General features: G+C 40.5%; 10 protein-coding genes across 21 annotated transcripts; 7 read left to right on the top strand and 3 right to left on the bottom strand.

Annotated features, from left to right (window-relative positions):
• The first annotated feature begins 29,093 nt into the window (after positions 1-29,093).
• On the top strand, positions 29,094-219,135 carry LOC143152444 (putative nuclear hormone receptor HR3). Of its 5 annotated transcripts, XR_012993574.1 has the most exons (9): positions 29,094-31,786; positions 186,385-186,612; positions 200,540-200,705; positions 203,468-203,694; positions 207,637-208,005; positions 209,682-209,954; positions 211,353-211,577; positions 214,673-215,011; positions 218,001-219,135. XR_012993574.1 is itself a non-coding variant. In XM_076322572.1 (8 exons), the coding sequence occupies exons 1-8, from the start codon at positions 31,615-31,617 to the stop codon at positions 214,930-214,932; spliced, it is 1,920 nt and encodes a 639-aa protein (XP_076178687.1). In that variant the 5' UTR covers positions 29,094-31,614; the 3' UTR covers positions 214,933-217,864. The 5 variants fall into 5 exon arrangements, 4 of the variants coding, with proteins under 4 accessions (XP_076178687.1, XP_076178690.1, XP_076178689.1 ...); XM_076322572.1 differs by lacking the exon at positions 218,001-219,135 and having other exon boundaries at positions 214,673-217,864; XM_076322574.1 differs by lacking the exons at positions 29,094-31,786; positions 218,001-219,135 and adding an exon at positions 101,793-102,839 and having other exon boundaries at positions 214,673-217,864.
• LOC143152303 (uncharacterized) lies at positions 176,389-183,992 on the top strand. The gene is made up of 3 exons (XM_076322272.1): positions 176,389-176,490; positions 176,775-177,422; positions 183,597-183,992. The coding sequence occupies exons 1-3, from the start codon at positions 176,389-176,391 to the stop codon at positions 183,990-183,992; spliced, it is 1,146 nt and encodes a 381-aa protein (XP_076178387.1).
• Positions 219,136-225,541: 6,406 nt separating the features above from the next.
• Dctn6-p27 (dynactin subunit 6) lies at positions 225,542-227,138 on the top strand. 2 transcript variants are annotated; one of them, XR_012993575.1, is made up of 6 exons: positions 225,542-225,592; positions 225,776-225,946; positions 226,027-226,154; positions 226,226-226,368; positions 226,449-226,682; positions 226,816-227,138. XR_012993575.1 is itself a non-coding variant. In XM_076322578.1 (5 exons), exons 1-5 carry the CDS (start codon positions 225,564-225,566, stop codon positions 226,548-226,550), a joined length of 573 nt encoding a protein of 190 aa, XP_076178693.1. In that variant the 5' UTR covers positions 225,542-225,563; the 3' UTR covers positions 226,551-226,793. The 2 variants fall into 2 exon arrangements, 1 of the variants encoding a protein (XP_076178693.1); XM_076322578.1 differs by lacking the exon at positions 226,816-227,138 and having other exon boundaries at positions 226,449-226,793.
• A 150-nt stretch (positions 227,139-227,288) lies between these two features.
• On the top strand, positions 227,289-276,835 carry Unpg (homeobox protein unplugged). Of its 2 annotated transcripts, XM_076322577.1 has the most exons (4): positions 227,289-227,428; positions 227,716-227,810; positions 256,858-257,169; positions 273,763-276,835. In XM_076322577.1, the coding sequence occupies exons 2-4, from the start codon at positions 227,780-227,782 to the stop codon at positions 274,518-274,520; spliced, it is 1,101 nt and encodes a 366-aa protein (XP_076178692.1). In that variant the 5' UTR covers positions 227,289-227,428; positions 227,716-227,779; the 3' UTR covers positions 274,521-276,835. The 2 variants fall into 2 exon arrangements, with proteins under 2 accessions (XP_076178692.1, XP_076178691.1); XM_076322576.1 differs by lacking the exons at positions 227,289-227,428; positions 227,716-227,810 and adding an exon at positions 248,943-250,862.
• Positions 276,836-322,166: 45,331 nt separating this feature from the next.
• Positions 322,167-455,281, bottom strand: LOC143152101 (cilia- and flagella-associated protein 298). Of its 2 annotated transcripts, none has more exons than XM_076321818.1 (6): positions 455,143-455,281; positions 452,466-452,615; positions 452,099-452,184; positions 451,796-451,966; positions 449,912-450,127; positions 322,167-323,373 (listed from the first exon to the last, which is right to left on the bottom strand). In XM_076321818.1, the coding sequence occupies exons 1-6, from the start codon at positions 455,279-455,281 to the stop codon at positions 323,263-323,265; spliced, it is 873 nt and encodes a 290-aa protein (XP_076177933.1). In that variant the 3' UTR covers positions 322,167-323,262. The 2 variants fall into 2 exon arrangements, with proteins under 2 accessions (XP_076177933.1, XP_076177932.1); XM_076321817.1 differs by lacking the exons at positions 449,912-450,127; positions 451,796-451,966; positions 452,099-452,184; positions 452,466-452,615; positions 455,143-455,281 and adding exons at positions 342,328-342,647; positions 348,149-348,342; positions 349,623-349,910; positions 361,067-361,393; positions 369,634-370,226.
• On the top strand, positions 405,043-407,691 carry Teh3 (tipE homolog 3 phospholipid transfer protein). 2 transcript variants are annotated; one of them, XR_012993516.1, is made up of 2 exons: positions 405,043-407,226; positions 407,561-407,691. XR_012993516.1 is itself a non-coding variant. In XM_076321960.1 (2 exons), exon 1 carries the CDS (start codon positions 405,749-405,751, stop codon positions 407,081-407,083), a length of 1,335 nt encoding a protein of 444 aa, XP_076178075.1. In that variant the 5' UTR covers positions 405,043-405,748; the 3' UTR covers positions 407,084-407,093; positions 407,561-407,685. The 2 variants fall into 2 exon arrangements, 1 of the variants encoding a protein (XP_076178075.1); XM_076321960.1 differs by having other exon boundaries at positions 405,043-407,093; positions 407,561-407,685.
• Positions 407,685-416,782, top strand: Teh2 (tipE homolog 2 phospholipid transfer protein). 2 transcript variants are annotated; one of them, XM_076321962.1, is made up of 5 exons: positions 407,685-408,339; positions 408,421-409,005; positions 409,799-410,057; positions 410,764-410,931; positions 411,579-416,782. In XM_076321962.1, exons 2-5 carry the CDS (start codon positions 408,720-408,722, stop codon positions 411,622-411,624), a joined length of 759 nt encoding a protein of 252 aa, XP_076178077.1. In that variant the 5' UTR covers positions 407,685-408,339; positions 408,421-408,719; the 3' UTR covers positions 411,625-416,782. The 2 variants fall into 2 exon arrangements, with proteins under 2 accessions (XP_076178077.1, XP_076178076.1); XM_076321961.1 differs by having other exon boundaries at positions 407,685-409,005.
• On the top strand, positions 419,269-440,790 carry Teh4 (tipE homolog 4 phospholipid transfer protein). 2 transcript variants are annotated; one of them, XM_076322225.1, is made up of 7 exons: positions 419,269-419,632; positions 419,898-420,232; positions 423,720-424,127; positions 424,891-425,101; positions 431,535-431,989; positions 436,060-436,357; positions 440,512-440,790. In XM_076322225.1, the coding sequence occupies exons 3-7, from the start codon at positions 423,985-423,987 to the stop codon at positions 440,788-440,790; spliced, it is 1,386 nt and encodes a 461-aa protein (XP_076178340.1). In that variant the 5' UTR covers positions 419,269-419,632; positions 419,898-420,232; positions 423,720-423,984. The 2 variants fall into 2 exon arrangements, with proteins under 2 accessions (XP_076178340.1, XP_076178339.1); XM_076322224.1 differs by having other exon boundaries at positions 419,269-419,682.
• Positions 455,282-458,431: 3,150 nt separating the features above from the next.
• Positions 458,432-1,024,037, bottom strand: Cv-c (RhoGTPase activating protein). Of its 2 annotated transcripts, none has more exons than XM_076322424.1 (16): positions 1,023,899-1,024,037; positions 979,234-979,473; positions 829,892-831,448; positions 828,776-828,950; positions 827,807-828,046; positions 824,509-824,748; positions 823,230-823,423; positions 807,953-807,995; positions 578,354-578,425; positions 514,429-514,589; positions 460,629-462,339; positions 460,150-460,487; positions 459,833-459,984; positions 459,436-459,717; positions 459,130-459,309; positions 458,432-458,683 (listed from the first exon to the last, which is right to left on the bottom strand). In XM_076322424.1, the coding sequence occupies exons 2-16, from the start codon at positions 979,429-979,431 to the stop codon at positions 458,569-458,571; spliced, it is 5,658 nt and encodes a 1,885-aa protein (XP_076178539.1). In that variant the 5' UTR covers positions 979,432-979,473; positions 1,023,899-1,024,037; the 3' UTR covers positions 458,432-458,568. The 2 variants fall into 2 exon arrangements, with proteins under 2 accessions (XP_076178539.1, XP_076178540.1); XM_076322425.1 differs by having other exon boundaries at positions 828,776-828,917.
• On the bottom strand, positions 641,676-795,035 carry LOC143152302 (uncharacterized). The gene is made up of 6 exons (XM_076322270.1): positions 794,791-795,035; positions 776,320-777,859; positions 741,082-741,146; positions 641,884-641,939; positions 641,787-641,819; positions 641,676-641,712 (listed from the first exon to the last, which is right to left on the bottom strand). The coding sequence occupies exons 2-6, from the start codon at positions 776,513-776,515 to the stop codon at positions 641,676-641,678; spliced, it is 387 nt and encodes a 128-aa protein (XP_076178385.1). The 5' UTR covers positions 776,516-777,859; positions 794,791-795,035.
• Positions 1,024,038-1,153,433: the final 129,396 nt, after the last annotated feature.

The raw sequence follows: 1,153,433 nt of genomic DNA, 5'->3' as shown, positions 1-1,153,433 counted from the left end.
ATGGACTACCAAGAACAATTCACATTTCCCCCATACTTTTCAGCGATTAACACCAATCCCCGACATGGACGAAACTCCCAAATTACGAATTAATAAATGGGAACGGTACCTTCTACCGTAATTTCCTCGTACTTCTACCGAAACTGCGAAAAAAAGAAAACGTGAAAACACTGTACCGAGTTGAATAATTTGTTAAAACACGTTACACGAGCACGGGGTCGTGCATAATGTAGTTTCGAAATTACAGAGAAATTAAAGGTGAATACACCTACGTGTATGCACACGTTCGTGCTCTATTCTTTTCTCGTTTTCAACTTGGTTGAATGGCGTATACGCGAATCACCCTGTGTACCGTTCGTGGACGATTACGTCGATGTAACGAAATCTTCGCGCCTTCTTTATCTCGATGATCGATTACGAAGCAAGTAAACAACCATTCGATACGAAGCGGTATACGGTGTTAACACGGACGTAGACGACCGTATTATACATTCAATCTCTAATTATACGAACGTTCCCGTTGCGAGTAATAAATTCCTGAAAAAATGGAAACACGTTATAACGAACGCCTAACGGTCTCCAGATATTTTAGGATTCCCATAGCCGAATAAAGTACGTTGTCGTGGGGCCATTCCACTGCGTTCGATTGATTTTTCGCTTACCCCCCTCCTGGATTCCTATTCGAAACTCAACGACACTTTTTTTCTTCTTTTTTTGCTTTTTCACGGAAAGAGGAGTCACGAAACGAGACGGGGGACACAGGTGGCGATTAATCACGCGACCTGTCGATTCCATCGGCACGCGATCCACGATTATCCAAAATTTGCTGAGCACCACGTTCTATAACTAAATACCTGTAGCTCCCACTTTACGAGAGCCAGGCTAGCCTTGGGTTCGGCGCCAAAGACCGGCCCGAGGTCAACGACCATCGGAATATTCACGTTCGGCCGGCAGGCAGTCAGGCTTGGCCTCAGCGATTCCTCGCTCTTCAGATTATTACAAATCTGCGGATTCGTTAAATGTCCGTACACGCGATCACCGATACTATTAAGTCAGTTTTAACAATGGAACGGGTCGCGTGGAGCTTCGACGGATCGACGTTAATGCCGTCTTCCGGGATATCGGAGCACGGCCGTCTCGTGGTCGTTTCGACGATCAAGATGTCTTCCCAGAGACGTCTCGATTAATTATGAGACTGAAACAAACGCCTGTTCTTTACAACGATCGGTTCCGGAATCGTTGTAACTGGAAAGATCGTTTTCAATTTTACGAGAGCCTGGTGTTTCGTTATTTTTCGAAAAGGTGGATGTTCTTGGATGGGTATTGGAAAAGGTGGGCTCAAGTATGTGTAGGTACGAAAGATATTCGGTAACGATATTTTTGAGACGAGGATTTTTTGAACTGGTAATTACTTTTTGCAATGCTTTTTTTAAGAAACCGAAAGATATCAAAAATTATGATTTTAATTTATACGTATTACTATGTAAGAGGGTCACAGGTATACAAGGTGTAGGATTTTTGCAATTTGAGAAATAGCAAAGTGCAATTTTGAACGCAGGTATCGATTTTCAGGTTCGCGATGCAAGCTGTAATTTATATCGTGTTTATTATTAATTATTATTGCTCGTAAGCGTACGGGTATAAAATGACGGACAAATATATTGTGTTTGATATTAAATTAATTATCCGTACGAGCATATTAATCCAAATAATATTCAGTTATGAAATCTCATTATTTTTCTCTCAATCTCTGGTGATTCTTTTGTTCTTTGAATTATTGGAAATTCAATTGAGACTTATCACTGATACAGCGAGAAAAGATTGTCGATTCCTTGGTGCTCGTTATAACCAAGTTTTACTGGATCAATTTGTACGATTTTTTCCAATGAAATGGTAATACAAATTTTCAGCTGTGTCCACTTCCTCGAAATCTTGGATAATCTGTATATTGAACGCAACGTGCTATTAAAATTACAATAAGAATAAAATTATATTATATATTAATACCAATGTGTTACATATATATATTATAATATTCCTATCAAATCTGTAAAAGTAATAAATGTAGAGAACCAAGCGAGTTACAATATGTTTTACAGTTCAAAGAATCGCCCAGTTCACGGCCACGCAAACTGAATCCCTAAAACCGTGGACAACGCCGTGAATACTCCCACGTATCGACGCCACGGCTCGAACTTGATAAACAAACGCGAATCGTTTTAAAAACAAAGTCACGAAGCTCCGCGTACCGGGATGAAACAATACGATAAAAGAAAAAAAGGAACAACGACTACGGTCTACATAATATCCAGCTAGCGCGGATTATTCGGATTAAAATCTGCGTGTCTCGTTCCATCTTTTTTCGCAGTGCATGATTTCGATACCGCTAAGATTCTTCACGCGGCTAATTGGCATTACGCGAACAATTCATTAGAGGAGCGATGCACGCTCGGAATTAGTCGGTAATCAACGTGGCCTTCTTTAGAATCGGATGGTCGTTTTGCAATAACTGTACTGTTGAGGCGTTGACTCGAAAAATTCATCGCTGTTGGGTGTTTGAATTTTAATTCCACCGCGGAATCATTAACTCCGCTCGAAGCTTAATTAACCGACCGCTGGAACTGATAGCCCGCGAAACGGAAGGAGTTACAAATTGAAAGCTCGTCGTAACTAACAAGTGACATCGTCCGAGACAACGTTGCGTTCGTTTCTCGATGAGTCCAGGTCTAACTGTACAGAAATACGTGAAAGAGGCAAACTTTCTGACGCTTAACGAAGAAGCTGGAATTCCTTATCGAGGCGATAAACTAACGAGCCTGTATATAAATAGGAATTAATCGCAATATCTAATGGCGTGCATTAAGGCACGATTTGTTCGAGCATCTTTATCGAGGTAACCGCCAACATCTCCGAACGAAATACGAAAAATTGTTGATACCACTGGTTCACTCTACGTGTAACGAAATTAATTGAAGTTTATATTAGAAAACATACGGTGATTATAACATCATTTCTAGAAGATTATTCTCTTCCAGTTGTCAACACAGAACGTAACATCTAACGAGAATAAGTACGAGTAAGAATAAGACAAGAGTTCTTAATAGGTCTGCTATTATTTTCTATTTTTTTATACACGACGTTGCAAAAATTGCGAATACACTTTTGACAGTGTACACAAACGATACTGTTTCATATCCAACTTCTCGAACGTTAAAGCAATCGCTTAGGTATGCACGTGTCCACCTAACAGCGGTACTGAAATATTTCGAAAATTGAAAATAAACGCAAAGCAGAAGCCATTTATTTTGAAATAACGGAGAATGGTGAATGCGATTCTGAACAATTAAAACGTCGATTGGAAACCAAAGGTGAAGTATTTTGGAACATGGATCGATAAAGGTCACTCGAAGGAATGGTAGCCTTATGATATTTAATACCGTTAATGGGTTATAAGTAGAACTCTACGATGAAAACAAAAAATACATCCACGTGAAATGCACTGCCCGTAAATACGATTAAACGCAGCAAAAACACAAATACGAAAAGTTCAAAGAACGCAATATAAGTATCTCAGAATAATACTGAACGCTGGCTACAGACATCCAATTGAAAAACTCCACTCCGATACAATCACGGAAGACGCTACCTAGGTAAAAAAGCAACTGGAAACGCTATACAATCACCAACATCAGAATCCACTGATTAAACAGGAAACTACCAATTACAGGACATACCAATGAGTGTACGCTTTAAAATCTCCAAAATAATTACGTAAAGTATAACGTTCCGTTATTTTTCAAACTTTTCTCTCGTTGGATGATTAAATTATAAAAATCTCGGGATGGAATAAACTTTATTAATAGAAGTACGAACCATTCGATTCAGTGCACCGTTGTCAATACGAAACTGGCCTATTTATTCGGAAAATCTAGAAATTAGGGTTTCTGGATTGGACGAACATTTTGAGCAAGGATTAAATTTTAGGGTATCAATAACTACATAAAGGGAAACCAGATCAATAAACGATATTCATATCGAATATCAACGGGACGATGACAATACTCGACGCAAGAGTAATCGAAACAATTGTATATTTTTAACCTGAATTTCTGGGTCATCTTTAGTAAGTCACATAAAATAGGACAAAATATCTTGGTAGTCATAAGTCGTACATTGTATAACCTCTCGCCACGTGTTCTTTATATGCAGGAAAGAACTTCCGGAGCTCACATGGGTATAGAATTCTTCAATAAAATATCGTTAAATATTTTTCGTTTTCATATGTTTTACCGTTAAACATTATCGTATCCTCTCATACTGTCAATTTTTTTAAATTCCGTATTCGATAAACAAAACTTTCTTCTTCTTCTCGTTCGACACTTTCTCGTTATATACTTCATACATTTTTCTCTTTAACCCATTAACGTATTATGGTTGCGCGTATATTTTTGTTGATTTTATAAACGAAAGTGATACGGTTGCATTCACGATCCACGGTGTAAACGCAGTATCTGCGAAAGAAAAAATTATTTATTTGCGAAGATCAATTATCGGAGTAGCGTATCAACGCAGTTGAGTTAACACCGGATGTACGATTTTCCAAGTAATCCCCAGCCATTTACGAACACGGTAATCTCAACACATTGTTGCGCGCGTTACAATGTTTTATTATGTTCTGTTAATGTTACGCTGGTTGGTACAGAACTATTCGACGACAATTGCTTTCGAGATTTCAGTCGGGATGTTCTATATTTCGTTCGTTAATTTCTATCCTGATAATATCGCGCAATATTAAAGAAAAGAAACAATTATTTCAAAAACGAAAAATTTGAATAATTCTTTTACAGTTACGAAGGTAGATCGCAACCTGTTGTTCCAAGAGTGGAAAAACGGCTCTTTGACAGGACCAACTCCGATTTTATTAAACGTTCTTCTCGAGATTTCAAAGAGATGCGATGTTTTATTTCTCGTTAGTTAATTTATATCCCAATAATATTGCGTCGTGGCCAAGGTAACGTCCGTCGTACGATTACAATATTAAAGAAAGGAGAAAATAATCTTAGAAAAACAAAATCGCATAATATAGATTATCCTGTATTCACAGTTTCGAAAATGAACGACAAAACTGTTTCAAAACGTGTAATATAAACGTGTAATATAAATGTCTCTTGAATATTTCAAAGAAATACGCTCTTTTATTGCTCGTTCGCTAATATATATATACGGTGGTAAAAAAAGTTTCATTCAAAAAAGAAAAATTTGTTCAACACAAACTAAACCCATACTCCTAGTTTCGAAGATGACCCACAAAGTATCGTTTCAAAATATCGACTAAAAGTCAATAAATAGCTCCTTAACAATATTTACATTCAATGTTACGAATGTACTACTCGAGATTTCAAAGAGACACTACATTCTAATACACATACGCTACTAAAAACGAAAAATTCCAAAAATAAAAAAGAAACAACCCAAATAATCCCGATACCCCCAGTTTCAAAGATAACCCACAAAGTATCGTTCCAAAACATCGATCGCAAAATTCGATAACAATATTCACATTCAATCTTGCGAAACGCCAATTCGAAATTTCAAAGAGACAGTACATTCTACACCCCTTTCGCTATTAATCAGGAGAAGATCATTCCAAAACCAAAAAAAATCTTACACCACAAATAGTCCCGATACCCCCAGTTTCGAAGATGACCCAGAAAGTATCGTTCCAAAACATGATCGACGAAAAGTCGATAAACGGCTCGTTGACGAGGCCACGTTCGATGTTATTAAACGTGTACGATCGTACGAATTATGTTCCGCGACCATTGTCATTACCCCCCCAAAGAAAGAAAGCAGTCGGTCGAGCGGCAGGGTTACCGCGCGAAGTCGCGTAGAAAACGGGGCGAGGAGGGATACAGGAGGACAGACGGAGAGGGGAGGTCGGAGGGGGGAGAGTCGATAGGAGGAGGAGGAGGAGGAGTTGGACGAGGGGGGGAAGCGATCGGGGGGGAAGAGGAGCTCGCAACGACGCGCGGGTAGAAGGGAGGAATGCGAAGAGGGTGCCGTACGAGGCGAATAACGGTGAACGGTGCATCCGAGTGACGAGACCCGACGCGGAAGAAAGCTGCGCGCGGCCTGGAGAAGAAACGGAGAGCCGGGCATCGGTGCCCGCGGGGATAAGTAAAAACCGGACAAAGGAGACACGAAGGAAGACGAGGCAAGAGGAAGAAGAAGAGGGCAGAAGAAGAACGGGGAGGTCGACGATGGAAGAAAAAACGGAGGCCGAAGAAGAGGAAAAAGAAGTGACCGAGAGAGGGGGGTACCGAGCGAAACGACGATACACAGACGACGACGACGACGACGACGATGGTGTCGTCGTCGTGGTCGTCGTGGTCGTCATCGTCGTTGCCGCGCGCGGAGAGGTTCCGTCGCGCGGGAACACGCGCGCGGGTAGTAGGGGTACGACGAGGAGAGAAGGTGGTGGAGGCGGAAGAGTAGTAGAGTTCGGTATGCTGGAGAGGGGAGGGGGTTGGTGGTAGTGGTAAGGGTACGTGAGGCACCGTGCGAGCACCTGTGGATCTCCGCGCCACGGTAGAGTCACTCACCGGCTACCACCACCGGACCACCGCCGAACTTTGGTTCACGGGTCTAGAGGACGAGGAGACACGGGAAAACACGGTACGAAGTAAGGTAAACTCGGAGGAGTCGGAACGCGAACCTTGATTACCGATTGCGTCACTCGAGCGGTGTGTCGTTGGCTTTATCTTCGACGACCACGACGACGACGAAGACAACGTTCACCAGACAACGCTGGAAGTCTCGTAACACCCGGGGGAAGAGGAACGGAGAGTCGAACCGCGTCGAAGTCGGGCGCACCCGAGCGGGTTCCGTTTGACGCACAGCAGCCGGGAGATCGAGTGGTATCGATAAAAGCGGTGTTCAGGATTTCCGCGTACCGTGGTTTGCCCGCTGGCTACACCGTCGAGCGGTAGTAGTATCCTCGGCCAGTTTTCCGCGCGTTGTTCCGCCCGATAACGGCAATTCGCGTGTCTCGATAAGCGGACCCGATTCGCCACGCATCGTTGACACCGCGAACCGAACGTGCATCGCTTCGCGCTCGGGTCACAGTTCCCCGGATCACGGCGAACGCGCCAAGAGGAACAGGAAGAGGAAAAGGAGGAGGAGGAAGAGGAGAAGGAAGAGGGTTTTTCGGTCGTCGTCGATGATAGACACCGTGACAGCAGCACCATCGAAGACCACCGGGACACGGAACACGTCGTTGGCCGATCGAGAACGCTCGAGGAGGATTCGATCGTTCGTTACTCGTTCCCATAGTCGGGGAGAAGGTGGTACCCGTTCGAGGATTCGTAATTACGTCGGTGGAAAGGACCGTTCGAATCCGCGCGGAAACAACTTGGAAATCGAGAAGCCTCTCCGTTGAAGTCTCTCGAGATCGGGACGCATGAACGAACGAAGAAACGCTCAGATTGGCGCCCGATGGACAGGAGTCGTTCGTTCGTGAGCGTGATCGACATTTAGGATCGCGGATGTGCGAGAACGCTGCCGTTTGGCGTCGTAATGCGTTTGGGAACGCGTCGCTCGACTCAAGGTAACCCCGTGTACGTGGACGCGACGCGGTGCGGGTGTCGGTGCGGTTGATTATTCAGTGTCGAAAACAGAGAGAAACACGGTTTCGATACGAGCCGAGTTCGGTCTTGTGAACCATCGGAGTGTAATATATAAGTGACGGAAGGGGCACGAGTTGTGAATCCCCCTTCGAACGTGATTTCTCGGGGATCTCTCTCTCGTTTTGGATATCAGGATATGTGATCGCGGACAAGATGCCTAGCACCATAAGAGGTGAGTCGATGGACGTAACGTTGCGTCGATGCTCGTTGGACGTTTTGCATGCTGCTGGATCTCGCTTTACTTCTTCTCTTTTTCTTTTCGCTTTGTTTCACGATTTTCGTAACGTCGGCTAACCGGAACCGGTGAAGACGTTTCTCGAACACTTGCTTCGTTACGCGGAGGCCATTCGGAGCGCACGATTCGAATCGTAGAACGAACGAGGTTTCGAAAAAAAAAAAAAAAAGAAAAAGAAGCGGGAGAATCGGGATCAACGTTCGTTTCGTACGGCTCGGATCGAAACGTTCATCGCGCGGCTCGAGCAATAAATACATTTGCACGGGGTAACAGTACGCAGTGTTGTGGCCACGATAGCAGGGTTACTCGAGGTCAGTAACACACTGACGGTTAGACGCGAATCCGATTCGTTTACCTGTCTTTGAAGAAAACGTGCTCGTCCGAGGTTCAATTTAGCGTTCGATTGGCACGTTCGCTGATTATTCGTACATTTAAACAAGACGCTTGGTCTCGTTTGTTTATAACTATCAAATTACTACAATTAGAATTCCTCCTTTGGAATATTTCTATATTCTCTTCTTATTTTTTCTACTTTATATTTCCAATTACGGAAGAAAAACGGGACTAAAATCTACCGGTTCGAGTGTACGAAAAGACGACACACGGTGGAGAAAGCAAGGTGAAAGTGCGAGGTTCAGCGGAGGAATCGCTGTTTAGCGAATAAAATAAAAGAAAGAGAAGAGAAAGAAACGAAAAGAAGAAAAAAAGAAATGATCTTTTTCGAAACTCCCGCAACGCGATACGAACGTCCCGATTTCGAAGAGCCGGTTAACACCGGACCGATGTGGGTGGAAGGTATCGACCTACGGAAGAAATAAATATATATTTGTGGAAGCTAACAATATGCGGAGTTACGGTCGCGATAGCAGGGTCACTCGAGGTCAGTAACACACTGACAACGAACGCGGGTCGGTCAACGGGGCTCACCTCTGGTTCCTAGTTCGCGTTGGTCCTACGCGCGTCTTTCATCGCCTCGTGTCACAGTGATGGTCCCAACCCCCTTTGGTCTCTATGTGATTCCCGTATCGCAAATCCCGCTATCGAGATCGTCCCGTGTTTCGATCCGCCGTCGATAACACCGCGAATGTCGTTTCCGCGACGACAATGGTGTCGCGCGAGTCGCGCACATCCGATCCTCGTGTTATAGCGCGTACGGAACGAGGCTATACGCTGGCCGAGCTATAGCGGGAAACCAAGGGAAATCGAAAGTTCCTAGAATTGACTAAAATCGATTAACGTAGAGCGCGAAATGGTAACCGGAGCTTGTCGCGGATCAAACGAACGCGGGTACGGCTACTGAAAAATTCAATGATCGCGTATCGACGGTCCTCCGTTTCCACGAATTATTCACTGACCTTCGCGATCGCGAGCAGAGAGATCATCGACCCTTACCGTCGATCGAAAAGTCGCTTGAAAACACGGAAACGTTTACGAAGAAGCGTTTGCGGGGTTCAAAGACGGATGTGTTTCGTTTTCGGGGAATTTCGGTCGGGAAAACGAGGAACCTTCTAAGGGGAGGGGGAGATATCGAGGAACGGTGGTAGGGGATAAAGAGCGAGAGAGAGAACGGGAGTGGTGGAGAAGAGAAAGAGAGGAACTGGCGAGTGGTACGGGAGAAGGGGGAAAAGCAGGTAGGAAAGCGAGATACTCTTCCTGTGACAGGTGGCAAAGACCTTGGTAAACGTAAGGGCGTTGCGATCGATTACCTAACCGGACGACCGAGTGGATTTTGGTTTCTGACGCGGCATCGGGGCCTCGAGGCCGGCGCCCGTTGCCGTTTTTCGAACTAAGCGTCGACGAGCTCGCCACTTGGGACACGAACAAAAGCTAAGGTCGACGAACCCGGCGTACACGTACGGCTTAACACTACGCCCGGTTCACGCACACCGGCCGCCCGCACGCTCGTACGTACACGCATTCGTCCGCTCTCTCACGGGCTACCAGGTACTTTCGTGGTACCCGCGATGGCACGGCCGGTCAAGTCCGGATTCCGGTGACTAAAGTGCCTTCGCCCGCCGCGTCATTTACATAAGTACGGACCTGACGAACCGCTGCTACCACGACGACGTTTACTCGTACCCTGGATACTTTTCCTACCGAAAGTCAATCTCCACGGTTTCGATCCTCCGATCCTAGCTGAGGATCCCCTTCTTGGACCGAGTCGTTCGAAGTACAGAAATACGTTCTTGTTTTTTTCGTGCCAAATGTTAAACTCGACGGTTTTGGTCCTTCGAAAGGGACGAAAGATACTTGATGATATGTTGGAACAAGTTATTGGAAATTCAAAGATAGGTTGTTTTTTTGGAGTTTTTTTCGTGCCAAATGTTAAACTCGACGATTTTGGTCCCTCGAAAGGGACGAAAGATACTTCATGATATGTTGGAACAAGTTATCGAAAATTTAAAGGTTCGTTGTTTTTTGGATTTTTCTAATAAGACTCGAACTTGAGGGTTTTAATCATCCAATCCTAGGTGAAATAAATTCGACGATCCACTTCTTGGATCGAGTTGTTGGAAATACAAAGATACGTTGTTGTTTGGATTTTAAATCGTGCCAAAAGTTAAACTTAACGGTTTTGGTCCCTCAAAAGGGAAAAAAGATATTTGATGATATGTTGGACCAAGTTATTGGAAATTCAAAGATAGGTTGTTTTTTTGGAGTTTTTTTCGTGCCAAAAGTTAAACTCGACGATTTTGGTCCCTCAAAAGGGGAAAAAAATACTTGATGATATATTGGAACAAGTTATTGGAAATGTAAAAATACGTGTTTTTGGGATTTTTTCTACTAAGAAATTTGAGGATTTTAATCGTCCAATACCAAAGGAGAACGATCTCCTTGGATCGAGTCGTTGGAAATACAAAGACACGCCCTCTGCATGGAGATCCTTTTTCTACCTAAAGTTGAACTTGACAATTCCGGTTTCTCAACAAAAGAAAAAAAAGATATTTAACGATCTGTTGGATCAAGTCGTTGGAAGTACAAAGACCTGCCTCTCTGCATCGTTTTGATATCAAAAATTGAACCACATGGTTTCTATCTTCCGACAAACAGGAAAAGAGATTTTATGACCCCCCTTGGACCAAGTCGTTGGAATTACAAACACGTTGGATATTTTTCTATTGAATGTTGAACTTGACGATCTCTCAACAGAAAGAGAAGAAATTTGACAACCTTTTCGACCAAGTCTTTGGAAACACAGAGATACGTTTTCGTCCTCTGAATCTTTTCCCTGCAAAAATTTGCACTCGATGGTTTCGATTTACCAACGTCGAAGAAAAAGATCGAGAATGTCTCTCTTGAAAGGAGGAAATCGTTGAAAACACAAAGACACGCGTTGATCCTTTGGATCGTTTTTCCATTAAACTCGACGTTTCGATGGTTTCGCGCGTGGAACGGGAGACTCGACCACTCTTTCGAACGGAGTCGTCGTTCGAAATAGAAAAATACACTTGCACGTGTTCCTTCTTGTTGTTATTCGTTTTACCGGGCCCTTGGTATTTTATGCTTCTCTTGGAATCTCTGTTACGTGGGACACGGGTTTATGAATCCTCGTAAGATGTTATGCAAGATACGTGTGCGAAGCTCTCGTGGCTCTTGACTTTGGTACCATCAATGGTATTCACGTACGCTCTGTACACATGTCGATAGGCAGGCGGTTACCTCGAACGTGAACGAACTCATTTACGTAGACGCGAGCTACATGACGGTGCGGCGTTTCGCGTGTAGGTAGGTCGCCTGGAATGCCAATCGCAATCTAAATTCTGTATCCCGTAAGGATACCGTCATGGCCACGTTGACAGTTCAATTGGCGCGCTGAATTATATCGATGAGGATAGTCGATACAGGCGAGAGTGATGCGCGAACGTTTCGTACCGATCGACCGATACTTCGCTGACGTAGTTCGTTACCGGTTTCTTTTTCCTTTTTTTTCTTCGCTCTTGTTTCAACGAAGTCCGATAACCACGGGCAGACTGCAAATTTCACGCATTTACAACGTATTCAAAACGAGCGAACCGAACGAAACATTAACACTTTGCACTCGTGGCTTCTTTGCTACCGGAAGCCTCGAGATAATTCTTCAACTCGTAAAATTAATCTGGAATGAAACATTTTTATACACTTCGCACACATGCGTTCACACTCTACAAGAACGTAATGTTTAAATTCCAAATTCGAATTCCAAACCTCGAAGTTCTCCCGGATCGAAAATATCGGGTTGTTCTGAAAGTCATTTTCCAAAATGGAGAATATATAATTTAATGAAATAGTTATACGCTCTAAAAAACCGTGTTTCATTTACACCAAATAAAACGAAATAACCTTCCGAACGATCTAATAGTACACTGAATTAGGTGTCGACCGAGGATCTCCTCTCGAGTCCAAAGTGTTAATACAGTTGCATTAATTCGTGAAATATATTTTCTACACGTTTCACGTTTTCCGTGAATTCGTGAATTGGTGGACGTCGAGACTCTCTCGAGGGAACGTGAAATGTGAAAAATCGGTGCTCCCCCCTCTTCCCTCGGTGTAAGATTTGAAATTCTTCTCGCTCGAACGGTTTTAATCCTTTCCAATCGACGACCTCGAGTCGTTTCGAAATTTCAGCGGGAGGCATTTCTATGGAAATTTCGGCTGTCGCCGGAGCAAATTCTAATGTCGCGCGACGAAAAAAAAAGGCTACGAAAGGAATCGATTGTACCGGACGAGATACAGGAAGGGGGATAGTAGACAACGAGCCGAGGTTGTGTAAGTCGTTGGGTGGCTCTACCCAAATTACGTTCCAATGTACCGTTACGGCAGGCCCATGATCGAAGCGACCGTTCGCAAATGTCTTTACGTCGAATTTTAACTGTCCCCACCCTTCGGTAATCGCGCATACAATAGTGTCACCGACATCAGTGACGGAACTGTCAGGGTATTTTAAATCGTCTTCTTTAAAGTCGTGCTCGGTCGAGAATACGAAAGACCCGGTGCTATGTAAAACTTGTTAGCTGGAGCTTGGCCGGTCCTCGATATCGTGGTAATCGAAAGATTACCCTTTGGAATCAATTAGAGAGCCATTACTTTGGTGCACACGTTGATCGAATCTTTGAACATTCTTGAAACGATTGTTCAAAGAGAGTTCACATTTCTTTATTAGTACAGAGTGTCTTTATCGTATCTCGTGTCGGTCGAATCTTGCAACATTCTCGTTGCAAAGGATTCTTTGCTGGATGGAGCTCGTTCGAAAGAGATTATCGTTCGAAAGTGTTCGGAAGATCACTTACTGGAATGATTATACCAAATATCTCTTTGTTAGTAATTAGTAATCTGGTGTCAGTCGACGCTTTAAAAATCGCTTCAAAACAATTACCACATCAGAGATCTCTCTATTTCTGTTCTCTCGTAAATCGTGTTAATCGAATCTTTCAACATTCCGAGGACAACCATTCGAAAAAGATCACCGTCCAAAATGACTCGGAGGGTCGCTCAACCCATACTAAACGTCCCTTTATTTTCAATCTCTGGTAATCCGTGTTAATCGAGTCTTTCGACGATCCGTAGACGCGTTCCTAACCCGCTGGAAAGATTACCAGCCGAAACTGGAGCGTACAAGACACCTTTATTCGTAATCTCTTCGTTTACTCCTCGATCCTGGGTTCTCGATCCCCCCTTGGTAACAAAACGCGACCGCCTCTCGCGAGCGTTGCATCCACTCCGTGGTTCGAAATGACAAGTAACAAAGTCGCGTTCGAGGAGACCAATCTCGGTATACAATCTCCGCGCGAAACAAAGACCGTGCTGGCTTCTCGGTGCGAAGGTATTCCACAATAAGAGACAAAGATCCGGAGAAAAAGACAGAGAGCGAGAGCTTGGTCTCTGTCGGTCGTCGAGTTGAAGGAAAACCGCGCGAACGCGACAGTGGTCCGCGCGGACAACGGTAATTCGGTTCCGTGTCAGCGTAAAACGATCCAAGCGGAGGCCAAGACGGGAAACCGTGAGTCACGCGGATTCCACTGTTCCGAAAGTCGAGAATTATGCGCGTGGACGAGCACGAGGCGACGGTGGCTGTGTTGCATAGGGATTCTCACACAACGTGACGCATCGTGACCACCGTTTTTAACACCCATACACCCGCATACACGCGATAATGGTGTGCGTCTACGCAGGCGAAACGTGTCTCTCCGCTTGCCTACCTATCTACCTACCTACCTACCTACCTACCTACCTAACTCGAAACCCGGCTTGCTCCTTCGTTCTCCAGTCATTGAACTCCAGGCTCGTTCAACCCACCAGCTGTTTCTTACTACTCCCCCTCTGTTTCCTCCCTACTCCCCCTACCAGGTATTCCCCACCGTTCTTCCTGGCCGTGGACCATGCCTCTTCCAACACCTCTAGGCCTTGGAGTCTACGGCTACTCTCGATACTCGGCTAGGCGGAGCGAGACTGGTAGGGCTTTTTTTTTCTTCTTTTTTCTTCTTTTTTCAAGGTTCTCCTTGAATATCGATTCGGCTAAGCGACAACGAAGGGAAGGTCGAGTATACAGGTTCAACGATCTAGCGGGCTCGATCGATGCCCGGCCCGTGGGGTTCCACGACCCAAGGATTTCTTTTCTAGTCGCAGGACTATTTTGAACACGATCCGGTCCATTTGGGTCATGTTTCCTCGAGCGGTACAGGGGTTGCCGGGAGATCGGGTTTTGATCGTCTACTAACGAAATGGTTCCACGATCGAATACGGAGCGAACGATTGTTAACACTCGCGGGTAATATTCTTACACCGGTGTCGTCATTTTCTACGATCACGAACAATCGTAGCGTTTGCACTTACAAATTGCGCAGTTTGCACTATTATTAGAGTTTGTGTTTCTTGTCGTACGTTTGGTTTCTTTTCAGCATATTTATAATCTTGATTGATTATATTGGATTGTTCGAAAAGTCACTTCATTTTTTTTTTTTTTGGTGAAAATGAAACACGATTTCTTTAGAGTGTGCAAACATTTTATTAAGTTATACATCCTCCGTTTTGGAAAACGAAACGACTCTCCGAACAATCCAATAAGAATCTTGCCCAATAATAACGAAAAAGGGTGTTTTCTTTTTTATCAAATTGGACTAAATGAACCCATTGGATTCAAATGATAAATTAGCAAGGAATTTAAGGATATACTTTGCGAAACTTTTACAAAGTCGTTATTTTGGCAGCGAATAAGCAAACGAGTAATCTGTAGAACAAGATGGTGGCTAGATATTTGAGCGAAAGTTCCATTAATCGTGTAATCGCGTGTACCGGTAATTGATACGTAACGAGTCATCGATTGTTTACATATTCCTTTTTAATACCCGGTGTTACGTATGTTGTGTAATCGTTGTACTTACGTGGTGATTCACCTGACGAAAATAATCCGCTTACCGGGAGATTAATTCGGGTTTCTGAACCCGAGCAAGGGGAAGGTCGAGCACAGGTTCAACGATCGAAACGAGCCACGGTCGTTGTAGTCGAAAGACCGAGTGAGATCCCCGTGTAGATCACCACGGGGTGAACGCCACACGGATCGTTGTTAAACAATGTGACGTAGTTGTCGCGACGAACGAATTCGTCGTACAGCGATTGTCCCGTGGGGTGGTTCCGGTAACAACGTCACCGGCCGTCTATAACTTATCCGGCTATTTTTTTTTTTACCACAAAATGAACCTTCCGTTCCCTTCGTAATCTACACTCCACAAATCTTTCATTCCAGCATCCTCGCTGCCTTTAAATCATCGCAACTTCAGCCACGCGAGAGGTCTCCGCTATGTGCATTTAATCTTGATCGTAGCTCACTTACGAAGGGTAGACACGTTCCAAGGTTTTCGTTAGATATTAATTCAGCTTCTCGAATCTCTCGAGGAGAGAAGGTCGAGCGGGGGTTCAATGAACCGAACCGCGTGCACGTACGTCGGCCAGGACGTTCGATCAAAGTTTCAAAGATTTATTCGCTGTCCTAGGGTAAACATACCTTAACAAAATTATTGCCAGCCTTTGCACGATGTTAGGGCCGGGATGACGTTTGGCGGTGGTGTAGGGGAGGGGGTGAGGAGTAGACGTAAATTTTCTCGAAGCGCAAACATGATTCGCAATCAGGATGTCGGAAGGCGAGATTGACAATTCCCCGAACGGTGGCAAAATCTTCGCCCCCGTAGGAACTTTCACGTAAATTTGAATTCGCGTCAGCGTGCCAACTGTTCGAAACTTCTCCGGTAAGCTTTCCAGTTCCGGTGAATTTCCGTTTAAGCCCTCCGTCCTCGTCGAACTTCCATTCGAGCATTGTACTTCGATCCCCGCGTGGTGTACTTGTAACATCGCCGGTACGTGGAAAGCGATGAAAATCGAAGATTCGCCACGAGGCCCGACGTCGGGACTCGGTTCTCCTCGGTATCACCGCATCAACGTTTTCTAAACCAGAACCGATGCAACCTAATTGCGCATTAACGAGGTAATGCTCGTAACCGGGGTCGAATCCGATTTCACCGAACACGCTTGCGCGTTAACGCGCGCCATCCCTCGGTGTTACTTCTAAACGATGCAAATATTCACGAATCGCGAGCATCCGATTTTGTTAGATTGCACGGGAAGTCGTTTCGTTTACCAAAATGGAGAATATGTAATTTAATGAAATGTTTGTACACTCTAAAGAAATCGTGTTTGAATCTTCACCGAAAAAAAAGGACGATTTCGCGAATTATACAATATTTCGCGTAAGATGCACGCGAAATATCCGCCTACACGTCGACGAGAAAATTAACAACGTAGTTGAGAAGTCACGTTCCTTAATTGCTTCGTCGGTTGTTTTTCTTTTCTCGTTCGCGTTAACCGGTAAGCCAGTTTCGTAGAATCTTACCCGGGAACCGATCCGAGCTCTCGTAATTTATGCACGTTCGTCGTGACTTCGTTTCGATCAATTTGTAACAAATGTTCGCACGGACCACATGTTCAAACGTCGATTGAACTTCTGTTTACCGTTGTACGGAAAATGGAATTCGTTTAAATTGAATTAATTTTTTCACGATACGAGTGCATCGGTTTGCAAAAAAATTCTATCGGTTAATTACATTCCAGAGGGTTCTACAACAATTTTTCTTTTTACAATAATTTTGCGGGAATGTGCAATTTGAGAAATAATAAATCGGATGAGTACAAGAAATAATCAGTCAAGTTTTATTCTATTCTCTTCTTTGTCGAATTCGTACGACAAAAGAAATTGCGATATAAAAACGATTTGAAAACGAGTACAATAAAATTTCCAAGAATTAATAATTCCATGTGTATCGAATCGTCGAAAACTTTCGAGCGATAATGTATGCGCGATGTGGAATCAATAATTTGAACACGATACCGAGTTCCAGAATTTTGTTCAATTTTCATAAATCGGCGACCGGTCGAGAGAAATCAAAATCATTTGTAACCTTCTTCCCGAAAAATTCGACTTATTATTTATCGAGAATATTTACACGAATTTCACGGTTTACCGTTTGGTAACGGTTCAGAGACGGGTAAAACAGTATCCTAAAATATTTATTCGTACGCAAACTGAAATGTGTATTCGTTCCTGGTGAAACGTTCCATTCGACTGAACTGAAATTTTTGTTAAATTTCAAAAATTTTCCGCTCGCGTAAAATTCTTTTTCTCGGAGTAAGAATTCTTATTCTCGGAGTAAGAATTTTCCTCTCGCAACGTAGGACAGCGATATTCCTTACGAAATGCGTATTCCGTTTGTACGTTTGAACGAGCGTGGATCCTCGAGGTCGAGGGTACAGTTCCACTTGGGTTTCGTTAATTTTTCTTTCCGCTCGGATCGAGGCACGTACGTGATTTCTCGGCCGGAGTTTTCGATGGCCCACCAAAAGAGCGAGGCGATCGCGAGCGAGCAAACGAGCGGATCGTCGTGTCGGCAGGTATTCGATAGCACCGCAAGGGTCGTCGACCGCAGGTGCTACACGCTCGTTCGCTCGCTCGTTCGGCTTGTTCGTCCTCGGCGCGGCCGAAACTTACGGCCCGCTGCCTTTTCTATCTCACGCTCGTAAAAAATTTACAGTCACGACGAGTTCTCTACGCGTCGTCGTTCCACTGTCCCCGGCTGCCGATAATGGTGGCCGTAATTGGTTAGAAATTCGACGTGTAACAATCGGAAACACCGCCACGAAAGCAAGAGTACCACTCGATAGAATTTCAAAGATCCAACGATTACCACGTCGAGCACTCTGCTCCGATTCGCGAACTTTCATTCAACATTGCGCGAATTTTACTTCTTTCGATAACGGAATTATTTCCTTAGGAAACTTGTATTTAAGCAAACGTTGCATTTAATTTAATTCATCGGGTCGTTGCGATCGTGTATGATTCACTTTAGAATATTAGAATAATATTAGAATAAAACGAAACGATTGTGCAAATGCAAGTTCAACCATCGGGTGAATCGTCGTTAAGAATGCTGAATATATATCGTTTAATAGAATAATACTCGGGATGAAATTTTGCACACCCACGGGAGTAAATTCGTTCGTTCCTCTCGTGACAAATCCTCGAGATTCTCCTTGAAGTTTGAAAAATGTTTAAACGAACTGTGTTCGCGCGATACGAGATTAACTCGTTTCGTGGTATCGACGGAGGCTTCTATTTCTCGAAGTGGTTCGTGCCCGTTCCGGGAAGCTAGAAATCAAATGTTGGTCGATGACGAATCGATAAGTACGAGATTAGTGTACGACGATATCGGTGTGCCAACATCCTCGTTGGCGACGTGGTCGTGCCCGCGGAATACCTACGCGCGGACTGTTCAAACCCGCGCCTGTACAACAAACGAAACGAGCCACGATTGTACAACGAAATACGGTCCACTTGGAAGGGGCAACGCGAACCGACAAAAGGCGACCGTCTAGCATTCAAAGACCGCCGAAACCGGCGGGAACTTTTAAACGGGTACCCGGTCCCTCGGAGCCGATTCACCTCGACAAAGCTCTCGGCCCCGCAGGACAATGACCCTCGAGCCACCACGTGGCGAGTGATGTCTCTTCCCCGTCAAACCACCTTACTTGCTTGATTTAAACCAACCACCCGGCCGTGAACCTTCCTCCAGCCTTCCTAGGGCCTCCACCTCCTCACCAGGTTCTCTCCGGTCCCCTACCCACCCCCTCTTTCCTCCTCGTCCTGTCAGTATTCGTATCTAACCGTGAGTAGACAGGGCTCGTCGACACGCTCGACTTGCCTTGCAACGAGACACGCGAGAATGGAATTGTCGCGTTTCGAACACGGGGGGAAAAAAGGTGTGAAAAGGGAGGACTGGGTTAAACGGGTGTCGAACGAAGGGCGAACACTATCGTGACTTTAACTAACCGGGATCCTACGTACGCCTAACGACGCAAGAAACGACCAGCCATAGGGGTTTTAACCGTAACGACTCGCTCGTGCGACGTCTCTTTAAGTAGCGAATCATCCTTTCGGTAGAATGGATTTGTTTTTTATTGTTACATTCGAATATAGTTACCGAAGAATTATTTTGAGGCTCTGTGTTACGACGAAGGGATACTGTAGGTTTCAGAAATTTTTTTCAAAGGTTAAAGTTTGATTTATAGACATCTAGGAATAAATGTCGGTCGATATATTTATTTGAACGAATGAATTTTTATTTAAATAAATTTAAATAATTTAGAGAAATAAATGAAGGAAATTAGCGAATATTTTACTATTTATAGTATACTATAAGAAAGATTACAGAAAGTTATAGTACACTTTGTCCAGATGGCATCTTGGTAGTTTAAAAATCATAGTCGAATAATTTTCGATACCTGTACGAAAATATTTCCATCCTCGATGTTAGGTTTGAAGTAACAGTAAGGTTTCAAGAACTTTTTAAAATCAGATTTATCGGCCAAATTCTACGAGTAATCCAAACTAGGGAAATGAAATAAATTATTACAAAAAAGGGTTACAAAACGTTATAACACACTTTATTCAGGTTTCATTTTCGTGCTCGAAAAGTCACATTCGAATAAATTTCAGTACCTGTAAGAAAACAATTTTTTCCCGATATTCTCTAAATGGGACACCGGTACACTTAACGAGTCAACGTGGATTCGAGACTCGAGTAACTCGTCGGTCGTTTATTTGTTCATTTCGACTATTAATCGCGCGTGAGTCGCAGCTCACCATTCGCGTTAGAGTGCTATGTAAATAATCATCTGCTACGAGTCACGTGGCTCGTAAATACGATCGAAAGAGTGTACGGGCCGCGTTTCCTTGATTCTCGAAACGCGCTGCTGACATCGATTTCAGCGTGACGTGGTCAGGTAATGGAAAATTGGATGCAATTTATTTCCAGAGAAGAGATCGGCTTTCCTTTTAAACGCGTTGCTTTAAAAAAAGAAGAAAAAAAAATCCAAGTTTAGCTCGACGGTCGCGTCTGCATTTTTCACTTCCGTATCGTCAACATTCCATTAACATGTGTCATCGACACGAACGACCGGCGACCATTTACATTGAAACGGTATCAAACTGGAGATAAACGATCTGCGCTCACGTGTGTCCTTTTGTCTTCAGTTTCATTGTCGCAACGGTTCGGTGTACTCGTTTCACGTGCGAGCATTTTCATCGTCGACGTTGATCTACGTGTACGATCTACCACGGTAAAAAATACAACTTACCTTGGCCGAACGTTATCGATACGCAGCGTGGAGAATAATCGAGCGATTCGGTAAGAAAAAAAAGAAAAAAGAAAAAAAAATGGTCGACAAATTCGATCGCCCTCGTATACCCGTTCCGTTCTTCGCATCGAACGTCACATTCGGAGCGTCGATTATCTCGAACGAGGGAACAGTACCTATTGCCTTCGAATTCGTGGGCAATTTACTCGGGACACCTTATTGCTCAATCGTGTATCGAACGTTTCGAGTGCCGCGACGCAACTGTACAAATTAGGTGTTCATAATTTTTTGGATCAAAGTGGTCGAGTGGCCCGATACGTTAATTGCTCCGTGGACTGATAAAGGGTTCGTTCAGTTGGACGGTAACACGAGTTACGAAATTTCGCGAGCGTATAAATGATTCGGAGCGATCCGCGTAATCGTACGACGCGATTAAACGAAGCAAACGCGCGCTCGGTGCCGGACAATTCGATTAACGATCCTGTTTGGAACTCGACGGGCCGTAAAAAAAAAAAAATACCTTATCAACGGTCTTCGGGCATCCACCGTTCGGTATCCACCGATGGCGCTGGTCATCGTTTTCTCTATCTCTACCGGCAAGGTCGACGATCCTTGGGAGAAAAGATTATTAAGCACGGTCGCGTTACGTGGACCTTCGGTAAATGGCCGCGGTTCGTGCAGCAAGGTGCACTGACCGCAGATAGAAACACGTGGACGCGGACCGTGTCTGTGACGGTGGTTCCGTGGAAGGGAAGGAAAAAGTGGGGTGGGGAGGTACGAAGGGCTGATGATTTCACGTGAAGTCACGGCGGTCATCGTACCTGACGAAAGAAACCTACACTTTTACGAAATGCTTACGAGGACCGTGTGACGCATCGTTCGCCAATTTCGTCGAAAGAAACGGGATTTCGATTCGACGGTCCTCGCGTCCAGATTTCGCCACGTATGTTTTCGCTTACGAGCGATCGGAAAATAATATTTACGACGGTGTCGGACACCGTACGCGTATTTGCTCAACTAATGAGATGTTACGCGCGGTAAATATTGAATTTCTAGATTTTTCTTTTTTCAGTGGTACAACGTATGATACTTTCTAGCAGGTAATACACGTACATTTGAAAGTAATAGCGCGTTAACGATGGTAACTTTTTCGTGAATCTAAGCGGAGAAGGTTAAACGTCGGAAAATTAGAATCGCACGTACGAGACGTTTAATGGACGGACCTGGAAAAGTAGTAGGAAATTGTCGAATCTGGCGCATGCTGATTCTATTTAAGTATACCGAGGAAAGTACCGAGCGTGCTATGTTCCTGGAAAAAAAACGAACGAACGTGTAATTATCATTCTACGCGTGTGTCTTTCAAATTTCAGACACGTACTATTTCATTTCGTTCTGTGCGCGGTTTTAATGGTATTTATTCGTATTAAAAATTGCCGAGGTGGTCGAACGATTTTCAGAAATCGAAGACGTGGAAATTTTGCACTGTTCACTTACCGATGAATTCTCAGGCGCGTCCTGTTCCATTTTGTTCCGTGTACAGTGCGCGAACAATTTAGTTTCAGTGGTTGTTCACTCGTACTGAAAATACTGGGAGAAATTGTTAAAATTTCCAGAAATCGAAGACGAAAATTTGGCGCTACTTACCGGAAAATAATCCACGGATCGTCTAAGATCGCTGAAACATAAATTTATCTTCGATGAATTATTTTAAAATCGATAATAAAATAATTTTCCACTCCGTTCCCGGTGTATAAACGTTAAGAACCACTATTACACCGTTAAAATTACTTGAACATGTAAGTGTAATTACAGGAGTGTAAAAGAATTGCGGAGCAATTAAGTTTTCCAGAATGAAGTATTATTTAAAAAATTCAGATAAACGAATGCCACGGAATTTGATGTTCTTTTCTTGCTCTGAAAATGTTACAAATCTCCATTCCACTAATTGTGAACATTTAAAGCTAGTCAGGTATCTAATTGTATTTAACGGACTGTAAAAGGATTGCGGAGCAATTAATTTTCCCAAAATGGGGAATTATTTTACAAAATTCAGAAAATCGAGGAGCATGGAATTTTACGTTCCTTTCCTGCTCCGAAGGTGTTTCGAATCTCTATTACGTTAATCGTGAGCGTTTAAAACGACTTAAACGTATAATTGCAATTACACAACTGTCGAAGGATCGCGGAAGTACGATATATCGCGAGCGAAAAAGTTTAGGAAAAAAATTCGAAAAATTGAGAGATCGGTGAATATTTCACGCTCGTGTTTTCGCTTCACGAATGTTAAAAACTCTATTCCGCAAAGGTGATCGTTTAAAATTACTTCTGCACGTAACTTCAATTGCAAAAGTATCGAAAAACATAGTATTAAAAATACCAACTTCTCTAAAATGAAAAATTATTCGAAAGATCGAAGATTTCTATTAGGTTGTCTCTTAAAAAAAAAAAGAAACGCTAAAAATAGCGCCCGATAAAAGTAACGGTTCGAAATCGCTCGAACGTCGAAACGTGAATCGTCGAGTTGGAATCCATTAGCGGGTTGTTACATTTTCAAAACCGAAAGCTGATCGGGAAGAAATGTGAAAAAAAAAAATGAAAAATAAAAACGAATTCCCGAGCACGAAGTAGCTCGTGTCGGCTACAACGAGTTTCCGCGAATCTGGAACGTAGACGCGCGTACCCGGAGGGCAGCACGGTTCCTGTTCTCTCCCTTCGCGTCTGGTATCCTTTTTCTCCTAATCGCGCAGCTCCTAGTGACGTAACAGCAAGGTCTTACGGTACATCCGGCAACGGGCCTACATTACGTGAGTATCCCTACACGCGACCCGCATGTACGTAGTTACGTACCTGCGTAGAAGATCCGCTACACGTTGTTTGACTCGAGCCGGCCGAGCCTCTCTCTGTCTCCCCCTTTTACTCGTCCTCTCCCTACCCACCACTCTTTGATCCCCGTTTCGCGCGATGAGGCTCATTGAAGCGGGATTCTAAAAACGATTAACGGTCCGTGCCGTCTCCCTTAATCTTCGATCGTGGTCGTTTCGATGTATACCCGATTGTTCCTTAATTGCGCGCTACGTTTGCAACTTCTTCGAACGCTGACTCCGCGGCACGACGACCGTAACCGTACCCCCTGGACCTGTTTCCAACGGGACGAATTTGTGTCGCTCCGATGCCAAGGAAATCCACGCAACGACGGTGCGGAGTTGCGAATATTTCGGTACTGTAATATTTTCCAGAGCGTGGTACTTTAACAGGTTGCGTGTGAAATTTTTCTAAACCAGGCCTCGGAAAATTCGATTCACCTTAACTGGAACGTACAGCGTATCGCGTAAGCAGCAACTTGGAAAACAGAATCCATTAAAAAAAATTGTCTAGATACGATCTACAACTTCGACACGGCAGACACGGTCGATTATCGAGGGAATTGTTCATTCGTCGAGTACCGAATTATCGGCACTTTGAAATTGATTTTAATTTTTTTTTTTTTTCTTTTACCTTTGAAAATAGTTTATCTACCAGGGTGGAATAATTGCTTATTAATGGGACGCTATCGCCCGGAAGTATGTATTTTACGCAACATTTTTGTTTAATGAAAAATCATAACGTTCTTTATCGTCCAGGAAAAGTAACTTCTCTCTCGAGTTACGCCGTGAGTTTATAAATAGGACATTGTTACTCGGAAGTGTTTTACGCAACCATTTTAGTTCAGTGGAAAATCACAATAACGTAAGATAACATTCTACGAGTATTACGGAATATAAAACTCGAGTTATTACCGAATACTTTTCTGTTTGTGGTGTATTACAAAGGTTACGAGAAAAGAAAAAAACCACAATACAATTTCGGGACTTTGACCTCGTACCTGAGAAACCTCGTGAGACACGAATAAATTCGAATACCGGTGCGAAAATATTTATTATCCACCCGTCCGTTAAATGGGACACCGATGTCTACTCGTGAGCACAAAATTCCAATACTTTTCTATTCGTAGTGTATCGCGAAGGTTACGAAAAAACCACAGTACACTTTCAGAGCCTTGACCTCGTACCTGAAAAACCTCGTGACACTCGAATAAATTCGAATACCGGTGCGAAAATATTTATTACCCGCGCGTCCGTTAAATAGGACACCGGTATCTACTCGAGAGTTTAAAATCCATATAGTTTTCTATTCGTAGTATATTGTAAAGGTTACGAGAAGACCACAGTACACTTTCAGGGCCTTGACCTCGTACCTGAAACACCTCGTGAGACTCGAATAAATTCGAATACCGGTGCAAAAATATTTCTTATTCGTGTATTCGTTAAATGGGACACTGATGTCTACTCGAGAGTTTAAAATCCATATAGTTTTCTATTCGTAGTATATTGTAAAGGTTACGAGAAGACCACAGTACACTTTCAGGGCCTTGACCTCGTACCTGAAACACCTCGTGAGACTCGAATAAATTCGAATACCGGTGCAAAAATATTTCTTATTCGTGTATTCGTTAAATGGGACACTGATGTCTACTCGAGAGTTTAAAATCCATATAGTTTTCTATTCGTAGTATATTGTAAAGGTTACGAGAAGACCACAGTACACTTTCAGAGCCTTGACCTCGTACCTGAAACACCTCGTGAGACTCGAATAAATTCGAATACCTGTACGAAAATGTTTCTCACCCGTGTATTCGTTAAATAGAACACTGATGTCTACTCGTGAACACAAAATTCCAATACTTTTCTATTCGTAGTACATTACAAAGATTAGGAAAAATCCACAGTACACTTTCAAAGCCTTGACCTCGTACCTGAAACACCTCGTGAGACGCGAATAAATTCGAATACCGGTGCAAAAATATTTCTTATTCGTGTATTCGTTAAATGGGACACTGATGTCTACTCGTGAATACAAAATTCCAATACTTTTCTATTCCTAGTGTATCATAAAGGTTAGGAAAAGACCACAGTACACTTTCAGAGCATTGACCTCGTACCTGAAACACCTCGTGAGACTCGAATAAATTCGAATACCGGTGCAAAAATATTTCTTATTCGTGTATTCGTTAAATGGGACACTGATGTCTACTCGTGAATACAAAATTCCAATACTTTTCTATTCCTAGTGTATCATGAAGGTTAGGAAAAGACCACAGTACACTTTCAGAGCCTTGACCTCGTACCTGAAACACCTCGTGAGACACGAATAAATTCGAATACCGGTGCAAAAATATTTCTTATTCGTGTATTCGTTAAATGGGACACTGATGTCTACTCGTGAATACAAAATTCCAATACTTTTCTATTCCTAGTGTATCATAAAGGTTAGGAAAAGACCACAGTACACTTTCAGAGCCTTGACCTCGTACCTGAAACACCTCGTGAGACACGAATAAATTCGAATACCGGTGCAAAAATATTTCTTATTCGTGTATTCGTTAAATGGGACACCGATGTCTACTCGCGAACACGGAATCCCAAGCTCGTCGATAACGTTTTCCCCGAAACGAGGTGCAACGTAACGCCGAGTGTCTCGTTCGTGAAAAACTGGTCACCGTTGCGTGTGAATTGGTGTATTACCGCGTTCCCTCGAATTCCATGGGAATTGATTCGTAATTCCGGTCATAGGGTTCGTCATCTGGTCCCGGGGGTCATCGACGCGGTCGTTTTCCCTTGTTTTCTGATCGGTATGCGCGGGTGCTTAGGCGCGATGCCGACAGGTGAGCAGAAACAGGCATATATACGCGTATGTATATACGTATGTAAGATACAGTTAGGAGTACCGTTCTGAAAATGCAGCGGCTCGTATCGAGCCGAAGAGAGCGAGGAGAGTGTTCGGTGTAGTCTTCGCTTGTACTCGGCTCGAAGCGGCGCTTTAACTCAAACGGACACGGACGGGAGGCGGGGATCCAGTCGAAAGGGGTATAACGGTAGCGATAAATTCAATGGCACGGAGAGAGACGATGAAACACGGAATACGAGCGCCGGCTCGCGCGTTACGTGCAAATAATTATAACCGATAAATGTATCTCGTTTTACGCCGACACTAATTTCAGTCACGGCCGAATCTGGTTCCACCGTGAGCGCGGACGAGTCCCGGAATTCCAACGGGAGTCCAGCAGCGAATTATACGACCGGTCGTGGTAAACTTTCAATCGACACGGTCGGTACAATGGAAAACGACGCGGAACCGACAACAGTTTACGCATACGTGCGCTCGTCGCGGGAAATGCGTCGAATATCCTCCACGAAGATGGAAATTACACGATCGACGCGTACGCATCGGTACAACGATCCGGGAAACGAGCACCGGACGAGTTTCGAACAATAAATAACAAGGTCGAGTTACCAACGGTGTACGATCGATAAAATTTCGGTGTACGAGAAATCTACGAATATATACATCGTGACGTTTGATATCCTTTATTTAGCGTTAACCCCTCGTGCCTTTCTGGCACGGTTCCAATAAGTTTGGTAATGGTGTTTGTATCTATTCCGGACCAAGCTTTCGATAATGCGAAACGTGCCACTCGTCGGATGACGTTTCACTCCACGTGATCCCATAAACGTTCAATCGTATCGAAACTACGATATTGTTATTAATATCGAGGATATTCTGTCGCAATGTTTCCCAACTTCCTAGCGACGAGACGATCGATAAGATTTGTCGTTCTCGGAAAAAAAAAATGTTTACATCTATCGTCCGTTAAAAATACGCACAATTCCATTCTATAGTCCACGAAATCTCTCGATTCCGATTCGTTGCGAGAAATCAACCGACGAAGCGACCTGTAGTATCGACACCGAAACAACCCGGTCCGTGGCCAAGCGTGAAAAAAAAAGAAAACACACACATACGCACACATGCACACACCCGCGCGCGCGCCGAGTCGGTTACAAATATATTATAGTAGATCGAACCTCACCTTAAAGGGAAACGGCCCTTCCCCGTCTCCGAGCGACAACCCGTTACGTTTTTCTCTCGTCCCTTATCGAGTGCACCGGGCTCACGTACTCCCACGATCACCGAAAGATGATTTTCGCATCGTTGGTGACGGTCGATCGAACTCGGCCAGGTTTCGTGGTCCCGGTGTACGGCTGAAAGGACAAGAGTAATAGCCAGCGAGATTGCAACCTTATCGCTACGAAGACGGAACAGTCTATCTGGCCAACGAATACAGGCTGGTAACGGATCGAACGGATAGTAGCCAGAGCGCGCAGAGGCGGCGCGTGCGCGCCTCGTCCCTGAATCGCGTCGAACCAATGAAACTCTCCCTGTTACGTTGCCCCACCGACGGGGGAGTGTAGAACATTCCAATATATTTCGGGTAATTTCCAGTCAGGGATGCGATCAGAGAAAAATTCGTCGCGAGAGAGGGTCTGAGCGTCGAGGACACGGTGCGAGAGATTGAGTTCGTTCTCGGTCCAAGTCGTACGCAACGGTACGAGACGCGGGACGCGATCGGTCACGGGGGTTAGAAGGGTAGAAGGGAGAGAAAAAAAAAAAAGAAGCGCCGTATGAATCGGTGTAATCCGGGCGGGGTGGTAGCAAACGGTGGCTCAACACGGGCTGCCATCTGGCGACGGTCGCTTTAAGCTCGAGCCACCACTGCTTCCCCCGTGAAGTACATAGCCGAAACGAGACGTTCGGCACCGAAACGACATCGGCGCGAGCCTTTTTCGAGGAATCGAGGCGATCCCGCACGCGTCACGAGACACGCGTTCCCGCTTCCGCGTGTTGGTGTTAACCCTGATCGTGTGCAGTTCGTTAGCGGTGTCGCGAGAGTGTGTTCCCGGCCGGAATCTCGCGCGAAAAGAAGAACGCGGTGAGAGAAGAGAGAAAAAAAAAGGAAGAGGAAGAAGAATCGAAGAGTACACGGTTCACGCGGAGGAGCGTCGAGGAACGAGGGACGACGACGAGAACGACGACGACGAGGAGGACGACGAGAACGACGACGAAAGAGTGACGCGCAGCAGGCCACGAGGCCGTACGGTGGATACGACTCGGTGACCCGAGGACCGCTCGAGGTTTCGCGACACGAACACGGGGTGATCCATGGCCGACATTCCGTCGTCGAGCGCGATCGAGCCCCGCACGGGCGTGTGATCGTACGCGAGTGGTTGCGGATATACCGTGATAGGACCGTAGGTGGATCCCTGTGCGGTTCGAGTCGGGTCCGTGGGAAAAAGAAACGAACGATGATCGATGCCGTGGGTGTACCGTTGGAGCGCGCGACGATACCTCGTAACAACGATACGATTCGCGATCGCCCGGAGCTCGGGAAAAGGTGTTTGGTCGATGACTGAACTTCGCCCGGATTTCGCGGCTAGTACTCGTTCCATCTTTCTCCGTCTAACGCGCGCGTACGTCGCGTTAACCAGCTCGGTATCGCGTCCGGTGCGTCCGGGTGCTGCATCGTCGACGAATGTCGGCCACCACCCGCGGGACGTAAGTTTCGCCGCGAGTGAACCGATCGTACGAGGAGGGGGGCTGGGGGGTGGTGGTGGTGGTGTTGGTAGTTAAAGGGTAAAAAAACGTCGCGTGGATAATGCGAAGGAAAACACCACCGTCGTGGTGGAAGACGCTCGTCCAGCCGGTGCATCGAATGTTACGTTGCGTTGGCACGACACCGTGTTGAACGACGAAGGGAATATCGACCGAAGGCCGCGGCGGCTACCGAATTAGTCGTGGCGAAGGTCGCGGATGAACGCGTGCATTTCGGCCCCGTTCGAGCCCGAACGATCTCACGCCTCGTGGATTATCGACGTTCGTTCCGTTCTCGAGTGGCCACGTCGAACCTGGCCCACCCCCTACGAAACGTTTCGCGAGTGTCGCGCCGGCCGGGAGGGAGGAGGGAGGCTAACCTCGAAAAGAGAACGGTGTACCGTGGGTCGAGCCGCGCGAGAAAACGACCCTACCACGTTTCGTCACGGACAGAGGACCGTCGACGTACGTGTACCACGGTCGTCAGCTCGCTCGTGAACATCGACGAAAGTCGCGACGCCCGGATCGACCGAGAGGAACGTTGAAACCGAGAGTGCGAACCGGACTCCCCCGGAGAAACAGTTCTCCGAACGAGACCCACTGACCTATCGACTCGACGCCACGGCTTCTGCACACCGCGCACCCCCTCGCGCGCGTCACTCCCTCTTCCCTTACGCGCTTACTTTTTTCCGACGCGAACACCTCGACGTTGAATCGTGCGAGCTAAATCGGTTCGTCGCGGAGGAGGACACCGACCGTTCGAGGAAGTGTGCGTTGCGCGCCGTTTGCGGGCAGGAGAGGGCGACGTGGCTGCGCGTACGAACGCCCCGCTGAATCGAAGAGAGTCGTTCTTTGAACGAGACCCACTGACCTATCGACTCGCCGCTCCGCACCAAACCCCTTCCCCCTCCCCGACACCTGCCGACCGTCTTTCTCGTTGCTCAACGCCACCCTCCTGCCCTCCTGCCTTTCTCCAACCCCCGTGTTTGCGTCCGGCGTGTCGCGTCCGGGGACGTTCGTGATTATTCCGTTTCGTGCGGCTCCCCTTCAAGGGGTAACGCACCAAGGGGGTCGATATCGAAACAACACGGAACGAACGAGTGCCCGAGTATCCGAATCGGCCGAGTCGTGCTATTTGTACACATACACCTTCCCCGAGATCCCTCCCTACCCCTCTCCTGCGTCGTCAATCTCGAGGATTTTCTACTTCCGTTTTTTTAAACGTTTTCATCACCGAATCGGTGTATCGGTGTTCAGGGTATCTCTCGTTCCCCGTCGACGTCACCGTTCGTGGAATCGCTTTACGGTGAGGATCGAGAACACAACGAGTGCCTAAAATTTCATGCCTTCTCGACGATACGCGCTCGGTGTCGTACCCGTTGCGAGTTTCTCGTTCGATTACACGGTGGACCGCGAGCCTACCCTCTTTCTCTTCCCTGTCGCTGCGAAGAGCCACGAAGAAGAAATCACGATCTCGCGTACGGAGCGAAGCGACGAAAGAACCAGTGCCTCGGATTTATCAGCGACGGAGAAACGAGATCGTCGCGAAAACGTTCCCTACGTTCGCGATTTTCTCGCCTGTTTGCCTCGTCGCGTGTCCTCTCGGTTGCGTCCGAGTTCGTCCGGGTTCCCTCTCTGTTTTTAAAGGGGACCGAGGATAGATCGAAAGGGACGCGTTCGCAAGGAGTTGACCGATCGTCATCTCGCGAAATCGTAAGATTCAGGGTAAACGGTGTCCTTTTTTTTTCCTTTCGGGAATCTCTGTCGAACGTTCTACGTGGTATACGCTTTACGGGGATACGAAAGTTCCGTGAACGATCGTGGACAACTGACGCGCGTCGAAACACGCGCGCCAAGGTCAGTTGCAATTGCACGTCGATGGTCCCCGATGCTCGACGCGCTCGTCGCATCGACGGAGCTTGATGCGATCGCGTGGACGCGGGAAGTCAACGTTTGCACACCGTCGCGTTGCCAACCGAATCGTCGAACCCTTAGGGGGTCGACAACGCGATCGATCGAACGTTAGCACAGCAGCCTGCATCGACGGTGCATCTTTAATTCTGCACGCCGGAAGAAATGGAATCCGGATCGCGATCCGAAACCGTCGTAATGCCCGTTGACGTCACAGTGGATCGCGTGGCGACCATCGAGGAATTCTCTCCTTGTAAAAGTGTGACGACGCGCCAGTCCAGGCCATTGACAACGATAACCCGATCGTAGAATACGCCGAAGAGGGTAGTCGTCGTCGTCGTCAGCGATCAGAGAAACGAACGATCGGAAATCGTGGCAAGAACGATCCGAGAATCTTCCAACGTGGAAACTTAAAGATAAAGAGAGAAGTCGATCGTTTGAGAACGTACGGTGTTTCGAGCAATCGAGTTGACGAGGGAAGACACGGCTAGTGCGGTCACGAGTTTACACGCGATTTCGTCACCGTCGTGGTGACGTCGAGTTCGAGTCGTTCGTCGTGTTCACGACGAATCGTCGAGTAAATCGCTCGAGTCGCGCGACGCTCGAGCGTAATGTCGTCGATATAAACTGAAACCGAGCGGTAAAACGTAAACGCGAACAATGGCGGAAAGCGCGGCAAGTCCGGGCTCGGTGCAGGTCGCTGCGAACAGTCCGCAGCAACAGCAACAATCACAACCACCGCAACAACCACAGCAACAACAAACGCAACAGACCCCACAACCGCCGGATATAAGCAGCTCGCAGCTAGCGTCTCCACCAATCACGGGCACAGGTACGAATAGGAAACGATCGAGATCTTCCGGTAGGGTTATATTTAACATCTATTGGTCGTTACAATTAGTTGTTTTTTTTGTACGATTAGCGAAACAGCGGCGTTGCCGGGCGACGGTTGTTTACACCGTAAATTGAGCGGATTTGTTTCTTTTACGTGTCGGGTTGGGATTATTCGAATATTTTTCAAGTACTCGAATCGCTCTGAACGAACCTCAAATAGTCGTCTATTCGAATATTCGTGTATTCGAATATTCGAGCAATTGTGCGGTACGAAGAAATTCGGAACATTTGAGTATTTGAATTCTGTGAATGTATTTCGAATTTTTGAGTATTAGAATGCTACGAGTTAACTTTGAATACTCGATTCTTCGAATCGTACGAGTAAATTTCGAATATTTGAGTATTCGAATGCCACGAGTAAACTTTGAATACTCGATTCTTCGAATCGTACGAGTAAATTTCGAATATTTGAGTATTCGAATGCCACGAGTAAACTTTGAATACTCGATTCTTCGAATCGTACGAGTAAATTTCGAATATTTGAGTATTCGAATGCTACGAGCGTTCGAGTATTCGAATATTGTAAATAAATTTTAAATATTATCGAACAACGTTACTGGAACAACGATAAGAAAGTATTCATACATTTTCACTGTGTGAATAATACGAATATTGGTAATGTATTTAAGTATTACACCTTGTCAGCAACCGATTATCGGATTACGCATACGAATAAACCGTTGCGGTGAGCGAAACCAACGATTCTTACAGGCTGATCCATAATCTTGATGGATACCAACGTATGTAATTACATTTACATGTAAATGTATACAAATACGGTGGTTCGTTTCCGTGATTTGTCTCACACGCGATTGAGCACGTTATCGCGTGCGATGGTTTGAAGCTACTTGCATCTAAAAAATATGGTTATGTGTATTCAAGGAACTTGTTTTATTATCTGTATCGCATTATTCGAATACTACTATTATCTAGATACTTTATTAGTGCACAAAATATTTATAATACCTAGGTACATTATCGGTGCACGAAGAATTCGAGTATTCAGATACTTTATCAATACACGAAGAATTCAAATATTCAGATACTTTATCAATTTACGAAAAATTCAAATGTCCAGATACTCAATCGGTGCACTAATCATTCAATTATCCGAGTAATATACGAATACTGAATCACTTGTTCGAACGGTATTCCAATACTAGTGTATTCATTCGAACAGATTCGAATACCAGAGTATTCATTCGAACAGATTCGAATTCTAGAGTATTCAATCGAACAGATTCGAATTCTAGAGTATTCATTCGAACAGATTCGAATACTGGAGTATTTGTTCGAACAGATTCAAATACTAGACTGTTTGTTCGAACAGATTCGAATACTAGAGTATTCATTCGAACAGATTCGAATACTAGAATATTCCTTCGAACAGATTCGAATACTAGAATATTCCTTCGAACAGATTCGAATTTTAGAGTATTCAGTCGAACAGATTCGAATACTAGAGTGTTCGTTCGAACAGATTCGAATACCAGAGTATTAATTCGAACAGATTCGAATACTGGAGTGTTTGTTTGAACAGATTCGAATACTAGAATATTCATTCGAACAGATTCGAATACTAGAATATTCCTTCGAACAGATTCGAATTTTAGAGTATTCAGTCGAACAGATTCGAATACTAGAGTGTTCGTTCGAACATATTCGAATACCAGAGTATTAATTCGAACAGATTCGAATACCAGAGTATCCATTCGAACAGATATTCGAATACTGGAGTACCAGTTCGAAAACTATCCGAATATTGGAGTACTAGTACAAAAAGTATTCGTATACTCACGAGTTCGAGTAGTATTCGAATTCTATTCGCCGATTATTCGAATCGCCGAGGTTTTCGAACGTTCGAGCGCAGAAAAATTCGTCGAGTGGTCTCAGCCCTGGCCTCCGGTGAATCGTTAGCGAGAATTCGGTGGAGGAGAAAGGCTCGGCGAACTTAGAAACTCCGACTGACTCGGTGAACGAAAGACGACGGTCGAGGTCGTCTTTTCTCTTTTCGCGTGTAAAACCAGCCCGCGTTTGTGTAACGAAGGGCCGTTACATCGCGCATCTCGCGCTAAAATGGATCAATGTCGGACGCGTTTTGTGTTCCCGGGGGTTGCTTCGGGATACCGCGTCACCTTTTAATTAACGAAATTAATTCCGGCTCGGTTGATTGGTCGCGGGGTAATTGATTTTGACGAACGGGGAGATACCGTTCGATGGAGCAGCTTCTGGATATTCCATCCTATGTAATATTTTATCACAGGCACACAGTTACGCAAATATTTAATTGTTTCGAATTGCCGCACACTGGTATCGAGTCGAGAGGGATATATAATTTTCTAGTTCACGTCTAGCTTGGAATAAAAATACTTTTGCAACAAAAATCGAGCTATTTCTATCAAATAAATTACCGGAGATTAAATCCTATTTCAATTTTCAACCGTATTTTTACGTACACATATCTTAATATTTCGTTACGTTGAAACTGGATACACGAGCCAGTTTACGTGAAAGTGATTTAAGTCCAGTTTTAAACGAAAACTAGTTTTGCACGCGAACCGATACGAACTATTTATTTTTAAATATTTGTATTTATAAGTTAAGATCGTTGAATATTGCTAAGAAATACCAGGCAGGGGTTTAAACGTTAAATTGATTTTACTTTGTCAGTCCATCATTGATGGACAAAATATTATTTTATTTCGATAATGCTTATAAAAATTCTTACGTACTAAATTCTAATTCTAAATCTTCAAGTTTACGGACAACCTAATGTAAATCTCTATTTACCAATCTTCTCGAATCGTTGGAGATTCAATCGTTTTGATATGTTCGATCTTGATCGGATAGTTCAAAGATCGAATTGTTGAAGAAAGAAAGAAAAAAACGGTTTGTACATCGGTATTAACATAATGCAAACAGTTTTACGTTATCCGGCAACGAACGAAGAGCCGTGTCGGTCTTTCACTCGCATAACCGATGCTGCTCACGCAACGGAGCCACTCCTCGCGGAATCAGGAACGTTCAGAATCCACTATTACCATATCGATCGCCACGGTCGGCGCCAAAACGTTCGACGAACGGTCCCCAGCACCTATGATTAGCGACAGGATTGATACGATTACATATTAACGATACTCAACCAAGTACTTAATACTGTATGTCGAAAGCTACTCGATATGAATTCTCGTCACCGATACTTTTCCATTGAATACGCACTCTTAGGTAGATCGAAGTCTTAGGTACGCGATACAATCACGGAGCATGCATAGATATTGTCGTAATTATACTACACATTGTTAAGTATTTTTACATTAATGTAAAATTTAATTTTTTGTATTTTACACCGAATCCAGAGATACTTAAACACACCATTGCGATGTCTACTCTTCGTCGTTTAACGAACCGTAGTATTTTTGTCATATTCTCTAACATTTTCACTATAAGAATCCATGAATAGGTAGGTGATAAATGAGTACCAGTAAATATATAAATTTCTGTGTAGACTGCAATTAATAATTATCACCGAGTTGTGCCAATTTTAGCTAGTAACGCGTTACAGAAATTTTGTTATATCGTTACAAGCTACTCGTAACAGTCTGTTCTCTTTCGTTGATATTATTTTTTTTTTAATGCGGGAAATCATTGTAACTCTTGAAATACTCATTTTTAATAGTTGTTTTTCGAGGAATATAACGTACAACGCGTAACGAGATCCCCTCTCTGTCATTAATCTTTAACGCGACGGCTCGTCCCGAAGCTAATGTCTCGTTATAAAAAATTATTACTGTTCTAATTGATAAATATTTGCACGTGTATCAATATGGTTCGACACTGCATCGTCCGGTACCGATATCACCGATACTGCATTGGTTCAATCGCTATCGTTCGTGCTACTAAATGCATTTCTGTCCTAATTGTTGCACTTCGATGCATTCGTGTATGCACCAAGACGGTGCAACGCAACATCGACGATTCGTGGCTCAATCTTTCCAGAGTCAATGTCTCATTGTTATAAAAAATTGCCACCCAATAGACTTCTGTTCCATTTTCGTATATTTCAATCTTCTCAGAGCTGATGTGTCATCGTTATTAAAAATCGGTACCAAGTACACCACTGTTCCAATTGCTACACATTCGCGTATGCAACGAGCAATTCAACGTAACGTCGACTCGTAGCTCAATCTTTCTAGATTTAATATTTCATCCTTAAACAAAGACTTAAATCCTTAAAATTACTAACAAATAAATTACCATTCGAATTGTTACACATTCGCGTATACATCACGACTATTTGTGGTTCAATCTTTCCAAAGTCAATGTCTCACTGTCGTAAAAAATTGCTACCGAATAAATTACCGTTCAAATTGCTACAAATTCGTACATGCGTCAAAACGGTTCCGTGCAACGTCGACGATTGATGACTCGATCTTTCCGGAGTTGATATTTCATTCTTACAAAAAGATCACTGTCAAATAAATTAGTTGTTCCAATTGCTACATATTCGCGTATGTGCTAAGCCAGTTCGACGCAATGCCGTCGACTCGATCTTTCCAAAGTCGATATTTCATTTCTACGAAAAAATCACTAAGAAAATAAATTACTCTGTTTCGACCGATCCACGCTCATCATCTCCCATCGCTACTTCCATCGCTACTGCACATCGATGCATTCTCGCTCAATCTTTCCAAAAATAATCTTATCCTTATAAAAAAATTACTATTCCAATTGTTACACATTCGTACATGCGTTAAAACTCAATGTTGGATAAAATGTCAACGATTCATGACTCGATCCTTCCAGAGTCGATATTTCATTCCAACGAAAAAATCACTAAGAAAATAAATTACTCTGTTTCGACCGATCCACGCTCATCATCTCCCATTGCTACTGCACATCGATGCATACCCGCTCAATCTTTCCAAAAATAGTCTCATCCTTATAAAAAAATTGCTACCAAATAAATTACTATTCCAATTGCTACACATTCGTCCATGTGTCAAAACTCAATGTTCGATACAACGCTGTCAATTCGTGACTCGATCTTTCCAGAGTCGATATTTCATTCAAACGAAAAAACCTCTAGAAAATAAATTTCTCCGTTTCAATCCCTCCACGCTACTCATCTCCCATCGCTACTTGCATCGCTACCCACGCTCTTGCGCGCTACCAAATGCACTCCCGTTCTAATTAGATATCGACGCTGGTATCCAGCTCCGGTACCGATAGCATCGATAGGTTAGTCCCGTGGCTGGTCGCGATCGTCCGCGCTCTCTCTTGTCCCGGGTCGAAAGCGTCGCTGGTCGGTCTCGTAGCGCGTCACGTCGGCCCCGAACGGGCCCCGAGACGGACAAGAAGACCGATCGGTACGCGAACGATCGTCTCCGTCCGGCACGAGCGTGGCCCCTACCGCGGTGGTAGGGGCCGTAAATCAAAGTTGAGTTAGCGACCGAGCGACGGTGCCGACCTCGACCGTCTCTCCCCGTAGCCGGTCGGCGGGTCGCTCGCATCGCGTAATGAAGGACCATTACTTACTCCTCGCGAGTTGTAACAGCGCGACGGAGCGGCCCGATACGCCGCCGCTTTTCGTGCACGCTTCTCATCCCACGGCGGAGAGAAAGGGGCAGAGAATGCGCGTCGTCGAGAAGAGGAGAAAGAAAGGAAGACAGATAGAGAGAGAAAAAGAGAAAGAGAGACAAAGAGAGTAAGAGAGACAGAGATAGAGAGAGAGTCGCGTTAGCGGATCTGTCGGTCGAGTAACGGAACGCTTTCGAGTACCGCTAGCACCGGCTCTGACGCGGTTACCGGACACCGTTACTTCGGTGATCCGCGAGTACCCACCACGTGCTGTCTCACCGTTCTCTTTGAAGCACGCGGCGCGGCGGCGGCGGCGGCGGCGGCAGCGGCGGCAGCGGCGGCAGCGGCGGCAGCGGCGGCGGCGGTGGCGGCAGCAGCGTTCGGTTGGAAGGATAACGCTTCGCCCACGGGGACGCGGAGCAGAGCGGAGCTGAGCGGCGCGGAGCGGCGCGAATTCGACGAACCGTGGAAAAATAGCGATCCCAGGTTTGCCCGCGAACGATTCATCGGCGTCACCTTCCCCGCGTCACACCGTCGAGTTCCGTTTACATTAACTCCGATCTTCCACGGCCCACCGATAACAACCTCCCGTGTTTCGTCCACGGTGCGCAGACGCAACGGTGAATCGTAAGCGGAATCGTAAACGGAATCGTACGCGGAATCGCGGGGTAAAGGTGTTTCCACGGTGGTCGGGATCCGTCGGAGATTTGAATGCTTGGATTCGAACCTGGAGCCCACGAGTTGCGAATCATGATTTCGACGATGCTTTTCGGCGATTGTCGATTATGGATTCGATTTGCAAAGATGGTTGATGGTTAGTTCGAGTGGAGTTAGTTAGTTACTCCTTGGGTTGAGTTTATTTGGGACAAGGAATGTTTATGGGAAAATTTTGATAATTGTACGTTTTGTTGTATTTTGACGATGCTTTTGGGCGTTTGTCGATTGCAGGTTCGATTGGCAAAGATGAATTATGGTTGATAGTTGGTTAGTTCGAGTGGAGGTACTCCTTGGGTTGAGTTTCTTTGAGACAAGGAATGTTTATGGAGAAATTTTGATAATTGTACGTTTTGTTGTATTTTGACGATGGTTTTGGCGATTGTCGATTATGGGTTCGATTGGCAAAGATGGATTATGCTTGATGGTTAGTTCGAGTAGAGGTACTCCTTGGGTTGAGTTTATTTGGGACAAGGAACGTTTGTAGAGAAATTTTGATAATTGTACGTTTTGTTAAATTTCGACGATGGTTTTGGGCAATTGTCGATTACGAGTTCGATTGGCAAAGATGGATTATGGTTGATGATTGGTTAGTTCGAGTGGAGGTACTCCTTGGGTTGAATTTATTTGGGACAATTTTGATAATTGTACGTTTTTGTAGTATTTTTAGAGTCGATGGTAGTTTTAGACTGAGTGGAGATACTCTTTAGGTCGGAGATAGTTTGTTTGAGATGGATAGTTGTTATTGATAGACGCTGAGAGATAATTGTAAGTTTTCATTGTAGATTTAGGTAATATTAAGAAAGTAGGAGTTTCTTCGACGATAGTTTTCTACTTCCAATGGAGACGTTTCGTATCTAATATAGTTTATTTACGTCTATCCGTGGAATATTCGATTTACGGACGATACGATTTACGGAAGGTTTGGAATAAAAATACTACCGCTATTTTTGGATGAAATTAGTAGGTCGAGAGACAAATATAATGTACGAATTCGTGATATTTAATTCGATGCTTCTAAAGAGGTCGCTTTAAGCGGTGGTTTTAAAATGGCACCGTATCGGGTATTCAAGACTTGAATTTATTCATTCTTTGTTAATCGATCGGAATTCAATGTTTGCTAATTTATATTTCTTATTTCGATCGAATATTCCGTTGTTTTTATCTTCCCGGGGGGAGATTGCTATTTACAGCGACCACGAAGCTGTTCGATCGTGGAGATGCACATTCTATTTGTTCTTTTAACGGTAACCGATAGCTTTTATAAGTCTGAGCATCTTTTCTATTATTTTCATAATTATACCTCTCGATGTCTGTGTTTCGTTTTATCGTTTTTGGACGTCAGAATTCTATACTCGTCTTCGAACTTTTTAACGGACGAATGCATTCACGAGGCTCCACGTTTAATTCCGTATTAAACTTTTTAATAGCGCGATTTACAAATACTCGGTCGATACATCCAGCATTTAATATGGTTACCTAACGATAAATAAAGCTTATGGGCAAATGCTGAGCGGTGATTAATTTTTGATTGTTGTATTTCTAAATTCTAATAATAAAGAAGGAATCTGAAATTTATCTTACATTTAAGAATAATAAAAATTCCCGATTACTGATGATAAAATCGTCGTAAGATTAATTAACGTTATGAATCAATATCAGCTTGAACTTTTGTATATTTCAATAAAAAATAATTTGTTCCTGAAAATGGCGAGGAGGTCTCGAACCTGTTGTCTATTTAAGATTATTACGATAAAATGCAATAGACCATTGTGGCACAAAAATTGTGGTTTACGAGTTACGAGTTTTTATAAATTTCCAACATAGAAAATATAATTTAGAATTGTCAAAGAACAGTAGAGCTTTCCAAATATTTTATAGGTATTCGAATGCTACGAATAAACTTTGAATATTCGAGTACCACTATTCAAATATTTGCGAATTCGTGAACCGTTACTCGAATATTAAATGAAAAGTATCAGAAATATTCGAATAGTATCGATAGTGATAACATTATTAGAAAAATTCGAACGCTACGAATAAACTTTGAATATTTGAGTATCACTATTCAAATATTTGCCAAGATTAAAGTATCAGAAATATTCGAATAGTATTGGTACCGATAACACTATTCGAAAAATTCGAAAGCTACGAATAAACTTTGAATATCTGAGTACCATTATTCGAATATTTGCCAAGATTAAAGTATCAGAAATATTCGAATAGTATCGGTACCGATAACACTATTAGAAACATTCAAAAGTTACGAACAAACTTCGAATATTCGAGCACCATTACAGATAAGCGTTATTCAAATATTAGCCAATTCGTATACAGTTACTCGAACATTAAATGAAAAATATTAAAAACACTCGAATAGTATCGGTACCGGTACCAACGTTCCAGAAACTCGACACTCGAACATTGTTCGCCAATTCCAGAAACTCGACACTCGAACATTGTTCGCCAATTCCAGAAACTCGACACTCGAACATTGTTCGCCAATTCCAGAAACTCGACACTCGAACATTGTTCGCCAATTCCAGAAACTCGACACTCGAACATTGTTCGCCAACAATTCGAATATCACCAACGAGTACGAATATCGTCGAAAAAATTCGACAAGTAACCCCCTCCCCCCCAACCCCAGCTACCAGGACGGGATAAAGAATTGTTCAATATTCACGAACAAGCGAATCCGCGAGCGTACCGGTAGCGCATAATAATTCGCTCGAGGAGCCAGGGAACGTCATCGGAATTATAAAACTAATCTCGGACGAGAAACGTGAAAGAGAACAACGGCGTGGATACGTGGTCGATTGATCCGCGGTCCGATGACGGAAAGCCTCGACGAAATTGCAACGAAAGGGATTTAAACTCGAACCGAGAAATTTCTAAAGCGTGGCTACGAACAGCGACCGCACGAATGTGCAAGATTAAAAATAGTTCACCGATGATTATCCACCCGGGGTCGATTCTCGACTACCGACACGAAATATTACTTAACAGTATTCCCGTGACGCGTCGACAGACCTCTTATCGTAATACGTTCGTCGGTTCGCGAATATATATATATATACATATATATTCGTAACCCCCGTCGGAGATAATGGGAACCGGTTACAGGTAACAGAAGGGGTGGGGCGGGAAGCAGGTGCTGGAATCACAGTTAACCGCGCGATTTTTCAGCCGCTTATTATTGGGACGTTACGACGTTCGCGATGTCGGCGAAGCTTTCGCGCGTTAAAAGCGCCGTTTTAATCGCTCCGTCCGGGACCGAGGTGCACCGCCAAGACCACGACCACGACGACGAAGACGACGACGACGACGATGGTGGTGGTGGCGTCGTCGTCGTGCGCGCGTATTACGCGTAACGGAAAAAGGAAGCCTTCGAATGGCTCACGCGAACCCATCCTCACGGGTACCATCTCCAACGGGTCTAGAGGTTAGGAGGCCAGGCACTTTGCCATTTCACCGTGAGCGTGTCCGGTGCTATGGGAACATTTACGAGGCAATATTTGAGCAATAGTGTTCCATCGACCACCCTTCGACGAATTAGACGGAAACGACCGCCTTTGGAAAATAATATTTACTCGACACCGAAAACCACGAGAACCTCTACGCGAGCTTCAGCGCGTGCGCGAACGCGAACGTCTTGTTAGCGAGCTGTACCGTTGTTTCAACGACCGTTCTCGCTCATTGATTTTTACGCGCTTGCATTCCGTGATTACGCGCGTTTCGACCCATGGATTTTAAGAATTCCCCCCCGTCTTGGTCTACGCGATAATTATTATTGTATTCGAAAGCGTGGCTGCTACGACAAAAGCGCGGGAGAATTTTCCATCGCTTTGGAGCTACACGGTTTGTTCGACCGGAGGGGAAAGAGAAAAATAATTTGTCGAGAATACTCTCGTATCCACGGAAACCCGAGGCAGTGGAATATTTTTTTTTTTTCTTTTACCCCCCTCCGTGGGAAAATTTCCTCGTTTTTATTTCCGGATGGAAATTTGTCGCGAAACGTTCAGCGAGTCTCGATTCAATTATTTCCAGATGAAAATCAACAAAGGTTACGAGGTCGACGATTTTCTCGTCTTATCGTTCGTGATCGCGATCGGTCGCCTCGATAACGCGCCATCCGGATATCGTTTGTACGAGCAATCGAGCATCGTTTGTTTCCAGCAGCAATTATATCGGTGTTCGTTGCTATCGCGCGATCGTTGTCACGGAAATTTGGAAGGACCTCTTTCAGAGAGGATACTCCTCTTTCGGGCGGTTTTGGGTTTATTGGGCGCGGTTATGCTCGTTCGACCACTCGTCGAGAGCAGAAGAGAAACGTACCGAAGAGTACCGTGATGTAAGAACACTTTTAGACTCCACCTGTGGACTGTGTTTCATTATTCCTGGCTCGGTACCGCCGCGGCCCGATAGATGACACTTTTTACAGGCGCTTACAATTAGTCGCGTTTAAGAGAACGGGTTATATTACGACCAATAGGATTTCCATTCGTTCCGGGACAATTCCTTTAGGTTGTCGATAATACGTGTATGGAATGTATTATCACATATCACGAACAAAGATGATGTTGTTCCAGAGTACAATATTAAAAGAATTTAGATACAAATTATCGCGATCGTGTTAAAATTCTTTTTGTTACAATTTTGTTGTAAACAGTACTCATTTTCATGAGTGAAAATATATGCAAACCGACTGACCCGTTGAACGTGCAAATAGAATTTTTTAAATTCATCAACGATTGATTTGATCAATTTTTATTTTATATTTACTGGCTATGTATTATGGTTATTTAAATGACTCGAAACACACCGGTCGAAAGGTTATTAAACTATTGAAAATTAATATAAAAATTGATATGGAAATTAAACTATTGAAAATTAATATAAAAATTAATATGAAAATTAAACTATTGAAAATTATTAAACTAAAATATTGAAAATAGTTTCTTTAAGATTAATTATTAGACGTTACGTATTTATTACATCGATAGTACTGTATATTATTTTTTGATTCCTTCGAATTTCGCATTAAACTCGAAATATACCGGTCAGCTATTTTCTTCAACCTTTGTGATTTGTTTTTCCCAAAATGAAAAATTGTTCATCTTTTCGAAACGGTGAATCACGTTTCTCGAAGATTCTAAACAGCGAAGAAAGAATATACCGACTTGTAGTGTCTCCGCGCTTAAAACCTCGCCGTTCCAAAGATTGAATTTAGCATCAATTTGTACCGTTTAGCGTAATTATCGCGCGGACGATAAACGTGTCCGCGAAACGGTTCCCGAAATGGGGATGAAAAAAAAATTTCAAAGATACGGGCCCTTGCAAATTTTCGTAATTCGTCGCGTACACGCGTTTTTATTGTTACGCGAAAATACAATGCGCGGAGCCGTACAAGGGCGCGAATAAACTAACGTAAAAATTAACACGACCACAAACTGGTCCTCGCTCTTCGCGAAATATTAAATTCCTTTTCGTTAACGAATATTACAACTGCCATGCATTCGCACGTGAACAGCTGCGATCGATATCGAAAGACAAATTTTTTAACTTACATACTATTTAAAATTCTACTTTTACATGCATAGTGTTTCGAAAAAAAACGAGAAATGTATTTTATAATTTTAAGAGCAACAATTTCCAACAATTGTAAAATTTGGTACTAGAACCAGGTACTTTCATTCCTGGATGAAAATATTTAAAGTTCATGGAGATATCTTACTTCTTCATATATTAAGAAATTGATTAAAAAGTAAATAGAACAGTACTGTTTTTAATGGATCTTTTACACAAATTTTGCAGCATCCTCATCGGAAGGTTTTCAACGCTGTGCAATGTTTCGAAAATTCTAGATGCACAACTATTTGGGTGATCGATCGACATTTTCGTTGTCGAAATTGAGTAGAGGGGTTCGAATTCAAAATTTCGCTGGGAGGTATCCATCGAAAAAAGAAATCTATCGGTACGATGTCCTTTCGGGCCAAAGTGTAAACAGGTCTGATACACGAAAGTGCACTCTGCTTCGATAGAATTCCCTCTCCCTTCGGCGGCTTCCATCTGTTTACGTCTACTTACTAAACTAGGCTTGAATTGCTCAACGAGCTCCTTACCCGGTCGTTTGATACGTCCCGGAGGGAATCGCGAGATGTTACGAACCGGCCCTCGAAATAAAGCGTAGTGGAAATGTTTGCTCATCGTCTGACGTCAGAGGGAAGTTTCGGCTCGAATTCGAGCCGTTCACGTTGAAAGCTTCGGTTCGGATTTTTCTTCTCTCCGCTCGTAAGATAACATTATCGTCGAGTTAACTTTATTCGATTTTACGGAATCTCCTTTCGCTAACTTCTTATCCACCCGATGAGAGAGTTAAGTAATTATGTAGCCTGCTGAAAGTATTCGGGGAATCTCGTGCCCGGAGAACCAAGCAAGAGCAAAACACAGAGTCCACTCTCATGGAACTTTTGTAAAACGTTCGTGTGTAAATCAACATTCGCGAAATTAAATCAACGTTCACTTTGGGCTGCTCTGGACACGAGATAAATAATCGGAACAATTTCTTTCGCATCGATACAGATCCGTTTATCACTATCTCGACGTTCAATATTTTTTTCACGCGGATCTTTTTCAAAGACGAATCCAATACCAACAGAACCAAACAATAGGTTACGAGCTCGTCGTACAGCTTTGGCTTTGGTTTTCGAAATGTTATTTGTCTCGTTTCAATACGCGATCCGAGTCACGAGTTCGTATTTCCACTCGTCTATTTTCAGAACGGAGCGTACACCTTCGGTACATTATTATAGATTCTGGTAACGAGTTTCTGAAATTATTTAAGGTATTCGTAATAGCTCGGTTACAACTCCGTGGAAAAGTGTATCGATCGTTACGAATCTCTTCGAAATTAATTGCAACGTCGAGCCGGCCGAAGAGGTCGGAATTCAAGCGTGCGTGTCTAAAAATTCACATCGTCGATGTGGCAGCGGTGAGACCGTGCAGCGTGTTAATTTTGTCGTGCGCTTTAGCACGATGTAATAGATGCCAGAGGCTGATAAACGAACAAACATCGACGGAATATATAACGTACAGTTGCTCGGTGTATCGGACACAAGCGGTTAATGGCAAAGTGCCTGACCTCGTAACCCTCAGACCCAGCAGATGTACTCGTATGATTAATGCCTGGACACGTTACTTTGGAATCCCCCTTTATTGTGGAAAAAAAAAAACGGTGCATAAGAAACAGGTGTGCGACGTAATCGTAGCGTAATCTCGCGACGCATTAATCAACGTGGAACAATTCTATTCTCCGTGCCAACATTGCTGTCCCGACAAAAAATAACAAACACTCGAATCGATGGAAATTAATTGGATCGCGATGTAATGTACGAAACGTTCTCCTTTCGAAATAAAAACATTACGGTCATTGACAAAGTGATTCGAGTGATCGGAATATTCACCGTTGGAGCACTTCGAGTCCGAGTTTGTCCTTCTACACTCTACCGAATCGAACAAAACCTCGAAAGATGGTTTTCTATATTGGTTCCTTCTTTGATAAAAATTCTCCAAATTGTAACAGAATGTATAATAGGTTATTCAATTGGTTATAAAAAGGATATTATTTCGAAAAATGTAATTTTGATTCAACGAACTTGTACGAGTGTAATTATAATAATTTTCTCGATTCGTGGGTATTGTATTTGAAGAAGATCGTCGTAAAAGATCTTGTCGTCGAGATGGTGATAAATAATTTCGAGAAAACATTGATTTAATTTCGTGAATTTTGATCCACTATGGGAACGTTTTACGAAAGAAAATGAATTACATTCTCCTCGAGAACTTCCAGACGGGTGGGTAAAAAAAATCATAAAAGTATATCGAGAATGTCCTGACACCTGTCCGTCAAGTTGGTTACATCTACCCGATCTCTTATTGTATCATTTTCGTTCGCCCTAAACGAAACGCGAGATACAAGGCGTGGATGGAGGGATTATCAAAGGAGCGTGGAACCCGCGACGATCGAATTCACGATCGCGTTTCCGCGCGAGATTCGTCCGGTTAACAGGTTCCGTGCAACCTATTTACAAACTTCATCCTAACGTACCTTTGTAACTGTAAACGAACATCTAACGTTCAAAATTAAATTTATCGCTTCGTCGTCTAACGCGTGGACTTAAACTCTACACTCTTTTCTAACACTCTTCCCTCTCTCGCGTCGATTCCGAGTTACTTGCTCTCAACGAATAAATACATTTATTTTTAATTCATTCTTGATCTACCGAGACAAAAGCGACTTAGAATGATCTATTGAGCGAGAAACGACGACTAGACAGTATCTCCTCGGTAAACGTGTCTCCTTTGCGCTAAGAGCTCGCCCCGGTTCCGAGTCACTTGCACTCAACGAATAAATACATTTATTTTCAATTTACTTTTGGTCTGCCGAGACAAAAGCGGCTTAGAATGATTTATTGAGTGAGAAACGACGACGAGACAGTATCTCCTCGATAAACGTGCCTCCTCTGCGCTAAGAGTTCGCCCCGGTTCCGAGTTACTTGCTCTCAATGAATAAATACATTTATTTTCAATTCACTCTTGATCTACCGAGACAAAAGCAGCTTAGAATGATCTATTGAGTGAGAAACGACGACGAGACAGTATCTCCTCGATAAACGTGTCTCCTCTGCGCTAAGAGCTCGTCTCAGTTCCGAGTTACTTGCACTCAACGAACAAATAGTCTGCTCCTCTGCGAAAAGAAAAGGAAACTCTATTTAATATGTCTTAACAGGTACATTTCACGTCGATTCCGAGTTTCCTGCTCTCAACGAATAAATACATTTATTTTCAATTCACTCTTGATCTACCAAGACAAATTCGGCTTAGAATGATCTATTGAGCGAGAAACGACGCAAGACAGTATCTCCTCGCTAAGAGCTCGGGCCGGTTCCGAGTTACCTGCTCTCAACGAACAGAAAAGGAGACTTTATTTAATATATGTTATCAGCTTGTTCGAAAAGTAACTTCGTTTTTTTTTTTTTTTGGTGAAAATGAAACACGACTTTTCAGAGCGTACAAACATTTTATTAAATTACACAATCTCCGGTAATGACACTCCGAACAATCCAATATATTTTTCACTATCGCAAATATCGTAACCCGTGCGATACACTGTCCGAAGTACAACTATCGATCACGATAGTGTAGGGCGTGTACTCCCTACGCGACCTGTACGTACCGATTTTCGGAGGACCGACGCGAAACGTGTTAACGAGCTTACAGAACGATGTAGGGTAAAAGTGCGTCCGACAGCGAAGCCCCTCTTCGATGTGCGACCGTGGCACGGTTTGGCCTCCCGTTGCGCGCTTAAAACCGACTGATACCTTGCATTCTAGCTATATGATGAAATTCCTCGTGACGACGTCATCGCTACCACCCCTTTCCGGCATACCGTGCCGTTTCCCCATTTATAGAACGAACAGCTCTCCGGCTGAAAGCTTTTTTATATGCGCCATAGAAATGCCGGGCCGCTGAATGACGTCGAATATTACGAACAACGAATGGGTGCACTAAAGGGCGCTCCGTGTTTCATACACGTATAGATAGATATATATATATAGTATACACAGGTGCATAGACACGCGCGTGCGCGAGCAAGCTTGTATGCCGGCACAGCGATACCTTCTCGTCGATTCATTCAGGCTTGCCAATTCTTACCACTCGAGTTCTCGTTGGTTCGTTTTCCCCGGTTTTCTTACAATTTCGAGGTTAGGATTCGCGTAATGGCGGCGGAAAGAGAGCGGCCGCGTTAAGCGGCTATCACCCCTTTCGCATACTCGGTAAAGTTGATCGCTATAACCCTCCGTTTTATTATTACATCGAGTACCCGCGTATGTGGGCTCGATACGACGCGGACGGAGGGGGAGTCGCTGTTTTATTTATTTATTTATCAAACAAGCGAAGACCTATTATTTTATCTAGGCCATACGGACTATGTAAATTGTGGTAATATGTGGGTGGGAGAGGTTATTGTTTTGTTTATTTATTTATTTGGTAAACGAGTAAATACTTGTTGTCTTATGTAAATTGTGTAGAAAATGTAAATTATGGAAATGTATAGGGGGATGGGATCACCATTTTACTTATTTATTTATTTATTTTTTAGCCAATAAAGACCTATTATTTTATGTAGGTCGTACCAACAATGTAAATTTTAAAAATACAATACATGAAACATGCAGGGGAAAGTCACTGTTTTATTTGTTTAGTTATTTATTTATTAAATGAGTAAAGACCTATTATTTTATGTAGGCCATGAGGATTATGTAAATTATAGAAATATGAATATCAAATAATAATGGGAATGATAAAAATTGCGATTCTATCGAGTTATTGATAGAAAAGAAAAAAGAGTAATCTAACAAAGAAATGAAAGTAATTAACGTCAAAGTTAAAGAGAGTACATTTGTTCGTCGTTGAAATTCGATTATAGAGCGACGAAAAACAATTTTTCGAACCTGTTCTTGATATTTTATTGTTCATCGTATTTCATTCGAAAAGCAAACTGGATTGAATCAATAGTACGCTAACTAAGGCAATATTTGCAATTCATTGTTAATAGTCCTTAGAGTTTGCATTCGAGGGGATGTCTCCACTTCGGTTTAAGTATACCGCAGTAATTTGGTCTTCGTCTCGTCCTAACAATAAGTATTGCATTCAATCGGAACAAGAATCGGTAATATTTTATTCTTTTTATTTAAACGATACGTTTTCGCAAATGTTTGCGTATAAATTGGGTTAGCCTTTATCCCGTAAATATTATAATTACCAACCACTTGCAACGAAATTTCATATCAAAGCCTTTGAAACGAAAGGTATTAACGTTCTTTGAGATCATCGGTCGAGGGACAACGAATAGAAACGATATTCGAATATTTTTGTCTACCGATCGACTATCGAGGTATTAATAGCGCGATGCGAGCTATTATTTAATACAATGTTGAACAATGCGTTAAAATTGTATTCGACGAATATTTAATTCGCTAAAGTGGTCGAAAATTCGACAAATAATATTTTCAACGATCGAGTAAACCTGTACAATTGAACGAAATACGAACCACGGGTGAAGGTTCGGTCGTTCGATTCGTTGATATCGATTCGCTCGGGCATCGTTGGAACGAAACGAATTCAGTCGGTCCGAAATACCGAATCTTTGGATACCTTCGATGATACGGCACTGGCCTCGGTCACCCCTCTTCCAGGTTTTCAGAGTTAGACCGCTCCCACCGGATCGCTCGTCCTTTTTCCCTCTCGCATGCCGGTTATCCTCGTTCTCGCGCATCGTACACACGTATTACGTGGCACGACAGTAGGCCAAGAGTTCGATGGCCTGCAGCCTTGCAAGGCCGGTCGCCGCGATGGTACCGAATACCACGTCAGATGACGCTGCTGACGCCGTGATCGTCGTGGACCAATCCTATGACGCCGACCGACACGTCCGTAGAAACGCTGGGAGACCGGCCGTATCGACCGATAACCAACGAGTTATCGCTGATGCCCGACTTTACCGACTCGGTTCGAGCGTCACGCGGTGGCCAGCGTGGCGCCATCGTCGTTCATCTCGTTTCGCTTTTTCATTGGAGAACACGGGAATCCCCGGCGCCAATTTCAATTTCGAAACTCGCGGTACTTTCGCGTTGAAAATGTTCACTAACGTTTCGTGAACTTTCACACGGAAATTAACATCCATGTAAAATCAATTATCAAAATAATTCAAAAACGAAAATACGAGAGGATATTATTCAATTTTGCTTTCTACATATTCAAATCATTTTTGGACGTTTCCTTCGGGAAACAATTCTCCTCTTTGTTATATCACAAACGAACTATTGCGTCCTTTTCCCCGGATCGTTTACTTCGAATCATAAAACGCCTTACACGCTCAAGGACTCCTGAATGTTTAACGATCCGAGACCTATTTTCCATTGGGTTGTAATTCAGGACAAAGTCCGATTAAACTCGCATCGGGCACGCCTATTTTGAGTTTAACGATTTTTATTGAAAGTGCAACGGGCTGTCCGCATTTAGCTCGTTTTCGTTTCCACCGATTATTCGACGATCCACTCGCTCCTGTCGCGAACGTAAAATACCAACAATGCCGGCTGTCATCGTCGTCCACGACAATTTACTTTTCCGGCTATGGCGGACTGCTTGAATGTGATCGCGAGTATCGACTGGTGGCAGTTGGAAACATTGGGTACTTCCGTGTACGGTATCAAGTTCTCGAACACTAGGGTTAGGGAAGAGGTATTCGACGACGACCTGGACAGCTCGATCGGTGGAACGAGTGATCGAAAATAGCGCGTCTAAATTCGAATTATCGGTACATCGATCCAATGTTGCCCGGTTCGTTTTATTCCAATCATTTTCCAAAGTGGAGTCCCTTCTAACATTTCGAAACTCGGAAATACGACGATCTTCCCGGTCGGTTGACCCGCAGGTGACAAGCAGTCTGGAATGTTGGATTCACACGTTAGATCTACACTTTAGATTTTGAATGTCGGATTTACAGTTAGACTCACGAAAAGAGTAAAGTACCGTTTGGTTGGATTCAAACCTTGACCTCTTGGGTTGTAGTCCGTGATGCTCGAAGCCTGGCTACTTGGCTGTTGAAAACCACTTAGATTCCAGGGGAGTTAAGGAGACATAAATGTTTATCGTTGCGTTGGACGTAGTCACTGTTTTCAATGGATCGTCCAAAAGCTCACTGTTTGGGTGAATCGTTAGCTAAAATTTCAAGTCCCCGAGCCAATGATCAATCTTGCTCGATGTCGGTAAATTGAAACACGAACACGAAACCATTAGTATCCAATATTCTAGGGTTTCATTATACTCGTTGACCTGCGCATCTTAAGCTAGATTCCAACTGTAATGGCTGGGTATACCGCTACGAGTACTTACACCGTGGATGTGATCTTGATCATCTATCGCACGAACTTGATTTTATCTTTCAAAAATTATGGAATTAAATTATTTCTCGGATTTTACGTGAATTAATTAGTAACGAAATTAATTTAGTTGTTAGATGTTTCGATAAAAATAAACTATGCAGGAATTATTCGTATTGGGTTCTCGATGATTTAGATGGTACAATGGAGGTTAAACTTTGTGCACTGTTCGAGTCAATTTGGTATTGAATAACTTTTTCTTTTTTTTTTTATAAATTCCCAAGTGTCTCTACAATTTGTTCAGCCAGAACATTCGGTAAATTGTGTTATCCAATGAGATTGATTAACACGTGGATGTTATCCCTATGGAGAACATCTGTATAGGTAAAGTGCCTTTAGGATAGTAAATCCTTACGTTTCGTATAACTTTTTTGCTAATTCGTTGGTGTGGTTGTCTATTCTTTTCTTGTAACTCTTGCAACGACTGTTGATTTCGTCGATAATTGTTTTCACTTGGAGGTCCTTCTGGATTTCGTCGTTTCGAACATACCAAAGGGCATTGGTTATTGTTCTAAGGATTATGAACTGTAGTGACTCAAGCTTAGAAATATGGCTTTTGGCGGCAATGGCCCACATCTCGATACCGTATGTCCAAATGGGCTTTATAATTGCTTTGTATATTAAAAGTTTATTGTCAAAACTTAGTTTAGATTTTCTGCGTGTAAGACAGTACATGTTTCTCCTTTTAATGCGAATTTCATCGGTTTTAGAGCGTATGTGATGTTTCCAGGTTAATTTTCAGTCCAAGTGAAGTCCCAAGTATTTAACTGATTTGGTTTGAGGAACAGGAGTATTATTAAGTTTTATTTCAGGAACAGTACCTTTCTTTAGAGTGAAGGTAATGTGTTTACACTTGTCCGTGTTCATTGTTATTTTCCACTGGTGCAGCCTGAATAACTTTTAGCGACTTTTATCAGCACTGTTCGATAAATATCATCCACATATCTTTGTTACTTTGGTACCAGAGATGGATCAAATATGTAGCGGTTTAATTCTATTAGAGTGGATCGAAAACTAAAAGTTATTAGATATTATAATTCTATGGAAGGTTCTATGGCTGTATGGGATCAATTGGTAGGATCGAATCACGTTGTCGTCGCACGAATCGTTGTCCAATAACTTTGTTTTATCATATTCCCGATGTGCAGGTATATATATATATATATGTATTCCAAATTGGAGTAATCCAAAATTATACAAACCTCGGTTATTTTCAATCGAATTGGGTCAGGATTTAATAAAACCTTACATTCGTAGTAGTACCGTGCTACTAAAATATCAATTCTTGTCGAATATAGTTCAAAATATACCGGAATGTAATGAATTATAAATGCCATCTACATCTGTATCGTTTGTAACTGCAAGATCAAAAATAAATAGTAAACGTTGCTCTGTGTGTTCCGTCACCGATAACAGGAAGTCAAGAATAGTTTGCTGGACACGGTGTATACGCAAACAATACTCGATAATTGTTTGCACGAAACGTATAAATAAATCTTACTTCATATTTATTACAATCTACTCCTAAATTACTAGTTTGATCCCGTTTAAGTTACTTGTGAACTCAATTATGATCTTTTGTATCGATAAAAGAATTATTTATACATTATACAAGCATGCTATGTAAATTATATGAATTCCATGTTCCATATTTGTAACGAATCACTCTACCATGAATGGAGAGATCGGATTTATTTAAATATTATAATATACTTCCGATGGGAGTCAATTCGGGCGGACGAGCTCCGTTGTAATAATTACTTCAATAGCGAACATGGTTTAAAGAAAATTTATCTTTAATTCGCAACGAGGCGATAACTCGAAATACAAAGGTTGTAGCGAAATGCGGGGATTGAACAATAGAATACCACCATGTTGATACGAAACGGAGTAGTAAAGATTCGTACGGTTGAAACGACGATATAGAAACGAATTGGCAGGGATTCAGTAGTTGAATGTCCATGAAGCATTGAACTGGTAAACATACAAAAATAGAACGATTCTTCTGTAGATTTTATTCGAGGTTTTAAGGGTTTTTTTTTGTCAATAGAAGCTCGAGGAGTCGGGGCAAGGTTCAGGAAGCTGTGTTTTCGAAACGTAATTCGAGTTCTTCGAGGTGGCTAATGCTGATTTCGAATGGTGGCAAAGTTTAAATGACACAGAATTTGGTTGACGTGTTAAAACTTCCACTTAAAACAGAAATACGCAGGACGTGTTCCTGCTTTAATATTAATATTAAACTTTAATATTAAACACCGTGGAGCTATTGGAGGGAAATCTCGTTTCAATGGAACAACTATTCGCTTCGTATCGTGTACGTACGTCTTACATTTGTTTCGCGATTTATAATTTAAATTCTGGCAAACGTAAATAAATTCTCTGCTTGGGATTCGATTTATCGTAACAATTTCATTTTCGATACCATCGATACAAATAATACCGAGTAACGTAGGCTGCTTTCCATTATGTATTTATTCGACGAAAACAAATTTGAGGTTGGGGTGATATTAATCGGCGTATGCAAAAATATTGGTCGGGTCGACTTGTCATAAAAGGCCACGTACTAATTCATATTCGGTGTTTTATCGTTTTATACGTAAAAACATGTTTTCCCGTATCTTTAGTCATTTTAACAAGGTCATTTATTTAGTTCGTTGCATTTTACCCCATTTCGCGCGGCAAGCAGCCTGATATACGAGGCAAGTTGTCATACGTGTTGTCATCTGTTGATAAATAAATTCGATCCTCGACCTGAATTAAAATCAAAATTAATACGGAAATACATAGGTAACGAACGAATGATTCGACTGTGGTAATTAACCATTGAGCTCTAGTGTAACAATATGTCTAGGTTAACAATATTATCAAATATCTACATTTTTATATTAAAGAAACTATCGAGTACAGACATAGAGAATTCCGTGAAATCTTTTATCTAATTTCTACACACATCTACGAATATAATTATTGCAAAATCAGTCGTGAAATTAAGCACAGGCTTCTTCTATGACCGATTCGGAATATTTTCGAAAGAATCTTTTTGAAAATAATTAACCATTGAGCTCTAGTGTACTCTGAGCACGGTTAACAATATTATCAAATATCTACATTTTCATATTAAAGAAGCTATCGGGTACATACATAGAGAATTCCATGAAATCTTTTATCTAATTTCTACACACATCTACGAATATAATTATTGCAAAATCAGTCGTGAAATTAAGCACAGGCTTCTTCTATGTCCTATTCGGAATATTTTCGAAAGAATCTTGTTCGAAATACTACCTTAAAAAAAAAAAAGAAAAGAAAAATGTAAATCGAGACACGCTCCGATCTCCCCAACTAGAAAGACCGTGACGCATCACGAATCTCGAATTCGTTTGTGTGACCTCCCATAGTCGTAAAGAACGAATCCATCGACAGTGCGATGGATTGGTTTATTTAAACATTTCACACATTAATAAGTACAATTACCACAAAAAATAAATTACGAAATGAAGCGCCTCTTTCAAGACCGATTCAGAATATTTTTCAAAGAATCTTCCGTGTTCGAAGTAATACCAAAAAAAAAAAACAAGAATGAAAAATCGAGACACGTTTGGATCACCCCAACCAGAAAGACCGACGTGACGCATCTCGAATCTCGAATTCGTTCATGTGACCTCCCATAGTCGACAGCGCGATGGATTGGTTTATTTCAACATTACATACATTAATAAGTATAATTACCACAAAAAATTTGTCAAAGAATCTTCCGTGTTCGAAGTAATACCAAAAAGAAAAACAAGAACGAAAAATCAAGACACGTTTCGATCACCCGAACCAAAAACACCGTGACGCGTCGTGAATCTCGAATTGGTTCGTGTGACCTCCCATCGTCGTGAAGAACGAGAGAATCCATCGACCTAGCGGGTGTGTCTCAATCGTTAGAGGCGTTATTCGGTATAAAATTCGATATCGGTCGGCTCTACTACGGTTGCTTTCTCATGATCGATAAATTTCTTCCTGTTCGCGCAACAGATCCCGAGAGACGTTCGCCGTTCTCGCGTTGGTCCGTCCAGTCGATTCCGGTGGATCGTTCGAGCGGGATTGTTGGCTCTCGCGGCGTACCGAAGCGAAACGGCCGAGCGACGGTTGCAAGACGAAACTTCCGATTGCGACAGCCCATTGCCGACAACAATCGCTCCTTACGTTAGGAGCGTGCACGGTCTCTCGGCCAGCCGAACAAACGCAAAGAAAACGAGAAGGCCTCGCGCGATGCACGTCGGATAGTCGCATGACGCTGCCTTTAAAAAACTTCGTTTCACATCAACCGAGACGGGAACGGGTACCGCTCGACGTTGCGCGCTGCCTTTTTCTTGTAAAAGACCGAGCTTCCGTTTTGTTCTTTGCCCCGCACGCTGCTGAGGGGGGTGGCGGAGAGGGGGCGGGGGTTGCAAATGAGCGCGTAATAATAGCTCGAAGCTGGATATTCGCGACGTGCGACCAAGTCTTTTCTTCGGACGAACGAGAACAAGAATGAAAGGAACGGGTCGCTCGGGACGATGAAATTCAATGGGATCGTTTCGATGCGTAAATGTGCCAATTTGTTTTGGATTTCTCGCTAGAGTCGTCGTAGGATTTTCATCGTGACGTCGATCAATCCGCACGATCGAGAAACGAAATCGTATTCGCCGAGACGATCCGTCGGGCGTTTTTGTAAACGCGAGTCGAGAACTTGCGTTGTTGGTTCGTTTTGGAGTTTTCGTCACGGATCGTAATAAACGCACAATTTTAGACTGGAATGTCGATTAGAGTTGTATAGATAGAACAGAGAGTTTAATTTTCACGTGGGAGCTCGTTTCATTATTTTTGACTCTCGATCTACCGAGACAAGAGCGACTTGGAATGATCCGAAGTGAGCGAGGAAAGGCACGAGACGGACGAAGAATCGATATTTTACTTGGAGTAATTTTTTCTCCATTTTGTATCATTTACTGTTCATTTTCAGTTTTCGACAAACTATTTTACATCTCGCTTTCGCGTTCGGTGAGAAGGAAGCGAGAACGTATCTCCTCTGCGTTAAGAGCTCGCCCCGGTTCCGAGTTATCTGCTCTCAACGAACAAATATTCTTCTCCTTTGCAAAAAGAAAAAGAAACTTTATTTAATATGTACTAGTATGTACATTTCACGCTGATCTCAAGTTTCTTGCTTTCAACGAATAAATACATTTATTTTTAATTCGTTTTTAATCTACCAAAACAAAAGCGACTTAGAATGATCTAATGAGCGAAAAACGGCACAAGACAGTATCTCTTCGGTAAACGTATCTCCTCTGCGTTAAGAGCTTGCTCCAGTTTCGAGTTACTTGCTCTCAACGAATAAATACATTTATTTTCAATTCACTCTTAATCTACCAAGACAAGAGCGACTTAGAATGATCTAATGAGCGAGAAACGGCAGAAGATAGTATCTCCTCGGTAAACGTATCTCCTCTGCGTTAAAAGCTTGCTCTAGTTCCGAGTTACTTGCTCTCAACGAACAAATACATTTTCAATTCACTCTTAATCTACCAAGACAAGAGCGACTTGGAATGATCTAATGAGCGAGAAATGACACAAGACAGTATCTCCTCGGTAAACGTATCTTCTCTGCGCTAAGAGCTCACGCCAGTTCCGAATTACCTGCTCTCAACGAACAGATATACTTCTCCTTTGCGAAAAGAAAAGGAATCTTTATTCAATATATTAGGTTTGTTCGGAAAGTGATCTCGTTCTTTCTTTTTGGTGAAAATGAAACACGATTTTTTTAAAGTGTATAAACATTCTATCAAATTATATATTTTCCATTTTGGAAAACGAAATGACTTTCCAAACAACCCAATAGTACGTACATTTCACGCTGATCCCGACTTTCTTGCTCTCAACGAATAAATACAGATCTCCATAACGTAAAGAGAAGGAAACTTTATTTATTATATAAATGCATATGTACATATCGTAAGAAGTTGAGGTGTTTGCCCCTGATGGATATGGAGATACGGTTAAGGATGGATTAGTGCGTATCTGATACATCGACCAATAGATGACACTTTCTCTAGACCTCGCTCAACCGAAGGCGTTACGAAGGCGTGCGTCAGAAGTTCTGATGAATCTTAGTTCGCCACGATACATACAAAATATGTACAAGGATAACGATTGTACCACCACGAATCTGCGTAACTCGTGGACGTGTAATTTATTTATCCCGACCCAAAATGCTCTACTACGCTTTCAATGCTTCACCTTCTACAATTTGTAAATAGAAATAGAATACGATTCTTTCCTGCCCTCGTTATTTCTACATTAATACAAACAAGGTGGTTCGTTAGAACGGGTCAGTTTTACGATCAATTGTTGATCAAGTACCGCGAAAAGTATATTCACAATTTTAAATACTCTAGTAAAAACATTTTCTCGTAAAAGAGAAAATCTATAATTCCGTCACTCGGATACATCTTGAAGCTCCGTTCTCTTGTGTCATCGACCCAACGGAGGGTATTAACCCTAAGCAATGCATACTTGCATCGACTCGATTTTCCAACGATGACTTCGTATCGTAAATATATCAAGTTACGCGCAAAATTAAAAAAAGAAAACAAAATTACACACACCATAGAGTTAACACGACCCGTTTCTACCGAACCACTCTCTTGCTCCATCTTCGATAAAGAAGAGTTCGGACGATCGAAACCATCGTCGTTGATTCGAACCATCGATCGATCCGAGCTCGACTTTATCGATGGACGTTAGAAACGAACCTGTCCTATTTCAAGTACGAATCGTCTAATCGTTGGTCTCGTCTGTTTTTCAGGTAAGTTTCACGTCCCTGATTCGGCTGTTTACACGTGCTCGCTAACACGATTTGGTGAGTACCTTCACGGAATCAACGAAATAGCACCGATACATCTCGTTAAGGTTTTTTTCCAAAGGACGCGCGTAGCGTCACCGCGGGTTTCGCCGCGCGAGTACTCGCGCTTCGTGAAAAATAATGTATAATTCAGCGGAGTGGATAAACGCGGCGTTACTTCTGACCGAAGCCGCTCGAGATTCCCATCACGAATTTGTTTCACAACCGCCCGTAACTTTCCTAACGCTCGGGCACGGTGGTGGCGGCGGAGCGGACACAAGGACCGCGTGGATCTCCACGATTTGTTTTCAATCTAAACATAAACAACGACCGGGCCCGTTTCGTTAATACCGGCCGTTACGACGACACGTTTGACCTTCTCGTCGCTCGTAAATAAAATACATTTTTCTCCGTTGCGAACAACCCGGTCGGTTCCCGCGACAGGAACTCGTGTGACGCAACGCGTGATTGCACTCACGAAAATTGGAATGAATAATTTATGAATACCACAGGTAAGTGAATCACGCAGAAATCGCGCATTTTATTATACGCGCCGGTGTGTCTGTTGATGAACGGGACGCGTTAACGTTTCTCGTTATTTTGGCTAATAGAAGTTGAAACGTTGAATGAAAGGAAAAAAAAACAAAAAAATATATATATATATGTAGAAGGCGTTAGTATTTTCGAATAGAAAGTTTCGCGTGTTTTCTCCTCGTGACAAAATTCGAGCACACGCCGCGAACAGTATCCGCGGTGTATTCGAAAATTAACAGTCCACGAGCGTTGAAACACTAGAGAGTGTTTGTTTATATCCGAGGCGACGCGTATTTATACGTTACACAAAGTGTGACTCACGCTCAAAGTCGTCCGCCGTCCTCGCCTTTCTGTTGTTGTTCGTCAAATGTCATATATTACCATTCAGAAAGTTACAAAGTTCAGGTAGATTAATCGGGAGATTAATACCTCGGGTGTTATTAATCTTGGAGCGGACGCGCTCGGTTGCTTTTATTCCGAAAATTACGAATCCAGTCGGTGGGAACGTAACATTCTTTATAACGAAACATTGTTGACCTTCGAATCTCTTCTGTGCCTACGCGGACGAACTATCGTCGTCGTGCTCCATTCGAAGCTATGGAATCGTATTATATGAAATTCGAATATATGAAAATCGTGTTCTTTTTAGCAACGTTTCTTGCTATTGTTTAAAACAACGAAGATACAACGTATACTCCGTTACACCTAGCGAGACCAACTCCGTGTGAAAAGAAACACGCGTAGCCGAAAATCACGGTGAAAATTACGATAAAAAGGAACCGGTACAATGTCTACAATATCTCGCGTGAATGGAAGAGAAACCGAAAGAAAAAAGGTACAAAGCTCGAAGTCGTGCATACGACAGGGAGCTGCGAGTCCTAAGTCCACAACACCTAGCACGAACGAGACAATACCCAAGGAACGAAAGAAAGGACTCGCATGCACAAACTGAACGTATCGCGAGTGTTACGGGACGCGTGTACGAGGGTCCCTCGATTAGTGTCGCCATCGATACGTATCGATACCGCTTTATAAGTTTCGATCCTTCACCGAATTGTGTCGAAGACGTGGCTATCGAGATGGATCGATACCTCTACGGTATGTGTACACGAAACTATCTCGATCGATACTTTCGATGGAGATATCGATCCTGATTTAATACTACCGTTAAAGTATTCATGTACGATTAAGACTGCACGAAAATGTCGATGTCGATACCACAGTAACGAAGTAGAAATCAATAGATGGTAATGTAATTTTTAACCGCTTTACAAATACCTGGAATAAATATCTAAATTTAAGTTTTGTGAATAGAAAAGGTCACAGAGTCACGGATGGTGCTTATTTTAGACTCACTTGTTTATTAACATCTGATATTATTACATCACGTGTATATTTAATCTTTTATACGTGTTGTAGAATATTGTCGCAGAATATGATTTTACTAAGTCAGTTATCCTTCTTTGGATTATTTCTTTATTTGGATATTAATTTTCTGGAATTACTGGAACCGAAGTTGCTATAGTATATTTTTAGGTAATATTTTCGTTAGCTATCAAACGTATACTGATACATTTGTAAAGTATCAAACGGATATCGTCAAATTTGCGATATCAACGAACAAATATTCTTCTCCTTTGCGAAAAGAAAAGGAATCTTTATTTAATATGTGTTACTAGGTTGTTCGGAAAGTGATTTCGTATTTTTTTTTTTTTTTTGTGAACATGAAACACGATTTTTTTAGAGTGTATAAACATTTTATTAAATAACATCTTTGATAACAAGTTATCAACAAGTTTCGATTCGATGCAGTACCTATTTGGAATGACTTTAAAAACAATCGAAAGTTGATATCGAGTACTTGAATATCGTCGATAATATCGATCACCAAGTTACGATACATTTCACGTGTAAAGAAGAAAGGAAGAATTCTAAGAATTCTATGAAATGTTACTAAACGAAAATTCAATATAATAACTAAACGTAATAATTCTCCGAGCGAAAGAGGCGGGAGATTACGCGATATTTAAGAGGAGCGAGCAGAACTTAAAATTTCAAATTGCACGTACCGCGTGCAAGGTGCACGCATGCAACCGATGCACCGGCGCAGTATACTCTCACTGTCCTCGGGGACGTTGCTCGAGGACGAAGATAAATTTTCCTCTTCGCACGGTATCAATGATTTCTCCACCTTGCGCGAACGTCGACAAGAAGCGGCGTTCTTTGCGCTTATAAACGCGACGGGTTTGCGTTCGCGAATCGTTAAACAATTACATAACGCTCCGTTCAATTGTTCGCCGTACCGCTGCTTTTTTTCGCCGTGATTGGCCACGCTTGTTTATTATGCACGAGCACAACCGTCCGAACGGAAAAGATCTTTTCTCATTTCGCTTCGTCGAACTCGCCTCTTCTATTTTTCCGCTCGAAACGTGCAATCCGGAAATTTTGCCGAAGTTTGCTTTTCGTTGATATTTAAATCGTTAGACGTACCGAAATGTCTTTATTCGACGCTTTTTAACTTCTTAGTTTAACTCGATACATTTCGAATCGTATAATATACTATAAAATATAGTCTGAATAATATAGATAATTAAATTAATAATTACATATTGGGTTTTATCTTTCTATATAATATTCCAACTTTAAATTTCGTTAGTTCTACCAAGTGTGTGACTTTCGTAAGACATCTACTTATGTAAGTAGAAATGCACTTATTTTTAATTTCAATTACTATCTTAGAACGATAGTACGTTACACATTTGTACGTTTGTTTCTAAGCCACATAGTTCTGCACGTTACACGATTCCGGAGACGACTCGAAGAAGTCGAAAGCGTCGAATAAAAAATCCTCTCTCCACGATTAACAATCTTAACACCGATTTCGATGCAGCAATCTTATTATAATAGATTTTTGCTCCCATTAGAGTGGCATACACATCGAGCATGATTATGAAATGAAACTTTCCAATGTTTCCGCATGCTATTCAATCAACTTGCTCTTACTATCACGACGACTCCAGAAATTCTACTCCAACGGAAATCTTACGTTTCGTTGAATGGGATTCCTTGTAGCGAATTTCTCAAACGAAATCAATAATCGAACGACGTTTCGATAAATTTCCAAATCGTTATTCTTCGTTTCGCCTCGGGCGTTCACGGTATCCATTCGAACGTTTGTCCTTGGTTCGATAGTCACGATTTAGCTCATTCATTGACTCGCTACAACAGGATACTCGTCGAACCAATTAGTCGCGAGGGTATAAATTTATGTAAATTTTTATCTCTCGAATTAGGAGAAAACAGAAACAGCACTGGTTATTCTAATGCACGGCTGCAAATCCGTGTTCCATGTATCGTGCACCGCTTCGATGTAACGCAAAGTGTACACAAATCGGAGACATTACGTTGCCAAGTGTAACTTATACTAAATTACTACCATTACGTTGACGGTGTGGACTGGAGGCATCGCCCGAGGGCACAAAAGCAATGCTCGGAGAAAGATCGGGGAACGATAAAGTGCAACCGCGCGTTGCCGTATTAAAGATTTGCGCAAGAATCGCAGATCATGCCATATAAGGTTCGCAAAAAGTCCCGTGGCTGCGTTAGAACCGAAAAAAGCGTAACGATCATCGATAAATTAAGAAGAATTTTTTCTTCCCTCGTGCAATTCATATCGCCGCTGTAAAGAAGAAAATCGCTCGTAGAAATTAATACAACTCCTAAACGAGAGTGAATCGTTTTCGTCCTGTGCATCGTGTATTTCTCGCGTAACTCGAAGAATTTGGTAACTCACACTGTGCTTGGAAATTATGTTCATTTGGAGTGAAAAATTTACTTCGAAACGTACGATAATCTTTCCAAGTATTCCTGGACGTTGTTCTTAGCGATTTAAAATCCGGAGTAACTATTTATAATTCGTAATTAAATTCTACGGCAGTGTAACGCGAGAATATCGCCCCGTAGCGAATAATTAATTCCTGGAAATGTTAATTGGCCCGTTTCGTGCGATCGGTTGCTCCAAAAATTGATATTCCCGTAGACGTTACTTCGTTCCATTTCCGTTCCATTTAAGGAGACTTTATTATGTATAATAACGAACGGCATCGAATTTCAAATGAATATACTACGAGCCGCTTGGTTCGTTAATTGTGTCGTTCTTCGTTACGTAATTGAGTTTGAAAAATAATCCACTCTGGCGACGCTCTTGTCAGGATGCATTATTTACAAATCGTCGGAATCGAGATCGTGTTTGCGTAAACAAATCCATGTGTTCGCGGCGTGGACGATCCGTGAACCGGATGTTCTCCATTTAATCCGGTCACGTGTCCGAAATTCTTCGATCACCGATTTTGAATCGTCCTGTAGACCGGGAACGTCGGTTCGGTCGATGCGTACTGGAGGCGTAGCCCGAGGTTGTCTCGGGTTTGTTTTTCGAGCGCAAAAAATCGTCGGAAAAAATCAGGTGTAATTGCGAGGTACAGCGGACTAAATATTTTACGCAACGAGGGCACGGATAGCTGCGATCGGCATAATTAGTTGGTCGGTTGTGCTCGTGCTCGTGAGCGCCGGTCGCCGATCGTCGCGTAAAAAGTCAATCCGAGAAAGGCGGCATTATCATAAATCGCTATCGGAAAACGCATTGTGAAACACGTAGTTACGGGTAGGGGGACCGATACGAGGGGAAGGGGGCACGGAGAAGGTGGGATCGTGAGGGGGGAGGGGGCTTTAGGTAGCAGGATCGCGAAGTCATTACACACGGCGTAGAAATGGAAGTAGCGATGGGGTACCTGGATAAAAAGGACCTCGCGTAGAAGCGCAGCGGAGCTGCTCGATCTGCATTTTCATCGGTACACGCTACGGTATCAAAGGAATATCGATTTATTTGAGTTTAACGGCAAACAACGTTCTAACGCTCGTATTTGGCAGCGAGGAACCATCGACGCGCTCGCAGCTCCGAAAGGAGGATCGATATACACTCGAATTCGGTAACAAACCCGATATGTTTGAATTCGATATTGAGCAGCAACGGTCGTTCAAATTCGAATGCAAACAAATTCGGCAGCGCAGCGAAGCCGGTGCACTTAAACCGCGCCGGAGAAAAAAAAGAATCGATACGCTCGAATTTCGGAGCAAACAAAATACTGCTACGGAGTCCGAGTCGCGAAACGAAACGAAATTATGTGTATGTATATGTATGTATATATGTGCGTGTACTTCGATGGTGGACAATGATCTGGAAACTTGCGCGGGAGTGATAACGAGCGTACGAACGTTTCGTTTCGTTCTAAATTGTTAAAAGACGCGTCGACAGAGATTAAAATTGATACTGGTGTGACAATATTTTATCGTAATCGAGTTCCAAGGACTTTGGTTGCAAATTGACGGGAAATGGAGGATAGATTCTTGAATTCGATGTATCGTTAACTTTTCAAAATTGTTATCAAGTGGTGTCATTTTTTGGAATAATATCTTCATTTTATTTCTATATGAACAAACGATGCATGAATTATAATTTGGTATCGTGCGTGTACGATACATTATTTAGAGTGTTCAGTTACCTTGTTTAAAACTTTTGGTTGAATATTCTTCGAGACACCACTTTGAATAAAATCATCGCAAACGGTGATCCGTGGCAAACAAATAACCAATTAAACGACGACGGTAGCAAACATATCATTGGGTTGTTCGGAAAGTCATTTCGTTTTCCAAAATGGAGGATATATAATCTAATAAAATGTTTATAAACTCTAAAAAAATCGTGTTTTATTTCCACCAAAAAAAACGAAATGACTTTCCGAACAACCCAATACATTTAACGAAACGATCGCTTTTGAGATTCACATTTACTGAATCTCAGTTCACGATGTTAAATCTTCGAAGAACATTAGAAATACTTACATAAGTGCAAACAAGCGCAATCTTAAACAAAATGGCAAACATATTGAGAAAAACAATCGCTCGTGTGATCCAAGTGCACTGGATCATTTTCACACAGTTAAAAACAAGTTTCACCGTAAACAAAATGGCAAATACATCTAAAAAAAACCAGTCACCTCGGTAATCCACGCGTATTGGTTCATTTCGTACCGCCAACATCGTGATATTCTTCACAAAGCGATTTACATAGCAAAATCAAGGTCCGCTTCAAATAAAATAACAAATACCTTCGAAGAAAGAAGAAGAAAAAGAAAAGAACAATCACCCCTGTGTATCCACGTGCACGTGTATCATTTCGCGAAGCGAACCGAGAATAGTTTTTTTTATAGGACGTTTTATATATAAAGAGGTATCGGTCGGTAAATTACAGTGTGCGGAATAAGAACGCTCGCGTTAGATCTGCATACGATACTCACCCGCGGGATCGCCGATGGCGTTCGAGAGCGGAGAAGGCTCGAGAACGCGAAGGGAGAAAACCATCTGTCAAGTTAGTCGTCACTTTCCCCGCCTGCGGCAGCCGAATCGTTTCCGGGCCCAGGCCCGGGCCCGATCGGGGACCCAGCGTCCCTCTTTTTCTCCTTTTTTTTCTCTCTCTCTCTCCGTCTCTCCCTCCGCGCGTCGTTCTTGTCGGTCTTTCTCCTCGTTTCGCGTCGCCCTCGCTTTGGCCACTTGCCGAACCTCGCAGCTACGTCGTGTCGCGTCGATGCGAGTCCATTGGTTGCGCAACTCGCGACAACCAGTGTCTCGCCCGCCCCACGTGCTCGTTCCGCACGGCTTTAATACTTTCGCGCCCGTGGACGCCATCGGGACTTCTCGTTTTGTTACACGGACGGGGAAAAAAGACGAATGCCCCATGGCGAGCCCGCGGCGAATAAAGACGCTGAATGGAAAGAATGGACGCGCGGAAACGCGCGAGTGGAAACCGCCTAAGATTCGCCGCGAGGAATCTTTCATTAAAGGGACGACTTCGCGTAAACGACGTCTTGAAACAAGGAGATCTTTGGGAATTTACGGGGGAAGAATTGTTCGCGCGATGGGACTCAAAATTGTCATGTGTATTTACTGACTTCTGAGGAATACGTGGAAATTTTCGTGAGGCAATTGCATCGATAGTTTTGGGGAAATTATTGTTAAAGGAGCGCGAGGAATTTTTGTTGAAGGCGTGCCTCTGATGTTTGAACGTCTTGAAAGAAGGAGGACTTTGGGAATTTTTGGAGGAAGAATTGTTCGCGCGATGGGACTCAAAATTGTCATGTGTATTTACAGATTTTAGAGGAATACGGGGAAATTTTTGTGTGGCCATTGCATCTATAGTTTTCGGGAAATAATTGTTGAAGGAGCGCGAGGAATTTTTGTTGAAGTCGTGCCTCTGATGTTTGAACGTCCTGAAACAAGGAGGACTTTGGGAATTTTTGGTGGAAGAATTGTTCGCGCGATGGGACTCAAAATTGTCATGTGTATTTACAGATTTTAGAGGAATACGGGGAAATTTTTGCGTGGTTATTGCATCTATAGTTTTCGGGAAATAATTGTTAAAGGAGCGCGAGGAATTTTTGTTGAAGGCGTGCCTCTGATGTTTGAACGTCCTGAAACAAGGAGTCTCTTTGGGAATTTTTGGAGGAAGAACTACTCGGTCGATGGAATTGAAATTTGTTATATGTATTCACCGAGTAGTAAAAAACATCTGGAAATTTTTATACGGCAATATCGTTCACAGTTTTCTAGAAAATGATTGTTAAATATACAGCGGGTAGTATTTCATTGAAAGACGTCCCGGAATGAGAGACATCTTTGGGAATTTTTGGAGGAAGAACTATTCGCTCGATGGGATTTAAAATCATTGCATGTATTTCCCGGTTAACGAGGAACATCTCTAAATTTTCGCATCGATTGTTTTTTCGAAAACAATTGTTGAAAAAATTCCACGGACGCCATCAACCGGAGACACAATAACGTTTTATCGGGTGCGAGTTCGTTGCGAGAATAAACGAGAAAAAAGAAAATAGAAAATTCGCGTAAAATGAAACCCATTTGAAGCGGAAAAAAAAAACCGGAAAGAAATATCGACTTTGCTTCTGATAAAAAATATTACACGAAATGTACAATTTGGTACCATGAACGATCGGGCACGTTCCCCGTCGCGACGTTACAATTACAAGTATAAAGCTTCGCTGGTTTTTCAGCTATTAGTTCCGTAAGCTCGAAAAACGTGGCTTCAAAGTCCCTGATTGCCGCCATGAACGGTTGGAAACGTTAAACAGAAACAAGAAACGGCTCGTTACGACTACATCGAGCGTTCACCCGATTTAATGAATTCCCCGCTTACCGTGTTTTGGAATTAACAGGTCGGTGTCGTACGGTTTCAATTGAGCCATCCACAGCGGGATTACCTTAACGAAGCGTTACATTTCTGAGAATCGTAAAGATTAAAAGGGGACGTCCCGCGGTTGGCTTTTTTAACGCAAACCGTAGCGCGCGCGTAGCCGTGGAACGGTGCGCGGCGTTACGCCACCGGTTTACGTAATAGTTAATATATTTTATTCGAGCCGACGGACGTACCGGGTAACCAATTATACGATAATAACACGCTGTTCAATTACACACCGACATGTGACTGCCTGGCAATTACAATATTTCGCTCCTGATTCCCGTAATACCCGGCCGCAACGACTTTCGACCACCTGCGTTCTACGTTCGGTCGCGTATCAACGTGAAATCGATTTCAAAAAGGACCCGACGGAGTTAATTATCCCACGGAGTCGATGAAAATTAAATCAAACGTTCCGTCTTCGTATAGTTGCCGCTGAATCCGATCGAGAACCGCTCCCGTCCGCGCGGATGGTAAACTTCCATCAGCGGCGAAACGCGAGTCTATCGTCGAGTATTCGAAAAAGGTTTTCACCCCTTCCAACGCACACTGGCTCTGTCCCGAATTCAAAGTCGTCCCTTGAACGGTACGTATCGCGTTCTTTCCGCTCGGTTCTGGCGAACGTTGCGGCGGTGATCCGCGTTTTAACGCGAATCGAAAGCACGAAACCGAGAAACTTGGACGGGAGAAGGGCAACAGTCGAATTCTCGACGGCACAGGTCGGCTGCATATATCGAGTGGACGACGTTTTAGCATTGGCGACGAGAGAGGAAAAAGGAGAAAAGGATAGAGAGAGGGTGGGAGGAAAAGGGAAAGAAAGAGAGAGACCCAGATTTCATTTTCGTTGATGAGCTTGGCATCGGTCCAACTCGACTAAATATATACTCCCTTTCTCTTCGTTCTCCCCCGGTCCCCCCACCCTACCCCTTTTCTTTCTCATTTTCGTCGGGCTCCCGCCTCGATGCAAGCAGGAACCCGAGGAGAGGCGGATCGACCGGCAAATCTGCCCGCGAATCGTGCGAAAATATCTTTGTTATTAATCTCATCGTACGACTCGAGGACGCATCGATGTCTTCGAGAACTTCGTCAACGAGATCTTTCGATTCGCGAGGTACCTTACCGACCGAACCAACCGGATACGAAATCCGCTGGTGAAATCGTGAAGCGTGGCTCGAGGATAAGAATAATTCGAAGCACGAATAGTTCGACCTTTTTTTTCGTAGTGCATTTTGGTTACAGATACTGTGAAAATCGAACTCACCGCGTTACGAATGATTTTGTATTTTCGAACGAGAGAAGACAACCATTGCTGTACGATGGGTGGAGGGTTCAATCAAGGTCTTAACGAAACAAGTTTTATCTATTCGACCACAGGTGACTGTTACACTCTCTTGCGTTCGCACCGAAAATAAGTAACACAGTTCTGGAAAATGACAATTTATCACGTGTATACAATTAATCGAAAACATCTCTGTCATTTTGGTAAATTCAACGTAAAATGATCCGTAACGAACCTACGTATCGATCCAAATAGAAACTGAGCACGTAAACAAAACTCTATCGTATTATTTACACCGATTCCCCGGTAAAAGACACCGGAAGCTCGGTCGAAATCCCCAGGCTACCCAAATCGCGTAACGGAGTTGACGCCAGGTCGGTGAAATCGGTAAGGGACGCGGCGAAGAAGAGAGAAGAACAGAATGGGGAACGAGAGGGAAGAAAAAGCTGCGTCGTTTGGAAAAAAATTAGCCGAGCGTAGACGTCGAGGGCCGGTTGACGATCGAGGATCGAGGTTGTACAATCGGAGGACAGTCCGGTCGCTCGGATCCGCATTGGTCGTGAGTTAATTTACGAGCGTGCTCCTTGTAAATTTCACCTCGCGCGTCGTAACGGTGCCGAAACGGCGCAACGAACCTGCCTACGGCCGCGTGAAAGCTACCTACGACAATGTCTCGATTCATTTCGCGGCGTGCAGGTATATGTATATATATATATATACCCGTCGTCTGCAAATGGCAATGAATTTTAGAGCGGCAGGTAGTGTCCCGGGCGTCGTGGACTTTCGTTTATGGTCGCCGTGCCCGGGGAAAATCTCGTCGATCGGTCGGCCTCGCCTGTCCCCCTCCGGCCTCGCACCCTTTTTAATTAAACGCTCGCAGAGAGGAGAACAGGTAAATCGGGTAAGTTGCGACTGGCTACCGCAGCTACCTGCACACCGCGAATGTTTATTTTCGAATGTCGTTGCACCGCGACAACCGAAGCGACCAACGATTGCGACAATCAGTGCCGGTGAAATTTCACGTATCCCAAAAATCCCCACGATGAAGTCACCGCTCGCTTTCACGAGCGCTACGGTTGCGCGATCGTCGCATCTCCCACGAAAAACAATCCACGCCTTTTGCACGGTGAAACGATGCGATCGAGATGGACGGGAAAAAAATTTTCCAATGCTAACTGAGCTGTCTTAGTCGGTGATACGAGTTTTTCGTCGTCGATGGTGCACGAGTGCAATTTTTTCTTTTTTTTTTTCTTTTGCTTTTTATTGCGTGGATTATTTGGGAACGAAGAGTTCCAGGTGACCAGGTTCTGTCTTTTGATAAGCTTTCTTTACTGTATGAGATTTCAAGGTCGTTTTCTAAGTAGCTAGTCAAGTTTCTTTAGTAACCGTGTTACTGTTGTAAGAATAAATGTAATTGTTTTACCGTGTAAAAATAATTGTAGGTTCTTCGTGTGGAGTCGTTTCGAAGGCAAAATTGTGGGGTCGTGTGCGAAGAAATTGAAGGTAACCTTGAAAACTTACTCGAATCAAGTACCACGATCTTGAGGGCCTTTCGAAATCGTATCGATCGCGATGAAACAATTTTAATTCCCAGCACTGGTTACGAAGAAAATATCGAGTCGAATTAGGCGATACCTGTACAAGAGGTCATCGTTGCGTTAAAATTAATTTTGCGTTAAAATTAATTTTGCGTTAAAATTAATTTTGCGTTAAAATTGTCAACCTGGTGACCAAGGAAGATGGATCAACTGGTCCGTGTATTCGATATTTTGACAATTATTTGCGCAAAGATCCCCGTATTTAAGTATATCGCGATACCGGAACTGGTACAAGTTGTGTCGTATTTGCATTTTCCGCAGGCCAATTTTCCGCTCGTCCGAGCGAAAAGTTAGGAAAAAAAGAATTCCGTTACGATCAGGAAACACCAGAAATTAGCAACATCGATGGAATCCATCTTCGATGTCTACCCGACAGCCGTGTCCAGTGTTTCGATACATATACTATTCATATAGTATTCAGACAAATATACTCGTAATAACAGAACGAATAGCTCCCAATGAATACCGGATGCATTTCAAAATCCATGGTAACGCGAACGGACACGCGCGCTCTAATTAACGATCTTTGAATAAAATTTAAATAGATATTGCTTCTTTCTGCATCTCCTCCATTCAGATACACGCATATTTCGAACGTACGAATAGTAAACTTACGATTACGTACCATCACCGCAATTCTACTGCTCGTTGAACCAAGTTTGTTCGATAAGTTTCATCGAACGACAAAACTTATGGAACAGTGCTACATTGAACAGTAGCTATTATATCGGGTTGTTCGGAATGTAATCACGAATATCTAACGTTCAAAATTAAATTTAACGCTTCGTCGTCCAATAGACTTGAACTCTACACTCTTTTCTTACTAATTATATTAGGTTTGTTTGGTATTTCGTTTTTTCGGTGAAAATGAACCACGATGCTTTTGGAACGTACAAACATTCGATTAAATTATACATTCTCCATTTTGGAAAATGACTTTCCGAACCACCCGATATTTTCGATCCGTAAAAACATCGTGGTTTGGAATTCAAATTTGAATTTAAACATTACGTTCTTGTAGAGTGTAAACACATGTGTGCAAAGTATATAAAAATGTTCAATTTCACATAATTTCCCCACTTAAAGAATTTTCTCAAGGCATCGGTTCTTACTAACAAAGAAGCCTCAAATGCAAAGGGTGTTAATTATTTGTTCCTTCCAAACAACCCAATATTATTCTTCGAAAACTCGTAACATCCCCAGTTCCCTAGTAAAAAATCTCCCTTGTTTTACTTTCGTCGTATCCCCCAATTTCGTTTACAACGTACATTACAATACACATTCTCCGATGCACTCCGAATCAAACTCGATACCAGAGTTTCGAGCGAATCTCGATTTCGTCGTTGTAAAGCGTTGGTGATTTCGATCTCGGAGCTACGTATTCGCGAAATACGTGTACGTTCGAGGCTACGTTCCTCCTAAAAATCGTATCACGAAAACGGGAATCGGCGTGCTGGAGACGCGAGGAATTTCACCGCGGAACGTTAACGACCGCGAAACACCCGTTCGGTGTTCGTTCGCGTCGATGGGACGAATTCGATCGTCGTCGAGCTGCTCGATCCCGTTTCGTTTCCGATGAAATCGGGCAGTGAAAATTTCGCGTGAAGTCGTCGATTCTGCGCCCTCGGTACGGGCCAGAACTGCGCAGAATCGGTCGCTCGAAGCTCCGAGCGGCAATTCCGCGCGCGGAGTTGCTCGTTTTCGGGTGACGACAGGAATTTCAATGGGCATAGTCGTATATCGGCGGGTGACGCGGCTAACGGTACATCCCTGCACGCTTTCAATGGTCTACCAACCTACCTACCTACCTACCTACGTACCTATATATCGCTCATTCTCATAGCGCCTAGGCCCGCATCGATCGCGCCTATATGCATAACGCGTACATACATACATACCTATCGATCGCTTCGTTTCGTCTCTCGCTCCACTCCACTGGCTCTCTTCGGCCTCTCTTCCGCTCTCGAGCGCGCACCACCGTCAGGCTTGTTCCCTCGAACGAGAAAAGACGGAAAGTGCGCTCTCCGGTTCTCTCTTCCTTTTTCACCACCCGGTCCCCGCTCCGAGCCACCTCGGGCCTTTGCCAACCGGGAGAGAGACTACGTCCTCCCTTTTCCAACCACCCTCGATCGTACCTTTCCCTCTTCGCGGCGTCCTTTTCTCTTAATTTTTCCTCCTCCGCTTTGACTGGTCTTGGACGGTTAACGAGCGAGCCGCCGAGATCACAGGAGCCTACTGTTTGCGGGGGAAATTCGGAGATATTTCTCCACGTTCCCTCGAAACAGTTCTAATTGTTCTCAGGGGGTTTTAGGGACGTATCTCGTCTCGATCGAAAGGTGCGTTGCTCTTTGCTCGGATCGTCCTCGTCCTCGTCGTCGTCCTCGTCGTCGTTGATATTTTTTTCATTCGTGACGCTTCGTTTCTCGCTTGACCATCGCCTCGTACTATGGTACACGGATACACATGATGTTCGCGGTATTCGAAAGATGCAACGGAATTGACACAGTTCCTTATTGAAATTTCTTCGGCGTCTATTTGCGTAATTGATCCACGAAGGCGGTGTAACTCCATTAGCCAACTGATTGCTTTTCTGTGGACGGCCGGGGCACGTCGATGCCGCGGGTCATTGACAGTGACCACGTGTGAATAACTGTAATCCGTCGTTTCACCGCGCGCACGGCAGAACCGGTAAACAGACACGCGTCAGGGTCTCCCCGGCCAAATTCGTTCGTGTATCTGTATACATGTATACGCGAGTTCGGCGAGAGCGCCTCGAACGAATTAAGCAAACTTCGCGAGAAGCGGGAACTTTCTAAACAACTTGTACGGACCGAACGTTGGGTCTTATCGTTCCCGATAATCGGAATTTTCTGTCACCCGTTTGTCAATGTATATTCGCGTATCTGTTTCTCCTGGCCGAATCGTTCCTTACGAAAGAAAGTAGTCTCTCTCGCGCGCAAGGTGTTTGGAATTTCTACCGAACGGTGGTAAAGACTGCTGGCTTCTCTTCGATGTTTCCAGGGCCCGGTGAGGCCATTTTGCGACACACGTGGGTCTGTACCGTTACCAGGTTACCCTTCGCGAGCCAAGGCCCTTCTCTTTTTAAGTGGAACGCTCGGTATCGGGTTTTATTTTTATTTTTTTTTTTCGCACCGTTTCGAAAGAAAGATTTTTCCACGGATTGTACAACGACGAGTTTTGCCGATCGTCGAAGTGGGAATGTTTCTTTTTGTGGAAATTATCGCTAAATACAAGGGATGCTTTAATGTTTTCGTACGGAATATAGGAATACATTGTTATGTTATTTTTATGGATCGTTTCGGGGTTTGAAGTACCTCCATTTTTATAGAGGGTACTTTCTTCTAGATATTCTGATCAGTTTTTTGAACGCTGTACCTAGTCGCACAGATGGATAATTTAAAAAAGATCTCTGAAGTGAAGACTCGATCATCCAGTTTCCTCTAACACCGAACGTCCTCGTGTACTTAATTTCCACAGTTTCGTAATCGTTTTTCGTAATTGTTTGCGTGTCAGTTTCTTAACTCGATCAGTTTTCGAAATATTTAGCGTCACGTTGCGAAACAATAGTTTGTCGAATTCTTCCTTACTTCGTACATTGTGTCTTCACAAACTTGAACTTGCGTTTCTGTTATCATTGCGAATAAAGTCGTCGAATGAAACAGCAAAGTAACCAAGTATTGAACGTTAAACTTGCTATTCTTTGGCATTACGACATCCAAACCTCGTCATTCTCCCAGAGACCTACTTATTTTAAATAGTATCACACTATGACACGCGACAACTACGCGATTCTGTCCTTCCACGCCCAATCTCATCCCCACCACTCGACCTGATAGACCACGCCCTCGGAGGTCTCATTTCCAACATACCGAACTATACAATTCCGTTGTACTTTTCGTTTCTTGAGAATTCATACGTATCTATCTCTCCCTTAAAGTTCCCCGAACAAAATCGAAGAATCGAACTTGAAAGAGCGATCGCCAGTCGCGTATAAACATTGCGCGTCACGTAGCTAAGGAAACCAGATTAACTCGTTGAACACGTACCGCGAATATACGTGTATACGTGTATACGCGTTAGTGACCGTTACTCTTTAAAAACGAACGTTTCCTCGATTCGATTTATCGCGGCAAATTAGCACCGAGATTACAATAACAGTGTACAACTCGAACGAGAAACAACTATCGACGGTTCGGTTGGTTCGATTCGTACCGTTTCAAAATATACGGATAAATAAGGCGGCTTGAAACTTGCGACCAGTCTGCTCCCCAAACGGGTGGACGATTCCGGAAAAGGAAACTTCACGATTCCATTACTACTGCGTCCACTGAATAAACGTATTTCTTCCTCGATCCCAACGGTACCGCTCTCCAATAGCGTGTACGCGGTAGACAAGCATTTTCAGAGCACAATAAATGCATCTCTCCTCTTCCGTTTTCCGCTGCGACGGAAACCTTTCGTGGTTATTGAAAATCGGACGAAAAGCGATACGTCGACCCACGCCCTCGCGACGTCTCGATACGGAATACGCTTTTTCTTTCATTTTTTTCTTTCTTCTCCCTTCCTCCTCTTTTGCTTCTTCCTCTTCTTTCTCTTCTTCCACCACCGCCACCACGTGTCTCTCATTCATTTGGCGAGCACCTACGAGCACGATCTCGATCGCTTAGGTAACCTTCTGTCGTGCATCGGCCCTCCTCGTCTCCGTTCGACGCCAATAATAGGAATCCTCTTCTCGTTCGGCTCGATCGCGTTCGATCGAGGCATCTTCCCACGTACCTGTACCGAAATCCCTGTATAATGCGCGAAACGACAATAAGATCCGAAGGAGCCCGGACGACCTAACGGTACGATATCGTGTGTCGGCTCCGTTTGTACGGGGTGATCGAAAAAATCGTACGATTTCGATTTCGATCGGCGAGGGTGCTTGCATATGTTCCTCTCGAACGGAGAGGAACCACGCGAAACGATTTCGTCGAGGTTTTACAACCTGGGAAGTAATCGATCCTCCCGCAAATTTACGAGTTTCTTTCCATTCGAAATCTCTTAATCACGTTCCATGAGAAATATGGTTTTAAATTAGACATACTTTCAATGATTTCTCACGTCGAGAAATAATTGTGTAACGAGATATATATATTTGTTTACGGATAAGTTTCAATAGAGACAATTTTCTGACTGGATTTTATAAACTTATGTCGGAGATATGTATTCTCTAAGCGATATTTATTGGTGACCAATTCTTGGAAACCAATTAACTCTACTTTTTATAATTTTTTCGATTTGAACCGAATTAAAAGGAAAGAGAGTATTTAACTTTATAAATTTTTTCTATTTTCTATCGCTGGAAGTTGATTAATTTCACTTCTGCGAAGTTCAAATAGTATAGAAATGCTGGTTTAATAGATAAAGATTTTAGGAACGATTTTGGTAATTGAATAAAAAGTCTGAAAAGAAATTGAACGAACGTATGTTACATTTTGTAAAATGTGCAGGGAAATTTAAACACTGTTTAGTGCTCACTGTAACGATCGTAGAAGCATCTGGTGCAGCACATGCCCTTCTTCCACTTTGAAAAGCAATTCAATAACGAGAATGTAATTTTGTTAACTACGAATACAAAATTGAACACAAAAGTCGTCGTTTATTCACACCGTTGCGTATCAAAGTTTAACGTATGCCTTTTCTCTGGGTCGTCGTTCGAATATAAAATTAACAAACCGAGCTCTGTGGGTGAAAATAGCAATAGGATGCTGACGAAATCTCTGTAACCGTTCACTTTTTGCTCGTATTTTTCTAAAACGTTTGGAATCTGAGGTAAAAATCAGCAAAGTTGAGAATATTCTTGAGAAACAAGAATGTGGTTGCATAACGGAGTCTCGTCACACGTCTTCCACTATTTAGCATTTAACGCGTTCAAATGGTCCATCGCGACGATAGCGTTGGAGGAACAATGAAGAATTTAATATCTACATGCTGCTACTGTCTCTGATACTTTCTATTATTATGAAGTTCCACGGAATGATAGGCGCTATGCAATATCTGCAGTCCCACGCCCTTGCGCGTTTTCCGCTACAGATGTCACGATACGGGACACAACGTCCGAAATAACACTGAATTTATACCGGTACTGTCTATCATTTTGAGTCGTTACTCTCGTGTTGTTTACCGAGCCATGGTACGTACACGTTCGTTCCCGAAACACGTCAGAAATCTAAAAACGCATACTTGGTAAAGTCGTGAGCGTGACGCCAAAATTGGACACAGAGCGTACGGAAATAATAAATCCTTAAAATAATTATACCGAGTACGTTTCGTTTCTTATCCACTTTATCGATAAAGACGGTATCTCGTTCTTGTAACGAAAATTTATATATCTATACCGTTCAATTCTCGATATACCGTCAGGATCGAATTCAAATATGCGGTAAAGTTGTTTTTCACCTCTGTGTCTACTTTTGTAGGTTATTCGTAAATTGAGATAAAAATATAAAAAATAAAAAGGGTCCATTGAAACCGAATGGAAAATGTACGGTATTGCTTTTGGTGTCCGAAACAAATATTATAAAGAACGTATTCCGAACAAGCATAGTCGGTTGTAAATAAATGATTCGGGTAACAAAAATAAATTTGATCCCTTCGAATTTGCGGAAATATGATAGTTTAAAATTTTGAATATACGAGTAATTAAATTGTGAATAATGAATAGATATGAATAAGTCGGTATTGAAATGAGTGTATTACGAAATACGAGCCAAAGAAGTATAGTTTATTTCAAATGAAGCTTTCGACGAGTAAAATGTAACTTGTCCCCTTGGTATTCAAACATGCGATTCGTACCTAAACAAATTTCAAATGATCAAATTGTGCGAGAACAACATTAAAAAAAAAAACAAATCGGTAGGAAAATCAACGTAATAAAACTACAACCCACAGAAGTATAGTTTATTTTAAATAAAGTTCTTGACAAGTAAAATTCAATTTAGTCCTCCTGATTAGACAGACGACACATAAACGTAATTCGTACCTGGACAAAATTCAAGTGATCAAATTACGCGAGAACAACATAAAAAAAAACACATCGGTAGGAAAATCAACGTAATAAAACTACAACCCACAGAAGTATAGTTTATTTTAAATAAAGTTCTTGACAAGTAAAATTCAATTTAGTCCTCCTGATTAGACAGACAACACATAAACGTAATTCGTACCTGGACAAAATTCGAGTGATCAAATTGCACGAGAACAACATTAAAAAGAAAAAAAAAAAAAAAACAAATCGGTAGGAAAATAAACGATCCAAAGAAGCATAGTCTATTTTAAATAAAGTTCTCGACAAGTAAAATTAAATTTAGTCCTCCTCGTTAAACAGTCGACACATAAACGTAATTCGCACCAGGACAAAATTCAAATAATCAAATTGTGCGAAAAGGGCATAAAGTGAATAAACTTTTACGAAAACCCATACACTCACCAAACGTGATCTTTACCTCGCTCGAATCGGAATGTAGAAAAACTGCACAGATCCCAGTCTCGTTCGTCCCGTGCGCGTCTCGCAGCCACACGAACGTTTCGATGGCGAACCGTTGAGGAAACGGGTACCGTTTCGCTCGTGGTTCACGTCTGTGAAAGAAACGAGCGGTTCAGGTCTCTTTTGCATTCCCGTCGACGAGGTTGCGCGCCGGTTCCGCGTCCGCGCGTTAATTCAGATCGTGAGGCCGCGCAACGGCCGAACTTGTTTGTATTCGTCGCAGCCTCTTGGACTTCTGATTAGCGTTAACGGTGGTGGCCGATCCGATAGCTGCACACCACGCTCCCGAGCACGGAACGCCTATAGGCGTCATCCAAGCCGATCGATCCTCTCCAAGATCGATCGTCGGGACGAGTGCGTGCGCCGCGCCACGAGGATCGATCCTCCTCACCGCGGATAAGTGGTTAACACCGTGTGAAAACACTCGAAAATTCAAATCGACGGTCCAGAGACCGAGGGAGACTTTCAGTTCCAGGGATTCCCCTCTTTTGTATTCCGAATCAACGTTTGTCGAACGGGGTGTGACCCTCCGCGAGCAAGCGTCAAGAGGAGGGTGGTTTCGCGTTGGTAAACGTCACGGTTGATTAACCCTGAGAAATTCCCTCGGATCTTGACCCCTTGCTTCACCGGATTGTTTGCTTCTTGCTTTACTTCAATTATTGAGACACGCTTCGTTTATCACTATCTGGGGATAATTGGTATTTTCTTTTACCGAGTCTTCTGATATTTTGTTTCTTTTTGCTTTTATGTGGATGTATTTAAGGTACTGAGAAATATTAGGGTAGATTTCGTTTAACGTGTACAATGGAATGATAAATAGAATAGATCTGTTTCTTAACTAATGTACGTAGAATACTTTCTAGTATAGATGGATGATTTAAATAAAGGAAGAAGAGTACAATGGAACGTGTAAATTAAAGTATGTCAAAGTTCATAATTTTTCGAAGATTATTTCAAGAGCAATGATTGAACATATTTTCTGTAGAGACGTATCTACAGGTTTGTTCCGTAAATGACGAGTAAGTGTATTACAGAATACGATCACCTTAAACGACGTTACATTGAAAATCGACGATCGTTAAGAAATTCAACGATAAACGATTTATTGCGCGAACGAAACGATTCGGTAGTTTCGTTGGGAAGATGTCGAGGGAACTTGAGCCGCTATAAAATTTTCGTCGGGATCGAGGCGCTGAAAGAATCAAATTTTTTTTTTCACCCAGCTTCGCGAATTACCGTCGACAATGCGAGAAGTTACTTTCTGGAGTTCCGTGAAAAAGAAAGGAAACTCCACTCCCCCCCGCCGGTTACGATGGACGAAATGCACGATAAATAGGAAAGTTCAGCTCGAATATTATACAAACTCGCTCTTCTAGAAAAAGGCAGATACGAGACGACGAAGGGAAGCGGAAGGAGCAAAAAGAGAATGAATAAAATTGCTTGGCGTGGCATGCAATGAGGACATACCTCGCCCATACTTTTCCAGAATTATAATTTAGCATGAAGTTAACTTCGGACGAATGTAAACGCTCGCGAGGTATTTTCTTTTTTTCTTCTTATCCTCCTCCTTCTTTTTCTTTTTTTCTTTTTGTGCACCTCCCCCTCCAGTTTCACGAAGACGCTGCCTCTTTAATGCGGAAGAGAGACCTGAAAAATGACGCTAGAAAGTGGAAGAGAACCAAGGGCTTTCAGCCGCGAATGCAAATGTCCTACGGCTCGCTGTAAATAGAACCTTTTTGCGCCATTGCTGACGCGAGAGTTACGTTTCCTTCGTTAATGGTAGACGCGTGACGTCGCCCGAACAGCGTCGTCTCTTCGAGTTTCAAATTTTCCTCAAATCGTTAGGGATCCCTTTGAAGCGGAACGACTCGAATTCGAACGAAAAATTTCGCGTTTCGAGTGAAGAAACTCGCGAGGAAGAATTATGTACTCTTAAGATTTCGTTACAAGGGGAAGATCGACAACAGAATTCAAATTTTTTCTCAAATCGTTCGAGATACCTTCGAAGCGTAACGAGATTCGAATTCGAAGAAAAAAAGGCGCGAAGGAGAAAGGAAATTGTATTTTTGATGTATCGTTCCCGAAAGAAATCGACGTAGCTGTCCAAAACAAAGACAATGGTTACTGTAGAGGTAGATTGTTCTCGAATCGTGGAAAGTATAGTCGATTTCTACGTTCGAAAGCGTACGAATGGTCTCGAGCGCGCGTTATCGGTTAATTCGGTTTAAGCCTCGAAATTGCGGCAGTTTGACGCGACACAAATGATGACAACCTCGAGAGGGTGAGTGACCTACCCGAACGTGACCCTGTTTATACAAAGACCCCTCCTTTTCTTTCCATACACCACATCGCGTTCCCTCGCGGGACGACTCCTCTCCATTCCGCTCCATTCCTCTCTCCCGGGTTTCTCTCTTTCCTCTTCGAGGTTTTATCGTTTCCACGACGCGGCGGATCGTTTTTTTTTTTTTTTTTTTTTTTTTGTTTTCGAATTTCGTAGGTCCTCTCTCGCGTCTCTTCAGCCCCTTCGAAACTTCGGTCCTACTCTTTTATTGATATCAATTTTTCATTCCACTCGAAACGGTACGTTTGCTTACAATGAATTCACGATTCGGTTTGAGAGTCGGTACCCCGAGCGAGAACCAAGGAATCAGATTTTCAGTTTCCACCGCCGCCGCGAGTGGTGTCCTTTCAGCAACATTCAACGACAGCGGCCCGATGGAACCGGAATACCTTCGAGTCGTATGAAATTATATGTATAAAAATGTAAATCTTCCGCCACTCGTACGGAACGAGACCCAGAAAACGACGGTGTAACAAATTTAATTGTTACACGCGAACGTTTAAGTGGTTTAAAGGGAAAGAACGAGGAACGCGGAAGGGAAGGGGGGAGGCGGGGTGGGAGGTGCGACCTGCACCGATGTGGGTCGATTTAGAATAATTCCTGTCTCCCTTTGTATCCCACGTCACGTTCTTAACTTATTCGAAAGTTCGTGCTTCCGTTTTGCTCCTCATTTTTCCACCCTTCGACGCGCACACACAACCACCCCTCTTTGTGCGAGGAGTTCCCCCTCCACCCCCTACCCCTCTTGTATTCCTTCCTGTGAGCTCGCCACGTCGCCCCACTTGTTTCCCTTTAAACGTCTTCCTTCTTCCGTAACTTCCCTCGTGTTGGCTTTATCTCGCGAAGGAATTTTTCTTTATGGACTGGGACGCAAAATTCGTTAACATCAAAGCTTCCTTCTTTCGTCGGTCTTAAAATGGAAAAGAAACGTTCCAACCCCTCGCCGTTCCACATCTCTTTCGCGTTCCTTTCTCGTCCGGGGGGTCCGAACGTTATAAATTAATTGCCTCGAACGTCGGGTAGATCTTTCGCGCGCAAAAAAAAAAGAAAATTTCGGATCCTCCGTACGGACAGACGGGGCTTCACTTTCGAGTCATCGTTAGAATCCAGCCTGAAAGAAACAGGATGGCCTACCTCAACCCGATTCTCTCCTTTGAGGGAACCTTTTCTCTCAGTCCGTGGCCGTACTTTGCATTTACCGGCTTAACGAAAATTATCTCGTCCCTCTATGGTCTCCGGTTCCCTCGTTTCACCCCTTTTCCACGATTCTTCTCCATTCCTCGGCATCCACGATTCCATTGTGCGCCGTTCTTCTTTTAGATTCTTGTTTTCACTTTCTCCACCACTCGACGAGAAGATCTTTGTAAACCTTCGAGTAGGCGCGTTCGTATCGCAAGATCTACGGAATGTCTACTAAATTCTCAATTTCTTAATTTTTTCACTCGAAAAAAAATATCATTTCTTCTATATTCCTTCCGAGAACGGTCCATTTAATTTTCGTAACTTCGATTAAAGAACAGTCGATCCGTAATCAACCGTACGATTCGTTCCAGCAGGGTGTACCGAACTTCTACTTAAGGGTTGAAATCGTTTCGTAGCTGCGAGTATAGCTCCAGCGAAATGCGTTTCGAACGACGCTGCAACAGATCTCCCAAGAGTAATCGGTATTCCGTTCGCGCCAAGAAATGGTGAAACTTCGGCGATCTCGGAGAGAGGGGTGGATAGGAGGGTGGAGCGGGACGACCTACGGCAACCCTTTCCTGTTTACAACGATTATTTCAGCCACCGGTGGTTCACGGTGGCCGTGACGCGTTTGAAATCACCCGGTTCTTCCACCTTCTTTGCCCCAACGTTTCGTTTCTCGCGTTTCTTGGGGTGTAACACCGGGACTGGGGCGTAAAATATCGATGGTTCTCTAAAAATCGATCGCGACGGAACTGTACGTTCGAAAAGTTGCCGATGGTGGTACGCGAATGCGCATTATTCGCAGGCGTGCGAAAATATTTGTTTTTTACGCGACGGTTGATTTTTTTCTACAAAATGGCGGTCTCGTTCAGAGCTCGTGCAAGTTTCTTTCGTAGAGGTCGAACTGAAACGAAAAAGAAACACAGATTACGATTCGCGAGTACGTGTTCGATCGAGTAGGATCTTCAAAAAATGTGCACGCGAAAAATGACGTTTAAATTTGTCCATGGTAATTTACTCCGCGTAAATACCTACTCCCGAACCCAGACGATACGAAGAAATGAAAAAGAAAGAAGAAAAAAATAAATAAATTAAACGAAACGTTCGCGCTCGCCGCAAAAATCCACCGGAACGAGCCACGGGTGTTTGACGTGCCCGGTCAACAATTACGACAGGCGCAAAATCGTAGGCGAAAAAAAAAAAAAAAAAAAAAAAAAAAATATTCTCGCAATATTCGAAGCGTTCGAACAAAGCGGCTCGTATGAGCCCGAATTCCGTTATCGATTTACGCAAGAGGGTGGTGGTTCGGTACGAGTGAAAAACCGGGCGTAGGGTAAAAAAAAAAAAAAAAAGGAAGAAGAAATTTCTTTGGATTTTTGGAAAGTTCGGAAAGCCGAGCTCCCTCCTCCCCTTAAGTTCGAAAGAGCAGCGCGCCAGCTCCCTCCTCCCCCGTCTAGGTCGGATCTCTTTCTTTCTCTCATCCTCCCCGTCCCTTTCGATTCCCTCCCTGCTCCCTCCGCGAGGAGAGTGTGTGTCTCTCCCTATCGCGTCCCGCCACCCCACTCCCGGTACCCTCCCGGTGTCGAGCCCTCCTCGCTGCTGCGCTCGACGGTTTCCCTCTCTCTTACTCTGTGTATGGCTCGCTCGCTCCCTTCGGTCGGACCGGAGGGAGAGAAACGGCAGGACCGAGAGCGAGAGGGCGATAGCGACACGGTGGGGCTGGCTCTCTCCGGTCTTGCGCGGCGCGCACCAGTCAACCCGGAGCCACGGTAGCGCAAGTACTGTGTTCGTCACGTTAAAGGGACAGTCGGCACCAGAACGGCTCTCCTTACCGGTCTCTAAATAAGCGCGACCGACGAGCAGCGTCGAGAGTGCGCGTAGACCCCGCGCCGCGAGCCGAATGTGACACGCGACCCCCCGGGATTCCCGATACCCACCGGGTTGGTGTGCAGTAACCGTACGCGTACGTAGCGCGACGCGTCGTGTTTCGCGGAACTTTTCCCGCGAGGTGTAGAAAGTACGATCCGGGGGGCCACCGTACGGGGGACCGTTGGGGGAATTCCCCCCCTCGTCTACCTACGAACGAGAATTACACGCGAGTGGTTCCTTCGAATCTCGTTGAAATTTCATTGAAACGTTCTCTCGGTTCCACTGGTGAAAATAATCGGGGATAGGCGAGAACGAGGACCGCGGTACGAAGAGTTACGAAGACCGTACCGCGATCATCGGTGGTACCACGGCCGTGTCGAACCGATGGCACGCGTGACGGACCCGTCCCCGTCGTCGACACGGTTCGATCGCGCCCTCGGCGATCCTCGCGCGTGGAGAGTCGCGGGGATGGGGTCGTGACTGTCCGCGCGAGTGTCAGTCGACGCCCCTGGTCGCACCACGACCGTCGACATCGTCGTCGTCATCAGCAGCAGCACCAGTAGCAGCAGCACCCGGTCGCGGTACGAAGAGGAAGATCGTTCGCGTAACCGTTGCGAACGGCCAGCCCCTGGTTATCGGGCACACTGGGACTCGCCGTGCGCCGGCAACGACGAGAGGGGGAAAAAAAAAGTATCGACGTTTCTCCGCCGCCGGAGAGTGCTCTCACCCCCTCGCGTGGCGAGGAGCGCGGTACGCGCGAGAATCGTCCAGGAACGAGCGTGTGTGCACGCCACGGGCCGGTTCGCCCAGTGAAAGTGAACGATGCGCCGCGACCGCCGGCACCGACGCGCACGGCTGCCACTGTGACAGGGTTTGGATTTCTGTGATAAGGGAGGATCGAGAGTCCGGTATATACATATACATACATATATATATATATATACCTCCTCCCCCTGGGCGACTCGATTCGGCCGTACGTTACCCGCAACTGGCCGCTGAAGGGCAACTTGTGCGCTTGGTGGGTTGTCACCGATTATCATGTGTCTCTCTCTCTCTGTTTTCGAGTTATCGTTTCGCTCGGTCGCATCGAACGCGTTAACGTTTCGCGTTAACCGAACGTGGAAGACCCGTTTCCCTGGACCTTGTTCGATCTCCGCGTGCTTTCACACGGATACTTATCCGAACATCGTCCACGCTCTTTAACACGCTACGGAAGATCTCGACGCTTTACAACACGCTACGAACGATCTCGACGCTTCACGACACACCGCGAAAGATCTCGAGGCTTTTGAACACGATACGTAAGATCGCGGAAAATTCCCGATCGCGGTTCAAACGACACGAGAAAACACACCGAGGGAAAGTTCTCGCGTCCTCCTTTTCCTTTTTCCTCTTTCTCCCGGTGATCTCGTTATTTATTTTCCTTTTAAGAGGCAACGGTCTCTTTTCACGCGGACGAACCATCTCCCCTGTTGTCTCTGTTCTCGTCTCTGTCGCTCGCCGGTCGTCTTACCCGCTCGGTGTCTTTCGCTCTTTCTCGCGCTCACCGCCTCTGTCTTTCGCCCACACTTCCATTTACCTCCCGGTTATGGATATTATTAAGTAATACCTACATTGCGCGCGCGGCGATACGGTCGCGACCGCTCGCCTGTGCGCGTGTACACGATACCGCTGGGCGCGCGCGCGCGAGCGTGCACGCGTGCGCTCCCCGTGTGCATGCGCGTCGGTAATGCACGCAGGCGAACGGGAAAGCGCGGGTTCTCATCTCGATTTTTGCTCGCGCGACACGCACCATCCGCGAACGTTTTATCCATTTTTTCCGCGATTCGGTGACAATTTCCACCGTTTCAAACTCGAAACGAATTTTTTCTCGATTCTTCTTAAACATTTTCATCGAACGGTCCAAGTTTAGCGATCTTTCGCTCCCGTACCGTGTAATTTCTCGATCGTGAACGCCTACGTGCGCGCGCTGAAAAATGAACACGTTTCGATGCATCTCGGAACGAGATTTAACCGAACGCGGATATCAAGATCGAGAGCTCGTTCGATTTGCTTCAGCGAGGTATCTTTCAAACTTTTCGATCGTTTCGCGACCTGCTAGTACGTTGTCGTTGTGGAGGAACAGTTTGTAAATCTTTCGTGGAGAACGGTTCGCGCGGTGTGACGCGTAGAACTCGTCGAATCGGGTCAGTGTGTACGAGAAGAGGTTGGAAACTGGGGATCTTTCGGTGAATAAACAAAAGAATCGAAATATTATCGGGAGCATAGACGCGAGGACGTTGATGCGACTCGAAAATGATTCATCGTCGGATTATGTAGCTATTGTATAGGTGGTGGGATAGATTATCAACAGAAAAGGTGTCGCAAATGTTGTTCGACGATTGTCCGCTAGATAGCACGTTTATAAATTGAGCAGAAAAATTGACGTTTAAAAATTTCGCGATAGCCCGTTATCGCGAGCAATCGAAACCACGGGTAACATTTAGAAGCAGTTTGCGTTTAGGAGCACGATTTTTGTTCGAATTTTCCATCGGCTTGGGAATTGTGACATTTTTTTTCTATTCGTTACAAAATTGATATTTCTTCGTTTAGGTTGTTTCTTTCGCAACAGTGACGACTGAACTGTCTCGTTCGTCGACTCGTATCTTTGGATCGAATTTTTGCGAATGAATCGTTGTCTACGAAACGTGCAGGCGAATGTTTAGATATGCTCGGTGGGAACGATCAAAGTGAAATTTGTAACGGAACAAACATCGAGGGAGAAAGAGATAATGCGAATCTAACACATTTCGATGGTAGAACTTACCGTCGTGTGCACGAGATATACACAGTGATACTAGAAACTGGAACGAGTTCTAGCTGTTTCCTGAAGAGAGATAAACTTGATCGAAATCTAGTATCAACAAACCACCTGCACGATGCAATTTCTTTTTTTTTTTCTTCTTTTAACGAATCGAACCCCGCGAATTTTTCTCACTTTGTCTTCTTATCGCGCCTCGTTTAAAAGTTTCAAGATAAAGGTAACGACGAGTGACTGTTTAACGAGATATTTCGGTATCGATACCGAACGTATCGTTCCTACACGTTCGAGTATTGTGTTCGACGATCGTCCCACTATGTTCTGGTGTTCGAATTCAGTCGCCAACTGAAATGTTCTCTCAATCGTGAAACGTAGCTTGTAAGAGCATGACGGTAAATTTGAAATACGGCGTAGTAAACACGATATCGTCAACTTTTATTGAATGTCCAATGCTCGGTGCAGTGATAAACATTCTGCTGTGGAATACGAAAGACGTCCTTATCTTTTAATACGAAGATACTTTCGTTTAGAAAAAAAGATAAAGTCGTTCGAATAAGCGACCCTTTATTCGCGTTCGATGGTAGTACTCGAAAGGCTGTGAATAAGGTTCGATGCGGCAAGTAAAATACAATTCGTTTATTTATTTATTTATTTAGTTAGTTATTTAAAGGACATTCGAGAGAACGTTTCTTCCTCGATATTCAAATTTCATCGAAACATTGCGATCTTTGTGTCACGAATTTCATATCGTATGAAGTACACGATCGTTCGTCCATTCGTAACATCGTTCTTTTTTTACGATAAGCAATAAACAAAATACATATTACATTCGACGCTAATTTACTCGATTCCACTCTGAAGTATTCCCAGATTCTATCTCGTATTATTACGCTACTTCGCTAGTGAAAAAATCATCGCAGCTGCTTAGAGCAGCATCGTTGTTTGTTGTTTTACACTGTACGCTGTACAAGTGTCCCGATATTATTAGAGCTTCTAGATGCCAGCGTTCTATTTATAGGACACGTTGCAACTGCAGGGAAACAAACATTTTTCTTCTTCAACGAAAAAATTACACACCTCGCGTACGAAGAGTGTTTTTTCTTCGAGTGTAACGGAAAGTAAATAAAATTACAATTCGGTATCGTATCGACTCGAGATGTTGCAGCGAGTTCGGTGATTAAACAGGATGAGGTAACGCGACGAGTATAGCGAGCCAGTGATTCGTATCGATCCGAGTTTCGATGGAGCATGGATAATCGTTTTCCCCGAACATTCGATAAATATTGATGACTCGTTTATTGGACGATCGGTGTCGTTGACTTCCGTACGAAAGTCTACAAGAACGCGGCACGTGCGACCAAGTAATTAAGAAGGTATAATTCTCGAGCGCGTTAAAGCCCGGGAATACTCGTAATTCTTATCTCGAACGATGTCCTCGTGATGCAACCGGAAATACCCACGTGCTGCTGCGTGAAACGGGAAATGTTGTCTCTAAACGAAGAATCGTGCAAACGGAGCCCAACCGGTGGAATATCTTTTCGATCGACGATCGAACCATGCACGTTGTCGCGGACGATCCACGCGATCGGAATTACACAGTCGCACGGACAATTAATACGGTTACATGGAACAATTATTAGTGTTCAATGAAGTTTATTGACACAGATCGTCCGTGCACGAATTAGCGGAGGAATTCATTAAAATCGCTCGCTCGTAACGAGAACGTCTCTAATCTGTTCTACGATCTACCGGATCGGGGTTCATAGAAATAAAACACTCGCAGCTGCATAATTTCGCGATCGTGGAACGCGATCGAACGCTTCCCTGTCAGCTGAAACGAAAAAGGAAAGAAGAGCTTTAACGAGATCGTGGAAGTGTGCACTATTCTCATCCGTTTCTTCCTAAATTGCTGGTTATTATCTTCTAATACGGACCGTTGAACTACTAAACATTCGGAACTAATATCGTTCCAACTGAACGTTCGGTGCGTAAAATCTGTATCGATCGCGATCGATGCATACTCTCGTCAATTACGCGTAATCGATAACTGAATTTAGAGGGAATAATATTGGGGAATTATCGTTGGTGAATGTTTGCACGATGGAAAGAGATTTCTTTTGGTAATTATAGAGTTTCGTTATCAAATTTTCCATTCTGTACAATCGTTTTATAGAATTTTTATGTAATGTTTCCTTCAATATTTAATAAGATCAAAATTTACTTAAGTAACGTGAATTTCACGAACGTGAACGTTCGAGATAGATTTGGAAAAAACGGAGAAACGGTTGTATCGTAGTTTAATATTGGTTTACGGGGAAACTTGGTTTGTTCGATTATTCGTTTCGATTATCAGTTTATCGCATTCTTCTTCTACAAACTTTCATTTCGCTTGAACTATTTACCCCGTTTACGCTACAGCTATTTGGACAGTCGAGAAAGTAGCGAACATTTTTTTTGTTTTTTTTTTAATCGTGTCGTTGCAGAAAAATGCACAATCCTTTCGAACGAATGGGATATAATTATTGAAAATATTCCCCGAACGATGAAGTTTTCGGTTCGACTCGGTGAAGCGCGATATTATTCGAGCGAGTATTTCGGTACTCGTGGTTCAGAATTTTGAACGTGACGGTATTCGATATTTTCAACGGAGTTTTCTTTCATCTCTGCGAGTTATTTGTCTCTTCTCGAGTTTCAAAAAACTTTAAACTCGTAGCTCAGTCGTTTCTCAACGTTTCTCCCCGATGACAAAGAATTTCATTTTTCCTTTTCCTGGATTTTCGGTAGTGTTTCGCGGCGCGTAAACTTTTGTTGCTCGATGTAGAAAACGATGGTTCCCTGAAACGAACACTGTGTTTGCGTTAGGGTTGTTCGATACAGCTAGACAGGAAAATGAAGAAATACCGTGTTATGTCAATAAACCGAGATTGCACTCTCGGGGACTTTTACCTTCGATATTGATATAATTAACCGTCGTTCTCTGAATTAGAAAATATTGTCGAAATGCAACAATTATTTTATCGTTTCTCTATGTGCAGTATTTTTATTTTTGTATAATTTTCTGGGTCTCGAAGAGACAGAGCTACGTTGCTTCGTCGCAAGGTATCAAAGGCGAGAAGAATGAGGTCGATATCTCGGCCAGTATCGATTCTGTAGAAAATTTCCATAGAGGAGAAACTTTACAAATTTATCTCTTAACAATTATTGTTACGCGTTATTTTTCCACAAAGGAAACAACAAATGCACCGATCGTATTTTCGCTCGCGCACGTCCGAAACTTTACATTTTCTCATCTCGAAGCTTAATTAGATTTCGGATAACGATGGTTATTCTCGGAATTACCTCTTGTACTCTTCCGGGTTTTCTTGTGTACCCGTTGTTCGTAGAAATTTCAAAAAAAAAACTGTTCAAGTAGGGAGAATTCTTACACGAGAAGAAACGAGACAAAATTAAACGAAATCTTCGCACACTATTGAACCACAGTTCCTTCTCCAAAAAGTAAAGTTAATTTCTGAGCACGCAGCAAAAGGTTCTCCACACCCTGCTTCAAGCCCGTGTACTCTCAAGCCCGCAAACTTTCGAACTCTCTTTCACCACCCCTTAACGGATCGTTTTCGTTCGCGATCACGTTGGAAAAGCAGTTGTCCTTGTTCTCTCTCACTTTTTTGGTTTTCCTGGTATATCTATCCGTAAAAATTTTGAAAAACATTCCAAATAAAAATAATTCGTACTCGAATTGAACGAAATCTTCCAATACTCTCGAACCAGATTTCCTTTCTCGAAAAGTTCTCCGTTAATTTCTGAGCACGTAGAAGGTTCTCCAGAACCTTGCCTCAAACCTGTATAATTTTGAATGCTTTTTTACTACGCTTGAACAGATAATTTTCGACGTTTCGTTCTCGATTGTTTCGAAGAAGCTCTCGTGGTGGTTCTCTGGTACTTTCCTAGTTTTTCTACAATATCAACGATCTTTAAAATTTCAAATAAACACAATTCTTAGACGAGAAGGAACAAGACAATAACCATACGAAATTCTCGTCAACACTAGAACAATATTTCCTTCTCGAAAAAGTATAATTAATTTCTGGGCTAGTAAAGGGATCTCTTGGATCCACTCTAGTCGTAAAGTTTCAAACTCTTCGTCATCGTTCTTGAACCAATCCTTTTCGTTCTCAATCGCGTCGAAAAAGCTCTCAGGAACGTTCTTTGATACTTTTCTAGTTTTCCTACAATATCAACGATCTTTAAAATTTCAAATAAACACAATTTTTACACGAGAAGGAACAAGACAATAACCATACGAAATTCTCGTCAACACTAGAACAATATTTCCTTCTCGAAAAAGTATAATTAATTTCTGGGCTAGTAAAGGGATCTCTTGGATCCACTCTAGTCTTAAAGTTTGAAACTCTTCGTCATCGTTCCCGAACCGATCGTTTTCGTTCGCGATCGCGTCGAAAAAGCCCCCGTCGTCGTTCGGTTTGCACGCGGGAAAATATGGGCGTAGGAGAACGCGTCGCAGCGCGCGGAGAAGCGAAGTCACCTGCGTCTCTGTCGGGTAGCAGTAGCGGCAGCGATGCTGTAATAACGCCGGCACGCTTGTGCCAGAACCAAAGTATACGCTCGGTGTACACGACCTAAATAAGATGCGATGCCCCCCGGGGCGAAAGTAATTCACAGACACACGCGTGCGACCGGGGGATACACGTACACACCGCGGAGCGGCCGGGCTCGGGCTATAGTTTACGAAGTGCCGCAGGAACGCGCGTCGACCGCTTTAGCGCCGGTTCGACCCGCGTTTTTCGCGTTGAGGTCGTCGGGCGCGCGCGGCCCATACGCCACCCGTAATTGCGGCCCGCTTAAGTGGAAAGCGTAAAATTAGCAGCCGTTAGACGCGTTCGGATTTCGCGACGCGTTGCACGCGGATATCGGCCCGCTCGTTTATTCTAACCACGGTAATAAAGCCGCCGCGAGTTTGCGCGCCGCTCGCTCGCCCCGATCCGCTAACCGCGCGATAATGAACGCGCGGACGGACTGGGAGATCGTTAAACGGAGCTCACGCTCGCCGAGACGCTCGAAACGGAGCTTACTTTGCGAATTTTTCATCGGGAGATCATCGATCCTGGGCTTCTAGAATTTTGCACGTTTGTTTGTTGATATTTCGGGGGTATGTGTATTTTTTTTTAGAGCGTTTGGTACGACAGATGATTGTGTGTAGGAAGGAATTAGAGATGGTGATTGTTCGATGTTAGGATCCGTGCTGTAGGTGAGAAGAGGCATCTTTGCGAATTTTTCATCGAGAAATCATCGATCGTGGGTTTTTCAAAATTTGCACGTTCGTTTGTGGACATTTCGGGGGTATGTGTATTTTTTTTTGAGAGCGTTTGGTACGACAGATGATTGAGTGTAGGAAGGAATTGAAGATGCCGATTGTTCGATGTTAGGATCCGTGCTGTAGGTGAGAAGAGGCATCTTTGCGAATTTTTCATCGGGAGATCATCGATCGTGGGCTTCTCGAAATTTGCACGTTTGTTTGTTGATATTTCGGGGGTATGTGTATTTTTTTTGAGAGCGTTTGGTACGACAGATGATTGAGTGTAGGAAGGAATTGGAGATGGTGATTGTTCGATGTTAGGATCCGTGCTGTAGGTGAGAAGAGGCATCTTTGCGAATTTTTCATCGGGAGATCATCGATCGTGGGCTTCTCGAATTTTGCACGTTTGTTTGTTGATATTTCAGGGGTATGTGTATTTTTTTTAAGAGCGTTTGGTACGACAGATGATTGTGTGTAGGAAGGAATTGAAGATGCCGATTGTTCGATGTTAGGATCCGTGCTGTAGGTGAGAAGACGCATCTTTGGGAATTTTTCATCGAGAAATCATCGATCCTGGGCTTCTCGAAAATTGCACGTTTGTTTATTGACATTTCGGGGGTATGTGTATTTTTTTTTAGAGCGTTTGGTACGACAGATGATTGAGTGTAGGAAGGAATTGAAGATGCCGATTGTTCGATGTTAGGATCCGTGCTGTAGGTGAGAAGACGCATCTTTGGGAATTTTTCATCGAGAAATCATCGATCCTGGGCTTCTCGAAATTTGCGCGTTTGTTTATTGACATTTCGGGGGTATGTGTATTTTTTTTAAGAGCGTTTGGTACGACAGATGATTGAGTGTAGGAAGGAATTGAAGATGCCGATTGTTCGATGTTAGGATCCGTGCTGTAGGTGAGAAGACGCATCTTTGGGAATTTTTCATCGAGAAATCATCGATCCTGGGCTTCTCGAAATTTGCGCGTTTGTTTATTGACATTTCGGGGGTATGTGTATTTTTTTTAATACCGTTTTGTATGGTAATGGCTGAATGTAGAAAGAAGTCAGATACAGTGACTCTTGGACGTTTCTACTTTGTTGCGTGGATCGTCTTCAGATATTTGTATTATTACGACAAAAAACAATGAATAACAATGTCGTTGAATGATCACTTTGTATGGAAGAATTAAAATGAACTCGGTGTTGAATATTGAATTAAGAATTCGATATTGGTGTTGGATGTGACGTAAGGTTTAAACAGAGAACAATGGGTTCGTTCATAACGATTCTTTCGCTAAATTCAAATATAAATTCCAAAAAATTAATTTTACTATTATTTATAATCTTGTAAAAATTTTCTCGTAGAAAATTTTCAAATCTTCATCAAATGTTTCAGAAACGTGTTTTTAATACAGCTTCGAGAAAGTACGATAAAAGTCCACTGTTGTAAACACTTAAAACATAATAGCCTCTTACACGCAGATGGCGGTCGAGGAACGATTCTCGCGATGATTGGCTCAGGGAATGTAGGTTTAACTTTTTCGGGTTGTCCCTATCCGGTGTTTGGAGTTGGAGTTTTTCGAATTAGGGATTAGGATAAATAGTGGATTTTAATCCTCTCGAGGGCGTCGAGTTGCATGCAAATGTTCATGGAACGAAAATCGTTGTACCGTCGGGAATACTTCCCGTTAGTACGGTAATGTCTGCTAATAGGAAGATTATACTACTCAAAATAGTTAGGGAGTCTCGCGCTTGGAGACGTATCAAAATCTGGAGAATGAGCCAAATATTCCGGGAATCTAAAGAAACGTTACATCGACCCTTTGCATCGCGATTTAATTCGTAACCGCGTGTGCCCTAGTCGAATAACGATTTTTTAAATTAATTATCTCGAAACTCACAAAATATTGACACGTCAAATGCAATTAATTTCTCCGCGACTGCGAATCGTTTTTGTCACGTTGGAATCATAATCTGTATCACGGTTACTACTTAGTTTATCGTGTTTGGCTCTTAGTCTTGGACCAAAAGTCACTCGCTATTGCGAGACAAGGAGTTAATTATTGCAGAAATTTCAAACGGCAAATTTCGCAATACGAATAATTTTCCAAGTTTCTCTAGTTACTCTAAATAATGTGTACCTTGCTACCAGAATGTGACATTTTTTCTTCTTGATCGAACGATGTCAGGGATAGTAAACAACTGTCAATAGTAGAAACGAAGTAAGCGTAATTCATTCGACAACAAAATCAACAGAAAGTCGAGATTTCGATCTCGCAAGTTTCTTGCAATTAATTTTTTAATTCATCCCATCTTTGCTCCACGATAAAGTTTCTCAATCTCGAAACCGTCGTTCGAACTTTTCGAAATATTCGCATCCGTTTCTCGTAATATCGATCTTTCATTTTGTAACGCGATTTCGATCTCGAGACGAAACGTTACACCATCTTGGTTCACACATTTCTCTTCGTGTACGATTTCTTTCCAAAAAGTACACCACGATAGATCGAAACTTTCAAACGATACTTCCCCGTCGAATAAATGATCTATGTGCAACAATTGCAACCCCCATGGTGTACACTACCCTCAATCCCGTTTCTCGTGCTATCGGTACTTCAATTTCTAAATGTGAAGAGTTAACGCGAATATCCACGCGAATAAACGAATAATGCATAACCTGTAATTAAATGGAAACTTCGTTAAACCGGCGAGAGATGCTCGGCGCCGAAAAACGAAAGTGAAAGGTGTCGATCCGTTATCAACCCGGTTTCATCGACAGCCAGCCACTCGTTAATTCGAAAGAAATCGTACGGAACCGTGGTCGAAAACAGTCGAACGGATTCCGTGTTTCGAGTTCGAGGAAAAATAGAGGACCGATCGAGCAAAGGTATTCGCAAAGAGCCACGAACTCGCGCGTACTGAGTCGCGCGAGGGGTTAACGGTTCATTATCACCCCGTTTCATCGATAGAAGCGCACCACAGTCCCGTGGAACGCGGAATGATCGACCGACACCGCTGGGAGAATGTACGGGGATAGAACCGTGTACAGGGTGTTTCACAGCGAGTGCAAAATATTTCGAACAATTGATTACGATTTCAACGTTCGTCCAACATTTTTACTCGTATTTAGGATACTGACAAGTACGGAAAATTTCATCCAATTGCGGTTACTTCGATGCAGATGCACTGTAGGATTTTAGTAAGTTCGAAGGTAAACCTTGGTAATGTACGCGAGAAAATTTGAATATGTTAGAGTTAATGTGTAAAACGGGATAATATGATTATTGCCACTGTTTCTACGTCGAATGTAACTCTGTTACGTTTCGATCGATTTTTAACGTACTTTGAAAATTTTTACTCGTTTTTAGACTTCTCTGAAGTACATTTCATTCGATTGTGGTTACTTCGATGGAGATGTACTGTAGGATTTTAGTAAGTTCGAAGGTAAACCTTGGTAATGTACGCGAGAAAATTTGAATATGTTAGAGTTAATGTGCGAAACGAGATAGTAGGATCATTGCTATAGTTTCTACGTCGAATGTAACTTTGTTTCGATTTTTATTTTGGCTTCTCTCTGGAATATTCATCGAAATGTAGAATTAATTTCGTAGAATCGCGTTGAAATTTATAGAAAGAGAAAAAGGAAACTAAGCACACGATGCACTTTGTATCGTTAATTTTATATTTCGTTGAATTGCCTAAAGAGTACCTAAAATAGACGACACGGTAAACAGTGTTATAGTCGACGTAGAAAACCACAAGATGAGACGTTACTCCCTCCTCGTTTAACGACACAAAGTGCAAAAGATACGTACGTATATGTATACAACGAGTGCTTTTCAGTAGTGTAAAGAGCGTAAAATATTTCGACAATCTATTTGGGAGGTAATTTAGCGAAAGATGTTTCGTTTAAACGTTTCGTTCCGAGTACTCGCGCAACCTCGATAAGTAGAAGTTTAATTGGCGTCGGAATAAAATCACGAGCCGAAAGTATCAGCCGACGATGACACTGACGTTGTAGCTCTTTTTCTACTCGAATGTATACTCGAGTGTCTGTTATAAACCCATAGGATTAAACGGATTACTCGTGTTATATCCGTTCGGATTAAAAATGGATCAAAATTTCTCGTACCTTTCGCACTGATATTTCTGTCGTAAATGGTCACGTTCTTCAAAGCTTAAAAGTAACATTTATTCTCTAAATTATCGATCTACCGAGAAATCAAAAGACCGATTTTTCCTACTCGAATTCATTCGGTTGTTCATGAAGTAATTTCGTTTTTCAAAATGAAGAATATATAAATTAATAAAATGTTCCTACACTCTAAGAAGATCGTGTTTCATTTCCACCAAAAAAAAAAACTATTGGGATGTTCGGAAAGTCATTTCGTTTTTTTTTTTTTTGGTGGAAATGAAACACGATCTTTTTAGAGTGTACGAACATTTTATTAAATTATATATTCTCCATTTTGGAAAACGAAATGACTTTCCGAACAACCCAATAGCTCAGTAAATGGCCGTACCGTAACATTGGTACACGTGATTATAAATATTTACAATATTACGAGTACAATCATTAATCAATATTTCTACAAACCATTAAAACGTAAAAGATCGCTCGCGTCGTAAATTAAAAATTGAAAATTTCTCGTGCTTTTCACAACGATTATTTCTCACCGTGAACGATCGCAAGGTTTAAGGGTTAAAATTGCGTTACGTGTGATCGTGTGATTTAGTCATCGACCGATTCGTGGTACCAAAGTTTCCACGTGGAGCGAGTAAAACTTATTCTCGTCCCCGTGGAAAGCTTCGATCCATCTCGCCGAGTCGTCGGTAGTCTCTTCGCTCTCGTTATGAGAGAGCCTGTACACCGGTATACAGCCGCGTAGGTACATATTCCACGGCGTGGTCGCGGCGAACGAGGAGGTCCGCTAGCCGCGCGGCATAGAGCGAGAAAAGAGGGAAGAAGAACGAGCGCAGGGGAGGGGGAAAGAAAGAGCGAGGAGCGCATCGAGTCACTGGGCTAGTGGGGCCGACAGAATGTAGCCCATACTACGGTACCGTCTCCCTCTTTCTCGCTCCCTCGTTCCTTCCGTTCTTCCTTCCTTCCTTCTTTCCCCACCGTGGACGCTCTCTCGCTCCCACTGCTCGCCTTCCGCGTCGTCTTGTCTCTGTCCGCGCTACCCCGTTTCTCCGCTCGTTGCGGCTCGTCTAGAGGGTGTAGCCGTAATTCGCGACGTAGTCGGCCTAAAGGAGGACGATCCAGACGCACGAGAATAAATCAACCACACGGAATAGAATTTATCCACAGATTTTGTCCATGATGCAAAACACATTTTGTATCATTCATTTCTCCCCGAGAAGAACGATCCAGTGCTCGAAGACGCGCGAGTATTGCCCGTTGGCGTTGCAACTCGAACGACGCAACGCGATATCAATGGCGTCACCTGTGTCGGTGGTCGTGCACCACGGCGGGAATTGCTTTCCGACCGGAACGCATGGTGTTTTTCATCGAATTTCGATTTTCCTCGAGCTCGCGGGAACGTTGTTCGATCGCGTGACTCTCGAATGCGAAAAGCGCGCGCGAAATCTTACACGGTTGGACGAGGGAATCGTAAAACGTTGGTATATTTGTGTACAGAAAAGCGGTAATCGGAAGTCTCTTTGACAATTCTGTATATAATTCAGTGAAAATTGTTTCAGACTAACGCAAGAATTGAGACACATTTTCGATTTCTAGAACCGGAAAATTCTTTTTTTTTCAATTTCTAGAACTGGAAAATTCTTTTTTCGCGAGAAATGAAGATGAAATTCGAACGATCGTCGAACGGTTCGAAAAGTAAAAGACTCTCGCGAACGATCCTCTATTAGTCGATATTGAACTCGTTGTCGACCAGTAGCAAACAATCGATAGAATTTGTAAAACTTGGACAAAGAAATTTGAAACTGGAACAAGGAAAATTTTACACTTTCGTCGGAAGAACGTTCGATCTTTACCTTCCCGAAAATACGCAACGAAAATCGGTCCTCGAATCGATTTCCTCGGAACCGTTTTTCTCGAAATCGTCCCGTTCGCGATACCATCGTAGGCGAATCGACGCTCGCCCTCATCATTGCCCGTATTTCGTCTCGTGGCCCGATTCCTCTTTCGTTGAGCGTGTTATCCGCGGGATCGGCGTGTTTGCTCGCGCACTAAATGCAGCAGCGATACGGTTCGTTAGCGCGTTCACCGTGCCCGGCCGATCCAACGGAGTCGCCCCGACGCGACGCAACGGGCGAGCAATTTTTTCGCGCGCACTTTCGTCGCGCTTGTTGCGTAACACGCGTGCACCGGCCGCCGCGCACGGCTCGCTAGGCGCGTCGCGCGTTCTCGCACACGCTGGCACCCACACGCGTGCACGTAGAGCATCGTACGCAAATTACAGTGACACAGTTCATTACACGGGTGCGCGCTTGTACGCAGACGTGCGCTCGCTCGCGTTCACGGCATACAAACAGTCTTGGATGTGCCCGAGCTGTTCACCCGGTTCGTACGTGTTCTTTGTGTGCAGGTAGTGCACAAAAAGCTTGTACGTACACACGTGGAAACGGTGTACACACGCGTATACGTGTGTGTGTATATACGCGCGCACACGTACCACAGAAGCGCTCGTTTATTCCCCGACGTCGTATGTACGACACGTGCACACGTACACGTGGAAATGTGAGTGTAGGCGCACCGCTGCGACGCTTCCTTCCACGGTGAATCCCACCCTGCCCCAGAGAGGCGCGGGCACTGTAAAGCGGCATGAAAGCACGGAATAGACTGCCGGTGGATGTGCTCTGGTCTTTCTCGGTGTTTGTCTGTCTGTGTGTGTACGTGTACGCGTGCACGTGTCTGTGCATACACACAGAGTCATACACACACACACGGGCGGGCGTGAGCGAGCGAGCGCGTACGGCGGTATATAGGCGGGTGGGTGGGTAGGCAAGGCAGGCAGGCTCGGCTGGTGGTCGCTCGGTTGCGAGCTTCGCTCGATAGCAAAGTGCGGTTCCCCTCGACACGAGCTCTCGTACTTGCAACGCGGCAGGATTAAAGGGGAACAGACCATGTACGGAAATGCACGATCGATGCGCACATGTCTGAATTTTCGTGTCAAGTCGTGACCGATCGGCCACGAGTCTGCGGTAACGTTGATCCGTTCCCCACTCCTAGACGAAGAGGGAATACTACGTTGCGTTTCGATTTTCGCCGGATACTTCCTCGTGGATCTCGAGAAACAGTTTTGTCTGTTCTTTTCGAATATCGCCAAGGATCGTCGCGGTATTTAGGGTGGTAGGTTGACGTACGATGGAGGAGGCTACTCGGATCGTGCCGTTATCGCTATCGCGGGGTGAAAGAGAAACGGGGCGCAGAACAAGGGGAACACGGCACCGGGTAACTGGAACGTGGACGCCGTCGAGTAATTTTTGAGCAACGCGAACCATCCGGAACGAATTATTCTTTTCAGGATCGATCGTTCTTTCTGTCCGTGAAACGACATTATGATTTACAGAGAGTATTCATTCATGGATGTGCAGATAGCCAGAAAATAATTAGAACGTGAACAGTGTCGAGTAATTTTTGAGCAATCGTATGATCCAGAACGAATTCCTTTCAGAATCGATCATTCTTTCTTTCTGTGAAACGACATTATGGTTTAGAGAGAGTATTAATTCATGGGCGTTAGATAGTCTGGAAATAATTTTCAGAGATTTAGTCGAAAGGCGACGAGTGCTCTGACGCGAATAACTAGAACTTGAACAGTGTTGAGTAATTTTTGAGCAAGTCGTATGATCCAGAACGAATTCCTTTCAGAATCGAACGTTCTTTCTTTCTGTGAAACGACATTATGGTTTCGAGAGAGTATCAATTCGTGGATGTGCAGCTAGCCAGAAAATAATTGGAACGTGAACAGTGTCGAGTAATTTTTGAGCAACGCGACCGATTCAAAATGAATACTTCTTTCCAGGATCGATCTTTCTGTCTATGAAGCAACTTTATGGTATAGCTGGAGTATTAATTCATGGACGCGTAGGTAGCCGAGAAACAATTATCAGAGATGTATTTACAATCGTTTCGAAAGGCGACGAACATGGTAGTGAGTCTCGCTACGATACGGATAGCACCGAATCACTTTCTATTATCATTTACGATCGTGAACGACTCGTAATTTTTTCCAAGATTTATCGCTTTTTATCGGTACGAGTTTACGGTTTAGTTTAATTTATGGAAGTAGCCAGGAAATAATTTCCAGAGATACGTATTCAAACGAAAGGTTGAAAACAGAGTGAACCGTTCGTAACGAGAGAAATTCTGTGGCACGAGTAACTAGAACTCGTTAAGGTTTGACCAACACCTGACCCTATACGAATCGTAATTACTTTCAGGATTGATCTTTCTTTCTTTTTACGACCCAACTTTATGGTTTAGCGAAATTATTAATTCGTGGATGAGTAGATAACCAGGAGATAATTTCCAGAGACGTGTATTCAAACGGAGGGTTTATAACCGAGCGAAGTGTTAGCAACGAGGGGAATGTGGATGAGCATGGAATACATTTTATAGTAACTGACGCGTCTGATCCAGTACGACTCGTAATTCCTTTTAAAACAGACCATTCTTTCTCTCTACTTATCGTCTATTTCAAACATCAATTTGTCTACACGAACGTGCAGACAATCAGAAAATAAATTTCCACAAATGCCTATACAATCGAAAGATTTGAAGTTCGATTAATTTCTACAATAACCAACGCAACTTGGTACGACTCGTAATTTCTTCCAAGATTATATTCTCTGCTCCCTACGACACAACCGTATCGTCCACTCCGAGCATTAATTCGCACACGTGTAGACAATCGGGAAATAATTTTCAGAGAAGCGTTTACAAACGATTCGACGCGTTTGAAACAGAGAGCAAGCTTGCAATGTGGTTCGATGAAACTTCGATGGATCTTTCGCGGGCACGAGGCAGCCAACGGATCGTCGAGACGTATTACATCGAGGAAGATGGCTACCCTTCGACACAAATATTTCTCTCGATATAAATACTACTCCGTTCACCGAGCAACACATCCCGCGAAGTCGCGTCCATCGTATGGCGAAGCGATCTACGATATTCCAATTCGGTTCGGTCGGTAATCGGCTTTGCAGTCGGAATGCAACTTTGTTGTTTTCCTTTTTGTCGTAATGGGATGCGACGTGTTAATTAGATTCGCGATTTAACGGTGTGGGGCGTTCGCGTGGCAAGTGCCACGAAGCGAACCCGAAGGCAGACGAACGTGTCAACCGAACAAACGTAACTGTCACCCGTAGACACGTGCGTGTGCCGCTTCTGGTTTTATCCTATCCTCTTACACCTCTTCTCGTCTCGCGTGATTCTCCTCTTACATCTCGTGCACGTGGCGCGTGTAATTGTTATCTTTCCCTCTCCCGTTTACGCTCAGCTACCAACCGTTCGGTTCTAATTTCACCGAATTCCTCGCCGATGTAACTCTCCATCCGAACGCGAGAGACGCGCGTGCATTTCAATGGTGTTTCGCGAACAGCCACGGTGCTCGAAAATATCCGAGCCAACGACGCGTGATTTCAAACGTTGGGTCGATAGTCGATAGAGATGTATTCATCGTTAAAGTTCCGAATGTTCGTTTTCGTTCGCGGATACAGTGATGCCTAGTTTACGGTTCGAAAGTTCCGAGTAACTTCGCGACGTGTGTCCCTTTCTCGACCTATCTAAGATAAACAAACGTATCCGAGTCGAGTATCATTATCTCGCTCGCACTCGATACTTCTCGCGAACTTTTTAACCATACTGAGACCAGCGAGAACACTTGGAACAAATCCCTCGATAAGTGTTTCGATGCAGCACCGATCCACGGACCGTAAACACGGGTGTGCTCGACGTGAAAGTTGCAGATCTTCCAAAAGTTCGATTTCATTTACGGAAAAACGAAAGATCGACGAAGTAGAACAAGAAATACTTTTTCCTCCGTTATATGTTCCCTTTTTCTGAGACCTCGAAACTCGAGGTTCGTAGATTAACTCTTCCCTGTTAATCTACGTCCAGAATCATGGTATCGATGTTTGTGTTTCATCGTCGAGATCTCGTTTGTAGAGCAGTGTTGTAACCTTCGTGGATTTCTTTACACGTATACAGATTTTTATCTCGTTTACGAATCTACGAATCTCAGAACGAAAACCACGGACTTCCAGTTTCGGTTCACGTTAAACGAATCGATTCCAAGTGCTCCGTTACAGGACGTCTGTACAAAATAACAATTCATACAGTTTCACACGTACGATAACGATCAGTGCTAAATCCGTGCAAATCTACAGATTTGTCTATTCTAAACACAACTCTAAATTTCTACTCGCAATTGTCCATACAAAATTATAAGAAATTCCTACCGATTCAATTCCAAAGCTTCGTAAATAAGCACACTACCCTCGTAGATTTCTTTTCTAAGTAACAATTACAAGATTAGAAGCATCTATTTGTACGTACGAAATCGTAGAAAATTGTCATCAACTTAATTCCGAAATCCTCTAACGGAGCTGTGTTTACGTATTTTCCACGAGGTATCCACGGAATCCCTAATCTCGCGAATCCATGACGACGACGAAGCTGTTACAGAGCGTTCTGTTCGTCAAGGATCATAATCACCCAACGACGTTAACGTTTCCCTTCCGCGGTTTCGATTCCTCGAGGATACGCGTCAGGAGCGAGCGAAACGATGACCACCAAGGGGGGTACGAAGACGCTGACGAAACTGTTTGCAGATCGAGGATCATCGAACGCGAGACGCCTCGGGCGCCATGTCACGCGAGGTGCACGCAACGAGGGCAACGAGGCAAGCCAGCCACACCACGATCGTAACGTCGTCGATCGCGACGAGTCGGCACGGCGTGCTTCGACTCCGCGGCGACTAAAGGCCGGTCGGTGGGACGTTCATTAGCCAAGGTGCCGACGATACTAATAACAGCGGAGAGGTGATACGCGGTAAACCGTGTCACGCTGTGGCGTAGGGCGAGTTGGGGTGGCGTGGAGGAGGCGGAAGAGGAGGTGGAGAAGGAAGCGGACGATGATGGACTCGGTGTTAACGTAATGCCGGCGAAAAGAGGGAGGTGTACATAGCTTTTTTTGTACAGTTCGAAATCGTTGACGATAATCGGAAGTGTGCTGCCCAGGGCGACTGTGCTCACCTAGGAGGAAGTCTCGAACGACCGCGCGGCGAAAATCGCAAACGTCGAACAAAACGAAACGTGGGTCTACCTTGTTTCGTTGTCTCTCGCAAGTGCCGGTCGTCGTCTCAGTGCCGTGAATAATCGAGCTTAGTATGAAATAAAAGAAAAAAATACGGGGAAAAAATTAATTAATTAAAGAAACGAGTAACCGTTAGGGGAAGAATATATATATATATATAGAGACGCCGCTTCGCGACGGTGGATGAACGGCGAGGTCGCGGTAATCTAAGCACACGCGTGTATAGAAGATTAAAGAAGAAGAAGAAAAAAAAAAAGAAGAGTTACGATAATTTTTGTACGCGGAAAAAAATAAATAATTAAATTCGACAATACCTGAAACGAAGCAATCGAGCCGATCGACGGTACACGCGGCACCGTGGTGATAGATCTCGACGCTGTATAAAGTAAGTGCGCGCGCGGGGGAAGTTTGTACGTGGTACGATCCGCGCGAACTACGTGTGGTGGTTGAACGATCGAGCTCGGTACGTAAACGGGATCGGTTCGGTGTGAAGCATCGAATAAAAGCTCGAGCTCGAGACCGACGAAGACGTCATTTCGGGTGGCGTCGCGGTGCCCCGCAGCGGATGTTACGGCGAGCTGGTAACGAGTGCCGGGCGATCTACGGGAGTGGCAGCCTGGAAGAGACGAAAGGCCACCACCACGGCGTTCAACATGTTCGAGATGTGGAGCGCGGTGAGTTCCAAGCTGGAACACTCCGCGACCTCCTCGGGCTCGCCGTTACCTCTGACCTCGCACGCACCGCAGACACCGCACACCTCGTCCGGGAGCATAAAAGGTAACGAAAGAAGCTCCGTTACGGGAGACCAGAGACCCGGGTTCCCACGCGGAGGCCTGAGCGCGTTCGACGACCATTTCCAACGGAAAAGAATCACGCGCGGGGCCTTACGTCCCGCGCCACACCGCGCCTCACCGCGCCACACCGGCAATTCTCTAATTCCGATCGTGTCGGAGAACCGTTCTACCAGGCCCCGTGTTTCCACAACGTCCGTTTCATAATAAGACGGTTCCGTACCCGATGATACTTACCGCCCGCGTCTACGACCCCGCGTGTAGTTGCTTTTTCTTTTTTTTTTTATTTACAAAGCGGAAACTGTTACTCGAATAACTCGAGAATTATTCCTTCTTTTCTTCGTAGACGTTCTCTTTCTTATCTGTCGGCTGATGACCCTTGTTGAGAGTAGTTTGTGTATCGTACGAGAGGTAATGTAGATTATGAAATGATGAGTTTAAATGATCTGTTTGACAACACGGAGGATATGGAAAGTAGTTTCGTACGGGACACGAGGTAGCGTATGTCCTCCAACGAAGAATTTTTATAGTTTGATTTAATTACTAGACGAAGGGTATACGAAAGTAGTTTTGTATCGTACGAGAGGTAGAATAAGTCACCAAAGGATGGATTCTATCTTTTCGTTTCCAACCGAGCGGCAAAATTACCTACAAATATTAAAATACTAAAATACGAAACTCCTCCGGGTGATGAAATATTTTTCAACATGTTTCCACCCTGAACATGTGTCCACCGTTCTCTTTAGAAGTTTGCAATACACATTTTTCTAATTTCCTTTCCTACGTTGGTGTTTCTACGAGATGTTTGATAAATTTCTAGGATATTTTATAAACATCTATACAATCTCGCGTGTTTACGAAATATCGACGATTAAAATAAGTTATTCAATTTTGGTTCTGGCTACGACACAACGGCAGAGAGAGAACCAGTTACTACGTGAAATCGTTGTTCCTGTTCGCCGAATTCGAGGCAAACGAGGATAAAATTGCGTAATAGATTTTGGCAACTTTTCTCCGGTAGCTACGTTTCTAGACTAGGAAATTTACGAATTAAATTCAACGAGTGAGATCGTCCGCGTTCGACGAACGCCGCGCGAAACAATGTCAAATGTTTCACGGATTTGACATTTTCCACGCTTCGTCTTAAGAAACGATTAAAAAAAAAAAAAAGCGCGATGATACTGCGGAACCCGAGTTCCCCAATGTCGATGAATTTGCATCCCCGTAAGTGGAACAGAATCGTTCGATTCGAGCGTGTACGACCGACCACTTACGCGCGGGTTCTACTTACAGTAGATTAGGTTCGTCGGTGTCAGACGCGGCCGTGTAAACGAAAGATCGTCACGAGAAACGTATCGTCGAGAGGCTGGAAAATTTGTACATTTTTACACACCTTCGTTCACCATTTCGTGGAACGATCTTTGTTCGAATTACGCGCCGAAACGTTCTCGTTGCATAATTGCGCGCGAAGAAACCGCGTTCCGCGAAACTGGAACGGGCTGTATCGTCGAATCGATACGAGATACGGAAAAAAAGGGTACAGGGAAAAATTGAACGGGCTTGCACGCTCTAAATTTCAGTGTCACTGTTACGCATTTAGGCGCACGCAGCTGCGAGGTACACTTGCACCTGTTTTTCCCCCTTAACGTTCGAATGCTACATGCACGTTTTATCGCGAGGACGTCCAGTAGGTATGCAGGTTCGGTCGTTTATTGTTCCCTCGGAGAATTAATTAATTCGTGTAAATAACCGTGGCGTAATTTTTCTTCTCTTTTTTTTCCGGGAAGAACGAAACGAAATTCGAGCAACGGAGGAACTTTTACAGGAACACGTATCGACGTAACCGCCATGTTTCAACTTTAATGTCCGATAAACGTGTCGAAATTGTCCCGTAACTCCGAGGGTTTGTCGCCATCGATTGTTCGATCTCGTTATCGTGCAAGATTGCCCGAATTGATCTCAAACATTGGCCAGGTGATCGATGTTACTTCCAAAATGATCGGACAACCGGATAACGACGATACGTGGACGTAAATATGTATCGATTTCCGCGGACGTGCGCGTGATGCGGACCGCTGCCGCAGAATTGCGGAGTGCAACGATTTTGGACAATTAATCCGGAACGATCGTAACGATCCGCGGGCACTCAAACTTTCGTCGAATATTTCGACCCATTTTCTTTTTTTCTCGCGCTCCTCTCCGATGCACCATTACGATTCGTTAATCCGCGAAAGAAGTACCGAGTAAATAAACGAAAATAATCTCCCGATATTATCGATCTTAGGTACGAAACGTTTGTTCTCTAATTACGTAGGTTAACGAACCGTGGTTGTATATCGAAACGTACCTCGAATAGGCTGGAAACGTTCGATAAATACCGAACCGTGCTTGTATCGTTGCAATCATTCTGGATTCATTTTCTATCGCGACCTTCCGTATTGTCGGAACAGTCGAGTAACACGAGAAATTATACCCGAACGCGTTGGAACAACGTTTACGGTGATTTAATTTTCGTTTCGGAAAAGAATGTTTATTCCAGCGCACGGGAACGTCGCTCCGATAAAGTAAACGCGCACGGTGAATTACATCGGGTCGTATGCCAGTTTCTAATATTAATATTATCGCGATGCTAGGAATTTTCTACGTTCAATTGTGCCGTCGAAAAAGTCTAAGAGAGAGTGTGTTCGTTTGGAAACCGACAACGGGAATACCTCGAGACGTTTCAAAACTGCTTTTACGATGTCGCGAATCGCGCACCGTCCCGAATACAAATACGCGCTGGAAGCACGGATTTCCCGAGCGTATTGTACGATACAATAGTTTCTTTTACAAAATCGTTCCTGGAAGCGGTTTTAAATTATCTTCCGTTTTCTCTTTTCTTTTTCTATTTTTCTCTTCTTTTTTTTTTCTATTCATTCTTCTTATTTCACTTTGAATTTCAACGATCCCGGTGCTTCTGTTTTTTTTTTAAATTTGATACCGTATATAAGCGTTCGATCGTTTAATCGGTGCCTTGTTCGCGATCGGTTTAGTATATTTACGTGTTTCTTTTATTTTTTTCATAGAAAATGTAATACGTGTTCTTAAGAAAACTTCCGTTCGGAATCGAGACATAAAATTTGATACAATCGTGTGCACCGTGGTGAAAAACGATTGCAAATGTATTTACTTATTTGGTGGTAAGCAGCTGCATTTAATATGAAGAAAGAAATGTGGGAAAACGGAACGGTACAAGTTCCATCTTGAATTTCTAAATACAGTTACGTTTCACGATTCGCATTTTCTAATGGGAATATTTTGCAAATGTTTAAACCGAGATGCAAATTGGCGCTAAATTACGTAACGTTAACAACATACCGATTTTACCACTTGAAATGCGAGATTATTCAACATCGACTTGCCGTAACGTCGTTGAACTTAAATAATCGAACGGTTCGCTGGCTCGAGAATCGATTACTCGTTTTACGTGAAAATCGCGATACAGGTGTCCCGTTTTGTTAATCGTTTCACGCGTACCGATTTTTCAAGTGCATCGAACGTTCCGATACAAAACCGATCAAAACCGTGAATAAATATTCAAATTCTCGAACAATACAACGAAACGATATCCCACGAAAATTTATAACGATCGTGGATCCGTATCGTTGCGAATTTTATTTCATTTCGATCGAAGTAATTCGAATTCAAGTATTTTTACACATCGCGCGATCACAAGAGAAACATCAACGAGTCGAAGTGTTTCCATCGGGATATAAATCTCGCTGGTGGAATTTTTCGTCGCGAAACCGGCAAATTGAACCGTGTCTCGAGTATTTGAAAACTATTAAAAAAATTATCAACCCGTTTCGTGTCCATCGTGGCACGGACATCGGTTCGATTTCAAATTCGATTGAACCGCGCTCTAAAATCTCGAGGAAAGAAAAGAAAAAAAAAGAAAGAAAGAAAGAAAAAAAAACAAAGAAAAGTGTTTCCGATCGGATATCGCGGTATTGTTCGGTAAAACAGAAACTCGATCAGAGTTCGAAACGTCGAGGCTCGTTGTTCGTGTTACGTCCGCGCGGAGCTTATCGAGCGAGGCCGCGGCGACGCGTCCCGAAACGTTCCTCGAACCTCAGAAAAATTCGTTTCCCGCGATGGCCCACCGTGGACGATCGCCACGGTATCGTTGGAAAAATCGTGGTGACCGGCTCTCGAGACGGGTTACGGTTTCAAAAGCAAGTTTACGATGTCGCGAGTCACAAGCCGTCCCGAATACGAATACGCGATCGAAACGCGGCGACTAAATTATGCAAAGCGAAAGTACCCACGTAAGTATGGGTTGCGCAAAAGCTTCGTAAGAAGAACGCCCGTAACGTCGCTCGGCGATGTCCTCCTGCCCTCGCGATGACGCGAAAACGAATTTCACGTCGACAGCTTCTGCTGCTTCTAGATTGACCGATTAAGTGCCCCCGAACGGATTTCTTCAGCCATGATCCCGTCCATCCGAATCGTACGCGAGTACGTCTTCGTGTTCGCTTCCCATTCGTGTGCTTCCCGTGTTGGAACGATCGCGACTGAAATTTTTGCGAAACTCGAACAACCTCCGGTTATTGGCCCAATATCCAGGAACTTGGAACAAATTCCGTACGATGGGGAATAATCGAATATTTCTAACACGGAATGTACGATCTCTACTTTTGTATCGAGAAGTACAAGTATAGTTTTATTTATTTAATTTCGAACTGAGCGAAAATTCGAAATTACGGTGGACTCGAGAAAGACGAAATTGTAATTTCGTGAAATTTACCTCGAAACGAGGAACCTCTTGGAACAAATTCCGTACGATGGGAAATAATCGAATATTTCTAACACGGAATGTACGATCTCTACTTTTGTATCGAGGAGTACAAGCATAGTTTTATTTATTTAATTTCGAACTGAGCGAAAATTCGAAATTATGGTGGACTCGAGAAAGACGAAATTGTAATTTCGTGAAATTTACCTCGAAACGAGGAACCTCGAATTATTCATTGGATATTTAGAAACTTCGAGCAACGTGGGTAGTAGGAAATATGTAAATATTTTCGATACGATTCTAATATATTACGCAAAATTTCTCTCCGAATTATTTAACATTGCGCGGAGTTTCTGGTTAATACGGTATTAAACGTAATTGTTAGGATCACGTGTATGGACAGTTGGTTAGAACGACTCGAATATCAGAGCGGGTGAAAATATTTTGTATTGAATATATTAATTTTCGGGGCTAATTAATAACACGAAGCGCATCGCGATAGCTTAAATAGCGTCTATTATACTCTGCCGTGTACGGTATTCTTATACAATAGTTTAAGATTACTGACACGTAATGTATAAACAGGAAGGAATTCTCTTACACGACAGTGTTTTATATTGAAATAAATCTGTTTCAATATTGTCTGATTTTTACGGATAATAAACATTAATTTACGATTTGATATATACGACATTGCAGGGGAACATCCTTCGTAAACAAAGTAATAGAATAACGTCTAAACCTATAATAAATTGTATTCTGGTAGTTTCGAAGCATGACCTTACCTTGCCGAGCAATAATAAATTCAAAAATTCACCACCGTGTTGATATATTAGATTTGTATTACTTTCTCCAGCCATAAAACTTGGTCCTCCGGTAAGAATTATTCAGGAACGAAGATTCTTTAATTATTTTCGAGGAATTTTGATCAAAGCCGACGTCGACTGAACTTAGGTGCAGTAGATACACATTTTCACGTGGATAAATTTTTAAGCCGTGGCAAACCGTAGTATTTTATCGAAAATAACGGTGACCCACATGCGGTCCTAATATATACATATATAAATATTTGCTGCGTTAATTATGCGGCCGTAAATTATTCACTGGCAGCAATTATCGGAAACACTTTGTACTCGTCATCGTGCTAAATATGCAAGATGGAGTAACGTAAGCAGCTTTCCGATATTACTAATTCGATTGTTATATTTTGAGCGCTCGTCGACCCGTCATCTTAACACTTTGACAGGGATGACGTGCCATTACGTTTTTTTCATTCCCAAAATCTCGTGTCTGACGTGCTGCTACATATCCCACGTATCTGCACAATTATTTAATTTCGATGCAAAACGAATGAAATATAAACTACTTTGATTTTTTTGCTCGGTAAAAATCAATACGACAATTGTAGGAACAGATGTTCGATTTCAGATAATTCTAAGACACACGATAAGTGTGTCCGAATAAATAATTAAATATAAAATAGTTAAACAGAAAATTCGTTGCTTTGATACGAATTATACAAGTTTCCTTTAGTTTTTAAGTCGGTGAAATTTCGTGGCCTTCTTCGATCTTACGTGAAGTGCACCTAACTTTAACACGATTATTAACAGTTTGGTAAAAGCATCGTGCTCTTTATTTTTAGCAAATCGTGTGCCATTAAATTACCGATAACATCAACACTGTAACGAAACACAATTCACCAGCCTTCGAAACAAAACGCGAATTCAACCTATAGGAAGTATCGAATAGCGAAGAAGCTAGAAACGATTCTAAAAACTGTAATCTTACAAACAAACGTTCGAAAATCATTAATTACACTTTTCTGTTACACCATCTGCCTCGAGTACTCGCACACAGCCCAAGAGCAACACGAACCGTAGATCGAATTGCCATAAAGCGTTTCTCGAAGAATCGAAATAAAAAAAAATAAAACGAACTCTGTTACTCTCGTCGAAAAATTGAACCAGAAACGAGGATCTCGTCCACGTCACGTGAAACGTGGCGGCGTCTCGCGACAAAATCCAAGGGAAAAAATAACATCGTGAATTTTCGATCGTTCGGGTTGACGAGCGTTGAAAAACGTCTCGATAATTCGGGACATTTACCTTGTTGGTTCGAAACACGACACTCAGGATCGAGCGCCGGCTAAAACAAGCGGGCATTAAACCGTCAACGTGACAAGTTGTCGATTTCTCGTTTTAACCTCGACGAAATTTCCGCGCGGTTCAACGCTCCCGGTCGCTGCATCCGCGTGGTTTTTGTCGTTTCGTACGGGACGACACTGTAGTATAGTCGTAGATCGAAACGTTCCACCATCGTGTAGAATTAACGCGCGTACGGTGTCGTAAATAAGGAGAAGATTCTCGTGACCGCGGGAACGGAATCGTAAGACTGCATTGTGCCACGAATCGATCGACGAACGCGCCGAAACGCTACGGACGCACAATTGTGCATCGATTTCGCAACGGGGTAACCTTTGACCCGAGCAATAATTTCATGGCATTAGTCACATCGACGACGGCTAATAAAATCAAATAATCGCGCGCTTTCTGCGTGTCACTCTATCCGAGAACCACCGCGATAACAATGAGGCGTCCGCGTCTGCCGGGTTTCTTGGTATCCTCTTGGCGAGGACGCGCGCCTAATAACGCCGTGTTATTAATGGTGCGACGCAACGTTTCGGGAACGATGTTCAGGAAATTAAGCAATCTCGGTTCGTTAAGGGAACGAATCACGCCGTTTCGCAAGTAAATGTGGATTTTGCGCTAACACTCGTCGCTGTTATCGAATTTAACGAACGTTGGACTCGCTGCGTGTATCGGAGACGATCGAGAAACGTAACGCAACCAGCGGTGAGATCTAGTTGGAAATAATGGAAACGATGGAAAGGAAAACAGTTCGAAAACTTCCAATGGAATTTTCACGGACGGTCGTCTAACTTCGCGAGAAAATTGATCGCGTTAGGGTACGATTTATAGAGGACCGGTAGATCGAAATTTCATTCGACGAATCCTCGCTGAAAACCAGGTCGTGTTCGCCTCGTTAATTTATAACGACAATTTATTTCGTCTTCGCGAGCTGGATATTTCGTTGGCTTTCGGGACCCTTAAATAATAGAATAATCGGTAAATATAATCGCGCGGTTGAAAAGTGGAGCGCAAACTCGATATTAATTTTCGAATCGAACGTAGGAAACGAATATCGAAAGGTGGAATAAATTCACCTCGATTTTACACTATTTCGCATAGTTACGCGACCCACGTTCCCGAGATTCTCACATTATTTACAGAGAATATCAACCGAATTCACGATGAATTTTTCCCGTTTCCCAAACTGTGAAATTATTCCAATTCGTGTTTCGTGTTTATTTATACACGAGCTACCTTTTCAAAAAAAAATTTCTCCTCCCCGTTGGATCCAAAATAACAAAAACCTCTAGAGAGATTCACGACGAAATTTTCAACTGAACGCGCGCAATTCGCGAGTCTTCGAACGCGATTTCCTTGAGAACGAAACCTCGGGGTAAGAACACGTTTTCGATTAATTTTCACCGATGAACTAACCCCGATGTTTCGTTGGACGAGACCCACGGGGGGAAAAGAAAAAGTTACGCGTATATTTCTCGGACGAAATTAAAGACGTTTGGAAACTCGGCTATTTTTCTCGCGATTGCGAAGCGGTCGAATATCCGGTCCGCTTTTGTCACCGGCGGGGTTTCTCGTATATTTTTTTTTTTCACGAGTGAAAGCCAAAGCAGCCACGCGAGTCTCCCGGTGAACGGCGTTCAACGAGGGCAATCCTTCGTCCTCCTCGACGCCGTGTTTTCAGAGCCGTCGAACGGGTTCGAAGGTTGTCGTTACGAAATCGAACCATGTCTGTCGTTACGACGCGATCGCTCTCCGATTCATACTTATCGCGCTATTAAGATCGCTTTGTTATTGTCGACGTTCAACCTTCTGCCGAATAAACGAACATCTTTTGCACAATCCTGGCGCACGTTTACTTCGCTGCGACTATCGGTGGGTTTTTTTTTTCTTTTTTTTTCTTTTTGAGAAGAAAATTATTACCTTGGTAACGAGTTCGATTTCGAACGTTTCGCGGAACGTTTTCGAAATCGCCACGAGCGATTTTTCGAGCGAAACTATGTCGAAAATGTCCGATTTGTATCGATGACGTTGTTAATTTTAATTCAATTTGGCATCGTTGGATCACCGATATTTAGGTTAGACTTTATTTTATATTCTTCGGTATTATTACCAATATAATTACTGTTTTCTGAAGAATATATTAATTTGTTTTTTATATGTACACGGTGCTTGTCACTATCCACGCGAACGGTAATTGGTTATGAATGATTCCGTAATATCAGGTACCTAGCGAAATGTCACTATAATAACTAAGGATTAAAATGTTCTTTCTTCTGACTGATCTTTGTTCGAAATATATGGAACTCGTGTTTTTGACTTTATAATACAATTAAAGGACCAAGGAAATACAGGAGCGTTTGGTGTATCAATTATAGTAGTTTTAATTATAGGAAATATATGTTGAAAAAGTTTTTTATCTTTATCATTAACTTATATTTTATTTATCAATAATAGGCGATCGGTCGAAAAAGAGCCAAATAATATACCATAGTTAAAATCACTCGAATCGTCCAACTTTCTGCCAAACGAGACCAAATAAATTGAATCGTATTTTTACACGATCGTGACGTACTGTTATTTTCAGTATCTCTTAGTATTTCTGAAAAAAAAACTATTATATCCTTTGTTCGACTCTGCAGGGTAAAATTGAATCGAAAATATAGAATCAAATTTCACGATACGGGACTCTGAGGGAAAATCGAGTTTGAAAAATTGATCGAGCTGTTGGTACGACCAAGGCGGAGCAGATGACTTTCAAGATCATCAAAGCTCACCGTCACTCTAGATTTTTATTCGTAGAGTCGCGTTAACGAAACGGTTTACGTTAGATGTAACGAGAATCCAAATTTTTAATACGAAGCGTCAAAGAATTTAAACGCGTTACCAACCGTGTACGCGTTTTTAATTAATCGGGGAAATGTCTGTCCGTGACATCGAGGTCACCATTTTTGACATTTTAATCATTATTAAATTAAACAAGTTGTGAAAACTTAGCGAATTTCGAATTATGATGAATCCACGATCGTGTTATTTGTCAACGCGTATAGAAAGAGGCGTGGCTGACCAGATTGGCCGAACTAAGCGGATCTCGTTTGAAAAACTTTTATTTTATATTTTCGACTTGGTTCTCGATCGCTCGTTTTCCAATTGTATCGCGATTTCGGATACATTCGGTACATCCGTTCGAAACATTTTTAATCCTCGATTTTCGTTTGCACGTCGATGCGAAATTTACGAGACCATTGTAACTTTTTGTTTCCAGTGAATTTATACCGAGCGTAATACATATTCGAACGCACCGACGAGATTAAACAATGGTTACATAATTATCAACGAACCGCAATTGTGATATTACTTTATATTATGGGTCGACTTGGAAGCCAATGTTTGCTTTCTGGCCTTAAATTACACCCGTAATTATTTGTTGCGAGCCACCAGCTCGTTCCGAAGTAATTGCCACATAATTATTCACGTAGTAAAAGAAGTATGATACGCGGTTCCCTTACGCCGGCGCACGTATGTTTCCCGTCATTCAAAGATCATCGACCTTATAGACGTCACGATACGATAAGATTATAGTAATAGGTATAACTGCCGTAACTAGGTAAACGTTTCAGTCTTTACACGATAGAGCGACAAGGTGTAGAGGCCTCTATCCTACGACCGTTTCGAAGGGAATTGAAAATATTACAAAAAGCGTATAATACGTACGCAAACGTACTCCGATCGTGTCAAACAAACCCAACGAAAGTTAGTAAAATAAATGAGAAAAATACTCTGGAGTGGAGATATTCCTGAATCTTGATTCAATCGAAAAAAATGCACACACAAAAGATATTAGAAAAGTGAAAAATTCATTCGCAAACGTTCACAAACCGCGTTAAACTAACGAACAAACCTAACAAATGGTAAAATAAATGAGAAAAATACTCTCGAGCGGAGATATTCCTGAATCTTGATTCAATGAAAAAAAATTCACGTACAAAAGATATTCGAAAAGTGAAAAATTCATTCGCAAACTGCGTCAAACTAGCGAATAAACCCAACGAACGGTCAAATAAACGAGAAAAATACCCTCGAACAAAGATATTTCTGAATCTTTATTCGATGGAAAAAAATGCACGCACGAAAGATATTAGAAGTGAAAAATTCATTCGAAAACGTTCACAAACCGCGTTAAACTAACGAACACACCCATCGAACGGTAAAATAAACGAGAAAAATACCCTCGAGCAAAGATATTCCCGAATCTTGATTCAATGAAAAAAGAATTCACGCACGAAAGATATTAGAAAAGTGAAAAATTAATTCGCAAACGTTCGCAAACCGCGTCAAACGTGGATAAAAATCCAACGATAAAAGAAGAAGAAAGAAACGAGTGAAATAATCTCTGAAACGTAGAAAGATATCCCCGAATCTCGGTTCGATGGTGGAAACATGCACACGTTATGCATAATTTCCGTTGAAAAATCTCATTATCGCGCCTCGAGTGATAAAAGTTCCAAACAATATTTTACGCGCAAAACCGCCGCCAGCACGTTATCCCGAATCACGTTATTACGTTCATTTGCACGTAACACGTTTCAAAAACGTGAATACACATTTGGGTCAATTTTGCGTGCAATAAAGTTTCGAAATAATTCCGCTCACGGGGTGTGCAGCGACGCTGTATATTATTCCTCCCTCGTTGCCGGGAGTCCCGTCGTAATTAAAATATAACACGGAGCGGGGCGAGGGGAGGGAAGCGGGCTGGCTGATGGGGATGGAGTACGACGCGGAGTGTTTAAATACAATACAAAGGGGGTAGTTGGGGAGGGATAGGGAGGGTTACGCTTGTATTTTATTCGAACTTGGGAGGGGGTGGCGATTTCATTCTTGCGCGCGACCATTATCCGCGGCGAGCAACCGCGAAATTTGTTCTCTTGCCGAAAGAAAACCGCCGGCACTTGCACGGGCAAACGGGTCGTGTAGAAAAAACGGGAGTCGTAGGGGGGAAAGGGGAGCGGGAGAGGAAACGAGAAAACGGGGACGACTGTCTCCGAGAAACGCGGCGGAAAAAACATACACAATACCGTGAAATTCGCGGAACTCGCGGGAACCGTTCCGCTCGGTCCGCGAGAGTCGGCTCGAAACCATCGTCGTCGTCGTGGTCGTCGTCTCCGAAGAAGAAGAAGGAAACGACGAAACAAACGCTGCACCGTGGGTCTAAGGATCCCCGTTGAACGTCGACGACGACGACGACGACGTAGACGACGACTACGACGACGCGCTGCTTAAAGAGATATTAATTATTCGACTTCTAAGCCCTTCATTATTCACATAACTGGAACTCGGAATGCGCCCGCGCGCCACCACCGACTCTAGGCGGTACACGTTTGAGGGAAGAAAGAATACCGTGGCCGCGCGAGCAAGAAAAACGATATGAAAAGGGGAACCAGGTGGGGCGACGTCGGTGCACGGGGATAGCTACGAGAACGAACGGGGTGGTGCACGGGGGATAGGGTGAGCCCGTTGAGTAGAAAGAGGAACACCTAGCCTTTAAAACACACGCGTTATAGGCGCTTTAGCGGAGTAGAAGACGGAGAAAGAATCGGAAGGCCTCTGCTCTAAGCGGCGAAACGGTGAGACGAACGGGGTAGGAAAGAAAGGCTCGGGGTACGGGACGGTGAAAGGGGTAAAGAAACCGAGAGCCAGGAGAAACAGGTACGTGTACGCGAACAGGGAGAAAGAGAGAGAAAGATACCGAAAGAGAGTCGGTCGGAAGATACAGAGGGTTACGGGGGTGGGGGTTGAAGTATCCAGCGTGGCGAGGGTTGGGTCCGCCGCTGCTGCTGCTGCTGCTGCTGCAGCTGCAGCTGCAACTGCAGTTGCAGAAGGGTGAGGCGCGGCAGAGGACAGGAGGAGAAACGGAAGCGTGGGTTCCCGAGATCGATAGCCGCGCGCCCGTGCAGCCGAAGCTCACCTCGCGTCGCCAACCACCACGACGACGACGACGACGACGACGACGACGACGGCGACGGTGTTGTCGTCGTCGTAGTCGGCGGCGTCGTCATCGTTGACGTATGCTACGCCGTTCCGCGGCGCAGACGTCGATACGCTCTCGCACGTGCAACGTTTTCTCATCGTCCGAAAGCACGAGCTTTATCGTGGAAAACCTGGGGACAATGGTCGAGCCTCTTTCTCCTCGTTTTGTGTCCCTTCGTTTCGTCGTCTTTTTTTTCCTTCCTCTTCTCTTTTTACTCTCTCTTTCTCTCTTTCTCGCGTGCGTTCTCTCTTCCCGTTCCACTCCTTTTCGCCTTTTAATGGACGCGCGTTGTTTTTCCAATGCGACGATTTAACGACTCGGAAAATTTCAGCGGAATTGGTGTTTCGCTGACACGACGAAGGGGTTGCGTACCGTCGAATAAAACACTCGGTAAACGGGCACAATGCTGGACGAACGGCGCGACTTCAATTTTTTCCGCGTTTATTTTCGTAATAATAATTCGTTTACGGTACACGAACCGTCGATCCTCGATGCGCTGCGGACGTACTAAACGGGAGCGAGGGCACCCTGACGATTCAAGTTCGGCTGGTGCTGCGTTCGTGCGGGATTGCCGCAGCGGAGTTTTTACAACACGGACCAACCTGGGAGAACTTCGCGGATAAATTAACGCGCGACTACCGCTGTGCCTATTTTGCGAACATTTTGTGTATTTTATAATTTTTTTTTTTATTTTTCTTTTTTTTTTTTTTTGGACACCGCTACGAAGAATCTCTCGTTTCGAATCGCTCGAAGAATTCGAATGGACTCCCGTGTATTCGTGTTTGTACAGTGTGCTTGAAAAAATTAGTGTCTTCTACAAAATTGTTTCTTCCCTTGTGGACAAGTTACGAAACGATACTTTCAACGCGACTCAAAAATCGAACGCTCGATGTTACACTATCTTGTAATTTCTATAAATGTTACAACGGTAGAAACTGGACAATTTTCAAATTGTAACGAAATAACGAATTTGAACCGTTTTTTTTTTCGAAAAAACATCACAAATACTTGAAAATCCCCAAAAGTTCGCGGTACGTTTGCTCTTCGAGGCCTATTGTCCGTAGAAATTCGTGGAGGGATTTTGAAAACGCTCAGCGGTCGTGTACAATTTTTAAAGGTCCGAGTGTTTACAGCTAGACGAAAGCGTCGTTTAATTCGAAGCACCGAATCGATTCGGACGTCGAGTAGCTGTCGCGATTATTGAGCGATAAATTGAAAGCCACGGGTGGCCACGATCGATCGCGTAGATTCGGTGTCTTTGGGAATAATGTAACCGACTTGGTTCGCGTCGTGCAAACGTTGTTTGTTTCGTAACAGATAAAAACGGATCGGGTGACGGGGCGTGTGCGAGCATCGGAGATAATTGAGCGATGAAACGAATGAGAATAGATGATTCGACAAATCAAGACACGAAGACGTAATAGGACGTTGATATCGTACAATGGATGTTTATAAATACCCGGGCTCGATATCGAACGCTCACCGCTTTGCCGGCTGTTTTGAAAAATATTCACGCGCAATGTTGTGGTTACATTCTATCGCGTTCAATCTATCGTAACGAATTATGTAACGTGTAGCGCGAACGCGACGAAATACACGCGATACCGTACGAAATGTTTCGCGATGCTCGATGCGTGTTGCAGAAATTTCCATCGAAACGAGTAACAACTCGCCGAACGCACCTCCTCGAGCTTGTTCACGCGCAATCGTTACTCCCGGTGATTAACCGGTGTCTAATTACTTTTCAAATTGTTCGAGCGTTAGTTACCCGACGATTTACCCGCACGAAACCACCGGACGTTTATATCGATTCGTTTATCGTTTATCGTTGCTCGGCTGTATATTCCTCGAAATATTCAACGCGTCGATTGCACGTATGTACGATACATACTCGGCTTAAAAGTTATAGAAGATTTGGTGAAACCATTTGGTACAAATATTGGAGAAAACAATGGAGATCCTTGAAGAGACAAGAAGATCCGGAAAAGAAGAGATTCTTTTAGGTTATCGGACGTTGCGTAGAAAGTTTGGAACTTCAATTCGTAAATTTCGCGATGTTTTAATTATCTTGACAGATCGACGCAATCTTCGAAGTCGAACTGTCATCGAATCAACGATGATTTCGTATCTCGTCCGAATCCACTGCGAATATTCGCGATCTCGACTGATTAAATATACCTGGAACTCTTCGAGTTGCAATCGCAACCACGAGAATCGGTTTTTAAACGAACGAAAAGCTTCTTACGTCGCCGATACCACGGGTGATTAATAATCGTAACTGTTTTCATTCTTTGTTAACAATGTCGGTGAGATTCTGTGCAAATAATCGTACGTATCTTTTACTCCACACGGAGCGGGAAACAATCTCCTCTTACACTTACTTTGCACTTTCTACGCACAATGTAAAATACAAGAAGAGTTCCTAACTTTCTACGCAACGTACGATAGCCTAAAAGAATCTCTTCTTTTCCATTGTAGACGCTTCAAGAATCTCCATTGTTTTCTCCAATATCTTTACCAAATGGTTTCACCAAATCTTCTATAACTTTTAAGCTGAATATATACATTATTATCAATTGAAATGAATGCAACAATGATCCTAAGAGTGTCACACGTCGATAGCGAATGGTCGATGTCAGTTTTAAGGACTGTCTCCATATTGGAGCGGAAGGGTTGTCAAAGGTTTGGCTATTTTTCATTAGTGATTTTTTCTATTCAATTTCCAAGTCGAGAGTCACGAAGACCACACGTCACTGTCGTCGTTCACGTCAAGGCATATTACTGTATAATTGTTTCTTCGGACTTTGTATTCTCGTATGTACAAAAACTATACTATTGGATACACCAGATCCCTGCATATAATATAAACTACATATTACAATAAACTACATATTATAATCTGAACGTTATACGCCAGATCCCTGCATATAATAATAAACTACATATTACAATAAACTACGTATTATAATCTGAACATTACATTATCTAATCGTCGAAGAAAAATAGAGAAAGATTCCTCTCGATACTTTTTCCCACGGAGATTCGTTCGCAATCGTTCTCGATTTTTTTCGATCGAAAAAAATTCTCGAATTTCGATTACGCGGTTTGTAGCATCGAATACAGAAATTTCGCCACGGAGGGGGAGCAGTGGGCGTGGATTAGGGGGGTGGGGCGTTGTTCGCGGATTCCATAAAGACGTTCCCCTGGATAGCATTCCGATCGAATGCCGCGGCAGACCCTGTACACGTATTCGGCTCGATACGCCATTAACGATAGGTCAAACGATATTGCCCGCGGAAATGTGAATTGGAGAAAAACAAGAGACGAGGGGGGGGGGGGGGTGGGGTGGGTAACGTCGTGCACGTAGTTCCACGCGGCGTGCCGACGACCAGCCGCCGGCTCCTTTCCTCGTGAAGGAAATTGCGAGGATACGTGCATGCGCCCTACAGACCGGGCTACCTCTGAAACTCCTTAAAGCGGGATATCTCGATATCGCGATACCATTGTCGGACCAGCACGCCGCGCTTCCACTCGCGATCACGTTCCTAACCTTTGCACTCGAGATCATCTTCGCGGCGATGATAGTACACGCGCGCGCGCTCGCGCGTACATCTTCGCGAGAAAAATTACCACAGGACCACGGAAAGAATACGTACAATCTTTGACCGTTCGATCGTCGAACCGTAACGATCACTCGCGATGAACTGTTAGAACAAAAATTCTAAAAGAGAAGAACCTTCTCGATCGCAGAATCTTCTTTTTATATCGAAGAAACGCGAGTTTCGAGAATTTTCCAAGTTTCGGAGCAGAACTCGCGTTTCGATTGATTTTCATTGATTATTACGCGTTGTTTCAATAATCTTTATCGTACGCTGTTGTGCGTGAATTTTTTGGAAGATTTGGAGACGTTAGGGTTTCTTGAGTAGGATTTAATATCGTTTGAAGAAGAAGTCTCGATAGATTTCGTGATGTTTGTATAAATTGTGTGCGATATTCTTCGTTGGGTACAATTGTATACAAATTTTGTAAAATTTAGAGAAATTTCGGGCTCGACAGTTACGATTCATTACAATTCGTTAAGAAGTTTCGAAGCGTAACTTGTGCCTGGCTAGATCTCGCGATGTTGTTACGCGTTGCATGCGATACCTTTAATCGTACGTGTTCGTACGTAAATTTCGCAATAATTTGGGGGAATTACGGTTCGTCGAGTACGATTTGACGCGCGTTGCAATTTTCGTCAAATCGATGACGCCTGTCGGGGAAGTCATTTTGATCCTGTGGATAGACACACGCGATGCATCGGCAATTATTGGTACACGGCGCGTGACATATGATAATTTGCAACGACGACAACGTTCCACCGAGTTTTCGTGTTTGTCGAGCGTGTGCGCTCCTCAACGAGATAAGATGGACCGATCGACCGACCCAGAATTCGTTTTCAAAACTATGCTCGAAAGACAACCGTCCATATCCACGATACTGTGAACAAATATTTCGAATATTATCGATTACGCTCAATCGCACCGAGTAACTTCACGAAAGAATATCGTCCTTTCTTCGCGAACGAACATCCTTGAACGTTAATTGATATTTTCTCGATTCTTTAACCACACAGCTGAGAAAACAATACTGGTCCTTTTCCATTCGCGAATTTTCTCAATTTCTCAATTATCTTCTCTCTAAGAATCTTTTCTATCTACGTTATCGCGCATACGTATCCATTATTTCTCGTTAATCGCGGCCATTTCGCGGAATTACTCTCGGTATTATTATTCCAATAACTCGACCGCAATAGATTGCAGCACTCTACCGTCACCTAATATTCACCCCGTTTCCCCTCGGAGGCTTTCGCTATCGCGATACAGCGGTTCCATTATCGATGTACAACAAAATTCAACCACGGCAGGTTCTCACGGCGTTAACAGGTGACTCGGAAAGAACCGGGACACCACGTGGTATCCGTTAGACGACCGCAGCGATCGAAACACGTAAACGCGGTACGCGTTATCACGGGGATTGCTCGATATTCAAGCGGAGCAGGAAGGCGCTGATAGGAAGAAAGATTATCGACCGGCGATTCCCGAGTCGGCCCATTGCCATGCTCGGTTTCGATGTAGGACAGCATCGCAAAAACGGTACTCTTGGCTCGTCACACTCGTTACCAATTTAGACGTGTCCATTCGAATGCATCTGTACGCGCCATTGTGTCGTTAGACTCATTAGCGAGCCGCTCGTAAATGAATCGAGCCGTGGACGATCGATTCGACCGGCTAATGGGATCAGAAACTATTTTTTAAATCGATTCTACGAATGCCCGTGGACAATGCGTCGTATCGACGCGTTCACGATCCTCGTGGAACATTCATTCTCGACGTCGAACTTTCGAAGACGTCGATCGTGTGTTTCAAACGAACTCGATGATTCCAATTCTGACGAATTCTTCGATTTTTAATATCCTCGTGATTCTTGTATAAGGTACTCCCGGTCTTTGAACGTTAAACTCCCGATAGTATCTAGAAATAATTTCGATGGAAGTTTTTCACGAATTTTCTGAGCATCCCGACCCTCGAATCCGAGACTTATTAACCGTTGACAAATAATACGATCGAATCGATCTGACCTTAATTCTTTACCAATTTTCTCCCTACGTTCCGTTTCTCTCGCGGTGGTATCGATCGGTAAAGTTCTCCGCGGAAAAGGGGCAACGAGTTCGTTCGATCGGCGAAGAAACGTTAAAGTTTCGAAGATATCGACTTGTTGTGTACTTCGGTGAAACTTATCATTTATCTTCCACTTCTTCCATTTCCTTCTCTCTGGTATCTTCGTAATTATAGAGTCTTGTATTTGTGAGCTACGAATCTTGCAATTTCACCGAACATCCCCCGATAGTATATATTTTATCAGTACGCGAATTCGAAACTTTCGCGAATTTCTCGAACCTCGTCGACGGTCGAATCCGATCCCGGATCTTGTTACAGTTGACGAACGTTGCGATAGTACCGCATTGTTCTTAATTTTTCTCAATTTTCTCTCCACGTTTCATTCCCTCTCGTGGAAAACACAAATCGACGAATTAACGAGTTCGTTCGTTGAATTTCGTTCGTTCGAAAACATCTACAGTCACAGGGTACATATTTTAGTGGAACTCGTTTTTTCATATTTTTCTCTACGGTATCTTCGTAATTATGTATTTTCCATCTTTGAATTTTCGAAATACGATGATATTCTCTGAGAATAAAATTTCATAGAATTAATAACGTCTCTCCTCGAGTTTCTCGTACCTTATCGATCCCAGGATATTATTAACGTTAACGAACACGGTGACAGAGTATTTCTTAAATTTTCCCAATTTTCTTTAAAGATTCCGTTCGTTTTCGCGGTAGGTATGAATCGATACGGGTATTTCGCGGGGAAAGACGGTCAATTCGATTAACAAACCGTTGCTGTCACCTGGTTCGCACGCAACGCGATCTCGGTCCCCAAAGGCCACGATTCTCGTCAACGAACGCGAAAAACTCACCGAACCACGTTCCATATTACGTTCACTGCGAATTACGAATTCGCGCTTGTTTCGAGCGATTAATTACCCGCGAATTCTTCGCGGATTGTTCGCTCGCTTTTTTTTTTCCAAACGGGCGTGCGTGACCCCGTGATTCCTTACGAACGTACGCAAGAAACCGAACGACACCCTCGGTAACAAAGTTTATTAAACCCGACAACACAGATGTCCACGGTGGATAATAAAATACGGTCGAACTTGATTATAACGAGCACCGAGGGACCGACAAAATTTTCTCGTTATAACCATTGCTCTCCGTATCGGTGAGATCTACTTTTTCCTTTTCTAATATTCAATAACTCTATAAAAAGGCGGAGATCTGAAAAAAAAAAAAACAAAAAACAAAAGAAACATTCAATTCGAAATATAATTGGGAGAACATTTTCGTTTGTTCTTTTCAGGTCGATGAATCAGCCGGGAGTAAAAAATTGTTTCGTTGGCTATAGAAGGCAATCTAATTTGTTTTATTGTTCTAACAAGAACAATGACTTTTCTGGCTCGTTTCGGATTATGCAAATCCGTTGCTACGAAACTCGAAAAAGATACGTAAGGCACGATAAGGAGGAGATAGAATGTGTAAAATATTACCATTAATGTGATTCTGTATATTACGATAGATTCGTACAAGCTGATTATTGTTTTTAATTACGCAGATAATTTCCGTTTAATATTGTTTTTTCGTAATCGAATGCTATGCTAATTAGTATTAAAGACGATTTCGATTAATCTCTTTGTTTGTGATTCTTGCTGACGTTACATTTTGCTCGTTAAATTTGTTATCTCGTTATATACATGCTCGTTGTAACCAAGTTCGACTGTATTTCGGTATTGAATTCAAACTTACACAAAGATTCGACCGACGTTAACACCGAGATAAAACCAAACGAGCCTCGACTGCTATATTGCATTGGGTTTCAAAGGTTTTGGCGTGGGAATGAGAGTAATAGCGCAAAGTTTAGGTTTCAGTAGGAGACACAGAGACCAAGATGATGTAAGGTTCGTAGGGTGCGGATGACACAGTCTGGGGAGCATAGACTCTAGTGGCAACATGGAGTTGCTCAAAAGATTCACGTAAATGAGAAATCGCGCATAGATCAGGCCAGGTACTGTATGAATCTATAAAGAATGCACTCGAACGATTTTTGTTTCTTTCTTTATTACTTTTAATAAAATACTTTTATCCTATTAATTAAATGTTCACAATGCGAGAAAAGTTTCTCTATTCGCCCATAAATTGTATTCCACGATATAAATTATACAACATTCAGCGAGAGCTCTTTATTAGTTTATGGGATACCAATGGTCTAAATAATCTTCCTCCAACATTCAAAGAATCTCAATTCCAACCGAGTGCATTCTTCTCGATTCTATACTATACATTACACAACGTAACGTCACAAACGAGAGACTTTCGGTAGTTGACACGATTCAGGATTGAAATAATCTTTTTCAAAAATTCTGAATCTCATCCAGGTGCGTTCTTTCCGAATCTACGCTGTACATAACGCAACATAGTATCTCAGTGCAAGTTTCTCGTCAGTTCGTACCATCGTGAGAGTGAAATAATCTCCTTCGAACGTTCGTAAGTTTTGTATTCCGTCCAAGTGTATTCTCTGGAGATTTACAGTGTACGTTGCCCGGTGTACGTGTCTCGACGGGAGGTTCCTGGCGAACGGAAACACGTGTTACGCGAATTGTAAACGGTGGGACAAGTTGAACGACGTTGAACAATGAGAATTTTCGAGGAATTGCGTTCCGCGGATTTACAGGGGAGAAACAATTTCGCGACACCGTTTCAAGAGCAGGTGTCTCATCGGATGGAAGAGGGGGCGAAGGTGGAGAGGTACGAGCGAGAATCGGGGGGTTACGCAACCGTCGGGACAGCACGCGTGACATTTTCGAGCACTCTTTCTCTGCCGCCTGCTCGCTTCTGACCGCTGGAAACGCACCAACGTCAGCCGCGAAAGACGCGCGAAAGTTTTTTTGCCATTGACGTTTCGCAACGCGTCACACCTGACCAACGTTTCGCTTGTCCTTTATGACTCGTTCTGCACGGACTTCTCGGCTGCTCGAAGCTTCATTTTTAATATAATTGTCCGATTCGAGTCTCCGTACTCGCGGCACCCTTTCGTCGAGCATTTCGTTTCGACGATCTGGAAACGGTGACAAGAGGTGTTGTTCAATGAAAAGAGAGTAGGTACGTAGTTTTGGTCGAAGTGGGGAAAAAAATATCGTTGAATGAATTGATTGTTGAATCAATTGATAATCTGATCGCAAAATAAAGATTAGTATCGGAGTCCCCAACGTGTTGGAATCAACTTCTTTGTCGAAGAATTGGCATTTCTTCTAAGAAGGGATGATGGACTTAAATGAAATGTTTCTAGCGATTTCTATACGTTGAAATACGTGTGAAATGGTTTTAGTTAATTGCTGACCAATGGTGTATTTAATCATCGAGAAGCAAAATTTGAATAAAATAGAATGAGATTTAAAATATGAAATAATTGAAAATATTGGAATAAAATGTTGCTCGTCGTATCGACAATAATCAATGGCAAACGCGACTTAAGGTACGACGTATTTAAAAGTTTCGATCAAGGATAGTTTACGTTTACATTGAACATATTTATGACCGACATTTGTATTGTAATTTATTCGAAGATCATTTTTATTTCGTAATTTTCACGTTTGTACCATTGACCTTCCACTTTTTCATTTTTCTAAGAGTAAACAATACTCCTTTTACGTGGATAACTTTCATCCTCGTACAACCGGTTTGAACGTACCAACGATAGTTAAAACGTAGGCGTTTGACGATCGTTGTCGTTATTCCGTCGATGTAATTAAATTTGACGTTTCTCTCGGTATCGGAGACGAAACCACACGTACAAGGTCGTCTCGTTTCTGTGGGATTTGATCGCTGAAAATGTCCGAATGTGGAAAGCCAGAAGAGAGGGCATTGTAGCTCGAGACGAACGATAAGATTGCGTAAGGCGACGACTATGACTGCGACTCGGCTCTTGCTATGACGTGATCACCATACAACGGTGATCATTAATGTCCGCAGCGTGCCGACACGAATTGTAAAGTTAGAATAATGTTTTATGGTGTAACGGTTTCTCGGTATTTTTAGCACGGATACCCTGAAAATGCGAGAAAACGTCGGGGAGAGAATTGAAATCTTTAGAAACGAACAGTCGACGAACACGTCACGCATGGTGTCCGCGAATCTTATGCATCTCGCGAACATCGGTGTCGTAAATTTGTCCAAACTGTTTAAGAAATCGTTGAGAAAATTCGTTTCAACGACAATTTGTGTTCCTCGAGACGCAAAATACTCGAGAGAATAATCCATCGATCTCTTAGTCGAGAACGAGTACTTTGTAATTTTCACATACTTTAAACGGTATTACTAATAAGTGCAATCGCAAACAAACCAAATTCTCGACCCCTAGATTCAAAGTTTTTCTCTCGAATAGAGAATCAGAGGTCACGATAGTCCTCTAAAGTTATTTTTCGAACAATGGAGGTCAAACTTCCCAACTTTCCCTACTCTGGATCTCTCGGCTGCGCCCAAATCGTAATAAACAACCTTGAAACGTTGCACGCGTCGATCTCCGCGTTTGCCACGATGCGAGACGACCAAGATGCCAATTGCAAATTCCCAATTCGATACGATACGTTTCTGCGCGAGACGCATCATGCGAAGGACTCTTTTCTCGTGAGCCGAGTTCTCGCAGTTAACACTTTCACGGGCTTCCTAGTGCAAACCGTGTCTTTTGGAAGCCTGCGCCAGCGTTTCGTCAACAGTGAAGTTAGCTTTTTCATTTAGCACCGGTATCGTTGTACGTTCTACAGTTATCACCTATCCAAAGGTATCCGTACGACGGATCATAGATCACCGAGCTATCGATCGATCAGCTGATCGCTGCTAGCCTGCATTTCGATACTATTGAAATATATCAAGGTTTCCTCGATACTCTCCAAAGTACCCCAAACCCTTTAAACGCAAACATACAAACTCCCATTGCTCCACCACTGTACTCCTACGGACCGCTTCGTCTCATCATTATCATCATCATCGTCGTTGTCGTCGTCGTCGTGGTCGTTATTACCGTTGTTGTATTTATTTCTTCTTTCCACTGGGCACGGGCCACCGCGCTTTCTGCCACGGTAATACAGGGTCTATTGTCGAGTATCACGTTCTCGACAAAGTCTATTGTGCCAAGAAAACCTCTTGTTACGTGCCGCGCGTATCCGATATATAATAAATCTCCGTGCCTCTTCGCTCGGTTAAGTACAGTGCGCGTGCGGACCGCTCCGATTTCGTTTAACCCTTTCGCCTACAATACCGTGTGAGACTCGTGGCAAGGAAATCGAACCAAAGGTGAGAACCACGGGTGAGTCTTGCTCGAATGTATCGTCTTGAAAATATTAGAAACAAATGTTTTCGAGAGCAAACATTTGGCAAGGTTAGTGAGAGTCGTGAACGATCTTGCTATTAATTATGACACGAGTTATCGAAATTTAAATCGTTGAGCAAGGGGTTAACGAAAGGTGGTATCTAACTACACTTCGTTTCACGTTGAGAAATTAATTTTGAGTTAATATCAAAATAAATCGGTCAAGTTTAAATATGATTAACTTTAGTATAAGTTAGTATAAACGTTCGAAACAACTGAGGTTTTATCGATACGAAATTGACAGCGATATTGGTAGTTGTTGGCCGAGTCTTGGTCGTTTTTTCAAAGACACTTTATACAATATTCTGGTGATCAAATCGTACAGATCAGAGATTAGTGTTTTTCAAAAATAATATGTCTTCGAAAAGAAAATGTACCGTTCACGTGGACAGAGTTACGCCCAATTTTGTGGTTGATTACACGTATTACGAAAATTGAAATCGTATCGAAAAGTATCAACCGTGATTGTTCGCGAGCGTTGTCGATCGTCGTATCGATCCCCGTGTACGCGCTCGATCTCGCGGACCGCCGCGATCCACGATGCTGCACGCACGTGAAACCGAGAAACTCTTGGTCGCGTCGCGTCGCGTTGGGCAGCTTGCGGGGTAGCGTGGACAGAAGTTGGGTTGGGCAAGGTAGGGCAGGGCAGGGCAGGGCAGGGTGGAGAGAAATCGATCGTCGTGTTTACCCGCCGGCCGCGTCGCGACGCTGCGGGTTTCGTCGCCGCGCGCGATTTCGCGCTCGAGTACGCGAACTTCGCGCTTTCCAGCTCGCGCGCACGCCGCGCCGCCTCGACGACTCTGTTCGCCGGGTAGGGGCGGGGCGGTGAGGGAACGACGACTGACGACGGAGCCCGAGTGGTGGGGACCGAGCGAGAGCGCTCGGGGTGGGGGAACGAGGGGAAGGCTCGTGGCGGTGTGGTGGGGAGGTAGGGGGAGAAAAGAGAGAGGGTCGCTTTACGTAATCGCATCCTGCGTGAACACGATAGCCCGATCTCGTGGCGGCGCTTATTTATACGAGCCGACTGGAAAACTTGCCCCGAGGAAACGCGGTTCCCGCGATTTTCCGCGATTCTGCGCGAAAATCAATCCGTGCCACGCTGCACCGGTAACGCGTGGACGTATAACGGGGTCCGCGCCACCACGGCCGAGCTGTTTTCGGGGAAACGAATCTCGCGTAAACGATGCACGGGATTACGCAATCGTTGGAAAAATCGTAGGAATGTCCGTGTATCGTTGCGTTCAATGCTTTCTGCGGTGGAAAAAGTGTGAGGACAAGATACATCTTTGATACTTTGACGGGAATTCTGGCATTGAAGAATCTTTTGATTTCTTTTATCGGAGATGTACTCGCCAGCTTTTGTCGCAATCATTTTGTCGATTGTTGAATCAATCTTTTTAATATGTTCGCGATACCCTATTTGGAGTACAATTGATGGAAGTTTTAAGAGCTCGAGAATTTTAAAAAGTTTATTATTCTTTTGCGACGGTCATTAAGCTTGCGCTTGTATTTGTATTAGGTAATAAAAGGATTTGGGTTTTGAAGAGGTAAGACGTCTCTCGAGACTTTCGAGAAGCGGTTGTATTGTAGGGGGAAGAAAAGATTAGTTCTGGAGGGAATTAGTGTTTTAGTCAGCCTTCGTGAAGCCTGCGACTGACCAAAAATTACTCGACACTGGGCACATTCTACTTACTCGTGGCAGCGCGTTTTCCTTAGACTAGGACTGGTCGTTTTTGCCGTGTATAATTCATTCAGAAAATTCATTTCTCAGTTTTACTAAACTATAAGTTTGTAATTACGTACTCGAAGATTTCAGGATAAATTTACATCCATAATACGCCGGACTTATCAAACTTTTATTGACGCGGTTTTAAAAAATTTAACGACGGTCGTAAAACATTTACAGTGATTATAAACTGTAGAGAGATCTCGCTAGTCCTTTAACCGTAGTTTATTGTTACATCATTAGGTCGACGATCGACGAAATCTATTAATTTTGCAATTGTTTTTTACGATCTTCGTAAAGCTCGATGCTGTGTTCGTCCACGTTATTGGATTTTCATCAAATTTCGTTAATATAACCAGCCGCATTATTTACTTTCATTTAACATCCTACTGTAGCTGCAACGAAGCTGCCATAATGCAGTTTATTGTAGTTATTGTAGCGTAGTTATTTGAAACTGCATAGAACAGAATTCACTCAAGTTACTGTTTGCTTCGCGAGTTTCTGTACTACGATAAGTTTAGAAATTGTAAAGCACCTTCTATTTACAAGTTGAATTTTTGTATTATATTTATCGGAATGCAGAACTCTTGCTTCCTCGATAATAAGCGTTAAAAATTGATTCGGTGTCGTGCGACTTGCGTCAACTTGATTTCGTAATTACTTCTTAAATAGAAGAAAGTAATCGTTGGAAAGAAATTCCACCGATTTCTCGATCGTACGCATTCCAATTACTCGTATAAAATCGCACGAGTCGTTAAATTCATTTGGAGAATACTTCTCTCGCGTCCTAAATAGTCCAATATGAATTCTGTACCTTTTACTGCAATTTCTTTTGTAACGACTATATATTTAATTATTCACAATCTATTCGTAACGTAAATCGTGTTAATTTCACTTCGTAAATACCTTTAATTAAGAACCAATCCGTACTAATTCTCAAAGAAAGAAAAATCCATCGAGCTCTGAAAAGACAGAGTAACGAATGATTTTCATTCGATTTCGAACTGGATTCCACCGAAATCTTATCTGTACGATTGGATCGACGCTACTATGGTTCCAGTATCGTTCCAACGAGCGTAAACAAAGCGAAATTAAATATAGAAGCTGTATTCGATTCCTTCGGGACCGAAAATTTCGAAAGCGGACGTACCAAGTGATTTATCGTGAATTGTTTTCCTTTACCTTCGACATTGTCTTCGCGCGGCTTGGCTAATATTTTTAATACGTCAATAAAATCGAGGAAACGATAAAACAACGGTCAGAGGAATGGAGGATCTCCTCCGGATAAAATCTGCAACTCAATGAGTTACGTGCGCATCAATTACCGAGGGACATGCGCGTCTTTAAGCTTTAATCAAAGAAACGGACGGCCGATCGCTCTTAAAAGAATGCGTTTCTCGAATAACTCATCGCGACTTACGATTCGAGTCACTCGTTTTCACATTTGGCCCTCGTGACCCTCGAACGATCGTACATTCTCCGAATTCGATGAGTTGTTCATCCTTCTTCTCTTTCGCGAGTAACACGTACACGGTACCACGTATCGTTATAAATAGTACCTGTCGTAGACATGGAATAATCGAAAACTAACGAAAATAGTTCATCGTTTGTTTCACCGGGTCGTCGATCCGTTTCATATTTTCGTCAAATTTCCCCAACGATTTTCTCGGTCCATCTGTTCCAAAACCGAAACGATTCCATTACACCAATTTGCACGGTACACGTAATTGCGATCGTTTCATGAAAAAACGGTTAAGAATTCCAAACGACCGACAGAGTTGTCACACATTTTCCCCCGCTCGTTACAAAAATAGAAAAGTATTGATAATTCAGACGTACGGTAGAATTTTTCTACAACCTGCCTTTTCAACACGTTGGCCGCCACGTCATGCATATATGTATGACACTAATGTTCGGTTACCACGGCGTCATTTTCTATGGCGTTCGACTACGAATAGCACCGTCTATGAATCCAACGGGTGTTCGAAAGTTGCGGCAACTTTCGCGTGGAAATTCATCGAAACGAATCGAATAAAAAGCAAAGAAAAAAAAAAGAAAAAAAGGAACCTATCTTCCGAGAAAGTTGGACGAAATTGGTGACCGTGTTGAGAAGAATTTGGTGGTTTCGGCCTAGATTTCATCGTGCAATTACGCTCGCGCGCGTACATGGACACACATTTGTTTACAATGGAGGAAGTTATCGTCGAACGAGCGGCTTCGTTTAACGCTACCGAACAATAACGTCGGCCGTGTCGTCGATCTTCGATACCGTGACGGCTGAGCAATAAAAAGAGCGTGCCTCACTGATAACGCGGGACGTGACGCGATGTTTCCCGCTGCGTTCACGTTGTTCCGTCTCCTTAAAGAGGCGCGCGTTGTTTGCGCGAGCCTCGTTAAATCGCGTGTCCCTTGAGCTCGCGGTCTCACGTCCGCGGCACGCCGTGCGAAACAACGTTCTTCGTAGCCAGAAAAAAAGGCTCGCCGTTTAACGGTGCAACGTGACCCACCGTATCTGCGTGTGACTCCACGTCCGTGTAACCCATTACGGTAAGCACGGTGTCATCGGTGCATGGTGTCGCTACGTTTCAACGTGACGGTGAAACTGTCACACCGTACGACTGTTGCACAGTCGTTCACCGTGATGTGACAATATCATGACCCACCGTATCTGCGTGTGACTCCACGTCCGTGTAACCCATTACGGTAAGCACGGTGTCATCGGTGCATGGTGTCGCTACGTTTCAACGTGACGGTGAAACTGTCACACCGTACGACTGTTGCACAGTCGTTCACCGTGATGTGACAATATCATGACCCACCGTATCTGCGTGTGACTCCACGTCCGTGTAACCCATTACGGTAAGCACGGTGTCATCGGTGCATGGTGTCGCTACGTTTCAACGTGACGGTGAAACTGTCACACCGTACGACTGTTGCACAGTCGTTCACCGTGATGTGACAATATCATGACCCACCGTATCTGCGTGTGACTCCACGTCCGTGTAACCCATTACGGTAAGCACGGTGTCATCGGTGCATGGTGTCGCTACGTTTCAACGTGACGGTGAGACTGGCACACCGTACGACTGTTACACAGTCGTTCGCCATGATGCGACAATACGACAGCGGTTCTTTTGCTCCAATGAGACGATCCTGTTTACAGAACGCGATTTTCATTCAGAGTGAAAGTTTCGATTTCTGGTAACGAACTTTATCGTTTTGCGAATGATACGAACAGATGGTAAACTTTGTTTGTTGAGAGGTATTTTATAACGAATATTGCGTAACATACTACTGTATGCAAATAGTTGAAATATCGTTTGGTGAAAACACACTTTGACTCGTTCTTTGCGAGATTTTTTAGAGCTTTTTCGTTGTATTTTGAAAATCGACTCGAAATGTATTGTTTTCTCTTCGCGTCGATATTTAATTTCTGCGTTAGCATCGAATCGTTCGCGCATCGATCGAGGTTAGGTTAATAACAGCATTCACAGCTTTAACTCGTCTTTGAACCTCATAACGTACACTTATTTCTATGTCTGTATATTAATTTTCATACTTTTTTCCTTTTTTCATTCGATGCACGGTTTCTTTTTCTCTTATGCCATCTTGCCGCAATAAGAACGTGTTATTATATTTAACAGCTTTGGTAGCGCTGGTAGTGGATACACGATCGTTGTGTACCAACGATTCGTTTCTGTATCGATATCGACATTTGAAGTATCGACGTGTTGATAATGGATAATAGATCATCGTGAATAAAATCCTCGTAAACGGTCGAAAATAACGAATAATAAAAATAATAAAAATACAAACAATTGAAACGGTTGTCACTCAATAGAAACTATCGAACATTCGTTTCTATATTCTGTTAAATGATTGCAAATAAAATTCATTTCAAACGATGCGATGGATCTCTAAAGCGCCGATAGAGAGGCGAAAAAATTGAAACTGGTACCTTCGTGTTCTAATATTATTATTATTATTATTAAGCCTGCGAGGGGGATGAAGCGAATATAAAGAGAAATGAAACGAGAGGTAAAAATACACGCGTAAGGGGGCGAGATGAAGCTACAACGCTGTTGTTACAACCTAACCTCGATATAAAGTTTTCGCAACGACCGAAACAGTCGTAGCTTCTCATCAACAGAGAAGCCTGTAAAACGAATTTACGCAAAGCCACCCGAGCTCGAATAAAAGAGTCGACGATGTTACATTGTAAACAAAATGTTGCGCAGTTCCGTGCGGATCTCTGTGCGGGGTGCGAAGGTTAACGGTGTTCTGCGTTGCGCGTCACGAATGTGGGACCGTGGCTGTAAACGTGGCGAACTCCGAACGCGATTGATCGAGCTCCACGGTTTCGATCTCTCGCATCGCGAGCTCCGAAACAATCATCTCCCGGTTTCATATTTGAAAAATCAAGCCTTTCAGCGAACAGAATACCCGCGCGAGGGGTTACCAACCTTATCCTTTTCAAATCGGAGTACACTTTTCGAAACGACGAAATAATAAAATGGAAAGACTATCCGTACCGACGTCGTTCGTTATTTCGCGTATACAATCGACTTTTCGTTAATTATCGATCACGATCGTGTACGTTCACCTACGAAGCAACTTGAGACCGTTTACGCGGTTTCCCGATTTACGATTTAATTCGATTTTCCTTATATCGATTAAAGGTTCTCTACAGCCTACCGTGTCCCGAAAGTTTCTTTACTCGAGAGAGTATCGTTACCTCGACCATGGCGCGAGATTCTCGTATGTTCGCAACAAGGAACAAAATCAAATTCAATGTTCAATTCAATGTTCAACGACACAAGGTATAAAATATACGTTCGAAGGCAACTAGAGCCTCAACTCGTGCCTCAACTCAAGGATGTTCGTAACAAGGAACAATGTTCAATTCAATGTTCAACGACACAAGGAACAATGTTCACAATAAGGAACAATGTTCAATTCAATGTTCAATGACACAAGGAATAAAATATCCGTTCGAAGGCAACTCGTGCCTCAACTCAAGGATGTTCAGAACAAGGAACAAAATATTCAATGTTCAATTCAATGTTCAACGACACAAGGAACATGTTCGCAACAAGGAATAATGTTCAATTAAATGTTCAACGACACAAGGAATAAAATATCTGTTCGAAGGCAACTCGTGCCTCAATTCGTGCCTCAACTCAAGGATGTTCGCAACAAGGAACAATGTTCAATTCAATGTCCAACGACACAAGGAACAATGTTCGCAACAAGGAACAATGTTCAATTGAATGTTCAACGACACAAGGAATAAAATGTCCGTTCGAAGGCAACTCGTGCCTCAACTCGTGCCTCGACTCAAGGATGTTCAGAACAAGGAACAAAATATTCAATGTTCGATTAAATGTTCAACGACACAAGGAATAAAATATCCGTTCGAAGGCAACACGAAACGACTGACTCATTATTCGTCGACAACGAACGACTGTCCATCTCCATTTATCGACCTTACCCGGTGAAACATTGGTACGTTATAAATCGTCGTAACGTACACTCGTAACAATATCTCGGTTACGTTTAGTAATTATACACCAGGTCCCAGTGACACCCCCCTCGGGATCCCGATCTTTCGAAAAGAGTCTTGTTTACTCTTTTCGCGCGATCCGGGGCCAGGGAATCCCACCTGTGCGCGAAGTCCCGGCGAGTGTCGTTGGACGAGAAAGAAGAAGAGAAAGAGAGAGAAAAAAAGAGAAGAAAACATTAGAACAGAGCCGAGCGAACGATACGATGATACAAAGAGCGTGCCAGCAGGGGAATCGAATAGAGCAACAGCGTGGAGGCGACGCGACAAAGTAATCGCGCAAACCGCGGCGATAGCGCGCCGCCGTCTTCTCGTAGACGATCGCGAGCGTCGCTAGGCGAGGAAAAAAGGAAAACGTAGGGGAGGCAGGCACACAGGCCAGTAACGTTCGCGGCATCGTGTTTCCTCAATTAACTCGCGACCGAGAGGAGAGGAGAGAGAAAAAGAGAGGAGAGGAAGAGAAAAAAAACAGAAAAAAAAAAGGAAAAAAGGAAAAACAGAGAAAAGGAAAAAGGAAAAGAAGAAGCGGGGACTCGCGGCCCGCGGAGGATCGTATCGATCGATGCCTCCGGTTACACCGAAACATGGTCTCGGTCTCGTAACCGGTTATTTTTACCGTAACGCGGCAGAACCAGCGAATTTTAAATCGCGAACGCGCCCGAGCGCGTCGCGTCGCGTCTCGCGCGTCCTGTCCGCGCGTTTGCGTAAATCCGGGTGGGCGCGGGGTTACGAAACGAGAAAGAGAGAGAGAGAGGGAGGAACGTATAAACAAACAAACAAAAATAAAGGGACCGGCGTGGACGGACGAGTAACGACGAGTTACAAGCGCGTACGATTTTCGCGGAATCGATCGCGGCGTGCGCGAGAGAACGAGGAATCGCGGATCGGGAAACAGCCGAGAGAATCGCGGCGGCGAAATCGCGACGAAAGCCGCGAGTGAGAACCGCTGCGCGAGCAGCCTTGGCTGAAGTTGTCGAACCCGCGACCCAGTTACACGCTCGCGCCAACACAACCGCGCTTCTCACCCACACCTCTCGGAGGTGCATGCACTGTGCAGTGCACGCCGATGCGCGCACAACTGCCCCACTCCCCCTACCTCTCCCCTTCCCGCTACACCGCTCACGCCCCCTCCCTGCCTCTCCGCGCCTGTCTTTTTCTCGACCCTCTTTTTCCCTCGGTCGGTCTTGGTGCCTCCGTCCCTCTTTCTGCACACACGTTTCCCCGTCTTCCTCTCTGCATTCCCCCCTACCGCCCCTCTCTCGACGTTCTCCTCTCCTCGCGAGCGTTGTGTGTCTTTCTCTCTCTCTCTTTCTCGTTCCCCTTCTCTTTCTCACTGCTGGCTTCTCCGTTTTCTCCGCCTCTTTCTTCCTCCCGTTCGTATCTCCGACCGCGAGTCGCTCTGTGCCCCTCTCTCTCTCTATATATATCTGTCTCTGTCTCTCTCTTGGTCTTCCCCTCGCTGCACTCACCCCCCACCATAGTCGTCCGTCGAGTATCGCGCCGCAGCGCGGGTACACGCACGTATCGTCATCGTCGTGCACTTTCCTCGACTTTCGTCGTCGCCGTCTTCGCCTTCGATGGACGGTTACGACGCGCCGCGGAGTTACGCGGTCTCGCGTGTTTCGACGCGAGTTTTCAACCCCCTCCCAACCCCCTCCACTTCGCGACCGGAGGGATGAATCGGTGACCACCAACCGATTTCTTTCCGAACGACGCGTCTCGCGGTTTCGTCTCTCTTTGTCCGGAGCGCCGTGGAATCTCTCCTCGATAAAAGTCGCGAAATCGGATCCCCTCGGAGACTTATAACGAGTGTACGAGTAAAACGAGCAAAATTTCATACATTTTTCATCGCTCGCTCGTCTCAGAGACGACGTCTCGCCGACGAGTATCAGCCCGAACACTGCCTCCTTTCCATTTAGTTTTATTACGCGTTAATTGAAAAACTTTCAATTAAGTGCAATTAAAAATAGTTGGAACAGGGTCGTGTTTAGACTCGTTTTCATCGGGGAAACATTGGCTAACCGTTTTAATGATCTTTTTTAACGATTGAACGACGAATACACAAATCTTTATTTTCGTTGATGGATCATTGATCTCGTTTTGAATTGTCGGTCACTCGAGGTGGGGACAGTTTCAAAATTTTGTAAATTAATTTCACATCGATTTCTTCGACTCGTACTCGATTGTCTGTCCCAGAAAATAATAAACCTTTCGGCGCGGATTGATTTTCTTGAATAAATATTGTCTTTTACGTTCAAGTGGATGGAAGATAAATGTATTGTACAAAGTTGCGCGTTCGGTTATTACCAGAATGTTAGTCGATCATCGACGCGTTTATGCGCGACTTATTTGTTCCTTCGATGATTAACAGGTCGAATCCCGATTGCACGAAACGCTTATAGCCGCGTGAAACGAACCGCGGCTGGAGTATGGGTACATAGTAGATTATGCATATTATTAGTTTATCATTGACATTTCGAATCTAGCAGCGAAAAATGCTCCGAGTGGCGGCAATCAAATTTTCAAGAGCCAGAAAAGGAGGATCCTGACAGTCTCTTTAAATAATTACACGCGGCAGAACCTAAAATAAGCTTTTCTGCCACAGTCTGCAATTACAAAACGATTCCGCTCGTCGCAACGGATCCCCGTCCACGCGTTTAAATAATTACCGCCGGTAGAAAGCAAAATAAACTTGCCTACCGCGTTCAACAACGGCTGAGCTGCTTGTCTCGGCAATGCAAACGAATTCTGGAGGTTTCGAATGAAATCAGCAGACCCGGAGGGCATGAGAAAAAGTCACTTCTCTTAACTTTCAACGTTTCCGCTCCTCGATTCTCACGGAAGATGCGTAGCGCTTGTTTGCATTAGGTCGAGTTACAAATTCTGATTTCAAAGATGCGCGCGTTTCTCGCTGCGTTACGTCGTAACGTTTTTACTCGTTTCTGATTCGTAATATATAGATAGATATACTTTACTCGCTTGACGATACCTTATCTTCCCGAAAATCGACCAAATTTACGAGCACTGAGATCGTGTCGTTAAGAAACACACTCGTACAAAGTGGTTCGAGAAGTTCGAGAGATGTGATCGCAGTTAGCACCGTGGATAGCAGTATATTTACGTTAATTGAAAATAATTCGCGACAGTTGATACCGGATACTGCCAGGATTCTCAAAGTTCCGGTGTAATCGGTGTCACGATGTTTGGAGAAGTTTGAAACGAGAAACACGTACGACGTTCGGATTTCATTTCGATTATCGTAACTTCTGATTCCTCGGTAAAACGACGCTAAACCGATCCTTTTCCGAGGAGGTAACTATTATAGCAGCAGGGGATCGGAATCGGATTATTTTCAGAGGAAGAACATCGACGCAAAGTAGGGCAGTGATCATTAAGCATTTTAAACGCTAATTCGTACTCCGACAAACTACTGCCGTCTATGCGCTGGGAACTAAATTTAGACGATTGTTTTCTTGTATTTTTCGTTTGTTGAACACCAGTTTGGCTGATTTTCCTTGCATTGTGTAGAAACGTATTTTAAACGTTTTAGCTAAGTGGAGGACCGAGAGAAGACCAAAGTACGATTCGAAGAACGGAATTATTGATTTTTCATCGCGACGAAGGAAAATTTTAACGCAAAATAGCAAAACGTGGATTGGAGCAAACGAGATGGAAAATATATGACGCGAACCACGAATCAGAATTTAGTTGCGTCATAAACAAAGAACGATAGAGAAAAGTCTTACTTACGTATTATAACATTTTAAAACTATTTATGTTTGTCATAATATTCTTCCAAAAGTATGATCAATGAATTGGCGAAGTTCTCCCGATGAAAATGAGTACAAACACGACATCGTTCGGACTAAATTTAATAATTCAGTACAAAAACCTAACCTAACTATGCACAATTAAAACCAGTCCGAACAAGATCGTGTTTGTACTCATTCTCCTCGCGAAGACCCCGCCAATTCATCCATGATACCGTAAACTGTAATTTTAATTATCCTAAATGGAAATTGTTTCAATCATCGAGGACACATCCGTAAAATATAATTCAAGGTGTACGACTTTCGACGCAAGCGCCTCCACATCGTGTAAACATCGAATCCAATTGAAATGTTACACGATACTGAAAACCACGAATGTACGAATCATCGTTAGCTTTCTCTATTTCGTAAATTTCCCACCAGATGTCTCGTCGATGATCTTCGGTTCGCCATCGAAGCTCTCTGAACGTACACGAAAGCCAAGAACGCACGAAACTCGCGTCTGGATAATTATTTTTCAATTTTGAAAAACATGGTCCTTTCCCTTCGTTACTTCGTCCAACACCGAGATTTCGAAACACGAAACAGACGCGCGTTCTCTCCTAACGAGAGTTTCGCTGTCGCGATCGTGTTACCGACAAATGCACCCCGTTTTTAAATTTCTGCTCGGCTAAAAAAGAGGTGGCCCGGTGGCACCGTGACGCTTATACGCAGCAGCTAGCTGCTAGGTCGCGTTATGCCATCGTAATCGCTACTCGCTCGTAACACGATCACACGGATGATCCTCGGCGTCGTCATCCACGTTCCGCGTGGACCGTTACCTCCCGCGCGGTAAATACCTGAGCGGCGTAAATTATGTAGAGCGATACACGGATTATAACGCGCGTCCGACGCGTCTCGTCCCATTGTGGCCATTTATCGGTTCGCTACATTGTGACTCCGTCATAATGCCGGTTCTTCGCGAACAACGCGCGCGCACCGCCCGCGGTCGCCATTGTTCGCTTTTCGCGACTCTCCTCGTCGTGGCTCGCGTCTCGAAACTGTTACTACGTTACGTCCGATACACGTACACGTACACGTCCCGACACGGTATCAAAAGAACGAACAATGATCGCGTTCGCGTCACTTTTCCGCCCCGATCTCTAAATACGAAAATGACGCGATCGTTTCTTTTTTCAACGAACGATCGTTTTTCCCGCGTAAAACTTCCGGATAAACGAGACCACGTATCGGAGCGCTCCCGCGCGGAAAAAAGACGCGTATCGCGCAAAAAACGAACCGACCGGTTCGTTATTGTCGCATTATTCCGCAATGATGGGGGACGGTCACAATGGAGGGGAGCGGGGTTCTCCATTGTTCGCGGTTCGACTTTTTCTATTTTCATTTTTGGCGATCTTTCTCTCTCGGTACCAAATGGAAAATAACGCGCCCGGTGCATCGCGAATCTCGATTAATTTTATTTGATTTTATCGCTCGATTCCCGCGAAACACGGTCGAGGATCTCTAGTTTCGAAACGATCGCGAGTATTCTGCTTTTGGGAATTGTTTTCTTCGTTGATAGTTTTCGAACGTCGACTCGAGAAAATGGGCGCAGGGAAATTTGAACGATAAAGTAGAAAACGTGAATTATTGAGAAAATTAAACGTTTCGATGCGTTTCGATGCGTTTTTCACGCTGAGCAGATATTTGTACACGTGTGACTGAAAATTGTGTTTATTCCAATTAGCATGAGTTGGAAATCTCCTGAAAGTACTTTCGGTGTACCGTTGCTGAAAATCTTGAGAGAATTATTATTTATATATCTGTTGTTCGTAATTCAGCCAGGAAAATGAAGCAAATCGATAATTCTACGCACAAGATTCTAGAATTTCTTAGAAAATTATATCGTTAAGGTAAACTTGTTCGCGAAATGTTCGTTCCACCGTAAAAAAGAATAAAGAAAATTTAAGAAAATTTAAGAAAATTTAAGAAATATTTTTCACGCGTAGCAGATATTTGTACACGTGTGACTGAAAATAGTGTTTATTCGAATTAACATCGGTTGGAAATCTCTCGAACATACTTTCGAGAATTATTCTTTATATATCTGTTATTCGTGATTCAGCCAGGAAAATAAAAGCAAATCGATAATTCTACGCAGAAGATTCTAGAATTTCTTAGAAAATGATATCGTTAAGGTAAACTTGGTCGCGAAATGTACGTTCCACCGTAGAAAAAGAATAATAGATAAATTTCGGTACGAAGGGACAATGGAAAATTCATCCTGTCGTGGATGAAAGGACGTACCGTCGGAAACGGATGAATAGTTTATAGCCCGACGGATTAGAGCAAGTCTCGTGACACGTGCGCCAAATTTAACCGCAGTGGTTCCTTCGCGAATTGACAAACGACTATCTCCGCGTATTAAATCTCGGATGTGTACAGACGTCTCGTATTTGTTAAAACGTGAACGTACCGCGCGGTGGATACTTGTCGAAAAATTGCCGACCTATCCGACGAAACGAAAATTAATTTATTCGGACACTGTGCGGAAGAAATATTCGCTATGAAAATGGAAACGGAAAAGTATTGAAAACCGGGAAGGTAATATCCGCTCGATAGTGAAACATGGAGGAGGACGCGTCATGTTACGGGACTGGAAAGAATGGGCAAATATTTCACCTACTTTTGCAAAAAAATTAATCGAACACTGCGACATTCGGGAGTTGTCACTCGAAGACCGTGGAATCCAGCATCCGAATTTCATTCAATTGAATATTATAATTGCGTTGTTAACACACTGACCACCATACCAGTTTCACGTGCATAAGAATGTTCACAATATTTATATATAACGTGGTGTAAAAGGTGAAGATATTCGATAATTTGTCGATGTACTTGTGAAGTAACACTTTTATATTAATTTCTTCGGAAAGTAATTTCGTTTCATTTGGGAGAAAATTACACACGATTTTTTTTAGAGTGTATAAACATTTTACTAGCTTCTATTACTAGATACTATTCTCCATTTTGGAAAATGACTTTTTGAACAAGCCAATAGTATTGTTAGGAACTGTAACGCTACTTAAAAATTTCCCTTAGAGTTCGTGGCTCCTAAACATTGAATCGTTTTAACATTGAAGCATCGATCATCGGTAACCAGCTTCTCGATCGCATTATTGTCCATCTGGACACCAGTGACGAATCACTCGCGTGTCTTTCGTTTCCTCGGGCCGGAGTAATTACTTAAACTATCCGAATTTCATAAATACGGTACACGTACTCGCTGTAAATTGTCTCGGTGGTTATTTCCCGGACGATTTTCGTTTCCCGGCGCGCAAGTGCGCGCTCAATTTCCCGAGTAACCGTAACGCGTGTTTAAAACACGAAAGCACTTTTGGTGGCGCGTTCCCTCTTTGCTTTTCGCTTCCCGCGCGCATTCACGGAATATGGCGTAGACGGACGTACACGTATGCACCGGCGCCCATTGAACGGGATGCGGGTCAGTCGGTCAGAAGTAAAATTTTCAGGATAAACAGTGGCGGTGATTGCATTTTTGAAAATTCATATCTCAATCCGTTTTCGCCGCGTAAACGTCGACGTGTCGTAAAGCTTTCACGAGCCGAGCTGTTTGAAAAGCCCCACCTCGCCTTGCCGAACTCTCCCCCCACCTCCCCTTCACGCATTTGCTTTTTGACATTTTTAACAGCCGCCGGTTCCCGGGGTAACGAATTATTTACAAGTAGTCGAACAAACCGGTCGCGATTTTTAATATTTATACGCGCTCGCGTTTCCCACAGTCTCCCTCTCTCTCTTTATCGCTCTCTCTCTCTCTGTCGCGAACTTCTTTCTACGTACGTCTACTTGTACGACTTCCACGTGTCGTTCCTCTCGAACCAGGGCGCGTCTACGCTGGTTCGTGTCCGTTTGGAAAAAAAAAGGAAAAAAAAGTTGTTCTAGGTCTATACGTGTGCAACGGCCACCTCGCCGCGTTAACGTATCACGGTGGAATAAAAAAAGACAGAGAAAAAACGAAACTAGACGCGGAAAACACGCGAGCGCGTTGAAAGCGCGGCGCAGACACACCGCGCGCGCAAGAAGCGCGCCCGTTCAGCAATCCTTTCATGAAAAGTGCACGACCGGCGGGTGCATCGGAACGCTTTTCACCGGGAGATTCTAAAAATAGCGTTTCATACGTTTTAATGAGTTTTACGACTTTTTACATGGCTCTGCGCTCCTCTTGTCCGCGGTATCGTGCGTCTGCTTCGAAAATGGCACGCAACCGACACGCAAAATTGCGTCTGCTCGAAAAAATTACATAACGGCGGCAGCGATGTTTGCGTAAAAATCTGGAAGAGATACCGATACGAGAACGAGACCTTTCTCTCTTATCAATTTTCGGGTGGTGATCGAGATCTATCGTTTTCGAACGGGATTCACCGTTTTGATAATCGATTGAAAAATAACGACCGATTTACAAATCAATATCGTCGTCGCTGCTCGCGTATAAGTGTAGAAGGAAATGTGTCGATACGCGAATGAGAGAAAAAATAGATTTCGATTTATTACGTTCGAAACAGGTTCTAGATTTTATAACACTATGTTCGTTTCGAAAATGCTAACCGACGTAAAATAACACCTGGTTTGCAAATTATATACCAGTTTGCGTAATAATCGAGAAGGAAATATTTTTGATTTATCGTTTTGATTTTACGTTTCATTCCAAAATCGTGATCGACACGAAACGACGCTTTACAAATTGTATAATATTAGCATTATACACATCATCGTTTGTACAAAAATCGGGAGTGAAAGGTGTTGATCCGCGAACGATAAAAAAAAAAAAGAAGAAAATTGTGATTTATCAGTTTTGAATGGGATTTACCATTTTATGATTCTACTCTACCGAGACAAAAGGACGTCTACTTTAGAAATTACATAATACGAATATCATTGTGTACATAATGGAGGAGGGACTAATGTTGGTGAATCGATAAGAGAGAGATACGAGAGAAAATAATTGCGGTTTATCGTTCTTCGAGGGGATTTGCAATTTCACGATTCTACGTTCCTATTGTTCCGCGTGTATTGTGTCTACTTGCTTCGAATGTGACACGCAATCGATACGATGCGATACTTCGTATAGAAATTGTATCGTCCACTCTTGCTTATGTAAATATCCAGAATATGAAAAATGTGTGGCGTATCAAAGGTTATAAATATATCGATACGCGAGAAAATTCTACGATGTTGTTGTGGTTGCGCGTACCCCGTGTGGGCTTCGAAAATAACATGCAACGAATACAAAATGATTTCTGCTTGTAGGAATTATGCAATACAAACATTACTATTTATGCAAAACTGGAGAAGAGGGAATCGTGTGTATTTATATAATAGATGTGTACATGTGAAATGTGTACACGTGTACACGCACACATACATATTTACATCGATATACATTTTTATATATATATAAATTTATATCGATACACGAGCAGTGAGAAAGGATAAAGTTGCTGTTTCACGATTCAACGAATTCCACCATTTTGTCATTCTACGTTGTTCTTGCTCGCATATCTCGCGTGGGTTATGAAAATGACATGCAACGGATACAAAATGATATCTGCTCTATGAATTATGTAATACCGATACATCGATGTACGAGTAATTACGGCGGTGAAGATTGTGATTCTTGAATTCGTAATAAATTCTACAGATTCCCCTATCGAGGAACATACTCGTGAGAAACGTAAAAATTAGATTTATGATTACCTTCCGACCCTTCGCTCCGTCTCCTCGTCATTCGTTTATTATATAATAATAATAGTCCTCGTTGCGCACAGATACAAATTGCGTAACAAAAGAAGAGGTAAAGAAAATAACGAAGAGTAGAGGAAATCAACGTTAATTGCCGTTTCGAACACGAGATTTCATTAACTCTAACTCGTATCTATTTACTCCACGAACTATTATTAAATAAGTATAAAAAAAAGGGTGAGGTTATAAAAAAAAAGGTACGTGAGAATTTACACTAACCCTTTTTGCATTCGTTGAATTCACATTTCCAATTATTCGTACCTTCTTTATACCTCGTAGACTAAATACGCAGTGAATCAACGAAACGTGAGAACGCAAGAATAAATTTAATTATCGATTACTCGCGTCTACGATATTCGACTTCCCAAATTGTATCGTTTTACGTTTCAACCTACCTCTAATTCGTTGCGTGCCAAATATAAATTCTGCAATCTTAACGTGCACGAGAAATCGCGAAAGAGAAACAATCTCGATATTTCCGTGGTAGCAGAAAGTTCCTCAAAATGTAGAATGCATAAACGATCGTTTCATAAAGCGCGAGTCGAAGAATACGTGGGAATCGTAACCGAATAACGAACACCCCTTTGGAGACGGCATGTGCAACCTGCATAATATCAGACTGACACGATTTTCCGACGTGGACAGCGCAGCGAGACTTCCGGATATGAAAACTACATAGCCGGTATGAGATTGACCCGTTGTCGTTCCTCCGGCATGATTACTAAGTCCGTGCGAGTTATTTTGAGATAATCGATAGAAGCACCTTTGTTCTCACCCCGTGGAAGTCGGACATTTACCCGACTCGTTCGAGTTATATTTCTTGTTTGCGAAATACCTCGATCGGAGCGCTACACCGCGTGAATTTTTCTTCCCCGTGTCTTTACGCGCTTGAAATTCTCCGAGTCGAGTCAACTTGCGCAATAAGTGCCCTTTCAATTACATCGAATTCGCGCGATCGTTACGCTATCGTGAAAAAGAACAGTGAATCGAGAGAACGTGCACGTATTATTCGCGCGAAACGAAAGGAAAAAAAAAGAAATTGGAAAATCGTGATTAATTACCAAAAACGATCCGATATGGTATTCGGATAATTTAATTCCCGAGAACGATTCGGTGTACGGAAGACACATCGAATCGCGTTATTTATCGCATAATTACCTCGATGGACCGTAACCCCGAAGCATCGGGGGTTTTCAGTGAATACGGACATCCATGCACAGCCACGCGTGGATCAATATCTAACGTTAGATCGATAACTTCTCATCCGCGAACGAACGACAGCTTTTGCGCCTTGAGAATAATGTATTTTCCGTGATACTTATTTTTATATCTACGTTATCATTTCGAGAGGAGAGGGCAAAGTAATCGGTGTGCGACGGTTTCGAACGAAATAATTAAACACCGCTGGGTTTCTTTCTTTTTTTTTTCTTTCTTTTTTTTTTTTTCTTTCTTTCATTACGGTACTCCGTGCTCAAAATATCGCGTTCAAATGGCCGTTACGCGACAGAGGGGTAGCACGTGTTATTTTACATTCTCATTTTTTATTGAACTTTTTTCCGCGCGTCTCTTCGCGAGAAAATTGAATCTCTTCGTTCGAAAATCCGTTTCAACGTAATAGACGCTATAAATATTCTACAAGTACTCTCTTTCTCTCTTTCTCTCTATCCATCCATCCATCTATCTCTCTCTCTCTTCGAAATAATTTCAATCGTCCGCTCGGACCGTTAAACGGAACTCCTCGGGCCGGTGGAGATTTGAATTAAAAATCGGATTTTAAATTCATTACGTAAGCGCGATACGACCGAATTTGCTTCTTCGCGCTCGAGTGGAATCCGAACGAACGGGAACGAATTGAAAAGAAAACGCGACACACGTCTGTGTATCTGTGCGTCTATGTCGCGTCGGGGTGAATGGAAAGAACTTTCCGCGCGAGAAACAATAAACGCACGGTAGATACACCTTGCGAGTGGCTCGTAAGAGCGGATCGTAAGCGCCTCGACGTTACGCAATTCAATATCGGTATCGTTCGCGTATCGAACTCGCAACCACACGAGCAACGCTCGAGCTTCCCAAGGAAAAACACCGTATCGCGGCGACAAATCGAAAAAAAGAAGAAAAAAACACGTTAATACAGATCCCGTGCGTTTCTTGGGTATTTTTTTCCAATTTTTTTCTCTCTCCCTCTCTCTCTCTCAATTTTTTTTATTCGTCGTTCGAGCAACACAACAATTCGCACGAAACAAAGCGTGAGAGCCCGACGTAGCGAAGCGTGGGCGGATTAGGTATGTAGATATGTGAGAATCGACTGGTCGTAGGCGAACGGTCGCCGGCGCAACGTTGATTGCGATTTTACATCGGAGCCATCGTAATGTTGGCGTTCGTCGGTACGTTCCTTCGGATAATCCCGGCAATGATATGTACCTGAATGACGTTGTCGTGCCTCGCAAGTAGAACACGTCATTTTATGAATTAAACGGCAATAATCGCGGTCGTAGCACTTTTCCGTTTTCCATTCGTTCGCGCGGGAACGAAAACATTAACGCTGCTGGTCGTTTTCGATCCGAAGGGTCATCGAATACATTTCGTGAAAAGAATACATATGCGTTGGTTTAATATCGAACAAAAATCGCGAATGTTCCATCTGCGATTAGAACGATACAAAATACGAAAGTGGTCGTACGATTGCAATTATTATCGGTGTATAAATGTTTCGTTTGTTGTATTAAATGGAAAATAAATACCAGACGATGACCACTTAAAAGTCGAGAACGTTTAATACGTTAATGTTCTGCGCGTACGACAACGATTGAGAGGAAAGAGGAATCTTTGGTGATCGTTGAAAAATATTTTTTCAAAAGGTACACGAGTCGAGTTTACGAGAATGAAATGAATTTTTTGTTGGAATTGCTCGAAGAAGAATGACATCTGTGTACTGCGAGGAATTGCAATGTATACGTCTGAGCGACTGTGTGTGAGAATTTAGTCTGTTCTTTCATAAATCTCGTTTTCAAGACGGTAATGATATTAGTCGTGAAATCCAGATCGTTAGCGAAATAAACTTCCTTAAGAATTTTGATCATTAAATCTGAATTCCGACTCGATGTCATTTTCTCCACCGTCATGGCTCTTTACAATTTTTAAGTATCAATCCTGGGAAAAATCGTAGACAATCCGAATAAGGAACAATATTTCGAAAAACGGTCTGATTTGTTTTATACACGGGGATCGTTACAGTTATTGGCTGTATTTTAAATAACACCTTATCTTGTTTCGCGAATATTTTATTTTCGAAATATATTACGTGTTCTTGGTATACTCTATGGATAAAAATACGAAATTATCGTGCGTTACGTTAAAAATTATCTCTCTGTTCGCAAATTACGGATAAACGTTTAGGTAGACGAATAAATACTTATTCGTACTGTGAACGATAACATTGTCGTTTCAAAATTTGTACCAAAAAGCCTGTTACTTCGAATAAATCGATATTTCGGTTACGTTTAAATTACGTTGCGAGAAATAAAAGATTGGAACGTTATATCGTATAATTGTTTCTAATTTTCAAAATGAAATTTATCCAAGTCTCGTTACTCGGATACGAGCAAATTATTAATCTTGACGGATTGTTTTTACGTTTCCGTTGGTTCTCGGCAATGTTACCTGTAGATTTTTTGTTAAAGGTACCATACTCGTTTTATTAATTCGTAATTCGTGGGTTTCGCAACGTCAGAAATTAGTATTCACCGCGAGAAAGCGTAGGGGAAATGTTTTTTTCCGCTGAATTGTTTTACCAGTTAATTATCATCAAGCGTTATCTCGGGCATTCGAAGTGTTTACTCACAGCTTTCTCTGTTTCTATTGTGTCTTTTGTTATCGCGAATTTAGGCAATATTTACCGTACCGTGACACACGTTTAAATCTCAACGAATAGTTCCGTTTCTGTTTCAACGAAAGAAATCTTCGCAGCTATCGATTACGTTTCATTGTACAAAATACGTGTAAAATAATCGCGATAAAATGTCTTCTCGACGAAGGAACTCGTGTACGAACTTGGACGCGAACGATTTCTAATGTTTCCCCGGACGATAAGAAATTATTTCGTCGGTAATGCACGAGCTATTAATTTGTTCGTTAAACTCTTTGTTTACTTATGCAAGTAATATCTTGCATAAGGTGTAGCCTCGTAATTCTTTTCCCTATATACCAACGTGTACTTTATTGAAGAAAGTGGAATAAAGTGGTACGTTTAATAGACACATTGCGTGCGTTGCTTTTCCGCTCGGTATTGCGTGCAACAGTGGGTTTACCATTATAGTTATGTGTTATGATATTTGAAGCCCAACTTCGATGGTCGGTTCAAAGTTTCACCCGCGATATGGTCATTAGACTTGCATTACGGGGACCACGGTTCTCTGTCTTCGAGTTTCGGTGTTACCGAAATTAACGAAGGAAACGTTTACTCGATTTTTAGATCTTCGTATTTCATTTGATTAATTACGACGATAAATTACCTCGCACATTGATTGCGCCGCGTCAACCTCGATTACGATCGTAATTGTCTAATAGTGTGTACAGCGATATCAAAGTTCCATTGTCGCGAAACAGCCACTATTTAATAACCAATTATTTACATTGAAATATTTCCAATACTCGCGCGCGAACATTCACCAGAACTCGGTAACATAATTAGCGTACCAATCGACTGCCCCCTGGTTCGCAAGTTTAACAACTATTCGGTGTGCTCGACTTTCGTTTACTTCCCAGACCGTTAGGAACATTACCTCTGTCTTTCGCCGCGATGTTTTGTCCCAGTTACGGAAATAGAACTTCGATTAATCACACCAGTTGGGATCATTAGTTAATCAGTTTTACAAATTCCACGTTGGAAAATACATTATATACTTGCTATTTCGAGATGTTGGTGCCCGTTGGGTCTGCTTCGATCGTTCTCTCGAATATTTAATCGTCGCGATACCTTAGGAACTGGACTCGGAATTCGTGCGAAACGCTTCACTCTTGCGCGCCAATATTTTGAAATTGAAAACAAACAGTTTTTCACCGTTGGAAAGAACCTCGACGAAAAGTAAAAAATAACAAAAATACTCCTTGGAAAAGAATCAACATTCCGGTGTATCGAATCGAAACTATTTCCTTCAAAATTCAGGCATACAAAGTATCTATTTTATGTCGACGCGGTGAAATATTTCACGAGAAACCGAAGGTGTCAAGAATATCTTCTAAAAATTATCTGCTTTCAATTCGAGGATGTCGTACGGTATAAACAATTTTTCCATCCTCTTTATACCAGACAAGATCCCAAGAAAATTTATCCAGTACCATATGTTGCATTCCAGTTCCATTATATGCGTTCAAAATTTTATTCGATGCTCTGTGCTTCAATTTCTAAACGCGATCCAGGGAATAACGAACGAAATGTTGTTTACTTTCTTACGCGGAACTTGTATCTAGATAATGTTAATCCCGTAAATGGAGTGTCCAACCGGGTGAACATTTACTCCGATAAGTGTTGGTTCCCCCCCCCCCCCCCCCCCAGTGACGAGTGCAAGCGTAAACCGTACGAATGCTTTGGGCGTATTCAAACAGGTCGGGCGAGTGAAATTCTACAAAAGTGACACGGTGTCTTTGCGTTACCCTCGACGTTGGAAAAATATTCGCGGCAAGTGTACGGGCGCGTTTCTGTTTACGGTTTTCATTCGGTTCGTTCGAATCAACGCAATAACAACAATAACAACAACAACAACAACGACGAGAACAAGAACAACAGAACGCCGTCACGGCGACACGGTTCGTCGCGGGGAATTCCAAACAGTTCGACAATTCGCTCGAGTTGGCCGGCTTTCGCGACGTGCTCGTGGGATCTATCGCCAGGAAAAGTCTTCGTGGAAACTCGGCCCGCTATAAATATATGCGCGTTCGATGAATCGGCCTCGCGTATGCCGCGCTCGCTCGCTCGCTCGCTCGCTCGTACCAGCTCCGCGCGTCGTTATTAAAATCCCGGAAATCGTCGAAATCGCCAAGAACCTCAGCTGCATGCGAAATCGCCGCTGCGGAGAACCGTGTCGCAACGCGGCTCGCAACGGGTGTACCGTGACTTTCGTGGCGAAGCAACGCGCGAGTCGAACCGAAATCAAGTGACCGTTCAAGGTCACCCAGCCACTGATTACACTATACGGTTCGATTATCGTCGTCACGACTCTTGTGGAATCGCGTCAACTCTTTGGGCCCATAATTCATCGAACGAGAATCAACTAACAGCTCAAGGTCACAAATACGTTCAACTATCTCGTACATATTATTTAATTATCGTCTCGTGACTGTTGTGGAATTGCGTTGACTCTTTGGAACATTCTCAGGTATTTTGTAACGGTTGTACCGTGGACTTTACAGTGAAATAACGCGCGAGTCAATCCGGAATTAAGTGACCGTTCAAGGTCACAAATGCATTCAACTACCTTGACCATATTGTTTAATTATCGTCTCATGACTTTTATGGAATTGCGTTGACTCTTTGGAACATTCTCAGGTATTTTTTAACTGTTGTATCGTGGATTTTATAGTGAAATAACGAACGAGTCAAACCGAAATCGAGTGACCGTTCAAGGTCACCGAGGCATTCGATTATTATCACCGTAACCTTCGACTAAAGTCTCGTGTTCCGTCTCTGGTATAGTTGTGTTAACTCTTTGGAGCATAGTAAGATATTTTCTAACGAGTGTACCGTAGTTTACAAGTTGAACCGAAATAAATTGGCTGCTCAAGGTCACCAAAGAATTCGACTACCTCTACCATGCGACTTTCATCTCACACTTCATAATCATATTTCTGATGGAGTTACGTTAACAAAATGGTGCACAGTGAATTAAAAAAACGTCTCGTGTCTCATCTTTTTAATACCGTAGTATAGACAGTGGAATATTCAAAACATAAGAAATGAAAATAACGCACTGTTTCCATTTCGTAGAATTTTAAATCATTCTACGTATTTAGCAAGCATGCCTCGGAGTTACGCTCCAGCGAGAAAAATGACCCAGAAATAAACATCAGCTGTTCGAAACTGGAGCCAAGGGCCCTCGTACCTATCCTCGATGAACCGAATACGACGAGAGGTTATTTCGAGTCAATTTTCTCTTGGTAGTGGTGACTACTAGAGACTAGATACTTTGACAATTTATGATTCGATCAACGAAGTTATCGGTACGAGCCTCGGTGGCCATGAGCGCTACGACGTGGAACACTCGATGTCTTTCGAACAGAGAGCTGAAGCTACCCTAAAGCGAAAGTAGAGGTCTGGCGCGATTCGGTGTCAGCTCGGTGGCCTTGAACGAGCCATTTTGATCCGACTATAGCGCCGGAGCGTTGATTCGGAATTTGATGGTCCGATGTCACGGTACACGGTAGTTGCATCAACAGTTTAACAGATTTACACGGAAGGGACGATCATGGATATAAATACAACAACACGGGCTGCGTGAGACCGACATCACGGTATCTCTTCTCGGTTAACCGAACGAATTACTCCAAAACGGTGCTCGGTCTGGCTCGGATTGTCTTTGAACTCGAATTCGATATTAAATATTCATGAAAGTATTACCGATAGATCGGTGATGTTTACCCGATGAAAATGAGTCCAAACACGACCACATTCGAACTATTTTTAGATACACGTGTTTGGCGCACGGTGCTCGCGTACTCTGCCACGAAGTATGCGAATAAGACCGAACGAGGTCGTGTTTGGATTCATTTTCATCGGGAAACGCCCACCGATGCATCGACGACACTCTCGCGAAAATTCATTTTCGTTCGTCGAACGTTTCGTTCCGCGAAAGACAAGTTCGATTTAGTCAATAGGTTGTAAACTTCCACGAGATGCAAAGTATGCAACTGTCCAGTGACATTTGAAATGTCTCCTCAAAGTGGACTCTTCAGGATAAATTTTAAAGATTTTCCGTTCGTTCTGATCCAACGGAATAATAATACCTTACCACCCAGTATCTTGGAACGTTACTGATAACTTGTGCATAATTAACAGAAATTACTTCAAAAAATTCACCTAATATCTTCGTAACTGTATCATCGAACGTAGACAGTTTCGTTTCTAAAAGTTGCTTAATTTCGAAGAAAAAACTCCGCAAGATTTTTTCCATCCAAGGGGGATCACTCTCAATCGAGAGATAGGGTAACTACTGTACGAGATGCTGTCTGATTTACTACCTAATCTACTCTCTGCGAAAGCCTAATAGTGTTCTGCCCATTAACGTGGTCCTATCGGTGGTTCCCTACCAGGCAGATATGGATGCGTCCGGTAGATTCACGGTTTCGTGTGAACACGGTTCGTATGTACCGAACCTCGGGCGTGTGGTTCCTCGGATCGAAGATTTCCGATCTCCCTATTGTTCCAGATTGCTTGGAAATAAATTCCCTAGCTTGTTGCGGCTCCATGCTCGGACCTTGGCGCGTGACCTGTCCAAGAATCCTGGTTTACGATGTTTTGCGAGTAATAAAGCGACGTTTTAACTGGCCCCCATAAAACGCGACGATTTCGTCGCGACGCGATTAAAAGGGGAGGAAACACCATAGTCGAGCGTTACCAATGTGAAAAGCGTCGGGCAGGGATGTCGTCTCGTTGTGTCGTGGCGTGTGTCCCTCGATGGAAATGGACTCGCACTTTCCTAGATGAACCGAACAGAAGACCATCTCCCCGAGCGGCGGTACCAGAAGCTGTGCTCGCTTCTTTGTCGCGGTGCACGCCATTTTGGAACGCGCGAACGAACAACCGCTCGATCGACGATTCGCGGAGACACGGACACTCGAGCACGGTGCCAGAAAATGGGGAATTTTTTTTAGTTGTCGAGTTTCGATGCTAGTTTCAATCGACGTTGGGGAAGAGTTGGGACCAATGTGGACAGAGATATGAGTCGAGTCCTTATGTGTAAGGAGTGGGGGAAGTATAGGTGTTTCTGTTATATGAACAGAGTGGGAGAAGTAATGGGTGTACTTATTGTATAGGTATATTGAGTGTAAGATATAAAGGTATACTTAAATCGTTTGTGTAAGGAGCAAGGAAAATCAGAATAGGTGGAGAGGGAAAAGTAACGGGTGTACCTATTGTATCGGTATACTGAGTGTAAGGTATAACGGTATACTTAAATCTCATGTGTAAGGAGAAGGGGAAGAAAAACTAGGTGGAGAGGGAAAAGTAGTGGATGTTTCTATTATATTGTAGTAAACACCCGATACTTCTCCCACTCCGTCAATGTTGCCTCGATATAGTCAGTCGTATTACAACTTACGATATCGCTATTTGTATCGGTACAACTATTTTCCAATATACCCAAAAATCCGAATATCGAATCGATTCACACGATTACATCTTTATAATATGAATTTTATAGTTCCATATGTATAATATATTTACGATCATGGATAAATTTACAATCTTGCCCCATTCCAAATTTTTTTTCATTATAGAGAATCAAGAAAAGGGAATTGACGAAGTTCTCCCGATGAAAATGAGTACAAACGCGACACAGTTCGGACTAAATTTAATAATTTAGTCGCAAACCTAACCTAACTATGCACAATTAAAACCAGTCCGAACAAGATCGTGTTTGTACTCATTTTTCTCGGGAAGACCTCGCCAATCTATCCACGATACCGAAAAATACAGGAAAGGGAAAAATTATCTGGATATTTGTAAAATATTATTTGGATATATTCCGGATTACTTCGTACTTTGGATAATCGATGAGTTGATTTCCACGACGTGGCAGCGAGACGAAGCGACATTTGGACGGACAACCGTGGAATTTTGGACCCGAAACGATTTCTCGCGCGTTCTTGAATAATCGATCACCGAGCACGGAGACGCGTGAAACTCCGTCAAAGTGAGGCGGGAGTTTTCGATCGACGAATTCTCGATTCGATGAGTTGAATTATTAGCGGAAGTTTGGAGTTAATTTTTCAGAGACGAAATTCGATTAACGACGTCTGGCACTTTTATCGATTTACGACGCGATGGACAACGATCGATGAACTTTCGATTACTCGAGCGTATTTCCAACATCGATGGAACACGAAAACGTTGGATTGATAGTTTTTAACGTTACTTTATCAACGTTATTCTTCGTTTCCCCCAGGGTGTGTTTCAATCGCGGTTGGTCAAACACTGTGTTCGAGTTTATCGTTCCGGTTCATCCGTCAGGAGACCAAAGCGACTTTTAGAAAGCTGTTTTGGAAATTTTCACGGGAACGATAGATAAGGGGAAGTTTCGACGAAGTCGAAAGGTCTCTTACGTTAAAAGTTTCGGTATCTCTGGAAAGACTGGTTCGGCGGTAAAGTTTAAGCGGAGATTTAGAAAAATTTATAGTCGGAGTTTCGAATACGAACGCGAACGATACATTTTCGTCCGCGAGTACAAACTTATTGCCCGGCTATGCAGACCGAGTGAATTTTTGGAGTCACGTTCCCTTTAAATAATCGCTGTCGCTCGATTCTTTCGAATCGCTTTAAAATCACCGTCTCGAGTCTCTTCGCGATGGAAACCACCGTATCATTCCTGGCGAACGTAATTTGCGTTTATTTTTTCAAAGAAAAATATTACTACGCGGTAGCATTGTTCCGACGATTCGTGTTTAATCTCCCTGGTGCGTTATAATTGCTCGTGTTTACCGCTATTCCGTTCCGAACGCGTCGTTGAATTTACACAATGTGCAACAAAATTTTGCAAAAGTGGGAACGTTGCGGTTCTCGTCGTTATTCGGATTCTTTATCGTTTCCAGCCAGAAAATCTTGTTCAAGGAGACAAATAACGTCGGAGTTTTGAGATGTACGATTTTTAAATTAGGTCATGTTATGACGTATTACGAGCACAATTCCACGACCGTGTTGGGGCACATCATTTGAAACGAACGCCGAAAGAACGATGAATTATGGCCAGTTTGACGCAACGGAGAATTTTAAATCCCGAGCAACTAAAAAACGAACTTTGGTACACTCCTGGAATAACTTCTTCTTTACCGGAATACGTAATTCGACAAACAACTCTTATCAACGGGTACACTTTCGTGCAACGCGTTACTTTCTACAAACGAAGGAACTCGTTGCTGCGAGCAAATCATTGTCAATTACTTAACCGAATTTGTACCGTATATTATTACAAAGGAAGCACAGCAAGTCTCTCGATCGTACGATCCCCAGATTATCCGACTAACCGAATGTAAAACAAAAAGTTAAATCACTACAATAGCGATACGAGTTAAAAAGACACAACTTGTGAATTTGAACCATTTATCAACTACCTCTACGCTCGTAAACCGAGAGTCGTAGCCTTTTAAATTATTTCATTATAACAGTACACGCTGTGTCCTAAAACGTTAATAAATCGTATCGTTGTTATTTTCCTGTTTACGTTTATACGCAAAATATAACTCGACGAGTATTCGCGAGATTTGTTATTTAAATGTATAATTAAATAAGGCGTGTATTGTACCCTAAAATATGTTATAAATTTATACACGGCTACCAGTTGCTTCAAGGACATACATCCCCCGATTTTCCAACACCCTCGATTATCCAAACAATACTTTACCTCGTACGATCGAATAAACGAACTGAACATTCGTACTGTAATTATAAATTACAATACGAGAACACCGGTTACCTACCTCGTTTTATCAAATACCCGTGCACCGATTATACCTTTACAACGTAAATTGCCTTTCTTTGTTAATATCAATTTAACAACGCATTTACATCGCGAGCCCGATAATCCGAAACCGCGGGAATATTTAACCCGAAACTATGTATCTCTGAAAAAGACCGCAACCACGGCTGGAATGGATTACGCGTTATTAATTAAACAATCTCCCGTCCTGGAAAAAGAACATTCTTCCCGACGCACGAATAATTACGTTTTCGGTAGCGCTCCGGTCCACGGAAAAGCGAAATAAATCCCCCTCCAACTCCTCTCTCCCACGGTGGTCGAAACACCGTTTCATTCGCGTCGCGTTGCGTCGGGACGACCCTTCTTTCTCTTTTGTTTACCATTTAAATGAAAACCGTGGTCGTAAATATGCAACGTTCCGCGACACGTGTCAGACGCGTGGCCACAAATCGCCGATCGAGCGACGACGCGACATCGGCCGGCCGGCACAGCGAAAGAAACGAAAATACGAAACGGTCTCGTTTAAATGGAAAACGGAAATTGATTCCTCCTTTCGTCGATTTGCATTTTTCGGTTTTCGGTTGTACACGACTCGACTCGAATCCACGCTTCGATCTGCGCTAGATTCTCTCCGGGACGTGCACGCGAAACGCTGCGCGGATTGTCCGGGTTAGGTCGAAAAATGATTCCTCCCTTTGTCAATTTACTTTTTTCGATTTTCAGCGTACGTGACTCGACTCGACTCGACTAGATTCAATTCAACTCGACTCGACTCGACTAGATTCAACTCGACTCGACTCGACTCGACTAGATTCAACTCAACTCGACTCGACTCGACTCGACTAGATTCAACTCGACTCGACTCGACTCGACTAGACTCAACTCAACTCGACTCGACTCGACTAGATTCAATTCAACTCGACTCGACTCGACTAGATTCAACTCAACTCGACTCGACTCGACTAGATTCAACTCAACTCGACTCGACTCGACTCGACTCGACTAGATTCAACTCGACTCGACTCGACTCGACTAGACTCAACTCAACTCGACTCGACTCGACTAGACTCAACTCAACTCGACTCGACTCGACTAAATTCAACTCAACTCGACTCGACTCGACTCGACTAGATTCAACTCGACTCGACTCGACTCGACTAGATTCGACTCGACGCGACTCGAATCCACGATGGATCCTCTCCAGGGCGTGCACGTGAAACGCTGCGTACATCGTCTGGGTTAGGTTGGAAATTGATTCCTCCTTTCGTCGATTTACTTTTTTCGATTTTCGGCGTACGCGACTCGACTCGACTAGACTGTACTTGACTCGACTCGACTAGACTATACTATACTCGACTCGACTCGACTCGAATCCACGCTTCGATCCGCGCTGGATCCGCTCCGGGGCGTGCACGCGAAACGCCGCGCGCATCGTCTGTAGGGAGGGGGAGTCAGAGGAGACAATCTGTCGTACGGTCGTTGCCGTCGCGATAAGATCGTTAACATCCGCGCGCATTAACGATCGAGTGAGGAGCAATTAAGTTAAGCGACAAGACGCGCCGCGGAATCTCGGATCGGTTCCGCTGTTCCAAGAGCGTTTCAGATACCTGAAACAACGTCCGATGCTTAACCGATCAATCGACCGCATCGACTCGGCCAATTAACGTACGACCGTCCCGAGGACCGAGACTACTAATCAACTTTGTTCGCCGATTATCGGGCCCAGCCGTGTTTTCCGGTAATTAAGCGGGAAATAAGACCCCGCGTGACCGGGACCCTTCGCCGGCGAGTCGACCGTTTACACACGATACCCCCGTGCTCCGAGGGAGGGGAACCCGAACACCGGAAACGAGACTTTTTGGAATTTTTCCGAGACGAAGACTGATTTCTTATTCAAGCGTAATAAATATGTGTATTTGGAATAGGATAATTTTGTTAAGAAATTTTCGGTGTAGGCATATTTCGTTTCTATCGTAGAAAATGTAGTGTTGCGCGTTGTTTAAATTGCGAATCGACCATTTATATGCTCCGAAAGAGAGAGCTCCAAATACTGGAAACGAGACATTTTGGAATTTTTCTGAGACGAAGACTGATTTCTTATTCAAGCGTAATAAATACGTGTATTTGGAATATAATAATTTTTTTTTTTTACGATAGAAAATATTAGTATTTCACACTGCTCGAGGTACAAATTTTCTTGGAATAAGGGAGGTCATAGTTTCAAAAGATATAAAATAGAAATTATGGTTAAACATATTTTTTCCATGAAGAGCTTCAGAGAGAGATTTTTGAGAGATGGGGAACAATTCTGGCGCGCTACGACTGGAGAATATTTTGTCCACAAGATCTTAATATTTTTATTGTTCTTTTCTTTTCAATCTTTTACAATTTTCTTTCGAGTATACCACTGACGTGTCTATATACAGAACGATCCCTAATTTATGGTATAGACGAAAAGAATATGTTCAAAAATCGATCGATTTTGGGCTGTACTCTTAGCCAATTGATTCTCAAATTTTTCCCAAAAACCATATCTACGACTCAACTATTCCCTTCGTCCCTCTTCGTTAAAGAGCGTCCCGTTCATACGTCGGTATGTGAATCCTGACTCAACCTCGTGAATTTACCATCGAACGGCCAGTTTGGAGAAAACCAGAAAGATAAATTTTTGTTCTCGGAAAAAACGAGGGAACCTCCTTAACCGTGGTCGAAAGTCGATGGACTACCGGGGTAAGTGGATTAAACGAAAGTGCCGAATAACCGCGGTGAATAATGAATTTTTGATGATCGCCTCGATTGGATCGATCGTTGGTTAATGGATTGCCGCGATCAATCTGCATGAGCGAGCGTTTCGGGCGCGACAGCAAGTGTTTACGCGAGACAGTTGCTAGGCGTTCGTGAACGGGCACACGGAACGCGACTCGTCTTCCTAGCTCGTTGTTAGACGAGCGTGGCGATAGTCATCGTGAAAAAATGAACGAAGGAAAGAACGAGAAGTCTAGGGAATCCCCGAAATAACACCATTGTCGCGTATCGGCCACGTATCGAACGATCGTACCATGCATATTCAACGTGCGACGCGCGATCGTGCAGATGCGGGCGTGCTTTCTAAATTTCGCTGGGCCGAGTATTCCGGAAAACGAGCGACGCGTGCCGGGCTCTTTCGTCAAATCGAATAAAGGCTATTGTACCGATGGACCTCACGCCGACTAAAAATAAACAGAACCGAACGACGAGCGCGTTCGAAGCGTCGACGTTGCGAGCGATTCGCGTTTCGATCGCGAGACGCGAGTTTCGGGAGACTTTGCGCTCCGATGGGATCGGTATCGATAGTGTCGACCGATATTCGATCGATTCGATACGATTCAAAGTCTATAGGAGGAGAATGAATCGAAATTTCGACGTGTTTCGATTCTATCGACCGATATTTGATCGATTCGATACCAAACTCAATGAAAGAAGTATATATCGAAATTTCGATGTATTTCGATTCTATCGATCGAAATTTCGATGTGTTTCGATTCTATCGATCGATATTTCATCGATTCGATACGGTTCAAAGTCTATAGGAGGAGAATGTATCGAAATTTCGATGTGTTTCGATTCTATCGACCGATATTCGATTAAATCGGTACCAAACTCAGTGAAAGAAGTATATATCGAAATTTCGATGTATTTCGATTCTATCGATCGAAATTTCGATGTGTTTCGATTCTATCGATCGATATTTCATCGATTCGATACGGTTCAAAGTCTATAGGAGGAGAATGTATCGAAATTTCGATGTGTTTCGATTCTATCGACCGATATTCGATCGATTCGATACCAAACTCAATGAAAGAAGAATATATCGAAATTTCGATGTGTTTCGACCCTATCGATCGATATTCCATCGATTCGATATGATTCATACTCTATAGGAGGAGAATGTATCGAAATTTCGATGTGTTTCTGTTCAAACGATCGATATTTAATTTAATCGATTCGATACCAGGTTCGGTAAGAAGAGTACGATAGAAATTTCGAATACTTGGTGTCATTTTTCGATAAAGAACCTTTTCTTCTCGTATCTATTCGGTAAAAAAGATTTACTTAACACTCTTATTAACAATACTTGTTAACATTCTTTAGATCCGTATTCAGGCCATTATTAACACCGTACAGCGTAGTATGGGCTTCCTCTAACACAAGAATTTGACGTCGAATATTTGCAAGAGACGTTAAGCATTAATCGTATTCAATTATTTGTTGCGCTTCTTTCGGAAACGTTCCATATACACATCGCTCTTTCTGTATACATTCGTTATAGTACCACTTACCCCATCGATAAATGGGGTATAAGTAAAAAATACACATCGATTAACTGGAAGCTAGAGTTTCGCAGATAAATGATATCCCACTACGAAAAGAAACGTAAAAAAAGTTGTTCCACCGGAACAACTTAATCGAATACAACCCTTGAATAGAATCGATAGAATCATTTCGATTAAAATCGAAGAAAATCCGAAAACACACCAAACTGGGAGAATAATATAAATCGTCTCAAAATACAATACATGTTTATTCGTAGTGCATTACGAAAACAAGTTACAAAACCATTCTCGATCCTCGTTAACTAAAATTCCCGACCGTCGTTAAAATTAACGAAGCACGTTTCCTTGCGGTCTCAGCTTTGTCGCTTAAAAGTCTCCACGATGAAATTTCAATTCCAGTTAAAAACCGATTTTATCAAATCGTTTGTATATGAAATCGTTTGTACATCAAATCGTTTGTATACCAAATCGTTTGTATACCAAATCGTTTGTATACCAAATCGTTTGTACATCAAATCGTTTATATATCAAATCGTTTGTATATTAAATGGTTTGTATATCAAATCGTTTGTATATGAAATCGTTTGTATACCAAATCGTTTGTATATGAAATCGTTTGTACATCAAATCGTTTGTACACCAAATCGTTTGTATATCGAATCGTTTGTACACCAAATCGTTTGTATATTAAATCATTGTATCGACTCGACGAATTGCTCGCGAATTCCATCGAATTATCGAAATGAAAATGCACCGAAAAGTGCAATCACTCACGTACGGACGTAACGAGTCGTTTCTCACGCTCGGCGTGGAACCACGGCGCTCCTCGAGTCGTCGGTGTCGTGGTCGTTCCATCGGCATCTAGCCGTTTATCAATCGCTTCTTTTTCCACGACGGAAGTTCGATACACTTTACTCGTTAGTTCGCCGCTAAAACGTAGGAAGGAAAGGGTCGAGCGGTAAGAAGAAGGATGGCCGCCACTTCGGGGCCACTTGAAACCTGAAGTCCCCTCCGTGCCGTTTCCTTGGGGACAAAATGAACTTCATTATGGATATTCTTCAAACGGGATCGCCAGAAAAAGAAACTACGGAGCCTGAATGGAATTAATTCCTCCGGTCGCATCCGGCGAGCGGTACGAGAGGAGGGGGAGGGGTAGGGGGGCACGGTTCTCGTTTGGAGAACGCGAATGCCGCATTAAAATCGATATGCCGTAACTTTAAATGACGGGCATCGACCGCCAAGTGAAAAGCGTGTACGCCTAGACGCGGCGGTTCGAGAAAGGGGAAGGAAGGAAGGAAAAAAAATATAAAGTAAGGTGGAAAACAACGACCGATCCGCTACAGAGGAGCGGAGTGGGGGGTAGAGATACGATCGAACGCGAAACGTAATCGAAGCTAACGATTAATAACGTCGGTCCGTCGGGTTAACCGGCGATCATCGGGACGCGGTCGTTAATATTGTTAACCACGCACGATAGTCGAACCGGCGATGGTGTTCAAGGTGCCGCGATTCCTTTCAACATTCTTACGCTTCGAGAAGCGAACAGCGTGCAAATCGCCACGGTATTGGAAGAAATACCACGGCGTGCGTGAGCCTTTCCTCCTACGAATGTTCGTAACTCGCCGGCACAGATATAACACCCAGATAATAAGAAACGACGGAGAAAACGAGTCTCCGATTAATTATACCTTCTAATTCTTTTCAGCGATAATGCGCCGTCCGTGTGGATAGCGTGGCTGTTTCATAAGCCTGACAGCGTTGCAATGAAATATCGAGTGCTGGTGTTACACCAGTGGGGCGAAAAATCGAGACATTCTTGTCGCGCGTGTCCCGTTGAACGGGCCGGGCCACAAACCCGTTGACAACAGTCGAATTATTTTCACTAGGCGAGGGAAACGTGGCTACCGATAAGTAACGGACGGTATCGTAGACGTGTGTGTACAAGCCCCTGCGAAAACATCGCGCCGATTCGTTTGATAATAAAACGGGAGGTACGCCTAGCAAAAAGGTAGCGAGGTACGGACGAGTGGCAGTCACGAGCGAGAAACGCTTCGGTGACTCGGTTTCGAGCACAGGCGCACACCGTACGTGCCTTTTCATATTTCAGAGATCCTCTCGGACCCTCCAATTTCTCTCGAATCACGAGTGGCGACGGGCTCCGAATTTTTAAATTATCACCGCACACGTCCTTTTCGCACCTCTCTATCTCGCGCGCATGCGCCCGCGCGGGCGTCGTCTCTCTCTCTCTATCTATCTTTCTCTCTGTATCTGTACATCTATGTACGTATATTTATCTACGTACCTATCTATACATCTATACATTTATCTGTACACGTATCTATTTATCTGTCCACCTATATTTCTCTCTCTCGCGCACGGTTTTTCTAAGCGCCGAATACATCAAAATATTTTTATTTCAATTACCTACACACACCGTTCGCGTATTACCCCGATTTCCCGACGTGCGATCCCAACGATCGTCCCTTTGAGCGATCCGCGCACGTTACTTTAATTGCATTATCCCGCGACCGGATGTACAATTAAATAATTAGCGAATTCGCGTACGAATCGCGTCGTCGAATCGCGTAATCGTGGACAACATCAAACGGTGAAAATTTTGCGCGTACGCGCCGTGCCAACACCGAGTATGTATCTCTCCCAGCCGCTAACTTGTACAAAGAGTACATTTTCTAATTAGCAGTCGTCGCGGACTACTCACCTTCCGTCGAATTGCAGGCGACATCAGTCAGCCAGACGGTTCAACCTATCGATGTTCCGCGCGGCCTCCTCGAGCGCTCGCAGACCTCCCCGGTTACCAAACTGCAAAGAACGCATTTTCTAATTAACGATCCCTCTCCCGCTCGCTCAATCTCCATCAAATTAACACCCGTCGTCATCGTCTAACCCTATCCAATTCTCGCGGGATACTCAAAAGAGAATCATCGAGAGAGTCGGTGCTGCAAAGGAGAAGCGCATCGTGCTCGGAGGTGCGGGAGAAAGAGAGCGAGAGAGAGAGCGAGAGAGAGAGGGAGAGAGAGAGAGAGAGAGAAACAGAGAGAGAGCGAATGGCGCGAACAGCGCGCGAGCGGTGGCGAGTGCCGCGAGTAGCAGCGATGTGGGTCAACCGCGAGGCGACCGCGAGAGGCCCCGAGGGTCGCCGAGAATCGGCGAGAACGGCCGAACGGCAATCACGTTGCGCGCATCTGGGTCACCGGCGTACTGGCGCATGCGCAGTTCCCTCCCTCGGTCGTTCACCGTTGACCAAGTTACTAACCTTCCGACACCCGGTCGCCAGTTAGATTCCCGTATTGACCGCTGGAAAAACGTTGACTTTCCTCGCACGAGAAACCGTCGGGAGCTTTTCGTTGGCTGGCTAGAGCCTCGAGGAAACCGACCGTAAGCGCGGCCAGAGGGCTAGAGCGTTCGTCGTGTCGCGTTCGATCGCGCACGGTGTTAACGCTAACCCGCGCGGCGGTAATAGACGTTAACTCGCGATCGAATCGACGCCGGGAGATATAGCGCTGCTATTAGCCGCCGCTTATAGAATAAGAGTCGTACGTATACATGCACGGTAACGTTTGTAAAATCGAAGAGGCTCGTTCGCGCTAACGTCTAGAGCGGTGCTTCTTATCCCCCTCGCGCTCGGGAAATACACGACGAACGCAAATTATTCGACTTAGCACGGTTCTTTTTCTTTTTTTTCCTTTCCCAATGACGACGACGCGAACTCGCCAGAGGTATTTTCGAGCGGGAAACAGAAACGCGTCGGGACACGTCCGATAGTATCTTTCGCGAGTTTGAAATATATTTCCGAAAATTTAACGAGATAATGTACACCCCAATGCCTCGGGGAGTTACAAATTACGAATCCCGACTCGTCGGAGGGTCGTTGGAAATTTTAAAGAACGCGAAACGTGTTTCCTATTGCTACGAAGTATCGGAATATTTTATCCGTGCATAGAAAGTATACTTTTGCGGCCATTGTTATCGTAAATTGGTTTAGTCTTACCGTCAAGAATGACGCGTTGGTTTCTAGAATTGTCGTCGCGTTGCGTACGATGGTTGACTTTACAGTATCTATGAATTTTACAAAATCAGCTGTCGTTGATAATTCCGTTTTACGAAAAGCGGGTCGCGGATGAAAAAAGTTTAAGTTGCGCGGCATTTCAAAAGGGAGGGGAAATGAATACTGTCCAGAGAAACACGCCGAATTCTTCGCCTCTTTTTCGGGCCGTTCGCGTTTTCGAATAGTAGATGTCGCTGCGCACCGTCTCGCCGCGCGTACCAACCGTCTCCGTGGCAGGAAGTGTATCCACACCGCGATCGATTCATAACCGAAACTAGGAATCAGTCTCTTTCGGAGATCGAAAAAGGTCCATGATTGTTACCTTTTCAAACTCCCCGATATATTTAAAAAACTATTCTTTCTTGCACGGTAATATTTTTGGTAGAAACAAAAATTTCTTAACAATCTTTCGTGTAAAAATTCAAGACCTCTTCAAGTGTGAGTTCATTCTGTAATAAAACCTAGTGGTTTTCTTAATTTTGGAAATTTTACTTTCTTCGGAAAAATAAACAAATCTAGTTCAATAATCTTCTGTGTCATTGGCGTAAACTTTTTTCCCTTGCAAGGTTTCGTATTAAGAAAAATAACAAAACATTCTTTCGTAAACGTAACGTAGATTGAATTACATTGTACAAGGTGTGCACCTACTAATTTTCAACCTGGTACAATTGTTCTTACTCGAGCGGGGAAAAAGAAACAGTGACAGAGAAGCCTCGATTTTCGGGGCAAAATGGCCCCCTTAAATCGAGCGTCTCCCCGAACGAAAGGTGTATCGGGACAACGACAGAGGCTCCGTGAGACGGGACTCGCCGGTGCAGCCCGCCGACAACGAGATGCAAATCAGCCTCGTATCCGCGACCGGTGCACGGTGTGGCTGACGCGATAAATCCGCGCGTAACGGGCTACAATTTATCCGCGATGTACGCGTCCGCAGCAGACCGCGTGCGACGAAAATACATAATGAATGACCGCGAGAAACGGAAGACAATGTTTAACCGGTTGAATCGGCCGATGCGTTTCCGAGCTATTCGCGTCCGGCGCGGCCCAAATTCAAAAATCTTTTCGAGCGATCTTGGCACCGCTCGGTCGTCGATCGACCGCCGCGCCGCGCCGCTGGTACGCGTTACCCTCTGTCCATGCCGGCTTCAGCAATGTCGCAAGCGTTGCTACATCTGAATTCGCTTAAGGAAACTGTAACGGTCATTCTTGTCTGCGGCCGAGCGGGACTCCTTCGCAGTTGCGCACTGCGCGGCCTCAAGGGCCGTTTGCATCTCCCGTTCCCGCGACGAACGCGTTACGTAATCCACGAGATCGGTCATCCTCGCGAATCGCACCGGTCGCCTCCTATCGCGTTCTGCAGTAACGCCTCGGATATTGATAAAATTCATTGCTTGGATTCGCCATCTAGAGCTTTCACTCATCAATGTGGTTCTCAGACTCGTGCAATCGTGGTTTTCGAGAATATAAATACCCTAGAAAATAATTTTCCTAAATTTTCACACGAGTGTTTAAAATAATTGAGTACTTAAATATAACTAACTGGACTAATAAAAGAACCAAATGTTTATAAAATTCGATGCTTGGACTCGCAATCGAGAGCTTTCCACAGATACTGTTTCTTACACTCGTGCAATAATTGTTTTCGAGAATATAAATACTCGGAAAAATTATTTTCCTAAATTTTACCATGAACGTTCGACAATTAGATAATTAAAAATAGAAAGTTGACAAGAAAACGAATCCAAGTACGGTAATGACTTATCGACATGGATTCGTTGCTTGGATTTGCGACGAGAGATGACACTATTCCCACCACTGTTTCATTTCTTCAAAGCGACCATTCCACGAATATATACCTACGAAAACAAAATCCAACCGATCCAAATTTTTCCCCATTGTACCCTGTTCGCTGTACTCTTCGAACATAGTCGTCGAAAAAATTCTCCATTCGTGTTTCGCGCGTTGTTAATACACAGTCTCGATTTTCGAACATTACGCGAGGCAATGCTGTATTTCGTCCCGTGTGTCTCCAACCGGAGACGCATAGGCGTAGTCCGTGGATCGGTAGGCGGGAGTTCGATGTCTCTCGTTGATAAAATCTGCCCTGCAACTACGCTGCGTAGTATCCTTATTTCCGCACCCGTATTTCGTCTCCCGTATCTTGGACCAGGAGCGTGCATCCGTGGGCGTTGAGAAGATCGATAACTCGGAAGATCCACGCGTTCGATGTTCCCCGTACGATGAAATCTGCATCGCGTTCGGCTACCTCCACTGTGTAATCAGTTCCTTATTTCCGGAGATCGGCGCGCTATATTTCATCTCGCGTATCTTTAGCCGGAGATGCATAGGCGTAGGCGTTGGGGAGTCGGTTCGCATCGATGCCTTCGATGCCTCTTACCGATGGGGGATCTGTATCGTATTCGTCGCGATCAATTTCTAGGGTTTGGTGGTCGTACGAGAGTACGGTAAATCTTCGATTTACGCGGTTAGATCATTCCAGAGTAAGACGAATTGTACAAATAGGATTGCAGATAGAAGGGAAGATCAGTACCGCGTTAACCCTGAAATCACAGAGCTTCGAGTTGTGCTAAAGACCAATAGAGAACTCTGGTTCGTGTAGTTTATTCATAATTGTTTCTGAAATCGAATTTTTTACGGGTAATGGTAGTTTATTATGTTAGGAAGAAAATAATAGGAACAAAAATACAGATAGTCATTTCTTTTAGCAAATTTTACTTTGACTGAATTACTTTTAGAATACGATGTAATGTTGGAGAGAGTGGAGTATAAATTGAATAGTAAAATTATTTGGACGTTATTTGATCCATATGTATCGTAGATAATATGCGAGAAATAATTTTTGTCAGAGTTTCCAGAACATTCGGTGTAATTCGTGCGTTGACGTTTCGATCTCAGCTTTAGGTCCTCATCGGGAAGTTATAACGAGATTACGTTAAAAAAATCCATCCACGTAATTTTTCAAATGCAATTTCTGACGGGTATCTGAAACTGAAGTCGAAACATGCACGTACGAATTGCACCGGATATTCTAAAAAGTCTAACAAAAATGATGGGTATAAATTTCCAGCATTTGCATCGTTTAAAATACATAACGTCACGTTCTATTTAAAACGTGGCTTCCAATATGAAATATACTTAACACGACAACATTGGCGGATCGCGAAGTAATAATAGATGCAATGATCTTCCTTTTCAAGATCCTTAATGAACAGATCGGATGTTCACCCTTATTAAGCCTCGTTAACTTTCATGCGCCTCCTAGACACTTGAAGAGAAATCCAATTTTCCAACCGTCTCGATTATAAAACTAAGTATGGATCTCGTGATCCAATTAATCGTATTGTTTTCTCCACGATTATACGAATAATTTGGATTTCTCCTCCTGCTACTGTATAATCGTTCAAGAGTACACAAACTATATACCGAGGTATTTAATCGTAAACGTTTCTCTCGTTTCATGCTATTAAGTTCTTCCGGTGTTACCGGCAAATCGTGCACGGAACTTCGTCCGGTTAATTATCGAAATAAACAAAGTAAGGAACGCATAGGCGTACCTCGAGCACCGAAGAAATTTTCGGAAAATTGAAAACGCGCAATGACGTCTCGTAGAGCTCGTCTCGCGTTTAACGCGGGCTTTTGCACAATTTTTCTCTTTCCTCTTTTCTTCTTTTTTTTTTCTTTTTTCTTTCGCTCACGGTTGCATCAACGCACTTCAAACAACTCGTTGTCTCCGTGCAAGATAACGCAAAACGATAGGCATCATTTTATCGGTAACCTCGATAGAATCCGCGCGATGCAGCCTGGAGACGCGATCGTTCGCCAATCGTGGACGCCGACGTGCCCCCACCGCTGTCCCTGCCCCCTCCCCTGTCTACCTCACCCGCCCCCCACCCTCCCTCCCCGTGATGGAAAGAATTCGCCAGTTCCTCGACGGTTCCGCGGATACGCGACGCGTCGAGGAAGAGTCGAAGAAAGAAGCGAAATATTAAAAGCGCGCGGAACGCTTGCGCTCGTTCATAAGAACCTACCTCCATACTGATTATTCTATAGCCTGACCTACATTCATCCCGAGATTCGCGCCGACTCGCGACTCACGGACGACAAACGGCGGGCTCGCCGTTCAGCGGCTGCACGCAACTCTGTCCGCGCGCCACGAAACGGAGAAGCGGAGGAGAGAGAAAGCGATAAAAAGATATTCGGATAAACGGGGGCGCAGCCGAGCTCCCGTTTCGCGGGGAACGCAGATACGCGATAAGCCGTGGAAGCACGAGTGAAAAGATCGCCCGCGCGCGCCCGCGCCTGCCCGCGCCCTCGTGAGCGCGTGAGCGCGGGCACGGGCACGGGCACGCGGTTACCTACGTGAACGTTCGCAACAGCCCGTACCGGAACGCAGGTGTCGCGACGATTCCGCGGCTACGAAACAATTCTAATTGCGGTGCGTGGATGACGAAAGTTTTCACCGCGTCGCCCTTTGAACGACGCCCGGGATTAAATCGTGGCTTACCCAACCTTGTTACCGTCTGCGAGTCTTTGCTCTACGAAACATCGATTCTCCAGTCTGGAAATGTTCTCCGGGTGATTCGTAACGATCGGACCGCGAATCGATTCGAGTACGCTGCGAATTGAATTGTATCGTTGGTTTTTCCGTTTAGGGAACCACGATTTACGATACGGAGGGCACACGGAGGGAAATTGTTAAACCGAATTGTCCGAGTTTTTTTATTCATGGTTTTAGTATCGGTTCAATAATTGTAGGAGTATACATATTTTTGTCGCATCGATTCGAATACAACACTCGTTTCGTTTAATGGCGTTTTTCAATTGTGCGGATACGTTGATAATAGTAAACGTAAGTGATTTATCGGTGCAAGAGTTTTTCGAGCATTCGTTGTAGCTGGAGCTGATCGATCAAAATAAAGACGACACAAATTGGTTTTTCTCGATAAATCTCGAACGTGGAAATTTCTTTCTTTATCCCAGGGAACGATTTTGAAACGTTCGAAAATCGTTTTTCTATACGGTAGCTCTTGAAAGAACTTAACGAACATACTATTTGAATTGTAATTTATTATTGCGCCCTTGGATACTCAAAATCTTAGAGAAATGTTCCACCATCCGAAAATTCCACAATCCTTTCAGATCGTCGTATTTAAAAAGTTTCTAATTTCTACGAACCTCTTGCGAATCATCGAGATTCCATATCACCTTTCCATTTCTATTGTCGATATTTATGTCATTATATCGATCTCAGAAAAAATGTTCCACCATCCAAAAATTCCACGATCCTCTCAGATCGTCGTATTTAAAAAGTTTCTAATTTCTACGAACCGCTCGCGAATCATCGAGATTCCACAATATAACCTTTCAGTTTCTATCGTCGATATTTATGTCGTTGTATAGATATCGGCGAAACGTTCCACTCTCCGAAACTATCTTCCTCCGGAGCAATCTCTCTATCAGTAGAGACAGCGAAGATTCTCTACCGTACTTCTTCAAAGCGCGATCAATGTTCAACAAGCGATCAATCCGTCCGGAAGATATTGAATAAAATTTTGGAATTTCAACGAACCGAATGCAAATCGTCGTGAATCTCGAGGCTGACCGCGCGTCTCGTTAGACCGAGGGGCGACGATTGGTTCTCCGCTGAAGCGTATCGCAGAAGACGGCGCGAATTAACGCTGTCACTCGCTCGTTTCCTCGCTACGATGTCTGACATCATTTAGCTGGGCCGCGAGGGGACAACAAACTTCGCAGCGAGTTCCTAAGTGTCATGGAAATAAACATCAACTTCGGGCCGAGCAATTTGTGCCAAGTCTTCGAGCTTAACGGAGTTACGACCGATCGAAGCGGTTTCGACATGCTTGTACTTCGCGGCGTCGTCGTCGTCGTCGTCGTCGTCGTCGTCGTCCGCAACGTAAAACACGAACGACCGTTCCGTTCTCACCGGGACCCGATTCTGATTCACCCGGTGTAAATTTACACGGGAGCAGCTGATCGGGCCGCGTGCTCGCGATTGGCTCGCCGGCTCATCCTTCGCGATACCCGAGTTCACTCGCGGATCGGCCGATTTTTAACCATTTACGGTTCACAGCCTTCGACCGCTACATAAACGGGCATCGAGCGACACGCTAACAGCCATAACGCTCCTCTCCTCTCTCGAGCGAGGTACCGCCGAATTACCCGCGCACCGCGAGCCCACACGCCGACGAACGAACGAAACTGAAACAGGTTTGCATTGTAAAGAGGCCTTAAAGGTTCCTCTTGCGTAACCCGGACCCACTCGACCGGAACCTTTTCGGAATCAAAGGGTTTCCCGACGATTTTCATCCGCCCACGCGGTACTCGTTAAGCGCTGCTCCAAACAACGTTAACCTGTTTAGGAGGGTTAATGCATCGGCTCGTTAAATTCTTCCGAATATATTTTTCAAACTCGTGGTTATGGTTACGAATAATACTGGATGTCTCCAGACGTGTGTGTTTTTCTTTTATTTATCCGTTGCGTGTTTTGACAAATTTGTTATTCGTGAACTGAGGGTTTCGCGTTTGGTATTTCTGGTACACGTTTCAAGGGGGTTGAATATAATTATATTTGTTTGCGTCTATTGGGAAGAATGTAAGATCAGGTCACTGTAATCTTGCTCTTTTGTTTTTTCTCTGCTACAGTAACGAACGAACGGTTTGTAATCGAATAATTTTGGTATTCGTATTTTGGTTTGTAATTTAAAGAATCGATGTTTTTCTTCGAATTCGTGGGAACGAAACAACGGTTCGATAAGTCACACTGTAGGTAATTGTACGGTGCTGTACATGTCGTGTTTTCATGTAACTGAACTTGTATTTTTTGTTCTCGTACGGTGACTAACGTCGTTAACCTCTTCAAGGATATTGACACGTACTTGTGCGTTTAGTTCTTCGGTTGCTGGAAATACTATAACGCGAAGTTTACCGCTACAATTGCGAATATATGTGTTTAATATTGTACGATACTTTGCGCAAATTTCTCTCCGATAAAATTGTGCAAGAAATAAAATACAAATAATCGCCATTAATTTGAAAAATCATCCGCTACGGATCGCGCCGCATTTGCAATCGTTTTATTTAATGCAGTGCACGCCGTTCACTGGACATAAATAAAACGCATCGAACGAACCAAATAATCCGAATAATTTGTGTCACCCCGTTGCGACACTGGTCGTATTTCATTTCTTTGAACCGACATAAAATCAAAAATCATTGCTGTCACACACACGTGACGTTGGTCCCCTGTGACGATCGACGCTTCGCGTTCTATAGTTACCGAACAAATGTATTCCGGGAAAACAGTTTTAAACGGAAGCCATTTGTCACTCACTTTCTCGTCTATAATAAAAAAATCTCCATTTTTGCCAAAATTTATTAAACGTGCCAGAGCAATTTGTATATTATTCTCTTTTCTATGCATCGCTTTATCGATTTAACGAGAGCCAAGCAATTGTTCAAAATATCACAATATAACCATTAGTCGAGTATTGTATACAACGCGTGTTTATAACTTGTAAATAGTTCCTATTACTTGGGAATCGATATTTTTGTCCAAATTTATTAGATTTACAACGACAACTTTTAGTTCCAGTATTTTCTCTTCTACAGATAATTTTATCGATTCAATTACAACCATAGAACCGTTAAAAATATCCCGATACAATCATTCGTCGGGTACGATATTATAGCGTGTAGAACTTGAAATTCGTACCTACGACAATTTTCTTTATATTCTTCCCTCTTCTATATATACATAATTTCATTGAGTCAATCACCAGCATAGAACCGTTAAAAGTATCCCAATACAATCATTCGTCGGGTACGATATTATAGCGTGTAGAACTTGAAATTCGTACCTACGACAATTTTCTTTATATTCTTCCCTCTTCTATATATACATAATTTCATTGAGTCAATCACCAGCATAGAACCGTTAAAAGTATCCCAATACAAGCATTCGTCAGATACGATATTATAGCGTGTAGAACTTGAAACTCGTACCTGTCCGAAATTAATTCAATCACCTACGACAATTTTCTTATATTATTCTCTCTTCTATATGTATGTACGTATGCATAATTTTATCGAATCGATCACCAGCATAGAACCGTTAAAAATATCCCGATACAACCATTCGTCGGGTACGATATTATAGCGTGTAGAACTTGAAATTCGTACCTACGACAATTTTCTTTATATTCTTCCCTCTTCTATATATACATAATTTCATTGAGTCAATCACCAGCATAGAACCGTTAAAAGTGTCCCAATACAAGCATTCGTCAGATACGATATTATAGCGTGTAGAACTTGAAACTCGTACCTGTCTGAAATTAATTCAATCACCTACGACAATTTTCTTATATTATTCTCTCTTCTATATAGTATGTATGTACGTATGCATAATTTTATCGAATCGATCACCAGCATAGAACCGTTAAAAATATCCCGATACAACCATTCGTCGTGAACGATATTATAGCGTGTAGAACTTGAAACTCGTACCTACGACAATTTTCTTTATATTCTTCCTTCTTCTACGTATACACAATTTTATCGATTCGATCATCAGCATAGAACCGTTAAAAGTATCCAAGCAATGCAAACATTCTTCGAATACCGTATACAAGTATTTACTAACCGACGTGTTAATAGGCTCTCATCGAGAGTCGAGTTCCTATCCGTCCGGAAGGAGTCGCGAAAAGGAAACGCCGGTTCGAATCACCGAATTACGTAACGCCGGGGCAAATCGATCAGCATTACCGTCGTCTCTTACAAAACACCGCGGACAGAGTGGGCGAAGTCGAGTGCGAGGTCTCGCGCCGTGGCGAGCGCGTCGTGATCATCGTCGTCGTCGTACGTCGTCGTCGTCGTCTTCGTCTTCGTCTTCGTCTTCGTCTTCGTCGCAGTTTTACGTATTTACTTTGCACACGAAACCGGCGGCGGCGGCCCGACGTCGTCGTATGCGTGCACACGCGTCTTCACCTCGCTCTGTCTTTCGTTGCGTTCCACGCTCGCGGTATACGTGCACTTCTCTGAACGCGCACGACCGCTTATCGACGGGGCCGCTTATCGGTTCCAGTTATCGGGCCATTTCATCGTGTAAATTCCAGCGCGGCGTCGACGTCGTCGTCGTCGTCGTCGTTGTCGTCGTCGTTCGTCGTTCGTCGTTCGTCGTCGTCGTCGCGGTCGCAGCAACGACGCGCTGGAACCGCCGCGAGGAGACATATCGCCGGGGCGATTATTTATTTGCGAAACGTATTTATAGAGTATTACGCGGCGCAGGTTGGCAACCTCGTGCACGGTTATGCAATAAACGAGAGAAGGAGCGAAAGGGACATGGAAGAGGGGGAGGACGACCGAGGGAACGGCTTGAAGTGAGAGGAGGCGATGTTCGAGGGGAGTGGGGGGGGGTGGTGTAGTGGGCCGCGGGGGCAGAGACAATAATACGGCGGGGCGAGGGGACCGGAAAGAGAGAAAGAAGAACGTTCGAGCGAAGCTGCGAAGGCGTCGGAGGGGGTGACGGGAGCTGGTGTGGTGGGGAGAGGCGTGCGCGTGTCCGAGAGAAAGAACGAACCGCCGAAGGAGTTATTCGGACATAGTGGCGTGGGAGGGGAAGCACAGGGTGAGAAAGAAGTATAATACGCGGAGAAGGGTAAACGGAGACGCACGATCTGGCACGAAAGGGGGGGAAGACGTACTCGGAGAGAGGCAATAGCTTCAAAATTCATGCTCGGAGAGAGGGCCAAATGGAGTGTCGTGACGGAGGGTGAGGTTACTGGAGAACGTGTGCGTATGTGCTGCGTGGCCCGCGCGCACGCGCGCGCGCGCTCGTCTGTGTTAGGTGAAGGAGAGAGGACGAGGAAGGACGACGACGCTGCGTGATGATAATGCCGATGCGAGAACTAAGGACGAATAAAAAAAATTGCGCGTCTTTTTCGACGTTCGATGGACTTCGAACGTTTGAAAATCGAAAGGTGTTTATACGTATGCGCGTGTATGTATGTTGGTCTTCTAGATTGGTAAACAAAGTCGGTGTTTGCGGTTGGAAGCATTGATCGCAACATCGGACACGACCGACGATGAAAAATGCAATAGGGCATGAAAAAGTACCGAGCACTGAATCAAAATACTTTCAATGAACGGCGGCGCGTGTTGCATTAAGTGCATTATGCACGGGACAAAAATGAAAGTGACCTTGGCACAAATGCCTAAAGCGTACACCGATCGTAGAATCGCATTAACACTGAATATAAATTAAAACCGATTGTTACGCGCCGTGTAGCAATCCCGCGCCGGCCAAGATGCAATACACCGATTGAAAACGAAATTGTGAAATACGAGAAGTTACAGTTCCTCGAGTGGGTCTTGCGTCCCGTCTGTGCAACTCTACTACTCGAAAACGTCTTTAACCCTCGGACGGTGTCGTCACGTTTTACGTGCACAGATGGCGCTAAAGATATGCAAAGTAATTAATAGTAAGGAGAAGAGTATTACGGAAGAGAACAATCCCTCGATACCGCAGTCGTAAACCAGACACAACCTGCAAATATCGAATAATGGAACATACGCGTACATGTAAATAGTTTTTTTTAGAATTAAGGATAGTTTACACATTTCTTTTAAGAAGATATTATACATACATATACACGTTTTTCTGTTAGCTTTTAATTTATCGACGCCACGTAAACTCGTTCTCGTCCCTATCTCATTGTGGTAAAAATCTTCTGCAAAGGTAGCGTTGTAGGGTTAGAAATGACATCGATGGTAAATGTATTAGAAACATTGATCTATTTTAATTTAGAAAGATAAAACATGACTGACATTTCAAATCCTCTAATCGGCATGTGTAACGAACATCTAAATATACATACGAGTATCGACTAGACTCGATGAAAAACTATTGTTTCGGAAGTAACAAGGACAGGGATCAACTACATCGAAAATAGGAGGAAGTTGATATCGTAGGACCCTGGAACTCCATTTGGGAGTTTAAGAACTGTAAAATTCATTTCCGTTTGTATCGATGTAAACTGTAATTTATTTCGTAAGAATTGAACATGCGATTACTTTTATCCTCTGTTAGAAATCGATATCGATAACGATAACGCAATTCAAATAAAGTTTCCTCACTCTTAAAAACCGAAAACGTTTCACAATCGATCGTCGTTCATTTTTATTTTATAACTGAACAGTGTCGTAACACGTGTTCCGTATTGAAAAACAATCTTTCCTCTTTACGAGCTATTCTTATTCGAGGATGTGCCACCCCGAAACCGTTAAATCCGAGGAACGAATTAACGCGGGGCGTTTCCAACGTTTTCGCCGTCCAAAAAAAATCATATTTCACCGAAAAAGACACTCGCAATATTTCACGGAGATACCCATCGGGCTTACCGTAATTGAATAGAGGTATGTCCATAAAAAGTAACGTATCTTTGTCTCTATCAAATTATACCGAGCGATAAAACGCTATGGCGTATTCCTCGGTTGAAAAACCGCTCGTAAAAATCCGGCCGTATCGAGTGGAATCTCGAAACACCATTATATCCGCGTCCCGAAATCCAGCGCCGCGGCGCGCACGGTCTGTGCGTCGTCGCGGCGCGGTTACTCGATCAAAGTTGAAGTCGTAAACGGCGGGAGTAAACGGAAAACCATCGTGGTTCTTTAATTAGTCTCGGCGACGGCGGCGGTGGCGGCGGCGACGGGCGTCCCCAAAGACAAACTTTCCGGGACCGTGGTTTCCGAACATCGTCGAGGGAAACACGATACGCACGTGTATTTAGGAGCCCCGGGTGCCCTTAACGAGCCGCACTAATAAAGTTAACGCGCCGGCACGGGACGAGATCGGAAAGCGCGCCTCGCGCGTTCGTGATCTCGCTCGTGGGTTTCCGTGACCGCTCGGAGTTGCGCAGTCGGACGAACGCCGCGCAGTTTCGTCGCTCGGCGGGGCTCGGGCCCGTTCGGCGCCGCTCGTCTCTCGCGAGGGTGGTGGGGGTGCCGGTGGAGCGGCGGGGTGGGGAGAGCGAAGGGTGAGGCACTCGGCCATCATCGGCGGAGGCGCGCACAGTTCAGTGACCCAACGCAGCGTCATTCGATGGTGGGGGGCGCGGGGAGTTCTGACATATTGTGAGATGCCAACCCGCTAACGCCGGTCCCCGAAAAACACCTCTCTCTTTCTCTCTCCCGACCAACATTCCATCTCTCGCCTCTCTCTCTCCCACTATCTCTCTCTATTTCTCTCTCTCTCTCTTCCCCCGTCCCCCTTTTTTCTGTTTCCGTCTTTTTTTATCTCCCTCTGTCCCTCCGTCTATCTGGCTTCGCCGCTCGGGCGTCTTTTTTTTTCCTCGGTGGTACTCCCCCTCTCTTTTTTCCCCAGTTCGTGTCGTTATATCTCTCTCCCCCCTCTTTCCTTTGTTTCTCGCCCTCCTCTTCCTCCTCTAGGTCGTTTTTCCGTCTTCGTTCGACTTCCATAACTCTCTCTCGCTCTCCCTATTTCTCTCCTCTCTCTCTCATTTTCTCTCTCTCTCTGTCTCCCCTTTGTCAGTCTCCTCTCTTTCACGAGTAACTCGCGTTCCGCCGGGAGGTTCATCAAACCCCCGAAATATTCATGCGGCAGTCGCGCGGAGTTTCCGCGAGTTTTCCCGAGCGGGCCCGAGCAGGAAGCGTGATCGCGCGACCTCGCCGGAGTAGGAACGCGTACCGCGTGTCGGTTTGCCGCGGATCGGGCGCTCCGATCGGCTCCGAGCGCCGCGCTCGCGTGCTCGGGTGCCGCACGAGTGTCTGTGTACGCGAGCGGGCGCGCTCGTTGGTGTGTGGGTGCGTGCTGTGCCGTGGCGTGGCGTGGCGTGGCGTGGCATGGCGTGGCGTGGCGCGGCACGGCGCGGCGTGCGTGCGTGCGTGCCTGCGTGCGCGCGCGGGCCCGGTCGCGGGCGCGGGCGCGGGCGCGAGCGCGCGTTGGGTGCGCGGAGACTCCCGAAATTGCCGCGGAGGAAGGAAACGTGGTGGCATCGTGGCTACGTGTGCGCGCGCTCCGTAACGCGCTCGCGTGTGTGCGCGACCGCGTACGCGCGTGCATGGGTGCGTGCGTGCGTGCGCGCCAGTGGTCCCGCTCGGCCGTGGAGTACGTTCGCCTCCGTCGTTTCTCCGGCGCCCGTGCACCGGGCATTTTCCTCGATTGGCCCTCTTCGTTTCTTTCTCCGTGACTGTCCATTCTCCTTTCTCCCCTTTCTCCGTCACCCGTGGCCGTTGTTCCAGCACTCGACTCGTCACCTCACCGCGAGCGCAACAGTGGCCGGTTCGAGAATCGCGGCTCGCGCCTCGGAATTACGTTTCGAGGCATCGCGAAACTGCTACTCGGGTGTTTGTTCGTTATCGTCGTCGTCGTCGTCGTCGTCGTTGTCGTCTTCTCCGCGTTACCTTTTTTTTCTTTCCGTTACGCGTCCGCCGCGCGACTGGAACGGTGCCCGGCCGCGAAAGAAGAGGAACGTTAGTGCCGTCGACGCGTTACCAAACGGACGTGCCGCTCGCAACGCCGTTCGACGTCGCATTCCGTGTGCGCGCGTGTTAAGTGCAGCCAACAAAGTGATCATCGTCGCTGGAAAGACTCCAGGTGGAAAACGCGCGACCTCCTGCCGGCGGTCTGTGTGTATCGTTCGTGTGGTTACGCGCGTGCGTCGGTGCCTGCCTGCCCGCCTGCCTGGCTGCTTGCGCGCGTCCGTCATTCCGTGTGCACGCCTGTACGTGTACATTTTGTTTTACATGCGGCGCTTGCGCGCCCGCTACGCGACGACGATTCGCGCGCGCGCCTACTCGTGGTGTAGGAGTTTCTGTCGCGGTGAAAACGATCGGCTATTTGTGAACGTTCGCGCTCCCGGTGCACGAAATGATCGAGCAACGTCTTCCGGTTGCGGTGTGGCACCTCGTGCGGCAACGCGCGACGACACCGCTCGACGACCCCCAACGACGACGATAAACGGTGCCGTGAGCCGGCGAGTAACACGTACCGCAACGAGCTACGCGAACGCGAAGATCGTGCTTCGAGTCCGAGTTTGGACATCGGCCGAACTATATCGCGGCGTTCGAACGGTAGATGCCGCGAGATCACCGAGAATCGCCGATTACGCGCGCCACGCGAGCCGACAATTGGGTATTACTCGCGTAATGTTTGCTCGTGTCGACACGTTGCGAGACGCGTTCCTTGTTTCGCTCCGTAACACCCGTAAGTTTCTCTCGATTGGTATTCCGTGCCATTCCATCGACATCCGAAGCCACTTGCGTTCCCAATTTTTCTCTCTTATGCACCGACCGTGCGAGATCCCGTCCGCCGGTAACGGCCAAGCCTCTGACCACTTTCTATCGAATTCTACGCAAAATAGAGCCGCGAAATTCCTCCCGTCGTCCGATGTGGGACACGACTCCCTAGCCACCGGTCCGGTAGTCCACTCGATACTCCGTATGCCGTAAATATCGAGCACCTAAAATTACTTTTGATACTTTGGACCCGTAGCCGGTGTTTACACGCACGCGGTGTTAATTCTAATCGAGCGCGTATGTAAGCGTTCTATCGACGTAGAAAATCGATTCCGTTTCTTGGATAACAACAAGACGTTTGATACTTATCGGACACCGAGTTGTCCAAAGTTTCCCGCGAGCATCGAAACGTACGATGGCGGTATTACCTATACGGTGGCTTCGTAAAAATCGTACACGAATCTCGTACACAAATGCGTCGGTGTTGTCCAATGGGTTTGCGCGTCCAACCGCATTCAACCGATCGGAAGTCGAAGCACGCCTGCACGTTTACGGTGGACGAGCTTTTTTTCGTACAAGTGTCCAACGAAGAACCGGAGGGAATTTGTCTACGGATGGAACGCAGCCTTGAGAATCTTTCGGAAAAACTATTATTTCAGGATCTAGTTTCGCGCGAGGCGTCGCTATAACGAGAGGACGGATCTCTGTGTTTTCCGGTTCAGGTATTTTCCACGATCGTCCACGGCCGCGTTGACTTAATTTCGTGGGCCAACTATTTTCATCGGCCTTCGAAAGTTACCGAGTCTCGAGTTTCATCGAAAGCAACCAACACACCGGGCCATCCGAAATTAGAAACTTTTTAGGGCTTGCACGTTGATTGGTATATATATAATGGCTCCTTCGAACGTCTCGTTTCACTTATTTCGATCTTCCCCGTTTTCTTCCGCCATAAAATCTCACCACGCGTGTCCCGTCTCGTTCGCTCTCCGTTCGCTTTCAGGTCCTCGTCGCTCGGCCCGAGTTATCGCGGCTAGAAGCGGTCCGGGACGAGCGGTACAAGGAAGCGGTAGTTCGAATTTCGTTATTTCCGGATATATATATATATATATATATATGTATATATATGTACGTGTTACGGCTCGCGCGGCGAGACTCGCGTCTTAACATTTTCAACCGACTACTTCAAAGAAGCTGCGCGACGATGCGGCTTCAGTTTCGAGAGTTCCGGGTACACCGTCGGGTCTTTGCGCCGTTTGCCTCTTTCTATTTACACGCGCTGTCTCCGTCTAGAAAACCTTAAGGCAGCCACTCGAGAGAACTTACGGAGCTGCGTGATTAACTGGTTTCGACTTCGCCGGCTTCGTAGGTAGTGGTATCTTTTCGCTGTCCGGCTCGATTTATTTATCACTCCGCGTGGAATCTTTTTCGAGCGTCGAACTTGAACGAAGACAGTCGATCGGAGACAATGGTGCCTAAATGTCCCCGAAAGAGACCCAAGCCCGGAAAATCTCCACGGTCGATCGTCCCTTTCGTAATTGGAATTTTTATAGCGATCGTGGATCTTTATCTTCATCAATGGCAACGTTTTTCGCGATGTTTCCCGAGCGTTTATTCATTTCGGAGCATCCGATGTCGCGTTTCCGAAACTCGTGGATCGAATCGTTTCGATAACTGTTAATCTTCTCGACATCTGTTTCTCTGGCGCGGAGGAACCGCGATTTCGAAACGATAGCGTCATTCAATTCGGTGGATAGGACGGGGAGAATTCTCGTTCGTGGATTCGTTTTCAAAAATTTCGATCCGAGAACGATAGTATCTTCCAATCTCGTCGATACCACGGGAGCGAAAGATTCTATTTTGTGGATTCGTTTGCGAAAATTTTGATCCACCGTTCGAGAACCGTGGGGTTCTCTAACTTTATCGATACAACAGAGGCAAAAAATCCTCGTCGGTGAACCCGCTGGCGAAATTTTTGTTTACTATCCGAGAATCATAGCGTTCTGCAACTTCGTCGATATCTCTGGTCGAAAATCTTCCTTTGTGGACCCGTTCGCGAATAGTTCTATCCACGATTCGGTAACCAGCGTCCAATTTCGTCGATATCTCGCGTAAAAAATCCCCTTTGTGAATTCATTCGTCAAAATTTCAATCCACAATTCGAGAAGCATAGCTTTCTCCAGCTTTATTTAAACGACAGGAGGAAAATCTTTCTTGTGAATTCTTTTCGCGGAAATTTCTATCCATGACCCAAGAACCATAGTATTATCCAACTTCGTCGATATCTCGTGTAATAAATCCTCTTTTGTGAATCCATTTGTCAAAATTTCAATCCACAATTCGAGAAGCATAACTTTCTCCAACATCATCTATACAAGAGGGACAGAATCTCTTTCTTGCGAATTCTTTTCGTAGAAATTTCTATCCACGATCCAACAATCATAGTGTTATCCAACTTGGTCGATACCTCGTGCAAAGAATCCTCCATTGCGTATCTATTCGCGAAAACGTGGAGCTGTTGGAGGATTTTCGGTGGAGAGAATTCGCGGAATCGAGACGCGTCGCGGTCGAGCTCTGTTTCCGCAATTTAGCGAGCGGTCGCCGGCCGAGCGTTCGCGCTCGCGCCTGCGTGTGCTTGTATTCTTCGCGCGGGTGGAGGTCGCGTGCACGCACGCACGCACGCACGCATACACGCACGCACGTATACACGCACGAACGCACGAACGAACGAACGCGCGACGATGCGCGCGCGCGCGTTCGAACAAAGCGTAACCACGGCACAAAGTGGCTTCGATTTCGGGAGTTCCGGGTATAGTAGCCGGCGCTCTGCACTCTCCTCGAGGCAGCGGCATGACGCACGTCAAAGATGCGAGCGTGCCGGGTGACTGTACTCTGGGTTCATCGTTCTCGGTTATGTAATGTTCGACCGTATGGTGCAAGCGCCTCGACGCTACTCGTGGCGCTAGAGTTGTCGGACGAGAGAAGCACGCTATACAGACACGGGCCGCACCGAATCCTCGCTCCGATACAGTAGCACGACGGTGCTGTGCGCGCGGCCACGTACACAACACGTACACGGGCACGCGTGCGCGCGCGGGCAGAGGGGTGCGCGCGGGCGCGGGCACGGGCGCGGGCGCGGGCGCGGGCGCGGGCGCGGACCATCGTTCCTCTCTCGCTCCGGCGAGCCTCGTTCCTCTCGTTCCCTCGTGCTCTCGCACACCCTCTTTCTTCTCTCTCGCTTTAGCGCCCTCGCAGCGTGCGCGATATAGACGCTGCATTACCGAGCTGAGAACGAAAATAGAGGGCAACGGGAGAGCCACTGCAGCAGCCGCGTTTCTTCTCTCTCGTTCGCTCTATTTCTCTCTCTCTCTCTGTTTCTCTTACTTTCTCTCTCACTCGCGTGTTCTCCCCCTCCTTTGTCTTTTACTCGTGTTTGTTTTTCTTTCCACTCCCGTTTTCCGTTGCTCCGTTCGGTTTCCACGCGTTTTCCGTCGTTTTCGCAGGGGCGCTCCTCCCTCGCCGACGGGGGTGGATTATTTTGATTGCTAACCGCGCGCCGAATCGGCCATAGAGAGAGAGAGAGAGAGAGAGAGGCACGGTGATCGATGAGCGACGGGGGTTTTAGCTCGAGACGGAATCTGTCGCGTGCTTTCCACCGATGATACCCGTGCGTCGCGCGGGCCATAAGCTCGGATTGATTTAGGGTAGCTTCGTAGGGATTGGGGTGTATTCTTGGTCGAAATCCAGGTTACAGGGTGTATAAATAGGCCCGTCTGGAAATCACTTCGAAGAAAATTGAAGTTAAGATGTTTGCTACTGACTAGCGGGTCTTTTGTTTCGTCGCGTTAACCCTTTGGTTCTCTTGGTTAGCGCAACGGGGTACTTGGGTCGATTCCGACCCGGTGGGTCCATGCTCGGGGAAGTACAGCGAGTTCTCGTGTTAGGAGGCTACACGTGCTCGTATATCGAGCAAAGTTTTCTTTTCCCGGAGAAGTACGGGCGTACCTGTTCAACTTCGATCGAGCTTTTGAAACTAAGATCGCGCGTTTAATGTATCGTAGGGAGAACGAAAGATCGGACCCGGAGGGAATTGCATGGATCGAACGTTTCCATGAACATTTGCCAGGTTTTGTAACCGAGCAGAGATTACTCTGTTACTCTGTCCATGTTCCATTTAACCGTGTCGTGTTCTTTTCGACCCGAGACCGATCCCTCTCCCGGTAATAAAACGTGTTTATACAATTCGACTTACACGAAATGTTTCGGAACGAATTAACCGCGCGAGTCGAGAACTCGTACCGTATTTCAGACCGAGTTCCTATCGTTTGGAATGCCTACTTTTCTTTATCTCTAAGGTTACTTCTGTCAGTGACATAATTGCACAATACCACATATAAAAAGATAACATTTGTTTCACCTCTTCGCTGTATATACAAAAAATGTTATTTTTACAACTCGTGTACACGTTACACATGTACACCGAAGTGCGCAGCTATCGCATTCATTACTAAACATTACCAACGATAACTCTTTGTCATACTTATTCTCTCTCTACTACTTTCTTTCTTTCGACGCAATCGTTATTTTATATATATATATTTTTCTTTTCTCTTGTTTTTTTTTTTTTCTTTACCGTGCTTTCGTATTTCTCTTCTCTGTTTCTTATTCCGTATTATTTCATCTTTTATGATATTGCTTTTCCACGTTAATAACAACGCGTAGCCGTACCTCGACTTTTTCTACCGTTACGTATACCTGTTTCAACTTGCATACATAATCTTCCTGTTTTATTTTTTTTTCCTTTCTTTCTTTTTTTTTTTATTGTACCTGTTTCCGAGAAATGACATTTTGTTCCATATTCGTTATCATCGCCGATACATATCTTACGCTTCGAACGTTTCCCTTGTACTTTCGAACACGACTTGTCGCTTTCTTAATCTTTTAATCCAGGAACAGAGTCATCGAACGACGATGTGTCCTAGGAAGAAATAGAGGTCGATTCTAAAAGGAACTCGCAGTTATATTCGATCTCGTTTTAATCAACTTTCGAAATTCTGCGTCAGAACAAAAATTATTTCCCGCGATCTACTTATTTATAGTACCACATTTCCCTTATTATCCAAAATCAATGTTTCTTTCTCCCAGGAACGTATCCTTCGTCCAACGAAGCTTTATTCTTACGATCACTATTGTTGTTCATCGAATTTTCAAAACGCCTCGTTTTCGATCGATGGTTCTTTCTTTTCTCTATCGATACTCAAAATTTCCACCCGGAAAATCGAAAACTTTCTTTATCGTTAGTGTAAAAAAATTCCCAAAAATCACGCAGCAACCAGAATGATACGCCCTACGTGAAAATACGTACAAAGTACGTTCTAGTCTCCGCCGTCGGTTTAAATTGCAAAAAAAAAAAAGAAAGAATAAACATTGTTAACTCTACCGCTCCGAACGCACCGTTAAAGCGCATAATTCGTAACGCATCGATAACATTCCCATCGAGGGGGGACGTGATCGATGCGATTCGATTACGACAGAAATAGATCCGAGGATAATTTCTTCTTTTCGCAGCGTTCCGAGGAAACCGTCTCTAGTTGTGAAATATTTGAGAAAGCAGACTCTAAGAAATTGCGCTCATGCAGCGCCGAGGAACGAGCGAGAATCGGTTACGTGTCGACACTAATTTCCTTCGACGAACGATTCTCTTTAGACCGCGGAAGAGAAACTTCCCGGTTCTCCAGGGGACATCCTATCTCGTCTCTTTTACGGGACATAGTGCGCAACGTGTACGAAATCCGGTATCCACGGGGTGCTATTCGACCCACGATCTCGCGAACGATCGGACTACGTCTTAAATACGTTCGAAGACACCATTCGCCGGTGGCGAACTTGTGGGAACTGTTCTCGTGCGAAACGATTTTCGAAATTCCCCCGTCGACGGTTAACGAAACCGGAAGTGTGATGTGAATCGTGGCGGGCGATCGACGAACGATCGAGACCGACCGCGAGACCGAGAGGATCACCGCGATGTGTTCGAGAATATGTTGCGAGTGAATCTTAAATGAAACACGCGAGCGTGGAACGTAAATGGAGGGAAGTCTCTCAACATTCGGTGGGGCAAGTTGGGGGGCGGACAGCACGAGCCCTCAGCCACCGGAAACGTCGAGAACCAGGGTGCCGGTGCAAACTCCGAGTCCAGAGAACAACACCCTCTTGGACGATCGTAGACTGCAAGCGAATTCCATACGAGGTACACGATCGTGCAACGAATACCGCGGAACGTTGCATTCATTTTAATAACATTCAAGTCTCTCCTTGAATTTACCCCGAAAAGTAACGTTGAGAAATGAATCTGGAAAGATTGGAGACAATGTTGAACGAAAAGTCTTGGTTCTTTCTGTAACGAAAATAGCGTTGATTAACGCTAAGATTAGTAATAGGGTCACTTGAACCGTTTTGAATTTCTTGTTAATGTTACTATTGTACAATTGTCGACGACGCTTTTTCCTGGAAAATATTCGGTGAGGATTATTGAAATGGAAGATTAATTGTATTCGTAAATTAATTATTTTCCTCTTTTTCTATTTTTGAAGATACATACCAGGTTGTTCGATAAGTTTTGTGGTTTTCTCCATTGCAAAAATATACTATGACGACTTTGAACAACTGTAAGTATACGAACGAGTCGACAGATCTACGTGAAACTTTACACATGTTCATCGAACTGTAGTACCATCTTTAGAAAAATAAAACGACGAACCTAGTAGCTAGATTTTCTTATCGTACGACAAAATTTATCGAGCAACCTATTACAAAGTCTGGTAGAAATAGAAATACGTTCATCGTTGGCAGTTTCATTGTCAACACATTGCAAAATTATTTTTGCTCAAAAATGATTAAACGAGGAACATTCGTTTCCCGAGTGTCCCATGAAAAGAACACTTGTGCGTAATGGGTGAAGGGATATGGTAAATGTCAATTGTCAAATTCTTGAGACACGTATACGAGCATGAAGGGCAATAGTAAATATCGCGTCGTGCTATTCGAGAAAAAGAAGACTTTTCGTTCGATACGATAACAATTTTGGTATTCAAACTTTGATGTGCAATTATGACGTGACAAATTTTTTCACCAACGAGCGCTAAAGTAAATTTTAACGAACTTTATTCGCTCGAAATTCCCGTTTCGACGTTTCGTTCGATTCTTTCGTAATAAACGAAGAGCATAGTTTTACGAAAGAAATTTAAATTAAATTTCACCCGTCTGGAGGAGAACAGGGATCCACGTAAGGTACCATTTCGTCGCCTCGAATTACGCGCGATTAAACTGTCTCGAAAGTCCGTACGCATGAAAGACGTCTTTCTATTCGTATACGTATTTACGGTATAAAGTGGCTCGCTTCTTTTTCGCGTTGATTTTCCAGTAGAAACGGCAACGAATTTATCGCCCCGTTATCGCGGCACATTACAGCGATACGAAATCTCTGAGCGAGGCTCTAGCGGGCCGCTTCATGATGCATTTAAACGCAACGCACGGTTGCATCGCAATAGAGGCCAGCCTCGCCGTCTAGTATTGTCTTCCGATCGAAAGGTTATCCATAAATATACTATGCGAGAACGAGCAACGAATGCGATGAACTTTGACGAACCGGGAATAAGGTGGCCGAAACATCGGGCAATCCACCCTTCCATTCCGTCTGCTATCGCGAAATGATGAAACAGTCAACAAACGTACGTCTTCGTTAAAACGAACGGACGATCCGATCTAAAAATAACCGCGACTGATATTTCGCGTTACGTTAACGCGCTACGAAAATAGCAAATATCGATACCGAGCGAAACTTTTTCACCTCGCGTTCAACGCCGTAGGAACTTTTATACAACGGTATCCGAAAACCCGGTCGCGAATTATTATTCGTTAACCGCGAGCTGAACGCGTAACCGGATTATAATCGGGGTTTAAAATTATTCCGAGCGAGGTACTTAGGGATCGTAAATACTGTAACCGAAATTGGTAAGCCTCCCTTACCAACAGCTGACGAGCGTGCCAAAACATATCTCACTCGTTATCGTCGATCTTATGCGAAGAAATTACTATGTAGCGGTTCGAAATCATTATCGTTCGATGTATCGCCGATAAAGGACGCGAATGCAACGTACAATTTGCAGCGATACCGCGCGGTACACCTTCGGTTACCGAACGAAAACAATCTCGAATCGCTTCCGATTAATTTCTGTCCGCCGTACGAGGATCGTGGATACAGAGATTCCCCGATGGGATGGATCTCGTTGTCACCCGACGATTATCGTCGTATCTGTTCGATCGTGCTCACCACGAATTTGCTTCTTTGTGCTTACAGCCCAGATCGAAATAATCCCGTGCAAGGTGTGCGGCGACAAGAGCAGCGGCGTCCATTATGGCGTGATCACCTGCGAGGGCTGCAAAGGCTTCTTCAGGCGGTCCCAGTCGTCGGTCGTCAACTATCAATGTCCGCGGAGCAAGAATTGCGTGGTCGACCGTGTAAACAGAAACCGGTGCCAGTACTGTCGGTTGCAAAAGTGCCTACGCCTCGGCATGTCCAGAGATGGTGAGTGCATATCACGTTGATTTCCAGCTACCGTTTTCTTCTTCGTAGCGGGCTCCCCAAGGTTGTCGGAGGACTCGCATTATTTAACGTCTAGTGGGCAAACGGTAATCGAACAACGGTTGGGAAACAACCATTCGTCGATGTTTCGTTGATCGCGATGATTCCACGCATATCGACGAATTTATCGTTCGCGTTGTTGTCGATGCGCAACCGTCGTTGTAACGACTCGTGGATGTTTCGTTTATCGCGCTGATGTCATGGACGTCGATGAATTTTTCGTTTATGTTGTTGTCGATGTGCAACGACGGTTGCAACGACTCGTAGATGTTTCGTTCATCGCGCTGATGTCATGGACGTCGACAAATTTATCGTTGACGTTGTTATCGATACGCAGCGACTCGTGGATGTTTCGTTGATCGCGTTGATGCCACGAACGTTGACGAATTTTTCGTTTATGTTGTTGTCGATGTGCAACGACGATTGCAACGACTTATGGATGTTTCGTTGATCGCGCTGATAGCATGGACGTCGACAAATTTATCGTTGACGTTGTTGTCGCTGCGCAACGACCGTTGCAATGACTTGTGGATGTTTCGTTGATCGCGCTGATACTACGGATGTCGATGAATTTATCGGTTACATTGTTGTTAGTGCCCAACAACGGTTGCAACTACTCGTGTAGTTCATCGCGTTGATGTCACGGACGTCGACGAATTTATCGTTTACGTTGTTGTCGATGCGCAACGACGATTGCAACGACGGTTGCAACGACTCGTGGATATTTTGTTCGTCGCGTTGATGTCACGGACGTTGACGAATTTATCGTTTACGTTGTTGTCGATGCGCAACGACGGTTGCAACGACTCGTCGCGCGTTGTTTCTCGCGGTTTCGGACGCGTACGCGTTACACCTCGACAGCGAGAAGAAAAATAATTCGACCACGCTTCTGTCTCGAGAAACGAGACATCGTACGGTGAATCTTTCCAGCTGGCCGCCGAACACGCGTTTCAAAATTTATATCGTTTGTCAAAGCTGCGGTCCAGGTGCACCGTGCGACGTAACAGCTCTCTACGATGAGACGTGCAATCTTGCAGACTTTGTAATTACAATTCGAACAGGCGCATCAAGAACGGTTGTGTAACTTATCGCGCGATAAATCGTTATGTCGGTGGGCCTTGGTAGACGTGCCCTGTCACAGGGGCAATTCGGCCAGGTTTGTTCGAGCACGAGGTAATCGGTATAGATTCGATGGGACATTTTTGTACTCTTGCGTTTCGTTCACGATTCAGTAATGGTGATACTTTTGGTATCGAGGATAGTATTAGATCGTTTGGAAAGTCGTTTCGTTTTCCAAAAGGGAGAGTATATAATTTAATAAAATGTTTATACGCTCTAAAAGAATCGTGTTTCATTTTCACCGAAAAGAACGAAATCACTTTTCGAACAACCCAATATTTGCTTTGTTTCGTTTTGGAATTGCTGGTTGGACTCGTCGTTAACGTTTAGGTGACGTTTGGTTCACGTGTCACTATTAATCGTTTCCACGGCTCAAAAAATAATAGGTTGTTCGTTTTATCGAACGACAAAGCTTATTGAACAATCTAGTATTCGCTAAGATATGTGTACACTCTTGCATTTAGTTCACGATTTAGTAATACTGATAGTTTTGGTACTAGGAGCAATATCACTCTGTTGCGTTTTAGATTTGTTGGTCGAACTCATCGTTCACGGTTGATTCCGTGTTAGACTTATCATTATTAATCGTTTGAACAGCTCAAGAAAGATTCGTCAAGAATTGTGTATGCTCTTGCATTGGGTTCACACTAAGATCAATTGTACTCCATTTCATAGTGAATCTGTTGGTCTAGTCTTCAAAACGTATCCAGCAGATCCTGTTTTAGACACATCGTTATTAATCGTTTCGAATTAGCCGAGAAATGTGCATACTTTTGCATTTGGTTCAAGATTCAGTAATAGTTCGATATTAAGATCAGTGTTTCTTTGTTTCATATTTGATCTGTCAGTTGGATTCTTCGTTAAGGCTTATTTAGCAGATCTCACCTTAGACACGTCGTTATCAATCGTTCGAACACCTCGAAATAAGATACGCCAAGTTTGTGTGTTCTTGCATTTGGTTCACGATTCGGTAATAATTTGATATTAAATCGCTATTACTCTGCCTCGTACTGGATCTGTTGGTCTCATTGGTAAGGCATATCTAGTAGATCCTGCCTAGGACGTGACGCTATTAATCGTTTGAACAGACTGTTCAAACTAATTATGTGCTAATAACCCAGGGAGTAATTGGAGACTGTTCAAACGATTAATAGCGTCACGTCTAATAGGAGCCATAGACGTAACGATTTATTGTACGATAGTTGCGATGATAGCTGTACAGAAACACCGTACTGTCGTCGAACAGAGCCGCGTTGTACCGTAACGTTTGCATCGGACCCCACGCGGATCACAGTTAACGAAATCGTAGATCCAAGGAAAATTGTTTTTCTCTTCGATCAGACGTGGAAGAAATCCATATCCAAGATGCGTATCGTACTCGATCGTACGAGCATTGGCCGAATTATCGTTCGAATCGATCGTATCGTTGTACGAAAAAAAAAAGTTACGTTCGTCACCTTTGTAAAGATCTGTTCCATAAACCTTACAGATGAATCCAATTAGTAGATCCGAGACGACGATGTAGAAAATTTATTACTTATCGCGCGGAACAGAGATTTTTGTAATATACCGTCGGCGGTCCCTCTTTCTCTATCTCTGAGAGGTCCTAATCGTATGATATACGATTAATTACCTAATTGCCAGTGCGTGATTCACGTTCGATAAAGTCGGAGATTTCGACCGCACGACGGTCGCGTATTTTTAGATCGTTTCCGCGGAAACTTTAGCGAGTCGCGGAGAAGCTCACGGTGTCTTTGTTCTCGATAGTTGGTCAGAAGATTCACGGGAAAGGATGAGTAAAACTCGGACCCGATTATCGGCACCGAGTGTCACGCTGGTAGACCCCACCGACGACACCACTCACGAGCGCTCCGATACGAAAAAGGAATTTCTTTGTTTCGAGCATTATCGCGCGTTTCGGTTACCCGAGCCGCGCGTTGCGCGTGTATACTCGTTTCTCGAACAGATCGACCCTGAACGAAATCCACGTTCAACGATCAACATTTTCAGAAAAGAAACTCTACCGCTTTTAATCACCGCTTCGTATCTCGTCAACAAACTGTGCAACTCTCTACGTACCATGGCGTTTAAGAAACGTTCAAAAACCGAACAATAGTTTTCGAAAAATATTTTTCGTCATTCCCAGCGTGAAAAGTCTGCTTTTGGAGCGAAAATTCTTCCGCGCAGTTCACCCGACCCAGACCCAACTCTCTTCGAACCGTGATGTTGGAAAGATATTCAAAGTTCCAACAATGGTTTTCGAAAAATATTTTTCGTTATCGTTGGCGCGCAAAAGTTGTTCTCGGAGCGAAAATTCTCCCATACGGTTCACCCAATCCGTACCCGACTCTTTTTGTACCGTGATGTTTGGAAAATATTCAAAGTTCCAACAATGGTTTTCGAAAAAAATATTTTTCGCTCGCGCGAGAACGGGATTTTTCTAGGTGAAATTCTCCCGCGTAGTTCGGGCGCGTTCCTTCGATTCCGATTTTAGATACGTCTAATCTCGTGTACCGAGCGCGGGGATATTCGCGAAATTGAACGATCGCGGCAATTCGCGGGAAAAGTGAAATTCCAGCCGATTCTCCGGTCGAACGACGCAGTCTATCGATCGTCGATGCCGCGTTGCGCGGAACGCGATCCTTTGACGCGTTCCGTTTCGATCGATCAATTTCGCACGATTTACGCTCGACGCATTGCCGCGACTACGTCACTCGTAAACATTCGATTCGCAGGCGGCGGAGTGTGCTCGTCCGCGGTTCGGCGCAGCGAATCAGATACACGGGGGATAGAGGCGGCGGGCACGCGTGCCGCTCGGGGTGCACGACCCTTTATCGGAGGCTGGCCAGCCCTCCTCTCGACCCGAGACCCCCCTCCCCGTCCCGACACCCCCGCACGACTCCTTCCCTCTCTCTTCACTCGATGCAGCTAGACCTCTTACCGCGTCGCTACACCTTATCGGGCCGAGCCACGGCCTGTCTTAAACACGTTAACGACATTCACGCGCGAGCAACCAGGCCCGCTTTTCGAACCACGCGTTACCCAGGTAGCTTTTAATCGACGTGCTTGAAAATTCACACCAACGATGGAGAAGACGTCTCCAAGACGATAATAGAACAACGATTCGCGTCTCGATCTGAATTTTGTTTTTCTTTATGATTTTCGAACGCAATTTTGGATACTTTTTAACATATATCCACGTGGAGTTAGCTAGGTAGCTTTGAAAATTTATGCCAACGATGTAAAACACAATGTCGGAAATGATAATAAAGTAAGAATTCGCGTCTCGATGAGAATTTGTATTTTTTTTTACCATTTTCGATTGCAATTTCGTATACTTTTTAACCCATATCCACGTGGAGTTAGCCAGGTAGCTTTGAATCGACGTGGTTTGAAATTTATGCCAATGATGCAAAAGATAATATCAGAAATGATAATAGAGTAACGATTCGCGTCTCGACGAGAATTTGGTTTTTCTTTATGACTTACAATCGCAATTTTGCATACTTTTTAACATATATCCACGTGGAATTAGTCAGGTAGCTTTGAATCGACGTGGTTGAAAATTTATGCCAACGATGCAAAAGACAATCACGAAAATAACAATAGAGTAACGATTCGCGTCTCGATCAGAATTTGGTTTTTCTTTACAATTTTCCATCGCAATTTCGGATACTTTTTAACGCATATCCACGTGGAGTTAGTTAGGTAGCTTTGAATCGATGTGATTCGAAATTTATGCCAACGATGCAAAAGATAATATCAGAAATGATAATAAAATAACAATTCGCATTTCGATGAGAATTTGTTATTTTCTTTTACGATTTTCGATTGCAATTTCGGATATTTTTCAATGCATGTCCACGTGGAGTATATGGTCGAATTTTGCGTATAGGTCAAGGTTTTTGAAATCGATAGAAAACACAAAAGACTGGTGAAATATACTAGGAGCTTTACATTTGATTATCGGAACAGCTGAAAATATTTTAGGAACTTTGTCTTATTTGACATTTCGTATGGCGAAGAACATACAAAGTTGCAGATTGTAAAGCATTGAAATGCTAACAGAGGAAGTAATAAACATTCGAGGACAGTCTCTGCTAATTTTGGCAACTTGTGGTTATATCTTTTTATAGCACGTCTCATAATTTTCGGTAGATCGAAGAAACTGAGTATCAGAACTTTTCTAGGGTCAAGTTTGCGAATTAAAATAATTAAATCATTGGAATAATCGTTCTCGTTCCAAGGAACTGACATGTAACACGCGATTACAATTATCAGGTAACGAAAATAGTTGAAAATTACTAAACCTCGCCACACACCAGAGTTTTAGAATTTCCATAGAATTTTATTTTCTATAGAAACGTAAACTATCGACTCTCGATCCGAGTTTTCCTCTAGGAAACTCTTTCTTCCAAGACTCTTTCTTCCCGCGAAAGATTTTGAACAAACAATTGGAAATCGCATCAATTTAACAGTTTCACCAGTAACGATGCACAGAAACTATTGAAAAGAAGTTACGTAACTGCGTTCTTTGTTGCGCAGTATTAGGTCGTTTTGGAGCAAACTCGATATTAGTATACAAAAGTCACAAGTTTTCGAATCTCTGGTTACAAATAAAATACGTATACACCATTTGGAGATTGCCCTCGTGAAAAAGTAATTAAAAAGGAAATAATTCGCCAATTGCAAACCCGATTACGAAATCTCGAGCTGAAGAGCTCGATGATTTGCATAATTTTCGCGAACGTTCCACGAACGTATCGAACAATTTACCTAGCCCGATCCCTGGAACGAGACACCGGGTCAGAAGATCGAAGCTCGTCTCTCGAAATTGGAAAGGATTTGCTCGACGAGCTCGCGACAGAGATCGTACCGTTAAACGTATCCTCGTTAAGTTTTCCTTTGTGTCGCGTAGCTGTTTCGATTTGAATAACTTTCGTCGAAGTATTTCATCCGTGGCGGTTGCGGCTGACAGGGGAATTGTCTTTGAAGTGTCTACGCTGTGTTCGGTGATATGTGTACGTATGTAGGTTCGAGCGTAACCGTACCGTCGGTTCGTACTCGCGAGTGCTTGTAAACTTTTTTAATGAACACTCGCCCCGGGTTTTCAGGTTTTCTGGCGTCAGATAAAAAGCCACGTTCGATAAGCAGCAGCCGAAAAGCAGGACGTTGCGGTCGGGGCCCGAATGGAACCGCGACTGTTTACGATACGCGAAAACGAATTTCGCTGACGGTGCCACGACCGCATGGGTTTTCGGTAATTTAACCAGCGAAGAATATTGAATCTCTTTCCGGGGAATTGGGTCGGTCGGTTACGGTGAAAACTTGGCGCAACTAGTTCCCGAATAGTTTCGTGTAACAGAAACTGTAACGCTCGAGGTAAGAGCGTTATATGCTCGAAACGACGATAAGAGTCCGAAACGTCAGGTAGGGAATAGATTCGTTCGTTCGTTCGTTCGTTCGTTCGACTGAACGAGGGTTTCGAAATACCCTAATCGCGCAGGTTGGTTCTTCGATAATCCACCGTCTCGCTACCCATCGTTTGCAAGTACCCGATAAGGATCCAGTCCTCTCCTCGTCTGCATCCGATGCTGCTTATCCGGCCGCTTCCTCCACCGATCGACAGTTTAAAATAACGTTTATCGCTCGAAGCGATCTAAGATCGGTTGCTTGTCCCTGGCGTTAAAAAACACCGTAACGCCGATGGAATATTCTTACCAACCATCGAAATATTCCCGTTATCGAGCTTCCACGATGCTGTATAACGCGATCGATCGGTTTTCGATCGGTTCGCTCGTGACCGCACCGAATCACGATCCTCTTTCGAACGGAGCGCGGCGTGTCGCAACGGGTAACGCAATCCGCCTTCTTTCTGGGATCATTGACACTGAATCATTTCACGAGTGCGTGAGAAGCGAACGATATCGGCTATCGATTCATCCGCAATACGCGCTCCGACTCTCGACCAAAGGGTGGCTACGTTACATTTTTCAATACGAATTGTATTTTAGGCGAACGAGCAGAATTATAGTATCTCCCGGGTTTATACGTAGACACGCAAACGCGAGCGAACAATTCGTTTCCTTTTGTCGAATTCACTGGACTCTTTGTCTCTTTTCGTCGGTGACTCTCTCCCGTAACGGATCTCGACTTTGGAACTCATCGAGTAACAAATTATTGTTTCTTCGATACCGATGTTTAGTCTCACGATCGAACGAGGGAAAAGATTTTCCACGAAGTGGATTTCTTTTTATGTTACCACGCGTTCTGTATGTTAGACACTGGGTGGTTAGAAGCATCGATACTGTCGAAACCAAAGTGTAAAACAATGAATGGATATTGTACAAATTGGATTGAGCGAAAAATTACAAAGAGGTAGTATAAAATAAGTTTTGTCGACCAAGTTTTGAGACTATTTTGGAATAGGAAGATCGAGTAGATTGTTGTCGAAGATATATACATCGTTTGCAATATATTGCGCAAAAGATTACAAAAAATGTACAGTGTTCTTTATTCGTACCTGAACGTCGTATCTTAAAAATTATACGATGTTCGAGTGGATTTTAATACCAAAAAGAACGTTACTCCGAACTTCTTTGAAATAGAATTTTGGTACTTAACGAGATAAACGCCATGTGTCGAACCTTAACAAAATTCGACGATCAGCTAACTTCGATCTCTCTTCCCTGTTAAAATCGAAAAGCATCGAGATCCGATAATAAATGGCGAAAAAAGCCACGCGGCAAGTAAAAGGCAACCAAAGAGCCAGAATTATGCTCTTCCGTGCCCAGCCATTTATGAAACCGTAATTATGTTTACAAGATCCTGTTCCGGGCTCGGCGAGTATAAATACGTCTCCGGAGCCTTTTGTCGTTTCGTCCCTCGTTATTTGGACTCATCAGTAAGGCTTTTGTCTAACAGCTTCTACCCTAACGCAAGCTCCCGTGAAAGACGACAATTCTTTCCCCTTAATTCCCCCTTACCGATCGTCGTCCATTTACAACACGACTCGTGGTATTTTCACGAAATGTATAAATTTTCGAGAATAGGTACCAGGAACGACCCAACCGTCCCGATGGCCCCACGAATCGGAGTCAAGTTCCCTGATCTCGAAGTGACGATTCCCACGCGGCTTCCCTAACCACCCTCCCCCTCCCTACGCGCGCGTCACCGAATATAAAAATACGCTCTAAAAATCCGAGTGTTTAACAGCTCGCGGTGGAGGCTTCGCTCCGGAGAGGTCATTGACTGACGCCCTGGGTTTCGGTTCGATCCCGACGTCGACGTAGGGACAGGCCCGCGCGGTGTGACACCCGAATTCTTGGAAAAAACGATCGTCGGAAAGGAGAGCATCCCGAGTCGCGTCGCTTTCGGCCGAGTCGCGTCGCTTCGGGTTCGAGTCGAGCCGAGTCGCGTCGCTTTGACTCGAGTCGCGTCGGTTTCGCTACCGAGCGAAATCCTCCCCGCGCAGATCTCCTCGCGCGATAATCGCGTCGCTTCTCACGACCCGGCGTCCGGCAGTATTTGCGCCCGTTGATAAGGAGCCAGTCCGTCGTCTCGGCGCAGCGTGCGCTTCTCGCTCGCACACGCTCGCCAGAAAGTGCATCGTGTGCTACCGGTGGCGCGCGCATACTCTTCCTGTTGTCGTCTCGCTCTCCCTCCCTCTCTTTCTCGCTGCACGCCTCCCTCCCATTGTGTCGTCCCTCTCTCTCCGTCGGTTTCTCAAGATCCTCTGCCCTCTCTGTCGCTCGCCCGCCACGCTGGGTCGATCACCCTCCGCTTCTGCCCTCTTCGTTCGGCTCGAGCTTCTCTCTCTCTCTCACTCTCTCACTCTCTCTCTGTCTCTCTTTCTCTCTGTTGCTCTTTGGCTCTCTCGTTTCCCTCCGCGCTGTAAGCGCGCGATCCCGATAGCGGTTCAGCTGGCAGCTGACGTCGCCGCGTGTCTCTCCCTTTTTCCCGCTTCTCGATTCGCTTGCTCGCCCGCTCGCGCTCTGTCTCCGTGTCTCTATCTCGCGACGCTCAACACACCCCTCCTGGCACCGGGACACCGACTCGCCCAGCGTGTGTGCGCTACGTCGACGCTCGTGTTCGCGCCGATATGTGCACAGCGGCCCGCCGATCGAGATTCGTTCGCCCGGACCGAATTGAAACGCGTCGCGATCGCGAGCGGAAGCGCGACCACGGTGCCCTTCCTTTTTTGGGGGTGCGTAGCTCGACTCAACCGTCCTTGGATCGATGGCCCGCTGGAGGGAATAGAACGTCTTTCGAGAATTAGAAGATTATCGGAGCTTTGTAACTTTTTTTTTTATTCTCGACCGATGGACCACGATTCGTGTATCGTGGGTGACACGGTTCGGAAGATCCATTTTACATCTGTGATTCTATGGTTCTGCATTAATGCTTCGGTCTAGCGTTTAGAGGAAGTAGAAACCCATTTTGGTGCGAGATTCGAACTTGAAGCTTCGAAACATAGAATCGAGTATATTGTATTGTTATATTTTTCCTGGCGAACCGATCAAAATTTGTGTACCACAGGTGACGTGGTTTAGAAGACCTACTTTACGCTTATGATTCTATGATTCTACAATAGTACATTTGTGAGGCACCGATTTCGATTTGAGATTCAAACTCGAAACTTTGAAATACAAGACGAACGAACCACATTCTACTGTTTCTTTTTTTTTTAGTCAGTCGATCAGAGTTTGTATAGAACGGATGACGTCGTAGTTTGTAAAGTGTTGGTAAATTTTGTTTCCACAAGGCCTTTATTTTGTTATCCACAAGCCTACAATGGAATCTTTGACTATCGTGCAGCGGATGCGTTGGTAGACTTCGTTGAAACTGTCCAGGCAAAGGGTCGTCTGTGAAGTAGATACCGATTTCGGTCTGAGATTCGTACTTTGCACTTTGAAACACAGGATGGACCACATGCATCGTCCACCTCTACCATTGTTCCTAGTGGACTCGTAGCCAGAAGGCCTATCGTATCATTGGATTTTGTATGCACTTTTGTGTCCGTAATTTCACAAAGTAATCTCTAATCTTCTCCATCTACAATATGACTTCTATCTATCATTTATCAGGTGTAACTATATATTCGCCTCGAATACGACGAATAAAACCAAAACGCAACGATTCATTCACCCCGTTTATTCGATTGGACAGCTAACTTTTTATTTGTTCATCGCGATATATTTCGCTCTATAATTCAAATTCTAATTTTTATTCAACGAGTAACGGACAAAAAGTTGTTCATCTTTTATTCATTGTTCGAAACTTTTATCCGGATAAAAAATTTTGCCCATCTCTGGGATCGACTCTGTTGAAACTACCCTTTGATATAACTGGAGCTTTGATATACAGGGTGAATCACATCGCTTCCCCTACCATTTTCGTTCCTACTGGACCGATCAGAATTTGTATATCATGGATGATATGGTTCGAAAGGCCCTTCGTTACATTGAATTATGTTTGCGCCTTTGTTTTTGCTATTTTAATATCCCTTGCTTTTAACTTATCGATCCAGAACGCTACGGATAGTCCTCTAAACGAAACGAAAGAGCTACAAGAACACGATTCGGAGTACAAAAATATAAACAGACGCTCCATTGACACGAATTTTCCAACCAGAGGTCCTTTGAAGATCATTTTGTTACACTTCGATCGTTTCGTCTCAATAGTCCCCAGAAAGTGGCCAGAAAAACCACAGTGTTATTCGTGGCGAAAAAAAAAAGAAATCGAAGACGACCTTGAGGATTCCCTGAGAACAGAGATACGTACAATGTTGCAACAAACTATTACATTATCGTTACACACCGTTCTCCGAATTTCAACGCTCTCGAGTGGACACGAGCATTAATATTCGACAAATGGCTGGTGCCTACATATTAATTCGACAGGGAGTTCAACGATGTAGGACGGATCCGCGCATAGATTATTTCGGTAGAGTTCATCAATGGGATTGCTGATCCGGGATTCGAAGCCAGGTGCTGGAACTGGCCGTATCGTTGACGGATTTATTTCTTCAAAACCGAGGCTGGAGCTGAAATTTGACAAATGGCTGTCGTCTGTATACTGGTTCGATAGCGAGGTCATTGGTCCCGGACTGAGCCATCTACAGTTTTGATCTTTGAGTATTCGAAACAGAAAAGATTCTAGGGTAACTGCTGTGACGTTTCTCACAGTTGTCTCAGCGTAGAACTTGCTTTCGTTTCGTGGTTAAATCCTTTCGAGAGAAAGTCTCTATCCTTCAGCGATAGGACGCATTTGGACTTTTTGTAAACAGTTATATTCAACTAACCGTTGCCTAACACCCAATCACGAAGATACACGGTTCGTGTCGAGGACCTATTCGATCATTAATCACGAATCTTACGAAAGACTCTGTCAATAAGATCACTGGACCAAGATTCGAATCCAGATCTTGGAGTTGAGCAGGCAAACAACAGATTAATTCTTCGTAACTCGACTCTAAGCTCTTGGGAAGTGTCCATCGTCTACACATTAGTTCGATTGGGAGTGGAACGATCGAAGGTGAAACTGTGCAGAGGTTGCTTTAACACTGTTGGCCATGGGGATTACCTTGGACCGGGATTTGAACCTAGATCCTTGAGCTACACAGGTCGTTGATTCCTTTTCTCTAAGCCTTGTACTCCAAAAAAGGGTTGTCGACTAGATAGGTATTTGAAATTCAGTGACCTTTGATCTTAGTTGGTACATGTTTCCATCAACGTGGAATCTGGTTTCTTGTGAAATAAAATTCGAGACGTTAGGATTACGCTGTCAACATCTATCATTCTTTCCGTTAGGAATACATGCTCAAAACGTTTCGACAGTTTCTTCGTTATTGGACCTTGTTAGGGGATCGGGGCACGTTCGTCCAGATTATGTCATCTCATTTCCTTCGGATCCAAGAGTTTCATTATTTCTTAACGTTCGAGAGTAGCGACTATTCTTAACGTTCAAAAATCTCTCCGTCGCGAATAATAAAACCATATTTCACCGCTGGTCAACCGATACGATGGACTCTAGACCCTGTTCTTCCACTACGTCCTATTCGGTCCGTTATACTAATCGTTCACTCGAACTCGTGCTCACCATTTTTTCATACATTCGCAATACTCCGCTCGAACCAATAATTACCGCTAACTTTTCACACGCGAGTACAATACCAACCGAAAGTCTACCTATTTTCAATTCTCGATCGCCTATCGAATTGTATCTATCCCCACTACTACTATTTTTGCTACTTCCGTACCAAAAATTCCCTCCGATGAACGAGTCCGGCAGACGCGATATAAAAGCTCTCCAAGATTGGTCCGCGACTAATGAACCAATCTCGCTCGTCTCAATTAACGTGTCAAGTGGTTTCTTCGAATTCGCTCGACACGGGACGGAGGAATTATTCGCGATCCACGTGGAATCGAAACTTTCCCCCGAAAATAATTTCTTTCCCAACCGAGGGGTGGAGGGGGTTGGAGGAGGAGGCTAGAGATTGGACAGAGAGACGATACGAAGTTTCGTCGACAATAGCTCGTCGCGGTAGACGCGTCGCGTCTGAACTCGAGAATGAACTTGAGAAACTGGAGAACACGGTTAGAGAAAAAGGAAGACGAACGATTCAGGTTCTAGCGGTTGTTGAACGCTCCTCTCGCGTGACGTAGGGCGTCGCGCGGGCGCATGCGCGGTGGTGTGCGTTTGCCATCGCGCTCAGTGTACGCGGCGGCGGGCGCGGTGACGTCACCGTGGATGGGTGGGTGCATCCGAGCCGTGGCGATAACGACGACGAGGCCCGAGATGCAAAGAACTTCCGCGTTCTTCGAATCAGAACATTTCTTTGGCGCGTCGACGAGCCACTTAAAACGAGAGACGAGGACGCTCGTGCTTCGATCTTCATTAGACTCGCTCTTCCCGAAGTTTATCAGATCGATACCCGTAATCCCCCGCTACACCCTCGCACCGCGCGTGTCGTTTGACCCGGATACAAGCCATCGGTTCATCCGACGATGGTGTGTATAAGGCGATCTTTCAGACGACCAACGAGAATATTCGGAAACGAGTTCGCGTACGACGCGAAACGGACGAAAGGTACGATTAATCTCGCCGGGGCAACAATATTGTACCAATAAACGTGTAATATTGTTTCACAAAGACCGGTAAATATTATCGAAACGATAACTCCAATTTCTTTTGTCACTATCCTCGCGCGAACAAGTACGTACATGTACGTACGTACACGCGCAATGCGTTCACGCTGACATTGCGTAATACACGGTTCTCGTTGCATACACAGTGTTTAAATAATACCGAACGCTTCGCGATCGTTTCGATACGTATCGAGCCGGTCCACGATAAATATTATTGTCTCGATACGTTGCATCGATTCCCGATAATATTATTGTTGCAAGATCCCGGGTATTGGCGATAATATTGACCGTGCGCGGGATACCACGCCGGGCGTGTAATATTTCGTCTGGTCTGTCCGCGAGGATCGATCCGTTGAATTACCGATTCCAGATTAGAGAAATTACCATCGTAGATAATTAATTAGGGGCAGGGTTCGAGTGTTCTAATTGAACGAACGGCACTCGACGACGGTGTGTTAACGATGAATTTGCCGGTTGTTTGTCGTGTAACGCGGTTACTTCGTCGCGATAAGATTACGGCCGATTTTTCGAGCGGCACGTGCATACGATGACGAGGAAATTTACGGAACGTGTGTCATTGAGCGCGGCGATTTATTTTCCAGCCGTTAAATTCGGACGTATGTCGAAGAAGCAGCGAGAGAAGGTCGAGGACGAAGTTAGGTTCCACAGGGCACAAATGAGAGCGGCCTCCGAGACGGCGCCCGATAGCAGTGTATTTGAACATCAGACACCGAGCAGTTCGGATCAACACCATCCCTACAACGGCGGGTAAGTGATTGGAACGACGACCACCCTCACGGTAATTCGGAGATTCGCAAACGTTAACACGTTCGACGAGGGCTTACCCTAAGTAAGTCAAATAAGCGGACTCTCGACGTCTTACTGCTCACTTCCGCCTTACATCCGCGAAACGTTGGGACGAACACTAGTCACGAATTGGCACTGATAAACAATACACTTGCGTTCGCCCTCTTTCCGAGTTCGTTTCACAATTGTAATTCAATAACGCCGATAAGAGAAGTCGTGGACCGTTTGTTTACGGAACGTGTATTTATTAAGGTTTTCGCTCTATAATTTCGTACTCTCTTTGGTACGGAACAACGGTGTATCGTAGTAATTCAAAACTAGCGGGGAATTAATTTGTAAGAGAAATTTGAAACGAGTGAATCTATACGATAATCAGAGAGTAACGCGATCTCGGTTTCTACGATGCCGATGAATTTGAAACCGATGAAATGAAAAATAGTCCAAGCAATAAATTGGCTTATAGATGGAACAAAACGAAGCGTTAAGATTAATTTGAACGCGCGAGATTAATTTGAAAGTGGTTAATGGATATGATTATTAGAAAGTTACACGGTCTTTGTTTGCTGTCGGTGAGTTTTAAATTGATGGAATTAAAATCGGTGAATGTAAAAGAGGTGGGCTAAGAAACGATCCGGTAAATAAAATAAAATGATCAAGTATTCGGGATTTCTTGTCTGTTAAGTATTGTAAACTGTAGAGCCGAAACGTGTACAAATACGCGTTTTGTATCGTAAATTATGCTCGTCTACGACCACGTTTGTCACTTTATTGAATTTTAACGCTACGCTTTTACAAGTATACCTAATAAAGTGTTTTACTCGGGACAATTACGAAATTACCTTCTTGGAGAATTTTCGAGCGTACACCAAATATCGGAGATTACAAAAACAGAAGAATATTTAAATTGTAGCGGATGCTAGAGCTTTAAAAATATTTAGTATCTTGTTTTGTAACAGAGCCACTCGAGTCGGTTGCCTCTTATATATTTTGATTTTGAGCAGTGTAATGGGACGATAAGTTTCGTCGATAATTCGTTACTCGTAAGAAGAATCGTTGTTAAAAGTGTAGGAAACTTTGTAGAAAATTATCTGGTATTGTTGACTATTCCATTCTTTTTAAAATGTATCTTCCAAAATACACGTATGTTGATTCATGTATCAGTCGATATGTTAGTCATACTGATAATATTGAACTGTTAACGGTACATTCTGTCGCATAACAAAGGTGCGTCTATCTACTGGGTGATCGAGAAGAATTGAACACTTTCGACAATTCGTTACTTAACGTATAAATTTATCGTGAAACGTAGTAGATTAAAAGAACGACAAATTTTCAAAATTATAGCGACTATACCCACAATGGACTCTGTGAAAGTTCAATTATTTTTATATCGTTCTGTACGTGTTACGGTAAAGTTATCAATTGCGGTGAATTTACACATATTAATTAATTAATAATTAATAAAAAGACATTGTAACGTCATGGTAGTTTATAAATTTCGTAAGAAGTACGTGTATCTTCGTAAGAAAGCGTTGGTTTCCTTAATTCGTTCGAGCTGTACACGAAACCTAATGCAGCCCAGAAATCATTCACTTTATCTTTGTTCTGGTCATGTCAGATGACACGATAACGTTATTTGGTTTACAATCGGAACATCTCAAACTACTATGCGTTCCAAGAATTTCAGCTTTTAACGTACTCCTCTACCGAACGTGAATAGTAAATGTATCATTAATTACTATTGTTATTGTTACAACGTCTTTATTACGCCATCCACGTACGAGACGATAGTAATAGTGTACATATTACAACAGAGAACGCATACAGTCAGTGGCAAAAGTCTACGCGGAATGTTATAAAAAATACGAAACTTTCACTACTTCTATAGACGTTAAATTGTTCGTCGGTCAAAGTGTTAAATATTAATACTTACGGAACAAGTTCGCAAGAAACAATGTCGCAAAAGTTGACGTGCAAGTTTGGAAAAATTGTTCCTAACGTTATGTTAATACTTTGTCGGTCTTTTGCCATAAACTTAAAGAGTCTTGTTACGGAGTAAATTCGCAGTTTGCTTCTTATACCGTACTAAATGTGTAGACGCAGACTCGCGAGACAGACCGTGCATTAGTATAGAAAAACGAGTTACAGTCAAAGGCTACATTTAAACCTAATCTTAATCCAGCGTGTGTATACTTTTACCAGAAAAATTAACGCCATTGAGTGTATACATAAAGTTCTAACTTTTACCGTAACATACATATTTTAGTAACTTTCCAATTGAAATTGTAAATGCCTTCGTTTGCTCTTTCAGTCGGTTAAACGTTGAAAGTTTCATTTGTTGGTACTGAGAGCAAAAGGTGGGCGATAAACAAAATTTATCTATATTAGGTTGTTCCTCAAGTAATTTCGTTTCCCAAAACGGAGACTATATAATTTAGTAAAATGTTTATGCACTGTAAAAAAAATCGTGTTTCATTTTCACCAAAAGAAACGAAATGACTTTCCGAACAACCCAATATATCTTGAAAATTACGTTTCTTCATCCAAAATGGACGTACGCGTGCGATCAAATATTTTTCAAACGTTAAAGAGATCGCACTTTTTTTCCTGCGATCAGTACCAACGATCGTACCACGATTTTCAAAACGGTGATTCAATTTTAAATTCAGACGTAACACCTCGATTGTGTACTCCTCTAACCTCGTTTCGGTTTCTTCGCTCAGATACACATATGGCGGTAGTGAATACGCTTCTCCCGGTCCCGGAACTGGCGGATCGGGTTATTACAATCATCAGGCGATGACGAACTACGAGCTTAGCGCCGATTACGTCGACAGCACGACGACCTATGACCCGCGACCGACGCAGACGCAGGTCGCGGACACTGTCGCCCCTGATACGCCCTCCGCTGTCACCGCGACTGGGGTACTTCCCAGCGTGGTCACCACCGGTGAGTACTCCCAACGAAGAACGTTTTACGTTAAATATTAAACAAGAAACATCGAAAAAGAAAAGAAAAAATCAAGCACCAGGGTGGCTTTCGGTTTTCTCCTCTTATCTCTCGGTGAAAGGACACATGTACAATTTCAAGGGATGTAGATTTGTTTTTTGTTTCTTTTTTTTTTTTTTTGAAGGGGCTGGGGATGATTTAACATCGGTCGATTTGGGTTTAGCGTATCTACGAGGGATCGAAGCGTTCTGTGACGCAAGGTATAGAAATAAATACCGTTTGTCAGGAACATTGAGAAATCGAGGAAGAATTGCGAGCGAATCGAACCTGAAGAGGGTACCAAAGACAATACAGGTTCCAGAATTGGAAGACCACTCGACGCTACGATCCCTCGTGTCATTATCGATTTAACATTCACGTGCCTTTTGCTCCTCTCGATGAGGACTCTCTTCTGCTTTGACAGTTTCCAACGGTGTAACGGAAACGAACGTTCTCTTATCGTGTGTAATTTCATCCCTTTCCAAAGACACGGACGCACTAACAATTCGTTACTACTCTCCGACGAATGTACACATGGTAACCGTTAACCGAGACTCAACGACGGATTTTCGTCCACGCGATTAATCAATTGCATTAACGGACAATAGATTTCTTCGTCGCATTAACACGTTCCGTGACGGATCGATTTTTTCGTATTCCACACTATTGTGATTAACAGTTTTTACTAAATATTGTACGGCAATATTTACAACGGTGAGAAAAATACAATCGGTAATAAATGGGTGTGGAATTTAAGACAAATTAGAACATCGTTGGGCAACAAATTTTATTCTTAGTATTACGTATTTGTTTACAGTCACAAAGGTATATTACGGTGAACTTTGTATATGGCTTGAACGGAATGTGTTAATGGGAAAAGTAAACACGTGTATTTGATTGTTCGATGTTTCGTAGACATTGCGTCGAAACGGAGGTCGTGTATAGCTGCGTTCAAAATATTTTGATTCCCAGGACGATCGCGCGGGCGCACAATCGGTATCGTCCCTAAATTTCTTATCGCGAGTATTTTCAATTTTGATCGAACGTGAATATGAAATTACATGGCCGCCAGGGCGAAACCGAGGCTGCACCAACTCGAGAGTTTATAGTTCCATTAAAGTTTATTGTTAGCGAAGGAGCGGTAACAAGATGTCAATCGATGAACAACCAGCGCCAAGTAGTACTGGTCCCTTTCAGTGCCACGCGGCTGATACAATTACTGTGTTTATCACTGCCAGTTGACTGCACGGTGCATTCGGTGAATGATATTGATACTGTAGCTTGAAGTAACATTAACAGTCATAAAGATACGATTGAATTGCCGTTTGAGAAGCGAGCTGGTGTTGCGACAAACGTATCCTTAAATGAAGAACATTACGTAAATGTTTCGATAAAATATCGTTTCTTATTGGTGCGTACGCTACGCTACTTTGCTAACGAACTATTGCACCCTCGAATCGGTGCAACTCGAAACGGAGACAAATTGCAATAGAAATTGTTGAGACATTGGTTCCAAGTGACCTCCATTTACTCGCAACCTAAGTAACATCGATAATCGAAAATAAAGTTATACGAACGAATTTCGACCAGTGTCGAACCGAATTTTCTCTGTTCTTCTACATTTAATCTATCCAAGGATAATCACACAGACACGCTAACCTATTGCACCACCGACAAGACGGTCCTCTAATTTTCCATAACTCCTTTGTATCGACTATTGCTTCATCATCCGCTAAGCGTTTTCCACTAGGGATGGGATCAAGTTCAATGTGTATTCACGAATCGGTATCCAAGTTTCGCTTCACAGGTTTCGAATGCTATTCGTATGAGAAATAATCTTTCGTTCGTTGAATTTGAAACGTACTTGATTCGCACGAGCTGGTTTCGAATCTTTGAACGAGAAGCTGCAAAACTTAAAACTGTACTTACAAGTACCTCGATGGTAGAAAGAATTGAATTCTTACAAATAGTACTCGAAGAGAGAATCTTGTATAATTATCACCGTGTAATTCTTGTAGCTTTCTTTAATCGTTGCATCTGTGTCTATAAATAATATTTGATATACAATTCTAGTTTTTACTTTATTTCTAAATAGAAGAGAATAATACTACTTAACGAGATACCCTTACAAAGTTACTTTATATTTTTGTAATTTTAATTATTGATTCGTAATTAAATTACGCGCAAGAATTACCATAGTCGATTTATATACACGTAAACTTTCTGTTAAAATACCGATAAAAGTTTAGAAGCTACTCGATCAGAGTTCGATTCTATTTAAAACTACTGATTTCATTTACCGAAGTACTTATTTAGACTTCGAACACACGGTGGAAACGATACCGAATCAATACTTTATCGACACCAATTCATAAATTATAATTTATTATCGAGCAGTATCAAAAGTGTTAGAGAGAATCGATACCCATTTGATCCAAAGTATGAAAATATATATTTATATATATATATATGATGCTTCTAAAAAAGAATCGATACATATTTGATGCTTTGCGAAAGTATTGCTAAATTCATATTCGTGTACCTTTGAGAATCGTTTAGTTATATATTTCAAAGATTTCTCTACACGGTGCAGCTTACAGATTCGATTCTATTTCTTATCTTCGATGCACTTGCAATAGTATCGATGCATACTCGGTTCCCACGAAACTGGTGTCGATCGAGTATACGTTACAAACGTATCTGTATCGAAATCAACCTAAAATTTCTATATCCTTCGATACTTTCTATTAAGTACTTCGATATTAAACAAGTACCGTTAATGCTTGAATCATTTTACTTCGAATCTTTCATTTACTTGAAACTACTTCCACCACTCACATATAATAGGTTGTTCGATAAGTTTTATCGAACCATGAAACTTATATATTGTAGTACTGTTCACTAAGTTTTATCGAACCACAAAACTTATATATTGTAGTACTGTACAATAAGTTTTATCGAACAATAAAACTTATCGAGCAACCTGATACTATACTGTTCAATAAGTTTGATCGAACGACAAAACTTATATATTGCAGTACTGTTCAATGTAGTTCAAATGTAGTTTTATCGAACGGCAAAACTTATATATTCTAGTACTGTTCAATGTAGTACTGTTCACTAAGTTTTATCGAACGACAAAACTTGTATATTGTAGTACTGTTCAATGTAGTACTGTTCAATAAATTTTGTCATTCGATCAAACTTATCGAGCAACGTACTACTGTTCGATAAGTTTTATCGAACGAGAAAACTGATATATTGTGGTACTGTTCAATACTGTTTTATCGAACGACGAAACTTACATATTGTAGTACTGTTCAATATAGTACTGTTCAATAAGTTTTATCGAACGACAAAACTAATATATTGTAGTACTGTTCAATGTAGTACTGTTCAATACATTTTTTCGTTCGATAAAACTTATCGAGCAACCTAGTACTGTTCAATACTACTACATTGAACAGTACTACAAAATATAAGTTTTGTCGTTCGATAAAACTTATCGAACAGTATAGAACCAAGTAACTTTTGTCGTTCGATAAAACTTACCGAACAACCTAGTATACACAAGACTATTGAACAGTACTAGGTTGCTCGATAAGTTTTATCGAACGAAAAAATGTATCGAACAGTACTACATTGAACAGTACTACAATATATAAATTTCGTCGTTCGATAAAACTTATCGAACAGTACAGTACCAAGTAACTTTTGTGGTTCGATAAAACTTACCGAACAACCTAGTATACACACGACTGGAATCTAACCGATGAAACTTTCAACCTTCTCGCGAGGTGCTTGATCCCATCGCTAAAAACAAAAAAAAAAGAAAGAAAAAGAAAAAGAAGAAACCAAAAGAAAGAACTGGACCTCAGTGAACTCTGACTTTTCGCGTACCAGGAAAGTCGCTGTCTTCATCGACGACCGGAAGCAGCACGGGGGGTAGTGGTGGAGGTAGTAGCGGAGGCGGTGGTGGCGGTGGTAACGGTGGTGGATCCGGTGGTGGTGGCTCGGGTGGTGGAGGGAGCGGTTCTGGCACCGCCGGTGGTGCGGCCGCCACCGGCGGCGGCGGCGGCGGTGCCGGTTCTCTGAGCGGGGGTGGAATCGTTGCTGTGAAGCAAGAGACCACCGTCGAACTCGCCAGCCTGGGCCACGGCTCGTACACGATGGTCGACTCGACGACCTTTCTGAGCAGTCAGCAACAGAGGGTCAGCAATCCATCCGAGGACGACGAAGTGCCGAGTCTGCCCAGTATGTCCCATGCGAGATGTGAGGTTACGTTTGTGTCCCTTTGCATGGGCATGCAGCGCGCTTTTTCTCTCTCATTAAATTCTATTTTTTTTTTATTATCGACGTTCACCCTCCTGCGACGTGTATGGAGTGTTCAGTGTTGTCGAGGTTTTGTTTTCGTTTTTGTTTGTTTTTTTTTTTTCTTTTGTTTTTTCTCTTTCTCTTCATCGACGGGTGAGAGAACACGTTTTCCCATGCGATCGAAGACCGGGGGTGTGGACCTTCGGGCCCTCGATGAGAAAATGAGCGATTCGACGATCGCGAGATCGTTCGAAAATTGTTCATCTTGATAATCGAGTATAAAAGAAAATTCGGTAACTGTCGTACAAAATCGCTTCGTAGTTTGAGAAACTGTTGGAATTGAACAATTTCTTTCCAATTGTTCTAAATATATTCGACCGTTCAATTTGGTTTTAGAGCTTGCGCGATAAACAAGACCGCGAATCGATCGATTCAAAAAGGAGGATAATTGTTTTACACTCTCTTGTGCTTTCGCTTCGGAAAAAGAAAGTTAACTGTTTTATTCTCTCTTATAATTAGAATATAGTATATTAGTATATTTTCTCTTATAAAATAGTAACTTCGAAGACAGGAATAAACTCTTGGCAATCCAGTACGAAGTAGAAATCCGGCATTATGAAATAATAATAATAATTTAACGTACACTTAATTTAACATTGTAGCTGCAATTCGACGTAGAAAATCACTGAACCCGTTTTGAGTGAACAACGCGTACGTACCGAGTTATATTTAAAAAATATCCAAACGTGTAGATTGACCGATAAATATTTCCTTCCGTAGAAATTCGGCTCTCAAGATCGCGTATATTCGCCTAAAATCTATTACTGGCTTCACGGTGGTATTGCGTGCCTCTAAATTCTCCAACACTCACTCCTCTAACACTTTACCTAATTTCGTTAGGTAAATTGAAGTCTCTACTTAAACGCGCGAAGCTTCGCGTACGCGATTCAACGTCGAAGCGAATTCCGTACGGTAGAGCTTCGAAGTCGTGCATAACCGGCCGAAATGTGCAAGAAGGAACGAATCAAAGGGTTCGAAATTCCAACCGCGTCGATTTCTCGCGTCGAAGCAAAGGTCGTTTAAAGTTCACCGACTCGAAAGTCGAAGGATCGAAGTAACGGTTGCGATAATGCAGTTTCGAGCCGGCATAATTACAGAAATTTACAACTGGTGCTCGACACCGAGGTCTCGGTGGTCCACATCGTAAAGCTCCCCTGTCTCGAAGCCTGTCACGAATAGAGAGGGAGGGAGGGAGGGAGGGATGGAGGAAGGGGAACGTGTTCTCGCATTTCTGAATCGTTGCATTCTAACGCAAGCAAAAATGACGCGCATACATCGCAATGCCAAGAGTGGTATCCGCTGCAGTGTTTCTTTCTGTTAACGATCTGTCGCTTACGTGTTTACGCTCCGTTCTAAACAATCGTTATACCAGAATGTGTTTAAAGAGCTGTCGATTTTCTCTGTGTTATATTCGTTGACGACGATACACGTAGCCCGTTTCAATGAGTAGAGAAACTAGTTGTACGTATTGTTTGGTATATACATATACATTTATATATACACATATATAAATATAATCTATGCGAACACCGCGGGGCAAAATTTCAACCGGACGTCTCGATTGGCTTTCGTAGATCCTGCACAGATCAGCGAGCTGCTCTCAAAAACGATAGCGGATGCACACGCAAGAACGTGTCTGCTGTCGACGGAGGAGATCCAGGAGTCTTTCCGGAAGCCGCACGACCTCTCCAGATTGATCTACTACAAGAACATGGCGCACGAGCAGCTGTGGCTCGAGTGCGCCCAAAAACTAACCACCGTTATCCAGCAGATCATCGAGTTCGCCAAGATGGTTCCTGGATTCATGAAGCTCTCCCAGGACGACCAGATTGTTCTATTAAAGGCTGGTAGGTAATCCGAGTCCGTATTCGCGAGACCAGCGAATGAAAATTGGAAATTAGAGCAACCAGTAACAAAGTTACGGGGCCAATTATACGTTATTTATCGGTGTGTTGTTCGAAAGAGAGCGTGAATTTTGTTCGTTAATTTCACCGCTTAACAACCGGGCTCTCCGATCTTTCGTTTATCTTTCTTCCGTGAAATCGATATCTCGATTTTCGTTCCCACCGCGTCGATCCCGCGCAGCGAAACTCGAAATTCTTTCTCGTATTATTCTTCCTCTCTGCTTTGTTTTTCTTTCTTTATTTTTCGTTCTTTTTTTTTCGCATAGGTTCTACGTTAGTCGGATTCGAATCTCACGGGCGTACGCGCGAAATTATGTTATCAGGGAAATAAAAGGATCTCGTTCTGTATAAACCGACGAACGCGTTTGCGATAACGACGCAGTTTCGTAAACAGGCATTATGCAAAAGTAAATTTTAATTGCGCGCGCGTGAAAGGGTGTAAATAGCACTCGAGCTGAACAAATACGCGGCCGCGTGTCTTATCTGAGGAAAAAATTGTGACAGACAAGCAGATAAAATTGTAATTCCACGTACATGTCCATTGAGAACTCCCGTTAGAAGTTTCGGTTTCTAACATCGTTCGTGTAAATAAACGTGTGTAGATCGGTGCGCAAAGCCACCGATGAAACGAAACGTGAATTTAAAGACGCGAAACATGCGTGCGACCATCGCGATAGACATACGTAAATACCCTCGATGCAACATAATTTTCCTACTCGTCGATTAATTTTATCCTCGGTACGGTAGAAATGTTCGTCGTTGAAATATCTCCAAAATCGAGGCATTAATCGAAAACATTTTCTGTTAGCATTTTCGGAGTTATTTGAATGGTATTGCGTCACCTTGTACATACATCGCGACAAATTAATTCGAATTGTTACGAAATTATCTCCGTATACGGTGCTCACTTTTACCGAAATCAATAACACACGATGTACTCGTAATAAGTTATTTGTTATTTCTGTTCGACGTTCTCGAGCGAATCGAAACGATTTAAATTGAAGTGAGAAAAATATAAGTTACACAACGTGGTATTACCGCACGATTGGATATTTTCTTAAACAACAAATACACCCGACGGGTTGAATAATACGATGGAATTTGAGAATGCAATATACGAAAAGCAAAGCCCAGACGTACCAACGGGAAATATTTTTAATTTCCTGTATAAAGTTGTCACAACAACGTCCATCGTTACGAATTTCGATACGAGCTTCCTTTTCAGTATAGATTTATCGTTGAAATATTTCATAAAGATTTTTTATCGTCGTCCTCGATGAAACAAATACAATCTTGCCCTTTACTCGTGAAACAATTAAGAATTTCTCGCGATGTTTTCAGGTTCCTTCGAGTTGGCTGTGCTACGTATGAGCAGGTACCTTGATCTTCAGCAGAATTGTGTCCTCTACGGTGACACTATGTTGCCACAGGACGCGTTTTATACGACGGACAGGGCGGAAATGAAGCTCGTTTCTTGCGTGTTCGAATTGGCCAGGAGTATTGCCGAATTGAAGCTCACGGAAACGGAGCTGGCGCTGTACAGCGCAGCGGTTCTGTTTAGTCCCGGTTGGTAAAATTTTTAAGGCTCCATTCATTTTTCCCTAGACCATTCAAATTCTCCTTTATGCGGAATAAACTGAAAAAGAGGGACTCAGAATTCATAGTGGTATATTATGCTCCGGGAAAAATAGAGGAAAAAATGCCACGCTACGGAACTCTACAAACATCCTGCAGATATATTTGAAATAATACGTAAAATCGATATCCTATGAGTATTAAAATTGTTCGTCTGTTTGGTATCATAGTGAAATAACAAACTTGTTTAAAATGCAACACCAATGAATACGAAATGCAATGCCACGAAAATGAGCAGTTAAATATCATTGGGTGATATTAAAATTAACAGAAATTGCTCCTATGGTTATATTAACGTTGTATCGTTAATATAATACTCACTTCCTCTTTATTTTATTAATGAATATAAATGAAAGCTACGAAAGAATTTATTAAACTTTGGACTTACCGTCATTATATATTAACTGGTTAATATTTCTTAACTGGTCGTTGTTTATTTACTGGATGAAATACTCTTTCAAATTTCTTCGTATCTAGAAATTTGTATATTCTTCTTGCGCTACCTTGTGTTAACAATTTGTTATAAAAAATCTTTTGTATTCGTATCGGTAGAACTATTACATTATCGAGTCAAACCAAAGAATAGGGTACCAACATGTGATTAATTTTGCTTGCGATTATTAATTTCGCATCGTTGTTTTTAATATTAATATTTTATTCGTGCTTAGTTCAAAACGTAAACAGTTCTACAAAAGCGTAAATATATGCTTTATTTTATTTTTCCATACCAAGTTAGACGAGAGTGCACAGACTTGTGTAACTGACTGTAATTCCACAAATTACTATTATAATATTGTAGTACTGTAATTTCTATACCAAGAGCGCAAGTGACGTTTATTTTCTTATATGTGTTCTAGTTTTGCGAGTATTATACGCCCCTTAAACTTTGTACCTCTTGTTTAGAGCATCCTGTATAAATATGTAAATCTTCGTACAATTTGAGAATATTGCAAAGAAGAGCTTCTCTTCGCGCAGCAAAGAGGCAACCAATTTGGTTCAACCACTTAGGGGTATCGTTATAGATATGTTTTCAGTAGTCAATGGAAAGCATCGTAGAGTACCTTCAAGTAAAAGGGAAACAGCGGTATCCGATTACGCAAAACAAATACAATTATGACCTGTTGAACTTTTCTCATCCTCGTAGTTAAAAGAAATCCTCTCGTCTGTGGTTGATTGCCTTTGACGACAATCAAAATGAAGTGAATTCAGTAGGAGTAAAGAGAAATTATTAAAATTACCGAAGCTACTGCTACCTACTAAATCTTACAAAGAGAGAACGTATATTAGATAAATAGTAGGGGATGAAAAGAGAATTAATACAGTTGCCAACGATCGCTTGAAATTGACATTTTTGACTGTGATCGGATAATAACCTCGGGAATAAAAAGTTTGTCATTTATTTAATTTATTCAACCGAATATCTATTTTATTGCATTGCTTCAAATAATTTGCGAATCGTGTGCCGATACTCCAGTATATTATACAGGGTGTTCTCGACTGTATGGTACAAGTTTTGTATAATTATAATATTGATTGAAACGAATTTGAGAATTAAAAGTATTAGTGAACTCAGTTTGGAAACTCAACGTTACCTGTGTTATGTTTAGAACTACGTATAATCAAAAGGATGTTGTATTTAAAAATGGTTTGTCGACCCATTCTTGTTACAAATCTTTTCTCAGTTTTAATATGTAAACGCAATTACTCGACGTTACATTGACTCACTTCGAATGTACGACTACTGATAAAATAATAATTATGTTCGATTGAATCTGAATTTAAACAATTGCATATTAAAACTTTTCAAATCTAATTTGAATCGATAAGAACGTTAATTTAAAGAAAAGGAATAGCGCAAGAAGAAAGAGTTGTTTAGAAATATGCGTTAACTGAATATAGGAAATAATGTTAGGGAAAAAGTAAAAATTATAAAATAGAGATTGATTTTACAATTGGTTATTGTTTATTACCTTATGGATATTCAATATGCAAGGAATCGTTGTATGAACAATTTAGAATATATGAGGTCTCGAATCGATGTGAATATTATTCGAAATTAAATCTTTTTGAAAGTTTTGAATGAATTGAATATTTGAATAATCTTGTGTGTCTTATATGCTTTATATGTGTTGTATTTGCTGTATGTGCTGTATGTGCCGTATGTGCTGTATGTGTTGTATGCGTTACATGTGTTATGTGTATTGTATGAGCTGTATGTGCTGTATGTGCTGTATGTGTTCTATTTACTGTACGTGCTGTATGTGCTGTATGTGCTGTATGTGTTGTATGCCTTGTATGCCTTGTATGTTTCAAAAGTTTTGAAACATTAGAATCACTTATATTTTAGGGTCTAGAAAATCTTGAATGTGTTGAATGTGTTGAATGTGTTGAATGTCTTGAGTATCTTAAATATTTTGAATGTCTTGAATGTCTTGAGTATCTTAAATATTTTGAATGTCTTGAATATCTTGAGTATCTTAAATATTTTGAATGTCTTGAATGTCTTGGGTATCTTAAATATTTTGAATGTCTCGAATGTCTTGAGTATCTTAAATATTTTGAATGTCTCGAATGTTCCAAATGTCTCAAATACCTACAATGTTTCGAATGTTTCGAATATATCGAATGTATGGAATACGTGAAATGTCTAAAAAGTCTAGAAAGTCTTGAAAGTCTCAAAAGTGTTGCAAATACAAAAGGGTCCGGACGTTTCACGTACGGTAGAACACTCGCTTCGTAAATCGCTGTACTCGTATAACATTCAGTACCGTGCAAGTGTACCCTATCTACACTGCTTCGTTAGAATGGAAGCTGCGCGCCTGGAGACTGTCGAGACACTTGAGACTTTCGCGACATTCTAGTCTTCGAATAATATTCCCAACGATTGTAATTCTCGTGGTTGAAAAACTCTTCCCAAGTGTCCAATCCCAGAAACACGAACTCGAACGACTACTCCCATGCAATCGTTCCCCGTCCGTTTGTTAAGGAACTGAAACTAAAAGACAAACCGGTGTAAAATATTTCAGATCGGCCGGGACTGAAAGGGCTCGCGGAAATCACGAGACTGTCACAGGCGGTAATCAGGGCGCTCAGGTCGGAGCTCGACCGTAACCACGTGTCGCCTATAAAGGGCGACGTGACGGTGTGCGACGCGATCCTGGCGAAGATTCCCCAGCTACGGGAGATCTCTCTGCTGCACATGGACGCCCTCGCCAAGCTGAAACGGTCGCAGCCGCACCTCGACTTTCCGGCCCTCCACAAAGAGCTTTTCAGCGTCGACAGCTGAACGATCGACGCGGCGCAGGGCGTCCCGACGCTGACGAACAAAGCGGTACGCGAGTAGCGCCGGGCCTTGCTCTGTCAAGGTGAGTTCCACCGTCCGGAAAGGAAACGACGGAGAAGGCGATGCGCGTTCGACGACGGTGATGATCGCGTCGGCGCTACCTAGGAAGTGTCGCGTAGGCGTGCTTAGGGCCGATCGAAGCTCGAAGGGTGCGGAGAACGTGGTGTGCCTGCAACGAGAGAGAGAGAGAGCTGCTCGCTGGTTTCATTTACGTTTTCGTCGCGTTCGTCGGTGGAAATTTTACAAACGGATTACAACTGGAACGTCGTTCATTTTAATCGTACTATATTACGCTTTATGTACTTTCGTCGTAATTTTAGCTTTAACCGGTCGGAAGGTTTCACGAGCGGCGCACGAACGCGTCTAACAGGAAACGACGATGGGAGGAGCTCCTCTTCGAACGTTTGTTATTTATGAACGAGTCGCGGTTTCGTTGTCACAATCGTTTCCAAGGGGCGTGCAATTGAAACGGAGACCACGTTTTAATTTTTTAAGTACAAAGAGAGATGTCTAACTTTCGCGCGAGACGAGGCGGGAATACATCTTGCGAGCGTTGTATGGAGATTCTGTTTTTTTTTTCGCTCGTCGCTTGCACGATCTTCCTTCGAGCCCTTCGATTCGGCACGATGCTTACGATCCTCGAACCGTTTGCCGATCGAACGCGAGCAAATCGAACACCTCGACGTAAAGCCGGTTGTTGTTAGGTCACGCAGCATTGTACATATATTCCGTTCGTCGTGTCGTCGTCGTCTATATATATTTACGAAAATGTATGACGATGGAGCAGCAGAGCTATTTCGTAACCGAGATAATGAAATCTTACTCTTATCTGTAAGACCTGCGCAACCCGATTTCACGATTGCCCAGACAACTGACTTTGCCGGAGCTCGATATTTCGGATCTAAAAATCACACGCGTTGCGAGAAACGGCTCGAAACGAGCCGCCTATTCGAGCGGGAAACAAGTAACTGTCACTTCAATTTCAATTCTTTTATCAGCCGCAATTCGTTGCGAGTCTCGTCGTACGCTATTTAATATTTTTCTTCGTTTTCGTTCGTTCGTACGGAAAGCACGTAACTTGTATCTTTTCGGTCAGAAACTGCGTTACTAGTACTATTATTATTAATATTAATATTATTATTACTATTACTGTTATTATTATAATTCTTATTATTATTACGATTATTATAATCTATTTTATTTTTCCTTTTATTTTTACTTTTTTTTTTCTTTTTTTTTTTCTTTTGGTTTCTTTTCTTTTTTTTTTTGTTTCGTTTTTGAAAGCTTTTCCGTTCTCTTCTCTCTTTCACGTGTACAAAATGCGATAGGATATAATTCGTGTTAAGTTTTTATTTCTTTCGTTCTTTCTGCAATTGTTTATTAGTCCGTACTCGTTAAGTGAAAGTTACCTTTGGGAGTTTCTGAGAGAAAAATACAGGGTTCTCGCTCGAGGAGATCGGAGTTTTCGAGCGGCGAAACGAGAAAACAACGTCGGGGGAGAGAACAGTCTACCGGGTTTTTATTGCGTTCGGTTTATGTATTTGGGTTCTTATCGTGGATACCACGAGACGTTAACTTATTCGCAACTTGATACTTTTTTTTCTTATCGACGGAGACCATAAACGTTACCGTTAGGTTCTTACACACGTTGGATCGAATTTATTATTGTGTAAAGTAAAAGGAAAACGTACGAATCGAATTATAGATTAAACGTCCCCTTCGGACGACCCTTTTGTAAGAAATAATAAAGTATTATAAGCGACATTAATCGTTACTACATGATTTGCATTTCAACCTACGAAAGTCTGCAATTATCGAGCAAACGTAAGGATCGTTATTGTACGCGCGGATCGTTACCAGTGTAATAAAATTGCCCTCGGTCTCGATCGTACCGGTTCCGTAATTACATTTCATCGCTCCGCAAATCTTTTCACTCGCCAAATCGGCGACGCGCGTAATCGTAACGATTGCGTTCGACGCGCGAGCATTTGTACATACCGTGTAAAACGAAACGATTGAATAAGAGCGATCGTTGCTACGACTTGTTCGTTTCACGGTCGTTCGATCGGGTCCTTTTCCATGGGTTTACTCGAGAACCCGGTAGGCTTTTCTTGCGATCGGTTTGCGCCAAGTCGATCCCGACGCGTCGAGTTACATGTTTTCTGAGCGTCGAAAGTTACTTGTTTCTGATCCAGAGCGATTCCTTCCTAGGGAGCGTCGAGCGGAGCGTGTGCGAAAAAAAAAGAAAAAAAAAACACTGTGCAGGATCGTAGGAGGAAAAATGCGACAAAAAGCGTAAGGGAAAGGACGTGTCGAGGCAATCAGAACGGTAATGGATGATCGCGGGAGCGTTTGCAATAATTTCTTCCTCTTCTTCTTCTTCTACTTCTTCTTTTTTTTTTTTTCTTTTTTTGCGGGACTAATCGCGGATCGAACACGAGAAAAACGAAAATAAAAAGTACAAAAACACTTTGAGTAATAAAAAGAAAAAAAAAGAAAAGAAATCATCATTTGTACACCGATGGAGATTAATGGCAAAATTCTCAGCAAAATTACCAATCTTCTCAATCCCTGCGAAATGAGATTCGATTCAACGGAGCGGAGAAATCGTCATTCGTGTTGACGAACGGACATGTGAAATAGTAGGAAAATTAATCGTTAAATCGATAATACGGGGATCGTCGCCTCACGTTCGAGAATGGTGTCGATCGATCGGTTCCGATATCGAGGTTACAGCGACGAACAATATCCTGTAAAGTCCTCGGGAAGATTCACACGCGTTCCAACTTGGTCTGACCATGCCGGGACCCATCTACTTGCGTTCTTTTAGCCTCGATCGATGAGACGTCGCGTCCGCGGGTGACGCCGCAGCGGAGGGAAGAAAAAAAAAACAAATTGAAAAGCAAACACGACTCGTCATTGACTGAATAGTTCTATAGTCGCGGTGCTTACGACAGGGAGCAAAAGAGGTACAAGCGTTTAACCGTATATTCGTCTCCTTTCTGTTGCAGATTATTTCCTTCGTAATGAACGTATTGGGCCTTAAATAAACATAACATTGTTATATATATATAAAGTATACATAAAAAAAAGCAACATAAAGTATATATGAAAGATATATAGAAGTATATATATATACATACATATATATATACACACAGATATAAAATATATTATATATATATATATAGAGAGCGAGAGCGAGCGAGCGATCGGGAGAGAGAGAGAGAGAGCGAGAGAGAGAGAGAGAGAAAAAGAGAGAGGGAGAGAGAGAGAGAAAGGGAGAAAAAGGGAGTGTGCGAGTGTGCGCGTACGAGCGAAAAAATTAAATCCGAGCGCACGAGAGCGTGAGAAAGAGAACGTATGCGGGTGTGCTAGAGGTAAGAAACGATAATCGCGTGAAAGAGAGACGAGACGACAGGAAAATAAATGAAATAAGCGAGCCAAGAGCGAAAGGATAGTTGCGTGTGACTAGTAGTGAAATATACGAGACGAAGGAGCGTATAGAGTGAGAGAAAGTGTGTATGTGTGCGTGTGAGAGAGAAAGAAAGAGAGAGATCGAGAAAAATAGCGAAAAAGAGAGAAAGAGCGAGTGAATGAGTGAGTGAGAGAGATATAGCGAGAAAGAAAGAGAGAAATAGCGAAAAAGAGAGAAAGAGAGGGAGAGAGTTATAGCGAGAATGAGAGAACGAGCGAGAGAACTGAGAATATCGGTTGTTACGATGCATACATAAAAAAAAAGTATATATTGTATTAATTAAAGTAAAGCAAAAAAAATGTGGTTAAAGGGCCCCGCCAGAACGGTCCACGGACGACGTATATATACACACATATATAGTATATATCTATACCACGGGGGACTGGCGTGTATGGATGAATTTTGGTCGGACCGTTGCTCGCGACATAGAAACCGAATACATTTAAACCGGCAAACGGTGCAAAAGAGAATAACCCGATGAAATAGCGTCGACGAAGCGACGGACGCGTCACGGTCGTGCGAAGCCGGATCTCGCGTCGAAATCTCGCGCCCTTTGTCACCGCGCGTGCGCGCGTGCGCGCGGCGAAACGTTCGACGCGCGCGGGGAGACGCGCTCGATGAAAACGCGTAACAAACGACGAAAACGAGTGAAGAAGCAAAAAAAAAAAAAGAAAAAAAAGAGAAACTCCAAGCGAAAGAAAACGTCGACACGATTTCCGGCGATCGTTCCCACCCTGAGATGTCCAACTTCGCGGTAGTGGTTTGCATAGTTCCCTCTGAGCTACTTTAGACTGTATATGTATAAACACACACGCGTATATTATTATATATACATATTAAAAGGGCGAAAAACGAGTACGTTACGACGGGACGGCCAAGATTCGACGGTCCCCGCGTGCGCGCTTAAAAATGGAATCTAAGAAAGAAAACGAACACGGAGAAGCAAAAAAACACACAAAAAGAACAAAAAAAAAAAAAAACCAAAAAACAAACGAAACGAAAAGAAAACGGCGAAGCACGGCGTGAAAAGAGAAAAGAAAAGTATACACGGAACAAGAGAATCATTTTAGAGAAACGTATGCGCGGACGTACGAACGAAACAAATGAAAACGAAAAAATAACCGAATTTTGTCCCTGGACCGGTCTGGCCGGCTCACGGACGCAACACGTGAAAATGAACACTGGCACACGGATACACACACATGATATACACACACCTGCAGCGAGACTAAACGACTAACGAATACTTTTACATACACGAGCCTGCGCGAGCGCGTAGATAGAGGTTTAATCGAGGTAACATTATGTGCGCATTATAAACGTTTTGGTACTGTACGGCACTGTATGACGCGTCTCTTTATACGTAAACCACGTACTTCTTAACTAAATAATAATATCCATCGCCGCGGTGAGAAGCCTCTCGAAGCGTTTTTTACGCACCGTTACCGGCTTTCCTCGCTTTCGTCGGCCGGATACGATGATGGGCTGGTAATCTATACGCGCACGACGACGATGCGTACACCAAACCGATTTCCGACGATTACAAGGCTCGAACGATTCTTTTGTTAACGCGAACCGTTTCAACCCTTTGATCCTCGATGCGTTTGACGACCCGCGGAATCGAAGACGGTGCACGTCGCGATTCGATCCGAGTGAACGGTGAACACGACTTGCGAAATTTTAGCGATTAGTCGTCGGATCGTGTTTATTCGTTTCGATGTGCACGACTTCGTTCACAAATCTCTGTGCTACAATTTCTTCAAGCATTTTACAAAATGTCACTCGACTCGGTGCTTTTACAGAGAGGTGACAAATGGTTGCAAACGAGAAGGTATTAGCGATTAGTGAATGGAATAAAAGGCTGTGCGAGTTATCTTCGTGGAATATCGCTCCAACGAGTACTTTTTGTTTAAACGTAGCGCTAGTGATGGGACCGAGACGCGTTTCGATACCATTGATACGTTTACGCGTGGAATTGGTATTATCGATGGAAAACATTCGACGGGAATACGTTATTGTAGGTATATATCTTATTATCGGAATTAACAAAATGTTAAACGATTTTTAAATTAATTTCTGTTGAAGAACTCGAGGATTCTGAATCTGTCGTGTTTAAAGAGAGGGAACGAATGTAATGAGTATAAATATAACGATTCGCAGACAAAAATAATTTAATATTTTGCAAATTAGTCATTATTGTACATTTTCGTTTGTTCGTGATTCAACTTTATAGATATTTATCAAACAAATTTCTACCGTTTCAATCACCAAGATAATCTTTAAGTTGACTTCGTTTTTTATCAATATTTAGCGGTTGTAATCGAGCCGAAGAATTGGTTCAAAATTAGGGAATTCGTTCTTGCAAACATACCGCGTGAAACATAACACAAAATTGTCTAGACAAAGATTTATCCAATGTTACTCGAATAATCGGCAAGTAGTTAAATCGTCTCGTCGAGACCTCGATGATACTCGATGTTTGAATTATATCGATACTGCAAGAGGTGTCAACAAGTATACCTTGTTAATCCATAGCTTATTTCGATATCTGTTCGATACCTCGACAACGTATCAATGAATGCATCAACGAACCGGTCCTATCGCTACAAAGTACGCAACAAATGTTCAATCGCTTGATCGTTAGTCACTTCAATAATTACATTGGCAAGAAAACGATGAAAAAGAACGATGGAAAATCGATCAAAATATTCTAAAACCTGTCGCGACGAATTTGAACAATGTACTCGTTGTTTATTAAATTCGATCGACGCGTTTCGCGATTAATTTAAAATACACCGCATGAATGTTCGTTCGGTTAAACGCGCGCGGGAAACGTTCGAATCTAGCGTTATCATCGAAAGGGTCCATTCAGTCGACGCATCAAATCGACCATCGAACACCCACGATGGGTACTTCTTGGTCACCGTATTCGCAGTGGTCGGATTTAATGATTTGCGCCACCGTTCCGTAACCCGCTCCATTTCCCTCTACAACTAAGGAGTTCTTAGCAACGTAACGATTAATCTAGGAAATACCGTACTCGCTTAGTACCAAGTGTCGTCTAAGCCCTGTCTATAAATACATCGCGCGCAAGCTTGATAAAAGGCACACGAAAGAAATTAGAAATTTCACCGATAACTACTAAACGGAGCGCAAACGATTAAATCCGCGTGCTCGCGGAATCGTTCGACGAGAGTATCGATTCACGGTGATTCGTGAGAGTCGTCGAGCAAAGGGTGAAACGGATCGTTTCTGAATCACGATCCGACCCTTTCGTCGTCACGTAACAGCGAAGATCGTTCGAAAAGCCCCCCGTCGAGTCACCAATGGAAACCGAACGGCGAAAGGGTTGCGCCGGAAGTCGCGGTTGGTACCGAGGATCCAGATCACTATTCGGTGGATTCCGATAAACGTCACGAATCGATCAACGACCAAATAGTTTTTTTCCCTAACGAGAGACGTCGTTCGTCGCGGCCGCGTGTTTCACTTCGCTGTTAAGTCCGTTTTTTGTACGCGATCAACGATTCCACGGTTAATGAAAAAATAAGAGGTAAAACGAAAAAAAAAAAATAAACCACAAACACGTTAGTTAGTTGCGTAGGGGCACGCCGGTTCCGGGCGTCGAAACGAACCGGTGTCCCGATCCGATATTGTTGGCGATTATCGTTAGACAGCTTAGAGTACGAAAGTGATCGGGCGGCGCGTTGTTTTCACAGGGGACGTTGAACTCCCCGGCGTCTTTTTTTTCGACTTTCTATATGGATTACGAGTTCTAGCTCCGTTTGCGTAAAGATCGCTCTCCCGAGAACACGGACGGGGATCGGTGACAGGGCGTGGGAGTACGTCGTTTCGTTTCGAGGCACTCCTACCCCCTCTCCTCCGTCCCGCCGTGGTGTTGGTTGCGTCCGCGACGTTCCTCGCGACTCGATCGATCCGCGTCCGTCGAATCCCGATCTGTGCGAAACTCTCGCGATCGATCGGGTCCGCAGAATGTCCGTATAGTTGAATAAATCTCGTCCGAACGATTCTCGGGAAGATAAATTACGAATTTGAACATTGCAAATCCGTGTCGGGACGAACGGAAGCTTTCCAAAGAGAAAAATGAAACATACTCGACGATTCGCGACGAACGTTTGCCGCGCTGCGTCGGGACTTGCGCGCCAATGCGCGCGCATCGCTCTGTTATTCAACTGTAACGTACCTTCTGCGCGTGCGCTCGAACGCACAGCTCTCGAGAACGTCGATCAGAGCCGTGTTTTAACGCTAAGTTTCGAGGTTTTTTGTACAGCACACCGCGAGCTTGGCCGATACTTTACGGTAAAGTGTCCCACCCATTCCCTCCCCCTCGCCCACGACCATCGTCCTCCTCTTTTCCCACCACATCAATTTTTAGCGCAACTTAGCGGATAGCGTAGCGTGACCGTAGCGGATAGAACGTACAACGTTTTTTTTAGATACGTTTCACCGTGAAGTATCGGCCGCGAGCTCGAGCGAGAAACAGAACTCTTATTCTTCTCTCTTCTCGTATTGTAATTTAGCGTGACGCTTCGATCCCCGAAGCGGCAGCCGTGGACGGTCCATGGACAACACAGAACTCTGATTCCATCGTAAAATCGAAGTTTTTCCCTTATTTTTTTTTTTACCGCGTCTTTTTATCGTCTTCGCGCAATTTCACGGGTTTCGTAGCCATTTGCAATGTTTTTCGCGCAGTTCGCGCGTTATCGTCGAGAAACGAGTTTCTTGGCGCCGCTTCGGGGATTCCAGTTTGCAATCATCACTTCGAATCCATCGAAGGAGTCGAGCGACGTATCGAGAAGAAAAGAAGGGGGGGGGGGGGGGAGCAGGTGAGAGAGAAAATCGGGGTAAAATTTGGACGCGATCGACAGTCGTGTAGAGTGTATTTCGCGAGAGGGGGGCAGTGGGGGCACGTCGTGGTCCGAGAAATTAGCGACAACAGGGCGAGAGACAACGTGGGAGGGATAAGAGCGAGTGACCGTACGACAGGGTGATAAACGACGAGAGAGAGCGTGAGGAAATCGCAGAGGGTGGATTTAGGGTTAGAGAGGGGCGAGAATGTGGGGATAGAAGGGGGCTCGACGAGAGCGATGGCGAATCCGTCACGGTGCGCCGACTGACACGTTTTCGGACGGTTTAAATAATACTTATAGCGAAATTAAGAAATGCATATTATTCTGCCGATTAACGAGTAAGTGCGTAGAATTCGTTTAACTGTAGATAAAACACGTACACAGTCACGTACGCGCGAGTGCAAGATACATTACCACCTGTAATCGTTCACCCACAAACCACCCACCCATGTGTACACTGCGTACAAACATACATACACGGACACACGTATACATATGTACACGTACACGTACACGCACAAACATACGGAACACGCACACACAGGAACACGTGAAGACACTTACATAAATTTACACGTCGGAGATAACCGAAAGACGGTTAAGCAGAAACAAGAAAAAAATATATATAAAGAAAAAAAAAAAAAAAAAAAAAATAATAAAAAACGAAACGAATGGAGGAGAGAAAGTGATGGGAGAGAAAGCGAGAGAGTTAAAGAAATAAAAATGCAAAACAGACACACACACAAAGGCGCAACACGTACACGCGCACGCACGTTGCAATTAGACGTTATTATCGCAATTTGGAGTTAAATTTTATAATATATAATATATAAAAATATATATATAATAAATAAAAGTTGACGGATAATATAGAGTTATATTAAATATCGATTAAAAAAAGAAGTAATAATAAAAGTGTGGGAGCGTATCTTTTTTAGGGTGGCGCGGTTTACGCGCTATCGACTCCACCCCTATCCTCGATCCTTCGATTTTCTCGATCCCTTTTTAGCCTCCCTTACGCGGTTCCCTTCGAGACAACGTTCTTGCGTGCGACCCGTTTCTCTCGCAAATTTTACTTTCATTTTCGGTCTACCGTCCCCCGTTTAATGAAATTTTCTCCTTTCACGAGAAAAACGATGTAATCGTGGAAAACGAAAGTTTGTTCAATTTTTGTAAATTCACGTGTACGATCTGTAATACACAAGCAGCAGGGTTGCGAATACTGTCACACGTGCGATCTATCGTTACCCTGTTGGAACGAATTTTGCATAAATTACTATATCTCGAAAACACACGACGATGTTCAATTGAAACTTTAACCACATATTTTGTACGAATTATTTTGTGTTTGTAAGACTGTAGAACCTAGGAGTAACGAAGCATAAAGTATTTATTGGACACGAAACTCAGGTTTTAATTCAATTTTCATAATAATTACGTGGAATCGTATAACTGTCCGACTAGTGTGAAATATTCGAGCCTAAATCAAAATTTGTAATTCATTCTGACTAAGTTCGTTTTCATTTCATTAAAGTATCTCGAAAATTAATTCCTTGGTTGATCATTGAATTAGCAATTTTCACAAGCGCAATCTAAAATAGCCTGAGCGTAAGCGGGTTAATCGGAATTAAGATCGTTATTTTAAAATTGTTTATTTAATTTTAGTACTCGTTGAAATTTTATTGCTATTTATAATTACGTTTAATTCATGCTGTACAAATATATAAAAGTAATGCGAATAATTATTCAAACTGTGTCACATTGTATTTGTAGATGATAATTAATGGAAGATAGGAATAAGTTTATTATTTTACAGAGAACAGCATTTCCCAAGAATTTTATTGGTAACAAATAGTAAGAAACGATATTAAATTTAATAAGTGCAAATTGAGAAATTGAAGATATCGAAGGTATGTTATATTTTTTTCTCTCTTAATTGCATTCTACGTTTTCATTACGATTTCGATAAGTTTATTTAACGAAGAAAAGAAGATTTCAAACATTTCACATCAGCTCAAATGGTGGTAAAATGTGAGTCTTGATTAATATTATAGATAAATTTGTACGTTTTTCGAACATTTGGTAATTCGTGTACCATTTAGTCTATTTTTTAAAATATGTAGATATGGTTGAAAATATATTCCACAATTATAAAAAAAAATCCATGACCTAATTCGATAGAAATCACTAAAGAGGGCGCCTTCAAGCGCATTGTGTCAGCCGTGAACATGAGTTTATCTGTCGGTCGTCGTACAAAGTGAGAAAATCTACAAATTTTATTAAAATTATTTTTATTTAGCTGATTTGTTATTAAGCGTGTGTTCACAAGTATTCAAAAGCGTTTAAATATATATTACAAATTACAATGTTAAAGCTTTCTCAAATTATGTACTTTTTTGAGGTTATGAAAAGAAGGCATCAATTTTATTTTTTTACGCAGCTTGAAGATATCGGTAGGAGCTGTAGTATGCGAGGAATGTTTTTTAAAGGGGGACATTACCATTGGTCCAAAAACTGTAATACATCCACGAGCCAATATTATTGCAGAGGCTGGCCCTATTATAATAGGTGAAGGGAATATTATCGAGGAAATGGCAACAATAACAAACAGGTAATGTTAGGTAACTAAGATAATATTGCTTTACTTTACTTTTCTCTTTTTATTGATATAGAACGTATATTATATTATAGATTACCACCAAATTCACCTGAATTGACAACGATTCCGGTACAAATAGTGGGCAGTTATAATGTATTTGAGACAGATAGTACCTGCGAAGCTTTCAAACTCGGGGATAATAATATTTTAGAAAGCAAAGGTTGTAGTATTAAACCATATATTAGAAACATATTTTCTTTGTTTATTTTATTAAAATTAATTTATTTTCAGCATTTGTTGGGCGTGAAGTTGAAATAACTAATGGCTGTGTCATAGGAGCATCGTGCATATTGACAGAACCAGAAACAATACCTGAAAACACTATAATATATGGTAGTCAACGTCAACGTAGAGAAATGTATGATAAACCTTATGTAAGTGTATGCCAAACTTGTTAATATTTATTAATCATGTGTTAATCAGATTTCTCAATGTTAAACTTTTTCTATTTCAGCCTCAGATAGGTCAACTGGAATATTTAATTAAGATTCTACCTAACTATCACCATCTTCGAAAACCTAATATATCCCCCATAAAGAACGACAGTGGAATGTAACAATATCACTGAATCTTAGAATGTTTCAGTCATATACTTACAATATGCTTTAATATTATGAAAAATAATTTAATTATTCTTTATCCGGAAATATTCGGTTAACTATGCGGAAATTATATAAGTTGAATAATGGTTAGTAAGCAATGATTAAAAAGTATTATATTTATTTATATTTCTTTATTTGCTTTATGCATTTTACACTGTAAATGTACATATTATTATTTAATAAATTTAATACTAACATTTTTTAAAAATGTTACTATAGATAGTAATTTTGGAATTTCTTCCATCGAAGAAAGCCACTACATCTTAAAGACAATTCGTTTTTAAAATACAAGCAATTATATAATAATTTATGTGAGCTCGTAATACATGCTATAGCGCACATTACGTATAAGATAGACTACTGGATCGAGATCATAAGGTAAATGGAAACGTAAATAATTATGCCAAAAAGAAGAAAAATTTCGAGTTATCATTTTTTTAATTTAAATTCTACAAATCGTACAGAAGGTAATACAATAAAAATACATCGAGATCAGATTCTTAGAATATATGGAAAGACGGGTGCAAAAGATAGACAACACTAGAAAAGTATAATGGTAATAAATAATTATGAAATTAAGTATCCTGATATCTGCGTTTTTCTTTCGCAACTTTCTTACCTGAGGGACTCGCGACCACCCCGGGTATCGGCAATGTTATTCAAAATATAATATCAATGACGGTTGAACGCTCTGTAAGGTATACAACTTTCAATGTCAGGTAGGATCTTTCCCCACTCACTCAAGTAGAAATTCGACGACTTACGACAAAGGGTCATTTGCTCCGTGAAAGTCGAAGGAATAACACGTATTGAGCTCTCCGCGTCCAACGAGGTGAGTGTGCTTTATCTATTGACATTCAATCGCTTCCAATCGTTATTACTACTCTCGTTTACTTTCTACCGGTACTTTATTTGTTATTAATAAACATTTGATCATAAAATTAACCCATATTGCGAATAAAATTGTATCATTTTCGTGTTTTGTTTCTATTAATCACCAATCTGTACTTCTGCCTTAATTTACAATCGTGTGTAGAATATTTCGAGTCTGCTTATTGCTTCATATAGCTGTGTTTATTCTCATAAATATGCTTTAAATTTTGTTGTTTTCTGTTACAGATAACCGATCGAAATTCGAGTTAGTATTACACCATTGGTGCCATGACACTTTGCACCAATTTAAATGGAGTACCAGGGACTATTGATAAGATGTTGTAAGTAGTAATGCTAACAGGTGACATTTATTTATTTTAATTATACATTTATAACATGTATATGTATATTTTATTTCCAACGACTTTGATTTAATTGTCATTCGTTCCGAGTATACGTATATCTCTAGTGGATATATGAAATCCATAATCGATCCTGTGTAGATCAAGCCGAGTTTTTAAAGACGCAACTATGGGTATATTTAGTTTTAATTCTTACCGTTTATAGCGTTGCGATCTTATTACATTCTGACTCGATAACGTTGGACATGATACCAAAATCGTAAGGGGATTTTAATTAAAGCATTTCGAGTCGTGAAACAGAAAATTCCATTAAATTCAATCTATCCTATACTTCGTTTGCGATTATAACCACATAGCGACTACATTTGCAACTAAACAAATGCTACGGTTAAAGTAACCTCTCATGGTATGCAACCCGGTGAGCTCGCTTGTCGTGCGCATCATTAACCACTTCTTTCATCCTTTTCAAACCCTCTTCTCTTCTCGTAAATAAGTTACATTGTGTATTCGTACAATCAGTACGAAGCATTATTTCGAAAACATTCGTATCATTTTCTTCGCAAGGTGTTTCGTATATCCGCGTATCTATAAGAGTATTTGTAGTTCAGCCATGTCGCCGTTAGATGGACATACTAATTATCGGTCCGCGGTGCGAGACTGAAAGAAGAAAAACGAATTTGCGTTTCGTTTCGAGAGTCTGTCAGTGAATATTATCGGTACGATATTTCTAGGAGTCTTTGCCTTGAACGTTTTCAATGTCTCGCAGATACAATTGATCGATAACTAGCTGAAAATCGTTGCAACAAATCGATACCGATAAAAGCATCGTTCGATCGTGATTCACGATCTGCACGTTCCGCCATCTGAGATTTAAACAGCGGCGGAACTTAACTTAAATTTTTCGTTGTAAGCGTCTCGAGAAACGGAACCTCGACTCGCGAAACGTCAAGGGACTTTTACGATTTCGTTCGCGTATCCATTTACATATTTCGGTTGGTCCCGTCATTTTGAGACGGCCTGTATTTCTCTGAAAGCTGAAAGGCCGAGGGAAACCGCCGCGCGATCGGCAAATCTGTGTGCGTGGCCGATGCGACAAGTTAATGTAACTTGATGTTTCTCCTTCTCGTCGTTCTTCGCCGAGCAAACTCTCCGGAGAATTCAGCGGCACAATGCTAAACGCTACACCTATGAATATGAATTAGCGTCTCGTCGAGGGGGTTGGATGCGAACCATTTACCGTTTCCGTCAGCTTAACCGCGTACCGCAGTGGCTCTCAATGCATCCACTGCTTAAACGGCAAATGTGCAAATCGTGTTACCGCGTAATTCGTCCGAATTCATTTACCGTCGACGCATCAACGATATTTTTAGTTTATCATTCCGAAACGAGCAACGTTCCGCGATACTGTCTCCACCTCGTAACAAGAAACGAGGTTAATTTCGTGACGTTCAGGACGGTGTAAATTGCAAGATCGAAAGGTTTGTTAATCGCTGGTATTATATTTTTGATAAGTCGATACGCGAGAGATCTGTACATTGATTTTTTCGAACTCTATTTTAAGGTTAGAATTCGATAATATCGGTATAATTCGTAATTTCTCGTTTAATTATTTTGCTACCTCTATTTTGAGGTTAGAAATTGATAATGTCGATCGATCGGGGCAAATGTTACGAACGTTCAACGGTGCGTTGAAAATTTTACCTCGAAATTTCGTTAACTTGAAGACTCCTTTTAAATGAACCGCGTAAAGAAGACGAGAAGAATGTCAAGTATCTTCGAAACTGTTGAACGGAAACGGTGGTAAAAATGGAATTGGTGTTACAATTTATTCCAAGCTCTCTTACACGTTCTCCGATATTTATTTCAATATTTTATTCCAATCGATTCAGTAGAAATTTGTGCGAATTCACAGCGAATAAAATGGCGGGAAAGAAAGCTTCTCTGTTGCCTCTACTTTTCGTACTTGGTTCGAGAAACCGGTTAAAATTTGTTTCGAAACGATCGCAAAAACGAGACCATGGTTGAAAGCGACGGTCGCGAGCGCCGCTTTATTTTAATGATCGCTCGTCGCAACCCCCTTCAGCGTAACTCTTGTCGCGGAAAGTGGTGACCCGAGAGAGCTGTCATATTTTGACGTCCGCGACGGGCGTTCTGGTCCAGAAGGGGGAGACTGAGAAGAAAGGAGATTATTTTTCGTCGCGCTGGGAGCAGCAGAAATCGGTACGAAAGCGAGCAACGCGAGGGTTGGGAGGAGAAATCCCTAATGGCTCGACAACTACGAATTCGCGGGAGTTTTTCTAGTCCCTGTTGGAGCGAGTTCGTCGTCTCTGATTTTTTTTTGGGAAGGGGGTGCAATCGCGTGTCGAATTCGACTCGTTAAAAGCCGTATCGTCGCGTCTACGGTCGATCTCCCTTTTAAATTTTGAAATATTTACGAGTCGAGACGAAAAATGCTAATTTACGTTGTCCTCTGTGCATACGGTGAGTCACAAATGTTTTGTACTATTGAATTGTATTTTGAACTATTGTACGAATTAACTAGAAATTGGAAAATCGATATCTCCTGTTGGATTAATGCTAGAAAATATGTATATTCACGAAAGGTGAAATTATCGAAGACTTTGTATTTCGAAAGAGAAAGATTATTCACGCTTTCACAAATTGAACAATACTACAACCGAAAGGTAAGTAGCCGTAGCTGCAAGTCTTTGGGTACAATTAGGCTCTGAAATTTTTTATGTCAAATCGCAAGACGATTCGTAATCAGAATAATCGTACTAATTATCGTGACGTTGATAACATTTTACAAATCGAGCCATGTAGGGAACCTAAACCTTCGCCAGCATTTTTCTCAAATGTGTAGTGTACATTATATCTTGCAGCAAAGGATCGATTTGAAATTCAAACAAAAGTACCTAGTCTCTGAATACACATAGTTCCTACAATTCCCACATACAGTTATTCCCATAATATCAATATTAAATCCCAAGATAACTTACAATAATAAGTATTTCCTGCGACATAATAACAATAATAATTATTACTTTATTTCCAAGCTAATCCTTTCTAAAAATACAATCACACAATAATTTTTCTAGATAAATATTGACTTTCTGAAAGTCATTTTATTTTTTTTTTTTGGTGAAAATGAAACACGATTATTTTAAAGTGTATAAACACATTTTATTAAATGATATATTCTCCATCTTGGAAAACCTAATGACTTTTCGACCAACCCAATATTTTCCTATTCCCAAATGATCAGAATCATTGAAAAAATTGCATAAACCTATGCACGTTGGAAGATCGTTTAACCTTCCCGGACCTAACCTCCAGCAACATTTTCCTCAGTTACTAAATATACCCTGATTCGAGCGAAGAATCGCTATAAAATTCAAAAATACCCACTCTTCGAATGCAACATAACCTAAAATTCGAACCATGGCCGATCTCCGGTACGGTTATCCCGGTGAATCCCCCGTATTAAATCCCAAGACGATTCTCGCGATCACTCGACGAACGTCGCGCCATCGCTCGAGTGGAATTTCGTTCCCCCAGGCAGACGAGGCGGGAAATGGCCATCGCGTCGGGAACTCGAGATCGAATTAAGGCGGATTTCAAACGGTTGCATTAGCGTGCACGTCAAAAGTCTCGCGGAACTGTTGGTCGGTTGCTCGTTGAAGCCTCGATGGACAGTCGGCCCCTGTGGAATACTTGCTCGATGATCGTTTCGTCCGTCACCGCGCACCGATCATCAACGTGGGGTGTATCAACGCTACTCACCCTCGGTTCTTCGTCGTCTCTGTGCTTGAAATTGACATTCGCGGACACGGGTGCCGCTTGTCGAGCCCGACGAACGAAAGTGACGAGCGTTGCGAATCCTCGCGACTCGCTTAACGTTTCCATTGTGATTCGCGAACGAATCCCCGGGCTGGGGAAGAAAACGATGAGGGGGGGTGAAGCGCGAGAAAACCTCGTGTACGTCGAGCGGATCGAGTTTGGAATTAATTCGACATCGGCGCGTCCGTCAAACGGATTCTGTTAATTGTCGAAGGAATATCGATTCGCGGCTGATTGGCCTATCCCAGCGCGCAATGAGTTGGTCCTTGATCGGAGGACGAATTAACGCCGCGAACGAATGTAATTGAATGTTCGCGAGTTGCTCGAACCAGCCTCGCGGATTTTAATTCGATAGGGGTGTTTTTCGTGAATTGAATCGAGAAACGTGGTGATCGCGTTACCTGTCGCGTCGCGGACTTTGGAAGGGCGGGGAATTTATTTCGTTGAACAAGTTACTATACTCACTTCGAGTGGGGATTCTTTTTTGAGTATTGGGGGTTGGTTTTTGGAGATTTCGGAGCAGGTGGAGTATTTATTTCGTTTTAGAGAAAGGTGTTTTGGAGCTTGATTTTCAGGAATTTTAGGACAGAATACGATGGAACGTTTGAGTATTTACCTTTTCTTGGAGGCGAATTTTGGATATATGTAAAAGTTTCATTGACGTGAGCAAAAAATTAAGTTTCTCTCTAACTTTTCTGTTTCTCTCATCGTCATATCCCCTCCCCTCTTATGTATCGATTACAATTTGGGTGAAGTTTAGTATTCTTGTTGTTCATTTTTATATTTTCTGTACTATTAGTAAATTTTCAATGGAGAATTGAAGGGAATCCCCCTGCAATTAACACGTTTGACCTTCACGTCAGCTTTCATACTTAACGATGTCCTAGACATCCATTCGAACAGTAACTCAAAGAGTAAAAACGTTCAATATTTTATCGGTACAATATTAACGCTTCGTAGCATGGCCAATAACACAAACGTCATCCCAAACCTCACAAATATCAAAATTCATTCCTTGCAAACGCTTCAATAAAACATTGTATATATAAACCAGAAGTCCCGGATAACCAAAATCGCGTTCAACGTATCTTGAAAATTGTTTAAAAACAACCTTTACAAACCACTGAGATAGTCCCGCGTTTTCGTCGTGCACGCCTATACAGCCAACCCTAATCCACCCCAACAACACCGAGGCTTTGAATAGTTGAACGTTCTCCTCTAAACACGATCTTATCTTCGTAATCGATGCCGCACGAAACCTGCCCACGTAGTATCTCCGTGCTCACGGTGTGACCGTAGTTTACAGGTCGGAGTCGTGCATCGTCCCACGAATCGAATCGACGATTCGATCGTCGTGATCGGGAAGACGCTTGTCGGGTCCCTGTGCGTACAACGTCGCTGAAAAACGATATCTCGCCGGGCAGCCACGAGAGCCAGCAACGAGATAAACGATTCAATCGCGACAATGAATAATACTCGAGCGACGGTTAAACGCAGGAGCGGATCGGATCGGGTCCGCCCACGAGGCTGTCCGAAGGGAAACCACCCGTAAAATCCAAAAGGGGTGCAGTGGAGCGGGAGCGGCAGGGGGCGCCAGGCGACTCTGTGACGCGATTATGCTAACGAAGTTATTCCATTGTAACGCTGTTTACAACGGCGCGCATTAAGGCTACACCGGAACAATAGCGCCCCTCCCCCTCCCATTCGCCCGGCCACCCCCTCTACCGAGCGTGCACCAAAACCGGGGAATCCTCGAGAATCGTGCCAGGCATTGTACGCCCCGTTTCCAAAGGAAACAACGACGATGATGGCGACTCGGGAAGAAATTGTAAACGTAAATTTTTTTTTTTTAGTGACGAAGGGTCGCTGTTTCCCGGCCGTGAACTTCGCGAGCGTTTTTAAATATTTTTAATGGAAGAGCAAACTGTACTTTAGGATTGTTTAGTTCTTAAACATTGCTGCAGAATTGCAGTATATTCAGTTTTTGATCGCGTGGATGTTACTAGGTACCAACGATGTGTTTTTGGTTATTGTATCTTTGGATGATATTGTTGGCTATTTTTATTTACTTATCGGTGAGTAGCTACTTACGTGTATCACATGGAGTTAATTCAATTTTATTTATTTTATTTACAATTTTTTATATGATAGGATGTAAGAGATTGTTTTTCTTTGTTATCGACGATGGTTTACTATTTATAGGAAGTTTCTTTCGAGTTTCCAGTGGGGTTTATTGTGCAATAGTGTTCGGACAGTTATTGTGTTTAATCGATGTCTAATGTTTGGTGTAAATTTGGAAGTGTTGCGTAAACTTTTAACTTAGAATGTATACGCTAAGGGTTCGTCTTTTAGGGCAGTCCAGAGTTTGTTCTTAACTAATTTTGTGGACGATTACCGACAACGAATCGAAAAAAGTGGTTTTTTTAATTTTAAGTCAGGAAAGGTCCAACGAGTAGTTTACGTATATGGATCGAAAGAGAACCAAAGACGCGTCGCAGAGAAATATTCTTGAGTATGATATATTACAGAAGGCAACGAAAGATTGCCAAAAGCGTCGAAACACAATGAATACAACGGAAGGAAGGGGCCCCGACTACTTCGCGTCTGGTTACACTCTGCCAGGGCGCCACTTGACTCGTATTTAACTTTCAAATATATTTTATGCCCTTTGCATCTTAATACTTTCATGGATTCACTGTTCCATCCTCCCTTCCCTGCGCTCGCCTAATGTGCATGTATTTTCGTTCCACCGAAATGCGTGTGACTTTGTATTACGAAATAATAGTACTTCCCTTAGGAAAATCGATACCACTTGACACACACGATAGTGGTATAATATTTTATTTCAATTTAATATTACATCAAACTGGGTCACATCTTGTACCGATCTGTCTCTAAATTGACACATTTCTCGACACAAGGAACGTTACATCTTTTATTTCTATTTTAATATTTACAGAAGAAAAACGGTACACTTTTATTTTTACACTTTTATTTTTACACTTTTATACGGATTTTATACATTTATAACCGTTTCGTAGAATCGTCTAATATTTCATCGAAATTTGAAGAAAGTCACTTTGTTAAATCGATAATTTATTAATAATCATCGGTACTTTTTACGTTCGAATTCTCTACTGACCCAGTTCGTCGTAAATTGTACTGAAAATTTTCGTTACTGTAGAAATTACAATACTTTAAATGAATATTTTCATTTTCTGAATCAATATTTTAAACTACAATATTTTTATTATTATTATTTCGCGTATCTTCGTTTCTATGTTCCAATCGGACCGAAAATGTAAAAATCTTTCGAACGTTTGCCCTTTAATGGTTTCGTCGCCACGTCCCCTGTCAAATTTCTTTCTGATAACAGTGAAACACGCAGATCGGCGTGGCCGATTCGAGACACAAGTAACTCATGCTCGAACGAGCCCGGCATTTATGTGTCCATCGAAGCGTGGTGACGCTTCGACGGGATTATTTGTAGGATTCGGTCGTATACTCGACGTTTCCGCCGAATCCTTTGTACCATTTGCCCGTTACGCCATAGAATATTTTCGAGACGTATTTAGGCTTGTTTCGGACAGCCGGATATTCATCGTACTATTTTTACTCGAGTCCGTGTTCTTCACTTCTCCCTTCTTGCTACGTACCCGGTGCTCGACACTTATCCTCTGGTTTGTAAATATTGGGAGAAATATTTGGACTAATCTGTGTTCGAGATCTTATCTTTTTTTATTCGACGTCTTTTCTTTTATTTTTATACGACAATTTTATTTTTTAATTCTTATATATTGGAAGAAATATTTAGATTGATCTTTCTTCGAGATTGTGACTTGTTTATTCGGTGTTCTTATTTCGTTGCACGATGCTCGTCTTATTAAATGTTCAAAAATATGTACTTTGACCTAAACGCAAACTTAAAGACGAATGCTCTTCCGATATAAAAAACTATGTATTAAAGAAAAAAAACTCGACCTCCAAATACTGGCTGCGCACTCACCAAAAACACAATTCTTATTGCATTAATTTATTTCTCCCTCGAAATCATACTCTACTTAAAACAGTGTTTTAATATAATAAACAGTTTCGAAGATAAATAAGAACGATTTACACCCTGCACACCATGTCATAAAACTACTAGAAATTGATTAAACTGGTCAGTTACGTTTCACACAAAACAAGCAGATATCTTAGAATATTTAGAGAGTTCATTATTGAATGAACTGTATTGAAAGTTTCACAAGTCGCAGAAGAGGACGAGGAAAAGTCAGTGTTACTATCGGTTAATATACTCGCGATGGGGTCACACGAGCCACGGACGGAGGTGCGAGAAAATCATCGACGTTCCGTGAAAATTCCTTGAAAATTCCACGAAGAATTGAAAATTGGAACCACGTATACGCGAGAGCATCTATTCCCGTTGGTTGATTCGTCAGTTCAGAAGGGAGCAGATCGAGACTACGACGACGAGACGGATTATCTCGCGCAAAGTCCGTCTCCGCGACTTCTCAGCGACGTCGAGCTATTCGGCTTGCCTCTTGCATCCGAATGCGACTGCCGATCGCTTTGAAGTGCACCGACCACGCACCGTGCGCGCATATACATTCCTCGCTGACACTGTGATAGCTTCTGATGAGAAAAAATTAATTAGTCGGCTCGGACCAGCTGTGGCTCCGTTCGAGTAAACGCGGGAATTAGCGGTGGGTGTTCTCGCACTTCCGCTTCGTCGTTGATTTATTCGTCGAGCAACAAGACCTATTCGAGATCGACGTTTCTTGTTTTGGAAGAACCTATACTTTTTGGGTAGGTGATTTTACTCTTTGCTTCGTTGTTACAATTCTTTTCCTACATTTATTATCATCGAACGTGCTTTTACTATGTGTAAGTATACTTTTGAGTAGGTGATTTTACCCTTTGCTTCGTTGCTACAATTCTTTTCCTACATTTATTATCATCGAACGTGCCTTTACTATGTGCAAGTATACTTTTGAGTAGGTGATTTTACTCTTTGCTTCGTTGCTACAATTTTTTTCGTAGATTTAGTATCATCGAACGTGCCTTTACTACGTGGAAGTATACCTACGAATATATTACATAAATAAAATATTGGGTTGTACGGAAAGTCATTTGGATTTTTTGTTGGTGAAAATGAAACACGATTTTTGCAGAGTGTATAAACATTTTATTAAATTATATATTCTCCATTTTGGAAAACGAAATGACTTTCCGAACAACCCGATATATCTGAATTTTTTTGTATATTTTTATTATCGTGAAACGTGCCTTTGATACATGGAAGTATACGCATTAATATATTACGTAAATGAAATACGTCTAAACTTTTCTGTATATTTTTATTATCGTGATACGTACTTTTATTACATGGAAGTATACGCATTAATATACGCATAAAATATACATCGATTTTTTTGTATATTATAATTATCGTTAAACGTGTCTTTATTTCGTGGAAATATACTCATGAATATATTACATAAATAATATATAATTAGACAGTAAGAGACGAGCAGTAGCTAAATATTATAAAACTAAGTGTGTACGATACGCTGTGTTGCAATAGCAGGAATACATATTTCTATATATGGTTACAATCGTCTTTGAATGCAAAATGGAAATGATATTTATTACATTTTAATAGAATAAGGTAGAAATACTGAAATAAAGATCTAGGTTGATTTCAATACTTCGCTTGCCTGTATTGTATCATCTTGAGTCTATTTTTTTCGAAACGATAAATAGAAATAGTTTTTGTTAAATTTGGGTACAGTGAGGTAGAATTATTGATTATATATTCAGGTCAATTTCAGTAGTTCCACTTGTCTGTATTGTACAATTTTCGATTGTTTTTCTTTAAACGAAGAATGGAAATAATTATTATTAAACCCGAATAGAATAAAATAAAAATATGCAACGAAGATTCAGGTCGATTTCGGTATTCCACTTGTACAAATTATTAAAATTTTGCGTCCAACAATTCAAAACCAATCCCTCGAGTAACACGTACCGAACATTATAAATTACCGTACACTTTGCCTTACCGTTATTTATTTATTCCAGTCACTCCGTTCGCTACAAAACAGTATTTTCTTCCACAACGCGTTACGTTTCTGTCAATATTAATTTCATTCACGAATTCCTTGCAGCGAGAAAGAAGCCAGGAATCTTAAGAAACGTGAAAATACCTTTTGAATAAAATCATTCCTGGTGAAACGTGTCACAGGGGGCACAGAAACGCCTACATACGTGACAGAGACGTCACCGTGCACGCACACACGTCGAATCAGATAATCTTTCCGCCTCGTCCACGAACAGAAGCGCATATGCGTATGTGGTTTGACGAGGGGGAGCTGAACAAGGAACGTAGATGGCATTCCTCTAATTTGTCGGCTCGACTTTGTCGGCTAATCAATCGAGTTCGTGATTACCATGCGTCTCGAACGTTAACCACAACGAGCCTTCCTTAGTTTTCACGGTGTCTCTATCCACGCATCGTCTCCTAGCTGGAAAGTATACGTGTGTTCGGTCCACACTCGTGCACGCAAAGGGACACCACCATCGATTGTCCGTGAGTAATTTAACGGTTGATAATTATTGACATAAATTAATAAAAATAAATTCACCGGCTCGTTACGACCGTAATTGTCGTATTTCAACCTGGTGAAGAATAACTAGAATATTGTTCGAAGGGACCAGTCGAATTCATTTCACGATCGTGAGGAATGATTTATAATAAACGTAATATTTTAGAAATTATACGTGAAATCGTAACGATGATAAAATACAAAAGTTGCAATTGCCACAAATTGTCAAAAATATAGTAGATTTAATGAATTTGTTACAATTTTCACGAGTGGATTAAACACTCCCTTCGGTGTGTTCGTCGAATTAAATTTTGCTCCGAAAATCAACACAGCTGTTACGTAATCTATACAGTAGCATCGATCGTCCATGAGTAATTTAACAGTTGCTGCTGATTATTTTTGTATTTAAACCCGGAATAAATACGTAGTCTTCCTGTTCAATGGGATCGATCGAGTTCGATTTTCGAAGGTATTGTATTTGAAGCGTAATAAGGACAATAAAATATATAAACGAGGCAATTGTTTAGAATCGTCGAGCCACGATCCACTGGGTACATCTGTCACGATTCTTTCTCGCGGATTGTGTTTACGTTTTGCAGGTTTGGATTTATTTTCGCTCGGAAAATCGTGCTGTATAAATCGCCGCGGATTCCGTGCGCAATTAAGAACCGATTACGTTCGTTTCGACGATTACTCAAAGTCAGCCGGACGTTTCGAGCTTTCTACGAACACAGCTACACGCGTGGTGCTCCGTACACGCGTTCACGCGGCCTGTTGGCGCACGCATCGCCGCCTTCATTTCACGCATAATTGAAAGCATGTCCCATTTAGCGTCGAGGACGCTCGCCACTTCTCGACCTCGGTCTTCCTCCCAAGATAGCACCCGTTTAGTCGTATCCCGTACGATTAACGTGATTTAAGCATCGGGACCCCCGTTTAACGTACTCGCGAACAAAGTCACTCATAATTCAAAGCGGCAGCTTTTTTTCGCGGGCTCCCGCGCTCCACCGGTTGCGCGCGCACTCCGTTCTCGGGGCTTTGATCGCGAGAGGGAAGTTTTATGAACGTGAACCTCGGCTATGTATCGTAACATCTGCATTTCACCGTAAAAAGTGTGTAACGAAACAGATATTTCAAAATTTAAGAGATTCACTTGTAAGTCGTTTTTAAAATGGACAGTATTCAAATTCTATTTTATACATTCGCGTGTACAGGGGTTGCGAGAAATGAACGTAAGTTCATTTATGAAAATGTGAAGAAGCGTGGTATTTGGTACATTGAACTTCATAAAGGATGTGGATCGTTATTGGGTAGTTTGGCGAGGATAGGGGATGTTGTAGTCTGTTCTGAGTACACGGTTTTATTGTTTATAACGACGCGTATAAGGTACGTGAATTTCAGAACTATTTTAAAAGAAAAAATTATGGATCTTCGAGATTGAATACTTCAAAACGAAAATGGTACTAAGCGGAGATTATTTTGCTCTTGTCGGTACATATTCAAGACGATTGAAAGCATGGTTGAGTTTCGTGTACTAACATTGATTACCATGGATTAAGTAGAGAGTACCAAGAATGGAGTTCCAAATACCTAGTATTAAATATCCAGTACCAAATACCGAGTACAAAATAGCAAGTATCAATTGTCCAACACCAAATACCAAATACCAAATGTCAAGTACCGAATAACGAGTATCGAATATCGAATATTGAATTTCGAATATCGAGTACCGGGCAACGTAGATACTGCTTATCAATTATTGAGTAGTGAATTGAGGACTGACCTATCAATTATCGAATACTGAATACTCAGTACCAAATACTGAGTATCGAATACCGAGTACTGAATATCAAGTACAGAATATAGACTATTGAATATCGAAGACTGAATACTGAGTATTGAATATCAAGTACCGAACATAGACTATTGAATATCGAATACCGAACACCGAGTACTGAATATCAATTACCGAATATAGACTATTGAGTATCGAATACCGAATACCGAGTACCAAGTATTAAGCACCGTTCATCGAACCCTGAGTAAAAAGTATCATACAATAGATACCGAGTATCAAGTACAGTACATCGAATACCATCCATACGACACTGTTCCATGCGGGTCCTTACACCCCTCGCAGACGATGCATCGCCAAGTGAAACGTTCAACTCTCCACCTTTTTCGCGTGTAATCAAAACCATTCGTTGCCACGCGCCGGGTACAACACCACGGTTCCCGACACCACGGAACAACAACACCAACGGGATCGTTCACTTTCACAAAACAATAATCCCATCCCCGCGAACGCGAGAACCGAAATTTCTCGACTCCGCCCGTCCGTCCGAAACTTTCCACCCGTGGCAAACTTTTCCGTGGCCGGTCGGTTCGCGCGAACGCGCGGACAAGTTCGTTCACCGTTCGCGGTAATGTCCCGTGTCGTGACACACGGCCACGGAAACCCCAACGATTACAGGGGGGGCCCGACGTTCACCGCGTGTGCACAATTCCTAATGCCCTGGCTCGCGTTTGCGTCGCGACACGAAGGTGGATTAGGTTTCGCGACAGGTATGGCGCCTAACCTATTCGCCGTGTGCAATTTGTTCCACCGTGGGGCCAAGCAGGGGGCGCCGGGTTAATCCATTACCAGCCAGGGGGGGTTGAGCGGGGGTGTAGAGAGGGGAACGACGAGAGCGCCGTCTCGGTTTTCACGACGCCCACCAATTTGCTAACCATCGATTTCTGGCGTTCACCCCCTCGCGCACGCACCCCTTCACGCCGCCGCGGTTCTACGCGAGTAACGCCGCGCCGCCAATCGCGAATTCTAGACCCTCCTTTCCATCCGCGTACTGCCTCCCCTCCTCCTCCGTCTCCTCCACCACCTCCAGACCTCTCCTGCCCCCCTTGTTCGGAGGTGCTATCTTTAGAAACGCAGGCGCAGCACCGTGTCCCTCTTGACGGAACGTGGAGCCGAGTTTCTCGTCAGGCGTTACGTTCCTCTCCTCCGTTGATGGATTCGAGTGTCTTGCGCTCGCTGAAGCCGAAGCGGACTCGTGTTCTTCGCGGAACTCCGGGTTCCGGACGGGTTATGAATATGAGAATCGTTTTGGGTCGGTTGGTAGAGAGAGAGAGGGAGAGAGAGTAGGAGAAAGATTTGGAGTGGGAGGCGAGGTCGCTATGATCAGTTGGTCGGATTGAGTTCAGGAATGTGAGGATGCTCGAACCGAAGCAACGAAGAGTAGATTCTTAAGCGAGGAAGGATGTGCTTCTGCTTAGTGGAGGGGTAGTTGGGTACTGTGCGCGGATGAGAAGTTGACATCTAGACGAAATTGAGAATCGTCTTGGGTTAGACGTTGTAGTCGGCTCTCGAAGGCCTAGCGACTAATCAAACATTACTTAACGTTGCTCACATTCTCCTTACACATGGTACTACTGTGTAAAGATGAAAAATTGACCTCTGGAAGAAACTGCGAATCGTGTTAGGGTTAGGTTTGCGATTGAAGGTTTGCAATCGAACAGAAATTTCTCGATATTGTTCAGATTCCACTTACACATACTACTGTACGCAGATGAGAAGTTGACATCTAGACGAAATTGAGAATCGTTTTGGGTTGGACGTTGTAGTTGGTTCTCGAAGGCCTAGCAACTAATCAAACATTGCTTAACGTTGCTCACATTCTCCTTACACATAGTACTACTGTACGGAGATGAAAAATTGACCTCTGGAAGAAACTGCGAATCGTGTTGCGGTTAGATTTGAAATTGAAGGCTTGCAATTGAACAGAAATTGCTCGATATTGTTCACGTTCCATTTACATATACTACTGTGCGGAGATGGAAAGTTGACCTCTGGGAGGAATTGAGAATCATGTTGGGTGAGACGTTTTAATCGGCCTTCGTAAGTGTACGATTGATAGTAATTTAAGAAAGAGAAGAAAAGACAGTTTCCCGTTTTTGTACGAGATTGGCGTAGAAGAAGATCATAAAAAATGGAAAATTGAAAATCCGTTGTTTCTCGACAGCTTCACTTTTGTCTAAACGTTTGAAGCACCGTTTTGTTGTAAATCACCGCCAGTCACGAACATGTGTGAAAGCCCATAAAACGCAAGATAGAAGAAAAAGAAGCGCTTGAAAGCGGAGAGGCGGAAGAGGAGCACGAAGAGGACAAATTATCCGAGAGAGGTGAAAGGAAGCAAGAGCAGGAAAGAAAATTCGTCGAACATATGCGGTGGCGTCCATAAATATTTTATTACTTATTCGGGTAATCCGTTACAATTTCTGAAAATGACGCTGGCTACGGCACGGTTTTAACATTTTACGATCTTAAGTATTTATGCGAAGGAAAAATTCGTTTACGTCGTTTTAATTAAATTTCACATTTGCACGAGGAGGTGGTTCGTAGTTCGTGATGCAAACAAGGTCAGAGAGATTTCGTGGCTGGTAATGAGATGAAACCGAGAAAGAACGTAATGTATTTTATGTATGTAACTAAATTAAACGTAGAAAACGACAAAGGTAATAGTCGTCAAACTCAATTTTCGTTATAATTTGTAATATCTCGAGAGGAATTTAAGGAATACGTAAAAATATGATGATAATAGAGCAATTGATGCTCCAGCAAGACCAAATAATTTATTATACTTCCAACAAAACTCAGGTACTTTTAGATTCACTTTTTTCAACAAACCTCAAGTATTTCAGATTCACTTTTTTCAACAAACCTCAAGTATTTCAGATTCACTTTTTTCAACAAATCTCAAGTACTTTAGGTTCATTTTTTTCAACGCGTCTCATACTCAACTCAAAACGGAAAGATTATATACTTACATCGGATAAGAAAGGTTCACTGTACAGTGGAAAAAGAAATGTCACTACACGTACAAGAGTCGACTTATCGTCACGAAACACGTCGTTCGTAGATTAAGATACACAGCTTGCGTACGCAACCCGGTGGTTGTATACGCCGACGAACATGTCCCCCGGTACAATACGTTCTTTGTTTTCCAGTGCACGTAGAGCTCGAACGATTATGAACGGTACTGTACACCGTTTTTCCCCGGTCCACGAAACGACAGGCAATTAAAAGTCGTCCCGGCGGTGAGCGTCGCGGCGCGCTTAAGAACCGAAGCGTTTAAGAGTCGACGTTTCCGTTCACACGTGCGTAACGAAGGCTCCCAGGTCGCGCAACGACGCCTTCGCGGGGCAAAATAAAGAGAAGCCCAGCAGCTCGCTTCGCGGGACAAGATTTAGGACCGTCTGAGTATTCGTGTCTGAATCTCCTTGCGCTTATTCCACTTGCGTTGTACTTACCGGAGAAACGAGATTTCGCACGAGGAAATCTACATAGACATTTTCCTCCAACGAGAGAATTTTTTCAGCGATTTTCTTTGTACTTATTGAATTTCTCTACGAGTGGCTCCAAAAAAGGAATTAGTATTTAAATAGGAGTGAGACGTGTGTCGAAACCATCGATGTATTTAAAATTGAAGTTGATAATTCTGTGTTCAACTATTTCAAACTCCAAATGATACGTCAATGTGATATTTTGAAACGAAGAATTTTAAAGGGGTAGATTTATTAATTGTGTCAGGTTCGATATCCATTTAATTGGATAATAAATTTTTTAAATTTAAGGGGGCAAAAACAAGCGAAAGGAAATAAAATGAAAATAATAATAATTTGATACTTGTACTGAAAATTATTTATTACTGTACCAAGTATGTATACGAAATTAGGGGGCAAAGGTAAGAATAATTTGCAACTCTGAGTAGCTACTTATGACGTAGTTGGGTTGAGACCTCGACGATACTCGATATTTAGAATCGTATCGATGAGCAATATTATTATAATAAATATATCTTATCAATATCAACGGCAGCTTATTTCCACGCCTCTTTAATATCTCAAAATAATTCTAAAAAATAACGAATACGTCACTGGTATGTACTATAAAAAGTGTGTCCGCACGAAGCTCCATTTTCAATAGAAATTTTCGTGATGTTCACGAAATCAGTCAAACACACAATAGCTGTCGCGACATGATAACACTAGAATTTCTTTCACATTACTTCTTCCACCATATATTCCCTATACGTGCTTGTTTAGTTCTAAAATAAAGTCGTGTGTATAAAAATACAAATCTTACATTTCATTAAAAGCAAACGAGTCTCGAAGGATGCAAGCCATTCGAAGAATTTCAAAAAAGAAATTTTTCGTACAAACCTTGCGTCTTAATTACGTCTTTCTGCGAGCGAAAACTGGCGTGTCTTCATTTTTTATTCCCGGACACTTTCATCTCGCTTTACAACCCGTTAAGCGCTACTTTGTCAAGCTTCGTGTCCGCTCGCGGATCCGGTCGATACTCGTTTCCGTTTCTCGTCGTTACTGGAATGACTTTCGTCGAGGCTATTTCCTCGCACGATAAACTTTCACTGACAAATACGTCGTAAAGCACCGTATCCGTGATGTTTGAAGACTACCGGAACATCTGTGAATAAAACACTGTGTTCTCGCGCGGTTCAAGTTGTTCGATAATAAATTGGGCTCTCGTTAGCGATGGGATCGATACGATGCACGAAGGTACACGAGGAATTGGATACCAAAGCACGTACTGGGTTGTATCGAAGGGTATCGAGATACTAGACAGATACTTGTACAGAAACACAAAGTACCGATACTCTGTGTATCGGATCACTGCTACACAGATCTTCTGTCACATAAAGGGGGAACTACTCAACTTGACCGTCTCAAGTTTTTTCACACCAACGAACGAATCACATTTCTTTTTTATTAAATACGATACGATCTCGTTCGATTTTCTATGTAATAGGAAATCATTCTCGTCTCTATTTTCGTGTCAATTTTCAAGTCCTACGTAATCTGTGCCTTGTCTATACTTTTCTCTGGATCAACACGATTCGATACAAAATTGTACTTTTTTTTACAATATAGATTATTAAGGAGAGAGAATCGAGTGTAACGTTCAGATAGAAGTGATTCTCGACAATCTTTTTATAACGTGAAGTCTCTATCTATGGAAATTTGAGAGAAATTCCAGAACCGTGTATTACCATTACTTTTATATTTTTTTAAACAAGATTTAGGTTCACACTATGCGTAATTATATTACGAAAAAAAGGAAAGGTGTACATCTTGAAACGTTAAAATAAAAATAATTTTCAGCAATCTTTCTATTATACAACGGAAAATTTCCATAAAAGTTTTTATCGTTTTCTACATATACAGAATACGCTTCTGGATAACTCTACATACGCTTCTACATATATTCTATGCCAATAAATTGTAACAAAGAAGAAAGGTATATTCTGTATACATAGAAAGCGATGAAAACTTTTATCGAAATTTTCCGTTGTAAAAAGATCGCTCGCGGATAACTTTACATACGCTTCTATATACATTCTATGTCGATAAATTGTAACAAAGAAGAAAAGTATATTCTGTGTACATAGAAAGCGATGAAAACTTTTATCGAAATTTTCCGTTGTAAAAAGATCGCCGAGAATTATTTTTATTTCTACCAGAGTAACCCTCCATGAAGTGAGTATCGATTCGAGAAACAATGGGATCGAACACGCTGTCGTGGCGCGCGTGTTTTCGAAAGTTCGGCAAGATGCGCCGCCGTCGCAACGAGCACGAAGATGCATGGCCGTGCGCTTTGTATAACGACCAGCCGTTTAACTTTAGATTCTGTAAGGCTCAATTAGAGCCGCGTCGCGTTAACGAGTGCCGAAATAGCGTCGCTATTAGCGTGATGTACCGATTAGCCCGGGCTGGGTAACGCCTACAAACAGGACAAACGATGCATGGGTGTAACCTGCCACGGGGTGCTTTATGACGAACGAGAAAAATTATGTGCGTGTAGGTGGCTGAGATCCTCTCTCGTCCATCTTTTTTTTGTTACTTAATCCGTGACGAAACAACGAGGCAGCGCGCTTCTCCTTTGACTCCGTGGCCCCTTTTACAAATACTAACTCCCGTCGTTCAAATTTATTAATAAATGCGCGTTTCTTAAAAGACATTTATTATTTCCGTTAACGGTAGCCACTGTTAGGAGTTTTTCCACTGGACAAATTTTGATCGATGTAAGGATCGAAATTCTGTCCGTTACAATTGTTACGATTATTAATATGTTTGTTTAATTTATTTCTGAGTAGATATTTTTAAATACAAATTTCTATTAACGTTGCGTTAACTTGGCAATTCAGTTAGAGTGGAGTGAAATTTCGTAATCGATGATTAATGAGTGAATCATGTTCGATTATTGATAAGTGAATCATGTTCGATTATTGATAAGTGAATCATGCTCGATGATTAACAAGTGAATCATGTTCGATGATTGCATACGGGTCGACCGTTTCTGTTATCCATGTCAATTAATCATCCAGTTCTTAAAATTATCATAACGATCGGTGATTATTCAACAATCGTAATTATCGGACTTTTCTTATCCGATAAACTGTTCTGGGTTTCGCTGTGACAAGTCTTAATCGAACGATTACATAAACGATTATTTAAACGAAAAAGGAACGTTACTCTAGAGAATAATAAAAAAAAAATCAGAAAAGAATCACACTCTCTTATATGTCTTCAATACTTCTCATCGAGACGCATTCGATAAAACAAACGAATGTCGAAACAAAGAAATACGATAACTCAATATTAACAAATTAGCGCGCAATCTTCAAAAGAAAGATCTCGACAGTCCAAATATCTCTTCCAATAATAATCGTTGTCCTCCGTACGATGATATTCCGTTCCAAAATCGATTTTTAATCGTTAAATTGACTCTCGTTGAAAATTCCATCGAACGAGTTATTTCGAGCGGGTCTCTTGTACGCAATCGGTCCGTTATCAGACGCATGTGCGGGTAGTCGTGTGGGTGTATTTACGTCATAATGAGTATGCAAAGCGATCAGCGTTAACGAGCTAGCTCGCTTTCAGCGCGATACGCGTTACCATAAGCCCACCGGCCGCGTCCCTTGTATTTTTATCGTACGCTCGCGAATGCCCGCGTGGAACGTGTTTCCCATTAGGTTACTCCGTGCGCCACCCCCGCACGACCGGCCCTTAACGAGCGCGTTTATCCGACCGATCTTGGCGCGAGCCAATCCACTCGCGGGATAATGATGAACCCATCTCGGTGTCAATCCGCTCGACGTCATCGCGATCGTCCCCGAGCATCCGCCATTCGGGTTCTCGTATCTTTCCACGATTTCTTGTTACACGATCGTCGTTCGAAATGGACGTGCGAAGGGTCAGTAATGCACATCACCGTGTGTTTACATAAGAGCAAAGTCGACATACTTTGGAAAAAAAAGTTTAATAAAGTTACGCGTTTATTCGAGATATTTGGAATCGTTTGGTGTTAGGGGAAGGTATGTATCGATTATTGTTTTTGTAACTTGAGCTTGAATTAGGAAAATAGAACTTTTGAAAGAGTAATCTGTAGAGTGAAGGGGACTTAATGAAAGGAGAAACATTGATAATTCGCAAAAATGAAAATGTTATATATTATAAATATGGACTTATTATTTTGTTAATAGATTTGTAGGTATTAAGTGGATAATAATGATAGTGTATATTAGTGAAAGATATTTATACGTTAATATAGAATAGTATTGTTTAAAATTTATTTAAAACTTATTTACTTTCTCTTGATCCCTGAAACCTTTCATATTCTTTCTAGGACAGATCTCTTCAGCTTCCAATACTACTTTTCTCTTTAAACATTTCAATGTACGAACACCATTCTTTGAGAACCAGCTCTTTTCAATTGTACTGTCACCAAAACTTTACAAAAGCCAAAGATCATTCCAAGTACCTAAAAATAATTAGTATCTAGAGCAAGTATCTAAAAGTAATTAGTATCTAAAAAGAAAAAAGAATAAGATGTACCAAGTACGGGGCATATTGAACCGCAAAATTTCACCAATGAGATCCTTCTCTGTACCCATTACAATACAGAAAGCCCCATATCGAAGAAAGCAGACCAAAATCGAATCTCACTCTATACAACGTAACCTAATTAACCTTTATTAGTACACTAGTCCACATCTCTATTCAGTACAAGTTTCAACACGATTATAACCGTAAACGTACCACCTCGTCTATCCTCGCACGTACCAATTAGTCACACTGGACTTCCCCGTATGCAACACCGCGGCAACGCACCGGTGAAAACTCGATTGAAATATCTAAAAAGGAAAATAATATCCGACAAAGCAGAATTCCCCCGAATAGAAAAAGCAACGGGGGTTATATTGGTCTTTCGCGGCACCCGGCAATTAACCCGATCGAAACTCCACAGTGGTAGGACTCTCGCGTTCGAGAGTAAAATTTCCCAGATCCTTGGTCCGAGAGGGATCCCGCTCGCGGATCGCGAGTTCGCGAGCCCGTAAGGACAAAAGCGACCCGAGCAGCAAGATGGCGGTCCACGGATCGGTAGGCGCGTCCGTGAGCTGCAGTTGGCTCGGGTCGTGACCAATCCCCGTCGTCCGTTAACCGAGACCCTGCGGTTACGCGGCCACGCCAGCTGCCACGCCGCCGCGAGTCGGCGCAACGCGACCGCGACCCGGCGATTGAAATGCGTCCCGCCGCTGGCCGCCAGTTGCCCGTCGACTCGTGCCCGATCCAGTCGTCGTTGCACGTGGTTTTTCTCTCCCTCCTCCGCTCTCTCTCTCTGTCTCTCTTTCTCCCCCCCTTTCTCTCTCTCTCTGTCTCTCTCTCTCTGGTTTCGATTACGTATGCGCTCGGTCGACATGGCAACGATCGCGGATCAGCGATTCGGTATGGAGATCGCGAGCCCCGCGATTCGACACATTGCAGTTTGATCGGGTCGCGCCAAGGATCGAGGTGCGTTCCCGGGGGAACTTGGATTCGAAGAATTTTTGTGCAATTCGGTGATTGGTCGCATGTTTGTGGTGCAAGTGGATGGACGTACACGTGTCGAGGTTGAAATCGATCTACACGAACGTGGACTCGGTATATGTACACATTTAACGTACGTTCTTCGGTATCTGCTCTTCGTTGAACGCCACTCGAGTCGAGGAAATAGGATCGTGCGAATCCACCGACCGGTTATTCGTTTCGAAAGAAGATTCTGGTGGGTTGGAGAAGATCGAGAAGGTCGTTCGCGGCGCAAGTATCGTGGACGTTCCATACGAAGATCGAGGTGCAGCTCGATCGTTTGGGTACTTGGAAAATTGGAGTAATTTACTTATCTTGGTGTCGGAGTGACTCTGGTTCGAGAGAGGAGAGCTCCGTGGACGTTGGATTCTGGTATTCATCTATTTGTGATTTTGCATTTGAGGAGGGATTGTGATTTTTTACAGTAGACGTGGACACTGTGGGATCGGTATTTAGCAAATGTATACGTGACTCTGGAGAACGAGTGACTTCCTGGCGTGAAAGTTGACGAGCCAGTTTCGCGTATTGCCGGCGCTTATTGCCATTTTGCATCGGAGTTAGAGCATACCATATTGAACGAACTAACTTTCGGAGGATCGTAGAACCTTCGAGTACTCGCGTGTTGCAAAAATTCGGTGTTACAGTAATCCTAATGGAATTTCATAAAGGAAACGACCCAAATCTGCTTCGAAAATCGTAATTCCGTATTGCAAAGGAAGAAGAAAAAAAAGAAGAAAACGAACTTCGCGACACGAGCACGGAAAATCACCGTCACGATTTTCAAAGCGGTATGCTTAAATGTGACGTTTGACTGAAAGTATTCTACGAATATACCGGTAATTGCTAAAGTAAGCACGTACTGGCAGAGCCTCTATACAAGTACCTGTAACCAGTACGTTCAACGAGCCAAACGATATGCATTTCAATGGATTCTGAGAGCAGTATCTTGTAATAAAGCTGTCACATTTTATAGTGCAAGACGTAGCTTCGATGTAAGTAGCATTTGGAATTATGAACAATTATCGACGACCCCCGATCGATACGTATAAAAGTGCCGATACATAAAACTGTACACGAGTATATACAACTAACAGATCTCATCGAGCTAAGAACTGAACAATTTTTGCAATTGCGACGCGATATTATCGTAACTCCGTGAACTCTGTTGCAAAAAGTCACATCGAGTTACGATAATCACGGAATCGGTTTCGTGTAAAATCATCGGTTCGATATTTGCCACGGTTGGTTAAAAATCAGCCGAGAATCCAAGAAATTTTGAAAATCGCGCGGAATTCGAGGGGACGAACTCTTGGGACCGGGACACGGAACCATGAAACAATAAATCTCGGGTGATCGTTCGAAGATACGAATCGTGGTAACAAAATGGATACCAATATCGAGGAAACGGAACTCGACGTCGGATCCGCGAGCGACGAGCTCGAATCCTCGATCGCAGAATCGAAGCTGGCGCGACGACCGACCCCGAAACCGTTCACGATCGAGAGCTTGATCGGCAATTGCGGCCCACAGAAGGGAAACTGCGATCCAGCCACTCAGGAAGAGCGAACCAACGAGAACGAAGAGGACTCTGACCGAGACAGAGAGTATCTTTATCAGAGACATTACCTGGCGACTGCGGCGGCGAGCGCTCTACCTCCTGGTTGGTTTGTTTCTTGTGCTCAAAAACGCATGGATATCATTTCTCAAACAGATTCTTTTACACACGTCACGCTTCTGCAAAGATATTTTCGCTCAGATCGCAAGCTCAGATATTCTGAGTTACGCGTTTATTATTTAAACGTAAAGGAACGTTACTCTAGAGACTAATAAAAAAAAAAGAAATAAGAAAAGAATCTCACTCTCGCTTATATGCCTTCGATACTTCTAATAACGCAAAATGAAGTCATCGTTAACGGTGCAAAATACTGACGGTAGTAGTTGCAACAGTTGCGATAATATTAACCTTTAATTGAATACGATTGCAGAACTGTTTATTTTTCGTTTATACAGATGTTAGGTACCAAGGACGTTTTTCTTATTTATTGTTGCCTTTACGTGACATATTTTTGTACATTTTAATTCATCTATCGGTCAGAATGTACTTGCGAAGGGTAAAATAATTTTTTCAATTTTATTTGTTATTTTCGGAAAGGAGTGTGTATTTAAGGGTTGAGTGTACTTAGATTTGGAGTGTACTTAAGATTTGGTAGATTTGATGTCTGTAATAAGCTCCATAGGTTTGACTAGTTTAGTTTCGATCAGTTTGGTAGCTCTGAGATCTTTAACAGCTTCATTGGTTCTGCTTGTTACGAAAGCTCCTTGAAAATTCTTAAGGGAGTATAAACAACGAAAGTACAGATTGTTCTCGAAGCAGTACATTTCTGGTAACTTTGTATTTAACGGTGATATATTAAATTAGACGTTACAATATCGTGTTAGGTGTGTATACGTTGAGAATAAGTTTTAATTAGTTAAAAACAGCTTATAACTTTCCAGCTGTATGGAAACTGTTCGTTTTGTTTCGCTGTTGAACGAATACAGTGTATATCGGTAACAATATATAGTAGGTAGTACCGAAAATTGTGTAAATTCTAATGGTTCTGATAGCTGGAATGTAGACGGTCTCGACGATTATCGCGGTAGTTTTTGTAACACATAGTTACGTTAGACATGAACGTTGATTTAGCGTGGTAGATACGGTATTATAAGCCATGTTATGATAGCGTATAATTATCACGACCTATGACAGCTTGTGACATAGTATCATAATGTACGATGATGTATCGTGGGTCGCAATGTACAACTGATTAACTTCGCTTGTAGCGTCACTATTAAACGTCTCTCATTATTCTAATCTCTAGATTAATTTATTTTCGACTGCAGTTGACTAATCCTCGCGTCGGTTCGTTCGTTTTATCGATAATTGTGATTTATTTCCCGGTGTTATTTAGAAGAACGTTCGAGTTTTATTTAAATGTTTAATATCTGGATTAATTTATGTTCGATTGCAGTTGACTAATCCTTCGTCCGTTCGTTCGTTTTATCAATGGTCGTAATTTATTTCTTGTTGTACTATTTCGAACGATACTCGAGTTTACTTTAAAAGTTTAATATCTTAAATTGAATTCGATATGAACGATTTTTGGGAAACTATTTACATACTTACGTGTCACGTGTTATGTAAACATTATTGAATAGCGTTACGGTAAAATAATTTCGAAGAAAACTAGACGATCAATTTCTGTCTTTTAAATTGAGATCTATGCGACACCAGTCGCACAACAAATCGCGTCAATTATACGGTAAAATAATTTCAAAGAGAAGCGTACCATTAATTTCTATCTTTTAAATTGATATCAATGTGACATCGACTGCACAACGAACAGTATTATTTTCCAGTTACAAACGGAACCAAATGGAAATTCCAAATTATTTTACAGTAACAAATTTATGGGAACAAACATATCCGTGAAACAACAATTTCGTTAACGCCAGGAAATGATGGATTCCGCTTTTCCAATGATCAATTGCAGTTACATATATATTATATATATATATATATATATATATATATATAAATAACCATTGAGAGATGGAAAGATATCGCAGCTACCGGATGTAGTATGCATAATTATATCCGCGCGCGCCCTACTTTCGGTTCAAAATGAAATCCGCTTCAATCAAACTTCACTAAATGTCATCTTCGATGTTAAGTCACCTAAAAGATCGTGACAGAATCTAAACCCACACCGAATCATTCACGACGAGGTCATATGTATATTTCATTTAACGGATACATTGATCGCTTCGGATTTACTGAATGTGCATTAAACGCTTTTCGTTCGTTACAATCACCGTGCACGTATTATAAAAACATTTCGATTAAAAGTTAGGAACACGTCGGATAATTCTGTATTAAAATATTGGCTCGATGAGTACGTTTTATGTTTCATAAAAATTAACAAACTTTGCTTCCTGAAACGTTACGAAGACGTCGGATAATTCTGTATTAAAATATTGGCTCGATAAGTACGTTTTATGTTTCATAAAAATGAACAAACTTTGCTTCCTGAAACGAAAATTTATATCGAGCATTAAAAAGTTTATTTTAACATTGTCTAGACGAGTCCTGTCCTAGTGTAATTGAGAAAGAGGAAGCAATTTGCAACGATGAAATAAAAATAGTTTCCACGTTAAACCTTAGGTCTGGGGTCGCAACCCCGTTAGGTTACTTTAGGGGGATACAGATAATGCAAAATGAGCAGCTGAGCTTAATAAATACATCTCTTCGAAAATAAAATAATAAAAGAAATACAAAGGACGATGGTACACAATGGCTATCTGGAAATTCATCGTTATCAAAGGTACAAGAACGTCTTTATCATCTTTTGAATAACGATGGGAAAATTATTACAAATGGATGAAAACATGTGAGTGTGATTGAGATCGAACTCACCTGAATGTTATGCTTCACTTTCGTTTTTATTGAATATTGAACCATTTTCGAAGTAATTAATGAGAAAATCAAACGAAGGTTAAAATTGAGCTAAATTAAGGTACCATGAAATAGTTTTTACGTGGGAACAACAATCGACTTTTCATCTATATGTATGTGAAAGAATTCTTTTTAATTTTGTTTTACTTTTATCTATTGGTAATATTCAAAATATTTGAAACTATTCGAGTGTCGGAAATATAATTTCGTTTTAAGTAAAATGCTATTTTTGAGTTTCGTTGATATTATTGGTAATCGATACGATATGGTGACGTAGCTATTTGAAATTCGAAGTCTCCGCTTTCATTGATATCATCAGCGTAATATCCTGGTGCTTGTTTAATTTTGTAGGTGCTCCATGGGGACAAACAAATACCTTCGTTATTCATTCTTGGAAAAAGCTCAAATTCTATTTGTAATACGGTCATAAAAGCTGGATGGAGACACAGGTTTGAATGTTGCACTCAAGATGCCACGAGCTATTTTAAAATCGTCAAATAAACTAAGCAATGTGGAGTGTTTCGAATATTTCTGTTGAAGTACTCGAAACGAGTTTTTACGCGACCATTAATTATTTCGACCGTATAACGATTTTTGGTAATTAATCGTAATTGATTTCCTTGCTCTGTTAATAGTTCTCGAGATGTGTCTGAAAATGACAGCATTTTGGCAATAAAGTTTCTCCTTGTTATTTAATTCACGGAATCGCGACGTCCACGATTTACAAGAAATAAATCATCTGGTTCAAATTAATGTCGGATATAAGATTATGAAAGTAATTCGTTTAAAAATGGAGCATTATTTTTCAAACGTTTGCAACATAATTCGAAGAAACTGTCATCGTAAATTTAATTAAGTTACGATGTTTATGTTCAGAATAAGATTGACGTTAGAAAAGTTTACATTCTTTTGTATGAAAAATAGTTGCGACGTAATATCAATATCATTTGATTACATGTTGGTGCATGCAGTCACTGTGATGATTAATTAATCAAAGTCTATTATTAAACGATGAATAGCGCAAATCTTTTTAAAAGTTGCTACACTTTTGGAAAAATGGTACTTTCTACTTCGAATATAGCTGTATTTAGCAACTTGAAATAATCACTGTTACTTTTTAATTTTAACTCTGTATTAACACTCACATTGTCTAAAACTATGATTCGAATTAATGCAGTGCTACCATTTCTTCGTTAGACAGTATTCGGATAGGAAGAAACTCTTATCGTTAACTGTAACATAACACACCAAGGAAACACTTCTCCATTCGCACGAGATAGACGAATCTTATGATAACAAATCTCAGAGTCATGGTACAGACAACTCGGTAAAAAAGAATTCTCGAAAGATTAAAAGAATCTAGTAATTGTTCCGATTACAATGAGAGAAACGAGATCTCTTTCTGTAGTACATTCTCCGTATCTTATGACTGCTTAATTGTTCTTATTTAGAAAAGAGCTTTTGATACAATTATATATATTCAATTTCGATCTTCGAAATCCGATTCACTTGCTGGTTTCTTCGTTAATTACTTCGAAGATCGTTTAATATCCGAAGAAGATGAAAGTGAAGCATAACATTCAGGTGAGTTCGTTCTCTATCGTAACCATATGTTTGCATCCATTTTTGTCAATTTTTTCACCGTTTATCGAGAAAGTAACGAGGACGTTTTTGTTCCTTGGATAACATTTTTACCGACCCTTATACACAAAATACAATTTCTAAAACTGACCTATTATCCATAAAATAATTATACTTAGGGTTAAAGAAACTTCAAAATGATGACCTAGGTTTGTGTCGATTCTACGCTTATATTGCTGTCTCCAATTTCTTTTCTTTGGCTTGGAAATTGATAAACAATTGCCTTACACTGAGATCCCTTCACGGAATTTAAAAAACTCAATTGAAATCGTCCTTGAGCTAACATAATAATTGTGACAGCACTTTCCAGCAATTCTTGTGCCTACACAATGTAATCCAATTATTAATCTCTAACTAATATCAAGTGTTTCAGCGTCTAAGACAAGGTTCATTAAATAGCCTGACCGATGGGCTCGCTGTAGATCAGACTCAGGATCAAGTGTCCATCTTTCCGTTCTTCTCTCGTTTCGTTCTTATATTTCTATCCAGTCTGCATATAGTAACGTTCTTCCCGAATATCACCATAGATCGAGCCAGTGAATGTTTCGTTGTCAAAAAATCTCTTTTGAATTAGATTCGATACTAATATTAGAAAATTATTATGAAACGATAAATACGACACTGTAACTGAACGTAATTAAAATTTGAATAGAATAGGTGGATGTGTATAAATGGAAACTCGACCGAGCACGACTGAATTGTAGAATAATATCGATGGTACTTTTATTTTGCTTTATATTGTCCATTCTCAACCGAGAGAAATTACAGTGGCGCAAAATAACGTTAGTTGACGTAATATTTTAATTCGTCACAGTGTGTAACTCTAAGAGCAAGTTAGAGCTTTTAAAATACCAGGTGCTTTGCAATCGAATAAGGTCACTTGGCTAGATTATCTTCCATTGGTTTGAAATAACAAAATTTCTACGAGAAATGAATTAATCTTGAGAAAACTAATATTGCAGGGGACTTTTTTTTATATCGGATTTAACGTTTCGTAATAATTACTGTCACCTTATACGCTAAGAAAGGAGTTCTTCACTAAGGAACTTTCATTTCCTTCAACCTACGCTACCGCTCAAACGACATCGTGAAACCATTGTGGCACAAATTTATTTTTATTTATTAAAAGAATGTTGTCGTATCTTTGAATATGTAATAAATAAAGAAATAAAGAAATAACATGGAAACAGTAAAATTTTACATATTACTAACTTTCAGTAATAATCAAACTTTACATTGTTATCAAAAACATAAACGATTACTTTCAAGCGATAACGTGTATTATATTCTTAAACATATTTATAATTTCATTCCAATATTTCCTTTTATAGTTACAGTAAGACGATACACGTAAATGATCAACTCCTTGAAAAATAATAATCGAAAGTTACTCTTTTGTCATATACGTATACGAGGAGCGTTCGTATATTTTTAAGCGATAGTGTACGTTACTTTCCGAGAAACAGAGACGAAAAGTAACGTAATCGAGCGTACGTTTTAATTAATTCCTGTTCCTTAGGTTTCGGCGTCCCGCTAGGTTTGTACGGTGCATGGCTACCGATGCGGATGTACGGCAGCGGCGGGACTTCCGGTGTCCCGATGTTGCCCGCGCATACCTCGGCCAGTTATCCGTCACACCAGGATCTTTATCAGAGTCGGTTGTCCCAGCATCTGGGCCCGGGACCGAATCATCTGCAAGGCGCAGCTTATCCAACCGGTTGCCAGCGCACCTCGAATCATCGTGGCTCGACCAGCTTCACGGACAGTGAGGACGATGGTAGCATCGACTCACCGGTTTCACCGGCTCACGATCTCTCCAAATCGCGGCACGGTAAGTATCCCGAACGAAATAGTCGACCATGTTTCAATCGAGTTTCAATTGATAATTATCGACCACTTTTGCTCCGCAATTATTCCTAGCTCCGAATGGAATCCTCGAGACTTTTACGGTACATACACGATTCTATGTCTCGTTAGCGATAATGATCTATGTTGTCACTAGCGAAGCTCAGAGACAATGTTCGTACAGTGATGTTTACTGTGAATGGTGTTTTAATGGATGGTGACACTTACCTCCTATTTTTGTTCCGTGATTAAATAAATTTAGTCTGTAAGTAATTTCCTTCTTCGAATCGAGTTCTCGTGGTTTTTCAGGATTCTGATTAAAATTTCTGGTTCTTGATGATCTATGACGCGAGTAGAAGTAATTGATGTTAATCTAAAGAAAGAATTACTCTATCGTTGAATGGTGCACGCATGTTGTATCATTTGATGTAGACTACGCATTCTAATAAATAATTCTCTTGCTTTCGAGAGAATTATTACTCTCGCTTTCGAGAGAATTATTACAGACTGTATCGATAGTAGTATTCTCTCGATACTTTTGTACGATTTCAATTAGAAGACAGCCGGAAATTGTGGATCTCGCCGTGGTGAAACTCGGAAAAGTACTTCCTTTCTTCGAATGGAATTCTCGATGCTTTCACGGTACAGGATTCCGAACTGTCTTTCAGGATGGAACAATTAAAATTTTCGTTTAACGTTTAACGATCCACGATACGCGAAAAAACAGTGAATATTCATAGAAGACAGCTGGAAATTGTGAATCTTAATCAGGGCAGGTCGTTAAACTCCAGGTGAAGCTAACCCAGACCATTAGGTTACATCGGGAAACCTAGAAAATTATTCGATTTCCATGTTCGGTTTACGTTCAATTTCGAAACATTGTCGTAACTGGGCGTTTAGTTTCGTTTTATTCCTATCGAGTCAACATTACTCGTAAGAGGCACAATAATCACATTTTTTGTATGTCTACTTCGATAATTTTAAATGTATTTGAAAATTTGTCTCTAAGATCGGCAAAAATTTCTCTCGATCGTCGTTTGTAGTATTTTACAACACTCAGAGACAATACGAGAAAGATTTTCGATTCCCAAGACTCTCCAAGTTCGTCCCGATACACGATTCGCTAACATTTCGTTATTTGTGGAGCACATCGATACTCGGGGAGTGAACACGATTTTTAATACCGGGGGTTCATTAACGACAGTGCACTGTCACGCGAATGGGATCGTGAAATACCATTTTATTTATATTCCGCTATTAACTTACGGCCATCGGTAATTCCGTATTCGACGCACGCGCGAGCTCTGCGCTATAGCTTGACGTCTGACGGCTGTTAGCGTTAACAGGATGCGGGAGCGATCGTTTTAATTATTTCTAGCACTGACGAAACGCTACCGCGGTGGCAGTCGATAATTAAAGCGAATGTCGATCGTCGAGATATTCTTATTAGGGCACCGGCAACAGATTCAAGACGCCGATACTATTTTAACGAGTGCTTCGAATTTAACATTTGGACGCGGTTAGACGACGGTATTGAATATTTAACGACAAACTAAATGTATCGCTTTGGTGCTTACAGAAGTAGAACGCTCGGTACACAGACAAATTTAAGGCGAGCATCGATTTGACATTTCGTCCGACGATTATTAATATTCTTTAACGTCGAATGAAAAATCGTAAGGTTGCGAATTTGATAGTTCTCTCGAACTCAGACGGTGGGAATCAGGAAGTAGAATTTCAAACGAAATCTGTAACATTTACGAGCGATGTCTAATATCGATTAAGACTTATTTTCGTTATCAAACACCTCACTAAACGTTAAAATTATCTTAGTATGTAATCCTGTGCATAATTACTTTAACGTTTGATTCAATCCTGACCAGGATGTTAAGCGATTCAGGATTTATTATCGAACGAATAATTGATATCGAATTTCAAATTTTCTGTGAAATGAATATTTAAATATCGGTATGAACGGAGAACCGCGTTCCATTTATCGAGAAGTGTTGATTCTATGTATTTTTGACGAATGCTAGGAAATAGTCTCTGAAACAATTGTCAAAGATCGATTAGAAATAAAAGCGATGATCTATGTGTGAGAAAAATATGGAATTAAATTTGACGAGTCCTCTTAATTTATTCGCGATTCGAGGTTTTAGTGTATTTGTTCCTCCTTTCGATAAAGGTTTTCAATTAACGAATCGTCGCTTTCCGATCCTTGTTATTTCCGGTGTTCCTCTTCGAACTGCCATCGGTCGTCATCCTGAAATAATACAGTTGAAGGACGTATCGTGAACTCATTCACATTTCCAATATCTCTCCCGGATTCGAATAGAATCTCTTTAATTTCAATAAAGTCGCGAAGAGGAGCGAAATATTCCAGAGAAGAAAAACGATAAACAAGTATATATCATAAATAGAGAAGATTGTCAGTCATTCGGGTAAAATAATTCCAGTGACGTTTCAATTGTACAACATTAAAAATTCTCTCTCACATCAATGACAGTACTCTCGTGCTCGATTGACCATCGCTCCGAAAATCGATCTAGTTAAATCGTTCGAAATCTTCTCGCGTGTTTTTTCTAGAATCGATCCAATTGTATTCCAAATCTTTCCGTCGATCTTTTCCAGAAGCGACCCCGGGGGGAGAAACGAACACTCGTGTCATCCGAGAAACAATGATCGAAAAAATCGCGCGATGCACGCTTATGGATTCCAGAAGCGTGTTCACGGCTACGGTCGCAGTCGCCACGCTCGAAGCCGGCAAAGGGCTCGAGATACACGGTAGCGTGCATAAATTACACCTGGCCCGAAACTCGAATCTCGCACGCTCGCACACACGCTCGTACACTCGCGAGCATTCTGTGCGCTCCTCAAATACGTGATACGGTACTCGGCGAAAATCCTGGCCGAATTTCAAACGCTCGACGACCCTTCGACGAAGAGCCCTTGTTCCTCGAACGTAAGGGCGACGCACGAAACTCGCTTCGATCGCGGTGGCGATAATTTGTCGAATACATTTTCTCCCGAGGCGCTCGTAAGACGCGCGGGAATTTTTCGAACGCGCGTTGGCCAAACGATTCCGCTGCAACGAATTCGACTGGCACAGGAACGACTGGAGTTCTTTTATTATTGGTCGATCGTCTGTTTCAATACGCAATTAACGCTAGAACTATCGACGTTGAACGTATTCCTATTTGTATCAAACTATATACGTATCTTCGAAGTTAGATGGGGAAAGGGGTAATTAATTTACTAGTACCGTTAGTTGTCCACTTCGATAACTGGCCATGAATATTGTAGGCGAAGACAAGGTTAATAATTTAGTAATTTTACAAAGAAGTTCGAGACAGGTCAAATTGACACCTTTGGTAATGTTATCGTTGAGGTCTGGTTACGTCGCGCGAAATAATTAGGGAATTACCTACTACAATGATTTTATTCCATGCGAGGGGATGCGAATGGGATTTGAAAAATTTGAATAGGATTTTGAAAAATCAGATCCGATTTCTATCGTTCCGTGATTCTTGAGCATTGTAGAGGCAATCAGAATTTTAATCAGGGGGTGTTAATTCGATTCGAAACTGAGAGATACGATTAAAGTTTGAGAATATTGTTATCGAGATATTTGTGTTACAGATTGAGAGGGAATTGTATGAAATGGAAGGGACTGTTTCGAAGTACAATTTGTGAAAATTGTAGACGCTGTACATAAATTTTCTGTTTATTTTTCGTAATCTTTCTCAGCTCGAGAATATTACCATTAAGATGTTTATGTTCCAAATCAGTGTGGAATTGTGTAAAATCAAAGGGACCGTGTTAAATTATAATTTGCGAAAATTTTAGATTGTACAAGTTCTCTGTGTGTTTTTAATAGTCTTTGTCGCTTTATCGCGCTTTCTCCCGAAGAAGGTGTAGGTATTGAGTTAAATGACGAATTAAATTTTCGATTACGTAAATATGCAACTTCTCCCGTTAATATCGAGAGATATACGCATTCAAAATTACTCAACTTAATGCACTCTGTTCGAACGTAAATAGACTGGTCGCATAATTAATGGATTGTCGCCCTGAAATAACTCTCTTTCTCTTGACCATCCACTTGATACCTATTACTTAAATTATTAAATAACTTTTTGAAAGCATTGTACACGAATAATCGTCTTCTATTGAAATTAATAACAATCGATCACTTAGCAATGCAGTGGATTATTAGAAAAGTATAAATGCTCCACATTGTGCGACTAAACTTAATTATTTCTATTTCTATACAAAGAATTCAGTATTTTCTTTTCCATCAAAATTTGTTTGCGAATCATTAAGCGGGTTATCTTTTAACTTTATCGAGGATTCTCACTAATTAGAAGTATTCAATACTCGCCTCTATCGTACATAAAAGTTTGAAAATCCCACAATTGCAATTTTAGGACATCCACGTTCTTTTAATTTCTTTAGGAGCGACGCCAATTGAAAATATTCAACACTTGTTTATATCGATTGAGAAACTTTTAAGAACCCTGTACACATCGAAGAGTTACTCGAATCGAGTAGTGTCAAGAATCAACACAAGTGTCAGGGATGACTATAAACAGACATCCACGTTCCAGTACTCGTCTGTACATCAAATTCATTTGCACGTAACATAGATTTATTACTCTCTTCAAGGATACTAATACAGACGAGTACGTTCAGTTTTTAAATTATTTTAACACGTTGAATGTCGTGTCGACCACCGATTTTCCATTCAGACCGCGTTGGTCATTGGTGACCGACACTTCGAGTTTACAATACATCCTTAAAACGTTTATCCGTAATTAAAAGCCAGTAGTTGTAAACATTTCAATAAAATTGATACCATTATGAATACTACAAAGTATAATACTTCCTTAAAATTCTTACCACGATTAAACCTTAATACTTGTAAACGTTTCAATAAAATTAATACCATCATGAATACTGCAACACGCGATGCTTCGTTAAAACGTTTACCACAATTAAACCTCGATACTTGTAAACTTTTCATAAATGTAATATCATTACGAATATTACAAAGTAGAATGCTTTCTTAAAATTCTCACCACAATTAAACCCTAATAATTGCAAGCATCTCGATAAAATTAATACCAGCAGAAACATAATTACAAATACAGGTTTATATTTACAAATTGCAAATACAAGTTTGTATTTACAAATTGCAAACACAAGTGAAAATCTCAGCGTAACGCGAGATGCGGAGACGGAAAGCTCGTTCTCCACATAACCTACAAAATACTCTAAATCGCTTACAGGAAATCGCTAAAATGGCGATTGAACAATTGCAATTGATCGAGATTCTTTATTAGTCTTCTTATTAATAGTAGATTCTTCTTATTATTCTTTATGATTATCGATATCAATTTTCGTTGGTTCGTGAACGGAACGATTCGTCCGCGAAGAGGTTAGGGCAGCTCGCGCACCGAAGAAATTCGTGCGGCCTGAAGTTCTGTCGATCGTTCTGAATTATCGAGGGGACGCGACCACCTGTAAATAGAAATAGAATACAGGATCGCGATGGAAGCTTGGATGGGAGAGGGGGGGCGCGAGGTGGTCATCGAAGATGGAAAGTCGAAAACTCGCCGATCACGTATTTCCGAGGGCGGCGGGGCGAACGGACGGATCGACGAAGTCGCGCGCATTTATTCGTGGCCGATCACTTTTTATTGATGTACCGCCGACCGAGGCGATTTCGTATGCGCAACGAAATGGCTTCGAGGAATCTGTCATCGGTCATTTATGACGCACCGTGCCGAACCGGTGTGCCGATCGTTACGACGAACACGCCGATCGAGACGTCTGCCCTCTCTCTATTCTTGGCCCCCCCCGACGATCGGAAACGTTCCACCGAATGGTCGCTCGCTTGGCGACCAGAAGCATGCTTCTTTTTTATTGGTGTTTATTTATCTATTCAACATTGAAGATAGATCGCAATTCGATCGAATTTTCGAGACTTATTCGCGAAGTGTAGTTAATCTTCTCAAGGATGTCGATGTGTGGATAAGTCATTTTAAGTATAAAGATATTGAAGTATACTTATTTGCACAGGTACTCCAAATGTATCACCTTCTTTTTTATTGGTATTTATTTATCTACGCAACATTGAAGATAGATCGCAATTCGATCGAATTTTCGAAACTTATTCGCGAAATGCAGTTCACCTTCTCAAAGATATCGATGCGTGGATAAGTTATTTTAAGTATAAGGATATAGTCTTTTATATTTTCAAAGTTTCAGTATCGTAAATGTAATCAATCAGAAGTTAACTTCTACTTATGGTATAAAATTTACCAATTGTAAAATGTAACCCCTTTGGGTCCAAAGATAAGAAATGTACAACATTCTTTGTTCACTCTTCAAGACTTAATAGCCGTATTACGACTTTTAGTTATTGAAGAAAGACGAATCAATTCTTTCGATGCCCTAAAATACAGGTCGAATATACTTTTCTATTTAAAAATAAATTCCAGCGCCGCAAGATCAATCTGCTTGGAAAACAGTTTCAGTCGTAACGATCGATTATTATTCGTTAACATACATCTGCTCCAATTTCGTATTCACATTAAGAATTCTAAAATTGTAGAGTTGATTCTCTTCACGCACTGACACATTTTCCGACGCGTAATTAGCGTTTCTTTCCCTTGCATTAATTTCCTCGGTGCAAGAAAATTGTTGTCTATCATCCAAATGCCCACAACTTCTCCCTAATACCATCGATTGCATTTCTTATTAATATATTTTAAATCGTTTCGATTCAATTCTGTCTGCGATGATGAATGAATTCCCTAGTTTCACACGTTCGACGCCCGTATATTTTTTTCCAATATTAGCACACTCGTTCGATAAAAATTCCGTTTAGAAGATGATCCGTCGTTCTACACGTGCAAATCTATTTGCGTGGCGTTTGAATCGGTTCGTACGGGAAATGATGAATTATAAAATGATTTCAGTCGCGCTAATGAAATTCTTAATCGTGGCATACATCAACGGTGGATATACGAGGAACCGGGACATCGAACTAATAATTGAACCGTCATATCCGGAGCGTTCGTAATAATAATTTCTATGAAACAGAAACGAATGATTTTATTACCGTACGTGAAAACACGGGTCACGAACCGGGAGTTAAAATTCGAATATCGTTTCGTATTATACGCGAGAGAGTCGATAAGGGGAATGTAACATAAATTACTATCGAAGTGAATCGAGTGAGAAGATTTCAATAAATTAATGGAAATCTAATTGAATTTTCCCTTCGTGACACTTTTAATAATGGCTCAGCTGACGCGCGAGCGAAACCTTCTCGAAGAAGATGGAAACGAACGGTGGATCGATCGCGAATTAAATGAAATTACTTAATGAAACGGGTCTCCTAAGAGCGTGAATGAAACTCGGAACTGTGCCATCGACGTCGTTCTTGGGTTCTCTAAAAAATTATAGCTCCGTGAAGAACTCATTAAGCGGAGACGTGCACGGAGGAAACGACATAATGGCAATTCTCCATAGTTTAGTACAATGAATTAATTATTATCGCACCAGATGGAGATGGAAGGTAGGATCGGATACTCGATTGATTTAATTTCCAATGTGCTCCACACGTGTTAATTTAATTCCACGCTTCTTCGAAATCCAAGATTCTATTCAGCGGTGTGCAAACTATTCCTGATTCAGCATATCAAACTATTTCTGCAAAGAGATATAGTTTTACAATGTTGTTAACCGTTTTTGCGATTTATTTGAGATCGAAATTGATGATTGTGTACCGTGTCAATGGTAGTGTATTTCATTCTCGACTATCGTTGACTCGGATTGAAAATAGATCTCTGTGCGCTGTGTTGAAAGTATTCTATTTAGTTTTCGACTGTCGTTCGTGAAGTTCTATTTTTATTTTTGCTTCCTTTCGAAAAGCTAGAAGAGGATAGAATTGATATAACAATTGGGTTATCCTACACCCGATATAGACTACTTGAACGATTGGAGTTTGAAATGGATCTCTGTATGGCGTGCGGGAAATATTCAATTTTATTTCCGAGTATTATTTGTGAAATGAAATTTAAAATTGTTTCTCGATCTTAGATTAACCTAGATATAATGCAGATTTAACCTATCTTAACCCAACTCGTACCCCATTCAATGTTTAATTTAGATTTGCTATTGATCTTTGTGCGCTACGTTATAAATATTGCACTTAGTTTCTCAATATTGTCTACGAAGTTCCATTTGTATTTCTTCATTGCAAGCTCAGAAATAGAGGTCGATATTGTTAATAAAATTTAAAATTACCTTTTATACATAGGTTACTCTGAATCTATCACAGATCTGATCTATTGTAACCCAAATCAGAAAATTTCAAGAAAATTTGTATACATTTTAATCCGAAGATTAGAATCAGCTATTGTCACAAGGTAAAATTTGTAATTGCTTCTTCCATATTTTATCGAACAATCGATTTCAGCAAAACCTTAACCTACTGCTACTCGAACAACGTTAGAAACATTGCTAGTTCCCAGTGTTTCTAACCAGTGAAAAGTGACGACAGAAAGAAACAGATACTTCTATTTAATAATAAATAAATTGTTCCCATCGTAATGTCCGGTAGATTTCAAAATTTTTCTATAAAATTTCGGTAAACGATGGCAACGATTCGATCCAGTTCATACTGTGTCTGCTCGTTAAACAATACGGTTCATTTATCGGCAAAGTGATTAAATAACAGCTAGCTGTATCGATCGAAGGCTCACGTGACGTCAGTCCCGAGATCGGCTGGAAAGACAATTAATAACAGCGATTGAAATTTTATACGATACGTCCAGAAATAGGTAACACCCATCGACTCGCGACGTCGAACGAGAAAAAAGCTTCGTGTTCTTCGACGGTTGCTGTCGTTGTTACTTTTAATTGTGTTATGCTCTATGCAAAATGTCGAGCTTCGATATGTCACGCGACCGAAGACTTCGAAATAGGAGCGACGATGAGACAATTTTATCCACACGCCCGCTAATCGATACTTAAAATATGACACTCGATACGTAGAAGAGAATTTTTTCAAACTAACGGTGCGTTCAATTATTCACACCGGTTCGCGATAGAACCTCGTTTTCATATCTACGATCTTAAACAACGGGGTACGCGTAACAAAGAGCATAAGTTCAATGCAATCGACACACTGACAGAACGAATTCAACGTTTCGTGTAACTTCAATAATTAACGAGGCACGGAAACCCGTGCAACTTGTAAATATTTTAATTTCTTATTCTATCCGACTCGCTATCACCGGTCGCTGGAACAATATCTCTAAATTTGTTATTAGGCGAAAATAGAGGAATTTCATTAAACAGGAAAAATATTGGATTATCGTTTCCTAGTAATTGAACTTCTTTATTAATCCGATTCTTATAAATATTTCTCACCGCTGTGCGATGAATACAGCATTCGCGTTATATTTCCTGTAAATATTTCTTATTACTGTGCGATAAATGTAGCATTCGCGCTTCAGTTTACTTCCGACAACGATTTATTTTCTAGAACATTGTATACGAGAACGGTAAAAACATTATGTTTTTATATCGAAACGTTTCGAGTTGCAACTCGAGGAAAAAGAAACAAATTGCTGACCCGTGTAAGCAAATGTTATGCAACGAGCTCTATTTTCTTTTTTTTTGCTCTCGACGTTTGCCCTCTTACAAGAAGCAATTCGTCTTTATAGGATTTTCGCTTTTCCCGGCAGATTCGTCGGTTCTCGATTTTTTCTTATTCATTGCCCCATGGCGAACCCCGTGGTGGTCGACACGACAAGGGAGGATCTCTTTGCGTCGCTTTTCGCAAGGAGAACCCAAAATTAAGCGAAAAAAACCGAGTGTCCCCTTGCTGCGGCACGGTTAGAATTGGACCCTTCGATTAATCGATATGGTTAATAGACCGACCAAGTGAGGGATTCCCCCGATTCGAGCGAAGCAAGTATTTGTTGCAACGTAACAGAGATCTTACGACTCGCGAATGAACCATAGAAGATGAACTTAAATCATGAACTCGCAAAGATATGTTTAAGATCGAGAAATATTGTTAATTTACGATTTAATGGTAAGAAGAAAAATTTCTTTCGCACGAAACTCAATATTACTCCGTTTCGTTCCAAATCTGTCGATTAGATTCGTCAACGTGATACGATTAATCGAACAGCTTCTAATATTGGAAGAATTAAAATTAAACTTATTCATAGTGAATAAATGAGGCTCGTCGTTATCCATAATGATAGTACATTTTACGATTGAGTCCAACCAACAGATCTGGGACAAAACGTTGTAATATTGCTCTTTGTATCAAAACTTTTACTGATTACTGTAGTTAAAGACTGTAGGGGTTGGTATAACTGCTCGATGAAAACCTTTAAAAAGGTTTTAAATGCTACGTTCTCTAACAATACATTGTACATACGATAAGAAAATAATGTCCATTGAAATTTAAGTGTCTACGGGGTGTTAATAAATTATAGCTAGAAACTTTAGGGGTTGATAGAAGTCCTTGAAAGTGAACGAAAAGGTCTTAGTAAACGGGTTAAATCGTAAAATAGTACAAAACTCTTCTGGAAACTATTATATATTCGATGAGTAGTTATTAGTGACAAATGGCGGTGGTGTATTATTCTTTAGAGTGAAATTTTATGTGTAATGGACAGTGCTCGAGTTAATTAATTATTAATTACTCGAGTAACGTCGACGATGATTTTCAAATCGGGCAAGAAACGATTTTAAATGTCTCAGAACGAAGCTGTTACTAGTGAACATATTGATCTTTCGCTCGTTTAATTTTGATCGGGGATTGGCTTTAATATGGCACGTAAAATTACTTCGATATTGGTAGTAGAATAAATAGAATAGTCTCCATTAAATATGACCGCGTCCATATAACCTATATACGTTTTTTTGTGTGAAAATTATCGATGTATTTATAACACTGCGGTATTGGCAGAACGTGAAATGCAGTTTCCTGGCGACACGTTGATTAAACGATGCTCTTTTCGATCGATGCTGACGTTGCGGTAGTAATCGAGAAACTTTAAGTATCGCGAAGCCTCGTTCTTTGTCTTAAATTATATAAAAATTAATTTGCAACGCATCTGCTCCCACAGATGTAACAATCGAGGTCACAAAGTTATTAATTTCCCGACGTGTCTGCCCCTTATTCCCCAGATTATTTTCGAATAAGAAAATAATGTAAAATAAATGAGTAGCAATCTTGTCGCGCTGAATAACAACTGAACGAAGAAAACAATCGAAATCCAATCTCCAGAAAATTATTCAAACACCTTTGATTTCTTAATAAGCTTCTAAAAATTTATCGACCGATTATTCGCTGACCCATTACGCGATACTAATGAAGCACCTGTAATGCGAAGCTTGAGATCTTTAATAGTGAAAATTGTTTTTATTCAGCTTCATCGATCGTTACAACAAATCGATGCATAGATACATTCGATGTCTCATTGGTTAAACCATTTGCATTAAGAAGCGGAATTATTTATCAATGCGTCGGCTTGCCAAAATAATCAATTTAGAAATTATTTGTGAAAGTTGGTAACAGTATATATCGTTACTATTGGGTTGTTCGGAAAGTCGTTTCGTCTTTTTTAGTAAAAATGAAACACGATTTTTTTAGAGTGTATAAACATTTTATTAAATTACATAAAAGTCACTCATGGAGTCGCACTCTTAATAATAACTTTCAATAATAATTTCATATCGTTGTTCGTATCTCGTTCAAACCTATATTTTTATATCCATCGTTTATTCCGTAATATTATTACAATAATTTGCATTAGCAATCCAAACGTGCCTCGAATTCTCAAATCGACATTGAGTTAACAACCGGCTGGTACACTTGAGAATATCAAATTGTCCAAACTCTCTCGATATTCCGCTGTTAGATACGAATAGGGTAACGTCGGTAATGGGATTATTCCTCTAGGTAAAGTATGACAAAGTGTTTCCAAATTCGATCGTAAGAAGATCTACTCGCCATGGGAATACATCTGTTTCCATTTTTCACGGTGTCCGTTGGACGAGAATATATCACGAAGATGTATAGGTTTGAATGCACCGCGCCATTCCGACGGGTGCAGAAACCGGATCGAACTCTGATTTGGCGAATCGCCAATCTTTCATCCAACAGTGAACAGACTCGAAAGAGCGTCCACGATGCAGATTTCCCAATAATCGTAACGGTGATAGGAATCGAACGATTTTCGAATCGAAGAGAGCCACGAGCATCGTCGAAACTTCGCTTCATCGACTCCTGCTTCTTCAAGAACGAACGATTACACTCGAACTCTTCAAACTCTGGGTCAGAAGGATTCACAACTGTCCCCCAACTTCTGCAAGTTCGAAAACACGCGTTCGTTTCGTCACTTTGCACCCATGGAAATTTACATCAACGCCTTATTTGAGAACGTACAGCGAATGTATGTTCGTGTTGGCGATAAAAATTGCAACAACGTCCTTTACTTGCGTTCAACTCGCTCGCGAGGATCTAGCGTGCGGTTCAAGTCGCTGTGAAAATTTCTCCAGAGGAGCTCGAAGAACCAACAAAGTGTCGATTAACGTAGAAATTTTCTCGTCTATGTTATTTCTAAATTGTTGACAGTGAAACGATCAAAAGGAAGTAATTAAATTTCGCGCAATGGAATTTTCTAAGGGTTGTACACTGTCGATCGAATATTTTTCCGATTATTTGTCTTTTTTTATATTACACGATTCGGATGTCAGAATATTTCATTCGTCAAGAGTAGAATTTTTAGATTCTACTTTACTTCTTTCTCTAATCTTCTCTATCTTCAGTATAAAACAAAATGGTAGTGTCGTCGACGTTCCTAGGACGATATTATCAACAAGAAAATTACAAAATTTTCACTAATGGGATGTGAAATCTGTACAGAAAATTACGATCTCGAGTTCACCGAGTATTCGTTAAGTGCACGAGCGCGTACGATTTTTGAAACGCGTGCAGATCATATTTGCTAGGTAAGTTCTTCGCTGGACGTTTACAAATTGCTGTTAGCATAATGGGCGCTCGAAGACTGTTGGACGACGACGTATACGCGTCTTCCAGTTGATAGATTAAGGGCTAAAAATATCTGTAATAATTCGTAGACTCCGGGGACAGATGTTCGGGCTGTCGTGCGATTGCTCTATTCGACCACGTCCTTAATGGCGGGGAAAGGGAAATAGAGATGTAATAATATTGTTTCCAGCGGATCGATCAACTCGGTTCCTGTGCAAAGTGTAAAGACTACGAGGGGACAACGCCCGAACGTTTGTTCTCGAGAATGTCGCGGAGTTCTTCTCGATCGCGGAAGCGTATGGCCCATTGAATCGAAACTCTTTGAATTAATAAAGACGCGAGTTCACCTAAGAACTGTACGTGCCGCTTAGTCAAAGACCAGGAAGAGTCGTAAACACGAAAATGAATAAAAGAGAGGGAGGCTATAAACTCGCGGGAAGTCACGGGTAGCTGTAACGTGAGCGTCACGGTACCAATTTACAGTTGCGATAACAGTGAATTAAACAGTGGATTACTCTCTACGTTACGTGTAGTCCACGAGCAACATCTGGCTAATTCGTCGTTCGATCGTCATTGTGAAATTCACGAGAATGGTGTAGTTTCTCCGAAGAAAAGATTTCAAACCAATGAATAAATTACAAGGAACGGTTCACTCGGTGGCATTGGATTGGAAATATGTGTTTAACAGCGACGATGTATCGTCGATGGTGAAATTTGTTTCTTGGGTTGTTCGGAAAGTCGTTTTCCAAAATTGAGATTATATAATTTAATCAAATGTTTGTACACTCTAAAAATATCGTGTTTCATTTACACCAAAGAAAAACGAAACGACTTTTCGAACAACTTGATACGATACATATCGTGAGAGTAGTTTCGAAGCTCACGTATCGTAGGAGTTTTTAATGGTTTCAATGGTCGAGAGAAGAGACGTTGAATCGAGTCGCTTTTCGACCGGAGCTCGAACTTAAAATACACCGACAATGTTATTTTTATAGAATTGTATAATAAATGAAGCAATCGGAGAATATCTGCTCGGCGATATCGAATCAGAAATATCTTCTTAACAGTGGTATTATTTGTCCCTTTATCGCGATTTATCGCGAGTGGTTCAAAGTCCATTATAGGAGTTTTTAATAATGTTAATATTCGAGAGAAGAGACACCGAATCGAGTCACGTTTTCGACCGGAGCTCGAATTTAAAGTACATCGGCAATGTTATTTCTATTGAATTGTATAATAAATGAAGCAATCGGAGAATATCTGCTCGGCGATATCGAATCGGAAATATCTTCTTAATAGTGGTATTATTTGTCCCTTTATCGCGATTTATCGCGAGAGGTCCAAAGTTCACCATAGGAGCTCTTAATAATTTCAATGGTCGAGAAAAGACACATTGGATCGAGGTACTCTTTTACCATTCGAATTAAAAATGCATAGAAAAAATTTTATTTTCCCGCAATTTTGTACGAGAACATCTGACGATATCGAATCGAGAATGTGTCTTCCGACAAATTGTTCACGATCTATCGCGAGAGTAGCTTCGAACTTTTCGATACGTTCAACAAAAGTAGCCAAACATGGGACTCGTGGTGTATCGATAACGTGAAGGTAATACCGCGAACGCGGTGTACGTAATCTGTTAGAAAATTCGAGCAAAAAGAGCGACGTCGATACAGATTTGAAAAAATTATAATTGCGGACCACGGACAGAGTCCTTGTAGACAGCTGGGTAGTCGATTCCGCTAGAAAGTGAGGTACACGTGTTGACGCGTTCGAGGATTATGGTCGATCATGGGTGTTGGTGCGTGTCACAGTTACACGAACGACAGATTCGAATCGCAGTCTGGTCCGCGTCTAATCGAATAGTCCACTTTCGATATTACGATCACCGTGCCGCCATGTTTCTTCAACGATTCCGGAATAAGCGTTTGTCGTCGAGTCCCGGGCTTATCGACTCGGCATCTCACCTTCCACGCGGACGCGACCGAGGCACGTCAGTCAATATCGTTATTTTTTTTCTTTTTTTTTTCGTTATAAATAGTTTCGTCGACAATCTCGGGGACGCATTAAGTTGCAGTTTCATCGATTCGAGCGACACGACACCGCTAGCTTTCTCGTCGATGCCTTTCGCGCAAGTTTTTCCAGTTTGTTACCAACCACCGTTTCACGAAAGTCTCTCCTGCCACCTCACGTGTCCCGTTAATATTTTATCCAGACGATGGCTGAAATGTAGAGTTAAAGTTGTAATATAATGTTACTTTATTCAGCATCGTCTAAAGCAAGCGACGTTCACCTGGCACGTCGAGAAAGGAAGGGAAAGGAAAGGCACACGTGGAAAATAATAGAGGCACAAAGCGAAACTTCGATCCAGAAGCATTACCGCTCCGGGTCGAAACGGCTCGCATGTCCAGCATATTAAATCTTTTTCTTCTCTAACTATACCGATGTTAATCGGTTTCCATCGAGCCGCGGTGCAACCGTTCAGTGACTTAATGACGCGGCAGTTAACGTATTCATGAGTAACGGATGAGTCGAAAGTGTGCTTCATAAAAGGCAAAGAGCCTATGGCCACTTGAAACGGAATGGCTAAGCGGCGATCGTGTCCCGAGCGTCTCAGTGCTAGATTTATGAAATTAAAAGTTTATAACGACCTGCTGTAGCTCGGAGTGCAACACACCGGCTATCGTAGAAAATATCGAACCGGAAAAGATTTGCGAGCAGCTGCAACGCGTGTACAAATATTCTTGGTAGCTCTTGCTAATTGTTCGGTTGGTTGCGTTAAATCTTGCTCGTTTGTTTTGTTTTTCCGTGGGTTTATTCCAAGATATTACAATTTTATTTCATTTTAATATCGTAAAATAAACCCACCATTCTTTACGCACCGTATGCTAACGAGAACATTTTCAGATGTTTCAACATTTGTTTACATCCATAATACTCCAATGCAAGTCGTACGGTTTCAATCTATATAGTTACTCGTGATTATTTCGTTCAGCCAATGAGCATCTTCTGCTACTATATTAGATTCGAATCGATGGTCATCGGGACCGAAAAAGTATACAAATCGAGAATCGATCGTACATAGTCATCGTTCTCGTGTACGTATACGTTGAAGTAACATTAAAAGTTCTTCGTTACTTCAAAACGGTAGATTTCTTTGCAAATGAAACGGTACATTATATAAAATATATTACTTATTACGTTAGTCGCTTTAAAGTTCATTCTCTCTTAAAAAGAGCCGGTTTCTCGTAGATTTCTTTGCAAATGAAACGGTACACGATGTAAAATATATTACTTATCGCGTCAGTAGCTTCAGAGTTCATTCTCTCTTAAAAAGAGCCGGTTTCTCGTAATTCTCGTCGCGGTTCCGAACTCTTGGAACGCTGGGCGTCGGTGAGCGTCCCACGCGACGCAGAAGCGACAAATTCAATCATCGTAAGCCGTAGCGTAATCGTCGTTCCAATCCAGAATTCACGTTCTCATTTGCAGGGTCCGAGAACGGTCGGGCGTCGGCGGAGAGCGAGGACGAGAGCGGCGGGTTGAGCGTCGCTGGCGACGGCCACGACGCGACCGACGCGATGTCCAGCAACGCCTCCAGCAACGTGAGCCCCGGTGGGTCGTTGGAGAACGGTCAGAGCAGCTCAGCGACAGGGTCCAGTAACAACAAAGCGAGACGCAGACGTACGGCCTTTACTTCGGAGCAGTTGCTGGAGCTGGAGCGCGAGTTCCACGCGAAGAAGTACCTCAGTCTCACGGAGAGGTCTCACATCGCTCACGCTCTGAAGCTGTCGGAGGTCCAGGTGAAGATCTGGTTCCAGAATCGTCGCGCCAAGTGGAAGAGGGTGAAGGCTGGCTTGAGCGGCGGTGGTGTCGGTTCCGGTGCTACCAGCATGGCGACTGGAGTCTCCAGTAGGCACAACGGATCCGCCGGACCCCATTCCGGGAACGGTACCAGAATCGTGGTCCCGATCCCGGTGCACGTCAGTCGATTGGCGGTGAGGTCTCATCATCATCACATGGAGAAGTGCGCCAGACCACCGAGAGTCAGGCCTGCCAACGAAAATCCAGGGTCTGGTGCGTCCTCCTCGGTTCTGGGCGATGCTCTAGGATTGGTCAACTCGTCCATCAATCTGAGCGGACAGGTGCAGGGACCTTTGAGCAGCGGTGTCGGGATCGGGGTCGGTGTCGGTCTGAGAGCGTTCACCGTGCCCTCTCATCGAGGTGGACTCAGCTCATCCGGCAGGTAGTGAACGCTGCCGATATCGAACTATGGTCTCGAGAGAGTGTAGAGAACGTAGCGATCATCCGCGACATAGAACGATAATGGTGTTCGTCGTCGAGCGAGACTCCGAGGACAAGGACTCTGCGCCGGGGATTGTAATGCCCGGTTTATGATTCGAGGTTAGTGCAACCAGTTCTAACCAGGAACCAAATTCACGCGTGGTGTAGACAACCGTGCAACTCGGAACAGGGATTTGTGGATTTGTTGCGTATGTTTTCGACAGATCCTGCGACGCGTAGGTGTACGTAAGATTGTGCGGATGTTGGAGACAATTGGAGGATAATTTAGTCATTTGCGACTAAGGTATCGTTTGATAGAGACAAGGACGAAGATGGATTTTTTGGATCGATTTTAGTCATTTGCGACGAAAGTATCGTTTAATAGAGACAAGGACGAAGATGGATTTTCCGAATTGATCATTTTAGAACCGAGTATAGTTTGCCTTTTTTTTATAATTAAACGAGTGTCTTTGTTTTAAAAGAATTTACTCGCGCGCTATTAGATAATATTCTATTAATTCTGTACATTCCTTCGTACGTTTGTTTTTGTAATTATAGTATCGTCCGAATCTGTATTTAAACTTTGAACGATCGTTTCGCTGGCGTTTGCGTTGCTTTTGCAATGTCTGCAACAGATTGCAACGGGTATAACAGGACAAAGACGTAAACGAATTTCAGGATTTAATATACGTAACCACGTGTCATTGTGAAAGGATAACTTGGTTGGATTATAGTCAATCTATAGTCAATCTGGTTCGAGTTGCGATTACAATCCCTGCTTCGGAGCGATCAGAGTCTTTGTTAAAGTCTAAGAAGTGTGATAGAGTCGCCAAACAGTACTCTGAAAACATTACCGGAATAGTTGTTCATGGTCACGATGCACCTGTCGGTTTCTTAAAGTTTCATCACCGTTTGGAGAACATTGAGAGTCCAGCCTGAGTGAGTTTGCAGCGAAGACGAGAGAAAATTGTTGCGTGTACGATGAAATTAAACAATGGTTAGAAATTTCCTCGAAAGGTACGGACTTTTCGAGAAAGAATCGAGGAAGACAACCGAAGACTCGCGAGTGATACGAAATTAATCTTGAAAGATGTAAACATTCAGTAGGAAGTTTATTTGATTCGTTCTTTCGACTCTTTCATTTTGAATTTTGAATTTCTCCGAAGGAATCTTCTGGTACTTGTAACAAGAAACATTCAAGACACGCTGTTCATCATTCTTGACTCTGACGAGACTTTGCAGGTATCTAGAGTATCGAAAATAAGGTATGCATATTTTTTAACTACGACAACTCAAGTTTAAGGAGTGAACTGCTTAAATTTAAAGACGACGCTATACGGTGAAAAAAAAAAGTAATAAGAAAGTCGAACAACCTTAAACATTATTTTACGTAAATATTTCTCCAATTCTCTAATTACGTAGTCTGTTCGATATCAGCACGATATTTGCACAATATTTTGCCACACAATTCTATTCATCAAAGTGTGTAACGTGTTATTTTCCATCAAACACCCTAAAGAATTCTTTGAAATAGTTTCCTCTTATCTCCCATAGCTTTCAAGGTACCATTAGAGGGTGAATCTTCAAAGGGTAGTGTCACCCCTTTGACTCGAGTTGTCGCTGAAGAAATACACGTTTCTTATCCACGACCTCTCTGCAAACCTGTACAGTTTCAAAATTACATCGTCGAGAATTTCTTCGCGAACGTTCCTTCTAAATAACATTATCAACAAACCTTGACAAATCGAATCGTTAAAAAAAAAAAAAAAAAACACGTTCCACGAAGTTGAAATTTCGAAACTCGAGTCTTCGGTTCTTCGAGAACCGAGAATCGATTCTCGCTCGACAGAAACCCTTCGAGATCCATTAAAATTCTTTTGCTCGAGATTGGTCACCGATCGGTCGCGCCTCTCGAGCTCTCCCCTCACCCCTGAAAACCGGGGAAAAATTTTCTACGGCACCCGCGAGGGGTTTGTAAATAAAAACGTACCCGTAGCGAACCCTGTAAATAGCGATGGCACAGCGTACCGCGTAGACTTGTATTCGGTGTACGAGCGTAGGTCGTACTTGTAGATAATTTACATTAAGCGAGGCTCCGCTCCATCGAGGAACACCACGGGTTACGACGACGTTTCGTATCGATCGGCCGTGCGATTACCGCAGCTGCATCACGGCCGCGATACGCCCGCGACGGAGCGGAAAGCGAGCCGAGTGTCCGCGCAGAGCCGCAAGCGCGTACCTTGTGTATATCGAGAAGGCAATAAAAACGTGCGAATATCATATGGAACATCGTTCGTTTCTGAATACACACCAGGCCAACCAATCAACTATCGTTTCTCCCCAGCCCTATTTCGCGTCGAAGCGACTCGTCGTGAAGGGAACCAGTTCCGCGACTCGAGTGTCACGGATCAAACGGTTGGTAGTCCTTCTTTCGGCCCTTCATTATTCATCCGACGGTTATGGCGAATTAGACGCTCACGGTGTACTTACCGAGGACGGTTTCGGTCATTCGACATCGGTCCGAGCACGGAGTTTCGACCGATCGCGACAGTGTGTTCGAATTCCCATCGGCACGGAGGTAAGCGTGGTCGTATTTCAGAACGTCGTTTAAACGGTTGTCACTTACGGTAAGATGTTGGAAAATTCTCGATAAAATGCTATTATTCTGTTTATGATCGCTCGAGGCGATCGGTGATGGAAAGAACTATTACGTAACAGTGCTCGATTCTCTAGATACGAGAATTCGGGTGTTTTTCGAGAGTTTTAATTTGATTTTGAATTTTATATTAGTTTATCGTGATCTATAGTATCGAGGGTTGTATTAATTTTTATATCGAAGGTAGAGACACGCGGGATAAAGTTTGTGTTCTTTTTTATGCACGGTTTGGTGTCGATAAAATGCTATTACTTTGTTTATGATCGCTCGAGGCGATCGGTGATGGAAAGAGTTATTACGTAACAGTGCTCGATTCTCTAGATTCGAGAATTCGGGTGTTTTCAGAGAGTTTTAATTTGATTTTGAATTTTGTATTAGTTTATCGTGATTTATAATGTCAAGGGTTGTATTAACTTTTATATCGAAGGTAGAGACACGCGGGATAAAGTTTGTGCCATTTTTGATGCACGGTTTAGTGTCGATAAAATGCTATTACTCAGTTTATGGTCGGTGATGGTAGGAGCCATTACTTTGGATAAGCGTGGAAATAGTATTCTAGATCCAAGAATTTGAGTGTGTTTGAGGAAAGTTTCAATTTTATTTTGAATTGTATAATCATTTAATTTATCATGTCGTGGATCGTATTAATTTGTAGATCGAGGGTACAGAAACGTGGGTTAGATTTTGTGTTATTTTTGGTATTATTTTTGGTTTCTTATTAAATACATTGGATATACACAACCGAGCTGGCTTTACGAGGACGTTTGTGTCGCTCGATCGATCAAGATCGATTTCAATCTCCTTGGTGGTATACGGAACGAGTCACCCAATTGGGCCAGTATTTCTACGGTCGAAGAAACGTAAGTTGAGAATGTTGTAACAAGCTTTCTCATGGTCTTACTCTTCTTGTAAGTTTAATAATACGTTACGTGGAATTGGACTTATTCGAAAGAGTATTGCGTATTTTACTTTTAAGTATATCGAAACTTCTGGGTATTCAACGTGTTAAGGTATAAGAATAAAATTCACTAGCCGGCGTGAAACTTTATACATGTAAGGTTCACTTAAGATACATCTTCTGGAAAATGAAACATCTATCGTTCTTCGTAAATTCGAAAGAATAAAGATAAGAAATATTTCTTGTACAACTTTTGATTGATACTTCTTCAAGTTTTTATCGTGTCTCAATTATTCACATTCAACGCTATAAAATATTCTCTATTATTTCAATTGTTCAAGTTTGACGCGATAAAATATCCTTCTTCGAGTTTTCATTAATCGTCAATCGTTCAAATTCAACGCTATAAAATATCCTTCATCGAGTCTCTATTATTTTTCAATTAATTCGAGGTTTGAAATCTCTCTCGCGCGAACGTTTCCTTGCCAAGACGCGAGCCGCGAAACGAAAATCCGATTTGTGGGGCGCTGCATCTGCAGTCTCCTTGAAAGAAATTCCTCCGGGAAAATTTCATTGAAAATTCCCTCACGCGCGTCGTTTCGCGGCATTCGGACGGCCACTCGGACAAATTAGCCGTACAATGCGCCGTCGATGCATACCTACGAGCGGTTAGGTCGCATGGCCGAAAGTGGCATATGGGGTCACGCCTACGAGGCGTTCACGGGAGCCGAGCGTGGGGCCCAGCTTTTGCCGCGGGACCCCTCGAAAGACCGGGGGCCAGCACGCGCCGCAGCCTGTGAAAATACGCGCGGCGAAACCCGCCTGCGGCGCGCAGGGTGCAATTTTCCGCGTCGAGGTGATCCCATGGGAGACACTGATCTCGTTCAGGGGGGTTCGACGTGGCTCGGGGACCCCACCCCTTCGTGAAACTCGACTCGACGGAATTGTCAAAACAACTCGGGGATCGATTAGCGGAGTGATTTGAAAAGAAAAAAAAAGAAATTGTAACAGGGCAGACACCGATTCGCGCGAGCACGTATCGAGACAAGACGCGATTTCTCTGGGACGAAGGACCCCTTTTGATTAAATTTATCGGAGGCGTGACTCGTGTAATCGAGTTTGTACCCCGTTGGGCGATTGCTCGGCTCATCGTGGGAGCATTGTTTGGTCGAATCGTTGATCAGTTTTGGGTGCTCGAAAGGGTGTCGATGTTACGCGTATCGTTCATCGACACATCTATCCGAGGTACCTTTTCGTTCGAGTTTCTGAAACTGGGGGGATTCGTTCGATAGAGAGAATTCGTCGTAACTTGTATTGGATTAAGACACTGAAAATATTGCTCGGAGTTTTTTTTCTTTTTGAGGAATATCTGGGCATCAGTAGCGATCGTGTTTGGAATTTTTGAACGTCTGAATTAATTCCTGAGTAATTCTCTAAATAATTTCGGAATTGATACGAGTATCTGAGAATCGTCGAGATTCGATATCAAATTTCCATCGAATTAAAATTATTTCGAACGTTGAGAATTCTAAAACGTATGAATTCATTCGTAATGTTATTAGATTATAAGGGATTTTTGTTATCGAAAACCACATTCGATGGAGTGGATGTGGTTTATAAATATCGTAATAAAGTAGAAAGTAAAATAGGATCAAAATTCATTAAATTAAAATCCGAGAACACTGAATATAATACTACTCTGTAGATACGTTAATTGGCTTTCGTAATCGAGGATATTTAGATATTCGTATCGACCTCCTGTAATAACGAATCTGGTAGATAGATCATATCCAGCTACAGATGCAATTCTTAGATATTTAATTACAACAATTAGACCTCGAATCTTCCGAAAATATTGTTTCGCGATTTTCGAGAATTTTCAAACTGGATATCTGAATCTTTAAAGATCCAAAGGAACGAAACATGACAATTTTTGAAAAATAAAGTACATCGGGTAAACCCGATAAATGTTACAGAAATGAACTACTTCGATGGAGCTGTTGCATAGAGCGAGTATCGTTAATAGTGTACACTGTTTTTTTTATACCTAGATTCTTGCATAGAATTCGAAACATCATCCATCGAACTTAACACTCTCGATGTCCCCTTTGTTGGACGTAAACGAGGTATACGTCGCTCCTAATCGATCAAAATTTACGACTACACGAATGTCAATAAGTTCATGCATCTCACGCGCATTAAAGAAGGAAGTGGATCGGATGAAATCGTGCAGTGACTTGAGGTCGGGGTATCGCGACAGGGGAAAGAAATTACGGGACACAATAGAGGGGGGTTCACCGGGGTACAAAGTGCACGAAACACAGACCCGGTGCACCAAGGTTAGGGTATCGTCGTTGTAATTTCGTGGCTGTACCCTAGTATTTGCACGGTAACAATTTTAATTCGATAATTGGACGACGATGTTATTTTCGCGTAGCCCTGCGAGTGCAAAACTAAATTATTGACCGTATCGTAAATAAATTACGAGACCGGGCCAACGGGCACGACGTTATAATTATTTAAATTCGTGGATTTCACATTTGAAACGACACGTGTACGTAAAATTGTAACGATTGGCGTCATTTCTTTACCCCGAGTTGCGAACAATAATACTCCGGTGTACGAAAAATGTTACTTCTCTTACTTCGTAAACCGTTCGAGCGATACGAACGTATATTTACGTCGTATCGTACATGTAAATTTTAAATTTCTTCTCACGGTAGCGCCATTAATTTACGTTTGATTTTGACATTTTCGAGAATTATGTCATTGACAATCTTGTTTCAAAAGACGTGAGAATTTGAAAGAAAAGTTGTTATTCCCATTCCCGTGGGATTTTTCACGCAGCCATTAATCGGTAAAAATTAGAAACGAGGGTATCGATCATCTTCGACATTGATTCGATGAAATACATTCTAATCCTCCCTCGAGATATGGAACTACATAATCGATGATACAAGATAACAGAATAATCGACTGCAAGAGCAAAAATTGTAAAAATAAATAAATCTAAAAGCAAAATTTGTTATTCCCATTACCATAGTATTTGCAACATATTAGAATCACGGACTTTAGAAAACTACAATCGTGAGTTTTACTATCGCGTACATTGGTCCGATGGAATACATTCGAACGATTTCTAATCCTCCCTCGAGATTCGCTGTTGTACAATTAGGACAAGCAAAAACTCATTAGCCACGAATAAGTTCCCGAGTGGTAGCGACACGGAGACTTCGTCCGAAATTAGACGTTGAAAATAAGACGATACCGGAGGGATTGGGCGGAAAGTCGAGGTCGAAAAGTTAGGTCAACGCGACATGAGAAGCGGCCCGACCAGACAGACAGAGAGAAAGAAAGAGTAACAGACGAGGGGCTGCAAGCTCGAGCAGGGTGGTTGGGTATAGTTATATACAGCGGGCACAATGGCAACGGCAGAGTGCATTACGGTTAATACACGAAGGACCGCGGTCGTTTAGCCGAGGATCTCGGCAGTTACCGCTTCGCGGAGGATAAATCATCTCCCGATTTCAACCACGCCTACCGGAGGACAGAGAAGCGGCTCCCCTAGAGCGTAACGTACGGCCTAGACGTACTGTTACCGCTGTTACGCCGCTCGATGAAAACGCCGGAGCCGCTCTGAAAGCGGAAAACTAATAATCCCTCGCCGCGGATATCCGTTCTGGAATGGCCAGTGGCACGGAACGGAATACATCGATAGACCGATTGCGGATGTTCCGTGGCCGTCTGGAAACTTGCCTGGAAACCGCGATGCACTTCGTCGAGCGATTCTAGGGACTCGAGGAGATGGGGGACGAGCGACCAGGGAGAAAATATACGAAATCCCGTGGGAAACAATAACGACGACACTACTCTTCTATGAATATCGGTGAATCGTCACGAGGAATTAGCGGTGATTGATTCTTACGAGGTTAGAATGCTGTATCAATGTCTCTGTAATTTGTAATTTTCTTTCGTCGGTTTTAAAGGATATTTGATTTGTAAGTAAACCGAAACTCGCAGTATTGATTCTGGAGATTAGAGTACGAGATTATTCGGTTCGTTGAGCGATGTCACGTGACTGTCAGTAATTACACGATTGCAAGTTAAGTGCCATCGCCTAACACCCGCTTAGAGCGCTTATGTCCAGGCCATATGCAACCTATGACCTAGCTATAAACGTACGGAAAACGAAGTAACGTCGGGCTATCGGCCTTCGAAACCTCAAGAAATTGCGTGGCGGACAACACGTGCGAATCTATTATTGAACCAGGCATTCGCTATTCACATTTGCAAAATTTATATATTATATAGTAATAAACAATAGGAATTCAGCATATTTCAAGTGTTGCTTTAATTAAAATCGTCTTTTTCTTTCCCAATACATCTATTCCTCAGAACATACAATTTGTAAATGTAGAACGAGTAAATAAAGATTAGAATTTCACACGAATTTTATGCCAATTGCACGAAAATTTAAAACCATGGAACTTTGGTATCAGGGGAACATGATTTGAAAGGGGGTATTCTTATTCTCCGGATTCATCGAAATGACGTCAAATTTCTAGAATTTCCGCGAATTGAAATTTTGCGTGATCTTCGAACGAATTTCTAATCTTTTGCTAGAATATTTTGTCGATTTTGGGATTTGGTAACAGGAGAACATGATACTCGAGGAGGTATTTTTATTCCGTGGATTTTTGAAAATGACGTATAATTGCAAGAAGTTTCACGAATTGAGATTTTGCGAGATTTTCGAATGAATATCCGAATTTTGGCTAAATTTTTCGACGATTTTGGAACTTTATTAATTTAACAATGTGATAGGATCATCCGGTTAAGGAATTGGATACACATTATGGCTAAAAAGAAGCTTTTGTTGTTACTAAAAATGAATTTATTGAAAGACATCAATACATCGGTGATACAATCTCATTCTTTCGTTTCGTTAACATACTCAAACATTCATACACACTATAAAAATGTTGCTTTTCAAGGTATTCAACTTTTTCTTATCTTAAATAACTATTCTAAATTCGCAGCCAATTAGCTCGGCATTGCTCGCAGCGAATAATACTTCGCCGCGAGTTATACCGATTACCAGGTCTCACCACGAGGAGGTTGCTGCGAGCGGAGACCCGGAGAGAGATAGATGGAATCAAAGTTCCATCGATCTCTCTCGACGCGCAATACAAACGAAATTACTAAACCGAGAAGATGGAAGGAATCAAAGTTCCTTCGATCTTCCGGTTTAGTTCTGCCGAGCAATCACATTGTGGAAAAAATTAGGCAAAGTTAGGAAAGACGCGACGCGAACCGTATAGTTGGTCCTACTAGGTCTATCCCGTTTCCCCTCGGTGGGCCCGATTCGAGAGGAAACGAACGACGCCATCCACTCCCCTAGAGGAGTGCCCCGTTTCTCCATCTTTACGACGAGAGGGTCTTATTTTGGGGGCTTTCGCAGGGACCGGCAAAAATGCCTGCTCCTGTGCTCGCAACATGCCCCCTCTGGAAGCGGACACACCGGAGGAGACGGCGATAGACCGTTCGAACCACCAACACGGAGGAACGAGGAAGCGAGCAAAATTAAGCTAAAGATTGGATAATTGCTTGGCAGAGCACACCGTTAAAACTAACTTATCCTAACTGCAGAGATAGAAGGAATCAATTTTCCTTCGATCTCCTCGTTTAATTCTGCCGAGCAATTACATAATGGAAAAATGAGGCAAAATTGGGGAATACGCGACGCGAACCGTGGAGTTGCTCCTACTAGCTCGGTCCCGTTTCCCCTCAGTGGGCCCGATTCTCAAGGAAATGCGCGACGCCGTCCACTCCGTGGAGTGCCCCGTTTCTCCCAACTCCGCGTCAGGAGCCACGCAGAGCGTGGGCCTGACTTACGGAGGATGACGAAGAGAGGGTCTTGTGGCACAAGGGCTTCCGCAGGGACCGGTGCGAACACCTGCCCCTGTGTTCGCAGCATGTTCTCTCTCAAAGCGGACGCACCAGAAGAGACGGCGATCGAGGGTTCGGTCCACCTCCACGGCCGGTCACTTGCTTATGCAACAAGCAGAGGTGGCCGGACTGAGGAACGAGCAAGCGAGCAAAAGTAAGCTAAAGATTGGATAATTGCTCGGCAGATCACAAATGTTCGAACATGGTGGCCTTAAAACTAATTTATTCTAAGTTAAGTAAGGATCCCACGGTGAATGCGACGAGAAAGTCCTCTTGTGCCTACCTAAGAGTAACGTAAAGTCAAGGCATGATAGTAAATGGAAATGAAAAAAATAATCATGGAAAAACAAGTACGAATTAAAATCGGAGAACAAATGAAGTAAATTGAAGAAAGAAAAAAATGAAAAAAATAAAAAGGATTAAGTGAGTGGTCGCCAGCACTGACCACCCCCTACCAGGGGTCAGTACCGGTTACCAAGAGTGGGGGCCCCCCTTCCAGATACCTAAAATCGGAAAATCGAGAGATCCGTCCACCTCGGAGGCTCCACCTGAAATGAAATTTTCGTTAACCGGCGGCTCCTTATATACCCTCATGAAGGTCACTTCCCTCACTCCGATCGTCTTTGTTCTATGTAACCGAATATTTCAACAAATTTATGGCTCTTAAGCCATTATTTATACCAGGACATTGTTAATAATTGTTTAAACTATGGTCCTACGACGGTTGTTAATAATTGTGATAAATAAACATTAAGATATTGCGAAGTCTACGAAGGCGAACGGTTTCGGTGAATGTTTGTTCATTTCCGCGATTGTTATTAACATTTACGCATGTTCCCAATATTAATCGAATATTCTGCATCTTATTTGTGCACTACAAATGATTATTTAACTTATAGAAATTGATTTTAATCGAGATTCGAAGTAAAAACGTGTTTTGTAAAGTTTTAAAGCATGGAAACTAATAATTGTCTATTCGGTACATTAGTTTAACATTTGTTTAATTCTTATAATTTACACAATACGTGTAGAAGTTGTATTTTTTACTTAAAAGCGTCGGAATTCAATTAATCGCTTTTTGAAATAGAATAATTGTTCTGATGGGCACTCGTGAATCGATAAACAATGTGTGTAGCCTTGACAATGTCGGTTGGACCTCAATCAAAAATTTCATCGCGAACAAAGAATACTGTGACGAAATGATATTTTAAGCCATTATTTATACTAGAACATTGTTAATAATTATTTCATCAACGGTCCTACGACGGTTCTTAATTATTACGATAAATAAACGTCAAGATATTGCAAAATCTGCGAATGTGAACGGTTTCGGTGAATGTTTGTTCATTTCCGCGATTGTTATTAACATTTACGCATGTTCCCAATATTAATCGAACATTATGCATCTTATTTATGTACTACAAATGATTATAAAGCTTATAGAAATTGATTTTGATCGAGATTCGAAGTAAAAACGTGTTTCGTATAGTTTTAAAGACTGGAAACTAATAATTGTCTATTCGGTACATTAGTTTAACATTTGTTTAATTCTTATAATTTACACAATACGTGTAGAAGTTGTATTTTTTACTTAAAAGCGTCGGAATTCAATTAATCGCTTTTTGAAATAGAATAATTGTTCTGATGGGCACTCGTGAATCGATAAACAATGTGTGTAGCTTTGACAATGTCGGTTGGACCTCAATCAAAAATTTCATCGCGAACAAAGAATACTGTGACGAAATGATATTTTAAGCCATTATTTATACTAGAACATTGTTAATAATTATTTCATCAACGGTCCTACGACGGTTCTTAATTATTACGATAAATAAACGTCAAGATATTGCAAAATCTGCGAATGTGAACGGTTTCGGTGAATGTTTGTTCATTTCCGCGATTGTTATTAACATTTACGCATGTTCCCAATATTAATCGAACATTATGCATCTTATTTATGTACTACAAATGATTATAAAGCTTATAGAAATTGATTTTGATCGAGATTCGAAGTAAAAACGTGTTTCGTATAGTTTTAAAGACTGGAAACTAATAATTGTCTATTCGGTACATTAGTTTAACATTTGTTTAATTCTTATAATTTACACAATATGTGTAGAAGTTGTATTTTTTACTTAAAAGCGTCGGAATTCAATTAATCGCTTTTTTAAATAGAATAATTGTCCTGATGGGCACTCGTAAATCGATAAACAATGTGTGTAGCCTTGACAATGTCGGTTGGATCTCAATCAAAAATTTCATCGCGAACAAAGAATACTTCGACGAAATGATATTTTAAGCCATTATTTATACTAGAACATTGTTATTAATTGTTTAAACTATGGTCCTGTAACAGTTGTTAATAATTGTGATAAATAAACATCAAGATATTGCCTAATTCGTAGAGGTGTACAGTTTCAGTGAATATTCATTCCTAAACGCGATTGCTATTAACATTTACGTACGTTCCCAATATTAATCGAACATTGTGCATCTTATTTATGCACTACAAATGATTATATAACTTATAGAAATTGATTTTGATCGAGATTCGATGTAAAAACGTGTTTCGTAAAGTTTTAAAGCATGGAAACTAATAATTGTCTATTCGGTACATTAGTTTAACAATTGTTTAATTCTTATAATTTATACAATACGTGTAGAAGTTGTATTTTTTACTTAAAAGCGTCGGAATTCAATTAATCGCTTTTTGAAATAGAATAATTGTTCTGATGGGCACTCGTGAATCGATAAACAATGTGTGTAGCTTTGACAATGTCGGTTGGACCTCAATCAAAAATTTCATCGCGAACAAAGAATACTGTGACGAAATGATATTTTAAGCCATTATTTATACTAGAACATTGTTAATAATTATTTCATCAACGGTCCTACGACGGTTCTTAATTATTACGATAAATAAACGTCAAGATATTGCAAAATCTGCGAATGTGAACGGTTTCGGTGAATGTTTGTTCATTTCCGCGATTGTTATTAACATTTACGCATGTTCCCAATATTAATCGAACATTTTGCATCTTATTTATGTACTACAAATGATTATAAAGCTTATAGAAATTGATTTTGATCGAGATTCGAAGTAAAAACGTGTTTCGTATAGTTTTAAAGACTGGAAACTAATAATTGTCTATTCGGTATATTAGTTTAACATTTGTTTAATTCTTATAATTTACACAATATGTGTAGAAGTTGTATTTTTTACTTAAAAGCGTCGGAATTCAATTAATCGCTTTTTTAAATAGAATAATTGTCCTGATGGGCACTCGTAAATCGATAAACAATGTGTGTAGCCTTGACAATGTCGGTTGGATCTCAATCAAAAATTTCATCGCGAACAAAGAATACTTCGACGAAATGATATTTTAAGCCATTATTTATACTAGAACATTGTTATTAATTGTTTAAACTATGGTCCTGTAACAGTTGTTAATAATTGTGATAAATAAACATCAAGATATTGCCTAATTCGTAGAGGTGTACAGTTTCAGTGAATATTCATTCCTAAACGCGATTACTATTAACATTTACGTACGTTCCCAATATTAATCGAACATTGTGCATCTTATTTATGCACTACAAATGATTATATAACTTATAGAAATTGATTTTGATCGAGATTCGATGTAAAAACGTGTTTCGTAAAGTTTTAAAGCATGGAAACTAATAATTGTCTATTCGGTACATTAGTTTAACAATTGTTTAATTCTTATAATTTATACAATACGTGTAGAAGTTGTATTTTTTACTTAAAAGCGTCGGAATTCAATTAATCGCTTTTTGAAATAGAATAATTGTCCTGATGGGCACTCGTAAATCGATAAACAATGTGTGTAGCCTTGACAATGTCGGTTGGATCTCAATCAAAAATTTCATCGCGAACAAAGAATACTTCGACGAAATGATATTTTAAGCCATTATTTATACTAGAACATTGTTATTAATTGTTTAAACTATGGTCCTGTAACAGTTGTTAATAATTGTGATAAATAAACATCAAGATATTGCCTAATTCGTAGAGGTGTACAGTTTCAGTGAATATTCATTCCTAAACGCGATTGTTATTAGCATTTACGCACGTTCCGAACATTTATGTTGGAGAATGCATCTTAGTTGTACATTGTAAATGATTGATTTGCCTATAGAAATTAAATGTGATCGAAAATAAAAGTAAAACTTGGTATTCATATGTTTTTCGATTTTGGATCGAAATTAATACTTGTAAAGTAATTAATTATTTATAATATACAAGAAGATGCACATTGTTCGATTAATATTGGGAACATGCGTAAATGTTAATAACAATCGCGGAAATGAACAAACATTCACCGAAACCGTTCACATTCGCAGATTTTGCAATATCTTGACGTTTATTTATCGTAATAATTAAGAACCGTCGTAGGACCGTTGATGAAATAATTATTAACAATGTTCTAGTATAAATAATGGCTTAAAATATCATTTCGTCACAGTATTCTTTGTTCGCGATGAAATTTTTGATTGAGGTCCAACCGACATTGTCAAGGCTACACACATTATTTATCGATTCACGAGTGCCCATCAGAACAATTATTCTATTTCAAAAAGCGATTAATTGAATTCCGACGCTTTTAAGTAAAAAATACAACTTCTACACGTATTGTATAAATTATAAGAATTAAACAATTGTTAAACTAATGTACCGAATAGACAATTATTAGTTTCCATGCTTTAAAACTTTACGAAACACGTTTTTACATCGAATCTCGATCAAAATCAATTTCTATAAGTTATATAATCGTTTGTAGTGCATAAATAAGATGCACAATGTTCGATTAATATTGGGAACGTACGTAAATGTTAATAGCAATCGCGTTTAGGAATGAATATTCACTGAAACTGTACACCTCTACGAATTAGGCAATATCTTGATGTTTATTTATCACAATTATTAACAACTGTTACAGGACCATAGTTTAAACAATTAATAACAATGTTCTAGTATAAATAATGGCTTAAAATATCATTTCGTCGAAGTATTCTTTGTTCGCGATGAAATTTTTGATTGAGATCCAACCGACATTGTCAAGGCTACACACATTGTTTATCGATTTACGAGTGCCCATCAGGACAATTATTCTATTTAAAAAAGCGATTAATTGAATTCCGACGCTTTTAAGTAAAAAATACAACTTCTACACATATTGTGTAAATTATAAGAATTAAACAAATGTTAAACTAATGTACCGAATAGACAATTATTATTTTCCAGTCTTTAAAACTATACGAAACACGTTTTTACTTCGAATCTCGATCAAAATCAATTTCTATAAGCTTTATAATCATTTGTAGTACATAAATAAGATGCAAAATGTTCGATTAATATTGGGAACATGCGTAAATGTTAATAACAATCGCGGAAATGAACAAACCTTCACCGAAACCGTTCACATTCGCAGATTTTGCAATATCTTGACGTTTATTTATCGTAATAATTAAGAACCGTCGTAGGACCGTTGATGAAATAATTATTAACAATGTTCTAGTATAAATAATGGCTTAAAATATCATTTCGTCACAGTATTCTTTGTTCGCGATGAAATTTTTGATTGAGGTCCAACCGACATTGTCAAAGCTACACACATTGTTTATCGATTCACGAGTGCCCATCAGAACAATTATTCTATTTCAAAAAGCGATTAATTGAATTCCGACGCTTTTAAGTAAAAAATACAACTTCTACATGTATTGTATAAATTATAAGAATTAAACAATTGTTAAACTAATGTACCGAATAGACAATTATTAGTTTCCATGCTTTAAAACTTTACGAAACACGTTTTTACATCGAATCTCGATCAAAATCAATTTCTATAAGTTATATAATCATTTGTAGTGCATAAATAAGATGCACAATGTTCGATTAATATTGGGAACGTACGTAAATGTTAATAGCAATCGCGTTTAGGAATGAATATTCACTGAAACTGTACACCTCTACGAATTAGGCAATATCTTGATGTTTATTTATCACAATTATTAACAACTGTTACAGGACCATAGTTTAAACAATTAATAACAATGTTCTAGTATAAATAATGGCTTAAAATATCATTTCGTCGAAGTATTCTTTGTTCGCGATGAAATTTTTGATTGAGATCCAACCGACATTGTCAAGGCTACACACATTGTTTATCGATTTACGAGTGCCCATCAGGACAATTATTCTATTTAAAAAAGCGATTAATTGAATTCCGACGCTTTTAAGTAAAAAATACAACTTCTACACGTATTGTGTAAATTATAAGAATTAAACAAATGTTAAACTAATGTACCGAATAGACAATTATTAGTTTCCATGCTTTAAAACTTTACAAAACACGTTTTTACTTCGAATCTCGATTAAAATCAATTTCTATAAGTTAAATAATCATTTGTAGTGCACAAATAAGATGCAGAATATTCGATTAATATTGGGAACATGCGTAAATGTTAATAACAATCGCGGAAATGAACAAACATTCACCGAAACCGTTCGCCTTCGTAGACTTCGCAATATCTTAATGTTTATTTATCACAATTATTAACAACCGTCGTAGGACCATAGTTTAAACAATTATTAACAATGTCCTGGTATAAATAATGGCTTAAGAGCCATAAATTTGTTGAAATATTCGGTTACATAGAACAAAGACGATCGGAGTGAGGGAAGTGACCTTCATGAGGGTATATAAGGAGCCGCCGGTTAACGAAAATTTCATTTCAGGTGGAGCCTCCGAGGTGGACGGATCTCTCGATTTTCCGATTTTAGGTATCTGGAAGGGGGGCCCCCACTCTTGGTAACCGGTACTGACCCCTGGTAGGGGGTGGTCAGTGCTGGCGACCACTCACTTAATCCTTTTTATTTTTTTCATTTTTTTCATTCTTCAATTTACTTCATTTGTTCTCCGATTTTAATTCGTACTTGTTTTTCCATGTTTATTTTTTTCATTTCTATTTACTATCATGCCTCGACTTTAGGTTAGTCTTAGGTAGGCACAAGAGGACTTTCTCGTCGCATCCACCCTGGGATCTTTAGTTAACTTAAAATAAATTAGTTTTAAGGCCACCATGTACGATCATTTGTGATCTGCCGAGCAATTATCCAATCTTTAGCTTACTTTTGCTCGCTTGCTCGTTCCTCAGTCCGGCCACCTCTGCTTGTTGCATAAGCAAGTGACCGGCCGTGGAGGTGGACCGAACCCTCGATCGCCGTCTCTTCTGGTGCGTCCGCTTTGAGAGAGAACATGCTGCGGACACAGGGGCAGGTGTTCGCACCGGTCCCTGCGGAAGCCCTTGTGCCACAAGACCCTCTCTTCGTCATCCTCCGTAAGTCAGGCCCACGCTCTGCGTGGCTCCTGACGCGGAGTTGGGAGAAACGGGGCACTCCACGGAGTGGACGGCGTCGCGCATTTCCTTGAGAATCGGGCCCACTGAGGGGAAACGGGACCGAGCTAGTAGGAGCAACTCCACGGTTCGCGTCGCGTATTCCCCAATTTTGCCTCATTTTTCCATTATGTAATTGCTCGGCAGAATAAAACGAGGAGATCGAAGGAAAATTGATTCCTTCTATCTCTGCAGTTAGGATAAGTTAGTTTTAACGGTGTGCTCTGCCAAGCAATTATCCAATCTTTAGCTTAATTTTGCTCGCTTCCTCGTTCCTCCGTGTTGGTGGTTCGAACGGTCTATCGCCGTCTCCTCCGGTGTGTCCGCTTCCAGAGGGGGCATGTTGCGAGCACAGGAGCAGGCATTTTTGCCGGTCCCTGCGAAAGCCCCCAAAATAAGACCCTCTCGTCGTAAAGATGGAGAAACGGGGCACTCCTCTAGGGGAGTGGATGGCGTCGTTCGTTTCCTCTCGAATCGGGCCCACCGAGGGGAAACGGGATAGACCTAGTAGGACCAACTATACGGTTCGCGTCGCGTCTTTCCTAACTTTGCCTAATTTTTTCCACAATGTGATTGCTCGGCAGAACTAAACCGGAAGATCGAAGGAACTTTGATTCCTTCCATCTTCTCGGTTTAGTAATTTCGTTTGTATTGCGCGTCGAGAGAGATCGATGGAACTTTGATTCCATCTATCTCTCTCCGGGTCTCCGCTCGCAGCAACCTCCTCGTGGTGAGACCTGGTAATCGGTATAACTCGCGGCGAAGTATTATTCGCTGCGAGCAATGCCGAGCTAATTGGCTGCTAATTTAGAATAGTTAGTATATAAGAAACAATTGAATAACTGCTCTAACGCAACTGAGAACATTGCTCTAACGCAAGTAAAAGACTGAATATTTTGATTAAATGTAGCAATGTGAATGTAACTCAAATGGATCTCAATAAATTTATTAAATAAACCACGAGTAGCTTTTACCCTTTTCCTACTATGCTTCCACTCCCTCTATGTGATCCTGAATTATATGTCAGAGGAAGAGATTTTAAAGTTTACATTCCCCAAATTTGTTAGAAATTAAATCATTGCCAACAAACCGCGAAAAATGAATACCTCTTCAACGATCGTGTTATCCAGATAGCAAATTCTTCAAATCCAGCAATAACATTAGAATTTTGGTATCAGGAGTACATGATAAGCGAGGAAGTGGCACGATTTCACGGATTCTTAGAAATGACGTCAAATTCCAAGAATTTCCTTAAACTGAAATTTTGCGGGAATTTTGAACGAATTTCTGAACTTTTGCCGAAGTTTTCGTCGTTTTCGGGACTTTGGTATCAGGAGAGCATTGTCTCTAATGGACTATTGGACAACTAACCAATGGACTAATGGACAATTTTTACTTTCCACGTTTTGAAACTTTAAGAAACTTTATCTCTTTACCTCGAAGCTCGATCAAAATTAATTGCTATAGACGAATCAATCACTCGTAATGCCTAAATAAGATGCATTTGGTAACATAAATATTCGGAACATGTGTAAATGTTAATAATAATCGCGTAAAGGAACAAACAATCACTGGAGTCATTCGCCTTTACAGATTTCGGAATAACTTGATGTTTATTCATCACGATAAATAGCAACTGTCATCGGACAATACTTTAAACAATTATTAATAATCTGCTGGTATAAATAATGACTTAAAATATCATTTCCTTGAAATATTCTTTGTTCGCGATGAAATTTTTCAATTTCATCCAACCGACATTGTCAAGGCTACACGTATCGATTATCGATTCAGAAGTGTTCATCACGATGGTTATTCTATCTAGACAAGCGATTAATTGAATTTCGTCGGGTTCAAGTAAAAAATGCAACCTCTACGCGTCTTGTGTAAATTATAAGAATTAAATAAATGTTAAATTAATGTACCAAATAGACAATTATTACTTTCCATGCTTTAAAACTTTACGAAACAATTTTCACTTCGAATTTCGATCAAAATCAATTTCTATAAGTTATTCAATCATTTGTAATGCATAAACAAGATGCACATTGTTCGATTAATATTGGGAACATGCGTAAATGTTAATAACAATCGCGGAAATGAAGAAACATTCACTGAAAGCGTTCTCCCTCACAGAATTCGCAATATTTTGATGTTTATTCGTTATAATAATTAACAAACGCCGTAGGACATAGTTTAAATAATTATTAACAATGTCCTAGTATAAATAATAGCTTAAAAGCCATCAATTTCTTGAAATATACGCTTAAATCGTACAAAAAACGGTAGTAATCGTAGTAAATCGTAGTAACGGTAGTAAATCGAAGTAACGGTAGGTCACCTTCTCGAGGGTATAAATAGAACCGCCGACTGCCGAAAATTTCATTCGCCCGGGAGCCTCCGCGGCGGACGGAGCTCCTGCTCTGGGGGATCTCCACCCTCAGGGCCAGGGTGGCCCGACGCGGAGAGGGGGCGGAAACGCCGCGGACCCGCGGCGGACCGAGCCCCTCAGGGCAAGGGTGGTCCCACGCGGCGAAGGGCGGAAACGCCGCGGACCTGCGGCGGGATCGCGGAGGACCCGAGGCGGACGGAGCTCCTCCGTGTTGGGTCCCCCTTGACCTTAGGGACGGAGTCCCTCAGAGGAGGCAGTCGGTCCGCCGCGGGTCAGGGCGTTTCCGCCCTCCTACGCGTCGGGCCTCCCTGCCGCTGAGGGTGCTTTTGCTAAAATTTTTCCGAAAATTCTGAGAAATGACGTCATTTCCGCGAAATTCCGAAAATTCTCAGAAATGACGTCATTTCCAAGAAGTGGCACGATAGGAATACCTCCTCGCACTTCATGTTCTCCTGATACCAAAGTCTCGAAACTCGTTTAAAATTCGCGCCTCGAGGGAATTCTTGGAAATGACGTCATTTCCAAGAAGTGACACGATAGGAATACCTCCTTTCACATCATGTTCTCCTGATACCAAAGTCTCGAAAACCGTGAAAAATTTTAGCAAAAGTTCAGAAATTTTCGAAAATTGTTGGCCGAAATTCTGACTTTGGTATCAGGAGAACATGAAGTGCGAGGAGGTATAACTATCGTGCCACTTCTTGGAAATGACGTCATTTCCAAGAATTTCCTCTGGGCGCGAATTTTAAACGAGTTTCTGTATTTTAACTAGAATTTTTCACGGTTTTCGAGACTTTGGTATCAGGAGAACATGATGTGCGAGGAGGTATATCTATCGTGCCACTTCTTGGAAATGACGTCACTTCCAAGAATTTCCTCGAGGCGCGAATTTTAAACGACTTTCTGTACTTAAACTAGAATTTTTCACGGTTTTCGAGACTTTGGTATCAGGAGAACATGATGTGCGAGGAGGTATACCTATCGTGCCACTTCTTGGAAATGACGTCACTTCCAAGAATTTCCTCGAGGCGCGAATTTTAAACGACTTTCTGTACTTAAACTAGAATTTTTCACGGTTTTCGAGACTTTGGTATCAGGAGAACATGATGTGCAAGGAGGTATTCCTATCGTGCCACTTCTTGGAAATCACGTCATTTCCAAGAATTCCCTCGAGGCGCGAATTTTAAACGAGTTTCGAGACTTTGGTATCAGGAGAACATGAAGTGCGAGGAGGTATTCCTATCGTGCCACTTCTTGGAAATGACGTCATTTCTGAGAATTTTCGGAATTTCGCGGAAATGACGTCATTTCTCAGAATTTTCGGAAAAATTTTAGCAAAAGCACCCTCAGCGGCAGGGAGGCCCGACGCGTAGGAGGGCGGAAACACCCTGACCCGCGGCGGACCGAGCGCCTCCTCTGAGGGACTCCGTCCCTAAGGTCAAGGGGGACCCAACACGGAGGAGCTCCGTCCGCCTCGGGTCCTCCGCGATCCCGCCGCAGGTCCGCGGCGTTTCCGCCCTTCGCCGCGTGGGACCACCCTTGCCCTGAGGGGCTCGGTCCGCCGCGGGTCCGCGGCGTTTCCGCCCCCTCTCCGCGTCGGGCCACCCTGGCCCTGAGGGTGGAGATCCCCCAGAGCAGGAGCTCCGTCCGCCGCGGAGGCTCCCGGGCGAATGAAATTTTCGGCAGTCGGCGGTTCTATTTATACCCTCGAGAAGGTGACCTACCGTTACTTCGATTTACTACCGTTACTACGATTTACTACGATTACTACCGTTTTTTGTACGATTTAAGCGTATATTTCAAGAAATTGATGGCTTTTAAGCTATTATTTATACTAGGACATTGTTAATAATTATTTAAACTATGTCCTACGGCGTTTGTTAATTATTATAACGAATAAACATCAAAATATTGCGAATTCTGTGAGGGAGAACGCTTTCAGTGAATGTTTCTTCATTTCCGCGATTGTTATTAACATTTACGCATGTTCCCAATATTAATCGAACAATGTGCATCTTGTTTATGCATTACAAATGATTGAATAACTTATAGAAATTGATTTTGATCGAAATTCGAAGTGAAAATTGTTTCGTAAAGTTTTAAAGCATGGAAAGTAATAATTGTCTATTTGGTACATTAATTTAACATTTATTTAATTCTTATAATTTACACAAGACGCGTAGAGGTTGCATTTTTTACTTGAACCCGACGAAATTCAATTAATCGCTTGTCTAGATAGAATAACCATCGTGATGAACACTTCTGAATCGATAATCGATACGTGTAGCCTTGACAATGTCGGTTGGATGAAATTGAAAAATTTCATCGCGAACAAAGAATATTTCAAGGAAATGATATTTTAAGTCATTATTTATACCAGCAGATTATTAATAATTGTTTAAAGTATTGTCCGATGACAGTTGCTATTTATCGTGATGAATAAACATCAAGTTATTCCGAAATCTGTAAAGGCGAATGACTCCAGTGATTGTTTGTTCCTTTACGCGATTATTATTAACATTTACACATGTTCCGAATATTTATGTTACCAAATGCATCTTATTTAGGCATTACGAGTGATTGATTCGTCTATAGCAATTAATTTTGATCGAGCTTCGAGGTAAAGAGATAAAGTTTCTTAAAGTTTCAAAACGTGGAAAGTAAAAATTGTCCATTAGTCCATTGGTTAGTTGTCCAATAGTCCATTAGAGACAATGCTCTCCTGATACCAAAGTCCCGAAAACGACGAAAACTTCGGCAAAAGTTCAGAAATTCGTTCAAAATTCCCGCAAAATTTCAGTTTAAGGAAATTCTTGGAATATGACGTCATTTCTAAGAATCCGTGAAATCGTGCCACTTCCTCGCTTATCATGTACTCCTGATACCAAAATTCTAATGTTATTGCTGGATTTGAAGAATTTGCTATCTGGATAACACGATCGTTGAAGAGGTATTCATTTTTCGCGGTTTGTTGGCAATGATTTAATTTCTAACAAATTTGGGGAATGTAAACTTTAAAATCTCTTCCTCTGACATATAATTCAGGATCACATAGAGGGAGTGGAAGCATAGTAGGAAAAGGGTAAAAGCTACTCGTGGTTTATTTAATAAATTTATTGAGATCCATTTGAGTTACATTCATATTGCTACATTTAATCAAAATATTCAGTCTTTTACTTGCGTTAGAGCAATGTTTTGTATTAAGTTATTCAATTGTTTCTTATATACTAACTATTCTAAATTAGCAGCCAATTAGCTCGGCATTGCTCGCAGCGAATAATACTTCGCCGCGAGTTATACCGATTACCAGGTCTCACCACGAGGAGGTTGCTGCGAGCGGAGACCCGGAGAGAGATAGATGGAATCAAAGTTCCATCGATCTCTCTCGACGCGCAATACAAACGAAATTACTAAACCGAGAAGATGGAAGGAATCAAAGTTCCTTCGATCTTCCGGTTTAGTTCTGCCGAGCAATCACATTGTGGAAAAAATTAGGCAAAGTTAGGAAAGACGCGACGCGAACCGTATAGTTGGTCCTACTAGGTCTATCCCGTTTCCCCTCGGTGGGCCCGATTCGAGAGGAAACGAACGACGCCATCCACTCCCCTAGAGGAGTGCCCCGTTTCTCCATCTTTACGACGAGAGGGTCTTATTTTGGGGGCTTTCGCAGGGACCGGCAAAAATGCCTGCTCCTGTGCTCGCAACATGCCCCCTCTGGAAGCGGACACACCGGAGGAGACGGCGATAGACCGTTCGAACCACCAACACGGAGGAACGAGGAAGCGAGCAAAATTAAGCTAAAGATTGGATAATTGCTTGGCAGAGCACACCGTTAAAACTAACTTATCCTAACTGCAGAGATAGAAGGAATCAATTTTCCTTCGATCTCCTCGTTTTATTCTGCCGAGCAATTACATAATGGAAAAATGAGGCAAAATTGGGGAATACGCGACGCGAACCGTGGAGTTGCTCCTACTAGCTCGGTCCCGTTTCCCCTCAGTGGGCCCGATTCTCAAGGAAATGCGCGACGCCGTCCACTCCGTGGAGTGCCCCGTTTCTCCCAACTCCGCGTCAGGAGCCACGCAGAGCGTGGGCCTGACTTACGGAGGATGACGAAGAGAGGGTCTTGTGGCACAAGGGCTTCCGCAGGGACCGGTGCGAACACCTGCCCCTGTGTCCGCAGCATGTTCTCTCTCAAAGCGGACGCACCAGAAGAGACGGCGATCGAGGGTTCGGTCCACCTCCACGGCCGGTCACTTGCTTATGCAACAAGCAGAGGTGGCCGGACTGAGGAACGAGCAAGCGAGCAAAAGTAAGCTAAAGATTGGATAATTGCTCGGCAGATCACAAATGTTTGAACATGGTGGCCTTAAAACTAATTTATTCTAAGTTAAGTAAGGATCCCACGGTGAATGCGACGAGAAAGTCCTCTTGTGCCTACCTAAGAGTAACGTAAAGACAAGGCATGATAGTAAATGGAAATGAAAAAAATAATCATGGAAAAACAAGTACGAATTAAAATCGGAGAACAAATGAAGTAAATTGAAGAAAGAAAAAAATGAAAAAAATAAAAAGGATTAAGTGAGTGGTCGCCAGCACTGACCACCCCCTACCAGGGGTCAGTACCGGTTACCAAGAGTGGGGGCCCCCCTTCCAGATACCTAAAATCGGAAAATCGAGAGATCCGTCCACCTCGGAGGCTCCACCTGAAATGAAATTTTCGTTAACCGGCGGCTCCTTATATACCCTCATGAAGGTCACTTCCCTCACTCCGATCGTCTTTGTTCTATGTAACCGAATATTTCAACAAATTTATGGCTCTTAAGCCATTATTTATACCAGGACATTATTAATAATTGTTTAAACTATGGTCCTACGACGGTTGTTAATAATTGTGATAAATAAACATTAAGATATTGCGAAGTCTACGAAGGCGAACGGTTTCGGTGAATGTTTGTTCATTTCCGCGATTGTTATTAACATTTACGCATGTTCCCAATATTAATCGAACATTTTGCATCTTATTTGTGCACTACAAATAATTATTTAACTTATAGAAATTGATTTTGATCGAGATTCGAAGTAAAAACGTGTTTTGTAAAGTTTTAAAGCATGGAAACTAATAATTGTCTATTCGGTACATTAGTTTAACATTTGTTTAATTCTTATAATTTACACAATACGTGTAGAAGTTGTATTTTTTACTTAAAAGCGTCGGAATTCAATTAATTGCTTTTTTAAATAGAAAAATCGTCCTGATGGGCACTCGTGAATCGATAAACAATGTGTGTAGCCTTGACAATGTCGGTTGGACCTGAATCAAAAATTTCATCGCGAACAAAGAATACTTCGACGAAATGATATTTTAAGCCATTATTTATACTACAACATTGTTAATAATTGTTTAAACACGTTAAATGTTTTTTCAAACACGTTTCTTACAGTTTTACAACAAGGAAGGTAATAATTGTTTATTAGATGCATTAATTTAATATTTGTTAATTCGTACGTTTTACACAATAGTCGTAAAAATTGCATTTTTACTTAAAAGGTCAAAAATTTTATCAATTACTCTTCTAGATATTTGAAGAGTATAAATATAAGGTTAATACTGCACGTACTGTACAAACTCCGTATTTAGTAAATAAATGAGTCCATAAAATACAAAATGTTTGAATCCTACCTGATATTTCATGAATATTCCAAAAATATTTGGAAACACGAACTTAGGGAATTAGCCATAGAATAAACCGGAAAATAATACAATTTTAAAACAAAGAGAATGTTAATGGAAACGTAAAACTGTTATATCTGGCATTTGCTTTAAGACGTTTAACGATAATATCGAATATACGAGAATGTCGTTTCGATGAATCAGCGATATCGACTCTTGATTTCGGCGAGTTAAAGGTATCTCGAGACGAGTAAACAAGTTTAGTATCTTTCGACGCTTCTGTCTTAAAATAATATAACTAATATAGGGGCCTGGAAGTCTTTGTTAATACTAATAATAATAATAGATTCTATTTCTAAAACGAGATTATCAAATAACAAAAACACATTGTACACTATGCAATAATGATAAAATATTACGTTATTTCATTAATCAAATGACAATATCACCAATTAATTCTTAATTATTCGAGTTAGATACTAGGTAGAGAACTTAACTACAGATGCTTTGTAGCATGCAAAAAATTTCGGTATAATAAAAAAACAGAAGGAATATCCTCGTTAAATACTTTCTAGAGTATTACCTTCAGCTAACTGATCCAATTTGTTCCTCGGTAACTGAACCGGTGTCGTCCCTATCGCTGATACACTACCTCTTTTTATGCGAGGCCTCAATTTGAGATTAAAAAAATATTGATTCCAGTTACAGAATCCATTTCTGAAGTTTCGCGTCTATTTTTCAAACACCCTACTTATCAGCCACAGTGATAATAAATTTCATGGGCGAAATTAGGAGATATTGCGCAGAAGTCGGACGAGCTCCTACGGACACATGGGAAGCAAAGGCCAAATATCATCTAAACTGAACTAACGCGGTCTATTTCCCACACTCGGCACTGCAGTCGAGTGTCGGGAGATTTTCCCATTTACCCCAAAAGGGCCGTGAAATTGGGCAGACAAATCGCAGCTCGAGAGAGCGCGACGAATTTCACCAGGACGTGCCCTCTGCTACTGTAACCAACGTCTGTCACCTCCTATTCGCAGCTCTCCGTTCCCTTTGTTTTTCACTGTTAATGTAACACATTAATTCCTTCGATTTATCCACTCGAAAATTATTTTCTTCTCCCTTCATAAATCGATTAAGGATACTCTCAATAATTGTTGCTTTATTCCTCGATAAAACGACGCGACAAACGGATCGCGTCTGAATTTGCTATTATCGTACATTCGACGGTGTATCTAACGTAATTATACATTAATTTGATCGATATTTTATTATTTGTCTTCGTTGCATTTATTTTTGCCCGAGGAATCGATAGCCGAATTAAGTGAATACTTTATGAAACGGTTTCTGTGTTAAAAACACGACCCAATGAAAGTCTGAATGCAATCCTTGTTCGATCTTATTGAGTTCAATATTGTGAAAGTAAGGAATGGAAGCGTTCAAGGGGAATCGAGGATTGCGTTTCAAGAATCACAATTTCGAGCTCGTTCGACGAAAATCAAAAGATCATTTCTCTGTCGTTCGACCTCAACTGCGTGAATACCTTGATGCAATCAGCGTTTTCAGCATGTTAGAAAAATGCAAGCGAGCTAATTCCGTTCTAAATAATTCTGCATTTTGTCAGCGTCGCTGTTCACGCACTGTCACGCACGTTGCCACACTTGGCGACGCAGGCGAATTTCAATTCATAATTTTACACGGTCTACCGTTTATTCCGTTGAGCGATATCTCATCCACGAAAAACGAATAAACGATATCTTCGTTTTTTGTTCCACTTTACTTGTGCATCGAGGTGCAATTCTGAAGCTCCCAGGAATTGTTTCCATTTCAAATAAATTGTTTTCGAAGAAAATTAAATTCATTTTTCGTTATCGTGTATAATTGCACGACAGTTTGTCAAGCTTTCAAAATTTGGTTACTTACTTCTGTAAACTACCCGTCTCAAAATATATAATTATTCGAGAGGAATCTTATTACGTATTAAATATAAATGATTAGATATTGAAATGAAAATTGTCATTAATTGAATTGGAATATTCATAAGAGAACGTAACTATTATAATTGAGTACGAGCAAGCCACTCATTGAGAGCAGTAGGGTGGGAAATAAATATTTATCAGGGCATTAATTTAATGACTCTGGAAGGGGGGTTTCGTAATAGGAACTGAAATGGCTAACAGAAGTTTCTTGGTACACGACATCTCTCGGGTAATACCCGTATTCTAGTTCATCCTCCTTATAGCATATGCGAAATCACGGCATGCCATTCAGTACCTAAGTACAGACGTGATTCTCTAACTGTCGCGGTCTTAAGACCGAATCGAGACAATTAGAGAGGAAAATAAGTGGTCCTGTAATTGAGCGTTGTTATTTATTATCAAGAGATATAGTTAACGATTCATTGCAGTGGTTGCTTTTATGGATTACAATATTTAATATCACGAGTCAGTTACACTTGTTACATTTTCATATCTGAGAGTACTGGACAAATAGAAACATGAATTTTTTAGTTAGATGTCGAAAATTTTAATAAAAATACCTTAAGAATCGAAACTCCAATATTTTTCATTCGTGTATTAAATAAGAGAGAATTTATCTTAATAATTAATAGAATCTATCTCTGTAACGTCCCTATTTAATTAAATATGTATATTGTCGTGGCTACGTAATTATGCAGTTCCAGGATCGTATAATGAAAAGATTAGAAACTGTTATAAAAACATTACGGTTGTACGACATAACCTAGTTGAAAGTTAATTTAAGAATTCTGTTCGACATTTTTTTCAAGTATCTGTTGTATAATTTAATAATTTCAAATTGAGGTCGGAATTATTCTGAATTTGAACAAATTTAGAATAAAACGATTGCTTAAGTCGACTAGAATATATATTAACTTTTTCATTCCATGAGCAATAATTGATTTTAATACCTTTTTTTTTGGATAGTTAAGACTCACTATCGTAGACGTCTGCTGGACGTCTGCTGGACGACCAAGAATTGCTGATCTCCAGTAATGTATTCTTCAGGAATGTTATTGTTACACAATATTCACAATAATTGTATAAAAATTCATTGCAATAAATATTTTCATATTTCACTCTCAATAGGAGTTAAACTTTTTCCTTTAAGAACCTTTCTTGTCAGATTTTTAAGGGCTCAACACTTTGAGCACAACGCGACAAAAACGTGGAAAACAATCTAATCGCTAAAAAATATTATGTGACATCACTAGTGGGGAACAATAACGATACTCTGCTTCTTTAAATTATTGAATTGCCACAAAGATTTATTTTAAAGCGTTATTTTCCTTTCACGAGATTAGAATACTAAATTAATACTTACATAATTTATACAAGCTTAGAATATTAAATAAATACTTCAATAATTTGTATTTTTTTAGGTTGTAAGAGAAATTTCATTTGTAATTATTATAATAACTGGCAGTGACTCTGGAAACTATGGTCAATCCATGGGGAAGTAACGATAATTCTTTTGTTTAGAAAAAGCAAAAAAACGATAAAAGAGTTTACTCATTGTAAACAATAACGATACATCTCTCCGTAAAATTTACTAGACCTAAACCTGGTCGTGGCAGCGTTGAAAAGAGAACCGTCGCGGGACCCAAAACAACGCGATGGAAACGTTGTTCGTACCGAGAACACCGTGGAACACAGAGTCCATTCCGCTAATCGTCCTTAATAATTAACTAACAAAACAAAATCAATAACTAAACTAACTAAACAAAACCTTACTAACTAACCAATCCTACTCGTGATAAACAATAACGATACATCTCTCCACAAAGCTTACTAGATTTAATCCAATAAAAAAGAAGAAAACTCACCAAACCAGTTCGCGGCAGCGTTGAAAATAGAACCGTCGCGGGACCCGAAACAACGCGACAGAAGCGTCGTTCGCGGCGAGAACACCGTGAAACACAGAGTTCCTCTCCGTTAATCGTTCTCATTACCGCGCCTACTCGTAAACCACCGTCCATCGAAGTGGTTTCGGTGAGGGGAGCCGAAAAAGAGGGTGAAAAAGGCGAACGCCCGAGGATCGTTTCACGGCGGAGTCTCGCTCGAAGTAGCGTGCTGGTCGTCCGCCCCAGGGAGTACGAGGATGGAGGACGAAGAGGGCTGTAGAGAGGAGGGGGGCTAGAGGCACAAGAGGAGGAAATCAACGTCGCTCGAGCGAGCGAGCGAACGAGCGCGAGGAAATGAAACGGGACGTGGACCCGAGGGGGGAGAGCGAGCTCACCGGGCAACGAGCAGGGGACGACGATCCAGGGGAGGGAAACGGAGTTTAATGTTCCCCTCCAGTGGGTGACTCGAGGGTGTAATTGCCGTAGTGGGCGGAACGGAGCGAGTATAGCGGCGATGGGCGTGGTTCGCTGATTACACCGCGTTGATACTGATATCTCGGCTACCCACCGCAGTTACCCCTCCCCACTCCCCGACTCCCTCCCTATACTGGCTGGACGCTCGCCGACGGTTCCACGGCTTTTCCAACCGCGCTCGGTCCACGGATATTCTCCAGTCCCTGGAAACCCGGGTATAGTCGAATCGACGCTGAATCTCCTTCGACTTCGAAATCGACCACGATCCCTCTATCCTGAAGGGATCCCGCGTTCTCGCTTCCGGTACCTATCTCCCTTCATACGGGTGATACGATTCGTGCAATCCGGTCTTACGAGTCCGAAATGGAAGCCACCTCGGGACGTCCCGGACTTGATTAGACGGACCGCTACGGTTGGTTAATTTCAGAGACGAACCGGAGGCGGGTCGCTGGCAACCCTGATGCTCGCAGTATACGTTGCGCTGGAGAATCGCGGACGTCTGGACCGGGGCGGGGAGGATGAATTCAAGGGGTCGATGTGGTCGCGGTATTTGGAAACGTTGCCAGTGTCGCTCGTGGTTTTAGATGACGATTTCTTTTCGAGAAAGGTGCCATTTTTGGGAGGGAGATTTTTCGGGGAGATTTTCAAACGCGGAGGAATTGGGAACGAAGTGAGAATTTTATGTATTGGACTTCTGCAGAGCGAGTAGAGAAATGTTATAACAAGGAGAAAAGATACAGAACTTTTTAAAGATCTGAAAGTTGTTATCGAGATTATTGATGGTATTTTTTATTCGAGGAATTGTTGGATCAGGAGCATCGGATTATTGAAATGCCAGGATTTGAGGAAGTATTATTTTGATAGTAAATAGGTAAACTTTTAATTAAATTCCATTAAGTTAAATTAACTTCGGTTCTTCTACTCAGATAATCTAAAATATTCATTTGTTCGCGATAGAGGGATATTAAAGAATTTGCTAGCATCATTTACGTCGACTCTCTAATACTCGTATATTTTCTACACATTAACTATTAAACCGATAATCGAACATTTTGAAACTGAAAATGTTTCTACATTGTTAATTTAAAAGGAAGGTGAAAGGGCTGTATCGATCATTTGTAAATAACTAAATGAATTGGTAGTTTTAGAATGGATCGATATATTGAATCAGCACTCCTGCAGCAACGAAGTATTGATATTTAGTAACTATCGAGCAACGCTGATTAAATAAATTACCGATTCGTAAGTAATTGATGAGTAATAATTCGTAGTATATCTTCTCTATAGATTGTCATTGAATATTCAAATATTTGAAAGAGTGATAGATTTCCCTGCAATTCGACACGATCGGTGCATAAAATTTTATCGGGTTACAATAACTCATCAAACGTTTTAACCGGGTTAACTCGTAACTTTGACAAATCTTGCACTTTCGGTGTATAAAAAGGGACACGAGTTAATCGCGCGCAAAGTCAATTTTCACATATATATTACCGATGCACCGAGTCGTGAAGATTTGTCGATTTCGAGCGAATATTTCATCATTTTCTTGGCTTTCCACCGTTTCGAAATATTCCAAGTGCCTCCCCCGGCTTTGGGTATGGATTTACGATAGCGACGGCGAGAAGAAGTGGAGGAACCGAAACGAAGATCGCCAGGGATCCTCCTCTTTCCGATATCCTGTGAACAACTGCCAGGAGTGCAGAATTTTGGAATTCATCGTCCTCGTTTGATAGGAAACCTTATTTAAAACTGCAGCTTACGTAATCAAACTCTCCTACGAACCATCTTCTTCTCCTCCAATTACCTATCTCCTTTTACGACTCGATACTTTCTCGAGAATATTATTGAAATTGTATCATTTTCTCGTACGAAGATATACACACGAGAACTCTACTCAATTTTAGTAAATCGTGGATCTAGAATTCCTACATGCACGTTGCACGACGAAATTCTAATCTGTATAAAAATTTCAAACGAGAAACCGTTCTACCAATTAAATAAAAATAAAACCTTGAATTATGTAATAAAAATGACTTGGAATCCCTTCTGCAAGAAAAATTCTTCGTGTAAATGAATCTATATTCTCCGATAGAGATTCTTTCTAAGAAACCGTACCAACCGCAACTGTGGATGATCATTAGCGACGATCGTTACTCCAAAGCGGGGTAAAGTAGCTCGTAACGTCTCTCCCCTTATCTTTATTTCGGAATCTATAATATAAACCAAATAAAAATGTTCATCTTTGCTTCGAAAGTCGACACATTGGTTCAAGGAGACCGGTTTCCCCGTGTCGTCGAGCGTCGAGTTTTCGTATTTTAAAAATCGCATAAAATCGGGGACACGGTGTCCACCCCGGTTTCCAGTACGGGAGCAGGGGGCCCACGTATTACGTTTACAAACGGGCTGCGCTGACTCCGGCCGTTTACTCTTTGTCTCCACCCACTTTGTCCCAGGTTACAGCTGCGAGCGGACTGGACTTTGTTTTCCAGATCCCCCCTCCCCATACCACGCGGCCCCCTTTTCCCTGTCGCCGCTTCCTTTTCCCGTCCATGTGTTTTTCCCGGGAAAAGACGGTGGTGAATCGTCCTCAGGCTCGGGTCGATCTTTCGGGCGCGGTGGTAATAAAAAACAGTCCAGTCAGCGGGGCGTGGATCGCCGATGGCACACACCACCGGTATCCGCAGCTTTCGTTCATTTTGCTGGCAATCACTTTGCGCGGCCCCCTCCACTCCCCCCCTCTCGCGGTTCGACTTTAATCGGGACGCCGAACACGCTCGCGATCACGAAAGATCGAATTCCGTGCGCGAGCTGAAAGTCGATCATCGATGACGATCACGGTGAGAGATCGCTTGGCCAATTGTATCGGGTCATTCGGTAAATACGGTACAGCGGTGGCTTTAATTAAGTAACGGTGTTAATTGGGGGACGGGGGCTCTCCAGTGGAACGACAATGCGTTTTTATAGCTTTCATTGTTTCCTGTCACAAGTTCAATTCTAAGTAAGGTTACTAAGGTAACTAAGGTAATCGCGATCGATTGTTACGAAAACAAATTGGATGTTGTATGTTGTGTTTTTGAAAGATTTTTACAGGCCTAGTTCTGGGAAGAAGAGAGGATTTCTAAGTTTTGAAATTGATTTGCGAGAAAATACGCTTCGAAATTGGTTTACGTACAAGAAAATTAGCGAAATATTGGGTTGTACGGAAAGTCATTTTGTTTCTTTTGGTGAAAATAAAACACGATTTTTTTAGAGTGTGTAAACATTTGATTAAATTATATATTCTCCATTTTGGAAAACGAAATGACTTGAGGAACGATCCGATAGGTTTAAGTACAAGAGAATACCCGAAATAGGTTTAGATACAAGAAAACACCTGAAGTAGGTGAAGATCAAGAAACTATACTTATAGATTGTGGAAAGAGATACTTAAGATATCGATATTTTTCTAAATGAAAAATTTTCTTTCGTGACTCCTTCCTTCCTAGATTGTAAAACGAGAAAGTACACTTGTACAATTATTGGAAGAGACTCGTTTATCGAAAGAGATTCAAGTTACCACCATTTTCTTAAGTTACAAATCTTCTTACGTGCCCGCCATTTTGAAAAGTACTTGCTCCGGAACAGTACGCGAGAAGATAATCGCATCTCTGATATCTGTAGAATTCCTCTTTCGAAAAAATTCCTCTCTTTCAAATTTGAGGTTAGGTTCAAATTCAGATGCAATCTTCTTAACACACTTTATCACACATATGTCTTTGTCGTCCACTTCGTTTTGGTTTTGTATTAATTGATTATCCTTGACGCGATTTCAACACATCTATAACGTTACTTTGAATCTAATTGAGGATTTTGTAAACAAATTAGTGCTTCAAGGAGAAATCGAGTGGAAAGTAACACCTCCTACACAGTCATATAGTACATACACATATCAGAATTATCGACGAAATTGTTTTCAAAAGACACGAAATAATTCCCTTGATATCCAGAAGAGTTGAATTTGACATAACACGTATTGGAATGAGTTGCTTCAAAATCTCCAACCCCTATTTGCTATTGAAGAACTCGACTCCATTGTGCAACGAATGCAACGCACCGTTTGCAACCGATCATCCAATCCTCGTATACCCGATGCATGACGTGTTTCATAGAAAATTTACGCTCGAATCTCTCCTCGAAGACAATAGCTAGCTGTACACCGGCATTCTTTCCGCGAAGAAAACATGTCATCTTTCTCGTTGGTATTTTCCTTCGGTAAAGTCATCTGGAATTATAATTACATTGTCATTGGAAACATTCTTTGATTTTGCATCATTTTCTTCGACCATTACTCTCGATGTATAGAATCTTGGATTTTTTCCAACAAACTACAAGGACTAAATCTATGGGCAAAAGTATTGGAAGAAAGTTAAACAAAATTTGGTAAATTCTGGATTACAAAGGTATGACAAAATATTGATCACACGAAATCACTATCGATAGTTGGAAAATATTCTTGGCACTTTTTGCCAGTTTACTCGATAATCGAGTACCAGCTGTCAGTAAGAGTATTGGATTAAGGATAGAGAATGATGGAAAATAGCACGCAGGTCAGTTCAACCTTCTGTAGGTTGTATGGAGAATTGTTATATATTTTATAGGTAAAGTACTTGTCAATAACTCTGTTATGAAGTAGTTAGAAATTAATTCCATTACTCATGAACTCATTACCAAACAGTGTATTTCTTTTCTTACTTTCATCTGTACATCGAATCCTCTCAAATTATCCGTAAAAATTCGAAACACCCTGCACGAAAAAAAAAAAAGAAAAGAAATTCCAAAGGACACTTCTGACGTCGAAGGACAACGCTCAACGTCTTCCATTTAACGGTTCCTCCGTTTCGCGTGACCTCTCGTGCGGTTTTTAACAATGTTCCTCCCATGCGGAGGAACGAGAGCCACGAGAGCAGAAACGAATCGACGGTTGCGCAACAGAAAGAAAGTCATCGACGACACCCTGTCGAAAGAACTCGAGGCCCGCCGCGAGTGCTGCGGCTGCACATTCGTCCGCGTGGCCCGCGCCGCGCTCTTTCTTACGATATCACTCCTCTATGCAAGAAACCACGGGCACCGAGGCGGACTCGTTCTCGATTTCCGCCAGGTCATCGAGTCTCATTTACAGACGGGGCCCCGATCCTCGTTAAACAACGAAACCCGAGATCTTCGACTGGCTGACCCCACGGTACGGTACGCCCACTCGATACCACGATCTGATCCACACGAACGAATATCCCCGCGCGGATCGATCTGATTCGTTGTTTTCTCGCTAGCGGTACCCGGTCGCCGCGCGCGCGAAACGAATACGCGATTTCACGCCAACGCTCGCGGCGTTGAATACTTCATCGACGGTGATTTTTTTTCGTGGATTCCAGGCGGTTTGCCGCGAATTTTGAGGACTCCGCGAGCCGCGGCAGTTTCTATGGGAGTTGCTTTATCCCGGGGGGAATTTCTTTTTTTTCTTTTTTGGCGCGAGAGGAATATAAGCACTTTGCGGGTATTTTCATTCCCGAGTCATTGTCGTGGTTGATATTCGAGAGATTTCGTTTCTTTGGGAATTATATTACGGAGAAGTATTTCATTTTTCGTTGTTGTAAAGTTGTGTTACGCAGCTTTTTCGAGAGATTTGATTTCTTTGGAAATTATTTTACGGGAGGAATTTCTTTTTTTCGCGAAAAAGCGCAAGAATTATTTGGGTAATTATTTATGAGAATAGTGGACAATCTCAGTTTGGACTGTAGATGTAATGTTAATTTTCTAAAGGAAACATTTGTGTGTTTTAACAAACTGGGACTTACCAATTATTTTTAAAATAGCTATAGATACGTGGCAACAACTTGTCAATATTGGTTTCTATTGCAAACGGTACATTTACATGTATGTAATTAGTAAATCAATCTACCTGATTTGAGACCACGTTGGACATCGCATATATAAAGTATTCGTTGCCGCAACTGACCTTTAATGACCTTGAACGACCTTTGGTTGAATATCATTGTATTCGTCCGAAACGATGCTATAAAAAGGTAATCGCAATAAAATATAGAAATATTGCATTCAGGACAAATACAAAGCGTTCGGTTTGAAAATCTAGAGATGATCTTCGCGTCTCGAAAACAACTTCAAAATAACTTTGCTTACACGTGCAATTTTCTCGATGGAGCAACATTTTCCATCTTCGATTAAACATTACCCACAAGATTTACCCAAATTGCTCCAATCCTAAGATACTCTCCAAAGTATACCACTTCCCTTAAACATACAATTTTCTGGATAGAACAACATTTTCCACCTTCGACTAAACTTCGTCCACAAAATTTCTCCAAATTACTACCACCTTAATACACACTCCAAACCAGAACACTTTCCTTACAAGTGTAATTTTCCCAATAGATCAACGTTTTCCACCTTCAAGAAAGCTTAGTCCACAAGATTCCTTCAAATTGCTTCCATGCTAACGTACATCCCACAATAAACCAGTTCCCTCATAATTTCCTCGACAGACAAACATTTTCCACCTTCACCTTCCACCTTAAATTTTCGTCCACAAGATCTCTCCAAAGTACCCACCATCTTAATACACACTCCAAAGCAGAACACTCTCCCTACCAGTGTAATTTCCTCGATGCACAAAAATTTCCCACCTTCGATGAAACTTCGCCCACAAAAGAATTCTCCAAATTGCTTCCGTTTCGGCGCACACTCGAAGCTGGACTTACGTCGCTCGAAGCGTTCCCCGATACGCGCGGGAACGTTCGTATTCTCCCCGTGGTAGCAGTCAAAGGGCACCGCTTCCTTTCCGGTCCGCGGGTATCACGAACGGTTGAAATTTTATCGAGCCGAATGCGCCTGGCTACTGGTATTCCGCTATCCGATCCCGTATTTCGAGAATCGTTTCGTAACCGAGGCCCGATGGGTCTTTTGCTCGGCAGTGCCGCCGCGACGCACGCCGTCTGCATATCAAGACGCCCCCGTAGCGCCGTGCCTTCTCCCTTCCCGCGGGCACGTACGTCGCTCATTGTCAGTCTGTTACCTTTTTGTACTTATTTAATACCGTCCTCTGGCATTTCCACGTAACGTGAATGCGTAAAAATGCGCGGACGTTGGAACAAGGGAGTACAGAGGGGTGGACGGGGATGGACGTGGAAGGGGGGAGGGTGGCCGACGAGGGACGCCTGGATCGTGCAAAATCGAAGAAGTCAATCGCGACGCGCCGCTTAATTGTGTTCGCAGCACTTTCTTCCAAGAAGATGCCACGATCCGTATCTTCGATCAACGAGCGACGTTGAATTCTGACCAAAGATTCCTCGAACCATCTCTCAGATTTTTAGCACCATCCTCCTTCACTTCGTACACGGTTAAAACCCCCGGTTCCAGGGTACTTGAAACGGTGGCGCGTGAACCCTTAACGATGATACGTTGAGATGTTCTAGACGAGATGCGTAATTGTGCAAGTGTTTACGAAAACGGTGTAAGTCGAGAAAGAAGAGAGGTAAGTAGGGTACATATTTTTCGTGACATAAATCAATTTGACTTAAAATAGAGTGTGATCTCCCCGAGGGGTGATTTCTTCTTTTTTGATATTGCGAAAGAATGTAGAAATTTTATGAATATTTTAATTTCTAAGTCAGCCTTGTGGAGTTTTTCGAGAGGTTTGAATCCTTTGGAAATTTTCCTCCTTTTTTCGTGTAAGAGTAATTCTTTTTATTTTTAATTCGTGTTTGTACGATCATAAAGCTTCGTATTCTTCTCCCAATCGATCATAACGTTCAGAAAGTATTTCAAAATTTACCCTCCTACTCGAATAATTATTCCGAATCTCCACACGAATTTCTATATTGACAATTTTCCATTTTCAACCTACTATCCCTTTCTCTTCTACAGAACGATACGAATAATTGCACGAGAATCTCGGTAAGAACCATTTCCTTTCTCCTCCTTCTCGAAAGCCAGAATTGAAATTAATTTCGCGAAAACTTCCCTCGAAAATGTCGGTTGCCGTCGCTACGAATCGCGCGACACAACATTATCATCATCGGGAATTACGATTCGGACACGTCCGTTGAAATTACACCGAAATTGTCCCTGTGAACCAACTTCGGGGAAAAAAGTTCACCTTGAAAAATTCATCGACAATTTAGGAACGCGAATTAACCCGGAAAATAACGCGATAAATTATCGGTCTTGCGACACGCGCCGCTGAAGATTTCGATTGCGGCGGTGGTCGCGAGGCACGCCGATCCGGTTAAGAATCGAACACAGGGGTGTCGCGGTCTCGCATTACCGGCTCTTTTATTATTCATACGCGACAAAGACACAGGGAGAAAGAAGAAAGGAAAAGAGAGAGAGAGAGTGAGGAAGAAGAGGGAGGGGGAGAAGAGCGTGTAATGCTCGCAATGTCCGCGCACGAGACATTTAATTTCGGCGCGTGCACGCGCGCCGAAGGGAAATCGTCGCTCACGCTGCCAACCCCCTCCTTGACAAGAGGGTGGCTCGAGACCACGCGCGCGTTTCGCGTGCAATTGCGCGAGCTGTTGATACACGATATTATATCTGTTTATTTACTCGAACGATGTACGTGAAAGTCGTTGGCGACTCGAGTTGGAATTTCTTTTCGTGGCTAGTTCGTAAAAAATGATCGACGTCTTGAAACCAACAAAGTAATGTTTATTTTCTCGTATTGAGCGATGTGCGTGAAAATGGCGAAGATTGTTTTAAATCTGACTATTTTTATTCGAGGTAAGCTTGCAAAGTAATGTCTTGGGACAATCTTGTAAGGAGTGACCTATGTAAGTATTAAAATTTGTTTTACATTTGAACATTTCTTTTTGTAGTAAGTTCGCAAAGTGTGTAGATAGTGTCTTGGAACAATCTCGTAAGGAGTGATTTAGATAACTACTAAAAGTTATACCGAATAATTCCTCTTTATACTAATTGTAGAAGGTAAACTAATGCCTTAAGATGAAAGGGGGTTGTTTAAATCTAATATGTATATGGTAATTGATCATAGGTTGGTAAATAAACGAACAATGTATATTTTCTCAGTGACACGATCGTTTTTTACTCAAATTTTCCAAACTTACTAATCGTACTTTGTTAATTCCTTACACAGAATACACTTATTCTTAGATATATCGTCTAAGTTAACTGGAATAAAATTATACCACGTCAATGCATCTATAAAAATTAAACCCACGTTTAAATCTGTATCCTATACATCACAGTTCAGGTATTTCATAATGGTCTAAAATTGCCCAACCTCGTCTACGATCGTTCAGCAAAGAACTGTTTCCCGAGGAATCGTCGTAAACTTCTAAAAGTATTTACCAGAATGTCCCGTATAAAGGATCGACGGACGTTTGCTATTTATACCGAGACCTTGCGAGCAAGTACTCGATGCTTAATCATGCCAGATGTAAGAAGGAAGAGAATTTTCTTTCGTGCGAGATCTCTCACCTCGAAAAATTCCTTGGTGCCCGCCGCGCTAAGATGGGTGTGACCGCAGTCCGCGATGGTATCGGGCGGGTTTGTTTAAATAATCGGACGTTTCGGGACCGTGGCGCGTATCTTCGTGTCGGCATCTGGCCAGCCAATATGTATGATAATTTCGACATGCCTACACCTCATAATGGATCCTGAGTATGTACCAGTGTAGCAGGAGAACCCAAGGGCATGTACATCGGACCCCATGAATGCTGGAAACGTCTTTCTTTATTAACTCATCGGAAAGTTAAATGCGCCTCTTACCGCGTCATTTCTGTTTCGCAGCGTAATTTGTAATGTTAAGCAAGACCTTCGAACGAAGCTTGTGCCTGCGATTCAATGAGGGGTTTTTACGCGGTGGCTAGGAATACACGTCGCGTGATATTGTTCGCGACTTGCACGCGCGATAAATGAAAAACGAGCGATGTACACGGTGATTCGTAATCTTACTCGTTACTTCTCGTTTTTACCTTAATCTTGGCTTCAGAGGAATGTAAATCGTTTTCGTTCGCTTGGTTATGAAATGAGAGATATTATTTGGCGTATCGGTATTGTACAGGAGCGAAGATGTAGTAAAATTACTAGTAAAGTGTTCTAGGGCGAAAATTCATTTGTGGGTAAGGTAGGAACTGATCATTACGGACGTAGGTATTACCACGTGTTGGTATTCGACGAGATACTTAACCTACGGTAGTTCACGATCGTAATACGTGGATTTGTGAGTACATTTTGGTCGGTAAGTAAACCTACCGTCGATCAAATAGAATTCAGTGGTTTTTGCATCACGGATATGTCGATATGTTATCCGAAATACAATGACACTTTATTTCTTTCTTTTTATGTTCCTTCTGATCATAAAATTATAGAGGAGATAGCAATTAATGCTAATTTTTTATATTCCATGGGAAATATATTGTATAATTATTAAATATTCTATTGGATAATGGAAAATTACTTTGTGTGATTCTAAACAATGAATCCAGGAAACAAATATTAAAATTCCAAGTGTTTGGTCATTTCTCTCTTAGAGGGTAAGATGAACTTGGAAAATTTTAGTAAGCGTTAGGGTAATTGTGAACGTTCTTAGTTTCATATTGTTAAAATGTTTCAAGTTTCAATTGTAACAATTAATAGAATTTATCGTTAAAATATTTTCCGAGATCGATAGATTTGATAGAACCACAAATGATATATAGGGACAATTTTAAACTTACTATCTTTACCGACTTCCGTGTTTCGATTGACAACAGTTTCTTGAATCACCGTTCATTAACAAAGAGGTCTCTTTTCAACTATTTTACGAGGTGGATATTCCTATTTTTTAACGTTTATTCTACATTCCATCTTTGATTTTTTGTTTCTAAAAAAAATTAGGTTTCGTAGTTTTCTTTCATACCGATGTTTAATAACGCAGAAATTTTATTCCAGTCCGAATCGATAACGTTTGAATTTGACACGTAATTAATAAAGAGTCCATTATACATCTTATCTATGAATGTAGTTTCCATAATGTTCTTACACGAAGAGGGCAATCTAAAATCATCGATTGTCATTAGATTGGCATTTCCGATCGTGTAATTACTACATTACTCTACGTTTGTTTCGCCTAGATAGATTTCTACATATCCAACTAACAATAAAGTGGATTCTTGTCAATTTTGTTTACCTGTCAATATTTTCTTACCTCAAGTAGTTCTTTCTAGAGTTTATGCAGTCTCTAAACCCAAGTTTTGCGAATCTCACGATTCTTGATTCAAAAGCACCTCTAATACGAAAAATTCGTCTAACGAAACTATAATTATAATAATTAAATACATTTGACTCGAGAATTACTCACGGAGTGGCTATAAATTCAAACACTTTTATTTCTCAAGAGTATCAAGATATAAAAACATACCAAAAGAAGCTTAATAAAATATTCCATCGAAGGGAACACGTTGCAGTATGGGAAGGACAACAATCAATAGATAAATTAAACGTTTGAGTGAAATATGTATGTATATATATCTCGTGAAAAAGCTTTGACAACATTTTATTGTTAACCGCAGAAAAAGCCATATACACTTTCACACGAAATCGATCATAGTTTGTAATAATATCGAAAATTTATAATAATTGAATGTTGTACATAAATATAAAGACGACGATGTTGCACGTTCTCGTGTGTGCCAAAACTGTACAAAAATTATCTCGAACATCTTTCGCAACGCTCGTTGAACAACTTATTACTCGGTGATTGTGGCATTTTTTTTTTTATATCCTCTTTTCGTTCGTCTCCTCGTCGTTCCTGCATCTTCTTCGCCTTCTCCTTTTGCATTATTAAAATGACGTACTACTTGCATTCTGAGGTGCGCTTACGAGTTCACAGAGCTTTTCTTGACTTCACATGAGATGCGATATATTTAAAATCGATAATCAAATACACGGCCGGAGCGGGTGGAAGGAACGATTTTTGGTGTTTTTTTGCGTTTCTATAAATCTATCTATCCTATATACTTTTAGCCGCGACGGTCAAGTGCCATATATATATATATATGTATTTATATATATATATATTTTTTTTATTTATTTGTTTATTCATATAATTTTTTTTTTTGCATTTTATTCGGTACTTCGAACGCAGCACGCACATTGGATTTTTCTTCCTTTATATCGCGAATTATTATTGATTAACAACAGCGATTACATATTTAGACGTTGCGTGCTCCATTGTAAATCTCTATTTATTATTTAATGTTTATATATATATATATATATATGTATTTATTTAATATACCTCTTCTCTAGAATTCCTTTGCAGTGACGTCGTTAATGCGATTAATCGTTTCCGTTTTATCCATCCGTTTCATTTTCTAATCGTATTGCTCTATCCTTATCGCGAGAATCTCCGATATACATATATATATGACCGTATCTTTCGACACCCATAATCTTCGTTTCCGTAATTCCCTCTTTCCAGTTATATTTTTATCTTCTTTTTCATTTTTTTGTTATTTATTATTATCCCCTAAATCGATTCGTTCGACATTATCGACATGTCAGTTTATGCATTTACCATGTTAATACTTATTAAATATTCTTTTAATTATTGTAGATCACAGACAACTTGTTCTTAATCCATAAAAACAATTCAATTATTATTTCCTTCCATGGGTTATCAGTGTGTATCTGTTCCGCGTATAGTGCACGCGCACTATGTGTGTTGTGTCCCGTTGTGTGCACGTTTCTCTCGGTGTGAAGGCGCGTGTAATAAACCGTGTCTCTGTATACGTGTATACGTGTTCGTGTTCGGGTTTTTGTACGTAATAGTAGATCGCAAAATTGCAAAACGATGGGAGCTCGCGACGAATGAGATCTTCCTCCTTCTCCTTCCTCTCCTTCTCCTCCTCCTTCTCCTCCGCTCAAGTATTTCGATGCTACGTGGAACGTTAAAATTATCCTCCCTATGCAGATATCGTAAATCGTCTTCGGGCCAAGCACCAAGGTAATTGCTTCGCTTTCTGAGCGAAAAGGAAGAAGGTCTGAATGAGCCAGAGACGCTTTTCGAAACCGACTGTCTCCGTTCGCGTTTCAACGTTCTTCCTCCTCCTCCTCCTCCTCCTCTTCTTCCTCCTCCCCTTTGTCCCCGGGAAGATCGCCTCGAAAATCGTTCAATTTCTCCGCCCCACCCGGAACCATTTCCATCGAACGTTGCAAATCAATTTTCGAGCGGCACGCGGCTGGTGTCCACGGTTGCGAGTGTTTGATCGATATACATCCAGCTTGATAATGACGCTGCGCGAAAAAATTGTGCCGCGAGTATAATCGTCGGGTGGGAATAACCTTCGTAGAGGAATCGTGTGCAAAACGATCCGGTGCCCCTTTAATCGGTCGCCACGTTTTGGAATCGATCGTCGCGCAACGACCATTCTCGAGTACTCACAGAGATCCTCGAACGAACGAAAATCATGGATGGAAGCTACGTCTGTGCGACAGCTCTTCTTTGGAACACTTTGTATTTATCGTAGAAAAAAGAAGGGGATGTGAAAAATCGTTTCGAAAGAAAGATCATCGCGTAGGAGGTACATCGTCGTCGTTAACCTTCTCGGTACGACCTTTTCTGTATTATTTCCAAGGACTCGAATCGTGGTTTCGACCATTGGGAAAAGAATTTCGTTTTCTCTCCTACATCGTAGAGGTAACGTAACCTCCTCTTAATGTTCCAACGGGTTCGCGCGCGGGATATTAAACAATACTTCTCTTGAGATATCAAACGGGAGAATATTCTTTCCTCGATGAGTTTATAACAGTTTTGGATTCGCGTTCTAATACCGGGGGTTGTATAGGCGAGCTGAGCGTTCGGAGTAACGAGTCGTGGGGCGGTGGATGATCGATTAGGTCGAATATTAACCGTGCCCCTTTTGGGTCGAGGAATCTGGACGCTCGACGGACAAGTTACTCGAGGGTGAGTTCTCGATACGTAACATCGAGGAGCCACCGATTTCCTCGAGCATCAATTTTTTCCCATTGATCTTGGTAGTGAAGGTTCACCCGTCCTGCGCCACTCGTATCGATTCACGCGCAGCAACGAGGCCGCGAAAAACTACTGTTACTTGTTTTACCCGCTGCGCAAGTGGCACCCCTATTCCTTTACGTAATCGCAGGGGAGGGGGTGAGGCGAGTTTTCGACCCGCTACCCGTTACCGCGGTGCTCCAATTCTGTGCATTAAATTCCGCTATAGTAAATTGTCTTTGGCGTCTTGCGATGTTCACCCACCTCTCGATCGATCGGGGGAAACAACGCGAGGCAAACGTAGTAAAGTCTTCTCGCGTGTACTTTGTTCCTTTTATTTCTTTTTTTTTTTTTCTTCATTCGCTTCTCCGAGGGAAACTCAACGACCCACTCGAAAATGGCGTCTTCGACGCGAGATTGTGTTCGAAACGGGGGCCGATTCGCGTCACGCGTCGAACTTTCAGTAATTGACACGATTGTGGAACACTGTACAAACTGCATTGGCGTAGGATGCTTCCGAATCGACGTTTCGGTATGCACCAATTGGGTACACGGTGTGGTTGTCAAGAAGAGGTTAACGAATTCAGGATTAGGTCTACCCGAACGTTCGACGAGAGTGGACACCGAGACCCTTGGATGTGTAGTTTAAATTGGTAGGTAATTGAACATTTAGACAAGTACCTGATTGAACACTTGAATGGGCACCTAATTGGGCAGGTAAGTAATCGATGAACACAAGCGCTTGATCGGGTATTTTTAACGGGTACCCGAGTTTTTAGAACAGGTATTTGAAGAGGTACCCGATCAACGCTCGAATAATAGTCAGAATAAGTATTTAGTTACGTACTCGAAATTGCTCGAATAAGTGGTTAAACGGATGTACGAGTACCTAAATAAGAATATAAATAGGTACGTGGATAATTATCGTGAAAAATGGGTACTTTGTTAGGTATTTGAACAAGTATCTCAGTGGTTACTTAATTAGGTATTTAAATATGTATCTCAGTAGAGACTTAACTGGACACTTAAATAAGTATTCCAGCGAGTACTCGATTAAAAACTTAAATCAGTGTCTTGGTGGATACTTAATTAAGTATTTAAATTAGTATCTCTGTGAGTAGTTAGTTAGGTACCTGAATAAGTATCTCAGTGGGTACTCCAGTGTTTGAACAAGTTCACAAAGGACGTGAAAACAATTGTAGACATGGAAAAATAACGTACGATGAACTTGTTCAACAAAATTGTGTTTTCGCCCGGTAGTACATTTGACGAACAAATACAAATACAACATCGTCTCGTTAACTGATCCTCTCCTATTCAATTACGGAGGGAAGATAACGCCTTTTTCCTACAAAAATTGACTCTGGTCTCGATACCAAACAAACGAAGTAGAAGAACAATTGCAGAGAGAAGTCTTGTTCAGTTATCGAGGGAAAAATACGATCGTTTATCGAGGCGTGTCGCACAATCGACCTAAACGAAAAATCAGCTACTCCCTGGCAAGATCGACTTGCAAACCTACGTCACGCGACATTGTTTATCAATTTCTGCGAGCGTGGTGCGTCACTAAATTCTCCTACCCCTTACCCGAATCGAGAATAGACGAATTCAAGAATCGAAAGGTCCGTGCAACGATCGACAAGCGCGTCTATTGGTTACGTAATTCAAAGGAAAAGAATCGATACAGAGGTGCAACTCTGACCCAAGAGAGGAAAGATGATCAAAGACTAAGGGTTGTTGGACACACGGTTACGAATCGGCCCCTGCTTCGAAAACGTATCGACCGTTCTTCGAATCGCCCGATCACGTTGTTCCTTCCACGAATGTATTCTTCAACGATCTCTGTTCCACTCCCTCGCACCCGTATCGAAATAAACGTGAAAACCGTGAGAGGGATGGCGCATTCCTCAAAGCGCGGCATTCGATCCAGCGGGCACGCGAGCAACCCCGAGAGTATACCCGATCAGAAAAGCGTGTTGTCGCGGTACGGTGAAACGAATGTGTACGTGTGTGTGTGTATATATATTATATATATATATATATATATGTGCAGGTGTGTGTATTCATGTATGTGTGTATCTCGGTGTCTGATGCGGTGTTCGACTCGTCTACGATGCAACGTGGAGAGTGGCGTATCTCAGATGCGTCATGATCACACAGCAAGCGGATTAACTTAGTAATACTTGTTAATTGGTAACGGTACTCTTAAATTAGCGAATTTACTCAAGCTATTTTAGTCCACGCGGGTCCGCGCGACTGGATTTTATTTTATTTATTTTATTTTATTTTATTTTATTTATTTATCTCTTTATCTCTTTATTTCTTTCTTTCTTTCTTTTTTTCCCCATCATTTCGTCGCGAGAGACTTCAATTTCCCTCTCATCTTTTCTCTCCTCGGGGGCTAACGACCTCGATCTTCGTTCATCCGCTTCGACGAGTGAACCAGAGTCGGCACTGTTGTGCGTCGTCGTCGGAAAGAAAGGATCGGTGTTCCCGCGGCGTGTGTTGTGTGTCTGTGTGTGTGTCGGGAAATCGGCAGGAATGGTTTCGCACGACTTCTATCACGATGGGGAGGAGCGGACCGCGGAAAATGGCTCGCGAACGTGTGCGCGTTCCTCTCGGCGATCGTATCGGAGCCACGAGGCTCGATACGCGTACAGCCGCGTAGACAGCTCGAGCTCTCTCTGTCGCGCGGATTGGCGGCGGAGTTGGATGAGAACGGTTGCAGAAATCACGCGGAGGAGACGCTGTGAGCGACGGTGACCGGGTATCGACACCGTACGGGGCGTTTCCGAAATGCATCAGGAATATCACGGCGACTGCTTCGCGAGGCGACCGAGCGACTTGAACATCGATCGTTGTGGAGATTCGAGCCGCGATTAGTTTCAACACTCGGCTCGTATTTTCGACGCATCGGGCGATTTATCTCCGCTGGACCACCCGTGAATTGTCACGTTCGACACTTGTCCCTTGGAATCCTAATCTGAGCGCTCGTGGCGTTGGCTGTGTACAATTCGGAGTCTCGATTCGCTGGCTTCTTCTCCATGGATGCATACACAGATCGATCTCCATTGGACCACCCAAGAATTATCACGTTCGACACCTGTCCTTTGGAATCCTAATCTGACCGCTCGTAGCGCTCGGTATGTACAATTTCGAGTCTCCGTGGGCATCTCTCTACGGATGCATCGAGCGATTAATCTTCGTTGGATCGATTAAAAATTGTCACGATGTTGATACTTATACTTTGGAATTTGAATGCTCGCGATATTGAGTTTATCTAGAATTCGAAGTCTGGATTCGTTGGGTCTTCTCTGTGGATGCATCGAGCGATTAATCTCTGTTACATCGTCTAAGAACTGTTACAATGTTAGACACCTGTCCTTTGGAATCCCAATCTGATTACTTCGCATAGTGTTCGCTATCTAGAGTCTCGTGTTTCAACTTGCTAGTTCTTCCCTTTTCGGTTCTTCTATTGGATGCATCGACGGATTAATTTTCATTGAATCGTCCAGGAACCGTTGCGATGTTAGACACCTGTCCTTCATGTAGTATCGACTGATTCACGTATCTGTATATATTTGAAGCCTCGTCTATTGTACGCCACGAGTGATTAATCATTCTTCGATCACTTATCAGTTTCCATTGCTTTAATTTACACATTCGAACCTTGTTATTAATGTTTCTTTGAAACCTAAATCAGTACCCAAATAACAATCGTAATTCAAAAGGAATTGTACCGTACACGTCTGCTTCGTGTAGCGACCGAACGAATTGAACATTGACGAATTATAAATTCAAGTCCTAAATACCTAGATCTTCCTCAAATTCGTCCATTGGACGCCTTGAGCTATCGATCGTTTCTCGATCAGTTTCCATTGTTTCAAATTACACATTCGAACTTCCTTACGAACCTCCTTTGGAGACCCAATTCAACACTCGGATAGCACTTACAATTCAGAAGGAAAACGTTTTACAGTGTTTCATTTAGCAACCAAGCGACTGAACGATCGACTTCTATAGAAACCCATGTCTCGATTCGCTTTCTTCTCTCTTCGGTACCTCTTTGCTTCTTGGATCATTAACCATCTTCGACCCATTTCGAATCAATATTTTCAAACATCGTTACAAATTCCTTCAGCGACACAATCTACCACTCAGTTAACGCTCATCGTTCGGAAGAGAAACGCTATAACGTGCGTGAATCAAGCGACTCGAACATTGACTACCTATAGATCTGACACAAGCATCAGCTCGTAAACTCTTCTCTCTTCGATTCATACATCTGCACCTCGCGATCGATCTCTCTCGAATCGTTTGTCAGTTTCGATTCCTTCTACGCAGAACGTACTCGAACCGTGTTGTTAACGTCCTTTCTGAACCAAACTCAACATCCAGCGTTCGTATTTCAGAAAGCTTACGCTGTACCATACCAAACTACCTCTACATTTAAACCTCACCTCTTCCCTTTCACTCGGTTCGTCCTTCTGGTCGTCGCGAGCGTTCAATCGGTTCCTCCATCGGTTAATCGTTCCTCGATCGTCCAACCGTGAGTACCTCAACCGGCTCCTATTCTCGCGTCTCACCGTGAACGTTTCTCGGCAACCAAATCCAACGAAATACTCGTTACAGCACCCAGCTGGCAGTCGTAATTGATAAGGAAAAAACTCTCCACGATGCTGGCTGCTCGCGTCGCGGTGTCGAGTGTCATAGAATATTTGTCCTCGGAAATTCCTCTTGGATGATTCGGAAGTACCCTTCGGGTAAACGACGAGACCCTGGCGCCGGAGTATCGGCAACGAATCCAAATATAATATTTCCTCGCTGGACCCACGCCAAAACGGGCCAATCGCTCGGTCCTCTGCCGCACGACGATCGGCCCAGGAAGGACGAGCCCTCGACGGATTGATCGACGGGCGGTCCGTTTGTTGGGCCGCCCTTAGAGACGGTCGCGACACGGGCGGTTATCGAGTAGAAAAAAGTCTGTCACAAAATATCGTTTGTCTCTATGGATAATAATTGGCGCGTACGGGGACAGTAATGCGATAGCGTGCTGGCTTACTAAAACACTACTCGTTGAACGACACTCTGGATCACTTCTCTTGTTCGTTCGAGGCTAGAACGCGTATGAACACGGACGCTGGTCGACGCCCGTTCGTCGAGCGTCAACGGGAGCGTCTACCTCTGGTTCACTCGGTGAACGTTCTCACGAAGCTGGTACTCCCCGGCTCGCGTTCAATGGTATTGGTTTTCTTGTTAGTCGGTGAGAGGATATCGGCTGTCCGCGGTAACGTCGGTAACGTTTAATAAGCTACTGTAGAATCTCTCGCCCTCTCCGCTTGTCCCTCGTCCCCGTTCTTGGGTCACTTAGCGCGGCTTCCAGGAGATGTTGTTCAGACCTTGAAAGTGCCGCTTCAGACTGCCGCCGTCGGCCCAGGGGGAGTCGAGATACTCGTCGTCATCGTCTTGCTCAAGTTTCTGAAACAAGCGTATCGATGTTGGTCAATCGAGCGTGGCAATTTTTGCGCGGTCTCTACGTCGCGGAGGAAAAAGAAACTCCCCGCACGGGGTGTGCTTGTTTATCGAGATCTTTCCAAGGGTTTCACCGCGACGGTATCGACCACCGGGCGAGACTACTGTTGCGATTAAAAATTGAAAAGACGAGGGCCACGGCTGCGGAACGATCGTGTAATTTCGGTTCTCGGATTGGGGGAATCGAAGGTAAAGGTTGGAGAAATAAAGCAAGGCGAACGATTGATGTTCCAATCCTGGGGCCCGAACTATGCGATCGCTCGTACGCGGACCTTCGTCTTCGTCTCGTGAAGTTTTAATTCACGAGGAGCAAGTTTCGCCAAGTTCGTTAACGATTTAATAAAACATCACCGATGAAAATATTCCTGTACAACCCTGGAATACGTTTCGAATACGTCTACTGGTCGTACGTTGGTTCTCAGTTTCTCGTGCACACGTTTCACCCTCTTTACGGACATCCTAGCCCGCGTGTCTTCTCACTCAACCCCCTATTGTACACGGACACGTGCAAGAATTCCCATGAAACGGTAAGGATTTAAGCGCTACAGTCCGATCATATTTTATTGGCCAAAGATGGCTATTCCTTGATCAGTGTTCGGTACGACGAAATATTGTATCGATTGAGAACTTTTAACTCGATCATTTTCTTTTTGTCTGGAAAAAAAAAGAAAATCCAGGTGCTCGGTCTGCTTTCGAAACGATTGCTTCGTTTGCGTAATAACGCTTAAAATCTAAATTACCCGTTCACACGACCGGAATTACACTTCAAAATTAAATTCTTCTCTGAAAGATCCCTAGAGGCTTTTAGCGTCCCTCTAGGATGCTCACTGCCGACGTCGATCAAGAGATAATCCAAGTTTGCCGATGGCCTTCAACGGTTAAGCAAATGAACGCTCTAATCTGACCTCAAAAACCATCGAATGAACTTCCTTCGGTTCGCGAAGTGGGATGTAAAATTCATTTTCGAGACGATACCGAACGATTAAATTTCCTTCGATGTATTTCGTGCGAAACCTAATTGCCCTTTATCCTTCAAACAGTACGTGGTTTAAGAATGCTAAATACACAATTTAATGTTTTCTCTACTAGAGAAGATACAGAAAATCATTGTTCAAAAATGTTTACACAGAATTCTCTTTAAAATTCGAAAAAATAATCCTCATTCTTAATTTTGCTCAAAGTTAAACCATGTCTTCTTCTTTAGTATTAAATTCAAAATTTAAAAATAAACTTTCATCAAAACCGTATCAACAGACATATCTACGTATGTCCTACGTATCTTTTTTAGTAACTTTTTTATTTTCCCGGTCGATCGGTACATTGACTCTACAGCTGTTTAAATGGTAATTTAAAACGTAATTACCGAGAGGGTGTATCGCTTATATTAAGAAGAGTGTATTTAAAAGGAGTTCTTTATGGAGACATAAACGCGTGAAACGTGTACGAATTTAATTTGATAAAGTCATCTCGGGGCAAGAAATAAGTTTCGCTCGACTTTGGTCATCAAACGTTGGAAGAAGAAATTAAGTTAAGCCACGTATCCACTTGCGAGGTAGCCCCGATATGTAAACCAAAAGAGTAACATCAAAGCACACCGTGGAACGAAATTTCGGCCACTACTTGTCCCGTATAACGTCCTTTCGTTCTTGACCGTGTTACACAAAGGGATTCCATTACAGAATTTTATCACAAGTGCGAACCGGGCTTTAAGTATCAGGCGCCTAGGCTCTGCTAGGCATCTGTTCCAATTTGTGTGCTCTTTCACCGTGACCTAGCTCTTCCATTACCTTCGTTAGGTTAACTTGTTCGTTCCGGGGTTTCTTTAAATGTTTATTTCTTCGCGATAGGATTCGGTATAGCGTTACTGGAAAAAGATAATAATTGATTCAAAACGGTATAGATTACGGTATTTTAAACCTCATTTTTCTTCGCTTCGAAAATTGGTAAATTCTGTATTTCTGTATTGAGAATTCACTGTACCCTTTATTGAACACAAAATTCTATCCCCAACGTTTTTTACTAAATTACCGAATGTTTTTAATGTACTCAGAAACGAGGTAGTTATGAAACAGCAATATTACATTCTTACATTCTTTCCTTGATCTTGAACTTCTATTTCATTTCGTTAGAGCATAAATAAATATTTTCTTACTTTAACCTTTAACCATGTTATAGAGAATAAAAGAACTATAAAAGAAACAAAGATATGATATGCATGTTTATAATATATTTTACTGTTTAATAAAAGAGAAATAAAATAATCACACGGTGACATATATATGACCTTATTCGGGGACCAAAGGTTAATTAACAGACAGGACGCTGTAATACTCTTCGACGAAAAAGTCATGGTTTAAGAATGCCAAATATACAATATAATGTTTTCCCTACTAGAGAAGATACAAAAAATCTTTGTTCAAAAATTTTTACAGAGAATTCTCTTTAAAATTCGAACAAATAACCCTCACCTTTAATTTTTCTCAAAATTAAACCATGTCTTGAAACGAGAATACAAAATTCAACAATAAACTTTCACTAAAATCGTATCAACAGACATATCTACATATGTCGTACGTATACATACATACACTCAAGAGAAATGTTTCTTCCTGAGTAATCGAAACTTAATTAAAGGGTTTCTCTGTAAGAGAAAACAATTGTCAACATTTTTTCTCGATCGCAATATCCTTTCCTGATGGTCGAAAAAATGAAAATATTTCTTTCGAACCTAACAAATCGGTAAGGGGCTCCCAAGTTCCAGTTCACGTTAGATAGAGATCCAAGCAATTCCGTTCTCCCAAAGGAAATTATAACCGCTACTTCTCGAAAACGAAATCAATAGAGCGAACGCTGACGTAGTAGAGATCGAAACGGTCGCGCGAGCACAAACCGATTAGCAATTTCGAACGAAGGAGCGACAACAGATCCCTTAATGTTTATCAGGCGCATGCTCTACTTGGTGCTCGAAACCAGTCCAACGCGAAACAGCGGCGGTATTATTGATCAAAGTGTACACGTTCGTTCGGTGTCGAAAATCTTCGAAATTGCAGACAACATCGATTATCGACTCGTTCGCCGACACACGATTTTCCGACACGACTCTGAACCAACAACGTTCCGGGTGTTGTATCGCGAACCGATACAACCCTGTCGACAGGGTGGACGCTAACGTGGCAAAATGTACACGGATAAGTTTTAAGTAGAAAAAGCCCGATGTAAAGTGGCGTATAAACGAGTTGCCAGAACCGAGGCCACTCTAACGCCCAACGAGGACAGTGTTATCGATCGCGTGACACTAACGAGCAATTTCGTGTATTAAAGTCCATATTTTATTGATTACGGATATCGGAAATTCGTGTGGCCAGCGATATAATGGCTGATGGACATCGCTCGCGGTAGTGTTTAATTTTTTAAGACGACTTTGCATCGAGGTACTCGATACTTTGTACCGTAAGACCGTTCGCGAAACGAAACTACTACGAAATGCTTCAACGAATCGAGATTTTTATCTCGATCGAGCATCTTCGGATCCGATCTTGAAAGGGTTTCAGTTATGAACGATTGAATAATATTGGATCGGTCGCAGTATACGAAACGTAGTGTTTTTTTTTCTTCGAAATGAACACATTTTTACTCGAGTGTTTTCAATATTAACGTATTGAATTTTCTCTGGGAGTTCGCGAGGAATTTTATCGAGTTTTTTATCGATATTCTACGAGTGTTTTAATTAAAGATTTCAATTTTTTTTAACGTTTATTTGTAAGATATCGTTTAAGATAGTTTGGGAAGTTTATCAGTGTTTTGCTCTCCGAAAACTAGGTTAATGTCGCGTACAACCGTAAAATCGTTGAGTTTAAATTTGTAGAAAAAAATTACGACGATAACACGTAATCAATTCTGTCCGCAGGGAAATCCAGGTAATATCGTACTACGGTTAATTCTGTTATAATTGGAATGAAGTTTATTCACTGCATACTACCGATGTATTTTCAAAAACAATCTTCCGGTAATTGATCAATGGAAGAATCAGTTTTTACTCTGATTTAATTGTGCCACGTAGAATATTTACACACCTGTTTCGCTGGTTAGTTGGTTTTCGTGGAACTGTGAACGTGTAAGCAAAAGATAAATAGAATTGTATTTTTTTTTTTTTGTACGAAGCATTGTTGTTTCAATACGAATAAACAATGAAGATTTAGATATGATATTTTAACGCTTGTTAATCTCAGTACATGTATCATATTTTAACATTTTTGTGTTAAGTTTAGTACACGTGCCATATTTTAACATTTTTCTGTTGAAATATTTACTGGAATTTGCGCGAAAGTTTCAGGAATTTCAGTGTCTTTCTTAACGCAGATATATTATCGCAAAATTTACCGGGTAATTTATTCAAATAATCGTGACACGAAGCAGAAAATTGTAAGGACCTAAATGATGATTTACTGGGTGTCCCTTGCGTTGCTCACATTTAACTAAGTTTACCTATACATACATATTTTAATTTGTCAAAAGAAAAAACAAAAAAGAATTCCATCGTACCACGATATTATCCAAGTTTTCCCTAGCTGTATTGCAACTCTTACTATCGGGTAATACCGTAGACGAACGATACCTTAATCCATTTATTATGAAAGTATCTGTCAGTGGAATTCTCATAGAGCTGGAGCAATTCAAGTAATTTGATGTTCGAATAATTGATAGGTATTCGAATATTTTATAGATATTTGAATATTTCACAGACATTGAATATTTTATAGAAATTCAAATATTTTATAGGTATTTGAATATTTCACAGACGTTTGAATACCTTATAGGTATTCAAATAATTTAACATTCACATATGTCACGAGTATTCGACAGCTACGAATAAACATCGTGTATTCCGATATTAAATAGCTACGAACAAACTTTGAATATTTCGGTATTCGAATATCGTCGTTCGACTATTATTATTTAAAAAACCGCGACAAACGTAAAGAAATTGCATAACTCGAGTATCTCAACGATATTCGAGCATTCGAACATTCGATAGGTATTCGAATTATATTCGTCGAATATTTGAGTCACCGTAGAAGGCTTAGAATACAGAAAAATTCAATGATTAGTCTCAGCCTTAATCCCGTACACTAGAATCTTGTACACTAACGATTCCTAAATGATTTTAACGGTATCTGAGAAGATGACCACAAATATTCAACGCGCTCGAGGAAAGAAAGCTGCAGGTCACATAGTCGGTCGGACCGGGAAGGGATAAGAGCTGGTTGAAAGTGGAAACGGGGTGAGTTGTTGGAGTTAGGCTCGAGACTGGGGCGGAGGTGGTTAGGTCAGAATCGATGCCTGCGTCCTTGCTTGGCCTTACTCACGCATCCCATATAAAGGTCGATTCACATCCAAACGGAATGATTTCCATCGTCGATCGGATATCACTTCTCGATTCCACCGAGAAGATCCGATCGAGTGGAACGCGAAGTCTCAGCATTCGCCGATTCGAAATCGCGAAACGAAGAATGTCGAGGTTCAAACGACAGAAACGAAGAATATCGAGGTTCAAACGACAGAAACGAAGAATATCGAGGTTCAAACGACAGAAACGAAGAATATCGAGGTTCAAACGACAGAAACGAAGAATATCGAGGTCTAAACGACAGAAACGAAGAATATCGAGGTTCAAACGACAGAAACGAAGAATATCGAGGTTCAAACGACAGAAACGAAGAATATCGAGGTTCAAACGACAGAAACGAAGAATATCGAGGTTCAAACGACAGAAACGAAGAATATCGAGGTTCAAACGACAGAAACGAAGAATATCGAGGTTCAAACGACAGAAACGAAGAATATCGAGGTTCAAACGACAGAAACGAAGAATATCGAGGTTCAAACGACAGAAACGAAGAATATCGAGGTTCAAACGACAGAAACGAAGAATATCGAGGTTTAAACGACAGAAACGAAGAATATCGAGGTTCAAACGACAGAAACGAAGAATATCGAGGTTCAACCGACAATGTTAAAAATCTCTGCCCACCAGGAACATTTTATACCTGTTGACCGGCCGTTTTCCGATTTTATCATCGAAAAAGTAGAACCGAAACGACGCACAGACCCATTTCTAATGATTTAACACTGCTATCGTAGTTCCATTTGAAATGGAACAGTGTACCGCAGCCAATGCATCACGCTGGTGCGCTATAGCGTGGATTCCAACTGTCTTAAACAAACATGCGGATGTGCATCTAGGAACTGACATGGGAGCAACGCTTGGTGTCACCATTAGAGAACTCTGCTGCATTGTACACCAGCGAGGACAAACGTATTCGTGTAATTTCAGACGACCCGCGTGTTGTCGCAGCAAGTTTTAAAGATACGATACTGGGAATCACTTGACAGGAAGAAAAAGATACCGCGAGAAGGGTTGCGACCCTTCCAATGGATCGTGAAATTGAAAATTCCCTCTATAATTAGCCGAGGGCCAATCTGTCATATATACTTGTAAGCGATAATAATACGGTGGTTTGTAATTTTATAACATTTATTATCCAAGGGAGATCACAGTGATTTTCATTAATTCAATCTAGCGCGAATCTCTGTCGATCAAAGTAAGTCTGTACTAAATAAAATATATGGATGTGTAATGCAGAGGGTTGGAAATTTTCTAATACGTTCTGTCAAAATGAACGAACAAGATGTAATAAACACGTGTATGTAAACTAGCAATGGTGGTAATACCAATTGGTATCGATAGTATTGATTTCGGACGATGATATAATCATTTTGCACAGGGCGATCCATGTAAAGTGTCGCAAACTATTTTCTCAGAAACTGATAAAATCTTGACTTAATTTTCTTTTTTCTTTTTAATTAAATGGTTCAGAGTTGATCTTTTAGTATATAAAATTTTGATCAGTTTCCGAGAAAACAGTTCGTAACACTTTGTACGAGTCATCGTGTATGAGATCCATCGTAACAGAAAACCATTTGTTCTTGAAATACAGCCACTTTAAATAATGATATATCAGACTTCAAAATTGATACAGAAAGCAGAATGGATATTAGAGAATTTTGTCGACAACTTTATCCAATCTTCTCTCTCATTACATAAGTACATATACGTTCCTATGTTTATTCGAACAGTTTTGTTACTTTTGAGCTGTATAATACATTTAGAAGTTTCACGACAGGCTTCGTTACCGATATTTCATATACTATATTTGTTTTCTTAATACTTGCGATACCATTCACTTTCATGATTTTTTCTCGATAAAATAATCTCGTATATGATCCGCGAGCAGGGTTTTCGACGATTAATTCAAGCATCGTAGATACGGCCAATTGCGTGCCGCGTTTCGAATTCTGATGCACTGATTCTAAGAGAAATTGATTACATCGTGCCAGATAGATTAATCGTTCCGGGACACCTGGGAGCCGATGAGAATTCCCGACCAAAGCAATTCGAAATTTTAACGAGTCGGTCGTTGCCCATTGGCTTCCCTGTGTGATTTATACGAAGAGAGTCAGGCAACGTTGCATGTCCGCCAAAATCGTTAGTGCATCACGAATATTGCTCCATTAAACGGTATGCAAATATTGACGTAATTCTGACGTGAATTCGGACAAAGGATAGCCTTAAGCTCGAAATTTGACAGATTATACGCAAGACGAGATATCCATGAGTCGAGATACGAGGAAACATCTTGTAATTTAAATAATTGAAAAATACACGAGGAAAATACTTGGTATAGTTCGAGAAATGTATTTAAAGTATCTCGTCGAATTTTAAAGTCACGAATTGTTTTAAATTCAAGAATCGTATTAAATTTAAAATTCCAGAAGTTATGAGAATACGCGAAGAGTAATTCATAAATTGCGACACGAGAAACCGTATCCTTCATTTTAAATACTTAATTTGGAAGTACGCGAAGTGTGCACTTTGTACAGTCGAGATTAAAAAAATTGGCGGAGATACAAGAATTGTTAGGATTTCATTAAACTCGAAATTATGAAAGTTAGCAGAATCTACGTAGAATAATTCGTAAGACGGAAAGATGAGAAACTATCTTGTATTTTAAGTACTTTAAAAATACATCGAGAATATACTTCGTACTGTTCGGAGAATATTTCAGATACACCTACCGAATTTAAAAGTGCTAAACGCACAAAAATTGTTGGGATTGCGTTAAATTCGAAATTTTAAAAACGATCGGAATACACACGGAACGATTCGTTCTTCGTCGCGACACGAAGAACCACTCTGCATTTAAATAATTTGAAAGTATTCCGATGTACCGTTCGAAAGGTTCGCCCCGGGAACATAAAATACTCGAGGATCGTTTGGTTGAATGAAAATTGACGTGTGATGATCAAGTGTAATCAACCGATAACAAAAATGAGGGCCGCGAGTGCGCAAACGAGTGTACGAGTTAATTATTCGTTGACAGAAGTCATAAGGATTGTGAGAACGGAGAAGGAGAGATATGTCAGACGGTTAGAATTTTATTATTCACACTGTTTGCACGACGAGTCGTTTAACTGTGAAACCCCCTCAAGGAAGTGCCCCTTTGAAAGCTTCAGTAGCAGTTTTTGGCAAGCCGACAGCGCTATTATCTTTTCCAGCTTTGTTCGATGGGGGCTCCACTCCTTTCGTCGCGATTCCACTTTCTCAATAAAATGGAACGGCCGACAATAAAGCCGAAAGAAAGATTCTCTCTACAGTGTGTCGCGCGTAGAAGCGCAACCTCGACAATAAACCCCGACACAATATAGTTTATTAAAATATTCGCTCCACGTGTACACGAACGTCGATATAATGACTAGCAGCTTTGCTCGAACGAACTGCAACATTTACGAAGCGTCCCCGAAGCGATTGCGAAAAATTCGAACGAACCGAAGTGACAATCGAATCGCATGCTTGTTAAATTAAATATCGATTGTTCATTTCGGTCACGGATCTTGTTCGATCCACCGTGAATCTTACATCAATGGAACGAAATTTGCGAATTATTCCCCGATACTTCGAGATTTTTGCTCTCGTTTATCGATATCGAGTTAAGTAAACCAATTGGGTACTGAAGTGAAGAGTTACGAACGATAACAATTTACGATTTATTAATTAGGCATTTTATGATTCGTTAAATCTCTGTCAACCAATATTGTAAATAACAGACGCAGACAAATTATTTAATGCAAATTTCAAAAGAAGGATAAATTGAAGATTCAAAATGCGTTTCACTATTCTGTATTTACTCGTTAAATATTTTACGTTGATAGAGGTCTATCATTTTTAAAAGTTCTTATTTTTCCACGAATTACTGACTGTTTAAGAAATGTCCAATTACATTAAATTCTTCTTCAGTTTGTTAAAAAAAAGAAACGTTAATATCGATGCTGCGAACTGTAATTTTACGATTGCGATATTTTATATATGATATTTTCGTTTGCTTTTCCCGTTTTAATATTTCCTCGTTTGTTCATTCATACATTCTCCGAATACGTGACACGGTGGCACGGGGTCGGCTCCATACTACGTCATGAAAGTACAAGATGTTACAAAATGGGCGATGCAATTCAAAAGGAACCTATTCCAATGGAAAAAATAGAGTAAAAATGTAGGTTACAATTATTTCTTGGTACGAGTCACTGAGCTTAAGCAGATTCATTCTCCGAGCAAGTCTTGTATGCACCTACTCGACCGAAACTCGGTTCAACGAGATCCATTTTGAATAGTCAGTATATTTTTACGCACTCTGCAGAATAATTTATAATGGAAAATGTTAAAGACCTTTTCATAACCGAGGTAAAGAATTCTTCGACTGTTTAAAAAAGCTAGAAATTCAAATTGGGTCAGCAAGAGCGCTCGATAAATTAACAAAGCGAAGTTAAACCATTAATTTGTATTTGATAGAACGATACCGTAGGTTTGCGCAGTTTGTAGTTAAACGCGTGGAGATTTCCTATGGTATAAAGTTTTCAAGAATCAAGGCGTGCTTTCAAAATCGATTCTTTAGAAAACGAAAATTCGTACAAGAAAATTTTATTACCCATTTTCTATGAATTTTTTCGAGATGGATCCTCTTTCGTCGAGTTCAAGCACGTATTTTGGAACATCCTATAGAAACTCGCTGGTTTCAACGCAGACTGCCAGTCGCCGTTTCACTCTTCCTCTATTTAAGCGTGTTTCTGTATGCAGACGGCAAGCTTCCTGTTAAGACTGTTGTTAATAACATTCCCGAGACAACCTCCAAGTTTTCGTACACTGTGTTCATCGTGATAAATTTTATTTCATTTCATTGTGAGTGAAAAGATACTCTGATTTGCATGCCGCGTGGTATTTACACGAGTTAAAATTATAAAATGAATTTCATTCTGCGAGAAAGTCTTGCGATATATTTGATCACGCATACCCGGAGAAATGATTAAATCATTTCCATTATAAATAATAATATAAGTATGTATTGCCTGTCGTTATTAAATACAAATATTACAATAAATATTATCCGAGGAAGAATATTTATTTTATACAAACATATCAATCCATAATTTGGTCCCTTTTTGATGTATAAAATTTGATTATTAATATCTCTTGAAATATATACGTAGTACAAGAAGAACGTATCGTAAATTGCTTAATACATTTCTAGGTATTAACAATGAATTTCTGTATACCAAAAGAATCCAAATTGATGTTTGAGAGTTTTATATAAAATGAAATATACCTGTTCAAAGTATATTTAGTATATTATTCGTCTTATGTTATACTCTTACGTATGGAATTAGGTTCTGTCGTTGTCCATATATTTAACAACATATAGGAAGGTCAGCATAAATTTATTTTCTGCAGGGTAAAGCTGCACCATCGATCCTGAGTTTCGTTTAATTCGAATAACATCGTTTCTCGATTAATTCAGAACGAATAAGTTCCGCAGTATTTTCATTACGAGTTTTCTACAAGTTCTCGATAGTTGACCGGCAAAAACTACATAAATCGTAATTTCCGTTCTTCGCGGGGCTTTTCGTATAATTCTATCCCGGAGTCAAAGGAGTTTTCCATTTATCCAGCTGAGGAAAAACTTCGGCGACCCGTAGTCTGGCAAATAAAGTTTCCTATCTCTGTCTACTGAAACTTCTGGTATTTACGCGATCAGTGTAATCTCATACTTCCATAATTTCTCGACCAACGCCGAAAATCGAACGGGCATTTTATGCTCCTCGCAAAAATACAATCGACACGAAAGAAATTCTCGTAGGTACTCGGTATACAGTTTCCAAACGACAAACAGTTGGTTCCATTTCCAAAACAGATTTACGAGCCACGTTACAAATAGGAGTTTATCCTCTTAATAAGAAAATGGAGATTGCTGTTTTGTCAATAGTCAATATTCTTGAATCGATGTTTTTATTATTATAATTCAATATAATGCGAAATATAATCTCTTTAATACAATTAAATAATTATATTATATTCATAAATTATTACGTAATATTATATTCTGTTATTCACTGTATTCTCTTTCCATGTTTGCTCTCTTTCAAAGATAGTCTTTTCCCAATTGTTGGTACATTTCTAGTTTACAATTATTTTTAGATACTCTTGTACTTCTCATTGAAGATATTCAAAAGAATATCGAAAATATTCTAAAATGGAAAAATTTAGAATAGATCGCTCTAATATTACTTTGATCAAATAACGTTAGAAAATGTAAGTCTATTCTCTCAGTAAAGTAATATTTACCGAATTTTCACGTGATACTGTCATCGCGATTAATATCAACGAATTTTTATCCTCTGAATTTCCATTGGTTACGTTTCGTAATGTTCCAACAGCCGCGAGCTGAAAATGCCAGTACCTCGAAAAGTTCTGAAGTAAAAGAAGTAACGATAGGTAAATACAAATTTATCGTAACGCGAAAAGTCATGGCGGGAAAGAATTTCGACGGAGGGATGCCGATCTTTGTCGTAACTCGACCCTGGTATCCACTTAATCGTCGTTCGCGGGGGGTATTTGGAATTCTTGAAGTTCTCGCTTAACGTTTGAAAACGCGAACTTCTGTCGTTCCCTTCGGTAATAAAAGCGGCGCAGTTAGAAGCGAAATGTTCGGTAAATGTTTCCCCACGCATCGTTTCGAAACATCGACTCCGTGATGAAAACCGACAGGGGATAATGTGCACGAAGTAGTTCCGCACTTGTCGCGCGAATGGAAACTTGCCGCGCGATAGGTTGGATATGGGTCGAATTGATCAGCGATAGACTGCGAGTCGCCCGTTCGCATCCATTCCCATTCCGTCCCGTTGTGATCGCGTATTGAATTTCCCGTAACGTTGTGACGTTATGACGTTACGACCGTCATTTCGATGTCGGGGCAACGCTTTCTATCCCCGTGAAACGACGAACGCTGAAACCACTCGCGTACCGTGTAGTATCGACACGAACTGCGGCCAGAAATAATCGGAACGAAAGGGTCGATAAACCCGCGCAGTTGTTTTGCCAGGACGGAAAAATGTCTGATTTAGTGCTTATACTTCAGAAAATGCTTTTAGTGCCGCGATATGCGTCGTAATAACCAGAATCGGGGATTCGTTTTCTTATTTACGCAGCACCGCGAGCATATCGTAAACATTCAATGCGAGTTTCTCATGTTCGATCGAATACGGTCTTTATTGAATATGAATTTAGCGAAACGATTAAGGTCGAGTTCTTTCGGCCCGCTGCTTACTCGAGATCGGGTAATCGAAACGTAAAAATTTCCTCGATTACATCGAGTAACGAGTACGTTAGGTTAATTGTTTATTGAGTATGAGCTTACGATTAAGGAAATTAAAGTAACATTTCTGATTGTTAGAGCGCGTGTATGTAATAGTAGCTTTAAGGGAAAATATTTGGAATTTCTACAGTTGATGATATTTTATTGTTATTTGTATTTCTTCAGTTTAGACAGAGTGAGTGTAAGTAGACGTACTTGATCGTACTGTACCATATTTTTGTACAAAGTTGCAAGCTAGTGACTCGTGTATTATAAAACGAATACTTTGTAAGACGAACTATCGAGAACATTTGTACTTTGATGATTAAAAATTGAATTTGAAAATATTACGTAAATTCTCTATTCGTCAACCTATGTCTTCTTTTCATAATATATTCATAATGCCATGAGATTCCAATGAGTGTCTACTATCGATCTGTTATTACAGTAGATAACAGCAGTGCCGAAGAAATAAAAACTTATAGCGAATATTGAGTGAATGTTACGCAATCCTTTCGTGGGTGAGTTTCGAGCGTTGAAGATACAAGTTCTCCTGTTCATTTTTCTACAATTTCTCTAATTGTTTCTACAACTTCTAAGGTATTTGTCTTACTAAAAACACGCCCTTTCGCGAAACAACCGAACGAATCGCAGGCAGCAACGCGCAAAATTGCGGAGGGAATTTTCCAATTAACCGTGCAAAACAATTTCGCGGAAACACATTAAATAATGAGCGAACGCCACTAGAGCGGAGCGTTGTAAAGTTTTCGAACTAACGTAATTACCGTGCCTTTGAATCGCTGAAAGCAACTGCATTTGAACGCGTCTCGTGCAGTCCGGCTGCGTCACATTTACATCATCTGTATATTTTATCGTTCGATCTTCTCGACTGTTCTTTGCGCCATTTTGCCAATACACTGTCTATATCGCGCGTTGCAAATAGATAATTGACTTTAAGTAAACTATTTACATACAGTCAAATCGAAAGTTGACTTTACGTAAACTATTTACTTACTGTTAAATCGAAAGTTGACTTTAAGTAAACTATTTACTTATTATTGAATCGAAAGATGACTTTAAGTAAACTATTTACTTATTGTTAAATCGAAAGTTGACTTCAAGCGAAGTTCAACTTCCTTCTGACATCGTGACCAAAGTACAGAATCGCGTGATCTCCATTAAAAACCCTATAACACCCAGCTGGGCTGTAATTCATAATTAAACCGAGAGGATTGCGACGCTTCGTGTAAAAACGAACAAAAAATGTAGAGTGGAATATTTTCGTACGGGTTACCAGTTTTGAGAAAATCGAATTTGAAACTTCGCTGGGCGTGCCAACGTGCCTACGCTATCAAGTAGAATCAGCGAGCACTGGTCAGACACGCCAGACGAGCATTCTACTTCGCGCGTAACCCAGATTTATCGAAAGTCGATTTCCTCGAAAACAAAGCCCCGTAGGAAAAAACAGTATTTCACACTTTCCATCAATTTTTGCGTACAGAATCACCTCCAATTCGGTCCCACCGCGAATTCACCCTCCTTTCTCCTATACATTCAAAAAACTACCCGTTTCTCGATCGTTACCTCGAAACTCATCTCGCAACCTGATCCTAAGCACGTCCGATTGTATTTCGAGATTGTTGTAAAACTATTTCCAACACGAGTGAACCACTCGGTCGATCACACTGACCCTCTATCCACGCCGAAAATGCCCTGACGCGCTTAGGGGAATTACCCGCGTTAATTCAGCGACTATCGTCGCTCGTGATCGAAAGATTTCCATAGAAAGGGTTAAATCGTGTCCAAGGTGAACCGGACAGGATTCCCGTCCGGAAATCTCGAAGCCATAGATCCGATTCGATAGGACCGTAGGGCTAATCGAGTCCTGAGCGCAGGCCGCAGTGTTTGCGCAGTCGGGTCATCGGATATCTTCGGTTTGTCGCGGGCCACCGGTGAAATTGACCGCGTAATCATCCGATATCGACGCTTTGTCGAGCGTATTGTAGGCCGTGCCCCACGATATTTATATACAATCTGCGACACACGCCGGTCCGTTCATCGAGCGCATTTTATGCCCGTTCCCGCGCACAAAGGCCGCTCGATAGGCGTTTCCATGCCGCGGACTCGTTCTTCCCATTCGATGCCTCGGATGCACTCGAATCGGGTTTTGTTGCCGTGAAAGAATCCCGCCCGCGGTTTTACAGCGATTGGATCGATATACCCGCGAAGATACATTGCAAATGGATTTCTCTTTTTATACAGTGCGCGCGAAAATGCACCGCCAGAGGGAAATGGAAAGACACGTAGGAAGATGACGTAGTTCGATACGAGCACGTATTTAAATATGTTTATTTATATCTTGAACGTTTTGACCTCGTGTTTAGGGTCTCTTCGATAATGGCCCTTTCTATTTAATGGGAGGAACGTAATATCGTTTGACAAAGGAAAAAAGGGAGAAAAGAAAATATGTATAGTACGCGTGTGAGAAGATTGCGTTTGGAGTATAACGGGTGTTATTCTTTCGGGGGATCGATAGGCTCGCGAGGATACATTGCAAATGGATTTTTCTTTTTATGCAGCGGCATGAAAGTGCATTGACAGAGAGAAGGGGAAAGACACGTAGGAAGACTGACATAGTCTGATACGAGCATGTATTTAAATATGTTTATTTATATTTTGAACGTTTTGACCTCGTGTTTAGGATCTCTTCGATAATGGCCCTTTCTATTTAATGGGAGGAACGTAATATCGTTTGACAACGGAAAAAAGGTAGAAAAGAAAATATGTATAGTACGTGTGAGAGAAGATTACGTATGGAGTATAAGGGGTCTCATTCGTTCAGGGACTCGAGAAGAAGGCTTCTAAACAAATTGTTTCCGTCATAATTCTAGATGCAACCTTCTCACGTGTGTATTGTAATGTCATGGACGAGAAGAGAGAAAAAAAATATTTTGTCGAAAATGAACGGATGAAAAAAGAAAAATTAGAACGTTACATTGGGCATTGGTCATATTTAAGTGAAAGTTGTTTACTATGTCCGAATTCGAAGAATTGGAAAAGATTATTTATTCGATATAAGAGTTGCAAGAACGTCCTGGAAAATCGGAATGAGCAAGTGAATTTTAATATTTTGTTTTCTGTATTTTCAACCGACGATTGACAGAATATTAAAAGAATGGGGTTTAAATAATACACTGTTAAAATTATTTAAGATTACTAGTGAAACGTTACGTGGATCGTCGTCTGTCTCATATTTTCGTATTGCGAATTTGTTGGAATCGTTTTCAAAAAGATGAAAGCTACACTCGTTTCACACCGAAAGCCAATACACTACGCAATAACCCGCCCATGTTTTTTAATTTTCCGTAGAGAAATGTATTCACTACGCACGAGCTTTGAAATTTTTGTTCACGACCCGGGCAAGGAAGAACAGATCGCCCGAGGACACACTTAGGCTTCTTCTTCAAGCCCTACGCAAAAGACTCTTAGAGGCTGTTTAACTTCAGTTCCTGACCATTTTTCAATCTTCCAAGAAGGTTGAATGAAAACCAATGTCACGACGGTCGTGAGATCGTAGTTGAAGAATACTTTTAATAAATAAAAACGGAAGATAATTGTTGAAACGATGTCTTTTGTTATCCGCGCCATCGTTTCTCACCCAAGTACCATTTCCCGACAACTTTCGTCAAAGATGAAACAAGTTTCTTGAAACTGTCGCGAAAGAACTCCAACCTTTGTCTCTTCGAGAAGACACGGATAGTCCTCGTTTACTTCCTCGTTATAGTCAAACGTGTATCTACGAAAGTATTCCTTTATATCCGAGGAAAGGTAGAAGCCGTGTAACGTCGAGTAAAGTCACACGAGATGTAATTCCGTGACTCCTTTCTCGATGGTACGCGAGCTACGAGTTGAAGTTCTCACGTTGGGACAAAATTCCTTTCCAGAGATTCTGAGCTCTCGTTAATTATTGCTTCACAATGAAGATGTAGAAAAGAAGAGTCGAGCTCTCGTTGAAGAGATAACGCATACAGTTCTTACTTGACGTCTTCACGATATGCGTCGGAGTAAGTATCTACAAACTGACACCACTACAAGAGATACTACTATGTACAGACAGGTATGAACTTGATTTCAATGCCTCGTTCATCTACATTATTTTTAAACGGACGCAAACGACAAAGAGAATTTAAACGATAAACAATTTTCTCGACTCGTTTCTAACGAAGTGTCTCCGTTCGAACGAAAAGTTGAAGCGTGGATGTTACATTACATTCGAGTCTCGTATTGAAGTTCTCCTAGATACTCGAACGTCTTGAAAAGTTTACGACGAGCTTTCGATCGTTGGTTTCGAACTTTGTTCTCGCTAATCCGGAACGGGTCTATCGTTGTAAAAATTAGCCGGCCGCGATGGTGTCCCGTGGCTGAATCGATTACCACGTAGGAATTAACGATTCTTTTAAATTCGTGTCACTCGGTTGGGCAGATTAATCGGAAGCCCCGCGGCGAAACAACGCGGTTTCCTAGATGCCAAGGTGAAACACTCAAAGCCACCCAAGTGTCCCATTAACCACGCTTATTTTCGCTCGACTGAGCTCCAGATTGCCATCAGCCCCCGTGCTAACGTTGTTACTTATAACGAGGGGAGCACCCGGTTTTCGATATCCAATATGCAAAATGCAGTTCGCACCTATAATGCGCACTAGAATAAATTCCCCGCTGCAATATAAATTGGTTTTCAGTATCCGATATGGGAAATGGCGGCGCGTACCGTGAGTCAAGTGTAATAAATTTCTCGAACGTTTCCGTTACACGTGCACCGATCTGGACCGTGAATCGGAAAATGGAAAATATTTCTCCGTATATTCTGAGAATCTTTCTGGTGGTTGCACGCGACTGTCAAAATTTAATCGCGAAAATTGAAACTCTCTCGTTAATTTCGCCCATTGAGATCACCGATCGAAAGACTCGAGAAACAAAGGAACGAATAAGTTCGTCCTCCCGACGACGTAAATGTTTAATAATTTGAGACAGGCACGAGTAAAATACGAAGGAAGAGCACACTTTACTACTCGAATATACATGGTTCGATAAATTCAAGGTTCGCAAACACGAACAACTTTAACAACTCGCCGGTGACTTGATTGAAGGATGTTTACATTGGAGAATTTATTATTGACGCTAGAGTCGAATCTGAATTGATGATACTCTATCGACGATTGACGAAAGTTGTAGAAAAATGATAAACTCGTATTTAACGCGATTTTATATAATGTGTTTTCAATGTTACCAGGTACGGGATCCTGTGAATTTCTTAAATTTAGAAAACAGTGTTTATCGGAACGATTTTTACCACTCTTCATTTCGTGCAATTCAGCTTCTACCCAAACGTACGTTTTGCTAAATTTATTAACAGACTCCGGACAGAAGTCACGATTGCTCAATGTATACACAGATTTCAATTTCTGTTTGTCTTTGGATATTCTGGTTTTACTCTGTTTACGCAAAGTTTCCTCTAAAGGAAGGTTTCCTCCAAATGAAATTCATATTTAACACCGGCAACTATACGTACTAAAGATAATACACAATATAAATTCATACTTCGTGGCAAAATGTATCCTTGCAATTTCGCGCGAACACTCGATAAATGTCCAATAACATTTCCCTACAACTGACATTTTTAATTTACTTACTAGTCACTCGAGACACTCATAGTAACTATTTAGAAAAACGACAATATATAATTCTCTGTGTCTCTCCGAATTTTCTACTTACTCGAGACACTCATAGTAGCTATTTAGAAAAACGACAATATATAATTCTCTGTGTCTCTCCGAATTTTCATAAAACTCTTCCAGCTAGTTTTCTTTCAGTATTGTTCACTATCATATAAGAAACAAAGCTCATTCGATGGTCGTTTAATTTCTAAAAACTTTCTAATCAAGAATCGTTCAACGATCACGAGTGCCACGATAAATGTACGCCTCTACGTTCGTTCCTCGATCACCGATTACTCGCGACACGTGCTTTGAGAACCGCTGGATCGAGGTATCCTAGGACGCATGCGTACGACATCGTATACACAGTTCTACGGTAGCTTGTTCTCCATAAAAGTCGAAGAAACGAAAAGGAAGTGTGAAAAACCTACAGAGTTGACGCTTACCCCTGAATGGAGTACGAGTTGGGTATCCCGTCCAGGCTTTCTCTGCTGATGTCGTCGGCCATGGCGACTTTCAGCTGATGCCCGAAGCTTGCTAGGTCTTCCCTGAAAGCCTCGCTACCGGGCGTAAGGGCGCCGCTCGTCAGTGGTAGGGGTGTCGCGTTACTTCCTTCTCCCTCCCCGCCGTCCTCGCCCTCCTCGCCGCCCACGAGGACCACTTCCTCTTCGTTGTAGATCTTGAAGTAGGCGATGGTGAGGTATATCACCGAGATTATGAAAGACGGTATCGGAATCGCCATCGCGTACACCAGATTCATGTACACCTGGGGGAAGGAACACGTCGCACGGATCGTCACGGGCACTGATCGCCGATCAACGTATTTACGGGACACACCGGTGCGATGACGTGACTTACGTCACGTGTGAGCGATGCATGGTTTGGGGTACATCGAGGAGAACATTTTTACCGATGGAAATGTACAACGAATCTACAGATGGAATTAATTGTATCTAAATCGTGGAACTCGAGCTCGAGATCGTGCACCAGGATCGCTTCGGTACGATTTTTGATACAATTTGAATCGTACCTTTTCTTTTTTTTTTTATGTTTTGACGAAGGAATTTATTCAGGTTGAATTCTTTCGATGGCGGTAGAAATGAGACTTTCGAGATATAGACGACAGCAACAGCAATAGATGTTGAGCAGAAAATATACAGGATGGGATACACGAAGTGTTACAAGTTGCTTTCTTGGGAACTATTAAGGATAACGATGTTCCGTACGGTGTATCGATTTTTATGAAAATGTCTTTCATGCTCCGTTAAAAATTCTCCTGGCGAGGGAGGAGAATATCCATTCTACGTCGTATTACCTCGACTATTAAGTTACAACAGTTCCTCCAATCTTGAGGTTAGATGTTATAGCAGCGTTCTGACTACATTTTATCGTTATATATACTCGCGTATGTTTTAACACGTGCTCGATAAAAACGTTTGGTAATAACTGCGTATACTTAATTATTTCCATGGCTTTATAATTTACTTATTACGTTACTTGCTTCGTATTATACGATTCAGCGTATTACCGTCGTACCAAAACTGAACAATTGTTTTACACAAACGTCAAGTGCTCTTGAAAAACTCCCATAAAGACGAATAAAATTTCTACATAAAAAACAAATACATACATATCGTCGTCACTCTTAACAGTTCCCCGTAAACAGAATTCACAACATTTCACGTCCACCGTACCGTGTATATTACGGAATACCTTCTGCCCAATATTATTTCATTATTTCACTTTTCACTTGATCGCATTAAGCGCAGTAAATTTTCTCAAGGACGAGATCAAGCTGGAAGTTTAATTTAAACTTCAATTGAAACTTTCCCTCGTATAATGAGGACTTTGGAACTTGAAAGGTAGAATTACAGGAGATGATATTCTCTACGAAACTGAACGAAATCTATACAGAAAGGGAGTAACTTCCTCTCGAATCTCGATTTCACTTACACCTTCGAATCTCCCGAAATATTTTCGTTTCTCGACAAAATCTAACGATTTACGTGATTCGTTACCTGGAGTCACTCGTCGAAAGAAAGAAAACCTCGCGACTGACTTTCCCCCTAAAGAAAAAATAAAAAAAAAAAATAAAAAATAAAAATACACGTATCACTGTTCAAGACCTATATTTCGAACGTCGTGATGCAATATCGAGTTGCGTCTCGTTAATTTCGGAAATTCTTACACACGTGGAGTACCGAGCGGCAAGCATTTCCGGCGAGGTTTGCGATGTTATCGTCGTTTTGCAACGGCTCGTCGGGCAACGGGCTCGGGATTCAATTCCGGTAAGGGGAAGCGCGGGTAGTGAGAAATTTTCTTTTCTTCCGTAGAGAGGCACCGAGTTTCATCGGGCACGATGGTTTCCGTCTTTGTCATCGGGGCGCCATACAACCCACTTGAAATGCATTGTTCGTCATCGTGCAGGCGGCCACGTTTCCGTAAGCGTAACGGAATTCCAGTGTGGCTTGCGCCCACGCCGCCGGAAAATCGTTTTCCACGCCCAGACGCTACCGGATCGCTGTTTCCATTTACGCCGCGTTTCTTTTCGCCTCGTTCTTTTCAATATACATCGCCGCCATGGCGTACAATTCGCGCGATTAATTTCATCGCGCCGTTACGATCCGTTTCGAGCGTCTGGACCAACGTTCGCGACGGAATGAACGAAACCGCGAATTTATCAGCATTTTGCACGCCTTTTCGCGCGGTTTTCCGCTTTCCTCGATTTTATTTCAACGACCGATTCGCGTCGGTGTCGCGAGTCGGATTTTATCCAACAAACAGTTCCTCGAAAAATGAAAAATGTCAAGCGGTAAGTTCGCTGAGATGTTTCGAACCGTATTACACTTTTAGATGAATCATTTTTAACGAACAATGTGTCCATGGTATTGATTTTATTACTTTTTTTCTTTTACCACCCTTCGAGCACCGTGTGCGTTTCATCGGCTCGATAGCTTGCGTTTGTGTTGCATCGCGAGACCTAGACACGCAGTTTACATCGTCTATAATGTTGATTGATTTTTCATCGAGCGTAGTAAGAATACAGTAGGAATTGGCGAATACGGGCTGGGTTTAATACGTATGAATTGCGAGAAATTTTTCCCGCGTCGATAGAAAAATAGGACAGTTAGATGTCGTAGTAAAATGTTCGTTTCAAGCATCACTCTTCTGTGTTGGTTTTTCGTGTTTTCAGTGGTTACTTATACTGGTCCATTTGATATATTTTTCACAAGTGCAGACAGTCGTTTGGTATACTTAATTATCGTTGCTTCGATTGCGTTGGAGTCTCTTCCTTTGCGAACGATTCAATTTTTTATTCCGCGTAACTTGCTCCAAAGAGGGAACAATTTTGTTTCACTTTGACAAGAAAGTAACAAGCTGTAATTCTCTTCGAAAAATTTTCATCGATTAATTCGCGCGGTGTTCAAATGTAATTGTTTCCCATTCCGAGCTTTTTGCGAAGCGTTGAGTAGTACTTTAACTACTCGGTGCTTTGCACAGAATGGATTATTTTCAACTGCCGCCGTTCAATTTGTCATCGTTAATCTCGATTCAACCGACGCTCTTCATCTTCCATCCTCAATTTTGGAATAATGCGTCCGTAAATTACGCTGTCATCGAGCAAATTAGAAACTTTTTGATTGCTTTTGTCACATTGTTCCTCTCTGGAAACTAAATATATATATACTACCCACGATAAAGCTGAACATTACACTCCTTTGTATCGTTGATGCGTGTCAAGACCTGAACTCGGGTGAATGCACCTAATTTTGACTCTAACCCACTAACCGACACTTTTTATTTCTAACAAACTATTTATATATTTAAAATTGAATGATTATTGAGAACACTGTAACCATTATCTTAGGCTCGAAAAAGCAATAAAATAGCAAATAAATAACGGTGAAAATAAAAGTGAATAGTTTTAATTTTACAAATACATATTGAAAAGGTAGTCATTAGATTGTTCCTTACACTGATCTACACAGATGTAACATTAATATAACAATCATTGGAATACCTATAATTTAGACATTAGTAACCTTTTCTCAACAATTTAAATATAAAACTACTATCGTTACAATAATAAAAAAAAAAAAAAAAATAAAAGATGTTGTTTGCAACTACAAAATTCTCCATAAAATCATCCATAGTCAAAACGTAAAACGCGGAATTTTCTATCGCTGTTCGAAACGATTATCGTGAAAGAATGTCTCGATAATTGTGACACAAGTGCACCGTAACTGTTAATCGAATCAACTACCTCTTCCTCGGTGTATTCAATTTTCAAGGAAATCTCCATGGCTACCATATTCGCCAAATTTCTTGTTTACCGTCTTGCATTTCAATTTCTGTCCTCGCTTGCCGTAACAACTTCGTGGAACTTGAAAAGGCTCGCAATTGTCTTCCTGCATCGTCGTTCTTTCCCGCCCATTCAAGCGGTGCAACGCAATCTCCGTCAATTACTCCAACTCGCAACTGGCAGTCTTTGTGTCCCAATTAAAGCAGATACGGATCTCCGTTAATAATGAGCACTGTTACGTACTTAACCATTTACGGACGGGGGTTGGGGGGGACGCTTTTGGCTGCATAATGCACTCTGCCCTCAATAGGCACCTGCAGTATCGATTCACGGTCCGACGTTCCCGCTCGACAGTAAACTTCCCACAGAAGTCACACACGCGGAGACCACTTTCGCGTGACTTGTACGTGGAAACGCTGGGTGTAAATTGACGAGCGTCTAGAACGCGGTAACCCGGTTACACTCCAAAGCAAAGGACACGTCAGTGCGGTGAGATTCGATTCTTATCCCTCTCGATTACCGTAACGACCGATTGTTCGTTCCCGTTTGTTTACCGTTGTTATCTCCCCGCCGGTGCAACAGCGTTCAAACTTCATCGATATACACCGCCGCTTGAAACAGACCGGGGACACCTGCCCGTTTCCAACCAACCCTTAATACTCGTCGCAGTCTATGAATTTTTAACTACTTTTGTTCACGAATAAATATAAATACACGTTTTCGTACTATACCGAACGAGAACGATCGATTCAACGATTTATTTACGTTATTGGCGAAAGGTGTATTCTAAATCTTAATGGTGAGTTACGTTAAAATACGAACAGACACTCGTAGTCTTCAATTTGTTAAAATTGTGAAAAGTCGAGCGATGGAACGATATTAGAGTGGATACTACGAAAAGAATTAAACGTTGGAACAATTGGAGAGTACGATTATCCACTATACTGGACATTAAATATCTGTTGTTCTTTGGTAAGAATTCTAAACCCGATGGAATCGGTAATTGCACGCTTCGAACGATTCAAGAGGGGTGTCGATCGTTCTTTCGTAGGTTTACGAGAAAATTTACAAAAATTGTCCCGAGACTTTTCAGCGGCGGTGTACGTATTTGCGGAGCAGAACAAACGGATACGGACACCGTAATTTTAGACCATCGATTTATGACCACATTGACTGGAAGAACTTATGCTTCGTCAATGTCCACGTTTCACCAGCCAAGGCCACCGAATCAATATTACGCTGCAATTTACATCGAGACTTCTAGGTCCGAGTCGCGCCTTTTCGAGCAACTGACCAATTAGAACCTGCGAGCGGTAGTCAACGGCGCAACGACGGTCACAGTTTTCGTGTATACTTAAAAAATGATCAAACGATCATCCAGTCTTCCAGTCCTCGGTGAACGATGTACGTGCATCGAAATTTTCCATCGATGATCGAAATTTGAAACTTTCCATTTGCATTCTTCCAGTCTTCCAGTCCTCGATGAACGATGTACGCGCACCGAAATTTTCCATCGATAATCGAAATTTGAAACTTTCCACTTGCATCGTTAAATGAAATCGAGATTCGAGAAGATTTCACGAAACGAATATCGCTCGTTCCTCGCGACAAATCGGCTACTCCGAGCATCAATTTTTCTCACGGCTTCCTTCGACCGTTCGCAAAACAAACACACGTAAACAGTATGCAACAAGCACCAACGACGTTTGCTTCCGTCTCATTTCACCGGTTGATCGAATTAAATGGAAGAAAAAAAAAAAAGGGACGGGACTCCCGTGGCGCCTTCGGGGAATGATACGGAGAGCAAACGCGAAAAGCGGAATAAAGCCAACTGAATTATACACGCGAGCACCTCGTGTGGCCACGGTGCACGGACGAGTGCGAGCTTCCGGGCCAACGAGCGCTTCACGCACAGCACAGAATGCAAAGTAGACACAGAGAGAAAAATAGAAAATCGCTGAGACCTGCCACATGTCGAGGTCGCTGATGACTATCCCGGGGTCCACTTTCGAGTAGTAACAGCTAAAGTTCTGCCCTATGTTGGCGTACTGCCGGTAGAAAATACTGCAATTCAGCATTGGAGGGTATCCACAGCCTTTTACGTTGGGGAACAGCTTCGCCCCGGTGAAGTACCACTCGGAGTCGTTGCCCATGAGACCTGCGAACTTCGCCTCGTTATCGTCCAGCCGCGGCACACGCCCGCGAACAGATTTCCATACGAGAGAAAGTGGACATTGTGTTAGAGCGTCTCGTGCAGGAGTGCGCTCCGCGAGGGTTTGTTTGAGTTTGGTAGTTCAAACGATGATGAATTTTGCTCTTTCGTTAGCGGAACGTGTAACGCGTTTCGGGACCGGTGTGTGTTCGTTGCGGTTACTCGGTCGTGGTTTTGTCTTTCAATCTGTCGCGACATATGTTTCCGAGAGGATCTTGTTTTTTTGATACAGTAGTGCCCGACCGTGCGCGAAAGTATTGCGTTGTTTATACTTCTTCGACCGATAACGATGCAGAGAAGAGGGTTAAGATACTTATCGGTGGTGCAAATTTTACGTTATATCTTTGCGAGTATGTAATCAACGGATCGGTGAGATTCTCCCGTTGAAAATGAGTCCAAACACGACCATATTCGGACAACTTTTAATTGTACGCGATTCAAAAATTTTCAAAAACGACTCGTAGAACGTGAAAGCGAAAGTGGTCCGAATACGGTCGTGTTTGGTCTCGTTTTTATCGGGAGAATCTCACCAATCCGTTGATCGTACTTTCATAAGGATATAATGCGTAGTATTAAAGTATTCAGTTTGCATCAACTGCCGATAGCTTTAAAGCTCCGCGACCGAGGGTCTGTAATACGAGATTCGCTCACTGTTGCGCTCGTTCTTTGTGTATCTTGTTTGCTCTCCTCTTTGGAGAGTTTCTCGATCAACCCCGACTATAAGGCAAACGTCGAATGCTACTGTACTTGGAAACTGTTTACAAGAAATGTCTTAATTTTAGAAAAAATCCGTTTTTCAAATTACTCTAGTATTTTTAAACAAAACACAAAAATATCGATTCTAAGAGTGAATTCTCGAGCAATCCCCGCTACACGACGAATAGTCGAACACTACTGTACAACTATTTATAATACACGTGATAATTTTAGAAAAAAATATTTTTTCGCAAGAAAATTAGTCTTATTGTAAAAGTATCTTTGAACGAAATAAAAAAGGAAAATTGAAACCGTAATAATTTCGTATTTCTGTCCAACAAAAAGGGCCTCATGGTTTAGGAAACGTTTCGATGTGTTCCGGTTACTTCCATGCAATTTGAAATATCTCGTTCCTACAACGGTCATTATAGATTTAATAACGAGAGTAAGTTCTGCTCTCAGGTCTACCGTGAGCCGTTCGTCGCGTGACAACGAGTGCAGACACGAAACCGTAGGACGTTGTCCTATACCTGTAGGGAAGGGTTTCGGCAGTCCAGCATCGTCGTCCTCGCCGAAGTCCTCGTCGAGATCTTCGTCGTAATCGTACTCCCTTAGGGAGCGCTCGTAACGCGGTTTGCCCATCGTCGTGCTGTCTTCGTCATCCTCGACACCTCCTACCGCCCCGCCTCCCTCGCCCTGTCCATCGCTATCCTCGGACATGTTAGTCGGTAGCTTGTAGTTGACGCGTATTTGCGTGCAATCGTACAGCTCCTTGGTGCAACCCTCTCTACAGGATGTCCATGAACAGTTGCTCGTACCTGGACTCAACGGATCGTTCATGGACTTCGTGCTTGAAGAAATTCGTTAACGACGAGATTTACGGGGACGACAAACGAAAATTCCGGGTGACTATCACGACTGGAGTATTTGGTGCACGCCGAAAAACTGATGCGACGAGTGGTCCATCGATCGAGCGGTATGCTCGTGTCCAAGATCAGAAGATCGTTTGGTGCGAAGACGATAACAATTCTGTGTATCGTTACAGAGGAGCGAGACGTGATTCGAGACGTTGAAAGCTTGAAACACGTGGACCATTGACATGTGCTGTTGTTTAATGGACTTGTAATTAAAATTTTAGCGATCATTTTTAACGATTATAATCGAAAGGATACATTTCTGATACGTAAGATTATTGGAAATTGTATTGCTGAAAATTTGATGGTCAAAGATCACTGGTTAAATTCGTAACGATTCTAAAGAATCGCTAATCGTGTAGAATTTTAATTTCTTTTCAGCTTTTTTATCAAATTTATGGAGATACTAAAATGTATTGTGAATGTATTGTAAATGTATTGAAATATTCGATAATTATAAATCTATACACTGATACAAACCAGCAGACAGAGTCTGTTGTTTTATATCATATTAAAACTACATTTGAAATTGTTCCAAAATAATGTAACATAGAATAATCATTGTTTACCATTAAAAAATTGTAATAGCATATTCGTAGTTAAATTTATCAATAATACAATACGACATGGTCCACTCGCTTTGAATTTTTAATTATTTCAAATTGAATTATTCGTCCTTGAAGAGGTTAAGTACAACCAAGGTGTACGAAAATTCGTAACTGCAATAGGTCCTGAAGAAAACATTTATTGTCCGGAATGGTATAGTCAACGAGATGTTATTACGCGAATGCAGCCCAAAACAACAGCATTACTGGCCCGAGACGCCAAGAATCTCGATCGAACGAAATTGTTTGTCGAGCGACGAAAGGTAAGTGATTTTTCGACGTGCATCATGTATCGGAGAAGAACAGAGAGGGATGCAGTTAAAAGAAACGCATAGAACAAGTATCACGACATCGAGAATTGAACGTATAAATTGTCTAGAGGAGGACACAGGATACGTTGACGAAGTTGACGAGGAAAGAAGAATGCGCGGCTGACTTCCTCGAGATTCTCGAAAACAAGAAAATTGTAGCGAAGTTCTCGACGTGGTCCCTGAGGCAGGTTACGAAATCCTTGCCCTGACCTCGTCTTCCTCCTCGAAACTTTCACGAAGGAAAGCTCCAACAGTGATGTAGTTGACATACCGGGTCACACTTTTGGATAACGTCCAATCTCCCGAGACTCCATTTTAGAATGCAAATTGTTAGGATCCGTCCACTAATTACTCTCGCAGTAACTAATGGTTCGGATGACGTATAGAGCAATTTATAAAACGTGACCGTAACTTCGGAGCCGGCTCCGCGAAAATAATGAAAAAAGTTCCATACAAACCTTTGACCTATTCAGACTTGTGTCGCAGTCTTTGCGCTCTATCAATTGTTCAGTCGTCTTCAGAAAAAGGCAACGTTGAACATTTTAAACACGGCTGTTATAAATAGTCTGCAACACTTTGTACCGAAAGTTGCCGCGGCTCGAAACTAAAGTCACGTAGGACAACCGTTTGTGCGAACTTTTTTTTTCATTATTCGTGGCTTTTTCTTTTCCCATTCTCCGTTGAAGTTACGCTCGCGTTTTACGGAATCGTTCTGTACACGGTAACTTGATTACTTTTGTCAACGTATCGATCTGTTGGAAATTATTTTGATCACTTCGTAAATTTTCTTGAAAAATAATTTTTCTCTTGTGGAGAAACTTTTTAAAAGATAATTTAAATAGTCCTCAAGAGTGAAGGTATCGAACGTAATCTTTTTTCTCTCGAATTCATTTTTTTATCATTCGGATTGTATATCGTGACGTAACCTCGAACTTTGAAATTTTAAATCAGGTAGTAAAAATTTCGTGCCACGTGTAAATATTAATTAATAGATTACGGCTTTACTGGATCGTCGATAATAATTGAAATTGTTAATTAAGCTTGGATTCCTGACACCTTCAACGTGTCAGCGTTTACAATAGACCTTTATGCATCTTCTTCCCTTCGCACTTTATCCTCGAGATCCTGTTCACGTTGAAATCCTACCACGAAACGTCAAACCAGAAGTAATCATTATACTTGCAACTACCATTCCTTCTTCGACGGCGGTCGAAGTGAAACTTATTCACATTGGACTACTCCACGAAGTAATATACATCGTAGGGATTAAACCTTTGAAATAGCAGTTAGTAAAATGGTACAATTAAAGTTGGAAAAATTGATGTCATAGAACATATTGCATTTTAAACGGTGCGATCACTGAATTATTTTTCCATGCATACGCAAAGCTTGAATTAATTTTTTCAAATACTTTAGCAATTCAATTATTCGTTCTGTTACTTCCTTTGTGGTACACTTAATTAATGAAACAAGGAGAAATTGTAAATCCCCTTCTTCATTTATACTTAATATACATCATGCATACAGTTGTATTGGGGCAACCGACGAGGCAACTGCGTATTCCAAAGGCTTAATGTATGTGCATAGGTACGTGTAAAGTTGTACAAAACTTATACAAGTGTCAACGCGAAAATTGCGTGCTACACAACGTAATCAAATTCGAACCGCACGAATGCGAACAGTAGAAATCTAATAGAAGATAGAAAGTGTACAGGGTAGGTCTAAACAGAGGAGTGGCAACCGTGACAATTAATAGAATATGAACTACCAACAGTAATCAACAGGGAACAATTCGTAGAATCACAACGCAACATTTACGCACACGTTTCAAGGTATGGATTATAGATTCAGTGTAAATACTGTAGGACTATGTGCAACCAATGCTAGATTCCACGATTCAATTTATACTGCAAGTATAATTGTGAAGATTGAAATAAAATTACTAATGTGAATGCTAGGTATTAAAATAAACTCACCAAAGGGTAGAGAAACGGGAAACGTTCAATAATAAACGAACGATGCAAACTTTATCTAATTTAACCGGAGTATGCAATCACGTGTTTTTCAAAGATCTATTCTCTATCTAATCAACTATCTAATTTCTTTCCGAGGCTAGGAGTATGTACAATGGAAGTCTATCCAGTCACTAAGATCGTTAAACTTACAATCAGTTCACATTTCTTACGATTTTTAAACGTTTCCACGACCACATGCAAAAGAAAAACACGTGATTATTTTCTTGACTGGATCTAAGTACCATATGGAAATTCGAATAGTAGATTTCACTTCACGTTGCGCATTTCGATCACGTCGCTCAGGGGACGAGACAAAAATACACGAAAATCTGGGTAAAAATTTGTGAAACGACGGAAAGAACGGAAACTTGAATCGAATTTGACTTTTTAAAGTACATACAAAACCTGAACGCGTAAATAAGCTTCGTACGACTTTACGTAGCAGTAAAACTACGGATTGCACTCTTTGCGCATGATGCACCAAAAAATTCATGCCCCGAATCATCAACAATTGCGCAGTATTCGATAATAATTTACAAAATATAATAGCAGCTGGAAAATTGTTTCTCGAACATCGTTAGGTTCCGGTGAAATGCAATTACTATACTTGGAACCATTATCCGTTAACGAGATGTAAAATTTCGTTATTAAAATTATTTTCGAGTTAGTTTTTCCCGAACGACGCTCGTCACGTTTCGATTTCAATACTTATAATTCATATTATGTGCCACGGCGAGATAAACGTTCGAAGCGGTAAAATAATTTAAGACGGTAACCTCGAACGAGTACCGGACACGAGTTCCGGGATCATTTGTAACGCAAATCGACACGCGTACCCAATTAAGCATCCCTGAATAAATTCTGCATTCGTTACCCCCTTTCTTGCATCCCCGTTGGTGCGAGAGAACGTCGGAGAACACGTTTGTCCTATTAAAACGAAGTTATTAAATCGAGGGAAATAATTATACGATTACAGTGAAAATGGAACACACTATCGTTCGGATAATTGCGAGGGTTCCCGCGTGTATCGTCGTACGCGTGAACACACATATACCGAGAAGTAGATGTCTGAGTACTCTATCGCGGAGAATACCTGCACCCTACAGCCGCTGGCGTTCAACAGAGGACCTGAAGTGTAAGCACGATGGTGACGAAAGAGCGGAGGGGTTGCACAGAGGGGATAGGGGTAGGAATACGTTCGGATCGCTCGAGACCAGCTCGAATACCGTGAATACAAAGACACCAGTTGCGTCGATCTTAGCCCGTCTCCGTCTAGTGGCTCTTTAGTGGCTCTATTACATCGATATATCGATAACGTCGTCGTTTACCGAGCTACCAGACGACACGTCCAATTTGCGGCATCGTTTCTTATCGCGATGATTCATATCGATCCCTCGGTGAAACCGAGTACATTCGACGACGACCCATCGATAATCGTTAAAAAGATCTACGCGCGCGCGTCGAAGATGGTAAATTCTTTCGAAGAATACTTTTTTTTCAATTTTTCGTTCGTCGTTCATTCTCCTATCGATAATCGTTAAAAAGATCTACGCGCGCGCGTCGAAGATGGTAAATTCTTTCGAAGAATATTTTTTTTTGAATTTTTCGTTCGTCGTTCATTCTCGTTCGAAATACTACGCTTTGGGATGAAGTAACTTCGTAAGTGTTGGTCGAGGTAATAACGAGGATTGTAATAGTGGAGGTGGAAGTGATTTGTTATCAGTGATGAGTTGTGTAGGAATTGCAACGAATGGAACGGATCAATGAAAGAAATAAATAGAAGTGTTCTATTTATTTTATTTGTCACGGTAGAAGGATACTAGTATCGTTTTGCGTACAAATGTCGCAATCTACGCATCGAATGGCAAATTAATCTCGTGTGAGTAGCGGATGAAATATTTGAAGGTGCTATACCGCGATGAGATTAACCGACGACGTATAAGGTACGAGATTACGTAATTGATAGCGATGGGATCGATCCAATATTCATAAGCATCGATACCTAATAATCCCTGTGAAATGTGTTCAGGTACTATATAGCTATCGAAATAAGTTGTCATTGAGTTTGGTGAGACGTTCTTGACGATTCTTTTAGCATCGATGACAATACATAAACATTTTTAATTATTTTTTGTGTATTATATGCGCACGATTTTTCAACTTTGAGAATCATTTAAATCTGGCTACTCTCGTTGAAAGAAATGAAATCTACCTGGTAACGAAACAATGGTAAACATTTCTTCGAATAATTAGCCTGAAGTTAAAGACGAAACGAAATACATAAAAAAATGTAATCAATTTTCAAAATATCAAATTCTCTTTATACGTGAATGGTTATTTCGGTGCAATTATTGTCGTCGTCGTTACGTTTGTTGTGCCTGTTGTTTCTCCTTAAATTTGAATGATTCGTAAAGTATGAAAAATTGATGAGATTCTAATTTTAAAAAGGTTACCAATTACGTTCTACGTTCAGATTAATTATCGAATGTTTAAAAGTACCAAACACGACGAGGTACTATACACGACCGTTATTTCTTTCATTTCTCTTCGAGTTGCAAGTGCAATTAAACGTGTAACAGAATTGATGTAATTGATAGGTATAGGTAACGATACGATATCTACGTGTCTCGATGAGTCTCAAATCGTTTAAACACATACCTTGGAACGGTTCGATACGAGAGTATCAATTTCAAACGTGAATGTATCCATGGTATCGCGTCTCGCTCCCATCGCTAGTAATTTCTGTCCGCACGAGGTGTTTGTGTAGCGAGCATCGGACGAAGACTGTTTTGAGTTTCGAACGTTGGTATCGAACGTGTGTACATATAGTAGTGACAAGGTTAACCCGAATCCGAGATATCCTACAGGACGGTTCCAAGAAGGGGAAGGCAACACGGGGAAGTAGGTTGTTTCTTACGGATGTGATTCTATAGAAATACTGAAATGTGTCAGAGTAATTAAGGAAAACTCGTTGCTGTGAGTTATAAAATTTTGGATAACAGCACGAGACGACCGGTACGACGAGTTAATGAGGGTTCGCCTTCTTAATCTCGTAACGAGATTCTCTCGGAATCTGTATTTACCGGGCAGGTAATAAAATTCCGCGCGGAACAACAAGTATGCTTTGGGCGTCTACAATATTTGACTGTTTATCTTTGTTAATTCGCGTTGTGTCATTTTTGTAGGCACTGATCCTCCAAACGAACCGATTTCGTTCTACGCGGTGTGTTTTTTTATGTTTTTTCGTATTGCGTTCATCGACGATTATGAGATACGAAACTTTATAAAACATTTGCAGTGATATCGTAGCAACGTGGTGATAATCGATCGCGTGTTTTATAGTTATTAAATATTTAAACGTCCTGTGTATTTGAACGTTACTGATACTGATCGATAACTTCGTTTGTAAATGATGAATGATTATTTAGGAAAAGAACGAATATTTCTATATTGTTGATATACAAGGGTTCGTAAATATACGAAAATGTGAACAAAGTGTTCACTTGCAACTAGTTTGGGATATTTAATAGAATTGTTAATCAAGTCCAAGTGCTTGTGTTTGGTTGAAACATATTTTGTTTAGATTCTAAAATTGTTACCTTATGGGTAAAAACAATAAAACTTACGCAGTGTGTAGTGCGAGTATCTGGATAATAATTGTGTTAAATTGGAATAAGATGCAAGTGAAATAATGCTACACTGTTTCCTGATTTTTAAACGCTAAGTTTGTTAATGGTACACAAAATAGAAAAAGAATATAAATATCCAATAAGAATGTTCATGAAGATGATTCGACGAATAATTTGAACGAGCAGAATTTTATATTTAATAAAAAAAAATGACAAGTTTTACCAATGGTTTTCGAAATATTTACTATAATATCGCACGTTTATGAATAAATATTGTACCGTTTGCCTGACGAATTAAACTAAAATCTGTCACTGTGTATGACAAAAGTATCTTTTTCCTCTTACTAATTAATACCAAAGATAAAATTTCATTATTACCGATAAATGAATCGAATCAATGTTTCGTCTAAGGGACAAAAATCTTACACTACAAATTGTCTTACCGAGAAACCTACTACAGAAACATGTGTTGCGGTTTTCGAAAACAAATATATTTCAAGTTACTAACAAGTTGTGCTTCTATTTACCGAGAAACTTTCCCGTGTATGCACCTTCGCGATTCCCGTGAATTTGATTGTCGAATATCGAATAGCACGCGATCAGCTACGATTGGTAAACGCAATTTGCGGGTGAATGTGATTTCGACGATGGGGGACAGAGATATTTGGCGCCAAATATTATGACTGACAGACGATCTTTCGACGTATTCGAAAAATTGATTGACATTCTGGATGTACATCCGGTTCGGTCTGTCACGAGCGGTTTAAACGAATCCCAGACGAGAAAACTTCTCCGCCCTATCGATCGTTCTTTTGCTATTTAAATCCTGTTTCAATTAAAATCAACGCCGCGTAGTTCCGCTAAAGAATCCCGGAAATCGAAATCGAAGCGGGCTGACATAAATGGATCGTGAAACCGATGTGTTTTCGGCTAAAACAACATTAATTCACCTCGTTACTTTTCCCTCGGTTACGCAACACGCAATCGTAATTTTCGCCATGGAACGTTCCGTTACCGTTCCATATTTTATTTGCATAAAATCGATGTTACACACACGTTGCTACGACTTTGTACACGCCTCGCCTTTTTCCTCTTTTCCTTTTTTTTTTTTTTAATCGCACAGGTGTTGCAACAATATAATCGATAAAGTATAATGGGATACGGAGAGTCTATTGTCTATGTACGTGAATGTGATTGGTATTTTATCGTATGTAAAACGACGACGAAATTAATATTGAATCGAAGTAATATTAAAACTCATAAATTGAACGTATGAAGCAGTTATCATCGAAACGTACAATGGTAATGAAAATGTAGAATTTCGAGGTGCATAAACAGCGTTTCGACAGTCGTTTATTAAAGTTGTCGCATGGAAGTGGTATTTCACGTTTGTACGAGCATGCATTGTTGCAAAATAAAGAATGGTTTACGCGTAAAGCTTGGGGAGATTCTACTACGTAGTGATTGATTAAAAACTATTGGCGATTGGAGAATTTAAAATATCGTTTCCCCGTTGCATTGTGTCTCTGTGTCTCGTGTACATGCGAATCGATTTTTTTTGCAAAACTAGAGTCGTGTGTTGTTCAACTGTTCGTGCACTTTTCATTTTGCAGATGTGCAAATAACGCGACAAACCGCTTGGAGGATATTGTACTTTCTCGAGAAAAAAAAACAGAATACGAAACTTGATTTGTTACATGTATCTAGATGAAAAAATCAGCGACGAGAACTGACAGTTTCGCGATATAAATTAGCTTCTACGGAAGAAATGTAAAAATAACTTATAAAAGAAGTTGTTGTCAAGATAAGTTGTTGTATAATAAAAAATACCGCCTTATGCTTTGACTTTTTCTCTACCACTGTGTGTACTTTTCGAATCGATACATCGACAGACCACGTCTAAAAAAAAAAAAATTACTATGCATTAGACTTGTAATCTTCGGATATAAATGATAGAACGCACGTTTTATTTATTTTTTCTCTGAGACGTTTCGCTCGCTGTATCCTTTCGAAGTGCATGTATTATGGAGGAAGGTTCGAGGAACTAGGGGTTATTTTTTACCAGAAGCTAATGTATTTCTCTGGTTTCGCGTGACGAGGTTAAATGTACAGGACGTATGCGCGATATCCACGGATCGAAATTGATGAAACGAACCGCGTCCGACCGACGGAATAAATTTAATTCGTACGTCACCGATGCCGTTTAGGAAAATGTCACATCTCGCGAGCTGATATGTATTCCTGCCCTTTTTAAATAATCAACGGAGGACACTAGTCTTCCGACCGCGAACCCCAGCTTCGGCCGGTAAATATTCAATTGAATGTCATTGCCTTCCTGCCCAATGGCAGATATAGAATATGAAATTCGTTGCGCGAATCGCCGAACGGTTGTCCATCAGGGCACAGCCTTCGTTACATCCACTCGATAACTGGAAATAGTTTTCTCAATCATTCATGCAAATCGTATATTCTGGCGGTGACCCTATTTCGTAAATTGGAACGAATCGATGTATGTACTTCGTCATTCCTTCCACGTATATCCCGCCTCCCGTGGAATGCTAACGAAATATATACATATATACACTACCCCTTAAAGGTATTCGATCATGCGTTCGGTAAAATAAAAATTTATTTTTATTCACCGAACGAACCTGGCCGCGTCCTTGACTTTGTACGTATTTTTACTACGTACATTTCCTACGACTAAGAACAAAATTATACATATTAGTGACCCTTTAAGAACAATAATTAAATTCTTTCTCATTGGTGAGACACACATGTGAGGAGTGATGGAATATTTTGTAAGAGGTAGTGTGTTTATACGAATGCGAAAGAATTCGTGATGAAAAGAAACACGACGAGATTCTTTGTGTAAAAGTATGTGAAAAATGTGGAATAACATATTTTCGTAAGAGACTTCGTTTTCGAGAAGATTCATTTTGAAAGTTCTTGGGGCACGTTTGCGATTTAACGTAACTTGCTTAATGCGTTTGATGGCGGTGTGTAGTATTATCTGTTTTAACTAGTTTTGCCTAGTTGGAAGATAGTAACGTAGACGGAAACAGATACTATCGTGAGTGTTTCCAAACACCAATACAAGTAGAGAGAGGAAGTAATAGTGGGATATTGCAGTTGAATCGTAGTCTATCGCAGTCGTTCCCCAGATAATTTTAAAATCGATTTTCTCGGGAACGAAGCATCGTACGAGAAAGTTTCGTTCCACATTTTCTACTCACTTTTACACGAAGAATCGTTCCCTTACCGGTTTTACCAAGAATTTTACCGCATCTTGTAAATACAAAGTATTATTTTACCCTATACGTGAAACGTCGTTTTTTTTCGAAGCTTAATTTCCACCACTTGTACCTTGACTAGAATAATAATTGGTTTTCGATTATTATATTTCAAGTTTCGTTTCGTTCCGTCGAATCATTTCCTTTGATAAACGATCACGAGTAAATATATCTGTACGAAATGTGAAACGTGAAATGCAAAGCTCTGTAAAATGTCAATTTTTCATATCATTCTCTGAAACGAGATCGTGCATTCCTGTTGCAAGGAAGATCTTAATATTGATTTCTCGACGAACATCAAACACACAGGTACATAGCCACACACGAAGATTATATTACGGAATACATACACGAGAACTATCGAGGAAGTGCAAACAGATAAAAAGAGTAACAAGTACAGAGAGAAGAACACGATTCATACCATTAGAGACGTTCCTCTGGGAAGATTAAAAGGTTCGGGGTGGCAAGGAGCATATCAAGTAGATGAAGAAGAAATTATTTACTCGAACCGTGGAGATACGCCTACGATGGAAGAGTCGATGGACGTTTCATTATTTTAATGGAATATTTGAGCAACCGTCGAAAATTTATCGGAGAATTTGAACGAACAAAAGTGAATAAAAATTACCGTGTACTTTTTCAAAACATAAAACTCGATACGATTTTAGACGAATGAACGAACCAATCGAACCACTACGCTAAAATGTCAAGGATTCGTTTGAAATTTATACAGAAAGGATGATAAATTTCTCACCGGAACGAGCGTAACTTTTAAAAATAAATTTTCAACAAGAATTTAACTCCAATTCTTTTCCAACGTGAGACATAATCCAAAAATTCTACAAAACTAATGAAAAGTACACCGTTCGCTTACAAACGAAATAACTCAAATAATCTCCAGGTATCTATAAACGTTAATCACTCGTTCGACAAACTATCGAGAGCTGCGATCTGTGCAAGAAGAAATTCTTCGATACACACCGACTCGACGAATCGTAGACGAGATCCAATAGGACGAAACGGTTTGCAACGCATCCAAATTGCATTCTCGTATCGCTCGATCTAGGCTATCTAATCACCCGGAAGAAGGAGAGATAAGTAAGTGGCCTCTAAGAGAGGTGGGTTTGTGGGGTCGCATGCAACGACACAACGAAAGCGACACCGATCGGACGAAACATGGTTGAGGAAGATGGGACCGATTGTTCACCTCTCCTGGACTCAACGTCGATGGTGACACACTCGGCTGGCCGAGTGTCGAACTGCATGAAGATGGTGGTGAAGGCGGGGTCGATGACGAAGGGGACCAAGAAGAGGAAGGCAAAGAGGCTGAAGGTGCTGAGGAGGATGAAGAACGCGGTCGTGTAGAACAGCAGCTTCTGCAGGAATGTCTGCTTCTCCTTTTCGTCCGCCATCTCGGAGAACAAACGGCAGTGCTCGTTTCAATGATGCACCCAATTGACGTCGTCTTCGTCGTCGTCGTCCTCGGCGTGCTCGCTGCCCGTCGTCACGTTGGACGTCGATGAGACGAAACGATCTACGGATTTGTCTCCAGTTTCACCACGCAATTTTTCCATCGTGCGGCCTCCAATGAAGATCGAGCTTTCTCTCGCGTACGGTCCCTCGAGCTTCGATATGCAATACCTGCGCGATCCACGTCGCGAGAAAGTAGGTTTACGCGCGTCGGGAACCCGGACCCGGGTTTAAATAACTCACGGTAGTAAAAAAAAAAAAAGTATAGCGGATTAAATATTTCCTTCTGGTAACTCGCCTACTCTCCGGCGAAAATAAGGCTAGCTGTTGACCTCGATGCGAAGCCTTACCTTCGTCTCATGGAATATGAACGAAGCCCAATTTGATTACGAAAATGGAGCTGAATACCTTGTATCTGTTTGCTAGAGAGAAATACTGTCTCTTGATTTGTCGTCGTGTGACGCTCGTCGTGGCTTAAAGAAACGCAGTGTTTCGCAGTAGTTGCCTGCAGAATATAAATTGTCTAAAACAACGAACGTGTAGTAGGAGCAAAGAGTGATAGAAGCTCGCGAGCAATGTCTCGAAAATGACAATTGAGTGACAGACGTATTCGACACGGAAGGTCATTGATTTGATAGCGAAAATGGAGCTGAATACACATATCTGTTTGCTAGAGGGAAATACTGTCTCTTGATTTGTCGTTGAGTGACGTTCGTCGTTAAAGAAATACAGCCTTTTGCATTAGTCGCTCGTATGAATATAAATTGTCTAAAACAACGAGTAGTGGGCGCAGAGATTGGTAAAAGCTCGTAAGCAATGTCTCGAAAATGACAATCGAGTGGCAGATATTTTCAACACGGAAGGTTATTCTTCTTGCCTCGTGTCTTCGTAGATCTATGACCCATTCGATCGACGTTAGACCTTGGATCAGGTTCGAATAGGGTAAAAAGAGTTTCGAAATTTCGTGTGCCTCGTAGAGCTTAGACACTAGCCCGATCGAACGTTTCGTTGTCTCATGAATCTGGAAGCCATTCCATTAAGTGAGTTATGCATTGAGTCAGGTCAAGACTGTATCAGAAAAGTCTCCCGGTGTGCCTGGAAACGCTTTAGCAAGATGTGACTTATGGGATTGAACATTTCGTCGCCCCGTGGACCTAGAAGCTATTCGATCGAACGAGTTAGGGCTTGAGTTAGGTCAAGACAATGCAGGGAAAATCCTTACACTCCGATAGACCAGGAAGGATTTAGTCGGGAGCTGACTCGACCGATTGAATACTCTGCTGCCTCGCGAATCTAGAAGCTATTCGATCGAATAAGCTTCGTTCTGAGTTAGTTCGAAACAGTGTAAACAAAGACTATGCACCTATCGAAGTTTGAATTGGAACTTGTTTGGCCTGCTAATGGAAATAGAGTAATTTCTCGTGTTATGATAGGACGTTAGCTTCTTTTGAAATTGCTTTCGTTCGAACTTTATCGAGGTTTTCAAGTTCCTGATAATAAATAGACAGAAGTTGTTTCGATCGTGATTTTCGGGCTGGCCGTGTCACAGAGTAATGGTAAATGTGTTTTCTTTCTTGAAATCTTGAAAGTTTACCGATTTCGTATTTGAGTTGGAGCATCTCATGGGATACTGGGAAGATCCCAGGGTAATTTGTGCCACGATACTGTGCTCCGTCAGTGTTCAAGTATTTTCCTATATTTATCGCATCGATGTCGGCGTTGTTTCAGGAAAACGGAGCTTTCTGTACCGAGATTCAATAAATCTCTACGGAAGCCGCGCGATTCTCGAGGCAATATCGATTACACTTCTTCCAGGATCTTGTGATGCGCTTTAATGTTTCGCGAGCACACTTTAGTGGAAAACTTCTTCGTTGGTTATAATAGCAAAGAAAAGAATCTTTCGTAGAAAATATTGTTACAAAATTACTGCCCATAAGACATATAATTTTCTTCCCTACTTTATTAAGTTCCAATTTTTGTATTACTGTTCCTTTTTTTTTTGAATCGATGGAATAGAAGAACAATTTTTAACAACAGCTAAATTTTTTCACAGATTACATGGGATTTTGAAAATTTCTTCTCAAATAGGTCTGCAAATATTTTTTTATAGAATTGAAATCAACGAGAATTCAATATTTTGTAGTGCATACACAATACCCTATGCATACACATTACAGTATGTTTTCGCGTCGATATTTATTTTTATTTTGCCAATAATATATAAATACTACCACCGAGGAATTACTTTCGTAAAATATGTTTCGATAAATTAATTTAATAATACAATCTGAGATCTCTAAACGACAGAAAACGGAACGTACAGTTGCATAAGTAAAATACAGACGAGCCCAATTATTACAAAAGATGATTTTAGGAAAATTTATTCTTCCCTCCTCTTATTCGCCTCGTGAAACCAGCACAACCTTTTTACCAGCTATTCTTCTCATTTTCAATAGCAAGGAAGATAATATCATACTCCTCTGGTAGCACTCTGTACGCTCGGGAAATATTTTGCAAACATTTGGTTTACAATTTCGAAAATGGTCGACGCGGATGGTAAAGCGTAAATAAACATAAACGTATGCCGAGACGCGTACCATCGAGCTTTCCAATATTCCCGATCGTTTCTACTATCGATTTGGAACACGGCAGGGCAATATCTTTCTCTTTATTATCCAGTAAAGAAGACGAACCCCAGCTATTCGCATCTCGGATTACCTCTCGCGGGGCCATCTTGCCATTCATTGAACTGGCACGCGGCAATTTCGTAGTATTAGACGTAAGAAATTACCATGACAATGAACCAACAACGTGATACGCGAGTTACGAGCTTTTCCATTCACGTCTACGTATAATACCGCCGACAGATAATTCTATTTGGAACGCCATTGCGTTTGAAACTTTTACAGACCTCCAGACTAGCAAACGTTGCTTCACACCCGTGGACATATTCGATTCCACGCCGCGAGTGTTCCATCGAGTTGGAGGAATTCTTCGACGAAGGGTACACGTGTTTTCGCTCGGCTCGTTTTCAACAAGAAAAATATTTTCCACCGCGGAAAAAAAAATTCTCCGCGCGCCGCTGCTCGCGTTTCTCTGTCTGCGCTGTAACGTTCTGCGACGAACGACAATTTGCGCAAAGAAAAACGTTCCACTTTTCTTTTTTTTCTTTTTTTTGGAGCACGAAGCAGAGAACAAAAGATCAGCCTGTAACGAGGAATTAATATTCCTTTTGCGATTAAATACCGGAGAATCGAGATGCGTTAAAAGACACAGACACGTGGAAATTTGTGATACTATCTTCTACATGGTTATGGAGGGTCATGAGTAATTTTGTAGTTTTGACCGAATTTATGTACTAGAAATTGAGTTGACTCGTTGTCAATGATAGATATATACTTGTGTTTCGTACATCTCGTGCAACTAAAATGGAGATTTCTCATCTAGAATTAAGCCGAAAATTTACAAGAACATTTGCTCGAAATGTGGCTCCGCTTTCGAGAAACTTAATTACGAAGAACTTCGAGAGTCGTTTAATTTTAGACTGATTTCGTTGGAGAAAATATTGGATATTGATGTATTATAGGAAACCAATGAAAATATTCTGCGATGCCAAGAAACAATATTGCTCTTCGAACTGTTCGTCTCCGTGATTTTTGAATGAATACAAGTAAATGTAAAAATTTTGAGATAAATGTATTAATATTCCATAACGATAATCTTAATCTTCCATAACAACTGCTCTCCTTCCTATCTACAATTAAAATCAATTTTTCCCAAAAATAAAGCATCGTCGTTTTCATTTACTATCGCGGGAAAAATCGTCCCTTTTTTCAGCAGAAAGAGTCAAATACAAATAAATACACGCGATTACGAAATCGAGCGACATCGAAGGACACAATTGCTACTTCGATTTGGAAAATCGATATAATTCTCTTACGAATCCCGCACGAAAGTCTCCCTTCGACCGACGAGAACATCATACGGTCGAAAGTGTACGTGTAGAGATCCATGAATGAAAAATCAACCGAAATAACGGTCGGTTCGGTAATATCGAACGAAAGAGCTCGAATCCTCGAATCACCATTTGGACGTTGCTCGCACATTTAGCAGTTTTTCTGTCCAACGGAACCAGATAGACTCTCTTCTTTCTTCGAAACTTTCAACTCGGCTTGGAAACGACCCGCGTTTTGAGCTTTGCATATTCCCGGTATCACGAAATACTGGCTCCCTTTATTGGATCCCGAGCGACTCGCGTATCACGAGCCTCCTGGCGGGCGCAGCCCGCCCTTAAAGCTTTCAATAACGCGTCGCGCAAGCTCCTTTTAATACATCCAACGAGGAAACGCGAACGGCCACCGAACGCTGTCCTCGACCGCCCTCTTTTCTCCTCCTACCCCATTTACGAACGGAACTTTAACTACACTCGACGCTTCCGTGCACTTTAGGCCGCAAACTGCGGATTTGTTTTATTGGATTGCCCTGATTTACGGGTAGCGCAAGCTTTATGGAGATGAAACTTAGTCCCGAGCCCTGCATACCCGAGTATACTTCCCGACAACGAGTTTCCACGCGTTCTCACCCTCCCTACGTCCGGTTCTACGCAAGAGGGGGGATCACAAACTGGAGAATCACAAAAGATCTCGCTTCGTGTCTTTTACGATGATAATTATACACGCGACACCCGCGCGTGTAATTCAAGCTGTTACCTTGAAAAAAATAAAAAGAAGAGAAGTATTCGAGAGTTTACGCAGAATTGCGTAATCGTACTCGATCCAAACGACGGTTAATCGATTGAGGGATACGCGACGAGTAAATTTTCTTGCTGGAAATTAAGTAACAACGTCGAACCAATTCGTCGGCGTCGATTCCCTTTAAAGCTCAACGCTTCGAAGCTGACCAAGGTGTTCTCCGGTTCGGTGAGTACGAGCAGCGGTTTGATCACGTTTGACGGACGAGTAAAGCTCGCGAGCGCACCGCGACGAAGAAGTTCGTGAAATTCGACGTCTTTCCAGAGGCTCGAGGAAATTTGTTTCGAGTTACGGGGTCTCTTTGAGACCGTGGAAGATCATTCTCCATGTTACAAGAGGGGGAGGCAGATATGCATGGTACGTGCACGCGCAAAGTGCATTCCGGTTCTGTTTGACCTGCATTTTCCGCTTTAATGCAAAGAAACTGGATTTCGTGACCACAAAGTGCTATTCTCCTTTATTGACTCGGCGTGCTTCGTGCCGGCGAGTTACGTCAGAACAAGCCGATGCTGCTCCACACAGAGAAGCTCAAAGGAGCGTTTTGTGCGAGATCATCCTCGCCACGGTGTCCTTTGTCATTTTGTATTTTTCGTTCGCTTTGTGCGTTTACTGTATCGCGGCGAAGAAGTTCCAGTTATACATAGACGCCTCGTATCGTCTACCTTTTGATCCGACACTGGGCGAAAAAGACGTCTTCGCGTCATTAGGTCCTCGACAATGAAAGTACGACTTTCAAGAAACCGTTAAGTATCAGCGATTTACACAGAGGATTTTTGAACAAATGTTTTTTACTCAAATTCGTGTATATTTGACTGTCGCGATATTTTAGAGGATTAAGTCGAACTTGAAGTATCACTGTATTTTTTTGGTAACACTTTTTGTAATTTATGGTGAATAAATTACAATAAATTTTAGAATGTTCTAATCATGATTTGTTACTGAAAGAAATATTTGCAGAAGCCTACGGTACTGTTTTTTGAGAAACGAGAAACAAGAATTTTGTCTCGAAGAAAGACAAACAGTCTACAGTATTTTTTAATACAACGGATAAGAAATAATTATCGATTTCAAAAGAAGAAATAATAATTTGGTTCCGAATGAGTTATATTTAAGAGCTTTTTTTATTTATGCATGGCTGAAGAATTTAAGATATTCCTATTTTTAGATAACAAAGTAAAGTTTTTACAAAGAAAAATTCTTTCTGTAATTAATTATATCGAATTTGTTTTTCAATGGTTTAAACTTCTGAAATTACTATTACATTGGGCAATAAAGAATCTATAGATTTTGAAAATGCATAAATTTATATAGTACTAATGTTATTCTCAAATGTTGCTTATGAAAGTTGATATCTACTAAATGATCAAATGATATTTCTTGTTTAGTATGTTACTGTACTTTCTTTAGAATTAGTCGATCCTGATTTAAATTTCAGAAAGTCGAATTCTCGTCAAAATGCGAGCAATTGGAACGTATATTTCCTTGGAGAGAAAATATGACGCATAGTTCCAATATCGTTTCAAAAATTTCGAAGCAATTTCAGTTTGGAACGCGACGAACGAAGCGGAACGTAAATCGCAATTAATCGAAAACTATCCACGTGGAACTTGACACAATTAAACGTATTAAACACTCGTCAGAAGTTAGTTGTCTTACGTTTGAAAAAATTTTAAACGCCGAACGATCACGACCCTTAAAATCGGCACTAATTAACCGAAACTAATTCGTTAATCAAAATTCCAGCTCGTGATTCTTTGTTAAACGGCCCCTATGGTAATTCTGTTTTGAAGTAACTACCAACAGGGGTTATAAAATGGATTACTTATGAAGAAGAAGATATTGATCTAAACGAGGGTAGCGACCATTAAGCACTTGAAACGTTGGTTAAAAAGAAAGTAGCACTATCTCTACGATGAGAGATTCTTTCTTATGAATTCTTACAGTACAATCGCACAATTAATAAAAAAAAAAAATAATAATAATACTAATCAGACCACCTGAGAACACAATAAAAGAAACACACCCAGTATCCTCGACCCAAAAAATATTCCACTATAAAGACATCAATACCCACAATTTTTTCACTATACGACAAAACCTAACGCGATGTAATCTGGACCTATTCGATTCACCAAATTGGCGTTTAAAATCATCCGAAACACGCCAAACGAAAAATTACATTTATCGAATTTTCCAAAAGTCGTAACGTAACAATTTCGCCTTTGTAAATCCTTTCGATACCAAGATCTACCATCCTAGACGGAAATCGAACATATCCTCCGAACGCAGATAGGCGTTCACCGCACGCAGTGTACCGATCGAGTACTCGTAAACGTTCGCGGTAACGAGAAAATGAAAAATATTATTCCCGTAAACAAAGAACGAATCGATGCCCTGTTGAAAAGTCCTGACGAGCTGATCGTTCGACGCAATCTATCACCACCACCCCCGTCTCCCAAGACATCCTACCCCGAATCGAATTTCAATTTACGCGGGTGCCGTTACAACTCGAACCGTCTGAACTGAATCGCGTTGTGCCAGTTGCAAAGTTCTCGTTTAATCGATTCCGAACGAGCCCTTTCGACCATCTCCGCGGTGGTCCGTACAAAAAAAAATCCTCGATCCCTCGTAACGCTTCTCATTCCGCTCGTTCGTTTCTCCATGGTCCCGAGAAAATCGTTCCTCTTCGAATTCGTTCGTCTGGAAGATTCTACGCGATCTCTTCTCGCGTTTCGTTCGTGTTGGTATCGCGGGAGGAAAGCTCGTTCCAGGCCCCCTCGGAAAGATCAAATTGTCCCGCAGCGATCCCTCCTCCCTCCCACCCTCCCTCCCTCCCTTCCACGGCCCTCCGCGAACCGCTTTGCATTCGCGGAGCCCACTCGACGTAAATCAACACGCCTCGCGTTAAGTGTCCGCGTTGATTACGCCGGCCACGTCCGCGGCTGAACCGAGTATATCCAATCTACGGAAGGAGAGCTGCGTCAGAGCTCGCGAATGGGAGCAGCCCCGCGGTACGCCTCGTTAATCAGCAATTAGTATATGCACGGTCGTGCTTTTCAATTCGCGACCACCACCACCACCACCACCGCAACGTAGCCCCCGTGTCACCGTGGCTAACCGTAGGAACACTCTCGGTTCAAATCTTTTCGAAGACACCTCGATCGAAACACCCGAACGAAACCTTCCGAAGCGATTCGATTAAAAAATCGCCCAGTGCTTCGAGAATGAACCGTGACTAGATCGTGGAAATTCGGGGCTGTCCACTGTGCCCACTCTCCGTGGGGGAAAAAAAGACCTATCCAACCAGCCAGGGTTACTTGGACCGTCCGAAACTGGGCCAACGAAAAACTCTCCCCATGGTCTCGCGCGAGAGGCAACCACGGTGGATAGATCGCTCCTCGGATAAAGTCAAAGATCCGAACGGGGATACGGTGAGACCCGCAAGGGAGACCTCCCCCTGTAAAGGCGTTAGGCGCGTCCTAGACCGTCAGGAATCGTTCGTACGAGAGAAAGCTCGACTCCGCGGCGTTTTTTTCTAAATACGAAACGGTACCCCCTATGAAGAAGAAGAGAAATCGTCGGGGCTCTGCGCCCTCTTCCTGTGCCCCCGCATCCTGTCCCACCTCCTCTCTCCTCTTCCCGCGTTCTCCTCGCCGACTGGCCCCTTTTCCTCCTACCACGTTTTCGTTTCGTCTCCTTACTTCGCCGCACTATGTCACACTATCCACCGTGCACATTTGTCTCGCGATCTCGCCAGCTCCTCCGCCGTGTACACCCGTACGTTAACGAGACCTCTTCTCCCTCTCTCTCTCTCTATCTCTCTTTCTGGAATCTCTCTCAGTTGGACCGTAAAGGTGGCCACATCCTCGACGATGATATTATTCTCTCTCTTTCTCTCTCTGTCTCTCCCCACCCTGGTGACTCCTTTTCTATTTATTTTCCTCGAGTAGTCTAGCTAGCGCGCGCGATTTCTCCCGTTTCTTCTTTTCACCGTTCAGTGTTTCCCCTCCGCGGGTACGCAGCACGGTGTCGGTTCGATGTCCGTCGTCGCGGTCAGCCTCGAGGTTGCCATTCAAGACTCCTCCATCGGGCGAGACGGTTATTCGCACGGTGAGATGTGCCGCGGGAAATTTTCGTCCTGGCCGCGGCGCCGACGGATGCCGGGCTACTGCAGTCGGCGGAGCTTTTGGGCGAGCTTATTTTCGAGCGACGGCAGCGCCACAGTGGCATCTGGTGGCATCGACCGCCGCCAACGACGCTCACGTCGACATCGTCGACACCACCGTCCAGGGCGTCCCCTGTTGTAGGCCTCCGGTGTTCACCCGCCGCTCGGCCCGCTTTACCTCGACGTTTACCCGACCCAGCGGTTTCCTTGCCCTTTGTCACCGTCCCTTCCTTCCTTCCTCCCCCCTTAACCCCCACTCCTGTAACGTGTACGCGTTTTTCTTTCTCCTGGTCGACCGATACGACGCGTTCACGGATCCACGCCACTTCCGTATCTCGTGTACGATTTTCTCGCGGACGTGGACAAGACGGATACGCGTTCGCCTACTCGGCGTTCATTCACCACACGGTCCACCCTCTTGGAACAGGGCCGATCATCGATCCGAGAATACGACCGAATCGACTGATGGAACTGACCACGCGGTACCATTGACAGTTGCAGTCGGACTATAATTAGCGATCGTGTCTCTTGGGGATTTCTCGGTTTCTTTGAGATTCTGAGAATTTCTCGAGTGATATTTCGCGTCGGGGGAGATTTGAATTACGATGGATGGTTCCAATAGTCGTGGTTTTTATATTGGGTTGTTTGGAGAGTCATTTCGTTTTCCAAAATGGAGAATGTATCATTTAGTAAGGTGTTTGTATAGGCTAAAAAAATCGTGTTTCATTTTCACCAATAAAAGATGAAATGGCTTTCCGAACAACTCAATATTTTAGCTATGAGGGATGGTCGTATGTTTTCTTTTCTCGAGGAAGTAGTTGAAAGCAGACTCTTGATATTTGTATTCGAGTTTGTAGAGGATGTGGGGATATTTGCATATTTTTATGTCTAATGTAACTGTAATAGAAATTACGGTTTTCTGTTTTAGAAGAGAGGGAATCTATGAATTATACGTGTGTTTTTCTTTTTAAGCAAGTAGTTCCTTACATTTCTTGAAATTTTTATTTCCGTTTGTGCACAGTATTGAAATTGTATATGATATTTTTGTATTTAATGACCAGCCACCATAATGCAAATTACGGGTTTCCATTTTAGAAATGTACGAATTATACAGGTTTTTTTCTAGGCATGTAAGTAGTTGCTTTTATCTTCTTGAAATTTTTCATTCCCATTTGTGCACAGTGTGGACTATTTGCATATTTTTGTTCAACCATCGGTAACTGTGTTTTCTCGTAAGTATTTTTGTTCACTGTATTCCATTCCAGAATTTTGGATACGTATCATCTGTATGTTAATTCTGCTTCGTGTTGTGCATTTCGAAATTGAAAACAAGAACTTCTTCTCTGTATTTTATTTTGAAATCAATTGTTGCTCGTTGTCGAAGTATTTAATATAAAGAGAAATACTTGGAATGACGTCTGTGTTGCATTACTTTGCTTACACTCAGCAACGATTTAAATTATTATCTTTATTTAATATTTCGCTCTATTGGTATCTTATTTATGCACAACGAGAAACAATTACATTCTCGTTCGATGTGTAGTACGAAGAGGTAAGAAGAAGAACAATTATTTTTTTTCTAATTCAAATACCAAGAAACAAACGATAAAAAGAAGCGAATAATTCTATTTTCAGAAGTATAAATTAAGAATATTTGTTCATGACATTTGTTCGCGATATTGACGGCAGTATAATACAGAAATGTGTTAGCGATCTTCTGTCGTGCAATTTTAAAAGGCAATAACTCGGAAAGGAAGCATTTATGAACCTAGACTTTCAACTCATACTACTTTCTCATCAGCATGATAAGTAAAATACGGCGATGAAATTATATTAAACGGTTTAAAAACGCTCTACATAAACAGCGATGAAATTCCCCGATAAAATTCGATACATATTCATTCCACCGATTACAATCAATTGAAATAAAAATAATCAATAAAGTTAATTTTATATTGTCGTTAAAAATAACTGTTTGCGTAAAATTTGTACCTTCGGTTATTTTTGGCAAACATGGAAAACAATTTTACTTGGAACTAATTTTTTATCGACGTTATTGAAGTTAACCCCGATAGGTCTAATTAACCTTACAGTGCCCAATAATGTATATTTCCATCGATTTAATCTTACGAGGATAACCTTAGATTACAAACGCGTACGTGTAATCTACTATGAAAATGTTCAACGACGCGTCAATTTTTATTTATTCGAAGTAAAAATTATATAAAAATCATAAATGATTTTTTTCTTCATTTTACTATTTTTCCCGTGTCTCTAACACGATTTTCCTTCGGTTGATCAGAGAGATTTACAATTTTAAGAAAATCCTGTTAAAGCGTGGAAGAGGAAGATTGAGAAAGGCTCGATTGGATCGATCGAAGGGAAGTATTCCTCGAGGAGGGCCGTAATGAAATACAAGTAAAGTTAAGAACGTGTTTTTGCAACTGATCGGAAATTCTTCGCGAAACTGGTCTTAGAAATTTCCCCAAATTTCACGAAACTGTGCTCAATGATTTAGTACCAACCGCGACTCCGATCGCAGATATTCCAAATGATTCATCCTTCGACGTCGCTGTCTGACTTCATAACGAATTCTTGTTACTCGTTTCCAAGGAAATGTGGAAGGTCGCGGAGCTATATTACACCGTGGCACCCCGGTGCTGTTACTATTTATATTGAATATCATTTTACACGTAGGAGGTTTACCCCGTGCGCTGGAAATTAGCCAGAAGGTTTTAATCGATGTCCCGTGTTTAAAGCCAAATTACAACGTATTTATCGACGCCTGCACGTGGAGTTCCATCAAACTGCATAATACCACTGCATAGAATTGATCGATGCTGTAACACCTTATTACGAGGTAGAAGGTGAAAAACTCGAGTTCAATCCTCGAAGTACAATGAAAGGGTACAAGTAAATTTCCTCGACGAGAGCACCGCGATGATTAATGAAAAAAAAGTGAGATAGGTAACCAAAGAACGATCGGTAGATTTAAATGCAGAAATCGAGAAATTGGCAACGGATGTTGGAACAAAGGGCAGAATGAAAGTTGTAGATTGAGCGATGAAACATGAAACTATTAAACAATGGAAGTTTTGAGAAAAAACAGCAAGAAAATAAGCACACAGTACTTTACAAGATTTAAATAAAATAAATATGATTAATAGAACTATAATAGAAGATATAATTAGTAGAAGATAACAGATTAATGTTTCTTTTGGCGAAGACGATTTTTACATTTAATAATTACCAATATGTTTTTCTATTTTAATTGTATTTATCTATTTTAAAGTAAGAAAAAAATATGGTAACAATTGAATGTTTGAAATAGCCCCAATTATGAAAAAGTTACGTGTTGAATAAAATAGGATTTGTTGTATATTTATTAATGCAACTATGTTTCAATTTCGAGAGGCAAGAATCGAATAAAAATATTACTAATTCTGCATTTCTCTGCCAATCTGGATAAAACTAATATTAAATAAATTTCAATGTACCCGGAAGAATGTCATTGAAGAGTGAAATTCATTTTGTTGAATTTGTAGATCGACGTTAATTAGCGATGAGCGAACCAAAGAGTATCCAAATAATAAGTAGGACAATTGAGTCTCTGCAATGTCTTTCAACTATATTTTGATAATTAAGCGGTTTTTATTGAGAATTAAGATGCGTCTCAAGAAGCTGGGACGAGAGAAGTTCTCCAGGGCGTGCATGCACCCTCAAGGGTTTCCTTAATGACTCAGTGCTGATGCAGCTCTAGAGCTGCGGGGCAGAAACCAATAAGAACCGGTCTAGCTTGAGTTTGAAACAGTTGTAAATCGTTAGAACGAGGTAAGGCGGTGCAACGGTGTTCGAGACGAGCTTGAGAAATTAGGTGAGTTTGTCCAGCACCGTTAATCGATCCTCGCAGAAGGACCATTCCTCTAATGGAACCTGAGACCGCAAGAATTTTCCTATTAATTTGATTCTCTGTCGAAATTAAAACTATGGGGGAGTTAGAAAACCGCGACATGATTCAACAACTCGACTACACGTGGCGTAAAAAGTCCACATTCTTTTCCAAAACTATATTCTAATGCATGGCTCTATGCCATTTGTCGATTTACAATCGCAATTATCAAAGTATTTCGTAAGTATTTGCATGTTTTTGTTCAAGTATTCGGGAAATACGTCCTACACGACGTACAAAGTATTAATCATTTACACATTGGTATCTTGTACGAATTTCTCCAATCGCTTAATGTATCGATTGCTCCTTATAACCAATGGAAACGTATTTTCTGTTCACTCTCAGCAAACAAAAATATTCTCTCAATTTTGTTAAATATTCTGAATCAATTTTACGACTCTTCTTTCTCTTCTTTCATCGTCCAGTGTTAATCTCAATGTAACTAAGTCGTTGAAATGTTTGATTTTCGAAAAATTGTCTCAACTTTGAAACAAACGTTACCCATAACAGGAGAACAAAGTACTCCTAGAGAAATATCAAATATCTCGTTTGAACTCACTTCAACGACTGAACGTAAAGCAATAACGGACGTCGTATACTTCAAACCGTTGACACTCCGTTTATCTATGCTTATATTCCGTCAAAAGTGTACATAGTTAAACACTTATGGAACGACCCGATATCTTCAACGCGGTAACGAACTTTCGCGGAAGCTGGAGCATAATTTTTCCCCAAGTACGAGAACGCGACGTGAAACGAATTTCAGATGGTTATTTCAGATTTTCCGTGTAACCGAGCTCGAAAATTATCTCGCGAGGTTAACACTAAAATTACCGATAGATTCCGGTATACGAAGATGCTCCTCGTACGTACCTCAGGAAAATCGATGATCGAAGAAAACAAGAGAAACTTACGATATTGAGTTATCGAATGTATCGTAGTATTGGAGCAATCATAGTTTGTGAGCGAGTATGTAGGAATTAACATTGAGACATGGAATAGAAAAAAAATCATAACGTCGTTTGAAAATATGCTATAGAATTTAAAGTAAATTTCTTTGTAAAAACTGTTGAAACCAGTCAGAATGACTGGTTGGTAAATCTAGTATTAAACGAATCTACCACCCAGTAACATGGAAATCATAACTAATCAACAAAATGCGTTTCGGCGTTTATTTATATTCTCTGATGAACAGATTTCCTGTTCCAACTGTTGTCAGTCACGACCGTTTAAATAGTGTAAATGCTATTAAGCAAGACAATTCTGTCCCCATGTTGCCACAACTGTCATGGTTGCCTTCTATTATTCATATATTTTGCAACGCTTTCGAATACGAGACGAGACGAGTCGAATGAAAGACGAGACTGTTGTCCTCTGCAATTATCAATGTCATCGGGATTTCACGTTACACGGTGAACTTACCGGTACGTTCTCGTCCTACGTTAGCATAATTCATACGACCGAGTGTCACGAAACTGAACCCATCATCGCAAAGTACCGTTCCCTATTCGTCGTACGATAATATTAGCCGGTTGTAATTAAATGTACTTCTACTCTGCTTCTGGTTATACAGGAAAATTCATTTTAATGAATGCACACGTGAACATTGTGAAATTAATTTCAGTTGCGATACGTGCTTGATAATCATAGCGAACGAAATTAAAACGATGACCCGACGTTTCAAACACTAGTTTTGAGTCCACGTCGGAAAATTAGTTTCATTAACTGTACAAATTGGTCAAACTACATCTACAGAGATACGAATGTATTGTAGTATTGGAGCAATCATAGTTTGTGAACGAGTACGTAGAAATTAACATTTAATGTTTGCGCGTCTTTAATTATATTTAACAAACTATATTCTTTTTCTCTGTGGAAGACACTGAAACAAGTATATTAAAGAGGAAATAAATACGAGTTTGTGTATCTATTATTAATATTAATCAAGCCTTTAAAACTGACACTTTCAGAAGGAAGTGAACACGGATTTGTATATAAATTGTACTAGAAATTATAGGCAAGAAAAGTAGCAACGACCGTTACACCAAATCATGTAAAAATATTTGCGAAGTACAATCAAAATTACTAACGATATTAAAAAGCGTCTTAACCAAAAATTGAAGAGTTTTGAAGAAGAACAATGAATACTGTGAACAAGACTTGAAAGAACCAAATACAAAGTTTGAGAATTCTTTGCACCTTGAAATCTATCAGACTTTACAATCTATCGAACTCATCGAACAGCATTATCAGATTCAAAATCACTCGAACGTACACTCGAGTGTCGAAATTTTCACTTTCGATCAATTTCGAGAAAATCCCTTACGAACCTTTCGGTAGCAATCGCTTGCCAAAAAATTTCGGCACACTTCGTCCGAAAACCATCGATCTGTTAAACAAATTCCAAGGATGCAGGGACCTGGTCGATTACGAGAACATGGAGTCGCTGTATTTTCGTTGATTTTGTTTCGCGTTGCTGTTTGACATTACCGATTTTAATAAGAGCATCGTGCTCGTCGTTCGTTAGCACTCGAGTATCGAGTGGCTGGGCGTTTAGCCCCTAACAACGGGCCATAGAGAGATCGATCAAAACAAGCCTACAGGACGTTGCACTTTGAACAATGCAGTAACGAACCATCTCTCTCTCTCTCTTACGGTGAGCTGCTTGGCGTCGTTGTATTGAAAGTGAAGTGCGCTCGAAGTGCACTCGAGCCAGCCAGGTTTGTTTCTTTCTTGAGGCAGACGACACGACGGATATTCTTCCCCTTGTTATTCGAAATATCGTTACCGTGCAACACACTTTGCATTCCTCCTTTAACAACGTATGAAACACTCGGCGCTGCACTTGCATTAATCCTTCCCATTAAACGACGCGGAGAGTTCCAGGGGCGACGCGCGTATCGACGCGATTGTTATTTATTCGCTCGTCAGCCGAACCATCGGGAATGAAATTCCCGTGACGGCGGTCTTCGAAGAAATATTAAAGTGCGCCCTCGTAAATTTGCATCTCCCCGTTTCCACTTCTCATTTGAAATACGGTACCCGGCGGGTTCGCAACGAAAGAGTCCTGCGGGGTCTTTAGACGCACGCGACGGTTGGATTTAAAATAATGAGAAATGCGTTAGGAGATTGCGACTACTGGGACGATGAGTGCTCGACGAAGGGATATGGAAAACACGGGGTGCAGTAATTGAATACAGTGAACCACCTTCTTGGAAACATTCGTTGAATCGATTTCTACGTGGAATTTAAAATTAAAAGAAAATCGAAGTGCAATTATTGCTGCACCTGATTAATACGTATACTAGAATCACATTGTGCCTATTTTATTATTGTTCATATAATCCCCCACCCACGCGTTAGTTCGTATTTAATTTTGTTTGGTATTATTGTATTGTTGATTTGGTCTTATTATTCTTGTTCCCCCTCGTTTCTCTCTGTTTACAATCATGACGATGACGTTTCATTAATGGGTTTATAATTTACGATTATTTCAATGATTTGTCTAGCACAAATAGCTTGTTCGAGACTGAAAATTGCCGTTTATTTATCACATCGACGAGTATACTTTTTACGGTTGAAGAGTTTCTCCGCTGCTGTAGTTACAAATACCAAAGTAAGAAAAATAGAAAAATAGAAAAAGTTGAAATAATTCACATCAGTTCGTATCTTTTCTGTACTATCACTTTATTTTCTAATTTCTTTGTCAATTCGATACTATTACCTTTGGTCCCACCCTCTATGGTTATAGTTATACTCTTAATTTCATATTCACAGATTTATACTTTACGATTTTAAATGAAAATACCTTACCAAAAGTAAGAAGACAAGTGAAAACGTACGAGTCGAAACGTTAAATAAAAATACCTTACTAAAACTACCCAGGCCCGGCAATTAGTAACAGTTTACTTATTATATCAACAAGTATACCTTTCGCTAGAGTTTTTCTGTCCACCCTCGTCACAGATATCGATAATACGAAACGAGGAAAAATAGAACGTTGAATAAGTTACTTCCTTCGACGAGTAGCCCAGTCTGTTTTCAAATAAACCAGCCTAATAAGATGTACTTCTGCTGCCGACTGTTGGTTCTTCACTTCAGAGCTCGAGTATAATATTTGGAGAACCCAAGATCAACGTGCTCTGCTTTCCCTCGTGTTCTATTAAACAGTTACCGCGAGTTTCGTTCGTAACGCAGAGGAGGATCGTGTTTGCTCACGTGCCTGACGATGCTTTCGAAGAATTTACCAGGTTAAGTAGAGTAGAGAATAACTCGCTTCTCAGACCGTGTTTCGGCGCTCGTTCCTTGATCAATCGTTGCGTTCGAACGATACGAGTAAACAACGATGTTAGTTCATTCTTCCGCGATCTGCTTCGTGTCCTCTCAAACGCACATCTCAACGAAAGAAAAGTTTATTACGAGACCGTTGTATCGTTCCACGAGCATCCGGTTGGTTGTTCGTGTGACGCTTTATGGCTCTCGTAATTTCGCCGTGTATTTTGCGACGGTTATTTCTCGATCCACGTTCGAGCCATTTATGACTGATCAATACGGCCTCGTGCTACTGAATCTGCCTCCTTATGGTCGATTACTACTGTCAATTTCGATTGCAATAGTACGCGTACGTCACGATTGAAAGGAAGACGGGTAAGTAGAATATGTTGATACGAATCGTACGTAGGAATATTCCTTACACAAATTCCTGGACCGATTGATTCGCTTTGAGATTGAACACAACGTATCCAAATAGGTATTTCTATCTTTATAACGTACTTCGTTAGTTATACGACTACCTTTGTGAATAATCAATACGGTTTCGTATTTTTATAATCGCCGTATTACGATTAATTACTTCGGTTAGTTCTGATTTCAGTAGTACAAGAGTACAATAAAAGAAACTTACAAGTGGGATATAAATTATTCAATTTTTGCGTTCTTATTAATTGATAAACGATTCGTGCTTGTATATAAGAATGAAGATCGAATAATATCAACTTTTTATCGTTTATTGTTACCTATATTATTTCATTATTGTATTGTGTATTTATTATTCTTCTCAGGCAAATAGTTCACTTCACGATTGGATATAATTGAGTTCATTAATTCGAAGTTTTTTAATATTTATGATTACCTACTTTTGAGAACGTTCCAACAATACAACCTTGTGTGCCATTGAGTCTGATTCGTGCGGTCAGTTACTACTGCAGCTTCTACCAGAAGTAGTATGAGAACACAGTAGTCAGCCAAGACGCTTCTAAGTAGAATGCATCCGTGCAAATCAGCCGGACGAATAATCAATTTTCTACAGTTAATTAACTTTATTGAATACAATTTATTTTATCGCGTATCATTCGGTAGAAATTTTTTTAATTTTTTAGAATTTCCTTCTTTACTTAATATTTTCGAAATTTTCATTTCGTTTCATCGTCACGAGAGATTGCAAAGAAATTTGTATCGACTTCGTGTAACTTTAATCAACTGTTGGATGTTATAATCATTTTTATTTCTAACATTTTTAAACTGACTTACAGTTTCGTATCGTATCAAATTGATTTAAACATCAGGACTAAATTAATAAGAAGTCATTATTTTACAGATCGTACTTTAATTTTTTTATCGATACGCAGTTCCTCGGCGAAGGAAGTTTCATAATTACGAAATTCGTCGTCCACGGTACATTAAACAAATTGAGAATCGAGAGAGGAGTGTCTGTTGTCATGGTTTCATTCTTCTCGTCATTCTAAGTATTTAAAATTCATCTTGTAGGCACCGATTATTGTATTGTACAAAGCGCGAGTGCGATTGTTATTGTGGAGCATTGTGTTGCCCCTTAGGCGTCTCGGCGTACAATGAGTTCTCCACCGTTCTTCGTCTGTTCTGAACCGATGCATTCAATAAATTTTTCTTACGAGAAGAGAGCTATTCCGATGCTTTCCCCTCACCGATGGTAATTTTTAACGCGTGTAATGTTTCGAGAGAAAATACTCCCCGAGATTGTAAAAGTTTTCGGTTAAAAATAGCAGTCACTAAATCCACAATACGCTCGCTATGACAATGCGGTAAAACTTTGTACATCAATAATGTAAACTGCGATAGAAATGAAATAATGTACCGTAAACACGCACGAACCACGGTATTAAAATTTTAACCGATTTGAGTATTTCTTAATTGTACGTATAGTATTACAATCAACTCTTCCTAATTTTGGTGCTACAAGGCTGTCGATTTTTAGAATTCGTTAAATTTAGAGAGGTATGACACGAAAATGTCAAGCTTCCCATAGAGTGAAAGGGAATATTACATGTCTCTTCGACAGGTAAAATATCAAGTTTCTCCTTAAAAGTAAAAGTGTCTTTGTTTAAAAGTAAACAAGAACAGAATCAGAGTAAGCAAATTCTCTCCTCGAAGGTCCCAATTTTAGAGAGGTAAGAGTCAAAGAGTGTCGACTGTATTATCCATTTTACAGAACCAGTAGTTGTGTGTCTTAAAAGAATGTACACGTAACTCGAAGAAATATTTCCTGATGGACGAATAAAGGAAATACGATTGTTCTTGCTTGAATGGGTTCAAACGAACAGGAAGCACTTTCGATTCTTTCATCATGTTGCCGGTATTGTATGAGGAAAATGAGTCGACGTCGCGAGACACGGTTTCATCAACCAGAGAAGAAAAACAAAAGATACAAAGCTACGAACGTTCCAACATCCTGGCACAGTATCGAACCTGTGAAACGAGTGTTCGTGAACACGGCAACGGTGCTGTAAGCTTTACCCGGTATGCACGAAGAAGGCGACGAATCGTACCTATTAGTCCTGCCAGGTCGAGATTGGCCCGCATTCCGTTCCTGTATCATGAATCAAAGTTTTCCTTTCTCTCTTCTTACTCCGCCTCTGGCGGACGAAATGTTTCCAGCGATTTCTGGCACGTAACGAATAGGGACGCAGAAATGGGAATCATTAAAAAGTCACTCGGCCAGGAGTTTCGTTACACGAGTCGATTCTCAAGGAGAAAGTTTAAGGGGCAACTGTTCGCTGAATTATTTCGCAAAAGAGCTAGCAGCTGTCCACGAGGAATTAATAGCTTTTAACTGCCCGTTAAACTCTTAAGCTGGTCAGCGAACCTCGTCGAGCTTCGTAGGTATAAGGCTGTATTTCAGAACGCTAGCACGAGAACAGTAAAAATAACTTATGACTATTACGATACGGTGTGCTTCGTTGTGTTTTCGTCCGGATGCAATTTTCTACGTGCTGCTGCATATGAGATAAGTAATCTCGGGGTCTGCTGTAGAAGAATTACAGAAATGTACGTATATCCCTTAGAATATCCCTTGAGGTAATCGTCTTTTGGGTATCCAGTTTCAGACATTTTCTATGCATAGACACTTGCTACGTAAACCTTACAAAATCTATGTCCGGATTAATTAATTATTTTACGAAAAGAAATTTCGATTAGAAATTTTCATTAGGAGTATACATATTCAATAACTAAGTGTATATACCTGGTGTAGTGTGTTACGTTTAATTATGCTAGAAAGAAAATAGTACGAACGAAAAGAGTGCACACTGAGGGATGAAAAATGTAACACTACAGATTATCATTACCCGAGGTATCACGCTTATGGGCAATGTATAAATTGCACTATCGTAATAAATAAACAAAAGGACTATGATTGCAAATATAACAAAAAGAAAGAAATAATTCGTACGAGTTTATGGAACTTCAAAGCGACTGTCCATCTGCGAGTCGATTGCAATGGAGTCTCCTTCAAGGTGTCCATGTTTCCATAATTCGAAGCGACTGTCGCGACACCGATCGAATTGATCGAATCCTTCGTGGAAGCTCTAATGATCGGCGGACAAGAGATCGGGAGGCAGAAAATCGGACAGCTGCTTAGAACGCAATAATATAATACTGACCGAAATTCCGGGCGCGGTTCGCGACGAATCACGTACGCGGAAGTCAACAAGGCTTGTCGGCAAGGATGCCAGGAATTTTGGTAATAATCCGCCCATGAATTTCGAGTATTCGTCCCTCCGCGCCTACTGCGCGCTACTCCTCTCCAGATGTGACGAACGACTATAGCGATCGCGGATCGATACTTGAGGAGAGGGAACGAACGACTATAGAGATCGTGGAACGATACTTGATGAGAGGGAAAGAACGATTATAGCGATCGTAGAATGATACTTGACGAGAGGGAATGAGAAATTATAGCGATACTCGACGAGAGAGAACGAACGATTATAGAGATCACGGATTGATACTTGACGAGAGGGAACGAACTATTATAGCGATCGTAGAATGATACTTGATTAGAGGAAACGAACGACTAATAGAGATCGTAGAACAATACTTGACGAGAAGAAAAGAACAATTATAGCGATCGTAGAATGATACTTGACGAGAAGGAAAGAACAATTTACAGTGATTGTAGAATGATACTTGACGAGAGGGAACGAACGATTATAGCGATCGTAGAATGATACTTGACGAGAAGGAATGAGCAATTATAGCGATACTTGACGAGAGGGAACGTACGATTATAGCGATCACGGATCGATACTCGACGAGAGGGAACAAACGACTATAGCGATCTCGGATTGACAAGAGGGAATGAACAACTATAGCGATCGCGGATTGATACTTGACGAGAGGGAACAAACGACTACAGCGATCGCGGATCGTTACTCGACGGTAGGAAAAGAACGATCGAAGTGGTTCGCCTGTCCGTATGAAAAGAATTACTCGAGAACACCGTCGAATAAACGTCTCTTTGACTCCACCGATCAACAATTCCACCCTTTCGCTTTGCGCGCTCGGTGAACGCCGCACGAATAAGAGAGAGAGAGAGGCGGGGAACAGTAGGGGGTAGAAATTCAAAGACTGCTCGCCATTGTGGGGTCGCACTTTGTCGCGGCTGCCTACGGAAGTCACAATGCCAGAGGAAAGATTGACCTTAGCAATCTAACCGGTGTCGTTCCAACCAGGGGGATTTGTTCTTAGCGCGACGTCTCTTCGGTAAAAGCTGGCCGCCAGCCAATGAACCGAAATGTGGGCCAAATGTCTTTCTCGCATCCGTGCACGCTGCTCCGCGGATTCGCTGATAATTCCAGGCCCATTCCCCTCCGGAATATCCGATGCAAATGACGCCGGTATATCTTCGACGTTAATTGTACTTTTTCTCCGCCCCGTACCGATTCCCCCGAGTTTTTTTCCCTCCATTTTTTTCTTTTTCTTCTCGTTCCCTCGCCTCCGTTCCTCGCGCGAGTGGCCTCCTTATCGCGGGAACTTTTAATTCCGCGACGATGGAACTTTTAATAGAATTTGTTTCGGCGTTCCAAAGGTTACGCGCAACAAGAACACGGAGGAAACGTAACGTTCGCGCGAAGAGAACTTGCTAGGAATATCGTAACCGGTACCACAGAGGATTGCACAAAGGAACATGGAATGGTGTTCTTCAATGGTGTAGTGGATCACCGCGAGGGAAATAAATTCTCAAAGTGTTGAATCGACGAGAGAAATTTGTCTACGATGGATTGTAGCTTGGACATTTACAGCGAAGAATGATTTTAAGAAATTAAGTTATTTTAGATCGTAGAAGAGTCCCTCGTTTGAAAGATTGTCACTGTTTGTAACGTTAGGGTCACGTGACTTCACGTGGATGAGAAATGGTACGTGTTGCTTTGCAGACAGTCGAGTATTCAGAATTTGTTTATGTTTTCCAGGACTTGGATACGGTTGGAACAAAATTGGACGATTTTCTCGGAGAAAGTCCAGTCACTCTCAAAGTCACTTCAAGCATCGTGGACTGGCACGTAGCGAAAAGACTTATAGTAATTGTTACAGGATGATTTCTACAAAGGGTTTTCTGTTCAATGTCCAGTAGGCGTTACAAAATGTGGAAACTGCTTTAATTTGAATTAATATTTACGTGTTTCTACCTAAATACATGTTCGATCATCGATGATTTGGGGGTTGAAGTTGGTTTGGTTGAACCGAGTTTGATGGAGGAAAATTAAAATACTCTGAAAATTCAAGTATGGCACAGTTGAGTACTCTAAGAGTTGAAATGTGGTACGTTTGAATATTTTCAAAGATCAACTATGACGCATTTAAATAGCCCGAGAGTTCAACCAATTTTGTAATTTGAACTAAGCTTTTAAATGATATTAGACCATCGAACACTTTTATTGTTTACACCGCACACAAGATGTTGTATCGGTCGTAATACATTCCTAATTGCTTCATATTTCCTTGTTATTGTTAAATAAATAACGTTTGTTTGCCAATGAAGTTCTATTCACCGAATGGCCGGCTTCGTGTGTAAACTCTGTGGAAACCAACACGTACACTGCCGCACGAAAGTTTGAAACACGCATCGATGTTTACAGAAATAGAACCCTTTTTTTTACCTGTTTCCTTGAAATTTTCACCACTTCGTTGTTATAATTATATTTCGCACAAAATAAAAATTGCACATTGCAAATATTCGTACAAAAAATACGAAAAGTTCACCAGTCGCTCTTTCTCGTAGAAATGGAAAGTACGTATCAATGTTGATTATCTGTTAAATAAATCTCTTCCACCGATTATTTGCAACAATTGTTCCTACTCCATTACCATTTCGTCGACAAGTGACGTCCGTTATTAAATAACAATTTATACAAAGAAATTTCCTTCCCAAAAATTGATCGACTCCAAATAGACTTCTAATTTTCATCTCGAATTATATTTAAATAATGCCGAGCAATACGTAACGATATTTTCGTTTATTTTAAAGATAAGGTTGTCCCAAATTTTCATAGTGTACATTTTCACCGAGGAACGATTTCCCGAAATTAAGTTTGTCATTTTGCATTAAGATCGTAGAAGAAGTTTCGTTTTCAGAAGTAGGCCGAACAATACGCCGGATACGCGTAATTACGAAGCTGGTAGCACTTGAAATCGGGACAGTAAAAATGGGGTCACCGGGCATTTCTCAACAAAGCCTTTCAACGGTTCTAAACAACACGCGGATATCGATGGAAGGACAAGACTTTCTGACACAGCTAACAAGTTCATCGGTTTCTTGTCTCGCGGTCCTTACCTCCCAATCAATGAGAAGACAATACTCGTGGAAATTTTTGACAAACCGTAACGAGCTTATTGTTCGAAGCTTCTGCGTCGAGCGTGACACAAACGAGCCACGTCGTATCTCCGCGAGGAGGATGTCTATTGAATTTATTGATAATCCCATTGCTGACTGACAATGTGTCAGATGCAAATGGCGCTGGTGGGTCTTCGACGCAGCTGGTCTTCCGTTTGGTCGCAGCTGATAACTTCTCAGTGTCGTTCTCTTTGTTCCCGACACTCGAAACTTTTTACATTCGAAGTTCTGTCGTCGATTCGTTCTCAACGGAGACAAGTTGCAATCCTCCGTTACGATCTTTCGGAGTATTATTTACCGACGATTGTTCTTTTTTTTTTCTTTCTTTCTTTCCTCTTTTTTTTCTTTTTTTCGAAACTTCGAAGCAACGTAATTTCACGCTTCGTTTATTTACGCACGTTTCGTACGATGTTTCGAAAACACGACAGCGTCGCGCGGATTCTTTCGTATGTGAAACAGATACGAGATTACTATCGTTGCTGGAAACGAGATCCACGGATTGTTTCGCGCGGGATATATTCCCAAACGCGGTTGCAAGCGTACAAACGTACCGTGTAACTGATTTCACGGAAAATCTGCATACATTACGCGATGCGTCGAATGCAAATGACGCCGATAAATCTACAGCGCTAAGCATGGTGCAGCTGCAATTAGGGGAACGCGAGGAAGGACGGAGTTTGTCCAAGTGGCTCGAAGAAACGTAACGAGAACGACGATTAAAAAGTTCATACTGATCGTTTGAAATTGCGAGGAACATTCGCGAAATTTTGAGAACCCGATTCACCCGACAAACGAGATCGAAATTCAACCGACCGAAGCAACTTTTATCATATTTTCTTGTTCTGGATTATGTGACTTTTTCGTGTTTAGAAACACAGAAGGAATAAAAATAATAATCGACATTCAGGTTTATTTAAGCGAAAAAACTATTTTGAATGAAACTTCGGCTGTAAATAAATTCCATGTGCAAGGAATTAATCTATATCTTTGGACGAGGAGTGACGCTTCTTTAATTGTATTACCGATTATAAAACACTCTGTGTATTTGTTTACGTGATGTTAATTCTTAAACAGGTTTATTGAGGAAGACAGTCGGAAATTGTTCGCTAATTAGAAATTGCTTTCGAGTCTGTTGAAACCAAAGTATAATGTGTACATAGAAACAAGATAGTTGACAACAGAGGGTTAAAAATCATTTTTTCCAAAAACGAAACTTCGTAGAAAAGTTTTACACATCGATCTCGATTTATTTCTGGACGAAGAACAACGCTTTTTCTAATTGTATCGCCAATTAAGAAACACCTGCATATTCGTCTCGAGCTATTAAGTTTATATTTATGAAACATGTCAACTCTCAAAGATGTTTATCGGGAAAGAGTGAAAAATTGTCCGTCAATTAGAAGTAGATTTTAGATACGTAGGAACTAGATTATTCGTGTCTATGGTCTGTATATTCCTATAAAAATAATGATAAATGACAACGGAAAGTCTCATCGTTCCACGTCTTGTCCCAATACATGGTCATTAATTTCTCGACGAAAGCGGAAGTAGTAGCTACAAGTGATCAATTATTTACTAATTACCATCTTTTAATTCCTCCTTTAACGTACAACGAACATTCCAGTCATTAGAGGAATGAATTCGACTTAACAAGAGGACAAGAACTTTTTCGAAGAACAGGAACGATCTTTTAATTCTACGGTTGGAATAATATTTAAGAAAGTAGAGATTTCATGATAAATTGCTTCCCTTGCTAGCCTGGACGAGTGAAACTACGGCGGTAAGCCTTCAACGTTAATCACCGTCAAAGTCGAGTAGAATTAACCCGATTTTTCGCAAGAAACATGATTAATATCGCGAGATCGCGAAGAATGGTGGCCACCGTGGATTCTTTTATTTGCACGCGGCTTATTTCACCTGTAAGGATGTACATTCCAGCGAACACTTTTCGTTTCGTTATTGATTTACATTCGCGACCAACGGATACCCAGCCGAAGGAATTATTCGACGATATCGGGGACGAGATAATTCATGCCGAAAACAATTTGTTTGGCGACGATGAATTGTTTCATTAATCACGAATGAAACACCATTGCATCTCTTCCGTAACGCGAACGAACGATTCAGCAACAATAATTGCTGTCTACCTGTCACAAAGTCTCGTTATTTTTCCGAATTTTCCACCTCGAATACCGTGAAAACGCGTGCATTTACTCGATCGAATTCGCCACCGAAATAAACGAGGAAAATAAATCCGTGTATTCGTATTGCTTGGAAATGCAAACAACGGGAGTGAATTTTTCCTATCCGTAAGAAGATTAAAGAGGAAAATTTGAAAATTCGTTACTCGAATTGTCGATAATATACACATGTATTTATGAAACCGTTGTTAATTGAAATTAGCTACAGTTACCCGATAATTTACTGAACGAAATTTTGAAAATAATTCTAAAGTTGCAATTATAGTGCAATTCACGATTAATTGCGTACAGTTTTGCACAATTCAATGAAACGATTGCAGTAAGACGTTTCCATCAGTCTCGTGGGTAACAAATATTGTTCCATTAACTTGTCAGTAATAATACCAAATTGATATCGATGATACTGTTACGTCTAATGTGCCGATAATTATGGACGAATCGCACATGCTCATTTGCGGGAACCAAATGACTGACACTCCCCCCAGTCTATATGTATATGTATATATATGTACTGTATATTGATTTAATTTTGACGTGTAGGCAGACAGGCGTAAGAAGTCGTTGCAATTATATAACTTCGGTGAATTTCTGCGTACAAGGTGTCCCAGATAGATATATATACATTTCAAAAGACCAAATCATGCAACATTTGTTCTTCTTCAATTAAGAATTGTCATTAGATATTTGAAATTACAGATTTACGTTTGGGCAATGTAAATTTGTACTAACATTACAAATACAAATCTGCACACTAAGATGTACTTTAATACTCTGTGTGTACTTCAGTATAGTTCAAAAGGTCAATTATAACGCAAATTTTTAAATATGAAACATTTCCAAACAGATGAAATGTACGAAGTGTTAAAATACAGGGTATCTTCATCACAAAATCTACAATAATTCTTAAAGTGACAGCAAACAATCGCAGAGAATTGCCACAATATTGCAATGGATACGTAAATCGATATTTACAGATCAAGTTTTCCAAGAAGATATTAAACACTCGACACATAATAACTCTACATCGAATATCTTTTCTAACGTTTACTCCACAATGTGCAATGATTCCATTAAAATTAAATTAATATGCGAAGACTTTCTATATTCGACAGGATAAAACGTATCCAACGCTACATCCACACATATGTACGTTTAGTACGATTCGATTTCTCACAACTTTTGCAATAACACGATCGTTGTGCGTTCGAATGATTAATTCGAAAACGGTGAACAGCGTGAAGAGTAAAGATGCGGATGATTTCGAAACGTGTCACCTGTGTAAAGATACACACTTGGAACGTAAGAGAAACTTTAACTCGAAAACGGGGTGGTACGTGCAATATTAAGAGACACACTTCGTATTCGTAGGCGGTAGCGGAAGAAGAGTCTCCGGTGCTTTTTCACGTGTCAACTTCGAGGTAACGGAAATGCGGAAAGTCGATGCAGAAACTCCGGGACAGGTGCTTATTTTTGGATTGACGTGGGCACGTTCCACTTGGTTGCGTTTTTTCGTAACGTTGAAAGTATTACGGACGGTATATCGGTTACCTTTTCGATACACCTGTATGTTTGCGTCGGTATGCGCGCGCGTGCACGTTTATACACGAGTCCACGGAAGTATCAATTCCCAGGAGGTTTCAGAACTACACGCCAATTTCTTTGGCACGTAAGCCAACCACTCGTTCTAATTTACTCACTGCAGGCGCGACTCGCCTTGCCAGCCAGTTATTATTCGTCGTACGAAAACTGGGCGGAAAAAACGAATACTGGCTGGCCGTTTGTAATTTATATTTTCCTAGCTGGTTTTAATCCGTGGAGTTCCATCGTGATTTCGGAATCTATCGAACGATAGCTAGAAATTATGTCCTCGTAAGAACGGCATACAGAGGATTCAAGTGAATACCAATGAATATAATAGGTTGCTCGATAAGTTTCGTCGCTCGATAAGAAATGGGGCTATTAAGTCCGTCGTTTTATTTTTCTAGAGATGTTACTACTGTTTGATAAACACGTGTGAAGTTTCATGTTGATCTGTCGACTCGTTCGTGTGTTGACAGTTGTTCAAAGTCGAAGGGTCGTAGTATTTTTTTACAACGTGAAGAAACGACCAAACTTATCGAACAACCTAGTATATACGAAGTGTTTCTGATCAAGTGGAAGGAAATTCTTAAAGATTTGTTAAAGTATAAAAAGTGAAGAGGCCCTCGATGAAACCATAAAGTCCGCGCGAATTAAAGAAATGTAAAACAGCGAACAACTGCGAAAGAAACAAGATTAAAACAGAAAGAAAGAAAAGGAATATTTAAAAGTAACTCCAATATACAGCTTTCGTTCGTTGTTCGAAGAAGCTATAATTCTTCCTCGACAACATATACTATTAGGTTAGTAGCTGGCAACACGAACACAGTAATTCCAGCTCTGAAGCGACAATTCGTTTACCCCGGATTCAAGAAACTGAGTAAAATTTTAATCGATAATGAAGATTAGAATTTTTATAATTCCACGGCGGAATTGTTACTGGATTTAAAAGATATTTGTGAAGTATCGGCTCAAACACGAACGTGTTTGAATTATTTTTATTTGCAGAAACGTGCAACCGCTCGTGAATTCTGATGTTCTATATATACATATATATTGTACTATAAAACTCGACGAGAAACGAGTCAGGGACGAAAAACTTTCAATATTTTAATTCTTGGTATAGAACATAATTTTTCAGTCGAAGGAAACAGAGTTCTCCGCTATTAAAATTGATATTAAAGTTCGAGGAACATTCAAGAACGACGAACAATAACACGCGAGCGAGCCGTCGCGAAATTGTCACCAGAACTTGTTAGTATCGTGGCGTGTTAGCAGTAACTGGGTCTCTCCCGTATATTTACAACGATGAGGGGGGAGAGAAAAAACAAACGATGGAATTGTGTTGATTAATAGCCGGCAACCTGGTTTTTCACCTCTTTTATTCGTCCGCGTTTCGCGAAGGAAACGTCGCAGAAAGAAAGGTAATCATAATAAAGCTTTCCTCGTACCTTCATTCGTAACTAGTTCCCGTCTGCTCGGAACTGAACGAACAAACAAATTATCGAGGATGAATTCTTTTCTATCCTCCTCCCGCTGAAAACATCCAACGAAAGAAAAAGACTCGAGAGGGCTGGAGAAACGCAAGATTAGGGGAGGGATGTTCTTACGAAAGAATTTTCTATCAATAATCCCCGTCGTCTATTTTGAGTTCTCCATAAGAAGATAACGACATATTAAGAACTCTCTGACAATCGATAAGTATAAATACTTCGCGCAAGAGACGAAGAAATCCGGTGTTTACCGCTTCGAAGAGTTATCTTCGAATAACAAATCACCATTTTGAATCGACGATCCTCTTCGTAAATAGAAAGTTAAAAGGATAATTGTTAAGTATGTAAGAAATTTTACGGTACGTTCTATTTAGAATAACTACGTGCATTGATGTAATTAGTCGTGTGAACAGTGTACGAATATAAAATTTGAAGACATTCATGTCATATTAGACGATAACAGATTTGACATTTCAATAGTTATTTCGAAAATGTTATAGAAATCACAAAGAAGATTTTTTCTTTCTCACAATGCTTCGATACTGACAATTTAAACTTTAATCGCTTTTTTATGGATAGTATTACACCGAAATTCGACGAGCTTCTCTATTATTTACGTCCCCACCCCCCATGTCGTTTGTACTCGTTAAAACACAAATCACACCCTGGAGACTAGCGGATTCAACAATGATTTCACGAGCTCGCTATTTCAATTTCTCAAACATACCAAGGCTGACACGTCGTCTATCCTATCACTGCCATTACAAAACCGTTCTCCAGCTCGTGAGATGCAAAAATGTTCGCAAAAGATACGAACACGAAACATTCTACGACTAATAACGCACAGGGTGGGTTTAGAAGCTTCTGCTGCAAGTGGTAATTAAAACATGATAATACGTTACAATTTGTTCCTAGACAGCAACGAGAATGAGATTTCCAACAGTGCTGGTAAAGTAATAAACCAATATGAAAGTAACAAACTTCAAATTCGATTTTCTCGAAAACGTAGCGTCGGATGAAAAACAGTACACCACATTTTCTCCTTACATTTTCACGTAAAGTTACTTCCCTGACTGGTTGTGCTACAATTTTCCAACCTCCTTGTCTAATAAAAAAGTTTCCAATATGAGCGATGGAGCATCGAATCGAAATAAAATAAAAACTACGAAAGGCAACCCGGTACTCGTTGTTCTATTTCGATGCGCATACGATGACGTTGTACGCAAAGTGCAATACCGTTTAAATATCCATCAGGATTGCATTTGGGGGGGAGTGAACGCGATAGGGAAGGAATGCCCAATTCTCGACAGCGTCGTGGAATCGATAAATTTGGATTCTCAGCGACAGTAGAAATATTCTCTTCTCGTCGTACGTTCGCTTAGTCGATACATATTGAACGTACTTGATCGATATCGAACCGATTGCTTCGAATTTTTCCACCGAACGACGAATCGCAAGTTCTATCGGTCGATCGTGTGCACGAAATTTCGTTCGAACGAACAAGTATTTCGGTAATAAATTTTCACAACTTAAACGAGCCGAGCAACCGTGTATCGATCCACGACGATCCAGAAATCACTACCGTGTACAAATATCACGCAACTGTGACAATTCGATACCGAACGTGGCTGCTATTCAAGGTACCATCGCTCATATTGGGAAAGCCTCTTTAGTCTCGCGTTCGGACAATTTCCTCGTTACATCGAATATCTGTATTCATACTCACGCTCCGGTACCCAAATCGCGTAATCGATACGCAACAAGACGAAGAAATGGTGTTTCGAATCCCGAGCGCACGGCCAATTAAACCAATCGCCGTCCGCGAGCGGGGTTAATTAATTAGAAAAGCCAACGTTCGGAGTCGACGTGCGTTGACTTTCGTTATTGTTCCACGACGAGGTAATTACCCCCTGTGAATCGATCACGGCTGGGTCGGGAGGAAAAGAAGAAAAAAAACCGTGAAACCGGATTCGTGGATCGATGCGACCGATCCGGCATCAACCGATAAAACTCCGCCAACGACGGGGCTAATCTCCGCCATTGTTGCGGAAAGTTTAATCAAGCCGGTTCCCGGTTCGCGAAAGTCGAAATCAAACGAGGCACCACCACCGGAGAACGTGGATCGATGGGTCGATAGTCGCGCTCTTCGCGCTCACCGGAGAGAGTTATCCCCTCGATAAAAGGAGCCGGTGTTTCGCCGCAGGGTTGGCTGGGGGTGGACGAAAACGGCTGGAAACAGAGGCAGAGAAACAGTGGTAAACCGAGGTGACAATAGAGGAACGGTGGTCGATGCTGAGACTCCGTTAACACGTTAACTCTTTGAAGTATAGCGGGTTAAAAAATGTCTCACCTTTTCAATATCAGAGCTACCGACAGATTTTGGAGTATTAGGATATATCTCGTGTGTGTGTATGATATATCGCAAATATATCTCGTTTGTATGTAAGATATACGTCAAATATATCTCGTATGTATGTAAGATATACGTCAAATTTATCTTATATGTATGTAATATGTATCTCAGATGTATCTCATATGTAGGTAAGATATATCTTAGATATATCTCATGTATCTCAAAAAGAAAGACAATCGACGAGAAAAAAGAGGAATTTATAAAATTGATAAAATAGAAAAGTCGTAACTTCTTTAGAAAACATGCTATGGAATTTAAAGTAAATTTCATTATGAAAGCAGTTGGAAACAGTCGTTTTGACTGGTTGGTACATCTAGTGTTAATACCCTGATATGAATGGTGGGATATTTTTCAACCCACCGTGAAAAATTAAAATATCTCCTTACAAATTGCACCTTAAGACTGTTAATATTCCATCTTACAATTAAATATCTAAGTAATTTATTTTTCAGTTCTAATGATTTTCTATTATTTCACACGTTTAGCAACTGTGGTTCAAAAAGTTAAACGCCACGCCAGTTTTCTATACTCAAGAATGTCCCTGATATTCGTTCGAACCGTAGTGTGAAAAGTCGAAATATTTCATAATTTGTCATATTATTTTATAGCATTACTAACGAGAATAATGTTACTTAAAAGTTTACAAGTGTATAATATCGTAATTTTAATATAGCGTAGGTTTAGGAAAACGTAGCTTTAAGAGAACATAGCTTTAAAAACCGTGCCCGGAAGTATGCAATAAAAGAGAAAGCAGAAGTCGACAAGGATCGGAGTTAGGTCCAACGAAAAGATGGTTGGCAACGGGTTGCTCGTTGATGCATTGGCAAAGTTTGGCGAGCGACGAGTGAAGGTGCAGAAGAGTATGTGGTGGGAGTTAGAGAAAGCTGGTAAGGGCCTTATTTTTTACGGGAGGAAAGACAATATCGAGATAAGAGTCGTAAAACGTTGTATAGAGTTGTGTCATAGTTACGTTACATACTTATAACGTTATATACTTCAAGGTTATGCAGTTATTATCCAAGTATTTATTAATTATTTCAATTAATTCCACGCAAGTATTAGAGTTCGTATCTTGTAAGCCCTTTGAAGAATCGTTAGAATGTCCCCGATATTTGTTCGAACCGTAGTGAAAAAGTCGAAATATTGCATAAATTGTCGATCTAGTAATTATTTTACAGTATCACCGACGAGAGTAATGCTATTTAAAAGTTTACAAATATCAGAGTTCGTATCTTGTAAGCGCTTTAGAGAATGGTTGTAACTTTGTATCGGTGGTCCCCAGGGATCAGGTTTAACGGGATCAGGAAATCTGATTTTCCGATTCCCATCATCCGAGCCACTTTTTCCCCGGTGTTGGAACAGACAGAGAAACGACTAGACACTGGTTCTCAGCCGTGGGTGGTCCTCGTGTTCTATAGATAATTTTCTCCCACCTCGATCTCCAGCGCTCGTCGCTTCGGTGTTCCTGAAAATATCAGTGCCCGGTGGACGCGAGCGCGTTTCGAGAAAAAAAGGCTTTCCCGGTATTGGTGGCAACAGGAGTATTGATTTTCTGGTACGATACGGCAACAACGAGGTGGAGCCATCGCAGCTCCAGTGGTAGCGCCGCCATATTTGTTTCCCCCAGGAGGACCAGGGAGAGACTGCGGAAAGTGGATTTTCCAGGGGCTTCTTCCAGTCGCCGATCCATCGTCGATTATCGTAAGTAGAAACCAGTCGGGTGGCGTACGTTGAACCGCGTGTTTTTTTTCCCAAACCGCTGCGAATGATCCGCGAGCGTTCTCGCGCGGTGCGTGTTTATCGGCGCGCGGGACACACGTACTGCGGTGGCGGAGGATATCGCCGATCGCTGCGGGCCTGGCTACGACGAGGCTCGTGTAAACAACGTGCAACGAGACGTTTGACAGGTGGTTGTTGTTTCGAGTTTAAGTGTATCGGGTGAAGATCGGTGGTGCGTCGAGAGACGGTGAAAAACGCGTTGCGTTACGCTCCGCGCGTCGATCGAAACCGCGGGATTTACCCGGGCGACGAACAACCCTTTCGTTTCGTTTCGCGCGTTACCGTGGCCCCGTTTTCGCGCGACGTCCACTTTGATAACACTTTGAGAACGTTATCAACAACGTCACGGAGGGAACGCGGCGTGCTCGCCTGACCGTACCACGGGATATTTAACAGAAGAAAACCGGGCTAACGATCGTTCGTCGATTGATCGGCTCCCCGGTCTATTCTTAGACGTAGCACGTGGCCACGGGACATCGTGGACTCGTGGCTCGCGACGCTCGTTTCTTCCTTTCGAGATCGAGTCTCGGTATCGAGATCCATTCGTGCAGCTACGACGATCGAATCGGTACGAGTGTGTTTTATATTTATTCACGTTCGAGTGAATACCGACAGTACGGTGTGAGAAACTGTTTTCGAAGATCGTCGTGGAACGTGATTTTTATTTAACACTCCTGGTCGTTTTTATCGGTTTCGAACCCGTTTCTCTACGATTTAAGTTTGACAGTAATCAACAACAAGGTCGTTCACGATTGTTACTACCCTCGTGAACACTAAGTTTTCTTTTCGAAGATATTATGTAAGGATTTCTTTTCAATATTTTGAAGAAAATATATTCGAACTTACGAATGTGGACAGGACTCCTTATGGGTTTTATATTTGGCCCGATTTACTTACGACATATCTCGCACGATATTGTACTATAGGCGAAGGGGTTAAGCGAACCATGTACCCAGTCAACGTTCGCTGGGATATTTATTTTATTAAATAAATATGAATTTCTACGGGATTGGTATTTATTACGCGAACCGCGGCCAAACCTACGATTGGTAACGTTTTATGTAACACCGTGGACCTTCGACAACCACGTAGACTCTACACGCGCAAAGTCCAGCAGATCGGATCAACTGTAGTGTAAATTGAATCGGTACAAGTGTGTTTTATACTTATTTAGGTTCGAGTCGACAGTGAAGAACGACAGTACGGTGTGAGAAACTGCTATCGAAGTTTGTCGCGGAATGTGATTTTTATTTAACCATCCCGGTAGGTTTTACCGGTCTCAGCGAACCGTACACCGAGTCAACGTTCGCTGGGACATTTATTTTATTAAATTTCTACGCGGTTGGTATTTATTTTCTCTATTTACCACGCGGGCGAATTGCCGTAATTACAGATAAGACCGAATAAATCTTGTTTCGTGCAGCTGTATGCTCTGCATAAATATTATACGAGATCAGTGGCAATAGTTGTGTACACGTTTGTTCTTTAACGTTTAAAAATTCATCGTCTGGGTTTAAGTTACTCCACGCGCGTTGAGAAATTTTTCTCGCAACTCATACATATTTATTTCGTCTCTAATATTTATTTGGTGTTCGCGAATACTGACTCTAGCGGTTTTCAGGTCCTTTTCGGTGGTAAATAATACATTAATAGAGGAAAGTGTAGTGTAATTATATTTGGAAAACAGTCAAATTGGTTAAAGTATATTTATATATTACTTTCGAGGGGAATGAAAAACGAAAGTCGAAAAATTTTAATCATGCTCGCGTGGATGTTAAACATTAAATATTCAATTATTCTAGGGAACGATTACACTCGTTGAACCATTTGCAACAATCTGGCCAAAGAAAATTTCAAATCTTCGAGTCGCGTGACCGTCTCTGATTCGTCGAGCTCAATTTCGTACGCGTCAGCGATAGTAGTTTGGCAATTTATTAAGTGGACAAAATAAACAAGTAATCTTTGAAATAGAAAGTCTTTAGCTATATTATTTAATCGAACATTTTTATTCTTTTCTTTGGTTTCTCTTTAATGAAAACACGCAACGGAGCAATTTCGTAATTTCCATTTTTTGCACGTGTAAGTACACGTGTATTTTATCAGCTCACCGTTTCGCTTTGCAATAATTATTCATCGTTCTCGTTTCTCACCGCAGAGAGCCTTAAACAACGTGTTAAAATCGTAGAATAATGTAACACGAGGAAACTTTCCATTTACAAGATTATTTTTATCTCACGAGTTCTCTGAACCTCTCTCAAAGTAAATAAGTTACTATCGCTCTACAATGTTTTCCATTATAATTTAATATCCGACTTCATCGAACATGAAAAACCAGTTAGGCCACCCGGTCGAGTACGTATCCGTACAGAGTCGATTATAATTAACTATATACCTCCCGTACCCTTTCTTAAGGCAAGAAATCGATTCCTTATCAACGATACGATAAATTACACCATACCAGATACAGCGCACGTATCCATACTGCATTTGCAGATATTTAAAGCCCCTGTGGATTCCATCGTGCACAAAAGTAGGCACTAGATCAATGGTCTCTATGACGGCGCACGATAATCGATATAACACGCTGTTTCACACGGGACGATCGCGAGAATTTTCTCAAGCGTGTTTCACTTCGTCGAGTAATAACTCCCAAAGTTTTTCCACCGATGGAAAACATCGCGATAACGATTTCGTTCTGCCGGTGAAACGTTCAACTTCGAACGAAGCTCGCGCGAAGTAAACGTACCAGTGCGCTTGACAAACAGTGCTGGTACACGAACACCGAGCTCTCGAGTGCTTTTTTTTTCCCGCGCGTATTTACGACTTGTAGTAAATCCGAAGAAGACGAAATTGCTCCAAAATATTTATGTACCTGTGCGCGCGGAGAATGCGAAAGTGTCGTGCTCGTTTAACGAGCAACGCGCAACGACGAAAGGGAACGTTGGAAACGAAGAAACGAAACAAAAGCAAAACGAGACAAAGCGTGCTTGCTTAACTGGAAGCACGGCGGACAAAGGAGACGCAGGATACGAAAAGGTATCGAGCGAAATTAACAGCGGGATTAGAGCCAGCTGGAAGATACCTCGAGATAGCGTTTCGGGTCGTACGACGAACAAGTGAGTTTTCCATCGAACTAGTTTGTTTCGAATTATCGAAATTATGCAGGTTTGAAAATCGTGGAAGTTGAAACGAAGTAAACGGAGCCAATTCTGTAATTAATTTTCGATCGAGTTAGATTGTTTCGAATTATCGAAATTATGTAGGTTTGAAAATCGTGGAAGTTGAAACAGAGTAAATGGAGCCAATTCTGTAATTAATTTTCGATCGAGTTAGATTGTTTCGAATTATCGAAATTATGTAGGTTTGAAGATCGTGGAAGTTGAAACAGAGTAAATGGAGCCAATTCTGTAATTAATTTTCGATCGAGTTAGATTGTTTCGAATTATCGAAATTATGTAGGTTTGAAAATCGTGGAAGTTGAAACAGAGTAAACGAAGCCAATTCTGTAATTAATTTTCGATCGAGTTAGATTGTTTCGAATTATCGAAATTATGTAGGTTTGAAGATCGTGGAAGTTGAAACAGAGTAAATGGAGCCAATTCTGTAATTAATTTTCGATCGAGTTAGATTGTTTCGAATTATCGAAATTATGTAGGTTTGAAAATCGTGGAAGTTGAAACAGAGTAAACGAAGCCAATTCTGTAATTAATTTTCGATCGAGTTAGATTGTTTCGAATTATCGAAATTACGTGGGTTTTAAAGTCTTGAAAATTGAAAGGAAGTAAGTAAGTGGAAGTCTGGAAATTTTTAAAGCTAGTAGTTGATTAAAGTCTGGTGAAAAATTGCTTCGAGTTAATAATTGAAGTCATTTTATCGTGAATTTTCGATCGAGTTATATTGTTCCTGTTCTGTCGAGTCACGAAGTTATGTAGGTGTGGAAGTCTTGAAAATTGATGTAAAAAAAGTAAATGGAGCACTGAAAGTGTTCAAAAGGAATGATTGGTTAGAGTCAGTTGAGAAATATTGCAAGCTAGCGATTGGAGTCATTCCACTGTGAGTTATCGATCGAGCCACGTTGTTTCACTTAACGAAATTATGTTGTTTTCAATGTTTTAAGAAAGGAGTTGAAAGGAAATAAATGGGGTTTTGAAAGTGCCCTAAAGCCTTGATCGATTAGCAATTGTTCAGAACCTTGACAATTGTAGATATATCGAGTAGTATCGATGTAGCAAATACGGGATGTTCGTGCCATTATCCAACAAAATTGTTTAAGAATTCTGTATGATGAATACGGAATTGTAAACATCAAAGTATAACCTTCATCTTTTGAACAGAAACGACAGCATTATTTTTGGATATCAACCATGTATGAAACAATTCAAGATTGCTCGAAAACAACAAAAAATGTGTATAAGTTTTTTCTTACATCTCTTGCTGTCAAAATAATGTGGTATTAAATATAATTAACTCGTATATGGTTCAATTTATCTTGTCGATGACACAAGTTCATTGTAAAAGAAGAATGATAGCCTTTTGGTTAAAAAAATTCAGGTCACCTTTATAAATTAAAATATACTGCATACGTTTAAAATTTACTTAACTTGTCGTATCCTTTATATAAAATAATTATATTTTTTTCTCTTCTATTTTCTTTTTACGTTATTAATCGATAAAAGATTACTGACCGATAACAACGCGAACACCCTGTATATGTAACACCAAGGTATACTACTACACGGTATAGATGTACACACGATCTAAAGTGTAGTGTATGTATCGAGTTGAAACTATGATATACGATTCCAAATGGTACGTAATTACGGCTAAACTGTCAGTTACGGTACTGTTTGCCTCGACGTACCTATTTATGTATAATTTGCAGTATTAAATTTATCTCGAAAACGGAACTTTTATGTAACCTTTGGAACGATATTTTTTCCACGAATTGACTTAAATTACTTTTAAATGTTATATGAAACCCTTACTCGCGTAAATATCAGAGTTTCGATTAGTTACTAAAATATTAAGACATTCAAGATCGTGCACAGCAGTTAAAACTGTATACTTTTAAGTAATATCGGTACACGAATCCGAATGTTTGGTTATACGGAGAGTTAAAGGAGGTAGAAATTTGCAAACTCGTGATACACGCTAAACGTATTACAAAATACTTGCTGAACATATGTTTATAAATCGACCCTTTCAAAGTGATCAGTGATTTTCTATTTCGATACTGTTGATTGTCCACCCCTGTCTATCCATCGCTAGCAATATCAACACAAAGGATTATTGCGGATTACACAGAATTATAGTAATCGCTCATAAGCTACATTCTGTACGTCGTCCTTTCATTTTCAGTACACTCTGAACACCATCGAATAGCTTACTTTTACGAAAATCCATACATACTTCAACGATCGTTTTCGAATCAATTCCAAAATATATATAAAATCAATTCCAATTGAAATATTCCAATTATATTTCAAACATATATTTTTTACTACTAAATATGTATATTATATTTTATATAAATATATTTTACCCTGTAGATTCGCCAAAAAAATACTAGGACACTGTATGCGAACAACTAACTCAGATTACCGCCTCGAGTCAGAAAATCGTTCTTTACACCGAAAGAGTTAACAGACCCGTATCGATTAATACTTCTCGCCCATTTTACAGTGATAATAATACTAATACGTATTTATCGCACCCAAAATTATCTACACAAAACGAAACATTCGGTACAAAAGAAAAGAAGATTAATGCAAGTGAAATAAGTATACGGTGAAAAGACGTGCTACGAACTATAATACACCGACACGAACCCAACGTCACCCGCAGTCGAATTTACAATGTCACGATCTCGCAAATTATCGAATTCTCTCGGTGTTCAACGTACCGAGGATCGTGTACAAGAAAAGAAACGAAGCGTTCGTTCTAAAGGAAAATAAATTAATACAACTAAAAATAAGATGGAAATACGTGCTACGAACCTAACATTACCTGCTGTCGCATTTACAGTGTCGCGAGCTCGCAAATTATCAAATCCTCTCGGTGTTCAACGTACCGAGGATCGTGTACAAGAAAAGAAACGGAGCGTTCGTTCCGAAAAGAAAATAAATTAATACAACTAGAAATAAGATGGAAATACGTGCTACGAACTTAACATCACCTGCTGTCGGATTTACAGTATCGCGAGCTCGCAAATTATCGAATCCTCTCGGTGTTCAACGTACCGAGGATCGTGTACAAGAAAAGAAACGGAGCGTTCGTTCCGAAAAGAAAATAAATTAATACAACTAGAAATAAGATGGAAATACGTGGTAGGAACCTAACGTCGCTCGCGGTCGGATTTACAGCGCGACGAGCTCGCAAATTTTCGAATCCCCCTTTTGTCAGTGTCCCGTGTACATACATATATCGTGTTAATTCGCGTCGTCTCGATGCCCATCGCTGCTTCCAGGTACGGTGGAACGGGGCTCGAGCTCGAGCGAACGCAAATTGCCGCGAAGCCGAAAAGAATTTCTATTCGCGGAGGGCGAGCAATTTCTCGTCTGCGCGCAGTGGAATTGCAAGTGGCAGGCGAGACACGCGTGGCGGAGGAGGTCGCGAAGAACGACGCGTAAAGCTACAGGCGCCACACCGTCTGCGGCTGACGCTCGATAAACTACATTACGTGCTAACGCGTCGAGCCTTCTATTTCTTCTTGCTCTTCTATTTCTCTCTCTTCTCTCTCTCTCTCACACACACACTCACATACACACACACACACACTCTTTCTTCTCTCTCCCTCCTCGTGCCCGCGTTTCACCATCCACCGCCCCCTCTCGTTCTTGTTCGCCCGCACAGCGGAACTGTGTCAACTCCGAAGGTCCTACCGCGACCGGAAACTGTGTCGCAACCTCAAGGCGCGCGAGCGTCGATTTCTCAGGAATTAAAAAAAACTGGAGCGCACATGTTATGGAAAATGCTCGCTGATAATTAAGTGGTACCGGCGAGAACGCGTTATCGCGATCCTAGTTGCTTTCGTTTCGCGATGGAGGGAAAAAAAAAAAAAAAAAGAAAAAAGAAAAAAACACACCCGCGCATACACGCGCGCACACGCGGCGTAACGTTTGTCGATGTCACCTTCCATCCACCGGTTTCTCTGTCGTTCGCGCGCACGATTTGCATTGTGCAGTGCTGCTTTCCAAGCGCTCTATAAAACTTTCCCTCCTTTCCGCTCGTAGGAAGTGCCACGACCTCGTGAGAGGCAACGGGCTCGCGTAATTACGGGTAATTATGGATTCGAGATGCTCGAGCGGCCACTCCGAAATTTGAAGAAAATTAAGGGATGTTACCCGCGCCCAGAACCTTCTCCGATCGGGAATGGATTCTCCTCGGGACACGAGTTCGAGGGGGCAAAGTCGTTTCGACGCGTTAAAAATTAATTCGTGTCAAAAGTCAACGTCAAAGCGAATGTAAACATTTGATCTAAATTTTTATCATTTAATTCACGATAGCACGAAGTACAAAAAGCAGAGACGAGTTTTGAAAAAACGATCCCTGTTTGCCTTTATGACGTCGTTGCTTTCAACGATTGTATTTCGACATGACCTATTGAAATGCAACAAAAATTATAAAAGTGCTGAAAATCGTGATATATTCTCTAGGGATTCACGTTCGGAAAATTTGATTTTTATGAAAATTGTCCAAATGGTAGCTATTTGTATTTGAGAAGTCGAGTTTGGACGAAAAATTTATACGTTTTTTGTTAATATTTTCCGGATTAATTAAAATTTAGAAAAAATACTACGTCGTTACCTAACAAATGTTATAGTAAAGATATCTACGAAATTTCGAAATAATCAATTATCGAGATATCTTGGACACCGTTTCTGAAAATGTAGTTTCGATAAAAGTGAGTTTAAAGTTCCTAAAGTACATATTATGTGTGGGCCAAAATGTTACAGTACGCACCTTCGTACCTACAATAATAGATTTTTTTAAAAATTGAGACCTTTTACATCTTATTCTTAAGACTTGAAACTACTATTTAAGTCGAAAGAAAAAATCGATTGTTTCCAAATTTCAAATTACCCTCTCCTCTTAACCATGGGGTTAGTCGACTGGTTAGAGGCACGATACGAAACCGTTTCGAAGAAGAATTAGGAAGATCGGGAAGACCGGTGGTTTCTATACCGACGCAATTAATTAAGCGTTAGTGCTTTAAGCTTTAGACTTTTTGTGTTCGCTACTTTCGTTGCTTGCTCTTCAAACTGTGTCACACGTTCTGAAAGCCCTATGGCGGAGGAAACTGTGTCACAGTTACACCGGTGGTTCGTGTCGGGCGCTGATGGTCTCGTAAAAAAAATTAACGCGATCTCTGACAAGCATCGCGAGAGTAAGCGCACGGTAATCGAACCGACTTGTTGGACTATTTTCGTACAGACACTGTTCATATTTCTCGTTAACATCCACTCGGTACACGTTTAATCGGATTTGCGAATTTACAAGAGGAGGGGACAAATTTAAAGACCATCAAGGCTTATAAAAATCACGAATCAATGGATTGGATTTCACGACCAATCGTTCGTTACTCTGACCCCGATTGTTAATAAACTTATGGGAAAGAGGAACTGTATAAATGGTAATCTTGGTTCGAATATAGTTCGAGTACAGCTCTTGTGCAATAATTGACTCTTTCGTGTATGTAGAACACGATTCTAACCGTAACTTTTCCTACTTTTATACTACCAACTTACTTTATTATTCGACCATCGCTACGAATAACTTCTTTATTACTTTCTCGCATTAATGTTAATTTTAGCTTCCTCGGCTCCTTTCTAAAGAAATCTATTTGTTGGTCTACGTCTTGCTTCGTATTGGATTTTGTTCCGTCGAAAACATTCAACGTGAATCAAGTATTTAATATTTTTAAATAGATTCATCGTCGTTAGATCGAAAAGGAACAAACATCATTTGTCCTGCAATTTGAACAATTCTAATCGACTTTACCACCGAACGAGACGAGATTCGTCGTTGTAAGAAAACTTTCGTAAATTAAGTACGGGGTAACGTTTTAATAAATTCCACTGAAAGCGCAGACATCGAGTCATTACCGTTTCCAAAAATAACGACGAACGAAATGACAATACTAAACTAGAACGATTTCCATAAAAGTGGATATTGCAACGGATATATCCGACGTAAAGTTTCACGTTTCGGGGGAAGTGGAAAATAAATTCACGCTCTTGCTCGATTTAAACCGTCGGCAAAAATTACCTCCGGGGCTTGGAATACTTTTTACACGTATTTGCAGTTTAATTAGAAAAATACTCGCTTTTCACGCTTTTCGTTCAGCTTGCCTGAAAAAGAATCGTTTCGATTAAATCCTGTAAAAACGATCAAACATTCGCTATTTAAAACACACAAATCGAAATTTCAACGCGAACGATATTCAACGCTAATTAGTATCGTTAAAAATAGTTCTCCCTCGAGAGATTTGCATACACCCCAGGCATATATACATGTGTGTATAAATATATATAAAATTTCGTTCCGAATTATACATCCATTCGGTGTTTCTGAAATCGTTTAATAACGGCACTCGGGCTAAATCCGATCCGCTTTTATTAAAACACCGTGCTCCGCTTGGAACGATTAAAGGACCTTTGGCTCGGCTGATCTCCGATCCAGTTCCACGCGATATACATTCGAGTATGTTTATTCCGAGAGGCGTTGCATTTACATGCGGCGTTACGACATCGATATTCGCGAAGAATATACGGGGAACATCTGTTTGCAAATTGACCCGTTCTAACTACCAGATACGCTTCCACCGCGTGAATAAAAAGCGACACGGTACTGGGATCGATACGCTTCGAAATTCGTTTCCGAATGCTCGGGAACTCGAGGTTAGCGAATCACGAATGGACGAACATCCGAGAATTCAAGGTCCGTGTTAAATCCTGTCCCCCGGCGATCAGCGTAATCTCGGTGTCGTCCTACGAGCGAACATTTCATCTCGTAAGATTCGATTCCGTGTCGCCGGATTCGTCGGATCCCGCCATCTCTGGACGATCGTCCTGCAACAGAGATCCTCTCCGGATGTCACGAGCGTTGTGTATACCGATGACGTCAAATGCCTGCAGTGCACGGCGTTGTTGCAGTTGGTCGTTGCGCACGCGCGTCACATCGATCGATGCGCGTCGCCGCTCGAGTCTTTCACCCGCGCAGCTCACACGAGGCGCAAAGCGACCGAAAGCAGAACACGCGCGCGGCCAGCCTCGTCCTGCGGCAAAAAGAACACCGTGACGAACGAACTCGCGAGAATCTCTGACCGTGGATGTTCGCGGTTGTTCGCGATGCGAAACCTCGTACGGCCTTGAGCGTCACGATACCCACGGAATCGTCGTCGCAACGATCTATCTGTGCACGGAGCTTGCCCGACAACAACGACGCGAGACAACCAACGGGCTCGAAATATCGAACAAAGGGAACGTAACGATCCTTGGCGACGATTACGAGAAACGACCGTGGACGTTCGACAGCTGTTACCACGATAAGTTTATCGTTATCGTTGGCGGTTACCGGCCAACGGAGAGGCTGAATCGACCCGGTGAACGTAAAAGGGACGCCCGTTTCCATGGAACGTATCGTTCGCGGTACGTACAGTCCGCGAAATCCGTGACTCGAGATATCGATAAAGCGCCGATGCCCTCAAACGCAAGGTCCGTAGTTACAGTTTGACTATACACATCGAGGTGAGACGCGTCGGGTGGCGGAGCAGTGCTCGTCGAACACCGCAACGACGATGTAGACCACGCACAGAGTGTGCCCAGAACGCGAGCAGAGATCTCGTCTAGGATGTAACAGGCATCCTCCATCGTCTGCCTCCCCCTCCGACGTCCACGACATCAGGATACACCGGAACGGTGACAGATATCGCGACGGGGCACAATGCCGAAGCAAGTGCCGGTGAAGAATTTGGTGATACCGCCGCAGGACGGTCGGATCTGCGGGACGATTTGCATATGTCAGATGACCGCCGTTCTGTCATCTGTCGCGCTGGTATACCTGACCGTTGCGATCTACATGCCGAGCACACGAGCCTTCAAGTCAGGGATCAGCGAGGTGCCGGTGATGTGCACGACGATACGAGCGGTGAACGCCGACAACTGCGACTGGGGCAGTTGTGGCGAGTGGTGTCTCTCGAAAACATCCGGACCCTGTGTTCAGATACACGTGAACCTGCGGAGAAACGGGTCGTCGATATTGTTGGCGAACTGTACGAACACCACCAACAAGACCTGCTACGGTATCGATCAGGAGAACGCGAAGAAATCGAAATGCATCGCGGACGAGTGCCGTAACCTCACCGGTACGTTTAACTGCTCGTCCGGTGTCTGCATAAATATCACCGACGCTTTCGAGTGTATATTTCACGACACCGATCCACCGTTGAAGTGTTCCGGTAGACGGGGCAAGATCACTTGCATAGACATCGAGGGTCTGTTCAATTGTAACCGCGGCACCTGCGAGCGGATCCGAACACCGTACAACTGCGATCGCAGATGCGTGGACATACCCACCAGGAACAAGAACATGATACTGTTGAGCGGCGACAAGGTCTACCTGAGCCAATGCGAGAGAGCGATAGACGTGGAGAGTAATCGCGAGATCTGGCACGAGGATCGCGGGGACGTCATGATGGCGTCGTGTTACGGTATATTCAATTCCACGTTGGGTGTGGAGGCGGTGGATTGTATCAACGGTTCCGTTCTCGAGAAGGATCTGTTGTCCGATTTGACAAACTTCACGTATCTCTCCTATTTGAATATATTCGCGACGAAACCGTTGGACGAGACCAAAATGGTCGCGCCACCGGAACAGGAGCTGATCATCGCCAACGAGAGCCGTTTGCTGATCAATCTCGAGGGTTGCGTGAACACCCTACGGGAGGAGTGCAAGGAATTCCTCCACGAGTACGGGAAAGACGGATCCGATCATAACGCACGCGCCAGGTTCCCGTGTTACTACGCGAAGGGGAACACCGGTGTGGTCGTGTCCCGTTTCAACTTGGACAACACGTACAAGGAGTTCCTGATCGCGTTACTGTTGCCGAGCATTCTGTTCGTTGTCAGTTGCCTGACGTTGATCTTTTGTCAAAGGACCGTGGTGGTCGGGGATGACGCGAAGATGCGATTCAAGGGCACGGTCGGTTCGTCGATAGAGAAGAGTGCTTCGGGTAACCTAGGGGATGCTGGCGGAGGAAACTCTGCTATGGCGCTCTGAGATCCGTCACGTAAGAATCGTTCAGCAGCCTCGGGAATGGAAATCACGGCGATTGTCACTTGTGGGATATATACGTATTTTAGACGACGGTTTCGACCGAACCCAACGACCGTGTTTAAACATCTCCTGAGAAGCGTATATATGTACAATCAAATTTGGAATAACCTTTCTTTAAACACACACGTCCAGATTATTTATCTAGTCTCCGCTAACGTTCTACTATATTCGGCATCGATGCACTCTATCCTCTCTCTTTCTCTCTTTCTCTCTTTCTCTCTTTCTCTCTTTCTCTCTCTTATCTGTGTTTTCCTTTTTTCTTGCGTATCGTTAGGCTCTCCGAACGTAGCGCAACGATGGGTGACCTGAAATTTGATTTCTAACGACTCCCCTAGATAACGATTGTATAGATTAACATGTTAACGGTATAAGACCAATCGGCCCTACACATCTTACATGAGATTTTCTTTCTGTTGACAGGCATTCCCCTCCTGGAGGAGAGTCCGGCTCGTCAGTCGATATTCTCCCTGCGCGGGCATTATTAAGGTGTGGGGAGGGGGGGAACGCGTGGTTAAAATTCTCATCTTGCAAAAAAAAGAAAACAAAAGAAAACAAAAGAAACACAAATATTTCTGCAAAGCCATCGAGAAAACGAAGCGAAAAAGTGAGAGCAAGCGGTCAGGAACAGAAAAACTAACGGAGCAAAGATTTTTTCCTACTTGCACTGCCTTGCACACCAAATACTTTCGAGGGAGCGCACGTGCTTCTTTTGACCGTGTCGCGCAACGCGAACGGACCGCTTTTACGAACGTGTTTGTACAAAACGGATGCGCGACGCAGCTCTCGGCCATTTCTCTCCCGCTGACAGGGAGATCCTGAATTTGGGCTCAAAGATTCTTTCGGATACAGACGGTAAACGTAACGTGGATATATAGGAAAGTAAACGAAAAGTAACGACAAAACGAAAAAGGAACAAGACAATTCGGCGTCTTTTACACGTGACATTCGTCGGTAGCTTTTAAGTGTCCCCCTTCTGATTGATTCGCCGTGACCGTAGATAAGGAACGTTATCACACGATAGCTCTGCGTAACGAGACTATGCAAATATTATAAATTACACGTAAACCAGCCACACACGTACAGACACACACACACATACACACGCACATTGGGAGTTGAAGGACGTGCCTTGCTGGTATATGATCGATCGGGAACGAATTCTGCACCAACTGCGGACAACAACACCGGGCCTATCTGAGGTCTTTGAAGATTTCTCGCTTTGCTTCGTAACTCTTCTGAAAGTATTTCGACCCTAAGCTAACTCTACGATTAAATCCAAGGAAGAAGACGAACGTGTCCGAACATCGGAGCTCTGGCCTACGGTGACACCGGAATAAAGCTTTCTTGTCCGAGGAATTCTCGTTCGATTGCTTCGTTCGTATGGACTCTGAACAGGATATGTAACAACATTGGATAATTCAACGGAACAAACGTTTCACGAGCATCGAAGACGAAAGGAGGATAGTTGACCAATCTCTGCGATCGTACAGCGGAGAAAGTTTTTTTTCCTGATCGAAAGTAGGGTCACAGCGACCCACCAAACGCAGCAACCATTGAGTCCGACGAGTCAACGGTGATCATGGATGCCCAGGAAGAGGACACCAAGTCAAGCACCATGGGTGGCGTGCTACCTGTGGTGGAGGTACAATCCTTGGTGGAGAAGGCTAAATTCTACACGTCACTCTGCCTGGGCATCACAGCCATTCTCGCCGTTTTTGCCTTCCTATTTCTAATCCCTTTCGTCGTCGAGCCAGCGATTTCGACAATCCTGTCAGACTTCTCTCCTCATGCCGTGGCCTGCGTTGTCACCGATCACGTTTACGCCGAGGGATTGAAAAACTGCTCTTGGGCCAGCTGTAGAGAAGGTAACGTTACCGAATAATTCTTCCTCGACGTTACATATTGCCGCTTACTGTCGAACGATCTCTTTCGCCCATTGACATCTTGATCCGTTCTATCTTTTATAAAATCCGATTTTATTCGTCGGTGAAGCTGTATTAACGCCCAGACCGATAGAGTGAGATTCAGTGTCCATGAAACGACACGTACAGGTCGTATAAGAATATTTACACGTTACGAGGGCACGTAGAACTAACAAAATCGAATGAAAAATGCTTCTTCAGAGACAAACAAAGTTTGTTCGAAATTAACATGTAGCGTGATTGTTTGCAATCTATAGCGTGTATCAATCTTGGGTGTAGTTGTGAGAGATTTAATTGTGACTATTTAATCGCAGTTTAAGAATTGTTTTCCATGTTACAATACTTAATATAGAAACTAAGTGTATATATACATGCCAGTTTCATTCAAGAGTTAACTCGAAAAATCAATTGTTTATATAGCTTTAATATAAATCTACTAAGCATTTTTTATTCGGTTCAGCGAGTATGCGCCAAAATTTGTAAACATTCTTCTTCACACCTTGTAACAGATAGTGTTATTCTTTAATCGCGAGACGAAAATAATCACGAAACAATAACGATGTCTCGACCTTTCGAGAGATGATTGTTAAAAGAAAGAATCAAATCACTCCCATCGTCTCCCGGATGGTTGTCGATGACAATGGGTAGTTAAAAAATGATAAAAACAAACAAACTTGGCAAACGCGTCCGCTTAAAGCCGATTTGCCAAACATTCAGAGACAGTTTACGATTGCAGGTTGCACCAGTGCTGCGCTCCGTTGCCATCAGATCAGAGTCAACTACACGAGGTTGACGTTCGAGGAATTTATGGCGAAACCACTCGGTTCCATTCCCTGGGACGTCTCGGATACGAAATTCTTCGTGAACACGGAAGGCTGCGGTTACCCGCCCAGAGTAAACTGTTCCAGCTTTGCGAAGAAATATGGATACGCGAACATGGGGAAAATATTCCCCTGCTATTACAGCAGAACACACCCCGAGACTGTCGTCGCGAGGTATAATTACACTTCTACGATATTCCTGGAAAACAACGCGAAACGGAATCACGAAACGTGTCACGTCCGATGCGGATTGCGTATATCAAAGAACGTGTCGTGACGAATCTCTAGAGATTGGAATCTTTCCGTGTCACCGTTATTTTATTTTTCTTTTTTTTTTTCAACCGTATCGGCCATTATACCGCAATCTATCGACGTAGCGTCACAGTGACACGTTTCGTTCGTTAGATGTATCGCTCGTTGTTTTTCTTCGCACGGTATAATAATTATTTCATGCATCGATCCACAGATCGAATAGAACGTATAAATAGGTGAACAGTTTCACACGCGATTCTCGACGATTATTATTCGTCCGGGCGTTCGTGTTGTTCGAAAAACGTCTGTAATTGCCAACCATCGCTATGTAGGCCATTGTCGCTTAATAAAAGATTTTGAAATGGTTCTTAACGACGAGTCCTTGAAACACGTGCCAATGAAAAATAGAAAATCGATCCACGTTCGTAGGCGGAACCTCCACTTGGGAGAGACTTCTCGTAGATAATCGATAGTCTCTTTGTGTTACCGTACAATGCTTGTTCGTGTCGTTTACTTTCACTCGTAAAATTGCTAACGACGTCAAAGTGGTGGTTTTCAGTGGACCATCTTGTGAATTACTTCGTAACACGTTGAAATAATATTTGGATACGATTTTACGTATTTCCAGATATTCCTGGGATGAGAATTTAAGGCATCTGGTGCTGGCCTTGGTGGTGCCTATAGTTCTTTTCGCAGTGTCTCTCTGCGTGTTGTGCTACTGGTATTGTCCACCAATGGGCAAGACTTGTGGAGGACCAGGCCGCAACCTCATTGACAAGTACGCCAGAAAGGAAGAGTAAGTAACGTGTATGTATGCAGTGCCCAGTGTGGCTAGAAGAACTTAAACCTTCTCGAAAGTCTGGAGTTGCTTCGAGGAATTAAAATACGTTTCTTAGAAAATCGATAATTGTGTACAATGTTCGATATCTCGTATACCATTACTTTTACAGAAAAGATACACGTATTAAGAACGATTGTAAATTAAATTCGGAAGCTTTCTCGTCGTACAGAAATTTTCAATAGGATCAACAATAACAGAGATATCAGCCTAGCCCTTTCTGTCTTTAATATTCTACGAGGATGAGTAGCAATTGAGTTTATTTATCTCGTGAGAATCGAAACAGACAAAACATTGTATATCAGGAAGAATGAAAATAATATTTGCATTCGAGCAATATTTCTTATACTGGACAATCTGCGCAGTATTCTGTAGATGGAACATCTGCTAAAGTATACATTAGTATGGAAAGTTGTTATTCTCAAAAAATTGATCGAAACAATGAAGTAATATTCCTACAAATCTACAGAAGTTCGTTTCGCGAAATTTGTTCACTCGAAAACCCAGCAACGAGAACAATTCATTGAAGTAATGCTTTGCGGCGCAGTTCGATTTGGAAACCTTTCAGTATTTTCTATCACAAGTTTTCTGTTGCGTTTCTACAGTATCCTGGGAGAGGATGAGTTCGAGGAGGACGAGGAAGAATACTGACTGCTACCGAGGGCTCACCCCCCTGCGCGGGAGTGACGCCGAAGGAATTACTGAAAGTCTCCAGCGTACTTTACGTTCTAAATTTAAGCGATCGGTCAGAAGCAATAGCAACATTAAGGGAATCTCGGCAACGAAGGCGTACGCAATTCGTTCGTAACTTCAAAACGCGACTGATTTATTTCGAAGCACGCTACCTTCTATCGATAATATCGAATCGATGGTGATCACCGCGATTGTTCAATTGATCGCTTTCTCCGACAGAAATTGATTAACGCACTGTCTACGCTCTTTCAAAGAAACACGTTCTTATCTAACTCGAATTTCTACCTAATTTTTACCTAAACGTTTCTATCTAAAATTTGCGATAAAACGAGAACGATATCGCGTTCTTACAGTCTACAAACGCTTGCCCGAACATCACTGGTGAATAACGTTACAATACTGCGATTAAAATCCTTCGATAACGCTTGAGCAGTCCGCAGATCGCGAGATCGTGCAATCGAGAACTTCTCTGTCCGTATTTCCAAAAAGTATATGTCCGTGAAAACGAGACCCAAATGTCTGCGATATTTTTACACCGCACCACCATGGAACCAAAACACAAGGAATCTCGTCAAACAATTTGGAAGCCGCGTGAACACGCGACGATGATTTTTAAATAACGAGTGCGCGCCCAATTTTCGCGGGATTTTTATACGGACGCGATAAACGTTAAATGATCGTGGAATTTACAAGGTAAAGTAGGCCGGGCGTGTATGCGGAGAGCTCAGTCTCGATCATCTACCAGTATTCCGAAACGTGGTTCAGGAGTACGATAACAAGGTGCGCCTTCCTAAAACGTGATAAAATGTAAGCGTAAGGAACAATTAATCGTCAAGTGGCACGTTTTACCGCGGTACTCGTTTGTAATAGAATAAGTGATGTGCTAGTGTTACGTATTTGTAAATCGTGTTTACTCGGAACCGGGTAAGACGACACTTCAAGCTGGTAAATAAGAAGCAATTTAAACAAAAATCTCACCATTCCGATTGATCTTCGTTCCGACGGAATGTTGTTCGATGCACCGTCGCGTTAACCAATTGCGTTAACATAGCGATCACACGGGACGCTGCGTCGAATTGTATTTCACGACGATTGAATGGAACGAATTTTTTCGAAGCATTTATTATTTAATTGAATCGTTTCGCCGGGATCCGAGCGCACGCTCTCTGTCTATCCGCGACGTGTCGATGATAACGTGATACGTCGAGGAAGCAGGGTGCGAGCTTGCACTTTGTGAAAACGACGATCGATTCGTCGAGCATTCCAAAAGTAACAAACGAATAATCAAAATCCTGCGAGGGCTCGTGTCGCGCGAACGCCAAGCCATTTGTTCGTCCGTTCTCGCGTTTCTGTTTCACTCGCGGGAAAGTCTGAGGTCGAAGTCGAACAAGTGTCGAAACAACCAATGTTCGTACGTCCGTCTTTTTCTTTTCATTTGGAAAAAGAAAGAATAATTTTTGTTTCTTTTCGTATGGAAAAAGAAGAAGAATTTCCTTTCCGTTCATTTGGAAGAAGAAGAATCATTTCTTTTGTGTTCACTTGGAGGGAGAGGAATAATTTTGTTTTTTTTTTCTTCATATGAATAAAGAAGAATAATTTCTTTTTTGTTCATTTGGAAAAAGAGAAGAATAATTTCTTTTCCGTTCGTTTGGAAAGAGAGGAATAAGTTTGTTTCTCTTCAGTTGGAAAAAGAAAGAATTTTTTTTCTCTTCATTCAGAAAGAGAAGAATAATTATTTTTTTTTTCTTTTGGTAAAAAAGAAAGGAGTACGTGCCGTTACTTCGATGCTCGTCCGTAAATGGTAAATCGCGCGGGAAAACGAAACGGAAGAAGCGCAACCGTACTAGAAGCGAAAATCGTAGGACCTTCGACGCGATTGCAAAAATAGATCAAAACGAGTAGACCTAAAACCTATTTTTGCGACGATTTTTAGAACGAACGGGCATGCGGTTAACAATTTCGAATTCACGCGAACGAAACGCGGGAAACAATGGACATGTGACGCGATCGCCCCCAGGATCTGTCTTCGCACCAATAAGTGAAAACTTATAGGTTAAGTTTAGAACGTAAGTTAAATCTGTGAATATTAATCGATCGATCGAGAAATCAATCGATTCGTATCGATATAAAGATTATTACAAATTTTTTACGCGGGCGCCAGTCGCGTCGTGGTTCTAGTTAGAATATATTTGAGTAATGCGCAGGTGCACAGATGCACGCGTCGTGCGTAGTAGTATTTACAGCTGTAGATATCGATTTTTCAGTTCAGTTTTCAAAGGGACGAGCGATCTGCATTCCATAAGCTGCGAAACAACGCGAACCGTCTAGAATCTTTAGCGAATTAATTAAGAATAATTCCCTTCTTGCACCTCGGTTTCACGAATCTAAATATATCGTTGAATGCACAATCTCTTTCGTGTACAGGATGCTTCGTAAAATATGAATGCAACGTCAGAGGTGAATTAAGCACACGAAAATAATATTAAAAGGTTGTATAAATTAATGTTGTTGATATCCAGGTAAATTTGGGGATTAAGAAAATCAAGAATTCTAATTATAGTGTTACTGGAGTATTAAAATTCTTTGGAACGATATAATTATTCTTATGTATTTTTTTAAATTAATTTTGCTTAGACATCTTTACTTTCATGTGTAATATTGGAAGTTTAAGAAGAAGAATATTTCCGATTACTGAAAATGTAAGTTTAGAGCTGAAGTTATTGGAACACTTGGACACATTTTGTGTCATTTTATTAATAATAAGAAAGTTTGTTCTTTTGCTCTTGTATGTATGCAAGATATAAATGATAAACGAGTCAAACCTTGATTGGTTGGTTGCTCGATCAAACCAACTAGGACACAACTCATTCATCTGCTAAAATATTTACTCTATTAAGACGGAGATATTCTTTTTTAATATTAAAATTGTACCATGGAAGTGCAAAAATATCCGATCAATTATTATCAGCTTTTCGTCGATAATTTTGGATAAGATGAATTTAAAGTGAAATGGAATTATTAATTTCATTTTTATACAGTACTTGGTTACTTTTTCTGAATGGACGTCATTGATGCGAATATTCTATGTTTTCGAATTACAACCGTTTTAAAATTATTACATTCAGTATCGGTACAAGACATTATTACAGAAACATTGTTATCATAAAAGTGTCTCGAACCAAATGATCCCATACAAAATATGGTTTCGTTGCACATTGACGAGTAAAATCAGTAGCACTAACCCAATTTGAAACCACAATGTCCCATACGAACTTGACTACAAACACTTACAAACCACTGTTATTTTTGCGTGCTTAAACCAACCCAAAATTACGTGTACATATTATACAACACTCCATGTACCGAACAAATTTTCGTCTTTAAAATTACTCCAGAACACAAAACTGGACTGTCGTCGATTCAAATACCAATATGTTCGAAAGAGTGAACCGATACCTCGATTGTGTAACATTTATTATTCTTCGAGTTGTTTTAATCGTTACACCGTTATCTTGCTTCAACTAAATTGTCGAGTCTCGTTGACACAAAGTTGAACGAATCGCGAGACTCACGCTGTTGTTTCAAAGCGTACGGAAACTACGTCGCGACCCCGTACATCTAGAATGGTTGTGAATCCTTACTCGGCCTTGCTGTAGGCGTCCAGCAAGTTGGCATAATCACTCTCGCGCGCGAGAAGCGAAACGTCAACGGAGCCTGCGTTCTGGCACTCATTCCCCACCCGAAGCTTGCTAATCGATTTCCGTTAACCGCTCGCCAAACGATCGATCGATCGATCGAATGAAACGTCGAGACAACGCGAGCGAACTCTTCTCTTGCACCTCCTGTCGCGTGAAACTTTTGCTCAAGATGCTCGACCCACCGAACGATGAGATACGAATCGAATATAATCGTCGCGGGACAGAACGAAGAGACACGTATATCGAACGGGAAATTCGTGACACCATTTAGCCGCTAAACGTAATTTAAGCCGAACTTCGGTTAATAATCGATCTCAAAATTACAACGTTGATCGGTGGAACGGAGTGTCCCTCGACACCGGTTAGATTCGTCGAATAACGAAACGGGCGGACGTAACGAGAAACTAGTTTTCTAGATCGAAGTGGTTCTCTCTAGATCGTCGGGCACTTCGATGTAAATTGTATTTAGACACCGTCGTTGCGCTTTTGGTCAATGTATGCACGAGTATCGAGGGATCGCTCGTAAGCACGCGGTACCGTCACACGTTGACAATCTTGTTTGAAAAATCCATGGGAGCTCGTCTGCATGCAAGCACTTCCATATCTCTCATATCAGATCGGTTTAGTGCCAATTCGTTAGTCGATTAGAGCCTCGCGAGCGATCACGGTGCGTTGAATTGTATTTTAGGAACCGTCGGTCGCGGGTGAAGACGTCGATGCAATTTAGATAGACGATATTGAAAATTCTAGGGAAACGAAACTCACGTACACGCGAGACGCGACAATCGAACGAGTCGTTTCACAACGCGGATGAAAATCGACGTGTCCCGGAAACGCGACGATACCGTGTCGGTGAACGAACACGACGAAGAGTAGAAACGAAGAATCGCGCACGGTTACAGATTAGAAAGCGGCGATGAAACGTAAAGTCTATTTCTATCGATACTTATGTATAATACGCTCTATCGCATGTTACTTGATTATTCTAACGGTACCTGCACCTACTTATAGTTAAGCTACTCCCCTTTCCATTTCTTTTCCGTATTTTCCTCTTTCCCTCCCGCGTCTCGAGCAACTATCCTCCGGTTGCTTCTTCTATCTTACGCCTTATCATTCTCTCTCTCTCTCTCTCTCTCTCTCCTATGAATACTCCAAAAAAAAAAAGAAAAAAATAATTGAAAAGTCACTCTACGAGAAAGCTTCCTCCCAATTCTTTATCTTCGAATTTTAAACTCCACCAACGGGAACGTTTGTCCATCGCTTCGGGCGTATCATTAAGTCTTGAATATTGTACATAATGATATATTATTATATTAACGTACTCGTTCTGCGATACTAACGGACAATTGTAAATAAAAAAAAAAAGATTATACGGTTTCGTTTGAAATATATAGAAACACGTTTTCTGTTAAACACGATCGGTCATTTCCCCTGTCGTTTTTCTTACCGATTCCTTTTCTATTCAAACGCAAAGTTTTCTCATTTAGTCGTTTTAAGTACTTAAAAGCAGTTATGAAAATATATTTAGTCGTTTCTACGGTGAGCTTTGTAATCCTCGTTTTATTTTAATTTTCATTACTTTAGTCGCATTATTATTATTCGAGCATGATTGTTCTCGTTTATGCGACGATCGTGTAGTAGCTTGAGTACAAAAGTCAAGTGATCGATATCGAGGGAAAAAGTTTTCGATTAATTTCTATTACACGAGAGTGGACAATACGCGGAAGTAATATAAATTTTCATACACGAATGAAAAAGGGAAAAAACGTTTCCACGAACGCGGAACACTTTATTTCAATTTACCATTGTAATAAAGCCGTGCATCACGTGCTGCGTGTTCCTGTCTCGTGTATTTGTTTCGTAAATTTCGCTCGTGCAACGCAATAGCAATCACTGAAAAAGCTTTCAAGCCCTGCCAGCGCGCAACAGTCAACCTTTAACAAGTTTTCGGAAATTCCTGCACCATGGTAATGCAGTTTCGAATAAACGAGAAATTCCTCGGTTGTAACAGCCTCGCTTCAGAGAGCAGTTAAACAATTTCGGTGATACCTATATCGAATTTCAAAGGATACATCGAATTTCTCGTTAAAATGAAACCCATGAGCGTTACTTTATTTTCGAGAACTTTTCGTTTCACTTTACGAAAAGAAGCCTTCTTCGAATATCTCGTAACGAATATTTAATTCTTCGAAAAAGAAATACCTTCCAATGTCTTCGATAAACGTTTTCGCATTAAAATTGTACCTCGAGCAAATTTCCCGATGATTTGAAGCTCCATGATTGCGTCAGAAACTGGAAACCAATGTCAAGAGAATACTATAGCGCAGCGTGCACAGAATGATGAAACGCTCTGGTCGAAACTGTGCCGAAGCTGTACACATTATTACTGACTACTGCAGAACTCTTGTGCACGATGTATGCGTTCCATAATGGCTGTATGTAATGTACAGAGACGTGCAAAAGTTCATAGCCAGGTATCTTGTTAGTCATGACCCGGTGGATAAGTCGTTATAAATAAAGAGAATATTTCATGGAAACTCTCCTCGATTTACTTTAATTATGTAAAATCCACATTCTCCGTTTCCAGCGTAAAGGAATGCTAATAGCAATCTGTCCAGAAACTCAAGAGTCAATATAGACAGTTCAATGAATACTAATAAGGTAATATGGAACGGAGGAAATGTAATCTGACATATTCGATTGAAAATACGTAACGTAACGAAAAGGATGGATCGTTTTAGAAGATTTTAAACCTCAAACGGCTGAACGAGACTCGTTAATCAGTCCATGGGGTTAACTCCCATAGATCGATCGTAGAGTGAATTTTCTAGAGTTTGTCTTCTGGGGTGAAACTTTCGTAGACCTAAATTTCATCTTAAATTATGCAGCACTTGTGCAACACCCAGAAAGAATTTTTCTATTCCACGCGGAAGATTCATCGGTTGTTGATAAAAATAAACAAGTGCCGTGGAGAAAAAAAAATAGAGAAGAATATTGCAAGTCGTACTGGGTCAAACGTTTTGGTCAGCCTTCACGAATTACTCAACACTGCCCTCGTTCCCCTTACTCGAGATACACATTCTCCTTAACCTGAAACTGATCTCTTTTACCGATCAATGATCTCTCAAAAATCGTCCTAGGGTTGAGTTAATAATTCTCAACAAATGTTAAGTAAAAAACTCCAAACAACTCGAAGTGTCTTAAAATAAAATACGTTCTTCGTTATTAAATCGTCCACAAGTCGTCTACAGAAACGACTGGCTAATATTACACTTAAAACGTATACAAAATGTAAACGTCTGATATCACAAACATTAAAAAAAAAAAAATAAAAAAACATACTTCAAATGATCAAAACGATTCAATCGTATACGTCACGTGATCGAAAACGTTCGAACGTGATTGAAACAGATACTCTATCGAATGTAATTGAAACAGATACTCTATCGAATGTAATTGAAACAGATACTCTATCGAATGTAATTGAAACAGATACTCTATCGAATGTAATTGAAACAAACCCTATATATATATTTTTTTTTCTGTATAAAAATGAAAACTTCATAACGAATTCGGTATGCAAATTACCCAAATTTCGAGTACCCGATCCCACGATCAAGACCTTGTTCCAGCCTCGACAATAACTCTCTAAAAGGAAGCGGTACAAATTCCACGAACAATGCTTCCTTCCTCTGTGCCGTGCGGTAACAATTCCATGGAATCACAGCAAATGTAACTTCGCCGGGAAAAAGCAAAGTTCGTCGGTGACGTTCACCGCGATTAATCAGCTTTTCTACGCCAAGTCGTATTTCGCTGACGACCGAGACCAGTAGCGGATGGATCGCGCGTAACGCGTGTAGTTAGGTCAGGTGGTTTCAACATAGGAACACCGACTCGGTCGGCGGCTCCCCATAAACGCGTGCCCAGGGCGCAAGCTCGGCATGGGGGAGAGCTTGCGAGCCATACACTCGACGGCCAGCCCTGTTTTCAAACAGTCGTCGGGATTGCGTGGGTGCTTCGCGGTCGTTCGACACCGTGAAACCGGGGAGAGTTTCTTCCTTCTCCTCGATGTCGGACTACGGGAAGATATGACACGGAGAAACATGGATGGAAATGAACACGGGAACACGGTGCACCGCTCGTTGTTACGTTGAACACTTTGGCACGGAACTGGAGACACTGGAGGATCTATCGATAATCGCGAGCGTGCGATCCTGGCCCGAGCTCGAGCGAAGAATCTCGAAGATCGATCGAACACAGTGATCGCGGTAGACTTCGTGAAAAATGAGTCCAGTGGTACTCGAGTTGAACGTTTCTGGTGAACACCGAACAAACGACGAGATCTCGCGTCGACGACGTTCGAAAAATTCTCGTTTTTGAAATCTAAAGATATATAACACAGAACGGTGACGATCGTTTCACAATTGCTTTCTATTTTCGAATCGTTGACCGGTTCTCGAGATACGAACATCGCGATGCGAGATACGTATTCGAGATACCGCGAACTTTAACCGAGTTTATGAAATAAAAAAGGTGGCGTTTAAACGACGACTGTCCTCGATCGAAGATACCGGAGACGTTCAACGGAACTGGCTGCGGAGTCCTGAAGGTAAAAGACGTCGATCGTATCGCGATCGTTTCGCGTTCCTCGCAAGTGTTTGCCCAGCATTCAACGAAACGAGGTGTCGCTGTACACAAGAGAACTTTCCAAGGACCAAGATCGACTGAATTGAAAGTTACCACTCTTCCGGAACACCTACGCAACTTTGCCCGGTTCACTCGTCGACCACGAGTACCACCGTTCTCAATTTATGAATCGATCTATCGACGGTCGTCGGTTGTTTATCGGATGGCAGCGAATTAAACAGGTAACTCTCGCGCGATGAAATTTCTTGTAATAGACAACCGTGGATGAGAAATATTTTTAAAAATTGATCGTTGGTATTTTTACTCCGTTTTCTTCTATTTTATTTGCCTCCTAAAAATGAAATTCTACTCCACGTTCTGCGCAATTCTACGAAGAATTTTTATCGTTCTTTTAGTTCTTCATTTATCGACCCTGTAAGGAAATACTTCGATTGAATTGCTCCAGACGAATCGTACTTTATACTCTCTGGAGTGGGTTTAACTTCGAATTAAATCGGTTCAGGGATCATGATTACTTCTGCTGGTACTCTGATTTTTCTGATATGTATTCTTTTTATTTGAAAAAATGATGAAAAGTGATTTGAGTAAATCTTACGGAGAATTAAATTCTAAGAAAAAGGGTTAAGTAAATATTTTGGATTATCTTTTCTAATGAAAAGGAGTTAAGTGAAATTCTTATTAATTGCATAGTTACGTCGCATCTTTTTCATCAGAAAGTATTATGATGTAATTGTCTCTGTTAGTTTCTATATTTATACTGGAATGATAGATACTTTCGCATGAAACTTTTACTTTTAAATCTCAGGACACTGAGTAGCTTCTTTATACATACATTCAGAAAAATAATCGTTGAATTTGGTATTGAGTATGGTACTATGTTAATTTTTGTATTTATACTCGAATGTTAGATACTTTCGCATGAAACTTTTACTTTTAAATCTCAGGAAACTGAGTAACTTCTTTAGACATACATTCGGAGTAATCGTTGAATTTGGTATCGAGTATGCAACCATGATTAATGTATCTACCATGATAAAGAGATCGTAGTTTGTTGAAGTGTACTACGATATTCTCGTGTCAATTCACTCTACGACTTCTTTACAAATCTAAAGTAAATACCTACGCATCGTGCACATCGTGAATACGCTTAAGAAACCTCTTAAGGTTTAGTAGAGCGTGAAAGTTTCCTCAAATCGATAGGTATTATTCTCGAATGGCCGTTAAGCGATTGTCCCTTACGCGGTAATGGGATTACGAGTATCTAATTGCACGTCATCCGATGGAGTATGCCTGTTTACACTGGCACTGCACCTAATGAAGTTAAAACCCGGTAATTGCCGTAAGTGCATTAAGGGTGACACGTGGATAGCTCGGAGAGGAAAAAGTCGATGGGGCAAACGTAGGAAAGTTGCCAGCTAAAACAGACCGAAACCGACGAGACGGAAAAGAGAATGGAGCTATCGTTAGTTATCGATAATCAAAAGTGAGAGATTAAACGAACCATTTGCACAGATTGTCCCACAGAAATTACAAACGATTTCAAAAATACGTTTCGAATGAAATTTCCAGATTTCAAGTATCAAATAGACGGTTCAAATTCGATGCGAACAATTCCATTAACACGCTCTCGAGAATATTACTTTTTCGAATCTCAAAATAAAGCTTTGGAAATATATTCTTAAATTAGCTCCACTTTCGAAAAGTGTAGAACGTTTCAATTTTTCGACTCGGTGCATCGAATCGCGTAACACGCACTTTAAAATATTCTATAACTTCGTTATTTCTTTGAATTTCAAAATGAACTTTTGGAGATATATTCTTAAATGGTTGTATATTTTTAAAAATGTAGAATTTCGATTTTTCGACCCGTTGCGCCCGAATCATTTAACGTGCTCTCAAAAATATTCTACAACTTTGTTAATTTTTCAAATTTCAAAATACAAATACACCTCAGTACAATTACACGTTTCTCAACATTACAAGAATAACGTTCTCGATTCTTTCGCTCCTGCATCGTAAGCCACCCTCTTAAAACTCGACGACACTTTCTTTCCAAATGGGATGTTCGAAATGGCACGCATTATAAAGTCGCACTTCTCGTGACATTTATTCACCAACGTGACACGTTGGTGCCTCCCATTCCGTGGAAATGAATCGATAATTTCCAAGATTGTCTGGCCTTTGCCGAGCTCAAGATTCATTGGACCGATGACTCAGATCTTTTGAAAAGTCGGGGGTCACACGATATGATTTTCAGGCTAAGGACTGTACGTAAGCCGAGCTCGTTGATGTCTACTAGAGAGAGAGAGGATCGTTTCTAACGAAGTCACCTAAATCGATACAAACTTTCCGACGTTTCTACTTGTGCAAGGAGTCACTCGACGTCGCGAACTTTCCCTATTCGACGTTGTATTTCGAGCGAAAGTTTCGCACGAGACGGATCCTCGATTAAAATCATTAAAAACGATCGAAATCAGAATTTTATCTCGTGGCAAGCTTTTCAATCCGCGCGTAAAATCAGAGTCTTGCATAACTGGAAAATCGATCTACCACGTGACCTTTCGTAGTCGAGGCGCTATCAACATTATCAGGGGCAAACATTCTTTCCTCGAACAAACACCGCGTGAATTTGAAATATCGGATCGATCGGCTCACCCAAGAGGTTTTTTTCTTTAATGGAATGTAAATCATTTTCCGTGCGTACGCCCTCGACGGGGTTAGATGGAATTTTTTTTAGTAGAACCTTCGAGAATCGATGAAACGCAAAGGTTCGTTCGTGAGAAATATATTTCTCGGTTAAGCGACCGAGACACCTGTTGTCAAGCGTACTGGAGAGCTTGCAAAATTCAGCAACGAAACAATTGTCTTGACAAAGATTCCAAAGAACAGTGTACATACAACGAGTCTGCGAATCAAATTACATCTTCGGAAGCCTTGCATCTTCCACGCGGAGAAAAGGAATCGCTTAGCAGGAGCAACAAGTTTCGCTTAATTTAAAAATGAATGCAACAGGCTCGTATCGACGATTTCCTTGATGGGTACGGACTAGTTGGTAAATTGCGTTTTCTCACACGGGTAAATAAATTTGTAATCACGAGTAGATCTCTGGTTACGATCGTATCGTATAATTGTACGTATAGCACATCTTGCTGTTCGTATTTTTCTAATATATTTTTTACTTATATTTAAAAATCTCTTTGTCTTATTTCATTTCTCTCTGTCCATCGTTAAATGAAAAACAAGCATATGTGAATTTCACATTTTATTTTAATGCTTGGAATTAACGTATATTTTAATTTCTATTCAGATTTTACATTCTATGAAGATATTACACTTGACCATTCGATATTAATTTCTTTTCAATTGTACCCTCAGGTTCATATTAATTTACATACGTTACATTCTTCTCGTACTATTTAATTACCATAATTCTAGGCGCGAACTTTTTCTATATCAAAAAGAACCTAAATTAGAATTCTAAATTTAATAACGAATAGATCGTATAATTCTTCTCAGACTCAAATGATTCAACTCCAACGAGTAACTATTTAAAAAAATAATCCCAATCTGCACTTTTCCATAATTATTACCCACATTGTTTATGATCCTGCCAATTATTAAACGATCTATAGAAAATTGTTTCGTTTTCGTCAGAGTTCGTTTACAAATTTACCCTCCCCGAGTAATTTCTTTTGTACTTTCTTCCAGAGATAATTGAATTTCACTTTGCAAGTGAAACGAGCCATTCTGGCGCGGCTGTTGCGCAGGCTACCAACTCCGAAAAAGAAGAACGCAATCGTGATAACTGGAGTTTTTCCCGCGTGGAGACAATTCGAACCACCTGGTTCAAAATGTCGTCGAGCTCCAAGTGAATCCATACTTGATGAAAACCCACTTGGATTAATCCGTTCGGAGATTACCGCTGAAGGACACTTCGGGGCTGAAAGAAGGGCAACAAGATTGGATACTCGCGATGGGCCGGAAGCACAAGCGTCGCCTGATACCGGAACAGGATCGCAGGATATGCGGCAGTATCTGTTTCTGTCAGTTCACTATTGTCATCAGCTGCGTAGCGCTGGTTTATCTAAGCGTGGCAATCTATATGCCGTCCCACAGGTAAACGACAAGGCTGCATCGATTAATTGACCAAGGCCGATCGTAATGAAGTTACGACTCGACCGGCCTTAATTTCCTCGAAGATCTATAACTCGTTGCCCGACCCTGGCTCTACCCAATTCAAATTGCTTTTTTCAATTGTGGGCAAACGTGCGAGTCTCTCGTGACGAAATTCGACGTAGTTTGTAACAAAGATGCCTATCAATAACCTTTCGTAACCTTAATTGATGTATACGTTGCTTGTTCGATGTCCATCGACGATTTTAAAAACGAAGAATATCTTGGAATTTTAAATTTAATCTTTCGGACAGATATTCACGAATTGTGGGTATCATTACTGATGTACATTGTAGAGACTTTTCTTTTAAACTTGATAATTATTGTAAATTACAAGTGTACGTGTAATTTATTTTTTGGTACCTTGAATTGAATTTGAATAAGAAGAAAGAGTAGTGTGTATGTATTTGGTGTCGATTGAAAATGATCTATTTACTTTGATCTTGTAATTTCTGATGTTTTCTTATTAATTTTTCGTTAAATTTAAAGTTTATTACACATTAAGATTATATGTATTTTACTGTTTCGTATTTATATTTCTTACGTTCGAAAAATGTAACTAATTTAATTAACGTTACGAAGCAAGAAATATTAATAAAGTATCGAAAAATTCGCTCCGCTGAGAGAGCGGAATATCGTGTTCCGCCATGCGATACCGAAAGTGCCTTGGGGGAAATATTAATGAAGTCGATGCAATTAATTCCAGAGCCTTTCACGCGGGGATCGATCCGAATCCAGTCATGTGCCAAACCATTGATACCACCTTAGCTAATAATTGTGGCTGGGCGAGTTGCGGGGAGTGGTGTTTAACAAGAACCACCGGGTTTTGCCCTCAGATTCACGCAACCGTGAGGAGGAATGGCACGGACATCGTTTTCGAGAATTGTACAAAATTCAACAGTATAGCTTGTCCACAGGTACGTATCCATACCGAAGTTTGAAAGTAAGATTAAGCTAGTTTCCGTATCAATTTATATCTGTCACGTTTTTTGCATCGCGTAACACTAAAAGTACTTAGCAAAGTGAATCGATACCAAAACTCTATAGTAACTACGTTGCAAAATATTTTTACCAATGAACTTATCGTAAGTTTCATTTTTATTTTTATCGAACGATGGAATTATTTATACAGTATTGAAAAGAGTATTTTGATCACTGTCTAGAGAAAAAAAAGAAAAGAGGTAAAGATAAAAAGAAGACAATTTTTTATAAATTTCTACAATTTCTCGAAGCTTTTAGTAACCTTAGGAACATTCACTGGAAATGTTATAAAAATAAAAATATGCAAAGCAAGACATGATTGACCCTTATGATTAATGGTCTATCGCGACGCGAGTGTAAGGGGAAAAAGACAACTCATTGTCCGTAGTCAGACACGCTTCGCGTCCAATATTATACGAATTATGCATTCGTTAATTTGAAATGCATGCACAATTTCGAAACTCGTTTTTATCTTCTCAGAAGATACATACGATTCTCTTCGCTCTACAAATTACACATCGCATTAATTTACACTTAAATTCAACATCGCATTGAACAATAGGAAACATTTTATCCTTTAACGCGTTAAGATAATACAGAAGGAATTTATAATACAAGTAAACATTAAAATTCTAATAACAAGAGTTCAACCTCTATATATCCGTATAATTTCGATTCAATTTACTCTCTGAAATACATCCCCTCATAAATTACGATAAAATGTCCAGTATGCAGCACGCGGGACCTCTTCGCGCAGCGAAGCTCAGAAAAATTATTCCAATATCGTAAATATATTGAGATAATCTCTTTCCACGCCTCGTTTCTCTAAAAATGTAAGGAGCGTGCGATGTAAATCTTCTCCAATACATTATCGAGCGATTTTTAAATTTTCCATACCGGCGATATCGATTTCCTCCTCGTGGTACCGAATAAACGATATTTCTCGAACTCCTGTCGGAACCGTAACGCCCTAGGCAAGCAAATAGGTAAATGGAAGAACGTGTGCTGTTTACTCCCGACGGGGATGCAACGTTGAATAAATTGATCGGAATAACTTTAAAACTATGCGCTCTTCGCTCTTCGCGCGAAACGTGCGGAAAAATGGACTTTACGGATCGTCGAGCGCTTGTTAAGTTATAAACGCAATGGATCTCGTCCAGGGCAACAATTTTCCATTACTCTCCCTGAAATCGATGCCTCGGGGCTCGCATTCATTAAACGAAACATCTGATCCGATCGCGAAATAACGAAACCTTGTTTCAACGTATAGTTTACGTAATTACGAACGACTTTACACGCAACACATCCTCGAATATCGGGTTTCGCTTCCTTGTTCTGTTTTCAATTATGAAATCGCAACGTCACCGCTAAATCTCTTTGTACACGCTTCGAGATAATCGATAATCGCGAGAATTTCCGCGTACTCGTACGTATTCCTCCAAGTTGAAAAGTTAACTTTCCTGGCGAATTTGTTCGCAGTGTGTAAATTCGAGAATAAGAAAATACATTCTGTTGGTTTTAAAGGAATGTACTACTAGTATTTCGAGATCATCGTCAGATTTTTTAAAAGAAATTGGAAGAATAGAAAGTTATAGTATTGCAAGATAATGTGAGTAAGGGAAGAACAATGATAATAACAGATACGATACAAAATCAAGACGAAGCAGTAAAAAATATAAAAATTGAACTAAGTGAAATAGACGCGCTATGATTTAAATATAAGTTAACTTTTTGGTGAATTTGTTCGCAGTGTGTAAATTCGAAAATAATAAAATACATTCTGTTGGTTTTAAAGGAGTGTACAGAATAATAATGGGATAGAATATAAAGCAAGTAAGAAAATATTTTCCAAGCACAAATATTTTCTAAATAACCTACATAAATAAAAAAAAAGAACAATTATACCGAACTCCGATTTCTAAATATTCCCAGAAAACCGATACTTTTTCTTCGTAAGTGGAAACGCTGTTACATTCGCCCTTCAATCATCCTACTTCTAATTCGCGAGGTATTAAAAGTCACAATCGTTTCTAGAACGTTAGATATTAATTCCTCCCCACCGTATATCGCTATCTCTCGCATAAAAATCGATCCGCCATTTATTTTCCGCTCTTTGGCGAGAATGTACGGTACCCGTTGCGATCGAATTACTCGCGACAAGGGCTTGAATGTCAACTATTACAAATGTCCACATACGAGTCGCCATTATCGTAGCATCGCCACTCGGGGTTCTACTCTCACGTGTGAAACGCAAAGTGCATCCTTCTCCGTCATCGATCACTTCTCACCCTTATTGTTCGCACCGGCCAGGCGTGTCGCATCTTTCGTGGGAAAGTAATTCACAGGGCTGCGTCAACGGTCGCGCTAAAACACTGCTCTTCCGAGTTCTCATATTTCTCGGGTTAAAGGAGTCAATCAACCGTTCGAGGAGAGTGTGTTTTTTAATTAGCCGTGGTACAAGTGGTCCGACGAACGTTGCTTTAACAGTGTTAACCGAGGATAATCCGATTACAGAGGGAGAGAATGTGGGGTGAAAAGAGCATACGGCGGTTCGTTCTAACCCTTTCGCTCGGATTAAATTTAACGTATTGAATTTCATATGTATCAAAATAGAACGAAGAGATACGATGCATCGGTAGGGAAATTTTTTAAATCTTCGAAAATAGTCACCGTATGAATATATTAAAAAATTTTTTTTTTTGCTGCGATAAAAGCTCCACTTTGATTGTAGGAATTATCCGTATCGAGTTTTCCGAGTATCGTGTGAAACTTTACACCTGGAAGTGAGTGGATGTATTTCGTACACTGTGAATATGATAACAACTATCCTTTCTTCCGCGATAAAAGCTTCACTTTGATTGTAGGAATTGACGGGTATCGAGTTTACCGAGTATCGTGTGAAACTTCTTACCTCAAAGTGAGTGCATACATCTCGCATATCGCGATTGTGTCAATAACAACAGTGATTAATATTATTTTACTCGAAATCCAAGTTACGAGATCGTATTATACTTTTTCCTTTCGTTTGTTCTTAGAAATCTGTAGAAACTTAATTAGAATAGAAGATATTTCTTTGAGACATCTGTTCAATATTACAATTTTTTGTTTCCTCTTTGAGCGTTGAAATATTGAGCAAAAACAAGAAAATACTCGTCTTCGTCGTTGCAGTTACAAACTACGAAGAAAATTGAGCAAATACCAGCTCTGAACAGACCTGTGTCAAAAGAAAGGCTCGATTGCACCATTTCCTTTCTAGAAGTCCAGAGAAGTCCCATCGATGCAAATAAGCAGATTGTAAAAGCAAATCACAAGTTTCTTACATAAAACGTTAAGGATATTCATCCTTACTTAGAAGAGAATTGTTATCTTACCCAGGAAGACTTAAAATGTTTCAAAAATTTCTATACAGCGACCTTGTACGTATAATACAAGGTTGTATAATACAACACAACTTGTAACAAGAAAACGGGCCACCATAGAAGCTCAAACTCAGCCTCGAAGAATTGAAAACAATTCAACGTACAAGTGCACGAAGAATTTTTACCTAAGAAAATGAAAAATCACCAGCGAGAAATGGTAGATTCTTACATTTTGTAAACAAAGTTTCGATTCCTCTGTACCATAAATCATAACGTTACTTGCAACTACGCTTCGTGTTTTCCAATAAATGTCTCGAAACGATCACACGTTATTTCTACGAAAAGATTAATATCTTTCAAAATCAATATCTATACAACAATCTTCCCAATCGTTAGCTAGCAACACACATAAGAAAAATTGGAAGTGATTCAACGTACAAGTGCGCGATGAATGAAATTTTTATCTCAGAAAATGAAAAATCACGAGCGAGGAAAGGATTCTTGCACTTTGCAAACGAAGCTTTGTAGTCGAGCGAAAGAGGGCTCGGTGAAAAAATTACTGCGCGGATCGAGTACCTTCGCTTGCAAAGTGCTTTCTGAAAAGGTTAACTTGACGTGTGGGGGAGGAGGCTTAAAAAAAAAAGATAAATAAATAAGAGCGGACCGTTTCGACAGGGTAACGCAACCAAGAGACGGCGTTGATCAGCGTGCTGCCTCGAAACGCAATTACTTAGTGCTCTCGATTAGTTACGCGTCCGACGTGTCGTGCAAGGGACCCGACGAAAGTTTCTTCAACAAAAACCAAGTCCCCGTGCATGTCAAGCGTAAGTGATATTACCGAGTTTTGCTAATGTAATGAACATACCCAGCCGCCGGTTACTTTGATGCGGTAACCTCGTTAGCGGCCACGTAACGCTCGCGATCTAGTTCAGTGTCTTGAATTACTTTCTAATGGCTCGTGTCCTATTCATCCGCCGCACCTTTTATCGATCAACTTAGGCGCCACGCATCGTGATTTAGGATCGCGATGAACAAACTGTTTCGAACGGTGCCGGTATAAACTTCGTGCACGAGTTCTAAAACTTGCGATGTCCGGAAAACTTGGAGACTTCTGACACTCTGGACTCTGTCACTCGGAACAGAGAATTCCATTGTTCGTGGAACGTTTGTGAAAAAAAATATCGTGACCAGTCTACATATTTAGATCATTATGTAGACAATTTCTGAGTATAGTAAGAATAGAGACAATTTCTTGCATTTGTTTTTTAGATAATGATGAAGGCGATTTTAGAGTACAGTAAGAGTAGTTTTATGGTTCATTTGTGGAGGAACCAGATTTTGAAAGAAAATGTCGATGTTTGGGAATTTTTTTCGGTTATTTGGAATTTATAATATAGATGTTTAATGGATGTATTAGGAGTACATGCTTGGAAGAATATTTCTGGAAATTTTCATAAGATGTTAATTTAAATAGAAAATATAAGCATCCTTGTGCTAACAAACTTGTGCTGCACGTTCCAGGGAAAACGTTATATCTTCCTTAGTGTATTAACTTCGTATTCAAATAAACGTTCAGTTTTATAAAATGCAAAAAGTTTCGATTTCTTGCAATTGAAACAGTGGTATTCCCCCTTAAATTTCTAATTCTGTCTAACAGTGATGAAACTCAGTTCTGTTTTGTGTTTGATTTTGGTTTCATTAATTGGATTCGACAGTTGATATTCGCTTACATGGTACAGTCATGGGTTCACAAACGTTGTGACAATATTCACTGTTTATCGACGATGAAAACATTTCAGTTTCAAAGCACGAGAATGTTTGGATTTTCTTTAGGATTTTCCACGCAGCAGAAACTGTTTCATTTATTGGAAAATTTGTTGCCAGGGTGATGCGTACGTGGCAGAAAGCAATGAAACCAATCTAAAAATAACCATCAATCGTGCTGAATTTCTATCCCCGGAAAGGATAAGCGTGTCAGGTAGCAGAATACAGATTACACGTTGGGGAGTGCCCCCAAAAAATGAAAGCGACGTGTTGCGTGACTGTTATTCCGTTGGGGTTAATATCTAACTAAACCTCCCCAATTTTTTCGAACGACACGAATCTACACTGCATATGAGTTAAAAGCTCCACCTTTGTGCATTTCGTACGCACAAACTTTTGCAAAGATGAGAAATATAACAAAACACTTACCTAAAATAATTTTAACAACTTCCATGTACATGAATCTCAATGCAATAATTAAAGAATTGTAATTTTGTCAATTTGCATGCATGCTCTTTGAGAATGCAGTTTCTATAATTCTCAATAAACTGACAGTCTGATATTTCCACTCCACGTCTGACATATGCTTGACATTCTTCACTTAAAAGGGTAAAATTCATTCCCAAACCTTATTTTATTGTATGTCGTGCAAAGAATTTCGAATGAAAAATTTATTCTGATGCAATGTACACTGCAGAAATCGATAGAAAAATGTAAAATTACCATCTATCCGGTATTCTCGGTCCTTTACTCGATTTACCGAAGGTTCGTTGGCGAAAGTATTTGATAAATAGACCTCGTCACTTCCTCTCAAGCGCAATATTTCATAAAATATTTAACTACCTTGATTTATGTATCTGGTGGTAAGGGCTCGAGTTTCGAATTAAGAACTTGCTCAACAGCACCACCAATCAATGCCAAATATTAACCCGATGAAACCTGAGTAATCAAAGTAAAAGTTACCTAAATTCAAATTCAATCGATCAATTCAGTCGACTCGGTGAACTCGCGAATCGAATCTTAGTTTCTGTAATTAAATTATTCCTGAATACTAGAAACCCCGAGAAATTTGATAATTCTATTTTCGATCCGGTATAGTGATCTTTGTCATTGATTTGTCGATGAAAGCTCAATTAATACCACCCAAAATCGTTAAAGAAAAATACCTTCAAACGAGAGAAACGTCGACTATCGATGTTTCCTCCTATTCTATGTCTAGCAAATCAAAATCGAACTCGTCTTTCAGGTGAACATAGCTTCCTCGAAAAAATACAATTGCAACAACGGCAGCGAGTGCAGCGTGCTCTCTGGTGTATTCAACTGCACTCTCGGCCACTGTGCGAACATAAGCGAGCTGATGTTGTGCCATCACAAGGCTGACGGCATCGTCGTCGACAGCGAGAAAGACAACATGAAGCTGAATGGCTATTTCAGCTGCCAGAGCTCCAGGTGCACGAAGATCAAACCCCCGTTCAGGTGTGATCGCTATTGTCCAAAGATCAGCACGTCAGACGTGAACGTGTTCCTCATGCAGGACGACAATATCATCACCGCGAAATGTGAAAGCGGCGTGGCTCTCAACACGGCTAACGGAAACTTGCCTGGAACCAGGCTGGACACACCGGAAAAAATCTGGGACGATCGAAACGGTAGCATCTTCGCCAGCTGCATAGCTGTCACCAAGGACAGGGACATAGTGAGGTAAAAATTGAAATTACTCGTCAATTAGATCGGTACGGTTGAATCGAACTCGATTGACCGTTCAAAGGCATCTTTTGCATCGCGTCGTTTACTGAATGTTCATAAAAATATGGAATCTACTTTCGAGATCAGTTCCTCGCGACGATACGAATCAAAAGGTCCTTTTTCACTTTGCAATCCGAGGTTCCGTTATTGAGATACGATCGGTTGAAACTTTTGCACGTGAGAGGGTCGTGAACACGTGTGCAAGTGCATGTCGATCAACTGACCGGAATAAGAACGGTGCGTGCCAGGTCAATTGCTACTTGCACTTTAACTGCTTGTATCTCGGTAACGAAGCGTTGGATTGGAAAATGATAAAAAAAACTTTTCGATTTCTCTTGACACGAGAAACTCATTCTCTCGGTTCTGAATAATATTCCTCTTTTCGCAAGCACCTTTTGTAATATCTACTTGCTTCTGATTGAGAGATCCACGCTTGCGCAAAAAAAAAAAAGAAAGGAATAGAAGGATATTGAATCGCTATGGTGGGAGTAACAATAGCCCAGAACGATCAGCTTATTTTGATCCGAGTAGAAGACTTATTCACGTGATTCAGGACAGCAATTAAATGTAGGATTCCCCGCGTAATGTGTGTTTTATGAGGTCGAGATATACCATTGTTTTTCTATCGTATTCTAGAAATATTTACTTCCACGATTCGATAAAAAGACAGTCGTTAATCGATCGTAGCACGAGGTTACAAGTTCATGAAGTATCGTCTCTGTGTAAGGGTACAATATAGAACTGTACACTCCGTTTTCAAATTCCAATGAAATACACCCCGGGACGATTTCGAGATTAATTCGATCCATTACGCGAGTTTCAAATTAATTCAAAACAATATCGAAATCTACAATTCCCTTTCAAATATCAATGAAGTACGTATCTAGAAAGCTTGAACATTAACGAGATCCATCGTGGAAATTTCAAATTGATTCGAAACGATATAAAAATCATTTCGCTTTCAAATTGCAACGAAGTTCATTTCTGAAAGACTTCGATATTAACGCTACGCGTTACTAGGATATTTCGAATTAATTCTCGAAGAATCAAGAAACAATATAGAAATCTACACCTCGTTTTGAAATTCCATCGAGGTACATTTCTGGAAGACGTCGACATTAAAGTGCTCCCATTGCGCGAATTTTAAATTAATTCCAAACAAGTAGATTGCATCACAATGACGAGGAAACCTGATCGAACACGGAGTTCAGATAATGGACGAAACTGTTGCATAATTCCCCGTCCCGATGGTTCAGTCGATACCGGCTAACGACTGCTTCGATCCTTCCTGACAGCTGAAATCGCGAATGCAAATCCGTCCGAGAGGGTGGCCGTACGTTCGAGTGGACTCGATGTCTGGTCGCGTAATTAAGATGTCAGGGAACAAACAGCTCTACGATTATCCGTATTATCGGGACTGAATGGGTTCAGTGTCAGCCACGGGTACGATTGGGGCCGACCACGAGAGGAGAAACACGAGTTCGACGCACTTGGTCGCGTCAGGGGTCAACGTCTCCGTGGCTAAAGGGGCCGAGAGTCACTCCGTTCCACCCTCATATTTTCATCCTTTCGATCCCGACAAATCGTAGTTTTCGCGAAACGAGAAATCGAGAAAACGAGAAATCGAGAAAACGAGAAATCGAGAAAACGAGAAATTGAGAAAAAGAAATAGAAAACGAGAGAAAAGAAAAACCAACGGAGCCTCGTAAGAACCGACTACAACAATGGACTCGCCAGGAGTACCGCCAAGTAACCGTGCCCAACGTCGATCGTGCAATCAAGCTCACGAGGCATTCGTCATTCACGAAATTGACTCTGGATCCCTTAAAACCGAATCGTCTCGAAATCTTCGAAATTGAAATAACTAAACAGTTACGTCGTAATCGCGTCTACGAGGATTTAGTACGCTCGTAATCGTGTTCACGCATCAATTTCCATCAAGGAGGACCCCTCTTTGAGCTGGTCGCTTCCGCGAAGCGTATCCGCGCGGCTCGACGAGCGTGAAATTCACCGAATCAATTCGCGACGCGATAAAAACGAGGGAGATCCGTCCGCGGGGTGTCCTTCGAACTAAACTGAATTCCCGCGACGCGATCTGAATTTCTAATTGCATCCTTACACGTTGTACGCGGCATCAATTACACGTTATCGGGGACGCGTGACGTTTCCGCATATACTCGTTTCACGGAGTGTGGAAGACATCGATAAGGGTATTTCCATGGCAACCATTGATCCTGGGTTTCCTGTGGCTCTGCCCGATTCAATGGCCCCCAAGGCCACGTTTTCTTCTTTTTCTTTTTTTTTTTTTTGCTGGCTCGTGTTGCCCTCCCCGAGCGTTTCTCTTACCCCCACCCTCGGACCTTTCGTGTTCTACTTTTGCACTTTCGCGAACGCGTCTCGTAACGTGATCACAAACGGAGCGAGGCGAGGAATCCCCCTTTCGGATCAATCGAACGAATGGCTGGTTCCTTTAGGCCGTGTGTGCGAACGCTATGCGAGAACAGAGGGATCGTTCCGCTGGAAATGTGTTTGCGAAAGGAAAGAGTCGTAAGAAATATGGGAGTTATCGGGGATACTGTCCGTAGGTACTCAATTACTATTTCTTTCGGAAAACAAGAGACGTAACTGGAAAGGGTGGATAGCACACAGTACCTACTTACGCGGAAAGTGATATTTATTTAACTTTATATTGTATTTTTAGCTCCGTTGGGTATTTTCGTGAAACGAAAGTAGTTTGTTGATACCTATTTTTTGTTCAATTGTGGTAGTGTATTAAGAACAAAATATAGGTATGGTAAATGATAATCGTTGCAGTGTGAGTGTACTGTTGCTTAGAAATATATATTGGAACGAGAAACATAGAATTCGATGTTCCAAATGATAAATTTATTATATTCCAAGACGACATTAAAGATTCGAGTCTTCGTGTTAGGTATTTATAAATCGTTTAATTTGTTCTATATTCTACCAATTTTAGTACAGATTCATATTTCTTCATTTAATTATGAATTTCGTTCTTCTTATTAATTTTAATAAGATATATCCGCGATGAATTTCAAATATTAAATGAGACAGTTTGAGGAATACGTAGCCCGTTGGTCGATTTAATTAAAATCGATCTGCTCTCTTGACATTTAATAAATTTGCCCAATTTTATATTCAGCATACGACGTATGATAATAAGTTGAATAATGAATTAAATAGTGAATCGAATGTATTTAATCTTAATTTTCAATCCGTCTTTCTGTATAAATTTATTTGCCTGCCATTGTTAATGGAAAATGAAACTAATAACCAACGAGAAAACGAAGTCGCTAATGGATTTATTTACCTTACTGAAAAAGTTTGTTAAATATTCATTTTACAGATTAAAATACACTGCAATGAACTTAATGAACACAACTTCCGTCGTCGTGATAAACGGAGTTTTTATGAAAAATTCATGGAATAATGAATTTCTTACACATACAAGAAGCATTTTCGTTTAAAAATATCTACAATGAAGCAATTTAATTCTGATTAGTCGAGAATCTACTAGATCGATCTTTATAATTTCTCTAGTAGAATATCCTCAACAATTATGGAACGCAAAGCAAATCAAATTTCATTTCATTAAAATTTTTCTCGTGCAAATAAACTTTGTTCGTCAATGACTCTTTGTATACGATCAAAATTAAAAAACATTCACTAAACTTCACGTTGATAATTATATTTTCTAGATTCTGTAATATTTCTACGAAAAAAATTCTTCGTTGTGACTAGCAATCTATTTTAACCTCTCCAAAAGAAAAAAAAGAGGTAAAAATTTAAATGTTTGCTACTTTCCAAATGTACACGTGGATATAATCTACAGTACACGTATCGAGACAATGTGTTGGACTTATCTTGGGAATCTTTTATTCGCGAACTGATCGCTGTGAAATTGTTTGCCTCGTAATAGTGAATGCAACGAGACAATGTCTGAACATTCGCAGCGATATTCCAATGGCTGTTTCATAAATCGTGTCCCGACATCTGTTCCACAGGACAGAGGACTGCGTGAACGGCACCCTGTTAGGAGAAATCCCGGTGCCTCAGCCGTATATCAACTTTACGAGCTTTCTGACTATATACGAGAAGAGCTTGCAGTATCCTGTGGATCCAACGAACGTCTACATACCAGCCCAGCGATCACTCACGATTTACAATAGTTCACGTCTCTACATCAACCTAGAAGGTTGCGTCAACACGCTCAAGGGGGAATGTAAAGATTTTCTTGTCAGTCACGGTCGAGATGGCGACAATCAGACGGCGCAGAGTAGATACCCCTGTTATTACAACAAGGTACCTCATTTTTCGTAACCTAATCATCTTTCACTGTTTCCGAAATATTCACCCGTTTGTACAAGCTTCTCGTTTATCAGCTTACACGTTCGAGCAACGTACCACGAAATGCTTTCATCGTGTAATTTCTAATTATCAATCGAGAACTGCTTTCGCACTGTAAACAGAATTTTCAATACCACATATTTCCGTTTCTGCACCAATTATTACGAATTTAACGTGGGTCTGTTTCCGTGTACATAAATCACATCTGCTTCGAATTCCTTTTCAATTTTCTCTCGTTATTTGAAAATGCTTCCGCTCTGTACAAAACGTTCGGTACGATACACTTTTATCTCTGCAGTAGTTTTTATGAATTTAACGCAAGTCTATCTCGAATACATAAATTACGTCTGCTTCGAACCCCTTCGCAATTTTCTCTCGTTATTTGAAAATGCTTTCAATTTGCATGGAATGTTCGATATATTTTTATCCCTAAACAGTTCGTATCGATTCAAGATACAGAGAAATATTACTACTTTGGAAATATAAGTTACTGTAGCTCCGGAACCCTTTGCAATTTCCACTCCATTGCTTGAGAATGCGTTATCGAAGAATTTGCAATTTTATAAATTTTCACGTTTGCAACATGAATTTTCTAGCTTCAAATTGAACGATATTACTTCACGAATATTAGTTCATATTTTTTGAAACCTCTTCAAATCGAGTTCGTAGAATTCTTTTTTAAATAAGCTTCCACGGTTACTATTGCTTTAAAATTTTTTTCTTATATAGTTGCTGTTCATTAATGTAATAAATACGAGTTAGTTTATAATTTATGGTATATTAATCGATGTATAACTACATAAATGTTACACACTCCAGTTCCCTAATTCGATTATATATCGATGCAGCTTTTATCGTTCCAAGCGTGCAAAAAATTGAGATCACGAAGCTCGAATTTAGAGAAGAGTTTCTCACGCAAAAGAATATTTTTATGACATTTGAATCCCAAGAACAACACGCTCGCGTTTTCAATGTACTCGAATTTTCGATAACAAAACGAAAAGCGAATTCCCTTCTCCTTTTTCCCTTTCACGAATTAAATCTATTTGCCACAAAGTACGAAACCCCGCGATAGAAACGAAACAAGCTCTCCAGTCGCGACGAAATAATTCCATTACGAAAATTGCACACCCCGCTTTCATTTCATCCCGATCAACTTTTTAACTCGATTTAACCGATTCGCGTAACGACGTTTCATTTCCTCTAGCAGTACCTACAAACTTTAAACCAATTAAGTCGAATTTGAACGCTAATTCTTTCCAAGTGAAACTCCCCGAAAATAAAATTCCACACTCGTGGGCATTGCAAGCGACAACTGACGTTTCATTCCACTGTTCCTTTCAAATTACCAGTAGCGGAGAACAATTATTCTGTATTTCATTACGCCCGCCAACAACGTACAGACATACAGATAAAGGAGTTGCGTAATTGCTGGTCCATTTTATTCAGAGCATGGTTTAATGAGTAATTCGAGTGAATTTCATCTTACTCGAACAATGTGTTTCCCGTCTCGTAACAGGAGGGACTGTCTCGCGTACCGTTGTTCGTTTCCATTAATTGGATTCTTAATGAAATTATTTTACACCAACGCGTTAAAGAAACTCCTAACGATCGGTTCACGTCTCCTGTTTTCGCAACGTGACTACACCGTCTTGAATTACTTACTTTCTTTCTTTCTTTTAACCTCGCGCTGAGCGGATTCGGATGAGCTCGGAATTACACAACGGAATTTTCTATAGAACCGCGTCGCGTGCATGGTTGTAGAATTTTCAATGGGACGCCGTGAAATTGGATGTCAAGCGTATATTCTATTCATCGTGTTTCGCGTTTCGTGTTTCGCGTACGATCCTGTCACGAGAAGAATACGAGTTAGCGTGTGCAAACATTTTCCACGGATATCGACTATACAGCGATTACTAACGCAGTGAGTAACAAATGGTGAATAAATTGAAACAATACGCTTAAATTCCGTATATCTTCATAGTAACGCAATATGGTTTGTGTGTAACTAGAGACAGATTAGAAGATTTTTCTTTTAATTAGGTATCCAGGTTTCAAGTTAATCATTATGTTACTAACTGAGGAAATTCTGAATCAATATTTAAATAATTACGGGTACGTTCAAGGATTATTACTTTAAATACGTATTCAGGATCTAGGTTAATTATTATTTAATTACTAACTGAAGAGAGTTTGAATCAGTGTATAAATAATTACAGGTACGTTCAAGGATTTTTATTCTAACTACGTATTTAGGTTCTAGGTTAATTATTATTTAGTTACTAGCTAAGAAAAGTTTGAATCAGTGTTTGAATAATTAGGGGTGATTAAAGTTCGAAGACTTTTATTCTAAACATGTATTTGGAATCTATTTTAATAATTACAGGTTACTCTAATTGAGAAGATGTTTTTTCACATTTAAACATTAGGTGTCTACGTTTTTCCGAGAAAACCTAGAAACTTGGAAAAGTTGAGAGAAAATATCTCATATGAAACGATGTTTTTCGAATCGCCGCTTCACCTCCAACTAAAACATTTTCCCGATGTTTCTCAGCAAGCATATTTTTTCTTCCGGGTATTGTGTACATAACAAATATTGTTCTACATTATGCAACGTACTCTGGCCTCCAGGGATGTTTCCCTACGCCTTACGAAATCGAAAACAGGTTCAATGATTCCCTGTGGGAAAGCTACGAACTCGTGGCACGTTAAATTTAATTTGCAATTGGATTCGCATCAAAATGCTTCTCGGAGTAGATTTTTCATTAATTTTTTTAAACAGATACTCCTGTTAGTTAAAATCTCTTTACGGATAAAAAGGTATGGAGATACTTGAGCAAAGAATGATCGTTTCTCAGGTTTCATCGAAAAGATACCGGTAGGTAATTTAAATCTTGGAACTAAAAGTAAGCTTTGAAGTTAAATTTTAAATTGAAGTCGATTGATATCATTTTGCGTGATATTTACTTTCACGAGTCTTTTTATCGCGTTTAACTTTCCTTTCGCAACTAAGTGTTTTCAATACTTGTAACATTTCCAGGTAAAATGTTACTGCGCGAATAAAATACACCGCGAATTACATGGAATAAAAATGGAATAAAAATATTATTACGGGACCTGTATCTACGAGAAATAAATAAATGAACACGCAGCTACCTTTCACACATCGATGTTTATGTTTACTCTAGAAACACTACCTAATTAATCATGGGATAGATCGACATTTAGATCCATATAGTATTGACATTGGTTCGAAACTACAGTCCTTGTATTTGTTTTCAGTTTCATAGAAGACTATACTAATATTAGAAATTTGATTAAAGAATAGAATTATTAAAAGAAAAACAAAAATATCTTCATTTCACACATAGAAATCGTTCTCTTGTAAATTCGATCTACCTTCGCATTTCTTTCTCTTTCCTCTTCTTTTTTCTTTCTTTCTTCCCTATAATTATACTTTTCCTAATCTTAACGCAACTCCAGTACCATATACTTATAATAATTTCTGTAATTTGGTATTTAACTTGAAACTCGATCTTTCTTTCCTTAAAGGAACTTCTAATTACCTATGGAGTTAAAATACCAAACTATATTCCTGTAAATGTTCACAACGTTAGCTCCAAAAAATCATCCTACATTTTTGGGATGATGTAGGGTGATAATAATTGGTGTAACCACCAATTATTAAATTTCTCCCATTTTTCAATACTTCTGACCACGCATTCGATTTCCAAATTTTGATACTTAACTAAAAAATCGATGCGTTACTTCCTAAAGAGAACATCTAATTACGGAGTCCGAACATTAAACTATATTTGGACTCAAAAATTTCGATATTTAACTAAACTCTATTCCTCTTCACAAGTTTAACTCCCAAAAATCATCCCACGTTTCACAGTATACTTCATAAGATACTTCATAAAGACGACTTCTAATCACAAAATCCAAACAATAATCTATATTCGTACTCCAAAATTTCGATATTCAACTAAACTCTATCCCTCCAAATGCTCACAAGTCTACCTCCAAAGAATCATCCCACGTTTCCCATTACCGATTAATTGTTCAACACGTCGTCTGACCACGCGTTACGAACCCCCATGTTCCAGAACAACTCGTTCTCCGTAGTGGCGCGTTTCGACCTGAACAAAACGCGAACGGAGTTGCTGATCGCTATAATCGTGCCGTCGGGTCTGTTCGTAATCAGCCTGACGACGCTGGTCATCATAACGCGCTCGGTGCAAGTAGGCGACGACGCCAAGATGCGGTGCAGATACTGCGTCGACAAACAGGAGGTCGAGGGCGAGGACGAAGGGCTGGTCGAGGCGACACCCTCCTCGTCTCAGGGTCAGATGAACGAGAACGAGATCAAAAGTATGGCGCTTTAGCAGTTTAAGCCGCCAGGGACGAGCACCGCGCTACACTACGAGAGGGTGCCATTGATCGACACCGACGAGGCTGAGGACTCGTTTTAACGGGGACGTCGAGCGTCGTTCTGTCTCGATTAAAATTACAGTGGATCCGATCGATGCCCGAACCGTTCCCCGTGAACTTTAACGCGTTGTTCTCGCCATTCGTGCACGAATCGATGGTTCGCGAAAGTGTCAAGTGTAAATACTGTCGGAAACGCAGTGGTCTGGGGATTCAATCGAGTTCACACGAAAGAAAGTCTTTGTGATTGTGGAAACGGTACGAGCCTTGTGTTCCAGCCGATGGATACCACACTGAACGACTTTAACGAATCACAGATACGAATCGAAACGTCGATCCGCACTTGAGCTCGTATTGTCGTGTTTACATACGATTGTCGAGACACGAGTCGATCGTTGCATTCTCACGATTCGGTACATCTGGATGGGAGAAGATCGTTGCGATTGAAAATTGTCACGCGTTGGACGTGATTTATTCGAAGGATAAATTGAATCGATCCTCTTTGATTGTCAAATTTTGTTCAAGTATCTGTAGATCGTAATATTGAATTGAAATACAGACGTTGACGAATGTAACCGAAACGTGTACGATGTTATTTTAATGCACTATCTGGAACAGCGCACAAGAAATGTGTTCGATTTTCATATTTTATCGTTTTCAATGTTGTTCAGGATTTGCAGAACTCTGTTGCATAAATGGATACGGTATAGAGTTCTCAGTATATATTCTTTCGACAGATGGTAAGTGTCGAGTCGAAGAGATGGAGCAACGACAGATCTTAGGTCTTCTTCCCAATGTAACGTACGAGGAAAGTGAAACAGTTACCCGTACAAGGGGCCAAAGTAATTGTAGATAATTACACGATTATCTAACCGAGCGTCTGTACACATTGTGTACACGTTGCACTATCACCGATGCCTTTGACATTTTCTGACTAGGTCTTCGTACGATCGACAAAATAACGTGTAATATGTACACTAAATCCGATTGAATTACTCTTATTTTATACGGGTCTCTATTTGTAAACAGTCTTTTCACTTTGTCGCGAGAGGAGAATATTTTAAATCTAAGAGCAACCACAAAGACTTACTTTTAACGATCAGCTTGGAACGCGATGCACATTGAAAATTGAAATGGAAAACAGTTCGAATTAAATTGTTTGGAACACCGTTTCATGGACTCGCGATACGTACAATTTCCTAATATTACGAGTTGACACCACACTTCTAAATACGCGCTCTCATCCTGACTCTCGAAGTAAAAAAAAAAAAGAAAAAGAATGGTACAAAAATGGCACCCCGACTCGCGCGACATCAACGTGCATTTACTCGTTAATCGTAAATAATTAATTGTCTCTCAGTGTGCGCAATTGTCCGTGACACGAACAAAATTGCCGTGATGCTTTCGATGTACAAAGTAGATTAGAAAATTCATAGGAGTTGTTAGAAACATAGGTTACCACGGAAACCGATCTCCCTTCGGTTGACATCGAGTTTCGACCGCCAACGAACGATACATTTGTCGTGTTTCACATTTACTGTGTTGTAACGCGAATGAAAATATATATAAACGAGTAGAGGTTAAATATTAAGTACCGTTATTAATATTGTTCCATCTCGAGCGCTATAACTGCCTATGCGTAAAATTATTTACGGTATCGCAATGGTGACGCAACTCGAAGTTTTTCAAGTTTCACATTTTGAGTAACAATACAATCCGAAATTCGTCGATTTTTATTAGAAATAAGTGTAACGCGTTCGTGACTTTATTATTCATTTACAATCCGTATTCACGAATCGATGAAGAAACTATTTTTTAACGAGGAATTTCAGAAAGAATTTTTACTTTTTCATTCATAGTGACTCCTAGCAGAATTTGTGGAATTTTTAATTTTGAACGGTTTAAAGAGTTGTTTAGCTCGTAACGATACATCGTCGTATCATTCAGGATTGAATATACGAGAATTGAAGCAAGTTGCTATAATCGAATACAGTATCGTAGGTTGATGTAAAAATTTCGTAGCGAGAACTTTTTGGATTGCGTACAAAAGAAAATCCAAAAACTGTATCATATGCATTTTCTAATTATCTGTACGTTTGAAACAATATCACGTTATCTATGATGGTTGCGAAGCAGAAAAAATGCGTTTAAACTTTCGATTAACGAACAATTTTAATTGATGCGCTAAAAAGATCGATGGATATTTAATTGATATATGTATTTTGAAAATCTTGTGGAGCATCGTAATTAAAAAATCTTCCGAAAATTTCAGAAACAATGGAATTCCAAAAGATTACAAAGCGGACAAATAGGAGAATATCGTTGTATAAATATTGCGAAATGAGAGTTTTCATTTACAATTACGAACAAAGTCAAATCAACAGGTCAAATCGTACCTTTAGACATTACACTGTATACGAATGAAAAAATTGTATACATTACATTGTATACATTGAAAAAACATTTGGTAATTAAGCGACAAGGAATTCTACTCCCGATATACATATTATTGTACATTTTTTATTTAGAGAATAAACTTTGTTCCGACTCTCTTGCCCGTAAATAAGCTAGATAGACCGATGTATTATACACGAAAAAAAAAGAAGTGTCTTTTCAACGCGTGTAAAATAACCTCGAACCACCAGAGTTATACATTCTCAACCTTATCATGCTCTATGTGCCTTCTTCCGTTTACGCTAAAAGTCGAAAAAAATATAATCACTCGTGTCTTCGAATAGCGTAACTCTTTCGCTATAGAATAATGAAAATGAAAAATATTCTTACAGTGAATCTTGATATTCCGAACTTAAGTGGAAGTGTAACACGAGAGTTTTAATTAACAATAAATTAGGCTTTCACTGTATTAGTATAAACCATGACATAATGGGCCAAATGAAAAACGATGCAAATTTACAAATATTACGAAGCAAATGAAACTAATTTTTGAAAGTATTCGATTTAAACAGCGAAAGGGTTAAGTAAAGTATGTCAGAGTTTAAACAAACCCAAGTTAAATAAATCTGTATTTATATGAATAAGTGTATATTTATGTTGTACTCGTTTATCGTCCAAATATATTTGTAACAATATATGAAATAACGCAACTTATATGTGTCCTTTATAATAAAATAATTGTTTACCAAGGTGTTGCCTTTTAATTCCATTTCTTTTTTTATTTACTCGATTATATCGTAAATTAAGTAACTGCTTTAAACGAAACCAAATTTCAGCGTACTCTAACAAAGAGACAATTTCTAAATAACTTTATTGATACTTCAATCATGTTGCAAACAAAATATATAAAAATGTATAGAATGATATGCAAAAGGATCATATACAAAAATTTATTAAAATCCTAGTCTCTTCTCTAATCATGATAGAAATATACTGTCACATTTGCATTAAAAAGAAATGACACAGACAAATATAGACAAATTATTTATAAATTCAACTGGGTATCTTTTTATCATTAGAAAAATGACCCACTTAAGGAGTAAATTGCTTTTGTAGGAATATACACACGCGATTTGAATAATTTCGTTTGATACACGCAGCCATCGAAAAAGTAATGAATCGGTTAATTTGCATATTGGACAAGAATTTACATTTACAATTATAAATGTGTTGAAGGGTGTATTTCAACGCTGTCCAGATTTAATCGTATTCCTTCATAGCTACAGGCACGGAAAAATTCATTTTCACGAATATATTTGTACGTAACATTTTTCGTTTCCAGATTTAAATAACAATAACTTCTATAAATTCGAGCACATCCCCCGATTGGAATTTATTAACGAACGTTAATGAACATTCGCTACTAAATTATAATACATTACATGGCTGAAATCGAAGCCTGCGTGTAAATACAAATTGTTTTCAGTCCCTCCACTTATACAATTTAATATAACAGTTACGCGAGAATTTAAATAAAATATTTATTTTAATTCACTTGAAAAGTCGACGATTGGTCTTTATTATGAATTTTCCCGCTCGTTATACAATGAAACGTATTATGGAGCTTCTGTGTAAATAGTACTTCCTATTATAATCTTTTGATGCAACAATCGTTACATTTCAACTCGTTTAAACATTTTTCAAAGACGTAAGTAGCATAACCATGGACATCGTGGTATCAGAGTAGAATAATAATGGCGTGGGTTGCGTGTCTCGCTGCACTTTGTGTCGAGGACACGACTTAAAGAAGCTACGATACGCAAAATAGAGTAGGACGATTGCAAATTATAATGTATTCTGAGTCAGATATTTATTTGGATATCATAATTTACTGCATCCTCGTGGCATGTAATCGTCGCGAAACTTTTAGCGATAGTTCATCTCGAACGATAAACTCGCGATAATATTTGCCGATAAACAGCGAAATTCTAACTAATCGAAACCAGTTGTTATATATTCTCGTGTGATCGTCAATTCAGATACTCTGTCCATCAGTAAATAGCAATTGGACAAATATAAAATCTGATAAAAATAATTAAACATTTTCGAACCATCACGACAGAAATTAAGATAAAGTTCATTTATACTTCACTCTTCAACAATCGAAAACATATGGTACATTTAAAATTAGTAATCGTTAAATTACATAAAATGAAAATCAAATTTAAAAGTAAAAGTCTTTAATACTATATACTTTTATAATAATTTTGTGATATTTTATCCAAAAACAATTTCGATCACCGAAAATTTGTTTCAAAGATTCTTCATTTGTCCCCTGATACCTCTTATATCGCGTTTCTAATTAAAAACCGTTTTGAAATTTTACATGTGATGCACTAGATACAGTTCGCTACAAGAAAAATTTATATCGAAACAATAAATATTTTGATAACGAACAGAAAGTACTAATTTTGAAAAACAAAACTATATTTCGACTTTTAATTATCTATCGTGACAGAGATTACGATAAATTACGTCAAAAAGATACCGTACACTAGGGACTTAAAATTGATGAAAAATGTTCCGTATATCGATATTTGTTTCGACAATTGATGCACAAATGACAAAAAAAAAAGGATAAAACTATACTTCGAGTCTTAAATATCGACCTTTTTAAATGAAAAACACTCATAACACGAACCACGTTAATTGATCCAACTCGACGTTAATTACACTCCCTACCATTCTGATGAAGATGGAAACAAAGTCGAATCCTATCGACAATAATCTACCTCGAAAGTAGGTCGAGACCGAGTACATACTCATTCATGCGTATCGAATCGATACACCGACAATTAGAACATTTTTAATCGGTTCGTTTCACGAACTGAACGATCTTAAACGTTTCTTACTCGTTTTGTCGATAAACAAATATAAAAATGCCTGGCACGTGCTTGGTGAGATATCAAGAGGGAAGAAACCCTTACTCTGGATAAAGTACAAACCGTCGTTAACCTTACAGAAAGGGTTGGAAGCATCAGATCGATACACTAATGTAATCAGACCTTGATACAATCTACACACATAGCTACGCCCTGACGATTACTTGAAAAAGAATTGCTTGTTTCCACTTTGACGCAACAAAATGCAATTTGAAACTTCGTTACGTATTGTTGAGAGCGTGTCGAAATTTATAAAATAATTTTCCAGCACGTCTGCGCTGAGAGGGTCGAAATTGCACAATCAAAGCGTAGATCGATAGCTTTCATCGTACGATGCGTCACGAATCGTGAGCGTGGATTTACATCCGTTAATAATGACACGTGCACGACAAGACGAGTAATGAAATCATCGAAGTAAACGACCGTGTAATATTTCAAGCAGCGTATTACCGCGTACGCATATATTCATAACAGAAGTTGTTCGTTCTTGCGCGAAGAATTTTTCAAAAGTTTTGTAAATCAATAACGGCGCTAATGGGTGAAAGAAGCGTTCCTTTCGATCTTCTTTGAAGGTGATTACGTGCCTGACATAATTTCCCGTCCCTGTCTCTCTCACTCTTTCTACTCCATTCCATCCACAATTCTTTCATCCACCATAGTCAAGGATTCTTTGCTTTACCGAGATACGAGGGATGGTTTTCCAGGGCAATTTTTAATAACGCTCTACTATTACCTCGTATATCTCGTGGTTACTGTACACGTACAATAACGAGGATTTTTTAACGATGAAAGATCCCTCTTGGTAAACGCAGTTTAACAAGTATTTACGCGACATTCGATCAAACATCACGAAGTTAAATATTCAACAGCCCAAGCTCCCCGTTACATGCAAGATCACGTAGCACAGCTTGGAAAGCTCATTTTGAAAAACAGAATTTTACATGCGGGGACGAGGTAAATTATTGAAAAGGAAGTAAAGAAAAATTTGACATAAAAGGGTAAAATAACTAAAATGAAGATAAAATAACTCTCGGGATCGTAACGAAAATAAATAAAAGTAACTAATAGAGTTCAATTGGGGTTATTCATGTTACTTACAAGTAACGTAAGAGTGTGTAGAATTATTTCATGAGTGGAAATATTCAATTATAAATATTCAATGATTAATTACCGATTAATTACTCGCGAAATATTTTAGAGAATTTCTATGGAAGTAACGAAAGAAAATAGTAACTGGTTCCATTTTTTGTAATATTTCTGTAGTTCATAGTAGTGCAAAATAAACTTTCGAAAACAGTTTATTCAATACCATCGATGCTTTTTGGTGCGTTAAAAATCTGTGATCGATCGAAAGCGTTTTCGTGATATTTGTGGAAAAAGTAAATGTAAACATAATACCACTTTTCAAAATGAACAAACTGAAACAGGAATCCATTACGATGCAATGCCGATAACGCAGCAATTAAAATTGAGAGAAACACGGGAAACGGATGAACGAATGCACGATTCGTTCGAATACGAAGAATTTTCTTCGAATATCGTGAACTTGAATGGAATGAAATTCATGAGGCACAACAGGAACGAACCGCCAGAGACAAATTGTATTATTGATGGGCTACGGTTGAATGCACCCGGTAACGTAAATGGAAATCACGCAATTATGGCCCTTTGATCGATAATGGAAACGGAAGAATCGTTTCCACGAGTCTGTTCAACCGACAGAAATGAATTCTGTAATCGTCCAATTTACGTGACCACGTTTAAATTTCCCGATTTCCAAGAAATTTCTTCACACAATTAATCATACTCCGATCGTTGAGTCCGATCACGCCTCGAATTTTCGAGAAATTTTATTCGTCGAAAGAAACCAGCATGTGTTTCAATTGTCAGAATTCAAAATTAATCGATCGTATTTATTAATAACCGTGCAATGTTATCGGTAAATTGAACAAGCTGATTTCGAATCAAATATTTTGTACAATGAATTTTCCGTTCTTCTCAGTTGCACACTTTCTTAAATATCGATTTAAAACAAACGACAGACGTCGAAAGTGTGACCACGTTGAGCTAGTTTCAAGGTTACTACGTAAATATTCCTGTACTTCGCCAATTACCGAATAAGCAGCTTATTTTTGCTTACTTCCCTCGCACTTGAGTCACCTCTATTCGTTACATAAGCAAGTGACCGGCTGTGTAGCTGATTCGAACGGTCAGTTGTCGTTTTTTGGTGGGTCAGCTACTAGACGGATGTTTTTTCACACAGGAGGTTGCGTGGAAATGCGCACCTGTCTATGGAAGCCACTGAGTCAGAAGGACCCTCTTTGTTATCAGATGTCCTAAATTGTCTCCACGCTTGCGTAGTTCGCAGCGAGGAGAAATGAAACACCTGTTTCGGTGGCGTCAATCATCTTCCCCTTCGATCGAGTTCGCGGAATTGACTGATTGAAGCTCCAGGCCTTGTTCTCGATGAAATTATATTAAACACCAGCAGCAAAAATGAGTCGAGAATAAATTTGTTTGAAATTGCTACAGACTGAAATAAGAATCCTCCGTGTTCGATCTTAATGATTCGAATAAGGGAGGACTCAGAATGACTACTAGCAATGGATAATTCTCTTTGTGATCTCCAAATTAATAGAGTGATAAGCAAAAGTTTCCAAACCTTATAAATACTGGGCTTAGATCATGACACAGACTGATACACAACAATGACCAATTAGAGTCAATTACAGTTAATCTTTTGTAAATTTGTCTCACTTTGTTTGACAAAGTAATTGCTTGGAAGAACTAAATGATTCGAGAGATAGAAAAAATTTTAACTCCATCTATTTTCCTTCGAGTCTTTAATCTTAGTAAACGCCTTGTATAGGAATAAATATAGCATTTTAACATAAAAGAATTTTGTAATGCCTAAAAGCGAAAGTTTAAATATTTTAACGAAACGTAAGAATATGAATTTAATTCTGACGATTCTCGATAAATCGATTCTTTTATTAAAATTCTAAGTTTGCTCGTCCCTCCCTTAAAACATATATTAAGGTATTATAAAATAGAGTGTGAAAATAGGTGAAACTTGGAAAATTTTAATAAGCTGTTAAATATGGCTATAACATTGAAAATTCAATGCTTTAACTTTAAACTTATCGTTGAAATATTTTCTGTGAACGATAGGTCTCATACAACCACAATATCCTAGAATTAGTTTTCTTTGTTTACTACCTTTACCGACTCCAGTAATTCCGGTTGAATATAGTTCTCAGAATCACCGTTATTAAACGGAAAGGTCGCTCCAAACCACGGATATTTTACGAGGTCGATATTTCAGATAGCGTGACCTCAACTTCCGTAAGATGAACCATCCATTATGTATCTTGTTTGTGTAACACGAACTGGATAGTTATAGCGTTACGAAAAGTAATCAACTCGCAATAACAGTGTGAATATTTTACATTACACAAGGTCAGTTACCAAAAAATCGCATCAACGTAAATTGATACTTCTTTCCATACGCAATAAACAACGTTTGCGTATCGATTTACAAGTGACCATAAGAATACGTACAAATGATACGCATATTCAAAAACATTGATAGAAAATTTGATATTACGTTTTGAAGTTGGTGTTCATGTTAATTGAAAACTTTAATTCGTAGAATATTCATTCGATTCGCAGCATCGAATACATTCCTTGTATTTTTCAAGGAAGAGGACTACTTTATCGGCAGACGAAAATTTCTACTTACCTTGAGTTGTTCTTGGCGATTGTAAGCGTGCAGCATTAATCGTTTTCGTTCTTCCTCCGACATCAGTGGTTCACGTGCTGGTTTTCCGCCACCTCTTTTCTGTAGTTTAACAATAATTTTCGTTTTCTCGTTCGGTCCTAAATAATCCTTCAGTTTCTTTCCCGGTAACATTTCTTTACCCGAGAACCAAAGTTGCGCCAATTGCACATCGATAACCTGTAACCAAGAAAATGCCACCTTCAATTTCCATACGATCGAAATGCGCAGTATATTTAACCACGAATAATAAAGCTCCTTACACGTCGTAATTCCCATCAAACTGTACATTTTCCTCGTATTTCCGGAGCAACACTTTCGAATTGAATGCGATCGCGATAATTGATTTGAAGGTTATATTGAATTTGAAACACGAAGAGGCGCCAACGGTGGATAGTTTAATTGTCACGAGATTAATCAAATTTAACGAAGACTAATGTCTTTGGCACGGCAGGAACGAGAGTTGTGAACTCGAGCAACAAATTGGTAATAAAATTTAACACTTTAAGCACGATCGCGAGAAAATACTATTTGGAAAATCACGAGCGTCGTACTTGTGTACTTACTCCGGCGAGCTTCGGCTCGCGAATAACAGCCTACGCTATATTCACACCTATGGAAACTGTTTTGACTGCGGACCTTCTCGGGTCACAAGTTTCGAGTACTGTGTTTATAACTTGCGATTCGAAAGACTTTCTGTGTCGATAGAAGTGTTTACGTGAACAGCTAACAACGTAATGTTTTTGGTCTCGATATTTCATCGACGAAATACGTCTTTTACAAATATTAATATTTCTTTCGATCACTTTCTGGAAAATTCAAATTGGAAATCATTCGAACGTCACTGTAACGTTTGATTAACGTAATGCGAATTGTAGAAAAATATGAAGTAGCGTTTAGTATTTTTGAATAACTTGCAAAATATTTGGTTGCTCGGAAAGTTATTTCGTTTTCCAAAATGAAGAATATATAATTTAATAAAATACAGTATAAACAAATCGTGTTTCATTTTCACCAAAAAAACGAAATGACTTTCCGGACAATCTAATAATTGGACGATGAATGAATTTCAACGACAAACTTCGTTTTTTAAATCATACTATCGACACGTAGTCGTGTATCTCAAAAAAAAACCAAGATTAGGTGATAAATTATAGTTAAACGAGATGTAGAAATTGCGAGAAGATTTCGCAAATATTCATTTCGAATTTGAACACAACATTGAAATTTCTTTGAAAACAAGTAAAGGTAAATTGTAACTACTAAAAACCCCTGTCGATTCTCTACCAACCGTCGGTAACGATCTACCAACAAGCAGCTGAATATAAATTTTGTAAACCTGGATAACATTGCTCGTAATTTTTTACAGTCTATCGGTATTCAAAGCCTGCAACATTCTAACTAAAGCATCGTTGCTAATTATCCGTTGTTAAATCATACTACAGAATGAAAAATCCTAGCAATACCATAAAAAGTGCACAGTCCTTGCACTTTATCTCTACCCAATTTGTACTTGAGAGAAGGTCGAAGTATTTTTTCATTAATGCAAATAACGCAACATTAACTTCCCGTTACGTTTACATTTAATCGTAGGCAGTCGTTTACAAAACTATACCATCATCGTTCGAAAACTGTTCCATCCAAATATTTAAATTTCATAATCGACAAGCTCTTCGTGATCTCTGACTCGTTTATACCATGATTACCCATTTCGATTGTGAACATTCACGCGCACCAAACGCACCAAATGCACCAAATGCACCAAATACAGCAAATGCAGCAAATGCAGCAAATGCAGCAAATGCAGCAAATGCACAAAATGCACCAAACGCACCAAACATACGTTACCTCGAGAGACGCCTGCGTTCCACTGAGATCCTCCGTGTTCTCAAATTCTTGACGAATCACGTCGTGGGGTGGTAGACCCATCGGATAAACGATAGTCACCGCGCCCCTCAGGATGTCCAATGCTTCTTGCACAAGTTTCTGCGTTACCACTTTATCCTGCTGTACCAACTTCTGCAACCAGACGGGGAAAAAGCCCAGAGATAGGAGGAACATTAGCGTAGCCGGCACTCTAGAAGCGGAGAGGTCTATCCCCTGACAGAAAAAACGAGAAAGAGAGAGAGAGAGAAACGTAGGAGAAATTACCTTCGAAACCATAGCTCGTGCCTGCCCGATCGTGGTATCCAAGACCTCCCGCATCTTCGCATTAGGCTGTCTGCTGTTCCTGCGGCCTGAAACATGGAAAACCTCGTGGACATTCCGGTCCGTACCGTGGAGCAATTAATGCAACCATTACGGGGCCAGTTCCGTGCAAGAAAAATCACGGTGAGCCAATTTCTCGACGACATCGCCGGGGACTCTATTCCCGTGGGCAACGTGGACATTTGCATCCAGTGGACTGTGTAAACCCGCGCGAAACAAACTGCATCGTTACATCGGACTCCCACCACCGCTGGCCCCGGTTTGTCATTGGTCGTTTACCAGCCACTGTCCTTAATACGGTTCCACGTACCGATAACGTCCTTGTTAAAAGACCATCCGCCGCTAGGTACGCACTTCTCGCCCCACTCGTCCTTGAGTTTCAGCTCCTCTACCTGCTCGTCGGTGAGGCCCATCATGTTGGGGGGCAGCATGGTGCCGTGCTTTGCCAGCTCCTCGATTTCTATTTTGCAGAAACAGCGCCACGGAGGCCGCCGGTTAAGCGTAAACTCCGCGTAATTATTATACCCCGTGGGACGTATGACTAATATCACACGGCGGCACGGGATGGATAGGTTCGTAAACCTGGCCCTCGACTTCTTATTACGCGCCGTCATTACCAGACCGCGATTCGAGTTACACCGAGATAATCGTTAATGGATTTCTCGCGTTAATATTCCGGCTAGGAACCCCCCCTCGATCGTTTCAGGGGCACGGGATGCGAAACTTCGCGAACAGAGGAAACTAGCTATCCACTATGGGGTTGTTCAGCGTTAGAGGGAGAGGAGAGGGGGATAATTCATTGCTTCGGAGACGCGTGTAATTGCCCTTTCACCGGGGACGGTGCATTTTTCCTCCATTACCGGGATATGTTAATCGATCGTAAATTGTTGCACTTCTGCGATCGTGAACGTGTGCCCCGCGAGTAGTAAGACTGTTTAACGACGATCGCGGTACTTTGTTAGGCGTAATCGCGGTGCGGGATTTGAATTAACTCCGGTGTACTTGTGACTCTTTTGTGACCAGTTTCCTCGACTTTCCGGCGTTCTTTCGATTGTACGTTTGACATTTTTTGGTCGAGAACTTTTCGAGTGTATGAAACGTTTTTGGGTTTATAATCTAACCAGATGATTCACGAAGTACCGAAGCGTGGAATTACGATGGTTATTATCGTAGAAAATAAATTTTGAAATTTTTAAGTCGAGAACGTTTCGAGTGTACGAAACGTTTTTGGGTTTGTGATGTAACGAGATGATTCACGAAGTACGAAGGCGTAGAATTACAATTGTTATTATTGTAGAAAGTAATGTACAAGGTGAGTATTTTATCTCGAATATCTCATGGGATATCTCGAGATCACGCTAATGGTATTGAAAGAACGTTTCGATGAATGTTGTCCGGTACGAAGATGGAAAGGAAAATATTTGTGTCGTATAATATAATTTTTTTAAGAACATAGTTTTAATACCTGCGATTATTCTACCGTATCGAGATAAAGTAGATACTCTGTGTTATAAGGACAAGACGTAATGTGAAACATGTTATTAGTTTTATCTGATAAACTGGTGGATCAAACGACAACTGGGTTATTGTTATTCCGTAAGATTACTGGTTACTCGTTTTGTAATACTGTAACGACGATATTTTTACACTAGAATTTCCAGAAATATTTGTAATTTGGGATCGGTGACGAGCACTTCGAGAAGCACAGTAATGCACGAAACCGACAATTATCAGTACGCGAAGCACGGATAGCGAATTTTTGTTTCGCAACTGATCGAACGGACAATGAATGGTATACAATGTCGAGTTTTGTTTTCAGAAGTACATATTCCTAGAAACAACGGTCGTTCCAGTTGAAGAAACTCAAGCAATAGTGACTCCCGATCGCGAATCAGAGCAATGAATTTTATCAATACTCGAGCTACTACTATACGTGTACAAAATATACTGCAGTGAATTATTAGATATGTTCTACCAGTGAATACAAAATAAACGATCGGTTACTTTTTGTTATAAAAATACAGAATTGTAAAAATTAAATTTTAATTTCCTTCTGCTTTACCAAAATTTGTATTTTGGATTTGTAACTCCCCCCACTTATTAAGAAATTAATTTTTCCTGCGTATTGTTACTGTTTTATACATTGCTCGAACAATCGTAAAATATCTGTATAATTGTTCAGTATCGACACCCCTATGATTTGGTCAAACTATCATAAGGTTCCTGTAAAATTGAAGAAATCGAACCGTACATTGAAAACGAAACTGCCCAATCATTTGATATAACAAAATACTTAACTCTTCAACGTTTGCAGCATACTCGAGCAACGAGTAACCCTCACTTCTCAACAATCGCAACTGTTCATCGTACCTACATTAAATCTGCGTGGCCCCGTGGAAATAAAAGACCAACGAGAGAGAAAGGAATTTCTTCTAGCCTGTTCAGCCTTGACGGTGACAAAAAGTCGAACCCGGTCGAGACAGAAATCTCATTATCGCGAAAAAAGAAAGGAAAGAACAAAGTGAAAAAAAAAAAAACAGAAAAAAAAATAATGTGCAAACGAAGGAGAAAATGGATATAAATAAAATCCTCCTAGATTACTTTGGATCCGTGCGGTATTAAAACGCGCGATCGGATTAATGGGACAATTCGCGAATAAATGAAGGGATACGTAACTTGCTATCGTCGATAAAATCATTGGCATTCAAAGAGCCTGCAGGTAGTGCTCGATAAAATCGTACACGTTCGGTTCGCATCGGGCCGTTATATACGGTGAAATAAAAACGAACAGAAAACGGTAATAATGCGTTGCGCGCCGTTACCTTGAGACAACTCATGCCACTTAACTTACGATCACGCGGGCCGACTGTGCGTAAATAAAGTGCAACTTTCCAGACAAGCTGGCGTTTCTTTGCACGCTATTAGATGTCAACTTTCCGAAGCACTTTCTCAGCCGCGGGACGGAGAGCAGGGCGGGGGATCATTACCATAACATATTCTGGAAATCTTCAACCGGCCGTTGTAAATAATAGTAATGTCATATATAACGTCTTCAACTCGTGCCTCCACGTGTGTATCGTACAGAAACTGGCTCTCCTCGCCTTTCTTCACGTGCATTCGGACCATTTTCTCGGAACCTTTGAACAAAGCGACGTCGTAAAACGATCGGTGCTTTCATTAGAGCGCGTTGCTCCGTTCCGCTTCGGAGCTTTCGCGAATTAATCGAAGCTTTTCACGCGGCAAAGCGCCATCTGCGTTTCGAATCGAAATTCGACGAACTTTTGCGCAAAGTTCACCCCCTTGCTGTCTAACGATAACGCCACTGCACGAGAGATAAAACGTGTAACAGTGTTCTTTAAATTGATGTCTATTTTTTCTCATCTTCGATATTAGTTACCAAAGAAACGGGGAGAAGATTCGTAATGGTAACTTTGGGAAATAATCTTCGAGAGACTCGTGTAAATAAGTTTCTTCTGAACTATAGTTACAAGCTTTTGGATTTCGTAGTGTTATCCAAGGAACCAGAATTTGAATCATATACGAAAACGTTGATTGTCAATGAAAATTCGATGAACGTCGAAGCAATGACGATAATTTAGAAAATAGGGTTATACTTAGCTACGATTGAATGTAACGAAGAAATCGGACAGCGATTTATTGCAGACAGCAAGGGTTCGAATTGTCAATTGTAACGCGTGTTTAACGATACAATTGCGCAAATATGATCATGGAAGGATTACCCGTTGATACACGTTTCAAGATCGAGAATTTATTGTCGCTAGTTGACGGAACAAATTGCTTGGACGATTCGCGAGCTTCGAATTGGAGAACTCTTGCGTGGATTACGGTTTCAGGTGTGAAAAATGGATTCACTCGACAATGGAGATCGAGAGAGCACTTGACACGTGCTACAAGCACAATGGATACACTCGTGATCGAAACGGCGACGTATTTACGACAAACTGATCGACGAATGACAAGATCGCCGCGAAGCTGACAGAAAACTCCAGACCCACTAACTCCTAGCAACACTGGGCTATCGATTAAATAACTCGAAACGCGCCGAGCCGTTTCTATCGCGTCACACCTTGCATAATTTTCACCACGTGGGTGGAACAATCTCGCTACTTCCGTTAACGAATCTACGCAGGGTGAAATTAGACGTCGTAAATAAAACGATTTCGTTTAATGAGTATATAATTGTGTTTCATTATTGTATAATATACATATTTACATTCTAGTGAAACACGGATTACAAGAATAAAGACGATCATATGTCGTTACAAATAACGGTGAAACATTCAAACGCGTTCTCTTTCTCTCTCACGCACTCACACATTCTCGTGTTCCTACTGGCGTTTTTTGGACACAAAAATATCATATATTTTCCATAGAGTTTACTGTATATCTATGATAATAATAATATTATTAATAATAATAATAATAATAATAATAATAATGATAATTAAATATTCTCGAAATAATGTTTTGTAGAATAAAAATCTATACACTTATATCGTATTTCCATAATTTCAGCTAACTGTAAGTGACTAGTATTATGTTAAAATACATTTATAATTCGATTCGATGAGGTGTATTTATTTCTCCAGGTCGTTTCTTGTTTACGTGGGGGGGTGGTGGGGTCCGAACGAAGGTGGTCCCTATGCGCGATGTCTCGTTTCACATGCGCGAACAAAAATTATCCTGAACGAACACTGGTGTCGTTCTAAATGCTCGACTGGCCGAGAACCGGTTAAAAAATAGTCCCGCGAAACCACCGGGCTCGACGGACATTTACAATTCTGTGTTTTTTTTTTATCTTTTTCCTTTTTTTTTTTCTTTTTATTTTCATTTCACCGACAAGACGATTAACAATAGACTCTATGACAGCTTCAACGCTTCGACATCGATACGAGTGACAACGAGGAATTGCTTAATTAACGAGTTTACAACACGCGGCCGGACGCGCGGCTCGAGAACTTACACGTTTACTCAAAATCCTTTCGCATTGCTCGATTAATCGGGTTAATCGTGTGATCAGGGGGGAGAGATTGGGGATACGGGGTGCCTCCAATTACTACGATTAGAACATGCATACGAGGTCGGCACCGATTCGCTGTAAATGCGTTCTCGGTCGACCGCGGTGTTATTTTCTTTATAAATAGATACACGTACATACAATATACTACTTTACACGGTCGCTCGTCTAAATCGTGACATTTACAAAATAATCGGTCGGGAATAACCATCTCTCGGCACGATATCAACGGCGATGATATGGTACAATAGAAAAATTGGCATTTGGTCCGAAAGAAACATACAAAATACGGGCTCCTTAAGTGCTAAGCGGTGCGAAGTTACTTAATATTGTGCGCGGCTTCTCCTCCACTCGTTTCGTTCTTTTGGTGAGATTAAATTATCGTGCGACGCGGGATACACAGACTGCAACGTATCATTCAGCGACTACGATCGAAATATATTTCTACTCGACGCACGATCATCGAAGCGCTACCGTCGGTTAGCTCTTGGCTACTGTACGCCCTCGAGAAGATTGCATTTGGCGTCACAACGGTTCCCGTTTGGTCACAGACCACGTCTCTGGGTGCGTGTTGGACACACACGCGTACTTCGCGCCTGACACGATTTCTCCCGAACCAATAGGACACCATAGAACCCCCCGTGACACCAGATGCAATCTCTTCGCGCGTCTACCGTAGATGTCACATCGACGAAACGCTGCGAGAACAGTGCTCCGTGTTTGTCGTCGCGAACGACGATGATCGCTTCTGGAACTGCGGATAACAATAACATCGGACTACGGATATTGCAGAAACAATGCAGCATCCTACGTACACGGAAAACACGTATCGTCGTTTTTTTGTTTTTTTTTTTTTTAAATTTTTTCTTTTTTTAAACCGGTGTCCTGCCTTTAACGACTTTCGCGATCACTGGACGGCAAGATCCTTGGACAATGAAGCATCACACAGAGAATTTTTCGTCTATAATTACGATAACGATAAACTGTTTCGTTTGTTACGGTTGACAACAACTCTTGACGTCTACGCTAAACATCTCAGGCTTCAACAGAAATTGCTTCACATCGATTAAAGCGCGTGCACGGTACTGATAATTTGTTCACGTTCGTGAGCGTCATCTTCGACTCGAGAAACGTACGACAGGGTTCATCTTCGAGGGAGAGTCGCGTAACCCCATCATGATTTCTTACGGGATACTCTGATCGCAGTAACGACGAAACAGACGCTGCCAAGTTTTATCATCGTTTATTCCTCGTCGATGGTAGGCTCAACGTGTCGCAGTTCTTTGAGGATCCTAAGCTCCTGGTGTTGGTCGTCCTGCTCCTGCAGAGTTGTGTAAGGACCGTGCAACGGGGATCGTTGCACGGTAGCCTCCTCTCAGACTTTGCTTTCAGGACCATCGGTTGTGTGCTTGAAGGAGTTGCGAATTTTGCTAAGATGAAGGGCGGCGAGGTGGCCGTAGCTTTTGTTGTACCATTCTGGAGTGCGTCCCCTGCAACAATGGAAAGGTAAAGAAATCAATAAGTAATACACGTATTGTAATAATACGATATAATCAAATAATGTATATTAATCGAAGTCGTTCGGTTGAGAATAAACTGGGCAACTTTTCGACTGTATGACAACCTTAATCGCATCGTTAGAATGTATTTTTTACTTTCTGTGGTAATATAGCAAATTGTGATACTGTCATCTGCATAATCGTTAACTACGATATTCTTGACATCGCAATAACATTCTATATTGATTGTTTTCCATGTTTATTATTCCAGAATCAAACTCGTGATTCGACTTTTGCGCATTACGCATATTCTTCCTTATTGTTAAATTCTACTCGATCTGTGTTCGAATTTATTCTATTTTAACGAGTAATTAAAATTCTTTTTCGTTTCGCAAACTTTGTGCGAACGACTTCGTAAATTTTATTAGGGTACTCACTTTGTATCCACTCTGGAAAGATGCATGATCCGTGATTTGCCACTGCCGCAAGGTTCGATAAGATAGCGCGAGGCCAAAACAATACCACGTGTTCCGCCAAGCATAACAGGAGCATCCGGATGTTCCACGGACGTTTCTACGATGACGCAGGCCCCTTTGGGGAGATCATTACGCCAGGATCTACACAACCGGAGAACACATGATTTATTATTTCCTCTATATAGTTCGTGTTATTTGTTGCATCGATGTCTTCGATGCGATGCAATATCGCGTACATCGACCGGTGCAAGTAAATCGAGGGCTCACCTAAGCACACAATAATCCCTGGCAGGCAGGGGACTCATATTCCCGGTGGCGTATTGAAAGACCTCCACATTGGAGTCGAGCTTGGCGACCAATCTATACTTCAAAAGCTGAGGATCCCAAATGTGCCTCTCCCTCAGAACACGATGGAGGAGCTCGTTCGGTGGAGCCTCCACCTCGGTTGACACTCGCCAGAGTCGAAGCGGATGACCGTCACCGACCTTCTTGTAAGCCATTTCTACCGTGCTGTCGGCAGGATTGTTGACAGTGACCCATCCTCGACTTCTGCGAAGCAAAAATCAAGATCACGGTCAGAGCGAAATACCAACGATAATTTCCTCGAACCCAACTTCGAAACGCGTACTGGTCGAGAAGCTAGCTTCCAAAGTTGCAAACTCACTTTTCACGTGCCTCCTTCATCAGAGCCGTGGTGCAAGCGTAAAGGTATCCCCTCCAGTCTTGCTTCAGCTCCGAACCCAACTCCTCCAAGGCGACCGGTACGCTTTCTTCCATGTAATTGAAATGACACTGCGTCAACATATCCGAGGAGACCTGATACAGCGAACAGAAACGAATACGATTACCCGTGTTCCCTCCTTCCGATTCGTGAGAACGTGTTCGAATATATCGGATTCGTACGCGATCACAATCGGCGGTTCGAGACGTCGGATGACGCTCCTCTCGAACGACCTGGACGTTCGGCATCGAGGCACTCACCATGAATAATTCACGATGCATCTTGACCAGATACAGAAGACAGTCGTGAGCGGCTTTGTTTTCCGACAGTTCCCTCTGATCGGGAATGCCCACGGTCTTTCTCCTACGTGGCGATACGCTGCTCGACCTGTTGGTCACGTTCGTGTTGCTGTGGTTGAAGTGGAACAGGCTCGGTGCCAGGCACACGGCCAGGTTCGAGGCTGTCATTTGGTTGTAGAGAGCGTTGCTCGCTACGTGGTTCAAGAAATCGAGCAGAGTTTCCAACGCCTCCCGATGCTCGTCCGGCAGAAGCAAGAGAACGCACTGCACGGCGTCTGGTCGCAACTCAACAGGTACATCTGTAACAATCGGGGATACTCGCGTCTAACTTCCGAACCAGTCGAGGAATCGACGATTCTACGAACGATTACCCTCGAAATCCTTCGAGACGCAAAGAATGTCGGTGAAACTTCCGCGAAAAGCAAAGCAAGTATACTCACGTTGGAAGATAGCGATGAAGGTCTCGGACAGTTTGTTCGTTAACAAAGCCTCCGGCAACTCCCTGAAGTACTGCTTCACGAGATCCGCCACATCGAATGCCTGTTGACCGTCGAAATTGATGTTGTCCCCCTGTGTCTCCGTCATCATCTTCAGTTTCTGTATCCTCGATCTGACCCCGCTCTTCCTGAATATCCCGACCTGATCGAGAGCGTTGGCCCTCAACCACCTCAGAGCGATTTGAATACACTTTGGTAATGCCTGTCCTGTTCGCTGCAAGGACAGCAGCAACGGTACCCCGAACACCGTCTTGTCCTTGTAGTCGGGAGTCTTTATCTTCCTGATGAACTTGGGCAGCTCCCAGTTCCAGCCGGTACGATGGGTCGGGCAGTACCGTTCCATGCAGGCGGTCAACTTCAGTAGAGCCAATTTCCTCAGCACCAGGAGTTGACCGCAGGACATCGAGGCCATGGCTCGTGGACAAAGTGGATCCAGAGGATCGGGATACAACGAGCCTCTCTGAAAGCTGTGCCACCTGACCACGGTGCCCTTGTGCCTCGGTGAATCCTCCTCCTGATCCGAATCCCGGCTTGCCACCGTGGAGCTGCTCTCTTGGCTACCCGCGAGCTCCGAACTCCTGGACCTGGATTTCTCCCGGTAGACGGTGACCTCTTTCGACAAAGGTTTACCCTCCCGGTACGAGTCGTCGCGATGCCTGAAGCTCTTGTGCATCTTGTCCTCCCTCTTCAAAGCGGCCACCTTGTCCTCCTTGTACCTGTCCTGACTCTGCGACAACTTGTCCCTGTACCTCTGCGACTCCTTGCCAAGATTCAGGCTACCGCCACGTGTATTTATCGGAGCGGTTTTCGTCGGAGAGTCCTTCGGGCTTTGGGGATGGGCGGTGACGTACTCCAACACCTTCGCGTGATTGCTGTTCGCGTCTCTGAAGTACCTGTGACGCCAACTGGTCGGCTGGCACTCGGAGTCGCTGAGCGCGCCTTGATCCTCGCGGCCGCGGTGCAGGAACCTACTCGCGCGATTCATCTTCGTGCGGGTCGGCGTAGGCGTTGGACCACCTCCTTGGGAACCGTCCGAGCAATAACTCGATGAATCGTCGCCGAACGGGCTGGGCGCGTTGGTCAACGGCGAGGGTGGAAGGTGATAAGGTGACGCCGGTAACGTGACCGGTGATCCCGGTACGTGAAGAGGCGATCCCGGTAGATCGCTGAAAGACATTGGCGCTGGCCCGGTCGGCGATACGTCCACGCAGTTCAGTTCCTTCATTTTCTGCTGCATCGACATCACGTCGAGTATCTGGGGACCGCTGATGACGATCCCCTCGCGGTTCTGACGTTTTCGTCGTCGCGATTTCAACGACTCCACGCGCCTGAGGAAGGCCTTTGCTCCGTCCCTCAGCCTCTCGGAGCCGGTTCGTCGAAATCTGGGACCGATCTCGTCCGGTAGCGATCCAGGCGGCAGACTGTTGTATCTGAGAGTGTCCAGCATCGTGTCCTCGGCCTCCTCTGCCTCCAAACGATCCTCCAACGAGTCCTCCTCGGATTGCACGTTCTGCCCGGCGATCGCCTGCAACCTCTCGACGTTCGCTTGCGTCACGTCGCACACGCGCGACCAACGTCTGGTCTTCTTCTCGAATGTCCAGTTCTCGCTCAGGGCGCACTGAGTGTCCTCGTCCGAATCGTCACCACCGCCACCCTGCGAAACGATCGTCGAACGTTTAAAGTATGGCACACGGGGGCCTGGAGCACCAGTGAATTTCAACGTGCCCTTAATTAAATGGAAAGTTACGAGCCGACCTTAATCGCGCGGCTCGTTTGCATAAGTAACAAGCCGGCACGGTCATAAGTAAACGTACGAGAGCCAACGAGAACGTTCCCGCGCGGTCAATAACAAAAACGACGGGCGGTTTATTTAAAACTGATTAAAAGTGTGCCGGGCCCGCTGAGTCTAGACCGATAAATTTCGGATTACACGCGTAATCCGCGGGCCCATCGTACGATTACTTTTACACGGTTACGGAACGTGCCAGCCATCCACTCCCACCCGTCTCCCCTACGGTAGATTACAACGAGCTAATGACGCGATTCAAGGGACGTGACTCATGGATGCACCGGCGGCGGCCCGTACTCGCTCGAGAGCGCGGAGAAACGTTTCGCGAGATTAACGACTCGTAGCGAATGTTTAGCGGCAGCCGGTGGCATCGGTTGATAATCAATTTGCGTTTGATGTAGCGACAAATTAAGGACCACCATCGGGGACGCTATCGTACGTTGTAATTAATTGTAGAAAGTGTATTTCGTGCTGGCTGCTTTTACCCAAGGACTACCGCGATCGGCAGCGACACATACGTAAGCTTATAAGCTTGGCTAGGTATATTCTCTTCCGGCATTCGTGAGAGGGAAAAAGCCACGACCGCGCGCTACCAGCGCGCCTACGACGAAAATTGACTTTTTTAACGATGATGGATTCCCGCGGTTGAACGCGGATATATACAGGGTGTATCGAAACGCGTGATCTTGGCTCTCGAACTGAATTTCGAATGTCGAGCTACTCGATGGAAGTTACGAAGGTAACGAAGAGATCGGACTAATTTTGGTGAAGCAAAGTAACAAATAGAATTCCTATTGTTTCGAAAAGGATCGATAATTAGAATTGATTCTTCGAAAATTATTTAGATGTAAAGAATACGTTTGTTCGGTTACGTGAGAAGTGGTTAGAGAACTGTGTAGAGAAGACGGTGAACAGTGTTTACGATTGTATAGATGGTGAATCTATTTGAGAATATCGATGTTCTCTAATGTACTGCCCTCGAACGAAAATTATTTAGACTATATTTAACAGTAACGAAGAAAGATCGTGCTAATTCGGAGAATCAAAGTAACGAGGAAAGATCGAACGAACGTTTGTCCTATTTTCATAAATTATGGAAATTTTTCCAGTTCGTTCGTTTTCCTTGCTGACTGAGTTAACGGAGAATACTTTAATCGTCTCGGTGATCTTTCGAGAATTGTCGAATCTAATTTTGTAAGAGACGTAACTTTAGGTTACTTAAAAGATTCTGACACAAGGAGCCCTTTTACCTTTCCGCCAGGACCGATGACTGTCTTTTGTTTAAATTTTAGACCGAAATGCGCGTTGAGGATCAGTCCTCGTTGAACACACATCGAGAGAACAGTTTTACGTATTTGTGCGATTAATAGTCACCCTGACCGATATAATTTAAATTACGCAATCTGTCCATCCGTTCCTAACGTCTCGCAATACGTCGACCATCTTCTTAAACGGTGACGAGCATTATGAAAATTCAATACACCGTTGATAAATAACATCGAGTGCGGTAAATTGTGATTAGCAACACAAATCCTCGGTAGCCCTGCGGGGAAGGTCGCTCGTGGAAGAATGTCACCGCGAGCAAGTCCTTGCACCTTTTATATACGGTGAGGACAACTGTTAATCGTGCAGTACACTCCAAACAATTGCGTCTCTCGTGTTCTCCGTTCTTGCAATCGTTCGAGTCCTACTTGGCAGATGCGATCGAGGCCCTCCAAGGCTATCTAGCAGCTCTAGGTCCGCCACTGCTACGTTTTCGAAACGAGCATCGAACGTTTGTACCACTGTTTCGAACTGTGTTCTCCTGTGCTCAATGGCGAGCTTCTAGTAGGGAAACGTACAGGTGTCGTGCCAAAATAGCGTTGCAATTAGCGAGACCGTACAGCGAATAACTTATGTTTCTACGTTCGCGTGGATCCACTATTATCGCATCGATTAGAAACGATCGCAGAACTGTATTAGGAATGTCGTAGACGTAATACACTAATCCGTAAAATAGATCGAAGTGATTCATGGAACACCGTGAAAGTGTTTACAAACGGTCAATAAGGTCGCGCGCTAGGTAAACCGTGGTTTCAGAGTCAGGATAGTAAACAGTCGAGTGAAATCAGTTACGCTAAGGTCTTGAACAAATACCTACGCGCGTCTGTACACCCTGTATGCCGTACCTCCACTTTCTATCTCAACCGGACGTTCTTTTAGATCTCTCGGAATCCTCCAACTTGTATTTCCCATCCACGGTATTAATACGAATAATCCAAGGATCGAACGATTCCATTGCCAAGCCGTCCCAACCCGACGAACTCCTCGACGACTGTAATTACTCGGCCATTACGAAATCGACTCGAAACCGGCACTTCCTTTCGTTAAATTAACTCGAATCTCGTATTCCAGGCATTCGTTCGCATTCATCCTTACCGGGTACGATTACGTGGCTCGTTAATAACGGAGAAACGGTCCGCCGTAGCCCGATCGGATCCGATGTTTCAAAGAACGGATCGGGGAACGTTACAGATGATTAAACCGAGGCGATTTTCCTTTGACGATCGTGGCCAAGCCAGCTCGTTCTCCAACAATAAGGCCGACGCTGTCGCTCGTTACGAAACTTGACGCCTTTGTTGTTTCCACGTAGGGCACCACCAGGGCTGCCAGCGAGTCAGGAGAGTGTGTGACCTTACGTGATCCTCGGCACATGACAATGGACCGGGTTTCACCTCGTGTCGCTTCGCACGGTTTCCATCGGTGACACCGCGCGGAACTCTTCGCGCTTGCCGTCCAGGAAGCGAGCATCACGACCTAACCGTCTCGTTCCCGACATTTTTCGCCGTTCCGTTTCGCGGTGAGGCATGAGGACATAATGGAAGCTGTCCCGCTACGTCGTGGCACGCGAACGAATTCGCGACTCGATCGCGGAGCGTGTCGTGCACACCTTTTTCCAAGGAATCTTAACGAACCTCGATTATTCCCTGTAATTTACACCGGGTCCGATATACCTGAAGAGGGAAGACGACCTGGGAGAAAACTTACTCGTAACTGCCGGAGACTGGAGTCTTCCGTACCCATCTCTTGGCGACTCGTATAACGATCAGAGGATTGGTTATTTCGAGTTGAACCTTTGCTAGTGGTGCGCCGGGAAACGAGGTTTAATACACTTGAGAAGCGAAGATGACCCGAGAGAACGTTTCCTCGTAACTGTTGAAGGCCAGAGTCTTCCGTACCCGTCTCTTGACGAGTCGGATAACGATGAGAAAACTAGTTATTTAAAATCAAAGCTTTGGTAGTGGTAGAGGAGGTCAAGTACACTTGAGAAGCCAAAATGACCAGAGAGAAAACTTCCTGGAAAAGGGTCGAAGACTGAGAAATTTTCAAAAGCTTGATAGAGTTTTCGTGTCTTTTTTTTTAATCCATGTATAGAGGTTATAGGTGTCGAGATTTTTGGCTATAACCCCATTGATAAGATATCACGAATTATAGAAGTATCTACCTCTTCTTACTCGGAATAACCAGTCCTGAGTCATATTCAAATCATCGAAGATAAGTACAGAGGACAGCTACCAGCAGTATCTAACAGTTGGAAACAGTCTTGAGTCATTTTTGCTAAAGTTTAACAAAGAATTTCATTAGGAATATGGTTCTTAGGTTTCTCGTATCTCTCCTTCAGCGACTTGGATAACAACGAGAGGGTTAGATATTTCGAGTGCAGTATCTTTTTGGTAGTGGAACGTTGGATCGTTGGATGAAAGTACTGATGAGTGCTAGGTTACGGAATTCGCACTCAATGCCTGCAGTACAGTCTGTCGCACAAGGTGGATAACTACTATGAAATGCAAATGAGATCGAGGGAATTGTTACGACTTCATCGTTTAATTGTGCCGTACCGAGTCCTTCGTTGGTGCCACGTGCTTTGAATCAGGTGTATTACGTTTGCATCCGAAATAACCAGGTATGTCTACTGCTGCGTCTAAGTAAGTCTCTATTAGAAAGTATGTAATACAATTTAAGGAAACAGATACCGTTAATGTTCTGCCAGGTTCAGGTTAATTTAAAGCGAAAGAAAAGGAGGACGATTGATTGTTCATCTGTTTACGTACAGGACAGTCATTTCTACAGTTGAATAATTTTTTTGAACTTGTCATACAAAATTCTTTGCCTCCTTGCAAAAATCTTTTGCCTCCTTGCAAAAATGCAGCGATCCAACGAATCGTTTAAATATTCACCGACAACTTATTATTAGGGATCTTTCAATTCTCACGGATTCGGTAGTTGGTGAGCGTTCATCAACTGTTGCAAAGGCGCCATGAATAATTAAATTATACGAAAGGGGTCTGTTGCCCTCCATAGACAAGTGGTTCGGCCGTGAACGTACAGCTCGAATACGTCAAGAAGAATGGCCATCTCGGCCACCTGATGCCAATCCAATAGAAAATGTATGAGTCTCTACGAAGTAAGAGCTTCGAGGAAAACGTGTTTTTACGATACAACAATTAATGCGTCGAATCCACCGGATACGGCAGTCAGTTGCCCACGCCTGACAAAACGATGCCAAGCTGCAATCAATAACAAGCGTAGATTGTACAGCGTTTCGGATACTCGCGTAACAGTGTCTTCTACGCAGTTTCTAACTACAAATTAATGTTTTTACTCCAATCCTCCGAAGGATATCCGCCGTTGCTTCTGCAATGGGCTGTAATCATCCCCGCGTGTCCTTCCTCTGCGAAACATCCTCGATCGACTTCATCTCGCGAAGATCCGCGCCCAATTTAGGAACCCCTGGACGTCGGAACTTTGAACCCTCGGTACGTCTCGCGCCGGGTTAATTGGACAGGCGTGGAACGTTTACGGAATCGACCTCCACGTTAAGAGCACCGGGTTGTATAATCCTTTAGACTTTTTCCTTTCTTTCGGCGTGCCGTTATCGCAGCGATAAATTTTAATCGTAAAACGGCGCACGAACGCGCCGCCGATCGTTAAACGGAGTCGCCGGAATGTTCGAGGGAAAGGAAACGCGCGAAATGACATGCAAAGCGGTCTCGGGGACCTTCGTGGCGCACGGGGAACGATCGCGATGTCGAGGAACGAAGGAAGGGGGAGGAGGAGGAGGAGGAGGATTCCTTTTTTTTCTCTCTCTCTCTCCCGAGAGAGGCGTCGAGCGTCACAAGGTGGCGAGGGCCATCCTCGATTATGCGACGAAACGATCATCGTTCGTCCGATGTGGGCCACGGTTAAAAATACACGGCATTGCAGAAATGGGATATCCGTCGAGAATAAACCGTGTCCGGACCAGAATAGACGTTTCAGATTTTTACGCGGTCCGCGACGTCCACCCCGAAGGTGTGTTCGATCGAACATAGGTGCGCGCGAGAGTGTTTCGTCGATCGGTCTGCATCCGAGAGGGAGATCGCGACACTTGTACAGGGAAGGGATCACGAATGTAAAACAGAACCGATGTCGCACCTCTGTTCCCTACCGCGCGATAACACTTCCAGTGTTCATCGAGGTACGAAGACGACGCGGTGAAATACTCGAAAGAAGTACGCGAAAATCGCGAATAAAATTCACCGCTAATTTATAGGTGTTCGCGAGACGTCCCTTTCGCTTGAGCGGCTCTATTCCAGTAACTGCTAGTTCCACAGGGCGTTTAAAAATACTTGCAAATTCCACGAAGTAAATTATTGAAAAGCTCGACGGGCAGTTCTTATGTGTCGGTGACGTACGTGCCTGGAATACACCACCCTGGTGTCCCGACGCGATCCGTAGGGAACCTTATCCCCAAGGACACCGGAGTCCCATGCGCCGTATAGTCAGGGGAACTGCGCGTTTCGCGCGCGATTATCGACGATCCGCCACTTATACTCGTCGTACGTATCTGCATTTCCGTTCCGGCGTGTTACTACGGGACGTGACGATTCTCGTACGTGAGTTATTTCCGCGCGGGCTCCGGCCGGTTCAACGAGCCGTGTCGCCCCACGTTGCCGCGACGTCACTTCCGTCTAGGCAGGTTGAACAAACCCTGATGTTTTATGCGTGACAATGGCTTAGAAATGGACTCGTAAAGCGAACAGTGTTTCGCGCGAGTTTTACGGGCTCCCGCTATTTATTCCGCCCGGTCTTAAAGCGTGTGTTAGTTTATTCTTCTTTTTTAACTGCTAGTTACACGCCTCCGGCGAAACGATATCTCTGGGCGGGTTAAAGTTTTCTTTTCTTTCTTTCATTTCTGCTCTTTTTTTTTTCTTTTCTTTTCTTTTACTCGATGATTTAAAGTCGACGAACGCCCTCGGGTGCGATTATTTATTTCCCCCGATATCCAACAGTACCCAGAAGGAGGGCGGAGATATCCCCCCCGAGCGATCTCGCGCGATGAAATTATGTTTGTTTTGAATTTCGTATCTCGCGAAAATTTCACGGTTTTCAATGTTTTCGCGCGTCGAGGAAAACATCTCGTCTCGAAATCTTGTGTTTTGCGTTCGATTCTTGTTTTTTCAATATTTTATTACGGTCCTTTGCTCCGCGTTATTTCACCGCGTTATATAGCTTTTAGATTGATAGTCGGGACACCGAAGAGGTCTAGAAAGTGGAGTCGAGGAACGTTTCATAAATATTCTCGAGTCACGCGTGTTTTGACCACTATTGTCGTACTATCGATTTCAGAATTCCCTTTATTTTTGTGGAAAGAGAGGAACGTGTCTCCGGGTGGCTTTGGCGAGGTAAATAAAATTTATTTATTAATTCTCTTTCGACGATGGATATCGTTTTCTTCGAGATGAACGAAAAATTCGAATTGACACTCGATCCGTGATATTTATCAATTTTTTGTCTACGTTTTTCTATCGTACCATTGGCAAATTTAATGCTAAACATTTGTTTACAGATTTATCGCTTATGTATTACAATATTGAAAATAACTCCGAATAAAGAGTAAATAGAACTTTGAGCTAATATTGAATCCGTGATATGGATCAACCTTTGGCAAATTTAATCATAAACATTTGTTCCCAATTTTATCGCCTACTTGCGTATTACAATATTGAAAATCGACCAACTAAATATTCCAAGTGAGAATACAATTCTATAGGTTGGCTGGAACCTTTCCACGTGCAATGTTCAATGTTTCGGTAATCCACGTACAGTGGAATATCTCCTACGCGTTGATTGTGAATGGACATTCTGCTCGTTAACTATCACAATACAAGCAGACAGTCCTACGAAAAAGTCTAAAACACCAAAGCAAGCGAAGATCCAAAGAGAAAGGTTCCCCACCTTGTGCAAACAACTTTCTTGCATCTTCATATAACGCGTGCATTTCCAAAGCGACACAACTCGAAAAACGTGACTTCTGCGTTACGTCAAACACTCCTCTACTAAATCACCAACAGTGTGCCAACTCGAGAATCTTGCAACATTTCGAATAAAATCGTACCACCTTACATAAAAATGACACATTGTCTATGAAAAGTGAGACAACTCGAATAATGTAATCTCTGCTTCACTGACACAAAGTCAAACGCTTTTTTACTAATCATATACGTTCTCATATATAAATAAATACAGTAAATATACTAATTTCTTTTCCACTCCCGGTGGAATTCTTAAACTAATCCTTCTTCTTTCTTTCTTTGTATCCTAAAGAATTCATCCCATAAAAGAAATAAATAAATCACCGACAATAGCTACCTCGAGAATCTTTCACTTACTAAGACCAACATTTCGAACAAAATCGTATCTCTTTACACAAAAGTGACACGTTGCAATCTGTCATCGACAAAAATCATACTCGATCGTTCTTTCGAGTCTATCCCTTCTTCCAGTATCGTGCGCGCAGCAAATAATCATCTGCTGGTAAATAGTTTCTCGACTTGCCGAAAAACTTACTTTCTCGAGTGTCGTTTCTCGGACTACTCCGAGCGAGTTTCTCGATAAACAGCGCGGTGGTGCTTTCACCTCACCGTGGATGCAAAAGACGAACGTAACGTTTTTACGCTCGTCTGTTCCTCGATGACGGTTTCTTCGTCGATCGAGGGGTCTGTCGTGAGATTGCGAAATCTCGAGCCGCAAGCTCACGTGCGCGTTCGTTGCACTCCGAATTTAGAGTGCGACGACGTTACGATGACCCAGATCCCCGTGCTGGTTCGTTAAAAGAACCCGCGGCAAATTAGCCGGTACGGAAGCCCTCCCGCGTCAAGTTTCAATTAAACGTCGCCTCTCGCCTTCGTTCTCGATCCCGTGGCTCCCTGTAATTGGTACACCGGACCAACGGATCGCTCCCTTTGAACCGTGGATATATTTTTGGCCGGTGGGTAACCCACGAGACCGGTGTGTGTCTCTCTTCGCGCGTCGCGTCTCCACGGTTCTAGCTCGCGCGTAGCATAGGTCGATCTCGGTGTTCTTGGCGCGAGGCCGAAGAGGACACGGGTCACGAGCGGACGAATTCTTCGAGGATTCGATTATTCGGGGAATATTGCCACTTTTGCAATCACAACAATAATTATTCGTCGCGGGCAGTACCGAGCTAATTGGCTGCGAATTTAGAATAGTAAGTATACAAGAAACAATTGAATAACTTAATACAAAACACTGCTCTAACGCAAATAAAAGACTGAATATTTTGATTAAATGTAGCAATATGAATGTAACTCAAATGGATCTCAATAAATTTATTAAATAAAACACGAGTAGCTTTTTTCCTTTTCCTACTATGCTTCCACTCCCTCTATGTGATCCCGAATTATATGTCAGAAGAGATTTGAAAGTTTACATTCCCGAAATTTGTTAGAAATTAAATTATTTGCCAACAAACCGCGAAAAATGAATACCTCTTCAACGATCGTGTTATCCAGATAGCAAGTTCTTCAAATCCAGCAAAAACATTAGAATTTTGATATCAGGAGTACATGATAAGCGAGGAAGTGGCACGATTTCACGGATTCTTAGAAATGACGTCAAATTCCAAGAATTTCCACGAACTGGAATTTTGCGGGAATTTTGAACGAATTTCTGAACCTATGCCGAAGTTTTCGTCGTTTTCGGGACTTTGGTATCAGGAGAGCATTGTCTCTAATGGAGTATTGGACAACTAACCAATGGACTAATGGACAATTTTTGCTTTCCACGTTTTGAAACTTCAAGAAACTTCATCTCTTTATCTCGAAGCGCGATCAAAATTAATTGCTATAGGCGAATCAATCACTTTTAATGCCTAAATAAGATGCATTTGATAACATAAATATTCGAAACATGTGTAAATGTTAATAATAATCGCGTAAAGGAACAAACAATCACTGGAATCACTCGCCTTTACAGATTTCGGAATAACTTGATGTTTATTCATCACGATAAATAACAACTGTCATCGGACCATACTTTAAACAATTATTAATAATCTTCTGGTATAAATAATGACTTATAATATCATTTCCTTGAAATATTCATTGTTCGCCATGAAATGTTTCAATTTGGTCCAACAGAAATTGTCAAGGCTACACGTATCGATTATCGATTCAGAAGTGTTCATCACGATGATTTTTCTATCTAGACAAGCGATTAATTGAATTTCGTCGGGTTCAAGTAAGAAATGCAACTTCTACGCGTATTGTGTAAATTATAAGAATTAAATAAATGTTAAATTAATGTACCAAATAGACAATTATTACTTTCCATGCTTTAAAACTTTACGAAACAATTTTTACTTCGAATTTCGATCAAAATGTATTTCTATAAGTTATTTAATCATTTGTGATGCATAAACAAGATGCACATTGTTCGATTAATATTGGGAACATGCGTAAATGTTAATAACAATCGCGGAAATGAAGAAACATTCACTGAAAGCGTTCTCCCTCACAGAATTCGCAATATCTTGATGTTTATACGTTATAATAATTAACAAACGTCGTAGGACCATAGTTTAAATAATTATTAACAATGTCCTAGTATAAATAATAGCTTAAAAGCCATCAATTTCTTGAAATATACGCTTAAATCGTACAAAAAACGGTAGTAATCGTAGTAAATCGTAGTAACGGTAGTAAATCGAAGTAACGATAAGTCACCTTCTCGAGGGTATAAATAGAACCGCCGGCTGCCGAAAATTTCATTCGCCCGGGAGCCTCCGCGGCGGACGGAGCTCCCCCTCTGGGGGATCTCCACCCTCAGGGCCAGGGTGGCCCGACGCGGAGAAGGGCGGAAACGCTCCGGACCCGCGGCGGGTGGAGCTCCTTCTCGGGGGGGGATGTCCACCCTCAGGGCCAGGGTTACCCGACGCGGAGAAGGGCGGAAACGCTGCGGACCCGCGGCGGGCTTGCGCAGGACCCTCGGTGGACGGAGCTCCTCCTATGGGGGACCTCGACCCTCAGGGCCAGGGTGGCCCAACCCGGAGAAGGGCGACATCGCAGTCTACTCGCGGCGGATCTGCGCCGAGCAGCGCGAAGGGAAGTCTGTAGGAAGGTAAATCGATGTAACTCCAATACATATCAATAAATTCATTAAGTAAAAAATAATTAGCATATTTTCTTTTCCCACTTTATTTCCACTCCCTCTACTCCAAAAATTTCTAACTTTTGCTAAAATTTTTCCGAAAAATTCTCAGAAAGTCATTTTCGCGAAACTCCGACAATTCTAAGAAATGACGTCATTTTCGCGAAACTCCGACAATTCTAAAAAATGACGTCATTTTCGCGAAATTCCGAAAATTCTGAGAAATGACGTCATTTCCAAGAAGTGGCATGGTAGGAATACCTCCTCGCACATCATGTTCTCCTGATACCAAAGTCTCGAAAACCGTGAAAAATTCCAGTTAAAGTACAGAAATTCGTTTAAAATTCCCGCCCAGAGGAAATTCTTGGAAATGACGTCATTTCCAAGAAGTGGCACGATAGGAATACCTCCTCGCACTTCATGTTCTCCTGATACCAAAGTCTCGAAAACCGTGAAAAATTCCAGTTAAAGTACAGAAATTCGTTTAAAATTCCCGCCCAGAGGAAATTCTTGGAAATGACGTCATTTCCAAGAAGTGGCACGATAGGAATACCTCCTCGCACTTCATGTTCTCCTGATACCAAAGTCTCGAAAACCGTGAAAAATTCGCGTCTAGAGGAAATTCTTGGAAATGACGTCATTTCCAAGAAGTGGCACGATAGGAATACCTCCTCGCACCTCATGTTCTCCTGATACCAAAGTCTGAATTTCGGACAAATTTTAGAAAATTTCTGAACTTTGGCTAAAATTTTTCGCCGATTTCGGGACTTTGGTATCAGGAGAACATGAAGTGCGAGGAGGTATTCCTATCGTGCCACTTCTTGGAAATGACGTCATTTCTAAGAATTTCCTCGACGCGGGAATTTTAAACGAATTTCTGTACTTTAACTGGAATTTTTCACGGTTTTCGAGACTTTGGTATCAGGAGAACATGAAGTGCGAGGAGGTATTCCTGTCGTGCCACTTCTTGGAAATGACGTCATTTCTGAGAATTTTTGGAATTTCGCGAAAATGACGTCATTTCTGAGAATTTTCGAAAAATTTTTTGCAAAAGTTAGAAATTCTTGGAGTGGGAGAAGTGGAAATAAAGTAGGAAAAGAAAAAATGCTAATTATTTTTTAATTAATGCATTTATTTAAATTTATTGGAGTTACATCGATGTACCTTCCCACAGACTTCCTTTGCGCTGATCGGCGCAGATCGGCCCCTCTCCGCGTCGGGCCACCTTCGCCCGGAGGGTCGAGGTCCCCCAGAGGATAAGCTCCGTCCGCCACGGGGCCTGCGCGGATACGCGGCGGTTCCGCCCTTCTCCTCGTTGGGCCACCCTGACCCGGAGGGTCCTGGTCCCCCAGAGGAGGAGCTCCGTCCGCCACGGTTCCTCCGCGAGCCCGCCGCGGGTTCGAGGCGTTTCCGCCCTTCTCCGCGTCGGGCCACCCTCGCCCTGAGGGTCCAGATCCCCCAGGGCAGGAGCTCCGTCCGCCGCGGAGGCTCCCGGGCGAATGAAATTTTCGGCAGCTGGCGGTTCTATTTATACCCTCGAGAAGGTGACTTACCATTTACTTCGATTTTATTTGTACGATTTAAGCGGGTATTTCAAGGAATTGGTGGCTTTTAAGCTATTATTTATACTAGGACATTGTTAATAGTTGTTTAAACTATGGTCCTACGATGATTGTTATTAATTATGGTAAATAAACATCGAGATATTGAGAAATCTGTAAAGGCGAACGATTTTCTGTGAGTGTTTGTTCATTTCCGAGATTGTTACTAACATTTATGCATGTTCTTAATATTAATCGAAGAATGTGCATCTTGTTTATGCATTACAAATGATTAAATAACTTATATAAATTGATTTTGATCGAGATTCGACGTAAAAACGTGTTTTGTAAAGTTTATAGAGTGGAAAGTAACAATTGTTTATTAGATACATTAATTTAACATTTGTTTAATTCTTATAATTTACACAATACGCGTAGAAGTTGCATTTTTTACTTGAAAGCGCCGAAATTCAATTAATCGCTTTTTTAGATAGAAAAATCTTCGTGATAAACACTTGTGAATCGATACGTGTAGCCTTGACAATGTGGGTTGTAGATCAATGAAAAATTCCATCGCGAACAGAGAATATTTCAAGGAATTGATTATTTTTTTGAATTGAGATTACGCCGCGTTTGGGAAGACAGTTCCGCGGAGAAGCTGGATTAACCTCAATTGACAGTTCAAGGCCAGTAACTGTGGACGTTCCGTTCGCGAGAATCGTGCTTGTAAGTTGCGCGACAGACGAGAGACAGAACCGACCAACTAGCTGAACGTTAACCTCTCTTTTGCCTCGGGTTTTATTTTAAACCGGACACGTGCTTATGGAGACCGTCTCATGGTAATTCTGACGCGTGCAATTGTTACGGTGCAAACTGAACAATATTTCGGCTTGTGAGAATATTTGAATTCCTTTCTATGAAAATGGAACTAGTTGTTTAGGGTAGAGTTAGAAACTGAAAAGTATTTCGGTTTGTGAGAATATTTGAATTCCTTTCTATGAAAATGGAACCAGTTGTTTAGGGTAGAGTTAGAAGGTAATGATAACGAATGGAAAAAGAAAATGAAAATTGTACTCGTGGAATGACAGTATTGTAGCGTGACTCGTAAAAGTATGAGTTCGGTGTAGAGAACTCGTGCAGGCGTGTCATTACCATTCGAGTGATCGAGTACCCAGAAGTAATCGATTGAATCGCGCAAACGAGCGAAGAATTTTGTAGAAATGTTCGAATCGATACCTTTTAAGAGTAACGGTATGATTATAGATTCTCGAGCTATAGAAAACATAGGGTACGTAATCTTTCTGGTTACCCATGGACAATTTCGAAAGCTCATTTACTTCTACGTACGCTTTTTACATATATTTGTAAGTATAATTATTAAATAATAAATCACGAGATTAATTCAGCAAAGAGGCTTTCCCTACAGTCGATTAATTCAGCAGTGGAAAGGTTAATCGGTTATATAATCTCCATTGTTATCCGAGACAGTGTGCCATCATTTTGACGAAGCTCGAATGCATTTTTCATGAAACCGTGGCGGCTGTTGGATACTAATCTAGCTGACCGTAACAAATACATAATAACCCATGGGTGTAGCTACCGGTGATTAAGTAATGTATCATATTGCCTAACAATAATGTACAGGGTGTCTCACGAAACTAGGACGTGATACGATTCAGCATATTTCTACAGGATTTTCTCCCCTCTTCAGGTCTCTGTCTACGATATAGCTTCGATATTTCCACCCCTATCAATTTGCAAAGCATCATCGATCCTAATGCCTTCATTTTTTCAAACATCGTGTCCTCGATACATTGTTATCCTATAAAATTATTACTACAAATACAACAGTCCTCCAATTCCATTAGAAAGTTACAAACACGAGTGTCGTACATTGGGGATACTTTTGACTCAAAAACTTCGAAAGTAGCTATACTAAAAGGAAAGAATGCTCAATAATTTCGATGCAGTATACTCTTAACGATTGCATCACGCACCTGTGAAATTACCGTTTATTGTATGTCTCAACTCTGAATACTATACCTTACAACTTTACATAAACTCAATTCCATCGCGTTCTAATTATCAGACGCGTGTACAATAAAACGAAAGAACGCTGAATAATTTCGATGCTGCATACCTTTAACGATTATATCGCGTACCAACGAAATACACTACTGTGCACGCCGCAGTGTTAACTACTATACCGTACACTACCCACAAACATGTCCAAAGTGCTCAATTCGGTGATCGTGTAAACGAGTCCGCATTGAATACCGATTAGACGCGCGAGGGTCGTAAAAAATCGAGGATCGGAAAAAATAAATACTCGAGGAGAGCCACATCCACCGTTATTCGTCTTCCACTATCCTCTCGGTCCAGGTAGAATCGTGCACGGATCGGTTGCATTCGATGGAAGAGCCCTCCGGAATCGATTCGGTCGATCCGGCCGAAGAATACACGGACCGGGGTGGTTGAAGATATCGGAATTTAAAATCGCGCGCTCGACGAATGCATCGTTCGGGACGCATGGCGGGGGGAGGGGAGGGGAGGGGGTTTGGGCAGTAAATTCGTGGCATGTCGAACGATCGACGCGGGAGAAACAAGAGCGAGCCGAACGAATTGTGAGAACAAAAACGGCGTACGTTTCTCACGAGCCACGTCGATTCTGCCCGGTTGAAATTCTCGATTCGAAAGTATGGTATCGTTTGTGCGAGAGATACGGCGAGCAGTTGGACCAAAGAAGCGGCGGAGATCGACATTCCATGGATTTCCATCGGGCGTGCTGCTGCTCCGGTCCGCGGATTTCTTCATTGACAATCGTGATTCAGTAACGAGCCTCCGGGAATCGTACGGTTCGGAGAGTCTCCTCTTTCCCTTTTTCCGTCGTCGTTGCCCCGATACCGATTTACGGGGTACGGAGCCGATCGCGTACCGCAATTAACGACGCGCGGACCAGATCTGGTTCCATGGATTTCCAGCCGCCGTTCGACCTCTTTTTGCCGATGGATACGAGAGCCGGCCGTGAGGAGCTTTTCGTTGGTTCGCGACGACATCGGCCGGCGCGAGTATCGATAACCGTTTCCGCTCCATTTTGCAACAGGTACGACGACAAGATGGCTGGTGACCATTACACGATCTTTGTACCGCGCGGTTTCGACACACACGCCCTTCGAATCGCGCGAGCTTACTCGTCGCTGCACAATACTCGTCGTCGTCTCGTTTCGCAACGTTTCCTTCGTAACTTTCGACGTGAAACAGTTTCGGTGTTCACGGTCCCTTCGTTGCTGAGAACAGAGGTAGATTCTCTTGCGCGACGATAATCGATTTTTCGAGAGAGCGTTTTCAACGTTATTTTCATCGCTCTTCTTATTGTGTACTGAAGTCGAGGATGTTGGTGAGCTCGTAAAGTACGCCTAATTTTAACACTCATTCGGTATAGTATACAGTTTAATGGAACGGGATGAATTTTGTAGGTGATTTTTAGCGTAGAGGTTTCTTATGCGAGCGTAGTTATCGGTGAATTTTTTCGGGATAAAATCTTCTCTTTTTTTGGTTTAAATTATCAAATTAGAATCGTTTTCTGATGTACTTTACCGAGATGTATTCTTTCTTAAGCGTGTTTTATCGAATTGGAATCTTTTCCCTGGTAACACCTGGTCCAAAACTGTAAATGTTTCGAGTAACTTTTAATATTTATACGAGACACTTTTCTTTCCTCTCGAAGCAAAGAGGTGTACTTTATCGAGACTTTTCTCGATAAAAGTGTCCCATTGGAAAGTTTCTCGTGGATATCGAAGAACTAATAAACAAAGTAGGTGGAATCGAACGAATAAAAAACTTCATTGGACATTACGAAAGCGTGGAAGTAGTGCACGGTATGTTACGTCATAAAGTGGAACGGAAGTTCCATAGAATCGGATGTAATAAAACGTACGAAAATCGCGAGGGGAACTTGAGACGAAAAAGAATAGCAAAGAGAATTCTTCGGAAGAAAAAGATGTTGGAACGGAAGTTTTTACATCGCGATAGGTGGACTTTAGAAGTCAGTTAATCCGATGTCGTTAATTGTCCCCGCAGTATACTTGTCCTCGCCTACTTCTCGCACATCCGGTACCATTCCCGCACAACGAGCGGTTGTTGCGTCAATCCGAGAATACTTTTACAAGACGTGAATTCCACTCTAGCTGAAGGATATCATTCATTATACAAACTGTCTGTAACGTTGTTTCCATTCGGGCCAATGAATCCGACACGACTCGCCTACGTTCGCGTTAATAAAAGAAAACAGAACGCCCAGCGTTCGAAGAATCAAAATTCCAGCAATTCGGCAGTATTTGAGGAAAAAATAGTTCTCTGAAAAATAACGAACACATCCTGATATTTTATTTGATACGTCGAAAAGAACTACACTATTTATTTGGAAAGTACTCGTGAAGAATGTAACGTTATGTACTTCAAGGTCGTCGTAGAAGCGCCATTTTTTTACAAATTTGAAAAAAAATTCTCGTGACAACAGCGATTTCAATTTTTATCTTCGCAATACAAATACGAACACCGATAATGCACACTCGATGATTGCACGAATGCACGACAGTGAAACTAGCGGTAAAATTTTTCGCTAAAAAATACGAACAATAAAATTTTGTTATTCCGACGTTCGTTGTACACGATGCCAACCGTAAAATAAATCTTCGTTAATACACATCGTTGATTTTTATTTCTATACCCGTTTGTGCACCGTTCATACACGAAACAACTTTCTTTCCGGAAATTGCCTCCACATGTCGGTATACCCACCGAAACAGTTGATCGAGTGCAAAGGGTTAATAATCATTTATCTTCGTGATCACTGACGATCGACACCATTTTCGCGTCTAACGAGAACTCGCTGCGTCGATCATGAAACTTTTATGAGTGATAAATCTAGCTGCCAAGAACCAGGCCCTGATTGGCCGATTAACGGCACTCAATCGGACGGCTTTAGCGACGTTTAGCCAGTTATTAAGCTGCCTTAATCGATCCTCGTAATCGCGGATAGATATTCAAATTTTCCTAGAACCATTACTATGGTAATCTATCCTTTCGGAGCTCCTTCTAGATCGATCAACGAGTCAACACACAATATTCAAACGCTATCGCGTGTATCACTTCCGATCCCGTGTCCTGAATTTCGCTCTTCTGTTCATTAGGCGAACACACGCGTATCGCTTGGCTCGTTCCTCGAAATTCAAATACGCTCGGTACGCGTGATTATTGGACGTCCAACGAGATATTTCCTGAAATTATACCACGCCACGACGCTCTCGGCAATTTATTAACCCGGCGCTCGAATTCTTTTTCTAAATTTATTAATATCGTAATTCATCTCTTCGACACTTTCTAAGAATCGATCGACACATTAACGCGTAACATCCAGACCCAATCAACGGCTATAATTTCTGATCCGTTGCACGGTTGAATTACCGTTTCGTTTCTCCTCTTGTACTTCGAAATTCAATTACTTCTGTGTTCGTGTCGCCATTGAAAGCACGACGGGATAATTCTCTAAAAGATAATACGGTTCGACGTTCTCTGTAATTTATCGGCCCACTATATCAGCAAGTCCACGATCCAAGAGTTCTGGTTACTCACACACGGTTTAATTCGACGATGAAATATTCCAATTTCTCTGGATCCGTTAACGGCGACGATCCACCACTCTCTTCGTAGCTTCTTGAGCATTCGTCGACACATTGACACGTAATTTCCAACCCCCATCGCGACTACAATTTCCGATCCCGTGACCCGAATATCCATCTATTCTCTCCTCTCGTCTCTCGAAATTCAATCGTTTCTGGTCCGCGTCATCGTTACGAAACTCATGGAATATTCAACCGTGGGTATTAAGGTTCCTCTGCAATTTATTAAATCGCTCTCGCGACAAGTGATCGCTTCGGGAGCCTTCCTTACTTATTCACGATTGAATTTCGCGATGGAGTATTCAAATTTTTGCCGGACTGTTACCGCAATAACTCTTCGCGTCGAAGATTATCCGGAATCACAATTTCGTGAGTAGAATTCCTGGATACGGTGATTCCAATGTCGCTGTTAACTGTAAAAAATTACCAGTTCTTTTTTCGTTGCTTAAGAAAGCTACAAAGTTTTAGGCAAAATTAAATGCTTCCTTTTAGATTTAAATACTGTAAGATTTTCAATTTCTGTGTTTCTTTTTTATTTATTTTAATTCTGACGATCACGTATACGCACAATAAGAATCTTCTTTCATTTTTGTTTCAGATTACTAGAACGAAAGTTAACGCGTAAAATATAAACGTAAATATTTTTGTATACCTACGCAACGGTATATTACTTCAACAAAAATGATTATTTCCACTTAAAAAAATTCCTATATCTCGGCGAAACAGAACTAAATACACACAAAACCTATTCAACTAACACGTTGAATAGTTTCCTCAAAAAAAAAAACACACAAACCCCACTCAAACTTCATTACACTACTTCGACAAAACCAATCGTCTACTCTTAAGAAAATCCTTACAACTGGACAAAACAAACTCGAGTATACCTGCAATAGAAACTCACACGTCCAATAGTTTCCACCCTCCCAAAAAAAATCTCAAACCTCCACCCACATATTACAATTCCAAAATTAGACAAAGTCCTCGTTAAGCGTGCGAAGAATTTTAAGTCGTGCGCGAACACGGCGAAATATTTATTACCACGATCTCTTTTTCCGTCCAGGAGCGTACGAACTTGAAATACTTTCCGTAAGATAGCACGTCCCCGCGTGTGCAATTTATTAATCCGTTCGCTCGACAAGCGGTTGGCTCGAGAGCTTTCGTTGTTTGCCCGCCGGTTTAATGAGCGGCTGGTCGCGTCGATCTCCGGCCGCCTTCGCGGCAAGTAAATCCTCATTTACAAGATCTAGATCGCTGGTTTGATCGACGGATCGGCCATTCTCGTTTGGCTCCTCTTCTACGTCGTGACCGGCAACGATTCCCATCCGTAGCTACGGCGGCTGGTTCGCTCCTCGTAAACACCAGACGCTTTTACGTTAATCGTCCGCACGGCCATAAGCGAATCGAACAACCTCCGAGGCCGGGCGCACCTTAGAGCTCGGTCCCGCGTACATCGGGATATCGGGATGCAAATTTCCCGATATCGGCGAATGAGTTTGCTAATTTGGGCGGTTATCCGCTAATGCAAAATTCCGTCCACTCCGGTTCTGGCCTGTTTTATTCGTCGAAAATAGAAACCGGGCTCGCGTATCTCCGTTACCGGTCGGCTCGCGTTAACCAACCGATACCTTCCCCGAGATTAGAAACTGTTTTGTCGTCGGAACATTTAAATTCGATTAGAGCCGTCGGAGGTGCGAATAAATTTTCGCGAATCGTCTTTTTGCTATCGCGTGCGAGCTCGAATCGACGATTGGGAGGGAATAGTTAAATTGATTTCGTTGTTTGTTTGGTTCCGACGTACGGGTGTTATTGTTTGGAGAGTAAATCGCGAAAACGTTTTCACTGTTATTTTATGAATCCATGGAGATGTTTTTATGAACGGGTACAGCTCGGTGAATTTATTTCGATTACGATTGATCGGTCAAAGGAGATTAATTATTTTTACGTATGCTTCGTTCCGGATTTGAATTCCGTATTTACAGAAAGAATCGCCGACAATGTTTTCAATCAATATTGAACATCGACGAGGATTTTCCGATGTATATTTACAGAATTTTGTAACAGTTTCATGGGTTTTGCGATCAACTGCCTATGGGTGCTCGATGTATTTTTTCACGAGTCACCATTGGTTTCTCGTTGATCGCTCCATTAGTAGCTCGAATGGAACGTCGGATTAAACAAATAAACGACGTTATCCGAAATGCATGTATAATCGTTTACGAAGGTATTGTTACTGACAAGACGAGATAAAAGTATATCGATGAAATGATATATTTCGAATAATATAAATAATTTGGAATATTTTTAATAATATATTATAAACCGTTGAGACGCGTTTGTACATCTTGATATGAAAACACAAAGGAAATTCAAATGTGCGATTAAATTACTTTTATGGTAATAAATTCAAAGCAAAATGTACGGTTGCGAAGACCAAGCTCATTTCCACAATTGCTTCGATAATTTTCATGAAATATATTCGTATAATTTAATTTAACAGTGCACGAGGAAGTAAAGAGTATTGCAATTTACCAAACGTAAAGCAATTCTTCGTTAACTGCAAAAAGTACGTACACTTAGGTATTGTGGGCGTCTGTAACGTAATAATTATGCAATAAAAAAATCAAAAGCTCGCACAAGTAAAAGAACTCGTTATAAATAAAATATGTCTCTTCGAAAAATTTTGCACAATATATTTTTCTAAACACAAACACCCTTGAGAAGTTTTGTACAATTTTCACCATAACTCTTGACTCTTTCCAGAGTTAATGTGTCGCTCAAAAACAAATGATTGGACACTTAAAATATTAAAAACTCACTAGGATTAGAAGAATCCACTATAAAAAGTATTCCTTTCGTAGTCAAATTTTCCAAAAGATACTTCCAAACGTAGACGTCCTAGAGAAGTCGTACAATTTTCACCATAGCTCTCGACTCTTTCCAGAGTTAATGTGTCACTGATTATGATATTTTCTAAACTATGATGAATTAATCATAAATAAAATATGAAAAACTCAGTAGGATTAGAAAAATCTTCTCTAAAAAGTATTCTTTTTCTAGTCAAATTTTCCAAAAGATACTTCCAAACATAGACTTCCTCGAGAAGTCGTACAATCTTCACCATAGCTCTCGACTCTTTCTAGAGTTAATGTGTCACTGATTAGACACTTAAAATATGAAAAACTCACTAAGATTAGAAGAATCCACTGTAAAAAGTATTCCTTTTGTAACCAAATTTTCCAAAAGATATTTCCAAACATAGACGTCCTCGAGAAGTCGTTGTTGAATCTTAACCGTAGCTCGTGTCTGTTTCTAGGGTTAATGGGTCAATCGTGTTCCACGGCTCGCGGTACCCAAGTGGTAGCGCGAGCTGATACGATTCCCGCATCAAATTTAGAACGACGTCGGTCGTTTCGATCGGTAAGTTTTCGATGGAAGGAACGTTGTTCCTTCCCAAGTCTACCGTTTCGAATTCTTCGCCGTGGTCGGCGCGTGATGGCAATTCGAGTCCCGGTACCACGGTCACGGCGTGCTCCGAACCCGCGTGTACACGCGAGAAACGTCGCCGCGGAGCCAAGGCTCGGCTCGGACGCCACGCTGTCTGGCGGACACGTTTCTCGGGGCCTCGAGAGCTCTCTCACGACTCTCTCACGGTGAAATCATTTCGCGGTGCTCGTCGTTCCGCCCGAGGCGGTGCGTGACACTTGTTTACCACGCATGAAGCGCCCCGACAGCCAAAACGGAAGACACGAGAGAGAAAGAGAGAGAAACAGAGAGAGAGAGGGAGACGAACACAAGAGAGACTCGCCTCGTCCCGCCGCGGAATTCGCGCGAGGGAAAGCGGAATCGGAGGCTCTTTCCACGGATCTCCCGCTGCAATTTAAATCAACTCCGAGTCAGTCTGCACGCCGACGGGGATTAACGTTTGATGTGCCCGTTGAAAATGTTCGTTCCGTTTTGGAGAGAAACTTCTGACATCCTTGTTCGGCTTCGATTGTACGCGTCCACGAATGCTCGATGATGAAATATTTAAACGGTAGCTCCGCTCGTAAGGAGGAACGCGATCTCATACGTCGAATTGAACAGGAAGAAATTTTAACCCTTGCTAATTTATAGAAATAACAAATATATATTTGTTTCGCGCGCTATGCACTGTTGCGATGCAACGTTTCATCGACACCTCTTTTTTTTATCTATTTTGTAAATTAATCGAGGTGTCGTTGGTAGGTGAAACGCAAACATTAAGGAGTGTAAAGATGTGATCTTAAAAAGAAGTACGAAACGAAGGATCGAATTAACCTCGGTGGTAGTTTTAGTGTTAATTGTCTATGGAGAATTGTCTCTGGCGTCTCGGATGAGGGATGCTCGATCTTAACGAGTACATCGGCAAGCTTGGAGGAAGTACCTTTTCCGTAATACTCTTCTCGAAGTAGACCATTTTGACCAATTAAAATTTGATTGGTAATTTTAATTTTTAATTACTTTCCGTTCCGTATCCCCGGTAGTGAATGCATAAAGACGTGGACTTTCGACGTTCACTTTCAAAGCGCAGATTCGATCTATAAAAGTCGCGGATGGTAGGGACAGAGGCCATGGCAAATGTACATGCTTAATGAGATTGCTATCCCCGTTCAGATGTGCAACTACGCAGAGACAATTTTATGCGCATTAACAAACATAGATCGGGGCTTAGGAATTCTTCTAACGCGGACTTTAATTAACCCTACGCATTCTTCCCCCTCGAGTGAACATAAACCACCGTGGCGTAGCTGCTTCGTCTCGCTACTGAAAGAGCGCGAAAATTCCATTCGTAAATTTCTCAATCCGCGTAGCGATCTGTCGAATTCCAATTAAATGCCAGAGAGATCAAAATTCTCGACGAGGAACAACGTTCGAACCGCACGATTTTTGATTCTCGTTGGAATAGAGAATTTTTTTACGTAACGTGGATCGACACATCCGGAGAAATCAGGAAGCAGGTCAATTAATGCATTTTTCATCCGTATCTTCTTCCGTGGTAGGAGAAACCGCGTTGCAGAGCTAGTAGAAATTGCGGGGACACGTTATTTGCCACGAGAACGTATAATATTCTTTCTTGTAAATGCAACTGTGGTGATACGACGAAGACTGCGAGAACGCATAAATTAGAATCGAAGCGATTACACAATTGAAAAATGCACGTTGTTGCACCGACAATGAGAAATACCTCTGTCGCTTTACAGAACGTGATTCACCGGATTGTACAACGAATTCATATTGCACTTGTAATTTACTCCGAGTGTGTAAGTTTCTAGTTAGAGGTAAACTTAAACACATACGCGTGTATGTAACAATTATTACATTTTGGAGCAGTACTTACAGTAGTTGTTTCAATCATGGCAACGATTTTATCGTTTCGACATACCCTCGTTATTCTGAATAATTATCTCGATACAATTCGAGGATGAAACACATTGATGGTAGTATTGAACGAATCCCATCGTGTGCTATTATACGTCGATTGAATACCTATTGTTTACGTAATGAGTCCTCAGGAGTTTTTTAACCCATTGCATCCTTATAATATATTGTTTCTCTATGATTAAATTATAGATTCGACTTGATGCTTCTATATTTTCTTAGTCAGATACGCAAAGATTTCTCGTAGAATAATTTGCACAACTACCCTCGACGTAACTGTTTCAAGAATAATGGTAAATTGTTGCATAATGTCCAAAGCCAGTGTCAGGGACGCAGATCGACTCATCACAGATCGAATTATTACATATTTAACCTCTCTAAGACACACGTTACATAGAAAGATTTCTTTCAGCAAAAAATACCAAAAATGGTACTCTCATGCGCATACTTGACCGTGTGCGTTCCGCTCAAGCACGTTTTAAGGTTACAATAATCGTCGACGTTACTTCGACTTTTCAACAATAGTGAAAAACAACGCGTCAAGTTTTCTTTCCATGAAATTTACCAAAAATGGCTCTTTTCGAGCATTGTTCTCTCTCCTGCGCATACTTTGACCGCTTGCGTTCCGCTCAAGCACATTTTAAGGTTACAACGATCATCGACGTTACTTCGACTTTTCAAAAATTGTAAAAAAACAACACATCGCGGAAAATACTAAAAATGGCTCTCTTCAAACATTATTCCCTCCCCCGCGTGTACCTCGACCGTGGAAATTCCGCTGAAGCACGTTTTAAGGTCACAATGATCGTCGACGTTACTTCGACTTTTCAAAAATTGTAAAAAAACAACACATCGCGGAAAAATACTAAAAATGGCTCTTTTCGAGCATTGTCCTCTCCCCCCGCGCGCGTGCCTCGAGAGCGCGCGCGTTCCGCTCAAACAAGCCCGAAGACGTAATAAACGAGCAGGGTGAGCTGTAACCGCTAGGAAACGGGTAACCTCGATTAAACGAAAATCGTTGCGGAACGCGGAGTTACTTAATCGCGGCGGCGGTTGCGGCCCGTTTCGCCGCCGGCTCGATAAAATCCTTCCTCGATGAAACGAACCTCCCCTCACCTTTCTCGTTCTCTCTCGCCCAACTGTTATCGCAACACACCGCGCAACACGGGGATCACGATAGCGAGAAAGATACCGGCGTTGAAGTAGCACCTGCGTGAAACCGCGGCGGCCAAGACCGATAAACGAGAGGTCACCCGTGCCGAGCGATAAAACCTCGATCGATTACGTCCCGTTGAAACGCCAATAAGTCGACGACTTTATTCGGTCGCCCGTTATCGGGGCCAAATGCGAGAGAACTGCTACCACCAGCAGCCCCGCGCGTTCATGTTCAATCGGTATCGTGGTACACCGTGACCAGAGAAGATGGAACAGAGAAACTGAAAGGATAAAGGTACGTTTGTACTGTCTATGAGACAAGATGCACCGAGGAAACACTAGTCAATGGTGTATTGTCGTTTTCGATTGTTTGCTAGCGGTGGTGTGCAGAGATCGTCAGTTGGTAATAGATTGGTACCAGATTGAGTTATATCCATTTTTGGTTTAAATAATCGTATGTGGGAGTTCATCACGTGACGAAGTCGCAAAGGTTTGTATGTAAAAGTCGTATAAAGGGTGTATTTATAATGCCGATGACCTGATATCGTTGAAACGTCAGATGATAGTGTTTTATCATTTCCAATCGTTCGCTAGCGGTAGTGTGTAGAGATCTCAGTTGTCAACAAATTGGAACCATCTCGAGTTATACCCATTTTTGGTTAAAATTATGGTATGTACGAGTCTACCAAAGTAGCGTAAGTGAAGCATTTAGATTATTGACAAACAGAGATGCATCATCGAAACACGAGACGATAGTGTTTTGTTATTCTCGATTATTAGCTAGAAGTACTGTGATCGTCAATTGTCAACGAATCGATCCCATTTAGAGTTACATAAATTTTTGGTCAAGGTGATCGTATATACGAATCTAACGCGTTGAAATCACGATAAACAGACATCGAATTAGAGAGAAACGAGGCGATAACGAGCAGGGACTGAAGTGCTTTGACGAAAATTTAGATCCGGAATATTAATTATCAGTGACACAAGAACCTTCATACCTTTCGTTATATAATCCCGATAAATTCTACGTAATAACAATTATCGTCGAGAACTAGTATTACCATTAATGAGCAATTAAAATTTTCTCCTTTGTTCATTTTAGACATCCGCTTTCCGTTTCATCCACATTTTCGATAACTTCCTCATTGTATACGAGGTGTACAATAACCGTGGATTTACAATTCTTTGGAACTCTTAAAACAACTTTCTCAACATTTTTTAGGTGCCGTGGCTATTCAAAATTTGGTGGAGTATGCTATACTTTTGTTCAGATCAGTACCAAAGATGGCTTTCATTGTACAATTATCCACAAGGAATTTTATTACGCAATGAGATCCCCGTATCTGCGGTTTTGTGTGTTTCCCGCTGATACGGAGATTCCACTCACGCAATGTGACCGTTTAGCACCTAAATCTAGGGATTAGGCGAAGCAAAGGCCTAGTCCACTTGCCCTTCTGTCTTCCAGCAGATACTAGGCAACCTACGATCTCTACCCAGTACGCGTGAAACCTCTACCCGTACTCTGGCCAGGTTCGTTGAAAAATCGTAGTTAATCTCGAACAAATCACCCATAGGGCTCATTGGAGCGTCATTCGCAGTGGTTCGATAGTTCCTTTTCAATCGACCGTGCATTTCGATCTTTAAATTTCGCCCATCCCGATGAATAATCGGAAATAACGAGAAAAAGCTATCGAGCGGTGTTCGGACGGTGGGGTCGTTCCCAGCTCGGCTCGTCGTTAGTATAAAATGGACCTTAAAGCGTGATGGCGTCGGCGGAGGTGGACGAGAAAGAGGATAGAGGAGGAGAAGGAGGGAGATCGGCGCGATCGCGAGTCAAGCCGCGGAGAAATATCGAAGTCGTGCGTGTACGTGTCAAACGGTTGAGCGATATAACAGGTTTAACTTAATTTCGTTAAAATATCGCGGCGGCTTATCTGAGTGTGCCAGCGGCATTCTTTAAGCCGGGAGCACCCGATTGCACGGCATTAAAACGGTGGGCGAGCAAACGGTTCTCCGCGGTCGGGTTGATTTAAGTAAAACCGCGTATCGCGGTCTTCATCTCGGTGTGACTTACGCTAATTGGCTTCTGAACGGTCCGATGGAAATTTATGGTAATACGCCGGCTCGCCCGCGAGCACGCTAACGATACCACTTCTCTTTGCACGCTCGCACGCCAAGCTTCGACGTCGGTTCCGACTGCGTGGCCGAGCGTCGTCCCTGATAACTGAACCGCGGCTAAATAAAGCAGCGAGATATGACGGGCCGCGGCGGTAAGTGGCCGCGAGAACCCGCCCCGGCGTTCGCGTGCACGCGGCCGCGAGCGAGCGAGCGAGCGAGCGAGCGAACGAGTCATTGAGCGAGCGAGCCACCGAGCGAGCTGGCGAACCAGCGAGCGCGAACCGATCCGCCACCGGCGGTTTTCGCGATCCTGTAGATCCGCGGCAGCGATCGGGACCGATCCTCGTCCCTCGCCAGCCTCCAAGAGTCTGGGAGCTGTTGAATAAAGGTGATAATTCTAGGTGAGCACCTCGCCGTGTATAATCGGCGTTACAGGCGTTGGGCGATGAACGACGGATGAGAACGACGATGACAAATTAGGGTGAGAGGACTGGAATTATTTGGGAATGAAATGAAATGATTGTTTAGTGACGAGGCTACTGGAAAAGAGTTCGTCTGTTTGAAGAGAAAGAAAAGAGGAATCTCTAGGTAAAGAAGGAAAGAATCGGTGTTATAGGCGTTAGGTGATGAACAAAGGATGAGGATGATAATGACAAATTAGGGTGAGAGGACTGGAATTATTTGGAAATGAAATGAAATTATTGCTTAGTGACGAGGCTACTGGAAAAGTGTTCGTCTGTTTGAACAGAAAGAAAATAGGAATCTCTATTTGAATGAAAGAGGAATAGGAATCTCTATTTGAATGAAAGAGGAATAGGAATCTCTAGTTAAAGAGAAAAAGAATCGGTATTATAGGCGTTAGATGATGAACAAAGAATGAGAATGACGATTACAAATTGGGACGAGAGAAATTATATACAAGTGAAAGATTGCTCAACGACAAGGTTACTGGAAAAGAGTTCGTCTATTTGAAGAAAAAAGAATAGAAACACCTAGAAGCACAGAACTGTCTCTACTAGCACCAGAATTAGGTACTTTGGGGTATCACTGGCTTTTGGATATTGTCGTACCGAAATTTGATAAATACTTCGTGTTTGTTATATAAGAGAACTGTTTCATTTTGTCGTCAGTTTTCACTATAATCGTCTGGGACGCGACTGTCGCTTAACTCTGACACTGACAATTCGTTACAGAGAGTGTGACAGGACGGTGCAACATGCCGTACAGCTAGTACGACCATGTGAATTTCGAAGGACACGTTTCCAAACAATGTCCAAATCCGGCGATATCGATTGGCCATCTCGTTCGCCCGATTTGATCGTACCAGATTTCTTTCTTCGGGGCTACTCAATGAAAAAAGTCTACTCTAACAAGCCGGCGACAAATCAAAGGCTCGAGTGGACCACTCGCGACGAAAGTGAACAAATTACCCCTGAAACGCGGTCAGAAATGGTCGTTTGATCGATATTCCATAAATTATGTCATCAGCCGAGTGAACGATACCTAAAAGAAAGATAAATTTGAAGAGTTTTATTTAAAACTTACTACAAAATAAATTAGTGCTCTTACACAGTAAAAACCCAAAATATACTTCATAGCTCTCGTTCTTATGTAATCATCGATACGATTTACGTATTTGTTTTTCATTATTTTCATGACAGAAAAAGGCGACTTGTATGTATATAACAGCTGGAGAGAATGCTCAAAATTCTTGAGAGAGGTTATTTCACCGTTGATTAAGATTTCATAACGTGTAAACAAACGACTAATAGTATCGTTATCACGAAAATGCACTTTATGGACGAAAAGGTGGAATTCTCTCCGAGGAATTCTTCGTAACTGTTTGCAATAGGTAGAACGGATGAATACCTTCGCGCATGGTACAACACAAACCAGAAGCGGATATTTATTTTCAGGAGAGGAAGCCAAATGTTGCTTTCGGAAGATGTAGTACCAGCAACAATACCTCTATGCGTAAAATTACCTGCTACTCCATTTCGGAGCACGGATCATCATTTCCAAAGAGTTCGATACAGCTGGATGCAGTTTCGATATTAACACTAGAACTACTGGTGGTGAACGTGTTCCTATTTATACCACACCATACACGTATCTTCGAAGTTGAATGGAAAAAGGACAAATTAATTTACGAGTACCTTGCTTTCGGAAGATGTAGTACCAGCAACAATACCTCTATGCGTAAAATTACCTACTACTCCATTTCGGAGCACGGATCACCATTTCGAAAGAGTGCGATGCAGCTAGATGCATTTTCGATATTAACCCTAGAACTACTGGTGGTGAACGTGTTCCTATTTATACCACACCACACACGTATCTTCGAAGTTGAATGGGGAAAGAACAAATCAATTTACGACTACCATTAGTTGTTTATTTCAATAATTATCCACGAATATTGTAGACAGAGACACAGTTAATAATTAAGTAATTTTAAAAGGAAGTTCCAAACAGGTCAAATTGACCCCTTTGGTATTTCTAGTGTTAAAGTCCACGAAAGAGAACAAAAGACGATTCAATAGATTGTGACAACGTATTCAAGGATTTTACGAGCAGAATCTTCACAGTCGCTACTGTTCGAAGCTCCTGGCTATAAGCTGTATCCATTTGAAAGCGTGTTCCTACGTTTTGCCAATGTTCAGCTACCTTCATTGGAGTGTGATGACATACCGATACTAAATAACGCACGCCTTGTGGTTAGTATCTATTTATCGATCTCTCGATTGATCGACTCACCAATTACCTGTGTACGGTTGGTGACCAATAATCAGTGACACGAGTTTAGAGACAAATAGATCATAACCACAAGACTCGCATTAGTATCGGGAGCGATCATTAGATACCTAATGGAACTGACTGCGATGCGTTTAGCTCTAACGGTCGACAGTTAAAAAACAAACAGAAGTCTATTGCTGTATGTAATCTAATTCCCGTTAGCAGCGATCGTGATTAATTATTGTTTACCGAGAAACATTTTTAAGGTCGAAGACCAAGGGTATGGAGAATATTGGTAACAATATTGAGCGTTTAGGGACGATAATCTGCATGGATGCAATGTACTGTGACGATCAATGTTTGATAATACTGAAACTCTATCGATATATTGAGATGTGTGTAGATGGTATTGCACAATCAACAATATATCGTGTGAAGAAGAAAATTGGAAACATCATTTTGCTAATATCAAAATACTAAATTGTCAAAATTACCATTATTGGCGCAATATTATTATTCTTTTGATAATATTGATCGTGTTTGAGTATCTTCAGAGCTATTATCGAATCTGTCAACTTTCATCGGTGAAATAATAGGAAGTGGAATAAACATGTCCTGTTTGTCCTTGTTCGTGAGACAACAAATTTTGTTCTATCTGATTACTTTTACAAAAGATGTTCAAAATTACCATCTTCCATTTCTAGACGAGTCTGCATCCATGTCATTTATTCAGTGACCCTCTAAATAGTTAAAATGGTAATGATGTCACTATATGAAAGAAGTCAAGTATTATTTACACACAGAGCGATTTCTTGCTCAAGAGATATAGAGGTTTATTGCAATTGATGGAAGGAGAGTTTACAAAATTCCTTATATCTCGTAAACAAAAACGAATAGGATCTACATTTACACGAACTATCTTCGTTCCTTTCGATTGCACGATTAATTCTCGAATCCACGAATTACGAGATACCATGCGTAACAATATAAATTTCTCAGAGATCTGGTGACAGATAAGACCTGTGTTTACACGAACTTTCTTCGTTATTTTAGGTTACACAATCAATTCTCGAACTGGAACCCACTAATTACGGTACACCTTGTATACCCGTATAATTTCCTCGAAAGTTTGACACAAGTGCATGAACATCGATCATCGATTAAGAATATCCTCATCGAGATCCCAACTGCACCCCCCGAGTCCCACGTTTCAGAGCGGCCATTATCTCAGCCCGATCGAAAGTTCCGACAGTGTTCACCCGCTGCATAGAAGCGTACCAATCGGCCATCCCTCCCAATATGCAGCTAAAATGAAACAGGAAGCGATCACAAAGTAGGCGAGGGAACTTTCTATAGACGAGCGGAATAACTTCGTTGTGAAAATCGGCGCGAGGAAGCGTCGCGTCGGGGTTTCGCGAAAAGCCTGTCTAACCGTAAACGATGAAATTATGCAAGACACGATAACACCGGCGCGTTTAAATTTCCTCGTAGCGTTCGCACGCTCGAGGCGTGAAGTCGCGTGATCGCGAGCACAGGTGCGAACGCGGCGTACTACTAAAAACTAGATCCAACGACCTGCGTCGCGCAGATCGTTATAACGGTGCGGCATAGAAATGCGTGTGCACGCGCGCGTGGTTAGGGGACGTTCATACCGCGTTAATGACCGTTTCTCGCGCGAAGGAAACCAACAACGTCACCTTGCGAGCTAGCGCCGCGGCGCCCCGAATTTCACGAGAGATCCCGAGCTCGAAAATCGTGCGCTTTCCACCACGGTGAAACGTACGCCGCGTACGTCGTCTTCGGCCAGGAAATGGCACGCTTTCGACGACACGCGTAAAATCCTCGCCCGATTGGCCACGTTCGCCTCCAACGTGTGATATAATCGACCTGTGCCATTTCGGATGCGGCTAAGAAAGTTTAAACGCGATAAGCGTACGCGCTCGGTTACGATAATTAGGGGAAGAAAGTATAATTACGGTGAACCAGTCGCCGATCGCTTAATCCGTTAAGTATCGGTGTCCTATTTAGGGGACATTCGGGGAAACGTTTCTTTTTTTTTTCACCGGTATTGAAAGTCATTCGAACGTCGTGCGACTTTTCAGACGCGAAGTTAACGGACGGATTATGTATTTTGGAAGTTTTTGCAATATATTTTGAGTGAACAAGATATACAATTTATTTGAGTTTTCCTGGTTAGAATATTCGGAGACTTTTTGTAACAAATTGTTTTTTTTTCACAGGTACTATAAATTGTAAGAACGGTAGTCGACTTTTAAACCGCGAAGTTAAAAATCGAATGAAGTATTCTGAACGTTTTTTGTCATTTGTTTTCAGTAAACCAAGTATACGACTTGATCGACTTTTCCAGGTTAGTATATTTAGAGACTTTTTCTAACAATGTTTTATTATCGGTATTAACAGTCATTCAAATCTCACGCAACTTTTAAAATGCGGAGTTAAGAGCTGGACAAAGTGCGAGGGAATTTTAATGTAATATATTTCGAGTAAAAAGAATATATTTAGCAACGCTTTAATTGAATATTTCTGTGTAGAATACTCACAGATTTTTCAGTAAAAGAAATGTTTGCAAAGGTTTCTAATAGTATCGTTTATGGGTTACACTGTACGGGTTTTGATGTTGTAACGTGGATACTTTAACATACCAATTCTTTATTTGTGAGACGCGTAACTTTAGAAAGAAAACGATCCTTTCCGTTTATTAAGTACGTTTGAACGCAGCACGAAGAATAAACATTAATTTCGGTACTTAATCGATTAACGAGCGAACCGGGAATGTCTTTTACGTCAATTTCAAGTGTTTTTGCGCAGTCGAAGCAAAGATTCGCCACTAATTGCATCGATTACGAGTAAAAATTCTCACCGCGGGAAGGAAATGAATCCTATGATTAGAAGGAGTTATTTTGTCGCGTCGGGAATGCTAATTTCGTGATCAACTGCGGTTGATACTCGGTCATGATTTATCGATGATTATACAGTCGCCTTTAGCGAGCTTCCTTCTAATGGCCATCAATTTATTAACTTCTTTTGCCACTGCCATCCGTGCAACGAAGCTAACTTTGATACGCGTCTCGTGCTTCGCTTTTTTCAATAATTTTTTTCAACTTCACTGCCTCGAGTGTCTACCCGTTACCGAACTTTTAGTTGTTTCTTTGCAACGTTCTACGGACTTTCACAACTGCAAATTGACCCGTCAAATGCAGAACGAAGTATAAAAACCTCAATTATTCGTGAACCGTTGCTCGGAAGTTAATACTTAATAACATCTTCATTGGTTGTTGGAACACGTTTTTCCATATTGACCTTGAACAAGCGAGTCGTTCAAACGGTATATGTAATTAATTTTATTATGTTCGATCAACAGCTGGTCACGATTGGAATTCTGCGAAACATTATAATAGGTGAAAGTATCGTAAGTGTAAACGTTTAATATTTATTTTATACAAATTCGAAAGGCAAAAATAAAATATAAGAAAACTGCATGTATTTTATTTTCATCTTTCCGATTAACAAATAAATACTACCATACACTTTTTTACGTTCTCTCTCCTTTATTAAATTTGAAAAGCAAAATTTACCCAGTACGAAGTTTCCTTTGCGTTTATTTTTAACTGGAAAATGACAATTAGGTTGTTCGGAAAGTCATTTTATCATGATATCTTTACGCTCCTCATTTCTTAGAGTTCAAAACGTTGAAAATAATTTCTAGAAAGTTATTGCATCCTTTCTCTAAAATTACTGGATCAACCAGAATACACTGCTCAGTATCGTACTTACATTACTAAATACCAATCGTTACACCTCAACAAACCTATCTAAAATACTGAAAGAATATCTAAATTCTCTAGAAGTAATCGCAACTCGAATTCAAAAACCTCTCTTCTAGCACGTCTACCTAACCCAGAACTAATCCACACATTACTCAACATCAATTGTTACACCAATCATAACAAACCTATCCAAACCACTGACAAAATATTCTCAAATCCTCTTCAAACTAATTACAGCTCATCCAGAACCCTTGTCAGCCACTTTACTCGGAGATAGTAAACTATTCTAACCCACACATTACTCAACATCAATTGTTACACCAATCATAACAAACCTATCCAAACCACTGACGAAATATCCTCAAATCCTCTTCAAACTAATCACAGCTCATCAAGAACTCTCGTCAGCCACTTTACTCGGAGATAGTAAATTATCCTAACCCAGACATTGCTCAACACCAATCGTTACACCAACCATGACAAACCTATCCAAACCACTGACGAAACATCCTCGAATCCTCTTAAAACTAATCACAGCTCACCCAAAACCCTCGCTTACCCTTATATTGGGGTAGTCGATCACTCGGGTTACAGTTCGCCAGTGAAATTCTATTCTCGCGGAAGATGAAACTCCACTTAACCGGACGTCGAGGATTAATCGCGGGGTAGGCCGCGATCTATAATTCCACGTCGATCCGGCAAACGCGCCGCCGATTGTCGAGGACGAAACCGAGGAGGCGAAGGAACGAGGCGGTTGTGCTCGGTGCCACAGCAGGTTGACAGGCGCGACGGCAGCCGACATTCCTTCGTCAATCGGATAAACTGGTTGCCATAAATTCGCGCGAACGAACTGCGGCTGCCCCGTGGCCCGTTTCCAGCGTTCCCTGCCCCCCGGTACCAGTATCCGCTCGCTGGAGCACTTTTTCTCCTAGTACGGCGGGAACGCCGGTTTCTCGGTCCCGCGACGCGTGAACGCCGATCGCCGGAATAAATCGCGCGCGGTCGTGGCAAAAACCGCATTATTTTGCAACGAGTTACCGGAGGGCTGCGCCGATTGCGCTCACGGAGTAACGTTTTTCGACGGTGCGCGGCGGACGTCGTCGATAAGTTCGCGGTTTTTAATGGGCCTTTATTGGGCCGCGCGTGGCGAAACGTTCGGGCCTTGTTGCGTCAGACGTTCGGGAGTTACCTACGGTACGCGGTGGAACGTCGATCGTTGGAAATAATTTGGACGGCGAAACATTTCCAACGAATGAAGTTCCGTGCGATCGATCGAGCGCGGAGAGAGATAAAAAGATCGAATGTTCGCGAACGGGTGTATAATTTGCGTTACGCGCAGTTAACGATATCTTGCTAATAATCTATCGTCTGGAAGATATTAATTTTCCAGTATTTTTAACGCATTAACCACCGCTCTCAAGGGCGAACTGCCTCGGTTACTGCACATTATTCGTGAATGCTTTGGAAATGGTATCATAAATATTTTAACATAAAATATTACACATTTTATAAAAAGTTATAGAATTTTTCATTGAAATATTATAATGTTCGAGGCTCGGTCGGAACTCGAAATTTGGATCGAAGGAGTGGGAGGAGCTAGGCGGCTCCGCCTTCACTGCTTGTAGCGTGGAGGAGTGGGGGAACGCGATGGGTGTTACCATCTGACGCGTCCGCGTCGTGTCCCTGCCCAACGAGTATAATACAATAGGTACACCCGTTAGGTTCTTCGTGGCGCAGCAGCGAAGGTCGATCCGCTTAGCTGTCTTCCCCTACTCCTTTGGCTTGGGATTTAGCTTATGTGTCCGGCTACCATGGTCTGAATCTATCCGGACCCTTAATCGACGTTAGACTGTGCATCGATCTTGAAACAAGGACCTTTGAGTAACGCCTAGTTCGTCGGGTTTGTTTTGGAACGGAAGTAGGTACCATTTTCGATATTTATATGCAAGAGGTTTACGCGTTTCCATTAATCCACGTCGCCGTTGAAGCGTCGGTACTTAATTTCCACGGAAGGTTTAAAATGACTAACTGGGCACATCTGCCTGCCCTAATAAATATTCATCGATAATCTATCATTGCGGCGAAGAAAAATCTTCTAGCCGAAGGTCAGTTTATATTTTCGACTCGTGTCGGATTATTCGGTCCAGTGCTCGTTGCGTATTGTTTCCGGTCTAGTTCATACAAACAAAGCCTAGTTATACAACCTTCCGTTACAATGTTTACCGTCTGCTGGCGTACTGTGAAAATTTGCGCAAACAAATGCAACGCTGGCAATAATTTCGTATTTTTTCTACTCCGGCCGGTACAAATAAAGCTGATGCGTATAGCTTTCGTTAGAATTACACCGTTAGTTTGTTTTGTTTGCGTCGAACGAGTGCGTCGAATACTTTGAAACGTAAAATCAACATTATTTTTACGATGGGTCGCGTTGAATGATTTTAAAAATTTCACCTATCGTTGCAATGGTACTTATTATTACAATAGATTTTACTAATCGAAAGTTGTAACGAGTCACACGGTACAGGAAATTTAACAAATAAATATTGGAAACGAATTCGAATAACTTTGGCTCAATATCGTATAAACAAATCTTATCAAGTTCGTCTTCCAGTATCACTATGACTAAATTCTACATCACCCATCAATAATTGCAACTTCCATTGATTCGAGATATCAAGGAATCCGTTCTTCGCTATAAATATCCCCAAAATAAATATTCCTCCCGCGAAAAGCCTCGAAATCGTATAAACAAACCTTTATCAACTTCGTCTTCCAGTACCACTATGATTAAGCCATCACCCATCAATAATTGAAACTTCCATTAATTGACGATATCATTCTTCGCTAAAAATATCCCCAAAATAAATATTCCTCCTACAAAAAGCCTCGAAATCGTATAAACAAACCTTTATTAACTTCGTCTTCTAGTACCACTATCGCTAAGCTTTACATCGCCCATCAATAATTGCAACTTCCATTGATTCGAGATATCATTCTTCGCTAAAAATTTCCCCAAAAAAATATCCCTGTCGCGAGAAGTCTCGAAAAAGTTAGAAACTCGCGGTTTCATCGCCTCGAAATCGGGGGTCGAACGAAACGCGAGTCGCGAGCAGATTTCATCGTACTCCAGTATGCAGGAGGCGTGCGTTTGCGCAATCGAATGCGGCCGGGTACAGGTGCAACTGGCGGCCGTGCCGCGCAGTCTGCCAGCCACGACTTTCGAGCAGGGACTCGCGTGTACCGAACCAGTTTCCAGCTTTTACGCATCGACGACGACAACGGCAATCGCGTTCCTGCGTAGTCGTCGTCGTCGTCGTAGCCATCGTCCTCCTCCTCGTCGTCGTCGTCCTCTTCGTCGTTGTCGTCGTCGTCGTCGTTGCTGCTGGATGCAACACGCGGGGGCACGCGTGTAATTACGCCCCCTCCTAACCCCCGTATAAACGTTGCTTGAACGTGAGAGCGAGCAATAAACCGGACGAAAGAGAAACGCCAGGGAAACGAGAAAGACGACAGCTGGATAGAACGCCTTTTATAACGAGCCACTCGGTTGCTACTCGGTAATTAACTGTTTGCCAATTAATGAGCTGTGCCCGCGAAATTTTTCACTCGGTCTCTCTCCTTCTCTCTCTCTCTCTTTCTCTTTCTCGGTTTCTGTGTTTCTCTTTCCCTCTCCGTCTTTCTCTTTTTCACAGGTAGTCGCGCGCAGAGGGTATGACGTTTGCGAGTGTGCGAAATCGCGCGATCATACAAGCGAGTACTCGTCCCGCGGTAAAAGCGGCGCAAAGCTGGCTACCGCAGGCAAATAATTACTCGGCTCGCTCGGTCGTTATATCCGCGCGTCCGTGTGATACTTGCGCGTCGTGTTTTCTCGCCGCGCGTGCACGAGGCCCCCTCGAGAGGAACGACGCTGTAATTCAGCGCGGAATCTCGTGCCCCGGACGGAGTAACGCGCTTGTTCGATGACGGATTCAGGCAGTTGTAAATTCTGGAGCGTATTATATTGTGTTTCGTAATCGCCGCCGCTGCCACCACCGCCGCGTATCTCGGAATTTCGTTAATTGGATAGGGCGCGTTGATTTGAACGGAATGCCGGGGAAACGATTAGAATTGCTCCCGTTATTTGCGACCGAAACCGAACGGTTCCGTGGGTCCTTGGAAAGTGAAATTAAATTCTTAGGAATAACGTTCGGGGATCAACTATCGATTCTTTTACGAATAGAGTATTTTATCGTTGGCTTGCACTGCTGCGAACAGATTATACCGCGTTGAAGTTCGTTGGTAGGAATTGTAGGCTGTAAGGTACATTCTAGGTGTAAAAATGAGTACAAAATGTGGAATAGTATTTTTTCGTAGGTATTTTTTCTCGAGAAAATTGAATCTAAATATACGTACGTCAAGCTAGACTTCAGACGTAGGTTTTAAATTTTTGAGCACCCTTGTCGCATTTTTAAATTAATTATGTAGAAATATAGTATTCGGTGTTGCCGAGTGCGGAATATCATTCGTACACGTTTGGTAAAAAGTTAATGCACGTTTTTAGAGAGTTTTTGATCTTTAAATTTAGATTCAAATTGATACTTTTAAATTAAATTTACCATTAAAAGTTAGAGTACGTGGCCCGAATAGTTCCGGATTTAATTTTCACGGCAAGAAAGGTACTAGACGATTTTCGATTTACTTTCACGTATATTATCATTACTACTTATCGTTCCACATTTTATACTTTCTCATTGTAATTTTCCAAGAAATATTATATTCGAAACGTAACTTTATCGTCTCACTGCCAACAAATGCAATCTACCTTAATTCCGTTCAAATAATACTTTCATTTGAATCTCAGTTGAGATTTACGAATAATTCCAGACTAAATTTCCTCGAAAAGCAAGCTTCGAACAAAAAACTATTTTCTACATTTTACAACTTATTGAACAACCTACTACAATCACCATTATTTCCTTCGTACCGTTCATTGCGAAATTATACTTTATACTTTCTCATTCCACAATCAATCTCACTGAATAATTTTCCCAAAAAATAAACATTATCACCCCTCTCAACAATCGATTCTACTCAATAATACCGAATCTTTATTCTCTTATACATTCACACACGATCGACTCTTGTCCTCACGAGGTTGAAACTCAAATTCGCGCGCAATCGCGAATCGCGCGAAAATTCGTGCACGGTTGCATTTTTCATACATTTTATAGTACGCAACACCTGTTACCCGTGAAAAGGTCACGCGGTTCGTACGATCGCCGGTAATCGTTCGTAATTCACCGAATTTCTGGAAACGAGGCGAACGAAAGCGCGCGTACGGGGTCAAAGGTCCCGCGGGTCTGGGTTTTCAGATGTCTGTCGGCCGGTCGAATCACTTTCGAGGCACAGTTCGAAGTGGGACACGAGACGCGCCGTGACGATAACGCGGCCGTAAATCGAGCCCTAATTTCTCGCTCGGTTGCCAGAAATTACAGCTGCCGATTCGATCGAAACGACACGCATATCGTGTCGCGGCTACGCACGCCACCAACGAATGAAAAGTCCGCGGCGGACAATTACAGGGCGGAAGCGCTCTTGCGAAAGAAGAAAGGTGTACTTTCTGACAGCGAAAGTCTCTCGGGTGACTTCTATCTACCTGCGCACGTGTGTCGTGCGCACACCAGCGTTCAAACGACGTTCGTTGCAACGGACGTCACCACTTCCGCTGTGGAAATATATCGTCGCGCGTTAACGCTGCAACTATGGTTAGATCTCGATGGTCGTAGGTGATCCACGCACGTGTCCCAGGAAAATCGATAATCGATGAAAAATTGGACTTACGACGTTTGTATCTATAGAGTAGAGAATTGTGTAGAAAACTGTAGTCTTTTGAAAGTATGCTGTGGAATTTGAGGTACATTTCTTTTTAGAAATCTGATTGGTAAATTTAGTGTACAGTTCACACGTTGCATGCTTAAGAAGGAAAGAACGTATGTTGTTTTTAATGTACGAGACAAGGTGTATTAATTTTTTCATCGATGTATTTATATTAGAACGCACACTGGGATACGTCGACGCATGTTTTCCACTGTTTACCGATAAATGCAGCCGTCAGTGATTGTTGCGTGGTAATCGTGGTGAACAATAGACATTTATTGTGAATTTATACCACAATAATCCAGAATTCATAGCATGCAGCCAGTATAATAGGTTGGTCGATAAGTTTTGTCGTTCTATAGAACTTTTTGAGTAATCTAGTACTATACTGTTCAATAAGTTTTGTTCGTTTTCCAAAATGGAGAATATATAATTTAATAAAATGTTTAGACACTCTAAGAAAATCATGTTTCATTTTCACCAAAAAAAAACGTAATAACTTTCCAAACAATCCAATATTATAATAAGCAAAAAAATGTCGCTTAATATTGATACAGAATTACCAATTACGTAATACAAAAAAGAAAAGCACTATGAGACACAGTTCTCTGCAAATTGTGTAGTAGTAACCATACCGAATCGTATTCCCCGTTTATGGAATGCACCCATAATTTTCTTGCGTGCCTTTCAAATATGAATACGTCCCTCACGAAAACATTACTATGTGCGTACCTATTTTCTTGGCCAACTGACGCAAAAGTAGCAACGCTGCTTCGAAATTGAAGCCATCGGTCGCAATGCACGTTGTTTCAAGGCTCGTGCGCCTCCAGCCTTAAAGAGGTACACGAGACCGACCCAGACGAGCCGGGTTCCCGGAAAGTAGACGGCCGATTGTCCGACGAAACATGAAAGGGAACGATTTTTACGGTTACATACGACGCGACGCGATGCCGAGAATCGCGCTGATTTATCCGACCGCTTCCACGGAATTAAATCCCTTTCATGCTCGCGAATAAATAGCGTTTGATGTTACCGTGATTCACGTCGCGCGGTTACGTTTCGTGATTCACGCTTCATTCGGACAATCCTCGCCAGCTTTCTCTCGATTTTTCCACGTCACTTGATTTTGGCGAGTCCTTTCGCGTCGATTTCATTTTCGACTTTCCTATTTCCGTATCGCGGATATCCGGGACCGATGATAGGATATTCGAACGGACAGCTCGCGTACAGGGGAATACTACAATTTTTAATTTAGCGTTTAATCGTCGAGAAAATGTTTTTAGTTAGTTTTAATTCAATTGTGGTGAGTTTTTTGCAGTGCGTAGCTTTCGTGCTGATATTTTATCGCGGATATCCGAGACCGATGATAGGATATTCGAATGGACAGCTCGCGTACAGGGGAATACTACAATTTTTAATTTAGCGTTTAATCGTCGAGAAAATGTTTTTAGTTAGTTTTAATTCAATTGCGGAGAGTTTTTTCAGTATGTAGCTTTCGTGCTGATATTTTCGACTTTTCTATTTCCGTATAGTGGATATCCGGGACCGATAATAGGATATTCGAATGGACAGCTCGCGTACAGGGGAATACTAAATTTTTAATTTAGCGTTTAGTCGTCGAGAAAACATTTTTAGTTAGTTTTAATTCAATTGTGGAGAGTTTTGTATAGTGTGTATCTTTCGTGCTGATATTTTCGACTTTTCTATTTCCGTATCGTGGATACCCGGAACCGATGACATATATTCTAATGGACAGATTGCGTGCAGAGGAATATTAAAATTTTGATTTTAATGTTTAATCGCTGAGAAAACATTATTAGTCATTTTTAGTTCCCATCGAAAGGGAAAGCTTCGAAGCTTTTCGATATTTTTAACTTTACTATTTCCATACTACAGATATCCGGAACCGATGATACGATATTTCGATGGGCAGTTCGGAGATCGTTGAAGTAATTATAAACTTAGCGAAAGACTTAGTATTATCGAATTCCTTTGTTGCACAAACTGACATTAATTGTCGATATCTCTTTGCAACGTTTAGAAATTATTTTGCAATCTATTTACTCACGCGTTATTTACTCAAAAAAACATTGCAATCTGCACATACATCCATATAAAAATTCCACCCACTCTACAACCATCTTGAGACTAAAATAGTATCTAAAAGATTGAAATACTTAACTTCGATACTTCGATAATTATCAATATTGAAAATATCTTAAATATTTTCACAGATCTTGAATATTTCGTGTCGAATATCTCGACGTTTTAGAAGTGTTGAATTTCTCGATGGTGTCGTTCGCGGTAGGCTTCACTTTCGACCATGACGCGACGGAAGGTCTCTTCAAACGGTTCACGGCTCGGTATACAGTTCCTTCGATTCGAACACGGACAATGTTACGTGTCACGATTGACCGGTATCGACTAATCAACCGTTTCGTAAGGCGCGCTCGTTCCGCGGAACGTTACACGGGAACCGTCAACGCCGGAGGCCCTGGTTCGCCTTTTGCTTTCGCAATGGCTACGATTCGGTGGAGGATCGTTACGTTTCACGTGTGCACGCCTCATCACGGGCTGCTTTCACCCGATGGATGCTCGTTTCGGGTGCTTTCCTCGGCCAGAGTGCAAGGTCGAGGCACGCTTTTCGATTCTCGAAATTAATAGGCGCGATCGGAAGTACTCCCTAACGGAGAAAGTTCGTGACGAGGGTTCTCGATCATTTCTCAGAATCACTCGGATGATTTCTCAGAATCACTCGCTACGAAAAAAAAATAAAAAAGGAGAGAGAAGACCTAATTCAAGACGCTCGAAATTCGTTGATCGGACTATGACGCGTTCGAAAGATTGCAAAATTCGGAAGTAAATTTATAAAGAATATATTATACCTCGGCTATCGGCATTGGAAGACTTGAAAAATACACTGTAAATTTATCCTCGTGCGAAAGTAAATTGTAAACGTGGAATGAAATTCTTGTCTAGGAGATCTTTCTTTTCTTTATTATTTTTGAGAATTACTTGGATCGATGGTGATCATTAAAGAGAGAAAGAAGACTTAATTTTCGTATTGGTGTTGTTACAGTGGATCGGGATGTTTGAATTTCGTTGAACGATCTTCGACGTGTTCGAAAAATTGTAAAATAAAGCGAATTTATTAAGAATGAATTTCACCTTGGCTGCGTTGAACGACTTGGAAAATACAATGGTAAATTTATCCTCGTACGAAAATAAATCGGAAACATGAAATGGAATTTTTTCTAGTAGGCACGAGATATCCGATTTTAAAAATACACGAGGGCTCGATTGCTTCTGAGAATCGGTTGGATCGTCGATGATCGTAAAATAGGAAAAAGAAGATCTAATTTTCATATTACGATCGTTACGGTGAATCAGGAATGAAATTCATTGAATCACCTTTGACGCGTACGAAAGATTGGAAAAACCAATGTGAATTTACAGAGAATAAATTTTACCTCGTTCAAAAGCTTGGAAAATACGAAAGGAATTGAACCTCGTACAAAACTAAATCGAAAACATAGAATGGAATTCTTTTCTAGGCGGCTTCCTTTTCGAGATAATCAATTTTAAAGATATACGGGGCACGTAGCAATTTATATAAAATTTTGTTCAATGGACCTCATTACAAATGCTTATCGCGTTCAACCGCGACATATGCAAGAATTTATACGCAAAAACTTGTTCCCTCTACCGAAACACCGAAAACACGTTGCACGTAAAAGAATTTCAAGGCTGCCCCGAACATTTTCAAAATCAATTATCTCCGAAACGGAGCCCTGTATGCAAAAATTTCATACCATACTTTCGACTTATTTTTAGAAATACTTTGTATTCCAGCCGTGTTCAATGATCGAAATAATTCCGAATACATTCACCGAAGATACACCCGTGCCATGGAATTCCAAACTTTCGTTCGATTCAACAGCTTCAGAAATTCAAAGCGAACTCCACGAAGCTACATTTTACCCGCGACGAGACAAGCTGACGTGCCTCCTCTCGGCGACTATATCGATAACAGTAACGATTCAACGAGCAACGTATGCCTCGGAATTCAAAATTTAAAATAACGGTTTCGCGGTTTGACGCGAAAAAAGCTTCGATTGGCGTTTCAGGAGTGGTTTCGGAGCGACAATTGAAGCCAAACGGCGGCCGAACAGGTGAACAATGAATTTTGATCAATCATCGAAACGTAATGGAGCGAAACGTTAGCCATCGTTATTGGTCGGTACCGGATGGCGCGATTCATCGCGGAATTTGTGTTTCGCTCGGCCTTGGACGTCGCGTTTAATCAATGCCTCGCTTGCGAAATTAATTCTAACGTACCGGGATACGTGCGGCGTAAACCCATTTTTATCCATTCTATATCCAACGTCTGTTTGCGGATACTTTCGACGAGCCAGTTCAGTCGAGCCGAAGTTTATTTTTCGATGAAAATTACGACCGAGCGAATTTCGCGCGGTAATCACGGAAAGCGGTTTCAATTGTGGCCGATCCTTAGGTACCTCGAAGATCAATAGACCTCGTTCTAAAACGCGCTCCACGCGACGATAAAACGCGAAATAAAATGCAATAACCGCGAGCAACCGGGATTAAATGTTTTACGAAACAATATTGACACACGGTGACTCACGGATTTGCTCGTACGCGTTCAAGTACAGGGATTTACCTGTTATTTGTTCTGTAATCTTTATAACCGGAGATCTACCTTCCAAATCACTTGCTATTCAATACGAGTCCACTCTCGAGTTATTAAAATGAATCGACGAACCGTTTGGTCCATTCGAGGAATTTATTTTCAAACTTTCGAATGTACTTTTCTTTAATCATCTTTGATCGAGCCTTATTGTATGCAAATTTTGTTCTTATTCTTGAACTGTTGTTAATCGTTTCTAGAAACGAACTAGAAATTGTCATTTGTAAAAGTTTCTTATCTGATTTCTGGTTCATTTTTATCTAGTATTTTATACTGTGTTTTAAGTTTCTAATGAATGATATTGTGATGAAAAAGGAGTTAACAAGTAGAATCAGAAACGTTTTATTCGACTAATTTGTTCGAATAGACTGTACTTTCTTAATTTATTCTTGGACTTTAAGTTTGATCTAAATTCATCTTATCTTGGAGTCAAATTGAACGATTAATCGTGCTTAAAGTAGGATCTACTAGGTATTCCTCACTGAAGATTTCGACTAACAAATTCAAGATGAAACGCAGTAGTATCGTTGTTTGTAACAAAACTACTATTTATTATAATTAAATTGGAAATTATAGTTGCCCGATAAAATATTCAGAACTTGTTCACCGCTTTGAGTAGTAATACTATCGTAACATTTAAGTGGATAGGTAATAGTTATATAATTAATATTAACCTATAAAACCCACGGTGAATATACCTACGATTCCGTACGATTTACAGCTGAACAAATTTAATGGATAAAGTTCTGGATATTATCACCTGCAATGTATCACAGCTTGTTACATCACAATTCCTAAAGCAACATCATAAAATCAATGTCATTATTTAGGTCAGTAGACAGGGATTAAATACTCCAATTTATAGATTCTATGGACAAAAATAAATGAGAAAATCTGGAATAATATTTTTATTCGGAACGCCTTAACGTGTCATATATTCATCATAGTCTTACGCGGTTACCGAGCACTAAATAATTACCAGTCTAAATTCACGCTGGATATTTCTAGCGCGTCAATAACAGTAAATCTTACGCGCGTAATTTTACACTCAATTACTGCGTCTCAATTTCTACCTATTCCTGGTCTTACTTTCAGTTATGAATTTTAGTACATTCTATTAATGTTGAGTTTGAAAACACGGCTAGCATTCCCAGTCTTACTTTCAGTTACGAATTTTAGTATCCTCTTTTACAGTTGGATTTAAATTATCATTACTTTTAAACGCGTTTACACACATTGTCGTTTAAATTGTATTCTTCTTTACGGATTGCGCAATGAAGAGGTTGTTATTATTATTATTATTATTTCTCTTGCATTTTCTCGTCAATCTTCCACGGTCTATTGTCAAGTATCGTACAGTGCTTCCTACACGGACTATTGCGCCAAGAAACGTCTTGTTATGTAACGTGCATCCAATATAACAGATTTGTTCGGTTAAGAATAGTATGGCTAACACCATTAATTGTTCAACTGTCGTTTGTGAAATAATACCAGATGCGAAGATTACAATCGATCTAATAAACATCTTCCGGTTTCCGCGTTTCCTCGGTTGCGTTTGCTAAATTTAGATATCTGTTGATTTTTGTTTCACAAATGCACTATGGGTTGTAATTTAACGATAGTGTCCAATTTAGTTTCCTTTTAATTATTATTATTAATCAGAAACTAAATCAATCCGACAGTTATTTATTCCACGATAATACAACACCGAGCACTAATGCATTTCTAATTAATAAATTAAAATTATTATTATTATTACCAACCGCAAATTTAATCGATTCACCGACTCGTTATTCCACGAGAGTAATGCAACATTAAAGACCAGTGAACTTTTAATGCATAAATAAAAAATTAAAGGTAACAGTCTTCAAGAGAGTTTTTCCTGGTGACACTTTCTATGCTTCCAGAATTTCAACTACCGAACTCCAGTAGCACAATCATGCCTCCAATAAATTACGTAATTCGTTCCGGGTTTACGACTTTATATAAAAGAATTTTAAAAAATAAATCACCGCTTATATAATTTATCACCGCGATAAACGCCGACCGAGACAATTTCTTTTCTCCTCAATATTTTCAATTTATTATCATTATTCTCAGTTACTAATATTACCGTCGGTACTGTTACTGCCGTTATTATCGTTATTATTATTATTATTATTATTATTATTATTACGTCCGTCACTTTACACGCTATACCTATCGCCTAATTAAACGCGTCCCCTCGCCGACACCATTCCCGCCCTATTAACTCGAAACGCGTCGCGTCACGTAATTAATTTTATTATTCGCCGGTTATTAAAGTATTCTCGATTCGTCCGCGTTCTTGGAGCGAGTTTGTGCAAAATCGCCCGGCCGTTAAACATTTCTGCAATTATTCCGGTCCGACGCGAGCTGGAACGCGCGGAGTTCCGCCAATTCGCGATCGCGCGCTGCTTTTTCACGAACCCGTCGCGTCAGGTTCCCCTCGAGGGGTTCAAGGATCACTCGTGATCTCGCGAAGTGCCCCCCTTTCGCGCGAGAACGTTTACTCGCGCACCGAAAGAGAAAAAGAAAGAAAAAGAAAAAGAAAAGAGAAGTAAAATAAAATCGTAGACTTCCTTAATTTTTCCAAATCGTAACGTACATTTGATCTTCGTCGAGCGTAGAATGAAAAATGAACAACTCCACCCACAATATCGAATCATTTCGTACACCGTCGCGGTTAATACCATAAACGCGGGAACGTGCTTTCTCTCCATCTAGGGAGGCGCGCGCACGTTCGAAAAACGTTCCCGCGCGCAGGTTTTGTTTTTTTTTTTCTCTCTCCTTGTTTTCCTCTCCGTCGTCGTCGTGGTCGTCGCGCGCGCTTTACACAACCCCGCGACATTTTCTATTTATTAAATACACGGGCACGCATAACGTCGCGTCTATTCGCTTCCGGTGAGAGCCGCGACACTTGTTGCAGCTGCGCGCGCGTCTACGCACGTGTGAGCGCGCGCTAATAGCGGGTAGAACCGCGCACGCGCACGCGCGCGCGCGCTACGTGGACCGTTTATGGGCATGAAAGTCCCCGATCTCCGCGAAACACGATGATCTATCGATCCGTCGAGACCGGGTGGACCTCGCGCGCCGCCGATCGAGGAAGAAAACTTTATTACCAGTTTCGAGTGGTTCTCGTCAAACGCGGGACAAGTACCGTGACAAGATCCATAATATATTATAGCGTTTACTTAAAAGGAGAGGACCAGAAGCGGAAACCAGACTTTTTAATGGGAATCGGATTGCCGATACCGACTTCGAGTTCGAGGCCGTTCTTCTGGTGTCGAGGGAAATTAAAAGTTAGAAGCATTGATCCTTTGTATCGATAAGAGAATTTTGATATTGATTTATGGATTTGGATAGTAAAAAATAAAATGTTTTTTTATAGAATATTGTAGAACAAATGTTGCCATTGTATCGAAAATGTGGATCTCTCGAGAGTCAATAGGGGAAGAGCTTTTAAATAATGTTGTATTCAACCGTTTGGCGAAATTGACAATCTAAATATTTTTTATATTTTTTACTAGTATCTTTGTATTTGTACACTTCTACTTTGCAATTTTTATGTACAATGTATATTAATATTCTAAGTTTTATCTTTTCTCGCAATGAATGACTCGTTAGGTAGATAACTTATATTTTTAAATACCTGGTTTTTCTTACTCTGTCCTTTTCTGTATTTAGATTCTGTTTGAAATATTTTTAAGCCAACAATTTCATCGAAGGAGATTCAAATTGAGGTTGAAATGTATCAACTTATCTCCGATATAAATTCCACAATGTTTTACTCCTGACAGCTTACCGAGAAGTAACATTTGAGTATGACTTGTCAAAAAAATACGTTTCCATTTCTGGCCCTCTGTTAGTCGAGGTACAGCGTTTCTCAGATTCGTTCGCAGGCTTTAAAATAACAACCAGTTGTAGGAATTGTTGTGTTATCTTTAGGTTTCTCCGAATTTCAGACAATACCCACTGGATCTAAGAAATAAAAATTTATATATCGCCTGCCTGTATTATACATACATATTGAACACATTTTACACTGAACGATAAGTATTGAACGTGCTTCGAAGCAATTATCTAACCCGGGTTTAAATTCCATAAAACATCCTTATTATTCGTTAAAAAAATCATTAACTCGTCTTAAAGTATGAAAACGTATCTTCACACAGGTACACCGGAAAATAAGAAAAATATTCGCAAGAAACTTGAAAAAAAAAGAAAAAATTCGTACATAATAACAACACTGCACAAAAAAAAAATGCAAACATCGCCGAAATTGTAAAAACTATCGAAAAATTGACTCAACCGCAACATTTGTTCCCAAAAACAAAATATATTCGTTCACAATTCGTGAAACTTGTTACGAATATAGTTACTCATTGCTCGAAGCGTAACAAAAATGATGTAAGCGGATGTTACCAAGATCGTTAGGAGGATTACCATTCGTGGCGTTTGAATCGAAAACGTGTCGTCACGCGTCAAGGAAACGATCGCGCGATCGAAACAATTTACCGAGATCGTAACGAGGAATGGATCCGATCGACCCATTACTTTGCAAAGTCATGCGGATCAAGATTACGCGGATCGATACGTACGCGATCCTCCTCCGGACGAATAATTGAAAAAAAAAGAAGGACAAAATTAAAGGGGGGAAAAAAAGAAAAAAGAAAAAAGAAAAAGAAACGACAATCACGATCAATCGCGATGGATTCAATCGTATCGAGCGTTCCTCTCCTTTGTGCGATTGTTGCGAGTGGCGCGTGAATGGATCCGAGTAATTCCTCGTTCGAGATCGCACGAATTGATCTCCGTGATCTTAATCGACGGGGACCGGAGGGCACGGGGAGGAAACGTATAATTGATTTAAAAGCTCGCGAACGAAACGCTTTTAACCGTGATTTGCGAGGCTGTTGGGTCGCGCGCGGGCTTCGTTCTGCAAATTTGGTAATACTTCCTGTTCTCGTGCATCCTCGAATATAATGAGCCACGAACAATTCTCGCAGATTGATCTTTACGAGTTTCGTGACACCGAAGCGCGCGGCTTCTGTCTCCGCTCGGTTCTTAACGACGCACGCACGCCACGCGTTGAAATCCTCGATCGAACAATGGGAATTAAAAAAAGAAAGAAAGGGAGAAAACCAACGGGTGTTCGAAGATAAAAATGATCACGTTCGGTTATTCAATTTCCTCGTCGTTCCTTCCGTGTCAATCTTCGCGTTTCTTTTCGTTTTATTTCTTTTTTCAATGAAAGTTTACGAACACGGTCAATTGAACGTAATCGAGAAATTAAATGAAGTAATTTCGTTAGACGCTGGCGACGTCTCGTGCAACGAAGAACGAGAAGAACTTTCGACCGTAGTCACCGTGACTTCAATTGACGAACGAGACGCCTCGTTTTACAAGTAACAAAGCACAACGGTGGATGGTGATCGATGCGTAACACGGATGAACAAAGGTTCTTTTAATTATGAATCGAGCTAAAAGTAACACGTGGAATCGTTGCGATTACGAAACTAGGAGTAACGTTGCGTAACTTCGGCCAAGTCGGATGTTAACTCGCTCGACAGTTCTCGAACCAGAAGAAGTCAATAGGATAATGCATCGTTGGATATAGTATGTACACGTTATTTTAAATAAATTCGTACTCCGTTCAATTGGAATATATCGTTTCGCACTTCACTCGATACTTCGGCCTCCGGATAATATTACTTTACCTCGATTCACCAGCGAAGAAGTGCATCACTGATGCAACAGCTGTGATGTCGCGAACAAACTTTTACATCGATTACAAACTCTCCAGGTTATTCAATTCTACACTTCAGTTCAATTGCACTAAGATTTCTGCTAACTTTCCAAAATATTTATTCTCCTACTTTGGTGAAATACACTTTTGCTGAACACTTCTCCAAAATGATCCCAGATATAACTATTTGGCAAACTATGCAATCAGAAATGATACAGTATACCAGTAACTAAGACATGCCAAAAATAAATATATACACACCGAACTGGAACTCTTCGAGTTACTCGGTTGTACTTTTACGCTCAATTGTGCCAAGATTTTTAATAACATTCCCAATCTCTCTTACTTTGCTTAATCGAACGTCTCTTCAAAGATGTCTCTTCAAGACGTCTCTTCATCCAATAGTCTTCAACAGAGCTACGTAATATCTAGCCCAGTCTCCCTGGCAAATTACGCAAGCACAAAAACGGATCCAGGATTAAACGTCAGGGCTCGATAAATTTGTACAGGTGTCTGGAGTGGCGTTGTTCGTGAAATATCCGACGAAAGTGAAGCTAGATACGCGCAGTTGTCCAAAGTCAGCCGGAGGCAAGACAGGGACAGCGTTCGACCGCGCCTAGCAGCGCTCTCCACGATAATTAACTTCGGCGTTATCCCGGTCACGTGACAGTCGTTAGTTGTTATTCCATTCGTTTATTCGTCCCCAGGCAGATCGTAAGAATAGCACAAGGCAGGTGAAGCTCGCGCATAACAATGACCATACACGCTGGAAACGTGTCATAACTCGTTGAATTCCGACAGCGCGAGCCTGCAATTAGTCGCCGGAGAAAGATTCGAGATAACGAACTCCACGATGGCTTCGGCGTTTGACAGAATATGGAGAAAGGAATAGCAAAACACCGTTGGAATTTCACCCGGCGCGTTGGAAAATGCTAAAACGGTTGGTCGAAGATCGTCGAACAACGCAGAGACTGGAGAAAAGTTTGCATTTTACCACTCGATCGTGGAAATTCAATTTCTGACAGAAGCTTGAGTCGAAAGCTTTCTTTCTTCGTAAAATCTAGACACGAATACTTGTAGATTCTGGAAACTCTACATTCTAAGTGTAGATTGATTCGTTGTGAGAGATCAAATTTATTTATGTGTTCGTAGAGAACACTTCTACGCGCATCGTCAGTTCCGATTTCTACTGCTTTGTAGAATAAAAAAAAAAGTCCATTACTCGTGCGTGTTCGAAGTTGATAAAGAGAAACTGAACTACGCTGGTCAAGAGAGGGAAGTAATATCGCAGTTCGGAGCACAATTGAGAACTTCGTGACACACTGACCCAAATCACTAATGACAGAAGGATTCGATGTACCAAAACCCTGACCTCTTCAAGGATTGCGGTAAAATTCCGTATAAATATTCGTAATTAAATTTCTCGATGATGTAACTGCCCCGCGTCGATGACAGTTTATCCGAAACGAAATAATTCGTTTCCGAGGAGGTTAACGACGAATACCGTGAGTGGTTCTCAACAATTTATCCGATCTCCAACTGTACACGGTTCGAACCCTTGGTCGAGTGAATTTTTGGAATGAACGTTAAATATTTGGGATTCTCTTTGATATTCGAAATCGAGCGAACGAACTAGGTCGCGATGCGACGATGAATTCTTTCGAGAGCAACGATGGTCTTTTTTGAAAAAATTTTGAAGAGGTCGAGAGACAGATAATCTGAGCGAACCGCGGAAGTTCTCCGAGGAACGTGATCCTTGAAAAGGCCGGGCACGAAAATCGTGGGTTTCGGAGAAGTGTTTAGGTAAAGAGAACCCTTGTCGCGGCGAGCCCATACCTGACGTCACCCTGATTTCTGATCTAGACTGGTATTTCCGCCTCGAGATCCGCCATCGGATCTCCGGCCGGCGTCACGTCCCTTGCATAGCTTGAAAAGGGTCCGCTCGCAAACGAGCACCGAGCGTACGTTCCAGAGAACGTCTGGAATCTAAAAACGACTGCACCGAGAACGAAACGCAACACGGGGAACGTGTTTTTAAATAAACAAACTCGAGTAAACTCCGCTTTTGAATCCGTTCCGATATTAAACGCGCGCCGCGAAATGAGTCGCGGCTTTCCACGCGAATTCCTTCTTTTCGCGGTCCAAATAAGGGCTAATTGCAACGATGAAACATTGGAAGGGAAGTCTCGATGGAAATGCATCCGTAATTTCTGACGTAACGCTTATTCACGTTTACCGAGAATGGTCGCTAATAAGAAAACACGATCGAAGAAGACGCTACATTAGCGATTAATTGTTCGAATAAATTCAATTTTCCTGCACGGACTTTTTCTGTCATCTTATATTACTCGTATTCTCGATTCTACAACTTGGAAAAATTATTCGAACGAATTAAATTTTCCTGTACAGACTTTCTTCGCGATCTTGTATTATACTCTCAACTATACAACTTGGAAAAATTGATCGAATAAATGAAACTTTCCTATGAAGACTTTCTTTGCAATTTTATACAATATATCTACATTATATTTTCGATTCCGTAACCAGGAAAAATTGAACAGCTTGAAACTCAACATCACGGTGTGAAGATTAGAAAATTCAAATTATTCGTATTCTTGGCACAATTTCTCAACGTCTTCGGGACGAAATACGTTTCGACGAAGGAACGAATTCGTACTTCCCGGTCACCGTATAGAAGAACAGATTCTTTTTAAACAAAGTAACGTCTACTCACGCTTTTGCTGTGGCTGGTGCTGTGCGTGTGATGCGTGTCGATCTTCATGTTGGCGCACCGATTGAGAGCGTGCAATCGTCGAAATAGACTCTGCAGAGAATCAGCCTCGAGGAAGGGATGGTCCTTGGCTACGCCAGAAACGTCTATCGGGAACTGATAATCTGCAACACGAGAGGAAACGCGCGTTACGTCGCCATTTAATTCTCATTTAACGTAAACGGGAATTAAATCCTCGATGATCGTGGCAACGGGTGTTCAATTACGGAATAATTCACTGTAATCATCGAACGAACAGTAACGACTTTCATCGTTGATTCTCTAACGGGAAACTCGGTTACATCCGATCTATGTAGCCGTCAGCGGACAGAAATGAAATAACGTCTAGGAAAATCAATTAAAATCGTGAACGCGTCCCGATCGTTCTCCGTCTTTAATTGAATTTGAACGGTTGCTACCGTCTGAAAAATAGACGCGCAACGCGAAGACCTCCTGACAATGACCGCCACGGCTAGCATTTTATGGGCCCCATCGAGTTTACGAGGAGATTAATGTCCGCGGGCTAAGTGGACACCGTACCGGGGCCCATTCAAGATCTTCGTTTGTGCGCGTCGATGCGTTTACTCGCTCGAAAATCAAGTGTCCCTACGTCCTGGCCGGGATACAAACGATCACGGGGCGCGATACACGCGTCCCGATTATTTGATTAACGAGCCCCGTAAATCATGCCCGGGGGCCATGTCGAAACTTCGATCCTGTTTAGAACGTAATTCGCCCCCTAATGACGCGATTCTGTCGATCGAGTATCTTCGCGATCGTATATCGAAACATTCGTAAGGAACTGCTTTGGAATATTTTTGCGCCAATTAGAAGAGAACATTTTTCAAAACGTACGTTGCGTCGATGTTTCTCAATTTTGGTTCTACGGTACGAGTCTGTCGCGAGAACGGTACAAATGTGTCGTTTAATGTCGTTTATGTGTAATTTATTTTCGTTGTATAAATAACTTTTTTAAAAATTGTATTTAGCTGTGTTATATTTGATATAATTATGTTTTTTTTGTAAAGAATGGAAACATATATGAAAGTGTTATTATAATTGTGGCAATTTTAAACGTTTTTAGTTTAAATTTTATTGGGTGTCGGTAGGAATCTTGTGAAATTGAAAGGGTGTCGTTGGATCAGAATTGTTGAGAAACACTGGTCAAGACGTAAAAAATTTAAGTAAATTTTTGTACTATGATTTGCATATATGAATTCTCTAACAAACGATTATTCACGTAGTATTTTTATCACAAAGATACATGATTCTTAAATATTTGAACAAACTGTCAATTCTCTTTATTTCTATTTGAATTATTAAAGTTTAATGTCGGAAGAACGATTATTCTCTTACCCGATCACCTCATACGTCTCTCTATTGTATTTTATTTATTTTTGCTCCATTGTTAAGGAATTACAAAATACAGTATATGTCAGTTCATAGGTAATAAATCATCCTATTTGAGTCTACGTGTTAATACAACTCATTCGTGTGGAAAAAAATGTTAACTTTACAGTAAAGATAAGAAAAAAATATTAAGGTGTTGGTGGCCTGAGAGTTCGTGGTTAGCAGCAACTTTTTATACTCATCCTGGATTTCAAGCAGTATGTTAGTATGTCTTTGATGCGTATATCGCTCCATGTTTTTTTTTCCGCGATATTGAGGTTAGGTGCGCTTATCGCCCTCTGTCAGTCATACTTTTGGTATTCTTTTAAGACAGGATGCCCTTGTAATACGTGGAACCTACTTCAGGGACGGATTTAGCACTCCGTAACGATAAAATAAGTTCGTGTAAACATGTGTCACGCATGTCTCAGATATGATATACGTGTATATAGATGGCTAGAACACAAAACTCACTGTAATTCGGAAACAAGGTCAAATGGGATATGTACTTACACAAACTAATTTTATTGCTTTTCAGTATCAATTTCACCATGGAAATGGATTACATATATTGTGTAATTTAACAAAAAATGATTAGAAGATAATGGTTTCGTGAACACTTTATGTGTATATATATATTCTATAATGAGTTCTAAGTTCAGATGTTCCACAACGAGGTTCACATTAGTGAACCATTACCTTCCAATAATATTTTCTTAAATTACCCAATGCATATAAAATTTACACAACTCGAAGCATATACACCCCGTGTACGTTGTTAAAAATCATTGAATTTTACATCAGTCGAATATTCGATAAAAATCTAAGACCACTCTCCAATGAAATTCACCCAAAGAGTTAAACGCAGACTCGTTTGACCTACTATTACAATGTTCCACACCATCTTAACAAAATGGCCATTCGAATCGGCCCGTTATCAACGTCTCGAAAACCGATCGTTCGACACAAATCTATTCTTCGACGAACGAAAAAACCCAAGATCGACGCGGCGAGTTCGCGCTACGTAGCACGGCGCGGCGATTCCGAGAATATCTCAAGCCTATAAGCTGTTATGGCAGCGTGTAAACGAGACAATTGTGGAACCTGACGTAGGTAAGAATTCGAAGAAACGGAAGATGTATGGGCGTTCAAGGTAGGGAGATCGCCGCGAAGAAGTCTCAGGGGGGGCACGAAGAGAGACAGAGAGAGAGAGAGAGAGAGAGAGGAAAGGGGGGCACAAAGGAGGAGTCTGTGGGAGCGTTTCTTTGAAGTCGGGGCCTCGAGTGGCCAAAAATTTCGATACGTTTTCTCCGTGGTCCCGGTCTGTGTTATCCTTATCGGCTTTCACCCGAAATCTCGCGCGGTTTCGTGCCAAAGGTGACATTACTCTTCGTTCTTCCGCGACCCCGATGGCCATCCGTCTTTGTCCCCTTTTGTTCCATCGGCGAGCAACGCGCGTTGAAGCTGCGGATGGCCTCCGTCACGACTTGCGCAACGTCGACCTAGATCTTCTGAACCAGATCTCGGATCTATGATCTCAGCTCTGGGCCCCGGATTGATCGAGGCGATTCGTCGACGTCCCCGGTCACGTTTATCTTCTTTTTCTTTTTTCTTTTTTTTTCGCTCGACGATTCCACATCGATTCTATTGTCTTCGTAAGAATTCAACGACCGGGACAATGTTTCGGGGGTAAATTACATTTTAATGGAAATGAAATTCCTGTGGTTCGTAGATTGCGTTAACGGAGAGAGAAAACTGCCGGGATTGTCGGTTAGGAACCGGACGTTACGAAACTGAAATATCCATGGCAGCCCACAGGCTTGAAAAACATACGGTGGATAATGATGTTATAACGGGACGAGGAACCTTTCCAAGGTCGGTTGTAATTAGTAATCTACGTCGATGGAAACGCGTGAAATATTACACGGACCTTTGGCAATCTTTTCGATCGTACGGGGTTGATTTTTATATAATTCTTGATCCTTGGTTGAACTTCACGAGCGCTTTTCACCGACACGAGGAGAAATGCGATTGTTTGTTACTTTCTCGCGTTAATTTAGTTTCGTGCGGCGATGTTTAAACGGGGTCCTTACTTTCTGTTAAAAAATGTTAATTGCGCGCACGTCCGTGTGACAAGCGCTGGGAAGACACCTCGGGTGTTGTTGAAAATCAACAATGTTCAACAACTACCGCGCGGTCGTGTAAAAAGGAAGAAAGTTTTAACTGCTGTTAAATCGACATCTGGGTCCGAGTTAATTGAGTCGAGGACGATAATCGGAATAGTAATCTCGTTGTTTGGATTTTAACGAAGTTCAGTACCTCGTCGCGTCTCCGTGACATTAGTCATTGAGTTTTATTATAATTGTGACGCGGTCAGGTGTAACGGTACTTTCTCTATAAAAGTCCAGGGTTACTAATAGTGGCAAGAGTTTCGTGTGTCGTGACTACTTTCGTAACACGAGCTCCCATGGATGATCACGAAATTACAATACGACGCGATCAATGGATTATTTGAATTGCGTCAGCGACGTGACGTAAATTATTGTACGTGGGTACCGGAATCACTTTCGACGTACTCGTTCGCGCGACGGGCACTTCTTTCGAATGAAAAATTAAGATACTTCAACGATACGAAACATTTTGATCGATTAGATACTTGAACTACACCACTCGATCGTATTTCGTGATTCGAGGTTGGGTTAGACTTTGAACGATGCCAGTGTTTGTGTATACAAATGGGGTCGGTGGATAAAAAATGGTAGGGTAATAAAAATGACTAGAAACATTACTCTATTCTGATAGAAAAAAAAATGAAATGTAATCTGCAACCGTAAAAATATTCAAATGTCAAAGTTGAGTAAAGAAGACACTAAATGTTATTTTTATTTGAGTTCAACTCATACTGTACACAATTCTAGTACAGAGAAGATGTGTATTATTATTATTATTATTATTATTATTATTCTTGCAAAGTGTATGCTCTAAAATTAATTTTAGAGAATACAATTAAAATTATTTACGTATTACTATTCTTATATTAACAAGTTTTATTCTAGGGAAGAAATTAATAAATACCATAACGATATTTCCTCGATGTCCTCAAATTACAAGCAACGATACTTTGTATAAATTACTCGTATACATTACTACACATTAGCAAAGAAATCTCAATTATATTTAGATTCTCTTTTGAACTTTTTCTCGAGTGTTTGATCACCAATGCAGTCCTATCGCTATTATCATATTCGTAAATTATATTTTCCGGAAGAAATTAATAAACGTTGTAATATCTGCTCGATGTTCTCGAATTACAAGCAACCATTCTCTCCATATATTACTCAGTTTCATTCCATCAAAGAAGTTTCATCGATGTTACGGTTTCCGTTTAAAATTCTCAACTTTCGCGCTCGAAGTTTCCGGCGACCGGAAATAGACGTTTGCTGAAACATTCGCGGCGATTATTTGAAATTGTTAACTTCAATTATCCGAGCCGTCCAGTTAATGTTTATTGATTACACTAATAACCCCGGCGAGTGAGTGAAACCCAGTCTCGAATGCTAATTGATACGTCAGGTGAACGGTGCGCGGCCACGAGCTACGAGGTTTACTCGCGGTACGTTAGTAATTAGTACATCCAGGAAGCGAGCGTAATCGCCAATCGTTAACGTTAATCTATCGATCGCGGTGCAAGAGTTATCGGGCAGCGATTTCGTTATGATCACGGCACCGTGATGCGCTTCGTTTGTCCCGGTTTAATGGAATCGTGTCCGTGCACGTGGAAAAACTGGACACGCGAAACGGATAATGAGCCGACGTGTTCATTAAATATAACGTCGAGGTTCGCCAGTTTTTTTTTTTTTTTTTTTATACGCGAGCAAAGACTTATCGAGAATTGTTGTGTATCGTTCGACGACTACGGTAATTGATTTATTCGTTAGAAAGTGGCCTGTGCATTTTTCTGTACACGTATAGGGGTTGAGACGTACCACGACCCCGTGTATTTATCGCGAGATTCATTCGATACGATTTATTCTTGAAAGTGCAAATAAATAGAAGAGTTCGCATTAAACGACGAGGTTTAAGATGGAAATAAAAGTAAATTGAAATAAGGTTTAACGGTTAATGAAATAGAAATAAATGACAGTAAACGATAGGACTGAATTGTTAGTGAAATTAAAATAAACGGCAGGGCGAAACTATTAACTAAGTGAAACTGAATAAAAATGAACGATAGAGTTTAACAGTTAGCGAAATAGAAATAAATTAAAATAAACGGCGGGTCGTGTAATTATTAATGAAGTAGAATTAAGTAAAAATCAATGGTAGAGATTAACGGTTAACGAAATAGAAATAAATTGCAACGAATAGATGGGGTTTAACTGTAAGATAAAAATAAATGAAAATTGTACAACTATCCCAAGTTTTGGCAAAAGATTCCTTCGTTAGGAGAGAAAATCAACCGAGTGCGTGTATCACGCTCCGTGGATGTTTTGGAAATCTTTCACAATCGATAAATTATAAGACGAAGATCGAAATACGACCATCGCGTTAATAACACCTTTTCGAAGACCGGTGCGAAATTTGCCTGGAGAAACCGCCGTGCTTACGAAATCGCAATTTTTTCATTGCGAAACGTTCGACCGAAAGAACAAAATAAAAGAAAAAGGTAGAACAATTTAAACGAAGGTCTCTTTGATCACGGGTTTGAATCCGTTGGACGGTGCCCGGAGCGAAGATCGCACTTTTAATGAAATAAATACCATTACGCGGAACGGCAGCGGGGAAACGTTTCCTCTTAATGGAGTTTAAATGTAATGCACGGTTGTTCTTGAGTCGAATCGAAGGTGTCTGAAAGCTGAGCGTTGGATTCGCTAGGTGTGACAAACGTATCGAGTGTCTGGAAAGCCGATACCTCGAAAACACGCATCATCGTGATTTCTCATCGCTTTACGCAACGAGAATTTTTTTTCCCCCGGTGTTTTTTCTCTGTTTCTTTTTTTCTCTTTTTTCATCGAACAGACGAGCATCAATCACCTCGCAATACCCGTGTGTACGCAGAGCAACAGTGGACGCACGAGCGTCGCTTCGCAACGTTGAAAAATCTTTCTCTCGCGAAAAAAAAAAGAAACAAAAATAACCCACGTCGAAATCGATTTTCGTCCAGGTTTCGATTTACACTCGGTGCGATCGCGATCCGGAATCGATGAAACGCGATGAATCGCGAACGCTCGACGTCGATATATCGTTCACGCGATATTTTTCGCCTCGTTTGGATCGTGAGTCATCGATCGGTCGCTAAACCGACGGTATTGAGAGGTTGTAACGATAGTAACTTAATTAACTATCGATCCTCTTAGCGCACACGTGTGACCAAGAAAGTGGGTCATCGAGATTGCACCGCGGGGATGATCAATATAAATCTTCGGTAACGCGAGTTGGATTTATCACGAGAACTGTGCAGCCTCTATAGCGTCGGACCGTGTGTGTCCCTCGATCTTTAGATCTCGTGATCTCTTGATCCTTCCACCCAGCCATTTATCGGTTCGAACAGGCCGAGTGATCTATGGATAGATTCACGCGATCCACGGGGACGCGAGGGTAGGTACGCGTTGTTTCACCGCGTGCGGAACAGTTTCGAAGATCGATACTTTTCGGTCGATTACGGTACTGATACGGAAATTATACAGGGAAGTTTTATTTTTAATTTGGAAACATACATTCCGTTTACGTAACCGTATTATTTTCTTACGGGCGGAGCGTCGTTTGAATTGTAATCGTCGAATTTTTAATTCGAATTAAAAAATTGTGGACCATTGGTTTCCATCAAAGTTTTCGTTTTCGTTCGGTAAGCTTTTTATTTTTTCAGAAGTCGACGAAATAAGAAAATTTCATTTTCGTTAATTATTGCAACGTATCTTTGAATATAAAAAGTTAATGTTCGTTAATCGAGTATGAGAGGCATTGCAAATATATTCAGCACCGCGTACGAATATGCTAAATATAATAGTAGAGTACTTCAGCCTCTAGGGAGGTTAAAAAGTAGTACAGCTAAAGATAGAAGTATGGTCGATAAAAACTGTCTGTTATACACGCAATACTCGTTTTCTATTTCTGTATGGTAAGCTCCGGTTAACTGCACAGGGTTTCGAATTTCACGACGTTTAATTTTTGTAAAAATAACTCGAAATGAATCGAGGAAATCAATTTGGCAAGAAAATACTAGTGGGGTTGTTTTAAATAAAGAATACCTTGATAAATACGTTGGTGGTAAATGGTGCGGTTTGTTAAGTAAATTTGCAATATTGGTGATTGATGTCTACTGGTGAATAAATGTTTTATTCCTTTCGACGATTGTATTGACGTTACAATGTTAATAAACACAGCTGCAATTTACTGCAAACATGACACCTTTGTCCACTAGAATTTAAGTTTCATGGCTTGGTTATTTCTATCGGTATCGTTTTAATAGTTACGTAAATATGGCATATGTCATTATTAATAAAATGTATTATACCACTCGTTTCAACAATTGGACAAAATCGAAATTCTCGTTCAAATGTAATCCAGTTTGTTCGCCAATTTGCAAACTTCGTAGTATTCCCTTCGTATAATTCCCTTGGTGGTCGTTCTTCCGCGATATTACATCCATCCAATTGGTTATACGAACGTAAAAGTATTAAAAATGCATACTATGCAGCAAATGTAATCAACTTCCATATAGATGGAGGCCTTTCAGCCATTCGAACACCATTTTTTTAAAAATGCAATCATGTTCATTCTTTAAGTGGCAATGTAACTTCATAATAGTAAAAAGATGCTTGTATTAGTCAAGGTCGTTCAAGGTTATTTTACCAATTAATACACTACGTACAGAGGTTACTTTACCAATTAATACACTCTATACAGATTAGGTTATTTTTTTTATACCAATGCCCAACTTGTCCTTCAGGCTGTATATAAGGGTTCGCTCAAATTCAGAGGCTGGTTCAAAGATGGTATATTAATTGGCAAAATATCCTTGCATGCTCTAGATTAACACAGATCATTGCATTTGTCTTCCTGAAAGCCATGATTCCATGGAAATAAAATTATCTACATAATAACCACCTAAGAAATACTTCCAAACGTTCATAACATTTTTAATTAAAGAGTCAAACGTCTACGATATTATACAGTCGCTAGAATTAAATTCATCAAATCGATAATCCTGTATCCAAGACACCAATCGATCCACTTCTATCTCTCTTAAAGCCACAATACCATAAAAAAGGTTATATCTGCATAATACCACCTAAGAAGAACATCCAAACGTTCTCCAGTCCCTTCATCGATCTATCTTACTTAAAGTCACAATTGGTAAAAAAAGGGGTACCTATAAAATACTATCTAAGAACATCCAACCATTCACAATCGAGGAGTTAAACGTCTATGATATTATACAGTCGCTAGAATTAAATTGATCAAATTGATAACCTTGTATCCAAGACACCAATCGATCCACTTCTATCTCTCTTAAAGCCACAATACCATAAAAAAAGTTATACCTCCATAATACCACCTAAAAAGAACATCCAAACGTTCCCCAGTCCTTTCATCGATCCATGAAGGGACTATCGTGCCTACTCTCTATCGTGCTCACTTAAAGCCACAATTGGTAAAGAAAAGATACCTATAAAACACTATCTAAGAGCAGCCAACCGTTCGCAACACCTTCAATCGTGGAGTCGTACGTCTACCGTGTTACACGGCCGGTAGAATAGAAACCATCGAATTGACGATCCCGCTCAGGGATCATCTCCAGTCCATCCATCAATCCTGTTCGTGACCGGCTCCATCGGAGCGTCCTTCCGCGCAGAAAACGGAAACCGCGCGGAACGTGCACGTAGCGCGCCGAGACCCATCGGACTTGGTATATATCGGACGGTTGTATCGGTATCGTATTTATATCGTGGCTTGCGCCGACCGACTCGGGTTCAACTGGGTCAATTAGCTACTATTCATAGTGCTCTTCGATCGCGAGAACCCGACTGTGAGTTATGATCTGGCTGTGCCGTGCACGTATACGCGAACTTCGCCGCCGTTCCGAGACGGAGAAGGAACGCGTGCGTCCTCGGCAACGTTTGTTTTACCGCGTACCAGAGAACCGGTGCAACGAGCGTGCAACCCGGTACCTACGTCAGAGAGCGTGCATCGGTGCATCGATGCAGCGGCGGCGGCGGTGGCGGCGGCGGCGGAACGGCCGGATTTTCTCACGCGATCGCTTCTAACCGACGATCCTGGATCATCGATTGGTTTCGTCTGTTGATTCGAGCGAGCCGCAGACTCGTTCTTTGAATTATCATGTTTCGAGCGGATATCGCGACAACGCGGGAGAACCACGGCTTGGATTGCACCGAGCAAAACGGTTCAGCCGTTTCGACGCCTTGATCTATCGTCGAACGGTAGTAGCTGGCTCTCAGTCGTTCACCCTGGAATTGTACGCTACCTATGAGCCGGTGAAGCGTAGTCTAGACCGCAGTTACTTGCGTTTTAAATGTTTTCAAATTTTTTTCTCTTTTTTTAGCGGTACTAGGAGTTTTCCCGAAGAATACACACAGCGAGTATACGAGGACAGTTTCGGATTTTAAATTCTTAATTACTTTCTACGGTAGCATTGTATATCTAGAGAATCACTGTACAGTTGATGAGAATATTTTTAGTATTGAAGAAGCTTCAAGGATCGATACGTCTGCTACAATCTCGATTAGATTTCCAATTGATAAATTAAGATAAAAACTTGGTAGAAATCTTTCCAATCTATTCGATATACAAAATTACAACACGCTGTGTTCCATCACCGGGAAATTTATTTATGAATATTTATTCCTAATTTCAACGGTTATTTCCATGTTAAAATATTTAAAGCGACTTGAAAATTAAACATGCTCATTCATACGTGCAGGTATCCCCGAAGGGATTAATTAATTCTACTCGATCCGTGCGATTAATTATACAGGTACTTGGTATTCGAAATATATTTTTTGATGCGTTATTAATCATCCAAAAAGAACAACCAACTGTATCGTACACTTCGATCGTCGAAATATATAAACATTTTCACCAGTCACCGTGTTCAATTATCGATCGATTATCCATGCTCTGGAATGCACCGATTTTTATCCAGAAATCGATTCGTTGGTTCTAATTACCTTTTGTTTAATTACTCGCGTTCCAAGTTCGTCGAATCGTACCGTTCGTTCAACGAACGTAATGTGTCCGTGGAATGAATATTTCAAGAGGCCCTTGATAAGGAAGCCGGATAAACGATCGTTGCGAGGGCGAGGAGCTCGTTCCTGAAATCGTAACGTTCCTGAAACGCGCGCTACCGATCGTCTAAAAATAGTAGCCGCGTTTCGTAACTTTTTACCACGCTCCAAAGGTGTGCAAAACATTCCTGCGGTTAAGGTACAGCCTTTTATTTAGAAACTTGCGCCATTCTTTCCTCTGCATTTGGCATCTGGGTTGTTGCAACACACGCTGCACCGTGTCTTGTCCAGCTGCGCCGCGGCGTGCATGTTTCTCGGTAGCAACAGCAGCGGCAGCCCGACTGCCCGTTTATTTACATATTGATTACTCTTGAAAATAAAGCGCCCCGAGGATTCTCGAAGAACCAGCGGCGAAAACGCGTCGACGAGCAAAGAATTCGATAATCCGCCGAACCCTGGGAATTCAAAGGAATTCCGATTTCGAAATGCACGAACCCGAGTCGTTCGATCCTAGAATGTTTAACCCTTTGCCGTGTGACGTGTTCAATTTAATACTTTGAATTCGACGTGGAGAGTACTTTCTGTTAAATTTCGTACGTTGAATATTCAATATGTAGAGTAACTTGTGTTAAATTTAATACGTTGAATTCGACGTGGAGAGTAATTTATGTTAAATTCAGTACGTTGAATTCGGAGCGGAGAGTGATTTCAAACGTTAATTAGCGTTTTCTTACATTTTATGCGTGTATATTAATTACGTAAATTGTGTCTTACCTTCTGATAGAGAGATCGAAAGCAAACTAGGAGCTTACGTTGCTTTGATGAAAGTAATCAAGTAATACTACCGTTGGGGTATGTAAAATCTGTTTTAACGAAAAGCTCTCTTTCATACTGCCGAATGGTCCCTTTTATTATTGTGCAACATTTCTTACCTCGTAGTCAGTGCATAAATTTAGTACATTGTTAGACAGTGGTGAAAACTAGTATGGTTAATCACGAGTGTACTTTTCTCGCACAATTTTTCTTATTCGTTTCCGAAAAGTACAAAAAGAAACACGAGGATTTCAAAAGCTGCATTTCTACCTCGAAAAAAGAAAACAAATACTCGGTTGCAACGTATCCTGCAACAGAGACGAGTTTCTCGATCACGTTTTTTCTCAATATACAGACCCATTATTCCAATGGATAAAAATTTCTAGATAGTACGACCAAGAGCGAAATTTTTCGCGCCCTGAATGCAAAACCGCAACCGTTTGAACAAAAATCGTTCCCGGGCGTGTCATAAATTACCAGCAACTGTTTCCCAGCTGTTTATCATTTCAATGGAGACACGAACGCGTTTCGAACATATCTACCCGGTGGTTTCTCGATCATCTGCTCTCGATCATCTGCTCCCGATCATTAACTCGCGATATTTTCAAACGTGTCGCGAGTGCTACCGAACGGGCCAACATTCGTAAAAATTGTTGCGATGATTCAAGCGGTTCGCGTGTCCGGGCTCGATTTTGCGTCACGTGACGCGAAAAGATCGCGAGAACGAGAAGAGGTTAACGAACAGCGACGAAAAAGAAGCAGACGGTCGCCGACGCGGTTGAACACCGCGGAAGCGATTACACGGCCTCGTCCAAAGTGCCATTTATAAATATTAATATCGGCAACTGCTCGTTCCGTGAGGCATCGCGAAACGAAAGGGCTGCGCCGCTCTGCGGTTAGGGTAGAACCTGTTATTTAGTAACTTGCGCCATACCTTCTCCCGCTTTTGGCATCTGGGTCGCTGCAATGCACCGCGGTGTCGCCTGTCCAGCTGCATTGCAAAGGACATGTTTATGTGCGCCTCGACCCGAGCAACGGTCAGCTCTACTGACTCACCGTGCGAAACTAATGTCGCACGGGCGTGTTTCTAACAACTCAAGCCCCGACGACGTCCCCATGGACGTCCGGTAAAATCGAGTTGGGTACTTCTGTGCCGTGGTTCTGGGCTCCGCTTGGCGTTCCCGGTCTCGCGGTTATACCACGGGGGAGATTTTTGCACGGCGCGACGTTAACCTTGGAAGATTGCATCACGCCACGAGGACGTTTGTTACCTGCCGCGAGGAATGAATGGTGCGAGGGAACGAATGCGTGCATGTAATCGAGCGTGAAACGGTTTAGAAAATTCCCATCTCGATGGTGATGGTGGTGGTAGTAGTAGTAGTTTGGACTAATTTCGATGTATCGAGAGGAGCATCCCCCGGAATTGGGACGCGAAATTCGTCGGAGGAGCTGTGACGTGTTGGGAACAGTGAGGAATGTTTTCTAGAGTGTTGAGTATGGTTTGGGAGGAATTATCAACGATTGGAAGAAGTGAGAGTTGTCAGTGAGTTGTAGAATTTTTCGTGATTGGTACTTAAGAAAGAAATATTGTTTATATCGTTTTGTTAAGTTTTAGTCGTGATTGAGATATTGGTAACGGAAACACTCGTAGTTGGGACGTATGTTGGGAACAGTGGAGTACTAGAGTACACTTTGAGAGGAATGATAAAAGACCTGTTGGTGAATTGTAGAATGTTTCGTGACAGGTACCTAAGAGAGTGAAAGAAACACTATTTGTATTATTCTGTGAAATTTTAGTTATATTTGGAACGGTTTAGAAACCGGTAAGTCATCAGCTGTTCATCAGTCGCTCTAAATATTAAGATTCTCGGCGTTCGACGAACATGTGTGGCTAGTTTCCTGTAAGTTGACTTCGCGTGTTTCGTTTCAGAGAAATAACGTGTTATCTGTAAATATATATGCGGCGATCGGTGCGTCAAATTCGCGCGAACGCTGATACGCTAGACGTAGGCAAGGTAAATAAATATTGACAGTGGTCTCTTAAAATTAGTTCCAGCGTCAACTACGTAAAGCGTTTATATTCGTCTCTAGAATATCTTGCACAACCTACGTTAATATTCTTCGTAAACACCGAGACTGATTAAAATGTGTCCAAGTAAACGACACATTTATCTTTCATTAGAACAATGAAACTCGTGTTTTTAATTAACTTTGTAACACAACGAGAGAGCTAAGGAAGCACGAGAACATTCGGTTGCATCTGCTACAACAGCTTCAATCTTAAAGCGTTCTTTTACTTAACTATACAATCGAAACACTTGGATCAAATATGTTCCAAAATTGTGGAACTCATATTTTTGACATTACGATACAATGACGTTACAAGGAATCCAATTGTACCTACTGTAATGTCATTAATTATAGAAACGTAATGCGGAGAACCTAACGGGTCGAAAAAGACCCAAGGAACGCGTCACGTTTAACCGTAGTAAAATAATTTATTGCGAGGATCTGACGGGTCGTACAAGACCCGAGGAGACCGATCGATTTCTTCCATAAGCAGGTGTAATTCTTCAAGCACGAGTGTAATAGCTAATTCATCAACTCGCGTAAAACTCGACCGCCTTCGAGGCGGATTTCAGCTCCAGATCCGATCGGTGGCGACCAACGTCTAATCGTTCGCTCGGGGCGTTCATTAATCATCGATCATGATCCCCGGACGCGATAGATCGTCAATTCGTCAAACGTAACGTTGCAATCGAGCTCGTGCAGATCCATCGCGATTATTCGCGGCGCGCGACAAATTACCCGTATCGGTGTCAGCCGCGAAGATCGACCCTTGACATTGGCACGAACGTGTCGCGCGACCTTTAAACCGACCACGGTCGAACGTGCAAACGAACGAACCAGGGGACTCTTGTCCACCGGCCGCGCCAATGAGTTATCCGATAATTTCACAGTATTACGCAAATCGATGATAAATCTGTTTTAGCGCCTCGTACAGTTTATTAGCGTTCGTGCAAACCCGACTCCGCGTACCGATCGGTGCATATATTTACACGATGCAATCTACAAATAACAACTTTGCCCACATTACGTCACTGAAATCGAAACACGCGAAGTATATCTGCGGTGTAATTGACAATCAACGATCGTCGAATCTTGAGAGTATTTGGGGCAACGAGTGACGAATAATTAATGGTAAAAAATAAATTTAAAAGAAAAGAATGCTTCCTTTTTGAATGAATACTTGCTAAGTACGAGTAAAATTCTCTAGGACAGTGCAAGTGGTGTTTCTTTTACTGTGTTTAGTATCTGTTAGAAATTCTAACACTCGTGATAAATTATCCGATAATTACGCAAGCCGATGATAAATCTAATTCAGCGATCCGTATACTTTATTAGCGTTCGTGGAAACCTGACTCGACATACCGATCGCTGCATATATTTACAGATTAGACATTGTATCTCCAGTGAGAAACACGCGAAGTTCATTTATGTGTAACAAGCAATTAATAGACGTCGAACGTTGAGAAGCTTAACATTTGGAGCAACGATTCACAGACAGCTAATGCTGGGACTTTCTCGTCTCTGAATCAATATTTCCGAAATATAATTGAAAATTTACCGAAAAATGTAAACAGTTACTGTATTAGGTACCAATAATTAACAATCATCAAACATTGCGAATCTTAGTATTCAAAGTAACAACTAACGAACAGCTGATATTTGGACTCTCTCGTTTCTAAAGATTGATTCTAACTATACAATACATAGTATATGTATATACATACTAAGTATAATTGTTTCGCTTGTTCTGTTAGGTATTACCAATAATTAACAGTCGTCGAACATTGCGAATCTTAATATTCGTAGCAACAACTGACGAACCGCTACTTCCTCGTCATTGGATCGATACGTTCTAGGTACGACTCAAATTTGACAGAACAATGCAATCGATGTTTCCGTTACTCTGCCCCGTGACGCAGCGAGGCCGCCAAGAGTAAACAATCGGTTGCATGCGTCGTTGCAGGTTACGCCAGTCGGTGCTCGATATGCGTAAATCGATCCCGAAATTCCTGCCGCATCGATTGCTTAGGTGTTTCGGTTCGATCGGTGGCACGAATATTCCAGCGCTGATTCAGAAAACCGAAATTTGCGGCCTTGTTCCACTCCACTTTAGGTCGGCGTGCGTGGTCGTAGTCACGTTTCCAACGCGAACGCGACGTTATTCAACGAATCAAATTTTTCGATCGCGTGCACTTTGCCACGTTACCTTTCACGTGTGATCGTACCTTTTTCAAAGCGTAACATCGAGCGAGTAATAGTTGCGTCGATCGATGCAGCTAAACTTTCATCGATTCTAGTAAATAAAAATCTTGGAAGAACTTATTATTAACCCTTTCGACTCGAGAGGAGATCCTCGGTCGTCGTCTAATTCAGTGTACCATTTTCGATCCGGAGAAACTTCGTGGTTTGGAATTCAAATTGGAATTTAAATATCACGTTCTTGTAGAGTGCGAACGCACGTATGCGAAATGTATAAAAATGTTCAGTTCCAGATTAATTTTACGACTTAGAGGATTTTATGGAGGAGTCGGTTTCTGGTAGCAAAGAAACCTCGAGTGCAAAGGGTTAAATAAGAATCTATCCACGATTAGTCAGAATCTTGGAGCTACTCCAAGTACCAACTACTCTTGGTACTTGGAGTACCAACTATTAAAAAACGTTTGACCCGATACAATTCATTGTTCCTTTCAAATGACGTCTCTCCAGTTCCCTATAGTACTATATTCGGTCCAACGAGATGAGTCAGTGAAGAAAAACAATACGATGCAAGAAGACAGACGATGCATCTGGTCTTTTCGCGGGCATACGTCGATCACATGTATTTGTTTACGTCAGTTGACTCCTCTCATTGTATCGAGTATAGTCGCTTCGCCCAAGTTTGCGAAACGATCACTCTCTTGCCCCTGTACCGTCTCACTCGTCACATTTTCCGCTCCGAATAGTACACATTTCCTAAATTACACATTCCCTAAATTACACATTCCCTAAATTACAAATTCCCTAAATTACACATTCCCTAAATTATACATTCCCTAAATTACACTCCCCACATTACATTCCCTCCTAACTTCCATCGCGAGCAACACTTGCTACATTCGAGGACAAGTCTCGCGCGGGTTCCTCCCGTCGAAGTCACCGTGACCGCCAGTATGGCATTGAAATTACCGCAGCAATTCGAGGCCCAAATATTCAGCACTTAGCGCCGGGACGAGACGCTCGTAAATCTCGCGAATCGCGCAACCCGCCCGCTGCCATTCATAATGGTCGTAAATCGAGGCTCCCGGGGGGGGCTTCCCCGGAATCGTTGCTGGCTCGTGCGCGCGTGCGCATGCGCGCCTTTTCTCACGGCCGCGTGTCGGCGTGTACAACTAAATCCGCGCGAACGTAACGTGAATTTCGATCCGAGTTTACGTAACAGAGCGATCGAGAACATCGAGTCGACACCTGCGCGTATCGCTATACGGAAGGACAACAATATATCGGAGCCATCGATCGCTGGTACGTGGGCTTGGAAAACGTGAACACCGAGCGAAGGTCGCGTGGTTGTGTTTTCTTTGTATTCTTCTCTCTTTTTTTCTCTCACTCTATCTCTCTGTTCTTTTTTTTTTCTTCCTCAGTTTCCCATCCGGAGTACTGTTACACCCACACGTTGGCGCAACGCCGGTCTTTAGTCGGCGATGATTTCATTCGTTGATCATTACGCAGCATGGACGATCTAATTAATCGTGATTTTTCAGCGACGTCGATCGCAACATCGAGAATCGCACCGGAGAACCTCGTGGTGGATCAAATGGCGTGGAAGTATATACCATGAAAGCAGTATCTTGTCAGTGACATCTCCGAGCGTTCTTCAATATTTTCGATAAGTTTCATATAAATATATATATATATATATATATAATATATGATAAATATATGGTATATGATCACCTAAATATCTTCTTTATTTGTTGTGGTACGAAAAAAATTCGCAGGATAAAATTACACTATTTCAAGGGGCACATATAACAGTAAAATACATTTCTTCTCAAGATCATTTTTTAATCAATATTTTTTAATCAAATTTATATAAAATTTATATATATCTCGTAGTTTCATTTGTAAGTTAACAGTGTACAATTGTGTCACTTCTTAACGTGTTTCTTTTTAAAGAAAATAATTTCGTTCGTGTCTCGAATTAACGCGTTCCCATAGAGATGGATACACAAGGAATTGTATTAAATCTAGGCGTCGACTGTGATTTTTCAACGACGTCCCCATCGATCGCGACATCCAGGATCTCACCGGAGACCCCCCGCCCACGCTCCCTCGACCTCGAGAGACGTTCCTTCGGAACGGACGAGACGCACTTTCTTATCTCGCAAAAATCCCGATAACGCGGTGCATACAACGCGCGAGGGGTGCAGGGGTACGGTAGGGGGGTGGAATCCGCTGCATGGCCCGCGTCACGTGCGCTGTGCGACGACGTGTGTTGCTCCGGGGCGACTTTTATCGAGCTCAATATCGGCGTGTCGTTCATCTCCGGCGCGATAAAAATGCGATACGCGGTGCGCTATCGTAAATCGATTTGCATGTAGAACGACACGTGTACGCCGCCGAGTCGGGTGTGAATTACAACGAGTAACGACACGCACGATCGTGAACGGAGTTGGAAAAAGACGCGGAACATCGACGAAAGTACCGTGTTTGTGTTTGTGTATGTGTGTGTGTATTCTTTTCTTTTTTTTTTTTTCTTTTTGTCGCGCAGTTTTCTTTCTCTTATCGGGAGGAACGTCCGATTGTAAAAGAGACAGATTGTAAAAGACGCGCGCTGTAAGACGATATTCGCGGTCGTTTGACGCGTCAACGGGCTTTGAAGAATTGAGGATAAGAGGATGTTGGAACGAATCGACGTGAATTTTAAGTGTTTGGAGCGACGTGTGTAATGGTTGCCCCGAATCGAATGGATTTTCGAAGGAGATTCGACGCGCGAAAAGAGATCGAGAATCTGGGTTGACAATTTTTCGTCAGGGACTTCGTTTTCGAGAAAATTGAATTTCAAAGTGCGCGGGAAACGCACCTTATTCATTGACCTATAAATCTCGATTTTAGGAACTTTTACTGTATTATGTACGATGCGTGCAATATTCATTGTGCAGGTATTTCGGATTGTAAATTATCACTCGTGTAGACATCCCTATTGTATAGGGATAAATTATGCTATTCGGACTATGTATGTTACAATATTTGTTTCCAACATGACGAGTAACGTATACAAGGTGTCTTAGCTAAATGAGATCACCTAATTATTTATTGCAGAGATCTTCTTTATTTATTGCAGTACGAAAAAAATTCGCAGGATAAAATTACATCATTTCAAGGGGCACGTATAAGAATAAAATAAATTTCTTCTCAAGGTCATTCTTTAATCAATATCCTTATAAAGCATGGCAAAAATAAAAATAACCTTAATAATAGTATCGTTCGTATTATTTAAGCTCGGAATATTGGCATCTGAAAATAATACAAATTTCCTAAAATTTCACTCGACATGTCGATTTATACATTCGTTTCCAAACGTGAATATCAGTTGTTCTATTCAAAATGTCAAAACTATCAGAATGCGTTACACACTGGAGGAAAGAATTGACATTGTCTTCAATGTTTACAAAGAACAGTATGTTTATACACAAAAAGATATCCAAATCTCTATCCACGGTTTCGAAAATTATAAAACAATTTCGATGAAGCAATAAAGCAGACGTCAAGAAACTCGATAAAGTGAAAACTGTTGAAAACGATCAAAATAGTTACGCTGTATCAGCTAGTTTCTCCGGATCTCGCGTGAGTGGCCGGAAACTAGAACGCATAACTGGTATAAGTAGAGTTAGTGTTTTCCGTATGTTTAAAGTGTTAATTCCATCCGTATAGCTAAAGTTTACAGAAAACACTGCACGGGACCGAATGTGTACGTTTAGAAACGAATATACGAATCGATATACCGCGTGAATGTTTAGAAAATTTTCATTCTCTTCAAAACACAAATATTTCGGGATTAAATTATCGGAATGATTATTAAACTTGTATTAATTCTTTCAAACTTTACAAAAATACAAAAGAACAAAAACAAGTATAATTTCCGTTAAAAAAGAATTACACAGAAACCTCGTTAAGAAAACCTTAAGAAAAAACTCACTTCATTATTACATCCGTTCTTTGAAATACTGTAACATTGTCCTGAAAAGTTCTTTTGTACAATAATAAATAAAACAAACACAAATGTGTGTTTTGTTTATCGGAAACACTATATATTTATTCGTATGTAAAGAATAATCGACACATTGACCTACGAAATCTATACTACGTACGAAATCGTACACACTGCATCTGCGTTCAACCTGAAAGATTGTTCTCCGCAATTCCCGACAGAGCTCGAAAAAACAGTGGTACGGAAATTCGAGACACCCGTACTCTCTAAGAAAGGAATAACACAAGAGTCACACCGGTTGATGTACAATTAGTTGGAAACATCGGCAACATCGGCTCCGATGCACGACCGCTTTCACGTTCCAGCTGTTTGCGATGCAAATACAGACTTCAATTACGAAAAAGCGGGCGAAGATAAGGCACGCGGTACGCGCCACCGAACAAGCGCCGGAAACGCTGGCCCGCCAGTTTATCAGACTTGCCAAACACGCTCGTTTCGAGCCAATATCGAGCGCCACGTCGAGCGACGTTAATCCCTGCTCGATATTCACGGATCTATTCCCACGGAGCTCCGAGCCGGGATATCGCTTCTCTCGATGCAGTAAAACATCAACGACGAGAAACACAGCTCGATAAATTAAATAACGTCGCTCTTTCGCCGGTTCGCTTTTCAAAAATAGTACGACGCTCGGTAGATAGACTGAGTTGTACTCTAATCGCCCGGTATCATCCTCGTCGCTCTTCTTTCCACGCCGAGACCACCGTGTCAAGCGTTCTATTAAACTCGTCGAGCTGTAGAGATAGGTCGTGCAAACAAATCGACGGAAAAACATCGTCGACCAGAAGCACGATGGTTCGACAAATTGAATAACGTCGGCCTTTCACAGTCCTTGTCTAGCTCACAGATTCGCTTCATTTAAACAGTGCAACGTTCGGTAAATAGACTTAGGTCTAGGTTATAGTCTAATCGCTCGGTTTCATCCTCGCCACTCCTTCCTCTACGCCTTGGACTGAGTCAAGGATTCTATAGACTCGAGCTATGGATAGGTCGCGCGAACGAATCAATGGAAAGACATTGATGGTTAGTGGTACTTCAGTTCGATGAATTTGAACAGGTCCCTAGACAGAATTCGAGGTGAATCGTTGTAAGAATGTTGCGGTCTCGTTTGTTTTTAAAATGATATCGAACGACATTCGCTAGATGTAGGCCTAGGTTATAGTCTAATCACCTAGGTCACATCCTCTGCGCACGGACCGCTAACTCAAGGATCTTGTTAAACTTGTTGAAGTATAAATAGGTCGCGCGAATGAATCCGTGGAAAAAACATCGAGAAACATAGCTCGACGTATCGAACAAGATCCCTAGACTCGATTCGACATGGATTCTCGTCATCCTTTCGTGATCTCGGTTCTTTTAAATAGTATCGGATGACATTCGCTGGATGTAGGCCTAGGCTACGGTCTAATCACCTGGTTTCACCCTCGCCACTCGTTCCTATACGCTCGGACCGCTAACTCAAGGACCTTATTAAACTTGTCGGGCTATAGATATTCTTCTCGTAGTTTCGTGGTTCTCTTTTTAAATAACATCCGATGACATTCGTTGGATGGAACGTAGGCTTTGATCTCGTCCTCGGTACACGTTTCTACAAGTTCAGACCCCTAACTCAAGGACCTTATCAAACTCGTCGAGCTATAGATACGCTTGTCACCTTTTCACATAGTTCGTTTAAATACCATCGGATGACATTCGTCAGTTACTGCCTTGGTTTCTTCACGAGTACCTTATTAAATTGGTCGAGCTACGGATATTCTCGTCAGTTTTTCGTAGTTCTTTTTCTAAATGTTACCGGATGACATTCTTTAAATGGACTATGAGTCTTCGTCTCAGACTCGAGAACCTTATCAAACTTGTCGAGCTATAGATACTTTCCTCATTCTATCACGGTTCTACTCTTAAGAACTATCAGTTGACATTCGTTAAACGCACTACACGACTCGACAGTTCGTGCTACCGACTCAACGACATTATTAAACTTAAACAAGTTTAAAACAACACTTTTTACATATATTCATAGTTCTTTAAAATTCTATCAGATGACATTCTTCGAACACGCTACAAGTCTCCAAGTTCGTACTCCGAACTCGCAAACCTTATCAAACACCTCGAGCTATAGTAATTTTCACATCCTTTCATAGTTCTTTCGAATACTATCGATTGACATTCGTTAAACAAACTCCAGTTGAAACTCTCGCTACTCCTTCGAATCCAGATCCTCGACTCGAGGACCTTATTAAACTCGTCTACAGCTAGGTAGTTCGCGGGACTAAATCCGTGGCAAAAAAGACCAAACGAGATGCGACTATTTACATACCTTTCATGTTTCCTGCCTGACAGTGTCGGCACATTCGTGTCAGTGTGTGTACGCGTCCGATACTCGTTCCCAGGCGGTTCTTCCGCCACTGAACCTCCGCCGAACCTTTAGCGCTGCACGAACGTGAAAAATCCCACACTACTCATGGCTACCACACCGTTCTCGAGCGTACGATCGTCCGTGGACACGGCCACCGTTCGTCGCGCTTCGGTTTTATCGATCGGCCGATGAAGCGCGGAGAAAATTCGTGAAGAAAGGCCGCGGGCGTCACGATCGATCGCACTTGCCGAAAGCGTTTGCCAGCACCGACCACGTCGGTATAAACAGCGTCTCTTTTCCTCCTGTCCATGGAAAGACACCTAAAGCTGAATACGAGACAACGTCCGTGGATTCTCTTGAATTATTTCAATCGTTCCTCTTCGATGTTCTCAAACAGAGTAGAAACGTCCGTTCGATGAACCAACGCACAGATATCGCTCCCGTTCGGGGAATGTCCGAGGGATCGGAGCAGAGAATCTACGTAAAGATATTCTGCGTAGAGAATCGGTGTAGCTCGTTCCCCTGAAAAACGTTTGCCCGCAATGCGTAATATGCGACGTACGCACCGCACCGTGGTATCGTATCAAAAGCGATACGACGTGTCACGAAGGTACTCGCCGAGCGTTGAGCTGGCCCACGATATCGACGCGAGCGACCGCGCCTGTTCGAATAATAGCACTTCTGTTCGTTACTTTTCGAACGTGGAGATAGACGACGCGAGCAATACAAAGTGCACGGAACGGCCGGCCGGCCCCGGGAGGAATTACTATCGGTCGGACTGGCGGCCGTGGTAATTGACGCGGCTCCTCTTCCGGTTGTCGGTCGACTCGGCGATCGACCGGTAGTACGTGATCCGAAACCGACACAAACCTAAGAAACGAGGTCTTAACGCGCACTCGTACACCGGCCGTGGTCTGTTTACGAATTATTCGTCGGGTTAACGTTCCGGGAACTCGCGTACGAAAATCGACGACAAGTACACCTTGGCTTTGCGTCGCTTCGCGAAAGTGAAACGGTGTATCAACAAAGCACTGTCAGATCGCCGTAACACACGAGCGTTTCCGTAATCGGTCCCTCAATGTCCGTGTCTCCGATCACCTCGAAGCACAATTTTCATCGCGACGAGTCATTGAACTTGGGTGTCTACACCACCCGTGTGTATCGAGGTAGCTGCGCGAAGCTTATTCGTCCAGTGCGAGGAGAACAACACTGACACGCGCGATATCACAAGACTCCGATGAGATCGACGGTGGAACTCGTAACACGGTAACGTCTCGAACCGATGGTCAACCACGATTCGATCTATCGGCGAGCTTTTCGAAGAAACTCGAACCCACGTAGGAGAGTTTCGTACTCGGCGTGTTGGCGAATCGGTGCGGGCGCAACAGCTCCTCCACCGGTTGCCTGTCGACTAGCGGTCGTCGGCGCGTAGCAGCGGTATAGAAGTGAAGCCCGCAGCACGAAGAAACTACAGCACGAAACGTAGCGTGATGCGAAAAGGTGGGGGCACTCGTACCCGTGGGGCAGCTGTCTTGAAAGAGGGACGCGCGGAGGACGTGCACGGCCTGCCGCGTATAAATGTGTACGGATGTGTGTTTGTCAAGCCCGTGGTGGGGCACGGTGTATCCTGTGGAGGGCACACGGAACGACCGTCCGCGATGGAGGGGAGATGCAACCGATGCATTTCACGGGTGCATGCCCTGTGCTCGACTTCGCTCCGGAGTGCACCGCGACCAGGAGAATGCGACGGATCGTCCAGTTGCTTCTCGAAAGGGTGTCGTTGCAATTTTACATTGGGTACGATACATAGTTTTGCGATAGTTTCAGAAACAATTGTTGATAATCACACTGGTCAGATTTATCGGTGAACGATCGAGACAAGGTTGAGATGTAGAGTAATGTAGAAAGAAAAAGTGTGTGAGAGTCAATCGTTTCTAGAGAAGAGGTCGTTAGGGTTTTGACTAGGTACGGTATTATAGTTCTTCATAGTTCCAGAAACATTCGTTTGCAATTACACTGCAAGAATTAAGTCAGATTAAATTATGAACGATCGATGTGACGATTTACAAGATTGAGATGTAGAGTAATGTAGAAAGAAAAAGTGTGTAAGGGTCAATCGTTTCTAGAGAAGAGGTCATTGGAGTTTTTACTTGGTACGGTACTATAGTTCTTCGTAGTTCCAGAAACATTTGTTTGCAATTACACTGCAAGAATGAAGTCAGATTAAATTATGAACGATCGATGCGACGATTTACAAGATTGAGACGTAGAGTAATGTAGAAAGAAAAAGTGTGTGAGAGTCAATCGTTTCTAGAGAAGAAGTCGTTGGGGTTTTGAATAGATGAAATATATAGTTTTGTGTAGTTCCAGAAACACTCGTTGACTATCACACTGGTCAGATTTATCAGTGAACAATGGAGACAAGGTTGAGATGTAGAGTAATGTAATTACTGTAGTAGATTATATGTATGTAGAGTAATGTAACTTTTGACTAGGTAGGGTGCTATAGTTCTTCGTAGTTCCAGAAACACTCGTTTGCAATTACATTGGTCCGATTTAACTATGAACGATCGAGACGTTATGATAATTTACACAGTTGAGATGTAGAGCAATGTGAAAAGAAGAAGGGCGTAAGAGCCAGTCGCTTCTAGAGAAGAAGTGATCGAGGTTCTTTTTTCTTTTATAGTTACAGCACCTAGTTTTACGTAATTTCTAAGACGGGAGCACCTAATGTTGACAATCACCCTGGTCTGATTTATTGCGTTTACAAGGTTGAGAAGTGTGCGAAAAGATCACTCGTTTCTCGGGAGGATGTAGTTAAGTTTTTTCTATAGTTACGATATCTATATTTGCGTAATTCCTGAAGCAGTAGCCGCGAATGTTGACAATCACCCTAGGTTTGATTTATGATGTTCGCAAGGTTGAGATGTAGATTAATATAGAAAAAGAGAGCGCTGTAAAAAACATTGATCGTTTCTCGGGAAGATGTCGTTAGGTTTTCCAATAGATTCCCAGTTTTGCATTATTTCAAACGCAGTCGTAGTCGACTGGTCTGATTTATCGGTGATCCAAGGAGGAATTGTTGAGGAGGAGATTACAATGTTTCCAGGGTTGAAATATTAAGTAAAATAGAAACGAACTAGTGTCTCTTTTTGCTCAAAGATTGTTACAGAATGATACGAATGTACTCTAGTTCAATACCTATCAAGAACATTTCCTCTAGTTTAATTCGATGCCTGTCAAGGACACTACATTATAGAGACAGTGTCCGATATTCCAAAGAGTTCAATGTTAACTCTCTATACGCGTCTAACACCGTTGTGCAAAGAGATTCCGCAATCTTTGTTCCCCTCTACGAGATCGATGTACGTTTGCATCACTTTTTACAACCGATGGTGGCACACGATTACGCGAGAAATTTCCATAGAATCGCTACAAGAAGAATGCAATGGGAGGGCTAGCGAGAAAGGGCCAATTGGTTCTCGAAAGGCTGTCGTTGGTGGAATTCTACAAATTCTAGCAAATGACAGCTACTTTTGGACAGTCACTGTACCCAGTTTCGCATAATTCCAGAGAGATTTGTAGCAAACGTCGACAATCGCACTTGTCAGGTTTATCGATGACTCGTGGAGAAGGAACGACACACTTCGATGCTTATAGAGTACCGGTATAGAAACAAACACGATTACGAAGGACGTAAGATATCTTAGAAATTGTATCCGACAGGCTGTCTACAGAGTTCAACGTCAACCTTGTTACGAACATCTAACTCTATTGTGGAAAGAGTATTCCGAAATCTTTTCCTTCGCTCGAGAACGATCTCTATCTTCGCAACACTTCTTGCGTTCGACGATGCGACACCACCGCGCCAGAAACTTCCAAGCGGTCGCTGCAAAAAGAATGCAACGAATAACGAGCAAGAAAGGGTTCGCAGTTTCTGGAAAGCGTGATGCAATCTTATGTTATTGCACGGCACTTTTGAGATTGGGGTTATAGTTTCTACAGAGTTACAGCATTCTGGTAACCGCTGAGATTGGCCAATTGTACAGAAATAGACCGAGAGTGGACTATGAACTTGAAATTTTAGAAGGTGCTAATAACGTGGGATATTCGTGTATTGGAGTTATGCCAGTACCGGCAAATTTGGAAGTCGATACGAAACGTTGAACTCTCTTTTTTTTCTTCGATCGTTCTAATCATAGAATTCCAAACGCTCGAGGAGACTTGTGGAAAGTCTTCTAGAATTTCTTGCGACACGTCGAACGGAAACGATTGCATAATGTTTCGCGAATATTCCGAAACGTTCCGAATAAAGAAATATTAAAACTAGAAAATACGAAAAATTGTAATCTTTCACGACTCGTGGTGAGATGAGTAAATAGTTCGTTTGGAGAACGGTTGGTGTGCATTGTGCGACGATATCGTACGCTCGAAACCGGAAACGTGAACCGAGGAACTAGAATTAATTCAACCGCCAATCGGGTGCAGCTGCGGTCTCCCGAAACTCATCGTTAGTATTCACGGCCAAAGAGAGCAGAGCGGCTGCCAGGTTCGATTCAGAAGCGAATTCCGTGTCCACGAAGGTTGCTCGCGAGATGGAGATCGGTGGTCGGGTACCGATATGTATGCACCGGTATGCGTCGCTGGTCACAGAGGATCCATCAGGTCATCCTCCCGTAGATCGAACGATAGCGGGATCCATTGTTAGTCCGTGCAACGTCCCGGCGATCGATAGCCCTTAAAGATCCACCTTGTGCTTGTACCTTAGATCGTTCCGAGACACGCGAGGTGTCGATTAAACGATTTACAGCAAACGATCCGGGATTTCGTGGTAAATACACATGAGAAGTCCCCCTCGTCGATCGATACGATCGATAAGTGACCGGCTCGGCTCGCGGCTTGCAATTCGAACGATGAATCCTTGGCGAGCACGCGGCTTGCCAACACTCTATCCCTTCGACGTGAATATCGACGCCCGTTCGAATGCGTTTCCACTGGAACGCCGAGCGGAAAATTAAGTTATTCGAACGAGCAGTTTCCCCGCTTCTATCCCTGCTAAGTGTCCACGCTATAAATAACCCGTACGGTAACTTCGATTCTTCAAAGTTTCACTTCTCACTGGTATATTTCGCTGACGTGAGATTTTATATTCCTCGAACGACTACGAAATTGTGCGTTCCGCGTGTTCCTCGAAATAATCGAATCACCGGAATCGGTGGAATTGGATACACCTTCGCGGTTGACGTTTCCTGCGAATTCGTCTAGAAAAAATATTTCAACGTAAGAGAAAATAGAGTTCCGCGAGGTATTCGGGTCGAACGGTGATCAAGAATCGTGAAAAATTTCGAGAATCGAATTGTGAGAATAATCTCGAGTGAGATAGTGAGAGAGAGGAACGACTACGCCTCGCGTGTCCGCGTGGCGGGCAAACGGCGAAGGGAAGCCCGGCGAGATACACGGCGGATCAACGCGAACGCGATTCGATATATCAGCTCTAATGATCATCGCGATATCAACGGCGTACGAGGACTGCTCGGCGAATCGGGACAGATCCGATCGACCTCCGAGAAGCGGTTGCCTCTTCACCTCGGGAGACGCCTCGGCAGCCGCTGAGCACGTCCGCGCGAATTTCTCGCTCCATCAGCAGTCGGACGGCTACGTACGAGCAGTCAGAAGCGGCCGACGCTCCCCGAGGAAGACTGATATTCCGTGCCGGGAAGCGCAATATCCGTGCATCCGTTTCCATCCCGACGGGGATCCATCCGCGGACGTTTCGCGGCCCACCTACGACGATCGCGAGGGGAACGACGCGTTCGCGGAATCGTGCTTTTCAAACTATGTCTTTCCTCTCGTTAATTACGCTCCATTTCCACGGTACTTGGAATACCGCGTATTCCCGAGACGCGGATTCCGATCGCGAGTCGTTGCACCCTGTTGGCTCTAACGCTGGAAGTTATCGACGATCTCGATCGGGAGGTTACATCGCTTTGAGGTCCGCTGTCGTGCGTGCGCGAGTTCCACCGCGAACGGTTATTGGCCGTTGTCACGTGCACGTGACTATATTCTTTCGCTCGTTGCATCGCTATTCGCTTGAATTTGACAGTTTGAATCTTGCGCGTCGTTCGGAATTACTATATTTACGGTTCTGTTGCGATAATGTAATTAATATTCAATTGTGTGTAAATGTAATTTCAATTTCAGCCTGAAATCTTCGACTCGAGAGTCGTTCCACCCTCTTGGCTCGAAAAAATTTGAATTAATTCAAAACTATTCTAAAAGATACTTAATTTCAACGTGAAATGCTCGTCCTCTTCGCTCGAAAGAATCTAAAATAATTCCAAACTATTTTAAAACACGCTTAATTCCAACGTGAAATTTTCGGCTCAAAAATCTATTAATTCGTACGATACAACTCGAATTAATTCGGTGCTATTTTAAAACATGCTTAATTTTAACCTGAAATCTTCGACTCGAGACTCATCGTTCTCTCCATTGCCCTCGAAAGAATCTAAATAATTCAGAACTATTTTAAAAGATACTCAATTTGAACGTGAAATGATATCGTTCCTCCCTCTTCGCTCAAGAAAGCCAAAAATAATCTAGAACCATCGGAAAAGATACGTTTAATCCCAAAGCGATATCACCGACTGGAAAGTCCATTAATTCGTGCAAAATAGAAACGCGAATTAATTCCCAACTATTTTCAAAGCTACTTAATTACAACCTGGAAGCTTCCGCTCGATAATCTATCGTTCTCCTCGCTAGCCTCGAAAGGATCTAAATAATTCAGAACCGTTTTAAAAGATACTTAATTCAAACGCGAAGACCACGATTCGCGAGTCTATCGTTCCGTTACTCTAGAAAGGACTTAAATCAATTCGAGACCATTTCGGTAGATTCAACAATTTTAACCTCCGTTCAGGATGTACCTCGTGAGCGTAGCCCTACCAGATGATATCGCGCGAGATTAATAGCACGTTCGGTTCGAAATAGAAGCTAATTTTCCCAAAGGTGGCACGACGATTTCCCCGAACCGGGACCTCGCTCGTAAATTTCTGCAACGATACAGCGAGGAATTTTAATAATCCGGGAATTAATAAGCCGGCGTTAATTTCACCGATTCGCGCGCCGCGACGGCGACCGGGGCAAGGTATTAAGATAACAAATCTCGAATGACTGCCGATGATTTCCGCGTTTCTGGCAAACGTTTCCACCGTAGGATTTATGTACGTTTCGGGGGCCATTGATTACGCGGCATGACACGCGATTTTCATCGCGGGGAAGATTCAAAGGAGACTATTCGGGGCCCACCTACCAACGGAAGGTATTTTCGTGGAAGCGAGCCTCCTCCATCCAGGCGAGATTAAGACGGGCTGTCCGTTCCTGTCGTTTACGCGGCGCTCTTCGCGGATTTCATTCAAAGGCCAGTTTCCCAGACGGACGTAATAATATCTTTCTCGACAACAATAATTTCTGTCGTCACTTTCGCTGAACTTTCAACGCGGCGTTCGGCCCGACCGAACGAAAAACACTATGCACGAACGAAAACGGACATCGCTGACAAGAATAATGATATAAAATTAGTAACGTAAAAAGGACGATACCGTTGCTGCGAACACGGTTCGATTCTATCGATGAGATTACCATTCACGGTGTGACATTCGAGGAGCACGGGGAATCCCGTCGAAGGATCCTCGGTTGCGCAATTAATGGCGCGTTTAGTATCGGTAGGCTTCGCTTCGAAAGCTGACTTTGGTTTTACAATCGATCGGGAATTTCCAAGGGGGAGGGCTCGCTTTAATAAATGATACAATGGAAGTGATTAATCTCGAGGAAGATTATACCGTAATGATATTTATGGGGAAAAGAATGTTTTACAATATTGACTCGGAACGTCTTAAACTCGTTATTAGAGTTTCTTTTCTGGTGATTTCGCATCTGAAAGTTAGTTATTGTTTATTGTACACTGGAAAGAACAATACAGAGAGGAATTGAGTAATCTCGAGAAAGGTTAGATCGCAATGATATTTGTAAGACGAGAATGTTTTGAACTCGTGTTCAAAGTTTGATTTCTGGTGATTTCACACGACTGAAAGTTAGTTATTATTCATCGTACACCAGAAAGAACAATACAGGAGTGGAACTGACTAATCTCGAGGAAGAATAGATTGCAAATTTGTGGACGAAATAGTTTTAGAATATTGACTTTGGTGGTTTAGAATCTGAAAGGTTAGTTATTACGAATAGTACACCAATGAGCCGGCAATGTAAAACCACATGGAGACCGAAAGGTTGAAACAGATAAACAAAAGCGGTGTAAATTATGCACACACGTCACTTTCTATAATTTTCTAAATTATTCACCGCAATTTTTCACGGAGCCCGGTTCGAGTGATCCCGGATCGACTCACGAAACACCGAATCGAAGAGTCCAGCACGTGACAGTAAAGTTCGCAAGCGTTGCGTAGAATGAATCGCGATAAGCAGAGGGATGGTTTTCTAAACTGGTACCGTGACCAGAGTACCGGAATATTTATAGCAGACTGTAGTTGCATTACGATATTTATAGTAGAATGTAACGGGAGTACAAACACGCAGTAAATCAGGAGAGCGATAAATAGCCCCGCGGCTCTACGAATTAGCATCCAGCGGTATTAGCGAACGCGAGTGGAATACGCATCGACGGAACCCGTGGTACAGGAAATTGCCAAAATATTCCGGAGTCAAAGGTCGACCAACCCGGTGCCACGTTCTAATTAATGGCCAGCCGAATTCTTCTTGGGATTCGAATATCTCGCGGTGCTCGCTAGGTCAGACGTATACCCGAAGTCCCCTCGTGCGCGGCGCTTTAATTTGGTCAGCAATTTCCACGAAACGGCCATCTAAGGCTTTGGTCGTGTGCCAGGAGCGGTTTGCGGGGTGCATGCGTAGGTCTCGACGTTGCAAAAGGGTGCGTCTTTGTCGATGCGTCTTTGACACATCTGTTGGGGGTGAGCCAAGTCCGAAAACGTGGCCAGTACTCCAACCGCACCTGGATAAACCGTTCGCAACCCTCCTCCTACTCCACCAACGCACAAAGCGCACGTTCGTCGGCTCGTGAGTCGCGTTCGGAAATTACTGTTGCCAAATGGAATCAACGACTGCGGTCGGTAGCCGGCGTTCTCTAATGCGTTTCGATGGAACCACGATCTTCCACGAACGCGCCTTTCTCGCGTTCTCGGTAGGTGGTCGACGAGTTACGCGTAGTTCCAGAAACGTTGTCGTTGTCGATGTTGACAATCACACTGGTGAGTAGTAAACGGTCGATGGGTAAACAATTACGATCTTTGAGAGATTCAAGGGTAGAGTAATCTAGAAGAAAGGGACAGTTGCTTCTCGAATGGTTGTTGTTGAGTTTTTGGATAGTTAGGATATCTAGTTTTGCATAGATTCGGAGACAGTTAATGTTGATAATCACACTGATCAATAGTAAGTAATAGACTGGTAATAAATGACGATCTTTTCGAGATTCAAATGTAGAGTAATATAGAAAGAAGAAGAGAAGGATTTTCGTTAGGTCTTTGAATAAGTACATCTAGTTTTGCATAGTTACAAAGTCTAGTCGTAGCAAATGTCGACACTGCTTACGATCTTTACAAGGTACGTATGTAAAGTAACGTAGAAAGAACTTGGATTTCGATTAATTACGATATCCAGTTTTTGCGTAGTTTCAGAAGCAATCGCAGCGAATATTGACAATCATCTCGGTTCAATCCTGTTCCCTAATACGTTTCAATCTTCCACGAACGCACCTTTCTCGAATTCTCCGTAAACAGTCGACGAGTCTCGAGTGAATTTTCGTCTCCCAATTGCGTATTCTTAATCGAATCGATTACCGCGTGAATACAACCGAGGGAAGTTTAAACCTTTTGGGAATTCAAGAGACTTTCGTTGTAGGAGATCTATTGCGTTGGGAACGAGGACGCGAAATGGCTCGTGAGACGAGTGGAATATTATTGACAGTTCGACGCTGTAGATGGATCGAAACATCGACCGAAGAATGTAGCGAGGTCGAGAAAGTCAGAGTACGAAAGAAATTGTACGAGTCATTTACCACAACGTTTAATTCTCTGTGCGTCACAGTTGACTAGTCCTCTCCGTGCTGTACAATACTTCAGTATTAATTTTATATTTCCTTTGCTTCTTTACAAAAAGTATCGCGTTTGAAATAGCAAGATAAATGCTTAGAAATTTGAAGAAATAGAGTACCTCGTACGAGAAAACCATTCAAAAAAGAATTAGTTCGAATTTTTCGCTCGAAGTATTAATAATTTTGTTCCGCAGAACGTGCTGTCTTCCTCCCAATCTACTTAATTTTCGTTATTCGTAGAACAAGTAAAAAAGAAACCTAAAAAGATACACCTCATCGCGAACGAGGTTGTATAAATATTATTTTACGATGTAACATATCATCCATGTGCAAATGACAACTATATTTAAAATTCTAAACGTTCGAAAACTCCGAATTATATAAATTTTTATCTAGAAAAATGGTTCACTTTTGCAAAGCAGAAAATTGAAGAAGAAAAGCCAAAAATGGCTCCGAACTATCCAACCATTTGCGATAATTAAATGGGTGTCTAGAAGAAGGGTGTATGTGACATTTTGTACAATATCCAAAAAATATTTTTAAACAATTTATTCTTCACTGCAACGATTAATACTAGAATAACCAATGGTGAACGTATTCCTATTTCTATCGGACCACATACCTATCTGCGAAGTTAAACAGGGAAAAATTAATTTACGAATACCAATAGTTGTCTATTTTGATAATTGTCCACGAATATTGTAGGCAGAGACACAGTTAATAATTAAGTAATTTTAGAAAGAATTATTTTGATAATTGTCCACGAATATTGCAGGCAAAGACACCGTTGATAATTGAGTAATTTTAAAAAAATGTGTTCGAAACGAGTAGAATTGACTCCTTTGGTAGTTTCGGTGTTAATTACGATCGAGTGAAATACTCGAGACGCGGTATCGCGGAGGCTGAAGCTGTGAAACCGCTATAGGGCGCCGCAAAAATATCCATTTAATATGTGCACGAGAAGGGACACCACGTGCACCGGTGAACCGAGCACGATTCTCGGTAAAGCCGCGTCGAAGACCTTTTGGATTTTCGCTCGCGAAGCGAGACCGCGGCGCGACCACTTTGGCGCTCGTCCAACCTCGTAGAGGCGCTCGAACCTAGGAAATCGCGACGGTCCGGAATTCCGAGGGCGTGTCAGATGGGGAGGGAGGGAGGGGGTACGTTTAATCCGGCCCCGAACATAAGTTCGGTGCAGGAGGAACCTGAAAACGGACATCTGGATCGCGACACGTATTGGAAACGATGTAACTACGGTAATTTCCCCGCTTTCGAGTCAATATTTTTACACTGGATTCGAGTAACAGAATCGTTCGCACACTGCGTGGGTGAATATGTTAATACGAGAGACTCCTTGACTCTCGCGTTGGATCGAATCGTATCCAGTAATCGAGAATTGAAATTTTTATTTCTTCCATTATATTTTCTTGCGAGTGTCGTCGACGTATCGGTGAAAGTTTTCCGTTTGAAACGAGTCCAAGCACGACCATGTTTGGATTATTTTTAATCGGTTGTTTATTAACGATTTGACGATAGTTTTGATACGGTAAGAGATAATATATGGTAAAGGAATGAAAGAAACGATAGAGAAGCGCATATAGATAGAAAATATATATAGTAAAAGTGTGTAAGAAGTATAATATAAATAAATGGAATAAGAGGTTTAAAAGTTAGAATGTTGCTATGTATCGATTTAATATAATTAGAGAGAATGATTATACGTGAAACGAATCATTTCTGTTCGTTTCCATCGAGACAGTCTCAACAATTCGTGTATAATATTATACTTCTATAGAGGTACAACGAGTATAACAATTTTTATTCCACGTGAAAGCTCGACATACCGTTACACGTGTGGTGTGACGCTTTAAAATTCCAGCCATCAAGGACATGTAATGCGAGACTCGCTCGTTGTCGTACTCTCTCGCTCACTCTCGGCGCATCCCTTTCACTTTCCACGTCAGACTCGAGAATAAAAATCGCTATCTTCCGTTTTTCTCCAATTTCTTGTCTCTTGAAAGCAGGTATTTCGAATCCTAAAGGCACTTCGAAGTTTGAAATCCTTTCGAACCAAATATTTCATAAATATAATTAATAAAAATATTGTTCCTCCTATTCGAACCCCATGAAATGAAACTCTGGTGTTGAAACTGACTCGGATTCATGACTTCCCACGTCAGAGTGGACACGGAAGAGACTTAGTACGAGAATAAAAATCGCTATCTATTTTTCTCCAATTTCTTGTCTCTTGAAAGCGGGCATTTCGAATCTTAAAGATATTTTAAAGTTTGAAATACTTTCGAACCAAATATTTCACAAATATAATTAATAAAAATATTGTTCCTCCTATTCGAATCCCATGAAATGAAACTCTGGTGTTAAAACTGACTCGGATTCATGACTTCCGACGTCAGAGTGGACACGGAAGAGACTTGACACGAGAATAAAAATCGCTCATTTATTTTTCTCCAATATCTTGTCTCTTGAATATACTTGTCCCGAGTATTTCGAATCTTAGAGATATTTTAAAGTTTGAAAGTTACCTTTCGAGTCAAATGTTTCGCAGATGTAATTAATAAAAACGTTGTTCCTCCTAAACGGTATTCGAACCCCATGAAGTGAAACTCCAGTGTTGGTACTGATTCGGATTCGTGACTACGTATCGAACTCGATCTCGTTCTTATCCATTGATCGCCGGCGGGAATCAGGCTTAAACGTGCATCTCCTTCCTTCGATCGGATCAGTGGCCTCCCGGTCGGTAGATCGGTCGATTTTATCGGGAAGGATATAATTTACCGCACGTATTTCGGGATGCACGGATCGAAAACACTCTTTGCTCGCTATACGAAGCCTGTCGCGATGGATCCCGGGGACGAGGAAGCTGCTCATCATCAGGACACACGATACCCCTGGTGCACACCGCGTTTTACGTAATCGATCGCGAACTGTGTCGTAATTCCCTTCCTTGACACGAAAATTACCCCCTTCGTGGATTACGCGCAACAGTCGACGAAGCCCCGTTGCTGCCGAAATTCAGCGCCGATTACAACGAAATCGAGGAAAATTCTAGAAATTTCTTACCGGTTTCTCGCTACCGATCCAGTTTGCCTCGAAAGTTGTCACTTCAGTGGTCGAATATTACTAACCTTTTCTTTCTGCAAGACGACTTTTATCTTGCTGGCATATGCATACAGGTATTACAGTTTAAATGTATTTAAAAAAAAAAAAATGAATTTTAATCTATCGGAAGAACGTGGTCATATCTTTCAATTCGTGTATGTTTCAGTTACAATGTTTCCTTTCGCGAAAGCGGTAAAATTTCATGAATTATTAAAAGTGATAGTCTCTTTACACGACCTTCCAATATGTAAAATAAGCGATCAGATTAGTAGTTGTATACAGGGTATTTTGTTCAAATATGAATATTTTTGAAATTGTGGTCGATACTTGCAAATATTTCAATGGATATAATTTGAAAATAATTTGAAAGTGGGCACAATTTGACGCAAAGGCCTGTAACTTATGTTGAAATAAAAAAGTTGTGGCAAACGTCGCGTAACGCGGTGGATTTTCATTTGAAAAAAATGTTACTCAAGAAACGAAAGATTAAAATGATCAAAGAGGTATTTTACGAGCTTCCGTAATGCGCAATATATCTCTCGCGTTACATAGACTTCTATTATCATGAAAATTAGAATTTTCCCAGACTGGATGGTGATTTATTTGTATTTAACGAGTGACTGTTCATTAGAGCGAAGTACGTTGCTGTCCGACATAATTTATGTTATGAATTATTAAGAGCACGCTGGTGTTTAATTATTAAATAATCGATCCGTGACGGTTTTTATGCAAATAACGAATACGCGATACGAATTGACACGCATGAGGAATATTACAGGGTACGTATAACTCGAGCAACAAGTAATGCAAACATCGAGCGAACTTTTACGATAAAATAAAATATTTTTGACACTTCACTCTCCGATCGTTGAATATTAATGCATCGAGCTAATGCAATGTTAAAAATAAACGTTACGTAAGACATTTATTAATTCACGTTTGGCTTTACAATGAATTATACATAATATTGCAAGAAAATTTTCATTCCCGTGGAATAAAATGGAATAAAATTATAAACACATTTTTGGAGAAGTACCAATATCGTATCTAGTAAATATAAATACGACAAAAATATCTACATTATTTTCTTAGTCACACCTATGGACATAAACTTTCTGAACTGTACAAATAATTGATTAATTTGCTTCGATTACGTGCATACATACCGAAAATATTTTAAACTTTATACATTACTTTTCTACGGACAGAATACCATATCAAGGTATTCGACTATATAAAATTGCAAAATTATAAACATGCTTATAATTTTACATTCTTTCAATATTGCGTGCAATTTGATCTACCTTATATTTTTCAAAGAGGATCTGCAACTATGACCAAGACGTTGAGTGAAAATTTGACTCGAGTAACATACCGGATGAAAATGAATTGGATCGAGGGCCAACTTCCTGCGAAAAAACGTTCTACAAAGCCGACGAAATTTCACCCTTTGTGCGCAGTCAACGACTCGTGCGTAGCGGTTTGCATTAATTCGGCGTGTAAAGTAATTCGTTACGACGAATATAGAAGTAGGGCTTCTCGTTACGACGCACCTCGGGTGTCGTAGAGCCGTCCTCCTGGTTTTCGCTTTTTCATTTTTCGTCAGAGCTCAATGTCATCGCCCGAAATAACCCCCTGTTGTTTCTGCTCGAGGAAGACGCACCACGTCGCAGAAACCGTCCGTGCGCGATGCTCCCCGTGGCAGTTAATTAATTAATATTCGCGAAACACCATCGTAATTTCGGCGTGACGGTCAAGAATAGCAGAAACGCATTCGAAACGTCTCTTGCGTATCGCCTTTATCCGCCACGCTTTAAGACCTTGCACGTGCTCGACAGTTCCTTTAAAAAGTATTTCGAACGAATTTTAGAACGAATACACGAGATCCTATAATCGCCACGGGGATTTGAAAAGAATAATACAATGGGAAAAAAGAAATTTTCAACGACGTTTTACACTGATACGATTTCGATTGAAATTTAACTTGAATTTATTTAGGAGAACGGAGTTTAAAGAAATCAGAATATGAGGTAAAGACGATACGTTTGATTTTCAATGGTAAGAGTAATAGAATATATTTAATTTGTTTTAGAATAATTGAGGAATCAGAAATTATTTTATTACAGGTTGAATAGAATGTTTTTCTTCGACTTGTGAGACTGGTCCAATTGGAAATAAGTTTCTTCTAGATAAATTGTATCTACCCTTGGGGTACGATTAAATAATAAATTGGTTATTAAGAATGCGTTTTAATACCTGAAAATTTTCGTACACATGCACACATACGGTTCTTTAATATTGGCTGACAATACTGAAGATTATTTTAGTATTCTACTCGGTCACTTACCTCAAAGAATTTTCGACAGTTGAAAGATGAGATAATATTTAAATGACCAATTATCTTAAACAGTTATCAACCCGTGAAATAAGTTTAACTCCCAACAGGAAGTCCCTCCTTATTCGAAGAAGCATTCTTTCTAAGGGCACAATTTCTAATCACAGAAACGCGATCTAAATTCTCTCGAACCCTTTAACCGTCTTCGTCTTCTTTTTTCTCTAATTAACAATACAAAAGTATCGTTCACTATATTTAAAAATTTGTCGTTCGAAAGTCTCCTATCGTAAACGATTTGAAATATTCAAAGGTCGAAGCAAACAATCCAAAATCAACTGTCAAGTAAGATGAATCGATCAGGACGAGGAGCTCAAGATTAACACAATATGGAATACATTCTCAAGCGAGACGCCTGATATTAGAAACAAGCAAAATTATTACCAAGATTCAAATTTCGAATAACGAATAAAAGTAACCAAATTTTGATCCGTTATTTGTTCGATGAAAATTTCAATCGGAATTATAAAATAAAACTACTCACGTTGCACGAATAAAAACTCCAAATATTCGATGCAATAAACGACTGACAACACTCGAGATAATATTTAAACACTATCTCGTGTTCCATTAACTGTGAAAAATTCTCCAAAGTAACCCTATAGAATCCTAAACCAATCTTCATCGTCGTCAGGTAACGTTAACGAACCACGTACCAAGTATTATCTCATCTGCATTTAACCATAAAAAATTCTTCTTCGACAACCGGGCAGAATACCAAACAATCCTCTCCGGAATGAAAAAAGGAACCACTGACCGTTTCGTTTACGTTGTTTTCATCCGTCGTTCGTTCGACTAAACCGTTCCCGGTCTTTGTCTAAAATTCCTTCGTGCGACGTTCATCGCCAAAAATTGGCCATCGGGAGTCAAACGCTGGACAAACAAGCGAAAAAAAAAAAGAAGAAAACGTCGAAGTGGAAACTGTTCAAGGTCCCCGGCCGGAACAATGTTCGAAAGCGGTATTAATACATCCGAACGCGAAAGAAGAATCCTCGAAAAGAGGTATCTTATCCATCGTGGATAAGGAGGACGATTCCGTCCACTCGAGGCTGAAGAGCATCATAGGTGGGTTCCAGTGTGCTTCGTCTTCTATCCTGATCGCGCGTGACGTCAGACACCGCTAAAGCCAGAACCGAGGCCGTGTATTTTCAAGCCTAGTGTCCGTTTCCAAGTAGCCTTAAAGGCTGACGGTGTCTAGAGTGTCACGTGACTTTCGAGACTTTCAAGGGTGCGTTACTCATACGGCTTGGAAAGAAGTGGTGCACCAACCGGGACCACCTATCTCTCTCCTATCGCTTTTTCTCTCGCTCGTTGGGACGGTTTCTTGCCCGAGGAGTCGGTGACGCCGGATTACCGGATCGCGTACGAGGGAATCGCGTAAGGTGATCGAGCTTGCATCGACGTCATTTTGATGAACGAGCCGAGGTGACGCGTTCGCTCGGCGTCGTTTTTGGCGTCGGATTCTTTCGAGGCGCGGGCAAAAGTCGTCGTATCACGGCCGCGGTCTCGCTAGCGGAACATCTGCTAATAAGGAAACATGACGTTTGAGGTTCTTTGATATCTTTTTTTTCTTCGTCTTTCTCTCTCTCTCTCTCTCTCTCTCTCTCTCTCTCTCTCTCTTTCCTTTGAATCCCGATTCCTTTCTGCGAGGCTCCCTCGGCCACACGGACCACGACTCTTTTGTGCGTCTTTTAATAAAAAGTTTGTTTCGTGATTGGGAGGTGTCTACTCTGCTATTTGGCAATTGTTATTATTTCAAGTCGTTCGGTTTTCGTTCTGTAATTTTATGGTACTCGGGTCTTTTCCGAATCATCGCTTCGTTATAATGTATTGTTTTTTTTTTGTTATTAAGGGTGTTTAAGTACAGTGGATCGAAAAAGTATTTGTACACTGTATAATGAGGGAATTACCCTCATTACCCATAATCTATGAGTCTGATTTTAATGAAAGTTTGTGTGTTGTGTTTGTGAAAAAATGTTCTCGAGAGGATAAAATTAAGATTCAAGAAAAGATGCGTTAAAAAATAAAAAGAAACATTGAAACCTGCGAGACTTGATTTCACCTTCTTAAAGAATTTTCCTGTGGATAAAAATATTTCTCTATATATGCACTATTATGTTCTGCGTGCGCACAAACTTTCATTAATATCAGTTTTACAGGTAAGAAAAATTTCCTTATAATACAGCCTGCAAATACGTTTTGGAGCCACTGTAGATTTACTTTACTTAGTCTTTTAACTATGTTATGTGGGAAGTTAAAAATATGTATGTGGGAAATTTTTCAAGCAGTAACTTTATGTGTACAATCGAGCAGAAGAATTCTTGAAGGTTAAGAAGAGAAGATGGGAGTAGATTCATTGGGTAGAAAGTAAATGAACGAGATATTTTTAAGAGATCTAGGTGGAAAGATTATTGACAAATTTCTAGATTGAAATTTTTATTAGTGGAAAGATGTGCCTGTAAGACGATTACGATAAATATTGTATATTAATTTCTGTGAAAGGAACTTATTCACAAGACTATTCAGTATGTCTAGAGGAATATGAAATTTTATTTATTACTCGATTTATACGAGTGTCTACAATTACCAACAAAGTTAAATCATTAACGAATAGTTGTAAAAAATAAACACTGAAATATTTTGTACTTCTAAAGAATTGTTACTGGATAAATAGCACGTCCCACTGATACACATCACATTCTCCAAACGACCTGATATCTTCGGTGTCAAATGTAAAAAACACCAAGTATAAACATAAAAAAGACTAATAACTGATGCACCAACATCGTTTTAAATTTTAGATTTAAAAATCGCCATTGCTAACGCCATTACTTTCTCAATATTACAGTAATTTTTGCAAACTTCATTACCGTCTTTACAGAAAGCAATTCACAATCGCGGTTAAATTAGAATCCGTAGCCACAGCTACGCTCGGGACAGAAAGTATCAGCCTCTCGAGGTCACTTCCCCAATTATGAATCATGTGGGATCAAGTTGTCTCTCTGTTTAAGAAAGAGCGTAAACCTGCTTGTTTGCGTTTTCCGTTTCTTAATCGTAACAGGTGGAGCGAACACGGAGCGAGGTGAAACGTGCTAAACAGTATGGTGGGGGTAGCCGCTCGGTGATCATCAGCGAGCAATATTTCATGCTCCTTTAATATAAATCAGAATTGACCCAATTATCGCTGTCAGCGTACATCTTTCGACGATTCAAGGTCCTGGTTGGCGAGAGCGGAGAGACTTCCAACATGCAAGGTGCTTGTTCAAAGGAATACATACTTTCGATAATCATGGATAAATACTTGGAGATTCGGGTGTGCACGTATCATCTGTCATCCGAATTAAAAAACAACGTGGTCTCGACACTAGAATCCTTGACATTGTTCAGAGAATTTTGTAAAACAATTCCCACTGAACCCTGTTCCAAGTTTTTATCCGCAATATTGTGTCAAGTAGAGCCTCATCTGTTTTTATTAATGAGGAGATATGTAAAACGTTCGAATAAATACAACAATATCACCCCTCTGATATTTACTTATTAAAATAGAAATGAAGATAACATTTTAACCGATGCACCAACATTGTTTGTTCAAATATTTAAGGTTCTCCTCGCGAGAGTTATATTACGTAAACAATTCTATGTTAAAGTATTCGGGTATGGAAGGTTCTACTATATTAACACTCTACCTTTATTTCGATCGTTCTGTCCCGAGATCTCGACACAGATCACGCTTTGTAACACTCATTGGACTCTAACTCAGAGTTACTCGTATTTAAACGTCGTGGCTTTAAACCCGAGGCAACAGCAACCGAGACACTGGCCGACGAGTTAAGACACACGAGTTAAGACACCACCAACGAGGCAAGACAATCTCTGGAACTGAAAATCATTCGCGGGATGAAACCACGTTCCTTGTCTCGCGGCAAAATTAACCGATGACGAGTTTCTTTGGAACCCTCGTACAATTCCCAATCCAAGTCCCCGAAACGTCCGAATTAACTCTTCCCTGTAACCATTAACGAATCTACCGTAACAACAACGACCAACGCGTTTTCAAATCACCAACGAGCAACAGCCAAGGTTCACGTCTCCTTTTCCACTCCCCCATTTCAGTCGTTGACCAACTCGGTGGCCAATTGTCAGGGTTAAGGCGCCTCTGGGTGACCTTAATCTCCACGAATCCCAAGTTTCGAACCAAAACTCTTTGGTGTCATTGTCCTACAAGTTAAAAAGTCACAGGGGAAAGGAAAACAAAAAAAAAAGAATAGACATAAATTGCACTAATTTCCCATTCGTATCTTTGTTTGCCTGTGATGGAATTTGTTAGGTGGAGTTCGACCATTCAGCAATGTATTTAAGTGCTGATTGAAGGTTTCACGTAACCTAAGTTCAGTCGTCAGAATTCTAGATGTCACATTCTGAGCAACGAGATTTGAGTTTATAGTCTCGTAAGATGTAACCAGTTGGGTCACCGTTCTCGTTGAGATCATTTTGATAGTTATGGTCGATACTGTATCAATCGACCAAAACTTTCGCAAAAATGGTCACACGGAACGTGATTAAGCTTCCATGAATAACCTTAGCCTTCTCGAGTCCCAAGATTCGGAACAAAACTCGTCGCTGCTCGCGATTGTGTTCGAGGATAGCGGAGAACAGACATCTGAAGGTGTCGGTGACGCGAAAACGTAACCGCGTGAATTATCTGTCGGGCAGTCGTCAAGGTTAAGGTGATTCTGGGCGATCTTAGCCTTCACGAGTCCCAAGTTTCGAGCCAAAACTCGTCGGTGTTCGGGACCGTGTCCGAGGTCCGGGTTATATCCCTGATGGAGTGGTATTACACTTCAGCGGTAAAAATGACCCAAGAGCAAACATCCTTGCGCAATTACTGGAGACCAGAGTGGTATTACACTCCAGCAGCAAAAATGATCCAAGAGCAAACATTCACGTGTAATTGCTGGAAACTAGAGTCTAGGATCTCGCGTGCCCTTCATGGTTCGAATACGATGAAAAGACTAATTATTCTGGGTCAAACCTTTTAGCAGAGGTGGCTGTCAGAGAGTAGATGATTATTATTCATTATTATTGTTTGTTATCAATGATGCGATAAGTGAAAGTTTCTAGACGAAGCGAGTGCCACTGCAGATGCACAATGTCTGCGAAAATGCAACCACGTGAATTATTTGGCGGTCATCAGGGTTAAGGTGGCTCTAGGCGACCTTGGCCTTCACGAGGCTCAAGTTTCGAGCCAAAACACACTGTGCTCGCGACCGTGGACAGTACTGACCGGATGTCTGACGATGACAGTGACGCAGAGTATCGTGAAAACGTAGTACGTAAATTATTTAGCGGCCGATTAATAATCTTGACGATTGCGTCTCTACGATGGAATGTTGGATCATGAAGTGAGATAGTAACGGTCACATTGGTACGTGTAACTGATGTCGAGTTCTTTTAATTTTTCACGATAGGTGGAAAATTATCAGGACACTGAGAAAATGGGACATTTTTCCACCCATCATAAACCAAAGAGTTAACCCTGACGATTGTGTCTTAACTCTTTGAATCACCATGGTTAAACATGTAAAATAACACGAATTGAACCCAAAAGCTAAAAAATCGATTAAATAGTAGTTCAATGTGTTCAATTATGAGCAAAGATAGTTCCATCGTGTAACTGACATTGAGTTATTTCAACTCTTTGGGTCATAGTGCATTAAAAAATGTCCCACCGTGTAACTGACATTGAGTTATTTCAACTCTTTGAGACATAGTGCATTAAAAAATGTCCCACCTTAACACCCTGATAATTTCCCACCTACCGTGAAAAATTAAGCACAAGTTACACGTAGATACTGTTGATACGTTACCTCGTAATTGAACATCATCCCATCGATTTATTTTTCAATCCTGTTCAATTTCGTACCGTTCCAAGCGTTCAACAACCGTGACCCGAAGACTTAAGGCGGCTTAGCCCTTGGCGGCCTTAGTCTCCACGAGTCCGAAGTTTCGGTCCTCGCTGGCCGGTGCTCGCGACCGTGTCCGAGGGCAGCGGAGACGTCGAGTCTGAGGGCGTCGGTGACGCGGAATACCGCGAAAACGCAGCTGCATAAATTAGCGGGGCCGGTGGTGGCGCGCGTGCACGCTCGCGCGTATTCGCGAAAGAGATTGGCCACTTAAGTGCCAGTAAAGTATCCGGCGGACCGCGTATAAATTGCCGCCCTCGCCCACCGGGACGAATTTGCATTTTCGCCGCGCGTCGAATAATTTATCTCGGCGAGATTACTTTGTCGCGGCGCGAGAACCACGCGTGGGACCAAAAAGAAACACGGCCCCTGCCGTAGGGTGACGGTCCGCAACGGGTGGGGAAATTATTCGCGAGCGATCGGACACGGATGGAAGTCCTCCGCCTCGAGGACGGCTTAATCAGCTTAAGAGACGGAACGAGCCGCTCGACCAGGAACCAGCTTTTTCCACGTTTCCGAGTCGTCTGCACCGTGAACGCACCCCGTGCACCTCCCAACCCCCTCTTTATCCACGCTAGGAACAATTACAGCGAAGAGGTTCGCGCCAACTGCGAGTGTATCGTTTTTACTTTTGCCCTTTGGCGACTGTCGGTCGAGTTTGAGGTTACGAAGTCGCGAAGCGAGTAATTTTTATCGCGCGCTAATGGAAGGTTCGCGGGATCGGTTCCGAATAGAGAGGTCAGGGTTGGAGAATTGAACGTGGAATTGTGGTTTAGGGACTCGTGTTGATTAATGGGAGTGGAGAGGTTTTTTTTGGAAAGGTATTTCTAATTTGAATAAGTCGCTAATGGATGCCTCGTGCGGTCAGGGTGAATGGAAAGGTCAGGGTTGGAGAACCGAACCGTGGAACCGAGTTTTAGGGAATTATGTCGATTAATGGGAATCAATGACGGTGAAGTTTCTTTTTTTTAGGAGATATTTATAATTTGAGTATGTTAGAATTGAAAGAAGATGAAATAGTTAAAAAATACAAAAGTAGAATGCAGAAGATACATTTTTTGAATGATTTCCTTTGAAGATGAAACGACAAATATTCTTTTGCGAAAGGGGATGAAACATTGTTCTATTTGTTACAATAGTTGTGTAGGAGAGATTATAAAATTATGCGTTATAAGTAACTTTGTTTTTTTGTGCATTAATGAACGAATATGGTAGGAATATTAGGAAAGTGATAAATATATCGAGAGGCCTACTAAGAAATTTTCATCGGCAGATTTACCAACGAAAGATTTCCTCTATGGTACACAGTCTTCGAACAAACGATTGCGTTCATTGAATCGATCGGCTACGAAGAGCGCGTGTGTCTCTCCTCCGAACCGATCGGAACCGAAAACACAGACAGACATCGTCTCGCCAAAAATAAAGATTCTTTTAAACAATTTACAATCGAAACATTGCGGCAACAGAAACGGTAGAATTATTCGCGAAGAAGGGAAGACGTAACCCAAATGAGATAATCGGGGGTAACAAAAATACAAAACGGAGGCAACAAATCACGCCGAGCGTTGAGAGACAAGATTCCGTCTCTCTTTCATCTACTGTTTACAGCGAGTGAGAACTTTAAGAAAGAAGCTATCCGCGTACTTCGACGAAGACTTTAGATTAACAAAGATCAAAGTTTCCAATGAAAGAGAACAGCCGCGAGGGTTCCCTAACCGAAATCTTACGGAGAAGAAACAGGAGCGTACCTGATTCGCACGTGCGTTTCCCCGAAACGACCCACTTTTCCCTTAAAAAAGAAAAAAAAAAGAAAGAAAAAAGAAATAAAAAATCGTCTTATAATCGTCTTTCGAGAGTTTCGTTTGCCAGGGTGTTCGATCATCGTGCAACGAGGAACGTCCGTCTTTCGCGCGATTTCTCGTGACTTCGTGTGCACGCAAAATCGAACAGAAATATAACGCGAGCGTTCGCTGCTTCTATTTCGGGGCGCGGGAGCATCTGTTCCTCGTTTCTTCGGCATCGTCGTCGCGGAACGGAACCCCGAGGTGTGCGTAAATGTTCCGCGGTTTCTTTCTCGAACACACCCGGAAGATGGAAAATACGGACGGGCTTGTCCGCGAAGACCGATGACGATTCGCGGATTTAATCTTTAGAAAACTGGGTTACCCACGATTCCACGAACCACCGCGATTATTTAACCTCGCTCCCCCTAATATCGTTTCTCTCCCCGTTTTCACGCGAACCGGTCGCTAAAGAGTGGAAATTTATTAACCCGCTCGTTACAGGAGCAGATAATTTCGCGATTTATAACGTTCACTTTCAACGTTTCGAACGCGTGTTTCTATGGTGTTTCTTTCTTTTTTTTAATTTGATCTATCTATGGAACGAAAGATAAATGTATTCAATTCTTCTAATATCGAAGATAACTAATTTAATTTAGTAACAGGTAATCTTGTAATTTGTAGTGCTAATTTTAATTGCGTTTCTATGATACTTTGCAGGGGAAATTTTAAACAATCTACGGTGCAAAAGATAGATAAAACTTTTCCCGGGAGGACCGTAAAATATGTGCTCGAAATGTTTAAGGGAATGAATCACACATCGTTGATCGATCGATTCTTTTAACGTTGTTACGCATTAAGAGGGGAAACAATCAGAAGAAAGAAAGGAATTTACATCGAGGAGAATTTATAGTCGTATGTCACTTGATTACATTAGAGTTGAATCATTGTGTAACATGTTTCGTGAATTGTCTCTTGACCTGCCAACTATAAAGCTGAGCATCAAGATCCGAATCGTATCATTCGGTAGTGGCCAGAATATAAAGATCGTAAATTCAAAACTGACGTTGACTCATGACGTCTATAAATCCTGGGACAAAATTGCCGTGCTTTATTACCGTAAAATTTAATTGTGCATATATACTTGTGAATTTAGTGGACGTTACTATGTCACAATATTTGAAATAATTTAAACGGATAACTATCGAAGCGTAGGAAAACAAATTCCTGGGCCATTAGCCAGAGTAAATGAATCTGGAGCATCCGGTGCAACGAAACGTATCTGTATATTTTAGAAACACATTTATCAAATTTTCACTTTTAGAAACACGAATAAACTTTGCCATATCTCCTTCAATCATTCCTAAATCTCTATACGAACGTAATACTTTGCGTAAATCGTGCCTTAAAATTAATTTTCTCCGAAAGGAAACCTCGAACCTCAAAAAAAGGAATTTTGCAAGTTCTATTTATTTTTGCACACAAAATTATCCATATCCCAATGAAAACTATAGACACTGTATGAACACAATACTCGTACTTGTACGCGAATCATATCTTGAAATAAATTTTCTCCGAAAAGAAAGCTCGAAAAAACAATCTATTCCATATATTTCGTTTATTTTTCACACAAAATTACCAATGCCTCGATCGTAACTATAAACGCTATACGAGCATAATATTATTCTACTAACTATATCTTGAAATTAATTTTCTCCGAAAAGAAAGCTCGAACGAAACATAAATTTTCAATTACGCTTAGTACAAAAACATTGTACTCGTATAGTGCCTACACTTTAGACCGTTACATAATTTCCTCTAAAAAGTAAATAAAACACACGAAATAGATATTTCCTCCGAAAAGAAAGCTCGAGAAGAAAATAATCTATTCGTTCTATTTATTCTCCTAACAGAATGATCCGTTCTCGTAACACGAATCACGAATTTGTTCACACCCCAAAAACGAAAATCACCGAAATCCTTCGCTAGCCCGATTCAAAACCGATCAACGCCAAGCTTACCAAAAATCTCCACCACAATACCTGATCAATCGTGAGCTTCGTAGCGTTGCGATGATTTAGCCGAAGCGCGATCCGCGACTTCGTAGCGTGCTTAAATAAAAGTACAAGTATTTTTAACACGGCACGGAGATGGGTAAATGGAGAAAAGACTTGCATACAATTCGCCCTGACAGTGACACGGACATCGGTGCTCGCGAAGAGAACGAAAACGTTACGGGAACGAAACTCGTGATTCTTGGCCATCCGGTTCCCCGTGGCCGTACAATAGTACCTTATGCCCCGTGTAATCAGATAGATGTAACGACATCGTTTGTCATTACGAACCAGTTGTAACGGCTGAAAATTGATCGGTACACGGTATCCACGATGTACGAGTATCGGAGTACCCGGGTATCGCCGCTTTGTTTAACCGATACAAACAGAATCGGTCGATGACGAGGCCGTCCTTCTATCGCCGCGACTTTTATCGTTTTACGATTTTCAAATATTTACGTCTGAAATCCCCGCTGCAAAACACACCGTTGCCCCCTCCACGCCGCGGACAACGCGCTTTTTACCGTCGATATCCGCGAACAATACACACGGCCCACGTATCTGGGACAAGTTGTATCTTTAAAACGGTCGGTGACGATCTGGAAATCATTTTACGCGTTTTCCAAGTCCTCGAACGCGTAAATAACCATTCCAACTATTTCAATAATTTCGTCTTGCGTTTAGATTTACTTCAAACCTTTTCGAGGCTTGTCTCAATTGCAAGGGACACCGTGTATATTAATTCGTATTTCCGGACGAATTAATTGCCTTTTATTGAGATACTTTTAATATCGAAGAGGAAAATTTGAAATGTTTTGAGAAATGTATGTAGAGCGTATGTAGAATTGAATCAGAGGAAAATGAAAATAATTAACGTGTTAAAATCGATCGTTTCAAGGAATGTAAATTTATTTACAGATCGTGACTGTGCAATGCTTAATTTTATATAAAATTCATCTCGAAGTACCAAAGTTGGGTCGAGTATCAAAAATTGTCATTTTCTGTTCTTTAGTCGAGTACAAAAATTGTTCCACTTTAATTTAGAGCGTAAACGATCGTTTTAACAACAACGTAGTTGTCCCCTCTTTCTTCATTTCGTACAATTTATATTCACACGATAACGAATGGAAAAGAATCTTTCTGCAATTCTCTTAGCACGGTATCCGATAAAAAGCTATTATTCAACCGGTTAACGAACGTTTGCATTCTAGTTTTATTTGAAACCGATCCGACGATTACTAAAAATAATCAATCACGACGCACGAAATGTTCGAGGAATTAGTATGGGTCGGAAGAGACATAGGACATTTAACATCAGCTCCGAACTGACTAATTCCGTACACACCGAGTGTCGTACGTGTTCAGCAGCGCTGGGTTAGGTCTGGTATCGAGTCTATCTTGTATTATCATCTGTACGACGTTCGAGAATGACAAAAGCCTCGGCGGCTCAATGATATCGCCGAGAAGTCTCGAAGATCGAGCGGAAAGCTCGAAGGCCAGTCACGTAGTTGCACCGTCACAATTTCTTATGGAGTAGCCAGCTCCTCGCGAAACAGGAGGTTGATAAAATGGAGTAAAATACGCAACGCTAGCCGTTAAGTTACCGCGTAACTTTGTTTTATAACTGGAGGCAAAAGCTTACAAAATATTCAAAGCAACTGAATATAGACGTTTATTTCTGTCTCTGGTGTTATCTAACGTTTCAGTTCGAGCGGCGAATAACCACGTTTTGAAGCTCGTATCATACACCTGTCGGCCTAAAATCTTTACGACAACGGCCGTGAGCCACAAGTTTTTAATAAAGGTTGTCTTAACGAGCCGATTACAGCCAGTTTTACGATATGACCTCTGGATTTCGGTCTTCCTCGCGAGCTTGAATTTATCGACCGTACGAATCGTGTAAAATAATATTAATAACCGAGTAACGGTTGTAATTCCTTTCGATGATATATTTATCGGGATACGTATAATATCTCGATCATAAATGTGTGATACAAAAGCAGTGATAAAAAAATCATAACGAACGAATTATAACGAAAATTATAACGATTTGAAAGAATATAGAAATTATTTATAGGTTACCCGAAATAAATGTGTACAGTGGAAATAATACGAAAATGTTTTTCTTCCCTAGGAAAAATATTCAGAGGATAACGAAGGAAAATTATTTACCATGTTCGTAATTACTTCGCTCTTAGAAATAATTTCTAAGATTCTTATATAGATATATAAGTAAAAAATTCTATTTAATTTTATAATACAGAAAGAAACGATATTATGAGGTAAAAATAGATTCAAATTAAGAGGAACCGAATTCGAATAACTCTTTTCGAAGCACGGATACAAATGTTTCTGCCGATTTGAATTATTTTGTATTTACAAAATCAAAAGAAAAAAATTGGAAACTTGAACGAAGCATCGAGTAACGTTGTAGTCGACGATACGCTATCGGTTGCGCGTACTTCGATGCCTCGCTCGACTTTACAATCGGACCTTCGAGATCTAAATTTAATGACGTCCTCTTCACAGGGTCGGCTATTTGTAAAACGAACGCGACAGGAGTCCTCGGGGCCCCTCTATCGTTACGCGTAACGAAAAAAGTCATCAAGTTCGGTGTCGTTTATCAGTGTCAATATCGGTTAGCTGATCGGAGCGTGGCCAGCGGTTAGGCGAGTCGTGCGGAGAGAATTCGGAATTTTAAAAAGAACTTTACCGCGAAACCTTGGGAGGGGGATTTGACAGCGACACTGGAAATAGTGACTCGTGAAACGAACGACTGTTTATCGGGAATCGTCGATGGTGTCCGAAAGTGGGCCGAAGGTTGCTTAGATTACAATCTGCCAAAGGAACCGAAGGACGCGAACTTTTGCCGGAAATAAAGCCGAGGTAAACACATCCCTAGCTACGATAATAATCTCACGCGTGTGCACCGTGGGGAACGTGCGTGTAAAAATTCGCCGTTCCGTGGAAGCTGTCGAAGAAACCTTCACCCACTTTCTCTGCGTACGTCTTTGCTGGAAAATCACTGCTGGAACTTCGTTCGGGAGCTTTGAACGTATTACGGGGAAATTTCGTGAAAACGTATTCCAACAGGTATGCTTTGGGACAGGAGCAATATATAGAGTTATAGGAGATGTCTCACTCACTGTACTTCGTTCTTATTCTCGATATATCTAAAGTCGAGATAAAGTCCTTCAAATTGTCACAAGTTGTGTCTCTCAGACTGTCAGAAATATTATCACCGTTGATAATCATATCTCACTCTCTCCCTTTCGGTATGCTTCACTTGTTCTCTATGTATATAGGGTCGAGATAGAAAGATCTCTCAAGTTGCTACGATTTGTGTCTCTCAGATTGTCACAAAGATATCCTCGCCGTTGATAATTATATCGCATTCTTCCTTGCACCTCACTCTTGGGCTGAAAGAACAGAGTGTCTGTTTTATCTCCATACGATGGAATATCTCACGAAGACCCGATGGTGTTACAAATTGTTTGGTACAAACGAAGATAGTATATGGTATACATAATTTATCCCGCTACCCTCTTCATACCAAACAACATTCGTAAGAACATTTTCCTGATACTATCGGTTACTCGTGAGATATTCCACCGTGTCGAGATAAAACAGACACCCTGCGCGTACAGTCGAGATAGAGAGACCTTCAGGTTGCACGATTTGTCTCTCTTAGGTTGTCACAGATATATCCTCATCACTGTTAATTATATCTCGCTTGTTCCTTCTACACCTCACTGTCACCCTCGATGTACGCAAAGTCGAGCAACTCGAGGAAACTTCTCGAATTGTCATAGTTCGGTCCCGATTTCTAATTTGAGACAGTATACTGTACTTTATCGAATACTTCCAGTAACGATATTAAAAAAAAATCCTCTCCGTTTTAAATATTCTTTCCAACATTTAACAAGGTTATAGTCTCCCAGTGATCCCCCAAAGAGCCCAACTTCCGATGAAATTTCTATTCCGGAGCTCCATCGGATACTCGCGCGGCCTGGTAAACTCTCAATTTTTTATCCTCGAACGATTCACCGGTGCTCGTAACAAACTTTACAGAGAACCAACAATGGATCTCGGAATTCTAAAGAGAACCTCAACGCGTAACCTCGTAACAATGGGGTACCTGTCGTCGGTAGGGATCTAACTCGTCCAAACATAGCCTCGTGGATTGATTATCCCCGTCACGTGGAACTTTTTCAAGTTGCCCCAATTAACGCAGCTCGAACACAAATTGAACGATCCCGACGACCCCGTTAATGGTTTCTGAGTAGTTACGAGCGCAATGATCCGGACGGTGGCGATCCAAGCGTAACGAGCCGCCCCGTCGCAGAATAATAATCGTCCTCGGTCCGGTTCTTAATCATCGCCAAATATTCTCGTCGCGCAAATACCCCAGAAACCTAATGAACCTTGGTACGAGCGAGAAACAACGAAACAGAGAGTAGTACCGACATTCGTTTCTACACGCGCGCGCGGCCAACGAGAACGGCCGATTTGATTCCGTGAAACGTTCTATTCGCGTTGTACGAGCAGCTAATTAAGCAAATTTCGTCCACGGAAATCGGCGTGTCGGCGTGGCTACCGTGGCCGCGACGACGGTTCCGGGTAAGAGACGAACTGTCTGGCCGCCAGAAGCAGGACGATTATGCTCGCGATCGCGAGAAACGAGCGTGGTTGGGGTGGTGCGCGGCGAAAGGGGACACGGCAAATGGAAACGAAAACGGAAACAGAAGAAAATAAAGCGCGCTCGATGGTACTGGCGGTGTTCCAAGCCGCCCGAAACAGCGGAGAGAGCAGCACGTGCTTCCGACACCCCGGCATTTCGTGAATCGTGACTTCGGTCGCGACGTGCACGTGTAATTTTAGTCCCGGCCCGATCGAAATTATTTTCACGCCGCGCGGAGGAGTGGGGAGAGGAGCGGCCCGCGCACACCCGTAACTTCGGGTCGGGAAAACGACACGACGACCACCTGACGCCACACCGACGATGTGACACGATCGCGAGACAACCCAGCGGGCACGTGACACCTTCGTGACGCTCGATGGCGACCCGGCCCGGAGAAATTGGGAGGGTCGTGTCGCGTTGCTACGTCACGCATGCCCGCGGTGTCTCAGGGATAACGATAAGCGGCTTAATTCTTCTCTATGCGAGTGGAAACGGTTAACCACGATGGGAATCGACGAGCTACGAGTTGCAACTACCACGGAGGACTTTCGTGAGTGGAAGTATCAATGGAGTGTTTCTCAAGTTATTATTTTCTTATTCAGTGTTGCTTGAATTAAAATTCGAATTGTGGGAAGATGGTTTGGTTTACGTCGAACGTGAGATAGTTTAAGCGATTGGATTTCTTATGAATCAAATTTTGATCCTTTGTAGTGAAAATACGGTGAACCGTTTGGATAGTATTTCTGTGCTGAAATATACTTTTATAAAATTAATTGAGTGTTGAATGTTGTGTAAAAAAAATATGGCGGAGGGTTTGGATGGTACTTTTGTGTTGAGATACTTTTACGAAATTAGCAATAAGTGCGTGAAAGTTAAAAAGTTGGATTCAGAATGTTTTTTAAACGTTGTGTGCAAAACAACACGTGGTAAAGTGTTTGGATGGTATTTCTATGCTGAGATACATTTACAAAATTAACGACAAACGCGTGAAATTTATGGCAAAATTTAGAAAGGAAAGGTCGAACAAGGTTGATGGATAGACGAAAAGAATGTAAAAATTTAAGTGGTTCGATCGAAACAAATTTGGGGACGTTTCGGTTGTATCGCAACCTTGGTCACGCCTTTATAACGCGGCTAAAATAAAATTTCTTTTCATCGAAGGACAAATTTATTTATTTCGGATTGCGTGACTGGGCAACGAGAAAAACAAAACATCGGTTTGAAATAAATTTTTAAGTTTATCACGGCCGAGAAAATTAAATTGGAACTATAACCTGTATAAACGGAATCTTGACAACGCGAATATTCGAATTTAACGAGTCAACATTGGCAGAAATGAGCAATTCTAACGGTATTTAGAGTGGATCGCGTTAAGATAACAAATAGTTACGCGTTGATAGAATATTGAAACTATGCAAGACGATGGATATTAAATGTAAACTTAATAGTACAGAAGGAGCGTTAAATACTTTAAAAATACTAATTCACAGCGTGAAATTTAAAGCATTTAAACTAACAATCTCTAGTGGTCGATGCGACTATAAACAACAATAATGAGACAAAAATCGAGACGTTCGAATGAACACGGCCAGTAAATTCTGTTTTCATCAGAACAATATTATTAGATGGAGCCATTTTACGAGAATTTACGAGATAGTAATGAAATAACATTTTCTTAAAATTCAGATCGTTATATCTGAATTCTATTCAAGAGAATTCTTCTCAGCTCTTCTCGTTAATAATCTTTTTTGCGGTTCCAAGATCCAAATAAAATTTCGAACAAAAGTTGAATGGTTCCAGAGAATGAATGAGAGAGGAATGTAATTTAGTTCTCTTAATCGAAGTCGTCGACTGAGATTATTCAAAAATGAATTTAATAATCCGTCAACATACATACTAATTCGTACGTAATCTATTATATTTGGATGCTAAACGAGTTGGTTGTATCGTATCTGAAAACTCAGTTTCATACACTCTTCCTTATGAAACGTAAATAGATATACTTTTCATGACTTTATCGTTTGCATCTCTCCGACAAGTCGTTCGGATGTCCCAACAAATCCAGCAAGAAAATAGTATTCTTGGAAGTGTTTCTTATTCCAAGAAAATACATAAACACATAAAAGTGCACGAAGTCGCTCTATGCTTAATTTCAATTTTCGAAGAAGAAGAAACAACGAATTTGTTCTTGCTGCGTTTCACGAACGGATACTATAAACATTGCTTTTAAAAACGAAGTTTAAGCAAAGAACAATGGAACGAGTCGTGCAAGGAAACGAGCTTTATTTGTTGCATCTATTTTTAAGAAATTCTCTTCGTAAATACATTCGTACCGTTCCATTATAACCAATTCCTTGAAATTGTTAATTTCTAGGTCAATCCTCGAGAATCGTTAAGTTGTCACGTAACGACATATTAATTAATTTCAAATTCTTATAAATGTGTTTAGGTTCGAAAGAAAAATTTTTTCTATTTTTATACACGCAACAGTGACGTCTACTGATAAAATCATTTGGAAGACAACTGACTCATTTGGGTCTATGCCAACGGGGACAACATTATTGGGTTGCTCATTAATTCGGGTCGAAACGTGTGGCTTCGAACATCGAAGCAATGGGACGAAACATGTTCGGGTATTACGAAAACTACGAGCTCGATTCTTAAAAAGCGTTTCCGCTTGCCATCCTCTTGGACCCGACTAATTTCATTCAATAATTCACCTTTTCCGTAATTATTTCCAACGCGACTATTTTTTATTTAAAAAGTGTTTACACAGAATGGACTTTTATCAACTTATGCTACTTTATATATCGAGAAGTAGTAAATAGTTATAACGAAAACTTTAATCCGTTATATACTTAAAAAGAAAAATAAATTCCTATACATGATCCTCTCTCGAAGGCTAGATATACCTTCTTAACAAGCTTTATTTTATACAGCAAGAAATGGTAAATATTCTTATGGTACAATGGTAAATGTTATAAACACATAAATCCGTTTCTTAGTTTCCTCTCAAAAGAAATCCCCACACGTGTAAACCTTTCTTCCAATCTATAAGGTAAAATGGACTCTCAAAATATCCATACCTCTTTAGTTTCCTCAAAAAAAAAAACATTCCCATATAAATTTTGTCACCGACCCATAAAGCAAAACAAACCCTCAAAATGTCCATACCTCTTTAGTTTCCTCAAAAAAAAAAAACATTCCCATATAAATTTTGTCACCGACCCATAAAGTAAAACAAACCCTCAAAATGTCCATATCTCTTTAGTTTCCTCAAAAAAAAAAACATTCCCATACAAATTTTTTCCCTAACCCATAAAGTAAAACAAACCCTCAAAATGTCCACCTAGCTACTCACCCAAAGAATATTCAACACCGAAGTGGAACGAGGCGCGTAAACTGCTCGCGTCGTTCGCAGCGACGAAGGAAACCGAACACGCGGGAACCTGAAATCACCGTCACCAAATCCGATTGCAATTACCGATCCGATCATTAGCCCAATTCTTCGTCGAGAAATCGAGTAGGCGCCTCGTTCACGCGCGACACGAAGCCAGCCAAAGCACGAATACGAAAAATCTAGGCGGTATGTATCCGTAAAATTTTCCCGCTGGATTTCACACGACGTCGGGCACGCCGCGCGTACCACCACACGCTTTAGCGCCGCGGCGAAATACGTCCGGCAAGTCCGCTCGCGTTTAGTCAGCGTTGTTAAACAACAACCGGAGCCGTGGCTCCCCTCCCTCACCCTATATTCGTGCCCCCCGTCACCCCTCATCCCTCGTACCTCGGCACGTTTGATTAATATAATGGAAACAGGAGAGGCGTGACTCGATACTTTCCGTAGTCTCGGCTGCAGTTACACGCGATCCACGGTTAATCCACGTGTGTACTAATTAGCGTCGGACGGATACCGTCCGACAGACCGCTTTTCATCGCACGGCTGAACGCTCGACCGCGCCTCGCGTGAACGCTATTTCGAGGGAAAGGAACAGTGTCGTCGGTTGTTCGCCAACTTTGTAAACGCGCATCGTTCTACGCGTCACTTTTTTACGAATTAAATAATGTGCTTTTCCTTCTGGACAGGTTTTTCCGGGCAAGAAAAATCAATCGTTGGAAAGGGATAAATAGAGAGTAATTTGTTGAGAACGAATCTGACTGGACGCTTCAATTGTGGTTTTGTTTAATTTTCCATGCAAGTATAATTTTCCAATCATTACAGTGATTTTTCTTTACGAAAATAGCCCTGTTTAAGGTCAATTACGTTTTGAAAATATTATGAATTAGATATTTTGCACGCGAGTAATTTTTTCTCTTATGGAAGTTCTGCTTTTCTTTCTGGAGAAGTTTTTCCAGAGAAGAAAAATCAGTCGTTGGAAGAGATAAATAGAGAGTAATTTATTGAGAATGTATCTGACTGGTCGCTTCAATTGTGGTTTTGTTTAATTTGAAATATTATGAATTAGATATTTTGTGCGCGAGTAACTTTTTCTCTTATGAAAGTTCTGCTTTTCCTTCTGGAGAGGTTTTTCCGGGCAAGAAAAATCAGTCGTTGGAAGGGATACATAGAGAGTTCTGTTTAATTTGAAATATTTTGAAATAAATATTTTGTACGCGAGTAACAATGTAATTTTCTCTCTTCTGAGTATAAACAGCTTTGTTTTGAGAATAAAGAGTGAAGAATTATTAATTTTTCGTAGAGGTAGCTAGTAGTTACTGTTTCCACGCTACGACACTTAGGTGCGGTGAGTCCTTAAGTTACGCGGTTTCAAGTTACGCGGATTCGTAGATACGCGATTGTGTCTCCACTTATGTTGTAATAGATAGTTTGAATATATATGTGTATATACGTATTTACATATAAAATAAACTTCTCAGTGATTTTTCTTTACGAAAATAGCCCTGTTTAAGGTCGATTACCTTTTGAAATTTTAAGAGTGTCTACCAAAAAATATTTTGTTTATCCAATTCAAGTTGCGCGAAAAGCTTTGGAATATAATATTTTCCCTTGTAGCATAAAATAATGTTGAAACGATTGCAATAAAATTCACTGCCCAGTATATTTCAACTCTTTGACAATTTCGCAAATTTATCTTCGCGCTCGTATAACTATTTCGAGTCTCCATACGTTAGTCTAATTTCGTAATATTTATCCGGTTAGTTTCCAAACTTATTTTCGTCCCTCCTACATATAACGTTATGTTTCGTATATTCGATTTTTCAACACTCTATACTTCTCTGCGAACGTAAAATTCTATTTGCATCGATCATTTTACTCGTATCGTTTCTTAGATCAAATAATGACTGTCCAATAAGAAAAATAAATGCGCTGTTAAATAAGAAAAAAATAAGTATCCTCACAATTCGATGATTAAGATAATTTTATTTCTCGATGCTATGAAAAATCTTCGTAAAAAACCACCTCCAATGTATCTTCATTGCACGTTGAAATTTTCGATCAATGCAAAATGCTTTTCGATGTTCCTGCATCATCTCTCGATAGTTATACCCTGGTGTTGTAAATGTTTCATAACAACATTAACTATAATAGTTTGAAAAATTGACGTACATGAAGTTAAAATTTTTTTACACAACCTGGATGTCTTCCACTATAGTATACAATACAATATTCTATTATATAATAAAGAAGCTCTTTATTTTGAATTCTGGGCTACGATTTATACGAAATAAAACTCCAAATATTTGATATCGGTACTCATCACCTCGAGACGTTATTTATTCGTCCGACTACCGGCAGGAAAAATGTCTAACGGATCTTCTATTATTTTCAAATAAATCTCCTTTCTCTTGTTCCATCCTACTCGAGTTTTTGATCTATTAGACACGCACGCATTTGTCACACGGGAAATTATACGTGGAAACGTTAGACGAGTCCATGAAAGACGCTTGAACTTTTGCCAGCCGGCCAGGTTCATCGATAAACATTGCTAGTTTGCAAATACGGCGTCTCGTCTACTATTTTAAAGTTCGAAGAAATTATTATCGAAGAAAGTTATTGAGCGACGTTATACATACCTCATCGGGCATACCTTTGAGTTTCAGCTTGGTTGCCTCGCCGCGAGAGAATCTAAATAAAACCGTACAAATTTATGAACATTCGGAAACGCGTTTAATAACCAGCGCACAACTTGCAACTATTGTAAATAGCCATTTAGCTGAACGGTCACTGGCGGTATTTTCACCGTAAGTGAATAGTTACTCACGGCCCCCACTGAATTAAAATTACTTCCTCTCTTTAGAAACTGCTTTCTTAATTAACAATTCATTCCGAGTGAAACGCTTCGAAAACATCCGGACGCGATATCGTCCAAGAGTCGAGGGAAAATTCTTCAACTATTTCGAAATAAGAAATTTTAAACCGTTCGTTAAGTCTCGTCCTATTTAACATATCTCATCGGATCAAATTATAAAACGTTCATAGATATTTTGTATTGCACCAATCTCGTTGGAGCGTTTATGTAAGACGAATGGTCTGTTTTTAATTAGAAATAAATATAAGGAAAATTCATACTTGACCGTGGATCTTGCATTTCCGTAGAAACAACCGGATCGTAGGTGCTAACAAAATTTATGACAGCGTGTACATAGAAATTGAGACTTCTTGAAGATCGTATTCTTCAACGATTCGAAGTGAGTTTCTGACGAATAAAGTTATGGATAGAAAAATTCAAGAAGACACTTGGACAGAAATGATAAATTGCTAATTGAAAATTCCAATAGAAGTGATAAATTAGTCGGTTGCAAGCAATGTTTAAACTGTACGTTTTGAACATTTCGATCCGAAAGTTTCGAGTGGAAACGTAATTTTTATTCTCGTACTTTACCTAAATTACGTTCGAATTTTTCGCATTAAAATGTTTACGTTTAAAGAGAGACCAAAAATGTCAATAATTGTCTACGAATATCGTAGACGGAAGATACCGTTGGTAATTAAATAATTTTACAAAGAAATTCGAAACCGGTCAAATTAATCCTTTGGTAATGTAAAAACCGGGCAAAGATATATCGTATAAAATAATCCAACAGTTTCGCTAATTTATCGAAACGAGATACGAGGTCTATCGAAAAGAATGCGATCGGAGTAATTTCCTTTCCGTGCAATAGATTATCGAAGAGAGCTTTCAGCTTTCAGGGTAAAGAATATTCCAACTGAAAATAACACGTTTTCGAGTATAATCGCCGCTCGTTCTACTTACGCGGCTAAATGGTAGCCTCGGTCGCTACGGGGCCGCTAGATCCAATCTTTCGAATCGACTGAAATTGATTTAAACAAACGCGTTAACGAGACAGCGGAAAATTTACGCCGACAAGACGGCCGCGGTCGTATAATTCGTCGGCGAAAATCTCGGTTCGCTTCCGCATAAATCTCGCTCAACATTGTATTATTTAGCCGGCAGCGGGCACGGGAGAGTCTATCCGGACGTAAATTGGCGGCGCTGGTGCCACGCGTGAAAAATCGCCGGCGTCGTTAATCATCGCGCCGCGACGTCCGGCTGATTATTATTCCCGCATTAGCTCTTGAAATTGAAGAAAGACCTGGAATTACTCGCCTGGTCCCAAGGACGTTAATGACCGCGGAACACGAGTTATTAGCCCTTTCCCCGTGGTACACCTGGCTCAATGTTGCCACGCGACACGTTCTCTTGGCAGGTTGCGAGCAACTTCGTTTACCTCGAACATGATACCGTCTCCGGTATCCGTGATACGCATCCGGAGGATACGAAAGACCACGGAGCGAGAAACGAGCGCCAACCGAATCTATAACGAGGCCCGGATCGTAAGTTCGCGCCTTTCTCGTGAAACTTTTATCCAAGAAAATACACCGAGCGCGACATTGACAATCGAGTACCACGAATGCCCGAATTACGGGCCCTAAGAGTCGAGTACCCGCGCACGGTGTCGCGAGAGAGCTTTCCCTCGCTTATTGATCGTCGATCGGGTCACTGCCTCGCGAGGTTATCGGAGGGAAGGTGTAGGCAGTTCTTTTTTCTTCTTTGCATCGAAATCGACCTTCTCCGGATCGGAACAGAGATTTTCCTGCATCGACCAAGCGAGAAGAAAAGGAAAATACACCGAGAGTGTATTGGTATTTGCGTGTGTTTTTTTTTTATCGTAGTTTCGAGAGTGTATCGATTCGCGAGACTTTTTCGGTGGAAATTTTTTGTACGAACGGGACCTCGTTAACGAAAAGTCAAATTTGTATATTTTTTATTCTAGTTTCGTAAGCGTGTCGTTGTTCGATTCGCGATTCAAGTTTCGAATTTCGAATACGTGTACTCCAAGTGCATAGAATTGAAAGTGTACACGAGTTTTTGCATCAGGGATTGACAACATAGGTTAAGCATTTCCGTAACTTTTCGAAGAAAGAAATCGAATCGATACGAGAAAACGACGATCACTCGTAACTCGATCCGATGTATCAACAATGTCCGTGACGATATAATTTCGAAAGTTCAGAAACGACACTTTACGGAAACGCATCGGTCCGGGAGCCGGTGCTAGATGAAAATCCCGCGAAAGAAGGGCTATTAACGAGTGACACGTGGGCAGAGCGGATCGAATCGTAACGCGAGGCGAGAGTGACTTATTAGAGAGCAGCTTGATGCGTCCGGACATGTTAATACTTATCATAATGGGCCCTTTGTCGCGGCGCCTACCAACAATGCGTTCGTTATTGCACTCTCGCTCGGTCGTGCATTCTTGCACTCGCATTTGCACTGTTAGGAGCCGGTCGGTACGGTTCTTACCAATGCCATTAGCGAGCCATTGTTTCATTTCTCTGTTTATTTGCTCACCCTCTATTTCGCCACTGTGCTCCGAAAGTATATTTTCGAACAGTTTATAGCGGGTGGCGCGAAAGCGATCTATCGTTTTCATTCGAATGTTCTCAGTTCTTTCTTTCGCGAAAATAAAATTTGCCAGTCGATTCGTTTGGTAGTAAAATCGAGCAAATCTGTGAATCGAATAATTTTGTACGAATTCTTTTCGCGCAATTTTAAGAAGTACACGTTGAAATAAAATACGTAATAGAGGATGTTAGTCTTGGACTATACATCATACAAGACGAGTGTAAAATTTGAAGAAACGTAATTAAATATGTTGAATATTAATTATGATCGTGTTAAATTTGTTTTACGACGTGTAAAATCTTTTGAGTAAAGTCAAGAATGTCTACGAAGAGGTTACAAGACAAGAGGTTTTAAAACCGTGGTAATAACTGAAATTTTTATTTTTGCAATCGTTATTAGAATCATGAAACCGGTTCATTATGTTTCTTTACCTGTCCCGGATCGACGAATTGCAAACGAAACGGTTCGTTCAAGGCTATCGAACAATAAGACCTTCAGATTTATACTCTAATATTATGGAGGTACGTAGCCGATAAAAAGAAAACGAAACAGGGAGACCTTTGTTTCCGAGGCCGAGTATATTAGTAAAAATCTCACGTACACCAGACAGCCGTCGAAAACATTCTCATTCGTCCGCTTTTGGTGGTCCACGGACCACCCTCTCTCAAACTGACGATTCTTCTCGTTTAAAAGGATATTGTAAGCCTACACTTCGACTGTTTTTTTTTTTCCTTTCCGTTCGAAGCGAGCTCGCGTTGCTCATATGACTGCTTAGCGGGTGTGCTTCACCACACGTGATTTTTCTTTGGAATCGAATCGATCTGTGTGAAACTGGGCACGATAATATTTATCTATTCCGTGTAATTCTTAAAAATCTACACAGTTCGAGAATAACTTCTTTCCCAATCGATAGTTTTTCATGTTAGATTTTCATCTTATTTGGATCACAATCGATTTTCCCAATCGATAGTTTTTCATGTTAGATTTTCATCTTATTTGGATCACAATCGATTTTCCCAATCGATAGTTTTTCATGTTAGATTTTCATCTTATTTGGATCACAATCGACTTTCCCAATCGATAGTTTTTCATGTTAGATTTTCATCTTATTTGGATCACAATAGAATCTATACATTAAGCAAAACTTTTAACATAATTCAGAAGGTACAAAATTAAAATTTCATTCTACTGTTCCTCTAGAATCTATTCGATTTTAATACATTTCTTTTTAATATTCCTCGAACATTATTTCGAATGGATATGATGGTCGTACAGTCAACTTTCTATTCGTACAATTTGCAATAAAATTTTACAATTCAAGTAAATCAAAATAAAAATTATTTATCGTTTCGAACAGTCGTGAAAAATATGCCAGCCTGAAGATTCGAATAAGAATTAATAAGTAAATTTTGCAAGTGGCGAGTGGATAGAAATGAGAGGATAAACTCGAGCAGAATGGCAGAATTGTAAAAAGACACGACACTTTTACAATAAATTGTAAAGCTATCCACTAGGAAAAATCAAAATTCTTTCCAACTGCTGATCCTCGAGTTATTCGAAGCATTCCAGGATAATCCTAATCCTTCTCGAGCTAATGATCCTGTTTGCCTCGAGTCCCGAAAGCTGACACTCTCTCGAGAGGGTGTACCCTTTTTCGAGCGGACAACAGCACTGCCATGGCACACTTTTCGCCATACGTGACCGATCGTGAACGAAAAATGGCGGGGCCCCCGGTGAAAAGAACCACATGGCTCCAGAGACGAGAAGAACGAGGAAGAACAAGGGGGCGCGCTCGAATTTCGTCAAAGTTCTCTCAAGGGCTAATCTCGCCACCCCGATCTGGACGATGTCTGACATTTTTCAACGACTTCGCGCTCGGACCGTGAATATTTTCAAATATATAGGCGTTAAGCAGAACTTCACGGGAGCTCGAGCCGATTATCGTTCGGTAAATTGGAACTGTTGAAAATAACGAGGACTCAACCTGGCTGGAGATCGTTCTTCGTTCTGATCGTTTAAAAATCGTTTCGATTCATCCGGAATATTTTAAAGCGTTGAATGTGACAGTGGTTACTGGTGACAGGCGAATTTACAATTTCTTTACCTCATTTTCAAGATCTTTAAACACGGAAAATATCGACGAGTCAACGTGTTAAAAGATACAAAAACTTGGAGAGTTTAAAAAGTAATTCGACAGATGTTCGAACGATTTCAAGATTTTATCTAGAGATAGGATTTCATTCCATGCTTTCAGATTATTACGAGTACGTTTGACGCATTTAATTGGATCGCGAAGGATTCGTGTCCGTTTTATTATACATGTCTTCTTCCTTTGGCAAAGTATGTAAAACTGGAAGTGAAGCTCCTTCGTCGAGTAAAATTATTTTCAGAATTACAAGGTGGAAACTGGGAGAACTCAAAGTAACGAAAGAGAATAACAAAAGACTAACAAGCGAGGTTGAAAAGGTTATAAAAAGAGAATACACCAGTGGTCCGAGTTTTAGTAAAAGGGATCTGTATTTAAATTTCAACTTCACGTTTCTCGGGTACGGTATTATTAATTTCTACTCGACGGCTACTTAGGTGTTGAATAACGAAGAGAAAATTTTTAATTTTTCGAATAATCTGTTTACTTCTATCGGTTAATTCACGTGGCAATGTAATCATACTGAAAGGAAATCGTTACATTTGGGTAGCTTGTTGTTAAATTGATCGTGGTGATCAAGGTGATACTGTACAAACATTCTGAATTATAACACCGTAAAGAAAAAAATCGACTCACCCTCGTACATCTGCGCGTACTGCGGAAAGCCAGCTGCCCTCAGCCATTTGCAAGCCTCTTGCGCTTCGATCTCTGCAACGAAAGGAGAAGACAATCAGAATACATAATATCCGAACTTGTCGTTCTTACTCCATCTTACTATCTCGTTATAATCAGAACAGAATCTGTCGACTGTTCAAGGTTGCTAATAGATTATCTCCATTATTTTACCGCGTTATTTTTGTAGACGTCGCACCAGTTGTCGTTCAAATTGATGGAAGTGACTCTAATCCTTTGTCGTGGAATGACAACCGTAAATTCTTTGCGGTAACCCGTGCGATGACGAGCTGTTTAAAAATTAGAAAATTTGTTCCACTCTTATCTTCCCTCGTGAACTCCCTTCGCGGAGTGTGACAAGTTTCGAAACTTGTTTGCAATTTCAACACTTTGACGACCACATCGGTTTCCATAATTGAGAATATCCTCGACATTTATTGAAACAGTAACGACAGTTTACTTCAAAGTTTACAAGTATTGTGTTCCTTAGAAACGATTTAAAGAAACCTTGTAAATACGGATTCATTGGTCAAACTAAAAGATATTGCAATGTAAGGTTTCTCCTTCATCCAGAGAAAAATAAGATACCGTTTGTCCTTAGAATACTATCTCAAGCATCTCACGTTCGGTTAAAAAACACAGTCTACTCGAAACTCTTATCCAACCAGAAGACACTGTAGAATACAACTACAACACTGTAGAATTAATGTAGTTAAGTATAAAGTTAAGTAACACTTAACTTTCCACCGTACATCCAGAATCGAGTTATCGATCGTTTAATCATGCCCACCAATACCGTGGTTAATTTGGCCGATTTCCAACGGAGAAGAAACATAATCGTACCGCGCAAACCACGTCCAACGTTCGGTACTTCGACGGAGCCACTGTATTTAAGACTCTTCCATATGCATGAGTAATTAGCAGCGGCAATCGTCTCCGAAATAAATCTACGGGGTGTTTAAATACGCAAATATTGATCGGCAAATATAGAACAAACGCACTTACGAGCACAACGTCTCGGGAACGACTCGTCGGGACAAGAGGCAGTGTTCCTCGCTGATTCACCTCGTTAATGGCTAACGGGCAGCGAAATCGCTATCGACGACGATATATGTATCCAGTATTCGCTCAGCGCTCGTGATAAACTCGTTTCCAGCACTGCTGACGAAAAAAAGAGCGGGAGATCCGCATTTACATGAACAAACATTCCGATCATTAGTGGGCAAGGAGATGGGGGAATTTCGCTGGCAGCTCCGCGGGACGACTCCTTTGGTGAATGAAGGTCTGGGTTAGGTCTGGGCTAGGTCAGAAAAAGCGGTTGCCGCGACGAAACGTCGCCCTTCATTATACGAACGAGATACCACGGCCAACTGCAACCAACGGGGGGACGCGAAAAAGTTGCAAGTGCAACCGTGGCACCGCGCAAGGAATGCGTCGCGAGCTAACCGGGGCTAGACGGAGGGCTGAAGGCGTCGCAGGAACTTACTAAAAGGAGGGTGGACATTTATTCGCGACGCGGAGGATTTAATGCGACACGATCGATCGTCGAGCTGGAATTTCGAGCAGAATATTCGCCACGGCTCGAGGCTGTCATTTTTATCGAGCTGGAGTATCGGTAGCTCGGAAAATGTTCGTTGGGAAAGAAATTTTCAAACTTCGATGAATTGGAGCGATGTCGACAACGTGACTACTTGCTTCGAACGCGAAAGGGCGATTCTAAGGGCGAGGAATCGAAGAATCATTTTTATCGGATCGTTTCGGAAAGTATTTATCAGTAATGTAAAATTTGGTCATTGCAGAACATGGAGAAATTTTAACTTTGAGTAATCAAAGTTTAGGCGATGTTAACGTGACTATTTTTTGTTTCAAAAGTGGATGTTAACACCGGTTCGAAGAATCATTTTTATCGAAGCTTCTCGGATAATGTTTGACAACAATTAGAAGTTCAGCAACCGAAAAATTTGAATGTTGTAAACTTTGTAGAAGTGTAATCTGATCGGTATTGACAACATAACTGTTCGTTGTTTTAGAAATGGAACGAGGTGAAAACACTTCCATGAAGAAAAATCGCGTTTTCGTGTTACACGGATCTCTTAGAAACGATGAAATATAGATTTCATCGGAAGCTTTATGATTATTAATATCGTAAAATACGGTAGGAAAGAATTTTTGGAAAGAATTAATGTGTTTCCATGTTTCCGAGAGCACCGAAATTTCGATTTTTTCGCAACTGATTTTAAAAATAAACGAAACAAGATGTATTACAGTATCGTGAGTTAGCACGAAAAAGCTTTCCGACAATGTATTAATAGACACTTTATTCTGGTAATTTTAAAACGTATCGGAGAGCCTCTTAACCGTTTACCAAAAGTACATTATTTTCCGTGGTTTCGTGGATCGGTAACGCGATAAACAATTATATAAGTAACGATTCCTTTCACGGAAGTCGTTTCTCCGCGTGAATCGATCGCAGATATCGTCGAAAATGTGTCGCGTTTATCTCGTGTAAACAACAACGCGTGAATGGAAAGGACAGAATGGGAATTCTCTTCCGAGAAGCGCGTTGAACAATGGAACATTTTTACGATAAGACGTAAATGCTACCGAACTATGCTCATTCATAACCTATTTGGCATCGCTTCGTCTAATGTCGAAGATTAGATACGCTGCTCGTCCAGATGAATTTTCTGACTGGAACGGGTAACGAAAGAGCAACGTATTTTATCAGTTTCTACCATTTAACGAAAGGAAGTTGCATCGTAACACGTGTCACGTACATCAAAATCCTCACTATCCGGAAGTTTCCACTTTATCGATTCGTTCGTTCTCCGGATATTCGGACTTCTTCAATTTTCTTTATTCTGCTCTCAAATTCTCGGCAATTTCACAATTTTCTTCCTCGAGTTACGGTTTGAAAGCTTCACTTTCTGCATCTTGTATTCCTTGGAATAATTTCGTTCTGTAAATATTGACAATGCTCGAGGAGAAATTATAAAAGCAGTTACTTCCACGTTTGAAAATTGTTTTGGGAATACGAGTATTCTGAAGAGGGTCCGATAAGAAACAGACAGAAACGTTTGGAACAACATTGCTCCGATACTGCTCCGAAAAAGGGAAACGAAACGATTCTAACACAATTTATCGTGTGACACTTATCGCGTTAAGTGTCCAGTCTGTTTACCTCTTTGTTTACGTCGCGCGATATCGTCGACTCGAGCCACTCGAACATTTCATCACAGGTTGCAGAAAAAATTGAAGAGTGTCCGAAGTTGGAGAATAATAAAAACTTTACGAAGACGATGCAAAGTGGTTTGGAAGATATGGCGTTAGAAATTGTATTACGAAAGTTAACATTTAGCGGTAGTTGTGGTAGAAGATCTCGTCTCTGTTTTATACGTTTTCACAAATTCCATTAATGCGATTAAATTACCGTGTTTATTAATATTAATAGAAACATTCGACTACATTGTTTATTTTTCGTAATCTTAAGATTTTTATGCTTAGTATCAGACTATTATGTTTTACAGATGTACAACATGGCGCTTGACACGTTAACGGAGCAAAGAAGACCCACGTCTTAATTAACACATAACTAATATAACAAGAGACGTCGATTGACATATTTTGTTTTTGAAGCGTTAGTAGCAGGAGACTGCAATTTACGTCTTTTAAAGTACTTTGTTAAATCTGCTAATAAATTTTTATAAAGTGTCACGTTAATAACTTTTTAACACTATTCTGAAATATAGCCAAACACTAATTCGTGTATTGTTCGATAATCTGGAGAAACTTAGAATATTTAGAATCGTGTTACTATATCCGAACGAAGTATCCGGAATCTTGAAACAATTGTTAAGTAATTACACTTAACGTAGACAGAGGTTGTAGAATAAATGTTTGCCCATCCCTACGGTGAAATCTACAAACACTGAGTAGGTTATCTCACGAACCACGAAGCTAAATATTTGATTCGAAAATTAAATTCCAGGTCGTCCACCGATCGACGTTTATTCTTTATTCCTTGATCAGGCCACAAAGTAATAACGTGGCGCCAGAGGACATTTCGCGAAATGCCCGCACCGCGGTCAGCGTGTTAATTTCGGAGCGTCCGTGTGTATTCTCAACCCCTAACCCCGGGACCCGGCGAAATTTACATACCAGCAACGAGCAGAAAGCCCCGTCTTCCGCATAGTGTCCGCAGACCAGGCGTGTAAAAGGGCCGCGGAATCGTCGTGCATTTCCACGCTGCCAACGCCGCCGAGGCGGCTTTCGAGTACTTCTTTCTGCGGCGCGGTTAATTGGCCGCAGCGCAAAAATTCCCACGGGGGATTTGTCCGGTCGGAAAAAGGAACGGGTCTCGACGCGAGCGAATTTGCAGAAAGATGGCCGTTGGAGAAGTAAGTACGGGTTGCTTAATGCGCACTGGTCATCTAAATCGGACCTCTTTAATTTTTTTGCGATCACTCGATGCGAACACCATTTACCGGGGAACACACGAAATAAGGGTAATGGATAGTAAGAGGTAAAAAATTGAGAGATTTCGTTTTTGTGCGTACACTGTACAAATTTGAAATATTTGGGTAAAATTAATATAATTTTTTATCATATTTATTAGTTTAATACCATTTTTTGTCATTTTTCTTAGCTCAATATCATTTCCTGCTGTGTTTATTAGCTCAGTATAATTGTTTACCACATTTACTAGCTTAATATCATTCTTTGTCATTTTTCTTAGCTCAATATCATTCTTTACCATATCTATTAGCTCGATACAATTGTTTACCATATTCATTAACTCAGTATAATTTTCTATCATATTAATTAATCACACAGAAGTACTACAACCCTTTATCATACTTATGTAGCTTAAAAAAACCTAAAGATGCACGATGAACTAAAACTATAGACACGACTCGTTACACCGGTGTGTACCAAGGACTAATTAAAGGAAAAAGAAAATTACACGAAAATCATCACTGGAAAACTTTCCGAGTTAACGGTTGACAATGTAATTACAATTCCTTTGACTGTACCAAATAAAAGTACCCACCCAGAAAAAATATCAGTGGACGTATATTCTCGAAAATGGCGTTCAAATGAAAGAAACGCGGGAAGCAAGAGGAACGAGTCAACGAACAACGAAGCAACAAATTCGTCCAATTCCCGTAGACAATTCTCGTACGAGACGAATTATTGCAAAACGTTAGGATTTTTTCAACTCCCCCACCCACAACCAGAGAATAGGTGCAAGAGAGAAACAAGGAAACAACATCGAGCGCGGTTTCACGGTTTCAGGGATGCGGCGTCGACCACCCGCCGCGACGACGAAAAGGAGAATTTCATAGCGGTCGTATCGACGTGATCGCGAATCGCACGCGGCGATAAAACGTTGGTAGCTATCACTATCGATATCGCGACGGTGAATTTATCGATTTCCCGAGCAGCGGGATGCCTCTGTTCGCAGGTTTACACAGGTCCGCGTTAGCCGGAGGCTGCCGGTAGACAGAGAGGTTAACGTCTTTATTTTCCAGACGTCGTCGAGGCTCGCGTCCGTGGCGCGCGACAGTATGCGGTAGTCGCCATCGATTGCAACCTTTAAAGGTTCCCCGTAGATTAATTATCGTGACTACGAACGCGAGGTTTTCGAAGATCGCGCGGAATGCGCGGCCGTGGATTCAACTCGCGCCGCGAAATTCAATGGAGACGAGCGTGGACACAGGTGAGAAACGGAGACAGACACTTCACCATTGGAGCCTAATCGAGCCTTTCACCCTCGAGGTGTCGATAGGAAGTTTATTAATTGGCGGAACGGTGCCACACTCGAGTCCTCTTTCATTAGGTTGATTGGATGGCCCAATTGAGGAAACTTGGACCACAATTTTGCACTGCTCGTATTCGAAAACGACTCTAAGTTTGGCTTTGTTCGTTGTACGAGTACAGAGGTAGACCTCGGTGACGATCGCAATTCGAGATTTCTTTTCACGGCTCCTTGGGTTATTTGTAGTACAGTTCGCGAATATAAACCGAAAAATATGGCAAGAGTGATGCACAACGTATTGTATAATTTCTCTACGAAGTTGGTGGGTGATATTTTTGTTTCTCGTCAAGAGTATATCGGGAAAGAATAATTTTCCAAATTTTGTGATGTCTCGCTTGAATTTGAAAACAATTTAAGGGGTAGTGCTGTTTATTATGGGAGCACGGATATCGACTCGAGCGACGATGGCAACGTTCGAGATTTCTTTTCACTGCCCCTTGGGTTATTTGCAGTATGGTTCGTGAATTCGAACAAAAAATATGGCAAGGAAAGAATACAATTGATTTAGTCCGTATTGTGCGAAGTTGGCGGGCAATATTTTCTTCCAGTCGGTATATTCGGAAAAATAATTTCTAAATTTTCCCGTGCCGTGTTTGTATTTGAAAACAACTCGGATAAATGCCTCTGTTTATTGCCAGAAGACGACTATTGACTTAACTGGCAATCCCAACGTTAAAGATTTCTTTTTACGGCTACTCGGGTTGTTTGCGGTCTATTATAGTTTGTTAGTACAATTTATTTATTTAGTCTGTACTTTACGAAGCACGTGGCCGATATTTTGTTTCACGTCGGTATATTTGGAGAAATACTTTGTTAAATTCTTTTATCTGACCTCTCGCGGCCCACTGATTGCGCTATTCTATACGCGCAAAGTAAATATTCGTTTATAGCGAAAGACGAGATGCGAGAGAATGGACCGCGCGAAGAGACGAGGTGCGGCCGAAGCTTTGTTTCGAAACCTAACCTCAAATATGCGTTGATTGGTATAATTACTAAACGGTAGGAGACACGAGAAAAACCTAATCATATTTCCTCGTCCCTTGAAACGAGTGTTTTTCATACCTTTCATCGTTTGTACAAATAGTTTTCATCTCGAAATCACGTTTCCAAGTTCAACGAATGTTTAATCATTCCCCTCGGTTTTACGTTTGCGATAAATCTTTCATGCGATCGTTCGGCCACCGCAATATTCACGAGATATTTCTCCAAGTCGTACTGCGAGATCAATTCCAAGCAAGGTAGAGAGCTTTTTATGGAACATCAAAGCGATCCTTTTATTTCCAAGTTCGTCTTATTTTAACGTTCGCCGCGGGACCACCTGGAAAATAAAAGGATCTCTCGACTGCTCTATAAAAAGTTTTCGGTCTCCCGAATTTTCTGTTCAATGAAGCGCGATTCGAACTTCTCTGTCCACCACTATCCTTCGGCTCCCCTCCCGAGCATCGAAGGAAGGGTTTTCTTTGAAGTTCAATTAAAATTCAATTTATTCCAAGTTCTTTCTAACGAATGCGTGGCAGGACATTCCGTGAGCTTCTTTGTAACCGGATTCGACGATTTGTGTGGGCGTGCACGAATGAAAAGGACGCATTTTATTTAAAACATCGGTTCCACCTCCTTTCCACCAACTTACAGTCCTCCGGAGAAAAAAATGCAATTAGATTCGACAACGTTATCGACTTTCGGAATTTAATTAAAGTTTAATCGACCGCCAGGATCCTTTCAAAGAGTAGATGGAAAGATTTTTCTGCTGGTTTGTAAGGATTCGATAAACTGTGTGTGGACGAACTCGAATGAAAAGCATCGTGTCCTTTCAGAGTGTACTGTAAACCGTCGACGTGATAACGAGCGTAAAATTAACTATGAATGTAATTGGTTAGGTCCGTCAACGTTATCGGTCGTGAAGTTCAATCGATCGCAGGTTCTTTCCATAAAAACGGGTGAATCTATGCAAGGTTGTAACAGAATTTTGTAATCACCATTGATACCTGTCGAGATACTTTGTTCGTTTAAATGATCAACTTTATCAAATACGGTAGACTCGTATTCTCGAATCTAAATTTTATAAATCTACAACGAGGAAAAAGTAATTTAATAGCGTAGCTATTGCAAGGAGTTCCTTTTTCATTTATTATATATGCAACGCTGACGAAATAACGAAAGACTTTTCTAAAAAAAATTTTTTGTTTTATATATTCGTCATAGGATGTCCTGTCGATAAAATAATTGTTACGTAAGTACTGTTTGGAGCTGGAAAGAAGATGAGACTAAGGATTGTGGATCCCATTGGTTGCAGTGGCTTCCCCCTCTTCTGACACGCAATTTCAATTGCAGTGTACTATTGACCAAAGCGGTCACGTCTATTGGCATTGTGCATTACTGGAAAGCTAATAAGCGGAAGAAATGCGGGTACGATTGATCGTATTGGATTAGCCACACCTGCGCGAACACGTGTGTATTATTGGTCGAAATGGTTATATCACTAACCGCGTCACCTGACAAAGAGAGGAACTAGTACGCGTTGAAACAGAGCGAAATATGCATACTCGATATAACGAGACGAGTCAGCAGGTATGAACAAATGCGTGTGATCGACGTATGGACAAAACAAGACCAAGCTCACAGCCAGTTTTCTTCTATCGCATGAATTCCACACGAACGTTTGTTTTTCTACGGTGACTCGCCTCGTTGGATCGAGTATGGTGCGATAGCGGAGGCTACGAGAGAGTTAAAGGTAGAGGTTAGGTGGACTCGGCGAAATAACCCTCTGCCTTTGTGTCGTCTCGCTAATCATCTTCCAGCAATGTATTTTTTTCCGACTCTAAATAATACTCTGAAGCCAGTCGTTTAGAATGTAATTGCGTTTGAAGCAAAGTTCGCTGAGTTAGCAGAACCTACTTGTTTATTGGTAAAACCTCGATCAATTAATGTACAGGAGGCAAGAATTCTTGAGGAGTTTGCCAATTTATCAAGGTTGCAATTTATACACAGTTTGTAATTAGAAGTTTCGAGTAAAATCGGCTGGAAAAACTCGACCCCAGGAAGCTGAAAATATATCGCTCGAGATTAGGCGCGTTGCGTTCTTAAATGAAAAACACCGTATGCGCAGTGGGACCTCGATAAACGTAACCTCGGTAATTGCACGCGAACCTTCGTGTACCGAGTTCGTTGCACTCTGTTGATAAATGGAAGGGTCGCTTGGCAACGCGAGAAATCAAACAATGCGGTATTTTACTACGTGTTTCTATTTTTACGGAGGTAGGTATTTCGTGGAATGTTTTATATTTATTTTACTTTACACTTGTTCTAAATATTAAATTCTAGCACCATAAAGTTTCTTAAATAGATCTGACCACGTTGATCGTACACGTATTGTGGATTCATAAAGGTTGCAGAAGTGTACAAAAAAAATTTATTCCTGTCCAACACGACTTTTGAAGATTTAAAATATACCATTCGAAATTCGTCTCATTATGTACTTAGACAACGAACGCGGTGTGCCCAGTGAAATCTCAAAACGTAACCTCGTTAGGTGCACCATGTCGATAAATGCTCGCTAACTAACGAGCTAATCTAAAGGAAGTAACTAATAATACCAACTTACTCCAGAATTCCTTTTTTCCGGATCGAATACCTCGACAATTACACGAATCTCGATATTCGTTCGATTTCCTACAATTATCGAGGTACCATTGTATCTCAATAATTGTACCACGAACGATTTTGCATTACGTCACTCAAGATTCGTTGCATTCAATTCTCAAGGAAAAACGTGTCCCCTGAAGGACCTCGTTAAAAGTAACCTCGTTCGTTGCACCGTATCTATAACTCCTCGTTCACCAACGAGCCAACCTAAAGGAAGTAACTAATAATACCAACCTCCTCCAGAATTCCTTTTTTCCGGATCGAATACCTCGACAATTACACGAATCTCGATATTTATTCGATTTCCTACAATTATCGAGGTACCATTGTATCTCAATAATTGTACCACAAACGATTTTACATTACGTCACTCAAGATTTCACTTTACGTCACTGAGATTGCATTCAATTCTCAAGGAAAAACGTGTCCCCTGAAGAACCTCGTTAAAAGTAACCTCGTTCGTTGCACCGTATCTATAACTCCTCGTTCACCAACGAGCTAACCTAAAGGAAGTAACTAATAATACCAACCTCCTCCAGAATTCCTTTTTTCCGGATCGAATACCTCGACGATTACACGAATCTCGATACTCGTGCGGATGTTCGTTCAATTTCCTGCAATTATCGAGGTACCATTGTATCCCGATAATTGTACCACGAACGAGCCCGCTCTCTATTTCCGTAAATTCGTGACTCGCGAACGCGTAGTCCCCGTAATAGCGCCGGGTCAGGTAACACGCGAGGAATGCAATCAGATGCGTCGACGCCGATCGAGTTTCGCGCGACACGCGACGAGAATTTCGCGCGCTCGGAGGGGCGTATATTCGATGATTCATCGTTCGGCGTTTGTCGTGAACCGCAACGGCGTACCCCGCGCCGAAAGACGGATGGCACGGAAATCCACGACGTCGGAATAATACGGCTTTGCGGTAGGTCGCCGAGCGGTAGAGACTTCCAGCTACGTTCTGAATAAAGCGGGCACGTAGGTGTGTCACTTCGTGCGGAATAAAAGGCTGCAGGAGTACCGGGCACCGCAGCCCGTGTAACACCGCGCGGGCCTTTCGTAAGGAGATTTGCTTTTACGCAATTGAGGCGACGGCGGCCAGACGCGCCAATCCAGAAACCGGCAAAGCGGCTGCACTTTCCGACCGAATTGCCAGCGCGATGCGAACAACCGGATCGGTTATCGGGATCGAAAAACATTTTTAGACCGTTTCTACGATGTTCTTCGGAATTTACCGGGATACCCTTATCCAGGTTGGTACCTAGAAATTACTCGAGGACATTCGTCTTGCTCGAGGCCTCCATTGAGATTAAACCTTCCCCTGCTTTCGAAAGATTGCGATCGAGGATATTGCTCGACGAGCAGTCGTCGAGATATTCGACGATACTATCGAAAGGGACAGCGACGTGTACAATTGGAGCAATGTGTAGCGATTTGCCTCCATTTAGAAGGTTAATTTTGTATTTGTTCGTTGCGAAATATTTCTAAGTGTCAAATTGGAATTATCGAAGGAGTTACGAATGCAAGGTGTTTAATTTTGTATATTGAAATTTTTTTTGGAGGAATCAGGGGTACGAGGTGTTTATTTTTTTTTAAATTTTGCTCAGCTTTGACTATTACTGTGACTCGATACTTTGCTTGATCGTAGAGTGATTTACAGGTTTAAGTTTCCGATAGCTGAGGATATATCGGTGACATCGATGATGGATAAAATCCAAGAATTGAAATTCCTCTTTTAACATTAACTCGTTTCTCCTTTCCTCCTTGGGGAGATTACGATCGAGAAAGGTGTTTTTTAAACCAGTGGTCGCGTGATATTTGACGATACATTAGCAGAGGTGAGTAAAGTTTTATAAAGAATGAAAAATAAGTTTATAAAAAAACCTATTAAAATAAAGGATGTAGTTCAAGTACACAAGAAATTGTATATTAATGATTTAGTTGCGTGGGTGATATCCATAAATATATTTATTTTCTTACATTTCTTAATGAAATCAAAAAAGGAGAATCCAATAATTTATTTATTGGAAATAAACTCGAATGCATATTGAATCAAAGAAATTATGTTTTCGGTCATCTAGAAGAATAATATTTGGTATTGCACTAGGCTCTCTTTCTCTGTTGTTTTTTTATAGATAGATTCAGAAATTATACGAATAACACACAATAATGATTTCTGAAAATTTAACACGTTTGTAAAAACCTTAACAATGATCCCATCGATTATCTAGAACGAAATATCACTTTTGTGGAACGAAATGTTTTCACTTCATGGACGGCTGAAAGCAGCCCAAACTATTAATAACACTTGGCTATTATTAAAGTATTACACGATCGTTAATTCGGGCCAACGGAGAATTTGTTTTACGAATATTTTCATTTTGGTAATTATACAAATTATTGCACCGCTTCTGAAGAAACCGCCACTCGTTTCGACAAGTTTTACATTTTTGGTCAAAGTTACGTCGACTCTGCACATCCCGTTTATTCTAAATTTATTAATTTCTACGTAAATAGCTCGAAATGTAAACATTCGTGTACTGTCCTGTTTCAATTTTCTATTCGCGGTTAATTACAGTAATTCCCGACTGCAACGTGCAACTGCCCCGTACAATTTATTTAATACCTTAACGAGTCAATTTACTAATTAAAGAAAGTAAAATCACTTTCGTGGAAGTCTCCGACAGGGTGAAGAATTTCTTCCTTTCACTGGGAAAAACTTTCAGCTCACGGTAACGATGTATCCAGAGATTGAACGTTAATAATCCCCAAGATTAGAATTTATAAATTACAAACTTAATGGACTTAATTGAATCCAGGAAGCATCGTACGACGAACCGATCAATCGACCGAACGAGAGTACTTGAATTTAATTAATTAAAGAACGGCGGAGTAAAAAAATTCGTTCCAAGCTTTTTATCTTATCTCTCGGTGAGCAATAAAACGTTCCCGGGGGATCCGGTATCGTTCTCCTTTCAATCGACGTCTACCATCCAGCGGAACATTCTGTTCCCCGTTCCAAAGAACGTCTCGCAACTTCCTACGAAAGTAATATCACCGTAAAAATACACGAGAGCAACTCCAGCTTGTATCCAGCATCCCTGTGCTCTGTTTCATTTTATTTTCCCTTCCAACGTGGAGACACGGTGCCTCGAGAAGGTTCTCATCGAAGAGAACGTCCTTCACCTGACAAATAGGTGATACGAAGACGAAATACGGTCACAAGTCGAGCGAAAGCGGTTCTATGAGATTTCAAAATTCTTTCGAGCTCAAAGAGACACGATTTCGAGAACAACACGTCGAGATTACGTTCGCTTTGTTTTTCCTCGAACAGTTAAGACCGTTTCTGGTCGTTTCAACGATGCACGTTCCAGGACATTTAAATTCTTCCGCGAGATCTCGAATAGTTGGTCGAAAAAATGTTCACACAGAACTCGTCGACGATCGATTTCGATGGTACAATGAAAAGATCGTTGTTTGAGCTATCTTCTGTTCACGAAATGTCTTGAACTATATTTGACACGTCCTAATCTTAAATGGTACTTTTACCTTCGTTAAATATTTTGCTAATATTTCTTATAAGTATTTCTTGCAAATATTTCTTACTTTGTATAATTTTAAAATCTCCTCACTGGGTCATCTATTTTAATTTTTTGGGACACAATTACTTAAAAAAAAGACACAAATTAAAAATACACTAACTACAATAGAAAAAAAGCTTGCTAATAAATATGGTTAACACAAAAATCTCGTAATGGCACCTTTATCGAACCCTTTGAAAATATTTCTTATCTCCGAACGTAAAAGCTTCCAAATTAGGCGTCCTCTTTACTTCTTTTATAAAATGACTACTCGCAAAAAAAGAAATTCAAAATCTATCAACGAAACAGAAGCAATAAATAACGACTAGCTTAAGAATCTCGTAGAGAACTTCTCCTTCGTCTCGATAAGAGTTTCAGACTTGTTTCGTCGAGTTGAAGCACGAGATCGCTGTTACGTCGAGAAACGAACAAGAAACAACGCAGAAGGACGCCAAAAAGATATTTGTTGGACAGTTTCGCGCAAGAATCTGCGCAACAATCGGCCGCGATCGCGAAATTGTGGGACACGGACGCGAGAACAGCCTCTTCCACCTCTTCGCCCTTCGAGTCTCGGTCTGTCGCATATAAACCGCGGGACGTTCCCTCGCCCGTGACTCTTCCATCGAGCGTGCCGCAGCTTTTAATGCTCGACCTACTTCGATTCTGACGTCAAAAGTCGCCCATAAACTCCTGTTTAACCCCTGTTGCATAAAACGTAGACACGGCCGTTCCAAATATTTTCCTACGCAAGCGCCCGTTTCCTTTCCACGCCGGAGACTATAAATTTATTCGTCGCTTTACGGCCGCGTGGTTTTCGACAGCGGCGCGCTGCATCGCGGGGGCCAGAGATCGATAAGGCGTCGTTAAAATTTCAATCCAACGAACCGTCCGTTCCCTCGAAACCGTTTCAGAAACGTTTTTAACCGTACAAATATTTGCTCCCGCAAGGAGCAAGTCTCCGTTGTTTTAACAAATTGACAGATTGACGGCAAGTCAACGTTCTTTCATTTTTAATTATTAAATTATATATATATATGAGAGTAATGAACGAGATGAATTTTTATTTATACGAGAATAACGTCTTGTGGTTACAATTTCTGTAAATTTGGCGTTAAGGATCATTTTGTGAGTCCGTTCGAAATGAAAGAATGACAATGTATGGGTATAGAAGATACATGGTGGATTGACTAATTTGACCAAATTAAGTTTTGTTCTAATTACTAGTGGACGAATCAAAATTTTGTTATCTTAGGTGATACGATTACGAAGGATATTTGAGTAGTGATATTTGAGTCTTTGTATAGGTTTCTTTGAGGCAAGTTCTCAAGGTTATCTTTCATTTTTCTATTTATAAATCTATACATTTTTTGGTACTTTTTCTTATTAAAAATACTTCTGTTTTAGCTCGTTGGATTCGTCTCCGTACATGCTGTTAATAGGCCATAAATTATAGACTTATGCGTGAAAAAGTTGAAGGTGGGCTTGAAAACTTATATGAAAAGAGATATACAAAAAGCAAATGATATCACTTTGAAGGTTTTTCGAAATCGGTTACGAATAGATAGCATTGACATTTTCAATGTCAAAGAACACAATTCCATACTCTTTGTTCCAACTCTCAAACATTTTCAACCCCAAAGAACACAATTCTATACTCTTTGTTCCAACTCTCAAATATTTTCAACGTCAAAGAACACAATTCCATACTCTTTGTCTCAACTCTCAAACATTTTCAACGTCAAAGAACACAATTCTCACATACTCTTAGTTCCAACTCTCTTCAATACCACGAAAATACCAAGATGTTGAATAAACTTTCATCCGAACGTGGAAGTCGAAGATTGAGGAAAACGAGGAGTTTCGATGGGGCCTGGCCCTCGTTATAAATCGGTGTTGCGCGATCGAGCCACGTGAACTTTTCTCTAATTCGCTAACAAAGTACAAACGAAGGCACGGCGGGTCGTTGTTGGAGAAACGGAACGAACAGAGCCGGTGGTAGTTCGGAATCGAGCAACGCCGTCTTCGCGTTCACACTTCCGCATTAATCAGCCGGGATGCGTGGCCAGCGCTTCGAATGCAAAAAGCCTGCTGGACCACGCTCGATAACGAGCGACCGCTGTCGATCGCGTTGTCCCATCGGCTCTCGGGTCATTTAATTAACGTCTGTCCCGAGAATCAGTGAAAAGCCACGCGCTCGAGGAATCATACGATACAGTCGACTGAAACAAGATCAACGTCGACCCGCCCCGACTAGGTATTTGCATACGTCGCCAGGACGCTGCTTCTGCGTCCTTGCATTCGAGGACTCGCCTTCCGAACAGAGCCAAGTAGGTATTGTCGATGGGGCCCCATTATCGGTATGCAACTCTCTCGCGTCAACGCGTATAGTGTCTTTTTGGAGAGTTGGACAGCTCGAACTGACAATTCGAGTGAACTCAATTAATATTGATATAGGTTAATCTTTAAGTGCATGGTATTTTTAAATGAAATTGAAAAAATTATTTCACTCGTTCTAATGGTGGATATTGGCTGGGATTAAGGCTGAGAAATACTCGTTGTAGAAGTTGAGAACGACACTGTTAGAGGGTATGTAGGTATTAGGGGTTTGTTTTTTATTTTATAATGGATAGATTAGAGCAATGACTCTAGAGGTTAACAAAATCTGTGAAACGCATGTGATAATACGCTTTACACCAAAAGATTAGTAAAATTATGTACGTACAATTTAAACGATTCGTCTCTAATTTGGTTTCACTTTAGTGAAAATGTTAATTTGAAAAATACAAAATATAGAAGTAGTGCAGGAAAAACCAGTTATTTAACTTATTCGTCTACGAGAATTATTTACTCAACTATTGGTATTGTGGTACAATTTCTTTTTTTTTTTTATCAAGCTCTATCATATTATGTAGAAAAATGATAAAACAATTCCGTGAAATTTTACATGGCTTCAACAACTTTTAAAATATCTTTAACGAATATTTCAGTCGTGAAAAATGTTCTTATTCTTCATACTTGAATCTTAAGTATCGATCGAAGTATTGTTCTTCGTGATTTCATTCGTCAGTTCAATAGCAATTGATGTTCGTTCGAAAGAAAAATAAACCGATCTTCCACGATGAAGTTTTCTGCGTTTCGGTTTATTGTACTCTCGATGAGTTTTTCAACGTTCTTTTCTAAAAGATCGTATGACGCACCGTAATCATCTCGCCACGGATATTTCTTCATCGTTTACCACGACGAATCAGAGAGAAGACGATACAAGAAAAACACGCGTCGGTGCACCGTGTTGTTGTCTCGGATTCACGTATGTAGATGCACGTCTGCGACTTATAGAGATGCAAATGAAGTGTCTCGGTTCTAAGTGCCCTCCAATTGCCTTCAAATCCCCGAGAGTAACATAAAGGAAGACGTACAACCGCTCCCTCTCTTCTTCTCTTCTTCACGGCGAGAGGGTTCTTCCGAGAGACAGCAACTTTCAACTGTTGGATATTTTAGAACCGTAATAAAGAACCGTGAAACCGATGAACCTTCCACCGAGCGTGAAAATTATTTTTGTTCGTGAACAATTCATAAACAACTTACGAATACGCAACCTTCTACTTTTTCTTACGGAGAAAGCTCGCGGAAGAAATGCTTCTGAACGGGCATACGTAAGAATATTTATCGTTGATTAAAATTCTTTATCACCGGATCGAAGCATCGTTAAAAAAACTGTCCGATGATATAACACGAGCCGTTCGATTCGATACACGGTATTAATGTACCTCGAAGTGAATTTTAACGACGATAAAGGGTAGAAAATATTGAAAACTGTACGATTTAAAAGCCACTTACGCGAAAGAGGAATGAAAAACGAAGGAAGAAAAACGACCGGGGGAATAAACCGAAGCGATTGAGCCGTTAATATTTATTCTTGGCGATTGTTAAGGTAGAAGGTGAAAGTTCTGAAAAACAATGCTTGTTTGTCCTACTTTCGTCCCGGTGGAATTTAGTCGAAAAATTGTGACCAGCTCTCGTGAACGATCAGCGATTGAATTCTAGTACAATGAATTAGAATTCTCTGAGAATTCTAGAATTCTCTGGTACAATGAAACTTCAGAGTCTACCAGAACTGGTAGAACCGCGAGAAGGAGGATACCGAAGAAGAAGAAGAAGAAGAAGAAGAAGAAGAGGCGAAGAAGAACAACGAGGAAAAGAGGCTATCGGCTTTACCTCGGTACAGATCGTTACAGCAACTAACGCGGTCGTTGCTAGCGTGGGCGAATTATAATGGGATTAAATATCCGTGCAAACTTTCAAAAATTACCTGTGGTTCTCTCGATAATGCACGAGATTGGTATTCTTTCGTGCAAAAAAAAAAAAACAAAAAGAAAAGAATCACTTCGCGCGAAAGAATGCGGTTGAAAATTACCCCGTGGTAATTCGGGGTCCCCTGTCATTTTAGAAAGAACCCTTGGCCCCCCCCCTCGATTAGCGATCGTTTCATTAAAATTTCAACAACCCTTAATTATCATAAGCGAATTACGTGAGTTCCGAGAAATCTTTTTTAACCGAGCTCACCGAGACACGGTTCCTCAACCTTGCTCAATTTTCACGTCGCGTCTGTGTCTTTCTTTCGCCAATAATCAATAAAGACAAGCCAGTTCTAGCGTCTCGAGAATTATCGAGCCGATTGGGAGTTTTATTAGAATGTTATTCACGGAAAACAAAGGAACGCGACGAGCGTAAGGCGAGGCTATCGGAAAGAGGTAAAGCAACGTCGTAGCGTTTCTGTTCTGGATATTTAGTTATCATTTTTATTGGTTTATTACCGCTTCTAGAATGCGAGATTATCTACCCGCGCCCATTACTGAAAGTTCTTTTGCAATTCGTCCCCGTTCCTCGACAACTCAACCTTTGTTCCGTGATATATGGCAACGTTGTACGCTGTTTACGACCTTCCATTGCATAAACGTTACTCTAATGAGTTCCTGTAGTTTCCGTATGATCGCACCGCGTTCTGGAAACGATTCTCGTTTCGAATTCGGCGTCACGAGCGCCAAACGATCGTCTCGCGTTTCGTTTTCAACTGCGTCGTCGATCTCGATCGTTGAGAGGTACTTTACGTTCGTAAAAAATTGAAAAAAACGCGTCAATTTTACAACGCGAAACATTTTTTGAATATCAGCTTCCATGAGTGAATTTCCCGTCTCGTTCGGAACTCTCGAGTGGATTTTCGTCGAGAGAGGATCGAATTTGTTCAATTCTCACCGATATCGTTTCTTCTTCGTCGATACGATGTTTGAAAGTTTGACTGTAAAGAGGAATCGGCTACCAACGCGCGGTGCAATGGAAATTTTAAAGCAACGTTAAAATACGACGCGAAACAATACGGTTTCGTTGCGATTCAGGGACTTAAATGGACCGGAAATTCATGGGCTGTCGGTGAACGTGCGTTTCCTCTTCGGTCGTGGTTGCCACACCCTCTCGCGTGCGCCAAGGTTCTGACGTGCCCTCGATCACCAGGAACGCTTCGTTTATTTTCAGCGAAGAAATATTATTCTAAAACGCCAATTCTCAGTCCACTTTGTTCAACCTAATTTTGAATCACTTTTTGCATCTCTGTTCGTTTATTACTTTTAGTTCCATTTAACTAGTGCTTGTAGAATTTTTGGAGACTCCGTGTGAAAAATATTCCAAACTTTGGCTATTCTCGAAAGATGATTTATAGATTTATTATCATTTGTACACGACTTATTATTTTTACATAGAATTTTATTTGCAGTGTGTTTTTAAATCTACTTTGACCAACCAGTTGACACAAATACAGCCAAGCTGTAATCGTAACAAAAAAGTACCATTTATTTTGCCAAAATTATTCTAATTTTACATGTTGGCACCTGTTTAGAACAACTATCCAGAAACTCTTTGAGTATTTGATTTAGAGAGAAAATACCCATCGATGATCTAGGTAATCTAATTAATTGTATCATAAAGCACACTAAATGATATACAGACAGACACGTTGATCAAAAGTTGATCAAAACGATAACAATTAGTACGGATAGATTATCTTTCCTTAATTTTTCATTTAAATGACTTCACAAACCTAATCGAGACTTGTCAGAATTTTATTCCATCCTTTAGACCAGCCTTCGCAATTCGTATCGTTAATTACACCCTACCTCGTACACGTCACTGTATCATTTTAATCTTGCAGATACGTGAGAGTGTTATTAGCTAATTTTTGTTCGCAAAAGTCTTTCCATTCCTGGAAACTTGGATTTTAAGGAGAGTCGTGTCGATTTTCGAAGTACATTCGATAGCAGCTTGCGTGGAATGATTACACCCCCCGACTACAACGCTACCCCATTCCCGAACGCCAACCACTTGGCGCGAGAGCTATCATTTGTGAAACCGGAATTATGCGTTCGCAGGCGACGAAATCCATTACCGGCGTGGGTGTGGCGGGCAATGATTTATGCCTCGCGAGGGATGAATTAATACGCTTGTACGTAAACTTTCGCTCACCCTGAGATTATAAAAACTCACAAACGCGTGACGCTGCCCCTCGGCTGTTTTGGGCCAAGGATGAGCCATACTTCATTTTTGTGGATCCACTTGTGGGTAAATCGAGCAAATATAGGTGGGACGAGAGACCGAAACGAAATTTTCGACTTTCTTCGTACGATCATTAATTTCAAAATATTGAATTTCTTCTCGAGGGAAAGGGCGAATAATTATCGTATATAAAAAGATAAACCAAATTTCAATATCGTGGATTAATTGCATTGGAATTTCTTTTTTTTAAATTGATTCGAAAGAGTTAGAAAACAATTTGTTCGAACTATTATTGTTATCGGTTTCTATAATGTGAGAAAAAAGGAACCGTTAATACTGAAATACGATACTTTATTAAAGTAAATCACACGCATGGTTTGTAAATACTGGATGATCCAAAGGTGCATGTTCCTGTCGATGGTTGTTGCGAAATATGAAAGGGATCAGTCGGTTCTTAACTTCTATAAGGCGATTACGACGTTGAAGGAACACGAGAACCCAACTTTACTCGCGAAAAAAGAAACATCGCGATTCCTGTCACGCTAAAAATGAGGAAATTTCCAAAGAAGCAGCAATGTCTGAAATCAACTTTCACTTTTAATTCGTGTGTTTAATCGACTTGCTGTCAGTCCCTCGAAGAGTGAGAATTATTAACCAAATACCTACTTATTTACACTTCGTAGAATGATACAAAATTCATTTTTTTTTTTTCTTTGAAATTTGCGATCGTATTGCTCAAATTTTATATTTTAAAGAAAGTTCAAATTGCATAGCTGTAATTGTTCGGAGCAATGCATCTTGAGTAAGTAAACTTCATAGTAATAAAACCAGAAGTAAAATTCGTTAATGATTGTAATTTACTCAACGAGGCTCAACAATGTTGGCTCAATTTCGAATCAAGAGATTAGAAAAAAATCGGCGAGATAAGAAGAAATGTCAAAAAGATATCGATACACGTTTATCAGATACTGTCACATTATCACCGTTCGAATATCACTGTACACAACTGAATACCCCACGATGTGAAACGGTACTCTTCGATTAATAATTTCGAGCGCAATTCCGTAATTTCGGTGCATCGAAAAATTCCTTTGAATTTCATTCCACGATCGTTCCGAAAGTAGCACAATCGACACATCCAGCGAGCGTACACCGCAAGTACCATTCTACGAACGTTTCAAATTTCGTGTTACCGCGAGCCAAATAAGGTATCCCCGTCCGCTCAACTAATTTTCACAAAAAAAACCGTGGATACCCGGTTCTCCGTGGCGGACCCTTCACTGTCTCAGTCCGAGCTTTGTTTCCGCTCCACCTACCAATAAAGTGTCCCTCCAAGTGTCCCTTTCATTTCACTCCACCTTATCAACCATCATCAAGGACAAGTAAAATGTCCGCCAGCTTGACCGTAGCCCCACAATCCCCCACCACTGCCAATTTAAACTTCATCACGTATCTCGGGGAACCGAGAACGATGACTTCGGCGTAACGAAATGCTCGAAACCCGCCCCTCGGTGGAGTAAAAAAAAGGAAAGAGGAAGGGAAAGAAAGGAAGAAAAAAAAAGAAAAAAAGAGAAAAAAAATCCCGCGGGCCCCGATAGCTTACGGGAGCGTAGTTTGCGTTTTAAAAGAACAAGCGTATCGACGAAGCCGCGCCGAGCCGCGCGTACACGGCTCGAGGGACCCGGGGAGGCCCCGCGATCTTTTTCTTTTTCTTGGATCTTCCTGGTGAAAGATCGGTGGACGTACCAGGACAAAGGCGTGGCTCTTCCTTTTCTCCTCATACCCCCCCTCCCCCCGTCCGAGTTCTCTCCGTCCACCCCTCGGTCGCTCCTCTTTTTATCCTTCTTCTGGGCTCATCCTTGCTGCCATCGGCCGGCACAGATTTATCTCCTCGGCTACACGGAATACGAATTCCGCTGGTATTTTGCCGGGGGCCCGAGCCGACGGTGGCCCCCGTGAGCACAGTGACGGACGACTCAAAACTGATCAGCGGGGCGCAACCAGGGACATTATGCCGTTTCGCTTGTTGGCGTGGCGTGGAGTGGCGCGACGCGTCGCGTCGCGTTTCGGCTGCGTCGATAATGGGCCCCCAAAGACACGATAAATGTCTTTTACCGGGCGTACGGGTTCTTGCGCGACCCCTGCTAGCCCCCTCCTGTGAAGACCGCCGCGTAATTTCGGTTTTGTAGACCCCCACTCTGATCGATTTTCGAGCGATCGTGGGACGATTACGCGGAGAAAATCGAACCGAGAGTGTGTGCCCCATGATTATTCGATCACCGATTGCGTAATACGTTGAGTTTTTAGGTTATGTCGAGAGAGAACTCGTTGGATGAATCGATATTTATCGAACGTTTAGTCGTGTTGCTGCTTAACCTTTGGACGCGTGTTCTTGTCGAAAATTGGGAATAAGATTAAAGATGTTTATTTCGTTCGTTACAGTAGGATACCGAGGAATAAATTAAACTTAATGAAAATATGTTGTAAAGATAGAATACAAGGTGCAAAATACGTCTATAGTATATAATAATATTTGTATATTATTATATACTATATACTATATTTGTATATTATATGTATATTGATAAAAAGTAGTAATAATAATGGTATATGTGTATTTGATATTGGAATGTTATTAAATCATTGGAATATTAAGAACAATTTTAATGTGGATGTTCCTATGTAGTATCTGTTGGGAGAACGTGTAATTTATTTTGATCTAAGTTTTATTATCTTTTACGTAATACGGTGGACAAAAATAAATGAGTAATGAACTACAATAGATACACTTTACGAAATTCGAATTACATTTGGGAGTTTCAAAGTGGTTGCACGAGTGTAAGAATAAATTTGCGGAACAGTCAAACAATGTGAGAAAAATGGGAGAGAAACGTAGGTATAAATGTGTATATTGTTACGTCTAGCATATATTAAGTAAATGGACGAGAAATGTAGATACACACGCGACGATGTATACCTCCATATGTCTGTATGTACATTTATTTTATGACTTTTGGTGGTTGTCCAAATTTACTTTCATATTAATGTAACTACTCGGACTTTCCATCCGCGAGTCCGGTTTTCTAGCATTAGTCTACTTCATTTCTGATTTATTTTTGTCCCCTCCGTAACATAAAGTTCACTTACTTTGATTTCTGAAAATGTATTTTAGTAATAAATTCCGACGAGGATCCAAAAACGAGGATGCGGACGTATCGTGTTGCTCCCATAGATTCCCCTCGCTTATTTATCAAGGTAAGGGACCATTAATAGAAATGGCGATGAAGTAATAGCAAGAGTTAATAAATATTGTACAAAATACAACAACCAAGCGAAATAGAAGTGTCGTTTCAACATACGCCCGTAATCAATTTTAAGAATTTGGAAACTAACAATTCAGAGGGAAGTTATACAATTTTTATCCACTCAGCAGCTTTATTTTATAGTAATGTAAAATTGTAGTTACGCTGATCTAACATTCTATAATACGTTATCGTTATATAAGTGCGTACAAAATCGTTCAAACATTAGTTACACTTTATTAACACGCGTATAACAAGTCTGACGTGCCTAATTTCAATACCTATTAAGAAGAGAGTAATCAAATATACTTATCGTATTATCTGATATTCATTAACAGAAAAGAATAATAAGCTAGAATAATCAAAATAGATTTCGATCGAATGTAGCTGGAAATAACGTCAAATATTTTCCAATAAAATAAAGTTCCTACGATATCCGTCCTATTTGAAGTTTTGAAGGGACAAGAACACTAAGGACGCCCACTTTTTGGTTTCCACGATTCCTTCGGGAGATAACTGCGCATTATGCTAGGCAAAGGTGCCGACTGGCTCGGAAACGAATGGTGGAGACCAAATATGCGGATCAGCAGGGTGTAAAAGACACTACCGCTCGCTGTGCTAAGATAACGCAACGCGAGGTGTGCCATCACGGTGACAAGGATGAGAGAAGGAACGAGAGGGAAAAAAAAATGGAAACTCGGTTCTGCCCTATGGAGATTTGGGACCCACTGAACCGGTTTGGTTCTTTGCATAGTTCACAGGGCCTTTTTTCGATGATTTTTGCGCTGCACTTCTACGCTGAACGCGTTCCAAGAAGATGAACATATTTAATACTTCATTAGTATAATGGAACGATACTTGGGAAATTAATGGACTTCCTAAGAGGACAGGATCGAACATCGAAACGAATCTATTCTGTTGTGCTTCGAAGGATAAAAATAGTAATCGACAATAGTGGATCGAATGATATTCTTGGTATTTTATATTACGAGATAAGAAAACGTTAGGAATACTAGATTATCATAAAATATAAATGTGTCGCTAGGTATAAATTTAAAATTCTTGAATCGTTGAACAAGGAACCTGATCTTTCATCTTTGGAAGTTAATTCTGAATTATTTACCTAAGAATATTACTCCAAAATTAAACGTATAGAACACACTTGTTTTATGAGCAGTACTTGCAAGTTGTACAACTGTTTCTTTAGAAGGAGTTCCTTGTTATTTAACCTCTTTGATTCTTTAATTCAAGAAATCAGTACGTAAATTTCATATCCGGTTAAACCTCAAAAGCGATCGCGCATAAAAGATAGTAATGACTGTCGGGTATCGCGCAAATAGTCACGTTCATAGTTTCAGTAGCAGAAACCGCATCTACACATGTACGTATTGTACCGACAATCACTATCACTTGTGAGTAGCATAATGAGTTTTATTCAAACGATTCAGACTTCAGTCTATGAGCAGCTGACCCTGTAGCCTATTCATTCCAACGTTGAAGTCGCCGACAAACACAGCAACATGATCTACAATATCTTTGAAAATTTATTCTTTACGTTCGAAAATGGCATTCAGTTCCGTACATGGTACAGCATAACGAACGCAGTTGTCTCTTCCAAAACAGGCGCACATAATTTTTACATCTTCGGTATCATACATCAGTATGAGATACGCGCATAATATACAGGGTGAAACCTTTATTTTAACACGAGCATTAATTCCTATCGTACGAATGCACGAGTTAGTAATTTAAAAACAAAAGTTTTCGAGCTGTGAATTTTTCTATCAACCTTCAATAAACGAAGTATTTAAATATCATTAATATTTAACGATATTAAAGACGACGAAATTGTGGTCGAAAATCTTTCATTTACTATTCGAAATATTTCGTGTATTCGAAGATAATGCGAATACTAAACAAAATATTTAATTTAAAGTACACGATGTACTTTCACTGCTCTGAAGATTACCAAGTTGTAATCGAAAATATATTTCATCTTTCGTCCATCCAAAGACGATTTTCAAATACAATATTATTAATATTTAACGAAATATTTAACGTTCTTCGAAAGACAAAGGACATAGTATATTTGTCCACTTCAAAGATCACCAAAACGATGATAGAAAACGTTCAATTCATCGTTTAAACATTTCGATTATTCAAAAATATGAAAATGTACGACTCGAGTATTGAACGATGGCTTTTATCGTTCGTTTTCCCTTGGAAACATTTGTACGTGTACGAAATGAATTATTTAAAAAAACGAGTTCGGAGCGGTGGTCCAATTGGCTCGGCGACGAAACACCGAGTTATATGACCAGCATTTTTCTCGATAAGCGTGCATTCCGAAGGGCGAACGTACACGTAACCGTCCCTGAAGCAAAGGCCGTTTCGCATTGGCGATTCGTATCGGGTGTACCGGCTCGCCTTCCTTTTCTTCCCGGGCAACAATGAGACAGAAGGGGGACGCGTGTGCGTATACGCACGGGAGCCCACAATGGCGCGCAAGTGTTCTCTTTTCACGACGGGTCTTCGTCGCGCCGAGTGTCCCGTTCACTATTCACAGTCCTCTACGACGATCGGAGCCAGTTGCGCCGGTACCATTTGCGGTCGCGGGTAAAATTAGCACCCCTGCGGTCATAGGGGTTTCCTCCGCGCTTAACCGAGATTTTAGACCAGCCGACAGACGCCACGACGAATTTCTACCAGTTCGGTTACTTGCTGCGCAATCGTTATGCATTTTCGATGCAGCGAAGGAACCTTCCAACGATCTCTGGAAAGATTAAGTAGGGAAGAGTAGAACCATTGACTATTTCTAGTCAAGGTGTAACACAGTTGCTGCAAAGCAGATGGCTAATTTGAAATTTTTCAACTTTCTGTTTTCAGCTTACGTTGAAATTGTATTTATTGTTCCTGACGAATTTCTACCAGTTCGGTTACTTGCTGTGCAATCGTTATGCATTTTCGATGCAGCGAAAGAACCTTCCAAAGATCTCTTGAACGATTACATAGGGAAGAGTAGAAATAGTCAATGGTTTTATCAAGGTGTAACACAGTTGTTGCAAAGCAGATCGCTAATTTGAAATTTTTCAACTTTCTATTTTCAGTTTACGTTGAAATTGTTGGAATCGAGAAATTGTACCTATTGTTTCTGCTGCGAAGAATTAAAGTAATGTAAAAAATAGAGAATATAAAAACCGAAATCTTTTGGTGATCTCTAAGACGATTACACAGGGATAATGACGCATGTGTTCGTTATTCGATGGGGCCCCATAAATATTGGAACCCTGATTGCGTAACACACTGGGGTTTTTAGATTATGATGCGTGAGAAGCCATGGGAGGATGAATTTAAATTCATTGAGCACCTACTTATACCATAGTTTAGTATTTATTATTATCACTTTACAGTAAGAATCTTCTGACGATGGGGAAAGAAATAACACGTGAGTTTATTATTCGGTGGGGCTCCTTGATTATTGGAATACCAATTGCACAACACACTGGATTTTTTTGTTATGACGAGAGAGAAATCGTCAGAGGACGAATAAAAATTCATCCATCACTTTGTCGTGCTGTATTTTAATATTTATTATGTCACTTTACTGAAAAATGATCGATTGTCGTGGTGGTCATTTGTGACTGTTGTTTTGAAGTTAAGTTTTTTTGAAATGTTTAGAATGATTTGCAATATTCGTAAACTCTTAAGTAACGTTAGGAACGATATGACTATCTTTTTAAATTCAATGTTGCAAGTTCCTTTGTGGCTAATCGCACGATTCGAAGTAAAATAATAAAGAAATATATATATAAAATAGAAATCTATCCGTTAAAATAATTTATCACCCATTACGTTGTTAGGACGTACTTCCTACTCACCAAATTTCGAAACGTGAATATTTTTGGCACGTTAAATAATGGAGAAACTTGGTAATACTCGTCCAATAGAGAGACCATAAAATATAATCGTGGTTCTTCGAGATCATACTGGTGTTTCCTTGTGAAATGATTCCACGACTTCTAGGTCACTTTAAATTTCTTCTAGGAAGTAGCTGCCTATTAAAAGTCTTCATCGAATAAAAACATCAGAATAAGAAAACGCGAGAGGTTAAAGAATGCGATAGAGATTCTAGAAGATTTAAAAACTTAAAACCAATTATATGGTTTTAAGTTTTAATCCATTGGCTTGCTATCTATCTTTTTTGCGTAACACATAATCCACCAAATAATTTACACAATATTTTATTTCTCATCTAGGCTGTACAATTGTAATAACGACAACCTTGAGAAGAACCAGGATTAAAACGTTAGAAAAAGCCCAAGTCTATTTAGAAGTTACCTATCCTCACCTAACTTGCCTCAAATTTTCCTATACTAGATTTCTTCAGCAAAGATGGAAAATAATGTACTTCCAATGATCGTTATCCGTTTATTTGTCAATATTTACAAATATCAAAACGATAATTCTAGCATCATCTCAGAATTCCTGATAGAACCTTTATTGTACCAATGTCTCGAGTATCGATAACATTTATTGCTTTGATTCACAGTTCGATTCATCGTCCTCTTGCAGCATCTCTACAAAGTTCAACCAGTTGGCTCGAACATCATACGAGACACTGCTCTAATTCTAAACAATGTGCATCAGTATGTAACAAAGTCGCGAATTGTCCCATCAAAGCCTTTCGATTGTATCCCCGATGAAATTCTATTAGACTCCAGCAGGAAAAATGGCCCCATAGAGAACATTCTCGCAGTTACCGAAAACTGGAATCCAAAAGTCTTCCATATCCCCATTAGTATCCGACTTGTACACCGAGATGATTAATCACTCGCAGTCTATTCTTCACTATAGTTACAGGGATGTTCCGCATATACTTCACGATCTTTGGCTCGACAGAAGACCCTCTCGTATCTCAGAATTGCTCTCCATTTCCCATGAACACCATCGTTCACAAAGTCCACGGTTTCGAACGCCGCTGCGACAAGTGAAATGACACCACCATCTCTCTCTCTCTCTTCCAAAGCGCGAACGAATCCTTTCACGCGTACTTTCTCGGCCATTAAGGAGCCTCTTTTCTCGTCACCTCTTCAAAACACCGAACGAATTCGCCGAGGATTCCCCGCGCTTCGTTCAGCCTCAAAAAACCGGGTCTCTCGAAAACTTTCCAAACTGTTCACCGCGCTCGGTACTTTCTACTCGGTGAACGAATCATCGTCACCGTTGATTCGAGCTACCCGTTCGAAATTTTCGATACGGTTCGATCCAGTGTCCGTCGCTAACGAGTGTCCGGACGATACAGGAAGAAAGTTGCTCCGGACAGGTAACGATAAAGAGGGAATAAGCCAGATAGACGGATAGAGAGAAAGAAAGTGTCGGAGTGAATGCAACAATGATCTTAAGGGTGCCAGATGCCGATGTCAATTTTAAGAACTGTCTCCGTATTGGCGGGGAAGGGTCGTCCGCCACGCAATCAATGGTTTGGGCGTTTTCTATTTTAGGCTTTTCTTTTTAGTCGAGTTCCAAGTCCAGAGTCAGAAAGACCACACGACACTGTCGTCGTTCACATCAAGACGTATCACTGTATACGCATTTCTTCGAACTTTATATTCTTATATATACGATAACTGTACTACTGGATACGCGAGATCCCTGCATATTATAATAAACTAGATATTATAATCTGAACTTGCAACAGAAAGAAAAGAAGAAAGAGATCGAGATCGAGAGAGAGAAAGAGAGAGAGAGAGGGGCTATACGAGCCGTGGAGTCATTAACTGGTAATAGCTCGGGACACGTAGCGCGGACCTAACCTACCTCAACCGAGGAGGCTAGGCCTCGAACGGAGAACGGAACCGTAGGTGGTGAACGTGCCCCACCGATATTATTTCGTTTTAACGAGGCACCGTGCGCGAGGTGTATTTACGTTGGGCGATCTGTCATGAGCTCGTTCCCCTCGATTCGTTATCATTGCCTCCCAGTGCCCCTCACCACCACCACCACCACCACCACTGGGACAACGACGGAACGGTTACGCGATCCGTTGCTATCGCGAGCCGGAAGTGCCGCAGGCGTCGATGTCTCCGTTGATCGAGGGCTGGTTATGCAACGGAGGATCCAACGACGATGAAAACACTATGCGGGAAATTCGACCGCGCGTGAATGGAATTACAAATCACGGTGAACAGAGGGTGATGATGGTCCGGTAGGTTGATTTCGCGCGGTAGTTGCGTTAATTGGTGCCAGTGGGACGGTCTATCGTACAGAATGTGCGGTATTCCACTTGGTAAATTAACTATGCGCCGAGAACAATGTATCACGTGCACATCGATCGAGCAGTCTCGCCTGGCCGGAACTTTCGACGCGAGAACGGATTTGCGATTGAAACGATCTTCCGGCGGAGACTAATTTTTCTCCGACTAATCGGAGATTAATTCGATAGCTTAAGGTGCTAGCAATAGGTAAAGGTGCTATAGGTGAGTTAACGGTAATGTTACTTGATAGAATCGTGGATTGTATTGGGATTTAGTGTTTGAATTTTAGAGAAAAGTAGATTTTGCCAGGATTAGAGACTTGAGATTAGAATGATCTTCTGGAGGAATTTAAATTGTTTCGGTGGTTAAAGAGTCATGTGTCTTTATTAGGTTCAGTGGTGGAGGTGCTGGAACCACAGTTAAGTAAAAGGTAATGTTATTTAATTGGATCGTGGATCCTACAGTAATAGAATGCTTGATTTTTAGAGAAAAGTAGATTTTGTTACCATTACCGATTATACGAACGAATTAGAATCGAATACTCGATACGACGAACGATGACGACGAGCGTGAACTTGTTTACGATGCAACGTGGTAATGTTTACGCGCATAAATTACGCAAATGATACTGAAAACACTCCTTTATCGTGATCGATATCTTTAATTTTCTACTCAGTATACGTAACACCAATCTATACACGCGAGTAGAAAAGTCTTTGCAACATCATTTGAGACGATGCACCTCGAAATCATTGACTATCGAGCAGGAATATTTGCATTCTTGTATTTGAGACAATTAACTCATCGAGAAGAATCAGAACGTTTTCTGTATTCGAGCCACGACTGCTCGTAGATTCAGCTACCGTGCAGTTCGTTAAAATGGCCTCTCAAGGTCATCGATACGCTACTCCCGCTATACCGTACAATTTCCCCTTCCGTTATCTCGTCCCTTCGCGCAAACTCTCTTCTGAAAATTGACGTGAACCTCGACACCTGATTTACACTACCGAATGTTAAAACTAACGGAATTCGACCACGTACGATTTCACGAACGTTTACCAACCGAGTGGTTCTCGTTTCGAAGGTCAATAATCCCGGTGAAAATTGCGAGCTTATCGCAAACAGTAAGAACGCGAACGAGAATAAAAAAATCTCACCGAAGAAGGGAGGTACGGGACGGTGCAATTAACGTCGCTCGTTGATTAAAATCTCGGAGCGGCGACAAAAGCTCCCCGATTGAAATTTCAACGCGACTCGGACAATTTCCAAATTCGATTAAAACTCCGATTACACGTGGTGAGCTTTCGCAGCGCTGGGAATTACCAACGTGGGCGGTGTAATTGTTCCTGTTTCGTTACGTCGAAAAAGCGCAGCGCCACGTCGTCGGCAGACGTGTAATTTTCCGCTCTTGGAAAGCCGCCCAGGCCTTATCCGGCCCGTATGAATGGCGAACGGGAAAAATTGGCCAACACCTGCGATTACAAAACGTTCACCGCGCGTGTGCGCGCAGCAGTCATGCTCAGCTGCGTTCGATACTTTTTCTTTCGAGTACTCCCTGTACGATAGGTATACGGAGCTTTCCCGACGACGAGAGAAAAATCGAAAAGAAAAACGCACTTAATGGCGGGTATTTCGGAATACGAAATTTGGCACCGTTTGTACGCGTCACGTAGCGAGAGCAAGTTCGCTATTGTTCGTGTAAAGGGTTACGAGAGAGAGCTCGGATGGCGTATCGTTTCTCGCTCACCGTGTACGGTAAGAGAACACCTTCGTTCCCGATCCACGGCTTTTTATACCCACGCGCGTATCCCTCCGTAGGGCTCGCATTTGACCTTTAATTCGAGGTATCGATTTTTCCTTCGTCCTTTCCTTCCACTTGCTTCGACGCGCTATTAATAAGGTTAATATTAATAGCGACGATAACGGTCGTATGAATGAGAGTCGCTATTACAAAGTGCTGAAATAGCGGCAAGCTACGGTGGACAAACTCGATATTGGAGTTGTTTACAGTGCGTGGAAAAATATTTTTGTTACGATCGATCTACTGGAGTGGTGAGAACTCTACGAAAGTACAATGAATAGTTTTGGAGTGATAGTTGTTCTCGAACACTGGTACAGGGTTCGAACTTGATGTTGTATTATAGTTGGTTGTCGTGTGAGGAAAAATATTTCTCTTCTGGTAAATCTGCAGGAACGTTGAGTATTCTACGAGGCTGTCCAGTGAATAGTTGTACGAGAATAGTGTTTAAACATTGGTGTGCTGTACAGACTCGATGTTACAATTGTTTACAGTGTGTGGATGAATATTTGTATTTTAGTCAATCTGCAGGAGTGTTGAGAGTTCTACGAGGCTGTAAACATTGGTACAATGTTCAAACTTGATATTATTCTACATTCGGAGTATATAAAAAGATATTTATGTTCAAATAAATCTAACAGTTCTGTGTTAAGAATTCTTCTACGAAGTTGTACAGTGCTGAATAGCTTCGTAACAATAATTCTTATTATTAGACACTGGTTCGGTGTTTGAATTCAGTATTACGATTGTTCGTGGTATGTAAATATATATGCACGTTCGTGTAAATTTACAGGAGTTGCACGCTGAGAATTCTTCTGCGAAATTGTACCAGCAATTAGAAAAATTTATCTTACGGATTATGTTAGCGTAAATTTCAATCTATCGCCGTGGCTGACATTGTACACAGAGTTAAGTTGGGTCTCAGTTTGAAGAAAATTGATTAGGAATTAAAGAATCGGAAATTGTCGGCAAGAAGCCGAGAGAACTGTTCGTTTGCGGACAAATGTAACATTAATCTGGACAGGTGTTGCAATGCTTCGAGTTTCGCGGATGATAAAATGCAAATAATAATAATAAGGCGATGCGGAGATTAACGATAATGAACCCACCGAAATAAACTCGGCACTTCGGTTGTTCGTTCTCTTAATGCACATCTCATGTAAATCTCGACGCGACGACATAATCGAATAAGGAACTTGTTAGGGGGCCGAATGCTAATTACTCGTTCGGACCGTCACAATTTATCTGGAAATGTTTGGCACGGTTCCAAAAATGAAAATACTCAAACGGCTGTGTTCGTACAAGCTTCATCGTGCACTCGACCAGTACGAAACTGTACACGTCAGTTAGCACTTCTCAGAAACATTAACAATATACAATATGGGATCGATCATTTTTTTACACTCGTTATTTCGTTCGTTACTCTTCGGGGAAGTTTTTAATTCCGGCTGGATCACGTTCGCGGAAAACAGAATTTTTAACAGAAGAGTCTCTTCGTTGACGCACGTTAACCGAAATTTTCGGTTTCCTAGCGCGAGATAAGAATTATCAGTAAAATTCCTCGAGCAAACGAAAAGAGATAAAATTGATACTTTGAAATACTTTGTCGTCCTTTCGAACGAAATTTCGTATTTCTGAATATTGTACTTTTGGCATTTTTATATAGATATCGTATTTAGATATATGCGGAATAAGTAGATACAGACCATTCGATAATAGTAATTTTACGGAAGATTAATTTCGTATTTATAAAACAGATTTAATTTTCCTATTGGCAGGAGTAATAAAGATATCTGGATGATCGATACCGGCTCGGTAAAAAATGTAATCGTTTCATTTAGCATTCCATCGTAAGATACAAGAATCAGTCATGTTTTTCAAGCTTGTATTCTCACAGTTACGGATGAAAAATTAGAGGTTCTGAGAAATAAGCACAGACTTGTTACGCAGTTTTATGTTGTTTGATTAATTCGCCTATTACGAGCTCTGAACATTAATGGTAGCTCGAAGGCGGAAGTGATTATTGCGCACTCTTGGAAATACGTTTAGGCGCTAATCAACCGAACGTATGGCGAACACGAGGAGCTACTTAGCACGAGCAATTAGAAAATATGTTCACGTACAGTCTCGGGCTATATTTTCAGGCGAGCGGATTTAATTAAGAATGTACCCCGGGTCCTCGAAATATTAATGAATTACGTAATAATCGTAAAGGTGACGAATGGAGTTACGATAGCGTGAGATCGGTGCTGAAACGAAGCAATTAATTATTAATGGAACGAATGTACGACTTTATAACCGTTAACTAAGATTCATGAATCGTTAATTTTTTTTTTTGTGTATAATGCCCACTATTACGGGAAGCATTTAATTTTCATCGCGATTGACGTAATAATTAATGCACGATTTGCGAACAAGTGAGTTTAAAGCTTGCCTTTAAAATTTAAAACTATTCTTTTTATACACAATGGGAAACTGTCGTTAATACGGTTGCATTGGTTATTTAAAGTCGGACTGAAATAATCCAATTATTTTTCTTTACATTTTCAATGTATATTAAAAGCGAAATTTATTTTAATAGACAAATTATAAATATTACAATACTAGATATGTGTCTTTTATGTGTGGAGAAATTCCATTCCTAAACAAATCAATTTTTAATTCAGTATCCGAATAATCTCAAAATATTTTTACGAAAGATTAAGTATTATGTTACGATGTAGATATTTAGAAAACATCGATCAATATGACCAAACAATAACGATAATTGTTACGTCGCTTGATTATGATTGCCTCTATTACGAATGATTTCATAAAATGATAATAATCTCTCGATATACGTTCAAGCTCGTCTCATTTATTAATAATGCAATCGTCGAGTACTAATACGTGTGCAAGTCTACCACGATCACAATATGAAGCGATAATTGTGCATTTATCAAAGCGTTGCCTCACTCGAATCGATAATAGGAACGTGAAACTAATTGATCAATTAATCGACTAGATTTAAAAACGTTTGTATGCACAGTATCTCGTTAGCAAGTAATTGCTATACAAAATATTCTATACGCGAATGTTTCCTTCAGCGAATAATTCCACCTCTTGAGAATAAATTAATACACACCGTATCAATATCAATACCACTCACTATACGTTTATAATAGTCGTGTGTCGAGATACGTCGTATAGTCTCGCTGTTTCGGGTCATTTCACAAATCTTCGTGTATTCTTCTCATAAAAAAATTGTTAACGCAGATACTCCACAAAATATTAATCATTCACAAAGCAGTCGTCTTTATGTATTCCCTATCGCTAAATTAATTAATCGATTTTCATAGAAAAATCTATGAAAGATTCTTTCATTTTCAGACAGTTGAAACTTCAAAACAATTGCTATAATAAATTTTTTCGATACTCGTAACAATCCGTCGTGTTCTTCTTTATCAAATTCGAAAAGCAAAATACTAATTTGATATATTTCTCGCATTTATTTGCAACCGAAAAGTACTAACCATCTCGCGACTGGTATTTATAAAGCATGGATAATCGTTCTATGGTTCGATCTCGTTGGAATGTGTTTATGTACGTTTACATCGAGCGAAAATTTCTCCCAGTTGAATACATGGAGACTTATGAAACAAAGCAAAAATTTTCCAAATATTGAAGTTCGTGTTGTTGCTTTGAAATACAAGGAGGGCGCGAAGTCTTTTATGCCCCACCTGTCGTGAACGCGCGCGCAGAAGTGCACGCAGAACTGCACGCAGAACTGCACGCAGAAGTGCACGCAGAACTGCACGCAGAAGTGCACGGTACGACACATCTAAGCAAAATCAGAGAACCAATACGCCACGATTCAGCGTGGGTGTGCTGGTATTTCCACGCTTGAGTTATCGGAATATCGTGTTCGATGAGACGTACGGAAATTTTTATCGCACCGTTCACCGATATTCCTGCTGCCAGAAGTCACGTGGTTGATAAACGAGTGGCTTAAAGAATCGCGTTTCCGGGCCATCGAACGGAACTTACGTAACTCGACTTGGCGTTAACAATTTTATACTGAAAAACATATCGATCCCCGCGTTGTCTCTCTTATCTCGCTCTTGCATTGCTTCACACTTACATGGTTTCCATCGAGATTAACCACGTCGAGTATTTATTTTGACTTTGAGCCTCGAATGGTACCGTTGATCGGGAATTGTCCACTCTGTTTCGTCACAGTTTGCTGCAAAGAGATGGTCAATTGTTTTATTTTTATTTTGTTTATTTTCAATTTACGTCCGGATCGATACAAAATTAAAATAACGCTGAAAATGGAGAATATAGGAACGTATTCGGATAACAAGTGTATTTGTTTTTTTTTTTTTAACATTTACACCATTATACTAGTTATGTAGTATGTAGCTGTTAGTACTTTTACTTCGTAGAAGAAAGTTCTTTGAGAATCACATCTGAATATTTTCTATAATAATCGAGAGTTACGAACAGAAATCTATTTTATTTTTCCATTCACTTAGAACGTGGCACAATTCGTGATGGAATGAAAAGAAGGTCATTCTTTGCGACAGTTTAATTTGCTAGTTAAAAAAGTGTGCCATTAGCATGTCAGAATGCGTTAAGTGTGGTCTGCGTGGACTACTTCGAAAACGCCATTGTCGTACGTGCGCATACCTAATAGACTTTCAAATTCTCTCGAAACAGAAGCATCGTACATAATTTATCCTACAACTTTTCTCAGTTTGAAATGGAAATTCCTTATTCTCGATTGTACTCCAATTGCAACCCTGTATAACTAGCACTTTCACTGCTAATTAAAACTAATGTACGAACCTCTAATAATTGAACTATCGATAGTAACCCAGTTAATTTTTATTTCGTACATAATTAATCTTGCAACTTTTCTTTGTTTGAAATGGAAATTCCTTATTCTCGATTGTACTCCAATTGCACCCAATATAACTACCACTTTCACTGCTAATTAAAACTAATGTACGAACCGTTAATAATTGAACTATCGATAGTAACCCAATTAATTTTTATTTCATACATAATTAATCCTACAACTTTTCTTAGTTTGAAATGGAAATTCCTCATTCTCGATTATACTCCAATTGCACTCTACATAACCAGCACTTTCACTACGAATTAAAACTAACATAGAAACCTCTAATAAGATCTACTCCGGTCAAAGTTATATATTTGTTTAGAGTATTACAGAACTGAACCAACGATAGTGATCTCTCGTTAATTTTCATTATGTAGGTAATTTATTCTACAATACTTCTCAATTTTATACGAACAATCCTCAATCTCGATTGTACTCCAACAGTGCCTTACATAACTAATATTTCCCTCTACAAAACTCTAATAAAATCTACTCCAGTTACAATTTTCATATTTTATTTCCATATTATAAAATTAAACCAACGTAACCTCGTTAATTTTCATTTCGTACGTAATTCATTCTACAATTGTTGTACAATTTTGTAACGTATTCTACAATATCAGTAGATAAAATTATTATTGATAAGTATCCTCAATATATTTGCTCCAACTACGTCCAATGTAACCAATATTTTCCCCTGCGAGTTAAGAGTATCGTACAAAGCTCTAATAAGATCCACTCCGCTCAAAGATGTATATTTTCTTTAAATATTACAGAAACGAACCAGTGACAGTAATCTCGTTAAATTTTATTTGGCGATCGAAGGCAGTGATCGATCCACCGTTAAACGGGAAGCCGTCATTAATCAAAGTTTTCACGATCGGGGGAACCCCATAAAGTTTTCCAGACGGATGCGCGTCGAGCGGCATTTCTATGAACACGATAATTACCGCGAAAGCAACACGCGTTTCCTCATCGTCGTAGATCGCTCAACGACAATATGTGGGTGTTTGTCACGGAGATATTGCGATTATAGGCAGCTGCCAAGGCTTTCTCCATTGTCCTGAATAATTATTCACGGTGACAGTCGCGCTACGTTCCGCTAACCGTATGCAGTCTCATTTACTTAAAGGCATCGCCGGTCGCGATACAAGCGCCTACTTAAAAACTTCATTTAAATGGAGACTCGCCGGTGAGGCCTGCAAATACTTTTCGAGCTAATGGACACCTTCGTGTAGAGCCTCAATCCGATCCGTCAAAATCTCGATATTCGCTATCCGATCTATAATCTCCCGTAATATAAACATGGTTTCTCTTAACCTGCTTAACGTCAATCCACGTTGGGTCGTGCCGGTAATAGCAAGTCAAAACTGTTAGCTAGTCAAACATAGACCCCGAGTGAGATATTCATCGATAATTGAATTTCAAGACATTTTTTCGAAACCCCAAGTAGCTTACTCGAAACAGATTGGAGATTCTAATTTAACTTTCACAGAGGTATTCCATTATTTTATAACGGTTACAATTTCATTGTAAGGCTCGTCAAATTTGTATCGTTGTTTCATTGATATTCAAGTCTAATTTGTGCTTAATTATTTTCGGGTGCTACGGTTATTGATTTGCGAAATAATTAATTGAAAGCATACGGTTCAAGTTTGGAGCAAATGTCACGATGGATTTCTACGATATAATTACGTTGATTGGTTCGAATTGAGTAATAACAGCTCGACAGGTACATTTGAAATGAAGAGAACCGGTGAAAATTACTTTCAGAGATAATACGTATCGAATTAATGAAATTGGTAGAAATTGTGTTAAAAAATCAGGTCAATCTTTTAGGCGTACATTGGAACGTGTTTCTTCTTCCTCGACTCCTTTTTCCTTGGCTTCGTATGTATAATACTTGTCTCGGAATGATATTCTCGCACGAAAGTTTACTAAGAGTTTAAATATTCTTCGATGCTCATGAGCGAATCGAATCTCTTACGCAAGCATTATAGTTTCCCAGACGTTGCGTCGAGAATTATTTACAAACGAATTGAGGATTGAACATTGCTGGATTTAGAAAGGAATTGGTATCAAGTTACTCTGACTTTCTTCCTCGTATTTTTAATGTTTAATAAGAGGCGCCGTTACGAACGCGAAATAGGATGTTCGAAGTATCCTGTTCAGTACGTCGACGAGTATACTAAATGTTCGTTCCTTCCTCGCGAATATAAATGTACGCCTCGTGTTAAAAAAAAAAAAAAATCTCTGACCGTGAAACTGTAGGTATTAAAAAGTAATGAAAAAAAAGGTACTAAAATTGGATTCAGCGGATATTCATTTTCGTTTCAACGAGCATTACAAGACGTATCTCATTCTCAGACAGTTCCGCTAATTACACCTGTGGTTCTGTAGAATGAAGCGCGTCATGCATTAAACCATGGACGGTTTGTTGAGTTGGGTGATAAGGAATGATAAATAATCTTTTCGACATCGAAGACAATCCGCCTGAAAATATTCCCGTGGAAAAGAAAAAAAATTTACACTATTTTGTCTCGTAAAAAATTTACACTATTCGGTCTCGTACAAAATTTACACTATTCTGTCTCGTAAAAAATTTACACTATTCTGTCTCGTAAAAAATTTACACTATTCGGAGCACCAGCAGTTTTCGCGGGTACCTATAGTTTTGGAGAAGGTTCCCAAAAAAAATCTAGCGACTCACAACGCGAGAAGATACGTCTGTTTTTTTTCTTTTTTTTTTTTTTGAGAAACCCGATCTACCTGTGTCTTATAAAGGTCAGAGAAGTATGCGGCGCGAGACTTTGAACCCACAACCGTGCCTGTCAAAACTATTAACTTCAATGTGCCAACGTGGGAATGCCGTGACTCCCGATGGACCGCTACAATGACTTACCCAGAAACCGTAACTACTTAGCGTACAATGGTAACTACGAAACAATCCATGCGACCCGGTGAAAACGTTCTCCCACCACGTGAACTTAATTCCGTTTAATCGCCAGGACCATGGCGTACTGTTTGTTTTTTTGCCACTTTGCACCGACGAAACGGTCTCAACGCGTTAACTACCGAGCAGATTTCTTAATGTTTCCTTCAGCCTCGTTCGAAATTTCTTTGCAGTTTATACTCGCAACACTGAACCTTGATTTGGACTAATTTGACCAGAAGTTTCTGTAGGGACGACAATCGTAGACACTCGTTGAATATTTACATAGTGTGCTTTGTATTCAAATGTCGCGCTTTAAAAACTGAGGCTACGGTAAAATTAGTGTCATGTATGCATAATGTGGAATTAATTCGAAATTACAATAGATTGAAATTGTATTTAGATTTTCATGTATGATGATTGTTGCCTTTTAACTTTGTATTGTACCTGAAAATGTTTGGAAGAGAATGAAGGACTTGTTGGTGCAGAAGCGATAAATAAATTGTTTCTTTATTGCCGTTTTGGAGAATGTTTCTATGGCCCTGTCTAGTAGAAAATTTACATAATTTAGTAAGGTCGATTATCCTTTGTAATGTTACAGTGAATTTTACCGCTATTGTTTAAAAATTGTTTTCTCATTCGGATTATATTTAAAATTAAAGTTTGCTTCAAAGAGGGTCAAACAAACACTGCCCGAAGCGTCGATAAAAAGCGATTTATGTATAGCTCTCGTATTAACTATGCGAAAATCCTTTCGACATTAAACACAACTCTTCAAGGACATTGACACGTACGTGTACTTTCAGGTTTTAAATTATTTTACTGTTGTGACACGGAAGTCACCACTAAAATTATGAATAAATATGCATAATTAAATTTCTCAACGGTAAAAAACAGCTGTATTATCGCAACATTGATAAATGTCATTGATTGATGTCAATTCGAATTTTTATTTATCGCAAATAAAGTAATTTATTCCCGATGAAGATAAGAATAAAAAATATACAAGGTTATACGATTATTTTGCAGCAAGGATGCAATCATTCAAATACTTTAATATTTAAGTATTTTATAGGAATCAAAATAATTGGAATAAACATTAAATATTTGAGTATTCAAATATTCTTTGACGATTAAATAAAAATTTAAGTTTCAAAAAGAACGATCAATTTAAAGAATTAGATTCACAGTTTGCAAACGAATATCTAGATACTTGCACAGTACAGAAAATATTCGAATGGTTTTCGAATTATATTCGCCACAAATGTATTTAAGTCATTTGAGCGTTTGAATTACATTCGCCGAATATTTGAATCCTTCGAGTATTGAAATTAGATTCAACGAATATTTAAGTCCCCCATGCTTTCAAATTACAGTCGTGGCATATTTGAATCACTCAAAAATACAAATTACATCCATCCAATATTTTAGTCACTCGAGTATTCGAATTATATTCGTCGAATATTTAAATCACTCGAGTATTCGAATTGTATTCGTCGAATACTTGAATCACTCGAGTATTCGAATGATATTCGTCAAATACTTGAATCACTCGAGTATTTGAATCACATTTGTCGAATATTTGAATCACTCGACTATTCGAATTATATTCGTCGAATATTTGAATCACATTTGTCGAATATTTGAGTCACTCGAGTATTCGAATGATATTCGTCAAATGCTTGAATCACTCAAGTATTTGAATCACATTTGTCGAATATTTGAATCACTCGAGTACTCGAGCCATGTTCGTCGAATAATTGAATCACCGGAGCATCCGAATACCCGAATACAGAGAAATTCGAGCAGGCCCAGTCCCTTTATCGCAGATAACACGCGTTTACGAATCGCGGAAGCGCGACTGCGTTTTAAAATGAAGAATCCGCGGTACGGCGTTCCGCATACCGGAACCCAGAGAACTCATTCGCCGAGGGACGAAAGAAACGAGTGGCGTTTCTCGTGCTCCAGTTCTAGAGTTCAAGAAAGACTTTCTGGCGGAAGTATAAGACGAAACGTCGGGGCTCGCTGGAACGACGAGCTCTGAATCGTAACTAACGATTCCGGGAATTACTTTCTCAACCGCATTTACCGACGCGGGGATTTAGACTGTAAAACGCATCGAACGTTTCCGCAACCTCCGCCGCAATTATTGAGAAGTCGCGTCCGTGAACCGTCGTTCCTAGATGGGATTCTGGCGCACAATGTTTTACGCCGGGCGAAAAAACCAACGCCTCAGTTACGTCTTCGTTGAAATTTAATACACTTGACTTTAATACATCTTTGGGATAATAATGTTCCGGCCAGGAATTCGATCTAAAAACTGCTCTACTTCGAGGTTTCAGTGTCCGTAGCCAAGCGTCGAGAGACTTTGGAGAATATACAGTACCGTGCAAATCTCTTGAACCACGTTACTACTGCTTGTAACGACAGTTGAATATGTATTAATTTTTCAAAGCATTTTCGTCGATATACGAGAATAGATTTTCGACTATTGATTAGTTTCAAATCGTGTAAAATTTTTACCGCTGTCTAGTATATATATATTTAGAAAATTCTATCATTTTGTAAGTAGTAACTTCTCCTGTATCGAGTATCTACATTCCACTTGTGTATTAAATAAAAATACACATTTCTTATTTTCGGTGTTGATCGAATTCCAACGATGTTAATACTTAAAATGGGATGGAGAATATCAAACTGTTATATTAACATATTTTTTAATTTGACAGTGTCAGAAGGACATACGAAATGTTGAGTTTTAAAAATTTGTTAACGGCTTTTCGAAGTAATTATAAAATACAGGACTAAATATTGTCTAGTGCTTTTAATTTCAACTCTCCATTAATAATATACGGCGATACCTCTCTAATTATCGCGTTTCCTGCCTCGTTAACTGTCGCGTTATCGCCAACTTCACTCAATCGTTCTCAATTCTTCGTTTTTCGAATTCTTAGCACTTTTACTCTATCTTTTAATACGTGATCTAATTGTTTTTTGTATCTATAAAAATGTACAACACGAACCCTTTGAGTAACAATGATCGAGTCTCACTCGTTTGAATTCTGCGCGCCAAAATGTTAGAGTCTGTGCTCGCTACAATATTTAAAATGTTCAATCGCCACATTTGAATTCAGTAAATCCAAATTGGATTCGTTACTTCAAAAATCTTCCGTATCAAGAACAAAATAGTTTTCAAACTCTCGTAAATAAATCGAATACAAACTGAGACACTTCAGGACAATCGTGATCAGATTGAACAGTCGCAACAGGGGACACACGTTTCAAAACAAATCACAAATCACGAAATTAAAATCGTTAAAAATTGAAATCCTTCCGAACTCGCATCGATAGTATAAATGTCAATTTCGACTTAAGAAGCTCGAAATACTCGCGCAAAAATTGCCCGTGGGTTCCTCGATCGAAGAAACAAGTTCGACGTGACCAAAGAACCAAGCTCGCTCGATTTTCGCGAAACGACCCTCGAAAAGAAGCATCTCCTGTCATCGCTGCGTGACCGCTTCACGTATCCAGACCCCCCGAAACAGTTCCCTCGGATCGGGTCCTGTCGATGCTCTCCGCGGATTATTTTGAATCCGAGACACGAAGCGAAAGGCCGCGAGCGAAAGGAGGGAACGGAAGGGAGACTCGGGCCACCGAGGCGGAGCGCCGGGGAGAAGGACGGAGAGCTTTGAGAGAGAAAAAAAGAAAGAAAAAGAAAAAAAAAAAAAAAAAGAAAAAGGGATCGGGGGCAAAGAGGCAGAAAGAACACGCACGTTACGAATTTCTTCGGGGGCTCGGGCGGAACACGAGCGAGACGGTGGAACCGTGGGGCCCGGGAGGCGCGCGCGAGCAGCCATTCTTCGTTATTATGTTTCTCTTCCCACGGCGTTCATAAAACGAGCGTAAGCAGACGTAGCAGCCTGGTGTACCGACACGAACGCGGCACACGCTCGTACCGGACGAGCTGGATTGACAATAAAGCGCGATAATGCGGCCTCCCGAGAACGTTTAGCCGTAGCTGGCTACGATCCCGACCTGGACGATGAACCCCCGCGCGCTTACGTCATTTTTCAACGGAGGATTCAATCGACCAAGATAAACACATCTTAGCGGTATCGCTGTATCATTATTGTAACATCGGCCACGGAGAAGCTCCATTATTCCAGAGAAGTCGAGACGATTTCCCCCCGTTGCATAGGCCCGAGTGCCACAACCACCGCGTCGCGGAAGACCTGGATCCTCGCCGATGTTGTTCCCCGGCGTAAACCGAGATTGGCCTAACCGTCGGCCGTTAACCGTGAACGTCGAGGTTTCAGGTTTAGGTGGGTCCCGAACGGCACACGGTAGTTCTTAGGTGGTCACCTATCCGAGCTACGATCGTGCCCGGAATGTACGTTGGTGCTGCTGTTTCTTGAAGTGGATCATGATCGACTACCGGGGGCCGTTAACCCTTTGCGCTGGAATCGCGTCTCCTCGATGGTGCGATTTTTCCCAGTGGGAAACGTCGAGCAATAGAGCTATGTCTTGGAAAGTAGTTGTTTTTAACGTACACGTCTGACGGAGCAATTTTTAATGTGGCAGTGGTAGGCTTTGATGATGATACAGCTGCGTTTGGTGATATTGTATTTTTGAAGAGTAAAGATGGGTAGCATCAGGGTAGCGTTTTGGGAAATAGTTGGTTTTGATATTTGCGTCTGACAGAGTAACAATTCTTAAGGGGACGATAGTGGTATTAACTTGATAATAATAGACAATAATAATAGATAATATTATTAACTAGATGGTATTAACTAGGTAATGATAATAGTAGACAGAGTTTATTAACGGTGTAGGTGTGTTTGGTGATGGTGTATTTTTACGAAACAAAGATGTTGGATGCCAGAATAGTGTTCTGTAAATATTATTTTTATTACGTACGTTTGACAAACTAATCTTGTAATACGATAATAATAGCCTCTGTTCGTTACACTTGTGCAATGACGACAAATGAAAGCCTTATTGAATCTGAATATTTCCAAGAAGATCTAGATCAAGTGGTTCGCATAAAGAAACAGTAACAACGACGACGATTCAGGGCATGAATTCTCAGCCAGAAGACACCTGCAGCTATGGTTTGGCTAAATGGCGAGTAAAGGCTAACGAAACCAAATTAGGGCACGTCGATTTCACGATGAAGAACACTACTTACCCACCAATCCTTTACAGCAACGAACCTATATCGAGATACGATAAGGTCAAATACCTTGGATTGAACACAGATGGAAGACTAATCTGGAAACATCACCTTCGGTAAAAGGGACAGTAGATGAAAATAAAGTTTAGAAAAATGAATTAACTTTTTAGAATGTAACTGTAACCTTAATGTTCGAATCTTACAGATGATCGTGTCCAAAAATACGAAGAAATTTCCTCGTACTAAGTGTACAGTAATTCAATACCTGGTTTACAGGAGGTAAAAGAAATCATCTTGAATCTCATAATCAATCCAATCGATGTCTGTAGACAGCCATGTCACGTCCAGATGTTACTCTATTTTACTGAAAATATTATTCAGTTTTCTGAGATAGTATTTCAATATTATTAATAGACAACCTACGGATAGTAGATTTCAAATTATTAGATAATTGCAGAAAACTCAACAAGGTTACTCATAAGTAAGATATCCATCGTTACTTATAAACAGTGAGATAATATCAATTATACCAACACTGTCTAAACTGCTGCCTTTACGCAAATACTATAACTAGTAAACGAGGCCAAAAAGGACGTACGTGTAGAGGAGCTTATTTTATCATCTCCAAAGGTCTGATTCTCGAGTAATCCATCCTCGAAGATCCTATATTACAGTACACCCTATAGGGAACAATTATATAAACCTGGACACTCCTACACGAAACTGCATCGGAACTCAAAGCAAATTAATTCACGGTATCGTCCCTTCTCCCGATCCTAACCCTTTACTACGAATCTCGAGTGTGTCTATATCGAATTTAGGGTCCTCGAACGTCAATAACAATAGTCAACAACACCATAGGTAAGATATTCACCTCTGCTTAAATTACTCAAATAAAATCAGTTACACCGGCTCTGTCCGAACAATCTCTCCAACGTAAAATACTTTAATCAAGAAACAAAGTTAAACGTACGTCCACGAGAGCATCTATTATCGTTTCCAAGTGCCTCGCTCTCGAGTAAACTATTCCTAAAGTGGATTCTGTATTACAGGGCGTCCTGTGCAAGACAATTCTATATACCTGGACCCGGCTCCAGGAAGCTGTATCGGAACTCAAAGCTAATTAATTCACAGTATCATCCCTTCTACTTAGCCGACCCCTTTGCCTTCGGTCTCGAGTGTATCCACAGGAAATCTAGGGTCCTCGGTCGTCAGGACACTCCTCTTTGGTAAACATCGAATATTCCACGGTGAAAGATCTCGAGTCGGTTGTGCTGCGCGGTGAATGCCGAAATACCGATAAATAAAGATCCAAAAGGCAGAGGGGGGAGGGTTGAAAACTTTTTTCCCGAAATTCCGTAGCGCATAAATCATCGGGCTCGGTTGTCGTTTCGTCGTCGCCTTTCCTGGCAAAATGGACCCCGCGGCCGACCCCAGTTCGCAATTTAGTGCGTGCCAGCGTGATTTACGGGCGGTGCGCAATGATATTTCGACTTGGTAAAGGTTTCTTCGGCTAAAGGCGCGTTTAGACGGCGCGATCTAATGAGCGAGGGTCGCGCGCGGGAGTGAAGCGTTCTTCGATCTACGTACGCGCGCGCATGCGCACGCGCACGAGCGTTCAGCGTAACCACCGCGCGAACGAAGATTTATGCCTTTTAATGCCGTTTGGTCGAGAGTCAAAAGACTAAGAATTCATACAGTTTAATTGAATGCAAACGTCCACCGGCCGGCGCGATAAATCAAGCCGCGGAAACGCGCGTAGGAAACGTTTAACTAGTTTCGCGCCACGGAAAGCGCCTCGTTTCTGAAACGGACCGTGTGTGTTACTTTACACGTTGCGTTATCACGCGTTGACGTCACTTTCCGCGCATTCATTAATACGCGGTTCCGTTCCGATAGCCGAACAAAAAGAACGGATGTTAGTTGGGAATAGTGGTCGATAAATCAAGATCGAATTTATTTTATTCCATTTAACGTATTTATTGCGCGAAATGCCCGGGTTACCGATACTCGTGATACGAACGCAAATCGAATAAGCTGTGTACATGTATGTATATATATATAGATAGATAGATAACCACGTGAGTGGCGAGGTGCAGCCAAAGTGCTGTTATTAAACCTAACCTCGATACCCCCGATCTATTTAAACCATTGCCTCGACGAATGATCTAATCATCGATACGAGTGTTAAGTGGAATCTGGTAACATTAGGGAAGTATACGATGATTCGAGAAAGCGTTTCCAAGAATTTTCCCGTGTTCGTACGCCGATATGTAATTTACGAACATTAACATCCCGATGAGAGGTTATGGGACTCTTGCGCGGAGTTAATTTAGCGAAGACTGGCGTTCGAGCGCGATTAAATTACGCTAGATTCGTTCACTGTCGGTAGATAAATAGATTCGGTACCGTTTGCCTGCGTTCAATTCCAATTGGATTTATTCATCGCAGATAGAGTACGCGGCACGTTCTAAACGCGCCTTAAGCCGCCAGACTTTCGTCCGTAATACGCGGCAACCGTATTTCATCGTCGAAACAGGCAGGCCGAAATTACAAGGAGGACGGTGTGCATCGATTCCACGGTATTTTTTTTCTCCTCCTCCTCCTCCTCGTTGAACGTTCAAAAATATTGCGGCAATCGTAACGAGGCAACGACAAGACGATGATTTACGTGTCGATTAATGCGCGGTTACCGTGACAGCGGGAAAATAAAAACGCCAGATAAATATCTCCAATGGCGTCGAACCTACGATCGCGTAAGAAAAGAGAACGAAACGAATCGCCGAACTATCGCGAGCAACCGCGAGGACGAACGCGAATAAACGTATTCGAATCGAGATCGAACGAACACTTGGCACGCGTACGCGTGTTTACGATACGTTTGTAAAATATTTACGAAAAGGAGAAACAAATCTGAAAAGTTGACGAGAATACATCTCAGGAGTATTTTTATATCGTAACATTTGTTAATGGTGAACCTGTCGCGTACATAATTATACAGAGGGGATACACCTTTCAGTGAATAATGAATCTCCTAATGAGAAAATTGCGTGTGTCAAACTAAGAAAAAGATGTAATAAATTACTCGCCGTTATACATTACTCGGTTATATAAATATACTCGCTTCTTTAAGTCGAGCGCAACGGTTTAATAGGGTAATCAATAATAGATATTATTATTAATAATAAATATTGCGGTGTGCGCGATACACACCGTTCGAGCGTACACGCTCGATCATTTCTCCGATTATCGAAAAAACGCGACAGTTCGGAGCAGTGGATTAATTTGAAAGAGGAATTGAATATTGGCGAAAATTTAAGTTTTCAAACTTAATTTAGTCAATCATTTTAATTGACTAGCTTTACTCGCATTCTTCTTATATATACTTTCCCAACCTTTCGCGAAGCATGCCACGATTGTCAGGCGATAAATGTTGTAATACTACACTTCGAGTTAACTTAAATTGTGATAATGGTTTTCTGGGTGTAATAATTTTAGTAAGAGTTTATCTATAGAGTCCAAAGAGATTAAACCTACCAGCAATAATGTTCACAGTTGCGCATAATGTGTCGTAGATAACGGACCGGAGGTGTCTGTTATGCAATTCACGGAATTAGCCTCGAAATGCATAACAAGACAGACGTGAAAAATATATGTATATAGCTGCGATAACAAGAGTAAAATTCAGTTCGACGTTTCTATTATACAAAGGTCCATTTGATTGCGAATAAATTACTCCCAAGAGAGAACATTTATTCTACGTAAGATACAGAATTTTGGTAAAAATTGTTTACCCATTGTGAAACCTTCTATCCTGGAGAACACGATAGTCGAGAAAGTGACACTATTCGAAAAATTCCTAAAACTGTGACGTCGTTTCCAGGAAATTCGGTGAATTAAAATTTTTGCACAAATTTCGAATATAATCTCAATTTCTTATTTTTGCTTACTCGATTAATGATTTGTATTCAAGGAAGCGATGGAAAAGAAAGTTTACTTAAAAAAACACTCTGAGCACTCTGAATTTGTATGATATATTAACGTAAATATGTATTTTACATATATTAATAATAAATGCCTTTGTACAAATATTTGTGCATAAATAGATACACGGATTAGCATCGCGCCCTTTGTAAAGGTTTCGAAGACAGATAGTTCCATGCTATTTTGTTTTCTGAAGGTTCATGGCTGAGTCGAGGGCTGTTCAAGACCTTGACATAAGCCATGCAACCTCATTGGTGGGCGCTGAACGATGACTGGCGAGTTGCACCGTGTAGTTGCTGTGCATCGGACGATATAGTTTAACGATTTCGGTGTTCGAATTGAATATGGTTTCCAGAGTCAGCGTTCTCGAACGTAAGATCTACAAAAACACTTGTTTTCCACGAGGGTGTTACTTCAATTCGTGTGACACCAAGTCTCGTGAACTGAAATGTCTATTGTACACCTCGTCTTCGCTTCAACCGAACCGAACTATCGCGACAAATTGAACGCAGAACTATACAGTAGAATGCAGCTATCTTCTAGTATAAACACACTGTAAATACACGGCGCATGTATAAATTAGTGAACACGAAATAGAACATCGTACCCCTTTGAAATCTCGAGAGTAACTGCCGTCAAACAACTCGTCAGTTGTCGACAAGACAACTAACAACTGCCTATCTCCATTTATCGATGTACTCGGTGTAACATTCGTAGAACATAGAAACACATTATAACATTCACGTTTGAAAAAAGATGCAGCAATTTTGCTCTATACACGTATCACACGTTCGTGAGTATCACAAACATATAGAGCTCTCTACGAATAAAATTAAACAATTTATACGTATCAATACTTACAAATCTTCAAGATGAAATTATACACATTCCTCCACATCGAAAGAATTCACTCGAAAAAAATACACCATCTACCTGTCGATCATAAGGCAAAAATTAATTTCCATCGACGAAATTTCTATTCGCAATTTAAGAGTGTGAATTCTGAGTCCGAGGAAGAGCCCCGCGCGTCAACGTGTACTACAAATACTAGCTTGCCTACTTAACGGGGGGAGGGTCAAGGAACACCGAATCCCTCTCACGAAGTCGGTGAACAACTAACGAGGCAGCATTGGGTGTCTGGAACAATGGCGCGCGAAATAAGGCGCGCGGGAGCGTAGGAACGATATCCCCGTGAAAACGTGGCGCTAATGAGTCACAGTTAGGTACGACTTGTAAAGAAGTTTTCTGCGGCCGCGGTGGACGGGAACGGCGCTACGTTACGTGACAGCGCGCGGTCAGTTGATTTATGAGAAACTAGACCGATAATTAGAGGCTTAACGGTACTTGTCGCCGTGGATTTTTCCCGAGCGGCGGGTCTGTCGCGGGACACCCGTGACACGGATTCGAGAGCGCGTCGATTTCACGATTGAAGTCGTTCGCCGCGCGATTCGTAACGACGTAGCAGTTTCGTACTTCCGGCAAACGATGCATGAAAGCTTACCACGAATTTGTCCGGCGACCAGATCGACGAACAATTCGACAAGTCGACGTCGCCGCGCTGACAATGATTAATTCACTGCAGATCTTGGCAGTCGATAGACGTCACTGGAGAAACAGAGATACACACATACGGATATATACAGAGAGAGAGAGAGAGTGAGAGAGAGAGAGAGAGAGGGGCTCCGTTACAACCACGGAACCGTAAAATTGGTCTCGGTTCCCGAACTCCTGTCAAAATTACTCGGTTCTAGAAAAGAACGTTTTACCTCAACCGCCGCCATTGGGGACATCGGGGAAAAGTTCGGAGGAATTTACGAGGAGGAATTTTCACAAGGGTGCTTCCACTTGTGATTGGACTTGGAGATGACTTCAGTGTTTTTGCGGTTATATAAAGAAGGTTTTGCAAAGCTTATCTGTACGTATATGGATTGTTATTTAGAGGGTGTTACGAGGATAAGTTGAGTGTAGAAAATTATGAAAACAAATGTTACGTATAGGTAAGAACCTACCTGTTATTAAGTCTTAAACCTGATCTGCAATAGTGCGTTCTATGAGTCTATTGCCTATTTTATTTACTTAGAAACATCTCTATTCTTTACCAACACAAACTATAGAGTAAATGTAATTTTCGATGTTTTATCTTTGTCAAAAATCATAATGAATATATTTTAGAAATCGATTTACATCTACGATAGTTTTCAAGGTACTATTACAACGATAAAACTTTAGGAGACAGTGACGTTGGACATTTCGTGCATGCTCGTTATTATTACTAACAAAATGAACAAATTTAGAGCGAACGTAGATTCTCTGATGTACATGTATCATTGTTTGTCGTCCTTTATCTTTCCTAAATAACACTCCCTTTCGTCCCAACTACCGTACATTGTCATTACTCTTTTTAACACACATTAAATTCCCCAAAAATGAGTATTATCTTTGCAACGTAATCATCCCTTTTGTTTCAATTAACCCAGATTACCGTTATTATTTTTAAGTAGAATGAAATTCTTCAAAAACAAGCACAAAATTAAATAATTTCTTCCATTTCTGCATCGTAATTCTCCCTTTCACCCCTACTATTAAAGTCTGTCTTAGTTATCTTTAACAAAAATAAAATTCTCTGCAAAAATTAAATCATAAAATAGAACAACTTTCTCACCCCTTTCTTTCGCCACGGTTCGCGAACAGTCCCAGTTTATCGTCGATTTCAAGGGATTCCACGGGAGTTCGACTACCGTGTTACGCGAGGATTACCCGTAATCTGCGAACGTAGAACGTCCTCGTTGAAAAAAAGAAAGAAAGAAAAAAAAAAAGAATAGAACGAAACACGTTGCAAAACAATGCCCGAGGCGTTCCTGAATTCCAGATAGTCGCATGCCCCGATCGGAAAAAATCGGGATCCCCGGCGTACGGTCGGGGGTCCCAGTACCCTTGCGTGCTATTTTAAACGGTACGTTACGTGAGACACGCCGCGTGTATATACACATGCACGTGTACATCTCATTTGAATATGCGTACACGCAACGCGGCTCCGTCCTGGTCCGGACACCGACGCTCCGCGACACGCCGACTCCGTTTACTAATGAACTGTATTATTCGCGATATATACCAGCACGGATTTGCATTAACACGGCTTTTATTGCATTTCATTAAATCGCCTTTTAGGCGGGCAACAAGCACCGACCGACGCTGCCCGCGAGTTCGTCGATCTTGCGGCGGCCCGCCGCGTACGAGATTCGCTTTAATCCTTACTAATTGCGACGCCCCGATAACCGAAGGCCTGGTGCGTACCACCGAGTTATTCACCGGTGTAATTTCGGTTCATCGAGAATGGCCGTAGGACAGTTACCGAAAGCCGAAACACAATTGCGAAGCGAACATCCCTTATGAACGAGGATTCCTTTTTTTCACGGGGGTTCAATCTATCCTTGACTAATTTTTACTATTATTTGTTCCCATTGAGAAAAAATTTAGTGGTGATGAATATTGATATTTTTGAATGTTTGAGTAGTTATCTATGCTTGGGTAATTTTCACTATTATTTCTTCCCTTTGGGAAAAAATTTAGTCTCGATAAATATTGTTATTTGTGAATTTTTAAGTAATCATCTATCTTTGGATAATGTTCACTATTATTTGCTCCCTATCGGTAATAAATATTATTTTTAGATCTTTAAGTAGTCAAAAGTATATCAAAAGCGTGGATAGGTTTAGTAATAACCTCCTATACGAGGATTCCTCTTCTTCGCGGGGATGGATCGACCTTTGGCGAGGCGATTAATTTTCACTATTTGGTTTTTTCTTCGAGAAAAAATTTAGTGATAATAAATATTGTTATTTTTAGATCCTCAAGTAGTCAAAAGTACATCAAAAGCGAGAAAAGGTTTCAGTAATAGCCTCCTATCTGAGGAATCTACCCTTGGCGAGGTGATTAATTTTAGTGGTGATAAATATTGTCGATGATTCGTAGCTTCTTAAGTTATCGACATTTTCAAAGAGAGGGGGACTAAGAATAGTATGATCGAACATCAAAATTGAAAGTAAGTTTTAGTAACAAAGTGTGTTACAATAACTTTTACTTTACTCCCTTCCCATCAAAGTTCATTCGCAAACCTATCCAGACAATCTCTGTCAATTTTTGTAACTATTATATACCCCTAAATTCTCCAACCTCTTTCTCAGATCACCCTGTCAAAATGCACACCGCCAAAAATATTCAAAACCGACAAGACTTTGATCACCAATCGTATGGTATAATAGTTTGCTCGATAAGTTTTCTCATTTCATAAAAAAATGGCGCTATCAGGTTCGTCGTTCTATTTTTCCAAAGATGGTACTACCGTTTGATAAACACATGTAAAATTTCACGTAGATCTGTCGACTGGTTCGTATATTTACAGTTGTTCAAAGTTCAGTCGTCACAGTTATTTCTTTGCAATGGAAAAAAAACGAGGAAACTTATCGTACAGGCCAGTACACGTTACTTTTCTCGCAATTCTCTCTAACGAACGAGGGTAGAAGGTAATACCGCATCTAACTCTATCGTCAACCTTTCAGAAGATATTGCTCCTCCCGATGCCCGCGAACCCGATCAATTTATAGTGAATAATCCTGTTACCAATTCCGGACCGCTTTAATTGAACTTCACCCTTTCCGTGCCCTCCCTTTAACAGGCTCGGTCGCTCGTATTGAATTTATGGAATGTAATTTTTGCAATGAATCACGGCCGCTCGGAATGAAATAACAAACCTCTCGTGGTCGTTTTGTTAATCGTCCATTAACACAGTTCGCGTTATCATTTAACGCGACTCGTTCGGTACCTATTGACTCGTTGGAACATGTACGGCGAACCAAGGGGTTCGTTACGAACGTGCTGGGCACCGGGACCGTTTCGCGCTAGATTAATGGCACGCTTTCGATTTAAATAAATCAAGGGGGTTGGCCGTGTGCTATCGTGTTCTTCCCGCGCGAGTATACGCGCTGCGAGGGCCCTTGCTATCCGGGGCCCCGCGTCTACTCACGAAGTCATCCGCACGCAACCACCGTTCCTGCCACGGAGCGAACCCGCCGATCGCAGCCGCATTCCCCGTCCAGCAAACAGAATTAGAGACAGTACTATTACGGGGCATAAATTAAGCCCGATATTTTCGACGCCTGAAACCAGAGGGAGAACGAGTCCTGGGAGCGGACGCTGAGCGGTATCCCGCTATCGAACTCGCGATCGAACTCCTCCCTTTTTTCGCGCGGTTAATCCTTCGAAAACCGGATTTTCTTATAACTCGTGATTATTCAACGTAATGAAGTTCGTAGTTCTGGATCGAAAGCGGTGCACTGTACACGGTCGACGACGATTGTTTTCTTCGTGTCGTTCGGACGAGGATGTGCCGTATCGATGGTTTCGATAAAAGGAACGTGTGAACTCGTGTGAACTCGATAAAAAATGGAGCTTTTGAAATTCGAATCGTCGACAGGATCTCCAGTCGTGTCGCACCCGTCTATTTTTGAATGTAAAATGAATTTGATGTATTGTTTCGTTCAACGTTCCTAGGAAATTTTTAAGTGCTTTTGTTTCTACGTGATTGATTCGAGGCGATTTTTTCCGACCGGAGTGTAGCTCATTTTTGTGCTGCGAGGCGTTTTAAAAATATCAAATTTAGGCCAAACTTTGAGCGAAGAAGATTGAAGAAGGTTGCTACGGTGTTGATTTTTAATTTTCTAGGGCCAATTTTCACGCTGTGCGTGAGTGATTGTTCGTTATTTATATTACGAGTTTATTCTAGTCTGATAATTGAAGTATTATTAATGTTAACACTGTAAAGAAACTACGAGGCTTGAACTGTCGTTTGATCGATATATTAGTTAATTCATGAACGTATACCTAACCGAGAAATAATTTCTGTTTTGAGAGATTAAATAAAATTTACCCATAGAAGTCAATACACTTCTAGTGAATTCGAGTAAATTTTAAGTATGCTGGCAAGCATACTAGTCACATTAGAAAATTCTTTATTTTTCAGTTATATTGTTTTCCATTTTCAAGGAGGTACTCAATAATTTTTCAAATTGGAACGTAGAAATGTTTAGTAGTGCATCGGTGTACTTGTTATTTTGCAGTATCGCTGAGGATAGTAACGTCGTTTAAAAGTTTACAAGTATTAGGCTTCGTTTCTTTTGAAAGGTTTGTAAAAGTTCGGTCACCATGGGATTCAACGTGTTAAAATACATCAAAGGTATTCGAAATAGTCTACGCAATGTCTTACGTTCAAACATTTCTAACGTATTTCGAATCCTGTGACACGCCATTCTCTGTGATAAATAGTTTATTTCAAATATCTCCGAACAAAGGAATTTAAAGAAGTTCTCTTCTACCGATTAAACAACCGAGGAGACTTCGGTATTAGAATGCTATGTCGAGTGCTGCTCGAGTAATGTCAAATTCACATCCCTAACACCTTATTCCAATCTCGAACTCGTTTCACTAACGTACAACTTGCATCGTAACTTGGAAGGTGCATACTTTCGTATTTATTGAACATCAGTCGCGAGAATGGAAAAAACATAAATTCGAGTTCACGAAAACGTAGTATATCCCGGAAGAAGCAAGGTGAAAGGCTGTTTCGCAACCTAGCCCTAGCCGGGTACCACACGAGGACCTACGTTTTACGATATTTTATTAACATTCCGATGTGGAACGAAAGGAATCAGATTGCTGAACCGGGATTCTAGCCCCGATCTTTCACTCGCTCGACTGTTTCAATCGTCTAACATATCTTCGACGAATTCTCTCGCAAAGTCACCTATCGCATCGAACAAAAATAAAACACTTCGTATATTTATAAACAAAAAACTGTACACTTTGTGCGTGCATATTAAGAACTAGTGTACGAAATCGAAGTTAACAAATTATTAAAGACGATGTTAACGCAAACTAACTTTCGTTGGGAAGAATTACAAGGTAATGATAAAAAAAATAGCATTTCTTTTACAAAAATATTCGATGGAACGTTGGTGCAAGTATCAAATAAGAATACTCCAAAAATGAAGAAAAGAACATTTAAACCACTAGTATCTATAATCTACAAAATACAAGAAACAAAAGTCAGACATATTCTGTGCAATATGTTGTATTCTTTCTTTCTTTATTTTTCATATTCTTCCTTTCTTTATTTTTCATACTCTTCCTTTCTTTATTTTTCATGTTCTTCCTTTTTTTTTCATTCTTTATGTTCTATCTTTCATACTCTTCCTTTCTTTATTTTTTGTACTCTTCCTTTCTTTATTTTTCATACTCTTCTTTATTTATTTTTCATACTCTTCCTTCCTTTATTTTCCATATTTTTCTTTTCTTTATTTTTCATGTTCTTCCTTTCTCTATTTTTCATGTTCTTCCTTTCTCTATTTTTCCTACTCTTCCTTCCTTTATTTTTCATACTCTTCCTTCCTTTATTTTTCATACTCTTCCATCCTTTATTTTTGATGTCCTCCCTTTTCTCTATTTTTCACATTTTTCTTTTCTTTATTCTTCATGTTCTTCCTTTCTTTATTTTTCACACTCTCCTTTCCTTTATTTTTCACATTTCATAATCTTCCGTCTCCATCATCAACGTTACAGACCTCCACGCGAAACAATCCCAGCCCCCTAACACCAGAACCACCACCGCGCAAACCGCTCGAAATCACACCGAGCCGCGTTTCGCGAGCACCGTGTACACCGTGTACTTCCCCACCGAAGAATTTCCCCGTTCAAAGAGACTAAATTTTTCCTCGTCTAATCCCTCGCGAGCCAATAATCCTCTCGTTTCCAACACACCCGTTTCCCTCCCGTGTGTTCCGCCCGGAGCAACCGAGCCGCGTGTCCACAACGCGCGAAGCAAGAGCTAAACAACAGCCGGAGCAACGGTAAAACGTCAACGTCCCGAGCGATTCTTAATTACCGCAATGCGAGATACGCTCCAGGGCCGAAGCCGAGCGGGCGCGCAAATCGAGCGTATCGTATCGCTCGCCCCGCTTTGTGGATATTTATTTTTGCCCCTCTCTCCCGGTTGTCACCGGGCAGGGTTACAACGGGGGGAGAAGAACGGAACGAAAACGGCCGGTTCGCGGGGCCCCCTAATTGAAGATCAACGGTAAAATGCCACCATATTCGACGGGGCGGTAATTGCCGGCCAATAAAGTGCGCTTATCTGATCACTCGCCGCACTATGGTTTCTAATTCAACGGTATCGCTCGGCGTGGCTCGCCTCGTTAGCCGTGGCCGACGATAAAGAGGCGAAAGAACGGGGGCCCCTGGTCGCTGAGTGTTGATCGGCCGCCGGCAAATTAAGCGCGACAAATGTTACGTTTCCGCGTACGGACACGATTGTGCGACACGGGACTTAATTTAGATACAAGTTCGCTACCATCGGGGGCACCGTGCCCCGAACCCGGGACTATTGGGGGGAGAGATGGCTCGAAAGATCGCGCGATACACGAAAGCGTTCGGGGCACGAGAACAAACCAGAGAAAGAGAGAGAGAGAGCGTGAAGGAATTAGAACTCTGGTGTTTCCGTTTTCCTTTTTCCACCTGGGGTGAAAACGGAGCGAGTGGGCTGGGGAAGAGAATTTAACCCATTTGCATCATCGGTCTGTTTAGTCTGCCGCGTTCAAACATCAGCGACGTTCAACCGACGACTGACCCGTATCACCGCGAACGGTTGATCGTATGTGCAGTAACGAGCATCAAAATTATTTATGGAGTTTATTAACCATATACCGTTTAAAACTATTAATACACAATATTATGTAGCAAAATATTTTTTTATAGGCTTTTTTGCGTGCTATAGGATTTTTGCGTCCCGCGACACTCATAGTGGCAGTTTGAAAGATTTTCACAGAAGAGTAAAACTTATTTAGAATACACTGATGTATATTACACCAATGGAACCAAAATGTTCTTAGATATGGTTAAACGTACCAGTTGCAACGCTTTGATGCAAATAGGTTAAACACGTGCGAGAATAGCGGGTAAGGTTTTGTCCATTTTATCGGGGACAAGAGCTAAGGTTTTTAGAGTGTTCGGTCGGCACATGGTAACGATTGATACGGAACACTCGTTCGTTGTCAACTGTGACGTGTTTCGGTGTATTTCGCTACGTCTTCAGGGAACTGAACTCGAGTTCGGAGACGTTTTGGGAAATCGTTGGGATCTTGCGTATTGAAAATTCTTTCGGTGTTTTACGGAGTTTGAACGCTTCGAGTGTCTTGGATGCCTCGAATATCTTGAGCTGAAGAGCTTGGTGAAACGATAATCGAAGAGAGGGAAGATTTAAAAGGAATTGTGAGACGATTGTTTTTATAGCGATCTGTTGATACAGTTGTGGGAAAATTCTACTGTTTCGTGTGGATAAATCTGGAGTAGTCTCGAGATTGTCGAAATGGGTCCAAAACTGTGAAAACTTTTCAAACTTCTAAAGCTTGCAAAATATTATCAAAGATTGCCAGTGATTATCAAAGCGTTTGAGACTGGAAAAATGTTCAAGACTTTCGAACCTGTTTCAACCTCAAAATTAACATTCTCGACTCGCTTGAAAATTTACAAGCCCTATATAAAAATTCCAATCGCTAATTATGTCTCTTTGGTGTAATGAAATTATAAAATTTCCCTTGAAATTAGCTAGGTTTCTTCCGCATTTCTATTCGTCTTTAAGTTCCTTTGCAGTATCACCTTGTTAACTGTCGCATTATCCCTGTGATTTCTCAGAACTGCACACCTGGTCTTGATGTTCGGTTACACGAGGAAGTTGTTAATTTTTTTCCCCAGGAATCGACTGTTTTTATCACGTGTTAAAGACGAGTCTCGCGTGTACTCGTATATTCGCGGATAAAATCGTAGCTGTTCAGTTATCGGGAACGAAATACACTCAGTTATCCGGGAGGCAGTCCTCGAGAGAGAAGTATCAACTTCCTGCGTTCTTGGCAACCAGTTATTCCCACGTGCAAAAAATCTTCGAGAATCGTAGCTGCGTCGAAGATCTCTGCATAAATTATCCTGTCACGATACAGACACGATGAAAAACTATTGCTGACCAGTATTTGTTAATTTCGGTTGCCGTGGGTCGCGAATTCCCGAAGAAAGAAGGACCAGAAACCCTCGGTGCTTCTGGCGACTAGTTACTCCCACGTAAAAAATCCTCGAGAATTAATACATTGCGAAACTCCGTACGTGCACGAACGTACACGGTCTTTATGCGCTCGCTCGCTCGCTCGCTCGCTCGCGGATTCGAGCGTTCTCGGGTGGTCCGAATTTTACCGGCGCCACGTTACGTGTCGGGCATCCACGGGAGTTGCTCTCGGCCGATACGTGTTATGCTAATTGTTCCGAATACACTGTCATAAATATTTTTTATTACGCTCGAGCCGCGGACAAAGAAAAAGTATCGCGTGCGCGTCGCGACGAAACGAAAAGGCACTCGGTTGCCATTATTACTGCACCCTCCTTGCGAAAAAGTATTGCGTTACATTATTCATTCGAAACGGCTTAAAAGATTATCGTTACACAATCGTATCCCGATACAAATTATTACGTAACCCTTCGTTCGTTCGTTCGTTCGTTCGATTTCCTTACATATTTTTCAAACTGAATTAATTAGGGGACGGTTCGGTAGAGTCGAACTCGGTCGTAACGAGCACCAGGGGACCGAGAAAATTTCCTCATTGTAAATATTGTAAATATTGATCCCTGTATCGGTAACGAATCAAATCTAATTTTCGTATTTCTTTTATTTTTAATAGCGTGGTTGAGAACTTTCTTAAGATAGATTTAAAAAAGAAATATTAGACAAAAATATATTTACATACCTACACACTATTTATATTATTATATTTCTACGTATTGTAATACGCTCTATAAAATAGAATTTATTTATTTGTAATAAGATTTTACTTATTTTAAGACATTTAATATTGAACGTAATTTATTTGTCTGAAATTTAAATACGAATACGTTTAATACTGAACGTAATTCATTTTCTCCACAAGCGAGAACAATACGAAGTAATAATAAATATGATTTCGATCGACCCTTAAACTTTATTTAAGAATCTTAATGTTAACGTTCCTTTCAGATTTCAATATATCTCGAATTTCCAAAACGTTGCATCCGTGTAGTGTGCTCGTTATAAAAGTGAGAAATTATACGGGAACACGCGTAAATTAAAATCATTATGGCTTTTCGCTCGTTACAGCCGTGAACTCGCTACATCCGTGCTCGTTATAACCAAGTTCGACTGGATTACAAGTGATTTGATATTGAAAGTTGTCATCGACACTAGTGACCTGAATCGCGCACAAAGCGACGTGGAAATCGCTCTTTAACGGAACAATATTATTCCCTTGAAATGCGAGTTTGCGTTTAAATTATACGTTGTATTTTGTTCACGAATTCGTGCCACGAAAATGAAGTAGCGTCGTTCCACGAGCCGAGGTGCAACAGGCCTGGAATGAAATAAAAATGCGAGCCCTCTCCACCGGCAATATCTCTGCTATTCCGTTTTCATTCTTTCTATTCTTCGTTTCGCCGTAATAGAACCCCCTGTCCTTCAAAGAATATTAAACTAGCGGTCTCAATTCGCCGCCAGCAGAAACGCTGCAAGTGTCAGAGTTCAAACGTTCCCGGAGAAATATGTGGGACATTTTTTCATCTCCATATTTGCGTAACGTCTCTTTTGTCTCGGAACATCATTTACACAGAGACAAAGAATGGCGCGCCTACAGGGTGTTCGTGAAAGCAGACCATTTTAGAATGCAGGAATGTTTACAATGCGGTTGAAGAATTAGAACTGTTACGTTTTAACCGGGCGTCGTAACAGTTACGGCGCTATTTTAATGGGTTCTATTAAAAAAAATTTCAAGGTCCTTTGAAATGTCTCGCGCACGTGTTCCCATTAAAACGGTTGAATAAAAGTTGCGGATGGAATTCGCGAAAAATTGGATTAAACATTCTTGGGGAACAAGAAGAAATACTTTGTTTCTCGTAATGAAAAGAAGGCTGTAGATACTAGGTATTTAGTCACTTGTTACGTCTCTGAACGTGAATACAATATTTATAATCTTATTCATGTATTATAACATACAGAAACATATGTACTGTTTTCACAAAACTATTAATTTTTAAACTTTGAAATATCCATGTTTCTCCGTAGAAAAGAGTCCGTAGACTTTTATATTGTAATGCTCGATACTAGGTATTTAGCAACTTGTTAAGTCTCTGAATGTAAACGCAACATTTACAATATTATTTATGTATTACAAAATATGTACCGTTTTCACAGAACTATTAATTTGTAAACTCTGGAATATCAATATTTCTCCACAGAAAGAAAAGTCCTAATGATAAATTTGCCCTGTAAAAGTACCATAAAAATTTATTTCAAACAAAATGTATAATTACTAAACTGTTAAAATCGACTATTTACCGATTCATTTTAACGATACAAACATTGACTCTTACCGTTATTAAATACTGAACCGCTTCTTCCTTAACAATCAATATCCAACTCTCGTCATCCTCCCCACTTCTTTAAAACAGTAACCAATGACGTTACGCGCTCGTTCCCACCACTTACCCGATAACGCTCGGACCACTCCCCCGAGGATCTTTTTCAAGTCGCCGAGCTGTACACTGAACACTCTCCGGAACGCTTGCGTGCCCCCGGTTCCAGAAAAGGAAGTCGAATAATAAAATTCCAAGTACGACGTTGAGCGCGAAAAAGATGAAACGAAAGCGAACTTCTACCGTGCAAAAGCATCCCCGTTTTTTCGCAACACCCTGTATAGAGACTCTCGCCGCACAATCTCCGCGTTACATAATGCTCGTCTAAGCGTCGCGCCATTTCCGTTCCGCGGTTCCGCGTGGCGAGCAATTCGCGTCGCCGTTTCCGCATACAACCTCATCCTGTATCCGTCGTCGACCACCCCGATGCTCTCTCTAATCCCGAAGACAATGCTCCGCGCTCTCGTTTTCACTCGCGCCGCGAAAAGAACCGTCTCACCTCAGCGAAGTGGGACGACCGTGTCCCGTATCGGCTTTCCCTGGAAATTCGTAGGTGGCGAATGACGGACGCGAGTCCGCGCGATCGGGCATAAATTTCGAAACGACGCCGGTGAGCAGCCGTGGTATCGATTTTCACGTGGGCATTAATTCCGCGGCCTGAAACGGACCGAAGACTCGCTCGTTTTTTTTTTCTTCTTCTTTGTTTTTTTTTTTTTTTGTTAGTTTCTTCGTCTTTTGTCACCCTCTCCATCGGCGAGAGTCACGAATCGCGTGTGTAGCTTCGCGCGACTCTAGACTGAGGCAGAATTAAAATAACTTTACTTCGGGGTATTTTGTAAGTGTACGAAAGCTATGAATGGTTTTTGAGTACTCGAATATTCGAGATGGAATACACGAGTATCGAGATATGTTATCATTCGAATACACGAGTATCGAGATATGTTATCATTCGAATACACGAGTATCGAGATATGTTATCATTCGAATACACGAGTATCGATATATGTTATCATTCGAATACACGAGTATCGAGATATGTTATCATTCGAATACACGAGTATCGATATATGTTATCATTCGAATACACGAGTATCGAGATATTTTATCATTCGAGTATTTGAGTATCGAGATATTTTATCATTCGAGTATTTGAGTATCGAGATATTTTATCATTCGAGTATTTGAGTATCGAGATATTTTATCATTCGAGTATTTGAGTATTGGAATATTATCGTTGGAATATTTGAATGCTGGAATGGTATTATTCAAATATTTGAGTATTGTGATGTCATTGGTCGAAGAGTATCGTTCGAATAAAAAAGTATTCGTTTGTATCTACTTGTATAGTAAAGCTGACTACTCGACGAATTACAGTATTCGAATACTACGAATGTACAGATATTTTATGAATGCACAAAATATTCGAATACTCGAGTACTCGAGTGATATGTGATTAGTACTCTAATATACTCAAGTATTCGAGTAATATTTGACCAGTATTGAAATAATCAAATATTCCACAAATATTTGAATAGTATTTCAGATAGTTGTGAATTCAAGTAGTATTTGCACAGTATTCAAATAGTCAAGTGTTCAACTAGTATTTGAATAGTGTTCAAGTAGTCCAATATTCGAGTAGTATTTGTACAGTGTTCAAACAGTTGTGAATTTCAATAGGAAAGTATTTTCACTGGTCGAGTTTCTGGTTAGTTATATTTTCGAATAATTCAGTACTCTTATAGTCTAGTTTCCAGTATAAAATACTCAAGTAGTCGCGAACAACTTTTTCCCTAAACGTTAACCGAGTTAAAGTCGCTTTCCAATTTCCAACGAATAACTCTGAAAATAATGTTGACACGAACAGAGTCTCGAGACAGATGTTGCAAAGGCGTAAGTAGGCTGACAAAAGATCATTTCAGCGAGATGTGTCAGAAACAGAAAGTCAAGATTGTATTTTTACAGACATTGTACCGTTAGAGAAAAGTTTAAGAATTCCTCTCGGTTAATTATTTCCAACAAGAGTGTGCCGTCCTCTGCCGCGGCAGTTCTCCTTACTTCATCAACTTTCCAATCCAATTTGTATTTCATCAATCTTTCACGCAACAATTACCTGTCTCGATTACACGAAAAATTAAATTCTATTAAAATTATCAATTTTCCTATCTTCTTAACACGATTTACTATCGAACATACGTAGCAACAAGTGCGGAACAAGCTGGATTAATTTCCTTCCCTGATAGATCAAAGAACTGGGCTACGCGAGATTAATACGAGAAATTAAAATTATCTCTTACGCGGAACGAAATAATCAGCTTTTCTACGCTTACTCGCGGAGTCTCGTGTACGGTCTCAAACAGCGCGTGTCTCGTTTAAATTATTACGGAAAATTGTGAAATTATTTCTTACGTAGAATGAAATAACCAGCGTTTCTTTGCTCACGAAGTCTCGTCGGTGCTCTCAAACAGAGCGAGTCGCGTCCCGATTATTACGAAAAATTGTTAAATTATTTCTTACATAGAACGAAATAACGAGTTTTTCTTTATTGCTGACAACGTCTCGCGTGTGCTCTCAAACAGCGTTATGATTATTACAAGAAATTGTTGGACTGTTTCTTAAATAGAACGAAAGCAGCTTTTCTTTATTAACGAAGTCTCGTTTATGCTCTCAAATAGAGCGAATCTTGTTCCAATTATTACGAAAAATTATTCAATTATTTTTTACACAGAACGAAATAATATTCTTTCCTTATAAAATCTCATCTATGCTCTCAAACGGAGTCTTGTTCAAATTATTACCAAGAATTGTTAAATGATTTTTATTCAGAACGAAATAACCAATACTCTTTACTTATAAAATCTCATCTGTACTCTCAAACAGAGTCTTGTTTAAATTATTACCAAGAATTATTAAATTCTTTCTACTCAGAACGAAATAACTAGCATTTCTTTACCTACAAAATCCAGTCTATGCTCTCAAACGAAGTAAATCTTCAAATTATTACGCAAAATTATGAAATAATTCCATACGTGAAACAAAATTTGTATTTCTTACTTATAAAGTCTCGCGTGCGGTCTCAAACAGCGCGAGCCCCGTTCCGATTTACATACCTGCAACAAAGGAAAAACCGAGTGTTAACAGCGTCATAATTGCACGGGAGACCGAGCCGGGCACGCGGTAAATTCGCAACATTATGATCGACCGGGCAACAGCCTAATTGTCTATCGAGGTCCGTGCAGTATCTAATTAACCAACCGAACCGCTTCGTTATCACGATCCGTTCGGGTTCGAGCGTATCGTGTAATTCGGTCCGGAACACGAGATGCGGCCGACGGTAGCAGATGACGCAACCATGCGCACGCTCCCACATCGGGTAATTGCTATAATCGCCGCTATATGTTTCGTGCTTTGTTTCCATTCGAAATGATAGCGTTCGTAGCGGTCCGTGCCTCGTGGATTTGTGGAGCAACGTCTCCGTGATTCCGTGCACCCGCGACAAATTGCGCAACCCGGCACAATCGCGGAATCGTAAACGCAGGATTCTTATTTCGCGGAATGGAGTGCTCAGCTTCTTCGGCGCCGCAATGTTCTACCCTCGCTCGTGGTGTTTCCACGTAATCAATTTAAATGTTCCCATTACGTAATTTACTCTCGGTGTGGGCGTGTGTGCAACGAAAGGAATGAATCTTTTGATGTGGCCGACGGAGGAGAATCCTTTGGCAGCGTACCCTTTGTTCCAAAGACGAGACGATACACACACGATAAAGAGATCTCTACCTTGTGAATCGAGCTCGTTTCTTGTTCCACGGTTTTCCACTCGCCCATGGTCATTTTTCGCGAACACCGCGTGATGTTTGCGCCCGATATCCGCGAAATTGTTTTCGTGTTTCCGATTACGATACTTTATGCGACACGGAGAGGGATGTTCGCCCGTTTCGAAAGTATATTGTTTTACACGGCCGCGATTCGCAGTACAACCGAAAAGGAGATGATTCCTCGTACGAAAATAAAACGAAACCGGACGGTACGGGCTTCTTTCGTACGGTAACTCGGTTTTGAGAAAAATCACCTTGAGAACCAGTTGGCGAGCGCGTCGAGACGATTCCGAGCGCGAGCCACCATTATTGGCCGCTCGAGGCCACCGATGGACCACTCTCCCTCTATCTTTCGGTTTATCGCGCGAACACGGTGCTACACTGCCGCTCAAAAGTGTCGCGCGTACACTGCGACGAGAATTAAGTTTTATCTAACGAGAGAACCTGGTCTCTTTACGGATACTTTTGTCGCTAATATTTACTTCCGAGGAAACTGAAGACTCGAATACTGAGAGTTCCAAAATACGTGGACGTAACTTCGGAGGAGAATTTAGAGAAATAATTCGTACGAGAACTCGATGTGACTTTGTTTACCGGTTGCAGCGATTGTTTTCTTGCAATGCTTCATACGATAATCCGAGTTGTTCCATGAGCTCTTTCTACGTTGAAAATCCTGACTATAAATTGAAGTTACCATTGAATTTGCATAATACCTAGTATTTTAAAATAGATAAGTAGGTTTAGTATAAAATTTTTAGAAGCTTGCAATTTCTGTGAAAACAGTCGAACAAAACAGCTGTAATTCAAAAACTGTTACATCGAACACATATTTATACGAATATTTTTCCTTATTTCACTATGTTAAATTCGTCCCTGAAATTATTCCTACATAAATCACTCTGTACATTATTAACACCTTGAAAATAATGATTAAATTTCTATTCTATCGAACGTACCAAGTGATAAAATACTTTCTGGCGATATGAAACGTGTTTTCTGCTTCACAAGCTAGAGAAGTACGTTTTCTTATACCATATAATTAAAGCGTGATACGATTCGTGTTTAGAAAGGTGACCTTGAACGGCCAATTAAACAGGATACACATCTGTCTGTGAAATACATTCTTCTTGCTCTCGCCTCGTCGAAATATTTCGCTCGTTTCCCTCCAAAACAATTTTACCCGGTTACGTTGCCATAAAGCATCGATTGCTTGTGTCTAGGACCACCCAGTATGCCGTACTCTGCATATCCTGATCATCCAACGTTCGAAACCACACACAGTTCTCGATACAATTGTACCGTCGATATTCAACAGTGAAAACGAACAGCGTTAACAGCGAAATGATTCGAAACGGGCAATTCCAGCAAACAATACAGCACGAGGCCTAATATCGTCGATGCCCGAGAACACTTCCTGCAATTCAGACGTAGCTATCCGTGCGCGAACATCCAACGAGGTTCCATTCTACGCCAGATGAGGCACAATCATCGAAGTAGGATGAGAATCACGGGATTCTCACGACGATCCAGGATTTGAGACGATAATGGGATCGTTATTGCTATACGCGCGAGAAGCGTGCTTCTAAGTGAGAAAATACAAAGTGAAATGTTGACGGTGGAGTTAAAGGTAACCCCGCAGGTTTCTCTCCGTGCGCGGTGTTTGTTTTCGGTACGGTACCGGTTTAAACAAATTCAGAGAAACGGAAGACACTGCCAGTGGCGGAACGAGTTAAAATTCGAAAGAAAATCCGGCACGAATCGCGTCGATCGACTACGAAGAAACGTTCGCGTGTAAGATTGACGAAAGAACCCGGTGAGAATTTTCAAATCGATCCAATTGAAGATCATCGTGCTGGGGAACCTTCGCTGGGCTACGATACGAATTCATCTTGTTGCTTTAACGCCGGCTACGGTCCCGTTTCACTCGGTAAAATTCTTTCAAGTGTGCCAGACAATAAATCAGACACTCTTCTTCGCGTAGACTTCGACCTAGTAGCAACACCGTATCCTGGACGGGACGAGCTACAATCGAGTGATCGAAAGTAAGAGCCATGAGAAGTCTCCCGACTGAAAGAACCCAGAACGATTACTCGGCTTATTACCGTTCCAGCGGTTGATAGACATATGCACAACCGCTTTTCACGTTTTCGCGGTTTCTCGTGAAAGGAACGCAGCCATCATTATCGCCACGTGTGTGGGCCGCACCCTTCGGGGTGGTGCAACCCGCTAAAAGGTATCTCGCACTCTCGCCTTCTAATAGTTTTCAAATCCTCGTTTTCCAACTCTCTTAATTTCGCGCGAGAGTTGTTCAACGATCCATTAATTGTAGTTCCTTCAGTTACGATGAAATTTCCAGGTAGAATTGTCGATCGTGTTGGGAAAATTTGACAACTATGGTACTTATTATGCTATCGATAGACTGATTTACTCATGATCGTGGTTCTATAGAATTATAGGTTATTGTATGACAGGAATTTTCAACCTCCTGCATCGACCAATGATTCAAAAGATCGAGTTCTACTTTAAGTGTCTGCGGTCTAATTTTGCACTATACTACTGACACACTGCTTTAATTCATCCTGATGGATTTATGAAATTAAAGGTGATTGTACAAGGAGTACTCTCAACCTCTCGCATCGACAAGGAAGCTAATGATTCAAAAGATTGAGTTTTATTTCAGGTGCCTATAGTCTATCATTGTACTGTGCTATTGACTCCTTAACTCAATTCACCATTGTGGCTTCATAATACCTAATCACAAGTGATTGTACGACAGGTCTTCCGAACCTCTTGCATTGACCAACGTGGCTAATGATTCTGAAAGATTAAATTTCATTTAGGTACCTATTCGGAGCCTAACTACTCATTTCTTTGGGACAATATTGTAGAATTGCGTTTGCAATGTCTGTTACGTAACATTTCATTAACTTTATAACGCGGCTATAAATGTCATTATATTTTGCTTTTCGTAAACTAAACAGTCACATCGAATAAATATAATTAAACTAAAATTAACCCTCAAACTCCATAAACTAGTCAAGTCGATCCACAATGGGGTTTTGAAGTGTCATCGTACAATTTTTATTTGAATTTTTCATATATCGCCATATCTGTGAAAGAACCAAGATCGATTTTGTTATTCCCCAACTAATCAAATCCCTCGACAACACATTCAAACGTTTCCAAACACAATTTCCCCCTTAACTTTTCATATTTCGCCATACCTGTACTCGATTCTTAAATCAAGACCAATTTTTCTATCCCCCGACTGAGCAAATCCCTCAATAACACATTCAAACGTTTCCAAACACGCGTCACAAACATCGTCATCTCGCGATAAATTCATTCGCAACCTGGATACCCCGTTTTCGCGATCGGTACGTCCAGCCAACCACTTGTGCAACAAATATTCTGCTCCGTCCATCGAGGCTTACCTTCAACATCCAACATTATCAAACGCGCAGCACAAACATCGCTGTCGACGTTAATCCGCGATAAATCCCTCGCTAACTTGAACGAGCATCGCGAGTCCATCGACGTGAACCTTTCGTTTTATCGCGTCGACATAAGCGATTGTCATTTTACGGATGAATCCTCGTCAAGCGTTCGTCGACCTAAACCCGAACCCGAATCCAATCCACGTTTGACGCAACGCGTGGTGAATTTATACACGGTCCCAACGACGCGACGCGACACGACGCGACGCATCGGCGTTTAATTTTCAGCTGGACTCGCGCGCGCTTGCCTTCGGATTCAATCATTCTCGATATTGCAAAGAGCCTCCCCCGATTTCCTGACACCACGGGCTGAGGCGTGCGTTGCTTAAGACCGTTTATCTTAAGCCGGTAACGGCGCATTCATTCATGCAGGATATTGTGCGCCGTTCACTCACCACCCACGTGCATAACATTTCGCGCGATCGGCGTGTGGTGTAACAGCGAAGCCAATGTCATCCGGAGAAGTTCGCAATTTCCGCGGCAATCCGAGCCACCTTTCGCGATTACAACGCCTTTACGGCCGCAGTAAAAACGCTGCGCCGCTTCGAGGTGTATTCGCGCCGATGGAAATCCTAACTCCTCGCACAGCGTGTTCTCCCTGGATCCTCTCGAAGCTTTCATTAATCGCTAACGACCTGGAAGAACGAAAGAGTCGATCGAACGCGATTCGAGCCCTGGTTCTTTTTCATTCGGTACGATCGTAGCCCGAGAGTAGAAGTGTCTCTTGGATTCGATGCAACGGATAAGGTAATTGGTAATCGACACATTGCGTATGGTCGCTCGTCCAACTTGCTTCTAGCCGCCCGCATATTGTCGAGAGCGTTGAGAAATATAATCTAATTCAGGTAACATCGCCACTCCGGGAATTTCGCAAATTTTGTTTTCACTCTGAACGTCATTTGGTGTATCCGACAATACGAAAGTTCATCTTGACTGACCTTTTTATCTCTACGAGGAATTTTGTTGCTTTTTTCAAAATTACGGTCTGTTTCGTGAACCGACGTAGAAATTATTCCTTCGAACAATGGTGATTGTACAATAATGAGACGAGTGAAGTACTTTGCTTCGTGTACACTGTTTTGTCTTTCGGCACTCGGACGTGCATTTATTTCGGGATTCTTTCGTGATAAGTTAATACCGGGTTATCTTGATAATATAACGAATCGAATTATTTTTGTTGTAAAGTTCAGATTATAATATCTAGTTTATTATAATATGCAGTGATCTCGCGTAACTAGTAGTATAGTAATTGTATATATAAGAATATAAAGTTCCAACAAATGCGTATACTGTGATATGTCTTGATGTGAACGACGACAGTGTCGTGTGATCTTCTTGACTCTGGACTTGGAACTCGACTAAAAAGAAAAACCAAAAGGAAAACGACCCTTCCGCGCCAATACGGAGACAGTTCTTAAAACTGATATCGACATCTGGCACCCTTAAGATCGTTGTTGCATTTACGTAAAAACGATGTACCTCGTAATTCGGATTCGTGGTTCGATTTGTTATGTATATACCAAATATCTCGTAACCCGGATGCAGTGTGTTGGCTGTATATTAAGAAACAAACCGATAAAGAGGATAGTCGTTCCAGATCCAACGTGTCCTAATTATCCGGAGTTTGTATTAGCGAATAGACAGCTGCCTGCAGGTCGAGTCCGACAGACGTGTCCTTGTTCGTGTGTGAAACTGAACAGTAGAGATGAAATAGCCGTTGAAGATTAGGGTTGGCTTGTGAAACAGTAATTTGACGAACCTCGACGTTTCACCTTCTTTCCTCCGCAGTACTGGTTAAACAGCAAAGGTGAGGAATCTTCTTTTGATTAAAATTGGGTAACCACGTTCCACGAAGAATGGAACAGCGTAATTGTTAGACATTCATCGGTTATGAAAAACATATGGAAAATGTATGCGGAATATATTATATAAATTGGTATAATAATATTCGTATTTTATCTTGCGCAAGCGCATATCTCCTGCGTATGCAGATATGTGTAAAATCCACGGTCGAGTGATTATAAAGACACCGAGTGCGGTAAGAAAATGGAAGACAAGAATGTCGAGCTTACAAGGGATTGAGGAATGTTCCGAGGACTGGATGGAATACGAGGTGAAACAAAGGGATTTTCCTTCAATAGGAAAACCGTACGGAATATGGTATCCTCTTTGAGACTGTTATTCGAAAATACCTGTTATCTACCATCAAGTTGCTCCAGAAACATTCGTACTCCAGTTTTCTTATTCGCAGTTGTAAGGTTTGGTCGCTTCTGAAAGGATACACGTGGAGAGTCTCGAGGTGCGAAATCGGCGAGAGTAAACAACGATGACGACGAAGAAGGGTAACAGACAGCAGGAAGGAAAGAAGAAAGGGAAGAGGTGGAAGACAAGGATAAAGAAACAGGAGGAGGCGTCAACCGAGCCAATATTCTAATGTAATGGGCTGGGCGTTCGTTGAACCTCACCGGATAACACTGTTCTTCCTCGTGTATTTTCTCAATGAATTCTCTTACGTTGAAAATTCCACGATATCGAACTGACAATAGGGGAACTTACCGAATGGACGAAATTTAGATCGAATCCCTTGTCCATGGGGATATGCTCCCCTTGGAAACTTCGAGAACACAGTTTCTTTTGTATCGTGTCTCTCATTCTTACGAAAAGATTGTTCTCTTAAAATTTCACCGAGTAGTTTATCATACAATTTCCGAAACGTTGGAAATTGGGAACAATTTGTCGAATAAAATTCGCAAAGTACAGAAAGAATCCCAAAGGATTTATTTTTGAAATATTTTCCACAAACATTTCGAAAATATTTTGGTAATTAATTTTTGTACAATACAAACGTTGCAAATTGGAAAAAATTTGTCGAATAAAATTCGCAAAGTACAGAAAGAATCTCAAAGGATTTATTTTTGAAATATTTTCCACAAATATTTGGAAAATATTTTGGTAATTAATTTTCTTACAATATAAGTTGTGTTAATTTTTAATCCGTTGCACACTTGGCTATCATAGGTCAACATGAACTAGAGTAGATGTCTTAATAATTACCAGTGTCTCTATAACTATTGTTTAAATTATTTTATTCTATGGCGGAATAATGTACGATGAACCGCGAATGAAACAACAATTTCAATACTAAACTTGGACTTTGTTTTTACGCAACAATGCATGGACATTGCATGTTTGTTTATACTTGATATTTAAAGATAAATATTAAGAGGTGAATGTGCTGTTTGAGCATAATAAACGCAACTAATGTAAGTAGAAGGTATGAGAATTTTCATAATGTAGCAAAAGCAATAATTTTATTATTCGTACAAACTGGATTGCTGATACGTGAGAATCATTTTCATACGAATGACAAGTTTTCAAGTGGCACTAGTAGGCTAGACTTCGTTGTGCATATACGATTAATTGGCAATCGACTTATCGCGTTCAATGTGTAAAAGTGGTAGTAATTGGGACATCTACCCTATTCTGTCGCAACTTCGAGCGTAAAGGGTTAATAAATTGTTAATCTCGATAAATTGCACGCATTCGTGACGTCTGTGTGCAACGGCGGTATGAATAAAATATAGACAGGTCGAGGGCAAGTAAATGAAACTCTAGTAACGCTGCTCTATCAAGGAGTACCATGAGACATTTTGAAATTAACGCGTAATAATATATAAGGTACGCTAACCATTCTCGTCTTAATACAGTGGCCTCTGTGAAGTTGTCACGAGTTACGACACACGACAGAGTGCTAGGTGAAACTCGATCCCAGTTATCTCGCTACTTTGCTCGTTTTTCTATACATCGGAGACGGGAGTAAAATACAGTTAATAGAAATAACTTTGCGTCAATCTATCGTGCCAATCTGACAGACACTAATTTCCGTAACGTTGCAAATTGGAAAAAATTTGTCGAATAAAATTCCCAAAGTACAGAAAGAATCCCAAAGGATTTATTTTTGAAGTATTTTCCAAAACGTTTCGAATATATTTTGGTAATTAATTTTTTTACAATACAAACGTTGGAAATTGAAAAAAATTTGTCGAATAAAATTCCCAAAGTACAGAAAGAATCCCAAGGATTCATTTTTGAAGTATTTTCCAAAACGTTTCGAAAATACTTTGGCAATTAATTTTTTTACAATACAAGTTGCGTTAATTTTCAATTTCTAACATTTTCCTCGAACTGCTCCAAACAACCACCGATTTTATTTCAAAACGTATTTTTGTACGCGATTCGACGCATTAAGGACAGCAAGGTTGCATTTGCAATCTGGTTTCGATTAAAAGCAATGCGGTATGGAGAGTAAATTGCAGCGTCGATGATGCAGCGATGCATTTCTCGGTTGAACGTTTGTCAGCGACCTGATCGCCAAGCTTGCGGTATCATGCTGTCAGCGTGTTTGCTCGTCTATGCCAACAATAAGCCTAACCGAGAAGTGTCAAATCCCTGTGTGAGCACATTGCGGCTGTCAGCGCCTGCAACAAGGTTGCTGGGAAGCCTTGCCGCAAACCGGCCGCGGCGGTGCATACGAATGCACCTCGATGCGTCTCGTTTAATTTCTTTAATCCATTTAAACTGCGGATAGTACGAAGTTTCGACGTTTCATTAGAGTAGTTCTCGTTTTGGAACGGTGCCAAACTAAGACGACGAACACGAAACGCGAGAATCGATAAGTTAACGCAAACATAACAGAAATATCGTACTTAAAAAGTTCTTATCGAGGAGGACGGAGTAAGGATGAAACGTTTACGTACAACATTATCTTTCGAATGAAACTTAAGTCGACCTTCGTCAAGTTCCTATTAATATTCATTGCGACGAACAACGTTCACGTAAACAAACGTGGAAATTTGATCTATCTCGAACTCGAAGCACCGAATCATATTTTTGGAATCGTTTGGAAGATAATAAAGTTGGAAATTGTGGCTCGTAAATATTAGAGAGAAATTTAAGTAAAACTCAAAGATATGTAACGTTTTAAAAGATACGAATTTAACGACTCGGGAAATATTTTACAATTAATAATTATATTAGCAAAAATTCTCGACCCTTTGACCTTGGCACTATCTAATTCTATCACGAATTGTTTTCATTTCTATGAGACTTGTAACTTTACAGACACTCACTGTCTTAAATTTTAAAAGAAGTGTCCTACTTGGAAGTCAATAATTATCATTCGTGTACTCGTTACAGGTTCCGTGAATAACAATCAGAGCTAAATAAATAATATATATCCGAAGCAATAACTCCAAAATAGGATTGTTAATCGTTCGATACACCCTATCCGAGCAAAAGTCGACCAAAGTACCAGTCACGGTTCGTAAAACGTGTAATTTAAAAGCGAAACACCCTCCGTGATTCGTCGTCGCTAATAGGACGTAAAAAAGTTTATTCGTTAGCCCCGTGGTCACGAAAATGAAATGTTCCCTGTGAATGGGTTAACGTCGCTTTAGCCAAGAACTTCGTCCTAAAATCTTGTTGCCACGTAACCGTAAGAAAGCGTTCTTTAAAAGATACGAAAACGAGAGGGTCTGGCCACTAACGAGCAACATTTAATTGCTGATATAATTAACCGACAGCTCGTTCATAATTTCACGGGACAAAATTAACGTCGTAATTTTCAGGCAAGTTTGGGTGGGACGGGGCTTTAGTCACGGTTTTTTTTCCCTGCCATGTGTGAAACCGCCGGTTCGGGCGGCACTCTAAATAAAGGGTGCGGATCGAAACCGAATTAAAATAGAACCTGCGGTACGAGAGGTGTATTTGTAAAGCTTGAAGTACCTCTCCCCGACATGCACTTGGCACATAGAGACCGAACGACGCCTGAATCATTGATCACCAGCTTGTTTACACGTTGCTAACTTTAGAAAAAGAACGGAAAGGGTTGTTCAGTTCCCGATGACATTATACCATCACCGCGGAACGTATTGGGTATCCATGTTTGCGTGCCTGTTGACGAAACTGTAATAAATTGTAACACCAAATCGCTTTGATGTTCCATTTGTGAAAATATTCCGTACATTTCGCGGATAAATCTTCAAGCATCGTACAATTATGTAACTTCTTTAAATTGCAATGAAACTTTCGTTCCATTATTTAAAGAGACTGTACTTTCATAGGTAATTTCTTCTTTCATTGAAACAGTTTTTATCGCGGATGATTTTCATCGTTCTATAAAACTTGGATTTGTGTGCGTTCACGCGTTAATAATAGGGTTACGGATGAAAATTAAGGTATGAAACAGTTCAGAAGTTATAAGGTGCTGGGAGAATTGTGAAATTAAAACGAAAGTATTTAATTGGAATCATGGTAGCGTTAATAAAGAGCTTATGTATGCATGTAACTCGAAGTACGAATGAAATGCAATTTCAAAGAGTCAATTATTTGGAAATATTCAATAGTATTAATTTTTAAGAAATTCGTATTGGAGTTAAATATTTATGTGAATTTCTTTGTATTACTTGTATATTTCTTTCGTTGATGTTTACGTTACTTTTCTGAAATATACAATAATTGACGTAATAATTTGTTTTCCAGTTTTCCACGGATTCCGAACTCTTTGACGAAATTAATTCTGCAGACCACTATTCGAACCTGATTGTTTTTCATAGTGGCTGAAATATTTCTTTCGCGATTACACTGCAACTTGGGCGACTAATATCGCGAGGTGGTTTTAAAATAAATAGTCGCTTCAAAGGAAAAAATGCTTTAAAACGAACAGGTCGCGTAACTTCTTTTCTTCTGCAATGAAAATTGCAGCTTGAAGACAAAACGAAAAAGCAGGAGAAAAATACAGCTTTGAACGAGACACGTTCAAACGAGAGAATTTATTTGTCCTTCGGTTGTACATTTTTAAAAATACAATAAATCAACGCGAGCTGGCGAAATGTTATTAAAAGGTCAGACGTATTTTTTTACAATTGATTCCGCGTACGAAAGCAATAAAAAAGACTGCAAAAGCTTCTGTTCACAAATATTTTGTTTCTCGAACCTTTACTCGGTCTTGGCATATAGGTGTTTGCGTAAACTTCGAGTTCTTTTGCATGCGTTATGATTCTCGACATTCGTCACCATTTTCTGTGCAAATAAAACGCAATTCTGTCAATTACGACTAAACTTGGTACAGTATTTATACGATGACAAAGATATGCTCGTTTGATTGCACAATGCATATGCATATAACGACAGTTGTTGGAAATTAAATTTAGAAATGTTTCTGTTCTGTACAAATCTTCGATAGAATCGATAGTAACCGAACTATTTATTTGCATTCCCAAAAATGAAACGAAAAATAATTGTTACGTTAAAACAATACTTTTCATCTTCATATCTCGAAAAACGAAAAATCAGTTACATTTCTATTGGTATATCATTTAAGAACCAAGCACTCGAATATTCAACTAAATTATTCCAACTGTTTAAAACTTCACTTCTATCGATCGTATTCTAATTTAATAATATAAAAGCATCATTATTAATTCCTTGCTACTTTCAGCCGTCCGTAGAATTCAGGATTTAATTTCATAATTTTGTAAATATTTTATTTCTCTAGAAAAGTGTTCACAAATCCTGCCATATCTTTTGAGCACAATCGTTTAATATCAGACTCGAGTATTAATTTACTAAATATTCAAAATCGACGCATTCATCTAGTTTACTAAATTTAATATAACCCTAGTATATTCTTCTGATTTTTTTCGATTCATCCTCGCAATGTATTACTCTTCTACAATCAAAACTCTCACAATAGACTCAATCGAGTACTCTTCTACTCCTTCAATCCTCTCATCGTATTACAAAACATTACAAAAATGAGCTCCACATATTCGGGGCCATTTCTGACCCGAAAACTTCCACTGTCAATCGCAAAAACCCTTTAACACTAGATTTACCAGATCAAAATAACTGACCTCAACTTCTTTTACAAAGAAATTCACTTAAAATTCCATAACGTATTTCCCAAAGACGGTTATGACTTTTCCAATTCTATAAATACAATCAATTTCATAAATTCCTCTTTTTCCTCAATAATCTATTTTCCAGTGACACGTACGAGAAACGCTTTAAAACACAAAAATCTATGAGTAGTTCTAGCGTTAAGGTTAATCCGTTTATTAAAGCGAACACTGTTGGTACGCCTCGCTCAACATAGTCGCACAATATCGCGACAACGCGTTCCGGGAAGAAGCGAAAGCCTGTTTCCAGTATGCAACCGCGTAAATCCCGTCGGTGGACGGTTGTTGTCGTCTAACGTACGACGAGGCGAGTACACGGTCGCGCGATTAACCGTTAAAAAATGACGCGCGAATCATTACCATTTCGCTCGAAAACGAGCGTACCGCGTCGTTTTCCACCCCGCTTACACGTTCAGGTTTATTCACTCCCGCGCCCGGGGAATCTTTAATTTAAAGTAATTTCACGCGCGCGTTCCCTCGCGGCCGTATTCCTCCTCACGTCGTAAAGCGTTCCTTCCACAAACAAGCCGGTTCCTCGAAATCGTCGGCCGCGCGGAATCCCCAGGTGAATAAATTACTCGGGACGCGGTTATTCTCGTATCGAGTACGCCCCGCGGGAAGAACGCTCCGACCGCCGACACAACAGTGACGTCTATTAAAACACGGCCGGGCTTCGTCGTAAAACCCGTTGATGGATTTTTCAGCCGCTAATTAAAGGAACCGCTCGGCGAACCACTTCATTCGCCAGACGTTGCACTTTGTTTCGTAGGCGGTAGCCATTCTCGTGCGTTAGAACGAGGGAGATGGTGAACCCGGTTAGAGGACACGGATAACTCAATTCACGGAGATGGAAACTGGTACGAAGAACACCGGTGGTCGCGGGTATCGTCAACGATCGGAGATTACACCGTGGAATGGAGATACGAGTGGTAAAGCGTTGTCATCGTTCGCGGCATCGGTTTCGTTCACGGACTACCGATGAGGCTATAGTTGGATCGTATTCGATCGGGCTGCTCAAGGTCACTTCCTTGACTGTGAATCTCATGCCAAACGCGACTCCGAGTCGCGCGATGCGCTATCCTGCTCACGTTTGAGAGATATAGCGTGTATGTGCGACTCTAGGTTTGCGCGGAGAATCGAGAGATGGGAAGCCAGACAGTATGGTGAGGATGGATAGTGTGGTTCTTCGGTGGTCGATTAATTTCGACGAGAATGGGAACGGAAATTGTGCGGATATTGGGTAATCGTTCTTTTTTTAGAAGAATTTCATTTAGGAGAAGAATCTTGAACGAGGTTGTTTTTTTGGAGGGCTTGCTTTGTAAACAATGTATTGGTAATAATAGGACGCGTGGGTGTGGATTGTTGAGTGAGGGGAGGGGAGAGTTTATTTGTAAGGAAAAAATTTAATTCTGTATAGTTTGATTGTTATTAATTGTGATTATTTGTAAGGAAGAAATTTAATTCTATATAGTTTGATTGTTATTAATTATGATTATTAAGAATTCTTAGCGGATCGAGTATAAAATAATTATTAATAATATTTATCGTGTGGATAATGGTTTAAAATATGGTTTTCATAATACATTAATTTTCGTGAAGTAAGTTTTCGATTAAATCGAACTAATTGCAAATCTGTGACGTCACCGACACCTGGAAGTATAATATATATAGACGTATGTGGGAGATTTTGGATTCATGAATATCTTTGATTGCCCTTCTTTTTTGGATACTTCCTAGCTATAGCTCATCAATGAGTGAGTACTTTACAATTTTTAAACGCATTGGTTTTCCTTTAATTTATTTATTTAGTCTGGATTGAATTTTATATAATTGGTTTTTTTTTGTATCTTATAAATGTTTTCTTATTCCTCGATTAGATATTGTATCGAGGTTCTATAACGAGATATTATATTCAACCATTTGCTATATTCATTTTCTTATTTTGTAAACTTGTATTAGTTTTCAACTACGTGTTACATCGAAAGAAGAGGAAACGTAATCAAACATTCTTTTCGATCGATGGTTATTTTTATTTTCGCATCAGTTCGTGAATTTTGATGACTTACTAGGTGTTACATCAGAAGAAGAGGATGTACGATAAAGTATACTTTTTAACCCTCCGTTTATTTTCGTATTCCATCATAAATTTTTATAAGATTTTAACTAAGTATTACGTCGAAGGAAGATAATTTATATGGAGTAATACTCTTTTCAATCGTCAACCACTTTTTATTTCCGTATCGTGAATGTTTACGATTTCCGGTATGCGTAACACTGAAAGAAGAGGATGTATAAAAATATTTTGTCTAATCGTTAACTATTTTTAGTTTCTATTTATTTCCGGAATTCATGGAGCTCTACACTTAAATGTATCATCGAAAGAAAATGTGGAACGAAGAGGATGTGAAATAAGTTTCATTTTCAGTTCGTATCTCTGCCTTTCCTGATAATCTAATAAATTGTATTTCTCCATTCGTTAGGTATTACATCAAGTAGATCAGGAAGGGAGCCTAGAAAGCTAGTAGGATGGTATATGAGTCCAAACAGTTGTAGTTTTCAGTTTAGTTCGAGCTAGTTTTATGATAATCGTGTAGGAGTCACTAAGTATCGAATATATAGCTTTTCATTTTCACTTCGGTCGCCACTGCTTGTTGCGTAAACAAGTGACCGGCTGTGCAACTGGTTCGAACGGTCAGTTGTCGTCCTCTGGTACGTTTGCTTCTCGAGAAAGATGTTTCGACCGTAGAGAGGTACGTGTAAGTATAGTCATCCTCGATAATTCGAATACGACGAAAGGACTGTTATTCCGACTCGAAGCCACTTGATAGAGGTGGCTACTAGACAGTAGATATGTTTAGTTCGTGATCCTCGATCGATGGGGTTAGAGGCTAAATAGCCTAGGTATTCATGAGCGCTATGCACGGAACTCTTCGTTCAATCATAGGTCTAGAGGCAGTTTCACGATTCGCGTCGCGTCTTTTCCAATTTTACCCCATTTTATTCACATTATAATTCTGTAGAACTAAACGAGAAGATCAAAGAAACTTTGATTTCTTCTATTTCCTCAGTTTGATAATCTCGTTTGTAATGCATGTAGAGATGCATATGGATTTTTATTTCACTTATTTTCCTTCGGGTTTTGAGACCTGATCGTCAGTATTATTCACAAGAAACAATCTTTCGAACTAATCGGTTGTAAACTTGGAGCAGCTTCTATGTAAATAAAAATAAATGTAATATTTTAATCAACAGCTTTCTTTTCTGCCTTGTTTGCCTTTATTCCCTTTACGTCGTCCTAGATTACAAGGCAAAGAAAGCGATATTAAATTTCCTCGTGTCGTGGGATCATTCCCTCGTTAAAATAAAAGACAGCAAAGTAGGGTCTGAGAATAGATGGGCCTTGGAAAACTTGAGTAAGCTGACAGTGTAACGAAAATACTCTTAGTCCAATGCAATTACTCCAGCTTCTTTCTAGGATATTCCATACAAGTCCTGGTTATTCTCACACAACGTCTCTTGTATTTCAACACGAAAATATTACCACTGAAGAAACTCAATGTTAAATGATTTACTGACATTAATAGACCAGATAGAACGTGTACTATTTTTCCAAAACTGTTTCGATTCTTGCCGCCAATAGCGCTGTAATCCTATTCCATTTTAAATCGATATCATTGAATTCAACGCCTAAATGGAAAGAGGGCTCTACTCTTTCGAGTTGTGCGGTATTTCGACCAGATGCCACGTATCTGTGGCACGATTACCCGTCGACTCGAAACATAACAATTGTTACAACCTGTCGGGCAGTATCGCGTATAAACGTCGAGTTCTCTCCATCGATTTCACCTAGATTTGCCTAATTTTCTTTCGTGCCGCGCGATCGAAATTCGATAACTCAATTATTTTACAGGGGTCGAGTCAAATTTACCAGCCATCCAAATGTACAGGTATTCTGTTTCTATCGGACACGAGACCCGCGGTCGTTCGACCGCGTCGAGTTTGAAAGCATTTTACCGCACACTCGGTGCTGAGGTAACGCGAAGAATTTTACATTTACGATCGTTTTAATTTACGACATGTGTAACCTTCCGCTCGCTTTCCTGCACGCACGCGTGTTCTGTTTACTCGGCGAGTTTGCTTCGAATTATCGAGGCGAGTGTCGGGGCGAACCAAAATTTGCCGACAAAAGCTCGATGTAGGCTGATCCATCGTGCGATCACTGTAACACTGTTGGCCGGTTCACGACTGACCTATTGAAAATCAATGTCCCGGACCTTCGACAAAGCCTCCATGTGCCTTTTCCTATCGTGACACGGATGATCGCACTTCATTCTCCTGTAAACATCGCGCAGGCCCTCGGGAATACGAGGGCGTCAGGAAGGGTTTCATCGATTTACACGCGACGTAGAGGCATTCGGTTAAGTTGTACCTTTTCGCGTTACAACAACAATTGTAACCCTCGAATATAAATTTTAAAGAACATTGCTGAATTCTGACACGATTGTTTTAAAGATTTTGCGAGCTCGGGTGCAAATTTATTCTACGCCCTTCTATTCTAATGTTTTCAATTTCGAAGGGAATATATTTTCAAATTTATTCAACGGATAAATTTCCATCGACTAATTTTCACGGGCATTGATATTCAAAATAAACGAATTAAATTTCTTTACGACCGAAATTAACTTTCACTCGATTGTTCGCAAATTTGGATTAATAAAGCTTCCCAAAAGAGGGTTGAAGCTTAAAACAAAAATCAGAAACATAACTAAATAGTATTATTACTGACTACTGATGTCACTAAGAGGGTTTGTGGTGTCCCTAAAGAGGGTTGAATTTTTCTAAACGAAATCGGAAACACAACTAAATATATTATTATTACTCGCTATTGCTAATTACAGTACGTGTTATTGGATTTTGAACAAAAAATAAAATTCGGATCGCTTCAAAATTGTATTTTATCATCGTTGTTCCGTGTGTTCCAGCAAAATATTTCAGAATCGATTCATCTCTTATCGGATGTACCGACGACTAATACGCTATCGAGCCGAGACTCGTAGCCGAGAAACATTCAGAAACGTAACTCGAGTGTAAGGTGAGTTGTATCGGCGTTTAACCCCATCCATACAACGGGACGAGAAAATTGAATCTGGCACAAAAGAGTTGCGGTACACTCCATTTGCCACGTTTCGCTCCACAATCCGTTCCCCAAAGTATCGGTTAATCGATTTACCTGAGCGGCTTCATAAATTACCGTGCTCGTCGAGGTTGAAAGAACCTTGACCCAAATGCCTAAACGTCCGTCCAGGAAACTTTTCGACAAAGCCTCGGAGCACACGAGCTGCTGCATCCGAACGTGTTTACGCACGTGCGCGCACGACACGCAAAATCGCGCACGAAAACTGTACGATCGTCTAAATTTGTCCGAATCGCCTACCAAACCGTGTATCGTACCTCTGTCTTCAGGTTGGGGCGAAAATAAACTCTCTTATGGACGGCCATGGGCGATAAATTTCACCAATATTTTTCCGGACCATAGAGCTATTTTACCGAAACGAGATCTCGACTTGCTCGACCCTACGTTCCTTGGATCTTTTTCGATACATTGGCTTGCGATTCCCGATGTTCGTGATCGTTTTTTGTGCAAATAAAGCAAATCTGTCAGTTGTGAGTAAAATTGTTGCGTATTTTTAGAATAATTAATATATCTTGTTTCTTTTTTTATCGTAGAAGGAAATGTATCTAACAAAAGTTGCTGAAACTTAAATTTAGAAATATTTTTGTTCTGTACGAATGTTTGATAGAATCGATAGTAACCGAGATATATGTAAAAAGTTTCTATTTTTGATGCAGGAATATAAATACATTTATGCTGTAAAAAATTCAAAGGAAAAATAATTTTTGCATTCGAACAACAGTTTTTTGTCTCTGACAAGGTTGGATAATTGAATTAGTTCTTTAATAGGGACATGTGTTTTGCAAAACAAAAAGCTGGTTACATATTATTGGTAAACCAATTAAAAGCACTTGAATTTTCAGTCAAATTATTCCAAGGGTTTCAAACTTTACCTTTATCGATCATATTCTATTTTAATAATATAAAAGCGTCATTACTAATTTTCTGCTAGATTCAACCGCTTATAAAATTCAGGGTTTTATAATTTTATAAAAATTTCATTTCTTTCCAAAAATGTCGACTTCTGCAACATACTCCATATTGTGTTTCAAATAGTATCAGTTAATAGCAGAGGAGCAAATATCAATTTACCAAATATTTAAAATCAAAGAATTTGTTGAGCTTGCTAGAATTAATATAATCGTAGTGTATTTTCTCGACCTATTGGGTCCTCGTAATATATATTGTATTTCCATAATTAAAGCTATTATAATATTTTAGATGCGAGTGAATGATGCAGTATCCCTTTAGTCCTGTCTTTGTGTTATAAAGTTAAAAACGTGAGTTCCATTCGTTCGGAATATATTTGACCCAAAAACTTCGATTGTAGAGTCACACAGAAGAACCTTTTAAGGTTAACGTTGCAAAGAACGAAGAAAATCTTGAAAGACCTTCCTGAGAACCGAGAGAATAAATACTGATAAAATAGAACGATAAAATACTTCATAAATAGATTTCAAGATCTTTCTTTGGCAACTAGAGAGAATATTCTTCAGATTTTTCATATGGTCGAAGAAAAGAACACAGGAAAAATGTAAAAGAATAAAAATTTCTAAATAAAATAAAAATATAACTTCAATTTTGCTTGGGAAAATAAATTTTATTATTATTTCACCAAGCACGAAACCTCTACCTCGCTTTTTCTTTGCAAATACCAACGAACTTGGATATATTGTTCATAAGGCTGAAAGAAACAGCTATGAATAAAGAAAATTAGGGTAAAAATTACGCTTTTATAATTTACTTAAAAAAGTCCAGAGAACAGCTCTCGTATTAGCTCGTACCTTCGTAAGTTTTTCACTTTATTATTTTCATAAACGGAGACTTTGCAACAATATGAGTTAGGATGAAAAGTATTCGCGCGATATCTGCGGCAACAACTAGTTTCATCGTTACCACCCGACATGGCAAGGTTCAACGAACAATAGAGATTCGACTCCTTCTGTCTACTGCGCTCCAAAAATTTCGAAAGGCCTTTCACGACGCTGAAAGGGGGAACAATGAACGAGCGAAAAATGTAAATCGCGTACACGTGGACTTCGGTTGGCAGCTAGCCCCAATTTACGTTTAATGTCGTGGTCATTAGTGGGCCACGCTAATCGCGGAGCGTTAAAAAACACGTTACACGCGGGGGCCAACCTTCAATGGGAAACCTCTCTCGTTATAGGTGCGCTAAAGCCTGGTTGTGCGTCATCGTACCACGGTACAGCAACCACAGCAGCGTATACCAACAATGTATATAGCACATGCTTTTTGAAGAGAAACGTTTAGAGCAAATGCATTTAGCGTTGGACAGAATCGATAGTCGTCTTTGAGAATAATGGCTGATAATTTGAAAAGGATTCGTGGTTATAGTGCACAGCTTCCCTATTGAACAAGTTGAGCATTATATTTGATTTTATGCTCTTGAAAATGAAGAAGCTTCCATAGATTCTATTAATCGTTTCGATTGGTACGAATACAAAGAAATTAATATTAATTAAACGCAGTTGATGTCGTACGAGATTCCTTTCGATCTTGAAACAAGAACACTTCTTATCGTACTTTTAATTTTATTTACTTTTGTTTCATGGAGCATACCTTTCCGGTCAAATATTTTCGCGAGAAATGCTCAACTCGATAAGAAAATTTACACAGGAATATCCTTTCTGTTTCTTAATGACTAGTAGAAGGAACTAAAGCAGATTGTAACAGTAATGGTGCAAAAGAAATATTACGACAGTTCCGTTACAAGACTACACTATCTTTTCTATCGACTTCGTTTCACTGGAACTCGAATCCTTATCCAGAGCTATTTTTGCCCTGTTCTTCGACCATTAAGTTCATGTCGGAGATTCGACAATCGTTTATGATTGTGTACTTATTTGCAAAGACGACGCGTTAAATGTTCTCGTTAGAGTGTCGCTCGACGAAAAGAAAAAATTGTGATAAAGCAAAGGGATCCGTGACCCGATTCGCAAACACGGATCCTGTGCAAACACTAGTCGGTTGATCGGCTTTCTTTCTAAATAAATACGAGCATCGAGGATACGGAGAAAGTCTCCGTGGAAAAAGACTCGGTCGAACGATACACAAGCTTTTCCTCCACGTCGCGAATTTTTCAAAGCAAAAGTCCCGACACCCGTGTGAATGCACCAAGGGCCTAAATAAACACCGTCTAAGTGGCTCCATTAACGGAAAACTTTTCGTAAGAACGTGAAACTAAGAAGAAGTGGCTAATTAAACTCGAACGTTTCACGATTTCGTGGCACGGTTCATTGGAAATTTCGTCTCGAATTGAAACACTCGATCCGAAGCTTATTTCCCGTGAAAGAGATTTTCGTAAATTTTTCAAACGAACTTGGCAAAATGAAAAGATATGGAATGTTTATAAAGCACGTTGTTTAAGAATCTTTATGCAGGATTAAAAGAAGGAATTCTACAGTCTGTATAATACGACACAAAATTTGAATTCAAATCTTCAAACATTCTTTTCGCGCGCGTGTGTATTTATGCGAGTCAAACAATGTTATTATTCTAAAATTTCCTTTTTGAAGAATCGTGCTTACAGTCACACTTTGCAGATTTTTTTTCTACGTTTCAATTCTCTACAATCACGTTTATACACTAATTGTATCTATATGTTTTTATACAATAAATATTCTCTCGGTTCTTTTTAGATACGTGTGATTAATAATCTTAACTATATTATTAAGTGATTATGTACGTATATACAAGCACGAATCGCTTATAAATTTTTGATTTTAGTATTTTAATATTTTCCATAGAGTATTTTTTCTCTTTTGCATGGTCAGTGAAAAATCTTCTTAATATTTCCAATGCTATCAGTATCTTTCAGTAGTCGATTTTATTTCAATAACGATCTCTTGGAACAAAAAGGGAAATTTTCTTGTGACCATGAGTAAACGATTCAACGTATTTTATATAACACGGAGAAAATATGTGTAACGCCTGAAAAATTATCCCGCGCGCAACATCCACTATAGCCTAAGTCGGTCGTCTATAACGCGCCCTTTGCGCTCGAATTCTCCGCAGCGAAAGGGTTAACACTAATTACAAAGCTTCTTGTCTTGGTATTAATAATACGTCTGCTCGTCGATCTGGAAATATTTCAAGTCTTAACTTCGAAAAATAAAACACTCGTTATAATACGTATGACGTCTCGAAGCTTCTACCTAACAGAAAAGTATAGAAACCTGTTATGTAGAAATGAACAAATCGAAAGATTTCGTGAATTTTATCGAACGTATACTTGCTGTTGAATATCGAGACGCAGAAAAACTACATTAAAAACTAACACGTATTAAATCGTATATACTACGAAAATTAACACAAAAAGATCAACAAGGTACAGAGTATAAATAGCCTATTGGTGTGGAGACAATAAGTTGTCAAACCATAAAATATAAAAACATGACGTATCTTCGATTTTAGATTATCTTCTTAAATTTTCTTAACGTGATTTCACTCAGTTCTATAATGGTGCTTTTATTTAATATTTCGGACCAAACTATTAATAATACCGTCTGCAACGTGCATTTATTATTTCTCAGACGTTCAGCTACGTTTCTGTCCAAATGAACCTATAAACGTTGAATTGGAACAAGGACCATTAAGTATCCAATTAATAATTGGACAATCGAGTTTTACGTACTTTCTGCGGTGAGTGTACGTATATAGACGATGGATCGGTGCAGTTTTCCACTGCTCCAGTGCTCCACTTCTCCAAAACCGTTTCGTTCGGACCTAACAATCATACCAGGGGGTGAAAGTCATATTAGCATAAGCAATCTTCTCCCCATTCTAAGAAACCAAAGATTACATTCCATAGCCATACGAGTCAATACTTTCAAAAACTTCACTTGCCATTCCTATGCAGATATCACCCGCATTAAAAAGTGATCCACTTCTCCATCTCCGAATTTCACACGAACCAACAATTATACAAGAGGTTAAAAATTGTCACAAGTAATCTCTCATTCGTTATAAGAAACAAAAAATCATATCCCCTTTGTCTTGTCCCAAGTACTCGAAACCGAAAGAAGACTCCTATAAGTTGATATTTTCAAAAACTTGTCTCACCACCATGTGGCTATCATACGTACTTGAAAAGTATCCTACTTCTCCATCTCCGAGTTTCACATGGACCAACAATCGTACAAAAGTGTAAAAGTTAGTCACGAGTAATCTCTTACCCGTTTCAAGAAACAAGAAATCACATCCCTCTAACCTAATAAATTCCCCAGCCACATTTCCCTGTTTCACGCGTATTAAAATTAAGTACAAGGTCTTGTCGCAGCTACTCGAAACCGAAAGAAGCCTCCTTGGAGTCGAACACACTTTCGAAAACTCGAGGCACCATCGCGACACGACTTTCACCCGTATTCAAAAAGTGCCCCATCCGCGAAGGGTTAAGTGGCCAAGAGATACGCGGAGAGCTGTAAACTCAGCGAAGAGCTCGTTATAAACTGCACAAGGCGCCCCGTCCCTCGCCTCCACCCATCCAACGGTCTGTCTCTCTCGTTCTCACAATTCTCCCCGGTTCTTCTTTATTTTATGTACTAACAACGGCTCCGAAATATTCTCTACGGTACGGCTGTTCTAATAATACGCGGAACAAAGGGTACCACTTGGCTCTCTCACGGCGATGCCGTTGACCACCGTGTCGGATCCTTCGTCGGTCGGCCCTGAGGATCGCGGGGCAATAAAATAATCAGGAGCTTAAGGGATGACGCCCTGCGAATGGACGAGCAACCTAAACAAACAGGCGCGCGTCGACGGTGAACGTTGAACAGGGAGGGGGTACGGTGAGGTTGTAGTGGGTGGGTGCGTGCGCCAATGACGTCATCGCATCTTTCAGGGTATATTTTCTCAACAATGCATCAAGAGCAGCATTTATAAACGGCGTTTGTTTCTGTTAAACGGCCACCTCCCGACCACGTTCCCTACCCCTCCCCACTCGCGCTTCGTCGATCTCTACCCCACCCCACCCCTCCCAACCCCCTATTTCGGGGTGGGCTATTTCGAGAATGCCGAAAGCTCTCCGACGTGATCGTAAATCAGTCGGTTCGGGAATGATTCGCGCATCAGGAAGTACGCCCCGAGGAAGCATCGCGGCGCCAGACCTTCGATCTGGGACCGCGACGCTCTCGATCCACTGGCTGCTGGGAACACGTGGATACGTTTATGCTAAACGTTCACCGTTGGCGCGCGCCGACGCTTGTTTCGCTTTTACCTACGTCAATCGTTTTTATTCTCCGCGAAGGAAGCGCGAGCGCGGATACCACGTGATTATGTACCCGGGGAAACTCGTTTATTGATTGAATCGGCCGCGCGCGTCTTTCGCGGAGAGTTCGAAGGATGTTCTTTTACGCGCCAGAGGGGGGTAGGGGGGCCGCGTCGAATTAAACGATCGAAGAGGATCGTTTAACAATATTCGTGCGCATTTAGTGCGAGGTTAAGTATGAAAATAACGATTCTCGGGGTTTTTCAATCTTGCTTCCACCTGCGCACTGTTGCTGTAAGTAAATATTGTCGAATGTAGGTATTGAGTAAATAGTAAAGAGTTAATTTTTGGGAATATTATTGAATGAATAATAAAGATAGTAAAATGCTTTGGTTATTTTTTTTTATGGTTTAACAATATTCGTGCGTATTTAACTCGAGGTTAGGTATGAACGAATAATAAAGAAAGTGAAACGTTTTTGGTTATTTTTTCTTTGTGAAAATATTTATCGTATTCGGAGACTAGTACTACGAATTTTTTGGAATATAGATATGAAATGAAAATCGAGCAAGTGGAATGTTTTCGCTTATTTTTTTGACATGAAGATTCAAAGACTGGGATAAAGATTGCGAACTACACTTACGACTACATATAGTTATGAAGCGCTACCTATCCTGCTTTCTGGGTAAAGAGTTATTAACGTATACAAATTGTAGTATTCACAATCCCGATTTTGTTACTCGAAAGCAAAAATTACTATAGAAGTTTCGTTAAAATATAAAGATTGATAACTTGTTGTATAAGTTTACTCGTTGAGCGAGCTATGAACCTAATTTTAAGGAAACTTACGCACTAATTGTCGTTTTCGTTATGTTCCGTTACTTATGATCTAGCATAAAAATTGTCACTTTAAAGTAAAAAATGATTGTACAGCGTTTTAGAAAGTTCTGTCGTATCTAAACGATCTTGAGAAAGGTCCCTGTTAGCAATTACCAAAGTTCTTAACTTTTTCCTTTTCCCCTAGCAATCTTATTTTTTTTTCATCGTCAATTTTTCTACCGAGTACAAACAATGCTCCATGTCGTCGTCTAATGACGACGTTTCTCTCGAACGAATACAATTTGCTTTGCGCGAAAATGCATCAAGTGTTGAAAGTAAATCTCGCGTCTTGGATCAGAGGAGCCCAGAAATTGCACCAAACAAAGGAAACACTTCGATGAAAACAATGCAGTGTTCTCCATCGTTGGAGTAACGTTACTATGGCCAATTTCAGCTCAAGAAATCGAAACAATACATTTGTTTTCTGTTAAACGCGATACCATCAATCATTTCGACAACGAAGGGGACACGGTTCAAGTATGACGATTACCAGGATTCGCCAGCCGTGAAACGACAGACGGTATTTCGCATCGCTGAACTTCGGCACGATCTTTTGCAATACTCTTAGAAGAATATCCTGGCACTGACACGCTTTCCTAATCCTATAAGACTTTTTATAGATGCGTGTATTAGTCCACGCCGACAATCGATGAGACCGAACAGATAAAACTTCTACTTCGTAGAATTTACGGTGATCCTCCGACGATTAACGCAAACGATGTCAAGGCGATATTAGATTATCAACTATGAACCTTTCCTTAAATATCCAGTTATTATTTCTGAAATTTTTTAATTATCCACGGATCGGTATTTTATAGAAATAAAATCGTAAAACATCTACTTCGGCATTGATAAGGTAATTATTATTTCAAAATGAGTAGTACAGTATAGGAATTATTTAGATTTAAATTTAATGCATAATTTTTTATAAAGAACTGTAAATAGAAATAATTTTAGAAGAATTAACTATTATAATGAACTACTATTAACTATAAAATTTAAAAAAAGGAAAAACAAAAGTTTACATTTTCTTTTCAAATAAAGTAACTCTAATTTAAATCTTCCACTCTTTTTAACTGAAATGTAATTCCATTTCTATAAAAATAATTATTCCTTTCGCAATGAATGATTTCACGAAACGAAAAATCGTACAATTTTGTACATCTTCCGTTTATTTATTCGAGCGAATTCAAAGCCGAGTAACTTCAATTTATGCGCAACGTTGGTCGAGGAAGATTGTTCCAATTCAGTTTCTTGTTCCAGGGAAATAAATTTGTAGTAAAAAATATCGTTTAACCTTTCCCCGTTACATTGTATTTTGCGAACGTAAAAATCTTGCTCTCCCTTTGACAATTGCCTTGCACAAATATTGAATTTATAGCTCGAGGCGGATTAAAGTTGGTTACACGTTTCTTTGCGCAATAAATCATCGTTTTGCGGACAAGCTACACGCGCGTACTCAGAATTGATAGAAATTATCTGAATCTGCGCACATGTGCAATAATTTGCGTCAACGAACGGTCCGTGATGTCATCGAACACGATGAAGAATGACGCGCGTCACGTTACGATCTCCAAAAACGAGTCTAACCTCGATGGATTTCCTTTTTGGGAAGCTTGTCCCCGAATAGTTTGAAATCCTTTCCGAACATGCGTCACGATAAGCAATAAAGACAAGAAACCGGAATACGTTTGAAAAATATGTCAAATTCTTTGGCGAACTTTGGTTAATTTAATACGAATCTTTCCAATTTCGAGGAATAATCATGGAAATTATCGCGTATCACAATCAGAAAATTGTTATTACTAATTTTTGTCTATTTTATTTCCGTAGTATTCGTAGTATTCTATCAACTCGCGACGAGTGAAGAAGTATAGTTTTTATTCTAGTTTAATATTAAATTATTAAAGCTTCTTATAATTTAATTTATAGACCTATTTAATTACGTTATTTCAAATATGATTTATAATAAAAACTCCTAAACGCGTTTACTGGTACGCGTCGAGTACGCGTGATGATTCGATTTTCGTAAATGACCATCGTCACGAATGTGTAATAACGACGATTTTACATTTTTTGCCCGTAAAAGCAAATAGAGTACGAACCATAGGCTAACGTCACCCATGTACAATGGATTATTCAGCATGTTTACTTCACCTACTTTATATCTTTATGTATGTACAGATAAAATATATTAACCACATTAACCCACATAATGTGCCGGTGATTCTTTACGTACATAAACGGCGGGATTAAAAATGGCACCGGGATAAAAAAAAACTTAACCGTTGCTGATCTAAAAACACAAACCGTGACTAATATCTTAAATCCTGTAATCAGCACCTTGAAATGAACATTAAAATACATAGTCGAGGAGAAAAGACTCTAGAATGGTTATTTTAAGGCCAAACAAGATAACTATGGACGACGATAGCCAGCATGAAGGTAAAATTACCAGTTTATGGCCTCCCTGGTCAAATTTCAAGGTTACAAGGCTACGAGTTAAATAAAATGCTTAGGTAGATCTTGATCTAAACTCATACCACATGCTGCTCGCGCGAATGAGGCCGTTCAAGGCCGTCTACGGATTCTTTCTCCCTAAATTTGAAATTCGAAAATACTTGTCCGCTCATAACGTGAAATCGTGCCATAACAATTTGCGTTTGTAAAATAAATGTTCGTGTTCGCAGACGTTCGAAGGAAACGCACGCAAGGTGCTCGATAGGTCTCACGATCAGACACCTCAGCGTACTGGAAAAACAACTTGGCGGCCACTTGTTTCGTTTACGCCAAAACGGTACGTTTCACCGGGAAATATTTGTTCTTCGCGGCTTGACGTCGCGTTTTCAATACCACAAACACGATTTTACTCCTTTATATTCGCGAAGCACACGAAACTTCGTTTTCGGTCTATAGTGAAGTCTGTCGAAGTGTCACGATTTCTGTCTGTCGTAATGTTACAAGTCCCCAACGTCTATAATTGCTTCTCTTGCAAGTAAACTGATACCAAACATGATTCTATTTGAACGACTTTGAGTAATAAACAAATTGAATTTTTTTTTGTGAGAAGCAAAAGAACTTTTTATCCACTTTTAGATGCGATCAATAACGGTAAAACTGTAAGATTTTATTTATCCTACCAGTGTAGAATATATATATTTGTTTGGTCAACATTTGAAAGACTTACAGTAGTAAAAACCAAGTTAAACATGTATTATTAATAACAAAAGAATTATTCTTTCCTCTATTAATGACAAAATCAAAAGATTTTATTGGGTTCTCCATTAAATGGATAGTTTATTTCTTTTAAACTTCAACGTTTCCAAAACCCACATTTGTTGCGAGTTAATAGAATAAATTTAAAAGTATAATGCTATTATAAATTATGACGGTAAGAAAATACACGTTGTTATGTTACAAAATTTTAAATATAGTAAAAACTGAAAATTGATCGACTTTCATTGTTTCTCGATCGCTCGTTCCTTTCTTACTTTTCTGTTCAGTGTATATAGAAATGAACGAGATACAAGGAGGGATAAGAAGAATCAAATTTCGTACGGTCCTCTCTCACGGTGTCACAGGCTGGTCTCGAGCCAGTGACACTTGGACGGAATTCACTCTACCGCGAAACGAACTCGCAGAACGATCCACGAGCATCCACAGCGTGGATAGTTGGCGGCTAGCGATCGCGAACGAAGGTACCGTTTTACCGTTACATTCGCCAATTCTCGTGCTTAAATCTCGCTTCTTACGGTACTGCTCGTTTACACGCATTTAGCAATCGGTCGGATGACTATATTCCGCCGATAAACTTCGCTGATTTCGGTGGGAATCGCGCTCAAGTCTTGCTCCATGAAGTCCTATTATTCGAACGTTGAATAGTATTAACCTGTCAACGATAGTACACGCACAAATTGATAAAGTACAGTTCCTTATTAACTTGCAAATTAAACTCTTCTTTTCCTTGTAATCGTGGAATCCTCGAACAGAAACATCGTTTAACCTCTGATGCTTATAGAAAATATTGGATCTGTATTCTTATTTCATGGATATTTATTTCGAGAATGGTAATTACCTTCGCAGTTGTGGATCAAATATTTAGTTAGACATCTTAAGAATTAATGTTTCGTTCGAACAAAAATTTCAGAAAGTCATAGGTGGCGTTATTGTTTCCCCCATCATTCTAATGATCAAATTTTAAACGAAATACTAAAGATTAATTTAGTAAAGATCCACTTTCGTACTGTAGATCGGAGCAACCAACCCTCCAAATACCAATACTTTAGTAGGTATTACTTTATATAGGTAACCACAGAAGAGACCACACCTGGATCCAAACGGACCCATAATTTGTCTTTGCACAAATATTTCGAATCAAAATTCTATCATTCTGTATCCACGTCTTTCTAAATCTTTAAGCAACCTAGTACTAACGGTACAATTAAACGATGCAAAAATCTCTCTAAGTGTAAAATGACTCACGTCTACGTTCAAACGTATATCTCGCAACAAAAACTTTAATCGACTGCAAATAGCCAAACAGTAGCGGTAAAAAATCAAGAAAAACAATTCTCGAGAGTCCCTCTTTACAATGTACTTGTACAAATTATTCGTATCTAAAAACAAACTTTCCAGTACTGTTTCTGTTAATGGACAAAGTTTACGAGGCACGTCGAGAGAGAGAGACATACCCACACACACACACACGCGTACACACAGGAAATATGAGGGCAATTTTTAGAAACACCGAGTTTGAGTAATTTCGAACGACCGGACGGAGTTGCATTCGTTTCAGCGTTGCTTTCCAAGTAATTACCATGCAACGGCCGACAATAATGTGCAGACGGAAAGGAAAACAAGGCGGGAAACTTTTCCGATCGAATAAAACCCGCGTGGCTGACATCCGTGGCGACGGCACGCTGTCGCGGCGAAACGAATCGGCACAATTCGAGGCCCCAATTGCGTCATCGAATTATTATTACTTCCACGAACGTTCTATATACGTTCCATCGCATAAAAAGGCGTCGGCGTCGGTGAAAACGTTCCGCGTGGGACAGGCCCCGGTGAAACTTTTATTTCGGCGCGTCGCTCGTTTCGCATGCACGAACGTCGTGTCGCCTCGCGCGAACTTTTTCCACGAATCGGATCGCCCCGGCTAAATTTGAAACCCGCGAGTCGACAGCCAGGCTCGAGATTGACGAACCGCGGCCCGTGCTTTATCGCGCGCAAAAGGATACCAATCGAAGGTATAGAAGACAATATTTTGCTACCAGAGCGTACATTTTTGGGGATTTTGAATGTCTCTAAAGAGTATGATTGTATTGTAAAAAGAAGGTGCGCGACAGAGAACTTCGCTGTCGTCACCGGTGCGATAAAGAACGATAAAAGAGGGTCGAACTTTAGCCACGATAACGCGGTCCTTTCGATACGAGAACTCGACGCAGGTGCAGTTGCGACCCCATTTTGCACGGAATTATGGTAATCTATGAGGTAACTTCGTCTCTCGCGATCGATAGACGAAATGAATTTTTGAATTTTTCTTGGGGAGGGATTGTTGCGTTCGAGATAAAGAAAAATTGAAATTGATATCGAACAGGATGTCTGCGATTTTTTACCATGTCGCGATCGAAAATATTTTGTAGAATTGGAGTAGTATGTACGGTAACTGAATCTTTTGGGAATGGTGGATGAAATATATAATACTATTCAGAGGGGGATTGTTCCGTTCGAAAGGAATAAACATTAAATATTTAACGAAAGTGTAATCGATAAGTTGGAAACGTGTAACCGATGAAACCGATTTGGTAAATGGTAAATAAGTTATCAAGAAGAGCTCTAAAAATGAAAACTCGGTTGTAGATTTCTCGTTTAATTGCTGGTATATATGTGGAAGTCCTTTCTTTCCGAAACATTTTTGTAGATTGTAAGTGGAACGATTCCCTGCTCCTCCTCGTCTACTCTTGACTAACATTAGCACACGCAATCTTAATGCGTCCTCTTCTGTCGTCAAGCGTTGTTAAAATACCATCGTGAACATCTGCTTGTGTCGAAATTGATGGAAAATAAGTTTTCTTCCATTAATCGTAATTATTTCATTAATTACACCTATTCTTACATATTTCAGGATTTTTCGTATCTTCGGTTGGTCATGATCTCGATAATTGTACCACAGTGATAAAAATATCTAGTAAAAGAAATTATCTTCCACACCTTCGATTAATCTCTTTCCTTCTCTCTACTCTACACCCATACGAATCATACACCCTTTAAAATCATTCAAAATCCCTAAAAATCAACGCTCCAGAACCAAAAAAATTGCCTCCAACGTCTTCGATTCGTCTTCTTCCAACACCATCGCTTTCCTTCTCTCTACAATACACGCACACCCCCCCTAAAACATTCAAAACTGCCCAAAACCGACACCCAGAACCAAAAATGATCTCCCACGTGTTCGATTGATTGTCCCTCGGCCCGTGAAACGATGGTATCCTCTCCCGTTCAACGACCGACTCGATCCGTGTAAAACAGGAACCAAACTCCGTCGGAACAACCGATCCACGACCCCGGTGGAATTCACGTCGATCATGAAGCTTCATCGCGGCAACGCTCCCACCGAAGCTCTCTTCTCACGGTTCAAGTTTACAATCCCTCCGTACCGAAACTCGACTGCCAGTCTAAACAACCTCCGGTCCACCTTTCGCTGCATCTAAATCCGTCGAGAACGCGGGGTTTTTTCTCTAATTCCACGGGTGGGTCCCTTCCCCTTGCCCTCTTGCCCCCCTTATCCCTGGCCGCGGATTCTTTTCGGTGCCGGGGTGGGGCGCGGAGGAGCGCGCGATTAACGCCGGGATTTCGCTAGGCGAGATTCCCGCCGTGAGAGCGCGATTCTCGTGTAAGTGGCCGGGGATTATAGCCGCCCGTTGAAAATAACGCTGGATGCGCCTCTTCGGGTTCGTCGACCGAGGCTGAAGCATTGACGTCGCTCTGACGCAGGATGCGCCCCAGCATCGGCCCGGTCTATCCGGTCGTGGACCAACGCCTCCCGCGATAAGCGATTGACGGACCTATTTCCGTGCTTTTTATGTAATCCTTTATAGACCCATACCGGCCGTAGCAACGAGCAATGGTCAAAATGGACGCACGTTGCTTTGATCGGTACCGCTTGGAACCGCGCGCTCTACACGGCTCTTGAAGCGCTCGCGAGCTGCCTGGCCGCTCTTCACTCGCGAGATGAAACGACGGCTGACGTTCGCGCATTATCCGCGGAATAGTTCTGGCTGCTATCGTACCGCCACTCGAGAAAAAAAACCGAGGCCAGTTTCGCGCGAATCATCGACCGGCAACGTGTGCCTCGATCTTTAAGTTGCTGGCCGAGGATCGAGACTCGGTGAAATTGAAACGATTTTTTCGTAATGTAGGATCATCGAGGAGATTTTTCGTCGTTTTACGTATAGCAGGTTGTTCGATAAGGTTTGACGTTCGATAAGAAATGGAATTGTTAGGTTTATTTTATTCTTCTAAGGACGGTACTACTGGTTGACGTACGTGTGCGAAGTTTTTTGTAAATTTGTCGATTTATTTGTATATTTATTGTTGTTCGAAGCTGAAGTGTCGTAGTATTTTTTGGAAAATTTATTGTATTTAGAATGGAAAGAATGACAAAAGTTCTAGTAAACGATCTAGTATGTATATTATTGAATATTTTGAAATATACTTTTTTGGCGTTACTATTTATCTAGGCTTTTGAGAATTAGTAAATGTTACTCTTCGCGGATTTTGGAGACTATGTGCAGTCTACCACTTTTATGTTGATCTGTAATAAAAAAAGTAGAGTTTTTCTTGTAACAGAATTACGCATCGTGTGACGCTAATCTCTGCTTGAAAGATACAAAATTAATGATAAGAAGTTTTGGAATTTCTCTGGAAATTTGAGGGATATTCAGAACCGCGTATTGAACATTAATTATACATTTTTTAAACAGAATTTAGGTTCATAAAATTTCCAGAGAAATTTCAGAACCACTTATTAACCACTTATGTATGTATAATATTGGTGAAAAGTATAAGGTATCTCAAAAAGAGAAATATATTTTCTAGTGGAATAGTGCAAATGATTCATAAATACTGCTGCTACTTATGATTTATTTTTCTAAATCAAAATTATTCGAAGGTCTTTCGAGTATATTTTACTCTATACGTGAAAACACTTTAAAAAGTACATTTCATTTTGGTGCCATTTTAAAGCTCGAGAATCGTTTTCAACTCCGACAAAGTTAATTTTTCCATGTGCGCGCGTTAAGCAATTTTTACTCGATTTACCGAGTATTACACGCACTTTGAATCACGAATCTCTTGTTTTAACATCCTCTACACACGAAACGTCCAACGATTAAACGTTAATTCACCAACTCGGTGGCAGAGTGAGCTTTGAACTCGAGCAACAGAGCGTAGGTGAACGGGCGGAATAATTGAGTTTAATGATCGCGTCTGATTCGTGAGCTGCGTTCGGGAATATAGTTTCAATGATACATATGACGAGATTATATCACAAGATGGTTTAACCTGCGGTATGTTAAGATATATCGTCGTTCGTACGTTATGTAATTGCGTTAATTACGAACAGAATTGAAATTATAATGCTTTATAGAATATAGATATACCTGAAATATATATTCTACTTTATAGAAGGCAATATACCTGAAATATATATTGCCTTTTTCAGACGATTAATTTTAAGATTGTCCATACCTCTCGACTTGCAAAAATTAATTCGGACACGAATGTATCGACTCTATTTTTGCAATACTGTGATTTTATACATATACGTAAATTTATATTTGAAATTATTGATAAATTAACCGCAAAGTATTACTATACGGTATTCCTTACTTCACAAAATTTGTACATATTCTTTCTTAATCTGATTGTAAATATTTTCATAATTATGTACCTATGAATTAATTCCTACGTCCTCCAAATTAGAGCCGTGAAAACAAGTTCGGTTACCTAAATAATATCGCACCTGCGCATTAAATTTGTTCCCTAATGATCCTTTTGCAACTAATTAAATAAGTCGTTCAAAAGCAACTATCGATGTAGAAAACAGGACTTCCGTTTTATTTCTCGTTTTCCGAAAATTCGCCATCAAATTGAAAGATTTTACAAATAACTCGTTCAGTTAGAAACAGTCATTTGTAAAGCAGATTTTATATCTCTACCGAGCAACTTAAACGCTCGAAAAAAGATACATGACCGTATCTACGTTCTTTGCAATGAAAGAGCCGTTAAATTACCATTCCATGTAAATGACTGGACTCGAAAGATATCGCAAATTACCCAGTGAAAGTTCCGCGCGCGGTTTAAACGATTGGTTAAACTTGTTAATTACAGAAAGCTTGTAATTTGTGATACCTGCGTAGGCGTGCAATTACGAACAAAACCACGATTTAATTATCTTGTCTTTGTTCGTTTTGCGTGACAGATTTTAATTTACAAAATCGACCGGGAAACTCGCGCTAACGTGTGCATTTCGGTAACAACGGACAATTTCAACGTCAACATCGGACGACAGTTGATAATACGTAACTATTCGAAAAAATTAACAAGACGAACCGAAGCGAAAAATTAACAATCGACTTCAAACACCCTGTGTACTAAATTTTACCATCTGATTTCAATCTTTCTGATCCATCATTTTCATCCAGAGTCCTAGGAAACAAATTTCATCGATCGAAAGAACATTTCTCTCGAAAGAAATTTCATCTGAAAGAAATTAACGATCGATTTCTACAACCCAGTATACTAATTTCTAACATCCGACTCGCTCACATTTCGATCGTTCACGATCCACGGAACAAATTTCTCGCGAAACGAAATTTCGTCCGAAGAAAATTAACAATCGATTCCAAGTACCCGGTGTAACGATTTACGATATATAAATCACCCGCGTTACGATCGTTCCGAATAAATTATTTTCACCCAAAGTTCTAGGATACATATTTCATCGGCTGGAAACACATTTCTCGCGAAAAGAAATTCAATTTGAGGCTTGAGCAATGACACACGTGCGCATCGCGAAAGCCAGAAGGAAGCATTATCGTTCCAAAGCTCCTCCAATGCAAACGTCATCAATTTTCCCTAGAATCGGTTCCTCGAATGGGACAAAAACAAAAGTATTACGACGTTCATTCTGCTCGTTGCGGTGAATTGGACACGGTCGAGCGACGCTCTCGCGAGCAATCGCTGAGCTAAACTTCGGGAGAAAATAGCCAGCCATACAGTAGCATTTTTTTCCACGAGAAGAAGCTTGTCATCCTTCCTGTAATTATTTTCATTAATTAAACTCGAAAGGATTATAATCGCGTAGTCACTCTCTAACTCAGGAATTTTCCCACTGATTTGCGTACCATTTTTTTTCCTTCCATTGTATCCGTACAATGGACGAATAGTTATGCATTAAAGAATGGCGTGTATTCGTAGCCATGCATTTCGATAGATACGAAAGAACGAATCAAAAGGAACTGTCTAAACGTGAGTGCGTAACAACCGAATAATGCAATGAAAAATAAAAGAAATGCGTCAGCAAGTGTTTAAAATACAATAATGAAATATTTGAGTGTATGTTGTAAATGTTAAAGAAAAATTAAATATCTTGATACTCTTTTGTTCGATACGACACGAGGAATTAACTTGTGTAAAAAAAATTCACAGATTCTTATTTAGAAAAAACGAATGCATTCGTAAAATGCATCCATGCACTTCTGATAAAAATCCCGTTACATCATGATACAGTCTATTAAACGATACGAAATTCTCTCCTAGAATTTTTATCGATCTTAAGTAGAATTAAAGTTACGATCGAAGTTATTGCGTACACTCTCTCATAAGAGGAACATAATTTCTTCGTTGCCCGCTAACGGAGAATTCCGATGTTACAACGATAAAAATCCTCTCGTTCTGCGTTGACTGGTGTTCGTTTCACAAAGAAGCCAAAAAGGAACTCTCTCGTTTGAAAATCGTCAGATTGAAGATTCATGACAAGATAATGATCGCGAGTAAGACGATCGTGAGTTAAAACCACGCATTAGAGTTTATCTGTGGCGACCTTTCGGGACGAACGCGGAGGATCCGCGCGGCGTGTGAACGACGAGTAGGTCTTCGCTTTGGAGATGTGGTGAGCACTGCCCACGCGATTATCGGTGTCCGATGACGATTGTTCCTTTCCAACCGCGCTCTGACGTCAAGCTACGTGGCATTTTAGTGCACGATAACGATTGGACCAGTTAGGGAGACGATTGACCCGTGCGCGTGTCACATGCGTTCCATCGACGTTCAACGAAGTTGAGACGTAGAAAACGAGACAGGTTGGAACGTCTGGCCACGAAGAGGATTCCTGAACGAAAGTCGGACCCTAAGTGGATTTCTTCGACCAATCGCCGAAGATCGAATAGATAAAATTTCATCTATATACTACCGCGCGTGGGAGCTTCTGTCCCAGTGGCTCTCAGCTCGGAGACTTCGACGCTTTTTCGCGCGATGTCCTTTCAAAGGACTTTGTCGACTTATGTCGAGGGAAGTTTAGGGTGTTTCACGAAATATGGAAATTAGGATAAAATTTAGTACATATAACGAAAATTCTAGCCTGAGTAAATTCCAGGGTAAAAAATTCTATTGGAAGAAAATTGTATTCTAGAAGAATCTCAAGGTGGAAAAATTCTAGCGTAAAGAGATTCGTGGATCAAGGTAAATGGATTGTTGGTTTATTTACGAGAAGCTTTTGAATTAAAGTTTTATATATTACTAACTACTTCATTTCAATTAATTAAAATATGCTCCGTTTGAGAATGTATAATTTACAACGTACAACGATGTATAATTGATCAAATATGCGAAAGTATTGCAGGTGTTTCGTTCCTTTAGTCGGTATAAGAATATTTATTAACCTTCTGTAACCACGTTTACATTTCGTTTTTAAAGGAAATTATACAATAGGACATTGTTAAGTATTCGTGGAATACGAATCGAACGTGGGATACGTTCGTGGGAGACTTGCAAATTGAACGTCGTTGCATCGAACTTACGTTTCATCGAGTTTTGCGAAAGGAAACGATCGATGTACCGATATTTCCAATCAACACGAATATCCTTAAGTTGGAATTATGGAGGATAAGGATTCGATCTCATTGCTCGTTTGCGAAATAATAACACCGTTGGAAAAATTGATTTCCCGGATAATAATTTGCACTGTAATTTCGGGATGCAATAGATTAATTTAATTGGAGACATTCGAGACGACACGCGGCGAAAGCGAGCCTCTGGAACGCAAGCGGTCTCAGACTCTTTCTAATTCATTATTGCTAATTACAAGCGAGCACGAGGAAAGTCCGCTCTTGTCGCTCGGTATGAAACACAATTACGATATTAATTAATTGGACGGAACCCTACGAACGCCGGTGTACAGAGCTCGAACTACGTTTGTTTGTTTACTTTAAAAATTTCAAGAACTATACAAGTGGGGAATTTTTTCACATCGCAACTTTTAATTACCTCCTCTCGATCATGTTCCTCGAGGGACGTAAGCAACGTCTGTTGGAAAGCCATTGATACAGTAGTTACGTGTATATAATGACAGCAAAACGTAGAGAAAGTTTTGCCATCGTTTGTAAAGAATGTAAAGACTCAATTAAATATCGATTTCCTGTTACATTGTAACACTGAACGATTAAATCGGCTAATATTAATTGAATTTTCAAAATTTACGGTAAATTGCAACCGATGGTCTTGATCTTTCTTATTGAGAAGCTGTAAAGTTCTAGGCTTAACATAACGCTGTTAAAGGTCGCAGGTGGTAATAAATAAATGACAGTGACGAGGATCTGATATAATATTGGAAATAGGGTTGAGCAAAGATTAAAATACTTTGTTGCGGAGAAAGTTATAGTTGTCCATTAGAAACACTTACGGTTATGTGTAAACGGTTACACGATTCCAATCTTGTGTTATTTGTAAAAGAAATAGTAAACTCCTTTTCTTATATTATTCACTTGCAAATTGTAGGTACTGATAACACATACCCTCTATATATTGTTGTTTCGAAAACTTCTGGATACAAGAAAAGTGAAGAAAACTAGGTATGCTATCATATCTTGAAATAAATAATCCAAGCCCGAGAAAGAAAAAGAAAGTATAATTTCAAAATTTGCTATTTACTTATTAATAATTGAGAGAAACATTAACTCCTTGGCTATGTTCCTTGTCTCCAAAAACTGATAAATGTTATCGTTACAAATACTATACCATTTTAAAGATATTTACGTTTATAGTAGTTAGTGTAGTTCGACACCAGGAACGAAATCAACACAGCGAAGAAAGAACAAAGAAAATCGTATGCAAATCAATGAATCGAGTTAATTATTCAGAACCCAAGAAAAGTTCATTTTACCCAGATAAGTTATCAGAATTCTGAATAGAGGGGGGCAGTAACGAGTACGAATGAAATTTATTGAAACGCAAGAACGAATCGAGAATTTATAACTTGCGTACACGGTTTGACCACGTTTCGTAACGCATCGAGGAACTGCTTTGACATGATCGATCGAAACGAACTCTCTCGTTGCAGAACAAACAATACTAAACGGTCATCGAAGTCGTAGAACACGTGTTATTCCGTTCGCGGCGGAAGGCCCTTGTTTTCCCTCGTGATTTACAAGCGATCGTCCCCTTAAATCTACCTTTATTAGACGAGTGGTAGTGGAAAGTTCGCGAGAAACTCGTTTACTACGAAGAATGAAGTAACTCTCGCCCGCGAGAGCGTTAAACGAAGTCGAGAAGTTACGACTTTTCCTACGAATTATTCGCGGGAGCTTTCCACGAAATTCTCCGCCGTGGTTCTGGCGACCTCGAGGGAACACATTCTGCATTTCTTAATCCCTAATGCATTATAGAAAGGAACTACGGGCTTTCCACTCCCCGGACACACGGGTAACTGATGTTTAACGCATATTCAAATGAGTGGAAAGCAACCGTAATATATTGTTTAATTAGCTATGCGTGTTCCAATTCTCGAAACGAGCTGTCGTCGATAGAGGCAGAGCGAAAAAAAAAGAAAGATAAAAGAAAGAAAAACAGAAAAGAAACTCTACAATTTTGCATAAACGTACGAACCGACTTTAACGACTTCGGTTTACCGGACTAATTACACACGAACTATCTATAAATTCGTCTCGAGTTTCTATTTCCGACAAATTCACTCTATTCGCGATCGACTGTATTATAGTCATGCGATACTTCGGCGCATTGTTCGCGGGACTCGGATGATAAACGACACGACGAGTAGCATTGCAAAATGATGTATCGCGTCGCGAGTAGAACGAACGAATATAGCGTAATAACGGTGAAACAAATTACTTCGACGCGGACAAAGAGGATTCCATTACGCTTTATTACCTATTAATATTAGTTCAATGTCGATTAATTTCAACGTCGCCTTTAAAAAATGACCTTCGATTACGAACGTATACGTGTCCCGTGTTGATACATCGAGTTTTACTTTCAATGATCTCCCGAACGGAATAAAATTTGCATTCAAAATTTCACACGTCTAGATTACCAATGTGCTTTTAAATTGCTTGGAAAATTATCGCGGTGTAACCGATCAGAACTCATTTTTTTTTTTAATTTTTATATTACGTTCAAATTGTCAAGTGGGCGTAACGAGAATGCAATAAGTGGGTAATATGAATCTCGACGTTAGAAAATTGGTGTTTGCAAACGTAGAAGTAACCAAGTGTGGAATACGAACGTACGAATGTTTAATTTAAGGGCCAACTCGCTCGATGTTGGTCCTGACTCACCGGAGAAACGAAGGCTCGACTAACTTTTGGTTATCGTTTGAAAATGTGCTCCTGAACTTTACGATCGTAAACGATCGACCGAATCGACCTTATCGACTTCTCTGTAAAGTAACGTTAAGAAGTCAGATGTAACGCGATACAATACGGTGTACATCGTAAATCAAAAAAAAGGTGACATCGGAATTTTCTGGCCCTAGCAACTTCCATTTATTATAACTTTAATTCCTCGTACTTAATACCGACATTGGAATTACTACCGAAAATCAGAGGACCGAGAAATTTAAGAAGGCTGGGAAAAGAAAAACCCAAGCTATTAAATTTCAATTTCATCATCGTATTCGTGTCGTTGACCTAGCTCGTTAATGTGTACGGATATTTAAAATTCGAGTCGAGTAAACTTTGGTTCGTCGAACCAAGAGAGTTAAGTACTTCATCGTTCGATCAACTTAAGTGCGTTTAAAATTTTATACGAGAATATGATACTGCTTTTGTAATACAATTCTTATATTTTTATAAACAGACTTCTAAAAATGAGTAATACGAATATAAACCTAAAGAAGTACACGTACGAAACGAAAGTCGGAAGGTAATAAAAGAAAAGTAAAACGAAGAAAAACAACCAAAAGGAATTGCGAGTACATCCAACAATTAAATTAAAAGAAAAAGAAACAGTATCAAGCATACCAAAACAAAAGAGATATAAAAATTACTCGATCGAAGATTAGATGTTCAGAGTCGCGTTTCACTCTACAAAACACCGAAATGAACAGAAAAATGAATTTCAATTAATTTTCTCCAAGAGATAAACCACTAGAAACACACAATCCGAAATTAAGGATAACGCAACTATAAAATCCTACATATTTCACTCGCGGTGTTAAAAACATGTGGACAAACGATAAACGAAAACCATTTCAAGACAATAATAAAAACAAAATTAATCAGGGAGTAAGTTCGTTCTGCGCACCACACGCGATCGATAACTATCTTCGGAGAGGGGACTGGGTCTTTATGTTCCCTTTTTCTCTTTTTAATTCGCGAAGATCACCTCGAAAATGACCGTCTAGAGCAGAATATTCCCCACTTTAATGCCACCCCCCACCCTCTCCCCCCCAAATTCCCAATAACGCAGCGGACCGATACCAGGCCGATCGACCGGGCCCCTGTCACGCCGCGAACATTATCTCATCCGCATTAGCCAAATTGCGGGCCACTGGGATGCGTTTAAAACCGGTGTGTAAAACAAGTCCGCTCTCGAACGGTCCCTTTCTTTCTTTTCCCGCGAGAAAACCTCGTGAGGCCCCCCCGGAACTCGACTATGATACTTCGGTGGGAATTTAAGAAGGGGCCCCGTGCATAAAATTCGACGGTATACGCGTGCGCGCGTCCGAGGCCCGCGGGGATCTCGAGGGGTCCACCGGGCCCACCGCGGGTTCTCTTTTTACGGATCGTCGAACTCCCCGGGCCAGGGGGATAGAGGTCCCACGATGGAATTCGGATGTTCCTCCCGTGGCTGTTATTCTACCTGCGTGCCGTGCAAGGTCGTTTCGCCGGGACGAATAAAAATTCGAGGACTCTAGGGCCCCGCCGTGGACGGGTGTATGGGACTCAAAGGGCCGACGGTTTTCATAATGCGACACCTCGTTCGGTGATCCACGTACAACCTAGTCGCGACTGCTCCGCCGGGGACGCATCTTGATGCACTCGGATGCACTCACGTTTCTTTTTGGACGCGCGTGACTCGTTTCTTTCTGGTCGTAACGAGCGCACGAGAACCGAGAGGTTTTGTATTCCAAGGACAAGCTCCGTGGTACGATTTGTTTGAATATTTGACGGTAGGTTGCTCGAAGGGTGGAATTTCGGTGGAGTACGTCAATGGAATCTGGAGTTTGAAGTTTCATGGAAACGATCGAAATTTTTGGGCGAGTGATTCGGGCCAGTAGATGTACAATGACAGATGATGCGAGTAATAGAAATTGCGATCAGAGTAAAGGTGTTCGCGATTTGTGGACTTGTTTTGTAGTTTAGAACGACGACGAGGATTGGACGCGCGATAGATCGACGTGGACGAATTGTAATAAAATTGAAAGTATTTTTATCTAAGCAGTTTGTGCAAGTATGACGATACCTCGAACGATTCTGTCTGCACGGATGGTGAGATGGTTCTAAACACGTCTGGATTCGCGATTGGTAAAATCAGATCGAAGATGCACCAACAGTGAGAGGTTCGAATGCAACAACTGTGGCAATATCCATTGCAGTAAGTGTATAATAAGAGATTTTAGTGATTAACTTTTTCTTCCAAAAGAAGAAATTATTAACAACCTCTAGTTTTATCAAATCTACAAACATTATAAATTCAACCATCGTCTGCAGCCTAAGGACAATTTTACGAGCTAATACATTCTTCTCGACAGGTAACTAATCCGATGAATAATAATTTCATTAATGAAAATGGGGTTACAATTTTGAATGCTTCTTAACGTCTAACCATAAGTACATGTATGTATAATACAAACAATTATAAAAGTTATGATTATAATATCTCTATTGGTATCAATAATAAAAAAACAGTGCTACAGAACCTTTTCGTCAAAGAATGAACTTATACATAGTTTGAATTGAAATAGAAATTCTATCGACTAATTTTGTTACTGTTGTTTGAGGTAACATTCCTCAAAGTTCTTGTTTGGGATTCCCGTATGGTACAAACAGGTATCAAAACAAGGGGAAATTTTATAAGTCAAATTATTATAACTTTCAGCTGTGTTAAAGTGTACTGCTCGAAAAAAAGGAAGGTGGTTGGATACTTTCCAAGTCTAGGTTCGGATATTAGAGCATGTTAAAAAAAAAGGGAAGTACCTTTATTATGGGCAGACGAAGAAAAACTTATTCCATATTTTTCAAAATTTTCTACGAGCCCAAAGAATTTTAACACGCCTCAAGAAACTATGGATTAGAGGAGGGTATCGAGTTTCGGATGGTAGGGTAGGTTCAAAGGGAGGGAGTACCTTTGTTATGGGTATCCGAGTGATTCCTGGAACTGACCCCTAGCACGCGGCAGGAAGTATCCTTGGCTTAATTGCCCAAGGTATAGTGAGTGCAACGAATACAAGGTGATAAAAGCTGTAGAGAGCCAAGACGGTAGTGCTCTCTAGTGTAGGACATCATCGGTTCAGAGACGAGTCCCGAACGATCCTTCTTAAGTCCCTCGGCACTTTAACACGAGCCACGGATATAACGAATTATAGCACGATAAGTCGAACAACATGGTCGATACGGTTGTACGAACGGTAATTATAAAGCGAGGTTATTGTACAACCCGTCGTAAACACAGTTGCGTCGTGTGACGGTATAGCCATAAAGTTTGTCCTACTGCAGGTTTGATGAACGACATGTTAGAACCTGTACAGCCGTTCACTTGACCAGTCGGAAAGATTCGCCGTACGGTTTCAGCTTCGAATCAGAAGTGTTGAAGCGTAAGTGGGTATTTCTTCTTACGATCGAGTGTACTACTTTTCCGAAAGATTTGTTGAACGACGGGTCGTTACAGGCAATGGTAAAAAAGACGTAGGAGCCGATGCAACTATCATTGCACATCGTTTTATTGACTCATCGTACGATAAATCGTCACGTCCGCGGCCTCTATTAGAATCTGTGTAGCCTATATCGGTGTTCTCGTCTTGATACCCGGCGATATCATCCTATAATCTTACCATATAATTTTACGAATGAAAATTCTACTAGCAATGTATGGAAAAATGAAGAACCATACGGAATTATCATTGAGTACCGTTTTATCGACTCAACGTAGGATAAATCGTCACATCTGTGGCTTCTATTGGAGTCCGGGTATGCTACATTGGTAACCTCGTTTTGATACCTGGCAGTGTCGTTCCACAATCTTATCCTGTAATTTTTGCGAGCAAAAATGCCACTTTGAAAGTTATGAAAAAAATTAAGAACTGTTATTGCCACATCGTACGGTACATCGTCACGTTTGTAGCCTCTAATACGATCTGGGTACCGTACATTGATGTTTACAACTTGATACCAAAGAACATCGTTCTACGATTCTATAATTTTTGAAAGTGAAAATTCTGTCTAGAAAGTATGAAAGAATAGAGGACCGTGTCGAGAAGTAAAAGTGAACCCGACCAAGGTGCATTAAGAATGGTCCAATAGTCGATAGACAGCTTCTCGGTAGGGAAGACCACATTTGACAGCTTATACCCAATGAGGGTATCGCTTAACAGACCGCACAAAGGGGCCTCGAGGACATCGCTGCATTCGTTTCACCCGGTATACCGCTATTGTGTCTAAAAATCTCAAACGTTTGCGGCATCTTCACCGTATCTGGCGTGCAAGACCTGTAAACTAATTTGCGCGTCGGGTTTGAAAGCGCGGTCAAGCTGAGGCCGGCGAGTACAAGGTTTATGATTATTCGCGTCGACCTAGCTTCAAGTCCGCGAACCGTAGCAACTAACTTGTATAACTAAGTAGCTGTAAATTACGGTGATATAACTGCATTAAAATTGATAAAACTAAGCGTTCAACCGCTGCTTCGAAAGAGACTGTTTATCTTCGCGAAAAGTTCCAAGAAATCGTCTTACATCGCGACACTGAAGTTATAAAGTCACAAGATATATCGTCGGATCAGAATCAACCTATTAGGCCTTTTTAAAAACGGGTACTACACCGGGAGACGCGTGCAGTATTTTACAACGTAACGAGCGAAATGCAATTAAAATCCTTTCGGAGTCGATTAGCATGATTTTTCTATTACGATCGTAAATACTCTGGAATTCTCTCGACCCGATTACACTTACGTCGAGTGTACGAAAATTATTGCTGCGTTTGTATCAATCGATTCCGATTTAAGCGACTACCATTTGAAACGTACATTAAGGGGGGAGACTTCGATAAAACGTTGAAATAAAAATGATTCTCGGTAATTGTTTTATAACGTAAAACCTCGATAAAATTTTTCGCAATTTTCCATATATATTATGCAACATTCCAAAGTATAAATTTATTTTGCTACAATTTATCGACTTTTTACCAAGTAATAAATATTATTCTCTGTGGACCTCCCTGTCGACGACGCGCTGTCGAACACTCTTCTATATGAATTTAAAATAAAAAATAAAACCTTTCCTTCGTAATGGAATTTCGTACGAACCTAAATCCTGAGTAAAAAATATAAAATTAACGATAACACCCACGGTTCTGGAACTTTTCTCAAATTTCCAGGGAAAAGTTTCGTCGAAGTTTCACGTTATAAAAAAGTTCTGGAAAATTACTCTTATTTTAATGTTTCACTCGAGTCTCCCCCCGAGTCTCTTGAGTCAAAAATCGACTCGGTGTAGGCTCGCGTAGCTGGAACGTCGTTCCACCGAAACCGTGCGCTCGACAACGGTGCACCGTCGTCACCGAGTCGTGACTCCGTGTCGCGTGAAACCGGGCCTTCGTGAAACGACCCGCCGCGTCACGGTGATATCCCCCGGAGAGCGCGCGCGCGCGGAAAGAATGTTTTCGTCGGGTGCTCCCATTCCGCGCGACCCGCCAGACAGTGGAAATAGGCAAGTAGAGGGCCACGGACAATGCTTAATGAAACGGCTTTTGTCGAATGTAGGGCAGAAGGCGCGTGCTTCGCTGATGGATGTAACCTTAATCGATCGAAAGTCCGGAGTGTAAGCTGTCTGCTCGGTAAACTAATATCCGAATGATCCGGCGAGCGTCCCACGATACCCACCGGCTTTGTTACCGGCATACGTATATATGGGTCACGTTCTCGTCGCCGTATCTCATCGTTTCTATTCGCTGGGGCGAGAATCTAGATGCAAACTCGTCCTGATATTCCCGGCGTAACGCGATCCCCCCGTCACGGCGATTTCTAAATCGCACCTGGTTACCCTTTCCTCGCGGTCGTTTCGTCTTCATCTTTTTTTCCCCCAATCCTCTCTTTTCTCTTTTATTTCACTTTTTTTCTTTTTTCTTCTCTTCGTTCCACGGTGTTTCTCTTCTTACCACCACCGTCACCGCCACCACTTCAACCGACGACGACGACCACGACGACAACGACGACGATCACAACGACGACCACGACCACAATGACGACGACCACGACCACGACGACGACGACAACGACGAAACGAAGACGACGACGACGAAACGAAGACGATGACGACAACGTGGACCCAAGAACAACAAGAGGCGAACCGGGCGCGACTCGACTTGCGATTTCCGAGAATTCAGATGATATTAATTCCGAACGACAGTGGCGCGCCGATGCGTGTCGGTTGAAATTATTCACCGGCCACTTCTGACGCGATTCCCGTGAATAATGAGCCGTGTCCTGCTGTTTATCGTTTAATGTTCCATCATTCCGGGGCGGTTTCGTGCCCGCGAGCGCCACTGGTACGATTTTAGCCGCGGCCAACTCACGTGAATACCCTCTCGCGGGTACGAGGAGCGAGACTCGTCTGTTTTTGCGCACGTGTCGCGCGCGCGGTTTTCGGACGTACTTTGGGGGGTTTTCATGAGACCTCCACCTTCTAAATATAGACGGGACGAATTTACGCGAGGCGAGGGGCGAAGAAGGATGTTTCATTAAATATGCCACGAGACTCGTTATTACGCGGGAAACGCTTCAACGGGTCGGTGATTTCGAACAGTTTGGTATACAATATCGTCCCGGTGATTCGATATTACCGTAAATTCGCAACCAGTTGTAAATTCGAACGGCGGTTCACCTGTTCCGGAATAACTAATCGCGGACGGTTAATCCGGGCCTCGTTGAAATTTTAGCGGCGTTCTTGTTCGTCCGGCTGCGTTGTCTGCGATCATATTTGCGTAACGAATTCACGGGGGTTGTTCAGCAAAACGTTGAATTTCCATCGAAGGATTGGGGAAAGAACAACCAAACGAATGGTCGATTTGGTAAAATAGGGTGAGTCGTTTAAATCGATTTCACGAGTATCTTTGAGATAATTTATTGGGAGAAAAAATATTTGAAATGAAAGTTGAGAAAGTAGAGAAGCTTGGAAGGTGATTTCTTTTTTACGAATACATATGTTGTTTATATACTAGTAGATTTGTAAATTCCTGTATTTTTTAATGTTCGAGAGAACGTCCATTGACCCAAATATCAAAATTTATTCCAGAGTTTAAATAATCTACTCGCTGTTCGACAAATGGTTTCTCGGGATAAATTATTTAATACTTTTTTCATAGGAAATAACGAACCGAATCGATATAGGTGTGTATGAAAAAAATATATGTATCGATTTATTTAAAAAAAAACTGATCTTTCAATACTTTCTACACGTTTATAGAAAAACTTCTTATTACGATTAAAAATTATAATTATTTCCTCCTTTTGAAACCATACGATTATTGTTTAAAACATTCTTTTATGCGTCTAATATAAGACATTTGAGAAGATCGATTTAAATGATTCTACATTTAAATTTATCGAAACAATGGCATGAAAATTATTGGCAAATATATTCATTTAATTTGAATACCAAATTAGAAACATACATCACTTTAAAAAAAGAATACAAAAGAAGCGATATTTACTAGAAATAATTAGTTTCCTTAAAAAAATCTAACAGAGTATGTTCATAGAATTATATTAAATTTTCATTTATTAAAATATATGTATATAGTTACGTACAAGAAAATATTGATAACCTCGATTATTCTGAATAAAAATTAATTTGGGAAACAACTTCTAACTAAGCAGATAATATTGATGATAATTAATTACGCTATAATTGCAATTGCAATGTATAATATTCGACACAAGTGAAAGAAAAAATACTTCTAACCCAATGCAATAAGACATAATCTCGTTTCGACTATCGAGAACTTGCGATTGTAAATTGTTTAAAATAATCGTACTTATAGAAAGTATCATACACAAGGAAGTACCTTCGAGTAGTTGCGATACAAATAATCTCGAATCGACAAGGAAACAGATTAAAGTTGCGAGTATACATTAACAAACATTGCGTTTATAATCGTTCAAGACAAAAATATTATTAAGTACTTCGAATCTACATTGAAGTAACAGTTCCACACGACATTTAAAAATCAATTGCAATAGGATTCTACAGGAAATTGTTACAGAAGCTAGAATTTATGCAACCCTGACCAGTTTCATAACCACAAATTATTTCAAATTCCTGCATCCACACTTTTCTGCATTGCATTCTACCGTGCACATTTGCATTGCATTCGAATCAGTATGCAAACTGTTCTTCGTAGACACAATTTCCATTTAATCCAGAACGTGTCCTGTTGTACTTCGCTGAGAGTTACGAATTCCAAGCTGAATGAATTTTTCAGCCCCGTAACGAAACGTTGCGCGAACAGTTCGCGATCCACGTGGCAGCCGAATCGAACGGTTGCAGAAAAGATATTTTACTTTCGACCGATATCGGTGTCACGGATCGCGTATGTATTTCATTCAGCGACAACTAACAAAGTGTCGCTGGCACGTTTATTCCACATTTTCTAAGATTAATGCACTCGAAGCGTTTGTCGCCGTGCTAGCAACGCGTGGCAATGAGAATACTCGGGTTGCGGGCGCTCGTAATCCCTCCTCCTTCGGGCGCTGTCCCATGAACTTTCTATATTATGAGATTTTCTGAAATATTCATGTAAGCGATAACTGTACTTCCTTTACATTTGTACGTACATGAAGTCCCGTTACACGAGGTGCAAGTATAGCAAATAACGAGCCGCGGGTCGTAAGTAACCCCGGCAAAACAGACCAAAGCGAACCGCCGCCGCGACTACTTGAGTTTCCGCTGAAAATCCATCAGCTGATAACGGCCATTTATTCCGCGGCTGCGAAACAACTGCGTACTTCCAGGAGACATTAAATATTCGCGGATTCCCCGTGTTTACAGATATCCGCCGAGAAACATGCTCCTTAATGGACAGCCATTTCTATACGCGCATTTTATTTCTTTACCGAAAACAACTACCGTCAAATAGGTTCGAGGGGGTTTTTTTTTTAAATTCGACTGGTCTTAGGGGTTTTGCGTTTTCAGTTCGTTCCTGATACGATTGTAATTGCGACGACCTAGGATCGAGGGAAGGAAGTATGTATGATTGGTATTTTTTTGTTCAAATTAACCAACGATCGAGTTCAGTGTTACTATAATTTGTAGAAATTTATTTTAATCGAGAAGCTTACCCAAGTTCGAACAGAAATTAGTTTCCTACGTTTAGAACAGTTCGAAGGTTTTTTATCTGGAGTATGGAACGACTGATGCAAATGCAAAGAAAGGTGATTAGGTTTATGTCTAGGGTGTGCATCTCGAGAAAACGCAAAAGAAAATTGGAGACTTGCCTTTTCTACAGTAGATACAAACCTGATATCGTGTTATAATTATTGTAAACAACAGGATATTCCCGTTTAATTGAATAATATATTGTCTACGTTTTCATATTTTCCATTGGTGAATTATTTTAGTTTTGTTCTATTAAACGGTTCAACGCTTCTCGTTTCCCCCTTACTTGCTGCAGATTGCAAGTCCTACTTTGCCGAGATTAAATACATAAATTATAACGTCTTAATTACTGCTTCCTACTAATGTTAATTCTCAGACACGATATTCTCGTTCCTCGATCCTTCACAGGAATTCGTTACTTAAAATTTTAACGCTGTGCACCGATTAACGATGTTAGGTATAAAATAAACAGTAACGCGTATTATTTTTGTACAAGTATCGTAGCTCTTCAAACAGACGACAGTGATTCGAAAAAGAAACTAGATCATTTTCCGAATTCTGTTCTCTAGAATACAATTTCTCGAAACGAAACATCAGGATTAAAGTAACGTGTGGTAGTTTTAATCAAATATCGTAGTTCTTCAAACAGTGATGCGAAAAAGAAACTAGATTATTTTCAAAATTCTGTTTTCTAGAATACAATTTCTCGAAACGAAACATCAGGATTAAAGTAACGTGTGGTAGTTTTAATCAAATATCGTAGCTCTTCAAACAGACAACAGCGATCCGAAAAAGAAACTAGATTATTTTCAGAATTCTGTTCTCTAGAATACAATTTCTCGAAACGAAACAGCAGGATTAAAGTAACGTGTGTTAGTTTTAATCAAATATCGTAGCTCTTCGAACAGACGACAGCGATCCGAAAAAGAAATTAGATTCGTTTCAGTGTCCTGTACTGGAGAATACAATTTCTCGCTATTACACCACTTTCGTTCTCAAGTGCTGGAGCGACGCGGAATCGTTTCTTGTCCCCGGGTACTACAAATAAGACACGAGTGTACCGTTACTCCGCGATACAAAGATCATCGAAAAAGTATCGAGAAACGCGGCAGTCCGGCGTTCGAGCGAGCCCGCTGAAAGAGGTGAGAAACCGAGAGAAAAACAGGGGACAAAGAGGGAACGTCCCGGGCAGTTGTGTTCCACGTGGAAACCCGTCAAGAAACCGCGACAAGTGGTCACAGTGGGACCCGTTAAGTTCCCCATATCTTCGGGTAAATATGCGCAAAGGGACGTAACTTATGCGACGCGAAAAGACTTGTCTCGCATAAGAAACGTGTATTCCGCATCCTCGAGGCCGCGAGTTGCACCGCGACCGTGCCAGGTAGCCATCGATATTGTCTTCCATCGTGTGTGTATTTACGAGATCTGGTCGTTGAGGTGTATACGAACAGTCACGGTGCAACCAGCCTGTTACAGATGTTTTTCGGAGAATGATGTCACGGTAGCGTTTAACCCTCTCCGATCTTGTCCCATTCTTCGAAACTCGGTTGGCTCGTTCTTTGCAACTGTTTTACGCGCGACTCCTGTCGTAAGTTTACAAGGTGGTTTCAACGACAGCGCTCGTCTCACCCCCGCACTTTTGAATTTTTAAAACGGTCGTGCTACAGCTCTGCTCCGAAAGGATACGTTCCATCGACGGTTTATACAGTGGCAACCGACCGAGGAGAAGACGAGCACGATTCCGCGAATGAATAACTTCACGATCTTCGAATCGATGTCACGGGCATTCGAAAATCGAAGACACTTCCTATGTGCATGTAAACTCCGTGGAATGTGCGAGACAGGGAAGCTTGCGAATCTTGGAAACGTTCGAGGTGTTGCAATGGAAATGACGAGGAATATGCGCGACACGGTATACGATGAATTTTTACAAGGTGAGTGGGAAACAAAATATCGCACGTGTGAATTGTACTGGATCCTTCGCGAATATATTTTCGTCGTTCTCGATCGTTATCGACGAGTTTTCGAAAAACGATTCCATCGAGGGAAGAGCAGAGTTCGAAGAAAATCTAATTTTGGGGGAACATGGAATGAGATCGAATAAAACACGTTTTATGAATGCGTGTGGAAATTGTAACGTGGGTCATCTTTGACCCCGAGATTCGCTGCAATAAAATCTACGCGCAAAGCGACGATACTAATGTTGTTTCACGTGTTTCGAGAAAATTTTAATGGCTGCGTAAATATTCGAGTGTTCTTAAATATTCATTCCGATTATTCATGTTCATCGTACACAGGTACCACGATTTCATGAATTTTCACGCTCCACTCCCCCAATTTCTGCTCGATGACATTCGAATAACTTCATATTTATGACTATGCAAAGTTATCTGTAGCTGCGGAATTTTCGAACTCCTGTCCGAGACACTCGAGCGTTCAAATACTCGCGTTTATGTACATATTTTAATCACACATTCGCAAATGCTTTCTCGCAAGGTTTTTTGAAATAATAAACAACACTGATAATAATTTCCGGGACACTTGGTCGAAAGAGTTTTCAGCTAATTTATTTTACGACGTAGTGATGTCAAGCGGCTGCTCTCGAGTAAACGAACAAGTGTTATTCACACAGTGTGAACGTGATCATAAAGATCACAAAATAACTATTATTGTCTATTACTATCAGGGCGCTACTTAGAGAATATTTCTTTTAGTGATCACTAAACTCCCTCCATTATTTTCTCTAGAAATTTAACCAACTGTCGTAATTTCTCTTTAATTACGTTCTGGAGGATTTCTCTTCTCAAATACTTTTTTCGTTCGTTTTTATTTTAATCTTTCCCATTTAGATACTACAAAAACATATTATTCGGAGTCACGAAACGAACATGCTACAATGTGAATTCGATAAACAGGATTTGCTGATTTTGAGTGACGGTTTCTTACAAAAATCTGTCTCGACGATTTATACGCTCATCACTTTTTTTTTTTACACAATCATAACACCGAGCAACTTGTTCACCAAGGAATTGCCCGACTATTAATTTCCACCGAGAACCGAGAAGTCAACAACGTTTAACCTCGTGCTGTCTTCTTGTCAACTTTGCTAAACGATTGCGACAAGCACGACAATAATTTCACGCGGCAATGCATCACGATTCCAATTATCAGCCCGCGTCGACGAACAGTGGGGGTAATGGTGGGGAGAAATATTCTCTAAATCCCGCGCGCGAAAAGAAACCGAGAAATACATCAGTTTAGAAATCAATTCGGACAGGCGGAAAACGAGTCGCTCGTAGCTGTTCAAGATATACTGCTGTGAATGAATCCAGCGTGTGTGGGTTCTTCGTGAATGAAATTATACACTCCCTGCAAGCTTTACATCGCAATTTGCGGTAATTGCAATTTACGAGGAGATCCGGAGCGAGTGGTTTATGCGCCGCGGTGAAATCTGGAGCAGCGAATCCGTAGAATAAAAAGCGACACGTTCGATGTTTCTATTGGTAACAAAAGTCGTGAAAGTTCCTTTATTTCCCAGGTATATCGCTTTTTCGAGAACTCGATGCGCGATCGTTGCGTTACTCTTTCGATACATTGGTAATCTTGCGTAGATATTTCGTTACGTATTATTGGTATTAAGGAAGAATTATAAATTCGAATATAGTACCAAGAAAAATTATATTTGGAAATTATAACGAAAGTTGTTGAATAAAATTCTTAAGCAAAAGCAAATGCTTGAATTAAAATCATTAATGCTTACGTAGGAAAAGGAAGAAAGGATCGTTTGCATTTGGGGACGTCGATTAGTGGGGCTGCATTTTGAGTGCAACGATTGAAGTTACTGCATTCCGCGAGAGTTTCTGTTCGCCAGCTAATCCGAGCTTAACGAGACACCGCGGGCTCACCACAGCTTCGTAATGCGACTACATGGATCAGTTAACCGAAGTGCATTATATGGTTCACTTCGAGAAAAGTCTGTGCCAAAAATTACCATCGATGGTAATCTCGAGTCCAAGTATTGCGAGCATCGGATCCGTGCGATTGAGATTTAAATGCAAACTCGTGACTCGATGTACGTGTAAATAGGTTGACTCAAACTTTTACAAAAGGTTTCTTATTGTTTAATAAACGACTTCTTATTGTTATGTTTTATAAATTCTATTTGAACCAGAGCTTTTATATTCATTTATTTGCCTAGTGTCATTGAAACTTATAACGGGAGAACTTTTTCGTAAAATGTTCCATTCGAATTGTTTGAAGAGAACTAATTAAAAAATTTCCACAACTGTTTCGATTTCTGGTAAAGAATTACTATCGCTATTTCTAAATTAGTTACTATTTCTTTTATCGTAAAGAAATTAAAATGTTGTTGGAATGGATGAATAAAAAATTGAATATTGGTTAAGTAAGAATTAATAACAATTTCCTGTCCTGGCAAGTAATTTCTTATTAATGTTACTTTAATGATTGCTCACAAAATTGAGCGTACATTTAGACACGTATGTTAATAATGAAGATTGAAGGGAAAATGAAGACAAATTTCGAAATTCAAAAATAAAAGCGCAATACATATTTTATGTATTGCGCTTATTATACATATTACGTATAGGTACAATAATTAATACTGCTATTTACAACTTTCAAGTTGCTTGCAAACTATTCGCGAGCCAGTTTTTATCAAACGCAAACAAATAGCTCTTTTTATTAAAAAAAAAATCGTTACGTATTATCTACTAAAATACGCAAATAAAATATATATATATTGCGTTTTACTTTCTGATACATACATGATCATTTCCTCTCTGATTTTCATTATCTACATAGGCGTATGTACATTCAATTTTGTGAGTACAGTACTTCGTTGTTACTTCGATCATATTCTTCTCCTTTGTCACGATGTAACAAATGTTGAAATTTTCCAATATACAGGCGACCACAATGCGAAGAATTTCTGAACCAACACAAAGAACCTTTTCCCAGCGTTCGACGCGGAATAGAGAACGAAAAATACATGGCCGCGAAAGTGAATCGCAGTGAACGATATTGCGGCTGAAAGGCGAGCGGAGCTTTAAAGCTCGGTTTCAAATTGCGAGGTCGGTGTTCATTTGTGCGTGCGACGCACGTGCGCCCGAGAAATTAAATTTCGGTCAGTGAATTCGTTGCTGTCCAAATTTTCCCTTCGGAATGTTTGTAAGAAGAACCGATAAATATTCACGCGTGTACCACTGCAGCGAACCAAGTATCGCTTGTTATCGAATTTCGAATGAACTTCGAGCACCCAATGGAACAAAACTGTGAAAAATAAAAAAAACTAAACCCGAAAAACTGGAATACCTCTTTGGTAATAACTGAACCGAACCATATTTTTGTAAATAGAGAAGCGAGACTGTGAAACGTGAGTGTTCGTAAATAATACATCCGAATATTAATTTCTTCGTGGTAAATAAATCGATGATTGCAGAAAAATATTATTAAATATCCCCCTGTTACCATTCGTTTTGCTAAATTTCGTTAATGGTAATTTTGTTGTGAAATCGCGTTTCAAGAAACTTTCAAAATTATTTTTGAAAGTTTTACAAACGATTGCAACACCATATTTTACACGGTACGTGTATACTGTACGTATTATTTACATATTTTGTTTCCATTTGGTTATACGCTTTTCGTACGAAATACGAATTTCTGTATGAAATATTTCACGCGTATAAATGTTCACAGTCTGGTAGGAAAGATTCGACGCTAACTATGTATCAATTTTCCCTCCTGTGAGCCGCGATAACGATAATTAGCAAGAGCTTCCTTGCTCGCGACCGGAACAAAAGGAAGTGCAACGACACGCTACTTGGAAACGCGACGAAACACTTGAAAGGATTCTTCTCGCGGTGTTTACGGTGCCGCTAGCTGGCCCGAAACAATAGAATTACCAGTGACACGACCTCTGAATTAATGTCCCGTCGTCAGACACGTGGCTGCAACTTGGAAACCTCCCCGTTCCACGAGACAGGGATCAGAAATAGCGGAAATTCAATTACCCGGTGTACCGTGGATCGAGCATCGCGCTCGTCGAGCTCCTCTAACGACCAGCACGCGGTGTGCCTGATTATCCATTGATTACTTGGCAAGTTCGTACGTGTGAAAACACCGGGACACTCCTGCCAATACCGACGAGAGGCCTAAAGCATCTGGACCGGTGTGCAAGGATGCAGATGAGCAACACGTGGCACGTGCTTCCTAAATCGGTTTCAAGACACTGCTATCGACGAGGTTGACGATACTGGACAATTGGTAAAATTGAACAAATCATCCACAGGTGATGGAAAACTGTCTATTTTCAGTTTCGATGATTGACTGTGGTTTTTGAATTATTTTCTGTGTTCACTCGTCACAGTTGTAGATGCCCACCAGGTATACGATATTCCGTAAGTATAAATCGAAGGAAACTTCGAAGATTAATATTCTAACGCTTGTTGACACACCAAAGGTCCCTCTGACTCTAGTCTGAAGCTATTTTTAAGTATTTTTAAAATAGTCGTTGCTAAGAATTGGAGTGGTAATTTGAAGTGTTTACTATTGACACACAGAACCATGATGGGATCAAGAATAGACTACAGGTTGTGATCTATATCGAGGCAGTGACTAACGCAGTCTGAAGAAATAGATGCACTTTAAAATTCTGGATTAAGAATTGCAATTGGTGCTCTTAGATTCGTCTCGTAAAATCAAGAATAGATTACAGGTTGTCAACTATATTTTACAATATTGGATTACAAACGGCAGTTGATGTTTTTAGTAGCCAAGTAGCCATTAAAATCACTTTCACTACTTGGTAGAATCTTTCTAAAAATCTTCTAAAATACAAATATGAGTAAAATCCTCTAACATATGCTTTTGTGTGGTAGAAAGCATAAGTTTAATTTGTCTTTTTAATGCTTCATCGATGATAGACTATCTCTAGGATACTATAATGATTTATATATCTCAAAACAATCTGTATCATCGGAGGGATTCATCTCGAAACTATACTATTTTTACTTACAAAATCGTTTCGAGTCGAAACATTGTATTATCGGTATCTCGAGGTAATTACCTATAAATAGTAACGAATCGATAAGTTACCAGTAAACTGACATAACAAGGACACAGATTCTTGAATTTAAAAAGATCTATTTTACGACTTGCTATAGACAGCGACTAGGCCATATACACCGGTTTTTTCCAAGACTTCGTTGTGTACAACTTTCCATAATTATCACAAAACAGTCTACTTGTAGAACCAAATTGCACAATAACGATTTAATTGTGAACATTTTCATGGATGATAAACTACCTTCAGTTTACTATATCCATTTGTATATTTCAAAATAATATATCGAAATATCATCGGGAGGATTCATCCCAAAACTGTGCTATTTTTACTCGTAAAATTAACGAGCTCGTCGTTCTGAGCTGAAACATCGTACTATTGGTGTCTCGACGGAATAACCGATAAATCGTAACGGATCGATAAGTTATCGGTAAACGTTGGCAGTATCTTTGGTTCGGCCGCGGCCAGGTTGGCCACGTCGCGCGGACGTATGGCCGATATTTATGCATGAGGACGCATACACACGAAGTGCATCGTGATGCATAGAATATTACTATTTATTATAGTGGCCCGGCGTCAGTCGCGGGGACGAAATGCCGTTAGACGACATAGACACCAGTGACACACATTTCCATGCTCGTCCTATTCGCCTCGGTTGCCCGCTTCTGCATCACGAATCGCTCATGCATACGAAGGGGAGTGTACCCGCATGCATGCCGGTATCGCTCGCTGTTTTCGGCTTTGAGGATCCTGGGGTTGACGAGGTTCAACAGCGATAAAGTGTCGTAGAGACGGTGCTGGAGCACTCCTTCGCGCGTGCGAACATTGAATGCAACTCGAGGATTCGTTGGAGTCGAGCCTTCGTACCTATTGAGACACGACAATAACCCTTGCCGGATTAGACTATTGCGACACGTTTGCCTTTTGTCGAAACGCTAGGATGTGTCATAACAAGACTCGGAATCTTTTACCATAAAGAATTTAATTAAGAGTTCTTAGATTAAATCCTCGTAACAATTGCAAATACAATGTCTCGATGTTTATTTATCACAATTATTAACAATTCTCGCAGCACAATAGTTTAAACAATTCTTAATAATATCGTAGTATAAATAATGCCAGAAAAGCCAGAAAATTTTGAAATATTCGGTTAGATCGAAGAAAGGCAATCGAAGTAATGATAAGTCACCTTGCTCGGGGTATATATAGCCCCTCCTGGTTGCCAAAAATTTCATTCCAGCAGGAGCCTCCGAGGTGGATGGAAGACTTCATTTTAGGTATCTGGACCCTCCGCGGAGAGCAATGGATACCGGTTACCCTCTTGGTAACCGGCACTGACCACCGATGGGCGGTGGTCAGTAATGACGAGCATCTAATTTTTTTTTCTTTTCTGTTTTGTACAACTTTACTTCTTTCTTTTGCACTAACTCGCTAATTTTAATACATACTTGTTTTTCCATGCTTATTTTTGTCACTGCTTCCTTTATTTTCTTGTTACTGCATATGTGTTACTGAATGGCATGTATTTAACTATTCCCAATTTTCAATTTCTTTCTCTCAGCTAGGCACATCAACAAACGAAGAAAGAAGAAAGAAGAAAGAAGAAAGAAGAAAGAAGAAAGAAGAAAGAAGAAAGAAGAAAGAAGAAAGAAGAAAGATGAAAGAAGAAAGAAGAGTACACTCTCATCGTAGCCGCCTCTTTACCCTTAAGCTTAGACTAAGTTAGTTTTAAGGCCGCCATGTACGAATATCTGTGCTCTGCCGAGGAATTATCCAATCTTTAGCTTATTTTTGCTCGCTTCCTCGTTCCACAGTCCGGCCACCTCTGCTTGTTGCATAAGCAAGTGACCGGCCGTGCAGCTGGTCCGAACGGTCTATCGCCGTCTCCTCCGGTGTGTCCGCTTCCAGAGGGAGCATGTTGCGAGCACAGGAGCAGGCATTTTTGCCGGTCCCTGCGAAAGCCTCCAAAATAAGACCCTCTCGTCGTGAAGATGGAGAAACGGGGCACTCCTCTAGGGGAGTGGATGGCGTCGCTCGTTTTCTCTCGAATCGGACCCACCGAGGGGAAACGGGATAGACCTAGTAGGACCAACTATACGGTTCGTGTCGCGTCTTTCCTAATTTTGTCTAATTTTTTCCACAATGTGATTGCTCGGCAGAACTAAACCGGAAGATCGAAGGAACTTTGATTCCTTCCATCTTCTCTGTTTAGTAATTTCGTTTGTATTGCGCGTCGAGGGAGATCGATGGAACTTTGATTCCATCTATCTCTCTCCGGGTCTCCGCTCGCAGCAACCTCCTCGTGGTGAGACCTGGTAATCGGTATTACTCGCGACGAACAATAATTATTCGTCACGGGCAGTACCAAGCTAATTGGCTGCGAATTTAGAATAGTTAGTATATAAGAAACAATTGAATAACTTTATACAAAACACTGCTCTAACGCAAATAAAAGACTGAATATTTTGATTAAATGTAGCAATATGAATGTAACTCGAATGGATTTCAATAAATTCATTAAATAAAACACGAGTAGCTTTTTTCCTTTTCCTACTATGCTTCCACTCCCTGTATGTGATCCTGAATTATAAGCCAAAGGAAGAGATTTGTAAGTTTACATTCCCGAAACTTTTTAGAAATTACATCATTGCCAACAAACCGTGAAAAATGAATACCTCCTCAACGATCGTGTTATCCAGATAACAAATTCTTCAAATCCAGCAAAAACATAAGAAATGTTCGATTTGAGAATTTTGGTATCAGGAGTACATGATAAGCGAGGAAGTGGCACGATTTCGCGGATTCTTAGAAATGACGTCAAATGCCAAGAATTTCCGCGAACTGAAATTTTGTGGGAATTTCGAACGAATTTCTGAAATTTTGCCGAAGTTATCGTCGATTTCAAAACTTCGGTATCAGGAGAGCATTGTCTCAAATGGACTATTGGACAACTAACTAATGAAATAATGGACAATTATTACTTTCCACGTTTTGAAACTTTAAGATACATCTCTTTACCTCGAAGCTCGATCAAAATTAATTGCTATAGGCGAATCAATTACTTGTAATGCCTAAATAATATGCATATTGTAACATAAATATTCGGAACATGTGTAAATGTTAATAATAATCGCGTAAAGGAACAAACAATCACTGGAATCATTCGCCTTTACAGATTTCGGAATAACTTGATGTTTATTCATCACGATAAATAACAACTGTCATAGGAACATACTTTAAACAATTATTAATAATCATTTGGTATAAATAATGGTTTAAAATATCATTTCCTTGAAATATTCTCTGTTCGCGATGGAATTTTTCATTGATCTACAACCGACATTGTCAAGGCTACACGTATCGATTCACAAGTGTTTATCACGAAGATTTTTCTATCTAAAAAAGCGATTAATTGAATTTCGGCACTTTCAAGTAAAAAATGCAACTTCTACACGTATTGTGTAAATTAGAAGAATAAAATAAATGTTAAATTAATGTACCAAATAGATAATTATTACTTTCCATGCTTTAAAACTTTACGAAACACTTTTTACGTCGAATCTCGATCAAAATCAATTTATATAAGTTATTTAATCATTTGTAATGAATAAACAAGATGCACATTCTTCGATTAATATTAAGAACATGCATAAATGTTAGTAACAATCTCGGAAATGAACAAACACTCACAGAAAACCGTTCGCCTTTACAGATTTCTCAATATCTCGATGTTTATTTATCATAATTAATAACAATCATCGTAGGACCATAGTTTAAACAACTATTAACAATGTCCTAGTATAAATAATAGCTTAAAAGCCAACAATTCCTTGAAATACCCGCTTAAATCGTACAAATAAAATCGAAGTAAATGGTAAGTCACCTTCTCGAGGGTATAAATAGAACCGCCAGCTGCCGAAAATTTCATTCGCCCGGGAGCCTCCGCGGCGGACGGAGCTCCTCCCCTGGGGGATCTGGACCCTCAGGGCGAGGGTGGCCCGACGCGGAGAAGGGCGGAAACGCCGCGGACCCGCGGCGGGCTCGCGGAGGACCCGTGGCGGACGGAGCTCCTCCTCTGGGGGACCTGGACCCTTCGGGTCAGGGTGGCCCAACGAGGAGAAGGGCGGAACCGCCGCGTATCCGCGCAGGACCCGCGGCGGACGGAGCTTCTCCTCTGGGGGAACTCGACCCCCAGGGCGAGGGTGGCCCGACGCGGAGAGGGGCCGATCTGCGCCAACCAACGCGAAGGAAGTCTGTGGGAAGATACATCGATGTAACTCCAATAAATTTAAATAAATCCATTAATTAAAAAATAATTAGCATTTTTTCTTTTCCTACTTTATTTCCACTTCTCCCACTCCAAGAATTTCTAACTTTTGCAAAAAATTTTTCGAAAATTCTCAGAAATGACGTCATTTTCACGAAATTCCAAAAATTCTCAGAAATGACGTCATTTTCACGAAATTCCAAAAATTCTCAGAAATGACGTCATTTCCAAGAAGTGGCACGATAGGAATACCTCCTCGCACTTCATGTTCTCCTGATACCAAAGTCCCGAAATCGGCGAAAAATTTTAGCCAAAGTTAAATTTTCTAAAATTTGTCCGAAATTCAGACTTTGGTATCAGGAGAACATGAAGTGCGAGGAGGTATTCCTATCGTGCCACTTCTTGGAAATGACGTCATTTCTGAGAATTTCCTCTGGGCGCGAATTTTAAACAAGTTTCTGTATTTTAACTAGAATTTTTCACGGTTTTCGAGACTTTGGTATCAGGAGAACATGAAGTGCGAGGAGGTATTCCTATCGTGCCACTTCTTGGAAATGACGTCATTTCTGAGAATTTCCTCTGGGCGCGAATTTTAAACAAGTTTCTGTATTTTAACTAGAATTTTTCACGGTTTTCGAGACTTTGGTATCAGGAGAACATGATGTGCGAGGAGGTATTCCTATCGTGCCACTTCTTGGAAATGACGTCATTTCCAAGAATTTCCTCGAGGCGCGAATTTTAAACGAGTTTCGAGACTTTGGTATCAGGAGAACATGAAGTGCGAGGAGGTATTCCCATCGCGCCACTTCTTGGAAATGACGTCATTTCTGAGAATTTTCGGAATTTTGCGGAAATGACGTCATTTCTCAGAATTTTCGGAAAAATTTTAGCAAAAGCACCATCAGGGGCAGGGTGGCCCGACGCGTAGGGGGGGCGGAAACGCCCGGACCCGCGGCGGACCGAGCGCCTCCTCTCAGGGACTACGTCCCTAAGGTCAAGAGTGACCCGACGCGGAGGAGCTCCGTCCACCTCGGGTCCTCCGCGATCCCGCCGCAGGTCCGCGGCGTTTCCGCCCTTCTCCGCGTCGGGCCACCCTTGCCCTGAGGGTCGCGGTCCCTCAGAGGAGGGGCTCGGTCCGCCGCGGGTCCGCGGCGTATCCGCCCCCTCTCCGCGTCGGGCCACCCTGGCCCTGAGGGTGGAGATCCCCCAGAGCAGGAGCTCCGTCCGCCGCGGAGGCTCCCGGGCGAATGAAATTTTCGGCAGCCGGCGGTTCTATTTATACCCTCGAGAAGGTGACCTACCGTTACTTCGATTTACTACCGTTACTACGATTTACTACGACTACTACCGTTTTTTGTACGATTTAAGCGGATATTTCAAGAAATTGATGGCTTTTAAGCTATTATTTATACTAGGACATTGTTAATAATTATTTAAACTATGGTCCTACGACGGTTTTTAATAATTGTGATAAATAAACATCAAGATATTGCAAAATCTGCGAAGGCGAACGGTTTTGGTGAATGTTTGTTGATTTCCGGGAGGGTTATTAACATTTACGTAGGTTCCCGATATTAATCGAACAATGTGCATCTTCTTGTATATTATAAATCATTAATCACTTTACAAGTATTAATTTCGATCCAAAATCGAAAAACATATGAATACCACGTTTTATAATACTTTAATTATCGATCACATTTAATTTTTATAGGCAAATCAATCATTTACGATGTATAAATAAGATGCATTCTCCAACATAAATGTTCGGAACGTGCGTAAATGTTAATAACAATCGCGTTTAGGAATGAATATTCACTGAGACTGTACGCCTCTATGAATTAGACAATATCTTGACGTTTATTTATCACAATTATTAACAACTGTTACAGGACCATAGTTTAAACAATTATTAACAATGTTCTAGTATAAATAATGGCTTAAAATATCATTTCGTTGAAGTATTCTTTGTTCGCGATGAATATTTTGATTGAGCTCCAACCGACATTTTCAAGGCTGGAAATGTTTAACGATTCAGGAGTGCCCATCAGGACGATTTTTCTATTTAAAAAAGCGATTAATTGAAATTCGACGCTTTTAAGTAAAAAATACAACTTCTACACGTATTGTATAAATTATAAGAATTAAACAAATGTTAAACTAATGTACCGAATAAACATTAATTAGTTTCCATGCTTTAAAACTTTACGAAATACGTTTTTACATCAAATCTCGATCAAAATCAATTTCTATAAGTTATATAATCATTTGCAGTGCATATATAAGATGCACAATGCTCGATTAATATTGGGAACGTGCGTAAATGTTAATAACAATCGCGTCTAGGAATGAATATTCACTGAAACTGTACGCCTCTATTAATTAGGCAATATCTTGATGTTTATTTATCACAATTATTAACAACTGTTACAGGACCATAGTTTAAACAATTATCAACAATGTTCTAGTATGAATAATGACTTAAAATATCATTTCGTCGAAGTATTCTTTGTTCGCGATGAAATTTTTGATGGACGTCTAACCGACATTGTCAATGCTACACACATTGTTTATCGATTTACGAGGGCCCATCAGAGCGATTTTTCTATTTAAAAAAGCGATTAATTGAATTCCGACGCTTTTAAGTAAAATATACAACTTCTACACGTAATGTGTAAATTATAAGAATTAAACAAATGTTAAACTAATGTACCAAATTGACAATTATTAGTCTCCATGCTTTAAAACTTTACGAAACACGTTTTTACTTCGAATCTCGATCAAAATCAATTTCTATAAGTTATATAATCATTTGTAGTGCATATATAAGATGCACAATGTTCGATTAATATTAGGAACATGCGTAAATGTTAATAACAATCGCGGAAATGAACAAATATTCACCGAAACCGTTCGCCTTTGCAGATTTTGCAATATCTTGATGTTTATTTATCACAATTATTAACAACCGTCGTAGCACCATGGTTTAAACAATTATTAACAATGTCCTGGTATAAATAATGGCTGAAAAGCCATAAATTTGTTGAAATATTCGGTTACATGGAACAAAGACCATCGGAGTGAGGGAAGTGACCTTGATGAGGGTATATAAGGAACCGCCGGTTAACGACAATTTCATTTCAGATGGAGCCTCCGAGGTGGACGGATCTCTCGATTTTTCGATTTTAGGTATCTGGAAGGGGGCCCCCACTCTTGGTAACCGGTACTGACCCCTGGTAGGGGGTGGTCAGTACTGGCGACCACTCACTTAATCCTTTTTATTTTTTTCATTTTTTTCTTTCTTCAATTTACTTTATTTGTTCTCCGATTTTAATTTGTACTTGTTTTTCCATGGTTATTTTTTTCATTTCTATTTACTATCATGCCTTGACTTTACGTTACTCTTAGGTAGGCACAAGAGGACTTTCTCGTCGCATCCACCGTGGGATCTTTAGTTAACTTAGAATAAATTAGTTTTAAGGCCACCATGTACGAACATTTGTGATCTGCCGAGCAATTATCCAATCTTTAGCTTACTTTTGCTCGCTTGCTCGTTCCTCAGTCCAGCCACCTCTGCTTGTTGCATAAGCAAGTGACCGGCCGTGGAGGTGGACCGAACACTCGATCGCCGTCTCTTCTGGTGCGTCCGCTTTGAGAGAGAATATGCAGCGAACACAGGGGCAGGTGTTCGCACCGGTCCCTGCGGAAGCCCTAGTGCCACAAGACCCTCTCTTCGTCATCCTCCGTGAGACAGGTCCACGCTCTGCGTGGCTCCTGGCTGCGGAGTTGGGAGAAACGGGGCACTCCAAGGAGTGGACGGCGTCGCGCATTTCCTTGAGAATCGGGCCCACTGAGGGGAAACGGGACCGAGCTAGTAGGACCAACTCCACGGTTCGCGTCGCGTATTCCCCAATTTTGCCTCATTTTTCCATTATGTAATTGCTCGGCAGAATTAAACGAGGAGATCGAAGGAACATTGATTCCTTCTATCTCTGCAGTTAGAATAAGTTAGTTTTAAGGGTGTGTTCTGCCAAGTAATTATCCAATCTTTAGCTTAATTTTGCTCGCTTCCTCGTTCCTCCGTGTAGGTGGTCCGAACGGTCTATCGCCGTCTCCTCCGGTGTGTCCGCTTCCAGAGGGGGCATGTTGCGAGCACAGGAGTAGGCATTTTTGCCGGTCCCTGCGAAAGCCTCCAAAATAAGACCCTCTCGTCGTAAAGATGGAGAAACGGGGCACTCCTCTAGGGGAGTGGATGGCGTCGTTCGTTTCCTCTCGAATCGGGCCCACCGAGGAGGAACGGGATAGACCTAGTAGGACCAACTATACGATTCGCGTCGCGTCTTTCCTAATTTTGCCTAATTTTTTCCACAATGTGATTGCTCGGCAGAACTAAACCGGAAGATCGAAGGAACTTTGATTCCTTCCATCTTCTCGGTTTAGTAATTTCGTTTGTATTGCGCGTCGAGAGAGATCGATGGAACTTTGATTCCATCTATCTCTCTCCGGGTCTCCGCTCGCAGCAACCTCCTCGTGGTGAGACCTGGTAATCGGTATTACTCGCGACGAACAATAATTATTCGTCGCGGGCAGTACCGAGCTAATTGGCTGCGAATTTAGAATAGTTAGTATATAACAAACAATTGAATAACTTAATACAAAACACTGCTCTAACGCAAATAAAAGACTGAATATTTTGATTAAATGTAGCAATATGAATGTAACTCAAATGGATTTCAATAAATTTATTAAATAAGACACGAGTAGCTTTTTTCCTTTTCCTAGTATGCTTCCACTCCCTCTATGTGATCCTGAATTATATGCCAGGGGAAGAGATTTGAAAGTTTACATTCCCGAAGTTTGTTAGAAATTAAATCATTGCCAACAAACCGCGAAAAATGAACACCTCTTCAACGATCGTGTTATCCAGATGGCAAATTCTTCAAATCCAGTAAAAACGTTAGAATTTTGGTATCAGGAGTACATGATAAGTGAGGAAGTGGCACGATCTCGCGGATTCTTAGAAATGACGTCAAATTCCAAGAATTTCCACCAAATGAAATTTTGTGGAAAAACCATTTCATGTTTTTGAACACCCGTTCTTCTTCTTTTTCTCGAACAAATCCTTTTTCAAGTTTGGACACATCAAGTTTGGATGATGATTCTGCTGTAGTTCATATCCTTGCCAAATTAAACGCAGTCCAGACAAAATTGCACGATGTTCTAATATATCCTTATAATGTTCCGTCTTCGATGTACCATCTATACGAACACGGTCACTTGTTCCTTTAGGTGAGGAATATCTCCATACTTAAATTGAAAGCTCGAAGATGATATATATGAACATAAATAGATCCCCTATTAATTTGAATACTGTCTTGCTGTAAATCCAAATTGATTGCTTGGATTTTTCAACGGTTTGTAATAAATCGAAGATCACTTAAATCAGACCCGTAAATTGGAAACAACGTATTCGTTCGATAATTACGTTTAGTAATCGTTAAGAAAATTTCTACTTTCGATCTCTTTCGATCAATTTCGTGGTTCGGTATGATTTGAACTGCGCGCTTTCAAAAAAGTGAGAAATTGATACCACGGGTTGGGAACGTTTCGCAAAAATTCCGTTTTCGCGCGTATTTGAGGAACTTTCCATACGTGCATTTTAAGAAGCCCCGTGTTTTCTACGCGCCGCGAGACGACTTTCGAACTGGTTCGCGTCGCGGCCGAATGATATACGATTTCCTTTGATTTATCGTTTCGAAAGGGTATATGTAGGTATATCGTACCCACGCACGATCGTCAGACAATTTTATCCTTGAGATCTCTCCTTCTCCCGCGAAGCACGAAGCTGCACCAAGGACTCTCTCTGTCTCGGGAGCCGGGTAAACGCAATAAGTAGAAATCAAGTATCACTTAGTGTTATAAGAAGCCGGCTGCGCGATGGAATTCGCGTACGTACTCGAAACAGTATACCCATAATTACACTGTTAGGGAGACGAAAAACCGTGTAATTGGAATTCGTAAAAAAGACACGTCCGACTTAATTGGCATGCGGACGGAGCTACTTACCGACGAGAGTAGCTTGCGTGTTCTTAAACAGCAATTAAAAGACGCGTAAATATTTTATTGCTAACGCTCTCCCGTGCCCTTCGATCTTCTAATCCCTTCGTGTCCAACGTGGCCGTCCAACGCGTCGAAACGCTTACCTCGAGCGTGTTCTCGACTTTGATCGGCGATGAACAACGAAACGGAATTCATCTGAACGCGTGCAACGATTCGCGATTCCATCTCCACGATTTAAACGCGTGAGAAAGACACGAGCCGCTGACGCAGCTCACTGCGAGGCATCTCGAACGTTACACTAAAGAGGAGGATCTAAGTATCATGCGAACGTTCGACGAGATCCGCGTGTCGTATTTACTCGACTGTTGCGATGAAACGAATTCTTCGGCGTGTGATTCGAGACATGCGCGAATAAAGCTCTCGCTATGGTGGATCATCCAGCGAGGTTGACTGAGAAAAATTACGCGAGGAGCTTTTATCCTTTTCAAGTTTATAACCGTGTTTAGGATTTGGGAGTGTTCTTTCGCGTTTACAACCTGTGGTGCATTTTCGTGCATTTTTTGATCTCGAAACGTAGCGTGAAACACTTGAAAACGGGAGAAAAGTTATAATTTTTGTAGAATTCGTAAAACGTACGACTCTTGTATTTTTTTTAAACGTGAATCCTCGCAATGTAAAGTCTGAAAATAATTTGATACTTCGAAGAATCGATACAAAATCTTAATTGTCAGTGGAATTCTTCGAGGCCTGCATTCTCATTTTTTGTAATATTATTGTTAGATAATTAATATTATCTAAGATAAATTCATGAATAGGTGAAAATAGATCATTTTGAATACTACATCGAAATAAATAAAGTCATTAATGCGGAGGTTGCTTAAAATGCCTTCCACAGCATTTACACACTCCTTTTTTTTCTCTTCTTTCGCGGAGTGCAACTCGAATTCATCTTGTTTTTCAGAATCTAAACATACACATGCAATGTACACTATTGGAAGCTATCCACTATTCCATTAGATCCAACGCCAGCATCGCTCTTCCAACATTGGCCAAACAATTCCGCATCCTCTGATTCACGAATCAGAGGCTATCCTAAAAGCTTCCAGCACTCATTGGGATCCCTCTTCTGCTTGAAATTCTCTGCCTTTCACGTTGCACGCTACTATGAAAAATCAACCTTGCTGCATAGTTTAAAGGGGTTGCCAGGTGATTTCAAATAAAAGAATCGAATTTTCGTTCTCTGTCTTTTCTGAAAAGACTGCAATGAAATTTGAAAAAGTGTCGTTGTCGGAGAACCTTGAACTGAACTTTCTATACGCTCTAACACGGTACCAGGAAACTTTAAAAACAGTTTTCCTCAAAAGTACATTTTCCAACATGTTCTACACACGATATCTCGAAAGTTATTCAACCGATCGAATCGAAAGGTGAATATATTACAGAAAAAAATGTATCCAAAGAGTGAATCGCAATATTAAATATTTCCATTTCGTACACGTTGAATATTTCCATTTTTTAATCGACTTATGAAAAAAAGGGATCGAAAATCCGAATTTCGAATATTTCAAAATGACATTATCTTCTTAATTTTTGAAATTTATATTTCACAACTCGATAAATTGACTAATCTAAATCAACGACACTCTTGATTTTTCTCTATATTCTCTATCTATCTAATATATTCAAAATCGTATACATTATCGAATTAACCTCTTTCCTTCACCTTACATGACCTAAGAGAAACAACGAAAAATTGCTGTTAAAAAATAATACACATCTCATCAATCTACATCACACGAGCTATATATTCCCTAATTTCCATCTCGATTGAAACACTCCTTCCTATTAGAAAAAATATAAAGCAAAGAACCTTCGGTCGAGAACAGAGCAACTCGCCCCCTTAATCCGCGGGGCTCTCGGTTTCCAAAATTTATGCGAGCTGGTGCTTATCAGCGCTGTGTAACTCGGTATCACGCGAGGCATAACCGTGCCGGTTACGTCCCAATTGCACGCGCTCCGCACCGGTAATTGCGCAATTTTATTTGAATAATTTCCACGAGTCAATGGCACATCGCCGAGGTTGGAATGCAGCCGCCGCCGGCTGCCGATTGCAATGTAATCCCGCGCCGTCTATCAGTCTACTCATCAAAGACACGTCTGTGCAACCGAGGCGCGTGTGCATTTAAATGCACTTCCACGTATGCGTGTGCGTACGTGTGTGCGCGCGCTCGCGTATGCGTGTTCCCTAGCACGCGGGTACATCGTCGGTCGTGCGCGGCACTTGCATCACTTCCTCTCGTACAGTCTTCACATTGTTGGGTGCCAGTTATTGACAGACCGTAGGTTAGAAGCTAACACCGACACCCGGTGAGTTATTTGCACGGCAAACGGAGCGAGAAGCGTAAGAATTTATGTACGCAGCGCGGCGACTTTCTGGCAAGGGGAGGGAGGGTTGGAGGGATGGGAGCAATCTCGACCGTTCGAACATTACACTTTTGCACACACCTATGGTACTTCCTCGCCCTTGCTTCGGAATTTTTTCCCTTTCGTGGGAAATAACGCGACGATAACCTCAAAGGTGGACGAGTTGAGCGACGTGAGATTCGAGCGAATGGGAGAACAATTTTTTCTTATTATTAGGTTGTTCGGAAAGTTATTTCGTTTTCCAAAATGGAGAATATATTATTTAATAAACTGTTTGTACACTGTAAAAATATCGTGTTTCATTTTCAACAAAAAAAGAAACGAAATAACTTTTTGAACAACCCAACAGTACAATTTTTTTTCGTCGTTTTCCATTTTATTGGGAACTCCATGAATATAAATATCGATGTCTCTATGAATATACAAAAGAACTATTGCGAGAATATTTTTTTCATTCTTTCTTACGGGGATGAAGCTTCTACCCTCTTGTGGTTGCATTAGTGTACTTGTATATTTTTCTCAAACGTAAAACAGAGTTCATATTCAACTCATGTTCTTATTTATTCAATGTATGATATAAAATTATTGTATTCTTCAGTTTAGGCTCTGTCTATTGATGAGATGGATATATAATACTTTTTAGATTGTATACTAGCTATGTACTATGTACTTGAAACAGATTAAAAATGTAGTTGTTATTTCATTCAGAGTTTTGTTTAGTTATCGTAAGTAAGTGAACGTAAAGAGAATATTCGTATCGAGGATGCGTTAAGAAACACAGAATATGACCTAAGAGGTCCAATGAATAAATAATACGACCTAAGAGGGTCAATAAATACATAATATGGTCCAAATGGGTCAATAATGCATAATACAGCCTAAGAGCACCATATACCCTTGAGCCATCCTGTGTCCTGTGATATCGTACTATTTCTAATTTTGCAAAGTCAAAATATACTCCTCTTTGTTTTTAATCGTCAAAGTGAACTCTACTTGTATTTTAAAGAATTTCGACATTCCGTATCCTGTTCCTACATTCCTTTTTCTTCTTGTATATCAAAGTGAGCAATTGTACTTCCAAGGACTTCGATATCCCGTACCTTAGCTTCGAATACAGCGGATAATAGGGCAAGGTCAATAATTTCATCCCAATCTTTACAGTATGAACAAATTTTTCTCAGTTGTAACTCTTTCATGCCGTTCGAACATCGAGATTCTCGTGGAATTATTTTTTTTAGCTAACGCGAGAGTTCGTGCGATCGCGCTCGTGGTTTATTATTGCTAGCAGCGATTCGCGATTCGACGAGGTAATTGCAATTACGTTGTAAATCGGCGCGGTGTTAATAGTCGGCTTTAAACCTAGCACGAAGCTCGTTATAAATAGAAGCTACCGGTGTAACGCGTTAGGGCACGAAGTGTAACGTTGAGTCGCGTTTGATGTGCAAAGCGAAGATGTGTACACGGCATCGTTTCAGTTTGGGTTGTTCGATGCGTTTAGACGGGTCAGCGATGAGTGACATTGTATGAATATAAAGTGAAGATAAACGAACGCGATAACACTATTTGCGTATGGTTATTTAAAACGTCCGCATGCATTTATATTCATGTTCAATTATTATTCGCCACATGTATCGCGAGTAATTATATTCCCCGATATGTTTATAATTCTATACGCGCAACGAATTCATAATCCTCTCCGGCGGCAACGGGTTTCATTTTGTTGCAGTTAAAGGTAATGAAAAGTAATCAATTTTCCAAAATTTTTCATTTCTAATTAGAGTACAGTAACTAATTACAGTAACGCAAACTTTCTGATATGGTAAAGAAGAGAATCGAATAAATCCCGAAAACATCCCCGCAAATTCTCCGTTTGTTTCCCCGTTAGTTTCTTCATAAAAATTTAAATATAAATATAAAATACACCAATTTATTTTTTATAAATGTATCGTCTCAGAAAACAATTCTAAAATACATTAAAAAAACGATAATAAAACTCCGACTCTAAATCATCGAAGATCGAAATCGTCACTCGTTGACACTAAACCTACCAAAGGTAGTTCGTTTGTCCCGTTTGGAATTTCTGTTTAAAGTTACTCAATCATTAACCTCGTTTTTCCTGCAACGATTCAGTGACAATTATTGAGATAGAGAATTAATTGTATGTAGAGAATTAATTTCGAAGATACTCCTACGTGCAAAGTCTGGTAGAAACAAAAAGACGTTCACCTAGTCGATAGTTCCCAGTATCAAAGTTCCGTCACTCACGGAGGATTCGTTCACCCGCCCATTCGCTCTATCCTGGAACCCTCTCGTTCATCCTTCGGAAGCATCCTTCAGCTCGATTCCACCCGAGCGACACCGAGATCTCGAAAACGTCGTCCTGGACGAAACGCGAGGATCTACAGGTAACTCTCGATAACCGCTCGTATTCCCGGGTATCGGTGCTTCGGAGCAAGCCCGGTCGGGGTTTATTTAATTATGCCATAAACCCGTGGCCCCCTCCCCTGTCCCTGGTAACCATGTCGGAAGGTATCGGCAACATTCCGTCCGGTCGATGACTTTTTCCATGCCGCGGCACCGATCAAATTAATGCGGGAAGCGTGGCCAATCGAGGGCGGGTGGTTTCGCGTATACGCGCGCGAGTACTAACGTGCAATTAGCTTAAATATATAATCCACGTGATTATGGTAATCGCCGTGGCAAGGCAAAGAGCTACGGGCGACAAAGGGGACACCTGGGGGGAGAAGGAGGAGGGAGAGACGGCGAAAGAAGGTGAGATCGGCGAAGATCCCTACGTGGTTCCGCGGGCGCACGCTAATGGGTGCCCCGAACAGAGGTACCCACCTGTCGGGACACGGGTGTTTCGAGCGGCTTCTTGCCGCGTGGTTGGCTCGCCTCGTTGCTGATTAAGAACGAGCCACGGCGGGAGATAATCGTCCACCGACCCAAATACGAAATTACATTGTCGTGCGGGAACTATCCCGACGGCGACCGCCAACGGGGAACATTGCCTTCGTTTCGAGGTGGGAGAACCGAACGGGATTTGACGTTTTCTGGGACGAACGGTATCTCGTCTAGTTCGATAGGTCAGCCCCCCTCTGATGCACCGGGAAGACGCGACCGGCGATAAATCGCGCGAGGAGAGCACGATGTTTCGGACAAGGTTAAGAGTTCTCTTTCGGAACCGGTGTTCTCAATCTGTAGGCCAGTTGCTTCGTGGATCGCGTGTTGGACTTTGGGTAGGTCCTTTAACCCATTTGCATCTGAGGTCTGTTTAGTCTGCCGCATTCAAACATCAGCGACGTTCAACCGACGACTGATCCGTATCACCGCGAGCGGTTCATCGTATGTATAGTAACGAGCTTCAAAATTATTTATGGAGTTTATTAACGATATACCGTTTGAAACGATCAATACACTATATTATATAGCAAAATATTTTTTTGTAGGCTTTTTTGCATGCCGCGCGGATTTTTACGTGCCGCGACATTCATAGTGGCAGTTTGAAAGATTTTCGCAGAAGAGTAAAACTTATTTAGAATACACTGATGTATATTCAACTAATGGAACCGAAATGTTCTGATATGGTTAAACGTACCAGTTGCAACTGGTAAAATGGGAAGAAACTTTCGGAGGGAACTCTGTGTGGCACGTCTATTCGAAATCTGTCATTCGAGGTGATTTGGGTTTCCTTTCGTTGTGGTAGTTTTTTGCAATTATGTTGGGAAGAATCTTTTTGATTATAAAGTACGTCGATATGAAACTGTCTTATATACTGTTTCGGGTCCTTTGACGTAAGTCGACGGAATTATTGTTGTGGAAGGTTTCGACAGGAGCTTTGTGTCGTAAAGTAGGGTATTTTTAGTGGATATTTTTGTCATTTGAATTGTGGTAGGTTTTGTTTCAATTATAGAAGGTTCCTATAATTATATCAGGAGTGTCAATTGTTTGAACTGTAGGATATCGACATAAGTCAATATAGAATTATTAGTCTATTCGGTTCAAATTAAATTCTTTCTCATTACAAAATGTTTCTACAGAAGTGTTGTATCATCTTTCGGACTAAGATATACCTAATTGAAGTCTCTGTTATTATATTTGAGACGATTCGAGACTCTTTTCATTATGACAGTTTTCTGCAATTAAATCAGAAAGAATGAATCTTTTAAGCTGGAGTAAGAACCATTTATATGGAATCGTTATTTTAATCTCTGTTAAAACCATTTTCATTCAGGTAGGTTTCTACAGAAGGATTGGAAAAGTTACACCATCTTTCAAGCCAGAGTATTTATATCCGCAATCTTTGTTATTCGAGATGATTGGAACCTCTTGCGTAGAGTGATGCTAGGAACAGCTGTATCATTAGGGCTTAAGTTGGGGTATATCTATGCACATACAATCTTCACTTTACCCTCTGTTATTGTTCTTTGATGTGATTCAGAGAATCCCCTTTCCTGCACGGTAGGTTACTCTAATGGTATCGGAAAGAACGAACAATATTTTAGGTTAGGGTAGATCTGTATCGAACCATTGTTTCATTCTTTGCTATTAATCCACATGGTTCGGCGAAATCTCATCGATATAGCGATTCCACATACCCATTAGTGTTACTGATGAGTATCTACGAACAATTGTTACTTTATTCTCTATACCTTACCACGAGTCGGTCAAGTTAGGTACCCCGTGTCCTTTGCAAATGTCAAGTAACAACTCTCATCGTTCACCCAGTTGATCCTGTCCTTGATATTAAATTCAAAGCAACGAACACGAACACATATCGTCACATAACAGACATGTCGTCTGTATTTGTAAATGCACAATTGGACGTGACGCGGTACATCCACCCTATCGGGTCTCCGATGAGTTAACATTCGACTCCGGTGCCACGGATCCTTCACACGCGTCGATAATCTTAATACATCGGGACAATTAGAAGTCGTGCGCGACAAGGGGGCACCGATTCACCCTTCAGGAGGCCCGTAGACTTCGAAAGGGAGCGAAAATCCCTTTCACGAGACGGAGGGAGCAGTCAGCCCCGAGTAGACGGGAACAAAAGGCGGATCCGGCTCCTTTCCATCAAAGTCCAATTACCACGATGGAGCGGAAAGGTCCGTTAAATCTCGTTCTTCGACCGGCGAAGGTCCCTCCCCTCTCTTCCAGAGCCATTGGGTCGCGGGGCGTGTAAGTCAGCGGTCTTGGAGCGATCTCGGCAGGGAGGTTTCTTCTCGACACCCCACCCTTCGGAATAAGTGAGCTGTCAGACCGTGGAACGTTTACGCGTGTCGACTTCCCGATTTTTCTGATATTCTATTAACCTCCGGGAGAGAGGCGAACGTCCCGAGCAAGGTTGAAACTTCTCCCCTTAACGCGCGCCGATGACGGATCAGTTATTACGGAGGTAAACGAGTCTCGAGACGATTGTTGCATTAAGTAGCGCTCCGCGAGCGCCGGAATGAAATTGATTTCTTACCCGATCGGTTTTCGACGTGACGAGATCCGCGAGCCGAGCGAGACCGTGACTGGACGAGTTCATTGTTAACTGGTCTGGCTTATTCGCGAGATAGGTGAATGTTTGGGTTAGGTATCTCGGCTGAGATAAACGCTGGTAAATCTTCCATGGAAATAGAGAGAACTTGTATTTGAAAAATGTTTTATGGAATTTGGAGACACGATATGAATTCGAGTGGGGAGGAGAATGATGGAGAGGATTCGGGTATCACTGAACGTTGGCAAAGTAAATTTGGGAAATTTTTTTACTATCGATAACTTGTCTTTGATTAGACTCCAGGGAAAGTACGAGGGGGAAGAGTATTATTGAGAATAATAAAAGTTACGTAGTATTTTGTGATTATTGATAACATATCTTTGACTAGACTCAAGGGAAAATACGAGAGGAATGAATAAAAGAAAGAATATTATTCAAAACGATAAAAAATTAAAGCATTACATGGTATTTTGCAACTATTGTAAATAATTCATTGAAAATGCTATCCAATTGCGGTATTACTTTTCGTATTATAGTGAAATCTTGGGTATTGATAAAACTTGCTCGGATTCGCGATCACTGTGTTTCATCGACTCGAACTACTTCATTTCTAAGAATGTACAGGTTATTCCAAAACACGTGGGCATAATTTTATAGGGGAATTCAGTACACTTAAATGAAAGAAAAAGTTCGTATATACGTGTATGTACGATACGACCTTGTTCCTCCAGTTATAGTTGTTTTTGTGTTTCAGTAATTTCTACGATAAACCGAGTTCTTTCTTCGATCGTTTATAACTAATGGTTCTTATCTCGTATACGACCTTGCTGTCTGTAATATCGCGAGGAACCAATTAATTGGTCACCTTGATCACTGGATTTAAATTTTCTGGATTTCTATTTACAAGGCACTTAAAGGTTCTGGTTTACAAAATATAAGATAACGTTGAGGTACTCCGACTACATATTCAAGAAAATTATTAGCGAATTCAAACTCAATACTTCTGAATGGATGAGTATGTCTATGGTAAAACATTTAGAAGCCTACATTCGAGACCAAGGTGCGTTTCGAATAATTTATGAAAATAATCGAACAACTAATATAATACAAAAACAATTTAACAAAGTCATATCGAACCTACGTTTGCACGAATTTTCTTTCTCCTTTTAATGCGCTAAATTCGTCACTGAAGTTATGCCTACATATTTTGGAACATCCTGTATACCGTAGGCAACAAAACCAGTTTAACCAGTTCCGACAAAAAATACTCTACCCATGCTTCGCATATTGATAATTGACGGTCCTGATTTTCGATCATGTGAAGCGCTACTGTATCGAAAGATGACTCGTTCGTTTTGCATCATAGTGGTCAAATTTGGAACACGTACAGACACATGTCCCGTAGCAATTTTTATTTTTCCACAAATTCCAAAAGCAATCATTGCTCACCGTTGTCCGATGCTTTCTCTCGTATAACTATACCTATTCCAGTCTCTCCACAAGTTTTAAAATCGATCATTTTTCAATGCTATCTCTCGACGAACTGTAATCGACGAAGTACAAAAATCTCTCGATCGTAAATTTTCATCTAGGTCGCAGAATTATTATCATAATATTGAACTCTAGTATCAATGCGCTAATAGAAATCACTCTTCTCGAAGCTAAATATCGGTGGTTATCGCGAAAGAAAAAAAAAGAAATGCGTGGTACTTCCAATGGAAATATACTAAACTATAAACTAGTCGTGCGAGGCATCGTAAACGACAAAGCTATAAAATATGAAAAGGAAACCTCTGTTCACGGGGTATAGATCTAGCTTCAATTAGCCTACATAAGACGAGAATCTCAGCCATTCGCTTCGAACGTAAACAGAATTACGGTTAACACGTGTTTACACTTTTACTCGTCCCTTCGGTCACTGCTTTCGTTCTCTCGTTGCGATTAAGCGGAACCGCTTCTTATTGTTCAAGACGTTTCTAGTTGGGATCTAGCCAGAAAACGTAAACGGCATTTTGTAACTCGTAGAAGCCTCGAACGGTTTGCCAGTTTCAACGAAAACGGTGAACAGAATTAAACCGAGCGAATCGCGATATTAAATAACAAGACGCAATATTACGTTTCGAGCGGCGATATTAAATATCAAAAATAATATTTCAACGGAGAGTATTTTTTATTCAAACAATTCGCTCTGTGTTTTATCATTTATCAATGAAATAGAAAAAAAAGGATTTGTTTTCCCAACGAAAAAGCGTTAAAAAAGTTCGTAAATCCAACACTGTTTGCGCCTGGGTAACGCCATTGTTTGAAAGCCTCTTAAGGGAATGTATTCTGGCAACTCGACTTCGAAAAATCGATTTCTTTCCTTTTGATATTTTCCCACAGTACCTTCGAAAGTATCCATACGAAAGATTTTCTCAAGTTCGTGAAATTAACGATGTTATAAACGTACAGGACCCTGGATTTAAAAATTCTATGTTTCTTTTTTCTATTTTTTTTCTATACTAAAAACGAAAAGGTACGAAAAAGTAAATTTCAAATTTCAATGGTCTCCTTTTTTTCAATTTTCGAAATTTTCTTCACCGTGGTTCCTACCATAATCACTTCCATGTTACTCAATATACTGTTCGGTTTTTTCGTTTCACAGAACGAGAGGAATCACGTAAAACCTTTGAACTAATTTTTCAAAACAAGCTTCACCAATTATTGTACAACTCCTACAATTTGTATTATTTTCATTTGCGAAAAATCATGAATCTAGCTAGAGTATGAATAACTACATGCGCGAAAACTCCATACCGAGAAGTGTTACGGTTTCTTTGGAAAAAAAATTAGAAAAGAGTTGATGTTTTTTCCCCTGAATCGTCAGAGTGACCCCTTAACGAAACCTTTTTGCGAACGAAGCGTGTACCCTCGTTTTCGCGTGGCACGGTGAATCGATTACAACGAATCAATTAGTTTCCTTGTTATTGTTCTGTGTAATGTAAACGACCCGCGGTTCTGGAACGTGTTATCTAATTTATGACGCTGAATTATTGCATCGTTCGCGTTCCGTACGAGTGACTCACGGCGTGCTCGCAAGTGGCCGCTCTTGTCAGCATTTTTGGCCGACGACGAATAAAAACAAAAGATTTTTATTCGACTCATTGCTCGAGCCGCTCGGTATGTTAACGACCATGCGTACTGTATTTTCGTCGGTGTTATCTACTCTAAGCCAGTTACACGCGTCAGACTTTGCCCGTTAACGCGGAAACAATCAATATCCAACTGTTCCTTTCCCCACCCAATTCCGTGAAATTGGTTCTCCGGTTTGCACCTACGCGACAACATAATTAAAAACGTAACGAGCCGGCTCCGACCGATCGGGGTTCGGAGCTCGAGACGGATGCATAATTTATAAGGTGACGGCTTAATAAGAGTTTCCAGTCCAATGTATCGCGAATACATAACGCAATCATTACGTTGATATTCAGTTTTACAGTAAACACTGGAAACAACTTTGTTTCGATACAGTAGCTTTCGAATTTTACTTGGAAAATTTTACTTGAAAACTTGTAAAAATTTGGTGATAATAATGGCACGTTTTCGGAGCAGAGAGTTTGGCTGACTCTTAAATACTCTAGAAATATTAATCGTCAAAATGATGTGAAAAGAGTAAAGTATTTATTTTAATTTTATTTGAAATTAAAAAATATTAAATTCCTTTCGCTGATAAGAAAAATGTAAATATCATCAAGGAAGAATGAATGTATGTATAGTGTAGTAGTATCATAACTAGTATCATAACTAATGAATAATTTTTATAGCTCATTTAACTCTGATTCTTAAATACTCCCAATTGAATCGTAAAAAGAGTGAAGAATTCACTTCCTTTTTATTACGAATAAATAAATACTAAATCCCTATCGTTGATAATGAAATACGTAAATACCAACCGGAAGAAATGAAAAATTGTTACGCGTATAGTTTACTGTTTAAATAAATAAATACTAAATCCCTTCCATTGATAATGAAATACGTAAATGCCAACCGGAAGAAATGAAAAATTGTTACGCGTATAGTTCACCGTGGGTAAATATCGTAATTAACGAATAGTTTACCGAGCAGTGAATAACACGAACTGTTCGCTACAGAGGGCAAATTAATAATTTGCGTTGATTTTCACGGTATCTATCGAATTTCGAACCGTTACGAAGTTCTGGAAAACATCGCGCCACGGTATGTTTGTAGCAAGTACGAAATCAGGTTTATGCACGAGAGGATTGCATAAATAACTCGCAGATGGTATCAGCGACTGTATGAAATTTCTACTGAAATCGTTGCAGAGAGCTATGAATGCGTTTTAACGAACCACGAATATCGCGACTCTTATTTTCGTCGGTCGTTTTATACGCTTCGCATAATCGATCTCCGGCCGCGTTCGTTCCTCGCGATTTATATTCGGGAGTTTTCTTGTTTATCGACGTTTTATATAAATCGCTTTCGCCAGTACTGTATCGAATGGTTGAAATCCTCGACGATCGAAGAATACGTCGAACGAACGATAAAAATTGTCATCGAGAAATAGGATTCTTTTATTTATCGACGCTTCTTTATTTTGTACGTCGCGACGCTGTTGTCGGCGCGGAATAAATAATTCTCAACGCGCAAAGTTCCGGGTAAAATTGTTCATTGAAAATAATCGTTGCGAGGATTTGAATATATTCGCGATTTTAATCTACCGAGATTATACAAGAGTCTTTACGACGACAGATCAATCCACTTAAGTACTTCCTCGTTAGAATTAATTTGGGACACGCTTTACCAATTAAGGCAGCTGTCTGGTATTTTGGGACGGAAAAATGAGGGTTGTTTATAAATTTTTTATTTCCTACGAAGGAATAATTGGAGTAGAATGAAAACTTGTAGACACATACCTGGTATACTATAGTGTATGAAATATATAGTACATAGATATAATGTGTAAAAAAATATTCCAAAAAAAATGAAGAAAGTTGATACAAATGTATGTCGTATTTGATATTGTTTTCAGATACTAAATCAATCCTATATCGTACTTTTTATTGTTTTCTTTACTCGAAGTGTAACAAGATAACAAGTAATTTCAGAGACTAACAAAATGACATCACTTCGATCACAAGTATTCAATTTCTCGTCTCTTCGTCTCCTTCTTAAGTCGATTAACAATTAACATTTTGAACCGATTGAACTTTACTCCTCGAATACAGTTATCCCAGTTCACAGTCGTTCTCCCAAATAACATTCAAGATACCACAAAATTCAAACTCTTAAAGTTTAGTGTTGGAAAATTGGCAAAAACTTCGATCCAAGGCCTTGTAAAGTTATCATTTTTTCAAATTCCGCTACAATCTCTCCGACGCAATACTTTCAAATTCCGCTACAATCTTTCCAACGCAATGCTTTCAAATTCCATTACAATCTTTCCAGCGTAACGCTTTCGAGACACGTCTATCCAACGTAACGATAACTCTTCGAAAAAAGAATCCAAAAGATCGATTCTTCGATCCAAAATTACCTGGTCCCTCGAAACGTTGAGAAACGATTCACTCGTTAAATTATGTCCACGAAATTCAATTGACCAATTCGAAACCGGACTTCGCGACGAAAATCACCCAACACGGACATCACGTGACTTAACTCTTCCACGAAATAATCCAAAAGATCGATTCTTCGATCCAAAATTACCTGGTCCCTCGAAACGTTGAGGAACGATTCACTCGTTAAATTATATCCACGAAATTCCACCGACCAATTCCGAACCGGACTTCGCGACGAAAATCACGCGACACGGACATCACGTCGATGGCCAATGGAGTATTTATCTAGGATGTCTCGCGTCCGGCTCGGGCTAATTCCGCGCGAGCTAGGCCTCATGAATCTTGAATCGCGTTTTCGTCACGCGTCAGTGTCGTTCGTGGCCGCTATTAGCATTTTTATTTGCAACACGTCGAACGTGTCCCGTCGACGACCGATACAAGCGCGGAATAACGAAATGCCCCCGAAGTGCGCATCGGCGTGTGCTCGCACATCGAATGGCTATGGTGGTTTCCGCGGGTGTATTAGAAGGGCACGGTGGTATCGGTGGCTTCATTTATCATAACGTCGGTATGTCCGGGTGAAACGACGTCTGGAGGAAGGATCGTCGGGGCCGTACGCTCATGGAACACCGGAGGGGAGCGTTAAAAATCGGCATTCCGAATCGCCACCCTTTATCCACGGAGCCTTCAATCTCCGAGAGTGGCAAAGAAGTCTCCCAGCTGAGACGGGGAGCGCACAATGAGCGCGTTGTTCCGTCTACGCGCGCTCACGCATCCGCGCACTCGCTCGTACGCGTCGTGGAACATGAGAGCATCACGGGAGAAGCATTCGCACCACCGTGTCTGAGCACAGAAGTTATGTAAGTGCGATACGCTTTGCGGGGTCGTCGCTGCGCCGCGCAGGCCACATCGTCAAGAGTGTTTTTCTTTTTCTTTCATGGCGAAATTCTTGCCCATCGCCGGATTTCTCGAGTGTCCTGAGAGAATGTGGGGGAAAAGAAGAGGATATTTTATTCCTGAGGGATTCTCGAGTAGGGAGGAAGATGATATTTTGACGAGTACTTCGAGAAAAATGCGTCACGTGGGTCACTTCGTTAAGAGTGCTTTTCTTTCTCTTTGATAGTAAAATTGTTGCAATCGCCGGATTTCTCGAGTGTCCCGACAAAGTGGGGGGAACGGAAGAGTATATTTTATTCCTGAGGGATTCTTAAGTTTTCTTAATTTCGTACTCGGTACGATAAACCTGTTATTGAAATCTAGAGTCACTACTTACGGAGTCTAGAAGTGTACGGTTTAGGCTCGGTACTGTATCTGCTTATCCTTCAGCATAATACCATTGTACACAGTATGCATAGTTTCGACATTTTTATGGAGTAGTCATAGAAAATTCGAACGTTAGAATTTTGATTCCATTCATGAGTAATGCTACTATTCCAACATTTACAAATATTTCCTTCCTTCTATACGCTTAAGGAAAAGTTCTAAGTTCACAACGCCATTGACCATCACTCAACCCGACCATCACACCCTCGAACAAATATATTTCACAACGAAGAACCTCGTTCGCAATAATAACATCGCCCACGTAATATCCACTAATCGTTTCAATTCTTTATTAACGACCCACAAATTTTTCCGTTCAATCGTTGCACCGTATTTCGTGGGATATTTCGAACAATCGTCAATGATGAACCATCGCGCGAATAGCCTCTTCGCGGAGGATCGTATCTATCGCATTAAATCGTTGATGCGCAAGAATGCGCCGCGCAGGAAAGAAAGGTTGGAGCTTTTACTTGGAACGGTTCCCCGGCAATCCATAACGTGTCACTGTACGATAATCGGTTCCTGGCACGCCCTGACCGTCAAACTCGATTAAACCAACGTTCGCGCGATCTCTTTACATGCAGCCACACGCGCAATCACGTATGAAATACACGGGAATTATTCGCGCACACGCGCCGCTCGCTCGCGCGCCTGTCTCTAATTCGCTGGCGAAATATTAACATACGAACCCGCAAGCGCGCGCCAACTCCCGCCGCATACAGAGTGAATGCAGTTCGCATAACAAATGCATCGAGGACCGCGGCGTGCGTTACGCCACACGGACGAAACACGCGGTCGAAGTCATATTGCGGTGTAACGATGACGATGAGAAAAACTGTCATCGAACAGGACTCGCGCGAAACTTCCAACACTGACAACGCGGGAAAGCTACAGCAACGCTCCTTGCGATGTTGTCGTTGCGATCTCACCGTTGTCAGGTTGTCGCAGAATCAGCGACACCGTTTCTTGGAATTGTTCGTGTTAACCTTTAAGCGCGTACGACTGCACAATACAATGCATTCGTTTTTCGTTTATGCAGACGTTATTGGACACCAACTTAGGTGTTTTTTACTTTGTGATACAGTTTCGAAATATATATTTGTCAATTTTAAGAAGTCCTGACTTCGACAGTCGAGATGTATCTCGATTGTGTCTTCTTTGAAATTATACTAAACATTTCCTGCTCATGAATCTTTATCACGTCTATCGTTTACAACGGCGCGACAGTTGTAACTAATGAAATTGCAACCCTCTTTTAATGGATTAATTCTTGCTCGGAGGTGGAATTTTTTCTACGTGCAGATGGAAATCAATGTTCATCGAGATCTTGAACAACTTCTGCAATTTTCGAGTGCACCTCTCGAATCACGAACAATTCGAAGTCATTATTCCGTAGTTTAAATACGTTCTCGTAGTTTGTCGAGAACTTCGTTAATTTCAAGGGAAGAAGTGAAATTGGAACTGTTCGTATTTTCGTTGTCTTGGACGAAGATTAAAGTAATATTTCTTCGAATTGTTTCTATACGAACGATGTTTATAATATCTTAGCAATTTAGTTGCATCATTGATGTAACTTCGAGTAATCGGAAATTTATCAGTGATTCAAGTGACTGCGAAGAATCGAAGAGTACCATCAGCCTAGTTGATGGTTTTAAAGGCGTAGAACGCACTTCAAATATGATAAGTGTAGCGTAGACGATCCAACAGAGTAAGTATTGAGAAAAAGATATCTCAACGAAGAAAGTACGAAGTATTGCTTCTTCTACATATGGTAGCAGATATTGGTGATTAGTGGATAACTAAAATAATTATTCTGAAATTCTCAAAGTCTTGTAAAAATCCCTTACAGAATCATCGAATTTCTAATTTATAGACAATCTAGTAGAACAGTTATTAGTAAGAACATTAGTAAGTAATTGATAAATAAAAGAATTACTCTCCCAAAATCATACACAAAGTTCTCATAGAATCATTGAACTTCTAAAGTTGTTAACGACTAGCAAAATAATTATTTTATTTTATGTTTGAATAAAGAAAATATAAAGAAATTAATTGTATACTTGGAAGCAAATATTCATGCTTAATAGATGAATAAAAGAATTACTCTCAGTTCTTCAGAATCTTGTAGAGAGTTGTCATAAAAGCTTTCAAGTTGTTGTCGATCCAGTAGAACAATCATTGTAAAAACATAAGTATCTCAACAAAGAAAACACGAAAAAGTCACTCATAGACACGAGTGCAAGTACTGATGACCGACGAATAAATAAAATAATATCTCAGACTCCTAGAATCCTGTGAAGGACCGTCGTGAAGTCGTCGAGTTTCTAAAGTACCGTAAGTACCATTTCCCCAGTGAAGTGTGACATCCTCCGATCATATCGGAATAAAAAATAATTTAATCGCAGAATCGGCGAACAGTTCGCTCGACATTTCTAATATTCGATCGTAAGAAAGCTTCCCCAACATCGTTTCTAACAGAACGTAAAATAACTTTTAATACCGCCATTAAGATAATTCGTGTCTTTAGCGGAAATTATGGAGTGAACTAATGGAGGATCCGTGAACGAACGGATAGTATACATCTCGAATTATACGCCTAATAAATATTTAGACAAAGATCGTAATAAACGCGATCGGACGCGTTTAAGTAAATTCAGCGGGCATAATCTTTTCTGGATATTAATAAACGCGAGGGGATTATTTACAGCAATGTCGTATCGTATCGTGGTAAAAATGCGGGAACCTTGTAAATTATTGCAGCTTAAATTGCCATCGAGCATAATCACCGTTCCACATAGCTTACTTGAGCATTAATTAATGAACGTGCACGTGATACTAAGCACCGCCGATACTTTACGACTTCTATCGTTTATGACTTTGTAGAATCGTGGCGCGCGATTCGCTGGAAACGGTACACAGCTGTTCCGCGCTCGATTTCTTCGATTTATCGTCGCCGCGTTCCGTTTTAACGTTTCGATCGCTTATAATTACGCTCGTTCCGATGCGGCTGCTTTACAACCGTGTAATCCGAGCGACGTTATTGCCGATGTTCGCTACGATTTACCTGGTTACGATATCGTTGCCACCAGCTTTCGTTACCACGCACGGTTCGATGGCTGCTTGATGAAAACGATTCCGCGGATTCGATTCGCGTATCGTTCCAACGGGAACAACACCTTTCCGCTGTCGAGAAATTTCGATATTACAAAATTACTCTTCTAAAATATTCAGATCAAATTTGAAGTACCGATGTTGATGTAACGTTTTACGTGGAATATTAATCAGCATAGGTTAGTTTTTATCTTTATGTTAAAACAGATTATGATACTGTTTCGAAAAAATTAATATTCTTTTCCGCGATAGTTTATTAAGGGAGATTACACCAACTATTTAAAAATCAAATTTTATGCATCTTCTGAAAATTGTATTTTAAAAATATTGTCTTACGATATTAACGCGAAATTCCGAAGTATTAACAAAGATATAACATTTTATAGCTATTCGGCGCTAAAGGAAAAAACATGTTTTTTTAAACTGAATGGGCAACGGTTCTGAGAAACTATTAATTCGATTGACTCGAAGCTATATATATGCAATAACATTCTCTATTGTTGCACGTACAAATTTCTTTTTTCTCTGATACTCTTTATGGAAACAATAAAAACTACTGACTTTTTTTTTGCAAAATCTACATTTTTTTCTTGAAATTGTTTAATTTTCGCATCCTGTCTTGCTGAGCGATAAATAATCTCGAATAATCTGTAATAAGTAAAACTAGAGGGAACAAAATGTAACTCTAGGGTGTTCTCCACAGGTACTGAAACTTCAGCACCATAACTTTTTCTTCCTTCTAAAGCTACTGTAATTGCTGTATATTGAATGATAATTATGTTTCCATTCTCGAGTTGCGCAAGGTAAAAGTGGTAAAATATTAAGTGATTTATTTCGTAGAGATACCATCTTATCGTGTATCTAAGAAAGGTGCGGTTGCAAAAATCTGCAAATGGGATGTTACGGGTGCACGCAGCAGCGAACTGTGTAAATGTTAAAACATACGATGCAGAGATTGCGCAACGCGAATGTGAAGATGCGAGAAAGGTTCTTCTAGAAGTTAATGGAAAACTGACTATTTGTCTAGGCTTTGAATTTGTTTAGATAACGTTTAGAAGAATGTACAGTTATGTGAACGTATAGAAAGTACCCGAGTCTCGATGATTGTAGTCAGAGCAAAATCAATCGACTTCTCAAGGACTTATCCCACCAAACTATTTAGTTATCCCTACCCATTCTATCTTTCGTCTCATTGCGCAAATACAGAGGTCTCGAGAAGAAAAAATAGGAGTCGTATCTAATACGATTTTTTTTTAACCATAAAACTGTTTTTTACAATCAGTAAAATATAACTGTAATAAGTAAATTCGATGGCGAGTTGTGTCTCGAAAAAGAGAAGTGCAGCTATCAAACTTGACGTTACTTAAATGTTGGAAATGAATGTATAAGCAATTTTTGATTGTTTTGTTAGACAAAAAGTGGTCGGTTCTAATATTATGGCAGCTAATACATTGTTGGCAAATCCTTGAATTTTTGAATGACACAAATTTTTATATAAAGTTTACGTTGAGAGATTCAACAAATCCCTAGAGTTGTGATCCATAGGTGTATATAGGTTTTAGAATGATTTTATTCGGAAGTAATGTCTTAATTAAAAGGTTCTCCGAATCATCATCCGTTATCTTTCTTGACGAAGATGATGCATCCAAGTTAGTCTTATCGCTATTTAAGCCAAGGTATTTAATCTTACCACATCTTGATATAAGTTCGTTCTCTAAACCGACTGCTGTATAAATCTTCTTCATCCTAAAATCGACACCTGGTGATACGGTTTCCTTAGCCTGTGTTCCCTATCTGAAACCATACCCACACACAAGCCAAGTAGTTGCGAAGATATTCGGATGCTATTACAGGCTCCTGATTAGCTTCCATTAGTCAGAGAAGTCGCGTTAAATAGCCCGTTAATTTTGATCCGTCTACAGTAGATCACCGTGCAATCAAAGTATACTTAACAAAACCCCAATCCACACTCGAGGCGCATTTAGAGCTCACAATTTCTAAGATTAATACTCCGCTAATCGACTCTGGCCAAGGAGGAAATAGCGTGCAAATTAGGACGCATATAATGCAATTACCTAAGTTTAACATCTCTCTTCGATCATTGATGATCACTGTGAAATTTAGCAAACCAGCAACATCGATACTCCTTTAACGAATCTCTTTTTGGATACTGATCGAGAGACGTTTCATCCGCGCGGATTCCACGATTGAAACGTTTTCTGGACGACGTGGACGAATAAGGTCGAAATAACAGGCCGGAACGAGACGTACGGGTCTGCTTAAATGGCGCCATTATCGCGGTGCGTATAGATTGGCAAAGGCCGCGTGTAAATGGGATTACGGTATCTCCGGATGCGGCCGACGGTTGCGCGGATAATGGACGATCATATATTACGGAACGCAAATAAACGAACCGGCTGGAAAGGTGCTTTACACTTCACCGTTCTGTTCGACGATCTCGGGGGGAGAGAGAGGGAACGCTTTCGCTTTTTGACGACAATAATTTCAACGGTTTGGCCGACTGCCCTGTTGAAAAACAATACCCCGAGTCCTTCGAGCCGGTAGTGCTCCACGCACTTCAGCGCATACGGTTCGTCTATCTTCTGGTAAACATTGCTATAGTGGACAGACTAAACATTTCGACCACGTAGAGCCACTTTCCCTGTTATGAATCACGTTGGTGTGTCGAACTCCGTTGTTAGGGTCTCACCGTGTGTCGCGGTTCTTATCGCGTGTATATCGCGAATGTCCGATCGGGTACCTTCTGATTGGTAAAAGATCCTTGGTGTACACGCGATCGTAGAATTTCTCTCGGTTGATGTTTTTATTTTTTGCTCTTGCGTGGAGAGAGACGGGAAGCGAAACGGTGAGACAAATGGAGTGGTGGAGATAGTAGTGATGGAAAGGGATCGACGCGATGGTGGACGTGGTAGTGGGGATAGGTTGACGTAGCGGTGGGGATAGGTAGACGTAGTGGTGGGGATGCAAGTGCAGCGGCACGCAGCAGTCAAACACTTTGGGCCTTTTGTGTGATTTTCGGTACAGCACGATTTAATGGACCTATGTCTATAACGCGCTGCTTGAAACACATTTAACCGCTTGTACAATAAATTTTGTAAGTGAAATTAGATCAAACTTCTTTAATCGTTCTTCATAGCGTAATAAATTTCGAAACAATACGGTCTTAGATTCCTAGGTAGCTTTACTTTCTCCCTGATGTATCGAACACACTTTCAACCTCTGAGATTTTTAATTTTCTTAGTGTAGGTGGAATGTGTCGCAAATTATACTTCAACCGATGGAAATCGAATCCCTTGAATATCCTTTTCACTGCTGAATTAATTAGTACTAGGAATAGCCTCTGCGCTGAATCGATTTCATAATTTATTTTCCAGCAGTTGTACTTACAAATATATGCAATAATTAAATACAGAAATAAACAAACCTGTTCGTAAAAGCCGAGAGGTTGATACATTTCGATATATATCTTGTATTTTTGTTAACACGAGGGTCTGGAATAATACAATCAAATGGAGCAATTGAAAGGTTGAATACACATCTATAATTATGTTACAGTTGATCGTGTATAAATCGAATTATTTAACCATAGCTGGCACACTGAACGATTATAGATCGTTTTCATTTTTGGCATATACGAATAACGACGAACGTGGTATGTTGCTCCAATTGAAACGGTCAAAGCACTTGAAAAATATTGCTTCTAAAGGGCAGCGCTCACCGAAGAGATTTCTCGAGCGCCGCACGTTGTACACGTGGGAACACGGCTTAAGGAACAATGCTATCCGCGCCCTAGATGCGTTAATACTTCATCACTAATTGCATCGCTATCATTATTAATGACAATGGGTAATTAATGAGAACGAGTACCGTAAGACAGCCGGGAAATTGATTCACCTCGATATTCCTGCCTCTTATATTGAATACCGCATTTTAACCATTAATTTCGCGAAATGAGGTTACATTCACTTACCACTCTTATTCTCACGGGTTCATTAATAACGCTACTAACGATACAATTAATAATAAAGTGCTAACGTATCTAGCACGAAGCTCTTAGGGCAGGAATCGTGATACCCTGGAGTTACAACGTACAATTGACCGACGCTGGAAACGCTGCTAACAGTCCAAGCTCGATTTCTCGAAGATAACTTCGATAACTTGAAAATTTCGATCGCTGGGAATCTTTCGAGAGCGATTTCGAAAAATTTCTAAAGCCAATTACAACTTTATCTTCCCTTTGAAAGAATATTGCAACGAGCATCTGACAGCGATAAAAGTTTTAATCGCTTGGCCATTAATTGGCGAAGAGAAGCTGCTGCAGTCTTGGCTGCACCAGCTGCTTGAAAATCTTCACCTGTCCAGATGTATTTTAAATCGCTGAGTCAACGCGTGTGCGTAACTACAATTTCATTTTTCATGTTACTCTGCTTAATCGAGGTCTTGGCAGTAATTAAGTGTCGTATAAACAAGGTGAGTTATTAAGTACATAGTGGAGAAATCTCAACAACTCTATCACTTGCGCTTTCATTTTTCCGTTCTTGCTGCAACATCGCCACGGCAAGGAGCAAGATTCGCTAATAAGAAGATTAATTAATTGGATTAATTGAGGAAAGGCGAAATTCTTGTTGCGAGTCTTTACGATCGAGTTTCACCTACTGATTTATAATAGTTCTTTCAGAAAAGAGAGATCCTCGGTATCGCTTAATTTGTCATGGCGAAGCGCGAGGAACGAGCATTGAATTACAAATTTGTGCGGTTGTTCGGATCGTTTAATTAGTTATTAAATTGTATTCTTTAGTGCCGCGGGCGGTGCTTTCGCGAATGAAAAAAGAAAAAAAAAAATATGAGTCGATAGGCGAGTCCTGAATTAGAAATTCGACGTTAACGTCGGTTGTAAAACGATCGCGGGAAACGAGCAAAATTTTCCATTCAACTTGCTCGAAGGATGGACTTTCTAGATACTTAAACGAAGAAGGTGCGAAGTTTTCGCATTTATAGCCTCATCAATATAACTTTCGACTTTATGACTTTTTTTCTTCACTATTGCCGATACAGAATCATAGCTGCCATCAAAGCGTAGTTAATAATGGATTTCCGTCTTTCACCGGAAAGTGTAGAAAAGTACTTTCTGTTTAAAAAATATTCAGAAAAGTAGGACTCGAATCCTGAAAGAAGTTGCTGCGTCTAGTACTACGGGCGATGAAATTTGTTAAAAGAAGACATACTTGACCAATGTACAGGATACCTTACGTTGAAGTGGCAAATTTTACTTTTAAAACGCGCATAGATAGAAAGAAATTACCATAAGGCAAAGATAAAAGCTTTAGTATCGAGCATATTCCGATAAGAATCTATTAAGAAACTTATGCCTTAATATTTCTAGTTTAGAAATTATTGCAATTTAAAGTTTCCTATACAAAACAATGTTCCTAGTTGAACCTCCAGGTACAGTTCACGAATAATCATTGTATCCGTATAAAATGACGATTTGGTGCAGAATGTTTCATATCCAAAAGTGACGACATCTATTGGCCCTCCATTTTCTTCTTTGACGTTTCTCAACCCTAATACGTTTCTCGGGTCTTTGTTGATCCGTCATTTTCTGCAATATATTCTCCTTCTATAATTAAAGCTATTGTACACTGAATATGTATCTTCCCATCGTACAATAAAGTGAAAAATACAAGTTCTATATATTTGAAACATTATTAACCTAACGATCTCGAGTGTCTAATCGAAAGGAAGAACGCTTTAAGGTTAAAGAGCAAGGTCTACGCTAATAAACCCGGAACTCTGGAGCAATTAAAAGAGAATATACGCTAGGAAATTAGAAACATTTCCCCGGAGACCTTCACAAATGTCATGCAAATGTACACCGAAGTGTGTGATTTATACTGCGAGTACAAATGGTCGCCTGACCCATATCGTTCTCCATGAGCTTCGATGAATAATACACCCATATAAATCGGCAATCTTATTTCTTTTGGAAGTTATTCAAAAACAAAGTATGGAACTAATTTTTAGAACACTTTGTAAAAAGGTAGAGCTTAATTTCTTTCAATTTATCGTTTTCCATGTTTAATTTCCAAGCTTCGATGAATAATACACCGATATAAATCGGCAATCTTATTTCTTTTGGAAGTTATTCAAGAACAAAGTATGGAATTAATTTTTAGAACACTTTGTAGAAAGGTAGAGCTTAATTTCTTTCAATTTATCGTTTTCCATGTTTAATTTCCAAGCTTCGATGAATGATGTACGAATACAAATCGGTAGTTTCTTTTTTGTAAAACAAACTATCGGACTAATTTTTAGAATATTTTGTAGAAAGGCATCGTCAATTTCTCTCCATTTATAATTCTCCTCGTTTGGATTCTCGAGCTTCGATAAATCAGAACACTCCGTAGGAGGAATAATTTACAAATCGACAGCTTTTTTTATTCCCTTCGGAAGCCGTTCAAAAATAAAATACGGTAATAATTCTCGAGACACCCCGTATAAGGGGCGAGCCCCGTCAGTTTCTCTCAATTCAAACCAAGATCCCGTTCTTCGAGTTAATCAATTTCATTCGCATCTAATTCCTCGTGAAGGCAAATCATTCAAACCGCTCGCGTACGAAGAAAAAAAAAAGAAAAAAAAAGGAAAAAAAAGAAGAAAGAAATCCAAACGCTTCGATTTCCTGTCTCTCCTCGGATAAAAAGAACACTTGCTCGCGATTATTGGTTAGCATTTATACGAATAATTACTTGGGCCAAGGCGGGACTTTAATTGCTGTCATAGAAAGGTCCCGGTTTCTTGCACCGTCATAAAAGAATGACATTTCCGTTCCAGAGCGCAGCGCACTCGGAACGAGCTTGCATTCACAGTTCGCGCGGCGCGGTTGCCGCGAGAAACAGCGTCGATACGGCAAATCACACGCACGTACACAGATCAGTATTTGCATAATATATTTCGATCGTAAAACAGGTACGCGCGTCCTGTTTAAACGCGAGCAACACTCTCGGGATCTCTAACGAAGCTTGGAAATTATGGGCCCATAATAATCCCAAGGTGGTTACAGGCGATGCAGCGGCCGTCATTGTTCAACACTTCCTACCCTCGGCTCTCGTCGTCGTCGTCGTCGTCGTTGTCTTTTATGCGCGATGAAACTCTCGAAAAAAAATCACCCGTTTGCTACGGAGGTGAATAATTTTTCATTTTTTTTCATATTTCGTCTAGCTTTTACGACCCGGACGCACCGTACCACTGAAGGATTTACTATTAAACTGGGTGGTGTTTATTACTCGTCTCGAGTCGCCAAGCACCGTGGACATTTTGACGAATTTCTTCCGTGCACAGTTGAAAGGTCAACGAAAAAGTATTTTAATACTCTTGTCGAGATTAAACATTATATCCTGGGCTTTCGAGCGAACGTTGATAAGTATAAGTTTGCTACACGAGGTGAAATTCTATTTTTAAAAATTAAGCATGCAGTATGACCGTTTATATTTATTGCTTTAGGATTGTTAAATATCAGTGTACTTTGATGTGGAATTATTGTTACAATAGTCGTACGGAATACTACGTTACACATGTGATTTGAAAATTATTATTAGTAGAATATTTGAAATTTAAATCAAACATTTATTCCTTACGGAATCTTGAATCGTGCATCTTCGATTTATATTGCATTTCTGTAATATACAATCAAGACTCTGAAAACTCGTTAACAATTTTAGAAGATATTTAAGATTCTATCGTTTCCTCTCTCTATGTAAATAAATCAATTCACATTTGCATTTCGTCCAAACCATAATCGAAATCAGTAATGTATCCTCGGTTAAATCTACGCATACTCAACAGATTTTCTCTCATTACTACATATTAAGTTACAATCTTCTTCAGTTAACGATTTAGTTTCAAATCGAAATCTAAAGGATTCCAACGAATATTTCCTAAAATCTTTATCAAATTTCATTCTCCCGATATGAAAGCTTCGAAACTTCTCAAACAATGAGAAATAAACTCAAATAAATTCTTCTTAAATAAATTCTTCTCAAATAAATTCTCCTCAAATAAATTCTTCTCAAATAAATTCTTCTCAAATAAATTCTCCATCGCAATGTCCAAACCTCCACCGATCGAATTTCAAAACAGTCGATGAATCTTCCAGTAATATCATCCCAAATTGCACATTATAAAAAGAACAGAAATTACAAAATTCCATCTCAAACTCCACGAAACCCTTCCAGCTCAAATCTGCCAAAAATCGATCGATCTTCCACTAATAATTCCACCGTGCCAAATTCCACGTTACAGATAAAGGAAGAGAACCCGCGACCACAGCCCTTATATACGGAAAATATGATACTTTAAATATCCCTTAAACGCCAGGGACTTTCTCGACTATTCCTGGCGCTGCTCTCAACGACCATCCGTGGAACCGAAATGGCCGGTGTCGAAATATTTACTATTCGGAGACATTAACGCGCGGTCAGCACCAGCGACGATGCGTGTACCGCGAGACCGGGTATTAAAATCATTGTTATGGCGGCCGTAAACCGTAAAGGGACGATATTCCGCGTTTGCGCCGCGATGCCACCTTTTAAACGGGGGATTCCACCTTTTGCATTCACCGTGGCGCGTTTCTTTCCCTCGGTCGAGCGAAATGACGAAAACGAGCGGTGGAACGAACAGCGACAAAGAGGAACGAAGAAAAGGGAGAAGGAGGCTAGAGAACGGTCGCACGCGCGATCAGTCCACCTCAGCCGGCTTATTGCGCCATTAGTGCCCGTCTACGGGGTTTATAGGGTTGCCGGGCCCTCGCGTGGCTATGTACGGGGGGTTTCGGAGCGCATGCACTTGCGTGGCGAGCATAACGTTCGCCCCGAGTAATCTCGTTCATTACGCCCGAGGATGTACCGTGGCCCCAACGACAGCCCGTTATCCTTAATTTCTAATCTTTCCGCGTGTCCTCGTTGGCTTTTATCATTCGCGTCGGGATCGTCCCGTACGCGACGCGAGATTGACGGTGATCGTGAAAGTGTTTATTCGGTGCGTTCGTTATCGGGACTTTTTTTACTGCCGACGGACAAACGAGAGAGTTCACGGTTATATGGGAGTTCATTTAACGAGGCACGCTTCGAGATTGCGAACGAAGGTCGACGCGCGATGGGGCGCAGGGGTCGCGATGATTTTCAGAAATATGGGCTGGAGCGTACCTCGAATGGGTTTTAACTGTAAAATCGATGTCGGATTTTAGCACATTAAACTCTCAGCGTATCTAGCACGGGTCTGTGCAATAGATCGCGTATGGCGCTTCTTTGTTTATGTAAACGGCGATTTTATAGGAGGAAATATTTGGATACAAAGATAGTATGTAATATATATATATAGAATAATGGATAAAATATTTTGTTAAAATTATTCAGAATTTGTGCAGCAGTATCTGTCAGTTTCATTATTAAAACAGGAATATTTATAAGTCAAGTGTAATTTAGAATTAGTTTAATAGAAGAAATATTACTCGAGTTTTGAAATGAAAATACCAGGCTGAGAACAGCGATACACATCGATATTACACCTTGTTTAACAAAATGACATTTCCTTCGAAGAATTACACCGAAGAGAAAAATCAAATCCGCGAGAAAAAACGAAAAAGGACTCGAGACACTGCTGTGAAAACTGTGGTACGATACCTGTGTATAGATGACTGTTTTCAAATCGCACAGTCAATCTGTCGCAGGTATTTTCTTAGTCCTCTAGTTGTATCGTACATTAAAGAAAAAAACACGAGTTTTAAACATTCGGGACATTTGTGACCCAAAGACTTGTGACCCGTACAACGAAAGATCGTTTTAAGGTTAATCTACCAAGAACATCGATCGTTAAGTCGGATCGAAGTCAACCGGTCGACCGAGACTACTTGGAGGTTACCTCGACAACATACTTTGGATACTTCGTTCCTCTCGTTGATCCGTGCCAACTCGAACGACTGTTATTTCTCCGATAAACATAAGAGTTAACGCGTAATCCGCATCGTGACCTTGAACGTCCAATTGAATTCGATCGGACCTTGGTATATCGGTTGATACCCGATCGTCGCGAACCGATGTAACCTCGGATCGCTGATAAACCGGGAACAACCTTCCACGAAGATACCACTTACGGTATTAACCTCGAGAAACTCTCATTCATCTTCTCGATCCTTGAAAACAACGTGGATCGGCGCGCAGTCGCGAAGAAGAAAAGCTTCGTACTTATCTTCCGCTTACGATAAATAAATACCCCGATCGGCGTTCCGGCAACAATCTCGTGCCATCTCGTTCCTAATAATATTCTATCAACATCCACGACCGATGGTTGGTTTCTTCAAACAAAACCCGTGTACCCATCCCGTTCATTAATTCCCCCGGTAATTCCACGATACCATTTCCAGCGTGCACACGCACGTCCACCACCCGGACATCTTTCAATTTCCGAACGCCTCTAATCGAGCACGGAATGCGGTCAGAATTTTTCTCCTTGCCCCCCTCTATCCCACCCTCTGTTCCACCATACAGTACCGTAGAAACGCGAACGATCCGGTGGGCTCGCCGGACCAATTATCCGCGCTGGTGGAACCCTCGACGCGCGGACTCCGGCAAAACGAAACCACGAGTCACTAATAACATCGCTAATTATGATTACACAGCCTTCCCCGTGGAGGACGTGGCCGTCGGAAGGGAAAAGCGTCCGCTGTTGGTACAAGACCGGAGGAAACGATGGAAGGGATGAGGGAAGAGGGATGGACAGAGGGGGGCCATCGAGAAAGCCCCGGATGAATAATTGTACGTACGTGGCCGTGATTACGGATAAAGATATCCGCCGGGTCCATTGGGTGCATTCCGCGGCAGCTACAGGGTGCTTGGATCATCCTACAAAATTGATGCGCCGCTATCAGCAAGCCGGCTTTACGTCTGGGAATTGCAACGCGGCGCGCGATACGTGCACCGGTGATGCACCGGTGATGCACTCGCGAGAGAGCGCACGCTGAAACTGCAGGTGTTTCGGTTCCCTGTACGGCGACCACGGCCCGTATCAATTTCCGCTGATGGATTTCCGTTACGGACTGTGCGTTCCGTTTTAACACTTGAACGCAAGGCTCTTTTCGGAGGGTAGTGAATAAAATTGAGAAAAATTTTCAAACCGAGAGGATACAGGTTGAGATGTAAATTGAAATTTAGGGAAATCGGAGAGATGCGATTGCAGGTGAGAAACACACTGCTGGAATGTAATGAAATATGTAAAGTATGGATGAAAAGTTTCTTTCGGATGTTGCGTGTGTAGAATTGAACGAAATTATTTTAATCGTTACAGGAAGTAGATACTGGTTGAGAAATGAATTAAAATTTATAAAAAATTGTAGAAATACAATAGTAGGTGAAAAACGCGTTTGTACCTAATAACATCTATATAAACGAAGAACAAATACTGTGTTAGGAGTATGCAGGAGTATGTACAGTTGTATGCATTTAAAATTTAATCAATATTAATGTGTCGTAGGATCTGTTACAGGGACTTTTATTGTTCCTTGGACATTTCTTGGGTCTTTTTCATCTCATATTCATGATATATTATGAATTAATATATTATTCCGTTTTCTATAGTTCCCTCATTTTATTAGAAACTTAAAGTTAAGTGTCTTATCCGTTCGGGATGTTTTTTATCCAAATATCTAAAGTGCATGCTAAACGTAACATTGCCCGAAAATTTTATAAAATCGAAGGGTTTTATTAACCACGATCTCGAATGAATCGTGACCCTTTCATCGGTCGAAAATCCGATCACAGATCCGCGAATTTGAAAACTGCGATTCGTTTTGGTGTCCCTTCGTTGCCACCTATTCTTTTATTTATCATCGCAAACATGCACGATGTCTTCGAGACACGTCGTTACTCTTTCCGCGTGTGAACGCTACGGTAGTCGTGGATCTTAATGATCCTCAACGAAATGAATAATTCCAGCCTTCTGTGTAAGATTATACGTACATACGAGTATCCGTTTCTTAACAGGGAATCGTGGGAGTCGCGAGGATTATCCTAAAATTAATGAGTCGCTATCAGCGCCATTCGGAGTCCCACTGCGTGTGGTTGGTTGGTTACCGAATACACTCATCCAGCAAGGTGAAGGTGGTCGCAAGCAACAGTGGTCTCGGATTGGTCTTGGAGTGAAGTTTTAACCCTAGTACGTTCCTCGAGTCTTTTTCAACCGATAGCAACCTCGTAGTATATTGTTTTTCCATAATTAAAACTATTATAATAGACACAAGTGACGAGAGAAATTTCAGTACCGATCCTCAATGAACAATGAAATTTGACAGATTTATAGGTCTACGTGTACAACAATCGTGACTGAAATTATAGGTGTAGTTACGAATAAATACTTGTAAAATTTAAAATATTGTCTATTCAAGTATATTCGAATAGTAGAGCTTCTCAACCAATGGTAACTGTGGCATTGCAGTAAGAAAAGAAATTAGGGTGAAATTCGTCGTAGAAACGATACAGACATAATATTACCAATCTTCTACACTTGTAACTATGACACAATTATTGTTGCTTGAAACTTTACCTTATTTTTGTCACAATTATTTGCATCTATGTCTATAATTCCAATTCTGATTATTATATACACGTGGACCAACCAGCACGTTGAATTTCATTGAAATCGGTGAGGATCGGTAGGAACCCTTTTGAGTGTTGCTGCATTCTCTTAGTCCTCTCGTTGTGGTATAAAATTAGAAACACCGGTTCCATACATTCGGACCACGAGTGTACAGTCGAATGGAAGAACACGTTAAGGTTAAAGGAAATCTCGTATTCTTTCGCGATGCTCGACGTTTTTCCGCGAAACGAAGGGAAACGTCGAAGAGCGCCGGCAACTGCATTCTTCGATCGAAAGACGCTCGTAGGTTTTATTTCTCGAACGAAACACGAACCTACAAACCGAGTTACTTTTATAGAAGGCAAGGACTTCTTGTCTGAACGCGCAGACTACAATTGCATAGCACAGTTCCGAGAGTGCATCGCGACAGATAACGAAAGAATGCGCTTTTTATTGCGGACTCGATCTCCCTCGTCGAGGGAAGGTCGACCTGGTTGTAAAACGTATCTGGTGTACTCGTAACCTCCTGCGCAACGAGAAATTTTAATGCTTGTTTGGATTGCGCAGCGCACACGAACGATAACGTGGAAATGGGATCACCGGGCGCCAAATTTAGAAATAAAAATCAGTGAAATTCCATTCTTATCGGCGGCACGCATACATTAGGATCTTTTGAATCAACTACACTTTGCTCGTGATCGTTTTTGCGAATTAAGTCGGACGTCCTGCAACTAAACGAGCAATTACAAGTATTGTACTAGTTTAATACACTATTTCCATATTTGGTAAGCTTTTTTCTTTCAATCGAACAAAATCTAAGGTAAAATTTATCCAAAGTCGCGTCGAAATCTTTGATCGAATAATCGATCAATTACGTGCTCTACGAATATGTTGAATAAAGAATCATTTTAGAATAAAATTTCTAAAAGTCCCTTTTCGATGATAATTTTACTAATATCTTGCTTCCATCTTTCAATTAGATACTTTACCATATCTCTAAATAAAATTGAATCGAATCGAGAACAGAAACGTTCACGAAAAGAATGTTCAAACGTTGGATCATTTATAAATCTCATACCGCGTTAAATTCGATATAAATTTACCATACATTTCTCAAGAAAAAATTGCCCTTTAGTTACAATTGTACATAAATTGAAACAAATGGAGAACAAACAGGTTAACGAAAATTGCATTTAAACTCTGGACCTGGAACTCTTAAACAACTCTGTTGTTTAAATCGCGCTGCACAACATTCAATATACTGTAAATTCTTCAGAAAAGAATCTCTTTCGATAAAATTCCATAGAAATCTCTATGCAAGTGTTCCAGTCAATCGCTCGTATTTTAATCGTTACTTTTTTCTCCGTTTGAAAAAACAAAATCACGATCCAATCACGATGCAACCGAATTTGAAACGCGCGGTAGATCGCGGGAGTTGCGAAGGTGGCCACTCGGAAGCCCCGCGGAAGCTCGCGGTGCAGCATTAATCACGAGGGATTAAGTGAAATTATTAATTTCTTCCTTGTAACGGATGAACGGGTCGCTCGGGAGGCGATCCTTATACCGTAATCATCGCGTCCTGAAATTGACCAACTAATTCTGACACGACCGTGAGATCGCGTGTACGTGATCATCGAACGTGACGCAAAATGGTTCCCGCGATGATATACGTGCCCGGTACCGCGAGATCCATCGGGAGTACTCGACCTTCGACTTCTCACCCGTACGTATCTACTTTCACCCGTATACAGAAAAAAAAAGAAAAAAAAGAGGAAAATAAATTTCACGAATTTCGTAAATGTAAAATTCGAAGCGAAGTGAATTTTGAATCGTGCCTCGCGACATTACAGGAAACGATTATAGAATCACGTTCGCGAAGATATCGAGAGATCCTCCTCTACTTTCTTGATCTCGCGAACATCGCCCCGATAAGCTAACCCTCGCCAGGCGCTATCCAATTGTATCTTATCGAATTCGAGGTCCTATCTAGGATCTCCGACGCTTTCCTCGATATGTCGACTTTCATTTTTCGTGAAAAGGCAATTGAAAAAAAAAAGGAAAATAAATTTCACGAATTTCGTAAATGTAAAATTCGAAGCGAAGTGAATTTTGAATCGTGCATCGCGACATTGCAGGAAACGATTATAGAATCACGTTCGCGAAGATATCGAGAGATCCTCCTCTACTTTCTTGATCTCGCGAACATCGCCCCGATAAGCTAACCCTCGCCAGGCGCGATCCAATTGTATCTTATCGAATTCGAGGTCCTATCTAGGATCTCCGACGCTTTCTTCGATATGTCGACTTTCGTTTTTCGTGGAAAGGCGATTGAAAAAAAAACGAAAAAAAGGCGAGCAACGCGTTTCGATACGGTGCGCAAACGCTCGCCACGGCGCGTCGAGCCACGAGATAAAACGCACCTGCGTGTGCATGCGCTGCATTTTTCGTCAGCGAGAGTCCAGGTCGAAATGCAGTCCACCTTGAAGGTGGATAACCCGCGTGTACGTACATACGTACGTACGTACGTACGCCCATGAAAATGCAAATTGTATATCGTCGGCCCCCTCCCCTCTCCCTCCCCCTTAACGACGCGCCCTTGGACACTATTTTATGGTGATTGGATGAGCCTTAAAACGTAGAACGTACTTACGACGCGATTTAGTGTTTCACTTCCTACCACGGTACGAAGGTGTTCCGTAATCGGCCGGTGCTTACCTGAAACATAAAGAAACGGAGCTTGAGTAGCTGTATAGCGAAAGTATCGTCGAAAAGTTACATTTACGAGTTGTACGCGGTGTTCGTTTGGATAATATTTTACGCAGAGCGACGAAAAGTGAAATGGAACAACCACGAAGACGATTTCGGCGTTCAGTGCGCGTTTAGGGTGTTTTTTGGCTCTAGGGATAGGAGTTTGGTGGTTATGATGGCTCTAGGGATAGGAGGTTGGTGGTTATGATCGCGAGAGACGTTTGAAGTAACGTGAAGTACTTCGATCAATTTTTTGTCGACTATTCGATGCAATTAGCGTCGAGAGTGACACCGTTTTGAGACATCTCGAGTCGAGGAGCGAAATTCGAGACGTCTCTAGAGAGACGTTCCGTAAAGCTGCGATCGAAAGTCTCGAAGTTGTTCAAGATTTTAAAGGATCTCATCAAACATTAATTCACGCTTGTAAATGATCGAAAGTAACCGAATAATTGTGGTCGTACAAGCAGTTTGTATTTTTATTCATCGACATCCCAACGAAGACGTTCTCTTGCAAGGTTTTTACGATCTTGAAAGCTCGTCTTGAGACGATCTTTTATTTTAATAATTACTTTTGATATAAAAGTTTCAGTTACTTATTAAAAGTACGTTACGTGTACGAAAGGTGTACTGGTAAAATTTACCAGGATCTTTGGCTATTTCGAGGTAGTTGTGAAAATAATTATTAATGAAATTGTCCGGAGATCGGAAACGTTTAAAGAATAAACATGTTTCGTTAATATGTCAACGAATACATAATTGCTCGTATGCCCAGAGTTGTTTGAGAGAAATGAAAAAAATCTTTAGAATATTTCCCTACGTCGATACATATTTTCATACAAAAATCTAAAAATTCTTCGTGCAACATTTTCATACGATTCGAATCAATTGTATAATAAAAGCAAAAATTAAAACAAAAGTTTCAACATTATCACACAAAAAAATTCACAAAAGATTCTCATCCTTTTCATATTCCACCCTTAGAAAACTGCCTCGACTCATCAACTCACAATTCCCTTTCGAAAGTTGCGAATAAAATTGCAAAAAATTACATCACTCGTCCTAATAAGTAGACATTGACTTAGAAGATAAACCAAACCGAACGAAATACACCTTGGAAATGCAACGGTGAATGTACACAACGAGTAATAATATCACCGTAAAAGAGAAACAAGTAGGTTCCAGTTCTGCGATCGTACACGCCTAAAGATTAAATCACTTCTCGGTTTATCAATGGAAAGTGTATAAATACAATCGTAGGTGTACGAGACCGGTGATAACGTCTCTGTAAAAGACAACTAACTGAGAGTTCAACGATCGTGGGCGTTCGAAGTTTGAAGCTCGGTTCATCAATGGAATTGGTAGATGGTAATCGCGGGAGGTAACCAAACGAAAAATCGTAAATATCTCGGTGAAAGAAGTCGGTCGGCGCTTCCCCTTGGTGAAAAAGTATTTGGGGCACGTGTCGCGAAAGAACGTCTGTCTTCTCCTTAAGAAGCACCGCGACGGTGTTTTCTCGTAATTAACGCCGAGCGAATACCGGGCGGACAGCGTGGTGTGCCAATAAAGGATGATAAACGCGCGAGCAGAGGGACAATATTTAACGAGCAGCGGTAACGGTGGCTTTTTATGCGACCCATAAACCGCGCATCTGCGTGTCTACCGCGAGAACCCGTGGCATCTGCATCCCTTTCGTTCGTTTCGGAGTCCGCGGCGCGTACCGGAAGCGGAGGACCGTGTGAGCGCGAAAACGCGAAACCGGTCCCAGGAAACGAAACGCTTCGATCGAAACGCTTCCGTGAGCGGGTTATGAATGAAAGTCGCGGCGTATACCGCGAATGGAAAAAAAGAAAAGGGAAAGAAAAAAAGGAATTGCCTACCGGTGCACGTACGGGGCCACATAATCGATTAGGGAAGCGATTAGAAGCTGGTTCGGTCTAATGATAGTGGCGGGAACAACGTCGATTCCGTTGCATTTGCGAAACCGTTTGGAAAGTTCATTGAATGGCCGCGGCTTGCTTGTTGCTAAGTGAATGCTGTAAGAGGTTCGGTTGTTTAACGAGCTCCCAATTGATTACGTGATTGCGGAGATATTGGGATTGAGTGAGTGATATACACGGTGATCCGAGAAGGAAGAGTTTCGGGGGTGCAAGGTAGTTTGGGGTGAGGGATTGTATTTTATTTTTTGGAATTAATCTTTAAGGTAATTTGAATGGGAAAGTCTTTGGGGATTTATAGTACTTGGGAAGAGAGACAAAATGTGGTCGATCTAGGGTTTCGAAATAAAGAGGGAGGTGTTGGAAGTTTATTTTATTTGTGACAATTAACTTTGAAGGTAATTTGAATTACGCAAGTCTTTGGGTATGTACAATACTTGAGAAGAGAGACAAAAAGTAATCGACCTAGGGTTTCGAGATGTCGAGGGAGGTGTTTTATTTGTGAAAATTAACCTTAAAGGTAATTTGAATTACGCAAACCTTCGAGGGTGTATAATACTTGGGAAGGGAGACAAAAGAGTAATCGACTTTGGGTTTCGAGGTGTCGAGGGAGGTATTTTATTTGTGAAAATTAACCTTAAAGGTAATTTGAATTACACAAACCTTCGAGGGTGTATAATACTTGGGAAGAATGACAAAAAGTAATCGACTTAGGGTTTCGAGATATCGAGGGAGATGTTGGAAGTTTATTTTATTTGTGAAAATTAATCTCAAAGCATTCTTTTTCATTTGACTATGCACTATCTATGAGGTAAAAATGTCTCGAATGTATGGAATTCGTGCTTTCTAAATTTATAATAAAATGAGAGAGTTGAAGAGATACAGGAGCATCTACTCATTTTATTATAATAGCTTCGATTTGGGAAAAAAAATAATATGGACCAAAAAAGACACTAGAATTAATAAAGATATTCAAAGTACAATACATATTCCAATGGGTAGAAGTCTAATTGTATATTACAAAGGTCTTCCTTTTGCATTTATTGCTTTTGTATGAAAGGTAGTCGTTGAAAGCAGAAACTAAGTTCTAATTTTTCACTCGAGATTATCATTCTGTATTTTTCTTTTACCTTATTCAAGTCGATTCGTAGACCTACGTTAACTGAATTCATTTTTGTCTGTTTTTGTAAGTCCTGTATGTGTCTGAGTTCTTTGACCTGCCATGGATGATGGACATATTACAAGAAAACTGAATGTACTGTTACGTGTAGCATGACGCTAACATCCCGGCAGATTATCGATGTACGAACTGAATTATAATTCTGACACGCTAACAGAATATTTTACGGGAATTTAATACTTTTTAATCGAATTTTCTTCTAACCCAATTCTGAAAACTGGCTTAAATTCCTCTGCCAAGTGATTCAGTTGTGATAAATATTCGAATATTTTCGCAGATCGAACCACAGATTTCACGATGATATCACAGGAGTCTCTTTTCGTACAAAAACTATTCTAATTTTTATTTTTATTTATACATTCTGTGAAGATTTCCGCAGAGATCTAATTATTACCAATCTTAAATAATTAAATACAGTATTAAAATCTTTATACCTACATACGCGAAGTCCTTACTTTATCTTTTGAATATTTTATCGTGACTAAAGAATCCCAAGCCAATTTGCTACTAAATAAATAAATAAACTCAATACCTGGAACGGCATAGAAATCAGCATAATTTTTTTACTATTATCGTAATTATAAACATAGATCGAAAGACACTCGATGTAGCAATAATTAGAACAAATCAATCGTATTAATACGAGTTAGACTAGTTCGAGAAACAAAATCTTGAAACGACTATGAATACAGCGATACGAAATAGTTGTGATAGAACGCGAAGAATATGCAATTCTCACGATAAAGAATTGCTAAGAACGCAATAATTCCCTTACTGATTTCAACGTTGCACTCTTTACGTACGCTCGGAAGCTCCTGGCCATAAGCTCTTCAAAGTGTCTCTATGTACGCGCAATGATAGGATTTAAATGCAATTTGCTTGGAAACGAGCAAGCGATTCGTGGAAGGAGACTCGATAAATCCGAATTCCGTGACGAAGGACTGTGCTACGTCTTGTTCGATTTGACGTAAGATGGATTTATGTTTCACTCGCAATCTCGTGAGATTTTCATGTCTGCTTCGGAGAAAATTGAACTTTATAGAGTGACGCAGTTCCCGATACCCGAACCGCAAAGGAGGAAACTCACGTGAAATCTTCAAAATATTTAGTTCACGTATCGTCCGGCAATAAATGTTAACGTTTCGACGCACTAGCCGGACTATCTGTTCGATGAAAAATTGGTATCGCGGTAATTGAACCGTTCGCGGAATTTGAAATTCGTGGAACATCATTTTTAGCGGAATATTCGCTTCGACGGTGTTCCACTAGGTGGCAATCTAATGCGGTGCAAACTTTATCTGTATATGTACCAGAACTCTTCGCGCCGAACCGAGCATACTAGACCGTATCGCGTGTTGCCTGCTATTAGGGGCAGAGACTGAATTTCTAATCTTTATCCAAAAGAGTTGCTCTCTTTTGTTTAAAATATTTGGCTAATTTCTAGTGTAAGTATTCACTCTAATTTTTATAGTAAATACTTCAATTTTTACAGTAAGTACTCACTCTAATTTTTATAGTAAATACTTACTTCAATTTTCACAGTAAGTATTCACTCTAATTTTTATAGTAAATACTTACTTCAATTTTTACAGTAAGTGTTCCCTCTAATTTTTATAGTAAATACTTATTTCAATTTTTGCAGTAAGTACTTACACTAATTTTTAGAGCAAATATTGTCTCCAATTTGTACAGTAAATATTCATTCTGATTTTAGAGCAGATATTTCTTCTAATTATTGCAACAGATAATTATACTAATTTTTATAGTAGATATTTGTTCTAATTTTCATAGTAAACTTCTTCCCTAATTTTTCTAGTATTTATCCAAATTCGTGTAGAGCAAAAATGACTTGCTCCAATTCTTCGAGTATATATCTTCTACGATTCGAAACCAATTGCCAACGAATTTCATCCAAAATGAACGATAAAACTATGAAACGATACACGTTACAACCGAACGAACGTACGTAACGAGTTACAATTGCCGCTATCGGTTACAACCGACTGCGTCTTTTAATTAGCTTCGTTTAATTTTATCAATCTTATCTACCGTAGTTTCTCCAACAACGCGAAAGAATGTTGCAAATACGGTCGAAGAAAATTGCGGATATACCGTGTTCAGCGGCACGATTCCCATCTCTCTGAAACTGCTCCTAATTTCCGGCGCACTTTTTGCTTCGATTCTTATCCGTAGGACGTATCTCCGTCTTATCTGACGTACCACTAATCGACCTCGATGCGCTTCCAAGGAAAAAAAAAAAATGCTTTTCTAGGCTGAACTCCGTCCTTCCTCCCACATTTTCGCTGAAAATGACAGTTCTCGGAACGATAATGATAAACCGCGCGGAAGGAAAATGACCGAGATAACATCACGTCGGCGGACGCAACCTAATAATAATAATAAATACCACGACTGGCCAGCTTCGACCAACAGTCGTTTAACAATACTCGTTTCCAGATTGTTACCACTCGCGTGGCAACGTTGAAACAGCACAATCCAGTAGGAAGCTGAATTGTACTGTTTAAGCGAGGAGTGTACATTGCGTTAAACATTGAACGAGTAACTGACTCGTGGTTGGAACTTTAATGGTAGAAGTAACATAATTCTGCAATCGTTGACAAATTTTGCGTACCTCTGTTCAACTACAAAATTCCTCCCTGTTTAAATTTACGATACGAATTTGTACTGGATATCAGGGAATGTTTTACGAGGCTTCTTAAATATACCAAATTTGAAATTAATGGAGAGTTTTGTAACAAAATTCCTGCCTGTTTAAATTTACGATGAGAATTTGTATTGAATATCAGGGAATGTTTTACGAGATACCTTAAATATACCAAATTTGAAATTAATGGATAGTTTTGTAACAAATTTTTGTCTCCAATTGGAAATAATTAGTTTAGAAAGATAAAATAAAAAATGCAGTTGAATAGAAATTTTCAGTACGTCGATAAGTTAATGTTGACGGAAGTAGTCGAAGACATTGAAATTCTGGAAATAAAAGATACGAAAAGTATATAATTTGGTTTTTATATATACAGACATATTTATTCAAGACAACTCGATGTTTCAGGATGGAAAAACGTTTAAATTATACAATTTAAACATTGCTTACTAATTTATCCCCTTTATTGGAATTTTTAACAAACAACGTATAATAAACCTACTTATCCCATACAGTACAAAATAAAAGCACGTGTTCGATAAAAATTGCACGAGTTACCAATGAAGCCATTTACTTCTTTCCAAAAATAAAAAAAACAATTAAAACATACAGGTACCAGGTATTCCCTTCGTTGAAATCGTCAACGATCACTTTACGATCTACTTATCGTATTCGGTAGAGAACAAAAGCGAATGTTCGATAAATGCCTCGGTAGTTGTCCACGGGGCCATTTACCATTTTCCAAAAACCGCGAGAGTCGAGCATTCGGGGAGCACGGCCGGGTAGAAATCGAGAAATCGATGTCGTAATCGCGGCTGGTTGTTTCGTAACGTTAACAGCAAACTCGAGGGCCCCCATAATTTCTCCGGATCGGAGCGGGCCGGCCACGGTATCCTTCGAGGACAACAATGGCGTGAAATTCAAAAGTCGAAGGAGCCAGCCGGAGAAAGGGCAACCAGAGACGGAAGAAGCGCAATCAACGGGGTGTATCCGCCCGCGAAACGCGGAGTCCTCTCATATGCATACTCGTCCCGCGTCATAATAAATCCGACGATTTGCACGTGAGTCCGTATAATACGCCGCGGAGAGCGTAGAAAGCGAACGTTACGATTTTCAGGCGAATTATAAATCCCGCGCCGGCTTCGTACAATTACGACCAGCCGCGATAAACATTTGCGTGTCGAGAGCCGCCGGGTAATTTTAATTTCGATCCCACGTCACCCTTTTTTTCCCAACGTGTCAAACTCACCGACGCGGGGATATCGTATACGTGGGAGAACGCCACGTTCATTTTCTTTGCGGAATTTTCTCGGAGAGCGTCGAAAAACTTTCAACGTGGGATTCAACGACGATTATTCCCTCATCCACGAGACCAATTTCTCTCATCCGTGAAATTACCGACAAAAAATTTACCCAGACGGATTCAATCCCATTTACGCACTTGGAATTCCGTTGGAGAAGTTTAATAGAGTACGGGATTTTGTCTTGAGAGTGGTGAGCTTCTAAACAGGGTGACTGGTAGAAAAATTGAAACGTGTTTGAAAATTTAATCGTCTTTCGAAGAGCAAACGGTGACGAGGTGGGAATACATTGGTGTGTGTTTTCTTCGTTTCAATTTGAAATGAAACGCAAAATTTTACATTCGATAAGGTTGAAGGTATAATTGTCTTGTAACCGAGTATTTTTTTTTGTTTCATCGGTGTACATTCGAATAGAAGAAATACCGATCTAACGTGTTTTATATGTACGTAATGTTAATGTTAGTTATTTCGAGTCGAGTCGACAGCAAAGTTTCGACGACTTTGTACAAAATTTTAATAAGGATAATGTATTTGTAAAAATAGATTTCTATTATAGTTATACGAGATATGCCATACGAATGTTTCCAAAGAAATTCAATATACTCTTTCCATTCTTTGGTAATTTCATAATTGTCGGAGTGGGTCCGTAATTTTTCGTTGTACCAGGTGTAAGGGTGATAAAAGTATATTCGATCGAAACCAATGAACCGATATTAATACTCTCGAGTTGATAAGTGAAAATAAGAAAAGTTTCTGCACCCGATGTAATCCGCAATTAGTATTTGCCTTCTTTTTTGTAAGACGCTTCGATCGTAAAAACTTTTGCTACAGTTATCGGCTCGCGTGAGTTTAACAATCCACTTTACGGAGTTTGAAGTTCTTCAAATTCTGCGAAGACGTTGAAATTTTAATTTTAAATCCGAGATCTCACTCGTTACGTTTTTTGTGAAATAAGTTCGTTAAAGAAGAGACATAATCGAACGGTCTGGTCCGTAATATCTTCACTAAATTCTTTAAGTGAAAATACCGTCTTTCAAAATAAAAAGAACACTGATATTATTTGGATATTTTACTGGCGATATGAAATATGTAATATAAATATTTCGTATATATATAAGTACTAGATACGTTCAACAATATTTCTGAACATTTTTAGAAGAGAATGTTGACTGTTCTTTAGTCCTAATGGATAGAATAGACTACGATTAGAATTTTATGAATTTCAAATATAATGAAATTAGAATTTTATGAATTTAAAATATAATGAAATTAGAATTTTACGAATTTAAAATATAATGAAATTAGAATTTTACGAATTTAAAATATAATGAAATTAGAATTTGATGAATTTAAAATATAATGAAATTAGAACTTTACGAATTTAAAATATATTGAAATTAGAATTTTAGGAATTTAAAATATAATGAAATTAGAATTTTATGAATTTAAAATATAATGAAAATAGAATTTTATTAATTCAAAATAAAATGAAATTGAAATCAGCGCTGGAAAACGCTCCACGGAAAACGTTATATCATTGTTAATATTCCAAACTTCGCTATAATATTTTATACATAAGAATACAAAATTTCAATATGTATGTAAGCCTGTGTTGAACGGAGCAACCGTAGACACTGAAATTTTCATGAATTTTTATTGCGCTGTCTCGGAATGAAAACATGAATGAAAACATGACACGTCTCAGATTGTTTCGATTATAATTTATAAAATTATATTTATATTACACTTAAATTATCTTAGTTCGACGAGTATCGAATCGATAATTGAAAAAAAGTGACATTTCTAAGGTTATTTTAATAGCAATTTCTAAAACTTCTAAAAGATAGTTTCACAAATCAATGACTTGTAAATATCGAACATAATATTTCGACAAGGATTGACTTTGGAGATACAAATTACACCATCCTAACCTCTAAATATCCAAAATTTCTTCCACAGGTGATTAAAAGTAATTTCAACGAAAGAAAAATTGTCCAACTTGAGCTCACGTGGAAAAAACTAATCTCTATCATTTAACCGTAACTATTTCTACTATCCCCACCACTATCGTTATATATAATTACAAATTCTTCCATAGTACCCAGAAAATACAACCAGCGGGCCCTACCCGGTTCTCGATCCATTGCTGCTATTAGCAACCTAATGCTCGAGCAAAATGATTTACTTTGAGACCGCGAACGTGTTTCTCCCGATTAAAAAAAAAAGAAAATAAAAAAGAAAGAAAAGTCGCGTAATACGGTCGAGTGAACCTCGTTCGAGGCTCCGGGAGTCACCGCGGGTCATGTCCATCGGAGTTTCCACGGTTCCAGCGGGCAGTTTGTCATCGAATGCGGCGCGAACTCTCGCGGAAGGCTAAAAATGAAAAAAAAAAAAAAAAAAAAAAACGAACTGGAATTACCAGTTAGGAGCTAAAGAGAGGCCCGTAGTAATTCAAATTCCGTCAGCGGACCGCAAGGTTACGGTAATCCGCGGCGAGTATTCGCCACCGTGCGAATTACAGGTCGCGTTGCTACGAACTCCCCTACTCCGCGGGTAGTCGAGCGAAAACTCGGGAACGTAGTCGCTGGTTCGTTATCGAGTATAGGAATTTTTCGTCACGGTGATTTTCGCGGTTTCCGGAACGATCTCGCCGGTTTGGTGGCTCGCGACGATCGACCACGCAGCTGCATTCCCACGAGCACGCGAGCTCGAAACGCGCTCCGCTTCTCCATTGTCCTTCGTCGGAAGGCCAGAACATTCTCAGGTGCAAAACGCGCCTCTCTCGGCCCGCGAAGGTACGCAGTCAAATGTTGAACTTTCTAAACCGCAATTTGTCCCGTCGTGTAACGCTCTCGTTTGTAACGAGCCGCGTGCCTCGCCTTTGTGTCATCGGCGACTAATTAACGCTTTTGTCACCGATGACGTAGCGCGCGCTACGCGTACTCTCTCTCGGAGAAGGATTGGGGTTGTCGGTTGACGTAGGATCTACTCGTGACGCAGCTCTCGAACGCCTTAGGCGTGATATCACGTCGTTTTGTTACTCATTTTGTCCTTGGGTAAAAATTTCGTGCGTAGAGGGACCGAGTGTTGGATCGCGGATATCCTTGCCAGATGTTGAGACTGTGTGTAGGTTAGCAAGAGCTTTCTGTGCTGGTTGAACGAAAAGAACTGTATTAACACTTGTGTGTTAGTTCTGATCGAAATTTAGTACGTAGATAGTTGCAACGAGTATTGGATCACGGATATCCTTGCCAGATGTAGTATTAAAGACTACAGATAAGTTAGCAAGAGCTAACCAGTCTAACTCATTGAATGAAGGGAACTGTACTAACCTTTATACATTATTCAAAGAATGTACCAGGTAAGGAAAAATACACTTAGCATTATTTTCTACGAGATATCCATATTCCAGTGTAACAATTTTTTCAACAGTGTACAAGGTTTAATGCAATATCAAAGTCTCTGACGTGATATCGTTTCTCCTTTTTATTACGGGTTTGATCTTAAATTTGGTACGTAGATAGCTGCAATACGTTGAGTGTTAACACTAGAATCACATACGGTGAACGTATTCCTGTTTGTCTCAGATCACATAAGTGTCTTCGAAGTTAGATGGAGAAAGTGCAAATTAGTTTACGAAAACCATTAGTGGACTATTTCAGTAATTGTCCATGAATATTGTAGGCAAACACGCCGTTGATAATTAAGTAATTTTTAAAAGAAGTTCGAAACAGAACCTCAACAATTAACCTCTTCAATTAACCTCTTTGGTAGTTCTAATGTTAAAATTCGGATATCTTTACTGGACACAGTTCATGTCCACTGGGTGGAGTATTATATCCGATTATATAATAATCGAAACGTTAAATCTGGCTCGAATGAACAAAATGTTAATTATGGAGAGAATGGACGAGCTATCCACGTCACTGCGTTACGTCAGAATAATACAATAAAGGCCACCTTTATTATTGCTACAGTAATGAGATTATGTGTTGTGAATTGAGGACGAAGTGGATAACATATCGCTTATTATATTTAATAATGCATTTGTAACGTTTAAATTAAATATGTTGAGTGGTTCGTGATGTTTAAATGTAATCTATTGTGAGATTTGTGACGTTTCCATGTGTTCGACAAAAATTGTAATTTCTGCTATTGTATTACGATGGTGAAAATGGTTATCGACAATTGAATTTAGTTTTTCACGAGTCCGCTTATTTCTTAAGGATTTGAACGTCAACAGACCGCAAACAAGTAAAGAAGAGTTTTATGTACTTATCAAATGAAAAGAACTCCATTAACTCAGTGCTTGAGTACCTTTGACGCAGTATCGTGTCTTCTTTTATTACAGCCCTAACCATAAACTTGTTACATGGATAGTTGCAATGTCCTAAGTCTGAGAGCACGGATATCCTTGCTGAATATAGTCCATATTAAAGACCGTAAACAAGTTAACAAGAGTTTTATATACTTAACGAATGAAAAGAACTTCATTAACGCTATGCTTGAGCGTCTTCGGCGTAATATCTTCTTTTTATTAAGGTCCTAACCATAATCTTGACACATAGATACTTGACGCGAGTATTAAAACTCCTTTTCTTCTATCTTCCTATAGATGGTGTTTAAACTGTTTCTAAAGATTAAGTAATGGCTTGTAAACGGTGATACTCTCAATTTATCCACAATTCGATCAACTTTTACCATACTTTTCAGAGTCAACATTGTAATCTCTTTAATTTTACTGGGTTGTACATTCAGTGCTGTATTTTTTATATGGTAAAGCTTATCATTTTTTATTCAGTATCGATAATTGTATTGTTACGTTGTGTTGTTGCTGTGCATCCAAAATTCAATATTTTTTAGTTTACGTGTTTCTGAATTTTTTAATTTTTGAATTCCAATTTCTGTACAAGTAGTTAGTCTTATTCTTATTGAACAGAGTCCACGTTAAAGACTGTGTGGAGGTTAACAAGAGTTTTACTCGTCGAATGAAAAGAAACTCCATTAAATGGAAAATACAAGAAACTTTATCTATTGGTGTTTGAGAATAAATTTTCAATCCAGGGTACCTAATTTAATGGATTAAAACTTTCTTGATCGATGACACAGCGATATATATTTCAGTCCTTAGAAGTTCGAAATTGTTGATGTAGTATTTCATCATTCTGTAGACTGAAGCTGGCAACTTTTAACGTAGTACCACTCGACAGCAAAAAATGTTTAACACAAGATTGCTCTTGCTTACGCGACAATCGATTCTGCTTTTTAAAAAATGCTGAGTATTTTTCTCTGAATAATTTTTCGTATTAAACGCGAAATTATATATTGTGTTAATAAATTCAAACAAATAATCGAAAAAGATCTTGATTCTTGGATTCTGTACCTTGATTCTCGTAAAAATTTGTTGCAAGTTCTAACTTGCTTAATCTTTCTATTACCACACTTTGCAAAATAGTCTTTCGTTTATGTATCTAATCTTACGTTATAATGTATAATTTTAAGCTCATCGTTAAATTGACTTTAGTATTATATTGTATATCTCGACAAAAATTGTTGCGATAATTTACATAGGAATAAGTTTTTTCTATTTTGAGCTATGATCGATTGGTACACATTTAACGAGACGTAATTTCTCGAATACAAAGAGAAAAACAGAACGTACGTCATCAGTGATATATTGTCTCACATGTGTTAATATACTCGTTAAGAACTTGAAATATTTCCTTTCACAGCTAGTACGTAATTGGTACAACAGGTGAAGCTTGTGGACATATGTTTCCAGAAACTTTTTCCATTATCTCACTAGTTGAGACAACGTCGTTGACTTTGTAGCACCATTTTTTGTTTTCACTTTCGAAAAACGTGTCGCAATTTCCGTGAGATTGAAATATGAAAAAACGTCGATTACTCAGGACAAGCAGACGTGCTTAACCTAAACATATCGCCGAGTATAGCAATAAATTGCATGTTCAAGTAATCTGCAGTTAGTGATCAACTACGTAACAGAAAAGAAGGATGGAAGAGTCAAACAAATAAGCTGAGCTATCAATAAATACATAACATTAAGCTAACATAGATAGGTTTCAGACTATAGTCCTAGTATGTTATATTATTTTTTATATAACAACAGTACTCCCGCTTAAAAAAAGTTTCGATTAGGATCATATGCATTGGAGACTTGATCTTAATCAGAGGCACAAGAACAATGTATTAGCTTTCGTAAAGTTTGTATATTTGTTTATTTAGTAAATGAAAAGTTAATTTGCAAATTCAATAATTTAGTAAGGAATACAAGTAGTTTGAAATTTAAAGAAAAAGATCTAACAAGAAAATTGCAAAGTACGAAATGCTACTGATCAAAGTTCTATGCTTTTGTATTCAATCTAATATAGAATATCAATATTACCATAAGTGTAGGAGGTATCTAAATTCTCCTTGTTGATATAATAATACATAAGAGCAAGTAAAGAAACTGTAGAACCGTGTAAAGAGATAATTTATTTAGTCTACGTTCCGTGAGTCTTCTTTAGAGCCCTCTTCAATTACCAAATTAAAAGGGCTTAACGTCGACTGCTGAATGTAAAGTTTTGAAGGGTACGATGAGGTGCTACTCAACCTCAAGTGACGTCTGTGTTCGCTTCAGTTGCATGCCTATCAAACGAGGCGGTGCATCGAACATTGGATGACACGTTCTACAAATTTCGCTTAGTCGTAGGCGTTATTAAAGGTACCTACACACGATCAATATTATTGGAGCAATAATACTGTATCAATAATATTGAAAAACGGTGGTTCGCATAGACCGTCCAATATTATTAAAACAATATTTTTAGCTTTTTTCCTCGCACGATATACATATAATAATATCGATCGTCTAGAGACGACATTGCATCTATCCGTATCATCTCTAGACGTTCAATATTATTACCAATATTCAATATTGAACAAAAATATTGATCTTGTAGCTTAAAACAGTGTTAAAATACTTGACAAATATGACTCAATTTTCGAAAGTAAACATCCGAGCTTCGCGCGATGCAATATTTATTCGTTAGAAGAGCTACACGATGAGAGCTCGGCGCTCTCCTCATCGTTTTTAATTTACTCCTACAAATATGAGACAAAACGAGAATGCAAGGAACGAGATACTTGTTAATATCGCATTAAAATGAGAGTGGAAAACTTCGAGTGGATGCTTCAGCTACACGTTATAAGACACGCACCGGTCCCAAGTCGTTCGCTCTTATCGAATAGATGCTCTAACACCTCTCCGTAAATCTCCCGTCATTTCGAACCGCTCGTAAATAATTTCCCGCAATTAATAACCGTAACGAAACGTTGCGTTTGGTTCCTAAACGGTGAGAACGTCGATCATCGGTACGGAGAGACGATGTCGTGACAATCCTTTCGAGCACCTCTCACGAAGACAACGACTTCTTCGGTAGACGGGAACGAACCTCAAACGGGTTAATCGATCTGCTTAACCTCGCGGAATCGAGGGATGTCGCGACGTGCAGTTGGCAGGTGCAGGCTTCCACAAATAAATTTAGAGCGGCACATTGTTTGCGGGCTTCTCGGTTATTCCCGCTTAGTGCGAGCACGTACGAACGCGCCGCGAATATTCAACGCCGCCGAGGGCCGTACAGCTGACATTTTACGAGCGCGGGATTACGCCAACTTGGCAATTAATTCGGACGAATGGTGCCGCGCGATCGCGTCGCGACTTTGGGAACGAAGCCGTCGTTTCTCGAATCGTTGAACGAAGAAGGTGCGTGGCGGGCGTAACGATTTCAGCCGTAGAAAGTAAATCGGTTCTAATCGCCACTGGTTTCGTACGAACGAGATCGATACCGGCGAGCTGGCTGCGGCAGACAGGTGCAATTTCCGCGAGCAACTTGGCACGGTAACGTGCACCGACAACGCTACGCTCCGCGATGAGCCTTAATCGCGGCGCTGAGTCTGCCAAACGCTTGCCAAGGTTTTCGCCGAAGGTATAATAGAACCGTTGTTTCGTCGCGGCTGCCTACTCGTTAGCCTTGCACACCGGTGCTTTGACGAAACGAGTAAGTGCAACGAGCTGCAATGCGATTACCTCGACTCGGTGTAAAAATAAGAGACCGATCCTCGCGACATTCGAGACACCGATTTCGCTGATACCTTGCGTACAGAGTGGATCGGTCTGGATGTTATTGGAAAAAAAAAAAATAGAAAGAAACATTGTACGTATGTTTCGAGATTTTTAGATAGAATTTCTTTGTTCGGTTAACGATCAATTCTGGTAATTAATAGTGTTTCTTTTTAAATAGATTTCGATCGATTTAAATATATCAGGAAGAATTGGTGCAGAGTTCTAGAACTATACTTCTTTACGTAACAGATAGGTGCGAATAGTTACTAAATCGCAAAATTATTGATTCTGAAATAAAATGTACACTTGTGTTAGTATCAGATTCAGAGAACTGGTACTATGTTTTTGTGTAACTTTTACACGAGGTTTCACCATTCGTCTGACTCTGCTACCTATCACTACCCTGTGTACCGATATGGAAGAACTTCGTGAAATATTTAGGAAGAACAATAATTGGACATTAATGTCCAGTTCCAGCAAAAGGCTTCATCGAGACGTAAGCGTTTGGCCTTAGGCCCAATGACGATTATCCTGCGGTTGTAGCAACCGCTGATGGAAATTACGTTCCGCTTCACTGTGATTACAGCTACGCTCGTGAATAGCCTTCGGCACGTGCTAGTTGCCAGCAGTCTTACCTAAATCAACGAATTCTTTCCCTCCAACTCTGTACAACGCTATTAAACATCAGTTTCACAATTAATCATTTTCCATAACGGTTTTATCGGTTATTTAATCCCGCTTACACAATATCCTAACGTTTACCAGCTCTCCATGGATCACGATTTACTATTAGGATAGACAAGGAAAAGTATGTGAAACTTAAACGAGGAAATTCTTTGTAAATCCGGTATGCGATTTCTTTTTAAAATTTTATGCGAACAATGAAAACAAATTTTTGATAATTAGACCAACATAAAACATAATTTTGATTAAGAAAATATTGTACTCTACATTTTGACGTAGATGTCTATAGTACTTTTCAAGGAAAACATCTCTATAGTATGAATACTTGACATTAGACGATAGAAAAATAAAATGTTTATTTAAAATAATAAGAAGGAACATATATTTTCTAGGAAATAATTTTATAGGAACACACTAGGTAGTCCAGGTCATTACGAAGACGCGATGAAAATTATAATCCTCTAAATTAAAGTCCTCGAAACACGTTTAAATCGATTACTTAAAAATATTGGTAAGTATTGCAAAACATTCAATGTCGTAACTGAAAAGACAATAGAAATCAAGAAAAAGAGCACTGCATATTCCCTTTGCTTTCGGGTCTATTGTACTATGAGATGCAAATATGTCATCAATAACGTGTTAATAAGATGCGGATAACTAGAGGGGGCAAACTAATCGTTTGAAACAAAGGCATCTTCTCGTTTCTTGTTTTTAAAAGGCCATCCCATTCTCCACGGGGAATGCAACGTTTGCTACCATAAAGATGCCAATGATGAAAACAACTCCAATATGAATTAACATACTTACTCGGCATAAATCTGTTCCCGAACACTGGAGAGACTATGAAATACGTTGGAACGAACAGTGATAAAATACTTCGATGATCGGTAATTGCTGCTTTCGATAATCAATTAACCTTTAGAAGCCAGAGGATTTAAATTCCTGCAGTCGCTACAAACAAGTAGTAATGAACTTTATGCATTCGATTCAGAGGTAATCAGATCTGACACGCTATAAGTTATAGTACTTCCTAAGAAAAAACACTTATTCTTCGCAGAGTCAAATACTTCCCATGGAGATATCTTTCTTTCGGAGTGATACAAAACCATTTCTATTATTGCCACTCCAGCTATCATTACTGCTACTACTACTACTACCACTGCTATTAATATTCCTACTACTGCTATTATTCCTCTTACTGGTGCTACTGCTATTATTATTATACCACTATTATCACTACTATTTATGCTGCTACTGCTACTGCTGGTACTACTACAATGGGTTTTTATTGTAGTAGATTGATTACCATGGCCATTACTCCTACTATTGTTACCAAAATCACATATTACAATTGTCATAGGTTTGTATATATTTGTTTGTACGATAATAAGTTTTAATAAAAACAAAGCTATTTAAAACTAAACAAAATTGATTTGGTTTACTTTCTCACGTTTTTACCTCTCTTTATCCCTTACAATATATCGCGGATTCCTACAATAGAATTGTGATGTCATTTCTAAGAAATTCATCGATTTAAAATTTTCGAAATATTCGGGAGACATTTCAGCAGATTTTAAAGCTTTGTATCAGGAAGACATGATAGCAGAGGAGGTGGCACTGTTCCGTGGATTCTTGGAATTCTGACGTTATTCCCAAGAAATTTCGCGTCAAAATTATCAAACATTAGAAAATGTATCGTTTATCAACATTAATACACAATTCGCATATATTTAACCATCTTCCATTAAACCGAACGTTAACAATCTTTGTACAAATGTAACAAAGTATCACCAAAAGCATTTCGTTTAAGATAACAATATTTTAAAAATTATACCTTTCACAAGTAATAGATTCGTTATTATATGTTCATCAAACTATCCAGGAATAAATTTAACCAACACATTCAAAAGGTTTATTTAAATTCTAATACAAATTGCCCCTCTGCGTACGTTTATCGGTGTTTTCACGGGTGGTTAAACAAACCGGACGAATCTGTATCCTTCGACATTTTTCGTCTGCAGGAATACTTACACGAAAAGAAAAATGAAGAAAGAAAGACGGAAAGGTCCGTTACGAGAGATACTGCGCAGGATTAACGCGGCACTGTTGGCGACTGCAGATCTACCTTCTGCAGGATTTCACGACGTAATCTTTTGATCCTGCCGGAACCGCTACTCGGGACAACTTGAGCGCGAACGATTTCGTCGAAAGGCCATCTTAACGGCTAAAAGGATGTTTCCACAGGGATTCGAGAGGGCACGAATCCCCTGTAACACATTCGCTGCTCGTGGAAAAGATTCCGCCAGTGATAACACCCTTTCCTTCGGAATATTCTCGGGTCACTTAGGACCCGGATATTCTACTAATTTTCGACGGTGAAATAAAAATATCATTTCAGATCGTAACAAGTCTGCGTATTTTAAATAAACAGTATTTGAGAAAAATACGTACATATATATGTACAAAAACTATTAATTATCTACCGAGTGGATCATTTTGGAGTGGTCGTTTTGTTTGTGGATACATCTGTTCGCATCGCTCTGAATTAATTTATGGATGTTCCGGTTATGAAAATTAGTCAGTTTCTTTTCGAAATTGATAATTTTAACGTGTGTAAGATGTTACAAATTTTGATTTGCAACAGGTTTCAATTTTAGAACAAATAATACAGTAAGTTTCGTCGATACCCACGTAACGTGTTCTTCTTTATTGAATACGAAAAATAAAGTATAGCTAATACGAATTTATTTCCAATTGAAAAATACTAACAGTCTTCCATGGAACTTATTGCAACAACTGATTAAATACTGAATATAAAATAGCGATAGATATGATGTACTTTGAACTGCCAACGAGTGGAAAATTTGCAAAGTTAAATACCCAAGTATTTACGAAACGAGCCCTGGTTAGAACAAGCAACGTGCACCTCTTATCCATGTAAAATTATAATTAACCGCACTTCTGTTATTAATGCAAACGCTTCCGACGCATTATTGCGTTTATGATCGTTTAAATATTGATTCTCAACGCGCATGACGCAGTCAATGCCGATACTCCGCGGAGCGGATTTGGATTTATTTGCTGAAAGCTTGCACGTGCACAAAATACATAACATCTACGTAACGAAGGTAGTCATAAACAAGTATCGTTCACAAAACACGCGATTATAAACGTTCCAACTCTTTTCAATACACCTCGGTGTACAGAACATAACTGTTTACCGTAACGATGGAAAATAAAAGAAAACAATACGCGTAATAAATGCGTGGAAACGTAAAGGGACTTGTACGAACAAACGGTTCTCAATTCAATTCAATTAAAAGGCAATTACCATTATTCCCGAGGAAACCATAATCCAGAAACAAGCATCGAAGTATTCGTCCGAGCTGGTACAAGGTGAGAGCGAAAAATTGTCCGTTTGATCGCGACTCGTTTACCATAAATCGCATTGCTAACTTTTCAATTAATTACGCTCGTAACAACTTGGCCAAAAAAAAAAGAAAAACAAAACGAAAAAATAAACGGAAGAAATAACGACACTGTGCCCACGTAAAAAGCGATAAAAGGCTATCACGATTGATCAAAGTAATTGCGGTGCTTTGTCTATCATTAGAGACGCTATTATACGTTAGGCTACACACTCAGCTTCCATAAGGGGCAGCCATGGTAATTGCGTATCCTTAATTGTTCGCTTATGTTTATCGGGAGTGGAATCGATGTATCGGGACCGAGCGAGTAAAATTTCTTCGTTGTTAGAGCGCCGGGGACGACGACTTTCGTCGCCAGTGAAAGGCCCCGAGCGTTCGCATAGTAAAACACACTGGTGCCCCGATTATTGCAAAAATTTGCGTTATTCACTCGAAATTGAAAACCATCCTCGTTACCGTTTGTGTTTCTTCGATTAGAACGACCCGTCGACTGAAGCAGTTACGAATGTAAGAGTCAACTGGTCGAATTTTAAAAAGTTGTATTAAAATTATTTATAATCCTCGAAACAGTTATACTTTTATGAAAATATTACCAATAGATTGACGAGGCTTTTCCAATGAAAATAAGTCCGAACACGACCTCGTTCGTACTACTTTTTATTATACAGTGATGTCTCGCTTTTAAGTCCAGTCTGCGTTAGGGATTCAAGATCAGGAGTCGTTTGAAACATTTAAAATGAACATTTGAAAATCAACTAAAAAACTTTCTATTCTTCACCTTGGGTTTACGAATGTATTATTAATGGACTGGTGAAATTTTCTCGATGAAAATTAGATCGAGCACGACCACATTCGGACAATTAAAAATAATTTGAATATTTGAATATAAATCTGAATTTTCGAACGAAACCATATTTAGATTCGTATTTGTCGGAAAGAGCTTGCGAATCGATGGATAATATTCTCATAAAAATGTAATGAAAAGTTTTTATACTTTAGTACAGAAAAGTTAATTTGCGTTAGTATCATATGATGATATCTGATATGATATCATTTGAAACTTTCAGTATCATTTTGAAACTTCTCGGTCTCCATTCGTTGCCCTCTTTCGAGTTCGTTTGAGTTGTTCCAAGAATAAATTCTAGACCAACCCTCGGTTAAAGTTTCACGGTGGTTCGAATTTTACCTTAAGCGGGAACTACTGCATCGGTGCTCGCTTGTAAAATGAAACTCGCTGATTTAAATCTGGCCAGAAAGCACCGAGTTAGACAAATAATTGCGGGTTGTCGCGACGAAAAGTATGCACGCGTTGGAACAATGGAACGCAACAACGTGGACTTTCGTAACGCCAGACCAATGCTGTGGAAGAGCGTTGTGATCAGAACCGTGAAGGCCACAACCGACATAGTCGAGTGATTCTCGCCCCCTGCTCGATACTCGCGAATAGATTTCAGATTGACTCGTCGAGATCCTGAAAACTTGTTGGTATAATATACAGGGTGAGCCACAAACGAAACATACTCCGGAAAATTGCACGGCTCGAGATTCAAACATTACGTAAAATGTAATAAAAAAATGTACGAAATATTGAAACATCAGAAACAGAATTAATATTCCGCATAAAGAAGTTGAATGAACTTTTTCTCTATCTTCTCTAAGAAACAAATTAAATGAAATGTTACTCTCTTCGTGAACCATACGTGTTTCATCGAAAAATATTGCAAACTTTCGGCTTAAAAGTTTGAAAAGGATTAGATCAACGATATGATATTACTGCAGACATAATAGTGAATTCTTGTTGAATATTAATGTTACAGATTGTTACAGAGCAAATTTATGTATAAATTTATGTATTATGTTAAAAAGATATGCTTACAGACTTTGAAGGCATTAGGTTATCCAAAAATAATCATCGAACAAAGATCAGGGTGCAAGAAGAGAGAGCCAACATTTTTTGTTCCCTGATGATACTTCAGACGGTTCGATATTCAATAAACGATCATTAGAGAGTTTCCAATGCTCGCACGTCACGTGCTGTTTCTTTGATTAAACCTGAAACGAAGATTCTCGAACACAGAAGCGACGTGTGCAGTCCGGCTCGATACTTTCCAATTAAATGAGTCAGATAAAAGCTTCGCGATGGAGCGCGATTCGAACATTCAGCGAAGCGTCGAATATTGTCAAACAATAATTAAATCGAGCGAGCCGAGCAACACCGAACGAAGTCTTCCCAGGAACGAGTTATGACCCATATACGTACGTCGAATAGAAAAGTGCAATTACGAGTTCCTTTTGTGCACCGTTTTAGGTCCACGGAATTTCTACAAAGCCTTGCACACTTTTTCATCATTGAATTTAATGAATTTGATTTACATTCGTAATTCTCGCTACACGTTTTCATTTAATATAATACAACTTATCTGTAACTCCAATTCTACCCCCGGGTTTTGATCAATTTAATTTATTATTCGCAACGAAAGCAACATACATATTGGAAACCAGAATTTTTCGGAGAGGGCGACCTTTCAGGTTTCAAATTCAAGGGTGACAAAAAATGTCTTTCGTACGGAAAAATGTAACGAAATTGTAACGAAAGAGTTAAAAAGAGAATAATGACACATATTCGTGTGTCTCGTTGAAAATGGCTCGAGAATTAAAATCGAAAGCAATTATAATCAGGAAAGAATGTACGATAAAGAAATTGCTCCAATTGCCTAAACTACAAATTAATTTCGTCATTTCAAGAACAATATTCAATTTTAATATCCTGTAGATATTAAAGAGTAGCTTTGTGTCGAGCAGATACTGCACTAGCGAAAGAGTTAAAAAGAGAATCATGAAATTGTGTAATAGAGAGCAAACCAAGTCTAAAGAGAGAAACCGTGCTGGTAATAATTACTTTATCGCTACTATGTTGCATTTAATACAGATTATATTAAAATCAAGAAAAACGTGAAAGAGCTACGTTATTATCTGGTTGCACATGATCGTACGAAGTCTACGTACGTGAGCACAAAATTGCTGGTTGTGAATGCGACGAGGATCATCGCGAGATTTTGTCAACGGTGAAAGTTGAACGCGTTCGGAAGCGCGAAAGTATAACTATGAGTCCGGTGGCGTATATTATATTCATAGACAGTTATTAATCCGTTACCCTGTAATCAGGCTTTAATGACTGTTAAGACGCGTCTGCACGCCACGAGTCAGTACGACATTGATTGCCGGTGTTCCGCGCCTCCTCAAATTCCTGATTACGACGTGCCAGTCTCAACGTAATAACGAGTTCGCGCCCGTGTAAAACCACGGAAGCTTCTTGCACTTGCAACTCACCGTGCATCGCGATCACCCGTGTCCGAGCAAATTGTATAGAGGGAACTCTACGGGACGCTAAACGACTTTGTTTCTGTCTCTTTAACCTCATCGCTGAATTATTGTATCTCTAATTCTCCCTCCCTTGAGACAAAAGTATGACAGAAGCCAAAATTTGGTTTTGCGTTCGAAAGAAATCTATCGTCGTAAATAAATAACCGTATGCGAATGTTAAGAGATATCGTTTCAACTTTTCATTGACTGATTTTATATTTTTACCTTCTTAAAAATATACCAGGTGTGAAATGAATTATAGTGAGAGAAACAATGAAGAACATTTTTTGAATGAAGAAAATGTTTGGTTTTGATGTCGTAAGAAGATTGTTGTAAATAAGTAACATTTATAAAAATGTAAAGGGATGTTCACTTCTTCATTGAATAATTTTATACGTTTATGATTTATATATTATAAACGTACAGCAGGTATGAGACAAACTGTATCGGGGAAATAATTGAAGATGTCTTTTTTCAAAGGATTCGATTTTGTCGTTAAAAGAAAAGTGTCATCGTAAAAAAATAAGGTTGTAAAAGTTTCAAGGAATGTCTCTAATTCTTCACGGAATGACTTTTTATTTTTACCCTCGAGAATAGACCAGATGTGAAATAAATTATTATATTGGGGGAAACAATAAAAAAAATCTTTCTCGAAAGAATAACTGTCATCGTAAATAACTAACATTATGGAAATGTCTCTTTAATTAAGACATGGAATAACTTTATATTTGTACACTTCAAAAACACAGTAGACGTAAAATGAACTATATCGAGAGAAATAATAAAATAAATCTTTTTTAAAAAATTCTGTTGTGTTTTCCAGAGTAACTTGTCGTAAATAAAACAAACTTACCCCATATCCTATATCCTATTAGCATGTTGCACATTTAGAATATTGAGTTACAGACACGAAGTAAGATTTCCTCTGGTAGTTAGACAGGAATTTGTACAATGTTGTATTTTTACATAGTTCAACGATTAAATCAGGGAGCTTTTGACTGTAAAGAAACACGACGATGTTAAGTTATTAATTTTCACTGGTACCTGCTGAAGTGCAACGAGATAACATGGTGATCGTAGTGGATGGGGAAAAAATCGTCGCTGTAGAAAGGACAGATATATAGTTGTACTACCTACATAAGGTTGCGAGAAATTATTGGAATATTCAGTTGACATTTACGAGCTAGTTTCTGGATACAAAGAAATGCCGTGATTGCTCTTAGCGAGAATACTTTCTGCTGATGATTTCTTGTCAAACCTTAAAAATGTCTATTGTTACCTTAACTACAATACGACAGAGAACAATTTCTATTAAATAATTCATTACCAGCGTTTCCAATTTTCCAACGATATTATATTTTATAAAATTCACAGTCTTGCGTAGATTATTTATTGTCAGTCTTTCAGAGTGATTTTGTAGACGAAACTTTTGTAACAGATTTACCTAACGACAAGTAACACAATCGCAAAGTTGGATAAAGAACAAGCGCCTGTTTTCTCGTCAAGATCGATACCAACTTATCAGCAAAGTCTTAAATACGATTTCTGACATTTTCTCAACTCGTTGACCTACACCTAGTGAATAATTTTTCTCGAATTGTCGAGAAGTAACCCAATCTAGAGTATTCATGTATCAGCGAAACACTCTGCCCTTAACATTCTGCTTGACGTTTTCTCAAACCAACGACCAACGATCTTATTATGATTTTGCATCGAGCCACGAATTCGCGTGCAAAGGTCGAAGAAAATTTCGCAGCTTGGCACGATAAACTCACCCACGCGAACTTTTCGATCCTGAAAGGCAACAGTAGCCTTCGACATACGCGAGAAACTGTCTGCGTGATCAGATCGCGGCAAACGGTACTATCACTAGTTTCAAGCGAACCAGCATGAACAGTACACTTTAATTACGAGTCACGTCCGTCGACCTAGTACAGTAATGTCCTTCAGATTGTCACGATTTCTGTCGCTACTTCCTGGAACTGCTTGCACGGATCTTGTTTCCCACTGTTGTCTCCGATGTGTACGATGAGCAACGAGCCTGAGATAACACCATCTATTGCTGGTATATCTACTTGTCTCTCAGATTGTCTCTAAAGAGCAACTGCCTCGACCAGAAGACACAATGTAACGCCACTTTTATCAATATTGTTGAGCAAAGTACTTTTTAAAATATAGATCCGTATAATTTAAATCTGTATACTGTACATGTATATTTTACTAACGTTATTAGTTTAACCAAAAGTTGATCGTTATTTTACATGTATATTTTAGAACGGCCTGGATTATTTAAGTCACCTATAAAAATATGTCTCTAGCCTTTTTGCTTTTTTTCTCTATATCAATCGTAATTTATATGTCTCTTTCTCTACCAAGTTCCAACAACCAAATATCCCCTAATAACTATCTAAAGAATTACTGTTACTCGCTGACCCATCGCTATTACAATCGACATGAATATCCAATGAAACTTACATATGCATATTTTATCTTCGCTTGGATCAACCATTGCGTAATGCTTCCATACAAATGTGTCTCCCTTCGTCCAAGCTTTTTCTTTTACGTAAACCCCATAACTTATATGTCTTTTCCTTTAGATAAGTTTCAGACAAAAATGCATCCTAGTAATTACTGTCTAAACACACTGACTTATCGCCAGTACTATCAACGTAATCTTCTAATAAAATTTGAACAATATACACCATATTAACGGTGCTTCTACCAACATCTCTTTCCTATACATTTAATTTTCTTATCAGGACAATCTATACCTGAATAACAAAATTTTCGTTTATGTATAAATGTATGAAGAGTTCCACGAAAAATGGTCGAAATTTCACATTTGAACAAATATTTCTTAACGAAGAAACATCATCGTAGACCGAGTCACTAATCAATCTGTAGTTGTTTTCAAGCAAGATAACAAAACGAAACATTTCTATATCCATGTACATTTTACCCTTTTGCAATCGCAGTTATCTACCGAAGTTCAAAGTAACAGAAGCACGAGCAGATGGTACCTAACCCAAAATTTTTAAACGGTTGAAATTTCGACGATGCCAAAATGTCTTTAAACGGGTACGATTCAGAGTTATACATGCTTCGTGACTGCGATATAATCCCCGATAACACCAGCACCGACGTAATTGCTGTTATTCCGTTCCAACAATGGCGGAAGCTTACGAGATGGGATCTTATCGGTCATCAGTGGCACAGAGAGTATCGTCTTTATCCTGACACGATGTAATCGTACGATTTTATCGGACGCGGCCTATGATTTCGTCTTCCGGAGCTGTTGATTCCAAAGAATCCTTTCCAACTGTATACGAAGCGTTGTTCGAGCACAATGAAATTGAGGAAAAATTGTCGATCGTAGCGCGTTAACTCTCTTGCATCCTGAATAGTTGTGAACGCATCTCGAGTATCGTTATGCAATCAACGCCGACAAGAAATCGACTTCACGATGGAACAAGTCGCGTTGACCCGGGACGGTGTCAACCATTACTAATCCAAACTAATTTCAAACTGGGACAATTGCATTAGCGACAGATGCGCAACATCTTGACCAATACTGGTAACACGTGTGTTTGATGGTAACTTATTCCGCGGACATCGTGCCATGTTCCGTTGCCAATGTTTTGAAAATCAGCTTACGTTGTGTATCGTGTTCACAGAGCACTCTGACGAATCTTAGAATAGGAATCAATTTGTTACTTGAAGTGTCCAATATAGTAACTATGCGATAAAACGTGCGCTTTTGAATCTGGTCGAAGTGTTGATAAGGAGGGATGGTAGCGAATTTGTTCCTGAAAACAACTTTCTTATCTCGAGCTGAGACCTAGCTGTGTGCAACAAGGAGAGTGCACCAATTGCACTAAGAGTAAGTGCAACAACGAAAGTGTATCGTATTGGAGGCGTTCGGTAACCGAACTTCAAAGCGACGTCGCTCGCTTATTGATGTAGCAATTATTAATGCAACCTAAAGATAGTGTATACTTGTATACTTCTCATTATAGCTTAATGAAAGAATTATCAGTCGATTAGCAAGATTCTCCAGATAAAAATCAGACCAAACACGTTCACATTCGATCAATTTCTATTTATGTGTCATACGAGTCATTTTTTAGAAACTCTTTACCGCGTATAAGAACACTTATACGCTCGCGGTATCGCTTTGAAGTTCAGTTGCGTTTTTAAACCGACAGTTGTTATATTGAGTATCACCTGCGTAATTTTTCGAGTATGACAGCTGATAATAAGTCGGTTAACTCGTTTGTACGTCCAGGTAAAACCGTATTGAGTGTGGACGACTGAAATTTCTATATATCCTGGAGCGTAAATAAACTACCTCTGTAACTAGTTCTTGGTTCGATTCTTGGCTGAAATTGCTTTTCTGTTTGTCTCCATTCTATTTCACTGGATTGTACCGGAACTTTAAGGGGTTTTGTGAGTAATTGTCACGAGTATCTGATTGATGTATTCCTCGATAAGGGTGAGAAACCTGCTGATTGCCACTTTGCAGGATTCGATAAAAATGAAGTCTTGCAATGTCTACCGGTTTCCTAGCTTTCACTCTCACTGCGACCACGCTTGAATTCGATAAGTAATTCCGACAAAAAAAAAACTACCACGCACGTTTGATCGAGAATGTCTACGAGGAAATAGAAATGGACTAATCTCTTGATTCAATTAGCAACTTCCACGAGGAAATGATCGAGAGGCGAATACATTTGATGAAATTCAGCGAAGAAATCCGAGCAGAAGGACACAAAGTCCAACTTATGATCGAGGAAAGAGTTTGCAGTAGATTGGCAGTGCTGCGAAACTTGCTGAAACTTCTAAATACAGATTCTTAGCTCACGGGCGAAATTCTGTCGGTAACAACGAAAACATCGTGTCACGATGAAGGATCTCTCTTGGCCGAGATCGCTCGTCTTGAAGTACGGTATCATCGACGACGAACTATGTCCGTAACAACGAAGGCTCGTACAGTTTACTTGTCTTGTTCCCGATAGAATACTCCTCGTCATCAGCAGGAATACAGAAGTGCCCGGTTATATGTTAAAATTGGGATCACTCGCACGGAGTCGAGATTCATAGCGAAATCTTTTCAGAAAGATATATTTTTATCTTAACTAGGAGAGTGAACAAGATACACCAAAAGTAAGTGCAATAGTGAGCATGTTTCGTATTACAGATGCTTGAATGTTGAACTTCAAAACGACACGACGCACGTATCGATGTGAGAGCTTTAATACAATCTAAAAACACGAGAGTATCGTAAGTGGATCGGCAAGATTCTCCCGATGAAAATGAGTCCAAACACGCCCATATTTGGACCATTTTTTCTTACACGTCACACGAATCAGTTTTGAAAAATGTTCGATTGCGCATAATTTAAAATAATCCGAATAAGGTCGTGTTTGGACTTATTTTCTTCGGGAGAAACTCGTCAATTCGTTGATAATAATCTCGCGAAAATAAAACGAGAAATATAAGTTTTCACTTCGCGTAATAAACTATTACAGCTGTACACGTTCGGCGCCACTTTGACGATCGGTCAGTCTGCCTTTAAATCCACAGCTGTTGGTCACTCGAGCCGTAGAACGTAAACAGAGGTGGGGATGATCCGGTACGTTTTATAGAGGAGCGTACGTAACGTTTTATCGAGGGATAACGGAAAATAGGTCGAGTTTGGACTCATTTTCAATGTAAGAGTCTGGACGATCCATGGAAAATATTCTGAAGAAGAAATATATAAACAACTTTTTGTTAGCGATTGTTCCTTAACGCTTTTTCCTAGTTCGTTGATAGCTCGTGCCGGATCTCTCGAAACGAAGATATACAAACGGTAGCGAGGATACTTTCGATACTTTCGTGTGTATTCAAAGAAAATCTTCACATCTTTGCAAGTAGTATCCGTAACTATTGTCGTCGTTTTTTGATATCGATTGCACAAACTGCTACGATACCACCGGCGACGAAACGAATTCCTTCTCGCTAACCGAAATAACCGGCCGTGATTAACGAGCAGTTTTGCCTTCGTATCGAGCGTCTCTTGCACGAGCGGCGACGATGTCTCGGCTTGTACAAAGCGGACTCGTCCGTGTGTCGTTGCTCGAGGAGAGACCTCTCGACGCTCGTCTCTCGTTTACACGACACGCGACTGACGCGCTCCGCCAGAACCGGTAGCAGGCTGCCGAGTTGGCCAAAGCGAGGTACGAATCGCGCGACCGTGAAAGCCGATGGTTTTCGTGCTACCTTTCACGGTCGTCGATTGCTTTTGTCGCTCGAAGAATACAAAGGGGAGCACTGTTACAAATCCTCCTCTCTTGACTCGACAATTTGGAATTGTCTCGACGAGTATAAAAAATTTCATCAATATTTATCTTGATTTTCTATCGATTCAACTGTCCAAAAAGTCTAAAGTCAAAAGTCAATTTACCCAAGACGTGATAATAGTCTAATAATAGAACTTGAAATCCATTTTGTTGCTATCGGTTACATCAACGATACGTTTGCGAGAGTGCTTGGTAAATTTATCTTCGCGAGTATGACGTATTGAGCGGTTTCGAAGCAAAGAGAACGTTTCTGCTTTTCCTTTCTAAGTACTGTTCTGGAATTCCAGCTGCAATGTACCGATCCGAACGACTAACCATACATTAGGAATGTAAGGATTCGTCGTTCTTGACTGATTGCTTCTCCCCTTCTCTCTCAAAATCCTTTAAAATTGAATTAAATGCATATCCAATCGGAGAACATCGACGCACGATGCTGGATTTTCATATTCGACGACTAACAGCGATACGAATTAGGAGCGTTTAATTGCGAGCAATTATATGTCCTTTATTTGGCAGCAAACCTCGTTAACGTAACCTATTCAATTTACAACGCTTCGTAACGAAAGGCGGATTCGACTCGTCCTTTAAATCAAATTACGCGCAAGTATTATTTTGAATAATTGCCAGAGTTAATTATCGTGCTCGGTGAAGCGTTGGTGCATTTCGGAGATCCCACGCATTCGCGTGGATGATGATAGAATGACGCGAGCCGAGGGTGAAATGTCATGCACGTCACTGGGGTTACACGTTTCCCTGTTCACCCTAATGTCATTCATTTTATCCTACAATGCTAATTCGGGACTAGTTGGACACCGGTTATTCCTTACCAATGGGTTAGAAATTCGCACGATACTCAAAATAATTGGAAGATCGCCCAGACAAATTATTCTTACGATGCAACCAACACTTTGGAGTAGCATAAGCTAGATATTTGGTAAAAATATTACGGAATATATAAGACTATCACCGAGAGTTAAAATTGGAAATATTTCATAATTTTAAGTTAATAGCAAAATGTTTATTTCGGTTTTAAAATTCGGGTCATTCTTCTGATTTATCTCGTTATTTAAAACTATTATAATTACTTTAAATTTACTTATGCAATTTTAATAATAACTTATCATTGCGTAATACGTTATCGCGCAATGTAGATTATATCACCACTACTTTGTAAATTTCCTACTTTCTCTGTTCTTGATTTAATCTAGTTTTTGCATTATGTTATGTTTCATTTTTAAAATTGCAGCACGTGCTTATTTAAATGCTAACAGTTTCGTAATAATAATTAAGAATGCTGCAACTTTGCATTACTTTATTTGAATTAGTCTTGTGCTGAAAAATTTTCCTCTTATTGTTCTCAACGATACATTTATTATTCAACGAATGCTAGCTTTTCTTCTCGTAGCGAACAATCGTGTTACTTTCATTCTTTTTATTAATGTACGGATTTTAAACCACAAATGTTTAAAAGTTTTATTTCTCGTCAAGTAGCATTAACATTTTTTTCCATTCTTTTTTAGATTCTCTGCAAAGAATTAGTATTTTAAAATACAAAATAAAAAAGTAGCTCCCTAAATAAATTTCCTAAATAATAATTATTTGTAGAAAAAAAAATATAGTTAAAAATCTGCTAAATAACACGATTAATTTATATTATTATATTATGCTTCTTGTACTTTCGTTTATATTATTTCGATAAACTTAGATCCATCCGTGTATTCGTCTGAAATTTTCTTATTTCACCGATCGCAAGTGTTACACCATTAGGATATCGAGGATGCTTCTCTCGTGCAACAAAATAATACAATTCACATCCAACCGATCAAACAGAAATTGCATACCTCAACAAGAAACTCGAACGAGAATTGAGTTTCACCGCTGGTTATATTCTACGAAAAATCTTCCCCCTTGATCGACACAGTCCTAAATCTCGATTCGTTCGGTGGGAAACCGTGATTAGAACAGTAAAAGTCTAAAATCAGACATTTTCAAATACAATAGAATGTCAATTATCCAAATGCACCGATTATTCGATACAAAACGAGTCACGTATTTAAACTACGTGTATAACAGGTTTACATTTTAGATTTACAAATTGTAGTATAGATGATATTCACACGTGTGGAAATAGTAATTTAGAATATGCAATTATAAACAATAATATTATTTCATCCATTCTGAACAAAAATAATTACGCATAAAGACACGGGGGAATACACTAACCCATATACTATATCAACATACCGTGAAACTGAAAATACATTGGATATTGTATTAAACTAGGTAACAAACAAAAAGAAACAAATGTTTTTTAGATGTTCATTCTAAAGGATATACGAAACTTGGTGATATGTAAAAGAGATCAATTATTTCTTAAAAGTAAATTTCTTTTAGTAGGTATGTTTTATATAATAAACATTCATATTTTCGCCCATTTTACGATATATGTTCCCAAAGTTTGATACTTTCGAGCCAATTATCTAAGAAATTCGTTTATTCGAAGGGATTTAATTACTTCGTATAATCAATATTCTGCTGCTAAACACTGACGTGCACGTGAAACGCATAGAATTGCACACTATGATCAAGAACAGTGCATAAGTGCTTCGTACCTATGCATCGAACAATTCCTCGAGTTTAACAAGTGCGAAGAGCTGTGTTTCACCTTCGAAAATGTCATTTTTCAACTGGCACCGTTCTTCGTCTCGTCGAATCGTCTCGTTCTTAACGAATTCACAATTCTAATTGACCGTTGGAATTCCGTTCCCGATTCCGCAATCCGGTCGCAATCGATCGATTTCTTCGCCGAGATCTCGTTCGATGGTGCGGGGTCACGGAATTAATTGCGCCCGATCGATAAGGAGCGGGCGCTTCCACTTCGGTGGAAAGTTGAATTCGAGCTGAAAACGTCACGGTGACGCGACTACCCAACACGGAGGCACGCGGCCACTTGTTTTCGTGTCGACCTAATTACCAAGGACTCCCCTCCCCCCAATCGTCCCGTCGTTCCCGCACTTACAATGTAAACACGCTCGAAGCCGGTTCCCATCGCGCGTATACGCGAGTGAAACCCGACGCTGTCTCTGCATCCCTCTGCGCACATCGAATTCCCTTTCCGCTTGCAAATTCGAGCAATTTCTCTATCCCTTTCTGACTCACTTTCTGTCCTTCACTCTCTTTTCCTGAAGAAAGTTTATAAAGAACTCACCGGGTCATGAAACCCGTTCCTTTGATATACTCAGGAAGAAATGGAGAATTTTTCACAGGGAGAGTCAGAGAGAGTTAGGGAGAGATAGAACCAGGAAGAATCAGAGAGAGTTAGGAAGAGATAGAGTCAGGCAGAGTCAGAGAGGGCCAGAGAGAGTTAGGAAGAAATAGAGATTTATAAATCTCTTTCCTCTCCTTAAATCTCCTTGACTCTCTCAATTTCTAACTCTATTATATCTCTTCCTAACTCTCTCTGACCCTCTCTGACTCTTCCTGACTCTATCTCTTCCTAACTCTCTCTGACCCTCTATGACTCTCCTTGATTCTATTTCTTCTTAACTCTCTCTGACCCTCTCTGACTCTTCCTGACTCTATCTCTTCCTAACTCTCTCTGACCCTCTTTGACCCTCTATGACTCTCCCTGGCCCTCTATGACTCTCCCTGACTCTCTCTGACTCTCCCTGACTCCACATGACTTTTCTCCTCCCCTTTATACTCCTCCTCCCATCGCAACACGAATCAGTCCTCTGTTTCACGCAGAGAGCGCGGGCGCATTTTCATTTTAACCGCGGAGCAAATCTCCGCGCCGCGATTGTTCCCGATAGGTGCAAAAATAACAGTAAATCGCTTGTGGTTGCCGCGTGGAACGGCGAATTGACTTTTAAGAGAGTTTCTAGTCCCGAGTCGACCGCAGCTTCCTCTCGCCCGTCGAAACGAAACGATCGATCCATACTTGTTCGGTCGAATCGGGTACAAAGAATATAGGTGATTTTTGCCCGTTCGAAAATATAGGGTAGAGACGAACCGATGGAAGAGTAGAACCGGTTAAATGATTCTCGAATTAGATATTCAAAAACGCTTTGGGGTTTCGTTGTAACGAAATAGTACAATGTAAAGTTGTAAAAGCTCTTTTGTACAAAGATACGTGTCAAATTTAACACAAGACAAACGGCCCTTTTTGTTATATCGTTTATAAAGAACTCACCGGGTTATAAAACGTTCCTTTGATATACTCAGGAATAAATGGAGAATTTTTCACAGGGCTCTGAACGTTGATACAGAATTGAGCAACTTTCTGGAAAAAGGGCCATAAGACTTATTTGGTAAATCGTGTAAGTATTAACGAATCTTTTTGTTTAAATTTTTTCGGATACATAGTTACGTTTGAATTGATACCTAAGTAACTCTCAATGAATTTCGTTATTTCGTGTGCATTCTCAAAGCGGTTCACATATACTACGAGACACTATATAGATTTGCTGTTATTACACTGGAACAAGACCAATTGCGATTCACGATTATTTTAAACAATATTTTCTAACAGAAGGTGCGAATGCTACTATTTATTTTTATATTTCGTCACTAGCCTCGATTCGGTAAAAAACATCGACGACCGATCAACAAAGGATAGACAAAGTCTAAACTCTTCTAAAAGAAGTCTATGTACTATTCAAAGTTTGGAAGAAGGCAAACGAGATGGTGTACGGGTAAGAGGAGTCTCGTTCGCTCCATTTAGTTAGACACCACAACTAACAATAAATAGTACTATCCATGGATCGCTTGGTGACCCAGGGAAGGAATACGGGTCTAATTGGACAGAGTAGATCACGCCCCGTCTCCCATGCATTTTCAGTTCCAGCGTATTGTTCCTCGAAGTCAAACATACTAACTGGAGCGAGTGACCTGAGAATTGGGAGGAGTTAATAGTAGAAATAGATGGAGTGAACGAGAGATTGCTTTTGCCTCTGTTCCGTTCCATATGTCACCAAGTGATCCACCCACAGTACCAACCGATGCGACCACTTTTGCTAATAGCACGCTGTAGCGAATATTGTGTATCAATAGAGCTGAAACTAAGTCACTGTGACCAATCGAACCCGCATTTCATAGCCTCGTATTTTTTCTAACTCTGAACAGTGTTCACGATCGGTATCCATCGCACTTGAATCACGAGTGAAGTCTGGGAAATTTTCGATAAAAATTTTCATTCTTGGAGCGATCAATACGTTTTTTGAGTAGCAATAAGAAATTCTATTGTATTGTGGTTTGGTCAGATGTTTGCGTTATTCTAGTAAATTGAGCTTTAATTGTATGTAAATATATTTCGAAGGTATAATGACGAGATCGAGGTCAATTGCAATGGCGCCAATAGATGATCCATCTGTTTGGTATAATGCGGGATAGATGGACCATATACTAAATTTATCGTTGATGTTCAACTCTGGGTGAAACTAGTGTTTTTCAATTTACGGTACAACGAGCCGATGATTATAATAATTTTAATCGAATCGATGAGACGAAGAACGGTAAAAGTCCAAAAATCACGGTTCGAGATATTTAAAAAAAAAAATAACTTTCTGTGCGCTTTAAACTCGAGGGACTGTGCTAATCACGTGTATAGAGTACTTTTTTCGCACTATTCTTAAACTCAACGTTCAATTTTGTACATTTTAGGTACAGCTTAGAGATTATTCGAAAGACTATATTAATCACATGTATAGAGTACTTTTTTTGCACTGTTCTTAAACTCAACGTTCAATTTTGTACATTTTAGATACAGTTTAGAGATTATTCGAAAGACTATTAATCACGTGTATAGAGTACTTTTTTCGCACTATCCTTAAACTCAACGTTCAATTTTGTACATTTTACACACAATTTCGAGATTATTCAAAAGACTACACTAATCACGTGCATAGGGGACTTCTTTCGCACTATTTTTAATGTCAACGTTAAATTTTCATACATTGTACACACAGTTTCGATACTATTCGAAACTGGCTAATTCCTAACTCGTACCGTTTCTCAATTCGTCGATCAGAGAAAAATGTGTAATATCGGGGTACGTCGGGTCAGAAAAGACCCGCGGGAAGCATCAAGGTTAAACTCGTGCAGAACTGAGATCTCACCTGCGATTTTCCGTTCCCTCATTCGTCGCCATAGAGCCTCAGCTTTCCGCATTGGCCAGTTCTCCACCTTCGCGCTGAAGCTCCGGAAGAACTTGTACTCCTTGAAGTGCGACATCCTCCTGCCTGTGTTGTGACCACTTTCGTCGATGTGTCCAGAACTCGCGGGTGTGGAAGGTCGACCTTCCTCGCTCGACATCTTTCGATAAATTTTGCGTAGCTTACCAGCCGTTCCCGTCTTCCCCTCCAGTTTTGCTATTTTCTTTTTCAACTTTCCCTACGTAATGAAACAATGGACTACTTCGTGGGAGGATACTCCTCTTACGTCACGGATCTGTTTCTAGTCAACGAATTCTCGGCTTTGTGATTCTTCGACGAGCAGATTGTACACGCGACAACGTGGATCATCGTCGATGACAATTTCTTTATTTTAACACAGCTCAGACTCAGTGCGATTTCACCGTTTAATTTTCTCGCGCAGTTACTGTCAGTAAATTGATGGAAAAGGATGTGTCCCGTACATGTTCAAATCCCGCGTTCGAGAAGAGTAATTAATCCACAGCTATTCTCCGCGGACGTTTGCTCAATTTTCCTGTCGGAAGAATTTCGTTGGTAAAACTCGAGAAAGCTTCCACGTGTTCCTTGAAAAATGAACCACTTGTTGCTGCCTCCCAATGGAGCCTGAATTATGGTCTTCGCGCTGTCACGTTCGAACACCTTCAGCCGAGAAAATAGAGACTCGTGATACTCCGGGGATCGGGTATTTGGTTCGTTTCTCCTTAAATCACACGGAACAACAAACACCGACAAATTTGTAATTAACTTTGGATTACGTTATCGTATCTCGACCGATCTCCAGTTGGCGAATTTTCACTGCTCGGTTATCGATTCAATTTCCTGGATAATCCACCACCGTGTAATAATAATCTTTCAATTTTCCCGATCGTCGAATCGAGTAAGAATCTCGGTTTCGTTGATCGATATACTACGAATCCGTTTGCAAGGCTCGATACAATTTCTTACATTTTTTTTTATCACTTTCACTGCTCTCTCGCGTTAAATATAGATTTATCAATCTCCGATCCTCCGTTAGTTCCGTTCGGTTTCTCGCGGCTCTATTCAATTTCCTGGACGTAACGATGTCGCGAGAAAATTAGGTTCTCGAGTTCTTTCGATTTTGTCGCTTAATCTCGTCGGATTGTTTCCACGTGGGTCCGTGTTACGCGTTACTTAATTTATTCGTTGCAATTTGCGTCGCGTTCGTGCGATCCTCTCCGGGCGTGTACGTCGCGCGTCGATGGAATTCGCGAAGACGATCGTGAGATGTCCGCGCTCGCAACAGGTGGGAAAAAGCTGCCAGCTACCTCGCATTATTTCCTTCGCAGTTTCATGCGCATCCACTCGCCTCTTTCCTTTATTTCCGTCGACGAGTTTCCTGCCGTTTTCTCGGGGCTGGTCTCTTTCTCTTTCTTGAATCCCAGGTCGTACATCTTTCCTCGCGTGTTGAATAAAGTTTCCAGGTGGTTCGAACGTTACGTCGACACTAGAAAGAATCATATCGGTACTGACACGGAGGATTCAACGAATTCTCAGTGCCGATTAACCGATCGATACTATCGAGAATGAGTATGCAGCGAGAAAATCGAATACCGTAGTCGAAACTACTCGAATTCGATGAGATTGTTCACTGGGTGAGACGACAGTTGCAATCTATGGTTTTATCGTTTGGAAAAGAGCCTTTTGTCGTAGAAATAAGACAATTTTATTGGAAAATTTGCGCGACAGGTGTCTTATTATATATTGTCCAATTATTGATGAAATAATTTTCATCTTGAAAAGTTTTCTGAAAGGAAAATGGGTTGCTGTACAATTTCTAGGTTGAACACGTTTTAGAAAGTTTGTTTTTCAATGGAAGTGATTCCGAAGAATTCTGTAACTTGAATTCTGTTTATGTAAAAATTGCGTTAGACTGTTTTATTTTCGAACTGAGTCGAACGAGGATAATTAGCAACTGTGTTTATACGTTGAGGATATCCTTGCACCAATTTCAACTCGAGTTTATTATGTATGAGAAAAGTAATTGATAAATTTTCATTGACAAATAACCCTGTTTCTATCCAATTGCTGTAACAGTATCGGAGTGTATTTTTCAGCGAGACAGAAAGCTATAAAGAATGAAAATATTAATCGAAGCATCCTGTTACACTTTTTCAATCGTCAGAATTGTATCCGACTTTCGTTTTATCGTCAAAAACATTGAAGTTTTCTATTTACGGATCAGCCGTATTGCCTTTGACGAGATAACAAATTTATAGGTGGAAATACGCGCGACGATACGTTCGTTTGCGAACGAGGATCAAAAATGGATAACATTTTATTCCAACTTGATGACAAATTCCAACGGTGCAATTTTTGTTCGTTAATTGTGAAACGTAATATAATTTAAACGCTAATTCCATAATTCCTATAAATTCTAAAAAATATAAATCCTAATTCTGTAATCCAAAGAAACTCTAGAAGATATAAACCGTTAACTGTATTCAAATTTTGCTACCGTATTTCAAATAAACTCTAAAAAATACAAACTTTAAATTAAATTCAAATTTTACTTCCACGATTCAAATAAATCCCAAACAAAATTCAAACTCGTGTCTCTGTAATCTATACAAACTCGAGAAAGTATAAATTTGAATTCTATAATTTTTATAATTTACAAAACGATACAATTTCTAAACTATAATGCAAATTCTAATTTTTGCTCGACGAGTAACGAATATACAACATTGCGGATATTTTATTCCCTATTCGAAATGTTCATCTGGATAAAAATTTTGCCCCATCCCAGACGAGGGCATATGATATCTGAGAGTCGTGGAATATCGAAAAAACGTACCGCGGAATTCGTTTTCCATCGCCGAGGGATTTACGGTAGCGAGGAGACGAATATGGACGCGTATTACTTCCTGTCAAATATTGACTCGCCACCGGAAAAGGCTGTGGAAACTCGAGACAGCGATTCGAACGTTCCATTGAGGAAATGTCGCGTTAGACTCTTCGGAGGCTCTTGCTACCAACTCGTGCTTGACTTTCTCGCAGGCGAAACCTCCAGCAGGAAAATTTATTCTACACTTTCGATTTATTTTTCCATGTGGCATCGCTTCTCTGTCGATTCTAGCAGCTACTCCATATACACTCTTTACATTGTGGTTACCTTGTTACCCACGATTCTTTTATTTATTTATCGCTGTATACAAAGAGTCTGATCCGTGAATAATCGTTCAAAAGGTAAGTAGATTGTAAATAAATGTTCCAATATTCGATAGAGTGTTTTAGAAGATCAGTGAAAATACAGGGAAACTGTTTGACGAAAAAGATATTTGTTTTGCGAAATACTTTCAGTTTCTTGCGTTACTTTAACCACTTTACACCGAGATGAATTATTTCGTACCAAATTGATAAAAATTAAAATTTCTAAGAATAAATAAAATACTTGATCCAATTGGTGATTCACAAAATGGTATCTTCAGAATGTATAATAGATAATTCAACTGTTAATTACGAATAAAGAAAAAAAGTAAGAGACGAAGATGGTGCATTTTATTCTGACTAGAAAAAAAACAGGAATTTTAATTAATAGACAACGAAACCAAAATTCTATCAATATTTAAAAAAATGAACACAAAGTTTCGTCAGAGATTGCTAAATTCTTGTCTAAAATAATTTTTTATCATTTCTGGTTAAATAAAAATTACAATTCGATTACAATACAATATTTATTCGAGTTCAACGAATAATCGTCAATATGTTGCTTCTATTCGTCCTACGTTCGAATAAAGTTTTATCTATTTTTGGATTTTGCCAGGCTGTTGTGCCTACAGAAAAATGATAAATTATTACCATATCGTGATAAATGTTGTAAAAAAGGGAAAGAGAATATTCGATAGAAATGGATATGCCTCAAGACGAGATAAGCGCCACTGCAGTTCGCGGTTAGGCGACAGCTCTCGACGACGATTGCCAGAAAGATTTATCGTTGAAGGTGTGGTGTATATTGTCGAAGGAAAGCAGTAATCACTGTGCCTAACGAGCAATTTGTAGCACCTCAGTCGGCGAACCCTGACTTCAACAGGACCTGTCGCGATATCCCTCGAGGACATTGTTTGATCGTGGCATCGAACTTTCGACTCTAACATGGACGAGTGACGTGTCGGGGATTTCAAAGCAATTTTCTTACAACGACCGATAAATAAGACAACTCTTCGTAAAATGTATCGAAAATGTAGAATAACATTGTTTTATGTATCTCGTTTTCGAAAAAAACTGTTTTAAAGATTCGTGAAGCAAGGGATCACTTCCAAGTGATAATCACCGATTACAATTAAAACTTAAGAGATTTGTAGAACGGTAAAAAATATTCGACATGTATTTTTTTTTATCAATCTGGATGCATGTCGAAAGTATTAAATAGCTCTCAAAGTTGGGAGTAAAAATTATATCCAATATCTAGAAAACCCTCGAATTTAAACAAAAGGTTTAAATTGTGAAATTGTGTTTACTTTAAAGCACGAATTCAACTGTGTAAATAATTTTTCAATTTTTTCCGAGGTATTGAAGCGAATATTTTTTACTCCCACCACTGAGAAAAATATTTTTGACTGTTTTATACATCTATTAAATCTTACTATAATTGGTGATTAATATTTATCTTACTACAGACTTGCTTCACTTTTATAGGACTACTTAACGATCGCAAAAATTTAATTCTATATTTTTATTTTGCTTTTCAACCAGGAATTAATTACGTTGCGAATCACCAAGGATCGTTTACAGGTTTTCAAGATTAATTAGTGTTTACCCTGCATTGAACATTGATCGTGCCTTTCGACTTTTATTCTCAGAATAGATTAACTCCTGATCAATTTGAAATTGAACGGTTCGGTGAGAAAGGGGCGTTAATTCCTGCTTTAGTTTCTACTTGCAAAAAAGTCAAAGTTCAACACTTTTGGATGAAACTAAATGTCACTTCGGTCGACCGAATACCTTTTACTCCACGGATATATTTTAAATTGCAGGGCTTAACGAATTACATAAATCTTTTGAATATGTATTTTTGTTACCACAGAATTTCGAAATTATTCGAGATCGAGTTCGAGCAACATTTTACGCATAATCATACTTCTGTTTTATATTCATATTCACGTATCTATAACTCCAACACATGTGTACTGCAGATGTCGAAAGAAGAAAATAATAATCAATAAAATTAAAAAGTCAAATTTTTGCAGTTCCCGCAACGACGAAACATTAACACAGACCTTTAGGTCTTGACAAAAGAAATGTCAAGTATTTTATCACTTTCCTGAAGTAAACATTCATAACTGAAACTAAAGTTCCGTTTTTAAATGTACGATGTAACCCTAATGCATTTCTCGTGTCTTTTTCGACCCATTGCGCCCTTCTAATATATTCTTTTTCTATAATAAAAGCTATTAAAATAAATTAGACTTTTGTATAGCATTCTCATTGTATTATAATATTAAAAACAGGAGTTTCGTGCATTCACGACATTTTTTACCCAAAAACTTCGAAACTACAATCGAACGGAAAAACTTATTAGAGTGAAGCTACTGTTCATTAAACGAATGTATTTTTCTCGGAAAGTTCAACGAGCAAAAACAGGAGTTTCCTTGGCGCGTGCAAAGCGGTGGAAACAAGCTCTCCGCTAAATGAAACGAGCTTTACGAGGATAATTTCGATAATTACTCCAGTATCGTCCGCATTATTGCCATAAAACTTGACTCCGGTCGGGTTGAGACATTTCATACGAATATGGCAAGGTCGGGCTGCTTTTTCCCGACCATCCGTAATTAGCGTAATCGGATCTGGAGAAAAATAAACAGGAAAACCGCGCCTTTAGCGTCTCCTCGTTTTCAACTTTACTTTTAGTCGGCTGCCGTGGGCGGTCTGCGGTCCAAACCTCCTTGCGGAAGTTAATGCAATGTACTCCGTGAATAACTAGCTTGCGGGCTAACAAACTTCCACCGTGGCCCCCTTCCCCTAATTTGGCTAACGAATTAAAGAGCCTGGCTTTATCGTGCATCTGCTAGTTCACAATCGCGTTAAATCTCGACGTTCCGTTAGCGACGTTACATGGTAGATTTTGGCTTGCAAACGACACAATTGTGCGAAGGTGTGGGTGAAAAGCTGATAGAACCATAGTGGAGATAAAAATTACGAAAATATTTTTGGACAATTACCAAAAGGAGCATTACACTCTCGGATGTTTTCGAGTTCGTATTTGAAGTAGTTTGAAAAATTTACGAGATAAATTCCATTGAGTTCGATGGCAGGTTAAATTGATTATAATATTGCGTGGATATTAATTTTAATATTATAGGAACGATGAAACATCGAAGATAGGAATTCTTTCCATATATTATCGTTTGGTTTTACATTCAGATTTTAAACATTGTGCTATTATTTTTGTTTCAATTGCATCGTTCCAGACCATCTTTATTCGAGATCCAAACTTTCTAAAAATCAGGATAAATTCTAGCTTCATTTACTTTGTAATACATCATGATTTGACGTTGTTAGAATTTTAAATATGTTACCATTTTTTCAGTCACAGTTTACCTTAATCTTCCAAATACGGTTTCACGATTAAACACTGTAAATACAGTGGTTCGCGTGATCCAGAGAAGACCGTGCCACCGCTCGTTCTTGGTTTATCATCGTTTTAAATTATTGACACCTCGTTTCACCGTAGGTCATTTATTTCCACATTTCAAGGTCATCGACACTTTCCTAGTCCTAATGACATATTTCCCTCGCCGCAGTGTTCGCGCACACGAACGCACAAATTCAAGCATTCACGATGCGTTGACCTTCGGGTGACCTTGAATGAATAAATCACAATAGAGAGAAACAGAGAAATTTAGAAAACTTTCTCCGGGAAGAAAGCGTCGTTAATCGCACTGTGTGTATTCGTCCTGCCGAACCAGATAATTTCCCCGCGCGTTTTTTCGTCCTCTCGAAAGCAAATCAGATATCAAGGTAACCAGAACTCTCCCTACACAATGTCTCCTACCTACTCAAGAAACAAACCCAATTAATTCCAGAATTACATTCAAATTCGAATATACGTCCAAACCACCAAATCAAGATTCGTTAAAATCATCTTCCTTGTCTTCAATTTACACTAATTACGCTCGAAGACTTAGCGGATCGAAGGATTTCCGCGAGCGTAGAACCATGGTCTGGTGGAATGGGAACGGAAAATAAATAAAGAAAATTCCATGTATTTACCGCGCTAATTACTACCATAAAAATTCAAATCCGTTCACAGAGAGAGAGAGTGAGTAAGAGAGACTGGCGATGTCGTTAATATCGCAATTACCAATACAGCTGAATAATTCATTCGTACGAGGCTCGCGAGTCAGCGCGCAGCGCCAGAAGTCAACGCGCCCGTTTACACGGGTTTCCAAGGCGTTCAATTTTCATCGGAGCGACGACGGTGAAACGATCGGGCAACAAAATTAAAACGAGCCGAGCTTAGTTTATGCAAATCACCGTCACTTTCTCGTGCGCCCGTTGCTGCCCGCCACCACCCGAACACGTCTTTGTCGCATTGTCACCGATGCTCGGACAGAACGAAGGAAGCTATTAGCGGTTGTTCGACGCGTTCGACACTTCCGGGGGATATTCCGCGGCGCCGAAAAATCCGCTCCCTTAATTGCTTACGCTTGTCGGACCAGCCTGCGCTAATTGTCACCTCGACGGAACAAGTCGAGCTCCCTGATACCGGTCGAGCGGTTTCCTTTTTTTCTTTTCTCGGCGCAGTAGGTCAGAAATCGTACGTTACGCGAGCGCGAACTAATTGACCGATTTTATAAACAATTTTCAACGAGTGTTCGAAAATAATTAACGGGTAACTCACGGTACGGAGCTTGTTCGAGTCTTTGGATGAATCGTCTCCGTGAGTGGTGTGTAATTAACGATGGAGGAATTGTTAGTTTGTGGAGATGATAATTGAGAATAAGGTGATATGTCAGGTTGTTTGGAAAGTCATTTCTTTTTTTAAAAATGGAGAATATGTAATTTAATAAAATGTTTATACATTTAAAAAGAATTGTATTTCATTTTCAACATAAAAAGACGAAATGACTTTCCGAACAATCCAATATATTCTTCTTTGCAGATTGTGTGTATTTGTAGAAGGAGAATAAATTTTCTGTAATATACAAGTAACTATTTAACCTGAGTAAATGTTAACATCAGTAAATGTTGTTAACATTTACAATAAACAGTAGAAGTTGTTCATTTTAGACGTGACTGATTTTTCAAATTTTAAATATACGAATGTGTTCGATTTTCGTACCGGTGAATTGTCAAAAAAATATATCAATCGTGTTTGTTATTCGTCATCGGTGAGTTCTACTTCCGACTCGTTTTGATAATTTGGTAGAAGAAATAGTATTGTGGAATATTTCACATAATTTAATTGGAATATCGTATATATCGTAATATGGTATTTTCTTCTCCAATAATTATTTTCCTTATCTTTTGAATATCGCAAGTGTCTCGCGTATAAAATAAAATAACCTGGACAACGCTTATCCACGCCTGAGTAAAAAATCGCGGGAAACCGGTCGACAATGATCGTATTAATAGCGACTGAAATATTTCACTTTTCTTTGCAAGAATTGTCCGTCCAAAGTTACTATCGGAACTAATCTTGTACAATTCTTTCAATTCCAAAACATTCTTCCTTTTTCCGTATACTTAGAATCGTTTAATCAAAAATATCCCGAGTATATACATCTCGCTTCTTGAATGAATTCAAAAACAAATACAAAAATTGGACGTATGTCAACAGCTTGAATTGCAGAAGAATAATACGTAAGAAATGCAATGGATCGAAAGAAAGCTGAGAAACGAAGGATAAAAATAAATAATCGCAAGACAAGGGGTGTACGTGTTGGTCCTGTTGCTCGAAAGTGTAACAATTAAAAAAAAAAAGAAGAGAACCCTGGGTCGAAAGCGGTCCAATTTAGGCAACCTAACCCCACCAGGTCGTGCAAATAAGCTTGGAATGAACTCAAAAATAAATACAAAAATTGCACGTATGTCAACAGCTTCGATTACAGAAGAACAATACTTAAGAAATACAATGGATCGAAAGAAAGCTGAGAAACAAAGGACGAAAATAAACAATCGCAAGACAAGGGGTGTACGTGTTGGTTCTGTTGCTCGAAAGTGTAACAATGAAAAAAAAAAGAAGAGAACCCTGGGTCGAAAGCGGTCCAATTTAGGGAACCTAACCCCACCAGGTCGTGCAAATAAGCATCGATGAACTTATCCCGTCGCGCGGTTATCGTATAATTCTCTCGTTCGAGATTCGCCGTCCAATTCCGAGATCCCGTCGTCCGATTTCACCGAGCGTGTTCGATGCGGCGCCGACACGCGAAAAATTCACCGATCGATAAAGAACGATTACAACTTACACGCAGATTAGCTTATCTGCGCGGACGTATTTTTTCTTTATACTACATCCTCGAACGGAACGCGCGCGACACGGTAATGTATAACGCTTCGTGTTTCCCGATAACGGGCGTCCCCACCATCGCGGCGGGGGCCGTATTGAAAAATAATCGGGGAAAAATGTTTATTTCCTACGGTCTCGCGTGGCCTTACGCGATATCGAGACGTTCGTTGAGTTTCCCCATTCATAATTGGACCGAAATTGAAACGACATCGTGAACACCGCCGCGCTCTGTTTGGCTAAACGATCGTTAATGAAACCCACCCCCACCAACGGAATCTAATTTTAAGTGAAACTAATTGCAACGGTTTATTAATATTCATGGGTGTCGTCGCGTCGAGTATACGGTGCGCCGTGCCAAATACTTTCTTTCACCATTATTTATAGCGATAAAGGCAGGTGTCGGGGAACGCAACGACCGACGCGCTATCGTTCACTCGCGGATTGTTTATAAGCCGGTAGAACTGGTTGTCTAATCGGTCCGCGCTTGTGAAATCGTCAGCGGGACCGGCGCTGGTACTTGCGTTCAACCAGAACTTGTTGACAAATTGCCATCCAATCGTCGCTATATAGATAATTCGACTTTCGGAAAAATCGCCGGGAAGGATGCTCGAGCACCGGTGATCTTCGGTAGGATAAACAAACGCGCGTGTCGAAAATATTCGGTATCGGTGATTAAATTTTATTAATAACCTGAACGTCGATTAAAGATTCCTGGAGTTTGCAAGTATTCTTTGAATATTGATTATGGCGGCACAATATGTTCGGTGTATCTCACGTCGTGGAAAAAATTCTACCGAGAGCTCTTAACGAGTAGGAGATTCGATCGTATGTGGAGGAATAATAGTAGAAATAAATTCATGGAAAATACTATGAAAATCATTTGTGAAATGAATATAGAATTTAAATAACGTCAGTTCGTATTTCGTATCGTGAATCTTCTGAAAATGTTTAATACGATAATGTAGCGAAACGATATGTACGATATTGAGCGCTCATTGAAAATAACTCGATGAAAACGGTAAAACAAAATTATCGAAAGAGTTGCATAAACGTTTTTCCTATTCAATTTTATGTTCCAGTTACCGGTTTGGCGATCGACGATTAATCTTAATTTAAACAGTTCGTCTTTAACAAAATAGCAGTTTCTAAATTAACTAAATTATCTCATCGTTAACTTTCTGGTTCGCTGAAAAATGTCTGGCGCTACGAATTTGTTGACAATCTTCTCCAGTGAACTGGTAAAGTATGTCAACGTTATCTAGTCAAAGGTAAAAAAGAATAGATGTAACTTTGACTAATATCCAATACATCAAGATAAAATCATGATCCATTTAAACTATTGCCCCACTGAATATGCTAATTAATACGAGTATTGGACACTACACCCTGAGGGCATTACAGGAACGTGTAATAACTTATCTACCTACGTACGCTTGAAATACATAAACTTTGACACTTTTCCACGAAGGAAAATTTAGTGCGAGCTCAGATTGCAAAAACATTGCAAACACCTGTAATCGGTGAATACCCTGAGTATTATATTCCACGTAAAAATAAATTAAATTATCGAAGACCAATGTTCCAAGCACTTGAAACGTATACTCTGAATTACATATTACAGTTAAATCTTTGAGAAGCAATAAATGTACTACACAGTGTGAGTTAATTAAACTTTTTAGGGTTGTACTACCGTATACGTGTACGTTTAATTTTTAAATTATTTTAAATATTCTCGCGTAGCGATTATTAAAATTGTGAAGAAATATACGTAATTAAATTCTCCAATGAAACAAGAACATGGAGAATTTTTATTAGACCGATACATGCCGTAAAATAATGTAAATTTAAACGATTGTTTCTTTCAAACAAGACAATTTATGTCCAAAGGGGTTGAAGAAAATAAATTTCGTTGCAAAACCCGTGGAAAATCCCAGATTTAGAAAAGATCCGATTGCACGAAATAAAAATGTTAGACACTTGGAGAAATGAATCGCATTCCAAGATTCGGAGATTGATGGCCCTTCGAAGTTCTAACGAGGTCGGAATTAAAAACACGGGAACATCAGGAATGAATTTAACTGGTGGAACGATCAAACGGATAAAAATAGCCGCCCATCGTGCCGAAAATATAAATTTCTCGAATGCGTGATCGTTTCGAAGGGACTGAGCCCCTTCTGTATAAAATTAGCGGGTGCTGATTCCAACGATGATTCACTGATATTTAGAGGAGCGTTTAGAACATAAACGAAGTTGTTTTTAAATAGCCGACGACGTAAAATTAATTAATAACGTTCGTTGTAAATAATCGTACGATTTGGAGAAACAATCAGCTGGTTCAGTTCCAATATTGGCGAAAGAAAGAAAAATATTCTTCTACGTTGAAACAATATTTTAACAGTAAGTTTTTGATATATTGTGATTATGAAAGTAACCTAGGTCAGTATTTTTTAATAACCTTTTCATTAGATATTAACATAACGCAGATCGACATAACGTAGAATAAGTAATAAATTTAATTGTTTCGGTTACTTTTATAATTGAGATCAAATAAATGAATTACTGGCATCTTCGTATACCTACTGTCCATTTTAGTTAAGAATCAGTAGCATTTATTCTAAAGCAAAGTCTAATTATGAATTCTATTTAGTATATTCAGTTATATGTTTTTGTCGCCTTTTATTTTAAAATTTGACAGAATTTTATCTACCGTTGCACTTTATATTGTATTTCGTTTTTCTTCGTATTAATATAATATATTATTTCTAAAGGAGATAAAAATACAATAGTTAAAACGTTAAAGGAAATGCTTTTAACAACTTCGCCTTATAATAATAACAATTGACTAACAAGTACATATTAATTAAGATCCCATAGTATAGATCTTCAAAAAATATATAATTTCCTATTGTAAAGTTTTACCAGATAACGATTGGTAACTTCCTAACCGGAAATAGGGGGACTTGGAGTCCCGAAAAAACACAAATTCGAACCAAGACCTTTCGAATGAAACCTAACTTATCTACTTTGGAGAACATGCTCGAGGCAGTATATCTGTCAAAAGTTGTCTTCGTTCTTTAAATGTACAATGTAAATAAACACTGTTGTCTGAAATATCGCGTTACCTATTGATTTGCTAAAAAATCATTTCGTACGAAATAATTGTACTCAACGAGGCCCATGGAATACCTTTTTAATTAATCATCTCTTACACTTTCGGAGATATTAATAACTGTATTTCTTTAAAATAACATAGCATATTATTCACTTATTTTAAAATCCGTATTTACATCAGTTACAACACAGCACCAAAGCAAAGTATACAGTATCGTTTAAAGAACTCAAGGGCACCTCGAAATCACTAAAAATAAAAACCGTACAAATGCGAGAAAGCATTCAATTGATGGACCCTGCTTGAATATTTCGTACAAAATATTTTGTCATAAAATTAACAGGTAACGAGGTATCTCAGAGAGTAGTTCTTAGCGACTCGTCCAATACGGACCGAAAACCATCGAAACAGCCAGAAGTCACTCCCAACGATGAACGAAACTAGATCACCAGTCTGCGCGTTTCCCAAAACCAGCCACGGAAGACGACGATTTCTCTAAAAATCAGCGTCGCGACTCCGCCGCCGTCTCATCAGATAACGCTGGCAACCGTTTCCAGCTACCGATCGACCCACTTTCAATTTGTCAACGGCTGAGTTCAGTCTCCACGAACAATTTTCTGCCCGTAGACGTGGGTTCCCCGGCGAGACAATGCCGAAGAACATTGAATCCGACGCCTTTCTCTATCGACAGCGTCGGGGAGACAGGGTGCTCGAAGCGCGGCTCTCAAACGTGGCTAATAGCAAGATTAAACACTTCCCGAGCCGAACAATAACGCCGTTATCTGCCGTACAGGATCGAGAGATCGATCTTAATTCGGTATTGTTGCGAAAACTCATTTAGCAATTGACACACGACAGATCCCGGCCCCGAAATCTTGATAGTTACCGGATAACGAGACACCGTTTCCTTTCTTGCTACGGGGGTGTCTCGTTGGTAATTAATTGATAGTCTGGAACGTGAAACGAAAGTGCAATCCTGAACGAAAAGGTGGAGCGCGTTTTGAAAGGAAGGACGACGGTTCAGAGTAGCGCGGATTGTGTTGAAATTGAACGATGTTGGAGATTTCAGTTTGGAACGGTTTTTCTATCATTCTTTTGGAAAATTTTTTCGAAATGATTTTCTCAATGAACGGGATCAATTTCGTTGCTCGTGATGGTCGATGATGGTAACGGAAATATAGAGATTGAATCTTTTCTTTTCCTCTTGTGTAATGTCTTGCTCCCGAAATTAATTATAACTGTATTTTTATAGTATTCGGTAATAGAATTAAATATTATTCGTGTGTACGTACAACTTTGGGTACGTATTTCTGAAGAATTGTAATTTAATTATGTAAGAAAATAATGTATGTGTAACAGATTATGTTAACTCCTTTCTATTGGTAAAATAACATATACTGTTTACAAAGTAACATATACTGAAGATCACCAAAGTATTCTCAACCCTAGTATTCTGTACAAACGTACTCGATCCAAAATATTTGATACGAACGAAAATATTACAAAAAATTATCCTCGATAAATTTGTTAAATTATTTCAAGTTCAATATTAAAATATTCCAAAGGCCACATGTACTATACAAGATAGACATTTAAGTTATGTAATACGCGCTGAACACCCAATACTTGTTTATTCCTCCAGAACTATTTGGAAACCGAATCGATTAATAATTTTAAGCAATCTGTCAATATTAGAGGATGGAAACTTCATTTCTGCGATACAATTCACGCAAACGCTATGCCTCGATTATTCATTTATAAAAGGAAATAGAACAGTTCTGGTTCAACGGAGCAACGTATCTAAACGCAAACACTCTATTGGATTCATAATACGCGCTGAAAGCGCATTCCACGTTCCAAATATGCAGCTATGCTCGATATCGGGACACAAGGTATAATACCTTCGTATTCAATATTTATTCGAGCATACTCTTGCAGAATATCTATAGATGGGCCAGTGTCGTCGCGTTTCACGGACAAACCTTTGAACTTTACCAAGACACTTGTTTGAAACGGTCTTTCGAAATTGAATTTCCCGCCCACGTGGCGTTCACTGTAACCAAATTGAGATAGATATTGCATGAATACGCAGGGAAATCGAATTACGCGAACACATGAAAAGAATTTTCCGATGAGACCCAGAATTATAATTCTGGAATATGATCAATATTTGTAATTTGCTTCATTCTCCCGTGAAGAGAGACTTATTGAGAGGATTATTTACATCGTAGATGCTACCTGTGACCAAACAATTTTCCATACGTTCGTATCTGTACGATAATAGCGAGAGAACTTCGACGAGAAAATTAATCTGAAAACATTCTGCTCAAAATTACATTCGGTGAAAGTAATCGATCGACATTACGAGAATAGATAATTAATGTTCGAATGGCACGCTAGAAAATACTCAGAGTAAATTTTCGTTCCATTTAAAAAACAACTGCAGTTGTACCTTGCAATTGCATCGATGCACTCCTGAAAAAATCGTGTCATACGATAACAGAGTTGATTGAAGAATGTAAAATTTTCCTTTGCAATTTCATCATATCTTTAATATGAATATTAATTAAAAATTCGTAACATAACCAATTTCTCGAATTTTCCTTCGAGATTTCCAAGAACGATGCTTTCGAAACTCAAATCTTGAATAGCACGTCAAGAGAAAAATCTATTTCGTTTAGCTCTACATTAGATAAATCCCTTCGAGGCGCAGATGTGATTTCGAAAGGCAAATTGACGGAAGAACGGACCGTGGACATTTCGCGATGCGAGCTCATTATCGGTGACAGTGGAATATCCATTTAAACTCGCGAAACGAGCGCGTTATCGAGATTGTCGAACCGCTCGAGAAAACTTAACGATCCTGCAAGTTCGATCCAAAGACCTCTAACATAGATCAATTTCGAAATTCAAATTTTCGATAGTGCGCGAAGAACTTATCTTACGTAGCACATAAGGATAAAATTCTATTTTGTAAACGACCCTTCGAGTTCGACAAATGTTTCAAAATATTTTTCCTATTTTTTCAAGAATGATACTTCCAAAACTCAAATCTTCGCTAGCACCTAAGAATAAAATTCTATTTTATAAACTTAACAACCCTTCATGTTCGATGCAAAGATTTTCACATTCCTACGCTATTTTTTCAAGAATGATGTTTTCGAAACTCCAATTTTCGATAATCCGCGAAAAGAAAATTCTATTCCGTTACCTTAGCAACCATTCGAATCCGATGCAAGGTATACAAATTCCTGCGCTATTTTTTCAAAAATTGACAATGTTCTCAAAATTCGAATCTTCGATAACACTCGAAACACAAAACTCTATTTCGTTACCACCAGACTAGACCTCTAAAGACTCGACCGTGATTTCGAAAGACAGATCGACGGAAGATCGCGACGCGGATGTTTCGTGGTTCGAGCTGATTATCCCTGACAGTCGAATATCCAACGGGTGTTTAACCCCGCGAAACGAGTGCGCGGATGAGATCGCGGAACAGCTCGAGAAAACTTAATAAACGTCGCGATCGCTTAACAGGAAGCAGAGGACGAGCAGATAGTCGATGAATAATTGGAACGGAACGCGTACGGAACGGGAACGGGGATTAACGGGCGGATGAATTTTGTAAACTTCGTCGTTTCGTCTGTCAATAAAGCCACGGCTCTTTGACTTCGTGTCACGGGACGGTAAATATTTTACAACCGCGAGTGGCAGCCCCCATTGCGGCCCCGCAAATATATTTAACTCCGTCGACCGCTCTCCTTTTAACGGCGGGACGTACCAAGACCTACCTACGCGGAAAATTATACCGACTGGCGTCCCTCGGGAAAATCAGGAAATCGTTTTTAACCGGTGGCTTTTTCGCTCCCGTGGGGGGACTCGTGCCAGTTAGACACACCGACGACTTCTCTCGTTTCGCTTCGCGAATGGAGAACCGAATACACCGTCCATTTTTATTTCTTTCCGCAAAAATCTACTTTTTGCTGCTGTCTCGAAATATCGTTCGCTAGGCGTGATATCCATAGAAGAAGTTTCACGAATTCAAGAAATACAGATGTCTCTCAGATGCAAGGAATCAATCGGACAACGAACGAGCAAAGAAAGTGATCAGGAAACATTTTTTTAATTATTCTTCGCGGTACGAGAATTTATATGAAAGATGAACTCGTGTAAATGGTTCTCCACGCGATCGATTCGTAAATAACAAAGGGACGCGTTGACAAATTAACGAAATCGAACGCGAGATGCACCGAATTAATTAACGTTGATTCATAAATCATCACGATTATTAACACGATTATTATTATTAACAATACGTAAAAATTTAATAACGAACTTTTGCATTAATTAAAAACAGATTAAAGATAACAGAAATCCTCTTTCGAAGTCTTTCGAACATGAAAATATTTGGAAATCTTCGTCGAACAACGATTAGCAGCTAGTGAAATTAAACAACTGTTTCTTAATGATTTGTTATGCAATCGATCTATTAATATCTCGTCGCATAATCACAAGACATACTAATTGTCGCTCATTTTTTAATAATACTGGACGCGTTGTACGCATACGCGAAATCGCAACTTTAAATGTCAAGTTACTCATTAAACGAGCCTATATCGGAAACTAAAATTTCAGGTATTAAATAAACTTTCGTTACTCGAAAACGATAAAAGTAATTTTTCTTAAATACTGACAGCAAGAAGATATTCGACGTGTCGCGAAGAGACGTTATCGAAATAAAATAATTTGTTTCATCGACAGCTGATTCAATATTTCGACCTTGAATGTGCTCACATAACGCCAGACGTGGTTAGTATATTCCAGATATCGTAGATTATTAATGTTAATATTGACAAAATTTGATTAATTGCTTCAAAACACGAAAACCGAAGAAAAATATCGGGGAAGAGGTAGAAATCGTTTCGATCGTGACACGAAACAAAATTCCATAAAAGAAGAAGTACTTGGAACAACATCGGTTAAGAAAAATAACTAACAAACGGTCTTCCAATACCATGTACGTTAATTTCGTTCGCTCGAGAATCTGAATCCTCGAAACGATCATTTCCCCTCTTGTTCGCGACGTTAAACGTGACTTCGAAACACCCTTAAAATAAAAAGTACCTCTTGCAGAAACTTCAAACGCGGTGGCAGCTCGAGTTCCACCAGGAGGTTATTCTTTTAACTAAAAAACACAGATTAAACGTCCCCGGATAAACTTCATCCAATTTCAATCGTCTCGTTCGAACTCGGCTAAGCTTTAACAAGCTTGCTCGAAGCGGCAACAGAGAAACCGAGAAGTGAACGAAGAAGCGCGAAATCGAGTCCCAAAAGCTTGCTCCTGAATTTCAATAGAAAACGACCACTGACTCGCGTAACATCCCGTGGAATGTTAATAAAACAAACAAATTCACCCTAACATTCGACCGAGCCCGATATCCCCGCTCGAGTCACGGACACCGTCTAAATGTCGCAGAGAACGTTCGTGAGAAAATTGGCGCGCAAAACCAACTGCGTAACTGTCGCACCAAACGTTCGAATCGTTCGCAAACTATAACTTCGAAAACTACCAAAATAAAAAACTGTCATAGTCATCGATGAGAGAATCAAACGCGAAATACATTCTCCGAAATCAGTGTCACCGTCGTTCGCGCGCAACGACGCCAATTTCAAGCGTCTCCCCCACCCCTTTCGGTTGCATATCGAGAAACCATTCGAATGGGGAAATTTGTCGCAATCTCTTCTCGACTAATGATTCGAGGCACTCTGCATACTCGTTTTCGTCGATCGATTCTCGTCGTTGAACGTCGAAACGTACGGGCACTGTGATCGACACCTAAAAATTGAGAAAGGACGACGATGTCCGCGCGTATCACGTCGTCGTGGTCGTTTACGTGGTCGTGGTCGAGCGATGATCCCGCGCACAGATCGACGCGATAAACGACCGTCACGTTGTAACGTAGGGTCGAAAAATGGCCCCTCGACCGCCGCATAACCAGCCCGAGGACCGAGACGCGTCGCGAGTCGCGTGGACGCCGCTTGGTGAACTGCGGCCAGCGCCGCGGTGCCCGTGATAGCGACGACTGGCACCGTGTTCCATTGGCCGACGGTACGAAAGCCACCGTCGCCGCCGCCGTCACCGCCGCAGCGCAAGCGTCTCTCGGAACTCTTTTCTTTTTTTCCTCCATCCGCGAAACCGATCAAATCACCTGCCCGATAGATACCGGCGACGTTTACGCGCCAACGATCCGCGATCGAAGTGGAACGATCTCTCGCGTGCCGGCCGAGATAAATACGAATTTTCCGCGGGGGGGCTATATAGGTTTCCCATCCGAATCAAGAATTAAATAGGAAGTTTGCGCGACAGTTACACAGGCTTCTGGTTCGAATCGAGAAACAAATAGGAATTTTGTACATGGGTTATATAGGTTTTCCATTCGAATCGAGAAATAAAGTTGTGCGAAGGTTTTATATAGGTTTTCCATTCGAATTCAGAAATAAATATGAATTTTGGACGAGAGTTACATAGGTTTCATATTCAGATCGAGAAATAAATATTTTGCGTGAGAGTTACATAGGTTTCTCATCTGAATCGACATTTATATACGAATTTTGCGTGGGGGTTTTATATAGGTTTTCCATCCGAATCGAGAGATAAATACGAATTTTTCACGAAAGTTACATAGGTTTCCCATCTGAATGGAAAGACAAATACAAATTTTGCGCAGGGGTTATGTAGGTTTTCCATTCGAATCGAGAGACAAATACGAATTTTGCACAGGAGTTACATAGGTTTCCCATCTGAATGGAAAGACAAATACTAATTTTGCGCGAGGGTTATGTAGGTTTTCCATTCGAATCGAGAAATAAATACGAAGTTCCGTGGGGGTTTTGTATAGGTTTCTCAGCTGAATCGAGAGACAAATATGAAGTTTGTACGGGGGATTATATATGTTTCCTAACCGAATTGAAGAATAAATATGAATTTTGCGCGGGAGACTATATAAGTGTCCCATCCGAATCTTCGATTCGACTTGTGACACGAAACATCGGTATCTTCCTTCCCTTGTGAACAATGGCGTTTCAATTTCCGGTCCGAAAATAGTTACCAAGAAGGGAAATAAAGAAATTTTCCTGTCGTTATATTTAGACGATCGGTGCTTGAATTACAGGAGAGTGACGTTTGATAATGAGTAAGTTTAAATGTTGAACATCGAGACGAAATGTATTGACATTTTTTAGCTCGGTACCACGGTAACGTGCAATGCTGTATTCAATGTTGCAAGCTGTTTTATTGATTTTGTGTTTTTGCACGGGAGAGAAAATATGTTTTTTGGAAAGGGTTCTCGATGGATGAAACTACATATTAAATTTTGGTTTATTGAATTTTATACGTGTGCGATGTACTTTAATATGCGAATATTTCAAGCGTTTGGAAATTATTTTCCAGAAGAGAAGTGCCAATCTGTGAATCGAAACAATGGAATAATATATTAAACTTTAGACGATTTTGGTCTTGAAAATATTAAGAAGTCATATTCTATTCTTTTTTATTATTATACGGTAAATGAGCACGATAAGGTCGAGATTGTTTATAATACGATATGAATATGGATTCATCGTTATTGTGAATTTATGGACGCCGTAATTGAACCGATATAAATAATAAAGTAATCATCGAAGTAATCGATACAAATATACCATGTTCGTATATTAATAACGTATAAACGTTTTAACTCCGGTTTCGAATTTTTCTAAGTATATTAATAGTAAACAATCGAAGAATAACATACAAACAGAATACAAATAGTACCATAATTTCTGTATCGTGTACCTACGCCTTTTTACGAATAAATGTATTCTCCAACTTGTTCACTTAAAAATTGTTCTGTTTTTTTAATTTTTTGCACGTTTGCTTGTCAGATAACGGTATATCATAGGAACTTTAAAGTATTTTTGACAGTTGCAAAATAATTGTAAATCCGCGCCTCGTGATATGATATCAAAGGGCAAATTGCTTAAAATAAATTTGACGTGTTTACTCCATGCGTTGAACAATTTCAAATAATCGCGCCAAAAGAAACAACCACGTGATAACCACTTCCGTGTCACGCTACCCACTTACAAGTAATCGTGCATCCATGTGCAATAGCTCGTACTATTTGAATACACCATAAGCATTTTTCAAAGTATATGAGACAAAATGAAACGACACTATTTATTAAATTGTTATTAAATTGTTCCTCGAATGTTCTTATGGAATCTTAGGGTATCTTATAACCGAATATATAACACTGATGTTTTTAAACTACCAATCGAAGATCACCAAGCTAAAAATATACGTAGCAATTTTGGATTTTGATAAACCTCACATCGAAAATTTCTCGACTATTTGGATTAATCGTCTCGACCATTTTGTTAAACAATCTCAGAAGAAAAGATAACTCTTGATACATATGATACAAAGAAGGATTCTATCGTAAAATATTCAATTTAGAAACACCCTGTATATCATCAAATACGAGTACTGTATCCAGAATGAAATTGTTAAGACTAAAGTTTACTGTATCTAGAAAACGGCTACAGAAATTATTTTCCAAAGTTAGAGACACGATAACTACACCGGGAAAACTCGTCGACGAGACTTCTTGCAGAAACATTGAAATTATTATATCGTGCAGTGCAAGACACTGTGAAGCGATACGACGAAAGTGATTCTATTTTGTTTCGAAAACGGTCGGGGATGCCTAACGCTCAGAGTTAGAGGATCCGCGAATAAAAGTGATGTCTGGGATAGATAGACCCGTAACGTCAGAAATTCAGACGAATGTAAATACCATCCGAGAAACTCCATCATCCGTAAGACACGGTGAAGCGTAGATTAGCTCGAGAATGCTCGAGTTTCACGGTTGAGTCGGAATATGGAAATCGATCCTAAGGCCACAGAAGGGAAATAAGCGGTTAGTATGAACCAAGAACCACCGGAATCGGACTTTAGAAATTTGCAAAAATATTTTATCAAAATTCAAATGGTTATTTACAAGTAGACAAGTTCTAGCACGAGTTTAACACGTTAAGTGCAACGACTGTCTTTATCTGATTTCTACTTGAAATTAAAAATAGTAATGAATTATAATTTCAAGAAAAACAGCAATTTATATATTTGATCAATTACGAGAATCCATAAAATGGTATAAAAAGACACGCCTTGAAAGAAAAGTGTACCGTCAGTCACCAATGACACGCGGTTCGAATAAAAAGTATAGCGTCAGTCACCGGTAACTGACATAGAGCTTAACGTGTTAAGCACAAGGCGAGGGTTTGATCCTCGTTGGGGTATGTTTTTCGTACCCAGAGGATTGTAAATATTACGAACAAAATTCTACTCAATTAACTATAATACCAACGATATCGTATTCCTTTCAACTATTTTTATATATTCCTCCTTATTCGGTATATTACTAAAACCATCACCAAACAAGCTAAAAGTTATGCATTTATATATATATTAAACAACTTGTATTTTCATATTTTATTCATTTTTCCGGATATACGAAATAAAAAGGAATGTAGAAAAATATTTCAAAAAACCTCATATCATCAATTGAACGCCGCGACGTCTGATCGGGCAAAAATTTCATTTACATATAATAATCCTCTCTTTTTCCAATTTTAATAATTATGTGTTGCATTTGACGCAAAAATTCGAAATACTTCTTCGGATAGGGTTCGTTTGCATTATCGTGGAAAGTAATCATTTCCAGCAATTTCATACCGAGCCTGTCGTAAATAAAAACTGTTTATAACCTTGGAAAAGAAGTGTTTCCCGACTCACGCACATTCTACTCTTCTTCTTGCTTAGATCGAGCAGAATACGCTCCGAAAGTTTGGTCATCTATTTCGGAATTAACGTTTTAGTATCGTTGAAGTCTGTCGGGGATGAAAGATGAATAAAGGTCGTAAGAGAGTTTTCCGATGTCGGACCTACCCCAGCGTGAAGCAGGATCTTTCTTTGGTAGATGGATGGTTGCTTCTTCATTGTCCTCCGGGCATATTCAGTGCGTGAAAAAGTAAGCAAGAGAGCTTTTCGAAATATACTTTAAAGGTAGTGACGTATTCTCGAGGATAGTGCGAGTCCACGTACACGAATATTTTTCGTTTCCATTGGAACTTGGGTTTCCATTGGAGTCACGAAACGACTCGTAATAGGTAAAATGTAAAACTAATTCTAGCTCTAAATTATCACAGAGTGTGCGTATCTTTCCAAATACAAACAAATCTGTATCATTGATTTTCATTCCTTCGAACGTGTATTAGATATGGGCCCCGACAAATATAAATACGTCTAAAACTTTCACTAAATTTGCTGCAAACATACTTCTGCTAAAAAACAAAAGAAAAAAAAAGAAGAAAGAAAAACCCGAGGAAAATAACCATCCAGAACTTTCTGCGTCATAAAACTGCCTTGCTTTATGGCGCGAATTAATGAATTTATCAAATGTATAAATCACGCATTGATTAATAGTTTACGAATGCGGCAACTGCATTCATTAGCGCGAGTACACGTTGTACACGGGTTCGAGACCGTGTTAACAGAGGTTTATTGAAGTAGATGCGACCCACTTTTCATTTGAATTTCTATATACGATAAACCTTGGTACTTATAAACGTATTCGTAATTAATCCCGAGTTTAACGAGTGCGCGATAAATCGTGGTCATTTTCCGTATGGTGCAAACGTATCGGGATTGGCGCAACTTTCGCGCGTGTCGTTGAATTATTTAAAATTAATTTTGGTATATTTTCGAGCGACGTATCCGCGGTTTTTATTCGTGCGAATCTGACATATGCATCTGATGGTGTAAAACAAGGAAACAACGACGTGAAATATGATAGATTTTCCGCGAGAGGAGCTCACGATGTATTACGCGATACGGAATGACAAATGTATTATACCAACGTAATTTTATAACGATAAATCTTATTCCGCTTGAAGAACTGCCGCAATGCGTAGGTACGCGTCTACTCAAAAACGCTAATAGCAATAGTAAGAGAAGTATTCTTAATAATGCGGGGTCAGTGCACTTAGCGATGTTTGTTTTGTAAGAAGAAAAGTATAATGAATTATCGCACATTTTAAGGCACACTTAGCGATGTTTTTTCCTGTGTAAGGAATCTATCATGATCACGTTTTAAGGCACACTTAGTGATGCTTTTTCTGCACAAAAGTCTATTACGAATTATCACATTTTAAGGCACACTTAGGTACAATCTTCCTGAACAAGTTGTTAAATCTTCCTACACAGGTCGTAGAGTTTTTCCAAACAAGTTGCAGAATCTTTCTAAACAAGTCGTAAAATCTTTCTAAACAAGTCGTAAAATCTTTCTAAACAAGTCGTACAGTTCTTCTAAACAAGTCGTATAGTTTTCCCGAACAAGTCGTAGAATCTTTCTAAACATATCGTAAAATCTTCCTAACAAGTCGTTGAGTTTTCCCGAACAAGTCGTAGAATCTTTCTAAACATATCGTAAAATCTTCCTAACAAGTCGTTGAGTTTTCCCGAACAAGTTGTAGAATCTTTCTAAACATATCGTAAAATCTTTCTAAACGAGTCGTAGAGTTTTCTTGAACAAGTTGTAAAATCTTTCTAAACAAGTCGTAGAATCCTCGTAAACAAGTCGTGAAACCGAGAAAGATCGATGAAATTTACATACAAATAGATTACAAATCGAAATCAACGAAATACACGGTCACCGAATTTTTTCTATCATTTTCAGGTATTCGTTGCAAAATACCGATCGATCGGTTTGATATGAAAATTGCACTCGATGCCTCGGAGCACAAACTTCATCTATTTAGAGCGTGCAACGTGCCATCGATTTTTCATTAATGCATCGAAACGCTGAGAGCGTCTTCGATAATTACGTTTAAAATGCGAATGCGATATTTCATGATAAACTGTGCGCTTCGTCGACTGACAGCGCGAGCCGATACTCGGCTCGATTTGAAAAAAAAAAAAAAATTAATTTCCCGATCCGATAGGTCGCATCTCGTGTTCGAAAAACGAAACGAATATTACACTTTGCAGAACCGGTGCTCAGTTCAACGAACCAAGTCTCACGAACAAAAGAAACACGATGCAATTAATACCATCTTACCTATGTAATTCCCGAAGAAATTTTTCGTAATTTTCTCGAAATACATCCGACGTTTACTTATAATTTCTTTTCTATCATTTCGAAAAAGCACTTTATCCAACATTCCTAAATACACTTTGTTCAATTTCTCCGAAGACCATCCAAGGTTTACATACAATTTCCATAATTTCGAAAGAAGCTTTATCTTCCAATTAATCCTTAAACACATTGCGTTTAATTTCACCGAAGTACATCCAACGTTTGCTAATCGTTTACTCAGCCTCGTGTACCGTGGAACAGTGTCCGTCCGTATGAAAATGTATAATTTCTAAAAATAAAAATCTGGATGTCAGCCGCGCATAAGTGACACGACTTTCTACGCAAAATTAAAATTCACGTGTCGTACCCGAATGAGTAACGCGGCATCCGAAGTGTGTTTACATTACAATATATTTCTTCGTGGATACGTCGTAAATCGAAACCGCGGCATTGATTCCTCGATCGCGTAAAAAACCGGCAAGAGCCGTAATTAACATAGATTTACGACGCGTGTCTCTATATTACTTTCTACCCTATAAAATTCATTTACGAACGCGGCAGTCAATGTGTTTTAACAGCACTCCGATACCACATTTCCCCGAGAATACATCGTAAACCGATTCTTCTCTCGTAATGAAAATACGATCGTTGTTAAAGTGCCACGGTGCAACGGCTTGGTCTACGATCTCGTATCACTATATAGCTTCCTACCCTATAAAAGTCTCGATAAATCACGAGCAACGTATTTGCATAATTGCAGACCCGATATTCAAATTCGAACGCGACGTCCGCGTTTCTAACGCCGCGCGTCTGAATCCATAACACCACGACGCTGACACACATTCTTTGGACGGAAATATGCGATCCCATTCGACGCCATCTTCCAAGGATGGAAAACGAATAATCTTAACATTAATCCGCGCCGACACGCTCGGTTGCGGGCACCGAAGTTCCCGTTCCACGGCCAAGATCGATACTAGCCGTGTTTCCGAAACAATGTCTAACCGACGTTCCCGATAATAACGTCGACGTAGAATCAATTTCTGATATCAGACCGCAACGGAAGAGGTCTGAATCCAATTTGCGGAACCCCGGTGCCCCGTTCTCCCATCTATCAGGTGTTCGTTACCTTTCGTATGGAGACACGCTCCGCGAAGTAGTTCACGAAACAGTGGTCGGGTTATCGATCCCGCTCCGCGTTTTTCAATCTGCGAAACACACCGCGAAACGGAACCAGAAGCACGTGGCTATTGCTAACGACCATCTACGTTTTCGTAGTTACCTATTTTCCCGATGAAAGGGTCGCCACCCTTTATTACATCGGTTATTGCGCGCAATTCTCGTATTCGATCCTGTCCCCCGGCGGGTATAAAATCTTTCCGTGCTGTTTTAATCAACGAGTATTTTATAGTCATAATATAAAGCGTCGAATATAATTCTAGGGGATTGTTAGAATAAGAGTGATTCGAATCGAGTAACGTTTCTATTCGTTTTGCGACGATGTAACTGTATACTTTGATCGTCGTGTTCGGAATAAGTATTACAATAAGTTTAGTTCGAGTAAATACGATTCGATAGGAACGTTTTGATTTTAGATTTAGGCGCTCTTTGGTAAATTAAATTTGTTTTTAATTAGAAATTATTAATTAGATTGTGAAAGAAGAATGTAACGGGAATGGAATAAGAAGAAAATGATAATATTGATCAGTAGGAAAATAATATCGATTAATGAAACGAACTTTGTGTTAAGTTAAAAAGTAATACATTTTGATTGTCTACAATACTGAACGATAATAAATCGTTTATTTTAAATCGGTGCTAATTTGCTATCGGTTAAATATTCTCATTCTATTAAAAAAACTATGCTTGTTTAGTCTATGTTGATTATAATATCTGTTTTAAGTATTTTAATTATAAAAAATACTGTCATTTGTTTCGTGAAAATAGCGGACGATAACGTTCAAAGAACTGTTCTATAGGTAAGTATCTCGATCTTTCATCGTTTAATTTATCTCATAAGGTTAATACATTAGTTATCTTTTTTTTAGTCGAATGTCACCCATTCTCAAACGTTTCCATACTGCGAACCAATAACTAATAAGTTAGAATAACTGTTGGACGTCAGTTATAAGATTGATTATGGCCACATTGTAGACAGTTATAGACCAATTGAGTAGGATCAAAGCAGCCCACGTTGATCTTTCAAAGCAATATATCTGATTGATAGTTGTCGCCCATTTTGTGTACTTAAAGTCTGTTGTTGAATTTTAAACACACTTCAAGCAAGCTGAATGGTTCAAAAACGATAAGTTATAGCTGGTATCTTGATTAAATACTTTCCTAACCAATTAATTCGACATTAGTTTACATATTCTCTTACACAAAATGTTCAACCTATGTTCCTCGATCGAATTTAATCGATCGAATTACACCAATTATGTAACCGACGAAACAAAATCTCTCGTGTAAATCTTCAAAACACTGTGAACAAAATTATATTACATCAAAGAACCTTCTACAAATATTTCATTCATCTTTCAGAGCTTGAAACGTTCTACGAGATGTTACGAACCAGTAAGATTCTCATCATTGAACGATCAGAATAAATCTTCGAAACGATTAAACGTTGCATTAACGCGAAGAGAATAAATCGACACATCGGATTGCTAGGTCTTCAAATCGAATCATTCGTTAGCTGACGACAGTGCTCCTAATCGAGCTACCTAAATCCTTGATAGCTCCTTTCTCCCTTAATGCTCGAAGATATAATACCTATCGCTCGCAAAGCTCTCACAAATCTCAATTAAAGAGAACAGCTTCGAAAGCGTCAATATTTTATCCATCCACATGGGTTCTACGGTGGACACCACAAAACCCAGGATCCCCCTATTGGACAAATGCAACCCCTTGTCGTTCAATGGCTAAAGGGAAAATCGAGGAACGAAAGAAACAACGCTCGACAAAGTGTACCCACAAACCAGTACCACTTGGCCACTCCCCTGATTACTCCACTTATTACTACACTCTACCCTCATTAATAAAGCTATGAATATTAGAGTACAATAGAGGCTCTCGTTTCTAAGTACTCCGAGACACGATTATTTACGCGATGTAGGTGACGCAGAGACCAAAGATTCCTAAATATTTAAAAAAATTCTCCATTCTCTTTGTTAAAAATTTTCTATTCTCTTTGTTAAAAATTCTCTAAGCCTTCCTGTAAAGTGTAATGTGCCATAAGGCTCGCAAGAAGAAGAGAGTGTCGCTAACTCGTGAACTGTTGCCACGAACCGTGAAACAAAACGTTGGGTGTAAAGATCGTCGAAGCAGGGAAGAATATTAATTTTTCACCGACAACACGATCATTTGAAATATCAAATCATTTGGTCATCCACCATATAAACTTTAGTCTTTCAATTTTGAGTCGTTTGTATTTAGAATCAACTTTGAACGTTAAAATTCTGAAGGTTTAAAGAAACTAGCTGTACGACTTGTTAGTATTATTTAAGTGTTGAGGTTTGAATGAAAGGTAATCAATTGCAATTTATTTATCCTTTAGCAAGGGTTGTCTTCCGTAATTATTAGTTGACACACTAGGCGTAAGTAATCATTAACGGTGCTTTTGACCGCAATATTCGGCGACAATTATCGATAGAAAGTTAATTACAGTAGTAACTTGGTTATATGAACATCCGTTATGTAAACGTTTCACTTTGTGAACGTTCTATTATGTGAACGGTATATGTATTTCCTTTTACAATACTGCGTACACGCATACAAAGCATTTACTTCCGTTTGTAAAATGAAATTTGTATACAATGATTCAGTATGAAATTGGTACAGTTCGTGTAATTGATTAAAGAAAAATGTGACGTAATTACAAAATTCAAAATCAACCACTGCCAATATAACAAACAGAAACGTTCTACTGTAAATTTCTTTGGCCGAAAGACCTTATTAAGACCTACATAAAAAATTATATAATTAGCTAGAAAAAAATTTCGAATCCACAAGTTCGGTTTCTTCAATTTCTTTCTCAAAAATAAAACATCGAATAACACTACTTCTCTCTACTTTCGTACTATCTACACAAACTTATCCACAAACCAAATTATATTCCCGTTACTCAATATTACCCAAAATAAACTTTCAACCACTTCTCCTATTATGCGAAAATTCTCTCACACCTTTGCCCCAACTAATTCTTACAACCAAGATTCTATCCATGATTACATTACCCTTCTTCTAATTTCTAAAATAGATAATCCAATACAAACACCCCCAGAGTACCTACAGCCAACCAACTTAACACCAACTTTGATATCGTTCCATAATTCGAACACCTGATACGTCTTTCTATTACTTCCTCTACAAGAGAGACACTACCTTTCGGTGTCTATTCCGGACGATGAAGCTAGACAGCAATCTCGAATCGAAGATTAAAGCACGAAGAAAAGGGTTCACAGGTGGTGCGTCTCCTCTCGGTTCTCCATCGACCACGGCCCCTTTCGTCGGTCCTTCGACGACGACACTTCCGTCAGCTTTCTATCCGCGAGATGTTCGTCAAAGGATCGGCGACCATCTCCCGAAATACGCGGCGCCACACGGCCAGAATCACGAGCCGCGCGTCCGTTACGCTTTGTACACCAGCTCTTCACGGGTGGGAAACAGCGGTGGAATCGATCGCGAAACTTTAATTAATTATCGACGCGTTCGCGAACCGGCGCTAATTGCTTTCTCGAGGCGCGACTCGAAGCGCCGTCGTGATTAAAGCTTCCGGTACGAGGCGTGCTGACCCGAGGGTAATATTAAGAATTAACCCACGCGTGTTCCGCGGCCGTGCGAGCCGCTACTTTCGTTCTCGCTGGGGGCGACAAATTGCCTCGACTTCGATCGAATAAATCACTCGCCAACAAAGAGGAAGCCTGACGGAGATAAGAAAAAAAAAAAAAAGAAAAAAGAGAGGAGACCGTGCACGACACAGTCGCGCGAAGCCCGGGTGATATTTCAATGGCCGAGGCCGATTTTCGTAAAACATTGGCAAAGGTGTCGCACACGGTGCAAGAAAACGTGGGATTTGCTGGTTTTCGGTGGTTCGACGATTGTGCGCGATGTGTGGTAAAAAATGTACACGGAATCGAAAAGCAGAACGAATTAATTGAGAAGAGATACACCGTGAGTTCAATTCGTTCGAATTCAAAATTATATTTATATATCTCTGGAGTTTGGACGAACGAATGGAATGAACGAATATTTTGAGGAAATGTTCGAGAATTACTTTTAGTTTCAACGAAGAACGTTTGGTTCGATGCGGGGTTTGGTAATCTTTTTTTTTTTTTTAGAGAATATTCTGTTCGATGTTAATTTATTGATTCGTGGTCGTGTGTGTGGGATGTATGGGTGTTGAATAGTGTCAGTGGATTTTTATCGTTTAGGAGAGCATGGATATTGTATCTTACTTTAGTATTTCAAACTTTTTGAGGTGATTTGACGTGTATTGGTATATTTGATGAGAGAGGGAACTGATTTTAATAAGTTTCTTTTAGAAATATTTGGTTCGAACTGAATTTCTAATTTTTGTATAATAATGTGTATGTTATAGAATAGTGTCAGTGGTTTCTTATCGTTTTAGACAGTATTGACATTGTACCTTACTTCAGTATTGAGTATTTATATTTTGTAGTACGATGAAAAGATTTCGTTTATTATATTTACTTGTAATTTGTACCATTGCGTTGGCCTTTTACGCTCTTTTGAAATTATTCGATCGATTAGTTCGCATTTTTGTTATGTTATATCCAACGAAGACCGTATAACCTTTTGATCGTATTTAATAAAAAATTAAATTAATTCTACAGTGTTTGTTCGATATAAGCAAAGAGTACACAATTCCCTTATTAAATTTATCTGGTATATTTGAACAAGCTCAAGGAAGAAAATAACAATGTTTAATGTCAGCAAATTGTACGTAAATTATTGAAAGCAAAAAATTATTGAAAGCTGGAGTTTCATTTATGGCCAAATATGCTCGAACGGTATACAGAGGTTAAGAGTATCCATCTGGTAAATTCGCATCGGATTTGACTTCAAAACTGAAAGTTTAGCAGTTTGGAACCGAACTTTTGAGACAATGGCAATTGACCTTTATACGTTATCGATTTCTACTGAAACATGTAGACAGTATATTTTGGTACAATATTTACGTATAGTACCAACTTTACTTGGAAAAATAGATTCTATTCGTTGCGAAGGAATATTTCCCCAAGTTACAACTGTACAATAATAGTCGAAACATATTTTTTTCATATAGGTCTACGTTCATCTGTGTGGTAAAAAATGTACACAGAACCCAAAAACAGGACAAATTAATTGGGAAGTGCTGCACTGTGAGTTTAATTCGTTCGAATTTAAAATAATATTTATCCCTGGCGTTTGAATGAACGAATGGAATAAACAAGCATTTTACGAAAAATATTTACAAATGTGGGGAAAACAGCAGTGACTTGCAATATGCAAGTAAAATTCAAAAACAATTCCGTATAAATAAAAGGAAACACTTCTGGTAATAAACAAAATAACACAAATTTTATGCTAGGTAATCAATTTTAAATAACACACGTGAGAAAAATCGTGTTAGTTTGTTAAGTATTATTGCTGTATGAAATTTACCAAGTAAAATTTCTGATAATATATATCATCGAACAAGGTGTAATACAGATGCCTGTTAAAATTTTAACTAACTCGAAAGTAGTTACGTAAAATTGTTAAGAAAGAAATAGTGACGCAATGCATTCGTTAAAAACTCACCTGATAGTTGTCGTTCCGATTGCGAGCGTGGCTGATGCAGACTCTGAAAACAAACAAAAGAACTCGATTAACTTCGATTTTGAACACCTATGTACAGGACTATTAATAGACTGCTAATAGAGCATTAAGGACTAACATTAATAGACTGCTGGACAAATTTAAAATTAATTGTAACAAGATCAGAATTATTAGGATACATGTGTTATCAGAAAGGAGTTGACTCTAATAAAAAAAACAATAAGCCGAATATGTATGGTACGCACACGAGCAGATTACATCTGGAAGTATGGCAGGTCCTATTCGTTCGGAGGTAAACACTCGACTGTGAGAATGTGTAGCTGTTCTGTACGTACTAGAGGACATGGCTCGTGACCGTTTGTATCAGATTTGTTTTGAAGATCCACTGTTCGAAAATTCAGACGCTCGATATACGTTCTTATAATCGAACAACTATTTACGCCTGCAAGGTTTTATGCGGTCTTAACAAGCAGACATAATTCTTCGATCGTAAATACCTGTGCGTAATTAAAACTGAATAACGAAGATTTAATGTATCTTACATCACCACGAACAAAAATACACCATTTATATATATTGATACAAAGATCGAGGAAATGAAGAATTGAAAAAATATTGAAAGACATAGCCTAATGCGAACGAAAACTTAAATTTCCCTAATAAGCAAAACGAGAAGATTTTCTCGTTAAATAGCTACTCGACTATACGTAAAATTAAAACCAACAGTCATCGTTTTGGTAAAACCTGCTCGTGTGTAATTATGTTTCGTATTAAATTCTAGTATAAACAGCTGCCAACGTAAAAAAATTTCCAACGCAAAAAAGCACCTGTACTGGGGCGGGATTTTTACCTCGCGGTTCGATCAGACATTTTCCGTAATTTCTCGATGCAACGATATGGAAATTATTATCGTACAATTTGGCGCGTAGGTTCTCCACTCTTTCAGTCGCTTCGTTCACGGGTACGCCGATTCCGCACGCCCCGGGAGTTTAATACGCTCAGAAGACCCACCGTGTACCTACACGCGTGCACACTATAAAATCAGTGGCTTCGCCATTATTCCCGTCGCGTTATCATCGATTCGTACGCGATACAAATGGCACTCGGCCGGCTCGCGCCGCGGATGCCTTTATCTAAGCGCAAACAGCAACAGGAGATTTATGGATTCGTTCGCCCGGACACCACCGCTGACGTCACGAACCTTTCAACGTTCCGCGTTCGGGAAATAAACGAGCAACCGTTTGTTATATCGGCCCGACACGGGCCTCGACCCGAAAACGCCGCTGCTACGGACGAAATTAAAATTCAATTAATTCAACGATTCGCCGAAATCAATCGTCGAGAACGTTCCGTCGCAATTTAACGGGAATTTCGAGCGCAACGAAACACCCGACCCTCTACGCACACCACTCCTCCTCGCCATTTTTCACCTCGTAGCAATTATTAATTAAATTCACCCCGCTGGTTATCGCGACCAGATTTTCCGTATAAAATTATCCGGTTAATGGGCAACGATTGCGCGTCTCAAATTGCATTTGAATCGTTTCGCCGTGATGCTCGTTAATTGACCGGCGTGCACGCGTGCGACGACGTTCACAAATTGCCGTGGGCGGATGTTATTATCATATTAGGTTGTTGAGGATTAAATGACCGAATTATCGGTGGAACTGTCGTGCGGTTATAGTTTAATCGTGAACAATTATTGTTCGGAAAAATACGATCGGTTTTCTTAAAGGAATCGGTATATAGTTTATGTTTGTTCGCTGGATTAATTGTGGATCGTATCGAGGTTAATTGAAGAATTAGGGGGATGTTGTATTATATTTTGTGGAGATAAGGTGAGAGGTTTGGTAAATATGGTTCTAGGATAGTGGTGTCAAATTTGTATACGAATGCAGGTTATCGAGTGCAGTTGTGAAGAGTATGCGACAAAAAGAAGTGTCTTAAAATAATATCAACCATTTGATAGATAGTTGAAATTTTACTCTGAGATATATGTTCGTAGATTTACCCTGCGATAATTTTCAATATTTAAAAATATATATTCGTGTTTCGTGTTTAGTATTTGTCACCATTGTTCTATAATATAACCTCTAATCGATCGTTTCTTCCTTTTGGTAGTTTGTCTTGCAATTCTTCCCTTATTGTACTTTGAAAATTAATATTACGAACAAACATTTCAATTCAATTTAAATTCGCGAAAGAAACGGGCCGCGTGTTTGACATTACCTTTAATCAATAATATTACGAAATATTAATATTACGAACAATCCTTTTAATACAATTTAAATTTGACGAAAAATATAATTACTCGTATTTCACTCTCTTGTTTACTTCGTCTCTGGATCCACCAGTTTTGTACCGAGCTAATCGACGGAATATCTACACGGGCTGTCGTATTTGGGGCAGTTTGGAGCTGTTTATCGACGTACGATGTACATGTACCACCTGGCAGCGCTTCTTAGTCGTCAAATTACAAGAAACTTTAAACACGTGACGTGTGAAGTTAACGTCTGCGTTTTAGAAAAAGACCACGGAGTTTATCTCGACAATGGGACGCCAGCGTCGAACCATGATCCACATACGATGCCGAAACGGTCCATCGTCGAAACAATCGTACGAACGAACGACCGTGACCTTATCTTCGCGCTGTACCGGCACGAAACGTTTATCGATTAACGCGGCGCAAATAATTTCATAAAAAGGGCAACGCGTGGGAAGGGCATTTTCCTCGGTGGTAAACAGCGTAGCGTTCGCGAACGAATATTATTCAATTTGCAAAGTCGAAATAGAATTTTCGTTGGTACTTTACGCGTGCAATCGTAGGGCAACGCGAACATATAAAACAATTTTTAGATATTACAGCTTGTACACGTTCGAATCTCTCGAGGTGGTTGCTAATTAAAAAACGAAATAACAACACAGCAGTTACGGCGCTGCTATCCTTGAGTTTTATTTCTCCAGCCATTTCTTTTCACTTGCCACTTTTCTCAGCTTTCACTGTTGCAACTTTTTTATTCGATTACGATTTCCTGTCCATTTTTTCCCACGACTCGTCTCGCGAAGTTTCCGCTTGGAACTGGTCGAAGCGAAGAATCAACGCAAAGATCGAGTTCGATCTTGCAAAACTTTCGTTGCTTCCGAGGAGTCTGTTATTAATCGACGTCTTAATTTCTTTCCAATCGAACTCTAATTTTCAGGAAAAATTGAGCCGTTACTCGATGACGCGTTACAAATTATATTTCCGTTCGGGAGATCCAATTCGAGAAAGCTGAAGATTGGTTAAGATTGACGGAGTTTGACTTCGTTTTTCCAGAGTGGAGTCAACTTCGTGTTTGTGTATGCTTTGTGTAAATGAAATCGCAGTTTTTTTCCTTAGTTAAGAATCGAATTATCCTTTTGGGAATGTTTAATAGTTATCAAAAGTGATAGAAGGTGTCCTAGCCAAAAGTTTTGTTAGCTTTTAGAGTAGATACTCTAACGTTTCGTGGTGAATGGAAGATTATTTGTAAGTAGAACATTTGTAAGATGGGGTTCAAACTGTGTTTAACTAAGCCGTTACTTAGAATTGGATGACTGGATCACCTTTACAGGGATGTTTACAAGTCATCTAAACTGAGAACAGGTGTACACAGGAGTCAAAAGTTTTGTTAACTTTTGGAGTAAATTCTCTATTTCACAAAAAATGGAAAATTATCTGGAAGTAGTGGTGGGATTTGAACTGTCTTTAGCTAAATCCTTACTTAGAATTAAGTGACTGGATCACACTTTTGGGTATATTTACAAGTCATTGGTAATGAAAACAAGTATACAGTAGAGTCAAAAGTTTTGTTAGCTCTTAGAGCAAGTGCTCTAGCGATTCCTAATGAGTGGAAAATTACCTGCAAGTACCAGGGGGATTCAAATTATTTAGACATACACCGAAACTCGAAAAATCTAGAAACATTTACAAAACTCTACCGATCGAAAGTTTGACAAACTCTTGAATTTCTTGAATTGTTACCGATCTTACTAAAACGCTGAAAAAAGTTTGTGAAAATAAAATTTTTCCAACAATAAAAATACCAATAAATTCGTCAACGTCGTAAAGAAAACGGTAAACAGTGTCAAGGTTGTCAAAGGTTTAAATGTTTTCGAGACTGTAGTGGCACTCGAGACGTAAAATATTCCATATTTCTCAAGTGTTCGAGACTTTCGAGAGCATTCTGTAGGAAAGACAGTTTCGTAGTGGCTAAAAATTTGCAAACAAGAGGTCCCATCGTTGTCTCGATGGGATACCTTTTCTCGAAGTTGTTTGGAACTTGTTCCGTCCAAGAACAGAACTTACGTACTCGAGCTTTAAAGAACCGTGTACCGTAGGAGCCGACAGCATGAGTCAAAACTGACGAAATTAATTGTCCTTCGCCGCAAAATACGGAGTAATAAACTAGACGGTTGATCGCGCGAAGGTTGTAAACGTCGGGATGTTACCGCTCGAATCGGCGCCGTATTTACAAAAAACGAAACCGCAGACAACGTTGCAAACATTTCTCGAACAATGCCCAATAGGCAGCGTCCTCCTTTTTTACGAGCGTACGTATCTTCAAAGAAGACGGTTCCACGCGAAACCGAGCAACAAGAATTTATTTGGTCTTCCAGGATTTCGTTAACCTTCTCTGTTTCTCCTCGATGAATTACGCGTCGCGAACCTAAGCCAAGGTGCAGCCTGAAAATCATCCCAACGACGTTAAAAACTTTGTTTTCCGATTCCACCTTCGTACCGTGATCGTAAAACGTTCATCGGTCGGCTTCGAAAAATATTTTTCCATTTTATCCCCCGGTTGGCTTCACGTCCACACGAAAACAGATTAAACCGCGGAAAGAACGCATCCCTGGTCTAATTGCGTGCACTTTGTACGTGGAAACATTTGCATACATTCGGAATGCATAAGAAGCGGTGCAATCGCTGCAAAGATGCGAGGATGATATCCTCGTAGAATCGAATGTTTGAATTAACGAACATGTAAACATCCATTTCTACTCCCATCTAATTATTTCCCATTAAAGTCTACTCGCGTTCCGTAATTTCTATTCATTCTTGTACGAATTACGTTCCTACTGTGAGATAATTAGAGAGCCAGCGTTTGAAAGTTTCCAGTAAAATTGATTTTCTCTCTCGATGCTCGCGTGTAGGTTTAAATATACGATATTTTCATTTCCATACACGATGCAAACATTATCAGTGACGGAGAATAAGAGAAATACGATGATTTTGTCGATGTTCCGAGAATCATTCGTAATTACTATTCTGTCGATATTTATCATCATTTTATTTTTATGTATGTCTAGTAATATCAATAATAAGTATGTTAAACTATGAATAAACAGCGGTAAGATATACGTAGAAAGTTCCTGGGGAAACAGAGCTAGGTATTATTATACTGATCGCGCAATAACGTAAATTATTATTTTTAATTTATTAGATTCTCTGGTGATTTGGATTTATTTTTCAAACGAATACTAGACTTTTCAACCGAGTGTTAAAATGTGATGTGGATTTATTAGAAACATTATAAAAAGCGTATGTATTAAATCACAGACGAAACTAATAATATTGAAAAAGAAACAAAATATGTATAGATACACATCAAAATAAATTCATTTATTTATTGTTTTACATATAAACAAAGTTCTAAATTAAATGTAAATTTATTTTTCGAAAGTATATTTTACTTAGAAAGATCATTCTGAATAAAAATTAATTTTATGTTTATATGTATCGCTTTTAAAACCTGTAATGGGTTTTTAAAAATACATTTTTGTTACGTCGTTTTTAAAATCCATTACGTGTTGCTTTTAAAATCCATTATGTATCTCTTCAAAAAGCAAAACAATTTGATAAACGTAAATGATCGTAATATGTTCAATTTTTGAGAAAAAATTTTGATAAAAATTTGTCTCTACTCGGTATTTGGCTTCAGAAATCAATTGTCCATAATTAATCGAATTCGCTACGGTGGCCCGTATTTATCGTAATCGACCAGCGCTTATGTTTCGATTATAAATAAATCCGAGCTTTAATTCAAAATAATCGTGTTTCTGAGTTAAGAGCACGTTCAGCTACTAAAACTCTAGTTAGAACAGAACCTCCGAGCTAAGTACATACATCGGGGTGCAATGATTTTTTCGCTCCTCGGCGGAAGTTCTCTTCTACCTAAGGCCCTTTGGAAACACACAACCCACACACGACGGCTATTAGAGGTATGAGGGATGCCAACCGATTAATACGCCGACATGGCTCGCTGCCCCATTAGCTTTGATCACTCGCGAACACCAACGTATCCACCCCGTGTACGTGTGTATCGCGAAAACATATGTTTGCCAAGGCGATGATGCTCACTCGTGTACAAACTGCCACCTTGTGTATAGACACTTCCGAACTCTACCGAAAAATGACCGATAAACAATTTTTTTAATTTTTTCTTCTTCCGAGAATCGTTTCTGTGAATTTCCTTATCGAAACTTTGGAGATGGAACTTAGTGCAAACAGTAAATTCAAGTGAGGAGTTTAAAAAATTGTAAAGTAGGTCATTTTGTTTTTCAAGAATATTTGAAACAAAACGAGTGTGTTTTATTAGGAAGTAGTCTCGAAAATCGAAATTTTAGATAATTTTTCTTAAAGAATACTTTAATGAAGTGTATTTTCTAGAAAGAAGAATATAATAAAATTGAGAATCGTAACTTCGAGTAATATTTTTGAAAAATATTTCACACGAATCGAGTTTATTTTCTACGAGAGTAAGTATTAAGCGAACATTAATTATCCATCTCGGGAATTGAAATTTTAGGTAAATTTTGCTGAGAATATTTTAAACGAAACCGAGTATATTTTATTCGAAACTAAATATTACGTAGCGACCGATTACCAGTCTGAAATAAGCTACTTTTATTATTCACGTTTTACATTTATGGGTTTTGACTCATGCTCAAAATAAACGTACTTATATAACGTAGAAATATAGTATTAAAATTGGAATTATAAACGTTCGAAAGATTACAATTTTCTGTTATTTTGTGAGAACAAAAATTAATATGAAAATGTACTATTCAAACATTGTACTATTTTTGGAAATTTTTTAAATTTAGATGGTTTCCTTTTATAACATTAGCTAAAGATTTTAATATTACAATACAACAACCATTAAGTATAAGGAATTGCTTCGATACACGTAACAAAATAAATGCGATTACTCGCATATTTCAAAACTGCACATGAAATTCTAGATTTATCGAAAACTAGGGAACGAAGTTGGCCTATAAATAAAATCAAAAATGTTACCCCCGATAAATCACCATTTTCTAAGTATCACAAACTAATTAATAACATCTAATCTACACTGTATCTATAAAGGACGTCCGTGATTTATAGATATCGAATGCAGTTAGACAGCAAGTGGATCGATAAATTTATGTAACATTCGCCGCGTTGGTAATTTTGTGCGTTATTACTTTTTCACGCCCAAGGGTAACAAAAATGTTCGAAGCAAACAGAATACAGCGCATATAGACCCAGCTGCTATGATTTATTGTCTCGCTCGTATAAACATTTATTCTACAACATATACGAGCGTGTTTACAACGCGCAACGTTTCGAAAAATTACACGCAATAGAAACCGGGAAATTTACAACGTAACTCCTCGTAGAAAAAGAAAAAGAAAAAAAAAAACAAAAAACAAAAAAACACGCGAAAATATGTTTTTTTTTATCGCTGACAAATTTACAGAGAAAATGCTTGCCTGTTTGGTTTCTCCGTAAAGCAAACATTGTTCTTTTAATTTCGTTCCCGGAACGCGTTTTGAACTGAAAACGCAAAAAAAATTTAGCAATGTGCCTGACGTAACCCGAGAATTCATAGAAAATTAATCACGAAGCGAGAGCCGAAAGCCTCGCATCTGTTTTTTCAAGTGCGCCGTTGAAATTAATTTTAGCCCCGACTGGAAGTAATTATTCAGCAAACGGAGGGCCCGTTAATATTTCACGAAATCATAATTCCACCATTCTCTTTCTTCGATTTCATTTTTCCCGCTGGTTGCGAAACATTTCGTTTCTACGAAACGAGGCGCTCAATTCTCGTGGAATTAACTTGGACAACAGACGTTCCACTATTTTATTTCGCGGAGTATTTCAATTCAAAAATTTTATTTCAGTTCAATTCAAAAAAAGGGAAAATAACTGTACATTCGATGAGAAATTTTCCGAAAGTTATACAAAAATTACTTCTCGATTGTTAACATCACTGTGAATTAATCGATGCTCAAATTGAACGATTATTCGTTACCGTTATTCGTGTATCTCTCTCTGAGAGAAAATACGTATCCGATTGAGGAGCTCGGGTATAAAAATAAAAATTCAATAAAGTAAGTAGTCCATATAATTGAACAGTGGTATGAAAGTTTTTAAAACATTCGCTTTTCGAACAGAGACGCAAAACGCTCGTGGCGTTTATTACGTTTTAGTCTGGACTTTCCAGGGTATTCTATTTTCTGACAACCTTCTTTATTTACAGTCTACATCGGTCAATGCACAAATTGATCAGTCTAAACTTACTCGTTAGGTCTTGGTTCAATACATTTTAACGTCGTACGCAAATCCCGTGAAATTCACTCGGAAAATTTTAAAGGCACTTTTTTTTAATCGCGCAAAAGAAAGAATTGTCACGATGACTCGTAAAGCAATTAGTATAATTTCACGCGTCTGATCGTGATTCTTTCTAAATCAATTTTATTAAAAACGACACGTAAGAGAACTAAAAATAACTTCTCAAAAAAAACTGAACGACAATTTTATCCAAAAATGTCAAACCAATCGTAAAAATGAATGTCGCGTTAACCAATGTACCGAAAACTAATACTTTGCAATAACGACGATTGAATATAAATTCTTATCGCGAAATTGAAATTTGAAAATAATTCGTAGGGTTTCCACGGTTGCCATTTTCGTAACTGTACAACTGGTCGAGTTCCACTTCCCTACTAACCACGAAGAGAAAAATAACATGTAACGGCGGGAAAACAAACAACTTAAATTGTTTTTAATAGGTTCCGGAACGGGCACATTGCGCAATGGAGGGTTAGCCAAACATCCGCGCGTCTGCATCGACAAAAATGGCGCGCGAAATAGTGGTACTTCCACGTCTCGTTCTAAAAATTCAGCTGTTATTTTATCGCGTGCCTCGGGGGGCAGCAAAAGAGAAAAAAAAAAAAAAATGCACGAAGTAAACAGAATATTGGCTGCGCGGTTGTGCATCGACGCGAAGGGTCGTTTTTAGCATCAAAGCATCGGGGCTGACCTTGAACAATTTACGTAGATCGGACATCCACCGTCGACGATCGGCAGGGTGAGGCGTTAACCGGGTCGTGTTAAAATCCCGATAAATTACATACGTACTGCTCAACGCGTCACGCGTTACGTGTCTCTACGAAGTTGGTTGTCATTCAACGCCGAACAATTTCTTGACGCCATCGCGCTGCGACACACGGACCGAGCGATATCAAAGAAGGCCTTTGGATAAATATAGATGTTCCCCAAGCTAGTCCATAGAACGTCAACGAACAGAAATTTATCCCATCTTTGATAACATGGAACGATACTTGGCTCATTCGGGAACCGATTCGTGTAGGAATGAAACTCGCTGCGATTTTGGTCACTTGGAAAACAAATAATTTCGATTGGTTTTTTTTTTTATTTTTAACCAATATTGCTCGACGATATTTACGAAACTTGTGACCAGGTTCTTGGACTTCATCGATGAGAAATCTATCCACGAACGTTAGCTATTTTAACGGTTGTTTTCGTGTCACGGTATTTGAAATGATTGTTTATTTCTTAAATTAATTAAAGTTACGTTATTTCGATCGAAATTAGAACTATTGTTGGATCATGATATTTATCAGAATTATAACGAGATTGTTGCGTTTCAAGAATGAGAATTTTAGTTGCGTGTTTATTCGCAATTTTAGTTATTATTTCAACGTTATGATATTTTAAATGATTAATTTCGAGACATTCTTATGTTCGATTGTAGATGCAAAGTGTTTGGGTTAAAAATACCCTGGATCTATTTAACTCGTGTATTTAACTTTATAATGCAATGAAAGAACTGAGGAGCATCAGTTGCATCTGTAACTTTAATACAGATGCAACTTAATTGTAACTTTAATTACGGAAAAACAGTATATTATGGGAACGTTGAATCGAGAAAGACCCAAAGAACGCACTGAAATTAAGAATAAAAACTGTATAATTTTAATCTTTTCAAGAAGAAATTATTTTGCTTGAATTCCAAACTGATATTGACCCATAATATTTACCACACTTGTTGTATTTCACGAGTGAGAATATTCATTTCCACGTTACAATATTTCCAACTATTTTAAAAATATAATGTCTATCAAGTTTTGTGACGTTATCGTGTTCCATCAATGGAAAATTTATTTGCGAGTGTCTGCTCGCAATTTTGTTGATCATTGTCACGTTTTAATATTTCGAATAATTAAAAAAGTAAACGTACACGTGCACCAGTAATACTAATGGGGTTAACGAGGAAATTGGATCGAAATTTACATTTCCAGTGCCAGATGCACAAAGTACGACGATATAAAGTTGCGAGGATAAAGAAGTTTGTGTGGGTGAGTATAAAAATGTATATACGGAGTAATAAAGATGGAATCGTTGTTTGAAACTAATATACCAAGGTAACGAAGTTCGTATCTTTCCCTGGCCTTAATTACTTCCCTCATTTTTTGAAGTAAATTTTTCGCGGGGTATGAATATTTTTGTAATTCGCTGTGCACGCGGAGGAAATAGTGTTTCTTCTGGAACGAACTAATTTAAAATTAAACGTAAAACCAACGAAGAAAATTGGAGAATACAGAGGAACTACGAAACGTACACCCGAGATGACACTGGCTCATTTCCTTCTTTCTGTAAAAGTCAGTTACTCGCAAATTAGGTTGCACAACTATGGACTCGGAGGTCCGTAAAAAGTATTCGATAAAGCACAACGAAGAGCAAGTTTTGCACGTTGAATCTTGCACCGTTTGAATAATGTGCTTTTGATTTACACATTGAGAAATTTTAATCCGAACTAAATAAAAACTTTGAAACGAGAACGCGAGAGGAAAATTGTTTCCAATGTAACGAGAAAATAAAACGGAAACGAACCACTGCGTACAAAGTTGGATTAATTCCAAGTGGAGAAAAAAAACCGACCATAGGAACTGCAATCGAGTAATTAACTGTGAAAATTGTGAACGAAGTGTCTAAAATTAGCAAGTAGTTCGAACGAGTATCGATCCTCCTATTCGCTATAGACTCGCGTTATTTCCAAATAGAAATAGAATTTCTTTCTTCGAGAGACAGTTAAAATTCCGTTGTCTAATTAATATTGTCCATATTGACACACAAGAACTTTAAATAGGCGTTCATGACATTATAACTCCGATTAATATGTTTGACCATGGTTCAATGAAACGTAAAATTTCAAGTTTATCCACTTTAATTTTCTTCTCACTTTTTATCCGACGCGAACTTTTTAATCGTGAATGAAATAATTTAATATAAGAAGAAGGTGGGCGATACAATCGGCATAAGAACTACGTTAAATTTATTATAAAAGCAAACAGTTCGAATGAAAGTTTGCAACGAAAAACGCCGAATTGAAGAACGTTTCTGAGTTCGATGTTATTTGAAATCGTGGGACTCGTTCGAAAGATTCACCGACGATCACGAGAGTAGGTGGAGATACCCGTCGTGAGCAGCATCAAGCTCATCATGCTCACAAAATATCAATTGTACAATCGTTGTCAAGCAGTACGCGCACGTTATATCGAAGAAAATCCGATCCACTTGCGAGATATCGAGTACGAGACGAGATCCCCTCCCGCTGCGATGGGAAATTTAAGATCTCCATCCGGCCAACAAAGTTTCGATTTTATGACGAGCATCGGTAACATTGGTCGTCTGCGGTGAGCCACACTTCATTGGCTACGAACTCGTTCAATGTTCTCTTGTTTTCTACGAAACTCGTAGTTTCCAGTTTGAGATTTACACGATTTTCAATTCAAAAGACACTTCACGAAACGAGATACATCTCGTACTGATAATTACACCGCAAAACTTATCACTTGGAGCTTGTAATTCCTTCAATTTCCAATCGAGGAGACACTTCACGAATTGAGAAATACATCTCGTAGTGATCATTTTCAAACAAATATCTATTCGTTCAAGGAGAATTTGTTAAAAATTGAACTCTCGTTTAATGATAATTTACTGGAATACGGTTGATCGAAACCTTTGTTCAGGTTAAACACGTTTCATTTTCTTCAACTCGCAAAATATGTCGATATTAACAATGAAAAAGTAATTTATTCTTCAAGATAGGGATGCAATATAGCTCTGAACTAAGTTATCTTTACAATTTTGAGAAAACCAGGTTAAAAAACAAGTTATTTTTTATAATTAAACAGGGTTGATTATTTCAAAAGTAAGTATCAAATAAAGTGTTTGAAGTTGATGTTTCGTAACGGTGATTTGATTTTTGTAGTTGGACAAATTGTAGAAAGATTAAAACTTTTTAATAAGGGAAAGTTATGTAAGATTCTCTAATTATTCCAAGTAACGTATAATAAGCAAAAAAGAAGTATACATAGCTCCACGAGTTTAATAAGATCCCTGTAGGCTTGGGTGTGAAGGAATGAAAGATGGATATGAGAATAGGCGATTAGACTATCGCCTAGGCCTATAGTCTAACTAGCAAGTGTCATCCGATACGGTTCAAAAGAAGTAAGACCATGGAAGCACGATATGGATCCATGTCGAATCGAGTCCAAAGATTTTATTCAGCTTGTTGAGTTACGTTTCATAAAAATCACTCGGTACCTTTTTATAGTTGAGTACTCTAACATCTAATCCCTGTTGGGTCAAGTCTCGTTGCAGACACTAGTGTTACATCGCTGACGTATTACATAATTTGAAATATGCTATATTTCTTTTAAACAGTTGTTAGTTCGCTGCACACAATTTACGAAAGTATTTCGAAGACTAGTATTTATAAATATTTATTTTTGGCAACCTGAGTAATAAAGTTTAAGAGACAAAGAGTTTAATCCAAAAAGTAAATTAAAACACCCTTTCTGACTGTATTCTCTTTAAAAATACCTATGTTCGATAATCCGAGCAACAACGTTTAATAATCTAAGAAGATGAATCTAAAAATTAAATTAAACAAATAAATAAAAAATAAAATTATACTATTACCATTACAAATAAACTTGTTTACTACTTTGTTACTATTTTCTTGTATATCTAATCTTTGACCCAAGAGTATTCGTTCAGCAACGGATGATCGTTTCGAGATAATTCCGACGAAGAATTCCAAGTACCCAAACCTAACGCACGCTAGAATACGAATTCTAAAATAATCTATACCGTAACGTAATATTACAAAACCCACAGCCGTTGACAGCGCGGGTAATTTAAAAACAAACTCATTAGGAACAAAGCACGCCGCGCTGGGAACATTTACTCTTGTAATTTAAATTATCCTCTCCCGGCAATTTCGAGGATGACCGCGAACTGCTCATCGGAAACGTTGAACGCAAACAATAAATAGCTCGTTACGGGCACAACCGAACGTTAACGACTTTAAAAACAACCTTCGAAGGTGCACTCACTCTCGCTCGCTCGCTCGCTCGCGTTTCTTAAAGAGATGTTCGTTCGCGCGTGCTCGTGTGACGCGATAATAATGCGTTTCCACCATAAACCGTAGCAAACGACGCGACCGAACTGTCCGCACCGGGTATACCCGGTACGAAAGAACAGCTCGTTTTACCGATTCAATTCAGCGCGAATCGGTTAATTTGCAAGACATTCGACTCGCCTTCGTAGCAGGTGGAGATACCTGTCATGAAAGGGAAATTAAGGTTCATCGTGCCAACAAAGTGTCAATCTTACGATGGCCTCGGCCAGCCCACACGGACTGTACACGCCACGTTACACCGGAGTAAAATACAAATACCATGTTCGCGATGGTCAATGCCACGCAATGTACACGCTTCACGTGGGCAGAGACTAATGGTGGCCCATAACCGCGGATCACCGAACGGAGCAACAGTCGAAGGTACGTATCTCCGCTTGGTAATCTCGATGCCAAATGCCATACACGCTTTACTGCCACGTGATTAATGCACCGTATCGAGGCTAGGACGATACACTCCGGCCAAACCCCGAACTTCGTACTCCTGGAGTCGTGCGCGGGGCTTGTTATCGATATTTAAAGAAATATCTCCGGGACACGGTGCCGCCTCGTACGGGTTGGACAGTTGTCAGTCCATACGGACGTGCCACGCGGTTATTTATCATCGATACTGTTGCGTTGATCGATCGTTACGGAAGACGAGTCACGGGCCGTGCATTGTTCCGAGTAGTTTTTCAGCTGTTTCGCGTTAAAACAGTACGGTGAGTTTACAGAGTTACTTACAGAGTGTGTTACACGGATGTAAATTTCAGACGAATATTAACAGGGTGTGCCAGAATATATCCCGTTTCAGTTTGCTTCTTCGTTGCTTTTCTATCAGTTATCGGAGATGAATATCATGGAGGTTGATCTCCTTAGAGAGAATTGATTGTGGGCAAACTTGATGGATGTAATTGTTACGAATAAAGCAAAATATACATTTTTTTAATGTTTTTAACGTATATTGTACGTATTTGTTAAAAAAAGTATGATTTTTAGACGTTTGTAATTCTGGTAGTATGTTAATATCCGAGTAGGAGTATTTCTGTTGTATATATTATTAATTTTGTTTTTAGCAATGGGACACTTCTTTTTTTTCTCACAAAGATAAAACTATATATCTTATAACATAAATGTTACTAGTAGAAGTGAACCAACTTCGAAATCATTCTATTTCAGACTATCAATGTATATACAATTTTCTCGAAGCTCACGAATGCTTCGAAGAATCTTTTACAAAAATATTTTTGATATCGTAAATCTTGGTGTTTGAAATCTCGTACAGTGTTATCAGTTTTACGAAATTTTCCAAGTTACGAACTATATCGCGAAAATTTTGTTCGATTAGAATCAATTGCAATCGTTGTAGAATTCTTTAGACGTTCAGCAAAATTTCGCAAGGTTCAAAACACCAGCACGTTACTCTCACGCGTGTTCGATGAACGAGCATAAAAATTAGTTAAAAATTTGAAGAGAATACTCACCGGTGCTTTCCCGTTGGTCTTCTCGACGTCGTTGTTCTCCAACAACGGCGCGCTGCTGCTCTTTCCGCCCATCTCCACGGTCAGCGGTTCCGGTTTCAGCTGGAGGCTCGCGGCAGAAGGCGAGGAGGGTGCCCGCGGAGGCATTTCCAACAATTCTCCAGAGCTTAACGAACTGCTCGCGGTGGTGGACAGACCTATCGACGAGACGATGAAATAAATTATTCACCGCGTCCACGAAACGATCCCTACCGCAAGGAACCGTAGACAATGCTCCCGAGGGATGTTCACGATGGGACAGAAATCCTTTCGCTCGTAAAACTCGTTTCCACGATAGCGATTCGATTTGTTTATGTGATACGAAACCCTAAACTAACGGCGAAATAAATCTTCGGGGCAATTCTGACCGCGAAATTTAAATTCCATTCGAGTGTATTCTTTCTTGAAATGGAAGCAATTTGGGGAAAAGTTAGGTACACTTTGGCGATTTGACATTGAATTTTAAACAATCGGGTTAACTGTTACAAATTCCCCAAATTCTATATGCATTAATTACCAATGAATAACTACAAATTTTCACTTATCATTCCACGATGCATCGTCATTAGGTTAAGTTAGGATTAGTCTGAATTCTATTCAGGTCCATTCTTTTCATCTCTCCACTATGCATAGGTACTTCGAAAGGGAAGCAATTCGAGGTAATAGTTAAACATACATTAATTATTTAACACATCACCTTGACGAGTCAAGTAAATTACTTTTCACGAAAGCCTCGAAAATAAATTTTAAAAGGTAATCGATTCCCACTTGTCGTTCCACGAGATCATAGTCACCGGGATACGATCCTTTTACCCTCGTAATTGCTATCCAAATCTCTGGCAGACATTCTACAGTGAAAGTATCGTTCGTGTTGTTGCAAAATTATTAGACAGCGTGCTCGTTGCACGTCTCCGTGTACAGATAACGATCGTCCTTTCTTTCGAACGCGAGTTTCTCACGAGATAATGGATTTTTATATGCACTATCTATTTCCGTCGAGCGGTGGGCCAGGTCGATTTCCGTTGAAATTTTTCCGCGATCGGGACGCCACTAGACGGTTAATTGCTTTGCAAACTGACGGGACAAAAGTGGTTGTTTGACTTTGGAAAATATTGTCGCTCGAAACTACGGAGCTTTCGAATACCCGATGTCCATTTGCATCTTCGTTGAATGCGCGACTACGCGGCGTGTTTAGAGGCTCGATTAGCGCGTCGGGGCGTCGGTGCGCGTTAATGAAACTCACACAGCGGCAGATTTGTCGGCCGTAGGGGCTTGATCCTCGGCAGGGTGTCGTCGAGGCCGCTGCTGCTGTCCACCGCCTCCTGGGAATATTGGTCGTCGGTTTCTTTCGTTTGCGTGTGCACGCTCTCGCGTTTGATCCACACGTCTTGGGAATGCTTGTCGTTTCGCGAGTTCAACTTCGATGGCCGGCGCCGGATCCTCTCCCAGGTCTCCTTGCGATGACACTTGCTGGACGACGGGGCTGTAGTGAAACAACGGAGAACATAGTTTTGAACACGGCCGATATTTCGAAAGTTTATCTCCTATTTACGTCATTTACAAAGCAATCGATCGTTGTATATTCTCGCTCGAATATTTCTCGAACGATTAAACGTTATTTATGATTCTTCTATTTGTATTATTTTAATTTGTAAAATTTAGATCGTTATATCTTTTCAATCGAATATTTTTTAAACGATTTCTTCTATTTGTATTTTAATTTGTAAAATTTAGATCGTTATATCTTTTCAATCGAATATTTTTTAAACGATTTCTTCTATTTGTATTTTAATTTGTAAAATTTAGATCGTTGCATCTTTTCAATCGGATATTTTTTAAACGATTAAACGTTCTTTACGATTCTTCTATTTGTATTATTTTAATTTGTAAAATTTACGATTGCTGTACCTTCTCAATCGAATATTTTTTAAACGATTAAACGTTCATTGCGATTCTTCTATTTGTGTTATTTTAATTTCTAAAATTTAGATCGTTGTACCTTCTCAATCGAATATTTTTTAAACGATTAAACGTTCTTTACAATTCTTCTATTTGTATTATTTTAATTTGTAAAATTTAGATCGTTGTATCTTTTTAATTGAATATTATTTAAACGATTAAACGTTCATTGCGATTCTTCTATTTGTGTTATTTTAATTTGTAAAATATACGATCGTTGTAGCTTTTCACTTGAATATTTTACATATGATTAAACATTCTTTACGATCTTCCTATTTGTATTATTTTAATTTGTAAAATTTACGATCGTTGTATATTTTGTTCGAATATTTTTGAACGGATTAACCTTTCAACTGTTATATAGTACACGAATATATTCGAACGTGGATAACATATTATTCTAAAGGTCGTAGTTAAATGAAACATCAGTTGCATAAACGCTTTTTAAATATATTTTATAAGCACAATTATTGGAAATTAAATTTAGAAGTTAATTTCGCACAGAGGACCTTTCTACCATGCGTTGATTCAGTAGTGGAAAGGTTAATCGCTTTTAAAATTCTCATATTTATATTGTTTTGTTTTCAAAATGTAATATCGTTGTATTTTTCTGCCCAAATATTTTATAAATTATTCATGATTCTTGACAATATCAATGAATCGTATATAACCATATCTTTTTCTTTGCATTAATTTCAAAAATATAATTGCGAATTTGTATAATAGTACGATTGCATCTACCTGACTTTGATATATTAACATTGGTATATTTATAAAAACTCATAAAGCATTGAAGTCAAGATACTTTCAAAGGACAGCGTACACATCTTTTTATAATCTGTTCAATTTTTTTTGAAAATTACCTTACGCCATTGTATTAACGTAATATCGTTCTTTAAAGCACTAGGGATATTACGTACAATTTAAATTGCAATATTGAATCAAGTGTCTAATTCTAACTAATCACCAGCGATTAATGAAATGCCGAAAATCCTCAAAGCGTTACGAACAAATAATTCATAGTTCTTCAATTTGAGCATTAAAGGATAAATCTATTACAGCGTACCAGTGACGATTCACGATAACGCAATTGAATATTTGATTTCACTTCACGTAATTCACATATTACGATAAAATGTCACGAAATGTTATACATCGAATCTAACCGAACTACGAATTATAAATGTTACTTCACGAGGACGTACACGAATTAAAAATTCATTTTGTTCGAAGCTTCAGTTGGATCTCGTTCCCCTGCGTCCATTGCGGTACAAAATTAACGAAAGCTCGAACCGTCGGTTTCCAATTTCGAAATAAAGTTGCACGAATGATACGAAAGATTTTCTGAAATTTCCACGCAAGACATAATATTGATACAACAAAGAATAATCGTACCGTTGTTTCTAAATTCTGAGATAAAATTTCACGAGTAATACTAAAAATTTTCTGAAATTTCCACGCAACACCTAATGTCGATAGAAAAAAAGATAATTGAATCGTTGTTTCTCAATTCTGAGATAAAATTTCAAGAGTAATACTAAAGATTTTCTAAAATTTCCACGCAACACCTAATTTCCTAATTCTGAAATAAAATTTCACGAATAATACTAAAAATTTTCTGAAATTTCCACGGAACACGTAATCTCCTAATTCTGAAATAAAATTTCACGAGTAATACTACAGATTTTCTGAAATTTTCACGCAACACGTAATCTCCTAATTCTGAAATAAAATTCCAAAAGTAATAAAAAAGATTTTCTAAAATTTCCACGCAACACGTATTCTCCTAATTCTGAAATAAAATTCCAAGAGTAATAAAAAAGATTTTCTAAAATTTCCACGCAACACGTATTCTCCTAATTCTGAAATAAAATTTCAAGAGTAATAAAAAAGATTTTCTAAAATTTCCACGCAACACGTAATCTCCTAATTCAGAAATAAAATTTCACGAGTAATACTACAGATTTTCTGAAATTTTCACGCAACACGTAATCTCCTAATTCTGAAATAAAATTCCAAGAGTAATAAAAAAGATTTTCTAAAATTTCCACGCAACACGTATTCTCCTAATTCTGAAATAAAATTTCACGAGTAATACTACAGATTTTCTGAAATTTTCACGCAACACGTAATCTCCTAATTCTGAAATAAAATTCCAAGAGTAATAAAAAAGATTTTCTAAAATTTCCACGCAACACGTATTCTCCTAATTCTGAAATAAAATTTCACGAGTAATACTAAAGATTTTCTAAAATTTCCACGCAACACGTAATCTCCTAATTCAGAAATAAAATTTCACGAGTAATACTAAAGATGTTCTGAAATTTTCACGCAACACGTAATCTCCTAATTCTGAAATAAAATTCCAAGAGTAATAAAAAAGATTTTCTAAAATTTCCACGCAACACGTATTCTCCTAATTCTGAAATAAAATTTCACGAGTAATACTAAAGATTTTCTAAAATTTCCACGCAACACGTAATCTCCTAATTCTGAAATAAAATTTCCCGAGTAATACTAAAGATGTTCTGAAATTTCGACGCAACACGTAATATCGTTAGAAGAAAGGATAATCGACTTACGCTTAACTATCCGTCGATCTGTACTTCTGGGAGGGCTGGCGGTGCCGATGCCACTTTCGAGCGGAGATGCTCTGTCGGTCGTATCCGGTGACAGGCTTCCGGAGGAAATCTCGTCCATGCTCTGCAGAAGATCCTGCGACGAGGAGGAGGATCTATTGTCGTCGTCTACGGTGTCTTGCGGGGAAGCTGGATCCAATGTGCTTTCATCTTGTAACGACTGAAAATCCATTTGCGATTCCGCTGCGAACATCAATTTCAGGATAAGAATAAGGCGCTCGTATCCGACAATTTCTTTGAAGCTCGAAACCGTAATCGTTCTCGCGAGTTCCAGACTAACGGTGGAGATTTAATTAATCAACGAAGCACAATTATTGCGTAATAAATTCGTGTCGAGCGTAGCTTCGCTCGAAGTGCCTAGAAATGTTTCTGACCGTATCTAAGAATTCCTTCTCGGTGTTGCACGTTGTACTTTGTTATATCGCTATCAATTTTTTTCATCAAATACATCCACTAATGTCGTTTTACCGATATTTTTAATCCAGAATAGCGAGAATTTATTCCTACTTATTTTTACCGACTGCGAATTCGTAGCAATAGAGAATAAATAAAGAATTGAGTACTGTGGTAAGAATCGATACTGATCCTCGACTTACCTCATATTATTAATTTAGTTATTTTACGTATACATTCGCTGTTTGATAAAAACTAAAGAGACGTTGGAATGTTTAGAAATTAGCCTTCAGTAAAAGGTTTTACGGTAGAATGGTTAAGGATTGTTTAATTTTATTGTGTCATCGTGATAAACCACGCAGAGTTAAAGTAGAGTGTCAATTAAAAGTTGAACGTAAAAAGTTTCGCGTTGTTACCGTGAAAAAGAAGCTTCGATAAATGTATTCGCAACCGAAGTACAAGTCGGAACTTCTAACAACGTCGAAGTTTTAAGGACACTCAAATAGACATAAGAGTTACCTCTTGGAGACTCGCAATCGCTGACCCATGTGAAGCTCGAACTTCTCGAAATAGCTGGCGAAGTTTGTGTCGCCATGTCGGAGCAAGTGATCGAATCCATCGGTGGACTGTTCGGGCAACAGGAGCCAGAACCGTTTCGGATCTTCGATAACAAAGATTGAAGAGAAATTGGTAGCTGAAAGTATTTTGTTTCGTTACTCCGGGGAATAATAGAAATTTAAAAAGAGCGAATCATCTAACTCGACCAACTCGTCTCTCTTCGCGACCAGCGAATCCAAAATTTGTTTAACACGAGTGATACGATTTCGAAGGACATTTAAAGCGATGATATTTGACTTTTCGTATATCTTTTCTCTATGTAACTTTTCAAGGTCACTTTTAACTTTTTTACGAGTGACTATATAATTTTGTTTACCTTTCAGCTAGCAGGTATTGATCAAATCAAATGTTTTGTGTAAAATAAAGAAGTCAAAGGTTACTTTGCAAAAAAAATTATATATATACAAATAAAAGATTAAATTTTCGTCACCTTGAAGGTGTTTCGAAATATTATCATCCATGATAAAGATAAATTTTAATTGGTCCTTTAAATACGAAAGAAATTGAATCAATCGAGCTAAATGAACCACCCTGTATGCACGAGTACCGTTCGTAAATACGTCTGCAAGAGGTTAGTAAACGTAGTAAATGTAGCATTAATCCGAGGTCTTCAACGAAGATAAAAGTAGCTATAAACCGAGAACCTTCGTAAGAGGATTATGATTTTCCGAGAACCAAAGCACGCAACTATCTAACACGCCACATCCAGGGAACAAAAATTATTGAGTGTCATCGATAAAACAAACTACACTCCCGCGATCGAGTTCCACGGACACGTTGAACGCTCTGTAAAAATTCATCTCAGCGTTGCGAACAATATGGATAAAAAAGAATGAACTGTTGTGCGAATTTCGAGGCCTACATTCGGCGCGTACACTCTCTCCCTCTCTCAAGAAAAACAAAAAAAAACAAAAACCAAACTGAGGTACCGGGCATTGGAACTCACAACTCCGTACCTCCAAAAAGAAGAGCTCGGTGTAAAAAGCGATGTAAAAAAGAATTTTATCCACAACTCACCGAACCGGATCTGGAGCTCTGCTCGTCCATTATTTTCTTCGTGTCGGGGTTCTGTATCCGATCAAACTTCCCGCTATCGACGCTCCCGACGGACTCAACATTGTCGTCTTCCGGGAGATCGCAGCTGACGCCCACGTCGTTGGCCCTGGATCTCGAGAGCGAGAACTTCTTCAGATCCACGGGGCTGATCTCTCTGACGTCCTTATCGGATTCGGACAGCCTCTTCGCCGATACGTCTGAGCGCAACGTCAACGGTGATACGGCCCTCTTCTTCGCGAGTCCGTCCTTCGAATTAATCCGATTCCTGAGCGTGCCAGGACCGTGTACGGTCTCGTTCTCCGAATCGGGGAAATCCTGATCGGGCAACGAGGACACTCTGACCAGCACCACGTCCTCGGAGTTCTCACGGAACACCGGTGTGTGTTTCTTCCACATCAGTTTCGAGAACGGTGACCTCTTCTCCTCGGTGGGTGTGACAGGTGCGGATTTCGGTGCACCCTCCACGGCTCTTGAACCACCGGTCACCTCGTCGCAGTCGTAATCAGGATCGGTGTGCTCGTCGTTGCGTTTGATTCTGGCCAACCTTGGTGCCCTTCTGCGTTTCTGGCTCATCAGATTCAACGGTAGGCTGCTCTTGCGATGAGAGTCCGAGCGTTGCCGCGGCGGTAACTTGGCGTTCGATTCGTCGATCGTTTTGTCACCGTCGACGTTGAAACGGATCTGCGCGTGCGATACGGGTTTCCCGTCGCCGGTTTCATTGGTCTTCGGGCTTATTTCTATCTTTGGTTCGTCGTGACTACGTTCGAGGTACTTGGCGCGCGAGTCCCTCTCCCGTCCGCGGTCCAGCTTCGAGGGTAGACTAGAAGTGTTCCGATCGACTTGTTCCTCCATGAAGCTGGTCGGCGAGGGATCGTTCGACCCGTAGTCGGAGTTCAGTGGGTTAGGTGGTGGGTAACGCCTCTCCACGGCGTCTTGGAGGTTCTCCGGTAGGCTACCGCTCTTCTCGCGGTCGTCCACGGGTGACACGGGACGATCCTGGCCACGGTAGTTCGGGTTCAGGAGGAAACGGTGACCCGTCTCGTCGGCGAACAGCTTTCCATTTCGTCGATCACGCGGCCCCTCCTTGTTCCGTCGGGAGGATGATCGATCGGTACTCGTCCCACACGAGCTACCCGCTGAACTCTCGCTATCCGATACGCCGAACTCGCTCGGAGGCTCCTTGTAACGCGCGATCCTCCTCGGCTCCTCCTTGGTACCGTTTCGCTCCTGTCGCGATTTCTCTTTGGTCAGCTCGTCGATCTCCTTCTCGATGATCGTGTTGAACTCGGCCAGGATGCTGTTCGACCAATCGCCGATGTCGTCCGCGACCGTGCAACTCCTGCCGACCGAGTTCTGACGTTTGTAGAGGCAGCTCCTCGTCTGGAACGGTTTGACGACACCGTGTACGTCGTTCGCGTGGCTCGATGCCTGGACTACTGACTGCGCGGGATACTTAGGCTCGTCAGCGATGGTCAGCGGAGTCGTCGGTGCCGACTCGATGATTTCACCGATCTCTTCCTGTTCGGACAGAAACGAGAATGTTTGGTAAATTAACGAGGAATCAATTCTTACAGGGTTATCGGAGACCGATTGTTCGATACTGAGATCGTTCGCGACTGCTGGGGATTGGATTATCCACTTTGGAATGGTTTGAGGGAAAATTGTAGCTTCATGGTGTCTAATCACAAATTTTTACAGGGTAATGCATATTCTACTTTTTGCGTGTTGACATTTTGCGGTTACCAGATAGGGACTCTTGTAATCTTTGGGACCAATTTCTGATGTTGATTGTACACTCAAAAGTAATGAAGAAACATAGTATAAACGACGTTTTTGTTAGCTCGAATGCATTGATAGAAATCACAAAGTACTAGGTTGTTCAATAAGTTTTGTCGTTTTTTTCATTGGAAAAAGAATACTATGATACTTGAATTTTGAACAACTGTAAATATACGAATGAATCGACAGATCTACATGAAATCTCACACATGTTCATCGAAAAGTAGTACCATCTTTAGAAAAATAAAACGACGAACCTAATAGCGCCATTTCTTATCGAACGACAAAACTTATCGAGCAGCCTATTATCGTTCCTCACATGGAGAAAAAGTGTAAACAAACGACTCGTGTCGGAAGAGGATCCCCAGAAACCTTAATTGAACGTTTTCGATCGGTGCTAGAGATCCTCCTCGTAACTAACCGTCATCTGTTTTTTTTTTTTTTATAGACAAAGTGCTCTTACAACTTGGCGCGAATGTCATTCTCCGACAGCGGCACTAATCCGCTTGGTTCGGTCTGAAAATGGTGCTCGAAAACGTCTCGTTCGTTAAGTACCCAAGTTTGCCTTAAGTCGAGTTATCACCACTTGCGTAACTCCTTTAACAATTCAAAATCACTTCCACCGCCTAGTACGGGGCGTCGTGAAACGAAAGCACCGGTCCGTGAGCGTGTTCACGGATTATCGGGAGCGAGCCTAAGAAAACTCGAACAAGTGTCGTACAAACTGAACAGGTTTCTAAACCGGTGATCGAGGTTAATTGACCCTTCTCTACGCGGTGGATAATTCCATAAATTAGAAACATCACTTTCTATGGCCGATGGGCGGGGAACGCGAGATGAAACGGAAGAGGACAGCGAGGATGGCTCCTCCGCTCATCCCCATCGATTTTTCGTGTCGCGAGAGGAGCGCCGAAGAACAGAGGATTCGCGTCGCAGCTGTCAGCATCGTGACTACTTCGTTATGGACCGTTTTATAAATACGCTCCACCCGATTTAACCACAGACGCGCACGCGGTTCGTTTCTCGCGCAAGGGTTCAACCCGTACGACAAAGATGGCCGCCGAAGGGATCCTCGCGTTCGCGAACGGAGAGGTGGGTAACCCCGTTTGCACCAATCACATACACACACACACCAATTAAGATATTAAGAGGAACACTTGTACAATAATTATAGAATAATTATATAAGAAAGATTATACAATTATTCTTTCCTTCGTATTATCGTAGTGTTGTAAGTTTTCTTGTAGCAAAGGATATTTTGCAGAAAAATTGAATGGAGTAAGGTTAAAATAATGAGATGATAATCGATCCAATATTTCCGCGTGAATATTTAGAAAAATTAAAGTATCTTCCAATGTAAATTATCTCGAAGATAAGTACTAGGAATGGTATGGTTATTATAGTCGTTGAGTTTAGTTTTTTTTATATTCTATAAGAATAATGAAAAAATATATCGTTGACATTAAATATACAGACACACCTATTAATGTATTAAGGGAAACACCATTTTTCCACTTTTAAAAGATTGATATTTTTTTGTTGCATTTTCTGAAAATTTAATACCCAAATTTAATACATAGGTTTATTGATTTAAAGAAAGGTTAGATTGTAGCAATATACGAGATAAACAATTATTTACCCATTTTTCTGAAAACTGTTGAATTTTCTTAAAAACCTTTAGTATCTTTCAAGAAACTTTGAATTTCTTCCCTAAAAAGCTAGCCATTGGTAAACAAATCGTACATGTCTATCCATCTCAGCGTATGTTTAGAAAATTCACGTAACACGATAGCCGTGTACACATTTTTACTTAAACTGACAGAAATATTATCCAAAGCGCGTATTTTTCATTCTATCTACGAAACGTTTATATGGAAAGATCCGTCTCGCCGGAAGAGGTTTCCAAATATTAGCAATTTTTTCACCTCGTATTCTTCCTTGACCACTCGAGCAGCGTATCCCCAGGAATTTATAGTTTTTCTAAATTCGGGATTGAAGGCCAACGCGAAATTTCTAATAAAAGAAAGTTCCCCGGTTTCCCGTGTCTGAAAAATTCGAAACTCCCGAAGTGAAACACCGCGGGGAGCCAGTTGGCAAAGAGAAACGAGGGAAAAATTGAAAGTTATTCTTTGTCCGCGTTCATTAATCATTCGCATCCTCCTGCCTTTCGCGGTGGTGCGTGCGATACGACGATTGTTGCAAAGAGACGATAGACGCGCGTGCGTCGATTTCACGCGGTTTATTCTTTCCTCGCCGGGACGAGCTCGTTTACGTTCAACTCGTCGAGTTTCTCCCTTTTCCACGTTAACGTTTTCATTTGCATCGGACGAACGTCACGCGCACAACGCGCGCGCCAGCTATCCTTCTCGAAAACGTACAACGCGCTCCGTCCGTTCAATTTGAATTTACACCGAACCGAGACCGATTCGAGCGACTCACGTTTCATAGTTGATAGCGACGACTAAAAGATCGCATCACCTTCGACGTCCAGGCGATCTATCAACTCGCGCTGCACTATGGCGCGCGTAATGAAAAGGTTGATTAAACCTACTCGGCTAGGTCGAATTGTGATTCCATAGGTGAGATACTAAGATGCTGATACGAGCCTCTGTCATCAATCAAACGGTGAATATTATCCGTGCACGCCTTCCTTTTAAAGAGACGCTTTAATACGACGCAACGGGCAGCTATCAAACTCACGCTCCGAACTGAAAAAATTCGATCTCCAGCGAATTCAGAGAGACTTTTCACACGATACGACCAACTGCTCGTTCCATTCTTCGAGAAACGTTCTTTCGTTCGTATTATCTCCTTACACGGGGCCAATATGTTTCGGTAATTGTCGACGTAATTGTGTTTCCATTCGACGTAATTTCGCATCGAACCCGTGATGCACGATGCACCTTCTTCGAATTGCTTTCCAAGTCGCCTTTAACTAACTGTAAATTCAATTTGCATGAGATAAGCTTAACGAGCATCGATACAGTTCGCTCAAGACCCACGGCGGTATCGATCGGAATTCCCACTGCGAGGATTGACGGACGCGGCGCTCTTAATGCAAAGATATCTCGAAGAAACGTGGCTACGAGGACGTAGCTTGTCAGATGGAATCAATTGTGCCATCCAGCGCGTACGTTTCGCTCGTGGCACGTTACCCTCCTATTTCGGAGAATAAAGAAATGTATTTTTTCTTTTTTTTCTTTTTTCTTGTATTTTATACATACACCGAGAAAACCGAAGAGAACGGGAACTAGATTCAGAATATTTTTGGAAAGGTTATTTTAATAGTCGAGATTTCGCGTATAAACAATTACTATCGTGAAAGTACAATTTATAGACAAGTGGAGGGATTTCTAGCACGTTGTGATAATCACTCTGATGCATTGTTTACAGTGCATGCTTTATTTTTGATAGAAATATATACTGGTCAAAATAATATAATTGTAGGAATTTGTTAATATGTTAGCCAATGATTTGTGATTTCGCGTATAAACAATTACTATCATAAAAGTACAATTTATAGACAAGTGGAGGAATTTCTAATACATTGTGATAATCACTCTGAAGCATTATTTACAGTGCATGCTTTATTTTTTATAGAAATATATACTGGTCAAAATAATATAATTGTAGGAATTTGTTAATATGTTAGCCAATGATTTGTGATTTCGCGTATAAACAATTACTATCATGAAAGTACAATTTATAGACAAGTGGAGGGATTTCAAGCACTTTGTGATAATCACTCTGATGCATTGTTTACAGTGCATGCTTTATTTTTTATAGAAATATATACTGGTCAAAGTAATATAATTGTAGGAATTTGTTGATATGTTAGCTAATGATTTGTGTCCAATATCGATATTTATTGACCAATGTATAGTATAACTGCAGAAATTTACCCAATGTATTACCTACTTGTTGTTTTGTTTCCAATACGCAATATTTATTGACCGATACATATTTGTACAAATCTATCCAATGCAATCCCAATTCCTGATTAATACTGTCTAATATTATCGGATGGTTCGTTTTCGATACGAACGCATATCGATCAATATCTAATTATAGAAATTTACCCAACGTTATCCGCTGCTTTGCTAATATCGTCTGTCACTCGATGCTTCGTTAATATTGTAACATCGAGTAATTCCTGAATTATCAATCGCAGCAAAATGTAACAAAATTCACAGAAACAACGAATACGTACGATTAAACACCCCAAGAATTTATATTAAATTCTAATAAAGTATTCTTAACAAAAATCAAGAATAAAAACATTAAATTCTACCTCGACCATCATCGCAATACTAAGTATATAACAAAAGTGCATCCTTCTGAGATATCTATAACGCAAAAAATAGCTAACCTTTTTCAAAAAACAAACCTAACTCCCAAACTGATGCCAATACCCAATGATACCAATGAACTCGATCTCTAGGCGCAGGAACGCTAAATTTGATTCTCAAATAGAAACTACTTTCTCGAAAGTTATTAACGTCAATGTTATCTTTCAAACCGATTCATTTCCACGGAGAATTGCAGTCACGAGCCCGAACCAAACAGTTGCAATTTCCGTTACGCGAGCGAGACAACGCGTCGACGCGAATTAGCACCCAGCCACGATTGTTTAACCGGTAGAAAGATAGATACATTGGAGCAGAGATTAGTCACCGATAAGAATCCGATGGACAACTCCGAGATAGTTATATTCCGTTGTCCCGGGTAAGTTAGTTGCTGGCTTCAGGCGCGCAATGCAACACTGATGTCAGGACAATGGGAAGCTCGTGCTCGATGATTAATCGCCAGGCTGGCTGTAATAGTACAAACTGGCAGCCAGGCACGTAACTAGGATTTTATATCCATGGGACCAAACGCGTCGTTCGTTCATAAAAGTGAAGAGTCACGGATACTTATAAATAGAACAATCCTTTGGTACACTGTTCGTACTCATCGTTCGTTTCAAATCGTTTGTGACTATTGGGTTGTTCGGAAAGTGATTTCGTTCTCCAAAATGGAGAATATATAATTTAATCGAGTGTTTATACATTGTACAAAAATTGTGTTTCATTTTCACCAAAAAAAAAAAAACGAAATGACTTTTCGAACGACCTAATAAATACTCGATCAAAAGCGATCACTTAAATGTTTGCTTTCTTTTTTGGTGCATGAAAAAACTTTCTGGAACAAAATTGAATTGTTTCAAGGGCTGTGTGTAATCGAAGCAAATTTTTCCGAGGGTCGTGCTTTTGCGAGATTTCAGGATCGTTCGTAGTTTGTTAAACTTTGTTTCAATTTTTCTAAACATCATCCAGGGGTAGGTTAAGTTACGACGTATTTGAATACGTGTGTAAATACTGGCTTTTATTGGAAACGATAAGCGAAGGTACTTTTATACTCCATTTGCAATTCTTAAGACTACAAGTATTCAAATGGTGATCGTTCATTTCGATGCATACTTAAAATCTTTTAATTAATTATCGAATCTCTGCGACGTAGCCCTTGAAAGAATTTTGTTCCAAGACATTTTTTCATATAATAAAAAATAAAGTATATAGTACCTATGAAAGTATAAGTATCTATGTAAAGAGGTACCTATCTGTAGTGATTGAGTGTTGTTTAATATTTGAAAAAAATTTAATTCCTCAATGCGAATTTTTTACTCAAATATTATTCCACGTTAAAAATTCAAAGAAACCTTGTAAATTTGATATTTCATAAACACATGCTGCACAATTCGAGCGTAACTAATATATCTTTCGTCCTCTCGATTTTGCCAAAAATCACGATAATCTGATTTACTTCGAGCAACGTAATAAATTAGGTCTAAGCTGTGATTGGGAGCCTCGGAGATTACACTTGCATAACACGTTTATTCGGTTCGGTTATTTGTAGATGTTGTACAACTACAATTGCTCGACAGCTCTTGTCACGATTACGTTACAGCTGCAAACCTGCTTAAATCGATAATCTTCTCTTGTCAATAGACACAAGCGGCGCACTGAATGTTATTGACATACGGTACGCAACAGTGTAACAGTAACTAAAGTGGTGCTCAGACATGCTTACGCAACTACCTGTTATTTCATATGCAACTATCACGCGTGTCGAACGCTTTATGCATTTATTAAAACTATCCGTTTCGAAATTCCCGTTGCAACAAACTACTTCCAAGTTTTTACGATCGATTCTAGTTTTTTTTAAATTATTTTTACGACTTTATCGGTCGTAAAAATAATCCATAGCTGCTTTGGACATTTCCTTTATTTTTCCTATTTTCACGATCCTTATCGATCATCGAGGATTAATAACCGCGAGCACGATTCGCAACTTCTCTCGATTCGTTGTAATAAATTAATATCGAAGCTTTTGCGTTCGATACTAAATTTTCAAAAATCATCGGTAGCTGTTTCGGACACTCTCTAATTTTTTTTCTATTTTCAATCTTATCGATCATCGAAGATTAATAACCGCGAGCACGATTCGCAACTTCTCTCGATTCGTTGTAATAAATTAATTCGAAGCTTCTGCGTTCGATACTAAATTTTCAAAAATCATCGGTAGCTGTTTCGGACACTCTCTACTTTTTTTTCTATTTTCAATCTTATCGATCATCGAAGATTAATAACCGCGAGCACGATTCGCAACTTCTCTCGATTCGTTGTAATAAATTAATTCGAAGCTTCTGCGTTCGATACTAAATTTTCAAAAATCATCGGTAGCTGTTTCGGACACTCTACTTTTTTTTCTATTTTCAATCTTATCGATCATCGAAGATTAATAACCGCGAGCACGATTCGCAACTTCTCTCGATCCGTTGTAATAAATTAATTCGAAGCTTCTGCGTTCGATACTAAATTTTCAAAAATCATCGATAGCTGTTTCGGACACTCTCTACTTTTTTTTTTATTTTCAATCTTATCGATCATCGAAGATTAATAACCGCGAACACGATTCGCAACTTCTCTCGATCCGTTGTAATAAATTAATATCGAAGCTTTAGCGTTCGATTCTGAATTTTCAAAAATCAATCGCGTAAAAAGCATCGGTAGCCGCTACATTCTTTCCACTTTTTCTACTTCTACGATCCTTATCGATCATCGAAGATTAATAACCACGAGCACGATTCCCGACTTCTCTCGGTGGCGTGCTGCATCATTGTGTTCGCGATGCCACGGTGGTCGTTTCATTCAATTGCCAGCCATTTCTTTCTCTCCTCGAATCGATTCGTCGCGCGATTATAGTTATTACAATTAGCCAACCCACGCGAGAGAATCCCGCGGGACGTGATCCTCTAATCACTTTGTTGTTGGAACTATCTCGAGCAGGAAGAAAACACATCGCTAAAAGCACGCGGGCCAAGCTTTCGCATCAGCATCAGCTTGATAAATGTACCGGGCACCGCGTTATGGATGGAGAATATTAGAATGGAACAGCGATGGGCGATTGTAGGCGTGCATCTGGTGGAGATTAAATGCAATCCCAATCAAGACGATTCACAACCACTTCCGTGTTGCTCGATGGAAACATTGCGCTCAATTTAACAACCGGCTTTTGCTTTAATTGTCTCCCGCAATCAGACCCGGATCCGTTTGAAATCTGTTATCCGTTCTGCTGACCTTGGTGTATTCAAATTTCTGTATATCATTGCGAACGTACTCGATTCAACGATTCTGTCGAATCACTACTCGGTTGAATACAGCGAACTTGAACGTCTCTTTCAACATCGAAGATTCTGTACAATCACCATCACGGATTTTGAGCAGAGGTTGGCTTACATTTGAATCGAGTATCACCAAGTGTGACTCAGGACTGTGTCAGACTTGATTAAATTAACGTTTCGCTGAATTAGGTCTTGGGTAGGCTTGGCCTGGTCTTAAGATTATGTCAGACTAGGATGCGTTGCACCTGAAATATGTCTAATGAGATCTAACTTAAGATCGGTACAATCGTCGTCATAGGTTTTGAGCAAAGGCTGGATTACGTTTGAATTGAGCATCACCAAGTATGATTTAGGACTGTATCAGACCTGATTGAATTAACGTTTTGCTGAATTAGGTCTTGGGTAGGCTTGGTCTGATCTTAAGGTTATGTCAGAACAGGTTGTACCTGAAATATGTCTAATGAGAACTAACTTGAACTCGTTAGATTCTGCTGAATCAAAGTTTCGTAAAATTAAGTCTTGGGTAAACCTTGTTAGTCTTGGAATGTATCAGATTAGTGTAGGTTACATCTGAGTTAAGTCGAGTGTGAGATTTCTAGACTCTCTTAAATCAAAGTTTCTTAGAATTAGGTCTTGGCTAACCCTTGTTAAACTTGGACTGATCTTAGGACTGTGCCAGATTAGGGTAGGTTAGATCTGAGTTAAATCTAACATGATAACTGGAGTTTCATAGAATTAAGTCTTGGGCAGTTCTGGTTAGACTTGGACTGACTTAGGACTCAATTAGGTCTAATATGATCTAGCTTGGGTTTGTTAGAATTTGCTAAATCAAACTGTCGCAGAATTGCGTCTTAAATAGCCTTGGTCAGATTTGAGCCAATCTTAGAACCGTGTTAGATTAGGATAAATATTAACTTGAATCAATTTCTAAAGCACATTGAAAATACAAGTTCCTTTTTCTTTCATTGATTCAATCTCTAACTTAAGTCCTCGTCAGTGCATTCCTTTCGTAATCATAGTTTCTAATATAATTACAGCTTTATTTAGGCAAAATAATAAACTTCTCAGTAAGAAATCGAGTATTTAAACTATCCTATGCAATATGAATTAGACATTCGACAAGAATATTCCTACACCGTTGATCTGTGCGTTACATTGTTCTCCGCTATTTAAATTCTCCCCAATCGTCTTAAGCAGTGTTTATAATTTACAGAGGGATCTCGTGCAATGACACGCTAGAAGTTAGCAATAAACGAGGACTCTAAATGTGAATACAGGTCACGGTTAATATCGTTTTACAACGGTGGCAATGTAGCGGACAGAAATATTTAAATCCAAGCGTGGGCTCGTTTCTGATTTTGGTTGTCCCGCGTCCAGGTGATGTTCGTGTTAGAAATAGAATTCGTACGGCTCTCGACGTACGATTCTCGACATTTAAACTCGATCGCGATCGTTAAATAAATCTCGCCCGTTTCGCAATTACCGAGGATGAATGTATCGCGGCTATTGTATTCGTTCAATTTACGACGTTGCAATAGGGGATCCGTGCAAAGAAAAAAAAAAGAATCTAATGAAATCGTTCGCGCGAAAGTGTGTATTTTAATAAGAGGCACAAAGGGTGACCGTGTCGCGTTCAGTTATTAAATCACGATTGCACGTGATTCATAACGGTACTCGTTGAGCAAACGATAAAATTTTAAATATACCATTGTCCCGATCGCTATTAGCGACCGTGGCTCGCTCGTACATCGGCGTCTATCGGCATGCTCACGACTCTCGCGATTTTTCTTCCTAGTATATATATTTCCGCCTTTGCCGCGGCACAAATAGAGATATCCAGGCATGTGCCATTATAGGAAACGCCTACAAAGTCGGCGGTGTTACGAAACACAGGCAATATCTTAACCTCCCTCGAAGGATATTGGCTCACCTATGCCCATTAACATAAATGTTATTTAACACGCTCGCTGGGAATGCGCGCCAGCCAATGATCCGATTTACGTACCAGCTCGTAAATTAACTCGCGATTAAAAAACGCGTGTTTACTCGTACGACACACGTGTGTCGTAACGAGGACGGTTTTCGGACGACAGCTTCCGAGGTCCTCGAACCGAACTGATCGATCTCCGGTGCGTGTAATGCAACGATCGTGTAGAATTATGTAAAGCAAATATGCAGAAAAAAAGAGAACAGAAAAACCCTCGAATGTAAAAGTCGAACGATCCAGGTTTACGTCTTTGTATATACTCGCGAAGAAAACGAGTTTCGTGAGAAATTGTATAAGTATTCTTATTGAAAGTAATAGTCTTTAGTAGACGCTAGAACTGTTTTACCGCAAGTGGTTAAAATGCGAACGATTGGTTATGTGTGATTAATTAACTATACGACGCTACAGATTAGGATTAAAGTGAAGGATTTAACATTTATTTTATTCCATGTGGAATATAAATTGGGTTCTAAGTTATAGTATTTTTCAAATTTATGTTTATCTTCTTTACCTTTCGTTGAAGGACACTTTATTTACGAAAGGAAGTGATTTTTTTCTAAGACAGAATTTTTCTATAATTAGAAATGGAACACGGACATCTGTAGGTATTTATAATCGTATGCAACTTGTATGTATACTATCCGCTATTTTAGAGTATGTTAATAATAACGGTAAAAATATAACAGTAAATATAGTTGCGGAACTATTTACAAAACATAGGTTTGTTGTGTCATCGTTATAGATGATAAGAATTATATGAAATTTTAATTTTCAAGCGTTTTTCCATTCGACTATCTATGCAAAATTCCAAACGTATGGAACTCGAGTTTCTAACTTTATAACGCGATAAGATGAGTAATAGAATCCTGGAGCATCTAGTCATCTGTATTGTAATAACTTTAATTATAAAAACATAATATAACGTGTGCGATTAGTCGAAAAGGACCCGAGGAATACATTAAGGTTGACATCAACGATAACTCGTAATCACATACAGTACAGCTACAGTCGAACCACCGAGTTTTGTTCGTTCAAGGTCACTCGAAACTTTCCACCACACATTTTTTTTATTTACTTATTGTTTTAAGGGAATACCGAAGGATCCAGTCCTATCTATTACAATAGCGTTAATTATCGAAAAATAATACAACGCGAGAATGGGATAGGTCGAAAAAAATTCCCTAGAGACGCTCTAGATCAACACCAACGATATCTCGTAACAGTATAGGGTATAGCTATGGTTGACTCAAAGAAATTTGTTCGTTCAAGGTCATTCGAAACTTACCAGCACACATTTTTTTATTTACTTATTGTTTCAAGGGAATACAGAAGCATCCAATTCTATCTATTATAATTATTTTAATTATCGAATAATAATACAACGCGAGAATGGGATAGGTCGACAAAAATTCCCTAGAGACGCACTAGAGTCAACACCAACGATGCTTCTCTAACAGTACAAAGTACTGTTGTGAGTTTTGCTCGTTCAAGGTTACTTGGAACCTACCTCCCGTCCTATCTTGCAAATATACGAACAACCGCGACGCAAAAGTGGAAGTAGTGTTTGGCCCCGCTTCAAAGCAAGGGAAGTGGCCTTGAAAGGGCAGTTGACTTTGCTCGCGGTATAACCGAGAAGCGTCGAGTTCACAATTGACATGGAGGGGGAAACGGGTGCTTCGCACAAGGACAACAGAGACTCTTTGATCTCATTGTGCCCCTTTGAACGATCCCCGTGCATTTCCACGATCTAGAGCGTTAAATGCAAGAGGAGGCCAAAGTATCCGCGATAAAAAGCCGGGGTTACTCGAGGCCCTTCGATCGGTCAAAGCAAAGGGCGAACGGGGCAAATGAATGGCCAGATGAAACCTTCGAAACGTCTGTCGGCGATTCGTTAATGATTACACGGCGTAGTCGGTCAGCGAATGAAGAAGCTGCCGCGGTGCAACGGCGAAGAAAAGGCTCGGCTTGTCGGCCCAGATGATTATACAGCTCGAAATCGATGAGTCAAATTCCTCCTCGCTGATTCTTTTCAAGTTGGACAACCTTTGTCACGTCTCGCGATTGAAATCAAAGTGTAGATTGGCTTTTAACGAAATCGAGTACCGATGCCACGGAGCGCTGCTCCTCAGAGCGGACTCATTTCTCGTTCAAATAATCATTACGATGATAAAGATTCGCACCCGGACATTTGTACGGGAATAAATATACATTTATTGCGTATTTACATTCACGCGTATTATTATTTTCGTCGAACAGACGTTGTTGTTTAACATTTCTTCGTACTTGGGTCTGTTTAGATCCAGAGAGAGTTTTGTATCGTTGGTACAATTCTACGTAGAAATTAAGGAAAATAGGATAAAATAATAGAATCTTTGTTCGGAGTATTTGTGCAAGTAAAGTTAAATTACAAATCCGTTTGGACCTAAGACGTGATCTTATCCGTGGTCTTCTAAACTGTTGGTATTGCGAGGGTTAAATTGTTCGGTTTCTTCTTTTTAACGTGAAAAAAAGAAATAAAGCGTTCTTTGATTACGAGTCTAATTACGAGTTTTCTGTTTCGATCAACAGGATCAAAATTTTCTGTTTAGAATATACTTTGAACACCCATTGAGATCTGATCATCATCTGAACAACACTACAAATTTTCTCAACGAAGAGACAAATTTTCTCGTTCGGTTTCTTTTTTTTAACGTGAAAAAGAAAAAGAAATAAAGCAGTTCTTTGATTACGAATCTAAGCTTCTTCGTAACTTTAATCCTGTTTCTCTGTTTCGACCAACAGGATCAAAATTTCCTGTTTAGAACATACTTTGAACACCCATTGAGATCTGATCATCATCCGAACAACACTACGGTAATTTAAACGTTATCGATTATACGTTATTTCGTGTATTGTATCAAGTTACTCCAATCTGTACGACACTGCGATCGTGACAGTACAAGTACAAATTTTCTCAATGAAGAGACAAATTTTCTCGTTCGATTAAACGTGTCCACGAACGGAACCGAGTCGACGCAGACCTCTCTGTCCGAATATTAACAGCATCGTTCGAAACACCGATCCCAGGAAATAGTAAATATTCGTACAGAAACGTCTCGTTCTAGCAGTGAAATAAATCGCTAAGCGTTTCCAAGTATCGAGCAAGAAGGAGGAATTCCGTGAAATTCAGTGAAACTTCCTCAGGTGGTACGATGTAACGTATCAGTCGCGCGGCGATTCAAGTACAAACGAATTAATTAAAGACTTTACAACGGGTATACGAGACCGAAGTGACCTTTCGATGTCGATGTGATTTCACCGTGTGTCGTGCCGAATCGTCCTCGTTGCAGCGAGCCACGGCACGCGGAGAAGAAAAATTAATAAAGAAATATCGACGTCGCTCGTTAGAAGAAGAGGAAGAAGAAGAAGAATCCGGTCGTGAAGTGGTCGGTGCACGAGAAGCGCATCAAAGTCACCAATATACAACCGCCGACCGGTCCATTACCGTTTTTATTAATGTTCACCGAGGACGGACAGCGTAGCCGCTAATGACACACACTCGATCGTACCCCGCGTCATTAGTTTCCCTTACCGCGAAATTTTCGCAGAGCTCCGTGTCATCGAATAAGAAGGGAAAAAAAGCGACGTTTCTGATCGAAGTAATAGGATTTTTCAACGCGATCGAACGATTAGCACAATTCATTTACTTTCACGATTTAATTCATCGTCGTCCGTGTATTTATCAAAGCTCGCGGAGACCTTTGTATCGTCGTTAACGCGATGATCGTTCTACGAAGCGTTGGAAATTCATCGCTGTCGAACCGAAAAGGAAAAAACTTCCGATCGTTGCTTCGTTTCTTAGATTTATTCCAGTCAATGATGTCCAGAGATCGTTCATCGAGTATTTTTTTTCTCATCCGTGCATTCTCGTGCGACACGAAGACATCGCGTACAAATTGTCGCGGAGATGGAAGAAACCTTCTCGTTTGTTTATTTCTTTGTCCGCGGGAACGTAATAGACGTCCACGCGAGAAAGACGAAAGAGAACGCGACGACAACCTGAGAGGCAATCGGCGATCGGACGTTGGATCGGTTCTCGTTAAACGCGCGCGCGCGCGGTTTCGTATCCGAGAACGTGGATCTACAGTGTTGCGGACCTCACGAAATTACCTGTCCGGTTAATAGCGTCATTGAACGACGGTTAATTATACGCATCCAGCGGCAACTGACAACTCACTTCCAAGCGGCGTTCAAAGAATTATTACGTTAGCCCGTGTTTCTAATCGATCTCGATCGAGTTTTTGCGCCAGAAAACGATATTTTCATTATACTTTCTCTGGCGTATGGGGATCGATTCGCGCGCCGGCCACCGTGCTACGGACCATACGTTTCAATCAAGAAATCCTTTTCCCCTTCACGGACAACACGGCCAACTCGACCGCGGAGCGATCGTTTCTGGAAACTGGGACGTCGCTCGTGTCTCTAGGGACAGGACGATCATCGTCGAGACTCGTCGGACCAGCCCGTGACCCGCAACGTTTAACATTTTCTTCTTTTTTTTTTTCTCTCTCTCTCTCTCCTTCCCTCCTATTTTTTTCTCCTCTCGTCGATGAAAGCTACCTCCTCGCGAACACCGTACCCGGCGGTTGCACAAGCCACTGAAAATTTGATAATCATTTCGATTTCGTCGCTCGCCTTCGGCGCGATCGGAATCGCGTCTGACGTTGATGGAAGGAACGAGTTTCGAGACGGGGTTTAATCCAACCGTCACAGTTGAAACGAATTCGAACAGCGAGCCATCTGCTCGACCCAACTCGACACCGATAATCTCGTTTGCTACGATTCGGAATTCGAGTATCTCGACACGGTGTATTATAAATGAATAACAACGAAGCTGGAGTTCCACGGTGTTCGTCGTTAAATATGTGTATTATAAATGAATAACGATGAAGGTAGCGTAACGCGGTGTTTGTGTTGATAATTTAATATGCCTAGTCTTTGTCCGAAATTGCAAATAAAAGTGAACGAATTATTTTACCGGTTGCAATGAAGTAGATATCGACTGGGAAATAAATTCAAATTGAAGATTGTTCTAATTGTAACGATAAGGTTTTTTTATTCGATGTTTCGACGCGTTTCTTTCGGTTTTTTTCAGTATACAAGACCTTTTCGTACGTAGAACTAATATTTAATGGTAACTATAGTTATCTTTCATGAAATTGCGATAGAAACGTGTGTTCACCTAACGAATTTTTGGCAAGTCTTAAAACCGGTTTCGAAGAGGGCTAATATTATGTAAGTCTAATAATCCGGGAAAATTAAAATAATACGTAGAGTGTCTAAGTTGAAAAATACTGCTTCTGAACGTGAATTATTATACGATCTTACGACTGTTATTAAATTGTCGTGATTAATTCGTAGAAAAAAAGAATCACACTTCTACCTAGCGACCTTCTTTCAGAAACAATTAAGTGTCCCTCTCGATGTCGTTTAATTTTCCTAAAATAATTTCAAAAAATTTCAACATAACCTCCGAAATGTACCGTTTGTTCCTCAAAGTAGAAATAGCTTAATATAGACAGACTAAAAGCACAATATTCTTCTTGGGAAAATAAAAACTTAAAAATCGTTCAGAGGTGTAGCATTCGTCCCTACACTGCCATCTACAAATTCCACGTGCCACGAATGTTTAACATTCGCACACGACTTCCTTCGAACACTCTCATTGAATCGTTTAAGTAAATACACATTTCTTGTTACGAAATTTCTTATTGCATTTGATTCGAGAAACAGGATGATATTTCTTCTTACACTTGATTCAAGAAACAGCGCAATGTTCCTTGAACTATACTCGATTCGAAACCTAAAGCGATCTTATCACAACGGGTTCGAGAAATACCATGACACATCTTACTACACCGAGTTCAAGAAATCGTGATTTTTCTCTGTACACCGCGTTCAAGAATCGGGTTCACGTTTCTTACTATACCTGGGAAACGTGTCCACGACCGTTGGAACGCGCGTTAATTAGCTCTTAGTCGGATGCTGGATAATCGTCGTCGGAATAAGTGGAAACGAATCAAGGTCTCGTTTGAAAAGTTTCCCAACCGGAGAGGCCGGCGTTAAATTTGTAAGCGAGACAGAAACTCGTCTAAACCGTTGCGACACGTCAAACGCATTCCAGGCAGAAACACGCGTCAAAGAGTGAACACTTATTCCGCGGCGTGGAAACATTAATCTTCCATGTTCGGCAAAGAATGCGATGCGACCGAGCAATCGAAAGAACGGTCTCGGTAGGTCGTGCCCGGCTGCGAGGATTATATCATTAAATACAGGGCGCCACGCAAGAAAATCCGTAGACGTTCGTTGCACTTGTTCTAAATCTCGAAACGAAACTGGAACGCGATTTACTCCGGGGACACGAGCAGCGTCATCGCGGCTTGGAGATCCGTGCGCGTTCCCGATGTCTGAAACACGTCTCAACGAAAGCCAGTTCTGCAGACCGGCGCTCGTTACGCAAGCGATCGCGTCGCGAGTTTCAGATGGTCCATTAGCTTTTCGCGTACGTCGATCCACGGTGCGAAAGGGCTCCACCTTCGTGGAGTCCCTCGCAGGTGTGCAGGCCAATTTACCGAATCCTCGAACACGAATTCTTTCGTTTATTTTTTCTGATCCTCGACGAGCATTCTCGTGCAAATTTTAAACGATACGAATTTACGGTAACGTTCGATACAACATCGGTGTAAAATATAAAGCACCCATTGGCCGAGGTATCGGATCATTTTATACGTTTCTGGAGAATTTTTATGCGGATTTATTGTACACACTTTGTGGACGAATATGAATTTCGTTAATTGTGGAAGGTTTGGATTTTTGGTAACGAAACAACGGTGCAAAGTATGAAGTATTTATTGGTCGAGGTATTGAGTCATTTGGTAAATTTCGAGAATTTTTATTTAAATATATTGTATGCATTTTGTGGTTGAATATAAATTTTGTCAATTTTAGAAGATAGGAATTTATAGTAGTGTTAAAGATAGCTCGCGTTGCCTAATATAAATTTTCCTTGCGTCTGTTTTTAAATGGAAAATGTAAATTAGTGTGTTTATACTCGCTTTAATGACTTCTAAACGACTCGGTATAAAGTAGAGAGGGAAATTTCGTGGTTCGAACTCGTAGTATTATACTGATGTATATGCAAATAGGACTAACACAGTTCGCATACGTAAATACCCACATATTCACTGTATGACCTGATAAATTTATAATTAGGAAATTTCCTTGTCGAAAGATTTAATTATAATCGAATTAAGTTAAATTGATCACACAGAATCATTTTTCCCACTACAAATTACGACAGGTGAGATCCTCACCTTCGCGCCATCTCTGATGAGAGATACAGAACTTGCGTCTACAGAGTTACGCGGGAAAACTAGAGATGGAGCGACTAGGTAGTCGAATCTTATGGTGGGGGTGCATTATCCAGTGGCCTTGAGCGGTCAATTCATTTTGTTCCGACTCTAGAACGATACTCAACAATTTAGAAGCTCCAGCACATTATACAAGTTAAACCTTCAGAAAAATATTGCATTATTCTTTCTCGTATTTGGTTCAATTGTCTGAATCATCGAGAAAAGTAACGCACCAATTGATCCACCAACAGTAAATACAAAATTAATTCAGATCGCAGTTCTGACATTGACTAAATTTATTCGAGTAGTTACACAGACAAAAAACTTGAAACACACGTTCGAATATAGAGTTAATTGTCAAAAGTTTTCTAACTTACGAAATATTCGCTTGTGCAACTAATTATACTCGTCAGAATTTTACTCGATCCAAATAGTTTCACTCTGAACAAACACAATTTATACCTACTCGAAATGAAATTAAACAACACCTTGACAATCCGAATCCGTGAAACGCAGCTGGAGCAAAATAGCAACAATTATCTTCGCAACTCGATATTGTTATTCAGTGACTTGTACGGTTCTCGTTATCGAGCGAGAAACAATGGACCACGAATTGCAAAACGGAGCATCGCTCGATAACACGCTGAAATTGAAATCGCGACTCATGCTCGAATAAAAATCCATCGGGTTTCACTTGACCGTTTCATTATATCGCTCATCCGCGAACCCAACGAACGTGAAACGCATTTATTCGCGCCGCGGGCGAAAATAAAAGAGCGACGAAAACGGCAGCGATGAAAAACGGATTCTGAAGGGAACCAGGAAATCCTGATCATTTCTCTCGCTCTCCCAATTTTTTTGTTGCTCCCGTAGCGTGTGAAATACCGATGCAAGTCTCACGCTTCGTTCGTGCAGACGCAAAAACTGAATGGATGCAAACGCAATTTGAATTTCAGAAACCAAACAATATGACATTTTCCCAACAGGAAACGTTTAATTGGAAAAATACGATTTCGAAAATAATAACTGGAAAATGTTTACGTCGACTAATTTATACGGATTAAATTGTAAAAGTACACACCTTTTTCGTAATTGAACGAATTTCGAGAAATATTTATTTCCACAATTTAAGGACCAAAGGTCAATTTTCTACCGAACTTCTAACAATGTTTAAACATTCAATGGGATGGTATAAAAATAGAATGTCCTGTGAGATTGCACAGAGCCAAAGATGAAGTCCAAATTGTTCGCATAATTATTGACAGGGGGCACAATACGATTAATTGGATCGCGAGACATGTATTTACTTTTATTACAAACGAGACAGTGAAAAATTGAAGATCCTCTGAAGCGTCTAGATGACACGTGAAACTTAACGAAGCTTAATGAGGGTGAACATTTAATTTGTTCATCAGTGATCTTGAAAAGAAAGGTTAAATCTGTCATTATTCTGCCATTGGTCAATTTTCTCGTGTTGAATACGTTTAAAAGTGGAACATAATCATTACATATTTCACAAGTGCAAAAATATTCCAGCATAAACAAATCTACCGTACAGAAGTCCTAGCAATGCAAATTTTAGAAATTTATATTGCACTCAAAAGTAGAAAATAAGATAATAAAGTACTAAGAGTACTAAAAATCAGATAATAGATTACAAACCGTGCAATCATAATAAATATATTTTAAGCGTGAAATTGTGAATTGAATAAAAGACGCAAAGTTAATTTTTATGATTACAAAATTATGGTTCGAACGGAGACGAAATTCCACCTCTGACCGCTGTCATGAGGTCATTCGAAAGCGATTTCTCGAGCACAATCATCGATGGTATCGCGATGTGTGACCCCCTCCACTCGTCCCCCCCCCCCCCCCCCGATACGGTACATAGAGGATTCGCGATTTTTTTTTATCAATATTTTTCCTCCCAAGTGGTTCAGAGAATGTAGCACCGGTCTTGGTATAGAAAAAGAGTCCCGTCGATAAATTTTCACCAGTTGTCGTATCGCCATATTTTATTGCTATTCCGGCCGTAAAACGGCCGCGCGACGATGGCGGTGTGCAACTGCAGTCGCGTTAAACCGGAACTTCGATGAAAGTGCAACGATCCTAAATTATACTCCCATCGACTCTTCTTTGAATATTGCTTCAACTTTGTTTACAACGAATCTCGAACACGAATGAAACATCGACACGATTTCACGGCCATGAGAGACATAATTTACAAGATACCTCCTAATTACCGAGTTATCCAAGAATTATCGGTATTTTTAATTCGTCAAGCGACTCTCTCGGGGGTCATAAAAAAACAAATCTCCCGATTTCGAGCGTCAGTTTTCATGCGGACTTATTATAATCGACGCGACCAAAGACCAATTCGAACCGTATCGCTCGAGAACGTTTCTTTTCCCGGGAGGAGCAAAAATTAAAATACGAATTTCTCGTTTATACGTTTCATGAGCGATTCGCTCCGCGCATTAAACGAAGTCTGGTGAAAGAAACATTCGGTGCACTTTCAACTCGGTTGTTGCGTAAAAACCTACCGAATTATCGACCTTAAGAGGGGTTTCGCGTTTCACGCGACCAAAAAATGGATACTTTTTGTGGGACTTTCTTATTATTTCCAAATTGAGGAACAATTTAGACTGCCGCAAGCGTATGTTGAAATATATATATCTTTTTTTTTAAACGTTTCGCCGACCTGGTTTTGTTCGAGTCCTTGGAAATAATAATTAAAAAACGAACATAACTCTTTGCAACTAAAACGAGAAGCAAGGGGAAAAGATATGCAATTATCCAGATAAAGAAAAAAGAAGAGAAAAATATTTGGTCGAATTCAAATGAACGATAACAAGAAAATGTTACATTCGGCGTTGAAAAATGATTAACTTTTTATTTAGAAAGAAATGAATTGTTAGGTCGAATAAATATTGTAATAAATTTATTCGTTACGAACACGATAATTTCAAGTATCTATTATTCAAAATAATAAAATAACTTCGTTATTTGAAGTTACTATTCTTTTAAATTATACGGACAACAAAACATTGAAATATTATTTCAAATTTTTTATTTTGTACGTAACCGATAATAGCATTCGTAAAGCAAACAAATTTTTTCTCACTCAACCTATCAATATTACATATATAGTAGATGTTCCGCAATAGTCGATAAGTATACGTCACAAATAGAGACTACCAATTTGCAACGAAGGCAATAATCAAAATTACGGTGGAGCATACTACCCTCGACGGCAGCAAGTACCCTGAATCCCGAAATAAACATCAACCTTGAAAGAAACTTTCAACGATAGTTGCAAAATCGATCGGATAATATCGTATCCGAGAGATAGAAAGTTTCTCGATAGTATTTAATCCGCGTCATCCCCCTCCCACCGATCACGAGTATTGAACCATCGTGGCTAATAACCATTTGCGGTTGCAACGAGGCTAAAAATACACGTACGAAAAGAAAGAAAAAAAAAAATATTCTTAAACAATCAAAGTAGTTCTCCCATTACGAACGCTCGAAGGTACCAATTATATCGGAACGTACAAGAGTGAAACCGCCCTTTAGACTGTCGACACCAACCCTAACCGGGACGTATCGGTTTCAGAATGTGTTACAAACTCTGCAATCGAACGCATTTGTTTGATTATACCAGTTCTTTCCGATCTCCTTCGCGCACCCGGTTGCGCGTAATGGTCTTCCTGATGGCAGAGCAGAAGCGTAATGCGATTATACCCGGCGTACCTCGTAACACAAGGGAATACAACGTATAATTTCCGTCGACGGCCGATAGAAAGCTGAAAGAGCTGTGCACCGTCGACCCTTCACCGGCCGCGTAATGACCAGACCGACACGCCGGTCGATCATCGTTCTTGATTCTTGATGACGAGAAAGTGTTTGGGGTGTGCGCAGTTCCGCGCCACGTTTATGCGCCGTGTCACGGGCCAACGAACGCGCCTTTTTTTATCCACCCGATGAAAAATACGCGCCATCGAGATTTACGATACCTTGCGACATTTCTTGGGCTTCGTTTCTCCGCGTAAGAGCTTACTCTTGGATGCCTCGGAAATTTTCATACCTGAGTTAGAGGTTAGGGCTGAAACATTTTGCCACATTTCGTGGGGTTTCCTTCCTGGCGGGTGAATACACTCAGGGATGCTTTAAACATTTTTTCTTATGTTAGGGGTTAGGTTTGAAATATTTTACTCGTGGATGTTTTGGAAATTTTTATCCGTGAGATAGAGGTTAGGTCTGAAATATTTTACTCGTGGATGTTTTGGAATTTTTATCCCTGAGATAGAGGTTAGGTCTGAAATATTTTATTTGATTTTCTACTTCGTAGAATTTCTTTCGTGATGGAGGAGAATATTTACAGATGCTTCAGAAATTTTTTCTTCGGGAATTAGAAGTTAGGTTTGAAGTATTTTACGATATTTCTTGGCGTAAGAGTTTCCTCGTGAATGCCTCGGAATTTTTCATTCCTTAGAAGTTAGGGCTGAAACATTTTGCCACATTTCGTGGGGTTTTTTCCTGGCTGATGAATACACTCAGGGATGCTTTAGAAATTTTTTCTCAAGTTAGGGTTTAGGTTTGAAATATTTTACACTTCGTGGAATTTACTTCACGGCGTAAGGGTTTACTCGTGGATATCTTGGAAATTTTTATACGTAAGTTAGAGGTTAGGTCTGAAATATTACACACATAAATTTTAGGTTAGGTTTGTTTATCTTATATGTACGCATCTACAGATGTATGGAACGAAGATGTTACATAAAAATAAACGAAAAATAAATTTAGACTACTGCAAAGAACTTATTGGCTCGTTATTTTCTGCTTATCTGCTACTATTTGTATTCACAATGTCTGGCATTTATTTTTAGCGCGAAACATAGTTAAAAACGATGTAACTCTGATAAAGCTGCGATAATGTCACCTGATATTCACGTTTGAAAAACGAGATCTTTCGATATTAGTTTATGTCGACTGCTTTATTAAACAGAAAGTTTTATAACATTATTTGTATGGTTTGTAAATCCATGTGCTTTGTATTCTATTAAACTCGTGTATTAAACGCAGAAATCAGTTCATTGCTACAGAACATTGTTTCTTCACCGATTAAAAACTGTTGTTACAATGCAGCTATTTGATATGGTAAATTATAAATATTCGTTCATTATATTCGATTAATATGCTGTTAGAAGCAGTAATTTCGATGTCGTACAAGAGTATTGACCCAGTTGCAACAAGAAGCGGAATATTCTGCGCGTGATATCTGGTCCCTATCATTCGGAGAAAGTGACACTCTCAGTGATACGAGCCGGTCAACTAACAATGCGTATCAATGTCGCAGATAATCCGTAGAATATTTAGATTATCGATCAAAGGAATCGTAAAAGGGTTAGTGTTCGCGATTATTATATCACCTCGCTTGGTGACCGCATTCTCGTTTCAAATGGGTTAATGTGAACTTAAAGCACCGATTTAGGAGGGCAACTGTTATCCGAACGAAATACCAGGAACAGTGAAATCTCTCGGCGATTAGTATAGTAAATTCTCGACTTACGCGATTAATTCGTTCCGTAGCTTTCTCGCAAGTTGAATCGTATAAATAGAATGTATTTCAAGGGAGAATACGGATCAGCTCCAGATTACGAATAATACACCATCAAAAAAGGAAATGTGGATATTGTCATGGGTCTCCTGAAGGCTGACTAAAACGTCTGACCCAATACGAGTAACCAAAACCGATGTTTCTTTCTTCTTAGCCCACATTCGGTATACAATTTTCGTTACAGAAGCTAATTAAGGTTAAACATGTCCATGTCTACTCCTTTCTGAAAAGAAAAATTGGAAAAAAGGAAACTATATTCAATATACAAATACGAGTATTTCTTTCTTTCAGGATCGATCTTTCCTTTTCCCTGAATCACATTCGATATATAATTCTTGTTACAGATGAATCATTGATCCTCTTTCTCCCTATCCTACATACGTTACACAATCATCGTTACGAAAACCAAGAGGTTTACACTCTTTCGTGTAAATAAAAATGAAGAACCAAAGAATTCTATTTACACACGAAACATATTCAAGATCAAGAGTGGAGACACAATCGGGTACACCGTATCCGTCTAACCTCAGGACTCATTGCATCGATATTTATGAACTTTTCGAACATTCCTGACAAACTTTTCAATCGCTCGCTTTATTTATCGGTCTGCTTTTACCGAACAAACGCGCAGCGCCGGCACGTCTACGGTGTACTCACGGATACAGCCGCAACACCGATCGACCCGCGGTGCGTATTAATGGGTCACACCACGTGTTCCACGGTGCACATATGAGGCGCGTCCGTGTACACGTATGGTAAACGGTATCTTATCGTTTCGAAGCCGCAGGCGTCGTAGTGCATGCTTCGAGCATTTTAGCTGCCGACGCCTCGCGTAGAACAATGTCCCTCGTTAAAAGACTTTCACACGGAACCCTGTGTCACGTATGGAACAAAGCCTGGACACGAATAAATCATTGCTTTCCATGGTACGTTCGTGGAATATCGTTTTGCCCAGCGTGACTGTACGGATCGATGCGGAACGATCGATAGCGATCGCTGGCTCCCAAATTGTGCGACACTTTGGAAACGTACGCGGTTTCCTCGCTAACTGATTGCCAATAAAGCGAGTTCCTGTTCAGTTACGAAGGGAAGTTGAACCGTTTCTGATGGGGTACCGTGTGATGGTACCCCACATAAATGTCAGCCTCTAGCGACGTTCGTGTACGATTTAGTTTCGTGTTTGTTACAGGGATGGTCATAGACTATTATTAGAGATACTTGGATTGCTTATTTATAGTATTTTTCTCTTGTTATGCAAGTAAATTTTGATTGGTTAAAAGTGACAGTGTTTCTTATTTTTTTTTTACAATAACCTAATACACTTGTAACATATGGCAGGATTAGGTAGAAGAACAGTATTTATAGTATTTTTCTCTTGTTATGTAAGTAAATTTTGATTAGTTAAAAATGACAGTGTTTCTTATTTTTTTTTTTTACGATAACCCAATACACTTGTAAGAGAACTTATGGCAGGATTAGGTAGAAGAACAGTGCTGGATCTACGCACAGGTAAACCAGGACAGTCTCTTTGGGGGGATGAACAAGAAGTTTGGAATTTCATAAATTATTTTTTGTCACTATGAGGCAATTTTGTCCTATTTTATATTAATAAGTTTATGTTGTTATCCGAGGGAGGTGTAAAAGAGTCTATTGCCAGGGGATGTAAACGAAATAATTGTGGTTCTATAAATGATACTTCGTATAAATTTTTCTTGGCCCTAGATTTTACTAAGACGATGTTAAGGGTTGTAATGAATGGTATCCTTATTCCTTGGAGAATTAAACGTCCGAGGTGTATATTGTAGTCATTATTTTCAGGAGCTAATGTGATTTAAACTTAACCTTTTTCATCTTGGACTGGTATCGAGCCTTGTATCGTTTGACAGGATACCTGCAATACTAAGTATACTAAGAGTAAACGAGGTAGAGCCACAGCGATGTGGATGCCAGTAGATCAATTATTAAAAGAAAATGTAAGCAGTCAGCGCTGATAATACTTTACGTAAAATATTCAAAACAAAAAGAAGGGTGAAAGTGGCGTATGATCGATTAAAAATAGTGGTTGGCGATCCGTGATACGTGACATGAGTGTATCCTTAAATGGACGGCAATCATAAGATGGATATTACACTCTGATAAATATTAATCGACTGTTCGAGAGCAATGTAAGGTTATCCTCACTGTACCATTTAGTTGCCTCGTCGATCCATCATCTTTTTATGTAAACTTACAGATCTCTGTTTTTCAAACGGAGAGACAATCTAATATGGATTAAAAGTAGGAACTGACATAGTTCATAACGAAGTGAATGTCATTGAACGTCAAATTCAGTTCCTTCGGATTGTAATGTCAATATGTGCTAGTATTTCTGACAAAGCTAAGAAACAATATTACCAAAACAAGAGAAAGATACACTGCACACGTGAAAGTCCCAAGGACTATTAACAAAGGGAGACAGAGATTGGAACTAAGATCTATTATTTGAAAATAAAGATACCGAGATGGTTGACAGACTTTTTCCCCCAGTCTTCAAAAATTATAACTATCTAAGTGACATGTTCTTGATCGTTCAAATACGACGTAAAACAAGTACCTACTATATATATTGTATAATACAATACGAACATAAAACTGAACAATTTCTCTCGAAAAGAGTCTCCAATCCTATATGGAAGACTACATTAACCATTTTGAAAAAGATATCCCGATCCCAAAGATTAATTAACCATTCCCAGTAGGCTTGCAAATCAGAGAAGTAGGACTCTATTTCTGGATGACACCGTAGTATCCACTTCTCATAATCGCAATAAACGTCGAAATATAATAAACGTTGTACCGTCACCGATATTTCTTCCCCAAGATTAGGAAGCTACTTTTCTACTTTACGACGGAAGTTAGCCACGGATACGAGCCGCTAACCAGAATAAACCTTTCTTTTCTACATAACACTTATCCTTTCAAATGCATCACGCACTCTCTGTAACTCATTCGACAGCTCTCGCAGCAATCGAATCGCTACGTTTAACGACGCAAGGACCCCTGGTTGCGTTTACAAAAAAAAATCTTCCAGCTTATACCGATTGTCGTCCGCGAACGGCCATTTTTTCCTTGAATTAAAGAATCGTTCAGCGTCGCGGTCACAACCGAGGAAACCTCGAGGATTGTTCGTCGTATCGGGATCTCCCTGGTCGCTGTTCGTCAGCTCTCGTGGCTTTTTACGGGGAGATCAAGGATCCCGGCTCATCCTCGGCTCGTACGGTTTGGCTATCGGTGAATCAAGGTCGGCCATTTCATCGCTGGGTTATAAAACCTCTTAAGGCACGTCGAGACGCTTCCGATGCCGAAGATAAAACCACCGAAGCGGAGCAATAAGCGTTTGGCCCGCGACCATGGCCGATGCACGACGGCCAGAGTTTCGACCCCCCAAACCGGAGAGAAGCGGGAAAAAGTCGGCTGTCTGCGTGCACCGAACGTTTGACAACGTTTTCGATCATTCGTTGTTGGATGTTCGCGTACACGATGCCCTCCAAGCGGTGTTTCTTTATTTTATTTAATTTTCCAGACCTCTTCGGTCTCGCTCGGTGAAGAAACAGAATTCGATTCACAATAGCGCGAGTTTAATACTGTATATGCGTTTTATTTCGAAGGTATCCGTGATTTGTTGAGCGATTCTGGTGTGTTTGAAAAATTGTTAACATCGCGGAAAATTGTAATTTTTAAGAATGATTATTGTAGGTAGTACTTAGATGGTTATTTCCAAGCAGGAAATCCTTGGATATACTGACATTGGGGATTATATTTTGGTAAATGAATTATTTTTTTTAGGTTTAAAATAAGAATATTGGGTGTTTGTGATAGGGCAGGTTTGGTACAATCGTACTATTCAATTTTCGTGGAATCTTCAGGTTTTTGAATCTATGATAGAATTTTGTAATTAAATTTATATAACTGACAATTTTAACGACGTGGAGTAAACCAGTATATGTCTAATATAAATATTCCTGGTACAAGTTGGTCTAATATAAATATTCATCCGATATAAAGGAAAAGGTTGTAGACAGATAATACTTCTATTAAAGTAATCGCTGCATTTATTACAATTCAGTATTTATCTAAAGTTTTTTTTATAGCGAGCGAGAATATTGCAACTTTTACTATTTATAACGTTCTAAAGCATACCGGTCCAATCCAAAGAAATTTATAAAATTTAATTATTCCGTTCGAGAACAATTATTCAATACCAAAGACTCATCGTAAATTGAAAAACGGCCCGTGTCTAACGTCAAATATGTACAAGTAAATTGACGTGAATTAATTCACACGAAATAATAGGGCTTAAACGTACAACAAACAATTGGACCAGGTCTTAATTTGATTTTGAATTATGAAAGCAATTTTAAAACAGAACAGTCATTTAATAAAACGACCGTGCGTGGGGATTTCTCCAGGATGTGTGTTAGGCTCCCATTGAATCGCTTAATTTTGATTTATCGCCGTTCGTTTATGTTGCTGCGTAGTAGAAAACTGTTGGAAACCCGGAGCAAGCATTAAATATATATATGACGTCAACAGACAAGAATTTGGCCCTTTTAATTGGCTTAATGAGTCGCTGTGCCGAACACCAGCCTCAAACTATGCCACATTATTCTAACCGCAACAGTAAAATATTTGGAAGATTTTATTGTGTGTCATCCACTTTGAAACTATAATACCAACAGTGGATTAATTGACTTTGGAGAACATTTTCTGATACTCCTCTTCGTACAATATTTACACATAATTTTTCAAATGATAATCGCATTTTCTTAGCACATAATGGAACAATTTATTAAAAAATACTTAAATAAAGCTAATTACGCAAATCGATACACGGTGAAACTTTTACTTATCAAGTAGTATGTACCTAATTGACAAAGTAAATATTGTAACTCAAATTGTCAAGTTCTAAACGCGTTCAGTTTAAAAAATACAAAAGGTAATTGTGTCTTGAGCCGATAAATTAGATGCTTAATTACGGAATAGACGTTGAACGTTTGTTTATTGAAGCGTATGCAAATATTACGAGTTCAGAGCTGTACGAAAGCGATTCATTACTTTAACGGTGATTTTATTATTCATAGAGCGTATTATTTCACACTTTATTATATCGTACGCGTGGCTTCGCGATGGTTTCACATACGTGTACGGAACATAATCGAATAAAGTCTTTCAATCGAGAGTCCCCCATAAACAAAAGCTCCGGACTTTAACGATAAATATTAAATACTAAATAATAAACTTTCACGTCCCTTCGTCTCGCGGCTATTCGTTTCAAAATGTTCATGCGCGCTCGACAAAGTTGTCGAATCAAAGGCCAAAGGCGTGCAGTCGAAAACCCACGCGCGATTCAAATACGTTCACAGTTTCGAACAAATCATACAGTGGTGACAACCACGCGCACACAGGAAATAGAGTTTCGTTTCGAGATGTCTTTCATTGTCAATTTTGTTCCGATTTTCCGCTAAAACTGTTGTCGCGCCCGGTGACATTTCGCTCGGTAGTCAACGACGATAAAATTCCACTTGGTGCAATAAACCTGTTATAATTTGTTCTCGAGACCTACCAAACGATTCTCGCTGTAACTTTGAAAATGAAAATCGAAGTCACAAATATTGAACACGTTTCTAGGAATCTTTATTACTCGGTTCAAATTGCAAAAATTGCTGCGATTCTTTTCTTGTCTGATTCTTGTTTGTTTTGTTTCTTTTTCTCGAAAATAAATTCCATTGTAACTCGTTAGTTAAGAGAGAAAAAAATGATCGAAGTACCGACACCGTTTCGCAAACAGATTTCAATTGACTGCAATAACTGAGATTGCAACGCGACCTAACCCAAACCTAACCCAGACCTAACCCAGACCTACTAAACGATTCTCGCTGTAACTTTGAAAATGAAAATCGAAGCCACAAATATTGAACACGTTTCTTTTTTTGGCTGATTCTTGTTTGTTTTGTTTTTTTTTTTCGAAAATAAATTCCATTGTAACTCGTTAGTTAAGAGAGAAAAAAAAATGATGGAAGTACCGACACCGTTTCGCAAACAGATTTCAATTGACTGCAATAACTGAGATTGCAACGCGACCTAACCCAAACCTAACCCAGACCTAACCCAGACCTACTAAACGATTCTCGCTGTAACTTTGAAAATGAAAATCGAAGCCACAAATATTGAACACGTTTCTTTTTTTGGCTGATTCTTGTTTGTTTTGTTTTTTTTTTTTTCGAAAATAAATTCCATTGTAACTCGTTAGTTAAGAGAGAAAAAAAATGCTCGAAGTACCGACACCGTTTCGCAAACAGATTTCAATTGACTGCAATAACTGAGATTGCAACGCGCGCGTGTTGCGATTCGTTGGACCGGTGCGATTAATCGAATTAAAAGAGGGTCGCTACCGATGTACACCTGGCAAGGTGCGCGAGAAAACTGAGGAACACGCGGCGATCGGGGACGACCTTTCCTCGGTAGCAGAAAACCAATTTTCAAGATGTTAAAAAACGAGTTTTACATCGTGTTGAAACAAGCTGTAAACGTCCGAAGAATCTGACAGTTAATTAATAACTTTGTCTTTTACGTGTCTTAATTCGACGGTCCCAGTACGTAATGACATGCAACATTACGGCGAAGGTAAACGTTTCTTCTATACGGGGTATTAAGAGAAAAATTATTCCGTCTTATTTCGAGACGTGAAAGGTCCTCGAATTAAAAATCACATTTTACACCGAAAGAATTTATTTACAGAGCACACTTTACTCCTTGTACGGAATGGTGTACCTCCCGAAAGTTCCAAATTTATTTTTTATACCTTGTGCGAGGTGAGGCAACGGTAAATGTTTTAACGAGATATTTTCTAGTTTGTGTTTAATCTGCAGGAGAAGATCAACCGAAGATAGTTTCTCAAATTAAAACGTATGGTTAAATTTCTTTTAATCGTTGATGCAACTCACCTGCGATTTCTCTCGAAAAATTAAGCCGAAAGTGTGCAATAAAATTTGTGCGTGCTAGCTTTCGTTTATGAGAAAATGAACGTTGAAAATAAACAGGGCACGCTCGCTCGATCAAAATTAGGTTTAATGCAAAATCTATAATGATCTGCTACGGTACGCGATACAATCGCTCAGCTGTGCGCGTGTCTCGCGCATATTCAAAATTGATTATTTCGAAAATGAAACCTGGCAGAGGAAAATTCCATTTTATGTTCTCGAGAAGAAAACATTTCTTTCGGAACAATCTTTCACACATATAAACAGCTTATGAATTATGACATAATTCGTACATGCTATAAGTAATTAAAGAATGTATATTAAAATGTATACATAATAATTATAAAAACAGAATACGTACAATAATTTCTCAAAAAAAAATTGTACAATACATACAGAACTTTTTTTACAAACTTTTCGAAACAAGTCTTTCGTTACCGATCGCTACTTTCGCTACTCGTCCCTGTGTGTCCACGAAAACCCGAAAATTGAATTAAATTCTACGAGAGCTCCAAATGTCTAAATTCCGGGGCAACGCGCGTCGCAAAGCGAGCGAATCGATGAATAGGTAAATCGGCCAACAGGGATGCCGGCGAACGAAAGGAGAGAATCGCGATCGCCTCTCACTCCTTTCGAGAAACTGGAACCACGAAGGACGAGATTTATGTCGCTCGCCTCCGCGACAACCGCGTCTGTACTGAACCGCGGTTAAACCGATGCTCACCTTTAATTGGCCGTGAAACCTTCCCCGAGCGGGCTTCGGGACGATTAACGACGCATCGAGAACCGGACCGATGGTGCTGCTCTTGAGGGATCGCCGATCACCTCTATCCGGGAGGACGATATTTTTGATGCGTTCATATTGCGTTCGGGTTGACGCGCGACATTTATCATCCGCGAGCGTGACGCTGCACCGGAGACTGCTTAGAACCTCGCGTTCGCGCGAAATGGAACTCGGCCGATTTTCGAGATCGTTGATCCTCGGGACGTGGATCGATACGATGTTAAGTTTCATTTTGCGTCGGAGATAACGATATGATCCGCCATCAATTTTAAGGGATCGTTACAAGTCAATTTACTGTAAGGTATCGTGTATTAAGAATCGTAGGAAATGTGGTCGTTTACGTTCCAAAGAGGACGAGTTTACGTTCAAGTAACACTTTGAATGAAATAAATTTAATGAAGTGTTTGGAAGATTAAGCGATATTTGTTCGTTAGGTTTTAAATTCTATGGAGATGCTAGAGGTGTGTTGTGTCGATTAGTTTTTAAGTACTTTTAACTTTAAGCTTGTTCGCTCGAAGGAAAATTACTCGAGAGATACAGAAGAGATGGTAAAACGAGTCAGTTTTTAATTATTCAAGAGTGATTATGTTAAACAAATCTCGTTTCGAATACATGATCGGTGTTTCTCCGTTCTAATTTTTATAAATAGAACCGAATAAGAGAGCAATACGATAGACGTTTTATTTATATGAAACATATGGAACGTTTCGACCTAATATGAAGGCTCCCTTCAGGATAAGTTACAGAAGTTATGCGAAGTTGTTCCGATGGAGGCCTTCATGTTCGATTGAAACGTTCCACATTTTTTATATAAATAAAACGTTTACACGCAACCGAAAATTCCGTTCTATTTCAAATATTGATTTGATCGTGGAACATTTATATATTACGTATAAGAATATACGAATATATTGTGTGCAAGAAATTAACGAATTAAAATAAACAAACGGATAAATATGAATCATTGTCCTTGCATAGCTTAATACATTTGTAATGTAAGATTATTCGTGTAAAACTAATTGCAAATCGATACCAAAAGGTTACATAGTGTGACACGAAAGTGACAATTAAAATCAAGAATAAATATTCATAATTAAAATTCTCAATTATTCAAGGAAACATCGTCGCAAGATTGACAGAAGTAACCGGTTCAATGTCACTTCGAACGTTCGTTAATTAAAAAATAAAACAATTCCTGCTTCACGAAGCTAGCAAAACGAAGACTCAAAATAAAAGAATTCGTTCCCAAAGAAGTGAACAGAACAAAGACACATTTTATTCCAAACTACAATAATTCGTCTCCCAGGAAGTTAACCGAACGTAGAAACCGGAATTAAAGAATAAAATAATTCACCTCTCGAGAATGAAACGTGACGAAGCCACCTTTGCTCCAAAATGCAATAATTCGTCCCTGAAGAAACGAACGGAACGAAGACACTTGTATTAGAGTATAAAATACACACCTGTATTCCAAAATACAATAATACGTTCATGAATACGTTAATGGATGGAAGATAGCCTGTTTATTTGAAAACAAAATCATCCGTTCGCGATGTTAATGGAAGGAAGCTATCTGGTTTCCTCTGTGACTTCCAGGGGCGTTTCGCACGAAGCAGCTGACTTTCGTCCAAACTATTCACCGTCTAAATTATAGAGGCGAGCGTTCATCGAAGTTTGTCTCCGCGTCATGCCGCGTTCATTAGGCTCGCCTTAACGGAACCGTCGCTCGAGAGTCGGCAACGAATCGCCTCAGCTTCCACGCGACCGAGTTCTAAGCGGCAGCTCTGCCTTTCCGTCGGAGTTCAAAGGATCGCTTTATCGCGCGAGAATCTCGCGAACCTACTTCTCGATCGACGCGACGGGAATTTATTATTAATGAATCTATCGCCTACTCGCGGATAATCGATTCCGTAATTGCGCGAACACCGCTCGACCGGCTTGGAAACGCTCGGACCAGCCTCCGCTGGAAATTCATCGTGAGAATCGACCGCTCGACACGTGTTTTATCAACGGTTTACCATTGCACGTTGCAACCCGATTGGAATTCCTGAAACGCGAAATATTTTCATCGCTCGCGATCGTTTTTCGGATTTCTTTCAACTTTCTACAATGGAACACGCGAAACGTTCCAACATCGTTTCCATTCTTCGATACGAAACTATGATTAATCGAGTTCGGTCGCCCTGGGTAACGATTACCGAATTGTGTTTAGGAGATAGAAATTAACGCGTACTTGAATTAAATACGAGCAAACGATTTCTCTTTCGCTCGTCAATGCCATCGGTCCGCCGCGCGGTTTTTCTTTTTAAATACCAGCAGCAATTTTCTATGCAAATTTTTCTTTCCCTGATGTAATTTTTATTCACTCAACGTTTCGACCCACATCAAGGTACTCGTAAGGAATAATTAGATACGTAAGTCGTACTAGGAGTGTCAAGGAAGAGACAGATTAAGAAGACATTATTTTGAACTACTTTTTTTCAATTTTTACGGTGTTCGAGATTCGAAGAAATTAGTCGAGTTATTCTAATCTTTGTCTCGAATTATATATTTAATATAATCGTAAATTTAATTTCAGTTTTGTACGAACGGGACCGACATAGTCACTGATTTAAATTGTACAATTTTATCTTTTGAATTCAAATTAAACGAAAATAACGGTATCATTTGTTGCAAGTAAATTTCTGATTTTTACACAAGTTACGAACGCTCGAGTGTATTATTTACAAAATTCTTCGACCGTTCCCGAGATATATTTCCTTTCCTCTTATTCTAATCCAAAATTGGCACATGCCTTTGGTAATTTTTATATTCCAGTCAACAGATGGTATATTTGAAAAGTTCCTTTCAAATCTATCACCCGATATTCACGATTGATTCAACTTGCAAGCAATATAGACGTTACGCGTTCAATACTCCACTTTCAGAGAAAACCATAGTCGCGCAACGATTCTAACAATCAGTTATTATTCCAAAACGTACGAACGAATCGGCGAAACACTGTGCGTAGCACATTGTAGCTTATAAACCACGATCTATAACACTTAACCTAGTGATTTCGATAAGAGATTCTCCTACCATTTAACACAGAACACTTCCGACCAGTTTCATACGGTCGTGAGCTAGAACCAAGACACAACTGACGTTATTGCAACGATGTCTGTTTGTTCCCGCCAGTGACGTCGAATAAAGGACACAGACAGATGGCTCCGACACTATTCAGAATCTACAATTGATTGGACGAGATTAAGAATCTCTCGTAAATGTCAAGGCGATTAACATTCTGTAGGTGCGATCTTTCGAGCAGTGTTGTCACGTTGATTGAAATTTTATCAAAGCTCCCTAGAGTACCTTGAATTTCGTGGGTAGCGTAACTCGGGCACTATTTTCGGAAACCAAGAACCCATCGTTCCCATCGTCGTACGAAATCGATAACGATAACTTCGAAGAATGAAAAATTCACTGAGTCACTGTGTTTCCTCGCGGATGAAAATTACTCACCCGAGTATCCTACGATCCGACACCGAAGAGTTACCATTTTTACGCGCGCGGTAACACGCCCCATTGTCTCCTAGGCGAGGATCACAACTCGATCATAATCGAATAACACACGGAATGGTTCACTGATCGGTTCTCGGCGTTCGCGCGCAGGTAACAGTGGGACCCAAGGCGTGCAGCAGCGTGATCTTCGACGATCGAGACGCGAGTGCGTGCCACGATCGAGCGTGCACGCACGATCGCTGCTCAAGGATCACCGGGTGACACCGATCGAGCAGCGACGTAAGGTTTCCGTTGATGGTTTTCACTAGGAAAAATCGTGACACTTGTTCTTGCGAATGCGGCACGAAAAAAAAAATTGTTGCCTCGGTGGAACGGCTCTGTCGGCGCGCGACCGAACACCGTCCCTTGTACCGAAGATTTATGGTCAAAATATGGAACGACCCGTCCTATTTCTTTCGCGGGAAAAATAATCGAATTCAACTCGCGAGCTTCGCTACGTGCACCTGTCCGGAGTAATTAATTCCCTCCACATTGACGATTTACCGCCGCTTATACTGTTTCAGTTCGCGATCGACGAATACTATTTTTGTAACACGGGGACGATCCACGTGGATCTGTCTAGACTGTATTCATTGAGTGATTATTCGATTCAGCTGGAATTGTTCGTCAATCTGACAGTAGCAAAGTTCATTTGGCAATTTTCGGTTGGGTGGAGAATTCGAAGAGATAGGACTGATTCTGATTACTCTTGTATTGTAAATACTTTGTCGAGGTATGGAAACTAGAATTATCGTTTTGTCAAATTCGTCGAAAGATTGCAAAGGAATGTTTAGCTAGAGAGTTTGCAATCGATGAAAACTATTTTTGTAACATGGAGACGATCTCCGATAATTCATTCGGAATTGTTCACGAATCTGTAGATGTCCAAAGCACCAAAGTTCCCTTGGCAACTTTCAGTTGGGTGAAAGATTCGTACAGAGCTTCGATTACTCTTAGATTGTAAACACATTGCGCAGGTATGGAAACTGTAATTACCGTTTAATCAAACTCACCGAAACTTTGCAAAGGAACGTTAAGAAATTTGGTTAAACTCTGTCTCGAATGTTCGGTGATATACGTTACCGATAAATGCCTTCAGCATTGGAGAGTTATCGGTTCAACGAAACTTATACTTGTGACGTCATCGTTCGAGGAGAAACGCGCCGAACGATCGCGAATGTGTGATAAATTTCGGACGTGCTCTGTACAAGTCACCACACGAACAAGGTTATGGTTTGTATACGTATCTGGTTGGTTCGTTCACGTTCGTTCTCCGCGTCAAGGGTTTAACGTGTTTCGAGAGGACGACGTTTCCGTGGAACAAAAGTCGGTATTTAATTCGGTGACATCATTTCTGTGTACACACGCCCCATCGGGCACTTTCACTCGAAGGAAATCACGAATTGGTCACGCGATAGAATTACACCTACGTCGATGAAGACGTCACGGGTATACGCGCAGCGCAGCGTAACCCTAACGAAAAACCTGGCCGGGCTGTTCAGTGTCACGAGATAATAACGGAAACCGTTATTTATTCGTTTTCTTCTACTGTTACTTTCAGCGCTCGGAGGAAACAGTGCTAAACAGCAGATGTCCGCTCGGTAGGCTTCACGGAGCATTGAAGTCGTTGCAAGAACTGAAATGGTTCTCGACGAAATCTTTCGACTCATCGTCGCATCGCAGTCGCTGACACATTTATGATTTATGCTCGTAATCTCTCTAAACACTCCGTAACAGCGGGAGAACATCTTTCCACGATCCTGTACCAACCTGGTAACTCCACGTACACGTCCACCTCGAACTCGTGATTTTTTGTCATCGATTAATTTTCGTACAGCTTCGATATGTTTCTCGAGCGTCGTCGTTCGATGTTTCTCGCACAGAGCGGTGTTCGGTAACACGTTCTCGGTAGAGACAAACTCGCGAACACGATAAAATTGAAATCACGTGCGCACTCGGAGGATCGGTACCATCGCAGCGATTACTGGAACACGCACAGAGCCGCACTGTCTGGTTAGTCAGTCGCTGACGGTCTGCCTAGGCTGTTGATAGCCTTCTACCAGAAAAGAGAAAATGGTTTCAGACGCATCCACAGTGACACAGAAGGAACGTATACTGCGGCGAATTGACGAACCCTATAAACTCCGTGTCTAACAAAGGGAACACATGGGGGCTTTGTCGAAACTTCGTAGTCTCGGATATTAATCAAACAACGTTGGAGAATGTTTCGTTTAAATTAATCCTCTTGAATTTTATCCATTTTTAGTTTCGATGGCGAGACGAAACATTTCTTGGTGATCGTTGAACTTATTTCTGTACGTGTTACAAGACGAGCGAGAATTAGGCAGTTTCGTTATCGAACAATCGATAACTTTGAAAATTTGGAAAAGAAACTTTGTGATAAATGTAAAATACTTTTCTTTCGAATTAAATTATCCACGATGACAACTATTCGAGTAGGTTCATCGACACTGGGAGTAATGGAGGCGATAGAGTTATTTCGACCACTCTGCGAAATTATACAAATACGATGAAGAGATACTCGTACCTTTTTGATATTTACGTCATTCAGAATATCTAGGACAACACGAAGATCTCGTGTGCCATAAATATCTAATAATAATCGCGTAGATACCGCCTTACTTGGAAGAAGCGTTAAGTAACGCATCAGTGTGGGAAACTCGATCTTTGTTATTAAAAATATCAAATGGTTATGCGAACGGTCGAATGCAGGTGTAATAACTTTCGGTTTTCTATCCACCTACGAAGTTTCATTGAAACAGACAAACGCCGCACGTGATGCTTCTATAAGCTACAACGTTCTTAAACGTGAAATTAAACATTCTAATAAATTATAGAAACGTTCAACTATAATTTCTAAACCGACACCAGAGTTACAAAATTCGCTTCGTGAGGAAAAACTTCTGGTACGTTTAACACTTTCTATCCATTGACGTTGCGCAGAAATAATTGAAACGTAACGAAACACATTATTACGTTATAATATCCCAATAAATTAGAGAAACGGTCGAAAGTAATTTCTAAATCAACAATCGGAATTTAAAATTATTTTGGTGCAAAAAATATTCTGATACACTTAAAATGTTCAGATCGTTGACGTTGCGTAGAAATATTTTAAACGTAACGAGGCACGTTATTACGTTATAATATCCCAATAAGTTAGAGAAACGGTCGAAAGTAATTTCTAAACCAACAATCGGAATTTAAAATTATTTTGGTGCAAAAAATATTCTGGTACACTTAAAATATCCTCTCAAAAGTAATTTCTCGACGAAGGCTCGCGATGTAAAAATTCTCTTTGCGCAGAAATAATTGAAACGTGACGAGGCACGTTATTACGTTACAACATCCCAATAAATTAGAGAAACGGTCGAAAGTAATTTTTAAAGCAACACTCGAGGTAGAAAATTCTCGTTGAGCGAAAAAAAAAAAAAAATTCTGGCACGTTTAAAGGTTCCTCTCGAAAATAATTTCTCGACCGAGGCTCGTGATGTCAAAATTCTCCTCTTCGCGCGAAGAAAAATTCCAAGTTTAAAATTCGTTAACGGAAGTAGGCGAAATCTCGGGCCCGTGGACGTCGCGCAGGAATAATTAAGACGAAACGAGGAACGGTATTTAAGTCTAAATTGCGCGGAAAGTATAATTATAGCGTCTGGAAAAGAGACGATACGCACTACGAAGCGGTTTGTCGATTCAGCCGTTTCACGTCTAATTGACTCGCCATTTTGTCCGGGGTTCACGGTTAAACTTCCGCAACGATCCACCATGAGCACATTTATGGGTAGCCGGGTTAATCTTTCAATCTAGCCTTACCTTAACGCGGCTTGGTTAATCACTCGATGTGGTCGCGTGGAAGCCGAGTAGCCAGGATAGGTGCGCTGAGTATAGATCGATTCAAGACTGGAAGCAGTAATCCGTGCGCAAATTGCCCGCATCGTTCATCCGACCAGTTGATTCGGTAACCCGAGAGCAACTTTATCGCCTAGTTTGTGGCAACGCGGCTGAGAAATTCATTTCAATGCGATCCCTTGTTTCGAGAGGGACAACGACGAGAACTGGCGGGAAATCTCGATTATTCCGATTGTTTTTCGCATCATTTTTTCATCTCGATTCTTCGAACACGAAAAACGACAAATTGATCATTCGTTGCACGAGTGCAGGAGACTCGAAGACGAAAATACAGTCCGAACCTGATCACGTGTCCCGAGACGACGAAAATGGATAAAACCAGGCTAGATTTCCCAAAAGAGCCGAATCTCTACATCGACGTCTCTAATTGCATCGATGCGATAGCATTTCGTCGCTAATAACCATGTAAACAAGGTAAACGGAAACGATGTAACAAGTTTATTTATACTTAACGGTTCAATTTTAAAGCCTCGTTATAGACTTCGTCGGTGCGTTAGACTGTTCGCGACTCCCCTTATAATTAAACGTATAGTCCACGTTGAGAGTGATTTCCTTTCGCCGATGGTTCTACGCGATGGTGTATCGTGACTGATCGATGACCACGTTCATTGGGGTATCGAACTAAGCGCAACTTTCAAACGGGAGACCTGTAATTTTCTCTGACGAAGAGTAACACCCAATTGACAATCTTCGATAGGGAAGAAACTTGACACGCGATTGGAACATTGAAAAATCTTAGACGCGTGTATTCGTGAAAAGAAGCTTCGAGATGAAATAACTGTTCAGTTGAACACTCGGAAAACTCGTGGAAAGAGGAGAAAATTTCGAACACGAAAAATGTTCAGTTTCTGATAAGGAATCATTAGGTCTGAATACAAATTTTACCAAGTCATAGCTAACGCTATGGAAATAAATATTGGTAGAATATTTATAAAGATGGGATTTAATTGACTACAGTGACGACTACAGAAACCGAACTTTCTTCGGGTTCATTATCTTTAATCTTATTTAAGTTAATTAGTTCTTGAGGTGTGTCACTAAATTGGTATATGATTCGCAACATTTTAGTAATTTTCAAAAGCAAATATGCTGTATATCGAGTTTCTTCGACCACTAGAAACTCACCCTCGTGAATGCATTGCCTTGATATTCCTAAAAAAAAGACACCCTTTTGAGGCAATCTTCACCCCCTGAAAGGTTGCAGTTCACATCTGCAAATACACATCTACAAATACACATCTGCAAATACATATCTGCAAATACACATCTGCCAAGTTCTCTCAATATCAAAAATCATTTATTAGCTAAAGTTACCCATGTATCCTTCTCAGTGCCCTTAAGAAACAATCTCCAATCAATAATGGTTCAAAAAACCACTGGTCAGACCTAACCACAACAGTAAAAAAATCCTCAATTCGTGATCCTGAACTCGACAATCGACATCCTTGAACCGTACACCTCGTATAAAATTTCTCTTCTCTCGTCCTACAAGAAATGTTCGGTATCTACTATCCCTATTGTTTCATCTTTGATTCTCCGTCGTCAACCGATTGTCGATTCGAACAAATACGGTCCGTATTTTCACGGAGGAAAAAAGCTACTTTCTACTTGGTCCGCGGGATAGAAAGTTCGACGACGAACGTCGTTTCCGTGTCCGGGACGACAACGTCTCCGAGGGATGAGTCGGGACAGTATGGTTCGCGTCTCGGGCTCGGTGTTGGGGAAGCGCGCGCGATTAGAACGGTCGTTTTCCAGAAAACGATTGAAAGCGGTGACCCAGAAGCCGGGCAAATTGATTCCGAGAAGAACGCCCCGTAAAATCGGCCGATTAGCGGGGAACAGCGTCACGAATCCAATTATATCAGCCGCTGAAAACTCCCTGGAAGGTAGTGAAAGTAACCAGCGGCTGCGGAGCGACCGTTTCGGTGTCGCTTTCGGAAGTGTCGGGAAGTTCGAATCCCGTCGGCAACCGGTGATTAAGCCTTTCGATTAATGCTCGCTCCGCTCTTCTTTTGGCCTTCCTCCCGGTGTCTATCAATTATTGGCCGACGCGTACTGCCCCGCTACGTAAGTCGAATCGAATTTAATCGGATCTCGAGTCTCGACCTCACCTTCACCCCGTTCGTTTCACCTTTCTCCTCTTGGTAGAACTTCGTCGAGATGGTGAACCATATCACGATTATCCAAATGACCACTGCCCTGAGGTTTCTTCTGTTCTCAATCGAGCCCCATTTCTACCTGTTTGGAGCCCTTTGGCACTCCTGAAGAGTATCCGTGTACGGTAAGTAACCGTGACAATCCTTTTACGAGGAATTGTGTAGTTTCGATCGAGCTCTTGGTTAGTTAATTCTTTAGGGAGATTTATCGAGATATAAACGCAAGGATTTATCGTACGGTAATTTGTAGAGATGTCTACAGCGATAGAAATTTCATAATCGGGGACAGAACCACGAGATGCGGAAAATTATTCGATGGGTGATCTGATCGAAATTTCTATTGTGTGACAGGTAATTGTTCGAACGAACTATTTCGTTTATGGTAAGTTCGAAAGGTATATTTATTCGAGGATCGTGTTTTCTACGAAACGAAAGTAGCTAGTGGTTTTATTCGTTTTAATTTGCAATGGAATATTTCGTAATAAAGAAAACAGAGTCGATGAGAAGATTTGAAGGAGAATTGTACAACGTGTTACAGAGTATCGTCGTACGATAATTATCGTTGCAGGATAAATTCTTTCGTACCTATCTTCTAACTGGAATTGTGCAATGTATTTTGTTCGAAGCTGGTGAATATTTTATTTTCATTCTTTGAGTAAAAGAAAATAGTTTCCAGAAGTAACGTTCTCTGTTAGGTGTACCTAACCTTTGCAACTCTACCGAAAGTGCACGTCAGGGACACGACATTCCCCTTGCAAAGTTGATCCTGATCCAGAGATCCAATCCACGAAACATTACCGCCAACTAGTGGAAACGTTTCTCGAATCAGCAACGAGAGAAATTTCCACGTCGACCGTGACTTCATACACGCGTCCAATCAAAGTCCCCATGCTTTTTTTCCACGGAAATATTACTTTATAGGAGCCACCCACGTGGACCTTACGGAGCTAACCGCAGAATTCTCACGCAGATCGATCTCAATAATTTCCTTTCGCAACGCGAAATGCTCCGTGTGGGCGCGGAAATATGGGACTGGTTCGCCCACCGAGCTTAAAAAGGGGAAGAACAAAGAAACTCGGCGAGATAAAGCACGTCAGAATTATTATGAATTTGTTTCCGATCCGATATTGCAAAAACTACGATCACTTTCGAAGCTTTGATCCCGATAGAGCACAGTCAAGGTATCCCGAGTATTTCTCGGTTAATATTTCAAAGCAAGTACACACTTCATTCGTACTGCGATATATCTCGATAGATGTGTAGGCAGTATTGCGCAATACACCAAGAATGATGCGAGAAGGAAAATTTTAAATATTCCCTCAATGATATTGAGATCCATCGGTTCTCAATATTATGTACACAATAAGTATTATGTACACGTCGAAGCAATATCGATCGTACGAGGTGAAAATTTGATTGTATCGTTTCAATCACAATTCACAATTCCATCGCTGAAGTAATATTGATCGCATCGGGAGAAAATTTGACCGTATTGTTTTAATCGAGCCATTTGTACAACACAATAGTCGATATTATTCAGACGAAACTATTGCTTTGGTAATATCGATCGTATCGGGAGAAAATGTGGGAACAGTGTTTCAATTATATCGAATCCTCTGTCTGTAGCGCACGTTCTCGATATTATTCGCATAATATTCTCGCTTCGATCGTTTCGAGCCCTCAAACCATCGTTTCTCGATATTTTTTCAACGATATTAATCATGCGAGGAGAAAATTTGAGAATATCATCGATAATATCATTTACGCGATATCGTAGCTCGAATAATTTAAGTCGTGTGCGCGACATGATTCTCAACATCATTCCTACACTAATATTGATTATTCAAGGAACAAAGTTTACTATACTCTCTACATAAACTCAAACCGTCTCCGTGAATGGCTCCTCAATATCGTTCGCCCAATATAAATCGTACGCAGTTAAAACACGTTCAATTATTTCTCTCGCGAGACTCTCGAAAATTCTAAAAAAAAGAGACACCGTGTACACTCTTAACGCGATGAAGTTCCCTCGAGTGTCTTTTTGTTAAAAGCGTTGATTGATCGAAGACGTTTATCCACGAGCGAAAACTTCGTAATCCTTGGAGTTGGTCGAAAGTTCGAAAAGCTTCGTGACGTTCTGGGATACCTGTCGGCGGAGGTTTCGCTCGAAGCTCAGGGGCCACGGCAACGATCGATTTCCAATAACCGCGTGACGCAACGATCGGGCGGAGACAGGAGGGCACGATTAATCCGCGATAAAAATCGGAGAGGAACGCGGGCGAGGAATTACGTAAAAAGGAGGGAAAAAACGAAAACGCGAAAAGAAAGGAGTCGCTCGCGTACAGGAGTGGGCCATCGGCATCTGCAAACGAAAGTGGGATTCCGAAAGGCCGCCCAATCTGGAGCACGTTTATCATTCGCATAACCGTGAAGTTAAACTGGTTCCAACGCGCTCATCGTAAATAATGGCGCGATTATTCTCGGTCGGCGATCGGCCGTGTGATTAATACTTTCGTGCGAACGCGATGCAGCGTCCGGCAGTGGTTCGTTAATCGTTCTAACGGTGCTCTAGGCTCGATAACGTTCGCCTCGATAAAAGTCCAGGGATTCGCTAGTCACCGACAACTCCGCGTACCGATCCACCGCTCGATCACCGGTTAATATTTTCAGCGAATTGTCGCGATTAATATCGAAACAACGAAAATCTGCAGCTGGCGCGCTAGCAGCGTGCTGGGAATTCGTTCGATCAACGTTAGAAATTTCATAATCGAGAACAGAACCACGAGATGCGGAATATTATTCGATGAGTGATCTGATCGAAATTTCTATTTCTGTGTGACAGGTAATTGTTCGAACGAACTATTTCGTTTATGGTAAGTTTGAAAGGTATATTTATTCGAGGATCGCGTTTTCTACGAAACGAAAGTAGCTGGTGTTTTTATTCGTTTTAATTTGCAATGGAATATTTGAAGTAATAAAGATAACAGAGTTTTCAGAGATGATTTTTTCAAGGTTCGTTCGTAATACGGTGGAAATGATAGATAGCGGAGAGAAGGGAGAAGCATGTGTGGGATATTATTTATTCGGTAATTTCGTTAATATTACTATGGGATATATAAGTAATTGTTTGAGCGAAGTATTTTAATTTTGAGAATTTTGAAAAATTCCTTCAGAGATCGTGGTTTACTCAATTCTAAAGGGGGTCTGAATAATCTATGGATATAAAAAAATTTCAAGATCGAAAGAAATCGATAAAAGACACAAGATGTTAACGAAGCCCGATAATTTCATTTTTCACTCGTGAATCAATAGTCGATCAAACTGTAAAAGAATATTTCTCAAGACTTTCGCTGTGTAAGAGATCGTATCTCGATCGATCGAAGAGTATCAATATGTGCAAAGTTTATATTTGTATAACTTTCGTTTAAAATTAATTTTATCGCGAATAAATTTTATTCCACTAACCTGGAATACTTTCGTATTCGAATAACGGTTGAAGAAGAAACTAAAGTTGCTCTATCTTTCGAGATGTATCCATTCACAGATTAAAACGAGACACCCTGTATACGTATCGCTAATAGTATCAAAGGGACCCCTATAGGATAATTTGTTCAACTCGAGGACACTGTGCAGGGATTCGCTCCTGCGGAGTGGATCGGTGAGCATTACCAAAAAAGGATAACGAGGAGTAGGAAACTTTCGATACGCGAATTTCCTTATTCGAGCGTGTTCGTTTAACTCGCGCCTTCGGGGAAAGAACGAGCCTTTAATTCAGCGGAAAGTAAATTTTCTTGTTTTGCGATCCATGTGAACACTATTCGCGCGGTTTCGTCCCGATTCGTAGCCGATAAGGGCCAAATGGCTTCCAAGGAGAGTATTTGACCAGTCTTCCACGCTTTGTCGCGGGAGATCAAACATTTGTAAAGCGATTCGACAAAATGGACGATACTGTTGGCACGATATGCTCGTAGATTGAAATTCAACGCTCGCGAAACGTCGAACATGTTTCGTAGAAAGTAGAAACGAAACGCTGACTCGAAGTAGACCCTTTGTGTCGTGTCTCGTCTTATCTTTACGAAAGTTCATTTTCGGATCTACGTTCATTGAACATTTTCCATCTGCATTGTGAACCGTTCGATCTCCTTCTTGGAACACCCTGTACGTAGACGCGAAATGGAAAACTCATGAATATTTGAATTAAATGGACCGTTCTCTACAAGGAGAGTCTGCAATCCGGATGAGTGACTTTTGAATGGAAGTAGGCTTAAACTGCAAGGATTGGAGAGTGCAAATAAACTGCAGGAGATTTGGGATACTTGATCGGCCACTTTTACGAACGATTTTTTTTTTCATTTTTAATTTTACAAACTTGCACAAAATCTGGAAAATTCACGTTGTTCTCAAGTGTTGTGTTGCATGTGTGTTGGTATCAGGGATTCGTATTAAAAAATGTCATGGGCTCGAATCTTCCACTTTGTTTGTTTTTTTAACAATGTATTTCTATCGTATTGCTTTTTACTTTTCTATTCTTTTCCTTAACAATACTATATATTGTATCACGTTTTGTGTAATACACATATTCATATTCTGCAGCATACAATTGTACCACTCGTCCTTGTTTAATTTAGAATAAAATACTTGTGTAAAATGTTACCTTTTGTGTACATTCATATTGCACATCCCATATTATAATACATAGTTATCGTAATAAATTATTGATTCAATTATATCCTTGTTCGTGACAAATATTATAAATAAAACTTACCATTAAACAATAAGACCCTATTCGAAGAGTGTTCGTGCAAATTGTTCGTTCAACTCCTCTCGCTGGTATTCATTAATTGTAACTGTAAAAGCGAATATTCCAAAAATAATACATCCCAATAGTAATATTCCTAACGATACTAAATCACAATAATAATCCTTAATCCTCGAATAAATTTACAAGGTTTCGATAAGTCCCCTACTAGAATCATTACGTACCACCGTCTGATACAAACTAGCTATTTCAAAACAAAAGAAACTAAATACCCTAGAACTAAAAAATATACGATATTCATTCGTAATTAAACGAAAAAACAAATTCGAAGTTTCGCTGGACCTCCTACCCGATCGCTCACGTTACAGATTCAAACGCGCCTACTTTGACCACGAGACGCGCGAGTCTGCAACGAGTTGATGCTCGACCAATAATATTTTAACGGCCAATTACACTGGACAAACAATTTAAACGCCTCGTTGTACAAAAGAGCGAAATAACGGGCGACCTATCTCGCGGAGGATCTAATTGGCGGCTCGAAACAACTGACGAATGTAAGTAGCGCGGAATAAGTAGTGCGTTGAAAAAGAAACCGAAGAAGAAAAGTGTTCGCGATCGGCGTGCACGTCGCTTCATTAGACTCTATTTTACAAGTATCTCTCTGGTTATCGGTCGATCGACGGGAGAAACAAGGGTTCAGCCGGACGGGAAATAAATTTTCCGGCCTACCGATAAGGGGACGCGATCGTTAGACTTTATCTAGGCGCGAGGATTCGCGCTTTATCCGCGCGTAAAATGCACGCGATTCGAGATCGACGCGATTCCGTTCTCTCTCCCAGCTATTATTACACGCGACAAGTTAATTACAATATTTAACCGGTGCTTTCACCTCGCGCGAACCCCGGGGCCGCGCGTGCTTAGATCGATCGATCGGTCATCGATCAAGCCTTTTCTCGAGGCTTCTGACCAGAATTTGTCATTTTCCGTAACAAATGACGCTGCGTCAAGTGTGTCGCGATATTATTATTATACCTTTCTTCGATTATTTTCACAAATTATTCTTCTTTTTCGTTATTTCTACAAGTGACCGTTTTCGTAAATTCATATACGAAAATTGTTATATTTCTTGAGTTTTTAAAGTGTTGCGAAAAGTGTTCTTAATAAAACGATCAGTAACGCTTTGATAAGGAGGAACTTTGTTATTTACTCGGTAATTGTACAAATTGTAACGGACTCATTTACGGAGTATCTATAGAAGTATAGTAAACATGACAGATGGCACAACTAGTCAATAATGCGATCCCATTAATCTCTTCGCCTACAACATCGTGTGAGACTCGTGGTAATTTTGGCCACATTGGTAAGCTCAAATATATTTTCTTAGAAATATTAAAAAAGAACCCTTATTTAATGTCTTCAAGAAGAAAATTTAGCGTTCACAACAGGACAATGAGAGTTGTGCCCAAACATTCATTATGACACGCCATATCGAAATTTAAATCGTAGGAGTTAAATAGTGTCATTGCTCTCATTACATGGTCCTCTTCAATGAAAGCAATTATTTTTTATTCAGAAGAATATTAAATCAGTTATATATAAAAGTAATTATTAAATCGTTAAAAATTTTCCGTTACTCTCAGCGCTCTTTTTCAATAAAAACAATTATCTTCTATTTAGAAAAATGTATCGTATTCGTTTCAGATTAAAACACTTGACCAGTTATACAGCAATATAATGATTAATTCGCTACGAATTTCCCATGCATCGAGGATTAAGTGATTTCGAAACGAACAGCTGCTCGAACGATCTCTCGCATAATTCCGGGGCAGTGGTCGTTAATTTCGTTGCCAACGAGTATTCCTCCCCGGTTTTTAGTCGAACGTTACGCGAGGGAATCCTTCCACGCGCCACTCTTTTCACCCTAACGCGACTCCGCACCACCACCATCGTCAACCGAATTTTCATCCGTTCACTAAATCTCAGTTTCTCCTCGGCCTCGTGGCGGTGGTTTCGAAATCTAAAAATAAAGAATCGCCCGACCGGGAGCTTCGAGAGATGTATATTCGTTGTGTGTAGCGCGAGACAAATTTTCAATTAGCTTTCCCTCGTAAATCCCGGCCGTTCCAGTGTCTCGGTGCCTGTTACAGAGCCGTGCGTAACGAAGAATCGGAGAAGACGAAGAAACAAAAATAAAGACGAGGGAACGAACACTGGAATAATTAAAAAACAGACCGACGCTTATTTTGATCACGTTTGCGAGGCTACAGCTGATAATTAAAAGGCCAGTACCCGGAGGCGAAAGATCGGTTGAAAAATGCTGTAATTAGAAGCGAACATTTCATCGTACCACTGGCTGTATTTACATACGAACTTGATGCATTTTGTACTGCAGGAAGAAGCACAAACGAAATTAATTTCCTTCGATTATTTAACGAGGGAAAAAATTCTCTCCAAGGACAAAAGTTTACACGATAAATAATTCGATCGAGAAATATAAAAAACTCGTGTAAAAGTGTCACGTTTTTATTGTACATTGCCTCGTCAAACGTGGTTTTCCTGCTTTTTTAATTACACTCTAAAACCCTGTATCTATAACCCGTTTTATAGCAGAGAGTTTTACAAGGTTTTACTTTTTTAATTCATATAAATAGTTTTACAAAATTTGACCCGTACCATCGAAAATGTAAGGCAAAAATTGTAAATTGTACTCCTTGGAATTTCTTTTTACGTTTCTCCTCTCAGATTCGTTTCTGCAAAATTGAATGAATTAAATTCGCCCATCGTTGCGATAAAGTGTCATCCAGAGAATGGCCTGGGCGGAGACGAATAAAAGGAAAACGTTCTCTTCGAATTCCGTGTAGGGTTACGCGCTGAGAAGGAACCCAGAAACCGAGACGTTAACTGCGTTCCGTAAATCACGCGGATGAAACGGTGCGAGGCGGTGGATTTTTAATGGGTGGAGGTGTTGCAAAGCGGCGGGCCAACGCGATTAATTAGATTCACTTTGTTCGAACGGGGATATGGCGTTCTTTATCCCCGTGCATGGAAAATTCACGTATGTACGCCCGGTCTCCGGTTCCTCGGGGTTAATTAGAAGCCGTGTAACTGTGGCGGGTTACGCGTAACGAGCCAATTCTTTTAAACGTGCGTATCCAACGAGGTTTAACAAGCGTAGAATTTCATATGTTCGCTGAAAGCAGATACCGGTAAACTGGGGTAACTTTAGCCCAGTGCGGGGGTAACTTCGGCTCAAAACCGGGGAACGTTTATTCTCGACGTTGCAGCTCCGCGTGTTGCTCCGTTTAGTCGGAAGCTTCAATTAATCGAGTTATCGAACCATTTTGATCCACACGATTTAAAAAATTATGATAGAGAATTTGCGTTATTGATCAAATCGGAGAATCATCTCGTATGAACGTTGTTCGTGTTGCTCCGTTTAGTTGGAAGCTTCAATTAATCGAGTTATCGAACCATTTTGATCCACACGATTTAAAAAATTATGATAGACAATTTTCGTTATTGATCAAATCGGAGAATCAGCTTATCTGAACGTTACAATTACAAATTATTGTAATTGTAATCCAATATTTCAATAATTTTTTAAGGTTCTTCAAAGAGTCGAAGACATTCAAATGGTCCTGACAAATGTATCTTTCGTTCGTGACGAACAGAACAAAAATATTTCTATAAGTAATAAATCTCGTAAAAAAGTTTCGAAAGTTAAGACAATTTACTCCAAAAATACTTTGTACCATTCGAACGAACTATGTTTCTCTGTAAATAGAACTAAGTTCGATATAAATATCATTGATACGAATTCGTTTATGCTCGAAGAAAGTGAACGAGCGAAAGGAAGATACATATCGTTCGAGTATAATATTTATAAAATTGACAGGAGTGAAGTTATCTGGGTTTCCTGTGCAACACGAACGTTGTATAACAATCGCGTAAGTGGTTCGTGAAGAGTTCCGAAGAGCTTGGAGGTTATAATTTATGGGCCTCTCGATAAAGTATCTCGCGAACAATTTTATTCGACGGAGTACAATACTCCGTGTTTCCCCGGTTCTAATAGGATCGCGGAAAACGTACGATTCCACGGCAACAATAAAACACGAAAAGCGTCCAGCAGTTCGCCAAGCGTACGACAACGGCCGTAAATCTCGTATCGGTTCGTCTCTTTTATTTCTCGGGTGTAACGTACGCGTGCGCGCGCAGCCGCCGCCGATAATGAGTTGCATGGCGCACGCAACACGTCCGCAGGAATGCTCTCGGAAATCTTACCCCCGGGGAAGCGCAGATTAAAGCGGCGCAATAATTTTCCAACTGCTTGTGTCCCCTGAAGTCCGTACGAGGGCATTAGGCATACCACGGATTCTAAACGAAATCTCGCGAGTCGGTGCGTGCGAGCCACGCGGCCATCTTATAACCACCGCGTAGCCTAGGCACGTCGAACACGCGGCACGATCCATTAGACTTTGCCACCGGCTCGACCTTTGCATTAATAAGTGGTGTTATTCGACGAGAGCGTTAATCTTTCGATAATATGAGTTTCAAGGAAAATTGAATCGACGCGAGAAGAGCGAAACCCGCTTCCATTCGAAATATACGCGACCGTGTTTTCGAAAAGTGTCCTAGTCAAGTTTCCTAGTCTTGGGTCTTCCTCGGAACGTTAGAAATTTTAGAAGAGGGGACAAAAGTATGGAACAATACCGCATAAGACAATTTAATACATCGATGTAAAGAAGACGAACAAAGTTACATTCGTTTGTAAACGATTAAATATTATTATTCTCTTTAGATAAAGTAATATCATTCAACGAAGAAAATTGTGTTACGATGTACTCACAGTTCTTTCTAACTTTTACTCACACCCCTTGAAATAATTCTTTTCCCTTTCAACTCCGCCCAAGTTTACCTACACAACGGTTAAAGGTTTAAAACGGTTTTCATTGTTGCAGAGTAATTGTACGCGCGACGTGGTAGCCGAGTGTAAATTGGCCCTCGGGCTGAAGCGAGTTTGACATGCTCGGTGCAGGCTGACACGCTTCCTGTTGTTGCGTGGTGCACGCGCCTTGTGCTCGCGAACCACCGGTAATAATTCGCGGGGAAAATCGGGTGCGCGCAGGCGCGTTGTTAGCCTCGGTGCTGCCACCTCGCGGCGGGTGTGAAACTCGACGTCGACCTGACAAATATATCGCGCGCTCGTAAAAACCGTGGGAAACAGAAGTTTAGAAAGTCGGAGACCGCGCGATTGAGAAATACTTGAGGATTCTTTAACCCCTTCGGTGCTCGAGCTGCATGCTATTGTTAAACACTGGTATTTCTTACGTCATTATCACTAGCCCGCGGCGGCGTTCGCTTGAATTTTCATGTATGCGCCTTCCTATTATAGAATTATCGCTACTTCTTGCTCGGCTCGATGTACTATTTCTCACTTCTCTTCGTGTTACAGAGCCCGTTAATCGATTTCTATCATTACCTGTACGTATTGTAGGGTAAAAGAAATATCGATCCTGGAGGGAATCGCGGATCGTACTGGGTCAGACGTTCCGGTCAGCCTTCGTACAAGTGGACGTTACTCGACACTGTCCACATTCCCCTCGCACATGGTACCACATTCTCCTTAACCGGATATCGATCTTTCTTTCTTCTTGCAATTTATAATATTGCAAAAAGTATCCCGCGTGGAATTAAATTAGAGGGAGTCGCAAGACTCTTAAGAACAGAACGTGCGATATCGAGGAAAGAAGTGAAAACGCTTTGCTATTGTGTCATTGGTTTCTATAGGTTTGAGAGAATATTGTACGAACATTAGACTGGTACAAAATGGCCGTAATCTGGAATAGGAGAAATGTACTCCAGTTTCACGTAACACATAGTTTAGAAACGTACGATAGATTAACTATTTTAACTACAAATTAGAGATTCTTTAAGAATTTGTCTACGTTAAAATTTCTCCAGGAAGAAAAACGTGATCTAGTTTCACGCAACAGTTTAGGAAACAAGACAATCTACAACCCTGCAGTCATCTTCCATCAAGTCTATCTATTCTCAAATTGTCAGATCGTTATATTTTTAGTTCAATGATTAATATTTATTCTACATCACTTCGTGTATTAAATTGTACCATCGAATTTACATCCAGTAGAGAATACAGATTAAAATAAAAGCTTCTTCGAACGTAACAACAGTTGTTGCAGCCCCACCCTACCGAACGAACGACCATTATGCATCCCGCGTAACCGCTAGGTGGAAATGTTACTCCAAAATCAGTATTCCTCGCTGGTTCCCGCATCGAGAACCGCTAAAATCATAACCACCCTGCGCGCAGCTCCAGAAAGTCACCCGTTCGAGTACACCGATTCGAAATGTTCAAATTTCTTTCACCGACGACACTCGATCGTTCTTCTTAATTTACGATCCCCCACCGACACGCGATCGCACCTCTGTTAATCAAACTTCTCGGCCGAAGTTACGACACGTGGAACCTTCTAACTTCCCCGAACGACAAGAAACAAGGTCCAACCTTTTAGACTCTGTCGTCCTATGAAAGACGACGTTGTCGGGCCTCGTTCGCGGAGTTTTTCAACCGAACAGTTCGGAAAGAAGACCCCCCTAACTTCTCCTCGATCCCATAGAAGACATAAAAATGGCAATAAAATTCTGTATCTCGGCCCTGGGCGCCTCGTGCAACCGATAATATCGCGAGTTCGGATCGGCGAACCCTCGAAATTTACCACCGGCGAGTTACACTGTAAAATCGAGAGAAGAAAACGAAGAAGAGGAGGACTACGGCCAGGGGCGGGGAACGGGGGATGCGGTGAGGGAAGGCTGCGCCACGGGAACCGTGGAATATCGCCATTATTCGCTTTTCCTCTCGTTGTTCCCGCTGTTCGCTCGCATTATTTATCGTTCCTCGGTGCATTGTCTCGCGCGAGGGGGTTCACCGTTTGTTTCGATCCTCTTTCTGGTACGCGCCCCGTGTTCGAATCGCATCTTGGACCGCGAACGAGCAATCGTGTCGACGCTGCCGCGGTAATTGTCCCGGAGATCCTAATCGGACAGGAACACTGTATTTGCGACACCGTTCGCGTTGATACGAACTGAGAACGTTGCACCATTTTTGACGAGACACTTTCCAGAGAGCGAGTAAAATGGAGGTTCGAAACGACTCGTTCAATCGTCCTGCAAGTTTAGTCCATCGTAACATTTTTGAAACAGTCGAACAGTTTTTTAAGGCTAGTGAATTTCTTGGGTCTTTTTAGACTCATCTTTTTATAATTAAAGATGTTGTTTTTTGGATGCAATTGTTATCGTTATATTGTTATATAAGTTATCGTAACGGATGTAGGTGTTATTCTTATATCGTTATATAAAATATAATGGATGTAGATATTATTTTTATATCGTTATATAAGCTATTATAACGGACGCAAGTGTTATTGTTACATAAGGATGTTACAAATATAAATTTCACGCATTCGAGACATTTTTTAACCAAAAATTAAAATTGTAATTAATTTAAATGTAAATTTGAAGGAAATAACGCTTTAAGCACGAATCTTCGTCCTCTGGAGATTATTTTGTCACGTTTTCTGGTAGAGTATTCTAAGTCCTCCGAAACCTATGCGAAGAATCTTCTTGTAGACTAGGTTCGAAGAGTATTCCTATAAAGTTACTAGGCTCAAAGAGTATTTCTATAGAGCTACTAAGCTCTAAGAGTATTCCTGTGAAACTACTAGACTCAAAGAGTATTTATATAGAACTACTATGTCCAAAGAATATTCCTAAAGAGCTACTAGACTCAAAGAAACACGAATTACAATTGCTGGACACAAAACAGTTTTCACTGTTGCAAGCCCTGTAACCCGAGTCAAGGTCCCACAAGTCTAAATATTTATATACTTAGGTAGCCACAGGATTCCCGTATTGCAACAGGTAGGTTATTCTACCCTGCAGGCAATACATTACCTTAACCAGATCTCGAAGAAGATACGGTAGATATTCTTAAATCATTTTTATCGATACTTTGTGTAACGAAATATTGAAAATGGAAGAACTTGACAAAGGTTCTTCAAAGACGACTTCACTCGTGCTCAAAGAACATATTATGTCACGTCTGCAGAAGAGCTGCAAGTCGTTACAGAAGAGCGATCCTCTCGTTTCCATTCCTATAGTGCTTAACGAGATTAGTAACAATTTGTGCGCAGCACCGTTTCCCTTAAAATCAATTCTCACCCCTCGGTGACTCGACGAGCTCTACCCCCTCGAGTTTCCCTAAAAATAATCAATACAGTTATTCCAGACACGTACTCTCCAGTCTACCTAATAATTACTCATCCTCTATCGATACGAACTACATTGTCGATAGCCACCGTTTGGAGCCGGTCTGAATTACCCGAATGGACGAATTATGCTCCGATCATGGTAATCGTCGTTCCGTGTTCAATGTCTTGGCAATTTGTGCCCATTCACGGTGCCGTGATATCATACCGTTAAGTGCGACTGTGTGTCGTTCGCAAAATCCTCGAAACAAGCCCGACGAGGACTCTCGTTCGTCCGAAACCGAGCGCTTTTAAGAGATACTCGTTTAAACGAACTGACTCATCGACTTAATAAATACACGGAGTTTGTCGTCGCGGCGCATTAAGCCGCATCACGGCGGACTGAATCATCGAGTAATCATCGGTACGATTACGCAACAGGCGTTTCGGCGTGCACCGACAATTATTTGGTAAAAAGAGTTACCGAACGTTCGCGTATTCGGTGCGCGGCATGCCGCGTTCCCCAGAAAATGTCGTAACGATACGGTCACGATTCCGGCGACTCGAACGCCCCTCTAGACCGCCTCATAAATAAACATTACTGGCCGAGGCACCCGCTGAAAACTGAATTTACGAGCCGGCGAATGCATCGCGATAAACCACCGATATTTCGCGCGCGCTCGCTTATCGTTCTCCTCCGCTACCGCGATGCTGACGGCGCCTGCGCTGAAGCCGCCAAGACGTCTCGAACTTGACGATGATTAGACTCGACAAATGCAGGGAACACGATAGCCGTGTAATAAATATTCGAGCACGAGGTTTACTCGTAAACGATACACCACGGTATAGTTACTATATCGGTGTATTATAGCGATACTTTAGTACCGCGTACTATATTTTAGAATTATTATAATGTGTTTAAGGTTAGGTTACAAACTAGCGAAACTTTCTCCCGGTTATTTGGGTGTACGTTACACGCTTTCGTGTAGACTAGTGTGTGTTCCTTTTTCTGTAAATGAAGAAAAAATCGGTCCGCGAATATTTGCTTGTAAACGACTGAAAATAGACACCGATAATTATAGTCGTACGAACTGTTTTTATATATTTTTATTCAATTCCTGTCCCAGGTGCGTTTAAAATACTTGCACGACGATAATTATTGGTGTTTAGACGAATAAAAGTATCTGCGGTGGCTGTGGAAATGGAGGATTGTTTAGAATAGAATTCAATAACTGTTCCACTGGAATCGTTTTTCTGCAACTCGGTTACGTGTCCTAATGATATGAATCGCTCGAATTATTTGTATTCTTCGTAGCACGGTGCTTTAAATAAACATTTCTTCTATTTCGTACATTCCAATTTACAGAATTTGCATTCCGATCGACTAACGAGGGAAGGTAGCGATTTTACCAGGAGTCGACCTCTTTTTATTCTAAGCTGAGGACAAGCCTCGAGGAATAACAATGACACGAATAACTCGTGTTCAGTTACCGAGGGAAAGATTCGATCGTTTATCGAGGTAAGAGTGTATTTCATTCGTTTAAAAACTCATCTATATTGTAATCGTAACTAAGTGTCCGAGGAGAATCGACGACTGTGCCTAACATGAACTGTACCGAAAATTGTCAAGATTTGAAGCTTCCCATAATAAAATGTCAACATCGTCTTTCCCATATGATCGTACCCATCTACCGAGTACTCTTTGTACGTTGACTTTAACGTACGTACCCAGATTTTCGATCTAATATTTTTGTTCAAGATTAATACGGTTTATTAATATTCCACGGAGTTGTTGCCTTCAATCCCGACAGAAACCATGACAAATTCGCGTGTCCGCCGGAGGAAGTAGGGAGGTGCGGCGACATCGGAAGCAGGTGCAGAAAAATACAGTCGAATTACGTGGATTGCATCACCAGAGCTTCGTCATCTTTGTAATTTCGAGTCCTTGTATCACGTATGCGGATGTACGTGACCGGTGGGACCCTTTCCTCCTTTCTTCTAGGACGAACGACGAGACAACGTGGTAGACTTCCAATATCCTCGGTTCAACATCAAAGGGTGTGGTTTATTGAAAATACCTCTTTCTACCTTTCCAAGTGGAGCTGGAATTCCTATTTGTTCCGTACTTGGTGTAATTGACTCGAGCATCGTCGACGAAAAATCTCGTAACTCAATGGAAAGTTACGGGATTCTTTTTTCATCGAGTTCTCTGTTCCACGTTACGCAACTGATCGTAAATTCTTCTAGAGGTTCGATCGATGTTAAAATTACTCGGAAGCCGTGTGCTCTTTCCCGTAATAAAAGTGACACAGTCATTTATCAGAACCCTTCGGATACTCAAATCCATAACGGCTCTTTCCACGCTGAAACGCCAAATATTTGCAAAATCATTATGCATATAGGCTACTGAAGATCCTCCGCGTCGCTCGCCGAGGTGACGAGGCTTTATTGTTAGAGACGTCAGGTTCCGAGTGTTTGCAGTGGAATTCTCTTCGGGTTGGTGCTCTTGAACGTTGCATGGTTCTAGACACTAGTTTGGAAGAACTGTGTCAATGGACCAGTGTTTGTTCAAGTTTGAATATTTCGGACCGACCTCTGTCGAGAACACTTACGTTACGTTTTACGAATACTTGAAGCAGGTGAACGTAGCAATCTAACTTCAATTACGCGTAGGTAGTTGCAAAAGCCTATATACAATCTTTAAACAGTAATATTATAGATATAAGAATTTTGATAATCCTACAAACATTCTATAATATTCTATTGAACCTTCATTACGCAATATACAATCTTATACCAGAATCCTTATGACAGCTTTAGGTTAGCTTCTACTACATCAGACCATAAAGCAAATAGTTCGTAGGCTGTACCTTTTTGAATTGTATCGCTATTTCAACAAATTAACTTTTTGCTTCACAAGTAAGTGACCACATAATCGAGAAACTATCGTACTAAGAAACCACTAAACCAACTAAAATGTGGCAGTGATGAATTGTTTCATTGCTATCGGATATCCCAGGTCTAACGTCTCTCGTTTCATCTGTCGAAGGATGAGATTTTCACGACCTTCCCAAGTAGGGCACCTTTTCATCTCGCAATTACCATCGACTATTTTCGAACGTTCAAAGCCTCGGTTTAATTACCGGTCATTCTTCTCGAAGCTCATCAGCAACGAAACTCTCTCCACTCCCCGTTACTTTCGAACGACAAACATGAAAGCTACTTCGCAGGAAACGTCTCCTGGCGCGTACGAGGCTAGAGATTCGTCGACTCATCCGGCTAGTCATTTTCCTTGTCGGGACTGTTCCCGCGCGATGAATCTTCATTGGATAACGCGACCATTCATCGGGAGAAACTCCCCGTGAGTCGTTTCTTCTCCCCGTGAATCGGAATTCATCGATCGCGACGCGCAAACGATAGCAGCAACGACAACCACGACGGTTTCATAACCGGCCAATTGCAACGAGACTCTCAATAAGCTCATTGGGAATTCTATTGACGACGGTAGCGCCGCTGCCTGCCCTAATACGGCAACCTGTCGTTTCTTGGCTCCTGGCAAGAACTCCTCGCCTCGTACCAGAGAGATCATACAGTCCTGTTCGCCAGCGAAGAAGCTTGTCTTCGCGGGATGGCAAAAAGAATGTGCCGGCTGCTGGCCTCGCGTGCCGATTTCAAAGGAATTCGACGACTTATTTAACTATTTCGATGTCCTCGTTTTAGTCGATTCTGGCGCTGAGACGATAACAGGAGAAGCAATTCGTGTTCGTAGGGCAGGAACGTTACTCGTATGTACTGTACGTAAGTCTGAAGAATACGTTTCATGCGAGTGTGACTTTTCACGCTCGAGACTTCATCCTCCATCTTCTGTATTTATTCGTTTCTTTATTCAATCGATAGTTGCTCGGTTGACGTAAACTATCATTTCCATCTGTAATTTAATTATTTTATTGTTCTTGTTTCAATTAATTCTGGAGATGAGACGATACCAGGAGAAGTAATTCGTTTTCGTAGGGCAGGAACGTTGCTCGTATGTACTGTGCGTAAGTCTGAAGAATACCTTTGGAGTGAATATGACTTTTCACTCTCGAGATTTCAGCCCCAATATTCTCTATTTATTTGTTTGTTTATTCAATCCATAGTTGCTCGGTTGACGTAAACTATCATTTCCATCTGTAGTTTAATTATTTTATTCTTCTTGTTTCGATTGATTCTGGAGATGAGACGATCCCAGTAGAAGTAATTCGTATTTTTAAGGCAAGAACGTTGCTTGTATGTACTGTACGTAAGTTTAAAGAATACCTTTGGAATGAATATGACTTTTCACTCTCGAGATTTCAGCCCCGGTCTTCTCTATTTATTTGTTTGTTTATTCAATCGATAGTTGCTCGGTTGACGTAAACTATCATTTCCATCTGTAGTTTAATTATTTTATTGTTTTTGTTTCAATTGATCCTGGAGATGAGACGATCCCAGTAGAAGTAATTCGTGTTCGTAGGACAGAAACGTTGCTCGTATGTACTGTACGTAAGTCTGAAGAATACCTTTGGAGTAAATATGACTTTTCACTCTCGAGATTTCAGCCCCGGTCTTCTCTATTAATTTATTCGTTTATTCAATCGACAGTTACTCGGTTAAGGTAAAATGTCGTTTCTTTGTGTAATTTAAATCGTAATTTTTATTCGTTAAATATTACAATTTATCGAAAGTTGTACATCTCCTATTTATCGTTCGAAATTTTTATTCAAAATGATTTCTCGATGCGAAATAAATCATTTTAACGATAGCAATATTATCAGTCATTGATTTATCTTACACGAAATCCTAACCAATGATAAAATAAACTTTCCATAAAATTCTGATCATGAAATCAGTGAATTCCATTCAGAAGCACTCTTTCCAGTTGTCCAGTATGTGTATCAAGGATTTTACAGTACGAGTTCTCACAGTCGATCGTCCATTTCGGAAAGTGTTTCGACGTTCATTAGTATCGCTAACTTCGGAAGGTCGGATGACGCAGTGATTGGATGCGAGTATCACAATCCTGATCATCTGCTTAAGTTACTCGTGCTCGTGTCAAGGATCACTGGTCACCAGTCACAGATTTTTAATTGGGCAGCTGATCGCGATAATACAAAGGTAATCCAAAAAGTTCATTACTTCCTAACAAATTAAACAACATATTTAAGTACACAACCCTTTGTTGCATAACACAAGAATGTGTTATGTTACATTATACAAGATTCGAACCTGATGTTGCTATTCAATTCGAACATCGATTAATTATTAAACGTACACCCAACCAACATAGTTCCTTTCCATAATTTCCAATGAGAGAATCAAATTCAGTAAACGTTTCCCAAAGAATATATTCATTTCAAACACTATCGAGTCCTCGTAATTCAAATTTTACTCAAAAACAACGCATGCCCTCGTATTATCATCTTTTCTTCAAATACACAGAAACACCGTGAAACATTCTTATACTTGTTGGCAAAATCAAATTTCAATCGAATAAAAAACGCATAAAACTAATAACATTTCATACGATTAAACGCTCACTCGTTATTTTTAAGTCACCGTACAGTTTCGTTTCACGATTCTAATTTTATTCAACCCGAAACCTACAAAGAGCTGTTTCTCTGTTACTCGTTGCTCGAAACTTTCGTACGGGGACAAATTCGGTCTCGCGAAGTTTCTGGAATCCCATTGGTCGCGATCGGTACAAAGAGAGTGAGAATCGCCCGAGCGATAACACTTGCCGCGAAAACGCGTCGCGACGGAACGTGTCGTAATACTTTCCGCGGGCGGTACGCTGCGGCCGAATTCGGGCCAATTTCCCGAGATCGTCGGGTAGAATGAAGACGACGATTGTGCACCGAAACGAGATGCAGATGTCGGGGACCACGCGGGGATCGCTTCGCGGAATAAGAGGAGTAGTCAGCGAATCGTGATAAATCGGGACTAATGAGGGTTGCACGGCGTCTTAACGATGTTCCGGACAAAAAGCGGCGGTCGCGATGCGTTTCGTGATCGTTACGCTTCGCGCGGGGTCAGGAATGATAAACGGTACGAGAGAAGAAAAGAAAAAAAAAAGAAAAAAAAACAGGATCGAACGAACTGTAAACGCGCCGATTTATCAGCCGCGAGTTGTTTGTTTCGCTCGGTCCTTGGACTCCGTTTGCATTATTGATCGCGAGGAAATTTTCTGCACTCGCGCGCCAATGTGCGCGCGAACAACGTTGCAACGCGCGTAACTCGACGCGAGATGGAGAATTTAGGGGAGTAGTGAAAAGATAAAGCCACCCTAGGTTTCGCTCGAACGGTGCACCGTGCTCTAAAACACTCCGCGGCACATTTTTCTGTTCTGCCGGGATAAACTGAGAAATTTATCCCACGTGACAGCCACGCCGCGAACGAGAAGAGGAATCCAGGGAAAGTTCTTTAACCCGATGTGAACGAAAAGAGGAGTCCAGGGAAAGTTCTTTAACCCAATGCGAATGAAAATAGAAATCGAGGGACGTTTCTTTAACCCTTTACCGCGTCGGATAAAAATACAAGGTTGGGTAAATTATTGGGAAATTATGAGAGAACGATTAATTATCCACACGTGGAATACCGTTACGCTCGATTGTTTTCGTTGTTTATAAATCGGTTGTCAAAAGTGAAACCACTTGGTTACGCGAGCAAGATAAAAACGAGCGTTGATTTGTAACATTTCTAACGTTGAATATTTCAAATATTCGTCGAGTTTGAATTCTGAAACGATGTTGCTCGGTAATTTCAGGAGACTGTTACAAAAATTGTTCAAGAGACAAGTGGTAGATAAATTATAAATAATTTATGAGTGTAAATTAATGGTTTTCTGAGGTTACTCGATTGTAGTGTTACAAAGGGTACTTTGACGTTATTATTGAAAGGAGTGTCCTTTAAAATTTGTCCTTTAAAGATTCAGCTCGATCGTGAACACTTCGCGAGTGAATTTCCGTTGCACCGCGCTCGTAAATTTGAAATCCGTTCGCAGATCCCAGCTTGACCGGCCGAAACTCGTACCATCGCGTTCATCCTGCCATCTACGAACAAAGTCGCATACCTATTCGCTTGGTTCGTTCGCATCGCTCGCTCGACACGTAGAATCTCTGCAAAAACTGGAGCTGGAGGTTTGCCAATGTATCGCGGAAAAGCGCGAAAAAGAAACAGTTGTACAGCACCGGATCGAAAGACCGCGAACACACGTAAACACGAATCGTACGTATCGTTCGTTTTTCTCGGAACTTTCGTATTTACTACGATATCATCCGGACGTTACTTATCCCATCTTGGCGCCACGAAAGATCCAAGAGTTTATCTCCCAAACTGACCAAATGAACGCAATTTCTGGAACTCTGAACTTCCGATTACAATGCGTGTATTTACGCTGAAATTATTTTCTTCAATTAACCCACTACGTGCGATAAGAACCAAACTCTACATACACCTCTCGACTAATAGCTACTAGGTGACCAAAATTCGGATTGACATATATTTGACTTCGGATGATTTCTTCCTATTCAATGATTAATCTATCATTCATGAAATGGACCGAGAAATAACGTCTCTCGACAGTACATGTTGACGAAACGAACGCAAATTCTGAAACTCTGAACTACGAATCAACTCATTGATGTTAAAATTATTTATTTTCATTCCATGATTAACTCAGCGCTCGTGAAGAGGACCAAGACGGTGCAGACATCTCTCGACTAAGTGCCAAGGGCAGATACTCCTCTATTAAAAAAAAAAAGAATTTCTGTATCTTAATCGGTCAGTCCTTGTAACGAGTCCAACGAAGACACAACAAACTGGTGTAGCCCAATTACCATCGACCGATATTCCGAGTAAGAAATTCGCGTGTCGCAACCTTCGCGTAATCTTCATCGAGCACTCGTTTTTCGCGAGTTCTCCGGTCTTCCAGTGATACAATTTTATCAGCGGTTTACGCTGGTGTGGCTCGTGTGATACCGTGGCAACACGTGCTGATCGAAATTCGACGAGAGCCAGCCAAGCTGACGGAGACCAGAGATCGGTCCGGCGTATTGGCGAAATTATCTTATCGCGGGGTCAGTGGTGTGTACATCGACGAGAGAGCCACTTACTGGCCGCGTCTAACGTGTCAAACAACCGACGTCGTTTTAACCCCTCGACGACGTCCAGCAACGAGAACTCGACCGTTCGCGCTGTTGAGAATTCGAACAATGGAATTACTGTGCAACAGTATTCGAGAGATTTTATTTTAAATTCTTTTTTGTAAAGCAGAGCAGTTGAGAAATACATGGAGAAACTTTGGTACCGTGTTCTACTTTGTCTAGAAATTTCTGACCAAGTAGATTGAGGTGACCAAGAGATTTAGTTCTAAAAATAAGTCAAATCTGTTGCAGTATTCTATTTTCCTTGGAAATTCCTGGTGATTAACAGATTTAGTTGTTTTAACGGTAAGACAAATCTTTGGGATATAGATGGATATGGTGGTGGATACTTTTTGGTTTGCGATCTTTGAAGCAATGGAGTTAATGGCGAAGTAATCTAGGGCGGTTTATGGCGAATTAACACTCAATGGTTAGGATACACTGTGTAGTATTCCTGGTGAGATGGTGTTAAATTCTAGCAATAAAAATGTCTGAAGAGTAAACTTTCTTGCAACTGCTGGAGACTAGAGACTAGAATCACTCCTTCTACTAGTGATGTATCTTTAGGGGTAGATTCATTTAGTTCACGATCTTCGATCAATGGGAAGTAGCTATGGTAACCATGAGAGTTATCATGGAACTCTTCGTTTGTGTTTCTAGGTCCCTAAGGTTCTTATCTTGAATGAAATTGTGTCAATTCCCCCTAGAGATGGCCACTGGAGGGTTGATGGCTACTAAGTGGTTTATTTTTACAAAACGCAGATAAATACAACTGATCGTATCGTCCAGAGAACATCTTTCAATTACGACTATCTATTATTTAAATTTGAAATAAAATGCAAAGAATTCTTACTCGACAAATTAACGTTTATATTCTTTGTGAATTTCTTTTCTTTTTTCTTTTCACAAGTTAAATACAAATAATCCTCCTCGTCTCCCACGATGTCGTCTTTGACGACGAGACTGACGAAATAATTAGCCCTTCGAAGTCTCTCGGTGTTATTATAAGATAAATAAAATCCAATGTGTATTGTGTATTTTATAAATGCTCACATTCTCAAGTCAGTAAAATACGCTATCCCTGTGACAATACCGCTGCTTGTATTGCACGAGTCCGTGTCTCTTATCAACGGTATGTGAAAAATCCACGAACCAAACGAGATACGAAATGAATAATAAAATTGCATCGGAAAAAGATGCATTTAAGAATCAATCTATTACACGAACACCTAATCAATTATTAGCATTACAGATTTCATTACAAAACGGAGGTTCGAAGTGTATTCAACTCGCGTGAAAAATACACGATCCACACGAGATGTGGAATGAATAATAAAAGTGCATCGGAAAAGGATGCATTTGAGCATCAATCTACTACGCGTACACCTAACTTACAACTAGCGTTACAGATTCCACTATAGATGTTCAAAGTGTGTACAACTGGTGCCAAAAGTCCACGATCCACACAAGGTACGGAATGACTAATAAAATTGCATTTAAAAAGAGAAAAAAATGCATTTGGAGCATCAATCTACTACTCGTACACCTAACTTACAACTAGTATTACAGATTCCACTATAGAGGTTCAAAGTGTGTTCAGTTCGCGCCAAAAGTCCACGATCCACACAAGATACGGAATGAATAATAAAACTGCATCGGAATGGCTGCATTTGAGCATCAATCTACTACACGTACACCTAACCGATAACTAGCGTTACAGATTCCACTATAGAGGTTCAAAGTGTGTTCATCTCCACGATCCACGCGAGATACGCGAACGTAGGGATCAACGATCGATCCCAGACGCGGCGCCGAAATTTCTTCGCGTAGTCATCGAAAAATTCTCTGCGCGAAAGGGATCGAGAGAAAGAGAGAGAGAGAGAATGGAAATAGAAAAGGGAGGGCAGTGCATTACGAGCGAAGGAAGCGACGCGAGGCAAAGTGGAAAGATGGCCAGGCAGCCGAAGGAGAAACGGACGGAGAAAAAGAAACCGAAGAAGGCGGTCTTAAGATCGCCGCACGAGGATCTTCCCACACAGGATCACGACAAGATTACATTGCAGGATCCTCCGCGAAGGGATCATATTGCCTTTGTGCGCAGCACCCGTGCCATTTGACCCTCCACGCGTTCTCGGTTTCCTCTTCTATAAAATGCACCGGGTATAAATTGGAACGAGATCACAGGCGGTCGCCACCGTCCGCTTGTGCCTTTTCGACGGATTTCTGATCTAATTGGCGCGGCTGATTGGACGGAAACCAGCCTCGTTGTTCACCGCTCGGCGAATTTGGAGCGCGTAGGTGCGGTTGCTCGTGGCATGCAACGCACGTGGGACAATGAGACCAACATTGCGGACCACGGTCGAAACCACCGATGTCGCGCGTTACGCGCAGCGAACGGAAATTCACCATTGCGGGGTTGCGAACGCGGACAATAAACGATTAGATCCTTTCGCGAACGAGGGTAGAAAACGAATGACAGTTCATTCTGGTCTCTGATGCTGCTATCGAGCTTTCACTTATCATTGCCTTCTAACTCTTGATCTTTTTTGTCGTTGAGTTGAGTTCAACCTCTATTTCATGACTTCGTTTCATTTCATTTCATTTTCATTTTCATTTCCTTTTCCATTTTAATTTGTATTTTAATTTGTATTTTAATTTGTATTTTCATTTATATTTTCATTTGTATTTTCATTTGTATTTTCATTTGTATTTTAATTTGTATTTTAATTTGTATTTTCATTTTCATTTTCATTTATATTTTCATTTTCATTTCATTTTATTTTTATTTTCATTTTCATTTCATTTCATTTTCATTTCCATTTTCATTTTTCTTCCATTTTTATTTGTCATTTTCATTTGTATTTTCATTTGTATTTTCATTTGTATTTTAATTTGTATTTCTATTCATATTTTCATTTTCATTTTCATTTTCATTTTCATTTATATTTTCATTTTCATTTCATTTTTATTTGTATTTTCATTTTCATTTCGTTTTACTTTCATTTTCATTTGTATTTTCATTTTTATTTTTATTTTATATTAGTGTCGGAATGAATTTTGCCATTCCCTGTTCCTAACCACGAAGAAACAAACTCTAGTAGAATTCTTTAACACGTTAAACGCCACAGTGGTCCCTGGGGAGCGGCGCTTCGCAGTTACAACGATTCTCTGAATCGCTTACAAGACCTGAACACTGATACTTGTCAACTTTTAAATAACACTACTCTCGTTAGCAATACTATAGAATAACAAGTACACCGACAAATTATCGAATATTTCAACTTTTTACAGTACAGTTTGAACAAATATCTGGAACATCGCTACCACCGCCACATAAACGATCATCGAGCATCCCGATTCTCGTATTCGAGCCCATCACCACAGATGTGCGGTACGTGTTCTTTATCAGTTTATGATAACGCATTGCGTTAAATTTAGAAATGAACAGTATTAGACTATAAAATAATAAAATGAATGTAGAATTTCCTTAGTACAGAGATATTTACATTTTTTAATCCCTGAAGAGTATTTATATTTTTCAAACATCTGTAGCTGTACATGTATCTGTAACATTCGTATGCGCGAAAAAGACGTTTAATAATACCAAATTGGTCGAGAATTTCTCAACGATGACCTTGAAATCTCGAACAAGTAACCTTCAAAAGTACGCACTCATTGATCACAATATTTGAGATTTCGAAACGAGCAATTTAAAACTAACGGAGCATTTGATACGCCGGAGCCGAACGAAACTGTCTTCGCACGGGTATATTAAAATTAGAATAACATCGATTCTTTACGAGGCATCGTTACGTAATTTCCATTCAGAGAATATGAATTATACGTGTACACAATCCTCGCCTCTCGCATATATTAGTCTGATCCTCGTCGAGGATTCACCGTTTCATCCAGAGAGGAAGACCCAAGGGGGGATTACTCGTTCCCCTAAACGCCCCATCACCCCGATTTCGTTATCCGAATATCCTGAAACGGTCTCGTGAGATTCTACGTCTTCCCGCGCGGCAACAACACGCCTCCTGCCCGATTCCGCGCCGCCACACCAGTCGCGAGGGGAAGCTTTATTAAAATCCAATCGTCTAATGGAACGCGTACAATACGAATGATTTGTGAGCTGGCCATGATTTAAATAAGAAATCGGTGGCAGCCCGGACCGCTCCATGCGCGTCACACGCTCGGTTAAGTCGGTCGATGACCCTGCCAGCTGATTGTGAGGAATCATCGCCGCGAGGAGGCGCGTATACGTAACGCGTCGGGGACAAACGAGATGCAAGAGGGGCAATCGTATCGAGAGATTACCACTTACGTGCCAACATGGACAGAGAGCCCGGTTCGTAGCGGGCTGCTCGGAAAAACCGCAAGGTGGACAATTTGAATTTCAAAGTGAGGCCACCGGGTTCGAGTCCCCCGATAAATGATGACGAATCACCGTGAAAACTTTCGAGAACGCCCAATAAGGACACGGTAATTAATAAGGTAACCTGTTGCCCGATGAATGAACATCAACACGTGCACTGTCGGGAATCGACGAGAATGATCTCGATAGCTACCAGGAGGCAAGAGAGTGCTTCTGTGTCCTCAGTGTAGACTCTGTTACTTTAAAGAGACTGTGTAATTAAAAAATTGTTGTTGTTGTTGTACATATCATCGTTTTTGAGCAAAATGTCGTTCGGTTCGGATAAAAATTCTTTTTTTTGGAAATGTTGTTTGGTTTAAGTATGATGTCGTTTTATTTACGATTTGAAATCAGTTTGGTTGGAAGTGTTATCTTTCTTAAGTAACATGTCATTTGGTTCGTGGAAAAATTTCCATAACCGCGGATTTAGAATCGAATTTTTTTTCATTGAAAGTGTTATCTGTACTGAGTAAAGTAACGTTTAGTTCGCCTAAAAATTTTTATAATTGCAGATTTGTGAAGGGAGGAGGTAACGAGTGACAAGAGGGGTAACTCGTAACATTTTAAATCCTAGTGCAACAAAAATAGTTTTGTATATAAGTGCAGATTATCATATAGAAATACTCACTGTGAAATTGATCTAAAACATTTACAGACATTTGTTGAACTAACCGTGAAAATTTAAAACGCATCTTCTTGGGGTAATACAGGTTATTAGTTATGTTACATATGACATTTTATATACCCCATTTTATATTCATTTGCGTTACGAAGGAGTCGAAATATTGAAACAATATGAGCCATGTTTCTTCAAATATGGTTTTTCTAGTTTTCAACAGTAATTGGGTGGTGTCTACGAGTAATCTTGAAGTAAAGATAATTCACAGGCTCTCTTTTTCGGTATTCCGCTCCGAAACAATTATATACAACAACGTGCAGGCGACACGCGCAATTGGTGTTTAACAACCATTGCGTTCGTCGTAATTAGTATTGGTCTGCTGCGTTCTTGAATGGGGAAATAGGTTATGTTCATGGAACGCGGTCCTTGCGTGATGAAACGCGACATACTTCGGAATCAATCTTTTAAGTACCACAAACGCGTTGGTATGTTTGTTAATTCATCCGTAAAGCGGATTACGTACTGGTAAGTTTCCAAGTTTCTTGCATCAAAGATTGTCGGTGTTCTAATACGTTCTCTACTGTAACAAGATGGACAATGATACATACGTGACTTCTTACTCTTACTCTGCATGGGTATTAGAAAGTATTATAATAAATATACTAATAATATATTATTATAACGCCTTTATTGCACCGTTAAAAAAACTGTACATATTGCAACAGTAGATTGTTGATGCGTTAATGCGTATACACATAAATAAATTCTGTGATTTGAAAGAAAGTAAAAATAGAATAATAAAATTAAAAGTCAATTTAGTACGTGTACACATAACCGATGACTAGCGTTATGGATTCTACTACAGACGTTCAAAGTCTGTTCCGCTCACTTAAGAACACATTAACAGGTAAGTACTGATAGTCCTTGACATTGTAACCTACACAAAAACAATCACAATGGCCATCTGTAGAGAAATCCGTAATGCTAGTCATCGACTAGGTTCGCACGTTCTAAATTTATTTCCAAACGCATTTTTCTCGAGAACAAAGCCTTGGATGTAATTTTATTATTCTTTATTTTTGACATATTTCGTGCCTTAGAAACTTTCTGGCCTCATTTGTATTAAAAATTTTGGCCCACTGTGTATTTGCAAGTATAGTTGGAGGCAACTTTTAAACCTAAGCTTAAAGTTATGATGGATAAAAGAGTCTAGTGTTGTATTTACGTATAAAAAAGAAGCCTAGAATTTTTTTATTGTTGAGTCATTATAATTATATAAGCTACAAATAATAATAATCTCCTCGATAATAACTTAAACAAAAGCATAAGAAATAAAAGAATCTACTATTAGTTAGTCAAGGTAACGATGTAAATCATGACAAATCAAATACTAATATTTGATACAATTATATAATAATTAATGAAATAGAAATAAAAATATATACAATAAAATAAAAATATACAAAATGCCATTGTAAATGAAATAGAAAGAAAACTCAGTTCGGACAAATTTGAAACAATATTCGTGTGATTGTTCGTTTGAAAATTAACCTTAGTAATTTCTTCGTTGGTCACGAATAAATTCTTATTCATTATTATTCTCGTACCTAACATATCCTCCGGAGCTTGCAGCGGTTTGCAATAATTTTTTGCCACATTGTGATCGTCGATAAATTCGATATTGTCTTCGCAACAACGGTTCGTGTAATGTTTGGTCAGCGACGCGTTGAAGAGTGACGAGAATGCCTTTTCCATGACAGCGACGTACTCCACCGTGTGTACGAGAGACATATAATCAGCGGTTAATAAGCATCGCGTTTATAATAATTAGTCACGCTCTCGCGGACTTACGAGGGCATTGGGCAACGGTGCGGTTAATCGCGGTAATTGAGGAAACGAGAGATCTCGAGTTACCGTGATCGGATGCTGCTGCATCGGAGAGCAGCAAACCTGGCCTTAAAAGAAGGCGTCGGGTGTATTACGTCGTACCCTGTGGTGCCCCTACAGGGCAGCAAACAGGAAAATTAATGCTACTTTGTGAGGCGAAACAGATCCATCCTTCTCCCGAGGTAATTTGTCATTTTTATTACCTGAAATTTCGCAAGACGTGCAACGCGTTTCTACCAAAAAGAACAGACAAGAAACAAAGATAAATGCACCGCTCGAAATAATTAGGGGATCTCGTGCCTGACGATTGAATTCACGACGATGAATCGAGCGTCAGAAATGAAAGAAATACCAAATAAATTATCGCTCGTACGTTACTCTCCTTTTCCAAAATATCTGGTGCGCGGGAACGTTGAAAGATAAGTACAGCTTGCAATTCCACGCGATGTTATATTGCTGGGAACGATTGTTGTCTGTCGATAATACTAACTTGCACGTAGTTGGTTTTGTTTTCAGACTTTTTACGTACATGATAAATTTTTGCCAATTGTCATTCGATTTTTAAATTCGTAATTAAGTGAAAGTGACATTTATCTGGTAGATGATGATTTCGTGAGAGTTAAAATTTGGTAGAATGTATATTTTTTATCATTTTGAATGAAAAATTTGTTTAACCTTGGCTTACTGAAATAATAGTCGCTTCCTCTGCAATTAATGTTGTAATTTAAGTAATCTAAAACAAATCATTCGCGCAAAATTTTGCCTAAATCTAATCTCACATAATTGTAATTAAAATAGACCTTTCTGCAGTAGTAATTTTTAGAATGGTAGAAATATAAACGGTAATTTCTTTCTACTCTCATAGAATACTTTTTTTTAAATATTTACTTCGTTGCTAATATCATTTTGTCATTATAAGAATGCAAAGACTTAATAGTCTTGAATAATGAATATTTACTCATTGATTCATCGTTTTCGAATATTGGGAAAATCAATGTCGAATGAATAACAATAGCAAAGAAACACCGAAAAGAATATTTATACAAAATTTCCTAAAAAATTAGCAATTCGATATAACCTACGACCGATATAAAATTCCACGATACTCTCGTTTTACAAATGAACAAAAATATCGAATTTGGCATATTCGTTTCACTGGTTTCGATAGAAACGGTTATTTTTAAGATCTTCCTACGCATTGTACATCGAGACACTTCCGTCTTTCGTATTTTGGCGATCTCTTCGCGTTTACGTAATAATTTCAGCAAGATCCCACGCGAATTTCAGCGTTAGTATAAATTGTCGACGAAAGTGAAATTAAATGGCGGGCTGAGCACCGTTGATCGAGGTCCAATGTGTACATCGATGCGTTGTCGTTTCAACGTCCCATTGATTAGTCGACTGTGAAACGAAGTGACAGATGAACAAACAAAGTCGACCGAGTTCTCCATCAGGCTCTCGACTTCACTCGTGTTTTTCGTTGCTTCGTTTGTTTGATTGCGTTGACGCAACAGGAAACCGTTTTCTCCAATTTTCTCAGGCCCGAGACCCGCGAAATGCATGATTTATTACGAACCATCTCGTTTGTCATAATTAAGTCGCGGCTTCGTAACTCTCCCGCCGATATTTGGCAACGAGACGAACAATTTTTGCGATTGAGGAAACATGCCAACTTGTTAACCTTTTAGCTGAATTCTACGGGTCGTTGACTTTTCAGTTTTGTACATTCGTGCAAATAAAACTCAATTCTGTTTGTTACGGCATCGCGGGGAAACGCCTGAAACGATTGCGATGAAATTTCCCGCGTATTCGAATACAGTGTAGCCTAATCAAAATCGAAGAGAAGAGTTTTGTAAAAATTATTGCGAATTAAATTTAGAAACTTTTCCATTCTGTACAAATTTGCTACAAAATCGACAATGAGAAGATTCAAGAAATCGAGTAGAATGTTTACAATTTTGTGATTAACACTGTATTTTTGTAATCATGAGTTCCTCTGCGGTAAATTAATTCTAAAGAATTATCATACGCGTAATAATTATATACGGGATACGTAGGAGCGATAGAAAATTGTTATAAAATTTCAGAAAATTAAAAGACAACACACGTGCAAAATTAGGAACAATTGCGCGACAAGAAAAATTCATTTCTTTTCGCTCACACGCGTTGTTGATCTAACTCGGCTAAAAACACAAACGGTGTTTATTATTTTCGTACGGACACCCGATGGCCAAGGACTTATTTTTACGACTTTATTTTGACGCGATCAGCGCCACGTGTGCCAACAATGTAAGATCGGAATAACGAAGAGACGTCAAACTTTCCACTTCGTTCGTATAATTTTTACATCGATAACCGTACGCGTGGTTACGTACACGTACGCGATTAAAATTTCCTCGTGGGCACAGTTTCGCGCGCTAATTGACTCGCTGGACGGTCCAACGAATCTACAGGGAACCGACGCGACTCGAGGCAGAAACTTGTGCAATTCCTCGTCGCTCGTTTCCCAACTGGTTTTTAATAGAACACAATGAGACTCGAATACGGAAAAGGCAACACTTTATAATAACAGAACACGACGACTTACAGGATCGTTAAGCAATCTTCGGTCGTATCGCGGAAGAGAACAAAGGATTGTGCGATCGTACGCTCGCCGGATTAACGAGCAACGCCTTCGTAATGATAATTAGAGGGTCTCCTGCAATCTCGCGAGCCGATTGGGTAATATCCGCGTCGTTAGGCTCGATGATTAAGGAAACGATGAATCTCTAATCGTCAGGAAGCGCCTCTATCCAAGAGCGCGACTGAAACCTGCGAGTCGAGGTTTATAGGACACGTCTGGCTTCGTGTTTATAGTTTCTTTTGCGTTTATTCTTCTCGGAGGAGTCGAGAGTCGGCCAGCCGACGATGTCATTTATAATCCACGGTTAATAAGCGACCAGATTACGATAATAATTATAACGCATAATTTTGTGGCGTTAAGGACTCGTTGAGCAACGGTGCTGTCGACAGCGAACATACCGCTTTAATTCGAACACTCTCGCCGAGTGCGATGCTCGCATAACTTCTTGGAATACATAGCAAAATGTCAAATGCGCTGTACAGGACGCGTAACGCGATCGGAGGACGAAAAAAATTAACACGGGGAAAATGGTGAACGATACAAGGATGTCTCTGACATCGATGTTCTTCTCATTTGTCAAAATGCATTCAGCGAATGCAGTTGCATCTTTTTTCCAGACGATTCTAATTCGTCGAGAAGCTACTCGTTTTATTCGATACGTTCGTGTTTCGTACAACTGTCTCTAACAGTACCGTGAACGATATGATGAAAAGAATTTATTGTTTCGTACAATTCAAAAGCTGATCTTGTACTTTCACAATTGGACTCTGCAGATTCCAACTGCAGATGCACTTTGAAACTGCAATCAATTGTACAACTGATTGATTTTTATTTTTAAGCTGTTGTACAATTAAAATTGTCTTCTACCGTTTCTTTTTCTTGTTTGTTTTTTTTTTTTAAGGAGAAAAGTGGAAGATTTTACGTCGTGAAATTTAAGAAATACGATTCCTCGAAGTATCAACGCATTAGAGAAGGAAGGAGCGTATTAAATATTTTTATACGATTTTTATGCAGCGTCCCAAGGCGAAGGAATTTCTTAACGAAGAAGAAAGCAGTGGATCCTTTCACGCCGCTTTCAGTCTCGAACACAGGACCCGCTCCCAGGGTTTATAGGAATTGTACGTCTTGTTTCTATGGCGAATAGACGAAATGAAATCGTGAGAGGCGATCGTGGATCGATTCGCGGAGGCGTAAACGAAGATTGCGATCGACAGTTCGAGAACACATGGAGTTCTAAACGTGCAATCGAGTTCGAGATGCAAACCTTTCGATAACCATCGGGATTTTTCCATTTTTAATCAACGTATCCTCGTTCGGTCAACGGTAAACGATTCGTTAAAAGTTTCAAATATTTACGAATAATGCGATAAAAAGAATATTTCGATTCTCGTGTAGATCGAATTACGTTGTGCAATATCCTTGCGATATTCATTCGAGGAAACAAGAAAGTTACTTTTGATCGAAGCATCCTTGTCCAATTGGTGGTAAATAGGTAATTGAAAGTTTCTTAATAACTGTAAATAATAAAAATAAAAAATTATTTCAATCGCTGTATCGATCGAATTACGTTCAGAAATATCCTTGTAACACTTATCCAACGAAGCAAGAAAGTTGCTTTTTGACAGTAAACGGGTAATTGAAAGTTTTTAATATTTGTAAATAACAAAGTAAGAGATTATTCCAATCGGTGTAAAATATCGAATTACGTTCCGCAATATCCTTGTATGCCAACGAAGCCAACGAAGCAAGAAAGTTGCTTTTTGACAGTAAACGGGTAATTGAAAGTTTTTAATATTTGTAAATAACAAAATAAGGAATCGCTTCGGCCTTTATACCGATCGAATTACGTTCCGCGATATCCTTGTAATATTCACTTAACGAAGCAAGAAAGTTTACTTTCATATTTCGCTGGTAGTACCTGCCGTATTAAAATCCTAGATTACGATCTATTGATTGAAATTCCACGACACTGTTAAACATATAACAGCGCATCAGCTTCTAATTTAAAGAAACTACGAATTATGAAATGATACGTTCTAAGCGCGCGGCCATTACAGTCGGTATACAATTCTATTGTAACAGAGAGGCGCGTTAAAATATTCGATTATAGTGATAAACGATCGTGGTGCAGCAACGCTTTTCACTCGACGCTAGTCATTACACATCGATACATTTATCTCTATTTTCCTTGCTCATTATACGATGTTATTCTTCACGGTTTATCTATTCAACGACAATTACGATCTACCCATTCATTATCAATGCACTCGACGAAAAATAAACGTTGCTTTGCATGCGCCTAATACAAAATTAATTCCGTTCCTTCTACTCTCCGCGACATCGTTTTATGTGCCGGATGATTATCTCCGTTTCGAGAGAAAAAAAAAAGAAAAAAGAAACTATAAAATTCCTTTAACAGTCCATTTGTTCCGAGAAGCATCGTTATCGTGTTCTTTTGACGGATCGTGATCATTTTTCGTCGATCTATCTTTGTCACCGAGCAAAACTACGTTAATCGCTCTAAAATTAATTTCTACGATACCTACTTCTCCGTTACCCAAACAACTGTATTCCATATTATTCTTCACGGATCGTAATAAATTCGATCGATCCTTTCGTATTTCATTTACCAGTCGCGATATTTTTAACGAAGACGTGTTTACGTTGCGCAACTTCGAGACGATTATTTAGTACGTGTACATAATACTTCTAAAAAGGGGGCTGCGGAAGACTTCTCGGAAGCTTACCCGTTATCGCGCCTATATCGATAACTTTCATCGATCTATCGCTATCTGGGGCTCGACGCACTTCAGATAATCAGCAATTAAGTAGGTTTTTTTTTTCTGTTTGCGGCGATACTATCCCGGAAACATGATTTACTTGTTGTATCGGTGAGAACCGTTTCATCGAATCGATTGTCCCGTGCGCTACTCTCGCATTTCTTTCGTCGTGGTACCGTGATCATTTTCATCGATGTATCTCGATCGCGGAAAGCACTCCGTACGGTGTGTAAAATCCCCGCGATAATAACCGGCGATTTATCTCGCGTCTCTGTATCTCGTCCAACGCAACGATAAAATTAATTTCATACACTTGGTGTACTTCGAGACTCTGCCTCGCGATCGACATCCTCGCACGATAAATTCATAACCTTTCTTCGTTCGAGTTCGCGGCAACAGCCATCCATTACCGCACCTCGTTTCGTCGAACTATCGGTACCTCGAGGCTGGAAGACAGACCACGCTGGATAATCGGCAATAAAATTAATCTCGTTCTCTCCACATTCGGTGATAAACCTCCACGCGATTATCCTCTCTCCGATACGATTTTCGACTTTCTCGTATTTCGAGGAAGTCACACAAAGCTCCCCTATCGCGACGGTACGGCCAACCATTCACGTTTTTCACCGACTCCCTGTGACTTTCGTCGCGTTATCTCCGATCGGGAGCCGAAAATACCGAGTCGGTTCGTCCGCCACACTTTTCACTTAATTACTCGTTATCTCCGCGCGAGGTGATCAACGACCCTCGGGTATCCGAGTCACCGACGGCTGGATCGTGTCGGTCCATCGTCCCTCGGCTCGATGCGCGTTCGTTATTCACGTGCTCGGACGTTTCCGTCTCTCGGAAAACGGAGCCAGTAGGCTGCTTTACTCCAATTTAAGGTCGTCGCGGGCACCGACGTCAGTGAACTCTGCCGTTCGAAGGCTGCCCGGCTTCGAGTAGACCGCATAAATCTCGGGCTATCGCTGCGGCCCCCGGCTCGCCGGACGGTTCTCGTCGACACGAATCTCGCCTTCTTTTTCCGCGATCTCCTTTCCTCCTCCGTTTCGCCGAGTTGCTCTTATTTCACACCACGAACGACCCAATTTCGTGTCGAATCAGTCGTTGGCACGCAAACACGTCGCCGGCATATATGTTAATCGCGCGCCCCTAGCACGTGCACACGTTCAACGAATGCAGGAAACAGGAGCACGCTCCGCCTCGCTTATCGACCCTTTCGATTTATTTTTCATCGACGCGGACACCGATGTTTCCTTTCGATTTAATTTTCGTCGTCGTTCCACGCCCTGTTTCCGGGACATGGTCTCCGAACGAGTCCTCCAACGGGTATCGGTCGGCTCTACTCTTGGGATTCGTTCGCTTTTTATTCTACCTGACTACTATATACTAACAACGATATACTAACGACGATATACAAACAGCGATATACTAACAATTTTATACTAACAACGATATACCAAAAGCGATATACAAACAGCGATATACTAACGACGACATACTAACAATGATATACAAACAACGATATACTAACAACGATATACTTACAATGATATACTAACAACGATATATTAACAACAATATGCAAACAGCGATATACTAACGGCGATATACTAACGACGATATACAAACAGTAATATACTAACAACGATATACTTACAATGATATACAATCAACGATATACTAACGACGATATACTAACAACGATACACTAACCACGATATACTAGCAACGATATACTAACAACGACATACAAACAACGATATACAAACAACGATATACTAACAACGATATACTAAGAAAGATACACTAACAACTATATACTAACAACTGTATACTAACAACGATATACTAATAACGATACTTGCTCTCTACGCACGCTCCGAGTGACTAGCTTGCGGATAATTAACTAATCGTCAGATATCTCGAGTATCTACGTTCTCCCCACTCCGATTATATAATACAAGCTCGTAGTTTTATATATACTAGCTTGTTCGATAAGTTTTGTCGTTTTTCCATTGTTAACAAATATTATGACACTTCAACTTTGGATAAGTGTAAGTATACGTGTGAGTCGACAGATCTATATGAAACTTCACACATGTTCATCAAACAGTAGTACTTTAGAAAAATGAAACTAGAAACCTAATAACGCCATTTCTTATCGAACGATAAAATTTATTGAGCAGCATATTATATTGTTCGGAAAGTCATTTCGTTTTCCAAAATGGAGAATATATAATTTAATAAAATGTTTATACGTTCTAAAAAAATCGTGTTTTATTTTCACCAAAAAAAATGAAATGATTTACCGAACAATCCAATAGAATTGTTTACATATGCGATACAATGTAATGAAGTATCTTAGGGATTGGAACTAGTCGATTGAAGTCTCAATGGTTTTGGAGAGCAACGTTGTATCGATTATGGGACGATTGTTGATCGTGTTTAATTATTGGCAGGTTTTTGGATTATTCGGACACTCGTGAAAAAATTTTCAGCGATAATGATTCGTTAGTACCGATTAGCATCGGGTAGCAATATTTTATCCACCGTGATAATTGTTCAATCTGTCGAATTACTGACTCCCTGGATGACTGCCAAAAAACTTTGCGACGATAACAATTCTGTGTCCTGTATACGTTTACGACAACAATATCTATAGTTTCGTTATACCTTCTCTGCCTTCAAACTCGAATAAATTAATTACGCAACCCGATTTCCCATGGTTGAGAGTATAAATCAACCGAACTCTAGAACAAACGTAGTATACTTAAATGTCAAACAAATTAATTTCACAACCCGATTTCCTATCTTGAAAATATAAGCCAACCAAATACTAGAATAGATCAAAATTAGGACAAATGTTGTATATCTAAATATATATTGTTTCGTTACACATTCTCCTTCAAATCCAAAGAAATCGATCACACAACCTGATTCCTTATGCTTGGAAGTATAATTCAAAACACTAGGATAAATCAAAATTAGGGTAAACGTACTAAACCTGAATGTCTATAGTTTAAAATACGTACTTAAATATCTATAGTTTCAAATGTACACGTATCTTAATTTTCAAACTCGAACAAACCAATCCTGCAACCGGATTTCCTGCGCTTGGAAGTACAAATCAAAACTCTAGGATAAATCAAAAGTAGAACAAACGTATTAGATCTAAATATCTACAGTTTCAAATACAAACCTAAATATCTATACTTTCAACTGTATCCCTACCTAACTTTCTACAATTTAATTTCACCTTCAAACTTGAACAAACCAATCGCCCATCCCCATTTCTCACGCTTAGGAGTACAAATCGATCAAACGTTAAAACAAATGTATACATACTTTAAAATAGTCAAGAATAACTAAAGTTATTATTTATTAGTTATTAAAGTTATTATTACTCTCAAATTTGAGAGTATTCGCCAGCCCAGCGAGTCGATCCTTAAACTTCAGCGCATTCCATATCGATTCAAACGTGACTCTACCAAATCCACGACTCGTCGATCGAGCAGTTACGTTTCGTTAATTTATCACACAGCAGTTAATTTATCGACGTTGACGCAAATTCGGTTGTACGACCCGATAGATCGTTCCGGTGTTACGGTACGCGTTTTCAATAGCGTATTTGTCCGCGCGAGTTTCGCAGATACAGATAACCGGGACTATGTTGCCTGTTGGGCATGGAGCAACATTGCGGCTGAAGTTATGCCGATGTTTTTATGAGCGCGCGCCTCGGTTATAAGCTCTCCCCTGAACGAAGGAAAGAGGGCAGGGTGTGGTGCAGGGAAGCGACGAGTCCTGGGACTTTTTACGGCGCTGTTTGGAACACCGGTGACGATTTGAATGTTAAGTATCGATCGAGCATTACATTGACACTCGTTGCTACCGTGATCGATATATATCAGGATTTAATACCGATTTTCGGCCCACCTCGATCCCAATTTAGTGTCAGGCGTTTTTGGTAACTCGGAACAAGGTTTATTCTAATTTTTTAAAGACTTTACACACGACGCATTCAACTCGACCGATCGAAACCTCGGAACCTGTTTAAGCTGGTACTTCTGTCGGGTTAGCGGTTGTTATAGTAGCTCTGAAGATCGAAATATTTGCATAGGCGCTTTCTAAGTGATGGATATAAACTAGGCTCTCTTACACCGAACGAGAGAATGTTTGGTATCAAAATAGAAAGTTTAAAGGTTTTACAAAATGAAAGAATTTGAAACATTCGTGTTATTCTCCTTGGTAAAATCAAACAACTCGTTGAGAAAGGAATACAAATCTTTCTGCATCGCTGTATCTGCAATGTCGAACTTCTATCGAACGTACAATACGGTCACAACTGAATCTTTAATGTTTGTTAAAAACTTTCAAACTCGAGGCCTAAATTCACTTCAATTCGGACAGAAACAGATGTAGACAACGATCGCCTCTCGATCCTCGTTATCAGAGATCTTTGATACGAGTAGGTTATAGTGTTCCCATTTAATGAACAGTATTCACACAACCAAGGTCTTCACTCTACTTTGATTCAAGGAGAAGAAACGCATAAAATCCTCGTTCGTTTCTCAATCTTCGATACTTGAAACCTTCAACCTAAAGAAGAGACTCGATTACTATGAATTAATGATCACTGCGTATAACCATCATTCACTCTTCCTCAATCTCTGTCATCGAAAATCTCCTTTCTAACATCATCACTCTATTCCAACGCAGTCAACAACGTATATAAACATCGTTCACAACTCAATCCGTTCTGCCAAATACTTCCAACTTGATTAGACTATATTATTCTTATTTACAGGCTACTACACATAATCATCATTCACTCTTCAATCTCTGCCATTGAAAATCTCCGTCCCAACACCTTGAATTCGTTCCAACTCAGTCAGCAAGTCACAATATATACAAACATAGCTCAAATCTCAATCTGAGCTACCAAATACCTCCACCCTGATTACATTGTACTATTCTTATTTAAAGATCACCAAGTGTAACAACCATTCACTCTTCAATCTCTGTCATTAAAAACCTCCATCCCTGTAAAACCTAACCCAGACATTCGACTCGATCAGACTACATTATTCTTGCTTTAACATCACTGCGTATAACCATCGTTCACTCTGCAATCTCTGTCATCAAAAACCTCCACCCCCACAACTTCACTTCGTTCCAACTCTGTCAGCAACGTACACAAACATCGTCAAATCTCAATCTGAGCTATCGAATACCTTCACCCTGATTACATTGTACTATTCTTATTTAAAGATCACCACGTGTAACAACCATTCCCTCTTCAATCTCTGTCATCAAAAACCTCCATCCCTGTAAAACCTAATCCAGACATTCAATTCGATCAAACTACATTATTCTTGCTTTAACATCACTACACACAACCATCGTTCACTCTTCAATCTCTGTCATCAAAAACCTCCACCCCCACAACTTTACTTCGTTCCAACTCTGTCAGCAACGTACACAAACATCGTCAAATCTCAATCTGAGCTGTCAAATACCTCCACCCTGATTACATTGTACTATTCTCATTCAAAGATTACTACGCATAACAACCATTCACTCTTCAATCTCTGTCATCAAAAACCTCCGTCCCTGTAAAACCTGATCCAGACATTCAACTCGATCAAACTACATTATTCTTGCTTTAACATCACAGCACATAACCATCGTTCGCTCTTCAATCTCTGTCATGAAAAACCTCCACCCTCACAACTTCAATTCGTTCCAACCCCGTCAGCAATGTAATCAAACATCGCTCAAACCTTAATCCGCTCTATCAAATACCTTCAATCCGAAGAAGTTCGACTCACGCAAGAAACACAGCCACCACTGTGATCACATGTTGATCTTCACTCCCAGAATTGTCCGCGCTGACTTTAAGTTACTCTCATTACACGTACAATACACGTGTGTTCGTCACCCTTCGATCCGTGTCACCAGGGACCTTCGACTCAAGGTCTCGGACGAAAGACTCGCGGATTTGACGCGAACAAACAATGGCCACGTTCGTTGCTCGGAGGATTCAGGCCTGCGTGGCCGTGACTACACGGCTAATTACTATCTAATTGCGCGCATTACTGAATGCAACAACAACAGGGCCCGGCCGTTAAAGGCGGCCGCGACGACGCCCGGTATAAATGAGTCCTGACGGGATATAAATTCAGGGTTAAATACTGCATGCAAAACGCAGTAAAGCTCCGGTTTACGAGCATCCGACAAGATCTCTCGCGTACATGTGCCGCGCATGTGCACGTGGTGTCCACCCATGGAACGGTTTTGCGCGAGTTTACACGGTTTTGCGAATGTTGACGAGGACTTGTGCACGTGCAACCACGGTACTGCGTATTGTTGAACGTATTAGAATAAACGTTGCTGGTACAGTGTGCGGTTTCCGTGTGTACAGTCGACAGAATAATTGATTCCCGCCACGATAGCGATCGATGTTGTTGATCGATAACGTTTGGAGCGAGTGAAGGTCGTTTGCGCGGTTGATCGTGTTTGTATTCGTTTGTTACGATGTATGTGAACAATACGCCGTAAATAAAATTATTTGCGAAAATGTCGAATGTGTTTCGTTCATTTTCATTGCTGATAGGAGAATCGTTGTTTATTATTCACGATTTGACGGACGTGGTGTTCCGTTCCATGTATACTAAATATGATACGGTGTCAAGATTATCCGATACAGTGGCCGACTATCTAACTGTCATGAATTCTGTCTCGTTAGGTATCGAATAATAATCCCTATCGCTCAACTGCATCTCACTCGGTGTTATTGTTAATCTAATCTCGACTGAAGACAGGTAATAATAATCAATCAATGGAACACCGCCCTCGTTAATTGTTACAGTGGGATTCTAGGTTTCAATTAGACAGAATTCTGTATTAAAAGCTCCAAATTCGATATCGATCGAGTATCGACTCTCTTTGTAAATTCCTCCTAGTAAAATTCCAACCAATAGAATCCACATTCCTTCCCGCCACTGTACCTCTCAACCCCCAAACACTACCCGAGTGCGCACCAAACACAAAATGCACGATATCTCGCTCGCCGTTACTCGCACAGAAAAATCACAAATAACAAAAATTATTGAAAATTAAATTTGGAAACTTTCCCGTTCTATACAAATTTTCGATACAATCGACGATAACCGAGATACGAACCCAAAACTACCCAGTACACATTCCCGAGCGAAACGAAACGAAAAATCGTTGATAAACGTCAACTGAATTTTTCCATTGGAATATTTCCATCCAATAAAACGAGCAATTTAACCCCCGTTCGCGATCAGAGGAGCGATTGCTCGTTTCCGTGGCGTGAAAAGCAGCAACGCGTCGATACAAAAGCGGGGCGTACTATCGAGAGCGAGCGTGAATTTAATTCCCTCGGCGTTCCCAGCTCGCGTCACCGGTAGAAAAAAGAAAAACCGGAGCGCCGTGGCAATGACGAAAGTTCTTATCGGCGCGGATTTATAGAGAAGGTTCGTTCGTTCGAGAGCGTTCTATTTAAAGGCGCGCGCACGGCCACGATGCAAATGTATCGGGGCGCTCGACGCCGCGGAGCGTTCCCGCCGGCGGGATAAAAATGCTGGCGTGCGAATTCGGAATCTGACTTCTCGATCGGTCGTGGCTCGCTCGTTGGGAACGACTTCGCAATATATCTGCCTCGTAAAACGCCAGCAAGGATTCCTAAGACGATAAATGCGCGGTTTCACCCGCGGACAATGAATAAAAGCGAATGAACGCTGAATAAGACCCAGGGGCATCGATAATAAAAAGAACGGATTTATACGGGTTATTTGGCAATTTATCGGCCCTCACCTGACGCCAGCAGTTACACACCGGGAGGAAAACCACGCCAACTCGCGTTCTGGCTTATTTAAACGCGGCCTGATGATCATTCTCCGCTCGATGAGCGATAAGAATAGTCTCCGATAGGATCTCGCGCGGAGTGAAAATTTCGAGTACTGGTATCGGGGATTATCTCGTGTATTGTGCCCCGTTTGCAGGAGAGAGGGTGATATTTTTCGTTCAGCTGGAAAAACAACCTATGGGGGAAAAAACGACCGATGGGACGTCGGTATTAGAACGATCGATATTACGTTACCTGGATAAGTTAAGAGCATTATCGCGAACCTGTTCCACGTGGAGTAAAAGCGATTCCTAACAAGGGGACAAGAAGATAATTGCATAATTGGTTGTAGTAAAACAAATAAGTTCCTGCAGGCCTGCATAATGAGTCGGCGGCCATGAAATGTAATTACACGTACTGATAATCGGTAGCGCACGACGAGGCAGCGGCGCGACACGATGCACGCCGATGACTTGGGTTCATCGAGAAGTAATTTCGTTCCGAGCGTTGGTTGGTCCGTTCGAAAAACAATGTAACGATGCTTCGAGGCGGTGATTTGGACGAAATTTTAGAACGGAGGAATTTTTATTGAAATTTTCGGTAACCGAACGGTACACATCCGTCGAATGACACTTTGTATTGGAGCTAGGATTAAAGAGGTTAAATATTCTCCTATAGTATTTTCTGCGACAATCGTACGAAAGATTTAAGTAAGAATCAGAATTGTAATTATAGAATGAAATTAATCGGAATGAACCAATCAAAATTTAACCGTCCAAATGTTGAATAAACGTCAAAATAAATCGTTATATATTCGTTTTATCCAAGTAGCATTTTGCCCATCTCTACTCGGTGCAAATAAATGAATTCAAGCAACGCTCGTTCGAAACATTGTTCACACTTCAACGATTTTATTCTAGCTCTTCTCAGCTACAAAAGCCAACAAAAGCTCGTAAAGCCAACCAAAGTAAAATAGTTCAAATGTATTAAACCCAAACCGTTTGTTTCATCTTTCGGTTCATTCCTCGGAATCCCTTCGAAGCCTAATCTTCTTAGCCTCGACAGTCGATTCTGGGTCTTCGTGCAAAATCTAGGTCTTGATCGCTCACTCCGTGCATCGAGCGACTATCGTTATCTCGAATCGATTGAGTCACCCGGGTATACGAATCCCGAACTATTATCGTTTAATAAAAATCCCATCGTTAAAGACCGGGACGCACAACGATCACCGATCGAACACGAGAACCCCGCTGATCCACAATAATTCCTCGGGTCATTACCGCGGACATTGTATTATACATAAATCCTTCTCATTAGAAGCCGAATCCGATATCGCGGCGTTCGATCATTCCTCCTATCGGGTCGCATCCATCGGATCAACAGTGGAAAAGAAATAGGAGAGAGGCCGACGTACGAGTAAATTTCCCTCTCATTAAAATCCTTTAATTGCCGGTCAAAGTGAGTACTAATCGGTTCCTATCTTCCTGCGTGCCGCCCTGAAGGGAAGACCGCCTTGACTAGCTCACCGCAGGTAGCGGAGATAGGCAGGGGAACCGCGGCGTGCAGAGTACACTAGGAAAAAAGGCAACCACGACCAAAACAATCAGCACGGCGCTAATAGGCGTAATTACTGGCTTTACAGATCGAGCCTGCCAACGACTATCCATCTATTCGTGGCTCGATTCGCACGAATGCAAAGCACGCCTTTGCAGACCCTCCTCGCGGTTACGAGCACCTAGAGTAGCTTCCACGAAGTCTACGTACCCGGATCGTCCATCCATTGCGAGACTCGAAGAAACCCTTTGTCGAGCGAAATATCGAAGGATCGATATTGGTCAGAATAAGGATCAGAAATGGACAATTTTGAAGAATGAATGTTTTGAGAATTAAAATACTTATTTCTGTTCAGTCCAAGTAATATTCTGTTTTGAGAGGTTGTAGGTAGAGCTCTCAGAGTTAGCTCTAGAGTAATTCTTTCTAGAGTAATGATTACATTACGAGGACCTAGAGAGCTTCTACGAAGTCTACGTATCTAGATTGTCCACCTATTGCAAGCCTCGAAGAAACCCTTTGTCGAGCGAAATATCGAAGGACGAAATGGACAATTTTGAAGAATAGATGTTTTAAGAATTAAAATACTTATTTCTGTTCAGTCCAAGTAATATTCTGTTTAAGTAGTATTCAGTCGTTCTTTTCTGTATAGTTTTGAGAGGTTGTTGGTAGAGCTCTCAGAGTTAGCTCTAGAGTAATTCTTTCTAGAGTACAAATTACATTACGAGGACCTAGAATAGCTTCTATGAAGTCTACCTATTGCGAGACTCGAAGAAACCCTTTGTCGAGCGAAATATCGAAGGACGAAATGAACAATTTTGAAGAACGAATGCTATAAGAATTAAGATACTTATTTCTGTCCAGTCGTATAAGTAATATCTGGGTCGTTCTATTCTGTGTAGTTTTAAGAGTCTGTATCTAGAGTTCCCGTAACCCCTTTTAGAACAATAATTAAATTACGCGGACCTAAAGTAACCTCCACGAAGACCGTGTATTTAGATCATTTACCTAGACTGCTCACGAATGTGTTCCTAACGTAAAAGAAACCCCATGTTGGGAGAAATGTCAAAGGATGAAATGGACAATCTTGAAATCTCAACGTTGCTCAATTCCGTTCACTCGAATAAGTAATGTTAACATTGTTTTTTTCTGCACTTTCAATAGCACGTAACCAGAGCTTTCGTAAGCCTATTTAGGATACTAATTGGACTACGGAATGCTACGAGTGACTTCCACGAAGATTGCGTGTTTGGATCGTCTACCTATTCTGTATATAAATGTAACTACCTAGTGAATACCGATTTCTAACGTGAAAGGAACCCCTTATCGAGGGAAATGTCGAAGGATAAAATGAACAATCGTGTCTGAACGTTGCTTAATTATTAATTCTGTTCACACAGATCTATGCATAAGTAATGTTGCCATCGTTTTTTTTCTTCTGCAGCCTCTATAGTTCCTAACTAGAACTTTTGTAAGCCTGTTTAGGGTACTAATTGGACTACCGGAGTGAGTTCCACGAAGATTGCGTGTTTGGGTCGTCTACCTATTCTGGGTATAACCTTAACTAGGTATTCCTAACGCGAAAGGAATCCTTTGTCGAGAGAAATGTCGAAGGATGAAATAGACACTCCTTAAGTCTGAACGTGGCTTAACTCTGTTCGATCTTTCGTGTAAAGGCGACGTTACTTTCTTTCTAGTTTCTACACTCTTCGTAACTCTGTTTAGGGTAGTAAGGACATTCCGGATACCTGGATCAGTCTACGTTTGCGTGAACACAATCGGAGTACGCCTACTAAACTTCTTTTCAGTATATTATGGGTGCGATCTAGTTATTCGATTATTCGTTTCTCAGATCTTAAAGTTTTACGCGACGATAGCCTTTTCAATGGATAACAATAATGTATTCTCAGTACTCACCACTTCGACTCGATGGTTCAACGTTAAATTGCTTTCTATTGAGGTGTTACTGATTGTCGAGATGACCCTAATACAAGTAATGCAGTTTCAGTCTGGCCCGTATTTCTCTCACGGTGTTATTTCATGCAACAGCCATCACGGATGTATGCAACTCTCGTAAGAATAGAAAATGATTCGTTCGTTTTCAATGATAATTTCCAAAGAGCTTTCCTGTATCGAAAATTCACTCACGGATTTGCAAGAGGTAGACACGAATCGTACACAAGTTTCTCGAAGACTGACGTCCTTTCAAACGTGATACCTCATAATATAGAGGGCAGAATTCCAACAACAACTTGATTTATTACTCCTGTGTCGAATATTCTAGGTGAATTGAAAGACGTGAAAAGGGAAACAGAATCTATTCGCGTTAAAGCGTTTAATTATAGGGAATAGACAATTCTGGGTACACTTTTCGATTAAATTAATACAGACTATGTAACCCGCCAATTTTAATTACAGACTTTATTGAAAAAATAGAACGTGAGAGCGTTACGGTCAATGGAGAACCAGAATATATCTTTCCATAATTTTTAACCAATATTTAATGCTAGAACGTTGAACATTACGATCACATGTTCTTAAAAGGTCTCGAAGTGTCTGTTCAAGTCCATTGCAAACTACACAATCATTAAGTGGTATTACATGCTTCTTCAAGATGTATTTCATATTTTACGTTTCTTCTGATGCATACATTTACCAGAATGCATTTTACGAATTCATTTGTATTTTCAGAAATTATAAAATTGAATATCGGTGTACGATTACATTCTATATAAAATAAAAAGCTAAAAAAGAGTACTGTGTTGGACTATTCTCTTTTTCAGGGCCTCTCAATTTTATTTTCAACATTCGTGGAAAACAAGTGTGGTCGAGATAAAAGAATTTTCAATATTTTTCGTACAGTTACATCGATACGAGTAGAAATAAGTAGTTGGAGAAAAATGGAAAGAAAAAGTTGAAATTGAAAAATTATCATGCACAATGAGAGTGTCTTGCAATGCATCTTGCAGCCCTCGCATACTAATCGATACAAACATTGAACGATCGTTCTTTGTGCGAACGACCGACTTAATCACCGATAGGGAAATGATTAATAACGGAAGTACAAGAGGGCATCCAGATTACGTTCTGCAATAACTAGGAGACCGTGTAACATATATTGTCAGCCACTATCTCTGCAATTATCGGGACAAATGTAGCTACAATTTTAATTGCAAAAAAATTCCAGACCATTTTCCCTTCTCGAGACACGTACAGAGAACCTAAGAAGCTTCCATTTCTCTTAAGAAATTTCTTCTCGTGGAGCAGACAAATCTCACGAGAACATTTCCAAATGTAAGAAACTAGATACTATGAAAGTCTATTAACTGTCTTCAAAGTAACCATTATGATTATTAGATCAATAATTACACAATGCTCGTATTGCTCGAAATCGTGCTAAAAGTATTATTAAACTGTGTTTAACATTTACTTCTATTAAGAATTTCGATTCCAACAAAAATTATATTTCTTCAAAACTGACATTCATAACAGGAAAAAGCTTATTTAGCAAACCAATTTAATTAATTTTTATTTACCACACAGATGGTACTGAAGAAATTATTCTGGTCGTCCTTAAAATGATACCCTCACTATAATTTATGACCTACAGAAATTCTCACCAATTTCATACAATAGTAGAATAATACATTTAATACTGAAACAATTTCTAATTACAAAGAGTACACTATATTTCTTCCTAAACATTTGTGCTACTGAGTAATAAACTTATGAATCTTCGTTTCAAAGAACAATAGTAGAATAATACATTTAATACTCAAACAATTTCCATTTACAAAGAGTACACTATATTTCTCCCTAAACATTTTTGCCACTGAGTAATAAACTTATAAATCTTCGTTTCAAAGAACGATTTTGGATTCAAAAAACCATCTCCACACTTCTCTAATTAATCGATTGCATATATTTTACAAATTTAAGAATCTATTTTAAACTCGATGCAACCACCTTGACTCGAAGACACTCACGATGTTAACAAAGAAGAAATGAAGCACCATATCGACCAATTTCGAATATTAAATTCAGGATTGAATCTTTCAACGAATAAAAAAATAAAAATACTTACTTATTAGAGTTACCAACGAAAAATTCCAAGCAAAACTCTTCTCTATTCCCTGCCACGACCTCATCGAACTACGGATCAGTAGGTACTGTACGGACTTATAGAAAAATATCATATCCGCGAAGCGAGCGGAAGGACTTAAACGAACGGATTTGGTGATACCGCGGTCGTGACCAATTATTTATGGCATAACGGTGCAGAGTTACCGTGCCAATCGAGATTGTCGATCGTTCTAGTTCGTCGCCAAGAGCCTCGCTCCGAATGTCGGAACGATTTTCAAACCCATATCTATGTTGGTCCAGCGCGATAAACGGTCGATATCCCATGGAAATTCTACGATCACTCGGCTCGTTGTAAAAACACAATTGTCCCAGTGCGCGATTCTTAAAAATTTACGCGAAATTACGTGAATATGCACCTAGAGTCTCGTTGCACTTGGTTCCTTTTCTGTTACAAGCATTGAATCGTTGTAAAAGCTAAGAAACATTGTTGAGAACCAAAAAACTTTTATGTTAATAAACTTACATAACTACATAACTTATATAACTGTTTTATGATTTGTCAGGTACAATCGAGAACAGTAAAAGAGAAAAAATTTGTTCGTTGGATACTTCGAAGTGGTAATACATAATTTGCTACACATTTTTATTTTAAATGTTTGTACACAGTAAATTTACACGAGATTTTTCTTAACGATAAAATAAATCACAGTTTTTAAGAAATATATCCTAAACCTAAATCGCGAGTTTAATACTGAAAAATACACATTCCCTTTAAAAATTGACTCATTTCTGTAAGAAAGTCATTAAACGAGGACTACGATCTCAAAGCGAAAAAGCTAACCGAAAAGAGTAGTAAAACCTCGGTACGACTCTCTTCGAAAGGCAAAGTGTTGCAAAGAGTGTTCGCCTCAGCCTACAAATCAGAAACGACTCAAGAGGAGAGAACAATACCCCAGAGTTAATTCGCGCCAAAGATTGGCCCTCAGATACCCCAGATTTCGATCCCCTCGATTACAATCTATAATCGAAGCCAGGGAACACAACCCGCGGAGGCACCTCGTAAGAATTTCGATATCCTAAATTCACGATCGAACGGTAGCTTCTAAAATAACCACGGCTCGATCAGAAAATCACTGCGAAAGTTGCCCATTTTATAAATAAAACTCCTCCCTTGTTACCAGCTCCGTAAATAAATACCGATTACCTCGAAAGTGGGAAATGTTTGCTCGTTTTACAATAGCCGAACGTGTAAGAGAACTTATGGCAGGAGGGGGAGGGGGCTAGCTATGGGCTACGTATCCACGTACCCGTTCATCTTCTTAATTGCCCGCCCATTTGCTCGCTCTTTTCCCTCGAAATTTCAACTTGCACAAGGACCGACCTCCGTAAACACGACGAGCACGCGCGATAAGCTGGACGTATATCGCTCCTAATCCCCGGGAACACGCAACGAGTCTCCGTCGTCGGCTTTCCAGGCATCCCCCGTTCCCCCGGTTGATCCGATTATGGCAGCTCCACCGTCCTACTAAGTAATCACCTCTTTCACGAAACTTTAAACTAGCCGAAGCCTACCGTTCGCGGCCAGACGCTTCGCCTTAACGTTCCGTAATGCGGCTGTTCGAGGCTGCGAAACGTTTAGCAAACCGCGATGAAATTATGTCGTCGAGAGCTACGAGTCCCTTGCGCAATGTTTCTTATCCCCCTGACTCGGCTCCACTCTATTTGAGTCACTTGGTCTTCTACTTGTTTATCGCGGCCCGATCCTTGCACGCGATACTGTAAACGACGACGCCTTGCGGTCAGGGGGAACGCGATGTTGGTAATAATTGAAACGTTTCGAGTCCCAACAAACAATCATTTCAAAATTGGAATCTTAAGTCTCGGTAATTCTTTTTACCGAATTATTGGCGACAGTTTTGTTTTAATCGATCGAGGTTACGATCTGTGTACGGTGATGTTTGATTTTTTAAGTATCAAGCAATGGTGAATATTAACTGTCACGTAGAATGAATAATGAGAGAAATTATTTCAAGAGTTTATTTTCGGAGTTTGTTTTGTATTTATTATTATTGTTTGATTTTATTTTATTGTAAGGAACGATTCAATTTAAATGGTAACGCGTATAACGAATTATGTATGTAATAATGCATATTTATTTTTATATTTGGAAAATTCGATAGAAACTTTCGTTAAGTTGAGCGTAATTATCTATGATCTCACGTGTCGTTTTGAATTTCTATTTCTTTGCAATATCGTGCAGATGTTTCGAACGTAAAATAGGTTCGTTTGACGTCAGCACATTGAATCGCCACCTGCTCAAAAAGTGTACCATTGTTAGAAATACGTGATACTTGAATGGAGCAAGGTATGAATTATACCTTGGATAAATTATAGATTCAATTGTGAAATTACAGTTTTGTTGCTGCAATAACAGCACGAGAGCGTCGGAAAATCGATTTTTTTTTTTACAATTCATTGGGAAAATAAACGAAATGTAAACTGGTGATCCAAACGAATGCAAAATATGAATCATCTATACAATGTACCAGACACTTCGTGAACGATAAACATTCGTTATTTAGTGCTATAAATTTGAAGCGTCGCTTATTCTTGGAAACTTTTTCTAATAAAAGTTCCGAAATAATTGTTCCCCGTGGAAATTTTATCGCAAGAATTCTAAAATATCTATCCAATCAGAACAATTTTCAAAAAACTTCGTGAAGTAAATTTTGTCCCTCGTAGAAGTATCACAAGAAATTATTTCAATCTTACGTACAAAGATTCTGGGGCAAAAATATCCCTTATGTATGAAACTTGATTTTCCAACTTCATAACAATTTTTTACTTATTTAAAAATTTTTTTAATTATATTTAATTAGAAAAAAAAATAATACAACGTAAAGCCACGATAAATCGAAAAATTCCAAAAGAATCAAGAAACACACTAGTGTTAAAAAAGAACACAATCCAAAACTAAATATTATTTTCGATCGTTGTTACTTAGAGTTTCCTAGATACTAACCGAAGTTTCGTACGCTAGAAAGCCAGCGAAATAATTATCAGAAAATTTAATATGAAAAATTTTGCTCTGTGTAAAAGTATTGTGAGAAATTATTTTAATCTCGAAGCATTTTTTATGACGAAATTTCGTTTATGACACGGAGATGGTCGAAAAAATTAACACAAAATTTTACTATAAAATTTTATTCACTATAAAAATATTCCGAGAAATTATTTTAACTTCGTAGTATTTTTCCATTGCAAAGTTTTTTACGCGACATGGAGATACTCAAAAGCCAGTGAAACAATTATCACAAAGACATCTAGTAAAAATTTTATTCTGTGTAAAAATACCATAAGAAATTATTTTAACTTCGAAGAATGTTTCCATTGCAAAGTTTCTTACACAATATGGAGATCCTCAAAATCCACGAAACAATTATCGCAAAGACATCTAGTAAAAATTTTATTCTGTGTAAAAATACCATAAGAAATTATTTTAACCTCGAAGAATGTTTCCATTGCAAAGTTTCTTACACAATATGGAGATCCTCAAAATCCACGAAACAATTATCACAAAGACATCTAGTAAAAATTTTATTCCGTGTAAAAATACCATAAGAAATTATTTTAGCCTCGAAAGGTTCTTCCGCTACGAAATTTTCCACGGGACACGAAACCGCAGAAAAGGTATATCGTTTGACAGAGGACGCGGTCCCGTGGACGCCTCAATAACCGTTGAAATCCTCGAAAGAGCGTTTATCGCGGTGTGGAACGCGTTATCTCGACGCGCGAGTAATTCCGTCCCAGCGGGAACACGCTCACGGACATCGCAGCACGTGCAGAACGATTTCAAGCTCGATCACGCGGCTGGGCTCCGGGTATGCATCCGCACGTATAGGGAGCCGCCGCTTGTGCGCGCGTGCACGGCCGATCGATCCCGATCGATCGGGCGGCGAGTAGCCGTTATACCTGCTAGCCGAGTTCCAATCGGTCAATTTGCGGCACGATTCGCGCGTTACCGTGTTACGAAACGAGTGGAAGCCGTTGCGCGCCGGCAGAGGAACAGGCATACACTCGCCTCGACGATACACGCCCGCGGCCGTAACTCATCGCCGACCCCCGTAATCACGGGGTGGCCATTAGAATTATCGATAAGTATCGATACTTCTCACCGTGCACCGCTGCCCCCGGTCCGCATGTTAGACGGAAAAATTTATTACGAATAGAAAGCCGCTCGATCGTACATCGGTACAGTGATTCGAATTAACCCCTACCGGTACCGGTTCCCCTGTCCCGCGACGAAAGAAAATAGGGTGATTGCGATTTCGTAACACAGACTCGAAATCTTTACTCGAGAGGAGGGAAACTTTGCCATTTTGCGACACGGGGTAACTAGACATTTTTATTCCAGAGAGGAAATGTTCTTTGTTATATTTGTATTTATAAATTTGAATTGACGATGATTGGAAATGTATGTTTATTAATTATTGGCTATTTTTGATGTTAAATCCGAGTGTAGGGATGGTGTGATTTAGACTATCTTTTCGTGTTCATTTATGAATGAAATTTTGAGAAAGAAATCTTGCGAGAAATCTTATGTTTGGATTCTTTAGAAAATAAGGAAAAGTTTTAGTAGTTAATTTTACGATTCCAAGTTGAATATTGTTTTTTTTGTGAGTATGTCCAGAAACTTTGTAAGTATTGTTGTTTTTGTGGATGTGTAATAGAACGGAGTAAATTTCTTGCATTTATTTTTTGAACGTGCAATTACCTCCCTGGCCTCTTCTGGTTGCGTTACTGGCACGATAACCGATTGATAACAAAACAATTAAACGTGCAATCTTAACAAGCGTAGTTTATTTCTTTACGAAGGAAACCTACAATATAAAACTATGTGAAGGAAAAATAACTTGTTGCGTTACGGTGTACGCAATATACGTAGAAATTTTTATTAAAATTATTGTCATTATTAAAATAATAAAATGACAGGTCAGGTAAATGTACATATTTTTTAAAAATTTGATTCATGTTTTTCCATATACCATAAATGCATAAAATCAGCAATCTGATTACGAGTTAACACAAGAGACGAAATCGCTACTCCACATCGTCAACAATCGATTAATCAATTTTGCCAACGAAACGGTACTTCCCTTATCGTCGAAATCTAATCGCGTATCGAAAAGAACGCGATAAAGTAACATCCGAAACAGTCTCTCCTCGGTCGAGTATCGCCCTAGCCCTCGAATACCAAATCCCACACACTTTCTCATTTGGTCCAGAGTTAACGTGTTTCCGTTTCGCGCGTAACACGTTCCGTTCCAGGCTGAAAATTTCCCGCGAACATTCATTCTCCTAACGGCCGACTGTCCTCCACGGTACAGGTTTTAAAGGTAACGAAATATGATCGTTGAACGCGAGTCAAAGCGGATCCTAGAAAGCGGCTTAGGATGGCATTAAAACTGTCCATCGATGTTAAATATCGGCGCAATTAAGAGAGCTCGTAAACAAGATAAGCGCGCGGCCGGGGTTGCATTATTTATAAATCGCGCGCAGAATTTGTAACAGGACTGTTTTCCTTTATTTTTTCCCCTTTTCGTAATTTTTTTTTATTTTTTCTTTTTTTTTATCGTTATTCTTATCTTTTTTGTTCTCTCTTCTTTTTCTTTCCTTTTCTCTTTTTTTCTTCCGCCAGCTCGCGAGATAAATATATCCATTAGAGCGGTCGATAAATATCGACACTCCTCGGGCAGCGTCGCGCACCTTGCTCCGTGCCTCGTCCGCGGACCGGTGAAAAATCTTTCGATACAGATGGAAAACGGCACACGGCCGGAGCGGGTTCTAGGAAGCGCGACGTAATCGAGTGATTTATACGCGCGATAGCGCGGAATCTGCTGGCATGTTCGCGATTTGACAAAAATCGTCCCGGGACTACACGAACGATATAAATCAATCTGTGATATTATAATCAAGATTCTGCTGTGTTGTACATCCGTGTACGCTATTTGTCTCCCGTAAGTGCCTGTCAACCCTGATAATTGTTTCACGATTATTACACGCGAGCAGCGCTTTACAAAAGTGGGGCGCGCTTCGACCTACAACCACGCGAATCAAACGAACGCGAGCCTCGCGTCGCGACGTGTGAAACGTCCGGTTTCTGGGTTCAAACGACAACACCGTGGGCTGCGCAACCGATAACAAATTTTTTCTACTTTTATACAGTCTCTGTCTCGACTTTGTTAACGTTTTTCCAACCTACTCGACGATTCAGCAAAGAACGTGTATCCTTATCGTCTTTTTTTACCGAAAAGTTTTCCATTTATGTGGAAACATTACGATCAAGGAAAGGTCCGTTCAGGGTCGAAATATTTACCAGTTTTTCTCGTTACCAATTTGAACGATATTATCTTCTTACAAAGGCCAATGAATATTTATATTTTCGTGGATGTACGTAAGAACGAAAAATTGTTTGGATTATGGAGAGGGAGTCTGTTTGGATTAGCAGTCTCGAAACTTTGGTGTTCATTTTGACAAGCACTGTTACTGCAAGGAAATTTGAACATCGATATCGTAGTGTTTTTACTATGTTTAAATTTCTAGAGAAAATTAACCAGGTGCGTGCCCATCGCATACCTTCAACCACGGTTAATTTATTCGGGTTCGAAAATGTTGTTTTTAGATTCTCAAAATAGTATATTTCTTTATGGAAAATGAGCCATAAAATTGAGTAAGAAACGGTCGACAATATTACTCGATCAACGACACAGCAATTTAACTAAATTAAATCAAATATTTTTCCAACAATGGGATAAAATATAAACTAGGTCCGATTTAAAGAGAAATAAGCGACTGATTTCTTCATGGATAAACATTAGTAATATGCACCTCGACAAAATTAATTCTAAGATCTTTCTAACAATGGAATAAAATATAAACTAGGTCCAATTTAAAGAAAAATAGGCGATTGATTTCTCCATCGATAAACATTAGTAATATGCACCTCGACTAAATTAATTCTAACATCTCTCTAACAATGGAATAAAATATAAACTAAGTCCGATTTCAAGAGAAACAATCGACTGATTTCCTCATCGATACAAGCCAATAATATAGTCACTTACGAGCGTAAATTTCGTATACACATTACAACCTGCGGTGGAATCGAAATCGACTGGCCGCTCAAGGTCACCGAGTAGTTTTCCCCGCTATACCGTTAGGCTAGCCCCCACCACTGTATCCTTGGTCTCTTCGCGGAGTCCGCTGACTCATGCTCCCTATCTTAAACGTAGAGGCAAGTAAAAGTGGGAGTCGCGTCTGGCCTGATTTATAGTCGGTGAAATGGCCTTGAGCGGCCAATTGAGTTCAATCCTACCGTACTGGTATCAACATCTCGAAGTCCGGCATTTTCGCCGAATAATAGCGACTGGTCGTGCCAATTATCTACGAATCTAAAACGGACAACCGCAATTAGAAGAGAATTCGCGGTTACGTTACGTAGGTAAAAACGGAACGGCGGTACTGTTACGAGGGTGTTACAACATCGCGCGAAACGCGCTTAAACGATAGCTAAAGCGAAGTACGGAGATTTGATCGATCGATTAATTTTATACCGTGCAATCGAGACCCGTCGTGCGAGATTAGAGCGACTCGATCGAGCGCGGACGGAGCGCGCGCTTTCCCAAAAATGTAACCGAGCTTATCGATGGAGTTATGTCAACGATCATCAGCGACAGATTCGTAATTAACGATTACCGTTAACTCTATGTATATCCCGATAAACGGGAGGCGATCGCATCGAACACGGCCAATCTAGGAGTAACTGGAAAATCGACGAGCAAAGAGAGTAATATAGTTAACCAGAATGTTGGCGAACAGAAAAGCTCTTTAATTCAGAGACAACCGATGTTTCTTTGGGACGCAACTCGGCCGGTGAGTATTCTCTCTACTATAAACCAGAGGTTCCCAAAGTATGTCATACACATCGACTCGATGGTGGATTGTGTTCAACAATGAAATATGAGAGTAGTTTAAACGTGAATCGGAAGAGTTTTACATTGTACACGATTGATACATTTAGACATAAATTTGTGTTTAAAAATATGTATTTAAAAATATGTATTTTAAAAAAAATTTTATTAATCAGTAAAACGATATTTTGTATTCAACTTCCTTTCGGAATAACAATCGAATGAATCGCAAAAAATTACCTTTTCGAAAGTGTCTCTCCGCCCATTAAAATTTCGGACATTTTACTCCAAACGACATAAACATCGATAAACACTGTTCGCAAACGAATAATCCTATTTAAGATCGAAGATACACAAAATTTAGAAATTTGATCGCGATGAACTTAAAAATCTTTCTAATATCTACATTTAATGGAAGAAAAAACGTTTCACCCTTCAGATTCTCGTAAGAACACGTACCGCTTGGGACCAGGGCTTTTGAAATTCAAATTATGTAACCTACATCCTTGTTCTTTAAATCTTGCAAAAGAAAAAGAACTGTTCGTTACGAGTCGCTCGCGATAACTTTTACCAGTATGGAAAAAGGACCGAGCGATTATTGTCGTCTGCATCGTGGAAATTCTTGGCGAAACGCGCTTACGCTCGTATCGCGATTTTGATTGAATGGAAAGGGAAATAATAAAGTGCAGGTATTTAATGGACTCCCAATTAGAAATCGTTCATGTATGTGGAACTAATTGCTACCCTAGCAATAACGATGCCTGGTTCAGGAGTAATTATCGTCGGCAGAAATACTGCCCGTTCGGCGATAACTTGTTGCAGGTTGATGTATTGCGACACTTTATCGCCGCATAACGTACTAGTGACTCAACAAACGCTGCCTCAAAACAAAACGAGCCGGACGATAGAGGTCCGAGTCCGGGCTTATTTTAAGATTTCTCCTGCGAAAGTGCCGACGATTTATAGACGTATTCTTCAAACTATCCTTCTGACAAGAGAGGAATTTGTCGAAGGTAACGTTCCTCTTGTAAAGTTCAGATTATAATATACAGTTTACGATAATACGTGGAGATCTCGCGTATCCAGTAGTATAATGATTGTATACACAAGAATATAACGTAGAGAATATATAAAGAAACGACAACATTGTTGTATACTCTTCTAGAATAGAAAAACCGAAAAGGAAAAATAGCCAAACACTTGATCGTGCAACAGACGACTTCGTCAGCCATTGGTTAACGACGTCTGACACATCTGAACATCCCAGTTGCATTTGTTCCTTTCGCGTTGATTCTGTTTGAGAAAACTCGTAACTCGATGGGACCTCTCGATGGGAAGCTCACGCTTTAATTTATACACTCGGGCCATTTTACCGGAAAACTAACAGAAACGTTTAAACTCGAACAGAACCGAGAAATTCTTAATTCCGAGTAGACCCGAGTTATTTTTAATCTCGATAAAACACAGTTCGAACTCACGGTGTATACACCGGATATTCTGTGTAAAAGAAAAGAACTCGTGATCTTTAATTTACGGAGCAACGAAGACTGTCACTTTGGATCGTTTCTTGTTAAATACCTCGTTTCTACGAAGCAATGAGATACGGAAGACCGGGATATTTAACGAGTATCACGAGTCTATAATCGTACTGTACCTGTTTAGTCTAAGGAATGTTTTCTGTTTTCTTTCACGCAGTCGGAATCCTTCTGGCCAGTTTGCGCGCGCAGAATGCGAAGACCCTTAAAAGTAACCCTGTCGTTGGAATACCGAGACTCCGTTAGCCTGTGTGTCAACAGGTTGAATTTTCACGGTAAATTTCTCGGTCGTATGATAGGATTAACCTAACGGGGTAAGTGTGATGAAATTTCTCACAAAACCTTCGTCTCGTCCTTGTCCAATTTCCCCTGTGACTGTTATATCTCGCAGCTTTGACTTTTCGATCACGATGTGCTACATTCGTCTAATGTCACGTTCTGTAACCAATCCCTCAAGTACCGTTTTCTGCTGACCCACGCACACGTGTTAAGGAAGTTCCAATGTACTCTAATAAAAGAGTCGTCGTCATAGCTCTGAATAGCTATGAACAAGTATCCCTGATTCACTAGCGTATATCTGTACAATGAAGAGTCTTTCCTAACAATTTGTTCAATTCATCTTAGAATAGACCTCAAATACTCGAGGTGAACTCATGATCTTTACACCGTGATCTTTGGAATTCGTTCGTTTCCTTTTTAGACGATCCAAAATTACACGGTTCTACGTTTCATCTCTCGAAATGTACATCGTACGATCAGAACAATTGTTCATCTTCTGTTAGTTGCTCGAAAGATTTACCCGAATTTGTCCATCTTTGTTTCGGGCTCGATCGACAGTAGAAATGGGTAAGATTTGGATAAATCTTTCGAACAATGAATAGAAGATAAATAATTGTTGGTGAGTTACTTTTGTAAGTATTCGATTAAGAGCATGTGCACATCGAACTAGTTTATACTTAACTGTTGCGAGTAAACAGTTACTAGTGTTCTTATTCATCACCTGTTGCGTTGTATCGTTATTCGAATAAAATTTTGCACATCTTCGACTGCAAGCCATACAGTCAAAAATGCATCGTTACCATTACTCGATCGAAAATATACTCCACATCGAACAAAAAGAACTAGTCTATGGTCAATTGTTTGCTCAATTGTAGTCTATGGAAATAAACAGTACACAGTGTTCTTATTAGTCACCTGTTGCGTTGTGTCGTCATTCGAATAAATTTCTGACTATCTCCGGCTCAAAGTTACACAGTTAAAAATGCATCTTTACAAGTACTCGATTGAAAATATGCTCCACATCGAACGAAAAGAACTAGTCTATGGTCAATTGTTTGCTCAATTGTAGTCTATGTAAATAAAACAGTACACGGTGTTCTTATTAGTCACCTGTTGCGTTGTGTCGTCATTCGAATAAAGTTCTGCTTATCGCCGGGTCCGAGCCACGAAGTTGGAAACGCATCGTTGGCTCGTGATACCGACGAGGGCGATCGCCTCGGAAGAAAAGAGTTTCACAATGAGAGAACCAGCAAGAAAGCGGCCGGGGCTCCGGGGCGGGCACAAATCAGCCGAGCAGAAACTCCTACACGAAAAACCTACAAATAGAAGCAAGTAGCCCGTCCATTGATATCCCGTCGCTGAATCCACCAAGCGCGACCAGACGTGCCCCGAAACGATAAACAATGAGATTAGAAAGATCGAGGAAGTGAGGTAGCCAGACGGAGGAAACAAGGGGAACGACAGGGCTGGTGGGGGGAAAGAGAGAGTCCCCAGGCCGAGCTGAAAATGAAAGAACGCTCCGCTTACATAATCTCGAGAGTGACCCGCATAATTATTCGCGAACGCCGCGCGGTATGCCGCGGCGTTCGCATAAATTTTCGTCGGGCATTAAGCGTGTCCGCGAGCCATAATCCGATCACATCGCCTTACCCCGAAGGAAGGCGGCGGTGATAGAGTGATACCAGCCTTTCCACCCTCTCTCCGTGCTTCCTCCGCCATCCTCCCCGCTGACCCTCATCCTCCCTTGGCCCTTCTGCTCGGTTCGTCGTCCACCCAGCTGGACCAGCATACGGCGGAGGCGCGACCGAAGCGAGTGGTTATTTATCGCGGAACAAGGAAGGAAAGTTACGGGCGAGGAGTTACGAGGATGCCCGGAGACATTCCCACTCGAGCGCGGTCGCCTTTAATGAGAAATGCCAACCCGACCGGCGTGTAACCCTTCAACTAAACCCGGGGCCCGTTCGCCACGTGCCTTCTGCCCGGAGTCTTCGGTGACTCGGGCCCCCGCCTCCCTTTCCAACCATTCTCGTGTTCGCTGTGTTGCAACCCCTGCGGTGTCTATGTTAAATTGGAACATTAGACCAGGGACGAACCAGCTCACTGTGGAACCGATGTAGAGTTCAAATGCGAGTTACCTTTGATAAAATGTTTGCAAAGGTTTGAGCAGGTGCGTTTTACATATTCCTAGTGTTGCAACATCAAACTACGTTAGACTAGAATGTTACAGGAATGAAGTCATTGAAGAGTTGAAGTAGAGATTGAATACGAGATGTCTTTACTCGAATGTTTGCTAGTGTTTGAGCAGATGCGTTTCTTGTATTTTTAGTGTTACCACTTGTGCAGTGTCTACATTAAACTGGAATGCTAGAATCGGAACGAACGAGCTCACTGTGGAGCCGATGTAGAGTTCAAATGTAAGTTACCTTTGCTAGAATGTTTGCCAAGGTTTGAGCCGATGCGTTTCACATGTTCCTAGTATTGCAACATCAAACTACGTTAGACTAGAATACTACACCAGGGAGGAATTAATTCTCTGAAGAGTTGAAGTGGAGTTTGAATTCCAGATGTCTTTACTTGAATGTTTGCTAGTGTTTGAGCAGATGCGTTTCTTGTATCTTTAATGTTACCACCCATGCAGCATCCACGTTAAACTGGAACGTTAAACAAGAGAAGAACGAGTTCATTGAGGAGCTGAAGTGGAATTTCAATCTGACTTGTCTTTGTTTGAATATTTGCGAAGGTCGTTCAGATTCATCTGACGTGCCTCTAATGTTGCAACTCTAGTTTGCCCATTACATTCCCTATTTTATGTAATTAAATTGAAATAATCGACTCGAAGAGAGAAAATTTGTATCGAATAAATGACACAATTGAAAATTGAATCCGAGTTACTCCTACAGGATATTTTTCAAGGTCAAACCACACAAAATTTCTCCAGTTTGCAGTGTTACATTCCCTGTACTACCACTTCAACCGAAACATAAGACTTCATTCAAAGCCTTCGTGTTTACAACCCCCACTTAATTCACAGTATTACTCGAATAGCTGAGTGACCTCCAGCGATACGCTGTCTATAGCAGGTACCTTGTTGGTTATTTTATTAATTGTCCACAGGTGCTAATTTTTTGTGAAATCGCCATTATGATTCTGCAGGTCATCGTGGTGAAATAGTCAGTTGAAAGTCATGTATACTAGTTTCTAAGGAACACAGTATCATAGGTATATAGACACGTTTCGACTTTTGATTGGTAAGATGGTTAGATACACAAGATGATTGGCGATGACTACAGCGATTTATGATAATTTGAATTCTTTTCCGAAAACAGTGTACAACGTGACGAAGCAAGAGACTTCGATGTACACATTTTTGTAGCAGTAGGTCCACGATAGCTCGAATGCGTGTTATTATTTACATCCAATTCGCTTGCCTCTGAATACACCGGAGTTGAGAGTCAAAAATAATGAGAGAGAACGAAGAATAAGATCCATACGAGTAATTCGAGGAAGTGATGGGGATAATTACGTGACAACTCGAAGAACGGTACCGAAGTGACCTCGATTCTATTTCGATAATACTTGTCTAGAATGTCAGAACGCAGTGTTAAAAATTTCAATGGGTAACGTTTTGTTCCTCTCGACTTGTCATCAGGACTGTATAAACTTCACATTAAAATTAATAAAATTATAATAACCGATTTACCTACACGCTTTATATATTTAGTTTTTGATTTTCCACGCCGATTGCCGAGTTTAATATCTCCTCTCTCCGTAATAGTTTTCATACGGTATTAGTATATACGGAGCACGAAGTCCTCGTAGTCCCGAGTGAAAATCTTCCACCAAATAACATACAATTATTTAAAGTCGCGCCTCAAGTAATTCTACTATTTACCGGACGAATCGATGAAATTTCGCTCAATAGGGCACGCTCCTATAAACTACTCGCAGCTTTCTAATCCCGGAAGAAATTTATAGCGTAAAAGGGTAAACGGAAATGTGTCCGTGACACGCGCGTATTAATCTATATCGATGAACAGAGAACTAAATATTATAGTAGCGCTATCTTCTCCTACCGTTCGACAACGCGGCGGTGTTTCGTTTATTTTATTTTCGAAAACGAAAACAAAAGCGTAACTCCTTTCTGTCATTAGCCCGTTCTTAGCGACGGGACACGTGTAATCCTCGAGCTAAAACCACCACTCGTCACATGAATCGACAGAGAGTTTCTCTCGTTAGGGCATGTTCGCATTGCTACTTATAACTTTCTAATCGTAAGCCTAATTTATAGCGTAATAGGGGAAAAACAGATGTATCACCGATACATCTGCGGCGCGCGGCGCGTTTCAGATGCCTTTACGAGAACCAGACTTCCTGCGGAATAAACGCGAAACGAGTAACAGCGTTTAGGATTAATGGTTCACTTCCAAGAAAAAGCGTGACAAAAGCAACAACCGTGAAACTGTTACACGGCTTACGAAGTACCGGGCTTTCTGTCGATCTGCGTTCTGATAGCAAAAAAGAGGAAAAAAAAAAAGAAGAAAAACGTTCATTAACTACGCGCGCGCAATCTTAATAAAGTTCCGTTTACGAAGAATTGGAGTAACTCTTACTTCCTTCACTCGATCTTAACACACTTCAATTTCTTCGATTGGGATCGCGTCGAGGGACCGCGCTCTACCATCAAGATGAACTCGATTTCATCTCGATCGTGTGTATAATCTTAAATATTTAAAGATACATGTATTTCCTGGTAACTTTATTTCATTTTATGTAATAATACGAGTCAGAAGAAATCGGTCAGGTACCTAATGATACCGATGCCAAGGGACCAGTTGGACGAAGCCCCACCGAAGAGTCCAACTACCAGATCCAGGACGAAACACACCTATTTCCGCTGGTGAACGGAGTACATGCTATTCGAGATTAATATGCCTTTCCAAATTCCTCTCGCTGATCAATTTTATACTCGTATTATATTTTATTTGCACTCGTTGTTATAGATTCGATGGATAGTCAATTTCTTTTCGATGCAAGTTCAAACTGGACTCTGGAGTATTCAAACAACACTGGACGATTATTAAATACTGATAAAAAAAGCAATGAATCGAAGACACTCGTGTCTTTTCACACGCTGGAGGAATGTATAATGCAAGAATTTCTTGGTGCGTTCGAAGAGAAAAAAAATCCTAAATGTTAAAGAGCAAATATTTATTATTACGATGTTTGTCGAAGGGAAGCTTCACACACGTACAATCTATGTACATTGTGCAACAAATTTTTAAACTTCTTTGAATTTTTCCAGAAGGTAACACGTAGCACCTATTGGTAAATTCGTCTCGAATTAATGCAGAATTTCTTGGTGCGTTTGAACGAAAAAAAAATCCTAAATGTTAAAAAGCAAATATTTATTATTACGACGTTTGTTGAAGGGAAGCTTCACACACGTACAATCTATGTACATTGTGCAACAAATTTTTAAACTTCTTTGAATTTTTCCAAAAGGTAACACGTAGCACCTGTTGGTAAACTCGTCTCGAATTAATGCACAATTTCTTGGTGCGTTTGAACGAAAAAAAAATCCTAAATGTTAAAAAGCAAATATTTATTATTACGACGTTTGTTGAAGGGAAGCTTCACACACGTACAATCTATGTACATTGTGCAACAAATTTTTAAACTTCTTTGAATTTTTCCAGAAGGTAACACGTAGCACCTGTTGGTAAACTCGTCTCGAATTAATGCAGAATTTCTGGTGCACCGTGTATGCAAAAAAATACGAAGTTTTTATGTATCTTCGATCGGTGAACATATGCAACAGGTGAGACTAGCAACTAAAAGGATTTACTTTCTCTCGAAGCGTCCCACCTGTACAAGTATCTTCCTTTCCAGTTTTGCAACCTTCGCGATAGGCATTCCAAAGCTTGTATTTCTCCGATATTTTTTTCATATTTCGTATTGAAAAAGTAACTTCGGATGATGTGTTGTTCTAGGAAGAATGCCACGAGTATCATCGTTTCCAGTTTTACAACTTTTTCGATAGACATTCCAAAGTGCAAACGTTCTCTAGATACTTTTTAATGTTTCGTACATAAAAAATCGCTTCAGGTGACACGTTACTCTATAAAACATACCACGAGTATCTTCGTTTTCAGTTTTGTATTTTGGTAACAAATATTCCGAAATTTAAACGTTAATAATATTTGTTAATATTTCATAGTTAAAGAATAGCTTCGAAAGAAGACACGTTACCCTGGAAAAAATGCCACGAACACGGAATTAAAGCACAGTAATAAATTAATCTTGTTAAACGGGGTTTCCCTCTGATCGTGCCGGCCTAGATACCTAGCTTACGTCAATTTAAACGTATTAGTTAAATTACCACTGTCCACCCCGGATAATCGAGAAACGTTCGCATTGATATCAACGACCGAACGTATAAATCTCCAAGTATTTTAACGGTTAGCGCCGCAAGTTCCAGCAATTATCGATACCGATCGAAAGCTGTGTAATCGTTCGAGAACATATTTTTCGTCGAACGTCGACAACCACCGGTCGGTTGGAAAAATCCCCATCGATCGCGATACCATTTTAGAGCAATATCTCGATTCAATGATCACGTTCACAGAGGAAGCAGATCTTTGTTCCGCGATTGGAAGAAACTCGTAATTACTGGACGTAATCGAGTCGAACCTCGAGAAGATTACAGTTCGCGGAATACGTTGCTCGCGAAATTTCGCTGTAAGCGGTACGCATATTTTCACATTGATCACGTTCGTCGGTGGAACTTTGTTAAATATCAAACGTCTCGCGAGAGAAAAAAAAACAGCGAGAAACTGATGGAAAATTATTCAAAGACACGGAACTATCTGCGAAGGTAATTATCGAAAGATAAACAAATCTTGTTAGTAAATTTTCTGGGATATTTTGGTGCGTGTTGCGAGTGCATCTGTGTGCAAATGTTTAGTATATACTTACGTATACACACGAGAGTATTAATAAGAGAAAATTCTTAAAAAGAGTAAAATGTAGAGTTTTTTTACTTGTATTTGCTATTCGTATTTAAGATTATTATATATTAGTATCTAGAAACTTAAAAATTAGTATCTCTCAGTTTATCCCATGTTTTTTATACTTTTATCTTTCCTGGAGTTTCACAATCGTTTCGTTAAATTCTTCTTTGCAATATAGAAGAGTTTGGTATAAAAATTTTTGTATAAAACCATATTAAAACAGAGGAAACAAATAGGTGAGAACTATCTATTGACAAATTTTTTAATTACACTCGACTTATACGTACTCTAACCTTCGACCAAAAATAAATGACGGTCAGTTTTATTCCTCATATACTGAAACATTATCTACGAGCCTCTGATTCATCATAATCCATACGAATAGTATATAACAATCTTCTGACAATTGTTACACAAAATCTGTGTTCTGTTGTTCATCCATGCTATATTTTACTCAAATAGAATTTTATCTGTCACTCAATCCATCGATTCTAAAAAAAGGCAAAGAAAATTGCACCAGACGCAAGAAATTGAGAAACGAATATTAAAATTGATAATATATTCGAATATATTCGAAACTATCGAATTACCATTAATATTCGTACAGTCGTTAATGACCCCTGAAAATGACGAAGAAAAAATTCGAGAAAGTGCAGGGAAAAGCTTCGGATAAAATGAAATGAAACTACTAAAAACGAAGTACGATTTGAAATAATAATTAAATCGTTTCGTGCGTACGCACGATTGTAAAACAATGTACGATGAGTTACGCAAACTGCGAAGATTCGACGATCAGAAGTTAGCCTTTGATTTCCCTCGGCCAGAAACAATAAGCGACTTTCTTCCGGCGGTAAAAATGCGCCGCGCCGTTTGTCGCGTGCCTCGAATAATTTGTAGTTTCCAATCGTCGCTATCCGTGTGCCGATCGAAACATTAAAGTTTCGAGGAACTCGTCGCTCTCGACAAAGGCACACACTTTACAGTCGCTCGATAAGACGACGTCTCGCGCTCATGTTCGACACGTTTCTCCGGGCGTCACGGTAGATAGAGCACACGAGTCGGTCCGTTCGCACGAAGTGGAAAATAATTAGATGCGAGTATCGATAAACATTCGAAAGGTAGTGAATGCATCGAAAAATCCTCTGCACCGAGAAATCCACGGATCGAAGTTCCCGGTACGACGTCCGCGATTATTTCGTGCCTAATCCTCGAACACGTAGACAGTATCGATGGGAAATATCTCGAAGCGTACGATCGTTGTTTATTTGCTTGAATTTCTTTTTAAAAATAGACTCCGAGAGAGCAATACGGGAAACGTTTCATTTTACATCGACGTTTCGGGATAAATGCGTGATAACTTACCGCGAGTTCGAAAATTGAATAATGATACTCAGACGGAACCTCGATTACGATATAAGAAACACACTTGGGTAATTTCTAAGCAATGAAGGAACAGAAAGAACTTCTATTGTTTTACTTCAAGGAATATTATTACAGTAACGCGATTCTAAGTAAGAGCGTTTAATTTGCTATCTAAGTTCCTTGCGAGCAAAGATTTAATTTTTGTCAATAGTACGTCTCGACTGTTCAAGCTTCAAATATGAAATTCAACCTATACGCAAAGTAACGCAAAAGAAACTTAAATTTGACAGAAATGATTAAATTTCAATGAATCCGAAGAAAAATCTTCGATCGTAGAAATTAGTTACAGAAAGACTCAGTGTGATTCCGAAGACACCCTTTAAAAGAGAACTTTGGTAGTTTCAGACCGGAACATTTGTAAAACAAAAATTTTATTTCCAATTATTACGCACATTTAACGCGAACACATCAATCGAATTTCAAAAAATCTCTCGTACTTTCACCGCGCGTTTTACTTTTACCATCGACAAACATTGTTCGCCCAAAAAACAATTCCATGGGGTTCTCTGCAAGATACTGACCGTTCAGGGTGGTTTAAGGACGAGGAAGTGCGTATTATCCACAAACGTACCTTCGACGATCGACTTATCGCAATCCGTATCGTCCAGGGTGGATTTCGCGGATTGTCGATGACACATAGGGAATTCAAAGCAGATAAAATGTCTCTGTATTTGCTCGCGGTATCGGTAGCACCGAGTGCCCGTTGAATAGCGATATTAATGCATGCATTGAAATCTGACATTTACTACGTCTCTATCAAACGTACATGAATCGGCGCTCGTGAAAGGCAATATAAAATCTGCACGATCTGTCACGCTCTCGGAGTTCCTATTATTTCGCAACTAATCCAATTATCGTGAAAGCGAAACCGCATTTCCTCCTGGCGGTGATAGTTCCAACGGATGGAAAAATCTTAATGATCCGAATGATATACGGCGTTCGGTGAGACGTATTTTAAAACTGGTTCGTTTTATCGGGAATCTGCGCCACGCTCCCGCCATTTTTCGTCGCCGTCGAGTTCCCCGACGCGAGCACGCGGCAAAATCCCCATCACCCGGGGCGGTAAACCCCGCGAGGATTGTCCGGTGAATTGAAAATTACACGAACGCCATCGCTCATCGAACGAATAACCGATCCAGCCTTGGCATTCGATACTACGCGCGGCCAATCATAATTTCACGCCGAGATTCTTACGCGGTCGTTGATTTTCTCGCGAACGGGAATGCGTTAAATAACTAGTGTATATAATATCGCTTCTGAGAATGTAATTTCCACTGATAAGAGCGCAAGAAAGGTACCGGCCTAGCTGTATGCATAACTTTCTAATGCGGTAATAAAGGTGCGTGGCTCGTGTATGAAAAACATCCGCGGATCGAGGAGAAGCATCTCGACGAGTGAAACATCTCGAGACTCGTACCGACTGAGGTTACTTGAGAAACTTCGAGTCTCGATTTGTCACGATTGTAACCGGTGTTAAAATCAAACGCGATCGATTTAAACGGAAAATGAAACTTTACGGTGGTTGAATTCGAGTTTCGGAACCACTGAATCTTTTTCGTTAATTTATTGACGTTTTTTATGGATGCAAGAATATCGATGCTGAATATTAGATGGTTTACCTCTTGAGAATGAATTCTACGGGGCATCTTTATCTCGAAGTGCAATTGCAATTTCTGTGCAGTTTCTTCTGTTTAGGAGAATAAGATTTTTACGATGTTACTTCGATATTGGTATAAATTTTCTATAGTATCTAATATTGCCAAGCCCACTTACAACGACCATATAACTATAATACTTATTTCGAATTCGATTTTTCAGATTTTACTTTTTCCCTCAGTTATGCACAAAACTGGAATCAAAATCGTTTCTCTCAAATGTACGTACATAAACGCGTAAGTGTAATTTCATTCGTGTATAAATTTCGAGGTAAGTTTTTTGCGATAATTGCTCTAGAAAACTCAGTGGTTTCCGATCCCACTGTTCAGATAGTTAAAAGAACATCGATGAAAATACGTTTAAACGTTTTTGCTCCGAATCTTATATTCCTTCTTTCGTTCTGCTCTTCGTTACTTCGGTCACTGATCACGTGCATTGCCCGAGTGAACTCGGGCGCGGTACTCGGTCGATTAAATTGCAAATGGGTTAAATTTCCAACTATTCTTCTCTCAATATATTGAAAAAAAGAGATAATCCTCGACCGACACGATGTATCTCGCTTGTATCCCGTTATCGATCACCGTGGATCGCGTTTATCTTCCTGTCGCGTATGCTTCACCGAAGCTCGAATGCACCCTGGCCTGGCCTTGAAAACGGTAAACCATTTCCCAATAAATGTTTCCAAAGATTCCAGGCGTCGATGTAGCGCGCCTAATCTCGACGCGCGGCTATCGAGGCCCGTTGCAGCACAGTTGTCGCGCTGTCCCGGCATCGTGGTTGCACTCGCCGCCATTATCGTTGCTGCAATATTTCCCCGATAACAGTCTCACGGATCTTGTCCCGTCTGCCCACCTGTTTACCTATCGAAAACCCACTGGTCCACTTCCCTGGAACGTCCACGTATTCTAGCCGCCGACCGAACGATGTATGCACTTCTGCTGCAACGAACTGCGCCCTGCACGCGTTCGGTGAAACTGCATCTCTCGGAACACCTATCGACGCCGAGCATTTTATCGCTAGATTCGTTGCACCGACGAACGATAGTGCAGTAGATCTATGGTGTTCGAACGTTGCGATTCGAGCACCTTCGTGTTTTGAAAGATCGTTACGTTCTATTGCGTTTTATCATGATTTGTTCGTTTTTAACTTTTTTCTCAAGATTGTATCGATAGCAATTCTTTTTCGTTATATCTGTAACACTTATCGGTGAGCATTTAATATTCGTATCTTCCTGTCTTCATTTCTAACGTCTAATGATATTTTCTAATTTTTCCTGTATTTATATCAACGTACAGTTATTTTGTTTCAAAGATCTGCAAATCGTTTCGAAAGAACGGGACCAAAGAAGATATATTTTGTTCATCGTAAATCGATGTTTAGAGCAAAATAGGAAATACACCTTTTCGAATTGAATTTCTCTGAAGGTGATAAAGATATTAATTTGAAATTAGAAATTAAACGGAATACGTGAAATTATTAGTGTTTCTGGTATCCTTGATTACCTATGGTATAACGCATTTCGAATTGTTACCGGTAAAAATTGAAACGAACAGAAACGCGAGTTCGATAATTAAAACTGTACAAGTTCTGCTCGATTTCGTTGGATAGAACAGAACCGCTCGACACTCCTCGAATTTGTGCTCAGTTCTCGTTTAATTGTTCGATAATGGCAACTTGGATATCCCATGGAAACCTTGTTAATTTTCTATGCACGAATCTCTCGAAATAACCGCTCGGAGTGGCTCTGTCGATGCTACGAAGCTTAATCTCGTTAAATGTCAGCGCGTCTCACGCGCGGGACTCTATTACCTCCGTTGCCCCCAATTTGCAGCAACATTTAGATTTATGGAATCGTAATAACACCGTCGTTGTCAACCGTACTCGTTTTCGTCTGTCAGTTTCGACACGCGATCGGTGGAGAGGTGAACTGCATGGAGCATCGATACAACGGATGCATCGATTACCAATACGAAACGTGATCGAAAATAATAGACTTATCGTGATAATAAATCAGTCGATAAAAGGCCCTGCAAAGCATCGCGGGAGAGAGTCACTGCCGGCTAGCCTCTCCTCTTTTCTTCCCATGGTTTATCGCGTTCGTGGTACCGAACAAACAATGCAATCGTTCAACTGCCCGTTGTTTTATATTTGCCGATTTCGTCGCTCGAGTTTCCAAATACCACTGATTTCCAAATTTGTTCAAAGGTCCGGAAAAAAGACAAATTTACGAAGAAAACATTCTTGTTGCCTTTAGGTTAATTTGTTTGAAATTAAGTTCATTTCTAACAATTTAGATTGGATCTTTTACTCATTGAACATAAAGAATATTATCTCGAGAAAACTTCCGAGCGAATGGTAATAAATAAATATTTGTCGCAAAAATTTAAGTAACGTACTTGTATAAGTTTCTTTAATTCGAATTTAGAAACAGAGATACTTATGAAACACGAAAAGTAGGTATAATCATTGTGAATGAATATTCACAATATTGGATTTCCCAATGATATAACACAACATATGCGACGCAAGATCGACAGATATTATCGATCGATATTTATTAGAATTTTACTTTACACAAAACAACTCATTTCTGAAAATGTTAAAATACTGCAAAAGAAATATACTCGCGTTTTTTAAACTCCAATACGACATCTTTCTAGTGTCCATGTCTTCCACTTTGGAAAACACTGGACTAAACTACTCGTCGATTTTTCGTCTCAAAAATTCCCTCGAATTTTTAATCAAACTCGTAATCAATTACTCGAAATCGTGAACAATATTTCCGACGTTAAGAATTATTATAAAAAACACCGAAAGAAATCTCAAAAGGCACTTTATCGCAATATTTGTGCATATGGAGTTCGACGAACGATCGAGTCGAACCGAAATAATTTCGAAACGGTTCACCCGAGAAGTTGCCAAGATCTGTAACACTAATAGGTGACAGAAACTTGCCAACTAGTGTCACTTAGCGAACGCAGACGATCAGGTGGATCGTGCACGCGAATCTGCCGCGATTATTATCAAATTATTAGAGCCGCGAAATGATGTGAAACAGTGGAAACGTACCGAGATAATGTTTCATTTCCTCCACATTTTCCACTAGTATCACTTTCCGTGTAACGATAAGCGTAATCGCTCTCATCTACCGTGCACATCGAATACTGAAAAGTGTGAATACGTTATTTACGTGATGCAACACACAGTGGGACCATTGTTGACGAAAAGTGGATCGTGGCGAGATCTAAGAGACCTTCTTATTGCTGGTATTAAAAATATATTGGAATTTGTCGAGGTAAACCAAATAACTCAACCGATGAGATAATTTTCTATACTATTTATCGTTCAATCTACAATTTCCAAGATCATCTACTACTTGTCTTTTATAAACATAGGTGTACTTCATAATTCTTCTTTGGATAACAATTTACAAAAATGTGTTATATGTTTGTCGATCACTGAGAGCATCGACGAATTAAACAATTTTTAAATCAAATAATTGTACATAATTTTTCATGACCGTGTAAATATTTGTTTCGAACAAGCTACGCTCAAAATGCAACGGTTCGAGACCGTAAAAACCAAGACGTCTAATAAAAAATTGAATTTCGAAATTAAAATGAGAAAAGTCGTTTGTGTTAATAAAAATTTTCCTAGTAAAATAGACGTAACCTCGTCTACCGATCCTACGCAGTGAAGTTGGATTACGTTCAACAATTGGCAAATATTACTAGAAATTTATTCCCGAATCAATTACACGTACCAAATGACGGAAATGCCAGACGTTATGGTCCAAGTATATCTACGGGATTACATCAGAGTTTGGACTGTCATTACCTGCACACGTTCTGTAATTCTACCGTACGTATAGAAAAGTACACGTTATCGCAATACGAGTGAAGCCATTGAACGTCATTATTCTACATTATAATACGTTGTTGAAAGAGTTTTTCGAATCTCGAGCCGGGCTCGTATCGCTGCTGAGTGGAAAGGGTGACTGACATTGCGTTTGGAAACGCGAATTGTAGAAATACGTGCACTCTAAATTGATCGAGTGGCCACGCCGAGTGTGTGCGTACATACACGTGTGAGGGTGAGGGCATTGTTAAGGGCAGTCAATGCGTTGTGAAAGCGGCGTGCAATAAATCTAGCGATTTAAACGAGCAACGGATGAATTTTTCGAACGACCGTTCAAAAGGAGAATAATGAGAACATATAATAAAGTGTATTCCAGATAAGTGCCGCGGTTCTGTTTGTAATTATTCCAGCACGGTATTATATACAACGTATATTACATTAAAATCAACAGAGCCATTTATCGCGCGAATTCAAAGCCGCTGCGCGTAGAGGTTGCGCAAAAATAACTTCCGCAATATTGTTTTACACACTACAATACGCTCGGAAATAACTCTGATATGTTGGCACTCTACCGAAACGGACAAACGAATTACGAAGTTTGAAAAATCCCCAAACAATGTTGTCGTTCCACCCATTAAGCTCGAATACCTCCAAGAATGCTATAAATCACGCTGTATGCCGTTTCAGATAAAAGTGAACGTTAAGTGTTAACCTTCCAGCAAATAATCTGAACAACCGTCGCAGGTATCGCGCACCACTTGGCACGCGACAAAAAACACTCGCCGCGGGACATAGAACAGGGTAGCTCGAGGAGGTGTGCGAGATAACGCAGAGATATATACGTCTACGCTGCTGCAAAAATATTCAACGCCCTTTTGAAAAGGAACACCATGTATCACACTTGTGTGTATAAATGTACAACGCAACGTGTATTCGCTTTCGAACGAGGGTAGACTGTGTTGGCGCAATATGTTTCAGCCGTCTGGGTCACTGAACGGCTATCCCCACCACATCGGCAACCCCACCCCTTCGTATCTCTTGGCTCCGCCCCCACGTTGAGCTGCGGTCCCGCGTAACACGCGGCGCTAAACGTGCTTGGCGCATTAGAGCCATTGCGGTGCAAATTACTTTAGATCGTTCGTTTCAATCGATTCGAATGCATTTGTATTTTAATCCTTTAACAGTAGAGAAACTGTACGGTATTGTTATTGGAAAATACGGGAATAATTATTGACATTCCATTTGTTTCGTCTAAAAAATCTTCCCTCTGTATCGCTTCTTACAAAGCGAGAAAATTATAACCAAATGTCTATTTCCGTAGGCGTCATACCGGAGATGATCTTCTCTCTGTATCATTTTTTACAAAGCGAGAAAATCATAACCAAATGTCTATTTTCGTAGGCGTCATACCGGAGATGACGACGATACAAGTGATTGACAAATCTATCGATGAAAGTTTACCCATGCCATCAGAAACGATGGTCCGTCGCCACTTATTAAATTTCACCGTGCAATATCCATTAAACCTACTCTCGCGTGTGATTACGATGCAATCGAGCGCCCAGAAAGCATTTATTCGGAAGATCGAAGCCACGAGGAGATTCGTCGTAAACACCGGCGTCGCCGTGGGCCCTGGGCGTAAAAGGAACTGCGCGACGATCATTTTCGTTCGAGATAAAAATTACGTAAGCGGCCGTCCGCGCGAATAAATTTCACAGCCTCTTTTCTTTTTCAATCGAGGCGAGTGTTGCCCGGTATGCGGCTCACCCACGAGAAAAGTACCACCATGAATCTGTTTTTACGTTATTGACGAACATTGCTGCTTTTCCAACACGTAATTCAAGTTAATCTAACATATATATTTAACTGTACACGTAATCAAGTTTTTCTTACACGCATCGGTATAACACTATTTTCTACGTTCGTAATTTCTCTTCGTTTGTCTCTTTCTGTACATACTAATCCAATATTCCAGAAAATTGCACAACTAACAATATTAGTCCGAACAAATCCAAAATTCTATTTCCTTGTACATTGAGGAGAATCTATGTAATGATCTTCGATAAACTTAATAAAAGAGTACCATTATTAAAAATATATTACCGTTTCACCGATATACTCGATATTACTATATTCTTCGTTAATCCATCCCCTTCGTTTTTCTCTTTTCGTGCGTATCGATGCAATATCGCACAAAATTGTCCACCCGAGAATAATTAATCCAGAGAAGTCCAAAGCAAGCGTATAAGCTTGGAATCTAATTGTGGTCCCACGAGTCTATTGTTTTGTTCGTTCGAAAGAATTTATACAATATATACACGATCTCCGGTAAACAACCCAAAGAAGAGAAAAAGACGACGAAAAATACCGTAGCGAGAGGATCCACGGCGGTACATCGCGACCACGTAATTCTCCACAGGAAGAAGAAAACGTCTTTCGAATAGCCGACTGGCGCGTGTTTTCGCTTGCACACGTGACCGCGCACAAAGCCGAGAGAGCCGGCACACCCACGACTCCCGCGAAAGGAAATCCTCCAACGGAGGGGCTGACTTTCAGCCCGATCGACTCGTTCGCGGGAAGATCGACGGATTGGCGCAATTTCGCGGCAATTATCGAGCCGTTTCGCGGCGGCCGGTGTGGCAACGATCCCGATGTGAAGGTAGCCTAAACACGTAGGCGATTATGAGCCGGCAACGGTAGTGGTGGTGTTATGTCATCGCCAGAGGCACGCCAGCCTCTCGTTTCGTACCGTTACGTTACGTTCCCTCGCCGCGGAGTTAATTTGTGTTAGGGTACGTTTACACTGACGCAATCTTCTGTCATTGAACGCGGCCGAAACCCTTCGAGAGGGTCAATTTCAACCAGACGGTGTTCGTCTTTCCCAGCGACCGACCTCTTCTATCGCGGCGAAACAAATTTACGCGCCAAGATAGAGGGAGGAATATTTTGGTCGTTCAAGGTCATTTCTGGTCTGTAACTATTTATATCACACGGCACGATGGATAGAATTTTTGGAACCGATCGCTTCGAACTGTCACCTTGGCCGTGACGATCACACGTGCTACAGTACACCCTGTTTAGGTGTCACATATCTGTACCGAGTGATTGTACGTATCAAGAGCCAAAGGTCAAGTTAGAGAATGTGTATACATTTATTAGTTAGTAAGTGTGGTTTGAATTAGGATAAGTTTTCATTTTGTATCATGAAAGTTAGAATACTTGGAACTGATCGTTTCAAATTGTCCCCTTGGCAGTGACGATGACACGTGCTACAGTACACCCTGTTTAGGTGTCATATATCTGTACCGAGTGATTGTACGTATCACGAGCCAAAGGTGAGGTTAGAAAATGTGTATACATATATTAGTCAGTAAGTTTGGTTGGAATTAGGTTAAGTTCTGCTTCATTTTCTATCACGAAGGTTAGAATACTTAGAACTGATCGTTTCAAACTGTCCCCCTAACCGTGACGATGACACGAGCTACAGTACACCCTGTTTAGGTGTCACACCTCTGTACCGAGTAACTGTACATATCACAAACAAAGTGTGAAATTGGAGAACGTGTGTACATGTATCAGTCAGTGAGCTTTGTTTGAAGTAAGCTAAATTCTGTTTCATTTTCTCTCACGGAGGATAGAATTTTTAGAACTGATCGCTTTATGCTACTCCCTTAACTGTAATAATAACACAAGTAGAGGTTGTTTAGATGTCACTCGGTCTATACCGAGTGTTTATACCAGCGAAACGTAAACCTAGCAAACTAGTGTGTTTAGTTTGGAACGAATTAAATTCTGGTTACTTTTCGTTAAAATCCCTAACAGAATGTACGCATTCGCTAGTTGGTGTACACGTTCACGGCAGTTCACGTTTTAACAACAATAATGTACATCGCATACGGTGAGAGCAAGCAAGATACGACTAACACGATGCAAGTAGTCCCACAGTAGAGTGGGGATAACTTTGTGACAACCTAACAGAGGGTACTGTACTCCCTCGTTACAGTATCGCTACGTGCCTCCATGTTTGAAATACACAGAGAGCGTGTCCATACGAGTTTGCGCTTTCAAACGCGAGACTGTGTTCTCGCATGCGCGACACATGGCACTCTTCATTGTCGGTGCCTTTTAAAAGTGGCCCTTTTTATCCCTTTGAGGCTCCATACCGAGGCGGCTTTGTACTTCAATTCGGTCGGTCTTGTACATATTTTTTCAGTCGCTAATACTACGCTCGGTATAAATATATTATAGATTATTCGCGGATTAATATGGCAATTTGTCAACCATTCACACATTTCTGCATTATTATTTCCGATCATAAATTACAACCGCGTTAAACGAACGATTTGTGTATCGATATTTGGATTCAAATAAGAGAAAAAGAGAAGAGATTCTATTCCTTGTAAAATCGATTATTTTTCCAACGAAAGGAATCGTACACAATGATGCATAAATCTTCCATCGTTGCCAATTTAGACCCTGTAAGTATTGTCTCGAAGCATTTTTTTCTAGCAATTCTAACGCTTTTTCAAGAACTACATTTCGCTGTTCAAACGTTCTGTAAAATACTGGTGCTGGTAAATTTTCGTTAACAAAATTATTGACTTTAACACACACCTGTAACTACAGGGTTACTCTGATGTAACCCTCTAGCCCAACACATTGGCGCGAAACATTAAAAAGAAACAACACGCACAACTGTTTCGTAACAAGAGTGGAAATCACAAGACAGAAACGTTTATAATAATCATATCAGCTGCCGTGGATACTCAAGTATCTTGGCACTTACGATTGCAAAATGTGGCAAGTATGTAATAGGTATACCACGATGGTGTCCGTGTTAATAAGAATCAACACCGCTATCTCAATTACCGATCTACCGAACGGCCGAGCGAGCTTAATTCGCCGGTAAAAATAAACTTCGCTATCGTTCGAATTAATTATCAACGACACCGCGTGTACTTCTAATTGCGAAAAGGCGAAACGCGCCCGTGGAGAAAAGGAACGAAAAAAAGGAGCGCGAAAAGCGAAAGTGGTGCCAGGATCGGTTTCGCCACGTGCGCGAGGGAGACGCGCGCGCAACGTAACGGGCGTTATCGGTTACCACCCACGGCCTATAAAGTCCTCCTTTATGGGAGTCGCGAAGGAAGATATACACCGGTCGCACACGAATTAACACCGGAATTGGTGTATTGGGCTCGTCGTCGCGAACTCGTTGCGAGCAAATTGCCGGCACAAAACCGCCACGAAACGCGAGGATCCCGCTAAATGGTTGTAATTCCGAGTTAACCACACGTCGGATCGGAGCATCTGCCGTTCGGCCGCATGCCTCGCGAGTTTACATCCGCGTTGCAGCTGGGATAGAAAAAGAGAACGCGAGGAGGTGGGTGGAGAGGGGAGGGGTAAATTAATTTCGACGTTACTCGTTACGTCGTCCGCGTCGAAGAAAAGGACAGCGGTTGGGATTCGTCCGTGCGCGAGACGATCTACACGTGATCTTGCGAGTATACTAATAACGAGGGAGGGAGCTAATCTGTCCCCCTTGGATTTTAATGAAATTTTTCAGGGTAGTGAAAAACGGGATTCTTGTTGCAATGAGTCGAATATTAAGCGTAGATGAGCAGTAATTGTAACGATATAAATCGTTAAAGTTATGTATAAGTGTAATTTGGGATGTTTGGTGTGAAGGTCTGTTTGAAATTGTATGGAAGCTCGCAGATGTAATGTCGTAGAAGAGTTTATTACTTTTTATTTTTCTTTATGTGTTCGATACGCGATCTTTGGACCGCATGACGATCTACACGTGATCTTGCGAGTATACTAATAACGAGGGAGGGAGCTAATCTGTCCTCCCTGGATTTTAACGAGATTTTGTAGAATGGTAGAAAACGGGACTCTTGTTGCAATGGGTCGAATATTAAGCGTAGATGCTCAGTAATTGTAACGATATAAATTGTTAAAGTTATGTATAAGTGTAATTTGGGATGTATGGTGTGAAGGTTTGTTTGAAATGGTATGGAACCTCGCTGATGTAATGTCGTAGAAGAGTTTATTATTTTTTATTTTTGTTTATGTGTTCGATACGCCATCTTTGGACCGGAGACACTCTAAGCGTGATCTTACGAGTATACTAATAACGAGGGAGGGAGCTAATCTGTCTCCCCTGGATTTTAACGAGATTATATGGTGTGAAGATTTGTTTGAAATGGTATGGAAGCTGGCAGGTGTAATGTAATAGAAGTGTTTATTACTTTTTATTTTTCTTTACGTTGATTTTCAAATAATTACACGATGATACGTATAACTGAAGGTTGATCGAACTTTATCCAATAGGGACTTCTACTCTACTATTATGCAGAAGCACGTTAAAATCTTAAGGAGGTCGAGTCGTTTCCTTATATTTGAAAAAGTTAATAATATAATCTTGCTCCCCAAATTGTCACGAAGGACAAATACAACATGGAGTTTAAGTGTACCGTTTCGAGTGGTAATACGTCATTGTGACGTCTGTTTAGATACTCACATACGATCAATTTTATCGAAGCAATAATTCAATGTGAATAATATCGAGAAGCGATGATTCATAGAAACGTTTCAATATCATTGACATAAAATTCCCAATTTTTCTCCTCACACATATTCTTACATATCAAAAACTATTTGATCGTTTCAATAAACTGTATTCATCCATACATAGAATATTTACTATACAAAGACACAGCTTTGTAATAACTCTTGAATAAGACCCTTGAAATTGATCTTTTTCTTCGAGTATCCAGCTCAACTTGCACACCGATCAGTGTATCGCCAATGTTCGATATCGCTCAATAATACTGACCATGTGTAAATTGACAAGATGGTGGACCGACCGACAGATGACACTTCCCATAGATCAGTAAAACACTCGACGTTCTTTTTTTCAACGGTAATGGCCGAAATTTTCGTTCACACGTTCCCGTGGCGAAGTTCTCTTCCTTTATTAATGTAACGCCTCGGAACAACTTCCCGTAAAGGAACAATGGTCGATTATAAAAAGTCAAACCCACGAAACAATGCCTCGGCCGGTGTATTAATCTCGGCGCGGGGTTCACGGGGCCGAATAAATGTTTTTTTTCCCCCTCTACTCCCTCTTCCTGTGTCCGAACTGGCCGTCGCTCCTCAGCCGCGCGCATTTTCAATTTGCAATGCTGATAAGATGGAAATACCCGGGCGGATTTGTAAGTCGAGCGGCGACGTAATCGGCTTCGTCGCGGCGAACGATGAAAGCGATCCGGGCCCCTCTGACGGCCGTGTAATTTTTCGCGTTTTTGTTTCCTCGGCGTCGATATTTCTCGCTTATTTCTTTTTTCTTTTTTTTTTATTTGCTTGCACGCCGAAGAATACGCGGCCGAAGGAAGACGTGGAAAGAGAAGAACGGCCGTTGCGACGCGGCCTCGATTGTTTCAACGCTGAACCGTGCAATTAGTCTCTAGATACAATAGCGAAATTAATGTCTCGCTGGCACGCTACGAGCGCGGCAAATATTGCGGAATTATGTAAACTTTGCCCGGAAGTCTTATTTCGATTTCTTCTATTCAATTCGACTGTAATTTTTTTATTTAATTGTAGCGAATAATTTTTTCTTTTTTATGTATATATAATACTTAGATTCAAAGTGGAGATGGTTACGAGCCTGTTTTGTATGTATAATTTTGTTTACTAATAGTAGTAGTAGAAGTAGTAGTAATAGTAGTAGTAGTAGTAGTAGTATTTGTTGTTTTCTTTTTGATTACAATAATTCTGTTTTCATCCTCTACCATATAAATATCGATAATACTTTCTTATAATTCATATAAACTGTGTGAAAACTATATAATCTATATATTATACATCTATCTAACAACTATATGTACATCTGTATATCTTCAAAACTAAAACAATATTTGAATTTTGTTTGGAATATAGCTTCTATTAACATTCCAGGTACAAAATAATACAATTTTCTTAATTGTTTGTACTTTTTTCTACGTTGTAATTTTATTAATATATACCTCTGTTTCCATTTACAAAATACAAATCAAACCTTGAAAGAAAAAGAAAATGAGCATTATTCCTTACAAAAGTAGACAATAAATTTCTAAAAAATCGATAAACGTACAAAAACATATACAGAGTACACGAAAGGAGAAAAATCATCCTAAACTGTGAATCGATAAACGTTTGGGTCTCTCCCCATTGAAACCGAACCGATGCCCGCTGAAAAGCGAATTACTGTGCAGTAAATCGAGCAACACTCTCAAATTGTATACTTCGGCTCGTGTATTTTTTCCACCTAGACGAATAAGTGTACTCGGTGACGCGACTGTACGAGTCCGTCGCGTGACACACAATTCACACCTGTGCATAAGCGTTTTCGACCGGACGTGTTCGAGTACATTCTGGGAAACGGTGCATTCGAGTCAGGAGTTCACTGACGCATCAGATTCTTCATTCATAAGGCTGATACGCACACGCGGGCTATCGTAATGCCAACATTACGACGCAGAGGAAACGAGCTACCGCGGTAAGTTTGCACTTGAATTCAATTAGGTCGAGTGTTGCCCGTTTATCAATGAACCGCAGAGGCGAAACGATTCTCGAGCGTGGATTCTTCGGCATCGTTGCCAGCGAATCAGTGTCAATTGCTGTTTTAATAACAGCCACGAAACGCGTACAGTATCGATACAATGGTTCCTGTTCACCGTGGTACCAAATAATTTAAAGGACAATCGCTTAGTATTAACTCGGCCAAAGTTGGCATCGATCTGCATAACAATTTTACAGATAGAACTTCGTCCCGATTATCCGATGCAATAAAGACGTCAAACGGTTCCTGTCTTGCGCAACGAATCTGGAAAATCTCGGAGTACGCCCAACGTAACATTACGCGAATTATATAACATTGACATCTAAATGGTAATCTAATCGAATCCGTGAACTAATTTATCGATGTAACGTTGACGCTCCATTTTATTAAATTACATCGATAGCGATCGCACGGATATTTTGCGCGAAGATAAAACATCCACGAGCTTAGTGATTTTCCGCCACTATATAATCTGTCGCATTTAAATCAAGATTAGCTCGACACTCTTGGTCTGTTGTATTCAAATCAAGATATTACGACGAGATGGCGGAACAGCCTGAATTATCAGCGATCATAAATCTTTAATGTATCGTGTAAGACATAATGAATAGATAATAAACAGTTTTATGCGCGCGGAGTACTCAACTTTATTAAGTAATTGCATACTGTGGCACATTTTTTTTACTAGGAAATGTCCAGTCACGAGTATCAGGCATAACGGTACTTTCATTTCTATCCGAGCATTAGGTATCATTCGACAAACAAAATACCGGTGCTTGGCCATGCATTTCACAAAGATCGGTATGTCTCGGGAACGCGAAACTGCGAGCACGCTTCCTGATAAAAAGTGATGCTCGATTTGTACAGAATACGTGCAATTATCATCGATAACCGAGGGAGGAAACGAGCAGAGCAATCGTAGAATGAAAATAGAGACGTTTGTGGAATATTAACGGTTAGAGATAAGGAAGTAAAAGTAGAAGTGCAATATAATAAGAGGAAAAGGTCGAAGTATAACAGTTGATACTTATAGATGCAGTGGATGCGGTTTAATGCTAGAATATTTTGAAAAGAGGAGAATAGATATAAATTAACTGAGCGAATACTGTATAATTTCATTCGTTTGTAAACTGTTTTGTAGTACATTTTGAATACAACAAGAATTAAATTCGGTAATAATATACTTGATTTTTTAAATCTGTAATATGCCCAAATTTTAATCAATAAAATTAATTCTATCTTACGTCGTTATGAATTTTCACTAAAAAAATATTTGTAACAACTTACAGTACCGTGTGTTGTTTTATACTGTATGCTGCACAAATGTTTCGATATTATCAGACACTTCAGGTTATATGAAATAATAAATAAGATATTTTTGAAAATAACAAATGAAGATCAAAGATTCAACTTGAAAGGAATAATAAATTGCTACGGAATATAGTCTGTGCAAGAGACATTACGATACGCTAAAACATTCAGTCGAGGCTTGTGATAAAACAGAAAGAATAGACTGTAGTGTAGAGAATGTTCTGAAAGGATGCAATTGTGATAGAATAATCAACTGCACAGGGGTGATAACAAGAGAAAAGCAAAGGAGAAGGAAAATTTTAAAGCCCTGTAAGAAGTAAACAAAGGAAGATGTACAGGTGTTGAAAGACGTGCGAGCACTAACGTAATATATCACTATTTCTTCGCTAAAAGGTAGAAAATAATTAACAAATACATCACTACTACATGTCTCTCCCATCTACCCTTAAACGCAGTACTATATGACAAGACTCCTTCAAGTGCACATTTGTAGCACCCTCAAAAACAAAGTTTCATCGCAAAGAAAAATTTCACAGGCTTTTTCCAAACTAGAGAATATCTAAATTATATAAATACTGTATAATTAGAGCAAACTATACAAATAAGTTACTAACCAAGATGCTCGTGTCTCGAAGGTAAACTGTTTCTTGTGTTCAATTCGGAGAAAACTGCAGAGACCTCCCCAAAATCAACAAAGTAAGAACGTAAGCTACAACCCAGCTTCATTTTTTCCAAAATAATTAATATATTCATCACCACTACCTTTCTCTCCCCCATCTACCCTTAAACACACTACTACATGACAAAACTCCAAGTGTACGTTTGCAGCACCTTTACGTTCCTTTCACATTTCTTAAAAACAAAGTTTCATCGCAAAAAAAAATTCCACAGACTTTTTCAAAACTAGAAAATATCAAAGTTACTAACCAAGACGCTCGTGTCTCGAAGGTAAAATCTTTCATATGTTCGATTCAGAGAAAATTGCGGAGACCTCCCCAAAAGCAACAAAGTAAAAACGTAAGCTACAACCCACATTCATTTTTTCCAAAATAATTAATACATAGTACCTTTCTCTCCCCCATCTACCCTTAAACACACTACAACCTGACGAAACTCCTTCAAATGTACATTTGTAGCACCTTTACATTTCTCAAAAACAAAGTTTCATCCCACGAAAAAGAATTCCACATACTTTTTCCACGATACAAGATATCAGAGTTACCGACCAAGGCGCTCGTGTCACGAAAGTGAAGCATTTCGCGCGTTGGTTCAGTTCGGAAGAAAACGGCGGGGGGCCCCCCCAAAATTAACGAGGTACGAACGCAAGCTCAGCGCCAAACGCATCCGACACACCCAACCGGATGTACAGCAGTCCCACAGTTCCCACCCACACGGGCGAATACTTGCTTCCACGTGTAGACAAGGAGCAAACGCACGAGGGAGAGCCGTGGCTGCATACGCAGCTGCGTGCATACGCGCATGCAATTCGCGGGGAACGACAGGGATAGTATGTATGTACCTGGTTGGCCGACCGGCTGGGAGATGAAGAGTGAAAGTACCGAGGTTGGCACAAAGAAGTCATTGAGGAATTCGAGGGAACGACATTACGGTCATTGGCCGGGGAAGGATTCTGCATTTCTGGCAAGGTTGCAGACCGCCGTGCCGCTTTGAAGTGCAAGGTTAATTGCTGCTCCCGCGTTAATCAGGCTATCGAATGCAAGGCTAACCGCGTTTGATCGTGCACTATGGCAGCGCACACGATACGTTCGAATCCTCGATCGTGACTCTAGCATCTGTTGGAAACACGCTTATCGAAACCTCGTGACTACGATGTTTTCAAAATTCTTTTATTCCACGATCGAAAATATTTCACAATCGTTCCTGGGTATATTTCTTCGGGGTTAGAACCACCTTCGAAAAGTGTTCTCGATCAGTGGGAATCGATTTGCGATATTACGGTGGTCTGGAAATTGTATAGTGTGAAAATAGATGTTTTTTTTAATTTGTGATAAAAGGATGGAATGAACGAAGTTAAAAATAACATGTAAGTCTACGATACTTCTTTTCTGAGTTATAATATTGTGAAGATGTCGGTTAGAGGAGGTGTTTGTAACATTGGGAATATTTTTTAAATTATTATATGTTACGATAGTGATCCCAGAGACTAAGTAATATTTTGGTCAATAATTACATTATTAAATAAAACCATGTTACGATAGTGATCTCAGAGAACAAGTAATATTTTGGTCAATTATTAAATAAAAGCATGTGTTCATATAGATCAGGATTTTACTTTCATTTATTGGGGGATTATTCCTATCATCTATTCTTTAATCTGGAATCGTAATACTTATATTATTGTATTTAGTTTCTGTGCAATTATCTATTAAATAACATTTTTTTTCTTCAAATTTTCTTTTCTTCGATTATTCTTTTTTCAAACTTTTTTTTACAAAGTATGACTCTATGCAACTTTAATTTAATTGTACCTTAAACTCTGCTCTCTTTCATCGTCACTTCTATACCAAACCCTTAAAAATTAAGAAAAATCTACAAAAGCAACGTTCAACCGCTGCATCTGCACCGATTCGTTTTTAAATCGTCACCGAATCGTTCAATCCTTTCCACTTTCAATATCAAATTCAACTTCCGTCCTACTTCAAACTCTGTTCGATTCACCGAAACTCTAGAATTCCATCCCATAATATTCCCCAAAGCAACATTGTCCTCTTCATTGACCAAATAAACCTGCCCATCATCAAACCAAGAATCAACGTCTCTCCATTATCCGTTACACAACAGGAAACAAGGATCTGGAATCGAAGCCAAGCTGAGTTTATTCCGATCTAACAGTAGTCACAAGGCCAACGGATGTTTTCGAGTCTCGATAGCACTTAAATTAAATCTAACATTCCAAGTACACCCGATTTCCAAACTTCGAGCCTCTTCCTACCGATCTGCGTACTCACGTTGTCGAATCCAGAAATTCTAAGAACTGTTCTCGAAATCTTGGAAAGGGTGACCATTGACACAATTCACCAGCCGATTCTACCGGTTGGAATACCGAGGAGAAATTTGGCGGACACTTTTTTACCAAAATCCATAAATATACGATTCGGGGTTTGACCGTGGGCAATGAAAACCAGTCGGATAAGATAGCGCGATCGTTGGATAAATTAGTAATCACGCACCGCAGTCAAGCACGTTTGTGATCGCCTACTAACGGCTAATTCTCGGTCACGGGCCCGGCAAGTCCGCCGGATCTCCTGGCCATTCGTTATCCTAATTGGAAGATTCTTTCCGGATAAAGCGAGCCTTTTTTATATTCCCCGTCGATTTAGCTCCGCCGCTGCGCGAGCATCATGCCGCGTATTAATGTGTATTATCCACTCGGTTATTCGAGCTGTTTTCTCCTATCGAGCAGCTACCATCGTTGAATTAAGGATCTTCAAAGCACGTTCGCATATCGACAGGAAACGCTGGAATCGCCCGATCGTTCCGTTGCGAACAGTCGTTTAACTTGCGAACTCGGGGTGAACTTTGATCCTGGCCCGCTCTGGGGAACGCCGGATGCCTTTACTTTTCCAGTAAATTGTTTCTTTGTGTGTCAGGTTAACCGGTAACGTCCGTTTTCGCGTTAAGTTCACTCGTGAAGTATCCGCGTCCCATTTACTCAGGACAAACGTGTTCTTATTCAGATCGAAGTTTATTCGAACGTCTGGTGATTTCTTAGCTACGGAGCTGAGAGTAGAATAAAGTGAATGTTTGCGAATAATCATTTCTTTAAGTTTTTTTTTCGTTTTCAGGGCCTGGTTTCTAAATTTCCGTTCATTTGTAGAAATTCTGCGACGTATATGAATTTTATCGTACCAATGCACACGAACGTGCATCGATGCGTGAATGGTGAATGAATGTGCGCGTGCGTGACCGTGCAGCTGTCTGTGATTTGAATAGTGCGCTCCGTGAGTCGCATTTGGCAATTTTTGACTGCTCGTGTATCTCGAAAACCAAGGTTTAGTTCGCAAAATATTGAGAGACTTTATTCGTGATTTTATTGGGTAGAATTCGTTGGAAAACGTGTCCTAGAATTTTGTCAATACAATAAGCATTAGTTTGTTAAGATCTGGGATTTACATCGATAGGTAGCAATTTATTTAATCCACATTCTGGTAAACCTGCTCAGTGTTTAATAGGTAGAGTAGAATTTTATATATATATATAGTTTGAAAGAAACCTGTTTAGACAACAAACAATTTGTGTAACGTGTATTACTTACAATTTCTCATTCCAGGATCGATGCATTTGGAAAACTGTGTTTATTAAAGTTTACTCTTCAAGTTACACCATTATCAATATACTATTTGGTATTTTATTCAGAAGACAATAATTATTTGGGTCACGATGCTTCGACAATTTCCAGCCATTCAATAAATTTGATGCATGCACATTCACAACTAATTAGAATGTTTCTAATTATCCAGGCATTAGATCGTGTCAGTTTTGCAAAACGTTGCGTCAAATTTTCAGTTTCGTTGCTCAATTCGAGAAGTTTTGAGGATAATTTAACATTCGACCTTTACAAACGAAATTCGAATATTCGAATGACTATTATTATTCAAGCATAAAAGTATCCTTAAATAAGAATAAAATTTGAAGAAAAACGATAAAATACCTCAAATATCCGGATACTCGATCGTTGCACGAAATATTCAAATATCGTCCGAATTAAATTCGCCAAGTATTCGAATAAACGCGAAAAAATTCGACGAGTGGGCCCAAGCTTACCCTCGTAACAGTTCCAACCCATCGCTACCGTTAACCCAATAAATCGTCGATTTCTCACTCCCGACGCGAACGATCTAATTATTTTCAATATTATAACTTAGACAGCCCGACGCGAGATAAGACGTACAAGTCACCGAGCGAAGAACCTGACTACAAGAACCGGCGTACCATCCGCTGGCAATCCGCGACCCTGAATTCACTTTGAAGTCGTCTCGTATATTTTACCCGCTCCGTTCCGGGCCGCTCTATTTACCCATATACCGCGTTATTCGCGCGTTACGATTTTATTTACGTTCCGGCGTCGAGCGTGCGCGAACCTCGTGTGCCGTTCGGCGCGCAGATTTGCATGCGAACTTGAACGTTACGTAGGAATTCCAAGGCCGTACGTCCTTTCCCTCGATGCCCGCGAACGCGATTTCTGTGTGCTCCCCTCGACTTCCCGTAGAACTTAAACAAACCCGGATCACCCACGGATAATTGTACCGAAACGAAGAAACAAAGAATTGAAAAGAAAAAAAAAACACGAAATTCTTACCAGTCGTAACTTTGTCGAATTTCGAACGATCTCGCAAATTTGATTTCTTTCCTCGCGATTGGACGGAAGAAAGTCGTCACGGTGAAACAGAATCCCCGACACGTGGCCGAATTGTGTAATTACGTAATTCTCGGAATAAACCTGATCGCGAGTGATGGTGAAACTAGATATTCAGGTCCTCGTTTATCCACATTTATAACGTGGTCATCTAAATCAACCGACTGTCAATAGCAGATTTCGTTTCCTTCGATACACGGTTTACATTGGGTAATAATGGTAGCGTTTGTGTGCGTGGATATTAAGTGTTTGACTTGAATTATGATAGTGCAGTTTGTGAAATTTTATAATCTCGCAATCGTGACAAGGTATACACTTTCTTCGATCGGTAATGGTATTTGGATAAATCGATTTCTGGTCCGTGGTAACGTGAAATGTTCATTTCGTTCGAAATATACTTTCAATTGGAAACAATTGAAAACAACGAAGACGGACACAGAACTTTTACACCACGATTAATACACCGATTAAAAAACAGTCTTTGGACCATTTTGTCTCTGAACAACTATTATATTGGCATAGCATTACCAATTGAATATTCACCGATACATTTTCCAATAAAACTACCAATATTCCTGTTAGAACCAGTATCAACGAATTTTCCTCGATTAAAGTTTTATAAATTTGATTATTGCCCCAGTAGAATAATAATTTAAATATAAAATGTTAATTTTATAATTTGACTTGAAATAATATTCATTTCAATTTCTACATTGAAATATCAATAATAAAATTCATGTTACGTACCTATTGATAAGTATACGATCACAGCGGAAAAAATCCTACGTCTACGTCAGCTGGTAATTGTCAAGTTCGCGTGATTCCAAGTGTCGAGAAATCGATTTCGCTGGAAATTTCGACCCGGTTTCGGGAAATCTATCCCATTGCTCTACGTTCGACCAAGTGACTCATACCGTGAACCCGAATGCCCGAGCAGCCGCGCTCGAGCAATTACTTACGGCTGGAAAAATGACAACCGACCGCGCAACATGCGCCTCGCGTTCCCCTGATAACGTTTAAGCTGATTTCAACTATTGAATGCAGATCGGGGTGTGGATACGGGGTCTCGTTCCTTTGTTAACCTTTCATTATTATGCATTGAAAATCGACGAACGGGCGGAGGAAAGAGGAGAGGGGGTGGGGTGAAACGTACGACTTCGGTGGGCACGTTAATTGTTCCGCCGCGTGACACTATTTATCCCCGTGAAATTAACGAGAAGCGTCGACCGAGGATAATTTGTGATTACGAGCCATCACGACCACTGGTTCTAATGATACGTTGGTTAGCGATGGGATCGATGCATATCGACGAAACCCAAGCAATTCGACACCAATGTACAGTGTGTAGATGAAAAGAATGCATTTGGATGGAATTCAGATTCGATTATCGAAATTCTATTTGAAAGGTTATCGTATTTCTTTGTATAATTAACGAGAAGCGTCGATCGAGGATAATTTGTGAAAGTAACTTGACACCAATGTACAGTGTACAGATGGAAAGAATGCATTTGGATGGAATTCAGATTCGATTATCAGAATTCTTTTTGAAAGGTTATCGTATTTTTTTGTATAATCAACGAGAAGCGTCGATCGAGGATAATTTGTGAAAATAACTTGACACCAATGTACAGTGTACAAATGGAAAGAATGCATTTAGATGGAATTCAGATTCGATTATCAGAATTCTATTTGAAAGGTTATCCTATGTTGTTTTGTAAAATTAACGAGAAGCCTCGATCGAGGATAATTTATGCAAGTAACTCGACACCAATGTACAGTGTATAGATGAAAAGAACGCATTTGGATGGAATTCAGATTCGATTATCAGAATTCTTTTTGAAAGGTTATCGTATTTTGTTGTATAATTAACGAGAAGCGTCGATCGAGGATAATTTGTGAAAGTAACTCGACACCAATGTACAGTGTACAGATGAAAAAAATGCATTTGGATGGAATTCAGATTCGACTAGAATTTTTTTTTAAAAATTCCTTATCACTGATTTGGACGTTACATCGTATAAAGTAATGCGAAACTGTGTCGCGAAAACGATTTCTCTCGCATCTCGAACATTAGAAGCATTCTTGGTAGCTCCTTCCTATACCTCGGGAGTTTCGCATCAACGGTTCGAAAAATGGGTCGTCTCCGACAATTTTTTCCGGAGAAAGTATAAGTCGAGATGTGTTGAAATTTTACAGCCGGTTTCGCCGGTTACTTAACAAGGTTTCAGAATTTTTATAGCTAGAGAATCGATGTATAACGGTGTCTGGATATTTTGGCGCGAAACGTGACGAGAAAAACACGCCATCGCTGCGTGCACTCTCGCACCTCGAAAAACGCCCCGAAGCCACCGATCGAAGTGGAACAACAATCTGCGTGAAATTGCCTGCACAATGAACCAATTTTACCACGAAAGTAACAAAAAGTAACAAAATGGCGTCGCCCGAGAAAGAAGCTTTCAATTTTACGACTACAATGAAACATTTCCTTAACTAAAGAAAATAATTCTCGATTTCAATTTTAAATAAATTCAATCTTTCGAGAAATTCTCGTTAACAATATCAAAATTCGACGTCAATTGGTCACGTATCTCAACAATATCGCCTTTAAAGTTTCTCCCAAGAGCGCCCTAAAAGCCACGATTTCAAATCGTGAAAGTTTGTCAAGTGCATAATTGCATCTCAACGTCGTCGATGATTTACAAGACACACGGAAATTATAAACAACGTATATTGTGGTATTGATTCGGTATCGTTCCCATCGCTCGTAGTTTTTAATAGCAGCATAAAATCGCGTAAACGCGACCATGGTCGTTCGTCGATTTCGTCTCGTTCGTCCATTAAGTTCCCGTTGTAATTCAACGGGGCACGATGAAGATATTATTATTACGGGCGACATTCGAGAACGAGGACGAACCGAGACGAGGCAATTAGTTGCCGGACGATAAAACAATGTTGTCCTTTTATCGTAATTTTACGGCGCGCAATTAGCGGCCGCGTCGACGATCGGTGAATTCGTGGGGGATTACGATTTACTGTTAAAAAGGATAGCAGTTCGTTACGTTGCCGTAATTTCAAGTGGCCTAATGAATGCGTGACTCAGCCACGCGGCGGCTGCTCGCCGCGTGTAAATTACATCTGAACGTTAGATCGTGTTCATAGTAGCGCTGGAAATGATACCGACCGGTCGCGGAACGCAACTACGGGATGCAACTTTGTACGAGCTGTGTGCTCTTTTATTACTCCTGTTTCGTTTGCTATGCATTGCATTGCGCCGGCTCATTATAGTAACGTACACTGCCCACCATAAGTTTCGTGCCTCCGATTAACGAAATGGAAACGATCGTACGTAAGGCGACTCGCGGCGCTTCAACTTCGTATTTCTTCTCTAGGGAGAAAAATATGGCCCTTTTATTAGCCACGGTTATTATCTATGTGCATACATCATTTACGTCTAATGGTGCTTCGCCCTTGTCGGTGATACAATTAGTAATAATAACAGCGATAGTACGCTGCGTTGGACGTCTTCTGTATTTGTTTATTAATTACACATTACTGATACCTTTTCGCGGGGTTTTAGTTTTACTCAGGAATGTATTTAGTAAACCTTTCGTGATCGATGAATTGTAGATTTTGGACAATGTTGTCGAGGAACGTTTTATTTAAATGTACAGTTTGGTTAACGATTTATCGGAGTAAAGATTCTTGTTGGTAACGAAAAAGTGAATATTTTTTGGGGACGAAGAATATTGTTCGATTGGAGTAAATTGTTTCGTAACTGATTTGTTAAAACGCAACTGCGAATACGACGGTCTTGAATTTACGTCTGATACTGTACATTCTCTGGTCAGTGAAAGGAGCACTTTGCACAATTGAATTATAATAAGTTGGTGATTTTTAACAAATCACTGCACCATCATCCTTTATCACGTTCATTAATTACTGGATACGTAACTGCCTGTATTGCGAAAAATATAGTCAAATGTTAAACGTTTGTCCAAAGAACGAATTGAGATACAATCAATTTTGTTCTTCGTGGTGAAAAAGATAATGCTCAAAATCTTCCACTACCGAGGATTTTCATAAAAGGGTACTAAGAATATTGCAATTTGAAACGATTTTATCCGAGAGAGTTACGTGACCTTGTTAACCGCAAATATTTTTATTTAAGAAAAATTGATCGTCGATTCCGAAGAAAGGGTATTTTATATAAGTCGTCGAGAAGCCGATCCGTAAATAGGATTCCAAGAAAATACGACTTCATAAGAATCGATAAACCTCACCTTTTTGTAAAAGATTGCTGACGAAAGAGACGAGGAGTGTGCCTGATTTTCGAAGAACCGACGATCGTTAAAAATCGACGACTAAAATGATCGCGGGAAGATTTGTTCGTATTCTTGCAAAAGAAGTAAATTGCATTATAATTTCTGCGCTTTTTAGCTACCGTATGAATAAAACATCGTGTTTTTCTCCGGACAACATTTTCTTGAAACCTGCATTCGCATGAAATTACAATTTGTTATTTGACATCTCTGCGATGTCGAAAAACACGTGTGCACATGTTGATGCAAAAGGTTAAAACTACGACCATAAAAAATTCAAAGAAAGTACAATTCGAAAATTTAACAACGATGCATCAATTGTTTGTAACGTCGATCGAAATATTCCTTCGAATTTACATATTTTTATTTACTATTGGGACAAATATTTTTCCAATAGAAACTAAACTTAAATTCGTTGCAACTCAAGAGTTGCGACACATTTGTCAATTATACAAGCTTCTCCATTCTTGAGATGACTTTGTACAATGTTTACAACATTATTAGTGTTTTGCAGCTTCGACGAAATAATATTTGCTTTCTAATCCGTCTCTCTTTTACCGATACTTCCTACGATTAAAGCTAATCTTTCCAACGATACAGTTACTTGAAAACGCAATGCTAATTTGCCCCTTGCGCATAGAAATCATTCTGCATACGTAATAACGTTCCAATATTAATTCCATGAAATCCGATCCTCGTTAAATTTGAGACACTCGCGAGTATACTCTCGAATTCTGTACGTAATCATCGTAGGATTCGATACTGGCTTAATGACACCAAGTGCCCTGCAGGTACACTGCCTCTCAAAAGTACGAGACCACCTGGTCTTAATGTTATCTCTTATTGCAGCCAGCCGTAATAAGATTAAACCTGTCCTTGCGTTGAAACTGACCATTCTATATTTGAGTCATAACGATAATTTACCGTCAGAGAACTGTTCATTAAATCGACATCCTTATAAGGATATCAAAAATATTTTTTGCAAGCACAAGAATGTTTTAAAAATATATTATTTATTATACAAAACAGTTTCCTACTGCGATCCACGTCGTATTCTTTGGAAAAAGAACTTTGGAAAGAGACACTCAACGGACCCTGTTGTTTCGTTGTTTCAGAGTAAAACTCAACCGTGATAAATCTCTGGGTAACTATTAATAACAACCCACTTAAACACGACTCGATTACTCTTCATTATTCCGCCTACTACGATCAGAATTGATCTTTCGATCTCCCAGTGAGTAATACCTGGTACTTTTGACCGACAGTGTACATTGACCAAAACATTTCTTTTTATGACCATTAATCGATTCTAATGAAACGATATACTTCGGTATTGAGCCGATCGATATTCGTGAGCACACATTGAACTCGATCTTATCGCTGGTACCAATGCATGACGGTATAAATCGTCTTCTGGAGTGACGCGTGACGCCGCGAGATAAAATCTTTCGATGCAAAATGAGCAAACCGAGAGTTAGAATGCGGCGCCTGAGCGCGACAACAGAAGGGCGAGTTGGTGGGGGGAATGTTGGAATACGGAATGACATCCGGCTGGATGACTCGAGGGGGTTCCTGGTATCTTGAAACTCTTTAGAATTCTCTTCGGTGGCCCGAGGACTGAGCTCAGAGGAGAGATTCTTTCCGCGTACGTGATCTATGCCATTTTATCCAACCGCGGATGTCGATGCGGTCAGCCAAACCTAAGCTAACAGTGATCAGTACAGTTACGATGACACTCGAATCGTTCGCTTGTGTCCGAACGATCTACGAAACGTGTGTGGGTCTCCTGTTTTCGTCGAATCTGACGAACGAAAATTTCAATCGAGCTGAATCATGGATGAAACGAAACGTTTTCGAAATTAGAAAGTCAAATTCTTCCCTTCGTAGACGGAACAAATATCGATTCCATCGATGCCGAGGTTTCGAACTCGTGACAGTTGCCGTGTGCGGAAATCCAGTAGTCGCGTTTAACGATCGTATTCGCTGAACGCCTATTGGCGTTCCTCGCACGGACTATATTTATCACAGGTGGTGATAGCTGTAAAAGGGTTAGTAGCGATACTAAAATGGAATATAATTGGGTGAATTTGGAGAATGGTAACTATACTTCGTATATGGTAAATCATGAACAGTTGACACTGTTCTGGTCCTTTGGAAAAAGTATTTCGTGAGCTATGCAGCCAGCTACATCGGGAGTCTGATGACGCCAGTGATACTGATGTACGACTAACGGTTATCGTCTATTTACGGTAACCACGCTCGTGTCACGGATCACTGTATAATCCGAATGAGTAAAGATGTCAATCCTAAGTAAACACACGAATCACTGTCGGGAGATTTTTTTAGACAAGTATTACATATTGCTTTAAGTAAACAGAAAACAAATCTTACATCTAAAATATGTGAATATTTTTACTATTTTGTTTTCACGATATAAGACAGTTCCCGAGGTAGCGAATTTCTGGAAAATTATATTCCAGCTGAAGTATACCGTCTATTAAATGATACTTTTATTCACGAATATTTATCGCTACTTATGATTCACGAGTTGCGAATATTTTATCTCCATACCGTTTAGAGCTATTAGTATTCCGAATACTTTACCGAAAGATATTAACACTATCGCTCAAAAATCTTAAGACACTGCTATTTTTAGTCAAACTTTAACATTCAACACAGATTACACATTTTGAATTACTTTTATTACCCAATACAACAGCTATTCGACGTGAGAACGATAATCTGGTAAATTTATTACCCATTACTTTAAATTTCACAGCAACGTAATTTTGTTCGAGTTTCAGATTTTTCGACAGTGCGCCAAAGTGTACGATCTAATTATTTTAATGAGAATATTTGCAGCTTTTACGAAGCGTTCTGTGTGAAAATTATTCAATATATACGTTTAAAATATGGTGGAATTATATGTGCAGGTGGAATTCAAAAATAAACGTTAGCATAATTTCGCCGCAGTGGCTGTCGATGTACGTTTAACGTACGATCTCATTTTGCGCAAAGAGTCAATTTCTACTCGGTCGTTGAAAATATTGTCCAGCCTGTGCAGCGCGAAAAACGCAGGAATGCAGGTTTCCGGTGTTCGCGTTTCAAATCGAAGCTGATTTCAGCAACGTCTACGAGCTCGAATCGGCCCTTGTTTCGATACCAATGCATGCTAATCCATTTGCTGGAAATCCGTTGTACGCCTCCGAGCTGCACGCGCGTCTCGACATTCGATGCAAAATGCGAACGTTCCTTATGCAAACTACAACCTGTTCGGAAATTTATCCACTCACGGTACCTCTATTTTGACACCATTGACGATCATTTGCAACCACGCAATCCGCGGAGCAACAATAACACACGCGGACGTTCCAATAATCGCGAAACCGCTCCAAATCTGGCCTTTCCTCCGAACGTACAGGGTGTCTCTTTACGATTGAGGATAGGTCAATTCTTCGTTTACAAATACGTTGAAAATGTGTTCCTTTTTTTTTTACAAAGCTTCGGTGTCGAGAAAAATTGGTTTCAAAAATTAGAGGGGAATGGAAGTTTTAATAATTGTGAAATCATTCGAAATCTGTTCTTTTCTTCGAACGTACACAGAGTTTCTTTATGATTGAGGATAGATCAATTCTTCGTTTACAAATACGTTGAAAATGATACACTTTGTTTCTACAAAATTGTCGAGAAAAATTGGTTTTCAAAATTAGCAGGGCATGGAAGTTTTAATAATTGTGAAATCATTCGAAATCTGTTCTTTTCTTCGAACGTACACAGTGTCTCTTTATGATTGAGTATAGGTCAATTCTTCGTTTACAAATACGTCGAAAATGTGTGATACACTTTTTTTTCTACAGAACTTCGTCCTCAAGAAAAATTGGTTTTAAAAATTATCGGAGAATGGAAATTTTAATAATTATAAAATCATTCGAAATCTGTCTTTTCTTCGAACGTACACAGTGTCTCTTTATGATTGGGTATAGGTCAATTCTTCGTTTACAAATACGTTGAAAATGTGTGATACACTTTTTTTCTACAAAATTGTCGAGAAAAATTGGTTTTAAAAATTAGCAGGGCATGGAAATTTTAATAATTGTGAAATCATTAAATTACACATTTAATGAGTATAGGTAGATTGTTCATCTACAAATACGTCGAAAATGTGCAATGAAATTTTGTCTCATGAAGCTTTACCCTCGACAAAAATTAATTTTAAAAATTATTCTGAGCTTCTGATTATAATTTCAATAGAACAAAATGCAGCATGGAATATTATTTGCTCAAATTTATATTTACAATAATTGACAAAGTTGCACAAACTGAGCAAAACATGGTACTTTAATGATATATGTACAATTGAAATATAAACACTTACACGTATCTAGTTTAAATATATTACAAACCGTAACTGAAAATAAAAAGAAACTGTAGTGTTACTACATGAGCTTTTTAAAAAGCAAAAGACACCAAACGTAAATATCAGGCTGCTCTAAACGTACAGCTAATCAGAACAGCGCGAAAGTAATGCTATCTCGTGATTTGAAAATGAAGAAACATGTTCAATCTTTCATATAAGAAACTTTCTAAAAAATTTCTTACAAATTAATACGAAAAACCAAAAATGTCCGTTTCAAAATATCCACTACTCTTCTCTCTCTTAAAATGTACCATTTCCAAGACAAATTCTTTTTCATACACCGCCACAAAATATACTATACAGTATATACGACTATACAGACATATAGTCAGCCACAAAGCTACATACACTATGCTTACACCTTAAGGCTCCACCCAAGGTGTACCGATTTCGTGCTTGACAAGTTCTTGAATTAATGAAACAGTGATCTGAAATCCATTCGACCGAAACTGAATCAGGTGCACGCGGTGCCCCATAAATCTTCAAAGCCCGATTTCTTCGAGAACGGAGCCCCGTAGGAAAAAATTCCATTCCACGTATTCGATTCATTTTTATACGAGGAACCTGTTCTACCATCTCGCGGATCACGAGACACCTTGTGTATCCCCCCGTACGCGTACGATTCCCCATGAACGTCCCTTCCGAATATCGTTCAGCGACTTTTTCGCGGGTATATTCGCGCGCGAATTTACCAGTTTGAATTTTTCGATGAACACGAGAAATCATCGAACGTTTGGACGCACGAGGGCGAGCTGCCCGCCCATTTCATCGGGGATCCACGACGCCGCTTTAATGCAAATACGTTTCGTACACGGGGCGCTCGCGGATGTGCAGTTCGGATGCGATACGCCGCGTCGTGCTCGAGGTTGCGGATAATAATCAGAACGGAACGCAGCGACCTCAAGCGTAAACGCAAACGTTGACTGCAGTTCTCGCGCGGGAACGTTTTATCTGCATAGCTATCTTCCGATCTCGGTAACGCGTACGCGTACTCGCGCGAGCGAGCGAACGAACGAACGAGCGAACGAACGCACGCGGACGGATTCGAACGCGGAATAAATTCGTGTTCCGACGTCTCGGCGGTTGATTGAAATTTTAAGCCGTCGAACGAGCCCGGATTATGGGGAACGTAGTCCGGACCGACGACGGGACCTCGCCGGGGACATCGTAATGACCGAAGCGGCTTAGCATTGTTGCTGAGAGTCGTTCGATTTATTTATCCCCGGTAGGGAAAAATAGTTTGGAGTTCTGCTGAACACGAAACCTCGTGAAATTAATTTAATCGGCCCGTTTGGGATTTATCGGCTTAGTCCGCTGGTTCGTGTGCGTTCAAGTCGGGGTTTCGTTCCCGTTCGGTGGAAAATATTCACGTTCGATTAAACGTGGTAATAAAACGACCAAAATATTTCTACGTGCCGTTTCTAGTTTTAGGGATTCGGTTTGAGTAATATTTTCTCGCTGGGGAATTTTTGGCATATTGTATTCGATGTTGAAGAGTTACTTGCGTTTTACGAGCTTTGGATTAAAGGATCCACGGAATAGATGGAACTTGGATTTTTAACTTTATAGTATTGTGCAATAAGAGTATACAGTTGCATAGCTATCTTCTGCATTTAATAGCTTTGATTATAGGAAAGTAATGTACTGTGAAGGAGGTATAGATCGAAAAACGTACGAGGAACGCAATTGTTGAACGTGAGATGTTCTGTGTAATTGTTTCAAAGCTGTTGAATAATGATGGAAAATAATTTGTGAAAATAGGTATTAGTAATCGGTATTAACAACGTGTTCTCTACCTTGTGTTTTAGTAGAGACACTGCGAGATAAATAAATGATTTTCAGTATTACTCGTTAGCAAAGTGCAAGAGACACAATGAACAGTGTTGTATTAATGAATACCTCCTTAAACTCGATATATTTTCATATTCATTTTCAAAATTTTCTCTATTCCGCAACATTTATGGGAGCCAAGTTGCAAGAATTACGCAACGATTCAACCTGTCGTCGTAATAAATAGAAGTGAGAACATTTCGCGTTAAAACCATTTGCACCTTTCTTGCCAAACTTTTTACGAACCTTACTTCGGTTGCTCGCGAGGATTACATCCAAAAATGTTCAAGATGCGAATATGATTACTACGAGTACTACTCGGAAGTAATTTCAAAGACTCACATTTGCACCAAGTGGCAACAGGTGGATCGTAACCGGAGAAAATGTTGCTGCTTTGCAATATTCTGTCTTGAGAGCAGTATCGTTTTACGGGAGCAGAGTAAACAAAAAAATTAAAGACGTTAAAATACGGTAAACATTGAGGGGCAATATATCATCGATTAAATGCGAAAAAGATCCTTTGCTTTCCTCGTTTCGTATATTTCGAAAAATTGCCAAGAATTTATGGAATATACCGATACAATCTACTTTGAATTCGTTAATAATCACGTGGTTGATAAGCGTCGCGAATGCTCGCAAAGATCTCCCGGTCGGTTATTAAAGGTTATTTTAATACGTTTTGATTCGCAATAAGTATTCATTGGGTATAATCGACTCTCCGAGTGGGAGGCGCGCAATCATTTGATGGCTTATTAATTACAACGATTAAAACAAGTCCGGATTAACCGAGGCCTTCGATGTGCAAGCTGCGGGTAGCCGAGCAGATGCCACAATGTGCAGCTGCCACTTACAGTGACTCATCGAAAGTATCATTTTGTATTTAACGAAAAAAATAAATGGGAATTTTATCCAATATAATAATTCTGTAACCTTAATACTCTCCGGTATAGTATAATCTCGAGGAACGGCAGTGATCGATCTTATCGGAGAACTTTTTAAACACACGAGCCGACATTTACATACACCGATTCAAAAATAGACGAATCTTATGGAAATATAATTCCTTGGTGGTGCGAATCAACATTACCGATAAGAAAAAAAAATTCTCCTACTCTTTTTAGCAACCTGACGCGACAAGCACGAAAAACTTCACTACTTGCTTTCTAATTCGAGAATATTTTACGTTACAATATTATACGGTAAGGTGTCTCGATAAAATATTCAATACTGGTGTATTAAATCGTTTCGGAGAAAGTAGAAATTTGAAAAGTGCTATAATTTGTGTACCGTACGGTATTAAAAATAGTTAATCGCCCGATTCTCAACGTGTTCCGTTCGGAAGATTCGAATATCGAAGGATAAAAATATTAAAAAGATTCGAAATTTGAAATATTTCTGATCGTCGTTGGAACGTTTTAAAGAATCGTACTCGCCGCGTCGAAGCTAAATCGCTGTCTTATATAGACGTCGATTAGACGGTACAAAGAGCTAAAACAGACATCATTTTGTAATTTAGTCACCGAGGGTCAAGCGATTTACAGCAACTCCCGTAGATACGCGCATCAAGGAAAGATGTACTACTCGCGTGTAACTAAATTATGCGTCGGACATCGTGCTCGTTGTAACAACCTCTCGTTCCGTCTACTACCAATCGATTTCTACATCAGACTGAAACCACGCGGCTGTCGAGATTTCTACGCGAGACCAGATAGACGATCAGCCGTCATAAATTCTCCGGACGACCGGTAAAAGAAATACTCGAACTTAACACGATTTTTTTCTCGTTTGTAACGATCGAGCTCGCTTCGAAGCTTATGACGCGATTCCCCGAAGTGGCTACGAAATTCTACCCATTTGTATATCCCTGTGAGATCATCTCTTACTTTCCTGGAAATGCGAAAACATCGAGAAAAATTTATATTCTACACGTTCTTTTAAGCGAAACGCAACACGTTGTACTTTTGGAGAGGAATTGTTTATCATTTGTGCTCGTGATTTCCAATCGTTTTAAAAAGTACCCCCTTAAAAGAAAAAGAAACGAAAAATACTCAGGCACGAAATTTGTAAGTGAAATATTCCTGTTAGGTTCGTTTCGATTGATTCAACATTCTTTCGAATACTTGCGAAACGTTCGTACTGATAAATAAATTACATTTAGTACACTGTATATTGGAAATTTTGCGATGTAAAATAAGTACAATTTCGTTTGTCTAAGATTTAAGGATAGGGGTAGTTGTTCGATAAGATGTGTGTATATTTAAAATGGCACGATAAAAATATATTAACCTATGACAAATCGATTAATTGAAACATGTATTTATATTATTCGTAATTTTCTACATTAGAAATGTTCTTCCTCGCTCTCTTTCGATCGCAAATTATCCCCCTCTACTTCGAAAAAACACCGTTCCATACTTTGTACCTTTAATTCAATATATTTTGTAAAAATACTAACCACACAATTGTCGTGTCCATTAAATTAAACACTCTATTAAAGCAAACATCGAGAATCGTCCCTAATATTCAAAAAATCACCGAACATTAACCCTTAAATACATACGTTTTCTCGAAAGTTGCAAATAAAATCGAAACAAATGATCACACTATTTATAACAAATACATAACCACGAAATGAATTAAACTCGAAAAGAAAAAATACCCCGCAATAATTAGTGAGGCATACATACCCAATAAGATCCGCATAAACGAAAAATAAATATATCACGGTTTTGCAACAATTCATTTTCGCCAATAACGTCGCAGAGAAATTGCATCGATACACCTTAGACAATTATTGGCATAACCATGAAATGAATTAAACTCGAAAAAAAATACCCTGCAATAGTTCACGAGGCATACATACCCAATAAGATCCACATAAACGAAAAATAAATATGTCTCGGTTTTGCAACAATTAATTTTCGCCAATAACGTCGCAGAAAAATTGCATCGATACACCTTAGACAATTATTGGATCGTCGTTTGGACGTTTGCTCGCGAATCGCGAGTATGGAACGCAGCGACGCGCGGGAGATTTCAACCGGGAACCTGCACAGGGCAATAAAAAGTGAGATCACTTTCGGCGACCTACTGACTCAGCTGGCACACAGGTGAGTGCGTCACAGAAGCTGCCGTGCCTCGCAACAGGCTGTCGATCGTCAACCACAAACATTTCCCCGCGACATACGATCATTAAGCAATAATCCCGAGTCAGTGATCGGGGTCCCGAGCAATCTGTTACACAGTTTGTCCCTCCCACGCGGCAACCAACCAACGAGTAGTTCAGTTGCATTCACGGAGGCGTAAATTGCGTAGGAATAATAGAAGCCGATCGCTGGTACAATGAACGACATTCTCCGGCTGGACAATCCTTAAGACCAACGTCAACATTGTTTCGCGACCGTTTGCGCGGTTTGCTACTTAATTAATTTACCACGGTCAACATTTCAACCGGTAATAAGCGTCTCCTGACACTTCGGTGTACGTGCACCAGAATGGCGAACGACGCAATCTCGAGTACGATATTGCTTGGAAGTACGACAATTTCCCACGTGGACATTAATTTGCATGCAAATGATTCATAGACTACACGCGACCCAACGATACTGGAAAACCCCCTTCGAATCTTGTGCAAACGAATACGAATTTCTTTATCGGTACACTATTCGAAATAATCCCGTGTCGCAACGAGATTTTATTTCACATTGACATTCGAACGATTCTTAACGTTAAATAATATACATTCGAGAACCATTTTGCAAGGTACGGTTATATCGCGACGAGATTTCATTTTATGAATATTTCATTGATTTCGAATGGTAGAAAATACTTGCCCTTGAACAATTCGCTAACAGTCCTACATCGCGACGAGATGTCACTTCGTGGATATTTGAGCGATTCTTCACCATGAATAATTTTCGATACAATCTTCGAACTAGTACCGCATCGAGAGGATACTTTACTCCATAGATACTCGAGTGATTTCTCAGTATAAATAATGCCGAAGGAGCGTAAAAAGTTCTTCGATTTTAGCTTATCGCTTTCACGGTATCTCTAAACAAATCGTAACGCGTCCCGTCTTTTCCGTCGTCGGTGAGTGTTTTCATTGAACGACGGCCAAATGCATCGAACACCGGAGAAACGTCTTCGCCACTCCGATAAACACGATGATTGGCTCTAAATTTGGCGCGCGCGCGAAACAAGTTTCCACGATCGGTCCTGGGCATCGTGTTCGAGATTTCGTCCAAGTGGATGCATCCGATTCGTTCGTGTTCGCGACGAAGAAGACGGGATCCTGTTTATGCTCGCGAGTTCCACGCGCACCTTGAGAACCGACCTTGCCGTCAATTCTTGACCGGCGCTCAAAGAATGTTCAACCGTCGCCGACCAATTAATTTGACCGATTAATTCTGCTCGCCGCACGGCGAATTACTTTCATTAATTAATTGTCTGCCAGCTTCGAGTGAATTGCATATTATTCAGAGCCGTCCGACCCGCGGAAGCTTTGGAACTTAAGTAACTATTAATCATTTTAATTAGTTCGTTAACTGGTTGCTTTACCGGAGTAATTAATTAAATGTCAGAGCTGGCCGTGGCGGTGTGTGAAAATATTATTCTTTGTGCAAACGGTGTCTCCCATATGGCGACCACCCCTAACAACCTCGTCGTTTCTCATTATAGGAAACACGCGCGGGACGACGAAATTGTTCGGTTTAAAACGCGAGTGCGCATAGTCACCGACTCGCTTTCTTCGCGATTTTCACCGAATTGTCGTTTTAAAGATTGTATTCGATGGCACTCCAGAAAACGATTTTTTAATTTATGTATATTTGTACCGAGAAAAAAATCGAACAATAGATAGAATCGAAATATTATGTAAATTATTAAAATTGTACCGAGACTGAATATTAAACAATTTATATTTAAAATACAAAAGCTTGACGTACTTTTGAAGAAGTATGCGAAGGAAAAGTATCTTAATTAACCTTCGAGTAAGTATACTTATTTTTTAGAATCAATTTGATATTTTTGTTAATTTGGAATATATTAGTTTACTTCAATCGTTATTCAAAATTGATCTCAAACGAGGAGTACGATTTCCTCGTACTCCATTCGTTATAATCCTTACCATCAAATCGGCTCATAGAGTATATAATTCTGATTACTGGTAAAATTTATTTAAAAAGAACACTATCGAAATATTGACCTCGGAAAATGTATTCTACTTTGACAGAAGGAATAAACATTACCCTCAAAAAGGCAAAAGGAAAAATCTGTACAGTAAATTGAATCCGGTAGCAAATAATACATAATATAAACCAACTAAAAAAATGATTATTCATTTACAATGTATTAGATTGTTCAGAAAGTGATTTCGTTTTCCAAAACGGAGAGTACATAATTGAATAAAATGTTCATACACTCTACAAAAATCGTGTTTCATTTTCACCAAAAAAAAAAAAAATGATTTTCCAAACAATATTAAAATTCCAGATTATGTAGCCCGCGAACGAGGTTGCGCACCGCTGTCTCAAAGGAACAATCGCGGTGGTCGACGTCAAATTTCATTCAAGACCATCGGTTACCCGGATTCAAAGGTCCATTAAGCATCCTCGAGTAAACATAGTTCGCGTCCCGTCCGTGTCTTCCGTACCTCGTAACAGTAACGCGAACGTTTTCTTAAGACGCGTTCATCGATTCAAAGCACCGACCGTCCCATTAATTCTACCCGTGCAAGCTAACCGCTTAATTAATTACCCGCGGAGCAATTAATTCGCTCATGACGCCCGGTCGGGGAACACTGGTACCCCAAAGGCTCGACTATCGCGCCGCTGCGAGAAAAAAAAGGTGCCGCGATGTCCTGTTACGATTCGTTTTGGAAACGAAACAACGTACGCGCGTTCAACGACAAGCTGACGAACAGATGACTTCAACCGAGTCCCCTTTTCGCTCTGTTTCTTGCTTTTTCCACCATCGACGACACACGAGCTTTTTGCTCTTTACCCCGATCGTGCGAACCACGGGGTATTCCGGCTGGCAGCCATGGCAAGGGACACTCGAGAGAACCCACGAGTCATTTTTATTTGCGACCGTCTCTGGCCTTTGACCTCCGTCCCTTCTTTTCCCCTTCCTACTTGAAATAACCGAGTTCGAAAGCATCGAGAGGCTGGCCCGGGACGAGCGGCACTTCATCGTTCCCGAGCGTCGAAAAACGCAGAACGCGATACGATTGAAGCCTGAACTCTATGGGGGACCACTTGACCGAGGATAACCTTGACCAAATCTCCCGATGTCGAGACCCGGCCGTGTGAAAGACGTGATATTTTTGACGGTTCGAACTGCGCAGCTCGTAGCCACGCAACGGAAGCAACGTCTTTGGATCCGGCTCGTCTCGTTCATATCGTCGAGCGTATTTCGGTGATTCGGAAACTGACTTTGCATCGACGAAGATATCGATTCGATTCTGAAACTTTTGGAGGAGATTTAGTGTGCTTCTAGGTAGGAATCCACAGTGTTGAGTAATTTTTACGGAGTTAGCACAGTGTAATTGTTACTGGAAGTGAAGAGGGATTGAAATTCAAAATTTTACACGAAGGAACAAATTTGAAGATTGATTCTGAAATTTTTGGAAGAGATTTATTGTTTCCAGGTAGGAATCCACAGTGTTGAGTAATTTTTACGGAGTTAGCACAGTGTAATTGTTACTGGAAGTGAAGAGGGATTGAGATTCAAAATTTTACACGAAGGAACAAATTCGAAGAATGATTCTGAAATTTTTTGGAAGAGATTTATTGTGCTTCCAGTTAGGAGTTCACAGTGTTGAGTAATTCTTACAGAGCTAGCGCAGTGTGATTGTTAGTGGAAGTGAAGAGGGATTGAAATTCAAAATTTTACACGAAGGAACAAATTTGAAGATCGATCCTTGAAATATTTTGGAAGAGATTTATTGTGTTTCCAGGTAGAAATTCACAGTGTTGAGTAATTCTTACAGAGCTAGCGCAGTGTGATTGTTACTGGAAGTGAAAAGGGATTGAAATTCAAAATTTTACACGAAGGAACAAATTTGAAGATCGATTCTGAAATTTTTTGGAAGAGATTTATTATACTTCTAGTTAGAAATCTATAGTGTTGAGTAATTCTTACAGAGTTACCCCGATGCAATTGTTGTTGGAAATTAAGGGGATTCAAGCCTCAAAAATTTCAACAGGACAGAAACTTTTTTAATGGGAATTTTATGGGCAAGTACATTGAAATATTCTGTATCTTCCTTGCATTAAGTTGTCGAAATTTAACTAAAGATTTGGTAAAGAGTAGATCTAAACGTAAAGGAAATTTTCTTAAAACTATGTTTTTAGAGACAGTGCACATAAGACAGAGAAAACGATTCCAACGATTTTTTATAAATGTAAATAAATACGGAATTGATAAGAATGAAAAAATTTCCAATTTTCCCAATATACCGAAGACATTATTTTCTATTTACTTTCTTTTTTTTTCAGATCTTTTGTGAGTCGTAACGAACAACATAGAGTGTACATTTCAAACAATTACAGTCATTAATTTTCTAGGAATGTACGATTAAACAAAGCTCGATTTTAAAAATTCCAAAGCTCATAAAACTGTATGAATGAAAACTTCTCTCGATCGAAGTACATACCGTTTAAATAAAAATACCGTACCAACAATTAACAAAGTACCAAATTCTGTTCCCCCAAAAGAGCCACATTCCAAAACGTGTATCTTTTCGATACAAAAAACTCTTTCTCCCCAAAAAAAAAATTGTATACTTCTCTAATTTAATCTTCACAATACTAATCACGAATATAATCCAAATGGACACTGTGTTTCTTAATCAACGCTAATAAAATATTTCTAATACCCTACTAAACTATCCACAATCAAACATTTACCATCACTATCGAAGACATCGAACAATCGAGTACTTCCTATCGGCTAAATACGTAGCTACCAGAACTCTGGGAATGACCAACGAAACGTTTCGCGTTCCCATCTAATAACACGTTACTTTAATAACACGTTAAATTCTATTATACATCGGGCGCAACAAGAAGCCTCGACGCGCGCAACAAAGCTCGCGTCTGTTTCTTCGACGAATACGTATGTACTTCCTGGGCAACGCGGTGGGATAAAAAGAAAAAAAAAGAAGAAAAAAAAAGAAAAAAGGACTCGTCCTGACCAGTGGAAAATTCTGAGTCACGTAATGCCGCAAAAGTAGTGGGAGGATGACGGACCGCTTCCGCGTCGACACGTTTTTAGAACCGCCATCCCGTCGTGCACCGACACGTCCGGCCTGTTCGCGGATTGGAATCCTCTGTTTGCGCCGCGCAAATATCGGCTCGATGCTCGCGCTGCCATCGACATGCACCAGTGCATCGGCAATGCAGTGGTCTACGCCACTTAGACACGAGCATCGACGCACCGACACGCTCCAGAAGAAATAATTGCGCCCGAGAATCCTGTGTACACCGGTACGTACAAGCTTTTGACTCGCCAATGAGAACCGGTCGCGCGTTTCCTTTTTTTACTTTTCTCTTATTTTTCTTTCTTTTTTTTTCTTTCTTTTTTTTATCTTCCATTCGGGCTCCAGGGCCCCGAGAACCATTTAATTCCATGGTCCGAGATTCTGGAACAGGTGTACTAATTTAGGCACCGACCGCGACGAGAGTAAGAGGGAACTCGCAGAGCTAATAAGTTTTGCTTCGGGGACGGTGGGTTGGGTCGCGATACGACATTTACAATTACAGAACGCCTTCGATGATCGGAATCCGTAATGAGACAAATTCTCCGAGCGAAATTTCTTCAGTGGAAGTCGGTGATTTTTGGCCAATGGGACCGTGGAGGCGCGCGGGGGATTGATGATCTTTTCGGTAGGGGAAACCTTCCTTTCTTTTTAACCCTAATGCGTTCCTCGAGTTCTCTCCGACCCATCGCGTCCTCCTGATGTATTGTTTTTTTCTTTTTTCTTTTCTTTTTTATTATCAAAGCCGTTATGGTAGATACGCTCGAATGCTTCTGTATTTCTTCGGTCTTTTTACCGTATCGTAAAGTCCGAAGCGTGGTTTTCATACGTCCGGGACGTTTCTTGGCCGAAGATTATGTGTATACGGGCGAACGGAACAACGTTTTATGATTGACAGGGTGTGCAATTTTTTCGAAAATTTCTTACGAAAGACTTCGCGTGTACAGTCCAACGAGACAAATACTTGAACGAGATTTTGTACGGAATACAAATTTTTCTGAAATCGTGGAACGTTATTTCGAATTGTTGGAAGGCTCTGAAAAGATTATCGCGTTACCAATGAAGAAACTTTTAATTTTTAGTTCTGTTGCATAATAATCTTTCGCCTTTTTTCAGATTATTGTTACACCGTCTAAATTTGTTCGAAGTATTGTGCAAGCATGAACATTATGGAGGATGTATCTAGATTTTGATCCTAAAAATTGTAGGAATTTTTAAAAGAAATTTCTAAATCTATCAAATTCAAATTTTGTGTATATATTGATTTATATGTTAACCAACCACCGAATTTTTTTTAAGTATCAATGATCGATTTAGTTGTTAAGTTATAAGATCTAGAGATATCTATCATTCTAATTATCGGACAAAATTCTAAAGAGCTGAAAATTAAAAACTTGTGGTTTTTCACAACGGTGAGAAAGGATTTTAAATACCAACAAATTTGTTGAAAGTTACGAGACATTACATAAGTAAGTTTGACAACTGTTGCTTACAGTGAAACTACTTAAAAGCTTAGCAGGTAGTTCTGGGCTCTACAGTGAGTTCGATTCAAACTCTTCTAAACAATCCTCTTAAACAATTCAAACAAAAATGAACTTCTTCCCAATTTTATATAAAAACTTCTCTGTACTCTCACATCGACCAACTGATCCCAATAACTCTAAACTTATACGCTTCAAAACCACTAAAGATTACAGTTCATTAAGCCCCCATCAGGACGAGATTATCGGATACTGATAACGAACAACACAGGACTCTCCGTTACCGGAACTTTTCTCGGAATTCTCCAAAAATATAACAGACATCCCGTGTATCTAAATTCTTCCCACCGAGACAGGATTATCGGACACTGATAAGAAACACTCGAATAGGACTCTCCGTTGTGTTTTCCCGTGGAATCCTCGAAGAACATAACCGACGACCCCTAAAGGAATCTCTAAATTCTCTCGAAAGCGTAAAAACAAACAAAAAAAAACAAAAATCACGAATTAGAAGGTATTAATTTCGCAAGATGGTCGAAAAATTCGAATGGAGCGCGGCGATGAGAGGCAAAACTCGCGAGGCGCAAAACCGGGCCGCGTTTTTCGGGTGTGATTCGTGGCGTTTAGGCCCTGTAACCGGGCCCTCTAAAACAGATGTACCCGCGGTAGGCAAAGACGGAATAAAAAAAAGATGGTGAAACAAGAAGGCGAGGAACGTGGCAACGTACGGGAGGTGGACCAGGCGGTCATGGACGAAACGTGTTTTGGAATCTTGCATGGCGATCGTGGCGTCACGTTCAATTTGTTGTGCATGCTCGGCCGCTGGGATCGTTCGAAAACGCTTTCGACGAAAGGGATCGATGAAGTCGATGATCGATTCTGTAAGTGAGCAGCGTTGCGGCACGTCGGTGACGAATTTCGTCGCGTAAACGAAATCGTGTTAACGCTTCGTTGGGGACGCGCCCTTTATTCACGATCACGATCCGATCGCAATCGAATCGGTTGTAACTCGATACCAAAAGTGAACATTTACCCCGAGGAAACGAATGGGTAGACGTTCTCGTGTGTGTAAAAAAAAGAAAAGAAACTTACATTGACTTTGGCAAGATACAGCTCGAGTTCCTTGTAAGGATCCATCTCCAATTTACTCCCGCTCAGGAGCTTGCCACTTTCATCACCACTTTCCACTATTTTCAACCGATTCACTGTTTTCGAGGCCGGCAAACTCGACGCGACACTTCCCTTCGAGCCATCGACCTGCAACCCGCCGCTGTCTTGCATGGTCTCCATGTTCTGCCGTCACCTTGACCTTACGCGCATTTTCTTGCGCACCTGTAACAGAAGTAACGCGAACGGTGTGATTCAGTGTGAGTCAGACCCCAAACGAAGAAACAAACGAACGAACGAAGAAAGTAACCGTGTGTACCGGATCGCGAAATCATCGAGGACACTCCCGTGACCTCTGACTTGAAATCGGTTATCGAGAATTACATCGTTCCGTTCTGTAACCAGGATTTCGCAACTACTTCTATTTCCGTTCCGTGACCACCGACACGATACCCCTCCATATTGTTTGCTGTAATCTCAGCACGACCGTATTGTTACCGAATCGGTCCAACTCTCTATGAAAATAATCTCGAGTTTCTTTGGACGAAGAAACGTTCCAGTTTCGAATAGATTACAATCGTTACGAAAGTTTATCGGGCTTGGTAGTAGCCAAGGACTCGCGAAGGTTCTCGATCGACGAATGATTTATCGTATTCGCCGAATCGTACGGAGGCTTCCACCTTCTTCGATACGTATTTGCTCTTCAAAGGGGACTATAATTAATATCGTTACCGCGGAGATACAAATTAGCGTTTGAAACGATGAAAGAGCCGAACAAAAGGAAACCTGTGGGGTACCTGCGGGGCAAAAGGATTATAATTAGCCCTAGTGTGACTCACTGGCCGCAGTGCGCGGCTCGTATAATCCCGCCTTGTCAAACACTTGAAAAGGGTAAAATGGCCACCTGCGCTGTTATGATTGCATTTGGCTAAATTTAGCAGAAACGCCCGCGTTAGTCACCGGTGCTAATTATATTTCACAGATTAGTTCGCCCACCGAAATGCGAGAAGGCTAATACGAAATTGCTGCCGCACTTTGTAGCCACTTGTCTCTCGTTATTCGATTGTTTCGTTGGATCGATTCGTACGTTCGTTCAGGGTGCGAAACAATTTTGGTATTGGACGAAAAGAAAATTATTCGCAACGTCTCGAGGTAAATTATTTCGATTCGAAGAGGATAAGAGGATCGAATGTTTGAGACCTGTTAACATAAAACCAGAGTGGTTTAGGGTAACGAAGAGTTTCATTCGACTCTGCTTAATGGTTCTAACTACGATTGTCTCCATGTATAATATATTGTCCCTTCGAGACTTTACACTACAAGGTACTGAACAACAATCTTTTCCATTTGAGATAAAAAAGAAACTCTCGTACCGTTTTTAAGTACCTTGTTTTTACTCGTCGTCGAAGAGGACCTGAATACAGTGGTGAGAAAGCTCTCAAACGAAATAAATGTTTCAATTATGTTAATTTTGTTACTTTCTACGTACTCGTGTACATTGTCCCTTCGAGACGTTCGACGTACGAATTATCGAACGACTCTTCTATCTGAAATATAAAAATGAATATTCGTACCACCGTAAGGTACGTTACTTTTATTAATCGTTAAATACGAAAATATCGTTGAAGCTCCGAAGATAAAGACATTCTTGCACGGGCTAACGAAGAGTTTAATTTCGACTCCCTTATCTCTCCAAGTTAGCGATAAAATATTATATTTCCCGATCGGGAAATTATTGCTCGCGAAATGGGAGTTTTTTAATTAAACGTCGGCGTTCGATGCACCAAGCTCAAACGTATCGGTCCATAAAGTAATATTAAGCGAAGAATTTCGCATCGTTTCGAAGTCACTTCCCCCTCGTGTCCTGTCCAACTTTACGGTTTTATCCATTTCCTCGGGGAACGTTCGAGAACGTTCGCTTCGCCAATGGGACAACGTTTTCTCAAGTTCTGCGAGCATTTTAAAGTTCAACGGGCCAACAGGTTTCTATCATAGAGGCCGGATCACGATCGGGCGATCTACCGCGAGATCGTGTATCGATTGTGCCGAGTCAAGTGGGATACTTATAGGACATGATACGACTGCCGTTTCATTCAGCGAGCTCGCCAACAATAAAGTCATGCATGAGAACACGAGCTGCTCGCGAGGCGCAGACATAATATTAGAAAATCGCCGGATGTCTGATCGCGGCAACCTGTCGGCATTCAATACCGTCAGGTGATTTCACAGGTGAACGATGATGCTCGCCACCGTGGCGATTTCCAGGTGTTTTCGCGAGAAACTTGCAACCGACCTACTCGAGCTCGTAACAGATTCTACCGTCGATACTACGGAGAATAATCGATCGATTGGCTGGATCGGAATTCGAACGCGGTTTCGTTCGACGGACACCTTCAACCATTAGATTCTCGCCCATGATCGATTTTATGAAACGATCTTCCAACATTCGAAGACTGAAATGTGGTGTATTCGAAGCTCGAAAATAGGCTGGAAAGGACACCACGGATGTTTCGTTAATTATTTTTATAGAAAATTGTAGATCGAAGTTTAGATAAAATCAAAGTCGAATATGTAGCTTTACTGGATGAATTTAAATTGGGATGTAACAGAACGATGATTGTTTGGTATATATATTAACATAGAGCATTTGAACGTTTTCTTGGGGATTTTATAAGTGAGTAGACAATATTGACGAATTTGGAAGATACTGTGTGATCGACCAAGAAAATTGATCGATAAAATACAGATATCTTCAAGAAAGGTATGATAAATATATAATGCAACAAGTATTATTTTCAATGTTATCGTAACTGTTGAGAGTTTCGTATAGCCAGCTACGAGGATTAATACCTCGATACTCCGAACGACTATCGCTTACCGCTCCGCGACCATTTATTTCCGATCTCAGAAGTGAATAATTTAGAATATTTTCAATTTGATTAATTCGAACCACAACTGCTCAGAAAAAGTGGTCCCCGTTACGAGGCGTGCGTAGGAAGGAAATCGAGTCACAAAGTTATTCCAATCGTAGAATGGGACCACCGTGACGAACGCAACGTTGCACTTTGCCACCGTACCGTGAAATTAATTAATCTAATTTTTAATTGGCGTACCACGGTGATCACCGGCAATAATAACGACAGCGCGGTTAGAAAGTAGTAATTTAGAAACGTAAAATATCGGTACGCGTTTGCGGAGTGAAAAGCAACGGTGTCTGTAAAATTGAGACATCGAACGTATGGAAAATACGCCCGGCTAATTACAAGTCGACGCAAAACGCGGGGCACCGCGACGCTGAAACGGCGTCGCGCGTTCGAATCGGTTTCGCAAATCCGTGATTAGACGCACGTCCGCGCTGTATATCTCCCTGTCGGCCCGTGACGCCTGTTAACTGTCTGTGACGGCAACATACGAGATCGATATTTAATTAATTTTTACGCAATAATCAAAACACACGTTTAAATGCTAGCTCTCCGGTTTTATAGACCAGTTTCTCGATCGACGTTGATTTATTAACGGGAATGCGATTAGCGTCTCAATTTCATAGGCGACGATCGTATATTTGTCGCGAGCGCGAAAAAAAAACAGGTGGAAAAACAAACGAGGAAAAAGGAAAACCGTACACGGAGACGAGAATTTTCCGTCGCGTTTCGGGGCGCCATCGTGGCGCCCCGCGATTAACCTCATCGCGACTGGTGCATTGTACAGTGCATGCATTCGAGAAAATGCATCGAGAAATGCATCGGGAGATTTTTCTTTTTTCAGTCGGAAATAATTTCTCGAGACTGTCCATGTCGCGTATCTGCGATCGATCGATCGTTCAAGAATCGTTGCAATCGGTAATATTTGTTACCAATTGTTAGAAATAACTTGAGGAATGAAATAGATTATAAAAGGGACAATGCATCCAAGAGTATTTGAAACGAGACTTTTACTCTGAATCGTGTTACTTTTCGCATAGAAAATCATACTCCATGAAAATTTAATCGTATTGTGCTCTTATATCGCCTATTAATTTCTTTTCGCGGTAAATCCAAGTCCAAATATTTCAAAAAGTCTAGGAAATTTAATATTTCGGTGATTTCTTGCGAATAAAAATAGAGAAAGAAATTCATCTGTACGTATCTACATACTTCTCTTGTCTCCTTTCTTAGAAAATACACCCACCGTGAAAGCTTCGTATATTTTAGCTTAAATGTACAATGGAAAATTTAAAAACAGCAATTTAATCGTATCACCTTTTCTCAGTCACGTCTACTCAATCACAATACGAATACTCGTACCCATACATTCTAATAATAATAACCGAGAAAATTCCACGCATACGTACACTAGCAATACAAACGAATCAATTCATAATCTCAAACGCCTAAGAATCTTTACCGAATCGATAAATACAACCGTAATCAACGAATGTTCCAATAACGTGAAATCCGTGTATCGTGATTCTCGAATTCAGTTACACCGAACGCCCAACCGTTCGAATTACACGAGTGCCTGTGTTACTTTTGCCCGATGAAAAAAAGAAAAAATGTCGAATCGCAGAGGTTAATCGATGATCCGCGCTTCCGCGACACACCACCCAGGTGTAAAGTTTTGCGGGAGCGAACCGATCGGGAGTAAATTACCGGCAATAATTCCCAACCGATAAGAACGACACACGTCCCGAGCGGAGCGGCCCGTTTAATTCAGTCGAACTAACTGGCCGTGTCCACCGCGGTCGGGAATGGCATTTGATCGGGGTGAGGTATCAATACCGCGAGGCATCGGTATCGAAGCTATTTACGAGGCATTCTGACGCCCCGCGCCGCCTCTCTATCGCGATCCACAAATTCCCACGTCCCACGCCACAGCGGTGACAGGCAGTTGTCCACTCGGAATTTCACCGTGCGTCGTTTCCCCGCGATTCGAGGGGTCGTTTCCAGCGAGAAATTGCCCGACGATTTCTTCTCCTTTGGACAATTAACGGTGCAACGAAACCGAAGCCCCTAACAGAATCTTAAACGGAATTGTATTGCACTTTGGTGGAGTTCGAACGACCCGAGAGACGTCCTAGCAGTCGAGGGTACCAAGAATTCTAGCGACTGTTATGTGTAGGTATTCGATGAATTTTATTAGAAAAATTTTTATTTTTCCATGGGACGGGGTAGTTTGGAAATGGATGGCGAAGTATTCTATTATATTAGTTTACTAAGGATCACTGGTGGGAGCGATGTTAAACTGTAGGAGTGTAAGTGACATAAGAGTAAAGTGTCTTTCAATTGCTGAGTAAGTAAATTTTTCTGTCGAATAAGACGAGTTGGAAATAGATGACGAAACTTTGGTATTGTGTTCTATGATATTTTTTCTAAGAATCTTACTCATGAGGCGAGTATTAAACTTCAGTAGTGCAAACGACTCAAGAGCAACTTCTTTATTCCATTAAATATAGAATACTCGTTTCACACGGATACGTTAGCAGTTTCTTGTAACTGCTGGAGTTGGGTTTAATACTCGATATTTGTTATCGATGGTTCGAATAGGAGAAGGAGACTAGTTATTTCGAGTGAAACCCCCCTGGGAGTGATGGATACTAGGGGGTAGATATATTTAGTTCGTGATCTTCGATCGATGGGGTTAAAGGTTAAGTAGTCTAGGTACTCGTGAGCACTGTGAGCGCGGAACCCTTCTTTCGTTCGTGTTTCAACGTCCCTAAGAGAACCTTATGACCAATAGAATTGTATTAAACTCCAGTGGTAGAACTGAGAGTAAATTTGCATTGTTTTCTCGCAATTGCTGAAAACTGGACTCCAGAGTCTTTCGTATACGTTCTCAACAATTCGAATACAACGAGAGGACTGGTTATTCTAAGTCAAACCCTCGTGATAGTGGTGAATACTAAGAGGGAGGTACCATAGTTCGCGATTTGTTGATCAATGGAGTTATAGACGCAAGCTTCGGTACTCTTGAGCGCTACAACGCGGAATTTACACTCAATATCTCGACGTTCGTTGTGAAGAGATCTCAAGAGTTTTTTACGACTTCGTAAATCGATGGGAGTTAATATCGGTAACGTATCCGTGTGAAACGAGTATTCTATATTTAATGGAAGAAAGAAATTGTGATACGTGAGATATTTAGAATTTAAACACTTGAATAAACACGTTTGTATATACTCTTTGGAGACGAATTATTTTGTTTAGAAGAAATAAAAGTCATACTGACACGTATTGACCGATATTAACGATGTGATTTAACCCTTAAATTGTATTATATATATTTTATGTATGTTAATAGGGGAACGGTATAAAAGTACTAAAATCATTGTATTATTTTAATATAAAAAGGTAAAACGTAACTAATGCTTGAAACTCTCTAATAGGTGTAATAAATACTCAAATACAAGAATTACTTAAAAACTATAATTCTGGAGAAAACCAAAAACAGGAGCCAACTGTAGTAAAAGAGAATCTTGCATTAGAAAATTAAGTAATAAATCTTATGCTCGGGATAAATTATTTCATCGACAGGACGAAAGATCTTTATATCGAGCTAAAAACAGCGAACGTTTAAACAACTACGAAGATCGCTTCAAGAACATAAGTTTCTTTACATCCGTATGTATTCCAAAAGAACTTTTAATTCCTGCACATATATCGAGTAGCTTAAACCGAATACAGGCTGACGTATATCAGAAAATGCTTTAACAATATAGCGGAAGAACAATCTAAAACTAGACTCCATTTACCTCGAAACGATCACCGTTAATAAACCTTCGAAACAAATAACCAATACCCGTGTAAATAACCACAGAGACCGAATTTCGTCTATTTATCCAATTTCGAAGAACTTGTATCGCGTGTACACGTATTGAGAAAGTAATCGAATTCTCAGATACGAAGAGGGTACATTGCAATAGGATGCGGAGTGTCGTTAGGAAAATTTGTCTCTCCTGTTCCCTGGATTTTGTCTCAAGGCAAAGTAAAAAAAAAAAAGAAAGAATACCCTCAACGAAATACTGCCAGCCGACCTCGGATGCAAAATATTACGGGCGAGATGTAAGTTTGCTCGCGATACCTCTATCGAGGCTATTTAAATAGGTGCTACGGCGTTCATTGCTGACCTATCGCCGGCCACAAATTCCCACGTCCTACGCCGACATTGTCACGCGGACGTCGACAGTAATTTCGTTCACGATTCGTGGGAGCGTGCAGCGAAGGCGAACGAACAACAACGGGCGTGAAAATTTCCTCGACGAGAGATATCTCGGGCGGCTCGTGTGCTCGTTAACTCGACGAAGGGGAACGCTTGTATTTTCGCCCGCGAAATCCCACCGTACGCCAAAAATGTCCGCGATTCACGCTCATTAATAAGTGGATTACGCGCCGCTGAACGAATAAACTTATCGTTTCGATGCAAATTGCACTCGTTCCGCTGCCCCGAATGCCGGGAAGTCGTTCGGTGTTCGAACACGTTCGATGCAACGTTTTCACGATTCTGACATCGACGACGACGAGAACGACGTGGACGCCTCGTGTAAACCCTGTTCTCTTCCCTTGGCGCGTCACGTTGTTTGTTTCCGTTTACGATGATCGGCGACCCGCTAAAAGGAATCCGCGGCGTTGCGAGCGTTAAATCAGGAACTCTATTGCGCGTTACCACGCAGAGAAATAATGCTATGCGCGACCAATGTCCAGCTCTCACTGTTTCGCTCTTCCTGACAATTATGCCCCCGACTGGTATTATTTATCGATAACGTCCGCGCCACCAGCGTGCATTAATTTCATTAAAAATTCACGCCACGCCACGGGCCCCCCGGTACCCCTCCCGTGCAATATTTACCGTAGCCGGGGACTCACATATGTAAATCAATAATATTAAGGCGAGGTATTTATAGCACGCGGAAACAGGATAATCGTATGGAAACGATCGGGCGACTTTTAAGCCTTCATTCTGCATAGAGAATCAATTCCACGGTACCCCTCACCGTTATTTATTCGCCGGACGCACACCCTTGTAACGTTCTAGCGGCGCGTTTCGCGATACATTGAAGTATGTTAATCACGCGGCGTAAAAGCGATCGTCGAATCTTAAGGGGAACATAAACACGACCGTACTTCCCCTCCCCCCTCCCCACCACCCTGTTTTCATCGTCCATATTCGTTCGTAACGTCGCACGGCGTCGTAACGCTTTTGAAGTGTCCATTATGTTAAGGAGAGTTCCTCTAACGGAATCGATAATAAATAATATCCACAAAGGATAGACGCGCGAATACGTGATATTTATTATTGGCGATACGATATGGTAAATTATTCAGGGATTTTATTTGTTTTTTTTCCTCTTCTTTGGATCGTGAAACGCGAAAGGAGCGCGCGATTCGGTGACTTCAACGATGGGACAGGCAAGCGTGAAATGATACGAATACTTGTTCCACGTTCGAATTCATCGTCGGTTCTGAAGTTTTCCCATAATTGTACCGTGTAACACCGTGCAGAATTCTTACGTAATGCGTCTTACCTAACTTTAACGACGGAAAAATGTTCTTAGGTACTAAAGTTCAAACCATCTTAAATTCAAGTGTACGTCGTACATTTGCAGTGCTACGGAACCGGTCGACCGTATGATGTATCGTTGTTCCATTTGAATTCATTTGCATAATTGTCTATGTTTCAGGTACTCATAACGACATTCGTTACAAACTTTAACCATATATTTTGTATAAATTATTTTCTGCGCCAAAGCCGCTGGAATTCATCGCGCGTGAAACTCGAATTTTGTCTCTTATTGAGTTTTATCGCGATCGAACGAATCGTATAATTTTGGGAATAATATAGCAACCGTTTATTTTTGCTTTATTAATCGGCGTAGTTTTAAGTTGAAGCCTACTTGTGCCTTACGAACGGTACTGACAGTTTCGACAGGTGCAGTCAGATACCAAAATTGCTCGTGGTATAAATTCATAATTGTGGGGATGTAAATAAAAATTTATAATATTTAACGATGTAAAAGTATATAATATATTGTTTTGGGAGAATTGGGTGTATTTTTAATTACTTTCTTTAAAGTAAACGCAAATTGCAACTGCTATTGACAGACAAGACAGACAATTGTTAATACCACAGATTTCGTCAAACAGGTTTCTAGCAATCAAAACGCAAAACAAGGTGTGTTTATCTCATTAAGCGGACAAAAACAAGAAATATCTTAAGAAAACGATCAGAATTAAGTTTAATCGCTCGTTGCATTTCAGACAACACAGCCAACCGACTATGTAACTTTAAGCATACTTCAAAACTTTATCAAACATGTCTCTACCGATCAAAATACAAGCAAAGATATATTTGTCTCGTCAAATGGGGAGAACAATATTCAGCTATATTCTCAGATTAGGCTGTCCAAACCTCTCATACCAAACTTTACAATCTCAACAATCCTTGATCCTGATCCCTGACAAACAAATTTCCTCGTTCGATTTCAACGTACAATCCTGCAACTATAACTTCCAACACACGCAACGTTTCAAACTTCGTCAAACACGTATCGATCGATAAAATTCCAAACCAAGGTTTCGTTATTCCAAAAAAACACAAATCTTCTCGAGAAACGTTCGAATTCGATCGTTCAAACCCTCCCAAACCCTCTCAAACTGTGTGACAACCGTCCCGTGCGCGTCGAGGTGAATTTCGTTCCTTTCCCCGTGCTCGAGCACCAGGTACACGGCCGAAGTATCACCGCCACCTCTCGTTTATCGGCGAGAGCTATGCAAAACGTTAATGACGAGGCGGTAAAAATGTCTGCCCACCGCGTCGAAACCGGATCATAATGCAACATAGAAAGGTCCCCGAAGGCTCTCGGAGCTTCATTCCGCAGCGGCGAATACGTCGCTGGACGTACGTGGAACTGCGGCGCGGTTTCTTATCGGTCGGATTTACGATTTCGATTAGCACGTACCCGGTGTGTCCGCCTTCCTGGTGGCGTGGAGGCACTAAAAACAATTATCGCCGATATATTCGCCGGCGCGGGCTGCGCGGAACGAGCGAAAACGACGAGGAAGACACCGTTCGTCTCGTTTCAGGCCGGTTTCAACCGTCCTCCGAGCCCGCCTTCCGTGCGACGCATTGTGTGCAGTTTATCTTTGCGGCGAACGGCCGGCTGAGGCCACCAGGAAAGACCGACGAGTTACGTAAGGTTAATTGTGGTCGTTCGGGTTGCCAGGGCGCTCTCCTCTCCTCTCCGCTGGCCAACCTGCGAGAGAGATGCGTGTCTCGCGTGCGTTCATCGATGCCGATCGTTATCACGGGACCTTGCTCGCGAGGACGTTGATATTTTACGCAACACCGTCGCGTGACGGCTACGAATCGTCCTTCCGTTAGCCTATCTTTTTCCATTACCGCGGAGGTCTCCGAGTCGCGACGACGAGCCCCGTTACGTCATAATGCCGGATCGAAATTTAAAAGAGACGAGCGTTAAATAATTCACGGTCCTTTAGCGACAACGATCGAGTTCGTTTCGTTGAATTTTCTTCGGGGGATACGAACCACTTTGACGAAATTCAGTTCGTCGAGTTTTTTCCCGACCGAATTGAACACTCGGGGCTCCCAAACGGAGTAAAGAAAAATAGAGGATCTCGAAAGACTAGGTGTGTCTAGGCAAGATGCCAAATTACCATGGGTCCGTGGAGGGTTAACGAACCAATTTATTCGAGGGACTATTATTAAGTTATCCAGGATACACGCGAAACTCGATCGTTTCGAAATCTCGCTAAATGTGAAAGGAAAAATTGATTTCGAACGAAAAGAGAAGATTGTTGTATTTTGGGGCAAGGTTTCGACACGTAGGTATCAATGAATTTCTTAGATCAAGAGATGACGACTCTGGATGATTTTCAAGAACGAATGCAACATCGATGGTACAAGAATCATCGAGTACAGTTGGTCCAATTGCGAACCCTTTGAGGAAATGTAACATTGATCCATAATGTTTTTATTAATCGACCAAAAGCATACGCTTTTTCGTCGTTTATTATCATTCCAAATAATTACTCGAAGAAAACACTTATTTGACTTTCGAAACCTCTACTATTGTTTATAAATTCAATTAATTTAAAGAAAGTGTTCGAGGAGCTATTACCGTCACCCATAAAAGCTCAGGAATTACGATCGTTAATAGTTCCTATGATGTCTTTATTATTCAAAGAATTATATTTCATTAGGTTAATAATTCAAATATTATAATTAACACCGTCCTCTTTATTGCCTTGTTTTCTCTTCCGCGAATAAAGAAATCGTAGTTTTCGTTCTTCCGATCGAAAGTCAACGACAATGAAAATTAAGCTGTCTTTTCTATCATATTAATCACACTTGGGATTCACAGTTAGCATTTTTCTATACTTTGATTTTTACGTGACTTAGAAATAAACAACTAAACCATTCTCTCGCAAAACAGAAATGTCGACATCGGACGACATACAAGTTAAATCAGTTTAATATCCCCTCCATTTTGTTTCACGTATCCGCTCCCAAAAAGTCACACACAACGTGCACACAGCTGTACACACCACAGTGTACTCTCGTCTTTCCACTACAAAAAGAAAAAAAAAGTTGAAAAAAATTCTCATTGACAACATTTTGGTCCGAAAGCGTTTCGTTATCCAAAGCAAAAGAATCTCCCAACTCGCTTGATAATCGTTTCAAGTCGAACAATTTCCAACGACATTAATTGGATAGATGACGGTAAATGGTACCGTCAACGACCATAAATCCCGAATAAATTCCAAATTCCAGGTAACAATGGGCGTGAATATCGCGGAATGGAACACCGTGGTACACTTAGGCGACTTGCGCGCATCAACGCGGGTGTCCGAACAATAAGTCACGAAAGAACCGGGCGAAGCACGCTGGTAAGGGCGAGCTAGCGAGCCGAGCCCTCGATCAATCACCCACGCAAAAAAAGGTCCCGATCGTATCTGCGCCGGGGAGACCATCTCGTCGTCCTTCCGTCCGAAGGGACAAGTCGAGTTGCAACCAATTCGACAGGTTGGTACACATAAGGCGTGCACGCGAAGGAGAACAAGAGAAAACGGAAGTGCGCGAGGGAGAGGAGCGATACCAGCGAGACAAAGACGGGACGAGAATCCGCATGACAAGCTTCATCGACCAGTCATGCTTATCGTACACCTTAAGGCTCGTTTGCAAAACAAATTATTGGAAGGAGAGTCTGGCGTGCCGGAGGCCGAGCGACGGAGGGCCAGGGGTGGCGTACAAAACGTCTTTTCCATATTTATACATCGCGCGCGCGCGCGAGCGAGCGAGCGAGCGAGCGATACAATCGACGCTCCGCGTCCTCACCGGCGAAAATACAACGATAGACAATTAGGTGAGCTCTGGCGCCACGGTGCTCGGATTGAATTACGCGTTGTATTGTTCCTCGATATCGTTTCTCCTCTTTTTTTTTATTTTCATTTCCCCCGGTTGGTACACGTAACGGGATTTCGTTTGTCATTGAACGCGATACCATCGAAATGGAAAATTCATCGAGATGTTGGTCCGTTAGGCATTTCACATTCTGCGCGGATTTGTAACGGCACTCTACGAAGAAAGCGGAAAAACTTAACGATAGAAACGTACACCGACGAACGGAATCGGTTCGTCGGATAATTCGAAGTTGTAAAAGTTTTTCAAGCTTTTTCCATCCGGTTGTGCATCGACATCCACTCCGATAGATGGTCCACCGTTGGGGTGAGGGACGCGAACGGATAAATTCGTTTGATTTCTCTCCTTTCCCGATGTCCGCGTTGCTATTTACAACGCGATGTTATCGCTCGGTTTTATCGAGCGGTGACTCTCTTCCTGGCCGTGGATTTCAAAATTTCCAGCCGGCGTCGGTATTTAGTGCCCCGCGTAAAAGTCAACGAGGTCGTTACACGTATCCACGTAGGATTGGATTATCGAACGTGATCGTCGTAAACCACCGCCGAGCTGGGGATAAAGAAACGTAAGCGCGAACTGGCTTGAATTTTTCACGGGAACGGTTCCCACGTTCTATACGCGGTTATTCGCGGACCGTTGGTACAACTGTCGTGCAAATGGCGTGCACGACAATACGATATGACGCACGAGTCATCGCGCGACGATAAAACTTCATTGCGTTCCCGAGCTTCGTGCCTTTTCGTAATAAAAGATCGTACGTACGTTGAAAGTCGATCGTGGACCTTCGAGTGGAACTCGAGAGAAAGACTCCGAACGCTGATACCAGAAACACGAACAATGGGAGACGTTTACCTTTCTGTTTACCCTTTCTCCAAAGTGATTTTCGTACAGTCGTAAAAAGACACGGAACGGAACGATGGTTAAGGGGTCGCTAATATTCTCGTCAAATAGGCAATTTTTCACGAATAAAATCGGACCGTTCTCGTTTCTAACTCGGTGCGTGCTACGCTACCCCACTCTGGGAAAGTAACGGAATACCACGGCCCGTAGAAGCGGAGGCGTCGAGCTCATAGTGTCAGCAACACCTTTATGGGTTTAACACTCGTTAAACGTTTGTGTACATTTAGTTGAGTAATGAAAGGTACAACGAGGCAGGTACACGGGCTGCTTCCATTGGCATGAATTTCTAAAACGAGCCTCGAACACCGGGGTACCGCCTGGAGATTTCAACTTTATCGATTCACCTACTCTCGCCTAACAGAAGATGCTCGAATTCGTACAAAATCGAACAATTTCATCGTCGATGAAATGTAACGAGGAAGCCGTGTCTTATGGCTCTCTGAAACTCTGCTCGAGTTTCACTTAACCGTGCTACCTCGTGATGTATTGTTACTGAAGCTATTCCAATAGATTCGACTAACAATGTAAGTGCTTTTGTACTTCTTTAGACTTTCTCGTTGCATTGTAAAGTTACAAATAAAGGTTCCATAAGTGCGGGACATTATTAGTCGTAGATCTTGAGTCTACAGTCGAACGAAAGACCGTTTTAAGGTTAAGCCTGTAGCTACTCTGATTTTTATGTATTTAGTGCCTCGTAAGAAGATTGTACTGTTTGCCTTGGTACTATGGTAACCAAGGCAAAAGATCAAAAGGAACAGATTGTTCGATGAAAATTAAAATTCGAAGTTTTCTACGAGATTTCAGTCACGTAGACAGGCATACGTTGCTCAATAAATATGAAAATTGTTCTGAAAAGTTTTCAAGTTTTGCTACTATTCGCGAAATTACACTATCGCGAAGTATCGCGTTTAATGTAGGTGTGCTCGTACGTGCTGCTTTTTAACACCTTGCACGCCAATGGTACGAAAATAACAGTAACCTCTTCAAGGATACTGGCACGTTCGCGTATATTTACTGCTTAATTTATTTCGCTTGTCGTAACGCGGTAGTAACCGTTAAAATTCGTAAATAAATTCCGCTTCCTCGGTGATGTAACACGGAAATATATTCGGAGGACGAAATTTCGGTGCGAAACAATTAGTTCAAATACACCAAAAATTATCGAACATAACGTACCATCGATCCCGGGATGAACAATTTCCTTCATTTTTTACACCGAAGCGATAAACGTAAACGTATGCTTCTACATTAAGTGAATTTCTCACGATTCTCAAATACAAATCGATACACTTATTTCTACGATACATTGGCACTCTCGCTCGTACCTTTATTTATAAACTGACCTCAGTCCGTCCACTCGTCGCGATAACGACTCCTTTATCTTTCCACGTTACCAGCGAAGATACTCTCTCCGGCCCGTTGCAAGCAACAATTAAAGCCGACAGGATTATCGAGATTCCGTCCGTATCGAGAAAAATGTATCGGCTCGGATCGGTCGAAAATCGCGTCGCGACGAAGACGAGGACAGGTCGGAAACAGCAGTTGATCATACGCGGAGTTCTTTTCTATGGCGGACGTCGGAGCGCGCCGTTGCTCCTATCCTTATCGTCGCCATAAATTATTCAAATTACGAAACGGCCGATAACCGCGACAGTGGTGGAAAAGATAGGTGGCGGCATGGCCGTACGGAAAAAGAAGCAGCTCGAGGAGTAATCGGGTGCGTGGTTCCACGATATCTCTCACGTGCGAAGGATATCTCGTAGGGGAGAATAAGAGGCAATAGTTCCTTTCGAGTGGATCCACGGCGGTTTCGAAACTGGTTTCGGATCGCGCCGACTAATTGGAATTAAATGCAGTGCCCACCCCTCCCCGTCCTTACAAACGCTCCAATGATAAATACCGCGATAGCGACAATAATTAGAGGTACACGGTATATCCATTCCTACGTGATGCCCGTTCCCCGAGCGAGACACCTCGCTGTCACAATCGTCTTCCCTTGGCTAGTTAATCACGCGGCCACGATTCCGGCTATCCCGTGCTTCGGCCAGAGATAAACTTCGTTATTATGTGGCGCTTGGGCATTCTTCGATACACGGCCGGGAAGTAAGTAAGAGATGCCGTTATGCGTCCTCAGAGAGCTCTCTCTAGCCGAACGTTGATGATGATGCGATACTGGTTACCTTAATTGCTTGAATATTGATGTTGCCGAGCGTGTCCGAAGGACGTGAAATTGGCCTTGATTCTTTGGACTCTTTTACCACCAAGGTTGTTTGCATAAACCGTGTCCGGAAGAACGGACGATCGGTCGTTCGCGAGACTCGTACCACCAGAATTTACAGAGAATTTACTCCGGCGTGAATATTATTTTTATTGTATTTTTCAGCGATGGATCCAGCAGTGTACCGGGAAAGGTACTTGCAATGAGGTGATTACTCGTAGTAAGCGAATTGGCGAATTTGTGAAGTAATTGTAGCGATTTTCAAACTTGGATGTTTGAACGATACGGAAAGATACCTACCAAGGGAGTCATGTGTTCTTTGAAAAATGATTAATCGATTTCAGATACCGAAATTCGTCTAATTAGCATTTCGGATAATCGATGTTCTTTTGTATGAAAAGTACACGTAAAATAGCTTTAAGGTAGGAGTTTGAAAGATTCCGAGGATTTGAATGTCGGTTGTCTTAAATTGCACAAAATTAGACGAGTTGAAAAATTACACATACGTTGAACTGAAACTGTGGTCAAGTACAAGCTTTCACTTGTACTTCTCGACCGACGAGAAATTCAAATTATTATTTCGTCGACGCTGGGAGAAAATTCCCATATGTTGTACATTTTAAATTTCTTCGAGTCAATTATTAATTTATTATCGTGGGATAACCACAATTTTAAATTTACCGAGCATTTGAATGTACAATTCTTGGACATCTTTAATTTCATGCAAATTGTAATCATCGATGTTTGCATACTTAGAATTTTTCATACCAGAAAACTAATTTATGTATACCGTTTTGTATACACAAATTTTTCCATTTACCGAAGAAAAGCTACAACCGAGGTCGAATAGTAAAATACACCTCAGTATGCTTATTCGAACTATCGTTGTGAATTATTAGCTTTGCAATTGGTATCCATCGCAACAAAAGAATTCGTTAGTACGTGAACTTACATACATTGTTTCTTAGCATTCGGGTCGAGAAAAGATTGGTTCTCTCCTTGTTATCTCTTTGTAACCCTCCAACCAAAAATTAGTTTCAATTATCATCAATTCTCAAAAAACGAACAAACTTCTTATCTCAAGAACGATCAATCGTTCTCAAACCGAGTCTCAAACTACTTCAAAAAATTAACCTTCTTTCAACCTAAAACAAACCTACCCAACCATTAAAATTACTATTCGCACATCGATACTATCTGTATCTTTAAAAAATGCATTTTCCTTTCTCGCGATGAAATGTCACGTTCGACGCACATCGCCAAAAATGAAACAAAAAAACAACCAACTGGAACGCAAAACAAAGTGTGCGCATCTCGGGCGTGTCGCGCGGAAATTTCACTCCGCCTTTAATCGGGCGCGGTGCACTACCTGATTCCGCTCCGTGGATGTTCCACGCATTACAGGGCTGACCACTCGAGATTTACTTCCGTCGGTGCACCGTAATCATCGCGTCAACTCGTGTAGCGCGATGATAATGACGACCCGTAATTACAAAGCGTTACGGTTGCAACCGTTGCCTCCTCGGCGTGTGAATTAAAGTGCCAGCGGGCTGATCGCGCTCGGCGATCGACGAGGAAGCGTTTCGGGCGCGCATCGAAGATCGTGCAACTCGCGCAGGTCGCACGCGCCTCGACCCAGCGAGTAGCAATCACCGATACGTTGGACGTTGCAACCGGTGGATATCGATCGATGAATTTTTCACCCGTTTCGCTGCGTTTATCTGGCGACTCTTGGCGAACAACGACAGAAAAACCAGGGAACTACCTTCTTGCAGTTGCGTGGCGAACGGAATCTCTAATAATGTCTGAGTCATGTCTGCTGGCTACCGCAACAAGAACTCGGTAAAGCACAAAGAGACCACACACTTCTGGACGGAACATCTGATCGATCGGTAAAGCGTGACGAAGAATGCCCCGAAGGAAAGGATTGTCGATGATCTTGACTCTGTTGCCTCACCGACTGGTGAACGTTCGATCCTGACGTGCTGGATCCCGTGTCCCGGTGAAACATGGAAATTCGTAACAGTTCCTCTTGTTTACAAAACGTGAGAACCTAGCGGACCGATGCTGTAACTCTACCCGCTGCTCTGCTCTAATTTTCCAACGCAATAGGAATCGGAGCTGGTCGCGAGCCGTTACGTTACAGAATTAGCGTAATCGGTGACGGTTGAGGCGGGGCGCGTCGAACACAGCCAACGTGTTCAAGCCGTGTTCGTCGTTTCGCCGCCTTTCCACGGGCAAGAGAAAGAGAAAGGAAGACGCTGGAACTGCCCATTCCGTGAGAGCTGTTTAGAGCCGTTTAACGGCTGCTAAATACCGCGAGCATCCAGCGTCCTGGCCAGCCGAGCTCCTTCCAGTTCTCGTCTCCTTCCATTGAACGTCTTGTAGCGGGTTCCTTGCTGGAAGAGAGAGGTTGCGAGGAGGCCTTGCAAGGTTACCTATCTCCTAGCGAGGTCTACGAACCTCCTTCGAGCGCGTGTTAGAGAATCCGCGAGAGAACTGTGCTAAGTTACCCATAGTTGACATTGCAAATGTTTACGTTTCTACGACGATTTTTCGAATACACGTCGAATCGAACGGTTTAGATTCTTGGTTATTCGAGGAAGGTTCCCTTTCCTTGGAAACTTGGCGAAATTCCTTGGTACTTTTGAGTGCATACTAATGTTACAGAAGTGCATGTACAATATCTTTACTCCAAAACTTGAGTATAATTAATAAATATACTTAAGTTTTAGAATAAAGATATTAACGTAGTCTCATCGATAATTATACTTAAATTTTAGAATAAAAATATCGACAGAATTTAATTAATAAATATACTTTGGAGAGAACATCAATCGACTCGGGTGAATCGTGGAATCGAGTCGAGTAACTTCGTTACGCCGACGCGTTACTCGTTACCGTTTTATCGTTAATTGAATATTAGTGCACCGCGTAACGTGTAATTATCGCGTCGTCGCACTTACAGGAATTAAGGGTGTTGGAATGAATGCAACAACGATCTTAAAACTATACAGAAAAGAACGATTGAACAACACCTAAACAGAATATTACTTGGACTGAACAGAAATAAGTATTTCAATTCTTAAAATATTCATTCTTCAAAATTGTCCATTTCGTCCCTCGATGTTTCAATCGACAAAGGGTTTCTTCGAGGCTCGCGATAGGTGGACGATCCGGATACGTAGACTTCATGAAAGTTACTCTAGGTCCTCGTAATGTAATTATTACTCTAGAAAGAATTACTCTAGAGCTAACTCTGAGAGCTCTACCTACAACCTCTCAAATCTATACAGAAAAGAACGACTGAATACCACTTAAACAGAATTGTTAGAATGAATGCAACAACGATCTTAAGGGTGCCAGATGTCGATGTCAGTTTTAAGAACTGGCTGTTTTCCTTGGCTTTTCTTTTTAGTCGAGTTCCAAGTCCAGAGTCAGAAAGACCACACGACATTGTCGTCGTTCATATCAGAGACACATAAGACGTATCACTGTATACGCATTTCTTCGAACTTTATATTCTTATATATACAATTACTATACTACCAGATACGCGAGATCCCTGCATATTATAATAAACTAGATATTACAATCCGAACTTTACCACAAAGGGTATATTGAAAATACGACGCGAAACGAACGATTGCTCGACGATGGTTACACCGAAGAGAGACTGACTTACGCTTTACCGTGTGGTTTAAATTTGCGACTCGTGGGGTTGATTAAATGTTTTTCGGCTACCAACTGCCCCGAGCGGAATAGAAAATAGAGATATTCCTCGACGATCGGACAGTGTCGACGTAATGAGAGGTTTCGAGTTTCGAAGCTCGCTGGGACACCGTGAAGACGAGCTTTTCCAAGCAATCGTTTCTACAGATTCTATTCCGAGAATTAATCGATCGGGGAGATCCTCCATCGAAGATTTCGCAATCGCGACACCATCGACCGACAGTTCGGCTCCGATTATTCCGCGTAATCATAGTAATTAACCACACGCTATGAGCCCGTAATGATTATGATCGGCGATGGCATAACTAACGACCAAGCGGGACGAAAGAACGAGACGTCGTGATTCATTTGAACGCGAATACTCATCGTTTCTGGGAAATTGCGAAATCGTAGCCACGTTCCAGCACGATGGAAACGAGACTTTCATTTTATCGCTTTATTTCGAGTAATTACGCGACACCGGTCGCCGCGATAAGAATAACTCGACACTTGCTAGTGTCAGATGCGGGGTATCGAATTGAGACGTGTAAGATCAACCTCTTCGGGGATATTGACACTTACCCGAACGTTTTATTTTTAAAGTGTTTTCTCGTGGAAGTGTCTAAAGTTAACCTACTCGCTGACACTAAATATCAGTGTGATTGAACTCGAACTCTGTTACGAGGGATATTTTCTTACATACTGAATTAACGCTTTTACAGGCAAGCCTTAGTCTTCTACCAATCGTACACCAATTCCATGAATAATCGTAAATTATATTTTTAACTGTATTACTACATATTATATTACGTAAAATGTAGATCCAGATAAGTCAACGTGAGTCGATTGATGTTCTTTCCAAAGTATATTTATTAATTAAATTCTATCGATATTTTTATTCTAAAATTTAAGTATAATTATCGATGAGACTGTGTTAATATATTTATTCTAAAACTTAAGTATATTTATTAATTATACTCAACTTTTGGAGTAAAGATATTATACATGCACTTCTGTAACATCAGTATGCACTCAAAAGTGCATTCTGTCAATAATCCCGCAAACGGTTGCACACCGTGATAAATAAAAACAAAAAGAAACACGGAGGCGAGCGCTAAAATTGCGAATAAGATTTCAATAAATATCGTGGGTCGATATCGGTTTCAAGTTTTACTTTTCACAAGTAAAATAATTCTAGCTCAAGGCCAATCAGTAGGCTATCCCCACCGTATCGTTCCATTGCATCTTGCGTCTTTTCGTGCAAACACGCGAGTACGTGCTCTTTGTTTATCAAACAGTGGGGAATTGGCAGAGAATAGAGGTAGGAATCGTGCCCGACGCGATTCACAACGGAGGTAGTAGCCTAGAGCGGTCGATTTATTTTGTTCCAATTACTGCACAATAGTAATTACATCTCCACCGTGCAATATCAACGCATCGTATCTTCCTTCGTACACAAACACAAAAATGATTCCCTCGGAACATTTTTCATTCGTTCGAAATGTTCTTTTCACAGAAAGGGAACAACATTGATAAAACTCGAATCGATTATCCCAGAGCTTTCACGTGCAACCGTCTATCGCTCAAACGAACACGAAACGCGTTGGACGTATGCACTTACGTGGACAATAAAATGATTAATTTATGAAATATGTTCCACCACCGGGTAATGGTGGCGTGCATACGATAAATGTGCACGAAATCGTGAATTTACGTATCATTGACGTTATCGTAAAAAATACTATTCACTACTGCAGAAACGAGACGAAAATTCCTCGTCGGTCGTCCATGCGTTTAGAAAGCTAAACACTTGGAACGAGGAGCCGTCGCGAGAAATTGTAACGCAACGTAAGAAACTTGTAATAATTGTCCGTGTCTGGAACTCGGCCGAGCGGACGGTACGTAAGCGAAGCATTCGCTAATTAAGAAATCAAAGTCAGGATCGTGGAAAAGAAAGCATCGTTAATTTCCTCGACGCGGAGCGACGGGTGGCTACGGTTCGCAAACCCCCGGAGCTTTTCGCGTAATCCCGCAACGTACGATTATCCGGCGGCGGGACGGCGATTCGCCTCTCGAAAATAAACGTCGTGCCCTCGTAATGCAAAATTAAAATGTTTTGACCGTAGCGCGAGGCATTGCTGCAATTTAAATAAACGGCACGTCGCCCCGGCCGCACGAGAATAAGGAAACGGTAGCGTGTTACGAATCGGATCGGACGCGGTGTTTGTTTAAGCGACGCCCAGAAAGAAGAGAGATATTCACGGTTCGGTCGAGTAACGATATCTCTCCCACCGAAATCTCACCGTGCGTGATCAAAGTTCCCCGATCGAAGACCGGGTGCACTCTATATGCACCCTTTGATTAACAAGCATCGTGCATCGGTGATCGGGTCGGTGCAGCGTTCGTTTACGATTTGACATTCTCGTAACGTCGATTGACGGCCGACGATCCTTCCAATTGCGTGTCTTCGATTGCACACAGCTTGGAAGCTCAATGCCGTTTCGTTCGAAATGTCACTGGTGTACGAGAACTGCTTATCGTACTATTTGGAATAATAAAAGAGCAAAGTGTCGAAAGGATCCGATACACGTGTGTATCTCGAGTGACGAAATATTGATAAAATTCTGACGGGATTGTTTATTAATATATTTGTATTAAATTGGTTCTTTCCAATTCCCTGTGGATTTTCAGGGAATGTGGGTCATCGAATTCGTTGGAATTTCGTACACGGTGAATGCGATAAGTAATAATATTGTGGATGCGTAGGTTGTATTATTTAATATTCTTCGCGAATGTTATATTCGGAGTTTTCATACTTTTCGTATAGACGATATTTTGAGGTAGATACGAAGAAGAATTACATAAGAAGTTGGCACAGAGCTAACGTTTCCGGCTGCCCACTTTCAAGGATGCGAGTTCGTTGAATCTTTATGGATTAGAAATTTTGTCTCCGTGTATGAAAATACACAATTTCATCGCTTATGACTATTGTTTTTAAGAAAGTCGATGATTTATAATTATGTGTGTATTATGTATTAATTTTTCGGAAAGTATTACATGCACTTTAAATAAAGCAACTTTGTAGATAGTATGCAAGTATAGTCACGTATCTACACTACCTTCTGATATTCGTAAAATTTGGCTAGAAATATATTGAAGAAACATATTGCATTAGTGCATTAAAGTCATAGTTCTTCGATATTTGTGTACTCTATGCGCCAAAAATAAAAGAGTTACTCTTAAATTATTGATACTTTTACGTAAAAAGAGAAAAAATCAAGTCTTCTCTTTTTTTATAACCTACACAATTCAATTCTCTGAATTTTCCCTTAAAAGAATCTGACTCGATAATTATACCCCTAACATTGTCATCCATATCGCGTCACAATTAATTTCTACAGGATTAAATAGATTTTAAAAAGTATATAGAGCTACAAACGATTCAAAGTAAAATCAGCGTATTTAGATTACTTTCTCGTAAATATATACATTAGATCGTCTAGAAATCAGCGCCGGGCGATATTTTTACGCAGATAAGAGTATCGAACAAGAAACCGAAAGATGAACAACTTTCTATCCGCTACTCGTCGAGTAAAAATTAGAATTTAAATTACAGAACGAAATATATCAGAATAGACGAATACAAATTTAATTCTTCCATCGAATAAACGTGAACGAATCGCTGTAGGTTGATTTTACTCGAATAAAATTTGACTCGTGTCTGCTGAAAACATTCGTAATAATCGATACATCTGTATTCTTTCGTCGAAACACGGACAAATATTAGTCGACTCTGCGAGTCCTTGCCATCTTTGTTTAAATTCTCGAACATACATCCAACGTTTGACGCTACGAAAATAGAACATCAAATACGAAACCCGGTCACGTTCATCGTGATTCTTCCGTGAACTAAGACTTTTCCCCGGTGCAATTTTCCAACAAGTACTGCATACCTCGATCACGCAACAATAGTAAACTAAAACTAATTCTTTCTCCAAACTCCTTTCCTTAGAATTCTAAACATAGTTCCACGACCGAAATCGTCGTAAAAATTACATACATTGCGTAATAAAAATCATTTCGTCGAGAAAAACAACACGCGTGCAAAATAACCTCAAGAGGGATCAATCTCCAAAATTGTTCAAAGTGAACAAACATTGACACGTGTGTATTTTGATTAAACGAATGAAAACACGCGATAAGTTACAACCCGATACGATTCACGCGACACGTTCGAATCAACGTTTGACGTTCGTTCGTCATTAGCATATGCTACTCCGCGGGTAAAAGAGCGGCCAGTGCCATCGCGGTGTTTCGAAACTGATTTACTCGTGGAGCGTGTCAACAAGCAAGCTGTCGGAACGTTAACGATTATAGACTGTAACGCGTTAAGTTTTCACGCTCGTTCGTCACCCCGGAGTACCCGTGGACATCCTTTTCCCCCGAGTCGAAGGGTTCTGCATGAAATTAACACCCGCCAGCCTAGAATGAGGTCTTCAACGAGCATCGTCACGTCCCGCACGCCCGTTCCTCGTCACCGTGGAACAGAGTGTCACGCGAGAAAACACTTGGCAGCCACGAAGCGACGAGCTATCGTTGCAGAAGAAGTTCAGAAGTACCTTTGGAACGCGCACGACGCGGAATGCTCGCTGGCTGTTAAGTAAAAGCGACACACGATACGCGGCTAATCGAGAGATAGCCTGAATGGGTCACACTATCCAACCAGCGAGTGCACGCTGGATAGCGGGAGGGAGGACGAACGGTGACACGGTATGGGGGGTGGTGGAGGGGGGGGGGGGGGGGCAAATCGGGGATGGGAGGCACGAAAAATACAATTAAGCGCGATCAGTGTGAACCATTTTGCTCGAGAGGCCGCGTATACGAGGCATAAGGTGCTCTATCCTCTCGCGAGCCTCGAGTCGCAGAACTGGTTTTACACGCGGTCGATTTCGATATATATAAGGACGCGAGATGCAACGAGCGAACGAAAGAGAGCGAGCGAGAGCGAGAGAGGAATATCAAGGATCTTTACATGAACGACGCTGAGGTCTCCGCGAGGCCCAACGGTCCTCTATTTGTCTAATTAGAGGAGCACGAGGATTCTCGAAAGACCGTGCAACGTGAATTTCTTTTGTATTTTCTTTCTTTTTTTTTTTTTTGCTCCGCTTCGTATCGTCACGGAGAAAGTCGACACCACGGGCTCGATACTTTAACCAACAACGAATTAATTTGCGCACACACCACCACCCCCCAGCCCGAGTTATTAGCGTCGGGACGACGCACCGGTGACGACGTAGCCATTTGCCCGATAAGACGGTAACGTGGTAACGTCAATAATAATTTCAATTCTGTGAACACGCGACGCGTCTATTCCGATGCGCGGCTGTAACGTCCAAGAAGGTAATCGCGCGTGGGAATTTAATTTTCTTGGTGCCTCGCAGCCAATAACGCGCGGTAATGACCGGTATTTAGCCTGTCATTGGGCCATATTTCTCGACGAATTACGGTCACGCGCAGCCCACTTCGAGATCGAACGGCGACTGTCAACCGCGTAGCGAAACTCCACGTCGCTTTTTCGACGGAGTAATTAATTTTCTTTTGTCGAAACTATTCCGAACCGGACGCGAGAACCGAGCCACGCCGCGTGAGGACGCACGGTGTCGAGCCAATCGCGTTCGAAATACCACCGATGACCTATCTTCCTGGTAACTGTAATTATCAAAAGTGGGCCAACGCTTCGATAAAGGTACAATGTTTATTTCGAGACCGACCTTGGAGTTTTAGCACCCAGAGATTGCGATGGAACGACGATTTACAGAAATAAATTGCTTTCTGGATCGAACCCTGGTGGGTTGCTCGGGTGGTTTTTTGAAACGTGGTTTCATAATATATTATTTAAGCTAGTATTGTAGCTAAGTAAATACAACTGCTCGTGTATTTACCGATACTTTTCGTTGTATTACGAAAATTAAAATACGAGTTGTATATATTCGGGATATTTTTTATCCGAAGATGTTGAGTGTAGAGTCAAAAGGAAAAAAGCATTTCAGTTATGTATTTTATACACGATGGTATATAAATGTTTGAGAGTCGTTTAGAATAGAAGTTTATTCGATAAAATGGTAATATTTTAAAAATTTTGACGTCGATGTATTTATTTCCTACGATGAGTCGCTAGAGTATTTTAACACTTTAGGGAAAAACACGTTCTAAGTCACATTTATCGCACGAATTAATCTTCGATACGATCGAACGTGCTCGTTTAAATTTCTCGGTAATTCACACGACGGTCTACAGTACGTTCCATTTGCATGTGGTGTACAAGGTGACGGGCAAAATTTTACTCACGACGGTTAATGATTATCTTGATTTTGTTAATAATACGATTCGACCTGTTATTACGATGTCTATACTTATCTCTAATGTATCTGTTCATGAATCGTAAATGACAGACAATTATCTACCACACTTCGTGAAATATGTTAATTAGATTCGAGAAAGTAGAATCCTTGGGAATAGAAATATTTGAAATTTTCATTTATGGCCAATTGAAATAGTCGTAAATTTAATTCCTTAAAAACGTAGGTATTTGAAATTTTTACTTTTGGAGAAGAAAAATGTATAAATTCAATTCATCAAGAATCGGAACATTTAAAATTTTAATCCTTTGAAAATAAAAATACACGCAATTTTAATTCTTTGACGGTGAGAATATACGGAATTTTATTTCTTTGAGGACGAAGATGTGCAATTTTAATTCTTTGAGGACGAAGATATGCAATTTTAATTCTTTGAGGATGAAGATATGCAATTTTAATTCTTTGAGGACGAAGATATGCAATTTTGATTCTTTGACAGCGAGAATATACGAAATTTTAATTCTTCGAGGACGAAGATGTGCAATTTTAATTCTTCCAGAGTATACGTGTATACAATTTGATTCGTTTGGAATAAAATTGTAGATTCTTAATTCGTCGTCCAGGAAGTTCTACCACGCGTGGTCCACATTTACTTCCTATTTCATCACGAAATGTCAGAAAGTAAGAGCACCGAAGTATCCGTCATCCACGCTATCAAAGGAAGACCGCCCACAGTTTCCACGTTGCGTGGACTTCCGGTGTCCATAGAACATCGACAGATGCGCATCAGTTGCCTTCTAACACGAGTCTCCGATTGTTTAATTTCACGCACGAATGCCACGTAAAGCTCTCAGCAACGTACACCCGACAATGGTCTCTTGGTCTTTAATTGCCCATAATTGCTTTCGATTTCCTTCGCGGCTACTGCTTCGAGGCATAGGTTAACAGTATACCGAACTATACGCTCAAAGGAAGACGTACGTCGAACGATTCGCGTACTTCTCCGCGGACAGATTCTTTAAAATACGTTTTCGCTGTTTAATGGTATTTCTTCTGCAAAGCTACGCAATGCTATCTCTTTTTGCGCGTGTCAGCTGTTTCACTGGTTCTCTCCACTTCCCTGTTTAATTTCGCCCTTTTATATCCTACGATGGCGAAATCAATTTTATGTTCAGAGTTTATCGACTGCTTCAACGATTTACCGAGCAGTTTGACAGGCTGCAATAATTAAACAGTGAATTTTGTACACTTATCCACATATGCATTTATATAAAATACAATATTAATATTGTTATATTGAATACATTATCTCGTGTAAAGAAAAGAAAGATTACTTTACTTTCTTGCGTTATTACATCAATTCATGAATATTTATACATTTTGCATGTGTTTTCCACATTTACGTTAATTTAACATTAGTATACGTCATATGTAGGTAAAATCCGTAGGCTAATACTAATTGAAGCTTCTCCAATCGGTATAATTTTATCATTTATTTGTTTATTCTTCCGTTTGTCTACCTCATGATTGTGTAAAATATTGTTCGATAATTCGAAAGAAGGAACGAAGCAACTCAATAATTTTTTCGCGCCTGACAGAAGTAGGACCGCCAATCGTAACCGTGCCCTAAAGGGAGCGACATTTACATGTCCCGTGAATTGTTGTTTCGATTTTGCAAGAACCGCGCGAGCTACATATCGTATATACAATCTCGTCGAAAGGAACGCGTCGAAGTTCCACGTGAAAGTAGTAGACACGTCAGGCATAATATTAAAGCGCGCGTTACCGCGTGTTTCGCGAACGATGATGAAGTATCTTTTCCGCGTCCCGAAGTCATACGGCTCGCGATGTCGAAATTCAAGCTGGTGAAAAAATTACCGGACCGGTGTCCCGACTTCACTTTTTAAGACGAATGCGATTCGTGCGTAAGTATAACACGGTTTCGAAGAGAAAATGTTTAAGTACGATTTTACGTGGCTGACTTCGCGACATAAATTACCTTTTAAACAGTCGAGCTGAATCAAGCTCTTCGTTTGAATAAATTTCTTTAGAAGTGAAATAAAATAAGAGCAGATCGTGAACGTCACCTTGTATCGTCAAAAGTTGTGCTACACTGGTACATCTCCAATTTTTTGCAAGACAGCTCTTTGAAAACGAAAGAAAGTTTCCGAACCCAAGATAAATGGTAGATTTTTAAGGATAGAAATAAATAAAGTACTTCTAGAGTTGTTAAATTCTTGTGATCAATGTATCTATATGAAGAGGTGTCAAATTTATCATAGCTTGAATTGTAAGCCATCCCTTCATCCTTTATGAGGATGTTTGCTACTTTAGAAGACACTGTACCAGTTGGATGGAAATAACAATTTTCTTCGATTCTTCCACCATTTCATACACGATGACCGTTGTCGCTACAGGTAATTGTTGCAATATTGACAAAAAATTTCCTCCGTTTACCCTTAGATCGCAAACTGAAATCCCTTCGTTTCGACGATAAAGTTGAGTTATTGCCACTTCTTAATAAGAAGTATTATATCGGCACAACTATTAGTATCCTTCAGCTGGTGAAAAAAATAGTGACAACAACAAGTCGGTGCCAAACTCTTGTTGCTCGAGCACGCTCGTTAATTTTGCATCGTTTTAGTCATTGTTTCTTGTACGGCCGTGAGCAGCTTAGCTTCCTACCTAGTGCCGGGCTTTATTAACAGCGAATACTTCTCAAATAATAAATTACTTCGTCCAACTGACGTGTATGTACATTCAGACGCGCTGCGCGCCTTCTTCTTTGTCGATAAACCTATCAGTTGCATCAAGAATTTACAACATATTTAAACCTCATCCCGCAAGCCGCTTGTTACCGAGCGAAAACTAACGAAAAGAAAAAAAAAAGAAAAATAAAAAAAAAAAAAGAAAAGAAAGACACGAAGGAATAAAAAGTATTGAAACTGAAGGATGCGGTGCAAGAGCGAAGTTAACGCGTGCATTAAATTACTGAAATGTAAAAACCAAAGAGAGCGAGCAACGAGTGCGTCTCTCCTCCCATAAACGAACCCCGTAAACAGTATTTGTCTTCTTTTCGAAAATTTGTACCGATTAACCCCACCAGGGTGCTTTAACTTTCCATTATTTTCCACCGTTCGATTGTTCCAACCCTCTTCTTCCCTGTACTTCCTGAACCCAGGGATTTTTCTAGAAAAAAATTACGAACACAGATGCATTATTCGACGTGTACAAGAATTTCCAATCTGATAATGTAGATGCATCGCTACTAACGCATCTCGAAACGGGGAGAAGCGCATTGATGTCAAGTGAATAAAGGCCGGGTTGCACATAAATATTTCATACATCGTACTGCTAGATATACAGATGTCTGCGACCGTACGATAAACCATTGAAAGATAGACGGTGGGGAATGCGCTTAACCGTTCTCCGCGTCAGTCATCGTCAATGCTGGTTCCATAAAAATTAACAGACGTCTCCATTTTTGCAGGTTGCCCGCGCTGGGCCGGGAACGCTGTTGCCTATGAAACGATTCGATCGTCCGAGATACCGTATTCGATCATTTTTACGCAAAACAGAACGAACAAATTGATCCCTCGATCCGAAGTGAATCTTCAACCACCGTGGAACTCCACCGGACGAATTTTTCATCGATACGTTGAAGACCGATCAGGATTCTACGTATGAAGCATGTTCGCCAACCGATCAGGATTCTACATATTCGCCGTTGAAAACCATGGGGGTTGTTTGTTTAATTAACACGAGTTTCGAATGGAAAAACTTGACGAAGGTTAAGTACTACGTAATAATAACAAAGTATTATTACAACGAGTGTCGAATATGCAAGAATATGTTTCTACAACGATTTTTTAATATTTGTACCATGTACGATTACAAAATCTACGATTTCTTTAGACAGTTTTGGACGACCTAACAATTTCATAAGATAAATGAATAAAAAATATACATACTTTCTCGAATAACGTTTCTTAATCGATTGTAAATAAGATACGAAACAAAATCAAAAATATACATATTTTCTCGAATAACGTTCAACTGTAAAGTTCCGTTTTGGAGTAAAATGGTTTACTTTGATTCACCATTCGTACCAATTTAATGTATTAACACTATATCAAGTGATTTTGAAAGAAATAAAGATTTGATTAATCACGAGAGAACTAAAATTGCTACTGACCCTCGTTTGAACATAACAAAGTGCTCTTCAAAAGGATCTGTCTGCAATGAAGAATTAGAGAGCATCTGAATGGAATTCAATCTCAGCAGACAGAATTCTTAAAATATCCTCGCTACTGGTCAGGATTCGTGCAAATCAACGACCAAGAGCGTAATTATCGATTTAGTTAACTGTTTCCTTTCTTGAAGGTATAGACGGGGTACAGGAAGTCGGTGCGTTAGCGCAATGTAAACGTTACTTGTCATTGCTCGGATCCGATAGCAGATGTAAACAATAAGAGTTGGATACCGAATAATGATAAGACCGATAGGATTGGTTCACATTTGGCGCCGATAGCGGAGCGTAGCAATCGCGGTTAGAAGATAACAATAACAGCCAGAGGCATTTTCGTCGGCTAGTGTTCGTTAACTCTTCGTATCACGGAGTATCGTTATTCAAACACTGAAATGGCATTAGAGAAGCTCAGCGTCTTCGATGATAAACTTTTCCTCGTCGACGTAGTACGGTCGAATCCTCGTAGCAATTCATAGACGTCTCGAGGAGGATGAATCCTTTTCATCTGTTAGTGCTGACAGAGGTCAAGCCAGGTTCGTCTGTACATCCGACGTGGAAGAGCAAGTGTTTGATACGATATCGAGAGATTCAGGAACAGCTACAAGATAAACCGTGGCTATTCCATCGTATAGGATATCGTACGGCACTTCCTAGTTCTTCGACAACTTCTTCACCCGTGTCAAGTACAGAGAATTCAGACGCTCTTTAAATTCTTTTTCGAACATTTCTTACCCCTAATTTACACACTGTTCTCATTGCCCTGTTTCGCAAATTCTACGATAAAATAACACGTGAAACGATATAGCTAACTTTGTCCGATCGTCTTTTACCATTTCGTAAATAAACTTTCCCATCGTGGATTTGGAAAATGCAAGTGTGAGTAAAGCTGTGAAAATATACTATTTCGGGTAATTATTTACCTTAAGGATAATCTCACCGATTTTCACGACCGTGAAATGTATCGTAAAGGTCAACATTCCGAATAACTTTTCCCTGAACATGTAACAACCGTGCGATTTTAGTTTCCGAGATATTCGCAAAAATATATACGATGGCTGATGTATGTACATACATTATACTGCTTACAATGTGAATGTTATTAGTTTGCAGTGTCCTAGAGTTCACCTTATGCAGCTCTAGCATTGTTTATATGCTGATCGTGTATCGTAAAGTTGTAGGGTCTTCAGCAATTTGCTTCAATACCGATCTGGCTGTTTGCAGAGAGATATTTTAACTTATTTTTCGAAGGAGAAAGAATCGTGATGATCGAATAATTGTTTCTCTTTTTCTCAATATTACGGCTGAAATATTCCTAATTTCAAACAACGATGTGATGTAAAGCTCAATGGAAATTTTAATTGTCCTATTATTTATTATCTAAATTCTCACGAAGACTGGGTTTGTATACACAGGCAAAAAGGACGGATCGGAGTGAGTTTGGGCTAGATATTTCGAAGAGGATTTCTCACCAGGGGGTCTGACCAGTTGTTCACATTTCAGAGTCCTGACAGAAGGTCCTCTTCCAAAAGTCTAGCCCACACTCACTCGGATTTGTCTTGAGCCTATCTGAGACTTTGGAAATACTATGCGTAGTATTATAAGTATTTTTGCAAATACATATTTCGAAAACTAAGACTAAGCGGTGAATACAAGTAGTGGGAAAAATTGTTCAGAATATTGAACTTGAGAATATATTTCAGAATCATTGAAATCGGTGATGTCGACCCTACTGTAAATAATTACCCTATTTTGTAATATTAGGATTACATTTCTAAATTAGTGAATTAGTACAAAATAATTACCCTACTTTGTAATATTAGGATTACATTTCTAAATTAGAGATTTTTCGACATAAATAGGTCAATATTTTTTTGTAGGAAATAACGAACCGTGTCCATTTGTGCATTAAAAATTATACTATTCAATTTAAGAAAACTTATGTCATCTTTGTATCCCTACGGATTCATGTGTAGAAAAACTAATAATTGTCACGAGTACAATACTGTTCTTCCTCACAGTATTGTCACATTTTTTGTGATATCCAAAGTAGAAGATACCTACAATCCCGATTTTCGTGATACAGATGCATTTTAGGTCAAAGGGACTCTAGATCAAAAAAATATACACACACATTCAAGAAAAATGTTTGCTTAATAATAAATTTAAAAAAATCTCCTCCAAAAAAGAGATGCAAATTTGTCACGATTACAGTACTGTTCTCTGTCACGTTTTGAGAAGTAAAAATCAATTCTTTGTAACGTCCAAAATAGAAGATACCCTTTATCCCGATTTCTGTGATACAGATGCATCCTACATCAAAGGAACTCTAAGATCCAAAACATATATATACACATACACACATTCAAGAAAAATGTTTGCTTAATAATAATTCTAAAAACAAATCTCCTCCAAAAAAGAACTGGAAATTTGTCACGATTACGGTACTGTTCTCTCTCACGTTTCGAGAAGTAAAAATCAATTTCTTGTAACGTCCAAAATAGAAGATACCCTTTATCCCGATTTCTGTGATACAGATGCATCCTACATCAAAGGAACTCTAAGATTTAAAACATATATATATATACACATACACACATTCAAGAAAAAAGTTTGCTCGGTAATAAATCTAAAAAAGAATCTCCTCCAAAAAAGAACTGGAAATTTGTCACGATTACGGTACTGTTCTCCGTCACGTTTCGAGAAGTAAAAATCAATTTCTTGTAACGTCGAAAGTGTAGGATCACCCTTAATCCCAGTTTCCATGATACAGACGCATTGCCGCTACCTCTCGGATCGTCCGGGTCGAAGGAATAAAGCACGGATCGCGCGCAAAATATTTCATATATCATGCCGCGAGACGTGCGAGAGTTCCGTGGCCTGCGCGAGACGAGGGTAGACGCCGGAAAGAGAGAAGAACCCCGCGGAAAGAGAAGGCGTTTAACCGCTCCCGGCTCTGTGTCCGCCGACCGGCGAAAAGTTCTGCACGATTTTACGTTGCGTCATAAATGTGGGATGTAAATCACGGCCGGAGATGCGGCCGATTCCGCAGAGGCGCGTAAAGGTTCGTAGAAATGACAGAGGGGGCATAGAAGGGAACTGAACCCGGCTTAAAGCACCAAGACGCGCGTTGGCGACGAGAAACGCCGTCGTAATCGACTCTGAAAGCCTCCTGGCGATCGGTGCTTCCGTTTGAATCGCGGAGCCTCCGTATTCTCTGCGACTGTAAATCAGACTGTACTAGATGCCTCCTTTCTCGAAATACCTATTAGCTTTATAACGCTTTTGCAATATCTTCAACGCGGTAATACCGATGAAGGTGTTTCGGTTCCTCGAAAGAATACCTGAACATCTACGGCGCACTTCCGTTCGGATTTATGGGGCTCGTGTTGCCCGGGTCTCTACAGGGTGTTTCACAATTAATGGAAAAAGCTTCGATTCTTCGGGGTGGTTCTTTCGAAGGGAACGTAATTTGTAATTGTGGAACTTTCTTTAGTCGATTTTGGAGACGAGTACGGTGAGTAGCAATGAGATTCGAACAGTTTTGAGACTTCTTGAGTCGAGATCTCAAGAAGGGTCGTTACTGGTGAGCTTCTTGACAATTTAGTAAGTTTTCAGGAGTTTTGAATATTTTTAAACGATTGAATCGCTATTGTTTCAATAATCCAAATTATTTTTGATTTCATAATGGAAGTTTACAATAGAATAGCGATGTTGGTAATAGAACGTACATTGGAGAGTAAATTTTAATAGACACAACCTTCCAATCGTTTTCACCCTGATACATGAAATTGTAACTGATAGTTGCTATAAACGGATTCTTTGTTGGCTATATTCCGCTATTAAACCACAATGGCAGACATTGATGGAAGGATGAAATCAGAGTTTAAAAATATAGACGTGCTTCTTTGCTAAAGAAACAAGAGATACTTAAGCACTTTAGTGGGCTTAGAAGTTTCAATTTTACCACAATAACATACCAGCACGTGAGAAAACAAATTCTGGCAACTACATTTGTCTAGTCGAGACGACAGAACATATTCAAACTAAAATGAAACAGAAATACTCCGAAGGCCCAACCCAAGGCCGAAACTCCCAGACTCCTATACGTTACTTACCGCAAAATTACTCTCACATACAAATACTTTCTTTTATTTTCAATAGATGTAATATCATCAGAGAATATTATAAAAATAAATTATATGTTGAACAGATAATTACCTTCTTTTCTTTTCAATGTATATAATATTATCAGAGAATATTATAAAAATAAATTATATGTTGAACAGATAATTACCTTCTTTTCTTTTCAATACATGTAATATTATCAGAGAATAGTATAAAAATAAATTATATGTTCAACATATAATTACTTTCTTTTCTTTTCAGTACATGTAATATTATCAGAGAATATTATAAAACTAAATTATATGTTGAACATTCCCAAAATTACTCTCATATACAAATACTTTCTTCTCCTTTCAATACATATAATATCATCAGAGAATATTATAAAAATAAATTATATGTTAAACATTCCCAAAATTACTCTCATATACAAATACTTTCTTCTCCTTTCAATACATATAATATTATCAGAGAATATTATAAAAATAAATTATATATTGAACATTCCCAAAATTACTCTCATTTACAAATATTATACTTTCTTCTCTTTTCAATACATATAATATCATCAGAGAATATTATAAAAATAAGTTAGCCGTACAAAAGTATTCTTCCTTCTCGACCAAGTAGCGAAGAATTCATAATCGCGCAAAGGTCTCCAAGTGCACTCTTTTGCATCACCAATCTTTACATCGTGTTGCTTTCGTTCAGGAACAAATACTCGATTGTCATCGGCATACCGTCGATACGCGCATAATTGGCTCGGTTCGGGTAGAATTCAAAGCCACAAGCTCGTAATAGCCGAACGTGTGTTGTCGTAATCTAACAAACGGTGAACGTACTCGTAAGTCGGCGAAACGAGCAATCGTGGACACCTATAGCGAGTTGGTTTGTGCCAATCGGGAATAAAGGGAGCGTAAAAAGAGCGGCTAATCTTATTTAACGGCGCGGTGGTGGCCTCCGCTCCGAAACAATCGATCGATCCGTTGAGGAAAACAATTCCTCGTCCCCGGCGTCGTGGCTTCCTCTCGATTATGGCGCGCGGGGGTATCGTGAATCGCGACGGAATTTTTCACGGAGACGCGCACCACGCATGCCGACCACGTATTTCCACAGAAGCCGCGGCAAAAAGGAATCTCATCGTTAAAAGCGCGATCTTCGATCGTGAATACCGGCACAGTGCGGGACTATAAGCAACGCCTGCTAATTCCGCGATGGCTGCTATCGCGTTTTATATTGCGCGAACGCCAATATAAAATTGCGCGCGTTTAAGTCTTCCATTACCATTGATTTGTCATTTGCCCCTACGTTCTTTTCATTTTAGTTTTCGTCGTTAAACATCGTCCGTTTCGTTTGAAAATATTGATAATCTTTGCGTTTGCTTTTGGTTAACTGTTCGAGAACACCATAGTGGAAGATTGCACTCCAATCCTTGAACTCTGAACGCGATTTCCTCGAAACTGGATCTCTCATTTCTTTGGATAGTTTTTGAGAGAAAATTGTCGATTCTTTCCAGAATTTTACATATTTTCTTGAAAAATTTCTAAACGAAGCAGTACTTTGAAAAAATTTTGTAACGAAAGGTTTGTTTCAGTTGCTAAAAATTCTAAGTTTATTGAATTCTGATCACTGGGACCAGGCAGATCTATTATAACGATTAGAAAATTCAGGTAGCGCACTAGGGAGGTGCTTATATTTTCTGTATACGTCAAGATTTTTGTATGGAAATTGAAAATATTGTTTAAAACGTGTACTTTTAATGTGTCCCAAAAACATTTATATCGAACGTTTCGTATCGTCGGAAAAAATTCCTAAAATATGATTCTTTCAACCCAAAAGGCGATCTTCCCCTTTAACTCGTAGTTCACTGTATATTGTGAAAAACAAATGTAATATAAAATGTAATTCATCGAGATAACAGAGTACAATCGTGGAATTGTCTCAGACTTTGTATACCTGTTTTCAAATCATCGAGGGATATGTTGCCTTACCTTGTAAAAATTATATTGTATATTTAACATACCTGTTTTTCCACGATAAGTGACCCATATAGATCTATGTTTCTAAGTAATCCGATAAAAATCGAATCATCTCGTAAACTAATACTTGCAGTGATAATATTGACTTTTTCTCCGTCTCGGTCTCCCGTAAGTGGCTTGAATGAAACGTTGTCGATCGAGAGAACATATTGCAAAATATGTCACGCGTGTTTGTACGCTACTGTGGATATTTTCCAGAACAACGTAAAGGTTACAAGTCCTTGGATATCGTTAAATAATAACAGCGTCGTGCGAACGAAATTAGAAGGCTACCAAGGGATTGTTCTGTGTCGCATTGGCTGGAACGTTCACTCGAACTAATCGTCGGGTTTCGTTGTTTTACAAACTAGGTCACGCACGAATTGTAAAACAGTGGCGGGAGAAACGGAGAAAGCAAACAAATGTCGCGCTAGTGGTGATTTGTTAAACAGTTATCTGCGCCGGTATAAATAGCAACAGATGTCAGACAATGATAGCAGCCGCATAAAAATACAACAGACTGTGCTGTCCGTATGGTAGGGGTACCATTGGACAATTTCGTTGTAGTTATCGATAAACAACCGTTTGTTTTCGCGACAATGATGAGAAAATAAACGGATATACACCGACAAGACGTTTGATAATATTGCACGGTCTGTACTTAGAAAATACAACCGCGTGATTACGAAACAATAAAGACGAATGAATGGAAATCGTTGATCAAATTGATTTACGCGCACGGTTAGAAAATACAACCGCGTGATTACGGAACAATAAAGACGAATGAATCGAAATCGTTGATTAAATTGATTTACGAGCATAGAAGATACAACCGCGTGATTACGAAACAATAAAGATGAATGAATCGAAACCGAATTCACGCGTTTCGCGCTTTATTGGGGAAGAATTCGTGAATCAACGTGCAGGAACGATGATAAACGTTACGGATCACGGAACGGAGCTCGAGAGACACTCTGTGTAAACACAACATGCTTCCGTTAGTGTCTACAGAAATTGTAACCCGGAGTAGAAACATGGAAGAGGCGTAAACTGTTTCGAAGGACCAACTACGTATGTAGACCACGTGGTGAGCGTACAGAAAAGGGTGTGTCACTTTTACGTCCGATCCAACCCTTAAAAACATCTAAACAAACCACGAAGAATCGTCCAATCCCTTCCAATAGCCCCTAAGTTTGCACACTGTAGACAAAAGATCAAAGTTATTCACCAAAAGCTTCGAGAAAAGACTGAACAATTTTGTATCGTTTGCTCGTTGCACAGAACTCGTGATTAAAATTATACAATAGAACAAACGCGAATAAATCGCTACACGTTGTTCTGAATGGTCGTTTTTCATTCGAATAAAATCGTGCCCACGGTTTCCTTATCTCCCGGAAGAAGTTCGATTTTTAATTAGAATTCCACGTTCATCGGGGAAAGAACGTGTCCGGTAATAATATTTAAACGAGCAGATACGATTCCCGCCGAAACAACTCACCGAGCGAAGCGATTAGACCACTCTTCTTCTTGACCTAAGGCACTAGATCCGTTTGTTCAACAAACACGCTGATCCCGATGACCGTCGTATCCGCGTTTCCAAAAAGGGAAGAGAAAAAGAATCGGAGTCGCAATCTTATCACCTTCGACTACGAAGTGTCTCGTTCGACTCGCAGGACAAACACGAGTATCTATGTGACTCGTCGGTCTGAGAATACACGCGCATTATGTTTATTCGGAGGTGATAAATGTTCGACCGCCATTCACAAGTCGGGTAGACTGTCGATCGCGCCGGAAACATCACGTAAGAGGGATTTATGGCCGAAGAAATACTTTCGTGATCCCATCCGCGGTAGCTCGCACGTGTTCACCATAAGAATTCGATCGGGCGGGCAGCCGTTGCTTTACCATGTGTTACTTCATAAGAAGAGAACAGCTTCCTAGATTGGCTTTTTCTACCAACTTCTGCAAACTGAGCGTAAAAACGTTCACAACGTTCTCATTCGTTCGACGAAATATCACCCCTCGTCAAGATTAGACGAAGCACACCAGCGTTACTTCCTCCATATCGTGAAACTCGCAATTAACTTTTTACAAGAACGAAGACCGCAACCGTCCGGGACCATTATATCCATTTGTTTTACCGCTTTCACGATTTTACTTTGTCATACCTGACAGCAGCTCGCCAACAACCAGACGCGCTTATCGGCTTCTTATCAACGTAACCTCCTCGCTGCGCTCCCGAAGGACGTTATTGAGTCTTTCTGGGGACACTTTGGATCTAGAAGTATGCAAGGATTCTATCCATGTGTCCCGGTTTCTTTTCCTGATAAACTACTCGATCCACGGGCGAAAGTAAGAAGAAAATGTTACGCAAAGCTTGGCAGTGAATACTTTGTTACAGAGTTGTAAACAAATATTCGCCGCGCGAGTTTCACCGCGAAGAATTAAAATATGCAGTTGATGACGCTTGACGAAACTTAGAGAAACTTTTCAGTGCAATAGATTCCATCGTTCAACCGGAGAACAATATTTTAGTATTTCGAAACAAGGAATTAAAATCACTGTGCAAATATTCTTCATTCTACCGACTATTAACGACGCAAAATTATTCAGATGATAAAAAAGTAACTGCGCGAAATTAAATAGACTCGGTTAACCTTCTCTGTGTTACGATGAAAAATGTATTATTACGTATTACACACGTGTACAATATTTGTTCATAATTTAGCAACGAAACGTGTACTGAACAATTTTACACATCTTTGTCTTATTTTCACTTATGGAATATCAAGCCCTTGCAGTCTGTCAGAAAAAATCTACGTACACTTTACATATACAAGGTGTATTGCAACGATCCAACCGAGAAGCAAGCTACGTGCAAGAGTAAACGAAACATCAAGTTGCACAATTTTCGTAGATTTATCGAGAAACTATCGATTACTTCTGTCCCAAGGCGATTCTTTGTCAACGTTTTAACGGTCATTGATAGCAGGTTTCACGATGAAACTTCGAGCGTGGTCTATTGTCGATTAAACGCAAAGCACGTTCGCAGAATTTGCTCATCGGCATCGCGTGTGATTCGACTAGCAGAAATAACTCGGACCCCCGCCACGAACGAAGGGCCCGCTGCGCGCCATTGTCGCAACGTGGACTTTTCAGTTTCGCAATCGTTCGCGGTTCGAAACGACGGTAATTCGCTCTAGGCGAGCCCTTCGATGCGATAATGCGAGAAATACAACCGTTGGGAGAAAAACACTCGCAAGGCGTCGTCGAGCCCTTTGTCGTTGCATCGAACTCTATCGATCCGCGTTACGTAACAATTGAATCATAAATCTGATCGTTATTGATTCGTGTTTCCGGTGCGTTCAGTTCGATACGAATAATTATTCTTATCGAAGATTCGTTTCTTCTTGATCGTACAGTAAATCGGGTTGAAAAATTGAATTTAAAATTTGGAGATTTGTCAAATGAGTTGTGCGATTAACTGTAAAGGGTAATAGTTTGATTGATTTGAAATCTTGATAATTTTACGACAAAGAGAATGAGTTGTATATCTGCTAGGTCTTTATAAATAACGGAAGGAGTCGCATCTTCTCTGAGTATTTTTTACTTGTGAGTGTCTATGAAAATGAAAAATTGAATAATAAATATCTCGTTCGGAGGAAAAATTCGACTCTTTATAGTTCGGAAAGAAGCATGAAAATGTGCGAGCAAAAAGAGAGAAGAAAATTGATTACGAGATTAATAAAAACGAAACGCCGTAAAAATCAAATATTGAATGGTTTCCAATGATTTTGTTGTGTTTATCGAGAAGATAAGCACGTGATGTTTCAATAGTTTGAAATGATTACTTTGATACTTGAGACAATAAACAATTCTTAAAGCTGGCTGTAATTTCATATTTCCTTGTTAATTCCAAAATAAAAATATAGGTATAACAAACTTATCTAGTAGATAAATACATAGATACGAACACGAGAAAATTGTTATCGATGATTTCAACTAGTGTTTTTCTAAATTAAAACGCATAAAAGCAAACCTCTTAAAATTTTTTCAATTACACATGCAAAACTTACACATGCATGAACTCAAAAACTTTTCCTTTACTTTAACAATGTCACCATTATGCAGTAAAACTCCTCTTTTGTATCATAACCCAGGAAACGTTAAATCAACCGAAGAATCCAGATTTAAGAAATACATTTTTATCGTAGAAAGTAACCCGCGTTCTAAATTGTTCGCGCGAATGAACATCGCGAAAATGGCCATTCGAGTCTGAAAATTTCCATAACCAGACCCGCTCGAGTATTATTCGCGTTCTGTGAAGAGGCTTCGAGGAATCGGCGAATGAAATGCCAAGGGAGAAAACGCGTAATCCTTCGTTTGGGCAGGAGTGGAGCGAAAGTTTGAATAGCAATTAGTAATTAATTGACACGACCGGTAACATAATCCGCCGAGGTCTCGAAATCAGAATTAGGTGTAGAAATTTTTCGGTGCGCGGTCGTAGAGAATCGCAGTTAACGCGTGCAGATTTAATCGACAGGGAATTCCAAGAGGATGATGATCCTCGATGATGTCACTGCGACATTGAGCGGAATCGTAATCAGGATTTCGCCTTCGAGAATCGCGCATACTCGCCGAACGAGTCGTCGGCAGATACCGATCGGCAGTTCGATAAATCGACCGATTACGAACCACTACTACCGTTTGTCGTTGGTGTGCGCTATGCAGTATCGGAGCTGGTGTCTCTCTTCGATTCATTTCGAGGTGACTCGCAGCAAACCGCGTCGCAAACAAGCAAGCTCTTTGTTTATTTTGTAATTTCGTCGAGTCGCTTCGATCAAACACACGTGAATTATTTCCTTCGAAATAGGAGTAGATTATGATCCGTTCCTACGGGGAATAAATTATTCTTCGATGTATCGTTAACGCATTTCGTTTCTACGCGTTGTGCGTGCATTTATCGACTTAATCCGATTACAATACGATGTAAACGTTTCTTTACTTATTTTCTTTACCTGTATCTTTAATGACTTTTAATTAGGTCTCGATAGTTTTTAACAATGTTTTAAAATGCGTTCACTGGAGTTTTGGAGTTCTGTTCTTTTTACTAGTTAATTTTTACTTGACTGTTTGAAGTAGAGGACTATGTATCTCATGAATTATTATGGAAATTATTTATTTAGAAGTAGAGGATTATGTGGTAGTATATTTAGTATTGAATTTAGTATTTAATAATTTGTTCTATTCGACGTTATAAAATTCGTTGAATGACAAGTAATGACAACAATTGGAACACTTTCTGCGATACTGGCAGATTCGTGTAAGTTTAATTAAAACATAATAAAATATTATTTATTAAAACGATAATAACTACTGAATTTGTAAATAACGCGGCGAGATCATCGGAGTTTGAATTTTTGTTTATTTCAATTTTAAGTGATTCGTCCCTGAAGTGAACGTGACACGATAGTAAAAGAAACTATTATTTCTTTTGTTATAAAGAGACACTACCATTGAATGGCTCTGAAGAAATCTAGTCTGAATATTTATAACAACCATGACTGGTATTGCAATTATTCTTTCAAAAGATACGTTCAGCATAACAAAGCATGACTATAATATTTAATGAGGTACAACTACGTTCCACGGTTTATGGTATTAGAAATCAGTACATGTCTCAATTGACAATCTTCGTAGAAACTTTGGACAGATTTTACTTATGTATGTGACACGACGGGACAAAAAAACATTCGCATTTTAAGAGTGAAGCCATCAATGGAAAGAATAAGTATACCTGGGTAAAAATTAAAATTCACCGTCTTTCGAATAATTACGAACAACATTGTATACGTTTACATTGGTCACAGATTCATCACCTTGAAATGTTACTTAAAAGAAAGTTAAAATTTTGGAGCAAAAGTAGTATATACTGTCCATAATGTTTCAGGATTTAAGGACCAAACGATGTTGTATGTTGTATGAGTAGAAATAAGAAAAAACTTTCTATAAACATAGTTAAATAAATACTCTATTTGAAAGTTATAAAAAAATATGAAACCACGACGAACTTCTCAGTACACCAGAGTATGAATAAGTTGATGATATTTCTGCAATGTGTTTCCACGCGTTATGTTTACTATTTGAAATCGCTGAAGGTGATCCATGTCCCTTCTGTTAGTATTGGTAACTATCAGTCAGTTGTACAACTTAACTCCGTTTTACAATGATGTCAGTCCTGTATTGACATGTATGACCAGTATTTTGAAATAGAGTAGCAACAGTGAGAGATTAATAGAAGCTACATCGATCACTTTCAATGATGCCAAGGAGTAAATACAACGCGCATAAACACATTACGCAAATATTACTGACCGATTCTTGCATTACAATGTACTAAGAGAAAGTTCGTTGTGATTTTATACATTCATTCTAACATTTTAATGAAGTGTTCATTCGACTATATTTATAGAACTTTTTTTCATTTCTACTTACAAAACATACTGGCAACGATTGACTGTTAAATCCCAGGACACCTTGTATAGTGTATAATATGATATATGTAGTATAATATTCTTACAGTGCCTAATGTGTTGTGTCGATGATCTCAGTACGGTCGTTTTTACAACCATAATCTGCGTTTGAAATTATAAGTGTAAATTTCAAAGAAGACGGTTCAAGGTAACGAGGTTTTTACAGATGAAGGAAATAAACATGTACTTCTATGACCTAGAAACAATCTTGATACGAATATCGTAGAATATTTTTGAAAACTTGTTAAACTGAACTGATGAAAATTGCTACTAGAACAAATGTGAAACTTATCGAAAATTTAATCGAAATAAAACGCCAAAATAAAAATATTAAAGATACAAATGTTCAAGATTAGTAAGAAATGTGCCTAACCATAGAATGTTTGAGTATCATAATGTACCTTTACGAGGTAATAAATTAATTTATCGAAAAATTGTGATTTGGCACGTGAGATCGCATTTTATTCATCCGTTACTCGAAGTTCATTATGCAATGTTATAACGCACAATTAAAAAAGCAATATAATCGTACCAAATTTCCATAAATTTAGTAAGCAGAAATTAAGCTGCTTAAAAGAAAAAAAAAAACTACTTGAAAATCGTAAACGACTCACGGTCTGCGGAAAGGAAACTGTGATTACTTGCGGAGAAACCTATCTACCGGAAGTGGAGTGGTTATTACTACGAAAGTCATCGACATCTAATAGACGAAGTCATTGTTCTGTTTAGATAACTACCGAGGGAATTCTGTTAACAGCTGCTTGACACATCGTCCATTTTGGTCGATGAAGAAGTTACATCGCTTAAAATTTGTAACACCGATTTTATCGCGATAGTGTAATATTCACGCGGTACGAGTATCAGATGATAGCGAAACCAGTGATAAGAGTTATCCGGCGATCGTTATCTCGGATAACGATCTAGTGAAGCGTCGAGTATTAAACGTGAATGAAGTTGAAATTGCAGTAGACGAAAATTCATTGTTCATTATCGCTAAATATTCGAAACATTTAAATGAATCGTTTAGCAATCTATTAGGTTGTTTGGAAAGTTATTTCGTTTTCCAAAATGGAGAATGTAGAATTGAATAAAATGTTTGTACACTCTAAAAAAATTGTGTTTCATTTTTATCAAAAAAAAACGGAATGACTTTCCGAACAACCCGATTGATTAGATCAACAAAGTAATCGTCGACGTTTTCAAAGCTGAATGAAACCGCTTGGATGGCTCGACACGTACACGTAAGAAAGATGAGAAACGATAAAAGTGTTTCACAGTAAACAAATATCGAATTCCATTCAATTTCTTCTAATCGACGACGAAACAAATGATCTTTGTCGTCCACTTAAATTTCCGATATCAATGGTGCAGATTGAAGATAAATGTTTACGATACGAATCTCTAAACAACGCTACAAGAGCTACTTTTCCAATATTTATCGCAACCATTTGTTAAATATCAACGTGTTTTCAAAACTTCGATAAATAGTACTTTCGATCGTACTGCTTAATTTGAAGTATATTGTTCGAGATTAAATTCCACTTCGTGTAAAAACATTAACGTCTAGTCTGATTGTATCTGCTTTACATAAAATACGGAGCGAATTTAAAGAGATAAAAGTAACAACGGTTTTCCTGGTTGTTCCAGATTTATAATCGTTAATTTACATTCTCGTAAAGTTCAATTATAATTTGACTTTAAACGGCCTTACGCAATACTCGGAAAGCTGACACAAGTTGGTCCAGAATCTAGTTTCAATATTTATAACCCCATCTGGTATCTATAATTACAATCATCCTATCGGGCAACTATGTTCACGGCAACAGAGTAAACTACGTATGTGACTTATTGAGTTACGAGCACGCTGGAAACTTCGAACAAACTTGTAACGAATTTTGCTTCTAATCTGCGCGCTCTTTTCGCACGTGAGTAACGAAAAACGTATTTGTCCCTCGAGAATCGAGCTGTCAGTTCGAAAATTCGACGAATAATCGTACGAGCAAAGTGGGAGGTTAGAGGTCGCACCGTTTCGAATAATTACGATCGGCAGTGCACGTAACACGGTGCACCGCTGTCACTGTCACGGAACCACGTTAACGAGAGCGACGAAACCGAAACGTCGTGTTTACCTGTAATTTTCGTGTAGACAGCACCGCCGCTCAGAAGCACGGCGTCGTAGACAGGTCGGCATGCATCCACGTGTTCGGTCGCAAGGTTAAATCCACTTGTACAAACGCCGCGCGAGACGGCTACAATGTGCCACCCGCCGTGTGTTCCACGGCCACGAGAGATTGCCACCAATAACCACGCTCTTCTTTTTCTTTTCTTCTTTTCACTGCGAGAAAACCGCTCGAGGCCGACACACGGCAATGAACTTGACCGCGAGTGCGCACGCCGGTGTGTCGCGCGAAATTCGAAATTCAGCCCACGATGGCGCCCGCGGTGTTGCACGTGGTCACGACGTCACTTTTCAAACACGCGACACCGGTTCGTTTCGACGTTTCCGCGATTCACGCGGCGGTTCCGATCCGCGTATCCTTTCGCGACGCACTGTCTCGAGAAACAGGGTCCGTCGATAAAGTCGCTTGTTGTCAGAGCGCCCAAACCTTCGTATCCTTGCGCGGTCGTCCAGCAGTGGGGCAGGAAGGAAAGAGAGAGAAAGAGAAAGAGAGAGAGAGAGAGAGAGAGAGAAAAATATTCGCTTCGCGATCGCGTTTGTCCGTGCGTGCGATTTGAACCGATCTCGAGCCCGATAATCCTCCAAGGAACGTCCGTCCGTAGGTGTACGTAATCCAACAAGTTGCGCGTTGCACCCGATCGACACGCTCGCTACGAAACGAGACGTCTCGCGCACACGAAAAACTACTGTCAGAACCGTCTGGCACGACCGCCGCGGCGACACTGAGAAACGACGACGACGTTCGGCGCTGCTTGCTGCTCGCTCGGCACGCTACTACTACGCGGCAGGCAGCAAGCCGACCGTACGAGCACTGTACCCCTCTTTCCTTCTCACTCGCGCCTACTCCTCGCTCCCTGTTGCGTTCCTTCTCTACGCGTTTTCTCCGTCCCTTTCCTGCCGTTTCTCTCCTCTTTCGTGCCTTTGCTCTTTCCGTTCGTTCCTCTTTTTTCCACGGGCTTTTCTTAACCCCCCATCCGTTTCCGCCGTGTTTCTAGCTTTCCTTCGTTTTTACCGTTCCCCTCCCTTCTCTAATCTCTTCGCGCAACGGTTCGCGGTTCTTCTTCCCTTCCGTCGATTTTCCATCGTCTCGTGTTTTCCATGCGTCTCGCTCTCTCGCGTTTCGCCGACCGTCTCTTTCTCCTCGTCGCTCTTCCATCGTTACTCGCCCGTGCCTCTCTCGTTCTCTCTTCTCTTCCCCGTTTCGCGTTTCTTTTTCTCTCGCTCCCGCACTGCGCCGCGCTCGTCTCTCTCCCACGCTCCCTTATCTCCGTCCTTATCCGGGCTGTCCGTATCTCGCTTCGTCTTCGTCACCGCGGTGCTGGCTCGCGCGTTTTCTCTCTCGCTTGCTCGCTCGCTCGCTCGGTCGGTCGCTCGCTCGCTCGCTCGCTCGCGCGCTACCTGGGCGAGACGAGGAGCTGCCAAAGCAACGACCAACCGCCGACTCGGGCGGGAACTCGTCAATGCGATACGTGTACGCGTCTCCTCGCCGCGGCACTCTCGCGCGGTCGTTCCGCCGTGCATGCATAAGCACGCGCGCGGGCAACCGTGCCCGCAAACGTCGTGTTGGTGCCCGATACACCCGGGCGTGGGTGTACGTCGACGGAGGAGGCGCCAGCTTTTCGACATGCGCCGAAACGTTTTCACGAAACGTCGCGACGTTTCCCTCGACGCGACGGGCTACGCAGCTCCGTTTGTTGCTACTCGAGCTTGAACCGGGCACTTACCCTCTCGAGTATTTGGTGTTCGAGCGCTGGAATGCCTAGAGGTTGACGAACTTCTATGGTGGAGCACGATGGTCAGCCTTTTCTTCGGGCTTTCCGTCGCGCACTCGGAGCGAATGGGAAAACCGTTGGAGTTACGAGAACGACCGATTCGTGGCGGAGTTTTTGCCGGTTACTTTCGCGCGAGGTGCACGGCAGAATTTACGTTTACAAATCGTAAATCCTCGAAGGGGGGATTCAGTGTGATTAATTAAACGTTTTGGCACGGGGTTAAGAAGTTACTAACCCTTGTCGAGTCGTAAATTGTTCTGTGATTGCCGCACTGTCCTTGTTCTTGGGAAAAACGTGGACTAGAAAATTGCTCGTGGGTTATTAAAAGGACATTAGTCGTAGGGAAACAAGTGCAGATTGTACTAAGTGTTGTGTCAGACTTTCGCAATTATGAATTGTAAACGTATTACTTGAGTTACTATTACGAAAGGAACAAAAAATATTTAACCACGGTTACGTATTAAGTATTGTTAAATACTTAACGATTACTTAGGTTAAGTATGTTACAATTTAATACTTAGGTTAAGTAATTGTGTTAAGTATTTTATATTTGGCATTGTCCCTTTTGGCATGTAACACTTTCAATGTCAAAGGTTCCTCCCTCCCTTGTGTAGACAAATTATAGGTATAAACTTTAGGACCTGATAGGATTCATTGAAAGGAGCAACCAAGTCTCGAGAAAAGAAATGTTTAAAGATTAATAGTGTCGGAGATACAGTGTCCCCCGGATAACTGAACAGTATAATTCGTTCTGTTATCCGAGTAATACCGAATTCAGCTTTAGAGCATAACAAGTATGGTTAATATTATCACCTCGAATAGGCTTGTGTAATACTTCGTTGATATTTATTTAAAAATTCTATCTTTGCATACGATAACAAACACAGTATTGCATTTATGAAAACTAGACCGACCTGGAGAGCATTTCAAAACTTGATCACTATCATCATTAGGTTCAACTGTAAGAAAATTTTCATCCTGAATTTTCAATTATTGTTCAAAATTTATTAATTATCTTAGAAATCACATTTTCTCTGATTCAAATATATGTACTTACTATTTTATCATTATTATATTTTAATGAATCAAACTATGAAAATATTTACTCACCCTTTCCATGTAGTAACACCAAGCACTTCAAAGATAAATTCTCACAATTTCTCCACATGTCCTGAAACATTGAACCCCTTTGTAAGAATCACCCCGAAGTAGCTTTGTTTCTCGATTTCTCCCTGAACGATGCTCGAGCGCGCAATTCCTAACGAGCGAGCGAATTAAAAATTGCGCAGCTGTTTGCAATTTTGGAGCAACGCGGTTCTCATCGTTCGGAATATCTAAACAATGCAACGTACGAGGTCCACCGGATCGGCGACTCTCGAATAAAACTGTATTCTTTGCATTTCAAAGATAAAGCTGGATGCCTTAAAAGCGAACGGTATTTCCCAACATCGGCCAGCGTATACAGCCTTGGAAAATTTATCGTATCGCGGCTCATCGGCGGAATGCAAGGATGTTGGTGGCACCGTTGCGATAGAATGTTTCGTCCTCCAATCCTACAAGCCTCTGTCCTTGGAACCGGGAATCCTGGGGCATTAATTTCGTCGTGGATGTATCATACGGAGGAACACTCGTCTTCTCGACTCTCAGCTGTTTTCTACGGACGTGTATAACGTCCTCACACGAACGCATCGTCTTTCCCTATCTCGTAGGCGAAACATGGGGTCACGAGGCTCGAGTAGCTTCGGTTTAACCTGTGTTGGTGCTAATAGTCTCTGTTTGCATTAACTTGAGCGAATCCGATTTACCTGGCCAACGAACCAAAGCGAGAATTCGTTCTGTAAATAACGCTTGTCCCCTTCGACAACTATCGAACTCGTGGAACTCGATGCGTCGAACGATCCCTCTATGGATCGGTTCGATTGTTACGTCGAAAGAGGGTGTATATGTACATTCAGCATTGGTCGTTTTCAAACCGTTCGAGTATTTGAACTGTTCAATGGAGGCAGCTGAATCGAAAATAACGTTAACAAAAGTAATTGACCATCGTTGGGCTCCGTTTTTAGAATTAATGGCACGCGTTATTTGCGTGTGGTCCTAGCGCCACTTGACGGTCGTGAAAACCACGTGAGATTTCGGTCCATTTCAAGGACCCTCGAGGCGGTCACGGCAGAGTTAAGAGGAACACGAAGAAAGAGGAAATAAGCGACACCCGAACTCTACGAAGAACCGAGGACGGTGTGGTTGGTCCCAGTCAAAGGAGCGACGGATACACCCACGCGACCTACGTGTTAGTGGACAGACACGGGACCTAATAAAAAGATAGCGATGCACCGAGTGAGTACTCATACTCATGGGAAAGTCGAGACGCGTAATGTTCGCGCCGCGATTCCGACGACACGAGTTTCTCGGTCCAATTCTCGTTTCGTTTCGTGCAGACACGACATTCGTCCTAAACGTTTCCAGATGATCGTTAATTCAATTTATCGGTGCATCGATTACGATTTTGAAGAAGAAAGTGTAATATTAAAACGAAGAACAAGTGAACTGCTTGTTACGGTGAATATGAAATTAACTAAGTTAAAAAGAAATAATTGTTCTGAGAATTTTGTCTACGAATTGATAGAATTTTGTACCTCACCCGTTTCATCGTAAATTGTATCTATAACTTGGAGTTCTTTTCTTTTTTATTGCAGATTTATGAATTAAAAGAATTCTGCTCCTTGAAAAATAATATTTTACCAAAAAGAGAGAAACAATACCGAATATTTACAAATTGAATTTAAATAAATACGATACGGTGGGGAAATGAACGAAGTCGATTTAATAAAAGTTCGTTCCGAGTCATCCTGTACAGTTCGCGGGACAAAAGCACAGTGTTAAAATTTATTACGAAGCACATCGCGCGGAAAGCAGTCGATTGGCACCATTCTAAACTAGATGAGGTAATAACAGGGCAATTTCGTCGGCATGCAACGAATACATTGCACAATTCCCGACAAGCGTACGCAAAAGCTCGCCGCAGAGATGTCTGGTGATCATCTTTCGCGTCGATCGTCGACCGCGTGTTATGTACGTTTACGATAATGCCTCGCATAACGATCGAACATCGAGACCGCCAATTATTAATACGCGAAGTAAGGAACTCGATGAACTCAAACGGATCGTCAAATGGAACAATTAACGGAACACAATGAAGTGAAGTTCGTTTCAATTTTGTTTTCATAGCTAATGTGTTCTCGAAACTGATAATCGCTCCAATTCAAGGAACAGCGATGAGAATAACTAGGTACTGGTCATGAATCCGAGCAACAAGTTTTACCTGTATCCGAGCCAACACTGTATTCTTATTAGTCGATATCAGCGTGTCTTTATTCATTTCGTAACTTTCGACCGTCATATTTTCGTCCTCTTTGAGTCGACAATAATATCAATCGAGAAACGATACAAATTTCTTAACAATACATATAAATATACAAAGGGAAAGTAATCAATGATTCTTGACTTATCAGTTTTTTCAATAGAATTATAGTAAATGTAGCGTAAAATAAGAAGATTAATTTTCAGAGATATTTAAAATAGTTCAATCAGAAACTGTACTTGAAATTTGCCAAACAGTGAGTTGCCTTCAATTGAAAAAAATTAAATAAAGGAGAGGGGGACGAGATGAATCTTGATCGCGAATTCGTGCTACAAATTTGATTAATACAGGAGGCATTATTGTATCGAGAACCGAACGACAAAACGATGAGATTTTACGATGACGTTTCTCAAGAATCTTTCGTTCGTGAGCCGCGCGTCGCGTGACGAGCTCAAAGCAAACGAGCGCGGCGGTTTCTTTGCGGTCCAGTCGTACGGTTTAATTTTAATTCGCCGAGGGTGATATCATGTGCGCCCGCATGCCTTTCCATTAATCTCAATTACGGGGCAATTAAAAGCAGTTAACAAAAGTGGGGTCGTGAACCGATGATATAGCCCACCTTCGGTAACCGGTCTCCCTTTTATCCTCTTCGAAAATGGACGATGGTGACAGTCTACACGCCATCGTACAATTTATCGAGCATCCACCGTTTTAATGTAAGACAATACGTTTCGATGGATTAATAAAAGGAGTGCTTGTTCCACGAGTAAAGGAAATTTTTACCTCTTACTCGGAAGTAAAAATAAAAATTCGAAACAATACTCGTTAATCCTAGAACTACCCAAACGATAGATATAGTAGTAATAGAGGTTATTTACGTTCGGTGATTCTTTTTAGGTTTATAATAAATTTAATAATTTTAAAGAATTATGGTTTGCATGTACTTTCAAAGTAATTACAAACAACGTGTATCGACAACCTTGTATTTTATACGCCTATTGACATGGAAAACCTTCTCACGTCGAACACGATTACATTTGTTCCATTTCTGGATTTTTCATACCGAAGGTGACATAAAAGTCGAGTTATCAAAGATCATTGGATTGGTCTTGACCTCGACCATTACGTTACGGTGATAAAAATATGCGTCTCCGTTTGAAAACTACCGATAATCTCGAAGTCTTGAAAAATATGACCTCGAGACAAATTTTTTTCCACTCTCGTAATATTTGTCCCTTTCGAATAAACATTTTCCACGGACAATTTTTCCTATCTTCGAGAACGACGATGTTCGAGCGAGACACCGTGTACATTCGCGCGCGCACTTCCACGTGAACGTAATAAAGACGCTTGATAATAATAACAATACCAATGATCATTTAACGTTCGTATCGAGCTTCGCGACTGAAATATCTTAAAGTTGCTTCGGTTTTATGATTTCTCGTAATAAACGCTCCGTTGGACCGATAACGGTAATAAACAATTCGATTCTTTTCCGCGCGGAATGACAATAATCGTATCTGGCTGGTAATAATGACGAATATCACGCACGCCGCAGAAACATCGCTCGTTTCACGATTATGGAGAGTGTCGGTTGGAAATGCGGGCGTTAAATCAGGGACTGACACGAACTTAACTCATTCCTCCCTATCGCCTTGGCACTCTTCGCGCGGGCCCGAGATTCAGCAAACAATGGAAAACGCGTCCGTGGAAGCCAAGTGTGAAGATAATACGGGGAACGATGTTGCATGTGTCAGCTGCTAGGGAGACTGCAAAGTTTAATGTCAATTCTCCCTCGATGGATGCGATTAATCATCGCTTATCGTTGCGTTTACTGCCTCGCGCTCTAGTGAAACGTTCTTGGCTAAATAGCGCTTAATTAACTCGATAGAATCGCTCGCTCGGCATTGACGCGGACTGACGTTTCGTGACTGCGAACAGCAAAATAGAGTCGTAAAAAGTACAGGATAGGGGCAATTTATAGCACGAACGATACAAAATAATTGAAAAAAGGGTAACGATCCTTTCGAACGACACCGTCGAGGGAAATCTTTTCGCTTACGAAACTTCTGCTCGGGAGAAAATGCATTTCGAAATTTAAATTTCGTCGAAAGTTCTTCTGCGACACTATTTCTGTTTGTATTTCTCGAAATTAAGGACGATATAATTCATCGTAATACAAGAAGTTTGCACGGTGAAAATTATTATCCTCGTTGTTGCGTACAAACTTATTCGAATTATTGATATATTTTTTCTTTTGCATTCGCTATTCTCCATCGAGCTGAGTTTACTTTACTCTCTGTGTTACACACATATCCGCACAGTGGCAACGGAAAGAAACTATTTTGGATTATTCGATAATATCGTGTTATTAAATGTATTACTGACCTGATCTGGATAAACCGAACTAGATAAAATCAGTTGATAAAAAGTAAATTAGGTTTCTACTAATATTTTAAAATACATGTGCTACAGACAAGTACCATTATCAAAGCTCTATGAATCTTCAAACTGGACATTCTTGAAAAATTCAATTTCGAAGATTCTGTTCAATTTCTCATGAATAATCATCCCCTTATAGAACCATACCACGAATTACGTTTCATCCCCTATATACTGTGCCCACAATTTCGAAAGATTTTCGTGTTGCTCCGGCAAAGAGGGCTAGAAATGATCGAAGGTATCGTGAATCGTGCGAAAACGTTGTTAAAATTGTTTGTCGGGGCATCTAGATGCCTATCACTTTCCAAGTAGATTCTAATAGGGCAAGTCGAAGAACAGTGTCTTGGGTGATCGTTGCACAGTGGTAACGGAATTAATACTTTTGATTACTCAATAATATCGTATTTCAAATGTATTACTAACCTGATAACTAGATAAAAAGAGTCGATAAAAATCAAATTATGTTTCTACTAATATTTTAAAATACAAGCTCGCGCGCTACAGACAAGTACCATTATCAAAGCTCTATGAATCTTCAAACTGTTCTTTCTAGAAAAATTCGATTTCAAATCATATTTCAAAGATTCTGCTCAATTTCTCACGAGTAATCATCCCTTTATCGAACCATACCACGAATTACGTTTCATCCCCTATGTTCTGTGCCCACAATTTCGAAAGATTTTCGTGTTGCTCCGGCAAAGAGGGCTAGAAATGATCGAAGGCATCGTGAATCGTGCGAAAACGTTGTTAAAATTGTTTATCGGGGCATCTAGATGCCTATCACTTTCCAAGTAGATTCTAATAGGGCAAGAGGAAGAACGGTGTCTTGGGTGACCGAGGATCATTTGTTGCGTTTCCGACGTTAAGCCAAACCGAGCAAGCCTCGCAAAAGGACACCTTAAAAGGGTCCATAGATTCAAAGTCACTACGGGGGGTTCTTTCTCCTTTTACCGGAAGATCGTATCTTCGTAGCTCCTTCTGCCTCCTATCTGGTTTGCACCATCGCTACGACCACGAAAACGAATCATTGCCGAATGGCTGTACAACTTGACGCGTAGCCTCGCTTTTGTGAATCGGTGCCCATTAAATTTTCTCGTTCACGGGATCCCGGATATGCCTTCCGTGAAATGGGAGGACGTCTTGCTACCTCTTTTCAACCCCGTGACAGTTCCAAGTGAGTACTTCCCGCGAATACTGTGCATCGTGTTCATCGATTCGTTTCTTTCCGTATAAACTCGGTACGTCTTGACGTTTTAATCCAAGAACGAAGGATCTTCAACGAAATGCTTCGATCGAAATCCCTGCTCGCTATGTTTTTACGTAATTTGTATTTTTAATACCGAAATCTTCGTTTTGATCAATTACCAAATGAGCAGTCGTTGGGTTTTCACATGGTATTTGTGTTCATTGATTTGTTTCTTTCTGTATAAACTCGGTACGTCTTGACTTCCTGATCCAAGAACGAAGGATCTTTAACGAAATGCTTCGATCGAAATCCCTGCTCGCTGTGTTTTTTCGTAATTTGTATTTTTAATACCGAAATCTTCGTTTTGATCAATTACCAAATGAGCAGTCGTGGGGTTTTCACACGGTATTTGTATTTGATTGTCGTATGTCGAGAAAAGAGACTGTATTAATAATCGTAGATATCAGATGTTCTGCGAGAAATGGTACAATAATCGATGGAGACGTTTCTGGGTTAAAAAATAAATCGAAAATATGGAATAACATTTTTGTATAGTGGATTCTGTATTCCAGAAAATTGGTCTCGAAGCATGCTCAGTGTACATGCACAATTTAGTGAATACGTCTATTAGATTTGTACGAAATGTTTAGAAATGATAATTCTCAATCGAGAATATCATTTTCCTGTAATTAAGTCGTACACTTAGTGTATAAACACGATATGCGTGTTTGAACGATCGCGTAAACACGTGTGCCCAGCCTGTCTTGAAAATTGTTTTCCTCAATAACAAAACTCTGAAAAAGAAATATTATTCCACATTTTCGACTTATTTTTTTATGTAAAATTACTCAATGATAACGTACCAGTCAACGTATTAAGGATTTTACGTCGCAAATATTCCTTTATCTCGGACAACGTACGTTGAATTCGAGAAAACAAATTTCGCGATATACAATTTCAAATCTCGAACGAGAATACCTAGTGTCCATGTATCAACTACTCGATTTCTCCGTAATAAAAACAGAACGAGAATTACATCGATCTGCTACCGTATTTACGACGTATTAACTCCTTTTATCGTGCTATCGAATTGTGTAGATCGTTCGATGAATCCATCACTTCGATTCTTCGAAAAGACTGGATAACTTCGACACATCTGCAACATGGTGCAATTTTTCCACTCGTGGCCGACAACGCCCTCATTGTTAAACTTGTTCGTGATTTTTGCCGTACACCGTGATCGATACCACCGAGGAATGCGAATACGATGCATTTAATAGGCGCATCGTTACCGTGCGCCCGTGGGACAGTAAATCAAGTTCAAGGAACCGCGTTTATTTAAAGGGAACCGAGAGAAATTTATCATTTGCGCAGCGCCGCGAATCGTTGCTTTCTCGATTGCAGGCGACCTCGTAAGCTCCCGCATACTGGTACGTGTCCCGATAAAGATCGAATTGTTATTCACACGAAATCAATGAACCGAAGCTGGACGAGGCGTGATCCTTTTATCTAATGGATTTTGAAATCATCGTTCGAATGTGTACCAAGCCGTGTCACAGGATATCCGTGTTAATCGCGTTAATTTTAATGCAATCAGACTTGGTCGTGGTCTTGCATAATAATTTATTTTACACAGACACTGCAAATATAAATAAAATCGATGCACACGTGAGAAAAAGAACTATAGATTTTTATATTCATTGCTATATGTGCGCAATCTATTAAAGTGGTTGTTCAATAAATATTTTGTATCTTTTGGCTACTTTTTATCATATTTTAAAATTTTTTCATTTCTAAATTTTTTCATTTCTAAATTTTTTCATTTTTAAATTTTTTCATTTCTAAATTCTTTCATTTTTAAATTTTTTCATTTTTAAATTTTTTCATTTTTAAATTCTTTCATTTTTAAATTCTTTCATTTTTAAATTAAAGATGTACGGTGAAGAGTGATATCTGTTCTGGAAAGGATTCGATTCCGTAGTTTCGAGTTACAATTTCATTGAATTTAAAGGTTTGCCCATATGGTGGAATCTCTTTTCTTCCCTTTTAGAATCGATCCATCCCTCCGGGCTGAAGCATCGAATTACTATAATGTGAGCAAATAACGGAATATTGGATGCCCCATGGTGGTATGTGCTTTGGTAAAAGTACTATATTGTTATCGCGAGATGTACACTGGGTGCTCCCTTTCGCCCTTTGGTTTGGACAAGGGGATCGGGTGTTCAAATGGTACCCCGGTAAAACGATTCCCTTTGCAACGATTTTCTATCGACACTCTTTCACGCGAGCATGTCGTATCGATTCAATGTGGATCACAATAAAATTCATTAAAACACATTAGCGAGTGAATGGATAAGAGAGCAGGAAGTAGAGAAAATGTTTGGACGGTCGAGAGGACCATTATTGAAACGTTATGGACAATAATACATACGTGATCGTTGTAAGAAATTGAATTAATTATAATAGGTTACTAAAATAATTTTTTAAAGAATCCAAGTGCGGATTACCTTTGGGTGTTTGAAATACACCACATTTGTGAATTCTAAATGAAACATACTTTCGAAACAATTTATTTCTGAACGTATGCTTATTAAATTTCCTTCCATTTTCATCTGCTAATCAGTTCGAGTGATTCATTTTGAAACATTCTGTACATGGACGGAGCATCCCTTTCACCTGTCAACACTTCATCATTCGTAATGAGGAGTCTCGCAACAAAATGTAAAAAGTTAATGCAGCAAATGTCTACTTTCGATAATTTAGAAAATCGTTGCAAACGTTGTATGGATTAAAAATGACGTTCCCCGCACCAAGACGTGAATTAAATGTTATTTTATTTCTCGATAATTTCAAAATACTCTCTGTAAGAGGGATTTTCCTCTTCAGCTGCCAACGCTTCATTATTCGTAATACGGAGCTTCGAAGCAAAACGTAAAACACGGACGTAATAAATTTCTCCTTCCGATAATTTAGAAAATCATTACAATCGTTCTACGAATAAAACACGATGTTCCTTGGATCTGGGTGTAAATTAAATGTTACTTTATTCCTCGATAATTTCGAAACACTCTCCGCACGAGGAATTGTCCTCTTCAGCTGCCAACGCTTCATCATTCGTAATACGGAGCTTCGAAGCAAAACGTAAAACACGGACGTAATAAATTTCTCCTTCCGATAATTTAGAAAACCATTACGACCGTTCGATGGAGAAAAAAAAATGATGTTCCTCGTGGCTAGGTGTTAATTTAACGTTATTTTATTCCCCATCTGTACCGGGATGTTGCGTATTACGAGCGATTATGCAGACTGCAAACGCCGCAACACATTACGCTTATCACCGGCACTTTATCAGCATAAACAAACGATGTATGTATTACAATACCACCGTACGGCGGTTCAGCTTATTTCGAGACGATAATTGATAATACGTGGGCTGACGTCGGCGGTGAAACAGTCGACGACCGGCTGAGCCTTGAAACGAAAGTCGAATGCAATTATGTAATTTACGAAAGAATATTTCCCGCGCGAACGTTCAGCCTCATTGTTACGCGAAGCGAAAACGACCGTTCGTGCACGACATTCGTCTTTACAGTTGCACACGATCGTTTAGACCGTTTGTAAACCGTGCATTACGAACTCGTTGCTTCCCCTCGAAAGATATCTGTTGCGGGAAAAGTTCCTGGATAGCATAGATCACGGATTTACATGCTCGTAAAACGGAGAATGGTGTTTTGCAAACCGCGTCTTTATGGCCGCGATAATTAAAACCAACCGTTGTGTAAAGTGTCGGTACGCCTATTGGGTGTCTCTGGTAATTTATCTAGTACGCTGCGTTTCGCTGTTTCGCATTTAAACCGAGACCCCTAAATTCCTGCGCGCTCTCGAGATCGATCTATACTCTTGAGATCGATCTTTTTCGATTTCTACGAGTGTCGTAAGAAAAATTGTTTATTTGAAAAAAAAAATGGTGATGCCAAATTTTCGTACTGGTTACGCTTTCATAGGAGTAAATAATATCGATAATCGAACTATAAAATCGAAAATAGTAAAATGCTAGCAAATTCGTAGAAACCTCGTCGTTGTACACTTGGTCGAAATGAAACAAATTCGGAGTAATTAAATTTTGTTCGGAGTAACAAAAATTAAGAATTACGATTTTGAAGAATATTATACTAAAGATAGACCTAGATCCACGAGACTCGAGTATTTTAACGTTGCAGGATAAATAATTACCCGTGTTAATATTATCGGGTCTAAGTAAACTGAATGTTGGAACACCAGTTGCGTTCAATGCTACAAGAAAAAATAATTCCTCTCGAATCCACGGTACACAGGTGTAACCTCCGCGGATTGGATCGTCGCGCTGTCCTCTGTTCACCAGCGGGGAGAGGGGAGGGCTGATTAGAATGGAAAACGACCAAAAATAGAACAGACACCGAGTGGAAAATCCCGATGGTATTTTAACTTAACTTTACCAAACTGACAAACAGAATCCCCAAACTATACATAAAATTCATAAAAGCACATATCAGAATCAAGAACACTCCAACTCTACCCTACACCCGTATTTCGAGTCACGTTTCGCTTCCAAAAAATTCAAAAAAATTTCTCAAACATCGCAAAACATACTTTCTGGACTCGTTCTCCAACCGATCGATTCGTCCACAGCGATTAAACAATACCAGTGGAAAAAGTGTTAACAAACGAAGACTCAATCCAGGAGAAGTACTACGTAACTGGATGAGATGTTTGGTACCGATTGGAAATAAAAACTAACGGTAGGTGGAGGAGTACGCGTTCGAAAAGTCGTGGAAGAATTATCGAACACGTCCGTGCACCTGATCGTGATCGAGCTCGCGCGTCGAAACGCGCGCACCGAGGCCTGCCACGGGACTGGAAACAAGGTTACATCAACACAAACCAGGCCTGTGTATCGCGGCGGTGACTATGCAAATCGATGACACACGTCGGTGGTTCTCTGTTAAATAAAAGCGACGCGGGCTACGGTGCAGAGAGGGGAACAGTTGGTGTACGGGGGGGTGGGGTGGGGGATGGAGAACGTTCCTCGCGGAGAACGTCGCCGGCATGCAGATGCCCGGATAGAATTCGCTTGGGCAGAAAACAGAGAGACCCTCAAGGCTACCTAGTTTCGCCGAGCGCGTCGGCCAGCCACTTCTCTAAATGCACGCGTGAGCGTGAGCGCGAGCGCAGAAGCGGACGCGCGTAAAACGTTGCGCAGGTATGCGGACGTGTGCATAAGCCCCCGAGTGGCTGTCTGTGAAAGGGAGACGTTAACTACCGCATGGAAAACATCGTTGAACCGGTTCGATGCCATCGACGGGGAACATTTTCTCGGATGGAAATCACCGTTCGTTGGTTCGTTGGTTCGTTGGTTCGTTCGTTACGCTGCCCGCGCGGGTTATGAGGAAAACGAGCGACGTGGAAACCAACGCGAAAGAAACTGCTCACCAGGGCTGGCTTGAACGTAAACAGTGAGCCACGGTCCTGGTGTACGGATACACGGAAGAGACCGTGCAACGGGTAAGAAGACAAGGTGTTTGACGGGGTTCGAAGACCATCGGTAAACCGAACTCTCCCGCGAGACGTCGTAAAACCGGCGGAATTCGATTCTGAAACACGGAAACCACGCGGATCGAGCGATGATAAGTGCTACGAGGGAGTTGTTACGAATTGTTGTATTTTTCTCGGAGGGAGATTTGCGATCTTGGATGGTGTGGCGGTGATTCTTAACGGTTGGAGGAGTGTCGTTGTTGATCTTTGACGTTGTATCGGTAATTCGTCTGAGAGTGGAAATAGATTCGTCGCGAGGAGTATGTAGGTGGATTATCGACTGTATATGGATATCTCGAGCTGATATATCGATAGTACAGAAGGAAAGAATTTTAACGTATTAAGTAGAACTTACCGTTTGTTCTTCATCTTTGATCTTTAGCTATGCGAGCCACGTAGGGTGGGGAGAATTTGATTTTGAAATGTGAATTCTGGAGTATGTAGATCGTGAAATGAAAAGTGTTAGAGTAAAATTTACCATTTGTTGTTAATCTTTGCTCTGTGAGCCACTTAGGATGGGTAGAATTTGATTCTGAAATGCTATAATTCTGGAGTATGTAGAACGTGGAATGAAAAGTGTTAGAGGGTTGCTGCGAACTGTGTTAGGTTGTTCGGAAAGTCATTTCGTTTTCCAAAATGGAGAATATATAGTTTAGTAAAATTTTTATACACTCTAAAAAAATTGTGTTTCATTTTCACCAAAGAAAAAAAACGAAATGACTTTCCGAACAGCCCAATAGAATTCTTTTCAACGATCGAAAGAGATTTACAGTCTTCGATGGTGCGTTGATGATTTTATTGAGCGAATGAAAGATACTCGTTATAATCAGTAGCTTTCAAGTATAATTAGTCGTGAGAAACGATATTATTCTAAACCCTTCAGTTAAATAAAATACCAGATATACAATTTTGTTAGTTTTCCCTAACATCCTCTGTTGAATATTTTTTTCATATATTCGCGAGTATCGTTATCGATACATAAATTCTGGAATTAATTCTGCGCAGAGACAGAGATCCTGTCATTGGTTAATTCAGCAGCGAGAAGCTTAAACTGAAAATTTTTCCAAAACTACAAAACATAGGTACGTGACGAGGATAGTAACGCGTATCGTTCCGAGAAGAAGGTAGAATATTTATTGCTATGAAAATCGATAAAACTTTCTGCACGTTCGAGTGGTATTCACGCTTATAAGGGCGGACCGTGAACGCGTTAAGTGTTGCGACTGGTTTGCATACATGACAGTCGATCGATGAAGAAAGGTTCTTTACGGTCACCATACCTGGAAACAATGATGTTTAGGTTAAGGCGTTGACTGCCCTCCTACGAATTAACTCGGAAGCCACGTACGAGTAAATAATGGATAACGTTTGCAAGAAGAATAAGGAACGGTGTGCATTGGTATGCATGTAACTATTTATTCGTGGAAAAGATCAAATAAACAACAAGGTAGCCAGTAGCTAACGCCTATGAAAAGAAGTACCTCGAATTTGCAAATCGGTCGTAAAAGTGGATCGTGCATATCCGATCGAACTGTACATCACTTAAAAACGACATAAAGTGTCTGAAGTTTACAGCGAAAATTTTACAACGAACAGAGTTTTACCACAATCTATAGTTCGATCAAGGAAGAAAAATATATATCGGTTTATTATTCAAGGAACGAATAGAAATTTTACATCGATCTGTTATTTAATCGACAAACAGAAATTTTACATCGATATTATTCAACCAACGAGCAGAAATTTGCATCGACCTATTATTCGTCAAACGACTAGAAATTTTACATCGATCTATTATTCAACCGACAAATAGAAATTTTACATCGATGTCGTTCAACCAATGAGTATAAATTTACATCGACCTATTATTCGACCAACGATTAGAAATTTTACATCGATATTATTCAACCAACGAGCAGAAATTTGCATCGACCTATTATTCGACCAACGATTAGAAATTTTACATCGATCTGTTATTCAACCGACAAACAGAAATTTTACATCGATATTATTCAACCAACGAGCAGAAATTTGCATCGACCTATTATTCGACCAACTAGAAATTTTACATCGATCTGTTATTCAATCGACAAACAGAAATTTTACATCGATATTATTCAACCAACGAGCAGAAATTTACATCGACCTATTATTCGACCAACTAGAAATTTTACATCGACCTAATATTGTCGATAACTCGCTTTCGTGCGTCTAGTGTCGAAATCGTTGCACGAAACGTTTTCGCGTACGTGGACCCGATGACTTGAGTTTTCCAAGTCCCTCCAGAAATAGAAACATCCGACAAAAGGGATTCGGGAAAACTGGAATACATTTTCCATCGTCGAGCTCTCTACCCCGTTAAGGACTTCCACGAAACGAGGCGATAAAGCATTTACGCCCGTTCCCCCGATCGTTGTCCAGACTTTTCTCCACCCATTTCGAAATGGGTTAACGAGCCGACTCGTCTACCCTCGAAAGTATGCGCGGTCCATAAAGGCCCCCTTTTACGCGCAGACTCGAAATATTTCGGTGACGGCGCGAACGACAGATAAAAGCACGAACGACGAAATCACGTATGTTTTCTCTCGCTCTCGCGACAGGGCGCTGTTTACGATGCGTCTTCATCCCCCTTACGCGGCCCCCTTTTCTCGCAACGACTGCAAAATAAACGATCGGAGAGCTAACTGGCACCTCTTCTTCGTTAAAAAGACGCGTCCCACGAATTGAGTAAGATCTCGGGAATGAAATACGACGTATTTAATCCGAATGATTTGTTTCTCGGAGGTCTTCGAGAATTTTTGCACCCTTAACTTTGCTCGATGAAAAGAAATCACGTTGGACACCGCTAAATTTTCGATACGAATTACTTGTTTCGTCAACGTTCAACAATTTTGTGCAATTGCGCGTCCTGGATCACCAACCAGTCATTTTGACTGGTTTCAACTGGTTTTACGAAGAAATTTACTTAAATTCTTCTGTTCTATACATATAACGAATTTCATAAGTTTCTCGTTTTCCTCAATCATCGATTTTCCTGTGATACATACGACGAACACTTTAAGATACTGGAATCTATCGGTAGTTGTAGCGTTAAGGAAGTACATTAAGAGCTTAAAGAATTGTCTTTTTATTTATTTATTTAAGTGCACATCGTATAAAGAATAATCTGTGAAAGTTTTATGAAAAAATTCCAAAAATCGATGAAGTTCTACCGTAAGCACTTAACAATTTTGGCCTGCACTCTCATCGGTTACCTGCTCCTCCGAGACCCATCCTAAAATAATAAAAGTAAATTCTTTCAGTAAAGCTTCAAAAATAATATTAAAAGGGTACCATTGGAAAAATAATATTAATGACAAAAATATGACGCCCACGCCGATAGCCTGTATGCACACTTTGGAGACCGTCTACACGATAACTGTTCACATATAGCTGATAAGATTACCTGTGATTTAATCCAGAACCACTTTTTCGATTTTTTAAGTTTTCAGGTCTTCAATCACTCACAACGGAGCAAATTTTTGCGCAAAGTGTCATTTTCTCCACTAAAATTCTCCTTCTTCAATTTTTTAAAATTCAAAAATCGATCATTAAACAAATTTTCACGATCCATCCCATGTTCACATGATATATTCGCTTATATTCTTCTTCAATAATTTTTCAAAACACTCTACAATGTATCCACGTTTCAATAAAATAAAAATCAAATCCATTTATCGGGTAGTTCTTCTGGAATAAATTTTGGAAAAAGTTCTCTTCACGGTGACAAACGTGCACACTCCTTCAATCTCTAACAAACTTAAGTTAAGGCTTCAATGCGACTCCATTTTATTTTTCTCCGTACTAATTCTCGAAATAAGTTTTATTCTTCGATGTATCTCGTCGAATCGACGATTCCCTGCTCGCAACGATTCTTCGCTCCAAAAGATTAACGATCGTAGGTTCGAACGTTAAGTTTCAATGATCGATTCAACCGGTCGCGAAAGACAAGCACAAAAAATATCGGCGCGAAGGGTCATTATCGTGAACGGCGCAGATTTATACGGATTATAAAATAGATGCAAGAGCTTTTCGCGATATACACAGAGGCATTGTACGATATAAATCGCCGGGCTGCCACCCACATGTGACTCTAGTTGTGTCGACGCATAGAAGGCGCCCATTTCGTTCTCCGCGCAGGACGAGGGATACTCACCTTTATGTTTTTTGTCCTTTCTTTATCTTCTGAACCGTGTTTAAAGGTGCGCCAGCGTCTGGCCGGTGCATGTCGCACAGTTTTTCATGCGAACGACTTCAATCCCCCGGCCGGGGCTGTCTTCGCGGGGTTTGAGAAGATACCGATCGCTGACGAGTGGCCTAACTGCGTCAGGAATCTGGCCACGAGACGCGGGAAACAGAACGAAGACAAATGTCTGAAACGTTCAACGTGTTCGTTGGAAATCTCCTTCCGAGTCGGTTGGATACCGTGGAAGTATCGATACAGGTTGGATGCTATTGGAAAAAGTTATCATTACTATTGGAAAAAGTTATCATTACTATTGGAAAAAGTTATCATTACTATTGGAAAAAGTTATCATTACTATTGGAATATTAAACGAAACGAATCTCTCGAGTAAGTTTCGCCTGGACACGAGTTCTTCGTTTCTTGAACAGTGCTAATTTCAGTCTACTGCAGCAACTTTGAGAATAATATACAGGATGTTCTAACCGAATAATTTTACCAGTATATTTGATAGATCTTTCCGAATAAAAAGAAGTTCTGAATAATGAAACAAAAGAGACTAAGATAAACAAAAAATTGACGTACACTATGGGTTTCAATTTACTCGTTTTCGATTCATTTCAAAATAGACTCTACGTGTGGAATAGTTTTTTATTTCTTGAGTATTTCTTATCTTTTCTTACTCGTATAGATTCTTCTCCTGTAAACGTAAATTTATTCGAAATTTTAACAATCGTTGCCATCACTTCATTCTTGTCATTTCATTTCCAATGCTGTCAAAACAAATGGAACGAAACTCGTGGCCCTTTGATGCAGAATGACGTACCAAACATATTGATAAAGTTATTCAAGTGTATTTGTAAGACCTCGGTTAACATCACGCTGCTTCGTTATAGCACACTTATACAAATGATACTGGAGAATATAGCAATGATAATAATAATGTAATTGACGTTGATAATATTGGTGAATAAACGTTCAATACTGTCCTATTCGTATTTGTGTTCACTTTCCCCTATTTACGCAATGCTCGGATGACCTCGTTCGTCGTTCTAAATTCTACGAATGTGTCTTCATCGTTAACCGGAGTCTGTATACATATTTTCTCGGAACAGAGTACCAACACACTTCTATGCCATTCAACGTTGTATCTCTCTTCGTCGTTACAACGAAGAGCTGTAGAAAATGACCCAGGATAGCCAGATTTTGTATCGAACGAACAAACATTAAAACAAACAAAACATTAGGAAATATTAATATCTTCTACGATTCTCCAATCACTCCTACGAGGGATCGACAATTGACGGTATGATTTCAGATCAATTGAGGAGAGATTTTTACCGGATGTGAATCTTTTGTTTGTCTTAATATATATAATATCGATTCCTGTATGCATCATTGGGCACTTATATAATATATTGCAAGAAATTACAAATGAGATCAATGGTATTTATGAAGAAAAAAATGTCTAAAGCAACAGGTAACAAACTGTTTCTACAAGTCAAAATGGAAAATTCAGTATCCGTACCAGCCACTGTAATCTCAATCTTAAAGAACTTAATTTATTAATTTAAAACTTGTTCGTGTCTAAATATTTCATTTCTCATCTTTGGAAAATGTGGTATCTTGATCGAAGTTGACGATTCCAAGTTGTCAACTTATTTTCAAGAGCTGGTGTAAATAATTTCGGTGGGTTGCTCATCACTGTTCAAATATTGAGTATATTTATAAACGAGATAACAAATTTATCGCTCAAAATCTCAATTAAATCGATGTCTCGAAGGTCGTGTACCCTAATCAAAAGTATTCTCCGTAATTCGTACTTCTACCAAAAACATCTCTTAGACCTCAAATATTGAGTATATTTACAAACGAGATAACAAAATCTGTCGCTCAAAATCTCAATTAAATCGATATCTCGAAGGTCGTGTACCCTAAACAAAAGTATTCCCCATAATTCGTACTTGTACCAAAAACTTCTCTTACACCTCTGTCTCTTACCGATTTTTATCTTCGAAGTACGAATTTGTGAAAAATCCATCTGGAGAATTTCGTCTCGCATAATCCCATCTGTTGTACCCGAAGGAGGATCGGTCCTCGTAGAATCTTGTCCTCGAGCAACAAAGCCGAGGCTCGGTTTCCCGCGTTTCCGAAGCTCGTTCCCAGGGACGTGAAAGAAGGAAAGCATGGCGCACGGTCGGCGAAAGGGCACGTCCCTGGCTCGGGGCATCGTCGTGCATTTTAATATCGTTTTGTTGTCGGCTGTCCGTGGCAGTGCGTCACACCGAGTCACACCGAGTCACACCCTAGGGCAGCGCAGCGCTTCTTAAGACGCGCGACCGTCCCGGCTACGAATTATTTATTGACGCGCCGGCCGATAAATTATTTCCGGCACGGCGCGCATCGAGAAACAGCGGCGGGTATCCCTCTTCTAAACGGCGCCATCGTGTTCCCGCAGACAATTTCTGCGTGACAAAGTGTCGTGGCTGCCACGTTCTCCTCCATCGTCCTTCCGGGGCACCGCGGTATTGTTCGCGGCGCGCCGCTCACCCGTCGCCCGGGACCAGCTGATTTCGTTCTATTGTTTTGCGGCCCTGGAATTAATAAACCTCGCTGAAAAATGGACTGCGCGACGCGATAAATTACTCGGGAACGTTCGACGCGGTTACGCGGACCGGGCCACGTTTACTCTTAGGGGGCGCGCGGTGACTCAAGCTGTCATGGCGGTTCGCCAGTCACTCCTACGGTGGATCGACCATTGACGGTATGATTTCAGATCAATTGAGCAGAGATTTTTACCGGATGTCAATTTTTTTTTTATCTTAGTCTCTGTTCTTTTATTATTCAGAACTTATTCTCCGGGTTACACAAATGTTTGTTAGTTGATATGTGATTTTACTTAAGGAATTTTTATAATAGAATTGTACTCATGAATGAAGAATCTTAGAATATCTTTTAAGGTTCTTCAATCACTCCTACGGTGGATCGACGATTGACGGTATGATTTCAGATCAATTGAGCAGAGATTTCTTTTTTTTTTATCTTAGTCCCTTTCGTTTCATTATTCAGAACTTATTCTCTGGGTTACATGAATGTTTGTTAGTTGATATGTGATTCTATTTCATTAAAAAATAGTTTTATAATGGAGTTGTATTTATGAATGAAAATATTAATATCTTCAAGGTTCTTCAACCACACGTACGAAGGATCGACGATTGACGTATGATTGCAAATAAGATTGCATCATATGATTTGAGATCAATTGGGCAGAGATTTTTACCGGATGTCAATTTTTTTTTATCTTAGTCCCTTTCGTTTTATTATTCAGAACTTATTCTCCGAGTTACACGAATGTTTGTTAGCTGATTTGTGATTCTATTTCATTAATAAAATATTTGTATAATGGAGTTGTACTTATGAATGAAAATATTAATATCTTCAAGGTTCTGCAATCACACGTACGGAAGATCGATGATTGACGTATGATTGCAAGATTGCATTGTATGATTTAAGATCAATTGAGGAGAGATTTTTATTGGATGAACTCGATCAGGAACTAAATTCATTGTTAATCTTAGTTTTTTAATTTTATTACTCAAGACTTTTGTTCGACCTTTCACGAACGTTTAAGATATAATTCATTAGTTAATATGTGACTTTGGTTACTTTAGAAAGTATTTTTTAAATCAAATTTTACTTATTAATTAGACTATTAGTATTTTAATTTATATTTGCATCGACTCAATTTTAGATAATTAATTATGTATGTGAAACTGTTCTCGAGTCACTTCTATGGGGATCGTCGAGTGGGAATATAATTTGAGATCGATGGGAAAAGAATTTTGAACGTCGAGGATGAACCCAACGGGATATAAATTTATTAACCAATTATGTACGAAATGTAGAATTATTATAGGGATTTATTCTTAGGTTCAAATCAATTTCAATCGGGTCGTAATGTTTAATTTACCAGTTACGTGAGTTCTGTTCAGTCACAAAACATCGTTAGGATAAAACGATTCGCATTTGTCGATTGTTTGCAAATTTCTTGCATATGATATATTATATAAGTGCCCAATGATGCACACAGGAATCGATATTATATTATAGAATACGAACGATTGAACAAATAAAAACAATCCTTTTTACAGTTTTTCTCGCATTTCTAGCATCGTTATAAATTAGATAAACAGACATACAGTAAACGGATAAAGTGGATGGAAATTGGTGTCGGTGTGTTACTTTCATTTTTATTCAACGTCTTAATTGCACAAACTATGTGGTAAGCATTCACTTACCGCGAGAGACGAGATACAAGAAAATAAAGCGCGCGAATGGACGAGTGCAGTTAAAGTGCTATTTCTAAACCCAACCTCGATGTTAATGAACACACGAGGTCGGTCAAAGTCGGCAAAATAGTGTCGACGAAAACATTGTTGGTGAAAGTTTGTTGGTAATTCGATGTAAAGTCGTTTGTATACGAGGTTAGAGATTTCTTGTTCAGTTAACAATAAAAGGAATTTACTAGAAATATGTGTATACGTAAAATATATCAGTAACTGTTATAAAAATCGCATTAACGACCTTTCTATTTCTGAATCACCCTGTACGCTTTCGTAAAATTGGTTTCCGTTGAAACCGAGATACCGAAGATCCATTTTTCCTCTTTTGATAAGGTACCCATTAAGAACTCCTACGTCAGAGGTTTTTTTCATAGATATCTACCTCCGTGCCTATCTCCGCGTCCTCTCTAACAGCTGGTATAATATTTAAGAAAACCTACATCAAAGAACTCAGGGAAAACTGCAAGAGTGGCATCGTGTTACAAGAACACACTGTTACGTTATAAAAAAGAACAGATTTACTCACAATCGATATTATCATTCCTCGAAGCTGTCCACGATACAATTATACATTAAAACGATTATCGATCTTCAACAGAATTAATCTACAACGTATTTCTTACTGGGATATCCAATAGCTCTGCAAGGTCGGTCGCTTATTATTCAAATTGAATATTAAGCCTCGATTGACTTTCAGAAAAAGAAATTATTTCCTCGGTCATTCGTACAGCCATGAATTATTTAATACCCGAACGAAATAATAAGTGGTCGATTCTGAAAGACTATTAATAACACCCATAAAAGAACATCGTATGTAAATCTTGTGAAATATTCTCAGAAAACTTCCGAGGGAATTATTTTTATTTCTCGATCGGTTCTATTGTTCGATAGAGGGTTAATTAATTCACGGACGGACGAATAGCCGAGGAATAATTCCTTTTTTCTAAAATAGAACGAAACTGGTGTATTAGAGGGTTAGGAGCGAATCACGGTATTCAAATAGCAGAGACGTTTGCCTCGGTTAGCTGAAAAGGACGTCATGGAACCCTCGAGCCAGGAAGTCGATGACTATGGTGTTTCACAAAGGGTCTATTGTGAGGCGTGCACGTGGGGTTGGTCAGGGAGGTCAGTTTTCAAGGGTTGGTCCTCGATGTCATTCGTTTGGAAACGGATTGGCGGGAACTGGGATCATTATAATATGATGAAACGAACGTCTTACGTATTACCCGCTCGTAAACACAGTACGCCGAGCTGTAAAACGTCCAATGGACTAAATATATAGGGTCCTTTCCTTGGCGCGAGTAGCTCGATCTGTGTCCTTTACATTGTTTACATTGTACACCGTTCAGTGCATAAACAGTATTCGCCCTGCCAACGATATCGTCGACTATCGCCTCGAGATTTTTATTGCCACTAAAGTACATCGACGACCCTTTATCTCCATTTTTGTCCCAGAAGCAACGAAATCTAGGGATTGAAAAGTTTATTATCGTTACTGTTGAAGAGAATGCGATGCTAAACGCGATTCGGATTTAACGATCAAAATTTTTAAAAATTGTTTACGTTACTATTGATTAGGGTTTCGTATCGTACAAATTCACTTAATAGTTTTATTATTACAGCATTTTATGAGCGAAAAGATGGATCGTTCTTGCATTGTGATCGTAATTTAAAAGTATTGTACAAATGGAAGAAAAATAGGTGAGTAGTGTATACTATAAACAGTAGTAGAGAAAATTGAAAAGTTTAAGAGTTCGAATGGTTTGTCACAATTTAACGAATAAAAATCAAACGACTATATGGGAGAGTCAAGGTTAGTTCAAGGACAGAAAACTGCTTTGTCGATGGAATTTATTTTATTCTTAATACAATCAGGAGAATCGTATAATTTAATTATGTTCTGTGTCGTACGATTTAATACAAAAATTTAAAAATGAAGAGTCAAGTTTTCTGATTAAGAGCGTGGAGAATTCGAACCTTAAGGTTTAGCGTCTTTTACAAATTTTAAGTACAGCAACGAAACAAACACCATATCGTGTCTCGCGAATGAAATCAAACAGAAACATTTCCACGTCTACTGAGAAAGAAATACCAACGTTATTTTCCGTGGATTATACGTATAGAAATAGATGCCCCGCCCTTGGAACGTGCCTCTTCAAATATTTAGTTCCAGGCCAGAACCCCTCGAAGTAGACATTAGATATCCAAATAAGAGAAAGTGGACCCTCCTGATTTGGAATTCGTGGAATGCGGTTCGATGATACATTTTCGATCGTCTTAATTGCAAATTATTAACGCGTTACTCGACAAGAGTAGACCGTTTTCCAGATCATTTGAAATATGTATATTTTGGTTTCTCGACGCGCGAAACTTTACTCGAAAATTGATCCGTACCATTTTCTTTGAAAATCTCACTATCCGGAAATAGTCCGATTCCGAAAACCACTCTTCGTAAATCTTAACGGGGAAGTGTCAATATTTCGTCAATGAGCAACACATGCATTTCAGAAAGTATCTAAATGGAGAACGCGAGACGGTGCACGATAAACATTAGTCTAATAATAATCGAGATAAATCTGGAACTAGATCTAGCCGTTACTACCATTCCCTTCGTTTACCAATTCTTCGGTTTACGAACCGTCAGCGTCGTCGTGACGCTTCGACGCCTCCAACCGCGTTGCACACTCACGGGGAAAAGTGTGCCCCGGAAGGAATTTGATTGTAATATTTTTTTATCTCTGATGTAAGAGATAACGATATGTGCTCGAGATAACGGCAAGAGATTCGTAACTTCGAACTTAATCTCGTGTTTACAAATAAGAGAGTACTTGCGAGTTATTCCGTTGAAAATTTTCTATTTATGGAAAGATTCGTGCTGTACACACCTTTCGAAATTCGTCAAATAAATTAAGTAACGATCTATCGAACAGGTAAGTAAAAAACTACCGAAAGTGTGCATTCTTTAAAGAAAAAGAATTTCATTCTTGTCTTATTGTATCTGATTCGAATGTTAAAGCTTCGACTGTCCAAATTTTTAAATAATACTATTAATAATATTTTTCGAATGACAAAAGTTGTAGAAACATACAATCGTTGATAAGATAGTAAGAATAATCTTTTCTTTTCACACATAAACAGTACGTTTAATTTTCTCCGATAGAAACCACAAAGTGAATTCACTTCATAGAACACGAGATATTCCCAAACAATTAAACCTGCGTATAGAAACAACGAACGAATAAAATTCAATGGTAACCTGTTGAATCGTTTCCCTTCGAGCTGCCGAAAATTCATAAAAACAGACTCGTATTTCTCCGACAAAAACGAAATGCGAAGGAGTTTCGATACACCTGTTCCACGGAACTCGAGTTCCGAAGGATTCGCGAATCTAAATGGAATGCGCCTGGCGCGAGGTTGCTTGGATACAAAAAAAAAAGAAAAAGAAAAGAAGCATACAAAAGTCTTCTATTTCAGTCGTGGTAACAATACGAAGAGAGTTTCGACGATTCCTCAAAGGCGATCGAAGAATAAAGGGGTCCCGCGACCGAGCGGAATTCATAATTCACCCTGCGAAGGAACTCGCGCCCCTTGTCTGTCGCAAATTTATGTCCGAGTGAAAAATTCAGACGTAGGCACCGCTTAAAGATACAAGGAGCTCGACGTGCCGCGGTTCTTTAAATCGAAATCGTACCGGTGACCAGAGAAGGGGCGACGAAATCGAGAAAAACGAAATCACCCGCAAGGTTCCTCTGGGATATCGTCCACGCGTTTCTGACGAACCGAAGAGGGTGGGTTTCGTCTTTCTTCGAGCCCCCTTTCTCCTCCGTTTCGTGTCACGCTGTGAAACGATCCCTCGTGGCTTGTTTCGCGCGCCATTCTGAGGACTGTTAACGAACGCCGTTGAAATGGCGTCTTCGTCGTCGCTCGTTGGCGAGCTTCGGCAGTACTTAAATACTCCGCGCTGGGTTTCTCGGTTGGGAAGATAAGGAAATTCCACGAGACGTCACCTAGGGCTTTCCGTAACGAGTATAATAATAGTTATCCGCTTTTGTCACGATAATTGTGTGAATTGTAAATAATTTCTATTCCAAATTTACGACTCTAAAATTATCTTCAGTTTTCTAAAGATTTGTAGTTACCGGTAGTTCTTAGTTCTAAAGAAGTAGTTACCGGTCTGTTCTGTTCACGTGACCGATCATTTTAATCGTGAGCAATCGATACTCAAAATTGAACATGTTTTTGTAAAGATTTCTCTGTGAAAAACGAGAAGAACTGACTAACTTGTACTTAAGTTTATTACTTAACGTGTAATTATTTGTAAATTCTGTAGTTCAGGCTTCGATTGAACGAAACGTGGAAATAATTGATACGTAAACTTGCAGGTAGACACAATACTTAATCAATTCGGAATTTGAAAATATCATGCAATACTCTTGACGTTGTTTTCGATTCTTAAAGAAACTTGTTTCTCATTATCTTAATTTTAAGTTTCTTATTTCGAGAAAATGATAAATAATAGATTAATAAGCAGAAAGTTGAAACGAAACGTCTGCACGACACCTTGGAGCGTTTCGTAATCGACGATTCCTTATAATTTATCTTCGAGGACCTTATATCGAAGACATTAAGGGACACCGTGGACAGGATTAACAGCAACGCGATAAATTACTATAGCTGCACTTGACAATGCTACGACCAGCCCGTGATTCATCGCTGGTTCGTGACAATGGTGGATACTTTAACGATGCAACAAATTCTCGGGGCACAATTAATGCCTTCCTCTTGTTCTTAACCCCTCTCCAACCCCCACCCCTTTCCTGGTTTTTCTACTCCGATTCGTTCTTATCGCGAATTTCCCCGGTACAAATTTTATTACAGCATTATACGCGTTATCTGCCTCGAGTATGCAGGAACGCGATGCATCGTGCGTGAGAGTTTTCCACGGTACCGCGAAGTTCAATTTACGGGGATTAGAAACTACGTGGCGGAACAACGCTAATGGAAAACAAGCCATCCGGCGTCGCAAGATCTTTTTCATTCAGAGGTTACGCAGGAAACTGCGGTTTGCATCGAGCGTTTCACGGACTGTGCAAATTGTGTTTCACTACGTGCAACGCTAGCCTGGAATCTCGAGAATCGTGCGCCTTCCGTTTCTTCGATGCCACCGACTTTCTTCGTTGCGAAGGGGCCACTCGGATGCGTCGATCGGTACAAAATTATCAACACAGCCACGAAATATTCGTGGAATCGCTCGAGTACGTGTATAATAATAGTTGTCCGCTTTAGCGATAGTTGTTTGAATTGTAAATAATTCCTATTCCGAATTTACGACTCTGAAGCTGTCCTCGGTTTTCTAAAGATTTCTTCGCAAGAAGTAATTACCGGTCTGTTCTGTTCACGAGACCGATCATTTTAATCGTGAGCAATCGATACTCAAAATTGAACATCTCTTCGTATTCTTGCAAAATTTTATATTTGCATCTTCTTTTCTTTTAAACAAATTCCACGATCCCTGGAATGGCGCTCTTAACGCATTGATTTGTGTCTCTGGTGATCGGTACCAAAGAAGGAGATTGTTATCGGAAAATTTTCTAACATTTTGATAATACATAGGGTGATTCTAGGGACAAGTTGTTGCTCTTTTCTATGCAAAATTGTAGCTCTTTTCTATGCACGACCATCTTTTAATGACAATCTTTTCGATGCATCGGTGCAATATGCACTTTCACTTGTTTTCTAAACTTAACTAAGCATTTTCCTTTACATAAATCGATTTTTCTCATCGTTTTATCTATGACAGTGTTATGGTACGATCGTGGAAAATATAATACTTTACGAGACACTTCGTATTTGACGTTGGGGATATTACTTCACCCCAGCAGGTGCTCGAACGTTCCATCGTAAATGTTTGAACATTTTATTACTTGTTTCCTTACATTTTTCATTACAATCTTCAAGTTGCGCAACAGTTACATTCACACGATTAGTCTTCATTTTAACTTCCGTGTCATCAATTGCAACGAAAGGCTGAAATATATCTTTTGTACGATAAGCAATATTCTCTCTGTTTTTTTTTTCTTTTTTTTAATTTACAAAAGTACATTCGTAACAGTTATATCTGATCAGGATATTCATGATTCGCTAATGAACGCTATTACTGTATAAAGTATTAAATGTCAGTGATTGATATGTTTTATCACAAAACAAAAGTAGTTCAACCTTGATCTAATCCTAATTCATAAAAGCTAATACCAATCATGGGATATTCATAAAACATTACATTTATACAGAATAATTTACAGCAAAAGTTCTACTTTTCCTAAAACAATGAATCTAATAGCCTCAGCCTAGATCTATTACAATAAACAAACAGAAATACGATTATATTGTACTATCAATCATTCTAAAACGGATAATTTCCACCAATTAAAACGACTTTTTCATTTCAAAAGATTGAAATAAAAAAAGTCCAATATTAAAAATTGTATGCCCACCAAAATAAAGTTCAACCGTCAGATTATTACAAAGGCGAGCAAATTCGGCTTCATAGAAAATTTAAATCCGTGTTTCCTTCATTATTTCAAAACTTTCTTCACCAAACCTTGTTAAATTGACCAAGTAACCAATATTTTCTTATACAGATTTTATATTCTATCTATTTTCCTCATATCCAGATATTTTGCTACCTTTGCAACCATATTGATCAAATTAAATTCGAATATCTGTATTTAATACTCCATAATTATGACGCGACTCTTTACAATACATAAAAAAACTAAAATCTATCTCTCGTGCGTTCCCATCCCTGGATTTATCACCTAACTTTGCGTAGCTCGTCTCAGAAAAATATTCCATGGTGTATCGCGACGAATAGTGACGAATGACTAAAACGAAAGGCACGTGACGTGGAGAGGTGGTGGATGAAACGACCGAAAACGAACGAGGAAATTATGATAAATGCGAGTCGCGAGAAAATGGGTTACCGTGGCTCAAACGCTTCCGCGGCACCGTGGCTTCTTTGTCGTCTCGTTAAGATGTCGTCGGTGAAGATGAGAGGCGATTATTCGGCGCCCCTAGAACCCGAGTGCGTGTCAAATCGATTGACGTGCTCGACCTCGTGATCCAGGTACCTCGTTAACCACGAACCAACCTATCGATACATTATCACACGACTTGAGGCAAGCGCATTCGCCTATCGTTACACGAGCATTTCTTTTGATAGAGTAGTGTTGTTTTCTTCGGATCACTGGACGAGTGTGCTGAGTTATTGATCCTCGTACAAGCCCCCAAATAATCGTACTCGTGCGGTGTATCGATATGGCAATTTTTCTCACAGAGCCTGACCGAAGCTCGAAAGAAACGTCGGTCTATTGTTTTGTCACGCAGCGGACATCGATGCAGATTGCAACTTTCCAAACGGTACGTTTTCCTGACAGGAAGCTAGACCAACAATGATCAATCCTGTTGCCACGATTTCATTTGTTAACGTTTCGAACGAACGTGCACCTCCCGAGGGTTGACTCGGAGAAACTCTTGTCTGCGCAAGGTGTCCCGTAACACGTGAGAACCGCTGCAGGGATAGATACCATAGCTCAAGACAATAGAAAAAGTTCCTGTGTACGTGTGTTCCATTTTATCTCGTTTTCGAGTTACAGGGTGTTTTAGCGATCAATGTCTCACAGTATTGAAGTATTGGGTTGTTTGGTGAGTCATTACGTTTTTTAAAATGTAGAATGTATAATTTAATAAAATGTTTATATACTATAGAAAAATCGTGTTTCCTTTTCACCGAAAAGAAAACGAAACGACTCTTCGAACAACGTGATAGTTGTACAGGAATGACAGTATCGAAATACTGTCAAAAGTTGACTGAAAAATTCGCGAGGGGATTGAATAAAGCTTCCAGCACACCTGAGCAATACCTGGACATGTGGAGAAGTTGAAACGGTCGATTGTAAAACGTTTATGGGCTTGTGTTTGGTTGCAGAGAGGTAATTTCGAACACCTCTTGCAAAGATAAGTAGATACAGTGTGCTAAAGAACAAGCTCGTTGTAAGTAGAAAACAAGATCAGATGTGTGACTTATGTTTGTAGGAACTTTTGTACTGTTTCCGTGTGCAGAATCGTAAGTTACCAAGGTACTAAAAATTGAACTGAGGGACAGGAGGACTTAGGTTCTTACTGTACTCGAACTTCACTAGAGATTGAAGCCCTTCAGTTCATTTAGGGGTTGAACGATCACATTGCATAGGAGTAGAATCTTCATATCTGAAGAAAGTATAGAAAAACGTGGATACGATCTTCGTATCTCAAAACAAACATTTGCAAACGTACGGAGGAAATATTGAAGAATTGTTACGAAGAAGATAATTTATTAAACCACCGTGGACAATTCAATATTAAAAGCATATGTTAATTCGGAAGTATTAGTGTATTTCTACACCGGAAAGGAAAGTTTACTTTAAACTGATTATGTTCTTACAGAGAAGTGAACCACTTTATTAATAGAAGGCTAAGACCGTCTACAGTCGGATCTACATCAATTGGCTGCTTAAGGCTCCTTTCCAGACTCGGAATCTCATTAGACGGAACTTTTACTTTTACTTATCTCTCCGTTTCAGAGTCAGACATTGTGTGCTCACAGCAGTGGTTCTTAACCTTTTCAAACTCGTGTCACAGTTTGGAAGAGAGTTTTCGATACCGTAGAATTCGTACGTTATAAAAAAACGTGAAAGAAACGTATGCGTGAACAAGTGTAGAAATAAATTTGAAAGTCGTAAGAAAATAAAAGTTCGAATAATTGGATGACGTAACGTAGCCAATTTCGTGGTATGACGGTTAAGAGTCACTGGTTTGCACGAGGAGGCCCAAGATAGGACGACGAGGATAGCAAAAGTGTACGGTGGGACTTTCGGTGACCAATTCATTCTGATCCGATTATAATAGCCTAATCCAGGTTCGAACTCTCTTAAGTACAATAGAGTACAACTGTGACGTTCATTAAGAATTGTTAAAGGTTCTGTAAGCCCTCTTTTGAAATATAAGTTGTTACAAGGCTGGTCAGAGGAAGTCGGTATCGTTAACCAGCGAACCGTTGCTACGAGCCGTAAAACAAAACGTCGCGACAGCGAAAAATCCTTATTTTTCACCAACCACACGATTGTTCGGTGATTTGCCACCCAAGCGCCTGTCTCTCGAGTTTAAGCTTGATCCATACCGCCAGTGATCGATCAAGTCTACCTCGAACGACTTTTAGCTTCTAAAAATGTATAAAACTCAGCCTCACGAATTGTCAGTATTGTCTCAGTGTCTACTTTCAAATGAAAAAGATCAAATTAATCGGCATTAGTCGATGGTAACATCGCGGTCAATTATAGAAACAACGATAAAGTATCGAAGAAGGTGTAACCACCTTTCACCTACGAACCGTTTAGTAATATTTCATTAACACGATTCAAACACACTTTCTACGTTTAACGCGTATTAAGGTATTCCTTTTGCGAGTTAAGAAAGAAAAAACAAATCTCTGCTACCAATGGTCGGGGTACCGTGCTAACTTATCTTCGCTTCGCCATCGGTGGGGATCGAAGGAATGCCTGGAACAATATCGCTTAAGAAAACAGGAAACATTAACAATGTTAAATTATGCGTAGTACTTATTTGCCACTTCCAAAACGGGAACAGTTTATCGTTGGTTATTCTCTCTTTCCAGTCTAAGTGCGTTTCAACGGTACCAGCCCGGAGGTGCCAAAAGGGAGGGAGAGAGAGTGATTCCGGCAAAAGGTTTCTTCTGCCCGGTGGAGCACACATCCTGATGCATTTCGCGAGGAACAGACAAGCGGCATTGTCTTTCTCGACGTGACAGGGGTCACTTAGCATAAAACAACGTTGTTTGATCGTATTTAGCATATCCAGCGCGGTAGCCTGTCTAGTCCGCATATATACTACTCGTGTAACGCACGCTCGACGTGCTCGTACCATTTCCTCCCGTTGACATCACAATAATGATATTAATTATGCCCGTAAGAGCGTATAAACAGCCGTGGAAGCGGACCCGGGTACCTGCATTTTATCGTTTCGGACATCTCGGACGTTTCGGGGTGTCGTGCCCGGTCCGTCTCGTTATCGTACGGCTCGTACGATTTTATGACGTTTCAATGCAATGTTTCTCGATCTTGTTGTATTTATAGGGCTCCTTAATGTTTGAGTAATTGCACGTGGGGAACGCGCAAGGCCAGAACTAGCGCCTTTTCAACGAGCAGGGACTGAATTTCTATAGCGAACGAATCGAATACTGAATTTGTAGCAACTGACGAGTAACAATCTCAAACTTTGAAGGTGTTCTCTTTGGACGATAATACGTAACGAATGCAATTTCTAACATTTTTTTATTCTTCGTACAAGTGACTGATCTGGTTACTAGAATGTTAGAATTTGTTTGAATTTCTAGTAATTTCAAGATTTTAATTCCTTTGAATTTCTAGTAATTCTAAGATTTTTAGTTTTTTGAATTTTTATTAATTCCAACGTTCTAATTTTGTTTCAATTGCGAGCACTTACAGTACGAGCTTTATGCTTTTTAAACAAAACTCGAGTTCGACTATGACATCTACTTACTATTTTATTATATTTTTTTAGATTTTTAGTTTTTTGAATTTTTACTCATTCCAATGTTCTAATTTTGTTTCAATTACGAGCACTTACAGTACGAGCTTTATTCTTTTTAAACAAAACTCAAGTTCGACTACGACATCTACTTACTATTTTATTATATTTTCCTAAATTATATACAAAAGCGTCGATTACACGATCATCTTCACACTTTTTAAGGTACATATAACAAAGGTTATCGTTTCGAGAAACTTTTATTATTTGAAATGCAAATGATAGAGAGAACTGGTACAGTCATCAGGCTACGGTTTATCGCTAGATTAAACTGAACAATTCTCACGAAAAACGAAGAAACAAATGTGTATTTAAATTTTGAAAGAAACAACCCCTGTCGACTAATAATACGTGAATAATCTTCTCGCTTTAAAGTCCGACAACTTCGCTTGATATTTTCGCACGAATAATCTTGGACCAAGAAACGAAACAATTATAAGTGAAATCCAGTATCATCGAGTCGGTGGATGCACACAAGTCCCAATCCGACTACGAAATTATTATTCGTAATTTAAAGTGAAAGTGTCGGCCTTTGGCACAGTTGCCTCAGTTGCGGTTTCGCTGATCCGTGCTTCCACATAAATTTTCACCGTGCACGTTTGTTTAGAAACTTCCACAATCGTTTTCCTTCATTAGCATCTTCTCTGTGGTTCGCTGAAAGGCGAGTAAATAAAAAAAAAAGGAAAAAAAGGAAAAAAGGAAAAGAAAAGAAAAGAACTCGACCGTTTCCGGCATTTCTGCGTCCTCCTTTCTTCCCTCGTTGCTTCCCCCACCACTTTCCAACCCCTCCAAGAGCGTGAAAACCGCGATGTGGCGGGAAACGAGATTTCTTCAATTAGGTGTCCGCTATTCACGTTTGTCCCTTTCGTGGCGGCACCGATAAGTGGCAGAATGCACGGCTAACGAACGCACAATGTCGGCCAATTATGTTCCACGGTAGTGCAAATTTGCATCGCTAATCCCACGCACAAAGAATGACGGACTTCTTGCGCTTGCCACGGCTTCCTCGAGCCGGCTCCGGCTTCCCAGCAATTTTAACGAACATTGTGCTGGGAATAGACGCCGCGCGCAAGGTACGCCGCGGTGGAAAGATTACATCGGGTTACAGATTGCGACTATTCGTTTCGACATAATCGAAATCGTCAATCGAGTTGTCCGATGACGACGTTCGATGTCAAAATTCGCGGATCGATAAGGAAACGAGCAATAAGGAAACAGTTAAGAGAACGAAATGTACGAACGAAATAGTACACCTTGCTCTTGAAATTCTCAGTGAATCTTCAGGGTTCTTAAGATGCAATTTCTGCATTTGATTAATTCGTTTTCGATGTACGATTTTTTCACAAAGCTTCAGATTCTTTAGGTTCGTTCATTTGATTTTGAAGTACGATTTTTCTAACTTTTTTCAAAAATCTTCAGATCTTTGACTCGATTCATTGTTCCCTGAAATACAATTTTTACAAGGTTTTTCATAAATTTTCAAATTCTTGCACGTTCGATTCAAATTGTTTACACTAGTGATGTGTCAATTGATAATCTAGATACAGGTCTCCATACTTACTGGCTACAAAAATGGCAAGTTTCAATTATTTAAAACGTATCAGGAGAAGAACATTGACACCTTTATGTAAAGATTCGTGGTTTTCAAACTTTGTCTCAACAACAAACTGTCTTGACAAACCGATGGGACAATTAACCAGTTTTAAAATTTCAACGACATTAATATGCACCCGTAATAACCTATCCTAATTAACTTCTAATCCCCCGATTAACCAAAATACACATTCTTTTAAATTTCTAACGAGAATAATTTCCACGTATAATAGGTTATCCTGATTAACTCGTAACTCGATTGACCGAAATGCATTGCCACTGAAAACTTTTCAATTTTAAAATTCTAACAAGAATAATTTCCACGTACAATAAATAGACTACTCCAATTAACTGGTAGCTTGATTAACCGAAATGCATTGTGATTTTTTCAAAATTCTAACGAGAAAATTTCCACGTACAATAAATAGACTATCTCAATTAACTCGTAGTTTAATTGGTCAAAATACATTGTGATTCTTACAAAATTCTAACAAGAATAATTTCCACGTACAATAAATACACTACCCCAATTAGCTGGTAGCTCGATTAACCAAAATGCATTGTAATTCTTTCAAAATTCTAACAAGAATAATTTCCACGTACAATAAATAGACTACCTCAATTAACTCGTGGTTCGATTGACCAAAATGCATTGTGATTCTTTCAAAATTCAAACAAAAATTATGTCCAAGCATAATATGCTACCCTGATTAACTCCTAACTCGATTGACCAAAATGCAGAATAATTTCAAAAAAATCTTCAGCTCGATTGAACTCTGTTAACAACAGATCCCTTTTTACTAAATGGCATTCTTCGTGGCGGTGTCTCGAAAGTTCCGTTTCGCGTTCAAGCGAAACTGTTTTTTCGCCAAGACGAACGATACCTCGAATAAGATCAGCTGGTTGCACGGTGCACGTGTCACGCGTGATGTCCCCAACCGCATTACCGGGACACGTGCACGCTGTGCAGCTCCGCGTTAACATGCTCGCGTGCAGGTACACGACACCCGATATGTCTCGCTTAATTCTGCAAAAGATCCCGGCATAATCGTGTTATCGTGGTGCGTGAGCGAGGGAACGGCAATTAGAAAAATCGCAATTTGTCAGCTGATAATTAGTGGCCGGAGGCGCAGCTGCTCGGCCGTGTATAACTAATCGACAGACTGTCCGCGCATAATTAAGAAGCGTGCCAATAGCTACGAGTTAGGCAGGTGTCTCGCTCATGTTTCTGGAGAGGTGGATAATTCTTTCGGGACTGCGCTAAAGATCGCTACGTTGGTGCAGAGTACTCGCGAACGGGGATAAATTTAGGCGAATTGGATGGAAATGAATGAACGAGAAAGTAAATTCACGCGAACGTGGAGAACGAGGAAATAGTATAACGGACAGTGATTAATTGTAAAATTTTCACTTTGAATTGAATTTTAAACGATGTTATTTCACGCCATTGATTTCCTCTATTTTTTATTGCACAGAGTTGTCCGGTTTAACTTTTGAGAGGTTGCTCATTAATAAGGAGTATTTAAAATTTTGAGAGGCTTGTTAATTGGGAAAGTCTACGATCGGAACGGGGACTTTTTGTGAAATTTTTAATTTGAATTGAATTTTGAATATTGTCGTTCAACGTTGTCAATTCTTTCCACTTTTTGTTGGACAGTGTTAGTTAGTTTGGCTCCTAGAAGCTTCGTTTATTTCTGACAATGCGAGTTTATGTTCAAAATGAACACTTTTCGATGGAAAATAGTGCAAGATGTACATAAGTGATCATGTTTCTAATGTTGTACAGACATGGTGGGGTTGACACGTCGATGACTCTGATGAAGTCGATATTTCTATTGTAAGTTACTTACAAACGATTAAATAAATTCTTACTTCGTATACATCGTATAAAGGGATTTATGCAGTACCTCACACAGCACGCAATTTAGTATCTCATATCCTATACATACATTTATTTATTAATTTATTTAATGTCCACAAAAGCATTCGAACACAAAATTGCTACTTTATGTCCGTTCCATATTTTTTTGTTTGTTCAATACTTCCAAAATTAGGTGCGAAAGCATTCTACACCCAGTCGTTAAGTAAGATAATTCTATATATTATATTTCACGCACACTTTATTTGTACACAACATTGTAAACTATAAAATACAATTTACAAATATTTGTACCTTCTCTTCTAACATTTTTTCTCCAATTTATATCACACTATTAGTACCTATATTATATTGGATGTTCGAAAAGTTATATCGTTCTCCAAAATGGAGAATATATAATTTAATAGAATGTTCATACACTCTAAAAGAATCTTGTTTCATTTTCACCAAAAAAAAAGCGAAATGACTCTCCAAACAACCCAATACAACCCAATACAATCCAATACAACCCAATACAACCCAATACAACCCTCGACATTGACTCAAACAGAACCTCCGTACAAGAGACCGTCGTTTATTTTCGAACAAATTTAATTTCATGTTTGCTCCAGAAACGGTTTCACTGTATCGTGAACTATCGAGCGCAATCCAAACACGTTTCTCGATCATAGTAATATTTTCCGTAAGGAATCACGCGGTTGCCCCGTCACTGTCATCAAGAACGCCAAGTTGTCTTTCCCCGTAACGCGAGCCAGGTAAATCCGGTGAATCATTCCGTGGAAGCGAATCACCGTGAGAAACGCGAAAGTTATAAAGGCTGCTACGAACAACGGATAGAGGATGTCGAGAGCATCGCGGCGTGGACTGTACACATTGATATCCCATTGATAACAGGGTTTACCCAGATGTGGCGGCGGGCGCGGTATCGCGGGCCGCGTTTCTATGCGTCGAGCTTGCCTCGCGGATGCATCGCAAACGGGCAGCACCTGCAAAAATAAATATCACCATGATAAATGGATTATCAGGCGACTTCCTGTATGCGCGGGCGAAATTTGTCGCTGGTGAAAGCGCGACGACAAACCGTGGAACGGAAAAATTGTTTTTATCAAGCTGAGAATAGCGAAGCGGCGCATCGCGTAGGAAACGCGATGCAAAATGATCGTGTACTCATCGCTGGAACAGGAGATTCCACACTTTTCTTCCCCCGTTCGCGATTAATCGGCTGAGTGATTGATGTATCGTTTAAATCACCACTGGTCCGTGATTAAACGTAGACGCGAATATTACAGTTAATCGATTGAAAAAGAAATCGTTCGAGCACCTGGACGGACCAGGAAGCCCGTACGCGTGAATGGAAATTGCGATATTAATTAAATATTCATTTCGCCGACGAGGACTGAATTCCCCGTTGAAATTGAATCGACGGAAGTTGAGAATCTCGCGTCGAATTTTTCTTCTAGCACGGTGTGTATACAATGATCGATGATTACGCAAATTACGCGCCGGGAATGGAACGCAAAGGGAACAGAAAAGTGTCTTACAGCAAGAAAGGTCGAGTCATTTTACAAAGATAGTGTCAAAGAATTCTCTTTGTCGTTGAATGTGAAACGGATTTTTTTTTTTTTTTTTTTATAACAGAGCACAGGTTAAATGTTCAATGAGCAATGAAACAACTTCGAACGGAGAACAGGATGAAAATGAATCGAATGGCGTGTTCAGTTTTCGTTGCATCGCGATTGCGCAACGATCGCGTAAGCGAATAAATGTTACGATCAAGACCGATGATTTGCGATAATTTAATGTTTCGTTATCGTACGTTGGACGATTATACGCGACCGTTAGAACTTTCGATTCGTTGTTAAGTAATTATCCGAGTTAGGGTTGTTCGCTACGCACAAAATTGCAAGTACACGGGCAATCAATCATTCGTTAATTAATTGGAATATCACGAACTTCGATATAATGATGGATCAAGCAACTCGTTAATGCGTCTAACCCCGAGCGGATTATTCCGTATTATTGCAAAAAGGTCTTTTGATCGGAGCGAATTAATTTCACTACGTATTTGAAAAATGATCTTCGTAAATAGAAAGTTTCGAGACTAAAGTATGAAAGTCGAGGGAAATTATGGTGTATCCAGTCAAAGAAACTATGCACGTTGGTTTATGCAAAAACTATGATATTTTGCAACGATTTGTTGCCTGTAATAGTTTACAGATACCATAGATTGAAACAAGAATCAAGATTATCGAATGTTTATTGAAACGGTACGAAAACATCGACATATTGATGGCAAATCCGAGTTCATACTGCCACCTGGTGAAGAAGGGGGCGGGGCTAATGTTCTCCCGCCCCCCGGGGAATCTTTTCTAACTCTGCAAGCTGTGCAAACATTGGCACTATTACTCGTATGTTCAAGAACCCGATTCTTTGTTTCTTCAACCTCGTTAAACTCTCCCTAGGCATTCTTTTTTACGTTTATATCGAGAAATGTACTTTTGTGCGTCGACAATAAATAAATAAATTTTGATGATCATCCATCAAATTCGAGTAACTATCTCGACACGATTAAGATTCCCAGTTTTCCGGTAAATGCATGAAAAGATTATCTCTCGACGTTTAGTGGGAAAAGGGGCGGAGTCAACGTTCTCCCACCCAAGGGATTTTTTCTAATTCGTCAAGCTGTACAAACATTCGCGCTCTTTTCGTTTCTCGGTTGTTCTCTAGTATTCGAGAACTGGATTTTTCGTTTTCCGAATATTTTGACAGAATCTAGAACTAGATTCCCAGTTTCTCGAATACTTTGAGTACCTTAAATTGAAAGTGTTATTTTACCTGCTGAATCTAGAATCAGGAACTGAACTGCTGAACTAGAACCTGCTGAATCTAGAATCTGAACTTAATTCAATTGCGTTAAACTTGAAGCGTTCTTTTACGTGCAAAATCTAGAAGTAAATTCTTCGTTTCTCGAATACTTCGACTACCTTATATTGAAAGGGTTCTTTTACGCGCCGAATCTAGAACGAAGTTCTTCTTTTCTCGAATACATCGATTGTGTTAAACTCTAACGTTCTTTTACGCCTGGAATCTAGAACTAGATTCTTCGTTTCTCGAATACTTCGGCTTCGTTAAACTCTAGCGTTCTTTTACACGCAGAATCTAGAACTAAATTCCTCGTTTCTCGAATACTTCGACTACCTTAAAGTGTTCCTTTACGCGCCGAATCCAAAACCAAGTTCTTCGTTACCTAAATACGTCCACCGCGTTAAACACTAGCGTTCCTTTACGCGTGGAATCTAGAACCAGGTTCTCGTTCCTCGAACACTTCGTACGAAGCGTTAAACTCGAAGCGTTCTTTCGCGCGCGAATGTCGACAAATTATCATAATCGTCCATCCGATTCGTGTAACTTTCACGTCGCAATTAAGGTTCCCAGTTTTCCAGCAAGTGCATAGAAAAACGATTATACCTCGCCGCTTCTGCGGGCAGACGTCGAGTTCGCGGCGTGAAATCGGTAAATTGTAATAAAAGCAGGAAGCGATAAAAGCAAACGGGCTCGGTAACGATCGCATTATGGACAGTTTAGACACCGCGAAATGGATTCGAACCGTTCCCCGTGCGGGAATGACGCAACGAACCGGGTAACATTGTACGAAATGCATATAAACCGCGCAACGAGCGTAAGTAACGCGCGAGCGTAAACATACCGTCAAGCGCGATCCTTTCAGCATTTGCATCGGGTAATTTATGAAGAAATCAACGGTGTCGCGCCCGATGGCTGCACCACCGTATTAATAGTAATGCACCCGGTGGAAACCTAAGCGCGAGCCAGCGAACGTTAACTGAATAATTACCATATAAAATAATACCCGATGTAAGTAGGAAGCAATAAAGGTAACCGAGCTTAACGATAGCTTGAATACGAATACACACCGCTACCAACGTTGCAACCGTTGCAACGTCACGGCGTAACCGATAGAAATATGCCACGCACGATAAACTATCGATCGACTATCCGTGCTCGCGAGCTATTAATGTTCGCATCTACTTACGTTATGCGCCCGATGCGCTATCAAACGACCAATGGAAATTCGATTCTTCTCGACTCGTGTTCGCGAGGCTGCGTCCCCGATGATCGTACGCGTGAATTCTACGATCGGTTATCCAGTTTTTTCATTCATTCTCAGACACTCGTTGAATATCGCGGATTACATTTAACGTAATTACGTTCAATTTACATTTTCTCTGCGGACACGTGCGCGTAGCGAAGAAAAATGGTTCATTTTTGGACATCCAGTTGCTTCTTCTTGTATTACTGTGTTAAAATTAATTTTTGGGTGGTAGAGGATTCTCTGATTTGTTGCATAAAAATCTGTTTAGATTGAACGACGTTCGATGTTGTATTATTGTTATCGAAATTTTCCAATTTCGTGTATTCATCGCCAGATCACTGATAAGGTCGTTGGCACGCTTCTGGAGGTCCGTTTGGAATTCGCACTTATGTACATTATATCTTCGATCAATTCTCTTCTTCTTCGCTTCTAATCCGCCTTTGAATTCTCCCGCTTACGGTAAATAATATTATTCAATATCCTTGGATAAGTAAATAATATCATCCAATTCACTCTACTGTTATTTATTACAAGAAATGTAGACCTAAAAAGTAATGCTTCGACTCTCGATTTACCTCTTTCTCAATTCACAAAATGTAATAGTTTATACCTAGAAACGTACGAGTGCTCGACTCGTTGCAATAGGAGCGTAACGTAACTCACTATGAAAATGAGGGTACCCGTATAATCGATATCGGTAAGTCGTATACGCGATAAAACGATAGCGTGAAATATGACAAAATCGTGTAACCTTGAAACGAGAATATCGAAATTGTGTATCGATCATCGAAACGGAACTGTATTTATAATAACGTTTGTACCCGATATGACGAACAATCTATACGTTACGCAATCGTGATTCGTATATTTTCATCGTTCGCTGGTTCTATCGTATAATTTCAATAATCCACGCTCGTTATCGCCACCGAAACGTTAACGAGGCCGTTTGCTAATCACTTATTAGAATATAAGATAATCGCTGATTCGTCGAGAAGCTGACGATGATACTACACAACCGTGAATCTCGCGCGTATCTCAGCCACGTTCGCTTATGCGCTGCCAGCGATCGGAATCCGATACTACGATACGCCGATACGCGAAATCTCGCAAAAACCGCACGCGAAACTGTTGCAAGATCATCTCGAAATCTACCGGGATGCTTTACGATCGATCTACCATTAACCAGCGTTTATTACAACCAGCCCCTCGCAGCTACAACGCGACCGGCGGCTCTGCAATTACGCGAGATAGTCCGCGCGCTAATTAATTAGGATATAAAATAGTCTTTAACGGAGCGAGGAGGTAGTAAAGATAACCGTCTCCGACGATAAATATCGCGTCGATACCTCGGTTACAACTAACGAGACGAGGTTGCATCAACCGCGCCGCGGTACCGTTCACCGAGCTTGGAGAAGCAACGTGTATTGGCAAAAACGTCACCAGGACTCCGGATGTTCCGCGTTTCGATCGCTCAAGGGAATCGATTAGAATATCTGGAGGACGCTTCCTACTACCTAGAAGCGATATCGAGCAAGGATTTATACCGAACTGTAAAACATCGGTACCGGTATATTTCCGTTTCAGCTTTATAACTCTTAGAGAAATTGAAATACGGAAGTTGTGTACCGTTGTGTGAAAATATCGGTATGTGGGTATATCGTCGGATCGTTTGGTGAAAATATCGGTGTATGTATATGTCGTCATATCGTTAGGTGGAAATATCGGTGTATGTGTATATCGTCATATCGTTACGTGAATATATCAAAATGTAAAACATCGGTACTGGTATTTTTTCGTTTCAGCTTTATAACTCTTAGAGAAATTGAAATACGGAAGTTGTGTACCGTTGTGTGAAAATATCGGTATGTGGGTATATCGTCGGATCGTTTGGTGAAAATATCGGTGTATGTATATGTCGTCATATCGTTAGGTGGAAATATCGGTGTATGTGTATATCGTCATATCGTTACGTGAATATATCAAAATGTAAAACATCGGTACTGGTATTTTTTCGTTTTAGCTTTATAACTCTTAGAGAAATTGAAATACGGAAGTTGTATATCGTTGTGTGAAAATATCGGTATGTGTGTATATCGTCGGATCGTTAGGTGAAAATATCGGTGTATGTGTATATCGTCATATCGTTGTGTGAATACATAAAAGTGTAAAACATTGGTACCGGAATTTTTTCGTTTTAGCTTTATAACTCTTAGAGAAACCGAAATACGGAAGTTGTATATCGTTAGGTGAAAATATCGGTGTATGTGTATATCGTCATATCGTTGTGTGAATACATAAAAGTGTAAAACATTGGTACCGGAATTTTTTCGTTTTAGCTTTATAACTCTTAGAGAAACCGAAATACGGAAGTTGTATATCGTTGTGTGAAAATATCGGTATATGTGAATATAGTCATATCGTTGCGTAAATACACCAAAATGTAAAACATCGGTACTGGTATTTTTTCATTTCCGCTTTATAACTCTTACAGAAATCGAAATATAGAAGTTGGATATCGTTGTGTGAAAATATCGTTATGTGTGTATATCGTCAGATCGTTATGTGAAAATGTCGGTATATGTGTATATCGTCATATCGTTATGTGAAAATATCGGTGTATATATATATTGTCATATCGTTACGTGAATATGTAAAAATGTAAAACATCGGTATTGTACCGGTATTTTTCCATTTTAACCGCATAACATTTATGGAAACCGAAATACAGAGATAACGTATCGTTATGCGAAAATATCGGTATAATTATCTATATTTACGGATAACTTTCAAGGTTTCCCCATTTCGTTACAATTTTCAAGAATTTGTTAAAACAGAGACCGAAAGATTGGTATTATCTTCGCGTCGCGATTACGTCGAGTAATCGATTATTCGAGCACGAGAATCATCGATACCACGAAAAACGTAATTAGAATTTCTCGACCGAGCGATTGGTCATCTTCCGAAAGCGACACGCAATTGCAACTCGAACAATGTATAAAAAAAGATCCATTAATAGAGTTCACGTTAGAAAATCGCACCGCCGTACGACAGAAATTCAATCTTCCAAGGTACAAATATTCTTTTCTATTCGATATGGAAAGGTAAAACGAGGTTTAACAATCCGATCGAGGATCGCGATTTCTACCATTTTGATCGGGTCTTACGTAACCAAACCACAAAACTTGAAACTCTTGCCTGTGAAGCAAGGACAGGTTAGAACCAACGTTGACAGCCAACATTGTGTTACGTTGAAACGAAAATATGGTTGTAACGTTATACCCAATCGATTCAAAATATGCGTTCGAGATTCGTTTCGTATTCATCGCTGTCGTCGAATCGATTCGAACGGATCGTCGATAGATCGTATAATACAGTACAGTCGGGGGTTAAACCGATCTCGAAACATCGTCTTGGGGATTATCGTTAACATCTTCGATGAAATCGAGAAACGAGAACACCGATGGAACTGTGTCGTCGGCCCATTGGCAAGTCGCGTCGATTCGCTGATTTTCAAAGGATTACATGCCCAACAGTTCTCGCGACTGCATTCCACGGCACATCCGACGATCCAGCTTTGATCGAGGCATAATCACGACCATTGCATCACCTTGTTGCAATTGAATCAGTTGCGTTAACTTGCTACCGAGAAACCCGCGAAGCGATTCCAATTAAAACCGTCCAGGCCTCTATTGCCTCCCCGTCGTCTCGCGGATACTTTTATACCTTAATTAATTAGCGCATGGTCGAGCAGCCACCGTGGCAATCTGGAAAATCGCGGGGACACTGACACCGAGCCACCGATATCGAGCTTCAATTGATTGTCCGACAAGCCAACGATGAAACGAGTTCATAATGAACTCGCCAATGAAACCCGCGCGCTGAGTTTAACACGATACCCGCCAGAGATAAATAACGTTGCGTTTCACGATCGCAAAACGGAGCTTTCGATCTGGTAGAGATCTCGATTCGTAACATCGAGGATATCCGTAGGCGTTCACGTACTATTTGCTCTCGTTTCGAAATTCCGAATTCCAGCTAACGCGGCATCGATATCGATTTCGTTTGCAACACGATAGAAGATAGAAGCGATATACACGAACGCCGAATCTAACGAATAATTTTCAATTAACGGTACTTCCTTTCGTTACACTTTCCGTACACTGGTTAACGATTGATTATTAAACGCGTGTCTAGGAGAAGAAGAACGTATACTACGAATTTATCTTTCGAAGTATCGATACTTTTTTATAACAAGTTTTTCGTCAATAAATTACTTTCTCGTTACTGGATTAGTGTTTGTATTTCAAAACGGAAGAAGATTGTACGTCAGCTGTTTCTTTAATACTAGAACTATCAAACGGGTCAATTTTACCTGTTTCGAATTTCTTTTTAAAATTACTCGATTGTTAACCGTGTTTCTGTCAATTATCGAAATAGACAACTAATGGAACTTCTAAGTAAATTAATTTGCCCCTTTCCCATCTAAATTTGAAAATACCTATGTGGTCCGGTACAAACAAGAATTCGTTCACCATTGGTAGCTCTAGTGTTAATAGTTACAATGAAGAATAAATTGTTAAACAATTTTTTTTTATATTTTACGAAATGAAACATACGTCCTTCTTCCAGACACCCATTTAATTATCACAAGTGAATAGATAATAATTCTAACCCCTCGGTGCACAATATTTCCAAGCGTATTTATCAGGTATTGATCAGTTAAAAAATAATGCAGAAAATTTTCATTGAATACGATCCAAAAGATACGAAATTTTGAATTCTTCCAACGCGTAAAAATTCAAAGTAACTATACGCACACTGTAACTTCGCGCGACAAATTTTCGCTACATGCTTCGCAAAGAAACATTTACAATTTGTACCCTCTTAACGCGTAACGATTCGAACTAACCGGTACATCTGTAAAAAATTGACACGATTCCGCAGAATGAAAAGAGAGCAGAACAAAAGCGATCACGAGGATCACCCATGACGTGGGCATTAAATTTAATTTAATTCCATTTCATGTCTGGTTTGCATATATGTAAATGCAATCGTGCAGACTTTTGATACGATTGCATAAAGTTGCGCGTAAGAACGGTGGATGGAATCCCGGGCCATTGCTCTCCAAGTTCCCCGGTATTCCACGAACATGAACATCGCCGGAGTGTCCATCGTTGTAACGTACTTCGAACGGTCGTTTTCCATCCGACTATCTTGTACTTCGATTTCTGCTTCCCGTTCGTCGTTAATTAGCGGATTATTAACTGTTCGAGAGCGGGTATCAGATTCTGCTCGCCGCCCACGAGATTCAGCGAATCTCCGCGATTTGTAGGTTAAACAAAGTCCAGTTGGCCGATGCGTAGAACGCTGAACACGCGGCTGCATTGTGCTGCCTACGTGCACTTTGCAGTTGGCTGAAGCGTGGGCGACAAATTGCGGTAAATTGCCACGAAAATCAGGAAATCGTACGTTAAACCGTGGCCGAGGTTGGCCTTATTCGTCGACTGCCCACCGAGCGGCTTCTATCCGATTGACAGCCGTGGATCCGCGAGAATTGGGTCGGTGGTAGATTGCTCGGTTGCCGGTCCAAAATTGGTACCGAGAACAAGTCGGTTAACTAAGTCGGCCGGAAGCTCGCCAATCGTTTTTCTACCGAACGGAGAGAGGAAGGAGAGGCGAGCCTTGAACGAATTAATGGAGAAAAGAATGTTTCTTTGCGTTTGAACCATTTTTAAGGTTACTTTATTCCTTTGGGAATATTTGCTGTAATCTTTTGTGTATTTTATCTATCTTTTATCTATTTATGTATCTTTTATCTCTATATGTATTTTATGTGAGAAGAGCTACTGATGGAACCTTCGAGGGCAAACATTTTTTCATTTAATGCGATAAAAATTTGTGAATTATTTTGATTAAGTCGAGTAGATATACAGTGATCGATTTTCTGTTGGATAAGGAGAGAAAGGAAGGGTAGGTATTGAACGAATTACTGGAGAAAAGAATGTTTCTTTGCGTTTGAACCATTTTTAAGGTTACTTTATTCCATTGGGAATATTTGATGTAATCTGCTGTGTATTTTATCTATCTGTTATCTATTTATTTATCTTTTATGTGTATATGTATTTTATGTGAGAAAGAGCTAACGATGGAACCAAATTTATGAAACTTTAATTAAGTCGAGTGGATATACGGTGATCGTTTTTTGTTGGCTAAGGAGAGAAAGGAATGTCTTGAACGAATTATTGGAGAAAAGAATGTTTCTTTACGTTCGAACAATTTTTACGACTTATTCCCTTGGAAATAATCGCTTTAACGTAATAGAATATATCTCGACCTACTTCGTATTTCATACTATCCGCGAAGGAGATCTACCGAAAGAATCTCTAAAGAGTGAACATTTTTTATTTAAATTTATCTTTATTTAATTCAGTAAACCTTCATAGAACTGTAAATACGTCCAGATACGAGATTTTTTGTTTTTTATACTAAACGATTTAAGAGAACTGCATATGAAAGTAATCTTCCATTAATTCAAATCTATTTATCAAATCAAAAAGTGTTTTAATAAAATAGAACGATCTAAATTCCTTTTCACACATGTATCAAAAACGGTTTCATGATTGTGTAATTTGCATTATTAACCAAATTTAGTTCAAATCGTCGAAGAAGACACGTTTGCTACGATCACCTGGCAAAAAATTCGAATTATTTATCTACGAATTCAAAATATGAAATATAAGTCGCGTAAATTTGAGAAAAAACCAATAGGAATACCGGATGACGCGTCTTCCTTCGACGAAGAATTTTAATAAGACAATCCTGCCCCTAATACGGTTGCGCGTATTTGGAGACTTTCTATTGCAACATATGGAGAACAATAAAAGCGTAATTGAGGGTTATTGCGTGGTTCGGTTAACTTAGAAATCAGATAAATTCACCGATATGGACAAAGAACATGCTCGACACGAATCACTGCTTTGCTAATGAATCGTGCAGGAATGTACAACGGTCTCTGACTCCGTGGTACCTACCATAAGACGTGGTGCACCGACTTTCAGCGGTTTCCATGGGGAAATCAAATGCCAAAAGTTTGCGTTTCCCGCTGCGTTTAACACGTACCGTGGCACTGGGTTAGGTTCCGTTTTCATTCGTCTAATATTACCCCCTGAGTGTTGAACCGTGGAAACGAAAGGCAGGGTCGATCGTGACCCGTACCGAGATCTTACAGATACTCCGATTAGACAGCGGATTACTTGTATTTATTCGCCAGATTTATTTCACATTATATCCCTGATATTTCCAATATCGAAAACGTGTCTTGAAACGAACTTTCCAATTGAAAATCTTTCGTCTCGACAATTTTTATCGTTACCTTACACCTTGTAAACAATCGAAACGAAAGTTCTGAAACAAGAAAGGAAACGAAAAGAAAAACAAAAAGAAAAGAAACATTTTCTTCAAAGTGCCAAATAAATTCAATAAATTTTCATTCGTCCTCCTATTTTTCTCATCGTAGATCAAAAGAAACTCGAACAATGTATATTTATTCTTCTTATACACTTCTACTTTTAAGATACATTATTATTTCCACTCACTTATCAATCAACATAAGCATTCTAAATTCACAGGAATTCTTTATTTCACCCAGATACTTGATCCACAATTTATACAAAATATTAAATACACATATTTCCAATATCGAAAACAAATGAATGATATAAAATTTTCGTCGCTCTTTAAAATCTGTTCCTCTTCTTTCTCGCGCACACGTTCCTTCACCTATATCCTTCTAGCTCCAGTTTCAGATTGCAATTCCGTTCTTCGCCGTGACAGGTTTAAAACACACTCATACTCGAACTCGTGCTCGTTCCGATCTAAATTATTCCTTCGTTCGAGTTATGTCACCGGAATGCACCGAGTTACGATTACGGTCACCGCGGTGTCGCGGGAACGTTCTCGGAAGCGACATTGGCGGATCGTTCGGGCAACGAGGCTGAACCCTTCGACCTCTTTCTAGCCTCGATTCGCATTCCGGAATCGTAGAATAAACGGCACGGGCGGTCTCATTAAACGCTTCTTAAAGCGAACGAACGTACCAGCGGTCCTGACGGTGAAAGTGCGTGGAACGCGCGCGTTCTTTCCACGAGCAATACGAAAACACGATCGAACGCTGCCGGACAATAATTGCGCGCGCAACGGTGAACCGCGTGAAATTCACTTGCAATTTTATTGCACGTGCTTGAGGAAAGCTGCGGGACGCACCTGTGATACGTCGCGTTCCGATGGAACGAATTTCACCGGCGGTGTAAAATCGAAACGAATCGAGCGTTTATCTGCACGCACAGTGGATCCATAGTCGTATAAGTTGCGTCAAAATAGCACCTTTCATGGAAACGAGACTTTTGAGGTTTTGAGACAGTGTGGAGAATCTTGCACGAGATTGGAGATGAAATGTGCAATTTAGGGAATTTATAGAATTTAGGGAATTTCAAAAACAGTTTTTTGACAGTGAAAATATATATTGGAATTTTTTAATTAAATTTTGGTCCATTTCTTATTATGTGTGGTTGAATTTTTTCGTAGATTTTGATGTCTTGAATTCTTATCTGGTTGGAACTTTGATAATTGTACATAGAATTGGAAGAAAATTATTGTATAATACTTGTAGAAAGTAGATATTGGCTGGGAAATAAATTAAAATTCGCAAAAATGTGTTGTGGAAATGTGTACGTAAGATAGTCTATATAAACGAAAAATAAATGCATTTAATGGGACGATGCATTCTTGATGTATCACGGTGGTTCAGAATCTAAAATAATTTTTTTTGTTTTCTTTTCACATTGCAGAAATTTTACAAAGACTTTTCCAATTTCTTAAAAGACCTCTAGAATCGAGTGGAATTTCTCAAAACTTCTTATCTCTAACATCTTCACGATGATCTGCATCTGACACGATTAAGAGGACGAACACGACATCAAATGCAGATTTTCAAAATCTGTAAATTTTTCTTTTCCTTTCCTGCGGGAAAAATTTTCTAAAGACCCTTCCAACCTCTTGAAGAAGGTTCAGAGAACACTTGCAAACTAATGACCTACTTCTGAGACGATTAGGTAGTGGTTTGCACAACACCGAGTGCAAAATCTAAAAATCCTGATCATACGTTCCCTTTAAAGGATCTTTGCTCATCCTAGATCTATAGTTGGAGAATAATGAGCACACCTATAAAAAAGTCTATCCATCCACTCGTTACATACATTCGTACAGTATTTTTGTATGTTTATATTCAATAAAACAATTTCTGAACAGCATTGTTCTTCCAAAGTTACCTGTATCTCGAAAAAACAAAATAGTTTCTCTCAAAAAGAAACCAAAATTCGACATCATTAATAATATAAATAATAAAGAAAATAGAACTGAAACCAATAATACAAATTCTATCGATTTATCGAAACGCAATGCCTGCAAATGTAAACTATCCATATAATCTGAATATCTAATTTTTCATTTCGACTTAAACGAAACGTATTTTACATACTTTATTCCGTGTATTATTAAAACGATCGTTAAAGTGAAAATCGAGTTCTCTGTATCTCGGAGTTATTTATATCGAAACACGCGAAGAATTCACCAAATAATATAGATCGAATTTTTCAAGAGTTTATCGTTGTTTAATACCTCTCGGTGCATTCGGGCCGTTTGAAATGGCGCGTTGATTCCCCAGGAATTTTCGAGCAACACTTTTGAGCGGTGCGCGTCGTTCAAAAATGGGACACATGTATCTGTCGACGTCGTTACAAGCCCTCGTTCGTTTGCCCGCATTCCGATCGAATTTCATCGGACACGCGGAAGAATGGCGGCGACCGGGCGATTTCAATGAGCGTCGACGGTCCCCGGCCTTTCATCTGCGCCGGGTTACGTGATTCCGCGCTAATAATTTACTGTCAGCGATAGTTATCGCAGAGCCCGCTGAACACGTCGCGCAGATTCGAGACAATATTTCTAGATTTACCACGCCTAACGCGCAACGACGCCGATTGACGCAAAAATTGTTTCGCTTTCCGGGCGATTCTATCGCGCGTGTCAATGTGCCGAGTGATCGAGGGCTTCCATTACGAGCGTACTCGAAACTTTGGAAGGTGAAAAATATTGCGAAACTTGGCACAACGGGGCAATGAAAAATATTTAACGCGTGGAATTTGTTTTCGTGGGTCACTTACAGGATCGAAGGGGCGAGAACTATACTGAAAGTGTGCGGATGATGCACCTGTTTGAACAAGTGTCTCGAACAGTAACTGAGATCGAGAAGAGAATCTTGAACACTACGAAAGTTTGATCTCTCCTTCAAATCGATATTAGCGATCGTGATAAGATGCAAATGGAGATAAGTCGTATCGAATAGCAACGAGGTTTGAAATTCGAAAACATAGAGTGTAATAATTTTGAATATTCTGTCGCGTGTCAATGTTTCGAACGATCGAGGGTTTCTATTGTGGACATTTGTCAAATTTGGTGAATCGAACAATCTTGCGAATTTTGGCAAATTGGAGCAATGGAAAATATACGATTGCAATTTTTTTAGGGGTTAATTGAAATAGCCATAAGAGGGTTAATTGTAGATTTCTTTTTTAGGTATAAGAACAACAGGGAAACGTTTTATTTAAATAGACGTTTTGGAAAATGTACGATGGAAAGTATTTTCTTTACAAAATAAATAAATCGCGATTAATTTTACAGTAGAGAATTATTATTTTCAATCACGTAAAATAAAATAAAGTTACTGTATTTCAGAAATTAAATAGCTGTGAAATAAGATACCCAGGTTTTAAGATAAATGATATTTCAAGTAACGTTAATTGAATACAAATTTTGAATGTGAAAATTGTTCGTTTTTTATGAGCAATTACAAAGTTTGAATACTATCTATATCATAGATGGCGACACTGACTGGTTATAATCACACCATGTATGAGTTAGTGACATTGTTGTTTGACCTTACGATTACTCGTTAGAAACCAAAATTTGTTTTCAAATTTAACATTTTATTCCATCTCCATTAGTTTAACAAGATAGATGCTTTCATCAATGACCTCATTACTGCATTTAGCACAGCTAATCGTTTGTTTTGCGCGGATGAACTCAATATTATTTTTTGTGGTAGATGAATGACATCACCGATTCTTCTTAAAACCGACATTAATAATCATGACCTGATGCATGTGGAAATAAGTCATATCGAATAGTAACGAGACTTGAAATTCTAAAGCATACAGTATAAACCATAGAATTTGCGCCATTTTAATTATTAACATTTTTGTTTTAACTCTCACATTAGCACTGTCTATCTTATTGAATACTGAAGGTTTGATTTACATAAAAAAGAAATATACTTCATTACAATGAAACGGTTTTATTCTACATATTCGACAAACTGTATTTTCAAGGAACGGTGCAACTTTTATATTCACTTATGTAATTATTTTTTATATATAGTAGTCGTTCAGAAAGTATTATCCAAACACATCTACTAGTCCGATAAAACTATCGATTGCTCTTATAGAAATTCTGCTAATTTCGTTCATACATTGGCGCAAAGCACGTCAAATTTTGTGAGTAAATTAATATTTTTGTTGTTTTGTAATTTTCAAACAAAATTTGTAATGAGAAATGAAAATCCCACCGAGTACGAATGCGTTATACGTTCAGGGATCGTTATAAGTTTCCTTAATGCTGAAAATGTTCCTCCAAAGGAAATCCACCATTGAATTATCCACAAGTGGCTACCATTTTTTTTTCTAAAATTGAAAAACTTTCTAGAACGACGACACTTTACAGAAAATAATGATCTAAAGGCATGGAACGATGGTTACGTAAACTCACAGCGGAAGTGTACAACGATATAGAAAAACTTGTTTCACGATGTGATAAATGTATAACTAGGGCAGGTGATTACGTTGAAAAGTAACCAAGTACATATATTAAAGATATTAATGAAAACTACTTTTAAAAATGCTATCGTATTATTATTAGTATTACTTTCTCGTACGTATTCTTTACCAAAACACATTTCAACCCCCCGTTGATAATATAATTATCGGTGCTACATTAATTTGAAGTTTGAAACTATGCAAGTGACATACGCTACTGGTCGTAAAATAATTATTTTCAATCGAAATACGTTCCGAATGGAAAGTGTGGAAATTGTTGCTTATTACTATGACTTTGCCACGTTATCGACACCTACCATCGCTGACAATTGTAAACTCCTATCGGAGGTAATTATTGTCGACAAAAGCTTTCTGCTTCGACAGCAATAGACGTTCGATTATTTGCGAAACGTTGAGTGTGTTATTAACACCTTGCCCGATTTTATTACCACGAAGAATTCTCGGCGATTATGTCGTTACACGTTTTCAGATAGCGATCGGACAATCGATCTTACTCGAGATTGCAACAGCAACGACGTTATCTACTATTTCCATTATTTCGATCGCGCCTCCATTCCCGCGAAACGCTCGCAATGCGTGATTTCGCGAAACCATTTACGTTCGTTTACCATTTTACAGTGGGGACATTTTTTCCACTTAAACTTCTAACCATCAGCCGAACAAATAGCTCGATAATCGCGAAACGCTTGTTTCTACGGTTAAGTAAAACGTGAATGTACATTTTCTTCTCGACGTGCAGCGTGTATCGAAACACGTGGTCGTTTTAAAGGTAAATTTAAAAAATAATTAAATTTAAAAATTTAGGTAAATTTAAAAAATAACGAAACAATGTTCTTGTAAGTATTTTTTTTTACCGGAATTTCAAGTTACGAGAACTTTTGTATTTTTGTTCGAACGTTACATAATCGTACAAATCGCGACACTTGCGTAGAAACGAGTGTAATTTATTTAAACGACAACTGAACACTGTTTTGGCATTTGGTGAGGCAACACGTGCGTTGAGTTGTAAATAAAAAATATACAGGGTGAATCACATAACTCGTCCACCCTGAATTACTTTTATCGTTAGGTCGACTATGTTAAAAGCGATCTGAATATTTTTATTTCAGATATTTTGGTAAAATGATCTGTAAAAAATTACAGGTAAAAAGAACTTCATATCGCTTTATCAAGAATGAAAATAACCAAAATGGACAAGTTACACGATTTACCTTGTATAGTTTCATATAGGTCTAAATTTCCCCAAGGTTCGTATTATTTATCCACTTAGCTCCAAGAATTTCAATAATACTCGTGAAAAATTTCGCAGAGGAAATGTTTCCTATCGTATTTTATTAATTACAGAACACTATAATTATCCGAAATGTGTCCTCCATTTTACAAAAGAAGAAACCCAAGTAATAAATTTCGATAATAAAATACATATTATTGGTTATTATTACTATTAATTGAAATTACATACCTTCGGTACATGCTGTAAACTCAAAGCAGTGTCATCGAACTGTTTTTGCCATCGTGGTATAATTGCACGGCTGATAAACCGGAAGTCCTGGGATTGATTTTTGCATTTTTACTACACATACGACAATTAACATCCAGCATCGTGTACGTCGTCGCTGCGATAAAACCATAAATAAAGAAACAAAATCCCGGCAGTAACATTCATTCCGTGATGCCAAAACCGTTTAGACGACATTTAATTTCCCAGCGTGTACCAAAGTTATGCGACTTTAAATATTCATATCTTTGATATTATCGAGAAACTAATACTTTGCGAGTATCATTAGTAATTTCTAAACAACGATTCTCTAAATACACATTACAATAGGAGTCGATCACCTGGGATTCTTGTTAAACAGCAACATCGATTCAGATAAAATGTCTTCTCATTGCTCTTACAACCAAAAAGAAACAAAAGGTCCACATTGATTCTAAATTTAATAATAGACATTTATCTCAACTTGTTTTCATTATTTTCTCGCAAAGGTTACGCTCGCGTGTTCCGGCGCACCTGTATTGCCACAATGGGTGGGGCATAGTTAGCCCGCTAGGATCATCAACGGTGTAATTGAAAATGGAATTACTCAAAGCGCGAGTGATTCGCTGTTTTACGACTTTCTCATTGTAGACGAACGTTAATTAACGGACGTTATGACATAACGGTATCCCCGCGTAGAAATCGAGGGAGCATTGGTAAACTCACGGGGCATCGGAGCCGATCAGGAAATACGTAGCGGGTCGAATAACGAAATAACCGATACGACTGCTTTATTAAGATTTAATAAAGTTTAATAACGAACCACGCCACCTAATTTCCACGGCTTCTGCCCGAACGATTCCCCGATAATTACGTTGTAATAATGATTAACGACTGGCTTTTGGTCTCCGTGTACCTCATTAATTCTCGATCACGCACGGAAGTTCTGAACTTACCAGTCATTACTAGTAGACATAGTAACCAAGTGGCTAGCACGGAATCCTTCGGGTGATTAATGTCTGTTCCGCGTAGCTATGAGCCGGACATATTTTTGCCCCGATATGTGATTACCTCGTATGCGGAATCTCGTTCGTTGTGGAACTTCTGGATGATCTTGAAAAACGATTTCCTATTATTTCTTTTTTTTTTTTCAATTGGATTCGAGACCCACGGTCCTGATATAATAATTAGCGACGTCTTCTTGTTACCCTTAAGTAAATTAACGTTAATCTCGAATGGAAATTGTTGAAGATTGCAGGGCTCGATTTCGTAAAAGTTGCACCGCGATGACGTAATAATCACGTTACGTGATTATTTCGATTCTATTAATGAAATTTTCTTCGAAGATTCAATTATCTTCGTTATGAAAACCTTGCACCTGTATATTATAATTTAGGTACAAATTAAAATTTATCTACTTAGAATATAAATATATATAATTTTGATGATGCATTTAGAGTAATTATTTAATGGCACCGTGATATGTATAATTTTATCGTATCAAAAATATATTAATTGTACTTGCTTGTGTCTTAGCAGCATACCTTAGTTTTCATTTTCATTTTCTCTCACAATCCAGAATTTAAACGATATTGCTATAATCAAGAATACATAATAATGTGTATCTTTCGAAACAATAAATGTACTATTTTACGTTTGTATTCTACAATTTTGGAAATATTGTTCGAAATATTCTCCCACCTTATAGCAATGTTTCAGAAATGTTCCAGGAAGTACTAATAAACTTTCATCACAAAATAGTAATATTCGATGCAAAGACAGAAATGATTTTATTCGAAACGTAGATAACATCTAAAATTAGTAAACATTGTCTCAGAAAGAACCATAATTCCATATCAAAAAATTAATACACATAACCCAAGAAAAATCATAATTTATCAAAGCGTAGTCTAAGCCTCTAACAAACTTTCAATCTCTACCCAAACACAATACTTTCGATACTTTCTTACATTTCGACTTTATCACAAAAATACTCTCTCAAAGTGTCCTCCGCTGTATCCCCAAATCTTCGACTCTTCCTCCCAGTGTCTCGTACTCGACTTCGACTAACAAAAAAAAAAAAGAAAAGAAAAAAGACACTAACCGAAGAAAAAAGAGGTGCAAACGCAAGTTTATCAGAGCATGCAGAAGCGACCTATAAAGTTTAATGAAACCGACGGCTCCACTTGTTCCCGATCGCGATATCTAAATTCTGTCCGTGAAGTGCGAGGATCAAAGCGTGTCCAAGCGGAATGCTCTGAAATGCATCGTCCCGTGTTACGTTCGATACAGTTTCGCGCGGGCTTAACAAACGTACGTAGATGTGGTGGCTCACGATTGCAGCGTGACCGCGCGCGGCACAGACGGCTATCGATTACCGGCGATTTTATCGATTAGATTAATGGGCGAGAGCGCGAGCCGGTTACTCGGACGCGAAATCATTTCGTCGTGCGGGAGAGCCGAGCGTCGCCGACGATCGCGAAATCGTTCCGCTGGAATTTACGAAGGTTTCGTGGAATAAATAAGGGACCGCCGTTTGTTACCCGTTGCTGGCCTCATTTGCGTCCCGCTCGTCGGGCCTGAAATCGATTTTCCATCGATAAGGACGATGTGTTCAACGCTAGAACCGCGCCAGGATTTACTCCGATTCGGGAGATACCGCGCTTAATCGATCGCGACGTGTTGCTCGGTTTCACTGAACAAGCTATCGTAGATCCCGACGCTTTTTTTCAAGGAGCTAATGAGGCTTTAGGCAGAGTTCACTTTCTCACCGAGACTGGGGAACCCGAGTTTACCTAACCCCCGTCATGCAACGTCGTATCGTTTTCGAGATACATCGGTTAGAGGCAATTTATGTTGTTATTAGACTGACCGCTTTCCTTCTTCGGTACTGTTTCCCAAGGTTGCACGACTTGTGATTTTTATTGTTGTTAAAAGATCAAGTGACGTTTATCTTATTTTAGGGATTGTTCTTCAAGGTTACAGACCGGTTACAAACGATTTTCATTGTTATTTGTATGTGGAGTATGATTTACCGTTTAGGGATCGTTTTTTAAGGTTATTGACCGGTTACGAACGATTTGTATCGTTATTGGAATGTCGAGAGTGTTTTCTTTTCGAAAATCAATTTTTGTTGCACTATTATTATGTTTTATTTACAACTGTTTCTCTTTATTTTGCTCTTGTACGTGGCAGAGATTATTGAAAATTTATTGCGAGTTACTTGATAATTTGAGGCAACAAACTTGTGTATTGATCGTTGCTTGTTGTAAATACAGCGTTTTAGGTATTACAGTTTTAATAATTGTGTTTGCGACACAGACAGATTTCCATCGAAGAAGAGAAATAGTGTTCGTGCAATATTAAATCCAGAGTACCTTTTGTGTAAGTTCCTTGTTCACGAATGAAACTTTGTGGATAAACTCTATTTCTCTAAAGTAATTTTTATATTAATATACGAAACCATTTATCGCTCCATAATAACTTCGTATATAACGAAAGTGACTGTGAAACTGAGAAACCGATTGCTGGAAAAAATTGAAAATGTTACCTTGTCTCTTTCAAAAGAAATCAACCTTTTGGAATGAATATTCTTTTCCTCCAAATAATCGTTTTTACTACGTGTAATATATATTTTGCTACGTATAAATTCTAAACAAATCAATATTATAGGTCTAAACAGATTCGTTCAAAATCCTGAAAGAAGCATGCACCGACTCTTTGAAGATTTCCTTAGGAAATATGTAATTTCCAGAGTAGGCATTTCATAATCAAGGTTTCAGTGAGCTGTTAAAGGGCTCGGAGCGGTTCGTTTCAGGTAACTGACCCTCGAGCTCGGCTGTTACGTTCGGTCGACCGTACCGCTCTCATGATATATTTTTCCAACGAGGTATACAATCAAATTCGCAGACCACATAGCCTGTATTACTTTGAGTCAAGGGTATGAAAACACTTGAACGCGAACACGTTCCGTTTCTCATCTACTGTCCTTCTATTTACATCGAATTTTCGACACAGAAGTGTCGAAGATAAATCAACTTGTGATTGGGATTTTGTCCGATCTCACCTTTCGTTCAAAATAATAATACACTGGCAGAACTCTCTACATTACTTTTGAAAGTACTTCAGTCTTCGAGAAACTTTCGTACTGTGCGTGTCTGCTTCTTGTGAATCCACGAGGAAATTTTCGCTTTATTCTTCGAACTACTGTTAATTTATAATTTGTTCGGAAATTAGTGAATTACTAGTGTGGTATTACTTGTAACAAAAAGTGTTGTTCTTGGTATACAAGAGCCTTTTCGAAAAGTGTTATTGAAAATGAACAATTCATTTCCTATTCTTGTGGAAAGTGTGTGCAAGTGTAATGATTGTTGGATAAAATTACACTGCTGTATTTGAACCGAAGACGTTCACCATTGGAGAATATTAACGATAAGTCAACAGAAAAGAATTCGACGCCCATCGATCGAGTGGAGGTGGTGAGTACCAAAAGAATATATTATTATTATCTGCAGAAGAGCCTTTATTAAGACGTAAAATTGTAATATCTGAGACACGATGAATAAAAGTAGTTCGTGGCCGTAATATAGTAAAAATTTTAGTAGGTATACTTCGAATATCGTGAAAGATACTAAGGAAATAATCGAGCACTTGTACTTATCGAATAACCTATATCAATTTCATAAAAATTCCTAACATCGACTACAAAAAGTGCTCGATTTAACGCGAATAAATCACCCTAATTTTTCCATCTATTTAAGGGGTGAAAACCTCCCTCAAACTTGTCCATAAAACACCTATTTAGTCAAACATCTCAAAAGCTAATACAGACAGAGAAAAGTCTTCCAATTGAATAAAATTTTAATTTAACGTACGCAAGATTTGATTTCGCCAAGTCATAGACTTGGTATCTATGGTTGATATTTGTTATCAACCGTAATAAATTCAATATTCGTAAAAAAGTGATCTCCTCGAAACGAATAACAATATAATTTGAAAATCGTAAACACGATAAGCACAGGTTGCAAAGCAAACCTACAAGCAAGGTTACAAAGAGTTACGAAGTAAATCTAAAATAACTATCGAAACATCGATCAAAATATTTTAATCTCTGAACGTTACAAATTGAAATAATCCCCTAAATTGTAAAGAGACCTGTCGTTTCGCGGTACGATTCCGTTAATTCGTTTATATAGCGTCGAACGCAACTCGAGTTAATACACTTCGAAAAGGCCAATGAAACTGTTCGTTGTGTATGAAAGCGTTCGTCGAAATCGTCAACTCGCCGCGCTGGCTGGCACGTCGTGTATCGTCGGAACGAAACAACTAAATTGGCCCGACTACTGTTTCGAGATTTCCTCAATCATTTCATCAGCCGTCATTATCAGCCTCGGCCGTTAACGGTTCGTGGGGCAGATCAGTCCCACGCGATCCCATCGACCGCCCGGTCTGGAACGGATGGGTCAAAATTACCTCGATGCGACGTAATTCTCGATATGGTTCGCCCACTTGTAGATTTCATCGTCTGCTGCTACGTGCCAGCGGAAACCATTCTCGTGAATATTATTAACGACCCGTAAAACTCATTTACGCGTTCTACGAGCCGATGTTTGCATTCGAGGGAAGTATCGGTGCAAATGGGAAGATGCTGTCGCGAGATCCAAAGAAAACTAGTATTCGAAAACGAAAAGAAAACCTTGATCTATCGTTCGAAGGAAATTCAAATACGCGCCTTACTATACGCGTTTTATTCTTGAATTTCTGTTAATTTATAATTTGTTTGGAAAGAAATATTCGGTAAATTTTTGCATCGCTTTGATAGAGTTAGCAGGTAGATACTCTCCCAATGAATCGCGTCTGGGTGTAGGCAAGGTACGCTGTTCTCAAGATGTTAGATGGGCGTTTTTGTACAACCTTCTTCTTCATTTTGTAGAACCTTCTTGGAATACTTGTTTTAAACTGGTTGTTTGCTAGACTGTTTGGGTGGCTTTTTTTTTATCTATTATGGCTGGCTTTGTATCCATTGGAGAAACTTTCTGTTTCTTCTTTAATTGATTTAATTCTTCAATTACTTGGAAGGTTCTCGTTAGTCCGGATTGACTAAACGATGTATGTAGTTTTGTTTTAAATGTGTGACGTTTAACCCTTAGTTGGTACGGTGCTATTTCGGTTAAGTGTCTTGTATCGTGGGGTCGTTTGTAACACATTATTCTTTCGTGTAAATAGTGTTAAATGCGTATGAAAGAAACAATGAATTTTTTGGAAAATACTAATTATATTATTCAGAGAAATATGAAACGAGTAGAAAGTTTAACGTAACATCAGTGACCCATCGATATCAACTACAGATTAAGAATCTTTACACGTACGAAAAAGAAATAAATTTAGGGAAATATTATTTGGGATATTAATCTTTAGATATTCGTGTCATTGAAACTCTGTTAACATACTTAATTAATACACATATGTTCCATACTATTTGCAGATAACGAGACGTGAAACTATCAGGTATATCGATGTAAAGTTATTTCAATCAAATTTTCACGAAAATTTGATAGTCAAAATATGATATTTAGGCTAAATTAATTCTAATTCGATAAAAAAGAAACAGAGGGAAGATAGTTTATGCTAATAAATACTAACGTCATGTATCTTCAATCCTTTAACAGCAAAATTTTAGAAAGAAGTAAATGATTGGTAAATCATTCTTTACTAACGCCCAAAATCGTATTTTCTATCGTAAAACGTTAAATACCGATTACGTATGTATTTGAAAATATGCGTGCTTCTAACTAACAACAAAGACTGAAAATTGCTCCAATGCTACTTTCAGGTCGCAGAACGAACGAGAAATTACGATACACATACCAACATCGCAGTCCCTATCACGAGAATCCGTAAATTAAGTGTTGAAGCATGAACGTCTCAATTTTGTTGCAAGGATGGCCCGAAGCTATCGATTCTTCTCGTAAGCTGAATTCGCATCACGAACAACGTTTATCGAGATTGATGCATCGGTTGTACAGCATTCGTTGTACGTTACTCGCAGACCCTTGAATCGTCGTGGTACCATTTTGTTTATTATCCGATCATACAATTCGCGTAAAGTATTTACCGACAATACAACGATTTTTAACGAATTCAACGGAATACGAAACGCACATTTAAACGCAACGTATTCTCACAAAAGGACGTGTCTTTAACTTGACGGGTAAATTCGTTTAATTTCCATCGTAATTGCAATATCGTGGTTTAGTTGGCGTGTAAATGCAGCAATCTTCGATGAAATTCGTATAATATACGTGAAAATTGATGCCGCGGCGCAAATGTGAGAAATAACGCTACAAAGTGAACGTCTCAATTTCTTCGAAAGCATGCCTCGGGGTTCTCTACAGTTTTTCCTTCCACTCGGCTATCACGAAACGCGTTTACCATAAGTATCCGTTATTCGGTTACTGTTGCGATCAATTTTCACAGAATAGCGAATGAATTAGCACCATTACCGGTAGAGAAAAAAAAGTGAAAACCGTGAAAATCGAACGGCATTCGCAGCACGACACTGTAACGACGACAATTCTGCGTGCTCGAGCGTGAAATATAATTCGAACGGTTTCGAGAGACGTTGAATATTCATGAGAAAAATATCTGCTCGAGTCTGGGAAAACGTATCGCTAAGATTTAATAAACGTCGATGTTTTCATAATAATTTTATTCGACGAATCGTACCGTCCCCGATCTATGAATCTTTTCACTCCTCGTGTACGAAGTAAATCTTGTACAAACACGAAAAAGTCTTAAATTCATTAAGGCAACTTGTATCTAGGTTAACGTATATTTCGAGTATGGAGTTGTACTCTTAATTCAATGAAAGAGGCAAGATCAGGTCGTTAGAATTATTCGAGAACACCGATGATGAAAACTACTGAAGAAACTTGCCCTTGATATTTCTAGATTCTTTGTAACAGTCAATGATCGATCCATCGATGAATGATAATTAAAATTGGAATTTTCTCAACTCAAATTTACTTAACCCGTAAAGTATCGAATTTTTCAACTTAAAATTCAATATCGTTGAATTTGGACATCGTTACAAATTCTCGATGCACGATTAATCTTTGTTTCTTTTCTTTTCTCTAAATTTTGTACACGTGCATGCTCACGTGTAACTTTAGAGTATTGTCTGGTACAGAAATTCTTCCTCTCGCGTTGTTTTCAAGGTGAAGCAGCCTGTTGTAGGATACGACGTCGAATTTGCCTCGAAGGGCCAACGATCTTTCAATGATTTTTCTTCTTTTTTTTTTTTTTTTCTTTCCACGGCAAGAGTACACCGTGTTTGTTCTTTAACGAACGCTACTTATCCGACGATCAATTTTCGTTGGGAGTTGCGTCGTTACTTTCCTGCTCACGTTAATGACGTACGCGGGATTGTACAATCGACAACGATAAGGGACGAAGGGCACCTAAATGAGTTTTAGCGCATCGATTCGCAGTATGTAATCGAAGGAAAATCGCGGGCCCGGAATGGTCCCTCGAAAACCGAGCCTGCGATTAACGAACGAAAGAGAGAATAATGACAGGGAAGAGAGCGGCGAAACGACGTCGTATCGCATGCCAACGACTAATTTGTTACAGTTTTAATATCCGCGTAAGCGCATCCGTCGCGGACACGCATTTAAATCACGCACGCCGAAAGAGCCGCGTGCATCCTGGAATGTTAAACGCTTCGTGCTTTCAACAAGAAAATTACGCGACACGAAGTGTTGTAATGTGCATTAAATAGAAAGTATTTCGCGGTTACCTATGCAACCGCGATATTGCTTTTACTCATCGACGGTGAAAGATCGCGACGACTCGTGGCGAGTCACTGTACCTAAATACCGTAAATAAATAATTTATTCTTCGCATTACGCAAAAATGTTTCGAAAAGAACAAGGTACATCGAATAATTCGAAGTAATTTTGTACAAGTTTGGTTATTTTCATTTTTGCAACCTCTTTCGAGCTGTTGAAATCTATTAGTGGCTCTTGAATTATTCCAAGTATCGTAACATGCAAATGATGAATAAATATTCGTAATTAAATTCCTCGATGAGGTAAAAAGCAACATGGTTGCAACATCGATGGATGTCACGAGTGAGTATTAATTCGAAATTTGTTTACTCTTCGAAGACGAGAAATGGGATATTGTATTTTTTTACAGTTTTTTAGTCGATACAAAAAGAAACTTAAATCGAATTTAAAGTAACCTCGAGCTTGAATATTCGCTCGTATATCTCTCTCGATACAGAAAGGTATTTCGACTTTGCAAAGATTCTCGAATCACTTTTGAATCGTTTCAATTTTTGCATAAATAATACCTGCACCTCGAAGGATGTAAATAGTCTTATTATTTCATATTTTTGCGTTTCTCTTATTAGTCCACCTTGTCGAGAAGCTTGAAAACACAAGCTACAAGCATCGAGTTGCACATTGCTCGTTCGTGAACACTACTGACAAAACTCATTTAAACAAATAAGATGCTTCAATTTTATATTAAACTATAGTATTTATTACACTGTCCTCCTATTACAGTCTTCTTCCTCCTTGTGGCTACACGAACACTGCAAAATTTCCTCATACTTGATGACAGAAATGGACAATATTTTATTCGAATTACAAATGACTAAAACTAACGTATAGCGACTTATTGGTACTTACAAGTATTACACGATATTTTTTAGTCTTCTAATTGATACAAAAAGAAATTCAAATCAAATTTAAAGTAAGTTTAAGTTTGAATATTCGCACACAAAGTATACATTCCCTCCTATATCTCTCTCGACACCGAAAGGTATTTCACCTCTGTAAAGATTCTCGTATTACTTTTAAATAGCTGCAATTTTTGCATAAATAATACCTGCACCTCGAAGGACGTAAATACCCTCACTGTTCCATATTTTCGCGTTTCTCTTATTCGTTCACCTCGTCGAGTAGCTCCGAGCCACGTGGACGCAGTTTCGAAATGTGCAACATCGAGGGTCCTTGGCGGAGGAAATTAAAGGCGGATTTTAAAGAGCGCCGTCTCTCGAAGAACCGAATGAATGACAACGGGGTTTAACGTATCGATCGGTCGACAGATTCAGCAACTCGTTCGACACGAAGGAACGATCGAATCAAGTTCAAGGCGACTCGGGTAATGGAAATGCGAGTCGTGTTCCATTCGGAGATACCTCAAATGCCACGGTCGAGCGCAAGCTTCCTTAGAAGGTCTCCGATCCTTCTGGGGAAAACGACGGTACTGTTCGTCGGATTAGTCGTTAGAACGATCAATTTACCGGAGATCCGTACGCCCCCGCGGTTGTCTCACTCCTGTACGCCATTAAAACGTTTCAAACTCTTGATCCCTCGAAGTCGTGTTTCTCTATTGTTTGGAGACTCGAGGCTGACATTGCGTGCAACCACTATAGAATATACCCATTGTATCTTGTTGTAGTTCCTGAAATTCTTACCTCGAGACGATGTATATGGTTTTTTTAGCTTCCTTTCGGAGAAACTTTGAACAAATTTTTTGAAAATTTCTTGAAAGAAACGTTGCAGGTACTAGAGGGGGAATTTTGAAGAAATGTGGGAGGATATTGTTATCGAGGTACAATGGATTTATAAGAGTTGAGTGTGTATATTGTTTGGGTATCTTTTAGGGTGAAAATATGTAGAATGGTTGTAAGGAAGGCTGAAGTTTATTTGCTGAGACAAATTTAAATTTATTTCTTCGCAAATCACTTGTACCGGTCATTTACACGATGCTGGGTATCTAGACATCATCGAGTTCTTATTTTAATTAAGAAGTTCTTTTTCTAATATCTTGTATTCTGATATCTTTAGATATTCAAGGTTCTACTTATTCTAATACCTTTAAAAATATTTTACGTTGAAAATGAATAGACAGTTCTCTAGAGTAAAGAATCAAACCTCTATTTTTCTCTCTCTCTCTTTGCAAACAATAGATTTTTTCACTGGTTCGATTTTTAATTACGCTAAAGCTTCTTTACGGTATAATTTTTATTACACTAGAATATTTTAACTCCAAAGCGCGATTCGAAAATCGATCGTTGACAAATATCAATGAAGAACCACACGTTCCCACAATCGCTGCACATATCTGAAAATAGTTAAATAACAATGTGAATACACGCGACAAATTAAATAAAAGGATGATTCGACGATTGCTTCGCATTTTTTTAAATCTTTTGCCAAGAATCGTTGAATTTTACTTTTAAACGCCACGTAAAAACCACTGTTACCTTTGAAAATAAACCTAAAGTTCCAAACGTAATTTTAAGCATGATTTCATCAGTAATGGCGCCCAGACCCGTCTCGATGTCGACTCTTGTTCTTAGGTGACGACGACGGACTTTTCAATCGGATTTTTCTAATTTTTTACTTTTCTTAACTTTCTTCAATGTACAACGTCTTCGAAAAAACTCATCCACACTAGCATAACAATGTAGGCGCATTGCGATATCCAACCGGTAGAATGCGGTTGGATGCGCAAGCTAATTGGCGATAACTCCGGCGCGTTTGTGGTAGCATGAACGAGTTTTTTTTCGAAGCAAGTATACTATAATGCTGCATCCGGAAATTGTACGTTGCCAATAATTTCTTGTTTCCATTATTTCGTATTGTTCTCGTCGATCGAACACTGTTACCTATTGGAAATAAAAGAACGAGTAGATCATCTTTCTCGAGGTATCAAGAATGACAAATAATGGAACGTATTTTCTTTGTTCGAACCAGCTAGTAACAACGAAATTTATCTCCAATTTCAGAAGAATAAATCTGAAGACAGTACACGAAACAGTACGATTAATAACTCGATAACTGTTACTTCTCCTATTCTTCTCGGTTATTAGTAATATTGTTATCATTGAACGTCTTTATTAAGTACACGTGGAAGTAAATACACGTATACGTAAAAGTAAAATATACCTAGAATATGCAAGCGAGTAAGAGGTGCTCGTCGCTCCAATTAGGGCTAGGCTTTTACCGTGTCACTCAAGTACTCCATTCCCTCTTCGATTTTTTCTCCTCTCTCTCTTGTTCCAATGATAATAAAGCAGCCCGTGGCTTTCATAGTCGATGCTGTTATATTCTATTTAAAATTTAAAAAAAAGAAGAACATGGAAACAACTGTTCTCTACAATTTTCGAACTTGAACATTTTTAAGAATCTTTCGTGATTAGACGTATAGGATATATCTCGAATAATTCCAGAGTTTTTAATTTTATATCTTAAACCATAGCTAAGTGTATCTTATTCAGTATATCCAAGAAAGTTCTGTTCAATTTTGATACAAAGTAAATTTATACTTTCTGTATATTTACGTAAATTTATATTTTCCACATATTTACGCAAATTTATACTTTTTATATATTTACGCAAACTTATACTTTTTATATATTTACGTAAATTTATACTTTCTACACATTTACGCAAATTTATGCTTTTTATATATTTACGTAAATTTATACTTTTTATATATTTACGCAAATTTATACTTTCTATATATTTACGTAAATTTATACTTTCCACATATTTACGCAAATTTATACTTCTTATATATTTACCCAAATTTATAATTTCTACACATTTACGCAAATTTATGCTTTTTATACATTTACCCAAATTTATACTTTCTACACATTTACGTAAATTGATACTTTCTGTACAATATATTTACGTAAATTTACACCTTCTATACATTCACAAATGGTTGTAACAAAATTGAACGACAAACTCGTTACTTCGCTGAAATCACATTTTCCTCCGAGCGAGGCGATTCGATAAGAGCTTTCGGAAAATGTTCGCGGAACAATCGTCGCGTGCAGGTTCGATTCGATACGGCACACTCGTCGGTTCCGAGGCCGAGCACGGGCAAAACCGTCCGCAGGCAATGCACACCGAACGATTCGATCAAAAACTCGCGGGACTCGTATCGAGCGTCTATCGCTACCTGTTCGAGCGTCTCGACGACATCCTGTATTACGTTGATATCGGGCGTCGTCGACGTTGGTACACTTTGCGCGAGACCGAGCACCTCTGCAGTCTCGTATTTCTCCCGGTGCATAATATCGATACGCGCCTCCTCCGATATCTCGGGCCCGATAGTCGCAATGTAATACCGGAAGCTGCGCCCCGATCACGTCGGGGCTGCCGATCGTCAATAGCTTCCTCGTTGCGCCGCGCTAGCTGCCGCTGTTGGTTTTACAGATATGATCGTCGCAGTCCGTGGCCCGGCGAGCAGCAAATTTCTTTATCGCGCGCCACCTACGCGAGATTACGCCCGATTGGAAAGTACCCGACTGTCAACCATGTTGGCCGAAGAAAATAAAGAAGAGAGAACAATTAACGAGCAGAGGAATATCCACGTTGCGAATTTTTAACGGTATTTGCGACACCGTGCAACTTTACAGTAATTGTACTGTTCGCGTGAAACACATTCAGGGGAGGTTTTTTAATTTTTTTTTTTTTTCGTGAGAAATGAAAATTTTCTTTTTTTGGAACGTTGGTGGGTGTAATATTAATAGGTTGTTCGATAAGTTTTGACGGTATTTGCGTCACCGTGCAACTTTACAGTAATTGTAGTGTTTGCGGGAAACACATTCGGGGGAGGTTTTTTAATTTTTTTTTTTTTCGTGAGAAATGAAAATTTTCTTTCTTGGAACGTTGGTGAGTGTAATATTAATAGGTTGTTCGATATGTTTTATCGTTCGGTGAAACTTATCGAGGAACCTAGTAAACATAACGATTTATTGTACAGTGTTTCGATTCGTGATTTTTATTTTTATTTGTTCTATTTCGAATTTTTTCGTGTTTTTCAATTTGGTTCGATTGTGTATATGTTTTTTTAGACGGAGAGAATTTAGAATGGTTTTGAATTTGCAAATTCGGTCATTTTTTATAGTTTTATAGGATGATTTGTTCATTTGTTAGTTGAGGGATCCAAGTAGGCGTTAGTTTGAAATGATACATGGTACAGTGTATATTTATTCAAAGGGGTAATTGAAATGATGTAAGTAAGGGTTAGATAGTACATTCGTTCTCTCGATTTATTTTATCCAATTAATTCTTATCGTGAAAATCGACCTGGAAGCTTTTGTCTAGGATATACTTTCCAATAATTTGCTTTCTCCTACTTGAAAAATGAAGTGTCATACACGCATCCAAATGACTTCGTACGAAAGGAAACGATGGTCTAATTTGTAAATAAATGACGCACCAAATGGAAGTGTGATCAAAGTCTCGAAACACGATACGTTGCAACCGTAATTAGTCGATGAAACATGAATAAAGATTGTACTCGAGATTTATTTACATTTTACCTCTAAACATTTACATCTGTATCTAATAAAAATAAGTCTAATAAAAATATTCAGTAATAATAATAATAGTAACAAAAACTGGAAAACAAATTGCAGAATACATTTCACGCTCAATTTCTCAAACAACATTTTTTTTATACATTATTTCTTCATATTTGCAACTGACCACTTCGATCATTTAACAAATGGGACGTATATTTATTGATCGTGGGACAAGGCACCACCCATTCTTGTCTAAAAAAATGCAGAACAATTCTTTTCAAGTCGTTCCTCAAATCGAGAACGAGTAAACGATGACTGGTCCAAGATGACTCGTCCAAGATGACTCGATCAATTTCCCCGCGACTTTAATTCAACGATAGAATCGAGCTGGAGTGATCGCACGATTCCGAAAGAAAACCGCGCGAAAACTCGAACTCCTCCCCGTCGAATTTTCCTCGACGCGATAAATGAAATATTACCGCGGGAAAACGAATGGTTTTATCGGATGTACGCGCGAACCCGGGCGAAGAAAAAATTCGTTTTCTCGTACGTAGATGTACCCACCGATAGTGGATTAACTGGATCGATTGGATAAAAAGGTGTATCAAGGTAAAAGGAATAAATTCGAACCAGTTTTCTCGGTTGCTCGCGTTTTGAACCGATTCCTTGACGAACGCGCGCACGCCTCGTCCGGGGTATCATCGACGATTTTTATTCTTTAAATCTCGAGGATCGTCGTGCGCAAATAAACGTGATTCCTGATTGACAGCGACCTTACGTTTGTATCGTCCATGGTACACTATCCCTGACACAGCCCGCGAGCTGTACCACAACACATCGTAACGTCCCGTAATCTCGGTTAACGTTTTACGTCCGCGTGTTTATCGCTTCCACGTGAAATTCCACGGAACTTGGTGCGCGCGAAGTTACGACTTTGAGAAGGAAGTTGAAGTGAAAGGCGATCCTACTATTTACTTTCCTGCTTGACCAACAGCCTCGCTGACATTTTCAATACGATAACCTTTCCGCGCGCGATAAAGAGATCGGGGTGGAAGGATCGTCGTTCGTTCTGCCGAGTTTTTCGATTATTCCACGGTTAAACCACCGGCCAGGAGCAGGGCCCATATCACGAAAGGTGGGGGATACGCACACTGGTCTATCCGTGGAAAGACTAACGACCACCACGGGGCACGCAGCACGCCGCCGCATAATTCAGATATTTTATACAGTGGTTTTACAACGCGCGTGTATATCAGATTCCAAGCGCGCGGCGATGAATGCAACGAAGGCGAACAAGAGGGCCGGGTAGGGAGGACGGAGGTTAGTTTTACGCTCGTTCCACCGCGTACCCGGCGACGGAAGTCGAAGAACCGGCGGCAAGTTTTTGTCGAATTCGCTTGGAAGCATAACGAGTGCAAAGTGTTCCCCGAAGCTCGTACCGCGGACAGCTTTGTTCCACGTGACGAAAAACCAACGGACAGAGCCGGCCGCGTGTTACTCGATGCTTTTGTTGCAGGGGTTGCAGAGGGGCGAAGCGGAGGTTCGTCCTCCCGGACGATAAATTTTCATCCGCTCGAATATTCCGTGGGACGTGCAGAAACTCGCGAAAGATTCACGTGGGCAAGCCCAGCGACCGTACACACGAGGCTATCAGAAGTCCATTAAGTCCTTTCCCTGTGTGGGCACACGCACGTGGGACACGCGAACACGCCGGATCACCCACGCGTCGCGTTTCGCGGATTCTCAAATCAAATTGCGATACGCGTCTATGGTGGTTACACGCGGATTTTATTCCGCGCCTGGGTGATCCTTTAACGGAGGCGCGAGCGAACGCGACTTGTACGCGTGGTTCGCGTTCGTAACGCTGCGCGATAAATCTCGCGTGTTCCGAGACACGGTTTCTTTTTCTACGTGGAAGAGTAAGAGAAAGAAAGAGAGAGGGGAAGCGCGCAGCTCCTCGAAACCGTGGAATACGTAAAGAGGAAACGGAAGCGGCTAATTTGCGCGTGCTGTTAACCTCGATGAGTTCTTCCGTTCGACGGGTTCAGGGTCGTTGGAACGCGAAGCTAATTTATGGAATTTGTGTTTTTGGTTTTGGTTTCGTTGTACAGTTCAGATTCTAATAATATGCAGGGATCTCGCGTATCCAGTAGTATAGTTGATGTGTAATACAAAGTTCGAACAAATGCGTATACAGTGTCTTTCTGACTCTGGACTTGGAACTCGACTGATTAGCGAAACCAAAATGGAAAATGGCCGAACCATTGACCGTGTGGCGGACGACCCTTCCGCGTCAATACGGAGACATCTGGAACCCTTAAAATCACTGCATTCACTCCAACAGGTTTCAAAGGGAGAAAGTAAAGTTTTGAGTAGGTTTGGAGTATTTTTGAACGAATGTGTACCGAGTGTGAGGTTTTTCATTTTAATTTTACCAGACGATGAGAAGAATGGAGGAATAATATGTGAAGACTCAGTTTTTGAGTAATAAATGGAACGAATGTTCTGGATTTTTTAATATTGTAAGACTAAGGGAATAGTGTACTGAATGAAAAGTGTCTTGAATCTATACAACTCCTGTTTTTAACTTTTGAGACAATCGGAGAACCAGGGAAGTATTAATGAGATTTCAAACGTGTGGATACTAAGTTTCAAGTAAATGATGGACCGAATGTTTTTGACTTTTAATATAGTAAGAAGATTAAGGAATAGTACTCAGATATACTTGAGATCTTGAATAAAAGATGCACTGAATCTTTAAAATTCGCATTTTTAATTTAGTAAGACAATCAGAGGACGGGGAAATATGTGAGCTTTAAAATGCTTGTACTCCAAGTTTTTTAAGTAAAATGTGTACCGAATGTACGATGAAACTCATATTTTTGACTGTGTAATTTAATATGAAGACTACGAGAATAGCATACAGTCGCAGACACACAAGATCTATAATGTTCTGAGTGTATCAAACTCTGTTACTGTTTGTAAAAGACTTAAAGAACAAAGGAAACAGCATCCAGCTGCATGTATTGTAATAGTTTTAATTATAGAAAAACAATTCATTGCGAGTATACTATGAGTCGAAGAAAAACTCGAGAAACGAAGGGTTAAATTGTTTTTTATTCGGAATAATTTAAACGAGTAAGACGCTACAGATTTTATTTTAAACTGTAGCATTTGTTACATTGTCCTTCTATTACTATCTTTTTTCTTCTTGTGGTTCCACAAGCAAAACTTTCTCACACTTGATGTTAGAAAGGGACAATATTTTATTCAAATTACAAACGAACGAAACTAACGTATAACGTATAATCGTCCTTATTCTATTGGACGATTAATTTACGATCAGTGATAAATCACTCATCGTGAACGAAGATCAAATTTATTTAAATTTATATTTACACTTTAATGTATTTCCGATGCGGGTGAATTGGACCCAAATAGCTCCGGTGGACAAGGGTTGAACGATTCTTATGTAAAATTTCCTACTTTCCCTGTAAAGGAATGACAGATAGTAATAACGTATCGAATAAAAGCGGCAACAAGCGCAAACGTACCAACGGTGTCGCGTTAAATGTCCGAGAACGCCGCTGGAAATACTATCGCGATTTTATTTCGATCGAACGATTTTTGAAACACCTTCGCTATCGTAAGAACTATCACTGCGAACACACATGCTCGGCAATAACGTCAGTCGTAAAACTATCCCTGCTTCGATTCTCTCGTCGAATTTCCATATCGATGCACTAGACAGTGACATCGAAACTACCTTTAAGAAATTGAACCGAATCCTTTACAGAAAACGTAATAAATTTTCCTATATTGCTTTAACATCGATGCAATGCTTTAAATATCGAATTTTTGTACTTTCTCTAAGAGAAGTATCACGTGACGTGAACATGAGGTGAACACAAACAAAAGTGTAACAATAATAATGTGTTCTCAAAATGGTCAAGTTGAATACTATTTTTAACGTTTTCAACGTCAACAATCGCGTATGCTCGACGATAAAACGACTACTCCTTAGATTGAAAACCGTTCTATTCGTATCGATGCAACAGGTTGCAATGTTAAAACGATTGAAATAATTACAGTAATTAGCTGTTCTACTTTCATCGATATCTCCTTGGGATGTTCCTTAATTCGTTCTTAGAAACTGTGAACAATTTTAGTGTACACTTATTAATTATTACCAACGATTCGACAGTTTGAACGGTGAATCTTTCACTTTCCTTACGTAAGAAGCAACACGTGGTACCAACGTGATATAAGCAATGAACACCCAACGCATCACGTGATGTCTGACGTTAGAAGGTGTTCCTGTCGACAATATTTTCATTATAAATTATAATGAATCGATTATTATTCCGTTTCTGAGCTTTGAAAACTCGGATCATGATGTCAAAATCATCTAGAAGAAATAGAACGTTTTTCATTTTGTCTTCTTACGTCAACCTTGTTCATGCTTCTATTTTCTCTTTAAAGATACCTTAAGAAATTTTGAAACGCATATGGTAACTGTGAACATTGATTTAATAGCTTCAATTTTGAACTTTTTGATGTCAATTGGATGTAAACGTAAATCTCTCGACACAAGCTCTAAAGATGTCTAAAGATATGTAATTGTTTCAAGATTACCTCAATGAACAATCTCCCTCAAATATTCACTCCCAACAATATTTGTAAACACTATTGTTCTACATCACCGACATCCATATCAACGTTCATTAATTATTCCCATCGATTCGATAATTTTAACATTTCACATTCACCGCAAAAAAAACAACACTCTCAGTCTCAACTATATGACACCAAACTCTACACAACTGCTTCTATATTGCCTCAATGAACAATCTCCCTCAAATACTCACTCCCAACAATATTTGTAAACACGATCGACGTAAATGCAAACAATCACACTATCGTTCCTCATCATCAACATCCATATCAACGTTCATTAATTATTCCCATCCATTCGATAATTTTAACATTTCACATTCACTGCAGAAAAACAACACTCTCAGCCTCAACTACATAACACCAAACTCCACACAACTGTTCCAAGATTGCCTCAATGAACCATCCTTCAAATATTCACTCCCAACAATATTTGTAAACACTATTGTTCTACATCACCAACATCCATATCAACGTTCATTAATTATTCCCATCGATTAGATAATTTTAACATTTCACAGTCACCACAAAAAACCAACACTCTCAGTCTCAACTATATGACACCAAACTCTACACAACTGCTTCTATATTGCCTCAATGAACTTGCCTCAGCCTCAACTACGTAACACCAAACTCTACACAACTGTTTCACGATTGCCTCGACGAACAATCTCTCTCAAATATTCACTCCCAACAATATTTGTAAACACTATCGTTCCTCATCATCGACATCCATATCAACGTTCATTAATTATTCCCATCGATTCGATAATGTTAACATTTCACATTCACCACAAAAAACCAACACTCTCAGTCTCAACTATATGACACCAAACTCTACACAACTGCTTCTATATTGCCTCAATGAACTTGCCTCAGCCTCAACTACGTAACACCAAACTCTACACAACTGTTTCACGATTGCCTCGACGAACAATCTCTCTCAAATATTCACTCCCAACAATATTTGTAAACACTATCGTTCTTCATCATCGACATTCATATCAACGTTCATCAATTATTCCCATCGATTAGATAACTTTAACATTTCACATTCCACGCTAAAAAACAACACTCTCAGCCTCAACTACGTAACACCAAACTCTACACAACTGCTTCTATATCGCCTCAACGAACAATCTCCCTCAAATACTCACTCCCAACAATATTTGTAAACACGATCGACGTAAATGCAAACAATCACACGCTCGTTCCTCGTCATGGACATCCATATCGGACGCGTCAACTCGCGACGTCGGAACCACCTCGAAGAAATCGGACTGGTTTGATTTTGTCCTCTTATCTCGATCCCTCCCTCTGCCACCCCGTGGGTCGATGCAGCGTAGCGGGACAGGTTCCGTACAAGTCGTAAAGAGTTCGCTGGCCCCACGGCTCGGGTGTCGTCCGGGCGGTGCATCGGGATGAATCACCTGGTCGAACACTGTTTTATTATGCAAATACGCCGGCGGTTTCGCGCGAGCCACGCAACGCTGCGCGAATACGCTAAATGCGTTCGATAGACACACCGGTGGATCCTCTTCTCGGTCTCCTCATCGTCGAACAACTTGGACCAGCTGTCACCCCTCGATATCGCGAATCGAGACAGCCGGTGATGCTCGAATATCGCCAACCTCCACATTCTACACGGTGAACACACTGTGTAACGAACGAATACACGGTTTACGAGCGTGTCACGCTACGCGAATCGTATTAAAGGCCGCTTCGGGGGACGTTTAACGTTCGCGATTAAAGCGATTTCAGTTGAGCCCTGCCAGGAATCTGGTGACGATCGGGTGTCGTAAACCGACTGGTTCGTTGGTGTCGTGAATTAACCCACCGTGGAATGGAACGCGTCTCGTTTTACGGGAATTTTTAAGTCGCCCGCTCCTCGAGGTTTATCGTTTCGTCGCCGAACTCGAAACGAGACGGTGTACCAGCACCGTGTCGCTGCTCATCGACGTGTTCGTTCACGTTGAAATTTTCGTTTGCATTTATTAGAAAGTACCGTAGATATCGCGGAATCTGTGGTCAGAGGAAGATAACGAACACGTGAGATCACTTTTCGCTCGTAATTGAGAGAAGGAAACGCTTGTTTACGCGGGAAAGTGCACTTGCGGTACCAGTGGTTTCCAACGCCCGGATAACGTACGATGAATGTAATTTTCAGATGGAGGAGGGATCACTACGCGAGTGAAAATGTCGAGGAATTAATGGAGAAATGTTGGGAAAAGTTGGGAAAATCGAGAACACGTCGATTTGAGTACTTCTACTCGTGAATCTACTAATATGAGTATTGTGAGAATGTGAAATCGCAAAATAATCAATCGTGCAATTATTTTGTTCCAAGTTGATAAAAATTCGAAACGATACTGATCCGTGTGGATTTTGTAACAATGGTTTGTTGTATTATTGAAAAATTCAATTACGAATATTTAACCTACATTCGGTTAAATAACGAGTTTTCAAGTGGTTACTCGAAAATTAAGTATCCAGAATTCCTCGAAAGTTTAAACAGAGATTCCAAAGTGAATGTTAGTTGTGACATAAAAGGACCTCGCCGATTTCAATGTCCTTGACGTTGGTTAGCGATTGAGGATCGCTCGTTATTCTCAACCCACGGTTAAGGGTTGCTCGCCCCTAGTTTCGAAGTAACAGGCGGTAGGAGATAAGATGAAAACAATAGGTAATTGCGATTTATTTCGAAGTTATACTTAATTTATTCGTCGTCATTGTATTCAGATGGTCTTCGGATACAGATCTAACCCAGATCAGGCCCAGACTCGATCGAAACCTAACCCAGATCGTTGCTTTTTCCTTCGTGACACTCGTAAACCTCTTCCGTTTAACATACTACAAGGTTATTGAAATCGATAAAGTCGCTGCTGATATAACTCATTCTTATTATCCTTAAACAAAGTTTAAGTGTGCGACAATCGATGTTTGAATCGACGAAAGAAATTGTTTTCCAAAGAAGCGCTACAATTCATGTTTCTATTTCTAAAACTAAAAAAGAAGATTACATTTCGCTCTAGAAATCTCTCGAACCTTTTATGTATTTCAAGGTCAACGAACGCTGTAATTTATTCTAAATAACTACCCAACAAATTCACACCGATGCAAGAAATTAATTCTTCGAAGACTTTACCAAACCCCACGTTCCCCGTTTCATTAACTCTGAAACCACCCACGAGTATCTCTAAGCTCGCAGTGACAATTTATTTCCGCTCTAAAAACCTCGTTAACCTTCCCCCTTGAACATATTTCAAGGTCGTTGAAATCGGTCACACAGATTCGTCAAGTTAACACCCGAGCGTAAAAATAGCTTTAGGAAGACTTCACCGGTACTCGATGTTTTTTCGTTTTAATGACTTTGCACGAAACCACCCACGATGATCTTCAGACGCATCGTGTGTACCGTTCTGAATCATCTAGACGGTAGTTTCCGCGTATCTGGATAGTCCGCGTATCGAGCAACATCTGTTAGTCCGTAATCGAGTATTGACACATCGTCGATGAGTAGCGGAGCTCCATCGAAAGGCAGTTTCCGCGGTATACGAGTCATCATCGGGCCCCTGTATGACAATGGCCCGTGTAGGCGTCAACGACGGAGCCGTTGTTCTCCGGAGGTGTTTAGAAATCGAAGGGAGGCGAGCACCAGACGTTCCATTGTCTCACCGGTAACTGCTAGCGAGGTATCGTCAATCTCATCCGACCTGGTTGCACAATGGTCGAAAGTCAAAAAATCATCGCTGCCTCTAATGAACGCCCTGACGTCTCGACCATTATCGTCTATTTCTGAGCGCTTTTAGGTCGTCGCGAAACTATCATCCCTCGTGAAAGATAATATCGGAAGTATTTCTCTCTTCGATCCCTTGGATTTCCAATTATTACTATTTGAATATTACGTAATCGTTTCAAGTTCATTGTCTTGCCTGGCTACTAAATAAGAAAAATTATCGTATTTTAAGAAATCATCACTGCCTATAATAAATGATGTTTCGGCTATTGTCGTCTATTTCTGAGCAGTTTTAGGTCGTCGCGAAACTATCATCCCTCGTGAAAGATAATATCGGAAGTATTTCCAATGATTACTATTTGAATATTACGCAATTATCATTTCAAGTTCATTGTCTTGCCTGGCTACTAAATAAGAACAATTATCGTATTTTAAGAAATCATCACTGCCTATAATAAATGATGTTTCGGCTATTGTCGTCTATTTCTGAGCAGTTTTAGGTCGTCGCGAAACTATCATCCCTCGTGAAAGATAATATCGGAAGTATTTCTCTCTTCGATCCCTTGGATTTCCAATTATTACTATTTGAATATTACGTAATCGTTTCAAGTTCATTGTCTTGCCTGGCTACTAAATAAGAACAATTATCGTATTTTAAGAAATCATCACTGCCTATAATAAATGATGTTTCGGCTATTGTCGTCTATTTCTGAGCAGTTTTAGGTCGTCGCGAAACTATCATCCCTCGTGAAAGATAATATCGGAAGTATTTCCAATGATTACTATTTGAATATTACGCAATTATCGTCTCAAGTTCATTGTCTTATCTGACTACTAAATAAGAACAATTATCGTATTTTAAGAAATCATCATTGCTTCTAATGAACTATCGTTTCTCGTGAAAGATAATATCAGAAGTATTTTTCTCCTCTCTTGGATCTTCAAGGATTGTGATTTGAATATTGTGCAATTTCCGTTACTAATTAACACAGTCTTGGTATTTCAAAGAATCGTTACTGCTTTCGACGAAGAACCTGACGTGTCTATTTCTGAGCACTTGTAGGTAATCGCGAAACCATCATCCCTCGTAGAAGATAAAAGCATTTTAAAAGTATTTATTTTAAAAGTATAAAAGATGAAGTATTTTTCTCCTGGGTCTCTTGAATTTTCAAGGACTACGATTTGAATATTATGCAATGGTTCGTTTCAAGATCATTGTCTCGGTTCGTTATTAAATATGAACAATTTTGGTACTCCTAGAATTGGGGCACTAGTTCTAAGTACTTAATTTATGATCGGTTTACATTATCTCAACTGAAGGAGACTGCATATATAATGAAATATATATTTGGCTAGTGAAAAATATTAATGACCTTGACAAAATTGGAAAGATTAAAAGAAAGATAGAATTTATCATCTAAGGTATTCTTTCATGTACAACGAATATTTTTTATGTCGTTAAAAACAGAGGAGATATTCAGATGGTGTCCTTTGACTGAGACACTATATATTTGGATTCATTGAATTTAATTTATTTCCCATCAAAATAAGTTTTACGTACACCTTTGAACCATAAATTTACTCTCAATACTTTACTTATTTCTTACACAGTGAAGCCCGCACACGAGGCCCAAACATCAAAGAAAATTCTAATATATCACCTTATGAGAGTGAATACACTCTTGTACAATTATATCGAAGTGACTAAAAAGAGCAGCGAAGAAGCTAATCTTCTCTACTAATCTTAATACAGTTTCTTCTACAGGGTGACATGCAAAACTTCTAATTGCATCTAAAGCAAGATACAGTAACTTCTTACGGTATTTCCGGTCTAAAGGCAAGAGTTTACCATCCGTTTACCAGTAGGTTAATAGAGTACATTCGTAAAGGTTGTGATTGCCACTTTTTGCGGTATAAAGCGTTTCTAAGATGGAAGTATATTGGTATGCTCGTTACGACTGGTCGCGTCTTCTTATTCAACCGCTGTCGACGCTGAAAAATGCGCAGGATCGTCGAGACTGATCTGTAGTAGTAGGCTGTTTATTACCTGTTAACGGGTGGCACTTCTTCATTCTTTCGATCATTCATGAGCTCATTCAACGGTGCCATTGTCGTGCCTGCTGCGCCATTCAGCTCTCGTTTCACCAGGTTTTCCTCCGTGGGCTCGAGAACGCCGACTGGTTTTTGTCACGCGCGGATCTCGTTAAATTCCATCGTCAGTTCCCTTTATCGATCGCCCGAACGAGATCCGCGCGTTTCGATCTTACTTTACGTGTTAATTATATAATCCGCGCCTACCTTCCTCGTCACGTGCAATATTTCACATATCTTGCGACTTACACGTGGTTGACGATGGTTTGCGGTAAGCATTCCGCGAAATTCACGGAGAGAAGGATCAAAGTATTGTATTCTATTAACATTTAGAAACGTAGAATTCGGTTTACACATTTCGCGACTGCCACGTTACTGATAGTGGTCTATGACAAGTGTTTCGCTAAATTGCTGAAAGAAAAGGTTGAAGTAGTGTACGATATTCGAGTAAAATTTGAAAGTGTAGAATTCGATTGTCTGAGTTGACAATGGTGTACTCTCGTTTGTGAACTGTCCAACCATAACAGTGGAACTATCGACGGTGAACGTATATCTATTTATATTCCTATTTATATTCCTATTTATAGTATGTTACAAAAATTAGATGAGGAAGTGAGAAATTACGAATAATAAATAATTTAATTCAAATAATAATTTACTAATACAATTACTTCTCTATTTCGATAATCGTCACCGAATATTTCTAATAAAAACATCGTTAATGATTGAATAATTTTAAAAGAAAATTCGCAACAAATCAAATTGATCCCTATGGTAGTTCTAATATTAATACCTAACTCCCTTATGTGTTTCTCCGACGACTCTAATGCTCATAGGTTAACCCAGTTGCGAATCGAAACAATGCACCGACATCATGTACCAGCGATCAATTTATAAAATATTCGGGAGAAATTGTTCAACGATAGGAAAATTCGTTCGAACGACGCGTAATTTTCATTGATAGTAAATAACAATTCCATGAAAAGTAATTTGATACTCAATGGGCGAATATACAAAATTTGGAGTACTTTCTATTCTAGTGACAGCTATTCGCACATTGTCTTATCCACGTTGTCGACACTATTGCGTAATAAACGTGCCACGAAACGATGAAAAAGAAATACGAAAATAATGCACTTATTTAGTAATTAGAAGCGTGGAGCGAGAAACGCAGATCCTACGTAAAGAAATGTGCAGCCAATGACATCTTTAAATTACAAAGAAAACGGGGGACACGTTCTCTCTCCGAGCCGTAAAAAAAAAGATTTAGCGGCGCCATTAACTCTCAAATTATCGCGTTTAATGTCAATTCTACTTTCCGCTCGAGGGAGAACACACGCCGTCGCGGGAATCTCGAAAACGTATTAAAGGCGAGTTCTGGTCGTTTAACGTCGATCTTCCGCCGGTGGCGGAATGAATATTAATGAAACGATCGCGGCGGTATTAAAACTTCCTCGAAATCGGAGAACAGAGGACCGTAAAGTAGCTCGACGAACGAACGGGTGAGCAAATATTTTTCTTCCTGCCACCGATGATCGTTTCCACGGACAATTTTATCGTAACGCGCTCAGAGCTCACGCTCGCTCGCTCGCTCGCTCGCTCGCGCGAGCGCGCTCGGTACGTATCGTTTCTCCATCGTATCGCAGGTGTGGCTCGCGACAGGATGTGTCAACGCTTGTGGAAGCCGGTCACGTAGGTGCGTGCATCTCGTGATTGTGGACGGTGCGTTAACCCCGTGAAGATATAATGAACGAGCCGGCTTGTCGACACCTTTCTCGTTTCTCAAAACGTCGCTCCGTGATTTTCGACGCGGCTAATATCCGAGGATTCCCCGGGAATAGGGGTTTTCCTGTGGTTCGAATACGATGTGATCTCGGAGAATCGCGCGATACGGTTGAATTCGTCTCGGGATTAGATTTCTGTACGTTATCGAGCAAATGGACTACGATCGTTAAGTAGAGAATACGGTCGATCTATCTTGACTTCTCGAGTTTGCCATAACCTCTATTGCATGCTTTATCTCGTAATTGCAACTTTAGATTCTGATTCTATATTTTGGAGTAACTGTGCATTAGGGTTAAAATCGTCTGGATAGAACTTTTCTGTATATTATCGAGTAAAGAATACAGCTGATCGACCTTGATTTCTCGAGTCTGCCATAACCTCTATTGCATGCTTTGTCTTGTAATTGCAACTTTAGACTCTGATTCTATATTTTGGAGTAACTTTGCATTAGGGTTGAAATCGTCTCGATAGAACCTTTCTGTATGTTATCGAGTAAAGAATACAGCCGATCGACCTTGACTTCTGAAGTTTGCCATAACCTCTATTGCATTCTTTGTTTCGCAATTGCAATTTAAACTCTATTTCTATATTTTGGAGTAACTTTGCATTAGGGTTGAAATCGCCTCGATAGAACCTTTCTGTATGTTATCGAGTAAAGAATACAGCTGATCGACCTTGATTTCTCGAGTTTGTCATAACCTCTATTGCATTCTTTGTCTTGCAATTGCAATTATAAACTCTGTTTATATATTTTGGAGTAACTGTGCATTAGGGTTAAAATCGTCTGGATAGAACTTTTCTGTATATTATCGAGTAAAGAATACAGCTGATCGACCTTGATTTCTCGAGTCTGCCATAACCTCTATTGCATTCTTTGTCTCGTAATTGCAACTTTAGACTCTGATTCTATATTTTGGAGTAACTTTGTGTTAGGGTTGAAATTGTCTCGATATAACCTTTCTGTATGTTACGGAGTAAAGAATACAGCTGATCGACCTTGACTTCTCGAGTCTGCCATAACCTCTATTGCATTCTTTATCTCATAATTGCAATTTCATACTTTATAAACTTTTGAGTAAACATTTGGTTACTACGGTTTCATTTGTCTTGGCATAACCTTTACACACGTTTCCGAGTAAAGAATACGGTTAATTAACCTTGAAATCTCAACATCGTAACCTTGAATAAAAGTTACTTTGATATTATTTATGTACATCTTTGAATCGTATCTTTTTCCTACGACCGAAGACATTTCAAACTTCAATCATAGATGTCTCCACTCCGCGCATGCGCATACGTCACACGCGTCTGTCTTTACGATACAATCAAAGAGACTTCGATCCAGCGATCAAAATTTTATTTCCATTTCTTCGGATTAACAGACTGTTACTTCTTCACAATTTAATCGACATTCGAATTTTAATTGTTTCAGTATGACATGTTTCTTTTTTAACTGCTCCGTGATTCTTTTACATCTAGAACTCCCCATTAATTCTATTTTTATTCGTAATCGTTTCCTTTCCACGTTGTTAGAAACACACAGATTGTTACGTTAGAGATAAATTCTTGGTAAATCACCCGATGATACGAGTCAACTTGTCGACACCTTTATCGGTTCTCTCTCTGGGATATCCGAGGATTTCACGGGAATACGACTATCCCATTGCCCGGATTCGGCGCGATCACTGGAAATCGTAGATTTACGAGAACCGGCCCCGACCGACTCTTTTAACGATGCGGTCAACGAACGTTCTGACAGAGAAATCCAAGTTTCTATTCGTTTTTTTCCCACTTTCGTGAAATCGTTCGAAGCTTTACGAGTCGATCGACGTGGATTTATGAATATCTCGAACCTCGGATGTCAAGGATTTCTCTGAAAGATAGAATTTAATATTTTTCTACCAGGTCGTACATAAATTGTAGGCTTCGACGAACAGCACTTTTACGGAGCGGAAGTGGTTGCTTGTTTGGATATTAATTGGGGTTGGAAACTAACATTTTGACGAATCTTGATTCGAATCATTCATTTAGTATAGAAATCTCGATGAAAGGAACAAAAATATAGGTCATGTTTTTCTAAAATTATATTTCAAGCTAAAAATCTAATTTACTCGAAAAATGAAACCATTACTTATTAATATTAACGAGCAAACAAATCTATATGTAATACTTATTATTTCGACCTATGTGTATCAAACACCTGAGTCTTTTCTAATTATAAAAATGATCGAAGATAGGTCGAATAGACAATTATTCGATAGACGAGAAATCTTCGTTTATTACAAATATTAAACAAGAATCATTATTATTATACTTGTTTTCTCGATTCCATTCAAATTCAATTCAAACTACGTCCCTTACAATCTTCAAAAAATCAAACCAAACCGAACACAATAACATTACTAATTCTTTAGCTCCAATTTATAAATAAAATAAACATCCCCCTCCTGACTACCGTCTATCGACACCAAAAAGAAAACAAACCATTAAAAATATAATTCTTCACCGACAATACAAAATGAGAAAATTTCCATAAAGAACATTTCCTTCCTTTCATTCCATCCAGAATAAAAATCACCGATCAGAAACAATCGCAGTGTGCGCGTGTTCTTTGAGAAACAAACGTAAGGGCAACGAGAGCAGAATGAACTTTTAGTGAAAGTGTAATAATCGAGCGAAACGAAATCAGCGAAAGCAGCGTACGAAATAATGCAACATCGAGCGAGCGAGCGAGCACCGAAAAATTGACGCGGTCGAATCCTTTGAGGAAATGAGCACCTCCATTTTCGTTTAACGGGATAATTTATATCGGCGTAGCGGCGATACATTTGGGCAGAGCATTCATCTGCATGAAACGTATGGCCACATTTGGTGGCGGAAAGTCGGCGGCCATGTAAGGCGCTGAGAAACCAGTTAACGTTTCAATTGTGATTTATGCCCGCTCGAAAGCAACGTTTTCTCCCCCTTTGTCTGTAATTCACACGCGACTTTGGACCGAGACGGTCCGGCAAGAAGACAGAAGAAAAACCGGGTGCAGATTAATGACGCGCGATAAAGCAATGAAACTCGAACCGTATACAAGAATCGTAGCTGACGAATAGTCGTTTAATGCTTTAATTCCCGACTCGTTTCGCGTTGGGAAACTTCCACGGTTCCATCGACAGCTTGGTAGAATTTTTTCATTGAACTTCGCTTCGTGGCTTCGATCCATCGAACATCCGCGTGATCCTTCATTGTAATTAATAACACATCGAAACGTAATTACGTTGTCAACGATATCGCGGTGGTTATTAATCGACCATCGCTCGTTAAGGCGAGATCACAGATTTTATGGTAACGTCTCTCTCGTGTCGTTGGGCGAATTTTGAATCGTCGCGAATGGACGAAATTTCTGCTTGGAAATAATATCGACTTTCGTTCGTGCATTATTTATTCCGCGATGAGATTCGTGAAATTTCTACGAACGGTGAAATAGTAACGTGTGCTGAGAAACTTCGACGAATAATTGAAAGTCAGGTGAGTTTCGAGCGACGAGTTAACACGATTCGAAAGTATCTCGTTAAGCTTGAAAACTTATGCTAAGTTGAGAGATAATTTTTACACGCAGTACGTCATATCACAGTTGAATTGACTAATTTAAATCGTTATTCGTTCGGTTACGTTTGTTCAATTTCTCGTTCGAGAGACACCAAGTTATTATTACGACAGAAATCGTCAAGTGTGTCTTTCGTTGTTACTATGAATCGTAGAGTGAAATTGTGTATCTCGAACGAGCACAAGGGATGCAACACGGTTTTGCAATACTTTAAACGAAACATTTAAGGGACATCTTAACGAATTGCGATATTGCAACTCGGCAAATCTCCGACTACGAGGTGTGTGCTCTAAAAATAGCTGAGTATTAATCATCAATGTAAATTTGCATAATGATTGTCGCCATAAGATTCAAATCTCTTGTGTCAACAATGAAGTATCGTCGTGTGCATTTGTAAAGCAAACAAAATTAAGGAACGTTTATTTCTAGTACGTCAAACACAAGGGATGAAACTAGGAAATCAGGTCGAGTAAAATATGTGTCTATACAAACTTATTTTCTTATTTGTAAAGAAACATTTACGTATTGGAGTGAATCCTTGTTTCGATGAAAACTTTCTATTCGTTTAGAATTTCTCAAATCAGAATAATTTACAAAATTGAATTAACGTTACGTTCAGGTTTTATTGCTGGACTAAATTTAAACCTATTCTGGTTTTGGAGTATATTTAACTCAATTTGGAGTTTTATAACCGGGACAAATCGTTTGAAGTTTAAAAGTATGTGTGTTTCGAGAGAAGGTGTTTTATACGAGAGGAATTATGTAACCCACATTGGTGGCGTTACCTTCACTATTTTTTTACGAATTATTTTCTTGCAAATATTATTTCTCGTACAATCTATCGACTGTGTGAAAAGTAATATATACAATAATATATTATCAATATGACTTCTTCGAAACAAATTTCTAAGAACAAAAAAAATGTCTGATATAGTTTCGAAAAGTCTAATAAAATTATTTTCCTTCACACATTATCAATGATTTACTTTTATTTTTCCGTATAGAAGCTTTGGAAGCAAATTGTACCACTAGTATATTAATGCTTTAAAAGCCATAATTGTTTTGAGTTTTGCCTTATGGAGGAACCATAATAGTTTCCCTTTTCCCCAATGTTAGATATTATTGATTTTTCAACATTAAATACATTAAATAATTACTGTCTTTTCAATCTCTTCAGGATTTCAATATTTCCCGAAATACCAAGCACGTTTATTTCACGTTTTAAATTTACAAACCGTGCTCTCAAAACACAATTATTATAAAATGTAACTGAAAAGCTTCTTTGTAACTAAAACGTATTTACAACATAATTAAATTTCGACAACGACAACAGAGTATAAATACGTTTCGTTTTAATTTTCTTTCATAGCAAATTTTTCTACAACTACCATAATATTCGGTAATAGTTCCTATAGTAGAAATCTGCTACAAATTCACTGAATTAAGAAAAATTTCGTCCCAATAGAGTTCTACTATACATGTTATAATATCTAATTACATTCTACTAATGTACCACCGATCATATTAATAAATGGATCTCTATCTGAACAACTGTTAATCGCTCTGTCGCTCTAACTACTTGCCAGTTGCTCTCGAGATTTCAAATAGACACAATGTTCTATTCCCTGTCGACTAATGTACGTCTCCAAAAATGTCGCACCGTGAGGCACCATGTTATTACAGTATATATTTTGGTCGATCCGTGTTCGTGTAAATTTACGGTCCAAAGTCGGAATGCACCCATTCGGTAACCCGTCAGAGTAGCAGCGAAACACGTTTGACTTTCAGATCTAGAGCCACGGATGTACGACTCGAGCCATGATACATACTTCGCGTCGCCAAAGCGTCCAGGCGAACTTACGCGATGCAAAGATAGAAGCAAAATAAGGTCGAGGGACACACGCGGAGGATGGAGAACAAAGAGACGAAGAGAGCAGCCAGAAGAGGGAACGCGAAGAAGAAGAGGAACGAAGAGGATAGGAGCAGGGGGCTTCCGACTGCTGAAAGAGGGGCAACGGAAGAGACGGGAGAGCGCGGCGCGAGCCCTGGAACCAATTTCACCGCGAACACTTTGTGCGATTCGACACGGCGCTAGAACGACGGAACGTTAACCTTCCCACGACCAGCGGCCGAGCTTTCCATAATGGCTACCCTTTCTAGGAAGCAGCTCTAATTCGGTCCTCCGCCGCGATAAAAGGTCGCGCGGGCTGTCACTGCCCTACGCGGAGAACGCCCGATGAAACGAATTGCAATGTTTCGTGAACGGATCTCGTTCGATTTGAGATAAATTGGTACGTAAATTTACTCGTAGACGTGGCACGCTTTGACGATATTTGAATCGATGACTCCAAGAACGGCACAAGTGCGAAATTAACCATTTTCAAGGAATCTCGAAATTGTATGTGAAGTAGAAGTCTATTGGTTTCTAAAGCGGTGCAAAAGAAGTATCGGTATTTCAAGTAGCAAATAAATATGGAAATGTATTCGTAGACATGGTATACTTTGACGATATTTGAATCGACGACTCCAGAAACAGTACAAGTGCGAAATTAACCGTTTTCAAAGAATCTCGAAACTGTATGTGAAGTAGAAGTTTATTGGTTTCCAAAACGGTACAAAAGAAGTATCGGTATTTCAAGTAGCAAATAAATATGTAAATGTACTCGTAGACATGGTACACTTTGACGATATTTGAATCGATGACTCTAAGAATAGCATAAGTACGAAATTAACCATTTTCAAGGAATCTCAAAACTATATGTGAAATAGAAGTTTATTGGTATCCAAAAGAAGTATCGGTATTTCAAGTAGCAAATAAATATGTAAATATACTCGTAGACATGGTACACTTTGACGATATTTGAATCGATGACTCTAAGAATAGCATAAGTACGAAATTAACCATTTTCAAGGAATCTCAAAACTATATGTGAAATAGAAGTTTATTGGTATCCAAAAGAAGTACCCGTATTTCAAGTAGCAAGCAAATATGCAAATGTATTCGTAGACATGGTACACTATGACGATATTTGAATCGATGACTCTAAGAATAGCATAAGTACGAAATTAACCATTTCCAAAGAATCTCAAAACATTAAAAAGTATAAAAGGCTGTTCTCTAGAATATCTTAAATTGTGACTTTGGACTCGTAGCATTTTTCGACTCATCGAGTCAATGAGTCATCATCTATGTCTGCCAGGTTATAGCTTGTTTCGTTTTTGTGACATTCTTTGATAATTAAAGTACAAGAGTTCCATAGAGAAACTCTGTTACATTGTTCTGTTGTGATTTCCATTGCACACTTTGTTCTATAATTACAATTTCAGGCTCGTTTTCCAGTTTTCTGAGCATACTTGTGTATAAAATTGTCGAATTCGTCTCGGCGCAATCTTTCCGTACGTTATGAAATAACACTTGTTGTAATCATTGTCTATCAGAAACACGCAGGTCATTATAGCGAGAAATTCTTGGTAAATTACCCGACGATGTATTTTAACTTCAAAGTTCATCGGTAGTTTGTAACAAATTGACACAATTCTTAAACAAAGAGCATTGTTTATTCAGTCTTCCTGGAGATGAATGTATTCCGAATACATTACTTTCTTCGAGAGTTACGTGACTGACTCAGACCGTGAAATCACTAATGACGAATATGTTGACATTTTTCGTATATTCTGCAATACGCGTCAGCTATCCGTATAATTACTATTTCTTGAAACAAATTTTGTAAACTATACATTTGCACGAAATCCTTCGAGAAACCAAAATTCTTTTTCTGTGTGTTCTAAGAGCAACAAATTCCTTCTCAAATTAAAATTTCTTTACTTACTATCTCTTTGCGAAGAATATCTAACTCAATATATAATAGGATGCTCGACAAATTTTATCGTTCGATAAGAAATGGAATTATTAGATTCGTTGTTTTATTTTTCTAAAGAGGGTACTACCGTTTGGTAAACATCTGTGAAGTTTCATGTAGATCTGTCGACTCGTTCGTATATTTACAATTTTTCAAACTTGAAGTGTCATAGTATATTTCTATAATAGAAAAAATGACAAAACTTATCGAACAATTTGGTATATATCGTATTCTCGCAAATTGACCAATTTTCCAGCTGAAAATTGTGTTGTGGAAAATAAAGAAGCGCCCTTCCCGATAAACATCTGTGAAGTTTCGTGTAGATCTGTCGACTCGTTCGTATGTTTACAATGTTTCAAACTTGAAGTGTCATAGTATTTTTTAACAATGGAAAGAACGACAAAACTTATCGAACTATTTGATATATATCGTATTCTCGCAAATTGACCAATTTTCCAGCTGAAAATCGTGTTGTGGAAAATAAAGAAGCGCCCTTCCCGATAAACATCTGTGAAGTTTCGTGTAGATCTGTCGACTCGTTCGTATGTTTACAATGTTTCAAACTTGAAGTGTCATAGTATTTTTTAACAATGGAAAGAACGACAAAACTTATCGAACTATTTGATATATATCGTATTCTCGCAAATTGACCAATTTTCCAGCTGAAAATCGTGTTGTGGAAAATAAGGAAGCGTCCTTCCCGATAAACATCTCTGAAGTTTCGTGTAGATCCGTCGACTCGTTCGTATATTTACAATGTTTCAAACTTGAAGTGTCATAGTATTTTTTAACAATAGAAAAAACGACAAAACTTATCGAACAATCTGGTATGTATCGTATTCTCGCGAATTGGCCAGCTGAAAATCGCCAGTCATTGATTTTCCAGCTGAAAATCTTATTGTGGAAAATAAGGAGGCCCCGATCCCGAACCGTGCAATTTGAATTTTCGCGCGACAAAGAAGGGACGTTTAATCATTGTTCTCGCGTTCGTATTACGAAGAACGATGTTGGCTGCTTCAAGGTGGAAGCGTTGGTCGGTGTCCGCCCGACAGCCACCGTGATCGGGAACGCCCAACGCCTCCTTCGGGAGAATTGCAACGAAACGATCGCTGATGCAAAGCGTGTCGTTGCATTAATGCGTCATTGCATCTTCATGAAGCAGCCGCGATAAGCGGGCCGCCTACGACTTTCTAAGATTACTCATCTATCTTTTCCCCGAAAATTTATGGTCTCCACTTTCGCAGTCTCTTATTAAGATTAACTACACAGTGCGAGCTAAACGTTTTCTAGTTTTCCGTTCCAGCGTAGCCGGGCTGGCAACATTCGGCTCCGTTTGTCTCGGGACGATTTCCATTCGCTTACAGATGGACTCGGCCCTCTACCTTTTGTTCCCGGTGAATTACCCGAACGCTTTTTAAATTCGAAGTTCATGGACAACGGTGACAGATCGGCGCAACTCCTCGACAAAGAGCATTGTTCATACGGCCTTCTCTGAAATGAATGCACTGCAAATGCATTACTTTCGTTGCAAGTTGCACGAGTGACTCATCCATCTTTTCCGCAAAATTTATGGCGTCTACTTTCAGAGAGCCTCTTATTAAGATTAACTATCTACTCGAATGAAATACTTTCTAGGTTTCTGGTCTAACAGCTGATGCACGATGCTTGATCTTTTTTTTTCTTTTTTTTTGACGCGAACTGGTTTCCATTTTATTTATAGATAGAAACTTATAGATTTGGGGAAGGAAACGGAAACCGAATCGGAATAGTTTCTCGAGTCGCGAATTGAGGATTCATCGGCGAATGATAATCGTTTCAAAGACGTTACGTTCGTCGACGATAGGATTTTGTGCAATATTGTTGCGACTGAATTCCAGTTTCGTAGCATTGCTAAGTAAACGTCTCATAGATTAGGCTGTCGAGATAGACATAACTTGGAATATTCTCTTCCGCGGTTCTATTTATCGCAGCAGCTTGAGAAAAGATTCCAAGTTCTATATATCCTAACGTTCCAATAAAGTAGTCTCAATTTCTCTGTCCACGTAGCTTGATATACGTAGGTAGCGCTCTAGTTAGACGTTAGAATTAGTGGAACTTGGAGTATTTTAACAAGGTGCTACGATGGATAGAACCAATAACATTTTCATAGGTATATCCGTCTTAACACCCTGCTGAAATACTTTATCCATTCTAACATTTTATTGATCTAGACCGTTCTACTCTATTTCACGATCCATACCAATACATTATCATCTCTCGGTTATTCGTGTTCTACAAAATTTCGAAAATTACTATCATTACTGTTTCACTATCATATCAGCTTCTTTTAGAACACTTGTAACATGTATTCGCTAAATCCTCAATTACTACATGTTTAGTCTCTTTCTACTTTTGTAAGCGCGATATAACATAAATGACTTCAATTTAAAAACTTGGTTCTCAATTTAAAAACATATTGGCACCGTTCCTTGTGTCTTTTCCCAACAATATCATTCCATAATTGAAGCCATTATTATAATAAACAAGCCTGGATGCTCCTACACTTCCTCGGCCCTGTCATGACACTACAAAGTACAAAAACTCCAGTTCCATTCTGGACATATTTCGACCAAAAAACTCGAATGCATAGTCAAAACGAAAGAACACTTCAAGGTTGAATAACCAAAAGTGTTTATTCGCGTGTACGATCGACTGATAATCGGAGTGTATCCGAGAATGCGCGATACCGCTGTAAACAGTGGGAAAAGGGGTGAACGTGTTTTGATTCCGCTAGGATCTTCCACGAAATCGTAAAATAGAGGAGGAACGTCTGATTTCATAACGTCGAACGATAGCGCGTGATCGTGAAGCAGTCTGCAACCGGTGCTGGGAAGCTTTTGTGGCCCGTACGACTCGAGCTCGTACGAGACAGTGAGACCACCTAGTCACAAAGCTAGGCTTTAACACGGACGTATGTTGCACGTAAGGAACCTTAAAGATCGTGATTTCACTGCTTCGTGTATGAAACGTTAAACTTACCACGGGGAGCTGTCTTTTGTTGGTAACGCTACAGTTTCGTGGTCTGCCGCGACGAGGTGGTCCAACGGTACAGTGTCTTGACCTATGCACTTTCGTGTAGACATTGTTGTCAGAGGTAACAGGAACCAGTGCTTTCCGAGTGTCACTCGGTGTAGGTTGCACTCCGTGAGATCATAATTGAGGATTAATAGAGAAAACGTTGCAACGTGCTTCAGATCTACGAACTTTCAACCTTGTACTTGATCTTGATACTCGAAAGCTTTGTTACTCTATTCTGGAAGTAAAAAATATTCATTCTTCTTATCGTTTTTGTGCACGAGTGTAGCAACAATGTATACAAACTTTGATCGAAACGAAATAACGTCTCTGTTTACTACTTTGTATTGTTAAACTTCTAACTTTGTACTTGATCTTGATACTTCTCCAATTGTAAAGTATCGTTACTTTATTTTGAGAATAAAAGTTCATTTTTTTTGACGCTCTCGAATATCGATACAGTAAGGATAAATATGGACAAATTTTAACCGATGTGAGATAAATTTTCTTGGATATATTAGTGTTAATATAGACATCGAAGTGTCTTTATCTTGAACTGAAAAGTATTTAGAAATAACGAAATAGTGGTATATTAAAGTATAACATGTATCGTTGGAAAACACGTATGGGAAAATCTTGGTCAAGGTAATCGATATATTACGAGTTATGTTGGTTTGTTCGTTGCCATTTTGTATAATGCACGACAATAGCGATCGATGGGAGAACAATATACCTGCATTCTACATCTAATAGAGACCACCGTGTCGTGAATGTGAATGTTAACTTTTACTGTCAGACGTTTCGTAGAAACAGCGAAGCGTCATAAAGACGACTTCGATACTTGATCGTATTGCATCGAGGTTGTAAAGCTCGCTCTGTCTAAAATAAACAACTTCTATTCAAACATTTACTAGGAATCTTTTCATGCGTTAAACAATAGTATTCGCTATAATTTTGTTTTTTCGTTACATCAATACTGTACCAAGCCACGAGAATGCATATACGTGTTATTCACGAATTGATTTGTTTGTGCTTACAGTATAAATAAAAACATTTAATATATATAATTAAGAAACAAAATATGCACAAATATACAAAAATAAGTGATCACAAGGAAAAGAAAAACACGAAAATATAGCGATTACAAGAAAAGAGAAAATAAGCAAAAATACAGTAATCGCAAGAAAAAGAAAAATATATGAAAAAATAATGATCGCAAGGAAAAGGAAGAATCTTTTAAAAATTTTCAAAAACGACCGATTCTTTAACGCATAATCGTACAGCAACAATTTGTTCTTCTCAAAATTAAAACCGAGGTCCTTTAAAAATATGCGAGGAATTTAACCAGGTTGAAGACAGCGGAGAAAATAATATATAAATAACTTATTGGCCACGGAGCTGCCGAAAACGAATTATCAATTACCGAACATTTAGTTACTTAAAGGCTAAGTGCAAATTACTTGCCGAATATCTGGATGCCAGATGAACGAGCAGGCCTGGCCATTACATTATCGAGCATCGACGCTGAACACCGGGTATTGATTATGGAATATTCACAGGCTGGAGTATCGATTACCGAACCTCCCAATGCCGAAGACGAAGTATCGATTATCGAACATTCAGGTAGTGAAGACGAAACACCGATCAGCGGTCGAGGCAGTTTGTAATCTTTCAGGTGTCTTTCATTCAGGTAAGGACAAGGCAGCAACCATTCGAATCATTCGTCGACATCGTATCGATCAAATCGAAGTTCGGTGCTTCGTTGCCCAAAGAATTTATCTGATTACACAATTGTTCGTCCATTTAATCATCTTCGTTTGATTCCATTGATTTCGACGCGAATTCCTTCGACGTACAAAGGGAATCGTTTACTCTTCGCGCATCGGGGTTCCTTATTTGTTACACCATAATAGCTTGATTCTTCTTCCTACTATACTCGAATGATACTCAATTGACTGCTCAAGACCACTTCCCAAACTATGAATCACGCCAGTCACGACTTCCAAAGTGTTTTTCCATTCGACGGACGAATTGGGTCTACAGGTGTACGCGAAGAGACAAGTGACACGATAATGATCTCGAGCGAGTAATTAATTTAGATACGAGTATAAGAAATTTTTCAAGCGTGTAGGAAAATATTTTATACGGTATTTTCGATTGTATTTTCTCAAAACGAGTCATCTTTTCGATCGTATCGCGAACTTCACCTACATTGTATAATCTGGATGAGTATTCGTAATAATTTCATTTGAGGTAGTTTACAATTCACTTTGGTCCTTCTCTAAAGAGTTCGAAGCTATTCGAATCTTTCTCGAAGCTTTTTTATCATGATTTCTAACAAAATACTTTTTCCAACTTAAACGAAGTGTGTCAAACATCTCAAACAGTCCATCGAGTGATCTGGTAGGGAAAGAGGCGGTACTTTCCTGACTCCTCCCCTCGGGGACTTTTTCCAACTCGTTCAAGTATATCTCCCAAATCCCTACGATCACATAAAAAAAAAAGTATAACTGTTCTCTTTGTACATTACAACGACGTTTCATACAACAATCGTTCATAAATCTCGCCACATTTCGATGTACCGTGATTGGACACATTTACCGCATTTGTAACACTCTCAAAGAGATTTGTTGACATTCTCAATAGTAACACTCTCAAAGAGATTTGTTGACATTCTCAATGATAACACTCTCAAAGAGATTCGTTGACACTCTCAATACAATCCACAAATTGAAAGTAACAAATAAGATTGCTTACATTACAGAATAGCTACCGATTGAGAAACATAAAACAAAAACCGACTCCATAAAGTCGTCCGGTGGGAGAAGAGGCGGTAACCTCTTCCGACTCCGCCCACCCAGGGATCTTCTCTCGCTCGTTCGACCATATCTCCCAAGTGTTCGCAATCACATCAAAGGAAACGTATAACAGTTCTCCTCGTACATTACAACGACGTTTCGTGCAACAATCGTTCATAAATCTCGCCACGATTCGTGATTAGACACATTTCCATCGAGGATACCTCACAATCCATTAGTAACAGTCTCAAAGAGATTTGTTGACATTCTCAATGATAACACTCTCAAAGAAATTCGTTGACAACCTCAAATTAAATCAATACAATCTACAAATTAAGAGCAACAAATAAGATTCCTTACATTACAGAATAGCTACCGATCGAGGAACGAAAAACAAAAACCGACTCCATAAAGTCGTCCGGTGGGAGAAGAGGCGGTAACCTCTCCCGACTCCTCCCACCCAGGGATCTTCTCTCGCTCGTTCGACCATATCTCCCAAGTGTTCGCGATCACATCAAAGGAAACGTATAACAGTTCTCCTCGTACATTACAACGACGTTTCGTGCAACAATCGTTCATAATTCTCGCCACGATTCGTGATTAGGCACATTTCCATCGAGGATACCTCACAAATCCATTAGTAACAGTCTCAAAGAGATTTGTTGACATTCTGAATGGTAACACTCTCAAAGAGATTCGTTGACAACCTCAAATTAAATCAATACAATCTACAAATTAAGAGCAACAAATAAGATTCCTTACATTACAGAATAGCTACCGATCGAGGAACGAAAAACAAAAACCGACTCCATAAAGTCGTCCGGTGGGAGAAGAGGCGGTAACCTCTCCCGACTCCTCCCACCAGAGATCTTCTCTCGCTCGTTCGACCGTATCTCCCAAGTGTTCGCGATCACATCAAAGGAAACGTATAACAGTTCTCCTCGTACATTACAACGACGTTTCGTGCAACAATCGTTCATAAATCTCGCCACGATTCGTGATTAGGCACATTTCCATCGAGGATACCTCACAATCCATTAGTAACAGTCTCAAAGAGATTTGTTGACATTCTGAATGGTAACACTCTCAAAGAGATTCGTTGACAACCTCAAATTAAATCAATACAATCTACAAATTAAGAGCAACAAATAAGATTCCTTACATTACAGAATAGCTACCGATCGAGGAACGAAAAACAAAAACCGACTCCATAAAGTCGTCCGGTGGGAGAAGAGGCGGTAACCTCTCCCGACTCCGCCCACCCAGGGATCTTCTCTCGCTCGTTCGACCGTATCTCCCAAGTGTTCGCGATCACATCAAAGGAAACGTATAACAGTTCTCCTCGTACATTACAACGACGTTTCGTGCAACAATCGTTCATAAATCTCGCCACGATTCGTGATTAGGCACATTTCCATCGAGGATACCTCACAATCCATTAGTAACAGTCTCAAAGAGATTTGTTGACATTCTGAATGGTAACACTCTCAAAGAGATTCGTTGACAACCTCAAATTAAATCAATACAATCTACAAATTAAGAGCAACAAATAAGATTCCTTACATTACAGAATAGCTACCGATCGAGGAACGAAAAACAAAAACCGACTCCATAAAGTCGTCCGGTGGGAGAAGAGGCGGTAACCTCTCCCGACTCCGCCCACCCAGGGATCTTCTCTCGCTCGTTCGACCGTATCTCCCAAGTGTTCGCGATCACATCAAAGGGAACGTATAACAGTTCTCCTCGTACATTACAACGACGTTTCGTGCAACAATCATTCATAAATCTCGGCGCGTTTCGGTGCACCGAGGTTGTCGAAAAAAAAGGTCGACGGTATTGGGTACGAGAGGGGTTCCTCGCGGAGAAAAATCGCCGCACACGAGGCCGAACCGCGGACGCATCATCGAGGAATAAAGGGACGAACGAGAAAGGGGGGGCCACGAGGGGGAGTACGACGAAGAAGCGCGGTTACATTAACAAACAAAGGCGCTGCGGGTTTGTGCATGCGTGCACGCCAAGAGGGAAGGAATGACATTCGCTGGCGGACGGGATCAGGACGCGGGAGCGAGATGCTCGGGTGGGGGACTGGACGCGATGAACGAGGAGGAACGAACAAACGGAAGCAACAAACAACGATGCCGGGAACGAGTGGCCGCTTTTAACGAGACTGAGGGAACTTTTCTGGATTTCTTGCGCGCCGCGAGCGGGAACCGGGCCGAGGCGCATGCAGCTGCCCCGCGATCGCTGGAATTCAGTCGGGAAGGTGCGTAGACGTGTCACGCCAGACAGGATAATAAGTATTTGTTGGAATTTATGATACAGTGTAGATACACTGGCCGCGAGCTGGACATACCTTCGCGGTATCGCATTGTATCGCTGAAACGTTGCGCGCGATGATTTAAACGATTAATTAATCGGACTGTTCTCTTTTTTTTTCCTTCTTTCTCTTCGAGGAGTAACGCAATTGGAATGCCGATAATATTGATCACGGTGAAATTCTTTTTGGGTAGGTACCATATCGCGAGCCATGGCCAGCGATAAGTCGTTATCGAGCGAGAGGGAATAGTTTCACGAACGTGGTAGCAACAGGTTGCGGTTCTATAATCGATAGCACGGTGCGTGTTTATTGGAACGAAAATAGTCAAAGGTGTTGTCAAGACGGAGATAGAAACGTTGTCGCTCTTAGAACGAGAGTAACGAAGGATTAATAATTCTGCGATTTTTACGAAACGTGCGATACGGTTATCTGTATGGTTCGAAGGTGCGTGCAGATACCGGTCGTGAAATGTGTTTTGATACGTAGGACAATTTTGGTTCGTGCCACGTTAATAATTGCACCGGGTGAAATTGAAACTCGCGCGTACGGGTCGATTCTCGTGGGAGAATATGACTTCCTTTACTTACACGTTCATTCTCTGGAAACGATAGCGGAGGAACATTTACATGCGGGTGGATCTGAAGCGTGACACACGCAGAGGATTCGTGGGAAGAAACGTCGCCGTTATACGTCGAGACATATTTCCCTCCCTGTGTTTCACCGTCCCTTTTAACGTATTTGAACCTCCGTGCTCTTCTACGGAGTTTCGCTTCCTGGTTTAGTTAAAACTACATTGTACGGGGTCAACGTTGCAACATCTCGTATACCGGCTGATGTCATCTCGCGACAAGGGTAATAATAGAAGTGATATCAGTAGTTTAGATCGACTCTTCCACGCGAAAGGGATCATAACCGTTAGGATATTCCCAAGCCCTTACACACGACGTCAATATTTACTTACGAACTTCCTTTTCTATGTTAATAAGTAGCACCGTTGCGGTCTGTACGTAAGATAATTGGCTAAACAGCGATAATCGTACAGGAAATTATAAAAGTATAACCGTTTCTTCACTCTGTTTACGATTCTTTCGATTCGTATTTGTAAATTGAAGAAGAAAGTAATAAAAATTAGAAAAATTAATCAATGCCTTATAGAGGATATTATTACTTCTTTATATTTGCGAGTATAATAGCGTTAATGTAGAAAAAGACTTCAATAAACTGTCAGCCTGCTCAGAATACTAAGTACTGTATTAAAATTTCTAAAATTATTAGTAAACGAGGTTATATAAATTTTGACCTATTTAGTAATCCATTATCACTGTCTAATATTCAACTGTCTTTCTATGATCATCGATAATAGTCTAAAATGATATTTATCATATGCAAATAGTGATCAGTAGCTACATATATATACTTAGATACTACTAATAGGAAAACATTTTTATAGTTATTTTCATGCACAGAATTAATTATCAATATAATACGTTACTTTGCAAGAAATATTAAGTTTAAAAATTTTGACTTTTCCAAATTGTAGAATGATCCAATAATAACGAGATAAATAGTAAAGATACAAATACTTGATGGACGATGAAAATATTTTTGGGGTCAGTTACCGAACTTACAAACTTTTGAGTTTAGTCATCCATATTGTAGATAGTACATAGAACGCAATTTACATATTCCCGTGAGAGTGAAATGACCGACGGAAGATTTAGTCCCATTTTGGAAGGGTTGAAACTGGCCGAAAGAAACTAAACCGGCCCACTTGTATGCTACACTTTGTGTAACGTCTCGAACAAAAAGATGTCGATGGCTGCTCGAAGAAGACGCGACGTAGCGTACACGCATCGTCTAAGCATATGCGTGGAGTACTTAATCATCCTGCGGTACGCAATTATTCTAATGAAGGGACCAGACGCGACTCACATACGAAGAAGAATCTCCGGTCATAGGGAAGCCAGGGGTGGCTATAGACCCCCGTTGTTTTTCAATATGGCGTTCTCTGTGAAACCTGGTGCCTGTTACAAAATATTTCATGCATGATTAGCGTTGAAATCGAACAATTATCTTGGCTCTGAGATACTCGAGCATTTCTATAGAGGAGTGGTTGCGAGAAATATTGAAGCTTAATTATTTTACGGAAAATCTTGAACATCCTGATATACAGTGTGTCTCGCAAACTCTGTCTACATGAATATTTTTGTTATTTAAAATAGTATGTGAAAATGTTACTTACAAAACTTATGAAGCTTAATGAAACACATTAATGAAATACATTAAGAATGTTTTTTGTTTGCCTGTGAAGGTGTAAAGAAGACTTAGATATCAAGTTTGTTTATTTTTATTAAATAGAAAGATCAATTCTTTATTTCCTTAACTTATCGTTTTTTAAATATTTGACTTTGTTCTTCTATTAATACGTATTTCTTTATATTCAAAGTACCGAATATATCTTCTAACATATTTCACAGTGAAAGTAATAGGATAACTGTGTCTTAATCTTTTACTAAAAATTTGATATTTTATCGAAATTGAGAATAAAGCATTGATCATTTTATTTAAAATATAAACTTAACATCTAAATCTCCTCTACGCTTCCAATTGTAGAAAAAACAATTCTTATCGTATTACGTACTCCATTAAATCTTATGACCTTTGTAAGCAACATTTTCACGTATTTTTCCAAATAACGAAGATAATCGAGTGGATGGAGTTCACAGGACACGGTGTATTTCAATTGACATTACCGATTCTTGCAAAATTCATTGGCATCGCGAGCTTGATCGTATATTAATTTTCAATGCGTTGCATTCATCGAGGTGATACACTTCCCAGAAGGTAACGTGCTAGAATTTTACGTAGCATCATCGTGTAAAAACTGCAATGAACACACACGCGCGATTATAATACACACCGCGTGCACGAAAGAAAAAACTCCGGGACGTTGAACAGAGGCCTTTCAAAGTGACTATAAAGTTACTTCATCGTTGACAGACGTCAGCCCAAGGACTACGTCAGATTTCGCTCCAGAACCACGTGTGGTTACTTCATCTCCATTTTTTCTTTCTTTTTTTTCTCCCGAAGCTTCAACGTCTTCCTTCGCATTGGACAATTTTGTGCGACAGAAAACATGGAGGTTGTTTTTTCTACTGGGAACGGTCGTTTCATCGACGAGGAAGGCTTTCATCGAAGCTTATGGACGACGTAGTAAACTTTTTTTATTCAACGACTCGGCTGTTCGCGATATACGTTAAAAGTAACGTTCGTTGGTCGAAAATTAAAATTTCAGTATCTTGCTTGATACGTCTCGAGTCGTTCGTGGTATTATAGAGCTATAATAACATACCAAGTTTGGTCGACTGGCAGTAACGGACTCTGAAAGCATTTTTTATAACAAATAAAGCAGTTGTGTTATTACAATCTGATCGTGTTACATTTTGGAAAATAAGAAATTTTAGAATACAACACTGAATACAACACTCCTTGCAAAATAACCAAATATTGTAGAAAAAATGATTACATTAATAATTAATCTATTTAAGAATAACTAAAATAAATAAAATTGGTATTCTGTTACTGGTATATGTATAATAGTTACAATGTTATCATTTGTATATTATAGATACTATTTTAAACAGTTTTAATACTATTACTTTCAAAACCATCTATAAGGCAAATATTCATTCTTATGAATATGAAAAAAAATGTTTACTCAAAATACGTGGTACATTTAAAATGATACAAGAAATGTACATTCTTGCAATTGTTAAACTCCAATGATCAATGTACTGATACAAAGAAATATACAAGTTATCTATATCTTCCTGCATTTTAGAATTCTCCAATTTATCACGTCCCCAATTTTGGAAAACATTGATCCGATACATAAAAACAAACCTAAAAAATGTCTACTCTCCATTTCCAATCTTTACTTGTAAATATCTAAACCTCTAACTTTCAATATTTACGTACAACCGTCGTCAAATCTTGTCACGTATTGTACACGAGAAACGAATGTACAAAACTCTAAAAATGCCTCGGGGTGATATCGCGAATGATGGATCGATCGCTGATGGATCTATGCGTGAACTCTTTCGATGAAAATAAAGCTCGCTGGGTTGGCCAAGGAATCGATCTCGGACTGGTTGTATCGATTTCCATGGAAATGCTGGACCGTGATGACAATTTTCTCGAAGCAGAGCGCATTCCTTGCTCTGATTTCCATAAAACGGAGACGCGCATTCCTTTTCTCGGTTGTCGTTCCTCGGTCTGATCGTTTGCGTGGCGTGCGTCGCATTGTTCCTCGGAGTCGTTTCGTTTCCGCGATAATTGCGGCAACGAGGTTCCACTTGACTCGTGCCACCAGGCCCTTAAACTAACCCTGCGTCGCTGTCCGTCCTCCTCTGTGTCAGTGATCTCTCTTCGTCCATGATGTATGGAGTGTGGGAATTTTAAGGATGATTCAGAGGAACGGACGATATCAAACGGAGCGAATGAAAGTGCACGTCGCGCACACCGTGGACACTGTTTCCATGCAAATTAACGATGTTGACGTTGTTCAATTCGTTCGACGTAATTCCGTTTCGACGCGTACCATTGTTTCGCCTCTGTTTCCTCGACGAGTTCCTTAAACTTATCGATAAACGTACCGAGCTTTCAGTAATGTGACTGGAAGATCTGATTAACAATTCGTCGAGTTACTTTCGAGAAAATATGCGATTCAATTATTAATTTCATTTTTAAGTTTCTACTAAGGTTAGTACTAGTTTCTACTTAAGGTTGTACTAGAATTTTTGAATATTTTTGAATATTTTTGTTACCTGTATAAATATTAATTTTCAGGATTTGCGACATTTACATTATACTTGGTGAATACTGAAAAAAGGAGAATTCCGTTTAATTCAAGGTTCTTGTTTAAAGTTTCTACTTAACGAATTAGAAACTCCAATTTTGTGGGTTCTGTTTCTCAGAAGGATTGAAAGAAGAATCCAAAGATCTACAGATAAGATACAAAGTAATATTGTCACGCAAAGTATTCCCTTTGACATATTAACGTACACAATACTTGTGCATCAATATTTTCTGTTAACGAAACGATGAATAAATTTTTCCATTCTCAAAAACTCCTCCCAAACATTTCTCCGTCTGCTAACAATGAATAACAAAACGTTCGTAAAGTAACCGGTAAATGTTCGCAGAAGCGCAAACGTCGAATTAAAGTACCTGTAAAACGATTTCTAATTTACAACGCATCTCGAGGTTCGCCAAAGAGAAGGACATATTTATTCTTTATTTTCGTAACATCGAAGAATAATTCCCGCGTCTGTCGGGATACGACTTTCTCGTTGCTTCGTCGAATGAACGTGTTCCGCATGAAATTTTGATATTTTATACGCGCACTTAACGCGACGATCAATATTTTAATGTGACTCCCGGCCCGCGGACGTTTTAATTTTAAAACGACTCCCGGTTCGGATCATTTCGTGCCGGGTTTACGTCTTCTGCAGCCTGACCGAATCGTCCACGACAGCGGAAGGAAACGCGATTATGTCGGCATAAAACGAAAACTCGTTTCCCCCGTGCTACCATTCAGCTCCGAAATGCGTTTCCTACTGTGCAGCGGTACGTTTGATGCGTCCGACATTCTTACTGCGTCCACCCCACCAGCTTGTTCTGCATTTCTCTTTGCAACTGTTTACCCTTTTTTCCTTTTATACTCCTCTTACCTCCTGCGTTACACTACCTTCCCTTGTCTGCCCTCGTCCATCTGTTTGTTTCTTACCAAGTACAGTTAATCCTACCCGAAGCCTTTGAATGCGATCGGTGTCCCTTCGGAAACTTATTTCGACGTTCACCACGATCGGGAAATAGCTATGTCAGGGGTCTGAGGTGAACTAGAAATGGTATTAGGTTGTTCGGAAAGTCGTTTCGTTTTCCAAAATGGAGACTATAGAATTTAACCCATTGAACTCGAGAGGAGACCCTCGGTCACCATTCAATTGTGTACTTCTTCCAATTCGGGAAGATTTTGTGACTTGACATTCAAATTGGAAATTAGGTGATACACTGTTTTAAGGTGTAAGCATGTGTACGTCGAGTATTGAAATAAAAATATTCCATTCCGTATTAATTTTTCGATTTAATAGATTTCATCGAGGCGCCAGTTTCAGGTAGCGAAAACGCTTCGAGTGCAAAGGGTTAATAAAGGGTTTGTACACTCTAAGAGAAATCGTGTTTCATTTTTATCAAAAAGGACGTAATGACTTTCCGAACAACCTAATTAAGTTTAATTTAACTTAATAATAGTTGAAGTTTTCTGTATTTAAATACAATTTAGCGATTCGAATATTTGACGGATACAATACTGTTGGAACAAACGACACGATCGCGACATCTTTGCTTCGTTGTTTATACTATTTACGTATGTAATGTAAATAGGTGTGTGCAGGTATATGTGAATATTAGTTTAATTTACCGAGAGTAGTTTGTCGGTAGGTCATTTCTTCTGTGTTGTGAATCGAGGGAAGATTTGCTTGAGAATATAAAAGTGAAATATAAGTGAATAGTGATAAAGCATTGATAAATTAATTGAAACCCAATGAGTACAAATACTATTAACGAATACTTGTTGAATACTTGGATATTCGAATATTGCACGCATACTCGAGTATTCGAAGACTGGATTCGAGTATTATTCAAGTACTTAACTGTTCGAATACTTGTGTACTCAGATATTTTTAGTATCTGGATATTAAAAAGTAATAAACAAATATACTTAAAATTCATCCTTCTTATTCAACTTTTATTTTCATTTAAGATATTTTATCGACACAATATTTCTAAATAATGCGTTTAAATTTTTTTATCGCAAGCAACTTCCTTCTCTAGTCACTCTATCCATAAAAAAGACTCTTTCAACGGAAAGAGAATTATCAGAAGATGGATAAATATCATGAATAATCGTTATCGGTTGAAATAATCGTCCGTTCCAAAAATAAAGTAATTTTTTCATTCCGTACATCGAGCGGTCAACCGTCTTCCTCCACGTTTCTCTAATGTCTTTCAACGAGAATAACTGCGAATCCTCGTAAGAGAATTATTCGTCCAAAAACTGTTCCCAGTACCACGGCCGGTGGTGCCCTCTATATAAGGAATAAAGACAATGTTCCGTTAGAGTCTTCATTTTTATTCATGCTCCTCCGCTTTAACTGTTGTATCCTTTTAAGTGTACGCTCCGTCTGTCTCGTGCTGAAGTCATTTCGTACCAAAAGGCAAGGTGGTCCGAGCGTATACCGAGATCACCTTCTTCGCAAATGCCTCCGACTCGATTGCCTGGAGATTCCAAACGTCCACCATTCGAAACGTTCGAGTTTAGCTAACCATATACTGGCGTTCTTTTCGCGAAGAAACCACCTGTATCGTTCTCATCGCTACTCTCCTTCGTTGTTAACTCAAAAACTTTTCGGTTGATTTTTACGTCATTTTTCCCAGTGACGTGTCCTCTTGATACACGAGAGAAAACACAATCATATTGTAGAGGATATATGTATGTATAGGAAAATATGCCTATTTCTATATTATAATAATATATTCCCTGTGGATTACAGGTGGAAATATAAGGTCTGCGCAAGGTCACGACGCGTACAAAAAGAAAAGTCAAACCCACACACACACACGTTTTCTCGAAAACTCTTTTTAATATTTTTTCTCGATACCGGTCGACTCACGTCCGTATCGGTCGCTGGTTACATTACAACTCATCTTTTGTCTTTCGCACAGGGTTTCAATGAGCTATCGATTCACCGAAACAGTCGCTCACTCGATCGAAACTTCACGCGATTCGCTCGCGTAAAACTCGTCCCTACAATATTGTTGCTCACTGACGGAAAATTTGTGAAAAATAATCACGATAAAAATCCTTTCGTGCTGTATTGACTATCCTATGTTATTCTACCCTCCCAATATCAATTACATTTCTATCAATCGAATATACTTCGTTCTTTCCATACGTGGAATAGGTTTCCCTCGGGGAAAGAATTCCGATGTATGACAAGTACTCTCCGCTCACGAGAAGGAGGTTAACGAGTGTTTATATCTCCACACTAATTTACGATCTACTAGCCTCCCACCATTAAACGCATTGTCGTTATTGACCTAGAATGGGGACGAAAATCGACAGCGACCAATAGCGACAATGCGTGTGACGGTGAGGGAGTTGAGAGATTGTAAACCAAAGTGGGGATGTAAACACTCGTTTGCTTTCTTCTCGCAGACCTATAGTAGAGATTTCTATTTCACGTGTATTTAAATATATGTGTAATATTTCACGTGTCTTAATGTACCCATAATTTAATTCGTATAATTTTTAGGACACGGTTGCTAATTTTTATATAGAAAAATATAATTATTTCTTATGATGATCAATATTTTTAGGCGATAGATTCAAGAATAAATTTTAAAGCTATTTCCATTAATACAATTTATTCGATAAAATGATTTATTCTCGTGAATCCGATATTCGTGACAAAACAAAATTGTAGCATCTGAAACATCCGATATTCCAGGTACACCAAAGATACGTGGTAAACCTCTAAAGAAATTTCAAAATTAACTAATGAACCTTTGAAAGAATGAACGTTTGCTACTGTAACTAGATTAAAGAAATGTCTCAAATGTTCAGCTGTTTCAATAGTATACAACGTAATACATACAACTCCGTTTGAGACTAAGTAATATCTTTTGAAAATAAGAATCAGCCAGTAATACCTCTGCATAAAATAAACAAAATTATATATTCATATCTTTCGTTGTTCTACCCTCTCAAAATCAATCGTATATCTATCAATCGAATATACTTTGTTATTTAATAAATAAAACTACTAGAGAAATAGTAATAAAAACATTAGATACAGTAAACAAAATTGTAAACTCATATCTTTTATTATACTACCCTTCCAATATCAATCGTATACCTATCAATCGAATATACTTCATTATTTATAGTAATCAATAGGGCTACTAGAGAAATAATAATAAAAACACTACATACAGTAAACAAAAATGTAAACTCATATCTTTTGTCATTCTACCCTCTCAAAATCAATCGTATATTTATCAATCGAATATCTTTCGTTATTTAATAAGTAAAACTACCAGAGAAATAACAATAAAAACACTACATACAGTAAACAAAATTGTAAACTCATATCTTTTGTTATTCTGCCCTTCCAATATCAATCGTATACCTATCAATCGAATATACTTCATTATTTATAGTAATCAATAGGGCTACTAGAGAAATCATAATAAAAATATTACTCACAATAAAAAAAATTATATATTTATATTTTTTGTTATTCTACCCTTCCAATATCAATCGTATACCAATCAATCGAACACACTTCATTATTTAATAAATAAAACTACCAGAGAAATAATAATAAAAACACTCCATACAGTAAACAAAATTATAAACTCATATCTTCTATTATTCTACCCTCCCAATATCAGTCGTATACCAATCAATCGAACACACTTCATTATTTAATAAATAAAACTACCAGAGAAATAATAATAAAAACACTCCATACAGTAAACAAAATTATAAACTCATATCTTCTATTATTCTACCCTCCCAATATCAATCGTATACCTATCAATCGACTACACTTCATTCTATAATCGATAAAACTACCAGAGAACTAATAAGAATTTTTTCCGTTAGAATCATAGTTCGGATCACTGTGTGTCGCGGAGAAATAGCCCATAATTAACTAGTCGGAACTAGGTGTGAGTCAGGAGTGACGGCGAGAGATTCAGTCGGGGGGCTCCGCGGGTTTATGTAACTCGCGCCTTTATGCCGCGGACAAGCCTTTCGAGCAGCCTTTAAACGAACCAACCGTGAAACTTTTTTACCCGCGGACGGGCCCCGTGAGTGGCCGTATCGCGGAAAAAGTCCGCAACATGTTTGCGGAGAAACCTCCAACTTGCTCGCCCGGCGTCGCACTGAGTCATTTAATTACGTCGCCGCGGCGCTGGATGCAGCACGGGGCGCGTTAACCACACCGAATGATAAGATATAAATGTTACGATTACTTGACTGTAGCCGGCGAACGTTTGTTGTTTGTTTTACGGTGGCATTGAGACTGGCCGCGGCAGCAGCCCGTTTTTGTTCGCTGTTATGACAGCTCGTGGTAAGGAGACCCCGTAGGCGATCGCGAAACTCGTTCCGTTTGGAAACACGCGTTCCTGGAGGAGCACGATGACAGCGAATCGTGAAAATCTCGTTCGAATTAGATTAACGGGAATGTTCTCCGGACCTACGGAGACAGTTTAAACCGTGGTAAAGAGGGTAATTGTGATTAATGGCGCGACGAATGTTTCGATGACAATTCCACGATTCGAAGTGAAGAGAAATACTTTGGACGACACGGAGAACGCACTTGGAGAGGATCCGTGAAAGAAACTAGGAGGGAAATAAAATATGCAATAGAACAAACATGTTGATTGCTAGAAAAGGAAAGAAAACTCAAAATGGAACTCGAAAAGTAAATGTATAATTCATTATTGGAACCAATTTGGACATATAGTACCATTCTGAGTATGAGGTGCATACGTATGAAGAAAATTGGAACTGCTCGATCGAAAGCAGTAAGAATGATAAGGGATGCACAGTATGTTCGAAACAGTGACATTCGAAGATACCTCAAGATGTTAGCGAAAATAGAATTACACCTCCTTAGAATTATATATAAGAAGAGGACTCTTATTTAAACAGCACGATAAACGACTGTACAGATAGTACAGAATAGTACAGGATTGAGAAAAATGAAAAAAGGAAATAGTGGATATGTTCACCATAATAACAAACGATCACAAACCAAATAACTCCGATAGGAAGTTAAACAAGATGAACAACTCCTCGTACGAGTAAGGGGGAGATAAATCGTCACAACTACTTTCAAATGTCGATAAAGACAAAATGTAACTAAAAAAAGCGATTAAAAAAAGCGTGAATGCAACATAATGTGTACAAGTTCTTAATAAATAGAAACGTTGCGAACGTCTTGAGATCGTCAGGACGTTCTCAAGGAGATAAGATCGTACATTTTGTCTCGTTAGCGTTCTAGCTTTCGATGAGACAAAAACACTAATCAGCACTGACATTCACCGACATTCTTTTCCCAAGGAAAAGAACCATTCAATCCCATGAAACGGATTTCATACGTAGGAAGAGCGCTAATTAATACGTTACGAAATGATTTTGATCGTCTCGTGTGCCATCGAAATTCTCCATTAAAGAACAATGAAAGGATTGGATTCCTGACCAAGAAGAGGAAAGAGTGACGCGAAAATCAACGGGAAAGTTCCCGACTCGTAGGTGACGACACGATTATAATTCCTACAGTAGGAAAGTAACGACGGGAAAGATGACGTGCTTTCCTCGCTGAAAGAATGCCAATGTATGGCCAGCTAACGATCCTTACGAGTGAATGTCGTTCCGAGAGTTTGCATCGAGAGACTTGTTTCTCAGGTTGAATACGAGGTTTCGCTCGTTACCAAAGTCAACAAACTGGGTGCACTCTATTTCCTTGAAAACCTTTTTCATCCAAACGTCTAATTAAATTCTTCGAGCGTTCTCTATCGGAAGAGTTTCCACTTGATTTTTCACACTCGAAAGTTTCGTTGCTTTAACCAGTGTATCGAGAATTGAACATTTTTGAAGCTTCGAAACTCTCGTTATAATGTACACACTGTTCTTAACTATGTGCACCGGAAGAAATGAAATTGGTCAATCGATACACGAACGAACTTGACAAGCTCCGCGTGCCCCTCTCGCAGAAAATGATCACCCCGATCGAAAAGCTCGCGACGAAGAGCATTTTGACGTCTGGTGCGTGCACGCGTCTCTAATAATCGACAATTAACTGCTCGGAACGAGACACGAACGTGGACGAATCCACCGCGAGAGGCAGTAGTTTACGCGCGCGAACCGAGTTCTTTATGATGCAGACGAGTTTCTTCGAGTACCATCTAATAGTTGACACTGCTCCGTCCTGGAATCACGCAGCCTTTCGCCGATGCTACACGGTGCGCACAAGGAAGCCCGAACCTCGTTGTAATGCTTTTTAACGTCGCTTGTCACGTTGACAGGCACGTGGACACGGCCACAAAGGGGTTATTTTCAAAATGGTCTTCATTCCCTCGACTTACACACTGCCTCTTTGGCGTCCGATGGCTCGTGACGCGTCGCTCTTTAATACTCTAAAGTTTATACTGCTTCAGCGCTTTGATAGACCAACATCCAACGTCCACTCGCTTACGTACCTTTTAAGCAAACGTTTCACTGAATTTTCTCCTCGAATTCTGTGTCATCCGGGTTTTCTGTCGTTTTAACCTTTGACCTAAACGACGCACCGTTGCGCAGGATGTGGGAACATAATTATGAAAGTTGATATTCTTGGTTCAACCGAGAGCAAACCTTTGGTTGTTTTTCTCTTTGCTACGGTCCGTCTACTTGTGCGCACGCGCGGTCTACTCCGGGTCTTGTTAAGCTCACGGATACCTCTTTATTTATTTACTCAACGTCTTCGTTCGCGGTTCAAGTTCGTGAAAACACGATACATCGTAGAGTAAGATCGGTGAAAGAACGTGGTTCGCCGTTCTGCAACCTAATTCCGACTCTTGTTACAACGAGGTGATCCGTTCTGATCCTAATTCTGACCCTGTAGACCTGCGGAACACCGGCAAATTGGATACTCGAGTTTCGGTCGATAATCGTATAAAATGTCACATGGTGTAACCTAAATAGAGAGGATTCTATGGAAAATAATGTATCCACAATTTCTCGGGGGAAGTGTCTTCGAAAATGTATACTTTAACGTACGGATAATCGAAAATGTGTACTTGGGTACACTGTCGGTTAATGAAATCCAACTCCTGTTCGGTGAGCAGAACGACTCCGCGTTGGGGATCGATGCGACTGTCCCAACTTTTGATGGATCATCCTGATCGACCAGTTAGTCTCCCCGCGCTTTCTAATTTCACCTATTACTGTGGGAAAATTTCACGAAAGACGCGGGGATAAGTAACTCTCGTCGAGATAACGGGAGGGGGCCGTGTTCGGGGCTACAGAGAGGAAGCAATATTTTCCAACAATCTTGCGAAGCCCCGAGGCGCGTGAAACACACCGTGGGTGAAATTCCATGGATACCCGGCGGAAGAACGCGTTCAACGATTAGTCTAACAGCGGGCAGAACGAGGCAGCAATTTCGATCCGAGAGCGACGAAACTCGTTTCCCTTTGGAGGACTCCAGCAGCTTATCAGTTTTCCGTAGGCAGTGCCGCGCGCCCGCCTGTCGCTTTGTGTGGCTCTTTGCGCCGCAGAGAGACCACAAACGGGATGTCAGTGTCCCATTGCGTGAGATAATGCATTGGGTTGCGTGTACGTCTACGCACAATGGCCTCGACAGCTTTCGTGGTTTTGTATGGCCCCACCGGTTGGCCTCTTTCGACCGATGCAAACGCTGCATAATAATGTCACGCAGCGTGACCGGCCGGTGAATCACGGTGGTTCAACAACGCCAAACGGAAACGAAGTGTATTCGGAATTGAGTCATTAGCTGTTTGTCCGGTGAGTACACCCTCTAACCCGATGACAATGGCGAGTCGCGAAGCGGATTCTAGGCTTGACTTCTTCGAGACTTTCGTCCGGTACGCTGAGATACTCTGCTCGATTAGAAATGGACAAATTTTGTATATTGGGTTGTTCGGAAAGTCGTTTAGTTTCTTTCTTTTTTGATGACGATGAAATTCGATTTTTTTAGAGTGTATAAATATTTTATTAAATTATATGTTCTCCATTTTAGAGAACGAAATGACTTTCCGAACAACCCAATAAAAGTTCAATCTCAGTATTTTACTTATGAAATGGTAAAATTTATCCATATGTAAAAGCAATCGATTCTTTAAGATTTGCTTAATATTCGCACAAAATCCTAATAATAAATCTTAATAAATTTAAAGAAAAATTATTTCGCAATTGGACAAATTTTTTTAACGTTTCTTCGCTACTAAGAGTAAAAGTTGGGTTTCATTTTGGATAGTGGGCTCCTTGTTAAGGTTATTCTAGCTGATCCTGTTCAAGATGAGCTTTTAAAAGCTCCTACTCTTGTAAATGATGTTTCATTGAAGACACCGTCTATATATTTTTATTAAACGACGTATAACTATTGGATTGTTCGGAAAGTCATTTCGTTTTGTTGAAATACGATTTTTTAGACTGTATAAACATTTGTACACTCTAAAAAAATCGTGTTTCAAAAAAACGAAATGACTTTCCGAATAACCCAATATTTACTTAGAAGAAAATCTTTTTAGTAGCCATCTATATGTTGAAATTCAATTAAAGAAAATTTTTCCTTTTTTTTCTATACCCCCATTATACTTTACAATTTATCCATGAAGATATTAAGTATAACAATTTATTTAATACCTTCGTGAATAAATTACAAACTATAATGGAAATATAAAAAGAAGTAAATCTTTAATTGAATTTCAATATATACCACTATTTAAATTTTCTTCTTTATCGAGTTCGATGTAAAGTTGGAGAGTTTGCAAAGTCTCCGTGTAGGAGATTGTTTGTAATCAATAAGAGAAGGTTTATTGGAACAGCCTTATCGAAGAGTCCGCGTTAACAGATCTAGGACGAAAGTAATTTCTACTCTTGATACCAAAGAAAGTACACCTTGTTACACGGACTGAAATTTTTATTAACGAACAAACTTCCTCGTACGTAAGCAGCGAACGGTTTCCACGCCGATGAAACAAAGGAACGGTGGGGATGACTCCACTTATCGGAGGTGAAAAGCGAGCACTTATCCGAGGATTACTGTACTTCTTTCGTTGACGTAAGCAGAGTACCCAGGTTCAACGTTTTCTGATCCCAGAGTTGCGCAGCTCTCGTGAGAAAACACGAATAGGAAATGTTCTGTTTCAGGTGCATACAAGTCGAAACTACTTAATGTACTCTATCCAGCGAGCATCGATTTGCCTCGTTCGCGCGAATGATACTGCAACGCGCGTGTTGCTTGACTTCGAGATTTAAATTCTCACAGGAAGACGACTTTCTCTGCATCGTTACAGTTCCATACAACCGGCGTGATTCCAATTTATATTTTCACTTTCGCCTCGCCAATTGTGGAGACTCGGTATCACACTTTGTACACTTTACGGTATATTTCGGTAGCGAGCATCGTTGAGAATACATCTGTTACATACGAAGTGGCTCGAAAAACGGTGAACGATTATACACATCGTGCAAATCTCTGTTCACGAATATTCTGACAACATACGCTTTAATTTACAATCGAAACGTAAACGCTATTCACCGAAGATAATTACAACGTTTCAGCCTTTAATCCAGATAGAACGACTTCCCTGTTGCAGGCTCAAGTAGACTTTAGCAAACTTCCCTAACAACTCTAACAGAATTCAATTGCCGTGGTAACACGGAAGTGAAAAGGAAGACCCTCGAGTGTTCCACGGCTTAGGCACTTCGTGTTTAAGATGCCTCCAGGTCTGTTTGGAAAATGTTCTAGACGTTTCACTAGCATCCCAGTTACTACAACCGAGTGAAATCGTATCGGACCATCTTGACAACTTTATCAAAAAATGATAGAAATCTGTTTTCTCTAAACAGAGGATTCAGAAGATTGTAAAAGACCAAGACCAAAACATCGACCAAGTGAAACTGTACCGGGCAATCTTTGACAGCTTTAAATAAAACTTAACATAGAAACATGTTTTCTCCAAACCGAGGATTCAAGATTGTAGAAGACTCAAACATTACTAGCAAAATATCTCCCCAGCATTCAAACTACCTTTGCCAAGTGGAATCATACCGGACAATCTTTGACTGTTTCGCCTAAAATATATCAAACTCTATTTTCTAAACGGAGGATTCAAGATTGTAGAAGATTCAGACACAATTCGCAAATTACATGGGAATGTATTATATTTGGGGGACATAGATAACTGGGGAGTTACATCCACTGAGTGAAACCGTACCAATCAATCGTTGACAGATTGAACCAGAAATCATAGAAATTCGTTTTCTCCGAACAAAGGATCTAAGATTACGATAGGTTCGGACATCACTTGCGAGGTACCTTCACATCGTGGTGGTTGATCGTTGTCGAGCAACGGAAACGTTCCCCAGTTATTTGCGATCCCAGAGCCCCGAGATACGTTACGTCAAGACCGGGAACTCGGGAACTACCGATGCAGAGTTCGCGGGTATTAGTTCGTGCAGCGAACACGGGAGCCCAATTACGTAAGGGAGTCAACAAGAGCAACCGGTAACCCCGAAACAACCCACGAACCGGAGGAAATAATGTTCTTCCATGAACACGATCCACGGCGTTTATACGCAAAACGGACGGTGTTCCTTTGAGTGGGATAGCAGGCCGGCACGGATTCGGGGATCACGCACACCAGGATGAAGGGTTTCGGCCAGGCTACTTCGGTGCTGACGTCTCAATGCAGCCACCGGGTGGACCACCCAGTCGCAATACTTCCTACGACCGCCCAAACCAGAATTCCCGAGAAACGGACCAAGCGAGAGAGAACGAGAGGAAGAGACGAGGAGAGAAACAGAGAGAGAGAGAAGAGGAGAGAGAGAGAAGAGGAGAGAGAGAGAAGATGTGATAGAGAGAGAAGATGTGATAGAGAGAAGATGTGATAGAGAGAAGATGTGATAGAGAGAGAGAGAGAAGAGGAGAGAGAACGAGAGAACGAGAGAAAATGTGATAGAGAGAGAGAAGAGGAGAGAGAACGAGAGAAAATGTGATAGAGAGAGAGAGAAGAGGAGAGAGAACGAGAGAACGAGAGGAAATGTGATAGAGAGAGAGAAGAGGAGAGAGAACGAGAGAACGAGAGAAAATGTGATAGAGAGAGAAGAGAAGAGAAGAGGAGAGAGAAAATGTGATAGAGAGAGAAGAGAAGAGAGAAGAGGAGAGAGAAAATGTGATAGAGAGAGAAGAGAAGAGAGAAGAGAACGAGAGAAAATGTGATAGAGAGAGAAGAGAAGAGAGAAGAGAGAGAAAATGTGATAGAGAGAGAAGAGAAGAGAGAAGAGGAGAGAGAAAATGTGATAGAGAGAGAAGAGAATAGAGAAGAGGAGAGAGAAAATGTGATAGAGAGAGAAGAGAAGAGAGAAGAGGAGAGAGAAAATGTGATAGAGAGAGAAGAGAAGAGAGAAGAGGAGAGAGAAAATGTGATAAAGAGAGAAGAGAAGAGAGAAGAGAACGAGAGAAAATGTGATAGAGAGAGAAGAGAATAGAGAAGAGAACGAGAGAAAATGTGATAGAGAGAGAAGAGAATAGAGAAGAGGAGAGAGAAAAGAAGAGAGAGAGGGGGGATGAGAGAAGCTAAGAAACGAAGAAGGAGGGATGTTGAGGGAATCGCGATGCAACAGGACGCGGCGAAGAAGAAACCAACGGCGGAGGCGCACCCGCGAGGTAGAAAAAGAAGAAGACGAAAGAGATGGACGCTAAGCGGCGAGTGAGATACGATCGCACTCGAAATTTACTCATTTGGCCGTAATTGCTTTCGGGATGCGCGCGTACGACAGGTAGAAAGGGTCCCGGTAGTACCACCTGCGCTCACGCGATCCACTTTCGAAAACAGCGCCATAATACCGCCGGCCCGATTGTCAACGACGGAATAAATGAAAGTCAGCCGCCGCTTAATGAGTTCGATGAAAAAAAAAAAATGAAGGAAAAAAAAAAGAAAAACAACCACCGTGTTTCCTTTCGCGAAACGGGCGACGATTATGTTATTACGATTCCGGGCAACGGTGCTTTCTAAAGCCATTTAAGCGGGAACCTTTACGAGAGTGTTTGGCGCGTGACTACTTCGTTTCGATGCTTTTTAACCGCGGGTGATCAAAGTACAGGGTGGTCGGTTGTATCTTGAATCGAGAAAACTGCCATTTTTGACGTTGTCTCTAGTTTTACAGAGAATGCAGTACCTTTGGGTTAAGGATTTAGTTGAAATTTTGCATACTGCGAGATTCGGTACGTTTATGGAAACAAAGCATCACGGATGTGGATATTCGATTGTTTTTTTAGATATTTGTGATTGAATTAACAAGTAGGTACCATGGTGTGAGGTTAACATATTGAAGTTTTTAGATCGAGGTTTGATTTCATGTTCAAATTAATTAGATTTCTCTTATATAAACGCATATTGAATTTTAAATCAAATGTACTTATTTACTTAAAAGTTTCATCTTTCTTCGTTATACAAAAATGGTACTTTTTATTTCACACAAATTTCATACAAGACTGACTGGTATTTGTAAAATAAATAAAACACTATCGAGTATCAGCCCTTTAATATTACATTTTCATAAACAAATCGAATCTACCAATAATGCTAACTAAATTCATAATCCAAAGCTTCAAGATAACAGGATTTGGGGATTCAGAGTTCAAGAACTCTCTTCAGAGGTTCTAGCCACAATCGCAGGAAAGTTTCAAAAGTAAGACACCTGTCTTCTTAACAGAGTACCCTTAAAGTTTCTTTTATCACCGATATTAAAATTTATTTAAATACCATACGGAGTGCATCGCGTTGTAATATTTCCGGTAACCTTTTCTGTAACGTGTCATCGATACGAAAACACGTTGAATTCGCGAATACGTTCAACGAGACTGCTATTTTACACGCGTAGTGTGCTCATTTTATTCTCGTGTTTCGTACGAAAGGGCGTTAATCCGTCGATAAATAAATAAAAATCGAATTTACATGTTATCGATTACATTATGATCGCCGGTGTGTGTTGTCCCGCGCATCAACAACCGGTCGAGTAATTATCGATGTCACGAGTGAAAAATTTGCATGCGGGACCTTTAATTACTACGCTTGTAAATATCAACGGGCCTCGCGGCTCTCGGTTTCGGGGATCTGCGTTCCCGGAATACCGTCAACCATCGTCAGATCGTCTGACGCCGCTGGATTATAAATCACTCGGCCGTTTCGAGGGCCGAATTAAACACGCTGGAATGCTATAATTTGATTCTATGGATTTAAAGCCGGACCCTCCGGTCGGGCACGTCCACTCGGAACACCGTGTCCGTGCGAGTATTAATTCCGTGAAATATCCCGGTCGCTGGTTCGGGCGTCGCGGTGATTAACATAAGCTTCTATTCGGTGACAAATTCGGGACGAAGCGCGAGGAACTCTGCCGTGAATAATCCACGCGTGTTACCGCGAACTCGCTGGATACGGACACGCTCGAAATGCTAATAATTGGGTCCCGCTACTTTCTCCTGGCGCCAATTAAACGCGAAAGATTACACGGTTATTTGAAAATAAACCACAATCGTTGCGACCGTACGAGCGCTCTTGTATCTTTTATTCCTTGCAAATTAGTAACGTTAAACACCGATAATTATGATCACTGTTAAACGGTACTTTTTTTTTTCTTTTCTTTTTTTTTTTCATCGACATGTGATCAAAAAATTTATAACGAGCCCAGACCGCTCGTTTCGGCCGAGAAGTTATCTTCGAAAAGCATTACTCATTACTGTTTTTAAACCAGACCGATCATTAACTTTGGTTTGTCCTAACAAACACGATAGCCACAAGGAAGGGAATTTCGTTTATCGAACAAAAAACAAATAATTGTATATCGTCGAAGATTTCTTTCGCTCGTAAATTATTTAAGACGAACACCAATAATTCTGGTCGTACCGAGCACTTTTATATTTTTTATTTATCGATACGTGATTAAAAACATTTACAATATTAATGTTTCTTCGCGGGTAGCGATGAATAAGAAATACTCGTAGGACTATAATTATTGGTGTTTATTTTTCATCGTGTGGAGACCACTATTAAAATTAAATTAAACAATTATTGGTGTTTATTTTTCATCGTGCGGAGACTACTATTCAAATTAAATTAAACAATTATTGGTGTTTACTTTTATTTAAATTGGAGCACCATTATTCGTTGCGTTTAATTTGTACGCTTTTAATATCATTTGCAATTAGTAATGATTGGACAAGTTAAAAACAGTAATGCGTAATGTTTTTCGAAGATAACTGCTCGGACGAAGTTATCGGTCGGCCAAAGACGATGATTATGATGGAAAGAGGTCATCCAACATGTATATCATCGATAAAAGTAAATTTAAAAGAGAACGACGAATGTAAAGAACTCGATTCGCATGATATTGATTTGCTAAAATATCCAAATACTCAATCGATACTGAAAATATTCGAATGCTCGAATATTTGCATTATATTCGTTAAATATTTGAAACTACCACGAATAGTTCCAACCCTAATTCGAGTAGCTTCAATGGTACAACTTTATTCGTGGAATAATAGCCTTGTTACTAGTTTGACATTGTCAGTAATTATCAATTAAAAAATAAAGGTACCGTATATTGTGTTTAATCCTCCTATCGTGGAAGTTTGAAAAAATCGATGTTTATTTCTCTTACATTTTCTTAAAGAACAAATTTTGAAAAATATATAACGACTATCGTTGGTACACAGGATATCGCTAAAATTTTAAACGTATCGTTCTCAAAACTATGTATTATGAATCCTTCTTGTCTGTAGCAGAAGTAAGTAAAAAAAATGTTTCAAATCTTTTAATACACAAAATGTATGAAGAAACTAAAAAAAATGAACAGTCAAGCTTCCAAGTGATACCATTTTCTAAATTACCGATATTTTTCTTTGAATTCTATTATCTACGATAGTCAAACTTATATTAATGAAGAACCTTCTTCATTTCGGCTAAGCGAAACAAATATTTCCACGACCGAATGAAAAGCAAGTTCCACGATGAAAGGGTACCCCACCAATAAAACGCACTCCGTGGATTACATTCGAACGTCTTCGAATCGTCCATTACGATGAAAAATCGTCATATTTTGCATACCGGAGCTTCACCTATGGAAAAAGTTTCCTTCTCTCTGACCGAAGACCTTCTCGTCTCGAATTTACAGGGAAGTGAACGTAATGAATTTGTCGTACCGGATGAAACCTGAGACGCGCACGAGACGTTAAGAAACGTTCCGTCGAGCAGCAGAATCGAGAATTCACCTAACCGGCTACCATCTTGTCGAAGCTCGAATGCATCGAATTTGAAATTCTCACGCGGAGCGTCACCGCTGGCGACACGGCAGATCGATACGCGCCGAATAGGATCGAATATGTTAACTAGAACTGATCTACATGTATGCTAAGCGAAACGTATAAGGCTCGAACGATTGCCAGGGATCTTGATCTTGATCATTCCCGACGGTTCGACTGCCCGTGCCGTGCAACCTCGACGAAACACGGCCTGGATCCATCGACATCTTTCTCTCGGTCCTAGCGGCGAGATGCTCAGGTGTGGTAAACTCTTGGGAATCTATTTGCAAGTGAGAACGAACAACGTGTTCGCGCGAACAAAGAACCGTCGTCGCTTCGTTCGAGAGATAGGTGGTTGAAAATTCTCATCGACACGTCGAACACGGTGGAGACGACCCGAAAGAAAATCGAGGAAGATCGTTACTCGAACGATGTTTTCGGGAAAGGATTTTCGTGTAGACCTACCATTCCTGGTTTATTTGAAAATCTGATGATCCTCGCGCGTGAATTTGTTTATGATCGTACAACATTTCGCGCGACATGGACGATAATGTTTACAGGATCGAGTTTTGAATAGTTTTCCTATTTACGAGATATTGTATTTAATATTGGGAATAGAATCTTTCGGAGCTCTTCGTTTCCTGCGTTATAAAATCTCGAGTGGAGTTTAGTCTGGACTAATCATAGTTTATAGTAAGTTTTTATATTCTTCAACGGTTATTAATCGCTCGAGTTTTCTTTCCTGATAATTCAAACACTACGGTTAGTGTAGACCAACCAGGAATAATGGAAGATTGTACGTGATCTCTTCTTTAATAATCTGACGTTACAATTGGTCTGGACAAACCAAGAATAAAAATACATATTTTATAGTAAGTTCTATATTCTTCAATGATCATCGATTGTTCGAATTTTCTTCTTTAATAATCTGACGGTACAATCGATATGGACCAACCAAGAAAAAAGCACATACTCTATGGTAAATTCTATATCTTTAAACGGTCTTCATTCGAATTTTCTTCTTTAACAATCTGACGTTATAACTGATCCACACCAATTGGGAATAAAAGCACATACACATGTGGTAAATTCAATATTCTTAAACAGCTTTTATTCGAATTTTCTTCTTGAACAATCTGACGTTATAACCGATCCAGACCAATCAGGAATAAAAGCACATACTCTGTGGTAAATTCAATATTCTTAAACAGCCTTTATTCGAATTTTCTTCTTGAACAATCTGACGTTATAACCGATCCAGACCAATCAGGAATAAAAGCACATACTTCGTAGTAAGTTTAAAGTAATTCCTACATCCTTCCCGATCGTCGATCGTTCGAGTTTCCTTTCTCGTTGATCCACGACATCGCAGCAGTTCGATTCCCTACATTATCAGTACCCACATCTCCGAATAGGGATCTCGACGCTGAATATTTTACCTATACAGATGGTTCGCTCCCGTAACGAAAAGAATACACTGCCCACTCTCGCGTGGCGACATCGAAACAGAGCAAAGCAAAATCGCCGGTTCGTACGAATGAAAATCGTTTCGCTGGCACCGGTACGTGGCACGACTTGCCGATCGAACGGAGAAAAGTGTGTTTTTAATGGACACCTAAATTGCTTTATCTCGCGTATAAATATCTACGCTGTTCGGGAAAAGGGGGTCTAATGAACGCCACGGACGATTCCGCGTAGCGAGGAAAGATACCTGATTGTTATTCCCCGGTGAAAGACAAAACAAGGACAAGAGGTAACGCGAGTATCACGTGCAACATGCTCGTTGCTTCTGATCCTACTTGCAAACCGCCTCGAGGCTTCTTCGACGTCGTAACACACGAACGAAGCGACGCTCGCGCGACTCGTGGGAAGATGGAATTGGGTTAATCTTACAGGACGGATACGTTTCGGCGGATAGGGGAACCATCGCGACGATCTCCAGGCCTCTGGAACATTTGTCAAAGTCCACCGACTCCCAGCGGCGCGGCGCCCGTGAAAAATGGCCGAACGCTTTTTCGTGGAGGACACACGAAACGCGCGACCGTTGTAATGAATGCTAAACGTTTTCGCGGGCTCTCCGGATTATGCAAACCACTTTACGGAGGAACGTAACGCGGACGAACCGTCGAGTGCCAATTGTGCAAATTGCATCGGGGCCAGAAATTAGGAGACTGGGTTGCGCGTTGGCGTTTTCGACTTGGAAGTAGTCTTCGGTTACCAGATTTGCTTGGCCCTCTTCTGGAACGCATAGTTGGCTGATGGATAATAAAATGTATATACGGTATAGGTAAAATATAATGAGAAGAAAATAGAACCGAACGTTGAAGAGAGTTAATCAATGTGGGAACGTAGAACGAGAATGTTCGTAATTGAATTTGTAGAGAATAGTTTCGTAAAACAATAATCAATTTACTGCCCAGTTACTGTACACAGAGTGGTATTGATCATTTTTCTACCTGTCGCAAAATATTCGCAGAAACATTTTTTTTCTACGAGCAATTGCTTGGTACGAAGGGGAATATTGAATGATAATTTTTCCACTTCTTTCGATATCAAATATTCGTAAAAACAGATTTTTAATATTGTTAGTTACTCGAGAGATATTCTACTGCATCCAGACGAAACAGACACCTTATGTAATGCACGAATTATTAAGTATTACTTTTTCTATTTTTCACAGGAATGGTTAAAAGAGTGCACTAAAGGTGATTCTCAAAGTTTACATTTTTAATTTACGTTAGTTACTCGAGTACTGAAATTGAGACGGTGCCTCGATAACCCAAATGACGCGAAATGTCACGTAAGATCGATGTTAGCACCGGACGTGTTAAGCGGGAACACGTTCGTAAATTCGTCCACGAGGAAACCAAAGAAGCGCCTACTCGCCGTCGATGTCAGTTGCAATAACTGTCTGTTTGCATTGGGTGCGCGGCGAGCGACAAATTCGCGATAATAACGAGAAGCAGTGTTCGACGTTGGTACGGGAAATCGGATTATTAAGAAAGAAACGAATCGGTGGCGGGATCGAGGAGCCACGATCTGGATTAGTACGAACGAGGGACGTTCATGCTCCCGCGTCCACATTTCGTTTGCTCGACATGCATACGAAATACGTGTGTCAGCCGCAACGTATGCATCGATCCCGCAATATATGGATCACCCTATTATACCGAGCCGTTACAGCCGCCTTTAACGTGCAAACACGAGACGAGGAGCTCGTGACATTGCACTGTCTATGATAATACGACACGTGAACTCTATAATCTGGTCTACCAATGACGGTGTATCCTTTGCATACGTGCAATCCCCGGCTCTCCTCGGTGGATCTAACCGTGTCAGGGATCCAGGATTTTTTACGAGATCGTTCGGTCCGCGCGCGCTTCGGGCTCGGGATACTCGAATTGAATTGCTAAACGATTCGAATAATTTGTTTAAATTCATTTGTTTAAATTTATGACGCGAACGCTCCATCCGACGACGTGAATATCTTTTCGTGAAGCGAGAGTCACCGAATTGTCGAACTTTTTCTCCTGCGAGGGCACTACGAGAATCGTGTTCAAGTCGTACACTTCTTAAGGATAACAGAAAAAGAATTGCGATGTATATTGTAATATGCATCGTGAATTAAAATTGTAACCAAGCGAGGAAGAGAAGGAAACATAGTTGCCTGTGTTCGTCGAGAAGTACTCGTTAACCATTGTGTATTTTATGGAAAAGAATATTATCGTAACGGTATTTTTAGTAGTAGATTAATTTGACTTCTACTTATTAAAATTCCACACAAAACAGAACGTTTATATTATTTTCTCTATTTTTCACACATGTAATTTCTCGCTAATTTCGTTGCACTTTCACCAGGTTCAAGCTCTTCAATAATTTCGTATTTTGTTCCAATGGTTAAAACCACACTTCACTAATTGTCGTACACATTTACATCCGTATGAAATAGTTGAGATCAGTATCTGTTTCTTCACACAGAAACGTATACACGTACTGTATCCGAATACAACACATAAGAAGACATTTGTCATACTAGAATATTCGAGTAATGGGGTTTCGGATCCTGGATGCTGTACTGTAACGTTATTTTACTTCCTAAACGATAATTTCAGGATACACAATATGTTAACGCGGGTCTTTACAGGACAATGGTTACTTTATTGCCAGAACATTCCAGTACGATGTACGACATTTAAATACAGTATGCTAATTCGATAATTGTACAGTACATCAATATACACTGCAACTAGTGTACACATACATGTGTCGTAGATATATTTATCGAGCCGTAATTGTACAGTTATCCCTATTTCGTACCATGGTTCGAGGATGGAACACCTCGGTGATACTTTAGCTTCGATTCTAAGCGTACAAGGCGAAACGATCGCAGCTCGGTGTATGGAAAGCGCCTCTACCTGGACCGAGAGAAATCGTTTCAAAGAAATATACATTCCGACGGCTCGTATTAATATCCGCGCGATGCACAGGACCACACACGCGCGAGGAAACAATCCTTGACGCGCTCACCCCCCGTGTAATGACACACTATCCGCGAACATAGTAGCCCTAACGCGCCGTGACAACCTGCGGCACACTGTAATTTTAATAATAATAGGGATTTTAGGCCACGAGGATTAATAGCGAACCTCGCGTCCTTTGATATCACGAGCGTCCCGGATGCTTCGACCACCCTTTGGTTCATTCGATACGATGCAACGCGGGGTGTATCCCTCGATTCGTTCGTCCCTTTTCAAAGTGGGATTCGAGAAAGTTTTCTACCTCGTGGGAACTGATTTTCTCCGTAGCATCGAGAAAAAAATTCATCGAAAGATTAAGATTTTACGGTTTTAAGATTTTATTCGTTCTAGATGCTTTCTGACTCGTTTTAAACCACTCGGGGATACCGACTTGTAATTTATTCGTACGATTGTCGGAAATGTTCGAGTGGTTATCAAATACGATGGAAAGCTGGAAAATGCCCTGCAAACGTGGAAAAATTGCGAATGCAGCATTAAATACAGCTTGCATTAATTGAAATTATTTCAATGTTTGTAATTATTTCTGTTCATAATTTCCTGTTTAACATTACGATTTCTGTTTAATCTTGTTACATGCTCGAAATTGTCGAATACTTTGCTCATTTTTGAAAGTAGAAAGAATCGATTTTGAATCAAATTATTTCGACAATTGTGTAGAAACAACGTTAGTGAACATTAATTAAAAAAAAAAATACGTAGGAGTTGTGACTTATGACACAATTTTAAACAAAGTTATTTCCCGTTGTGAAATTTATTCGATGGATAGATGAAGGTGTAGAAATTTCTATTACTCAGGAGGGTTTCAATAACAGATCAAATAATTCGGAATTTCTCGATTCGTAAACGTAAACATTAGCTATGGTTATATCGTTCCGATAAAATACCTTATCTGTCGATCGATACCTAATCGACGAGTAACTATGTAAATTTTTCGTGCAAAATAATCGTTCTCACACCTCGAATTCATAATCCCTTTATTTCGAATTGTAAAACATCCAATCGACGAGTAACGATATAAATTTTTTGTACAAAATAATCGTTCTCACACCTCGAATTCATAATCCCTTTATTTCGAATTGTGAAACATCCAATCGACGAGTAACGATGTAAATTTTTCATGCAAAATAATCGTTCTCACACCTCGAATTCATAATCCCTTTATTTCGAATTGTAAAACATCCAATCGATGTAAATTTTTCGTGCAAAATAATCGTTCCCTCGTCTCAAATCCGTAATAACTTACTCGGAACAAAATCGAGTATTCTCGAGTAACTATCGAGTATTCGCGAACTCTTCGCGCTGGTCCACGCGGTAAATTTGAAAATCGATTCGCGCGGTAAATTCGAAAGTCGGTCCGCGCGGTAAATTCGAAATACGGTCCGCGCGGTAAATTCGAAAATCGGTCCGCGCGGTAAATTCGAAAAGTCTCTGCCCCAGATTCGGCTCGTACGAAATTCACCGAGGCGTTCACCGTTCGGCGCTTTAAAAACGTTCGACGAGTGCTTTATTTCATATATTCGCTAACGAGCGCACGGACCCATAAACAAGCGGGATATTTACGAGGCGGGGCAGGTCTCAATTTCCCCCTCCCCCGAGTAGTCGGGGATTTAACGAACGAGATGCGATCGGTCGCACGTCGTGCGTCAAACTTTCCAATGGCCGTGCGCGACAGCCGGCACACCTTCAAATTAATTTCCATGGGTTTCCATGGGACGAGGTGATACCCGACGCCGGTGAACGCGATCGTTTCCCGACGCTGGCCGAGCCGGGAATTAATTGGACGCGGCTTTAACTTTACGACTGTCACTATTATACGGCCTTACGGCGGCTTAAAGACCCGTGAGCCGCGTTGCTCGTACAAGATAGTTAACGATTAATACGATCGCTCGCATTTACCGGCGCGTGTTTCACACGCCGACTGGCTAGACGACGCTAATTACGCTATCAAGTAACGCGAGGGAGTCGCGCACCGTCCACGATAATTGCGTCTAACTCGCCGCTTCAATTGGGTCGAATTGTTTTCGCGCGGTTTTCCGTTTCTCTCTCTTTTTTTCCGCTTCCCTTTTTTATTCCGTACAGCTGTCCGTGTTGCTTCTTCTTTTTTTTTCCTTCTTTCGCGCGAATTCGACGCGTTGCCATCGCCGACCTCTCCGCTTGTGTCAGCCGTTGTCCTGTTGATTAACAATTAACGGATACCAGAACGTTGGACGCCGAGCTCCGGAACGTAACGGTGAAAAAAATTCTACAGATGTATTAGGCGCTTCGTGGAATTTATTGTACGATGTTTTCGACCTAATTCTTTTGGAGTCATCTGGGGGGTCGAATCGGTGAATCGACGGGGTATGTTTAAAATTGACCGTTTTTAAATAATCTCGAAATTTTACGTAGAGAGTGTGTAATAATACTTATTAAAACTAGATAAAACTTATTGAACGATCTAGTATTTACACTTAGGATCGAGAAGAGGATAGAAGTTTCATAGTATCCGAGTTTCATAAACAAAAAATTACTTTCTCAAATATCTAAATGTATAACTTCTTTTGGTTTTTAAACTCTTATCGATTTTCTATTCATCGATTCAATTACAGCATAGGATTTGTACTAAATAATCGTTACAATCAGACTGGTAGTTCTAAATGACAGGTATCTATAAGTTTGCGTGTAATGAAACGATGATATACAGATAATAATATACTCTGGCAATGACTTCTTCTATTAATTGATATCAAACCGGTAGGAAACGTTGTACATGTTACGATTTATTGCTAATGTAAGTAGCTTGACGATTTAGGACGCGACCAGATACAGTGAAATAGATATAAAAGCAATATGTTACGCATATTAAATAAAATATGCAAAACATTGTTTTGCATATCGCATATTTGCGTTTTGAAATATGCATTTGTTCCAACATCTGCAGTCTAGCGATAATGGAAATTAATTTATTAGAACGAGACTTCCGCAATATATTTTTTTTATTCGCATAATGAAAGAATTCGTTTCTTTTGTATATTACAGGATATTCAGGAGTCGAGTTAATAGATGAAACAAAGTTCTCAAAATAGAATTGAAAAGAAAGAAATGTTGGGAACTTGTGTAAATTCTAATATTTATTCGTATAAGAAAAATTGTTGATAATGAAATGGCAGTAAGCAAAAATAAAATTAAGTATATATATATAAAATGTGTCTTTGATAAAATGATGAGAAAAAAACATAGGTAGCATAATTTTGGATACGAAAAGATTTTGGTAATACAGTTAGAAGTATGCTATTAACGAAAAATTAAAAAATTACGAGAGAACAATCGTTGAAATTGAAAATAAAATAAGGTCACTGTACATTTGAAATTAAATTTATAAACTAACAGCATTTGTAACGGATAAATATTAATATGTAACTTTAAATCCATAAAAGAAACAGACATATACCAAAAATTATTATACAACTTTGTCCTTGACCTAGTTACCTAAAGGAATGTTTACTACCGTTATTAGTAAACATGAATAAAGGTTAGAACCGAATAAATGCGTATTTTACGTTGTTTCTCCAATTTCGTATTACGCGAATTGTGTGTCCCAGAGTTAATTTAATTTCACGCGTATCCGGACATTACGACTAGCGTAACGTTTTCAAGAGATGTACTAAAATAATTATTCCAAACGAGTACGTTTCACGGTCGTATGACGTAAGGATACAATTAATATAAATTGCACTCTAAACTTGCGCCAATAATAAAGATATTGAACAAATTGGACAATAATTGCATCGAACGACGATAAAATTTGAAACCGCAACAAGTAATTACGTACCAATTATAAAATACAATAATTAAGACAAAATTATATCTACTTCTTCAAACGAACGTTGAACGAATCGTATCACGATATTCACACCGTGAAAGAGGAATTTTATGAAACATTGCAGAATGTAGGCCTAACTATGTGGATTTCCCGTTGCTTGGCCGATTCCGCGCATTTTGAGGTTAGTTATCTATATTTATGACCCGCTTGGAAGCGCTCAACCTTTATCTGCAACACTTTCTGATATCGGCGATAATTTCAACAAAATTCTTGCGCATCGATCGAAGTAAGACACTCCGCGTTAATACGACTATATTATAGTATCGTTTAGAACAGGTTTTATAGCAACAATTTGTAACACACCTCGCATACACTACGTGTGTCTTTACCCAGCCTTATCTTTCTCTTTGGCTATTAATTTGTATTCTCCGCGCTATCGGTTCTAACGCACTAAAGTCGCCGCTATTATTATCATTAATATCGTCGCCTCGTACGACCATGGGGTCGTTCTCGCTTCTCCGAATCGCGAGATTCTAGCAACTCGTAACTCGTTAAACAACCACACGAGCAACACGGGACGAAATTCCCGATACGTTATTATTTCGCACCGATGGTATCACCATATCCGACCTTGAGGAGATTTAAGTCCCGTAATGGCAATACCATCGCCAGATGGTACTTAAACGCGCGAATTATCTTGTACAAACTTATCCATGCACTCGCACGGTACGAGCGGAATGGCGTACGTTAAAATTCACTCGATCCGGTGCCCCGTGCATACGATCAAGTGTAATCTCTTCATTACACAACGCGCATTATGACGGATGATTTCGTATAATAATATAATATTACGCGGATATGTTCCAATTAATGAGTAGACGCGGATGCGGCACACCGACTAATATGGAGCCGGACTGCAGGCGGCCACTGCAGTTTGCGCAATACAGGATGCACTAATATGGTTCCAGGGGCTCCGATAGAAAGCGAGATACATACGTTATGAGCCCGTCTCGGCCTCTTTGCATACGAGCCTCGTGTGCGGCTACGGCAAAAATCTCCGTCGATTCCTCGAGAAACCTCTTTCCGAGTTTCGTCGGTCCGCCTCCGTCGAGTCGAGCCCCGTTTCTTACTCCTGTTTCGACCAATTTTACCGCAACTTTCACCCGAAGCGTGCAACAAACAAAAATTTGCATAATCGACCCCTCGATTAATCCGAACACTCCGCCGGGAGCATCGATCGCGTTCTCCTAAATTTTGTTAGGTGCTTCGAAAAAAAAGACGTTCGATTTCGATGTCGTCTAATTTCTATTTCGCTTTTACCTACGTGCACACGAGATACGTAGGTCTACAGTTAAGTGCATACAGTTGCAGCAAGTGTATCTTTCGTTTGTACTATCGTTGCGTTTCTAAATATATTTTTGTTGGTTTTAATTTATTTCCTTATCTATTTATTATATAATGAGTGAAATGGTGTTTTTCAATTTTATTTGCAATCTTTGATTAAGGAATAAGTATTCAAGGGTCGATGGAATAACGAAATGTCAACTGTTTTATTATCTGGAATAAATATATTACATAATATAAATTTGAGAACATTTTATATTTATTTTCAGATGTTTGCTCGTGTAATCTTCAAAGAATATTTGTGCGATATATTTCGAAGCGTAGAACTAACAAATTGGAAATCTCGACGGTATTGTACATTGTATTTTCTAGTATTTCTATTTTACGAACGCAAAAAGAACACACATTGTTGTTGGACATTTTTCTCTGGATTTATCGATCAAACAGATTTCTATCGATCGTAATGGTTCTAGACATTTTTAATTTCTTGCAATCAAGTCGTTAGCCTGGTATTTACACAATTACCAATTGCGATTAAAATTCTAAACGTGTTTTCGATTCGTTATATTTTTCTAACGAATTCCCAGGCAATATGATTCGATGTTTCACGGTGCAAAGGTTTAAATATTATCAGAGGTTACACGTATCTATAGACGTTTCGTTGAATTTTGGGAAAGAATTCAAAATACGACGAAACCATCGCCAACTTTGTTATTTTTTTTAAAATCTCGTGTAATTATTTCACGAATATTATATATCATCGGAACGGCCGTGCGAACGCGTGAGCATCGATGTCAGGAGACGTCCCTTTGGGAAATGTTTATTTAACGTTACCCCTTCGTGCGGCTATTGTCGAACTCCTCGATGGACGAAAAAAATTGCTGCACGGTCGATTACAGCTGGAGTGCTTTCTTAAAAAGTACCTGACCTTTTCCCGAAGCTATGCCGTTGTAAAGATGAAATCGGTCCGACATTTCGTGAAGTGTTATTTTTTCCGAAGGAGATCGAACGATAAATATTGAACTTCAAGCGTGACTTTATGCCAGCCAGTCACGATTTAAAATTCAATCTACAAAAAATATCTGAAACCGAGCAATCGCTGCGAACATTTTTCAGATCGGGCAAATTATACCTTTCGAAGTCTGTCAATTCTCTCGCGATGCAAAATCGACACGGCCACGAAAGCGAGCCACGGTATTTTATAACACCGATCCGCCCACGATCTACAAATTGCATAAATAATCTCGTGAAAATTGTTCGGAATATTGAAACGCGTTGGGAGAAGAAAAAAAACGGAATTTCGATCTACGTGAATTAGAGGAAATAGAATTAGGCGTTAGTGTTGTACGTGGGAGCACATAGAACATTTGAATATTGTTACTTGGAGCTTCAATTGTTCAGATATACCGACGTACATAATAGTAATGTCACTTTTTGGGATTCTTTCCTTGCCCTATTCTTTCTTTGTATATGTTTTTACTTTTCTTAGGATTATTTATTTTATCTCGATTCGTTATATATCGTTTTCTACCCGTGATCCAACCTTCCTCGGTTTTTGTATTAAGGAGTAGATTTTGTTGAATAAATGCAACAAACACCTCATTAATTAAGTCGATCGTTACACTGTCTACATATTTTATTTCATATTACAAAATATCGACTAAAAAGTACTTAATTTGAAAATTAACAAAATTACAAATTACTTAGTTTCATTTTATTTTGATACATAGATATGCACAAAATTTCTCTTTGTCAACTACATTGTCTAGATTTACTTAAAAATATCTAGTTGTAATTTAATAAATTCGTTCAATCCCCGAAGAAG

Source organism: Ptiloglossa arizonensis, chromosome 10 (genome assembly GCF_051014685.1).
Source record: "Ptiloglossa arizonensis isolate GNS036 chromosome 10, iyPtiAriz1_principal, whole genome shotgun sequence".
Taxonomy (NCBI): Eukaryota; Metazoa; Arthropoda; class Insecta; order Hymenoptera; family Colletidae; genus Ptiloglossa; species Ptiloglossa arizonensis.
Note: the sequence above shows the minus strand (reverse complement) of the source record. Positions and strands in the feature narration are given on the sequence as shown.

Bases quoted from the DNA above. Each gene is read 5' to 3' on its own strand.
- LOC143152444 (XM_076322572.1), top strand. From the start codon at position 31,615: ATGGCGGAAAGCGCGGCAAGTCCGGGCTCGGTGCAGGTCGCTGCGAAC. The intron at 31,787-186,384 runs GTACGAATAGGA...TTGTGCTTACAG, and splicing joins TCCACCAATCACGGGCACAG to CCCAGATCGAAATAATCCCG. The intron at 209,955-211,352 runs GTAGGTAATCCG...CGATGTTTTCAG, and splicing joins GATTGTTCTATTAAAGGCTG to GTTCCTTCGAGTTGGCTGTG.
- LOC143152303 (XM_076322272.1), top strand. From the start codon at position 176,389: ATGCGGCAGTCGCGCGGAGTTTCCGCGAGTTTTCCCGAGCGGGCCCGA. The intron at 176,491-176,774 runs GTTTGCCGCGGA...CCGCGGAGGAAG, and splicing joins GGAACGCGTACCGCGTGTCG to GAAACGTGGTGGCATCGTGG. The intron at 177,423-183,596 runs GTGTGTATCGTT...TTCTTTTCGCAG, and splicing joins CGACCTCCTGCCGGCGGTCT to CGTTCCGAGGAAACCGTCTC.
- Dctn6-p27 (XM_076322578.1), top strand. From the start codon at position 225,564: ATGAGTTTATCTGTCGGTCGTCGTACAAA. The intron at 225,593-225,775 runs GTGAGAAAATCT...TTTTTTACGCAG, and splicing joins TCTGTCGGTCGTCGTACAAA to CTTGAAGATATCGGTAGGAG. The intron at 226,369-226,448 runs GTAAGTGTATGC...TTTCTATTTCAG, and splicing joins AAATGTATGATAAACCTTAT to CCTCAGATAGGTCAACTGGA.
- Unpg (XM_076322576.1), top strand. From the start codon at position 250,586: ATGGATACCAATATCGAGGAAACGGAACTCGACGTCGGATCCGCGAGC. The intron at 250,863-256,857 runs GTTGGTTTGTTT...CCTGTTCCTTAG, and splicing joins GGCGAGCGCTCTACCTCCTG to GTTTCGGCGTCCCGCTAGGT. The intron at 257,170-273,762 runs GTAAGTATCCCG...TCTCATTTGCAG, and splicing joins TCTCTCCAAATCGCGGCACG to GGTCCGAGAACGGTCGGGCG.
- LOC143152101 (XM_076321817.1), bottom strand. From the start codon at position 361,271: ATGGCGGACGAAAAGGAGAAGCAGACATTCCTGCAGAAGCTGCTGTTC. The intron at 349,911-361,066 runs GTGAACAATCGG...CGTTGAGTCCAG, and splicing joins CGACGTTGAGTCCAGGAGAG to GTACGAGCAACTGTTCATGG. The intron at 342,648-348,148 runs GTCTCAGCGATT...TCCTTCCCCCAG, and splicing joins GCGACCTCGACATGTGGCAG to GTGTACATGAATCTGGTGTA.
- Teh3 (XM_076321960.1), top strand. From the start codon at position 405,749: ATGCCGAAGCAAGTGCCGGTGAAGAATTTGGTGATACCGCCGCAGGAC.
- Teh2 (XM_076321962.1), top strand. From the start codon at position 408,720: ATGGATGCCCAGGAAGAGGACACCAAGTCAAGCACCATGGGTGGCGTG. The intron at 409,006-409,798 runs GTAACGTTACCG...TTACGATTGCAG, and splicing joins TTGGGCCAGCTGTAGAGAAG to GTTGCACCAGTGCTGCGCTC. The intron at 410,058-410,763 runs GTATAATTACAC...ACGTATTTCCAG, and splicing joins CCCGAGACTGTCGTCGCGAG to ATATTCCTGGGATGAGAATT.
- Teh4 (XM_076322225.1), top strand. From the start codon at position 423,985: ATGGGCCGGAAGCACAAGCGTCGCCTGATACCGGAACAGGATCGCAGG. The intron at 425,102-431,534 runs GTACGTATCCAT...CTCGTCTTTCAG, and splicing joins ACAGTATAGCTTGTCCACAG to GTGAACATAGCTTCCTCGAA. The intron at 431,990-436,059 runs GTAAAAATTGAA...TCTGTTCCACAG, and splicing joins AAGGACAGGGACATAGTGAG to GACAGAGGACTGCGTGAACG.
- LOC143152302 (XM_076322270.1), bottom strand. From the start codon at position 776,515: ATGTCGAGCGAGGAAGGTCGACCTTCCACACCCGCGAGTTCTGGACAC. The intron at 741,147-776,319 runs GTGAGATCTCAG...TTTATGTTTCAG, and splicing joins GAGGGAACGGAAAATCGCAG to GTAAGCACCGGCCGATTACG. The intron at 641,820-641,883 runs GTAAGAAATACA...AATAATTTGAAG, and splicing joins CCGCACGCGAGACTTTATAA to ATTTACTTCGTTTGAGAGCA.
- Cv-c (XM_076322424.1), bottom strand. From the start codon at position 979,431: ATGGAGACCATGCAAGACAGCGGCGGGTTGCAGGTCGATGGCTCGAAG. The intron at 828,047-828,775 runs GTAACTCTTATG...TGATGTTCGCAG, and splicing joins CGATTGCGAGTCTCCAAGAG to CGGAATCGCAAATGGATTTT. The intron at 459,718-459,832 runs GTGAGTTTGCAA...TTTGCTTCGCAG, and splicing joins ATGAAGGAGGCACGTGAAAA to AAGTCGAGGATGGGTCACTG.